At 38.4% G+C, this 1,153,433-nt stretch overlaps 10 protein-coding genes, 2 long non-coding RNA genes, 2 other non-coding genes and 2 pseudogenes across 43 annotated transcripts; 6 read left to right on the top strand and 10 right to left on the bottom strand.

Moving 5' to 3' along the window:
* Positions 1 to 182,785: 182,785 nt before the first annotated feature.
* Positions 182,786 to 183,682, bottom strand: LOC129495042 (glyceraldehyde-3-phosphate dehydrogenase-like). The gene has a single exon (XM_055302351.1). The coding sequence runs from the start codon at positions 183,680 to 183,682 to the stop codon at positions 182,786 to 182,788; it is 897 nt and encodes a 298-aa protein (XP_055158326.1).
* Positions 183,683 to 186,703: 3,021 nt separating this feature from the next.
* On the bottom strand, positions 186,704 to 203,261 carry LOC129494619 (TAR DNA-binding protein 43-like; annotated as a pseudogene).
* LOC129495317 (small nucleolar RNA SNORD107) lies at positions 191,854 to 191,927 on the top strand. The gene has a single exon (XR_008661487.1). It is a non-coding gene; the product is annotated as a small nucleolar RNA SNORD107 (small nucleolar RNA).
* A 6,771-nt stretch (positions 203,262 to 210,032) lies between the features above and the next one.
* On the bottom strand, positions 210,033 to 214,967 carry HINT1 (histidine triad nucleotide binding protein 1). Its single transcript, XM_055301477.1, has 3 exons — positions 214,766 to 214,967; positions 212,680 to 212,784; positions 210,033 to 210,352 (listed from the first exon to the last, which is right to left on the bottom strand). The coding sequence occupies exons 1-3, from the start codon at positions 214,874 to 214,876 to the stop codon at positions 210,188 to 210,190; spliced, it is 381 nt and encodes a 126-aa protein (XP_055157452.1). The 5' UTR covers positions 214,877 to 214,967; the 3' UTR covers positions 210,033 to 210,187.
* An 831-nt stretch (positions 214,968 to 215,798) lies between these two features.
* LOC129495228 (uncharacterized) lies at positions 215,799 to 219,743 on the bottom strand. The gene is made up of 3 exons (XR_008661469.1): positions 219,568 to 219,743; positions 216,653 to 216,738; positions 215,799 to 216,141 (listed from the first exon to the last, which is right to left on the bottom strand). It is a non-coding gene; the product is annotated as an uncharacterized LOC129495228 (long non-coding RNA).
* A 297-nt stretch (positions 219,744 to 220,040) lies between these two features.
* On the top strand, positions 220,041 to 250,580 carry LYRM7 (LYR motif containing 7). Of its 3 annotated transcripts, none has more exons than XM_055301395.1 (5): positions 220,041 to 220,120; positions 235,320 to 235,392; positions 237,296 to 237,366; positions 241,203 to 241,284; positions 249,247 to 250,580. In XM_055301395.1, the coding sequence occupies exons 1-5, from the start codon at positions 220,103 to 220,105 to the stop codon at positions 249,315 to 249,317; spliced, it is 315 nt and encodes a 104-aa protein (XP_055157370.1). In that variant the 5' UTR covers positions 220,041 to 220,102; the 3' UTR covers positions 249,318 to 250,580. The 3 variants fall into 3 exon arrangements, with proteins under 3 accessions (XP_055157370.1, XP_055157369.1, XP_055157368.1); XM_055301394.1 differs by having other exon boundaries at positions 220,075 to 220,144; positions 237,299 to 237,366; XM_055301393.1 differs by having other exon boundaries at positions 220,075 to 220,144.
* A 54,922-nt stretch (positions 250,581 to 305,502) lies between these two features.
* Positions 305,503 to 352,942, bottom strand: LOC129494618 (plakophilin-4-like; annotated as a pseudogene).
* Positions 306,008 to 416,013, top strand: CDC42SE2 (CDC42 small effector 2). 4 transcript variants are annotated; one of them, XM_055302385.1, is made up of 6 exons: positions 306,008 to 306,116; positions 345,410 to 345,496; positions 384,401 to 384,743; positions 410,635 to 410,736; positions 414,145 to 414,254; positions 414,648 to 416,013. In XM_055302385.1, exons 3-5 carry the CDS (start codon positions 384,690 to 384,692, stop codon positions 414,241 to 414,243), a joined length of 255 nt encoding a protein of 84 aa, XP_055158360.1. In that variant the 5' UTR covers positions 306,008 to 306,116; positions 345,410 to 345,496; positions 384,401 to 384,689; the 3' UTR covers positions 414,244 to 414,254; positions 414,648 to 416,013. The 4 variants fall into 4 exon arrangements, with proteins under 4 accessions (XP_055158360.1, XP_055158358.1, XP_055158359.1 ...); XM_055302383.1 differs by having other exon boundaries at positions 345,410 to 345,581; XM_055302384.1 differs by having other exon boundaries at positions 345,410 to 345,581; positions 414,571 to 416,013.
* LOC129495063 (uncharacterized) lies at positions 395,757 to 420,308 on the bottom strand. Its single transcript, XR_008661450.1, has 3 exons — positions 419,228 to 420,308; positions 417,371 to 417,467; positions 395,757 to 396,433 (listed from the first exon to the last, which is right to left on the bottom strand). It is a non-coding gene; the product is annotated as an uncharacterized LOC129495063 (long non-coding RNA).
* LOC129495355 (U6 spliceosomal RNA) lies at positions 399,380 to 399,487 on the top strand. The gene has a single exon (XR_008661513.1). It is a non-coding gene; the product is annotated as a U6 spliceosomal RNA (small nuclear RNA).
* Positions 420,309 to 434,303: 13,995 nt separating the features above from the next.
* On the bottom strand, positions 434,304 to 618,302 carry RAPGEF6 (Rap guanine nucleotide exchange factor 6). 6 transcript variants are annotated; one of them, XM_055301419.1, is made up of 30 exons: positions 618,036 to 618,085; positions 617,796 to 617,886; positions 596,093 to 596,163; positions 594,843 to 594,899; positions 590,337 to 590,420; positions 572,480 to 572,549; positions 551,554 to 551,697; positions 525,096 to 525,227; positions 518,439 to 518,616; positions 516,061 to 516,197; positions 513,657 to 513,815; positions 512,890 to 513,042; positions 508,308 to 508,472; positions 504,906 to 505,013; positions 502,622 to 502,825; positions 499,746 to 499,854; positions 491,097 to 491,337; positions 484,417 to 484,574; positions 476,657 to 476,897; positions 474,288 to 474,671; positions 465,930 to 466,141; positions 461,633 to 461,756; positions 459,288 to 459,311; positions 455,531 to 455,751; positions 450,771 to 450,962; positions 448,059 to 448,193; positions 442,964 to 443,192; positions 440,828 to 441,330; positions 438,550 to 438,864; positions 434,304 to 437,864 (listed from the first exon to the last, which is right to left on the bottom strand). In XM_055301419.1, the coding sequence occupies exons 3-30, from the start codon at positions 596,128 to 596,130 to the stop codon at positions 437,839 to 437,841; spliced, it is 4,743 nt and encodes a 1,580-aa protein (XP_055157394.1). In that variant the 5' UTR covers positions 596,131 to 596,163; positions 617,796 to 617,886; positions 618,036 to 618,085; the 3' UTR covers positions 434,304 to 437,838. The 6 variants fall into 6 exon arrangements, with proteins under 6 accessions (XP_055157394.1, XP_055157391.1, XP_055157395.1 ...); XM_055301416.1 differs by lacking the exon at positions 617,796 to 617,886 and having other exon boundaries at positions 618,036 to 618,302; XM_055301420.1 differs by lacking the exons at positions 617,796 to 617,886; positions 618,036 to 618,085 and adding an exon at positions 618,170 to 618,302.
* A 5,864-nt stretch (positions 618,303 to 624,166) lies between these two features.
* On the bottom strand, positions 624,167 to 780,909 carry FNIP1 (folliculin interacting protein 1). 5 transcript variants are annotated; one of them, XM_055301424.1, is made up of 19 exons: positions 780,740 to 780,909; positions 709,133 to 709,259; positions 692,613 to 692,747; positions 689,562 to 689,662; positions 689,072 to 689,146; positions 682,867 to 682,958; positions 676,823 to 676,906; positions 675,596 to 675,667; positions 670,822 to 670,957; positions 668,787 to 668,988; positions 664,395 to 664,480; positions 653,797 to 653,943; positions 652,448 to 652,617; positions 648,126 to 649,551; positions 643,907 to 644,075; positions 633,518 to 633,715; positions 629,240 to 629,355; positions 626,853 to 626,938; positions 624,167 to 626,757 (listed from the first exon to the last, which is right to left on the bottom strand). In XM_055301424.1, exons 1-18 carry the CDS (start codon positions 780,829 to 780,831, stop codon positions 626,860 to 626,862), a joined length of 3,507 nt encoding a protein of 1,168 aa, XP_055157399.1. In that variant the 5' UTR covers positions 780,832 to 780,909; the 3' UTR covers positions 624,167 to 626,757; positions 626,853 to 626,859. The 5 variants fall into 5 exon arrangements, with proteins under 5 accessions (XP_055157399.1, XP_055157398.1, XP_055157400.1 ...); XM_055301423.1 differs by having other exon boundaries at positions 624,167 to 626,938; XM_055301425.1 differs by lacking the exon at positions 676,823 to 676,906 and having other exon boundaries at positions 624,167 to 626,938.
* A 15,045-nt stretch (positions 780,910 to 795,954) lies between these two features.
* MEIKIN (meiotic kinetochore factor) lies at positions 795,955 to 869,713 on the bottom strand. The gene is made up of 13 exons (XM_055301521.1): positions 869,581 to 869,713; positions 869,387 to 869,474; positions 868,743 to 868,830; positions 866,705 to 866,765; positions 858,219 to 858,353; positions 848,872 to 848,991; positions 839,814 to 839,853; positions 832,345 to 832,409; positions 828,985 to 829,055; positions 811,095 to 811,175; positions 808,837 to 808,956; positions 799,790 to 799,913; positions 795,955 to 795,989 (listed from the first exon to the last, which is right to left on the bottom strand). Exons 1-13 carry the CDS (start codon positions 869,711 to 869,713, stop codon positions 795,955 to 795,957), a joined length of 1,161 nt encoding a protein of 386 aa, XP_055157496.1.
* Positions 869,714 to 873,400: 3,687 nt separating this feature from the next.
* On the bottom strand, positions 873,401 to 1,152,959 carry ACSL6 (acyl-CoA synthetase long chain family member 6). 16 transcript variants are annotated; one of them, XM_055302578.1, is made up of 32 exons: positions 1,152,584 to 1,152,959; positions 1,150,596 to 1,150,747; positions 1,126,536 to 1,126,638; positions 1,121,479 to 1,121,577; positions 1,110,044 to 1,110,192; positions 973,153 to 973,258; positions 973,027 to 973,062; positions 972,330 to 972,440; positions 971,967 to 972,008; positions 969,948 to 970,038; positions 969,001 to 969,083; positions 963,418 to 963,569; positions 916,543 to 916,763; positions 914,287 to 914,401; positions 913,543 to 913,607; positions 913,163 to 913,264; positions 912,554 to 912,653; positions 911,823 to 912,001; positions 910,768 to 910,800; positions 909,394 to 909,445; positions 901,351 to 901,424; positions 899,727 to 899,804; positions 898,181 to 898,315; positions 897,639 to 897,773; positions 896,278 to 896,373; positions 895,191 to 895,263; positions 893,124 to 893,212; positions 892,030 to 892,146; positions 888,999 to 889,142; positions 887,702 to 887,803; positions 886,546 to 886,617; positions 873,401 to 877,014 (listed from the first exon to the last, which is right to left on the bottom strand). In XM_055302578.1, the coding sequence occupies exons 13-32, from the start codon at positions 916,735 to 916,737 to the stop codon at positions 876,877 to 876,879; spliced, it is 2,094 nt and encodes a 697-aa protein (XP_055158553.1). In that variant the 5' UTR covers positions 916,738 to 916,763; positions 963,418 to 963,569; positions 969,001 to 969,083; positions 969,948 to 970,038; positions 971,967 to 972,008; positions 972,330 to 972,440; positions 973,027 to 973,062; positions 973,153 to 973,258; positions 1,110,044 to 1,110,192; positions 1,121,479 to 1,121,577; positions 1,126,536 to 1,126,638; positions 1,150,596 to 1,150,747; positions 1,152,584 to 1,152,959; the 3' UTR covers positions 873,401 to 876,876. The 16 variants fall into 16 exon arrangements, with proteins under 16 accessions (XP_055158553.1, XP_055158555.1, XP_055158559.1 ...); XM_055302580.1 differs by having other exon boundaries at positions 1,152,682 to 1,152,959; XM_055302584.1 differs by lacking the exon at positions 971,967 to 972,008.
* On the top strand, positions 979,032 to 980,793 carry LOC129495170 (interleukin-3). Its single transcript, XM_055302595.1, has 5 exons — positions 979,032 to 979,190; positions 979,272 to 979,307; positions 980,329 to 980,421; positions 980,537 to 980,572; positions 980,686 to 980,793. Exons 1-5 carry the CDS (start codon positions 979,032 to 979,034, stop codon positions 980,791 to 980,793), a joined length of 432 nt encoding a protein of 143 aa, XP_055158570.1.
* On the top strand, positions 993,204 to 995,218 carry CSF2 (colony stimulating factor 2). The gene is made up of 4 exons (XM_055302593.1): positions 993,204 to 993,362; positions 993,445 to 993,486; positions 994,171 to 994,296; positions 995,022 to 995,218. Exons 1-4 carry the CDS (start codon positions 993,204 to 993,206, stop codon positions 995,127 to 995,129), a joined length of 435 nt encoding a protein of 144 aa, XP_055158568.1. The 3' UTR covers positions 995,130 to 995,218.
* Positions 1,152,960 to 1,153,433: the final 474 nt, after the last annotated feature.

Raw genomic sequence — 1,153,433 nt, 5'->3', positions numbered from 1 at the left:
ACTATTTGTTGACATGACACTATATATAGAAAACCTTAAGGACTCTACCAAAAAACTACTAGAACTAATAAATTAATTCAATAAGTCACAGGTTACAAAATCAATGTACAAAAACCCATCACATTTCTATACTCTAATAACAAAACAAGAGGAAGAGAAATTAAGAAAACAATCCCATTTACAACTGCACCAAAAATAAAAGAACATCTAGGAATAAATTTAGCCAAAGAGATGAGAGACCTGTACTTTGAAGATTGTAAAACAGTGATGAAAGAAATTGAAGAAAAAACGAAGAAATGGAAAGACAATCTATGCTCATGGTTTAAAAGAGCAGATGTTGTAAAAATGTCCATACTCCACAAAGCAATCTACACATTTAATGCAAACCCTATCAAAATACCAAGAGAATTTTTCACAGAACTAGAACACACAATTGTAGTATTTGTATGGAACCACAAAAGACCCCAAGTAGCAAAAACAGTCTTGAGGGGATCCCTGGATGGCTCAGCAGTTTAGCACCTGCCTTCGGCCCAGGGTGTGATCCTGGAGTCCCAGGATTGAGTCCTATGTTGGGCTCCCTGCATGGAGCCTGCTTCTCCCTCTGCCTGTGTCTCTGTTTCTCTCTCTCTCTCTCTCTCTCTCTCTCTCTCTCTCTCTGTCTATCATGAATAAATAAATAAATATATTTTTTTAAAAAAACAGTCTTGAAAAAGAGAAACACAAATGGAGGTATCATAGTTCTAGACTTCAAATTATATTACAAAACTGTAGTAATTAAAACAATATCCTACTGGCACAAAAATAGACACATAGATCAGTGGAATAGATGAGAAAACCCAGAAATAAGCCCAAAATTACACAGGCAGTTAATCTTTAACAAAGCAGGAAACAATATCCAATGGGAAAAAGACAGTCTCTTCAACAAATGGTGTTGGAAAAACTCGACAGCTACATGCAAAAAAATGAAACTAGACCCTTTCTTACACCATACCCAAAACTAAACTCAAAATAGATCGAGACCCTGAATGTGAGACCTGAAACCATAAAAATTCTAGAAGAGAGCATAGGCAATAATTTCTCTGACATCAGCCATAACAGCATCTTTTTAGATATATCTCCTGAGAAAAGGGAAACAAAAGCAAAAATAAACTATTGAGACTATATCAAAATAAGGAGCTTCAGCACAGCAAAGGAAACAGCCGACATAATTAAAAGACAAACTACTGAATGGGAGAAGATATTTTCAAATGGCATATCCAATAAAGGATTAGTATCCAAAATATATAAAGAAATAAATGATACAACTCAACACATACACACACACACAAAAAAAATAATAATCCCATGTTAAAAATGGGCAGAAGGCATGAGTTGACATTTTTCCAAGAAGACATACAGATGGGGGCAGCTCATTTGGTTGGGCATCCAGCTCGATTTCAGCTCAATTCATGATCTCAGAGTTGTGGTATTGGGTCCCAAGTAGGGCTCTCTGCTTGGTATGGAGTCTGCTTGTCCCTCTCCCTCTGCTCTTCCCATTGCTCATGTGTGTGCACTCTCATTCTCTCTCTCTCAAATAAATAAATAAAATCTTTTAAAAAATACTTAAAAAGAAGAAGTAGAAATGGCCAACAGACACATGAAAAGATGTTCACCATCACTCATCATCAGAGAAATGCAAGTCATTTCCACAAGGAAATTTCACATCATACCTGTCAGAATGGCTAAAGTCAAAATAACAAGAAACAACAAATGTTGTTGAGGATGTGTAGAAAAAGGAACCCTCATATACTGTTGGTGGGAATGCAAACTGGTGTAGCCACTATGAAAAACAGTATGGAGATTCCTCAGAAAGTTAAAAATAGAACCACTCTATGTTCTAGTAATGGCACTAATGGGTATTTACCCAAAGAATCAAAAACGCTGATTCAGAGGGACATATGAACCCCTATAATTACAACAGCATTATTTACAGTAGCCAAATTATTGAAGCAACCTAAGTGTCCATCCATAAATTAATGGATAAAGAAGATGTGGTTCTATATATACAATGGAATATTATTCAGCCATGAAAAAAGAATGAAATCTTGCTTTTTGCAACAACATGGGTGGATCTCAGAGTAAAATGCTAAGCAAAATAAGCCAGTCAGAGAAAGACAAATACTATATGATTTCATCCATATGTAAAATTTAAGAAACAAAACAAACAAATGAGAAAGAGACAGGGAGAAACCAAGAAACAGACTTCTAACTATAGAAGACAGATGGTTACTAGAGGGGAGGTGGGTGGGAAGGTGGGTGAAATAGTTTGAAGAGGATTAAAAGTACACTTCTCTTGATGAGCACTGAGTGGAAGTGTTGAATAACTGTTTTGTGTACCTAAAACAAATATAACACTATATGTTAACTACACGGGAATTAAATTCTAAAAAAAGAGTAAAGAGCCTTAGATTATAAGACTATCATACACTTTGTATTTTCTGGAAAAAAAAAGAGGAAGTCTTGAGCAGAGGTACGCCATATCTGAAGGTGGAACTTCCTGATTCCTTGATAAGGAATTTTTTTTCTTTCAATGGAGGTAACCATGTCTTGATTATATAATTTCACTTTGATAATACAGACATTTTTTAAAGATTTTTATTTATTTATGAGAGACAAAGAGAGAGAGAGGCAGAGAGAGAGGCAGAGAGAAAGGCAGGCTCCATGCAGGGAGCCTGATGTGGGACCCAATCCTGGGACTCCAGGATCACGCCCTGGGCCAAAGGCAGGTGCTTAACCGCTGAGCTACCCAGGCATCCCAATACAGACATTTTTTAAGACAAACTAAAACTTCCATGATTTATATTTTCAAAAAGCTCTCATGTAGCATTGCTATGTTTCAAGGTGAATTCATTGATTTGTTCTTGTAATTTGGTAAAATAAGAATTGAATTTGCTTTCCAATCACAATTTCAAAAAAAGGAAAAGAGAGGCACCTGGGTTTGTTAGTTGGTAGAGGGACTGACTCTTGATCTGAGGTCTTGATCTCAGGTTGGGAGTTCAAGCCCCATATTGGGTGTGGAGAAGAAAGAAAAGAAAGAAGAAAGAAAGAAAAGAAAGAAAGAAAGAAAGAAAGAAAGAAAGAAAGAAAGAAAGAAGGAAGGAAGGAAGGAAGGAAGGAAGGAAGGAAGGAAGGAAGGAAGGAAGGAAGGAAGAAAGAGAAAGAGAGAGATTCTAAGAACATAGCTAGAACTGTTTACAACTCTTTATTTTATTGTCTGGCCTTGCTAAAAGGTCAAATATGGCAGGCATGTGTGTTTTGCCACAAGCTTAAGGTCATAGAAGCTCCGGAATAAGAGAAATGTTGGGGAAAAATACTGCACATGTCCCCTTAAATGACTGACTATTGTAACAATTAGGGGACTAAATGTTTAAGTATTCTACTTTTACCCCTTCCTAATATTCTAGATCTTGAAATGTGAGGCTTAGAGTCATATGCCTCTTTTGAGAGTTGCAATTTTCATCAGGATCCTCACCAGCAGAGGGAAGGAGCCTCCTTCTCACTGGGAATGAATATTGTTTTCCTGAATTAATAATGTATATGTCTAACTGATGATTCTTTAGATTAATAAAAGTTGATGACTCAGAAGATAGGAATGCTTTAAAATGTGACATAGCCTAAAGAAATTAAAAATATTATATAGAATTCTTGCATATCCTAGGAGCAGGATTGGCTCTTGTATCTAATAGACAAATATTAGGAAAGAAGAAATTTTTTTTCTTTTGGATTCATGTTCTTTAATATTCTAAAATTCTTTTAATTTAAACTATTTCACTTATTTTTCAGAGCAATCCAGTGAATAAAGATGAACTGGCATTAACACAGATAAAGAAATCAATTTTACCCAGTTTGCTGCTTTGAGGTAAATCACCTTGTCAAGTGGATAGTAAGAATTTGATGGCAGTTCCAGAGCACCAAATGTTTGATATATTTCCTTTAGCCTCAGTTCATATACTTTCTTGCTCTGATTTATTGAAGAATAAGATATAAATAGTCTGAAGATCAAACAAACAGGACTGAAAATGAAAAGGCTGGAAGAAAATGATACATCCTAGAAAATGAACCTTGGGAGGAAATAGATTGATTAGATTTCATCTTCTATCCTGGGTCATACCTCTGCTTCTTTGGTAATTAAACTGTAGGGTAAAAATTTAAATAGGGAGAGAGAGAAAATGCTTATATTATAAAAATGTAGACTGGCATCTGTGATAAATTATTAAAAATTAATTTAATTAAAATATTAATTTAAAACATTTGTAAGAAGTATTAGTTTTAGAGAACATATTGGCTTTCTCCAGGAATGCTGTCTTCCTGTGCCTGGGGAGATGGTAAGAAGACTGGCACACTGGCAATCAATATGAAATCAAATAGGAAGTAAACAGGTGTTTTTAAAATTCTATCTCTATAAATACTTTCAATATGAAGTAGTTTTGATGTTCAAAATTGATAAAACAAATAAATGAAACAAGGCAAGAAAACAATGAAAAAAAATCCTGAGGGAAATAGATTTGTCACCAGAGAGTATTTTGTCCTTTGAAATTTTGTTGGCTGCCCACCTTTCCAAGATATAGAAAACTTATCTAATCCCAGCCTTTACACATATCTATTTGCTTTTTTCTTGATTACCAAAATAAACATGCTGAGTGTAGAAAAAATGGAAAAAATAGAAGCACTAATATTTAAAAATTATTCTCGCTCATATATAACCAACTTTGATATTTTGTAAGATATTGTTTTCTGGTTTTTCCCTGATCATTTTTCTCCAAATTGCAATGAACTGCAGTACCTTTGTGTATTCACTTTCATAAGTATATACACATAGAAACTCACATATAAACAAAGATATGGTTTGAGGGGTTTTTTTAGTTTTAGATACAGTGATCTTATACATGTTTTTTGTGACAGCAGTATATTGTATTATTTTGTATAGATCATTATCATTTTTTGTGGTTTGTAGTGACTAATAGAAGCCTATTAAATATCCAATATCCTTTTCTTACTAATAGAATCCCAGTTTTACTAAGAGCAGCATTGTGCCCAGCAGCAGCAACAAAGTCAACTAAATTTACCAGTGTCCTTTGCAGTTTACCTAGCCATTGACACACTCCCTGCCAATTCAGGGATATCTGCAGGGGTTTCAGAGTTTTCTTTTCTCGGTACAGTTCCTGCCTCTACTTCTTTATCCTTTTCCTCCTTCCTGCTACCTTAAAATATGGGCATATTGCCTGGAAGGGCTGTGATTCCACCATAAAAGAAAGACTAAGTGAATCACCAACATTTTGCTCTTGACATTCCATGCTTGCAAACTTCTACTCATTTGCAAAGAATGAAATTGAGCCCTTATCTTACACTATGCACAGAAGTCAACTCAAAATAGAGTAATTACTTAAACATAAGGCCTGAAACCATAAAATGACTAGAAGAAAACGTGAGGGAAAAGCTTCTTGACTTTTGTCTTGTCAACAATTTTTTGGAATTGATACCAAAAGCAAAAATAAGCAAGTGGGACTCCATCAAACTGAAAAGCTTCTGCATAGCAAAGGAAACCATCAACAAAATGAAATGGCAACTTACTGAATAGGAGAAAATATTTGCAAATCATGTATCTGATTAAGATTGATATCCAGAGTATACAGTGAGTCCGCATAACTCAGTAGCTAATAATAATAATAATAACCCACTTAAAAAGTGGGTAGAAGATTTTCAAAGAAGAAATACAGATGGTCAACAAGTACATGGAAAGATGCTCAACATCATTAAGCATTAGGGAAATTCAAGTCCAAATCCCAATGAGATACCACCTCATACTTATTAGAATGACTATTATAAAAAAAAACACAAAATAATGTGCTGACAAAGATATGGAGTAAAGGAAACCCTTTTGCACTGTTGATTGGAATGTAAATTTGTACAGCCACTCTGGAAAACAATATTTTCTTCAAAAAAATTAAAAAATAGAACTACCATATAATGCAGCAGTTCTACTTCTGGGTATTTATCCAGATTAAAGACACTAATTCAAAAAGTTCTGTGTATGCTTCTGCTCATCACAGCATTATTTTACAATAGCCAATATATGGCAACAACCTAAATGTTCATCAATGGATGAATGAATAGAGAAATGTGGTATATATAAAAATGGAATATTATTCATCCATAAAAAAGAAGAAAATCTTGTCATTTGTGACAACATGGATAGAATTTGAAAGCATTATGCTAAGTAGAGTGAGTTTGAAAAAGGCAAATACTATATGATCTTACATTTGTATGTGGAACCAAAAAAAAAAAAAAGCAAAAACTGAGTTCATGAATATAAAGAACAGATAGGTAGTTGTCTGAGCCAGGGAGGTGACCAGGAGCGTGAAGGGGGTCAATCAGTAGTATCTACATTTTTGTGAATTATATGTTTATACTCTTTACCTATATCACAGTGTATGTGTGTTGTGTTTGTTTTTTAAATGATTTAAGAGGATTTTGCCTACTTTATATATTAAAAATATTTTCTCCCTGTGTCATTTGCATGTCACAAGTTATTTTATTTTTTCTATTTGGTATTTTTAAAATTGTACTTAAATGTGTTCACTTCTGGCTTTTTCCTTTTCTAGCTTTTGCTTTTTGAAGATGTTAAGAAAGCTTTCTTTTGGGGTGTCTGGCTAGCTCAGTCAGTAGAACATGTGAGTCTTGATGTCAGGGTCATGAGTTCAAAACCCATTGGGAATAGAGATTACATAAATACATACATACATACATATTATATTCTAAAAAGATGACTTTCTTTTGCCCAAGGTCATACATGCAGTTGGATACCTTTTTCTCTGATAACTTTTATTTTAAAATGTAGGTCTTAATAAGTCCTGGGAATATAATGCACAGCATGGTAATTATAGTTAATAATACTATATTACACATACAAAAGTTACTCAGAGAGTAGCTCTTTAACATTCTCATAACAAGAAAAGAATTTTTAACTATGTATGATGATGGATGTTAATTAGATTTAATATGGCAATCATTTCAGAATATATACAAATATCAAATCACTTTGTTGTACACTTGAAGCTAATATGTTACATATCAATTACACCTCAATAAAAAATGAATAAAAATGTGTATCTTTAATTTTCTTGGAATTTAATTTGATAAATGAAGTAATGAAGGAGACATGTTAAACATTTTTTCTGAATGATAGTTGTCTAAACTTTCTGTATTGACAAAACCATAATTTTCCCAATGTCTTCTGGTGTCATATTTATCATAAACCAAGTTTCCATATAATTATGAGTCATAATATTGTGAACTTGTTAATTCTGTTTTGTTTAATTATTCTTTAAGCCTCAAAAATTCTTCAATTTTATCATTTTCCGTATAGAAATCTTGCATTTTTCCTTAGTATTATTCCTTGATCTTCAAATTTTTGCTGCTGTTTTGAATGGTTTCATTTAAATTTATTTTCTTTTTTTTTAAGGTTTTATTTATTTATTCATGAGAGACACAAAGAGAGAGAGAGGCAGAGACAAACACAGGCAGAGGGAGAAGCAGGCTCCAGGGCAGGGAGCCAGATGTGGGACTTGATCCCAGGTCTCCAGGATCAGGCCCTGGGCTGAAGGCAGTGCTAAACCGCTGAGCCACCCAGGCTGCCCTAAATTTATTTTCTAATGTTGGTTGCTGACCTACAGAGATGCACTTGATTTTGTAAATTGACCTTTTTTCCCACAGATTTCCTAAAATCACTTATTAATTCTATTAACTTATCTACTAATGATAATACTAATTTATAATGTATAATAATTCATAATAATTTATCTACTAATTCCAATAATTTAGATATTTTTTAGTTCTACATGCACAAATGACCTATAAATGTTAACAGTTTTATCTCTTCCTTTCTAATTCTTTTACATCTTATTTATTCTTGCATTATTAAACTAACTGGGGCCACCAGTACAGCGATGAACAATGACAACATGGGTACATTTGTCTGATTCCCAATCTCAGAGGGAAAACTTTCAACATTCACTCTTGTGAATGGTGTTTTCCATAGATCTTTTAGTAGATATCCTTTATCTGACTAAAAAGTTTCCCTTATTTTTTAGTTTGTTGAATGGCAAATATTAGAATATATAATATGTTAAAATGGATGTTGAGAAAATGTTTCTTCTGCATCTACTGAGGTGATAGTGTGATATTTTTTTTTCTTGGTTCTGGTCATGTGTATGAACACATTGATTGACTTGGGGTCAGTAAGTCAACCTTACATTCTTTGACTAAACCCTACTTTGTCAAAGGGTCCTGGCAGGAAAGCAATGACCCAGTGAAACTGGGTATTTTGAAGACAGTTAAGCAAAAGTGTGATTTAAAAAGATATGGACTAGAAAATAAAAAAAAAACACAAAAAGTATAATAGTGGAGCCCTGTTACTGTCCCTAGGCCTGCATCAGTGTTGAGAATAATTACAGAACTAGAAAAGAGTTGCACAGAGAGGGATGCCTGACGGGAGCTGGAAGAATTAATAAGCCAGACTTAGTCTCCTTCTTTCTTCTAATCTCTAACTAGTGCTCATCAGTGACTAAATCCAGATGAAAGCTTAAGGGAAGACAAGTTCACTGATGCAATCCTTATATGTTATTCTTCCATTGTACAAGTTGGGTAGATCTGAACGAGCAACAAAATATGTCAAGTATGGACATGGGTTGATCCTTCCATTTACTTCTGGATTCAGTTTTTGCATTTACATTCAGAAGTGAAATTAGCCTTGAGATTCCCTGTCTTATAAATACCTTTATGCTGGCCTTATTTTTGTCTTATATATATATTTTTTTTACTGAAATATAATTAAAATACCAGGTTATATTCATTTTAGGTGTGCAACATGATTTTTCAATTCTATACATTACTCAGCACTCATCAAGATAAATGTAGTCACCATCTGTCACCTTAGAACATTATTACAGTATTATTGACTATATTCCCTATGCAGTACTTTTCATCTCTGTGACTTACTAATTTTATAACTGGAAGTTTGTACCTCTTAATCTCCTTTGTCTGTTCCTCCCATCTCCCCACCCCCTCCCCCTCTGGCAACCACTAGTTTTTTCTCTATATTTAAGAGTGTGGTTTTTATTTATTTGTTCATTTGTTTTGCTTTGTTTTTTACATTCCACATATAAGTGAAATCATATGTTGTTTGTCTTTCTCTGTCTGACTTATTTCACTTAGTGTAATACCCACAAGTCCATCCAAAATGTCCCAAATAGCACGATCTCATTCTTTTTTATATTTATATATCACATCTTTTTTATCCATTTATCTGTGGGTGGACACTGAGTTACTTCCATACCTTTGCTACTGTAAATAATGATACAGTAAACATAGGGGAGCATATATTTTTTTGAATTACTGTTTTCATTTTCTTTGGAAAAATACCCAGTAATGGAATTGCTAGATGATATGATATTTCTCTTTTTAATTTTTTGGGAAACCTGCATACTGTTTTCCCACAGTGGTTGCGCCAATTTACATTCCCACCAACAGTGCACAAGATCTCCCTTTTCTGAGCACCTGCACCCCAATGTTTATAGCAGCAGTGTCCACAATAGCCAAACTATGGGAAGAGCCCAGATTTCCATCAACAGATGAAATGGAGTACTAACACACACACACACTGGAGTACTAACTACTTAGCCATCAAAGATGTGAAATCTTGCCATTTGCAACAATGTGGACAGAACTAGAGGGTATTGGGATCCCTGGGTGGCGCAGCGGTTTGGCGCCTGCCTTTGGCCCAGGGCGCGATCCTGGAGACCCGGGATCGAATCCCACGTCGGGCTCCCGGTGCATGGAGCCAGCTTCTCCCTCTGCCTGTGTCTCTGCCTCTCTCTCTCTCTCTCTCTCTATCATAAATAAATTAAAAAAATTTTAAAAAAATTTAAAATAAAAAGAACTAGAGGGTATTATGCTAGGCAAAATAAGTCAATCAGAGAAAGATAATTATCATATGATTTCACTCATATGTGGGATGGAGGAATGGGGTAACTGGACGATGGGCATTAAAGAGGGCATGTGATGTAATGAGCCCTGGATGATATATACAACTGATGAATCACTGAACTCTACCTCTGAAACTAATAATACATTATAATTAATTATATAATTATAATATATTATAATTATATAATTATAACTATAATCAATTAATTGAATTTAAATTTAAAAAGGAAAAAGGAGTTCTCTTTTCTTCACATCGTCACCTACACTTGCTATTTCTTGTCTTTTTGATATGATATGCTGTCCTTATTAAATAGGTTGGTATTTTAAATATTGTTCTCTTTTCTCAAAAAGTGTTTTTAAGATTGATGTTATTTCTACCTTAAAAATTTGATAGAATTCACTGGCAGAGACATCTTATATCAGTTACATCTTGTCTTTTTTTTTCTTATTGGCCTGAACAAGGATTTATCACTTACCAATCCTATCAAAGAAGAGATTATTTCATTAATCTCTATTCATTGTTTTCTTTTTTGTACTTTATCAAGGTTTAATTTTCTGTTCTGTTTTCTTTGCATTGAAATAGATGCTTAGCTCACCAAATTTGAATCTTATTTCTTTTCTACTATGCATTTTGGTATGTAAATGTACTGTTTTTCTACAGAAGTTTTGATATATAAGATTCTTTTTATGCCCTATTTACCATTTGATTAGAAATATTTTTTTCATTTTCATCCTTTGACTCATAGGTTATTTCAAAGTCTTTTTCTTCTTAATTGCCAAACCCATGGACTTTTCTTTCTTTTAAAATACATTTTTTGTTTGTTGTTTTATTCCTAGCCTAATTGTACATTGGTCAGAGAACCATATGTATGAAATATGTACAACCTCAGTCATTTGAAATTGTTGAGATATACTTTCTGACCTAGCATGTGGTATTTTTTCTAAGTGTTTTATGTGTGCTTGGAAAAAAAATGTTTATTCTACAGTTTCTGTTTACAAGATTCTTTATATATGTCCACTCAATCCATTTTTTATAGTATTCAATTTGTTATATTCTTAAATTTTTTCCTTGGTCTGTCAGTTACTGAGAAAAGTGTGCTTCACTGTCAGGAATGAGAAATGTAACCTTGTGATTGAATTTATTTCTCTTTACATTTTAGTCAATAAAAATATATGATTGTCTTTAGTTTTTCCTAACTAATTGGTATAAAGTTCTATATATTGTTCTATAATTTCCATAAATTTAAATGGAAATACCAAGGAATACTTTAATTTAAATACACAGAATAAAATTGCAAAAAAAAAAAAGGAATAGAATTGCATGTGATTATAATAAACATATATGGTGTTAAAATGGCAGCTTTGTTCCTTTAAAGAAAGAGGCATTGAAACAGCCATTATTAACGTGTCCTTTATTGAAATGTTACCAAAATGTCTTCCATCCCAGTACATGTCATTTTGCAAATGATTAAGATATTAATTACTCTCCCTTAACCTCTGTGGTAAGGTGAATGCCACATTGATTGAGAGGCTTTGAATTAGCTTATACTACTTTCTCAATCATATCATATGTAGTTTTATACAATACTGTGTTTTTTTTTTGACACTATACTTAGCTATTAGAAAGGTCGTAAAGGTAGAAAGATTAATGGGATTTGAGGTTTTGGGTTTCCTACATCTTTATGGAGTCTTGACCTATAGTTTCATGGAGCTGGAGCATAATTAATGCTTCCTCTGATTTATGATTTCCATGCTAGGAGACTATAAGAAAGTGCTCTTGCCTGCTAGCACTCTCTTTTCTCTGTCTGTAGATATGTTGTACAAGAAATATAGCTTTTGTTCATAAATCCATCTTTTGAGACTTGTTTGTAGTATATTAGTTGCTACTTAAAACATATGTTATACCTTCACCCTAAAGCCAAATTTGAATATGTGCTTTCATTGTAAGGCCAAAAGTGGCGGGTATCAAAGTGAAACAATTTCAGCTTTTGACCTTTGGAGCAGGAAGCAGTTCCAATAATTAATTATTATTGTATGACTATAATCAGAAAGGGACCTTCTTCACTGCAATGACACAGGATATTAAAATGGAAAGCCTGAAAATAGCTCCAAAATGTAAGAAGAGACCAGGGCTGCTAAGATGGAGGACACTTACACTCACTAACCCAAAAGAGATGACTTTGGCCTTGAAAGAACGTTGCTAAATGTGTAAATGACACATCAATGGGAAAACTGTTGGTAGAGCAATAACCATCATCCTTGAACTCTTTACTCCACCAGAACAATTTTATGGTTTCTTAGTCCTTTATCATTTTAAATGATTCATAAACCTTTTGAACAGAAGTAAGATCATCTGGCTATTATAAACCTACATAAAAGTATTTTACTCAAAAGAAACCAGATTACATGCCAGACAGGACTATGTGGCAAAAATGCACTATCTACTCATTCCTACAAAGCCATTGAGAGACTTTGTGGAAAAGTATAGTGTAATTTCAGGTACCCTTTAGGGAATAAACAATAAACATATTATCATTAGAGAAGTTTAGCTTCCTGTGAGATAACTTTTTTTAAAATTATTTATCCTCAATATTGCTGTAAGAATTATCTTCCTAAAATGTATTATACTATTTTACTACAGTATTCATTTGGTTGCCCCCAAGAAATAAGTTCAAAAGCTTTTAATTTGACATTCAAGGCTCTTTATGTTATGACCACAAGTTATCTCTTCAGCCAAATTGTCCATATTTCTACTCCATATTCTGATCTAAAATTCTATTGTATTTTCTGTTTCCCAATCATGTCAGGTGATTCTGTATCTCCTTATACTAGCTATACTCCTTTTTCACCCTGCAATGCTTTTCCCCTGTTGACTTACAGTGAAAAATGATGGCATTGCTCAAATGAAACCTTCTCTCTTAAACTTTTCTGGATTGTCAGAATGCATTTTTCCTTACTCCCAGCTCTCACAGTATAGTATTTCCATTTGGTGCCCATTTCACTGTCTCTCCCAAATTTTTAAAAGTCACTGTGGGCAGAGTCCATAAGTAATTGATCTTACGTTTCCAAAGCTTGGCAATAACTGGCATTTATTTATTGGTCATTCTGTGCAGGATGCTATTTGCTTGAGATACAAATAAGAAAAGAGAGTGTCCCTTTCCTAAGTTAGGTGCTTATTAAATATATCTTGAGTGGCTGAATTACATGGGAGGGATCTTAGTTCTCTTTTGCTGACAATAAGTTTCCATCATCTTAAATAGGGTATGGTTGTAGATAATCTGATAAATAGAATGAAGGAAGTTAATTTTTAATAGCCCATTCGGAAGTTCTTATGAAGTGAATAAGTGTAGTCAGGATACTTCAGGATAGAATAACCTTGGATCGCTAATTTAGAAATTCCCCATTGCTACTTTATAATTTATTTTAACAACTGAAATAAACTCATTTGGCCTGAGTGTTAAAGAACAGAATCTTGAAGCCTTCTCTCCACGAATGGCTGGATTCTGTTAGTCCCATACATAGTATGTAGAAGGATTTACAAATCTTAGCATTTGTAGAATTGTTTTTTTAACTGAAATTATGATCACTATTCACATTATCCTGAAAGTTGAATCTTCCATTGAAAAAGCTGCCTGAAATATATGAGATGATAAATTTGAGTGCTAAATATAATCAGGAAGTTAGTTTGGAAATGTAGCATTAAAAACTTTACTAAAGAATTTAGATTTTTAATTGCAGTAGCCAAAAACGAAAGGTTTTTTAAAGATGTATTAATTTATTTGAGAGAGAGGAAGAGTGCAGAGGGGAGAGTTAGAAGGAGAAGCAGACTCCTGGCTGAGTGCAGATCCTGACGTGAGGCTCAATCACATGACCCATGAGATCATGACCTGAGCCAAAGTCAAGAATCTGGCGCTCAACTAACTGAGCCACCCAGGCACTCCCAAACACTGAAAGTTTTAAGTAGTTGATGACTTAGTGTCCATTATATGCAAGGCCAGTTAATGTGCCAGAAGAAATATTAGCTGCACAAATAATGGAAGATCAGAGACCAGATGTGAATATAATTTTATAGTTGGCAATAGATGAGAACTATAGAGAGAGCTATTTTGGAAATAAAAAAGAGAACACACAGATGTTGGAAACCATTTTGAAAATTAATCAATACAGTCTAGTGATTGATGAGAGACATGGAGAGAGGAATGTAATAAAAATGATAGACCTGAACGCCTAGGGAATGGCTTTTATCAAGAAAGGAAACATAGGAGGAGAAATAACTAGAGGATAAGAGTTTATCAGGCAGGATGACCTAGATTATACTGTGTTAATGTTAACCTTCAGGTCTCAGGGATTAAAATAGCAAAAGTTTATTTCTTGCTGTTGCTATCTGCCCATTTTGGTCTGGCTGAGATTTCTTCTCCACATCCCCCTCATTTGGGGGACTCACATTATGGCACAGAGAAAGAGAACATAGATGGGTCTTAACACCAGCAAGTAAACATTGTAGGTTGAAGAACACTGGTCACTTCCACTCACAACTCATTGACCAGATGAGCCACAACCACTAGGGGACTAGTTCATTGAGTCTTACAAATGGTCAGAAGGAAAGGAAGATGGGAAAAGGTAGTCAGTGAGAAGCTCATTAGGCATCCTGAGAGACCAACCCAGGATGCCATTCAACATGCAAGGATTTTGTTCAGGCAAAGAGCCACAAGAGAAAATGGGAAGAGAGGTTGAGAGAGCCTTCAGGCTCTAATGCAAGCCCTTCCCTAGGTGAGGGAGGACCAAGGAAAGAGAAGTAGAAGGAAATATCCCAACACTTTCAGGGAGTCCTAGAGTCAGCTATCAGAGGAATCCTGTGTTTCTGAGGAATAAACTGTTCCAGTATCCTTGTCATGCACAGTCATTGGTTGGGAGCAGCCCAGGGAAAGTGCTGTCTCCATATAAATGCAGCCATGGAATTCAAAGCACAGCAGCTCAAGCCCTTGGCCAACTGAAGGTCTGCAGATGACACATTCTCATAGTAGCCACAATAATCCTAATGGCTCTTTCTGGCGGTGACAGAGTTTGATTGATCCATATTTGATCTGCGATTATGAGACAGGGAATATAGATGAAAGCAGTATAAGGCAGCAGCTTTATTGTGATGATGTCCAGCAGAAAGATGGACAATGGCATTTGCAGCTTAAACAGATACTCTGTGGTACTAATTTGAGAACCATAAGGATAGAGGTAGGGATTGAACTGACGAAAAATGGATTCACAACAGCAACAGGAAATTCCATGTATCCCTAAATATAAACTGAACCTTAATGCAGTAGTGTTCCCTTGCACAGGTTGTTGGTAACATGCCTGGAGGTTGGAGGGACATCTTAGATAGCTGGTCACACATCTGCTTAGACAGAGGTAAACAAGTCTAAGTAGAGAAGTTGAAATTAGACTTGCAGATTCCTAGGAGCCGAAAATACCAGCATAGAAGAATATATTCAAGGAACTATCAATGAGACTACCAGCAATGGAGACCCTTGCCAAGTACCCAAGCAAAGTCCCCAGAAAGAAAACAACTACTTCAACTCCTATCAGGTAAAGCTATCTTCCCATAATGCCAGTCAAGAAGGATATTCCCTGGTCATTTCCCCCTTCCTCTCCTGTTTTGAACTTGGTGGATGAGAAACTAATAACCAGGTTGTAAGAAGAGGGGTACAAATCATAAGGTGGAGTAAGGAGAAGAAGCACAGAACTTCCTTCTCTTGTTTCCCTTCTCTACTTGGAGGAGTGAAGGCTTAACCATAAACAAAGCTAGAAGCCTTATTATGTTGGTTTGGACATTTCAAATTTCAAATTAAAATCTTCTCATTTAAAGTAACTCCAAGATGGGTGACTGTGTGGCTCAGTTGGTTAAGCATTTGATTTTGGTTCATGTCATTATCTCAGGATCATAAGATCAAGCCCCGAACTGGGCACCACACTGGACATGGAGCCTGCTTAAGATTCTCTCTCTGCCTCTGCCTCTCCCTACCCCAAAATACATTAATTAAAGTAACTGCAATTATTTTTCCAGTACTTAGAAGTGACCACCTGGGATCAGCCTGAGTTTTTATATAAGGACAGGGTAAGGGCTAACCCCACAGAATAAATTTTATGCTATCATTGGGACATTGAGAGCTATCTATTTTATAAATCCGTTACATGAAAAGGCATCATAGGAGAGCCTGAGTATCTCAGTTGTCTGAGTGTCAGACTCTTGAATTTGGCTCAGGTCATGATCTGGGGTTGTGAGATCCAGCCCCACATCAGGCTCACACACTGGATGTGGAGCCTGCTTAAGATTTTCTCTCTCTCCCCTCATGTGCCCCACATGAAAAAGAATCATAAATAAGATCTGATGATTGTGGCATCTATGACTGCAGTTGTCTAAAGTTTCCAAGGAGGCAAGGTGTCTCAAATCCCTATTTCCATATAAGGAAACAGTATACATAAGTGAATTTTCTTTCCAAATTAGATAGTTAAATATTGCCATATGCAATTGTTTGTGTTTCAAGTAGGTTCCACACCCAGCTTGGAGCCCAATGCAAGCCCAAACCCACAACCCCTCCACATGTAATTGTTTTAATGGGAGATTTTTCTCAATTGAATTTAAGTTTATAGATTGTAAACTCTGGGCCTTTGCCTGTATCCTAATGAATTTGAATTTGAAGCTAAGATCTCTATCTACCTTCCTTTCTTCAGAAGCCACTAAGTTTGTTCCACAGCATTTGGCTAAAAAGAATAACCAGATACTGAGGACACAATTGTGCATGGGATGACTTATTAATCACTAGGGAATGTCTTTTTTTTTTAATTAGTAGCTGTTTTGTTCTTGCTGGACATCCTTTGGGTTTTATTAGCTCATTGTACTCTGCAAAAAATCAGCCACACTAAAAGATTGTTGTAACCTGATCCAAGAGCTAGGGCACTGAGAGAATAACTCATACCAAAAGATGACTACCGGTGTTAGCTGTTGAAGGAGCTTCTGATTCTATCCAATAACTCTTCTGGCAGTTGAGCAGTATAAGAATTTGAGTAGGAGCTTAGTTTTTTTTTGGGGGGGGGTGGGAGGGTGGGGAAAAGGTTAATCCATAATGACCTCTTGAATACTAGCATAAGAATTTAGGGCTTCAATCTACTTGGGATTTTAATCATTGAATTCTCATGTCTTCCAGGAAGGGGATTATGTTTAAATTTGAGACATCGCAATTCATTATAGTATTATTAGATTATCTTTATGATGGCTTTTGATCTTATTGCCAAACACCTACTAAGCTATGTGAGACAGTAAGACTGGAAATAGTTTAGGTTAAGAGGTAGGTAGACTAGAGAGTAAATTTTCAGCCTTATATCCTGGGTAGCTTTGGGGTGGTTCTAGCACATTATAGTGTCTTTTGGGACCAAGATTTGTAGTGTTCAACAGTGGTCCAAGGAGGATGAACAAATGGTCAAAAGTGAAAAGTGAAAGTAGACAATGTAACAGACTGCAAGTCTCCTCCCTTTAGGGAGGTTTCCACCCCTGGTCATGCATAAGTTCATTGGGTAAGCATAAGAAAGAGGTAAAGATGAATGAGAAGATGAAGAGTATTCTGAAGAAACTCTTATTCCCTACTCCTGGTATCTTTCTCCATAGAAGGACAGCCTTCCTCTCTTTGCCCCTTGCTTCTTTTTTTTTTTTTTAAGTAGACTCCATGCCTAGCATGGAGCCCATTGTGGGGCTTGAGTTCACAACCCCAAGATCAAGACCTGAGCTGAGATCAATAGTCAGATGCTTAACCAACTGAGCCATCCGGGTGCCCCCCTCCCCTGCTCCTCTTAATGAGAGAAGAATGGACTACCCTCACTGGTGAGTTTGGGATAAGAAACAAGACATGCTTAGCCTCCTTCTTTGCTCCTTGAGATTTGTCATTCTCTAGAGAGATCTGGTGTACTCTTGGGTATGTGGAGAAGGATTGTCATTGTTCTGTGCTTCCTGTGAGTGGTAGGTAAGTATCTAATTCTGGACATGGATGTCTTAGGAAGCTCTTTGTTCTCCAAAGCCATTTCCTCCAGCCCAGTTTCATCTACAGTAAACTCTGCCCAACACTATCACTCTCAACTAGCTTTTATCTGACCAGGAAGAGGAGTATCATTTATTAGCCACCTTCATACCTCAGCAGACTTATTCAGAACAATGATACAATTTGTAAGCAATCAGAATAATGATACAATTTGTAAACAAATTGGCTGGTCAGTGCTGGGAATGCTTAATTAAAAATGGTGAATGTTTAATTTTTTTAACATTTTCATATACTGTTCACTATTTTTCAGAGGTTTATAAGGGCATTCAAATACTTTGCTTGAACAAGTAGAAGCTGAAGTCTAAGGGATAATTAAAAGAAAACTATGCAGGACTTGCACAATTGTGCTTCTCAGGCATGAGGATGGTTTTGAAGAGAGCAACTTTGTGAGAAAGGAAACATGTTTTGTGAAGAGCTTGGCATGTATTTGTGCAGGGTCTGTGAGCAGAAAAAGGCATCGGTGACTGGAGGGAGAATTTGTATGTGGTTATGGTAAGTATGTGTGGACATGTTTATGGGCATGTGGGTGCACAGAATGTGTGCTTGTGTGGGTGAATGTGTATGAATGTGAGTATATGCTGTATTTCTGGGTACATGTGGTTATATGTATGTGTGTGCACTACTATGTGACTGAGTGGACATGTGTCTGGGTGCACATGAGTATGAGTGTGGCTGGGTATATGTAGGTGTGCATTTGTATTCATATAAGAGATACAGCAGAGGTGGATGAAACCAAAAATGCTTTCAGAGCAACAACAACAACAAAAATCTGTTTTCTCAGTGAACTTCAAGATATCTTGTAGGGAAATCTCAAGCAAATATTAACTTTTCAGAAATTTGTACTTAGAATTTAACCTAAAAGATTGACATTAATTTTAGTTAATTAATACAGCCAGAAAAAGCCTTTTCAGAGCCTGTGAACAGTCTGGTAAACCGAGACAGTAGTCCTAGAGAACCTCATGGATGGTTGTGCAGTTTCTGTGTGTTTGGCAAAATTGCTCCTGGCAAGGATGGGAGTAAGAGCTGAAATCCATCTCTTTCTCTGTGCGCTAAACTGTGCTTCCTCCACCCAGAGAGGACACCTTTCTCTTAACTTTCACAAAGTTTCCCTGAGGTCCTATATCACACAGCAAGATGGGATTTTCACAGTTTATTTTTCCATTTGGACTTCAATACATACCTACTTCTCTCTGAAACAGTTCCTATCAATGGGTACTGTTTCTCATGGCCTGGAGGAACAAGTTTATTTTCAAGAAAAGGAAAGTCTGAATAGGGATCTGAGAAAGTTGGAAAAGTTTACTGACAATGGTTTCAGAAGCCTAAAAAAGACATTCATCTTTGATCCAGGAAAATGTATGGATTGACTTTGAATTCCTTCTAGAGATCCTATCACTTCTTTGCCTTTTTCCTGGCTTTCCCCAGATGCATCTAATAATGATTTGGGGCATTTGCATTTTGAGAAAGAACACCTGAAAAAGAAAGAAATAGAAATTAATGTCTAGTGTTGCAAAGAAGCTTTACAGGCACATGATGGAGGAGTTAGGGGAGCTCGTTGACTTTCCTAGGGCTCGTGATTCCCATTGTGACAGCATTGATTTGTTCCTCCTAAGATATACAGATTTCTCATGCATTTTCTCTAGAAGTCCTGGGGAAGGTATCTAATGAGTCTACCTTTCATGAGGGCTGACTTTGGATAATGAATGAGTCCAATGCTTGAGGGGTAGGTAAATGAATATAATAACTTAGCCCAGTATTTTGAAATGTGTCAAAGTGAGGCCCAGTATCTTGAAATTGTGAACATAGAAAATTAATACCTCTAAAAAATCCGAAGGGTACATTGCATATGAAAAACTGAGCAGGAGATGCAATGGATCATCCCAAGGAGGTGTTTACCTTTGCCAGCCTTCCCAGTGTGCTGAGTCTAGGGCAAAGAAAGTTTCTCAAGCTTCATTTATCCTTTTATAGCACATTAATAAAGTGACTCACTTGTTTGTCAGCACTTTTTACTTCCCAAATTGACATCAATCACACATGCCAAGGTATACAGAATAATAAATGCACCTTCCTCCAAATGCACTTGATTCATACACCTCTTTTAATTTAGTTTACCCAGGCTATCTATTTTAACTCCCTAATGGGACCAGCTTTCTGCATGCCTAGGCAGTTATTTGAAAGGCACAGAATTGTTTCTTTTACCACCATCTCTGACTCAATCTTTAAATTTCTTTCACTAGTATGTCACTGATATATTAATTTCTACCATGAATGATGTAAATGTCTGCTGAGGAGCCATGGGCAGCTACATGATGTAGCATAAATAGGTGAACATTTTGGATAAAAACAAGCCTAGGTCTGAGTTCTCACTCGGCCAACTGCCAGCTCTTTGACCTTGAGCAACCAACTTAAATTCACTGAAACATAGTTTCCTTGTCTTTAAGACTATTATGATGACTCCTAATTTTCAGAGTACTTGTGAAGATCAGCATTACTTTAAACACTGCATTAAAAAGTGTGGAATCTGATATATGGTAGGAATATTTATGTAATTAAATGTGTAGAAACTACCTCTTTTTGCTAAATCTGAAAATATAAAGGTGTCTTATAGCAAACTTTTTTGTTCTTCCTTTATTTCAAATTTTTATTTAAATTCCAGTTAGTTAATATATGGTGTAATGTTAGTTTCAAGAGTAGAATTATTGGGATCCCTGGGTGGCGCAGCGGTTTGGTGCCTGCCTTTGGCCCAGGGCGTGATCCTGGAGATCCGGGATCGAATCCCACATCGGGCTCCCGGTGCATGGAGCCTGCTTCTCCCTCTGCCTGTGTCTCTGCCTATCTCTCTCTCTGTGACTATCATAAATAAATAAAAATTAAAAAATTTTTTGAAAAAAAAAAGAGTAGAATTATTGATTCATCACTTACATACAATACTCAGTGATTGTCACAAGTACCCTCCTTAATGCCAATCTGTAGTTTTCAGAGTACAGATGCTTTACCTCTTTGGTTAGGTTTATTCCTAAATACTTATGGACTTAGCGCAATTATAAAAGGGATCGATTCCTTAGTTTCTCTTTCTGTTGCTTCGTTGTTGGTGGGTAGAAATGCAACAGATTTCTGTGCATTGATTTTATGTCCTGTGACCTTCCTGAATTCCTGTCAGTTCTAGCAATTTTTTGGTGGAATCTTTCAGATTTTCTACATAGAATTTCATGTCATTTGTGAAGAGTGAAAATTTGACTTCTTTGCTGATTTGGATGCCTTTTATTTCCTTTTGTTGTCTGATTGCTGAGGGTAGGACTCCCAGTACCATGTTGAACAACAGTGGTGAGAGTGGACATCCCTGTTGTGTTCCCAGTCTTGGGAAAGCAAAGCTCTCAGTTTTTCCCCATTTAGGATGATATTAGCTGTGGATTGTATATGGCCTTTTTTAAAAGATTTTATTTATTTATTCATGAAAGACAGACAGAGAGAGAGGCAGAGACCAAACAGAGGGAGAGGCAGGCTCCATGCAGGGAGCCCAACGTGGGACTCGATCCCAGGTCTCCAGGATCAGACCCTGGGCTGAAGGCGGTGCTAAACCGCTGAGCCACCCAGGCTGCCCTGTATATGGCCTTTTATATGTTAAGGTATGTTCCCTCTATCTCTTCTTTGTTGAGAGTTTTTATCAAGAAAGGATGCTTTATTTTGTCAAATGCTCTTTCTGCATCTATTGAGACAATCAGATGGGTTCTTATCCTTTCTTTTATTCATGTGATGTATTACATTAGTTTATTTACAAATGTTGCAGCCCAGGAATAAATTTTACTCGGTTGTGATGAATAATCCTGTAAATGTACTGTAGGATATGATTAGTTAGTAACTTGTTGAAAATTTTTCATCCCTGTTCATCACCACTATTGATCTGTAATTCTCTTTATTAGTGGGGTCTGATTTGGGGATCAAGATAATGCTGGCCTCATAGAATGAGTTTGGAAGTTTTTCTTCCATACCTAAATTTTGAAACAACTTCAGAAGAATAGATATTAATTCTTCTTTAAATGTTTGGTAGAATTTCCCTGGGAAGCAATGTGGCCCTGGGCTCAGTTTTCAGGAGATTTTCCTATTACTGATTTAATTTCTTTACTGGTTATAGATCTGTTCAAATTTTCTATTTCATATCAGTTTTGGTAGTTTACATGTTTCTAGGAATTTATCCATTTCTTCCAGATTGCCTAATTTGTTGGCATATAATTGCTCATAATCGTCTCTTATAATTATTTGTATTTCTATGGTGTTGGTTGTGATCTCTCCTCTTTTGTTCATGATTTTATTATTTGGGTCTTTTTTCTTTTTGATAAATCTGGCTACGGGTTTATCAATCTTGTTAATAATTTCAAAGAACCAGCTTCTAGTTTCCTTAATCTGTTCTACTTTTATCTTTTCTTCTTTAGTTTCTGTACAGTTGATTTCTGCTCTAATCATTATTTCTCTTCTCCTGCAGGATTTAGGTTTAATTTGCTGTTCTTTTTCCAGCTCCTCTAAGCAAAAGGTTAGGTTGTGTGCTTGAGACTTTTCCTGCTTCCTGAGGGAGGCCTGTCTTGCTCTATACTTCCCTCTGAGGACTGCCTTTGCTGCATGCTAGTTTCTTTGAGAGCTCCTCTTTATAGGCAAATCTCATTCTCTAAGTATAGGTATGACCACATAAGTTTGTTCAGTAATTGTTTAATTCAACATTATTGATCTAATAGTTTGGTTTTGGAGAATATAACATATAATCTTGAGTTGGTATAATATTTATTAGTAATTCAACCCTCTTTAAAATCAAAAGATCCAAAAATCCTTTAAGTCTGCTTTTCCCCTTTCTAACACTATAGTTGTTTAATTCTTCCACTGTATTTTTATACAAACTATTTGCTGAAGTGCAAAATAATAATAATAATGTATAAAAATCATAAGCATACAGCTTAGTGAATTTTCACAAAGATAATATACCCATGTAAGTAGCAATCAGATTAAAAATCAGAACACTTCCTAAAATCCTTATGCCCCTTTGAATCTCTACCCCACCCTTTCTCCCTCTCATCAAGGGTAATCACCATTCTGACTTCTAACAGCATAGATTAGTTTCACTTCTTTTTAACTTTTTATAAATGGATTTATATGATATGTACTCTTTTGTGCCTGAATCCTTTTATCCATATTATGTTTGTGAGATTCATCTTTATTATGTGTAGATATAATTCATTCATCCTCATTGTTGTACAGTATACCATTATATGCAATACTATAATTCAGATTTCTGTTACCCTATTGATGGACATTTTGGTATTATGAACATTTCCAGGTAGGAGGTGTTATAAATAGTGCTATTATGTATATTCTGGTACCCATCTTTTGTTAGACTTAAGTATGTATTTCTGGATGATATATTCCAAGGTTTTAAGTTGCAGAATCACAGGGTGTATTTATGTAGGTTAACTTTAGTAGATACAATCCAACAACAGTTATACCAATTTACATTCCTACCAATCTGTGTATAAGAATTCTAGTTCCTGGGATCCCTGGGTGGTGCAGCGGTTTGGCGCCTGCCTTTGGCCCAGGGCGCGATCCTGGAGACCCAGGATCGAATCCCACATCGGGCTCCCGGTGCATGGAGCCTGCTTCTCCCTCTGCCTATGTCTCTGCGCCTCTCTCTCTCTCTCTCTCTCTCTCTCTCTGTGACTATCATAAATAAATAAAAATTTTTAAAAAAATTAAAAAAAAAGAATTCTAGTTCCTCCTCACAATTTGCCAACTTTTGATATTTTCCATCATTTTTATTTTTACCATTCTGATTGTTTAATTTTCATTTCCCTGATTACTATTTGGATATTCTCTTTTGCAAATTGCCTGTGTGAGTGTTTTATACATTTTTTATATTGGGTTGTCTGCCTTTTTCATGTTGATTTGAAGGTATTCTTTATATTTTGGAATTATACAGTATATTTTCATTTGTGTCAGGCTTAGTTTTGCTCCTTATATGATTATGAGATACATCCATATTTTTCAGGTAGGATTTTAGGTCATTTATACTCATTATTAGAGTATTTCATTGTGTGGCTTTGCCAATGAGAGTCGTTCACTGATTAATCAACATTTGGGTAATTGACAACTGTTTTGAATACTGCTGTTATTAATATTTACATACATTATTTTGATTCACATATATTTGCATATCCATTCGATATGCACAAAACTCTAGAAGTAAAGTTATATAATTATAAAGCAGAAGTATGTTGAACTTCAGTAGATGTTACCAATTAGTTTTCCAGAGTGCTTTCAATTTTATGTATGTAACTAGTGAAGATTTCCAGATGTTCCTAATGACCACAAACATTTGGTATTATCTCTTTTCCTTATTTATTTTTCATTTTAGTCATTTTGGTGATAGGCATGTAATGATCTTATCTTTGTGGTTTTAATTTGTCTTTTCTTGATGTCTAGAGAATTGAGAACTTTTTTACCTTAAGCTTTGTTTTCTTATTGATTTAGATTATTTATTTTTATATTTTGAATAGAAATGTTTTATCAGATCTGTTGCAAATATCTTCCCCCCAACATGTGGCTTTCCTTTTTATTCTCTTAATAGTATCTTTTTATGAACAGAATTTTAAAATATTAAGATAATCCAATTTATCAAATGTTTTCCTTATGAGTACCAGTTTTTATATCCTATTTTTTTAATCTTTTCTTATTCTAAGATCATGAGTATGTTCAACCATGTTTTCTTTTAAAAGCTTTATCATCTTATCTTTCACTTTTAAATATGCAATTCATATGGAACTAATGATTGAGCATGCTATTAGAGGTCACAATTTTATTTTTTTCAATATGATCATCCAGTTGACCCAGTACCATTTATTGAGAAGACCGTCTCTTAGCCTCTGCTCCGTGGTGTCATAAATATAGTGATCATATTAGTGTGAATCTCTATCTAGGCTTTCTGTTTATCTCTTTGGTCCATTTGTTTATTCCTTTATTAGTAGCAGAGTACTTTATTATAGCTGCACAATATGATGCAATAGTTCTTGGTTGGATAATTTCTTTAGTTTTGTTCCTTTTTGAGACTACCTTAGCTAATCTTCGACAATTGTATTTAAATGTAACTTATAGAATTATTTTTTTACACAGTGTTTTATTAGTTTCAGGTGTACAATATAGTGAATCAACAATTCTATACATCAGGACACCTGGGTGGCTCAGTTGGTTAAGTGTCTTAATCTTGATTTCGGCTCAGGTCATGATCTCAGTTTGTGAGATCGAGCCCCACAACAGGCTCACATGCTGGGCATGGAGCCTGCCTGAGATTTTTCTCTCTCCCTCTTCCTCTGGCCCTCCTCCCCATTCTAAAAACTAAAAAATAAAGTAAACATTTGAAAAAACAATTCCATACATCACTTGGTGCTTATCACAAGTGCATTCCTTAATCCCCACTCTCTATAATTAAAAGTCTGTTTGATTTCCCTCCCTCTCTCTCTCTTTCTCTCTCTTTTCCTCTGCTCCTTTGTTTTGCTTCTTCTTCACTTTCTCTAGAAAATCTGCTGGAATTTTGTTTGGGATTGTGTTGAGTTATAGATTAATTTGGGAGAACTGATATCTTTACAATAATGACTCTGTTAATGAATACAGCATATCCTATTTTCACTAGATTTATTCCTTGGTAGTTGATTTTTTAAAAATCTACTTAAAAGGGATATGAATATTTTAAATTTAATTTTTTCTGTTTTTTATCTCTAGTAGACACAAATAGAATTTAGTTATATATAATTGTATGCAGTAACCTCATTAAATTCACCTACTAGTTCTCATGTTCTGTCTGTAGATTGTTTTGGATTTTCTATATTTCTAATCATTTCATCTGCAAAAATGACAGTTTTATACCATTATGTTTATGTTTTTGGCATTTTCCTCTTTTCATCTCTTCCTGTATTGGCTAGGACATCCAGTACAATTTGACTGGTGATAGCAGGCATCGTTGTTTTGTATTTGATCTCAGAAAGAAAGTTTTCATGATTTCACCATCTTAATGCTGTGATGTTCATGATAGATATTTTTGTATGGCTACTCTTCATTAGGTTAACATTGTTCCCTTCTATTTTTACTTTCCAAAGAAATGTTTATCATGAATGGGTCTTGAATTTTGTCATATGCTTTTCGGCCTCTATTGGGCTGATTATATTCCTTTCTTCCTTCCATATGTTATTGTAGGAAATTACTTAGGCTGAATTTGGGATGTTAACCCACATTGGCATTACTGAAATAAAATCTATTGTTCAATATGGGTTATCTTTTCAATATATCTCTATATGTGTTTTGCTAATATGCTATTCAATATTTTTTTAATTAATTTTTATTGGTGTTCAATTTACCAACATACAGAATAACACCCAGTGCTCATCCCGTCAAGTGTCCCCCTCAGTGCCCGTCACCCATTCACCCCCACCCCCCGCCCTCCTCCCCCTCCACCACCCCTAGTTCATTTCCCAGAGTTAGAAGTCTTTATGTTCTGTCTCCCTTTCTGATATTTCTCACACATTTCTTCTCCCTTCCCTTATATTCCCTTTCACTATTATTCATATTCCCCAAATGAATGAGAACATATACTGTTTGTCCTTCTCCGGTTACTGTGGCCAAGTTCAAAAAGGGTGTTGCCTGAGTTCTCCTCTGGGATTATGATGGAATCTTGTCTCACATTTAGATCTTTCATCTATTTTGAGTTTATCTTTGTGTATGGTGCAAGAGAGTGGTCCAGTTTCATTCTTCTGCATGTGGATGTCCAATTTTCCCAGCACCATTTATTGAAGAGACTGTCTTTCTTCCAGTGGATCGTCTTTCCTCCTTTATCGTATAATAGTTGACCATAAAGTTCAGGGTCCACTTCTGGGTTCTCTATTCTGTTCCATTGATCTATATGTCTGTTTTTATGCCAGTACCACACTGTCTTGAAATTGTACAACCTGAAATCTGGCATTGTGATGCCCCCAGCTATGGTTTTCTTTTTTAAAATTCCCCTGGCTATTCGGGGTCTTTTCTGATTCCACACAAATCTTAAAATAAATTGTTCTAAGTCTCTGAAGAAAGTCCATGGCATTTTGATAGGGATTACATTATACGTGTAAATTGCCCTGGGTAACATTGACATTTTCACAATATAAATTCTGCCAATCCATGAGCATGGAATATTTTTCCATCTCTTTGTGTCTTCCTCAATTTCTTTCAGAAGTGTTCCATAGTTTTTAGGGTATATTTTGAGAACCATTTGAATGGTAAATGGTTCTCCAACCTTTTATTTTCAGGTTGTAGGTGTCCTTCTGTCTAAAATGAGTCTCTTGTAGACAGCAAATAGATGGGTCCTGCTTTTTTATCCAGTCTGAAACCCTGCGCCTTTTGATGGGGTCATTAAGCCCGTTCACGTTCAGAGTTACTATTGACAGATATGAGTTTAGTGTCATCATGATATCTATTTAGTCCTTGTTTTTGTGGATTGTTCCACTGAACTTCTTCTTAAAGGGGAATGTTAAGAGTCCCCCTTAAAATTTCTTGCAGAGCTGGTTTGGAGGTCACATATTCTTTCAGTTCCTGCCTGTCTTGGAAGCTCTTTATCTCTCCTTCCATTTTGAATGAGAGCCTTGCTGGATAAAGTATTCTTGGTTGCATGTTCTTCTCATTTAGGACCCTGAATATATCCTGCCAGCCCTTTCTGGCCTGCCAGGTCTCTGTGGAGAGGTCTGCTGTTACCCTAATATTCCTCCCCATGAAAGTCAGGGACTTCTTGTCTCTTGCTGCTTTAAGGATCTTCTCTTTATCTTTGGAATTTGCAAGCTTCACTATTAAATGTCGAGGTGTTGAACGGTTTTTATTGATTTTAGGGGGGGGATCTCTCTATTTCCTGGATCTGAATGCCTGTTTCCCTTCCCAGATTAGGAAAGTTTTCAGCTAGGATTTGTTCAAATACATATTCTGGGCCTCTGTCCCTTTCGGCGCCCTCGGGAACCCCAATTAAACGTAGGTTTTTCTTCCTTAGGCTGTCATTTATTTGCCTTAATCTGTCTTCATGGTCCCTTAATTGATTGTCTCTTTTTTCCTCAGTTTCCCTCTTTGCCATTAACTTGTCTTCTATGTCACTCACTCGTTCTTCCACCTCGTTAACCCTCGTCATTAGGACTTCTACTTTGGATTGTATCTCATTCAATTGATTTTTAATTTCTGCCTGATTGGATCTAAATTCTGCAGTCATGAAGTCTCGTGAGTCCTTAATGCTTTTTTCTAGAGCCACCAGTAGCTGTAGAATAGTGCTTCTGAATTGGCTTTCTGACATTGAAGTGTAATCCAGATTTTGTAACTCTGTGGGAGAGAGGGCTATTTCTGATTCTTTCTTTTGAAGTGAGGTTTTCCTTCTAGTCATTTTGCTCAGTGCAGAGTGGCCAAAAACAAGTTGTATTGGAACACGGGGGAGTATCCCTGGTCCCTCTAGCTGGTCTTCTGGGGGAGGGGCCTGCTGTGCTGATTTTCAGGTGTTAGCACTTGGGGGAGCTGCTCTGCACCTGCCTTGCTGCAGGGCTCAGCGGGTGTTGTTCACCCCGTGGGGCCCCAGGAGGAACAGCCGCAGTTGCTATGGCAACTCTGGAAGCCTGGATTCAGCCTCCGCAGGAACTACGGGGCTCGGGGCTCTCGGTTCTCCGTCCGCAGGGCCTGGAGGCTCCGGGGCGGGGCCGCTGATCTGCTCAGCTCGGGGCAGGAACGTCCTTGCTGTCCTGGGCCCTCCCGGCCTCTGCCTGTCCCGGGGGAGGCCGGATCCTGGGCTGTGTCCCGGCGCCCTGTGCTCCGGGGCCTGCGCTGTTGGATTCGCGCTCCCGCCCCGCAGCCCCCTCCGCGGAGCCGCCGCCCGAGCCCCTCCGAGCTGCTCCGGCCCCGCCGTGCGCGCTGCAGCCCTTAGGGAGCTCGGAGCACTCTCCCGGGGCGCAGGTGTCTGTTAGTGTCCCAGGGAGCCCGAGGGCATCCCCGCCCTCCTGGGTCCTGCTCCAACTCCCTGCGGGCCCCTTTCCGCCCGCCCGGGAAGGTTGGTGCAGCTCCTGCTCCTCCGGGACGGGCCTCTCCTGTCCTGGGGACACTCGCCCCGGCCTCAGCCCGGCTCCTCGCGGGGCCCCTCCCCCTCGGAGGCCTTTTGTTCCTTTATTTCTTTTTCCCCGTCTTCCTACCTTGATAGAAGCGCGGACTCTTCTCACTGTAGCGTTCCAGCTGGTCTCTCTTTACATCTCAGGCCGAATTCGTAGATTTTCAGGATGATTTGAAGGTTATCTAGGTAATTTGGTGGGGACAGGCGATTTGGGGACCCTGCTCTTCCGCCGTCTTGCCCCTCCTCTCCCCATCTTGCCCCTCCTCTCCCGCTATTCAATATTTTTACATCAATGTTCATGAGAGGAACTGGTCTTTAATTTCCTTTTATGCTAATATGCTTATCATGTTTTTAAATCAAGGTTATGTTGGCCTCCTAAAAATTTTTGCAAAGAAGCTTCCTTCTACTCTCTGGAAGAGTTTATGTGTGGTTGGTGTTATTTATTGCTTAATAGTTTGTAAGACTTCACCAAAGACATTTAGTTCTTAAGTTTTATTTAGAGGAAGATTTTCAATAATGGATTCAGTTTTCCTTAATGACACAAAGATTTTCAGATGTTCTTTTTAATCAGTTTGGCTAAGTTTTTTTTTTTAATTTGTCCAATCCATAGCATCTTTTTATGATCTTGAATAAAATTATCTCTTTTTCTTGATTTATCCTGATACTGGTTTATCAATTTCATTATCAGTTTAAAGAACCACCTTCTGACTTTGTTGGTTTTTCTCTTTCATAAGTTTGGTTTTTTCTATTGTTGATTTCAACTCTTCTTATTTATTCCTTCTCTTTTTCCTTTTCAGGTTTGTTATATTGGGGGTTTTTTCTAACTTATTGGAATGGAAACTTAGATAGTTGATTTTTAGCCTCTCTTATTTCTTAATACATGTGTCTAAGAATTCCTGTTCCCCTCTATATGCTGCCTTAGTTGCATCCCACAGGTTTTATTTGTAATGTCTTCTTAATAATTCAAAGTACTTTAAATTTTTGATTTGAAATCTTTCTCTTACCAATGAGTTATTTAGAGTGCATTTTAAAGTTTCTAGGCAGTTGGGTATTTTTTAGATATCTTTTTTTATTTCTTGCTTAATTCCACCAGGATCAGAGAATATATTCTGAGTTACTTTAATCATGAAATTTGTTAAGGCTTGCCTTACCTTCAAATTCATGACCAGTTTTGGTAAATGGGATATGAAGACAAAATCTGGAACCAGAATGACTGGCTTCATAGTTAGCCTCTGATGTTTTCAAACTTCGTAATCTATGGTAAGTTATATAACGTTTCAGTGTTTTGGTTTTGTCACAATAAAACAAATATATTAATACTACTATATTAGTTTGCTAGGACTACCATTACAAAATAACAGACTATGTGGAATAAACAACAGTAATTTATTTTCTCATGGTTCTGGAGGCTGGAAGTCCACCGTCAAGATGCCAACAGGGTCAGATTCCTCTGGGGCCTCCTTCCTTGGCTTGCTGCCTCTTCATATAGTCATCTCTGCCTACATGTGCCTGTTGGTGTCTCTTCCTCTTCTTATAAGGACACTAGTCATATTGGATTAGCTCCTCACCATAATGCCCTCATTTAACTTAATCACTTCTTTAAAGACCTATCCTGCAAATCAATTACATTCTGAGGTTTTGGAAGTAGTGCTTCAGCCTGTGAATTTGGGGCAGGGTCAGGGGGCACAATTCAGCCCATAAAAGCTACTTTACAACTTGTTATGATATTACCTGAGATTATATGTACCACACAGTTATGTTAGTTGCCTGGCCCATAATAAGCATCAAAAAATATAAGCAATTTCTATTTATGTTTACATATATTTGACTTTATACACATGATCTTATCAGAGTTTTTTTTTATTTTTGTAGTCATATCTGTTGGCATAAATATTTATCTTTGCTCTTAGTTTTGGTATCACAAACTACATTGTCATTTCTGTTTTTTACATTTTTATTGTATCTTTTACTCTCTGGCTGCACTTTGACTATTTTGTGTATGTGCATTCCATTCTCATAATTTGAAAGAGTAATAATAGGTTTTCTTTATTTTTTAATTAATAACAACAAATATTAATAATAGCATATAAAATAAAAATTTAAATTTTAAATTTCTAGGACTATTAAAATGTCCTATGTCTTTGCTGTTTGCTCCTATGTCTTTGCTTTGCTCCTATGTCTTTGCTGTTCAGTGCACTAGGTACTAGCCACATATTGGATATCAAGCACTTGAACTATGACTAGTTTGAAAAAAAAAAAAAGCTGAATTTTTAGTATTCATTTTAATTAATTTAAGTTTAAGTATTCACATGTGGCTAGTGGCTACTTCATTGGATAACAGAGATCTGTGTTATATTCAGTTCCCTATCTCATTAAACAGTATTCACTAACGCCCTTCTATGAGTATACTTCCATTCTTCCCATCTACCTTATTTTTTCTGTCTCTTCTCTTAGTTGCAGTTAGTGCTGTTTGCCATATAATGCAGTTCTCTCATTATGAGCATGTGGGAGGATTGCCTTTCCTGATAATCTTGTATAAGAGTTCCAGTGATTAATTCTGGCCAATGAATTGTGAGTAGAAATGGCATTACTGATGTAATGCCATCACTAATTACTCATTACTTACTGCCATGAGTCTGGTAATATTTCAGAATGTGGTTCTCTGTCAGTGTGTGTGGGAGTAAAGATAATGTAGAATAGAATCACAGTGTACCCAGGACAGGCACTTCCCATGAATGTGAAGTAAACCTTGGTTACACTAAACCATTAAGGTCTAGAGACTGGATTTTCCTGTGTCAACCCAGTCTAGTATATCTTGATTGATAACACTCTATTACTTTATTTATCAGCATAAAATCTGTTGACATTTATTTAAAAGAAATCAACCCATTTGCAAAGCTATCAGTTTTCATTTCTTTCTTTTTTCCATGTTTGTTAGCTTTATTATTTATAAAGAACAATAATATTCTAAAAAGTTTCTTCTCTTCAGAACTATAATCCACATAACTGTTTCTTTCTTAGTCTTACAACTAAATGAATTCATTTTGCTATGGTTTCTACGTTTATCTTTTAGTTAGCAGAGACACGGAATGATCCTCAGTCAGAAAATGGTAAGAATGACTTCATTCTTATTTGCTTAGTGGTGATACAATAATAGAAAGTGGTAAGAATAAAACATTAAGAATTGGGAAGCCATATAGACAAAATGTGGCAGTATTCACCTAGTGATCTTCATGGAAAAGAATATCATACTAATGTTTTCAAGAAAGCTTCATAGAAGTATATTTCTTGATTTTTTGAATGTTGTGCTTACATATAAAAGGCAGTTTGCCTGTATATAAAATTCTTGGGTTGTCCCTTTCCTTTTTGTTCTCCAAGGATTTATAGGTGTTTCTCCAAATCACCTAGCTTTGAATCAGTCCTAAACTCCTAGTGGATTTTTCTGGGGGGTAGGGGGTGCTGACTAATAACCTAATTTTGTTTCCTAAACATTTACAAAGTTCTTTTTGTTTTTGAAGTCCGGTAATTTTATTCATATGTGCTTCAGTGTTGATGATTCTGTGATGATTTTCCTAATCTACAAATTCTTTTAATCCACAAATTATTCTTTTGTTTATGAAAACTTTTATTGATGTGTATTTTTATTTTAAAATTTTTTTGTTACCCTCCTAGGTATCTCCAATTATACATGTATTAGATCATCCATATCCATCAGTTATCTAATAATTTTGAACTCCTAATTTGAATTTTTTACTTTTCTCATTCTGTCCACTATGAATCTCACTGTATTTTAAGAATGACTTATTCCAATAAGGACTTCACTTTATTTTACCCTCTGCTTCTTTCTTCAGTTCTGCCAGCTCTTATTTTACCTCTTCTTTTCCAATAATCTCCCATAATTATTGATTATTTAAGTTCATAATGATATAATTGGTCATAATTTCCATGTGTGAAATTTATTGAATTACATACCTTACTCTAACCTCCAATAGTATATATCACATAACTCCTAATAATATTCACTGCTATCTCAAATTTCCTTGTGTTCTTGTTTTACCTATTCATTATATATCTGCTCAATATAAAGATTATTGCAAACAGAAACTCTTTCTGTCTTTCACAGCACATTATCCTAGAAGCTTAATTAGATTAACACATAGTAGGCAATGATGGGTGATTTCTCAGTAGATCTCTTTTATATTAAGGCTCATTTTGATGGATATGAGTCATAATACCTCCAAATCATTGTTATAAATTTGAGGGATATCAAATAATCCACATAACTTAAGATTGTTAGTTGTCTCTTTTCAAAGCTAGATACTTTATAAACAATACAGAAGTTTCATTTCTGATCAAAGCATTCTATCAAGAACATATAACAACATATTTTTGTGGAACCCAAGCTGATGTAAGGTTTGATATGTCAGTTCTAGATACAATAGTTTCCCTCACAAGGTCCCATAAATTAAAACGCTAAAGTTTGGTAGACTTCAAAGTTGACAAAACCTAATGGCAACTCTCTTCATGTCATGAAAAATGAAGTCCAATGTCAGATATTAATATCTTTCCATATTCTACTCTCTTTTCATAGAAATGTGAGTAGAGTTGCTTAAGTAAAAGTAACATTTTGGGACATCAACTGCCTATCAAATACTGTGACAAATAATTTTCTATTTAAAAATGAAATTGGTCTGTGTAGGGGTGCCTGGGAGGCTCAGTCAATTAGGTGTCAGACTTTTAACTTCAGTTCAGGTAACGATCTCAGGGTCATGATATTGACCCCCACAAGTTCAGCTCCCTGCTCAGTGGGGAGTCTGCCTGAGATTCTCTCTCTTTCCCTCTCCCCCTCTTCACTGTTTGCAGTCTCATTCTCTCTCTAAAATAAATAAATACATCTTTAAAAAAAATAACTCCTATTAAAAAATATATTTGCAAACAATATATCCAATAGGGAAGGTAATATCCAAAATATATAAAAAACTTATACAACTCAACACCCAAAACCCACAAAGAATCCAATTAAAAAAATGGATAGGAGCCATTAACAGACATTTCTCTGAAGAATACATCCAGATGGCAAACACATGAAAAAATGCTCAACATCACTAATCATGAAGGAAATGCAAAGCAAAATAACAAGATATTACCTCACACCTGTCCAAATAGCTAAAATTAACAACACAAGAAACGAGTGTTGGCAAGGATGTGGAGAAAAAGAAACCTTCATATATTGTTGGTGGGAATGCAATCTGGTGTGGGCCATTGTGGAAAACAACATGGAGGTTCCTCAAAAAATTCAGAGTAGAAATATCATGTGATCCAGTAACTGAAACTAATATAACACTATATGTTAATACTACTGGAATTTTAAAAAATTTGTTGTTTGAATTTTTTTGTAGCAATTAGTAGTTCCTATTTATGCTAAATATTTTTATTTAAGTACAGGACAACATTTGGATCTGCTTGTTGCTATAACTTGAGGACAGTAGCAGGGGTCACAGTCATTCTCTCTGTACCATAGGATTCATCTATATACTTCTCTCAATGAGAAGAATCTTTTTGGTCTTCGGCTCTTTTCCTTCCCTCATTCCACTGACCTACTTACCAATTTCCTTGGTCCTTATTAATTGTTTCATATACTATTTAGTATATGCTAAATACCCTGTGTTGAAGAGATATAACAATATTCAAGGCAATTTTAGAGATGTACTTATTGTTTTATTTTATGACATTTTTCTAAATGATGTATGTTTGTGAAAAATACTCATTTTTAAAGTATCTGCATTAAAAAAATATTTAATGTTTGTAGATGTTTACTAGCCAAAGTATTTAATCTGGTTATTCTAAGTGAATTTTAGTATTAGCAAATGTTTTGAAGGCACTTGATTGACTCAGATTTTCCTGTGTTTGTCCGCTTCTAGTAACTAAGTGCTGCTTTTCCATATAAGGAATTGTGCATATGTTTTTAGCATGGTGTCTACACCTTGCCTGGTTTCTAAGGCCTTAATCATGCTTAGTCTTTCTGTTTTGGTCATCACTGTCTCCTAAATGTCTGGGTCAGTCTTCTGGGAAGAGCATGTGGGTATGTTTCTTGAATATTTCTTTAGATTTTGTCTCATCTTTCTTTCTATGGGCACCATCTAAAATATTACATTTTATAAATTCCAGGCCTAACTTTTTCTCTTTGAAATAATTGAAATAAATTAGTCACACCTATTCTGTCCCCAAAGATAATGTTGTGACCAGAGTTCAGTGCTGAAACAATTTTTTTTTCACTTAAAAAAGAAGAAAAGGAATCTCATACACACACACCATTTTCCCCCTCAAGACATTCTCAAGAACTCTTTGTTCTAAATTGATTACCCCTCTGTGGTGATTAATTAAAGCAACCTTCTTTAACTGATGTTCAACCATAGTTGTATATTTAATTTAAATTATCTGAGGGGAGAGGTATATTTCTTAAATCATTAATTACTACAATTTGAGTTCTAATTCTAAAGCTGTACAACCCATAATTCCCCAATACCATAATTTTAAGCACCTAAGAAACCAAAGATTTTCAAAAGTTGATTTCTTCTCATTTCTTAAATATAACTGGTCTACCCTGACCCTCATTTTAGTAGGAATATAGAGAGAGGATTTTAGCTTTCACAGTTTACTTTGGATTCCTGTATTACACAATTGTTTTTTAAATCCTTTTTACCTTTTGCAACCTTCTCATACATCTACCAATTGAGTGAAATGTCAAAGAATAATTAGACAAAATGGTAGCTGAAATCTATAAGCTAAGCAGATCTATCCTGATAAGGCTGTATGTGGAAGACTGCATTTTGCATGGACACTACCAGAACCTAGTGCCTCCTAGTGTTCATCTTCTTAAATAACATAAACAATTTTTGCTACTTCCAGCAGTGCCTGTTTCACTCTTTTCTTCTAAGTTGCCCAGATGCCTCATTAACATTGTTAGCTCTCCTTTTCCTGTGTATACACTGATAGCTTCCAACTGGACATTTGTTTACTTTCCTTTAAAGGGCTTTCCGTGGGATGGGGCAAGTCAGAGTACTGGCAGTTGGTGCCCCAAGAGCATCTCTCAGCTAATTGGAGAGGCAGTTAAATAATAAATACTGGCTGCCTCATCCTTCATATGTTCTTACTCTGTGGAATGATCTCTTCACTCAGAGGTTCTCAGTGGATTGAGCCTTAGTTTCCCACAATGGTCTCCTAAGCACTATCTTACTCTGCGTTAATTTCCTTCCATCCCCTGCCTCCCTTTACCTTTCCCACTCTTCTGCAGTCCTGCTGGGATCAGCTCCCTGATAAATCACTTGCACTCAAATCCTTATCTCAGGGTCTGTTTTGGAGGGAACTTATCTTAAGTCACTGGTTTTTGTGGGTTACTTCTTTCCAGTTTTATTGAGAGATAGTTGACATACATCACTGTATAAGTCATGCAGCATCATGGTTTGATTTACAAATATTGTGAAATGATGACCATGATAGATTCTGCCAACATCCATTTTCTCATATAGATACAATAAAAGGAAAAGAAAGGGAAAAAGTTTTTTTCTTATGATGAGAACTCTTATGATTTACTCTCTTAACAATTCCTCTGTCTCATACAGTACTGTTAGCTTTAGGCATCATGTTGTATATTGTGGTTAATGAGTTAGTTTTGAGAATGCTTAGTACATTTCAGTCAAGATCTACCAAATTAAAAACAAATGCTCGTTTTGGATTGATAGTGTTGGATTTGAAAGAGATACACATTTGTTTTGCCAGATTGATTTCTTTCAAGGACCCTCTTGCTGGAGCTCTCATTATGTAAAATATAAATCAATCCTAGTACAGCCTGCTAATTTGGGGCTTTAGGTATTAGGATGATTATGTTTAGGATCTCTTCCTATTCATGCTTCTAGGCTCTTTTGGACAAAATAAATGTGAATTTGATTTGACCTCTCTTTGAAGCCCCCAAATTCAAGAGTCACAACATACATGTAAACATGTTTTTTTTAAAGATTTTATTGATATATTTATTTTAAAGAAAAGTAGTGAGCCAGATGGAGGGGGATGCAAGGGAAGAGCAGAGGGAGAAGGACAAGCAGACTCCCTGCTGAGCACAGAGACCAATGCCAGCGTGGTCCCACAACCCTGAAATCATGACTGGAGCCAAAAACAAGAGTCAGATGCCCAACCAACTGAGCTAACCAGGCACCCACACACAGAAACACATTTTAAATGAATGCATAGAGCAGCACCTGGCTGGCTCAGTTGGTGGAGCATGCAACTCTTGATCTCAGGGTTGTGAGTTTAAGCCCCACATTGGGTATAGAGGTTACTTAAAAATAAAATCTTTTAAAAATATAATAAAATAAATAAATAAAATGAATGCACAGAACAACACTCAATAGCATGTTATGATTAATTGAAGATTTTTTTTACTTCTGCAAACTTACATTCTATACAATCTTGTAATGTGAGTAAGCAAGTGGTGTTTCTAGTTACTAATTCAAATAGTTCAAGCACTCAGCCTTGGACGAACCAAAATTTCCTAATTGGTCCTCCAAAAAGTAGCAAACGGTACAATTCAGAAATGCAGGAAATTAATTTATATTACACACGTCATCTTGCTAGTAGCCCCCATTTCCATTCATTAGCAAACACTTAACTGCCACCATGAAATAGCCCATTCAAGATTACTCAGTTTTTTTAAGTGAAACTCTTTTTTTTTAATATTTATTTATTTGTGAAAGAGAGAGAGAGCATACACGCACCCACCCCCGCTTGCACACAAGGCAGGGAGGGGCAGAGAGGGAGAGAATCTGAAACCTAACTTGACACTGAGGGTGGAGCCCCATGCAGGGCTCAGCCTCATGCAGGACTCAATCTCAGGACCCTGAGATCATTACCTGAGCTGAAATCTAGTTGGCCATTTAACTGGCTGAGCCATCCAGGTGCCCCTAAGGTAGAATACTTTCTCTTAGGAGGAGTGTACGTAGTCTTTCAAGGGTGTATTTTCCCTCATTTTTCCCCTTCTCCCTGAAAGGTATCTTGACACAAGGTAAAGCTTAGGCAACATTGTGATGATAAGCAGGGAAGTATCCAGACCTCATGTTGGCTTTCACGAACTTTGGATTGGGGTGTAGCAGTTTAGTGTGTGTTTGAATGGCTGTACCTCAGAGTACAAACTCTGAGACAGTACATTTTCCATCTGTCTTCCAGCCGCTCTCCATTTCTTCTCCCCGCCACCACTCCCCCAGTCCCTGAAAGGGAAGTTGCTTCTTAATTTTTAACTACCTGCCAAATCCCCATTCTTGCCCCACTCCCAATCCACCAAAAGAGCCTTTTAGGTCTAAATTCCTTCCATACTACATAGAGGCAGGGGTATGGAGGCTACCTCTGTAAAAATGTCACACAGACTGTGTCTGCTCTACTCTCCTTTCGAGTGGATGCAAAATACCTCTGAAGCATTCTCTGGTTATAGCTAAAATGGGAAAGAAGTATATGTTCCCACTGCTTTTCACCTACTACTGTCTTGTTCTCTCTCCCTCTATCTTTGGTTCAGGGTGGTAGGATCTTCAGGATCCAGGCAGAGTTGCCCTAATTACATCTCCTCCAGAGCTCTCAAAATCTTCTCCACAATAGGATGGTTTCTTCTTCCTGTGTCAGAGCCTTCCCTGACAGCCTTCCTTCTCTATGCACTGAGGCAAATAGTAAAAACCCAGGCTCTGACTCTCTTGTTTTGCTTTCTCTGTGTAAAAAGATTTTGAAATTTAGAAAACGCATTACTCCCAGAAAAGCTTGGTTCACAGAACTATCTTCTAGCTGTGGATTCAGGAATAATTTAATTTTGAAGCTCAAAGTTGAATAATAACTTATTGTTCTAGGAAATATCTGAAGTAATGAATATTACTCATCTAACGGGTGGGGAGTCATAGAGAAGAGGATTTATGATGAATAAAAAATACATGGGTTTAATATTTTCAAAAATATTATCCCTTTTAAAATGTTACTTTGAACACTGTGCATTAAAATAGACTGTTATTCACATATGCATTGATGAATAACCCAAATAAAGCAGAGTATGTGAGGCTGATGATACTTAACTTTATAGGGTTATACAGCAAATAAATTTTCTGAATATGGGATGCAAAATTACATTCCCTTCTGCTTATCTTAGCTTTATTACTGCTGAAAGTGTGTAACACACAAATTCATTCAAGTTCAACCTTGAAAAATTAAAAGAATATCATTTTTATGATCCCTACCTTCACCCACAATTATAATGGAAACTCTCTAGTTTTGATCAAAACAAGAGGTTCAATCAAAAAACAAGAGGGCACAAATTCTAAAATTGCATCCTCTGTACATCTGCATCAGTACTTTCATGTTCATCTACCCCAGAAATGAGGTTGTTTATCCCAGATTTGCAAATACTTTTGCACTCCACTATTTATTTCAGCCCAACTCAACTGCTTTTGGAATGAGAAATGAGGAAGTCAGAATTGGTCTGCTTCACAGTTACTTTGTGGATAGAGTCAGGTAATATGAGGAGGGTTATGGCCCAGTGGATGCCTGCAGTCTGGCGAGGCAAATAAACATTTGACAAAGAGCTCATATTTTCTGAGCACCTCCTATCAGCTAAATACTTTCAGAAAAGAGAGAGAAAAACTTTGCAAAACCTTAAAGACCAAGTATCCTTTTTTCCTGGAGGCTCAAAATGCAAATAGAATGGACAGAGAGAGCTATCATAGCTATCACTTATTATTTGAGGATCTACTATACAGGTGCTATGCCTACCTTCTATTATTTAATCCTTAAAGTAATACCAGAACAATCTCATTTTCCACATGAGCAAACTGGAACGATAAGAGTTAAAAGACTTTCCCAGGACGACATTGGTGGTAACTAGCTTAGAATAGGACTGAAACTTAAATCCATTTGGTTCTAAATCTCTGGCCTTTTACATTACACCAAAATGAATATAAACATGCATTTGCCTTTTCTCATTTTGGCTCTATTGGGATTTTTTTTCCCCTAACAGGTCAGTTAATGAGGATGATTCCATAGTTCAAGGAAGAACCAAGATGGTTTGTTGACAGAACATGTAGAGACTACCTAAGAATAGGAACTTAAAATCCCCAGAATACAGTCCTAGAGAATTGCAACTAATAACTAACTAGGAAATCTTAAAAGCTTAACACAAGTACAAGGATTTACTTTTTTTTCCTCTAGATTATTATGGCACATCTGACAATCTTTGATATTTTACACAGTACATTATCCATTTTGCTCGCTAATTAGCCATACTCAGAGCTTATTATGCCTGGACCATTGCCTAACAGAAACTTGTTTTTTTTATATGGATTGGCAATGTAGAAACTATAGATGTGCCTTAAATGTACTAACAGAGATGATTATTTCCACATCTCAATATTATTTTCAATTTCAGTGTCTAAATATGATTTATAACCCACTAATTCAATAAGCAATGAGTAAACCATTAATTCATAAATGATACATTATCTTGTTAGAACAGAGAGATGCCACATGCCTGGGAAAGTGAGTAGAATCTGAGTCTTGTCCATAATTCTTTTATTCAGATCTGATTTAGAATTCAGTTAGGGCTAATTTGGATATGTTACCTTAAGAGGATTTAAAAAAAAATTTTTTCCTCCTCATCATTTTCCATTTAGTTTGGAAATCATGTATTTAGGCAGATAAACTTCACGTCAGAACATGATGGGAGCAAAAAGTAGGTAGAGAAAGAAAATGAGAATAGTATGAGAAGAAATACACCTCAAAATCATTCCTACCTCAGACTGAGAAAAACCACTTTATATAGGAGCAACATTATCAGACATATCTCCACCTACCCTGCTCTGAGAAAGAAAGAAAAAGGATAGAAAAATCCCCCAAAATTATAAGACCTTCAACTTTTCTTTTCCATTCAGAAAGAGCGTTTTAGAGTAGTTGATTACAGCTGTAAATGTAATATTCCCCTGAGCTCCTCATTTTAGCAGACCCTAAAAGGTAGTATATTTCTCTGTAAATTTCTATGTCTGGGGTGGCATCTGGAAAGGGAGAATTATACTTCAGGTTTATAACCTTACTTTCCAGCTTTTCCGGAAAGTAACTTTGCTTTATTTACACCTGCCTTCAGAAAATAAACACTCAAGCAGCCCTGATGGCAATAAACCAGATGGAATCAATAATTTACATATCTCCAGAGAAGTCTGTCAAGAAGCAAAAGCAGAGGAAATGATAGACTATTTTACAGAAATTGCTTTATTTTAACATATATGAGACATGCATACTTTAATTGAATTTAGCTGATTGTATTTGCCTCAATTTCATACCACTGAGGACCAGTGCAATGTTTCTGGAAAGAACAAGAGACAAGGGTGATGGGGGTCATAGTTGGGAGAGGAAGAAAAGAAAAAAAGGTGGCTCCTGGCTGACTCAGTTGGTGGAACACATAACTCTTAATTTTGCGTTCATGAGTTCAAGCCCCACACTGGGTGTAGAGATGACTTAAAAAAGAAAAATCACAAAGAAAAACTTAACAGAGTAAAAGGAATTCACTCATGCTGAGTCCTTTCCCTGCCAGGAGTTGTTCCAATCCCAGTGACTTCATTTCTTTGATCTATTCACTATAAACACTCAGATAAAATATAGCACGTTTTCCCACCCTGTAAGAATATAAATATTGCCATTTAACTTCTCCATGTTGTTCACTGACAGATTTTATTTGTTAATATGCCTACAACTGAGCTATTTAGAAAGGTATAGATGTGTTATTACCAGTGTTGGAAAACTGTCTCCTGCTTTGCAAAAAGCACAGATCCCCATCCTTCTCCTTCAGTAGGCTCACTGTTTCCTTTTTTTCTCTCTTGTCATTTCCTATGCTTCATTGGCTTCACTCCCAAGCCCTTAAGTGATCTTTCCCCAATTCACCTATCTCAGTAGGAGGAGGCACCGTGTCTCTGTCCACCACTCTCTTTTTCATATTGAATTTCTCTGTGTTTCTACTGTTATGCCTCCAGGTGCAACTCATAGGCTCTTCATGTTCAATTATCCTCTAAATTTAATCTCTGGATTTATACCATACTTACCAAGAATCAGGACACCATTCTTTGTATTTTATTTTATTTAAAGATTATTTCCTTTTCACCTACCCTTAATAAAATCCATCACATAAATAGGGAATATACTTGAAAATATAATAAATTGTTTTTCCCCCTTTTGCCTACCTAGTTTTCTTAAAATGAAAAAGTTTCAAGACTATGTAATAGCTTTACAAACAGCTGAATTTGCAGCTTGGTTTTCACATATGTGCTTTCCTACCCCCACTCCACTAATTGTTACTCCTTCCTTAATGCAAATTCCAACATCTCTTCTTTAAGTTGAGCATGTTTGTTCAAGTTCACAGATCCATTTTAGGATAATGGATTATGAGATAAAGTGAGTTAATAAAACCTCTAGTGTCATAAGCCTTGATCACTGGTCATTTGAGATATGTTGAGGTTATCATAAAATGATAAATCAGTAAATAATATATAATAAATAATAATAAATCAGTAAATCCAAAAGAAGATAGAAACATAAGACAAATATAAGGGAAAGGAAACAAAAATAGGACTACTAGAAAGCAAATAGCAAGATAGTAGATTTAAGCCCACTTTGAATTGCCACTGCACACCCACTTGAATGGTCAATATCTAAAGGACTGACAATCCAAAGTATTGGCAAGGATATGGGACAACTGAAGCTCTCATACATTGCTAGTCAGAGTACAAAATGACACTTGGAAAAAAAAATGACACTTGAAGAAGGATCATTGGAGCCACTTAGAGACATTTGACAGTTTGTTCAAATGTTAAATGTGTACTTACCATATGACTCAGCAGTTCTACCCCTTCCTGTTTACCTAAGAAAATCAAAACATTTCAACACAAAGACTGGTACTCAAATGTTTTAGCAGCTTTATTAATAACAGCCCCAAACAGGATATAATTCAAATGTCATCAATTGATAAATGAATAAACATACTTTGATACATTCATACAACGTAGTACTCTCAACAACATAAAGACACTAACAATTGGTGCATGCAGCAACATGGATGAGCCTTGAAAGTACTATGCTAAGTGAAGGAAACCATACATAAAAACTATACACAATACAATTCTATTCATATAAACTCTTAGAAAAGACTAAAGTATAGTGAAAGAATGATTAGTACTTGTTACTGGTTCAGATGAGGGGAATGGATTGACCACAGAGGGGCCCAAAGGAACTTTTTTAGAGTGATGGAAATATTCCCTATCATGATTGTAATGGCAGTTACCATTACATACACTTATCAAAATTTATTTCAGTGTACACTTAATATTGTTGAATTTTGCATATAAATTATACCTTTCTAAAGCTGACAAAAAAAATAGTTGAGTTAGATTGTACTGATCAAAAGGAGAATCTATTTTTTAAAAAGAGTTGGGGGGAGATATTTTAAAGAAGGAAGAAGTGGTATTAGGGCCAGAGAGGGAGGGAGTAGGAGAGGGAAAATAAAGTATGAATGCATATAGTCAGGACAGTGACATGCTTTGCTTTAATGCAGTCACAAAATTAGGCTCATTTAAAACACAGTAGTTTAGTCAGTAGTAGTAATCAAGCCTCTCAATAAAGACGAAAATTTAGAATGTACCGCTCCTGATGGTATATATATTATAATAGTGAGATAAAAATGAAAAACTTGGGACACCTGAGTGGCTTAGCCACTTGGACATCCAACTCTTTATTTCAGGCAGGTCATGATCTCAGAGTCCTGAGATCAAGCTCCCTGGTGGGCTCCATGCTCAGCGGGCAGTCTGCTTGAGACTCTCTCACTCTGCCTCTACCCTAATTCATGAGCAAGTGAATGCACACCCTCTCTCTCAAATAAATTAATTAATCTTTTAGAAAAATGAGAAACTATTTGTAAACAATATGAATGGTAATAGTAATGAGAGGCAGAATTAAATGTGGTTTGGGGAGTTTTTGTTTTGTTTTGAAATTTTTTTAAAAAAAATACAATTTATCTACAAAAAGCTCTCTATATAATATATATAACTTGATGAGTTTAGACGTAAGGGTACATCATGAAACAGTCACTACAATCAATGCCATAAATATGTCTATCACATGCAAACCTTTACTCCCATCCTATTTATTTATTAATGAGTTTGATTATGATAAAATACTTAGCATAAGATCTACCTTCTTCACAAATTTTAAGTACATGAAGAGGAGTTTGACAGGTGTTGTAAAAACAAAGTGGTGAGCCCAAAAAGGAAAGGACTTGATCTCATAAAAAAGAGTGTTATTACCCAAAAGCCAATCAAGAGAAACTCTTGAGGGCTCTAGCATCGTTTTGAATTCTCTGTAAGTAATGTATCATGTAATTGCCTTTCTACATTGTTTTTTTTCTTTTCCACTCATTGGCATCTCCCTAGAAGAGCTTTAGACTGGAGAATGGTTGAAGCTCATCATTCTGGGGCCCCAGGTAAGTTTGCCCAGAATTGGAACCACTCTTGCTGTTTACTAGTTTCCTTTCCTTACCTTACCACCCTGGAGGACTAGTTATTACACAGAATAGGAGTAGAACAAGGTATCTTTTTCTTAGCTATTGACAGTTTTTTGTTTCCAGAGGCTTGATGAGATAATCCACTAATCTTCAGAATATTACAAATGATGTATTCATAGGAGAGTTTGAATCATTTTATCCTAATTTCAGGAGCAGCTTTATTTTTCATATTTGAAAGCTACTCAGTTGTCATGGTGAACAAGTTATTTAATTTTTTTAGTATGTTTTATTCTCTAGAGCCTTTTTAGGTTCACAGCAAAATTGAGAAGAAGGTACAGAGATTTACCATATGCCCCCATATCCCACATATGCTCAGACTTCCCCATTATTGACATTGCCCACCAGAGTGGCACATTTGTTATACAACTGATGAATCTACAGGACACATCATTATCACCCAGAGTCCATCATTTACATTAGAGTTCACTGTTCACAATTTTGTTCACAAAATTTATGATGACATATATCCACCATAATATTATTATAAATAGTACATTCACTGCCTTAAAAACCCTTTGTTCCACCTTCCTATCCCACTAACCCCTGGAATTCACTGACCTTTTTACTTTTTCCAGAATGTCATATAATTGGAAACATATAGTATGTAGCCTTTTCAGATTGGCTTCTTTCACTTAGTAATAATACTCATTTAAGGTTCCACTGTGTCTTTTCATAACTTGATAGGTCATTTCTTTTTAGTGCTGAATATATTCCATTGTCTGGATATACCACAGTATTTTTTTTTTTTGGTCCATTCAGCCAAGACATCTTGATTGCCTTCTAAGTTTTGGCAACTATAAATAAAGCAGCTATAAACATCCATGTGCAGGTTTTTGTGTGCACATAAGTCTTCAGCTCCTTTGAGTAAATACCAAGGAGCACAGTTGCTGAAGAGTATGGTAAAAGTATTTTTAGTTTTGTTTTGTTTAAAGATTTTATTCATTTGAGAGACAGAGAGAGTACAGTTGGGGAGTGGGGCAGATAGGCCAAGGGAGAAGCAGACTCCCTGCTGAGTGTGGAGCCTCCCAGTGCTCAATCCCGGGACCCTGGGATCATGACCTGAGCCAAATTTAGATGCTTAACTGACTGAGTCACCCAGGCACCACTGAGTATGTTTAGTTTTGTGAGAAACCAGCAAACTGGCTTCCACAATAGCTGTATGATTTTGTATTCTCACGAGCAATAAATGAGAGTTCCTGTGGCTTCACATCCTTGCCAGAATATGGTGTTTTAGTGTTCTGGATTTCAACCATTATAATAATGGTGTAGTGGTATTGTTATTTTAATTTGCATTTTTCTAATGACATATGACATTGAGCATCTTCCATGTGCTTATTTGCTACCCGTATGTCTTTTTTTGGGAGTTTCTGTTAAGGTCTTTGGCCTATTTTTTAATCAAGTTGTTCATTTTCTTGTTGAGTTTTAGGATTCCTTTGTATAGATTATTTTTTAACATGTACATTTCTTTAATTATCGACTCTCTGATGTGTAACTCTTGCTATGTGGCACTGCTAGAAATAATTTATTGAAAAAAACAGGTTAAGAATAAATCACCAGATTTTTCTCTCTAATGGAAATTAAAGGACTTTGGAGAATTGGTAAAAGGTGAAAAGAAAAATTGGGGAAACTTAAGGTGATGTTACTATATACAAAATTCTGTTTAGAAACAGATTTTAGGCATTCTTAAACCTAAATCTCCAGGACAATTTGACCTGAATGACCTGTAGTAGTCCTTTTAGCTACAGAAAATAAGCTCAGTACCCCTTATTCAGAAAGTCCCTGTACTTCTATTTATATCTACCATGATTAGTATAAATTATATCTTCTGTAAATGTTATTGCAGTAAGTGTTTTTCCTTATGCTGTGGTTATATACCAGAACCAAAACAAAAATTAAATTTGGTGAAGTAGTGATTGTTTTGAAAAAGAAATCAACTTATTTTTTAAAAACTATTTCTAGGGCAGCCTGGGTAGCTCAGTGGTTTAGTGCCACCTTCAGTCCAGGGCATGATCCCAGAGACCCGGGATTGAGTCCCACGTCCAGCTCCATGCATGGAGCCTGCTTCTCCATGACTGTCTCTTATGAGTAAATAAATAAAAGCTTTAAAAGAATAAAATAAAAACTATTTCTAAAAGGAAAGGCCAGAGTTTCCTAAAATAGACGCATCTAGTAGGCATTACCTATCTATATATTACTAATCATAAGTCAGGGAGTTTATCTGATCTTTGTTAAATTTGCTAGATAGAGTTGTAACTTATCTGCAAAACAAAGACCTCATACTTGTGTCAGTGTTTGAGAGAGTGGATTGCTCATGGAATGACTGCAGGTGCTGATCTGCCTACTACTGTGAACTTTACAATGATTTCACTCCCTACCTCTTCACTCTGTCCACAAGTAGCACGATACAGTAGTGATTGCCTCTGAGCAACCCCAGAAAGATTCACTCCAGAAAGTCTCGTTCATTCACTTGCAATGTGCAGCTTCTGGAGTGTTCAGGGTAGGTGGAAACAAGGGAGATGTCTAGCACAGAGGAGAAAAATGATCGCTCCTGTTCAGTTATAGACTGAAGGTTCCAGAGTTCCTCCATGTCCACTGTACAGCCTCAGGCTGGCCGGCTGTACTGTGGCTTTCCTGGATATTGTTTTAGGCCTTCAGAATAAAGGCTACAGGTCTTCCCAGTCACCCAAACCCTCTGCTTTCTAGTCCTGTGCACAGTGTGTCTGGTCCTTTTATTCTCTTCCTTGAAAAGCTTAAAACTATAGGAGTCATAAAAGATTTCTTTATATTTTGAAGTCTTTAACCTACTTTATAGCTTCAAGCCAGTGGCAGTCTGATCTATGTACTAAAAGCTAAACAAACAAACAAGCAAAAACATGTGTTTTAAGAGCCTTCAGTATCCCTCTCAGCTAATCATTGCCCTGGATCCCCCACATGAAATCTGTGTTCGAGCACACCAATTGCTTTACCCTTCAGATGTCGTTTTAGAGTTATATCAGATAAATATTATAATTCATTTTCTCCTTGTTTGCAATTCTGCCGATTTGCAATTGCATGCAAGTATTTTAAGAATCTTATAAACTAATGAAGGAAAATAGAAAAGGAAATAGGTATAAAAGGGTAATATATGAGTGTTACCAGCCTTTGTCTTTCCCCTGATGGCTAAAGAGTACTCTTGGCTTTAAAGCTTAATTCTTCATTTCTTTCTCTGAATATTTCCATCCACTGTCAGAAGAAGCCTGTAATATTACAAAAGTGATTATTTTGAGCTTCTGTAATAAAGAAGCAGGGGAATAGAGCAGAAGGAAGAGGATACAGGAATACCATAGATCAGGGTTGAGCAGATCTGGAGGGAACTGCCAGGAAGAAAGTAAAGTAAGAAGATAGGAGAAATAAATGACACTTAAAATAACAGAATCATGGTAGAAATTGTGGACTGATAACAGCCATGCCTTCTCTCTTGCCTGAGGCTCCACTAAAAGAGAAGTTAGAAGTAAAAGAGAGGGCGGCCCAGGTGGCTCAGCGGTGGCCCTCAGCCCGGGGTCTGATCCTGGAGACTCAGAATCGAGGCCCACATCAGGCTCCCTGCATGGAGCCTACTTCTCCCTCTGCCTGTGTCTCTGCCTCTCTCTCTGTGTCTCTCATGAATAAATGAATAAAATTTAAAAAAAAGAAGTAAAAGAGAGAGTAAACTCAAAGTATAATGAAGAGAAATGGAAGGGGATGTACCAGAAACTGAGGGATTTCAACAAACTTCTGGGAGATGGAAAGTGAACAGGAGGTTGCTATGGAACGATAAAAATTAGTGGTGGAATCAGCCCAAAGTACCCTCTGAAGAGCTGGAGGAAACATGAGTTAATGTACAAGGTGGAACCTGGACAGATCCTGGGATCAGAAGCAGTAGGAGCATGAGAAGCAAAGGTGAGGTGAGGAGTTAACATGATGTATGTGTTTGTGTGGGATAAATTCAGGTATCTTTGCCTCATCCTTCCCCAGTCTCTACCTACAGAGTTACTGGAACACAGTGCTTATCCTAAAGCAAAAAAAAAAAAGAGAGAATTGTGCTCTAAAGACATAGAATGAACTGTCTGTAGAGAACTTAGGCTTCTAGCCCTTAGTGTAGATGCTCCAGAATAAAGCCCTCTTGCTTCAGGCTTTTAAGGGCTCGCCTTCTGACAGCTAAAACTCTAAATCCAACCTATTAGTGGACACTTATATGCTTTGAATTTCTTATAGTTCTCTTAGGGAAAGAGCAATGGAGAATAAAAAAGATCTTAGGAAGCAGCAGAAGAAACCCGTTCTTGCTATTCTTAGACTTACAGTCACTCTTTTTTAAATAAAAATATACACCCAAGGTCATGATCAAAAGAGGAGAAGGTGCACCAGTTCTATGAGTTTAAAAACTAACCAAGGAGAAACAAGAATGCTTTAGGGAAGAGAGAGGAAACAACTTTTTAACACATTCTGGATCTAGGAAGAACCAAAGTGAAAAAAAAAGAAAGAAAAATACAGGGGATCCCTGGGTGGCTCAATGGTTTAGCACCTGCCTTTGGCCCAGGGCGTTATTCTGGAATCACCAGATCGAGTCCTGCTTCGGGCTCCAGGCATGGAGCTTGCTTCTCCCAATGCCTATATCTCTGCTTCTCTCTCTCTCTCTCTCTCTCTCTCTCTCTCTCTCTGTGTGTGTGTGTGTCTGTCATGAATACATAAATAAAAAAAATCTTTTAAAAAAAAAAGAAAAATAAAGGAAGAGATTAAAACAAAGGGAAAGAATATCTTAGAAATTAAAATAAAATTACTAAAATACGACATAAAAAGAGCTTGGAGACACAGTTAAGACAATTTCTGAAGTTGTAGAATGAAAAGAATACAAACCTATATAGTGATATGTGTTTACCATGTTGAAAAGTTTGAAAATCCTCATTGAGACTTGGTGAAATGGAAATTAGTTTTTACCTCATGATTAATGAATATCCACATTCTTCCAAAATGGACCCATTTTTGTATATCCATAATTTTCACCTCAAGTACCTTTGCCACAAGCATTTTCACCACATGACTAATTGGCCATAAGGCAGTTTTGTCATTAAAAAAAAAAAAACCCGGTTGACGGTTCAGTTTCACTTCTATGTTGATGTGGTACTCCCATTTTTATATGATATACATCTTAGCTGTCATAATGGCTTTTATAGTGGCACATAGTTTTGAACCCACATTTCTCATACAGCTTTGGAACCTCTATCAACAGATACGTGACCACATGCCAAGAACAAATAATAGTGTAAAAAGTTTTTAGAAAGCGACATAAAGCTCACTTACAAATATACACCCTAGTATGTAGAAACTGATACTTGTCTTAATGCAGGAAAAAATTTTAATGAAAAAAGAAAAAGTATGATGCCAAACAAAGGGACAAACCAACAAGCAAAATGTGTATAATACTATTAATGGAAGACTTCATTGAACACAAGTACTTAGATGTAAGCCACAAGATTAAATCAATTATTTCAGCAGTCTTGACCAACCTACACCTTTTAGATATATTTGAATATTTCATATTTAGCAATAAAGTCTTTTTAATTTTGTTAATCATGTTTTATTATGTCTTTCTTGTACTTTTCATGATTTTATCTTTTATAGCAAAACCACATTATAACCATTTAGATATATAACAAAAATGTATATGACAAAAATGCCTGTGGCAAAGATACTTATGGCAAAACTACCTAGAATCTAATTTTTGAATTCTGAGAGGAGGCTCATACTTCACTTTCTCTGGTTAGTGGAAAGATGTCCCAGTTCCATAAGACATATATCCTGGCAATGTGGCTATTGCTTTTGGACTTCAAATGAAGTCAGCCTTGAAATATTTTTGAAATATATGCTTCATGCTGCCAGAAACTTGTTGAGCTGCATATAACTGGAAACCTCACCAATGATGTCTTCAACAGATAGGGGTTTGTTTTGTTCCCCAAGCAAGAAGTCAGATGTGGATAGTTGAACATATTGGTCCAACTGCTTAAAGATACTACCAAAACCCCAGGGTCTTGTTATGCTTCCTTTATTCTATCCATAGCCATTGCCTTTAGTTCTTGCCCTTGTCATCTCATATACATATCCTCACACCAGTATCCTAACAAAGAAGACAGCTCTTTGTCTTCTCAAAAAGGAAGCTCTTTCTTAAACTCTCTCATGCATTAGTCAGAAATGGATCTTGTGTTGAGTCCAGAACAATTACTGGCAAATCAAATGAAATCTCCATGACTAACATAGACCAGTTATGATTCATCCTCATGAACTGTGGGTGGGGACTCCTCCTGAGACTACTTGTTCACTAGAGCTCTGTTTATAGAGAAGAAGGTGGTTCATTGAGTAGCCAACAAACTGGCTCTGCCACAGGTGTATCCCGCAAAATGTTTAATTCTTGGACTAGATGTGAAGGGATAGTAAGTAAAATCACATAAAATAGGAAGTTAGGAAAGGTAACAATAAACCAAAATATAAATAATTCCTAAGTAGAGGGTGTTGTAACAAACTATGTGTTTAAATTTTGATTACTTATATTTGTATTTGTAGAGTAAAATTCCTCTTTAGGCTAGTTTATTGTGTTCATGCCTTCCTGTCTGAGAGTTCCATGTGACTGATGAATTAATGTCAAGAAAGGAAACTAGAAAGAAAAGGCCAAATCTCCAATCCCAAATTCTTTACCTTTCTAATCACCTCTGAACTCCTGGGTAGAATTGATGAGGTTCAGTGGGGACATCTCCTGTTTAACGTATCCCCAGCAACTTTTCTTCACTTTTTCCTCAAAGGAAATCAGAGGAGGTTATTTTTTTAGTTTCGCCAGCAAGATTATAACTGAAAACTCAGCAAATGCACAGATGTTGCTATCGTGCCTCTTGGTTCTCTTCTCTAAGACAGGTATTTATGCTAGACAGACTTGTGGAGTGGATCAAATGACAATAGGCACAACCATTTCATAAAACACCCTAAAAGACTTCAAAAAATAAACTGAAGTCTGATTAGTCGTAATGAAGAGCCACTTTTCTTCTTTAAAGAGGTTCAAATAAACAGAGGTACTGCCATCACTACCGATTATGGAATAACATGGCATCTCTTAATATCCTTTACTTTGTAGGAGAATAGTCTTAGATTTAGTTGACTCTCTACTGCTTATGTCTGTCTCCTCTTCATGTTGACATTTACCAGTCTACAGGAAGCCAGAATTTTGTGCTATGGTCATAATTCCTTTGGACTAAAACTAAATTTATAAGCAAAGAATATATAAGAGATCTCTGAAGATTTTAAAAGCACTTTCTTTTTTATTTTCACCTGGTATGAAGCACTGTAACTGATATTACAGAAAGCGAGGGAGGAAAAAAGGGCTGCCACAGAAAATATACCAAGACCATAAATTGACGGGAAGAAATATTGGTGTTTAAGTGACTAATAAATGTGAAATTATAGGGCTCATGTTTAATGTACATAATAACCATGTCATTGCTTTCTTAATTTACATAATGAGTAGGAAGACATGATAGTTGTGATACTGATATCTGGGGTGAAAGGGCAAGGAGCTGGGCTATGTGAGTGGTTCTCAAGCTTTAGCATGAATTATAGGACTTGTTAAAACACAGGTTGCTGAGGCCCACCCCTAAATTTATGAACAGTAAACCTGACCTGGAGCCTGAATATTTGCATTTTGACAAATTTGCCAATGATACTAATGCTTATGGTTCAGGGTCTATAGTTTGGGAACCACTAGCTTAGAGTAAGGAGTGAGTGATTACATGACAAAAAACCAAAATGTAGCCCAGATTTTTAAGTCTCTTCTTTCCCTGCTCATTCATAGGTCTATTTATTATGAGCATCTTCAGGCCAGAACCAATGTATTCATCTCTGGTCTTCACTAGGGCTACTAGAATGCCTGGCATATAAATAGACAGTACATATTTACTGGATAACCCACCCTCCATTGGCACCCTCTCATGGCTCCATTGATGCCTGATTCAAGTTCTCAAAACATTTCAATCTAAGACAATTCTACCAACACAAAATTCTCCAAGTTTCAGTTCAAAAGAATGACTCAAAGAGATCATGTCTTTGTTTACATGGATCATTTTATGCTTTCTTCGATTTGAGGACAAATGATCATTGTTGTGATTGAAGAAAAACAAAATACAACTATTAAAACACTGTAGTGAGTATAGATAAAAATAACAATCTTAGCTCCAAAAAGCACTTGAATATCCAGGCAACTTTATAAGGTGTAATGAAAACTAATAATTTAACCTCCTAAATTTTAAGCAATTTCACTTTAATACTTGTATTCATTTATTCAACTGGCATTTATTACTCTTTCCAAATGAGTTATTAGTCCTTTATCCTTCTTTGGTACCTGATAATACCTCTATTATAGCACTTATCACAGTTTATTGAAAAAAAAATTCATGTCTATTTTTCACAATAGTCACATAGTCTCCTTAAATATATATACCTATGAATTAGGCTACCAAGCCTAACTTAAATAACTGTAAATATAAAAAATAAGCATCATATAGTCATTGCCTTAGAAAACTTTCCATTTGAGAATATGAGACAAGAATGTACACTAGTGTACTCATTTAGAACCACAAACACTTGTAATATTCTATGTATATTTTTACTTCACTAGAAATCTCAAACTGTTGGGGGGAGAAAAGATAGTATTCATCTTGAGAGCAAGGACAGAGCATCTCATGCAATCTTGTAAGATGTCCGATTCATAATAAATGCTCATTGAGTCATTGTTGAATTTAATGATATAATTTGATAGGCATACAGAGGCTTCCAAGGGCAGGAACTGTATCATATCTGTGTACATCCTTTGCATCTTGAGCAAGGCCTTACATGTAGTTAGGAAGTAGGGTATACCTAGAAGTTCTCAGGTGCATTAACTTATTCAACTCCAAAGTGTTTGAGCTTTATAAATGATTTATAAATCTAAGAAAAAGAAATTCCTGGCTAATGATCTTAAAATCAGAAGTCTTGCACTGAGGTCTGGAAATTGCACAGTGCTACATTTAAAATAGCAACCAGGAAATGAAATAGGTTACAGTCCAAGCTGACACTAAAATAAAATACGTTAAGATGAAATTATAGCTGGATAATGGCACCAAGACTTTTATCAGGTTTTGGGCCTCATTGCGCAGGCAAAGAGTAGAATGATTATAAAGAAGTAAGAGCAAAGACATGGACTCATTTCTACCCACCCACCCCCCAAACCAGAGGATTTGTGGATGCTTAACATAACCTACTAAAGTGTTCATTGGTCAATATCTCCATAGTCATGGTTTATTAGCTTTGGCAGTGTTCTTTTATGTTTTAGTTAAAATTGGGAGGGTGTGCAAGGAGTGACGATATTGAGGAGTGTTTTAAAAAATTCTACCCTGAATTGCCAACTAACAGGGAAAAAAGATATTTCATGGATACATCTGAGAACTAAAAATGTGCTGACGTGTTAACACAAAAACTCCTACAATATATGAAGAAATGTGTTATATTCGTCATCTTAACATGAAGCCAAGATATTTATAAGCACTGAAGGAAGGATCAACTATCCATATTGACTTAATTGACTTCATTTTCTGGAAGTTACTAGTCGAGATGCAGATGAACTTGGTAACACAGCATAATTCTGTAGGTTGGCATTTGGCACCTCTTTTGTTCTGTGCCCTGATTTTGTGTGGTTTGATACAATGTACCTCATCAACTTCCTGAAAGTCTGGTTTTGCGGTATCAATGCTTTCAGGGTGTGAATGCCTTGGACTGAATGGAAAGGAGTCATTTATGTGTTTTGTGGAAAGAAGGAAAGTAGGAATTTTAGTTACTTGTACTTTGCAATCAGTTATACACCTCTAGTGATGTCCATTCTATCCATTTTCTATCACAGGGAACCAACTCCTCTTTTGTGAAAGAAATTGTTCAGTGAATAAGTCTGCGGGCTATATTGGATTTAAAAAAAACATTGTACATAATCATGCTGTGTCCTTTTTTTAGACTTCCTCACTTTATTTATCCATTAAAAATCCACAGGCTTTCCTAGTTTTGAAAAATTATTGCATGGGGAACATTTTACAACATATAGGTTACCAAAATCCGACTTCTGGTTATCATTTCTTTGCATGTTTAATGAGCACGCAAAGTACTTCCCATCATGAGGAAGCTTGAAAACACTTTTTGTAGTAGAAGGATTTCTCATACTCTGAAATGCTATATACCATGGGGGTAGGGTAGATTCTCAGCAATATTCCTACCTTCCCACACTCATAGCAGATAGAGCTTCTTTTTTATTGGTTGAATTCAGACTCAGTCTCATACACCTTCATACATGCTCCAGATAGCCTTTTGCACTTTGGTTCAAGGTTTCATTTTCTCAAGAATGAAACTCAGCATCTAAAATCCAAAGATGTACATTCTAGACTAGAATATACTCCTAACAAAATTGATAAAATTTTAAAGCACACAGATTTCCCTTTCCCTAAAAATTCAAAAACTACTTGGCAGAATTTGCAGTAAAGGAAAACAACTTTTTTGTGTGTTCTTTTACTTTTTTTTTTCACTTTTTTTCCATCCAACTTGAAACTGAATTTAATTGCCATTCAACCTGGATAATGCATTTATATTTAGTTGATCATTTTCAACAAAGTCATTGGTGATCTGAACTGAGAAGAAATGTGACATTAAATATCTTCCATGTTTGTCAACATGAAGATCTTCTATATTTTTAAAAATCTTATCTTTTTACCTCAGAACAGTCCTTCTAGGGAGGAATAATGTCTCGTGTTTACCATTGAGGAAATGAAACCCTGTAGGATTGAATTACTAGCTCAAGTCGTGTAGCCCTTAAGTGGCAGACCCAAAATCCAAACAAATTTACAACAGTCTACAAGGACTTTGGTTGTTTTATGAAATCTTAAATTTATTTGTTCCTTTGCTTATACTCTGTATGATTCATAAAATGAGTTAACAGAGTCTGAAAAAGTAAACCCATAGATTAGGACTTTTGGTTTCTTCCAACCATTTTCTTGACATTTTAGTTATGCCTATGTTCCTACATTAGATGCAGATGGCAAGGAATTAAACCTGCAATTGTTGTAAAAAAATAAATAAATAAAACTGTATAAATATAATAAATATAAAATAAAAATAATGCTCAACATGTTTTCTTTTAAATATTGGCTATTTTTAATCTTACAAAGCCATAAAAAAGAATGAGAGCTTGCCATTTGGGACAAGATGGATGGACCTAGAGAGTATAATACTAAGTGAAATAAGTCAGCCAGAGAAAGACAAACACCATATGATTTCACTCATGTGTGTATTCTACAAAACAACTGATGGTTGCCAGTGGGAAAGGGAGTGCGGGGATGGGCAAAATGAGTACGTCAACGGAATAAAAGGCACAGCATAGGAAATAGTCACTGATACTGTAATAGCATTTTGTATGGTGACAGTGGGTGCACTCAAAGTGAGCATAGCATAAAGTATAGAGAAGGTGAATCACACTATGTTGTACACTTGAAACTAATGCAACATTGTGTATCAACTGCACTCAAATTTAAAAATTATAAATAACTATTGGTTATTTCTGTTTTATACATTTATGATAAGATTTATGCAAATCTTAGAATTTGCATCAATGTATATAAAATTATCTCCTGTGACTTTTGATTGAAATCACTTTGAATGTATAGGTCAGTTTATGCAGAAATGGCATATTTACTATATTAAGATCTCTAAGGCATGGTCATACATGCATAGAATACATAATCTTCTATTTATTTAGGTCTTCATTGAATTCTCTCAGCACAGGTTTTGTAAATCTTTTGTTAAGTTCATTCCTAGATGTTTAAAAGTTTTAGTGCTACTATAAGTAGTGTATCTTTTAAAGTTCTATTTTCTAATTGTTCAAAAAAATAGTATTTTATATTAGCCTTTCATCGAGTTTATTCACTGACTTCACCTATTAATTCCATATCTTGAATTTTTTGGTTCTTCTGCATAGAAAATAATTTATATGTTATACCTACTCCTTCTCAAACCTTTATAATTTTTACTTTTTCTAGCTCATATCATTTCTTAGACCTCCAGCACAATTTTTTAATGGAAGTGGTGATATCATCAAGCATCATGATCTCATTCCCACTTTCAGAGAGAAAGCTTTCAATATTTCACCATTAATGTTCTCCATAGATTTTATGTTGGTACTACTCATTAGTTTAAGAAAATTACCATTTTACTTGTAATTGGATAAGAAGTTTTGAAATTTATTTAGTCATGAATAGATACTCAATTTTTTAAATGCCTTTTTCCATATCTATTGAATTGATCAAGTGATTTTTCTCTATTCTGTTCAGGTGGTAAATTGCACTGACTTGTTTGTTTGTTTTTTTAAATTTCTTTATTTGAGAGAGAGAGCATGGGGGAGGAGCAGTATGAGAGAGAAAGAAAGACTCAAACTGAGGGAGCCCGACAGGGGACTTGATTTCACAACCCTGTGATCATGACCTGAGCTGTTTAACCTCACCACCCAGGCACCCTGGCTTTTTGTTAAACCAACTTTGCATTTCTAGAATGACCCTGCTTGATTGTGATATACATTTTAAAATAATTTTGTTCCTGGGTTTGCTATCGTTTTTTCTAATATTTATATTTATGCTCCTAAGACAGATGTCCTTTAGTTTTCTTTTCTCATAATGTCCTTGGACTGGTTTTTGTAACAAGATTACCCTTACTTCATACAATAAGTTAGGAAGCATTTCTGTCTTTTCTGTTCCCTGAAGAACACCATTGTTTTTAAATATTTGGAAAATTTTACCAGTGAAATCATTAAATTTCATGAGTAGAGGTTTCATTTTTTATTACAGATTCAACTTTTAAAGCAAATATTGGGCAATTTAGATTTTCTGTATCTTCTCGTGTAGGGTTTGATAAGTTGTACTTTTTAAGCCGTTTGTCCTTTTCATGTGAATTTTTAAATTTTGTGAATAAAGTTAAAAATAAATGTCTTTTTATAATCCTTTTAATGTTTACAAGATCTATAATGATGTCCTTTTTTCATTTCTAATTTTGGTAATATTTATGTTCTTTCATTCTCTTTTGATGTGTTAATAGTAATATCAATTTCATTAGTCTTTTCCAAAAAAAAAAAAAAAAACAGCTTGTGATTTTGTTGATTTTTTTCTTTTGTGCATTTTTTTCTATTTTATTCATCTCTGCTCTTATTATTATCTCCTTCCTTTTAATTTCTTTGAATAAAATTTCATTTCCTTTCAAACTTCTTCATATAGGATTCTTAAATTATTGATTTTTAGACTTTTTCTCCTCCATAATTTTTGGTGTCATAATTTTTGGTGTCATAATTTTGGTGTCATAATTTTTTTCTAAACATAGTATTAGCTGCACCCCACAAAAAGTAATACCAAATATTTCATCATCATTCTTTTTAAAGTATTGTCTATTTTTATTATGATTTCCTCTTTGACTTAATGATAATTCTAAAATGTGGTTTAGAATTATTTTGAAAACTGTAGAAGTATATAGAAGATTTTATTTTTTGGCATTAATTTTGGCTTAATACCACAGTGGTCAGAAAATACTCTGAATTATTTCAGCTCTTTGAAAGAGTGACATCTTTCCTGTGGCCCAGCACATTATCAGTATTGGCAAGCTTTCCAAACGCACTTGGAAAGAATGTCTATTCCTTTATTATCAACTATAATGTTTCATCTATGTTAGTTATGAAGGTTAAATTTCTTAGTCCTATTATTCAAACTCATTTTATCTTTACCAGTGTTTGCCTTGTTCTATTGCTTTGTGAGAGAGATATGTTAAAATTTCCTTTTTAAGTCTGTGTATTTGTCTATTTCTGATTGTAGTTCTGTCAGGTTTTACTATGGTACAATCTATCTTCATGTTTTGAAATTTACAATTACTACATCTTCTGGGTGATTTGGCCTTTTCATCATTATGAAATGATACTTTTTATTTCTAGAAATGCTTTTTGCTTCCTTATTTTTACAAATGCTACAACTTTCTTCTGGCTTCTTACGTTAGTGTCTGTGTATATTTTCCTCTTTACCTTTGTTTTTTTTCTTATTGTTCTTTCTAAGCAACACACAGTAGTTTGTTTTTAGGCTGGTCTGAAAAATCTTTTAATTAGACCTTTCAAACCACTTACAATTGATGTAATTCCTGGTATATGTTGCTGTATGACTATTGCCTAACAATTTGATTTCTGTTCCACCTTTCATGTTCCTTTTTTGATTCCTTTTCAACCTTGCGTTTATTACATTTTTCTTAATTCCCCACTCCTGTTCTACATTATTTTAAAAGATTGTTTTGCTTTACCTTTATCTTTTTTTATTTCTTTTCTAATACTCAAGGTTACAACACAAATATTTAACTTTAGAATCTAATATAATTCATCTCTAACTTAGAATCCAATAGAAATTAATACTTTTTACCACTTCATGGATTATACTAGAACCTCAGCTCTCTCTATCACCATTTGCAGCTCCTGCCTTTTAAAATTATAATTGTATGGGATTTTAGTTCTATATTTTTTAAATACTACCAAATATTATTACTGTTTTATATGATCAGTATTCATTTTGATTTATGCATATTGTTGTCCATTCTTTTGGTCTCCATTTCTTCCTACAATTTTATATTTCTCTTGGATCAGGACCAGGTTTTTTCCTCCCTGAAGAGCTCCCTATAGTAACTCTTTTACTACATTTCTGCATTGACAAATTCTCTATTTTCTTTTTCTGTCTGGAAATGCCTTCATTTCACTTTCACTTTTAAAAGATATTTCTGCTTTGTACAGAAATCTAAGTTGGCAGTTTATTCTCTTTGAGCACTTTAGAGAAATCTTGCAACATCCTGTGGCTTCCATCATACCTGTTGAAGGAAATGTGTCTTTTACTCTGTGGCTGATTTTAAAACTAACTCTTATTTTTAGTGTTTAGCAGTTTCTTACAAGGTACTAGTTGAGTTTCCTTTGTTGTTATATAAGCTACTGCATGAGGTCATGTGGCTTCTTAAATCCCTAACCTAATGTCTGTTTTCAGTTTTGGAAAAATCTCAGGCAAAGTCTCTTCACTTACTGCTTTTACTTTCACTCCTCTTCATCTGGACTCCAATTATATATTATTAAAAGTTGTACCATGGGTCACCTGGGTGGTTCAGTCAGTTAAGCATCCAACTCTTGATTTGGCTCAGGTCATAATCTCAGGGTCATGGGATAGAGCTCTATCGGGTTCCATGCTCAGCAGGGAATCTACCTGAGGTTCTCTACCTCTCCCTCTGCCTCTCCCCTCACCTTCTCTCTCCCATTCTCTCTCTAGAATAAGTAAATAAAACTTTTTTAAAAAATTTGTATCATATTCTATATGTCTTTAATGCTCTAGTTTTGCTTTTCTTTTATCTTGTGTATGAATTTTGATATTATCTACCTATCTCTCAGAACACAAAATTGTCTCTCTTGAGTTGAGTTCCTAGTGCCATTAAAGCCAATAGATTGAGTTTTTAAATTTTAGTCATTTAGTCATGTTTTTTCTGTTCTGCAGTTTCCACTTATAACTCTTTATCTTGAGATATATTTTGAATACATCAATAATCACAATGATCTTGGGGCACCTGGTGGCTCAGTCCCTTTAGTGTCTACCTTTGGCTCAGGTCATGATCTAACAGTCCTGGCATGGAGCCCTATGTGGGGTTCCTGCTCAGTGGGGAATCTGCTTCTCCCTCTGCCTCTCCCCATGCTCATGCTCTCTCTCAAATAAACAAAATCTTTTTAAAATTTTTTTAATTTAATAATTGCAATTATCTTGAAGTCAGTGACTCATAACTCCAATAGTTGGATCAACCATTATCTGGTTCTATTATCTATTTTTTTCTTGGTCTTGCTTCTTACTGCACTTGATAAGTTTGAATAAATGTGGGCATTGCATATGTACATTTTACATATGCGATGTAAAATGCATGTTTTCTTCCTCCCGGAAGATGACTTCTGTCCTTGTGGAGTAGCAGAATAGCATGTTATCTCAACTCAGTGAAAACCTGAGCCAAAGTGAAGTTCTTTTGCACTCTTTGTATAAGTCTTCATTTCTTCCCTGACTCCAAGGATGAAGACCTTCAAGGTTCCAACTAAGTACCTAATGTGCTCCCCAAGACCTTTTCTTCTATAAGCCTCATATGAACTCTAATTTTTATATCTCCAATACCCTGAGATTGTCACTACTTTCACTGTATTTTTAAGCTGCTTTTAGACCTCCTTGTTAACCTTTTGCCCTACAGAGCTTAGTCAGCCAGTGCCCTGATAGGATTAATGTTTGATATTGGCCACACTCTGCTGTGTCCTTGCATCCCAGGAATATTGTCTGCCTTACATCCTGGCTCACATCCTACCTCCTTTAGCAGCCTCAAACCTCAAATTCTGTCTCTCTCTCCCTGAGTTTGCTTAAACTCTGATGACTTCTCTGACCACCCTTTGTTTTGTAAGCCAAATGAATGTTTCTGAGTACTGCCAAATCCCCCAAGAGGAAAAGCCGCATGAAGGAAATCGTGCTTATATCAATTTGCTTCTCATCTTCCTACAGTGTAGACCCTCATCTCCTCACTGGTTCATTATCAGGCCTATTCTTTCAAATAGTTCATTTTTGTATGATGTCCAGTTTTTCTAATTCAGTGGGAGCGTTGGCCTTCTGCAAGCCATATCTCCAAGCCAAAAGCTGATATCTGCGTGATTACCTTTTCTTTTGTATGCTTGCTTCAGTTAACCATTGAGTTCTGAAGATTTTATTGTTGCTTAAACACTCCAGACCTCAGGATTCTAAATATTTTTCCAAGAGTAAGAATCAATCATTTTTGTGTGTGTGTGTGAAACTAAGCCCCTAATTGCAGATACTACTCAAGAGTGCATTTATGGAAATGGAAAGGCATAGAAGGAGGTCCCCTGTTGCCTTGTGACATAGGCAAAGAGAGGAAGTTTGTCTTTGCAACTTCCTCTCTTCCTAACTTAGGAAGTTGCAAAGACAAACTTCTCTCTACTTTCTCTGCTTCCCTTTAACAAATTAGCACAACGTCATCCTTTCCAAATTTACCTTCCAGGGCATGACTCTAGTGTTGAATCTCAAAAGACATGTTAACATTTTAATATAGAGAGAGTTTTCCCAACAGATACCAGTTACATAAACTATATTATAAATGAGGGGGACTTTTGCAATCATACAGTGTGGTCCTGTGCTAGGACTTTCTTCAAAGTATCTTCCTTAGGTCATCCTAGCACAGTATTCCACGCTATAGACCTTTACATTAACTTTCTTCCTTTCCCCTCCACCTGTTCCTATCTGTCATTTGGGTCTTGTTTGCCAATGACTAGAAGTTTAAATTCTATAGATAATATAAAGTGTAATCTTAAAAAGTTAATGTATTACTCTTCTCAATATAGTTTTCATTTTTAAAAAGTTTCAGTGGTTATTGAAATTTTTCTAGTAGAAAGGAATGACTTTCACATTATCAGATTTTAGCCTGCATACTGGTGGGTTATAATAGAGGCTTTAGGCTGAATTTAGGTGGTAAATACTTTTTTTTTAAGATTTTATTTACTTATTCATGAGAGACACAGAGAGAGAGGCAGAGACATAGGCAGAGGGAGAAGCAGGCTCCATGCAGGGAGCCTGACGTGGGACTCCATCCCGGGTCTCCAGGATCAGGCCCCGGGTTGAAGGTGGCACTAAACTGCTGAGCCACCGGGGCTGCCCAGGTGGTAAATACTTAATCATACCATCAACCAGTCCATCATAAATATCTAAGAACTAGCAAGAAGATTGGTAATTATGTGCTTTATAGCTTAGCATATTTTGTTTATTTCTCTTCAGTTCCTGTACAGTTTAAACCTTGTGTTCAGTTGTACTTAACAGAATTTAAGAATTTTTGAGTGTATATGATAATCATACACTTGTGTTAGATCAAGTCACATTTTATTATAGTGGGTATAATAAAAGTGTCTTTATTTTTTAATATTTTGCAACACATTTTTCAATACTGGTGATATTTTAAATCATTCCCGTCAACTGTTGAATCCTAGTACTTAATTATTCACAATGTCAGAAATTCAACTTAATTATTTTACAAGGTAAAATTGAATAGCATACCTCATGAGGAGCATATTATGAATGTCTTATTGCACTGAAAAAATGAATAACCTTGTGATAAATTTCTATGACTTCCATAAAGAACTACTTAGAATAATTTTTTGAAAAACACAATATATGAATACTTGAGTCTCTATGTAAAGAACAAAAGCCAGAAAGCAGTGTTCAGAGGAGTATATGCACATCTTTTGGTGAATCTGGAAATGTTATATTCCTTAATGTGGTAACCTTAGGTATTGAATATCAGGAGAAAGCATGCTGAGATCTACCCCTTTTCTGACAGTTAATTTCCTGCAGAAATGATAGGGATATATACCCTTTGATGCATACTTCTTAATAAAAGCATTCTTATTTATAAAATAAAGCACAGATTAAGAAAACTACTTGTAAAAAAAAGAAACACATGGATTATTAAATGCAGCATAAAGAACTATAATATTATAATGAATTATTAAAAGTTGAACCGTCACAAAGCTCAAGAAAGAGAGTTTTACCAGCCACTCCGGAAGCTCACCACATTCCCTATCTCAATCAAAAGCCCTTATTTCCTTTGTAAAGGTAACCACTCTTCTAATTTTCATAGTAATGATTTATTTGCATTTCTTTTTTTTTAAGATTTATTTACTTATTTGAGAGAGACAGAGAGAGAGAGAGAGAGAGAGAAAACACATGCCCTACTGAGTGTGGAGGCTTACATGGGGCTCCATCCCAGGACCCTGAGATCATGATCTGAGCCAAAATCAAGAGTCCAACACCTAACCGACTGAGCTAACCAGGAGCCCCTCCTTGTATCTCTTTAAATATTCTCACCCAAGTGTGAATCACTAGTATCTTTCTAAACATTGTAATTAATTTTGCCCATTTTTAAAAGGTATTTTTAAAGTCCGTCTTAATCTAAATGTTCCCTCACATCTCTTTTTATGTCCTTGCTCTTCATTCATTAACTAACCCAGGTCCTTTGATCTGTAGTAATCCTACACTCTAAGTTTTGCTGATTACTGATGTTTTAGTGTATTAGTTACTTCCTTGGGAGTGGTTAGGCAATTTGGAAATCTTGTGAACCTTGGACTAATAAGAGAAGCCATTATCATCACTCACTAGTATCTGCACATGTGATTTCTAAGGTGATGAAAGGCTTTTTGCACTATCCCTGAAAAGGAGTATTATGGGTGTTTCAGATGGATAGTTTCTGCGAAGATTTTCTGTAATCCTGTTGAGAGATAATCATAAATGAATACATTTAAGTTTGATTTAATGAAAGGCTAAGATATGTGTGCTTAATGCATCCACAATCATGTGTCACCTGGTAAAATCATTTTATTTCTTCTTTTCCAATCTAGATGTCATTGATTTCATTCTCTTGCCTAATTGACCTTGCTAGAACCTTCTGTACAATGTTAAATAGAAGTGGTAAAAGTGGACATGCTTGTCTTGTTCCTGATATTAGGAAGAAAGCATTCAATCTTTATCATGATGTATAATCCTTTATATATATATATATATATATATATATATATATATATATATATATATAGTTGGATTTGGTTTGCTGGTATTTTGTTGAGGAGTTTTGCACCTATATTCTTAAGAGATGTTGGTATGTAGTTTCTTATGATGTCTTTATCAGGTTTGAGTTATTAGAGCCTCATAGAATGCATTAGGAATTGTTCTTTCCTTTTTTATTTTTTTGTAAAGAACTGGTATTAATTTCTCCTTAATATGAGGCAGAATTCAGCAATGAAGACATCTGGGTTTGTGCTTTCCTTTGTGGATAGTTTTTTTATTACTAATTCAGCCTTTTTACTTGTTAAAGATCTATCCTTTTTGTCTATTTCTTCTTGAATCAGTTTGGGTAGTTCTGTCTCTTCACTAATTTGTCCATTTCAATATATTATCTAACTTATTGGCGTACATAGTTCATAGTATTTCTTAATAATCATTTTTATTTCTGTAAGGTTAGTAGTAATGTCCTTCTTTTTCACTCCTGATTTTAATAATTTGAGTTTTCTCTCTTCTTTCATTGGTAAGTGTAGGTAAAGGTTTACTCCCCTTTTTTCAAAGTTTATTGAGATATAACTGACATATGGCATTGAGTAAGTTTAGGGTGTATAATGTGTTGATTTGATGCACTTATATATTACAAAATAACCACCACGATAGCATTAGCTATGCCTCTATCACATCAGATAACTATTGCTTTCTTTTTTGAGGTAAGAACATTTAAGATCTGTTTAGGCAACTTTCAAGTATATAAAACAGTATTCTAAGTATAATCACTATACTGTAAATTAGATCTCCAGAACATATTCATCTTAGAGCTGGAAGTTTGTACTCTTTTAAAGATTTCTCAATTTTGTTTATCTTTCCAAAGAACCCATTTTTAGTTTCATTAATATTCTCTATTGTTTTTTTATTCTTATTTCTTTTATATTTGCTCTAATCTTTATTATTCCTTTCTTTCTGTTCGCTTTGGGTTTAGTTTGTCCTTTCCCTTTAGTGTGTTAAGGTGGAAGGTTATTTATTCCACTGATTTGGGATTTTTCTTATTTTTTATTATAGGTATTTATAATTATAAATTTCCCTGTAAGCCCTACTTTTATAGCTGCATTTCATAAATTTTGGTGTTTTGTGTCTCAGTTTTCATTCATCTCACTGTATTTTCTAATTCGTTTCTAATTTTTTCTTTGACTTACTGATTATTTAGAAGTGTTTTGCTTCATTTCCATATATTTGTATGTTTCCCAAATTTCTCGCTGATTCATTTCTAATTTTATTTCATTATGTTTAGAGAATATTATCTGCTTTGTCTTACAGTTTAGCATGGGATCTATCCCAGAAAATGTGCCATGTGCACTGCAAAAGAATGTATACTCCCCTGCTGATGTTGGATAGAGAGTTCTATAAATGTTCAATAAGTCTCAGTGGTTTATAGTGATGTTGAAGTCTTCATTTCCTTGTTCTTCTGCCATTTGTTCTATACATTATTCACAGTGAAGTACTGGGGACACCTGGGTGGCTCAGGTGTTGAGCATCTGCCTTCGGCTCAGGGCATGATCCCAGAGTTCCAGGATCAAGTCCCATATCTGGATCCCTGCAAGGAATCTGCTTCTCCCCCTTTCTATATCTCTGCATCTCTCTCTATGTCTCTCATGAATAAATGAGTTTAAAAAACAAACAAACAAACAAAGTGAAGTACTGATGGGGCACCTGGGTGATTGAGTCAATTAAATGAGTGAGGCTTGATTTTGGCTCAGGTCATGATCTCAGGGTTGTGGGATTGAACCCCACATCAGGCTCCACACTCAGAACAAAGTCCACTTGAGGTTTTCTCTCTCCCTGCCTCTCTGCCCCTCCTCCCACTCATGCTCTCTCTCCCTAACAAATAAATATTTTAAAGTGAAGTACTGAAGTCTCCAATAGCATTGTTGAATTGCTTGTTTTCCCCTTTCTATACGTTTTTGCTTCATGACTTTTAGTCATTAGGAACATGTGTCAGTTATTAGGTTTATAACTTGCTATTTATTCCTAATGAATTTACCCTTTCATAAAAAGTTACTCTTTATAAATTGTCTGTCTTTGTCTCTAGTAATATTTTTCATTTTAAAGTCTATTTTCTCTGATATTAGTGTAGCCACCCTAGCTTTGTTATTTTTTTTCACCCTAGCTTTGTTATGGTTGCTATTAGCATGATACATCTTTTTCCATCCTTTTACTTTTAATCTATTTATATCTTTGAATATAAAGGGCATCTCTTACACACAGCACATGTTGGAGCTTGGTTTTTTGTTGTTGTTGTTAAGATTTATTTGTTTATTCAGAGAGAGAGCACCCTAGCATGGGAAGACAGAGGGAGAGAGAGAGAACCCCAAGCAGACTATGCACTGAGCATGGAGCCTGATGTGGGGCTCAATCCCATAACCATGAGATCATGACTTGAACCAAAATCAAGAGTCAGAAGCTTACCAACTGAGCCACCCAGGTGCCCCAGAGCTTGTCTTTTTATTCATTTTACAATCTTTGGTTTTTGCTTGGTTTGTTTAATCCATACACACTTAATGTTATTATTGATGTTGGATTTACATTTATTGTGTTACTTTTTGTCTTCTATATGTTTTGTTTATTTTTTGTCTTTGTATTCTTCCTTTAATGCTTTCTTTTAAGCAAAGCATTTTCTAAAGTAATATTTTACGTCTTTAATGATTTTTCAAAATTTTTGTTGAGTCTTTTTCTTATTTTTTGTTACAGGGCTTAACATATACATTTTAATTTATCAGAATCTACATCAGATTGGGGATCCCTGGGTGGCTCAGCGGTTTAACGCCTGCCTTCAGCCCAGGGCATGATCCTGGAGTCCCGGGATCGATTCCCGCATTGGGCTCCCTGCATGGAGCCTGCTTCTCCCTCTGCCTGTGTCTCTGCCTTCTCTCTCTGTGTCTCTCATGAATAAATAAATAAAATCTTAAAAAAACAAAAAAGGAATCTACATCAGATTTACATCAACTTAATTCCAGAGAGAGATAGAAATGTTCATTCTATGTAGCTCTACTCCATTTTCCTCTGTTTTATCCTATTGTAGTTATACATACTACATCTCTACGTGTCACAAACTCAAGAATGCATTGTTACAGTTATTTTAGGCAATTTTGCATCTTTTCAGGAAGCTAAGAGAGAAAAGAAAGCAAGTATATATTTGTAGCATTTATTATATCTTATTTACCAGTAATTATCTTAATTTCTGGTTCTTTTTATTTGCTCCTATAAATTCAAGTTACCATCTAGTGTCATTTCCTTAGTCCAATACAGTTTTATTTTCATCATCTCCTTTTTGCTGTTTTGGGCAAATATATTACATTTCTATATATGATAGATCCAGCAATATAAGTGTTTAGGGTTTGTTTTGGGTTGTTTGTTTGGGTTGTTGAGGTTTTTTTGTTTTTTTTAACTCTTAATTTTTTAAATTATAGAACTTTATGATTTCATTAATCAGTTAAAAGCATGTAAATTAAATCATGTTTATACTGAAAATTTTCTTTTGATTAAGAGAACATTTACCTTATAGTAACTTTTTTTTTCATTTTTGTGACCCTTTATTTTTTTCAACTTTTTTTTTTATGATAGTCACAGAGAGAGAGAGAGAGAGGCAGAGACACAGGCAGAGGGAGAAGAAGGCTCCATGCACCAGGAACCCGACGTGGGATTTGATCCCGGGTACCCAGGATAGCGCCCTGGGCCAAAGGCAGGCGCTAAACCACTGCGCCACCCAGGGATCCCTTTTTTCAACTTTTTAATTGTAGTATAATTAGTTTCAGGTGTACAATATAGTCAATCAGTAATTTTTATGTACAATAATTCTATTATAATGATATTCTATGATGAAAATGGTGATTACACTTATGGTGATCAATGAGTCATCATACATCATTTCAATATTATTGACTATATTCCCTGTGCTGTTCTTTAAGTCTCTGTGACTTATTTATTTTACTATTGTTTTATACAACTACTTTGTAAGTCTATTAAAAGAAAAAAGATAAGAAATATGCATCTTAACTGTCTTTTACAATTATGCGATTACCTTTGCCAGTGCTTTTTGGGTTTTTTTTCTTGTATGTTTGAATTACTCTACAGTGTTACTTGCTTTCAGGCTGAAAAACTTCCTTCAGTATTTCTTGTAATACAGGTCTGTCCACAACACACATTCTTTCAGTTTTTAGTTATCTGAAATGTTTTTATATTCTCTTATTTTTGAAATTTTGATTTTTCTGGATTTATGATTCTTGGTTAACAGTTTTTTCCTTTGAGCACTTTGGCTATATTATTCTCATTATTTTTTGGCCTTCATTGTTTCTGATGAGAAATCAACTATTAATTTCATTGAAGTTCCTTTGTAAATGACAAGGCATTTTTCCCTTATTGATTTCAAGATTTTCTTCATGTCTTCGGCTTTCTGCTTTTTTGTTAGGAATTGTCTCTCTGTTTACTCTACTTAGATTTCATTGAGCTTTTCAGATAAGAGAAAGCTCAATGAAAGCTTCCTAACCCCCAGTTAAAGTCTCAGGTATTGCTCCTCAGAGTGTAGAGCTTTGGGCATGCTTACAGTATAGGATTTTCATTAAATTTGAGACATTTGCAGTCATTATTTCTTCAAATATTTTTTCTTCTTTTTTCTCTTCTAACACTTGATTTTGTATATGCTGTTGAGTTTAATGATGTCCCACATCATTTCTCTTCATTCTCTTTTCTCTCTCTTCTTTGGATTGCATAATCTCTGTCAATTCATCTTAAAATTTGCTAATTCATTATTTTGCCAATTGAGACCTACTGTTGAGAACCTCTAGTGAATTTTTCATTTCACTATTTTTATTGTTCTTTTTAGCTCCAAAATTTCCACTTGATTCTTTCTTGTAATTTCTAGCTCTATATTGATATTCCTTATTTGATGAGACATTGTCTTCATACTCTTCCTTAATCATGATTTACTTTGTTTCTCTGAACATATTTATAATGACTAATTTGAAGTACTTGTCATTTAAATCTGACTTTGGCTTGCTCTTGCAGGCAGTTTGCATTGCTTGCTTTTTTTCTCCCCTATGTATAGTTTACATTTTCCTGTTCTCTGTATGTCTTTAATTTTGTTTAAAAATGGGATACTTTAGCAACTCTGCATGCTGGTCCCCTACATTCTTCTTTGAAGATTGTTACTGTTGTTTGCTTGTTAGTTAATTTGTTTAGTGACTGGTTGGATAATTTTTGTCTATTCCTCCTCCCCTACTTCTTCATCTGTCCCCACCCCCCAGTTAAATTCTCAGGTATTGCTCCTCAGAGTGTAGAGCTTTGGGCATGCTTATAGTACGTTGTTTTAGCAAGGCTCTTTCTTTGACTGTTTCTTTCCCTTACTGCATCCTTTGGTTAAGCTCCACTAAATTCCACTGTTTTCAGTAATGTTCTGTGCCATAGACTAATGTAGTTAAATTCAGATTCCCTTGCAGAGATAGTGTTTGAGGCCAGTTTCTGAGATTTGTTCTGACCCCAAAATCGCTCTTCTTAGCTTTCCTTTTCAATGGTTCCCTGTGGTAAATTAGCTGATCTCTGGATTACTTTATATCTGTAATGAAGCTACTATCTTGCTCTCAATTGCTTTCCACCAAAACCTCCATTGTTCTTGAGTGTCCTTAGTCCTGAACTTACTTACATTTTGTTTCAAATAAAGTCAATTCTCTTGAGTAGAACTGCAGAGTTCTCTCATTTAGAGCTGCCTCTTTTCCTGGGCAAAATCTCTTGAGACAAGAGTCTAGAGCTGGAGCTAGATATAGTGGTATGATTTTCTCTGAGTGACTTCTGCTTTGGTTACTGGGCAGTGGGTGGAAGTGGTATCCCCATCTGATCTTCTTTTCTTGCCTCTGTAGTCTAGAATCTCAGACCTATGAACGAGCTGGAGCTGATGCCCCAGTATTCTTAGAGTCATACACACATAAATGTAGAGCTTCTTTCCACACATGGGGGCTGGGCAGAAAAAGGGAGCGCACAATCTTGATGGCACTGACTAGGAACCTAGCTACGCAGCGAGTAGTGTGGAATGCAATGAGAAATATGAATGTTCTGCCCCCCTTGAGAAGACAGTATAGCCTTTGATGGGAAGTTTGAACAAAAGGTAGCCCTGTGTTCTTTGCCTGGATTGCAGTTCTGTCACATTGGCCAAGGAAGCAAGGAGAAAGGAATGGGTTGTGATTCAAATAACACAGATTACTGTTGTTCTTTATTCTAGTAGATTTTCTTAAAGAAGTGGTTTTTTTTTTCTTTTGCTATTTATCTTTAGGATCATTTCCAGAAACTTTAAATGGTTTTTTAAAAATGACTTCAATAATATATTAAACACTATATATTCACTGAAAAGCCTAAGAAATAAAACATTATAGAGGCAATCATAGCCCTCTGTTTTCTGCTTCCTGTAATCTTCTATACCATCTCCCAATCTTTCTCCATAAGTAACATTCCACATTTCTATCATATTTTCATAATTTATTACATATGTATGTATTCTGAAACAGGAAACACAATTCCTTCAGGTACACAATAAGACAAATTTTAAGACAGAGAGCATGTTTCATAAATAAAAGAAATTTAGCTTTTGCTTGAAAACCATCAATAAACACATGAATATTAGCAGAAAATAGCTTTAAAATTCATTATTTGTGACTTTGAAAAAAATCACCTCATTGTTTTGTAAAAATATCAGAAATGACATGAAATCCTACTAATTGGTAATTATATGTAGATTGTAAAGTGGTTCAAGGAATGTTGATTCTGGTTTCCTGGAGTTACACTGCCATGATAAAACACTATAGAGTGTGAATGTGCATCTCTCTCCATCCAAACCTAGTAAATCCCACTCTGCATGAACATTTGAGGCCTAGACATAGCAATACTAATATAGGAAAGTGGCGGGTGATGGTTACCCAGAATGAATAGCAGTTCAGGAAAGATGGGTTATTATTTCAGGAAGTGAATGGAACAACAGAGGAGTATATGATAAAGCTGAGAGTAACTTTTAAAAGACCTGAGTTCGGAACCAGAGAAAGTAGGAGGGTAGGAGAAGGATTTGAAGTCACTCTGTGACAGATTAACTTGGCTGAAAAGATGGATGGGGACCTCAGAAGAAAGGAGGCCTACAGTATGTTGAAATCTTGTGTTTGAGGAAGGGCATAGAAATCAGTAGCAAGTTCATTGAAAGGGGCCTGTCATAGACCTAGATAACCTGAAATGACCATGTTCTATAAGTAAGGATCCTCTCCCTTTGACTGTGGATGGAACCTGTATATATGATGGGACATCACTCCTATGGTTATGTTGCAGTATAAGGCAAAGGTGAAGGGATTTTGCAAATGAGGCTGGCTTTATCAATTGATCTCTTTAAAAGCAAGAAGCTCTCCTGGCCTTAAAGAAGAGGTAACAGTCATGTCATGAACCACCTAAGGAAGTGGGACGTCTCTTAGAGCAGAGGGCTTCAGTCCTTTGGGACTGAATTCTACTAACAATCTGAAAAAACTTAGAAGAGGACTCTGAGCTCCAGATGAAAATGCACCCTAGCCAACACCTTGATTGTGAGCTTGTAACACACAGATTAGGAACACTAGGCCATGCTCAGACTGCTGACCCAAGGAAACTGAAATAGTAAATTTGTATTGTTTTAAAGCATTTCTTTGTGGTAATTTGTTCTGCAGCAATCAAAAACTAATCAAGACCTCTTTCAAAATCTTTGCTTAGGGCATCAAAATATCTAGCCAGGTTTCTAAGGAAAGATATCACAATGACTGGTGATGAGGGAGCAAAACACAAGCTGAGGACAAAGCACAAGGTAACACCCTGCAAATTGACACCTCCCCGAAAACTATAGACTGAGTTTCCTGGGACCCTACCATCACCTTCCCCATAGGATAGAAAATCTTGCAGAATCAGTCACCCCTCAGAACCTCAGTGCAGCTTTCTGCCCAAGCGTCCTGTCTCCTTGCTATAAGCAAACCACCTTTTTGTACCAAACACTTAACAAGAATTCTTTCTTGGCCATCAGCTCTGTACCCCAGCACTTCAAACCACATCAATCTGAATCATTTGGGAAAATATTTGACCTATGTGATTATCCCATTTGCTTATGTCTAGTCCATTATTCTAAAAACATGAGAAGAGCCTTCTTGAGCTAGTTTTTTAAGACCATTTTCTTATTGCTTAGTTTTACAGCATTTTGCCTATGGCTATTGACTAGAAGGTGTTCAAGTACATAGCAGTATTTTCTATTTATTAAATTTGAAACTAGAAGCTTTATGTCAGACTGGCTCTTCTTTTATCAAAGATTGACATCCACATTCCTCTAATTATATTCCCAGTAGTCTCACCTGGCTTTTTCTACTCACAATAAGTCATTGTTACTGAAGGGAGCATAAATAAATGTCTTAATATTTTCTAATTAGCGCTGCAGGCAAATCTAAGATGGATGTTGGAAAAGTTGGATATGGGCACAAATTCTTAGCACTGATAAAGAAAAAAGAGGAATCGTGCTTCAGAAAGAACCATTCAAAACATTTGGTACCATACTCTTTCACTTTTACAGTGAGTGTTGGTTTGGTTTGGTTTGTTTGTTTTTTTAATAGGCTTCATTTAATCTGTACTCTTCTACTCAGAATCCATTGGAAGATTAGCAATTAATTATATATTTAATAAAAAGAATATTCACTTATTTTGATTTCAATTCATTTTGTGTGTTAAAGAAAACAATTTTTCCGTTAGGGAATAAAGGAGTTCATAGGAATCCAACTTCCTCTGACATTTATATCCTCTTAAGGGCCAGTGAATTTCTGACGATACAAAATTAAACAAATCTCTGTAATCAATTGGTGGAAATGGTATATTTAGATTAGTACGGATGAATATAATGTTTTATTTTAGAAATTTACAATAATGACATGGAGTTGAGAAGAATCTTCTCCATCTGTTGTGAGGTTGCTTAGGAGAAAAGCTAGCAAATGGAGTGGCCAAGCATATATAGTTTATATGTGAATATCTGTACTTCTTTCTCTCCAATTCCATTTCTTGCCAAGAAGTGGCAAAAATCTTACAAAATCTAGTGCCCCAAAGTGCAGTGCAGTATGACAGCAACTGCTCAGAAAATCTCTCAGGGGTAGGAGGGGAAATGCTTAGGAATGATTCCACATTGTCAGCAAAGGAATTTGAGGGAGTCAATTAAAGACAAAACAGTAGGGGATCCCTGGGTGGCGCAGCGGTTTGGCGCCTGCCTTTGGCCCAGGGCGCGATCCTGGAGACCCGGGATCGAATCCCACGGCGGGCTCCCGGTGCATGGAGCCTGCTTCTCCCTCTGCCTGTGTCTCTGCCTCTCTCTCTCTCTCTGTGTGTGTGACTATCATAAATTGAAAGAAAAAAAATTAAAAAAAAAAAAGACAAAACAGTATGCTACTTGTTTGTTATTACAATCCTTGTTATTGCAAGGATTTTTCAGTCTGTAGCTACCTGTGTTAAAACACATGAGGGCACTTTAGGAGGCGTGTTTCACTTTCATTCATTGTTAGGCTCTTGAAAAAAGTTAACTGGCCTGAGTACATTGTAACCCTCTCATTAGAAAAACAGCAACCCAAGTGATCCTGTGACACAGCCTTTCTCTGTGAAGGGAAAAAAGATACTGCTCTTCCCAAAGCAGGGCATCTGATAATACATGAGCCTTGTAGTCAGAAATGAAGCTGCACCAAAGAGAGCTAATGGAGCAGAACAAGATCTTTCGAAACAAGTCCCCTTTTGTTATTGGAGAGCTTTTAACAACTCTTTCTGTTTCCTTCCCAATCTGTGGTGTGTGAGCAGAGACAAAGAACGGGTCTCTTTAGTAACCTGTGAAGTAAAAAAGCCGATTACTCCGTACTAAATTTAATGCAATTTGCAGCAGGTAGAAGTTCTTTGCCAACCTGTCCCTGTGGTTTCCCTGTACTCCTTCAGTCAGGAGGAATTTGCATACTAGCAACAGTATTGTAATATGAATAAAAAATAAAATCAGACTAATGAATCTAAGTACCTAAATGCTAATGTTTGTTATGCTCAGAGATCACATTAGAGACAACATGATGTCAGTCAACTTGGGAAGACAAGGCTGACAAAACAACTTCATTTCAGAATTGGCATAGCAAGTAGAGAACTACTACCCTGATTTTAATGTTCCCTTTCCCTGCCTTCTAGGATTGTAAAGATGCATAGAACATCTTGGTTAGGCTTGGTTAGGCTTGGTTGCCAGGTCCTGGCTTGGTTAGGCTTCTCAGATTGCCTCCAGCGCGGTGCATCTTGAGTCCCAGGAGGAAATGCCTTGGTTTCTTCAATGTATATTTTTAAGTAAGCTTTTCTTCTGTTGGCATCTTTGGCTAGTTCCGTGAGCTAACAGTATTGAAAAGGACTTTGTTTAGGTATTTACTTGCCATCACTGCTATGATTGTGTGAATCAGAATATATTATGAAATAAACTTCCATCTTTACTCTTTGGACTATAACTACAAAGTATGCATATTTACATTGGGTCCAAATAATTGTCTTTCCTTGATGTTAATGAAATACTTCTTTCTTCATAAATGTCAAATGAAGGGAACAAGCCCAATGATGACCTCCTAAATCAGCCTGGTATTTAAGCCTCCAACTCTATCATTATATTAGCATCTTTTTCTGAGAATCCTTTTCCATTTTTTCTCCCACCTCCAACTCTGGTTAATTTACTCCATACAATTTAAAAAATAATAAATGGACTTTTTATCGAGCAGTTTGAGATTTTCAGAATCATGAGCAAAAGAGAGAGCATCCATATATTGTTGCAGCACTGGCCTTGGTGTTCCCTTTTATTAGCATCTGCATAAGTGTGACATGTTTGTTACATTGATGAGACGATGCAGAGACATTATTATTAACTAATGTGCATAGTTTACACCTTGGGGTTCACTTTCATGTTCTGTGTTACATTGTCTTGACAAATATATAATGACATGTATCTACCATTTTTACAAAAAAAAAAAATCCAGATACCACTTTAAGTATCAGTTTTCCGGTTCTGTAGAGACTATACAACTAAACTAGAAAAAAATATTATCTTGTTGAGGTCAGGAAGAGCCAATCCATTGTCAAATTACCTTCCACGTACCCACCCACATATATAGTTTCTGTGAAAGTGAGTGGTCGTTGGCGTATAAAGAATGCTTTTCCTCTTTTTCTGTGCTGAAGATGAAAGCTGTCTTGTTCATGTCAAGTAAGCAAATACAAATGAGAATTAGAGGAACATCCAGATGGTGATGTCTAGGAAAACCCTTAACTATCTCTTTAGTGATTTTCCTACTCGCTTTTTAAAATTTTTTAAATTCGTGTATTTGATCTTTCCACCTTTTTCATCTGGATTAGGTTGTAACATATTTATTTATTTATAAGCTATAAGTATATATTGATTTATTCTTTCTAAATATTTTCAACTTCTATCTTTTTCTTTTCTTAGATTCAGAAATCTTTTTCTCTTAAAAAGGACTGGTATCATACATCTTTATTTTCTTATTTGTATATTAAAACTATGTTTTTCTTTTTGTATGCTAAACATATATATAAATAGTACATGTAAAATTTAAGCAATAATAATAAACACACATGTACTTATTACACAGGTTAAGAAATAGAATTTTACTAGTATCTTAGAAAGGCACCGAATAAACCTCTCTGGTGCTTTTCTCCTTCCTTTACCCCAGCAAAATCCACGGTCCTGAAGTTTGTTACCCATTCCCTAGCTTTGCTTGATAGTTGTTTTTTGGGTTTGTTTGGCTTTCTTTTTCAGAGAGAGTGCATGTGCAAGGAGGAGAGGCAGTGAGATGGAGAGAGAGAATCTCAAGCAAATTACACACTCAGTGCAGAGCGCAACACAGGGTTCGATCCAGGACCCTGAGATCATGACCTGAGTTGAAATCAATAGTAACTTTAACACACTGAGCCACAAGGCTTCTCTGCCTGATAGTTTTACTACCTATATATTTATCCTTAAGATAGTGGTAAATTTTGCCTGCATTTATACATAATAAGAATGAAATCATGCTGGATTTTTCTAAAACATGGTTCTTTTGTTTAGTATATTTTTGAGGTTCACTTGTTTTCACAGCTGTATGTTTTCCTAAGAATGAGTATACCAGAATGTATTCACTCAAATAGGAGCAGAATAAGCCACCCCAAAATATACTACTTTGACCCGAGGATTATTTTAAACTGAAGGCAATCAAGACCCTACCTCTCTCTTAACTTCCTGAAAATAATCAGAAATAATTCTGATCTAGGGGCCTAGATCAGAAAGAGAACTTTTACAAAAGAGAGTTGTTTCTTTTCTTTTTTTTTAATCTGAAAATCATACCTGCGCGGCAGAGCAAACATCTGATTAACAAATGTCTGCTCCACTTATCTTCCTGTGGTTTGCCATCTTCCCCTTTGAGCCCCAGGCCCCTGTCTCATTTCTTAGCTCAGGATGGCTTACAAGCCTTAATTGCCTGATTGCCTTTGGGTCTCCTATTTTTATGGGGCTTCTGTGCCTATGAAATTAAATTTGTTTTTCTCTTAATAACCTGTCTTAAATCAATTTAATTATTATACCAAAGAACCTAGGAAGACATAAGAAAAAATTTTCCACTCTGACACATTTAACTATGGGTGAAGTCACATTCTTTCACATTTTTAGCTACTAGAATACCATTCCTAATGGGCAAAAAAAGAAATATTTTTGACAAATATGCCAAAATATGTCCATTTCACTCTGAAAAAAACATTTGGATTAAATCCCACCCCTTCTTCCCCTATTTGGAACAGGTTCCTCTGAGCACTCTTTTACATGTATCTTTATACAATTTCAAATGTTTTCATTTTTTTTTATTTTATATCCAGTGAGGGAATTGTTACATGGTATACATGTTCAATTTCAATGTGCTTAATAGAAAAACTATTTGGCAATGTGACTGAATGAGTTAACATTTCCAAACTATGAAATTTTTCTGTTGCTTCATATATTTAAATACAGTATTATACAAAACTTCAATTTTTGACAATTTAGTATGTCTCAAATGGAACAAAGTCGGTCATAATATCTCTTCACATCTGTCTAACCCCTATGGTATCTGTGGTCATGTCTCTTTTAAATTGTTTCTTTGTGATTTCTCTCTTTCTCTCTCTTTTTTTATTAATGTAGCCAAGATTTTTACATGTTTTATTTGCCTTTTTAAAAAAGAACTTTTATCCTTTATTTTCTGTGTCTTGTTGGTTTTCTATTTTACTAAGTCTGTATTTTAATCTATTACCTTTTTTCTTCTGCTTTATTTGGTTTATTTTTTATTTATTTCTCATTTCTTAAGTTAGATAATGCTTTTATTCATATTAAGCCTTTATTCTTTAATCATGTATGCATTCAAGTATACATTTCTCTCTAAATATTGCTTAGCTCTTTCCCACAACTTAAAAACATTATGATTGTTGGGCTGGCTGAGAGACGGGGGCACGCAAGATGGCGGACATCCCAAACTGGGTCAAAATGGCTGATCTTCCCGCCAAAGCAGCCATGACCACCACATCATCTCCAATAAATCGAAGCCTAGATGGGAAAACAAAACTTTCCATCCGGGACTTACCAGCCAGGGACCACCCCCCATTGTCTGTACTATCCCCACCCCCAGCCAATCACCTAAGGACACGGTGTTCCCTTGCCTTACTTGGCAAGGGACCCACCCGGATCCGGACCCGGAACCAACAAGGCTTAAACACCCCCGCACTCCCCAACCCCGGCGCCACTTCCCTGACTCCCGCCACCACCTCTCCGAGTCACGGAACCCGGCCGGGAGCGCTCCCCATTAGAGCGCTCTCTGGGCTACTGCCTGGCTCTGCCATTTTTTTTTTTTTTTATTTCTCTGCCGTTCATTTGGAAAACAAAAAAAAAACTAATAATCTCATTTTAAACATTTTTACTTATTATTATGACTTCTTTCTAATTCATGAGTTATTTAGAAATTGTGTTTTAAAGTTTTTTTATGTTTGGGTTCTTCTAGTTGTCATTTTGTTATTGATACCTAAGTTAATCATGTGTGGCCAGAGAATCTGTTGCATGTTTTACCATTCCTTTGATATGTTTTAATACTTGCATTATGAAAAAAATAAAATTAAAAAAATTAAAAAATTAAATAAAAAATAAAAGACTTGCATTATGGCCTAGAAAAAAAAGTCGAATTTTATTAGTGTGTTGAGAGTGCTTGAAAAGGTTTAGTCTCTCATTGGCCCATGCAATATTTTATATATAATCATTAAATTAAATTTTTAAGCCTGTCATTTAAGTATGCTATGTTTTTAATGACTATTTTTTATTACTCCTGCTGTCACTTTCTTACCATTGACTGAGAAGGCCTAAACCTTACACAAGATTCTCCCTAACTCTAGGACCCTATTATCCCTTTGCCTAGAATACTTACTTTAGAAATCTTGTCATTGTAATTTCTTTCTCCTCCCCTTTGTGACATAAATTTTTAAGCTTTTGCCAATATTACAACCAAAAAATGTCTTTCTCAAGAACCTGTGAACTGCCCCTTTAAAATACAATCATCAAGAAAGATAGCACCCCTATCTCTTAGTCTCTGTGAAAGGGTACCTATCAGCAAGATATTTATTTATCTTTTGTGGTCTTAATGTTTTACTCATGTAATTTTTAAATCGCACGCATATATTTTGATATTCTATAAACAATCCAGTCCAAAATATTCTTTACATTTTACATGAGCAGGTAGTTCATTTATATCCAAAATGATTACTAACATATTTTGAGTTCTTTTTACTTTATATTTATTTTTATTTTATTTATTTAGTTAGTTGTTGTTTCGGCTAATATCAAGACCGATAAAGGAGATTTTCCTTGTGCTTTCTGAGGACAGAGTTTATTTTTCATTCAATATTTTGCAAAGGATATACTTCCAGTCCCTGTGTCATCTAGGGAACAACTGTTTAATCTGAACTTGAATATCTTTGGAGTTAAATTCTATCCCTAAGGTTATAGTTTTTGAACTAAACAAAATCTGAAGTCCATCTAGAATTTCTTTACAGACTTGATTCATATTTATCTCTATTGGCTTTAAGCATGTTGGCCCTTTTTTTTTTTTTAAGCACTTCTGTATTTCAGAGGGTCTGACTGCATGGTGCTTAATCATTTCTAAATATTCTGTATTTTGTATTTGTATTTTCTCTTTTATTAGAAGAATTTAAGAAACAGTTTTTAAAATTCTGTGTGGATGGGTTTTTGAGTTTCCATGTTTTATTTTACTTTTAGCTTTATTTCCTTATGCTCAGCTTCTACCAGATTTTCAGTGCTTTCCTTCCATACAGTTACTATACTTTCCAGAGTTTAATGTGTATCCAAATCATGTAGATTATCTTGTTAAAATGCAGATCATTTCTCAGTAGGTCTAGATAGCTTTCTAGCAGGTTCTCAGATAATGCTAGTGTGCTATTTCTGGTCCATGAACCACATGTTGAATAAAATGTCCCATTTTATTATTTCAGTAGTTCCTGAGTAAATTTTGACTTTAAGTCACCTGTTTCTTGCTTAAGTGGTCACAGTTTTTCTTTACTATAATATTGTTCAATAGTTCGGTGCCTAAAAAAATACTGTATCTTATTTAATCCTCACTTCATCATCACCAATAAATCTGAAAATCTGGTTTCCATGCTGAAAAAAGTAAGCCCCAGTACACAGTGGCGTAGCCCAGACAATTCTCAATCTTGATTTTTCTGTCACATATATCCGTACCAAATGTTTTCCAAAAGGATTGAGGAGGTGTGCAGGGCTAGATGTCAACTTCAATTTAGGTAATTAGCTCTAGAACACTTTTTCTCTGATTCTGTTGTATACTCTTTCTCAGGAGCTTGTTCTGCTTCTTTTGGGTGTGTTTTTCTTTCAGGTTAAGGTGAAAATGGCCTGACCTTCCTTGAAACCCTCTCTGGGACAGTTTTTCTGAGTGTTGTTTTACCATGAGTGTCTCTTTTCTGCTGACCGGTTGGCATCTGTGAAGCTCCATGTTTTTTAATTATGATTTTTATTACAGCTTTCTCTAGTAGGTTCCTAATGCATATTAGCATAATACAAGGTTTAAGAAATCTTCAGTAAAAAGTCTGTTTCACTTTGTTTAAATCTTTATTTCTTAAATTTACTTAGCCATAAGATTCTTCTTTTTGATGGCAAAGGCATCTTTTTTCATTTTGCCAATATTGCTGAATTTTATATACAGATACAAATATATACTTAGCAACGAACCACATTCTAAACTTGCACTAAGTAACAAGTATTATACCAAGTATTTAGGGCCATTCTCTTATTTTACACTTACAATCACCCTGTGAGGTATTATAAGCTCCATTTGATAGGAGGAAATTAAGCAGAGCCTTAGTAATTTCTATAAAATATTTAGCTAATATTCAGGACAGAGCTCTAATTTACTTTAGGTTTCCTGGCTTGAAAGCAGACTGTATCTTTTGAGGATGCCTTACTGCTTTTCAGATACCCAACATTGGCCCTTTCCTTAGGACAGGTACCACTCAGCTCATTCTGACACTTTAAAATGAAAAGATAAAAAATTAAATTAAATTAAAAGGTGGGATGGCAGTTACTGAGGGTTGTGGGAGACTAGTGAGCATACTTTACCAGTAAAGTATGGCCAGAAGGGTGTGTTTGTCACCTAATAAATGTGGTGCAGTCCCAGAGAAAAATCATTCTCGGAGATTTTAATGAATTTTACAGGTGTTTGTGTCCTTTCCAAGGCTTTTCCTCCAAGGCAGCTTTGCAAAGTTGATGAATAGGAAGTGACATGGTAGGAGATTTCTGACTGGCACACCTTATGTGAAAAGATGGAGAGTTCTACTCTTAGCCAGTAGTCACATCTAATTTCCAAAACCAAATGAGAATAATAATGACAATAAAAGACCCAGAACACCACTTTATTACACCCCATTGTGTTTATAGCTCTTGGAAACAACAGGGGAAAAAAATCCTGCAATCAAATTAGAACAATCTGCATAACAAAAGTATTAACAAGAAACAGTGGAGGCAGAAAATTGTTGATGATTTTCATTATCTGTAATGCTGCTGAGAGCTTTATTTGTCTTCCCCTTGAAGCTTTGGAGAAAATCTGACTTCTTGGCAGCATTAGCTTCTTTTCCTGAAACATCTTGCTATTTAAATAAGCATCAAGCCCTTAAGGTTATTTTACAATGCTTTCCTTTCCCAGGTGCCTGGGGTTTTCTGTTATGAAAAGACTCATGTGAGAAAACCTGGGGTGCTCTAGGTGCTGCTTATTACTTAAATGAACATTTTGTCATATTTGAAATTACAAGATTCCAAGGGGCTTAAATGGAAGGAAGAGTGTTCGCTTCAAATACTAGTTCTCCCACTCCAGTGAATGATGCTAGGCAATTAACTGGGCCTAGGTTTCCTCCCTGTAATGAAAACTGTAGTACCTATCTCATCAGGTTATGGCAAGAATTTCAAGGAATTGCATATATTATATTAATTTATTTATTTACAATTATTTGATAGTTATAATAATGTATATGTATATGTGTGTATATATACATATATATGTATATATGTGTTTGTATTTGTAGTCTCCAACCACATTAGACATTGCATAATTAGAGTCTCGCCTCTTATAATAAATCCCATGAAGATTTGCTGAGGGGAAGAACATGCTTTGCTCTCCTAAAGCAAGCTAATATTTCAGATATTAGCCATGCATTGGAGATAACTTGAATGGTTCTTTCCAGTTAGTGCTTGTTTTTTAAATTAGAGGTATTTATAGAAGCTAATTCTGGAAGAAAGTTGAATGCAAGACAAATAAGCAGTTATCAAGATTAGCTGGAGAACTGGATTTTTCCAGTTGAGCTGGAATTGGAGAACAGTTCTTGGACTTACACTTACCTCCATTTTTTCGTAAGATTGTCTTCACAAATGTATTTTTACATACATAGGTGAAGGAGAGGAAAAATTATTTTCTACCTTTAAGGTTATTTTCTACCTTTAAGGTTTTCCACCTCCACAAATTTAAACTAAGTATTAAATTTACATAAGACCAATTAAGAGGCAAAAAAAACCAAAGTTTTATTACATGCACATGGAGGCCCAATCATGAAGATGTGCAGTTTTTATACATTTTAAATGAAGAGACAATAATTCTGTGAGGAATTGACAGGACAAAGAAAACTTAACTTTGGGAGCTTCAATTAATACGGAATTTTAAATAGATTTTGGACTGTAGTAGTTAAGTAATAAAAAGTTACAAGAGTTGTTTATATATAGCCTTCTTGGCTCTAAATTTCCTTTCCACGGTGATAAGAATGCCCGTTTACTTCCTAGTACATGAAGGGTTCCTCTCACATGGGAGATTTATTTCCCTATTTCAGGGGGACAAAGGAGGTCATGAGTGTCCTTCTTGCACAGGTAGTACCTTAAATAATTTTTATTTTAAATAATCGGTATGCCAAAGTGGCGCATTTTGGAGTGGCCTACACTTGGCCCCTACATAGAACAGATGTTCAGACTGCTTTTCATATCATGTGTTGGATTAGAAGTCTTTATGACTCATGTACTAACAAATTAATACAAAACCAGAGTTTTTTTCATGATATCCCAGTAACTTTAAAGTCATGCCTATCAAAGCACCAGTTTAGATGCAACTCTAATGAAATGGTCTTTAGCTCCTCTCTGTTATTCTGCTATCTCTGATTGAGTGAGTGTACTGTAATTAACAAGGTGGCTCTTGAAAAGGATGGTTCTAAGTAAGAGAGGTAGGCTAATTCATCTCCTAACTGCTTTCAACATTTTGCCTTTTCTATTCTTCTATCATCTGACCCTCACACAGCCCCTTTCTTGAAATATAATTCTGTAAATGTTTTATTCTCATTTAGCTGTCATTTGGAAAACTATGATAAAGTCATCTTGGCTTAGCATGATTCTAGAGAAGAATTCATTTCTATCAGACCCCCAACTCCTGTTTCAGGCAGGCCCCGCATCCAGCGAACCACAACAGAAGAGCTCACACTGTTCATCATTTGAACAAGTCAGACAAGCTGGCCTATCACTTGAAACAAGTTTCCACTTAACAGCTGATAGTATTCACATAGATCACAAATACCAGAGCTGGATGCGGGTGTTCCTAGACAAGATGCTTAGAATTACTAGGGGAAATTTAAAATTAAAAAAAAAAAACCCACTAAAATAAGATCCTGAGAGAATCAGATGTAAGATTCTGCTTTTATAGGCATGAGTTTTTTTTCCCTTGAATATCCAGATTAAGTACTTGAATGTGTGTTATATGAACTTATGTATACGTGTATGCAAGTGTGTACATACCTGTACCTGTGTATAAAAGTATATGAAGGAGTATGTGTGGATATATGACTCAACTTGTGCACAGACCCACATAACTAACCCGTTATCTGGAGAGTTTATTTTATCTCAGAAGAATCATAGACGATCCATTTATGATTGTGAGTGATTCCTTTCTCCTTCTGATAATTTACAGTAATTACAAGTCTTTCTGTGGTTGTTTAGTTTAGCCTTAAAGATGATATCAGGAAGGCAGAGTCCTTTGCCTGCTACATCTCCATCTAGCACCTCTACTACTTAATGGACAGATTACTTAGCCTCATCAAAATTCATTTTCCTCATTTGCAATACAGAGGACATGTAACTGAGAAGCATATAATGAGTACCACCTAAAAGAAAACATGTGAAATTTGCACAAGGTCTAACTTTACAACCTAGAGGATGGCTTCAGTCTCACATTGTAGAGTTCTCTTACCATGTAAATCAGTCCTAAGTTAACCTCCATAGGTTGCTTTCAGCCAAGGCCAAGTTTGAGTAAAATTTGCTCAAAGAGAGCCCTATCTGTGCTGAAACATAAAAATATGTTCTCCGCAGCCCTAGATATATATGATTAAACTTAAACTCACACAACACTGTTTTATCCCCATATTTCTTTTCCAGAAGGGGAATTGATGGTTAGAAGGTTTAAGTAAATTTTTTTAAGCCCACATAACTAGCCAGGAGAAAATTTCTGATTAAAACTGAAGTTTGTCTGATGTGAAAGCTTTTCGGTGGCCAAAATGCTGATCTGAAAGATAAACTTCAGGAGTACATATTTCACACTTTGCTTTTCAGCAGATCTACATCTGAGTGACCCTGAGGATATTACCATCTTCCTGTTCTAAGGTTTTTCTGAGATTAGACACAGTTAACCACTTATAGACATAATGGAAGAGGAAGAAGAAAACAGATGGGCGAGAAGAGTAAGGAAAAGGAGTTTGGAATTTAAGAAGAAACATGAGATGGGGGTTTTTTGTGGGTTTTTTTTTCATTTTCTACCATCCTGTTCTATTAATTTGCTGCTAACGAGTTCCCTCTGATATTGGGGAAAATTCTTTTTCTCTGCACAGACTTTGCTTTCTCTCCATTCCAGTGCAGAAGGGTTTTCTTCTATTTGTATTATTTTGATATATGCTCAGAATATGCTTGCAGCCAATATCACATCAGATACTGCTCATGGGTGTTACGAAGATGCAAAAAAATCTAGTGCTATGTTTCTTTTTGTGGAACTAGCATTAAAACCTAACTTCCATAGGAGATAAATTTTATACAGGCAGAAGGGAGATAAGATCGTGTTTTGTAATCAATTCCCATGAAAGAAAGAAAGCATGCCTTTTGCCAATTTTTGCTCCGTATCATCTGTAGATGACAGTATCTTTGAGAAAGGGATCTTGGTTTCAGTTACTTGAGCTTAATCCTTTGTCATCGAGGTAAGTATGTGCTATCGATATGCTAAAATATTTTTTATTCTTGGTTTACAGTTTTGCGACAGTTAAAGAGACAAAGTTGGTGACAATGTCAAGATATTCTAGTATACAATCGTGTTTAAAACCTGGTTTTCACAGAACTTTAAGCAAGACCCATATTTATCAGGAGCCTACAGAATCCTCTTTCCCAGCAGACTCTCTGCCGCTCATGGTCACATAGGGCCAAGAGTATTTTTTTTAATGTTTTATTTATTTATTCATGAGAGACACAGAGAGTGAAAGACAGAGACTCAGGCAGAGGTAGAAGTAGGCTCCTACTTTAAAGGAAGTAAAGGAAGCCCAATGTGGTACTCGATCCCAGGTCTCCAGGATCACACCCCAGGCTGAAGGTGGTGCTAAACCACTGAGCCACCCGGGTTGCCCGGGGCCAGGAGTATTACTGTGCCAGGAGTATTACTGTGTAGTGATGAGTTATCTCTTAACGTGATTTTTAGGGCTTGAAAGTCCTCTGGGGTGTCATTCTTGAGAATGGCAGGACAAGGGAAGCCTAGAGCTAGGAGTTGACCTCTGCCAACTTGCTTCCAGGCCCTACCAGCAAAGTCACAGCATCATCACTGGTCACTGCACAGGCCTGAGTGTACCTTGGTGCAGCTGGAGCCTCGGTCCAAACCTCAGGTCAGCACTGGCCATGAAAGATAGCTAGAGATCCAGAGAGGCTGGGCTGCCAGGAAAATAGCTCTGCCCAGTGCTGTGCTTGCTACTTCCCTGTGGGGGAAATAGGGAGGAAAGGGAAGGAACCTCTTCTAGCACCATCTCTCTCCTTCCTTCCTCAGCACTGTCTCTTCCTTCCTTCCTCTCTGGGAACTGAATTAAGTAGAGATTTGCCTTAAACAATTGACTTTTTTTTTTCCTTTGATCCATTAGAGAATAGGAGGAAGATTACAGTGGTGAGTGGTGGGAGGTGTGGAATGGGAGGGAAATCAATCTCTGTGGTATCCCTTCTAGCTGTCAGGCATTTTGCATGCCCTCTCATATAGGTCTTATATAACTCATGCAAGGGAAGCAAGCAGTCATTCAACCCTCCACTCATTCACATGTGTTGAGTACCTCTTATGTACTAGGCACCATTCTAGAGGCTAATGTTTAATATTCCTTTTTTTAAAGATTTTATTTATTTATTTGATAGCAAGAGAGAACACAAGCAGGAAGAACAGCAGAGGGAGAGGAGGACGAAGCAGGCTCCCCACTGAGCAGGGATCCCACTGTAGGACTCGATCACAGGACCCTGGGATCATTACCCAAGCTGAAGGCAGGTCCCCAACCGACTGAGCCACCAGGTGCCCTAACTGTTAATATTCCTAATTTAAAGATGAGGAGAAAGAATCTAAGAGAGGTTAAGCAACTTCGCAAAATTGCACAACTAGTAAGTAGAGAAATAGAATCCAAATCTAGGACTGTTCTTTCAAATGCTCCCTGAGGATTTTTCTCTCTTTAGGTGAGAAGTAGTAATGGTTAAGAAATTTAATAAAGAATTTAATTTGTACTGGAGGGTATTATGCTGAGTGAAATAAGTCAGTCAGAGAAGGACAAACATTATATGGTCTCATTCATTTGGGGAATATAAATAAAAGTGAAAGGGAATAGAAGGCAAGGGAGAAGAAATGGGTAGGAAATATCAGAAAGGGAGACAGAACATGAAGACTCCTAACTCTGGGAAACGAACTAGGGGTGGTGGAAGAGGAAGAGGGCGGGGAGTGGGGGTGACTGGGTGACTGGCACTGAGGGGGGCACTTGACGGGATGAGCACTGGGTGTTATTCTGTATGTTGGCAAATTGAACACTATTAAAAAATAAATTTATTATTTAAAAAAAGGAATTTAATTTGTATAGAGGCCCCTATTACGTGGATCAGTTTGTCCTCAGGGGTACCTATGTCTTAATGCCTCTCTTACACCCACCCCCACTTTCTATCATCCATTTCTTCTTCTTTGATGTGGGCAAGTCATGAATTCTTGATGGATCACAGAGTGTTTTGCAAGCTTTACTTCAAGGACCCATTCCAACCATATTATTAACCCCTCAACCCTTTATAGGTAGAAATTTGGAGTTTCTACTGTCGATTCATCTGGCCCTTCACTAAATCTAGTTCCATATCAAAGGTTCCATTTAGAAACAAAAGAATTTATAATTCATTGTGCACATAATTTGTAAGTCAAAATTTGTTATACACATGAATATTCCTTCTGTTGACACTTTTTATCTGCAATAATAGTACTTATGATTTGGAAATTATGTGTAGAGACATTAGAGAAGATTTTTGTGGAAGAAAGCATGAGAGGGGTGCCCGGGTGGCTCAGTCAGTTAAGCATCTGCCTTTGGCTCAGGTCATGATCCTAGGGTCCTGGAATCAAGTTCTGCATTAGGCTCCCTGCTCAGTGGAGAGCCTGCTTCTCCCTCTCCTTCTGCTGCTCCCCTTCTTGTGTGCTCTCTCTCTCTCAAGTACATAAATAAATTTAAAAAAAAAACCATGAGATATTTTGTTCAGTGTTTTTAAACTGTTGAATTTAAGCTCTTCATTCATTTAGTTGGTTTTTACATTACCTAGAACTACTGTTTCTAGTTTGAGAATACTTTGCCATGATTTTTGAATGGGTTATGTATTCAGAATTTAGAAAAAACGGACCTATTGCTTAGGAATATTGAATGACATAATAACAAAGTCAATCCTTCAAAATGGTAACTTTAAAAAAATCCTTTAAAAAATCCTTTTGTGATTTAATGGGAGTTTCTTTGCAATTCTGTGTTATTTTTAATGGACAGGCATCTCAAGAACAGCTGTGGTAATGTAATTCACAACCAATTCTTCCATTATGAATTGAATGAAATTTTTATTGCCTGTAGGAATGAATCCCCACCCAAGAGACATTTAGATTAGTAAGAGAATGAATGAAAATTCAGTCTTTTTAAAGTAATGAAGCAATGCAACAGTAGAACAAAACAATATAGTAATGAAAGCAAGAGTGTTCCTTAACTTCTAACATAGAAATATTCAAGTTGCTTTACTGTTAGATATAAGAAAATGCTTATTTAAAAAAAATCACTGGGCAGCCCAGGTAGCTCAGTGGTTTAGTGCCTGCCCTTGGCCCAGGACATGATCCTGGAGTTCCGGGATCGAGTTCCATGTCAGGCTCCCTGCGTGGAACCTGCTTTTTCCCTCTGCCTGTGTCTCTGCCTCTCTCTCTCTCTGTGTCTCTCATGAATAAATAAATAAAATCTTTTAAAAACTAAAAATAAATAAAAATAAAATTTAAAAATCACTGATTTGTAAAGCATAAAAGGCTCTCTTCCTCAACCAGAAACCTGATGAAAGTCACATGTTAGGTTATTTTAATCCTAAAAATAAAAATTAATTTTCCACATGATTTTCCTTGATTTTGCCTATCACTTGAATCTCTCTGTCATACTTTTGTGTCCAGATTCTGGTCATAGCCCACAAGCAACGCTTATAAATCACAAATCCATGTCTTTTCCAATGTGTTGACACATTCTTTATTTCTCTAAACCACCATCACTTCTATGAGAAATCATACCTCTGACTTCTTGACTGTTGGCCATAAATATCCCAAAATGGCTTCTAAACTATTACCACTGAGACAGATTATCATTGTTTTCTGTCATGTTATTCTAAGAATGTTAAACCCTATGTAAATACTATTATATTAATTATTTGCACATTAAAGTAAGCCATTAGAAGATTCTGGAATGAACATCTTTGTGAAACCAAGAAGAAAATATTGAAACCATCATCAGTATTTCAGTATTCAGGTGATTCAGATACAAATCCTTTTTCCATTGGCATGCAAGAAATTTTGCCCTTCAGTCTATGAGTAGAGTAAATGGAAATCTAAAAATGTAAATGAAAAATTTTGCAGAAGGCATTTTATTTTCTAAAAGAATTGAGCTTATCTTTCTTACCTAAATGTCTCCATTTGGAGTATTCTTTATGGAGTTTAAATTTAATCAGAAGTTTTAAATTTATAACAAGATGCTTTTGGGGAGGATTTAATCAAATGACCTAAAGGAAGAAAAATACAGCCAGGTTTACACATTGGGTTAGTCATCTTTTATGACAATGAGAGTTTGGGAAAGGAAATAAAGCACAAAAGGAAATCAACCTTCACCTCACCCCAGCTGTTTTTAAGGTCTTATTGCAAACAGAATTAAGGTTCAATATGCCTGTTGAATAAACTAATGAAATGCATTGTTAATATGTTGTTTCATTACATGAGCCATTGAGATGTTTACTTAACGCCAAATAACTCACCAAGGGATTTTTTGAGGTGAACAGCCCATTAGATAAGGCATAGTCACTAAGCTAAGTTAGCTAGCTAGCTAGCTAAAGTTTAATATAGATCAACTCTAAATTACCTTTCCTACATCACATCCTTCACCATCTACATAGAGTTCTGTAGAAGATACAATATTGGTATAGTTGTGTAGAAGCAATAATAATTAGTCCCAGACACACTATACTAAAAAAGATAAGCAAGTGCAGAAGCACACATGTACACATATGCAGGCATATATAAAATATGTATTCTCTCTCTCTCTATATATATATATATATAAAATACTGATCTGTCTTATTTTGTACATATATTTATATTACTCTGTTCCAGCATGAGCTCTGTTCAGTTATTTGATTGATTTAGAAGCCAGTCTGACAAGGGGTGCCTAAGTGGCTCAGTCGGTTGAGTGTCTGCCTTTGACCAGGTCATGATCCCAGAGTCCTGGGATCGAGCCCCATTGGGCTCCCTGCTTCCTCTCCTTCTTCCCCTCCACCCGCTGTGCTCTCTGGCTCTTTATTTGTCTGTTAAATAAATAAATAAAATCTTAAAAAAAAAAAAAAAAGCCAGTCTGACAAAAGGGAGTATTCATTTGGTTAATTTCTGCAGTTCCTAAGATAATACCTTCCACAGGCACGTACTGCATATTTGGTGACAACTGCTCTCTCTCTCTCTCTCTCTCTCTCTCTCTCCATGTTATCTTTCTGGGTCACAAAACAACATTGGAGTCACTTTATGAACTATAAAACCATTTATAATTTCAACCAATGCTTCTCAAAATATTCTGGTATTGACATGCAAACTCTCACCTGTCTACCACAATGAGAACAGTGCAGGAATTGAGGGTAAACACTTATAAATGTTTTTTTTTTTTAGTTTATCTATTTATTTGAGAGAGAGAGAACACAAGCAGGAGAGGCAAAAGGAAACAGCAAGAGAATCTCAAGCAGATCCCCTCCTCACTGAGGGCAGACATGGACCACTGAGATCATGACCTGAGCAGAAACCAAGAGTCAGATGCTTAACTGAGTGCACCACCCAGGCCCCCCAAGAATTACAAACTTTTATTGCTGGGCTGTCCAAGCAGCATTTCATGTTTCTGGTAATATCTCTTATTGTATTTATAAAAATGTTGGTCTACTATAGATTAAAATTTTCTTTTATGAACAAAAAGTTGGACTTTCATCATTGATGGTTTGAGGACCACTTAAGCCTGACTGCATATCAAGGTTCTCTAGGGGACTTCTTAAAAGCATAGGATATTTAGTGATTGGGGTCCAGAGCTCTGTATATTAAAAAAAAAAAATCTCCATGTTACTTGAAAATCAGGTTTAGAACATCTTTTATACCATATCAGTTGTAACTACTGCATCTAATTATATCAAGACTTGTAAGTTCTTTGTGATACTAATAGAATATAGTGCCATGTGCACAGTGATCATGTCTTTAGCACCTAGACTGTTAGTTGATACATACTGTCATCAAAAATATTGGTTGAATGAATTAGTAAGTAATGCATTCCTTAGTTCCTCAACTAGATTGTAAGAAAATTTATTTTTTTAAAAATTTTTTTTAATTTATTTATGATAGTCACAGAGAGAGAGAGAGAGAGGCAGAGACATAGGCAGAGGGAGAAGCAGGCTCCATGCACCAGTAGCCCGACGTGGGATTCGATTCCGGGTCTCCAGGATCACGCCCTGGGCCAAAGGCAGGCGGCAAACCGCTGCGCCACCCAGGGATCCCGATTGTAAGAAAATTTAAAACAAAAGCCATGTCTTTTGTGTGTATGTGGCCTTTAACAGATTTCTTTATATAGGAAAAAAAACCTCAATTTTGTATACATATATAAATAGATTCCTTTAATAACAGTAAATTAATTTCTCAACACTTCAACATCGCAACCCCAAGTATCACTCCTGATCTTCCCAAATTAACAGATAATATGATTTCTGCAGGCAGATATATCTAGGAATTCCCAGTCATTTATTAGTTATCCCTGAATTAGTTCAATGTCACTTATTACTATAAAGGAAAACTTGGCCCCAACCACACAAGACTGGAGGAGTCTACAACCCATGCACAGCTGCTCATTGTTTGGGATGGTGGCTGCTCTCACTGTAAGTTGGCTGGTAATTTACTCTGTAACACATTTTAACTTTCCATAAATACATAAAGTCCTTTTAATGTCTTTTGCCTTTTCCCATGCCATGTCTCATGCCTGGAATACCGTTCTGTTCTTATTCACTGAACAAACTCTTCTACTTCTGTTCTGAAGGCCTCCTTCCTCTGATTCAGCTGAGGAACAACCAGCTCTTCCTCAAAGCTAATTGCTCTGCCCTGGTTTCCTACCACAGTTCGCCCTTCCAAACCTCTGCAGCATTTCAGTTTCCCTGTTATTCTTCTTCCTCCCCTACAGAGCTCCTCCTGGGCTCAGAGCATATCTCATTCATTTCTTTGCTGCTTTCTCTGAGTGCCAGCTTCAGAGCAGATACTCCAGAGATGCTGTATCAATGTGTGAATCCCTATGGCCATTTTTCTTCTATTGAGTATCAGGTTTAGGGAAGTTAGAATAGAAGAGAATAAAGGCTCTCTGGCATTCAGATGCTATGCCTCCCATGGAGAACTCATGAAAGGATGATTTTTCCCTCTCAGAATTGAATGGCCTGCCCCTTCAGTGAGCCTTGCTTCTAATGGGTCCCTGAATAAGAACCTGCAATCTCTTTGTGAAGCTATTAAATAAATTAGTTTTGGTGCCTCCAGAAATGCTTATTTCCTGCCTGTCTCCTTTTGTTTTGTCCACACACAAATACAAGCAGCCGATACCATGCTGCTGAACTTGTAGTCTCTTCAGTTTTCAATAAAAAAGACACATTTTCTTTCAGTAACTCCTGCCTCCTGGACAATTTTGACATCTCTCCCCTTATTTTGGCAAGATAATGGATGTTTTAAAATTAACAGCTACTAATAACAGTTTATTACTTATATCTCATTCAGCACTTGCATTATAAACCATTCTGGTCAGGGTTTTTTGTTGTTGTTGTTCATATTATCAAGGGGGATTTCCTTTTGTTCCTTCTCCATAAAAACAGGCAGATTTCATCTGCAATGTGCTTGTATATCCAATTCACCTTTGCACTGACGGCATAGCCCTCCCAGGTCCCAGCTTCACATAGGGTCTCCTCTTCATTTCCCATCTTGTAGGAGTAGGATTGATCCTTGGTCCACCCTTCCTGTAATAGCAGCAAAACAAACTTAGGGTCACCAAGGTGAACAGTCACCTCCAGGTGAAAGCCAATTGGTGAGCACTTACTTATCCCTGTAAGTGCCCTCTTTCACTTCATTCTTGACCCCTACTTCTTTTGGAGGGAGGTGGAATCAAACCATTATATTAAGGGGCCTTGGGTGAAGGGTCACAGGGATTGGAGAACCATGTGATCCAATGTCCTCAGGCCAGCTGGGATCTCCCCAGCTTCAGAGTCACAAAAAACTCCTGTTTCTTAGTTTCTTGCCAGCTTGGGGGAGAATTTACATAGATTAGTACTTATTTTCCAGAATTTTTATTTGTGTTCAGTCGGTATAATATTTGGGGGAGCTACATAGTGTCATGCTAATAGACTCTTAAGTCTAAGCACATTTTTTTAGTGCACCGCTTTAGATAATTTGTATAGGTTATTTGAATTGTGGTCTACCTTCTTGGTATGGAAGAGTGAAAAATACTTAAGAACAAAATATGTATTTATATTTTAAAGAATTATTTAGCCTTAATAATAATTATAAAAGAAATAAGAAAATAGTGCCAGAGGGTAATGAGTTTCAGAAACTTGAGAATTAAAAAAAAAAAAAAAAAAAAAAAAGAAAGAAATTTGAGAATATATACACATCAAAAATAAAGCGTAGGGAAAAGAATCCCCATTTCATGTAGGTGATGAGAATCTTTCATTCAGGTGCTTCTTTGGTGTTTCTTTTGGCATTTCTATTCAAATGTGGTCTGAATTTGTCATATACATGAATTGCCATAATTTTTGTTAATCTCTCTTTACTCTTTATCAGACTTTCTCTTTTTGGTGCCCACTCTCTTATTTTTTTTTTTTCAAATCTTCTATTTCCCTTTAGTTGATTGTGCTTAAAATTAGTTTCTCAATCTGTTCCCTTCTCTGTGCCTATAGTTCTCCTTCCAGTTTCTCCTTCTCAGACTCAGACACATTAGACAGACATCTTGCTCACAGGCTTATTCTTTCCCTTACCTGACCCCAACATTTTTGTACTATTCCTCTTCTTGGCGAAAAAAACATTTTTATAGAAATGTTTCTTATCTTCTTAATTAAAAAAAAAAAACGGACAGCATATGCAGAATCTTGGAAACCTAGTGGAAAAAAAGAATGATTAAAACCTTGATGAATAGTAGTTCTTTTTAAAATGAAGGATGCCTGATAAAATCAAAGGTCTCTCTGGTTTTACCAAAATGGGTGAAATCAATAGTACTTTCCATGTTATTTCAATGTGAAAGTGATAGAAACAAAGATCTAGAGCAGTAGTTGTGAGAAAAAGATTTCATGGAGCAGAAATGATTTTTATTGCTAACAGTCGTGTAAACCGAAATGGTCACGGGTCTGAGATCTGGGAAGATCTAAAAGCACAGGGATCAGCACGTGAGAGCCAAATATGAAAATGGCTGGGCCTGTCTTTGGTCTCCTTAAGAGTAAACACATTTCTAAGAGTAAATTTTTATTTTTTTTAAAAAAAAGAGTTTTTTGGAGTGTTTTGTTTGATCATTCACATGATCATGGTACTTTGCAAATCATCACCTGGATTAGCACATTTAATCCTCACAAGCGCCCCTTGCAGGTAAATTCTTTTCCTCACCATTTTTGAGGTGGGGAACCTGTTAGGTTCATGTAGCTGGTAGGTGAAAGCACCGGTGTCCAAGCACAGGCAGCCTGACTCGGTTCTGCTCTCCTAACAGAAATACTGCCTCAACCTTAAATCAAAGGTGGAAAAGATAGTGGCATCATGTGTGATGACAGTGATCCTCTTGGGCACTTTTAAAGGAACATTTCGTAGATGCCATAGTCAAGCTTAAATGGATCTTAGAGAAAATGTTGCCAATCCTCATTTCATAGACAAGGAAGATAATCCTCAGAGAACAGAAAGAATTAGCTCAAGAACGTCATTGATCTTTGTGGGATTATAACTCAGATCATGCTGATGGGGACTAACTCTTATGTTCTATTCTGTTTTTTCCCACAAATTATCTTCCCAATTGATTTCTCACAATGCTAGAAAATCTGACACTGAGAATTCTTTGAATAAAGGTGCTGTGGATTCAGAAATCCTTAATTTAGCGAGGATTTGTTGCCTTGAGGGAATAGAACAGTAGTCATTGCTTTTCTTTGGATTTGCAGTTTCATCAGAGGGCTTTTTCTCTAGAGATTTTCCAGAGGAAGAAGCAGAGAAGCACACTCTGGCTCTGTCCCTTTCACTCACACATTCCCTGCCTTGGTAAAAAATATATATAGTTGCTCTCTCAGTGAACAGATTACTTATGTTAGAAAATTATTCTTGAGCATTCAGAACACCATACTTCAGAGAATGGTAGCATCTTAAGTGCAGGCATTGTACAATTTGCTGTTTACATCAGAGAGGTTTTTGTTGTTGCCATTTCTAGCACCTATACAGGTGAAAGTACAGCCTATTCAGTCTCTCTTCATGACACCATGGGGAGCCGAAGCATTCATGTTCAGAGAAAACTTTGAAATGAGCCCACAAAGAATAATACCCTTCAAGGACACAGAGCCCTGCAAATTAAAGGTGGGCACAGAAAGTTGTGAGACAAGTGACATATTCCAGTGATTGTCCCTGGTACCCTCATACTTCCCACACCTTGCTGCACCTCCAAAGCTATCTTTTCTCTTTTTGTGGCTGAGAATTGTCGCCATATGCCTAATAAAAACTGATATCCTCAGAAGGAGAACTGCTCACTGTGGATTTGAGGCTCTTTCTTTGGGCTTTTTGGGTTTAAAAAAAGGCATTTCCTGGGATCCCTGGGTGGCACAGTGGTTTGGCGCCTGCCTTTGGCCCAGGGCGCGATCCTAGAGACCCAGGATCGAATCCCACGTCAGGCTCCCGGTGCATGGAACCTGCTTGTGTCTCTGCCTATGTCTCTGCCTCTGTCTCTCTCTCTGTGTGTGACTATCATAAATTAAAAAAAAAAATTAAAAAAAGGCATTTCCTGATAAACAAAATGCCTTGATGAACAATTCTGACATGTACAAAGTAAAGTTCTATCGCAGTCAATCCCACAGTGGAGAGATTTTGCTTTACTAAATCTGTAGTAAGGAATTTGCAATTTAGCATACCATGTTCACTTTTCCTTGAATCACTGAAGTGGAATAATTTACATAGTGAGCAAAGGACTAGCTTAAAACAATGCTTTCCTTAGGAACTATGAACACTAACACTGCAAAAGCAACACCTATTGACTGTGTGTGTGGTGTGTGTTTCAGCAGAGTAAGATCTCCTTCGAAGATTCAAAATGTGATTGAATTGTTAACCTCACTGCACTCCACAGATGCATGCGGATTATTTTCTTCCACTAGAAATTTGTTAAAAAGTCATAAATTACTGTAATTTGATATTCATCTTTCATAGCCATTCTTCAGGGAGAATAGGGCCACTTCCTTTGGAGGATAGCATAGGGTAAGAAAGCCAGGCTCAGGCACTGAGCCCTGTGTTTGTGGCTCTTGGGACAGCTGCCTCTGAGGAGCTGTGAAATTATCCTCAACTCTTTCCAGTTTAAAAAGAAAAAGCCTACTTTAAAAATCTGTCCCGTTGTTGATTTCAGATCTTTTGCTCAGCTAGGGCAGGATTTTTCAGAGTGTTCTTTATTGCTTTTTGTTGATATAGTGAAGGAAGTAAAGAGAAAGTCCCAGGAGAATAATTCCATGAGAAATTGCTCATACACTCTATAAATATATATAAAACTTTTTCCAATAGTTTAAAATCACTTCTAAAAAACATAAAATTTTTTTAAAAAATCTCTTCTTACTTTAGTTTTGTTTGGGTACAAATCTACAGTTTAGTCTTCATCCTGTAGCTGGCAGGCAGGCTTAGAGCAATCAAAGGACTCCACTGGAAAGCAGAGTACAAACCAGACACTTATAGACAAGAAATGTATCATTTATTTGTATGTGTGTGATATTCAAGTAAAGATCAATAGTTTACTTAGTACATAATTTTTTCTTCTATTAATCATTTTCCTTCATTTAAAAAATGTTTAGTTTCCTCCTTTGCAGTGAGTCATTGACTATAAACTATTACTTTATTTTATTACCAGTTATTATACATATCCTTTAAATGGCAATAGATTAGAAAACCTCTATGTATATAATTAAAATACAGCTGCATAATCAAGATCCTAAAGACTTATATTTCCAACATAAGGCAAACATTGAACAGTTGGAAAAGTCTTGGTCTAAAATTCATATAACTATAACTTTGGGTGCACAATCCCTGATTTTAGAAAGTTTTTGCACTGCTCTGCTTTCTTTTCATGATCTTTTGCCACTCCCTTCTTCATCAAGCTGACCTTTTATTTTAATGTGTTTTCCAGAGAGAGCTTGCTATAATAGAGGCAATCTATTGTTGGACATGCTTTTAGATGACAGCTCTGCAGTATTGGTGTGCTTCATGTTGTTACTTAATTGAAAAAGAATAGTCAGTTTAACAAAGCATTTTCTATATTACTCTGTTTTAATCTGGTAAAACCAGGACGATTCATCACCAAGATGTTAGGTAAATATTAAACCAAGGAGATAGGAGGAGATTAAAGGAGGTTTGGGTTCTGGTTTTGCCAGAATGGTGAAATATACAGGTTTCAGGCTCTCTCCTCCAAAATGAACCCCGGGGAAATTATAGAAGCAAAAGGAAAGTGTGATTTTAAGGAACTATCAAAGGAGAACCCCACTCTCTAACTCTCCCCAGCCCTCCTCCCAGGTAGAAGGCCATCTGAGAATTGGTTTGTACAGGACAGGTGGGTAGCAGCAGCCTGGGACTGAGCAAAGCCAGAGGCAGCAAATGGAAGGATGGGTTACAACAGTGGCTCTCAAATACAGTCCTCAGACCAGGAGCCTTGTTATTACGTCAGGATTTATTAAAAATACAAATTCCTGGCTAATCCCATACCTGCTAAATCAGAAACTTAAGGCGGGACCCAGCAATCTATGTTATATAAGCTGTTCTGGTAATTCTTATATATGCTGAAGTTTAAGAAGAGAGAGTCTTTAAGCCTCACTTGCCTTTTTTTTTTATTTGCCTTGTTACAGTCCTGACCTGCAAGCATTTCTACAGATACCTGCCTCTCTCCCATAGCTCAATGAAACTTAGAGCACCAATTTTCTTGCTAGCGTGTGGATTATTACAGCAGTACAAAAAAATCCTGCTTAGGTGGAAAGTTTCAAATGTAGGTAGACTGACCAGCTGTTCTCCAGCATTTATTTCTCCACTAAAGCCCTCAGGTTACTGCCTAGGGAATAGAGTGTACCCGCCTTTGTTGATTCACCTCAGGCTTTAAGGAGACACTGATTAGAATATCTGCCTGCTAGAGGGTCAGCCAAAAAGTCACCAAGGATTCTGTGGAACCTGAGATACTATACCCTAGGGGCTTATCTCTGCCTCCCCCACTAACCTGGACTGATCTAAATCAGTGTTTAATCTTGTGCCATTAAACATTAACGAGACAGAACAGCTGAACCCACAAGACAAACCTACAACATAGGTTTATCAGACATGAGAACGAGACCTCTGGAGAATAAGGTTATCAAGATGGCAACATAGTTGTTCCTGACTTTGCTCTTCCTCACAGGAAGAACAACTAACAACTATTATGAACAAGAGACTACGGAGGGATTCCTAGAACACTGGGGATTAGGCTGAAGCACCCTCTGAACCACAGAGGCCAAGGCAGACTGCATTAGAAGGCTAAGAGGAGCAGCTACACAGGTGAAGACATTGCCTTTCCCCTGAGCCAGCAGAGCAGCACATGGAGAGGTCTCTGCTGAGCCTCCAGTTGGTTCCTTCAGTAGGAAAAGAGAATCTAGGAAGACAACAAGCAACCCCAGCATTGTGGTTCATTTTGTGGGACCCCTGCTCTGGTCTCACCCCAGAGGGATTGCAGGAGAATCTGCAGGGCTTAACCACTGGGAATCTGACTGGCAGAGAATAAAACTTTGAGAAGGATAAACCCAGGATTCTGAGGCCTGAAAATTATATAATTCTTTATCTTATAAAAAAAGAAAAAAAATTACAAATGCAGAATCAGATATGAAAATGAATGGTTAGGATGACCAAAAAAATCACAATAAAATACACATTTTGAAAAACTGACAAGTATCACAAACATCACTAAATCCAGAAAAAGTACTTTTTTTTATTTAATTTTTTGATGCTAATTCAACAATACACCATGAAAGCCAAAATGAACATAGTACTTTTGGGTGAAAATATTCTAATTAGAGTAGTGAATACATAAACCAAGCACAGAAACACATATAAATACCCTGGTACTACCCTTAATACTAATATTAAAGATGAATAACATATTATAATTTATATCTATATATTCATATGAATATAAAATAAGTAAACATAAATATATCAAATTGTTCCATCATATGGGCAGAGAAAGATCATTATTGGTATTTTATACAGAAGGAAATTGTATTTCAAGGTATTTATTTCCTAAGCATACAATATGACTTGCTGATTTTGTTTGATTTTCCTTATAATATGTCACGTGTGACTTCATACAATGTAGATTGAATATGGTTTTACTACTTCTGCAACTTTTAAGCCACACTCAATCTTTAGCATTCAATTTTCAGTTTAAACCTACTTGTCTGTGATCATTTTTGTGAACACATGCACATATACGCAGAAGTTCCCAGCATATCTTCTGCCTGAATACATACTCAGAAGATGAAGAGAATGCATAATTTTTTCCTAATACTTGATTATTTCTTCTCCTAATGAAGACTGTAATTTATCAATTGATTATTACATGCCAAATACTATATACACTAAAGAATTCTGTAATGCTAATATTAAAAAGTATCTGCACTCTAGATTTGAGGTTCCATGAAATTAGATTCATTAAGTTGCTTAACGTCTCAGAACTAGTAAGTGGCAGTTAGGATTCAAATGCATACTGACTTCAAATCCTGTGTATTTAATAACTTGGCCCTGCAACTTGTTGAACATAAACATAAAAGTTCCAGGGATTAATTTTGTGAGTTAGTTCAGAAACAATATGGTCAATAAGTAAGATATGGAAGAGGCTATGTTGGGCCTATGCTTAACATTGGCAGTTCTAGGGCAAGCCTACACACAGGCGCCTCAGGAAGATATGATTATGGAAGGGGCCCAGGCAACCCTTAAAATAGACTTGGAGCCATTCATGCAGGGTATTCCAGGTGCTGGGTACCTAGATTGTGGTGGCAAGGGCCACAGACTTCAGGTAACATGTCTCCTTGGTCCATGGATTCCTTGACTTGTAGAGAAAGGTGCAGTGAGAGAAGGGCTGGAATGGTACGTGGCTTCAGTTGCCAGGGTTATAGTGGTACATGGTAAGTATTTAACTGCCAAATTTTCACCCAGTGAAAGGAAATAAGATGCCCTATACCAAAGGAAAAGGCAACTAAATGGGACCCACAGTGTCTTAATTTGAAGAAATCTCATTTGGAAATTAGTCAGTCAGAGATTGGACATTCTCCATGTACAAATAATCATTAAATCAAGTGAATTAACTTTACTAGTAATGAAAGAGTTGTACACTTAAAACAATAATAATGTCATTTTCATCTTCCAGATTAACAAGATCTCCTTTAAAATAAGACCAAACTAAATACTGGTGAGATGAAAATGATGCTATCCCTCCAATGTGAAACTAGTAGTAGAATTCTCTGTCATCAACTTTTTCGGAAAGAGATTTGGGAATTTAATCAAAATGTCTCAAAATTTCCCTATTATTGGCCCAATCATTTTACTTATGGAATCTAGCCTAAGAAAATCATCTGGAATGCCTAAAACCATAATATGTGTACATATGTGCATGACAGTATTGTATTTAATGACTTAAAATGGAAGTAGTCTAATAAGTTTAATAATTAGGGAGTAGATATATATATAGCATTTGGAATATATATATCTAATTGACTATTAAGTACTATTAGAACATGACTCACAGGGGTGTCTGGGGGGCTAAGTTTGTTATGCATCTGACTCTTGATCTCAGCTCAGGTGTTGGTTTCAGGGTTGTAAGTTCAAGTGCTCCACCCAGTGTGGATCCTACTTTTAAAAAAAAGGAAAAAGAAAAAAAGAATGTAATTTACAAAAGTTTTTGATAGCCTAGGGAAAAATTTGCATTCTAAATTTAAATTTCATGGGACGCCTGGATGGCTCAGCAGTTGAGAGTCTGCCTTTGGCTAAGGGCATGATCCAAGAGTCCCAGAATCAAGTCTCACATCGGGCTCCCCATGAGGGCTCCCTCTACCTATGCCTCTGCCTTCTCTAAAGAGAGAAGTGTCTCTCTCTCTCTCTCTCTCATGAATAAATAAATAAAATCTTAAAAAAAAATTTTAATTTCAAAAGCAATAATAGCTCTTTTGTATACAGAATATTATATTCACTCCATAAAGATATGTATAGATAAAGGACTAGAAACAATTATACTAAAATCAGAAATAAAGAAGATGATTAAAATAAATCCCATACTTGGTAGTCATTGAGTCATTTGGAAGTCTTTAAGTCTGTGTTTTCCACTGATAGGTCTCCATGAAATGTAGAACATACTGAGATTGTGAATTTGTGAACAACTACAAAAAAAAAATGTGTGTGTATTGTTGAACATTCAAGTCCCTTTAATCATAAGGATAATATTCCATTGATTTGGATAGAATGGTGTTTTTAAGAGCAATTAATGGAGATTGATCATTGTTTTTTACCTATTTTGACTCTAACAAAGAAAAAAGGTTTCCATTGATATGATAGATAACAAGCCACACTTTAGTTTATTCATGTAATATCATTAGGGCCATTTGTGAAAATCCATGTCCTTCGTGTACCAAAAAAAAAAAATTTTAAGTTGAAATAAGCTGTTGTCTTTAATATTGTTTCATCATTTTATTCAACAACTCTTAATAGAGCACATATAATATTCCAGTATTGTATTAAGTACCTGTAATAAAAGAGGATACAAATAGAAATGTCTATACATTTTGGAATTCTTTAGAACTGATGTACCAAATGTAAACATTCCTAATAAGCTCTACTTTCATATTTGGTTGTTCCTCAAAAATGCTTAAGAAGTTGGGGCAGCCCGTGTGGCTCAGTGGTTTAGTGCCGCCTTCAGTCCAGGGCGTGATCCTGGAGACCCGGGATCAAATCCCACGTCGGGCTCCCAGTGCATGGAGCCTGCTTCTCCCTCTGCCTGTGTCTCTGCCTCTCTCTCTCACTGTGTGCCTATCATAAATAAATAAAAAATTTAAAAAAATGCTTAAGAAGGGGGTGCCTTGGGACACCTGGGTGGCTGGGATGCCTGGCTCAGCAGTTTAGTGCCTGCCTTCACCCAAGGCATGATCCTGGAGTCCCGGGATGGAGTCCCACATTGGGCTCCCTGCATGGAGACTGCGCTCCCTCTACCTGTGTCTCTGCCTCTCTCTCTCTCTCTCTCTCTCTGTGTGTGTGTGTGTGTGTGTGTGTGTGTCTCATGGATGAATACAATCTTAAAAAAAAAAGGAAAGAAAAGAAAGAAGAAAGAAAGAAAGAAAGAAAGAAAGAAAGAAAGAAAGAAAGAAAGAAAGAAAGGAACAAGAAGGGGGGTGCCTAGGTGGCTCAGTCAGTTAAGCATCTGCCTTGAGCTCAGATTCTGATCTCAGAGTCTTGGGATCCAGCCTTGTGTCAGATCTCTGCTCAGCAGGAGAGTCTGCTTTTCTCTCTCCCTCTTGCCCCTCCCTCAAATAAATAAATAAAATATTTTTTAAAAATGCTTGAGTGTCCTATTTTTTGAGAAGAAAAAATAATCAAGTCAAAACCACCAAGGCATCGTGGAGGCCACAGAGAGGTTGTTTTGGTTGCCTTACTGCAAGGTACTGGTTGAAATGTCCATGAATTAGGCTTCAGGGAGACTCCGTGTGATAGCAATGAACTGGCTGCAAAAAAAAAAAAAAAAAGAAAAGAAAAGAAAACTTTGATTCATTGCAGGGTTTGCAAGTGACCTTCACTGTGATCTTCTTTAGCCTATTTGAGTACCTCCATAAATCAAATCTGAAAGAGTGGTTATTTCTCATTGAGTCAATTCTTAAAATTCACTGTAATTTCCAAATGGAAAGCCTGAATGACTGGAAATTTATTCTGCACTATGAGAAGAAGCACTAAGAATTGATACAACTGAGGTACTCAGAAGTGAAAACTTAACATTCATTTCTTTAACATGTATTACCTAACAATGAAGAAGAGAACAGGCTTCACTTTTATTTTTTTAATTAAAAAAATTTTTTTTTATCAAATGAGGAAAACATACTTGACTTTTTTCCCCCTGGTATTAGTATGTTCTGAACAAGTAGTTGTAAGTCAAGTACTAGTTGACTCCAGAGGAGGCCCACAGATCTTTTCCCAGCAAGGTTGAACAATAAATTCAAATTCTTGACAGTTTTATGGTAAATTCATTTACTCAGCACTAGTATACCATGCAGCTGTGATTGTAGAAGCAAGCAGGTATGTTACTTGTCAATTTAAATCAGATAGTATTTAGAAAAGAATCTCTATATTGTGATATTTAAGGAGCATCATAAGATATAACAGTTTATTTTGAAATAAAGTTAGCCTCATTATCAGTGTCTCTTCAAAATCACCAACATTGACAAAAAACAAATACAAAACAAATGAAAAGAAAACCTCTCTGCTTTTTCCTTGTTGACTTCTTAAAGAATAATGAGGAAATAGATTTTGTGTCCTGTATCTTATAACAGTTACTTTATAAAGAGTCATAATACTTTACTAACAACTAGATGATGCAGAATGAAAAAAACACCTATTACATCACAGATAAATACAGCTTGGTGATGAACACATTTTAGTAATTGAACCAACATTTTAAAGTCTTCAGTATTCATCCAACTTCACCCACATCATCTTTCTTTTTTTGTTTACATAACAAACATTTATCTGCTACTTAAATGAGTTTTTTCTAAGTGAGGGAGGGGAGGAGGAAGAGAGAGGGGGAGAGAGAGAGATAATCTTAAGCAGGTCCACACCCAGCTCATTCCAGCTCCAATTCACCACTCTGAGATCACGACCAGAGCTATAATCAAGAGTCAGGTAGTTAACCGACTGAGACACCCAGGTCACCCAAATGGGACTTTTTTTTTTTAAAGATTTTACTTATTTATTAGGGAGTGAGCTAGAGAGAGAGCATGCACGTGCTCAAGCTGGGGGGAGGGGCAGAGGGAGGAGGGAAGCAGACTCCCATTGAGCAATAAGCCATTGGGGCTCCATCCTGGGACTCCAGGATCATGACCTGAGCCAAAGGCAGACATGCTTAACTGACTAAGCCACCCAGGAGCCCCTCAAATGAGATATTTTTTTAAAACAGCACTGGCAGTCAATTTTCATCAATCAAGTTCTTTGTTTTCTTCACTACTTTTTCTAAAAAACATTTGTGTTCTGGTCTACATTTGGCTCGTTTAGAAAATGTGATCACTTAAAGGAGTTTTAAACAGTGTGAAACAATTTGTTTTGAACATCATTGTGTAATAGGCACTGGTTGCAAATAATATGCCTTTATAAAAACTCCCACTTCTTCCAATACACTGTGGTAGACTGAATTATTATTCCACCTCCTCACCTAACATTACCCCCACTCCTGCTCCTGCTGCTGCAACTTCCTGAGAGGATTATACCTCCATATATTTTGCCATATTGTTTGCATGCACTACCCCTTCCCACTATGGGTGGAATATAATCCCCTATGCTACTGATGTTGAGATTGACCATATAACTTGTTTTGGCCAATGTAAGCGTTAAAAAAATTCATGTATTTACTTGACCTCTTGTGCCTCCATAATTACCCTGAGACAGACCCTCATGTTATTTCTTCAATTGACTGGTCCTGGGAAAAGGGTGAGAGAGGGGTGAAGCAGAGCTGCATAGTCTCTCCCAGTGAGGAGAGCCTGATACAGAGCCATCCTAATTGACCTGCAGATCTTTGAGAATAAACAACTATTGTTGTAAGCCTCGGAATTTTTGGTAGTGTGTTACATAACATTATTTTGGCATTATCTCACTGATACACCATGACTACCCTTGGTGATAAGTAGCATTAAAGAAATTCCTGCACTGTATTCTTTCCTTTGGTAGGAGTCTAAGTGACCTCCTTCCATCAAGTATAGAAAAGAATAATTTTAGGAGACAAGAGATTACCTGGTTTCTGGTCTTTTCTTAGCCAACAAACAAGCAAAGTGGTCTTATGTCTTCTTTCTGTGCTTCTTTGATTAAATTGAAAATAGTAATACTTTGACACCTAAAGGTTGAGTCCTTAGATTTGCTGATATCTAAGTCCAGATTTTTTTTTAGTACAATTTACAGTTTGAAGAAAAGAAGCCATATCATAATTTAATGACACTCTAACTCCAACTTTATTACTTGGTATAGGTACATAACAAATGAGTGTCATTTTGAACTATGGGAGTTTTGAGGCAGAAATTGGCAGACCTGGGGATAAAATACCCAATGGATAGGGCCAAAAGCAGGCACTGAATTGAGGGGATACCAAGGTGATTAAATCATTTTGGTATCTGTAGTAAGATCCGAATTGGCAAGAAGAGATGCAATTTTCTGAATGTATGTTTGATCCTTTTCTAAATCCACATGCTTTCTTAACTCTTTCTCTTGAGTCTCAGAAGAACATGGGTATCTTTTGTCAAGTATGTTATGGCAGCAGAAGACCATCATTAGAGTTACATACCTGGTTCCAGATTTGTTTGCTCCTTTTCATCTTTCAGTTGTGCTTTACAATAAGAAATGGGCAAGTACACAAACGTTTAGGTCAAACAAATGGAATTACTTTGCCAACTCTCATCCCCTTGCTCCACAGGTCAGGCTGGGGAGGTGCTTAGTTGAAAAACAAGATTTACTATATTCCTGGGTTGTTGTAACAAATAAGTAAGTTTACAAATTTTTTCATGGGTATTTATGCATCCCCCCCATTACATTTTATAGAGAATTTGAGGCAAGAAACTGCCACACAATCAGAGAGACTGGGGAATACAGACTTCTAGCTGGGTGGCAAATTGCCCAAATAGATGAGCGGAAAGGGAGAATGGGGATTGGGAAGCAATTAACCATTTCTGCCATGGTAATAAATCTCTCTGTTTCACTCCTGAATTTATAGAACTATAAAATGCTTACTTTTTCATGACCTAAATTTCTGCTAATTCAACATGTCCATTTTTTCAGAGTATAGCAATTACTTTAGATACACACCCTAGGGTGCTATATACTTGTCCAGCATGGGTACTTCTTGCCAAGTTAGTCATCTGTAAGGCATGCCTGTTCAAAATACAATGATTTCTTTTCTTTTCTTTTTTTTTTTTTTTTGCAGCTTTTCTTTAAGTTTTCTTTAAATTCCAGTTAGTTAACATACAGTGTAATATTTCAGGTATACAATATATAGTGATTCACCACGTCCATACAAGACGCAGTGCTCATCATAAGTGCCCTCCTTAATCCTCATCACCTATTTCACCCATCCCCCCACCCACTTCCACTCTGGTAGCCATCAGTTTCTTGATTTGCCCTTCCCTCTTTATTTCCCCTTTGCTCATTTGTTTTGCTTCTTTTTTTTAATAAATTTATTTTTTATTGGTGTTCAATATACCAACATACAGAATAACAACTAGTGCTCATCCCGTCAAGTGCCCCCCTCAGTGCCCGTTACTCATTCACCCCCACCCCGCGCCCTCCTCGCCTTCCACCACGCCTAGTTCATTTCCCAGAGTTAGGAGTCTTTATGTTCTGTCTCCCTTTCTGATATTTCCCACACATTTCTTCTCCCTTCCCTTATATTCCCTTTCACTATTATTTATATTACCTAAATGAATGAGAACATATAACGTTCGTCCTTCTCTGACTGACTCATTTCACTCAGCATAATGCCCTCCAGTTCCATCCACGTTGAAGCAAATGGTGGGTATTTGTCGTTTCTAATGGCTGAGTAATATTCCATTGTATACATAAACCACATCTTCTTTATCCATTCATCTTTCCATGGACACCTAGGCTCCTTCCACAGTTTGGCTATTGTGGACTTTGCTGCTATAAACATCGGGGTGCAGGTGTCCTGGCGTTTCATTGCATCTGTATCTTTGGGGTAAATCCCCAACAGTGCAATTGCTGGGTCGTAGGGCAGGTCTATTTTTAACTCTTTGAGGAACCTCCACACAGTTTTCCAGAGTGGCTGCACCAGTTCACATTCCCACCAACAGTGCAAGAGGGTTCCCTTTTCTCCGCATCCTCTCCAACATTTGTGGTTTCCTGCCTTGTTAATGTTCCCCATTCTCACGGGTGTGAGGTGGTATCTCATTGTGGTTTTGATTTGTATTTCCCTGATGGCAAGTGATGCAGAGCGTTTTCTCATGTGCATATTGGCCATGTCTATGTCTTCCTCTGTGAGATTTCTCTTCATGTCTTTTGCCCATTTCATGATTGGATTGTTTGTTTCTTTGGTGTTGAGTTTAAGAAGTTCTTTATAGATCTTGGAAACTAGCCCTTTATCTGATACGTCATTTGCAAATATCTTCTCCCATTCTGTAGGTTGTCTTTGAGTTTTGTTGACTGTATCCTTTACTGTGCAAAAGCTTGTTATCTTGATGAAGTACCAATAGGTCACTTTTGCTTTTGTTTCTTTTGCCTTCGTGGATGTATCTTGCAAGAAGTTACTGTGGCCAAGTTCAAAAAGGGTGTTGCCTGTGTTCTCCTCTAGGATTTTGATGGAATCTTGTCTCACATTTAGATCTTTCAACCATTTTGAGTTTATCTTTGTGTATGGTGAAAGAGAGTGGTCTAGTTTCATTCTTCTGCATGTGGATGTCCACTTTTTCCCAGCACCATTTATTGAAGAGACTGTCTTTCTTCCAGTGGATAGTCTTTCCTCCTTTATCGAATATTAGTTGACCATAAAGTTGAGGGTCCACTTCTGGGTTCTCTATTCTGTTCCATTGACCTATGTGTCTGTTTTTGTGCCAGTACCACACTGTCTTGATGACCACAGCTTTGTAGTACAACCTGAAATCTGGCATGGTGATGCCCCCAGATATGGTTTTCTTTTTTAAAATTCCCCTGGCTATTCGGGGTCTTTTCTGATTCCACACAAAACTTAAAATAATTTGTTCTAACTCTCTGAAGAAAGTCCATGGTATTTTGATAGGGATTGCATTAAACGTGTAAATTGCCCTGGGTAACATTGACATTTTCACAATATGAATTCTGCCAATTCATGAGCATGGAATATTTTTCCATCTCTTTGTGTCTTCCTCAATTTCTTTCAGAAGTGTTCTATAGTTTTTAGGGTATAGATCCTTTACCTCTTTGGTTAGGTTTATTCCTAGGTATCTTATGCTTTTGGGTGCAATTGTAAATGGGATTGACTCCTTAATTTCTCTTTCTTCAGTCTCATTGTTAGTGTACAGAAATGCCATTGATTTCTGGGCAATGATTTTGTATCCTGCAACGCTACCAAATTGCTGTATGAGTTCTAGCAATCTTGGGGTGGAGGCTATTGGGTTTTCTATGTAGAGTATCATGTCATTGGCGAAGAGGGAGAGTTTGACTTCTTCTTTGCCAATTTGAATGCCTTTAATGTCTTTTTGTTGTCTGATTCCTGAGGCTGGGACTTCCAGTACTATGTTGAATAGCAGTGGTGAGAGTGGACATCCCTGTCTTGTTCCTGATCTTAGGAAAAAGGCTTCCAGTGCTTCCCCATTGAGAATGATATTTGCTGTGGGCTTTTTGTAGATGGCTTTTAAGATGTTGAGGAATGTTCCCTCTATCCCTACACTCTGAAGAGTTTTGATCAGGAATGGATGCTGTATTTTGTCAAATGCTTTCTCAGCATCTAATGAGAGGATCATATGGTTCTTGGTTTTTCTCTTGCTGATATGATGAATCACATTGATTGTTTTATGAGTGTTGAACCAGCTTTGTGTCCCGGGGATAAATCCTACTTGGTCATGGTGAATAATTTTCTTAATGTGTTGTTGGATCCTATTGGCTAGTATCTTGTTGAGAATTTTTGGATCCATGTTCATCAGGGATATTGGTCTGTAATTCTCCTTTTTGGTGGGGTCTTCGTCTGGTTTTGGAATTAAGGTGATGCTGGCCTCATAGAACGAATTTGGAAGTACTCCATCTCTTTCTATCTTTCCAAACAGTTTTAGTAGAATAGGTATGGTTTCTTCTTTAAACGTTTGATAGAATTCCCCTGAGAAGCCATCTGGCCCTGGACTTTTGTGTCTTCTGAGGTTTTTGATGACTGCTTCAACTTCCTCCCTGGTTATTGGCCTGTTTAGGTTCTTCCTGTTCCAGTTTTGGTAGTTTGTGGCTTTCCAGGAATGCGTCCATTTCTTCTAGATTGCCTAATTTATTGGCATACCGCTGTTCATAATATGTTTTTAAAATCGTTTGTATTTCCTTGGTGTTGGTAGTGATCACTCCTTTCTCATTCATGATTTTATTAATTTGAGTCTTCTCTCTCTTCTTTTTAATAAGGTTGGCTAATGGTTTATCTATCTTATTAATTCTTTCAAAGAACCAACTCCTGGTTTTGTTGATCTGTTCCACAGTTCTTCTGGTCTCTATTTCATTGAGTTCTGCTCGAATCTTTATTAACTCTCTTCTTCTCCTGGGTGTAGGATCTATTTTCTGTTTTTTCTCTAGCTCATTTATGTGTAAGGTTAGCTTCTGTATTTGAGTTCTTTCCAGTTTTTGAATGGATGCTTGTATTGCGATGTATTTCCCCCTCAGGACTGCTTTTGCTGCATCCCATAGATTTTGAACAGTCGTATCTTCATTCTCATTAGTTTCCATGAATCTTTTTAATTCTTACTTAATTTCCTGGTTGACCCTTTCATCTTTTAGCAGGATGATCCTTAACCTCCATGTGTTTGAGGTCCTTCCAAACTTCTTGTTGTGATTTAGTTCTAATTTCAAGGCATTATGGTCTGAGAATATGCAGGGGACGATCCCAATTTTTGGTATCGGTTCAGACCCGATTTGTAGCCCAGTATGTGGTCTATTCTGGAGAAAGTTCCATGTGCACTTGAGAAAAATGTGTATTCAGTTGAGTTTGGATGTAAAGTTCTGTAGATATCTGTGAAATCCATCTGGTCCAGTGTATCGTTTAAAGCTCTTGTTTCTTTGGAGATGTTGTGCTTAGAAGACCTATCGAGTATAGAAAGAGCTAGATTGAAGTCACCAAGTATAAGTGTATTATTATCTAAGTATTTCTTCACTTTGGTTATTAATTGATTGATATATTCGGCAGCTCCCACATTCGGGGCATATATATTGAGGATTGTTAAGTCCTCTTGTTGGATAGATCCTTTAAGTATGATATAGTGTCCCTCTTCATCTCTCACTGTAGTCTTCAGGGTAAATTTGAGTTTATCTGATATAAGGATGGCTACCCCTGCTTTCTTTTGAGGACCATTCGAATGGTAAATGGTTCTCCAACCTTTTATTTTCAGGTTGTAGGTGTCCTTCTGTCTAAAATGAGTCTCTTGGGAAGCCTGGGTGGTGCAGCGGTTTAGCGCCTGCCTTTGGCCCAGCGCGCGATCCTGGAGACCTGGGATCGAGTCCCACGTTGGGATCCCGGTGCATGGAGCCTGCTTCTCCCTCTGCCTGTGTCTCTGCCTCTCTCTGTGTGTGTGTGTGACTGTCATAAATAAATAAAAATTTAAAAAATGTTTTAAAAAAATAAAATAAAATAAAATGAGTCTCTTGTAGACAGAAAATAGATGGGTCCTGCTTTTTTATCCAGTCTGATACCCTGTGCCTTTTGATGGGGTCATTAAGCCCGTTCACGTTCAGAGTTACTTTGAAAGGTATGAGTTTAGTGTAATGATGATATCTATTCAGTCCTTGTTTTTGTGGATTGTTCCATTGGACTTCTTAAAGGGGATTTTTAAGAGTCTCCCTTAAAATTTCTTGCAGAGCTGGTTTGGAGATCACATATTCTTTCAGTTCCTGCTTGTCTTGGAAGCTCTTTATCTCTCCTTCCATTTTTTTTAAATTTTTATTTATTTATGATCGTCACACAGGGAGAGAGAGAGAGAGAGAGAGAGAGAGAGAGGTAGAGACACAGGCAGAGGGAGAAGCAGGCTCCATGCACCGGGAGCCCGACGTGGGATTCGATCCCAGGTCTCCAGGATCACGCCCTGGGCCAAAGGCAGGCGCCAAACCGCTGCGCCACCCAGGGACCCTCTCCTTCCATTTTGAATGAGAGCCTTGCTGGATAAAGTATTCTTGGTTGCATGTTCTTCTCATTTAGGACCCTGAATATATCCTGCCAGCCCTTTCTGGCCTGCCACGTCTCTGTGGAGAGGTCTGCTGTTACCCTAATATTCCTCCCCATGAAAGTCAGGGACTTCTTGTCTCTTGCTGCTTTAAGGATCTTCTCTTTATCTTTGGAATTTGCAAGCTTCACTATTAAATGTTGAGGTGTTGAACGGTTTTTATTGATTTTAGGGGGGGATCTCTCTCTTTCCTGGATCTGAATGCCTGTTTCCCTTCCCAGATTGGGAAAGTTTTCAGCTAGGATTTGTTCAAATACATATTCTGGCCCTCTGCCCCTTTCGGCGCCCTCGGGAACCCCAATTAAACGTAGGTTTTTCTTCCTCGATCTGTCGTTTATTTCCCTTAATCGATCTTCATGGTCTTTTAATTGTCTCTTTTTTCCTCAGTTTCCCTCTTTGCCATCAACTTGTCTTCTATGTCACTCACTCGTTCTTCCACCTCGTTAACCCTCGTCGTTAGGACTTCTAGTTTGGATTGCATCTCATTCAATTGATTTTTAATTTCTACCTGATTAGATCTAAATTCTGCAGTCATGAAGTCTCTTGAGTCCTTTATGCTTTTTTCTAGAGCCACCAGTAGCTGTATAATAGTGCTTCTGAATTGACTTTCTGACATTGAAGTGTAATCCAGATTTTGTAACTCTGTGGGAGAGAGGACTGTTTCGGATTCTTTCTTTTATTTATTTTTTTTTAATTTTATTTATTTATGATAGTCAGAGAGAGAAAGAGAGAGAGGCAGAGACATAGGCAGAGGGAGAAGCAGGCTCCATGCACCGGGAGCCCGACGTGGGGGATTGGATCCCGGGTCTCCAGGATCGCGCCCTGGGCCAAAGGCAGGCGCCAAACCGCTGCGCCACCCAGGGATCCCCCGGATTCTTTCTTTTGAGGTGAGGTTTTCCTTCTAGTCATTTTGCTCAGTGCAGAGTGGCCAAAAACAAGTTGTATTGGGAAAAGGAGAAAAAGAGAGAGAAGGAAAGAAAAGATAAAAAGAAAAAGAGAAAGAAAAAGAAAGAAAGGTGAAAAAGGGGGGGTGGGGGAAGCAATCAGAAATCAAAAAGAAAAGAAAAAAGAAAAAAAACAAAAAACACGGGGGAGTATCTTCTGAATCTGTAGACTTTAAGTCCCTTGACTTCCCCTGGAACTGGTCCGTCCAGCTGGTCTTCTGGGGGAGGGGCCTGATGCGCTGATTTTCAGGTGTTAGCACTTGGGGGAGCTGCTCTGCCCCTGCCTGGTGCAGGGCTCAGCGGGGGTTGTTCACCCCGTGAGGCCCCAGGAGGAACAGCAGCAGTTGCTATGGCAACTCTGGAAGCCTGGATTCAGCCTCCGCAGGAACTACGGGGCTCGGGGCTCTCGGTTCTCTGTCCGCAGGGCCTGGAGGCTCCGGGGCGGGGCCGCTGATCTGCTCAGCTCGGGGCAGGAGCGTTCTCGCTGTCTCGGGCCCTCCCGGCCTCTGCCTGTCCCGGGGGAGGCCGGATCCTGGGCTGTGTCCCGGCGCCCTGTGCTCTGGGGCCTGCGCTGTGGGATTCGCGCTCCCGCCCCGCAGCCCCCTCCGCGGAGCCGCCGCCCGAGCCCCTCCGAGCTGCTCCGGGTCCCGCCGTGCGCGCTGCAGCCCTTAGGGAGCTCGGAGCACTCCCCCGGGGCGCAGGTGTCTGTTAGTGTCCCCGGGAGCCCGAGGGCATCCCCGCCCTCCTGGGTCCTGCTCCACCTCCCTGCGAGCCCCTTTCCGCCCGCCCGGGAAGGTTGGTGCAGCTCCTGCTCCTCCGGGACGGGGCTCTCCTGTCCTGGGGACACTCGCCCCGGCCTCAGCCCGGCTCCTCGCGGGCCCCTCCCCCTCGGAGGCCTTTTGTTCCTTTATTTCTTTTTCCCCGTCTTCCTACCTTGATAGAAGCGCGAACTCTTCTCACTGTAGCATTCCAGCTGGTCTCTCTTTACATCTCAGGCCGAATTCGTAGATTTTCAGGATGATTTGAAGGTTATCTAGGTAATTTGGTGGGGACAGGTGATTTGGGGACCCTACTCTTCCGCCTTTTTGCCCCTCCTCCTGTTTTGCTTCTTAAATCCCACATATGAATGAAATCATATAGTATTTGTCTTTCTCTGACTGACTTATTTTTCATACCATAATACTCTGTAGTTTGATCCATGTCCTTGCAAATGGCAAGATTTCATTATTTTTTATGGCTGGTATATATATATATATATATATATATATATATATATATATCATGTATATGTATATGTCATTTACAAATTTCTTTTCCCATTCTATAGGTTGTCTTTTTAGTTTTATTGACTGTTTCCTTCACTGTACAGAAGCTTTTTATTTTGATGAAGTTCCAATACTTTATTTTTGCTTTTGTTTCCCTTACTTCAAGAAACATTTCTAGAAAGAAATGTCAATGGTCAATGTAGAAGAGGTTAGAGCCTGTGTTCTGTTCTAGGATTTTGATGGCTCCCTGTCTCACATTTAAGTCTTTAATCCATTTTGCATTTATTTTTGTGTTTGATGTAAGAAAGTGTTCCAGTTTCATTCTTTTGCATGTTGCTGTCCAGTTTCCCCAAACCCACAGCTAATGTCATCCTCAGTGGGGAAAAACTGAGAACTTTTCTTCTACAGTCAGCCCACTCTCCCCACTGTTATTTAATAGTATTGGAAGTCCTAGCCATAGCAGTCAGACAACAGCAACAACAAAAAAGTAAAAGACATCCAAATCAGCAAGGAAGAATTCAAATTTTCACTATTTGCAGATGACATGATACTCTCTATAGAAAACCCAAAAGACTGCTAGAACTGATACTCAAATTTAGTGAAGTTACAGAATACAAAAACGATGTACAGAAATCTGTTGCATTTCCATACATCAATAATGAAGCAGCAGAAAGAGAAATTAAGGAATCAATCCCATTTACAATTGCATCAAAAATAAGAAATTACCTAAGGGTAAGCCTAACCAAAGAGATAAAAGACCTGTACTCTGAAAACTATAGAACACTGATGAAAGAAATTGAAGATGACACAAAGAAATGGAAAGACACTGCATGTTCATGAATGGGAAGACTCAATATTGTTAAAATGTCTATAGTATCCAAAACAATCTACACATTGAATACAACCAATATCAAAATACCACTGGCATTTTTCACAGAGATAGAAAAAACAACCCTAAAATATGTATGGAAGTACAAATACCCTGAACAGCTAAAGCAATCTTGTTAAAGAAAAGCTGGAGGCATCACAATTCTGGACTTCAAGGTATATTACAAACCTGTAGTGATCAAAACAGCATGGTACTGGTACAAAAATATACACATAGATCAATGGGATAGAACAGAAACCCCAGAAATGACCCCATAACTATATGGTCAACTAATCTTCAACAAAACAGTAAAGAATATCCAATGGCAAAAACACATCTCTTCAACAAATGGTGTTGGGAAAATACAGTGATTTCTATTCAGGATATTTAAATTCGGTTTGTAGCACATCACAGACATTTAGCTATGTGTTTTTATTTAAGATCATCTGCATAATACTAGGACAAAAGGAGGTGACCTATGGTCATTTAAGAAATAGGCATTATGAATGCTATTACATTGATGTAATATAGGCAGAGCATAGGCCAGTGAACGGTTGATTTTCTAACTAAATTGTGGAATAATTTTACAGTTGGACCTACCACAGACAATTTTGAAGAATCATTCTTTTCCTTAATTGCACAGGAACTTCTGCAAGAGAATTCTAAGATGTTACAACTATCACACATTCTCTGGGTTAGTCTTGTGAAGTTAATAGCTTGGGACGGAACAGTCAGACAATAAGTAACAAAGTTATTGCAGGGAAAATCTTGAGGGAACTCTCAACATAGATAAGCCTGAGATAGGAAAGTTTTCAGGACACTATGAAGCATAGTTCAGAAGACACCACAGTAAAACGCTGAAAATCAGAAGTAGACTACATTTCGCATTTGCTCTGTGCATATGGTAATGGGCTGAGTCCAGCTAAGAGAAATGTCACTTACTCTAGCTCAATGTAGTTGCACTGCACAACAGTAGTAAATAAATTATACTCTTTTACATTGGTAAGAGTCCTTTCACATCCATCATTCCAGGCTATATATTGTTATTTACAGGTCACACATAAGGAAATTGAGGCTTCTGGGGATGAAGTGCCTTTGTCAAGACCATAGACATCAACTAGCACCTTGGAGACATCTTATTAAAAAAAGAGCCAGCCTACTCGTACCCAGAGATCTTATTGAAAACACCAGGTACCAGAGGATCAGCACTAAGTTTTGTCATCCTTTTCTGACCTGGACCCCAATTTTTATCTCTAGTATTTCTGATACCCCATACTGAATGCCAATGGCAGCTAAGTCCATTGCCACCACGGACTGTGGTGCTATATCTTCTCTCCTCCTTCCTCCCACTCCAACCTCATTGAGCACTAGATCTGGATCTCTTGCGTCTGTTACAGCATTGGCTATAAGACAATAAGTGAAAGAGCTGAGCAACCAAGTCAAAAACCCCAAATCCAGGGTTTTTGATGACTTACCATAATAGTTTTCTGCATCAACAGTATGATTGCCACTGCTTATTTTAAACAAAAGGGTGATTTTGAGCAGTTGTTGATTCACAGATAAAGGTGAACAACTATGCATTTGTATGTGTTTTAAGTTTTATAATATGCATTTTCAATCTTACACTGTCTCTTTCTTCAAAATAATGTTTTAAATGTTTTTGAAATCAAGCTGTGAGGCAGAGCCAAAGACTGCATTCATTTAATCATTCACATAGTTGCTGATCACAATTTATATTTTGGTTTTAGCTGATTTCCAAAATGTATGCCTTTTTGAGGCTATATTGTACTCTGTTGTGTAGATGTGCATAGTAAATTCCACACTGTCTCCTACTGCTGAATATTTAGGTTTCTTTTCTTTTTAAACTATAAAAAAGTGCTGTACTGGTATATCTTTAGGTTAAATTCCTAGAACTTATTCCTGGCATTGCTGGTTCAGAGGGTATATGTGCTTGTTTGGGTTTTTTTAGGGAATGCATTTTATTTTATTCTTAGAATAAAAATTCTGCTTTGATTCTTGAATGAGATATAAACATATGACATAGGATATAATTCAAAAGGAAAATAGTGAACATGTTACCAGTTCTCCTTTTGATAAGCAACCACTGTTAGCTGCTCCTTTTAAATCCTTAACAGAGGTATTCTATTCAAATACAAATATATGCATATATTAGAAAATAGGAAATTTCTCTTATCTGGGAATATTTATGTTTTCTTCTGTATTGCATTTAGAAATGCCCAAAGGCTCTAGCTATTATGTCAGTGTTCATGTTAGGAACACATTTCTATATTGTTTCATTGTTCATTGCCCACCATATATCAGAACTATTGAAGATGCTATTTTTAAAACTTGTGATTCAACTGATTTTCATTTTGTCTTTCTATTCACTTTGTAGGAAAGGATGGCCACAGATATAAAGGACTACAGTGTTCTGGTCCACAAGTTTTTAAAACATGATCCAATCTGAACTCATTGCTCTCTATGGCAGAGACTGTACTATTTCACAAAATCTACTTTTTCTATCTTCTGTAATGAGAGAATTTTAGCTGGACACATGATTGCATAGATGGAAACTATATTACATAAGCTCTCTTCTGGTAGGTGTGATCATGTGACTAAGTTATCAATGATGGTATCAGAGTGGAAGTTAAATATATAAACTACTTTAATTTTTACTCTGGATTTATGCGCATCATTTCTCCACAAGCAGATATATAGATATATCTTCAAGTTTTGAATGTGCAGAATGGTCCAACAATCTGGATGAGCAAATAGACGAAAGGAACTTAGGTCCCTGAATGATTATATGAAGCAAAGATGTGCCGACAACCTTGCTTTACTTTGTGGTGTTACATGAGAGAAAAATAGATTCCTGCCTTCTTTAAGCCACTGTATTTGGTAGACCAGTTTATTACAGAGCTTGTCCTATACATTAACTAACACAGCTCCATACCTGGTTCTCAGCAGACAACTTGCAATTCCTCTGTCTTCTGTTGTGTCCCTTGCAGGCTGCTTTCTTAATCTGCTTCCTCATTTTGGTTGACCTCAAAAGAGTGTGTGGGAGATCATTTCATTCTTTTTGTTTGTGCTTGTTTCAAAACATCTCTATTGATGGTTAGTTTGATTAGGCATGGAATTCTAGTTGGGAAATAATTTTCCTTCAGAGTTTTGAAGTTATTGTTCCATTTTCTTTGTTATTCTACAAATAGTTTATTTTTATTTATTATTTTTTTCTTTCTCTCTATTAAGAGTTTTAGTCTTCTTTTTTCCATTATGGTTCTAAAATTTCTCATTGTTGTATTTTAGTGTGAATCTGTTCTCATCCATTGTGTTTGACGCCCAGTGGACTCTTTCAATCTGCCCTTTAATCCTGGGAAATGTCCTTGAATTATTTCATTATTTCATATAGCAGCTCACTAAGACAATACTGAGAAAACAGAAGAAAGTCATTCGTCGAATACCCACTATTTGCTTCGACGTGGATGGAACTGGAGGGTATTATGCTGAGTGAAGTAAGTCAATCAGAGAAGGACAAACATTATATGGTCTCATTTATTTGGGGAATATAAAAATTAGTGAAAGGGAATAAAGGGAAAGGAGAGAAAATGAGTGGGAAATATCATTGAGGGTGACAGAACATGAGAGACACCTAACTCTGGGAAACGAACAAGGGGTAGTGGAAGGGGAGGTGGATGGGGGGTTTGGGGTGACTGGGTGACGGGCACTGAGGGGGGCACTTGATGGGATGAGCACTGGGTGTTATACTATATGTTGGCATATCGAACTCCAATAAAAAATTAATAATAATTTTTTAAAAGGAATTTTTTAAAATTTTAAAGGATCTACTTTATCAGTGGCCATACACGTATCTGGCTTTTTAATTTAATAAATTAGTACCATATTTTAGTATATTTTTGTTGCTCTTATTTTGGTGTTTTCTTTTTAAAGATTACATTTGTTTGAAATTGAATTTGAAATTGTTACTTCAAGAAGGAGTAAATTTTTTACATGTGTGTTTTCAATGCTATTTAAGTTAGATCTCTGATGATTGCTTCTATAAGTCATTTTATTTTTCTTTTAGACTAACAGGGAGGGTTTAAAATGACTTACATTCCTTTACATGCATTCTTCTGTAAAAATAAAAATGCAATTTTAATATGAAAACTGATGGACATTATTAAGAAATACTTATAATCTCTCAGGGAATTAATTTAGGCCCAAAATAATGCTATGAACAGGGATGATAAAATCCTAATTAAAAAAATAAAATAAAATAAAATCCTAATGAAACTCAGCAAGTCTCAGAATCTATTATTTAATATTCCATTTATTTAAAGGATGGAACTTGTGCCAAACATGTTCTTGGAATTTAAAAAAAATGTAAGCCTGAGAGTAAACTGGCCACATACAGAAACTCATTTACACAAAAATGATATAAAAGAAGTTAAATGGATCAAAACTCAGAAAATGGGTTTCTTTGCAGGCAATAGTTCCTCTATAGATGACAAAATGGTAATAAGGTTTAAGAATATTGAAAATTCCTTCTCTGTTCATTGCTAATTGGCCTTCTCTTCAGAAGAAGTATGCCGGTAGGTACCCCAGCAAAAGAGAACTTGATCTATTTCTACTACTTTTGTCTAAACTGAGTCTACTTTAGTATTGGCCCCAAAGTGCTTCTCTTTTTTAATTCCATATTGAGTTCACTCAATCGCTGACTGAAGAAAATAAACTTTCCATATCCCCTTGCAGCTTTCAAATGAGAGGTTTCCATGGCATTCAGAATTATCTGACTTTCTGAAACCCATTAAAAAGCCTAAGAGGTAAAGAGGCTATTATTGTTACCACTCAGGTCCAATATAATCAGCTGTCCAACTACTCATCAGCTCCAACGGCAGCCTTATCCCACTGCTTCCTGATTCTGATACCTCTCTGAGGATCAGTCACATCTGCCAGGATGGAGAGGGAGAGTGAATGATCTAGATTCTAGTTTGCAAGCCAAGTATCCCACACAGAACAAGATCTAACGGATGTGCTTGGTGGGGCGTCTGACATTTGCAGGGTGTTAGCTGTTGGCATATTTGAAGTGGGCTCTGGGGGCATGTCTCTGCACAAAGAAACCTAACATGAGGATCCATTTATAGGTTCATTCCAGGCTTGTGAAGTATCAGCAAAGCATGGTTCATCATGATGAAACTCTTTTTAAAACTACATTAGGGATTCGTATGGTCGTTCAGTAGAAACCACTATAATATATACTGTGTTTTGTCACTCTTCCTTTTCTGTGAGTGTTGTTCCTGAAGATCTGGCCACTTGGCCCCTGAAGGGAGATAAAAGACACCTCAAAAGGACTGTTTGCTCTCAGGAGCCAAGTACATTTTGATGGGGGATTTAGAATACTTAGAGCACAGAAAGACCAATTATGCCACTTGGAGACATATTTTAACCCATATCTACCACAGTCCTTTGTGCTTTTAAGCACATCAAGGTTATTTGTGACAGTTTGGGAGTTTATTTCTAACAGTCTTAGAAAATTTCTGACTAGTTCCAGGCTGGTGATGTTTGGAATGAAAAAGAAAAATAACCTATACTTTTCATCATCATAGTCTGCTCTTCTTGGTTGTCCAGAGTTGGTTAAAGAACCTCACTTTGTCTCTTGCTCAGATTGGCTTTTCCCTCAGGCATCTCTTAAGGTTTGCAGGCACGTAGGAGGGCCTTGAGACAAAACTGTGAGTGACTGGTTTGTCTACATGGTGTCCCATCATCCTTTCTCTGGGCTTTTTTCTCCCTTCTCTCATTTATCCCACCAACATCCCTAAATGCCCTCTGACTCTTATCTCTTCATCCCTGAGTTTCCTAAGAAATGACCTGTGAAATTAATGTTACTAATAATTAAAATGACAAAGTCATACTATATTTCTTCTTAATATCAGCATTGTGACAAAAAGTGAAGTAACCCTTGTGGGATTTCAGATGCCAGTGAAAAATTGGAGGAGTAACCAAATGCCTAAAGACTGAGTGGCTTGCAGCTATCTGGAAGTTTCTACACTATCTTTCCATAGAAACATATCCACATGTAAAGTTGGGTTTCCTCATTGAACACCATGAGAGTTGGTGACTCCATGAAAGTGCTTAAATGTGAATTCCTCCTCCCTCCAGCATTTTCTGCCTTGAAGAACAACTCTAGATTTTGCAGACTAAAATAATTGCAAGTAGAAAAATGAGCCAAGCAGCTGCACTTAAAAGATTTATTTGTTTATTTATCTTTTATTTATTAATTTATTTGAGAGAGAGTGGGGGAGGGATGGAAGACAGAGAAAGAGAATCTCAAGCAAACTCCTCACTGAGTGCATAGCCTGAACTAGGGCTCCGTCTCCCTATCCTGAGACCATGACCTGAGCCAAAATATACATTTAACTGACCAAGCCACGAAGGCACTCCATGCACTTCAAATCAAATAAAAATCATAAGCCAATATGAATGTTTTCACTCTGATACTCAAAACTCCTCTCCCTGTACATTAATCACCTGACAATTCTGAGAAACCAGCATTATATGGACAAAATATTGCTCAGTAACCACCCCTTCACAGAAACAGAATACATGTGAACTATTTCCTGAAAAATAGAAGAGTGTTATGAGAACATGAAGATGGTCTATTTATAGTAAGACTTGGTTTGGAAAATCCTAAGAATATACTCGAAAACTCTCCATTATACAGATAGGGTCATAGAGTCTCAGTAATTTATCTGAACTCATAAAATACATAAGCAGCAGAGCGTGGATCAGATTCTCTTTCCCTGTTTTTTTCCATGGCACTGTGCTGCCACTTCTATTTAGCAGCGATATTGCACGTGCATTTCAGGTAGTTCACTGTGATTTAGGTAGTAAATTGACAAAAAAAAATGAGATGAAGAATCTTAGCATCATTTTTTAGGCAGATCATAAATATTCAAGATATTAAAGCATTGGAAAATTCTATGTCCTCCAACATTTTATCTTGAATAATTTCAAACCTAGAGATAGATTGAAGGAATAGTACAAAAAACACCTATCTACCCTTCACTTAGAGTTGCTGAATGTTAACATTTTATCAAAATTTGCTTTCTTTTTCTTATTTGCATATATATATTTATTGAAATATTTGAAAATAAATTGCAGTGTCATAACACTTCACTCCTAAGTACTTTCTAAAAATAAAACCATTTTGTTATATATAGCCAAAACACATTAATTATATTGAACACTGATACAGTAATATATATTAACAACATATAGCTTACACTAAAATTAGTCTAGGATAATTCCCCTGCTTTTGTTTTGTTTTTGTGACTTTGACTATTGCAAAAAGATTAGATTACTGGTGGTAATTTTTTCTTTTTTAAACTTTTGGTGATTTAGATTTGTTTATTTCCTTATGATTGGATTCAGGTTAAATTTTTTTTGACAACAATTCCAATAGAGAATGTTATGTCCTTTACTGTGCATCTGCTTTTTAAAGGTCACTTCTCTAATTTATAAGCAATCTGTGTGGCCGATCATTTGTGACTGTGTGAATACCTGTTCTTCAACAAATTTCCACTCAGTGGCATAAGCATTTATTAATGATGCTTTCCTGAATCAATTATCATATTGGTAGTTGGAAAACAATGATTTTATAATTTATCATTTCTTGCACATTTATTAGTTTATATTCTCCTATCAGGAAGAACTTTCCCTTCTTACTAAGTACTCATAGGTTTTTTTTTATTCAATGTGTCATAATCTATTATTATTACCTATGTAGGATTGCCAAGTGAGAGTTTTTGTTTGTTTGTTTTTGTTTGTTTGTTTTTTTCCAAATGAGAGCTCTTACAGGAGAGCTACTATGTCCTTTGACATCTGTACGTCAATTATTTTGGCACTTAGTTTCTGGCAAAACACATTTTTCTAGACTTGCTCTGAATGTTTCCTATTTCATATCTGGTTATTAGCTCAAAAGAGTCCTGATTCCTTTTATTTTTTTTTTCCTGATTCCTTTTAGTGAGGAATTGTATTTAGAAACCAATATATACATATATTTCCATATCTTTCTTATACAAGAGGTAGAATAAAAATCTGATATTTTTATCTTACATATTTTGTTTAAAAATATATTATAGCAATTTCCTCTTTTGTACAGCTGAATGGTAGTCCACAAACCATAATTTTTCATCTATGTTTGGGTTTGAGGTTATTTCTAATATTTTTCTATTGCAAATAACACCAAGTAAAAATTTACATATGTATTTTTAAAAGATTTTATTTATTTATTCATGAGAGACACAGAGAGAGAGAGAGAGGCAGAGACACAGGCAGAGGGAAAAGCAGGCTCCATGCAGGGAGCCCGACGTGGAACTCAATCCCGGGTCTCCAGGATCACACCCTAAATCGCTGAGCAACTGGGGCTCCCCTACATATGTATTTTTATATTACTGGAAGTGCATATTCATGGTAAAGTCAGTGAGGTATATGGTTTAAAAGGTTAAGTACAGGGATCCCTGGGTGGCACAGCGGTTTAGAGCCTGCCTTTGGCCCAGGGCGCGATCCTGGAGACCCGGCATCGAATCCCACGTCGGGCTCCCGGTGCATGGAGCCTGCTTCTCCCTCTGCCTATGTCTCTGCCTCTCTCTCTCTCTCTCTCTCTCTCTCTCTGACTATCATAAATAAATAAAAATTTTAAAAAAAGTTTTAAAAGGTTAAGTACATATGTAGTTTGTCAGATATTTCCAAGTTCACCTCCATAGGGATTACACAATTTTTTGTGAATTTGGCAAGTGAGAAGTGATCTCAATGTTGTTGGTTTTTTTTAAAGATTGTATTTATTTATTCATGAGAGACACAGAGAGAGAGGCAGAGACACAGGCAGAGGGAGAGAGCCTGATGCAGGACTCTATCCCAGGACCCCAAGATCACAACCTGAGCCAAAGGCAAATTTTCAGCCACTGAGCCACCCAGGTGCCCTTCTCAGTTGTTAAACTAGTGATAAATCTTTTATAATGGGTGAACTTCAACTTTTTTTGTCATATGTGAAAGATCTAATTATGTGTACTTATAATTAAAGGTTAATCTCTTTTCCTATCAAGTTTTTACCCATCTTTCTCCATGTTTAAAAGAGCTGTATGTAGATCTTAGTCCTTTTCAGGCAATATATTTTAAAATATTTTTTCTAGATTGACAGTTGTCTTTTCATTTTCCTTATAATTTTTTCATACAATGTATTGTTTTAAAGTTGTATTCATTAGTCTTAGTTTCTCACACCCACATTATAAAACTCAAATCATAATATATTTTCTTCCAAAACTTTTATGTTTTCAGTTTTTTACTGTTAGGCTACTGACATAAGCTTGGTCTCTGTCTATATGTGTATGTGCATATGTGTGAGAGCTATCCTGCTTCAGTTTAGGTACTAATGTTATACTTGTTTCATAAAAGAAGTTTGGAGATTTTCTTTCACTTTCTATTCTCTGGAACCCATTTAATATATCTGTTTTTTAAAAACTTGGTGATACTTCCCTATAAAATCATTTGGACCTCAGCCTTTTTCTGTGGAGTAGAAATTTGATACCATTATTTCTTCTGTGGAAATTGGTTTACTCAAACTTTCCATCTTGATTAGAGTCAATTTTGGTAAATTGTGTTTTCCTAAATAATAAATTATTTTTTATAGATATTGACATTTTTACATAAATTGTGTAGTCTCTTTGTTTTAATTTCTTTGTTTGTTTTAATTATTTCTTTGTTTTAATTTCTTCTCTTTTACTGATCATTTCTTCCTGATTGTTTAAAGTTTATGAATTCATGGCTTTCGGTTCTTTCCATGTATTTTGATATACTACATTTACATTTTCATTACTCTTTAAGAAACATAGGAATTACAGTTTATATTTCCACTTTCACTCAAGAATTATTCCACACAGAGTTTCTTTTTATAAATTTTCAGGACCCTTCTGATTTTTGTTCTTAATTTTTGTTTTATTGTGTTGTCTTAAAAGAATCGCTTTTCTGTTATTTCTATTTTATGGGACTTTCCCAGGCTGTCTTTATGACTTGATATTTGGTCAGTACTTGTGCAAGTTGCATTTGTGTTGGAGAAGGAATATTCTCTGTTTGTAAGTTATGGAGTACAATACGTATTTTAATACTTACCGTATTGGTCCTGTTGTATAGGTCTTCTATATTCTTTTTTTTTAAAAGATTTTATTTATTTATTCATGAGATACAGAGAGGGGGGGGGGCAGAGACACAGCAGAGGGAGAAGCAGGCTCCATGCAGGGAGCCTGACGTGGGACTCGATCCTGGGACTCCAGGATCACACCCTGGGCCAAAGGCAGGCACTAAACCACTGAGCCACACGGGGATCCTGAGAACAAATATTTTTAATTTGCATCTGCAGGAAAATAAGTACCAAAAAGAATGTAAAAAAGGATGTGGAACATATTGCTCTAACTTTTGTAAGAATATATTAAGGGCTTAGAATAAGGGTGAATCTCAAAGGCTATAAAATACATAAAATTTGGAAGATCAGGTTATACCTTCATGTTCCCTGTTTACTATCAACAAACATTTGGGCAATCATTTTAACTATCTAAGCCTCAGCTCCCTTATAAGGAAACTGGGGATAAAATTAGCCCTGCTGCCATCCTTTCAAAATTCTTGCAGCCAGTAAAGTGTCTGTCTTTATAATTCATTCTTTATAAGGTGCCATTCTCCAGCACAGCTTTGGTCATGCTGCTTATCTTGTGAATCTCCTGTAGTGGCTTTCCTTTATCTCTATGTGTTTAAATAATTAAAAGATTTTTATATATTAGTGAATTCATAAACTTTATAGTTGGCAGTATTCTCACCTCATATGAGCACTAGCCCTTTGTCAGTAACCACTCGAATTTTGTTTTTATTTCCTATGTGTGCACATTTGCCTGTCTTCCTCTAAATAGCATAAACATATTACTGTTTATTGGTTTATCAATTTAAGATGGTACCAGTTGCTTCTCCACTATTAAAAATGAGGATTGGGATCCCTGGGTGGCGCAGCGGTTTGGCGCCTGCCTTTGGCCCAGGGCACGATCCTGGAGACCCGGGATCGAATCCCACGTCGGGGCTCCCGGTGCATGGAGCCTGCTTCTCCCTCTGCCTGTGTCTCTGCCTCTCTCTCTCTCTCTGTGACTATCATAAATAAATAAAAATTAAAAAAAAATGAGGATTAATTCCAACTGAACACCTTTCTTGTCTTACCAATATTTAACAGAGATGCTATTTCTTATTCTTCCTACTTCTAACTTTAAATAACATGCCTATACCTCACCTTATTGTCTCATCAATTCTAGGCACAGCCACGCTTATTCCTCTTCTCACCACTCCTTCCTAACTATACCCTCAACTTCTGTCATATATATGATTATGGTTGACACATCTCACAGTCTCCTCTGTCTCCATAATTACTTATTTATAGAAAAGACATAGAGATGTATTTTAAAAGATGAACTATGAAAAAAAAAGATGAACTATGATGAACAGTTTTCATATTATTATCTCTTTTTTACATTGGTATTATACTCCATTACATTCCTTTTCTGGGTTCTGATAGCATCATCCTTATGCTCCTCAAAGAGTCCTGTACCTAGCATCAAAGTTAAATGGACTATTTTCTTTTATAAAATTCATCTTTGTAGCTTAATTCAGTTTTAGACTGAGTTTCTTACTTTTCTGTTTCCTTGTTGAAAGATGTAATCTTCTAGCTTCTTTTCGGAGTTGCTAAGTGTTTAACTTAATTTTATTCTTCTTGGAGATATTCTTTGAGGAGTTTTACCTTCTCTTCTAACATGGCCCCATTCAAGGCTAATATTTAACCAGTAAATACCAGTACAACTGCATCCATTTTTAAGACAATGAAATATTTGTGTATCAGAAGGAAACCATTTTAAATAATATCTGTAATGAACAGTAAAATCCATTAGAACATAGATTTGCCCATCAATGCGTTATTTTGACCAGTGTCTTAGGATGTTGTGATGACCATTGATGATGGACCTTCCTTCTGTCATAACAGCTGAGAAGCTACCTTCTGGTTAGGCCATCGAGGTAATACAGCATTCTTTACAGTGCACACTGGGATTTGATGTTTGTAAAATCAAGAATTAATAATGAAACATTGATAAAAACTACTGATTTCTTGCCTCCTGGATGGTGTCACTGTTTCATTTCACTGTCTCATTTTCCTCTTGTTTTTATAGAATAAACTTCAAGTCTTTTCTTCATTAAAAAAAAGTACAGATCCCTGGGTGGCGCAGCGGTTTAGCGCCTGCCTTTGGCCCAGGGCGCGATCCTGGAGACCCGGGATCGAATCCCACGTCGGGCTCCCGGTGCATGGAGCCTGCTTCTCCCTCTGCCTATGTCTCTGCCTCTCTCTCTCTCTCTCTCACTGTGTGCCTATCATAAATAAATAAAATTTAAGAAAAAAAAGTACAGATGACATAATTAGAGTCATTGCATTTCTGAAAATCGATTTATTGGACACTCATACTTAAATGGTAGTTGACCTGGTATGCATCATAGGTCAAGTATCTTCTTTTCTCACACCCTGAAGGTATTACTTACTTTTTTAGCATCTGTTGTTGCCAATCTTCCTACCAGATAAGGCTGCATCCCTACTGTATTTCTGGTGCTGATTGCTTTGTTGATGACATTGCTCAGTGGGCCCTTTCAATGTAAATATTTTTACTCTCAAATACTTTCTTCTATTACTTGTTTGACAATTTCCTTCCCCGTATTTTCTCACTTCTTTCTTTTAGCATTCCTAATAGTTGAAAGATGAAATTATGCTCTGTTTCTCATGATGCTCTATTTCCTAATATTTTTACTTTTTCTCAGTTTTTTTTCTTCACATGCCGAAGAATATCTTCCATGTAATCATCCCTGTTTTCTACTGAATTTTCCATTTTGGATATCATTACTTATAATGGATAAAAATTGTTCATTTTTTTCATTGTTCCCTTTCTTCTGCACACTTACTTGTTTCCTCTATTGGAAACCAGGCAACAAGTTAAGAAGATTAGAAACATCCTACTAAGAATGTTTCATGAATGCTTTTCTTAAGCAAATTGTTTGCTTTTGTCTACATTTTCATCTAGCTCTTTCATTTACCTTCCTCTTCCTTTTTTTTAAGATTTTATTTATTTTATTCATAAGAGACACACAGAGGCAGAGACATAGGCAGAGGGAGAAGCAGACTCCCTGCAGGGAGCCTGATACAGAACTCCATCCCAGGACCCTGAGATCATGACCTGAGCCAAAGGCAGATGCTCAATCACTGAGCCACTCAGGTGCCCCGTTCCCTTTCCTTTTTAATTTTTATTTTATTCCTCATCTAAGAGCTTGTTTCCTTTCCATTCTCAATAGGTTTTCATTACCCTTTCTTATTTCTTTCATGTTTCCACTTGGAAGAATTATTATTCTGAATTATTATTCAGAATTATAATTCTTCTGAATTATTATTCAGATTCTGAAATCTGAAATAGTGGGTATTGTAAAATGATCTTATCCTTTGCTTGTTGTTTTCTAGAGTAACTTGCTAATAATAACCTCTTCCTTTCCCTTTTGCCTCCTTTCCATTTAAGTGTAAGTGAACTTTATGCGGAATTTTAGGCTTCTGGTGTCTCAATGTTGTTTTTTACAATACTTAGCAAAACTTTAGTAGAAGATGACTGAGATAAGGATGATTATATTTATAATATACATAATTTAGGTAACCTCGTGGAAACTTGGAAGCATTGAAAAATCAATATTGCTGATTTTAAATTAATTGTAGGTCAAGAAGGGCATTTTCTATAGAAAGAGCATTTAATTTCAGAGGTTTGAGGCATGTTTAACATGATAGCTCTGGAAAATCTGAAGGAAGATACAGAAAACAACTAAATTGTATTTAATAATTCTACACTTAACTTTTTTGATTATTCTATACTTAACTATTTGATTATAAATATGATCTCAATTAAGAGTTTATCTTTACCTAAGTCTTTTTTTTTTTAGTTCTGTTTACACTAATCAGCATCACTATCTTACAATAAAGGATGGTCAGAGAACCATTTTGGGAGAATAATAATCTTTTCTAATATATGTCAGTTGAAATTACTCTAAGTCCAAGCTACATACCTAATGTATGTAAAATAAAAAGTGATAGATACTGTACCAGGCCAAGCTAAAGACCAAATGCAGTCCACACCTTATTATTAATTATACTATAAAGTTGTGGCATTCAAATATCCCCCCTTTCGAGAAGAAATGTGTGGGAGATATCAGAAAGGGACACAGAACATAAAGACTTCTAACTCTGGGAAATGAACTAGGGGTGGTGGAAGGGGAGGAGGGCGGGGGGTGGGGGTGAATGGGTGACGGGCACGGAGGGGGACACTTGACGGGATGAGCACTGGGTGTTATTCTGTATGTTGGTAAATTGAACACCAATAAAAATTAATTTATAAAAAAAAAAACAAATATCCCCCCTTTCTTTCACCTAAAGCCCTTGTTCATCTGATGGTCCTACAGCAATAGGCGAAATAAGTACACACAAAAAAAATCTATTAGATAAGACACCAACCTCTTGACTTGTCTAATTCACAGAGAATGTTGAGAGAAAAATTCACAAGAAAGTAGTACCATCCATTGTGGCCTCAAGTGACCCAGGGCCCACCACCATAGCCTGCCAAAGGTCATCCTAAAGAACATACATCACAATGCCAGGTGATCTCTCTTTATAACCTGTTAAATAGAAGTGGTTACCTATTTCAGTTGAGTCACAAATTCAATTCCCTGCAATAATTTGAGATAAATTTCTTTAGTGCTCCCTTGTATTTCCCCCAATTTGTCATTCAGGACCGAATAAAGAGGAATACTTTGTATAGCTGGATGCCTGGATACATTTAAAATGAAGCCATGTATGTGATTATTCCTCTACCAATTTGTGGTATTGTCTGGCCTACAAAAGATAACACTGTGCCATTTGGAACCATGAGTTCTGCCACGGGATGAAAACTGCACTAACCAGGGCTGGCACCATCCAATGAACGAATCATCCAAAACCCAGAAGGGACAGAAACACTTTCAACTCAAGATCTTTGAAATTCAGTAGAGACACTTATTGAAGATTTTGGTTCCACTGAGTTATTTCAGGAAGAAAGATGTCTTTGTTAAGGACAAGGCAAGTTTATGGTACAGTGAACTTTCACACAGCATCGGAAGGACTTACCTTTGGAGCAGGGGAGAGCAGGGCAAGTCAGAACATGCTGGCAAGAATCAGCGTCTGTGTTTGGAAACTCTAAAAACAAAATGCATTTCTTTATTCAGTGATAAAGTGAGAGATTAAACTGCTGCTGCTCCTTTTCCTGCCCTTTATCTAGGTTCAAAATAATTATGCTTTTCGGTCATATCTATGATATGATGAACTTAGAATTCCCTCGTCTGCAGAGTCAGACATCCAGGCTTGTGTTCTGCTGAGGAATCCTTACTATGTTTAAAATAATTTGTATACATTGCATACTTAGAGATCTCCCTCTAAGATTTTGCTGATAGCAACTCACAGCTAAGACTTCAGCAAATGGTTACCCAACATCCAATAATCATATAAAAACCTGGACATGGGATCTGTTCAAATTGATGGTCTGGACACATTGTCAGTTCAGACACACTGACTGACATCAAGGATTTCTAGCTCATCCACACTAACTAATTTAAGTACCCAGATAGGCGTGACCTGCTGGTTCATACCAAGCAGCCGGTCTGAGTATACCCTGCATCCCCCTGACCAACCTTAGCTCACAGTTTTCATTTCCTCTCTTCCTATAGTTATAAGAAAGTATGCTTCTCACTTAATTACTTCAGGCTCTGAATACAAAAGCATCCAAGAAGCACATTAAAAATAAAGTCCAGGGCAGCTCTGGTGGCTCAGTGGTTTAGCGCCGTCTTCGGCCCGGGGCGTGATCCTGGAGACGCAGGATCGAGTCCCACGTCGGTCTCCCTGCATGGAGCCTGCTTCTCCCTCTGCCTGTTCTCTGCCTCTGTGTGTGTGTGTGTGTCTCATGAATAAATAAATAAAATCTTTAAAAAAAATAATGTCCATATTTCTTTCTCTTTTTTTTTAAATAAAGGCTACTACTTAATAAAGGCTACTGTTTACAGGACTCTGGCAGGTAAGTGATTGGCTTGAGATAGGAATATGATTCATAGTATTTATTTATTGATCATTTAGTAATCCATCTTGGATGGAACACACATCCAAAGCATCAGAAGATGTCAGCTATTTTAAACTTAACAGTGCCAGGGCACCTGAGTGGCTCAGTTAGTCAAGCATCTGACTCTTGGTTTCAGCTCAGGTCATGATCTCAGGGTTGTGAGATTGAGCCCCACATCAGGCTCTTTGGTGGGCACAGGGTCTGCTTATGGTTCTCTCTCTCCCTCTCCCACTGCCACTCCCCTGCTCAGGCATTCCCCTCTCTCAAATTTATTAGTTGATTGATTTTTAAAATAAACTTAACAGTGCATAAAGTATAAGAATTAAACATTTTGATAGAATCACCTTCTATAATTTGTAGTTAGTAATGGAAAAGTATATGAAACTAAGTCAAAATTTTTTATTACTGGACTCAAGCATGATGTCTTAGAGGAGTTATGTTGCCAATTGTGTTTATAATGAACTACATTTGTGTATTCATTTAACTAATGACTGTAGTGATCACTAATTTCTATTTAGAACAGGTGCTCAGATAAACCAGCTTGAGTAATAATTCCATCTTACTTGCTGTAGCATCTCTTCATTTCTTTGTTGTAGAAGGAATTATAGGATACTTGGCACACCTTTGTAGCCTCACCTGTGGAGTATTGCTTTGCATGTAATATGTTTGATGTTACATTTAATATGTTTGATAAATTTCAGCTGTGACAGTTATAGTTTTATGATCCTATAAAAAGGAAGGTCATTTTATTTTTTTTAAGATTTTATTTATTTATTCATGAGAGGCACACACAGAGAGAGAGAGGCAGAGACACAGGCAGAGGGAGAAGCAGGCTCCAAGCAGGGAACCCGACGTGGGACTCGATCCCAGGTCTCCAGGATCACACCCCGGGCTGGAGGTGGCACTGAACTGCTGAGCCACTGGGGCTGCCCAGGAAGGTCATTTTAAAAGGAAAGATAATTTGCTCTAGCTGAGAAAGAGCAGACAAAATGTTTTTGTAAGGTCTCTCTTTTTTTTTTTTTTCCTTTTTCTGAGTGGGAATGAAAAAGAAGCCACCTGACCAGGTACTTCATATCATGCCACCACCATTAATCCGCTTGTTCTCAAGCTAAGCTGTGGGCATGCATATATTGTTTGAATATGAGAACCAATATCACCTAGCTGAGTACTGCTTTCCACAAAACACAGAGATAAAATGACTTGTCTCCAATACTGATTTCCTAGACAAAAGCATAAACACATGCTATAAATATTCAGAATTGACCTTCATGAAAAGCTTCTATGAATTAATGCCTCATATGGATGCTCTGAATTTAAAGATCAGGTGATTTATGGTAACACAAAAATACTAGACTCTGGTTAAACATTAGAAAGTCATTTATCAATTCTATTATACTTATTTTTCTTTCTCATCATAAGAATTAATAATTTAGTGTCATATTCTTATTCTGGCTTCTTCTCTACAATAGGATTTCTAGGACATCTACTTCTATTTCCACACATAGCAAGACCATCTCTCATAAGGAATGAGACCTAAGCACATCAAAAAATATTTTCTATGAAGTTTTTATGACAAACACTATAATAGAAATTTTATTACTAAAATAAGGATAACAGACACTTTATAGTTGACAACTCTGATATATTAATTGGTAAATGAATTGTGATTTGGAAAGCATTGGCTTAAATCAGCTATAGATTTGACTTCTGCTTGCTGTGTCACAACATATTATTTTCAAATAGTATAAATGACTAAGAACAAGTAAAAGCTTAAAGGATTTAATATCATGCCTTGTCAGGGAAAAAAAGAGAACACGCTTAATGGCACATTAATTAATGCTGAATTCAAATTGAATTCTATGAGTTGCAAATGCAGCAGGGACTTGGTTTTAATCTTTGCAACCACAATGAATAACATAAATTAATGATAGAGCAGAGAATGCTGTCAACTGTGTTATTCCATCTTACAAGAAAGCAACTGCTTATGAAAAAATTTCTCTGCAGGCAAAGTGGAACTCATAATTGACAGCAAAAGGTAGAACGGAAGACAGTGTCATAAGCTTTATGGAAGCATTCCAGAACTCTAAATTAGAAAACTCTCTCCTTCCACACTTTGACCCCAAGGAGCCTACTGAATCCTGATTTTTGTCTGAAGTTCACTAATAGAAGGGTGCTGGAAAAAAAGATGGAAATTTAGCTAGTAAGCCCTTTTTCTCTAGCAGAGAACACAAATGCACGCACAGGTAAACTGAAAAACTCCTGGAAATATACCTTTAACAGCTTTCTTTACGTGCCATTGTGAGAAATTCTGATTTTCAGGACCCACTCCAAGGACAGGCCCTCCCCAAGGAATAGATTCATCTCATTGATACCAGAAGTCCTCACTTCTTTCATATGATCCCATCAGCTCTTAAAACTTGGTAAAAACTGGCAAGGCATCTCTCTAGTCTGCTCAGATTCCTGGATAGTAATTGTTCTCTTGTTCTCTTTTCTCCACGGTCTTTGTATTTTCTTCTGAGAAGCTTCCTTTACCCTGACCTGAATCGGGCACATCCTCCCTGAGTCCTCATCATCAGAACCTGTGCCTCTGACCAGGTTATATTTGGCCACTGTGTGGTTATGTCGAATTGGAGTCTTCCTCTGACTCTAACTCTCTTGAACAAGTTTTCCAGGCCTAGTTTGACGTTAATCCTAATTACACAAGAGTATATCTGGAAATGAGAAGCAACTAATATGAAAACAAATGCTTGTGGGAAAGATGTGCAAACTCACTTGGAAATGTTAGGCAAATGTCAGTTTATTATTCTAAGCTCAAATGCAAATATAGCCCATCTTGATTTCATCTTCCCCTTGCCAAAACTAAGTGAAATTATTAGCATGTTAATGGATTTTCTGGCAGGTATTCCCTCCTTCTGTGAAATAATCTAGGTCATTAAATCTTTCAGTAAGTGTTTGCTGGTGACTTACACAGGTTTAAAGAGAACTGTAGGCTTTTCTTATACTATGCAAATTGCATGGAGATACAGATATAACCAGCGGTATAGGGATTCCCAAATGGTTCCCTTATGAATTAGGATAGAGTTAGGCATTTGAACTTGGAAATGGAAAGGAGCAAACCTCACATTCAACCATCATCTTTCACTGGTTTGAATTTGGGGATTCATATGTTTAGCATTTTGTAAATATAAAAACCAAGTTTGAGAAAAGGTCTTAACAGAGAGGAAAATGTATATTGAATCTTAAAGAAATATCTGCCCCTAGTAAGTTGGCAGTTTTCTTCTCTGTAACAAATGTATATAGTTTAAGGAGCTTTCTCAATTTAAACTCACCACATAAAACTTGGAAAATATCATAGAAACTGATTATTCCTGGAACATATCCCAGGATATTACTTACTAAAGGCTTCCTGGGAAAATTCATTTTGATTTAGGCCTAAACCCTGGATCAGATACTTCTAAAGGCTATGAATATATGCATTATTTACCAGGGTAGAGCTTTTTAGAAGTTGTTCATACATAAAATGTCCCATCCTTAATACATAAACCTGAACTAAAACTAAACCTGCAGGGTATTCATGACAATTCATGCAAAATAAAAATTATGCAGAAAAGTGCACTCTTGCATACTAAAAATGGAAAACACTGTCCCTACCCAAGTCTCTGCTCCCTTATTAAGACAGTCAGCCTTCAGCAATAAAAAGCTTTCCTTCAAAAACTCAGGATCCTTATTAAGCATCTGCACCTCATGTCCCTGAGGGAAAGTTTACTTTCCCACTCTCCCTCTCTTTCTTCCCTTCGAAGTCTCCACTCCACTTGACTACTTTCTCTTATTTTCTTCAGAATGTGACAATTTTTTCTGCCTCTACATTTTTCTCAGACCATATGGAGTATTTCATCATTAAAGGACCTGATTATCCTTTCCCTCTACCACAGAGCTTTGGCAGATTACCCCAGAGCTGTCTCCCTCAGCAACCTGCATTGACTCTCGTGGTCTACGTCAGCAGACTAGGCCTTTAATACCTAAGTATCATGACTTTTTTGTTTTTTGTTTTTGCATTAGTGTTTCTCTGCATCCAGATGGCAAACTTCTTAAAGTGGGTGGTGACCTTGATATTTTAAATCCCCCCACCTTCTATTATAGTGCCTTGCCCATTATGTACACTGAGTAAATATTAGTGTTCTGAATACAATGAAGTCATTAAAGATACCCTGAGCATTTCATATAAATGTTCTTATTTTTTTAGTCCAGCTTGAACTCTGCTTTAACTGAATTGTTAGGTATTTGTTCAGACCCCACAGATACAGTGCTACTCAAAAAGTGGGCTGTAGACCCTGACAAGAGCATGGAGTGTTTGCTTCTGGTCCCTGCCCAGATATGAATTTACATCAGAATGTCAATAAACTATCCACTGAGCACATTATAGAATTCAACTGACTGGTTTTATTTTATTTTTTCAAAACAAGGCTTTCTCAATGAATAGCACATCAGTACACTAACAAATACTGAAATAGGGGTTCTGTTTTTATACAAGGATAACAGACACCTTCTAACTGACAATGCTGATATGTTAATGGAAAAACGAATTGTGATTGATTTGATTTACTTTTCAGCACAAGCCTCTTATCTCATGTTGGACCCATAACAAATGATTCAGATCTGCTACTTAAGCAGCACTGGTCATATCATACGTATTTTGTAACTTGCTGTATATAGACTTAATGTTCTTGAATGTGCAGTTTCCTTAAGCCTCACTTTCTTCATCTATAAAATAAGGATAATTATGTATTCTGCATAGATGTTTCATAGGGATTAAAATTTTGAAATGAATGCCAGGACCTGGTACATATTAGCTCTAAGTAAATGGTGCCTGTGATTGTTATTTAAGTTATTTATACAGATATAAATAACTGTATCTATTAAATTATTTAAATGTATATGTGTGCATGCCATTGTATCAGAATGTATAGTTAATTATAAAACTTTAACATATTTATTTATTATTATATTTAATTATAAATACGATTAAAATAAACATTTAAGGGATCCCTGGGTGGCGCAGCGGTTTGGCGCCTGCCTTTGGCCCAGGGCGCGATTCTGGAGACCCCGGATCGAATCCCACGTCGGGCTCCCGGTGCGTGGAGCCTGCTTCTCCCTCTGCCTATGTATCTGCCTCTTTCTCTCTCTCTCTGTGTGACTATCATAAAATAAATAAAAATTTAAAAAAATAAAATAAAATAAACATTTAAGTCCACTGAACAAACCTTTAGGAAATCAATAAAAAGTTTCTCATAGCAAGATACAGGCTTCAGAGGATATGAACAAGTTCTATCAAGACTTAAAGGTACCTTAAGAAAGAAGATAACCTTGCCATTTGCAGCAACATGGATGAACCTTGAGTACATTCCCCTAAGTGAAATAAGCCAGTCACAGAAGGACAAATACTGCACAATCCCACTTATATGAGGTCCTAATGCAGCCAAACTCAGAAACAGAGAGTAGGATGGTGGGTACCATGGACTGGGAGAAGATAGAAATGGGGAGTTGCTACTCAAAGAGCATAAAGTTCCAGTTGTGCAAGATGATTAAGGCCTAGAGATCTGTTTTATGACATAGTTTAAAACACTCTATAGTACACTTAAAATTTTGTTTAGGGGGAAGATTTCCTGGTAAATGTTCTTAACACAATTTTTAAATGATATAAACAACTTTATAGGCGTGTTTATGCAGTACCTGAGGTTCAAATTAGATGGAAACTGTATTACACACAGTAGAAATTCTAAGATTGATTCCTCTTTTTAAATTAATTTAATTTTTTATTGAGGTATAATTAACATAAAGCATTGTATTAGTTTCAGATATACAACATCATTAGATATTTGTATATATTGCACATGCTCAGCACAATAAATCTAGTCAACATCCATCACCATACATAGTTACAGATTTTTTTTCTTGTAATGAGAACTTTTCAAACCACTCTCAGCAACTTTCAAACATGCATACAATACTATTAACTATAGTCATTGTGCTGCACATTCCATCTCCATACCTTACTTATTTTATAACTACAAATTTTTATCTTTTGACTTCTTTTACCCATTTAGCCCACCTGTCACCCCCTGTCTCTGGCAACCAAAAATCTGTTCTCTGTATCTGTGAACTTGTTTGGTGTTTTCCTCTGGGGACGGGGGGGGGGGCGGGGGCATAATCCATTTATTTTAGATTCCACATATAAGTGAAATTTTACAGTATTTGTCTTTCCTATAAGAGTTCACTTAGCAAAATGCCTTCAGGGCCCATATTCCATTGTTTATATATACTACACTTTCCTTCTCCATTCATTCATCAATGGACACTTAGGCCGTTTCCATATTTTGGCTATTATAAACAATACTACAATGAACAAGGAGAGGAAATATATCTTTTTCATTTAGAGTTTCCATTTTCTTTGGACAAATACCCAGAACTGAGAATTCTGGATCTATATAGTAGTTCTGTTTTTAATTTTGGAAGGGAATTTGCATACTGTTTTCCATAGTGGCTGCATCAATTTACATTCCCATCTACAGTGCACAAGGGTTCTCTTTCCTCCACATCCTTGCCAACACTTATTTCTTGTCTTTTTGATGCTAGCTGTTCTAACAGGTATGAGGTAATCTCTCATTATGGTTTTGATTTGCATTTCCATGACAACTAGTAATGCTGAGCATCTTTTTTTAATTTTATTTTTTTTAAAGATTTTATTTATTTATTCATGGATGATGCAGAGAGAGAGAGAGATAGAGACACAGGCAGAGGGAGAAGCAGGCTCCATGTAGGCAGCCTGACGTGGGACTCAATCCTGGATCTCCAGGATCACATCCTGGGCTGAAGGCGGCGCTAAACCACTGAGCCACCCAGGCTGCCCTAATGCTGAGCATCTTTTCATGGGTGTTAGCCATCTGTATGTCTTCTTTGGAAAAATGTCTGTCCATCTCCTCTCCCATTTTTTAATCAGATTGGTTGTATTTTTGCTATTAAGTTATATGAGTTCTTTATACATTTTGGATACTAACCCCTTGTCAGATATATGATTTTCAACTATTTTCTCCCATTCTGTAGGTGGCGTTTTCATTTTGTTAATGGTTTTGTTTGCTGTGTAGAAGCTTTTTAGTTTGATGTAGTCCCACTTGTTTGTTTTTTATTTTGTTCTCTTTAGGTCGAATGTCAAATGCAGAAAGTCATTGCCAGGGGGCACCTGGATGGCTCAGTGGTTGAGTGTGTGCCTTTGGCTCAGGTTATGATCCCGGGGTCCTGGGATTAAATCCCACATCAGGTTCCTCACAGGGAGTCTGCTTCTCCCTCTGCCTATGTCTCTGCCTCTCTCTATGTGTCTCTCATGAATAAATAAATATAATCTTAAAAAAAAAGAAAAAGAAAGAAAGTTATTGCCAAAACCTCTGTCAAGGAGCTGACTGCCTGTGTTTTCTTCTAGGAGTTTTATGGTTTCAAGTTTACATTCAAGTCTTTAATCTATTTGAGGTTAGGGCAGCCCCAGTGGTGCAGCAGGTTAGCACTGCCTGCAGCCTACGGTGTGATCCTGGAGACCCTGGATTGAATCCCAAGTCAGGCTCCCTGCATGGAGCCTGCTTCTCCCTCTGCCTGTGTCTCTGCCTCTCTATCTGTATCTCTATGAATAGATAAATAAAATCTAAAAAAATAAAATTAAAAAAAACTATTTGAGGTTAATTTTTGTGTATAGTATAAGATAGTGGTTCAGTTTCATTCTTTCGCATTTGGTTGTCCACTTTTCCCCACACAATTTATTGAAGAGGTTGTTTCCCATTGTATTAAGGTTAATTTCTTAAAACAAGTAATTAAAGAAACATATGCCCAACATGTCTGTGTGTCTGAGATTGCTGGGTTATCATCATGTCTCAGGTTTTTGGCATATACAGACCAAACATGCTCTTTATAAAGCAAATATTATGTCATGCCTATCAGTGTGGCCCGATTGGTTAGTAGTAGGAAGTAGAGATTTATACACCAAATGTTTATTGAATACCTGTTCTATACCAGGCACTGTTATTCCAGGACCTGGGAATTTAGCAGTTAATGAAAGAGTCCTCAATCCCTGCATTCAAGGATCCATACTGTTTCATTTTTGCATCTGCAGTGGTTTACTGTGGCCACAACAATCCGAACATGGACTTATTAGTGTCCAAAAGGTTTAGTTTGGGTTAGTTGAGATTTGGCTATCCTTTTATATTTGCTACTAGACCTGGATGAAGGGTCCTTCTGCTTGGCTAGAGAACACAGTCATTGCTGGGGTGGAGGTGGAGTACAAGGTTTCAGGCTCCCACAGGGACTCACATCCATCCCCTCACTGGCTCAGCCACTCAACCCAACACAAAATAGTCCCTCACCTCCAGGTCAAAAATTTTTTTCTAATGAAGTTTTTTTAAAAAAATCTTTCCTTTGGCCATTTTTAAACCATATTGCCTTTCCTAAATATATGCAGTATACTTAAGGATATAACTTTGATGCTTTAGGTACCATTTGATTTCATGAAGTGTTAATTTGCTATTTATGATCATGATTCTGTGCACTCCCTCTTGAACATTATAAGAATCCTGCTCAGCCACAGAGAGAGTAACCTTATGGTATGTTAAGTTCATCAGTGAGATCATACTAGTTATTATGTAAAAGGAAAGATTGCTTTCTTTGCTAAAAACAGTATTTTTAAGTTAATGGAATCTCTTGGATTTTTCAATCTATTCACATAAAATCCCAAGAAAATAATATCTGGGAATATATATTTTTATCTCCATTTTACAAATTTGGAGATTCTGATACACATGTATATACATACATAACTTCTCCCTTCATGCATATTAAATCATTCTCTGGAACTATTGAAAAGTTTATTTTACAAGTCAACTGTGAATCAAACGCTAGGATGTGAGAAACTTAGTCTGCCTGTATGGTTTCTATTTGTTTTTAATGTTTAAAAGTATACTTTTTTTTAACATTTAAATCAACTGCTGAAATGCTTTTCTATAGTTTTCCTTATAAACTAGAAGATTTTGACTTAGATATCATCTTTGCTAGTTTCCTTTTTGTTCTTATTGCAACATATGCCATACAGGCAGTTATAATCTCCTCAAAGAAGATGCATAAGTGTCTGTGAGATGCATCAAAAAGTGTGGTAAAGTTAGTATTAATGGAAATCTTTGGCAACAGTTCAAGCAAACAAATAAGTAGAGTATTGTTATATGGGGTGTTATTGTAATAATAAATACTCTACTAATGATATTTACTTTTAGGATTATGTGAAATCAGATTATTTATTGTCATAAGTAAGACAGCAGAGAGATAGTAAAGAATGAAGTATCTAACTTTTTCATTGGTAATTAGAAATAATCTAATTCTGTGAGGTTTCAGGTGGGGAATTATAGGCCAGAAGCACTTAGAGTAAAGTTAAAGGAACAGGTTCACTGGTCCTTCTCCTTGCTCACTAACAACTTGTATCCACTAAATTCTAATGTTTCTTTACTCCAAAAAAATAAAAAATAAAGGAAATAAAAGGTTATTTACAGTGCCTGTTAAGGACTCTTTGATTCCTAGAGATGGACTCTAAGCTTAAATGCCAGAGCCCCAACTAGGGCCCTATGTCACATCACACATGGGAGAAATTCTGTACAAGTGTGTGTTCCAGCGTCACTCTGGAAACAAGTAAAATCAAGTAAATCATGACATGTGTGACATATATGAAGATAGCTACAGTCTGATGTGCTCAAGGATAAACAGTAGCAGAGTGAGTCATCCCTGGATGACGAGTGACTGAAGAGCCATTTGGAGGAAGGAGTGAGAGTATGAATCATCTATGAGTGTCTTGGACAAGGCACCACACATTGTATGAGATTCTAATTTTGAGACCTGGAATTTGACCACTGCAGATGTTGACATCTTTTAGTATTCACAGTGCACCACTGCTGGCTATCACAAGTGAGGATTGATTTAGTCATCCATTTTCAATCCTGAGACTCACACTCAGGCACACAGGATTCAAACCCAGTCTTCCACTGGGTCCTAGACCCCTTCTTTTTTCCACTTATGGAAAGTGCAGGGGGGAACCCGAGAAATGCTGTGTACTGCCAGGAGGGTAGCAGCAAATTTGGAGGAATAGTAATTTTTTTTAATTTAAATTTTTATTTAAATTCAAGTTAATTAACATACAGTGCAATATTGGTTTCAGGAGTAGAATTCAGTGACTCATCACTTACATACTACACCCAGTGCTCAACACAAGTTCCCCCCTTATTACCTATCACCCATCTAGCCCATCCCCCACCCACCTCCCTCCATCAACCCTCTGTTTGTTCCCTATCTCTAAGTCTCTTATGGCTTGTTTCCCTCTCTATCTTATTTCCCTCTCCCATATGTTCTTCTATTTTGTTTCTTAAATTCTACATATGACTGAGATTATATATTTGTCTTTCTCTGAGTGATTTATTTCACTTAACGTAATACACTCTAACTCTATCTACATCATTACAAATGGCAAGATTTCATTCTTTTTGATGGCTGGGTAATATTCTATAGTGTATATATACCACATCTTCTTTATCCATTCATCAGTTGATGGACTCTGTGCTGAGCACAAGTCTGCCACAAGGATCAGTCTCACAACTCTGAGATCATGAACTGAGCCGAAAGCAAGAGTCAGACACTTAACCGAGTGTACCACACAGGCATTCCAGAAGAATAATTCTTAAACATAATGTTACAATATACTAGTCTAACTGAATCCAATTTTAGAGTATATCACAAAATATATATTATGACTAATATACTTAAGTGTCTCAGTAATCCCACTTACATATAAAAAGGCACATTATCATCCTTACTCCACTGATTTGTGCCCCATTATCCATTCCACTTTCCAGCCCAACTGCAGAATATTTATCTCTATATCCCAACTACCCAGTAGCCACACTATCTCCTCTATTATTCTGGGGATCTTGAGAATAATTTTCTTTTCCTTTTTTTTACCAAGAGTACTTTTCATATGCTCAAAACCAGCAGTTTCATGCGTTCTTCTCAATAGCCACCCCGCTACCTGCCTAAGGAGATCTTTCTCAGTGTTCCCACACCCCAGGTGCTGAATAATGTGCTACTCTCTTGCTTTCTATCTGTACCTGGCGTTGTCTTGCTTTTGTTTCAGAGATGGGAGAGTACCTACTCCCAAGCTAAAGTTAAGCTTGGTCGCAGACTTTCAGTGTAGCAGGTCTTAGAACCTAAGACTCTTATGAAAAATCCCCTTCACTGTCTGCTTGCTGCATTCTCTGTGGGAATCAGGCTTAGAGTGCTCAGGACTAGGACACCCCACTGGTTTACTCCATGGCCCTGGCTTCCCTATCTCCTATGTGGCTTTCACACACTAACAGATTCTACCCAGAGGCCCTCTTACCTTATACTTATCAACTGAAACCCAAGTTGGACCTAAGTGTAATACCCAACTGTCAGTCCAACATAGTGAGGTGACGCCACTAAGTTTATCTCAAAATGTAAAAATCTGTAGAGGTGCCTGGGTGGCATAGTCGGCTAAGTGTCCAAATCTTGGTTTCAGCTCAGATCATGATTTCAGGGTCCTGAGATTGAGCCCTGGGGCTCCATGTTCAGCTCAGAGTCTGATTAAGAGTTTCTTGCCCTCTGCCCCTCCTCCACCTCCCAAATAAATAAATAAATAAATTTTTTAAAAGATGCAAAAATCTGTAGAGCCATTGTTGACCAGTAAGCTGTTGATGTGGCTAGGGATTAGACAAATGTGGAATGAGTGGTAAAGAGGAATGATTAAATATGAGGCAAAAAAATTAATTAATTTGGAATAAGAATATTTATCAAAATCATTAAGATCTTTGGGCACTATGCTGTGTTTGAATATTATTTGATAGATTTAATGGCAACCATTAAAATCTTTTAATACAAATAAGTAACATGGCTAGCTCTGTTTTTTGAAAGATGGCCTTGGTAGCAGTGCGAGAGGTCAATTAAACTAGGGATATTCAGTTAGACTAATACAATAATACAAGCAAGAAATAATGAAAGCTTGGTAAAAGTCATGCTTTTGTATTAATAAAAATTCTAGAATATTTATTCTTTACTATCTGGTAGGTACCAAACTGAAACCTAGGAGAAAAATTAAGTGGATAAAAGCATGAACTCTTTAGTTAGACTATTTGGGCTTGAATCCTGGCTGAACACTTACTATTTATGTGACCTTCAATGAGTTATTTAACATCTGTTTTCAGTTTTATTTATCTTCAAATGAGAGAAATAAAAGGGCCTATCTCATAAATTGTTGTGATAATTGAGGTGATATATGTATATAGAATATACATATATCATATAGAATATGATATAGAATAGTGCCTGCGACAAGTACCTTATTCTTATTTCTATCCTTATTTTTATTAGTATCATTACGTCCCAGGAACATGTAGCTTATAGACAACAGAACTGCACTTTAAATTTTGGTTCAAGTTTCCACTCTTAAAATAACTCTGCTATACAGAAGGACATATCTGAGTGAAAATTAGAGAAGTAGCATAAACAGAATATAAAAGATAAGAATAACTTTTGGGTTCTTATTTGGATAGCTTTCTGGGAGAGAAGGGAAAAATGAAAAAACAAGGGAAGAAAAACTTCCTTGAAGAAGGGATTGATTAACAATGTCATATGCAGTACCATATGGCAAGCTCAATTAGTGCTAACAAGTGACTGGATTTCCAAAAGGATAGATGGGAAGAGAAGTAGGTATCTTTGATCAAAGACTCATATTCATTTAACTCACAATTTAAAACTTGTTGGCTGGGCATTGCTTTGGTCAGGGAAGAAGGGAATTCTTACCTAGCAAATGGAATTAAATGTGGTCCCAATGATAATTGGAAGAGATCATTAACAGTTAGCTCTTTGCTTTTAGCAGGAAGCACATATCTTCAACCCTGTGAATTCCGATTTTGTGATTCTCATTTTTTTACATAGAACCCAAGCATTTTAGTATGCTTGAGATCTTCCCAGATGAGTAAGTGGACCTCAGAAAAACATTGGCGAACAGAGTTGATGGGTTTATTTATAAAGCTTTTTTAAAAAGCTTTAGTATCAAAAAAAAAAAAGCTTTAGTATCAATAGCACAAGGATGCAACACTAGAGTTTGGTTTTCTCTCTTTTAAAATGAGAAATATGTTCTTGGATTATTGGTCTATTCCTAATAAGAGGTTGTAAAAGCTCTTTCTTTACTTTTTGAATAATTAATTTGTAAGACACAACACAATCTGTGCCTTAGAATTATTTCCTGTTCTTTATGTTGACATTTCCATATCCTTGATTATTTAAGAAAATCAAACCTTCATAGTTTTGAATGAGTTAAAGTGTATTTTTTAAAATCACGTTACCTTTTATATTTACTTTTTAAATCTTTTATTGTCCCTTGGATTACTAAGTAGCTAAATATTGTTTCTCAGTGACTCATGATTCTATTTACCAAGTGTTCAAATTTGACAACTTTTGGGAAGCCTGGGCGGCTCAGTGGCTGAGTGTCTGCCTTGGGCTCAGGCGGGATAGAGTCCTGCATCAGGTTTCCTGCATGGAACCTGCTTTTCCCTCTGCCTATGTCTCTGCCTCTCTCTGTGTCTCTCACGAATAAATAAATAAATCTTTAAAAAAAAAAATTTAACAACTTTTGATATTTTTTTTAATGAAGTAAAATCCTGAAAGAAATCTTTTTTTGTTTAACCTATTTTATTGAGGTATGACTGGCATACAAAAACTGTGTATTTACTATATACAATTTGATGAATTTGGAGGTTAGCATACATCTGTGAAACTAGCACCCAATCTATGCCATTAACATATCTATCACGCCTAAAAGTTTCCTCTGGCTCTTTATTTATTATTACTATTATTATTATTAATTCTTATTATTATTTTGATGATAAAAATAATATAAGGGGATCCCTGGGTGGCTCAGCGGTTTGGCGCCCACCTTTGGCCCAGGGCCCGATCCTGGAGTCCAGGGATCGAGTCCCACATCGGGCTCCCAGCATGGAGCCTGCTTCTCCCTCTGCCTGTGTCTTTGCCTCTCTGTCTCTCTCTCTCTGTGTCTATCATGAATAAATTAATTAATTAATTAATTAATTAATCTAAAAAAGAAAAATTTTAAGTATACAATATTGTTAACCATGGACATTATGCTATATAGTAGATCTGTAGGACTTATTAATTTTGCATAACTATAACCTTGTACTCTTTGAGTAAGGGTACATTTTCTCCCCTCCTGCTCCCATCCCCAGCAAATACTATTCTAGTCTCTTTTTCTTTGAGTGACTGATTTAGATTCCTCATAGAAATGGCATAGTGTAGTGTTTGTCCTCCAGGTCATCCACATTGTTGCAATGACAGGATTTCCTTTTTTAATGGATGAGTAATGTTCTATTGTATGTATATATGTTTTCTTTATCCATCAGTTATCTGTTAGGGTACATTTAGGTTGCTTCCATGTCTTGGCTATTGCAAATAATATTATAGTGAACGTGACAGTGTTCACACCTCTTTGAAATCCTGCTTCAGGGCCACCTGGGTGGCTCAGGCAGTTGAGCATCAAATTCTTGGTTTCAGCTCAGGTCATGATCTCAGGGTCATGAGATGGAGCCTCATGTCAGGTTCTCTGCTCAGCTTGGGAGTCTGCTTGAGATTCTCTTTCTCTCCCTCCCTCCCTCTGCCTCCCCTCTTTAGAATAGATAAATGAATGAATCTTTAAAAAAAGAAATCCTGTTGCAGTTTCTTTGAATATATACCAAGAAGTGAGAATGCTTGATCAAATGGTAGTTCTATTTTTAGTTTTTTCAGGAACCGCCATACTGTTTTCCATAGTGGCTGCACCAGTTTACATTCCCAGCAACCAAACTGCTTGCCCAATTGCATTATTTTTGTAATGAACTCTCATCAGATTTTAAACCACGGCCATTTTAATTCTTTTGTTATCCACAGATAGTTTGTTTTACTCTAATTCTTCTTGGAAAGCACTTGCAATTAGCTATAGATCAGAACATTTTGTCTTCAATGTAAAGAGACTGTTTATGAAATCCATGAAAGGACTATGTAAGGTACTGGGAAGCACAAACTTTTGAGGACATAATAATGGCTTAATGACTTTAGGACTATACCACTGGATTGAGTCAGAATTTCTTTAACTCTGGTGGAGATACAGATGGGTTCATGAGACTGCTAACCCATGATCAAACCAGACAGGAAATAATTACATGGAGCTGAATGAACCGATGAAGGATGATTATGGGTTTTGTTTGAAATATTGCTGATGTTTTAATGTTCTATTTTCTGGATATAAGGAACTCCTTTCTTTTCTCTTAAGCCATCTATAACTCATAACAACTTAGTACAGTATACTTTTTGTAAACAGAAATAAAACATTTCTCTTTTTCTCCCTGCCTGGTTCCTCCAGAATTCAGAAACTCTAAATGAGAATACTTATATCATTGCAATATCATTATTTTCATAGGTTCAATAAGAATCTATCTTCCTTATAACAAGACATAATTGGAAACATTGGCTGTATAAGGCTTTAACTGGCATGCCATATTTGAGAATGATGTGCCCAGCATCAGATATGACCAGAGATTTTAAGGAACTAAGGTTGACTTTACGGAGTCAGTACAAAGCTCTCTCAGGAAAACTAGTCTGGTATCTGGCTTATAGGGTTCCCAGCCTTATAGATGAGTAAGGAAGATCACTTCCTGGTAGACACAGGTATTTTAGTATATTTGGGGGACCCCATAAAGAGAGGAATTCACCCAAATCTGTAAATATTAAGGGTGAAATCTGGTAGCAAATTCTTGGCTTGGATTTCTTATGAAAACTTCCAGTAAAGTAAATTATAAAAGGCCTATATAATCTATTACCATTCTTTCTGTATGAACACAAAAGATCAAACCAAATCTAATGAGACCAGACTTATTATGTGATTTAACATAATCTTAATTGATTAACTTTGATTGAAAGAGCATAAACTGTAGAGAGAAATTTTATTTTAGTAGAAAACTATAGCTCAACCTTGTGGGTTTTGAAATTCGAGTCTTGTTCATTGTCTTTGAGTGATTTTTTCACCTCTGTATAAAGTACTTGGTTCTGTGACCTACCTATATGTTACATTCAATCCTGCCATCTTGCACAAATTGGCAACCCTTTCCAAATTTTAAATGTTTGTAACTTCCTTCAGTATTTCACTACAACACTACAAATTTATGCTTCCAACTTTTTCTGGCCCTTACGTCTTGGCATCACTGAGAACTAAAATCTGACTGCCCAGATACTTTCTGGGACTCTGTATTATTTCATGGCTGACCTTCCCGCCCCCACCCCCCCAATACACACACAGATCTGAAGAAATCCTGCAAGCTAACGCTGGATTGCTTGAAGTTTATACTAGAGCTAATCGTATGTAGGCACATTTCATACCTGAAACTGCTGCCTTATGGGCCACTCATTTGACTTCCATACTCTGCTGTGGGAAATAGCCATTACTATGGACAATCTGACCAAAACCTCTCTGAGGTTTATGTCACATCAAAAACATTCAGACTGCAAATCCGGAAATCCATTGGGTTACCACTGCCATCCTTACTCCACCATCTAAACACATTTCAAGCCCATTGTCTAGAGATTTTCTCAACTTGCTGAGCTTAGAAATGACATTTAAAGTCTGCTCCAAGCACTAACCTTTGTTTTTCTTTTTATTTATATAGGACTCCCCACTTGTTGAATGCCCAATTGCTTGTACCATCCAGCAAATACATTCTATTGCTAAGTCTCAGTAGATAGTTCAACTACTCCTTCGACAACTGAAGTGTTCTTAAAAAGCAGGACTAGCTTTCCTAGGTTGTTCAATGGGGAACTTGGTTACCCTTGAACAAATGAGGGGACCAACCAAGATGATCTTAACATTCCCTTCAGCTTGACCAAAGTTTAGGCAAGTTCCTTTCTGTCTGGAGGTCTCTGATCTATCTTTCCTTTAGGTGTTTACTTCATTTAAATTGTAAATATTTTTAAAAGCCTCTTATCAGGGGGTACCTGGTGGTACAGTTGGTTAAGTGTCTGACCCTTGGTTTCAGTTCAGGTCATGGTGTCAGAGTCATAAGATAGAGCCCTGCGTGTCAGACTCCAAGCTCTGCATAGAATCTGCTTGGATTCTACCCCTCTCCCTCTGCCCCTTCTGTCTCTCTCTCTCTCTTTTTTTCTTTCTCTCTCTCATAGATCTTCTTTAAAAATATAAATACATAAATACATACATACATACAAGCCTCTTGTGAGTCTTACAATCAAGGACTGTCTTTCTCCAGGACCTGAGAACCATCCCTTATGAAATATAATCACCAGTAAAGAAAATACCCCTACCTTTCAGTTCGGGTGGGAGAATAGATGGCTAACTTGGGTGGGTGCCTTGACCCAAGTTATAAAACTACCTATTGTCACAAGGATAAGAGAAAGTTTATTCTTTCTTTGGGTAAAGTCAGTTGGCAAACACAGCCTGTGTTTTCCTTCTTATGCCAGCATTGAAAAACCCCTCTGCCCTTTGTTTCAGTAGTGTTGAGACCAGTTTTGAGCTTTTTCCCCTATTGGTAATATCCATGAATAAAGTTTTCCTGGCATCTTTAACTTTGTCGGTTTTTGCTTTGACGATATAGAACCCTCAAAACCTTTAAATTGTCCTCAGATAACTTTAGATATTATGCCGAATATATAAATTATATTGGACCTGCACATCTAACATTTAAAATTATGCAAACCCCAGGCAATAAACATGTTTAATTCAAAAAATATGGCTCACAATGCAGGCAAATATTTTTTCATATACCTGTGGTTCCATATTACCAGATAGATTGCTGTTTTGTAATCCAAGCAAGATTCTTTGAAATTTCACCAAAAATATTTGTACTGTCCTTCTTCCTGAGGTAATGACCTCAGGATTTCTGAAACCCAGAATGTTGCTGCCTCATGAGCATCAGCACCCACCTGGATGCCTGAAAGTGTTATTGAAGCTATGGCTTTGATAACTTACCTGAACTCCTGTCTTGGCTAGTTATAAAGGCATATATATGATCCTTGAATGTTCCTTTTATTCTTTATTTTCAGGCTTAACCTGGAGTGCCTGGGTGTCTCAATCGGTTACGCATCTGACTCTTGACTTCAGCTCAGGTCATGATCTTGAAATCAGGGAATCAAGCCCCACATGAGGCTCCGTGCTGAGTGAGGAGTATGCTCCAGATTCTTTCTCCCTCCCCTCTCTGCCATTGCCCCTGCTCATGCTCTCTCTCTCTCTAAAATAAATAAAAATAAAATCTTTAAAGCTCAACCTGAGAAAGATTCATGAAATCAACTTCTCCATGGCATACACCAGCAAAATATAAAGGATAAGGGAGAGAGCAAGTAGAATGATGCAAGAGAGAATAGCGGTGGTGTGTATAATACTCTATAGAGGAATATGTTTGCTTCAAAAAATTTACAGTTTTTTCCACTCCCTGTTAAGTTTTATACCACCTTCCCTTAACACCAAGGCATAATTTCTCTTCCTTAGGGGTGAAGCTTTGTGTAAAATGTGTCATGAATAATATTTGAACAATTTTCCATAAAAATCTATTTATAAAACTTCCATAATAATAATAATATTCATTGCCTGTTTTTAGTGTTTCATGCTATTCTTTAATCCTTAATGTTTCTACCCTTACATACACCCTTTTAAGTTTTGTACTTACTCTAGTCCATCTTCTGAATGCAAGATTTTTTATTTTTCTTAGTTATATTAATTGAATCCTAAAATTTTAAATGCTTTTTTCTTAAATGTTATCGAGGATAAATTTAAATTTAGTATTCTCACAGGTTTTCATAGGAAAGATCATATGATGAATGCTATGAAAGAATTTCAACATAATCAGGCCAGAAATGCCATTCTAATAAGACAGAAAGGCAGCTGCCGTGATTCATTCCCCTGAAGCTGGAATTCTTCACAGGATTCAACAGTTGGAGAGAGAAAATTCTGAAAGGTCTAGTTTTGTGTTCCTTGTGGCATTATTTCTTAAACTGCACAAACTATTTAAGCACTTATTCATTGCTTCTTTGCAGCCATTTTCTTTTTTTTTTTAAGGATTGTATTTATTTATTCATGAGAGACACACAGAGAGAGGCAGAGACATAGGCGGAGGGAGAAGCAGGCTCCCTGTGGGGAACCCAATGTGGGTCTATCCCAGGACCCCAAGATCACTCACTCCCTGAGCCAAAGACAGCCTCTCAAACACTGAGCCACCCAGGCGTCCCTGTAGCCATTTTCTTCACAAAAGATTGACTTGTCTGATAATTTCATGACCTAAATGTGTTTTAATGGCTTTATGTGGTTTATACACTGAAAAATAAAACTATATGTTTCCATTTTGAAATAAAGGACATACTTTGAGAAATATTTAAAGGGAAAAACAAAACCAAATGATTTTTCATTGACTACTACATTACTTTTTTCCTAAACTCGTTTGATCTCAATCTCTCCCTACCTCCTCTCCTATATTCTTATAACGCCTGTCAGGTATTATAAGATGCAGTGAGGGTATTCTAAAGAACTCACTTCTGGAATGGTTAAAATAAAAAACTCAAGAAACGACAGGTGTTGGTGAGGATGTGGAGAAAATGGCGGCCTCGTACACTGTTGGTGGGAATGCAAAGTGATACACTCACTGTGGAAAACAGTATAGAGTTTTGTCAAAAAATTAAAAACAGAAATGCCCTATAATCCAGTAATCACACTACTGGGTATTTACCCAAAGAAAACAAAAATGTTAATTTGAAGGGATATGTGTATTTACCCCCATGTTTATTGCAGCATTATTTACAATAGCCAAATTATGGAAGCAGCTCAAGTGTCCTTTGACAGATGAATAGATAAGGAAGATGTGGTGTATACACACACACACACACACACACACACACACACAATGAACTGCTACTCAGCCATAAAAAAGAATGAAAATCCTGCCATTTGCCATCCAACAACATGGATGGATTAATGCTAATAAGCAAAATAAGACAATCACAGAAAGATAAATATGTATGATTTCACTCATATGTGACATTTAGAAACAAAACAAAGGAAAAAAAGAGAAAGAGAAACCAAGAAACATACTCTTAACTCTAGAGAATAATCTGATGGTTACCAAAGGAGAGGTGGGTGGGCGATGGTTGACATAGGTGATGAGGATTAGGAGTGCACTTCTCTTGATGAGCAGTGAGTAATATATGGAACTGTTGAGTCACTATACTATATACCTGAAATTAATATAGCACTGTATGTTAACTACACTGGAATTAAAATAGATAAATAAGTAAATAAGCAGACACAAAAGTAAAAAAAAAAGAAAGAAAGAAAGAAAGAAAGAACACATTTCTGGAAACTGAATTAGATAGACTCAATCAAAAAACTGAATGGCCTTTAAAAATATTTTAAAAATATATAATTTAAATTTAAGATTCTATGCCACATGATAGCACTACAGCAAAGTAGTAAAGACGAACACACTGCATTTTTCCTGCAGCTATGACTGAAACTTCAGAGCATCTGTACTTTACTGGGCACCTGAAAATTCAGAATTACGACCTCAACTTTGCATGTTTAGTTGTTTAATTTCATTAATTGTATTCTTGCTCTGTGAATAGGAGTCACTTGGCCAAACTAATGAGATCTCAATTTATGAAATGATTTACTAATCTTAACTGACGATAGATCTTTCTAGCTCATAAAAGTACTTTGTATAATACAACATTTCCCACAATGTTTCATTATCCCTGATAGGAAAATTTCTCTGTTTGGAGGATCTGTCAGAGATTTTGATTTCATTGATTGCACTGTGATTTTCCAGGAGAAAGTTAGGCTCTTTAATGATAGGATGTTTATGGAATAGACTAGAAAATGTCTTCTGACAACTTTTAACTATCAAAATTTGAAAGTTAAAGAAGGCATGAATGCAGACCTTTTTTCTCTTTAGCAACAGAATGAAACCTGAATCAGAGACCTAATTAGAAAACAGAAAATAGAATGGAACTAGTCCTGCAATACCTGTCAAGACATTTTGAAAGGGGTCCAGGACAAAACAAGGCCTTAACAAATAAACTTAAATAGCCTTACAGATACAGAAGGTGGGTAGCCCTCTTCCTAAAGGACCACTTATTAACAAGAATGCTTGTAAATATTATAAGTTAAAAGAACACTAGCAAAAACCATTAATCCATCTTACAGAAAATTGAGACAAAGAAAAAAAATCCCTCAATTCAGATCAATAAGAATGCTCTGAGCATGGATAAAGCACCCATTGATGCTTTAGATTGCTACCTCCACCTTAAACACTCAAAGTGAATTGATTATAAATATAGATGATAATCTTCATCAGTTTGCAGTAGGTATCACCATTATTCTTTCTACATTAAAACCTGCCATCTTGACATGCTACTGTATATAGAAAACCCAAAAGACTCCACCCCAAGATTGCTAGAACACATACAGCAATTCAGCAATGTGGCAGGATACAAAATCAGTGCACAGAAATCAGTGGCATTTCTATACGCTAACAATGAGATTGAAGAAAGAGAAATTAAGAAATCAATCCCATTTACAGTTGCACCCTAAACCATAAGATATCTAGGAATAAACCTAACCAAAGAGGTAAAGGATCTATACCCTAAAAACTACAGAACACTTCTGAAAGAAATCGAGGAAGACACAAAAAGATGGAAAAATATTCCACACTCACGAATTGGAAGAATTAATATTGTGAAAATGTCAATGCTACCAGGGCAATTTACATGTTCAATGCAATCCCTATCAAAATACCATGGACTTTCTTCATAGAGTTGGAACAAACAATCTTAAGATTTGTATTGAATCAGAAAAGACCCCAAATAGCCAGAGGAATATTGAAAAAGAAAACCAATGCTGGGGGCATCACAATGCCAGATTTCAAGCTGAACTACAAAGCTGTGATCATCAAGACAGTACAGTATCAGGACAAAAACAGACACATAGATCAATGGAACAGAATAGAGAACCCAGAAGTGGACCCTGAACTTTATGGTCAACTAATATTCGATAAAGGAGGAAAGACTATCCACTGGAAGAAAGTCTCTTCAATAAATGGTGCTGGGAAAATTGGACAGCCACATGCAGAAGAATGAAACTAGACCATTCTCTTACACCAGACACAAAGATAAACTCAAAATGGATGAAAAATCTAAATGTGAGACAAGAATCCATCAAAATCCTAGAGAAGAACACAGTCAACAACTTTTTTGAACTTGGCCACAGTAACTTCTTGCAAGATACATCAATGAAGGCAAGGGAAACAAAAGCAAAAATGAACTATTGGGACTTAATCAGGATAAAAAGCTTCTGCACGGCAAAAGAAACAGTCAACAAAACTATAAGACAACTTACAGAATGAGAGAAGGTATTTGCAAATGACACATCAGATAAAGGGCTAGTATCCAAGATCTATAAAGAAATTATCAAAAAAAAAAAGAACTTATCAAACTCAACACCCAAGAAACAAAAAATCCAATCATGAAATGGGCAGAAGACATGAACAGAAATTTCTCAAAGAAGACATACACATGGCCAACATGGCCAATAAGCACATGAGAAAATGCTCTTGCCATCAGGGAAATACAAATCAAAACCACGATGAGATATCACCTCACACAAGTGAGAATGGTGAAAATTAACAAGACCGGAAACAGCAAATGTTGGAGAGGATGTGGAGAAGGGGAACCCTCTTACACTGTGAACTGGCACAGCCAGTCTGGAAAACAGTGTGGAGGTTCCTCAAGAAGTTAAAAATAGAGCTATCCTATGACCCAGCAATTGCACTACTGGGTATTTATCCCAAAGATACAGATGCAGTGAAATGGCCGGATACCTGCATCCCAAGGTTTATAGCAGCAATGTCCACAATAGCCAAACTGTGGAAGGAGCCTCAGTGTCCATCGAAAGATGAATGGATAAAGAAGATGTGGTCTATGTATACAATGGAAGATTATTCAGCCATCAGAAGAGACGAATACCCACCATTTGCTCTGACATAGATGGAAATGGAGGGTATTACGCTGAGTAAAATAAGTCAATTGAAGAAGGACAATCATCATATGGTTTCACTCATATGTGGAATATAAGAAATAGTGAAAGGGATTATACGGGAAAGGAGGGGAACTGAGTGGGAAAAATTAGAGAGGGAGACCAATCATGAGAGACTCCTAACTCTGGAAAACAAACAAAGGGTTGCAGAAGAGGAGATGGGCAGGGGGATGAGGTAACCGGGTGATGGGCATGAGGAGGGCACTTGACCAAATGAGCACTGGGTGTTATATTATATATTGGCAAATTGCATTTAAATAAAAATAAATGTAAAATAAAATAAAAATAAGTTTATCAAAAAAAAAAAAGAAAGACTCACTTCTGTGCATGTTCCCTTATATAAAATTGTGGAAGTAAAAAAACCATTGGCTCAAAAAAACAAAACAACAAAACAACAACAACAACACCTGCTGTCTTGGGGCGTCTGGATGGCTCAGTTGGTTAAGCGTCTCTCTTTGGCTCAGGTCATGATCCCAAGGTTCTGGGATTGAGCCTAGCATCACTTCGCAGGGAGCCTGCCTCTCCCTCTCCTGCTAGTCCCCCTGCTTGTGCTCTCTCTCTCTCTTGCTCTCTCTCTCTGTCAAATAAATCAATAAAATCTTAAAAAACAAAACACCCTGCCATCTTTATTCAGTCTCTTCTTTGGAGTAAACATGCCACACAGATTGTAGGTGTTTTAAATTTTTTTTTTTATTTATTTTTTTATTCATGATAGGCACACAGTGAGAGAGAGAGAGAGAGAGAGAGAGAGAGGCAGAGACATAGGCAGAGGGAGAAGCAGGCTCCATGCACCGGGAGCCTGACGTGGGATTCGATCCTGGGTCTCCAGGATCGCGCCCTGGGCCAAAGGCAGGCGCCAAACCGCTGCGCCACCCAGGGATCCCGATTGTAGGTGTTTTAAATAATCCACAGAGGGGATCCCTGGGTGGCGCAGCGGTTTGGCGCCTGCCTTTGACCCAGGGCGCGATCCTGGAGACCCGGGATCGAATCCCACGTCAGGGTCCCGGTGCATGGAGCCTGCTTCTCCCTCTGCCTGTGTCTCTGCCTCTCTCTCTCTCTCTCTCTCTCTCTCTCTCTCTGTATGACTATCGTAAAAAAATTTAATAAATAAATAAATAAATAATCCACAGACCCTTTTTCCTAGTCCTTGAGTGTAATTCTTGGGCAGTTGACTGAAAAATATTTCTCCCTGCCCTACATCATCACTCCTTTAACAAAGAGAGACTTGCTTTGTAAAAAAAATAGGACTGTAACATTAAATATCCACCAAAGAGAATATTTCTAGAGGTTCCTAAGGACTCTTGTATTCATAATCAAGGGTAAGTGCTCAGGATATACCTTTGTCTTTTCAATTATATTTGATCATTGTTGTTGTCCACCCATAATGACCCTATTTCTCTTTTCTTTCCTCTCTGTGGTAACTCTTAGATTAGAGCAAATTTATTCTAATGGTATTTTTAGGTTTTCCCAAACAGTAGCCACTACACTTAATCTTACCAGCTGCTGAATATGCCATCCATCCAGACCTCCATAATAAAAACCTCTGGGCAGTTCAGCTGTCATCAAACGAGACACAGGGAATTATAGCTAATGGCATTTCCATTGTACCTATGTGGACAAGTGACCTTAATGTCTAACTTTGATGGCTCTCCCTTCCCCAGAAAAAAAAAAAACTAATTATTACAATTGATCAATTAGAGGTGATTTTAAATATGAATTCAACACCATTCATTAGATAAGGGGCCAAAAACTGCCACTTAGAAGACATTAATAGAAATCCAAATATGTAACCAAACCAATGCAAGATGTTGGTACTGATCTTTTAAACACCTTCTTTTTTCCTGTGCCCTTACCAGCTACTACTACATTTACATTCCAGGACTCATGGTCCATTTTGCCTTAATATGTCATGTATTTTAGGAATAGTATTCTGAAATATAATTCTGTAAAGCATTAAAGTTGGAAATTCCAACTTACATAGACCTCCCAAATGTGGCCACCTTGGATTACTTAGGTAACTCTAACCAGAAGAATTACTCACTCGGTGTTTATACAATCAGAGCAGTTTTCCCAATGGTGAGAATGTTATAAATAAAAAGACTAAAATAGGGGCAACTGGGTGGCTCAGGTGGTTGAGCATCCAACTCTTGGTTTCAGCTCAGGTCATCATCTCGGGGTCATAGGATTGAGCCCCACAACAAGCTCCAAGCAAAATGTGGAGTCTTCTTCTCTCCCTCTCCCACTCCCTCCACTCATACTGGCTCTCATGCTTTCTTTCTCTTTCTCAAATAAATAAATCTTTAAAAAACAATAAAAGACTGAAAGGAACTTATTACCAACTCTGGTAGAAGTTATTAATGACATCACTTCTTTCTTAGATGGGCTACAGATCATTCTCAACTTGCCAGTATGAGTAGCTCTAAGTTTCTTGTTGGCTAGTGGTGGTAACATCTTTGCCATTGTGAATATTTCTCTGACACTGACTCTGCTGTGCCAGAGGAAGACATTCCTGGCATAGATATGATAGGATTGGAGTGGTCTAGATAGATAATCTTTCTATATGGTTGTCAATTATATACCTGAAATTTGGGTGAAAGACCATCCTCTCTTCACAGCATAAGAATGGCACTATATGTAGAATAAATAACTCCATATGCATTTGTCTATATCTCTGTTTTTTTATTTGGCTTCTTATTGTGTTCCATTGATCTACCTATTAATTCTTGTTTAATATCACACTGTCATATTTTCTGTATCTTTGCAATAAGTCTTGACATCTTGAAGCAAAATTTCACAAGTTTCATCCCCTTTTAGAGTTATCTTAGTTATCTTTGGCCCTTTGCATTTCCATATACATTTTGGGATGAGTTTATTAATTTCTACCTTTAAAGTTCTTACCTTGATTTTTATTGGGGGTTACACTTAATCTGTAGATCAAATTAGAGTTATTGACATTTTCCATTATTGAATCTCTCAATTCATACACCTGGTGTCTTCATCTAAGTCTTCTATAGTTTTGTTTTATTTTTAATAACATAACTTCTGTCTCCAGCAAGTTGTTTTTATTTTTCTTTTTGTTTACTTATTTTTATACGTCTCCCATTAAGCATTTAAAAAGCTGATCAGAAGTTTTGAACAAGTGGGTTGATTCGCTGAGTTTAGCCTTCTCTGGTAGAGTGATCAGGTAGGTTATTTGCTGAGAAACCAATAGACAATATTTTTAGATATTTTTTTTTGGATCATCAGTTTTCTAAATAGAAGTCTTTTATTTTCTCTTTGGAGGGTAAAACTCCAACTACCAGAGCTCTGGGAAGTAAGTGAAGGAAGTTGGGGATCCCGGTGGTCTGCACAGGACCATTTAATCAACCTATTTTTGTTTCTGTACCTGTACCTCTAACTTTGCCTACGTTCCCCAGGCTAAATGCCCTGTGTTTTACTTTGTCCAGTCCCAAATTATTATCATGGGTAGAGTAGAGTCAATTTAACAGAAACATATAACGGTGCAGATGGGTCTAGAAATACCATTTTTATACAGTTTTCATCAAATCAATATCATTTAGTATTTTCTTTGGCATCCATTTCAGAGGTACTTGGTACTGCTGGTTTCCAAGTCTTTAAATATTCTTCAGTGAAAATCAAGTTATTTCTCAGTTTTTGCCAATTATTCACTTAGTATTCAGTTCTATATTCTTAGTTGCTTACTATGTATCCATCTCTTTTATAGCTTCCAGAATTTCATGTATGTTTTCTGTTCTCAACTGCCTTTGTGGATTAATATTTTTAATCCTTTACTCTAGCTTTAGTTACATTTAGAAGTAATGAAATTCAATGTCTCTGTTCAATTAGCCATCTTAATTTGGAATTTGATATCTCTGTTTTCAAGGATGCTAATTCTTACTGAGATGTATTTAACACCCTAGTTATACCAACATCATGCTTACAGAGACATTTAAATTAGCTATATCTTAATACTGTATATTATACATTATCTATATTCTAATGATCCCTATGCTATTTTTTTTTAGATTTTATTTATTTACTTCTTTATTTGGGAGAAAGATCAAGCACAAAGAGGGAGAAGGGCTGAGGGAAAGGGAGAAGCAGACTCCCCAGTGAGCAAGGACCCCAAAGTGAGGCTTGATCCCAGGACTCTGAGCTCATGACTTGAGCTAAAGGCAGACAACCAACTGAGCCACCCAGGTGCCCCATCCCTATGCTATTTTTAAAGGGGGACAAATTTTAAAGGGGACAATTTCTGACCTTTTACTAAGGTTTCAGATATTACCATTTGTGGCCACCATTTACTTTTTAGTTTTTATTTATATTATTAGCATCATTTAAAATTATATATTCTCACCACAAGCATAGCTACCATCTGTCACTTTACAATGCCATTTCAACACCATTTTCTATATTTCTTATATTATACCTTTCAACCCCATGACTTACTCATTCCATAACTAGAAGCTTGTATCTACCACTCCTCTTGTCCTGTGTTCTCTCTGGCAACCATTGGTTTGTTCTCTATATTTATAGGTCTGATTCTGCTTTTGTTTATTTGTTTATTCATTTGTTTTGTTTTTCAGATTCCACAAAAAAGTGAAGTCATATGGTATTTGTCTTTCTCTGACCTATTTCACTTAGCATAATATCGTCTAGGGGTATCCATGTCAAAAATGGCAAAATTATGTCCTTTTTTATGCTAGTTAATATTCCATTATATATATTTTTATATATATAGAGAGAGAGAGCTGCATCTTCTTTATCTGTTATCTGTCTATGAATTCTTAGCTTGCTTCCATTTCTTGGCTATTGTAAATATTGCTATGAATATATTGGTACATATATCTTTTTGAATGCATATTTCTATTTTCTTTGGGTAAATAATGGACTTACTGGATCATATGGTATTCCTATTTTTTAATTTTTGAGGAAACTCCATACTGTTTTTCATAGTGGCTGCACCAGTTCGCATTCTCACCAACCCACAAGGGTTCTTTTTTCTCTACATCCTCACCCACATTTGTTATTTCTTGTCTTTTTTATTTTAGCCATTCTGACAGATGAAAGGTGATATCTCATTGTTGTTTTGATTTGCATTTCCCTGATGATTAGCGATATTGAGCATCTTTTCATGTGTCTGTTGACCATCTGTATTGTCTTCTGTGGAAAAATGACTGTTCAGATCTTCTGCCCATTTTTAATTGAATTACTTGAAAAACAGATTTTTTTAAAGATTTTATTTACTTATTCATGAGAGACACCCAGAGAGAGAGGCAGAGACATAGGCAGAGGGAGAAGCAAGCTCCCCGCGAGGAGCCCGATTCGGGACTCCGATCCCGGATTCCAGGATTATGCTCTGCGTTAAAGGCAGATGCTTAACCACTGAGCCACCCAGGTGTCTCAAAAAACAGATATTTTTTAAGTAAACCAGCAATTGAGGAAATTCTGGTTATTTATATTATTTACACCTAACAAGTTTTTATTTATCACATTGAGCTATAATTGTCCAATAGTGATACTGTCTTACTTAATAAGGCAAGTTTATTTTTGTTGTAAACACAAAATTGAGGTTATATTTACAGAAGTGGAGTCCTTTCACCTTTTAAATCAGTAATTATGTATTTATATTCCACATGCCTTAGGCTTAGAATCATCAATATCAGCATTATAGAAGCTTTTTTAATATGATGACATTGAGGTCCAAATAGGTAACCTAAGCCAGGTTGGATGTTTATTTGCTAGGGAGCAGGAAGATTTTATTTTTCTCTCTTACAGGTCAGGATTTCTTTTCAAAATCAGTTCCTCTAAATCTATTTCATGAGGGTTTCATACTCATAATTTTGAGTTTCCATTTCTATGGGGAAGGATATAGAATATAAAAGGCTTTTGCCTGTCTGAGACTAAACTTACTCAGGATATTATTCATTTGGATCAATTGTTTGCCTACCAAACACTTTTCAGGGTACTGCGGCAATAGTATTGAACAAGATAACCAAGATCCCTGTTTTTCTAATGTATACATACTGTTTGTATAGTCAGAAAGTAGAGAAGTCACAAATAGGTAAGATAGTTTTAGATGGAGATAAGAGGTGGCCATTGTCAGTTTGGGAATGGTCATGGACGTCCTCTCTGAGGAGCAGAAGCCACAACAAGGGCCACAAGGTGACGAAGAAAGCGAGCAAGCCGAGGCACAGCCGCCGCCTTGAAGCTGTGGTGGTTGCCATGGAGCACCACCTAGCTACCCAGTTCAATCAGGAATGAATCATTCATCTCTCAGCTCCCAGGAGCCTTGCCTGATGACAGCCCTCAGCTGAGCCCCTCTCTAGGGAATGTTCACTTTGAAAAAGGCTTTTTCTCCTAAGATTATACCATTTTCCCAGGGCATTCTTACCCCATGACTGGCTGATAAAAGACTAGTGAGGTTCAGCCACCTTGCCCCAATTCAGGACCCAAATCCAGAGCCCTTTTTTTTTTTTTTTTTTTTTTTTTTTTGGAATTTGGCCAGTTTTTTAGAATTGGATGATGCCTATGTTGCAACTATATTGCAGTTCAACTTCTCCCTCTGCCTAATTCTGCTTGGTTCACTCCCCCCACGGATATCCATCCCAAGAGCTCCCAGTGTATTTTGTGCACATAAATCTCCATCTCAGTGTCAGTGCCCAGGAAAACTGATCTCTGACAAATGGTGAACTGTTGTTCTATTAGTAAGAAAAAAAAAAAGCCCTGTTAGAAACACAGTGGAGGGACGCCTAGGTGGCTCAGCGGTTTGGCGCCTGCCTTCAGCCCAGGGCGTGATCCTGGAGACCCTGGATCGAGTCCCAAATAGGGCTCCCTGCATAGAGCCTGCTTCTCCCTCCGCCTGTGTCTCTGCCTCTCTCTGTGTGTCTGTGATGAACAAATAAAATCTTAAAAAAGAAAGAAAGAAAGAAACAGTGGCTATAAAGGTGCAGAAATGGGAGTAAACTTGTCATGGCTAGAGCATAGCGGTGAGGATTACAGTGGCATGAGTTGAGGTCGGGCAGGTGGGCACACAACACCATGCAGGCCAAGGTACAGAGTCTGGAATTTATTTTAAATAATAGGAAATATTTAGACAGTTTTAAGAAACGAATATAATGACCAAAAAATAAAAGTTCACTTCTCTGTGTGAAGAATGGACTATATCAAGGATGGAGTCGAGAGTGGGAATGCAATCAGGAAGACGAGTTAGGCAGCTATTATAGAGGTCTAGGGGGAAAAAAGGTAATATAGGTTGGATTATGATAGCTGTTTGGGACTAGAGAAAAATGGACAAATTCAAGAGGCTTTTGAAGGTAGACCCCATAGAATTTGCTAATGCATTATATGTGGAGGGTGATAAATGGAGAAAATAAAAAGATGACTTCTAGCTTTTAGTCCTTGCAATTGGGTGGATGGTGCTACCATTTATTATAAGGATGAACAGGCTGGAGAAGCGTAAACTGAGAAGGGAATAAATTAAGAATCTTTTGTAGATGTATTATATTTGAAGTGCTTTTTAGACACTTGGTTGTATGAATATGTATCTTAGGGGAAAAGGGCTAGATTTTCAGAGAATCTCTCTCTTTTTCATATATATATATATAATTATTATATATATGTAATTTACTGGTGATTTACTTATTTGGTAAGTATTAAGAGAAAGAGAACAAGTTTTTCATATTCTGGCACCTAAACTCTATCTCCTGTTTTTCCCCAAACCAAAGAGACAGCTTCACAGTTTTGATAAATCAGATGGAATGCTATCCAGAAATGCAAAATCTTATGAGCCACATAAGCACGAGGAGTTTGGCAATAATATATGACAAGGCAAAGTTAAAAAAAGAAAAACAGTCCAGCACACACTTACTATTTGCCTAAAACCAGTTTTCTATATCCTTTAGTACAGAATCAATACAGAGTTATATAAAAATTTTAGCAGCAAATATCATACTGAGCTTCAAGCAAATCCAGCATCATGAGATCTGGACTGATAATGTGAGACTCATTTTTTTTTTCCTCCTGGAAAAAAATTCCCAACATCTACATCCATCAGATGAATTTAGAATTGCTTTTTGTCTTCTTTCTTCCTACCACATGTATTCCTTTTAGGAATATGTGAATCATAAAATTTGTGTTAATAACTTCAAGTTGAAAGCAACTAACTTGTGACTAAGACTTATAACCACTGGAGCTTAACACATTTAAGTAAATCCTAATCTACAGTGTGAAAATGAGTTTATTCATTCCTTCTGCAGGTAAAGAATAGAAGTCAATATAGTGGCTTTCCTACCTTTTTACTGTCTAGGATTTTACTCTCTTAATACATCCAGATCTTTATGGTCACTCCCTCCAGGCTTTGGCAGAGACTGAGAGTTTGGCAGAGATTGAGAGTTAAACACGTTCCCTGAGCAATAGTTATAACCCCAGCCCTTCCTCTAGCCTGACTCTAACACATCTGTGGGCTAGGATACTTCTGTGGAGGCCTGCTGATCTAGGTGATAGAGACAAGAATATAAATAATTACAATACAGTGTTAAAAGTTCAAGAACAGTGTAACCAAAACCAATAGCATCTCCCACCCCAGCCCTCTAAGGAACATCTGGCATGTCCCTCCCCACCACCACCCCCACCATCCTACCCTAATCCTACTATGCAGAAACAAGTCATAAGTTAGGACCAGGAATCTGACAGGAAACTAATGGCATGGAAGCATCTGTCAAGCTGCTAGAAAAAAAAAAGAGAGAGAGAGAGAGAGAGAGAGAATGAAAAGAATGGGAAAATGGCTAGTTTAAAAAGTGCTCCTGTGAATTTTGAATTGGATCTCCCTCAATGTTCTTTGAGAGACATAAGCAAAGTTTCAAATGAATTTTAATTGCTTCTGATTAATCAGTTCTTTGAATGTGACAGCATGCTGACATTGGGCAACGTGGAGCCTTTGGATTCACTCAGGTTATAAGAGCAATACATCTGGAAGGTGTACCGTGTGGTGAGGAGAAGCCACTGAGCGGAAAAGTCGGGTGCAAGTCAGGCTTGCAGACATGAGCAGTAGCAGAGGCAAAGAATATAAAAATAGGACAGAGCTTCATGTTTCGTGGGTCAAGTCAGACACAGAATGAGACAGCAGAATGACAAGTTTTAACAAGCCCAGCAATGATTGTATATTGTTCTTTTTCCCACCTTCCCTTTGGAAAGCACATATGCCAGTGTATGTGTTCTGAAGACCCTCCATGCTTAGCAAGAAGCAAAGCCAGCTAGCAAGTTGGTTAATGGCAGCATTAAATGCAGGTGAGAGTAACCTATGCACATTTGATTGTCTTGATGTTTTAACTAAAACATTTAGAAGCCTGACAGGATAAAGTAAGATTTTATTTTTCCTTTGGAGAAATAATCACTCTATGTAAAATACCAAAAACTTTCCTTGGTCTCATTGGTGAAGTAAGAAGCAGCAGAAGTTCTGTCTCTAGAGGAGGCTAAAACTGCTAAGTTAGGATCCTGGGCATCCATCCCAGCTGCATTTTATGGCACCAGGAAACTAAGAAAATCCTCTTCCTCTTCTCTTTGGCTCATTTCACCAGCCCTGAGCCTTTCTGAAAGCCAGCCCTTTCTACTTTTGTCCAATAACATTTCTTTATGCTCAGCTGATAAATTCAGGCCATTTTTTTTCCTCCTTGGGATTTTTTGCTACAGGTTTCCTATAGTTTTAAAATTATATTCTTATAACTTACATTTACCTTTCATTTTCTTGAGACAACATTTATTCAAACTTTATCTACACCCATTTACCCAAAAACCCTGCCTCTCTCTTTTATTGTACTTTCTCAGTAGTAATGGTGTTCTGACCTGCTAAGTATCTCAGATTCATCCCCCGGCTCCCACTGCCCGGTTTAGGCCTTTGCTGCCTCTGGTCTGGATAAGCTGCTACACAGTCCTGAGTGTCATGTCACTGCCCAAATTAAAATCCTATAACACCCCTCCCCTACCCTACAGAATATAATCTCAGCTCTTAAGCATGGCAGACAAGGTCTTTGGGGCCTGGTCCCTGTTGATTGCCCCCTGAATCCTTCTCTTCTACACACACTCTCCCTGTGAGTCAGGAATACTGAACCTCTGGAAATTCTCCAAATGTACCACACTCCTTCCTAGGTGCCCATTGTACATGCTATTGTTGCACATGTTCTCCCCACTGCCCAAGATGCCCGATCTCAACTGTCTGGCTTCAGACCACAATTTGAAACTACTCCTAGTTACCCAGCTAGATATAGGAATTTCCTCTTGAACTCCTCTCACCCCTTGTGCCCTCTTCTGCTATAGCACCTGTCACCCAGCATTGTTGTGATCTGATTGTGAACCCGAGTACATATTATGCTCTGACCTCCTTCAGGGCACACACAGCCTGGTGGTGGCATATTTGTAGAATGAGTAGATAAATGAAGCTGAAAGGGGATCACTTAGAGCACAGAGGCAATTTTATCACAGGCAAAAGTCTCAGTTCACAGTCCCCAGAGATGATCAGTGGCATGTCCGAGTGATGGCTTAAGGTCATTCTATGTCTTTCAGGAACAAAATCTAGGCAGACAGTCTCTGACATGAAGTTCTATTTGACTCTTTCTCAAGTCTGCTAGATCATTTTTACAGACTTTTGTTCCTTGCTCATATTTTCAGGTCACATTCTTTTTAACACTGTGTGTGTGTGTGTGTGTGTGTGTGTGTGTGTGTGTGTAAAACAATATTTTATTATAGCACATGGACAGGATCTGTTAGCAGAAAATGCTGCACTGGGATCATGAGGAGTAACTGATTATACACTTGTTAGTTGGTGGGGGTTAGAGATAACTTATGTCTCTGAGGAATGTGTGTGCATGTTAAAAGCAAGGTCTCCAGGATCTTGGAGGGCCAGCTCTTGTTAAGACAAGGTCGCTTTAGTCTTTAATGAAACATCAACAGTAAGGCAGCCATGAGTTTAAAACCTTACAATAAAAACATATCTTATCTCTCGTACTTGCTGTAGCAATCAAGAGAGAAGCTCTCAGTAACCAGCATTGGACAGTCTTTTAGACTAAACCACTCTCAGGATTCCCTTTCACTTTGTTTTTGACTTCTGTGGATTCTTTACTTTCTTGCCATCTCAGCAACTATTTAACATGATGATCGTTTATGTATTACTAATAGCATATTATTTAGGGCTACGTGGGCGGCTGTCAGTTAAGTGACCAGCTCTTGATTTTGGTGCAGGTCATGATCTCAGGCTCATGAGATCGAGCCCAGAGTTGAGCTTCTTGTTCAGCAGAGAATCTGCTTCTTCCTCTCCCTCCCTCCTCCCCCAGCTTGCTTACTGTGTGTCTGTCTCTCTCTTTCTCAAATAAAGAAATGAATCTTTAAAAAAAGAAAAGAAAAAAGCTTATTATGTAGCTTTTTAGTCATTTCATTGGGAGAATCCTTAGAATATCTAAGCAACAAGTTTGCCTTCCTTTCATCACTGTAACAGACCCAGAACTTCCTGATCATGGAATGGACACATGACACAGGCTGAGGCAATCTTAGGCTCCAATTTCTCCAAGCCCATGATTGGTCCGGGTGGAGCATGTGGCCCAAGTGGAGACAATCAGAGACCTTCTTAGGGATTCCTCTAACCAGATCCAATAGAGTAGAGAGACTTTTTCTCTTCTTGGTTTTGCGCTGTGAGGATGTAGGAAACCAGAATTTCCAGCACTCATTTTTCCCCCTGCCATGGAGCAAAAGTCTGTTTGCTGTGGGAGAGGTTGAAGGCAAGCAGACATCCACAAAAATTACAGATGGTTTGAAAAGAATGATAGAGGAAAAAAAGAGGACTTTAGAAATATCGGGTTTCTGGTGCCAATTGCTAAGACCCTTGGAGCTGCATGAGTTTCTGCATCCCTTCCTTTGATTCTAATACAAATCCCAATATCGTTCTAATAAATTCCTTTATATGCTTAATTTAGTATAAGTTGGGCTGCTAGTACTTTTAGCCTACTCCTTCGAATAAAGTATATTTTTTTGGTTTGAATATATGTGATACTGCAAACACTCACTGCTTTGACTGATACCCAGGATCTCTGTTTGTTTTCTTTTTTTTTTTTTTTTCTCTGTTTGTTTTCTAAAGACCACTGTCTCTTTCAAATGAGGTTCTGACTGGTCACACTGCTGTAGCATGAAAATGTGGTCTCCTTTGGCAAAGTCGAAGCTGATATGGGAGTTATTGATTCATCCTGTTCTAAATCAGTACCCTGCTTTTTTTTTAAGATTTTATTTTTAAGTCATCTCTACACCTACCTTGGGGCTTGAACTTATAACTCAGAGATAAAAAGTTGCATGGTCTATCAACTGAGCCAGTCTGGTGCCCTAGCACCCTGCTTTTTTGAAACTAAAATAATGGGATGGCAAAGTATTTATAAAGTCAAATGGTGGTAGTTTGTATTAGTTAGGGTCTAGTCAATAGACAGAGACCACACAGTAATTAAATAGAAAAAGTTTAATAGAATTATTAACCTGTAACAGAAGATTATAGTAAAAGGGACTACTAAGTGGTTAAGAAAATTTTAAAAACACAGTAGTAGCAGATATAAGAGGTATAAGGATTAAAGTGTTGAGTGTAAGACCTGAAACCATAGAACTCCTATAAAAACACATAGAGGATAAGCTCCCTGACATTGGTCTTGCAATGATTTTTTGGACTTGACTCCATAGGAGAAGGCCACAAAAACAAAAGTAAATAAGCAGGACTACATCAAATTTAAAAGTTTCTGCACAGCAAAGGATACTGTTAAGAAAATAAACTGTCTCAAGGATCCCTGGGTGGCCCAGTGGTTTAGCGCCTGCCTTCGGCCCAGGGCATGATCCCGGAGTCCCAGGATGGAGTCCTGCATCGGGCTCTCCGCAGGGAGCCTGCTTCTCCCTCTGCCTGTGTCTCTGCCTCTCTCTCTGTGTCTCTCATTAATAAATAAATAAAATCTTAAAAAAAAAGAAAAGAAACGTCTCAAAGAAATATATGCATCTGCATGCTCATTGCAGCATTATTCACAATAGAGAACACCCAGAAACAACCTTAAGTATCCATTGATGGATGAATGATGGATTAAAAAAAGTGTGGTATATATACACAATGAAATATTATTCAGCCAAAAAAGAAAAGAAAAGAAATCGTGCCATTTGTGATTATAGAATGGACCTTGAGGGCATTATGCTAAATGACAAGTCAGACTGAGAAAGACAAACACTGTATGATCTCACTTATAATGTAGAATCTGAAAAAAAGAGAGAAGAAAAAACACAATAAGATTTGTGGTTGCAGAAGGTAGAGGGAAGAGGGGAAGGAATTGGATCAAGGTGGTCAAAAATTATATACTTCCAGAAGCAAGTAGGAGGGATGATGAGAGTAAATCTTGAGAGTTCTCATCACATAAAAAAAAAATTTTTCCTTTCTCTCTTTTTTTTTGGTATCCCAATGAGGTAATGATGTTAAGTAAATTTATTGTGGTGATAAATTTGCAATATAGTTATATACTGGACTCCTTAAAATAATACAATGTCTATGTCAATTATATCTTAATAAAACTGGAAAAAAGTAGTTAAAAGGTTTTTTTAAAAAAAAAAGTTTTTTTAAGGCTTTGGGAGCCTGGAGATTATTTAAAAACTTCTTTTTGCAGTTTTAGTGTACACACACATACACACATCCCTCAAGAATGAAAGACACAGATATTTTTTTAAAGGCCCAGCCAAGCAAAGTTAAACTGCAACAAAGCATATGACTAAGGCACCTTTTACTGAGAAAGTGTCTCTCAAGAAAATGTGATTATACTACTGAATTGAGAGGATTTGGAAGGCCCACAGAACAAGGCAAGCGAGGTAGTATTGACCCAAGAGATAATGCAAGGTGTGATTTGCAAGGGGTCTGCAGGTTTTCCCAGTTGACAACAAAGGGAGAAATACCAGCTTGATCATCATGGTGGAAAATGAGAATAGAAATACTGGCTTGATCATCATGGTTTATTTTTGTTTATTTGCTTGTTTAATATTTTATTCAAATTCAATTTGTCAACATATAGTATAACAACCAGTGCTCATCCCATCAAGTGCCCTCCTTAGTGCCCATCACCCAGGCACCCTATGCCCCCCTCCTCCACTTCTGCAATACTTTGTTTCCCAGAACCAAGAGTCTCTCATGGTTTGTCTCCCTCTCTAATTTTTATGAAAAAGTTTAAGTGAAAAAAAAAAAAAGAACTACTGAACAATTTGTGAGTGAAGCAATTTGACCATCAATCTAGAAGGTGTTGGCTCTGTGAAATTGCAGTTGGCTGAGGAATAGGACTTTGCATAAGTCTAGTGACCCATTTTGCATAAATGTCCATATTTTACATAAACTACTTTACGGAAGAATGCTCGCCCAATTCATGGAGATAAAAGAAGAGCAGTAGAGCTGATGATCCTAAACTAGTATCCAAAAATCTCAATTACTTTCTTTTTTTTTAATATTTTATGTATTTATTCATGAGAGATGCAGAGAGAGAGAGGCAGAGACGTAGGCAGAGGGAGAAGCTGGCTCCCCTTGGGGAGCCTGATGCAGGACTCAATCCCAGGACCCCAGGATCATGCCCTGAGCCAAAGGCAGACACTCAACCACTGAGCTACCCAGGTGCCCCTCAATTACTTTCATTCAATGTTTCTCAACTAGAGATGGTTTTACTCCTCTGGGAATTCATGGAAATGTCTGGAGGCATTTTGGTTATCACAATTGGAGGAGGAGTGACAGTGGCATCTAGTGGGTAGAGGCCAGAGATGCTGCTAAATATCCTACAGTGTACAGAACAGCCGCAACATTGCATTATCTGGCCCCAGGTGTCAATGATGCCAAGCTTGAGAAACCCTGCTTTAGATAGCCTATTTGAGGAAGTGATTATTTGTTTACTTTTCCTGATAATTTATATACCTTAGGCTAATTGCATTGGAACCCAACTGCTTAAGCTTGGAAAAGAAATGAATTCTATATTTCACAACGTCCTTCGAATCTGTGGGAAAGCAAATTGTCCTATGATAGAATTTTACTGCATTAAGCTTTGTTGGAATACATAAAGGCTAACCAATTGATACTGTGTGTGTGTGTGAGAGAGAGAGGGAGAGAGAGAGAGAGAGACAGAAAGAGAGAGAGGGAGGGAGAATTTTGAGGTTAATAATACAAAAATATTTTTTAATGCAAAATCAATCTGAGGTTTCATAATTTGTTTTGGATAAGTTATGGCTTGGATAATAAACCTACTGATAATTTTGGTTTGATTGTCTTAACATCTTTTAGAGCCCATAAGAGATCAGGATAATATTACGAGGAAAGGCCAAAATTAATAAAATTCATTCGCTGAATTACAGGTCTTTGATTTTTGTTTTCCTTCTTTTTTTTCCAGTATAGAACTAGGAAATTTTTTTTCTGATGCACATGCTTAACTCTACTTTGATGGGTAATTTTCGCTTCAAAAACATCAAAAGTTTTTCCCACCTCATCTAAAACCAGAAAATTTGTAACCTGTGTTTTCAGAGACTTTGAAATATAAACTACATCCAGCTGTAAGAGCAGCATAGGAATGGATTGATTACAGTTTTAAAAATCAAGCTAGACTGACACAGTCTCTGGCCAAGAAATTTATTTGATTCAGCCATCCCATTGGTATTATGAGCTATTAAAAAATGAAGAGTCTCCCTGGCTGCGGAGTAAGTGTACCGATTCCCCATTTCCTTCCATTTCTGGAGACTTCTCAGAAATGTAAATGCACAGAGGAAGAAAATATAATAAATGTGTTCCCTTGGTGAGAGTGAAGGAAAAGTTCAGCAATAAATAACTCAGTGAGTTCATTGTAAATTCTTGAAACCTCTCTTCCAGCATCATATTCTTTTAAATGCAAACTCAAAAGCAAAAAAAAAAAAAAAAAGTTCATCTCAGGTTTGTCTTTTATGACAGCACTGTGGGAGGATTAATAAATGTTGTGAGATTTTTCCTGAAGAATAAAGGCACTTTTCAGACTGAATAAAAATAGTTTTAATAGATACAAATACCATTTTTGTCAACATAAGTTTTGAATTTCCCCTAAGGTGAGTAGAGAGATAAAGGAGACAGCCAGGGTAACTAGTTAGTTGTTATATTACGGTATTCCCAAACATGAACAGCAGTTCAAGAGTTCAGTTTTCGTTATTACCTTACACTGTACCTTCTCCATCTCCACCTTCCCTATTTCTAATATCTTCTCACTTCTAACCAAGTTGATGTTTGAGAAGTAAAGCTGGGAAGGCTTGCTGCAACATTCACACGTATTCTTTCTATACATCGGTTTTTCATATGTATAGCACAGAGAAGCTTTCCAAACCACTGGTCCACATAATGGTTGTGCCCTGTGCTCTAGGCTCTGTGCCCTGGGAGCCTTACCACTCCCTCCTCTACTGAGGCTGTGTTGTCAGAATAAGGCTTACTTCGGTTGATTCTATGTGGTTTAAGCCTGTGGTTTCACATAAAGGACCCTGGAGCTCTTTTCTTCTTTTATTTTCTTCATAATTGTCATTAAAACCGACCTGGATGACGGGCATTAAGGAGGGCATATGAAATGATGAGCACTGGATGTTATACTATATATAGGCAAAATGAATTTAAATTAAAAAATAAACGAATAAATAAAATGAAAATAAATAAAACAAAAAATAAAAAACTGCCTAGGATTCTCTTCGGTCATGGGGGACTTTTACTTACTTATTCTGGGGGGCACTGCAGCTGATTTGTCATCACCTCCTTCAGATATTTACTAACATATACCATTTAAACATCTATCTATATGTACCTTCCCAGGACTTTTTTTTAGATTTTATTTATTTATTCATGAGAGACACAGAGAGAGAGAGGGAGAGACACAGGCAGAGGGAGAAGCAGGCTCCATGCAGGGAGCCCAGTGTGGGACTCGATCCTGGGACTCCACAATCATGCCATGAGTTGAAGGCAGACACCACTGAGCCACCCAGGTGTCCCCTTCCCAGGACTTTTTTAAGCACGCACTCCATTTACTTGGGGATTATTCTAAATTCTGCTAGAGCCCAATAAGATCTGCTGGAGTGTGACTTAGGGTGGTCTTGGGGCTGAAAGCCTCAGTTATCTTAAAACATCTTTAAAGCTCCAATATACCCTATTTTATTTTTTTATAATAAATTTATTTTTTATTGGTGTTCAATTTACCAACATACCGAATAACACCCAGTGCTCATCCCGTCAAGTGCCCCCTCAAGTGCCCGTCACCCATTCACCCCCACCCCCTGCCCTCCTCCCCTTCCACCACCCCTAGTTCATTTCCCAGAGTTAGGAGTCTTTATGTTCTGTCTCCCTTTCTGATATTTCCCACACATTTCTTCTCCCTTCCCTTATATTCCCTTTCACTATTATTTATATTCCCCAAATGAATGAGAACATATAATGTTTGTCCTTCTCCGACTGACTTACTTCACTCAGCATAATACCCTCCAGTTCCATCCACGTTGAAGCAAATGGTGGGTATTTGTCGTTTCTAATGGCTGAGTAATATTCCATTGTATACATAAACCACATCTTCTTTATCCATTCATCTTTCGATGGGCACCGAGGCTCCTTCCACAGTTTGGCTACTGTGGACATTGCTGCTAGAAACATCGGGGTGCAGGTGTCTCAGCGTTTCATTGCATCTGAATCTTTGGGGTAAATCCCCAACAGTGCAATTGCTGGGTCGTAGGGCAGGTCTATTTTTGACTCTTTGAGGAACCTCCACACAGTTTTCCAGAGTGGCTGCACCAGTTCACATTCCCACCAACAGTGCAAGAGGGTTCCCTTTTCTCCGCATCCTCTCCAACATTTGTGTTTTCCTGCCTTGTTCATTTTCCCCATTCTCACTGGTGTGAGGTGGTATCTCATTGTGGTTTTGATTTGTATTTCCCTGATGGCAAGTGATGCAGAGCATTTTCTCATGTGCATGTTGGCCATGTCTGTGTCTTCCTCTGTGAGATTTCTCTTCATGTCTTTTGCCCATTTCATGATTGGATTGTTTGTTTCTTTGGTGTTGAGTTTAATAAGTTCTATAAAGATCTTGGAAACTAGCCCTTTATCTGATACGTCATTTGCAAATATCTTCTCCCATTCTGTAGGTTGTCTTTGAGTTTTGTTGACTGTATCCTTTGCTGTGCAAAAGCTTCTTATCTTGATGAGGTCCCAATAGTTCGTTTTTGCTTTTGTTTCTTTTGCCTTGGTGGATGTATCTTGCAAGAAGTTACTGTGGCTGAGTTCAAAAAGGGTGTTGCCTGTGTTCTCCTCTAGGATTTTGATGGAATCTTGTCTCACATTTAAATCTTTCATCCATTTTGAGTTTATCTTTGTGTATGGTGCAAGAGAGTGGTCTAGTTTCATTCTTCTGCATGTGGATGTCCAATTTTCCCAGCACCATTTATTGAGGAGACTTTCTTTTTTCCAATGGATAGTCTTTCCTCCTTTATCGAATATTAGTTGATCATAAAGTTCAGGGTCCACTTCTGGGTCAATATACCCTATTCTATTGCTTATCTATCTCTTCTTTAATCTTTCTTGAAATTGATATGTCTGGATTCATTAACTTTTTCCCACTCAGGAGAAAATTGAATTGGATGAAGTTGGGGAGGAGTGACTGTGAGTGATATTTCCTGTTTACAGATAAGTAAAGCAAAGTGGAGAGAACCCATATAATCAACCAAGACTTTGTTGTACATATATAGAGAGAGAGGGAAAGGGAGAATCTTAAGCAAATTCCACATCCAGCACAGAGCCCAACACAGGGCTCAACCTCATAAACCTGAGATCATGACCTGAGCTGAAATCAAGAGTCAGATGCTTAACTGACTGAGCCACCCAAGCGCCACTCCACTAAGATTATTTTTAGTGATCAAGCACTTGACCAGCATATTGTAAGCCCACAGGATATGTATACATAAATTTTTTATTGTGATATAATCTATATGCCATAAAATCCACCATTTTAAAGTATACAATTCAGTTGTTTTCTAGCATATTCACAAGGATAGGCACCATCACCACTGTTCCATTCTGGAACATTTTTATCATCCTAGATTTATTTTTTATTTTTTTTTATTTTTTTATTTTTTTTTTATTTATTTTATGATAGTCACAGAGAGAGAGAGAGAGGCAGAGACACAGGCAGAGGGAGAAGCAGGCTCCATGCACTGGGAGCCTGACGTGGGATTTGATCCCGGGTCTCCAGGATCGCGCCCTGGGCCAAAGGCAGGCGCCAAACCGCTGCGCCACCCAGGGATCCCGACTTATTTTTTATTTTAAAAAATTAATTTTAATTTGTAATGGTTTAAGAGAGAGAATGTGTGGTAAACAAAATAATATATATATACAAACACCCAATGTCTACATCCTCATCCCCAGAGCCTATGAACGTGTTAGGTTACATAGAAGAGGAAGATTAAGATTGTGAATGACATTAAGTTTGCTAATCAGCTGACCTTGAAATGGGGAGATTATCCCAGATTATCTATGTGGATCCAATGTAATCACAATGGTCTTTAAATGTAAAAGAAGGAATCAAAAGAGTCTTTGTCGAAGTCAGAGGAGATTTGATTAGGGAAGCAGAGGTCAAAATATTCCAGTTGCTGTTTTGAAGATGATTGGAGAGGTCAGGAGCCAAGGAATATAGTAGGTGACCTTCAGAAGCTGGAAAAGGTGGGCTTCCTTAGAGCCACTAGAAAGCATGGAGCCTTGTTGACATGTTGGTTTTAGTTCAGGGAATATCATTTCCAGCTTCTGACCAATAAGATAAAGTTTTTGCGTTATTTTAAGCTACTATATTTGTGCTCATTTCTTATAGCAGCAATAGGAAAGCATAGTAGCTGGGAGAGTGAGGGAAGGAAGAAGAGAGAGAGAGAGAGACACCATTAGGTAGTACTTGCACATCTATCCCTTTGATGATGTCCCAGGCTGATCAGGTGTCATCTCACTCGATCCTGTTGATCTTTAAAAGAACGGTTGGGAGTAGAGGCACTTGCATCATGTGCTCGTAGATCATTTAAAGTGTTTTGCCTGTTAGAGTTCAGGAACTCCAGTAATGGTGATATAAATGTACTAGGATCTTGACTGATCTTGAGAGTTTAGTGAGTCTTTCAGGAAGCTGTTGGGAAATTGAGTTTATTAATCATGAAGAACAAAGAGCTGCACATCTCCATTCCCACCTATTGACTTCAGTTCAAATAAATCTAACATCACAAGACAAACTCCTTGACATCAAGAGGGAAGTAACTTGATTATAGTGCAGTGACTCTGTTTTGCCTATCAGCTATTTAAAACTTCAAATCTGACAAAGTTCAAAAGTGGAACATGAATGCTAATGTAATGTGCTTCTCTTTTTTTTTTTTTTAGTAAATGTTAAACGGTTTTGTAAAATCTCATGTTAGTTTTATTTCTAAAAGAAAAGATAAAATTAATCTAGAAATTAATTCTTCATATTCACTTTCTAAAATATGTTAAATATTCAATCCTGCTTCACGATATCTTATGTGCCAGAATTTTGGCAATGACTGGAAATTTAACAGAAAATATAAGAAAGCTAATTTCTCCTAAGTGTTAATTTGAATTGACAGAGAGCTGGTGAAGGCTCTGGATTGACAGATTAGGGGGCTACAGCTTTAATTTTGTCTTTGAGGTCATGGTAAAGATTGCCTCATCTAAGCTATCTTTGATTTGGCTTCTGAATCAGGTACCCTGTGCAGAGCTCATAACTAGACTGTTTGATCCTGAATCCTTAGCCTGAGAGCCAGGCTGTTTAGTCATCTTACTTTGGGATTAGAAGGAATAACACATGATTATTTTCAAAAACTGCCAGTCTCCAACAGGGTCATACTGCTAAAAGTGTAGCTGTAAGGGTGTCTCCTGAATGTCCCACAATGTAGGCCCTGAGTTCCATAGGGATGCTTGCCCATACTGACTTAAGGAATTTACAGGAAGGGTATTGAAATTTGCCACAGAATCAAAGGGAGGGCTACAGAGACTCATGCGGTTCCAAGGATCTCAGCAATTGGAACTAGAAAACTGATACTTCCAAAGTACTCTTTTTTTCTCTTTTTCAACCCATCTCTAATCTTTGCGGATGTCTGCTTGTCTTCAACCTCTCCCATAGCAAACAGACTTTTGCTCCATGGCAGCGGGAAAAATGATTGCTGGAAATCCTGGTTTCCTGTATCCTCACAGCACAAAACCAAGAAGATAAAAAAGTCTCTTTCTCCTATTGGCTCTGGCTAAAAGAATCCATGGGAAGTTCTCTGATTATCTCCATTTGGGTCACATGCTCCACCTGGACCAATCATGGTCCTGGAGAAATTAGAGGCTAAGATTGCCTCAGCCTATGTCATGTGTCCATCCCATGATCAGGAAGTTCAGGGTCTGTTACAAGGATAAATGGAGGGTAAGCTTCTTGTTTAGATATACTAAGGATTCTCCCAAAGAATTGACTACAAAAGCTAAATAATAATAACAGTCATCATATTGAATAAATTTCTGAGATGCAAGGAAATAAGGAATCTACAGAAACTAAAGAAGTGAAAGATGGAATCCTGGGAGTGTTTTAGTCTGAAAGACTCTGTCAGATTTCTAGAAATTCAAGGTGTATCTTCAAACAAGCACACAAAGTAAAGTTAAGGGAATGAAGGATTGAAGCAACTCAGGCTAGCAGTGTCAGAGCTGTTATCTAACCTCACAAAGATTAAGGGAGGGAAGGGTTGCCAGAACCCAAAAAAAAGAAAGAATCATAAAAGAGTAGACCACATCAAGAGAAGCAAGGGTCTTAGTTGAGTAAAACAGCTCCTGCAGGAAAGAATCCAAGTGAATAATTAGCCTAACCTCATTCTCTTTCTCTAATCTTCAACTAACTTTTGGTCAAACCTTGTTGAAGACACGGGGCATGGGAACCCTGTTGAAGTAATCCATTCAGATTAGCCACCTAGGATAGGGTATAAGGTGGATATGTAGGTGCAAACAAGACATTCTGCACTTGTATATTCTAACTGAACTTCTAACCTTTCCCCATCTCCACCTCTTCACAGCATCCAGAATGATCTTTCAAAATAAAATTCACTTCCCACCATAACCCAGATTAAACCATTCAGATCTTCCCATTCTACTTGGAGTTTTATAGTGAACAACCTCTATACCTTATCCTCTGAGGTTCTCAAAACATAATTTGGATCCCACCCATCTCTCTAATCTATGTAGTTTCACTTCTTCTCTTAAGGTCTTTACACTTATTGTTTGATCTTTTGGGGAATCTCTTCCCTGACTTTTCATATGTCTAGCTTCTTTACAGGCCTCAAGTCTCACACTTCTCCTCCTCAGAGAAGTCTTTCATGACCACCCAATTGCAATGTTTGGTTATTTCCTTAATAACACATAATATAAAGTGCACTTGTGTTATTTATTCACTTGTCTACTTGCCTACAATCTATCTTACCTGCTAGAATATAAGATCATTGAAAATAAGGAATTTCCTTACCTTGTTCATTGTTGTATCCCCAGATACTAGCATGGCACTTGACACAAAGTAGGTGCTCAGGAATTACTTGTTGAATGAATGAATGAATGGTTCTTGATCAAAATGAATTATTAGTGATTGAAAGAGTCATCTTCATTATCCCATACTATCTGTCAATCATGTATTGATGTTACTGATTTCTTAGTAATATGCTCTGTCACCATAGTAGGGCTGATATTAAGTAGATATCTATTTAAAACTGATGAAGAGTCACTAGGAATCACTACACCCTAGAAATCCTTAAAGATGAGGAAATGTAGTACAGATCATCAGGAAATAATTTTGGAAGGGGGGCAACTATCCGAGCAAGCACAATGCTTTTGCTTGGGCTTTAAAGAAGAAGCAGAGGCTCACATAGTGACCATCAGTGAACGTCCTAGGAAAAGGAAAATAGAGGAATATTTGTAGGCTCAGAATATCTGCTGTTGAGAAGGCGGAAATTGTATAGGTATGCTTTGATTATTGTGAGAGCTCAGCCTTACACTAAATCATTATCACAGTGTCAATAAAGGATTCCTTTCCTTCCTTTGTAAACAACAAGTATATGAAAGGAGAAAGAAAGTCCCTTTCTGTTGCCATGTAGGAAACCAATCACAGAAAGGTGCCATAATTAGAGCTTCTACAAGTCAACTTGTTTGGTCAACAACCTCATAGATTCAAAGCAGTGATGTCATGGAAATTGAGCCAAGGGGATATATCTGAATCGTGCACTCAGATAACTGATTACTGATATAATGCAAGTGTCAGTAAAATTCTTCTTTCACTTTTTGAACCAAGCACAATAAAACAACCTCAAAATAAAACAATCTCAATAAAAAAGTAAGACTTTTAAATATTTCATCATACTCTATACAAATTTATAAACCTAAGCATTTGTACTGCCAGTAAAGAAAATACAGAGTGGGTTAATCAATTTTCCATCTCAATCCCATTACCCATTGGAAGTTATTCAGTAGACCCTTAACTATTCTGTGGACTTCTGTGTGTGCTAATCTGGGGAGACAAACTCTGAGACTTAAATCCTAAAGTAATTCTAATCAAGCCGGGACATTGGACACCTAGCTCTAGGGATAGAAGTTGACAGCTTTACTGGTAAATATCCAACAGAGGTCACTTGATATTTTTCAAAACCTCTTGACCTAATGCAAAGGGATGTTTGGTGCCTTCTTGGCAGATGCATTTTCCAGAAGTCTGGGAAGAGGATCAGGGATATTAATTTGTGGCTTTCAGTTTATTCTGGACAGAGTAAAAGCAAGTCTTGAACTCCTTTCTCTGCAAGTGTCCTATAGTTTTCACAGAATATTCAGAGACCTGAAGCTCAGAAGAATGTAGGACTACAAGTCCCCTTTGGGCATTCCAGCAGAAGCTTCCTGACTGACTTCCCAAGCCTGTAAGCTCCTCCAGAAGGACAGATGATATCTTCTTCCTGACTTGATTACAGTCCAGTCAAAGCATTTAGGAAGAACATAATGGCAGTCTTGAAGTTTTAAGTGGTCAAAATCACATGTAAGGCTTTGAGTTCCGGTCAGCTTGGCCTAACTTTTTATACATTCTCTATTTACTGAATCATTCATTCAGTTGGCTGATTGACAAATATGTTTTGAGAGCAGCTTTATCTGCAATAGGAGATATGGAAAATAATGGATAGCCTCTTTAAGTGGTAGAATTAGACCATCATACACACAACAATGCCATATATGAGCACAGACATCACTTTTGATTTAACCATGGAGAAATCACTACAAATAGAGCAGTGAAGGAAGATTCAGTTGGAAAAAAAATGATAATAGGGCTCAACTCGGACGGATAATTAACATGTGAATATAAAGAAGAAACATCAGATAAACAAGGTGTGGAAAGTACCAAGGTATGAACGCTATATAGGATCCTGATATTAGTGTACTGGAGGACATCATTAGAAATGTGTTGGAACTGAAAATCTTTGAATTCCGATTTGGGCTTAATCTTCTAAACAACAGGGAAGTTCTAAATGTTGTTGAGTAATGAAATTATAGTACTTTTGAACTGGAAATGCCTTTAGAAATCTAAGTAGTGCTCTCAGAAGATTAATATGAAAATGGTCACTGGCTAGATTAGAGAACAGAGAGCCTGGAGGCAAAAAGACAAGAGACAGGAGATAAGGGCTTATACTTTAATGATGACTTCAGAAGTCAAGTTAAGGAGTCTAATTGAGAGAAGTTATGAAGTAAGAACTGACAGGCTTTAGTGACTGACTATGCCATAGAAGGAAGAAGGTGTCTAAAATAAGTCTAGACCTTCAACCCTAGCTGAACACAATTATGAGGAGAAGTTGAAAGGGGGTGGGGGGAGGGGTGGATGATGACTCTTCTAGTTAGGTTCAACTGAGGTGAGCAGGATATCCAAATGTATTTCCACTAAGTGGTTGGAGTTTTATGACTGGAATTCAGAAGTGTTCAAAGCTAGGGATGCGGATTTGGAAGTCATCTGTGTAAAGGGTTCTGCCAATGTTGAAATTACAGTCTGAGAATAGTCACTGACTTCTGAAAAGCCACAGATATTGTGGCTCTTTTTTGTGGACCCACAAGAAAATCATTCCCTATGTTTTTGTAATCCCAAGAGAGAAAAGTAGGAAGACTCTGTTTCACAATTAGTACTTTTCTTTAGAATTCACAATAAATATAATGAAGTCAGTATAGATCATACAGAACAATAAAGCCTATTCTTATTTGTCTTTGTATTTCCTGTCTTGCACCCAATTGGTGGCCCCAAAATACTTGTTGTTTAATTAAAATGACAGCTAGTTTTGAGATGGTTAATATACCTTAAAAAGACATTGGGAAGCATTTAAAAAGTCCAATTTTTATCCTAAGTACCTATTGTTAAGAATAGAGAAAAAGCCCACAGAAGTTGGAAAAACTCTGGTTACTTCTTTCCCGAAAAAATGAAAAAATAAGAATTCTTCCTTTTGTGCCTTAATTTAATCACTAGTAACAGTTTTTGGATCAAAAAAAGAAAAAAAATCAACTTTGGGACGCCTCGGTGGCTCAGCCGTTGATCGTCTGCCTTCAGCTCAGGGCGTGATCCTGGAGTCCCAGGACAGAGTCCCACATTGGGCTCCCTGCAGGAAGCCTGCTTCTCCCTCTGCCTATATCTCTGCCTCTCTCTTTCTGTGTCTCTCATGAATAAATAGATTAAAAATCTTTTTTAAAAAATCAACCTTAAATCACTATCATCATCATTAATCTTCCAAGGCAGTGCTTAGAGCAATGCCATAAAATTTAGTATCTCTTTATATATATTCATTTTCTTTGTCCTCTAAATCATAGAAGCAAAATTTTACAACTAGAAAAATCTCAGTACTTACCATTGTCGATGGCAAAAATTTAGAATGCCAATAGTTATTTAACATCAGTTATTTATTTAGAATAATAAATAAATTTAACATCAGTTAGTTATTTAACATCAGTTAGTTATTTAGAATGCCAGTAGTTATTTAACACAGGTCTTACCTCTCAACCTCAAACTTGAGTACATTTGTAAAGTCTACTTCTTTACTTGATTGAAATCCCCCATTTCATCAGTGTTCTATACATGGTGTTTAACAAATACTTGTTGATTTGTATGTGGATCTATCAAATGAGCAATAAGTACGCGCAAGTGCACACAAGTGCACACACATGCACACACACCACTATAACTGCTCAAAACAGGGATATTATAAAGTCTTTTTTTTCTACATTAATTTAATCATAGAGCAAATACTATTGGTATCATGAAAGGTCCTAGGTCTTATGAAGAGTAAGGTAGCTAAGTAAATGCTGTCTTTCATGGGTGCTTTTCTGAAAGCATTGTCAAGATAGAAAAAGAAAAGTTAATAGTGAGTGATTAGATTTACATCCAAATAGATAGTCATTGGAATATTTTGCCCAGGTAAGGTCATTTACTCTATTTTTTTTTATTTTATTTTTAAATTTATCAATGTCTAGAGCAGACCAGTTGGCTCAGCGGTTTAGCACGGCCTTCAGCCCGGGGCCTGATCTTGGGGACCTGGGATCAAGTCCCACGTCGGGCTCCCTGAATAGAGCCTGCTTCTCCCTCTGCCTGTGTCTCTGCCTCTCTCTCTCTCTCTCTGTGTGTGTGTGTGTGTGTCAAAAATTTATCAATGTCTACTCAGAGACCTATCTACAGATTACTCTAAAATTCAGGCTGTAGTGAAAGCCTCCACAAAATGTCTGGATCCCCATATAAGTGTTAAACGGTGGCTGTGAAAACAACATGTAAGCCTCAGATGCAGCCTTTCATAATTTCACTTCTACACGTAAGGAGTGAAAACACCAACAGCAGCAGCAAGCTCCTGCTTTCTCAAAGGGCTGCACTCAGTCTCAACAGCAAAACCAGTGGTTGTCTCAAGCACCAGGTTAAGTTTGTCTTCCCTTCCACAGAAGAATGCATCCAACCAAAGGAAGGGCAGTTTTATAGGGGGGTATACATTTAGTTGTTGCCCTTCTGATTATACTGAACATACACACCCACAAAATGCTAAGAGGGCATAACAGTGCTTGAAGAACAACCTGGTAAATGTGATAAGCATAACTGCAAACAGAGCATTCACAGGGTTACATGTGAGACTGCATATTCAAGCAAGGTGAAGGGCCGCAGACCCTGTGTTCCATTACAGCTCAGCTTGACTCGAGTTCATTCTATGGTGCTGCTCTGCCCTGCTGTGGGAATGCTGAGAAGTGCATGAGAAGACTTGCAATCCGCTAATGTAAATGCCTTCAGTCAGAGAAACAGGCAAAGCACAAATAAAAAACAGAGGCTTTTCTTTTAATAAGAAACCCACACTAAATATTCCTATTTCTGAGCACAGTATTATGGGAAAAAAGAGTAACATATAAACCTAGAGGGACCCAGAGGGAAAGCGGCGAAGGTCAGATTTCTTTTTAATTTATCCACTTGTAAAGTTGAATTTAATGTTCCTATATACCTCTCTTTTTTCCAAGGTAAGATGTTGATGCTGTGTAAAACATGGTATGGGTTTAAATGTGAAAAGCAGGGATAACTATAATAACAGTTAACATTGGGATCCCTGGGTGGCTCAGCGGTTTAGCACCTGCCTTTGGTCCAGGCTGTGATCCTGGAGACCCGGGATCAAGTCCCACATCAGGCTCCCCGCATGGAGTCTGCTTCTCCCTCTGCCTCTCTCTCTCTGTGTCTGTCATGAATAAATAAATAAAATCTTTAAAAAAAAATAATATCAGTTAACATTAACTGAGCCATTACCAGGCAAATAATTTCTTTAATCCTCACAACAAACTCCTGACATGGCATACGAGCCCTGGATACTTTTGAAAGCACTTTCACAGAAGTGATTTCTGTTGTTCCCTACACAGTGCTGTGAGGGAGACAGGGAACCTCATGGTACCCAAGACGCCTCAAAGACCTGGGGCTGAATAGGTAGGTAGACTTCAAGGGACGGAATCAGAGTCCAAGTCTCCTGACTCCCAGGGCAGTATTTAATTTCACTGGCACAAAGATGTTTGCTTTACAGCCCTAAGGAAAAGACATCAACCAAACTAATCTTGATTGAGAAATACCTATCAAAGCTGAATAAACAGAAAGTATTATGACTGCATCTGACAATTACAGGTTTTCTCTTCACTGTTTTTAACATTGGAAGAAAAGAATGCTAAGTCACAAAAACAATAAGGCATAATTACTTATTCCATTATATGTTAAGTAGATTTGGTTTAAGATAAGTTAATTAGCATTAAGCCCCATCTGAAGACCCAAAATTAACTTGAACTTTCCCTCTTTCTCCCCACTGATATGACCTACCTCATTATGTCCAGTTCCTAACATCTAGGCATTCATATGAGACTTCTCAAGGAGCTAATATGACTCGGTCTTGACAGGCCACCAGTTCATTCTGGCTTTTGTTTGTTTTTTTGTTTTTGTTTTTGTTTTTGTTTTTGTTTTTGTTTTTGTTTTGGGGATACAGTATACTTTATTGATGGTACATGACAAGCTAGGGCTCCCCCAAGCCCCTCCCTTCCTCGGGGTCTGGGATGTAAATTGGAGGTCAGGAGATTCTCAGTGTGTGTTGGGGGATTAAGTTGGGGCAGGAACTCCCCAGCAGCTTAGGGCCTCTCTCTTCCTCTTGTTCTTGCTGGGGCTGGTGGTCCAGGAGGCTCTTACTCCTTGGAAGCCATGTGGACCATGAGGTCTACCTCCTGGTTGCTGTAGCCAAATTCATTGTCATACCAGGAAATGAGCTTGACTTAGTGGTCATCGACGCCAATGTCAACCCCAGCGACGAAGGTGGAAGAGTGGGTGTCACTGTTGAAGTCGCAGGAGACAACCTCGTCCTCAGTGTAGCCCAGGATGCCCTTGAGGGGGCCCTCCGATGCCTGCTTCACCACCTTCTTGATGTCATCATATTTGGCAGCTTTCTCCAGGTGGCAGGTCAGATCCACAACAGACACATTGGGGGTGAGGACACGGAAGGCCATGCCAGTGAGCTTCCTGTTCAGCTCAGGGATGACCTTGCCCACAGCCTTGGTGGCACCAGTGGAAGCAGGGATGATGTTCTGGGCAGCCCGTTGGCCTTCACGCCACAGCTTCCCAGAGGAGCCATCCACAGTCTTCTGCGGGGCAGTGATGGCATGGATGGTGGTCATGAGGCCCTCCACAAGGCCGAAGTGGTCATGGATGACTTTGGCCAGAGGAGCCAAGCAGTTGGTGGTGCAGGAGGCATTACTGACAATCTTGAAGGAATTGTCATACTTCTCATGGTGCACGCCCATCACAAACATGGGCGCATCAGCAGAAGGAGCAGAGATGATGACCCTCTTGGCCCTGCCCTTCAAGTGAGCCCCAGCCTTCTCCATGGTGGTGAAGACCCCAGTGGACTCCACAGCATCACCCCATTTGATGTTGGCAGGATCTTGCTCCTGGAAGATGGAGATGCACTTCCCGTTGATGACAAGTTTCCCATTCTCAGCCTTGACCATGCCATGGAATTTGCCATGGGTAGAATCATGGAACATGTACACCATGTAGTTGAGGTCAATGAAGGGGTCATCGATGGTGACAATATCCACTTTGCCAGAGTTAAAAGTAGCCCTGGTGACCATGCGCCCAATACAGCCAAATGTGCTCACTCCGACCTTCACCATCATGTCTCGGGGACGCGGGTGACACTGCACCAGAAGATGCGGCTGTCTCTCGAATGGGGAGGAGCAGAGAGCCTGTTTTTGTTTTTTTAAGATTTTATTTATTTATTCATGAGAGACAGAGAGAGAGAGGCAGAGACACAGGCAGAGGGAGAAGCGGGCTCCATGCAGGGAGCCTGACTTGGGAATGGATCCCGGGTCTCCAGGATCACGCCCTGGGCGGAAGGCAGTGTTAAACCGCTGAGCCACCCAGGCTGCACGTATTTTTGTTTTGATGGTTTGATTTTTAGTTGCTTTGAGGCAAACAATGGCCATCGTTTAGATTTGTAACTTTTAATCTTATGGTGAATTGTATTTGAAAACTACATTCTAAACTTAGCTTGATTTCCCCAAAGAAGCTCCTCAAGATCAAGACATTTTATATATTTTATGTTTCCAAAAATAAAATTCCCAATATCAGGCTGTCTTCCTGACAGGTCACAACTACAAACATAAATTAACAAGTGCAAGGTTTAGGATCAAATTAACATGGACTTGACAGAACAGGGATAAGTGGGCTACAAAATTTTATTTACAGGGGAGTCAAGGGTCCCTGTGCCAGCTTTGACACTTCATTCAGCTCACCCCTCTGCCTGAGGCAAGGAGTAGGGAGTCCACAGAGCAGTGAGAGCATGCCCCTCACACACACACACACGGTCTGCCCCCTTTTACTGGTACCTGGACTCCCTGGTTCAGCAGGGGTGGGGATACACAAGTCTTCCGTAGGGGGATGGAAGGAATGCGCTCATGAGAGCCAGAGTATAAGCACCCTGTGCACTGCCTCAGAAAAAAAGGGAAGAATGGGGTGGACCTAGAGGTGGACTGAAGACTAGCCCTCCCTGCAGTGCCACAGTCTACAGAAATCTAAGAGTCTGAAAAATTCAAATCTAGTCTTCTAAGTCCTTACAATGGTGTATCCGCAAAGAAGGACGCTAGAACCAAATATTTTATTCACATTTTTATTAGCTAGATTTTAACAAAACTTGATAAATATAAAACCAGGCTACCTACATTAGAAGCACTAATAATAGCTAGTAAGTATATGAAAGTGAGTTGGGGCGCCTGGCTGGATCTTCAGTGGAGCTTGCCACTCTTGGCTCAGGGTTGTGAGTTTGAGCTCCATGTTGGGTGTAGAGATTACTTAAAGATAAAAAACTTTTTAAAAAATGAGTTCAACCTGATGAAAATGATATAAAATACTCAGTGAGACAACTTTTCCGCCTATCAGATTGACAGTAATTAAAAGATTGATGAAAAGCCAGATACAAAAAGATCATATATTTTATGATTCTGATTTATGTGAAATGTCCTGAATTGGCAAATCTGTAGAAACAGAGGATTCATGGCTGCCTAGGGCTGAAAGACGAGGAGTAAGGGGAGAATAGAGTGACTGCTAGTGGGAACAAGGATTCTTTTTGGAGTGAAGACAGTATTCTCAATTTAGATTGTAGTGATGGTTGTACAACTCTGTGAGTACACTAAAAACCATTGAATTATACGTTTTAAATTGGCACATTTTACAGTATGTGATTTATATTTCAGTAAAACAATCTTTTAAAATGCAGTGTTGGTGATCATACTGCATAAAAGATATTCTTTTTTTTAAATTTAAATCAGTTTTATTTAAGAATTTCCAACATTGACAACTCTCATAAAAAGCATCCAAGCACAGGACACAGAACTGCCTCAGACAGCATTCTTAGGGGAGCTAACAGACATTAGGACTTCCACCCTTCTGTGTGACACCCCAAGCTCACTGGTGAACTCTGCTTCCAAGTACTCCTGCAAAGCACACCACAAGCTCAGTCCAAGTTCTCAACCCACCAGCTTCAGGTCACATGAGCACACTTATAGATCAGTAACAGAGGAGAACACACACCATACAGCATTCACAGTCGTTGACAAAGGGGTGGGGCAGTACAAGTATCAGTTCACTTAACACATTCAACTAACGTGGGTTACCTAGGAACAAAACTCACTGAAAGTCTTCCAACAGACGTGGATGTCCTTTGAATGCAAAAACATTCGTACATTATTTGCTATCATTGCTTATGCACACTCTCTCACCAAAGCCACAGGATTGAGAGACACATCTCGCCAAGTTAAAAAATATCCATTATGCACCACCAAGTCTCTGCACGCGCTCTCGCCTTTTCTCGCTCATACTTGCCTTTCATGCCTCGGCACCACCATCAATCCCACACAAGGTTTCAAAAGTTCAAACAGCCTTCTGGTTCCATGTCACAGCCTTGCGTTCATAGCGTTGATACGACTCCATGAAATAAAGAGTAGCAGATAAAAATGGGACACCCACCGTCAAAGACGCGGCCTGTGCAGCATGCTGACGAGTTCTTGAATGAGAAAGCGTGCAGACAGAAGAAGTATTCCTATGGCAGAACATTTACAGCACTACTTTCAATGAAGTGCTTCTTCCATAAACATTTGAAATGAGATGAACTGCAGAGATTAAATGAAGGCTTCATATTGTACTTTTGCATGTGAAGGGAGACAAGTGTTAAAAAAACAAAAACAAAAGAACCAAACACTGTGACACCATGATCTCCAAAAAGGAGATTTTCCTAAGGGAAAAATCCATATGGTGGGTTCAAATTAAAACAAGGAGAAAAGAATGTAGTTCTAATCAATGGTTTCCATTTGAACATGCAAAGAATTCACTTGACAAGTCCAGGGATAAAAGATTACAGGAGAAACCTTTTGATATCAATTGTAGTGAGTTGGTTTTTACCCATTAGGCAAACAGCAGTTCACTTTGAAACACTCAATATTCCAACCCTTTATGTAACAAAACTTATAAAATTCCTTTCGCTTTTCCTCTTTTTCTAAAGAAAAATGTCAAAAATACTGCTGAATATACTCCACACTGAACAAACCAATTTTGAAAATTCTTAGTACATATGTATTTTACAACATACTTACCATGTGTTTAGAAAAATTTGAATTCCCACCAGTCTCTACCAACCCCACTGTCTACATCCCCCAGCCAGAGGATTTAGAATCCATGCTTGAACCAAAGCCTCCATTAAAACCGCTGCCTGACCCTGCATTTGATGCGGATCCCCAACCAATCGCTGCACCTGAATTAGAACAGCTATAGGAGTTATTTCCAGAACGAAAGGCCTGATTTGGCCCCCTCTGCATGTTGCCTTGGCTTTGGTTGTTTACCTGATGGGCCTGACTGGTTCTGCTGACTGGCTAACAGGCCCATCATGCCCCAGCTGCTCTGCAGCGCTGCCTGGGCCGCAGCCATCATAGCTGGATTAATGCTAAAAGCACCAAAGTTCATCCCTCCACCCATATTACTACCTTGATTGTTTCCCAAACCAGCTCCACCCCCTCTACCGTTACCAAATCCACCCTGATTCCCAAAGCCACCTGGATTACCACCAAATCTTCCACTTCGTTCTGTCTATTGCTATTGTGCTTAGGTTCGGCATTGGATATATGTACGCCGATTCCTTTAATGATCAAGTCCTCTCCACAAAGAGGCTGGGCAAGCTGATCATCTGCAAACGTAACAAAGGCAAAGGCCCTGAACGGTTTGAGGATGAAGACGTCTACCACTTCTCCGTCCTGGCAGAAGAACTGCCGCGGCTCCTCGGCCGTCATGTCCTCCGTACAGCGCCCAGCAAACACCTTCCTACTTCTCAGAGGCTCATCTGGGCTTTGCTTGGAATTAGGAAGTTTACAATCCCACCACCGTCCATCTATCATATGTCGCGGTGACAGTACTCTAACCTGGGTTTCATACTCCGTAAAACGAAACAAAGCCAAACCCCTTTGAATGCCCAGTTTTAATATCTTTCTTGACCTGAACCATAAGAACTTCTCCAAAGGTACTAAAATATTCTTTTAGATCCCGTTCAGTCGTTTTCCATGGAAGACCCAACACTATTAAATCAGAAGTTTTCTGGACAGCTCTTTTCACTTTCACGGCTGAAGAAGCATCTGTCTCATCCATTTTTCTTTTGTTATCTTTGGGGTAGTTGACCACGTGCACCAGGTTGCCCCAGCCGGCGTCGGGGGCGTGCAGGATCCCCGCGGCTGGGAAGCCCGACAGGAAAACTGGAGCAGCCCCGCGACCGCTTCGCTCCCACAAAATCCATAAAAGATATTCTTAGATACTGCTAGAAATACGCGACCTTTAAAGAAGATTATTTCTTTCAAAATATAATATGCACATATGTTTTGACATGAAATTCCAAATCTAGACCTCTCTTCTATTGGTGCATATTTGCACATATTTGCAAACACTTATACAAAGATGTTTGTCACAGATGTTGTAATAGTTAAATATAGAAATCAACCTAAATGGTCATCAGTTAGAGAACAACAATACCATCGTATGTTACGGTGCTCTCATACTCCCGTTAAAGAATGAAATTCTTTGTTTTGTTTTGGGAAGTATGTCTATTCACGATGCCAAATTTTTTAATTTGTTCAACTACAAGAAAGGAAAGTTATCTACAATTTTGAGCCTACTTATTTTCCATTACATAGCAGGAGAATTTACATAATTTATATATCAATGAGTGAGATCGTAGGGACGCTTGGGTGGCTTAGTTGGTTAACCCTCTGACTCTTCATTTTGGCTCAGGTCATGACTTCAGGGTCTTGAGATTGAACCCCACATCAGGCTCCACACTCATTGCAAAGTCTGCCTAAGCTGCTCTCCCTCTGCGCCTCCTCTCTTTCTCTGTCTCTCTCTGTCTCTCTCAAATAAATAAATAAATCTTTAAAAAAATAAGGTGAATCAGATGATATTAATGGATTAATTATCAGAGGCTTGTGAAAATTTTTAATTTCCTGAACAAATACAATTCCCTAGAGCAAATTACAATTTCCTGTAAAGAGCCTTTTTTGTATTTTCATAAATTTACAGGTTATAACCTTTAGTAGCTGGTTATCACAAAAATTTAAAACATAGTATAATTGTGTTTGCAGGAAAAGAACATCAAAATCAACCTTCTAAGAACTTTGTCTTAGCTTCAGGTTTTGTCTGCTGTGTTCTTTTTTTTTTTTTTTAAACCAGAGTTGGGCTTTTTTTTTTTAATTTTTATTTATTTATGATAGTCACACAGAGAGAGAGAGAGAGAGAGAGGCAGAGACACAGGCAGAGGGAGAAGCAGGCTCCATGCACCGGGAGCCCGATGTGGGATTCGATCCCGGGTCTCCAGGATCGCGCCCTGGGCCAAAGGCAGGCGCCAAACCGCTGCGCCACCCAGGGATCCCTGTCTGCTGTGTTTTTGAGATAACCAATTCTAAGTGCACTTCCTTCTTTTTAGAAATTAACCTTATAAGTACCTTCTTCCTCTTTTTTTTTCCCCCTTGATATTTCTTTACCATTGAGATTTGGAAAGTTTCTTTTTTTTTTCTTATTTTAACCAAAGCTGAACTTCTGCTGAATAATTTTTTGTCCACCTAACATGATACCACGCAGCAATTTGTTTAAATTTTAACTAATCATTGTACACTGGTATAGAAAGATCTTTAAGATATATTGTTCAGTGAAAAACATATGTGTATATATATGCTTAGAACTTGAAGTGAGAAGGAATTGAGATGAGTGGATTGTATTTTTTACTCCATATATACCCAAGTAGACACTTTTAAAAATATTTTATTTATTTATTTGAAAAAGAGAAAGAAAGTGAGAGAGAATGAGAGCAGGGTGAGGGACAGAGGGAGAGATAGACACCCTCCCCCCACCCCACTGAGCAGAGAGCCCTACAGGTGCAGGGTGCAACCCCGGACTTCTGAATCATGACCTGAGCCAAAAGCAAACACCTAAATGGCTGACCCACCCAGGCACCCCTTGTTTGACACTTTTATAATGTGCATTAATTCATGAATTTCACGTATAATCTCTGATGTAGCTGAATAGATTATCCCAGGAGGAGAGCCCCATGTGACTCAAGAAGAGGATTCACTCACCCTAACTATAAATGACTGAGTAGTTATTGAGCCCTCTAGATTTTTCATATTTTTAGTGATGATACTCACTAATATAAGTTATTTTCATTTTTTTAAAGATTCTATTTATTCATGAGAGACACACAGAGAGAGGCAGAGACATAGGCAGAGGGAGAAGCAGGCTCCCTGCAGGAAACCCAATGCCGGACTCGATCCTAGGACCCTGGGATTATGACCTGAGCAAAAGGCAGATGCTCAACCACTGAGCTACCCAGGTGCCCCCAAGTTAATTTTCATTTTGTGGAATTTCATGTAGTTAAAAAAATGAAGTAAAACACTGAGAACAATGGGGCATGGGAGGAACTTTAAGAGTTTTTAGAAGTATGGTTAAGGCCAGGAGCCTCAATCTTTGTCTGCTTTTCCCACCTGCTGCTCTATCTCTGATGACCCCAGAGATAAGCTGATAATCCAAATTCTACCACAGGTGATAAGGTTCTCATAGTCAAAGCAGGGTGTGTGTGCCTGTGCACACATGTCTTTATAAAACACTTATAATTAGAATCAGCATTTTCCTCCAAAAGTTTAGTAATACATTTCAGCCATCTAAGAAACAAAAACACATCCTATCCTTAACCCAACTCTGCTCACCATTCAGCTAAGTGTTCATATGCTAAAAGAAAAAAAAATGCAATCACATTTTCAAGATGGTAAAGAAATCTATTCAAAGGGGGCTGCTACAAAGGAGTTCTGTAGGTGGGGAGAGAAATCAGGCTCAACTCCAAATACAGCAAGGAAAAGTGGAAATGTATTGCCAATGATCAAGGTTGGGTGGGAGGACGTGGGTTGGGTGAATGGAGAATTATTAAGAGGAAATATCAGGGGTAAGAGAAGATTCTGGCTAAGCCCATCTAACAGGATACTTGCTGGAGGCAGGCCAGAGTGATGGGACCATCTGGGGAACAGTGGAGGATGAGGAACCCAAACAGATATCGAGGGTGATCAGCTATGGAAGGTGGGAGAGTCTGCCTAAACCAACTTGACAGGATTCTTGCTAAAATTAGGTAATGCAGAGAAAGACACAGAAGTCCAAAAATCAGGACCAGATGAAGAAAGAGTTCCAATGAACCTGACTAAAGTGTGGTCAAGGGTAGACTCTGTCACATACATTATCTGCAAAAAAAGAGTGAGATTCCTAAAATCCTTGCATTCCGTGATAAGCCAAGAATAACAGGCACACCCTGGTTTTCTTTGCCAAAACACAAGCATCTTTCTTTTTTTTAAATCAAAACTGAACTAAATGCCATCTGCGTCGAATTGTTGACTGCCATATATACTGAGCTACAACTGGTTTGTTCTCTCAATTTAGTGAGCCATTACTCCTGAAACCTGGACTCTCTTGCAAACAGTGCAAGGAAAAAAAAAAACCACAGACACACACACACACACACACACACACACACACAACTTTATTTATCGCTAAAATATGTCTCTAAGGTTTTTATCTAATACACCAAAATGATATTCTTGCATGTAGGACTTCCTGCCCAAGACCTAATTGATGCTTATTGTACAGGAAGCAAAGTCTATTCCCTAAGGAGAAATAACACATTGGCAGACTACGTGGAAGGAATCTCAAGATAAATTTATTCGATAAGTAAATGTTCAGATGTCATTGGGTGGTGCGTGCTGTGTAATTGGCAAAAAAAAAAAAAAAAAAAAAAAAAAAAACACAGGAACACACACACTTTTAATCTTACTAAATAATTGGCAAAAATACCAAGTCATAAGCAAACACATTTCTCAGCTTCTACCCTGCAGAGAAATGGAGCTTAATTACAACTTCCTATCAGATATATGAATTTTTAGGGCATCCCGGGTGGCTCAGCAGTTTATCGCCGCCTTCAGCCCAGGATGTGATCCCTGAGACTTGGGTTCCCGCGTCGGGCTCCCTGCATGGAGCCTGCTTCTCCCTCTGCCTGTGTCTCTGCCTCTCTCTCTCTCTATGTGTGTGTCTCTCATGAATAAATAAATAAAGTATTTTTTTAAAACTATGAATTTTTAAATGTGTCACCTAAATGAAATGTAATGAGTTCCCTAAATACATGGCTAATGTTTATGAATAGCACTCATCAAAAGTATAACTGTACCATGTAAATGGCTTACTACAACTTCTAATTGAATACTACACTCTCAAAAAAGAACTAGGTTCATGATGACACAGGACCTTGTGTGAACATAATGATTTCAAAATTTGAGCTTAAATTCTCCTTGTTAAATAAAACAAGCCTGAGTGTACTCAGATGGGATTATTTGGAGATGAGGGCCTTTGCCCACATTTCCTATTGAAGTCAAAGAAAGGTGCTTTGTCTTTAAATTATATTTATCTTTTCATGGTAAAGTTGTTTTACTCAATGTCTTGTAATTTTTATTTATGGGTGCTATTACTAGCTTATTAAAAAAATGTAAAACTTCTGCTTTTTAAAAAACTACCTTATATTTGAAAATATAATTAGACATTTAGTCTTAGACATTTATATTATTTCTTATAATGTCTGACATTTTATATATGAAATCAGACAAATAGTATTGAGAAAGTTTATTCCTATAAACCTCCTTTTTTATTTGCCTATATCCCTACATCCCAAGACCTGCTGCATAATACTAAGAAAAAAGTTACTTTTAACATATGACATTTAAAGTTTTTGTGGTATTAAGTTGTCTCTTACAGTTATTATTTCACTTTTCTTAAAAGTATTACTACGTGTCTTATATTTTTATATTATAGTTCATATTATATTCTCTATATTTCTTAATAGTGTTTCATTGTGTAAAATTGACCAGACTCACAAAAAAAAAAAAGCTACTCTCTGAAATTTGTGTGTTTTCATGCTTCATCATATTGTTTTTGGCTTTTATATAAATATAATATGGTTTACAGCAAAAAAAGAAACACTCTTTTTTGGAAAATTAACAGTGTACTAACAAAACACAACTATGTTAAAGCCTCCTTGGCTCCACTTGAGTACTTCCTAAGGCCCATTCTCCCAATTTGCAATCTAAGCAGAAATTCTCTAACTGTATGTTAGGCATTCAGGAAACTAAAGCAGTCCACAAAACTTCCAGGGATGATTCCCTGGAAATACACATTGGAATTCTATTCAGCCTTAAAAAGGAAGTATATTTTAACACAAGCTAAAACATGCATGAATCTTAAGGACATTATGCTAAGTCAGACACAAAATAAGTGAGATACAAAAAGACAAATACTCTATGATTCTATTTATATGAGATACCAAAAGTAGTCAAATTCATAGACACAGGAAACAGAATGGTGGTTGCCAGGAGTTGAGGATAGGAGGAGTGGGGAGTTAGTAAGTATAGAGTTCCAGTTTTTTGCAAGGTAAAAATTCTGGAGTTACTTTCACAGCATTGTAAATAAACAGTAATATTGAACTGTACACTGAAAAATGATTAAGATAGTAAATTTTGTGTTACATGTATTTTACCACAGTTAAAAGTAAAATTTAGGGTAACCTCAACCCTTGATATCAGCTTAGGTCACAATCTCAGGATCCTGCTATTGAGTCCCATGGGCTCTGTGCTGAGCATGGAGCCTGCTTAAGATTCCCTCTCCCTTTCCCTCCATCTCTCCCGCTCACATGTGTGCTCTCTCTCCCTCTTTAAAAGAAAAAAAAAGTAAAATTTCAAAAAAATCAAAGGAATTATAATCTCAATTTCCTGACTTTCATAATATATTATCATCATATAAGATAATAACATTGAGAAAAAAAAAAGGTAATACCATTGAGGGAAACTAGGTGATGGATACCTAGAACCTCCCTGCTCTATTTTGCAACTTCTGGTGAATCTAAAACAACGTAAAAATTTAAAAAGTCAGTTTTCTTTATAATACTCAAAAGTCAACACTTCCTGATTATTTTACTACAATTTGTAATTTTCTATATCCCTGATGTTATTTATATATATTATACTTGTATGGTGGAAACATTATATAATATTATGCTACTGCATATCTCCTCTCAACTTCACTTTCAGTTGGCAGCTTGAAATTGGCCCTGGTGGGAGTACTTATGCCACTAAGATCAGCCAACTCTACAAATCAAGCCCTCCCCCCCCTAAAAAAAACCCCAGCCAGTTGTTAAGCCTTTACCAGCAGCCCAGTGTCCAGGTGTCCTCAGGATTAAAATTAGGTTAATTTTAAGATGAAGTCCTGTGCATATGAGAGGAGCAGACAAATAAGGGGACTAAGTGACCTTGGGCAGATGCTTAGAAACTTCAGAGTTGGGGAAGTACAGCCAAGGAGTATCCTCCCATGCTGTGTCTCCATAGGAGGCTCTGACAGTTATTTTTATTTGTCAACTTGGCTGAGCTAAGGCATACCCAGAGAGCTGACCAGACATTGTTGCTGGGTGCATCTGTGAGGCCGTTTGAGGAAGAGATTAGTATCCGAATCAGTGGACTGAGTAAAGAAGTTCCACCTTGATTATGTGGGCAGGTATCATTCAGTTGTTTTTGAGAATTTTCTCTGTGTGTGTCTCTCTGTCAGTCTCTCTGTCTCATCTGGGGCTAGGACATCCATCTTCTGCCTCTGGATATCAGATGTTGGAACTCCTGGTTCTCCAGCCTTCAGACTCTGGAACTTACATCAGCAGCCCTATGATTCTCAGGCCTGGAACTAAATATAAACTGCTTTCCTGGTTCTCCAGCTTGCACGTGACAGATCATGGGACAGCCTCCATAACTACAGTGAGCCAATTCCTTTTTTTAAACTTTTTTTTTTAATTTTCTTTTATTTATTTATGATAGTCACACAGAGGGAGAGAGAGGCAGAGACATAGGCAGAGGGAGAAGCAGGCTTCATGCACCGGGAGCCCGACGTGGGATTCGATCCTGGGTCTCCAGGATCACGCCCTGGGCCAAAGGCAGGCGCTAAACCGCTGCGCCACCCAGGGATCCCGTCAATTCCTATTATAAATCTCCTCGTCTGTATCTAAATCTGTATCTATATCTGTTTACATCTCTCTGTATTCTGTTGGCTCTATTTCCCTGGTAAAACTCTTACAAATACAGAGGCAAAGGGGGAACACATGACCACCAGGGCTGTTTTGAGAAGTAAATGGTGATTGAGTGTGGGAGTTTTTTAAATTGAAATATGATCGACATAAATATTAGTTTTGAGAGTACAACATAGCAGGGTGCTTGGCTTGATCAATCGGTAGAGCATGCGATTCTTGATACCAGGGTTGTGAGTTTGAGCCCCACGTTGAGCATGGATCATACTGGGGAAAAAAGAAAAGGGTACAACTTAGTGATTTGACAATTATATACATTAGAAAATGCTCACCACAGTAATTGTTGTTACTATGAGTCACCATACAAAGTTACTATATTATTATTAACTATATTCCCTATGTGTAGTTTTCATTCTCATGACTCATTTATTTTTTAACTGGAATTTGTACCACTTAATCTCCTTCACCTATTTCACCCATCTCCCCACCCCACCCCTCTAGCAGCCACCAGTTTATTATCTTATTTATCATTCTGTTTCTCTTTTTTTGTTGTTTGTTCATTTGTTTTTAGATTCCATACTTAAATGAAATCATATGGTATTTATATTTCTTTGACTGGCTTGTTTTGCTTAGCATTATACTCTCTAGGCCTATCCATGTTGTTGGAAATGGAAAGATTTCATTCTTTTTTATACATTATATGAGTAATATTACATCACATATATTTATCAATGGACTACTTAGTTTGATTCCACATTTTGGCTACTATGTATAATGCTGCAGTGAACATAGGGGTGCATATGTCTTTTTGAATTAGTGCTTTCATTTTCTTGGGGTAAATACCCAGAAGTTGAATTACCGGATGGTTTATATTTTTAACTTTTTGAAGAACCTCCATACTGTTTTTCATAGTAGCAGCACCAGTTTACATTTCTGCCAATAGTGTTTAAGAGTTCCCTTTCTCCATAGCCTCAACATTTTTTGTTATTGTCTGTTACTGTCTTTTTGATACTAGCTCTTCTAAGTGGTGTGAGGTGAAATCTCATTGTGGTTTTGATTTACATTCCCCTGATAGTTAATGATGTTGAGCATCTTTTCATGTGTCTGTTGGCTATCTGTATGTCTTCTTTAGAAAAATGTCTATTTAGGTCCTCTGCCCATTTTTAAAATCATTGTTTGCTTTCCCTGGCGTTGAATCTTATGAGTTCTTTATATATTTTAGATGTTAACCCCTTATTGTATATGTCATTTGCAAACATTTCCCATTCAGTAGATTGTCTGTTCATTTTCATGGTTTCATTCACTTTGCAAAAAAGCTTTTTAGGTTGATATATTCCCAATAGTTTATTTTTGTTTCCATTTCCCTTGCTTGAGGAGACAGATCTGGAAAAATATTGCTAAGACTGACATATTTTCTTGGAGTTTTTATGGTTTCAGGTCTTACATTTAAGCATTTGGTGCTTAATGATGCAAGGAAGTGTCCAGTCTCATTCTTTTGCATGTAGCCGTGAATGTGGGTTTTCTTGACAGTGGGTTTCTCCAGCCTGGAGCTCTGTGCTCAAGGATTCATGCACTCCCCATCTCCTGAGTGGAGATAAAGCAGAGTGGTCTGGCTTTCCCTCATCTCTTGCTCTTGGGATAGAGAAATCTCCTTTCCTAAATTTGTGGCTATTATAGGGTCTGTGGACACTTTGAACTTTTTAAAATGAGAGACCCAGGAAAGACATGGCTCTGAACAGGTATTATTTCTGAAATTCTAAAGAAAGCATACTCCCTACATGACAGCCAGCTGAAACCATGGCTATAGAAGGAACCTCAGTCCCACTCAATCATAGTCTCTGGCTAAAACTAAAAAAAAAAAGAAATTTGAGAGGATGAGTTTGGGACCTGAAAAAATTTTAACTTCAAACTTTGAGTTCAAAAGAACAAAAAATTTTAATTTGGAATTTTAATTCCTTTGTACTTAATTGTCCCTGGTTTACAAAATTTGCAAAAAGATTTTATCTTTAGACTTTAATTTCTTTCCAGGAATTTGATAATGAGGAAAGATTTACATTCACATTTGATAAAAATTCCCTATTTTCAGTTTTTATTATTTATTATATATCAATATATTCATTCAGTCTCATGTGGAACCTCTGATACACTCTGTTGGGCATTGTGACTGTGCTTAGTTTGGAATGGAAAGTGGAGAATTAGTTTCTAGCCTTTGAAGTGGAATATCTTTAGTATTGACTAATAAGTATACTTGCTCACCCATTTCCTAGGCTTCTTGGATCAAAATCTAAATTCCCACCAACAGTCCCAGAATAATGCCCAAAAGAAAAGTGTATGTATTGGGAAGAGCAGTTTTATGAATACAATTAAACAGAATAGCCTGTGGTTCTCCACAGGCTTAGTAGCTAAATAAATGAACCCAAAGAACAAAGAACTGGGGAATGTAGGAATGGAATTCCTTTCTTCTACTCCTGGCTTACCTGAGGAAGGCTTCTTCCTAAGCACACTCTTCCCTTTTTCCCCACTACATCCCAAGAGAATGGGGTGATTTATCTGTTTAGTAAATCTCTGAAGAAAACCACTAATGCAAATTCTTTGCTCTGCTGTTCTTCCTCTTAGAAGCCAGCTGCCCTCAAGAAGCTCCTATCCTAAGCTAGTCCCCCAGTTCCCTTACCCCTTCTGGATTAAACTGCTTAATTGTGAGATGAGTATTAGTAAGAACATATGGCTACAGATTTAGAGCCATATCCTTCAACGTCATCTCTACCAACAATAAGATGTAATCAGAATGTGGGTTATATATATACTCTTTGTTTTATTTTCTCAGTTTGTCTATAAATCAAGAAAGGAAAAGAAGTACTATTTATTGGGGGTCCTCCTGGGGATTCCAACACAGGGCACTTAATATTTTCCAAAGAGAAATGCTATTCATTATGATTTCAGAGGAGTAAATAACAAAAGCTCTTTCTTGTTTAAATTCCAGTATAGTGGGGATCCCTGGGTGGCTCATCGGTTTAGCGCCTGCCTTTGGCCCAGGGTCCTGGAGTCCCGGGATCGAGTCCTGCATCGGGCTCCCGGCAGGGAGCCTGCTTCTCCCTCCTCCTGTGTCTCTGCCTCTCTCTCTCTCTCTCTCTATGCCTATCATAAATAAATAAATAAACCTTTTAAAAAATAATAATTCCAGTATAGTTAAAATATAGTGATTATATTAATTGCAGGTATATAGTTAAGTAATTCAACAACAGTTCTGTACACTACTCAGTGCTATCATAAGAGTACTCTTAAACAAAACCTTTTACAGAATCCCAAACACACCAAATAGCTGAATCTTGAAGACATGCAATATCAATATTAAGAGGAATTATATCCTCCCCTTAGCAAACATGAGCATTCTCTGATATCCATCTTTCCCTGAATCACTTACAGCCACGTTCAGTAAAATATAAGTAGTATAAACTGCAAAACATTTACTATATGCTGAACTTTCTATTATTTATACCAGAAAGAGAGTTCATTCCTTTGTTTTCTGCCTAACAGTACTTAATAGCAAACCAATAATTGAATGAGACATTTCCTGAACTCAGAAAGGAAAATCATTGCAACTCCTTTTATTATACCAGATATTTTTAAAAATCAGCATTAACTAAAATCCAGAGAAAGACCTATTGAATAGAGCCTAATTTATTTTCTTTAATAACAAAAATGTGCTCCATGAGACTTTTATTGAATGATGAAATGCAGTCTTAGCAAAGCTTAATGTTCTCCGGAACCCAACCTGTACTATGCTGCCAAATATAAGTGTCTAGTGTGACAAAAATAAGATTTAAAAAGGATACACTGCTGCTCTCAAGAGTAAGATTCTTATCATTCTTCTAGCTAGTGATGGCCTTTGGGCTCTATTATTTTCAGGAATTGTTGATGCTTTCCACAGGACAGATACATCAAAAAAGAGGAAATATGAGATAGAATAGTGACAAAATACATTTTGTAATATGCCATAAAAAATACGGGGAGGAGGGTGCCTGGCTGTCTTGGTCAGTGAAATAAGTGACTCTTGATCCCAAAGTTGTAAGTTTGAGCCCCACATTTGGTGTAGAGAATACTTAAAAATTAAAATCTTAAAAAAAAATACTAGGAGGAATTGTGAATAATTTAGTAATTATTCCTGTTTTATTTTATTTAATATTTTTAAATTTTATTTCATTTTAGAGAGAGAGGGAGCAGGGGAAGGGGTAGAAGGAGAGGGAAAGAACCTCAAGCAGACTTCCGCCCCCCCCACCTCACCCCCCCACACACACGCACGCTGAGCCTGATGCAGGACTCAGTCTTACCACCCTGATATCATGACCTGAGCCAAAACCAAGAGTCACATACTTAACCAACTGAGCCAGCTAGGTGCCTCTAAATTATTCCTGTTTTAATGTGGTACATTCAGAGCAAGAGTGAAGATAAAGGAGGAGAGTATTGTAGACCTAAATTGTAATAATTGTAGACCTCAATTACAGTGGTTCCAAAGTACTTTTAGTCATTAGAAATTATTTATTCTTTTTTTTAAAGATTTTATTTATTTATTAATGAGAGACACACACAGAGAGAGGCAGAGACACAGGCAGAGGGAGAAGCAGGCTCCATGCAGGGAGCCTGACATGGAACTGAATCCCCCATCTCCAGGATGAGGCCCTGGGCTGAAGGCGGTGCTAAACCGCTGAGCTACCCTGGCAGCCCGAATTCATTTATTCTTATTGAAGAATAAGAACTCTAACTGGCTGCTTTGCAGAAAATAACAAGCTAATTCAAAAATTCATGTGGACATATGGATCAAAAGAAAATTTCAAGAATAATTTTTAAATATTTTGAACTAAGTGAAACTATAAAATCATAATTTGTGGGATACAGCAAAAACAATGCTTAGAGGGAAATTTATAGCATTGAATGCATGCATGTATTAAAATAGAAAGATTTAAAATCATTAATTTAAGCTTCTACCTATAACTGGAAAAAGAAGAGTAAATTACATTCAAAGTAAGCAGAAGTAAAGATATAATAAAAATTAAAGAAGAAATTGATAAAATTAAACTTCTCCATTAAATACTGAAAATCACTGAAATGAAAAGCTTATTCTTCAAAAAGATCACTAAAACCTAAAAAGCTTCTAGCCAAGCTAGCCAAGAAAAAGAGAAGACACAAGTTACTAATATCAAAAATGAAAGTGTGAAAAAAAATGAAAGTGTGGGATCCCTGGGTGGCGCAGCGGTTTGGCACCCGCCTTTGGCCCAGGGCGCGATTCTGGAGACCCGGGATCGAGTCCCACGTCGGGCTCCTGGTGCATGGAGCCTGCTTCTCCCTCTGCCTGTGTCTCTGCCTCTCTCTCTCTCTCTCTCTCTGACTATCATAAATAAATAAAAATTTTAAAAAAATGAAAGTGTGAACATCACTACAGACCCCATGAATATCAAAAAGATTATAAAGGAATACTATCTCTGAACAATTCTCTGCTCATGAATTTGATAACCTAGATGGAATGGACCACTTCTTCCAAAGAAACAATCTACCAAAACTCACACTAGAAGAAATACACAATCTGAATAGGCCTACATACATTAAAGAAATATAATCAATAATCAATAACCTTCCAAAATAAAAAGCACCAGACCCAGATGGGTTTGCTAATGAATTCTAGCAAACATTTAAGGAGGAAATTTTACCATACATACAATCTCTTTCAGAAGCAGAGGTGATTCTTCCTAACTCATTCTGTGAGGCCAGCATTGCCCTAATACCAAAACCAGACAAAAACATTACAAAGTAAAAAACAACAACAAAACAAAAAAGCAGACCAATATCTCTTGTGAATACAGATGCAGAAATACCCAACAAAATATTAACAAATTGAATCCACCAATGTGTAAAAAGAATTGTACACCATGACCAAGTGGGAATTATCCCAGGTCTGCAAAATTAGTTCAACATTTGAAAATCATTTAATGTAGTAATGTATTACTACATAATATTAGTAGATGCAGGAGAAGTATCTGACAAAATCTAACACTCATTTATGATAAAAGTTCTCAGCAAACTAGGAATAGAGGGGGACTTCCTCAACTTAATAAAGAACATCTACAGGAATGCTTGGGTGGCTCAGCCGTTGAGCACTGCCTTTGACTCAGGGCGTGATCTGAGAGTCTTAGGATCAAGTCCCACATTGGGCTTCCTGCATGGAGCCTGCTTCTCCCTCTGTCTATGTCTCTGCCTCTCTCTGTGTGTCTCTCATGAATAATTTTTTTAAAAAATCCTTAAAAAAAGAATTAAAAAAAACGTGTGCGCTTCAAAGGACACAATGAAGAAAGGAAGAAAATGACTGAAAAAATGGAAATTTTTCACAGTTCATATATCTAATAAGGGTCTAATAAAAAGACAAATAAGACAATTTTAAAAATGGGCAAATGATCTAAATAGACATTTCTTCAAAGAAGATATTTAATGGGCAATAAGCACATGAAAAGATAATCAGTAGATAATCAAGATAATCATCAGCCATCAGAGAAATGCAAATCAAAACTACAAAATACCACTTCACACCCCCTAGGATGACTATAATAAGAAAGGCAATGTTGGTCAAGATGTAGAGAAATTGGAGCCCTTACACACTGCTGATGGAATTGGAAAGTGGGTCAGCCCCCACTTTGGCAAATATTCAAAAGGTTACGTGTAGACTAATCATGTGACCAAATTTGTAACCTTATAAGCAATTCTACTCCTATTCCAATTCCTTAGGTAAATACCTAATAGAAATAAAACTTATATCCACATAAAAACTTGTCCACAGATAATTATAGCAACATTATTCATAAGATCAAATGTGGAAACAATCCAAATGTCCATCAACTGTTGAATGGAAAAACATGGCATATAAAAAGGAATGAATTATTGATACATGCTACAATGTGGATGCTAAGTTAAAGAAGTCAGTCACAAAAGACCAAATACTGTCTGTATGATTCCATTTATATGAAATGTCCAGAATAGGCAACTCCATAAAGACAGAAAATAATGGTTGTCCAGGCCTGGGGTTAGTGGGTTTAGAGGGAAATGGAACATGATTGCTAATGGGTACGTTGTAGAGATCCTTACACTTCACTTTATCCCTCCATACTTCAGCATGCATTTCCTAAGAACAAGGATATTCTCCTATGCTACAACACAGTTACCCACCTAGGGAAGTTAACAATTCAATAATGTTATTTAATATACAGTTTGTATTAAAAAAATAATACTATAGTTTATATTCAAATCTCCCAATTGTTCCAGGAATGTCTTTAGTAGCCTTTTTTAAATCCAAGATCCAATCACTATAAATACATTGTCTATTTAAGTCCCTTAAACCACTCTTAATCTAGACTATAATTACCTTCTGGTGCTGGTGGTTATTGTTTGTGATGTTGATAGTTGTGGTATTGATGTTTTTCATGACACTGACTTTTTAAGAGTTTTACCCTTATAAAATGTCCCACATTCTGAATTTGAAGAGTTATTTGATTGTTTTCTCTTTTATTAGATTCAGACTAAACTCGTCTGGCAAGAATACTACCCAGCTAGTGTCATATACTCATTACACCACAACTGGCAATGCTATTTTTGTACATATACTTAATGTGCTATCAGATCTCTTCACCGTGGATATATACTTTCTTCTTTTGTAACTAAAAAGTGACTTAGAAATGTGTTGGAGGAGGTCACAGAGAGGATGTGACCACTGGTTGACTTGCGAACTGCACCCGGGGAATTAGAGGCTCCTTACTCTCTCCTCATCCTTGGAATCTATATTCCACCTATTATTCCTTTACTAGCAGCCGCTTCAAGGATGCAATCTTGAAAGGACTGTTATTGAGACTATCTGGATAATAAATATGCCTGAGCTTTGCTAAGACCTCTAAATAAAAACTTAATGATTCTGTTGTGTAGATCCAGAGATCTACTCGTCTCAAGATCTACTCGTCCCAAGTAAGGTTCATATCCTCATATGTAAGTTCCCTTGCTCATTAAAACTTCTACCCACCACTCTGAAGGGGTCTGCTTGTTTCTTCAGTATCTCTTTGCCCTCCACATTTGGGGCCCACTTTTGAATTTCACCTGAGAAACTCTGAGGTTGCAAACCAACAAAGTGATGCTTTGAGACCATATCCCCCAATGGTGCTAGCATTCATTGATGATCCTTGACTGTATCAGTTGTTATACTGTGTTACCTTGTTGTATATATGTCATTTGTGAGTGGAAAAATTGTGATTTTTTTCATTTGATCATTTTTTTTTACATTTACTAGTTGGCACTTAGGCTAAAAAAAGCGTTCTCTCTCATATCAATATATATTCACATATTTATTTATCCATGTATTATAACCATTATTAATTATTCTTTTGCTCAAACTATCCCAAATTTGGCCACATGGAGCCCATTCAGTCTAATTCCTGTGTCCTTTGGACATGACCTGCTCAGCCTTTGAGCACTCCTACTGCCCAGCCTACAAGAACAAGATACTCCATGCTCACCTGGTACTTTCCCTTTCCATACCTGGAATCAGCCATTTTCTTCAAGGAATCTTTTAGTGAGGAATGCTAGTTAAAGACCAAAAGTTAGGCATTACATAGTGTTACTGTCACTAGGCCTAGTGGATAAAACGAGGCTTTTTTTTTAAACCATCACTGTATACTGGTATTTCTCAACTTCATGAGGTTCTTTCTCATCTTGCCTCATTCCATATCTTTATCTCCCTTCTTCCACCATAAAAATCTGACTCCCACTCACACCAATATCTCTGCTCGTTTGCTCTATCCTATGATACACACAAAAACTGTTACAAATTATATTCCAAACATCATATAATATTTAAGATTTCTTTGTAATTGTTATTGTCCTCAGAATTTATTTGGTTTAGGATCTAGAGTCCATGTGTTGTGTTAAAAAGCAACTTGAATTATATTTTGTGTTTGTTTTTTAATATTTATATATAGTTGATTTCATTTGATTCTAATTTCATTTGATTTTAGGCTCTCCTTTTTATCTTTTTAATTTACATTTAGCTTATTAACTCTTGGGTGTTTTCAGCTTTCCTCCATCCTTGTCAGTAGTAGAAAGTGCTCGTTTTGGCTGGCGATTTCTTTTTCTTCAGTTCTGAGAATGGTCCCAAATATACTACTTAGGGTCTCTTGGGATCTTCTGATATAATTGCAGAGAAATAAATTTAAGAGGTGCGTGGAAGATTAAGCATGAGAGTTTCCTTTTCTCCTTAAAGAGTGAGGCACAGGGGCGCATGGGTGGTTGAATGTCTGCCTTTGGCTCAGAGCATGATCCCGGGCTCAGAGCATGATCCCGGGCTCCTGGGATCAAGTCCCACATCAAGCTCCCTGTGTCTATGTCTCCCTCTATGTCTCTGCCTCTCTCTGTGTGTCTCTCATGAAAAAATAAATTTAGAAAAAATAGTGGGACACAGGAATAGCTGCAATAAATAAGAAAAATAATTAAGAAGTTTCCTTAAGCATTCAGTACCTTTTATACAAGAGGAGATGCTGCATTAGCTGACAAGAAAGGCTCAGTAGGTTGGGAATTTGGGATGCTCTGAGTCAATCAAATTGTCCCATATAGCTCCTTTCAATCATTCAGATACCATTCTTTGCTTATCGATATTCTAACTTTCTCATAAGACACTAAGCTATGAATTGAAGTAATAACATTTGGCAACCTTAAGAATCAAATGTGTTTGGCTTACAACTATTTGAGTTCTTTAGCTGAAACAGCTATTTCTTTAAAAAAAAAAAAAAAGCTCTCATAGATTTTAATAGCATTGTCATAGAAAGCCCTTGGGTTTCATCTGGTAACTTGGACTAATAATTTAGAAATCTTAGCTTGGGGCACCTAGATGGCTCAGTAGGTTGAGCTTCTGACTCTTGATTTCAGCTCAGATCTTGATCTTGGGGCTGTGGGATTGAGCCCCACATTAGGCTCCTTGATTCTTGGGGTGTCTTCCTGGGATTCTCCCTCTCTCTCCGTCCCTCCCCACCCTGAACCTGCTCTCTCTCTCTCAAATAAATAAACCTTTAAAAAAAAAAAAGAAAATCTTAGCTTATCAAAAAAAATTTTAAATCTTAGCTTGTCATCATCTTTTAAGATGGTCAGCAGTTAGAAGCAATCACAACACCTCTACGGTTCCTGAATTCTCCCTATCCTTCATACTATCCTATGGTGTAGCACCTGAAAACCCAAGCTTTGCCTTCAACTGGCGTATCAGTACAAGTGACCCACAGAATGACTTAATTAGCTACTTTGATACTATTTACCATGGGCCTTGAAAATAGTTATTAATGTTTACTGGATCCTTCTTGCCTTCATCCCAAACCAGGCCAAATAGCCAATCTCAGCTCTCCTGCACCTCACCCCACCTTTAACTGAGAATCTATTATGGTCTGTAAACATTCCTAGTAAAAATTTCTCCAGCCATCCATTTCTTGAAACAATATTTAATGGCTAGTCACAGATTAACTAGGAAAATAGGCAAGAATAAAGAGAAGCTATGTAGATAATACCACACTCAAAAATAACACCTGAGAGCTAGTCTAGTAGAGCACTGCTACCCCTGTTGCTGAACACAGGAACCACGCCAGCATTGCTGTCATCCCTGGTATTTAATACCGGATCCAACGACTGGCAACACAGGTACTATTGTGCCTGCCAACTGGATGCTGCTGCCACTGACACCAGAAAGAAGTCTCCACTGTCCTTGTTTCTTTGTATCATTAGTCTCAAATTCAAAATCCCAGATGAGTGTATCTGATTGGCAGAGCCTAAGTCAAGGGCCTACATCCCAGCTGGCAGAGGAGCTAGAAAACTAGATGTCTCTTCATTTCAGCTTCTCTTTGGGGAGGTATGGAATCCCTCAAATGTGAAGAGTGTTCAAATGCTGGACACCAATAATTACAAGTGTCCATTACTCATATAATACTCAAGCAAATGCTACTTAATAACCCTATAATGGTCTCTAAGTGTTCAAGTGAAAAGAGTCACAGAGAGTCACATTTCTATCTTCTGCTTAAATCAGAAGATAGAAATGATTAAGCTTAGTGAGGAAGGCATGTCAAAAGCCATGACAAGTTGACAGGTAGGCCTCTTGAACCAGTTAGCCAAGTTGTAAATGCCAAGGAAAAGTTCTTGAAGGAAATTAAAAGTTCTACTCTAGTGGATATGAGAATGATAAGAAAGCAAACAGCCTTACTTCTGATAATGTAGAAATATTTTTTTTAAGATTTTATTTATTTATTTGAAAGGGGGAGAGGGAGGGGGAGAGAGAAAGCACGCACAGGGGTGGGGTAGGGGGAATTGGAATGGGCAGACAGGAGGGAGAAGCGGATTCCTCAACAAGCAGGTAGCCTGATACAGGGCTCAATCCCAGACTGAGATCATGACCCAAGCCAAAGGCAGACACTTAACTGTCTGAGCCACCCAGGCACCATTGACGTGGAGAATTTTTAATGGTCTAGAATCAAACTGGCCGCGTTCACCAAAAACCAAAGCCTAATCCAGAGCAAGGTCCTAACTCTCTTCAATTCTATGAAGGCTGAGAGAGGTAAGGAGGGTCCAGAAGTTTAAAACTAGCAGAGATTGGTTCAGGAAATTTACGAAGCCATCTCCATAACATAATTGCAAGGGGAAGCAACAAGTGCTGATGTAAAAGCTGGAGCAAATTTTCCAGAAGATCTAGTGAAGATAATTAATGAAGGTGACTATACTAAACAGATTTTCAACATAGACAGGGGAGCCTTCTTTCAGAAAAAGATCCTAAGACTTTCATAGCCGAGAGGTCACTGCCTGGCTTCAAAGCATCAAAGGACAAGCTGACTCTCTTGTTACAGGCTAATGCAGCTGGAAACTTAAAAATTGAAGCCAATGTTCATTTACCATTTTGAAACTCCTAGGGCCCTTAAGAATTATCTTAAATCTGGGAATCCCTGGGTGGCTCAGCAGTTTGGCGCCTGCCTTCAGCCCAGGGTGTGATCCTGGAGTCCCGGGTTTGAGTCCTACATTGGGCTCCCTGCATGGAGCCTGCTTCTCCCTCTGCCTATGTCTCTGCCTCTCTCTCGGTCTCTCATGAATAAAAAAATAAATAAAGAAAGAATTATCCTAAATCTGCTCCGCCTTTGCCTTATAAATGGGACAAAATCTGGATGACAGCACATCTGTTTACAATATGTTTACAATAATATTTACTGAATATTTTAAGCCCACTATTGAGATTTGCTGCTTAGGGAGGAAAAAAAGTCCTTTAAAAATATTACTTTTAAGCATATGTAATTCCAAATGGTGCTAATATAAATAAAAACTAAAAAGTAAATGGTGGCACAAATGAGAGTATCTGAAATTTTAGAAAAAGATTAGAAATTGTCCCCTTTAAAATAGCATAGGGATGGGGTGCCCAGGTGGCTCAGTTGGTTGTGTCTGACTTTGGCTCAGGTCATGATCCCAGGGTCTTGAGATGAGAGTCCCACAACAGGCTCCATGCTCAGTGGGGAGAGTTCACTTGTCCCTCTGCCTCTCCCCAACCCCATTCGTGTATGCGTGCTCTCTCACTCTCTCTCAAATGAGTAAGTAAAATCTTAAAAAACAAAAAGTTTAGTTGCAGATATAGTGGGAACAGCCAGAGAACTAGAGTTAGAAGTGGAGCCTGAGATGCGACTGCTTTGCTGCAATCTCATAAAATGTTAATGGATAAGAAGTTGCTTAAGAGTAAGCAAAGAAAGTGCTTTCTTCTGATAGGATCTGTGCCTGGAAAGATGCTGTGAAGACTGTTAAAATGACAACAAAGGACTTAGAATATTACTTAGTTGATCAAACAGTGGCAGGGTTTGAGAAGATTGAATCCAGTTGTGAAAGCAGTTCTGCTGTGGGCCAGATGCTATCAAATAGCACTGTATGCCACATAGAAATCATTCATGAAATGAAGAATCCATCACTGCAACAAATTTCACTGTTGTCTTATGAAATTGCTACAGCAACCCCAATCTTATCAGGTAGCAGCCATCAACATCAAGGCAAGACCCTCTGACAGCAAAGACTGTCTCCCTGGAAGCTCAGATGATGGTTAGCATTTTTTAGAAATAAAGGATGTACATTGTTTTTTTATTCATGATGCTATTACCACTTAACAGACTACAGTATAGTATAAACATAATTTTTATATGCACTGGGACACCAAAAAATTCATTTGATTTAGCTTTTGTGATATTCATGTTATTGCAGTGGTCTGGAACAGAACCTGCAATATCTCCAGGGTATGCCAGTATAGGCAAAAATCTCTTTATTAAATCATCCTGTATATCATAGACAACAATTCAAGAAGTAATTAGTTACCTGCTTGTGTTCTCAAATACTTTGCTTTCCAACTAATTAGACTGATATGCAAAGTTTGAAGCAACTCTTGGGATACTTGCAGTACGTATTTGAGGAAGGTTTAACCACTTTTTATTCTATTTAACTAAAATCCATGCTATAAGAAAAGGGCTTTTTAAAATTTAATTATGTGTTATTTCGTACATAACGTGAACAGCAAAACAGAAAGTTATCAGTATAATAAAACACCATAAATGAATGCAGCAAGGAAGGAGCTTTAACTTGGAATAAAAGTTGCACCTACTATACTCACAGAAATGAGTCGGTGATGACCAGCTTCCACAAGCCTCTTTAAGGCAGAAAGGTCAGAGGCACAACCAGCAAGACAACTTAGTTGTCTACCTGACTTATTAGCACTGGTTTGAAGAAATCGGTGGGAAAGAGAATATGCCTCAAGAAAGCAGATTCTACCCTCTTAAACATAATACAAATGGTTCTTTCATTATTACATCCTTTATAATGGTATAAGTCCTTCCCAAACTCCTCCCCACATCTTCCCTCATTGAAAAAAAAGTCAGAGTGCCTAGTTGGCTCCTAGTCAATGGAGCATCTGACTCTCGATCTCAGGGTCCTGAATTCAAGTCCCATCTTGGGCTACAGCTCACTTAATTAAAAAAAAAAAAAAAAAGTCCTAGAAGTACATAAACCCATTAAAGTCTTGAGGAAAAAATAATGATTTTTAAAAATTTTCCTGGGATGGGAAGTCTTTTTAAAATATGAAATAAATTAAAAACTTGACACATTACGCAAATATTTTAAACACCATAAAAAAGTTTAAAAATGACAATTAGGAAAAAATTATTTTAAGACTGAAATGCCAATATTCCTAATCGCCCCAGATATTTAAAAATCAATAACATAATTTAAAATGTAGGGAAAAAAGTTTTCAATTAGTGTCAAACCTTACTAAAATGGTCTATAAAGAGATTAATAATGGAAGTAATCCATAAGCACAAAGATTATCAAAGAGGAAAGTAAGGCAGACAGGAAATATCAAGTAAGTTTCGGAAAATGTTAAGTGCCTACGTGAAGGAAAGCCAAAAGACAAAACTACTTGCCCTACAGCATCTCAGAAAGGCTAAGGTGCATGGTACAACTAAAAAAGGCTGGTCAGTCTATATAAGGAGAACTCCTACCATGAGGTGCCCTCCCCAACTCCACATAAGCCAGATTCATATACAACTTAAATATTTTTGCTAGTGTGCACATGTACATTCAAAACAGTGAGTTTTCAATTTGGAAAGTTAATTCTAAGTAATATGATTATAATAAATATTCAGACAGTTTAGATAGCAAAAGAAATACCAATGTATGGCTTCACATGGTCATCAAAGATTCTGTGACAAATCTATTTTCATCCCTTCTAAATTATCCCCATACTTTAGGAGAAACATGAGCTAGACAAAAACCATTCCTTCTGGCCCCAAATCTGTCACTTTCTGGATCAATCACATTAGATACTCCTTTGTTCCTCAGAAAACAGAGAATTAGATTAGAAAATCTTCTCCTGGACTAATATTTTACCCTAAAAGGATTATTTCAAAGCTAAAACCAAATTGGTGAAATCTTGTAATTTGCCTTTGGAAACCAGTCACACCATTCTAACAATGTACATGTGTAGTGTCCTCTTTGGGAAGAAAAACCCAAAAACCTCCCAAATTATGAACTCTACCTTCATATGTTCCAACAATTTTTTTAAATAAATCAAATACAAGGGCAGCCCCAGTGGCGCAGTGGTTTGGCACCGCCTGCAGCCTGGGGTGTGATCCTGGAGACCCGGGATCGAGTCCCACATCGGGCTCCCTGCATGGAGCCTACTTCTCCCTCTGCCTGTGTCTCTGCCTCTCTCTCTCTCTATGAATAAATAAATAAAATCTTAAAAAAAAAAAAAATCAAATACAAGAGTCAGAGAAACTATAAACCATGCAACATTGTCTTTTATTATGTATGGGTTTTAAAAATTACTTCCTCAATCCATCCATACACAGGCAAAAGTAAGTATACTGTTTAACATACTGGAACTTAGAAATATTGATCATTGCCTAGAGAAGGGAAAATTATCCCTAAAACATGCTTAACCAGGAGGCCAATTCATCTGCCGACCTCCAAGAACATGGAGATGAACATGATAGACAGACTGTCCCCCATCTGAACCTTCATTCACCACCATTCGATAACCTTTCTTCAGGCCCAGATCAGCAGCACATTTCTTGCCAACAATCATTAAATGTCCAAGAAGCTGGAAAAGAAAAAAAAGTTTCTTAAGCAATAGGCAATTTACAAATTCTTGCCACGAAATAACATACTAACGAGTTCATATATTAAAAGACTACCAAATTAAAACGTACCCTACTGGGCATTAATACTAATACAACATAATTTATAATTAAAAACCCACAGATTAGCTATTTATTCATTACTAATTCCAATAAACAAATTAGATATAAATCTGCTCAATTAAAACAATTTTAATTTTTATTTTATTTTTTTTTTAATTTTACTTATTTATGATAGTCACACAGGGAGAGAGAGAGAGAGGCAGAGACACAGGCAGAGGGAGAAGCAGGCTCCATGCACCGGGAGCCCGATGTGGGACTCGATCCCAGGTCTCCAGGATCAAGCCCTGGGCCAAAGGCAGCACTAAACCGCTGAACCATCTCCGGGCCGCCCTAAAACAATTTTAAAATCATTTTCCAAGTGGGTTGTTTAAATGTTAAATATATCTTCCTTTCTTTTAACAGGAGAGTGTATCAATCAGGCTAGATTTGGTTAAGCTGTGGTAACAAACCACCCCAAATACTGGTTTACAACAAAGATATATTTCTTGTGCTCACTACATGCTCATCACAAGTTGACTAGGCTCTAAATTCCTCATCTTTTTCACTTTGAAACCCAGGCTGATGGAGTAGTCTCTGTAAGACCATAGGGGCAAAGTGAAGCCACAACATAACCAAGTGCTAGTCTCTTATAGTTTCTTTTTTTTTATATAAGAATTTTTTAGATTTATTTATTTATTTATTTATTCATGAGAGAGAGAGAGAGGCAGAGACACAGGAGGAAGGAAAAGCAGGCTCCATGCCGGGAGCCCAACGTGGGACTCCATCCCGGGACTCCAGGATCGTACCCTGGGCCAAAGGCAGCGCTGAGCCACCCAGGGATCCCCTCTCTTATAGTTTCTATGCAAGAAATATCACTTTTGCTTGCAACTGCCAGCCAAATCAAGTCATATGACCAGGCCTGACCTCAATAACGCAGGAAGTATTAAAGCACTTCTGAAGAAGAACCAGTATTTATAAACAAGGAGCATTAGGAAAACATTTAATTAAGGCCTATATGTCTGGCAAAACCAAATAATGATTTTTCTCTCCTTTAAATCATTAACAGAAACAGAATCACTGAACTCTCCCCTGTATGACGTACTATTTCTTTATTGAGGAAAAATGAAGGTTGCCCGGGTGACTCAGCTGGTTAAGCATCTTCGACTCAGGTCACGATCTAAGGGTCCTGCAATCAAGCCCAGCCTGGGGCTCCCTGCTCAGTGGGGAGCCTGCTTCTCCCTCTCCCTCTGCCCCACCCCTGCTCAAATGTACTCCTGCTCTTCCTTTCAAATAAATAATCTTTTAAAAAAAAGGAAAAATGGGTCTCACCAACTATTTCTTGTTAGGAACCATTGTGTTTAAGAATTTGTGGTGATGGGGCAGCCCAGGTGGCTCTGTGCTTTAGTGCTCCCTTCAGCCCAGGGCGTGATCCTGGAGACCAGGATGGAGTCCCACGTCAGGCTCCCTGCATGGAGCCTGCTTCTCCCTCTGCCTGTATCTCTGCCTCACTCTCTCTCTGTGTCTCTCATGAATAAATAAATAAAATTAAAAAAAAAAAAAAAGAATTTGTGGTGATGGATGTTAACTTGACTGTGGTGATCATTTTGTAATATACATATATCAAACCATTATGTTGCACACCTAAAACATAATTTTATGTGTCAACTATATCAATTTTAAGAAATCAAACTTTTTCTACATTGCACTGACTTCCAAATGATTGTGTTTCTCCCCCCTCAATAATACCCTCAAGAAAATGAAAATGTGACATCACTTTCAGGTCAAAATTTAGTCTCCCAAATTTATTTATAGATTTATTTTTTTTAATTTATTTATTTATGATAGTCACAGAGAGAGAGAGAGAGGCAGAGACATAGGCAGAGGGAGAAGCAGGCTCCATGCACCGGGAGCCCGATATGGGATTCGATCCCAGGTCTCCAGGATCGCGCCCTGAGCCAAAGGCAGGCGCCAAACCGCTGCGCCACCCAGGGATCCCTATAGATTTATTTTAAAGATTTTATTTATTTACTCATGAGACACACAGAGAGAGAGAAAGAGGCAGAGACACAGGCAGAGGGAGAAGCAGGCTCCATGCAGGGAGCCAGATGTGGGACTTGATTCCGGTCCCCAGGATCACACCCTGGACCAAAGGCGGCGTTAAACCGCTGAGCCACCCAGGCTGCCCAGTCTCCCAAGTTAAAAAAAAAAAAAAGGCAAGGAAATCAATTGTGTTAGTAAATTTACTTACACTTTCATCATCATCTTCTGCTACAGAGATCTGGGATATATGCTTCTTGGGTATCACCAGAAAATGAGTTGGTGCTTGAGGGGAAATGTCATGGAAAGCAAGACACTAGAGAAAAAGGGAAGAAAAACCAGTTTTAGTATATTATCTTATAGGCTACATTTATTCTTTCACACTAGCCCCATGAGAAGCACTGCTAGGAAATCAGAAGTGTACACAATACATGTGATCCATGGTCAGTTTCATGGAACTTAGTCTAATGGAAAGGCTGACCTTAAACCAATAAAGGTATAAAAAAGTTAAGATCCTACCTACACATTACAAAAGAAGAGTAAAGACTGAAATAAATGATTATCACAGAAAAAGCCAAATTTTGACCAGGGAATCAAAGACAACCACTCTGAGGTAGGGACATTTAAAGTGAGATCCAGTGCTCGCTTCGGCAGCACATATATTAAAGTGAGATCCAAAAGTGAAGTAGAAATTAGGCATGATAATCCTTTGTCTATCTCTTCAGTTTGATCTCATGCAACTCTTCTCAAATCACAGTATCTTTCATCTCTCTCCACACTCCCAGGCTTTTTTTCAAAGGCCATTCCCTCTACTGCAATAGTCTTCTCTCCCCTCAACCCCAAGTTCTGTCTTCACCTGATATTTATTCCTCAGCTCCCAGCATATATAAAATTTCTGAAAGAAATCTGATTTCCAACCCCACTTTCCCTAGGTTAGGAGTCCTGATTGTGCAATTTCCTGTTTTTGTTTACTACAATGATCAGCTTTGTAATTATGTATTTGATATTTTGACTGACATCTATTTCTTCCCACCCTACTCAACTATTTAAGTAATATACCTGTTTGGTTTTCTTTTCTTTTCTTTTTGAAGTAGCATTTAGACAAATTATAAAACCACATGAATTTTTAAAATCTCTTCTTCTCTACTCAAGGTGGAAGCTGCTTAATAGGACCTTCCAGGCTCAAAGGTCTCAGGACTAATTCTATTTGGTAATCCATACAAAATGCTGTATCATTCAGATTGCTTCATGCAGTTGTACTGTTGGGTCTTAGGTGGCTCAAAAATCAATATTTCAGGCATCATTTATAAAAAAAAAAAAAAGCAAGTGAAAATACTTAAAAAAAGAAATACGCATTTTTCTAGAACAAAAGAACTTGGTAATAAATAAAGCTACCTAAATAAAGTCCACCTAGAAGAATCTAATTAAATCTTAGGTAACGTTTTGAATCTAAGAACGCTACTGGGAGTATAAAAAGAATGCTTCCCCGATGCTCCATATTTCTTGAATTTGACAGTTTGCAAAATTATTTGTCTGGATGGGCCAACCTCCTGCCCAGCTTTATCTGAGATCCAAACCCATAAATACAACTGCCCGGGAAGTCTTTTACACAAGATGTCACATCTACTCGGCCCGCCGGACACGGAATTTCACCGACGATGAAGTCAACAAAAACTACGTGCTTCCCGTCAAGTACCCGGCGGGACCAAAGGAAAACAAATCCCCGCCGCGGACCCAGGGAGCGGCGGCCCGAGCGGGCGGGGGAGGGGCGGGCCGGCTCGCCCACCCCGCCGAGGCGGCCCCCGCCGACCTCCCGCACTGTGGCGCGCCGGCGCCCGGGAGCGCCCAGGCGAGCAGGCTGCGCGCGGGAGATCGCGGAGATTGGGCCCTACTCAGGGCGCGATCGGATTTCTCCCCGCCGGGCAGAGCGCGGGCGAGATTGTGAGATTCCTGACCCGGGCGGGGTCCCAGGCGGCCGCGGGGCAGGCGGGCACCCACGCCGCGGAGCCTGCGCGGCCCCCACACGCGCCCGGACGCCGCGGGGCCGGCCCCGCGAGCGCCCGGCAGCCTGACCCGCGCCCCGGGCTGATAACGCGTAACCGGAGCGCCGGCACGCGCCGGCAGGCGGCCTCGGGGCGGCCGCGGCCCTGCCCGCTGGCTGGGGGCCCGCGGCGGAGGCCGTGCGGGGCGGCCGACTCCCTTCCCTTGGCGACGCCGCCCGACCCTTTCCCGTCCCTTCCGTCCGCGAGAAACCCGCGTGTCCTCGGGCGACCGGCGAGGCGACGCCCGCTGCCTACCTGGTCATCCTCGAAAATGATTTTGGCTGGGATTTCCTTGCGGATGATCTTTCCGAAGATCGTGTCGCCTCCAGGCCGGGCGGCCTGAGCCTTGGCGATCTCATCGGCCATCGCGGCCTCCTCCCGCGCGGCCGCCCCGGGGAGAAGCTCGCGAGGAGGGAGGAGCCGGGCGGCGGGCGGCGGGCGGAGGGCGGGAGTGCGCGGCCAAGCCTGCGCGGGGACCGCTGCCTGGGCGCCCGGACTGGTCCTGCGCGTGCGCACTAGCCCGCTGCGCGGCGGGTGCGGAGAGCGCGCGGGAGCCTCCCAGAGCTGCCGGTCGAGACCCGGCGGAAGGGAGGTTCCCGGTCTGGGGCTCTAGGGAGCCGCGCTGAGGTCTTTTTTTTTTTTTTTTTAAATTTCCTTGAGTGTGTCTTGGGGAGTAGAGTTACTGTATACGCCCTTCTTCACTTGCTTTATGGAACTTGTAGGAAAAATTAGATACTGTGACTGAAAAGATTTGATGATCCAAAAAGTGCTGGTCATGCGTGCTGAGACACCCTAAACTTAACTTCTCGGCTACAGAAGGGCTGGGCTCCGGGAAGTCAGCTCTGTTTGCACCACTGCTTTTTCCTCTCTAGAGCAGTTGTTTTCGGTGCACGTTAAAATCACTTGGGGGACTTTTGAAAAATCCTCTTGAACCTGGCCAGATCGATTAAATCAGACTCCGGAGTCGGGACTCAGGCATCTGTAGTTGGTAATTCTCCCTCCACTGTAAAACAAAGACTTCTCCCCAGGAGTAATCAGTTATGCCCCATCTTAACGAAATAACACCTTCCTTAATTTGGCATACCCCCTCATATCTTTGATGATTTTTTAAAACTTTTCTTTATTCTGTGTCTACCCTCTCATCCTTTCTAAACCCATTTCGCTCTTGCCAATGTTTTTGAGGACCTCCACTTAAAAAATTCTGTGGACATTGACATTTCCATTTCTTTCCTTTCCTTTTTTTTTTTTTTTTAAGATTTTATTTATTTATTCATGAGAGACACACCCACAGAGAGAGGCAGAGACCCAGGCAGAGGGAAGAAGCAGGCTCCATGCACGAAGCCCAATGCGGGACTTGATCCTGAGATTCCAGGATCACACCCTGGGCAGAAGGCAGAGGCTCAACGGCTGAGCCACCCCGGGCGTCCCGGAACATTTCCATTTCTTATCATACTAGACCTCTTAGCATCATTTGCTAATGTTGATCATTTCCTCTTTTCAGGAAGTCTTCACGTTTGTAGTCTTGTCTCCTATCCCTCTGGTTGCTTATTTCAACCTCACAGTAAGCCTCCAGTTCCAGACTTCATAATAGGTTCCATACTTAGCCATCTTCTCTAGCCAACATTTAATTTCTACATGCCCTTGTTAAGAAAAATTAACTGTAGCTCCAGGAGTACTCAACATGATAATACTTTACCAGTTTGTCCTGTCTTGTCCCTTGCTAATAAAAATTATTGATAGTGGATCCTTCGAATCTCAAAAGTGGCACATTTGCTACCGTTGCTATCAAAGACATTACAGGGACAATTGGCAAAATTCTAAATAATGCCTATAAATTAGATAGTTTTGAAAGCTGCGTTAATTTCCTCACATAACCACAGCAAAATTATCAAAATTAGTTAATCTGGTGTGGAGTCTTAGAGTTTAGGTTTTTAACATGTTTCCAAGTGATACATTTGCTGCTTGCCCTGGAATCATACTTTGAGTGCCCCTGATATAAGAGACTGCTGTGGGTTGTTTTTTTTTTTTTTTTGCAGGAATAAAAAATAATGAAGTATTTAGGAGTACAGGAGTATCACATTTGCAGCTCACTTTCAAACAATAAATACCAAAAAATGTTCATATGTAGAGAGAAAAGGATACAGTGATTGTAGTCAAATATTAACATTTGGGGAATCCAAGTGAGAGGTATATGCAAATCCTGTTATTCTTGCAACTTTCCTGTAAGACTGAAATTGTAAAAATACAAAATTAAGAAGAGATATATATTGGTTTGGATAATAAATGTGGTCACTTTTCACTAAGGCTTTATCATTTGCAGAACAATGATTTTCCAGCATGTATCATCTCCTGACCTACCTTTCCCCTTTCTAGATTGGCCTATGGTATATATATTACTGCCTACTTATCACCTCCATATGGATGTCTACCAGGCACTTCAAATTTATTTTTACTCTTTGTACAAAAAACAAATGATAAAATCTCCTCCTGCAAATTCTACGTCTACCATAGTACCATCCACCAAATAGCTCACATCAAAAGCATTGAAATCATCCTTAACTCCTCTCTTTTACACTTGGAATATATATTATGAATCCAGTCACTTTTCACCTCTTCTACTACACCACCCTAATCCAAACCGTTGTACTTTGAGTGCCTTCCAGCTTGCTTCTGCTTCCACTATAGTCAATTTGGCATTCAGCACAGAAAGTGATTTTTGTAAAATACAAATCATGATCTCATTGTCTTGCTTATTAAGCATTTCATCACAGAATTAAATCCAAAATCCTTACCTTGGCGCATAGGGTTCTCACATGATCTCAGGCCCATGCATTTCAAGATTATTGACCAGTGTTAACCAGACTGCATGTGGTGGGCAGAGGATGCCCATGTTCCAATCTCTGAAGCCTATGAATATGTTACTTTACATGATAAGGGGGATTTCCAGATGTCATTAAAGGATCTTGCAGTGATGAGATTCCTGATTGTCCAGGTAGGCTAAATGTAATCATGGGGGCATTCATAAATGAAAGAGGGACACGGGAGAGATAGGAGATATGATGATGGAAGCAGAGGTGGCAGTTAAAGATTGAAGATGCCCTACTATTGGCTTTCAAGATGGAAGAGGACACAAACAGGTAACATTCTGGAAGTTGGAAATCTGAATTTCACTGGGCTAAAATCATGATGTTAGCAGGGCTGCATTTCTTCTAGAGGCTCCAGGGGAGAACATTTACCTTACCTTCTAGAAGCTCCCTGCATTTCTTGGCTTGAGGCCTCTTTCTCCATCTTCAGAAGCAGGGCATCTTTAAACCTCTCCCTGACTCTGCTTCCTTCTTCCACTTACAAGCAGCCTTTTGATTACTTACAATTGGGCCCACCAGATAATTCAGGATAACTTTCCCTTCTCAAAAGTCTTAATTTAATCACATCTGTAAAGTCCCTTTTGTCACAGAAAGTAACATTAAAAAAATTCCTGGGATTTAAACAGGAGCATCTTTTGGAGGGCTTTATTCTGCCTACTTATAGTTCCATGAACTTATGGGATGAACAAATTGGAATTTCTTGTTCAGTTCTGGGACTCATGCTTTGAGATGTTAACAAACCAGGACATATTCGTAGAATAACCAAAATAGTCATCTTGTTTATGGAACAGCTGAAGGAACCATAACAGGTTTACCTAAGAGAAGCTTCAGTACTGAACTGATTTTGGCCCTGTGGGAACTGTATTTTCAAGTATTGGCAGATGAGGGGTTTTAGTTAACTGAATACAGGAGCCTAGTTAGCCAGAAATTATAACAATAAATTATGAATTTTCAGGAAATTGGGCAAGGATTCTAAATTAGAAATGAAAATAAGCATGTTTCAATCATTCTTTAAAAATTAGAAGGCACCATCATGCAATGTTATGAGATCATCTATTGTTTCCTATATAAAAGTACAGAGTATATTTGGTTTAACTTGGTTAAGCTAGGGAGGCCTGGGTGGCTCAGCGGTCGAGGGCCGCCTTCCGCCCGGGGCGTGATCCCCGGGTCCTGCATCGGGCTCCTTCCAAGGAGCCTGCTTCTCCCTCACGCTACGTCTCTGCCTCTCTCTCTCTCTCTCTCTCTCTCTCTCTCTCTCTCTCTCTCCCTCTCTCTCTCGCTGTGTCTCTCGTGAATAAATAAAAATAAAAATTAAAAAACTTGGTTAAGCTAAACACTCATTAGCAAATCTAATGAATTATAACTTTATTTTTTTTTAATTTTTTATTTATTTATGATAGTCACAGAGAGAGAGGCAGAGACACAGGCAGAGGGAGAAGCAGGCTCCATGCACCGGAAGCCCGACGTGGGATTCGATCCCGGGTCTCCAGGATCGCGCCCTGGGCCAAAGGTAGGCGCCAAACCGCTGCGCCACCCAGGGATCCCTGAATTATAACTTTAAAAAGTCAACCATTATCTTGCTATTTTGATGACTTGCAATATTCTTTAAAATGACATAAACCACAGAGAAGGAAAAAGGTCTTTAAGATCCATTGCTTCAAATCGTTCTCTCCTACTAGGTAAAACTTAAAAGTCAGTTTTACCTAGAAATTAAGCTGAAAGGCTGGTAAGTAGGGAAAGAAGCAATGGTTATGCGATGGGGGAAAAGGTTGAGATTTTTCTTGAAGTTTGCCAGGTCCTAAGTTAAATGTACTTAAATAACATTTCTCTACCTCTTGACCAGCAAAACCAGAGTAGGGAGCTGCGTAGAGGGTTAACGCTAGGTTTTTGAGATCAGGCATACGGATTTGTGTCTCAGACCTCCATTACCAGCTGTATGGGTTTTGTTTTTAAGATTTATTTATTTTAGAGAGAGTGTGCTGGCGAACACCTGAGCAAAGAGGAGCAAAGGGGAGAGGAAGAAGGGGAAAAAGCAGACTTCCCGTTGGGCGTGGAGTCCGAGGGGGGAGGGGGACTCAATCTCACCACCCAGAGTTCACGACCTAAACTGAAATCAAGAGGTGTCAGCCTTAACTCACCCAGTCACCCAGGCACCCCTCTAGCCTAGGTCTAGAGCAGGTAACTCTACCTCACCTTTAACGGGAATGGAGAGAATGTACAAACAGCGCTTTGGGGAGCCAGAATTCCAATTAACGACAGTTGTACTAGTTACGGCTTGGCTCTTATGCGCTTTCACAAGGAGCCAATCCCATTTGGGAAACGTTAACATAAAGGTTCTTTAATAGTTAACCCCAACCCCCAAACATTAGGATTAATTTAGAGACCCCCAAGCCACCCGCTACATCTCAACCCACCCACCTCCACTTGACCGCGTCAGAAAAGACCGGAAGTGACTCTGCCCCTAACCAACATGGCGTTCAGGCCATTTCCGTTTTCCTTTCTCCAGTAGTTGGGCTTGGCAGCTTCTCGCGGTCTTACCAGTAGCATACTCGTCTCCTGTGTTCCTCCGTGGAAGGCGGGGCTAAAAGGGGGATTCTGCGCGGTGATTGGTTGCGTCACTTTAGGAACGGGACTTCGAAGTTGGATGGCCCACGCCGGGCAGTGATTGGTCGCCGAGAGGCGGGGCTACTCGACCGCAGGAGAGGTGGCCGCCGCGGTGAGGAGAGCCATGGGTCAGGCGGCCAAGGTGACGGGGGCCAGGAGGGCTTGGGTGCGTTGCGGACAGGGAGGGGAAATGGACGGCCTTGCACAGGTTGTCTGGAATCTCAGCAGATGGGGGATCAGGATCCCCCACGGAGCGTGTGAACGTTGCCGCTGAGGAGCCCGGTGACCACCTTCGAAGGGCGGTGGAGGGTTTGCGCGGGTGCAAGGAGGGAGGGTGGTACCAGTGCTTCCTTCCTCGCCTCCTAGGGTGCAGATAGTTTGTTTCTCCGTCATGCAAATTCTGCACCTGTTTCATCCCCACACCGAGTGTTTGAGGGACCTTTTTAACATCCTTAAGAGGTGGACGAGACGACAAAGGCAGCCTAGGCAGCCTGCGTTTGCAACCATCTAATGAATGAAAGGTCAGATGGGAGAAAATTTTAGTCAGATAACCGGAAAATCGCGGCAGAATCACTTGCCAAAAATGAACACGAGACCTGAGTACTCGCAATGACCTTGGGAAGGGATGGCCTCATCGGGTGCTTTCCTCGGGACCTGGTCTCAGATTCAGCTCTTGTCCAACTGATGCACGTTCCTGGCTGGTGCACACTTTTCTCAGAGACTGACCGTCCCTAACTTTAAGTATCAGCATGGCCAGTCGAGTCCTGTCCCTGTCACTGGCTGCAATATAAGCATGGTAAAGAGGGGGGAAAGGCCTGTTACAGTACAGTGAGGAAAAAGCAATGCTTATGGTTGGTCAGTAATAAGGAACCATCAGGCGGTGCCTCCTGTACTACTTTGGTGTTCTCAGTACATTTTAGTTATCTGTCAGAACACCAGTAGAAACAATTGTACAGAGTTATTCAGATAATTTATTGACTATCCATAATAGCTGCCAATAATACCTTCCGGCCAGCATTTAGCCTACACTGTCTAGGCATAGTGGATGCAACGGTAAACAGACCACTTTTGCCTTCATCAAGAAATTTAGCAGGTAGGGAGATTTTGAGTTGAAATATGATGTATTTTGTGAGCTTATAACTGGGGTTTAACCTCTCCGGAGGGATGCAAAAAAAAAAAAAAAAAAAAAAAACTCTTGGGGTGCCTGCTCAGTTGAGCATCCTAGCATCCTACTCTTGATCTTAGCTCAGGTCTTCATCTCAGGATCTGAGTTGGAGCCCTGTGGTTAGGCTCCATCAGGGAGCCTACTCTAAAGAAGAAAAAAAGGCTCTCCTAGAATTAAAAGGTAAGTTGAGGACTGAAATTTGGTTAGAAATTAGCCAGAAGAAGAGAGGAAAGAGTAATTCAGAAAGAGGAAGTAGTAAATGGAAAGTCCTTGAAGTGGGAAATTGCTTGGAAAACCTGAATACAAAAGAAGTAAGATTCATTCCAAAAACCCTTTTGGGGAGGTCTACCACATATAGAAGATACTTACGGTATGTGTAAAGAATACATAGCCTTTGAGGAAGTATGGGACTACAGCAAGTAAACATTTGATTCCCATACAGTATAGGAAGTGCTCAGTGCTGTGGATGTACTCAGGAAGGGCATATAACCTAGACTTAGAAGAGATAGGTAGGTAATAACTAAGTTGAAACCTAGTACAGAAATTACCCCATACATCTTTAATATTAACACATTATGTAAGAAAATGTAGACAAAAAAACTGAGTAACTTGTCCAAGCTTACAGTAAGTAACAATATCTTCTTCCAAATTATCTGTAGAGAATCCACTTGCCATTTACACTACCTAAATTATCCAGTTAGTATAAGTAAATGAGGGAGAGAAGATAATCTGTGACCTTGTTTTTTGCATTTTAATAAAAATTTATTGACTCCAAGGTAACATTAGCTCTTATAGTTCCAAGACAGTACCGATGACATTTTATTTTTCTTATACTAGTTGTTATTTTAAGTTTTTTTTTTTAAGATTTATTTATTTATTTATTTATTTATTTATTTATTTATTTATTTATTTATGATAGGCCTAGAGAGAAAGAGAGGCAGAGATTCAGGAGGAGGGAGAAGCAGGCGCCATGCCGGGAGTTCGACGCGGGACTCGATCCCGGGACTCCAGGATCGCGCCCTGGGCCAAAGGCAGGCGCCAAACCGCTGAGCCACCCAGGGATCCCCTGTTATTTTAAGTTTTTTTTTATCTAAATGCCAGTTAGTTAACCTACAGAGTAATTTTAGTTTCAGGTCTACAATATCATAATTCAACACTTCCACACCACACTTGGTTCTAATCACAGCAAGTGCACTCCTTATTCCCCACCACCTATTTAATCCATCCCCCCTCAGATAACCATCTGTTTGTTCTCTATAGTTAAGAGTATGTTTCTTGTTTTGCCTCTCTTCCTTTATTTCCCCTTTACTCATTTGTTTTGTTTCTTAAATCCCACATATGAGTGAAATCACATCGTGTTTGTCTTTCTCTGACTTATTTCACTAAACATAATTCCTTCTAGCTCCATCCACAACATTGCAAATGGAAAATTTTCATTCTTTTTTATGGCTGAGTAATATTCCATTGTATATTTATATGCCATGTCCTCTTTATCCATTCATCAGTCCCTGGACAGTGGGGCTATTTCCATAATTTTGCTGTTGTAAGTAATGCTGCTATAAACATCAAGGTGCATATAACTCTTTGAAATAGTATTTTTGTATTCTGTGGGTAAGTACCTATTGGTGCAGTTGCACTCCACATCCACACCAACACGTGTTGCTTCTTGTGTTGATTTTAGGCATTCTCGTAGGTGTGAGGTGATAACTCATTGTAGTTTTGATTTGTATTTCCCTGATGATGAGTGATGTTGAGCATCTTTTCATGTGTCTGTTGGCCATCTGTATGTCTTGTTTGGAAAGATGTCTATTCATGTCTTCTTTTTTAACTGGATTATTCATTTTTTGGGTATTAAGTATTATAAGTTCTTTGTATGTTTTAGATACTAACCCTTTATCAGATATGTCATTTGCAGATATCTTTTCCCATTCTGTGGCTGCCTTTTAGTTTTATTATTTCCTTCACTGCACAGAAGCTTTTTATTGTGATGTATTGCCAGTGGTTTATTTTTGTTTCTCTTGCCTCAGGAGGCATATCTAGAAAGAAGTTGCTACAGCCGGTGTCAAAGAGGTTACTGCCTGTGTTCTCTAGGATTTTTATGGTTTCATGTTTCATATTAAGGTCCTTAATCCATTTTTTTTAAGATTTTATTTATTTATTCATAGAGACACACAGAGAGAGAGAGGCAGAGACACAGGCAGAGGGAGAAGCAGGCTCCATGCAGAGAGCCTGACATGGGACTCCATCCAGGGTCTCCAGGATCACGCCCTGGGCTGCAGGTGGCGCTAAACTGCTGTGCCACTGGGGCTGCCCCCTTAATCCATTTTGAATTTATTTTTGTGTATACTAGTTCTTAAATTAGGGATGCTGGCTGTTGTGTTAATGAAATTACTTTCTTTTTTCCCTAAACTTGTAAAATGATTAGATTTATTTAACTCTCCACTCTTAATCCCATGCAACTTGTCTTCTACCACTCTTGTAATATTAAACTGCCTGGATTTCTTTGATACCCTATTACATTTAAAGTCCATATTTCCACAAAAATCTTTTCAAGGCAGTCTTGTCTTTTACTGTCAGACACCTCAGAATTCTTTCAGTCTCGGGATCCCTGGGTGGCGCAGCGGTTTAGCGCCTGCCTTTGGCCCAGGGCGCAATCCTGGAGACCCAGGATCGAATCCCACATCGGGCTCCCGGTGCATGGAGCCTGCTTCTCCCTCTGCCTATGTCTCTGCCTCTCTCTCTCTCTCTCTGTGTGTGTGTGTGTGTGACTATCATAAATAAATTTAAAAAAATTTTAAAAAAAATTCTTTCAGTCTCTACACATCTCAATTCCAAAGCCACTTCTGATATTTTTAGGTACTCATTAGCAGTACCCTGCTTCCCAGTACCAAAATCCGTATTAGTTTCCTATGGCTGTTCTAACAAAGTACCACAAACTAGATTGCTCAAAGCAACAGAAAGCTATTGTCTTCACAGTTCTGGAGGCTGGAAGTCTGAAATGAAGGTGCCAGCAGAGCCATGTTTCCTCTGAAACTTGGTAGAATCCCTGCTTCTTCTCAGCTTCTGATAGTGGCGGTCAATCCTTGGTGTCCATCGGCTCATTGGCTTGCTGGCTCATTCTTGCATCACTCTGAGCCCTCCCTTTGTCTTCACATGGCTGTCTGTGTGTGTCTGTGTTCTCATGGCATTTGCTTCTTCTTTTAAGAATACTAGTTATAGGGACACATGGATGTCTCAGCGGTTGAGCATCTGCCTTCGACTCAGGGCGTGATCCCGGGGTCTGGGATTGAGTCTCACATTGGGCTCCCCGCATGGAGCCTGTTTCTCCCTCTGCCTATGTCTCTGCCTCTCTCTCTGTGTCTCTCATGAATAAATAAGTAAAATCTTTTAAAGAAAATACTACTTATATTGTATTAGAGCCCGTTTTAATGATCTCATCTTAACCTAATTCATCTGCAGAGACCCTTTTTCCAAATAAAGTCACATTTTACAAGTACTAGGAATTAGGACTACAACATGACCTTTTTGGGAACACAGTTCAAGTGGTAACCGTATGGATATACCACATTTTATCTATTTGTTCATGAATTGATAGAATTGAGTTGTTTCTACTTTTTGACTCTTGTGAATAATGCTACTATGATCATTCATGTACAGGTTTTTGAGTAAACATGTTTTCATTTCTCTTGGGTATATACCTAAGTATGGAATTGCTAGATCAGATAATAACAAAAGAGTTCCAATTTTTCCACATCCTTGCCAATACTCGTTCCTGATTTTCTTTTTCATTGCAGCCATTTTGCTGGGCCTAAGTGTACTTCACTGAGATTTAATTTGTATTTCCCAGATACCAAATCATATTAACACATCTTTTCATGGCCTTGATGACCATTTGTTTATCTTTAGAGAAATGTCTTTTGAAATCCTTTGTCTATGGGATCCCTGGGTGGCGCAGCGGTTTGGCGCCTGCCTTTGGCCCAGGGCGCGATCCTGGAGACCCGGGATCGAATCCCACGTCGGGCTCCCGGTGCATGGAGCCTGCTTCTCCGTCTGCCTGTCTCTGCCTCTCTCTCTCTCTGTGACTATCATAAATTAAAAAAAAAAAAAAAGAAAAGAAATCCTTTGTCTATGTTTTAGTTACTGATTGTAAAAGTTCTTTAAATGTTCCAGATAATAGCCCCTTACCAGATATATGGTTCCCAAATATTTTCTTCCAGTCAAGGCTTGTCTAATCTCTTTTTTGATAATGTCTTTTCCCTTTCTCTTTCTAAAGTAAGTTTTTTTAGTTTTTATAAAGTTGATAAATGTGTAAGGTTTAAGAAATCAAATAGTGTTACTACAGAAACGAATAGGTGTGTACTTCTAATACTCCCAGTTCCTGTTCCCCAGAGAAAAGTGCTTTTAAGTCTTTTAGCTATTCTCATATTTGCCTCCATGTTTCTAAAGAACATATTTAAACTGCTATTCATTAATTTTTTTCTCTTTGGAGGTGCTATTTACTGACTTTTAACAAGAAAAGTTGGGCAGCCCTGGTGGCTCAGCAGTTTAGCGCCGCCTTCAGCCCAGCGTGTGATCCTAGAGACCCAGGATTGAGCCCCAGTTCTGGCTCCCTGCATGGAGCCTGCTTCTCCCTCTGCCTATGTCTGCCTCTGTGTGTGTGTGTCTCTCATGAATAAATAAAATCTCTAAAAAATAAAAATAAATAAATAAAATAGAAAAGTTGATGACTAAGTTCCCCCCTTATGTCTTAGTCCTTTCATGATACAAATCTTGGTGAATCACTTTTTCTTTTTCTTTTTTTTGTTATGGTTGTATTAAATTGTCCACCTCTGAGTCCTCTAATATATGATTACATTGCCTTTCTTTTCTAATCCTGTTTCTCTTGAAATTAATAGCCTTGATTTTATTAACATTGGTTGGTTTCCTACTTATCTGTTCCCAAAATCAGTGTCAGTTTGATTTTTTCCCTGGGAACATCTTTTCTGGAGCAGTTCAACCTTTTTCTGTAGTCTGGACTAGTTGCTTTCTAGGCTGGCTGCACAAATGCTACATGTATTTGTCCTTCACCATCTCTGTGTTGGATCACCTGTCTCACCAGTTCATCCCCTTGTGGAGCACATTATTCTATAGCTTTACAAGAAAGGATGTATGGCAGGTAAGACACTCCACATTTAAAAAAAAATGTCTATTTCCTGCTGCATTAAGTGATAATGTGGCTATATACAGTATTCTAAGCTGCGTATTTTTTTTATAAACTTGAAGAAATTAGACTATTATCTTCTCACAGTGATGCTATTTAGAAGTTAGACGTTCTGGGATCCCTGGGTGGCGCAGCGGTTTGGCGCCTGCCTTTGGCCCAGGGCGCGATCCTGGAGACCCGGGATCGAATCCCACATCGGGCTCCCGGTGCATGGAGCCTGCTTCTCCCTCTGCCTGTGTCTCTGCCTCTCTCTCTCTCACTGTGTGCCTATCATAAATTAAAAAAAAAAAAAAAAAAAAGAAGTTAGACGTTCTGATTTTCTGTCCTTTGTATGTGAACTTTTTTTATCTTCGAAATTTTTCTTTTTATTAGCATCGTGCCGAATTTTTATCATGATGTACTATAGTACGAGTTTTGTTTTGGGCACTTGGAGCTTTTTCAATCAAGTAACTTTTGCACCTTACTTGGTGACATTTTTCCCCTTTTAATTTCTTTTGTCTTTTTTCTCTGTTTTTGTTTTTGTTTTTTGTTTTTAAGATCTGTTTATTTGAGAGAGAGGGAATTTTAAGCAAACTCCATGCTCAATGCAGAGCCCAACTCAGGAGCTCCCTCCCAGAATGCTGGGATCATGACCTGAGCTGAAATGAAGGGTTGGATGCTTAACCAAGCCACCCAGGACCCCCACTGTTCTTGTTATAAACCCTATTAATGTAACTGTTGGTCCATCTTTTTTTTTAATAAATTTATTATTATTGGTGTTCAATTTACCACCATACCGAATAACACCCAGTGCTCATCCCGTCAAGTGCCCCCCTCAGTGCCCGTCACCCATTCACCCCCACCCCCCACCCTCCTCCCCTTCCACCACCCCTAGTTCATTTCCCAGAGTTAGGAGTCTTTATGTTCTGTCTCCCTTTCTGGTATTTCCCACACATTTCTTCTCCCTTCCCTTATATTCCCTTTCACTTTTATTTATATTCCCCAAATGAATGAGAACATAGAATGTCCTTCTCTGATTGACTTACTTCACTCAGCATAATACCCTCCAGTTCCATCCACGTTGAAGCAAATGGTGGGTATTTGTCGTTTCTAATGGCTGAGTAATATTCCATTGTATACATAGACCACATCTTCTTTATCCTTTCATCTTTCGATGGACACCAAGCCTCCTTCCACAGTTTAGCTATTGTGGACATTGCTGCTAGAAACATCGGGGTGCAGGTGTCCCGGCCTTTCATTGCATCTGAATCTTTGGGGTAAATCCCCAACAGTGCAATTGCTGGGTCGTAGGGCAGGTCTATTTTTAACTCTTTGAGGAACCTCCACACAGTTTTCCAGAGTGGCTGCACCAGTTCACATTCCCACCAACAGTGCAAGAGGGTTCCCTTTTCTCCACATCCTCTCCAACATTTGTGGTTTCCTGCCTTGTTAATTTTCCCCATTCTCACTGGTGTGAGGTGGTATCTCATTGTGGTTTGGATCTGTATTTCCCTGCTGGCAAGTGATGCAGAGCATTTTCTCATGTGCATGTTGGCCATGTCTATGTCTTCGTCTGTGAGATTTCTCTTCATGTCTTTTGCCCATTTCATGATTGGATTGTTTGTTTCCTTGGTGTTGAGTTTAATAAGTTCTTTATAGATCTTGGAAACTAGCCCTTTATCTGATACGTCATTTGCAAATATCTTCTCCCATTCTGTAGGTTGTCTTTGAGTTTTGTTGACTGTATCCTTTGCTTTGCAAAAGCTTCTTATCTTGATGAAGTCCCAATAGTTCATTTTTGCTTTTGTTTCTTTTGCCTTCGTGGATGTATCTTGCAAGAAGTTACTGTGACTGAGTTCAAAAAGGGTGTTGCCTGTGTTCTCTAGGATTTTGATGGAATCTTGTCTCACATTTAGATCTTTCATCCATTTTGAGTTTATCTTTGTGTCTGGTGAAAGAGAGTGGTCTAGTTTCATTCTTCTGCATGTGGATGTCCAATTTTCCCAGCACCATTTATTGAAGAGACTGTCTTTCTTCCAGTGGATAGTCTTTCCTCCTTTATCGAATATTAGTTGACCATAAAGTTCAGGGTCCACTTCTGGGTTCTCTATTCTGTTCCATTGATCTATGTGTCTGTTTTTGTGTACCACACTATCTTGATGTACCACAGCTTTGTAGTACAACCTGAAATCTGGCATTGTGATGCCCCCAGATATGGTTTTCTTTTTTAAAATGCCCCCGGCTATTCGGGGTCTTTTCTGATTCCACACAAATCTTAAAATAATTTGTTCTAACTCTCTGAAGAAAGTCCATGGTATTTTGATAGGGATTGCATTAAACATGTATATTGCATGGGTAGCATTGACATTTTCACAATATTAATTCTGCCAATCCATGAGCATGGAGTATTTTTCCATCTCTTTGTGTCTTCCTCAATTTCTTTCAGAAGTGTTCTGTAGTTTTTAGGGTATAGATCCTTTACCTCTTTGGTTAGGTTTATTCCTAGGTACTTTATGCTTTTGGGTGCAATTGTAAATGGGATTGACTCCTTAATTTCTCTTTCTTCAGTCTCATTGTTAGTGTATAGAAATGCCACTGATTTCTGGGCATTGATTTTGTAACCTGCCACGCTACCAAATTGCTGTATGAGTTCTAGCAATCTTGGGGTGGACACTTTTGGGTTTTCTATGTAGAGTACCATGTCATTGGTGAAGAGGGAGAGTTTGACTTCTTCTTTGCCAATTTTTTTTTTTAATATTTTATTTATTTATTCATGAGACACACACACACACACAGAGGCAGAGACACAGGCAGAGGTAGAAGCAGGATCCATGCAGGGAGCCCGATGTGGGACTCGATCCCAGGACCCCCAGGGTCACACCCTGAGCTGAAGGCAGACGCCCAACCACTGAGCCACTCAGGTGCCCCTTCTTTGCCAATTTGAATGCCTTTAATGTCTTTTTGATGTCTGATTGCTGAGGCTAGGACTTCCAGTACTATGTTGAATAGCAGTGGTAAGAGTGGACATCCCCGTCTTGTTCCTGATCTTAGGGGAAAGGCTCCCAGTGCTTCCCCACTGAGAATGATATTTGCTGTGGGCTTTTCGTAGATGGCTTTTAAGATGTTGAGGAATGTTCCCTCTATCCCTACACTCTGAAGAGTTTTGATCAGGAATGGATGCTGTATTTTGTCAAATGCTTTCTCAGCATCTAATGAGAGGATCGTATGGTTCTTGGTTTTTCTCTTGCTGATATGATGAATCACATTGATTGTTTTACGAGTGTTGAACCAGCCTTGTGTCCCAGGGATAAATCCTACTTGGTCATGGTGAATAATTTTCTTAAGGTGTTGTTGGATCCTATTGGCTAGTATCTTGTTGAGAATTTTTGGATCCATGTTCATCAGGGATATTGGTCTGTAATTCTCCTTTTTGGTGGGGTCTTTGTCTGGTTTTGGAATTAAGGTGATGCTGGCCTCATAGAACGAATTTGGAAGTACTTCATCTATTTCTATCTTTCCAAACAGCTTTAGTAGAATAGGTATGGTTTCTTCTTTAAATGTTTGATAGAATTCCCCTGGGAAGCCATCTGGCCCTGGACTTTTGTGTCTTGGGAGATTTTTGATGACTGCTTCAATTTCCTCCCTGGTTATTGGCCTGTTCAGGTTTTCTGTTTCTTCCTGTTCCAGTTTTGGTAGTTTGTGGCTTTCCAGGAATGCGTCCATTTCTTCTAGATTGCCTAATTTATTGGCATACAACTGTTCATAATATGTTTTTAAAATCGTTTCTATTTCCTTGGTGTTGGTGTTCCTCTCCTTTCTCATTCATGATTTTATTAATTTGAGTCTTCTCTCTCTTCTTTTTAATAAGGCTGGCTAATGGTTTATCTACCTTATTAATTCTTTCAAAGAACCAACTCCTGGTTCTGTTGATCTGTTCCACAGTTCTTCTGGTCTCAATTTCGTTGAGTTCTGCTCGAATCTTTATTAACTCTCTTCTTCTGCTGGGTGTACGATCTATTTGCTGTTTTTTCTCTAGCTCCTTTATGTGTCAGTTTAGCTTTTGTATTTTAGTTTTCTCCAGTTTTTGAATGGATGCTTGTATTGCGATGTATTTCCCCCTTAGAGCTGCTTTTGCTGCATCTCAAAGATTTTGAACGGTTGTATCTTCATTCTCATTAGTTTCCATGAATCTTTTTAATTCTTCCTTAATTTCCTGGTTGACCCTTTCATCTTTTAGCAGGATGGTCCTTAACCTCCACGTGTTTGAGGTCCTTCCAAACTTCTTGTTGTGATTTAGTTCTAATTTCAAGGCGTTATGGTCTGAGAATATGCAGGGGACGATCCCAATCTTTTGGTATCGGTTCAGACCAGATTTGTGACCCAGTATGTGGTCTATTCTGGAGAAAGTTCCATGTGCACTTGAGAAGAATGTGTATTCAGTTGAGTTTGGATGTAAAGTTCTGTAGATATCTGTGAAATCCATTTGGTCCAGTGTATCATTTAAAGCTCTCGTTTCTTTGGAGATGTTGTGCTTCTAAGACCTATCGAGTATAGAAAGAGCTAGATTGAAGTCACCAAGTATAAGTGTATTATTATCTAAGTATTTCTTCACTTTGGTTATTACTTGATTTAAATATTTGGCAGCTCCCACATTCAGGGCATATATATTGAGAATTGTTAAGTCCTCTTGTTGGATAGATCCTTTAAGTATGAGATAGTGTCCCTCTTCATCTCTCACTACAGTCTTCGGGGTAAATTTTAGTTTATCGGATATAAAGATGGCTACCCCTGCTTTCTTTTGAGGACCATTTGAATGGTAAATGGTTCTCCAACCTTTTATTTTCAGGCTGCAGGTGTCCTTCTGTCTAAAATGAATCTGTTGTAGACAGCAAATAGATGGGTCCTGCTTTTTTATCCAGTCTGACACCCTGCGCCTTTTGATGGGGTCATTAAGCCCGTTCACGTTCAGAGTTACTATTGAAAGGTATGAGTTTAGTGTCATCATGATATCTATTCAGTCCTTGTTTTTGTGGATTGTTCCACTGAACTTCTTCTTAAAGGGGAATTCTAAGAGTCCCCCTTAAAATTTCTTGCAGAGCTGGTTTGGAGGTCACATATTCTTTCAGTTCCTGCCTGTCTTGGAAGCTCTTTGTCTCTCCTTCCATTTTGAATGAGAGCCTTGCTGGATAAAGTATTCTTGGTTGCATTTTCTTCTCATTTAGGACCCTGAATATATCCTGCCAGCCCTTTCTGGCCTGCCACGTCTCTGTGGAGAGGTCTGCTGTTACCCTAATATTCCTCCCCATGAAAGTCAGGGACTTCTTGTCTCTTGCTGCTTTAAGGTTCTTCTCTTTATCTTTGGAATTTGCAAGCTTCACTATTAAATGTCGAGGTGTTGAACGGTTTTTATTGATTTTAGGGGGGGATCTCTCTATTTCCTGGATCTGAATGCCTGTTTCCCTTCCCAGATTAGGAAAGTTTTCAGCTAGGATTTGTTCAAATACATATTCTGGCCCTCTGTCCCTTTCGGCGCCCTCGGGAACCCCAATTAAACGTAGGTTTTTCTTCCTCAGGCTATCATTTATTTCCCTTAATCTGTCTTCATGGTCCCTTAATTGTTTGTCTCTTTTTTCCTCAGTTTCCCTCTTTGCCATTAACTTGTCTTCTATGTCACTCAATCGTTCTTCCACCTCGTTCACCCTCGTCGTTAGGACTTCTAGTTTGGATTGCATCTCATTCAATTGATTTTTAATTTCTGCCTGATTGGATCTAAATTCTGCAGTCATGAAGTCTCGTGAGTCCTTAATGCTTTTTTTCTAGAGCCACCAGTAGCTGTATAATAGTGCTTCTGAATTGGCTTTCTGAAATTGAATTGTAATCCAGATTTTGTAGCTCTGTGGGAGAAAGGACTGTTTCTGATTCTTTCTTTTGAGGTGAGGTTTTCCTTCTAGTCATTTTGCTCAGTGCAGAGTGGCCAAAAGCAAGTTGTATTGGGAAAAAGAGAAAAAGAGAGAGAAAAAAAAAGGAAAGAAAAGAGAAAAAAGAAAAAAGGAAGAAAAAAAGGAAAAAAGAGAAGAAAAAACGAAAGAAAAAGAAAGAAAGGAAAAAAAGGGGTGGGGGAAGCAAACAAATCAAAAAGCAAAAACAAAAGAAAACAAAACAAAACACCGGGGAGTATCTTCTGTTTCTGTAGACTTTAAGTCCCTTGACTTCCCCTGGAACTTGTCCGTCTAGTTGATCTTCTGGGGGAGGGGCCTGTTGTGCTGATTTTCAGGTGTTAGCACTTGGGGGAGCTGCTCAGTCCCCGCCTGGTGCAGGGCTCAGTGGGGGTTGTTTACCCCGAGGCCCCAGGAGGAACAACCGCAGTGGCGGCGGCCAGCTCTGGAGCCCTGGCTTCAGCTCCCGCAGTAGCTCGAGAGCTTTCGGTCTGCAGGGGCCTGGATGCTCCGGGAGCGGGGCCGCTGATGTGCTCAGCTCGGGGCAGGAGCGTCCTTGCTGTCCTGGGCCCTCCTGGCCTCTGCCTGTCCCGGGGGGAGGCCGGATCCTGGGCTGTGTCCGGGCGTCCAGTGCTCAGGGCCTGCGCTGTTGGATTCGGTCTCCCGGCCGCGCAGCCCCCTCCGCGGAGCGGGGCCGAGCCTCTCCGAGCTGCTCCCGGAGCCGCGCAGCCCCCTCCACACGGAGCCTCTTCCTCTGCCCGAGCCCCTCCGAGCTGCTCCGGGTCCCGCCGTGCGCGCTGCAGTCCTTCAGGGAGCTCGGGGCGCTCTCCCGGGCGCAGGTGTCTGTTAGTGTCCCAGGGAGCCCGAGGGCATCCCCGCCCTCCTGGGTCCTGCTCTAACTCCCTGCGAGCCCCTTTCCGCCCGCCCGGGAAGGTTGGTGCAGCTCCTGCTCCTCCGGGAGGGGACGGGGCTCTCCTGTCCTGGGGACACTCGCCCCGGCCTCAGCCCGGCTCCTCGCGGGGCCCCTCCCCCTCGGAGGCCTTTTGTTCCTTTATTTCTCTTTCCCCCGTCTTCCTACCTTGATAGAAGCGCGGACTCTTCTCACTGTAGCATTCCAGCTGGTCTCTCTTTACATCTCAGGCCGAATTCGTAGATTTTTCAGGATGATTTGAAGGTTATCTAGGTAATTTGGTGGGGACAAGTGATTTGGAGACCCTGCTCTTCCGCCATCTTGCCCCTCCTCCCCCCCCTTTTTTTAAAGATACTTATTTATTCATGAGAGATGCAGAGAGACATAGGCAGAGGGAGAGGCAGGTTCTCTGTGCAGAGCTCCATCCCTGGGCCCCAAGATCACTCCCTGAGCCAAAGGCAGATGCTCAACCGCTGAGCTACCCAGGCATCCCACTGTTGGTCCATCTAGACTACTCCCTTAATTTTCATTTCTCCCCTCAATTTCTGTGTTTTTATTCTATCTCTTGGCTGTTTTTTCTCACCTTAATATTTGCTATCATTCATTTGATGTCTGAGAGCTTTGAGGCGTTTTCTGAACTTTCCTTTTTTAATTTACTATGATTTCTTTTTTTTCTTTTTTCTTTTTTTTTATTATAGTCACACACAGAGAGAGAGAGAGAGAGGCAGAGACATAGGCAGAGGGAGAAGCAGGCTCCATGCACCGGGAGCCCGACGTGGGATTCAATCCCGGGTCTCCAGGATCGCACCCTGGGCCAAAGGCAGGCGCCAAACCACTGCGCCACCCAGGGATCCCCTACTATGATTTCTTTTTGTTGTCATTCCATCTTTGCAGTTACTTATGTTTCTGAGGAAGTTCATTGTGGTTTAATTTTTGTTTTTATGTTTTTTGCTCCATGTTTCCTGTTTCTGTTTTGATGTCTGCCTTTCATGTTATAGATTTTCTTTTTTTTTTTTTTTTTTTTTTTATTTATTTATGATAGGCACACAGAGAGGGAGAGAGAGGCAGAGACACAGGCAGAGGGAGAAGCAGGCTCCATACACCAGGAGCCCGACGTGGGATTCGATCCCGGGTCTCCAGGATCGCGCCCTGGGCCAAAGGCAGGCGCCAAACCGCTGCGCCACCCAGGGATCCCGTAGATTTTCTAATATATGTAAATACCTAAAACTGCCTAGCACACAGGGTATACTTAGTAAATAAATATTAGCTATTTTATCTAGTGAATGGATTGAAGGAAAGGAGGGAATAGTGGCAGAGTGACAAATCTGTGTTAAGTAGTCTAAACAGGAGATGGGAGGGTCTGAACTTAAATAATTTTCAGGGATGGAGAATATCAAAAACATTAAGCATTCCTAAAATTTCTACACAAAGAGTAATGTAGATTTAAAGAATTGCCTAGAGATTTCCAACTTGAAAAACTCAGTGTCTTCTATTCTCTACAATTGAGAAGACAGGAGAAAAAGCAATATTGAGGGAACAATATTGAGTACGTTTTTAAACCTGATAAGTATGAGGTAGGCTTGGCCTAACACCAAAGCCTCTACACAATCTGTCTTCTACCAAAATGTCAGGCTCTTCTATTTTTTTAACAGTCTTATTATATTCTGAAGTATCAGCATTCTACTTCTCTTTGGGAAATCACAATTACATTTTACTAAATTATCTGAAACATCTTTCTTCTGGGCTCTCGTAAGATATAATAAGTTCATGAGTTTGTGTATCTGTGTGTAAACTTTAAGAGCAGATGAAAGGCCTCAGTATGTTAAGAAATGTGAGAACAAATACATACCAGACAAAGTTTGTTACTATAGCAGTCTGATTTTGGCAGAGAGATTATTAACGTTTTTTAACCATCCTTTGTTGTTTTTCTTTTTCAAAGAATTTGGTATTATTTTTGTAAATAAAGCTAATTTTTTACAATCTAAAAGTAAATAACGAAGGGAAAGCTGTTTGGCAAACGCTGGTTTTCACCAGCTATTTTGAAAAATAGTCTAAGTAGCAGAAAACAAACACTTTGTAAACCTTGTAATTACATAAAATATAAATCTTTTTTCTTTTAATGTCTGAATTCTGATTTTTTTTTTTTTACAGGTTTTACAGCTCTTTAAAACATTACACAGGACCAGACAACAGGTTTTTAAAAATGATACCAAAGCATTAGAAGGTAGGTTTAGGGAATCCCTGGGTGGCCCAGCGGCTTAGCACCTGCCTTCAGTCCAGAGCGTGATCCTGGGGTCCCAGGATCGGGTCCCATGTCGGGCTTCTGTATGGAGCCTGCTTCTCCCTCTGCCTGTGTCTCTGTCTCTCTCTCTCTCTGTGTGTGTGTCTCTCATGAATAAATAAACCAAATCTTTAAAAAAAATTAAAAAGGTAGGTTTATTTTTTGCCACTTTGGAGTAAGTCCATTCTTCACATGGCTACTGATATATCCAAGAGAACTTGTATGATCAAGATCCATCTTAGAGGTACAGACACCTAGATGGCTCAGTGGTTGAGCGTCTGCCTTCAGCTCAGGGCATCATCCCAGGGTCCCTGATCGAATCCTGCATGGGGCTCCTTGCATGCATGGAGCCTGCTTCTCCCTCTGCCTGTGTCTCTGCCTCTCTCTCTGTGTCTCTCATGAATAAATAAATAAAATCTTTTTTTTTTTTAAAAAAAGACCCATCTTAGAGAATGATCTTCACATCTTTCCTGTAATGTTACGTTTTATAAAGATTACTTTACTTTATACTAGTTTGAGAAGTATATACTTAAAGAAAAATTTTCAAAGATCAAGTTTTCATAAAGAATCAGAAAACATCAGAATTTCAGCATGCTCCATTGCTTGTCAAGTCATTAAACTTACTTCTCTATTATATAACCACATTTTCACACTCTCTAGGACCAGATACTTACTTCCATATTATATCATTCTAGAAGTGATAGCAGCTATGAAAGAGAATGTATTCCAAATGATTGCAGACTTATTATTTCACGTTTTAAGTGGCTTCTATAATATCTGGAAGTCATAGCTCTAAAGCTTAGGTTCTGTGTTGGTCATGTGCAGTACTACATAGATTTCTGAAGCTCTTTAAGAGGGCACCTAGGATACACCTAGGTAGTATCCCCATCAGGAATTCAAGTTTTTGTAATTCACCAAGAATAATTTCTGGAACGTTAAAGTGTGTATTTCATATTATATATACTTTACCAAATTCATTTAAATCTTCATAGATCCCTGTGAGGTAGTTACTGTTATAATTTCTGTTTTTTTTTCCAGTGGGAAAAAACTGACAAAATGTGAAAGGATTTGTCCCACATCTTAGTAGTAAGAGGTAGACCTGGGAATTAGCCTAAGCAGTTTGACTCCAAATCCCAATCTTCACCACCTTATACTGAAATATATAAAGCATAGAAGGAAGGTTTTCTGACTCTTCTCCATCAACAACATTTTAAGTGTTATTAAATGATATGAGAACAACTAACATTGCATAATTACCATGCACTTTACATGGGTTGTTCCATTATATGCTCACAGCAACAATAAGACAGTTTCAGATTAGACTATATTATGCTATAATCATGTCAAAGTGTCAGTGGTATACAGGAACAAAAGGTTTATTTATCATTCACTTTACATGCCACCCAAACCACTTATATATATATTTTGCTACTGTGTCTTTATTTTATTTGTGTGTGTGTGAAATTTAACATGCTTGTATGTATTGAGTTATTGAGTTTTGCCATCTTAAGGCATTTAATTTAAATTTTTAGATTCATGGAAAGAAAGCATTGAAAATTATTCATTGGAATCTGATAGCTATAAGTATACAAATGAACTTGGAAGTAAAAAGCAGGAAACAAAAGTATTAGAATACATTAGGTTTAATTACAAATTTGCCAGCCTGTCAAAGGCTTCCAGGACACTTTTTAAATAAATAGCTAATTTTTTAGAATTAGTTTCACATGGGGCAAAACTATTTCGACTACTAGAGAAGTAGTCATTTATAACAAGTAACATATACATTCTTGGGATAGGAATTATGAATTAGAAAAGAAATAATTACATATTTTTTTTCTTTCTCTAGCAGCCAGAATAAAGATAAATGAAGAATTCAAAAGTAATAAAAGTGAAACTTCTCCCAAGAAAATAGAAGAGGTATAGTAATTGAGTCTTTCAATTATTACAAAGCCCTTATAATTTTCTTAGCCACTAAGAGGAAATGATGAAAATAGAGGGGTTATATGACATAAAAATTACTACTTGATAGTTGAAGGCATCAGTACTATAAGATAACCTTCACTTGTTTGGTATGACTCACCTCTTTAGGGTCATTTGCTCTAAGACAGCAAGTTGCCGGTTGAAAAGAACATGAATGTAACTGTGGTCAAAGGAAGAGAAGCTGAACCAACCCAGAAACCCACAGAATTTCTGTCTTTACCTACGGCAGGTGACTAAAACTAAGGAGAATAAGTATTAGAACTACAGAAGGAATTTCGATTCATTTAGCTCAACTATACAGACTTTATTTTAATTCCTATCTTGACAATAAAAGTTAATCTGCCACAATTTATGAGCTATGCTTGCTTTGGCTTTTGGTCACTTGCTCTAGTTGAAGACAATCTGTCTACTGACACTAATATATGAACTTCCTAATACTCCTAATACATGTTCTTTTAAAAAACGAATAATGATTCCTTTTTTGTATAAAATCATACTGCATATACATATACATTGTCTCTGTTTTGAGCTTCCTAAGTGTTCCTTTATCTAGCTTTGTGTAAATGTAGGGAAAGGGCCCTTAGAAAGAAAACAAAAAATGGAAAATTATTTGTAGTAGCCTTTATAATTCCAAGAATTGGTTTCATAAAGAGGAAAGTACAAACTAGAGAAAATATTCCATGTTTAATAAAATTTCTACATGTTGAAATTACTTTTGATAAAAATGCATTTATTTTTTAGAAGAGAAAAATGCAATTTTTAGAATAGTAAATATCTGTAATAATCAATTTAATGAGTCAAAATGAGATAGCCTAAGTGATAAAAGAATGAAAGGGAAAGATTTCGTATAACCATTTGATAAGGCAAACGGGTGGTGTAATTTTTATTCACAGGAAAAATTAAGAGACATCATAATCAAGTTGTAACTGGAAGAGAAATTAAAAGACGTATACAAAAGTTTGTATAATTTGCTACTCAGTAGGCTGATTAATAACAATATGGTTATTTTTTTAAATTTTGAAATCATAACAAATTTTTTAATTGACATGTCTTTATATCAACTAAACTGGGAAATGAACTAGTCTTCTAAATTCCTTTTACTTGTAAAGCACTAATTTAACCTTAAGCAGTCTAGAAATGAGGTATTTATTATATACAAATGTGTATATTGTATGTTTTATAATTCTGCATAGATTAAATATTTAGTAGGTTTTAGATAATTACATTGTTGTGTATTGTAGGGTTCATGAAATCTTGGCACTAAAAAGAATCTTAGGCATCTTTTTCACCAGCAGTTCTCAAACTGTTTGGTCTCCAGACCCTTTTACCTTCTTAAAGTTGAAGACCCCAAAAAGTGTAGTTCATGTGGTATGTCTTTCCATATTTACTGTAGTAGAAATTAAAACAAGTTTTTGAAATACATATTTGTTGTCTAAACGTAGTAAGTTCATTACATAGTTCCTTATTCAATCTGGTGCAATGTTTGCAACACATGAAGAAAATTGAGCTTCACACAGATAAGTAGTTGGGAAAGGGTAGGAACATAAATTTTAAATAAATTGTGGATATTCTTTGATACTACACCTCAACAAATGGTAAACTTCCTTATAGGTTAATTGCATTGTGGAACTCCGTTACCTGTTAGATGAATGGGTGGGGAGAGGTAAATAGGTAGATAAGAGATTGTTTAGGGAGTTGTTTTTGTTTTTGTTTTTTGTTTTTTTTTGGCTCCAGGATTCATATAGACTATCACCTGCTCATCCTTTATGCTTTTCCCTTATCCCTTATTCCTCATCTAGCCTTATTTATTTTCTTTTCTTTTTTTTTTTTTTAGCCTTGTTTCTTGCCTTCGACTTATGAGTCAATTCAGTTTATGTACCTTCAATGGATAAGGAGGCCCATTTTTATTTGTCTTCCTAAGTCCCTTCTCACATCCTGTTAGGAGATGAAGTTTTGCTCTTCCACGTCTTCTCCATGTCAGTTAATGGCAGCTCCCTCTTTTTAATGCTCAGACCAAAAAACTTGGTGTTCTTTTTCTTGATTGCTGTCTTTCTCTCGAACTTATATCCAACCTGTCAGCCAATATTCTTGGCTTAACCTTCTTAACCTTCAAAATATATCCAGAATTCAACCACTTATCATCATCCCCATCATTACCTCCTAGTTAGCCACCATCGTCTTTCGCTGGATTGTTACAACAGTTTCCCAGTGAGTCTCCCATCTTCCTCTCTAACTCCCTACATCCTATTCTCAGTACTTTTTTTTTTTTATTCTCAGTACTTTTAAAGGCAGATTGAGCCTTCTAAATAAGAAGGCATATCACATTACTCCTGTACTCACAACCCCCTAGCTTCATCCCAAAGTAAAATCTAAAGTCCCTAATATGACCTATAAGACTCTATCATCTGACTTCTGTTAACTTCCCACCTTAGCTCACTCCATCCCTCTTACTCTTCCAGTCTCAGTGCGTTCTTTGAGGGTGCTTGAATTTACCAAGAATGTTCTTATCTCAGGGCATTTATGCTCTTGCTTATTCCTAGGATGTTCTTCTGCTGCCCTCAAGTCTTCATTTACTAGACAATAGATTTAATCTATCTTTCTCTTTGAATAGATTTTTAACCATGCATGATTTTGTAACGTCTTGTACCATTGATTTTGAAAATATAGGTTCACCAAGTATACATATCTTCTAAATGTTCACATAGTTCAGTATATAATATTTTAAAATTGTACTTATTAATATTAATATCTATCTTATCAGAAAAATCTGTAATTATTCAGAAACTATCAAGCTCATAGTGGCAGATACAGTTTCCCTAGAATTCTAATTTTTTCTTGAAAACTTGAATTTCATTATTGTTAGCAAATACAGTTGTTTTATTGAAATAACAGAGTCAGCTCGTTCATTTTCAAGGAAATGCTTGCCATATACCCAAGTCTGAATGATCATACTTTTTCTGTGGTTCATTCATATAAAATGGTATTCCATGGAGCAAGTTCTACTTCTGCTCACAACTCAAACAATGCAGAAAGCTCTACTGTTGAGAAAATCATTTTTACTTCATGGTATCTGAAAGGGTCTCAGGGTCCCTCAGGGATCCTCAGCTTTGAGAATCTTTGTTCTAGTCCACTTCTTCATTTTGCATATAAGTACTGAAACTTAGTTATTAATCCAAAGCCTTATACTTAATGATAGAGCCATTTATGGAATCCAAGTGTTCCAACTCCTAATTCAGTATTATTTCTAGTGTTTTGTTTTGTTTTGTTTTTCCTAGTGTTTAGAATATCCAACTGTATAAAAAAAGATTCAGGGATGCCTGGGTGCCTCAGCAGTTGGGCGCCTGCCTTCACCTCAGGGTGTGATCCTGGAATGGCTGGATTGAGTCCCACATCAGGCTTCCTGCATGGAGCCTGCTTCTTCCTCTGCCTATGTCTCTGCCTCTCTCTCTGTCGCTCATGAATAAATAAATAAAGTCTTAAAAAAAAAAAAGATTCAATCTCCTCCAAAAGAAAAAGAAAACAGAATTTTAAACATAAAATATATATTCTAACAAAAAATACTCTGAATCTATTTAGAAACAAAATACAGAACAGATGGATAAAAGTTAAAAGTACACACATGTCTGAGTTTTCTGTATGCTTGAAATGGTAAGTTAAAGGCCGCATTACCAAAAAAGAAATAACAGTAAATCTACAATTTTCAAAAACAGTGCATTCATATGGACCATTGAAAAAAATACCCAAAGGATTTATTCTGTTTGGTTTCTTAACAGCTAATAAAAATAGGTTCCGATGTTGAATTGTTACTCAGAACATCTGTTATACAAGGTATTCACACAGACCACAATACACTAAGTAAGTAAAATTAAAGAAAAATGTTTTCTGACTTCATTGCATTTTAAAATATTGAGCAACTGTAGCACTTTTAATGCTGATTAGTAAAACAGCTTGATTTTGCCAGACAATGCAGTATATCTTGTGTACTTTTGTAAGGCTACTATTTAGAAATGCTAGATTATGAAACTTTTCTTTTTTTGTACTAGATTTTTTTTTCTTTTTTAAGTTTACTTTTTCTTTTTAATCTTAACTACTGGTTACATTACAGAACTATAGTGAAAAGACAGTATGACTTGTTTTTCATCATATTTGGGGTTCTTAATATTTACCATTTATCATGTGCCTAGACTATCTAGTTCTTTACCTTTTATTCTATGATTAGAGTTATTTTAAAAATAATTCTAGGAAATAGAGATATAGTTGAGGATCCTCCATTATACCTCCAGACTGTTTATAGGGCTTCAGCAGAATTTTTATTTCACGTTACATTTTTTTAAATTTCCCTAACGTGTCTTTGGAGACAACAACAACAACAACAAAAATGATACTCAAATTTTTGAAAGCCTTCTCTTTTTTTAAAGTAAACTATTGAAGTATAACATACAAACAGAAAAGTGCACAATTTGTAACTATGCATCCTGTTTCACAAAGTGAAATATCCATGTAACCAACATCCACAGTAAGCTATTTAATAATATTACCAACATCCCCAAAGCCCCTCATGTCCCTTCCAGATACCGCCTTCCAACAAGCTAACCACTATCCTAACTGTTAATACTGTAGATTTTTAATTTAATATAATAAAATGTTTGAACTTCATGTAAATGGAATCATATAGGATTACTATTTTGTCTGGTTTCTTTCTCTCAACATTGTATTTGGGAGATTCATCTGTATTGTTCTATCGTAACAATTCTATAAATATTGTTTGAATAGGGACACCTGGGTGGCTCAGCGTTTGAGCATCTGCCTTTGGCTCGGGTCATGAATCCAGGGTCCTGGGGTTGAGTCCCACATCAGGCTCTCTGCATGGAGCCTGCTTCTCCTCCCTCTTCCTATGTCTCTGCCTCTCTCTGTGTCTCATGAGTAAATAAATAAAATATTTAAAAAAAAATACTGATTAAATATACCACAGTTTATCCTTCCTGTTGTTTGGGTTATTCCTAGTTTTGGACTATAATGAATATTGATTCCTTGAACATTATTGAATGTGCCTTTTGGTTTAAAATTTATACATATATGAAAAATAAAATTTTCTACATATATTTACATAAACATTTACGTGTGTGTGTGTGTACAGTTGACCCTTGAACAGTGCAGGGGCTAGAGTTGCTAACCTTCTGCACATTAGAAAATTAATGTATAGGAGCACATGGGTAGCTCAACTGGTTAAACATCTGATGATTTTGGCTCAGGTCATGATCTCAGAGTCTTGGACAAGAGCCCCACATCAGGTTCTGAGTTGGACATGGAACCTACTTAAGATTCTCTCTCTGTCCCTACCCCCTGCTTAATTGCTTGCTCTCTCTTTAAAAAAAAAAAAAAGAATTCTTATTTAACTTCTAACTACCCAAAAACTTAGCCCCTGTTAGCCAACTATTAATGAGAAGCCTTACCAAGAACATAAACAGTACATTAACACATGTTTTGTATATATATTATATACTATAGTCTTACAGTAAAGTAAGCTAGGGAAAAGAATATTAAAATCATAAGAGAAAAATACATTTGTAATACTCCACTGTAATTGTCAAAATTAATGTATGATACTGCTAACCAGTTTTCCGAAGTGGTTAGACTAATTTACACTTCCAGCAGCAGTGTCTCTGGCTCCAGTTGCTTGACACCCTCACCAACACTTGGTACTCTTTATCTCTTGAATGTTAGCCTTTCCGGTGGTTGTGTAATGTTAGTGCATTGTGATTTGCATATATCTGTTTCTGAACTTTATTCTCTAATTAGTGTTTCTATCCATGAATCATATGTCATAATGTCTTGATAATTGCAACCTCATAATAAATCTTCATATTTAATAGCATAAGTCCTACAGAGCTTTATTTTTAGTTCATGAGAATATATCAGAAATTATTAGATCTGAGTTGTATTTATAAGAGCAGTAAACAGTGGTGCCTGGGTGGCTCAGTGATTGAGTGTTTGCCTTTAGCTCAGGTCATGATCCCAGGGTCCTGGGATCCAGTCCTGCATCGGGTTCCCCGCAGGGAGCCTGCTTCTCCCTCTACCTATGTACTATTGTAAATAGTGCTGCACTAAACACAGGGGTGCATATATCTTTTTGAATTATTGTTTTCTTATTCTTTGGGTAAAAGCCCACTATTGGAATTACTGGCTCATGGAGTAGTTCTATTTTTAATGTTTTGAGAAATGTCCATATTTCCTCAATGACTGCACCAGTTTGCATTCTCACCAATAATGATTGAAGGTTCTGTTTTCTCCACATCCTCAACACTTTTTGTTTCCTGTCTTTTTTATTTTAGCCCTTCTGACAGGCGTGTGGTGAGATCTCATTGTGGTTTTGATTTGCATTTTCCTGATGATGAGTAATGTTGACCATCTTTTTCATTTCTATTGGCCATCTGTATATCTTCGAAGAAAAGTCTGTTCATATCTTCTGCCCATTTTTAATTGGATTTTTTGGTGTTGAGTTGTATCAATTCTTTATATATTTTGGATTCTAACCCTTTATTGGATATGTCACTTGCACATATCTTCTCCCATTCCATAGGTTGAATTTTAGTTTTGTTGATTCATTATTTCTAAAATCTTTTTTAAATATTGAGGAAACTGGGGGCAGGACAAAGAAAAAATGTTAGGGAAACTCTTCTTTCCATTTATCCTCTACTTTTTTATGTGTGTAGCTTGTTTATTTGTGTATTTGTTTTTGGTATCTCAAGTACATGCATTTGGATTGATCATAATCTTTGATTCATATCATTTTCATCATTGGTCTTAGCCTATCCTTCCTAGATAGTGCATAGAAAAATAATAACTATGTCTTACAAAAGTATTGAATTTATCCCCTTGATTTACACTGTTCATTGATTATTGACATTTGTGGAAGCCCTCTTTCCCATATGAACATTGGCAGCTGGTTTCATTGTTGACCTTTATCAAACATGTATTTTATAGACAGTCACCAAATTTGTGAATTAGAAAATGTATGATGAACATTTGTGAACAAGAAAACTTAGGACTTCATGTGGCTATATATTAATCATACTTCATTTCTAAACAGCATTATCCATATTTTTTAACTTCTTCTCTTACATATATTGAGACAAACAAAATACATGAGTGTTACATTAAAAAAAAGTTCCAGGAAACTATTCTTTATTTCAGGTGCATTTTTAAACTTCTGTTCTGTGGTTTTTCATATATGTCTATGCCTAAAACTATCTTACGGTTTTTGTTCTAAGACAAGTTCATGTGATTCGACAAACATTGGTTGAATAAATAAATCTAGGCCTCTAGTTTTCTTTTCATATAGTGTCTTTGTCTGGTTTTGGTATCAGAGTAATTCTGGCTTCATAGAGTTTGGACATATTCGTTACTCACACACCTGGGTGGGTCAGTTGGTGGAGCATCTGCCTACGGCTCAGGTTATGCATAATCCTGGAGTTCTGGGATCAAACCCCACGTCCACCTCCCTGCTCAGCGGGAAGTCTGCTTCTCCCTCTGCCCCTCACTCAGCTCATGCTCTCTCTCTCTCTCAAATAAACAAATAAAATCTTTTTTAAAAAAGAAAAAGAAATACTCCTTCCTCTTTTATTTATTTATTTTTAATTTTGACCTATATTTTGATTTGGGCCACAAGTGAATTAAAGGCTTTTTATTTGACGAAATTGCTTTTTAATTGTTATATTTCATATGACCATAATAGATAAGGTTTTTCCGGGGCCTAAAGTAGAGGAAATAAATCAGGATCTCAGTATAGTTCTTTTTCAAGATTTGACAACTTCAGTAAACTTATGTTGTTATGATACATTGATGTCTAATACAGAGAGCAAAATCAGGGATTTTATAATCCATAAAACAGTATTACAGTGAAAAATAGCATAACAGCATGTAAATATGCCTATGATATATTTGGCCTAATGAAAGTGCTAGGAGTTAATTTAGAAAAATTCAATTATGGGATCCCTGGGTGGCGCAGCGGTTTGGCGCCTGCCTTTGGCCCAGGGCGCGATCCTGGAGACCCGGGATCGAATCCCACATCAGGCTCCCAGTGCATGGAGCCTGCTTCTCCCTCTGCCTGTGTCTCTGCCTCTCTCTCTCTCTCTGTGACTATCATAAATAAATAAAAATTAAAAAAAAAAAAAAAAAAAAAGAAAAATTCAATTGTAAGGCAGTTTTGATTTCAAAAATCATTTAAAGTGAATTGGATAAAGGGATGGAGTAGTGAATTTTGGCAAGTTTTCTGGTTATTTACCACTCTTTGAATTGATAATTTTGTTTCAGGGATATCCATCTTGCTGAGTTCTAAATTCCCATTATAAAATGTAGGAAATTCAGTTCCTCAGTTTTCTTTATACCTCAGGCATAGAATTTGATATAGGTGCAGTATACTTATATTCAGAAATGAACTTGAGAAAAGAGGGTTGGCTTAGAATCTCTATTGCAAGCAGAAGTAGTATCAGTGGTTGCAGAGTCAAGTTACTGATTGAGAAGTGGCATAGGTGTGGTGGCAGGAGTAGATGTAGTAAAATTGAGTTTCCAGCAGCGTCTGAAATGTAATATCTTGTTTTCCATGGTAGTATAAGTGGTGGCAGTTTCTTTTAGTGCCCAGTAGGCACCAGCAGCTTTCATTATCAGGCCAGTTTTGCAGTATAACTTTTATACGTTGTTCCTGGAAGCTTAGCCTAAAGCTTGCCTGATGCTTAAACCCTTAAAATAATTGCATGAGTTAGACTAATAACCTTTTTAATAATGACTTTTCTGCTTCATCAGCCAGAGTCAGCTTCTGTTTCTTTTAACTAAGAACAATAGAAGTTGTTATCAGAAGTAGGATACAGAAAATTACATAACCTAAAATGTGGAATTAGTTGAATGGAAGGCAAAAAACTAGAGGGGAGATAGCACTATGTGGACCTGACCTTTAAACCTTTACGCTGATGGTCCTCATTATGTAGTAATGAAACATAAGGTCAGTGGCTCATTGTGTTTCTTGAGACACAGACCAAGGACCAGCTGAGGCTACAGAAATAAGAGAAATAACCAGAATGGCAAGATGTTCTGGTTATTTCTTCCTGCCTTCAGCAAAACATTGAAAAAGAGGATGAATGCAGATTAAGCTAGTTGGTGCAAAGCAAATATGGAAGGAAGTACTTTTTTGCTAAGGGCACTTTTTCTATCTGATTGAAAGTCCAATACTTGAGATTTACAGTCTTGCAGTGTTGAAAATGAGAATTGCTCTTACCCACTCACCCCATAGCCAGTACAGACAGGTGGCTTTTGAGTTCTGACATGAAATAAAATCAGTGCCTCAAGCAATTTCCATTTGCCAGAAAAAGAGCAGATATACATACAATTCGTTTACTTACTGAGGCCTGTAATTTTTCATTACTTTAAGAAGTATCCATTAATCTTAGAGTTGGGGGAATGGGCAGAACACAGAGACCATTACCAAAGGATGAAAATCTTCATGCTTAAGAACTATCAGGATGTTTGCCTGTGGCTACCTGTACAGAACAATGATTAGGAAAAAAGTAAAAAGAGCCTGGCTTCTTAGTGGTAGCAAAGACCTGAGGTATGAAGTAGCCCAGGACTGCCTTAATCTGTATTTCTTGATATTTGAGAAAATTAAATCTCCTACTTTTAAAATTGAGGTATAATTGAAAATAATAGTTTCATTTGTACAACATGATTCCTTTTTTTTCCCTTTAATTTTCTTTATTTTCACACATTAAAAAATGAAACACACTATACAAATGGTTTTTCACAGCAGATTACATGTGGGCCTATTAGACTTGCTCTCCAAGTGCTGCCAGGAGCCAAGGTAGCAATTTAAACGCAGTAGCATGCAGCCCTCAGCAGGGGAGGTTCGAGTCCCCTCTGTTCAATATATATATTGCAAAAGGATTACCACAGTAAGTCTAGTTAATGTCTGTTTAGGTACATAGTTACAAATTGTTTCTCTTGGGAACTTTTAAGATCTACTCTTTTAGCAGCTTTCAGATATGCAATACAATATTATTGACTGTAGTCATGCTGTGCTGAAGAGACTTAGATACTCACCTCTGCATCTTCATTTGGTGATGTTCAGCATAAAATGGCACGTATGTGTTTGATAAGTGAAACAATTTACTGCCATTGCTAATAAGTTTAAACCTAAACTATAATTTGCTCTCTGGTGGTATCACCAAAGATTGGTAGTAGATGAGATATAAACAATGGCTAAATAATAATGACTTAGCTGGTTTTCATTTTGGTAAACCACAATTATAATCTGGCTCATAACATTATTTTTAAGTTATTTTTCCTTTTGAATTTGTTTTAGTGATACCTTTTAAAAATTTTTTAATAATTCAAATTTACAGGAAAGATGTAAGAGAAGTTGAAGGGTATAGAAATTTTCTTTACCCAGATTCCATAAATGCTAACATTTACCACATTTGCTTTATTATCCCTCCTTCAATTTTTTTCTGAATGGTCTGAGGATAAATTGTAAACATAATGCTTCTTTACCCCAAATGGTCATTTTTAAAATCATGACAGCCCACTAGGATTGGTTTTGGAGAAAGAGTGCATTTTTAAAAAATACCTACATATATGTTTGCTAAATTTGCAAGGATATTCCCTTATAAAACCACAATGTAATTACCAAAACCAGGATATTAATACAGATACAACTCGATCATTCAAATGTTTTCATTTGTCCTAACTTGTTTTCTGTAAAAGAAGAAAAATTCGCTCTGGCCTAGGATCCAGTTGAGAATCACACAAATAACATTTAGTTACCATGTTTTTTAGTCTTCCTTAATCTGAAGCAATCAGTCTTTCTTTGTCTTTCGTGACCCTGGATATTTTTGAAGACTATATCCAAGTTATTTCATAGAATGTGATATGAGCATTTTTTTAATCATTCAGCTCTTCTAGAGAAAAAAAGGAAAAATCATTGATCTTTACAAAATTTTGTATTTTAATTAAGAGCTATATCTCACTTGATCTCCAGTAAGCTTTTTTATATAATTTTTATTTTTTTTTTAAGATTTTATTTAATTATCCATGAGAGACACACAGAGAGAGGCAGAGACAGGCAGAGGGAGAAGCAGGCTCTCTGCAAGGAGCCCAATGCGGGACTCAATCCTGGATCCTGGGATCACGCCCTGAGCAGAAGGCAGACACTCAACCACTGAGCCACTCAGGCATCCCTCCAGTAAGATTTTTTTGTTGTTGTTGTTTAACTGGGATTCTCAGTAAGGCACTGTTGACATTTTAAACAACATAGTTCTTTACAGCACCAGATTGTCCCATACATCCCTGGCTCCTGCTCGCTAAATGCCAGCAGCATTCTTCACTTGGTGTGACAACCGAAAATACCCCCATTTGAGAACCACTATTCAGTAAAATTTAGAATCTTTAAATTAGGAAAATGGTCTTGCTTTTTATATAGTAGGCAGTTTAACAAATTTTCAAGTTGATTGTTTTAATTCTCAGTAATCTGTCATCAGATAGGTGCTAATGTGTATTAGCAGAATTCTGTTCAAGTAATTAGTTATATTTAATAAATAAATGATAAAGGGTTAAGTTGATCATATATATTTTAATAGAATCTGAAATGAGAATCCTGTTAAGAGTCTCCATTTAAAATCAAGGACTTTACCTTTGATGTTAACTGAAAATATTTCTGGAAGATTTACCTTAAAATTCATTATTTTACTGTTAACAAATGTTAGGAGGAAGAGTGTATATTCATTTTATTTTAATTTTAATGATATCAATTACTTTTTGTTTTTCTTTCAGAACTGGTCCCTAGGAAAGAACTCCTTGTAGAAAATGTGCCATATTGTGATGCACCAACTCAGAAGCAATGAGTATAAAATCAAGTCTTTGTAGTTTTTAATCTTAAATATATGACACTGGCAAAAGTTTTAGAAATGCACATATTTCAGAACTAGCTTCTTGAAAATGAATGAATTAAAGTCTCATAATTAAATTTCACATTAAGAGAACATTGTTGAAAACTGCAGAACATAGTTAAATATTTCTAAACAGCATTAGATAAGACATGTCATTTGTTTTGAAAATCAAACTTTATGAACTAAAATAAATGCTCAGGAGGTATGTCATATTCATTTCCCTTTGACCTTGAAGAGTATTTTGTTCTTAACTAAGAATGCAGTGTTTTGACAAACTGGTAGATTTTCCTCCCTTGTGAAATGAAACAGATTGAAATTATTAGATTAAATTTGTTTAGTCCCACAAACATTAAATTGGTCAAAAAAAAATCATAGTGTGTGCCAACTCTCAACAGAAAGTGGCCTTTGTTTCCTAAAGCACTGAAATTATTTCTATAGCTAAGAAATAATTATTTGGTTTCCTCTCAGAAATAGAATATATCTCTCTGTTCCTGTAAAGACATTTTTCTAATAAGTCTTTCAAGGATAGATGAATAAAATATCAAAATCACCTAGGATCACTGTAGAATAAAGAAATCCTTTATTTTTTTTTTAGGAAATAATGACCTTAATCAAACTATATAATACAGCCTTAGGAGAAATAGTGTACTTAGACCACAGCTAGACTTTATTGTGAAAATGTATTATGTGGCTACATTCTTCCCATTTTAATCAATAAAACTTAAATGGCTCTTCTTCCACATGTCCCATCCATCCCTGATGTGATTGGCAGTATCACAAAACAGCTTGCCATCCTACCATCTAAATGGTGGGAACTATAAAATTGTACTTAATATTCTTCTTGTTTCTCTTTTATCTGTGTATTTTTACCATTCTCTTTTCTTAGTGAACATTGTGTTCTCTGGGAGTGTGTTTCTTCTCCCATTCAATGATGATACAGGGTTTTTAATTTTTGTAGGATTCTTAATGCATGCTTTGTTTGTTGGCAAAACATAGGTATATCCATACTGGATATAAAATGTCATATTTTAAAATAATTTAATTTAAAAATAATAAAATGATTTTAGGAGATCAAAGACTTTTCTAAATTCTTCATATTATATTTGACATGAAGTCATTGACTATGTTTAATGCCTTCTTATACTTGTAAGAAGAGTATTTAGATCAGAGAGGATGACAGAACATGAGAGACTCCTAACTCTGGGAAACGAACAAAGGGTAGTGGAAAGGGGGGTGGATGGGGGGACGGGGTGACTGGGTGATGGGCACTGAGGGGGGCACTTGACGAGATGAGCACTGGGTGTTATATGTTGGCAAATCGAACTCCAATAAAATATATATATATATATATAAAGTATTTAGTAGTCTGTGAAATGGTTTATGCATGTCAAAAGGTTTGCTACATTAATTTTTCATCTCCCATGTTTAGCTTTATTTATGTGGAAATTGTACCTACATAAAAAGTTGTTTCATATTTGAAATTTGCTCTTAGAATCTAATGCTGAAAGTTGTTACAACGCAGTCACTGGTAAATTCCCTGACTTACTATTGTTTCATTAAGTATCTATATTATATATATGGAGAAAAATTGACTGACTTAGGTTAACTTAATGTTTTTAAATTATTTCAGTATCACTGAACATTTTTAGCAGTTCCTAGTTTTTTTTTCTTGAATTTTATTAATCCTATGTCCCATTCTTTATTCACATTAATTTGAATATCTCAACAGATTTTTTTAAATAAACTTACTATTAGGAGCAGTAAAGATTAACATAATTAATAATAATGTTAATAAAGTAACATGTTTATTTTATTAAAACCAGTGGCTTTGAAATTTTCTTCAAGATATATATATTTTTATGTATATATAAGAAAAAAATCCTGTTTATATTAGCAGACAAAACTATAAAATAGCAATAGACTTAAAAAAAAAAAAAAAAAAAAACTGGGGCAGCCCCGGTGGCCCAGTGGTTTAGCACTGCCTTCGGCCCGGGGTGTGATCCTGGAGACCTGGAATCAAGTCCCACATCGGGCTCCCTGCATGAGCCTGCTTCTCCCTCTGCCTGTGTCTCTGCCTCTCTCTCTCTTTCTATGTCTGTCATGAATAAATAAATCTTAAAAAAAAAAAAACCTGTAACTTAAAATAAAAGACATACAATGTTCCTAGATGAGACAATTGAAAATTATGGACATGAACAGTTTAAACATGATCTATCAAAATCCCAAAAAATTGAAGATTTATGTTTATAGATAAATCTATGTAAATTTCTGTACTCTGTGAAAGCTACTATAAAGTTTAGAGGTTTTTGCCACCAACATAATGATCAAAATAATTTTAAGATATAAGTGCTCCTATGACTCAGTAAAAGATAACTCCGTGAAAAATGGACAAATTATATAAAGTTCACAAAAGAAGAATTATTGTTTCTCTAGTGATCAGAAAAATGTAAATTAAAATGAAAGTTTGTTTATGAAATTTGCAAAAGTTAAACTGATCATATCCATTATTTGTAAAGGTAGCATGGTTGTGAGGAAATGGGGAATCTCATAAATTTCTGGAAGGGATATAAGTGATAGGGCCTTTTTGAAGGGAAAACTGACATTAAAATTTAAGAAACCATAATCTTCCAGGAAGTGGACTAAGACTCTCTACCAGAGGAAAACCCTTCTAAGACTGTGTTTTAGACTTGAGCGAGAGACAACAGGGTGGTGGGGCAAGTGTCCTACAGTTGGGGATACTCCTGATCTCCTGTCATTCCCCACTCCTGGGTCATCCAAAAGCCTGTCCTGGCACAGACGTAGTCTATTGTTCCATCTCCAGAGCCTCCCAAAACCAGCACCAGCCCTTGGCTGCTGAGGCAACATGACTACTCTGTGTCTCAGTAACGGGTGGAGGACTTATTCCACCCGGCCCAGCCAGGCACGGGCGTGTTTGTCAGTCTTTATCTCCATAGCACACAAGAGTACTAAATAAATGAACACTCAGAGATATGTACGGGAATTTCTGTAGCATTGTTTATAATCTTAAAAAATTGAAAACACCCTAAATTTCCAAATTTAGGGAAACAATTACAGGAAGTGTAGCTTTAGGATATTATGCAGGTGTTGAAAAGATAAGTGCAAAATATATATACCATCAAGTGAAAAGCAAGTCGCAGAATATATGTTCTCTATGAAGCCATTTACATTCAAAAAAGTATTTTTGGGGCAGCCCCCGTGGTGCAGCTAAAGGTTTAGCGCCACCTGCAGCCCAGGGCGTGATCCTGGAGACCATGGATCGAGTCCCACATGGGGCTCCCTGTATGGAGCCTGCTTCTCCCTCTGCCTGTGTCTCTGCCTCTCTCTCTTTCTCTCTGCATCTCTATGAATAAATAAATAAAATCTTAAAAAAAAAAAGTATTTTTGCCCACATTTATGCATATACACACACATACATACAAATGAATAAAAATCTACATACTTTTAAAAAAATACATATGCTTTATGTTAGTACAGTTGACCTTTGAACAACAAGGACTTGAACTACTTACAGGTGCACTTCTATGTGGGCCTTATTTTTTTTATAGAGTACAGAATTATAAATGTATTTTCTTGTCCTTGTGATTTCCTTAATAATTTCTTTTCTCTAGCTTACCTTATTATTAAAATTGTGTGTATAATACATATAACAAAATATATGTTAATTATTTATGTTATTAGTAGGGCCAACAAGGAGGTTATTAGTAGTTAGGTTTTGGAGCAATTAAAAGTTATGTGTCAGTTTTCAACTGTGAGGAGTTCAGTGCCCCTAACCCCCATTGTTGTTCAAGGGCCAATTGTAGTTAGGTACAAAAATGAGATTTGGTGAAAAGACTGGTAAATTGGGGATTTTTATTATGGTAACTAATACATGTTTAAATTTTTTTTTCAGTGAGTAAAACAATGTTTAATTTTTAAAGTACAGTACTTAAGCTACTAGGGATTGATTTTCTAAAAGATTTTATTTATTTATTCATGAGAGACACACACACACACAGAAAGGCAGAGACATTGGCAGAGGGTGAAGCAGGCTCCCTGTGGGGACTCAGGGACCCAGGGGTCACACCCTGAGCCAAAGGCAGACACTCAACCACTGAGCCACCCCGGGCGTTCCTACTACTGATTTATTTAAAACCTAATTATGAAATAGTTCAAATTTTAGCATCTAGAATATCAGATGCTCATGAATCTCATTCCCACATTTGACAGAGGTTACATTTTGCCATATTTGTTTAAAGATGTCCTTCCTTATAAGTCACAAAGTCTTAAAAAGCTGAAGTCCCACTTCCTTTTCTTTCTCCTCTTTTCAGGTATAATTACTGTTTTACTACTGGTGGATATCACTCCCATACTTATTTTTATACTTTTGCCAAATATGTGTATATTCAATATGTTGTTTTGAGATCTTAAAATGAAAATAGTGTTATGTTCCATGTATTCTGTAATTTACTTTCATCATACATTAGGTTTTAGAGATCTATTTTTTTTATTTGAGATTTATCTATTTTGTTGCATAAATTTCTGGGTCTTTTGTGTCTCAATCCATTATAAGAATGACTAACTTATCCATGTCTCTTGAACAATAGTATTATCTTGTTTTTTGAAATTGCAAACAAATTTACCAAAACTCCAGCACATGGATTCTTGTACCCAAAGTTTATCTGAATTTATATGAGGAAGCAGGACCATTGACTCATGAGGTATATACATAAATCCTTTCAGGAATTTTTTTCTTAAGATTTTATTTATTTATTCATGAGAGACACAGGCAGAGGGAGAAGCAGGCTCCACGCAAGGAGCCCGATGTGCGACTCGATCCCAGGATTCCCGGCTTATGCCCTGGGTTGAAGGCAGGCGCTAAACCGCTGAGCTACCCAGGTGTCCCCTTTCAGGAATTTTTTAATTGTTCTTTAAAGTAGTTGTACAATTTATATTCTAGTCAACACTGTGAGAGCAGTCCCATTTTTCCATATCCTTATATATGGTTTCTCATTTTTGTCAAATTGATGGATATGAAATGGCATCATGTTTTAATTGCATTTCTGGATTACAGGTGAGGTAGATCATCTTATGTTTATTAATCATTACAGTTTTCCTTTATGAATGTGTTCATATCCTTTGTCCACTTTTTTCTCTGGGATTGTCTGGCTTTTTCTTATTGATTCCTTTTTATATATTTTGGGTGCTAATCCTGTTATCTGTGATGTAAATGTCTTCTTCCATAATGTGACTTGTATTTTAACACTATTTATAATAAACCTGAAAGTAGTATGGAAGTTTATTTTAGTGTATCCATTTTAAAAGATCTTTTATTTATTTTGCTTTTGTACCTTTTTAAGTAGTTCTTTTCTACTCTGTTGTCATAAAGATGTTCTAATACATTTTCCTTTGAGCACTAAGTTGTGCTTTTTATGTTTGGTCCTTTATGCCATCTAGAATTTATTTTTGTTTGTACTATGAGGGTGGGGTTTAATTTTATATTTTTTATGGAAAAAGTTTGCCTCAGCATCATTTATTAGATAGCCCATTCTTTTTTTTTTTTAAGATTTTATTTATTCATGAGAGACACACAGAGAGAAAGAGGCAGAGACACAGTCAGAGGGAGAAGCAGGCTCCATGCAAGGAGCCCAACATGGGACTCAATCCCTCGTCTCCAAGATCACGCCCTGGGCTAAAGACAGCGCTAAACCGCTGAGCCACCCGGGCTGCCCTAGATAGCCCATTCTTTTCCTGATTACATATAAGACAACTTTGATCATATCCCAAGTTACTGTATATTAGAATCATTTAAGGACATTTTTCTTACAATTATTATCCCTCTCCTCCACCAAATCTTTTTTTCCCCCCATCTCTCCACTGGATTGTCTTCACAGCATTCAACATTCCAAAATCCCTGGGAGGTTGCCTCAGGCTGCACAAACCTTCAAAGCTTTTCTCAAGGTGAGTTCTGTATAGTTCTCTCCTTTCGGTTTGGTTAAGAACTTCCCTTTCCTCTTCAGGCTTGGGTTGCAACAGCTCATCTGCTACTATCCATGTGGGTTCCCCTATACTCATAGTTTTGTAAATAGTCTCTTTACAAGTAAATCATTCTCAAACTGTTTTAAATGTACCATCTATTTCCTTTTGGGAGTCTCACTAATTCACTGCCCTGGGGGAACTTACTTCTGGAGGTGATAGATAGATAGTAAACAAAATTAACAAGTAAATTAGAAGGTGATAAGTAAGTTGAAGAAAGATAAGGAAGAAAAGGGAGGGAAGCCGGGAACTATAGGGTGATGATGTGATCAGGGAAGTTCTCACAAAAAAAGTGATAGTTGAGCAAAGACAAGGATATAAGGCATCTAACCATGCATATATCGAAGGGGAGAGCTTTCCAAACAGCAAACTGCTAGTGCAGTGTTGTAAGACTGATTCATGGCTGCTGTCTTTAAAGATAATCCAGTGACCAGAGCAAGGTGGTTTATGGGTGAATAGTAGGAGATGAAATCATAGAAATGATACGGTGGTGCAAGGAGGTGGGGAGTGGGTGCCAGTTTACGTGGGCTATTACAAGGACTGTGGTTTTCACTCATAATAAAATGCAGAGCCATTAGATGGTTTTGAAAAGATGGGGGATCCCTGGGTGGCTCAGTGGTTTAGTGCCTACCTTCGGCCCAGGGCATGATCGTGGGGTCCCGGGATCGAGTCCCTTATCAGGCTCCCTGCATGGAGCCTGCTTCTCCCTCTGCCTATGTCTCTGCCTCTCTCTCTCTCTCTCTCTCTCTCTCTCTCTCTCTGTCATGAATAAATAAAATAAAATCTTAAAAAAAAAAAAAAGGAAGGGGTGATTCCCAAGGGTTTTGGTCTGAGCAACTGGAAATATATTGTTGTCATCAATTATTATGGTGAAAGCAGACTAGGTTTATGAAAAAAGATTGGGAGTTTAGTTTTGAACATGTATTGATTGAAATGCCTATTAGTTATCCAGGTGGAGATATTAATAATGTGGAGGCCGAGAAAAATTAAGGCCATCCCACCTAAAGTTTAGCATTAGCACAAGTACAGCCATCTTAGGTCCCTGTGAATAAGAGCTGAACTTTAAGGGGAAAAACTGCAGGATGTCCTCAATGTCCTCGGCAGGTTAATCCCATATCAGAAAGACAACAGAGCCCACGCCCATGGTAGAAAGTCCCATCTTAGAATTCTTCCATCCCTTCTGGAAATCCCCTAGACCAGCCTATAAAAAACCTAGCTGTAACCCACTTCGGGGTCCAAGTCCCTGCTCCGCTGTGTTGGGTATACTTGGACCCAAGCTCGAGCTTGCTAATAAACCCTCGTGAGCTTGCATCGGTGTCGGCTCCTTGGTGGTTTCTCGGATTCGCAATCTTGGGCACAACAAATAAGACATAGAATGTAACAGCTGGATTTCAGGAAGTTGTCTGGACTGGACCTACCTATTTGGCAGCCATTAATATAGATAAAGTATTTAAAATCCTAATATTGGATGAAATCACCAAGAAATTGATTATACCTACAGAAGGAAAGTTGAGTCCTGGAATACTCCAGTGTTAAGAGGTTAAGGAAATAAGGAACAATAAGCACAATAGACAGAGAAGTTTTCAGTAAGGTGGGATGAAAACAAAAAGCGAGATTGGCAGACCGTGGCTCACAGATACTAAATCTGACCCACTGCCTTTTTTTATAAATAAAATTTTATTGGAATATACTACCACATTTGTTCATTTATATATTTTCTATAGCTGCTTTCATACTGTAATGGCATAATTGAGTAACTGTAAGAGAAACTGGTCCACAAACTCTAAAATTGCTATCTGGTCCCCATGTAGAAAAAGTTTGTTGACCCCTGGTGTAGGGTCCTGGAAGCAAAGTGAAAAAAAAGTGTTTCATTGGAGAGGCAGTGTTACAGTGTAATCACAATGAAAATTTCAGTAGGATTTAGAAATATGGAGGTGGTTTTGACGACTAAAACAAGAGAATTTCTGTGATGTAATTGGGGAAACTTAAGCTCATATTGATTCTACCCAAATTGACCTTTAAATTCATTGTAATCTCAGTTAAAATTGTGGTAGGATTTTTGAGGAACTACTAAAATTTACTCAGAAATTTATGAGGAAAAATAAAGGTCCATAAATAGCTAAATCAGCTATGACAAAAGAGTAAAATTAGATACCCATATGCAAAAAATGGAACTTTAATCCTACCTCACACAATATATAAAAATTAATTCAAAATCGATCATAGACTTAAATGTAAAACCTAAATCTTAAACCTTGAAGCAATGGGAGAATATTTGTGACTTTGGGTTAGGCACAGATTTCTTAGATATGACACAGAATACACCATACATTAAAGAAAAAAAAAATTGGGATCCCTGGGTGGCGCAGCGGTTTGGCGCTTGCCTTTGGCCCAGGGCGCGATCCTGGAGACCCTGGATCGAATCCCACGTCGGGCTCCCGGTGCATGGAGCCTGCTTCTCCCTCTGCCTGTGTCTCTGCCTCTCTGTGTGTGTGTGTGTGTGTGTGTGTGTGTGTGTGTGTGACTATCATAAATAAAAAAAATTTAAAAAAAAATAAAGAAAAAAATTAATAAACTCGATTTTATCAAAATTAAAAACCTTTGCTCTGTCAAAGGCAACTGTAAAGAGAATGAAAAGAAAGCCACAGACTGGGAGAAAATATTCACAAATAGTAAACTGATAAAGAACGTATATCCCAAATATATATATATAAAAACTTTTACAATAAGATACCTAACTTTTAAAATAGATCAATATTTGAAAAAATTATCAGTTATCAAATTATCAAAAAGATGTACAAAGGGGAAATAGACACATGAAAAGATATTCAACATCATTAGTCATTAGAAATTAAAATCACAATTGGATGCTGCTACATACCTTTTCTGGTGGCTAAAATTAAGATGAGTAACCATACCAAGGGTTGGCAAGAATCTAGGGGAACTGAAATTCCCACTCATCACTGAATGCAATGCAAAATAACAACTTTTAAAAACTATTAAGAAGTTAAACATATACTCCCCATATAATCCACACTTTCCACTCCTTGGTTTTTACCTAAGAGAAATAAAAGTATTTATCCATGCAAAGACTTATTTTTATTGCACAGCAAAGGAAATTGTCAACCGGATGCAAAGGCAACCTATGGACTTGGAGAAAATATTTGCAGATCATATCTGATTAGGGGCTAATATTAAAAAAATATAAAGAATCTATACAACTCAATAGCAAAAAACAATCCAGTTTAATAAATGGCTAGAGGATCTGAATAGACATTTTTCCAAAGAGGAGATACAAATGGACAATAAGTACATGAAAAGATGTTCACAATCCCTATCGATGAAATGCAAGTAAAGCCACGATGAGATACCACCTCATATCTGTTAGAATAACTATTATCTATCTAAAAGACAAGTTTTGGTGTGACTGGACAAAAGGGAATATTTGAACACTGTTGGTAGAATATAAATTGGTGCAGGCATGATGGAAAAACAGTATGGAAGTTTTTCAAAATATTAAAAATAAAACTACCATATGATCCATCACTTCTAAGTATTTATACAAAGAAAATGAAAACACTAACTGGAAAAGATATATGCACCCCTGTGTTTAATGCAGCAAGTTTACAGGAGCCAAGACATGGAAGTAACCTAAGTGTCATCGATGGATGAACGGATAAAGGAAATGTGTGTGTATTATACATACATAGGAATATTATTCAGTTATAAAAAAGAATAAAATCTTGCCACTTGCAACAACATGGATGGCCCTTGAGGACATTATGCTAAGTGAAATAAGTCAGAGAAAGACAAATATTGTATGATCTCATTTATATGTGGACTCTGAAAACAAAAAGACTGAACATATAGGTACAGAGAACAGATTGGTAGCTACCAGAGACAAGGAGTGGGGGATGGGCAAAATAGGTGATCAAAGGTGGTCAAAAGGTACTAACTTCCAGTTGTAAAAAAAATGAATCTGGGGGATGTAATGTACAACATGGTGACTATAGTTAGTAATATTGTATATTTGAAAGATGCTAAGAGTAAATTTTAAAAGTTCTCTTCCCAAGAAAAGATATTGCAACTATGTGCTATGATGGATTTTAACTAGACTTACTTTTAATTATTGTTATTGTGATTATTTCATAATACATACAAATACTGAGTCATTACATTGTACATCTGAAACTGATACAATGTTTTATTGTCAATTATATCTCAATAAAAAAGACTTATTTCTGGCAACTTTCTTTGTAATGGCCCCAAACTGGAAACAACCCAGATATTCATCAGCAGATGAATGAATAAACAGATTTTAGTATATTCATACAAAGGAAATACCTCTCTGGAATAAAAAAAAAGAAAATGAACTATTGCTGCATGCAGCCACATAGATGAATCTCAAAATACTTAACCTGTGCGAAAGAAACCAGATAAAAACAAGTACGTATTTTATGATTCTGTTTATATAAAATCTTAGAAACTGCAAACTAATTTCATAAGGATAGGAAGCATATCAGTAGTTTCCAGGGGATGAGATGGACGGTGGGATTAAAAAGGTGCATGAGGGGCAGCCCGGTGGTTCAGCAGTTTAGCACCGCCTTCGGCCCAGGGCCTGATCCTGGAGACCCGGGATTGAGTCCCATGTCAGGCCCCCTGCATGGAGCATGCTTCTCCCTCTGCCTGTGTCTCTGCCTCTCTCGGTCTCTGTATCTCTCAAGAATAAATAAATAAATAAAATCTTTAAAAAATAAAAATAAAGAGGTGCATGAGGAAATTTTGGAGGTTGATGTATAGATGTTCATTACCTTGATTGTGGCAATGGTTTCATGGGTGTATGCACATGTCAAAAAATGTACAAAATGCATATGTATCCTTTACTTATATATATGTTAATTATAATACAATAAAGCTATTTAAAAATTCTACAAAGCCAGTGGCTTTCTTTTTAAGTGTAGTATTGGTCAAAAACTGAAAAATAGTAGCAGTTGTCTATTCTGTACATTCTTAATATCTCTTTCAGTGGTTATCTGTATCTGAAAATATTAATTTTCACCCTTTCTCTTAAATAATAGTTTACTTACTAGGTACAGAATTCTATGTTGCATTTTTTGCTCTTAGCACTTCACAGACACTGTTGCATTGTCTTTTCACCTTGTTTTACTGCTTAGATATTTATTAGCAGTCTAATTCCAATCCCTTTTGCCTAATCTGCCCTCTCTTTATGATTGGTTTTAAGATTATTGTGTTTTCTTTGGTATTCTAGGTAGGGATTTTATTTTTGTTTATCCTGCTCAAACTTTGTGTATTTCATTTTTCTGAGGATTCATGCCATGTTTCAATTTTGGAAATTTCTTATCCACTATCATCTCACAAACATTCTCTACAGTTTTTTTCTAGTAGAGCTTCTTTTAGACATCTATCTCTTCATTCCGGTACTTTGCTCAATTTTACTGGTTTAGTATCTGCTCTAATTCATTACCACTTTATTCATCTGTATCTGATCTGTTTATTCACACCATGGGTTTCTCTTATAATTTCATTGACTTTATTTTTCATTTCTGGTCATTGTGTTTGGGTTTTATATCAAATACACTTTTGCACAGTGATTTAATCTCTAGTCATAGTTCCTTATATGTTTCATCATTTAAAGATACTAATTAAAAAAAAAGATACTAATTTTAGGGGTGCCTGGGTGGCTCAGTCATTTAAGCATCTAACTCTTGATTTCAGCTCAGGTTACCATCTCAGGGTAATGGCTCCATGCTGGGTGTGGAGTCTGCTCCTCTTCCTTCCCCCCCAACTCCCTAGCTCACTTACATACTCTAAGAAAACATACTAATTTTATAGTATCTCTACGAATATTCTGTTTTATCAACTGTCTAGATTTTTAGTACTCCTATGTTCATGACAGTCATTACTCATGTGTCTTTTAACGTCTCGATTATGTGTATATCTTGGATGGCAGTTGTTATTTCTCTGAAAATCTAATGTGGAATTGTAGATTATTACAGTGTCCCTCCAAAGAGATTTTATGAATGCCTTTGCCAGGTATGTCAAGAGTACCTTGAAGATGTCCATACCACTCAGGTAATTTTTTTAAAAGATTTTATTTATTTATTCATGAGAGAGAGAGAGAAAGAGAGAGATAGGCAGAGGGAGAAGCTGGTTTCATGCAGGGAACCTGACTTGGGACTCGATTCTGAGTCTCCAGGATCATGCCCTAGGCTGAAGGCGGGGCTAAACCGCTGAGCCACCCAGACTGCCCACTCAGGTAATTTAAAATTCATCCTGAATCACTGAATGGTGTAATGATTTTCTTCTCTCACCAGGGATTTTTTTTTTCCTCCACCTTGAGTTTCTGGATCTTTGCTGTCTCTCTGGCCTTATGAACAGTTTTCAGTCCCCTTTCATGGTACTTGCAGCTCTTTGAAGGGCACTTGCTTTATACAGAGATCTCAGTTCTATTCCATGCTACACCCAGGTTGAGGGGCTCATCACCCATAGCTCATCCATTTCCAGGTCCCCTCACAGCCTCCCAGGCTACCTCAGTGTCAGTTTATAATTATAATCTGCTTTGGCTTTCAGTTATCGTTTCTTTCTAGCAAATAGGAATTTCCTTTGTTTTCTTGTGAGGTCAGCCGTGTAATAGCGAGAATGCAAAGAAATACTAAAAGACTAATATAATATTAAAGAGATACAGAAGTCAGATCAAAAGAACTCTTCAGTCAAATTTCTGACAATTTATGGATCAAAAATAATAAGACTCTCATGGACTAATAAATTTAATTAAAAAATAACCCATGAGTTCATAAAGACACTCAGAGAAAGAAAAAAAAGGGCAAGTGTTTTTTGTTTGTTTACAGACTTTGTGTGTAATGGCCCCAAACTGAAAAAAATTTCTGTAGCTTTGAAATTTTTCAAAGTAAAAATTGAAGGAAATTAAAACTGAATCTCTTTCAGCATTTTGTTGAGGGAATGGTTCTACATTAGTTTAGTTCACATGTTGCCAAACTCAGAATTCCAGATACTAATTCTTTTAGAGACAAACAAGTTTCTAAAATGTCTTTCTGACAATCCATTGTTAATATCTCAAGGCTTCTGAGTTTAAGAAATCTTATTCAGGGGCACCTGGGTCCCTCAGGTCATGACCCCAGGCTCAGTGGGGAGTCTGCTCTTCCCTCTCTCTCTCTCCCACCCTCCCCACCACTGTGCTGTCACTCTTTCAAAGAAATGAATAGAATCTTTAAAATAAATAAAAACTTTGGAAAAATTTTTTAAAAATTTTATGTAATGAAATGTGATCCAGGCCTTCAGTTTAAGAATTATTTTCCTGCTATAATCTTTTTCTGATTTTCAACTGAATGCAACCTATTTATTCAACCAACATTACCTGAATTGCTCAGAGACAGTCTGAAAGTTAGGTGCTAGAGATTCAAAGACAAGACAATCTAGCAGGAAAGACCAGCAAAGGAGACAGCTGTAGTGTAATTACTGTTATATACGGATTAAGCAGAGTTTTAAGAATATAAAAGTAATTTATTAGAAAGTGGTTAATAGAATACAAGATACAAGATGTGTTGGGTTTTTTTTTTACTTAAAAATTTTTTTAAAGATTTTACTTATTCGTTTGAGCGAGAGAGAATGGCAGGTGGGGAGGGGCAGAGAGAGAAGCAGACTCCCCCACTAAACAGGGAGGCAAACACGGGATTCAGCCCGAGGACCCCGGAGCCCAGATCTAACTCTAACCTGAGCCGAAGGCAGATGTTTTGACCAACTAAGCCACTCAGGTGCCCAAGATGCTATACTTTTCATCTCTTAAGTAAACAGTTTAAAATAATTCACAGCTAACACTATTTTAAAAATATCAATTAGAATGAAAAAAATAGAGTTTCATTTGTGAGATAGAACTTTGGGGGATCTTAAACTTTCTGACACAAATTGCTTTATGTAGCTTTTCTGCTCCTCTTATCTTTTACTCTGGTAACAGAGTGAAAGTAGTACTGTCTTAGATAAGATTCCCACAGAAACCAACTTTGTGCATGCAGAAGTTTTAAATTAAGGAGGAATAAGCCCCTGTGAGGGAGTAAGGAAGATTGGGCAGAGGGAGTTGTTGAACTGCCACACAGCTGCAAAGGAAGCCTGGAGATGAAATGACCTTCAGAATTGTGCTGAGCTGAGGCAAGGGGACCGGACTCTTGTTTCCTGGCATCAGCAATCATTGAGGACAGACCCCAAGGAAGAGGCATAACCTGCATAACCTTGCCAAGGCAATTCCCTTCAGTGGGACAACTAGAAGGAGCAACAGTTACAAACCTTCAGCAGCCAGGAGCTAGAGAAATGAATGCCTCCTTCTGAAGGGGACACCTGGGCAGTGCACAGAATCTACTATACCAAATAAGGCCTTTCCATAATTAGCTCAAACTGAGCAGGAGAAGCACAACTCTAAAGCTGAGTGTTTTCCCTTCTGGAAGTAAGTAGTCCAGAGGCAGTTTGTCACTTATTTGGGCCAAAAGAAGAGAGCAAACCCATTTGGAAAAGCTAATTGCAAGCTGAGATTCAAGATTAATTCATTCATGGGGTCATTCATTCATTCATTCATTCAATAAATGTCTATCTAGCATCACCTGGAGCAAAACCTGGCAAAGAGGGAGAAGGCTAGGTTCTAGTCTGTGATTGAAAAAGGGGGTCTTTGAGCAAATCATTTATCATTCCTGAACTTGTGTTTCTCTTTCTGTACAATGAGAAGTGTGGACTACATGATGTATTAGTTAGAAATATTTTTAGTTATGACTAACAGAAACCCCCTTTACCTAGCTTGAGAGAGAAAGAGAGAAGAAGGAACTGGTTTAAAGAATAAATGTGCATTTCACACAGAAATGAAAGCCAGAAGCTGGGTTGAAGCTGAGCTTCAGGAATAGACTGGTGTGCTCTAAGCCATGCAGGGACGCCCTCTACCCCAACCTCTGCACTTGTTTTATTTTTCACTATTGCTATAGTCCAGCTCACTATGATTTTCAGGTCACATGTGGAAAATAACACAAACAGCAGCTCTTGAGTTTTCATTTCCTGTATTCAAGACAGCAGCCACACCCAGGCTAAAGTTCCCTTGGTCTCAGTTCCAGATTGTCTAGGAACAGTGCTTGTTGGCCAAATGTGTATGAAGGGAGCAACTTCTGATTCGAACAGCTGTGTCTAGTTGAGGAACCTAGTGGGAGAGAAGTTTCCAGAAAACATTTAGGACAATGCTCTGTGGCAGCTAACTTGTCCACTGCTGTTATCTCTAAAATCCTATGATTTGATTAAGCAGCTACTTAAATAAGATTTGATTCACTTTTCACTGATTCTTAAATGTTGCCATTTAAAACTTATAGTGGTTGATTAAAATACATAAATTGTGAATGGAAATTTGACAATTAAACGAGGGGTTGAAGCTTAAATCCCTCAGCAAAATGCTTTGACAACTTCACTTTTCTGTTTAGACCCATACAAAACTGACAGTGTTCATTAAGCTGATAATAAAATATCATGAAGTGCAAAAAAAGAACATTTTCAGAAGGGGAAAATGTAAATGTGTAAATGTAAATGTAAATGGATTAAAGATGTTTTTTCTTGATTTGTGATTGGTGTGTGGCTTTTAAATCAGTTTCTGATATTCACTTACAATGAAGGTTATTTTCTGGAACAAGAAAAGTAACTATCATAAGAGTTTCTAATTTTTTTTCAAGATTTTATTTATTTATTCATGAGAGACACACAAAGAGAGGCAGAGGGAGAAGCAGACTCCTCATGAGGAGAACCCCAGGATCATGACCCGAGCTGAAGGCAGACACTCAACCTCTGAGCCACCCAGGTGCCCCTATTCTAAGAGTTTCTGAAGTGATTGACAAAAACAGGCTATGGACACAGGGTGAGGATACAGTCTTTAGTTTAGGTAGAGAACACAGTTCATTTGCACTAAAACAAGGAACCCAGCAGTGTTTCCAGTGCTAGGTGCAAACTTCCCCGATCTTCAGGTCCCCACAGAGTTATCAAGCTGCCAATAAAATAGCCTGACTTGGGAGGATGATCCAATCAGGTCCTCAAAAATTCCATTCCCTTTCCTCTCAGGGAACTTTATACCACATTAATCCTTCCTTCCAAACCATTCTGAAAAGTCTCACTAAAGGACTGCCTAGGGATGATTCACTGGAGAAGTAATATTGATCCACTCAGTCTTAACTTAAATACACATGAAACAGCTAAGGTAGCTTAGACTGGATGAATCAATATCTCCTGTGAACCATTCCTAAGAGGGATCAGACCATCTGTCTGCCAAAGGCCTATTCCTGTAACACGTTTTCACTGAAACAAAGAAATAGAGAAATACATAATTATTGGTCATTTTTTGACAATCAGGCCAAATCAAACCTTCTACTTAGTTCTGTAAATAAATTTTGATTGGAATACTACCATGCCCATTTATTTACATGTTGTCTATAGCTATTCTTTTTGCTACAGTAGCACACTGTAGGAACAGTGAGTAGTCAGGACAGAAATTATATGACCCCAAAGCCTAAAATACTCATTCTTTTTTTTTTTTTTTAAGTAAGCTCCACCCCCAACGTGGGGCTTGAACTCATTACCCCAAAATCAAGAGTTGCATGCTGAACTGACTGAGCCAGTCAGGTGTTCCTACTGTCTCCTTCCTTACTTAGAAGTTTGCCAACTCTAAAGATAAATCAAGGGCAGCCCCGATGGCTCAGTGGTTTAACGCCGCCTTCAGCCCAGGGTGGGATCCTGAAGACCCAGGATTGAGTCCCATGTCGGGCTCCCTGCATGAAGCCTGCTTCTCCCTCTACCTGTGTCTCTGCCTCTCTCTCTCTCTATGTCTTTCATGAATAAATAAGTAAAATCTTTAAAAAAAAAAAAAGATAAATTTCTTACATCTATATTGGCAATCTAAAGCATTCCAAATTAGTCACATGATTATATACAGTTCTGCTTTTAAAGACTTAATGTTTTCTGAATGTGCCTTCCCATATAGGTTTGTCTCAAAAACATGATTTAGAAAATATGTTCTTTTCCACAAATGGTAGTGAGTGAATAAGATATTAATATGAAAAAAATATATTGGACCATATCTCACACCATACTAAAAAATCTATTCTGGGAATGCTTGAGTGGCTAAGTGGTTGAGTGTCTGCCTTCAGCTCAGGGCATGATCCTGGGGTCCTAGGGTCCTGGGATCGAGTCCTGCATGGGGCTCCCAGCAGGGAGCCTGCTTCTGCCTCTGCCTGTGTTTCTGCCTTTCTCTGTGTCTCTCATGAATAAATAAATAAAATCTTTAAAAAAATCCATTCTGAATGTTGTGTAGATTTAAATATGAAAAAGAAAACAATAAAGCCTTTATGACTTTGGGGTAGGGAATTTCTTAAGCACAAAAAATAACCATAAGGGAAAAAAATGATCATTTAGGCTACATTAAACTTAAGAACCTTTTGCCAAGGATACATTAAGAAAATGAATAGGCAGACTGCAGAGTGGAATATGATATTTGTAATACATATATCTGATTCATATCCAAATTATGTAAATAATTCTCCCAAATCAGTATATTAAAGATATAACATTAGAAAAAATGGGCATAAGACTTGAGCAGACCTCTCCAACAGGGGATTTTTTAATTAGTCAATGTATCTATGCAAAAGGTATTCGACTGTATTACCCATCATGGAAATGGAAAATATAAGTGGAAGGCAACATTACTACATGCCTACTGGAATGACTAAAATGTAAATGACAGATAATAACAAGAGTTGATAAGGACGTGGAGCATCTGGGGCTCTCATATGTTGCTGACAGGAATGCATATTAGTCCAACTTTGGAATCCTGTTTGGCTGTATTTACAAAAGCTAGACGTATGTATACCCTATGATCCGGTATTTGCACTCTGAGCTATGGAACTATGTTTACCAAAGACATACAAAAGTGGTCACTAATATATTAGCCCAAACTGGAAACAAATTATTGGAGTATTACTAATGCTCTTGTATTTTGATCAAAGTGGGGATTACACAATGTTCACTTTGAAAATTCACTGAGCTTACATGCAGTTTATGTGCCTTTCTGTATATGTGTGTATTATGCTAACAAAAAAGACTTTTATTTAAAAAGGAAGTTCCCAAAAAAAGTGCAGTTTACATTAGATTGTTAGCCCCTACCTGTGATCTTGGTGTGGTGACCTGAACACAACACATATCTGAAAAACAAAAAACATTTTTGTTATTTAATAATGGTATAAATTAAACCAATAAGTGAAGCTCAAGATTCAAAAGTTTCAAAAATTATAGATTCAAAAATTATCAATTACCATTTAAATAAGTCTGGCACTAGGAAGCTCCCTAAAAGCTTTTATATATTTGTTACTTATTGTGAATATACCTCAATTCTGACTATTTACACTAAAAATAAAGTTTGGCCATTTTTTTCCAGGAACTGTAGCACTTTATTACTTCCCTCCATAATACTGAACAAGTAAGACTGAAAAATAATACAGTTCACCGAGATGGGTCATTAACTTTTGTACTTGGAACCTGGGCTGCTAAAATGTCATTTGCCAAAACATCATGTGGCTTTAATATGTGATGCAGGAAAAGAAAAGTTGTGGGTTGCCACAGTAACTGTAATGTAGGTATCTATCAAAATAAGGTTTTGATTATATCTGCTTATGATCATGAATTCCTCTATATTTTATATCAGTTTGGATGAGTAATGGTTGATACAGGAAATACTTAGATGTACTGACTTTCTATAAGTGTAAGCTGTCAGCACATAATGCTCTGCCCATACACTTGCATTTAATTATGTCATTTGTTTTAGGAATAATTCTATTTTAAAAATACTTTTGACTTGTTTCTCAGAAAATATTTCCAAGCAGGCAGCACATAACACCTAATTCCATCTGCAACAGCACATTTAGCTAATGGACTCTTGTGGCACCTTGATAGAATATCCTATTATAAATGTAGAAAATGAGGTAGAATGATAGAAGGTAATAAATTATTTAAGATCACAAAGCAAATCAGGACAGAACTATTCCTGGAATTTTTCTCAGGATGAGCCATTTGTCAAGTGGTATTTTTGTGAAGCAGGTGCTATGGACTAATTACTAGGGCACAGTTCTGCATTATCGGTGCCTGTGTATATTTGACTTTAATCTCCCCAATTATACACACTTCTTTGTGTGTCTTGAAGGCCAAATGTTTGTGTGTCTCTCACCTGAAACTAAATATCTGCTCATCCATTCTATCTCCTCGTGTAGTAGTTAGTATTTTCCAGAGAAACAGAACCAATATACATAACTAATAGTTTCACACTGTCATGGAGGTCAACCACTATCTGCCATCTCCAAACTGGAGAAAATCAGGAAGGCCACTGGTATAATCAGTCCAAACTAAAGACTCGGGAAGAGGGTTGGGGGTTGGTGTCCATCCTGATCTGAAAGCCTGAGACCCCCAGTCCTGAATCTGAGACCACAAAGACCAGGAGTGTCAGTGTCTGAGGACAGGTGAAGGTGGATGTCTCAAACAAAAAGAATGAATTTGCCTTTCCTCAACATTTTTGTTCTATTTAGGCCCTCAGTGGATTAGATGACGCCTAACCACATTGGTAAGAGAGATCTTTACTCAGTCTGCTGTTTAAATCCAAATCTTCCAGAGACATCCTTACAGATACATCCAGATACATCCAAGCTGAAATCTACCACCAGCTCTCCAAAAATAATGTTTTACCAACATCCTTGAGCTCAGTGAAGCTGGCACATAAAATTAACCAGCACACCCAGCTAAATCAATATTAACACCCTCCACTACGCAAAGCATAGCACTAGATAGTAGCTAAAATACAAATGAAGAAATCTGACTCCACCCTCAGAGTTTAAAGTATAATAGTATTCTCGTGTGAGCACAGTATCATTGAGGAAAAAAAGAAGGAGGGGAAGCAAGCAACCCCAGAATACCCACTCTGTTTTTCCAGAGGATGGAGTAGTGCTCTTATGAACTACTTATATTACAGGATGGAGAGACCTTATGCCTAACAAGAATATCTTCTGACTTCTTTGTTTCACTTTTCATCCTTTACAATTCTAAAGAGGGGGACAAGGTTCTGCTAACTTATATAAATAAATTTTTCTCTCACACTTTTTTAATCTATTTGCAGCCATCTCTTTTCATACTTCCCATCAGCTCTTTTCTGTAGGTGAATTGTGTAAATTTAATATTTTATTAGTTGTTAAATATCAGTATTGAAAAGAACATGGCAAGCTATCCTTGATTCATATATATACCTAAAGTCAGAAATCATTTAATAACTAAACTCTACCTAAAGAATATCACAATAAACATTGTGTAAAGTCATAATTTTAGTGATAAGGCAATTAGTAATATGAATAATATATCATTCCCCGAACCTTCCAGACAGCTCTGATTCAACAATTACATAATGCTCACATGGATGAATGCTCCCAGAAATTGTTTGAATTCACAAGAAAGAGTAGCTACGTTTTTCTACCTTAAAATCTCTGTGAAGACCAGAAAGTTCCGCTCAGTTTTCTTTTTTTTAATTGTTTTTTTTAAAGATTTTATTTATTTATGCGGGAGAGTAGCAGGGGTGGGAAGGAGCAGACGGAAAGGGACAAGCTGACTCTGCCAAGTGTGGCGCCTGACCCAGGGCTTGATTCCAAGACCCTGAGATGAAACCAAGAGTTGAGCACTTAACCAACTGAGCCATCCAGGCACCCCTTATTCTTTTCGTTCTTTTTTTCTATTTTTAAGATTTACCCATTTTTCAGAAAAAGCAAGCACAAGTCGGGGAGGGACAGAAAGAGAGAATCTTAAGCAGGCTCCCCACTATACATGGAGCCTGACCCGGTCTGGATCCCACAACCCTGAGATCATGAGCCCGGCTGAAACCAAAAGTCCGACACCCAACCAACTGAGCCACCCAGGTGCCCCTCAGTTTTCAGTATTAGGATAGAATCTCATAATTCAAAAAACATTTTTCACAAACACACAAATACAATAAAAAGTGCTTAGCACTCTAAAAGTCCTGAGAATATTCCAGAGTAGACAATAACACACGTTTTGTTACTAGCTTTGTGTGCAGGTTTAGGTTATCCAACCTCTCCTGTATCTTAATTTTCTCATCTATAAAGGGAAAATAATAGTTCCTTCTTGAGATTAATTAATAAATTTTAACTACTTAGCATAGTGCCTGGCACCTTATAAATTCTTTACATATCACCTATTATTTGCATTATTTGACAATGACACTGAATCAAAAGAAACTAGAGCTATTGCTAAATGAAACATAAAACAAACAAAATGGGGGGTGCCTGGGTGGCTCAGTGGGTTAAGGATCTGCCTTAAGATCCTTAAGTGTCCTGGAATCGAGCCCTGCATCCGGCTTTCTGCTTAACAGGGAGCCTACTTCTCCCTCTCCCTCTGCCTGGCTCCCTCCCCTGCTTGTATACTCTTGGTCTCACTCTTGCTCTAGCTCTCATCCATTCTCTCTCTCAAAATCTTTTTAAAAACAAACAAAATGAATATCACTGAACTTGCCTTTGTGTGTTTTTTTCTTTAAGATTTTATTTATTCATGAAAGACACAGAGAAGGCAGAGACATACAGAGGGAGAAGCAAGCTCCATGCAGGGAGCCCGATGTGGGACTTGATCCCAGGACCCCAGGATCACACCCTGAGCCAGAGGCAAGCACTCAACCGCTGAGCCACTCAGGCGTCCCTTCCTTTGCGTTTCTACTGTGTCTATTCCAAACGAATCCCCTCCAATCCTATTTTGGCCTGAGATGATACACTCTCTGCTTCTTGTCCATTGGTTTTATCTCAGCAGACTTCTTTAACAGACTGACATGGATACAGGAAGACATGAATGTGGGACATAGCACCCTGAACTTTTTTTTTTTAAGATTTTATTTATTTATTCACGAGAAACAGAGAGAGAGAGAGGGGCAGAGACACAGGCCAAGGGAGAAACAGGCTCCATGCAGGGAGCCTGACATGGGACTCGATCCCAGTCCTCCAGGATCAGGCCCTGGGCTGACGGCGGTGCTAAACCGCTGAGCCACCGGGCTGCCCCCTGAACTTTTCATTACCATTCCCAGTGATTCCCCAGAAAGACAGATACAGATGACAATATCATTTTGTACCATTTATCAAATCTTTGTTTCTTTCTCTGCTTGCTGTCAAGCTTCCAGATTTGTCCTAGATTCAAGTCTCCAGACCTCTCCCCTAAAAGATACCATAAGCACGACTCATTTCTTAGCTAAAGTAATTAAATCATTGTCACCCCAGGCATTTTTAAAAAAAATAGCAAATTATTTTCTCTCCTTCTTCCTAGCACTCTTTCTTAGCTAATTTACTTGACTCATCGTCACCCTGTGCATTTGCTCAAAATAGAAAATTGCTTCTTACTTCTTTCTTTCTAGTCCTAAGTGGAACTCAATAGATTATAAAATGTGATTCTTCACAGTTTTAATCTAACTGGAGCATCTTCAACCAGAATTGAATGTTAATGACCATCAAAAAGATAGTCTTTGGCCTTCTTTGACTTTCCCCAAATATATCTGGGGCATGAACTCCACTCTTGGGATTGGACATGTATTTGCAGGATGAGTACTGGGAGGAAGATGTCTGGGGGCACATCTACCAACCTAGAAAGGTGACTTTCCATTAATCTGACAAACATTGTGCTTTCTTACAATCAATATAAGTTAGATTGAAAAATGCAATTTTCTACATAAAACATAAAATCCTCCAAAGTGGCTTGTTACCATAGATGAACTCGTTCTATTCTGTTTAAACATATGCACTAGATCTTATCCCCTCTCACTCAGTAACAGACATTGCTGCAGTCATACCTGCTCCTTGGCTCATGTTAGCAATTCTTCCCTCTCCACCAAATCATTTCCATCAGCCTACAAACATGCCATTATTTCTATCGTCTTTAATAAAATTGAACAAAAGCCTTCTTTTGACCTACTTTCCCCTCCATGTACTGGCCATTTTCTTTACAGTTAAATTTTTTAATTGCCATCTGTAAACTCTTTCTCCAATGTTTCCCTTCCCACTCTCTCTCTTTTTTTTAAATAAAGATTTTATTTATTTATTCATGAGAGACAGAGAGAGAGAGAGAGAGAGAGAGATAGAGGCAGAGACACAGGCAGGAGAAGCAGACCCCATGCAGGGAGCCTGACGCGGGGCTTGATCCCGGGACCCTAGGATCATGCCCTGGGCTGAAGACAGGTGCTAAACAGCTGAGCCACCCAGGAATCCCCCCCCTTCCCCTCTCTTGAATATATTCCAATGAGGCTTTTGCCCACACTGCTCCACCAAATCTGTTTGTGTAAAGGCCATCAAAAGACCTCACTGGATTATTCCCATCATCAGTTCTCCGTCTTCATCTAACCTGACCAGCAGCATTTATAACACTGATTACTCCCTCCTCCTAATGTACTTTCTTCACTGGACTTCTATGATCCCACACTCTTGGTTTTCCTCCTACTTCCCTAGCTGTTTGTTTTCAGCCTCTGGCTAACCTGGTCTTGTCTCTCTCTTTCTCTCTCTCTCTCTCTCTCTCTCTCTCTCTCTCTCTCTCTACCTTCTTAGTTTTGGAGTGCCTCAGGATCAGTCCTGGGCCTTCTCTTCTTCTGTGTCCACATTCACTCCATTGATGATATCATCTGTTCTCTGGGCTATAAATGTCACCTCTAATCTGACAACTCTCAAAGGTTTCTCTCTAGCTTAGATCTTTCTTTTGAATTTCTGACTTAGACATCCAACTGCCTATTCAAAATCTCCAGTTGAATATCTAATAGAAATCTCAAACTTTACAGGTCTCAAACAGAGCTCCAGATCTTACTCTTCAAACCTGACCCAACTGCAGCCTTCTCCATCCTGGTATTGTGGCATCCTGAACAACTCTGGCCTTCTATCTGCTCAAGTCAAAAATCTTAGAGTTTGGGATGCCTGGATGGCTCAGTGATTGAGGATTTGCCTTTAGCTCAGGGTGTGATCCCAGGATCTGGGATCAAGTCCCACATCGGACTCCCTGCATGGAGCCTGCTTCTCCCTCTCCCTGTGTCTCTGCCTCTCTCTCTCTCTCTCTCTCTCTCTCTCTCTCTCTCTTTCTGTGTCTCTCATGAATAAATAAATAAATAAAATCTAAAAAAAAATCTTAGAGTTAGCTCTTTGACTGTTGTGTGTCTCTCACATCCAGTTTGTCAGGAATACCTATTTGACTTTCCCATCAGTTATTACCAGAATCAGACTACTCACCACCTCCTTGGTTACTACCCTGATTTAGCCACCATTCTCTCTTACCTGAACTAACCCAGTAACTTATTCATGATCTCTCTTTCTCTATCCTAAACCCCATGTTAAGAGGCAGAATGAGTTTTTAAAAGGTAAGATAGACCATACCATTTGTTCAGAATCCTCCAATAACCTTCCCATTTTACTTCGAGTAAAAGCAAAATTCTTACAACAGGCTGAAGGTCCTACTTAATCTGACATCCCATTATCTCTCTGAGATACTCCAACGGAGTATGGATCTGATAATTTATCTCTTTATCTCTTTCTACTCTCCGCTTCAGTCATTTGCCTCTTTTACCATATTACTCCGTTACCACAGGCACACTCTTGCTCTGGCTGTGCCCTCTACCTGAAATGTTTTCTTTTGCTGACTTCCTTTCTTCCTCCATGTCTTCCCTTAGTGAGAGGTCTTTCTCAATGAGACTTGCTTTACCCACCTGGTTTACTACTACAGCTGTGCCCATGCCTGCATGCATACACTCACACAGGTGCAACACATATACCACTGCCATTTCTGATTATCCTGTTCTGTTCCCATTTTTCTGTAGTCATCACCTGCTAATATATAATTTACTTATTCTATTTGTTACTTATTGTCTGTATTCTCACTAAGATGTAAGCTGCTTGAAGGTGAAAAATCCTTGTTTTATTCTCAACGTACTAGAAGCATCTGTACAGTGTACGTATTTGGTGAATAGTTGGTATTATAGAAAAGTTATTTCTCTCTGATAAAGCCAAATGAGAATTTTTAAATCCTGCATGCGGCATGACTGTCCTCCATATTTTAGTGTGGGGTGAGGCCCACAGTTACCACTGGATCTATTCATATTCACTGAGCCACAAGTTAATGCATCTTCTAGGATAATATTTAAATTGTGTTCATGATAGGAATTCAAATTGATTGAAGAACTGAGTAAAAGAAAAGTGGATTATGCAGCTCCTGGGAAAAGTATGGCACAATCTCAGGGAAGGAAGCCCGACATCATAAACTAAGTAACAAGGCCTGCGATTTCAAGAGGTTTGTTGGGAACAGTGCAATGCCTTTGGCGCAACCTCCCGATAAGCTCTGTCACCATCCTAAGCACCAGCTGGAGTATGTATAAGGGCAGGGAAGTGTGCAGATAATACTAAAGACTCTTTAAAACTGTGTAACACCTTAGACCCCAAGCAGTCCTGACATAGGATCTTATAGGAGGACAGAAAACAGGGAAGAGGTAACTGTTTCCCTACCTATTTTAGAAACAAAAGATGAGCACTAGAAACCTGGGGCAGAGTGGCAGTAACAGTGAGATATTGCTGACTGGCAGAGAGGATAACTGTGGTTGAAAGCAGAAGCTAAAGCACAAGGTCCAACAGTACAGTAGGGCAGAGCAGCAGAGCAATAAGTATTATCCAGGTAGAGTGACAGCCTCTGGGCCAGCCCCAGCCCAAGTGTTAGGGCCAAGTGTTAGGGAAAGGGGATGGGGGCCCAGGTGAAGCAGCTGTGACAGACACAACAGGCATGGAGTGTGAAGCAGTGGCTCATATGTGAACAGTGGCTTGGTTAGAGCACAGAGTGACAGTAGAGCTGTGGTGTCCCCTCAGCTAAGCGAAATAAGCCAGTCAGAGAAAAACAAATACCATACGATTTCACTCATATGTGGAATTAAAGAAACAAAATAAGTGAACAAAGGTGGGGGTTGGGGGAAGGGAGGCAAATCAAAGAAACAAGAGTCTTAACTATAGAGAACAAACAGATGGTTACCAGAGGGTAGGTTAGTGGGTGTATGGGTGACATAGGCGATGGGGATTAAGAGTACACTTATCTTGATGAGTAGTGATTAATATATGGAAATGTTGAATCCCTATATTGTACACCTGAAACAAATATTGCACTGTATGTTAACTACCCTGGAAGCAAAATTTTAAAAAATAATGATATAATGAGGATCCCTTTACAAGATGTGGCCTTATAAAAAGTAAGACTTTATAGTTATGAAATATAACTTCTTTTTTTTAAGATTTTATTTATTTATTCATGAGAGACAGAGAGAGAGAGAGAGAGAGAGAGAGAGAGGCAGAGACACAGGCAGAGGGCAGGCTCCATGCAGGGAGCCCAATGCGGAACTCGATCCAGGGACTCCAGGATCACGCCCTGGGCCAAAAGCAGGTACTAAACCGCTGAGCCATCCAAGGATCCCCAAAATATAACTTCTATATTTGGTAACTCATGACTCAGTGTCAGGTTGGGTACAGTTTTATAAAACTAAATTAAACATTAATTTATAAATGTTATTTTGGACTTTTACATTTCAATATCCTTTGGCAAATTTTCTTGCTAAGTAGAGAGTGAATGTATGGATATATATGTATGTGTATATACATATATATGTATATACACACACACACACACACACACACACACACTAAATGCATGAATGAATGGAGTATTTGTTAGAAGTGGGCCCTAACTTCAGCTTAGTAATTGTATGAGACATGTCTTTCATTGTCTGCCCAAACTACAGCACTATATAAAGAATCTGCCCATAGACTATAAACATAGAGCAGTCTTGGTCCCTGGTGGCTTTCTAGTTCCCATGAAATCCTTTGGAATTTTGGCTTCAGTCTCTGGTTTCCGTGAGACTTATGCCCTTTATCTGAGTTATTCAAAGTTATTCTCTTTAATAGAAGACATTTGACTTTAAAAGCAATTAAGAATACCTCAGTTTTTCTAGAATGCAAGCATAAGCAGCCTAGCTTCTCACCTTCTTTCAGGGCAGACATTTCATTATGGACTGAATGTCTGCCCCCCTACCCCCCACCAAATCCATTTTCAGACTCTAACTCCAAGTGCAGCTGTATTTGGAGAGGGCACTCAAAGGAAGTAATTGAAGTTGAATGAGGTCATAGGGTGGTACCCTGATCCTTTAAAACACGTTATGATCTTTATGCAAAGACACCAAAGAGCCCTCTCTGAAAATCATTCAGATATCATTTATAAATATGCAATCAATTTTGATTTAATATAGTACCAAGAAGTATTGCCAAACATCCTATTTTTTCTATTGACAGTCCTCTGGTCTTCTTTTAATTCCTTATAATTCATTTCCTTGTAATTATCCTGTTGCTCAGACTGAGGCTTCCAGTACACTATTCCTTGGAAGGGGTAAGGGCAGTCATCTTTGTCCTACTTTTGACTTCACAGGAAAATCTTTTAATGTTTCACCAATATTAATGATGTTTGTTGCTGTCTGTGTCAGTTATTAACCAGTTTGAAAAACAGAAACCATTTTAGGAATATCAAAGGGCAATTAACACAGGGAACTAACTACAAAGTTGTTGAAAAGATGAAGGAGCTAAAAGGTGGAAGTGGTTCTCAGAGCCCAGGAACGCTGTACTTCTGGGCGGCTGGGGCACAGCTGGCTCAGCTGCTCCTGCTGCTGAGGCTGGGAGCAGAAGGAACAAATGGCTTCTTTCCCTCTGCCACCTTTCAAATCCTCACCATTGTCTGCCCTTGGCAGAACCCAACCAAACCACAGCAAGGGAGCAAGGGAAATAGAATTGTCAGGCTTCCAGCTCCCATGTGATAGAAGAGAAAAAGCAAGTGCAGGAATAAAGCTGACAGCTAAAAGTCAAAAAGCTGCACAGTATCCTTCAGATTAGGAAAGCTTTTGTCCATTCATAGTCATCTGAGAGGTTTTTTTTTTTTCTGTTTGCTTGTACCTAATGAGATGGTTAAACGGCTTTCCTTTTTAAATCTTTTAATGAATACAATAAGGAAATTATGTTAAAGATTTTCTCATTGTTAAATGTGCTTTGCATTCCTGCTATAAAATCTTGCTGATCATAATGTATTTATTTATAAACATACATATACACGTAGGTGTTTTCTGTGTATGAATGTGTATATGCTAGATTTTATTTGCTAACATTTCCTCCCCTTTTATTGGGATATAATTGACATATAATATTGTGTGAGTATTTGCTATCAATTTTTGTTTGGGCCTTTTCATCTGTGTTTATCAGCAGGACTGAACTTTCGTTTTCATTTCTCCATTCTCTCTCTCTTTTTTAAAGATTTTATTTATTTGTTCATGAGAGACACAGAGAGAGAGAGAGGCAGAGACACAGGCAGAGGGAGAAGCAGGCTCCCTGTGGGGAGCCCAATGCAGGACTCGATCCTGGGACTCTATCACGCCCTGGACGGAAGGCAGGTGCTAAACTGCTGAGCCACCCAGGCATCCCTCTCCATCTATTCTTGTGTAATACTGTATCAAAGTTATACCAGAGGTGCCTTGTAACTCCTTCAATATTCTCTAGAAATTAACTATTTGAAGTTTTTTCAAGTCTCATATAAACTTTAAACCTGGTGCTTTAAATTAGGGTGTATTTTGATTAATGGTTTATGTTCATTTGCATTTTCTCCAGTTTTAATCTGTTTCTGGAATTAATCTTTTTCTGGAAAATTATCTTAAGGTTTTTAAATTTAATGACATAAAATTCTTGAGATACTTTATTATAATTTTTAAAATTCCAACACTGTCAATTAGCTTTTGCTGCAAAATATAGTGGCTTAACATTTATTATTGTTATGATTGTGTGGGTTGACTGGATGATCTCTCCTGGTCTGGGCCAGTTTGGGGACTGAATGGTTTAACGTGGCTTTTCTCACATCTCTGCTGGTTGGCAGGCTGGACAATCTAAAAGGACCTCTCTGACATTTCCTTTTACTTGTGAGCTCCTATTCATCACAATTTCTCACATATTAAAAAAAAAGACAATTTCTCACATATTTTAATTATTACTACATACCTTGTTTTGTGCTTTCCATTTGTTTCTAACTTTTTTGCCTTCTGCTAAAGTAATTAACTTTTCTTTACCCCTACTCTATTTCAGAATTATACATTTTATATCTATTCTGTCAATGGTTACTTGGATTTTTATCCTGCATAGATGTCTTTAAAATAGCTTAAGTATAGGGGCACCTGGGTGGCTCATTTGGTTAAGCATCTGCCCTCAGCTCAGGTCATGATCCTTGAGTCCCTGGATAGAGTCCATGGCTTCCTGCTCAGCAGGGAGCCTGCTTTTCTCTCTGCCCCTTCCTGCTTGTTTTTTTCTCTCTCTAAAATAAAATCTTTAAACAAATAAAATATCTCAAGTTGAAAACTGTTTCTACCCAACTTCTAGCATCTTTCATGTTATTGTTCTCTTATATTTTGGTTTATTTTTTAATATCTTATGTACTGTACATAGTAAAAACAATTTTTTTCAAAGCTACAAAAAACTGTATGGTGAAAGATTTTTTCCCCCATCTTTGTGTCTTGCCTTTAAGGCCCCCTCCACAGAGACAACCATTACTACTAGTTTCTTGTATATTCATCCAGTGACATGATATGCATATACAAATGTAGAAGGTGTGTACATAATATTCTTTTTTCATGTAAATGTTGGTATATGACCCTATCCTGTTCTACCTGTTGTTTTTTCATCCAAAAATACTTCTTCAAGATTATTTCATACCAGTACGTATAGAGCTTTCTCACTAGTAGTAATAATTTATATATTGATAATACATAAACATATATACTTTATATTATACATATAAAAAGAGGGGGATGCTTGGGTGGCTCAGTGGTTGAGCGTCTCCCTTCAGCTCAAGGTGTGATCCCGGGATCCAGGATCGAGTCCCATGTCAGGCTCCCTGCATGGAGCCTGCTTCTACCTCTGCCTGTGTCTCTGCCTCTCTCTCTCTGTGTGTCTCTCATAAATAAATAAATAAACAAATAAATAAATAAATAAATAAATAATCTTAAAAATAAAATAAATAAATAAAAATAAGAGAATAACATAATAGCTTTATCATTCTTTCTATAATAGTCTTTTCATGCATGTGTCATAAAATATTTTTAAAAACACCTACTATGGGTATTTAGGTAGTTTAATGTTTTTCTAGTAAAAACAATATTGAACTGAGCATATTTGTATAAACCTCATTTTGCATATATGTATACATATATGTAGTATAAATTCCTCACAGAACATACATCACAGGGCATGTGTGTTTTAACTTCAGCATATTATTCTCCAAATGAATTTTACTGCTTTCCTATAGCTGTCCCATTTAAACTTCTTTTTACAAAAGTGTTGGTGAGCACGTGTGGAAAAGGATGTGGAGAAAAGGAAACCTTTGTGCACTATTGGTAGGAATGCAAATTGGTGCAGCTGCTACGGAAAGCAGTATGGAGGTTCCTCAAAAAATTAAAAATAGAACTACCATATGATCCAACAATTCCACTTCTGGGTATTTGTCTGAAGAAAATAACAACACCAATTTGAAAAGATATGCACCTCTATGTTTATTAGCAACATTATTTACAAAGATACAGAAATGAATGACTAAATGGATGAATGGATAAAGAAAATCTGAGAGAGAGATATATATATATGTATAGACATATACCTATGTAGGTAGATAGAGCCACTCAGCCATGAAAAAAATTAAAGCTTGCCATTTGTGATAACATGGATGTACCTTGAGGGTATTATGCTAAGTGAAATAATTTATACAGAAAGACACAAATACTATATGATGTCGCTTATATTTAGAATCTAAAAACCAAATGAACAAACAAAATGAAGCTCATAAATACAGAGAATAGACTGGTGGTTGCCAGAGGGGAGGCAGCTGGATGAATGGGGTCATGAGGTACAAACTTCCAATTATACAATAAATAAAGACATAGGGATATAATGTATACCATGGTGACTATAGTCAGTAATATTACAAGACATATTTGAAATTGGTAAGAGGGCCAGCCTGGGTGGCTCAGCGGTTAGCACCGCCTTCAGCCCAGGGCCTGATCCTTGAGTCCCGGGATCGAGTCCCATGTCTGGCTCCCTGCATGGAGCCTGCTTCTCTCTCTGCCTGTCCTTCTGCCTGTGTCTATGCCTCTCTCTCTCTGTGTGTCTCTCATGAATAAATAAAATCTTTAAAAATAATAATAATAATTACTTTTTTTTAGAAGGATGAGAGAGAGAGAGTGAATCTTAAGCAGATTCTATGGACAGCACAGAGTCTATCATAGGGCTCGATCTCATAACCCTGATATCAAAATTTTGAACTGAGTCAAAATCCAGAGTTGGACACTTAACCAACCAGGTGCCCCTGAAATGATTTTAGAGTGAATAGAGAGAATATAGGAGAGGCTATATATGAAAATAGAATAGCTAAGAATTTTCTGGAAACGATGAATGTGATAAATTCCCAAGTCAGGAGAATGGAGAAAGACTGGAGAAGAATAATTAAAAAATAAGTCTACATCCAGACACACTGCAGTAATGTACAGATTAAAAGGAAACTGTTATGGCAACCTTGGGAAAAGATGGATACTACAAAATACTTCAGAGGACGCCTGGGAGGTTCAGTGGTTGAGCATCTGCCTTTGGCTCAGGGCATGATCCCAGGGTCCTGGGATTGAGTCCCACATCGGGCACCCCACGAGGAGCTTGCTTCTCCCTCTGCCTATGTCTCTGCTTGTTTCTGGTTCTCTCATCAATAAATAAATAAAATCTTTAAAAAAAAAACTTTAGAAAGAAAGAAAGAATCTGAAAGATAACCTGAAAAAATAATTTCATTGATAACACATGTATCAACTACAGAAACCAGAAAGCAATGAATAATACTTTCAAAGTGCTGAAGGAAAAGACCTGTCAGAACAGAATTTTTTTTAAGACTGTATTTGAGAGAACACAAGCAAGGAGGAGGAGCAGAGGGAGAGGGAGAAGCAGACCCTCTGCTGAGCAAGGAGCCAGATGTGGGGCTTCATCCCAGGACTCTGGGATCATGACCTGAACTGAAGGCAGATGCTTAACAGACTGAGCCACCTAGGCACCCCCAGAACAGAATTCTGTATCAAGTGAAACCATCATTCACAAGCAAAGAGAAATAAAGACATTTTAGATAAATTGATTAAGGGAGTCAGTTTCTCACAGACCTTCAGGAAAAGAACTTCCTGAATGAAAAGAAATTTCAACTAAAGCAGGGTGAGATGCAAGAAACAATGGTGATCACACGATTAGAAAATACTGATCTAGTAAAACAACAGCAAAAATGACTGATTTGGTGTTTAAAATAGGTACTTTCCCCCTCTTTCCTCCAAAAATAGGCTACATATTATTTAGAATTTGATAAGCTTATTGTAAAGTTTACATGAAAAAATAAATCCAAATAGTTGGGAAAATTATGATACAGGCGAGTAATGAATGGGAACTCTCTCTGCAGGATATTCAAAAATTTTTATCAAGATTATAATTAAGATAAAGTAGCCTGGCATTTGAACACACAGACAAATCAGTAGAACAGGATAGAAAACATGAAAATTGCTGTAATGGGTTGGAATTCAGTATAAATGATCCCCAACTTATGACAGTTCAACTTACATTTTTTTGACTTATGATGGTGCAAGTGTATTACACATTCAGTAGAAATCATAGTTTGATTTTTCAATTTTGATCTTTTCTCAGGACAGGCATGTGTACTTTCTAGTAATGCTGGGCAGTGGCAGGGAGCCACAGCTGCCAGTCACTCATGCAATCATGAAAGTAAACAACCGATTACACTTAAAAGCACTCCATTTCTCAATTTCGGCACAGTATTCAATAAATTATGAGACATTTAGCACTTTATTATAAAATTGGCTTTATGCTAGATGATTTTGTACAACTGTAGGCTAATGTAAGTGTTCTGAGCACATTTAAGCTACGCTAGGCTAAGGTATGAGGCTCAGTAGGTTAGGCAGATTACATGCATTTTCAATTTACATAATTTTCAATTTACATTGGGTTTATTGGGATATAAACCCATCCATCATAAGTCAGGGAAGATCTGTATCTGACAAAGATAGCACTTCAAGTCTTGAAGCAAAGATAGATTAGGCAAATAGTGTATTAAAATAACTGACAGATATCTGGGAAAAAAATAAATTTAATCTTTACCTAACTAAAACCTCACACCAAAATAAAATCTAGAGGGATAAAAAAACTTAAATGTAAAAAAATTAAAACTATAAACATACTATAAGAAAATAGAATATTTATTTAAAAATTTTTTAAGATTTTATTTACTTATTCATGAGACACAGAGAGAGAGGCAGCAATATGGGCTGAAGGAGAAGCAGGCTCCTCAAGAGAGCCCCATGTAGGACTCAATCCCAAGACCACACCCTGAGCAGAAGGCAGAGCCTCAACCGCTGAGCCACCCAGAGGTCCCAGGAATTATTTATTAAAAATCTTGAAGTGGGAAAGATTTTTTCCTAAGTGTGATGAAAAACCCAGAAACTGTAAAAGAAAATATTAATAAACTTATTATATATAAACCCAAAAATACCTGCACAGCAAAACAGAAACCAAGCCAAACAAAAACGACCCAAAAACTCCCTGAAAATCCCATAAAAACATTAAAAGACAAATGACAATTTGGGGGAAAAGATCTTACAATTAATATTATAAACAAAAGAAAAAACCCAACAATTGTATGGAGAAGTGAGCATAGGATGTGAACTGACAGTTCACAGAGAAGGAAATACCAATGGTTCTTAATGTATGAAAACATATAGAAGACTTGAGTCACATTAAAGGAAATGCAACTTAAGACTCCAGTAAGATGGATTCCTTACCTATCTGATTTGTAAACAACACAAGAGTTTCTAACACACTATTAAGGGTATGGAGAAATATTCTTTTAAAAAATATTAATCACTGCTAAAAATATATTTGATGAACTTGAAGGTGATAACATATAGGTAAACGTTAGTTGCTGCTTCAAATAAACCTTACAATTTCATTTACATAACAGAAGTGAATTTTTGTACATGAAATAGTCCACCGCAGGAGTTCCTAGTAGTGGCAACAGATAAAGGAAGTCTGATCCGTGAACTCACTCAGGGATCTAGGTTGAGGGTAATTCTGTCGTCTTCAACAAGTAGTTTTCAAAGTTGCCCTGAGTAACAACATCCAGTAAACAAAAGCAGAAACAACTTAGAGAACTGCATAGGGTAAATATCTTAGCTTGAGATGCTTTAACGAAATACTATGAGAAAACATTTTAGAAAATGAGGTTATAGTTGCCATTTAACATTACATCAGTTTCAGGTATATAATGTGATTGGATATTTATATATACTGTATACAATGTACACCATCAAAATTACAAATTTTCTTTCCTTTTAATGAGAATTTTTAAGACTTACTCTCTTACCAACTTTCTTTTTTTTAATATTTATTTATTTATTTATTTATTTATTTATTTATTTATTTATTTATTCATGAGAGACAGAGAGAGAGAGAGAGAGGCAGAGACACAGGCAGAGGGGCTGCCCTAAAAAAAGTAATTAATTTAAAAGATCCTTTCAGACTATATTGGGCATTTCAGTCTATCATGTCTATCTCTCTCTCTCTTTTTAAATTAAATTTTACTTTGCTTTTTAAAGTAATCTTTATACCCAATATGGGGTTCAAACTCACAACCGTGAGTTTTAAACTCATGATCAGAAGTCACAACACTCCACTGACTGAACCAGCCAGGTGCCGTATCCTTCATTCATCCTTCATCCTTCATTCCTTCATCCTTCACTCATCCTTATTTTCCATCTTATTATCATTTCATGATATATTCTGAATAATTTTCTCTGATTCATCATCCATTTTACTGGGGTTTTTTTTTGGCTGTGTATAATCTTTAATAAGTTCATTGAATTTTTCAATTCAAATCACTGTTTTTCATTTCTAGAAATTATATATAGAAAAATATATTTTTTCTATTTTCTAGAAAGATATATATTTCAGATTTTATTTTTAAGTAATCTCCACACCCATATATGGGGCTTGAACTCACAACCCAAAGATCAAGTCACATGCTCCACTGACTGAGCCAGTCAGGTGCTTTTGGAAATTACATATTTTTAGTATATGTGCTGCCGAAGCGAGCACAGAAATTACATATTTTTAAATCAAAATTTTGTGCTGTCTTTCATATGTATTATCCTGTAATTTTGTTTCCTGTTTTTCTTTAATATTTTTCTTTTAAAAATTCATTATTACTATTAATAATAATTTTAAATTTTATTTTATTTCATCTTTTTAATATTTTGAAAAAAAATATTTTGCAGAAATATTTCTTTGTAACTAAGTTCTCAGAGCTCCTTATTCTCCTGTTTTTTGGGTTTTTGTGGACATAATGTAGATGTTTTGTCATTTTTTATTGTGTATCTTGAGCAGATTTGCCTTTTTTATTGGGAACCTCGAGTACAAAATTCATGTGATCGTTTTTGAAGAAGTATCCCTATAGAGCAGTTTCGGATTTGCTACTGCCCCGCACGCTAAGTGTTTTTCACTGGCGTCCAGCACCAGTATTAATTTTAATGACTAGACTGAGAGTTCTCTCACCATAGGGTTAGAATAAAATCAGATTCCACATCTGAGAAAAGCTTAACTTTACGTTTTGTTTTTCAGCGGGGGAGTGGAGATCTCTATCCCAGAGTCCTGTTCAGAGCAAACTTCCTTGATGTTTCTCTGATTTGACAGTTTGTCTACCCAGAGGGGAAACTCTCCCACGGGTCATTTCTTTTTATAGGAAGTATCAGTTCCATATCTCTTCTTTGAAAGGGCCAAAGCTGTTATGTTCTTCTAAGATTATTACACCCCAGCCTCCAGCTCTTAGTGTTAACAGTTGTATCCAGTAATTTGCCTTAGTAGCATTTAATACATTTCCCACTCCAGGAATGAATTATCTTTTATTTCTGGCACCTATAAATTTTTCTTTCTTATAGGCTTAGTTACATACTTTAAACTTTTCTCTGTTTTATGCAACGTTTTTCTGAATTTCAAAATTTATCTTATGGATTTTTAAAAATATTTTATTTATTTATTCAAAAAAGACACACAGAGAGAGACAGAGACATAGGCAGAGGAAGAGGTAGAAGCAAGCTTCCTACAAGGAGCCCGATGTGGGACTTGATCCCAAACCTTGGGATCATGCCCTGAGCAGAAGACAGAATGCTCAACCACTGAGCCACCAGGCGTCCCTATCTTATGGATTTTTATTATGTTATGCTTAGCAGAGTATATAAACTACTTTTCCATTCTGTTCCTTCATAAACATAGCAGTATTGAGTTTCTCTACTTCTTACCTTTCTTTTTATCTATATTTTGCCTGATTATCTCTCAAACTGTACATCTGATTTCTTTTTTTGTTTTTAAAGATTTTATTTATTTGAGAGAGAGAGAGTCCACACATCCTTCCTCGACAGTATCACCTGCCCTCTCCTCATAACTGTCTTCCTCCCTCTCCCTTATGACCCTCAGGGACAGGGGACCTGCCCCTGAGGACATCCCCAAAGTCACAGATCATAGCTGAACTGCTGAATCTTGGCAGAAGTTCTCATCTGTGTGCAGCAGCGAGGTGTAATGCCAGTCCCTTCACAAGCAGCATGTTGTCTACCTCTTGGCACAACTCAAATAAATAAAATCTTTAAAATTTATAAAATAATATTTCAATTCCTCTTTGCTCCATATTTCTTTTACCCACTTTTTTCTCTTTAGCACTAATCCCCAGTGCATATATATACAATCTTATTTTTTACTATCTCTCTACTTGACATATAGTAGGCACTCAATAAACATTTGTTGAATGAATGAATGAATGAATAATATTATTGCTTTTTATTTGTCTAACCTACTGAAAGCGTGGTATCTTATTAGATATCTGAATTTTAATTCACTTTGATACTCCAACATTCCACAGATCCCACCACTACAGTTTCCTTGCTAGTATGCATTTATTTCCTCTAAGTTATTGTTTTCACACTGAAATCTAAAGGATGGGTGTTAGTTATAGATAAATGTTCAGAAAACAGAATTGAATTCTGGATTCTTCCTTCTGCCTCGGTACACCCTCTTCTAAATTCATAGTTGTAGTAAATGAGTCTTTTCACTCTCACACTTCTGCTTACTTAGTACAATTAGGGTTGAGTTATCTTCTGAAATCAATAGCTGAGAGTTGTAACAATTCATTTGTTTATATATACTTTCTAGAAAAAGTCTGTGTATGTTTGCAAGAAGGTTATCAATTTCTTTCTAAAGTTTTAGGATTCCTTTCCTGTGGTCAGCTTTCCTTTCCTTTGAATTTCATTGAAGTCGTAATGCAACAAATGGCTCTGTTTGTGCCAAAGAGTAATAGAGCACATCAGCAAGCAGGGTCTGTCTCACTCAGGCCAGCTTCATGGATGTGCAACTTGTGAAGTCACACAGGTTTGCAGGTTCAGAAGAATCCTAAACTTGGTTTAACATTTTGCTACTGCTGTCTTGATATTCTTATTTATTTGTTTGTTTATTTGTTTATTTTCCAGTGTTGTTAAAATACAGTGTTCGTTTCAGTTGTACAATATAGTGATTCAATAATTCTGTACATTACTCAGCGCTCATTGTGATTAAGTGTACTCTCAATCCCCATTAACTATTTCATCCATCCCTCCACCTACCTTCCCTCTGGCAACCATCTGTTTGTTCTCTAGAGTTAAGAGTCTGTTTTTTTTGTTTGTTTGTTTGTTTCTCTCTCTCTTTTATTTTTTACCTTTGCTTATTTGTTTTGTTTCTTAAATTCCAGATATGAATGAGATCATATGGCACTTGTCTTTCTCTGGCTTATTTCACTTAGTACTATACTCTCTGACTCCATCCGTGTTGTGACAAATGGCAAGATTTTATTCTTTTTATGGCTGAGTAATATTCCACTGTATATATTTTTCCATTGTATTTATTTATATATATACAACATCTTCTTTATCAATTTATTAGTTGGTGGACATTTGGGCTATTTCTGTAATTTGGCTATTATAGATAATGCTGCAGCAAACATAGGGGCACATGTATCTTTTCAAATTAGTTATTTTCATATTCTTTGAGTAAATACTCAGTAGTATTTACTGGCTCTACAATACTCTACTGGCTCATAGAGCAGTTCTATTTTTACTTTTTTCAGGAACTTACATACTATTTTCCCTAGTAGGTGTACCAGTTTGCATGCCCATTAACAATGCATGAGGGTTTCTTTTTCTTCACGTCCTTTCCTACACTTGTTTCTTGTCTTTTTTATTTTAGCCATTGTGACAGGTATGAGGTGACATCTCATTGTGGCTTTTTTTTTAAGATTTTATTTATTTATTCATGAGAGACACACACACAGAGAGACACAGGCAGAGGGAGAAGCAGGCTCCATTCAGGGAGCCCGACGTGGGACTCGATCCTGGGTCTCCAGGACCAGGCCCTGGTCCGAAGGTGGCATGGCGCTAAACTGCTGAGCCACCCATGGTGCCCTCATTGTGGTTTTGATTTGCATTTTCCTGATAAGTGAGGTTGAGCATCTTTTCATGTGTCTATTGGCCATCTGTATATCTTCTTTGTTTTGTTTTTGTTGTTGTTTTGTATGTCTTCTTTGGAGAAATGTCTGTTCATGTCTTCTGCCCCATTTTAAATTGAATTATTTATTTTTTTTGGTGTTGAGTTATATAAGTTCTTTTTTTTATTTTTATTTTTTTTAATGATAGTCACAGAGAGAGAGAGAGACAGAGAGACAGAGAGACAGAGACATAAGCAGAGGGAGAAGCAGGCTCCATGCACCGGGAGCCCGACGTGGGATTCGATCCCGGGTCTCCAGGATCGCGCCCTGGGCCAAAGGCAGGCGCTAAAGCGCTGCGCCACCCAGGGATCCCAAGTTCTGTATATATCTTGGATACTGTTGATTGGATATGTCATTTGCAAATATCTTTTTCCATTTCTTAGGTTGCCTTTTAGTTTTGTTGATTGTTTCCTTTGCTGTGCAGAAGCTTTTTATTTTGATGAAATCCCAGTAGTGTTTTGCTTTTGTTTCTCTTGCCTCGAGAGACATAATCTACAAAAGTGTTGCCAACGTCAGAGAAATTGCTGCCTGTGTGCTCTTCTAAAATTTTTATGTTTTCAGGTCTCACATTCAGATCCTTAATCTATTTTGCGTTTATTTTTATGTATGATATAAGAGAGTGGTTCGGTTTCATTCTTTTACACATAGCTTTCCAGCTTTCCTAATGCCATTTTGTTGAAGAGACTGTCTTTTTCCCACTGCATATAATTGTGAGTTTATTTTTTTTTCTTACGATTTTTAAATAAATAGCCTCACATTTTCATTTTGTACAGGGCATATGAATTAGGTAAGCAATCTGGATCTCAGTACTTTTTCATTTCTGAAGCAAAAATTCTTGGTGAAAATGAAGAGGTTCTGATGTCCAAAAAAATTAAAGTTGCTTATAAATCAAATTTGTGTTTCTCGGTTAGCCCAGGAGGTTCATAATCTCAGTCCATGAGAAAGAGGACTTTGATCTAGGAACAGTTGCTCTGGATTGTCTGAGCTGGACTTTCTGTTTCTCTAGCTCATATCTGAAGTGCATACCTTTAAAGGAGCCACAGTTAGATCCCAACAACAATATTGGAAGCCAGATAACAGTGGACTTGATAGTTTTTTGTTTTTTAATTTATTCATGAGAGACGTGAGAGAGAGGCAGAGACACAGGCAGAGGGAGAAACAAGTTCCCTGTGGGGAGCTTGATGTAGGACTCGATTCCAGGACCCCAGAATCACACCCTGAGCCTAAGGCATACACTCAACCACTGAGCCACTCAGGCATCCCTGGACTTGATAGTTTCAATGTGCTGACTAAAGTGGCTGTCAAATTGGAATTCAGTAAACTCTCATTGTTTTGAGTGGAGATCTTGAAGTTGAAAGCAAAAGAATGGCAGAAATTATATCACACAAATACTAACCAAAAACTGATGTAGCTTTAAGAATGATCAGGATTTAAAGTGAAAAGTTACTATTAGGAATAGAAAAACACTTAATAATAATAAAAGGTCCAGGGGCACCTGGCTGGCCTAGTTGGTAGGGTATGTGACTCTTGATCTCTGGCTTGTGCATTCAAGCCTCACATTGGGTATAGAGATCACTTAAAAATAAAATCTTAAAGTAATAATAATAATAATAATAATAATAAAAGGTCCAGGTCTAGTTCACTAGGAAGATATAAAATTCCAAGCATGTAGAGACTTAAGAGATAAAACTGACATTACACTAAATCAAAACCATAGTTGGTGATATTAAACCACCTCTTTTGATATTTTTTTACATATGTTTTTATTTAAGTTCGATTTGCCAACATATAGTATAATACCTAGTGCTCATCCCATCAAGTGCCTTCCTCAGTGCCCATCACCCAGTTACCCCATCCACCTACCCACCTCCCTTTCCGCAACCCTTTGTTTGTTTTCCAGAGTTAGGAGTCTCTCATGGTTTGTCTCCCTCTCTAATTTTTCCCACTCAGTCCCTCTCCTTTCCCTTATAGTCCCCTTCACTACTTCTTATATTCCATGTATGAGTGAAAGCATATGATGATTGTCCTTTTCCAACTGACTTATTTCACTCAGCATGATAGCCTCCAGTTCCATCCATGTCGAAGCAAATGGTGGATATTCGTCCTTTCCAATGGCTGAGTAATATTCCATTATATATATATATATATATATATATATATATATATATATATATACCATCTCTTCTTTATCCATTCATCTGTCGAAGGACATTGTGGATCCTTCCACAGTTTGCCTATTGTGGACATTGATGCTATAAACATTGGGGTGCAGGTGTCCTGGCATTTCACTACGTCAGTATCTTTGGGGTAAATACCCAGTAGTACAATTGCTGAGTCATAGGGTAGCTCTATTTTTAACTTTTTGAGGAACCTCCACACTGTTTTCCAGAGTGGCTATACCAGTTTGCCTTCCCACCAACTGTGCAAGAGGGTTCCCCCTTCTCCACAACCTCTTCAACATTTGTAGTTTCCTGCCTTTTTAATTTTCGCCATTCGCACTGGCGTGAGATGGTATCTCATTGTGGGTTTGATGTGTATTTCCCTGATGGCAAGTGATGCAGAGCGTTTTCTCACATGCTTGTTGTCCATGCGTATATGTTCTTTGGAGAAATTTCTGTTTATGTCTTCTGCCCATTTCATGATTCGATTTCTTTTGAAATTGGTAAAATAAATAGATATAAAAAACAGAAGGGTAAGGAAATTTAAGCAATATAATTTGCAAGCTTGACTTAATGCAATATAGAAAAGGCTGCACTTACAACTACAGAAAACATTCATTTTAAGCACAGAAAGGATGTTATCTCTTTTTAAAACTATTTTATTTATTTATTTATTTATTTATTTATTTATTTATTTATTTATTTGAGAGAGAGAGAATGAAGGAAGAGGCAGAGGGAGAGAATCTCAAGCCGACTCCCTACTGAGCACAGAGCCCTCTGTGGGGCTGGATCTCAGGACCCTGAGATCATGACCTAAGCTGAAACCAAGAGTCAGCCGCTTAACTGACCATGCCACACAGGTACCCCAAAACATTTTAAAAAATGGAAATTGGACTGGGCCTGGTGTCTTAAGCCCCAGGGAGGCAGAAGCCCAAGGTGTCTGCTAACCTCAGGGTGAGTGAGTGGCCACAGGTTTCCATGATCCCAGGAGCAAGAGGGGCTGCTGAGAAATGCAAGTCCTAAGGGGTTAGGTCACAGCAGCAAGATCCACTAGTCCTCAAAATGTGAAAGTATGTAAGTCACTCTGAAAAGATAGATTCACTCCAGAAAGGAAACTGGGTAGTTTTTCTACTAGAAAAACAAACATACATGTGAATGTGTATTCTTATGGCTAAAGCTGATGATTTAGAATTACAGGGGCAGCCGTCATAAGGGATGGTAGGAGCTATTCCAATAGTATACAGAGAAAATGTAGGAGAAAAACAAAGTTATTGACTACCAATGGCTCAGAATTGTAGCCAGCCTGGTGGTTGATACAAATATTTGGAATAGGGGCAGCCCGGGTGGCTCAGCGGTTTAGCGCCGCCTTCAGCCCAGGGCCTAATCCTTGGGGACCTGGGCTCGAGTCCCACATTAGGGCTCCCTGCATGGAGCCTGCTTCTCCCTCTGCCTGTGTCTCTGCATCTCTCTCTCTCTGCATGTCTCTCATGAATGAATAAATTAAAAAAAAATAAAAACAAAAACAACAACAAATATTTGGAATAGATCTTGTTGCTTCTATAGATCAAAACCCCAGACAAGCAAATAGGCTGATGAGCAAACCCACCATGGAATAAGAAAATTTTAGGTACAGGAAAGAAAAGTCAAGGCTCTATTAGTCCCCTGTTCCTCCAAAATATTCTTGAATTTGGTGGATATTTCTGGATACCAGAGCTTACAGGTGATTATTTCTGAGTTGTTTTGTTTTGTTTTTTAATGTATTTGTTTTGGGTCTGTACCATGCTGACTGTTCTTTTGTCAGTCTCCATCATTGTTATGAATGTTCTGGGTTCAGAGTATCCTGGCTGGATTTATTCAATGTAAACTTTGTTAATGACGTCTATAACAATTGGCAACATTCATAGTCAAGAACAGCCTGTTCTTGCTGAGACTGTATGTTAAAACAATGTGTCATAACAAGAAGAAAAAAATACTTTTTCTCATACACAATTTAACATAAAGATTGTTACCACTGCTATCTCCTTGTTCAATAGTCCTGAGACTGGTGGAAGTTAACAGTGTTTTCTGTATTTACCATGGACAGCTGAAGCTTAAACAGGAAAGTGACGGTCATGATTTCTATCGGGTAGTTGTTCCTAAATTTTGCTGCATAGTAGAATCTCCTGGAAGGATTTAAAAAATACATATTTTACTTTTTTATTCATGAAAGACACACACAGGGAGAGGCAGAGACATAGACAGAGGGAGAAGCGGTCTCCCTGCAAGGACCCCGATGTGGGACTCCATCCCGGATCCTGGGATCACACCCTAGGCCCAAGGCAGATGCTCGACCGCTGAGCCACCCAGGCGTCCCACCTGAAAAGATTTTTAAAAATACTAACGCCAGATGAATTTTCTCATATGTATTGTTTGAGCCTATACCTTTTTTAAAATTTCCTGTGCTGACTTGTTAAAGGTAGCATTACTTTAACATTAGTTTGTGACATTTATGTTTTTCTTTAACCATAAACTTTTGTTCTATTTTCATAGCTAAATGAATTCAATATTGCATACTTTGTCCTTTTGCCAAAGTGTCTCCATTTATCTCTCAGTTGTCTGAAAGTAAATCCTCAAGGAGTTTGTTGAAGAATTCCCTGGATTCCTCCATGTTCAGAAGTATAATTCTGAGTAGTAACTTACTGGGCATAAAATTCTTGAGTCACACTTTCTTTCCTTGAGGACTTTGAGTTCTTTGAGGACACTATTTTACTGTCTTCTAAGCAAGGCTAGGAAGGAATCTGAAACAGTCATTGTGACTTAAACTTTTATCTGGCACACCAAAGTTTTCTTTCTTTATCTTTGATACTCAGTAACTTTTTTGCTAGGTTATGTCTCATGTTGGTTGGTTCATAGTAGAGTCAAAGGTAAATTACCTCTAATATGGAGAAAAAGTTTTCCTGATTTATGTTCTTAAATACTTAAGATGCTCCTTTTTATGGGGGATGCATACTTTTGAGAATACCAGTAATATACCAATTACATATATGTTGGGTCTACTTCCTCATTTTCCTTTATGTGATAAATGATATTTATACATAACCCAGAGCAAACATTATACTAAGTGAGAAAATATTAGAAGTATTCTCTTTAAAAATGAGAATGAGGGAAAGGTAATCTTTTCTATTAAATCTTACATTGGATGTCCTAACTGCTGTGGCGGCATAAGGTTTGGCAAGAAGGAAGTAAGATGGTCAATATTTGCAGTTGATTCTATTTACATGGAAAACCCCAAATAATCCACAAATTAATATGATGTCAGATGTAAGACAAAAGTTTCATTCCTATATGCTGGCACCAAACATCTAGAAAATGTAATTAAAAAGAAGAAACTAGGGATCCCTGGGTGGCGCAGTGGTTTAGTGCCTGCCTTTGGCCCAGGACGCGATCCTGGAGACCCGGGATCGAATCCCATGTCGGGCTCCCGGTGCATGGAGCCTGCTTCTCCCTCTGCCTATGTCTCTGCCTCTCTCTCTCTCTGTGGGACTATCATAAATAAATAAAAATTTAAAAAAAAGAAGAAACTATTTGTAGTAATATTATAGAATATCAGAGACACCTGATTCGCTTAGTAAGTTAAGCTCTGACTCTTGGTTTTCGCCCATGTCATGATCTCATGGGTCCTGAGATTGAGCCCTGGTGGGGCTCAGTGCTCAGTAAGGAGTCTGCTTAAGATTCTCTCCCTCTGTCCGGCCCCCTCTCACGCCTGCATGTGTGTGCACTCACATGCTCTCTCTCTCTCTCTCTCTCTCTCCCAAGTAAATAAATCTTAAAAAAAAAAAAAGAATATCAAGTCTGTAGGAATAAACCTAACAGAAAATATCCAAAAGCTGTAGAGAGAAGTTTAAAACTTTGTTTAAAAAATACCTATCATGAAAAAAAAATTACCTATCATGGGACACCTGCATGGCTCAGTGGTTGAGTGTCTGCATTTGGCTCTAGGTGTGATCCTGGAGTCCTAGGATTGAGTCCCGCATTGGGCTTCCTGCATGGAGGTTGCTTCTCCCTCTGCCTATGTCTCTGCCTCTCTCTCTGTGTCTTTCATGAATAAATAAAAAATCTTAAAAAAAAAACCTATTGTAACAACATTCTACACTAATGAAAGATGTTAATAATAGGTTGGGAGGATGAGGGCTGTGTGGGAACTCTCTGTAGGATCCACTCAATTTTTCTGTGAACTTAAAACTACTAAAAAGAAGTCCATTAATTTTTTAAAAATGTGCTTTTAAAGAATATACAGATGCAATAAAACTATTAAAAACAAGTGAAGAAATGATGAATAGCACTATAGCCATTTATCAGAATTCTTAACAAATAGATGACTTATTTTAATACTTTATATATTTGTCTGATTGATTGACAGTTTATTAGTTAATGGCATATGGAAGTAGGACTGAAATTATTTCTTGATGGGCAGGTCTTACCTGGAGCAAAAAGCTATAATACGCCCCCTTTAGTTTTTTACTTTTCTATAGCAAGAAATCACTGTGGAGATCATTCTTTTTACTAAAGATAGTCATTTCTTTTAAAAAAAAATCTTTCATCTTTTTTTCCATTTAAGAAATTACCATGAAATTGTCAAATGGTCAAAATGTTAATATCCCCCCTTGAAAAAAAGTTAATTTCCTTCCTCCTTTAAGGCATCAACCTCTTTTAAGATATTTTTATAGTTTTCCTCTTTCCATTTAACCTACTTTTTAGTAGAGCAGAATGTGTAATGCTTCATTGTGAGAAAAGAGAAAAATAAAAAAATTGTCTTGGGGATGATACATGAATAGCAGAATAACTCATATAATTGACAGTGCCCATTGAAGCCCACCTGTGAGCAATTGTTCCTAAGGAGATAACTCTAGTTAATACAAAATTGTTCATATTAATGGAAAATAAACCAGGAAGAAGTCAACCTCCACAATATACTGATGATTTATTAGAAGCACACAGATGAGCATAAAATAACCATATAGATACTATAAATTCCATTTCAAGTTTTCACATACCATCCTTTATGAACAAATGCTGTATGGAGTTTATCAAGGAAGTAATTGAAGCAGGAATATTTTGAAGTTCAAAGGTTATATGTGATACTTTAATGATATGGCCATATACATAAACTTTATTCTTAATATGATTCATGCATTTTGCCCTTTTGTGCTAATTATTATCATCTCCTATATAAAGCCAAACTCCTTAGTACTACATAGTATCTTTCTGTAGGTACAGCATCATTTCCTCTCCATGCCCACAAGCACCATTCTCTGACCCTGCATTCGTTCCCTCATTGTGTAAAGGCGTCACACTCCCATCTCTCCCTGATTTCATACATTTTGTTCTATTGCAAAACAATCTGATCCTTCCTTTCATTTTTTGGATAATCCCTCTCAAGCATCTGCTCCTTTTGGAATCCTTTCTGGATCCTTACAGGCTAAATCAAATGCCCTCTGCCAGAGATATCTCTATGATAATACTTAGCAACTGTGCCCAACTTCCTCTTCACACTATAGTAATGCTGGAGCCGGAAGCTGTGGTGGCAGCTTCTTAATTCAGCAGCTTCCTGGTTAGAGCTAGAGCCAGACCAAGGGTAGGCAGGGTCTGCATGTGGCTACAGGGCAGACAGAGGTCAGAGATGAAACGCTCATCTCACGGCCAGAACAAGGTAAGACCAAGAGTTATATTATACATGCAGGGTCAGAAACAGAGAAGAAGGGATCCCTGGGTGGCGCAGCGGTTTGGCGCCTGCCTTTGGCCCAGGGCGCGATCCTGGAGACCCGGGATCGAATCCCACATCGGGCTCCCGGTGCATGGAGCCTGCTTCTCCCTCTGCCTGTGTCTCTGCCTCTCTCTCTCTCTCACTGTGTGCCTATCATGAATAAAAAAAATTAAAAAAAAAAAAAAGAATTTAGTAAAAAAAAAAAAAAAAAGAAAGAAACAGAGAAGAAGCAAAAAGTTGTTTGTGGGTACAAGAGGTAGAACTTGGGAAGACTTCAGAGGTAGCATGCAGTCAGAAGAGATGGACAGTGCAAAGAGCTGTTAGAGTCCATAGCTGGTTTTTCTTTGTTTTCCACAATTCTCAATCCCCATCCCAACAGCTTAAGTGCAGAGTTCATTACTTAATTTCCACTATGGGACCTGCTGCACAGTTGGTAGGCAGCATATTATCTGTTGAATTACATCGAGCTCTATTAACCATTCTTTAAAGACCATTTTTTAAAACCTCTCATGTTGGATACTTATCTAGGAAATCTTCCCTCATCCCCACTGATAGGGATTTTATTCTTACATATATTCATGATGTGTTTTTTGGAATTTCTCGGTCTCTTTCAGCATTCCATCTTGTATTATTACATATGTTAAGTGTATTTGGATGTGTGTGTGTGTGTGTGTGTGTGTGTTTCTAAGTGTATCCACTCTAGTGGATTGAAGATCCAAGTAGAAGATTGAAGATCCTAGTAGAAGTATTACAGATTTTCTATGTGACTTTAGGTGGCTGCTGTGTGTGACTCTTATTTCCCACCATTTCTAATATGCTTTAGTCCTCATTCTCAGTAATGGAGATATTGAAAGAAATGGTAGAGGGATCCCTGGGTGGCGCGGCGGTTTGGCGCCTGCCTTTGGCCCAGGGCGCGATCCTGGAGACCCAGGATCGAATCCCACATCGGGCTCCCAGTGCATGGAGCCTGCTTCTCCCTCTGCCTGTGTCTCTGCCTCTCTCTCTCTCTCTCTCTCTCTCTCTCTCTCTCTGTGTGTGTGTGTGTGTGTAACTATCATAAATAAATAAAAATTAAAATAAATAAATAAATAAATAAAATGAAAAGTTAAAAAAAAAAGAAATGGTAGAAAAAACAAGCTTATGTGGAATCCAAAGGTCTAGTCCAGCCTCTTCAAAGGAAAAGTGAAGAAAATAAATATGTAATCCTTGACTAAAGTTACTATAAGAACCAACCTGTATTCTTTTGTTCAAGATAGAATTTTGTTTTAATCTAGCTATCCTGGTTGCCTGGTCTTACTTTACATTGGCTATATAGTTGGGATTTGTAGTATTTTTGGAATTTGAAATTAGAAAGCCATGTACCACTTCTACCTTAATCCTCTGATTGAAGTGTAGCTCACTGTAACTAAGAACTGATGGTTAAAAAAAGAAAAAAGAAAAAAACATCTGGGTTTGATATGTACCAGGGTGTGATATATATGCACGTGTGTCCTCATGTATTTATAATTATCTGTTTATCACCTATTCATGTTTATTTTAGAATGAACAAAGAATAAAGTAGCATATTTTGAGATATTTGTTTAGAGATCTAGTACTGAGCTCCTCAGTATTGTAACCATTAGCTATGTGTTGCTATTGAGCATTTGAAACATGGCTATAGGGATGCCTGGGTGGCTCAGTGGCTGAGCATATATCTGCCTTTGGCTCAGGGCGTGATCCTGGAGTCCCGCATCAGGCTTCCTGCGTGGAGCCTGCTTCTCCTTCTGCCTGTGTCTCTTTCTCTCTCTCTCTCTCTCTCTCTCTCTCTGTGTGTCTCATGAATAAAATAAATAAAATCTTTAAAAAAAAGTAACACGAGTTGTGCTATAAGTATAAAAACATAAGCAACTTTGAAGGCTTAGTTTGAAAAGTGTGATACATCATTAATATAATTTTATGTTGGTTGCATGTTGGAATGACAGTATCTAACATATTTTATGTACATAGGTAGTATATTATTAAAACTAATTTTATATGCTTACTTTGACTTTTTTTCATGTAGCGACTAGGAAGTTTAAAATTACATGTGTGGCATGCATTATATTTCTGTAAGATAGAATTACTCTGGTATATGCTATAATTTAGTTTCTTGTACTTTAAAAACACCGCAAGGAAGATGTGAGAAAATTTCCACTCCAATAGAGGAGACAAATTAATTCATAGTCTACTGTGCTGCAGGCACTGAGATTTTACATGACCTGTTTCATTTAATTCTCCCCAAATCTTACTAGATAGGTGTTATTCCTATTCTAATATAGGTAGATTGGGGCTCAAAGCCCATGATCAGACAGCTACTCTCAATGAAACTTACTCATATGTACCTGACTTTAGAGGTCATTCTCTTTCTACTAGACAACACTCTTGTCTACCTTTCCTTTTCAGAGACTGGCACCATATGCTACCAGAAACTCTAATAACACCCACAGTTGTGAGGTCTTACCAGCCTGTTACTTCAAAATAAGGTTCTATGTTCTTTGTCACCTAAATGAAAATAACATTTAAGTCTCTCATATGCCAAATTATCAGGAATTCCAGTCTTCCCATGGTTATCCACACCCCCATGTAATCATAAATGACTGATGCCTGAGTATTGAGTTTACTGATGCCTGAGTATTGATCCATTTGTCTTATGGATTGACAGTAGAATGGAAACTAAGATACACTCTTGAACCTGGAAGGCCACCTCACAGCCTGTCTAGAAAAGGGTTAATTCAGCAAAGGTGGTTTCTTTGCTAATGCTGTGTGACAAATTACCATTAGTGGCTTAAAACAACACCCATTTATTAGCTCCTATAATCTGTAGGTCAGAAGTCCAGCATGTCATTGCTGAATTCTCTGCTCACAGTTATCACATGGCTGAAATCAAGGTGCCAGCAAGCCTGAGCTCTCATCTGGAGACTATGAGAGAAAAATCTGCTTTCAAGTACATTATTGTTGTTCTTAGTATTCATGCTCCTTGTGGGTATAGGATTTACGTCCCTGTTTCCTTGTGGCTGTCCACCAGGGGCCATTCCCTGCTTCTGGAGACAGACTGTATTCCTTGTCAGGTGCTGCATACCCCATTTTCAAGCTGGCAATGGCTTATCAAGTCTTTTTAAATTTGAATTCAATTCAAATCGATTTGATTTAATTTCTTTTTGCTTTGATTTTCTTTGAATTCTCCCTCTGCCACTAGTGGTAGATGAGTCGCTAAGTGCTCTTGCACTTAAATGAAATGGGGCTTACCTAAATAATAATCTTTTAAGGTCAACTATGAAATATAACATAACATAATCATGGGAGTATCTTGTCCCAGTCACAGGTTCCAGGAATGAGAGAAGAGCATATGGGGGGGGTCGGGGGGCGTGGGTGGTACATTTTCGGCAATCTGCCCACTGTAGTCCTGGGGATTATGTAGGGCATGTACCCCACCACAATGGCACAAAGCAAAATATCAGAAGTCTCCCAGCTACTTAGCTTTGGTAGTCACAGGTACAAAAGCAAGAGCTGTATTACTCTCAGGTAGTAACACTTGGCCAGGGAAGGAATGGAGGGTGGGACGTGAAAGATTACTTTGTGCTGCTTTCTCTTTCTTCCGATTTTACCCTCAAATCTTACTCATCATAAACTTTCTTTGTGAAAGCAACACTAAGGTTAAGTGTGTTAGGTGAAACTGTAACATTTCTGTCCCACCTGTTTGAAGGGTAGCAGAGTCCAGACATTTTGAGGTATGTTGGAGCTTCCATGTCTCCTCTTGCTGAAGCCCTAGTAAATTGCAGGGAATGGCTTCCTAACAGGTCACTGGGGCAAATTATAATGATTTCTCTGAGCCAAGGAGCTTCCTCAAGGTGCAGGTTCCTCCCAGCACAGTGTGGACCTCAGTCTCTCGGTTACCTGCCTTTTGGATTCTTTCCCCACTCTCATATACCAGTCTGCCAGTACTAAGCTCAAAATCCACTGTGGCCCTTGCTCTTCCTGAGAACTCGCCTTTCATTAAGTGCTAGTTACTGAAGTTTTGTTGGTCAAACTTTGTGCTCTCCTAAGTGCCACATCCCGTTTTTCTTTATTGCTACTATTGTTTACTTGAGAGGTTTCTTACAGCTGAGTCATTTTTAACATTTTCATTACATTTTAACATTAAAAAATGTACCAAGGGAACTCTTCTCACTATCCTATGTGAAAAACCTGAATTACCTGCCATATATAGATGTTAACTGTAAGAAAAAAAAAAAAAAGAAAAAAGAAAAAGAAATTCTTAATCATTGGTAATCTCTAACCTGAAATAGCAGAATGATTCTCAGAAAGATCCTTTCTTCTTTTCTAGTTGTCCCCAGGGGCAGACATTTTTATTACAATTCCAAATATTTGTTTTTATTTTTGTTTTGTTTTATTTTTGGTTTTTGTTTTGAGCTGAGGGGCTTTAATGCAATTACAGTTGATCTTTGAACATCATGGGATTGAACTGTGTGGGTCTGCTTATTGATGGATTGTTTTCAATAAATATAGTACAGTACTACAAATATATTTTCTCTTCCTTAGGATTTTTTTTTCTTCCTTAGGGTTTTCATAATAACATTTTCTTTTCGCAAGCTTACTGAAGTCTAAGAATACATTATAAATACACGTGACATACAAAATAAGTGTTTTATGGGGTGCCTGGGTGGCTCAGTCGGTTAAGCTTTGGACTCTTGGTCATGATCTCAAGCCCTGTGTCAGCCTCTGAGCTGAGTGTGGAGCCTCCTCAAGATTCCCTCTCTCCCTTTCCCTCTGCCCCTTTTTCCCCTGCTCATGCTCTCTCTATATATAAAAACCAAAGAAATATGTGTTAGTTGACCGTTAATGCTATAGGTAAGACTTCTGGTCAACAGTAGGCTATTAATTTTATGGAGAGTCAAAAATTAAACACGGATTTTCTTTTTTTTTTAATTAATTAATTAATTTATTTATGATAGTCACAGAGAGAGAGAGAGGCAGAGACACAGGCAGAGGGAGAAGCAGGCTCCATGCACCGGGAGCCCGACGTGGGATTCGATCCCGGGTCTCCAGGATCGCGCCCTGGGCCAAAGGCAGGCGCCAAACCGCTGCGCCACCCAGGGATCCCAAAACACGGATTTTCAACTGTGTCTTTAACCCTGCATTGTGCAATGGTCAACTAGACATCTCAGGCTATGTGTTGGAGCTGCATGTACCCCAAACTACCTCTCCACATGCTTGCCCACTCCACCCCTGCTCCTGTTAAGTGTATCACCTAAAATCATCCCCCATACCACCATAGGTATGCAATAAACAGAAAACACTGATCTACTCCCTCTTTCCCAGAGACCCACCTCAAATTCTTTTCCCTCTAAGAGACCTTCTCTGACAATACAGACCTCAGTGATCCCCTCCACTGCATTCATAAGGCTGTGTCTAATTATTCAAATGTTGCTGTATGACATTTCATTAAGGACAAAGACCATGCTTTATACCAAGTTTTCCCACAGCACTTGGTATGCTACCTGGCAAACAGCAGGCATTCAGTGAATATTTGTGGTTTGATAAACAGCAAGGGGCAGCTCTGAGTAAAAGTGTGAAGACCAAGTTTGACCTATGTTCTTCTACCTTTGACTGCTCTGTCACAGAAAGGACCATAGATTATACTCCTCTGAATTAGTCATTTTCTCCTTTCCCAATAAGTTTCAGCTGTTTCCTGATTTTTCTCGATCTCCCCAAATCACACTTCATGTGTTCTATATCTCATTATCATGTTGACTGTCAGCTAAGGTATTTGGTGTTTGCCAGTAGGTTTTATGCTGCTTAACTGTGTCTTACAAAATTTTTTTATCTTCTATAACATCCAAGACAGACCATGTGTACATAATAGATGCTTAATTGATATTTATTGTATAAATAAATGAGTACATGTTATATTGTTTGTGTCTTGCAGTGTTGCTATCTTTAGGAAAAAGTACAAAATCACTATTTCATGTAACATTGGTCAAGATGATTTACTAACTTTATTAATAAGTATACAAATGCTGTGTGGTTTTGACTTGAAATAATAAAAATGAAATCTTCCTTCTACCTTTCCTCCTTTTGGTCCACTTGGCCACTTTAAATGTTCCTTTCAAGGAGCAATGTAAGTCTCAATAGCTTTACACAGAACTGATGGTTCCTTCTCTGTATTCTGAGCACACCATAAATACTTCTGGTTAGGGGTGATCACATAATTTATTGCCAAAACCAGGACACAATGAGAATGAAAGTAGGCACAAAAATCTATCAAGACAGGATAAGGGGTGTCCCAGACAAACCAGGATGTATGGTTATACTACTTTGAAAGTAGTTATTTGCTAACCATATGTCTTTTGTCATTCAACTGTAAAGCTATTCTAGGTCTGGGCCTTATTTCTCTTAGCTTCCTTTTTACCTAGAACAGTGCCTGGCACATGGTGGTGGTAGAAGACATGTTAGTGCCTCTTTAAGAATGTTCTTTTAATTGCATATTATACTGTCTTGATGTAGAGCTCAAACCATCCCATTTGGGTCCTATTATGAGCCATTTTCTCAGCATAAAAATATAGGGCAATGAGCTTAATTACATGCTTGTGTAATGATAGTAGCTGGCATTTACCAGCATTTAGCATGTGCAAGGCCCAAGGCTAAGAACTTTGGTTGAGTTCTCTTGTGGATTTCTCACAACAATTCTTGGAGGTAAGTACTACTATGGTCCCATTAAATTAGAAGAAAAGACACAATTTGCAAGATCAAGAACCTTGCTCAAGGCCACCCAGCTAATTATGTAACAGAGTTTCAACTCCAGACTCTGATGCCAGAAACCATCTCTCCTACATGTGAGCTGGTACTACATTTTGGAAAGTGATTTTAAAATATTAATACCATACTTCCAGGAAAAATTCATGTGCTTTTATGTGTTGAAAGGAAAATATATTTAACTAAGTAAAGATTGCAGAACCAGGTCAATGTGGCAACTATGTAAGGTCATGAGTAAGGATAGACAAACATAAGCTTATTGTTCTTGGTGTTAATGTTTCCATCTGTTATGACACAAATGTACCCTTAGTTTTGTTGGGGATCATTTCTTGGTAAAGATTTTTATTTATTTATGCATAAGAGAGAGAGAGGCAGAGACACAGGCAGAGGGAGAAGCAGGCTCCATGTAGGCAACCTGATGTGGTACTCTATCCTGGGACTCCAGGATCACGCCCAGGGCAGAAGGCAGGCGCTAAACTGCTGAGCCACCCGGGGATCCCCAAGAATTGTATTCTTAATTAATTTTTTTTTTCTAGTGGCGAGAGAGCTGTAGCAACTGAATTAGATATTATCAGGGTATTCAATTGCATATGATGTATTATAAACATAGGGGAAACCTGAAAACAAAATGTTTATATAATGAATGTTAACCTTTATGAATAAATGATAGGAAATGTTACTTTTAAGGCATTCACACAAAATGACTACATTTGTGATTCAAATGAAGGGTTACAAACATATATTAAGTTTAGGGATTTTCTGGGGGGGGTTTGTTTTGTTTTGTTTTAGCATCCTACATTTCTTTTAATTTTGAGGTAATTATAGATTCACATGCAGTTGTAGGGATTTCCTGTTTGTTTGTTTGTTTGTTTTCCCCTAGGAAATTTTTAGAATCAATATGGCTTTGAATTTCAAGCCAGAAAGCTTCCTCTACTTTATTAGGTTATTCCTATTTAGTGAACTAGGATACCAGGATATCCCAGAAAAACTGTATTAAAGTCAAGTTTTCACTGTACTCAGGGTAACTATAAAATTAAAATGCTTATATTATAATGTACATAAGGATCTATGGTTAACTGATAGGTTGGGACCAAGAGCAAATTTAAAATAAAAAAATTGGTCTTTTTTCTTGCACTTTTTATCATCTCAGTGGATTTAAACATTTTTTTTTTTCATTTACCCTATGCGCTGGGGTACCTCAGCTGAACAGAACAGAGGGAATTCCATCTTGTTTTGAGGAAGACATGCATTAAAAGATAAACATACAATAAATAATAAATAAATAAATAAATACATAATAAAGATTGTTGTAAGGTTTAAAGCGTCATGGAAAGAAAAGAAAAAGGGTTGGGGTGGTTTCAATTTTAAATGGTGTGGTCCTGGGGGATGGTGGCTCAGCGGCTTTGGCCCAGGGCGTGACCCTGGCGGCCCGGATGGAGTCCCACCAGGCTCCCTGCAGGGAGCCTGCTTCTCCCTCTGCCTGTGTCTCCGTCTTTCTCTGTGTATGTCTCTCATGAATAAATATAATCTTTTAAAAAATGAGTAGTGTGGTCCGGCTAAACATCACTGTTAGGGTGAGATTTGAGCAAGGAGTTAAAAGAGGGAGAGTGGGCACTGAGGAAAAATGTACCTAAGCAGTAGTGTGTCTGGGATTTTCAAGCAAGAAAGGGTGATTGGAGCTAGAGTGAGACAGGTGAAGGGAAAAGCCAAAACCCAGGGCTTTGTAGACCACTGTAAAGACCTTGGCTTTTATACACAATGAAATAGGGAGCCACTGACGGATTTTGGCCAGATGAGACAGGAGCTGACTTTTTCTCGTAAGAGAATATTCTGGTTGTTGCTCTGACAATAGACTGAGTTAATGGTGGGCAGGGAGACCATTTAGCAGGTCACTGAAGTATGATCCAAGTCAGAGAAGATGGAAGTAATGCACCGATTGGTCTGATTCTGATTTGTTTTGTCAGGCTTGCCTGACAGGCTGGGGGTGAAGATCAGAGAAGAAAGGGAGCCAAGGACTCCATAAAGCATTTGTTCTGAGCAACTAGGTAGAAGGACTGTGGCTAGGTCATGAGCTGCTTTTTGAGCAAGGGAGAATTAAAAAAAAAATTATTATTTTTTATTTATTCATGAGAGACACAGAGAAAGAGGGGCAGAGGCAGAGGCAGAGGCAGAGGCAGAGGGAGGAGCCGGCTCCCCGCGGGGTCGGGAGCCCAACGAGGAACTGGATCCCAGGACCCCCCAGCCAGGACCGCCACCTGAGCCCACGGCAGACGCTGAGGCTCTTAGTCACGCAGGCACCCAAGCAAGGGAGAACGGTAAACTTAGGGGAAAAAAGAAAACTAATATGCACTAATATAGTCAATCCAGATGGAGGAGTCGTCTCTGTCACGACCATCGCATTCCAGGTGTTGCAGGCCTTAAAACTTAATGTAGGCATTTGGTGGAACGTTGACTGCCGGACGGGCACTCTTCCTAGAGGTGTTTCTGATTTCTGGGATATACAAAAGATACCGCTAAGGAAGGCTCGGAGAGCCAGGAGACCAGTAATTTCACACTCTAGAAATGTCAGAGGGAAGTTCTAGGCCGTAAAAAGCCGGCTAGTTAGGACAGATTCGCCGATCCCGACGTTTCATTAGTAAAAAGCGGTGGCCGCAGATTCCAGGGCATCTTCCTCGGCGGCGCTCCCCACGGGCAGGGGGCGTGCCCCAGGGCTCCGCGCCGACCCCCGCCGGCCCGGCAGCCGCCGCGGTCCCCCCCCGCCGCAGCCACCGCCCCTCCGCGCCAGCCGCGGGGCGGGGGGCCAGGAGGGGCTCGCGTGGCCGAGGTCGCCATCTTCCGGCGCGTCCTTTCCCGCGTGGGGCGGCAGCCCCGGCTCTCCGCCCTCCTCTCGCCTCGGAGCGGGGCTTCCCAGGCGGCGCAGCTGGGGGGCGCAGGGCGTCGCGGGGTCGCGCGGCTGAGCGCGACGCCCAGGCGGGGCCGGGGGGCGGGGCCGGGGGCGGGGCCGGGGCCGGGGGCGGGGCCGGCGCGGCGACGGCGGCAGCTGCGCGGCGGCGCAGGCCTCCCGCGGCTCTCGGGGCGCGCGCCGCCTCTCGCTCCGCCCGCGCGCGAGCCTGGGCAGGGGAGGGAGGGGCCAGGAAGCGGCGAGCGCGCCGGGGAGCGCAGCTGCGGGCGTGGGGGCGGCAGGAGCCGCGGAGCCGGCACCGGGAGAGGCTGCGGCTGGAGCGGGCGGCCGAGACAAAGGCGCGGGTGAGTGCAGGGGCGCCGGCCTGGGTCGCGCGCCGCCCCCCCTCCCTCGCGGCCTCCTGGGCGGGGGCCCGCAGCCTCGAACCCCCGCCGCCGCCGCCGCCGGCTCGCTGGGGAAGCGCGGCCGGGCCCTGCCCCCCGCGCGCTGCGGGCTGTGGGCTGAGCCTGCGGCTCCATTTTTCAGGTCTGGGCGAGGTCTTCCTGCGGACCCTGCCTTCAGGGTTTTTCTGCCCAGTCCTTCCGAGACCCGGTTTACACGCTCAGGTCAAAACTGTGGACGGGCGGGCGGCCGAGGGAGCCAGCCGCCAGCTTGCAGTAAAATGGAAATGAAGAGACCCCCCTCCCCCCAACTTCGCAGGCCTGGGGGGCGCGGAGGGCGGGCGGAGGGAGCCGGGGTTTTCCAGGGTGAGGGTTTCGGGGTGGGGTGAGGGGGGCGCTGGACCCCTGCCTCCGGAGTCGGGACTGTGGCCCGAGGCGTGCAGCGGGTCTCGCCGCGCTTCTCCCTGGGCGGCGGACGGAAAGCCCTGGCCGACCACCTCCTCGCAGGAGCCCGTGCGACTCGTACAGGTTGTCTTACCCTGCGCTTGCCGCTTCAGTTGGGATTTTCTTTTTCTTTTTTTGGGGGGTGGGGGGGGTGGGTAACGGGTGTGGTAGGTAGCGGCTCGCCGATGCCGCCTTCAGAGCCGAAAAGCCCCGATGGGCTGGCTTCGTGTGTACTTGAAACAACATTGGGGTTTCTTTTTAGTGGCTATGATTTTAAAGGATAAGCTTTTTGTACGGGGATTGGGTGTGACGATGTTCAGTTTCCAGAATTGACACACGTTGTTAGAGAGCCGGGCTTATCGTAGGTGCTCAGTAAAACGTTTGAATGAATGAACGGATCCTGAAACCACAGGACTGATTTCACAGGTAGGAAAACGTAGACACATACCCTCTTGACTCAAGGAAGAAGCGCTGAGAAACAGCATGTAGTTACTGTTTATATGCTTGTTTTCACCCACTGTACACACACACACACACACACACACACACATACATGGTGTTGATGATCAGCTGTGCTCAGTGTTGGGAGTGTAGAAAATGTAGTTGAAATGTGGGATTTTTCATTTTGAGGAAGAGGAGGTAGACATTTTCTGTTATTTGAAATTGTTATTTCTGATTTCTTGTGAAAGACTGAGGAATTAAAGAAGAGGTGCTTGGATTGTGTTTCCTTCTTCTGAGACTGCCAAAGTCTATTTCATTGTGAATAAAGCAGGCAGTGTGCTTTTGGCGGACCGTGGTGGCCTGGTCTTCGTTTGCTTTTTTGAGCTAGAGGTGTCTAAAGTTAGGGGGAAAAGAAAACTGATGTACTAATTAAACTCTACCGTTTATTCAACCGGTATTCATTAAGCACCCATTATGGACTGGCACCTGTGTTGGTTGCTGAGTTTCGAGAAGCAAACAAAACCCACAATTATCGCTTTAACCTGAGCGTGAAGTTCTTTCCTCATTATCGATGTTGCAAGTAAGGACTGTCTTACTTACACCCCCCACTGTAGACTTAAAGTTGGGAAAGCTGGCAGGTGGACTGCAGGAAGTGCAGATCCATAAGTCTATTTAAAGGTTAGTAAATAACTACATAGGGCTGAGATGATTGGGTTGCATTTTGCTGGTTTTAGTAAAATCAGTCTACATTTTAAAATGAAGGGAGGGAGAGGTTTAACAACTATTTTTTGTTTCCTCCTTCCATAGTGGATGATTTTGGTACTGTATTTATTGAAGAGTAATGTACTTGTGGTTGTTTCCTGTAAATGATCTTTGTGATACAACATTTTCTATTTTAAAAAAATGCCCAAGGAGAAACACTGGATTCCTTAAAACAAATGTTTTAAATAAACCACCTATTTGGATGCTTTATTTTAACCTTTTATTAGTCACTGTTTACAGATAAATATATTGACTTGATCATGCTACCTAATATAGTAGGTGATAATAGCGATGTTTAAAGATAGTGTCAGCAATGTCAGATATGTTGTCAGATATATTGAGTGTCAGATATGTTGAGTAAAAAATGCTTGGTGTATTTTGTCATCAGAGTTCGTGACTGTCAACAGCATTGAGACGTGTTGAATTTTTTTCAAGAAATAAGAACCCATGGTTAGGTTTTTGTACCTTAAAAAATACTGTTTTAGAAGTATTAATTCTCCTTTGGAGTAGTTTATAATGCTTTGAGTCTAAATAAATTCCAGGATCATTCCATTTTATAATTGTTGGAGTATTTGAAATGTTGATGCTTTTTTCCTCAGGGTTTATGTGTGTGTTAAACGATGGAAGTAGGGAGTTTGTTAAAAAAAAAAAATTTTTTTTAAAGACCCTTGAGAATGTTTTACGAAGTGTTTTCTTTATCAGATGTGGTTAATGAAGGGATTAAGAATGATGCCCTTGGGGATCCCTGTGTGGCTCAGCGGTTCAGTGCCTGCCTTTGGCCTGGGGTGTGATCCTGGAGTTCCAGGATCGAGTCCCCTGTGGGGCTTCCGGCAAGGAGCCTGCTTCTCCCTCTGCCTGTGTCTCTCTGCCTCTCTCTCTCTCTCTCTCTCTCTATGTCTATCATGAATAAATAAATAAAATCTTAAAAAAAAATAATGCCCTTAAAAAGCATTGCAGCTGTGCTCTTGTTTGTATAGGTTGTTAGAGAGTATCAATTAGCATTTGTATAAAACATTTCCAAAGTGCTTTGCAAGTAATTTCTCACATTTATTCCCTAGGACAGGTTGCTATTACATTTTTATGTCCTAGGTGTCATTTTTTGGAACGATTGAGGTTTTCATCTGCTTTAGGAGTCTGGGGTACTATAAGGTTTTTTTCTCACCATTGGAAATGCATGTTAGATTTCATCTGTTACAGTGTTCTTAATCTCAGTTCTCATGAAATATTTTAATATTTTATTGAAAATGTTAGTGTTTTTGAGAGGAACATTATGGGTTCCCTGTGTATTCTTGAGAAGAACTGAGTATGTGTGCTTATCCTTAATACTTAGTTAGGTGAGGGAATTTATCTTGATTTTTCTTCCATACCACGTGGAAAAACTTGGAATTTAACTTATTAATAATTAACTTTACGCATCCTGCTACCTCACTTCAAAACTTAAGAATTCTTGAACTTTTCTATAATACTGACAAATCATGAACAGAGCAGGATTTAGCTGAAAGAGTTGTGGGAATCCATCCAAAGGGAGTTTCTGAACTGAAAGCCAAAAGACTTGGTAATAAGTTGTCTTTATCATGACAACATAAAATACCTGTAAATGTGTTTTAGTCAAAATGGATTATAGTAAAACAAACTCCCTCTTTTTTTCCTAGAAAGCATTAGGTAACTCCATGTTAAATTTAGGTGTTTTTGAAAATGACTAAATGATGAGCACCGATATTTCCATTTTATAGCTTACCCAGTTAGAAATTCATGTTAAGATTTCTTGTTAAATCTTTGAATTATTGTAAACATCTTTTAGTAAAACATATAATTTTGTTCTATTTAGCTTGATAATACACTTTCACTTTTTGCTTAATAAAGCAAAAACGAATTTTTTGTACATTCTGCATTGTGTATATTTTGCACTTATTTGTGGTGGGAACCCGTATTTGTGGAACTGGTATGTGCAATGGATGGGACTTCATAAAGCTTAAGCAGGAAACAACTCTCTCTTCCTGTACCTTCAAACCATTCCTGTAGGTTGAGTATTTCCCTGCTCTGGATGAGCTTTTAGGAAGATCAGGTTGCTTTTCTAGTTAGTTTTAGGTAATAAAAATTCTTGTGCTTACTTGTCAATGATAGTGTTATTTTAGTCAGTAGAAGGCATGGCTCAGTATCACATTCAGTGTTAAAACTCTTAGACAATTTAGAACTTCTCTTTCTAGCTCAGAGCTTCTTGAGCCCTAGAAGCCTGCTTTGGAGCAAGAGTCCTCGTAGGTGTCTGTTGTTTTACCAGCTCCTCTTCACTGCTGTCCAGATTCATCTTGTCCAGGGTCCGCCTCAGTGGGGAATAGAATTGGGGTGAGAAAGGTATGATTTTAATGTGACTCATCCTGTTTCGCTCTGGCATTGGTGCCTTCTGAATCAGGCAGGTTTTTCAAAAGTGGACTTTCTCCAGAAGTGCTAGAAATGGTTTTCTTGGAAATTCCATGTGTGGGAACCTCCCAGCTACAATTCTTGTGATATAATTCTTCTATTACAGTCCCTTCACCTTTCAGTTTCCCTCAACTGCAGCCTCACAACGCCCAAGGAGAGGTTTTGCTTGTCTTTATAATAGTTCTATAACTTTTTAACCAGACCTGCCCTTTGCTAAGGTTATTTCATACCTCGCAGTTTCATGCATTCCACCAGAACCTCCTCATTGTACCTTTCCAGCTCCTTCTGTTAATTATGCCCACTTAAACAATAATTCTGTGTCTGGGACCTGCCCCAAGCCCTCCTTCCTCCACGTTCATGCTTTGAATCCATGGTCCACTGTTTGAAATTTTACTTGCGTACACCCTCAGTTCCCTGTAGCACTTCTTCACTGTACTCAGCTGGCCATCTGCCTCCCCCACCTCCAGTTCTCCATCTAGTCTGGCCTATATGTGGCAGTTGATTGCAGCTTGAGGAAAAAAACCAAAAAACACCAATACTGATCTGTTCTCCCTGTAAATTCAGGAGGGTTTTTCATACTGTCCACAGTTCTGTAATCTTAAAGATTGTATTTTTTAAAATTAATCTCTACATCCAAAATGGTGCTCAAACTCAGGAACCCAAGATTATGAATCGCTTCTTCCCCTGAGCAAGCCAGCCAGTTGCCCCAGTTTTGTAATCTTAGTATATATTTCCCTAGTTGAATTACTCTCCCACTCTCCTAAATTACTGTTTTACATCTCTCCATTTTTAAATACATATTTTATTTAACCTCAGTTTGCCAATATATAAAACCCAGTGCTCATTTAATCATGTGCCCCCCCTTAATGCCCATCACCCTATATCTCTCCTTAAAACTTCACCTTTTTGCATTTTCAGCTGATGACTTTGCTTCCTGTGTATTAAAAACGAAAGCAATCAGAAGAAAACTTTTTCATCTCTCTTTGCATCTGTACCCACACTCTCTGCATTTTCTATTTTGCTATGACCATGGGTTCCATTCTTGCCCCTGGTTCTATACTCTTCTCCTTGTCAAGGACATGGCATTGCCTCAGGATTCATCCCAGGCTCCTGGCTTCCAGTGAGCTGTGTCATCACTGTTCCCCATTTCTACAGGATCATTCTTACCAGTGTAGAGATGTGCTGAATATCTCCCATCTTTAAAACAAACATACCTCTCCCAACACATTTTTCTTTTAGCTACTATTTTCTGAAAGTTATTTGTGGTCATCAATGCTCCATATCTCTTTGGATCCATAACATTCAGTTTTTTTTTTGTTTTGTTTTGTTTTTTCCTTCTCACTCTACTCTTGTTGAGTTTACTAATGACCTCCTTGGTGATATATTCCCTAGTCAGTTCTCAGTCATCCTTTGGATGAAGCAGCATTTGACATAGTTGATAATTTTCTTCTCTTTGAAACCTTTTTCCCTTTGCTTCTGGGACACTACTACTTATTTTTAGTTTCTTTTTCTGTTTTTTTTTGTAACCCCCAACTCCTAAAAAATAAGGCAGTGTCCTAGAGCTCTATGTTTAAACCTCCTCTGTATTTATATGTAGTCTTTTGTAATCTCATCCTATTCTCCAGCTAGAATTATCATATAGTTCAAACTAAAAATGTTATCCTCAGCTTAGATCTTTTTCCTAACCTCCAGACTTTTGTACCCAACTGCCAAGTCAGCATTCCCAACTAGACATCCCATATTTCGTAAGTCAAAACTAACCTCTTCATCTTTCTTTCTCTTACTCCAATGATTGTTCTTATTCCATCTCCCTCATCTTACTAGGTGTCAACCTCATCTTTTAGTTTTTTGTGGCTGAAACCTGGAGACATTCTTTTTTTTTTTTTTAATTTTTTTTTTTAAATTTTTATTTACTTATGATAGTCACAGAGAGAGAGAGAGAGGCAGAGACACAGGCAGAGGGAGAAGCAGGCTCCGTGCACCGGGAGCCCGACGTGGGATTCGATCCCGGGTCTCTAGGATCGCGCCCTGGGCCAAAGGCAGGCGCCAAACCGCTGCGCCACCCAGGGATCCCCCTGGAGACATTCTTGACTTCACTTTCTCACACCCCTACATCTAATTCAAAATAATGTATCATGAAAATATGTCCTGTACTTATCTTAAAATCTACTATAAGACTAAATACAGCCATAACTTAGTTATTCTGAACTCCTGCCACTCCATCTAAGTAAGCAACCATCGTCTCTTGCCTATCTTATTTTAGTTGTCTCTTTCCTGGTCTCTTTGCTGTTTCTGTTCTCAAGACAGTAGGGTGATCCTTTTGAAATGAAAGTTTAATTATGCTACTTATACGTTCAGAACCCTTCAGTGGCTTTCCTTAGAGTAAAAGCCACAATATAACAGGGCCTACAAGGCCCTCCATCATCTGTACCTCCTCCCTCTCTGATGATGTGTCCTATTACTCTCTCCTTGGTTTATTCCACATGAGGCAGATGGATCTCCTTAAACTTTCTTGAACCTGCCAAGCACAGTTTTGCTGTAGTGTCCTTAGGGAAAGAGCTTTCTTTTATTCACTGCAGAATCCCCAGTATTCAGAACAGTGATACTACGCACATGATGGGTATTCACATTTGTTATATGAGTGACTGCTTATCTTGTTATTCATGTCTTTGAAAACAGCTTTTATGTATGTTTGTATAACTAAAAGTATTTTGACTCTTTAAAATCATGTAGTCTGGGGGATCCCTGGGTGGCGCAGCGGTTTAGCGCCTGCCTTTGGCCCAGGGCGTGATCTTGGAGACCCGGGATCGAATCCCACGTCGGGCTCCCGGTGCATGGAGCCTGCTTCTCCCTCTGCCTGTGTCTCTGCCTCTCTCTCATTGTGTGCCTATCATAAATAAGTAAAAATTAAAAAAAAAAATCATGTAGTCCTAGAAGAATTAAGTAAAAATGTTTAGATAAAAGGACAAAAAGTATGTTCAAATCAATTTTTGTGTATGGAAAGTGAAAATACACAGGAAAATGGTTAAGGACGGATAGATAGGAAAGAACAGATAGTAAGGTAAATGGAATAAAGAAAAGAAAAGCCTGATTTGGAAGTAGGGTGATAACACTTACACTATTTTTGTCTTGCTCCATACTTCTTTTGGGCTGTTTCTTGAATTCTGAGTGTTGGTGATTTACATGGACTTAGGCTCTGCAGGTTGGGCTGTATTACACCTTGCTTTTATCAGGGATATAGGTTCAGGTGAAATTGAGATCCAAAACTTGGTTGCTTTTCTATTGCCAAACTCCTTTTGTTAAAGAAAGTTAATGTTACAAGAAACCGCTTTATCTGACTATATTCTTAGCACTTCTCAATTTTTTTTGCAGAGAGCTCAAACAGAGGTGTCATAGTTTTAAAGATTTTGAGTGTACACAAATTTTAGTATGCTTTGTGCTTAGTATTGCACTGCCTATTTACTGCCCTCTCAGAAAAGGTGGGTCTGTAAGTAGTTTTATTGTAGTTCTGTGGTAAGCTAGCAGATAGCTACATTAATGTGCACAATTTTATTGAGTAATGTTTATAAGCATATTTGTGCTCTTAAATGAAAAATACTTGAATGTATATATGTGCATTTTTAAAACTGTAGTTTAAGTAATATTCAGGTGGAAAATGGGAGTGTGAGGGAAATTAATGATAATGCAAGCTTCCAGTATTTCATTATGCTGAGGCAAGATTTTTTAAACCCTTTTAAAAATTAATTACTTTTGGAGATTTTATTTTTAAGAATCTCTACACCCAGTGTGGGGTTCAAATCCACAACCCTGAGACTAGGAGTCACATGCTCCACTGACTGAGCCAGCCATGTGCCCCTAAAATTTATTTATTTTTAAACTCTTTTTTTCTGAGTTATGCCTTATTTCCTGTTAATTAAAAAAAAAAACTTCTAGGGGTACCTGGGTGACTCAGTTGGTTAAACATCTGCCTTTGACTGTGGTTATGATCCCGGGGTCCTGGGAGCCTATTTCTCCTTTTCTTCTTCTTCGCTCCCCCTTCTGCTGTTGCATTATTAGTGCACGCTCTCTCTTGCTCGCTCTCTTGCTCTTTCTCTCCCTCTCAAATGGATAAAATCTTTTTTTTATAAAGATTTTTATTTATTTATGCATGAGAGACACAGAGAGAGAGAGGGAGAGAAGCAGAGACACAGGCAGAGGGAGAATCAGGCTCCACGCAGGGAGCCCGATGTGACCCGATCCTGGGTCTCCAGGATCCCGCCCTGGGCTGAAGGCAGGTGCTAAACCACTGAGCCATCCAAGGATGCCCGGATAAATAAAGTCTTAAGAAAAATAAAAAAATAAACTTAAAACTCCCCTTTTCAAAAAAGATTTTATTCATGAGAGACACAGAGAAGCAGGCTCCTCTTGGGAAGCCCCATGGGGGACCAATCCCAGGACCCCAGGACCACAACCCAAGTCAAAGGCAGACGCTCAACTACTGAGCCAGCCAGGCATCCCTTTAAAAATCCTTTAAATAGTTAAAAGAGGTGGCTTAGAAGTTCCTGAATAACTTTTTATGCGTTAGGCATAAGTTACTCTCCATAAACCAATCTAAAGACCTCCCTATTTTTATGTAATATGCAATAAATTTGTCTTGATTGACTTGTCTGATGGACTTTTATATGGCCAAAAGGTGGACTTAATTTTCATGGTCATAGAGGTATGGGTAAATATGTGTTGGTTTGTATCTATAGTTCTTGTAATACGTAGATGTCATATAAACTTGTATATGCTTGATACTTTAACTCCTAAGCAATAATACCTATAAGCCAGGTGTGGTATATTTTTCTTTCATATTAAATAGGAAATTAAAATATAAAAATTTTCTTACTAAAATGTGACACAGTTTTTAAAAAGTTTTTGTATCTTGTAAAATCATTTTGGATGACATACTAACAAGTGTTTGTCTACAGTTTTGAATTAATTGTTCTGTTTTGTAGGGTAATTATGTAATCTTCATTAGAATTTCTCATTGTGGGCAGCCCCGGTGGCACAGTGGTTTAGCACTGCCTGCAGCCCGGGGTGTGATCCTGGAGACCCGGGATTGAGTCCCACGTCGGGCTTCCTGCATGGAGCCTGCTTCTCCCTCTGCCTGTGTCTCTGCCCCCCCCCCCCCGAATGAATGAATGAATGAATGAATGAATAAATAAATAAATAAATAAATAAAATTTAAAAAGGTCAAGAATTTCTCATTGGCCTATATGAACTCATAGGTTACATTTCACATAAGAAATACCCATCTTGGATTAATAAAATCCTTATTTCTGGACACCTGAGTGGCTCAGTTAGATTAGCGTACCAGTCTTGATTTTAACTCAGGCCATGATCTCAGGGTTGTGAGATTGAGCTCTGCATCCGCCTCTGTCCTGGGCAACAGGCTCTGTGCTGGGCATGGAGTCTGCTTAAGATTCTTTCTCCTCCTTCTACCTCTCTCCCCCATATATGCATGCATACTCTCTCTCTCTCTCCCTATAATATGCATTCATTCATTCAACAAATTTATCAAACTACTCTTCCCGATCTGCTAAGGATAAAATACAAACTGTACTCACTGAAAAAATACAAACTCACTCACACTCTGTCTATATAATAGGGACCTGACAACTTCCGAGAGTAGCTCACCTTTGCTCACTGCGTTTAGCCACTAAATAATTTTTCAAATAGGCTTTGCTTGTTCTTGCCTTAGGGTTTTTATACTAGTTGTTTCCTCTGTTTGAAATGATGGTTCCCAGATCTTTGCAAGGCTGGCCTCTTATCTTTTAGATCTCAGCTTAAAGATCACCTCATTTCCTCACCACTTTAAAACAGCACCTTCCCATCACTGTTACACTTGCCTTAGAGCATTTATCAGATCTTAATGTTTTTAACTTTTTTTTAAAAAAATTTATTAATTCTTGAGAGACCGAGAGAGAGAGAGAGGCAGAGACATAGGCAGAGAGAGAAGCAGGCTCCATGTAGGGAGCCTGATGTGGGACTTGATCCCGGAACTCCAGGATCATGCCCTGGGCGGAAGGCAGATGCTCAACTGCTGAGCCACCTGGGAGTCCCATGCTTTTAACTTTTTAAAGCGTGTCCTAAAATAGATTAAGCTTTATGAGAGCAAGGAACTCCTTTTTCTTGTTCCTTGCTGTCAACAATGCTCAGAACAATACCTACCACTGTTAAGTGTTTAGTAAAGTGTTGAATGAATAAAATAAGGTAGTAATCTCATCTATTTTTTTATTGTGAGTGAATTTAATTAGTATACTGACATCTTAAAGTGTCGAAAATGTATTCCTTCTAACTTGGGTGAGTAGGAAATGGGATTATTCAGTCAAAAGCCTGATTTAAGTATGAAAAAATTTAGGAACTGCTGTGATGATCCTTAGAACAGTCTTGGGTGGAACTAGTGTTGTGTGGAAGCTGGTGATGATCTTGTGCATCTTTCTAGCTCCATGTTCAGTGACATCATTATGGCAGCTTGAAACCGGCTATGGTAGGACTATTTACAACATGGGAATCTGCAAAAGCTATAAATCAGGGCCTTTTTTTTTTTTTTTTTTCCAGAGAGGTAGCTGTTAAATATTTATCAGGAGAACACTGGATGGAATCTCATGAAATTGCTGTTTTTATGGATAAAAAATGCTTGAATATTGACAAGCATTTTTTCTTATGGTTTAACCAAGCAGAGTTAGTTATTTTGGTTTGAAGATAATTTCTTTATTTTAGTCTGTGAAGTCAGTTCCGTCAGTGACTTACCTCAGTGCTATACTTTTCTGTTTTTCAAAGTTGCATTCCTTTCACATCTGATGATGATTTGTAGATTCTTTTATTGTGTAAAAACTGGTTATTTGTATGTTTGTATATTAATTGTTTAACTGTACATCTTATTTTGACTAGTTCATTTCAGAGCAGGCACAAAAGATCTTGAGATGCCTTTGAAGGTGTTTTTGGTTTGCTTCTGAGTTGCTGTGCCCATTGTAAGGTGTTCTTTTCCTGGCAAAGAAAATAGAGCTGATTCAATCTGAGTCATAAATTTTTCGGTAACTTTTATTTTAAAATTTGCTTTTCAGAATGATTTACGTAAATACACCTGTGTTCAGTTTCTCTTTTTTTTCTGACATTTTTGTTTTCTTCTTTTGCCCATCTCCCTCTGAGTGCTTACTTGCTGTCTCTGATTATCTACTTCCTGCTACTCTGATTTCTTCTCTGAATCATTATCTCTAAATCAGTGAAATAATGTTCTATTTCTCAGGTTTCAGTAGTAGTTCTCTTGTCTCTCTTATGATCCACCTGCACATTCCATGCTATTTTCACCCTCTTCCCCCCATTCAATAAAGAGATTATTTTCTTATAGGCATCTGAGGAAATCTATGTAAGATTTTCTTAAGGAAATTAATTTAAAAATTGAACTTGGTTAATTTACTGACAGCTCTTGAGTGACAGTAGCATTACACAAACTCTGAATAAGTGGATTTGAATTGGTGATATTGAATTAAAATATGGCAGCTGTATTTCTTACCCTTTAACTCAAGTTCTCTCTCATGCACAAGCACTAAACACGTGTTTGATGCAGAGAATCAGAGTATACATGTAAGCTAAAGAAAAAAAATCACATCCATAATTCTCTCATCGTCAGATAACCAAACTGGTAATGTTTTGTTGAATGTTTTTCCAGGCAAATCAATGAATAAGTTGCTTGTTTTTTTTACCGAAGTCAGATCTTAGTAACAGTTGAGCAAATACTGTGATCATAAAAGCATGACTTTTTATTACTTTAGTTTGAAAGGATCTCATTGGAAAGTGAAAATTTTGTTTGACAGTGGGTAAAGCTGTAAGTAAAGTTGTGATTAAAAACAATGGTGTTTATGGAGAGTAGAATTGTGGTAAGTCACCTCGACTCAAAAATTACTTCAGCAGTAATTTTTTTCTTAAGGGCTCTTTTACCATTGCACAATAGCTTGATTGTGTTATACCAGCTAAGTAAAACAGTACATGATTCTGTGTACAGTAGACTTCTTTCAATAATAGCCCTAGGGTAAAATAAGGGGCTGTGTAGATAAGTTCATATTTTTTGTTCTGCCCCAACTTCTACCGATGCCTTAATATTGAGATAATTTCAGGGAAAAAAAGGTGTTTTTTAAAGGTTTTTATCCAGTTTGTAAAAGTTTCATTAGATATTGCTACTTTTTTTTTTAATGTGCCAGAAAGAGGAGTAAGGGAGTTCTTGGAAAAAAAGTTTTAATTTAAGAATTCTTGTATTAATGTTTGAGTTGATTTTTGTTTTTGTGTATGTGCAAATCCTGTGGAAGAATCCCTCATATATATTGGTATATTCCATGCTTTGTAAATCAGTCCTAATCTTATCAAGTAGCTAAAAGTACTTTTGTACTAAAAGTAGCAGTTTTTGGGCAGCCCGGGTGGCTCAGTGGCTCAGCGGTTTAGCGCGGCCTTCAGCCCGGGGCCTGATCCTGGAGACCCGGGATTGAGTCTCACGTCGGGCTCCCTGCATGGAGCCTGCTTCTCCCTCTGCCTGTGTCTCTGCCTCTCTCTCTGTGTGTGTGTGTCTCTCTCTCTCATGAATAAATAAATAAAATCTTAAAAAAAATAAAGTAGCAGTTTTTAAAGCTATATGAAGGGTCCTTTAAGGGTTGTATAATTTAAATGACTTTTCCTCTATGACAGCTGGATTCATTACCTATAGAAGAGTAGACAGTTGGTTTCCTACTTTTTATTTTTTTATCTCATATTTTTCTTTATTGTATTATTGCTTGCTTACAAGCTCCTGTACTCTCTTCCTGAGTAGCTAAAGTAGCCATTTCTCTTAACCTGGTGCTACCTCATGGGCGATGCATATAATCCTGTAAACATGTCTCATGTGGTAAAGAAGGATAAAAGGCATTATAATTAATGTAGACTTTTCTATTGAGAAATGATGCATTTGTTGCAAAAAGGGGAGATTAGCAATTCCTAAAAAAATGTTTTTCAGTGAGTTTGTAGTATTTGTAAATGTTGGAAGGTTCAGTGAATCTTGATATGAATTCAAGAAAAGTGTTTAGAAATTCATGTAACCCAGGTGGACTTATATTGTAATATCCTTTTAATTTGCCTATTGTAGGAGGAGAGTGGGTCTTGTGACTGTTTGAGAAATAGGTATTTTTCAAACTTTAATTTCACAGTGAATTTTTAGTCTCCCCAGTTTTGTATTTGTTTTGTGAATAAGACCTTGTTTTTGTAAGAATGATACAAACTAAAGCTCAGAAATTAGTCACATAGTAAAGGGCAGCACCACTGTTTAAAATCTTGTCTGATTTTCAGAGTCAGTGACTTGGGAAGCATTGTAAAGTGGCAGAAAGAACATGGACTTTGGAATTAGGCACACCTTTGTTTGATCCATAACTTCACCATGTATTTGCTTCATAGCCAAACCCTGAATCTTCGTGATCTTAATTTTTTCTTTTTCTTTTTCTTTTTCTTTTTCTTTTTCTTTTTCTTTTTCTTTTTCTTTTCTTTTCTCTTCCTTTCTGTTCGTTTATTCGTTCATTTGTTCATTCATTCAGGAGAGGCATAGGCAGAGGGAGAAGTAGGCTCCCTGCTGGAGCCCGATGTGGGACTAGATCCTGGAACTCCGGGATCACGGCCTGAGTGGAAGGCAGACACTAAACCTCTGAGCCATCCAGGTGTCCCTGATTTTAATTTTTTCTCTATTAAGTGAGGGTAATAGTTTTGGGAGGATTAAATGAGGTATACATTAAGTATTTGGCTTGCAGAAAGTATTAATATTTCATTTCGTTTTGCTACTGCATATTATTTTAAAACCTCTTCAGAGTCAGTTGAACATTTTACTTGAAAGTGAATTGCAGGGATCCCTGGGTGGCGCAGCGGTTTGGCGCCTGCCTTTGGCCCAGGGCGCGATCCTGGGGACCCGGGATCGAATCCCACTTGGGGCTCCCGGTGCATGGAGCCTGCTTCTCCCTCTGCCTGTGTCTCTGCTTCTCTCTCTCTGTGACTATCATAAAATTAAAAAAAAAAAAAAAAGTGAATTGCAGTCAGGAAACTGGAAATTCATGTAGGCCAGGTGGACTCATATTGTAATGTTCTTTTAATTTGCCTATTGTAGGAGAGTGGGTCTTGAGACTATTTTAAAAAGTATTTTAACTTTAAGAAGAGTGTTAAAGTTAAAAGCCTAAGTAGAACAGATTGAAAATAGTAAGAAAGTAACTAAACTCTTGATTTATAGTATAACAGTTATGGGCATAAAGATATGATTGTTTGCTTATTAATTTATTTTTAAGTAATCTCTACACCCAACATGGGCCCCAAACTTGGGACCCTGAGATCAAGTTGCATGCTCATCCAACTGAGCCAGCCAGGTACCCCAACGATGTCTGTTTTAAAGGCTAAGAACTGACACGTTGCAGAAGAAAAAAAAGGAACTAAAATATGGAAAAAAACCAAGTTTCTCTTACTAGATTTAAGATATAAGAAATGTTGCCAATTCACTTGATCACAGTGATACAGGTACTAAATTTATTGCTGGAGGAAGTGTAAATCTGTATAACCTTTGTTTTTTTCCCCCAAAAGCATTTTGATGTAGATCAAAGACTAGTGTTTTTTTCCCTGAGGCTCTAAGGAAATAATCCTTGCTCTTTTTTTGAGAGAGGAGGTGCTTTTTGTGTGTGTGTGTGTGTGTGTGTGTGTGGCAGCTTTATCGAGATAATACATGTGACACTGTGAGTTAGAATAAGAAATAATCTATTTGGTCTTCCCTGTTTTTGGTGTAGAGCTCCTAAATCTCTTGGAATTTTCTAAGAGAGCTATAAAGGTGTCTTTTGTTATGTTAATGAGGTGGGTTTTGGGAGGCTCTAAAGATGTCCGCTGGTTGCTAGGGGAACCAACCCTGTGATGAGTGGGTTGGAATTTTCAATCCTACCTCTCTGATCTGAAAGTGGAATTGCCAGTGACCAGTGATTTAATCAATCATGACTGCGTAATGGAGCCTCCGTAAAATTCAAAGGATGGGGTAGGATAACTTCCTCGTAGTGAACACATGGAGGTGCTGGGGGGGAGTGGCATGCTCAGAGAGCAAGGAAGCTACAGGCCCTTTTCCTATCCCTGTGTAGCTCTTCCATTTGGCTGTTCCAGAAGTACATCCTTTCATAATAAACTGGTAATCTTGTGACTGAAACATTTCTCAGACTTTTGTGAGCTGCTTTAGCATATTAATCAAACCTGAGAAGGGGTCATGGAACTTCTAAAGTTCAGAAGCACAGATGACAGTCTGGACTTAAGCTTGACCTCAGGAGGGTGGAGCAGTCTTGTAGGACTGAGCCCCTTTACCTGCCTGTGGGATCTGGTCTAGAGCTCTCTAGGTATGTTAGGACTGACGGCCAGTTGGTGTTGGAGAATTGCTTGGTGTTGGTATGTTCACTTCAGAATTGGTGTCAGGATTGTTACTTACCTATCCTAATCTACCTTTTAAAGTATTTAAGTCAGTGTTGTGCAACCATCAGCACTGTGTAATTTTACTTTATTTTTTTAAAAGATTTTGTTTATTTGACAGAGACGAGTGCGCACACAAGCAAGGGGAGTGGCAGGGAGAGGGAGAAGCAGGCTCCCTGCTGAGCAGGGAACCCAACATGGGACTCCATCCCAGGACCCTAGGATTTTGACCTGAGCCCAAGGCAGACGTTTAACTGAGTGAGCCACCCAGGTGCCCCAGCCTTGTGTAATTATAGAATATTTTCGTTACTCTGAAAATAAATTAACAGTCATTCCCCATTCCTCCATCTCCTCCAGCTCCTGGCAACCACTAATCTGTGTCTGTCTCTAGATTTGCCTCCTTTGGACATTTTATATAAATGGGACCATACGCTTTGTTTTTTTTGTGAGTGGTTTTTTCTACTTAGCATGTTTCAAGGTTCTTCCATGTTGTAGCATGTATCAGCCCTTGATTGTCTGTTGTATATGAATATTATTCAGTTGTATGGATACACCACATTTCATTTATCCCTTCATCAGTTAGTGGGTATTTGGTTTGTTTCCACATTTTGGCTATTAAGAATATTGCTGTGAATATTAATATGCAACTTTTTGTGTGGATATGTGTTATTTTTTTGTAAGATTTATTTACTTATTGTAGAAGAAGAGAGCACAAGTAGGGGATGGGGCAGGGGGAGAGATAAGCATACTCCTCATTGTGTATTACTGATAAATTTATCCAGCCAAGATCACTCAGTGTTGTAATGTGACTTTTTTATGTTGACCTAACATTTGTCTTATATTATAAATAAACATAAAGTAAAAACAAAAAAAATCAGACTACAGTTTAAGAGAATCACTTTATGCTACACTGGACAGAAAAGGCCAGCAATCAACTCTGAAATGTGCTTTTATGAGAGTCAGTATCTCTTGAGCAGGAAGATGGAAGAGGGAGAAAGAATGTTAAGCAGATTCCCCTCTGAGTGCAGAGCCAGTCCCTGGGCAGGATCTTACAGGTGTTGAGATCATGGCCTGAGCCGAAATCAGGAGTCAGGTGCTTAACTGACTGAGCCACCTAGGCACCCTCTCAGTATACATTTTAAACTTCTTCCTAGTGTATCTGTGAGAGTTCTTTGCAAGATACAGATAGTATCTGGGATTTTCAAATAGAAGAATATTATACAGGCCATTTGATACTTAAAAAAATCATTGGATGGTTTGGAAGAGTTGGAGTCAGAGAACCATCACTGGATTATATGTTTAAGAGCATAAAGCCATAGATGAAGGGTCAGGAAGGTAAAACCGGGGACCCATCATAGGTATGCTGAATATGTGATATGACTGCTGCTTGCTTGCTCTGGCTACTAAAGTTATTGTAATTGCTTCTAATCACGTTGATTTCATTGTGTTACTGCTAACCACTTAAATGAGCAATAGAAGGATAGCTTCATAGTTTTCTTTCCTTCACGTTTGCTTTCCAAATCTCAAAAGAGGCCTTCTTAGATTCCCAGTGCTAACTATAACTTGAAGTCTGGGAAATGTGGTTTATTGGTTTTATTTTGTTTTAACTTCCCTGCACCTGAGGCACAGGAAGGCACATATAAGGAGTGGTAGGAAAGAATGAATGTCAAGTGCAACTTGAGTAACCTAACATTCAGCAGAAGCCTCCATATTTTTTGGTGATAAGGCTTTATGTCTTTACATCCAGTGTATTTTGAAGATGGTGAGATAAAAGAAATCCACCTTAGATTTGATATGTTCAGGACATTTTCTTATGTGAGCCCTTACCCTTCTGTTATTTTCATAAAGCAGCATGTCTATTGTAATATTTCCATTTGGAAATAAAACAGTGTTTGTAGAAAGTTCTTTTATACTGTGTTTACCTCTGGGTTGAATAGGTATAATATTTCCAAAGAATATGATTATAAAATACTCTATTTTGGGGGGTGCCTGGGTGGTTCAACTCTTGATTTCATTTCAGATCATGATGTCAGGGTCCTGAGATTGAGCCCTGTGTCAGACTCCACGCTCAGCAGGAGGTTTGCTTGGGATTCTCTCTCTCTCTTCCTCTTCCACTATCCTCCCCCTGCTCACACACCCTGTTGCTCACTCTCTCTAAAATAAATCTAAAAAAGAAAAAGAAAATCTTGCCTTTCCCTTATTCCTGTTTTTCACAGGATTAAGGTAATAATGTAATTTAAAATGTTTCTTTTTAAAAATCATTTAGTGCTACCTCTTTGTTCATTAATTTGTCAACATAGGAGAAGCTGCGGTAATCTTTAAAAAGAATATGCAAGCAAAAGTAGCTTTTCCCCTTAAAATTTAGAATGAAAACACGTATGCTTTTCTGATATTGAGCTTGCTGATTGATTGATTGATTGATTGAGACATCTGGGTGGCCCAGTCAGGTGTCTGATTTCTGCTCAGGTCATGATCTCAGGGTCCTGGGATCGAGTCTCGCTTAGGACTTCTCAGTGGGGAGTCTGCTTCTTCCTCTCCCTCTACGTGTCTCCCAGCTTGTGTGTACATGCTTTGTTTCTCTCTCACAAAAATAAAACAAAAGTGAATAAACAAAATCCTGATTGGAGCTGAAATTAAGAGTCGGACACTTAACAACTGACTTATCCAGTTGCCCCAGATAGTGAATTTTTTTAAAGAAATTTTTATTTCCTTATAAAATTTTGAGAATATTACAAGTTAGTATGCTTTTGTATTAGGAAGTATTTTATAGCTGTCATATTTTGTATTTAGTATTTTTAGTATGTTGAGCATATCATTAAATAGCCTTTTGCCAAACAGCTTCGAAATGTTGTATCTTGGGCTCTTCACTGTTAAGTATTTGAGAATATATTACTGTTTAGCTTCATTTGGCATCTGTTGTTTGCAAGACAGTATTAAGTTGACCTGGAAACCTGACTCTGCTTGCTTTTCTTTTCCTGTCCTGTCCGGCACGATTGGGGTAGACAGCAAGAGAATCTTGAGAGGACTGACGGTGGAGCTTGACACAGGCTGGATATTACAACCCTGAGGTCATGACCTGAGCCAAAAACAAGAGTTCAGCACTCATGTGACAGCCACTCAGTGCTGCCTAAGTCTGCTTTAGAGATGCCTATTGACTGCTTGCAAGGAGCATGGGATTAGATTAGGTGTTGGTATAAGCATTTTTGGGCACTGAAATTGAAGGGTCAGTGCCCATTTTTTCCTCCCAACTATTTTCTAAATTGATTATTTTTAAAGAGCTGATAGTATTCTGTTGCTATCCTAGTTAGTTCTAGGGCAATGTTACTCTGTGTCTGCAAATTCATGTATCTTTGAACTTTCTTGTGTATGTACTTTCTAAAACTTTTTTGAAAAACTTTGTACTTCCTCATAAATTTTAGAAATGACATTACAACCTTAAGTTTATGAAATTTCCAAAGATGTAATTTCTGGAGTGTTATATGTTGTCTAATGTTTTTAAAGAATGTATTTCCAGACACCTTGACCCTGTGTGTTCTGCTTATTCACTTTAAAGGAAAGAATTAGGGATCCCTGGGTGGCGCAGCGGTTTGGCGCCTGCCTTTGGCCCAGGGCGCGATCCTGGAGACCCGGGATCGAATCTCACATCAGGCTCCCGGTGCATGGAGCCTGCTTCTCCCTCTGCCTATGTCTCTGCCCCCCCCCCCCGTGTGTGACTATCATAAATAAATAAAAAAATTAAAAAAAAATAAAGAATTACTGTAAAATTTGTTAGTCCTCCTTGTCAAGCCAGACTGTGTATGTTTTCTTGTCAGATGTGGCCTGACATTTGCAATGCTAATAGAAATAACAACACCTGCACTGAACAACTACTGGATAACTATTTTCATTACCAAATTCTAACATATTGATTAGGCAAGGAGTCTTGCCATGAATTTCTTTGAGTATTTTTTGGTTTGCTTACATGAAGCTCCATCTCTGCCAGTTATGCCTTTGGTGCACTGTAGACTTCTTAGAAATCAGTACTAAGGCTTGAGATGAGTTAAGAAGTTGGGCTTTCTTCTACAACATAGAAGAGTTCTAGTGAAAGGGAAAGTGGAAAAAGAATGAATGATGCCGGGCAGCCTGGGTGGCTCAGTGGTTTGGTGCTGCCTTCGGCCCAGGACCTGATCCTGGGGACCCAGGATCGAGTCCCACATCAGGCTTCCTACATGGAGCCTGCTTCTCCCTCTGCCAGTGTCTCTGCCTCTCTTTCTCTCTGTGGCTCTCATGAATAAATAAATGAAATCCTTTTTTTTAATAATTTTTTAATTTTTTATTTATTTATGATAGTCACACAGAGAGAGAGAGAGAGAGAGAGAGAGAAGCAGAGACACAGGCAGAGACACAGGCAGAGGGAGAAGCAGGCTCCATGCACCGGGAGCCTGATGTGGGATTCGATCCCGGGTCTCCAGGATTGCGCCCTGGGCCAAAGGCAGGCGCCAAACCGCTGCGCCACCCAGGGATCCCATGAAATCTTTAAAAAAAAAAAAAAAAAAGAATGAATGATGCCTAGGCACATCAATTTTACTTTATTTAAAAAGTTATTTTAAATCATTTTTTTGAGCAATCTCTATGCTCAACCTGGGATTTGCACCCATGACCCTTAGACCAAGAATGGCACGCTCCACTGACTGAACTAGCCATATGCTCCAAGGCACGTCTGTTTTAAAAAGAGCATAGAAGGAATTTAGAGACTCGAAGTGGATTTCCTTACAACTGTCCAGACCTATCTTCTGTAGTACTGGAAAGTATCAAACCTTATACCGAGTTGAAGGGAATAGTTTATCTTCTGCTTTAATTGGTATTATGTATTTTTTTAAGTAAATTACCTCCCTTTTAATTTTGCCTTGAAAGCTTTGTTTTGAAAAACTGTAAAACTGACCTTTGTGATGAAACCATTGTGGTTTTCGTAGTGCTCTATAGCCCAGTGAACATAGTAGTCAGAACCTCATGGGTGTGATTGCCAGTACAGAAATTAAAAAAAAAAGAAAACTGATTATCTACATTACACTTTTTTTTTTAAAGATTATATTTATTTATTCATGAGAGAGGGAGAGGCAGAGACAGGCAGAGGGAGAAGCAGGCTCCGTGCAGGAAGCCCGATGTGGGCCTCGATTCCAGGACTCCGGGATCACATCCTGAGCCAAAGGCAGACGCTCAACCATTAAGTCACCCAGGCATCCCTACCTTACACTTTATACCACAATAAATTCTTGATTTTCCAGAGTTGAGTATACAAAAGAAAACCTTACAAATAATGGAAGAAAACATGAATCATTATAAAAACTGTTGGGTGTGGGGAAATCTTTACAAGCATATAACAATCCCCTGTATCTGTGGGGTAAATATTTCCAATACCCTAGTAAATGTCTGAAATCATGGATAGATGGCCCAGAACCCTTAGTTACTATATATTTTTTTTATTTTTTAGTATGTAAATACCTATGATAGAGGTTGATGTATTAGGCACAGTAGGAGTTTGATAACAGTATCTAATAATAAAATAGAACAATTATAACAGTATACTCTAATAAAAGTTATGTAGAATGTGGGCTTTTTATATCAAAATAGCTTTTTAAAAAAGTATATTAATTTTAAAGATTTTATTTAAAGAAATAAATAGAGCAGGGGAAGGAGAAGAGGGAAAGGGACAAGCAGACCCCACAGAGAGTGTGCAGCCCAAGACTGGGCTGGATCCTGTGATCCTGAGATCATGACCTGAGCCAAAACCAAGAGTCAAGTGGTTTAACAAATCAAGCCACTGAGGAGCCCTCATTTATTTATTATTATTATTATTATTTTTTAATAATAAATTTATTTTTTATTGGTGTTCAGTTTGCCAACATACAGAATAACACCCAGTGCTCATCCCGTCAAGTGCCCCCTCAGTGCCCGCCACCCATTCACCCCCACCCCCCGCCCTCCTCCCCTTCCACCACCCCTAGTTCGTTTCCCAGAATCAGGAGTCTTTATGTTCTGTCTCCCTTTCTGAGATTTCCCACACATTTCTTCTCCCTTCCCTTCTATTCCCTTTCACTATTATTCATATTCCCCAAATGAATGAGAACATACACTGTTTGTCCTTCTCCGATTGACTTCCTTCACTCAGCATAATACCCTCCAGTTCCATCCACATTGAAGCAAATGGTGGGTATTTGTCGTTTCTAATGGCTGAGTAATATTCCAGTGTACACATAAACCACATCTTCTTTATCCATTCATCTTTCGATGGGCACCGAGACTCCTTCCACAGTTTGGCTATTGTGGACATTGCTGGTAGAAACATCGGGGTGCAGGTGTCCCGGCCTTTCATTGCATCTGAATCTTTGGGGTAAATCCCCAACAGTGCAATTGCTGGGTCGTAGGGCAGGTCTGTTTTTAACTCTTTGAGGAACCTCCACACAGTTTTCCAGAGTGGCTGCACCAGTTCACATTCCCACCAACAGTGTAAGAGGGTTCCCTTTTCTCTGCATCCTCTCCAACATTTGTGGTTTCCTGCCTTGTTAATTTTCCCCATTCTCACTGGTGTGAGGTGGTATCTCATTGTGGTTTTGATTTGTATTTCCCTGCTGGCAAGTGATGCAGAGCATTTTCTCATGTGCATGTTGGCCATGTCTATGTCTTCGTCTGTGAGATTTCTCTTCCTGTCTTTTGCCCATTTCATGATTGGATTGTTTGTTTCTTTGGTGTTGAGTTTAATAAGTTCTTTATAGATCTTGGAAACTAGCCCTTTATCTGATACGTCATTTGCAAATATCTTCTCCCATTCTGTAGGTTGTCTTTGAGTTTTGTTGACTGTATCCTTTGCTGTGCAAAAGCTTCTTATCTTGATGAAGTCCCAGTAGTTCATTTTTGCTTTTGTTTCTTTTTGCCTTCGTGGATGTATCTTGCAAGAAGTTACTGTGGCCGAGTTCAAAAAGGGTGTTGCCTGTGTTCTCCTCTAGCATTTTGATGGACTCTTGTCTCATATTTAGATCTTTCATCCATTTTGAGTTTATCTTTGTGTATGGTGCAAGAGAGTGGTCTAGTTTCATTCTTCTGCATGTGGCTGTCCAATTTTCCCAGCACCATTTATTGAAGAGACTGTCTTTCTTCCAGTGGATAGTCTTTCCTCCTTTATCGAATATTAGTTGACCATAAAGTTCAGGGTCCACTTCTGGGTTCTCTATTCTGTTCCATTGATTATGTGTCTGTTTTTGTGCCAGTACCACCCTGTCTTGATGACCACAGCTTTGTAGTACAACCTGAAATCTGGCATTGTGATGCCCCCAGCTATGGTTTTCTTTTTTAAAATTCCCCTGGCTATTCGGGGTCTTTTCTGATTCCACACAAATCTTAAAATAATTTGTTCTCACTCTCTGAAGAAAGTCCATGGTATTTTGATAGGGATTGCATTAAATGTGTAAATTGCCCTGGGTAACATTGACATTTTCACAATATTAATTCTGCCAATTCATGAGCATGGAATATTTTTCTTTGTGTCTTCCTCAATTTCTTTCAGAAGTGTTCTATAGTTTTTAGGGTATAGATCCTTTGCTTCTTTGGTTAGGTTTATTCCTAGGTGTCTTATGCTTTTGGGTGCAATTGTAAATGGGATTGACTCCTTAATTTCTCTTTCTTCAGTCTCATTGTTAGTGTATAGAAATGCCATTGATTTCTGGGCATTGATTTTGTATCCTGCAGTGCTACCAAATTGCTGTATGAGTTCTAGCAATCTTGGGGTGGAGGCTTTTGGGTTTTCTGTGTAGAGTATCATGTCATCGGCGAAGAGGGAGAGTTTGACTTCTTTGCCAATTTGAATGCCTTTAATGTCTTTTTGTTGTCTGATTGCTGAGGCTAGGACTTCCAGTACTATGTTGAATAGCAGTGGTGAGAGTGGACATCCCTGTCTTGTTCCTGATCTTAGGGGAAAGGCTCCCAGTGCTTCCCCATTGAGAATGATATTTGCTGTGGGCTTTTCGTAGATTCTGGCTTTTAAGATGTTGAGGGATGTTCCCTCTATCCCTACGCTCTGAAGAGTTTTGATCAGGAATGGATGCTGTATTTTGTCAAATGCTTTCTCTGCATCTAATGAGGGGATCATATGGTTCTTGGTTTTTCTCTTGCTGATATGATGAATCACATTGATTGTTTTACGAGTGTTATATTTATACTGAGTAATGTAGGGCTTGAACTCATGATCTCAAGATCAAGAGTCATGTGCTCTTCCAAGTGAGCCAGCCAGCACCCCATCTCAGTATATCTTAGTGTACTATACTTCTCTTTCTTGTGATGATGTGAGATGAAAAAATGCCTCTGTGATGGATTGAAGTGAGATGACTGACGTAGGCATTGTGAAGTAATATTAGGCTACTCTTGACCATATTTCAAAAGGAGGATCCTGTGCTTGTGACTGTGGTTGATAGTGGGTAACTGAAACCAGGAATAAGGGGAAGAGTAATGTATCCTTGGTCATTAAAAAAGTAAATGTCTGAGGAGCCTGGGTGGCTCTGTTGATTGAGCACCCGACTTTTGAATTTGGCTTATTAAGTCATGATCTCAGGATTGTGAGGTTGAGCCCCATGTTTGGCTCCTTGCTGGGTGTAGAACTGCTTAAGATTCTCTCTCTCTCTCTCCCTTTGCCCCTACCCCACTTGAAAAAAAAAAACAAAGTAAACCTCAAAGTTGTTTTATGGCCATAAATTTTTTAATATTTTATTTAAATTCAATTTGCCAACATATAGCATAACACCCAGTGCTCATATTATCATGTTAAATTTTTAAAAATATAGAGTCTTCCCTGTTTCAGAAATAACAAGTTTAAAAATACATATAAAAGGTCACGATTCTAATTTACATCTAAGTTATCTTGCAATTTTCATCTATTCTCCCTTTTGCTTTTGAGTTTAGAGAAATCTTTCAAAGTGAAGTTGTTACAAACATAACCCAGTACCAATAAACTTTCCTGATGATTCCTTTGCTAAGTTTAGGGGTTATTTGGCTCTTGGTAACAGACAAGGTTGTACATACCTAGGAGTGGGTGGAATTGAAGTTGTTAGGGAAATTGTCTCTTGTGTTCTCTTGGAATAAAGTACAGATCTTCAACTTAGAATGGGGTTACATCTTAAGAATATCCAGAAACTAAAAGGCATTTAAAACACTTAACCTACCAAACATCATCACCTTAGCCTGCCAGGTTCTCTGAACACTTGCATTCAACTACAGTTGGGTAAAAAAGGTCTAAGACAAAGCCTATTTTATAATAAAGTGTTGAATGTTTCATGTAATTTATTGAATGCTGAAAATGAAAAACATCATTATCTGTCATTTACCCTCAAGATAGCATGGCTGACTGGGAGCTGTGGCTCACTGCTGCTGCCCAACATCACAAAGTATTGTATCCCATATTGGTAGCCCAAGAAAATACCACAATTCAGAATTGGTGAAGTACAGTTTTTACTGAATGTGTATAGTTTTTTCACCATAGTACAGTTGAAAAATCTTTAAGTCAGGGACTGTCTGTATTGAATACTAAGCTGTTTTAAGATGAGGATCTTGATAATGTGTGTGTGTGTGTGTGTGTGTGTATACACACCGTTAATTGGAAATTTTAATGGTTGAACATAGACTTATATTTACGGTATATAGATTTGTTAAATTTTGATAATATAAAACTTAGTGAGAACTTAATTTTCTTTTGTTCCTAATTTTAAGATTTATATATTTGACAGAGCACCCACCAGCAGAGGGAGAGGGAGAAGCAGACTTTCCACTGAGTGGTGGGGAGCCCAACGTGGGGCTCGGCCCAGAACCCTGGTATCATGACCTGAGCCAGAGGCAGGCACTTAACCAACTGAGCCACCCAGGAGACCCTGTTCTTTTCTTTTCTTTTCTTTTTTCTTTTCTTTTCTTTTCTTTTCTTTTCTTTTCTTTTCTTTTCTTTTCTTTTCTTTTCTTTTCTTTTCTTTTCTTTCTTTTCTCTTCTCTTTCTTTCTTTCTTTCTTTCTTTCTTTCTTTCTTTCTTTCTTTCTTTCTTTCTTTCTTTCTTTCTTTCTTCCTTCCTTCCTTCCTTCCTTCCTTCCTTCCTTCCTTCCTTCCTTCCTCCCTCCCTCCCTCCCTCCCTCCCTCCCTCCCCCCTCCCCCCTCCCCCCTCCCCCCTCCCCTTCCCTCCCCTCCCCTCCCCTCCCCTCCCCTCCCCTCCCCTCCCCTCCCCTCCCCTCCCCTTCCCTTCCCTTCCCTTCCCTTCCCTTCCCTTCCCTTCCTTTCCTTTCCTTTCTTTTTTTTTCTTTCTTTTCTTTCTTTCATCAAGTATATCCCCCCTTCCCTACCACTGAACAATTCATCATTGGCCACTTTTAGGCCCCTTGTGCCAGGGCTTGATTGAAATATATACTGAATGTTCTGGAAGAGAATGATGCCGTTTACCACATCTTAAGTCCTTAGGAAGGCTGGGACAAATTAAATATGTATTGACATTCTCAAAATAAGTTGAGATTTCTGCACCCTCTGCATTTACCAGAAATAATACCACATTGAGTCACTTTTATGGTGATTGAAAATGTACAGCTGGTAGAAGAAATTTCATGTCAATGACACTGTTAATTGCAGGCGGGCCACTACATAAAAGATACAGAGACTCATCCTTTAAGTAATATTTAGAAAGATCAGGAAGTATTATCTTTGGGAAGATAGGCTGAACTAAATGGAGAGTCTCCTGGGTTTATGGAGTATATCAAATTAAAATGTAATGGGCAGCCATGGTGGCACAGCAGTTTAGCGCCGCCTGCAGCCCAGGGTGTGTGTGATCCTGGAGACGGGGGATCGAGTCACACATCAGGCTCCCTGCATGGAGCCTACTTCTCCCTCTGCCTATGTCTCTGCCTCTCTCTCTCTCTCTCAATAAATAACTAAAATCTTTAAAAAAAATTTAAAATGTAACAACCTCATTTGAGGTAATATAGAAAATTAATACAGGACAAAGAGGACAAATAACTGATTATTTTGGGAACTATGACTTACTTTGCTTTAAAGGGAAGATTTATTGTCTTTGCGTTATCGTGTGTGTTTTTCTTTTGTGGGATTGAATAAAAATATTGAGTTATTCAGTAAATGCTTACTGAGCACTAGCTGTGTGCCAGGTACTTACATAATAGGAGTTCTTTGCAAACTAAAGAGATGAAAATTGTTGTCTTCACAGAGCTTACTTTCTAGTTGGTGAAGACAATCAGTGAATGAGTGAAATTTATAGAATGCCAGATAACTTTAAGTGCTATGAGGAAAAATAAAGCATGGGAGCAAGGTGGGGACTGTTAAGGTAGGAAATAGGAGATTGCAGTTATAAAAAGGATGGCAAAGGAAGAGCTCAGTGAGAAGACAAAAAGACAGCTCTTAGAGCATCATTTATGATAAAGATAAATGTTGGCAGCAACCTAGATATCCATCTACAGAGGATTAGTTAAATATATTGTAATATATCTGTATAGTACTGTATAGCAAATAAAATCTCAGATATAGGAAGTAATAAAAATTAGGTATGGAATGATAAATGTAATATGCTATCGTTATATCTACCACAAAAATGATATGTCTATTTTATATATGTAATTTTATAAATGCATGTAATATCATTGGAAAGATACATAAGGAAATGTTAATAGTACTTATCTTGGCATGGAGAACAGAGTGATTGGTAGAGTGAGGATGTAATAGTTCACATTCCACCCAAGTGTCCATCAGTAGATGAATGGAGAAAAAAGATACGGTGGATATACCCCATGGAATATTACTCAGCCTTAAAAAGAATGAAGTCTTGCCATTGCAACAACATGAATGGAGCTAGAGTATTATGCTAAGTGAAATAAGTCAGAGAATGACATATACTGTATGATATCACTTCTGTGGAATTTAAGAAAAACAAATGAGCAAAGAAAAGAGACAAACCAAAAAACAGACTCTTAACTCTAGAGAACAAACTGATGGTTACCAGAGGGGAACTGGGTGGGGGGGATGGGTAAAATAGGTGAAGGGGATTGAGAGTACACTTATCACTTACCCTGCTGAGCACTCAGTTATGTCTAGAATTTTTGAATCACTATATTGTACACATAAAACTAATATAACACTGTATGTTAACAATACTGAATTTAAAATAAAATACTGAAAAAAAAACACAAATCAAAAAACAGTTCATTAAAAAAAATTCATATCCCATTTACTTTGTATTTATACTACTTAGTAAAAATGACTAATAAGTTGTAAGAACATAAGGACTGTTTGCCCAATTAGAGAGTGATGGAAATCACACACATATTTATAATAGTGGCTTAGATAGCAATCTAGCCTGGATAGTGAATAAAATGGGTAGTTAATAGAAACATGGACTCAGTTCTGTTGAGCTGAAGACCTTGTTGACAGTCACAGTTGCAAAGCAAGACCAAGGACCTGTTTTCATTAGATCTTAGATTGTAGTGATCATGATGGTAACATTTAGATTCATGTGATTTTTTTTTTTTTTTTTTTTTTTTTTTTTTTTACTCTTCTAATCAAATGAAAGCTGTATTCATTTTCTAGTGCTGCCACAATGAGGTACCATCAATTGAAATTTGCTATCTAACCATTCTGGAGGCTAGCGATCCAAAATTAAGGTGTCATTAAACCCCTGTTCCCTCAGAAACCTGTAGGGGAATCCTTCCTTGACTCTTCCTAGCTTCTGATGGTTTGCCAGCAATCTTTGGCATTCCTAGGCTTGCAATTGCATAGCTCCATAATCTGTCTTCCTTATCACATAGTATTCTCCCTCTTTGTGTATTCCCATGGCTGCCTTCTTATAAAGACTTCAATTACAGTGGATTAGGGACCCACCCTACTACTACAGTATGACTTCATTTTAACTAATTACAAAGGTGAGGGTCCTCTTTCCACATAAGGTCATATTCAGAGGTACTGGATGTTGTTAGGACTTCAACTGTCTTTTGGGGGAGATTGTGGGGAATTGGACACAATTTAACTCAAAATAGAGGCTTGTTTCTTTCCTGTTATAGCCTTCCATATATACAAAAATGTTTTGTAGAGTTGTATGGAAAGATAAATAATATTTCTCAAGCTTATTTTTAAAGACTCTTAATAGAAAAGGTTTTCCTATAAGGAGAAGAGATCCCATCTCTGAATCAAATCAAACTTAAGAGTTAAGTATATTTATTAAAAGTTATGTTTTAATGAAAATAGGATATTTTTTAGTGTTGTAAAATAAAAGTATAGGGATTGTAAATAGTAGTGAGATATGACATTGAATGACTAATTTAGACCTTGTGCTTGTTAATAAAGTTATACCATGAAGATAAATACTTCCTATTTTCTTGTGCTTTTGTTCTCACTCATATAAAAATGGCTTCTTTCCAGATTGGTTTGACCTAAAGGTAAAATTAAATATGGCAGCAGAGAGTAGAGAGTATTTAGTCCCCTTATTCTTTCTTTTGTACCAATGACCATTCCATTATAATTCTATAGAACATTAGGAAAACTTTGAAAATTCTTTCTTGCCTTTCTCTCTTCATGTATAAATCAGAAGCCAAATATTTGTTAATCTACAAAGTCTTTATTTATTTTAAAATATTTTATTTATTTATTTATGAGAGACCCAGAGAGAGACAGAGACATAGGCAGAGGGAGAAGCAGGCTCCATGCAGAGAGCCCAATGTGGGACTCGATCCCAGGACTCCAGGATCACACCCTGGGCTGAAGGCAGATGCTCAACCACTGAGCCACCCAGGCGTCCCTATTTATTTTTTTATATTAAGATTTTACTTATTCATGAGAGATACAGAGAGAGAGGCAGAGATATAGACAGAAGGAGAAGTGGGCTCCCTGTGGAACTCCATCCCAGGACCTTGGGATCACAACCTGAGCCAAACGTAGAGCTCAACCACTGAGCCACTGAGCCCTACAAAGTCTTTTTAAAAGTTACTCCCGGGATGCCTGGGTGGCTTAGCGGTTGAACAGTCTTATTTGTAGTCTTACTGAAAATGCATTTTTTTCCTTTGAAATGTTCATTAATAGAGGAAAAATGTGTATTAAGCTTTTTTAATGAGTAATTCTGATTTCTTTGTGAAACAGGCAGTTAAATCTTACATCTTAGGTTATTATGTTCTTAATAGGGTAGGGTAATGTGGTTTAATTCAGCTGCCACTAGTCATTTCAAATATTTTATAAATTTGGGTGTCATAGAATGTTAGAATTGGTTTGGTTTGTCAGTAATTATTTAGCCTGACATTCTCTCAAATGCAGGAATCTTTTTTTGTTTGTTTCAATTTTAAAAATTCTAGTTAGTTAACGTATAGTGAGTGTAACATTGGTTTCAAGAATAGAATTTAGTAATGTCATCACTTACATATCACACCGAGTGCTCTCACCGCAAGTGCCCTTCTTAATACCTATCACTTATCAAATGTAGGGATCTTTTTAGTGTTTCTAATTGCTAAAACCTTAGGGAGTATGAATTCACCATTTTCTAGCCAACCCAGTATCTTTTGGAGGGCAGTTATACTTTATATGGTTCTTCCTTTTTTTAAACCAGAAATTGCCTTTCTGAAACTTCTGTATAGTGGCTTTGGTTCCATCCTCTTTGATAACCCACAATAATGCTTCCTCTTTCTCATGCCTAAACATATTTGAAGGCTGTTCTGTCTAAAGTATTTTTTGCTGGGCTAAAATCTCTAGTTTCCTTAACTCTTAGATGAAATATTTTTCAGATTCCTCATCATTCAACTCTTATTTGGATATATTCTTTTTCTAATGTTTAAAAAATTTTTATATAGTTGACATACAACATTAATACTAGTCTGATGTATACAGCAAAGCGATTGACTTTCTGTACATTATGGTGTACTCCCCACAGGGCTAGCTACTGTCACCATACAATACTATTACAATATCATTGGCTGTATTCTCAATGCTATGTTTTTATTTCTGTGACTCATCCCATGACTGTATCCCTGTATCACCCACTACCCTTCACCCACTTTGCCCATTGCCGTCCCTGTTACCTTGCCTCCCCTCTGACAACAACCATCAGTTCTCTGAATCTATAGGTCTAATTCTGCTTTTTGTGTGTTTATTCATTTGTTTTTTTATATTGCACATTAGTGAAATCACATGGTATTTGTCTTTCCACTCTGACTTATTTTACTTAGCATACTACTTTCTGAGTCCATCCATGTTGTTACAAATGGCACAATCTCATTCTCTTTTAAGAGTGTATAAATATCTTCTTTCAATAGTTTGCCTTTTTGTTTTGTTGATAGTTTCCTTAAGTGTGCAAAAGCTTTTTATTTTGATGTAGTCCCAGTAGTATATTCTTGTTTTAGTTTCCATTGCCTGAGGAGACATATCTAGAAAAATGTTACTATGGCCAATGTCAGAGAAACTACTGCTTGTGTTCTCTTCTAGGATTTTTATGGATTCATGTCTCATATTAGGTTTTTAATCTATTTTGACGTTACTTTTGTGTATGGTGTAAGAAAGTGGTCCAATTTCATTTTTTAACACATAGCTGTCAGAGTTTCCCAGCACCATTTATTGAAGGAGGCCATCTTTTTCCCTTTGTATATTCTTGCTTCCTTTGTCATAACATAGATTAATTGACCATATAGGTGTAGGCTTATTTCTGGGCTCTGTATTCTGTACCATTGATCTTTGTGTCAGTGTTTATGTCCATACTATACTATTTTGATTACTATAGCATTGTAGTATATCTTAAAATCTGGGATTGTGATACCACCAGATTTGTTTTTCTGGATATGTTCTGGTTTATTACAATGTCTTTTAAGATATACCAAAACAAGATGCCATATTCCTGAACTTGTGAATTTGATATTCTATGCATAAGTTTCTTTTCATGATGTGGAGGTACAAGCAGGATTGATAACTTCTTTAATATAAGTGCCCTAAAGAGAAGGTACCTGATATACTGCAAGAGCACCTAATGTAGATTTGGGGGTTGGGGAAAGCTTCCTAAAGGAAGTGATGGCCATATAAAATCCTGAAGATAGGCCAGGTAGAGGTGAACAGCAAATATGCTCTATAGTCACAAGAGAGAGAACCTGGTGTTTCGTGGAACAGGACAAAATTGAAAATGGTTGGATGGCATTGAGTGGAAGGGCCAGTAAATGATTTTGACAGGAAAACTGGGGACCATATCATAAAGGCCTTTAGAAATTATATTAGCCGGACTTTTCCTGAGGATAATAGTCATTACTGGCAGTTTCAAGTAAAAAAAAAAAAAAAAAGTAATAAACACCACTCACTAAACATTCATTTTAGAAGGATCATTCTGTCCCAAATAGCAATGAATTGGGGGGCCTAAAATGTGCCAGGAGATCAGTTAACAGCCATAGTGGTATTTTTAAGGTATAATGGTGCCCAGACCTTAACCAGTGGCTCTTGGGTTGGGAAGAACTGATTGAAAAAAATAGTTCAGAGAATTCTATTGTTGTTTGGCTATAGGGGGAAAATATGGAAAGGTAGGAGTCAAGGATTTGATTTGAGAAACTGGGTAGATGAGAATTTAAAGAATATCATTTGAGTGGGCTTGGAATAGAGGAGTGCTAGGGAAGAACTGATGTTCACTTAAGCTGGAGATAGCACATGCAGATGGGATATACTGTATGCAGTTTGTTATGTGAGGTTGAACTAAAAGACACCTAGGCTGGAGAACTTTGGGAAAGTAGGTTTCTCTGTCATTAGTATGTATATAGTAATTGAATTCAGGAGAGTGATCTGAAGTAATTTAGAGGAGCATTTGTACAGTGTAAGAGGAAGGTACAGGCCAAAACCCTTGAAGAACTATGACCTTACTGTATTTGAGCTAAATGCCTTTGGTGTTTTTGATGGCATTATTTGGGAGCCAGCAAAAAAGAAAGATATCAAGGCTTCTCCAATTTATTTATTTAGTAGAAACCCATCAAAATTGTTTGATTTTGAGGAGTGAAAATGGTTCTTAAAATATCTCCCCTAATCAGCTCCCTATCTGAAATTCATGTTCTTAGAGCTTCTCTGCTTTGGGATAAAGCATTGTTTCTCAAGGAGTTACATGCTGAAATGTAGATATCCCTAAAGACAACTAAAATATAAATTGATGGTGGTGATATTTTTAGGTCAGTTGGTGTTTTTCTGGATTCAGACTGAAAGGACGGATAGGAATTAGGAAAAGGTCAGGTTTGGGAAACATGACATTGTTGAGTATATTGTTGAGTATTTGTTGAGAAACCTGGATTTGAGCATTGAAGTTTACTAAGCTCATGGATAAAGAGATGAGTAGACTGAGAGCCAGAGACTGTGTGTGTGTGTGTGTGTGTGTGTGTGTGTGTGTGTAAAATGGGGATGGTGAATTGGAGAGCAAAGAGGTAATGTGATTAAAAAGAGATAAGAGAACATTTAAGAAGATAACTAAATAGATGGAAAATTCTGAAAATATTTCAGTTATAAATTAGGGTAACCGGGATCCCTGGGTGGCGTAGCTGTTTGGTGCCTGCCTTTGGCCCAGGGCGCAATCCTGGAGACCCGGGATCGAATCCCACATCGGGCTCCCGGTGCATGGAGCCTGCTTCTCCCTCTGCCTGTGTCTCTGCCTCTCTCTCTCTCTCTCTGTGACTATCATAAATAAATAAAAATTTAAAAAAAAATTAGGGTAACCATATAATTTATCATCTAAACTAGGACATACTGAGAAATTTTGTATCTAAACTGGGACATACTGATATATAAAGGGGAATGACTTCAGAGTAATTACATTGTGAAAACTTGCAATAAAATGGGGCTGTGGTTAGCAAATAAGGACAAATGGTCAGTGTAGTTATAATGTGCTTATTTCGGTATAGTGCAATAAAATATCGGTTTTTAGCTGCCATGTGCCAAGCATTGTACTAACTAAGCGCTTTATACATCTTAATTACATTCTTAAAATAATCTTCTGAGGTAAGTGGCTGTTGTTTTTATTTATAGTTGATGAAACCAAATCTCAAGGAAGTTTGCCTACAGTTCTCGATGCCAGTCAGACTTGGAAACAATGAAATAATATAAACGAAGTCCAAGTAAACTCTTAAACACTACATTGTACTGCAGTGGCTGTGGGTGTGCATTGGTATTTAAAAATGCTCTTTGACTTGCTCAGAAAATTACTCTCGTCGTGTTACATCATGTTTTAAATCCCATTCCCCTTCTGATAGCCATTTATCTGAAGGCTTACTTCGTGCCAGACTACGTTCTGGTACTTTACATATATGAACTTAATTTAAACCTCACAGTGGTCTTCTGAATTATTTCCTTTTTATAGTTTAAGAGAGTGAAGCATGGTGAATTAACTTGGCTAAACTCAACACATTTAGTAAGTGGCAGAGCCAGAATTCATATCTGGGCATTTTGACTCCAGAACCTGTTTTCTTAACTGCTATCCTCTACTGCCTCCTCTAGTCCATATTCTTTGATTGGACCTGTTTTAATTTATCTTGGGAGTGGATTTGTTTTGGTGCCTGGTAAGTGTATGTATACCAGTATAAGAAAGTTTCCACAGTGTCACTAAAGTGGTTGTACAACCTCACCTTCTCATGGATAGTCCATCTTTATTATCTCATCCCTCCTTTTCTATTTTTTATTAAGGCTTATGCAGCCTTTTCCACTAGTTCTGAAACTCCAGTAGATAGAAATACATTCTTTCTCCTTGTTTAAAAGTTTTGCGTCATACATAGCTACTCGCATATATACTGTCACTTTTATCCATTTCTGTAACCCTACCATGTCCTATAACTTTTAGGGTCCAGGAATGCTAACAGCACTAGCAAACAGTACTAAGAGGCAAAATGTCTTGAGCCTTTAATGGTATCACTACTGGCTATGAGATTGTTGCCCAGATAACTTTTCACTTAAACTGTGTAAGTAAATGGTTATATGCCTTTCTTTACAGTGTACTTGAGGAAATAAATGGTAGTGATTTATTGTAGTGCTAATAGGTTTTATAGTTTACTGATTAGTTAAGAGCTTTGGGGCAATTTTTTTTTTTTTACCTGAGTGTGTAAAATTAAGAAACTGAGCTAGATTTCTCATAGATCTTTATTGTCTTGCCAGATCTGTTATTTCTTTGGGGGGAAAAAAGGAATTAACATTTGACATTAAATGAGCAAGAAGATGGAACACATACTTAGTACATATTTTTCTTTCAGTATCAGAGTAATTTAATAGGGTCAAGGCCTTATAATTTAAGTCATTCTTCATTGGGGGAAAAGTGGAAACTAAAAATAAATGCTACTGTAAGAGGGCTTTAGCTTCTTGTAGTTTAACTAGCTTAAATTTAAGACTTTTGAATTGCAGTGGATTTGGGCACTTAAAAATATTGTTATTTTTAAATTCATAAGAGATTCTGAGGGTGGCAAGGAATCATAAAGTTGATTCTGTATTTTTGAATCACTACCGGTAATATCCTGAGTGCTGATGGTAGGATGTCCCAAGGCAAAACATTTTCCTTGAGGCAGCAGTGACTCAGAAGGATGTTTTAATATGTGGAAAATGGAGCCTCCAGTCATTCATTCTAGTCATGCCATTTGTGCTGATGCAGAACTAGCATAATTTTTTTCTGTGACTGCCCTAAAAGTAGTCTAAGGTAGCACTATTAACTCCTCTAAAGGTGAAGCCCTTTTTTTCATAGCAGTGTGATGGAACTGAGACTGATTAACTTGGAGAATAAATATCTCTGGATAGAGATGGGTTTACATACCTTTGGTATTGTCTAAAATAAAATTTAATGATTAAATTCAGCTAAAGAAATAATGTAATTTGCTCTGTTTTCAGTATAAATCACAGATGCCATTTAACGAGGTATAAAAAGCACCAAGCCGTGCCAGCAGATAACAATTAAAGTGGATCTGATTTCATGATTTCTTCATTAATTCTAAGCAGAATGTGAAATACATTTTAGTAGTGAATGCTACTAAAATGACTACATTAAATGTTTTTGGTTTACATTGAAAAAATGTATTTTTTATCTAATTCCAACCAAATACAATGAAAGCTTGAAATACTTGGGCTGCACTTGAATAAGTAATAGTGAGATCCACTAAATTTTCTTTTTGCCCATGCCACATTATGTGGGGTTAGCTAGAGTGCTATTTTTGGCATTTGCTTTCTTTGTGAACAGTAATTATGATTTTGATCTTTAGCATTGAGGTAATATACTTCTCAGTGGAATTATTTTCAAAAAAGATGGTGGCCATGATTTTTATAGTTAATGGATTGAAAGGTTTTTGCTTTTGATATTAATCAGTTTTGCTATCAGTTATTAATATTCAGTGAATTTGTTTTAAACTTAAAATTAACTGCACATATTTAAGTGTTCAGTTTAATAAATTTTGAAGTTTTTATACTTGTGAAATTATCACTACACTCAAAATCATGAAAATATCTGTCACCTCTGAAAGTTTTTTTTCCAGTCATGAATAGGCCTTCTTGTCCACTGTCCTGTATTCCTAGGCAATCAGTGGAATTACTTTTTTTTTTTTTTTTAAGATTTTATTTATTTGTTAGAGAGAGGAAGAGACACAGGCAGAGGGAGAAGCAGTCTCCATGCAGGGAGCCCGATGTGGGACTCGATCCTGGGTCTCCAGGATCAGGCCCCGGGCTGAAGGTGGTGCCAAACCGCTAAACCACCGGGGCTGCCCTGGAATTACTTTCTATCCCCAGAGATTCTAGAATTTTATGTATATGGATTCTATAGGATATACTTTCGGTGTGGCTTCTTGGCTTAATTGTTATGAGATACATCCATGTTAAATAGCATATGTTCATTATTTTTTGTCAGAATTAGTAATGTACTGAATGGCTCTACCAAACTTAGTGTATCTATCCATTTCTTGATGGATAGTTGGATTGTTTCCATTTGTGGGTATCAAAGATGCTAAAAACAGTTTTTTTGTGGACATAGACTTTCATTTCTATTAAGTAAAGTAAGTACCTAGGTGTGGAATAGCTGGGTTGTATGGTATGTGTTTAATTTTTTAAGAAACTGCCAAACTGTATTCTAAAGTGGTTTTACCATTTCACATTCTCATCAATAGCATACGATAGCACTTGCTGCATATCCTTGTCAGCACTTGTATTTTCATAATGAATGATGATGTTAAGGTATATTTTCATGTACTTATCTGCTATGTATACATCTTTGAAGAGGAGTATGTTAAGATCATTTGTTCCTTTTTAATATTGGGTTTTCTTAATGGGTTTTTAGCATTCTTTCTTGTATTCTTTCTGGAAGCAAGACCATTTTCAGATAATGTGATTTGCATCATTTTTTTCCCCCAACATGTGGCTTCTCTTTCATTTTGTTAAGTGTCTTGCAGAAAGCAGAAATTAGTAATTTTGATGAAATCCTATTTGTCACTTCTGTCTTTTATATATCATGCTTTTGTGTTTTATCTAAGAAATTTTTTCCTAAGTTAAGACCACAAAAAAATTTCCACTATGTTTTCTTCTTGGAATTTTGTATTTTAGGTTTTACCTTTAAGTCTATGATTGATTTAAGTTAGTTTTTATATTGGGCACAAGGTATGGACATAGTCTTTCCAGCTCTATTTGTTGAGAAGGCTGTCCCTTTCTCCACTGAACTGCCTTTGTAGAAAATCAATTGACTGTATATATATGTAAGTTTATTTCTGGACTGTCAGTTTTGTTTTGTGATCTATTTGTGTCTCTTCAGTACCACAATGTCTTGATATTTGCAGTTTTAACAAATTTTGAAGTCAGGTAGTATAAGGCTTCTAATATTAATGATCTTTGAAGTTGTTTTGTCCATTCTAGCTCATTTGCATTTCCATGTGAATTTTAGAATTAGCTTTATAACTTCTATAAAAACTGCTGGGAATTTGATTAGAAATGCATGGAATTATTTTGCTCAGATTAGAGAGCATTGACATGTTAGCAGCCCTGAATCTTTGAACATAGTGTGTCTCTATTTGTCATCTTTACACATCATTTGACAATTTGTAATTCATATTTTCCATTGATACTGAATATTTTAAAAAATGACTTTCTGACTATTCTTTGAACAATTTTATAGAAACAGTTGATTTTTAACTTCTAGCCATCTGTGTTTTTAGTTTTGTTTGCAGATGAAGCATAGTGTCCTAGTTCATTATTAGTTTAGATGGAAAAATGTATAGGCTTACAAAATGTAATTGGTCAATATCTTGCAAGGAGTGATAGGTATTATCGCTAGTGTTTTGTTTTAAATTTTTTTTTTAACATTTATTTGAGAGAGAGTGTGGGTGTAGGGGCAGATGGAAAGAATCTCAAGCAGACACCCTGCTTAGTGCAGCCCAGTGTGTCACTGGATCTCACGACTCTGAGATCATGAGCTGAGCCAAAATCAAAAGTCAGATCCACCCAGGCATCCCATTTAAAAAAAAACTAATCTCTACACCCACCGTGGGGCTTGAACATAAAACCCCGAGATCAAGAGTCACATGCTCTACCTACTGAACCAGCCAGGCACCCCCCCATCCTCAGTTTTTTAAATGAAATATTAATATTACTCATAATATGGGGACTTGAAACTTGAAACTACCATTACTTAATGAGCTTAATTTATAGGCGATTTCAGGAAAGTAATGAATTCTGAAGGAGGGGTTATTATTTGTTTTTGTGGGATTCTGAGATTTCATTCAAATTACATATTTTAGAGAATCAGGTACTGTTTTTGGGAGTATGTGATAAGGTCTTTGAGGTTTGAGGCTTAGGCACATGAATCACATTGCAGTTTATCAAGATGCAGAAAACTGAGGAAGTAATGGATTTGGGATTATCAGTTTAACTTGGACATGGTAGATTTTAGGCCTGTTTGTTGACTTTGCTAAGTGCTTATACTTTTATTTGGAGGCTTGTAAATGAAGAAATATATCCTATGTTAAAAATAGGTCTGAGGTCACACAGCTAGTTATATGCAGAATTAGAACCCAAACCTAGGGCCTGCTAACTCCAAAGCCAGTGTAGTTATTAGCCCTGTACTATATTGTCAAGCAGAAAAACGTGCTTGGCTGTGACAGTAATACAGTTCCCTGTGAGCTATTATAAATATATAGCAGAATTTACAAAGTCAGTTGCCAACTGGACCAAGACAGATAACTGAGTCGTGTTATAAGAGAGTGATGACATCTTTAGGCAACTGCAAAGCCTATGACCCATCTGAAGGATTAGCTGCTAATCAGCTCCAACAGGTTGTTACCATGTGGGAATGTGGGCTCCATATTGCTAGATCTTCTGATTTTTTTTTTTTTTTCCCCCAAGAGAGGTCAGAAATCTTGATTTTCACATCAGGTGGTCTTCTGATTTATAAATGTATGCAGCTGTCCGTGAACATGCTGTGTAGGTCATCCTCACTTGGGTCCACCACACATAAATGTATGTTGGATTCTACCCAGTGGGCAACTTTTGTTAAGAGTTGTACCTGGTATATTGTGGACACAACAATATGTTTACCTGATGTAAAAGGATGGTAACTGTGTAAGAAGCACACCACAGCCTTTGAAATGCAAGTTGCTTAGTTTGAACATGATGCTTATTGAATCTGGTAGGTATTTAGGTTCAGTCTTCTTATGGATCTGTTAATGATAGATGTTGAGCAGAGGGAATTGCTCCCTGTAGCCTTTTGCCTTCTAATTGCATGCTTTCATTTGCAGATAGGGCCAGTTGCGAGTTTGTGGGTGTTTGACTGAAACCTGGAACCCAAATGAGAAGAAACCTTCAAGGAACAGCTTCTATTGACAGTGAGTCTGCAGTCATCTGTATGCATAATACGGAATGTTCTCAACCCAGAGATAGCTAACTGGGTGACTCCGTTGACGAGGAGTGGTGAGTCTGACTGTCCCCACTGATAATAACTAAATCCTTTCTGTAAAAAGAGTAGTCCTCCTCTTACATTCTTAGCATTTGCTCACTGTTGAATAGTAAATTAATTTTTATATTATGGAGAATGACAATGGTGCAGCTTAGGAAAGTTCCTTGTCCCTAACAGTGGAGTTAGTGCATGATTGCAGTTTGACTTTTTTATTCATTTAGGAACATCCCTTCCTTTGAATTGTATTTCTCTCTCTCTCTCTCGCTCTCTCTCTCTCTCTTTTTTTTTTTTTTTTGCCTAATTATGCCATCCTCCAAGGCCTGCCTGTTGTCTTAAAATATTCAGCTGACACTAAAATGATGGTCATGATAATTAACAGCATCCTCTCTGATCTTGATTAATGGTAGATGTCCTTGCCTTTGGAATCATCTTAGGAATAGATCCAGTTTAGGCCACTGACTAATAGAAGGGAAGTCTATAAGAGGTTGCTGGGAAAGGTTTTCTTGGTTTTCAGAAAGAAGGAAAGCGATGATCCCTTTTCTCTCTAGAGGTGGTTTTATCTGGATGTGACATCTGGAACTGCTTAGCCATTTTGCTACTAGCCTGAGAGTAATGTCCTTATGTAAAGGAAGGCAGAGGCAAGAGAATTGTAGAGAAGTGGAACTGGAGCTCCATGTAATATGCCTAGAATCACCCTAACTGGATTCCTTGTTATGTGAGATAATAAATTTCCATAATGTTAAGCAGTTTTGCCCTTAGATTTTCTGTTACTTACTATAGAAATCCACTCATTTGATTTCTCCTCTTTCTGATGACTGTCTTTAGTGTCTCATGCATTTATTTCTCCTTGAATATGTTCTGTGCTACCCAGTAACGTTCCTTTGTGTTGCTTTTGAGGCACATTGTAAACTTTGTGAATCTAAGGGCTATGTTTATATCCCTGCTGTGTCTAACACCTGTACTAGCTTCTTTTTTTTTTTTTTTAAAGATTTATTTATTCATGAGAGAGACACAGAGAGAGAGAGAGAGAGGCAGAGACACAGGCAGAGGGAGAAGCAGGCTCCCTATGGGGAGCCTGATGTGGGACTTGATCCCGGGATCCTGGGATCACGACCCGAGCCAAAGGCAGATACTCAGCCACTGAGCCACCCAGGCGTCCCAGTACTAGCTTCTTAATAAAGCCATCAGTGTATATTTACTGAATTGAATTATTTGAACAGTTGAGTACTTGAAAAACCAATCTACAGAATTGAATAATTACAGAGATTTTCTTTTTCTTTTTTATTTTAAAGATGTATTTATTTAAGAGAGAGTGTGTGTGTTAGAGCTGGGGGAGGGCCAGAGAGGGAGACAAGAGATTCTTAGGTGGACTCCCACTCATGACCTGAGCCAAAACTAAGAGTCAGATGCTTGACTGCCTGAGCCACCTAGGCGTCCCTACAGAGATTTTCTTTTAATTCATATCCTGGTTTTTAATCACACTACTTCCCTGCAGGATTATAAATGAAGTTTGGCTTTTAAGATGATGAGTGTGTAACACATTTTCAAGTGGTTAGTTCTCAAAAAATGTTGCTTGTATTTTGCATTTTGTTTTTCTTCAGCTTTACTGTCAATATCCGATCTTTTCCTACATATTTCCTACTTGCTTTCAGTAATAAATTTCACTATCTTCTCTGTTATAAAAACAGAAGAGTTTATTTCTATTTTCTGTGCTAATTATAGGAATAAGGAACATAAAGAGTAAGAAACCTAGTAATTCAGGAATAATTAGCATTTGGCTTTGAAATGCAACGGACAAAAAGGCTCCCTAAAGTGAGATCTCTGTTCTTAGGACCTAGTTCTGTGTGCGTGTGGGTGGGGGTAGGTTTCATGGTGAATCTAGTACCTTGTAAGAGGAGTTTTGAGTTACAGGATGGATTATTTAGTTGCCTTTATTTTAAGGCTCTAAGAAACAATAACACTTTTTTTTCTTAACTCAAGATACTCATGTACTCTTCACTCTTAATTTAAATTCTATTAAAATCTGAAAAAATTGGATGTAAACCTCTTTTGCTTTGAGAAAATATATAGTGTTGGTTTCTGTTGTGGTAAGAAGGAAAATCATAAAACCTGTGGGCAGTCTTGTAATACATTTTGAATCCTTGAAAATGTGATTTTTATTCAGTGAAGAGTTTACTTTATTTTCCTTGATGGGCTGTTTATAAAATTTGAGGGAATAACTTTTTTTTTTTTTTGAGGGAATAACTTTTTAAGAAGGTAGTGAAAGTTGTATGATATGCTTGACCTATCCATTTTAATTCATTAATAACATTCAGTAATATTAGAACTTGAAATTACTAAGGTCAACTATAATGTACTGTACTTCATAAATAATATGAGGAGTTTGTCAGAATGGAACATGTGCCTTAACCCAAGGCAATCACAGCAGGCATGTGATCTAAGCTAGATGAATCAGAATGATCTTAGGATATTTGCTAGGAATGCTGGAGTAGAGGCACTTAATATATGTGTGTGTGTGTGTGTGTGTGTATTTTTTTTTTTTTTTGGCTGAATTTCAACAGAAATCAAAATGTACAGTCAGTAAACTCCTGGCAGCTATCTTCTGACCATAAAAGGAAACCAGTTGAATAAGAAGTAAACACTGAAGGAGTAGAACAGAGAAAACCAAGGCCCTGGCCACTAGATCAGGACTTCCCTGTAGATAGTATACCTATAGACTTTTTAGTTTATATGAGCCAGTAAGTTCTGGTTTAATCCAGTTGTCTTTGGGTTTTATGTTTCATGTATATGAAAACATCTTAATTGATACATCTTTTATCATCACCCATTCTAGACTATATAATGATAACTCAAGGGACTTAATGAAACTTTAATTGCAAATTAGTCAAGTAAGTCTCTGATGATGCAGTCCATATCATGTGTAAGGTGGCAGATAAGGCCATTCATTGATTGATTACAAGGATTCAAGCATTAAGTAGAAGAGTTAAGATGGTAAATAAATACATGGTCTATGCCATTGCTAAGGATTTTATTGTTAATGGAGTACATTGACATTATATGAATAATCCTACTAGTAGGATTATTAACTGAGATTGAAAATATCTTATTAATGAAGGTTAGAATTGTTGAAGAAAAGGAGTATCCATCATATCTTGTAATTAGCTTCTTGGTGGAAACTCCTGCTGAATCCATGCTTTCTTTGAAGTTGGTAAAAAAATTGTGGGGAACTCATGATTGGAATTTTTAAAAACATATGAATTATTACTCATTTATTTTCATAATAAAGCATTAGAAAATGTACAGTCCTCAATCCCTTATTTAATTTTTTTTTATTTTCCTTATTCAGAATCTTGAGGCCAGATATACTGGAGGTTTCAGAATTCTTTGGATTTTAGAAAGGTTAATAAAGTGCACACACTGTATCTTTTTTTACTTAAGGACAAGCTGGTTTTGGTATTAATAATACAAATCATAATACCTTACATGAGTTGAACTGCTAAATGATATATTCTGTATACTTAACTATTTAACAATTTTGTTTTTTAGTAATAGCAGTAAAACATGAAGGACATTCATTTTCTTTTCTGTTCAGACTAACCAGAACATATCTTAATTCACATTTTAAGAATCCCCTTTACTTTGACTTCCCCATCTCATTTCACTCATTTCTTAAACCTTTTTATTGCATTACCTACACCTTTACCAAGCTACAGAATCTACAAGTAATTACATCTGACACCTAAATAGAGTTTAGAAATTTAAGGTCTTCTCTCTCAAAGGTTTCCTCTTCACTGATAACTCTTCAAAAAAGAAAAAAAATGCTCTCCACTCATACCTTTCATTTTACTTTCACATTTCATTAGCAAATCAATCCAGTCTTCTCATTCTAAACAAGATTAGAGAGAGTTCTTCTACTGAGCATCTTGATGCTATAACCCACAAGTCTGGAAACCCTGGATACTGTTCTGCTCTATAAGAAGGTGGTTTTGTGGAATAAAAGCTTGTATAATTTGTGATTATTGATTTCAGTCCATACTGTGTTGAATAATTAGTAATAGCTGAGAAGTGAACTTGGTCATCAAAATAAGGATCTTTATAGCTATGAGGAGACAGCAAATGCATCTGTGTATATCAGGGTTCTTTCAATCATTTTGACTACAGTACAGCTGTTGGTGCTGTAGCCATCTGTTGTGTTCTCTTGATGGTGAGGAATAGGAACTGATGTAAATGGGTGAAGCTTTGCTGGAGCCAGAGTAAAGCCTTTATGTTTGGTTTTCTTTTGCTATTGTATGGTATCTATTGCATAGGTGATCAGGTCCTGTCGTATTCAGAGTGAGGGTTTCTGATTCCTAACAGTGCTGGTGAGGAGGAGATGCTGCTGACAAATGATGACAGACATCTGTTGGTCAGTGGTAGACAAGGAAGGATGCAAATTGAATTGGTCTCTCTCTAATGTGTAATAAAGGTATAATAAAATGGTTTTGATTGCACTCCTCCTTTTTAGAAATGCTCTGGAGGGGGATCCCTGGGTGGCACAGCAGTTTGGCGCCTGCCTTTGGCCCAGGGCGCGATCCTGGAGACCTGGGATCGAATCCCACGTCGGGCTCCCGGTGCATGGAGCCTGCTTCTCCCTCTGCCTGTGTCTCTGCCTCTCTCTCGCTCTCTGTCTCTCTCTGTGTGACTATCATAAATAAAAATTAAAAAAAAATTTTTTTAAAAAAAGAAATGCTCTGGAGGAATTTTCTGATAGAACAATAGATATAGTTTTACTCCTGATGGATGCCACAGCATCTCACTCCCTTTGGAAGACTTTGGCAGTCTTGGGATATGACCATCTCCATCCTGTTGATCCTCTTGTATCCTTTTCTCCCCCCCTCCCCTGCTTCCCTCCTTCAACAGATGGGCTCCAAGTCCTTACTGGGAGACTCTTTTCCTGGTAAATAGTCCAGTTAATTCAGCCCCAGCAGCTGGGCCTTAGAGGCCTCCAGTTGGAGCTATTGGACAGGTTCTGTGGGGTGCAAACACAGTTTACCACAGTCTTGCTTTTGTGATCACATGTGTGCACACACATATGGATCACATATAAAAGTGAGTTTACCAGCTCCACACAGGGTCATGTTTGTTTCTTTACTTCCTCCCCTGGGGAGCTGGCAACATGTCTTACTAGGCAGGACAGGTGAAGTCTGTAATTTAATTTTGGGATCATCATGAAAAGAGTTATTCCATTCAGAATAACTGGAACATTTACAGTGCTTGTTAAGTTTGAGAGAGCATCTTGATTGATTGCTGTCTTTATAACATCACATGGAGATAAATCCCTAAGAACTCCTATAACAAATTCCCTTCTGCATCTGTAGATTTTCTTATCAGTTGCAATAAGGCAGGTATCCTACCAACATTCTTTATTGCTATTCTTTATTGTAGACTTGCCAAAAACAAGGTTTCGGAGAGCACCACAACATTCCTCTAATCTTCAAAACTGTTGTCCAAAAAGTTGACTGGAAACTTGATTTTTCCTAACCTATGCACTTCTGGAAGTACTTTGTTGTTGCCAAAGCACAGGTGCTGCAGGTAGGCCACTGCATCTGCCTCAATGATGGGAAGGGTGCTGCAGCATGTGAATGACTTCAGGCAATTTGGGATCATACCAGGCAAACTCCCTGGGGTCTTTCCAAATACCTTCTTTTGAGGGAGATCTTGTGGTGCCAGCATCAGCAGGTGTTGCATGCTGAAGCCTGTTATAATTGCATTTCTGCACTTGGTGCTGTATTGGCTTGTAGGGCTCTGCGTAGGTAGCTGTTGTGTTCAGAGCATAATTATTTCTTTGGTATGTAAGGGTGCTTTGTTGACTGGACTTCTTTGCACATTTCCAACACCTACTGTACCCGTTTGATACAGTGCTATGATCCTTGGAGTTCCACAGTTTTGTGGTTTGATCTGTGATTACCACAGACCGTAATAGGTCTTCCCCTCCTATATAGGAGTGATGAGTAAATTGGGAGACAGAGCTAAATTAGGTCTTTCTCAAGCTGGTTGGGCTGACTAGTGTAGGAATGATAAGCCTGTCAGACTGTCTGGCTGATGTGGAACCACACTCTCATAAATGGCTGCTGTCCGAGTTGTTCTGTGTCATGAACAGTCCTTTACAGTGAAGGTCATAGATGTTTTGGTGCGGTGGTCATCCCTGAGTGTTTGGGGGACAATGACCCCACTTGCCCTTGGGATGGGAAGCTACTTGAGTCTTTTCCCCTCATCAGGATCAGTGGGGACCCTACTTTGGTGGTGGTTTGGTACTGAGAGGTTGGTCCATTGGGATTGGAAGTGGACTGATATACAACTACTGGGGAGGTGAGTATCTATGCAGAGTATGGAGAGCCTCCCCACTGAACAGGTAATGGGGTAAAGGAATATCCACTGGGGTTCAGTGGTCGGGAGTCACTCAGTGACAGCTGAAACTACTCTCCAGAAAAGTTCTCTGTAACCCCTTTGGAGGAGACATGCCTCCTGATAACAAAAGAATGACTGTTCTCTAGATGGAGCTGAACTATAATATAACTCTTCTCATGGCCTTATTGGCTACTGATGGCTGAACTAGTGTTCGTCCTTTAGCTCTTGACTTTCTCACTGAATGGTGATTGGCTGATCCTCTGAATGAATGCTGTGGTCAAATTCTGGCTGTTGTGGAAACTCCTTGCTTTTTGGTATCCTCTCTCAGAATAAGAATTCTTTTGTGTTGAACTTCTTGAGTTACCATTATCTTTCAAGGAGAGATGTCTCTGCTGGTGAATAGAACGGGTTCCTTGTGCTACTCTGTCTTGATGAGATTTTTGTTGGAATGGACAGTGTCAGAAACCCCAGGTTCCTTTATACCAGTATTTGGCACATCTGTTGATCTACAAGGAAATTACTTCTCAGTTGACTTTCTCCTTTAGGAAAGCTAGAATAGTGGTGGCTGTGGTGTTAGGTTTCTTGCCTGGGCCAGTGGAGGCAGCTTCCTCCACCAGTGAGCCCTGCTCAGGAATGGGCCTTCCTCCTTCCAGGTTAGGTAGCAGCTACCGTCACTCCAGGAGTCAGGTATGTTTGCACTGAGGGGGTTGCCGATGTGACATTGGAAAAAAAGTAAAAAGTGGATGCAGGGCTGCCTGACTCTTCCTCCTCCAATTCCTCCTCCTCTGAAGCAGCTCTCCCACCACCCACAGCAGTGGTGGCTAACTTACCCCTCTCAGGGGTGTCACCTCTGTGGACAGTGTTGACAAGAAGTTATTTTTATACTTGAGAAAACTTAGAGATGTTAGGTGATTTTATGGAGGCTTATGCAGCTAGGAAGTAATAGATTTGAGATTATATTCCTTACCTGTTTGGCTCTGAGGTCCATTTGCTTAATCTCTGTTGCACTGCCTCTTTATGGTGCTCTACAGCCTAAATTCATTTTTTTGTTGCTGTTGTTAACATTAGTAAGATGATTATTCTTTGTTAAGTTTAATCAGCCACCCTGACGAATTCACTTAGTATTTCTAATAGTCTTGCAACTGATTCACTTGGCTTTTCTGGGAATATAAACATATTCCCATAATTTTGTATTTGGAAGTACCTAATTTTGTAACTAAACATAATTTTCAATTTTGCTTATCCTTTTCAAATTTTATATCATATTGGTTCACTTACTAGTTGCATTGGCTAGAACTTCTAGAACATTGTGATTACAGTGAACATCTTGTCTTGTTAATTAATGTATCTGATGTTTCACTAAATTAGCTTACCATTATTTGGAAAGTTGATAAATTTCACCCCTGAGTTGAAGTCAGATGTTATTAGTATTCTTTATAAATAAAATATAAAAGGGATTGAGATACTTTTGTTTTCTTAAGTGTTTTTAAAAATTCTATTTGGACAAATTTATAGGCCAGATTTTGAATTCTTATTTGTTGCAGTGTCAGAATTGCTACAAACTAAAATTACTGTTACTTCTACATACTTATATTGCAATAAAATCCAAGATTTTATTTATTTGAGAGAGAACAAAAGCATGAATAGGAGGAGGGGCAGACGAAGAGGGAGAAGGAGACTCCCCACTAAGTGGGAAGCTTGATGTGGGATTGGATCCCAGGACCCTGAGATCATGATCTGAGCCAAAGTCCAACCCTTAACCAACTGAGCCACCCAGGCACCCCATACTGCACTTCATTTTTAATCTCTGATAGATAGTCCATTTGACTTTTACCTCTTTAGTATGTTCAATTTTATACATTTAAAAATATGTTTATTATACATTATAACTTGCTGAATTATATTTAAGATATGTATTTAAAAATTTTTTGTGTGAGGCTAACATGTAGTAGGAGCTCAGTGAATATATGTTAATTTTTAGAATTAATCTGATTAGTGAAGCATCTTGATAAATCTGTTTTGGCTAATCGTAGGAAAATACTCCATCAATTTTAGAGATGGAAAAAACTCAGAAAATACATATTTAGTTTTTGGTTTCATGGTCATGTGGCTGATTTCTGATCTGCCATTTTCCCTGACTTGATAGCATCTTGCTGTGGTTACAAATCTTTTAGAAGCTCTCTGGTGGATTTAGGTGTGTCTCTCTCTGTCTCTCTCTCTCTCAGGTATTTCTTTCTTTCTTTCTTTCTTTCTTTCTTTCTTTCTTTCTTTCTTTCTTTCTTTCTTTCTTTCTTTCTTTCTCTTTCTTTCTCTCTCTCTCTCTCTCTCTCACACACACACACACACACATGAGGAATAATTCATTCACCAAATGTGAGATAGTGAGGAATTGTGCATAAAAAAAATTATTAAAGAGTTAGAATGGAATTGCCCCTGAATGGTTCAGAGTTTCTCCTGTTAAACTTGTAAATATCTACAAAGAAGTAGTTTTGGAGATTTTTAGGGAAAGGCCTAATTGGCATAGCTCTTCAGTTTTGTCGATACGATCCAAAATATCTGTCTATATCTATAGCTAGAAAATATTTTTGAAAGTCTGATAATAGTGTTATAGTTTATGGCAATGAAACTGATATTAAGTTTCTAGTTACTTTGGTTAATGGTCCAGGATTTAAGTGTCTGGAAATAATTGCCATTTGAGGGGCTATGCTTTGCTTAAGTAAATAGAATTCATGGCTCAGCTTTGGGCCCGCTCAGCAGCTAACAATAGTATAATAATCCTTACCACAGCAGCTGGAATTTATTGTAGCTGTTGCTGTATGTTCTCACTGTAAAGGCCATGATTTCCGTGAGGAAATCATAAAAGCAGCCCTTTTGTGGTTTTGATTACAGAGTGTTTTCTGGGCAGCAAGAGAAAATTGCTCTGCTTGTTTTGTGCTATGTGGATATAAGACATGCTTTTATAAAAGAAGCCATTACTTCTTTGAAAAGTAGTCACATGCAAGATAACCTATTTTCATTTCTTATTACCATCTAACAGTATTTGTGAATGGTTTTAATGTACATGGTTCAGTGAAAAAATGCTTTAGGGAATGATACTAAATAAAGGAAATGTGTTGCTCTTATGATAGATATAGAAATTTTCCACTCGAGACCATCTTTTTCTGTAGTTTGCTTTAAAAATGGTTGACTGTAGGGATCCCTGGGTGGCGCAGCCCTTTAGCGCCTGCCTTTGGCCCAGGGCGCGATCCTGGAGACCCGGGATCGAATCCCACGTCAGTCTCCCGGTGCATGGAGCCTGCTTCTCCCTCTGCCTATGTCTCTGCCTCTCTCGCTCTCTCGCTCTCTCTCTCTCTCTCTCTCTCTCTCTCTCTCTCTCTCTCTCTCTGTGACTATCATAAATAAAAATTAAAAAAAAAAAGGTTGACTGTAAAACTTACCACAAGTTGACTGCTATGTATATTGTCATTGGGTATTTTAATTTATTTTAATTACAGTGTAGTTAACATACGGAGTTATTTTCGTTTCAAATGTACAGTATAGTGATTCAACACTTCCATACATCATTCATTGCTTTTCAAGATAAGCATTCTCTTAATCCTCTTTACCTATTTCAGTCACCCTCATACCCTTCTGGTAACCCCGTTTGTTCTCTATAGTTCATCATTTGTTTTTTGTTTTCTTTTTTTGCTTGTTTGTTTTTTTTCTTAAATTATATATTTGAGTGAGATCATAAGGTATTTGTCTTTCTCTGGCTTATTTGGCTTAGTATTATACTCTCTAGCTCCATCCATGTCATTAAAAATGGCAAGATTTTACTCTTTTATGGCTGAGTAATATTCCTGTGTGTGTGTGTGTGTGTGTGTGTATACTACCCCTTTTTATCCATTCATCTATTGGTGCACCCTTGGACTGCTTCCATAGTTTGGCTATTGTAAATAATCCTGTAATAAAATAGGGGTGTGTATTTAGTAGTGTTGTATTCTTTGATTAAATAACCAGTAGTGTGATTATTGGATAATAGGCTACTCTGATTTTTAATTTTCTGAGAAATCTCCATGCTGTCTTTCACAGTAACTGTACCAGTTTGCAGTTCCACTAACAGGGCATGAAGGTTCCTTTTTTTTCTCCACATCCTGGTCTACACTTGTTTTTGTTTTGGATATTAGTTATTCTGACAGGTGTGAAGTTAAGATCTCATTAGGTTTTGATTTGCATTTCGCTATAATGGTGAATGATGAACATTGTTTCATTTATCTGTTGGCTGTCTCTGTCTGTGGAAGTGTCTGTTCATGTCTCTTGCCCATTTTTAAATTGAATTATTTTGTTTGGTGTTGAGTTGTGTAGGTTCTTCATATATTTTGAATACTGACCTATATTGGATATGTCATTTGCAGATATCTTCTCCCTTTAGTAGGTTGTATTTTAGTTTTGTGGGTTGTTTCCTCTGCTGTGCAGGTGCTTTTTATTATGATGTAGTCCCAGTAGTGTATTTTTGTTTTTATTTCCTTTTCCTAAGGACATATCTAAAAAGATGCTATTAGTGTTGATGTCTAATAAATTACTGCCTGTGCTCTCCTGTAGGATTTTTATGGTTTCAGGTCTCACATTCAGGTTTTTTTTTTTTTTTAAAGATTTTATTTATTTATTCATGAGAGACCCAGAAAGAGAGAGGCAGAGACACAGGCAGAGGGAGAAGGAGGCTCCATACAAGGAGCCCGACGTGGGACTTGATCCTGGGACTCCAGGATCACGCCCTGGGCCGAAGGCAGGCGCTAAACTGCTGAGCCACCTGGGGATCCCCCCACATTCAGGTTCTTAATCCATTTTGAGTTTATTTTTGTGTATGGGGTAAGAAAGTGGTACAGTTTTGTTCTTTTGCATGTAACTGTCCGGTTTTCCCAACACTATTTGCTGAAGAGACTTTCTCCCATTGCATATTCTTGCCTCCTTTGTTGAAGATTAATTGACCATGTAATTAAGGGTTGTTTTCTGGGCTTTCTACTCTGTTCCATTGATCTATGTGTCTTTTGTTGTTGTTGTTGTTGTTGTATCAGCAGCATACCGTTTTGATTACTACAGCTTTGTAATATAACTTGAAGTCTGGAATTGTATGTCCAATTTTGTTTTTCATGTTTGCTTTGGCTATGGTGGTTCCTTATAAATTATAGAATTTTTTGTTCTAGTTCTGTGAAAAATGCTTTTGCTATTTTGATAGGGATTGCATTAAATGTGTAGATTGCTTTAGATAGTATAGATGTTTTAACAATATTCGTTCTTCCAGCCCAGGAACATGGAAAGTCTTCTCATTTCTTTGTTTTCATTTTCTTTCTCTAAGGTGTTACAGTTTTCGGAGTGCAGGTCTTTCACTTCTTTGGATAAGTTTATTCCTACTTATTTTATCATTTTTGGTACAGTTGTAGTTGGGATTGTTTTTATTTTTATTTTTTTAATTTTTTTTAAATTTTATTTATTTATGATAGGCACACAGTGAGAGAGAGAGAGAGGCAGAGACATAGGCAGAGGGAGAAGCAGGCTCCATGCACCGGGAGCCCGACGTGGGATTTGATCCCGGGTCTCCAGGATCGCGCCCTGGGCCAAAGGCAGGCGCTAAACCGCTGCGCCACCCAGGGATCCCCGGGATTGTTTTCTTAATTTCTCATCTTGCTACTTCATTGCTCGTGAATAGAAATGCTATGGATTTCTCTACATTGGTTTTGTATTCTGTGACTTTACTGAATTCATTTATCAGTTCTAGGTGTGTTACTGTTTTGTTTTTGGTGGAGTCTTTAGGGTTTTTCTTTTTAAAAAATTTTATTTATTCACTTTAGCAAGGAGAGAGGGAACACATGCATGAGTGAGTGGGGAAGGAGGAAAGGAAGAGGTAGAGGGAGAGAGAGAACCTTAGGCAGACTCCCAGCTGACTGTGCAGTCTGACAAGGGGCTCAATCTCACAACTCTGAGATCATTACCTGAGCCAAAATCAAGAGTTGGAGGCTTAACTGACCAAGCTACCCAGGCAGCCCTTTAGGGTTTTCTATATACAGTATCATCTGCAAATGGTGAAAGTTTTACTTCTTTACCAATTTGGATGTCTTTTATTTCTTTCTTTTGTCTGATTGCTGTGGTATTATTATTATTATTATCATCATCATCATCATCATCATCATCATCATCATTTTTTTTAAGCTTTATTTAGAGAAGGCGCATATGAGCGAAGACAGGGAAAGAGGGAGAGAATCTTCAAGCTGGCTCCTTGCTGAGCACAGATCACCCATGTGGGACTCAATCCCATGACCCATGAGGTTATGATCTGAGCCATAACCCAAGGTCCAGGATGCCTGGGTGGCTCAGTCAGTTAAGTGTCTGCCTTCGGCTCAGGTGATGATCTTGGGGGCCTGGGATGGAGTCTTGCAAAGGGCTTCCTGCTCACAGCAGAGGGTCTCCTCCTTCTCCCTCTGCCTGCCACTCCCCCTGCTCATGCTTGTTCTCTCTGTCTCTGTGAAATAAATAAATTGATCTTAGGACCCTGAGATCATGACCTGAGTCAGATGCTTAACCCACTGAGCCACCCAGACACTTCAAAACTTAAATAATTTTTAAATGTCCAGTATATTAAACTTGCAAGTTTAGTATATCAAAATTTCATGTCTTTTATTTATGTTTTTAAAGACTATTTATTTATTCATGAGAGAGAGAGAGAGAAAGAGGGAGGGATGTAGAGGTGGAGGGAGAAGCAGGCTCCTCATGGAGGAGGGAGCCCAATGTGGAACTTGATCCCAGGTCCCTGGGATCAGGACCTGAGCTGAAGGCAGGCACTTATCTGACTGAGCCACCCAGGCACCCCATAACTTAAATAATTTTTAAATGTCTAATAAATTAAACTTGCAAATTTAGCATATCAAATTTCATATCTTTTAAATATCTTCATAAATAGAACATAAAATACTAATATAACAAAATAATAACTTATTATGGATATATTTAGTGGCAAAAATATTAATACTGTAGGTTTTGGTTAACTTCCTCGTTTCTATATTATTTCTGTATTTTTCCAGAGTTAGAGAATTATCCACACAAAAGAAAACAATTACTGTCTAGGCCAGTTGAGGTAGTAATTTGGTTAAAAATCATGACTGTATTGCTGTTATTAGTAAAACTCTTAGGGTCAAAAACTATAGATTTCAAATGCATTTCTGGGCAAAGAAATTTGAGACTGATAGAGGCTTGGACCTAGATGTACCTGCCAAGGCTGAGCTGGCCGTGGTTAGGATGGATGCTTTTCTTAGGCTGAAGTCCTGCCTGTCACTCATTAGAACCTTTGAAGACCATTCCTTTCATCTACATACTAGAACACATAGGTTTTTAGTTTTGTATGGGTCTTTTAAATGGGTTGGGAGTAGGGGGGTGTAATAAACATCATTCTGGGACCCACTCTTAATCACCCCCCCCCCCATTCAGGCTCCCACTTCATCCTGGTACTCTAAGCCTATATAAACCACTCATTTTAAGTTCTTTATATAGGATGGAATTCTGAACCACTTAGTTCAGCTGTGTTTGTTCTCTTACGCTCGGTCCAGAGAAAGTGATTTGGAGAACAGTTTCTGCCTCTGGGAAGAAAAACTTTTTGTCTCACGAACAATGAGAAATCTGTATTGAGATGAAACATAAAGGCTGTAGTTTCCCTTCTAGAAACAGCCACACTGTGTAATGGCTCCTCTTGTCCCTTAACCAGTACAAATTTTTAGTTGGATACAGTATTATTTCTCAAAAAGTAGATCACTTGTAGTAGAATCACCTTGGACTCAAAAGAGGCTTAGATAGGGACTCATCATTAGAACTCAGTATCTGAAAAATACTGTTCTCTTTTAATTTATAATATAGAATGATACCAGTAAAAATACCAGAAAGGTTTTAAAGAATTAGGGTAGGTGAATCTACAATTTAAGTGGAAAAAAATAAGATTACACAGAAAAATTATAAGAGAAAAGGAACTAGTTCTCTCATGTATTAAAAATATATTCTACGACTATAATGATGAGCGTTCCTTGGTGGCTCAGCCGATTGATCATTCAACTCTTGGTTTTGAAACTCTTGGTTTCAGCTCAGGTCATGATCTCCTGGTCATGGAATCAAGCCCTGCTCAGCGGGGAGCCTGCTTCTCCCTTTTTCCCTTGCTTGTGCTCTTTCTCTCTCTCTCTCTCTCAAATAAAATCTTAAAAAAAATTTTTTTTTTCTAAATTGAAATATTATAGCTGTGTAGTGGTCCACAACAAACAAAATAGATCCTTACCTTGGAAAACACATTTTTCTGCCTTTTATTACTGGAGTTAAGGAGGCATTTTTTCAACATTTTTTTTCATAGGTTGGAAGTACAGATATTTTAATATATTAATGAGTGTATATATTGATATATTTTATTAGAAGGAAATTTGTGAAAATCTAAAATACCTACAAAAATTTAAATCTATAAACTCTTTGATCAATCACTTCCAGAAACATCTTGTAATTTATCTCACAGATAAATATTACAGGTTTTGGGTTTACTCCATCATATTCTATATGTGCGAATATACAGTATTATTCTGTGCATCATAGTTGTAGAAGTAAACAAATCAACTTTCATCTGTTGGAGACCAATTATACTTACAATAAAATACAGCCTTTATAAATTGAGGCAGTTTTTAAAAATTTACAGATACTGCCTGATTTCCAAGATAAAGTATTAAGTGAAAAAGAAAGGTGCCAAATGATATATGCAGTCACATGAAAATATTTTTAAAAGGAAAAATATTTAAGTGCATTCTTAAATGTGTATAGAATATCTGTGAAAGGCTGCACAAGAATACAAGAAGCTAATACTAGTGACTGTGTCTCTGGAGGAGAGCTGGATGGCTAAGGATAATGGTGAGAAGATTTATTCATGATTTACTTTTACATATTTTGAGTTGTACACCATGGTAATGGTAAATTGCTGGCCCATTCAGTGTTTAAGGTAATATATTGCTATATTATCTAACTAAAAAGAAACACACAAATTAATGTGTAGTACTGAGGAACAAAACAAAACCTATATTATCCTAATTTTCATCTTTATCAAATTATCAGAATCTCTAAGGCTAAGGCCCGTTTTCAATTACATTAAATTTTTTTTATTGTGGTATAAAATACATAACATAAAAATTACCATCTTAACCATTTTTAAATTTTAGTAATATTTCACATTGTTCTGAACAGATCATCATAACTTTTTCATCTTACAAAAATGAAACTCTAATACTCATTAAACAAAAAGTTCCTTTTACTTTATCTTGCCAGCCCCAGGTACCATCATTTTATGTTATGTTTCTTTGAATTTGAGTATTTCAGATATAAGTAGAATTACTCTTATAAGTGGAATCATATGGTATTTGTCTCTTTGTGACTGGCTTATTTCATTTAGCATAATGTTTTCAAGGATCATCCCAATAACATGTGACAGGAATTCCTGCCTTTTTAAAGACTGAATAGTATTCCATTATATGTATATATCACATTTTATTTATGTATTCATTGGCTGATAGACGTTAGGCTCCCTTCTACCTTTTGGCTGTTGTAAGTAGTACTGCTATGAACATGAGCGTGTAACTATTCTTCCAGTCTCTGCCTTCATTTCATTTAAAGGTACTCAAGTGAGATTGCTGGATCATTTGGTGGTATTATTTTTCAGTTTTTGAGGAATCTTCATATTGTTTACCATAGGAGTTGCACTATTTTACAATTTTACAAACAGTGCATGAGTTCCGAATTATCCACATTCTCACCAGTACTTAATTGTTTATCTTTTTTGTTGTTGTTACTAGCCATCATAATGGATGTGAGGTGATCCCAATACATGCTTTTAACAGGCATCATAATCATATATTTCTCGTTTATTTAAAAAGTTCATCAAGTACGTTTCACCTAATTTCAGTTTGATCACCTCAAATATGACGTGTAATCACTTTTTAGAATTTTTTCTCAGTATGCTTTGTTGTTGTAACTTGAGGTGTGTGTTGTATAATCAGATACCCCTATTTTTTTCCTTTTATCTAACCAGGATTGAATGACTCCAGAACAGAGTAGGCTATATTTAACCCCAATGAATTTTATCAACTTTATTTTCACTTACATAGTTTAAATTCTAAGGTTCTATATGTTAAAAGAATTCCAAGCATGTACCAGCATTAAAAATACTATGTTTTAATTAGAAAACTGTATGTCTTTTCACTTTGCAATGTAGTATTTGACCTCTGTTTATTTTATTTATTTTTATTTTTTAAAGATTTTATTTATTCATGAGAGACACAGAGGGAGGCAGAGATATAGGCAGAGGGAGAAGCAGGTTCCCTGCAGGAAGCCTGATGTGGGACTCGATCCCAGGACCCTGGGATCATGACCTGAGCCAAAAGCAGACACCCAACCACTGAGCCACCCAGGTGTCCTGACCTCTGTTTATTTTTAATTGAAAAGTTTTGCCTTCATAGTCTTGAAAGTTTTGTATTAACTCTTCTCACAAAATGAATTCAGTCACAAGTTGTCTTTTAAGAGCAAGATCAAGCAGCGTTTAAGGATTTTATCCAGAGAACAAAAGTACATGATACCCTAGTGAAAAATGGAAAAGGGGGTATAAATTCTCTTCGATTTTTTTCCCCTTCTTTTCCAAGAAAAATTTAGGATCATTAGTGTTCTACAACAAAATTAATACCTGGTTAAATGTTTTCCATTTTAAGTAAATTAATCACAGTTTTCTTTTCCTGACTTGAAGTTTCTGAAGAAATTTTTATTCTGGCATTATCATCACAGAATCACCTATTCTACCTTGCAAGTATTTATTCTTCAGAAGTATTTAGTAATAATATTTTAAAGTATTACATAGTGTGAATATCTAGCTATAACCTACAGTTACATCGTAAGCATTAGAAGTCATTTAAAAATAATTTTTGCTAGACTTTGTTTCACTACTGTGCAGTTAACTTCTTTATGACTTTTTATTTAAATATTTAAACTGAGCCAGTTGCATTTACTCTATTTGATGTATGAGTTGGTAAAAAAGGGTGCTCAGTGGTAGTATGGCTTGGGAAGGGTGGGGGTTTAATCCTCACTGTGGGTTTTGAGAAAAGATAATGAAATCCTTTATATCCCTTTCCATAGACATGCATTTCAAAGACTTACATTTTAATAAGAATTGGTTGTGCAGCTGCAACCCTGGCAACACGGACTACTAGAAAAGAATTGGGGCAGAATTCCAGAAATCAAGGCAGGCAATGGTTTCATGTGGAGCTGAGCTAATGAAAACTGATAAAAATACAAAACACTTAGAAGAAATAAGACCAGGCCTTTCTTTGGCATAGTGGATGTTGAAATTTTACACACTATATTTTATTATTTAATCAAAAAGCTATCAGTTGCTTACTCAATAAGAGTAGCTGCATTATATTGTTTAGTATAAAAATATGGATTCTGGGAAGCTAATATTTCTGTGCATTATATCTAAAATAAGTAATTGTTGCTGGCCCATTCTTGGTAAAATATTGACAGCACAGTGTACCAAGTTTGTTGGATTTTTAAAAACAAGATTTTAATTTTTAATAATTTAAGAAATAAATGCTCACAGTAGTTGTGAATTTCTTGCAGTTGTTGAACTCTAAGTTCCCTCAAACAAAATTTGGAAAAATATTCTTTTCTTTCAACACTTTGACAGTGGCTGTAGAATCTGTCACTAAACCATAATTTCATTATTATTGATATTAGTTTGTGTCTGGGGTTTTCCCTCCTATCATAAGAAGTATTGCAGTAAAATATTTTTGTTGCTTTTTTTTCTGGATTACTGTCAGTTACTTTTGATTTTTCAGAAGTCATTTTAACATACTACCTCTAAAACTTTTTGATATTTTCTAAATATCCTACCAATTTACATAATCCGAATTTTTTTTGGAATGAGTTTTTTCTTTTAAGTCTTATTTGGCTCTTTTGGCTTTTAAATGTTGACTTCTTTTATCGTTAATTCTGGGAAAATTTATTCCCATCATTTCTTGACATGTTTTTATCTTGAAATGTTTTTACTTTTTCCCTCTTTCTGGAACTTCTTATCTGGATGTCTTTTTTTTTAAAAATAATTATTTTCACTTCGTTCTTTTTATGGTTTCTTATTGTAACTTTATAGTACTAACACCCCAATATGCTACTGTTAGCTCCTGTCCCGTGATTTTTTTTTTTAAGATTTTATTTATTCTTGTCTTATTCTGTCTTATGAGAGACAGAAAGAGGCAGAGACACAGGCAGAATCAGGCTCCACGCAGGGAGCCCAATGCAGGACTCAATCCTGGGACCCCAGGATCACACCCTGGGCTAAAGGCAGGCACCAAACCGCTGAGCCACCCAGGGATCCCCAACAGCTCGTGATTTTATCAGCAAAATGAATTTATTCACAGTTAATGGAATATGCAAGCTATGGCAAACCATAGGCAAAAAGATGGAGATGAGAAGAGAGGAACATTACTTTATTGAGAAAAGGAGAAAGTTGGGAGGGGCTGCTCTGAAGGAAAGTGCATTGGAAGAAAGCTAGAGTTGAAGGTGCTGATGGCTTCTTACTGGTTGGGGTATATTTTCTTATTGGCTGAGCTTGTTGCTAGGCAGGGTGAAATTCTTCTTTCTGCTCAAGTGGGAATGCAAGTGACTATGAATAATAGGATAGGAGAGCTTCCGCCTGTGGTGTCCCAAATCCAATTTTAATGAGCTTTTCTTCATTCAGTTCTACAGTCACTCATTGTGCACTCCTGGGTTGTCCAGTCTGGGCATTCTGTTTCAGATAGTGTAAACAGTTGTTGAATGTTTGTCTTTATTTTACAGTAGTCTTCTGTTCCAGATGCCTCTTTATTTTGTTTAGTAAGGTAATGATCCCCTACGGGTGGGGGTGGAGGACTATTATCTGCTGAATTAATAATATGTAGTGGGAAAGACCAACAGCCAGGTATTAGTTTGTGTCAGTCCAGGTGATTTTAAGGAGTGGGAGGAGTTGAGTCTCAGTTCAGATAACCATCCAGCACCACTAAATTGCTCTTAATTAAGTTTTCCCGTTGTTAGCTACTACATCAGGCAACTTCTGATCAGGGTTTATTTTCGAAACTCTAAATAAGTAGTAATACTTACAGGAGATGAATACTTAATATTTGTTAGAAATAAGAAATAATACTCTAAAGAGATAATTTCCTTAAGATTTTAATTCACCACCAGATCTAGAGGGTTTTGGTGGTGTGGTGGGGAGATTTGACTGAATGGGACCCTGAAGTGAATTGCATCTTCAGTAGACAAAAAAAATAGAGGGTGACTCTATAGTTTTGTGCATGCTACATATTTATATTTAATCTAGTTAATAATACATTTTTAAAGTGTTCAAATCTGGGCAGCCCGGGTGGCTTAGCGGTTTAGCGCCGCCTTCAGCCCAGGGCCTGATCCTGGAGACCCGGGATCGAGTCCCATGTCGGGCTCCCCACATGGAGCTTGCTTCTCCCTCTGCCTGTGTCTCTGTCTCTCTCTCTCTCTCTGTCTCTCTCTCTCTCTCTCTGTCTCCCATGAATAAATAAATCTTAAAAAGTGTTCAAATCTATTTTAATTACTCTGTTGATAGTTGCTATATTGCTGAGACTTCATACATGGTTATTGCTCAACAATATCTGTGAAGGGGTTTGGATGCATATTGTACTATTTTTGTTTATTTTCTGAAATTAAGGTATACAAAATAAAAAAATAGTATCTGTCAAAATACATGCATATACATACATATACACCTGTAGAGTGAAATCCTGGTTCAAAAATATATGCTGAGATTTCTTTTAATTGAAGTGGACTGAACACACCATTATTGTATTAGTTTCTTATGTATGACAGAGTGATCCAGCTTGTTATATATATTTAGAAGTGATCACAGCAATACATTTAGCTACTGTGTGCCACAGAGTTGCTACATATTAGTAACTATATTCCTTTGTGCTGTACTTTGTATAACTATAGTTTGTACCTTTTAATCTCCTTCCCTTATTTTACCTATTTCTCTACTCCTCTACCCTCTAGCAAGCACCAGATTCTTAAATATATTTGAGTTTATTTTTGTTTTGTAACTTTATTCATTCCTTTTTTTTTTTTAGATTCTACATAAAAGTGAAGTCATGTGGATTGTTTTTTTTTTTCAGTCTGATTTACCAAGGTTTTTTTGTAATTTTAAGTCATTCATTTTGAGATTATTTTTGCATATGATGTAAGAAAGTGGTCCACTTACAGGATGACTGGCTGGATCAGTCAGTAGAGCATGTGGCTCTTGATCTTGATCTCAGGGTTGTGAGTTTGATCCCTGCGTTGGACGTGGTGATTACTCAGTAAAAAATTTAAATAAGTAAGTAAGTAAGTAAATAAATAAATAAAAGTGGTTCACTTTCAATCTTTTTTTTTTTTTTGTAATTGTCCATTTCCCCAACACCATTTATTCAAGAGACTATGTTTTTCCCATTGATGTTCTTGCCTTCATTGTTGAAAATTAATTTACTGTATCTGTGTGGGTTTATTGTAGAATTCTATTCTCTTCCATTGATCTCTGTGTCCTTTTGTGTTAGTACTGTACTGTTTTGATTTCTATAGCTTCGTAGTATAGTTTGAAATGAGGGATCATGATATATTCAACTTTGTTCTTCCTCCAGAGTGCTTTGGCTATTTGTGTTCTTCTGTCATTTCATACAAATTTCAGGATTCTTTGTTCTAGTTCTATGTAGAATGCCATTGGTATTTTCATATGGATTGCATTGAATCTATATATTTCTTTGGGTAGGATGAACATTTTAACAGTATTAATTTATGCCACCCATGAGCACAGAATAGCTTTCTATTTATATCTTCGTCTTACAGTTTTCAGAGTACAGGTCTTTTAACCTCATTGGTTAAGTTTATTCCCTTTTTTTAAAATTTTTATTTATTTATGATAGACACACACACACACACACACACACACACACACACACACACACACACACACACACACAGGCAGAGACACAGGCAGAGGGAGAAGCAGGCTCCATGCACCGGGAGCCCGACGTGAGATTCGATCCCGAGTCTCCAGGATCGTGCCCTGGGCCAAAGGCAGGCGCCAAACCGCTGCGCCACCCAGGGATCCCAGGTTAAGTTTATTCCTAGGTATTCTTTTTGATGTGATTATGAATGGGATTGTTTTCTAAATTTCTCTTTCTCAAAGTTCATTATTAGGGTATAGAAATGCAACAGATTTGTGTACATTAATTTTGTATCTGCAACTTTTTGAATTTATTTCTAATAGTTTTTTTGGGTAGAATCTATAGAGTTTTCTGTATATAATATATCATGTGCCAATAGTGACAATTTAACTCTTTTTTATTTGGATATAATTAATTAATTAATTAATTAATTTATTTATTTATTTCTCATCTGATTACTATGGCAATGATTTCCAATACTGTGTTAAATAAAAGTAGTGAGAATGGACACCCTTGTCTTGTTTCAGATTTTAGAGAAAAGTTTTCAGCTTTTTACCCTTGAGTATGATTTTTATTTACTTATTTATTTATTCATTCATTCATTCATTCATTTTTTTTGAGTATGATGTTAATTGTGGGTTTATCATATATGGCCTTTATTAAGCTCAGGTATGATTGTTCTGTACCCATTTTGTTGGCAGTTTTTATCATAAATGGTGGTTGAATTTTATCAGTTTTTTTTTCCTGTATTTCTTGAGATAATAACGTGATTCTTATCCCTTTTGTTTGCGTGGTTTATTATGTTGATGGATTTGAGGATATTGAACCATCTTGCATCCCTGGAATAATCCCACTTGATCACTATGCGATTCTTCCAGTGTATCATAGAATTTAGTTCACTAATGTTTTGTTGAAGATTTTTACTTTGGTATTCATCAGGAATATTGGACTGTAATTTTGTTCTTGGGTGTTTTTGTCTTGTTTTGGTGTCAGAGCTGGCCTTATACAGTGAGTTTTGGAGTATTGTCCCTTTTTCATTTTTTTTGAAAAAGTTTGAGAAGGATAGGTAACTAACTCTTCTTGAACTGTTCCATAAAATTCAACTTTGAAGCTTTCTGGTCCTAGACCTTTGTTTGTTGGGAATTACTTAATTACTGATTCAATTTTCTTAATAGTAATTGGTCTGTTCAGATTTTGTCCTTGAATCAGTCCTTTTTTGTAAATTTTTTTTCAGATTTATTTATTTTAGAGAGTGCATGTATACATGAGCACCAGTAATAGGAGGCCAGGGGGAGAAAATCCTCAAGCAGACTGCTAATAAGCACAGAGCCCGATGCTGGGCTTGATCTCAGGAAACCGAGATCATGATTTGAAAATTAAGAGTCTGATGCCTAACTGAGCCACCTAGGTGTCCCTTGTTGAGTCCGTCTTGGAAGAGTGTATGTTTCTAGGTATTTGTCCATTTCTTCTTGGTGGTCCATTTGTTGGCATTTAATTGTTCATAGTAGTGTCTTATGATCCTCTGTATTTGTGTGATATAGATTGTAATTTCTCCTTCTGACTTTGAGTTCCCTCTGCTTTTCTTGATGAGTCTGGCTACAGGTTTATTAGTTTTGTTTATCTTTTCATGGAACGAGCTCTTAGTTTTGTTGATCTTGCCTATTGTTTCTTAGTATCAATTTCATTTACTTTTGCTCTAATCTTTATTACTTCCTTCTAACCTTCTGTTTTGCTCTTTTTCTAGTTGCCTTAGGGTAAGGTTAGATTGAGATTTTTCTTGAGGTAGGCCTGTATTGCTATAAATTACCTTATTAGAGCTGTTTTCATTGTGTTGCAAAGATTTTGTATCATTGTGTTCATTTTCACCTGTCTCCATGTAGTTTTTTATTTCCTCTTTGATTTATTTTCTTGACCCTTTGGTTGTTTTGTAGCATGTTGTTTAACCTCCATGTGTTTTTTCCATTTTTTCCTTTGCTTTATGATGGTGGTCAGAAACACCTCAAAATATTTTTGAGGCATACTTATATATGTTTGCTTTTACCAGTGGGATTTTAAAAAAGATTTTATTTATTTATTCATGAGAGACACAGAGAGGCAGAGACATAGACAGAGGGAGAAGCAGGCTCCTTGCGTGGAGCCTGATGTGGGACTGATACCAGAACTGGGATCATGCCCTGAGCCAAAGGCAGCCACTCAACTGCTGAGCCACCCAGGCATCCCATACCAGTGGGATTTTATTTCGTAATTTTCTTATTTGAAGTTGTAGTCTTTTTAAAGAAGTCCCTCTAAGACTTTTTTGTAAGGCTAGTTTGGGAGTGCTGAACTTTTTTTTTTTTTTTTAAGATTTTATTTATTTATTCATGAGAGACAGAGAGAGGCAGAGACATAGGCAGAGAGAGAAGCTGGCTTCCCGTGGGGAGCCCAATGTGGAATTCAGTCCCAGACCTTGGGATCATGCCCTGAGCTGAAGGCAGGTGTTCAACTGCTGAGCCACCCAGGCATCCCTGGGAGTGCTGAACTTCCTTAGATTTTGCTTGCCTGGAAGACTACTTATCTCTCCCACTGAAGTGTTAACTTTGCTGTGCAGTGTATTTTGATTTTAAGTTTTTTCCTTTCAAAACTTTGAATATATTCTGCTTTTCTTGCCCGGCTCTCAAAGTTTCTGCTGAAAATCAATTTACAGTCTTATGGGACTTCCCTTGTATGTTACTATTTTTTTTCCCTCTTGCTGCTTTTTTGATTTTTTTGATTTTTAAAATTTTGTTTATTTGACAGAAAGAGAGAGAGAGGAAGCACAAGCAGGGGGAACAGCAGAGGGAGATGGAGAAGCAGGCTCTTTGCAGGGAGCCCAATGCAGGGCTCGATCCCAGGACCCTGGCATGACCCAAGCCAAAGGCAGACACATAACAAACTGATCGACCCAGGGGCCCTGCTTTTAAGATTCTCTAACTACTTAGACTTTGATTATGGTGTGTCTTGGAGTGGGTTTCTTTGGGAGTTGTCTGCTTCTCAGACTTGGATGTCCGTTTCCTTCGTCAGGTTAGGGAAGTTTTCACCTTTTTTCTTCAAATAGGTTTTCTGTCCTTTTCTCTTTGTTGCTTTTTGGACCTCTATAATGTGAACATTAGTATACTTGATGTCCTAGTGGTGCCTTAAGGTATCTTCGGTTTGGGGATTACTTTTTTTTTCTCTTTTCGCTGTTTTTTTTTTTTTTTTTTGTCTTAGAATGCCAGAGCCGGGGTTGGGGGCAAGAGGTGAAGCAGAGGGAGAGGAAGAAGCTGACCTCCCTGCTGAGGAGGGAGCCCGACTCAGGGCTCTAACCCAGGACCCTGGGATAATAACCTGAGCCAAAGACAGATGCCTAAGGGACTGAGCTACCCAGATGCCCCTCTCTTTTTGTTATTTTCATTGGATGTTAGCATTCTCCTATCTTCCAGATTGATGATCGATTCTACATCATTCAATCTGCTTTTCATTTCTCTAGTGTATTTTACATTTTACTTACTGTATTCTTCAGCTTTAATTTTTTTTCCAAGTATTTTCTATGGCTTTTTACTGTGTTCATTCTTTTCTTGAGTTTGGTAAGCATCTTTGGTTAGTTACTTTCAACTCTTTATCCAGTTGATTGCTTATCTCTGTTTCATTTTATTCATTTTCTGAGATTTTGTCTTATTCCTTCATTTGGAACATACACCCCCTGCCTCCTCATTTGCTTTAGTTTCCCCGCTTGTTTCTGTTAATTAGGTAGTCAGTTACATCTCCTGATCCTTAGGAGTGTCTTCATGCAGAAGGTGCCCTGTGGGTCCCTGTAGCACAAATTCCCCCTGGTCACCTGAGGCATGTGCTCCAGGAATGTTTCCTGTATGGTTTGCATTTACTCTCTCGTTGTGGATGGGTTATGATTGGTGTGGACTTGCTGATGTTCAGGACTTTGCCCTGGTCTATCTCTTGAGGTCTAGCCACTAAGTGCTACATGCATGGTGGTGAACAAGGCTGGCCTGTGGCTTATCTGGCTAAGAGGCCCAATCATGACTGCTGTAGGTGCCCTGGTATATATGGTTGGCCTACAATGTGGCTGACTGTGGAAATAGTTCTGTATATCTGTAGATTAAAAACAGTCTCTTTGGTAAGGGTGAGAAAAATCAGCTTTTCCTTTTCTTTTTTTTTTTTTTTTAAGATTTTATTTATTCATGAGACACACACACGCACAGAGGCAGAGACATAGAGGGAGAAGTAGGTTCCTTGTGGGGAGCCTGGTGCAGGACTTGATCCCAGAATCCTGGGATCATGTCCTGAGCCAAAGGCAGACCTCAACCACTGAGCCCTTAGGTGCCCCAAAAATCAACTTTTTCTGTAAATTTTATCTTATTTTTTTTAACTGTATTATTTGACCAAGGTCATACATCTTGTAGATTTTTTTTTTAAGATTTTATTTATTTATTCATAGAGAGAGAGGCAGAGACACAGGCAGAGGGAGAAGCAGGCTCCATGCGGGGAGCTCGATGTGGGACTCGATCCGCCGTCTCCTGGATCACACCCCAGGCTGTAGGCGGCGCCAAACCTCTGCGCCACCGGGGCTGCCCCAATTTTATCTTCTTAGTACTAATAGTTCAGTTACACATTATTTTGTAAGGATTCCTATGGTTTTTATTTATAATAAACTTGATATGTCTTGATTGTTTTGATTTGTAATAAAGCTAATGGTGTATTTTTTGAGATCTTTTAGGTTTTTCCACCTCCACCTCTGTATAACATCATGAAAGGCATATTTTTTCTACACTAGTTTCTTTTCTCCTCCCTGTCTATACTAAGAATAGGAAAACCTATTCCACCTTAGTGACAACTGTATGAAGACCTAAGCAACTGTTGAAAAATAATAATTAATGATTAGTTTGAGAACTGTAAATAAATTGTAGTCTGGTTAGTCTTTAGCAGTGGGCATACGTTTTTTGCAGGTGTTGTCATTCTTTAACTTATTAATGATGTAAAATATGTAAGTAAGTTGTGATGTATATATAGCTTTCTTGTTTGTGCTCATAACTTCCATCTGGAACTAAAAAGATACCATGTACATATGTAATTCTTAGAAAAAAAATTTTGGTAGATATTATTGGTCTAACAAGAAAATCTTTGAACCATTTTAAACTTAGAGGACATATGGTGTCTCGTGCTAGACCTTTTGTTGATATTGTTTGATGTTTGACGAGAGGAAATTTGATAACCTAATAACATGAGTCAGTCCTTATTTACCATGTGCTAGATATGATGTTAGTCACTTTGATAATACAATTCAATGTTAATTTTTATGGTGATGTTGGGGTGGAGATATTTAAAACAGGTAAGGAGTGTGACAGAGTTCTAGTCATAGCAAATCTTGTAAAAGTTTGTCTCAGCCAAAGGACCATTGATAGCTGAGTATCTCATTTATTTAGGGAGAATACCAATTAACGAAAAGTCCTCAGGCAATTATCACAAAGCAAGTAGGAATCAAACGTAAATCACAGTGATCTTTTCTATCTGGGATGTATCTGGAACACAATATCAAAGACTGGTCTCCTGCCTTACCTAGTTCTACACCCAGATAAATGACTGCAGTTTGCGCTCATTTGACTTTGACCTCCTCAGGGAATTGATAGGAGACTCCATGCCTAAGAAGCTAGAATTGCACATACTTTTCATTCTTCAAGCCTTTTAATTACCTTTCCTCAGCCCTGATTTTGCAAAACAGATTTGGCAGCCAGTTGAGGCAGTAACTAGGTAATAAACAAGCATTCCCTTCTGAGAGTTTAAATCTCTCATACCAGGATGCCTGGTTGGCTCAGTGGTTGAGTGTCTGCCTTTGGCTCAGTATGTGATCTCTGGGGTCCGGGATTGAGTCCCACATCAGGCTCCTTGCATGGAGCCTGCTTCTTCCTCTGTCTGTGTCTCTGCCTCTCTCTCTCTGTTTCTCTCATGAATAAATAAAACCTTTAAAAAAAAAAAACAAAACCTCATACCTAGCGAGACCTTTTATACCAAGAAGACCTGACTAAATACAATTTACTATATGAATGTGTTTTTAAATAATTAATAACCGATAGATGAAGTAAGTTAGAATCGCTTATTTAAAATACATACTGAGGAATACCTGGATGCAGTTAAGCTCTGCTTTCAGCTCAGGGCCTAGTCCTGGAGTTCAGGGATCGAGTCCCACATCAGGCTCCTTGAGAGTAGCCTGCTCCTCCCTCTGCCTATGTCTCTGCCTCTCTCTGTGTCTTTCATGAATAAATACAATCTTAAAAAAAATACATACTGAATATCCTTTATATTATTAACCCTGTATGGCATAGTCATACAAATAATGTATACATTTAAAATAGCTTTTGTGGAAAATATGTCATTGCTGTCAAAGGGATTAATTTAATTGGCATAAGTAACTTTTGTTTTTCTTTACCTTAATACTGGTCCTGTTCACTTTCCCTGTTAAACATAAATGATAATAAATAGACTTGTGTGTTTTTGTATGTGAGCTACTCCATCTAAGAAGGGAGACTAACTAGAAAAATTCTTGTCTACCTGCTTAGGTAATCATCAAGAAAGTTTATCTCTGCTCATTTCTCTGGGTGGAAAGAAAACTAATGATGTAATAATGATGGTGATAATGGTAACAGAGTAAAAACAATACCATGTATTTATTTGTTTAAACTATTGTTTGCCACCCTCTGTACTTAGCAACCTAGCTTTTACTTATCTAACCCTCACATTAATCTTGGAGGTAGTTAAAATCGTAAACTCCATTTTATAGAACAGAAAACTGAAACACACAGAGGTTAACTAACTTCCCCAAGATCATATAGCTTGTAGATGGAAGAATCCAGGATTGAACTTACTAAGCTGTCTAGTTTCAGGGTCTAAGTTCTCAACCACTGTATCATACGGTCTTTGAAGCTTGCACCTCCACAGAAATGTACAGTATAAATGTGTAGCATCCATGTGGTATGAGAATTCCAAGTGAAGGAATTAAAACTTGATTTTGTGAACTTCACTTTGTGTGGGTATCTAAGTATTAGGAAATGCAACTCTTTGTAGGGCTTCTTCCTCAACCAAGGAGCCCTGGACTTTCACAGGAAAAACAACTTCCCAGTGAAGATGAGCTCATAATATAATTACAAGGAAGTAGTCCAACATGAAGGAGAGTTAGCAAACAACACAAGAAGGCTAATTAGAAGATAGGAATTGATTTAACAGAATAATCAAGAAAACAGTGTAAATTGAGTCTAGCTAAATGTCTAAGTTTAAAAGATTAAGAGACTGAAGTAGGTGAATTTGCAAAAGAACCACATAGAATTTGTTAAAATGCAAATTTTGATTATTGAATTAAGTCAATAGTTGGGTGAAAATATTGATAATGAAAATTAAATAGCAGTTGAGAAACAGGTGAAAGAATCCTAAATAAGTAGAAATGAATCTAAGCTAGAGATTCTATGAAATTGGAACCAAATGGAAAGACAATCTTCAAAGCATCCATAGGAAAAAACAAAAGTTTACACTCAAAGGACCAAAAGATCAATTGTGAGCTTCTCATTAGCAACAATAGAGGTCAGAACAATACCTGCAAAGGACTGAAGGAAAAGTCCTGGGAAAGACTGTCAACCGAGAATTTCATACTTAGCTGTTAAACTGTCATGCACAATAAGGGCACAATATAGAAATTGTGTTAACAATGTGTCTGAACAAAGGTTAGATGGGAGATTTCTGTTTTACTAATCTTTTATAAATTGTTTCAAAATTGAAATTTAAAAAACCCTCACTGTTTTAGAGAAACAAATGGAAACTTATCACTTACCACTTGCAGATAATCATTAAAAGCATGAATTGAAAAAATTTTTAATGTACTTTATGAAGATGGAAGTTCATCTTTAAAGGAAGGTTTGAAAAACAAAAAACTGGTTATCAAATTGGTAAATTTCATAACCATTGATTATTATCATTCTGTATTTACATGTGCCAAGTGTTAAGTATTTTGTCCAATTCACAAAACTGTCCTATGGTATAGGTACATATCATTTTTCTGAACTAAAGAACACCATTTTCCTTTTTGAAGGAGCTCACTCATTCACTCTCTGGCACATTGAGTGAAAAAGGAGGAAACCAAGTTCTGTCTCTGTGAAATTTGAGAATTTTGAGTAAAGAGAAAACCTTTAAACCTTTGAGAGAAGGGAAAATTTTTTACCTAAAAAGCAAATTAGAATGTCACCAGACTTCTCAGCAGCAACTCTGGAAGGAAGAAGACTGAAACAGTGCCTCTAAAATCCTAAGGAAAAGATTTTTAACTTGATACTCTGTAGTCTGTCAAATGTTAAATGAAAAGATTTATAACATTTTCCTTCCTATGTACTATCTCTTAAGAAGCTACTGGACTTGGAAGGTGTAAGTGAATCAAGTATTTTCACCTACAGAAAGCCACTGGAGTATGTGATTTTACAAAATAAGCTGAGGAGGATGAAGAAAAAGGAATACATAATTACTAGAAATAGGAAAGGAACTGAGGGGATATGCCTAAAGAGCCCCTAGTCAGACTTGAAGCAAGAGGCCAGGTTTTGTGAAGAAACCGAAAACAAAAACAAAAAAACACAAAGAATCAGCACATCTCTACATATGATTAGGTATTTGTAAATTACAGGTCTTTTACAACTCTAAAGTATTTTACAGTTCTGATACAGGTACATAGAGAAACTAAGCAAATAAAAAAGCTCAGCACTTAATAAACTCAGGGAAAGCAAAAGATGATTCAAAAAGGGATAGCTGGGACGCCTGGGTGGCTCAATTGTTGAGCCTCTGCCTTCAGCTTAGGGTGTGATGCCAGGATCCAGAATTGAGTCCCACATCAGGCTCCCTGCGGGGAGCCTGCTTCTCCCTCTGCCTGTGTCTCTGCCCCTGTCTCTCTCTGTGTCTCTCATGAATAAATAAATAAATCTTTTAAAAAAAAAGGATAGCTGATTCTAAGAAGTTACTTGTTTCAGCAGTAGCAATTATAATAATAGAAACATTGAATATGATCCAACAAAAAATTATCTAGTGATGATGGTGACAGTGACAGAGTTGAAGGGTAAGGGGTGATGTGAAGACAAAAAAAAAAAAGACCTAGACCTATCCTAATCTATTTTAACAGAAAGTCAGATTAAATTATCTACAATTTGACTATTTAAGAAGTAGCAGTAAGTATCTTATTTATAATTAAAAGTATCAGAAGAAACATGTTAGTATGTTAAAAATGATGGCCACCAACAGATGGAGGGATAGATTAGAGATTTGTCTTTTTTTTTTGAGATTTGCCATTTTTGATAGTTTTTTATTGCTTGAATTTTAAAAAGCTACGTGCTTTAATTATTTTGAATAACAGTAAAGATTTATTTCATTTTTTTTTAAGATTTTATTTATTCATAGACACAGAGAGAGAGGCAGAGACACAGGGAGAGGGAGAAGCAGGCTCCATGCAGGGAGCCCGACGTGGGACTTGATCCCAGGACTCCAGGATCACACCCCAGGCTGCAGGCGGCGCCAAACCGCTGCGCCACCGGGGCTGCCCAAAGATTTGTTTAAATGTAAGAAAGCATTGTATAAATACTGTTTTATTCAGAGAACTGCTGATAGGATAGAAATCAAAAGTATGTTCTTTGGTAAACTGTGTGGTGGTACCACCTACCAAGAAAGGTAACATGTAAATAGATACAGGGGAAAGAGCAGTGAATTTTATTTTTCAGATATTGGGTTTCAGGTAAATAAGAGATTAAATGAGATGTTCATTTGCAAGTGTATGTAAATGCCTGACTGGACTCAGGAGAAAAGTTCAGAATGTTAATAGAGACTTCAGTCCATAACCTAATATATTGAGAAGTTATGTATCACATAATTGTTACTCCTAATCTAGGCCACTAAAGAAGTGTTTAAAGAGAGGGAATAGTACAGTGGAAATGGGAGAAAGAAAAAGGCGAAGAGAGAAAATGAAAAGCAGAAAGAAGAAAAGTAGCAGGAAAGGAAAAGGGAAAAACTTTATTAAGGAGAGGGAAGGATAAACATGGCAATCATTCTCATACAAGGGGAATTGTGGGGAGTAGAGCTTGAAAGAATGGTGTTTATGAACATTACTTTCCTCTATGTTGGTATTGCAAACTCTTGCACTATTGAGCCAAAAAAAAAAAAATCTGTTATCTCCCTAAACATAATGATAAGTATGTGTTTGGTGTTAAATACTTAAGTTTTAAGTAAGAGAGAAAAAGGAAGATGTGAGGGGGGAAAAGCCTGAGTAGGCTGTCAAAATACTACCTAATGAAACATAAAATATCAATGATTAATGTCCAAGTCAATTTATAAAAGTAAACCTAAGCAATACTGTATGGAATGATAGGGTTATAATCCTGGAAGAGGGTATGGCTTATTAAGTGAAATAAACCCCTAATCTAGGATGAAAATTGATATTTGACTACATAAGATTTTAAAGCTTTCATATGAAAAGTGTAAACAGTGTTAAAGAACAAAACCTGATGGAGGGGCGCCTGGGTGGCTGTGGATTAAACGTCTGCCTTTGCCTCAGGTGATGATTCTGGGATCGAGCCCTGCATTGTGCTCCCCACTCAGCAGGGAGACTCTTTGCCTCTTTCCTTCTGCCCCTCTCCCCTGTTTGTGCTTGCGCTTTCTCTCTCATATGCTCTCTCAAATAAATAAAATCTTTAAGAAAAAAAATTGATGGAAAAAACACATATAAAGCCTGTACACTGAAAGCTACAAATTATTGAGTATGTCATGTGTTAATAGGTTAAAATACTCCAATATTGTTAAAATATAATTCTCTATTATGTAGTTGTTACTATAAATGCAGTCCCAATCAGAAATGCAGGAGACTTTTTTGTAGACATTGACACAAACTAAATTTAATGTATATGGAAATGCAAAGAACCTTGACAATCCACAAAAAGAATAAGTTATAAAAGACAAAATCTACCAACCAGACTTTATCACATTAAAAAACTAGTTGAAAGAAGTCGTTTTAAAAAAGAGAAAGCCCAGAGAGAAATATTCACAGTACATATTTTGGACAATAAACTTGATCTAGAATCTATGAAGAACACAACTAAATAAGACAATGAAATAAAAAGTGAGCAAAAGATCTCAAGATATGTACCAAAAGAAGATAGGTGCATTGCCAACAAACTTAAGAAAAGACTATCATTAGTTATCAAAGTGGAGATTAAAACCACAGCAAGATACTACTTCATACCCACTAGAATGACCAACATTGAAAAGACTGACAGTTCAAGAGTTGGTAGATTGTGGAACAGCGGGAACTCTCATACATTGCTGGCACAAGTGCAGAATGGTACAGTGGATTTGGAAGACTGATGAACAGTTTCTTACAAAGTTAAAAATTAAACTTACGGTAAGATCCAGCGTTTCTATCCCTAAATGTTTACTCTGGAGAGATGAAAACTGATGTTCACACAAACACTTGTACAAATTCATAACAGCTTTATTTTTAATAACCAAAAAGCTGGAAAAGCAGTAATAACAGATGAGTGGTTAAACAAATTGTACTCTATCTCTACAATGGAAAAGTACTTAGAAAAAATAATTAATAGAGGTAACACAGATAAATGTCAAAAATACGCTGAATGAAAGAAGCCAGATATGTATATATTATATATATATGTGTGTGTGTGTATATATATATATATATATATATATATATATATATATATATTAAAGAGTACATACCATGTGATTACATTTATAGGAAACTATAGGAAAGACTAACATATAATTTGGTAGAACTTGAGACCTCACCTCTACCCCAACCCCATTGGGTTCACCAGGTCCTTCAAAGTCTGTAGCAAGGGTGTTCGTTTTTACTTGATTCTATGTTTCGCATTTCTTTTTTTTTAAATATTTTATTATTTATTTATTCGTGAGAGAAACACAGAGAGAGGGAGAAGCATGCTCCACGCAGGGAGCCCGATATGGGACTCGATCCTGGGATCCTAGGATCACACCCTCTGCTGAAGGCAGCCATCCAGGGATCCCCATGTTTTGCATTTCTATTCCCTGTTTTTATCATTCTATTATGATCAAGTGGCAGTTGTTAGTATTTGCTTCTTTTACTTGTATTTCATTTAAATTGTTATTTAAAAATATATAGAAAATAGTAGAGACCATAAATGTACTATTTAGTAAATAATTAGAAAGCAAATACCTATAAACCTATATCACCCAGGTCAAGAGGTAGAATACTGGCAGCATTCCAGGAGTTACTTTATGCATAAGCTTGTTCTTAGTCTCCACTCTCAACTTTACAGGTAACTACTCTCCTGACATTTATTATAATAATTTCCTTGCTTTCCTTTTATACCAGTGTATGTATTTCCAAACAAAATAGTTCAATTTAACCTTTTTGAAGTTCATGTAAATGAAATCATTCCATGTATATTATTTTGTACTTTGCTGCTTTCCCTCAGTAACACATCAGTCAGAATTATCCAATGTAGTACGTGAAGCCATAGTTTTCCTTTTGTACCGTATTCTTTTGTATGAATATATATACCACAATTTATTTTTTAATCTTATTTTTTTCCTGATAGAATTTTAGGTTGTTTGCTAAAAGTTTGTAGCTGTTATAAATCACAGTACTTGTTTTTGCTACTTAATTTTGCTATTTGTTTTTTTATTCTGATGACAAAGGAATCTTATAGCAGTATGGCTTTTTATAATTTATACAGTGTCTTCATTAGCATCATCTAATTTAGCATTCATTTCAGACCTGTGACATTGGCAGTGCAGCATTCCATTATATTACTTGCCCAAGCTAACATTTCTAGAAATTAGTGAAGTACTAACAACTGCCATAGGGATTATATTTCAGTCTAAATTCTAAACTTCTGATTCCATTCCATACAAACTGAGCATGCTCAATACCTCAACTGAATTAAAGTATTTCAGAAGAAAACTGTTAGCTAAAGATGTGCCTCATTGTCCTGTTTCTTAAATCAAGGCTTTAGTATTGTTTCTTTGGAAGTTGACCTAAAAAACAGTTTTCCTATGGGTAGAATGTTGGAACATAAATTTTTAATTTGTTAAAGCAAATGTCTGCAGTATTTGATGTAAGTACAGAATGTGAGGAGAGGAAGCTGATGGTGGAGAGTACTACTACACTTTTTATTATTTTTATTACCAGTCTTTTTAAAACCCAGGAGACTGAGCTTTTAAATTCAGTTGTAATTCAGATTCTGCCAGTCAGATGGCCAGGGAGTTCACTTCAAGCTTTTCTAAAATTTTATGTCTTGTGAATCTATCCATTTGTGAATACTCTCTGGTGCTATAGACCAATCTGACCCCTTATATATGTGTGGAATGTGCTGAGCTCTGTTTCAGCCCAGTTTAGATGTTTACGTTGTTGAAAAGTGATACTCCTTTCCTTGTCTTAAGATTTTAAAAAGTTATAAGGCTTTCAAAATGGAGATGTTTTAAGCAACTGTCAGCTCAAGAAACGAATGTAACTATAATATATATATTACTAGGGAATTTTTTTTGATAAACTTAATATTTCTCTCAAGGTGTTTATATGTAAATGTTTTAAGTCTATATGCTTTTTGAAAAATAATTCTGAAAAGGAAGTTTGCTTAGAAAAGCAAGAAGATGGAAATGTATTGGCATGTTTGAAACCTTTTTAGATTTATATGTTTACTTAACAAATATAGAACCAACACCTGCTTGGTTTGAAAGTACATTTCACCAGATTGATTATCTAGGTGGAAATAACTTAAGCTGTATATATCCTGTCTGTCTTATTTACAAAAATGAAGTACAAATTATTGCAGTTTTAAAAATCATTCTTCAACTAAACATGAAGGAGGAAGAAGTCTTGTGAATGTTGTTTTCAAAGTAGTACATGTGAGTGGGAAATTCTGTATTTTAAAATTCACAAATTAATGGATTAAATTAGCTTTACTCTAAATGGAAGGGAGGTTTGAATTTGGGAAAATGCAGGGTAATAAAGTATTATAGATTGTGTATTAGGATGCCATTAATTTTAAGTATTAAACAAAAAGAACACTTAGTTAAAAAGAGAAGAAACTACAACCCCTCCCAATCGAAAATTAGTATTTGAAGATGGTTTCTGGAAAACATAACTTCCAAATAAAAAGCAATTTCCCTGGCTTTATATGTAGTTAAGAAAAGATGATAGAATAAATTAAACCATAGATGTGAAGTTTTTCCATGTCTCTGTTGCAATAGCGATGAGCATAAAGAATTTCCAATTTCAAACAAAGGTATATTTGTTGTCATAGAATTGGTTAAAAGAGATTTCATTTCACAGTGACTTCTTTTATCATCTAAAAATTTTTTATTTGTAATTGAAGTATAGTAGATGTAGTTTCTGGCTTGTAGCATAGTGATTCAACAATTATTAAGTGCTTCTCATGAGAGAAGTGTTACCATGAGTCACCACACAAAGTTATTACTCTGTTATTGACTGTATTCCCTATGCTGCGTATTTTTCATTTGCATGACTTGTTTTACAACTGGCACAATGACTTCTTAATGGCTGAGATCTTTGATCAGGGTGGAATCAAATTTCTCAAATGCAACACTAAAATAATATTCCTTCCTGTTACTGTGGATTTAACCCTTTCCTCTAGGAATCTTCCTCTTGGAAGTAAGTAGAACATAATGTTCTCTTGAGCTTCTAAATCTTCACAGTATTTACCTAGTTCACTGGACAAAGTCAATTACAGTATTGCCTCTTCTTTGTTTTGGAAGTTTGGGTGAGATAGGAATGTTCATACCTGCTTGAAAATAAATCTCCCAGGTTCTGAATTTTAACTATGGCAGGATGTAAATTTTCTTCCTTCTGATCGTCCTCCTTGAACATACGCTTAAATCTTAACCTGTCATTTTCCTGTAGTATGTTATGTTAGAAGACTTGTCCTCTGGATACTAGAATCAGAGTCCTACATTTTTGACATTAAACATATATGCATTTATCTTTAGTGAAGAGTTTCATCTATGCAAATATAAAAATTACTATCATTCATGTCTTACCAGGTTTCCAGTCATGACTTTGGAGATCCCAAAAGGGAGGAATGTTATTTCACTTAATGTTTGGGGTCCATGATCCTATAATGTAGCTGTCTTTTACTGATTTCTAGTTGCATAGCTTATAAATGTATGTTATCTTTTTCAGAAATTTATTTATTTTTAAGATTATTCATTTATTTATTTGTGAGAGACACAGAGAGAGAGAGAGAGAGAGAGAGAGAGAGAGAGAGAGGCAGAGACACAGGCAGAAGGAGAAGCAGGCTCCATGCAAGGAGCCTGATGTGGGACTCGATCCCAGACCCCAGGGATCACATCCTGAGCCGAAGGCAGACGCTCAACTGCTGAGCCACCCAGGCATCCCCAGAAATTTATAAGTATGGATAATCTTTGATTACTTGGACAAAAATGTTAATACCTAAGTAATCTTGTTAATGTATCTTTGGTCTTTGATCTTTTTGTTTCCAGGATGGCTCTTTTCTTCACTGAAGCTACCACCCTACCATGTCTTTTAAGAGTTCCTATCTGCTCTTCCAGGAAATATTTCCTACATTTATTGACTCTGCTCTCCCTTCACTCACTTCTTTTTTTTAAATTTTATTATTTATTTTTTTAATTTTATTTATGATAGTCACAGAGAGAGAGAGATAGAGAGAGGCAGAGACATAGGCAGAGGGAGAAGCAGGCTCCATGCACTGGGAGCCCGACGTGGGATTCGATCCCGGGTCTCCAGGATCGCGCCCTGGGCCAAAGGCAGGCGCCAAACCGCTGTGCCACCCAGGGATCCCCCTTCACTCACTTCTTAACTCATTCTAATCTGATTTCTGCCTATACTACTTCAATGGAACTGATGTAAACCAGGGCCACCAAGTGTCTTCTGTGTATTCTAATGGACAATTCTCTGTCTTTGGTATCCTTGTGTCAGGTAATACTGTTATCAGCTTCCTTCTTGAAACAGGCTCCAGTGTCACATTAACTGCTTTTCCTCCTCTCTCTTTTTAGTAATACCCAAATACTCTTTGTAGACTTTTCTTCCTCTACCCATAGTTAAATGATGCTGTTACTTAGAGTTCTTAGACGCTTTTTGCTTTTCATGATGCTGCTTTCTTTAGAATTTAGGATTCAGGGGTGCTTGGATGACTCAGTCAGTTGAGCGCCTGACTCTTGGTTTGGGCTTGGGGTGTGGGATTGAGCCCACAGAGTCCACTTGGGTCTCTCTCTCTCTCTCCCTTTGCCCTTTCCCTGCTCACTTACTTTTTCTCTAAAATAAATATTTAAAAAAATTTAGGATTCATTGCTTCATTTATAATATGCTGGTAATTCTAGGACTTTTCCTTGGCTTCCAAGCTGTACTTCCAGAGGTCTAGTGGACATATTTACTTGGTGATTGTACTAGGCTGCAGGTGATAGAAATCCACTTCAGTGCAGCTTCAAGCTACTGAGAGAGAAACACTGCCTCACAAAACCTATGCTCAGGTTCAAACTGATCTTAGGGATGACTGGAAGCAGAGATTTATGTCCTCTAGACTTCCTCTTCTCTCTTCTTGTCTGTGCTTGTCAGTATTATTATCTCAGAACAATCATCTACATGAAGTTTGGAATTCACTTGGCTAAAGCCTTTCTTACAGTCAACAACTTGGCAGCCAGGAAGAAAATACAGGTTCACTCTTTGCCCAGCTCCACAGAAAATTGCCTAACATGGATTCTGAATGTCTCAGCTTGGTTGGCCACTGGTGGGAAATAAACTTTTTACCTACAGTAGTTCTGGTGCTGGCGGTGGCAGGACTCTAATATCTTAACTCACAAAAGGAAGCCAAAATTAGAACCTGTCTATCTTTTATGTTCAATTTCAAATTCAGTGGAAAAGTTGCTAGTTTTGTTTATGGTTACTAATGAATTACAGCTGCTTAATTATCTAAGCGGTTGATTGCTGTATCATTTACTTCCAGGATTGTCTTTGAGAACAGGTTCAAATGCAGAAACCTGTATGAAAATGATCTGAAATGTATGAAGTGATCTTCTTGGAATTTGAGACTTTTGTGTGGCAGTCATGGTGTTTTAGTTAATGATTTAAAAAAATTAACTTACTAAAATAATTTAGGGTTTTATTGTTAAAAAATAGGATGCACTACGAAGTCAAGGATTTCTGTCTTAATTCATTGCTATATTCCTGATACCTGCTGCTCAAAGTGTTCAGAAAATTTTGTTGGATATCAATTTATTAAAATCTTGATTTTTTTTCCCAATGCTTGCTTTTTGGGGAAATATTTTTAATTTTATCACAGATCTAAAAAAAAAAATAAAAGCATCTAAGGATAAGTAAAGTAACTTGTTTTCTTCTATTTTTCCTTTTTTTTTTTTTTTAGACTGCCTGTTAGACGCCCTGAGTCAAGACAACAATTTTTATACCTTCCTGGTGGTTGAGAAACGAATCTCTGTAGAACGAGAAACAAGGAAAGGAAAACAGTTTGACTTCTTCATTAAATTGACTGTATAAGATACTTGACTTCCAAGAACAAAAACAGAAGTAATAAAATTATTATTTTTTTTTGGCATCATTGAACATTCAGCCTATCAAGGAGCGTGCTTTGTGAAGCTTCCTGAGCTAAGATTTGAAAACTTCACTGGTGCTCATTTATACTGTGGACTATAAGCATGAGTGAATTCTGGTTGTGTTTCAACTGCTGTATTGCAGAGCAGCCTCAGCCTGTAAGTATAAAGTAATATGTGTACAGATTGGGGGGAGGTGCTTATTAAACACACCACTGGCTCTCAAGCTGAGAGTCAGGACCATAGTAGTAATTGCAGGGCACATCTAAGGAGGGTCAGAAAGTAGTCGATGGAACTCTGAATCTGCTTAAAAAGAGAAAACACTTTTTTTGAGTAAATACTATATGTCAAGAGCTGTGCGAGGCCATTGTATGTTACTGAGCAGGTTGTGCTCCTCTACCAAGTATATGGCTTCTAGAGGAATAGTGGAGGTTGATAACCCAACTTTTTGAGGTAAAACAGTAGAGTCAGCCTTGGAAAGTCAGTGGGTAGAAGATGTGGCAGCCAGACTCTGCTCACATCCTTTTTGATCTACCACTTCTTTTTCCTCTCTGCAACCATCTGAGGAAGATAACATTACCGATATTGTTCAATTGAAGTAGATTTAGATTTTGCTCAAAGTCCTATAGATAGTAATTTTCGGTGCATGCCCCACTTTTATGCCTTCTAACCTGTGCACTTATATTGTTGCCTCTTCCCAAATCTTGCCCTACAAAGTCTAATTTTTCTTTTCATTTTTTAAGCTGCCTAGATCAAATACCACCTCTGTAAAATCTTTACCAGCTTTTTCTTGACTTAGCCATTACCTCATGCATATTCCCACTAGCTCATTACTTCATTTTTCTATTATAGTGTGGAACTTCTGTATGGTAAATAATTGTACTGTAGTCTCTCCTCATTTTTAATTCTTTGGGGCCCTGACCATATTTACGTAGTATTTTTAGGATCAAATCTATTAACTTGGACAGTGTAGTTTTATATGACTGTTGGTTGGCTGGCTGGCTGGCTGGCTGAATAAGTGAATTCATATTGTTTCATTTACATTTGTAAGAACATAAAAGGAAGAATGAGGTGTAATCTTGAAGTCTTCTCAGATCTTTCCTGAGTCTTTCCTAGGCATGTGCAGTCACTTGCTCATTTTCCACAGACATGCAGGATTTTTTGAATGTCCTAGTCTTTCATGCCTGGCTCCCAAAAGGGGAAAAAAAAAGAAAAGTGAAGGGGGTTGGGGAGAGAGGAGAAAGGATGCTGGTTTTTAATCCTTTACAAGTGACTGAACCAGAGGGGGAGGTGCAGGGAGCCCAATGTGGGACTTGATCTTGGGTCTTCAGGACCACACTGTGGGCTGAAGGCAGCGTTAAACCACTGAGCCACCTGGGATGCCCCTGTTTTCACATACTTAACAGTCCTTTCTTTAAGTCTGCTTTATTCTTTTGGTGCATAAGTTTACACCTGTACCACTACCATACTGTTTTATTTTTATTATTTTTAAAGATTTTATTTGTTTATTCATGAGAGAGAGAGGCAGAGACATAGGCATGGGAGAAGCAGGCTCCCTGTGGGGAGCCCGATGCGGGACTCTATCCTAAGATCCCAGGATCATGATCTGAGCCAAAGGCAGACACTCCACCACTTAGGTACCGCAATATTGGCATATTTTTTAAGATAGATTTTCTTCATTGCCAGTATTCATAATGTGTATAATACAGTGAGTGCTGTTCTAGTATGTGATGTAGGTATAGTCACCAATAGCTAAAATAGAATAGAGGAAATCTATTTCATAGATCTTTTTCAACTATATTGATAATGTCTTGTTTTGTGAGCTGGCTTGTTGTTCAGTGGTTATTAGGTTTTTCTCTTTTTTCTTTATATGAAGTATTTCATAATGCATATATTTAATCCTATAGGTGTTTACTTTAGGATTGCATTGTATATAGGATGTAATTGAGTGGGAATTGATGTCTTCAAAATTCTGAGCCAGTCCCTTTGAGAAACATGGCATATATTTTCATTTATATAGTCATTTTCGTATTCTTTTAATAAAGCTTAAAAATTTCATCATTAAAATTTTACACATTTTTTTTTTTTACTAGATTTGTTCTAAATATGGTAGGGTTTTTTTTCTTACTGTTGTAAATCAAAACCTGTTTTTCTATTACATTTCCTAATAGAATTATAATAGTGTATAGGAAATGAATAATGAATATTTATCCACCAGTCTTTTAGCCAGACATCTTATTGAACACTTATTTTTAAAATAACTTTGTATGGTGATAGGCTTTTTAAGTCTCTTTCTAATAAGTAAATGTTTTATCCAGTTGGTATCTTTTTTTTTAAAAGATATTATTCATTTGAGAGAGAGCAAGTGCATGCAAGCGTACAGGCGGCGGGGGGGGGGGGAGGGAGAAGGGGAAGCAGACTCCCCGCTTAGGGAGCCCCGATGTGGGGCTTGATCACAGGATCTTGGGATCAGACTTGAACTGAAGGCAGACGCTTAACCCACTGAGCCACCCAGGCACCCTCCTGTTGATACCTTATTGCATTGACTAAGATCTCCAGCATGATGTTGAATAGTGCCAGTGGTGTGTGGGAAAGGGAGAAAGGAAATGGGAAAGGTTCTAATTAAAGTATATTATGAGTATATATTTTAGTGAATGTGTGTTTACCTGTACTTTTGAGTTATTGTGTGTAATTTGTTATCAGCGATACTACCAAGGATTAAATTTTCAACAGTTTTTAAATTAGGGAATTTTTAAATTCTGTTGCCATTATGTTTTAGTTGCCTTGTAATATTTTGCTGAAAGTCAGATATAGAATAACAGCAAGTAAAGGAACAGGCCTCTAGCATGAGATTTTATGTTTATATGTCTGCATGGTGGGCCATGTGTACTGTAGCTTTAGGTGTCAGAGGATAAAATTACCTCTGCTGTCCTTGTTTTTGTGCCTTATTTTCTTTGGGTTTACTTGGTTTGGGTTTACTTGGAGACTTGCTAAATAAGATCTGAGGTGTCTCCTTATTTCAGTTATATTCTCTTATTTGGAAGCCTTATTGGTATGGTGTGGGGGGAGGGGAAGCATTATGGGCTGCTGTGGTTAGGTTTCAGTTTCTTAGTGAGTCTGTGCCCCTGATCTGTTACTCACGGAAGTGCTTCTTAGTTTTGTTTTGAACTCCCTGGTTTAAGCAAAAACCTTAGAAGGGACTGGAATTGGGTATTTCTCTTACTCTATGTAGAAGGCTAGGGTGTCTGGGGATTGGCTGTTTCCCTTCCCTGGAGTTGGTTAGTTTATAGTAAAACCCCAGTCCATTAGCTCTGTGAAAGAGTAAATCTTGAGGGTTGGCTTTGTTAAGACGAACAGAATACCCTGCCTTGCCGAAAAATGTCTATTCTTCCTTTCTCTTTAGTGAAGCACAAGGTGATGTTTCTCTGATCTTCACTTGGAGGATATGGTGGAGTTCCTGGAGGTAAAACTAAGACTGGACATCCCTGAAGTTTTTAACTCTCAAACTCCTGTACATTCATCTTGTAATTCATCAGATAACACTTTAGGTTTTCCTACACTAGTCCTGGATACCTGGAAGTTTCTCGTTATGGGTTTCTGCTCTGATAAGTTGAGATTTTCCATATCTGTGTATCCAGTTTTGGGGGCAGTGATTCTCACTATGATCTTGGTTCTCTTATGGATCTAAGAAGAGTTGCTGGTTTTCAGTTTGTTCAACTTTTCTTTTGTGTGTGGATGGGAGTGAACCTTTCCAGGCTCTTAATGTGCCACACTGGAAACCAGAAGTCAGTATTGTTGGGGTTTTTTGCTTTTTTTTTTGTTTGTTTTTAAAGATCTGTTTGTTTGAGAGAGAGAGCAAGTGCGTGTGTGAGAGCAGGGGGAAGGGCAGAAGGAAAGGGAAAGAGAATATCAAGCAGACTCCATGTTGAGCGTGGAGTCCAATGTGGACCTCTATCTCACAACACTGAGATGATGACGTGAGCCGATACTAAAGAGTCAGATGTTCAACCGACTAAGCCACTTAGGTACCGCAATATTGGCATATTTTTTAAGATAGATTTTCTTCATTGCCAGTATTCATAATATGTATAATACAGTGAGTGCTGTTCTAGTATGTGATGTAGGTATAGTCACCAATAGCTAAAATAGAAAAACACAAGTTAGGCGTGTAAACAACAGGAGCAGAAGGCCTTAGAATTAGAAACATGAGACTTCAGAAATATATTTTCTGCTACACAAAGGATTTGCAACTTGAGTTTTTTTGCATACATATAGCATGTCAGTATTGTGTTACTGTTTCATAATACATATTTGTGTGAAAGATTCCATAAGAATTCCATGGGCATATGATTTCTCAGGTTTTTTTTTGGCTTGCTGGGAAAAATAACACAAAGCTTAACAGGGCCATGTGGTTATTATAGTATAAGAATAGCTTGCTTTTTGGCATCAGAAAAACACTTAAAGGATGCACTAATAATTTTATGTATGTTTACGGTTCACAAAAACATATCCTTGCAGTTCTATGAGACAGTATCAGGAGTGCCTCTTTTGAAAGATGCTTGGTCATCTCTAAAGTTTTCTAAAGTATTTACTGAAATTAAGTGCTGCATGCCAACCCTCCCACTCGTTCTTTGCCACCCCCTGCTCTTGCACATTCCACGTATGAAAAAGAAACAACCCAATATGGGAAGAAAACAGAATGCATTTTTCTGTGTAGTGGCATAAGAATCATACTTTTTCTTCCTACTCCTTCAATTTAGCACAGTGCAGTACAGAGTATAATAGAGTCCCAATTTTTTTGAGCCATGGCAATCCAAACTTTTCAAGTTTACTGTATTTTATAAATGCTGTAGTTGCTATTGATAATTATAGCTAAAGTTGTAAATTTAAAATTGGGTGGTTGCTGCCTTGAGATTTATTTTTTTTTTTAAGATTTTATTTATTCATGAGAGAGAGAGAGAGAGAGAGAGAGAGAGGGCAGAGACACAGGCAGAGGGAGAAGCAGGCTCTTCTCAGGGAGCCCAATGTGGGTGGGACTTGATCCTGGATCCTGGGATCATGCCCTAAGCTTGAAGGCAGCCAGTCAAGCCCTGAGCCACCCAGGCGTCCCTCTTTGAAGTTTTAACCTTGCGTTATCTTGCATTTTAATATAAGGGAGTGAAAATTAACCTTTTTTTCAGCTCTTCATTTGTAAACCTCAGTATTTATACACAAATCAGAGATTTCTTGAAATAGAGTTCCCCAAATCAGCTCTTCCAAATTTTAGTTCATCAGCATGTTCTATTTATATTCTAGGATAGGATCACTTCTTTAATAGTACAGAAAAGACATTTAGATGAATTGCAGCACATTAAGACATTATACGTAGCAGTGTCCGTTTTTGTAATTAGTTTCAAGTATGGTTAAGCATTAATTCAGTGCTTTATATTTTGTCTTTTTTTCTTTAATTTTTATTTATTTATGATAGAGAGAGAGAGAGAGAGGCAGAGACATAGGCAAAGGGAGAAGCAGGCTCCATGCACCGGGAGCCTGACGTGGGATTTGATCCCGGGTCTCCAGGATCACGCCCTGGGCCAAAGACAGGCACTAAACCACTGCGCCACCCAGGGATCTCTCTATTTTGTCTTTTAATGTTATAGAAGTACCTGTAGTCATTAGCCACCAAGTGTCCATGTCAATCTCTCTATCAAACATTAGTAGAGCTTAATTTTTTTTAATTTATTTTTTTTAGTTATCTCTATACCCAGTGTGGGCCTTGAACTTACAACCTTGAGATGAAGAGTCTCACCTGCTCCTCCGACTGAGCCAGCCAGGCACCCCAGTAGAATTTAATTTAAAAAAAAGAAATGAAAATCAAAGTTCTGTTATTTTCCTCTTACATTCCAGGAGATCATTTTAAGTACCTCTCAGCATATCCCATGGTATAGACTGTTGAAGACAAGTCAGAGCATGGAGCTTTGGAGTTGAAAAACAGGATTGTATTATCTTCTTTATGATTAAAAATACTGCTAAAAAAGAAAAGAAAGGAAATTTGAGAAGAATTTTTTTTGGATGAATTAGGAGGGGAAAACCCATTGTGGTCAAATAATTAAAAAGTATGTATGCATATGACAAATAAGCCCCAACTTAATTTTTTTTCTCTATGCTTGTTAGAAAATACATGTCCTTATGTTCATAAAGTCTCCCTCTTGTAGGTCATGTTAAGTAGTGCAAGCTTGAATTAACTGGCTGCTTATATGAATACTGAAACATTTATTAAAAGATCTATTGTTTGCAAGGTATCTGAACATATCTGGGATATGTTAGGTTTATTTAGAGAAAACAATTTCCAATTATAAATTGTGTCATTTGTATAAATAGTGTGAAAGTATGCATCGTTTTATAAATGGTGAATTCTTTTTATTTATTTTTTATTTTTTTTTAATTAATTTATTTATTTATTTATGATAGGCACACAGTGAGAGAGAGAGAGGCAGAGACACAGGCAGAGGGAGAAGCAGGCTCCGTGCACCGGGAGCCTGACGTGGGATTCGATCCAGGGTCTCCAGGATCGCGCCCTGGGCCAAAGGCAGGCGCTAAACCGCTGCGCCACCCAGGGATCCCTCTTTTTTTTTTTTTTTAAGATTTATTTGAGAGAGCATAAGTGGGGATCAAGAGCGGAGGGAGAAGGAGAAGCAGACACTCCCTGCTGAGGAGGGAGCCTGACTCAGGGCTCTATCCTAGGACCCCAAGATCATGACTTGAGCCAAAGGGAGATGCTTAACCAAAACCAACTGAGCCACCCAGGTGCCCCAAGGTGATTTCTTAAAATGGCTAAAATAAAGGCCCTTCTAAAATATCAGCAAGTTTTGTTTTCCTGACTCATAGGTGTTACAAACCTAGAAACAGCAAGGATGAAGAAGATTAAGCCTTTATATGTCTAGAGTTAGTGTGGATTGGGTTCTGATTCTCATATTGCCTTGGTATTATGTACAAACAGGAAAGAAAGTAATACTGTTAAGGAACACAAATTCTATTTTAAAAATTTTTTAAAAATGAGTATACCAGGGCAGCCCTGATGGCCCAGCGGTTTGGCATCGCTTTCAGCCCGGGGTATGATCCTGGAGACCCGGGATTGAGTCTCACATCGGGCTCCCTGCATGGAGCCTGCTTCTCCTTCTGCCTTGCCTATGTCTCTGCTTCTCTCTCTCTCTCTCTCTCTCTCTCTCTCTCTCTCTCTCTCTGTCATGAATAAATAAAATAAAATCTTTAAAAAAATAAAATGAGTATACCAGGTAGGTAACAAAGTATTCAAACAAAACAAAACACCAAACCATTCATTATTGTGGAAAAATGAAGTATTTGTGCAAATTTTTTGTAATCTATGACTAAGGAGAAGCTATAATTTCAGTAATTCCTGGAACCTAATGATAGAGTGGTGTTAGAAGCGCTTCTTAAGAATATGTTCATCACTGATGTAAATACACTGAGAAAAACCATTCTGTTTTGTATTATTCTCTACTTTAAACTTGTTTGTAGGGCACCTGAGTGGCTGGGTCGGTTAAGTGTCTGCCTTTAGCTCACATCATAATCCGGGAATTGAGCCCCAAATCGGGCTCTGTGCTCAGTAGGAGTCTCCTTCTTCTTCTCCCTCTGTGCACAGTCAACCCCTCCCCTTCGCTTTCTCTCAAGTAAATGAATAAAAATCTTCTAAAACTTACTTGTAATGGGTAGAACTTACAGATGAGTTTTATTAGCAGCTCCCATATCCCAGACAGATTCTAAGGTCTCAGCTGTATCTCCTTTAAGTACTGAGTACACTAAAGGTTGGTTTGGTCTCTTACCACCTTTGTACATAGTAAGAATTCTTCTGATTTTTTAGATAAGACATTTCTGGTGCTTATGTTCCATTTGCCTTTGTAGATTGAACTTACTTTTAGTTTTTTGGAAAGCTATTTCCTTACACTTAAATTCCTCTGTTTTAGAAGGTAAAACATTTGTGAACTGAAAATAATTTTCATGCAGACATCTAGTCTGATGCTTGTGTGTGCTAACTTGTAGATTTGGAAACTCTGTTAACTAGTAAAGTTATTGAGACTAATGAGTTAATGGTAAAGCCTTTACGTTTTAAGATTGGTTTCCTTGTTTCTGTTTTGATAGCTTATACCTAAATGGAAATGAATACTTACATTGGATATGAAATTGAATTATGAAACTATGCAAATATACATCAGTATTTTAATAAGTTAAGGTGAGGGACACCTGGGTGGCTCAGCGGTTGAGCATCTGCCTTTGGCTCAGGGCGTGATCCCGCAGTCCCAGGATCGAGTTCCACATCAGGCTCCCTGTAGGGAGCCTGCTTCTCCCTCTGCCTATGTCTCTGCCTCTCTGTGTCTCTCATGAATAAATAAATTTTAAAAAATAATGGTTATGGTGAAAGCAGCAGTTTCAACATTTTAAAAGGCTCTCCTTACCACCAAATGTTAATTATTATCATTTTTAGACCTCCTTATTTCGAATACTTTCATCTGTATTAACTTAATGATATACGTGCCTGTCATTTTCATTCCTTCTGTCCCTCTTTGTGTGGTTTTGATTTTGATCTTATTTTATTTGTTATTTTAGTGTCTACTTGGCTAATTTCCTCACTAGGATCTTAACGTACACAAATACTTCTGCATGTATGCATATATGCATATATTCAAAAGGCATTAAAATACTGGAAAAAGTATTAGCTGAGTGAGTTCTATATATAAACAGAACCTTTTCTCCATTAAACACAGAAAAGCTAGATACCATTTTCTTGCCTACTCTAAGAACAGATAAACTTAGTAAGGAATAGAAGAGATATGTGCTTTTAGTAGTATTCAGCTTTGGGAAATCTCATTTTTAGGAACCCCAACATTAATGGTAGTTATAAAAAACCAAATTCCTTTCCCCTCCTCTTCTTCAGGTAATATCTGGTTTTCTGTGGGGTTTAGTTGTTCAGAAAAGGGTTTGAATTCCAGTGCCAATACTTATTTAGTCTTTGACCTTGAGCCAGATTAATTAAACATTTACAAATAGGAGTAATAGGAAAAAATAAGAATAGTGATCCCATCTCCTAGAATTGGATGTATTAGATAATAAGTTAAGTATATTAAATAAGATAATTAAACATGAAGTGCTTTGTATAGTGCCTGGCTTACAGAGTGCTCTTATGAATGTTGAGTTGATAAATTGTGATTTCCTCTCATTTAAAAAAGTTTTTTTCTGCTTTTTCTTTGTTTTTATCTCCATTCATTATTTCTAAGTACATTGTATTTGAAATGAACAGGATCTTCCAAGTTTTTTTTTTTTTTAAGATTTTATTTATTTATTCATGAGAGACAGAGAGAGAGGCAGAGACACACAGGCAGAGGGAGAAGCAGGCTCCATGCAGGGAGCCCAACATGGGACTCAATCCTGGGACTCCAGGATCACACCCTGAGCCAAAGGCAGAGGCTCAACCACTGAACCACCCAGGCATCCCTCTTCCAGGTTTTAATAGTCTCTCACCACAAGCATCTTGGTTTGGTTTGCAGTTACCAGGAAGAGAGATCCAGTTGTCTAACATAAGAAAGAATGTTGGACTTCCCCATACATACTTTCCCCATCTCTGTTCTCCTGAAACCCACTTTACATGACATTAAAGAAGTTTAAAAACAAAAATGTATGAAAAGATACAACTCACAAAGAGAAAGAGAATAATCATGGATGAGAGGTAATAAAAAGTGGATGATCAAGTAGGAATTGGCTGAATGGCAGCCAATCTAATTACCTAAGGAGGGGGCTACTGATAAGGAGCCTGGCATTCTTTATCTGCCTTGCTCTTTAGAATTCCCTCAAGAATAAATTGCCAAAGTAACAATACAGGAAAACTTCATGAACTGAGACAACATCAACAAGAAATTTTTTGGTTGAAGGTCAGTTGAATAAAAAAAATCCATACCATTTCGTGAAATTTCAGATTATTTGGGTTAGCCATTTAGCTCTGTAACAAGTTGTACTGCAAGATATTTATGGATGGTGTTGGAACAATTAATGATAGTTACACAGAAGGTGAAGCAAAGAAAAGCAATTCAACATAGTACAAGAACAGAAATTATAGAACACTGCTTGGCTCACTTGTGAACAGTATTTACAAAAAGTTAACATAAACATTTGATCTTTATTTCACATAGTGTGTGGGAGAAATTCCAGACTTTGAAACCACAGTGTTTATTTTAGAGGAACTGTCAGTACAGTGGTGTCAGTACAGTAGAAAGAAAAGAATAGTGGACAAGAAGATTCCCAGATGTGCTTTAGTAGCAGCTGTGGAACCTTAGGGAGTAATATGATCTCCTTAGGCACATGAGTTTCTTCTTGCTGCAGTAGCAGATTGTCTATCACAAATTTAGTAGATGAAAGCAACACAGATTTATTATGTACACTTAGAGGTCGGAAGTCCAGTACAGGTCTCACTAAAATCAATGTAAGCCATCATATTACATCACATTTTCTTTGTACAAGATACAAGGTGTTTTGCCATTCTAAAGTTAGCTATGTTATGCCTGCCCACGGCATATACGGTGTACAGAAACAATCTCAGATCTGTGGTGGAAGAAATCCCTAATGTTGTCAGGGCTTTTATATTCAAAAGTACTGAAAAATCTGTCACTGGAACTTAAAAAACTGGTTTCAGATTTTTTTTAATCCATTTTGTGCTTCAGTTTTTCATGCTGCAAATTGCAGTGTGTCACTTAATACAGATACTAACATTAAATAGAAGAAGAAAAAGAACTCCCCCTGTTAGCTTCAGGTTTCTCATTGAGAGATGAGAACAGCTAGTTCTTTCAGTTTTGCTTTTAGCAGTTTTGCCCTTGGAAGGTTACTATAAACTTGCTTAGAGCTTCTTTTTAAAAACAAATTTTGAGGCCTCCTTGCAAACTTCTCAAATGCAAAATTTATACTGAGTGAGGAAAGGTTAGTATCTACTAAACTGTAAAGGGCAAAATAAAGACATCTCTACTTAGGATTGGATTTTCAGCAACCCACCATTTGTAAATATTTCCAGCATGAAATATCCTGCCTTTCTGTATTTTGTGAGAATCCCTTACTTGTAACTCTAGTTGGGTGATACATGGTGTGGTTCTCCTCTTTTATTGAAATGGCTCCTTACAATAAGCCCCTTGACCTGACAGCCCCTGCTGGCATTCCAGTGAGCACACCAACATCTAGAAGCCAGAGGAACAGAATTACCATTTTTCGTCCCCGCCGTAGAAGATACAGTATAAGTTGGGATACTGAAAAGTCTTGTTTTTGGAGGTTTTGACCTAAATATGAGAATGTGGAATTTAAAGTAGGCTACTTAGTTACTGAAGAGCTAATTTTTTTTTTCGTCAGTCTTTGCAGTATCTCACCCCTGGTTTCTCTTCAGTTTGTTCCTTAATCTGTTTATTGGGTTTTGGGGTTTGATCTTAGAAACCAGACTTCAACAAGGTGGTTGTTTCAGGTTATATTACCAGTCATGGGAAGCTGGATCTGGCTTCTTAAACTTATGTCTCCAGGGCCGGGGGCACTGTCGAGACTCCTCTCTGCCACTTTCTTGATTCTTGGCACATTGGCTTCTTAGTTTCTGACTGGAGGTGGGTGTTTTTTCTTCATAGGAAACATGGTTTCTCTCAGCTTCATGTTCATCATCTCAGTTTAACAACCACAAGGAAGAAAGAGCTTCTCCTGCTTTAGTCCTTCCCAGCCAGGGATTCTGGCACAGTTGGTGTCATATGCACACCTTTGGAATCAGGGTTGTAGACTGTTGTGGTTGGCGGCTTATCAAAATCATATGGTGGGGTTTGGGAAGAGGTGATTTCCTAAAAGGAAAGGAAGGAGACTGGTGTTTCCAGAACAAAAGATATGCAGAAAGATAATTACTGATGTTGAATACCTTCCCATGTATCCATTGGTTATCTGTATGTCTCGTTTGGAAAAGTGTTCAGATCCTCTGCACAATTTTTAATCAGGTGGTTGGTTTATTTGCTGTTGAGTTGTATGAGTTCTTTATTTTATTTTTTTTTTTAATTTTTTTAATTTTTATTTATTTATGATAGGCACACAGTGAGAGAGAGAGAGGCAGAGACACAGGCAGAGGGAGAAGCAGGCTCCATGCACCGGGAGCCTGACGTGGGATTCGATCCCGGGTCTCCAGGATCGCGCCCTGGGCCAAAGGCAGGCGCTAAACCGCTGCGCCACCCAGGGATCCCCTGTATGAGTTCTTTATGTATTTTGATTATGGGCTTCTTACATAAGTGATTTGCAAATAATTTATCCCATTGTCATTTCATTTTGTTGATATTTTCCTTTGCTGTACAAAAGTACAAGAAAGTTTTTTGGTTTCATACAGTCCCACTTATTTTTGTTTTTATTTTTTTTTGCTTTTGGTGTCAACTGCAAACCTTACTGCCAGGACCAATTTCCAAGAGCTTATCTCCTATGTTTTTCTCTAGGAGTTTTATGGCTTCACATTTTATGTTCAAGTCTTCATTCAGGGGCACCTGGGTGGCTCAGTGGTTGAGCATCTGCCTTTGGCTCAGGTCATGATCCTGGGGTCCTGGGATTGAGCTCCACATCAGGCTCCTGCAGGGAGCCTGCTTCTCCGTCTATGTCTCTGCCTCCCTCTGTGTGTCTCTGATGAATAAATAAATAAAATCTTAAAAAATATAAAAGTCTTCAGTTCATTTTGAGTTAAATTTTGGTTATAAGATAGGGATCCAATTTTATTCTTTAGCATATAGCTGTCCAGTTTTCCCAGCACTGTTTATTGAAGACCGTGTTCTTTCCCTCTTCTGTATTCTTGGCTCCTTTGATGTAAATGAATTGACTACATATGGGAATGGGTTTATTTGGGGGCTCTCTTTTGTGTCCCATTGATTTGTGTATCTGTTTTTTATGCCAGTACTGCCATGCTGTTTTAATTACAATAGCTTTGTTATGTATTGCAAAATCAGCAAGTGTGATGCCTCCAACTTTGTTCTTTTTTATGATTGCTTTGGCTGCTCAGGGTTCTTTTTTTGGGTTCCATATAAACTTTAGATGGTTCTATTTATGAGAAAAATGCTACTGGAATTATGGGGGAATGTGTTGAATTTGTAGATTACAGATATTCAAACGTTGAATAGTAAGGACTTAACAATATTCTGATCTATAAACACGCAATATCTTATGAGTTCACTGGTCCTCTCTTCCACTTGAGCTAGTCTTCTGTTGAACTCTGGATTTTTCAGTTTAGTTATTTTATTCTTTAGCTTTGTGATTTCTCTTTGGTATGCTCTTATATTTTCTTTTTGTTGAAATTGTTTTTCTTTTTATGTATTGCCCTCCTGACCTTACTACCAAGGATCACAAACATCTTTACCACCATTATTTTGAAATCTTTAATGATTTCAGAGAAATCACTGAGCTCAATTTCATTAAGGTATGTTTTTGGAGTTGTATCATGTTCTTATGTTGGGACATATTCTTCTATTTTCTCATTTTCCTTGACTTGGTATTGATTTCTGTCCACCTCTCCCAGTCCTGATGGATTGGCTTGTATAGGAATTGAAGTCTATAACTTCAGCCTGGCCCAAGTTCTTGGTTTTCTCTCAAACCTTGTGTTTATGTAACCTCTTTATTGGTAGTTCCCAGTCCTTGAGGATGTGCCAAGACCTGTCAGTGTCCTAAAAGGGAGGATCTTAGTACATAAATGCACAGCTTCATTTAGAAGCCAGATACTTAGACGTTAGCTTTTAAAATATGCAAATAGGCCTCTTCCAGGGAGAGACCTGGAGATGGGAGTTGGTGTCTGCTGCCTCTGTGCTGAGCCCTGGGGTATAGCTGGGTAAGAAGTGTTTCAGTGTTGCTACAGTGATTAGGCTCTTCTCTTTTTTTATTCATGCACTTATTGTTTTACTCATCACTACACCCAACATAGGACTGAACCTCAGGACCCTGAGATCAAGAGCGCATACTCTACTACCTGAGCCCGCCAGTCACCGCTCAGCTCCTCTGTTTGATAAAAATTACTGATTAAAAAACATTGTTTGGTGGTGGCTTGGTTGTTGTAAAGTTTATTTTTTAATGAGAAAAACCATTCAACCTAATGGCTAAGTAGTTTAAAAAATTGTAGTATTTTATTCAGAGAATATAACAGGTCAACAAATGGGAGTATAATGCATGGACTTGAGCAAAGGTCAAGATACTAAGTGAGAGTTTGCCAGAGACAGTTAGATTTGAAGGCAATATTCAAACGTCACATATTGCTATTCAAGGTATTAGCAATTAAGTTCTTATGTTTATAGTGCTTAGAAATGTGCGTGGCATGTTGTAAGAATCTTAAGTATTCTCCATTATTTATTTTAAAATATTGAGCTGTAAGTCTTTATTTTTTTATTTTAAAATTTATTTTATTTATTCATGAGAGACAGAGAGAGAGAGAGAGAGGCACAGACACAGGTAGAGGAAGAAGCAGGCTCCATGCAGGGAGCCTGACATGGAACTCGATCCTGGTCTCCAGGATCAGACCCTGGGTTGAAGGCGGAGCTAGACCGCTGAGCCACCCGGGCTGCCCTGAGCTGTAAGTCTTTAGAGCAAGTATTTCTAAACCATTGAGCCATCAGCATCACTTCAACTATTGTTAGACGTGGAAATTCCTGGCCCTTTGAAGTTCTGCAAGTAGAGCTCTGCAGCCTGTGTTTTAACAAACTCTCCAGGAATTCAGATGTACACAAAAGTTTGAGAACTGCTATTTTTGAGATTCTACCCAACATAAAACCAAAATAGTGATACTTACTTTGGCAGCACATATTCTAAAATTGGAATGATACAGAGGATTAGCATGGCCCCTGCACAAGAATGTCATGAAAATTTGTGAAGCATTCCATATTTAAAAGAACAAAAACAAAATACTGGCGCTAGTTGAGCTCTACAGGACATAGCATCACTATGAAGCAGAGGGGGGAAACAGCCATCAGATAAGTGATTTTTTTGTTGAGGAATTAAACCCCACTAGAATTGAATAGAATAGAAAACCCCACTAAATCCCCCATACACACACCTTTTTTTTTTTTAAGATCGATCTATCTATCTATCTATCTATCTATCTATCTATCTATCTATCTATCTATCTATCTATCTAAGAGAGAGAGAGAGAGGCAGAGACACAGGAGGAAGGAGAAGCAGGCTCCATGCCGAGCCAGACGGGGGACTCGATCCTGGGACTCCAGGATCGCGCCCTGGGCCAAAGGCAGGCGCTAAACTGCTGAGCCACCCAGGGATCCCCCCACACACACCTTTTTAAAACATCTTCAGTATAAAATAGGTCCTTGAGAAATACTAGGTCTGGATATTAGATAAGACCAGTAGATTTTAGAAAACTGAGCTGACATTGATTCTTTACAGCCTTTAACTTCTTCAGCAGTCTAGTAATTATTGGGCACAGCTATGGTCCTAGAAGAATGCTTACTATGGTAGGAAAATCAAACTAAAAGTATAATGGTGTTTTAGGTGTTATAATAGAAATATGAGCTGTATTCTCTGAATGCTCAGATCAAGGAATAACCAGTGGCCACAACTTAACGAGTTTGAGTGTGAACTGGGTCTAAAGGAGTGCTGGCCAGTTGCTAAGTGGGAATAGGTTTGGGTGAGGGCATTTGCTGACATTCTTACTATGAAAGTTACTGTTTTCATTTTTTGTGTAAGTGAAGACCCACTTTTCCTTTGCTACAAAAAACGTCAAATCCATTTTTATATTACAGCTTTTGTTTTGTGGATTTTTTTTTTTTTTATTATTGTACCTATGAACTGGTAGGATAGTAGGAGGCCCCTCACAGGCAGGGGATCATTGTCAGCAGTATCAAAGAAAAATATAACTATTTGTCTTAGAAATGCCTGTTGCCTAGTTATACTGTCAATATTTCAAAACAAACAAACAAACAAACAAACTTATTTCAGTGGTTCACAGAGTTTGTTTTTGGTGCCCTGACCACTTGAGTAACTTTTTTCATGGCACCTTTAGGCCAAGAGAAATTCTTTACAGGTTTAGTAACTAGTTTTGTGCAGACACCTTAATAAACACGTCCTAACATCTTGGTCGATTTTTTAAAAATAACAAAAATTGAAAGAAAAAATAAATTTTTATTTCATTCTAATATAGTCATCATGATTTCCAGGAGGGGTGCCTGTTCCATATTACACAACTTCTCAAACCATGGAATCAGTTGAAGACCATTCCCCTCTTTCCAGTTCTATATTATCTCTTGTGCAGTGCTTGGGTTCTTTTCACAGCAACCCTGGAAAGCACTGCTTTGCAGTGATGTGCCATTAAAAGAGCATATGCTCTTGTGGCTGGAGTGGAAGACTGCAAAAGCACCTGGCTCTAGCAGTCCCAGGCAGATTGGGTCTGGCCGTTTGCTGCTGACAAAATCCAAAGGCAGATAGTCGAGTGTTGGTGAAAAAAGAATACAATTTAATTCAGTGAGTACAACACTGAAGGAACATGTAATAGGAGTGCGTGAATGATATAGATGAATGGCACAAACTAAATTGATGTTGTCGCTGCTAGCCAAATAAGGTATGGAAGACAGTGGACTGTCCTCTCAAAGACTGTCCAGAGTGCCAAAAATACTTGTAGGTTTGTATAAGGAAAACGTGGGACAGAGGTTATTGAGCGTGTGCTGTGGGCAGTGACAGTCCAGCCGATCATGGTCTTGGAGTCAGTCACGTGGGCAGTGTGTCTGCTCAGGGTAGTCCTTACTGCTTGAGGGAGTATTTTGCGTTCCTGCAGGGTCTTTTGCTTGAGTTAAGAGATAAGCTGGAACAAAGAACTTAATCAGAAAATACACACTGAAGTCACAGTGGAGGTAGCCGAAGTTTTCTTTCATAATGTTGAAATTTTAAATTATCTTGATTTACTAGTTCACACAGTATCCTACATAAGTTGAGTATCCCTTTGTTTCCCTCATATTGAAAATACTGTGTGGCGCCCTTGGATTTTTGCTGGGAATCATGGGTTTATTTGATAAAATACATAGGTGGGGGATATACTTTGTCTAAGTCACCAAGTTAAGTCAATAGCATATCTTTCATTTTCACTTCTTTTGCTTAGGCTGCATTGGTGTGATTACTATCTTCTAGCCTGAAGGAACCAGCTTTTTTCACTGCCGTAGATGACAGACACTTTTTTTTTTTTTTTTTTTGGTAATCTTGACACTGAACATGGGGTCCAAACTCAGAACTCCAAGATCAAGTCATATGCTCTTTGAGTCAGCCATGTGCCCTGGCACATCATTTTCTGTTCACTGTGTCCATTTCTAGAAGTACCTGCCTTTACTCTTACCTAAAGCCTCCTGTTATCTATGGGACCTGACCCTAAATTGCTCCTCAGTTGCATGTATTTGCACACTAAATTGCCCAAACAGTAGTCCTGGAGGAAGTTTTAACTTTTAAGTGATTGAGTTATCACTATTTTTCTAGAAGCTAAACTCAGTTAATACTCAAGAAATGTGAGGGAGTTGGAGTATTTAATTGTTGAGGGGAGAGTATTTATACTGCTGCAGAAATGTGCTTGAAAAATTATGCCTTAAAGTTGAATTGTTGAAGCATCTGCGTGCGTCAGTCAGTTAAGTGTCCAGCTCTTGATCTTAGCTCAGGTCTTGACCCTCAGGGTCATGAGTTCAAGCCCTGTGTTGGGCTCCACCCTATTAATACTATTACTTCATAAATTAATTTAGAAAAGTTTATTGATAAACGCTGTACACCGTGTGTGGGTGCTGGCCTTTGTGGATTCACATTTTATATGCCTGCCTGCATAGGAGCACATCCACCATCCAGGGGATCGTTTAAATTCAGTGTGAGGTATAAATTTTACTTTGGTAGGTGAATCATAAGGCAGTCTGGGAATACCAAATGAGAGTAACCCCAGACTCAACGGTGTAAAGGAGGCAGGCCTGAGATAGTGAAATTAAGGAGTGATAGGAAAGATTGTTCCAGGCAGGGTTCTAGAAGAGCATAGTGTCTGTAGGGAACTTGAAATAGCAGATGAAAGCTTAGAATGCATGAAGGAATGTAGTTAGAGATGAAGTCCGAGAGAAAAACAGGATTTCCATAAGCTGTGGAGTTTTGAATTTATGTTGGAAGTTTTGGGAAGCAGGTGAGAGATTTAAAATGGTAACACGATCAGTGTTGTATTGGAGAAAGTTATATTTAGATTCAGGGTGAAGGATATTGGAAGGAGGAAGAGGGATGTAAAGTTGGAACCAAATGAGTGAGGCGCTCCTGCAGTGATGGAGGTGAGAGGCTTAGGGACCTGAAATAAGGCTGTGACACTAATGTGGCGATGGAGAGAGGAAATGGGCTGACTCCATAGGATTTTTTGCTAATTGGGTGTGATCATGGAGAAAGAGCAGTGAGCGAAGGGCAGCCTTCAAACCTGGCTGGAAATCCTGGCAGAAATGTTTACCCAGCAGGGACTGAAGAGGAGGGATGGGCTTCACAAAGAAGGTTATGTGTTCAGTGTTGGACTCCGGAAACTTGTGTGTCCTCTGGATTTTCAGTTAGCAGTCAAATGTATAGTCTTAAGCCCACAAAAGTAGAAAATAGGCTCACTGATCATCAGCATGGCCATAGTAAGATGAGGACATTTGAGAGGGAATAAAGGAGATGGAGAATATTCTGAAGAATGTCAGCTTACACAAGATAAACAGTAGCAGGGAGATGGAAGTAGTAGATTAAAGAGATGAGAAACCAGAGAAGTGGAATCTGTTGAAAGAATTATCTCAGAATAATGCTTTCTCTAGGTTGTATATTCCAGGGCTGTTTTTATTTTTTTTTGAGATTTATTTGAGTGTGTATGTGCGTGCATGTGTGCATACACGGAGAGGGACAGAGGGAAAGAATCTCAAGCAGACTCCCCACTGAGATTGCAGTCTATCATGGAGCTCCATCTCTCGACCTGCACTGATACCAAAAGTGCTACACTTAATGGACTGAGCCACTCAGGTGCCTTTCCAGGTTTTATAAAATAAATATTTGACCACTTTGAAGTTTTGTAACAGATGCCTAGGTGGATATTATTATTAAAACCACAGCATCCGTTCTCCCTCTGCTGTGTTGTGTAGGAGCATCATTGGAGCAGCTGACTCCCTGCTCCTGGCGATCCCTCATTAGGTCTGTGCTGCTCATGGGAAATGGCAGTCCTTCAGCAGTGATTGGGTCCAAGAGTTTGGCTCAAGGAAGACATTCTGGATGAGAGGAATTGGTCCAAGACAGGGTATAGAACTCAGATGCCAGAGGAAGTTTTGTGGAGACCTCGGGAAATTTGCCCCCCCCCCTCATTTTTTTTAAAAATAAAGTGCCGTTTTTCTGTATGTCATTAAACACATAAGGCCTTAGACTTGCTGCAACACTGTTGGCTACCAGCCTGAGACTGAGACTGACAGGGGGGCAGAGATGAGGAAAGGGCAGAGAAATCCCATGGAAGCTCTGAGTACACTGAACACCTTGCCACTGGGCCTTACTGCTTAAGCCATTTTTGTTTTTCAGGTGTAATTTTAGTTTCAAAGAAGGAACATGTGATGGGAGTGTGCGAATGATACAGATGAATGGCACAAACTAAATTGATGTAGCTGCTAGTCAAATATTATATGGTGGCTCTGCAGTATAGTTTTCAAAAATTTAAAATATATCTTCTAATACTTTTGGGAGGAATACAAGACTGGAAATAATTTTAGAATTGTATCAGAAAGAATGAAGACAAACTAGGTTCTGGTGGAAATCAGAAAAGAAATTAAGTGTTGATCATTTGTATGTCATCTTTTTAATACTAAGCAATAATTAACTTTTTGTGTAAAGTTGTAAGAGTAGGAGAAAACTCAATAAATATTGTGAAAAACCTATTAGGAAAATTATCAAATACACAGAAATAGAGGAAAGAGAACCCCCTCTCCCATGTATGTATCACTCAGCTTCAGAAGTTGTCCATGGGGGCTGTGGAGGGGGATCTTGTTCACCTGTGACTCCTTCCCCTCTCAGTTGGAGAGTTTGTTTGTTTGTTTATTTTTAAAGATTTTATTTATTTATTCATAGAGACAGATTTTATTTATTTATTCATAGAGGGAGAGGCAGAGACACAGGCAGAGGAAGAAGCAGGCATCATACAGAGAGCCTGACGTGGGACTCGATCCAGGGTCTCCAGGATCACGCCCTGGGCTGCAGGTGGCGCTAAACCGCTGCACCACCGGGGCTGCCCTCAGTTGGAGAATTAAAGTAAATTCTGGACATCCCATTTCATCCCAAAATACTTTAGTACAGGATACTTTGGTACAGCACTTGACTTGATTTCCAGGTCATGAGTTTGAGCCCCATGTTGGGTCTAGAGATTACTTAAAATTGAAATCTAAAAAATATATATATTTCAGTATGTATCTCTAAGTTTATACTGCTGTAATGAAGCATTGTCATTGAGTAAATATGAAGAGACATTTTCCCTAATCTCCTCCCTAATGCAACTATAATGTTGACCTTATGCAGAATAACAGTATTTCAAGGATGGCAAGAAATATTCAGAAAGTTGGCATTCTTAATAGAGTACCCTGTAAAGAATAAAGTATGTTTCCAGGAAAAACGATGACTCTGCTACTGACAACAGCTAATATGCATCAGAGTGAGTGCACCATTTCCTGTTTTTCTTTGCTGAGGCCCAACTCTGGAATTCCCCTTGTTTGCCCATGATTTAAATCTTGTCTGTCTTGTATTAATACAGCACACCACAGAAGTATCCTATTCTTTAAGTGTCTGTAGTGACTGAAAAATAGTACATTTTTGTAGTTTGAAATATGTAATTACACTTAGCATCTAGTTTTTTTTTTTTTTTTTTTTTTAAGATTTTATTTGTTCATGAGAGACACAGGCAGAGGGAGAAGCAGGCGCCATGCAGGGAGTCCGATGTGGGAGTCGATCCTGGGACTCTAGGATCACTCCCTGGGCTGAGGGCAGGTGCTCAACTGCTGAGCCACCCAGGTGTCCCAGCATCTAGGTTTTTGACTTATAATGTTATAATATAAACCCAAAGAACATCTCAGCCTGTGTCTGGATCTATCCTTCCTACCTTCCCTGGAACATTACAACGTTGATGATTTTTTTCTGCTTTCAATCTCTTTCACTGGATCTTACCAGAAATTAAGCATAAATGAAATGTTTCTCATCTTAAAGGGGAAAATTCAGTCCTCTTTTCCTCTTCTTTCAGCTCAGCCCATTCTTTCTTGTCCAGACGGCCACTTTGTCCAGGTGTTTGTATTCAGTGCTCCATTTCCTGCCTCTTACACATTCGTCTGGCCCCTCAGAAGCCCTCCACAGCCACCCCTGCTTTCAGCCTTTACCTGACCTCTCCCCAGCTTTCTACTGTGTCTGCTTAATGCCTCCATGACATCTTGAAGAGGACACACCTGATTTTCCTCCTTCCTTTCAGACATGTTCTTTTTAGCTTCCTTAAGGCTTATTCTTCTCCACCCGACATTCAACTTTCAGCTTCCCCTCTGCATTCTCTTTCTCTATTATGCTGGTGAGACTTGATTTCTTTCATCTAGTTTGTTAGCCTGAGTCAGAGTCCTGTATCCATGTATCCAACTTGCCCTCCTGTTAACTTCACCTGGATGTCTCACACATAACTCAAATTTAGTGGGTCTTAAACTCTTTCATCTTCTTCCTGAACTCTGTCTGGCCTTCTTCCACTATTACCTGACCCTGCAAATTGTGTACATTCTTCTCAGATGGGAAATCTGTGCATCTTTCATAAGTTCTGCGGTTCCCTTCTCAAATCCACTCAAACAACCAAGTACTCTTTTATCTGTGGAAAACTTGGATCTATCTAGTTCTTTCCACTTCAGCTGCTGTTAGCTAAATCCAAGTAATCTTTTCCCACCAACATTACTGTAATGACTTCTCCTTTGGCTCCTCCAGCCTACCTGCCAGCCTTAGTTATGGACTGGCCTTTAAAACCAACCTGTCATGGGTCACCCAAGTGACTCAGTCAGTTAAGCAGCTAACTTCGGCTGAGGTCATGATCCGGGGTCCTGGGATTGAGCCCTACATTGGGCGCCCTGGTCAGCAGGGAGTCTGCTTCTCCCTCTCTCTGTACCCTACCCCCCCCATTCGTGCTCTTAAATAAATCTTAAAAACAACCCTAATGTGTCATATCATTAGGGAAGGAAGGACTGAAGGCTTCAACCTCCATACCTTAAATCAATGTCAAATTAATGGCTTGAAGAAATCTTTCAAAGTGAAAGGAAAAGCCTAACTCCCAACTCAGTAAAGTTGAAGTTAAAAAGTATTCACTGGGGATCCCTGGGTGGCGCAGCAGTTTGGCGCCTGCCTTTGGCCCAGGGCGCGATCCTGGAGACCCGGGATTGAGTCCCACGTCGGGCTCCCAGCATGGAGCCTGCTTCTCCCTCTGCCCTGTGTCTCTCTGCCTCTCTCTCTCTCTGTGACTATCATAAATAAATAAAAAAAATTAAAAAAAAAGTATTCACTATAATCAGATTTATAGTTATCTGTCTTTTGCTTTTCAATGAGAGTCTCTGTTGAACATCCTCCCTCAGTACCCAGACTGTTTGTTATGGTATTTGAATTTGATTCATAAGCTGATCTATTCCTTTCAAGAAACCTTTCTGGGGAGTTGTGTGGTGGCCTGAGTGCCCCATGGTGACTCTTTTCCTAGCATCTTCCTTCAGTCATTCAATTGTTAGAATAAATCAGTGTGGAGACATGGGCCAAGTGTAGCCTTCTGCTAAGCCCTGAACACACCCTTCCAGAGGAAATAATGATGGAACTTGAAAAGTTGTTCCTGTGAATTCGCAGGGCAAAGGATGGTCAAGACTCCCAGTGTCCTGGGAGTAGAGGTTACTCACTGAAATATGCCCATCCCTTAACTTGAGAGGGCCCTCCAGCTGAGCCACGTGGCACCCTTTGCCATCAGTTGTTGTTGCACCTGCCAGTAGACTGCACCAGGCTCTAAGAGGGACAAGTCTGTAGGTTTGCAGATGCCATTATCCCATGGAACTGAACTGCTATCCTTTTCTCCTCAACTGGAGCCATCCACCCTCTCCTGCTGGTGGAGAGTGCCAAGAAGCTCGAAGTCTATCCACCTCTCCATCAAAGGGCTTACTGGGGATGAAACCCCAACAATTTGTCCTGCCCAGGTATTGAGAAAATTCTTCTGATTGGTGAAAATACATTTGGATGTGCCTGGACAAACAGCTTTCTAACAAAGCAGATTGAGTAGAATGTAATAGTATAGCCAAGAAGAAAAAAGTCACAAAACTACTATTAGCATCTTCTTTCTTTACCTTAATCATAGAAAAGAGAAGGTGGCTTTACTTCTTAAGGCTCCATTTATGCTGTATGATTCCAGAAGAGAATAGTATGAGGGGAAGTACGTTGAATAGACTAGGTAGAAAGAGATAAAGTGAGAGTCTGGGGCAATAGATGGAATAGCGGATGGGAGGGACCAGTGCATTGCTGGGATAGGCCTCCCCGATCAAAGGATCCTATGGGTGTCAAGTGTGTGGTGAGGGGCATGGACTCTGAGGTACCTTCAGGGCACCTGAAGTAGTGACATACAGGAAAATATAGCAGGACATCAGTGCTTTGTGCTGACAAATAGAAAAATTGAAGAACATTGACCAAGAATCTAGATCCTCCCTTAGTTTTCGGATACCTTCTTAACCTGAAGATTTTTCTATAATACCAAGGAGCAGGGCCCAAAAAGAATGACTGAATTTCTTATCAAAAGGGGGCTTGAGGGGATCCCTGGGTGGCTCAGCGGTTTGGCGCCTGCCTTTGGCCCAGGGCGTGATCCTGGAGACTCGGGATCAAGTCTGTCAGGCTCCCTGCATGGAGCCTGCTTCTCCCTTTTGCCTGTGTCTCTGCCTCTCTCTCTCTTTCTCTGTCTCTCTTGAATAAATAAAATTAAAGGGGGGGGGGCTCGAAGTAAATGAGATTTTGCTCCTAGTGTTAGAGACTATAATTCATATAGTCAAGCATTTTGAAAGGGAAAATGAAAAACACTGCAGTGTCATCTCATAACATAGAGCTTGTGAAGAAATAATCATAACTGAAAAATAATACAATATAGCTATTACTGAAAAAAAATAACTGTTCTTGAACTGGGGTCTCCAAACTACTACTTGTGGGCCAAATCTAGCCTGCTCCCTATTTCTGTGAGTAAATGTGCACTGGAACGGAGCTACCCTTTATGCATTGTCTGTAGCCACTTCGATGCTGCAAGGACAGTGGAGTTGAAGCTATAACAAACTCAATGGCCTATTTACTGTCTTGGTCTGCAAGAAAAAAATTGTGGATTCTGGAAGAGGATCAAGTAAAGTTAATTTTCAATGCAGCAAAACTACAAAGAGAAATAAAAATGAGTGAAAATACAAGAAAATGGGAAGATTATACACACCCACTTTCTCACACACAAATACAATCCACTGTTGACCTGACGGTGAAACAGAAATTGCAGAAAGGAACACAAAGGAGCATCATAAAATCATCATACGAGACGCCTGGGTGGCTGAACGGTTGAGCATCTGCCTTTGGCTCTGGCCGTGATCCTGGAGACCCAGGGATTGAGTCCCATGTTGGGCTCCCTGTGGGGAGCCTGCTTTTCCCTCTGCCTGTCTCTCTCCCTCTCTCTGTCTCTCTCCCTCCCTCCCTCCCTGTCTCTCTCTCTCTCTGCATCTCTCATAAATGATTAAAAAAAAAATCTTAAAAAAAAATCATCCTAGAAGAAAACTTCTCCAAGATACAGTAAAACCTGTGTTCAGATAGACAAGGACCACCACCTACCATACAGAGCACTGGATGGAGAAACCAGTGAACTGGGAGATAGTCCAGTGTCATCATTGAACTGTGAGGATGAATACAAATATTTGTAAGGAAAAACTGGGGCTTTTTCTGGAATTCTAAACTGCAGCCATAAAAGCTAGAGGACAGTAGAACAATGTATACTGGCTCCTAAAATTAATGTATGAACTCTCCATTTTTGTGGCTTTGTAGAAAGTCATGTTTTAATCCTGAGGTGCTGTCATTTGGGTCTGTCTTGCTGAGTTTTTAGGATTTATCAGGATGACACCAACATTTCAGTAGATAAACAATGTAATATCTGGAGTATATTGTTAAAAGCAGCACTGGCGTTAGGACACTGAGTCAGCTGTGCAATGTCCCATTGCAGTGAGATCATAGCATCTAAGTGATCATGGGAAACTTGGGACTGATTTAAGATAACCTTTGTCTCTGGCAGGATCTCATGATCAGTGAAACAGGGTAAGGAAATCCCTCTAATGAGGTGAATGGGCATATTGGTCAGGCAAGGAACATAGCTAGTAGCAGAAGTTACTGTGACACAGGATTCTGTACCCTGTAAGAGGTGGTTGTCAGGGATTAGGAGTCCGTAAACCCCGGTGTAGTAGGCTGAGTTTAGATAGGGTTTCATTCCCAGCCAGCTCAGACCAAAAAATTGAATGAACTGGGACCACATCTCCAAACAGACCAGCTGGTTGATTCCAGTGTGGAAGGTTGTGGGGTGTAATCTAAGTAATAACTGTCAAAATAATGTCGGTTTGTTAATGATGAAAGCTAGAAAGTAATGTTAAAATCAGTGTTGTACTCAAATCACCCTGTATCTTCTTTGCTAACAATAAGAGTGACTGGTGATAATGTCGCATTTGCCTTATTTCTTTTAAAACAATAAAACCTAAATGGTTACTACACAAATAAGGCAGTGGCCAAAGCTAGGCCAGATAATCTACTTTAAGTTTTACATAATGAACTATTTGTTTTGCTTTGCCAGTCATTTTGTGTGTGTGTGTCTATGTCTCTTGAGGTAACTGTGGTAGTCCAAGATGTCGGGATCCTGATGTCCTGGGGGAAATTGTATTAATTAATGGGTTATTAAAATCATTTACCCATACCATATAAATCCATCAGAATCAATATGCTGCTAATAAAATCTTTTCTCAACACATTCTTCCCTGTAATTTAGAAAAGGCGCCGGCGGATTGACCGAAGCATGATTGGAGAGCCAACAAATTTTGTGCACACGGCTCATGTAGGATCGGGAGACCTGTTCAGTGGAATGAATTCAGTAAGTGTGTTGATGGGAGGTGCAGATGGGGTGTAGACTTGTGTCACCTGTATGATATGTACATCCATTCTTAATGATTATACAATGCTTAGTGAGTTTGTAGGAACTGAATGTAAGTACAGAACATGAGCATAGAAGAAAATGACCATGAAAACTTAATCTTTCGTTAACTTGCCAAAGTATGCATGTATTTCTTTGTTCTGAAAAAATACTTAAAAGGAGATGAGTTTAGAATGAAAGTTAATAGCCCTTTGGCTCTCCTGCCTCCTAGCAGAGGAATGGGGGGATGTTAGCCTTTTAGTAATATTTAATTTCTTTTCTCTTGATTAAGTTGCCTTCTGTGAACATGTTTATTGCATTTACCTTGTAAAATACTAGCTTTTTCTTGATATCAGAATGTTTGTGATTTATTCATAACTAATGTGAATACTTGAGTACTAGGCAGAGGATTATACTTTGTGCATATTTGCAGTCTTTATTCTAGAGATTTTCATGAATTTCACAACAGACTTTAGATTTACTCACTTGAATTCACTTATTCCTTAATTTTCATCTAAGACAATATAGTGCTCTCTAATAGAAGCATTGCCAAGTGAGGGTTTGTGTCAGGGCTCTGCTTCATTTTTGTCCTAAAGTAAATAAGCCATTAAGTATAGAGAGCCTCTTAACCCCAAATCTAAAGTAAACAGATGTGTCTAAATGATCTCTAAAGCGTTCAGAATCAGAAAGTCAATTAGACTTTTATGAATACAGAATTAACGAAAGATTTAACAAGAGAACAGAGACTTTTAAAATAGGTAGATGGATATCCTGGATACAGCAAAGAAGTTGGTCACATCAGTTACTAGGCAAGCAAACGAATAACATTTGTAGCTTCCTGGAAAGGAAACAGCTTGTTTGTTTTAAATCTGTAGGAAAAGTACTTTGTTGTTCAACTGCTTTTGTGGAAATTTAAGAGGTGTCAGGTTGCTGTCAAAATACAATTCAGTAGCTTTGTTTCCCGGATCAGCATGAAATGAGAAGACCAAATGGGAACCTGTGACATTCGTTAATGGGGTTATTATAATACATATAAATAGAGTGAATGGTTTCAAATTTATTATACATGCTGAATTTTAATTTCTTAACAAATGTCTTCTGCATTTCATATTTTAAAACTATAGGATGAATTAAATTTTAGTTGTTTATTTCACTTTTTAAATACTGTTTATGTACATTTCAGAATTTCCTTTAAAATTCTTTTTTGACTTTTTGTTTGCGCAAGGAGACTGTCGTTGATGTAGGGGACTCTTGTGGCCATCAGTTTAGCTAGAACTTCAGGATGGTCTCTTGTAGGGCATCCATGGTCCGCCTCTTTAGCTGAGAGAGCTGGATCAAGACAGGCCCTCAGCTGTCAGTCTACCTGCTGAGTCCAAGGCACCCTTCTCTGCTTACATTTTTTTAAATGAAGTGTCTTAGCTCATTAGAACCTAATGTGTCTCTGAAAGGTTTTTTGTACTTAACTTTAGTTTTTGTTTGTAATGTGACATGCAGCCTCTGACACTCACAGAGCACCAGGTTGGTTCTTCACACACTTCTGTTGGGCTCAGTATTCTGTAATCTCCGAGTTTTCCTGAAAGTTGTATCAGTGGATAGATGTAACTTGTATGAGCCTGATTCGGTAAGAGAATTCTTTGCGTCTATGCAATAGTGCAAGGGAGACAAAACCAAAAAATGTTGTTTATCCAAAGAAATAGCTTGCCTTAAGTTAGTCTGTCCTAACAACTGTGCAGCATGTATGAGGTACAGGGCTTGATGCGTTTGGAACAGCTCTGCCACACTGGATTCCTGAACAGGGGAGTTTCTCTTTTCCCTTAAATACACTGTGCTTCTCAAGATTACCTTTCATACTAACTTCTTACCAGAAAGGATCCCATAACTCTTTTAATAACATAGTCTTATTGTGTTAAAAAATAATATATACACAGTCAAAAATAAGCCATTAGAAAATCCAAAATCTGTAGTGTGAAACTGAACAACTGACTTTTGGAGGAAAACAGTGTTCTTGCTTAGAATCAGCATGACGTTATGAATGCATGATGTGAAAATACAAACATGTTACTTTTCATGAATAGGCCTGAAATACCTAGGAAGGGTAACATGTTAGGGAGGAAATTATTTGGTACCTGGGTAAAATAAAGGTTGTGCCACAAAACATGTTACCTTAAAGGAATAGGAAATGAACTTGAACTGATAGCTTATGCCTCTAGCCTCTCAGACCCGGCACAAGGACTGAAAATAAACAGGCCGATATATTTCAGGTGTTTTTTTTAATACCCTTACCTGAAGTAGTCATTTGAGTAATGTATATATAGATAAGGCTGTAACACATGTGATATCGCTAGAGTAATATGTTCCACATTAAGATTTTCTCACTGAAACCCTTTTGGATCTAAAGAAGCTATGCATTTTATTTTTTGCTTTTTTTTTCCTATTATATTTAAACCTACCTTGCTTAGAAAACAGGCAAATCTTAACTACTTTGTTTAAACATACTGACTCAGGATCACCAGTGAAAACACATCATAGTCAGTATTTGATAAATGGATGTTGTTACCAACCCTCCCCTCTCCCTCCGAGGAACCCTGGGCGGGTGAGGAGACCCACTGAGCTGATTGCCAGTGCTCTGACTCCTCACTGTTAGGGCGGCACCTCCAAAACGTCCTCACTGCTTTTTATAGCATTCTAGCCTGATTGTCTGCTTCCAAACTGCTTCTAATTGGTATCAGCTAAGATTGGAATAATGTTAATCCACTAAGGACACTTCTCAGCTTGCCCATAAGTTCATGTGGCTTTGTTTCCACTCAGTAAGAGAAGATGCAGTGTATCATACAGTCCATCAGAAAATAGCCATCTTGGGTGAGGGGAGGAGAGATTATCACATTAACTATTTGAGAGGATAAATACTTAAACCAGAGTTAAAATGACTGAATAAGTAATTTTGAACCACCATCCAAGTCTTTGGATTCTTTAAGGCTGTATCACATGGGACTTTAAAAATTTATCTTGGGATGGTCCAATTTCATTTGTATTTCTTTTTGTTTGATTCTAAGTTATTGAGGTGATCATCTCTGTGAGGTGTCTGTAAATGAAGAACTTGAATTGATGTGTGTAGTTCAGTTTTTGAAATGTTATCACGTACATTGTGAATTATAAAATAGGTTAGTGGGGAGAGGAAGTTGAGGCCTGAAAAGTTTTTTTTTTTTACTAGCTTCACTATTGTCTAAGGGCAGTCAGAAATTTAAGTCTATAAAAAATTTTTGCTCTAAAAAGTATCCTCCTTAAAACTGCTTTAGCTAAAACATTGAGACCAGAATCAGTTGTATCATCCCTAGTTCTTGACTTTGCTTTGTTTTTGTCTTGTTTTAGGTTAGCTCCATCCAGAACCAGATGCAGTCCAAGGGGGGCTACGGGGGTGGGATGTCTGCCAGCGTGCAGATGCAGCTTGTGGACACAAAGGCTGGATAGCCCCTCCTCCCGTGAGTACCTGGGACATAGTCTGAAAAAGGCAAAAATAGTTTACTAAGTGTTTCAAGTGATGGTCATAGGCACTTGGAATAGTAGTTTTAGGTTGCTCTTTCCCTTAGGAAGAACAGTAAATGCTTTAAGACATCCAGTGAAGGATGCTGTCCTTTAAACATCAGTGAAGTTACTATTTTGAGTGTTGATACTTTGGGGGATGCCATGTGTAGCCAAGTACCTTTATGTTTTACACTACATTCTTGATAAATCTCTAAGAAAAGTTGTCTAATTTTAAGTGTAAAAATAATTTAAATTTTTCTTTTGGTTTTGTAGGTCATTGTGAATTTCTGTGTTTTCTCTTTTCACTCTTAATTTTTTGTTTTTGTGATTCCTTTTCAAATACATAAAAGAAGTGTGATGGCATCTTGTTCACCCTGTTGTGATTCCTCCAGTGAGACGTTCTTGTTCTGCTCTGAAGAAGCTGTTGTCAGATGAACCCTGCATTTCCTTCAGCTGGCATGCATGCCTTTGGACTCACGGACTTTGGATCGTGGCTTAATTTTTATCAATTATGGATCTGATCTTAGCATGATCTTTTTTTGTGAATGCTAGCACTATTTTGCTCCCCCCCCCCCCATTTTGAAAGTTTCTATTTCCATCTCCAACCCTCTGCCTTATGAGTTTGTTGGTAAGGTAGGACCTGCTATTGTTAATTTGTTACCGTTTCTGTATATTTTGGAAGGTATGACACCCACAAGCACAATGATCATTTTTATTCATTTGAAACATTGAGAATAGATATCTGCATGCTTTATGAAGTTGCTTTGGGAGCCCACGGGAGGCCAGAAATGAGTGTTTCTTTGCTGCTGTGGGCTGAGGGTAGCTGCTACTGTTAGAGAAAGGTTAGCTGTGGCACCAAGTCGCGTCAGTTTCACACACAGACACAAAGGTAACCTGTAGCTTATTTTAGAATTAAAATCTGGCATTCATAAGGCATTCATTTGGTTGTAAATGTTCAGTATATTTATTTTGAGAGCAAGGACCTGTGAACAGGTGTGGGTATATATCAGAGTTGTGGTGATGCCCTTGTCCAGTTTCATTGCGTACTCATTCTGTTTGTACTTGTTTTTATTTTAATGCAATGGGATCCGTTTGTTAACTCCTGGCCGGTAGTACCACCTGCAGAGTCTTTGGCTTCTCCACAGTCAGACCTGTTTAGGGGCAATAGAAGTTAACCCAGAGCAACACAGTGACTTCGCTGAATCGTTGCCAGTGAAAACAATCTGTGGAGAGACTGTTTTTTTCTAGGACAGTGATGAGAAACCTTTGCTCAGGCTCCAAATGTTGATTCTTCACAAATTATGTGTATTTCTGTAAGTACCTTCCCTATGAGGGTGTAGTGAATGTATGTTCATTAGTCTGATTCAGTCCTAACTGTGTTTAGTAGGATTAACATTTTATGCAGCAAATGGGACTTAAGTGAAAATGTAGAGAGCTAAGAAATTAGATAAGTAATTGAATAAAGAGTAATTGTTTTCTCTGCATCTTAGTCCCGGGGTCTTATGAACCGGGTAACTGGATAAATAGCCAGCTTATAAAGGCAAACCAGGAAAGCATTTCTCCTCCATCAGTGCTTTTGAATTTACCCAGTGCAGTGGGGTGCTGGATTACTCAGTGCTTGGGTTTCTGCAATTCGAGGCTTAATAAGTGGCAGTCCCAAAGAGAGAGCCTGTCAAGGAAACATTTATGCTTAGTAAAAAAAAAAAAAAACAAACAGGCATTTTTGCAGTTGACTTTACTGTGTGGATACTGCATTCTGGAATTTGCTGAGTAACAGTGTCATTCTGTGTCCTGCCAGGAACACTGCTTTGTACAAGGTCTTAAAAAGACAGATTGGATTTTCTGGGCCTTGTCAATAGTGCTACTTTTTAGTCTCTTTTGAACTTTTAAACTCACAGTACAGGGAGCCCTGCTTCTCTTTCCTGAACTCATGATATGATTTTACTTTTATTTTTTCTAATCGATATGTTGTTCTGTGGACCAAATACTCCAGTGAGTACCAGAGTGTCCCTCCGTGGAAACTCCGAGGCTACACTCTGAGTGTGTAACTGACCTACAGTAGCCACACACCAAGGAAGGTGCCAATAAATTCAAGAAGAAAATTACAATAAATCTTAATATACTAACCTTGGACACAAATTTTTTAGGGAGGCTTGAAGAGAGTGTGAAGGGCAGCAGCTTCCCCCACATCATAAGTGGGATTGTAAATCTTGGGCAGTGTGTCTCATATTAAATCCTAAATAAATAGGATTGTTAGTACTTTGCTGAAGTACATGCTAACAAACATTTAGCACGGGAAACTGAATGAAGGTTTAACCAATGCCATGGATTCTGTTAGTGATTTGCATTCAGAGGTGCTTTCCCATGATGTAGGCATGAAGTGGTGCCAATAAGTATAGACCGGAAATGTTAACTATGGTGACTGGGTTCAGCATTTCCAATGCAGCATTATCGCCTTTAAAGTGGGCCTTTAAAATATTTTGTGAGTATATATTAGCTTTCACTTTTGTTATTAAATTATAGCAGTTTCATTATAGAGAGCAAGTTTGCCTTGATTTTGTTTAAAATGACTTCTGCTCAGCACCCAGAAGATAAAATTGACATATTTTTATAATATAAGCATACTTTTTTTGTACATTGTGTTCATTCAGTGTTGGCTTGTAGATATTAAAAGAAAGTATTGATTTTGATTCAATAAATGTTTTCTTTCCATCCTGGTGTGGTTTTTTTCATTTCAACTAGAATTTACTCAGAGGACCTTTCTAGAATTCTTGTACTTTCAGTTATTACTGTCCTGCAAAAACCTTCACTTTTTAAGAGAGGAATTAAACATGCTGAGGAAGCTGTGAGCTACCCTTTTAGGCAGGTATGCACCATTTCCAATTTGAGGGGGCAGTTGATGGTTTGTTCCCCAAGAAAAACTTCCAATGTCTGGAGGCAGTTTGGGTTGTCACAGTCTGCAGAAAGGGTGCTACTGCCATCTGGGTGGTGGGGGTAGGAATCAGCACACACACACACCCCAACAAAAGTGCCAGCTGAGAAGCCCTGGCTTTAGAACAAAGATTATACTCACTAAATACATCCAATAAGAGACTCCTCACTGCATTGGACCTGGTGCATAAGGTCAGTTAGGTTTGGCTCAATCATGAGATGTGCCAAGTAAGGTTGTCCTAAGGAAGAAAAATCAATGAGAAAATTGTCTTCATTTCATGGCCCAAGACTTTAAGAGGAAATTGGGTTAAGATAAAGTTCTTACCACAATGATAAAATAGTTAACAATAAGGCATCCTGATTAAAGTATCTGAAGAAACTGATGGTGGTTTATCAGGAATTCTATTTTGAGCATGTTTTCAAAGGTTCATAAGAAAAGCACAAAAAGGACAAATCTATCAAAATGGTTTTAGAGCCATGGTCAGGTATTTGCTAAAACCTGTGGAAATGCAAAAATCGACAAAACTGTCAGGAAGGAAATTATTTATCCTCTGCTTAAAATATGCTTGGAGCACACCTGCATCTTAGAAAGTAAGTGATAGGGATGCTTGGGTGGCTCCATGGTTGAGTGTCTGCCTCTGGCCCAGGGCGTGATCCTGGAGTCTCAGGACTGAGTCCCTCATTGGGCTCCCCTTGAGGAGCCTGCTTCTCTCTGTGTGTCTCTCATGAATAAGTAAATAAAAAAAAAGTGAAATGTTAACCTCCAGTTAACATTTCCTCCATGTCTTCATCCCGCATGGGCTAATAATAAACCATTGAACCACCTCCCGTTGATCAGACTTTATATTTTAGCACATTAACTTTTCATCTTTTTTTTTTTTTTTTTTATTTATGATAGTCAGAGAGAGAGAGAGAGAGAGAGAGAGAGAGAGAGAGAGAGAGGCAGAGACACAAGCAAGCTCCATGCACCGGGAGCCCGACGTGGGATTCGATCCCGGATCTCCAGGATCGCGCCCTGGGCCAAAGGCAGGCGCCAAACCGCTGCGCCACCCAGGGATCCTAACTTTTCATCTTTGTGATGTTTTTGATGCTTTCTACCAGGTGGCTACAGCCTCTGGGCTGCTTTTGACCCCTATACCCTCATCCTCCAATCTCCTCATCTTTACAGTTTCTGTCTGGTCTGCCTTTGATGCTCAAAAGAAGGAAGTTACCACCAGAATAAGGAGATCCAGATGTTTGATCTGGAGGAGTGGTGGTGGTCCTGGCATCACAGACACTGTCCAACTCTAACCCACACTCCACAGTTCACAGGAGCTTTTATAACCGCATGTGTGTGGAAGCTTTAGATCAATAAATGCACCGATAGCCTGCTATGGGAGACCAGAAAGGATTCTGGGTTTTTGTTTTGGTCTTGCTCCTTTAAAGGAACAGCAAGTAAGGTAATCACTGAAAAATCCTCAGAGCTTCACCTAGTCATCTTTTTCTTAATTTATTATTTTCAGCTACCTTATACATCCTTTCTACATCTGGGCCTTTAAAATATTTGAGCCCACTAAGTCTTAACATTACACCATTGTTTCACTGTTGAGAACTAGTGCAGACAAGAGGTAAGGATTGTTGTTGCTGCTTTTGGCAAAGCCACCCAGATTCAAAATTCCAAGCACTGGGGTGCCTGGGTGCCTCAGTCAGATATCTGCTTTCAGCTCAGGTCATGATCCCAGGGTCAGCAGGAAACCTGCTTCTCCATCTCCCTCTGCCCCTTGCCCCTGCTTGTGCCGTTGCTCTCTGTCAAACAAATGAATAAAATCTCTTAAGAAAATCCAAACACTGATTTTTTAGTTTTTGCTAATGTCTATTTTGTCACATAAAAATTTTAACAAATTTCTGCAGGTTTTGCTCATATCTAATTTTTGCTGCTTGGATAGTGTTTTTGCTAGGGCTGTGGTAACACAATACCCCAGACTAGATAGCTTATAAACAATAAAAGTTTACTTCTCACAGTTCCGGAGGCTGGAAGTCCTAGATCAGGGTAGGGTGCCAGCATGGTCAAGTGAGGATCCTCTTCCAGGTTGCAGACTTCTCAGATGCTATAGGGGCTAGGAATGTCTTTACATGGCATCTCTTCATGAGTGACACTCTACTCACACACACCTCCCGATCACCTCAGCCTCCTACTGCCATACCTTTGGGAGTCAGGATTTCATCATGAACTGTGGGAAGATGCAAACATTCAGACCATAGCACGCAGCTACAAAACCCAAGTAACTGCAGCCACCTCCAGCTTCTGCACAACGGAACTAAGGCTACAGGTAGCCAGGAGCCTCTCAGAATCAGGTTCTACTGCAACTGAGAACCAGGAACAAGCTGTCCCCTCACCCACCAAACCCCTGCACTGCCCTACCTCTGGTTGGCCTCTGCCGCACCCTCATGCCATACACCTCAGTTGTGAGGAAACCACCCAGTCCTGGTTTCTCCCTCAGGACTCAAGGTAAATAATGAAACTTGCTTGCAACTTTCTGGCTTGCTGCAGACTGGTTTGTCTTCCTTGACTCAGAACGTCGTTGGAAATGGTGGCATAATGTGGAAGAAAGTTGGGAGACTGCTGACGGCAGGCATGGATGCAGTAGCAGGTTTGAACTGCAGGTGGTCTGAAGACCCATGGATGTCTGGGGACAAGAGATCACAGAAGAAAAGACCAGACATTCATGTCTTCTGAGAATAGGCAGGAATGAAACACTCATGGAAATGAAACTGTTAACAGCAGTTGATATGTGGTGAGGTAGAACAAAAGCACACATGCAGTCCCAGGCAAGATGCACCTCCAGGAGAGATCAGAGAGGACCCTGAGCCTTTAAGTTGGGCTGATTAGTGAAGGCCCTGTGTGAACCCGGTTTTCAAAGTGGGAGAGGTGTCTGCTTTTTCAAATCTCAACAAATTTTCAAATTTCAACAAAATCCCCAATCTCAACAAAAGATCACAAGACGGAGAAATGACATGGCTCATTCAAAGGAACAAAATACATCACTAGAAACCAATCCTTAAAAAATGCAGACCTTTGACTTGATGAATTTAAAACAAAGGTCTTACGTATGCTCAGTGAGTGAAATGAACGTGGACAAATATAAATGCTATTAAAAGTACCAGGAAGAGAAATTACATTTTCTTCTTTCTAGCTTACTTTATTGTAAGAATATAGTATAGAATATCTACACAAAATAAGTTTTACTTCGTATGTTGGTAAGGTTTCTAGTCAAAGACTATTAGTAGTTAAGCTTTTGGGCAGTCAAAAGTTGTATGTAGGCTTTTGACTACATGGGGTGGGGGTTGACTGGTCAGCACCCCTAAGCCCCACAGTGTTCAAGGGTAAACTGTATAATCAAATTATCAAAAGTCAAAGATGAAGCAAAGCAAAAATTCTCAACAAAATACTAACTAGAATTCAACAGCATAAAGGATTAAGCAGGATGACCAGCTGGGATGCATTCTTAGTGTCCAAGAATGGTTCAGTATGAGAAAATCAATCGTGTGTATTACACCACATTTACAAAATGATGGAGGAAAAACCTGTATGATCACTACACAAAAACATCTGACAAAATTCAACAATGTTTTATGGTAAAAATATTTAAACTGTTAGTAGAAAAGAGAATATTTAACATCATACTCCTACAATACATAACATCATACTCATTGGTGAAAAACTGAAAGCTCTTCTAAGATCAGGAACAAGACTTGGTTGCCTACTTTCTCCCACCTATTGAACAAAATACTAGAAGTGCTAGCCACAGCAGTTAGGCAAGCAAAGGAAACGCAGGTATCCATACTAGGAAGGAAGAAGTAATATCATCTCTGTTCACAGACAGCATGATCTGATATGTAGAAGGTCCTGAAGATTCCACAAATGAAAAAACATAAACTCCACAAAGCTGCAAATTCAAAATCAGCACACAGAAATCAGTTATGTTTCTATATGCTAATACTAACATTCCAAAAGGAAATACAACAGTTTCATTTATGATAGCATCAAAAAATTAAATATTTAGGAATAAATTTAACCAGAGTGGTCAAAGACCTGTGCATTGGAAACTATAAAACATTAGTGAAAGAAATTAAAGATACAAGAAGAGGGAAAGGCATCCTGGGTTCATAGATTCTAAGACTTAATCTCAAGATGTCAAGTTCTATACACGGTGATCTACAGATTTAATGCAATCTATGAAAATCCCAATGGAATTTTTCTTTATCAATAAAAATACCCAACCTGGGCAGCCCGGGTGCCTCAGCAGTTTTAGCGCTGCCTTCAGCCCAGGGCCTGATCCTGGAGACCCAGGATCGAGTCCCATGTTGGGCTCCTTGCATGGAGCCTGCTTCTCCCTCTGCCTCTCTCTCTCTCTCTCTCTCTCTCTCTCTCTCTGTCTCTCATGAATAAATAAATAAAATCTTAAAAAAAATACCCATCCTAATATTAATATGGACTCTTAAGGGACTCTGAAGAGCCATCTTGAATAAAAGGACAAACCAGAGGTTTCATACTTGATTATTACAGTAATTAAATCCATGGGGGACTGGCATATACACCCATAGAATCCAACAGAATAGAACAGAGATCCCAGAAATAAACTCTTCTGTGTATGTTCAACATATTCATCAAGGGATTTTCAACATCATGGCAAAACCACTTGATAAGGCCAGTCTTTTCAATAAATGCTGCTAGGAAATTGGATATAAACAATGCAAAAGAATAAAGCTGGATCTTGTCATAGTCTGTTTGGGCTACTCTAACAAAAATGCCACAGACTGGGTAGCTTATAAACGACAGAAAATTCTTTCTCACAGTTCTGGAGGCTGGGAAGCCCAAGATTAAAGTGGCAGCATGGCTGCCTCTGACAATGGCCCTCTTCCTAGTTTAGAGCCAGTGTCTTCTTTCTCTTACCTTATCTGGTGGAAGGGCAGAAAGGATCTCTCTGGAGTCTCTAAGAGCACCGATTCTACTTGTGAGACTTTTGCCTTCACACTTAAGCACTTCCCAAAGGATCCACCTACTAATACCATCAAAAAGGACATTTTCAATGTATCTTGGGGTAGAGATACCCAGACACAAACATTCAGACCATAGCAGATCTTTACCTTACATAATATACTAAAACTAAAATGGATTAAAGACATTAATGTAAGACTTAAAACTACAAAGCTTGAAAACACATTGGGAAAAAGCTTCCCGATGGAGGATTTGGCAATGATGTCTTGGATATCACACCAAATCTAAAGGCAACTAAAGTAAAAATATGTAAAGTGAACCATATCAAAATTAAAAACTACACATAAAAAATACAGTGGAATGAAAATGTAACCTGTGTGATGGGAGAATATATATTTGCAGTCATACATCTGATAAGGGGATATATCCAGAATATATAAAGAACCCCTACAATTCAACAACAAACACCACCATTAAGAAAGGGGCACAGGACTTAAGTAGACATTTCTCCAAAGAAGATAGACAGCTAATACGCACATGAAAAGATGCTAGCATCACTAATTGTGAATGAAATGCAAACCAAAACCACAATGAGATACCACCCCTCACACCCATTAGGAGAGCTACTGTTAAAGACCCCCCCCCCACACACACCCTGAACCCAGAAAGTAACAGGTGTTGGTAAAGATGTGTAGAAATCGGAACCCTGTGCCACTGTTGGTGGAAATCAAAAATTGTGCAACTACTCTGGAGAATGGTACGGCGGTCCCTCAAAAAATTAAAACTACTACAATCATATGATCCAGCAATCCCATTTCTGGGTGCATATCTCAGAGAATTGAAAGCACAGTCTCAGAGATATTTGCATACTGGTGTTCACAATAGCATTCTTCACAAGAGCCAAGAGGTAGAAGCAACCCAAGTTACCACCAGTGGCTGAATGGAAAAAAAAAAAAAAAAACAGTGCATGTACATGTGCACACACACCACCAGGAATATTACTTAGCCTTAACCAAAATGGAAGTTCTGACTTGCCATGACATGGATGAATGAAACCGGACGACAGACATCATACCAGGTGAAACATGCCCAGCACAGAAAGACCAATATTGCATATGTTAATATGAGTGTGAAATCTAAATTCTCTAAGGTAGTCAAGCCCAGGTAAACAGAAAGACAAACAGGTCAAGTGAGCTTATTCAAAGGCAGTGGCAGGGTAGAAAAACCAGGGAAACCAAGTATGATATTCAGAGTAGGATCAGGTGTACAACGAGAGCCTGCTTGGGGTAGACTCAGCCAGCCCACTGACAAACACCAGTCGCACTTCAGTCACCTGACACCGTTCCTCCCACCTTCTGGTCTCTACCACACACTGGCAGAAGGGATGCCTTCGCGACTTAGATCTGTGACAAAGTGCATGGGGACATGCCCTTCACAAGCACCAGAGACCCCCAAAGAGGCCACATCAGAAGCTCAGATTATTCACCAACTGCCCGAAACCCCAGGACGAAGCTTCATCTGTTCTTCAGGCGGCAGGAGTTCTGCACAGACTGTCCGACCCAATACGAGGTCTTTGCCAGATGCCGAGACCAACGCCTACTGTGTACACAGAGCATCCTCACTGCGCCGGCAGGGAACACAGACTCTGGGGATGAACCGATCACCAACTATTTGATGTCTTCAAAATGAAGCCTCAGATAGCACACACCTGGTCAGACACAGATCTTGTCAGAGCACCCCACATGAAAGGCCCCATGTGCCAAACTCGGACATGGCCACGGGGCTTTCCTGGCACGCTAGGCACAGAGGAAGGGGGAGGCCAATAGTCCAGGAAATCAATGAATGTAAGTATGCGTTCCCTTGAACTAAAGAAACCGCTCCATGATCTTCTTGGATTTCAGAAAGCAGGGCCGTTCTTTGCCTTTCATGATGCAGGCACCCTCCTTCTTCTGCTCAGTAGTTTGTAAAATCAGTGGAGGTTTCTCTCCTGCCTTGTTAGCCATTGGCAACTCTCAGATGATAACAGCTAACCAGAGAACTGGCAGGTGTTCCAGTGCAGCTTGAAGCTGTTCTCGGGCAAGGTCCTCACGCCTTCCCTAGTCCCTAAAAACAAGGATTTATAGGACTAGTAAAGGAGAAAAATCACCTGCATAGGATCCTACTGAAATAGGTAGTACCAAAATTAATTATGACCTCTATTTTCTTTCCCACCTAAGAAATAAACAGAAGGCAAATTTCCAGCTCAGGTTCAATGACTGGTTTATTTATTAGATCTTTACTAGTTCCAGACTGCCGAAAGCACTTTACAGACCTGGCCTAACGGCAGAGGGGACAGGGAGCTCAGTGGAAGTGCTTGGCTGTGGGGCTGCTTGAGGGTTGGTCGGGCCCCTGGACAGAGGGGATGAAGAGATGGTTAGGAAACACAAGTCTTGTACTAGGAATGGGCTGTGCTCATTCCCACAACCATCCTGTAAAAGAGCTTTTCCTCCCTATTTCACAGATGATAGAACTGATGGTTAGAGAAGGCATGAAACTTGCTCAAGGTCAACAGCTAATATAACCGGGTATATCAGGTATGTAGTTGACACGGAATGCCACGGAGGCATATAGAAATTGACCTCTACCTATACACTAGGAAATCCAGGGAAGGCCTCACATTGGCCCACCTGCCATCATTGTATACACACGTGTGTGTGCGGTGTGTGTGCAGAGGACTTGAAGTCCCACCAGAATACCATGGCTCGGGGCAGGAACAGTTGCTTTAAGGGATTTCACCAGTTGTTCTAAGACAAAGGCAGGCAGGGAAGGTTGCAGGACAGAACAGGGACCACGAACAAGGGGTAAGCACCTGCCAGCACTCACCTCCCAGGGAACAGGTAAAAGAGTCATCTCATCTATGCCCCTCTGCTAGACTTAACCCTCCTTCCCCATCACCTGGATTTGGGGGGCGGGGAGGCATGTGGCTCCAAAGCCTTAAACCTTAGTGCTTGTCAGGAGCCCAAATGCAGTAACATTCCAGGCCCAGTGGACATGAGAGGATTCTGTTCTTTTAAACAAAAAGTGGAAACAGGAGGAATGAGGGGAAAACATTTTTTAAATTGGAAGATAAAAAATAGTGGAAAGAAATTCAGCAGTAACCCAGGATACCACTAACAACTCATCAGTAGTATCTGCCCTGAGATCCAGGCCATAGCAGGCTTACCGGCTTTGGGGACGTGTGCAGCCAGAAAGGAGGGTTCCACGTGCTGCTCCAAGCAGTCCACATGGGATTTTGGAACTCATGCCATCCTGAGCACCTGGGTCCCTGCTGATCCCTGGACACAGCCCAACACCTGGCCCTTCCATGGGGCTCCTGGAACAGAAAGAGCGCTTGGGCTCATCTTGTCTGTTGCTCTGCCTCTCAAAGGAAACCATGAACTCAATTAAGATTTAAATGTCTAACACTGATGACAGACTAACTACTTGTAAAGTTTCTTTGCTCCTTAGCATGATGAAGCCCTAGAGTTTTAGCAAAATGAAGTGCTTGACAAGCTGGAGCCAAAACCCAAGGTCAAGTTTCCCTGTGAATGTTTGCCCTTGGTGCAATCTCAGTGTTGACGGACTACTTGACCTCTGGTGCCCTAATGGAATTTTACAGATGAAACACAGAAGGAGGGATCATTCGGAGTTTGGGTTTATTAGGTATGTGCAACTGCCCTAAACATATTTCTGGTCTCACAGGAGTTGAAACCCTTCATCACTGCCTGTTGATTCCTTGCCCTGTCCAGCTGCAGCCCACCACAAATATTTCGTTTGTTTATTTTTCTTGGGTTGAATATTTTTTTTTGCAATTAAAAAAATTGTGGTAAAATATACAAACACAAAAGCTACCATCCTGACCATTTTGAAGTATACATTTCAGGAGAGTTACATACTTTTGCACTGTCCTACAACTAATCTTCAGAACTTTCTCATCTTACAAACTGGAGATTCTATACCTCATTAAACTACACTCTCCATTTTTCCCCTCTGCCCAGATCGTGGAAACCACTATTCTACTTTCTTTGCCTATGAATTTGACTATACTAAGTACCTCACATAAGCAGACTCAAACAGTATCTTTTTGTTACTGGCTTCATTCACTTAGCATATCTTTTCTCAAAGTTCATTCATGTTGTAGTAGCTGTTAGAATTTCCTTCCTTTCAAAGGTCAAAGAATTATTCCACTGTATGTACATACCACATTTTAGTTTTCCATGCATCCATTGATGAACATTTGCATTTCTTCCACCTCTTGGCTACTGTGAATAATGCAGGAGTATACAAATATCTTTTTGAGAATCTGCTCTCAGCTCCTTGGGATCTACACCTACAAGTGAGGTTGCTGGATTTTATGATATTTAAATTTTTTGAGGAAACTTCAGGGTACAGGGTTCTAATTTATCCACCTCTCCACCAACACTTTTTTTTTTGCTATTTTTTTTAATAGTAGCCATCCTATTGGGTGAGAGGTGATATGTCATGATTTTGATTTGCATATCCCTCATGATTGATGTGGAATATCTTTTCATGCACTTACTGGCCATTTGTGTATCTTTTTTAGAGAAATGTCTTTTAGGTCCTTTGCCCATGCTAAAGTTGCTTTTGCTGTAGTTGAACAAGAGATCTTATATTTAATACATTTAAAAGAAATCTTTAAAAATACATTTCCTATATATTTCAAGTGTGAAAATAAATGGAGCATGAATGTCAAAGCCAACATGACATTGGATCTGTTGAGTGAAACCTGAAGCACAGCTTGTCTCTGTCTTACCTTGCCCAGTAAGCTCTTCTGTGTCTTTGAGAGTTTTGAGGCCCATTCCCTCTTAGAGTGTCTTGATCACATTCTTACTGCTATGTCTCCTTCTAGGTGAAATTCTGACTCCTAATGTGTTTTAACTTAGAAAACAAGGAAGTGGTCAGTCTCACCAACTCAAAAATAGAACTTGAGTGCAAGTGCATTTTCTACATGGAAAGGACTTTAGTTTTGGAAGCATCTTGATATTTTGAATAGTTGCAGTTGACAGATAAATGACCACAGATAAAGGAGTTTCTGGCCAGCTAAGACTGGGCAAAGAAATGAAATTCTAGAAAAGATGATGAAATGGAACAAATAAGGTACAGCAGTACAGATGTGTGAGGAAAGGAAAGAGGCAGGGAGAGAGAGGGGTAGTAGTAACAGCCTACAACTACTGAGCACTTGCCCGGTGGCTGAACACCACCAAAGAATTATACATAGATTAACTCACTTTATCCTTAGAGCAACAATAAAAGTGAGATAGGTTATCGCTGGTGACCAGTTTGATGATAAGAAGACTAAGGCACAGGGAATACACAGCTAATATGTAATATATGTTATCTGTTATAAAGTACCACAAACTCAATGGCTCAAAATAGCACAATTTTAATGGGTCAGATGTTTGGGCCCAGGTTGACTGGATCTTCTACTTAGGGTCTCACATGGCTGGAGATGAAAATGTTAGCTGGGCAGTGCTCTAATCTAATCTTAAGGCTTTACTAAGGAAGAAGCCACTTCCAAGCTCACTCAGATTTGGGTAGAATTCATCCCTTGAGGTGGTGAAGGCTCCAGTTCCTTCCTGACCATTGGCTGGAGACATGTCTGCACCTGCACATTCACTGCCTGGTTATTTGCAACTGCCAAGATTTGGAAACCACGGTCTGTTAACGAATGGATAAGCAAGATGTGACATGTGCACAGGAATATTATTCAGTCTTTAAAAAGAAAAAAAAAAAACCTAGTCTTTCGTGACAACATGGATGAACCTGGAGAACATTATACTAAGTGAAATAATCCAGGCACAGAAAAACTACATGATCTCCCTTACCTGTGGAATCTGGTGGCTACCAGGCATTCAGGGGTGGGGAGAATGGGAAGATGTTGATCAAAAGGTATGAAGATTATTGCAGGATCAGAAAGTTCTGGAGTGGTACTGTGTAGCAGAGTAACTATAGTCAGTGGTACTAGATTGCATACATGAAACATGCTCAGGTAGGTGGATGTTAAGTGTTCTTACCACCACACACAAATATTAGGTATGTGTAGTAATGGATATGTCAACTATCTTAATTGTAACCATTTCACAATGTAAACATACGTTTAATCATCATGTTGTATCATTGTATGCGACCACCCACCAAATCTTTATGTCCCCATTTGTGGGCTGAAATCCTAATCCCTAAAGGTAGGGGTATCAGGAAGTGAGAACTGTGGCAGGTGATTTAGGTCAAGAAGGGAAAGTCCCACTGGGTGGGATTATTACCCTTTTAATAGAAGCCCCTTCTTCTCTGTGAGGACACAGCAAGAGGGCACCATCTATGAACTAGGACAGCAGTCCTCAAAGAACAGTGAATCTGCTGGCATCTTGATCTTGAACTTCCCAGCTTTCACAATTGTGAGAAATAAGTTCTGCTGTTTATAACTACCCAGCCTATGGCAGCCCAAATGGAGTAAGACAGACACCTCAAATATATACAGTTTTTAATTGTCAAGTACATATACCTCAATAAAGCAGGGGGAAAAAAGTCCTAAAACACATCACTTAAAAACATAAATCTTATATGAAAAATATTAAAGACCTTAAACCAGAACAATTAAGTAATGAAGAGTGAAAGGATATCTAAATAAATGGACTGACTGGAAAACTAAATTTTATGAAAATGATAATTTCCTTCAAGGTATTATATAATCACAAAAATCCCATTCAAAATTGCAATTGTGTAAGCTGATAAATTGGTCATGAGATTTATCTGGAAATGCAAATGATATGAGAACAGCTAGTATATTCTCGAAAAAGAACAGGGTCAGCCAACTTTCTCTACCAGGTACCAGAGTGTGGTGTAACGCAAGAGCATTTAAAACAATGTGGTCTTGAGGAGTGGAAAAACAGACTGATTAAACAGAATACAGACCCCTGGATAAACTCACACATGTTACGGACAGCTGACTCACAGCACAGATGACACACTACGTAATGCAGCAGAACTAAGGATTTATCTTTTCAACAAATGGTATAGAAACAATAATCAATAGTTGGGAGAATGAAACCTTTCCTTACCTTATACTGCACACAAAATTTTATTCCAGATATATTGAAGAACTGAATTTAAAAGGCATACTGGTGAAGTATTTGAAAGGTAACACAAATATGTTCATGAACCTCAAGGGTAAAAAGAGATTTTAGAGCACAAACAAAAACACCATAAAGGAAAAGAGTAATAAATTCCTCTAGTTTAAAATTAAGAACTTCGTTATGACGACACAAGCCACGGAGTGGGAAAAGTTATCTACCACAGATATAACTGATAAACGAGTCGTAAGATATAAGAAGATTCTACAAATTGATAAAAACAAAAAAGACTCAAAAAGGCACTTCATAAAAGCAAAAATCAAATGGTTCATACAAATAGGGAAAGGAGCTCAACCATACTACTAAGCAGGGAAATGAAAAATAAAATCCTAACAAAATACCATTACCTGTCTACCAAAATGGCCAAAAAAGAAAATCAAACCCACCAAAAATACCAAGTGGTCAGAACAGATGGACAGCTGCCAGGAGCCTATGGAGTAGGCAGTTGTTTAGTGTAGACTGTTAGAAGTCTGACTGGTAAGTATATTACCTGCTTTTCATTCCTGTTCAGAGTTGGACCATTTGTGTTTTCTGGAAGATCTCCCTTAGGAGCTCTGGAAAAGACCAATACTCATTTAGTATTCTAGATCCCATATCCAAAAGTACAAATGATGCATAAAGGAAATAGTTGTATCCATACTGTCTACTCATTAGTGTCCCAACTGCATCCAAGTACAGTCTGCCTAAAATTCTTTATATTCTGGTTGGAAATGTTTTAGTTTCATTACCTCTGTGAAGGTAAACTCTCCCAAAATATTTCACTGCAGATTGCAGACCTATCTGGAAAGATGACTAAGAAATTAGGGGCACCTGTGTGGCTCAGCTGGTTAAATGTCTGCCTTGGGCTCAGGTCATGATCTGTGGGCTCCTGGGAAAGCTCCATGATGGGCTCCCTGCTCAATGGGGAGTCAGCTTCTCCCTTTGCCCCTCCACACCCCAAGCACTCTAATAAATAAAATCTTTAGAAAAATAAAATTACCTTGCTCTTACCTTTCTAAGGACCACAAGGGACACATGGTAGTGTGGCGCCATCTGGTGGCTCCGATGTACTTTACCACAGCTCCCTGTTAAGAGTCCACGTTGCTCTTCCAAAGGATAGTTTCTGCCCATGATTATCTGCCACCACAATCCAAGTAAAATGAGCAAAGCTAATACTTTCATATCACCAAATCTAAACCTATTAATTTCTTCATAATGGTACTGAACAACTTTCCATGCTAATGGACAATTTTCCCTCTTTTACATAGCATTTAAGTCTTGCCCATTTTCCACTGAATGTTCTTTGAGCCTACAGAAGTACTTTATGTATTCTGGTCCTTTGAAGGCTTTGTGAATTACAATGTATCTTCCAACTCTATGACCTTTTAAAAAACGGTATTTTAGGACAGACCTGTCATTTTCTTTAGAGTTGTCCTACCGGGATCTTAAGAAATCTTTCCCACTTGGGAGATTTTGTTAAGATCAGCAGTATTTCTTCCGTAAGCATCTGGCACAACTTTTTGATAAAGCCATCCAGGGCTTCAGTTTTCTTTGCAGAAAGGCTTGTAAAATGAGATTCAACTCCCCTAACAACTACAGGACTACTGGATTTTACTTCCTGTCAAAGTTTTGTGAAATTGTGTTCTGTAAATTTATTTCTTTTACATCTTAGTATTAAAAGTCTCATGTCTTTAATGGCATTAATCAGGATTCTTTTTCATTCCTAGTGATAGTTGTGCTATTTTTTTTGTTGTTGTTGTTGGTTATCCCCACCAAGAGATTAGCAATTTTATTAGTCTTTTTAAAGAACTCAGTGCTTTTGTCAATCCTTTTCGGAGCATGTTATTTATTTCATTAATTTGTTAATTCATTATCTTCTTCCACGTATATGAATTTATTTTGCTGTTACTATTCTGGTTTTTTGAGAATAATAATTCATTTGTAGCCTTTCTACTTTTTAATATATGCATTGAAGGCTATAAACGTCCCATTTAATATGGCCTTAATCTCAAATCAAAAGGTTTTGATATTCGAATCTCCATATTCATTCATAAAAAAACTTTCTACTTTCTACTGGGTTACTAGGGGAAACATTTAACATCCAATTTTTATAGTTTTTGTTACTAACTTCTTATTTAATTCTGTACAGAGAGCCTTCATGAGTTCAACTTTTTGCAAATTAGTATCTTTATAGCTTAACACAGAGCCAATTTTGATCAATGCTCATGTTCACCTAGAAATAAATACTTTGTCGTTACTGATTCAGTGTTCTATAGTCCATTATTGCTTGCTAAATGTGTTGTTCTTGTCTTCTAGATCCTTAACAATTTTTTTTTTTTTGTCAGAGGGAGGTAAGTGTGTGTCTGCTTGTTATTTACTGAGAGTTATATTCAGTTTTTGTATATGGACTTCCACTTCTGGTCAAGATGAAGTAACTGGCACTTTACCCTCATGCCTTTAGTGACTAAAAAAACCAGACAAACCATATACAACAATGCTACTTAAGACCCTGGACATCAGGCACTGAAGGACAATAATCCTTGAAAGTACAAGAAACAAGACCTGAGCCTTACCACTGCCCCAGTTGACCACCTGAAGAGAATTTACAGGCCATAATACAAAGGAGGGGAAATGAAGTGGAACTCATCAGTGTTCCAAAACTGAAAACACAGGTGAGAGTCCAGAGAGGTGCAAATGGCTAAAGTTCAATCTTCTATAAACTTCAAGAACAACAACAACAAAAAGGATAATTTCCAGCTCTTTCTGGGTGTCCAGTTTAACATTAGGACCCAAACCTAACAAGGATATTACAAGAAAAGGATATTACAGACCATCTCTCTTTTGAATATAGATATCCAATCCTAAACAAATATTGCAAAGTAAATCCAGAAATATGTAAAAATAACATGTCATAGCCAATTAGGGTTTATTCTAGCAAAGTGGAAGGTGAAGTGGGGAGAAGGGTTTGACATTAGGAAATTTATCATTAATAACATAGATAAAAAATAATCCTATCACCTCGACAGATTTAAGAAAAGCCTTTGACAAAATTCGGTAAGTCACACATACACTTAAGCAAATTATAAATAAAACATATTTAAATTCATAAAGAATGCTTATAAAAATCCTATAGCAATCATTACGATCAATGGTGAATCAAAGTTTTCCCTCTCAGATCAGGAACAAAATATTCTACCCTGACCACTTCTATTCAATATTGTACTAGCATTGTGACCAGTGCAAAGAGGTGAGAAATGAAATGCAAAATGATTGGAAGTAAATAAATGTCATTACAAGCACATGATATGTGCTAGGAAAACCCAAAAGAATCACATAACTAGAATAAATGAATTTAGATTGCTACATACAAAGTCATTATAAATCAAATATATTTCAATACTCCAGCAACACATTTTTAAAAAGAACTTAAAAAGACACTTCACAAAAGAGAATATCCAAATGTCCAGTAAGATACCAGTACACACTCGTCACAATGTCTTAAATGAGAGAAATGGACAATACTAGTTTGGCCAAGATGATCAGAGGGTCCCTTCTATAAAGTCGGAAAAATAACAGGTCACTAGGCTGCTGCAGAGGATGCCTCTGGGGGGGCCAATACTCCTTGTCTCGGTTTATCAAATGCTTCTGGGGGCTGGGAGGAAGTGTTCCTGAGGTATATTTGTGGACTAGCACATGTTTTAATTACTGGTTCTGGGTCCCCAACAACAGATAGATATAGTAATGTGTACTTTCCTAGGGCTACCATAACAAATTACCAAAACTCAGGTGTCTTAATTAAAACAGGCCAGAAGTCCAATCAAGGTGTCTTCCAGAGGCGTGAAGAAGAATCTTGTCTCTTCTAGTTCCTGGAGGCCACTGGCATTCTTTCACTTGTGGCCACGGCTCTCTGCTATCTTCACACTGCCTTCTCCACTAGGTCTATTTCTATTTAGAAATTCTGACACCTGTCTTGGCATATACGGCTCAACCAGGTAATCCGAAGTAATCTCACCTCAGAATGCTTAATTACATCTGCAAAGACCCTTTTCTCAAATACAGTAACATTTACAAATTCTAGGGATTAACAGCTTGATATTTTTAGGTAGCCATCACTCAACCTTTTGTATTTGTATGTAATATTTCTATGTAATATTTCTAAGTAAAGGAATGACCGTTGTGTCAGGGGAATGAGGGCTAAAGCAAAATTTCCTTCTTGTCAAGGTCCCAGCATCTGATCCCGTCCAAGAAACTACTGCATTTATTGCCACTAAATTACTAAATGCAGTGGCAATAAATTCAGTAGTGGGCAACAGGCATGCTCTGGCTGACCAAGCTACATGCCTGTTCAACACCCAGTCTTTCCTTCTTCACTGAAAGGAATCCCACTTTTATTTGAGGCCATGGATGGCTCAGCTAAAAAAAGGTTCGTGTCCCAAGTTTCTTGAAACCACTGGTCATGTGACACATTTCTGTCTAGCGACATAAAAGCAGAAATATCAAGTACAGCTTCTGGAAAAGCTGCTGTTTTGCTAATAAAAAGGGACATGCATTTACACCTTTCCTCCTAAGCTCTTCCTGTGAAGCAGAGGTGAGGTTGAGTGGTTTAAATGTCAGGGCCCCAAGTCTTTGACAGTACAGTGCACTCACTGAATTAGCTCTGGACAGTCTTCCTGTAGACTTTCCTGTTATAAGAGACAAACAAGCCCAAATGGGGATTAACCAGTGTTATTTGGTTTGTAATCAAACACACTTTTTAAAACCTAAACAAGAAGTAGGTATTTTATAGACACCACAAAGTCAACAGTAATTGGATCATTCCAATTTCTCTGGGGACCTAAAAAAATAAGGGCTTTATACCAATTGCTAGCCCCAGACTGGCCCCCCTGAGTGACTGGGTGTAATTATTTTATCTGTGTCCAGACATATGTAATAAAGTGCAAAGAAGGTTAACGTAGACTCTTTATTGATTCCACCAATGTATTAGTAGATATGATAATAATAAATGGTACTTTTACATTCTCTTAACCAAAAATATAACAAATATTTACACTCAGTAAAAATACAAAAAGCATACAGAGGCACTGTCTTTCTAAAAGACATAAGTTTAGGAGGTATCAAAAAATAGGAGACAAACATTGCTCATTACAGGATACTTTACAATCACTGAATTGTGCAGTATAATTGCATTTGATTATGACAACTGTGCAGTTTTGTCTTTTTCTGATAAGCTCACATGGTTTCAATTTTAAAAGATCAAGTACAGCTACATTCTGTGTATCAAAAATAAAGAAGCCTTAAAAAAGCACAACAAAAGCTAAAGATGGAACTGGGGTTCAAGTCTAAATTTGAAAATGTACTATGACACTTTTTGAAGATTCATCCCTTTGTTCTAGCCTTTAAGGTAATGCTAAAGGGATACATCTACTTTAATCACATTTTTTAGAAACAAAATATATCAGAATTAACGATCATTATCACTGTTTTTAAGTATACAAGGAAACTTGTTTTCCTTTTCGTTTTATAGGGAAAAAATTTTTAGAAAAAATAGGTTTGTTCTTGGAAATCCTCATGATTACTGCCACATCTCAAGGAGGTCATACAGATGATGACAGCGTGACTTTTCACCCTCAAGAGAAACCAGTGAAGTCTTTTTCTGCCCAAAGATCAGATTCAAAGTAATCATTTAGAGGAAGTTAAGAATCTACTATTTAAAATAAACCTTTATGGAAGTATATAGTGGAATTACTAATTGTCCAAATCTTTATTATGAAAAAACTGTTCTGTTGAAACTTATTTGGCAAAACCTTGCACTGTGGATTTACTGCTTCAGTAAGTCCCGATAGATTCAGAGCTGAGGTGGGATGAGGGTACTCCTCTCTTCACTGAAGTTATAAATTTATAAAATAAAAACAAAAATGGGGGTTTAGAATTGAAACAAACACAAGTTAAGGCTTCTCTTGTTCTTGTCATGTAACAAAGTAAGAGAAGGCCAAAATGTACCCTAAGTTAGAATTAAAATATAAAAATCACAACTCCATGGGTTTTTAGGGGATACACACAGATCAAACTACAATGCATTTGGCTTTAGTTCCTGATCACTGTGATTGGCTGACCCAGACACTCACAGTTGGAGCTGGATGAAAACAAAGGCAGCTACAAGGTGCAGTCCAAAAATCACAGCCTCTGACTCTCTGTGCAAGATATTATCAACACCATTAAGGACACAGGACAGGTAAGGCGCCCGTTTGATTTCAAACACCTGCAAATAAACAAATATTGTGCAAACAGCACATTTTTTCTGGGGTAATGGATATAAAATAATGAGAATAAATACCCAAACTTGACAAAAAGATGATTCTAACAAAGGTATCTTTCATTTTCTTTGTTTTGCTCTGGACATGACACAGTAATAGGTAAACCAGTAAAGGAACATTTTTTTGTGATCAGAGGACCAGTGTTTACAGGTTAAATCACTACAGTGTGACTTTCAAACCAGGATTTTTGATTCAGGCCACATTCCATGTCAATGGACTAAGAAAGCTATAGAGCCAATTAGCCTCATTCTACTACACCTGGGGAGTGGATTTTTAAGGCTTTAAGTTTCAGATTCATGTTTCTTTGACCAAAGGAATTTTTCAGATAAGCTATTGTTCCTAAAATGGAGAAACAACCATTTTGGTGGAAAAAATAGATTACTGCCATTTACCACTTGGAAGGGATTTATGATTTTGAAGTGAAGGTGATGGGGGTAGGGTGGGTGCCTAGCTGGCTCAGTCAGTAGAGCATGTAACTCTTTATCTCAGGGTCACAAGTTCAAGCCCCATGTAGGGCATGGAGCCTATTTAAAAAAAAAAATGAAGGGGACAAGGAGAAAGAAAGAGGGAAGAGATAGCTAGGATAAAATGAGAACAAACTCTTGAAAAGGGAAATCACAAATCAGCTAAAACCTATAAATTCACATATGGAAAACCACTCAGAAGTAAACCCATTTTGGCTCCATGTTAATCTGGGTAGTGCACACGAATGGCTTTGGCTTTTTTTTTTTTTTTTTTTGGTAGTCACAATAGTTTATTAAGCACTCACATTGACACTAAAAACAAATGGTGAAATTTAAACTTAAGATATAGAAAATACACACACACAAAAAGATATAGAAAACACTGTTATTTGATTTGTAAAAATGTGGAAAGTCTAGGTCATCCAGTAAACAGTCACTGAAATTTTAATCAAATACTTAGGAATGCCATGCCCAGGCTGTTAAAAATATGTATCTCCTTCCTCTCAAGGGCTAAACTGAGAACCTAGAGAGAATTATTTCCACAATTCTAGCTCCTCTGTCTCCCATAAACTTTTCAACCGATTATTAGCTTGGTGTGCTAACAAGCTTTCTTGCAGGCACCTGGGGGCTGCAGAGTTTATCAGGGTTGAACACAGCCTCATGCTGAGAGATGGGGTGGAGGGGCGGCTGCAGAATATACATGCAGCTGAATTCATCTCCATGGTTACACACCAATGATTACATTTGCTTTTAAAAAAATAACTCCACATTTGAGCAGTGAAAAAACTTTTGTTTTGGGTTTCTGCAGAACTCTCCAGAACCCATCCTCTATTTAATGAATTTATACTTTTAGTTAGATGTAGCCCGACTTCCATGTCAGAAAGGATTGGTATACATGATTTTTTAAGAAAAAAATTTCATTCTTTGGAGAGGAAGGTGGCAGCCCACCCAATCACAGCTTCCCTTTTCCAAAGGACTGACAAGAAACCCCATGGCAGCTTCATTTGGCCTTCCAAATCTGCAGATGGCAGTATCTTCCTTCCTAACACTTCAACCATAAAGGGCTTCCTATCCCACTCAAATGGAGACCCTTCATTGCACTGGTGCTACAGATCAAGTTCATATCTGTATATAGATTAAATGTATCATCCTGTAAAGATGACTTCAGTTTGGTCAGACCGAGACAGTTTTATGGCCTTAAACATAAACATCTGCTAATGATAACTCCCCAATACAAAGAAAACCACAAAACATCAAATAATAAGTTACTTCTCAAATACATGAATATCCTTGGTATTGGCAGACATTTTGAATTTGTCCGTTAACCCAAGCTATGGCTTGGAAATACTACTAAATTACTATATTAAAAATAACTTGTTAAAGAAAAATCTATACTGATATACATAGGGAGGACTCTGAGTTTGAATCTGTTCTAGTAACTGTGGTCCCAAGGCAGTACTGGTGTCGAAGTGAAGACTGGTTTCCAGGCACAACATCCATAGCTGAGGAAACTCTGCATCTGCAAGGATTCAATAAAAGGAAGCATGATTCAGGGCTAGGTCATCGCTCAGAGTACAGGGAACGAGACCTCTGGGTTAGTAGCAGCAGCAAGCTGTTCGTTGGCAACAATGGCCTGCGGAATCATGAGGTGGTACTGCCTACTCCTTCCTCGACGGCTTTCGGTAAACTTCAAGAGGGTCCTCCAAAGGCTACACTGCTGAGACCTGTTCATTTTCTGAAAACAGTAAAAACACCATTAAGTGGTAGATGAGGCATATTAAAGAAGATCAACTTACAGTCTAGTCACCTGTTTAGAAAATTAGTCACTTTCAACAAAGAAACTGTTTTTCTCTCAAATATCCCATCAAGGCCCAGATTTTATTACAAGGAGGTTACGGGTGCTAATGGCACAGCAGGCTGACAGACAGCAATGCTATAACTGCTTCTTTACCACTTCATCACTCTACTGTTTGAATGGATAACATATCATTTATTTTTAATAAAGCAAACGAATAATCAAAATGCTGCCCCAGTTGCAGTCAGTCAAGAGCTCTGCTAGTGAGAGAGAACATCATCAGCACAACTTCAGGTAATTAGGTACTCTGAAGTTTTCAGGCATCCATGTAAGACACAACTCCACCACTATCAAAATTATCCTATCAGACTGAGCTGCTATTTGTCAATTCTGGAAGAAGGGTGTGGGGCATACAGAAACATGCCGGTTACTCTCTCCATTTAAAAAATACACCGCTATATTTACGGATTTCTTTTTCTTTTTTTAAAAAAGCAAAACAAAAAAACCAGATTGCTAAGGTATTTAAATGTAAACATTAACGATTATATGAAATAACACAGGGTAAAGACCAATTAATGTATTCAGCAATTCATTCAAGATCCATTAAGGTAGTTTGTCAACATACCATCTGCTTCGCTATCTGCGTCAGTCACATCTGCTAGTTTAGGATGGGATGGCTGCAAAATATGCCTCTGAGGCTGAGTTATAATCCTCGATGGAACACAGGCCACGGGGCTGCTACCGAGAGAAGTGGGTGGCAGTCTAGAGAGGCTGTCATGCATCATCTTTGACCTCTGCACTGCCACGCTATAATCTGGAGGTTTTAGGTGTAGGTGGGGTCCTTCCTTTAGGTCCGCTAAAGAAATCCCCATGTATCCTGGAGGAGTGGGAGGTGGCTCCCTATACCTATCCTCCTTCTTGGGTGAGGTGACACAGTACACTGGCATGAAAAACAAGCAATGGAAACGTTAATGAAAAATGCAAGAAATGAAAAAAAAGACATACTGAAACTTATTACAATGATAAAAACAGAACTCAAAAATAGACTCAATGAATATATTTGAATACAGTGACAGATTAAAAACATAACACCTAAAACTTAATATTTAAACCTGTTATTCAAACATATAAATCACACTAGGTCTTCTAACTACAGTGACAGATTTGAAAGAAGTGACACAGTGACAAGCCCTCCTCTAGGGTGAAGCCCTGGCAATTCACAGGTGACTGCCTGGCTCCCAGGGGACACCAACCCCAGAAACATTCAACGGTTTACCCTGAACACCTATACTCTGCTGACTGGGAAGAATTTCAGAGAAATGACGTTGGGGCCCTCTATTTCAGGGCTTTCCTACCCTGTCCCTGAGACAGAAACCACTGTTGTATGTATGGCACTTATGGGGAGACTACTCGTCAGTTCTGGCATATCAACAACTTGAACTTTCCGAGTACAGAGGACCCAATTCCTTTGAGGACCTTACTTCTAACTTCTGATCTGTGACTAAGTAAAAAAAAAGGTATAATTTTAGGAAACCCATCTTAAATTTCCCTGATTTTGGTGCATGTTCAAAATAATTGTGACTTAAAATCCTTTTCCCTAAGTCTGTGTAAGGCAAAGTTTCAAGAAGCTTCAGAAATTGGTTAAATAAAAGAGGAGGTTCCATGAAATTAAGACCAATTCACAGGACCTAAAGGACAAATGGCTCTATATTATTGATGTAACTTTTAAAACACAAACACTACCTACATATTAAACAGAATGAAGAAGGACCATCTGATAATTCTAATATTAACTCCTCTTTTAGACGATGATGTTTGTCCATACTGAAACTTCTACAACTGTACCAGCAGAATCTGCATGTAGTATCAAGGTCTTAAAGGATTTTAACTCCCACCCAAAAGGATGGGGCAGGGAGAGAGAGTGGGGTGAAGTCATCAAGACCAATAAGGCAAGAATGAATAATTTTCCCAGAGTCCCCTAGAAATAAAAGATTTTTAAAAATATAGTTACTTAAATGGACAAGAGATTACTTTTATATCGTTGCACACAAACATTTAGATATCCATATAGCGGTTACCCAAAAAGGTTTAATATAAAATCCTTGGGAAAAAAAAAATGAATGAACTGAAAATCCCAATCTATACTGCAACTTGACAAGTAAAAATGTACTAGGAATGTGCTATAAAAATCAGCACATTTTTCACATTTTTCATAATTTAAATTGACTTCATGAATATGTTATAAAGTTGATTCAAAGTACAGTCATTTCATATACATAAAAAAGCAGGGGCTATTATATCCAAATATTTGTGTAATTCAAGGAAGAAGTGAAAAAAAATATTTGATAGCTAAATACTAGAAGAATACATACACCAAAAAAGCTGTGTGTGGTTGGAATGGAACCCACAACAGGAGTTTGCATACCCCTGACATGTGCTAGGAGACTATAATGAAAAATATTTGGGACTCCTTTATCAGAATTTTCCTCACTTTTACTACCTAAAAATAATACCAGATTCAAAATTTCTACCATGCATGTATAGCAATTGTGGTCCAAACAATTTATGAAGTGACAAAGAGAATAATCCCTTTGTTACTACTCCATGGTAAAACACAATCTCTTCTCAATGAAATCAAATAAATCTCAAAAACAAAACACAAACGGAATTATCAACTTAATTACACCAGCCCTTTTGTTTTAATAAGCCTGAATACTTGCCTCCAAGCCCTTGAGAAATCATGAACTTTTTGGAAATACTTTGTTTGTAGAGGGCAGGAAGAGAGGCTGGAGTGAAAGAAGGAATATTTGCAAGAGTAAAAGTCTAGGCCAAGATATCCCAATGCCATTTTTTGCTGCTTAATCTCTAAATGCCACAGATACAACAGAGAACACAAAACTTACCAATCAAGCCCTTTTCTGTACTTGAAGTAACAGTTTTGTAAACTGGGTCAGTGCCATCCTTGGGATCCAAGCTTTCAGAGGACTCAGGTGCGATGCTCTCTAACACTCTCCGTTTAACTGTCCCATAGTTTGGTTCGTATGTGTCAGACAGAGAACTAGAGGAAGCCCAACTCTGTCTCATCTGATTAGTCTCCAGGTTTCCTTTACACTGACCACAAGTTCTAGAGCAGCCTTTAGGGCAGGAATAGGGCTCACAGTCGGGGGGTTCCACTTCAGCAATGGGGCCATCCAAATGAGTATGTCGATAAGAGTTCAAAAAATCCCAGCCTTTTGGGTTTGGAAGGCTTTGGAAGTTGTCATGGGAGCTGCTTGAACAAGAAGTCCAACTTCCACGACCACTATCCGCTGCTTCTAAAATAACATGCTCATGAGAAATCTCCTCATTACTCACAGAAAATGAGCCAGCTAAGCTCTTGACTAGAGATGGCTTTGACAGCGTCCACCTAAAAAATTGGGGATACACAATTAAAATTTACTGGCTTATCGGGAAACCCTTCTGTCCAAGTGTTACTGCCTATAAGAGATTACAGAACATGCACAATGCATGTGTTCAATGCCAAAATAATCTTGTGAAAAAAACAACACTGTAATCAATCATCAGTTAATCTCTATTCCCATTAATATTCATACCCAGCTAGAAACATACATGGAAGAAACTCAAATACTTAGCAAAGTATCTCAGAAATTTTTGAGTTGATTTTAAATGAAAATGAAAAATGAGGTTTAAAATGAATAAAATCAAGTATACACTTTCATTCTTTGTCAACATAATGCTAAACACTCTACGTGGATACAAAATAAAGAATTCTAAACTACATGTTCTCAACTATGTTTGGTTTTTCAATATAACCCCGAGGCTAGCCTAATACAGCGCCAAGTACTAAGAGTAATTTCTCCAACCAACAACTGTAAAATGAATTCTATTATTTAGAATAGAATAGCAGGGGTTCCCAAATTTGGGCTCTGGGACCAAATCCAGCCAATGGCATGTTTTTGGAGCAATGGTATGTATGGTCTGGAGCAAAAGCATTTTTTTTTTTTTTTTTTTTTTTACATTTAAAAGAGTTTAAACAAAACAAAATATTCCAAAGAATTTGAGACAGAGAAAAATGTAGTCTGCAAAGCCTAAAATGTTTATTATCAGGCCCTATATCTTCCTTGTCTCTGCTCCCCTTCACTTTCTCCCCAGCCTGGCCAAAAAAAAAAAAAAAAAAAAAAAAGGCTTGTGAACTCTTGATTCACAGTGTGGAGCAAGTGGGGGTAAACTACAGTCCAAGGCTAAATCTGATCCTTAGCCTATTTTTGTAAATACAATTTTATTGGGACACACAGTATGCCCATTTGTATATGAATTGTATTGTTTAAATTGTTTCGGAGCAAAGATGGCCCTGCCAAGCAGATGTGACACAGAATTCATGACCTGAAAAGTCTGATATTATTTACTATTTAACTTTTACAGAGAGGTCTGCTGACCCCTGGCCTAGAAAGTCTTGGTTAAAAAGGCTTTATAAATATGCAAATACTTTATTTACTATATCTTAAGTTTTAATATTAAAGAATATCAGATTTATCAATCAGTTTAGAACTAAATAGAACTAACTAAATAGAAATTTAGTTAACTTCAAAAAAACCCCCAAAACCCACAGACAACTTTGGACTTCTACTAGCTGATAATTCTTACTCCCTAAATCATACTTTCAGATCAAGGGCTGTCTACACATATTCAGCATTATACAATCTTTTGAACATTCTCTATCGTAATAGCCACAACACAAGAACCACACCACATCCCCCTAGCAACAGCAGCGTCACTGTGAGCTCTTATTAACTGAAAACATACATGATAGAAAGTTACATGAATTCAGTAACTCTTTAAAAATGAGCACCCCTACAGGTTTCAAAATAGTACTTATATATGCAATACAGAGAATGCATGCTTAGCCCTCATTATTTTATGGATTCCCCTGCAACCACCCCACCAAGACAGGGCTATCTCTAAGGGCACATTGGGGAGCACTGCTTGCAGTGGCCACTTGGCTTGGGTTTTGTAACATGAACATGGGCAACTATATTTACCCGGGGCCAAGCTGACTATGGTCTCCTATCCCTGAGGAGTGTTCTGTCTTTTCCAAAGGCCCAGTGGATTCAGGGACCGCCACAGCCTGTGAAGAACACCGTTCATCCTGTAGAGCTGTAGACATGGAGTCAACAGAACAATTGCTCACAATGCTGGATCGTGAAGAAATTTCACTATGGCTGGAGTCAGACAAGTTGTCAGATTTAGCTGATGGTGTAAGTGTATAACCTAAATGAGAGAAAACAAGTGATTAAACTACAAAACAAGGAAACAGGGAGGGGTATGTGGTCAGGGAGAAGACAAAGAAAAACAAAGAAACAACAAAGGACAGATGGAAGCTGAGATGCTGCTTATACATTCCCCTACATATCCATTTATCTACCTACCTACACTATACCAGCCCGATTCCAAATTCAAGAAATATGAAGTCAAAACCCAGTATTACTGAAGAAACTAGTCCAAATGTGTATCTGCCCTGGGCTCTCACAAAGCTACAAGCATTTAATAAAATAAGAAGGCATCAGATGTATTTCAAAATATTAAAAAGCAGACATCTTGAGTTTCTCAACTTCTTTTTAAACCCTTTGTCCCCTTCTTTAACATAAATATTTCTTGGCTTGATCTGACTGTCTAGAATACCACCTTGAGGTAAGGTGGTGGTGGTGAGGGGAGTCAAGACTCAAGAGAAGGAATTTTATTTTTGCTTTTTTAAACTATATATACTTACCCCAGATATTCTGCTTATGTCACCTAAGGAGTCTTGCCCCAAGTTGAAAGCAATATTTTCTTATTTTTAAATAAATTGTTTTAGCTATAAACAATACCTTGTTTACAAGGTATTACAAGTTTATACCTTGTTTCCTTTTTCTTCACCAACTTTACACAATATTGCATTAAACAGAAAACTGACAATTTTATAAAAATGTGTTATGAAAAAGATGGCATCTGCCTTTTTGAAAATTGTTCCATGATTTACTGCACAGCAGATACAGCAACAGCTTTTGCATTCTCTGGAATAAAGGGGTGGAGATGGAATGAGGTGGAAGCATCCAAAAATAAATCTACAGCAATGACAATTCAATGTACATAACGTCTATTTTGGTAACTGTTAGAAAAGTAAACAAACTTACTTAGAAATAAAAGGAAATGCCATAGTAATCTCAACAAGGAGCAGGTCTCAAAGAATCAAACAATTATTTTCCTGTTCATTGGGAAAATGAGGGTCAATGGGTACATGACCTTCATTCAAGACAATCCTGAGAAATCTCAGCAAGAAAAACTATAGGTTTTATATATGCATATAACTCAAGTAACTAAAGAAAAAATTTGTTGGACACTGACCATATTAAGGAGTTCCAGTAACTATTTCCAAGAGAGAAATTAAGACCCAGAATATGGGCGATTTTTATGTGGCTTACAGGGCCACCAGGCACAGGATAAGTTGAGATAAGCCAGTCTTGATCTTCTGAACACTGCCATTTCCCAGTGTGCTTTATGAAGTGATTGGCCAATTTTCAAGAGGATCAAGAAATGATGCAGTAAATTAAAAAAATAAAATATAAAAATTCTTCCTCGATAGAAAAACATTACTGTCTTAGAAGTAATTACATCCCTATGTCTCTTAGATCAGTACTTCTCAAATACAATCAATTCTAAGAATTACCTGGAAAAGTTATTAAATATACATATCCTTGGGCCTCTTTCTGGGCAATTCACATAGGAGGTTTGCGGTAGGACACAGTAACTGTATTTTTAACAAGTTTCCAAATGATTTTTCACTTGCTATGTCAAACTATCTCCTCTTTCTCCTCTGGATCACAGATTTATATGAAAAGCAAATGAAATAAAAAGTGTACGTGGACAAGGTACAATTTCTTGCCTTCTTTTCCCTTTAGCTTGTAAAGCAATTGTAGTAATAGGGCAGTAAAATTCTCTAAAGCAAAGGTGGTGATCAGATCATTACTGGGGGTTCTAATGTGAAAGTACCTCTATTTATTTCATTCACAGACCCAGCCGCTATCAGCAGGAAATAAAGCCAACTACAGAAAACAAGAGTATAAATTTTACTAACATTAGTAAAATAACATGTACAAATAAGGCACTTTAAATAAATATGACTTTGCTGCTAGAGTATCTTTAATACTAATCATGAAATGTCTGTAAATCGTATTTTACACTAAATTGTCTGCCTAAACTTTGATAAATAAATTAATTTAAGCTACATGTACATTAATAAATGAAAACAAATTTAACACTAAAATTAGGTAAGGAACTCCGTCAGATTGTCTTTCTCCTCTTAGACTTGAATCGCGTATAGAAGCAGTTTAAAGTGTTACGGTTGCCTCGGCTATTTGAATTGAAGATGTCACTCCCTTTCTCATCTTTGATGTTGCTCCCAACATCCTTCACTTTCTCACAGCTTTCTGTAGCTTGATGGTGATCTGCGTCCTCTTTTTTGCTGTTGGCTAGTCTCTCCCTTGAAAGAGTTCTTTCCCTAAATCTTCTAAACGGGGACGTCATTCTTTTTCTGGCTGTGTTCTCACAACTTGTCCTGTCTCTATTCTCCTCAGTGGCCTTCTCGGTCCTGTCTGTTCTTTTGGCTGTGCTCCTGGTAATCTGAAGGATTTTCTTTTGCAAGTAAACCCCACCTATTCCGGGGCAGCTCTGGCCACTGATCTTGGTGCTGGACTCACGGGGAGGGGATGAGGAAGACCCTGAGAGGCGCAGCAGGATGCTGAGATCAGATAGGATACTGCCAACTGGAGGGAGAGATGCAAAAACCCTGTCATGGTCAATTAATTTTTTCCAGTTAATCACAATTAGCCTGGTTTCTATTACAGAACATTTCACTATTAAAAAATTCAAACATTTTGACAGTATTGGAAAAATTGAAATCTAGTAACGTATTTTTTAAAGCACAGAGAGTCTACTATATAGCATAAACACTGCAGTCATTCCAAGACAGAACACAGAAGAAAAATTACTTTAATCGGAAAAAGCTGGTAATAAAATACTGTTGAAAGTAAGCAAAATTCATAAATCTTAAGGAAAAACATAACAAGAGTATCAGGTAACCAGAATTATTTCTCAAGAATAACTATGTCTAGGATTTTCAGGCAGATTCTACTAAAAAAAGGCTTGGTAAAACCCAGATAGGACATATAAACAATGTAGGTGTTTATAAAGCACAATTTCTGATCCTGAACTCTCCAAGGTGGAAAAGGTTGCTTTCCATCAGCACAGGAGAAGATGAAGGTTAAAGCTGCCTGATGTCTCATTTTTTAAATATCTACAGAAATAGAAATTTAAACAGTTTTAAAGAAAATAATTTCTTCAGGTTTCTAAGGATTCTAAACAGCCGATGATAGTCTCCCAAAGCTATGAATGTCAATGTCAACTGCTGGGCACAGAACAAAAGCCAAAATGGTGAAAAGACTTCTCTATTGTAGTCGCAAGAGTGGATTTTCTTTTGGGAATGAGAGCGATGGGGAAATTCTTCCCACAAGTCACATTCAGGTAAGAGTCACATTCAGGTAAGAACACCCTATCCAATCCAACTAGTTTCCTGGTTAGAGAACTGTTAATGGGATCTCAAAACAGCCTCCAAAAGGGGTGGAGTGTGTAAAGTTGTTCCAGAAAAAGAGTTAAGAGCATGTGGCCACTGTTCATTAGGACCATGTATGTGATGGATCCCACTCTTTGAGATCAGGTAAGAAGCACTTTAGATTGGACCACATAGCCAATAAAGAGATGAAACAGATCTGCATGCCTCACAAAATCATATAGGAGCCATACTACAAGATCAGAAACCTGTGTTTTACAAACATACCTATTAATATATACTGTTTATATGTCCTATTTAATTTTTACTAATCTTTTCTTAGTAAAATCTGAATGAAAACTAGCTAGCCTCAGCTATGTGAAGGGGGATATGGTAGCTTAGCATTGAAGCTATGTTATCCTGGGGCGGCAGCAGGGAAAAAGAAGAACACCTTAATTTACTAAACATGTAATCACCTATCAGGTTTCAAAAATATTATTTCCTTTAACCTTGTATGAGGCCCTTATGTCCATCTTATGGACAAGAAATTTGACCTTATAAATCAGTTGGGCATAGTTATCCAGCTATAGTGGGGAAAAGAGTCAAACTGAACTCAGGTCTGACATCACTTACCACATTGCTGCCACAAATGTGGCAGTGAATAAAAAGGAGCCCTCAGAAGTGAGACAAAAATCGAAAACATGGGAGCTAAAGAAAGCTCTGGAAGCTTCTCCTTCCTGCTAGAATTCATAAGGTTGTCTTAACCAACCCCATGTGCCCTCTTGTACTGTGATTATTTAAACAGTAATTGTTTTACATCTGTGAAGATGAGGCCAGAGCTAAGGTTTTATTGTTTTTTTTTTAACCAGGGTAATGAAGAGTGTGGAGGGGCCAATGTAGGAAATACACCATTTAAAATGCTACATGTGCATCTACCATGAAATAGCATTTGCATGCACACTACTCAGGCAAGACAAAAAGCTTCACTTTGATTAATGAAAACATGGGTCAATGAGCTAGACCAATGTCAGGTATTTTACCTCAAGAGGTTCTATGTATGATGTAAAATCCTTAGGGGTATAGGTCACTTTAAATCCTGATTACTAAAAAGGTAGTAATATTCCCATTACTAAAAAAGGGGGAATGTATCAACTTAAATAAGTTTCTTTCCCTAAATTCTGTAGTTGCTTAAAACCAATTTCTTGTAGAAATTCTTACTTTGAAATACTCCATAGAAACATTTAAATATTTGGAAATTTGTGCAACAACATCAAGAATCTGCACATAATGAAACAACTGTGACTTCTGCTTTCATTCTTATCTATGTTTGTCCGCTGACAAAGGGCCACCCTTCCAACACAGGAATCCTGGTTATATGATGCACAATACCTGGAAAACATCTGGATAATTCAGTCTAAAACATGAAAGTCCAGAAAGTATTAGGAGTTAAAGGTTTCTTCACTTTCTATTATCATTATAGATTGAAAAGCAACTTATGTGGCAACAAGTATTCTTTGGTGTAATACGAACTAGCTGAGACAGTTACATCTTACCTTTGCGAGGGGAACCTTGAGGAGATGCAGGAGGACTAGAATGTAAGGATGATGCCACAGAGATAGTGTCTTCTGGATGTTTCTTACCACTTACTTCTTCAGTTGTTCCTAAAACTTTCTGAGGTAAATTTGTACCTAAAAATTAAACCCAAGAAGCAAATAAACATCACTTCACAATTAACCTATCTGTAGTAGCCTAAAGTACTACATTACTAAAGCCATGATGCACAATGGCTAGTGTAGTCAAATGTATAAATGACAAACAGGTACTAAACAACTAGGTAATGGCATACAGAGACTCTGACCTCTAGGTCATTTGTTCCAATTCAGCTAGTCAGCACGAATTAGACTAAAAGAGTTCTTTGTTGTTTTGTGATGAAAGGGAAACTGATTTAAAGGTCTGAGTGTAGTGTCCTAGCCCCCACAACTGACACACTTGTTGGAAATCTTAACAGAGAAGGGATAGATTCCAAATCTTCTCTCCCCTCTAGAGAGATGGCGTCTCTGAGTCAGGGTGGGCATGTGGCAGGGGCAGTGTAGGGGTGTTGGCACTGACTCTACCTGATGTGCATCTATGCTGTTGAGTGTACAGAAGAGGTTGCAGGACTACAAGGCCAGCCCTTTTCAAGAGCACTAAATTCATACTACAGGAGAAAAGTAGACAATAGAAACAATTGTGGATTTATAGAAAAATAGTATGGAGCTCCCTGAAAACATGCTACAAAGTTCTATCTTTACTCTTATCCAACAGCTGGTCCTGTTTACATATATCTTTTTTAAGAAATGTCCAAGAGCTACTGACACTATTTTAATCAGTGAAGTAAGCCCAACTTTGATGGGCATTTGTCATAGTAACGAGCAGCCCTTTCACACTGAAAAAATTTAAATCACAGAATACTCACACTGCTCTTAAGTGCTATTTTAATATAAATGAATTTATCATATAAATAACAGCCATATTATAACAAGTGAAAAAAGGGCTACTTGGAACAAGTAATAATGCCTTTTGGGTGATGACATCCAAGTAAGAAGCTAGATAAAGACCTGTCTCATTTCTTACTCCTACCAGCAACTTGATCAACTTCACCAATTTTGCATCTAATTACCTCTTTATTTCCACAACTGTTAAACTAGTTCAGGCTCTGAGCAACTTCCAGTTAAGTACTACATCAGCTTTCAATTTGGACTCTTGGTCTGCTCTCTCACTGTGCTCCCTACCACAGTCCGACTCTACTATAAAAAAGACCACAGCCTTTCCCTGCTCAAATCTCTGCAACACTACTCACTGAAAACTCTCCTTTGGCATGCCATGTTATATAATGCCAGCAAGCCTAGGACTTTACTTTTCATCATCGTGGGAGGCTGTGTAGTATGACAGTTAAAAGCAAGGACGTTAGAGCCAGTTAGTCTGGCTTCAACTCCCAGCTCCATTACTCACTGGTAGTGGGTAAGTTACTGAGACTCTCTAGGTTCCTTCTGGAGTAGGAGAGTATTACGTATCTTATAGAGTTATTATGAAGATTAAATGAATATAATAAATCTAGTAAAGCACTCAGAATCGTGTCTGTGTTCAGGAGGTGGTCTGTAGGTAGCAGCTTTTATTATTGTCTCTTAACACTCTTTCTGCAGCTCTGCACTCAGAGGCAGCACACTGCTGTAGCTCCTTGTAGACACCAAGCTTTTCCTTTGCCCTCAGCAATTTCTCTGCAATCTTTGCCTAATTACCTCCTTCCTAATTAACCCTTAAAACTCTGCCTAGGCATTATCTCCAAAAGTCACCTCTGAAGCTCTACTTTATACTTAGCTCTGTGTGCCCTAAAAACTTCCGATCTTTTTATTATGTTTTTATATGCACCTACCTCTGGTAAAATAGTAAACACATTATACTTAAGTTACTGGTTTGTGTGTCTATAAGCACTGGAGCGAAAATCTGGCAAGGGCAGGGGTGGTTTCTTATTCAACTTTGGATCTCAAAACAAAATTGAATTAAATTCACAGAGTTCTACTGAATATGTCCTAAATATAACACATGGGTTAAGTAATAATGTTAGGAACCACATGGAATCTAGCTTCCCTTCCACATGGCCTAACAGAAGGGAGGAAAAAGCATGGCCTGTACTTTATATATTTTACAATCTCTTCTTGTCTCCTAACTAGGTTTTTCAGAAGTGATCATTAATGAAAAAATATACTTTATAATAAGCAATCTTATTCTCACAGAGTACATGTGCATTAGATGACTTATGCACCTCTGAACGCAGTGAACTCCTGGTACCTCTGTGTACTACTGTAAGCTTTCTGTTGATATGACCATAGAAATTCCAACACTGGCATTTAAAATACATATGCTGTCATCACATACCTACAGGCAAACTGAAATCTGTGTATAATTTAATCATCACTCATGAATTTAAAAAGATTTCAGTAGCTCGTCTTCTGAGCATTTACACCTGTAATTATTTTGTCAGTCTAACTCTCTGGAATTTTTTTTTTTTAATTTATTTACGATAGTCATACAGAGAGAGAGAGAGAGGCAGAGACACAGGCAGAGGGAGAAGCAGGCTCCATGCACCGGGAGCCCGACGTGGGATTCGATCCTGGGTCTCCAGGATCGCGCCCTGGGCCAAAGGCAGGCGCCAAACCGCTGCGCCACCCAGGGATCCCTCCCTGGAAATTTTAACTAGATCAATGCAATAATAACTCAATACTCACTCAACGTGGCAGGGTCTTTGGCTTGTCCCTTCTTCCTGATGGGGTGCAAATTAACAGCTGGCACTTGAAGCACCTGGCTTACTCGGTGGGGCTGATGCAAATGTGCTTTAGCTGTTTGGCCTGCCGATCTCATAGGCACTGGAGACATTTCTGATGATTTGGCTGATCTTTTCTCATTTAAATTCTTGGTCACTAATAGAGTAAGAAATATGTAATTGCACACTTTTTGAGGCAAGGTTTTCGCCAATGATAATAATAAATGAATGCATTAAAACCATCTATTTCTTAAACCCAAAATACAACAGATTTATCTTCCTAAAAATGATTCCATGTAAGTATTATGGCCTATTAAACCCTTCATGATCTAGCATCGGGCCAATATTTGCCTCCCTAGTACCACATGCTCTGCAGCAACTAGATAAGATCCCTTATTTTCTCAAGGCATCCTTTATCTTTTCTTCACAGCACTGATAATTGTTTGTAACAATTCAATTACGTGTGCATATTGTCAATTAGTATGTCCCCCTGATCAGGCCCTTAACTAACATGAGAGTAAGGACTGTATATCATGCTCACCTTATATAGCCCTGTGTATGCAGTGAATGACACAAAAAGGTGCTTCACGGGTATGTGAAGAGCCAATGAAATTATTTTAACAGTTATATACAAGAATACCAGAGAATAGTTTTATAAATTCATGGTTAGAATATTTAACAATAAACATCAGAATTAAAAATGGAGAACTATGACTCATTATGGTAGTCCAGAGGAAAGAACTTCCTTCAAGTAGTACTTTTCTTTATTATTCAGGGTGGTTTCAACACAGGTCCAATCTCAGTACTCCATGATGTATTTGTTACTGTTGTTTTTAAAATTTTTTTTATTAAAGGAGAGACACACAGAGAGCCAGAGACATAGGCAGAGGGAGAAGCAGATTCCCTGTGGGGAGCCTGATGCAGGACTTGATCCCAGGACCCTGGGATCATGACCTGAGTCAAAGGCAAACGCTCAACTACTGGGCCACCCAGGTGCCGCCATGATGTATTTGTATTAAACATCAAAATAAAAGCAAAATTACCACACTTAACCAGTCCTAGCACAGCTAGAATAGTTATATACTATGTTTTTACTATGAGGGCTTAGCAAATATTTTGAGCATTAAGAATTAGGAAACAGGGATCCCTGGGTGGCTCAGAGGTTTGGCGCCTGCCTTTGGCCCAGGGCGCAATCCTGGAGTCCCAGGATCGAGTCCCACGTCAGGCTCCCAGCGTGGAGCCTGCTTCTCCCTCCTCCTGTGTCTCTGCCTCTCTCTCTCTCTATCATAAATAAATAAATAAATCTTAAAAAAAAAAAAGAATTAGGAAACATCTCAGAAGTCAAAACAAAGGGACTTCTGTGGGATAATGTGCAGTGGCTCCTCAAATGCTTCAATCTAAGTAGTTATCTCACCTTTGGGTTAGCGCCATGAAACTTTTTCCCCTTTCTCTCAATATTAACCAATTCTCAACTGATGTCTTGCTATAGTACAAAGAAAAAACTATCAAGCCTAAATATAGATGCCTGCCAAAATTCACATATATACTGATTAGGAAGAGCCAAATTCTAAAATGCTCAGCAATTATTGTAAAGACCTGGGATTTAAAAATCATTTGGAAAGTGATAAAAAATATTTACATGCTTAAAAAATCATTTATGCAACAGCAATCAAGTAAAGACTCTCAAACGAAAGGAATACACATCAAATTAAACTGTCATAAAACTTACTTTGAAGAAGATCCCACAGGTTTACTCATTTTATTTATTTTTTTTAATTTTTTATTTTATTTTATTTTTAATTTACGATAGTCATACAGAGAGAGAGAGAGAGAGGCAGAGACACAGAGGCAGAGGGAGAAGCAGGCTCCATGCACCGGGAGCCTGACGTGGGATTCGATCCCGGGTCTCCAGGATCGCGCCCTGGGCCAAAGGCAGGCGCCAAACCGCTGCGCCACCCAGGGATCCCAGGTTTACTCATTTTAAATCAATATTAAATATGTAGTAAAGGACATCACTTAATGTTATGAGAAAAGACAGACAAGTAAAGTGGGTGAAGGAAAAGTACGCAGGTGTTGTTTGTGTGTGTGAGGGAGGAAGGGAGGTCAAGAGGGAGAATGGATGCCGAGGTAGGTACATGGAATCATTCTGGGCCCAGCATTTTAACAATGAGCCAGTCACAGAAGAGATTTCTATGCTCTTGAATATCTCAAATCAGATTTAGGGACCAAAAAAAAAAAAGCAGATAATGAGAACAAAAGATAAATATTATTTCTGTTTTTGTCTGATCAAAGGTTAAACTGTGTTCCATAACCGTAAGATGACAAGGTATATGCTGAAATTACTTGGGGAAAAAATAATTTGATCATGCAAAGGAGGTCCAGAGTACTTTAATAAATCATGTATATGGACTTTGAACCATAAAACATAATTGAATCTTAAGATTCTGCACATTTTTCAGTCTTTACCTCTGACATATACCATTTTCATATGGCTGACACTATTCTTAATAGGTCACATGTGGTAAAATATTTTCCTAGATACCTTCAAAGTCTATATATCTTTATTATTTTTAATGGCTATTATTCTTTGTATTGATAAACAGTGTACTTGACTATTCACCAGCATTTTAGTATCTCCATGATTTCATTTTCACTATAATATATTCTGCAACATCTTTGTATAAACACGATTTTCAGGTGCATTATCTCAATGGAATACAACCCCAATACTGGACACCTGACACATTGCTGTAAGGAGTAAATGGTAAAGTTTGTAAAGTGCCTACCTAGCATGGCCTGCTGCACATAGAAATCTCTCAATAACTGTTAGATTTTATTATTTCTTTCTCCTAATTTAATGGGATGGATGTATAAAGAATCACAGAGCTAAAACATACTATCCTTCAGCTTTACATGTTTGGGCAAGCAGATCTAAGATGAAGAGAGCCTTTCTCAAAAAGTAACAAATGACTTTCAATTCTGTCTTTATCCTTCAGTAGATGTTCATTCCATCATACTCTATTCCTATGGGTAGAAATGTTTTTGTAACAACATTTAATGAATGGCTTGTTATCCTGAACTTTAAAATCCATTGTCATCATCTGAAATTTTTATTTTTGTTTTTTTTTTAAAGATTTTATTTATTTGACAGTGCTCATGCACAAGATGGCAGGGGTGGGTGGGGAGCAGCAGCAAGAGAGGGAAAAGCAGGCTCTCCACTGAACAGGGAGCCTGATGATGTGGGGGTTGATCCCAGGATCTCAGAATTACGACCTGAGCTGAAGGCAGATGCTCAATTGACCGAGACACCCAGGCACCCCCGTATCTGAAAATTTTAAATCAGTATGTGGCAGTATGCCAATTTTCTCTTTTCTACTCCATTGACAAACTTTTTGTGTTATATGCTATTTGTTAATCTCAGGGTCAGCCCATGATGACTACTATTTCCTCCTATCAATTAGGAATACTGAAATAGAAAATGTGATCCTCCCCCAACTATATTCTCTCAACAGTTTATCAAGTTCTAGGCATCCTGCTGGAATTTTTATTGACATAACATTTAAGTGTATATGTGTACATATACATATATATAATACATATATATACATATATATATATACATAAAATAACATCCACTTATAATTTAATCATCAATTTTGGTTGTCACTACACAGTGTATTTTCCCATTTTGGATTTCTGCTTTTATAATCATCATTTCCTTGACCCAGACACATATACGTTCTGTTGTTGTATACATGTATTCTCAGCTTTTATAAGTTTATCATATGCCATTTCGTTTTTACAAAACATCTATTTCAATACATTTTCACTAGCCACAAAAAATTTGAAGAGGATTCTTGCTTATAGAGGCAGTGTGAACCCTAAGCAGAGTAGAACCAACAAGATGTTTTCCCAGAAACTACATTCAGCACCTGAATATCAAATTGCCATAGCTTTCAACTGGGTCTGTGTGCATCTGTGCTTTATCCAGATTTATTCTGTGTATCCATTAGCAAGATATGTCCTAAGGTATAAGAAAAGCCTAAAAGAGGTTATTTTTCAGGGGTCTGGGAATACTCAAAATTTTTTTCCATATAAATTAATGGTAATCACTTCTTCCCTCTGTCATTTTGGCTGATGAAAGGTTTTATAGGAACACTCCACTTACTAATAATGGGGGAAACTGCATGCAATAAAAAAACCCAAAAAAACAAACAAACAAACAAAAAAAAAACAAAAAAAACTTGAGAATAAGCTCTTCTTTTGTCCATCCCATTTCCTGTATTTTAACAGTATCAGAATGTGCCAGAGTTTTCTTGTTTTACTACTGACCTCTATGATCTCTAAGGATTTCAATTAAATTTCTTGCATTTTATGTAGGTAAGTAATATCTCTAAGATTTTTAAAAAAGGTAAAAATTTCACTTATTTTTATTCTTCATTTAGGAATGAAGGTAAAAACATTCTCTAACAGAAGGGCTCCTCTATACTGTTTCAGTTTTTATAAGTAGACTTTATAATGATTTTTAAAGAATAATTCTTTATCCCTCAATTGCATGTAATCATTAAGAATGGATGGAATTCGGTATCTGGTAAAGAGGATTGCTTGATGTTTGGGATATGTCAGAAATCTTTTGTGAGTGAAAGTTAATTTTCATGGGACTTCAGGTTAACTCCAGAGAAATAAATTTCTATTCTTTTACATTAAGTGAAAACCTGTACTTACAGGTACCATAGGCAGGCTCCCACTGCAAAGACATCATCTGAAACTTTTCCTCATCTGTGTCGACATCCAGACTGGAAAGATACTGCTTCACTTTCCTTGCCATTTGGGCATCCTCGTATAACTTCTTGGCATTAAGTAGAGAGCTGCGACGTGCCCTTTTCTTGTGTGCACCTCCTTGAACATCCAGCATGTTTGAGTTTGTGCTGCCTTGACTCAGTGACCTGTAGGAAGATGGACATCAAAATGAGAAGCAGTAAAGATGAGAATTATCACATGGCAGAATGAAGATTAAAAGAATTTTGTTCTGTTAATGCTATTGCATGCTGATGTAAATGAGTTAAAAGATGAAGAGCATTAATGCAAAGTAATATGGCACACATGGCTATGTTCTGAGTTTTAAGATTCGGCAAAGTGCAGAATTCAAAAGAATAAGATAACAATCTCCCCTCTACCCAGTCCCCACCCAAGCAATAAATTCCATCAGATCTGTGTTTGCACCTACACAACCCATGGCAAAACTGTGATAAGTAAACTGTGACCCAGAGGCCATCCGCACTCTGAAAATATGGCAAGAGACTGGGTCACAACAAGTGCATCCTTAGCCAGATCTCTGAACCAAGGATTCTTCAGCAAGGGAGTTTCTAGAGCAGCTCTGCTTTTTTGTGCTGCATTGGGTATACCACAGCCATTACCATTTCTGTGTGCAGCAGGCCCACTATGAGTATGCTAACCAATTTTACTGGTAAGCAGATTTTGGCCAAACTTCAAAAAGGACAACTGATAGGAAAAATAAGCATTTATACTCAATTCAATAAAGTCGGAGACCAGAGGTAATAATAGAAAGCTACTCTCCTCCTCATGCATGGAATAGTTAGGCAATATGTGGTTCTAGAACTGATTGATCTGAGACTTGGGATCTTTCTTTGCAACACCTCTGTGATGGAACTGCAAGCCAGGAAGAAATAATGACAGTTCAAGCAAGCTATAGCTTCACCCGACTCTCCTCTTTTTGGCAAACCTCATTCTATAATGACCACATCTAGAACCAATGGAAAAATAGGACGATGTTATTAGTCCTTTCTAATAAGGCTAGAAACGTAAGGTTCTTAAATGATTTTTATCCTAAATGAAGTTCCCATTCTAAAATAATAAAGCTATCTATGGGTTTTTCTAAACTGCTCTCATTTTTATTCCTAAATATTCTAAATGCATACACCACAACCCTAGAACAATTTGTCCTTCAGTGCTCACATACTATTGAAAACAGACATTAAAATCCTAATGTTTTCTTTGTAAATTAAGTGAAACAAAGTTGTAAAAGTGTTATAGTATTTTTTTCTTTCACCATGTTAAGATCTTTGGAATAGGATATGGCTCCACATTTGAAAGCAACTTTCGACTGCTACTTGTCAGGCAGAAACCGTGACATGGTTATCACTAGCTTCGCATACAGTAACTTCAAAACTTACAGAATGGTTGGGAAGAAAATCCAATGACATCAGTGAATTACCCTTTTAATCTCCAGTAACCAAATGATCATAAGGTAGTAAATCTAACGAGTTCAACAATATTTCTCAAGCAGTTGTCAAAAGGAGACTAGCTCTAAATATTCACAAACCCAAGCTAAGAGTCCAGCACCAGAAGCTTTTACTTCCTTAATGGCTTGTTTTAAGAAATCATGCACCATCAACACAGTTGATAGCACAAATGAGAATACTGTGCAGGGAAAAAATCCTCAGAAACTACTCACTGAGAAGATTCATATTCTAAATATGAAGAAGTCTGAGATCTAAATAAACCAATTTAATATGCTCACATATTTCTTTTAATGAATGCAAAAGGGTATTATAAAAATATCTAAGTTTACATAAGAGCTCTTTTAGTAAGCATAAAGTAAAAATATTCAGTGGTAAGAAGGCACTGAAGTGATTTTCCTAGTGGTACATCAAATAATAATGTATCCAACAAATGAAGATATCTTAGATTCAAATAAATGCAGTAAAATCAAGTGTCAACATTTACGAGCAAAGTTTAATACAAATATTTTAATAAGTTTTCCTCTAACGACATCCCCCCAAAAAAGGCGTCCACAAATCTAGAATACATACAAAATTCTAATAACTAAAGACATTTTAATAAGTGACAAAAAATGTCTTCTAAACTACTTTCCAAAACAGAACACACCAAGATGTAAGAATAAAAATACATAGCATCTGCAACCATCATTCAATACAACCCTAAAACTGAACAACGAATGTTACTTAAGTCATTCAACACCCCAAATTCCCACTAGGGTGTACTGACCAAGTATTCTTTGTAACAGTAATGCCAGGAATCAATTTCTATATTCGGTGAGAAAAACCAGAAAAGACCAAGACATAAATGTGAAATACAGAAGAAAATGCATGAGAAACACAAAGAGAAGGAAGAACGTAGAAGGGAAATTCAAGTTCACCAAACTTCAACAGAAAACAAGATCACAAATAAGACAAGACTCAAGTTCAAGTGAGTGGCTCACACACACACACAAAATAATAAAATCCTTCTTTCATGTAATAAAAGCATCTAACTTCATGTTTCACTATATATAGTCTTAAAATAACAAAATCCTTCATAGGTAATCTCTTCATTCACAAAAACCATTTCTTTCTTCATCTAAAGATAAAAGGACTACATAGATGATTTATAAGGTCCTAAACAGTCTATGATTCTAAATAGATAACCATATAAAAGCAGAGATCTGAAAAGACCTGAATAACAAAAAGTGGCAGTTTCTGATGTGTTAGTTTTTTTTAATGTAAACTCTACCCCCCAACTTGGGGCTTGAACTCACAGCTCCAAGACCAAGAGTTGCTTGCTTTACAGACTGAGCTGGCTAGGTACTCCTGATTGTATTACAGTTAAAAGAGGTAAGGGAGCTTCTTATTAAAAATGGTAGAAATTTAAAATAAAATTCAACCAATGTTATATTGTCTCTCATGGTGTTAGTGGATGTGAGGAATTAAAACCATCTTCTATTTCAATTATTTCTAACTGAATTTTATAGTATAGTTTGGATAAGGGCTGCCTCTTTTTGAAAAACATGAAGACATAACCTTAATAAACAAACTTCATCCATTTTTATCTTCTTACATATTTATTTTTTATAAAATATGTCATTTGAAGAAGCTTTTTTTAAAGCAGGCTCCATGTCCAACATGGGGCTTGAATTCATGTCCCTGAGATCAAGAGTCACATGCTCTACTGACTGAACCAGCCAGGCATCCCAACATACAGCATTTGAGAAAAAGAAAATAGCATGGACTCTGGAATCAGACTCCCTCGGTCTCTTATCCACCATTAGGGAGCTGTAAGAATTTAGACAAGTCTATCTTCCCTGTCTGCACCATGGCAACAACAGTATTTATCTCACAGGATGGATGGAGAATTCAAAAAATCATTTAAAGTACTTAGAAAAATATATGGCACAGAGCAAGCACACACCAAATATTCACTATAATCATCATCATTTAACTGACCCTGCTAAATTAAAATCTACAAGGGACTTATGGGACAGCAACAATAGCAAAGTAAAGGCAGGGGAAAGCTAGTTCTATCACTACCTTCTCCTTGTTAGCAAAAGGCATTTGTCAGGAATGTAGGTTGACAGGGTTAATAGAACGCATGCTATTTTATGTGCGTGCATTAATGAACAGGATGCAGTATATGTTAAGAGTCGTACAATCTTCATTTCAGTTGCATTCATCTCTACACTTACCCCAGACTCCGCCACCTCTTCTTCCTGTAAGCAAGAGCCACAAACATTGAAGCATGGGTTTGAATAGGAAAGCACAGAAAAAAGACAACAGTTGAGAGTCAGGGAAACTATGGAGACAGAATAGAACAGAAAAATATTACTAAGAAAAAAATGGAAGTTAACAGTAAAATGACTTTAATGGAATGCAGAGGGGTAAAATGAATTATGGTATGTCCCGAAGGTCAACAAACCCACAATATTCTTTAAAATATGCTTTTAGACTAATTGTATTTCTAATATCTAATCTGTATCACAGGCTTACATTCATAAGAAACTTAAGAAAAAACATGTACTTATTATAAATTGTGAATTTAAAGTTTTTAGGGAAGGAAACCTTAAATTAAAGGAGAGAATTTTTAAATATTTTTTTGAAAGGATTTTTAAGCCACTCATTTAAGTGATAGGATGAAATGACAAAGATCATGAAGATTCATGTGATTTCTAAGGGCAGAAATTTCTCTTGATGATATACTTTACAAGAATTTTGACCAGCAAATCTATGTAAAATTTAAGTAAAATGTATCATCAGAATAAGATACTGCATTTCCTTATACTACAATCAGACTGAACAAAGATTCTGGTTTTTATTTTTATCTGTCTTTGTTCCCCACTGGCCTCAGTGCACCAGGCTTGCACCCACCAAGCTCCAGTGGCAAGGTGGCCCAAGACTATGTTTTTAGTTAGCAAACTGGTTTTAGAATGAAGAGGTTACTTTGTTTACACTAGATAATACACACCACAAAATGGACGATTACCTACTTAAAGAAAGAGTACATTTCAGTACTGGCTGACAAAGAAAACAGATTCAGGAAAATTCAGTCCATTTCAATTTGTCCAATCTAATTCTAAATGTTTCCTTTTCCCCTAAACTATATTCTACTTAACTCAGGCCGTTCCCCAGAAAATAGCCAAGTTTATTCATTTGCTCCTTAGGATTTTCCTTTGTTCATTTTTGAAGCACAGGTGATACTCATTATTTACTGGTCTGGTAAGGGCACAAATTCATTCTGTCTCCAGGAAGGAGAATGCTAACATACAAATGGAGTTAGGTCCACGTAAGACAACAGGGAGTGGTGGGGCCACTATACAGAAACATGCAACAAAAGCAAAAACTTAAAAGAACAAAAAAACCAACAAACCCTCCTCCAGGTTTGCTGTGGGTCCCTGGTTCTTAGTGTATTCTGCTTCCACACTGTTGAGCAATGACATGTCTCATTACATGTAGTGATTCGTAAGGGCAGAGTGGGATTACCCAAGAAGAGAACAGCTGACACACTCCCTTCGTCCATATTCAGAGGATCTCTACACTAGAGCAACCATCGGATCAACTACCTACAATGACTCCTAAACACTAATTTAAATAAGACAAAACAAAAAACTTATCCTGACACACACTGATTGATTACAAAAACTCCACCTATGATTTTTAAAGTGTTTTTTTGTTTTCTTTGTAGACCAATTTTTTTTAAGCCAAAGCAACTGCTCTTGCCTTCATTGTTATTTCATTTTGAAAAGTCTTATGTACTGAAGCTATACACAAGCTATACACTGAAACTATACACATAGGCCAAGAAGCAAATAGGCCCCCTAGATAAAAACCCTAGAATATAATGACCCTGAAAATATAAAAATTACTGAGAACAGCCTGATAACAGACTTTCTGTAAGTTTTATATAGTTTCAGAAGACTTTGTTACTACCTTAAAAATCAATTTTAAAAAGCATCCTTAGAAGTTAATATGGAATACAAATAACATCTTCTATTTTTATTAATGATGGAACATGCTTAAATTTGCACTTTCTAAATTGTTAAAGTACTTACATTCAAGTAAACATAGCTCGAGGAAAAGAATACATCTTAAAAGAATAAAGACTTACACAGAAATAGAACTTTAAAAATATTCAGTAAAAATAAAAGACATGTGCAGACTACTACTTTACAAATTAAATTGAAAACCAGAAAAACATATGTCCTCTGTGATAACTTCAATAAGGGTCAGCAATTTTCTTATATTTAAGTTAGTTATTTAACATAACAATACAGAATTATCTACATATTGCAAAAAAGTAATACAGAACCAGGGTTCAAATCTCAGCAAATTACAAGTTACCTAACTACCCTGAGCATCAGTTTCTTCAGATGTAAAAAAGGAAACTTCATACCACTTACCTTTAAGGGGTACCATGATAAATTATCACTTGTAACTGACTTGTGTATAACAAATGGGAGATGGTTACTAAATGACAAATATTATTGTTGTATCACTTAATGCCACTCTAATACTTTTATACACTTCAATGCCATACCTCTGTCGAAACATCATAGCTGGGTCCATGTTAGCAGAAGTCATTCGAACAACCTGACGGATCTCCTTGGCAATCATTCTTAGCTTCTCAAAATTCACTAAACCATCTACTTTGGAGTCATTTCCTATGGGATAAAAGCAACTCTTTGTCAAAAAACTATATAAAGGTAACAGAAGTCAAGTTTTCCTTGAGGGCACAAATTAGAACATTCTTTATCAAACTGCCACTTCTGTTTTCTTTTTTTTGTTTGTTTTTGTTTTTGTTTTTAAGAGAAGGAAGGGGGAGTTTGGGAGGGGCAGAGTAAGAGAAAGAATCTCAAGCAGGCTCCATGCCCAGCAAAGAGCCTGATGTGGGGCTTGATCCCACAACTCTGAGATCATGACCCGAGCTAAAAACAAGAGTCAGACTATCAATTGAGTGAATCATATATATATGATTTAACACTGTTGTCAAGGAATGAACTATTGAGAGGAATTCTATTCCTATGGGAGCAGTGATTATGAATACTGGAAGGTAATGATACTTAGTTTCTAAAATCAATTTCATGATGTTATAGGCACACCTATAAAATGTGCACCTCCTTAAATCTTACTCTCCAGATGCTCAGCCCACTCTCAGGCAGGTACCTGCATCTGCTCTTTTGGGCAGTAGCATATAGCACTTGAAAACTTAGGTTTTAGCCAGGGGTCACAAAGAGTGACCTAAAGGCTTAATTAATCCATTAAGTTTTCTTGATCTAAAATACTTTTAAGGGCAGCTCCAGTGGCGCAGCGGTTTAGCGCCGCCTGCAGTCCGGGGTGTGATCCTGGAGACCGGGGATCGAGTCCCACATCAGGCTCCTTGCATGGAGCCTCCTTCTCCCTCTGCCTGTGTCTCTGCATCTCTCTCTCTCTCTCTCTCTCTCTCTCTCTGTGTCTCTCATGAATAAATAAAATCTTAAAAAAATACTTTTAAAAATTGCTAAATAAGTTGTCAACATTGAAAACTTCTGACTGCTCTTAAAAAAAGGAAGGGTTCTAGTTGTTGATTTAGGAATAGCAATTATTAGTTAAATTAAGAGGTGGCTGACTCACAGAGTAAACTTTCTAGCCTGCCATTCATCCACCTTCTCTTTCCAAAATCTAAATTTACAATTCTTACTTGCATCAACTAATACAAATTTCCTTGCTCAAAAGTTCTTCTTTAATTTTTACTTCTGTTAGTAGGGCTCTGAGGGAAAATTCACAGGACTTTCAAAATGTTCTACTTTTCTTTGAAGAGAGTAGGTATGAGACCAACCTTAGCCCATCTGATGACTTACCAAGTTCAGACTATAAGGCAAAAAAAAGAAAAAAAAAAGTATGTTCAAAAGGCAATGTGACTGTCTATAGAAGTGTTTTTTTCATGCCTGGCTTCAACAGTTAGTGTTACCCCACTTATCTACTGTGGTAGCCCCTGAAATGCCTCTGTGGAACTCCAAGTCCCTAAAGACAAGTTTGAGAACCTAGTGAGTCTGAAACAAAGCATGGTCTCCCTCCTCAGAGTAAACAGAACCTATACATTGAACATAAGAATTGTTCAGGTTCTCAATATGTGAGTTGGAAACAAAATAATCACCAAAAGTACTTTTCAAGTCACATAAACATATTCTGAGGGAGCAAGTTAGAAAGATATTATCTGAAGCCTATCACAGTACTTCCTTATGAAAAAGGAGTGGTAATGAGACGGGCCAGTAAGATTAAGTAATTAGAACAAGCCTTGTGCTAAGAATAATTAGAAAATTTGAGCAAAACCAGAAAAAACAAGTATTTTAAAGGCATCAAAAAGCTATCGAGGCTGTGTAGATTTTGAAAAGGAATAAAGATCAGGGGAAGGTTTACCATTTCCTGGTGCTTGATCCTAGGGGCATCTACTGATTCAGAAGAGGCAGATGACAAGCTTAAAAAACTAAGCAGTGCCACCTCAACTTATAAGGTTAGAGGAAAACAACTTAAGTCCTGGTAAACCTCCAATGCTTTAGGTTGGGATCCTGAAGAGCTATCCTGGGATTAAGGATGAACTAAATGTGACTAGGATACAAGTTCAGCATTAAATTATCTCCAAATGTGAAAAGGGATTAAGGTGACTTTTGGGTTGCTAGCATACCTAGCTGTCTGACAAAAGTAAGCTTTAATTCTCTCTGGAGGAATGGAACATCATTTTAGAGACTTTAACTATGTTAAATATGTACAAAGATACATATTTTGTTCTCAGCATTGAGAACTCTGGCAGAGAATATAAAGATAAAAAAATGTAAATTGGGATCCCTGGGTGGCGCAGTGGTTTGGCGCCTGCCTTTGGCCCAGGGCGCAATCCTGGAGACCCGGGATGGAATCCCACGTCGGGCTCCTGGTGCGTGGAGCCTGCTTCTCCCTCTGCCTGTGTCTCTGCCTCTCTCTCTATCATAAATAATAAAAATTAAAAAAAAATTTATAAAAAAAATGTAAATTATAAACGTGACCCAAAAGAAAAAATAAAAACCTCATAAAGCACAAGAACTGGAACTAGGAAGTCACTGATATTTTGAATAGTAAATTACATATACTTAAAGAAAGAACTAATAAATAGGAAGAAAATATCCAGAATGAAACTTGATAAAAAGATAAGAAACAGAGAAGAGGGTGTAAGACAATACAGGCAGTCATTAGGTCTAACAGAGATGAAATCAAAATCCCTAAAGCAGAAGTTGGAAGACAAAAGGTGAAAAATCTGAAGGTGAAATGAAAGAGAATTTTCAGAACTCATGAAAAATTACAAAACAGAGCTTTCAAAACATCTTACCAAGAAATCAGGACTAAGAGAAAACCCAAAATGCCACACCTAGTTATGTCATAGCAAAACTAGAGGGAAAAAGAGAGACAAAGAGAAGAGAAAGTTATAAGGCAGCTTTTGGAAAAAGGGCAGACTACAGTCACAGGAACAGCAGGTAAGACTGATGATTGACTTAGTATCAACAATGAACGCCACGACACAATGGAATAGTCTCTTACACTGTTCAAAGAAGACAACTGCCCATCAAAATTATACTTAAAAATTAATATGAAGACATTTTTAGATAAAAGAAATTAAGATATTTCATCATGAGCACATTTGCTCATAAATAGAGTTCTACAGGAAGAAAAAAACCCAACCCCACGGAATTTACTTTACTAGAACAAATAACATAGACAAAAATTAATTCAAGAAGACTGTAGATAAAACAGTAAAAAAATCAGTAACTTAGGCTTTTAAAACTAAGAATGTGCTGTTCCTCAAAAGCTAGCCTTGACTCAAAAGGTAAGTCATATTACACCCAGGATTTATAAGAAATACTTAAAAATATTTTCAACAAAAGAGACAACCTGATTAAAAAAAATACAGAAGAAACCTGAACTGATAACCACATAAATATATGAAAGGGTGCTCAAACTCATTAGTAATTGGGGAAATACAAAGGAAACCACACCACTACTGAAATGGGTAAAGAAGAATGAATTTACCAGGTGTTGCACTTTAGTACATAATGCCAAACCTTTTCCTAAAGTTGACTGTATGAATATCAGATCCATAAATCCCACCTTGAATGATATGAGTACTCAAAGCAGCATTATTCATAATAGTTGAACAGTGGAAAACTATCAAATGCTTATCAGGAGAATGGAAAAATCCACTGTGCTGCATTCACGTAAGGAAACAGTAGTTTTGAAAATCAAGTACAGCTACATTCAAAAACATGGAAAAACCTCACAAATCTAATGTTGACCAATAAAAGTCAGAAACCAAAACCAAACCAAACCAAAACAGAATACTCTGCAATTCCACTTAGATAAAGTGCAACAACAGATAAAACTAAATCCCAGTATGAGGAGTCATTACTTTTGGGAGAAGAGAATGAGGGTGGTAGTTAAGGCATTTTGGTTTTGGCCAGGGTGTTGGTTACATGGGTGTCCTGTCATAATTCATTTATTTGTTCACTTGTTTTGGGCACTTTTCCGTGCCCAATTACTCAACTAAGTGTCGAGTAATTAATTTTTTAAAAAGTTGGAAGGAAAATATTACTGAACAAGGTAACATATATGATCACCGGTCTGATACTAGTGTAAGCCAAATTTATGTCTGAATGCATATAGTTAACACCTAAATTTGTTTTTGTCAATAAACGTGGGTTTTAATTCCAAAAAGCTGCTGCATTTATAATTAGGTAAAGCTTTAGTAACATAAAAGGCTGCAAAATATATGAAATATAATAAATCACAATTCTGTGGAGTTAGCTAAAACTAAAGAAGTAACTTTTAAATACCTTCATGTAGAAATGTCATATCTTTCTTGACAACAGGGAAGAGTGGAATAATTGGAGGCTGCATACTTTGACTACTAAGAATATTTCTATATTTTGCCATGTTTCTAGATGGATCAAAAAGGTCCTGTAGATCTTGAAGGTGTTTCTCATACTTGCTTGGTAATTTTTCCCAAGTACCTCTGAGTCGTGCTACAGATGCCAGGTTCAAGCCACTGCCAAAGATGGGAATAAAAACATTAGTAAGAGACTTAGAGGAGAGAGAAAACTCAGGACAGTATAGCATATACACAAAGTTTCTCTAATAATGCTACAATAAAAACATATTTTTAATATGTTGAAATGAACGGAGTAGAACCATGAAAAAAAAAGATTCTTTGATCAGACAATAAGGCAAACTTCTTTCAGAGGAACTACATTACTTGTCTTTAATTGTGTATCTGTAGCCTTTATTTTACAGCTTGCATATATGAGACATAGGACTTCCATAAAAGAGATATTTAATGTAAAAAAAAAACCTTCAAATATCATAGTTTTGCTCGTTTTATTTAGAAATAACTTTATAGAGACATTATCTACTTGAAAAAGTTTTAAGTAATGCTGAACATAACTGCTATAATAACTGAGTCAAGTTCTAGGGTTGAGGCAGCCTTCTTTTACTGAGATTTTGTTCTCTCATATCCCTAATTCAAATACTTATCTCTAGGTTCTAATCTGTTCCCCCAAATCCTCCATATATTTGATGTCTTCTTTCTACAGGATTTTAAACTCAGCTCTCACGTGAAAAAACATTCATGCCCATTAGGCTGCAACTCCTACCTATCCCTTTTTGTCTATACTACCACCTCCCTGATAGGCTGCCAAATGAGCAGTGCATATACAATGCCTCCATTTTCTTACCAGTTAATCCCTCTATCTATCAGAGAGAGAGAGAGAGAGAGAGAGAGAGAGAGAGAGAGAGAACGCATACACATGCAAGGAGAGAGGGAGAACCAGGCTCTTCAAGGTGCAGGGAGCCTGATATGGGGCTCGATCCTGGGACCCAGGATCATGATGTGAGCAGAAGGCAGATGCTCAACAGACTGAGCCACCCAGGTGTCCCTAATCCCTCTTTTATACTTGGCCACCTGACTTTTAGGGACACCACTGTTAAAATGTTCTCTTGGCTTCTGATTTTAAGATATAAAGTTAAGATATCTTTCTTCCCATTGCCTCTCAGAGATCATCCCAAATGACCATAAGGATGAGTAACAGAAATGAAAATTTCATCTCCACTTCAAGTAAGAGATATCTGTAACTCTTAACATATTAAAAGATTGCCAAAAAATAGTCAAGGTCAAATAGGAGAATGGCAAATGCTGGAAAAGAATGTCCAAAACTGAAGAGCTCCATGAAAGCTGAGCGTAAAGTTCTCCAAAGCAGGTAACTTACCCTGAAGGCAAGAATAGCAACCTCCTATCTGAAACAACACGACAGAATCCATAGGCTGATACAATGAGGCAGGGGCTGGACTGTGTTCTTTACCAGGGAGGGCCAAAGAAAGTACACAGGGTGACAGATTACACCTTGATGTGAAGCAGTTTAACAGTGAGATTGGACAGAAGGTAGAAACTCTGAGTGGTAAGCAGAGCTTAAGCTACCAATCTCCATGTGATGGAAATAAAGGGTAAAAAAATTCACATTCAAGCTCAATTCTTGCTAGCCTGGAATAATGCGCTGGATCCTCTCCCACATGAACCTTCCGTAAATACTTGGTAGAGGAAATCTCTTGTCATTCAAAAAGAAAAACAAAAAATGTATAATAAGCTGCTACAAGGAAAAACGAATAAAGAACACAAAGAAAAATGTTGCCACCAACATTTGGGACTGTACAATGACCTAGCCATGATTTCAAATGAATTAGTAAAATGAAGAACTTAATGGGCTGATATAAGAGCTTAAGAAAAATATGGTAGAAGTTGATAAAAAGAAATTAACTAGTAAAGAAAATAAATGGAAAAAATATAAAATCAACACAGAAATGAAGGCCACACTGGAACCTATAAAAGAAAAAGGAAAAAACAAAAAAGACACTGTTACAAACTGGCACAAGTGACGGTGAGTAAAGGATTAACAAAAGTAGTCAGGAGAAATGCACAGAGTTATAAAGGACTGGAGAGAAAATAATGGATATGGAAGACAGAGGAGAGCAAAAATGTTCAATAATGGGTGTATCCCTGAAGAAGGTAACAAAAATAATAGAACTGAAAAAATATGCAGAAGTATAACTTGAGAAAACTACAGAAACTAATCAATTGATAAACTGACTACGCACCACAGTTCCAGAAAGCCAGATACAGCACCAAAAGAGACGTAGAAACACAGATGTAAAGGTAAATGACTACAGAGACGACAGAGTATGAGAGTAATCTGAGAAACTAAAACAGGTACATAAAGTGCTAGTTATGGAGCCACTGTCTACGAAATTACCAAGAAATAATACCCAAGACAAGAATTTTAAAGCCAAACTGTCACTGAAGTTCAAAGATAAAGAGACACTGAATATATTCAGCAAACAGAATTTCCACAAGACCTTCATGAAATGACCAGAAAACAAACTTTAACCAAGATCTGATTGGAGAGAGTGACTGATGTTAGCATCATGGCAGCCTAAAACATCTCCTCTTTTATCCCCCAATCCCAACAACAAAAATCTGGCATTTATCCATGAACAGTGCCTCTGTGGAAGCTTGTGGGACCCAGGACCATATACCAGGTGACCTGGGGAAAAAAGCCTTGCCTATAAGTGCACCGGGTAATAGGCTGACAGACTCTGGTACTGCTTCTGGAACCTACAAGAAACTGAAGTGGTTCTTGCCCCTCTTGGCTGTGATCTGGGAATGCTTGCAGAACAAGGACTTAGTCACCTAAAGAAAAGAGAGCACTTGCAGAAGTCCAGGTTTCCAAAAGAGAAGTTCCAGCACTTAGCTAGAGTAAAACAACAATAACAAGTTTGGATGCCCTCAAGTAGGTAAAAGGAATAGTTTGATTTTGCTGGCATCATTCTCCCCCCCAAGGCAGCATAGCTCAAAGCTAAACTACACAGCTGGTGATTTCTTCCACAGGGGAGAAGAAGAGCTGATAAGTACATGCCTGGTTTCTCTAATTGTTGTAGGATGCTATCAGAGACACTAATTTCACTCTTGCATCATCCAGATCCAGAACACCCATTAAAGTGGGAGCTCCATGACTAGGGTGAGGGAGCAGATCTGTAGAGTAGCATGTAAGATTTCTAGAGGACATTAAAGGAACGCAGGTCCTGCTGACTGCTTCTGGACTCCAACAGGAAGTCAGCCCAGGAGCCAAAGGGAACATTTCATCTGCAGATGACCTCAAATGACCAAATGGCAGCTGCACTGCACCATGCACCAAACTCATACCCCTACACCTCGCTTCCACTGTGCTGCTGGCTCCCTGTCCAAGGTCCTGAGAACAAGCTCGGGTAAAGAAAGAACGCAGAAAAAAGGCCAGAGTCTGTGGGCAAAGGAGAAACCACAAACTTGAAGTATGACACCACCTTCAGGAAAACAGAAGAGAGGCCATCAGTAGCTAACAGGGTATACTGGTGGATACTTGAGAATTCTCTCACAGAGGGAGCAAGAAGCATGGAACAGGTATATCCATGCAATGTCTAATAAAGCCTTAGAATCTACAGCAAGATTGATAAAAGGCTGTGGTGTTTTTCTCTAGAGACTGTTAGTAAAAACTGCGAGGGGAGGACTGCTACTTCAAATGAAAAAAAGATAGGGAAACATGACATCACCAAAAGTTTACAATAATCCTCTAGTAACCAAACCCAAAGACATAGAGATCTACAATTTACCTAATAAAGAATTTAAATTAACTATCTGAATGAAATTCAATGAGCTACAAGAAAATTCAGAAAGATGACTCAATGAAAACAGGAATACAATACATGATCAAAATGAGAAATCTAACAAAGATACAGAAATCACAGAAAAGAACCATATGGATATTATGGAACAGAAGAATTCAATGACCAAAAGAAAATAAAATGTCATAGTGAACATTGACATCAGAGTAAATGAAAGAGAAGGATCAGTGAGAAAGAGGATAGGAACTTTGAAATAACTCAGTATATGAGGGGGCTGGGGTGGGGAAGAAAAAAAAGAATGAACAAGAGTGAAAGAAGCCTACATGGTTCACTGGACTACCAAAAAGCCCAAATATCCAAATCACTGAAGTTCTAGAAGGGAAAGAGACAGAGAAGGAGGCAGAAAGCTTATTTAAAGAAATATGGCTGAGAACATTCCAAGTCTGAGAAGAGATCTGAACATTCAAGTTTATGAAGCTAACAGATTATCCCATTACTTCAATTTGAAACCACTTTTTCCAAGACTCATTATAATAAAATAGTCAAAAATTAAAGACAGAATTCTCAAGGCAGCAAAAGAAAAAAGACGATAATCTGCAAAGGAACATCCATGAGGCTGTCAGCAGGTTTCCTCGGCAGAAAATTTACAGGCCAGGAGAGAATGGGATAACATACTCAAAATCCTGAAAGAAAAAACTCTCAACTGAGGACACTCTTTCTGGCAAAGTTATCCCAGAGAAATGAAGGACCATCCCAGGAAACAAAAGTTGAGGGAATTTATCACCATTACACCTGTCTTACAAGAAACACTAAAAGGAGTTCTTCAAACTGAAATGAAATGATGTTAAACAGTAACATGAAAACATATAAAAATATAACACCACTCTGATAAAGTTAAATACATAAATTCAGGTACCTCTTAAAAATGTAGGTTGGGGATGCCTGGGTGGCTCAGTGGTTCAGTGTCTGCCTTTGGTCTAGGTTGTGATCCTGGGATCTGGGATCGAGTCTCACATTGGGCTCCTTGCGGGGAGCCTGCTTCTCCCTCTGCTTATGTCTCTCTCTCTCTCTCTCTCTCTCTGTGTGTGTCTCTCATGAGTAAATAAATAAAATCTTAAAAAAAAAGTGTAGGTATGACAGTATCTTAGCCACTAAACTACAGAATAAAGCTTAAAGGACAAGAGTAAAACGAACACACAATATAAAAATGCAAACTCTAGCATGAAAAAAAAGTGGGGAGTAAAAGGGTAGAGTTTTGCATGTGACTAAAGTTTGTATCAGCATGACATAGTTTTGTTTCATCTGTTCATGGTAATCACAAAGCAAAAACCTATAGTAGACTCACAAAAGACAAAGAAGGGAATCAGCACATCAGCACACATGATCATCAATTCACAAAAGAACATAATAAGGGAATAAAGATGAAACAAGGAACTGCAAACTAGCAAGAAAACAGTAACATGGCAGTAATATAAAGTCCTTACAATACCAATAATCATTCTCAATGTAAATGGATTGAATTCTCCTGTGAAAAGGCACAGAATGGGTGGATGAATAAAAAAACAAGACCCAACTATATGCTGCTTACAGCATATAGGCTGACTAACTTCAGCTTAAAGGACACACAGAAGCTCCAAGTGAAAAGATGGAAAAAATAGTTCATGCAAGTAGCAACCAGGAGAGCACAGGGGTAGCTGTATTTGTCTCAGACAAAATGGATTTTAAGCCAAAAACGGTAACAAGAGACAAAGTAGGTCATTATATAATGGTAAAGGGTCAACTCATTGAGAAAACATAAAAATCACAAATATACACACACTCAACATTTCAGCACCTAACTGTATTAAGCAAACAGTAACAGATCTGAAGGGAGAAAACAGACAACCATACATCAGCTGGGGGGACTTCAATACACCACTTTCAGCAATGGATGAATTATCTAGACAGAAAATCAATAAATTGACTTGAACCACACTTTAGACCAAATGGACATAACAGGACAGTCCTTTCATCATTAGCAGAATACACACTCTTCTGATTTTTTTTTTTTATGACAGTCACAGAGAGAGAGAGAGAGGCAGAGACACAGGCAGAGGGAGAAGCAGGCTCCATGCACCGGGAGCCCGACGTGGGACTCGATCCCGGGTCTCCAGGATCGCGCCCTGGGCCAAAGGCAGGCGCCAAACCGCTGCGCCACCCAGGGATCCCCTAATACAGGGATATTAAGCAACACTCCCTTGAACAATCAGTGGGTCAAAAAACAAAAATTCAAAAGGGATGTAACTATCTCTCAACAAATGAAACTGGATACATAATGTACCAAAACCTATGGGATGGTACAAAAACTTTCCAAGAGAATTTTAGTGGTAATTTTCTTTATGAAGCAACAGAAATTACCCAACTTTTCACATCAAAGAACTAGCAAAAGAAGAAACTCAGCAACAAGTTAGGAAAAGGAAGGAAAAATAAAGAACAGAGCAGAAAGGTATCAAATAGAAACCAGAAAAATTAAAAAGATCAGTGAAATTAAGAAATGTTTTTTGGAATGATTAACAAAATTGACAAACCTTTAGCTAGACTAAGAAAAACATGTCAAATAAATAAAATTACTATCTAATTCCAAGCAGAATTGATGGATTCACTTGTGTCATCCCTGCTGTAAAGTTAGTATGTGCTTTATATTCTTTAATATACTTTAATATACAATATGAGAAAACAAAGCAATTAATTTTATAGGAACTACTGAATACATGTAATGCGTACAATAAAATGTTCTTTAAAACAAAAACCTCTTAACTACTTATCTTGGAGCTACTGTCTACCACCTTCTTTCAAATCACTTTCCTTGGCTTTAATGACATGATTGTAACTCTGCTGTTCTATTATTTCTTGTATTCGTTCTCTCTTTGGCTTGACTCTCTTCTTTACCCCTATACTCAGGACGGTCACTAGTTATGGTTCTTAAACCTTTTGCCATTTATTTTTTTACAGAGATCTCTCTTGGTGTCAATCAGGTTTTTGTCACAGACTACTCCAAAACTGAGCCTGTAAGTCTCAAATTCTCTAACTCTGTGCTTCCTACATAGTTTCAATTTCTACCATTCCAAGTGTTCATCAATTGCATCTTTGTTCCCTTGTTTTGGACTCAGCTGTCAAAAACTGAAGCAGGTGGTGTGATTCTTGCATTTTACAGATGAAAAAAAAGGGTCTTCAATTTTCTACTGACACACCACTACTACACTGAAGAGGCAGGACTCAGACACAGGTCAGCTGATTCTAAAGGTTAATGCTAATTTCTGTTCAATACTCCTCCTAAAAATAAAAAACAAACAAAAACTCCCAAAGCATCTAATTCAAGTGCATCCCTGGTTAATTTCATAAGGGAGTTTCTTACTACCATGACAGATTTATGACTATAAAGATTCCAATTCCATCTCATGGGAGTCTAGAACGAGTCATAATTAAAATCTGTGGGGGGCATCATAGATGGGATTAGGACGTAATTATGTTGCTATATAGAAGCACATGGCCTTAAAAATGGACAAAACTACAACTACCCTCCACCTTTAAAATTAGACTTCCTTAGAGAGGAATCTCTTTAGTGATCAGCACTATATTAGGGGAGGGTCAGAAAATACATTACCTACATTAGCCAATCTAGCTAATCATAATGAGTGAGGAGAAGGAAGATTCCCAGGACATATAACCATCCATACATCCTGGGCTCAGATACTATGAATTTTTATAATTCTAATTCTAAGGCCTACCGTGCTTGAGCAACAACATTCTGTGATACCCCATGCAATGCTTGACAGAGGTATCAGTGCTCACCAAATGGTTGCCATTCTTATTATGTCAGTGTTATCATTCCAAAAACAGCAATTTTAGGTTAGAGCACTGATACCAAACTGTGATATTTCAGTGCCAAATCACAGTGAGTCATATATGGAAAGATGCACAGTACAGGAGTCTTGATAAAGCCCAACTGCTGGCCATACATCCAAAAAGGATATAACCCATCAGGGGGGAAGCAAGGAAGAAAAATGGAAAGGCAATCTACCCTATTCAGCAAAAGAAATGTGTGTGTGTGTGTGTGTATGTGTGTGTTAAGATTTTATTTATTTATTCATAAGACAGAGAGAGAGAGAGAGAGAGAGAGGCAGAGAGAGAAGCAGGCTCCATGTAGGACACCTGACGTGGGACTCAATCCTGGGACTCCAGGATCATGCCCTGGGCCAAAGGAAGACACTCAACCAACTGAGCTACCCAGGTGTCCCACATAGGAAATTTTTTTTTTTTTTTGAAATGTTTAAATAAAAGATGGAAGAAACAAAATGAAGAAGTCACTATCACTAGGATGGAAAATATATTAAACCTAAATACTCTAAAAACCTATTAGCTGGGCTTTTCTTCTCCTAGTCACTTAACACCTATGGAAAAAATCAGCTTCATGTCTAAACTATACACAAATATTTGTACAAACTTACCTTATTATTGCAAACATGGAATTGAAGTTCTTACATTCTCGACAATGAAGTGCAATTTTAATAAAATGCTTAATAATCTTCATTCGTTTCAACTGATTTGATTCCGTTAAAATCTCTGAGGCAACCCAGAATGTCTCCTGGTTAACAATGTCCTCAAACTCTTTCAAGTGAGTATTTCCTGTTTTGGAATCTAACTTAAAAAGGTCATCAATGTATTCAGTAGGCTCAATATTACGAAACAAATCAAAGTCCCTCATTGATAGCTGAGTGGCCACCTCAATGGTACTGAGCTGCAGCATGGATAGTTGGCTTTCCTTAACTAGTTCTTGAGCATCTTCATCTGAACATAAGGTTTCTGTTTCCATGTTATTTTTTAAATAATATCTAAAAGAAAATAAATTGTTTTTATAAGTGATTTCACATTTATAAAGAGCACTTTCCTCATGACGATTGTCAAAATGTCATTATACGGATAGTAACATTTTGTTAAAAACATTATTCACTTAAGGATGAAATGGTAAATTAACATTGTAAATAAGAAGACTTTAAAGAGATTGTCCTGTTACTACCCATTTGACATCTATTACTTTAGAGAGTAAAAATGCTGACAATTCTGTGAATTTAATCATTTTATGAAACTACTCAATGTGTCAACAATTGTGTGTTCTTGAGGAAAAAAATCTCTGAGAGGCCTGGATGAAGGGAGGTGATGCAGAGTAGGTACTATATTTTTTTCATGGACCGCATGAATGAACATCTGAATCAAGACTGTTACATTTCTATTCAGAAACTGTTCTTACACTCATTTTCTTCTTCATTTCTGAATCCCCAAGAGAAACAAAGAAGAATAAAACAGGTAAAGGAGAGGAAACCCTTCCACTAACAAGTTCTGTCTTGTTGAAAACCTCACTCTATAAAAAAGATCTTCATTTTCTTCTTTTTACATTGAGAATCCTGTACCACTTAACAGATACATTTCAGAGTTGGGAAATATCTTGTATAGGGGTAGTGCTGGGGACAAAGATGTAATATTCTGTGTCACATATGGTTTTTAGTTCATTTAGTTCATTTTAGCTCATTTAGTTCATTATATACTAAAATGCAACTTGATCCCAGCCTAAGTTTGTGTCCATCTATTTTTGATAATCAAGGAACTATACCTCTTTTTCTTCCATTCTTATACTGTTCACATGCCTAAAAGAACACTATAAATGTGTTGAGACCCATTACAGTAGTTAATAAAATTCTATCTAACATTTATAGGGTAGGTTAACTCATTCATTCTTCTAACATTCCTATGTGGTAGGTTGTATTATCATCATTCCCATTTCTTGATGAGAAAATTCAAGCAAAGAGGAAACCAAATAACGTCCTTTGATTACACAGCCAGAACTGGGACTTACCCACACTGCTGAACACTCTGGCTCCAGGGCTTATGCTCTTAAGCACTATGTATAGCAGCAAGGCAGAATTAACCTCCTCTCTCTTACCAGCAACCATGAGGGGTGAGTCATTTTAAGGTTTCTAAGGATCTTAACTCTATATATGAATTTAGGCTCACTAAAAAGTACATATTATTCTCTCAGAAAATCACCAGAGTAAACAATAAATGTACTATAGAAACAATGTTCTAGCTGATCAAATAATTTACAGAGCACATTGTTTAAAGTTTGAAAATGTTCTTGCATATTCATGGTAGGAAAACTACTTAGAAAAATAACTATAAAAATTCTGCCTTCTCTTGCCCAGAGTACATTTTAGCCATACTAAAAACAAATTTGTAATTTAACACATACATACTCAGATACATATAAAGATAAATATTATTTGGTTTCCTCTCTAAAAAACGGATAGGACTATGCCAGTGGTTCTAAGAATTTATTTCAAAAGGAGAGCTAAAATATTTTAGCAAATTATCCTCACTTTCCTTCTTCCACTTTTGGGTAGTCCTTATGAGTGCTAACACTCTGAGATCCCATTTACACAATTATGGAGACAAAGTGGAAAAAAAGAGGAATCCTACTTTAATTTTAGAGAAAATTCAGTGACCCTAAGGCATGATGTTTCTATTTTAAAATATCTGTTTTTTACACATAATCTTCAAAAAAACATCTAGATGAAACGGATTAAGAGGTATAAAACTTCCAGTTATATAATAACTCATGGAGATGAAAACTACAGCATAGGAAATATAGTCAATAATACTGTAATAACATTGTATGATGACTACACTTTTCATGCTGAGCACTGAGTAACACACAGAACTATCCAACATACTGTACATCTGAAACTAACACAATATTGTAACTAATTAAACTACAATTTAAACAAATCTAGAAATAAGTACATTCACTAATAAACACATTCACCTTCCATTGAGCTGAATTCTATCAGCTAATTTGGAGAATTGGTCTGGAAGTCTTCTTTGTTTTATGACACCCTCAGGAGTAACAGAAACTTCACAGAGAGAATACGTGTCAGATGCACCAGTCAAACCAAATTCATGAACAGCATGACAGACAACTTCTTTAGCTGTAGTGTCTTTACTGATGATAATGTAGCAACTTTGTTGATCTGCTTTGAAAACTCTTATAACTTGATCAGGAATATCTATATATAAATACAAAAGTGTGCCTTGTTATTTTCAAGACAATTAAATTGTTCAAAAAGCAATTTAGAACAAAAAGATCCCTCTGGACAGAGATATACACATATTTATTTCAGGAAGTTAACAAAAATCACTGCTGCATTTATTGATAAATAAATGTATCTACTGTTTCAGGTGACAAAGTACTAACATATAGGTTCATAGAAAAACACAAAAAGATAAAAATTATGATTTGGAAGCCACAATAATTTCTATTTATCACAAACATTCTGATGTCATTAAATACTCTTTGACAAAATAATTTTTAATAGAGGCATAGGATTCCATAACATGTATATTTTTAAATTATCCAAACCTTTAATGACAGACATTTAGGTTGCATATCTTTTACAATAACACTGTGATGAATAATACCCCCCTTCTCCTTCCTGGTAGATAAACCGGAACTATCCAACATGCTGTACATTTGAAACTAAGACAATATTGCAGTTGCAGGCAATCTGATTATTTTCTCAGAAAATACAGAAAGGAGTGAGGAAATGGGAGGGGAAGAGACAGAATTTGCTGGGTTGAGGGAGGGCATGCATATTTTAAAGGCTTTTGAAATATATTGCCAAAACATTCTCAAGAGAGGTTATGATATTTTATAATGCTAGACTATAAAGAGAGTAATTTTAATCACATTCTTATCAAAGTGTTCATTAGGATTTTTTCATTTTGAAATTTCTATGTTTTTCCTTCTCTAAAAATATGTCATTATCTTACTTTATTTCTTTGATTACCAGTAAGATTCACTAGTTTAATAAGTGATTAATATTGCTACTTTTTAAAAATACTCTTTGGTATTATGATTTTTCTTATTGAATTATACTAGATATCAACACCCAGTCTACTATACAGTGGCACAGGTTTTCCTATTGTTATATTTTAACACAGGAAAATTTTAAATATTCATGGAGTTAAACCTTAGACTTTATCTTTGTGATTTCTGCTATTAGTAGACAAATCCTAATTCAGTATATACACAAGTAAATAATGATATCCCTTTCCTCCTATTCTACCTTATCTTGTCGTATTGCATTGGCTAAACTCCCAAAACAATGTTCACTATGATGACACTGGGCTAATTTTTAGTATTGTTCAATGTAAGTAAAAAGTGATTTGACAGCATGAACACATGGTATATTTCCCAATATTTCTTAATATTAATTATAAATATACTGAATGTTAATATCTAATATTCACCAACTTCCTGATAATAAATCATTAAAAGATTTTGTTCTTGGGACACCTAGGTGGCTCAGTGGTTGAGCGTCTGGCTTTGGCTCAGGTTGTGATCCTAGAGTCCCAGGATCGAGTCTTGCATCGGGCTCCCTGCATAGAGCCTGCTTCTCCCTCTGCCTGTGTCTCTGCCTCTCTCTTTCTCTCATGAATAAATAAAATCTTGGAAAAAAAATTTTTTTTGCTTTTTAAATTGGGAAAAATGTATTATTTGTGGGTTTTTTTTGGTAAGGACTACAATTGGATTGGGAGATTTTGATGGCTCAAGTAATTATATATGGCACTATCTTACCATCTCTACATACATGATTAACTTTTAGAGATGAAGAAAAATGACCAATTTGTCCCAAACCATCTCAAGTACAATTCTGACTAGAGCAAAGAAAAGAGTAACAAAAGAGATGGGGCAGAAGATAATTCCACAGAATAAGGTACTACTGTGAGGTTCACAGCACAAAAAGAGACAGACGCCCAAGACTGGAAAATTCAACTAAACATATATGAATGCCAGGAAAATGGAGTCTTAAGTGTTCTAAGTTCACTGTCAAGTTGAAGCAGAAGGCTTCAGGTATTCAGTCAAGTCCCTGTCCTAAGATATATGCACCAAACATGCTTTCTTGATGTATGCAAATATTTGAGTCACCAAAAGCCTCTTGTTCATAATTTTTTTGCAGTGAGTCAATCTTTAGGGTGCTTGCTGACATCAGGTTTCTAAACCTCCAAGTCTTAAGGTTAGACTGCTTTATAAACCACCCCAGTCAGAGATGCTTGAAAATGTTTTCCAGCAGAGGGAAATTACAGTTTGTCAAGAGAAAGACAGTAGACAAAAGGGTTTCATTATCCCCCTGAACTCCATAAAAAAGGTCAAACAACTGACTATTGCTATCTGTACTGTTCCTAGCCTCTCTATAAAAATAGGCCTCAGTTGTATGGGGCTCTAGAATTGGATTAGTTTACTAGGTCTTTGCCAGCAGGACTGGTTGACCTTGAGGGAAAGTGGAAATGCTCTGATCCCTTTTATTAATTTCTTCAGATAAAGCTATTCACAAAGAGGGACGCCTGGGTGGCTCAGTGGTTGAGCATTTGCCTTTGGCTCAGGGGATGATCTTGGGGTCCTGGGGATCGAGTGCTGCATCATGTTCCCTGCAGAGAGCTTGATTCTCCTTCTGCCTATGTCTCTGCCTCCCTCTCCGTGTCTATCATAATAAATAAATAAAAAAAACAAAATTGAAAAAAAAAAAAAGCTTTCACAAAGACACACTAGGAATTTGCACACATTTCATTTTTTCTTCTTTTATATCCAAATACTATTAACATCTTCTGGGAAGGAACTCAGACTTGTGTATCTTGTTAAACAGTATTTAAAAAGTCATACTCTGTTAAAGCTATTTGTTTCCCACGTGAAGGCCAAACTGTTACATAATCACATCACATAAGAGGGATCCGGACACCATGAATGGGTACGTCTAAAATAGATCCAAAAAGGGATTATCTAAGGGCACCCTATTATCTAAACCCTGATAAATCTGCCAAGGTATTAAATACCAAACCAGAAAATGATTTGGAAAAACATTAGAGGAAAACATTTTTTTGCACTATTATCATTGTCTCAGTAAAAATTCTTCTGTTTTAAAACTGTGACATATATAACATACATATTCTTCACTAACATGTTTGTTGTTAGAGAGACATCATATGTGTCAAGTAATATTTAACACAGGGAAGATACTTTAATGTCATGTGATCAGATGAATGGTAGACATGAGGTTAGAGTAAAGGTGAATCAAGAAAAATGATCATTTCAAATTTTAGGCATGAAACAAATGCACATAAAAATATAACCGTATTATAATATAATTCATATTTTCATTCATAATATAATTCATATTTTATTTAAAAAATCTTATGTAACAGGTAAATGAATTTAAGAAAAGGAATCTCCAATATCTGAACTTTCAACCCAAAGGCAGAATTTCTAGAATGCTAACTATAATACTCCTGAATAAAATAACTAACATACTCGAAGGATTCATGTATTGACTGACCCTGATATTACAATAAAGATGGGGACTTTTTAAATAAGATGGTAAGGACAAAACCAAAGACTGTCTATTGATCATACTTTAAGTTGTTAATCGAAGAATAAGTATTTATGGAGTGCTGGTTATATGTCAACAATGTTCCAAGTCATGAAGATATAGTACTAAATGAGATGGAACAGTCTCAGCTCTCAGGGACTTGCTTATAGTAAAGAGAGTAAGTGTTGGTTCATAGAAAGACAACCCATATGGTGAGAAGTTTCACTAAGAAAACAAGGCAGGGGTATAAGAGTAGAGATAAAGGATTGACACATTTGTTCTGTAAAGGGCCAAACAGTAAATATTTTAAGCTTTGCTGGACAAGAGGCAAAAGAGGTGATATTCTGTAGGTACATATATATAATAAAAAATAAATTTCCACAAGAGTTTTCACAAAAATTCAAAATCTGACAATATAAACATAAAATATGGAAAGTTATATATAAACACAGATTTAGGCAACACTGTAAACACTCAAAAGGGGACTGGTGAAATGAAATGCTGTCAGCTGTTTAGAAAACTGTGGTAGAACAACAATACATTCTGAAGCAGGAAAGTATTTAAGATATACTGCCAGGGGATATGGGCTATGTAGAAGAAAAGTATAGCATATAATTTGGGATGAAGAGAGTGGTGAACACATTTTATGTGCACTGAACTGTCTGGAAGGATATATGAAAAAGAAAGAATAGTTAATTCTGAGGAGTGGAGACTTATATTCTATCCTTTCTCTGCAGTTTGATTTTTAAAAAAATTTATGCTCTTTTAAAATAAAAAATTAGGGATGCCTGAGGGGCTCAGCAGTTGAATGTCTGTCTTTGGCTCATGGAGTGATCCTGGAGTTCGGGGATCGAGTCCCGCATCAGGCTCCCTGCATGGAGCCTGCTTCTTCCTCTGCCTGTGTCTCTGCCTCTCTCTTTTTGTGTCTCTCATTAATGAATAAATAAGATCTTTAAAAAATAAGGAAAGAAAAATAAAAAATTAAAATAACTCAGACTTGTAATACTGAATCTGAAAGATTACTAAATATTAAAGAAATCAAATAAAAGGTTTGTTCATTAAATGAAAAAGATGTAAACAAAAAGTAGATCCAGAAAAAAAATTTCTAGTTTTAGAATCCCTTTGACCACACCCTGAGTTCTTTAAGGCTTCATCTGATATTAGGTCAAAAATTTTAAAAAAGCATATAAGTTACAGAACAGCATGCATACTCTGTTCTATAACTATAAAGATCTATCTATTCAAGGAAAATGATGAAAAGAATACACACCAGTTTACACTGGCAAGCTTGCAGAATAAAGCTACTTTATTCAACTCTGTACCATATGACTTTTTTAAAATAATAAAGCAGGGATGCCTGGGTGGCTCAGTGGTTGAGCGTCTGCCTTCAGCTCAGGGCATGATCCCAGGGTTTGGGCATAGAATCCCACATCAGGCTCCCTGCAGAGAACCTTGCTTCTCCCTCTGCCTGTGTTCTCTGCTTCTCTCTCTCTGTTTTTCATTAAGAGATCAATTAAAATCTTAAATAAAAATAAAAATAAAAAAACACTACACAGAAACATAAGCAATGGAATACCACAGTCTTCATGATACTTACAGTAAAAACCAATAGCTTAGGCAGCAAAACAAAGCAAAATCACAGAAAAGTCAGAAATCAAAAGCAAACTATTAACAGTTCTGTGGCTTTAACCCTACTCTCTAACAACAACTTTAAACAAGCAGCATAAACATAGCTGAGATGAACAGCAAGTTAATCAGACCTGGCTGATGTCACACATGTACTGTAATATATACACACGTGACATACACAGCTAACCTAAAATCCGGTGCTGTACTCTATAATTCAAGGAACTGATTTAGAAACAAGTGGTAATGAGTATTTTACTCAACACAGATTCAACAGCACCACGAAAGCGGTTTCATAAAGTTGCACATTTTGGAGTTTAAAAACATAATTTATAAGTTAAATACTTATCTTGTATGTGTTCATTACATTGCTGGTATGGACTCAGGCTGAAGACTGAGTTTTGTAGATGGACCTTTTCTGAACAGATTTTATAAGAGCATCTTTGGCTCTTTCATCATGTTTTCAATGACCAAACTATGCAATCAATTAAATGGAGTAGCACTTCCTCTTCAAAAATCTGTATTTCAGTTCAATGGGGCTTACAGTGTCTAAATTTTAGTAATTCCAAATTCTTCCCTCCGTTCTCCCAGCTAAATCCCGAAATAACCGCTCTGTGCTCTCTCTACAACCATACCTTATTTCCTCACTCCCACTTCTAGATATGCCACTGACAAAAATGCAGCCATAAAAATCATTTAATTTAAAAATCATCTGTCCCTAAATAACATCTTACGGAAGTATGCACTTAGTATGTGCTTTGGTAGTGTAAAAATATCTTATTTGTGAGTGTTATGTAAGAAGTACTGCTATAGGAAACAGACAAATTCATGAAAATAAATTCCCATGCTCCTACTTGAAAGCAATGTAAGAAAGACAATGAAAATGTGCTAAAGATTTCTGGGAAAAGAGGGACTGCCTTCCTAGATAAGGTAACATTTGAGGTCAGCATCATGGAACAAGAAAAAGTTCTTAGGATATGTAAGCAGAGAACACCACAGGCAGCATAAAGCATGAGCAAAGAAATCACAGTTGTGAAGATATGTGTCACACTCAGGAAAGACAGATGAGGTTAGAGTGGGGATAATGGCAGGAACAGCAGGCCATTAAACCCCAAGGGGGTTTACAATCATGCTGTAAAAACTGGACATTGATAATTATTATGTTACTGTAAGGTTACAAATCCACTCTGCCTTGTCATGATGGGGCTCAGACTGTGTAAAACCACATTCTTCTTTGCCAACTGGCCACTTCTTAGATTATGCCAAAAAAGAGGCATCAAAAGCAATTGTCAGGTTAGAGAATGGAAAGAATTGCTGCTTTATGTTTCTTCTTAGTACTTGCTTCTTTACCATTTTAGGTAAATAGTTAACTTTATACCTTAACAACAATTCCTTTTATTAAATTTATTAAGTATCTGCTTATGACTGAAGCTTGACTAATACAAGAAGCACTAGAAATTCCTAAAACAAAATAATGATTCATTAAAATCTTTGCTCCAGAAAGAACAGTGGTAGTCATGTCAAGAGAAGGATGTGTCAAAGACAGATTATTGGGTTTAGTACTCTCTAATATTCAAGAGGCAACTGAAATTAAAAAAACAAAAACAAAACCCAATGTACAGAATAAATTTCACCAAACTGTGTTTTTATGTTATGTCCAGTTTTTATTCAAGCTGCTATAAACTTTACTATTACACTTATATTCCCTCCTTTCTAATACTCAGATTCATATAATTGAGCTTCCTCCCTTTTGACAATAACTGTTAGAAACTTCAGCATGAAAACTGAGGCTGAATCACAACTACACTAATCTCTGTAGACCTACCTTTTTTCTCTCTTCTTGGACCCAATTATATATATTTCAGTTTTAGTTGTATGTGTCTTCTACTGAAAGCAATCTCAAATCCTTTCCAGTGATGGATATACTAATAATTCTTAAGTTTTTCTTTCTTGTAATGACATTTTATATTATACCGGTAAGTAACAATTTCTGCCTCAGGGCAGAAATAGATGCAGAAAAATTAACTTGATGTCCCACATGATGTTTAAACCCAAAAACAGTAATGAAAAGATGCTAGTAGTATATTTAATTAACAACACATGACAATAAAACTCTAGCTTCAGGTGCTGGGGGAAAAATGTGTTTCTAGAAAATTACTAACACATTTCAGTACATCACAGATGAGGCCACTGAGCCTACAATAAATTCTCTTCCCCTTTTCCACACCCTGAATAATTTGTTTCTTGACTGCGAAGCATTTCATAACTGCTTTCATTTCACTGCTCTGATAAGGGTTACCAAAAGACACCTAAATGTAATGTCTTTTCTATTTACTTCTACTTCATATTGGAGTAAGCACCATTCCATTCCAGCTTATACAAAAACACACAATGTTCTCTTTAGACTTTTGCAATAAGTCATAACCTTGACATAAGAGGGATGCAAGCAAATATACTATTTGATACACAAGGCTCCACCACCTAATTTGTCACTTTGGCAACAAAATGGCTATATGAAATTACAAATAAAAATTACCTGAAGGATTAGAAAAATCCAACATGCTGGTGGTAGGCTGCAAGAGATCAGGGCTGCTGGATGAGAGTGTTCCAGGAATAGGCATGATAGCCAGACTGTGCCTGCAGTGTCTTGTTCCCACAATGCTGTCATCTTGTGACTGGCTCAGGCCTCCATCACTTCAAAAGAATGTCACATATCACTTTAAAGTATTTGAGAATTCTTAATGGAGTAAACATTTCTTTCCTTTGTACACTAAGGCATGAAGACCAATTCAAAGTGGTGACTTAAAAAAATTATATAATTACAGCAATTTAAAAAACAGGACTATAATAATGAATACACTAAAATAAAATTTACTTATATACTAAACATTTAACCTATACATCTAAGTAATTCTACTACCTCATAAAGAAACAGTCATACTGCGTTTCTGTTGGTTTTGGTAGAGAAATTAAACCTGAACATTCAGGGAGCCTTTAAGATCAGCTAGTTTGGTGAACACTAATGCATGTATCCAACAATGTATAACACTACAGCAAAGTCTGCATTCTCAACCTAATAGGTTGGTGATCTTCTAGGCAAAGGACAGAGATGGATCTAAATCTGAACCAAAAACAGCAGGCTGTAGAAAACAAAGGGGCCAGGTCCAAGCAAAAAACAAGAGAAGTCTTTAAATGTATGAATAACCTGAGAATTGGCCAAACCAGTGAAAATGGGGAAATTAGGGGAGACAGCACGCAGAAAAACAGTGAACACTGGGTACATGTGACAAGTAGAAAGAGGAACAAAGAGGACCAGAAATCAAAATAGAGGAAAAAGAATCATATAGTCTAATCATATAGTCTCTAAAGTTTATTCTAAGGACACATTTTTTGTGTGTTACCTCAAGTCTAATTATTTACCTGTTGATGAGAGACCCAGACCACAGCAGAAAGCAAGTCCTCTAAAGTTAATTCCCTTTAAAGGTTTCCAAAATATCAATCAAATGGTCATATTTAGAAAAATGAAACACTCCTCTTTTAAAATACTTTAAAAGTTGAGAAGCCAGCCCCTAACCCGGCATGGGTGTGGGACCTGGGATCCAACCTGTGGCTTCCTGCCTGGCTTCAGAGGGTACAGCAACCTTCCAGGCCTTTCTAAGTTCCTGAGAAAGCACAACATGAGCAAGGCCTCCCACAGTGCACCTGGTACCTTCTCAGACTCAAGGGAGGCTCTGGGCTTGAAGAGGGGAAAGCCGGGGGGGGGGGAGGGGGGGGACGACGACGACACAGAATGTCTTCCTCACTTGGGAAGTCAGCATAAGACCTAGCAAGGCCACCCTGAATCCACACCCCAGCATTTCATTCATTAGATAATAGGTGCATTACTGCCAAATGACCTTATAATAACCCAGGCACCTTCTAAAGGATTTATGGTTTTGAATTGCTGCTTTTAATAATATTTGTTACATTTATACTTAACAGGAAAAATACGTTAAAGGGTTAAACCAATCGTTTAGGTTAACATTAATTCTCATCTATGTTTTATTCAATGTAGTGTTCTACCCAGTACTTGTTACATATACAGAAGTATCACAGAATACTTACCTGCTACCATGGAATGGATTAAATGAGTGGTAGGAGATACATCTAGAATATGTTAGAAGTAAAAAATAGGATTTAGGCAGATTAGGAAACTATGCCAGATGAAGTGCAGAGGACAGTTAAATAAACAACTAAAGGACTGCTAACAGCCAGACAAGGAAGAGAGAGCTAGGACAAGCAAGACTGCAAAGGAGTCAGGGAAAAGCATGAAGACATGGAAGAAAGCAAAAGTAAGTGTCTCAAGAGCCAGCTATGTGTGTGTGTATGTATGTATATATACACACACACACACACACACACACACACATATAAATTTGAGTTATTAGCTATATGACCTCAGAGAAATTTGTTTCTGTACCTTGGTTTCCTCATCTAAAAATGTGACTGATACTCTCTCCCAGAGCTGCCTTAAGGATTAAATTAGGTTATGTAGGTGAAGATTTTGGAAGAGAGGAACATACAATTCCAACTTTTAAGAAAATAGTGAAGTACTTTTACTCAAGTTAAAATAAAACAGTACACACCTAGAAAGAATTTTTAAGGAATTCATACTGAAAAACAGAGAACGCAGGTGAATACAACAGGGACTATAGGAATAGGAAGTGTTTACCTGGGGAGAGAAAGCAGTCTAACCTGACAGAAATAAGGCTAAGAAAATACAATATCTGATAGGAATTTGTGCTTATGCTAAATTAGTTCCTTATAATTTGGTGTGTGTTGCTAAAGATCAGAGCTAAATGTTTCAAGGTTAGGTATGAGAGAAAATGGAAGGTGGCTTTCAGAGAAAATTGTACTTACAGCTTTGTAAGTAATCTCCAACAATTTAAATTATATGGAAAATAAATATTTAAAAACATAACAAGCTTTCTAACTTAATTTATTTACAAAAACAATCTGCCAATCTTTGAACACAGAGGGTCAAGTAACTGAATCCAAAGAAGCAAACTATTAAAAAAGTTAGCCAGTCCTATCAATAACCACAGTAGAAGCAATTTAACAAGGTTAAAAAGTTGTAATTTTCTATTAAAGGGAATTGGCTGCAGTAGTTGCAGTAAGATGGAATTCACAATGGAGACTGAGAAAAGTGCATGAAACACTAAAAAGTCCTTCTCTCTTTTACTGATGTTATTTAACATTACCTCTGTTTTTTAATAAGCAAAGACAGGACACTGTACAGATATAATAATGTAAAACTGGTAATAAATTCACGGTAATTAAGGTGTGAGCATGTATAAATGAAAACTACACTAATGTTATGTACAACTCATGCTATGACATGAATGAAACAGTATCTAATTGGCAAAATATCCATGCTTGTTTGGAAGCTGAACTGATAAAGTCCATTTGCAATTATGTCATTTCTTACCAAAACAGTCTCCTGAGAAGATGATGCAGTAACAGAAACAAAGATAGTTTTGAAAAATTCCTCAATAGTCCCCAACACTAAATCCACGTAGAATAAAAATTGTATTTTAGTTTCATATTATGATACTGAAAAGGCTAAAAAAAACCTAAAAGCTGAGTGATTTAAAAAAATAGGAAACTGGGTTTCCTAAATTTCGAAATATTCTCAAGTCAATAAATACCCATTGCTATGTCATTCACAGAGGTTCCTGAAAATGAGTAAATTTTTTCCACTTGCAATTTTTAGGAGAATTCTTTCATTTTAAAATTATGTCATGGTTAGGGACTTTGGGTATTATCTATTCTTATCTCAACTATTTGTTCCTTCCTTCCTTTCATATTCTTTGCTTGTCTGACAGATGTAGGTACTTTTTCTTCCAGTATTTCTATGACAACTCTTAAGAGAACTGAGCGCTGCAAAAGGCAGGGATCAAGGGCCTCCTTTCAAAGAACCCTGACACACATAGGAGATACTTAGGATTGTGGAACTAAATTCATTAAAATTTTTTTCTCACTTAAAAAATATTCATAGTAGAAAATTTAAAAAATATAGTGAACAAGAAAATTATAACACCACACCCTATAGATAAATAATAAAAATATGTAATATTTTTCCTTTCAGTTATTTTTACAATATATAGCACAATCTATTTAACCAATCCCTTGTAGCTAGACATCTAGGGTATTTCCAATTTTGTTTCATTACAGATAATACTACTAAGAACATCTGTATATAGATCTTCACCTAATTATTAGAAATGGAATTACTGACTCAAAGGCATGAATGTTTTTAAAACTCTCAATTAAAAAATGCCCAAATGCTTAATGAAAAGGTTGCATGGTTTCATAATTCCACAGCAGTCTGAGCTTATTATCTGATATTATCAATTCGGGCCCTGACTATTCTCTTGTCAATCTGTGAAGAAACAAATGTTTTAAAAATAAATTGTGTATCCTTGATTACTATTGATACAGCATACGTGATTCACATCCTCTGCCTAATTTTCCACTGAAGTTTTAGTGATTTTTTTGTGTGTATCTATTAAAAGCTACCCTAATTCATTTGTAATGATCAAGTGCCAAGAAATAGGACATACATTCATTCTCAAAACTGCAAAGCAACCAGTCTGGCAAATTAGTTTTCTCTGTAAAACAGGTTCCAGGAGAAAACCTTTATGATTTCTACTAAAATAACCTATTTTGGGGGGATTTATATGGCTGAAATTATTAGCATTTTACTTCACTGAAACATGTTTAGAAGAGATAGTTTAATATTAACTCCTGAAGTGCAGTATTTTATTAATGTTTGCATTCATAGCCAATAGCCTATTGGCACAAGAGACTCAATACATCACTAAATGGAAAAAAAAATTCCCTTCTGAGTGAACTATTTCTACTAGATTTTTCATTCTGTGGGGTACCAATATAAAGCAATAATGCTTAAAATACTCAAATGACTGCTCCTGGCCACATTAATTTCTATGACTTCTACTGTAACTGAAGATAGAATCCAGCAGTAAAACCAATTCCCATGCCCTAAAGGAGATACTGTAGAGATCAGCTGCCTGACCTTCAGACAGAGCTGACTGTAATCTGACACTAAACAAGCAAAAGTCAGTTAAACCACTGTTCTCTGATTCTACAGAACATGTCACAATTATGCCCCTGTTCAAATAAAAACCAGTTAAGACAGTATGTATTCCACACCAAATCCACCAGGATTTCCAGCCATGGAAAAGCACTTAACTATCTCTCCTGCTTCATTACTATATGCACACACACAAGGCATTACCTCTTGAGAACTCCCTTTGTGAACTCTTCTCTGCCTTCTGATCCTCTGTTTTCCCTTTTCCTCATTGCCCTTATAAAGCTTCTGGTCATCCAAAATAGTCTTCTATCTTTATATTGAGAGCTAGCCCCTCTTATATTCTCCTTACTTAATTCTCATTCATAAGAATAAGACTATTCTTCCAGTGTTTGCTATCCTGCTATCATACTACAGTATGCTCAATATTAAAAAAACTTTGCTATTTTAAAGTTATCAATTTTATAAACTTGCCTCAAGGAGGGCAGTTGCTAAGAAACAATAAGTAACAGACTGTAGAAATGAGTGACATTTAAGAGCAGAGCTCAGGATGTGTCAATTCTCTGTGAGCCCCAAATTAAATAAAAAACAAATATGTTTCCAACTGGAAAATAAGAACTCAGGAAGAAGAGCATTTTCTGATCAGGCACTCTTTGAGATCTTGAACTCTAAAAAGTTGGGAGTTGATATCTACCTACTTCCAAGTTGCCTCCTAATTAGTGTCCTTGCTATTACTACTACTACATCATGCTGCACTGTCAACCCCAAACCACCAAACACAACTAACAGAGCCTCTATGGCTCCCTCCAATGACATGATGAGAGTCCATATCTTCAGTAAAATATTCAAAGTTCATCATAATGTAGCACTTATCTATCTCTCCTGCTTCATCACTATATGCACACACACAAATACACTCTACCTAACCTACCAAGCTTGTTCTTGCCTTTGTATGTATCAAAACATTTATCATCCTGTAATGTTTGCTCTCCCTTTTTAGATCATCAACTCTTGGAGAATAAAAAACCTGCTCTTTCTATAGTTCTATAGTTGGACACTATGCCTAGTGTATACTGTGTGGAGAATAAAGGGTTCATGATATGAATTCCTGAGAGGTAGGAACTACCTCTTTTAAGCTCTATAATGCTCACTGAGCATAGTGCTGGGAACTACCAGGAGTCAAATATTCTCTGTAAGTATGTTGTACTTGAATATGCTTTCTTTTCCTTTTTTTTTCTCATTCACTGTCTTAAATTTTTTTTTTAATTTTTATTTATTTATGATAGGCACACAGTGAGAGAGAGAGAGGCAGAGACACAGACAGAGGGAGAAGCAGGCTCCATGCACCGGGAGCCCGACGTGGGATTCGATCCCGGGTCTCCAGGATCGCGCCCTGGGCCAAAGGCAGGCACTAAACCGCTGCGCCACCCAGGGATCCCTCACTGTCTTAAATTATCCTACAAATACTAAGTGCCTTCTACGTGCTAAGTACTGAACTTGATTAGAACTTCTGTGATTCTTTTAAGTAGCTAATGTAAAATATATAGATATAATATATATGCTAGACTCATTCCCAGTAGTGACCCTTCAGTGTCACTGAATTCCTAAGTGTCACTGATTCCCTAAGTATTTTAGAGACTTCTATTTAAAATCTCAAGGTTTTATTCAGTTTTGATGACCTCTCAATTTAGAAATAGAAACATTTTGATTAAAAAGGTCACTTAGAATTCAGGAAGGAATAAATAGTGCAATAAGAAAAAGATGATTTAAAGGACAAAAAAACTAGTATCAGCAAAGGTATCCCTAAGTTTTAAGATGTCCCAATTTGTACATCAAAGGACTGAAATTAGACCAAAAATACACAAGATTTCAAAAACTAAAACAGGTAGTCATTCCTAAAATTCAAAACAAAGCTACTGGAAGAATATATAATCTAGCAGTGGTAATATCATAGAAACAATGGAAACATATTGGGAATTTATTTTCTTATTTGTGGATTACTTACAGATTTTATGATGCGTTAGTTTTATAAAAACCAACACTGACCCCAAATTCCCATCCCCCAAATAAAATTTTACAGTCAATTGGAAAATGTTTATTACATCACTGAGATTAGCATTACCTACCTAAACAGTTTTGGAGGTAAGATACTAAACCGTGTTTTATCCAAAATTTTCCTAATTTTGTTTCTTCCACCTGAAACAGTGTTTGCTTTTATTTTCTTATTTCCTTTCTCCTGTGATGTGTGTTCAATATCTCCCGGTACATCCTGGATTGAATGGCGATTACTTTTTTTTTCAGCAATTTTAGGAATATGAGGAACACCAGATTTTTCTTGTTCAGTCCTACTAAGTAATTCTTTGAACACTGTGGAAATAAATAAATAAACTTGTCATTTCTTTTCATTAGCAAGATTTCATAGGAACAACAAATTTGAAAGATAAAGTCACTTTCTATTACGTGGCCTTTTAGTCTCATTCACTAAACATTAGAAAATTTGTACTAATCCTTCATCAGCCATATCCCACTTTTCAGTTTTTTAAGATTTTTAAGTAATCTTGATACCCCACCTGGGGTTCAAACCCATGACCCCAATATCAAGAGTCATATGCTCCACCAAATGAACCTGCCAGACACCCATAAGAACATATTCCAATTGTTTTTAAAACATTTTAAAATTTCTTGCCCAAATTAGGGCTCGAACTCATGACCCTGAGATCTAGAGTTGCATGTTTTACCAAGTGAGCCAGCCAGGTGTCCCTCGCTTCAGTTTTTATAAACGACCATACTTCTGATATTGTCCAAAAGTGATAAAAGAGTCACTGGCAAACATGGAAGTGGGCAGGCAGAATATCTGAAAAGCCCAGGGCTTCCTATTTAGCAAGAAATGCTACATAATAATAATAAGCAATATAATTGCTAGTCAACTGAAATTTTATAGAAACAAGTGTTTAGATTTTATTATTTACATGTTATTCCTTAATGTATATAAAATTTGAGACGAAATAGAAATACTGTAGTGAGGCTCAGTTTTGTAAAATTTAGCCATTTAAAAAAAAAGTTTTGCTGGACCAGGTTTTACCAGAAATCAACAGCACTAAATTTCATAATAAATGACAATTTCCTCGAGATCACATTTATGAGAGTTCTATCACTGAGTAAAGAAGCTAATAAAAATTCACTACAGGGGTCTGAAGCAAATGACCTATTATTGTTAGGTAACTTCATGTTAACTCAAAGTCTGAAGAGTTATTTCATCCTTAAGGAAAGTGAAAGCACACTGGAAGTTGTGCCTGTCTTGCAATCTCTGCCTAGATCAGATTTTTCACCTTGTCAGTGGGAGCTATACTTCTTTGGAATCAGGTGAAAAAAAGACTAGTCTGTGTAAGACTATCTAGTAACTATAATTAGGAATTAGCGCCACCTATTCCAGTTAGGATAACCTATATAACCTATGTTTCACTAACCAATGTCATGAAAGAATTATTTTTGGTTGTTTCAAATATGTATTCTTAAAAGACAATTCAACTACTAAGGGGAAGAAAAACCTAAAAAGATAAATGCCAATGTAGAAGGTAACCTAAAAACTCATGGTGACTGGGAAGGTCTGAAAAAAAGAAAAATGAAGCTATATATTATTGAATATTCAGGCCTTCAGAAGATACAGCTTTTAATGGTACTACTTGGTACCTTTAGAGAAGAAAAGCTTTAAACTGTATAAATGTGCACTGAAAACAGAAAACTGTGATCTTTTTGTTGTTGTTGTTGTTGTTTCAGAGATAAATCAAAAGTTTCCTTCGATATCAAATGAATAACAAGTCAGATTCCAACAGACAAAGACTTAAAGATTAATGCACTGGAACATAAAACAGCTTGATATTCAGTTGTACAAGTGGACCATCTTAAAAATTTCAACCAGGATGATATATTATCAAAGCATATAGAAAGTTTATGAAAAGCACATTTTCCATCTTTAAAATAACAGAAATCTTTAGGAGTCACATTTTAAAGATATTTTGCTTGATTAAAAAGCAATAAATTCCTTTTAGTTCCTTCTGAAAATTTTGCTTTATTTTAAGCCTAGTGGTAAAGGTAAAGATGCTGTTTAGAGCTAAAATCTATATGCACTCATGCAAAAAATATTTACTGACCTACAAACACATGCCAGGAACGCTAGCAAATGTCTGCAGATTTCCCCTATTATGGAACAGTAAGTCTAAGATACATGCATGTTACAGAAAGAATATAACCAAAGGAATGTAGCAGGAAAGGGAAAATCCTCCCTAATTAAGTCACTGTGTAAGAAGAGTTCAGTAAGGTGAGTAGACTTTAACTAGACAAAGGGAGGGGAAGGAGGAATTACTCTAGGTAGAGGATATCTCAAGTTTCAAGTCCCTGTTGCAAAAGGAAACTTCAAGAAAATTAAGATGACTGGGAAACCAGGTAGATTGGGCCTAAAAATGCTCTGGTGAGGTCTGACTTTTCTGACACACACATACACATACACACACAACACACCACAAGCAAGCAAAGTCAAAAAGACAACTTGTGGAAATATCTGCAACCTTTAAGACTAAAAGATACTGTCCTTTTTTAAAATAACACAAACAATAAAAAATAAACTCCGTATAAAAATGGAAAATGAAAAGACCTTGTGGAAAAGAAATGGTAACATGTAAAAAAGGTGCTCAATTTCCCTCATTATTAAATGATGTACATCCAATAACCCAAAAGTTGATTATATCCACTGCAGAGGCATTCTTACACAATGATAAATAAAAGTGGAGGTAGATGGAGATTAACCCACCTTATTGGTATATCTGTTTAAGTATAGAAGTACAAAGGATTTTTATTTCAAAAATATAAATAGCGAAAACTAGAAAACAACCTAAAATATCCATCAATATGACATTAGCTCAATAGATAATAATACTGCAATAGATTTCTAGTCAACAATTATACAAGTAAATCTGTATCAACTCTTGTGCAAAGATCCAGAATAATGTACACAGTGTGGTTCCACTATACCTTTCTTTAATGTTTTATTTTCTAAAACTTACACATGTATTAGTTTTATTAAAACATTAAAATGCTAATATTAAATGATCTGAGTGGGGAGATTTTCAAAGGCGTTAGAAAGCTGTGAAAGCTAAGAGGACAGACAAGCTAAAATTCTAGAGCAAGAAGATGGTAAACTAAGATTGCCTGCTTTTTCTTCTCTAAGTACAAAGTCTACACATGAAATAGTAATCAGGTAGAGGAGCTCTACTAGAGGAAAAAGAATTTTTGATGGCTTCAAGAACTGGCATAAAAACCTGGAATACAAAGAAGCCCCAAAGCAGTGCTGTATTTCAACGGGACCGATCTACTCTTAGCACAATGCAGGAGGCTGGGGACTGGCTGGAAATTTCGTACAGTCTCACAGTACTGAGGGGACAAAGCTACATAAGAGAGAAGGATGTGCAACAAATGTGACATATTTACCTGCTTGTGGCGGGGGGAAGCTCAAAAGTTAAGTTCAAAATCTTGGAAGGGCTGAACTTGAACAAAAAGACAAAAAGCTACCAGACTCTGAACCAAAAGCCATGCCTTAGGTAGAGAGTGGGGGTGAGGGCACAAGGACAAGGCCGAGAAAGCAGAATACAATTTCCCACAATCTCTCTGCACTCAGAGACAAAGTACCATTAGAGAAGGTCCCTGGATCAAGTACATGACAAATCTCACCCTCAGTCTGAAACCTGGAGACAGTCTAAGCAATTCTGTAACCCAGCCTCACCCAGCCCAATTCTCCTTACCTTATGTGTTTAAACAGAGGAAACAGCAAACCCTTTCTATGAAAAAATATTAATTTCCCTATTTGCTAAGATTTCTTCACATACTAACTAAGTACCACATACCAAAAAACATTGTAAGACACACAAAATAAGATAACCTGGAGGAGGGGGGAATACAGAGAAGAAAAGATAATCCAAACTTTGTAATGAACACACAAGAGTTTTATAATAACCATTATAAATATATTAAAGAAAATACAGGAGAAGAGAGAAAATGGGTGAAAACATGATGCAAAGACCACTGGAATTTATCAAAGGTATTCAAAGGGGGAATTCTTTTATTTTTTTTTTTAAAGATTTTATTTATTTATTCATGAGAGACAGAGAGAGGCAGAGACATAGGGCAGAGGGCAAAGCAGGCTCCTCAAGGCAGTCTGATGTGGGATTTGATCCTGGGACTCTGGGACCACATCCTGAGATACCCAGGTGTCCTTCAAAGGGGAATTCTAGGACTAAAAAAATAATTATCTAACAGTAAGCTCACTGCATGTGTTCAACAGCGGACTGGATACAGAAGAAAGGAAAACTCAGCTTAAACACCTAATAACAGGTCATTAGAAAATACCCAAATTGAAGCACAAGGAGAGGAACAAATGGAAAGAACAGAACAGAATGTAAGAGATGTATGGGACACAGATCTTTTAACATCTAAGTCACTGATCTCACATGGAAAGGAGTCAGAGTAGCAAAGGCAGTATCTCAAGTCATAATGGCCACAATATTTCTTCAAGCAAAGAGACATCAATGCATAAGCTCCAAAGTTGAGCAAAGCCCAAAACAGGATAAATACAGAGACTTATAACAAAGGATCCTTGTTATAGTTACAATTGCTCTGAGTTCTGTTTATAAGCCATGGAAAATGTCCCCCTTTTTGTTTAGCCTTCTGTGGGTTGTGGTTCTGATGTTCAGTTTCGAAAGCTTTGAGAGCTATCTCCATCTGTTTGCCTTTGTGCCACCCCTCAGTCTGGGACCTGAGCAGAGGTCTACTGGTGTGCCAGGGAAAACAATGGAGGTGCCCTTGGCTTCTTGAAGCCACAGCTCCACTAAAGGGTCCAAAAGGTTCTCCTCTGAGTTCTGGCTTGTGCAGCCTTGTGTTTCAGGCTGTTGTCAATGCTACTGGATTACTTGGAGGCTGAGGCCTGACAGAACGGAGAAAAGGAGGGGAAAAAACTGTGGAATTCCCTTTCCCATTCAAGCTTTCTCCTGAATCCTTTTTGTTTCTCCTGAATCCTTGTTAGTCTGCACATATCCAGGTTTCAGCTAGCCTTGAGTGCAGCTCAGGGGATACTGGAGTGGGAGGGGTGGTGGAGGAGGAGAATAAAAGTTTCATAGATTCATTCACTGCTCGCAGTGGGACTCTGAATTTTCCAAGTTCTTGAATGGGAGGATCATGCTTCTGGCCAGGTTTTATAGTTGAGCTTAGTGGGAAATAAAGGGTGGCATGTATTCACACCATCTCACTTGGAAATGGAACTCTTTATTTGATTTTTATTTTCACAGATATAAGACAATTATCTCAGTCAATGTCTGATATTCTGGACCTCCCTTGGTTCTGTTTCTGTTGGTTGCATTACACTGACTGTTAAGGGAGCCTCACAATCCTTGACTGTTTGCTCGACTTTGTGTTTGAAAAACTATTTTTATAAGTCAGAGGTTACTGGTAGAATCCTCAAAAGAGAATTTTTATGTTTTAAAAAACAAACCTTTTTTTAAAAGGTACCTTGTATCTTTTGCCAGGTACCTGAAGTCTGGGGCCAGAGCCAGGACCAAAAACTGAGGTCCTTCTGAGCTGCTTAGAGTAGAGCCCACACCACTTCAGAGTTAGCCATTCAAGGTACTCAGTAAAGGTTGCAATGGTAGAGTGTTCTGGCCCTAGTGGGCTCCCTAAACTAGAAACCTGTGATTTTACCCAGCAGTTCCTTTTCTCAGCTACTTTCTATGAACTGAAAATGTCCATGGGGGGAAAAAAAAGACATCTTTTTGGGGTATAGTCTCCAGAGAGGGGGAAGGGATATGACACATGCAGACTTTGTGCTCCTAACAACTGCAGGATTCCAACTCTTTAGCCTTCTCCTATTGCCCAAAGAGGCTGTGTCTCAGGTGCTTTTCTGTACTGGTGAATGTCCCAGGTCTCCAGTACACTTCTTTCTGGTGTGTCAGGTAGTTCTTAGCTCTCTTTTTGGATTTTTATATTTCTTTGTAGCTACTTTTTATATTTATGCTAACTTTCCTGGTTGTTTTCAATACTGGAAAGAGAATGCTAAAACAAGTTTCTTTAATTCATTTTGCTCAGATTTTAGGTGGCCCTTTGAATTAGAAGAGTCACACATTCTTCTTTCACTTTGGGATGGTCCCCACTATTGTTTCATGAATACTTTATTCTTCATATTTTCTTTTGGATTTCCCGGAATAATGCTCAATTCTTCTTTATTTCTTTTCTTTCTTTCTTTCTTTCTTTCTTTCTTTCTTTCTTTCTTTCTTTCTTCTTTTTTTCTTTCTCTCTTTCTCTTTCTCTCTTTCCTTTCTTTCTCTTTCTTTCTTCTTTCTCTTTCTTCCTTTCTATCATCTATCTTTTTTCCTATCATCTATCTTTCTTTTTGTTTCTTCTTTCTTTTTCTCTCTTTCTTTCCTTCCTTCCTTTTCTTTCTTTCTTTTTCTTTCTTTCTTTCTTTCTTTCTTTCTTTCTTTCTTTCTTTCTTTCTTTCTTTCTTTCTTTCTCTCTCTCTCTCTCTCTCTCTCTCTCTCTCTCTCTCTTCTTTTTCTTTCTTTTCCCTCCCTCCCTCCCTCCCTCCCTCCCTCCCTCCCTTCCTTCCTTCCTTCCTTCCTTCCTTCCTTCCTTCCTTCCTTCCCTCCCTCCCTCCCTCCCTCCCTCCCTCTGGGAGATTTCCTCAAATATACTACCTACTCCCTCTACTCAATGTTTTTGTCTTTGCTACCATATTTTAAGTCACTCGGAGTTATTTCTTTCTCAGTGACCATTTCTTTTTCCTCAAAACCCTGTTCTGGTTTTAAGAGGTGAATTTTTAAATCTAGCACAGTTCTGGAAATGTTTTTCTTCTCTGCCTTAAATTAACTATTTTTCTCCAGAATCTGTAAGCTTACTTATTGAGTTCCCCACCATGCCTCCTCAATGATCCTGGTTTCCTATGCATGGCCATCAGTTTTAATTAACACAAAATGAACAAATATAGTTTGCTCTGGTATCACCTAAACAAATTTGTCTTCTGGTCAGTTTTCCTACCTGTAGGTATTATGACTGTGAGTTCTATACAGGACCTAACTGTGCAACTTTTCTTCACTGTAATGTCAGAGGTTCTAGGGTTTTATTCCAAGTACGATATCCAGACTAAAATGCTCCATTTCTACAAATGTTTTACTAATATTCCTTTGAGACACTCTTTGGTGCTTTATTTGGGGTAAAAGTTACTGATCATACTCTGCATAGGATAAGGAATGAGGTATTGAGGACACGGGACCCCTTGTGCAGTACCACATAATGCCTGCTCTCTGCCACATCCAATCTAGAGTTCTGTTGGGCAATTATTTCTCACCAGGCAAGTAGTTCTGAGGCTTCCCTGCCTTTTATATTCTTCAGATCTTTTTCTGTCTTCCAGGGGCCATGTTACTAACCACCAAATTTACTATCTCTGTATTTTTAGACATAATAGTATTTGATACTTGCTAGTAATTATTATGTGCTGGCATAAAAAGTTACAGATAAGATAGAGTGAAGATCCTTATAAGGATCTTATGAAATACAGCTGGAGAAAGTCAAGCTTGGAGTGACAAAATCATTTGCTCTAAGTGACAGAACAAGCTCTGTTTTATTTTTCAAAATCAGAATCTTTTTAATTTAACTCAAAAGTTTTGTTTCTAGATACTAGTCCAAACTCAGGAAATCCAGAAACTGTGAAGGCTAACTTATTTTATACTAAAAAATATAATATTAGAGAATTAGAAAATTGCCAGTAGACAGTTACATATCAGATTTAAAAGGACTTAATTCAGTAGAAAGGACGCAAGTGAAAAGAGGAAAAATACCAAATGTTTCATTTTTCACTATGACTAAGTGCAGCATAAGAAGGAGTCAAAGTGAAAAAAATAAAAAACACTTCCTTTTCCATAGGCATAGCTTTTAAATTCAACTCCTAGTTTTCAAATTGCAACCCAAATGACCTAGAGGAATTTCTTCCCCTTATTCACAAAAAATGCTTTCTTTGGTAATTTTCTTTGATAATTTTCAAATTATTATACTGTTTTTATTATTGCCCTTCTCAAGTTTCAGAGAATATTCTCTGGTATCTAATGAAACAAAGTTACAGTAAGTTTTCCCTAAAAGAAAAAAAAAATGCAACTACAAGTTTAATCTTTGTTTCATTCCAACAGAAACATGATGAAAACACACTGCAAACACAGTAACCAGCATTTTTACACAGAAAGATTACACTGTTATTACAAATTTGGAATTCACTGATTGTTTTACTCAATTTATTTTCATGAACCAGCTAATCTGGCATTCATATTATTATTTCAGAAAAGCAATTCTAACTTTAGCAGTACTTTGATTTGTACATTAGCAAGGGGAATTAAGAGGCTGACTGACTTTTATGCTTCTTTCAGATCATTCTAAGGGTCGCTTGGTGCTGCCTAGCAAAGTATAGTACGTAATATCTCCTCAGTAGACATTTCATAAATGACTAATAGACTCGTACACCTATTTTAAATCTTATTTTTAAAATACAAAAAAATACAAATAAAAATGAAAATTCTAGAATACATACTACCATATCTCAACACTAAGAATCCTAAAAATGTTCAAAGAGCTTAGACGTAAACATGTTACATATTACTACTTTTTTCTCATTATAATGACTTTTCTCTTTATTACCAAACAAAACCAAAAAACAAACAAAATGCTTCAATTTATACAACAAAACTCACCAAAAATGTTGGTCTTCACAGTAAGTGCAAGATGAGTATTATTCCTTAAAATTTCAAGGGCTTTCACAAATGTAATATTTTCAAAGTTTTGTCCATTTACTTCCATTATCTTGAGAAAAGTATTTGAAAAATATAAATTAAGAGAGAAACAATATTAATTACTTCTGCAACCTTAAGTTTCATGGTGGAAAAAAGAAGAAAACTAAACAAAATGCACCCTTGTATGAACAACAGTTATCTCTATGAGAAGTGGGGTTACAACTTTCTCTATATTGTATTTACCAAATATCTATTTTTTCAAAGTTCATTCCCTCTGAGATCATATTAAAGGCATTTGTTAAAAAAAAAAAAAACCACCACACGAAACATTTTCATGTCAGATCAACTAATACAATTAGTGCATATGTATATATGTGTAAATTTTATTGAAATTTTCTAAATGCAAATTTACTGCATTTAAAAGAGAGATAACTCATTCAAAAGTGATACTCTAAATACATCTAACATCATTTCCCTGGTACTGAATGAACCAGCAACTCAAGCAACAAGCACCACTGTTATGGGTTCTTCCAGGTTGACACAGCTGAACCTTCACAGCAGGGGTTCCCAAACTTGGCTGTACCTCAAAACCATACAAAAGTTCCCTTAAAAAATACTAATTCTAACAAAAAAGGATAAAGAAATAAACATAATGAGAAAAAAAAGGATCATAGAGGACAGATGTCAGGGATTGACACAATGATTCCAACAGGATAAAAGATTAAGAAGCAAAATATTATGAAAAGGGAAAAAAACATGGAAGTAAAATTCAGAGTTGAAAAAAAGTCTTGAGTCTACATACTAAAATGGCTCATCTAGTACCATGAAAAGATAATAAAGACACTTAACAAATCTCAATGAAAATTTTGAATTCCAAGGACAGAAAACAAAGAATCTATAAGCTTCACTGTGCAGTGGCAGGTAGTGGGACAGCTAGCTAGAAAAGAAAAATAAACATTGGTTTGGACCTTTCTTGGACCATACTAGGATGATACGACACTCTTCTGTTACATCAAAGTTCTCAAGGAAAAATAACTATGACCTAAGAATATTAAGCTCCACAAAAGCCTTATCAGACATGCAAGGACAAAAAGAACTATAAGTACCTATTGCCCTTTTTTAGTAAAGTACTAGAAAAGGTACCAAGTACTAGAAGACATCTGTGAAATGAATCACAATAATGGAGACATAGATGACATGGAGGTGATCAATGAAATCAGTAAGATAGGTATGAATGTCTACAGGGTTGTTAGTGATAAACTTATGAAACTAAGTTGATACAAATGTCAAAGGATTCTTAAAAGAGAAGATAAACAATGCTAAAAATGACAATAGCTAGATATAAAATTTCAGATAATTTTAACAATAACTTGAAGGACTGAGGGAAGAAGTAAAAAGCTGATAAATTTTCTCAAGAATGAAATTATCTGATTTCACTGTTCTTTTGTGAATATGTTTAAATATGTCCAAAATAAAATACTACGGAGGATCCCTGGGTGGCTCAGTGGTTTAGTGCCTGCCTTTGGACCAGGGCGCGATCCTAGAGTCCCAGAATCGAGTCCCGCGTTGGCTCCCGGCATGAAGCCTGCTTCTCCCTCTGTGTCTCTGCTTCTATCATGAGTAAGTAAATAAAATTTTTAAAAAATAAAATAAAATAAAATACTAGAACAATAAAACACTGATTCTAGAATTCTAGTTAATAGATATTCTCAATGACAAGAGTGGGGTTAGGCCTAGAAATCTCTATTTTTAAAAAGTTTCCTTAGGGGAAGAAGGGGATCATTTTCACTCTAAATGAGTTTTTTTCTTAACCCTTTGATATTTGAGCTGGATAACTCTTTGTTGTGGGGGATGTGCTGCTGCAGTGTGTTTTATGTACGCTGCATATTAGCAAAATATCCCTGGCCTCTAGATGCTAGCAATAACCCCCAGGTCATGAGAATCAAAAATATCTCCAGACATGTCAAATGTTTCCCGAGGGAGAAAAATCACTCCTGGCTCTGCAGTGCAGCCACTTTTTATAATATGAATTCATTAGCATGGTTTAGTTAAAGGTAAAACAAAGCTACATTCTAAATGCATATAAATGAACAAGCAGAATTTTAAAATGGGAAAACATAACCTTCCCAAGTGATTCACCTGAATTTGAAAAACTACTCTTTTGCTGAGAATCACCTAGAGAGTTCTGTTAAAAATACAGATTCCTGGAGGGGATCTCTGGAGAATGTGACTAGTATGATTAATAAAACTGAGGTGGGCTTAGGCATTGCAGTTTTTAAGGTTGTCAGGAATCACATCTGGGAACACATTCATTGCTCTACAGCTACCCAAAGCCTTAATGGAGAGACTAAATCCCCACCAACTTCCTCCCAGGGTCTCCTTTTTCCTAGTCCCTCACCTGGCTTCCTCTACTTATGGATATAGTTTTGTTACCATATGAACACTATTTAAGCTGACACCATCATTTATGGCAATCTTTGGCCACTTACATTTTAATTTTTATTCATTCATTCATTTTTTTATAAAGATTTTATTTATTTGAGAAAGAGAAAGCGAGCACAATTAGGGAGCAGAGGAAGAAGACGGCTCCCTGCTGAGCAAGGGAACCTGCCATGGGGCTCAATTCCAGGACCCTGAGATCATGAACTAACCAAAAGGCAGAAGCTTAACTGACTGAGCCACCAAGGCACCCCTCATTTTAATTTTTAATTAAATTTAATTTAATTAAATTTCCTTAAACCGATCATGCTTACTTGAAGAAGTATCACATGAGAAAAAAAGCAGTAGATACTCACTTGAAAGAAGGCTTTAATTCACATAGTTGGTAATTTACTTACCTGATCACCACGTTTCAGTCCAGCATCAGCAGCTTTGCTACTAGGTTCTACTCCTTCAACAAAAATACCAAAGCCCTTCTCACTCCCTCCGTTAAGGCTGAAATGCAGAGGGGACTCCCGGGAAGCCTTTTGCAGCACCACCTGTCTCCACTTGGCCTTTGCAGCACAGGCAATATTCAATAACCGGAGATGACCATTCATTTTCTAAAAAAGTGAAAAAGGGTATACTGAATATAAATTTATGCATCTATTCCTATGGACTTTTAGGGAATCACCCACTTATTACAATTACAGTTACCTTGAAATACAAAGTAAAGAACACATAAGCCAGGGTAAATAAAACTGAAGGAGGGAAAGCTTCAACCCCAGAGTACTGTCATGATCTTACAATACAATTTTTAAAAATTGCTAGATAAGCACAGGTTAGAAAAGATTTCAAAATGTAGTCTCATTTAGAGAAGGAAGACAAAACCTTACTTCTCATGGCCTGAACCTTCCTAATACATACTCCACTACTATCTTACTTATCTCCTGGCTGTTACATAAATCCAGAATCTTTCTACACCTTCATTTAAAACCTTAAAGTATCTGAACCACTTTTCCGAATATTGTCTGATATTCAAAGACACATTCAAGTTCCTACCTCTTCTGAGTATATTATTCCTGTATTTATTAGATCTTTCTTAAACTTAGTAATACTCTCACTCTCAGATTTTAATACCAATTCAATATCCAACTATTCTCAAATAGCATATCTCACTTTCAGATTTTAATACCAATTCAATATCCAACTATTCTCAAATAGCATAGTATGTGTAAATCTCTCGTCCATAAAAAGTAGCTAAAGTTTCTTCAGGACAGAGGCCAAGCCTTATACCTGTTCTGATCCTATGTGATACTCTGGGAATACAGAGTAGAACCGAGTAAATACCTGATGACTGGATGATTACCAAAAAAGAAATCCCATGATTGTAAGGCAATTTCTACTTTCCATTACCCAAATGATGCTGGTAAGCTTCTATGGCCACTTAATCAAGTTCCCGAGTCTCTCTTCATTATTCCCATTTTTCATAGAGCTGAAGTGCTGCTGAGAAGTCTACAGGAACTAAGAGGTAAGGGAATGGACAGAAATCTACCCATTTGTCTCTTTGTTCAACTCAATCCACTTACAACCCAAGTAACAGCAATGGTTCTTGGGCATTTGCTATGTACAAGGTTTTTTTTTTTTTTGTCCTTCCAGATTGTTGCATTCATTAGCTCATTATAATTCTAAGAATCCCCAGAAAGTAGGGATGACTACTACCTATAAATTGCATAAAAGGCTGGGCAACTTGTCCAAGTTTACATGTCTAACAAGTGGTACAGTTTGAATGTTAATTTAGGCAAACTAACTCCTGAGCTGCATAATTAATTTACTTCCTAAAATTTCAAGTTGCTTAGAGCACATGATCCAGTTGCAGTTGAAAGCATCTGACACAGAGAGTAAATGGAATTATAAATAGCTACTGTGAAAGTTAACAAGATCTTGAGGGGATTATCTTAGGTGTTGTATATTTAGAACAAATGAAATCACATGCAGAAGGGAGACTCAGTCTAATGTGAGCACAGAGTTCAATAGCAGACTAGAAGAAAAAAATTCAAGCCTGACAACCAGTTAAGAATATAAAATAATCTGGTTGGCTAAAATTAAGGGTGCACAGAAAAAAGACTGAAAATATAGGTGAGGGACCTGAATACACAGAGGAATTACTTTGGTAGGAAATACTTCAATTTACTGACAGAGAAATATTCATCTCATTTATAGTTTAAAAACAATCTCTGGCCACACAAAAATGGACTGGAAGAAATATTAGAACTAAAATTAGCGAGCTATTACAATAGATGAGGCATATGATATGAGGCCCTGTCTGGGGAGTGAAAAAGGAATGGCAAGAGAGGAACTACAGGAAATATGTGTATTGTAACAATTAGTGACCCAGGTGACCTCAGCAATGAATGGACATCTTGGCCAGGGAATTCAAGGAAGAGAGGGGACCCACATATACACCAGACTTCGTAAGCCTGAGTGACTGGAGAGAGCATTCTCATTAGTCTCCAAATGAAAGTAGGAGAATCAGGAGGAAACCTGTTTTTGTTTGGGTTAGTGGCAGAGAATGAACAAAATCTAGAATATAAATTTGGAAGTTCTCATAGCACAGGAGAAGATGAAAGTTGTTCTGAGTTGCTGTTATTTGGGGATGAGGAAAATCCCTAACCCGTAAAGATAAATTCTTTTGAGTCTTACCGTATCTTCCAGATTTTTTTCAAATTCCTCCAGAAATCGAGTCATAGCAGGATCACCTTCAAAATCATTAAAATGATTATTTACCCATAATAACACAATCCTTGTTACCTGTGGAAACATGAAAGAGGCACCATACAGTTATGAGAGGCATTCTTTCCGCAGAAGTATATTCCAAAAGCATGTCCAAAACCGAAGAGTAACTGAGCTGTAGGACTAATCCCTTTACCCTCTGTCCTGTGTGCAAAAGGTTCATTCAAACAGAAAGGCATGGCTTAGTCTGAGCTTTTGCTTTCTTGGGTACACAATCAATAAAGAGTGCCAAGGCTATACCCACAGCGAAAATATACAAGCCTGTATGCAAAGCTGTTCAGTATATAGGATGTATACCTCAGATAAATCCTAAAACATAAGTTTTTAAGGATAGGCAACCATACCAAAAATGTTTATACAGCCAAAAACATGCTGAACCAAAATTCTAACAGCCAAATCTGAACTTACTTCATTATAAATACTGTGACTTTTCAAAGTTGTAAAGTGATTTGCTTACTTCGAGCCACTGATTAACAGAAAAATTAATGGAAGCTGAACTGAATCATGTACCTAACAATGAAAGTTATATATATTTTAAACTGTGGTAGGATACACACAAAAGCCACCATTTAAACCACTTTACAGTGTACAGTTCAGTGGCATTTAACACATTCAAAATGATAGCAACTATTACCACTACCTACTTCCAGAGCATTTTTATCACCCCAAAAGAAAACCTCATTCCCATCATACAGTCTCCTCACTTTCTGCCCTCTCTCCAAGCAGCCACTAATAGGCTTTTCCCTCTCTGTGTATTTTGCCTACACCAGATATTTCATACAATAAAATTTCATGTCTGGTTTCTTTCACTTAGCATGATGTTTTCAAGGTTCATCCATGCAGTAGCATGTACTACCTTCCCTTTTATGGCTGAATAATGTTTCATTATATGGCTATACCACATTTTGTTTATCCATCCAGCAGCTGATGGACATTTGGGTTGTCTCTACCTTTTGGTTATTGTCAACAGTGCTATGAACATCTCATGCAAGTTTTTATTTGCATACCTGTTTTCAGTTCTTACAGATAAATACCAAGGGAGGAGAACTGCTGGGTTATCTGGTAATTCGAAGTTTTACTTTTTGAAGAAATGCGGACTGTTTTCCAGAGCAGTTGTAACATTTTACATTACTACCCATAATGTATGGGAATTCCATTTTCTCCACATCCATATCCATGGTGATGCTTGTTATTTCCTTTCTTTTTTTTTTTTTAAAGATTTATTTATTTATTCATAAGAGACACACACACACACACAGAGGCAGAGACACAGGCAGAGACAGAAGCAGGCTCCATGCAAGGAGCCCAATATGGGACTGGATCCTGGGTCTCCAAGATCATGCCCTGAGCTAAAGGCAGGCATTAAACCGCTGAGCCACCCAGGGATCCCCCTCCTTTCTTTTTTAAAAGCCATCCACCCCATCCTAGTGGCTGTGAAGTAGAATCTCATGGTGGTTTTGATTTGCATTTCCCTATGAGTAATAGCGCTGAACATCCTTTTCATGTGTTTGCTAGCAATTTAGATATCCTTTTTGGAAAAATGTCTATTCAAGCCTTTTGTCCATTTTTAAGTTGTGTTGTCTTTTTGTTGTTGAACTGTAAGGGTTCTCTATACATTCAAGATACGAGACTCTTATCAGATATAAGATTTGCAAATATATTTTCCCATTCCACGTTGTCTTTTCTTTCAATTTAAGGCTCTAATTTTGATGAAGTTCAATTTATCTGCTTTAACCTTTGTTGTTTGTGCTTTGAATATCGTATCTAAGAAACTACTGCCAAATCTAAGGTCATGTTTTTTTTTTAAGTTCTAAAAGAAAAGGGGGATCCCTGGGTGATGCAGCAGTTTGGCGCCTGCCTTTGGCCCAGGGCGCGATCCTGGAGACCCAGGATCGAATCCCACGTCGGGCTCCCGGTGCATGGAGCCTGCTTCTCCCTCTGCCTGTGTCTCTGCCTCTCTCTCTCTCTGTGTGACTATCATAAATAAATTAAAAATAAATAAATAAATAAATAAATAAATAAATAAATAAATAAATAAAATGGTTTTATTTTAAAAAAAAGATGTCATTGTAAAAAATTTAAACAATGCATCTGTATTCATCTGTTTAGTTTCATTCATAAGTTTAATAATGTCATAACTATTAATCTCTTCTTTTAAGAGTTTTATAGTGTCAGCTCCCGTATTTAGGGTCTCTGACTCACTTTGAGTTAATTTTGTACATAGGGTAAAGTAGGGGTCCAATTTCATTCTTTTGCATGTGTATATCGAGTTGTCCCTCACTCTATTTCTGCTCATTCTTCAGCATGCCTTTATCTCAACATGCCTTTATCTCCTCAGCAACTACACATAATTCCAAAAGAGGTGGGGAAGCAATCCTGTAGTTTGAAACACATGAGTTTCCTAAACAATGGAATTCCACAGTCCAGGTACATCTAATTTATTTCTTTTAAAACACAACTCAGAAAGATATATCAAGCAATTATGACCCTACTTTTATTTTTCTTAAAATAACTAACTTCCTACAAATTTGCTGAGGTACTGCTCGTCTTTCCACTGAATGTAAAAATACCATGAAATAAGGTAAGATAATTTAAAATAGCAAACAATGTTTAATGCAAAAAAATTTTCAAATACAGATTTAAAATAAGTCACAAAAAAGACCTATTTTAAAGGTCAAAAGGACTAATTGTTTTAAAATGATTATAAAGTCTATAACTCAAAAATCAACATATTTATATTTCGGGGCTTACAAATAATGTAAGCTCCCCTGAAAATAATTTACTTGGTGAATATTCTTTCTAAATTACTAAATAGGGGCATTGGGTGGCTCAGCGGTTCAGCATCTGCCTTTGGCTCAGGGCATGATCCCATGGTCCAGGGATTGAGTCCCGTGTCAGGCTCCCTGCATGGAGCCTGCTTCTCCCTCTGCCTATGTCTCTGCCTCTCTTTCTGTGTCTCTCATGAATAAATAAATAAAATCTTAAAAAAAAAAAAAAACCCTACTAAATAACTTTTTAAAATGTTTTACTATCTCCTTCAGAAAGATTTTGATAAAATTCAAAAATACTCTTATGCAGCTATCATGTTTTCTGAAATTATAGCTGTACCACAGCCTATTTCAGTTTTTAACTGTAAAGGCTTATATTCACTTCTTAACATGAATTTTATCCACAAAAGTAACTAAGTAGAGCTATTTTTTAGTTGAACTGAATTTTGTTATCAAAATAAATATTTATCAACTGTAAAAGGTTTTATGAATAAAAGTTATAGGTTAAAATTACTTCCATCCCCTTCATACTTATAAAACCAACCTTATCCCTTAAGCTGTCAATTTTAAACCATTCCAATAGTTTGATCCCAACATCCAAAGGACTTTCAAGAAATGTCCTGTAAGTTAGTAGGAAATCTTCTATGTAAGTCGGGTCCACAATGGAATGTTCTTCTATTAAATGCATGATGAGACGCTCAGGTGTTGCCTAAAAATCCAAGGATAGGAAAGATTATAAAATAAACAAACATCACAGGAAATAATTCTACTGATTACTTCCCTTTGTAGTCACTCTATTACATAAGTCCTCAAAGGAGATTTTCATCGTTAAAATACTCAATAGTGGGAGAAGGTAGTCTTTACAGGTTATCCACCAGCACTCAGGGATGGAAAGTGATAAAAGGTAAAGGAATGAAAATACCTAATAGCATTTTCTTAGTTGTAGCTGTTTTAACTGGCATTTTATCCTAGCAGGGCTTTTTGAACTCAATGATTTATCTTTGGTGTGGCCTGTTTCTGCCATTTTTCTACAATTGGTAGAGTTGGGGAGAGGATGGTGTTAAGCCAACAAAAGGAAAAAGTAAAACTTAAAAAATTTAATCATCATCAAATCTCTCCTGCCTCAGGCTATAGGAACAACACACCAGTTCAAGATAGTGAGTTTTGTTGTTTTTAACTTCCTAGAAAAGAAGTTTCTTCTTCTATAGTTTCTACATGCTAGTTCACCATCTTGAGAGGAACAAGACATTCTATATATAGTTTTTACACTAATTCAGAGTTTTAACTGCTTGCCTGTCTTCAAATTTATAAAAAGAAATGTAAACAACATTGATCTACTGCTCTAAGCTTCTGAACCAGTGCTAAAATTACCTTTGCAGCCTTTTCAAAAGTGTATACACAGAACAAATGCAGAGATAAGCCAGCTGTTAAACCAAATACAAAAATCAAGACAAATTTCCATTTGTTGCATTTACCCAAGCAATTTCACTAGTGAACATAACTGCATTGGTACACATAAATCAATACTAACAATGTTAATCTAAGAATTTACTTAAAGAAAGGTATATAAATCATTTTTCTAGAAGGAAATCAAGTAAGGTTCTTCGTATAACATATTTGAGGGACCCAAGGCAAACTCAGGTCATTCCTATTCTTCTTTCACCCTCCAAAACAATCTAAGTCAAAGAATACCAAATTGGGCTTAACTTTCCCAGGCCAATCTTGAGTTGAGGTCTTTCAATATGGTTCTTAGATCATGTATAGTTAAGTCAGGGAAGGAACAGATCAACTTTAAGAAAGGTCATTATTATGACCAGCTAAGTTACTGGGGTCAGACACCTGCAGAGACTAAGCCATATACTCAAAACTATATTTAAAGATGAGCCCCATAGCCATGCAGAAGCATGTCACCAAAGGTCTCACTAGTATCCAATAAGGTGGGGTTCTGGGAGAGAGAGTGAGCAGAGTTGGCAGGCAAAGGGGATGACTGGAATGGTGACACTGGCATCACGGAGACTGGTTACAATGAGCAAGTAAGTAAATAAACAGAGCATAACAAGAGACACTACTGGAGAAGATATTTACAAATATGAAAAGAGAAAGGACAGGAAAAACTGCGGTATAGCACCAAAACTGGGAATACTAGTATGAACTCATGATTATTACAAATAGATGGAGACAAAGTTGTGGTGTATATGCATTTACTATATATACTTATTTAGTATAAATATACTATATATTATAGTAAATATTTATACAACTTTCCTAGCTGTGTCTAATCAGAGGCACTAAAAGCAATGACATCTAAGTAGCAATGAAAAAAGTGCCAAGATCTTGGGGTTTTGTTATTTGAATTTTTTTTTTTTTTTACAAAGATTTTATTTATTTGAGAGAGTGAGAGAGAGCACAGGATAGAGAGCACCAGAGGAGGAAGGGGCAAATGGATGGGGAGAAGCAGGCTTCCCATTGAGCACGGTGTCCGACTCAGGGGTCAATCCCAGGACCCTTGGGATTAGGACCTGAGCCAAAGGCAGACACTTAACTGACTGAGCCACCCAGGCACCCCTAAAAGATTTTATTTTTAAGTAATCTATCCACCCAATGTGAGGCTCAAACCTACAATTCTACGATCAAGAGTCGCATGCTTCACCAACTGAGCCAGCCAGGTGCCCCGTAGATCTCAGTTTTTAAATGCTATTCTCCACTAGTAGGATGTAAGGCTCTGGAGAAATGGCTGATTCCAAAGCTGGAACAGGGAAAGTACAAAATGAGTCTGAACATCTTGTTTTGTCAGATAACAGGAAAACTTTCAAAAAATGATGAGGATATCTCAAAAGGATAAAGGAGTCGGCATTATTAAGGTCCCACGGGCCAAAACTGGACTTGTCCCCTGGAACAATAATGATGGTGAGAGTGTAAAACACACAAGTCCATGCCAATAGAACTGCATTACTGGGAGAAAAAAAGAATGTTCATCCTTACAGATAAAGATAATAAATGTTTAAAAAAAGGGGGAGAGCAATCACCGTATCGGCAGGAATCAAAAGAAGACTGGTAGACAGAAGCTTGTAGGCTATATTGACACTACTTCAAACCAACTCTCGCCCAAACACTTATCAATTACAAAGGGCATAATGAATCATTGTTTCAGGCAGGAATCAAAGGACAACTGGTGGACAGAAGTTTGTAGGATATATTGATACTACTCCAAAACATCTCTGCCTCAAACATTTATCAATTACAAAGGGCATAAGAAATCTGACAGACATAAACATGACCAGATGACTAAAGTAGGTTTCAACAATGGCGGAACAGGCTGACATTACATGCTCCTTGATATGATGCAGAGAGAAGAATACCACATCATTTCTGTGGAATTCCTGCCAGAAGAGCATGATTTGTCTGGTCATGAGGAAACATTGTAAAGATCCACACTGAGGGTGACTACAGAACAAAAGGTGTATATTCTTTAAAACTGCTAAGAATATGAACAGATAAAGACTGTTCCTGGAGTAGACTCAAGTGACATGACAACTAAATGCTACTGTGTTCCTAGATGAGATGCTGGATGAGAAAAGACAAAGTGCCATTGCTGGGCTAGTCAGTGAAAAACTAAATATGATCTGTGGGCCTAAATGGTGGTATTGTATCAATTTTCATTTCTCAATTTAAAGGTTTCTATGGTGTTTATGTAGGAAAGTGTTCTTGTTTTTAGGAAATACACAATGGGATATTCAGCAGTGATGAAGCATCACACTTGCAGACTGGTCTCAAATGATTCAGAGAAAGACTGGTGATAATGGAGAAAATGCAGTGAAATGTTAATAGTTGGGGAATCTGAATGAAGGAGTGTTCAATACTGTTCTGGCAACTATTCTCTAAGTCTGTAATTATTTAAAAATAAAGAATTAAAAAATATGAGCTCCCATAAAAAGACAGTCTATGGCAATCCACCCATGTTTACCTTTTCTATAAAACAAAGCTTGTACTTATCAGTTTAGGAAAAGATAAAGTGTTGCTAAATATCCTGACTCCTGAGGAAAAATGGATCTAACATCAGTCCCTTCACATTATTAAATAGGCTCATGTATTTGTAATGAATAACACACTTACTTATTTTGCAACCAAGACTAGGCAGAAAAGAGAAATGGTTATATGTTTTCCTCTATTTCAACTATAATTTCTCTATTTTACAATCTGGAGGTCTTCAAAGAAACCTTCTTCAAAGTGGGGGGAGGTGGGAGGGAGACAAGGGGTCAAGCAGACAAAGGGGAGGGGAGAGAAAGAAAACTAGAGAAACAGTATGAGGATTAATATTCAGGCTCTACAATGTGCTAAAGCTTTTGATTTACCTCATTTAGCCCTAATAAAGCCCTGTCATATCACTATTTTCAGATCAGAAAACAGAGGGAAGATAATGCCTTTTCAATGCCATAAATATCTAGTAAACACTGCACCTTCATCTACTATTCTTCAAACTTTCATTATCAGTCTTTCTTTTTGTTTTGTTTCTAGATATTGTTTTTTTAAGTTCAAAAGTTTTATTTAAATTCTGATTAGTTAACATACGTGTAATATTAGTTTTAGGTGTACAATTCAGTGATTCATCCATACAACACCCAATTGTATGAGTGCCCACCTTAATACCCACCACCCATTTAGCCCATCCCTCCAACTACCTCTTCTCCAGCAACCCTGTCTATTCTTTACAGTTAAAAGTCTGTTTCTTGGTTTGCTCCCCACCGCCACCCACCCATCCAAGTCCATTTCTTTTGTTTAAGTTCACATAGGAGTGAAATCATAGGGTATCTATATTTCTGACTTACACGGCTGTTTGATGGAATTCACCTCCATTATCAATGGATCATGAAATAAATTTGAAAAGGAAAACTCTGACCAGAGTATTCTAAAATGATATCCAACCCACATTGATATTAAATGGCAATGTCATGCTTCATTATTAAAATGTGTAAAAATCAATGTGGAAAAAAGCAGAACCAATTCATTTGCTTATATTCTAAAATTAGTGAATTACCTTACACAGCACAAAAAGTGATTCAAAGCCTTTCTAGTAAGAAGAAAGCTATATTCTATCAATGACTAGAATAATAAATAAAGACACCCACCTTGATTACAATGTGTCCTTTCCTGGTTCCACTCCGATCTAGTTCACGGTGCTCATGTACCATGACAATTTCTCCCTCTTCCTCAACTTTATGGGTGTTTTTCTCCACATGATTTAAAATTCTCCAATAATCCTGCTGTGCTATGCAGACAAACTGTCCGAGAACAACATGGGGACAGTTAATAAACCTATAGTACATAAATACATCACTATGCACCAAGGCAGAGCACAAAGGTAAGAAATCGAGTGGCATCAGTTTTTATTCAATCCTTTTAACCATCAACAAAAATCAAGGTGAAATAAATAACTGACATACAAAGAGACCAAAGAGGTTAAATCCGTTCAAATTCTGCTCTAAAAGGAGAAGTGAACATCTAGTTCTCTTAAAATTGACGCTAGGGAAAGAAAACATGAAGCAGGAGTAAGTTAAAAACAACTCGGAAGTTCCTATTTCTTTCCTTCATTTAAAAAAACAAAAACAAACAAACAAAAAACCCCCCAAAAAACAAAAAAAAAGGATTAAGCTGGCTATTACTCAATAGAAATTTAATGAACCAACATTTCGTATAATCTCTTCTAAAAATTTATAGTTTAATTCCATAAATATTTGAGTTAGACACAAAATCTAATTTCCTTTATTAACTGTGAACTTCTGAAAATTCCTAATTCTCAAATCAAGCTATTTTATTTTGAAGAAGAAAAAAAAAACAGGCTCGGCTATTTGAAATCAACAAAGAATAATACAAGACACCAAAGAGATAAACTTACCTGACAATCATCTACTTTCGTCCTAACAACTCCATGCATGTACTGTTTGTCCAGAGTGGGAGTAATTCCAAAACTATTTCCCATAAAGAGATTTTCAACTTTTCCATCTGGATGAGTGATTTCTACAGTGCCGTTTAAAATAACATACCATGAGTCAAGCTATAGAGAAAAAGACAGGTTTTAAGAATCTTTTTTAAAAAATAGTTACATGTTAACTTTGCAAAATAATGAATACACTGAACTTTTATAATTTAAAAAAGAAAAAGATCCAGTTATATTATTTTGTACTCTGTCAAAAAACACCCTATGCCTGTCTACGCAAACTGATAAAGCTTATTTTACATTTTCTTCTTTTAGTCACCAAATGACACCAGGGGAACCTTCCGTAATTGACCAAATACTTGGAGAAAAACAAATGGGTTAAACCACAAGCTCCTAAATCCTGAATCCACACACTGACACTAACTGGGTGACTCCTGGCAAGTTATTTAACCTCTCAGTGCCCCAGATTCTTGATTTCTGAGTGGACTTAACCAAAGTACTATCACAGGACCTTTGTCTTAATGAAATCAGTTTACACATACTAACTCCTTAGAACAGTGCCTGGCATATAGCAAGCACTCAAAAGAAAAAAAAGTTGCTAGCAACTAATTCAGAAAGACTACTTATGGCCCTGAATTTTAAAGCAGAGTTGACAAAATATTAAAAATTTCTCTTAATGTTAAGAAAATATTGCCTTCGGGCAGCCCGGGTGGCTCAGCGGTTTAGCGCCGCCTTCAGCCCAGGGCGTGATCTTGGAGACCTGGGATTGAGTCCCATGTCGGGCTCCTTGTATGGAGCCTGCTTCTCCCTCTGCCTGTGTCTCTGCCTCTCTCTCTCTCTCTCTCTCTCTCTCTCTCTCTCTCTCTCTCTCTCTCTGCCTCTCATGAATAAATAAAATCTTAAAAAAAAAGAGAAAATATTGCCTTCATTTATACAGAAACATATGATGCTCCTAGAAGTTAACCTGGTATGTATTAGTGAAAGGTCACTATTCTCCTTTAGTATAATTCTTAACAACCTCAACTATCAACAGTTTAAAGGTAATTTAAGGGAAATGTGGGTCATCGGTTCTGAAGGAGAATCAGTAGCAGAACAAAATTATTTTTTTAAAAGCATGCTTTTTTGGTTACTTCAAGTATGAAATTCACTCACTGTGCAATTTATGGATAACAAATTACTTGAGGACAGGGACTGTGTCTACACACTTCCACCACTACACTCCCTGTGTCTAGAATAGTACCCAGCACAAAGAACGCACGTAACAAAATTTTTGCTGAGAGAACTGTGGAAAATTAAGAGAATATAAAAATTTGTGGAAAAGAAAGTTCTTCAAACTTTCTTTTGAAGAAAGAACTGAATTCCAGTTCTTCAAAATTCTATACAGTTGTTGTTAGAAGTTTAATTCCTCTCCTGTGTTTATATTACTTTATACTCCTGAAATAGTCATTTGACTGTCTTGCCTTTTAAGAAAATTTAATTCTAAATTCATTTGTTCATGAAACTTTTTTTCTTGAGATTATCCTATGATAGTGTCAGATATTTAGGATAAGGGAAGTAAACAAGTAAATAAAGCTAGACATAGGCCCTGGCCTTCAAGGAGCTTCCATCAAATTTTAAAATACCCTGAATATCTACATATTACACCCTGTAGACAATATAATAATTACTTATTTATTCCTGAATGACATTTTAGCCATTTCCAATTTTTACTACTATAAAAATGCTGCAAGAACATCTTTTGGTCTAACTCAGTTTTATGTTATGTACTAAACAAAGACTCATAATGAGTGAAACAGGATAGAGGGCTGTTAATTCTTCAAGGCCCATGTTAAAAATTTCTAAATGACTTTCCAGAAATGCTATTTATATCCTTGCTAGCAGTATAAGACGATTTTCATTGACTTGATATGTCAGCATTGATTTTCATCAGTTTGGTAAGAAAAACTGAAGTAACTCCTAACAGCAGTAATTCCTCTGTATCCTTCCAATTCCCTTGCATCCTTCCTTTACCCGTCGAAAGTCACTAGCCAAACATTTCTCAACATAGTACTGCCACCATAGGAATGCCTCAACTGACTGCAGTCCACTGAGAAGTAAAAACAAATTTGTTTCAATGAATGTTATTTATTGAATATTTATGCTAGGCTCACTGCTGGGAAATAAAAATTAAGACAAACAAAATAAAGCAAAACCAAAAATAAAAAAAACTTCTATCTTTAGAAATTATAACAAACCCAAACACAGCAGTCACGCAAAAAATTGTATAAATTTCAAAAGTCAAGATTTACAGGAATTTATGGAAATGAAATCATTCTAAAAATCAGCTCCCACACTAAATAATATATAACATTTGCTAGTCTACCTCTTGCCCATCTTCAAGAATAATAGCTCCAGCCTGCTCCACCACTTCAAAAATCATCACTGAGCAGAGTTCTCTTCTTACAGACATGGTCATGTTTGCAAAAGCTGGGAGCTGGTGCATAAACTCCAGTAATTGTTCTGTTTAAAAAAAAAAAAAAAAGAAGAAGAAGAAGATATTTTAGTAGAGAGACCATCAAAGACTATACTTTAAAGATCCAATAAAATCTACAATTGAATTCCCAATTTTCTAAATCAACTTATGAATTTAGGCTGCTAATGCTGAGCAACCAAGGTACAAGATGATTGCTGATTTAAAAAAAAAAAAATCAATGCTTTAATAGACCTTTCACGATCACACGAAAAAATACACATATTGGAAGATACCCAGAATTCATAACCTCCAGAGGGAATTGGAAACCCAGAGATTCAAATGAGGCTAATTTTCCTAGCCTGAGATGTCATTCCATGGTAGTTCAGTTAGTGATGTCCTTCAATCTAACAGATTAGCAAAAAAGTCTTTTGTCTAGTTCTTATCTGGACAGAGTTCAAAAGAATGTTATGTCAACAAGTAATTAAGCAATGAAGGATAACAAGTTTGAGTTCTAGTGCCAAACTTGTGAAGTAACTGCAAGGTAAGTCTCTTTATAACCAACAAATGTTTATGAGTAGAGGCCTTTGGCTAACATTACTGGTACAGATACAAAAGTAAAAAAGATAAATATAAGGGAGAAACAAACAAGCAGTCAGCTAAGGGATGAAAAAGAAATAAGGATAAGGTACTATCTATCTGGATAACTGGGAGATAATTATATTTCAATTTTTTAAAAACTGTGAAAGGAGCAGAGTATACAAATTTTTATCATTAAAAATGCACTTTTAGTTTCTGTTCAGATACTGTTCATAACATGAGTCTAAACCTGCAAGTTAATTAATTATGTTGTGTCATTAGAATGGCAACGAATGTTCAAATGTACTGATCATTACTCACATAGATTATGATTCTTAGTAGTAACATCTTCTGATCTGAATGACAGCAATATGGCTATTATAAAAGGGAAATCTAGGCTAAAATCTTAATTGAATCATAACAATATATAATGACGCTAAGTAATCTTTGTTCTCAAAGAAAACATGAGCATCTTTAGTATTATTCAACCTTCTAAACTTATCAGTTCTGTAAGAAATACAAAAAAGAAAATTCATAAACTGTTATCCAAAAATTATATATTTTTTTTCAGGCAGACAAATAAAGAGATGACCTTTGATAACATTTGAAACATTTTTAGAAAACTAGACATCAGACACTATTGTACTGTAGCTTACCTATCTCATGGACACTAGAAGGGAAATTACTTTAATGCAGTTGAGCTTTTGTTTTATAAACTGGGAGTAGCCAGAATATGAGGGCTATCTGGTTGTGACGTCTATCACCCCAGTAATCACTGGGGCCGACTCAGGTGACCTGCCTGGCTAGGCAGGTGTTCCCTTTCTCTCTGACTGTCCATGCGCATCCTGCTGTAAGCTGTGCACTCGCTCAGTTGAAGAGTTTGAACTTTCCCGATAAAGGATGACCGTTCTTTGGTCAAGGGTATACCAATAGCTGTACTTCCCAGCTACCTCTTCCAAACAAACTCTCAAATTGGGGCAGCCAGCCTCCAAGATGGCTCTAAACCTCTTGTTATTCATGATCTTGTGCAGTTCCCTCCCATATTATATCACAGTTACTCTGTGTGACACTCCTGAGGCCAAATAATAAAAGAAAATGTGCCCTTTGCCTTACCCTCCTTTGGATTACTTGATTTGGGGGAAACCAACTGCCACATTGGGAGAATGTTTAAGAGCCTATGAGAGAGGCCCACATAGCAGTAACTGAGGTCTTGTACTAAAAGCCATGTAAGTAGCCACCTTGGAAGTATATACTCTAGCGCAGCAGTCTAGTGAAGCCTCAGGTATCTGTAACTCCTGCTGATATCCTGACTGAAGCTTCATGAAACACTGTTCCAGAACTATTCAGCTAGGCTGTTCATGAATTCTTGACCCACAAAAGCTATAAGAAATCAAACGTGTATTGTTTTAAGCCTATGCTTCAAGTATTTTGTTATGCAGCAAGAGGTATAAACTAAATGTATAAATTAAACTATAAAATTCTTTTTTTTTTAAAGATTTTATTTATTTATTCATGATAGTCAGAGAGAGAGAGAGACAGAGAGGCAGAGACACAGACAGAGGGAGAAGCGGGCTCCATGCAGAGAGCCCGATGTGGGATTCGATCCCGGGTCTCCAGGATCACGCCCCAGGCCAAAGGCAGGCGCCAAACCGCTGCACCACCCAGGGATTCCTAAACTATAAAATCTTATTGTGAATACATGTATTTCTTACCAATGTCGTCATCAGTTTTGTCTGCAGGTTCTTTCTCAAGACATTCTCGAACAAGATCTCGCCCCTGTAGTGGATCCGTTCGATCAATTTCTTCATCCTCCTCTTCTTCATCTTCAGAATCAACAGGTCCTTCTGGAAGACGTGTTAAATCTACATCTCCTACCTCACTTTCCGTAGCCTACAGAAAGAAATCTCGATCGATTATGTTATAAAAATTGTATGTCACAGCCCGAATTAACCCAAGCTACCCTTTCCTAACACTCTGAAGAATCAAAAACAAAATTTTTTTATTAAAGGTTTCTCTCTGCCCAAAAATATAGGCTCATTGTTCCACACTGTGACATCCAGGTGATAAATTTGAGCCAGTAAGTATAAAATGGTCAAGAGATATAACCACCTGGACTAATACCTGTTTTCCAAATAATACATATATTGCTTACAAGTATAACATTTCCTAAAACATGATGTGCAGGAGAGATACAGTTTATCAACAATCATTTTATGAGTTATTAGTCTGTGTTGGGTATTGCAAATAACGTATTCTTTCACCACAAAGATTTATAATCCAGTAACGTAGGCAGCCATGTAAATTAAGAACAGAAATGTAAAACTGAAAAGTGCTAAAGTAGGCCAATTGTGAAGTAATGAAAACATAATCATAATGTCCCAATATCTTTTTATTGAATCTAATTGCAAAGAAGATTTGAGATTATTGTAACCAATGTTTAAAATAGGCATGAACTTATAACCTTAACTTTGGAATATATTAATCTCAGATATTTGTAAAGAACTAGCAAATTTCTTAAAAACTGTAAATTTAGAAATTCAGAAAATAATGTAGAAATAATGAAATAATAAATAATTGGGACATATTGAAGCAACCTATAAGGTGCCCATAGCTAGACAGACAAAACATGGGCATACATCCACAAATAACCAGGTTCCCTGAGGCCAAAACTGCTTCTGCTTTCTGACTCTAGAACCTTAGGGTTTAAGTAGAGTCATTTCTGAATAATATATCCTTGGAACCACAAACTTGCTAGCAGTTTATAATTTCTTTTAAAAATATAGTTTTAATTTAAATGTATACATGCTAAAATGATTTTCAAAAACCTATTTACATATACCAATTTTAATTCAATAAACTAGTGCGCTAAAAACCCCTAAAGCAATATTCTTTATAGTTTAATTGTTCAGAATACAGAAGCTCACCCCCAGAGTAGCCTTCTTCTACTTTATCAAATTATAAGGACCATCTACTTTATAAGTTTGGGTTCTTAAACCATGTCTTCATCACAATTTCAGGTTTTCATCATATGACCTAGACTATTTCAACATAGTCTCCTAACCTTTTAGATTATATCTGATAAAAAGATGGTTCACAGCAAAAATAAGCAAGATTCAATTTGGTTATGTGGACAACAGGCAAGGCTTGTAGTCATCTGTGTGAGAAATGAAGATACTTAACAGGAAAATTCTTTAGGCAGAATGGAAATCACGGGTAGGGATTGTGAGAATGGTATTAACAGAACTCTTAGATCTTTTAAGGACATCTGCAAAGGAAAGAACATAATCTTTCCTTACAAATGTCTTCTTTAACTGTCCTTTTTTCAAAGTATGATAAAAAGAAAAAGGATGAATAATATAATTTAAAGGAACATATTAAACTGTTAAAATGTTAAAAGTACACAAGAAGGATAATGTGGCAAAATAAAAATTAAAAATAATAAAGAAAGAATAGCCAAAAACATAGCCAAGAATAGCCAAAAATTTGCTAGGAAATTAAAAAAAGGACTTTATATTTTAAAAGTAAATAAAATGAGCTATGCAGAATGCAAGGTCTAATTCACTGACTAAGCAAAGGCAAGGTAGGTCTTTTAAGGTGAAGGTAGATATAATAAATCATCAGAACTAGAAGTCACTGCATGACATTTCTGAGGACGTAGTTTGTTGGTAGAGTTTAGTTCTCAAATAACCAGATGATTTTTTTTTTTAAATGTAGTATTCAAAATGCCCAGAATACAATAAAAACTTACTAGGAAGATGGAGGGCATGTGATACATAACCAGGAGGAAAATCAATCAATATAAAGAGACCCAGGAATGACAGAGATGATGGAATTAGGAGACATGAACTGGAAACATTCTAGCAAGTTCTAAGATTTAAAACAAAATACAAACAAGTAGAGTGAAAATGGGAAATCTAAGTAAAGAAATGTAAACTGTAAGGGGAAATTTGAAGAAAGGCAATAAAAATTACCCCAAGTGAAGCAAAGTAAAAAATAAGGCTATAAAGAAAATTTAAGAGACTAATAACATAATATCAACAGTTGTTACCAAAAAAACGTAGGTTGCAAGATATGCCACATTTGTTAAGACAGGGTATAGTGAAGATCAGCCCCTGCCTTTCAACTACTTTATCCTAGCACTTGGATTACAGCAGACCCTCCAGAAGATTATAATAGGTGAATTAAGTTTAGGGAGAAAAAAGGTATTTTTGTGAAACAGCTAATAAGGTAAGTTCATTAAACTTCTTGTGTTTTTCCTTCCCTGCAGTATGAATGTATCTCTGTGTATATGTGTAAATATAATTTGGTGAGGCAGACAGTCTGAGGTGATTTTCTGATGACTTTGGCTTCCCCAAATAAACCACCAGAGGATATCCTTTTCCTGTTTTCATCTAGATAAAGAATGAGGGGAACTACAGGTTGGAATGAAAAGTTACACCAACTTACAAAAACCACATTTTCAAATTCAGAGCAAATATTAAACCTAACATTAACCTTCTCTTTCTTGCATGGCCTTTGTGAGTATTTCATTCAACCTTTTATATGTACCACTTAGTCCTTATGTTTCCTCTTCATCTCACTGGTTAAGGCAAGAACACTGTAAAACTAATCCTTCCATGGTCTCTACAACAGGTCAGCCAGTTCAAGTAAATCCTCCTTTGCCCTGGATATAATCAAGCTTTAATTTGTAGTGATCCTCTGCACTTTCCTTGGGAACAATATTAGTTTCTACTTTCAAGTATAACTCAACTAAAAAACATCTAGATTACTTCCTAAGTACCAATGGTGTGCTTAACTCAGCATGGAATACAAAAGTAAAAAACAAACCCTGCCTCCACAAATTTTCCTCTCATGATCTGCAGAAAAACTGCTGTGGGGTTCCAAGACATGAGAGATGATATGAACATATCATTAAGGTGAAACTGCAGATAGAAGAACATAGCCAAAACACAGAGCTAGAACAAAGCAACATGCTCAGGGAATAACACGTATATTTTGTCGTGGACTAGATCCTAGAATGTTCCAGTGGGGAACAGTATAACATAAAAACAGACTTGCAGACTGTGGTTAGAAGTGGAAGGCTGAGAATGTGACTTCTCAGTAAGAAATGAAGAGTATAAATTAGATAATGGTGTAGCACTGAAACTTTTAAAATATATGAGTAAAGTCACACTATTCTTTTATCTCATGTGGGAGTTTAAAAAATAGGAGTAGGAGCGCCTGGGTGGCTCAGTCCCTTAAGCGACGGACTTGATTTTGGTTCAGGTCATGATCTCAGGGGTCATGGGATCCAGCCCTGTGTAAAATGGTAGTAGTTAAGATAAATGAGATTTTGACCAGGGACACATATTTTTAACAGAAATATTCAAATAGAATGCAACGTGGTATAACAAAGCTAGCTGAGGTGTCAAACAGCCTAGAGGAAATGTAGCACCAGTTTTCGAGAGACTGGCAGTAAAGCTATGAATTAAGAAGAACTCATGCTGCCATAGAGATAGTAACTGAAGCACTGGGATTTTTAGCACCGTGTTTTACTTCCCACATAGAAACCAAAAAAGATGGAGGATGAATGTATACCTCAGGTTTCTAAAAATAAGTTAATGAAAAGACCAATGCTTTACTTCACAACATTCCAGCTCTTGCTGATATATACAGATTGAAATAAATAGGAAAAAAGAGTCAGAAAGAAGCACTCCTTATTTATCTTGAGTATTCTTTGAGGACACATAAAATACTTGATCCAAGAACAATCTAACATCTTAATGTATAAATTTGTCTAAATTTTAAGCTAATCTGATTATAAACATATTCATACCAAAAAGATTAAAAAAACATACAGAGTGCTTAGTGAAGAATAAAAAAACATACAGAATAAAAAAACACTACATTCAAGCCTGTAATTCTACAGCAGAAGACCTCCAACTATCAGTAGGCATGCCTCAGCCATAGCCTCAGGTAGGCACACCAGTAGGTAGACATCCTGTAGATATTACATAAGTGCAATGCTTCAGAAGCTCCTCCAGAATCCTGCCAAAGATAGAAGACCCTGCTGTATACAGCTCATCTGCTAGTGCAGAGCAAAGCATGGGCCTTTCCAAGTGACTCTGATCTCAGTCTATGCACTAACCTTTTGTCCTTTTTCTTACAATCATCTAAGGCTCCATTCCTTGCTCCAAAAAGGTGATAACATCTGGTTTAGATTTCTAATGAGATCAGGTACCTAGAGCTCAACAACACCACAACTCTGCTGTATGATTTCTCCTAGTAAGGTCTAGACATTCCCACTTACCCTACAAGAAATCTATAGCCATATTCCTAAACTTCATTAATCCAGGGTCAATCTTCTCTAGGAAAAACACAGAATCCAGAGGAGCTACAGCTCTACTTTGACTTTTAGGTGTGCACATGATAATTCCCTTGGGGGAAGGGCAGAATGCCTGGAATGCAAATACTGAGAGAGGCTCCAGAGTCACTGCATTTTTTAAGTGTACTTTTAAAAAATACTTGTTCCGTCTCCTACAAAATGATGAACAGGGAGAATTCCTTGTTCTGTCTACTATAAAATGCTAAATAGGGAGATGCAGATGGCCAGAGCAATGACTTTTGTGGAGAAAAGCTATGCATAATCCAAAAACGGAGGCTTCTTTCCATTTTGTCTCTGCCTACAAGCTTCCCTTAAGAATGATGGTTTTCCTAAAACATCTGAAAACAACTCTGTGGACCCAAAGTCTAAAATGTTTTCCTCGAGCAACAACAACTCCATTTCAAAAGACAATATATGGTAGCCACTTGCCATATGTGACTATCGGTCACTTGAACTGTGGCTGGTCAGAACGGAGATGTATAGTAAGGTTATATTAAATTCTGGCTTTGGGAGACTCCCACATCCCCATACTGTGCATACACCCTCATACTCCTCTGCCTGGCACCTTGGGGCCAGTGGTGACACATCCTGGGCTGGCGGAGCCTCGCTGCTCCATCTGGTGCCCTGCCTGGGCTGTTGCAGAGTCACCAAAGCAGGCAGTAAGAGTGCTGCAGTCCAAGTGGCTCTGGAAAGTCGGCTGTGGACTCAGGTCAATGGGCAATTCCACCACCTCATCCAGCTTCCCAAGGATGAGCCCAAAGCCAAGCTTTAAGGACGATGTCAGCTCCTCCATGGCACTGATTGATGATTCAGTCTGCCCAGTCACCAAGCAACCACCAGCCACAACAAACCCAAAGAACCTCCCAACATTCCACCTGGAACTCCACTAGCAACTGGCAGCCTAGAAAGGTAGTTAGGCTTTCTGCGTGTTGGAGCAAGCCTTTAACATTCAGCCAGGTAGTTTACAACTCTGCCTTAGCCTTACTTTCTGCTGGAGTGACCTGAAAGTCAGCCAAAGTTTATTTACTTTTTTGGAAGGACAGATTTTGCAGTTCTCTACTCTGCCAATATTTGCTGATATCCAATCCTTATTGTTTAAACAACTGGTGTTTAGGTCTTCAATCACTTGTGGAAGAAAGACATTCTAAATAACTCAAAATCACATCTGTGGAAGTCATCTTGAAAAGTCCCTCTACTTCTCTAAAATCCAATACTACACAAGCTCAAAGTTATGTATCAAATATTAATAAAAATCAGCTAGTAAATTAACTTTCTGATATTAATTTTTACATGTACATGTTTATTTTTAATTTATATTAAAGTATTTTTTATACTGTCTACAGAAGTCAGAATTTTAAAAATTTAACTCATAATTTTAAACTGTGATTATGTGCTGAAATGATAGTATTTGGATATATTTATGCTAAATAAAATGTACTATTCAAATTAACTGCACCTGTTTCCTTTTAAAAGGAAAGGCCTTAAAAAAATAAAAATAAATAAATAAATAAATAAATAAATAAATAAGAGGAAAGGCCTTTAAGAGGGCTACTAGAAAATGTAATAGACCCTTTACAATAAAAAGCAACTCTATCACTATCTAGAATTTAAATAAAAAAAGAAAAAAACAACTCTAATTTTCTTCAAGACTACTTACTGAACAGTCTATCATAATAAAAATCAGCCTTTGTATAAGTTTAAAGCTCAGTTGTTTCAAGAACTATTTTTTAACAAAGCAAGCATTACTTATAATGAATTCCCTGAATTAAAGTCTTTTAAAAATAATATTATATTCATACACTCCTGAATCATATTTAATCACTCTCAAAAGATTGTTTAATTAAGCTTGCAAATTTGAAACAATAAAGCTTATTTTTCCAAAGACATTCTACCTAAATTTCATACACTTTAATTAAAAGATACATGACCACCTAAAGCACAAGCATGGGATATATGGCAGAGTAACAAAGCCATATGCACAGCACACAAACTCCTAAGATACTACCTGATAGATATCAGATAAACTGCTGCTCCCAGAGTCACTGGCGATGCTACAACCAGACTGACTAGAAGACACATGAGTCACCTGTGGATGAGGGTTGTCTGTGATGTGCATCTTGGTAAGATCGGCTGGAAGCTGAAAAAGAAAAATAATTTAAGATATTCTAAACATCAAACATTACCTCTGTAAGCGTTATTGAGGAATGTATACAATTATTCAATCACTATACTGTACACCTGAAACTACTATAACACTGTATATGAACTATACTGCAATTAAAAAGTTAAAAAATTTCTTAAGTAAAAAAGTAAGAGTTCTTGACATGTTGTTAACTTCTGAACAGTTTCTGGATATTATATACATCACTGTGCAACTTCAATTCTAAACTAATTTTTTCCACTTTTTGGAAAAACCTTAGGAAATGATAAAAACCAAATCAGTACTCTGACACTCAGTCAAGCCTAGAATAGAATGTAATCCCACTGTATAGGCTTCAGAAGACATTACCATTGGTAATGATATTTCAGAGTAAGCACTTGGGCCCCTCTTTTTCTCCTAATAATACTATCAGCTATTGTTACTTTCAAGTGTTCAGAATGCTATCAACAAACCACTCACACAAAATGGTCATTAATATGAAAAAAACAACAACAAACAAAGAACCCCACAACATCTTGTGTTAAAGTACAGCATCTGGCACCAAGATTGGGGGGGGGGGAGTTGATTGCATTCCAAATTTCAAAAATTTTGTAGACCTCTTTTCATCTAATATTGTAGTAGTTTGTAGTTGGCCCCTAAAAATTTGTTAATAATCATGATGACTTAATGAACATCTATGCTAGGTGCAGGGATACAAGAGACACAAGATAAAGGAAATGATACTATCATATCATCTTTAGTATGGTCACAGTTTTATAGGGATGCAGGCTGTATAATATCATACCAAAAACAAAACAGAACAGTAATAACAACAAAAAACCCTCACAAAACAATGTAATAAGAATTAAAATAAACAAATGACTGCTCCAGAGTAATGAGAGAAAGTTTTACAAAGGAGGCATGGTGATATATTTTCCAAATAATTTCTCTGCAACCCCCTATTCAGGAACATTAAGAGAAATCTAATTACTTTTTAAAACAGAAGTTCTCATTGCTTTAGGGCAGGAAAATGTTAAACATGTACAGAGTAGTAAAAACTAAATAAACCCTAAAGGAAAAATGGCCAAGTCTAAATTCTATCATCTTAAGAGTAGTCACTATAAAAACTACACACAGAAGGGGGCCTGGGTGGCTCAGTCAGTTAGGTGTCTGACTCATGATTTTGGTTCAGGTCATGATCTCAGGGTCACGAGAATGAGCCCTCGCCAGGCTCCTTAAGATTCTCTCCTCCACTAGCATGTGATGTAAGAGCTCTGGGCATTATATAAAATTGATGAATCACTGACTTCTACTTCTGAAATGAGTAATACATTATATGTTAATTAACGGAATTTAAATAAAATTTAAATAAACTGTCTCTCCCTCTGCCCCTCCCCCACTAAAACCAAACAAACTACACATAGAAATGGTATCACATATTCCTCTGCTGATAACAGTGTGTTATCTAACTCAGATGAATTCTATTAACTAAGATAAACAGAAAAACTAGATACACATATGTAATCTGGCCTGGTAGGTTTTACTGATTCTTTTTTTTTTTGGTTTTACTGATTCTTAAAGAGGGAGATCAAGAGACTCAGAAGCACTTCAACAGTCATAGTTTAAAGAGATAGAAGTTATATTTCAAGGCCTAGCATGGAAGGGCCACCCTTTGGACTGGGACTCTGGAAAGAACATTATACTCTATGAATAAATGTGATCCACAAGTAAATTGATGCCCATTTTAGAATCATCTCAATCTCCGATGTTGTTTGTATTAAGATGTTATACAGGGTTACTAGTCTCTTCCAGTCAATTATTGGAAGCAAACACAAATCTTTGCCAAATGAAAAAATCATACTAGTATCAAATTATTTAAAATATTTTGCATATACAACATCCATTGCTCAAATAAAACCAGGCACATGAGAAGACAAGATAGTACTGATGAAAACTACAAAATATAATAGACTTTAGAAATGAAGAACTTTCAACTAATGGAATAATCAGATTACAAAATAACTGTTTTGAATATATATAGCAAGGGTCGGCAAACATTTTCTTTAAAGGACCAAAGAATATTGAGACTTGTGCAGGTGACATATAATCAATCTCTGTGGATACTTTTGACTTTTTTTTTTAAATAATCCTTTAAGAATGTAAAGATCATTCTTAGCTCACATGTCAAAAAGTTCAGTGGCCATGTTTTCCATTATAGCAAAAGATGATACAGACAAATGAACCCTGAAAAACACAGGTTTGAACTATATGGCTCCACTTATGCATGGGTCCACTTACATGTGGATTATTTTTCAATATACTACAGTACTTTAAACATATTTTCCTTATGATTTTATTTATAATATTTTCTTTTCTTTAGTCTACTTTATAATATAGTATATAATACATATACAAAATGTCTTTTTAAAAATATTTTACAAAATAAATCTTAATTGACTATGTTATTATTGGTAAGGCTTCCAGGTAATAGTAGACTATTAGTACTTAACTCAAAAGTTATACATGGATTTCTGACTGCACAGGGGGTCAGCAGCCCTAATCCCTGTGTTGTTCAAGGGTCAACCCTAAGGAGGAAAAAAAACTAAGAATTATAGCAAATAATTAACAAAGAATAAAATACAAATTCTACAACTGAAAAGTGAAGTTATGGAAATTAAAAAGTCAAACATGGACTCATTAGATTTGACAGAGCTAAGAAGAAAATTAGAAAAGTAAAGATTGGCCTGAAAAAATATCCAGAATGAAACATAAAAGTAAAAAAGAATAAAGCTGGGAGAGAGGGGGAAAGAATCACAGGGGATAGTGTAAGAAGTAACATCTGAACAACCTGAGTCAAAGAAAAAAAAAAAGATTAAGACATATGAGATAATGGCTAAGCATTTTCCCAAACTGACAAAAATACAAAGTCACACATGGATCAGGCAAGAATTACCAGCAAGATAAATAACAAAACCATACCTATGCACACGAGGGTGAAACTAGTACGGGGGAAAAAAGAGAAAGAGAAATCTTAAAACAGAAAAAAGAGATTACTTGGACAAGAGCAAAATTAAACTGACAGCTGAACTCTCAATAAAAATTTGGAAGCCAGGGGCACCTGAGTGACTCAGTAGCTTGAGCGTCCGTCTGCCTTTGGCTCAGCTCAGGTCGTGATCCCAGGGTCCTGGGATGGAACCCCACATCAGGCTCCCTCTTCTGCAGGGAGCCTACCTCTCCCTCTGCTTCCCTCTCTCTGTTTTTCATGAGTAAATAAATAAAATTAAATTAAATTTAAAAAAAAAGAGAGAGATTTGGAAGCCAGAAGAGAATGGGAGTGGTATCTCCAAGTGCTAATCCATCAAGAAAAAATAATAATAAAATAAAATCCATCAAGAAGAGTCCCCCAAAAAGGGTAAAATAAAGACATTTTCAGAAAAACAAAAATGAAGACAAATGTTCTCCAGATCTCCAGCAGATCCAGTGAATAAAGAAAATTCACTAGCAGAACAATACAATTCCAAATGGAAGCTTCCAGATGCAGAAAAGGAAAACCAATGAAAACAGGAAATGTGTGGGTAAGTTTGTGTGAATACTGACTACATAAAATAGGGACGTTAATGTCCCGACACAAAAATAAGAATTAAAATATATTACAATAGAATTAAGTCTGGAGAAAAGTAAATGAAGTTAATAAAGTACTTTGCAATGTCCATGAAACTGTAGCAACAGACTTCATAGATGGATACATTTCTGTAATCTGACTTAAGACTAGTAAAACTGTGTATAACTATGAAGCTTACGTAGGGGAAAACATTAAAAAAAAAAAGGATAGAAAAATATATACCATGCAAACACAAACCAAAAGAAAGATTATGTAGTTATATTTCAGATGAAGTCTATCTTGAAGGGGAAAGCATTAGAGACAAAAGGGGACATTTTTATAATAAAAGGTTTAACACTAAATATGTACGTAGGCACACATCCTCTAAATATGGAAGGCAAAAAACGGCAACAAAAGACCTATATGAATCCACAATTATGCTGCCAAATTATACCACAAATTTCTCACTGACAGAGTAAGAAAATAAAAAATATGTAAAGATAGGGAAGATGGGAACAATTCTAAAAAACCGGACCTAAAGTGCATGAACATAGAAGAATGCAACCAAAAACTTCAGAATTATTTTAGAGTACACATAAAAACATTAAAAAAAATGGACAATAAGGCAGGTGGTCAAAGTTTCAAAAGAATGAAAACATAGATATCTTACGATACAAAGCAAATAAGGCAGAAATAACTAACAAAAAGATAACTAATAAAAATTATCACAGACTGGGAAATTATTAAACAAACCTAAATAGTGAAAAGCTCAATTAAGGCACATTGCAAATTAGAAAATACTCAGAATAAAAATTAAAATGCCACCTACCAAAACCTGTGGGATAAGCTAACACTATGCTTAGAGGCCATTTTATAGCTCTATTATGTGTACTAAAAAAGACAGAGAGGAGCGCCTGCATGGTGTAGTGGGCTAAGTGTCCGACTCTTGGTTTTCACTCAGGTAGTGATCTAGGGGCTGTGAAGTCGAGCTTGGCGTCAGGCTCTGCACTCAGCTTGGAGTTTGCTTGAGACTTTCTCTCTCCCTGTGCCCCTATCCTCATGTGTGTATGCACTCTCCCTCTCAAATAAATTTTTTAAAAGATAGAAAAATCAATGAGCTAACTGTAAGTGGTTACAATAATACAGAAACAGTGATGGGAGTATATCTTAGCTCAAAGACCTTGCTCCTACTTAGTTTCTATTGTTTAGGAAGAATTCATCTAGTAATCAAACGGATGAAAAGACAAAGACTGAAAATAGTTTTAAAAGTCCAGATGTTTGGTTGAGCTGTCAGGAGTAGAAGATAATCCATATTCCAAGATTCCTACAGAAGACCAAGGAGAAAGAGGTCATCCATCAAAGTAACACAATGAACCAAAGCCAGAAAAGCAAGACTGCAAATTGGGTGCGTAGCAATCTTCATCCTCACTAGACCCTAAAAGACAAGAATTTTTATCCCTACTTTACTAATTAGGAACTGAGACAATAAAATTAAGCTGCTGGCCATAGATCTCTCACTCAAGTTGGAATTCAAACCCAAGAGGTATCTGATTCTAGTACTCTCTGCTTTGTACCAGGAATTCTGCTGGTAACATGAAGATGAAAACAGATGGATCCCATCTTCAAGGATCGCAGTTTAACAGTGAAGAGTGGACAAAGATGTACAAGGGTACAGCATCTCCTTTCTACCCCATGAAGAAAACTTAGATCAATATATAGGAATCCTCTCAACTTCTTAATCTGACGAAAATAATGATAGTGACTACAGCTAATGTTTGAGTGCTCACTACATGCACCAAATAGGTAAACTAGTAAATATATCATTTTACAGACTTTTTCATAGATTATCTCATTTAATCATCAAATAACCAGACAAGGTAGATGCTATTAGTATACCCAAACTTCATATTAGGAAAACCAAGGCCCTTAGAAGCCACACAGGTTACCCATAATCACATCTCTAGGAAGCAGGGAAAATTGCTTTAAAATCCAGGCCGTCTGACTATAAATCAGTTGTTCTTTCCTAGTAAATTGTTTCCTGACACTAAGGTCTGAGTTCCTAACATCCAACAATTCCTTCTATTCCTAACAAAAGAAGCAGAAGAAAGGAGTTTTCCTCCAATAGGAATCCTTGATGTCTTAAACCAGCTCTCCTGTGTCTCAGCTTATCTGCCTCTTTTCCTTTTCTTCCTGACCTCAACAGGGACTTACTAGCTGACTTCTCATGAGCAATGTCAATTCACTTACCGCATCACAGGTCTGGCAAATTTTCCTATTTTCCACAGTTCCTTTATCCATTTCCCATACCTGAACTTCCAAGCTCTGCTGGAACTCACATTTGGAATTCACATGTCCATGAGGCCCAATGTCAAAGTTCTATTTGGGGAATGGGCAGATTCCTTAAGTAAGAGCTTGAATACAGACAGAGATTATGAGAAAGTACATAGTCTGTTGAAGACTCTATACATATAAAGGAAAAGAGATGTATTAAGCAGAGGCTAGAGGTAGAAAATAATCTTGAATGTCAAGCATTTTGATTTTGATTCCTATAGGTTATAAGAGAGCTGTTACAGGTTTTTGGGAAGGGCAATGACAAAAGAGCTGCTGTATGTCTGTATGTCTTACACAGACTTAACCCATCCAAGTGTTTATTTTTCTGACTCAAATTTCTCTGCAGGTCTAGGCAACACTCTGGGGCAACTGCTTTATATATAAACTCAGATACTGCTTTGGTCTTTTGGCTCTGCCATCTCAACACAGGACCACTTAAGTCACAGCAGCAGGAGAAAAACGCCGCAGAAAGATATTACTAAACCTTGCCAGGAACCAGAGAAATAAAAATTTAAATAACTTTTCATCAGACTGGCAAAAAGAAAGCCTGAGAATACATAATATGGGCAAGGCTAAGGAGAAAAACAATATTCTCATAAATTGTAATGGGAGTTATCAATTGGTGTAGCCACTCTTAAGAGTGATTCAAGGAGTAGCCACTTTGGAGAGCAAATATTAAGATTTTTTACATTTAAAATTCCTCTTTGGATATCTATCCTAAAAAAGCACACAGGTGTGCAAGGAAGATGTACAAGAACATTCATTACAAACAAACTGTAATAATTTAAAGAAAAGAAAAATAATTGTCACAAGGAGAATGGCTAAATTATTATAGCCTGTTATGGAATACTGTGCTACAGTTCAAGGTACAAGAAAACCTAGCTATACTGATTAAAAAAGTAACTTTCATGATAAATATAAGACTCATTTTTTAAAAAGCATAAAAACATCATTACATGTTTTCTGGGTACATACTCATCTAGGTTTGGGAGAAAAGATTTGAAGGAATATATACCACACAATCAAGAGTAGTACTCTCTAGTGAATGAAAAGGATCAAGGCTGGTAGTCCAAAAGAAGTTTCAGCGTGATCTGCAATATCCAGCTGAAATGTTTTATTTTTGTATGGAGAAAACATTCCTCTACTATTTCTATAAATAAGTTATTTGTAGTATTCTCAAAACTGAAAACAAATAAATATATATATGTATGTAAGGGTAATTTTCTCTTACCTTTTCATTTAAAAAATGACCATAACACTGGAATGTGGTGAAATTCTGGAGCTCTTAGCAACTAAGGGTAGCTATACACACTGTATACATTCTGGCATTTTATGATAAAAAAGCAAGATTCAAAGATGAGTTTTATTAGAATGCCTTATGAGAACATATTAAGTACTTATATACTTAGTATGTAAAGTGGAACTGAGAATAAGCATTTAACCTATAACGGAAGGAAACGGAGCAGAAAGTGATATAAATTAGGGAAAAACAAAAACTCCCTACATAAGAGCCTGTATGGAAAGCTGAAAAACAAACTGAAAGTGAAGTACTTTAGAGCACCTGGGTGGCCCAAGTGGTTAAGCATTGACTCTTGGTTTTGGCTCAAGTCATGATCTCAGGGTTGTGAGATGGAGCCCCACGCTGGTCTCCATGCTAGGCATGGGGCCTGCTTGAGATTCTCCCTTTCCAACTCCCTCGCCTCTCCCTTCTCCAAAAAAAAAAAAAAAAAAAAAAAAAAGGAAGTACTTCTGTGTTCTTACTCCTTTGAATGTGGCATTCATGCTCTTTAAATTTCATTGTGTGTGTATAAACTTGAATGAGTAAGATGCAATCAAGAAACAGGCCAATCAGTGAAGCTTAGGTAGGGATGTATACAGGGGATATAGGAAATAAAGGGCCAAAAGTAGTATTTTGGGTGCTTTAGGTTTCCTGTATTAGAAAAAAGCTACTTACAGGGCCTGAAGCAAGAAAATGAATGACTGGAAGAGATCTGCTTTTTAAAAAGCTTATTCTAAAAACAACAACAACAAAAATAAATAAATAAAAAGCTTATTCTAGCATCGTAGAAGATGAAATGGAAGACAATCATACATATGGGAGACAGGAAACACTAATCAAAGACAGAGGTCTTATGAAATTAAAAGCAGATGTATAAAGGAGCTTCTGGGGCTAGACAGAGTGACATGTGTCACTTGACAATGAAAGAGAACTAAAAATAGATTCCAAGGCCCAAAAAACATAGTTTGGAGCCTGTTTTATGAAGACAATTTAAAATGTCTCCAAAGTCCTGAAGGAAATAGCTGTATCTAACCACAGTAGCTTTGGGTATATGACACCTGCACTCTGCGTCAGGCAAGTGGAACTACGGCATAAGCATGCATTCCTAATTCATTATTTTTACTAGAAGATGAGGGTTAAAGGGACAATGACACATGTATCTCCTCATCATCACATTTTTAAAACCAAAGAGTGGCTTTCAATCAATATTTGCACTTAACATTAAGTTTTTTAAAAGCGTAGATACACTTGTTGAGAAAAGATGAAATCAGTTTAAAGAGTGCTGTCAACTTTGAGGACAAGCAAGGAAACTAGATTTGCTGCACTTAATGGGGAGGAGTGTATAAGAAGGTAATGTGAAGAGAGTCACATACTGTCTAGTGAGTCACGGCTAAGACTTTGACTTTTAGTGTGAATAAAGTGTATCCGGAAGGCAGTGATCAGCTGTGTCAAATGCCACAGACAGGTAGTGTAATAAGGGCCAAAAAACGACCCATAGATTTAGCTGTGTGTAAAAATGAAAATGAACACACTTCCTTGACCAGTAACCATAGGAGCACCTAAAAGAAGACATAGTGTTGATACCTCTCCCATTCAGTAAACACTTTGGGTAAGCAACTTGAACAGATGAGGAAGGTGAGCTCTCAATCACTCCAGGAGTATCAATCTCTTTAAAAAAATTCCAACACATTCAACTAAGATTTGAAATGTGAAGAAAGAGCTAAGCAATGAGGGAAACGAATGGCATCTATGAAATGAGAACAAGTTATTAAACAAGAGTGGCTGTGAAAAAGCATCATTTGAGATTTCAAAAATGATTAATACAGTGATTACATTTATGGCAACTGGTCACAAAGGGAGAATCAGTCAGTGAGCTAGATGATCAAACTGGAAATTTATGGAGTAAAAATAAAGAAATGTTTAGAGATAATGTGGACAGATATGGATCTGTCCATATCTGTCCACATCTGGAATAGTAAGAAAAGAGTGAGGTTTTCAAAAAATAAATTTCCCATAACTGAAGACCAATTGGAATCTTTAGCTGGAGAGAAACTTTCAAGTAGCAAAAACAAAACAAAACAAAAAAATTTGATAATCCATAGGAAAACTTCAAGACATCAAGAATAAAAAGTAAAACCCAAACAAAACAAAACACAATTAATCACTGAAAAGAAGAAAAACAGACTACTTAACAAAGGAATCAAAAAAAAAAACAAAAAAACAAAAAAAAACAAAGGAATCAGGAATTATAAGGAGCCCAGACTTCTCAACACCAACACTGGATGCCAGAGACAGTGCATTAACTTTTTCAGAGTGCTAAAAGGACAAGACCTTAGATTTATTATTTTATATACAACTAAACAATTATTTTTAAAAGTAAATATTGAGTAAAGCAGTTTTGAACATACAAGCACTTAAAGTGCATCTCCTCCTCTTCCATCCTCCTCTTGCTCCTAGAACTACTTAATCCATCAAGAAAATAAATTCAGAAGTAATGAATCCATGTAGTACCGTGGCAAATACATGAATAAATAAAATCAGTAAGATGTACTGGAAAACCAAAAGTACCAAGTTTGAAAAATTAATCACAGGTTTAATGTATTTATAATCATAATCCAGAGTTAAAATTCCATCAGTAGTAACATGAGAGATGGGGGAGGGGGGAAAAGGAGCCATACATACTCTTTTACAAATACTTAATTTACATATTCAAGCACCAGTCACAGAATTCTGCTCAGATAGTATTTGCTGGCATTTGATCAAACCTTAGAATCTGATTTTTTAAATCCCCCTTGGCTCTTCTATACTTGTTAAATCTTAAATCAAAAGCTGGTTACTAATACCACCAAAGGCTGTTTTTGATTGGTATTCTAAACAACCCCTGTATCTCATTCTTTATTTTCTTTGAAGCTTTTTCACTTGGTCTCATCCATTTCCTTTCTACAGGTTTTAAATCTTAGTAGTGTCACTATCAAGCATCAGCAAAGCATGGGCCCCACAGGTGGCATTTGTACTATGGAGGCAACCCATGCATTGTTGGATAGTACAAATGAAGCATATACCTATGTTTCTTTCTATCTCTTTCCATGTCAATCAGTTGTTGCTAAATGAATAGTGAATTTAAATGTCTTTCCAGAAGCTGTGTTTAGAAAGATATACAGTGAGCTATCTTTCAGATAAAACAGTACACTACGATGCTACCACAGTATTTCTCCCTTAGTCACCATCAGTAGGACGGACTACCTTTAAACAAAGACATGATTCCATCCTAGGAAATGCCTCTATTGTGCCTGTCTCTATTCAACAGAACCATAAAGAAATCTTAACACAGTCTATGTTACAATTAAAGTGTTTACGAAAACAGCTTTACAAAAAACTAAAAATTCATACTTTCCTATTTTTGTCTTGAAATTTATGTAACAGGAAACATAACTTGAGTGGCATCAAATTTCATATTTATATAAACAGCCACTATAAACAATATAATTTATTAAATTATACTGTATATTTTCCTAAAATCTAGCATGTCCTGTTATGTAGCATTTTGCTTTTCTGTGATTAGTTTGCTTTAAAAAAATGACAAATGTAACAGATGCTATCTTAAAAAGTCTCAAGCTAATGATTCACTTACTACTATTTTTAAAATGCTTAAGAACGTTATAAAATTTTTTTCATATACTTTTCATAGTATTTTCTTCATATTACTTCACTGATGGAGTTATTACCCTGTCTTCCTAAAATTTTTGTATAATAAAAACTTGTATAGTATAAACTAGAGATCAGACTAACACTGCTCAATACATCAACCATTTAAGATAAGGAGGCATTATAATACAGTCAAGTTAAAGAGCATACTCAGAGACAAGTACAGAAATAGCCATAACCAAATGATTCAGTCTGGAGACAGTCCACCTCAGATGCATTACATTTTAAGTCTATAGATTATTAAGAAGGTATTTTTTCAAATCCTCTTAGAGGTACATTAGGATATTTTACAGATTCCCTTAAATTGAAAAACAAAATGGCCATGAGATTGAGCTTTTTAGATTGCTTTTGAATTCTTATTTTTAAAGTTTAGAAAATATAACAGCGCAATAAAGCTAATTTACAATTCAAAGTAGTAGAATTTAAATTTAATAACTATACCCATCTCCAAGGAAATAATAAACATTACTTACTTTGGAGGCCCATGGCTGAAGACAATTGGCATAACACCGAACAAGAAAAGCCATTTCCTGGGCTGGAAAGGGTAGTTTCCTTTTCGAACCAGAGCCACACGGATGAGTATGTTGACAAAATTCTGTTAAGTTTCTTTTTTACAAATCATACGCCATTTGCAGTGTTCTACAAAGGCAGCTTCTCCAAATCCCTTTCAAACTGAAATCAGGAGCTTTCAGTAGCTCAGAGTATTGTTCTAAATAACTGCAACAGTTTTCATCACAACATTCACTTTTAACAGGCAAATCACAGTAAATCAAGATGTTTACATTTCTGGCTCAGTATATACAGACATATACATGCTTCCTCAGGCACCTGGCACAGACATGCACAGTGGTAACATAACAGTTAATACAGTATCAGTCAAAGTAAATAAGGCAACATGCACCAAATCTGTGTTCCTGGACTCTGAGAAACCTTTCCTCTGTAATGCAGCTTTGTCTCTTCTTCAACTTATTTCATTCTGTAGAGCAAGCACTGCAGTAATTCTTCTGCATCAGAAGCAAACCAGAACACTGTATCCTTAAAATGAAAGTTTCTTCTTTATCTTCTTAATCACCAAAGGTTAAAAATAAATAAATAAATGAACCGATGAACAAGCAAATGGTAGTTGGAAGATATATATGCTCTAACAGGTCTGTCCTGGAGAAATGCCTGAAAATCTCCAAAATTAAAATTTTCTCTTTCCACATGCACTATTTACAGCTCTGCAGTAATGCTTCCTGTTCAATGCATCAGTAAGACAGTAATGTTGATCTAAGTCTGGCTTTTCTGGTTGAAAATTTATAGATGGTGATACAAAAACACTACATCTTCTATAAAACAAGACTATATGTTAGTGTCTTAATTCCTACTGTCCTTGCCAGTTTCACAGCAGCTCCCTAAGGAGAAGCTCCTATCGATTCCATGCTCTGCAGTAAGATGAAATATCTAATAAGAAGGAAAGAGAGTGGGAGGAGAATAGAGCTAAAAGGATGACATCACCTGTATAGAAAGCCTTCAGAAACTGCATTAGATCAATTGGCTACTGTATCTGCAGATGTAGCCCAAAAAGCAATTTACTGAAAACACACACACACACACACGCACGCACACACACTCCCTTCCATGAGACATGTCAGCAAGCTAAATTCTTTAAGAAAAAAAAATGGCTTAGAGCACCTCTCTATTTCAGTTTTTAAAAATCCATCTTGATTTTTTATTCTGTGCACTAATACTGAGCTTTATTTGGGAAGCTATATTTCCTATTATTATTCAAATTTAACACAGTATTGTCCTCCCAAGGGAAAATAATTAGCTCTGGTAAGACACTTGCATTACAAATACATAAGGCAGCCTTCTTCTCAGACATCATGTATGTGTTTGTAACACTGCTAATTCAGGGGTTTCTGCTTGCAAAACTTCCTATTTATCAAATAACTGTTCTGAAAAGGTACAACCTTTAGAATACTTTAAATTAACATTAAAAATATCAAAACTGCTACTAAGATTTTTATGTAAATAGTATATTTAATTGGAAACAATAGGATTTCATTTTGCAAAGGAAAGCTGAAAAACATCACCAGGCATAATAGCCGACCTGCATGCAGCCTGTACTAACTCCTCTGAGGAAGAATAACCTATGCAACATGGTATTTTCCTGCACTCTGACGCTCAATTCCTAGAAAGACACAGGATGCCAGTAGAACTTAAAAGGAATTAGAAATGAAAATTATTACACTTGATTTAAAAATTGAGCTTGTAAAAAGCAATCATTTTTCTATAAAAATTCCAGAGAAAAATTAAATTTTGCCACACCCAGTTCAATCTAAAAACACAAGTCTTCTAGTATTGACCCTTATTCTTCACACATCTGCCACAAGGAATCTATTGCAGATACTCCCATCAAGAGTTTGCACTTAAGGTTGTAACGGTGCCTCCCAATGGCCAAAAAATACATAGCTTCCAATGATAAAATGCTTAGTATGTCTCCAGACAGCAAAATTATGAGAGTTACAATCAGAGAACAAAGCAGAGTAACATAACTATTTTGCTTTATTCACTTAACATTATTTTGAGGACAAGAGATATGCAACTTCGGAGGGGAAATTATTACCTGAAAGATGGGTGTTATTACAAAAAATTCCACTGTCAAAGAAACATCCTGTCATTAGCCCCAGCCAAAAAAAAAAAAAAAAAAAAAAAAAAAAAAAGAGTTCTTCAATACACCTCTGGGCAAAGTATGACTCACTTTCTGAAAAACAGTATGCTGACAATCTGAATTATGGCAGCATAATTTACTAATAAAACTACAGTTAATTTTAGTAAAGCTAAATATTATTCTGGACAAAAACAAGTCATGTTTTCAAAATACATGATCATTTATGAACTTAGGTTTCCATAAGATCTAAGAATTATATTTTTGGCAAAAACTTCAAAAGAATACACGCAAAAAAATTTTCATTTAAATGTAAAATTAAGTCTCAAAAATACAAATAAGCATGACTAGCTTTCCAAACATAAATCATGGAAAACATATATAGGTTGATTTTCAGGCACCAATGTATTTTTTTCAATTTAATTATTTTAAATAAACTACAATGGGTTGGAGTTTCAACTCGATGGTAAGCATTCAAGAACAAATTAAAGTCTAATTGCAATCATTCATTTTTTTTAAAATATAAAAATGATAGCAGATATTCTATGTAAATGAAGCCAAACAATCCTTAAAGATAATTTTTAAGACAAGTCTTTTATACATTAGTAACATGACTCAAGAATATTTCAGTTTCAATGGCAGATAATAATTACATCCACGTATGGTACCAACAGGATAAACTACAACCAAATCAAAAACAAAATCATAATGGTCATTTCCCTCCCATTTTATAATAAATCATGCTGATTGCACACAAAGGAGGGCCTCAAGCTGAGCAAGGGAGAGCCATCTCTTAGCTGCTTTAAGAAACTGCTGCCCTGTGTGTTGAAATTCAATCCACTAAATACCATATGTTGGAAACTACTGTAGTAAATACGAACTCAGTAAAAGAACAACTCTCTTTTCTTTTAGTGTGGAAGATGACATCATCCTTTTCCTTGTTCTACCAATCATCTCATAGTATCTATCATTCTGGGGAACTGTATGGTGAACATTGCATGCAGAATCCCCGTGTCAACAATACCATGAAAGAAACACGGGTCATATCCTACATTCAGCCTATGAATCCACCAGCATTCTGAGGATATGCTGGACCACGTGATTTCTTCCAAAAAAAAAATGACATAGGCTTCTAATTAATGAAAGAATCAACATATTTTGAAGAGAATAGTAATTTGTCGAATAACTAAAAATATGATTAGGTGAATAAGCACTTTTTCACTTCTATCATTTTTAGAATTTTACTGTGATCTCATTCCATTAACTTACCAATTCAAATGAAGTAATCACAGCAAGGGAGAGTGCCCTGATCTACACATTATCTAGGAACCATCACCACAGGATAGCCATTTAAGAGTACATTTCCCCTGCATATGAAACACCATGATGCTAGGCCACATAAGATGAAATCTTTGGCTTCATAAAATAAAGCAATCCACATATGTTGGCTCTGCAAAGCTTCAAACCATTACAAAATATTTTTTATAAAAAGGTAATGCTGTGTAGTTAATAATTAAAATTTATGTTAACTGTATAAACAATCTCTCAACAAAAATAAAGCCCAAAACATCTGAGATAATGCACAGAAAGCCATAAATGAGGTTTGATAGTTATTAAACTGTAAATAGAGTTTTTACTTAATAAGCCAAAACACTGAAAAGGAGAGAAATAAAGGTCATTCAGGATAAAGGTAACTTATCAGAGGATATACATTCTAGACATTATAAAAACAACCAACCAACAATAAAAACCAAATTTATAGTAATCTCAGGCAGAGTGTTACTGTTTATTCCCCATCTACACAATTAAATACTATAATCACAACTTAGAGAAACCAAACTCAAAAGCAGGTGAAGAACAAAAGAAAAATTTGTAGTTTCACAAAACAAAATAAACAGGCCACTCATTTCTGCATTTTAGTTTTAAGTATTTAGTCTTTAAAATACAAAACGCTAAATGTGCTGATATATACAGTAAAAACACTTTAATCCTCTTGGAGAATGAATGACCCTTTACTGAAATGTCAGAGAGGTAACATACAAGCCCTTTAAAAGGATCATAGCAAGCTTTCCCATCTCTTCATCACCCCTTGCTTAACTTGGAACATTTGAAATGAATCATTAAGTTATCAGACACGGTTAATTCTAATTACTGGTGTCCCTCAGGAATTCTTGCTTTTAAACTGCATTCTATCTATTGCTCAGCCTTTCTGAAAAAAGGGAAGCCAGAGTATCAACATTCTCCTCCTGTTCTTCTGTAAGAAAGAGTGTGCTTCAGCACACTATCATACATGTCCACTAAATGGTCAGCACCATGGTGATGAAAATCCTGCTACAGCTACCAGCAGGACACATAAGCACTATGAAATATGACCCTTCCTTAGGGAGTGATTGAGGAAGAAAAAGCAAAGGAGAGGGAAGCCTTCATCATCAACTAAGGTGATGTAAGCTTCTATAATTAGAATCAGTGAAACAGAAGGAACAATAAAAAGACACACCATGCTTCCACTTTCCCCAACACTATGCAGTCACAGAAAGTATTTTTCACTCATTCACTCACATACACATATAGGTAAATAAAGAATACACTCTACATGTAATCAGTCAAGTGTGCTACCTACCATATGCAAACTAATGTGAAGTTTTAAAATAGTATTATTTTCTTCAAAATATGAGGTCTACCCAATAATTACAATAGAGCACTATATAAACATAACTGGAAAAACAAATCTTATTTAAAAAAATGAAACTACTGAGAATACTGTCTCCATCTATAGATTCCCAGGATATATCTGAGATCAACTTGAAATCACTTCTCTAATTTTAAATACTACATTTTCTAGTACAATAAAAGCCAAATGCTGAATCAGCACAGTTTTCTGAACAGGTAACAAATCAAACAAAATGGCAAGAACAATCAGCATTTATCTGTTTGCTATGTCTCAGTACTTATTATCTTTTCCAATTGGAATGCTCTTAAAAATCATTACCTTGGACCACTGGTATACATTAATAACAGAGATGCTTCAAGAAAATCTTCAAAAGAGCTTTCTTTAGCAACTATTGTATAAAGTGCTTCAAGTATGTTAAAAAATGTTTCCAATTCTGGTTCCCTGGGCAGGTCCATAAGAATTAGTGTCACCTTTAAGAAAGGAAGAGGTACCCCAGGCCAATAAAACAGCATGCCCTGCCCTCCTTGAGCTCCCAACACTACTGAGGTTCATAAAAAGTGAATGATAAAGACAATTTCTTTTTTTTAATGATTTTATTTATTTATTCATGAGAAACAGAGAGAGAGAGGCAGAGACATAGCCAGAGGGAGAAGCAGGCTCCATGCAGGGAGCCCGAAGTGGGACTTGATCCTGGAGCTCCAGGATCACGCTCTGGGCTGAAGGGAGGCGCTAAACACCTGAGCTACCCAGACGTCCTTAAAATGACTAAGTTGCAATACTAATGCAGAGCCTTAAAAATAATTTTTATATCCTTAATCTAGGAATTTAACTTTCAGAAATAAATCCTAAAATAATCAGAGCCATTTATTCATGAGTTGTCTCCAACAGGAAAAAAAGCAGAAGCTACATGAGAATATTGTTACACTCAAATAATGTAATATTGCTGTTAAAAATATTAGTAAAATATTGCTAAATTTTACTAAAAAACAGTAAAATATCACTAAAAAATAATGTTTGGAGAAAAATTTAGTTGCCTGAAAAGTAGAAATGTAGGATATATAAATATTCAACATTATCTAAATTAGAAGATGTGAATTAATCAAGATACTTTTAAAAGTCACTAGCAACAACAGCTACCTCTGGATTGAGGATGACAGCAAATTTCTTTCTTAATGTTCTCCTTTGTTTTTACATTTCTACAATGAGCATTTTTTTTTTCACAATAAAAAAAAATCTGCTCCAGGCAAGCATTTGACCTTAGCTTGATTATATATTATCATCCCTTTGCTTTTCTCTTTTTGTGGACTCAGGATCCTGTAAGTAGGTACAAGAACTTCCTATCAAGAATTCTTAAAAAAAAAAAAAAAAAAAAAAGAGAATTCTTTATTACTTCCTAGAAGGCAAATGGGACGCAGAAATTTCCTGGGAAAGGTTAGATACTCATGAATGAAGGGAGAAAAGTCCTCTTCTGTAATTAAGATTCAGAGCATCGGAAAGTACACTGTCCAGAGCTCTAGTATAAGGTAGTATGGCTCTAGTATACAAGTACACTTATAAAAGAGGCCTCCCAAAACTCCACAGCCATTTCCATAATGTGAGCCGACAATGAGTGGTCAGCAGTCTGTAAGCTCAGAGAGCCTTCAGCAGAACCCAAACATGTCTGAACTCTCGTCTTAAAATTCCAGCCTCTAGAATTTTAAGAAATAAATGTGTTATTTATGAACCACTCAGTCTGTAGTATTTTGTTACAGCAGGATGAACAGACTAAAGAGGAAATTTCAGCAATCACATGTTTAGACCAAAGTCCTATTAATTTCTAATGAACTTGTCAGGGGGCAGGATCCTAGTTCTTACCACAGGAATGGCTTGATCAGTAAGACACGCACAGGGGCACCTGAATGGCTTAGCAGTTGTGTCTGCCTTCAGCTCAGGGCTTGATCCTGGGATGGAGTCCCACATTGGGCTCCCCCCGCAGGGAGCCTGCTTCTCCTCTGCCTATGTCTCTGCCTCCCTCTGTGTCTCTCTCTCATGAATAAATAAACAAAATCTTAAAAAAAAAATTTATGTATATATATATATATATATATATATAAAATACACACAGGGATGCCTGGGTGGCTCAGTGGTTGAGCACCTGCCTTCGGCTCAGGGTGGGATCCTGGAATCCCGGGGTTGAGTCTCACAAAGGTCTCCCTGCATGGAGCCTGCTTCTCTCTGCCTATGTCTCTGCCTCTCTCTGTGTGTCTCTCATGAATAAACAAAATATTAAAAAAGAAAAAAAAAGACATGCACAGACTCTACAAAGCCAAACACATTCTGCTAAAAAACTTAAGATGTCACATGCATGGCAAAGTAGAAGAATATACCCACTATTCAGTGCACCAACAAAAAGGCGGTTAAATGATCTGGTCCTAATAATCAGTTGTACTGACAATTACGTCTTAATCTTGCTAAATATGCTCTGAATCCAAACAAAACAATGAGCACTGCAGAAAAGCAGGGAATGTAAGGTGCAATCAGAGAGGGAGCAAATGAGCAAGAGCTGCTCCATTATAATTTGTATGTCTAAAATCATACAGTAGCTTCTAGAGTATCATACCATGCCTACCACCTGCTATATTTCCCTAGAACAATGGACTGGGTAGAAAAAAAAATATATGTAAAGATAGGTGAAAAAAAAAAAAAAAGAAAGGTGAGCAAAAGGAAGCCCGCTAAATTTAAAACCATGATGCATGAGGTTGCCATGAAATCCTCTTTCTAGGTGTCTTTTTGGGAAGAGTCCAATGGCTCCATTCATATGAAAGTGCTATGATGGACAAAGAGAAAAACAAGGCCAGTAGCTTATGCTGTGCCTAAGAATATAAAAAGCACCCTAAGCAATATAGGGAACAAGAGAGAAAAAATTATTCTGTAGTCTACTCTGGAATATGGGATTAAGTGGAAGTTAACACCCACTACATACATACACTGTTCATTATTCAAAAATACAGAAGAAATGGACAATGAATAAAAAAGACTCTAATTTCATAACTGAAGTACCCAAACACCAACAAGAGTTTTCAAACCTTTAAAGAATGTCCTTGTTTATATTTGGGTCAATAATGTTTCCAAAAAAGTGAGTGAAAATGTTTTCTGATATTTTGGAGATCGATTTCAAGTTAAATAAAGTCATACTTGATGCTTGAATTCAGTGAAACCAAGATACTTCCTCCCTATTCGTCCTGCCTTAATTTTACCGTTTAACTTCACATAAATATCAACATTAAATACTGAATCATTACATTTGAAAAACGTTTACCACTATAGACTACTTAAAACACAGCAATCAGCTTTATGTAAAAAACAGACATTTGAGAAATTCTTAAAGTTATTCATTTTGTTTTCTGTTATCTTTGGAACAGAGAAGAATTATATGAGCACACTGCATGTAAATATAACACCCTATGGATCCAATGAGAAGTGCACTCTATGAATAGAAAATGTTAAGAAAGACTTCTTTCCAAAGAGATCAATAAATGATGTCTTGGGAACTGAGCAGGACTTGTCAGGAGGACATAGTAGACCATTCTGAATAAAAGGAGCAAATATTAAAATTCAAAATGATTTGTTAAAGGACAGAATTACCTTAGGTAAAGAAGTCTCTAAGAACCTCCCAGGGGGAGAGAAAAAATGAAGGGATATTCAGCAAATAATGAGGCCAGAAAGCTAAAAGGACTAACTGGTGCCAAATGAAGAAGAAATTTAAAAACAACCTGATCTTGAAACTTTTAAAATAAAAAAAAATTGAGATACATCTCTAACATATTATTTATAAACTAACATATGTATTCCTAGCAAAAATATTTTGTGTTCACTATGAAATACACCCAAATCCCCAGAAATTTAATTTTTTATTTTTTAAAGATTTTATTTATTTATTTAAAAGGAAGACAGCTGGGATGCCTCGGTGGCTCAGTGGTTGAACGTCTGACTTTGGCCCAGGGCATGACCTTGAGATCCAGGATCGAGTCCCACATCATCTTCCTTGCAGGGAGACTGATTCTCCCTTGGCTTGTGTCTCTGCCTCTCTATCTCTCATGAACAAATAAATAAAATCTTTAAAAGAAAAAAAAAAGAGGAAGAGAGTAAAAGAGGGCATGGGCATAGGAGAGAGGGAGGAGAAGGCTCCCTGCAGAGCAGGGAACCCGATGTGGGGGCTCATTCCCAGGACCACAAGATCATGACCTGAAACAAAGGCAGACACCCAACCACCTGAGCCCCCCATGCACCTCATTCCCAGAAATTTAAAAGGATAAGATAATACTACATATAAATATAAACTCTATTTTCTTCCTCTATCCTGGGGACTACTTTGTGATCCACGTCTTAAGACATATGGACTAACCTACTGGCCTTGCTAGCTACTAACAGAAAAAAGACCTCCAAATCAGTAATTCCAAAACCAGTCATCAGTTTTGGCTAGACAGCCCTGTCATCATTTAACTGGATTCTAGCCACTTGTTGTGTACAGTAAAGCAACTTCAATTACTTTCATATGCATTTAATAACCACTTTATCTTTTAAGGTTGGACAATGAAAATGCCTTGAAGTGAGCTACTGTGAATAAACACTACAAAAAAAAAAAACTGGGTGGGGGTAGGAGCAATAGTAGGCTGAACGCTGGCTGTCCTAACTTCAAGCCAGATTGATTTTCTTTTTCCCTTTGTTGTAATTCTTTAGCTTGTTTTTCAATGTATTAATATACTTAAACATTTTGGTAAACACATTTTACATTAATGTATGAAACAGATAAATAGGAAAGCTATTTTATATGCAACAATAAAGACCGAGTTTTTACAATAGGAATAGAAGCTGCTGACATAATGAATGGTTTTCACAGCCCCAAACACTAGGCAGAACCTTCTATATAAAATCTCTCATTTAATCCTTTGACAAATTTATATGTTAATTATCAAAAGAGAAGTAGGAAGGTTACACAATGTGCCCAAAGTAACACAGGAATCTAAACAATCTGATAGAAAAAAAGACACTCTTACTTTCCTTGATAGGCAATAAGCTTGGAAGGTAAAATGATGATGGTTCCCATTTTCAAGGCAGGTTATATCCTGATGGGAGAAGTGGACATCTGAAGAAACCATTAGAATGCAGTCTAATGCATGGTCACAAGCATATATATGGAATACTGTGGGAATGCAGAGTTGTGTACCTTACCCCTTCCCAGGAGAAAATCATGGAGTTCTCCCATGCAAGAACATGGAACTGAGTCTTGTAGATGATTAGGATTTTGTAAAGACGACTAAGAATAAAAGATCATTATAAGTAACAGGAACAGTAGATGTAAGAGATGTATAAACAAACAGGTTTCTCACCCCTCAACACACACACACACACACACACACACACAGTAATCACCTTGCAATATAGTTTGTATATCAAATCATGTTGTACACCTTAAACTTACAGTGTTATATGCAAATTTTATCTCAATAAAGCTGAAAATAAATAAAAACATGGTTCCATTAAGGGTCAGCAAATTTGTTCAGCTTGACTAAAAAGCAGAGAATACATAGGAACAGAGAAAAACATAAAGTTGAAGAGGAGGACAAAGTTCAGATCTGTGCTGTCCAATATGGTAACTAGTAGCCACATGTGGTTACTTACATGTCAATTATTTGCAATTAAAATTTTAAATTAAAATTCTCAGTCATACTAGCTACATCTTAAGTCCTCAATAGCCACTTGGGGCTAGTTACTATCACCAATTTGGAAACCGATATAAATTATTTCTATCACTGTGGGAAGTTTTTTTTTTTTTTTAAGTTTTTATTTATTGATTTTAGAGAGAGTGAGTGCAAGCAGGGGGAGGCACAGAGGGAGAGGGGGAGAACCCCAAGTAGACTCCCTACTGAGCACAGAACCCAATGTGCCTCTCTATCTCAGGACCCTGAGATCATGACCTGAATGGAAATTAAGAGTTGGATGCTTAACCCACTGAGACACCCAGGCACCCTAATGCTAATACAACAGTTCTAAAAAGAATGGCAGTGAACACTAAGGCAATGACACAGGGAAACTGAAAGGAGAGGAGTGTATAAATCTTGAAACATTTGAGAGAAAGCATCTACAGATATTATTGACTTATTAAACTGTAAGTGTGTATAACATGTTTCATGTTCTTCAGCAACCCCCCCATAAGAGAGGCAGACCTAATATTACCATCTTCGTTTTTTGAGGTACAGCAACCAAACCATGGAGGGTTTAGATGAAATGCCCCAATTATACAGTACGTAAGGAAGAATTCAAGACAGATGGCTCATATAAATGCTAAACTATTTTCAGTTGGCATAATTACCCATTTTGCTCACTGAATATTACTCCAATTACCTTTTTGCTATTTATAAATATGAAATACACCTTCCTCAAATATCTAAAATATTCTTACTGAGAATATTCAAAAGCATTTAAATCTGTTGAAAACTATGAGAGCAATACCCGATGGAGTTTCAAAAACGTTACTGTTATAGACATGCTCTTTTTAACATTAAGGAAAAAAAACATTCACTTTCACATTAAAATTATGGCTCTCATCTTTATATAAAGCAATGTATGACAAAACTATGAAAATAACTCATAAAAATAAACCATCTTTTTCAATCCTTCTAAGCATTCAATTAGAGAATAAAATATGCAAATTTTGTCTTCCTAAAACTTTGATGTACAGATTGTGTACTAGTAATAATTGTGACAAAGACAACAGTAACAAAAAATTCTGTACATCTTTAAGAATTTCTGATCTTCAGCATTTTAGCAAGGAAAAGTTGAGGATGGTGAGGAAATGAAAAAAGAAACTATCAAATCTGCATTGCTGTCTAGAAGAAAAAAATGATTTTTGATCTTTCTCTCTAAATTGCTGACAGTAAAACAAAAGAATTCAAAGACTCTAGGGTAGCCATAAAACCAATTTTCTACTGGATGTTTTAACAAATACTAATTAAGATTTTTGCTACACAGTATCCTTTATATAGCAAACTCCCAATATGTAGGTATTTGGTCAGACATACAGGTTTTTACCTACTGCTAACATTAATGAAAAGTAAATGAAAACCTCTTAAAATGCTTTCCAAATTACCGGAAATACATCCATGTTAGAAAAAAAAAGCAAGCAGAAACTATTATTTCAAGAAATAGCGAATTTATGTAACAACAAAAATCCTTTTTCAACCCAGTCTTATAGTTAAATAACTACCCTGAATCAGCTTGAGCTCTCCCCTCTACCAAATTCCTGACAGTACTTAGTAGGTTAAGTACTTAAAACTAGCTATGCAAGACTTTAAATTCAACAATGCCACACTTCACTTACAATCATCAAGCAGTGTGCCTGTTGCACTTTCTGGCCTACACAAGAAACCAGCATATCCTTAAGAGGATAACTTTCAGTACACATGGGAATTAGAAGTAAATGACTCAGGAACATAAACCACAGTTATGTACAGAAAATTCAGAATTTGCCTAGGCTTCATGAGATGACACCAAAAAAATCTAAGAACACACCAGACCTGAGACTGGAGTAAATGATCAAAATACACACACAGACTATGCACTCTAGCTCGGATAAGGAAAACCAAACAATACAATTAAAAATACTTAATAATTCTACTTCCCAGAATTTTTCTAAAGAAACCAATATCTGTCCATCTGTAACCACAAAGATAATTAGCATGTTAGTTTAAAGAAATAAAAACTAAAAAAAATCTAAATCATCAAATACTGGGGAGTAAATAAATTATGGCAATTATTAAAATGGAGTACCATGACACTCTCAAGAGTAATGTAAAAAAAAATTTTTTTTAAGAGTTTATTTATTTATTTATTCATGAGAGACACAGAAACAGAGGCAGAGACATAGGCAGAGGGAGAAACAGGCTCCATGCAGGGAGCCCAATGTGGGACTCCATCCCGGGACTCCAGGATCACGCCCTGAGCCATAGGCAGACGCTTAACTGCTGAGCCACCCAGGCATCCCTCTCAAAATTTTTTAATAGCATTCAAACGTGCTCATATTACACAACTAAGTTTTATAATGTTATCATATATTTAAGTCTTAAAAAGCTAGCCAAAAAGCTTACATTTGTATCTCTATGTGAAAAAACCTTTACCAAGCATATATAAAATGTCATCAATGGGGATCCCTGGGTGGTGCAGCGGTTTAGCGCCTGCCTTTGGCCCAGGGCGTGATCCTGGAGACCCGGGATCGAATCCCACGTCGGGCTCCCGGTGCATGGAGCCTGCTTCTCCCTCTGCCTGTGTCTCTGCCTCTCTCTCTCTCTGTGTGACTATCATAAATAAATAAAAATTAAAAAAAAAATGTCATCAATGGTTACATAACTGGACAGAATGACTAGTCAGTTAACTTTTAATCTTTCCAAAACAGACACATATTACTTGTATAATACTGTAAACTTGTTAGTTTAAATCAATTTATTATAGGGAATTTATTATATAAAAAGAAATTATTTCATAATAGGAACAGAAAATGAAGTTTATGTGCCTCTTTTTATGTGGCAAAAAAAAAAATTAGGAGACTATTTCATGTTATTCTTTGTTGTTAGAAACAGAATGTATGGAACCAATGACATAAGGCAAATGTAACTAAATCCTTAGAGTTGCCTTAAATTTAGCACTTATTCACTATACACAACTTCCTACATAATCCTCCTTACTCCTTGACATGGAAGGAGAAATTTGTTTTGACAACCAAATGAATTAAATATACCTTTGGGAATTTTGTTGCAATTAATCTTTAAACTGTTTTTATATTTTGGGGGGATCAAGACTTCTTTGAAAATTGATAAAATACTCCTGGACTTATTCTTATCTTTTTTTTTCCTGTTAAGATCTGAATATAGAAAGGTGTTGAACTACAACTGGAATGTTAATGAGTGCAAATTTCAGCAAGTCTGCCATGTTCCCAGTGAAACTCTGATCTGAAAGAATTATACAAAACCATACTTCCTAAGCGTAAGGGACTTCCCATGGAAAGAGATAAAGTTCAGAAAGTACACAGTTGTGCTATAAAGGCTGTTTTCTATTTTAATATATGCTTTGAAAACACAAGGGCATTAGAAGAAGAAGAGAATGTAAGGTCCAAGTTATATACTCAAAGATCCTGGGCAATAGCCTGCAAGGTATAATAGGATGTAAGATGTTCACAGATTACATCAGCTGAGAGCACTGTTCCTGTTTAAGAGCTCAAATCTAATGATTTTTATTTTTTTATTTATTTGAGAGAGAGAGGGAGAGAAATAGAAAGCAGGAGCAGGGGAGAAAGCTAAGGGGGAGAGGGAGAAGCAGACTCCCCTCCCCGCTAAGAAGGGAGCCCAAGAGGCTCAATCCCATGACTCTGAGATCATGACCTGAGACGAAGGCAGATGCTTATTAATCCACTGAACCACCCAGGAACCCCTAGCCTTTCTTCTCGATTCAAGTTTTTTAGTTTAAAGTGAAGTTCACTATAATTACAAAACTGAAGACTTCTGGAGAAACAGCTGATGTTTCTTCTAGTGTTACAAAACCTAAAGCTAATTATTTCATCTGCTTCTCCTTCTTCAATAGTTGCATGTAAAAACATATCACTAACACTTGCTTGTTTCTGCACTAACATAAGAGTATTTGTTTTTCTCCCACACAAGGAAAAAATTGATGCATTTCTTTTGTATCCCTTAGAGCATATCAGGAAAAAAAATCTCCCAATAAGTCTATTGCCTGAGTTCTCAGAACTCTTACCTATATTTCATTCAGACAATAAAAAGGCAAGAAAATCCACAAATAAGGTCTAAAAAGATCTGGAAAGAATGTTTTTTTACATTATTTAAAACAAAGCCAAAGCCAAAACAAAACTCCGACTGGAAAAGCATTTCTACCAATCTCAACTGAGCACAAGTATTTTAAAAAATTATATATATTTACCTGCTCTAAAATTTTATATGTTAAGCCGTAAGTATTGATATTACTAAAAATACGTGTAAATTAAAGATACTATAAATAAAAATTAAAGAAGATCCATGAAATGTCCCTAAATATACTCACAGAAAGATAGCTGTTAATGTCCACATCATCAGTAATAGTTTGGCGTTCTCCTTTATAATTAATTTTCCGAAACCTTCGCCGAGACTGTCTGGCAGGAATTTCTCTTTGTAGAATACTATCTTCATTATCTTTGGAATTCTCTACCTGAAACACATGTTCACATTCCTGATTCAATATCCAGTTTTTCCATATTACTGACAGTCTATGGAGTCTTAACAAGTTCAAAGGAGAATTCATTTACTTCTTGTAAGTAACTGCATCAAGAAAATAGTCTGTATAGGGCATCACTAATGAGTTCAAGATTAAAGGTGACATTATTATAAAGAGCTAGAGACCACAGTTTCCTTCCAGGAAATAGTCTGTCTTGCTCACATAAACATATACCCTCTAAGTAAAGTCACTTACCAGAAATGAAGGCTGTTAACTACACCTACACATGCAATAATTATGACTTCTGAGTTAAGTCCAATTATAAGCTGATCATACATGTATGATACTCATGGCTATGATTTCAGTGAAATGCTCAAAAGCAAAACAAAAATGTTTTAGGCATTATTCTATGGTGTCCATCTTAATGTAGGACAACAGAGTAAGAATGGCATTTTTTTTTTTTTAAAGATTCTGTTTTTAAGTAATCTCTACATCCAATGTGGGGTTTGAACTCAACCCTGAGATCAAGGGTTGCATGCTCCACTGACTGAGCCAGCCAAGTGCGAGGTGCCAGCCAAGGCTAGCATCTTTTAAAAAAGAAGTGAAATCTAACATATACTAAGGACTAAAATGGGCCAGCATGCATAAACATTATATTATTTAGTTCACACAGCAGTCCTGCAAGCAAGTATTATTATCTGTAGCTTATGGATGAGCAAAAGCAAAATCCCAAAAGATTACTTTCCAGTATCACTTTGTGATATTTATTATTAAAGGTGAGTTGGAATACAAGTCTGTCTCCAATATTCATGGCACTGATACAAGACCATGTTTCCTGTCTCATCACAGACGAAACCATAATTTTAAAAATTATTTTTAAAAAGGCACGTTGACGTTCTAAAGTAATTCATATAATTAATATCACATCACATAAACAGTATTGTTTCTCCCCCAAGTTTTCCTTCAAATGTCCTATCCTTTGCTAATATCAAGAATTTCCAGTTACTCAAGTATGAAATTTCATGAATATTCCTAATTCCCCTGCTTGTTTTCCAAATCTTATCTTCAATCACTTCTCAGAACTTGTCAATCCTTTTTTAATAAATTCCTCTCACATTGCCCTTTCTTTCATTCCCATTCCCATCATTCCTTATTCAAGTCTTAATCACTTCAGTCCTAATTATACAAAAAGGTGATCCTGTTGCTTCAGACACATTCCTCTCCAATTCTATCCTATAATGGTTAAATAAATCAGCTAGAAAAATCATCACTGTATCATGTTTCTTGTTCAAAAATGTTACGATGGACCTCTAATAGTTACTGAATGAATTTTAAACTATTATATGTGATATTCAAAGCCACTTATGACCCATTCCTCCCATTTTAAATTATTGTATCTTACAAAGGTAAGCCTGGAAAAACTGCCCCCTTATCCTTTTCTCCCCCACACATACACAGAAATACCTGTTACATAAAACCTCTAATGAGATGCGTAAAATTTCCTGATGATTTATCAGAAAGAGTTGATGTCTGTCTGTTTCAGGTATGAGTGGTACAAGAGTTCAAGAGTAAGAAGTAGCCAAGTCAATATGACTATTCATAGGTCCCTATAATATAGTAACTTATATTGTACTAAATAACTTTAATTTGTGTTATCCTACCCATTCTATCTTTACTTGCTGATATACTACCAGTCATTTAAGACACATCTCAATTACCATCTCTCTTCTATAACCACAGAAGACATTCCTCTCCTCAGACCATGACTACTTTATTTTGTGTACACAACCCAAACTTCTCATAAATAGGACATACTCTCCATTGCCTTCAGGCCTTTGTATATGCTGCTGCTGCTACTACCACAAACCCCATTCCTCCTTTGCCGTATCATGGCATCCTTTCCATACTTCATGACCCTCCCTCCTCTGCCCCAGGAAGCTACTACCCCCTCTATAACACTAGGCATGTCACCCATAATTACCACATATAAGTCCATCTCACTAACAAGTTCCCTAAGACAGGAACTGCATTATGCATTAGTCTTTGTTCATTTAACATTCAAAAAGTTTGCCAAAATGGACAATACATTAGATTCTGTTTTTCTCTTCATATATGGTAGGTCCTTGGAAACACATATAAGGTAATCAAAAAATATAAGGGTAGGCAGAATAAGTTACCATTATTCTTCTGAAAGGTAAAATCAGGAGAGACAGGAGAACAATTTTCACCTCAACAATTACAGAATTTTGAATAGGTAGCAATATATGCTACCTCCTTGAGATTTAATTTGCTCTTCTAAAAAATGATGGGAGAACCACAGTATTCACTAAATCACTACACCAGAGCCTGTACCAGAAACTGCAAGTTATAGTACTTAAGGCTCACAACATCCCTATAACACAGCTGCTCTTTCTGTTTCAACAGATGGTACAGAGTCTCATAAAACTTCAGTAATTCATACAAGTGGGTAAGGACTCAATACCCAAGTATGATTACTAAAGTTCATCTCCTTCACACTGCCCTATCCCAAGGGATGAATTCGATTATCCACTTTAGGTGAAATTTCAGTATTATATAATCCAGAATTCTAATACCTATCATTTATTGAGCAAAAGTAGAGATAAACAATAAAGGCTTTCCAAAATACAAATAGTAAATTAAGTTGAGGAAAGGAGTTTCTAGGTCTCAAAATTTTAAGAAAAGTACCAAATGAAAACAAAAACCAAATAATGTATGAAGGATTAAGTATTCTTAACAAACCTCCTGTCAAATACTACTGCAATGTGAGATTGAACAAAACTGCAAATGCATGCCTTATATCATGAAAGTAAGAAATCAAAAGGCCAAGACTGAAGTGAAAGCAAAAATACAAGGAGACAGGCTACCAACAAAGCTCTTGACCTACCAAAAGAAAGATTTCCCAACTCTAGAGACTAGACCCTCCACTTTGTTGGTTGTAGAGAGTGAGAAGTACAAGAACCAAGAATCCATCAAAGACGGGGAATCCAATAGTAGACTTATTCATAAAGCTTAACCCAACTAGTTGAATCCTTATTGCGAGAATATAAGCCTACCCTGCAGGAGACAGGAAGAAAACTTGCTTGGCACTGAGAGAAGAGTAAGGTAAAAAGCAACTAATGAAACAGAAAAAAAAAACATTTTCCCTAAGAACTTAAAACATAAGCTATCCCTCATGCAGGTCAGTAGTTTGAATTAGTAATACTACCTTATGCAAATTTAAGTAAATTTACTTAGGTAAATTTAAGACATTCAGGACTGATAATGTATATATACAATGGGCAAAAACAAATCTAAAAACCTCTCTGCAAGAATATAAATTTAAACCAACCTCAAAGAATTCCCACACCTAATGTACAAGACCTAGGACTTCCTGTATAAACATACCTTTCCCCAAAAAAGAACCAAGGAAAAAACCCCTAACTGTAACAAAAACCAAACATGTGAACAAATGATAGACGTGATGAGCAATAATGGACAGAAGAACAGACTCACACTTGCAAATACTTCAATGTATCAGAGAAGGACAAACATTGTATGTTCTCATTCATTTGGGGAATATAAATAATAGTGAAAGGGAATAGAAGGGAAGGGAGAAGAAATGTGTGGGAAATATCAGAAGGGGAGACAGAACATAAAGACTCCTGACTCTGGGAAATGAACTAGGGTGGTGGAAGGGGAGGAGGGCGGGGGGTGGGGATGAATGGGTGACGGGCACTGAGGGGGGCAATTGATGGGATGAGCACTGGGTGTTATTCTGTATGTTGGAAAATTGAACACCAATAAAAAATAAATTCATTATTAAAAAAAAAAAAAAGAAAAAAGAAACTATGGGCAGCCTGGGTGGCTCAGGGGTTTAGCGCCGCCTTCAGCCTAGGGCGTGATCCTGAAGACCGCGGATCGAGTCCCACGTCCGGCTCTCTGCATGGAGCCTGCTTCTCCCTCTGCCTGTGTCTCTGCCCCTCTCTCTCTCTCATGAATAAATAAATAAAATCTTAAAAAAAGAAGAAAATATTATAAAATTATAATAAAAAACTGTCAAAGAGAAACTTGAAAATAAGCCAGAGATTATAAATAGCAACTCAGTAGGTAAGGATCGATCATGCCAAAAAAACCCACAATAAATCCCAGTGCCCTTCCTCCCCAATGCCAGGCTGGCTACCAAGCACTGTGTAATAAGCAAAAGCAGTCTACATTTGCCAGAGGGACAAGAACATAGGGAGATACCCTGTACAAAATATAAGAGCACAAGCAAGACCTAAAAATGGGGGTGAAACAAGATCATTCAGAAAGACCTTCCAACAAACCAATCCCAATCCTAAGGACAAAGTAAAACTAGAATTTGAAGCACTGGTGAGCTAAAGGTAACCATAACACAATAATGCAAACCTAGCTCAACTCTAGCAGAAGAAGAGGTGTGTTCAGCTCCAGACCTAAACACGATCTATCCTCATTCTCTACTGCCCCATACACACATTACGTAACATTAAATCCAAAATAATGACTCACATAAAAATAGAAAAAGTTAAAAAACAAACAGCAAAAACAAAAAGCCAATCCACTGCCAAAACACAAAGCAACCAATAGCACAATCCACCAAACTCACACATGATCCACACGCTGTAACTATGAGAATTTAAAACAACTATGATCAATACAGTAAAGGTGGCAGAAAGGTAGAAAAGGTGGACAATATGAACAGATGAAAAATTTCAGCAGACATAAGGAGAATATGAGGGAGTAAAAAGAATCTTAGAAACAAAAATCATGGTATCAAAGATGAAAAATGCCTTTGATAAACTCATCAGTAAACTTGATTCAAGTGAATTAAGAATCAATGAACTTAAACATAGATCAGAAGAAATTACCCATACTGAAATAGAGGAAAAAGAAAGAAAGAAGAGAGCAAAAAAATTAAAGAAAAAAGGAATTAAAGGGCATAGAGAGATGTAACTAAAAAGAACTGGCAAGATAAAGCTAAAAAAATTATACAGTATGCAGCAGAAAGTCAAGATGAGATGAAAAAGAAGCATGTAAGATATAGACTGAAAAGATTTAACATATACTTAAAGATCAAGAACAAGATGACAGAAAAAGGAGGTAACATCCAAAGAGAAAATCAGACTTTTTGATTAAAACAAAAACCCAAAGCAGTCCAACAAATCCAAAAATACAACTACAAATTCACATTGTAAAGATAAAAAGAAGACTTTTAATGCTCCCACAAGGAAAACGTAGATCAGCTATGATGGAAGGGTTGTCCGTTCTTAATCTAACAGACTTCTTTAAAAAGAATAAATGTCAGAAAACAATGGGCTATACTGACTGTGCTAAGAAAAATGACTCTCCTCCTCAAATTGCATCATGGCAAAACAATCCTAAAAAATGATACAAAATAGGGGCACCAGGGTGCTCAGTGGTTGAGCTGCCCTTGGCTCAGGGTGTGATCCTGGGGCCCAGGATTGAGTCCCAGATAGGGTTCTCTGCAGGGAGCCTGCTTCTCCCTCTGCCTATGTCTCTGCCTCCCTCTGTGTCTGTCATGAATAAATAAATAAAACCTTAAAAAAGGAAATATAAAATATTGTTTCAGCCATAAAAAAGAAAAAAATACACTCAGCTGAGATGTTTATCAATAAATATTAAAGAAAATTTCAAACCTTGTATCTTAGATGTAACACAAGTGCTCCCATAAGTAAGGTCTCAGATGGAAGAAATTAAAAGTAAATAAATGGTAAATACATGATGATACCTGAGCACACAGTGATTGCATAAAACAGCACAACAAAATTAGTGAAGTAGAAGTAAATATACACATACATGTTATCGATACATACGTAACAGCTTTTAACATTATCAACATTACCACCAACATCCTGGTACTACATAATCTTCCTTCCTAATGATTTATGTATATATTACAATGATTAAAATTACATACCCTCACATATATGGAATATGTGTTTATATCTAATAATGTGCATACATACACACAAAAAAATTAACAAAAACTTTAATGTCATTACTACTAAAAAGACTACAAGCTCTTTCTGCCCTTAAGACTTATCCCATTAGAAATGCAGACAAAAATATTACGTATACCGTATAGATACAGAAAAAGCATTTGATAGTAACTCAAAACTCATCATGATTTTTGAAACTTTTTGCAAACTAGGAAAAGAAGAAAACTTTCTTAACTTGTTAAAGTTATCTGCATTAATCCTATAACCAACATTGAAAACTTTCTCCTGGCCTTTGGGAATGCGTAAGGAAAGCTCAACATTACCAAAATATTGTCTTTTAAACTCATCAGGAATGATAAATCCTGGTGGAATTATATCAACAATCTTACATATATTAAACTTACTTGTTTTTGTTTTTGATTAGAGATTATACTTTTCCCTTCTTTTTGAATTATTTTAAGTATATAAGAAACATTTACATAGCTCCACTAAATAGGTCTCCTTTCTTATGTTTCTTCTGGTTCTTGGCTTTTTAAAAACTTTCCATGCCTATTTTGCACAAAACCACCATCGTATCTCAAGCATTTTCCATTGGGATTTCATCAAATTTACAAGGTAACTGAAGGAAAATTAGTAAGTTTATGATGGTAACTCCTTGTTTAAGAACCTGGTTATTTTGGTTTTTGTTCAAATTTAATTTTCTGCTTTTGGGGAGTATTTAAAGTCTGCAAATTTGTTTATAATGAAGTATTTTATGTGGTTATTATAAACATATTCTTATACGATACATATATATATGATATCATATATATATATCTCACAGGTAAATTTCTTGATTTCCATAAAAAAATCTGCTAGGATTCTGATGAGGACTGCACTCATTTTTATAGGAATTTGGAAATAATATTCTTATCTTAAAGATATTCTCTCAATTTAGATCTAAAGATTTCAAAATCATTTATGGTTTTCTGTGTTGACACTTCCTCTAACTTTTGTCAGATTTATTCTGACATATACAGACCTTCTGATGTTCACAAATCGTATATTCACTAATTTTTAAATTATTTGTTGTTCCTAAATATAAATACAATTAATTTCTGTACATAAGTATCCAGTGACTTTGCTAAAAGGACTATTAATTCTAAAAGTTTATATGTATTTTTTAATTTCTTACATGCAAATCATTTCATCTGTTTAGTAGAGTATTATTATTATTTTTTAAAGGGATGGTGACTGATCAATTGATTCAGGGCACAGGAGCAGGGTGAGGGGGACAGGGAGAGGGAGAAGATTAGCAAGGAGCCTGACTCAGGACTCCATCCCAGGACCCTGGGATCAGCACATGAGCCATAGGCAGACAGTTAACTGACTGAGCATCCAGGCAACCCCGCTTCCTCTTTAAGTCTGCTTTACATGCCACTGACTTTTATATTTATCTTTATTGTTTCTTGGCTTCTAATTTCTGTAGGTATATAGTTTGCTGATCTCTAATTTCTTGATGTAATTCTTCACTGAATGTCAGTCTTTCTCTTAAAGCAGTAAAGTTTAAATTGTTCACCTAAGGCTCAAGAAGAATTTCATACATTTTGATATATCATCTTTATTCAGCTCAAGATATTTTCTCATTTTTAGAGTGACTGACAAGTGATTTACTCCTGAACTTCAAGTTCTATTTTGTCGTAGTTGTTTATGTAATTGGTTTCAAAGTTAATTCCACGATGGCCAAAACACAAACCAAAAATTAAATTTGGGATCCCTGGGTGGCTCAGCAGTTTAGCGCCTGCCTTTGGCCCAGGGCATGATCCTGGAGTCCCAGGATCAAGTCCCACATCGGGCTCCCTACATGGAGCCTGCTTCTCTCTCTGCCCTGTCTCTGCCTTTCTCTCTGTGTCTCTCATGAATAAATAAAATCTTTATTTTATTTTATTTTTTTAAATTTTTTATTTATTTATGATAGTCACAGAGAGAGAGAGAGGGAGGCAGAGACACAGGCAGAGGGAGAAGCAGGCTCCATGCACCGGGAGCCCGATGTGGGATTCGATCCCGGGTCTCCAGGATCGTGCCCTGGGCCAAAGGCAGGCGCCAAACCGCTGCGCCACGCAGGGATCCCAAATCTTTAAAAAAAGAAAAAAACTAAATTCTTTCTTGAGATTTATATTCCAGAGTACAGTCACATTTATTTATAAGATTTTAGAGAGAGCGCATGCTCTAGTGGGGGACAGGGATGGGGGGCTGGAAGAGGGAGAGATCTCAAGCACAGTACCTCCTGAGCAGAGAGCCTAGGATGCAGAGCTTGATTCCATGACTGAGATCAAGACCTGAGCCAAAACCAAGGGCTGGAGCTCAACCCACTGAGCCACTCAAGTGTCCAGAGTACAGTCACATTTAAAAACATTCCATGTGCATTTGTAAAGTACATGCATTCAGTTGTTGATGGGTGCAGAATTCTCTATATAACACTGAGCAGAGGTTCAAATCTTCAAAATCCTTACTGATTCCTGATATTTGCTTTGTCACATTTAGAGTAATGTTTAAATCTCCTGCTATCGTTGTGGATTTGTCAAGTTTTCATTTTACTAATGACAACTTATTTTTTAGTCATATAATAAGGCACATAAAACTCCAGGATTGTTTAAGCTTGATACATGTTTACCATGATGAAACACCGTATTTACATTAAATAATGCTTCTTGCCTTAAATTATACTTTGAAAATTGGAGACACGCCAGCTCTATTTTGGTTATTGCTTAGACACACAACTTCTTCTGTACTTTTAAATCTTCTCCACTTGATCAAGAAGTGAGATTTCTTCTCAAACCTTATGATTATGGTTTTTGATATGGCATGTAATTGTGTTAAAAGAATTTAATCCGGTATGTGCTCTTTATTGGAATATTTATATTTGTTGTAATTTCTGATATACTTGCAAGGAAATCTATCATCTCACGTTCTTTCCTCCCATGTTGTTTTCTCTCTCCTCTGTGCCTTCATTATTCCATTTCCCCTCTAATTACAAAGCTGTATACTTAGAGATGATATATATGCTTATTAAATCTATTGTATTTACCAGTTTTAGAAAATGCAAAAATCCTAGAAATTTTTCACTTCATACCTCCTTTTCTTATGTCAAATATTTACATTTAGCATGTATTTTAAAATACAAAAGATACTCTTATTATTGTTTTCTAGTCAATATACATATACCTAGAGGATCCCTGGGGGGCTAAGAGGTTTGGCACCTGCCTTAGGCAGGGCATGATCCTGGAGTCCCGGGATTGAGTCTCACATCAGGCTCCCTGCAGGGAGCCTGCTTCTCCCTCTGCCTGTGTCTCTGCCTCTCTGTCTCTCATGAAAAAATAAAATCTTTTTTAAAAAATATACATATACCTAAATGCTTTACTTTGTCTTTATTTCTATCCACATGTCTATGCTTCCATCTGTGATTCCCTTTTCCCTGAGAAACTCCCACTTGGTAAACTGACTGCCTAATGATTGCTGAAAATTTTCTTCACTTTTGTGTGAAAACTGTTTACTTAACAAATGAAGCTTCAATTTTTGTTGAGAGTGGGTATTTTACAAGTTGTGGTGGTTTAAAAGTAATGTGTTTTTTCCTCTGATTTTATAACCTCTTTTTGATTTTCAGTAGTTTCACTGTAATGTGCTTACACGTAAATTTCTTTGTATTTATCCTGCTTTGAGATTGTAGAGTTCTCAAATCTGTGAGTTGATTTCTTTTGACAGTTTTGGAAAATTCTCAACCATCAGCTCTTCCAACACTTCTTTCTTTTCCTTCTAGGATTCTAATTACTTACATTAGATCTTTCCTATTATTTGTTTCCTACACTCTACTATGCACTTTTAAATATTTTCTTCATCTGTTTTTCTTCCAGCTTGTCATTCAGTTCCCTAACTCACTCTTCAGTCAAGTTTTACCTTCTGTAAAAACCCACCTACTGAGCATCATTTTCATTTGTAGGTATTTCTAGTTGTAGAATTTGGAAACCATGATTTCATTTTATAGTTTCCAATCTTCTAAAATTCTCCACTAAATCCTTGAAATACTTACTAATCAGCTGTTTTAAAATATGCATATGTTAACTCAAGTATTTGCATCTCCTATGTGAATTTGCTCCTTTTGGCTGTTTTCCCTCTGGTTTCTGAACACTTTTTCCACAGATTCTGCTATGCAGTATATTTTCACTATCATTATTTTGCAAAACTCTGTAATTTCAGTATGAATTTATCCTTTGATGAAAGGTTATATGGTAGGCTCAAAATTTTCTCAGGTCAAAGAGCCAATTAATTTTCTGTTAATAGTAATTTAGAATTTCATTGCATGTTATCAGAAGGTATTACTCTAATTTATGAAAATTACTGAATTTTGTAAATATAGGCTCAATTTCTGTGAATGTGGCACAGGCACCTGATACAGTTAAACAATATATGTTGTTGTAGAATTTGACTTATCTCCGTAAGATTCACCTTACAGTTTATATTGTTCAGGTCTTCTATTTCATTTTTTTCTCAACTCCATCTACTCTGTGCTAAGAACAGAGGATTAAATTCTCTAGTAGTGTATTTTTAGGTCTCAATCAATCCTCTGGAGTGTCTGTTTTATATAGAAGGTTTCTGTGTAATTTGCTGCAAAGATATTCATGTGTCTAAAAATTGTCCTTTTAAGTCACAGTTCATTCTACTTTGGCTTGAATTCTACTTTGAATTCTAATTTTCATTGGTCTAGTATGCCATTATCTACTGCTTTATTTTTAGCCTTCCTGAATCATTTGATACAACAATCATAGGAGTGTCTCTCTTAAAAAGCAAAAAGGGGCACCCAGGTGGCTCAGTCAGTTAAATGTCTGATTCCTGATTTCAGATCAGGTCATCATCTCAGTATCCTGAGTTCAAGCTCCACCTTCAGGCTCTGAGCTCAGAATACAGTCTACTGGAGATTTTCTCTCTCTCTCTCTGACCCTGCCTCTGCTTTTGTGCACACTCTAAGATAAATACATTTTTTTAAAGATTTTATTTATTCATGAGAGAGACAGAGAGAGAGAGGCAGAGACACAGGCAGAGGGAGAAGCAGGCTCCCTGTGGGGAGTGCGATGAGAGACCCTATCCTAGGACCCCAAGATCACACCTTGAACAGACACTCACTGAGCCACCCAGGTACCCCTAAATTAATAAATATTTTTAAAAAGTATTAAAAAGAAAAACTACATAGCTGGGTCTTCTTAAGTGAGCCAAACTAAAAATCTTTTGCTTATAAAAGGGTACATGAAGCCATTCACATTTACTGGTATGACTAATATTATAGGTCACAATTTTTAAGATTTTATTTATTTATTCATGAGAAACACAGAGAGAGAGGCAGAGACACAGGCAGAGGATGAAGCTGGCTCCCTGCAGGGAGAGCCTGATGTGGGACTCAATCCCAGGACCCCAGAATCATGCCCTGAGCCAAAGGGAGACACTCAACCACTGAGCCACCACGGTGCCCCCAGGTCACAATTTTTTAATCTTTTATAATTATGTGTACTTTACTGCATTTCTCTAGGAAATGTATATTCTTTGCTTCAATAAAAAAAATTTTTTGGCTACTCAGGAAGACCTGTATTTTTGTTCTACTGGTTACTTTTGTACTTAAACCTTTTTTAAAGGTTTGTCTCTATATTCTTTTCTCATACATTTTTTTCCTGAGATATAATTCACATACCATAAATCCTCCTCTTTTAAGTATACAATTCATCAGTTTTTAATATAGTCACAAGTTGTTCAGCCATCACTACTACCTAGTTCCAGAACATTTTTATCATTCCAAAGAGAAACTCTATGCCCACTGGCCTCAGCTTTTCATCTCTCAAAATTTCCACATTCTGGTTATTTCATGTAAATGCAATCACACAATATGTGGTTTGTGTCGGATTTCTTAGAACAATGTTTTCAAGATTCATCTATCTATATTACAGGATGTATCAATATTCAATTCCTTTTTATTGCAGCATAATATGCCATCATGTGAACATAAAACATTTTGTTTAATGTTTATCATGTTAAAGGACATAACATGTGGCATGTTTCACTTTTCAGTTATTATGAATGTTATAAACGTCAATGTACAAGACAATGTGGACACGTTTTCAATTCTCTAGGGTATCCATACATGTGGGAATGGAACTGATCGTCATACAGTATTTCATTTTCAACTATTTCATGAACTGTCAAATTCTTTTCCAGAGATGCTGTATCTCTATTTTTCTACCAGCCATGTATGAGGGCTTTCGTTTCTCTGTACCCTTGCCAAATACTTGTTATAGTCCATGTGTTTCTTTTACTCCTTTCTTACTATCTGTGGGGAAGCACAGTCTTCCCTGGGCCTGTTGTGCTTCTACACATTTTACTAAGTTAACAAAGAATGCACAGTCCTAACCACTCATTAACTGGGCCATTTCTCAGAGTTGTGCTTGTAATGAGCAATACTGAAGGATGAGGTAATGTTTCCTGCTGAGAAAAGAGCACGCATGCACTATAAAAGCAGTACATTTCCCCAAGCTCAGGGGTTCTTAGTTGCAATGCAAACCTACTATGTGGATGCCATCACTGTGGGCCACCCTGCCTCCATGGGACCTGGGAAGCAGGAGAATCTACAGAAATATGCTAATGATATACTGCTTGCTACAGCATGAGTAAAGAAGTTGCTTCTGACTCACAAGTCTTACGTCTTCTGTCAACATCCATGAAATAAGTAAACTATTAGATTATATAGTAATCAAACCCCAAATCTTATAATAATCTAGTTTAACAGTAATTTATTATTTTAACACTCTCATCTATTCTTTATGCAACATCAATGAGCTTATTATTTTCCTATTTCATTTTGTTTTCCCGTTTTATTACATTCTGTCACAATAGGTAATATAGTAGTCTTTCCCTCACATCTCTACCTTTGAGTCTTACCAACACATTTATGTATTTTAAACATTCATCACTGTTTCTTTTGGTGAGGTTTCCCTGGTTATTTCTCAGTTGGGTAAAATATCCTCTAGTGATTCCTTAAAAACAACTCATGGGTACCTAATTCCTTAAGTTCTTTTATGTTGAAAACTGTTTTTCCATAACCTTGAAAAAGACAAATGTGGCTGACACAAAATCCTTAGTTCATACTTTTTCTTTTTTCTTTTTTTTAAAGATTTTATTTATTTATTCATAGAGACACAGCTAGAGAGAGAGGCAGAGACACAGGCAGAGGGAGAAGCAGGCACCATGCAGGGAGCCCGATGCGGGACCTGATCCCGGGTCTCCAGGGTCACACCCTGGGCTGCAGGTGCACCAAACAGCCGTGCCACCAGGGCTGCCCATTTTTATTTTTTAAAGGCTGTTCCACTTGTGCCTTATTTTAGTTGTCCCAATGGATTTTTAGTATTTCTTTTTTAAAAAGAGTCTTTTAGAGAAAGAGCAAGTCCAAGTGGGGGAGGAGGGTGAGTAGAGGGAGAGAATCCCCAGTAGACTTCCCTTTAAGCATGAAGCTCTACATCCCATTGGATCATGAACCGAGCTGAAATCACAAGTCAGATGCTTAACTGACTGAGCCACCCAGGTGCTCCTTTGCAGTGGATTTTTAAATGTCTGAACCAATGCAATTCATTTGCCTTTGGAGATTATGTCGTATTTTTGCCTGCAGACATTAAGGATTTTTTTAATCTTTGAAATCAAATAGTTTTATAAGGAAATGTCTTGGAAATGATCATTCTGGGCCAATTTACCCAGTCGCCAGGAGAGCCTTCAGATGTGTAGATTTGAAACTTTTTCAATTTATAAACAATTTTTGTTAAATACTACTTTAAACATAGTTGCTTTCTATGGATTATTCTCTCCTGAGGTTCTTAAAATTAGGAATGTTATCCATTCATTGCCTATCTTCAATTTCCAGTATTTTCTCTAACATTTGTTTTATTCCAGCTTTGAGATATAATTCACTGTAAGACTGTGCAAGTTCAAGATATTTAATGGGCTGGTTTGATAAATTTCTATATTACAAAATGATTATGACCACTGCCTCAGCTAGTACCTCTATCACATCACACATTTACCATTTCTCTCAGCAACTTTCAAGTACATAGTATCTCTGACACATTTTTTCTTCTTTTTGTCATTTTCTTTTACTCAGTTTTTTCCCTACCTTTATTTGATTCTTAGTTGACACACAAGGTTTTATTAGTTTCAAGTATACAACACAATCATTTGACAAGTTTATACATTTTGCTATGCTCAAATGTAGCTATCATCTGTCACCAAACATTATTAACATAATACCCTCAAGATCCATCCACATTATCACAAATGGCAAGATCTCATCCTTTTTAATATTCCATTGCATATATACCTTATATTCCTTATCCATTTGTCTATTGTCTACCAATGAACACTTAGGTTGTTTCCAACTCTTGATTATTGTAAATAGTACTGCAATAAACATAGGCAGTCATGTATCTTCTCAAATTAGTGTTTGTGTTTTCCTTGGGTAAATACCAAGTAGGAGAGTTATTGGATCATAAGATATTTCGTTTCTAAATTTTTTGAGGAACCTCCACACTGTTCTTCACATTGGTTGTACTAATCCACATTCCCACCAACAGTGTATGAGAATTCCTTTTACTCCACATCTTCATTAACCCCCCCCCTTAATTTATTACCTTTGATTTTAGCCATTTTGACAGGTGATATCTTACTGTAGTTTTGATTTGTTCAATGCACCTTATTAAAGTTTGAGTGTGTTCTCCCTGGGGCATCCTGCAATTTATTTATTTCTAAAATAATTATTTTCTAGGTCTTCCATTTCTTTACCGAGTATATACTCTTTTATTCCATTTTTCTTAATAATTTCTTTTCTTGGTTTTTGACTTTCTAATTTTACATTTAAAAAAATGTCATCGAGCAGCCTGGTGGCTCAGTGGTTTAAGTGCCAGCCTTCGGCCCAGGGTGTGATCCTGGTGTCAAGTCCCACCTCAGGCTCCCTGCATGGAGCCTGCTCCTCCCTCTGCCTATGTCTCTGCCTCTCTCTCTGTCTCTATCATGAATAAATATTAAAAAAAAATGTCCTCAAATGATTGAAAATGTTTGTCTCTATAGTAAGGTCAGTTTCATCTGTGTGTTTGTTATTTGTTTTTTTTTTTTCTGGAGTATGGATGAATTTCCTTCAGTTGGTATGTAATGAATCTCTTCTTTTTTGTTAACTATATATACTTTTATTAATCTTCCTGTCTTATCTTTTTGTGGTACTGGGATTTTTTTTTTTTTTACAAGACTTCTAGTTTAATAGGAAATTACCAAATACTCTGAGGTCCAGGTATTTTAGGATATTTTTTCTTTTTTGTCTTGGTGAGGGGAAAAAAAACATTATGAGACTCTGATTTTATGTTCACCTTGTCTTGCAGGAACCTAAAACTTCCGACATGCTTTTTTTTCTTCTTCAACACTTAACTCCTAAGGGGGTTTGCCTTCTTTTTACCTTTTATCTTAACCCTGAAGATACACATTTAGAAGATGACTTTTGTAAATCATTACATTTTAAATGACTACCCTGTAAAACATGTTCTGTTCTATCATACATACACACCCACAATTTTAAAGTCAGTGTGCAGTGACAGTGCAGATTAAGCTTAGGTCCACTTGGTAGCTTCTATCTTGTGTGTTTTCTGCAAATCTGCTTGGTCGACCTTTGCTCACCACAAAGCCTTGGTGAGAGTTGGGAAAAGACAGTGTGTGAAAGATAATATGCTGAGAATTGATGGGTTTTCTCTCCTTACAATTATTTTCTAAATCTGGCCTTCTCTGCCTTCAACCTATGCATGAATATGGTTTATATATAGATCTCTTTTACTCTTCTTGTAGCTCTGCACTGCCTCTGGAGGAAATGTTGGAAGACAGATAGTTAAGTGATTACTGTTGTCCTTCGGCTACCCAGAGAAATGAGACCTAAAAGGTAAAATAAGGAACTAAAACAAATTCTATAAAGCAGGGCACCTGGATGGCTCAGTCAGTTAAGTGTTTGGTGATTAAAACTCAGGTACATGATCTCAGGGTCTAGAGATCAAGCCCTTTGTCTAGCTCCAAATTCAGCGGGGATTCTACTTGAGATTCTCCCTTTCCCTCTGTGCTTTCCCCCAGTGGTGCTCCCTTTCTCTAAAACAAATAAATCTTTAAAAAAAATTCTATAAAGCAATACAGGATAAAAGTTCAGTAATATTGTCACGGGGAAGGTTTTTCTAATAATAAGCATGACGTTAACCAGAAACTTTTAAGAGGAAAACTCTACAGATAAAAACAAACAAAAAAAGCCTAATGCAAAATTTATTTTAAAGAATAAATGATATATTTACAGCCTTGTATAAGCTCATTTATTAACAAAAAGCTCTTAAGAATAAGAAAGAATAAAAAAATAATAATCTGGGTCACCTGGGTAACTCAGTCAGTTGAGCATCAGAATCGATTTCAGTTCAGGTCATGATTGTAAGACACTGAGACAGAGACCTGAGGTGGGCTCAACACTCAGCAGGTAGTCTGCTTAAGGTTCTCCCTCGCTTTCTCTTTCTCTCTCTCTCCCCTCCCCCACGGTGTTCTCTAACATAAATAAACCTTACTAAAAAAATAATCCAATTAGAAAAATGAGCATGACATATGACTATTAAGAAAAACAAATCCCCCTGAAGGCATATGAAAATATGCACAAGTTAAAACAAGGAAATTTCCTTATAGCATGTCAGATTAAGATGACTAACTATCAGGTGATCAGAAAGATGCTCAGTAACACAAATTCCCAATCATTAGTGGAGTTACTAAAATTTGTACACATAAACCATTTAAAACAACTTATGAAAACAAGAAACATGTATTTCTAACATTCATGCACTCAGACTAAATTCTTTCAAGAATTCTAAATAATTTCAGCTAAAAAATACTGACGTACCAAAGATTTATACTTGTACAAAATATTTAATACATTTTAAGAAGTCAAAACATGTAGTATCAGGGTGCCTGGCTGGCTCAGTCAGTAGAACGTGTGACTCTTAATCTCAGGGTTATGAGTCCAATGTTAGACATGTGATCTACTTAAAAAAGATGTAATGGTGAAAAACTTAAAAGAAAAAATTCATACAATATTTTGATAAAATCTTTCATAAATCTCAAAAATAAAAATCTTAATACTATTTTGTATTATTCTCTTATAAAAGCTTTTTTTACTATGCTGTTCATCAATGAAGTGTGGTTTGGAATTAAAAATTACCAACCAATCAGCAAATACTTGATGTACAACTCTTTCTCTCAAGGTCATGAGTTCAAGCCTCATATTGGGCATAAACATCACTTAAAAAAAATTTTTTTATGTGATTCTTTGGTGATTTTCTAAGATTTTATATGTACACACGCAAATTTTTTCTTAAACATCTACGTATAAATTGACCTCAAAATATATCAACATGAATTTCCTAAGAATGAAGACTTTGTTTCATATAACCCCAGTATAGTTCTTAAAATCAGGAAATTCCAGGGCATCTGGGTGACTCAGTGGGTCTGCCTTTGGCTCGGGTCATGACCCTGGGGTCCTGGGATCAGGCTTCCTGCGGGTAGCCTGCTTCTCCCTCTGCCTAAGTCTCTGCCTCTCTGTGTGTGTCTCTCATGAATAAATAAAATCTTAAAAAACAAAACAAAACAAAAAACCAGGAAATTCAGTACTATCTACTCTACAAGTCCATATTTAAATTTCATCAATTGTGCCAAAAGCATCATTCATAGCCATAAGCCCTTCCACCTCCAGGATTTAATGTAAGATCAAGTATTGTGTTTATGTCTTTCTGCCTTTAATCTGAAATAGTTCCTTAGTCTTTCTCTGTATTTTCTGACACTGGAATATTCTGCGTAATGGTCAAATAGTAGAATGTTTTCATTTTATTTTGTCTGGTATTTTCTTTTCTTTTTTTTTTTTTTTAATTTTTTAATGTTTTTTTTTTTTTTTTTTATTTATGATAGTCACAGAGAGAGAAAGAGAGAGAGGCAGAGACACAGGCAGAGGGAGAAGCAGGCTCCATGCACCGGGAGCCCGACGTGGGATTCGATCCCGGGTCTCCAGGATCGCGCCCTGGGCCAAAGGCAGACGCCAAACCGCTGCGCCACCCAGGGATCCCATTGTCTGGTATTTTCTAATGACTAGATTCAGGTATGCATTTCACACAGGAAATTATCACAAAAGTGGTATTTTTGTCCTCATTTCATCCTATTAGGAATAGTAGTTTATCAGTTTGTGCCCATACTGATGGTGATAGCAATGATTTTATTATAATGGTATACTCCATGTTTTTCCCAATAGAAATTTGCTAATTCTTCTCTTCATAATGATTTGTGGGGAGATATATTGAGACTGTAAGTACTGTTTTCTCAAACACTAGCCCTCAAGTTTCAGCACTCATTAATGATTTTGTAAAATCATTTTTTTCTCTATTTGTTAGTATTTCAGTTATAGGGAAGAACGTTCCCTTCTCCCTTATTCACTCACTCGTATCAGGAGAATTTATAAATTCTTATATTATATATAGGGATACCAGTAATTACTATGAATTTTTTTTAATTTTATTTATTTATTTATTTTAATTATTTTATTTTAGTTATGATAGAGAGAGAGAGAGAGAGAGAGGCAGAGACATAGGCGGAGGGAGAAGCAGGCTCCATGCACCGGGAGCCCGACGTGGGATCCGATCCCGGGTCTCCAGGATCGCGCCCTGGGCCAAAGGCAGGAGCCAAACTGCTGCGCCACCCAGGGATCCCTACTATGAATTTTTATGTGGATTCTCAAATTGTCCCAGATTTGGGCAACAGGAATCCCTTTAATCTGGTTCTTCTGTCATTTTGCCAGGTCCCTAATGCTTCTCTGAGTGTTTTCTTACTTTTAGAATGGGTGCTTGAAACATTTTATACTTTGATATAGTTAAGTTATAAGGAATATAACTTATAATTTGTTGTAACATCTCAACAAATTATATGTATTTAAAATATGTGTATTTGTGCATGCTAATCCTCTAGCTAGCAGCACTTTCAACAATGTTAAAGGCAAGGAATTCTTAAACTATTCTGTTCAACTAAATACTGATAATGGAAATCAAGTTTCTTACCCTTACAGAAAGAAGGTAACAAGCAAAGAATAAAGGTCAGAATAAACTCTGGTTTTTAAACACAGATACAAAGAAATAAATACAGACACATGTATATATGTATGTGTATGGGTACATATACACTCACAGTGTATTTTCTAGCTCTGTTCACTGACAGACCCTTTAAGCAAAAAGGCACCGGGAGCAATGAAAAACACTGTAAGCCTTATCTTGGCTTTAAATTCTATACCCCACTGAACAAGCAGATCTTCTTAGAGACTGGTCTGGGCAGAAAAACAGCCCTCCCTTTAACTTACAGGGAAAATTAACTTAATAATTTATAAGTGATTAATCTCTCTGTAATTTAATAACACTGAATACTTAACAGTGAACACTTAAAATGGTTGATAGTAAATTTTATGTTGTGTATTTTAATGCAATAAAACTAAGCAAAAAAAAAAGTATATGAGAACACTGAGGTAAAAAGCACTATTCTTTCCTGATAAAGCAGAAGAAATACAAAATATGTGACCTGACAAATAAATGAGAAAATCGGTACTGCCTGAGGCAGTTTTCTTGACGTGTCTCTCAATATATTTATTTAAAAGATAAAGAGTTCTGAGGCCTTATATATGCTACATATACCAACACTTGAAGAAAATAAACATAATGCACAGTCCAAGCCTTGAATAATCTTCAATTTAATTAACATTCACTGAATACTTACTATGCAGGCAGCACTCTGCAATACAATGGAAGACACAAAGCGAGTAAGATATAAGTCTTGCCTTTTAGGAGCTAAAATTTCGTGTTTTTTTTTTTTGTTTTTTTTTTTTAATTTCATTTGTTTATGAAATTTAGGACACTGAGTGCATGATAATGTAGATGATCCAGTTTGGGGAAGAGGTAACAACAAACTAGGAAGATGTGAAGTTTGAACTCTAACATTAAAATGCTTCGTTAAGAATGCAACTTCACTTCCTACAAATTTAAAATCAAATCATATGACATGATCATCTACAGGAGATGCTAGCAGTACAATGAGTCCATTCAATATAATTCTTTTCTAGAGGTCATCTCAGAACAAGGTAAATCAAAGTTGTGTTCTTGGTTCTTTTAATGCTAAAAAACAAAGTGAGATTTTCTAACGTTTTATCAACTACCTGGATTTCTTAGGAATAAGAATTATTCCTTAATTATACTCTTAAAGTAATAATATTAATATCTAAACCATTTCTTACTTGGATATAACTGTGTTGTCTCTTTTTCTCTAGCTTTCTCCCTCATGTCCAGAGCACAGAATATGGATATTCAAAGATTATTAACTAAATTAAGCAGGAAAAGAGAAAACACTTGAAAGGTCAGGGTTCCTTTATAAGGCCTTCATTTAAAATTTCTAGTTAGAAGTAGTAAAAGAAACTATCAAATTTGGAACATGGTAAATATAATTGTATAATTTTTCAAATCCTCTCAAGAATCAGAAAAAATTTAAAGTAGATAAAACCATATCAAATTTGATATATAGGTCTGATGCTACCCAATATGTTAAAAGTCACAGTAATGGAACCTCCTTAAGTGTTTAAAATCTTACTACATTTAAAGTTGAAATTGAAGCATTTCAAAAAAAAACAATGCAGCATTCTTTAAAATTCTTACCACAATCATTTCTGAAGGCTCTAATACAAGACAATCACATCCTCTTTTTCCTCCAAACTGCTTACCAAAACTATAAAAACAAAAGAACAATTTCTTTAGCAAAGATTATAGATAAAATAGATCAATATAGGAAAAATAAAAAAGGATCCCCTCCCCAAACCCTAAATGTTAAACCAAGAAATTATAATTCTATCATTTATGTTAAGATTTTCTTAAAAACAACCCAACAATACCTTTCCTCTTATTTGCCCTGACAGAAATGATCAACACAATTCTTTGTGAAAAATCTTTTAAAAATACATGCTTTTAGTCTCTAAAATTTTAAAAGATATTGCCTAGTCTCAAATTTTGAATTTGGTATATAATGTTGAACTAGTGTAAAAACATCTAATAAAAAATGAAGCTACAACTATGGAATATTTTATGAAAATAAACTACTATATTTTGGAAGTGGTAATCAACAAAAGATAAAAAGAACTTAAAGGAAAAACATAAGGTCTTCATTTTAAAAGAGAAACAAAATGTTTTAAAAGGGGGTGGGGTAGAATATTTGCTAATTATATATTAGACAAAATTTTAACATACCTTATTTGCAAACCACACTTAAAGAAAATTATAAAAGCAATCTAAAATATTACATCAATGAAAATGAAGTACCATGGCCAATATCTAAAATATTTCTATAAACTAATCAAATTGAAGAAACTTCACTAATCAAGCAAAATATAAAGTACCAAAAAGTAAACATAAGGAAATACAAGTCATTTAAAAAAACACTATGCAATTTTATAGACTGGAAAAAGTGAATGAATAAAGTAAGTGACCTATTATCTACTTTTATGAGAAGGTTTAGTATTTTAAAAATGTCAATTCTTCACAAAGTATAATGTTACATACAAATATTAGTTCATAACAAGATCCTAAGGTGCCTCCTTAGTGCAGAAGGCAGTATGTTAGTCTTTTAACAAAATTTTAATGTCTACATATAATAAATTACTTCTGAAGATGAAAAAAAAATCACTTTTCTTTTTTCTTAAGCGGTACAACTATTTTCCCCCAAAACTCTTGACAGCATCTAATGCATAAAAAATTAAATTTGTTTAAATTTCTTTCACTGAAGATAAGAGTAACAGATACTAGATTTATTCTCTTAGCTAAAAAAGCAAGAAAATCAAAATACATAAACAGCACAGTTACAAGACACTGGAAAACAGGAAGGACAGGGCTGTGATCACTAAGAGGGAAAATAAAAAAACTAGGATGACCCCCACACACACACAGTATTCCATTTTACCACCTACAGGAAATCTCTAGGCCATTTAGGTACATACCCTAGATCAGAATTACCAGATTTCCTTCTCTATGTCTAGTATGTTCAAAAGTTTTATCATGAACAGGTTTTGGATTTTTCCAAATGTTTTGTTTTCTTTTTTTACTGCAACAATATGGTTTTTGTCCATTATTTTACTTATACACTATACTGTATTAGTTGATTTACAAATGTTTAAACCTTCTTGCATTCTCAAGATAACCCCAACTTACTCAGTTTCTAATACTTTATTAATATATACCTGTATTGAGTTTGCTGTAATCTTGTTAACAACTGCTGCATGTATGTTCATGAGAGATAAAAACGTGTGATTTGCTTTTCTTGTGATGTTTTTGTCTGTATTAGTGTTCGGTTAATACTGGACTCAGAATAGGTTGTAAGTGCTTCTACTTTCTTCATTTTCCCAAAGAGTTTGCTCAGGATAAGTAGCAATGCTTTCTTAAATACTTGAAAACACTTAATAGTAATGCCATCTGGGCCTAGCTTTTCTTTGTGGTAATAAATATCATTATCAATTTAATTTCTTTGCTTTTTATAAATACATTCAAAGTTTTTCAGTCTCCTTATGGTAATGTATGTTTTTGTAAGATCCACCCAATTTGTTAAAAAGTGGCTCATAAAATTTTCAAATGCTTTTAATTTTTGTATTAATATCTCTTCTTTCATAACTGATTTTGGTAATATGTGTTTTCTCTCTCTTTTTTTTAATATTTTATTTATTTATTTATTTATTTATTTATTTATTTATTTATTTATTTATTTATTTATTTATTTATTTAATTTATGAGAGACACAGAAAGAGGCAGAGACATAGGCAGAGGGAAAGAATCAGGCTCCTTGCAGGGAGCCTGATGTGAGACTTGATCCCCGGACTAAAGGATCATGCCAAGCCACAGGCAGACACTCAACCTCTGAGGCACCCAGGTGTCCCTGTTTTCTCTTTATTAAATGGTCAGTCTACCCCAAACATTATTAGTGTTGCTGACCTTTTCCAAGAACAAATTTTTCATTTCTCCGATTATTTTCTATTGTTTTTCTGGTTTCTCTTTCACTGATTTCCACTCAAACTTCACTTCTATTTCAAATTTACTGTGCTATTCTTATTAATATGAAAACTCAAGGTGACTGAATTGAGACCATTCTTCTTTTCTCATGAAGGTGCTATAAAAACTTAGTGTTGTAAATTTCCCTCTAAATTCCCCTTTTAGGGGAACCTCCGTATTTGTTACATATTCATTTTCATTCATTTCAAAACATTTTCTAATTTCTGCTGTCAACTCTTCCTTGACCTATGGTCATTTACAAAAGTGTTGTTTAAATTCTCACATTTCTTCCTGGAACTGATTTATAATTTAATTCCAATATAATTCAGAGAATAAACCCTGAGTAATTTCAACCTTTTTAAATTTACTGAAACTTGTTTCACAGCCCAGAATATGCTCTATCCTGGAGAATCATCTATAAGCCAGAAAAAAAAAAATGTATAAGATCAAAGTGGTAGTAGTACTTCTTAAGCTATTTATCTTTACTAATTTTTCAATCTAGTGGTTCTACCGATTATAGACAGTTTTGCAATCTCCAGCCATAAGAGTTCAATTTCTATTCATCTTTCCAATTCTGTCAGTTTTTACTTCTAGTATTTTAGGGTTCTATCATAGTTAAAACTGTTTTAGGTTCCTAATAGATTCATCCTTTTAGAACTATGAAAATTTACTCTTAGTCTCCAGTAACATTTTGGGTTTTATAGGAGATTTTGATTGATTAGGCTTCCCAATACACAGATATTTAAACACCAATTCTAAAGTTTATATGGACAGGCAAAAAGATCTAGAATAGCTAACACATCAAAGGACAAGAACTAAGTAAGAAGACTGACACTAACTGACTTTAAAATGTACCACACAGGTTCAGGAAACAGGACACTGTGATGCTGGCTAAAAAATAAACAAAGGTATCAATAAAACAGAACACAGAGCCCAGAATTAGAGTCCCATGAATATGTTCAACTGATTTTGACAAAGAAGCAAAAATAACACAATGCAGCAAAGACAGTTCTCTTCAACAAGTAGTGGCCAACTACATGTCAAAAAGTGAATCTAGGACACCTGCGTGACTCAGCGGTTGAGCGCCTCTCTTTGGCCCAGAGCATGATCTGGAGTCCCGGGATTGAGTACCACATCGGGCTCCTTGCATAGAGCCTGCTTCTCTCTCTGCCTGTGTCTCTGCCTCTCTCTGTGTCTCTCATGAATAAATACATAAAATCTTAAAAAAAAAAAAAGAATCTAGATACAGATCTTATACCACATCTTCACCAAAATGAACTATATACCTAAATGTAAAACATAAAACCATTTGACTCCTAAAAAATACAGGGAAAATCTAAATGATTCTAGGAACGGCAGTGACCTTTTAGTTAAAACATCAAAGGCATGATACATGAAAGTGGTACGTTGAACTTCACTGCAATTGAAAACTCCTCTACAAAAGACAAAGTCAAGAGAATGAGAAGATAAGCCGCAGATCAAGAAACTATTTGCAAACAGTCCTTCTGAGAAAGGTTTGGTTATCTAAGACAGAAAGACACAAAGAATTCTTAAAACTCAACAAGAAAACAATTAGAAAATGGGCCCAAGACCTTAACAGCCCACAAAAGAAGATACACAGATGACAAGCACATGAAAAGCTCAACATCAGAAGTCATCAGGGAAATGCAAATTAAAGTAACGAGACATCACTACACCCTATAGGAATGGCTAACATCCAGTACTGACAAGACCAAACGCTTAATATGGTTGTGGAATAAAAGAAACTCTCATTCATTGCTGTAGGGAAATGAAATGGCACACTTTGGTAGAGTTTGGCAATTTCTTACAAAACTAAAAATACTATTATATGACCTAGTAATCATGTTACTTGGTATTTAACCAAAGGAGCTGAAAACATTATGTCTACACTAACACATGCACATGGATGTTCATATCAGCTATTCAAGAGTCAACGGTAAATTTTTACAACTAATAGTAAGACAAACATAGAATCGAAAATAGACAAAAGCATTGAGCAGATAATTCAACAAAGTATAGGAATGCCTAATAAGCACACGGAGAGATACACAAAGGGACCAGTCACTACTAATAAGCCCACGGAGAGATACACAAAAGGACCAGTCACTACTGAAATGCACATTAAAATCACACTGAGATGCTATTAAGCACACACTGAAACTGTAATAATCAAATACCGTCAACAGCAAGTGATGGATAGACTACAGAGAAACTAGATCCATTATACAATGCTTGTCAGAATGTAAAACAGTATATCCTCTTTTAAACAATTTTGTCCTTTTCAAAAAGCTAAATATATGCTTGTTATACAACAGAACAATTCCACTATATTTGATTATCTACAAATGTAAACACATGGTCCATATAAAGACTTGTGAGCGAAACTTGTTAACGTCATTACTTATAAAAACTCCAAAACTGGAACAATAAAACTCCAAAACTGGAACAATAAATAATTTCTAATTTTTCAAAATTTTCATCTTTTGGTAAATGGCTAGACAAAATGTGGTATCTTTCTAGAATCCAGTACAATTTAATATTCAAAAAAAATGAGTGTGTTACAACTGGCATGTGCCCAAACATGAATACATCTTAAAAACGTTACTCTGACAAAAGCCAAAAACCAAGACTACTTCTAAATAATGCAAAAAGAAGATAGTGACAGAAAGCAGATCATGTTAACTGCAAAAGAGCATGAGGGAACTTTTTCAGGCAATGAAAGTCATCTGTAACCGTGATGCACCAATGTATACATTTACTATAAATTATTCAACTGTGAAGTTAAGATGGGTGAATTTTATGGTATGCAAATTATACTCCAATAAAGCTATTTTAAGAAAACTGTCTAAGAAAAGAAGAAAATCTTTACAAACTTGGAGTAGGGAAAGATTTGTTGGAACATATAAGTACTACAAATAAAGGGAAAAAAGTCATCCTTAGAACTTTTTAACAATTAAAGAAGTCACTACTGAAAACTGGAAAGGCAAGAAACAGTTCAGGAAACGTATCTGGAACAACAGATACAAAAGTATCTATCTTACAGTGAATTTTTATGCATGTTAAATAAATAACTCATTTAACTCAAAAGAGAAAACTTCTAAAGGATTGAAACTTTTCACAAAGGAAGATTCATGAATGGTTAATAACTACATGCAAAAAAGCTGACAGCATTATCACAAAAATGTAAATTAACACCACAGTGAGGTCCATTTTATACAGATCCATTTTATACAGACCAGAATAGCTAAAATCAGAGACTAACCACATCAAACACTGAAGAGGATATTGAGCAATGTGAATTCTACAAACTGGTGGTGGCATTATAAATGGCACAAAATTCGACAAAATATTTGGCAGTTCTTTTTAGAAGTTAAGCATGACTACCATGCAGCTCAGCCACTGAACTCTAGGTATTTACTGAAGAAAAACACAAGTCCATATAAAGACTTATAGAGAAAAGATTGTAAGTACTTTGTTAGAGAAAAAAATTAGAACCAACCTTAATTTCTTTCAAAAGTAGAATGTATAAACACACTGTGCTATATACATACAATGGGATACTAATGAGCAATTTTACAAAATGAATCATCAGTATACACAGCAACATGAAGGCATTTCTAAAACATTATGCTAAGTGAAATATTTTAAAAAACAAAAACTGTACAACATATTGTTCCATTTATGTAAAATAGTAGTAAATGGTATCTATGTACCAGGAAGTACAACAGTGGTTGGCTGATGATGAGGATGCAATAAAGTGTAGATAAAAACTGACAACTAGGTAAATGTCACCTACAAAAAATTTAGATCTATGAATATACTTGGTGAAAAAGTGAATGCTTCTACCTTCCCATCCCAAAATCCCCTTCTAGACAGAACAATAAAGGATGTCTGCTCTCAGTACTTCTCAACACTGTCATTTCTTCCCAGGGGAGTAAAGCAGAAAAGGGGGGGAGGGTATATTTTAATTAGAAAAAAAGAAAACCATCAAATCAGTAGACAACAGATAGAAAATCCTACAGAATCTGTAAGACAGCTATTAGAATTAACATGTGAAGTTAGTAAGGTTACAAGATATAAAATCAACACATACAACACCTTAATACTGAAGACTACAGAAGACCGCTGAGAGAATATTACACAAAATTGTTGACCTAAATAAACTGAGTGATGTACCTTGTTCACGGTCTATAAGAATCAACCATTAAGATATCAATACTACTCAAAATGGTGTACAGATTTCAGTGCATTTCCAATCAAAATCCCAGGCTTTTCTCTTTTTGTAATTAATAAATTGATTCTAAATTCGTCTGAAATTGTAAAGAACTTATAATAACCCAAACAATTTGACAAAGCCAGGAGGACTCAGACATTTTGTGATTTATCATAAAGCTAAAGTCATCAGGATAATGTAAGCAGTGGTACTACACAGAAAAATACATCAATAGAAAAAAAGAAAAAGAAATCAATGAAATAAATTAAATAGTCGGGAAATATACCCAAATGGTCAATACAACTTCAACAAAGATGCAAAGGTAATTCAGAGAAAGGATAATTTTGTCAACAAATGGTGCTAGAGCAATTGAATATCCACAGGTAAAAAGATGAAATTAGATCCACATACCATGCTGTGTAAGAAAACCAGCTAGCTACAAATAGATCACAGACCTAAATATATCATAGCAAAATCTGAAACTATACAGGTTCCGGAAGAAATTATAGAAAAAATTATTTGTGACATTGGGTTAACCAAAGATTTCCTACATACAACAAAAGCACAGTCCTTAAAGAAAAAAACCTGATAAACTGAACTTCATCAAAATCAAGTTTTTCTGTTCTCTGAAAAGCAATTAATAGATGGAAAACAATCCACAGACTGGAAAATATTTGTCAGGTATACATCTGTTGAAGGAACTGTGTAGAGCATGAAGAACTTCTGGAATTAAAAAATAAGAAATCATACAACTTTACCATCCTGCCCAAATGGGCAAATGATTCAGAGACACTTCATAAAAGCCACGTTATTGACAGGTAACTATAATGAAAAGAGGCTATCACTAATATTTAGTGAAATGCAAATTTAAACTATAATCAGCTACTATCACATACCCATGAGAGTATGGAACTTAAAAAGATTGACCCTGAGGATGCCAGGTGGATCAGTCAGTTCGGTTAAGAATCAGATTCTTGATTTTGGCTTAGGTCATCATCTCACAGTCAGGGGATCAAACTCGGGAGACTGCCTCCTCACTCAGCAGGGAGTCTGCCTCAGATTCTCTCTCTCCCTCTACCTCTGCCCTTCCCTACCCCACCTCCCCCTCATATGCTCTTTCTCTCTCTCTCTCAAAAAAAAAAAAAAAAAAAAAAAAAAAAGACTGACCTTACCAAGTGTTTGTGAGGATGTGAGGAGACTTAGTGGAACAACTAGCATTCTCATATACTGCTGGTGGGAATGTAAAATGACAACTTTGGGAAACAGCATGGCACTTAAAAGGTTAAATATTCCTCTGCCACATAACCAAGCTATTCCAAAATAAATATACATATATACTTACATATCCAAAATAAAGTATGTGTCCACATGAAGACTTATAATCCATTCTCTTCCCATGTATTTACTCAGAAGATATGAAACCATATGTCCATCTAAAGACTTGTACACAAATGCTGATAGCATCACAAGTCAAAAATAATCAAAAACAGGAAATAACTCAAACGTCCATCAGTAGGTAAATTGCAAACAAAGAATGGTATATCCATACAAAAGAATACCGCAATAAAAAACAATGAAACATATGAAATATGAATGGATCAGGATAATGTGATGCAAAAAGAAATCCTGCCATTTCATGGATGAAGATGGATGAACATTGAGGGCATTATGTTGAACGAAATAAACCATACACAGAAAGACAAATACTATATGGTATCACATGCAGAGTCCCAAAACCTTTTTTTTAAAACCTGATTTCATAGAAACATTGACTAAAATGGCGGTTGCCAGGTACTCAGGGGAAAGGAAATTACAGTGATTAAGGTCAAGGGGAACCAATTTTCAGATGCAACAAGAGTAAGTTCTGGTGATCTAATGTACAGGATAGTGTCTTAAAAAAAAAAAAAGACATGAAATATTGATACATTCTACAACAGGGATAAACCTTAGTAATTTTAACAAGAATTTAACAAGTGAGAGAAGCGAGCCAAGAAAAGACTATATATTTTGTGCTTCACCTTAAATAAAATTTTAGAAAATGTCATCTACAGTGATGCTCCCCCCGCAAAAAAAATTAATCCCTGGGGACCAATGGAGGGAGCAAGGATGGATGAAGGAGAATGTTTACAAAAGGGCATGAGCAATTTTTGGGGGGTGATGGATATGTTCATTACCTTTATTAGAGCAATGGTTTTACAGGTGTACACCCACACCAAAATTTATCAAACTGTGTATTTTAAGTAAGTGCAGTGTGCTCTACATCAATTATACCTTAATAAAGTTACTTTTAAAATAATTAAGAATGTGAAAATACAAGCCAAAAATGAGACACAGTATGTGCAAAACCTGTCACTTTGTATCATGGAATGTATTAAAGATTCCCACACACGCACACAAAAAATCAAGACAAACAGCTCGGATCCCTGGGTGGCGCAGCGGTTTGGCGCCTGCCTTTGGCCCAGGGCGCGATCCTGGAGACCCGGGATCGAATCCCACATCGGGTTCCTGGTGCATGGAGCCTGCTTCTCCCTCTGCTTGTGTCTCTGCCTCTCTCTCTCTGTGACTATCATAAGTAAATAAAAAAATTAAAAAAAAAAAAAAAAAAGACAAACAGCTCAACTTTAAAACAGGCATAAAAATTTTTACAGATACTTCGTGAAAGAATATGGAAATAGCAACCAATAAACACAAGAAAAAGCACTCAGTTTCATTAAGCAGGAAAATTAAAATGAAAACCACTTCACAGTGACAAGAATAGCTAAACTAAAAGATGATAATCACATGTTGGTGACTGTGTAGGAAGAGAAACAGAACTTTTAGATGTTGCTTGTGGGAGTTTAAAATGGTACAACGCTGTGGAATGCAGTTTAGTAGTTTCTTGTAAATAGTTTCTCTATTAAACTTCAAGACACACTATAAAGCTACTGTAATTACAACAGTGTGGTATTCAAGCAGGGACAAACAATATCTAACTGAACAGATTAGGAGCCCAGAAATAAGCACAATATGTGGATATTTGTTTTTTTTAAAAAATGTGGGACTGAATGAGAATGAGAAAAGGATATATAGGAAACCATATGGAAAACAGAGTATGATAGTGTTGCAGTCAGCAATATAGGAATACAGGCACATCCTGTGAACCAACAATTCTCTGCTACATAAATGCATGCCCATGTGCATCTGATGTACAAGAATGTTCACAGATGCTTTACTTCTAAGAGCCCTCCACTACATAAACAATGTAATACTAATATGTAAGAATTTATTAACTCTAACTACATGGATGAATTTCATGAACAGTGGGCCAAAGAAGCTATACACAAAAGAACAGTGTATGATTACATTCATAGCAAGTTAAAAAGTAAAAAAAAAACCAAACTATAGTGTTAAGGTGTGCATACAGTCCAGCTAAAAGTCTACAGATATTAAAGACTAATTACATTTTTTTTAAATGTTATTTTTGGTGGGAATGGGGGAAAGTAGAAAAGCTGATTTGAGAAAAAAACGTAGGCTGCCTCCATAGTACTGACAATGTCCAACTTCTTGATCTGGGTAGCAATCACAGAACTTTTCCATCTACAGTAACCTCACTGATTTGCACATTTAGGTCATCTGCACTGTTGCCATTTGTTTCAAAATAAAAGAGTTCAAACCAAGGAACAATGTTCCTCTTTTGGTCAAAAATACAGGAAAAAAATTTTTCACATATGTATTAAAAAAAAATCACACAAAGACCTTAATAAAAGTGGTGAGCAATCTATGCAGATGGGTTAAATGGTGGGGATGACAATAAAAGTGGGAATGGTAATATTTAAAGCACCATTTGTAATACCATTTTGACTTTTGGATGGTACAAATTTACTTGTCAAAAAAATTATTTTAAAAAGTACATCTTCAGGGCAGCCCGGGTGGCTCAGCGGTTTAGCTCTGCCTTCGGCCCAGGGCGTGATCCTGGAGACCGGGGATCGAGTTCCACATTGGGCTCCCGGCACAGAGCCGGCCTCTCCCTCTGCCTGTCGTTTTCTCTCTCTCTCTCTCTCTCATGAATAATTTTTTTTTAAAAAAAGAACATCTTAAGAAAAAGAACAGTGCTATTTACAGGGCTATTTAAAGATAACCTTACCAACCCCAAGACTAGCAGAGTGCCGGACACATGTAGGCTCTATATGTTTACTAGACCAATTAATACCTCAGTACTAGAGATATTCTAACTTCAATGTCTGTTTCCTTCTTCTTTGCCAAGCTAATCCTGCTTATCTGTAGAATCCATTTTCACAACTAACTCTCCAAGTTTTCTTTAAATGTCAAACAACCGTGTGGCCTTTTCCAAACAAAGCAGTCATCCCAAAGTAAATCAGTCTTTTTTGTCTTGATGCTGTCTTGTAAAATGATAATCAATACTTATTTGCTCCATAAATGAATATTTGAATGAATAAATGAAACACTGTTATATTTTATTTGAAAATAACACACAATAAAGTCCTTGCTTTGTTGAGCTATAATCAGATTTTACTGTGGCAACAAAAAGTGAAGTCAATACCAGAAAAAAACTAAATTCTTTCAGAAGACATTGAAATTTCAGATTTCATTACTTATCTACCTATAGTAAAATGCAAAAAAACTTTTATTGATTTAAATTACATATAAGGAGCACTTAAGTGGCTCAGTCAGTTAAGTGTTTGCCTTCAGCTCAGGTCATGATCCCAGCGTCCTGGAATCAAGCCCTGCAGCAGACTCCCTGGTCAGTGAAGAGCCTGCTTCTCCCTCTCCCTCTTCTGCTCCCCCTGCTTATGCTGTCAAATAAATAAACAAAATCTTTAAAATAAATAAACAAACTCAAATGGCCTGCTCTCCGTGAAGTTTCCTGGAGTTTCATACTTTGAGGGTGTGACAAGATATCCCCTCCAAGGGGACATACAAGTTCCTGCACTTTATGCCATCTACCACAAAGAGAGAGGCACAATGCTTGGTTAGTTTTTTTGTATTCTAGAGGTAACATACATTAAGTGTGCTACTTTGACCCATATTGAAAATCACCCACAAGGGCTAGCAAATCCAAAATGGAGTATAAGCCACTGTGCCATCTGGGTCTTATGAACCAGTATATCCAATGGTACCCCCTGTGTCTGCTACAAATACAGATGCTCTGTAGAGCATTTCCCAAGCACTAATATGAGAATGACAGTGATGTCTATAATTTCTCTTACATTTATGCCATCTTCTGCAAATATTTATCATACTTTTGAGAAACAAGTTATGCCTTGCAAGTGGGCCTTCATAGATGCTGAATGCCAAACTACAGGACACCAGGCGATAATACCGCGTGAACTCCCTATTATGAACTGCTGTAATTAGCCACAACTGTTGAGCAGGGGCAGTAGCAATCTATTATCAAATAAATATGGTATGTAAGAGACTGAGTTTACCCAGGAGCAAACAGGTAGATCAGACTCCTTCAACATCAACTCCTCTTGCAGCATTTCCTCTAACTCAATCCACGCCTATGCCCACCTGGGGAGCTCCTTACAACCAGTTAACTCAGGAAGAACAACCTTGAGCCTGTTTCATCAGTGAGTCTGCACACATTGGTACCACTCAAAAGTGGACAGCCCACAAGTCACTCAGGGGTGACAGTGAAAGAAGATGGTAAGTAAAGGAAAATCCTCCTATGGAACAGAACTTCAAACAGTACATTCAGATGTCCACTGTGTCTGGATTGAGAGATGGCCAAAATTATTGACTGAAACAGATTCATGGGCAGTTACTAATGGTGTGGTTGAATGGCCAGGGATCTGGAAGGAACAGGATTGGAAGACTGGTAACAAGAAGTCTGGGAAGAGGTATGTGGAAGGATTTCTTTCAGAATGGGCACAGACTCTAAAGATGTCTGTGTCTCCTATGAACGTCTAAAGGGCATGCACTGTGAAGTAGACTTTTAATAAAATCAAGTGAACAAAACGGCATGCTCTATGGAAGTCATTCAAACTCCTTTCCCAGCTACACCAGTGCTTGTTCAATGAGACCATGAATCAAGTAGCCATAGTGGCAGAGACGGAGAATATGCAGGGGTTCAACTGCTGATGTTATTGCTGGGAAGCTAATCTGTGAACATTAGAGATCAACACTGAGTCTCTGATATGGCACCACTCCTTGGGGGGACCAGTCAGCCAGCCTGGAGGCAGATTACTTGCAATGGATTTTTTTTTCTGTCATGAAGGAGACAGATATTTGTCCTCGCTGGAATAAATACGTATTCTGGAAATGATTTGCCTTCTATGTCCATGCTTCTGCCAGCACTACTATCCATGGGCTCACTATATGCCTGATCTACCATCTTGGCACTCTAGACAACATTATTTTTTATCAAGGCACTCATTTCACAGCAGACTAAATACAGAACTGGTTTCTGTCTTCCCCAACAGCCAGAATACATAGGCCTGACATTCAAGGCATGGAAATAAGAGTGGCTTTTTTCACTGTTACACCTAGTAAGTTGTTCACAGATTTTTCACTTCCCATCCAAAAAACTTCTCCTGGTTTGAGACTTAGTGCTCGACCGAATATTGCTTCTACCAGGAAAGACAATGATTCCACTGAATTAAATACTTTCACCTGGCCGCTGAACCAAAACGCAGGGAAAGGGGTTACTGTAATGGCCTGAGTGACTAATTACAATCACAGGGGTAATTGAATTGCTGCACAAAATGGGGACCAGAATGACATCTGAAGCCCAGGAGAATTTCTTAGGCTTCTTGTTTTACTTCCATGTCCACTACTTAAAATCAACGGAGGGGGATCCCTAGGTGGCTCAGCAGTTTGGCACCTGCCTTTGGCCCAGGGCGTGACCCTGGAGTCCTGGGATCGAGTCCCACGTCGGGCTTACTGCATGGAGCCTGCTTCTCCCTCTGCCTGTGTCTCTGCCTCTCTATCTCTTATGAGTAAATAAAATCTTAAAAAAATAAAATCAATGGAAAACTACCACCACCACCACCACCACTACAACAGGCCAGGACATTTAAGGACGTCTCAGAAATAAAATTTTTGTTCATATCATTCAGGAAAGGACTCAGAACAGATCAAAATCTGGCTTAGGGCAAAAGTACCGAATGGGTAGTAGAAGAAGGAAGCCAGAGGTACCAACTACAACAGCCTTGTGGTCAATTACAGAAACAAGGAATATAAGAACTTTTCATATTTTCCCTTTGCTTACTGTATATGTCTGTATTTGTGTGTAAATACTAGTCATTTTCTTCTTCTCTCTCTTCCCTGTATTTATTTCATATATCTTTTGTTTGAAGTAAACTTTAAAAGGTTGTCTTTAGTTAGCAAAATATTCAGAAGCACTGTGATCAAGTTGTAATTCCTATAGCTAGTGACGACTATTAGAACTGTGCATCTTGGGATCCCTGGGTGGCGCAGCGGTTTAGCGCCTGCCTTTGGCACAGGGCGTGATCCTGGAGACCCAGGATCGAATCCCATGTCGGGCTCCCGGTGCATGGAGCCAGCTTCTCCCTCTGCCTATGTCTCTGCCTCTCTCTCTCTCTCTGTGACTATCATAAATAAATAAAAATTAAAAAAAAAAAAGAACTGTGCATCTTCTTATTCTGGGGAGAGGGTAAGAAATTCTTCACTTGTACGAAGGACAGCTATCTCTTGTAAGGCGGAAAAATTTTGTTGTGGGATGGAAGTTCAAACATGTTTAGAAGCATTCATATGGAAGCTAAGTAGCCAAGGGAGTAGACTATGCCAATTACTGACTGCCTTTCAATTGCAAATATATTGTTTCTCTTAAAAAAAAAAAAAAAGATTAATTTAAAGAGCATGTGCCTGTGCACATGCAAGTGTGGGGAGGGGAGAGGGAGAGAGAGACTCCCAAGCAGACTCTCCTGTGATCTCAGAGTCCCATTCAGGCTCCATGTCATAACCCTGAGATCATGACCTGAGTTGAAAACAAGAGTCAGAAGCTTAATCAATTGAGCCACACAGGCATCACTATTCACTGTTTCAAAATCTACTTTGTAATTAAAGATCTAGATTCAATGTTCTCCTTCTGCCTGCTGAAAATGTTAAAGCTTTGTCAGTAGAGGGTGCTAGTAGAACAATGCAATTGAAAAATCATCTTGGGGGGGTGAAGAAAGGAGGAAGCGTGTGTGTCTGGGGGGGGGGCAAAGGTAGGTCCTGTCCTCAGCCTCAGGGCTCAGCCACACCCAGTAGGGGGAGGGGAGGTTTAGTCCTGGTCAGCAGTTCCCTTCCTGCTAGCCTTGACTCTGACTGTGTACCAGCTCTGGCCCAAGGCAACAAAGTTAATTTCTCCACTATCTACTGGGCTACAGCTGGCACATTTCCAACAAGATCTAAAAACCAGTTTTGGGGATAGGGCCCCTCCTTCAGGTTTGTTCTTTCCCTGGGTATTCTCCCTTAGCTCTTTTATCCTTCTCAATGCCTAATTTCTTAAAATAAGAATTTTTTTTAAATTAAACTGTCCCTGTTCAAATTACTGTGTGGTTTCTATCTTAAGGGGTGTAAGTATGTTTTTCTAAAGATTTTATTTACTTGTTTATTTATGGGAGACAGTGAGCACAAGAGGGGGGAGGGGCAGGAGGAACAGAAAAGCAGACTTCCCCAATGAGCAGACAGCCCTACATGGGGCTCAATTCCAGGATCCCAAGATCATGACCTGAGCCTAATGCAGATGCTTAACTGACTGAACCACCTAGGTGCCCCAGTAAGGGGAATAAATATTTTAAATTTAGAGAAACGGGCTATATTTTTATGAACTACAATACTATATCACTCCTTCTATACTGTAGTAGTGTTTCTGTTGGGATCATAATGATCATATCCCAATGCCATTATACTATAATAATTAACAGACACCCCAAATTATTTAATATATGCTAAGCATTATTCTAAGTTTATTTGAAGTGATTATTTAAGTCTAACAATCATTTTACAATGACCTATTACAAATATATGCCGAATGTAAAATGTAAATGCTCTACTCAGAACTGCTCTTTAAGTTTTAAATTTTCACTTTTTATGTAATCTCTACACCCAACATGGGGCTGGAGATCAAGAGTTGCATGCTCAACCAACGGAGCCAACCAGGTGTCCCAAAACTTTTCTTTAAATAATGAGGGGATCCCTGGGTGGCTCAGCAGTTTAGCGCCTGCCTTTGGCCCAGGGCGTGATCCTAGAGTCCTGGGATTGAGTCCAGCTTCAGGCTACTGCATGGAGCCTGCTTCTCCCTCTGCCTGTGTCTCTGCCTCTATCTCTCTGTGTCTCACATGTATAAATAAATAAAATCTTTAAAGATAAATACATAAAGATATAAATAAATAATGATTAAATAAACCTCTATAATCAGGTTTACTATGAAGTTCATGATGGTTACATTAACATGTACCATGACTTTGTTGTTTAAAAACTCATACGTTTCTATTATTTAAAAATTAAGCTTCACTGTCTCAATCACTAAATAGTGATGAATTATTATGGCTGATTAATGGCTAGAGAAAGTCTTAAGTTGTTGACCATCCATCACAGCAGACAAGAGTGAGAAAATATTTAAAAGAATAATACTAGTATTTCTAAAATTTTACTATACTCTTTCATTCCAACTTATTCTGTTTCAGTGGCTAACTTACTATGAATCCATTAATGTGGACTTTAGAAAAACAGGGAGAAAAAACAAAAGCCAAAAGGCTTACAACCAAGAACTACTATGTATTTTATTTGTAAAAATAGGAGACATGTTTTATTCTACTAGTCAAGAAGCACAGATTTTTTTTTTTAATATTCATTTATTTGAGAGAGTGAGAGAGAGAGAGAGAAAGAGAACAGGACCAAGGAGAAGGGCAAAGGCAGAGGGAGAGGCAGAGTCCCTGCTCAGTGGCAGCCTGACGACCTGGGGCTTGATCTCAGAACTCTAGGATCATGACCTGAGCCAAAGGCAGAAGCTTAACCACCTGAGCCACCCAGGTGCAAGAAGCACAGACTTCTTCTTTTTTAAAGATTGTATTTATTTATTCATGAGAGACAACAGAGAGAGAGAGAGACAGAAACATAGGCAAGAAGGAGAAGCTCTTCCTCACCAAGGAAGAGCCTGATGAGGGGTGATCATGACCTGAGCCAAAGGCAGACACTCAAAACACTGAGTCACCCAGGTGCCCTGAAGCACAGACTTCTTAATCAAAGGCCAACCATAGAAAGTTTCAGGACCCCCAAATAGGATTTTAAAAATGTCATCAAAAATGAGATGCCCATACCATCTACCAAGACTATAACTGGATATTTAAATTGAGCAGTTTTGTTAACTAATAGCTGCAATTAAAAGCCCTACTTTAAAAGTCTAAAAATCTCAACATTATTGGAAAAAAGTCAGTAAAAAATTACATTTTTATGTCACCAAATTTTAATACGAGACCCCCAAAATTTTAAGAATTAGAGAACAACAAAAAAATTAGAGAACAAATTCTCAAAGAATGCTACATCTGACCATTTTTCCAACCAGTCTTCTTGTTTTACATAATAATTATGATGGTGATAATTAACAATTACTTATAACAGCCAGGCACTGGTCTAAGAGTTTTTTATATATATATATATTAACTCTTTTATTCCTCAAAACTAGGCTATGAAATAGGTTCTATTAGTGTCCCCATTTCACAAATGGGGAATTTAAGTAATTTGCCCAAGAAAGAGTAGAATACAGACATGAACTCATGCAGTCTGGCTCTCAACTGTTAAGGTTTACAGACTTCTGTTGAGAGCTTTGAGTGGTAGATTGCTAAAACCTTACAGAGATATTTCAAGTAGGTACTATTATACTCATTTTACAATTAAATTTTGTACAAAATCATATAAATAGTTAAGTGAGAAATCAGGACTTTTATCTAGTTTACCTTACTCTAAAAACCATTTTCTTAACTATTAAAATACATCACCCTCTCTATAACCGCTATTAATAGCAACACACCCAAAAACCATCAGATAAAATCCCATATAAAACTAAAGATCAAATAAAAGATACTATGTCATGACGTAAACTTAAAGATTACACCCTCAGAAATATGAAATATCAGCTCTATCCTATTTCCAGTAATACCAGCAAACACATTTATAAAATATATCACCTACTGAGAGAAAATATACATCTGACAGAAAAAAGTTTAACATAAGAGAGAAGATAAATAGTTGTAATTTTAACTTTGCCTGTCACATACTCTAAGGCAGTAAATGTAAACGTACCTGCATGGAGGCAAGACCATGGAGTCTTTCATAAGCACAGATCCAGAAAGCAGAATATACCAACATCTGGCAACAGTTTCTGAACTGTTAAAATAAATAAATTAATGAGTAAATCAATGTAAGCATTCACATGTATAGGACTCAAAATAAAAAATATGTAACATGATTCAATATAAAATACATAACATGAAATATATTCTAATTATCATAAATCATTAAAGATCAATGTTATTTTAGGAAATATTGACTGCTGCCAAAGGTTTTTACAGACCATGTTCCCATGAGAAAATTGTAATCACCACTTTAAGATACAGACTTCAAAAGTATATGGTTATTATCTCAATTTCATTAATTATATCATTAGCTTCACATTCTTCATTTTTGTGTAGTGGATCATAACATTTGATGAAGATGGCAACTTAAATATTGTACTACATCTACATATCATAAAATCCTATTTTGATAACTTTTATATGTATTGCAGATATTATTCGGAAATCACAAGTTCATCTATGTTCTATCTTCACTGACAACTATAATGTTAATTATGATCTATTTATTTCTTTTAAATTTTATTCTGACATAAAATGCCTACCAAATATTTCCTTTTTATGTGTTTGAAAAATAAAAGGATACCAGATGACTTAATCTATTAGCATTTGCAGTGAGTTAAATCTCTACTGGAAACCCAGAATCTTGTTAGTTGTTAGTATATAAACTGATCTTTCTCACAAATATTTTTATTTACCGAACCTAAGGCTTTAATTAATTCCAGTGTGTAAAGGGTTCTAGTAATATAAAACAAATCATTTCTGTGACCTGGAGAACTTTTATCTATCTAGCTGTTTATCTGACATGCCAACTTGAATATCTAACAGAGAACTCAAACTCAACAAATTCACAGTCTACCTATCATTTCCTTCAAGTTTCTATCTTGTCCAGTATTCTCTGTTTTCAATGAATACCACCACCATCGATCCAGAAACCTAGGCTTCTAAAACATTCCACCATAGCACCCAGGGTAAGCTTTCTAGGTCAATCCTATTATTCACCATGAAAAGGAAAAATTGTCAACTTTCCAGTAGGTACTTTATTTATTCATTTTTTAAAAAAAAGATTTTATTTATCTATTTGAAAGAGTGTGCATGAGCAGGGGGAAGGAAAGAGGGAGAAGTAGACTCCCCATCAAGCAGGGAGACCAACATGAGTCTGGATCCCAGGACCCTGAGATCATGACCTGAGCCAAAGTCAAAAGTCAGCCAGTTACCCAACTGAGCCACCCAAGTGCCTCTCCAATAGGTTCTTTGAAGTTCTTTTTAAATTTCTTCAAATCTTCATTGAAGGAAGATGTAAATGGCTGCACATCTACTTAAGGTTCTTTGTTTAGATATCCGACTTTCTTATTTTTGTGAAATATAATTTAAAAGGAGGAATAAAATCAAAGAAACAATTTGCAAAAAATTAAGACAGAAGAAAGTTGTAATTGGATGTCACCACAAGCCTCCAATTTTTATCCTACTCAGCTGAAGTGGTCACAAAGTTGTCAGTAAATTCTAAGTGTAGGAAAAATTCTGAAGTTCACTTTCACCACAAAGAGAACCATGCCAGTCCATGAATAAGAAACTGTTCAGACTTTGCAAAAAAAAAAAAAAAAAAGAAAGAAAAAAAAAAAAAAAACTCCCTCAGAGCATGGTTTGGCAACACATCTGGCTAGGTAAACCCTAGGAAGGTAAAATGCTTTCATGTGGGCCATTGTATCTTTCTCTGGGTAAACACCTCTAGCCCAGAGAAGAAAAGCAAACTTAATCTTGTTAGATCTTATTCATTCAAAAGCTTCAGATGCTCCTAAGACCAAAAAAAATCTTAAGATGGCCTCCACCTGCTTCTCCAGACTCCTCTCCTGCTGTTTCCTCTTCTTTCCTCATAGTGCTTGAACACATGGGTTTACTTTCCCTTTTTCTACCATGCTGCTTCACAGTTCAGATCAACTATACATACTCTTTTCTCTGCCTCCCCCAATCTCTTGAACCTAAATTCTCCAGTTAAATTCCACATTCTTTTTAAAGAATGTAACTCCTAATATTTTTAAAATAGTTTATTGAGGTATAATTTAAATACCATAAATGCACCCATTGTAAGCACACAATTCAGTTTTCATGAAATTTAAAAGAACTGTGCAAAGATCACCACAGTCCAGTTTTAGAACACTTCTTTCTGTTCCTAACCAATAACATGCTCTGTCTCTACAAATGTGGCTTTCCTGGACAGCTCATATAAATGGGATAATATAAATATGGTGTTTTTTTCTTGCCTCTTCCACTTAGCATGTTTTTGAGGTTTAGCCATGCTGCATATACATTAATGCTTTATTCCTTTTTATTGCCATATAGTATTCCACTATACAGATATGTGACATTTTATCTAACCATTCATTGAATATTTTGATTGTTTCTGGTTTCAGGCTGGAAATACAAATAGCGCTACTAAGAACATCTATGTATAGTCTCTGTATGCACATGTTTTCATTTCTCTAATGATGTAAAAGTGGAATTACTGGGTCACGTGGCAAAACTGTTTAACTTTTTGATAAAGCACCACTGCTTCCCTCTGACATTTAACATCCGCACCACCAACACATGAGGATTCTAGGTGTTACCATATTGGTGCCAATACTTGCTACTGTCTACATGTCTTACTGTGCCTATTCTAATGGCTATAAAGTGACATCTCATTAATTTGTATATGTATCAATTTTGCATAGAGTAAGGTAAAGATCTAAATTAACTTTTTGCAAGTAAATACTCAATTAACCCAGCATCATTTGCTGAAAAAACTATGCTGTCCTCCCTGAAATGCTTTAGCACCCTCAACATAAATCAACTGTTCACTGGTGGTTCCTTTTTAATCCTCAATTGTGTTATACCCACACTATGCACAGATCTTAGCTGGAAGTCATTTGAAAAAAAAAAAAACTGTTCATAAATACAAGGGCTTACTTCTAGGCTCTCAATTCTGTTCCAATGATCTATTTATCTATTCTTTTCCTTGATAGCACTTAAATGTTTAGCTTTTAATTAATTTTCTCTAGTCCATTCAACCATAAGCTTGATGAAGGTACTACACCAAGGTAAGCATAATGTATACCAGACAAACATTTAATAATAAATTAATGGATCAACAAATGAATGAAGATAGCTACTAAAATCCTTATGAATCCAGTTTAATGCTTTAAAAAAACGATGAATGTATTGGGTTGGTAATGAAACATAAAAGTCAATACCATCCCAACTACCAGGCAATCTATAAAAGAGGGCACCGCTGCCAAAATTTTTAGAAAAAACACAGATTAAAGTATTTTCATCATCTTTAGAAAGGCAAAGACTTTGTTTTTTTAAAGAGGACATGAAAAGCACTAATCACAAGAGAAAAATTGAGAGAGCTAGAAATTTCTCATCTCCAAAGGATGCCTTTAATAGAGTGTAAAGGCAAGCCACAAAGCAGGAGAAGATACATGCAATGTAAGTATCCCAACAAAGGACATGGATACAGAATTCACAGTAACATTTCTACTAATTGACAGAAATACTATACAAAACTCAATTAAAAAATGGTTAAAAACAAATCTGATTTCATAAAAGAGTTAACCAAATAGGCTACAAAAACATGAAAATCATTCAGCATCATCAATAAGCAGGGAAATGCAAAATAAAATCACAGTGAGATAACAAAATGAAAATGTAAGACAGATTCTAATGTCAGACTCTCCTCAATCTGATCACATGCATTTCCAATAGGGCACAAAACAGGGCAGCCTGGGTGGCTCAGTGGCTTAATGCCACCTTCAGCTCAGGTCTTGGTCCTGGGGTCCCGGGACTGAGTTCCACATTGGGCTCCCTGCATGGAGCCTGCTTCTCCCTCTGCCTGTGTCCCTGCCTCTCTCTCTCTGTCTCTCATGAATAAATAGAAGTCTTTAAAAAAAAAATAAAGGGCACAAAACACATGAACAAAATGTTCACAGAAACTTTATTATTCACAATAGGAAAAAAATGAAAATAACCCTAGTCTCTAACAACAGTGGAAAGGATTAGTGAATTGTGCTATTTTCACACATACAGTAAAACAGTGAAAAAGAATTAATGCAAAACATGGAAGAACCTTAGACATTTATCAAGTAAAAAGAAAAAGCCTGACCAAATAAATTTTTATCTATGTGGAGTTCAAAAAGAGGTAAAACTAATCTATGGTGATGGAAGTAAGAACTGGATTACCTTCCCAAAAGAGATGACTAGAGCCTCAAGAGAGCTGTTATGTTCTATATGTTCAGCTGGGTAACAGTTACTAATACATACTATTTTATTCATTAAACTTTTTGTGTACTATTTCAGTTTATGAGTATATTTCAATCTGCTCTAAAGATATTCCTTCCAAATAAAATGAATTTCAATGCTAAATGTCAAAATTTAAACATTTAAGCTATTAGTTTAAGCTAATTAAGGAAATACTTACCAAAAAAGAATTTGATTACCACTGTATCTCTCATAGCGTGCTCTTGCAGACATTAATCTAACATAGTAAAAAAAAAAAAAAAGGTCAAAAATGTAAAGCTCTTATCTTCAATTTTGTTTTAAAAATACTGTTATAATTACTTCAACAGAAAATCTACCATTAGCTTCATTGAACTCTAAGAGTTTAGAAATACATAAATCAAATGCAGTTATTCTTAAAAAATCAACTAAATAATATTAAGAGGCAACAAACACAATACTTTTATGTATATTCTATAACCTGCCAATTCACACAGAGCAATGTTCCTTTCCTGTTATGGAAAAATATACATTTGTCTGATTCACTAGTGAATCCTTCTGCTAAGAAATTACTGGCAGAGGCATACACACACACGCGCGCGCGCACACACACACACACACACCCCCCCCAAAGTCTGTTGAATATATATATGTTTGCATTTAAAAGATGCTTTTAGTATTACTAAATGCTCTAGCTTTCAGCTTTCTTCTTCTTCCAGACATTTGCTGATATCTGAATTATGTTACACAGAAAACAGAAAATAATTGGCTCTAATAATCATATTTGAGCAACCTGGTCTGGTCCCTAACCAGAAACTTAAAGATCAGAAAAAGTAATGGATGAACTGGTCATGGAACAAGCACACACTTTTAATTAAAACATTATGCAAAGTTACAACAGTAAGTGCTTCATAACACTGAAAAGTGTTTTTATAAATGTAATTACAATGACATAAGGTAGCTCATTTTACAGAAGGAAAACTCATTTTACAGAATAGGAAAATGGGGTTTGGAAAGCTTTATGGGTCTTGTTCACAAGGAGCTCATATCAAATCAAGAGTCGTAAAACTTGCACTTTAACATTACATTATACCTTGCCCATCTTAAGCATCTGACATCAAAAATATCGAAAAGAATTACAGAAAGTAAATAGTTTTTTTTCCACTGGCTAGACAATACTGAATACTGTACTTTGCTTCCTATATTCTCCTGTAACCCTCAAAACAGTGTAAAAAAGATAATCACATTGTCTCTATTCTATGGAAGATAAAATTGCAACTTAGATGTTAAGTTTTGCTCAAGGCCCTACAACTAAGGAAAACTATGATGTGAAAATGGGAAGTCCTATGCTTATCCTACAATAAGCCCCCAAATGATTTGGCCCTGCAATTATCTATCCAAACTTATTTGCAAGTCCATCACACAAGCTCTTAAACAGAGCATCACACTTACCTAAGCTGATGCTCCCTGAGATTTGATAGTATTTCCATTCCATGAAGATAAGAATAAATAGTATTTAAATCCTAAAGAACAGAAAAAAATTAGATTACTATTCAAATGTATTTTTCAAAATAGCACCTCAAATTTTTACTTTAAGCCAACAATTGTTTTATGGCAGAGCTATTAACTATGGAAGACTAATAAAATATCTGAATTAAAAGAAATCTGAAAAGGTAGAGAAGAGTTACCTCCACTCATACAGGAATTCCTCTTCAAGATGGCAGATGGCCTCTACTCAAGCAACGCCAGAAATAAAAAACTTATTATTTCATATGAAAATCTATTTCATTTCTGAACAGATATAACTCTTCTTCCTTAGTGACATTCAACTATTCAATAAGGACTATCATATCATCTTAAGTTTTTTAATTATTATTTTCTCCGGATTATATAGTCTCAGTATTTGCACGTTGCAGACCTTTAATAGCATCCTGGCTGACCTATTTTGGACATAACCCAATTTGTCAATATTCCTCTAAAAATATGACTTTCTAAAAAAAAATCTCTTTCTAAAGAAACCCAGAGTGATATTAATCAACCACTAAACAAAAAAGTCCAGTGGGACAATCCTATTATTCACTTTGGAAAGTGGTAGGGAACTTTTCTCTGGCTCTCATTCAGATAACTAGGTATTAAAAATCCCAGTATGATATAGTATAACCTCAGCCTAGAGGAGTGGCAGAGTAAAAGGGAGAATGCAGGAGTAGTCCAAATTCCTGACAGAATAGTCTACTTTACCACTTATGTAGAATGCTAGTACACAAGCTTAAATTCTCTATATAAAAGATACCTCCTTATTCTAAGAGAACAATGCTTTTATACCAGGACAAACAGCTCCCAAACACTGTCCTCCTGCTTTCATATCCAATTGGTCAAGATAATTATCAGATGACAGAAAAAAAGACACCTAAGACAACTCGTTTTAACAGATTAAATAGAAAATATGGAGCCACTAAGAAAAACAGCAATAATCTGTGATTCCAAAAATTACAACTACCAATTAACCATGATGGATTCAATGACCATACCATCTTTGCTAAATCCAGAGGAAAATGGGAATGAAAAAGATTTTTCTATATACATATATAAAGAATAAATTAAAAGAGGAAACCATAACAAATGAGAATGGTCTATAAAATTTTTGAAGACAGCAGATGTAGTAGTGATGTGAAAAATTAGTATTTCCTAAGATGGCTACAATGGTATTTCTTACCCTATATGCTCTTTTTCAATAGAACCTTACCACTCTGCTATCAAAAACTGGAATATTATTTGACTTCCCCAAGAACCTGGTTGGTTCTGTGATTTGTTCTGATCAAAAGAGAGTGGCAGAAGTAAGGATGTGTAACTTCTAAGATTCAAGTACCCTGAGACCACCAATGTCATGAGGAAGCCCACTAGACTCATGGAGAGAGAAAGACCACGTGGGTCAGCACCAAGGCATCAGATACATAAGTGACCTCTTCTTAGACAAGCAGATGAATGGAACTCAAGAGACTGATCTTCGTTGAGGTTCTGTGGAGCAAAAGAATCAATCTCCCAAGCAAAATCTTCTGGATTAAAGTAATAAACAAAAGTTCCTGGGGATCCCTGGGTTGCTCAGCGGTTTGGCACCTGCCTTTGGCCCAGGGCGCAATCCTGGATTCCCGGGATCAAGTCCCGCATCGGGCTCCCTCATGGAGCCTGCTTCTCCCTCTGCCTGTGTCTCTGCTGCTTCTCTCTCTCTCTCTCTCTCTCTCTCTCTCTCTCTCTCTCTCATGAATAAATAAAAAATCTTAAAAAAAAAAAATTCTTGCCAAACTCTGGCTCATAGTGAACTCACTGAGCCTGCAAACCCATCCTATAGTCCCTCTCAAATTCCTGAATATATTATAATTAGAATGTATACACTTGTTAGAACAACCCCCCACAATGGGTCCATGACCTATGTGGTAAAAGCTGTAATAGTGGAAAAAGCCAAGTGGAAACCTCTGAAATTAACCATTCCCCAGGACAAGACAGTAAATAAAAGATAATATTGCTTCCAGAGAAGCAAAGGAGAGCAAAGACTAGTGCCACCAGTAAAGACAATATTCAGGGCTAAGGGTCTCTATTTTATATTGTCCTCAGAAAGCAAATATATCCTAAAAAACAACTGCAGACTGCCACAGACTTAAATTCCAATCCAACAGTCTCAACGTAACACGGTTGCTGGAAATGATTAAGCCTCAGGTATTGATTTGGTGAATATATTTTTTCTATTTCCATTACAAAAGGTCATTGGAAAAAGTTTCCATTCACACAGGACAGTATTAACTTACAGTTTCTCCTTAGGGCTATTTTAACTCTCTACCATAAAACAACATGAAAACATCTAGACTTTCTGACCCATTATATAGATAATTTCTTGCTGAATGGACAGGATGAACAAGAGAATGACCAAGAAAAGGCTGGGACCCCAGATGGCAATACAATCATACTTCGGAATGTGAGCAATAAAACTATATGAGGAATCAAAGACTCATCACTTTCATGTTTTTAGGGGTACAGTCATCAGGGGCATTTCAGGACTTCGCCTGTTGACAAATTACTGGGACTTCAACCTTAGGTCAAGACAGAGTAAGAAGGATTGGAGTTACCTTCCACCATAAGCAACTAAAAAATAAATGTATGAAATAAGGTTTTTCATGAGCTAGGACATCAGGAAACAAAAACAGTTTAACAATGCCTGAAAGAGGAGAAACAAATGAAGTGATTTACATGATGATACTTTACTGCCTGACAGTACCTGTAGTTGAGGAGAAGGAGCTGGCAGTTTAGGGAATATAAAGTGGCTAGAGTTTGCAGAACACGAGAGGGCATGTTACACAGAGATAAAAAGTATGTTCTGAAGACCAACATAAGGTGTCCCTCAAGTCTTAGGTTGAATATTGATCATCCTGTCATGCAGGGGGGAAAAATCAGACAAAGAAGTCAGGGAAAGAACAATTTTAAAGATTTAAAGTAGTAAGTCCTCAACCAGGGATGAGTTTTGGCCCCTGGATAACAAAAGCAGCATCTGAAGACATTTTGGGTTGTCAAAATTTAGCATGCAAGTTGGGAGTGGTGCTACTAGCATTAGGTGACTAGAAGCCAGAGATACTGGTAAAAATCCTCCAACACATGGGACAAGGACCCAGGATAAAGGATTACCAGAGCCAAAATGTCAAGAGGGCAGAGGTTTAAATACCCTGGGAAGGAGGGAACAATACATAAAACTCACAGAAGGATAGTAAGGGTTCCTATTTCCATCAGAAAGAGCAGAAAATCTTGTAATTCACAGTGCAGTTAGTTGAGTACTCAGAAGGCTTTGAACTCAGTACTGGGGCAAAATTAAACCTAGATTAAATTCTACTCGAGCACTATGTAATACAGCTCAAAAAAAGGCCCAAAAAGGATCAAATAATTTCCACGTCTCTTAACTGTGCCCAGAACAAAGCTGAGTAATATTTACAGGAAATATAAAAACACCCAGGACACATAAAGGTAAAAATCACAATCTCTGTTGTTCAATCAAACATTACCAGATATACAAAGGAGGAGGAAAAAATGACACACAAAGAGGAGAAAAATAAATTAAAACCAACTCAGTAATTACACAAATAGAATTAGTAGAAGGAAAACATTTAAAAACGTACTATAATTATATTCCATATATTCAAGAAGATACAGAAGGGATTAAGCATGTAAGAAGGAACATTAAAAAAATTTCAGAGATGAAAACAATATTTGAGAGGTGGAATACACTGGATGGGATGAACAGCAGTCCAGACTTTGCAGATGAGATTATAAACTTGAAGACAGAAGAACAGAAAGCAAAAACAAAAGGATGGAAAAACTTTGAACAGAGCACTAGTGAGTTGTGAAACAACTTCAAGCAGTCTAACAGAAGTGTCACTAGAGTCAACTCAAAGGAAAGGGAGAACAACGGGAAGAGAATGGAGTTACGGAAAATATTCCCTATTTGATAAAAACTATCAACCTGGGATCCCTGGGTGGCACAGCGGTTTGGCGCCTGCCTTTGGCCCAGGGCGCGATCCTGGAGACCCGGGATCGAATCCCACATCGGGCTCCCGGTGCATGGAGCCTGCTTCTCCCTCTGCCTATGTCTTTGCCTCTCTCTCTCTCTGTGACTATCATAAATAAATTAAAAAAAAAAAAAAACTATCAACCTACACATCTAGAATGTTTAACAAACCCCAAGGACAAGAAATCCCAATGCTGGGCTCTGCACTTAGCATGGATTCTACTTGGGATTCTCTGTCTCCCTTCTCCCTTTACCACTGCCCCTTTCCCTGCTCCTGAGCACTCATGGGCTCTAAATAAATAAAATCTTTTAAAAAATTTTAAAAAATCAATGACCTCTAACTCTGAAACCAATAATACATTATATGTTAATTTAATTTAAATAAAATTCTAAAAAATAAAGCCTTATCAACGATGACAAGAACATACTGTGGGTTTAAACTATACATACAAGTGTATCTCAATCACAGCACAAAGGACAGGAGGTAAAAATGGAAATAAACTGTTGTAAGGTTCTTACAATACACATGAAATAGTATAATCTCACTTGAAGAGAGACTGAGATAAATGTAAGACATATATTATAAACCTTAATAAACCTCATAGCTGTAGATATTCTTGTATTCTCTCTCTTTATATTTTTTATATTTATATTTATATTTTTTATATCTCAACAATATTAATTCTTTCCCAGTCTGGGTCTTTTTCTTTTTCTTTTTTTTAATAGGTGTGTCCATACACACATACCTGCTGGGCCCCGCCCTTTACGTTTAAGAGTCATCATAACCTGGCCAAACACCTACAAAATGTCTATCCCAAGAAAATGTGCAATTTACTTCTGAAATGAAGCTAACTTTGTTTTAGTGGCAAAACAAGTTAGAACTCTCATAACTTGCCAAATGAAGATAGGCTAGTGTCAAAAAGCCCCAGAATTTTCTGAGATTTTCAACTGAATTTATGTCATATAATTTGTTTTTTGTTTTTTAAAGATTATATTTACTTATTCATGAGAGATACAAAGAGAGGCAGAGGGAGAGGAAGAGACAGGAGAAATAGGCTCCATGCAAGGAGCCTGATATGGGACTCAATCCTGGGACTCTGGGATCATGCCCTGAGCCAAAAGCAGATGCTTAACCGCTGAGCCAACCAGGCATCCCATAATTTCTGTTCTTAAATCAGAAGACCTTTTGGGAACAAGATCGATGATGCCATTAATAGCTGACAAAGAATTAGGAAGTCACTTCTCAATTTTAAACTATGCAGGAATTCACAAATTTTGAAATATATGTGCGGTTCTTCAGTTCTCTGCTTAAAGACAGGCTGACAAAATTTAACAATTTTAGATTCTAAAAGCCCTTCTTCAAATATCTGGAAGTTTTCACTGTTAGTTGCCTTCAATCTTATTTCAGAGGGGACAATTTGGCCAAATGAACATGCAGTTCTCCAATAGCATCTATAAATGCTGGTTGTGTGGACTCAAATAGAAATATTAGTAGTATTCCTATTGAGGGTGGCAAACTTTTTCTATAAAGGATGAGACAAATTCCAGGCTTTGTCATATGTTTTTTGTCACAACTATTTAAATTTTGCCTTTGTAGCATGAAAACAACCATATAAATGTAGGTAAATGAATGGGTGTGGTTGAATTCATCAATAAAGTCTTAGTTACAGAATAGTTGGTAGGCTAATTTGGTCCCCAGGCCATACTTTGCCAACTACTAAAATGCATACAATCAAAAATACCTAACAAGGAAGTCAATCCATGAATGAACTCCTCTTTGGAGAATACTTCAGCTTATGAATTTTGGTAGAAGCTGAAAACACCAGATTTTCATTCTTCTAACCTCACATAAAACTAGAGCATTGGCAAATAATCTAAGTGCTACTAATCAGACATACATGTCCCAAATTTAGAATACAGTGATACCCACCAGCAAGAACTGCACAGAATCCATGCTGGCGGTTAGTGGTAGCAGCCGGGTCAATCAACACATGCAGTATATAGCTTATTGAATCCAAGTAGTGGACTGCTTGTGGTAGGAGTATGACATGGTTGCCTAGCCCCAAGTCTACTTCTCCAATAATCCCAGCAATTCTGTAGCTATCCAGTACAGCTATCCATTTTATTCCTTTTCTTTAAAGTAAACAGAACTGGGTTCTCTTGCATTTAAGTTTACTACCCTGATAGACGCTTAGACTAGCACCATCAGCCTCACTTGGGAACTTGGTAAAAATGCAAATTATCAGGCCCCATTCTAGACTTAGTGAATCAGAAACTCTGGTATAGACCCCAGCAATTTGTGGTTTAATCAGGACTACAAATGGTTCTGATGTAAACTAAAATTTGACAACCACTGGTTGACAGGTAGGATGCATGCCATTCTGTGTTATTTGGCTGATAACCTATTAATGAGAAAGGGACTTAAGCACTGAGATGTCTAGTAAATCCTACTCCCTATGATGGACCTGGTTTGAGGGTCGTAAGATGCTAAGCACTCATAAAACAATAGAAAAGATGCTCCCAAAACAAAGGATGGTTGTAGTACCAAGCTAGTTAATTTTCCCACATGATGTGTGGTTATGGTATTTTGTTTAAATGGGATAGCAAGCAGTTGCTGACTGTGTAAAGTTGGGCTTAGAAAGGGGTTTCTTGTAGGTTTTTTTAAGTAGGCACCATGCCCAATATGGGGCTCAAACTCACAACTCTGAGACCAAGAGTTGAATCCTCTATTCACTAGCTAGGCACCCTGGTTTCTTGTAGTTTTGTACCAACTATCTTTGAGATAGGCTTGAGGTATTATTATTAGGCTTAGTGCACCCAAGATCAATAATAGCTATTATAGAAAGCCAAAAGAAACAAACAATAACAACAACAAAAACTTGACAGAGACAGGCCAGAAGTCTTCTAGATAATTCTTGGTAGTAAAAAATTTAAATACTAGATTCAAGGAGGTATAATCAATTACAGTGTGCACTTGAAAGCTGCTCTATTAACCCTCAATGAGGGAAGTCATGATGAAGATGGTAAAACTAGAAGTCATGACATTCCAGATCAGCAACACCAGAATGAGCCACCTGTTCTGTAACTACAACATACTGCAGAAATTAACCAGAACTATTAAAAAAAAAATACTCTGGATTAAGGAATAAAATAAATTTTTTTGCTTTTGGATAAGCAAAAAAATGGTGAGGAATGGTGATGACTCAGCTTCCTAAAACAGATCAACCATACCATCTCAGCCAGTCATGTCAGTAAAGATGGGCAAGCTGAGGTGTTAACACTGTCATCCTACAACAAAGCAGTTTTTTATATCCTTCAAACACTCCAAACCTAATACATCCACTGTAGATACATCCTATTGGTTTTCAATTTCATTTTTTAAATTAAAATATTAAATTTTTATTTGCAGCTCTGTATGAGGAATTAACAATCCTTTTAAGTATACATTCTCATTAAGTATGCTTTCTTCAATGTTGTGCCAAGCAGTGTGCTACTCCTGGAGTAAATCCCATCTTTCCGTTCTACTGATGGCCATTCTACACAGGCTTACAAATCCAACCAAAACTTGGAAAACACAGAGTGGAATGCTTAAAGGATATTTTTCTGTTTCTTCAACTCTAAAACTAGTGAATTTCTTATTCTATGATTAACTCATTATATGCAACTTTCAATATAGCATTAATTACCTAAAACACTCATTAACGAAGATATTTTACGCAGTATCTTTTTCCCCCCCGGAAAGCACGTACATTCCTAGATTTTTAACAATGAAAAATCTCCCAGGGTGGATCCTAAAAGCACTACAGATTCAATTCCAAGATATAGATCGATCGATCGATCGATCCTGCAGCTACAGGTCTATACATAAAAACTTATAGTGAAGAATCCTCTACAAATCAACGTTAGGCTGAAGATAGAATAAAAGTGTAGTTAAAAAGCTGGGAATCTAGAGACAGCCTCAGGTTCAAATTATGCCTCTATCAGTTACTAACCACGTAATCTTGGATTATTTGCTTAATGTTTATTATCTGTACAAGAGGAACAAATAAACTACCTCCCTTTAAACATAAAATGTTAAGTGTGTAGTACAGAGACTATCACATGGTAAATAAGTAACATGTTAGTACTGCATGTTTAATATATACACATGCATTATAAAATTACAGAACAAGGATTAAATTACACTCACACTACTAATGCTATTTTGAATGTTTCTGACAATGGCTACAAGTTAACAATACCATACATTAAACACAGAATTTTATTTCACTGGTTTTCTCATGCATGAGGGGTAAATATATTCTGCAAAATGGCAGTAAAGAGCTTCACAATATTTACCACACCTGGAGCCCAACCCCCAGTTTCTAAATACTATTTCCTACTAATAGAACAAGGGTTCCTTGGATAAGTATCTGATTTTAACTAGGGCAAGGAAAGTATAAGCCTAAAACATCTTTTTGTACCAGAAAATAAGGAATTAAAGACCAATGGGGTCATGTCAAAAGGACATAGGAGATGACTTTGAAAGGACTCCCAATGGCTAAATTTCGAGTCACCTGATAATCAAAAGGAATAATGAAAATATTAAAAATACAAAAATAATCCTTGAAAGAACATTTTTTTAAAAAAAGAGGAGGAGGAGGAGGAGGACAGGGAAAGATGGGAAAGTTCTTCCCAGAGTCCCGGGATCAAGCTCTGCAGAGAGTCCTGTATTGGGCTCCCTGCTCAGCAGGGAGTTGGTTGCTTCTCCCTCCGCTTGTGCTTGCTCTCTCAAATAATAAAATCTTTAAAAAAAAAAAAAAAGTCATGTTTATGAAAGTGAGAAAAAAGCAAAAGAACTGTTCCCTATTCAAGAAGACTAGGGGCACCTGGGTGGGTTAGTCAGAAAAGCATGTGACCCTCAATCTCAGGATCATGAGTCAAGCCCCAACATGGGGCTTGAAATAAACCTAAAAAAAAATATAATTAAGAAATGAAGACTAAAGAGTATTAACAACCAAATGTAATGTACCCTGACTGGATCATATATTGTGAAATATAACAAATATAGGAGACATTTTAAAAATATGGTGAGTGGTAAATTGTTATCAGGTCTGCAGTTTACTTTCATATGGTTTAGCAAAATAAAGTATATGCTAGAGAGACGGACATAAGATAAAAATGGCAAAATATCGCATTGAGGTAAGAGTATGAAATAAAGGACCAAAAAAAAAAAGGATATTATTCTTCCCATGTTTCTGTAGTTTTGAATTTCTCAAAACAGAAAAATGGGGGGTGGGCAATGCATGACTGTTTTCTGTTTACTCCACAGGGTGACAGAAATTTCTAGCTTTCCTGAAATTTCAAGTCTCATTCAATGATCTCCATTCTTTTTTTCATTATCTTTTCCTATATATCCCCAATCATCACCATATGTTAACCTGTGTCCATGACACACTGCTCACAGGAATGTTCTCTGGAAAAGCTCATCTCATTCTATCAGTGAATTAGAATTTAGTCTTATCTCACTATACATTTGGGTATACCTTTTTTTTTTTAAGATTTTATTTATTTATTCATGAGAAACACACACAGAGAGGCAGAGACATAGGCAGAGGGAGAAACAGGCTCCCTGTGGGGAGCCTAATACATGCCTCCATCCCAGGACCCTGGGATCACAACCCAAGCCACAAGCAGAGGCTCAATCACTGAACCACCCAGGTGCCCCTGGGTATATGTTTCTATAGTAAACTAGAACTTTTTAATTGTAGATTAAAAATAATTACTTGAACATTAAATTTTATCAATAAAAACTCTAACATTAAAAAGTTATAACCTGAGATTTTTAGAGATGAAAATCCCAAATGTTATGCTGAAACACTGGAACTCCAAAAATTAGTCTGTGAAATAATGCATCAAAAGATCAAGCATCTAATTACTTCTAAGTTCAAAGTTTAGGCTGAACTTCACCTTTCTGATCCTACTAGGTATTACACAGTCATCCAAGATACGCTAATTTCAAGTTTCACATGTACTTTTAATCTTTCTCTCTGTAATTTTTTATAATACTTGCTGATACATTCATCACTCATTCACTCCTCTGTCCTAGAACTCCCTTCCCCTCTCCTTTCTGTAATATGGTTCTCATTCCGATGGAAAACATTTAGTAACAACTACATGCACAGAATGTGATATTAAAATACCTAGCTTTGGGGATCCCTGGGTGGCGCAGTGGTTTAGCGCCTGCCTTTGGCCCAGGGCGTGATCCTGGAGACCCGGGATCGAATCCCACGTCGGGCTCCCGGTGCATGGAGCCTGCTTCTCCCTCTGCCTGTGTCTCTGCCTCTCTCTCTCTCTCTCTCTCTCTCTCTCTCTCTCTGTGTGACTATCATAAATAAATAAAAACTAAAAAAAAAAAAAAAAAAGAATACTTAGCTTTGAATCTTGACTCCACGGTTTTCTAGTTGTGTGAACTTAGACAAAGTTAGTCTGTGATTCTGTTGCCCTATATGTAAAATGGGCATGACACCTTCTTTCAGTGTTTTTGGAAATGTGTATAAAGGTTTGTTTTTTTAAACAGTGACAGGTGTCCAATAAGCATCATAGTATATAAATCTTAGCCATTCTTATGGCTATTATTACTTTTCTGCTCGAGATGCTCCTGAGTCTCCTTCACAGGCTTTGCCTTTCTCCCTTAAACATTTATAAATGTCCTCCTGTGACATCCATCCTTTCTTCACTAGAGACACTCTACCATCTGTAAAATCCTCTACATCCATAGTTTCAACTACCATATACATGCTAATGACACTCATATTTGTATTTCTAGTCTAGAGCTCTCTAGTAAAACTTACAACAACCTACATGTTCTAGAGCGTAATGAACACTTTCACCTGGGAGATCCATCAGCATCTCCAGTGCAATAAATTGCAAAGCTGAACTCATTATTTATACTCTTGGCTGTATCTTCCTCCTAGGTTCCCTGATTTACGTGATACACTCTTCTTCAATGGTTCTGGCCAGAAAATTATCAATTCTATTTCATAAATATCTCTGTTCAACATCCCACCTGTAGCAATTTAGGGATTTATTTCTCACTGGTAACAGAAAACAGCCTTCCTGCATCTAAGTCTGACCTGTAATCCATTCTTCATAGTCCTGCCAGAGTTATCTTTCCAAAAATCAAACATAAACTCAACAAAGAGAAAACAGTCCTTCACGATCCAGATCCTGGCCATGTCTCCAGCGTCATCTCTTGTACTACTCATCTGCCCAGGCAACATGCATGTTCATGCCAAGTTCATCTTGTGGCTTTGACAAATACTGTTTCCTTTTCAGGAAACACCCACTATCCCTTCTTTACCTAATATTTACATATTGTAATCTATACTCAAGTCAGGATTCCCTTTTCTAAAACAGCATGAATGACACCTGCCTACTCTTTACTCATCTCTCCCAAGAGAGTGGGCCTCATTTTACAGCTATTACAGTACTTTAGCAGGCTGTATTTTAACTGTGTATTTGCCAATCTCCTCCCATAAAGAACAAAGTTTAATCTTTTATCCCTGGCACTTAGAAATGGTATATAAAAAGTATTTACCACACAAATATACAATAGGCACTCTTTCTCAAAAAATGTATGTATTCAAATCTGCCTCATTTAAGGAGCTTATTATAAATACTCCAAACTCCAGCTGGCAGTTGTGACACATATCTTTGTAAAATACAAAACAAAAAAACCTTCTGTGTTGAAGCCTTTTTGTATTAGCTGAATGCTTTTAAAAGGCAAAAATGGAATATACTACCAACCTTTGAAAACAATAAGTTATAAAATAGAATGCTGTAAGAAATTACTGACACAGATATCAAGTAACACCTGTTTTCATCCTACATAAAACTTGAGAATTCTAAATTTCCATTAAATCTACACAGCACCTTAAAGGACTACAGATAGCACAGGCAAGATAAAACAAGGGGAATTTACTCAGGAAAATAATAGACATCAATACAGATGACAAAAGTTCAAAACTTAAAATATGGCCTAAACTTCACTGTTCTGATGCAGACAAAGCAGTAGGGTGCTACTGGACTGAGGAAGTTACCAATGAATCATGTGACCTCGAACAAGCCATTGTATCTCTCAGGAGTGCAGTTCCTTTATCTATACACAACTCTTGTCACTAGCTCTTGACCTCACCAGCTAAAGTATTTCTAGAAGTGCTAAATATACATTCACAAATACATGCTGGCAGTGCTAAGTGTCTTGTCCGATGAACCCCACTATCTCTGCCACATGACAAAGCCTAAAGCCCCCGTCTGCCAAAGTTTTAGTTTATGACAAAGTAGTGGAGAGTGTCTTATAGTGGAGAGCATCAAATAGGGGCTGCTTATGCCTCCATAATTCCATGTTCTCAATAAAGTGGCTTGTTCACTTATTTACAGTAAGATCTCAGTTTACACAGGCTGGTCCAAAGTCAAACCAAATAATAACCACAATGTCATAGAGCTCACAATCACTCCATCCTTTTCAAAGAACAGGACTTTGTCACATAGTCAAGCTCATCATGCCTGGCTGCTCCTCAATTCTGTCAAATTCTCTTGGGGAAGCCTCTTAGTCTCTCCAAAGCAAAATTTTATGGTGTCCAAGTTCCGGAATGGCTACAGTTTTTTCTCAAGATGGGACTCTCCAATACATGTAAAATGAGGTGCCTGGAAGGGATGTTGTCTAATAAAGACTCCATCCAGATCTATGTTCTCTTTCTACCCAGTTAAGTTTACAAATGAAGGCTATAGGGCCCCAAAGCATAAGTAAGTTCTTGTACTTTCCAAAAACCCTCTGAATGTGCATCTGCCATAGAAAAGCACAAGAGAATCTTTGTTCTGCCACCCTCAGGGATGTGCAGTGACTCACTCAAAAATGACTCCAAGTACAATGGTATGCTTTCGTCAATTCAGAAAAAACCTCTACAAGTCTATATTTAAGGATTACTCTAAATTCTGAAATGGATTAATAACTACAAGAATATTAAATTTTACATTCTTACAGTCCTAGCTCCCTCTTCAACCTTTTATAACAAATATAAGCTAGTTTTTTAAACCTTTTTCTGTGGGAAGGTAATTATATTAGCACCTTGCTGAGCATGTTATTTTTGCCCAGGAAAAGTTTTAAGTCATCTGGTTAAAACCGTATGAGAAATTAAAACCGATATTTATCTAAATTTCTCTCTGAAGTTTCCTGCACATATGTTTTTTGTGTGTTTTAATACCATACAAAAAAGGAGTTCCTGTTTCAAGGTATGACTATGTTTCTCCACTCAGTACTATTTATGAAGAACTGCCAGGTAAAACACACTGTCTTTATGGCAACTGCACTTTTTTCACAATTTAATTAGAGAGTACTAACAGGAAATTTTGCCATTTTTGCCAAGCTTCATCAGTCTTAATCCTAGGACTTCAAATATTAGACCAATAGAAATCACCACAGTAAGAGGGGAACAGTATTTTTCACATTCTTTACTTCTTAAAGTCAATTACAAACATCTGGATACCTATTTTTACCAAGTATTACATACTCTGCACTGGGACATAAGGATACTTTGTCTTCAAGGAGATCATATTCCAGCCACAGAGACAAACATGCAAGTAATCCTAACACAGTAATTATTGTGGTGGAGCAAAGTGTGAAGTATCCTGGGAACACTGAGGAGTGGAAAAGTAAGGAAATTTGCAATTTTGCAGATGAGTACTGGAGCTGACACTTCAGTGCGGAGACTGAACTTGCCAAGTCAGAGGATAGCTTTCCAGTTAGAAGAAAGGCAAGCTAATATATATGCTGTCATTTATTGTTTATTATCACAAGTACTTGCTAAATACTTGACATTTATTATCTCATTTGGTCTACACAACAATCCCAAAATGATATTCAGTCTTAGAGAAGTTAGGCAACTTGCCTAGGATCACTCAAAATCTCAGTGCTGGAGCCTACATTTAAAGTAGACTTGCCCAAATGCAAAATTCCAGGGCTGTAAACACTGCTATAAGCATACTTTCCATCCTGCATAAAGCACACAGAGGAGAGTATGACACAATGGACAATGCTTCTCACCTGTGTATCAGAACCACTTAAGAAGCTTTTTGTAAATACTAAGGCTTAACACTCCATTCCAGAGATGCCTGGGTAGCTCAGTGGTTCAGTGTCTGCCTTCAGTTCAGGGCCTGATCCTGGGTCTGGGGACTGAGTCCCACATCAGGCTCCCTGCCTATGGAGCCTGCTTCTCCCTCTGCCTATGTCTCTGCTCCTCTCTCTGTGTCTCTCATGAACAGATAAAATCTTAAGAAAAACCCCACTCCATTCCAAATGTTCTAACTCAAGAAATAAAGGGTGAGCACAGGTAATAATAATAATAATAAAAAGTTCCCTACAGTGAGAAATAGACATAGCCTAGATAGAGAAGTAAGGTGTTTTGAAATTTTAAGTTGTTAAAATACATGTGTTTGGGACGATAAGGCTAGAGTGCCATGCAGAAGATCATGGAGGACTCTACCTCTCTAAACAAGTTCACTTCACTTTCTTGGATCTTATTCTGCCTTCACTTTCTCTGGTCTTATTCTCTCTTCAACCCATTGCAATCAGGATAAAGATCCTGATAAAGATTCTTTAGTCCAGTGAAATCATTCTAATAGACACAATCCAAAGAACTTATCAATTCTCCTTTTCTTGAACTCTCAAAAGTATCTGACATTAGTGCTTAGGGATTTCTGTCTGAAATGCCCTCTTGTAGCAGCACTCTTCTATTCTCCATCCTACTTCTTTAACTATTTTCAGTCTCTTTTGCAGTTCTCTTTTCCTTGTCCCATCCCTTTAATAGAAGAGCACCCAAAGAGAAGACTCTACCAAAGAGAAGAGTCCTACTCTCATTTTGCTTTTCACCCTGGTCATTCCTACCAACCTCATGACTTCACCTATAACCCATATGCTGTAGACTCTCACATCGAATCAGACCCAGAGCCTGGTTTAACCTGAAGCTGCAAATTCTGACTGAACATCCACCTACCTGTATCCCCTGGATGGAGTCTGAAAACAGCTTCCAAGACTTAATCTCTTTCCATCCTAATTCTGCTTACTAGTGCACTCTTAAACAGGCAGTTACCCAAATCATTTAAACTTCTGCTTTGCTCTTGCACCCAGTCCAAATCTGTTTCCAACAAGCAAAAGACAGATAGCCAGGCCTAATCTGGTGTATTAGAGAATTTTGAGAGGAACAAAAGGGCAGAGCATATCTTGGTCTCAAATGCAGCTTCTGGAGCTGAGAAGCAATTACCGGAAAAGTAGGTTTGTACTTTTCAATTCAGAGTGAATTAGACAATTCAAAAGGGTAGCTAAAAGGGTTGGGATAAAAAGGATAGGCAAATGAAGATCAAGGAAATCACCGAGAGAGAAGGTTCCAAGTCCAATCCAAGGGTTAAACACAAAAAACCAAGCCTTCTTGGTTGCTGCAAAGAATACACATTTTATGATTGTACTCAAATGAAGTTCAAAAGTAGGCAGAACAAATTTACAGTAAAAGATGTCCAAAAAAAAGTGCTTTCCTCTTGGAAAGGGTACTGCCTGGGAGAGGCAAAAGGGGGAGCTTCTAGAGTGGTGATAATATTCCATACCTCGATTTGGATGGTAACTAGATGTATCTGTAAAAATTAAGCTGGCCATCCACTTAGGGGGTGTGGACTTTATTGTATGTATACTATAGTCAATTTCAAACTTTTAAGAAAAAACGTGGTGGGAGGCAGAATACTCCCAATTCCAGTGAGTACCACTAGGGCCAGTTCCAGCTCCTCAATAACTCAGTTTCCCATATGCCACTACCTTGTTTCACACCTGAGCCACTCATTTGTGTCCTATAACCAGGACCCTATCTCCTGGTTTGTCATCCTGATATAATCATTAATAGTCTTCTCTTTCATTCAGAAATGTACCCTGGTTTGGACAAAATGTTCACCCTACCTATAAGCCTTCTTGCCTTTATTACAGCACCATCCTTCCTCCCCAATACATCTTCAACAACGCCCACAGAGTGATCTTTGTAAAAGCTGATGTTATTTTCAGGCTTCAAACCCTCCAATGTTTCTCCTTTATTCATAAAATCAAGTACAAATCCTTGAAATGATTTAAACCTGCTAGTATATCCAGCTTTAACATTTAACCCCCAACACCCCGTACACAATGTTTTGCAACCTTTATTCATTATCACATCCCTCTCAAACAGCCTTTTTAGACATTTTTTCCCTAAATGCTGCCTCATCCCCAATTCAATACTAAGGAATAAGATTCTGCTAGGTAGAATTGACTTTTGTAAGGCTACAAACCATAGTAAGGTCTAAGATTTTCTCCACTACTCCCCTAAAATACAATTTTTGTTAGGTACCTGGGTGGCTCGGCCAATTGATCAGTTAAGAGTCCAACTCTTAATTTTGGCTCAGGCCATGATCTCATGGTCATGGGATCCAACCCAGTGCTGGGCATCCCAGTCAGCACAGAATCTGCTTATCCCTCTCCCACCCACCCCCGCTCTTCCCCCTGTGAGCACATGCACACACATGCTCTCTCTCAAATAAAAAACCTTTAAAAAATAATTTTTGTCCCTTTGGGGATGATATCACCCCAACTGGGAATGCACGCTTACAAAGTGGCTTCTTGTTCTACACATCTATTTTTCCTTTGCTCTTTTTGCTCTCTGCTTGGAATGACTTCCCTTTAGAGGTCATCCAGACAGCTATTCACAACGTTTAAGATTCAATTAATTGCTCCTCAAAGCTTTTCCTAAAAAAAAAAAAAAAAAAAAGCTTTTCCTTTTCCCACTTGCAGTCCAAAGTATCCTATCCATACATTTGTCAATGATAACCTTAACATTTTACTGTTTCCATGACTGTCCCCTGACTCATAAATAGGGACCATATCCAAGTTCTTTCTACAACATTCAATTTTAGTATTGTGTCTTACATATTTATTAAATGAAAGGACATGTTATTATGCAGTTGCGATAACCCTACAACTCAGTTTACCTCAGATAGTCCCTCTTTAACCTGTTATCCTGACATAAATATTAATAGCGCCTCTTTTAACTTGCAAAAAATTATGTAGATTATGACTTATATAGCTAACTTATCTAGACAGTGGACAATTCTGATCAAGAGTGAAACATGTTCCCCAGCATCAATAAAGTGTCACAAACAGAAGAAAAAAAATAAAGAGAAACATGATGAGATATGGGTATTAAAAAGAACACTGTAGCAGTAAAATAACAAAAAATAAGATGACTCAAGCAAAATAATCAAAGGTAAAAATGATATAAGGGCCTGAATTAGGGTAGCAAGCATGGGAGGAAAAAAGGTAGAAAGATTCAGGACATAAAATCAACAAGGCTTAGCAGCCAGTTGGATAGAGAGAAGACTAACAGGGAGAATCATGAGTCTAAACATGAATTTCTAAACTGAGCAACTGGGGCAGTCACCAACAGAATACTAAGAGGGAATGAGGAGACTTCAACTTAGGAAAGGTGATTAAAGAAACTGGAGGACAATTTAACAGATATATGCATTTAAAGCACATGAAAGGGGGGGGGGGCGGTAAGAAGGGCCAGCTGTCAGCCTCTAAATATAAACTGAAGGTAAAGGGGCTGAATGAGGCTTCCCAGGAGGTACAAAATCAAGTTATACCAATAGAAACTATTAGCTTTTTAACATGAGGATCACAAAATGAGTTCTCAATTTTGTTTTAGTACATTTATTCATTATTAAGTACATAAAAACCATGATATTAATCACGGAAATAAACCCTAAGAGAGATAAGGAGGTCTGAGGTAAAAAAGAAAGGTTATTGACAAAGAATGGTGTTGCATGTGCGCTAAGTTGAGGAAGAGCCAAAATCAAGACTATAATTTTGACTGTAATATATTAAATTTTCGTAGAACTAAAAATGAGTACCTTAACAGCTTCCATGGATTTAGAGCACTAAGCTTCTCAGAGTACTTAAGTCTAAAATTTTCCACTTAAAAAAAAAAAAAAATCTTTGTGAAGTGGAAAAGGAAATCAAAGAACTACCTCAGGAAAGGACAATGGGCTGCGAAGCTGGGTCTACAAAGTAGGACAAATAAGCCAGAAAGAAAAAACTGTGTTAGAACAGTTTTAAGTGGTATACTGTAAAACATATTTTCACATTCCATGTCTGGCTAACTAAGATTAAGTCTGAGATGATAATTTCACATAAGGGCAGCAGATGGTTCAAAATAAACAGACTATTAGTTTTGTCCCAGAAACAAACAGAAGACTTCTTTACTCATTACACAATGCAAACATCTGATTACAAGATTATAAGACAGTGATTCTTACCTATTTGTCTATTTTTTTCATAATACTTTGTACACACTAAGCATTAAAAAAATAGGTTGAATGAATTTTATCCCCTTCTATTACACATTTCATTTGTTTTGGCTGTTGTTCTCCTGCACTGTTTGCTCCCACTCATTCTCTTTTGCTGGTCTCTGCTCTTCACCCCTGATATAGTAGTAATCAACCATGTCACGGGGCTGTGGTCCTCTTCTATTCTCTATGTACACTCACTGCTGTTGTAATTTCATTCAGTCTCGTGACTTTAAATAGTATCTACTACCTAATGAGTATAAAGTTTTTATCTCCAGCCCAGCCCTCTCCATAGAAATAGAATTTTGTATATGCAACTCCTTACTCAACATTTCTAATAATTTCACATGTGACACATTCAAAATTGAATTCTTGGGCACCTGGGTAGTTCAGTGGTTAAGAGTCTGCCTTTGGCTCAGGTCGTGATCCCAGGGTCCTGGGACCGAGTCCCGCATCAGGCTCCCCATAGGGAGCCTGCTTCTCCCTTGCCTATGTCTCTGCCTCTCTCTCTCTCTTTCTCTGTCTCCCATGAATAAATAAATAAACTCTATAAAAAAAAAAAAAAAAACTGAACTCCCTCCCAAAACCTGCTCCTCCTGCAGCTTTCTCCCATCTCTTTGATGCCACCTGAAACTCTATGATGGTAACTCCAACACCAATTTTCAGGCCAAAACACTTGAAACCTTGCTCAATTCTTTTTCCCCCCTCAAAGCATACAGCTAATTCATTAACAAATCTTCTGTTGGCTAAACCTTCAAAATATTTCCGTACTTGATTATTTCCTACCACCTGCATTACTATCACTTTAGTCTGAGTTACAATTAGTTCTTCCCAACTGCAACATGATAGCCTCTAACTGATGAATCTGCTTCTTCCTACTGTTACTACCATATTCTATAATCTCAACCCAGCAAGCAACCAGGGGGCTCTTTAAAAAGTTAAGGAGGATAATATCACTCCTCTACTTCAAAATCCTCTGGCGGCTCTCTCACACAAAAGAAAAGTTAAGGAACTTCTTAAGACTCTAATGAAATACTCCCTTCCATACTATTACTGTCTCTCTGACTTCATCTCTTACAATTCTCACCTTTGTTTACTCTCCTCCAGTCACTAGGAGCTCCTTGCTATTCCTTTGAAGGCACCAGACATACTCTCATCTTGGAAGTACAATGACTATTCCCTCTACTTTGAAAGATCTTTCCCCATATATCTCCAGAGCTAATTCCATCACATGCATCAAGCCTTCACTCAAAAGTCATCTCAAAAATCACAACACTGACCATCTTATTTAAACTGTAACCCAGCCCTTGCCCCTTGCTTCCAATCCCTTTATTCCTTCTCAAATTAGTCATTATCACATATTATTTAACTTGGTTTTATTTATCCATTTCCTCCCTTCCTCCTTTCATAAGAATTCCAAGAACCAGTAGGGCAGGCCTGTTTCGCTCACTGATACATCCCAGTGCACAGAACAGTGCCTTGAACTTACAAGATTTCAATCAATAATTGATCAATGAATATACTTATAATAAAATTTTAAGACTCCACTAAAAGAATAAAGATCTCCTGAAAAGAGAAACATACTTGTGAGGATTTTCCTCACAAATAAATCATCACTTGGATTCAGGTTACCACTTCTTTACTCATACTTTTGTACTGCAAACAAATTCTATACTCACTCCAAAGCACCCGCCATGAATCAAGCAGTTAACCATGTTATGCTGCTAGATGTCAGGACTCTAGACTGTATAGTCGGTCAGCATTCCCTCAAACAATGCTGCTATTCCAGTAAAACAAGATAAAGTATTTAAAGCGGCACACACTGGTCAACATAATTTTGTGAGTAGTTTAAAAAATCTAAAACAAACAAACAAGGAAGGAAGGAAGGAAAAATCTCCTAAGGCTCAAAAATAGGTCATTTCAAGATAAGCTAATTATGCTATTAAAGAGGAGATTTTCCCATTAAAGTTTGAATTTATGGGGTGCCTAGGTGGCTCAGTCGGTTAAGCATCTGCCTTCAGCTTAGGTCATGGTCCTGGGGTTCTGGAATCAAGCTCAGAGTCCGCCTCCTTGCTCCGAGGGAAGCCTGCTTCTCCCTCTCCTCCCTGCTCATGCTCCCTCTTGCAGTCTTTCTCTCAAATCAATAAAAATCTTTTTAAAAAATATAATGTGAATTTATCATAAATATTATTTAAAAGTAAAAGCTACATTATAAATTGCAAGAGTTGCATAATAGTTTGGTTATATAAAAACTATAGCAGATTCACCTGTGTGAAGGTGAACGCTTTCAATTAGCTCACGACTTTAAGAATCATCACAAGGAAATTAAAACACAAGGGATTATAAATGTAGGTCTCAAAACGAGGACGCTGGAAAGAGGCAGAATTTGCCTTGTTTCCATTAAAAGATCAGGATCCCCAAAAACAAAGTTTTGATTTATCACAGCTACAGTCATGGCTTTACTAGTGTCATATCACAAAATATCAGCCCCAAGTTACTGAGACTCACTATGTAAAGTACTATAAATCTGAAAAAAAAAAAAAAAAAAGAAACAAAAAAAAAAAAACACCACCAAAAGTGACTTGGTAAGAATGAACATTTAATTTCATTTATTGCAAACTATATACATGACAGTCTAACAATCCTTCACACACTTGTCAGTTTTTGCTTTAAGAAAATATACCATTTTACAGAAACTTCTCCAAATCAAGGAAAACCTTCCCCAAGATCTAAACACTCTACGGGGCTACGCAGAGTTAGAAGGTTTCACTTACTTCACTAAAATTAGCCTTGAAGTCCCATTAAAATCATTTTAGCAAAAAATAAACAAACAAACAAACAAATAAATAAATCATTTTAGCTAATGCCACTGATGCTAACCCAATACAGCAAATTTTGGATCCAAGTACAAAATACTAAAAAATTTCCCGCTGACAGTCTGAGAAAGTACCAGCAAAACCGATCTTTAAATATGCATCATCCACCAGCAGGATTCGTCACCTGACTGGATGCAAAGTTTTAAACTGATTTTGAAAACTTTCTTTCCGAGGCAACTTCAGAGGCCTTTAAAGAAAAGTTACTTTTTCATAACATGACTATTACAGATGACTTTACAGTTTCTACCTCGTTTTCCTGTCCATCTACCTAGGGAAAATCTCACTCCGAGACCTACAGTTTGCCCTGAGAAAATACGATTTTGTTACGGTACCTTCTTACCGAAAACACTAGGAAGTCACCGGCAAAGACGGGTGTGCGGGAAGTCTGCACCCCAAGCAGGAAAGGCGGTCATCACCCCTGCGAGAAGGGCCTGGGTGAGGGCGGAGGAGAGACAGAGAACAGATATACTGGCAGCAGGTGCGAGGCTCTGGCAAGGGGACAGTCGCCGCAGGTTTCGGACCGACAGAAGGATGCTGTCCGTTGGACAGCGGGACGCGGGCTACGGTCGGCCAGCCTTACCTCGGGGGTCCGCTCGGGAGGCTTCTTCTTCAGCGCCTGCCTAGCGCCGGGGTCCACGGGTGAGTTCATGGCCGCGGCCCCGGCCCCCGTGCTCCCCAGCCTGCCCTTAGCAGTCCACGAGACAGCACATTCACCTTAAGTAGGGGGACTGTACTCTCCACGCCCGAGGTAGAGAACTCCGGACTGTCCCGGGGTCAGTGTTCGAGGAAACAAGCCTTCGCAACGCCCGCCCAGGGCCTCAGCCCACGCGCGACTGGCCAGAGGGAAGCCCGCACGGGGGCGGAAGGAGGAGCAGTGCGCGTGCGCAGCAGGGAGAGCACGCAAACGAGCGCCCAGGGGCGTGCCTCCGCGGTGACGTAAAAGCTGGGGCGGTGCAGTTAGGCCTCTTTCGACTCCTCTTCATGAGATTTGAAGACACGTCGCGAGATCTTACCTAAACCCGTCACGACATCCGCCTCGGATTTGCGGTTACGGCCATTCCAACTTCCGGTGCAAGGGCCGGAAACTAGCTGTGAGGGACTGAGCAGAAGTAGGCTGTTGGGGTAGAACCGTAAGGGTAAACGCCCCGGGGGGAGGGTTTTGTTTGTGCCTTAATCCGGAAGCTCAGGGCGTGGCCACGCCCCGGGCCAAACTCCAGTTCTGCAACGCCGACGCCCCTCCCGTGGGGAAAGTGCAGAAGTCTCCACTGCAGTTCGGCGAACAAGGAAGTTCGTTCACTCTCTTCCGTGCGTTTCTTTCAATAAAACGAATCTTGTGGAAGGAGGCCGTCAGGAAGTACTTTAACGGACCATTATGGACGTCCGGAGATCAAGGCAGAGAAATTCGAAGTCTCGTGGCCTTGAGCAGGGGTTGGCAGGCGCTGGTCCTGCGGCCAGCTCCCAGTTAGTGCTGGCCCGCGAAGTCACGTGTGTACTGCGTGCGCGGAACCCGTACCCAGGGCAGCCCTTTCCTAGGGTCGGAGGGGGTCGTGGGGCGAGGGGGCGGGCGTCGGGAGGATATAGGGCCCCCTAGACTCAGGAGTGATCAGTTCCGCACTGCATTTACATACTAGCCTGTTTTCCCAACAGTTTCCATTTATTTTCTGGTCCCTTGGTAAGAAAGAGAAAGACCACCCTTGAGGCTAGCCAGCACCTGCAAATGATGTTTTCACTGTGAGACGACTGACGGGATTCCAGAATCCGTCGTTCATCAAGTGTTTTTCACTGTTCTTTTGGCTGCACTGGTCTCAAAATTCTTCTTAGCCATCATCGACATATTTTCATTGGATTTTAAGCGTCCTGAGGTCTGTATACCACATGTAGGTGTATCTTAGTATTTCTCACGGCAATTACCATAGCTCACTAAAGAACTCAGTGTTTTATGATCATCAGTTTTTTAATGACGTGATAAGAATTGTACTTGAGAGTAACAAAAGGGAAAGGAGAATTCAGGCTGCAACATTGGTATTTCTGGGACTTGGTAACGATGGCTGATATTAAATAATAGCTTTGTTTTCTGTTGGTCGTTGGGCTTGCTCAAACTTGTATTTTACAACATACCATTAGCACATCTCTTTTTTGAGTATAGGCCAAAAACCATACCAGGGAAATTGTGGCTCAGCCATCCTGGAAATTAATTGTAGAGAGATCCCAAGGAATTGCAATGACCCATTTTGGTCATGTGTCTATATATAAACATGCTGCCAAAGGTCTGCCTAGACTCACAAAGGTTAGCCCTTCCATTCTTCAAGGATCAGTTTCTAGGGCCACATATTTGAAAGAAGGTAAAGGAATTAAAGTATGATAACCATGAGCTTAGACTTTAGGATAAACATCTGAATTTGTCTTTAATAAACTATTTCTATTTAAACCACTTTAAATGGGGCACCTGGTTGGCTCAGTGGTTGAGATCTGCCTTTGGCTCAGAGTGTGATCCCCAGGTCCCGGGATCAAGTCCTGCATCAAGGCTCCCCACATGCAGCCTGCTTCTCCCTCTGCCTGTGTCTCTGCCTCTCTCTCATGAATAAATAAAATCTTAAAAAAAAAAAAAAAAAAAAGCAAACCACTTTAAGTTAATATCTCTTAAATTCAGTTTATCAGTAAAATGGGAATAGTAAAGGACCCATTGCTTATATGAGATAATTTATGTGAAGTACTTTGGCTGTTGTCTGCACAACGCAGGCACACTTTACCTCTGAAAAGTAATTTCTCTAAAGCTGAAATAAACGTTTGAAGAACTAGAAAGTATTTTTTTAACCCCTAATTTTTTTTTCATTAGTAACTTGTAGAAACACATTTAGGCATTCATGAAAATGTGGAGCAAGAACTGTCAAACTGCAGGTTACATGTAAACTAGGAAACTGCTTTGGCAGAAAAATCTTCTAGTAACGCTGAAACATACCCTTTCACAGTAAGTCCAGTGCTTGATAATATGTGAAGAATACCCATGTACACTAGAAAAGATGAACAAAAATGTTCATTGTTCATATTAGCCAAAAACTAAAAATAACACCAATGCCCATCAATAATAGAATGAGTGTATTATGGTATCACTAGATTCAGTGGATGAATCTCCACCATAATGTTGAGAGAAAAAAAACAAAATATGAAGTATAATTAAAACCTAGAGCTCAAATACAGGCAAAATTAAATTATGTCACACAAGGATGCATAGACAGATAAAATTATAAAGAAAAAGGGAGATGTTCACAAAAATCATGTTGGTAGTTACAAAAAATGATGAGACTATTATGATCAGGACAGGGCACATGGAGTAAGGGACTTCTAGGTTACTATAAATAATCTTCTTGACCTAAGTTATGGTTTCATTACTGTATATTGATTTTTCTGTATATATTTCATGGCAAAAATTACACAAAAATAACCTACTAGGCTTTTATCCTAAGACAGCAATAGTAAAAACAATAAATGTCCATGATAACTATACAAATATGAACGTAAGCGCATTTTCAAAATCTTTCTTGTCCTTACTACTCTGTATTGTGCTCTAGTATGCTGAAAAAAGTGAATAGACAATGAAAACTCTAGTAACTTTTCAGAGAAAAGGCAACCTCTAAGGATTCACCAGGACTAGCTGGTATCTGAAAGGAAAAATAATGGTTCTGAATGCAAGAAGTCTATTAAATTCTAGGAAAAACAAAACATTAAATCTTAAATATATATATATATGGCTTAACTCCCTACCCTATCTTTCTTCACTCTACTTACCACAACCTGACTCCGTATTTTTTATTAAAGATTTTTTATTTATTTATTCATGAGAGACAGAGGCAGAGACACAGGCAGAGGGAGAAGCAGGCTCCATGCAGGGAGCCCAACATGGGACTTGGTCCCAGGACTCCAGGATCACACCCTGGGCCGAAGGCGGCGCCAAACCACTGAGCCACCCAGGTGCCCCTGACTCCATATTTTCATCTCTCTACCCAACTAGTGGGAAATAAGTAAACTCCCTAAGGACACAGAAGAAGGTTTGTATTATTTACTGGCATGTTGCTGGCACTCAGACTTGTGTCCAGCATATAACAGGTTTTCAATGATTCTGTTGAATGAACAAATGGAACTATCTAAGGATTAAGTAATGAAGAGGGGATTTTGCTATATTAAAAAAAAAGATAAGCACTTGACTTGTCTAATGGCAAAGAAAGAGGTCTGGTTAAGCAAATGTTTTATGCAAAACCAAAACCTTATTAGGCAGACACTCATAATGGCTATCTTAACAAAACAAAAAAAGCAAACCAACAAAAATATGGGAGTAAAGAGCACTGGTTTTAATAGCACCTGGAATGAAGTAAAGACTTAAGATTTCGAGTATGCTGGGAAATTGAGTCACTACCAGAGGGGGGTGGGTGGGAAACAACCCATGTTCTGGCCTAAATTCATAAAGGCAATTATAGTTGTTAAATCAGAATCTGAGGGGGAGGTGTCTAGGAATTAGTATTTCTCAAAAGCTACGTAGGTTAAAAAAAAAATAAAAAAGAGCTACGTAGGTGTTTCTAATATGCAACCAGGTTTAAAAACTACTTTAAACTAACTCAGGTTCTGGACTAGTCTTACCAGACTTAATTCCAGTCCCTTCACACAGTGAAGGATACGGACTTGTGAGTGCTGGGCTGTGACACAAAAGCAGCATCCCAAATTTCTTGAGAAAATAGCATCTCCCTTATACCTACACATTTCAAAAATGTGAGTCCCCTTGAGACCATTTAAGTCTTGCCTTTACCAAGAATCTGAATATGAGCACTGAGGTGAATAGAGAGACCTATTTTGGACTGTTTTTAAAAAGTCAGTTGGAAATAAGGAAGTTCACGCCTCTTCAACGTAGTATGCTCCTTAGAGTAAATGCAGATTTATCGGAGATCTGATCAGTGTTAACCCAGAGACCTGTCTGTAATCTAATGAAGGGACTGATCTAGTCTCACACTTTGATCAGTCCCTTTTAAAAGAATTACAAGGGACCAAGATTCAGGAGGCAGTGGAAGTTGGGGAAGCTCAGACTATGCTTGAAGACAATCACCAAAGTTCTTACAAATAATGGGTGGGAATTTCACATATTCTTTAAAAATATCTTTTGGGCTGCTTATATATTTTTTTTTTTTGGTTGGTGGATGCATCTGAAAGGTTAAACCTGGAAAAAACATAACCAAGTCCATGGTTTACACTCCAAAGCAAGGATAAGAAGCACTACATTCTCCAACCTTTGCCTTTTTAGCTAAGTCCTTCCTACTCAAAGCTACAATTCTTCAGCTCCCACTGCACCTTCACCTCAGGTTTTGTCCCACGTGTCATTCCACTCTACGTTTTACATTGGCAAAAACAAATGAATACCAGATAATCTTTTACAGTACGTTTGTCACCACATACTAGGTGGAAACCACTCTGGTCTGAGAAACAAAATGAACCCTCATAAGAAAGACTGTATGATCTCAGATTAGATTCCATGTTTCAGATTCTTACTGCCAAAATCATTCCTCTATGGTTCTCAGAAAGATTTCTCTAAATTTATTACATTTTCTCTAAATTTATATGCGGGAATAGCACAAAGCGACACAGATACCAATTATAAACCTCTAAAATATCTGATGGATGCTTCCCAAATACTGGATACTTCCTCTCTGCTTTAAAATAGTGCACTTATTTTCTTTTGTCTAATGTAAGAGTGATAAATATAAAATGATAAGACAATAGGCAATACAAAAAGCCACTGGTCTAATTCTGCCCCCCGACATTAACTCTGCCCAAATCAACTGGCCTGAGTAAGATAAGGCAGCATCCCAACAGCCTACTCAGGGCTGATTCACGGCTGCAGAGCAGGCTTTCCAGGCTGATGAAAGAGCTTACTAACCCTATAATGAAGATGAAGAGGACAGACATGCTCAAAGGCACATGCAAATGAGTGAACAAACCAGGATTAGAATACAAACCAATTGGCCAATTTTTTGGGGGGGGGTTTAATTATAAACTCAGTGGTAATCTGTATTGGATACAATGTTTTTAATGGTTTACATGGCTTCTTCTAGGTTTTAAATGATTTTGTTTTCAAAAAAGCAGTTAAAGAAATTTTCTGTTTGTCATCATGAAGAACAGGTCAAAAGTAACATACCAGTATATTTTTTGTGACTATACTTTCATTTATAAGAACATAATGTTAGGGACGCCTGGGTGGCTCAATGGTTGAGCACCTTTCAGCTCAGGGTGTGATCCTGAGGTCCTGGGATCAAGTTTCACATTGGGCTCCCCACAGGGAGCCTGCTTCTCCCTCTGCCTATGTTTTTGCCTCTCTGTGTCTTTCACGAATAAATAAAACCTAAAAAAAAAAAAAATGTTAAATTCTCCCCACAACCACTGGGAGAATAGTGGGGAGGCTGGACAGTTTACTCAATAATAGCAGCAGCCAAGAATGCATTGAGATAAATTGATAAAATTTGATTATTTCACTTGATTCGCACAACCACTTCAGAAAGTAGATTCTACTAAATACCAGTAAAGAAATTTGGGATTAAAGAATGACATTATGAGCAAAGTCACATATCTAGAAGTGCCACACTTGTGAAAAGAATACAAGTCAAAGGACACCAGAGCCTACAATACTGAATATACCTGATCAAATATGAAATAAAAGACCAATATCGTCCATCAAATTGACGTGTATTTATTGCACAAATTTCCCCTAGAACTGGGAGGTTATTATAATACAGGTGTACATTTGAGAAATGTATACAGAACAAGGAACAAGTATGTACATTTTACATATCCCACCATCTAAATAACTTAGAGAAAGCAGAACAATCTCATAAGACATCCACCAGAAGTAGGCATTGTGTATGCCTACTTTTTTTTAAAAGTGATCATCCCCAGTGTATGCCAATTGCAACAAAATGAAATCTGTGCTAGAATGTTTATTGCACTTAACATTTTCAAACTCAAAATTAAGACATATTAATAAAAGCCAGGAATATTTCAAATCAAACCAATTAGTTTATATACAAGGAAAAATTAGTTTTAAATCTATAATGTAAAATATCCCTTTTTCATGTCCCGTTGCAACAGGTTTTTTTCCTATTGCAATAAACAGGTTTTTAAAATATGTAACACATCTGTCTGTACCATAAGAAGTTGAAAAAATTATTTTGAACAGGCCAAAAGTCTTTTCACATTCATCATAATGATCACACTTTAAAGAAGTAGCAGCTCATTCCTTGGGCTTTGTGTAAGAAAAACAAGACTATGATGAAGGTAGAAATTACAGTGGGTTAGGAATTATAAAACTCAGGAATCCTATAAGGATTAATGATTCTATGAGAAACTATAGGCCTCTTCCTTCTGAGCAAAGCTTAGCTTTAAAAAGAACAGTAGCATGGGCCATCCATTTATTGAAGGCTAGATTTCCTAAATGATAATTAAGAGATTTCAAACAGGACTGTGAATAGTTTGATGATTAATTAAAAAAAGGAAACAAGCAAAAACAGACATTATCTACCTGCTACATATCATTCTGAACTACAATAAAAAAAAATCATGTACAATGGCCCACATATGAATCTGCCTATATTCCGAATTCTGCCAAAGAGATTGATTCATAGAACTCCAAGCAATAAAAGAGGGAAGAATTTCAATAATTAATGGAATAAGGAAATTAAGCCAAAGAAAACAGAATCATAAACACTCTTTGGCAGCAAGTCATCCATAGGAGACTCAAGTACTAACTGGGATCAGCTGATAGGAGACAGGGGCAAGTGATTGCAGGCACAACAATTTCAGGTTTACACTCCATCAAAACAACCATTTCTTGCCTAGTTGGAGATTTCTTGAATACATAAAGAACAAGGCAAAATGTGACCCAACACTATAAATTCAAGGCCAAAGACTAAACGAACCACAGGAATTTTCCTTAATTACTGAAAATTCAAACGGCAAGAATGAATATATCATACAGTAATTGTACTTAGTAAGGGAATAAGCAAGTGGGTTTTTTAAGCTAATCAATTATGATGAAAATAGTCCATGAAAGCAGAAACCAATTTCACTTCTAGCATTAAGCATATCTTAGATCAGATAAGAATAAACTATAATGTAGTATTCAAGTAAACTGAGGTAGTAGAGTATATTGAAAACTTTATCTACCCATCCTTCTATTTACATTACTTACAAGAGTTTGGTTCCATATTAGCCTTTCTCATAAAAGCAACACTCGGCAATATATACAAAAACTAACAATTGAAAAGTGAAAATATTTGAAAAAATTAGATTTTGGAAGGGACAGACTATTAAAAGAGGAGAATTTTAAGAGTTAACGAGCTCTATTAGTGTAAACTGAATATTATGAAGCACTGAGAAAAATATTCAGTTCCTGTGGGTTTAAGAAGGGCTGATACTGAAAGCAAAGGCTACCTGAGCACTTTTAAAGAAAACAGTATTATTTTTCCCAATGCTTTGGTGTAATTTTTAATCCTAATTTTCATTTATTAAATTAGATGCAAATATGTAAATATTAACATTTATAAGAATTAGCTTATACTTATAAACAAATAGTATAAAGTAGTATTCTTATTTGGGGAATCTACATTCCTCAGCCTAAAAAAAAGATCGGCTTTACTTTATTTTAGGGTGTATGAACAGAAAATTCACCACAGAGTTTAACATTTAAACACTATTTACAATTGATACTAGTTGAAAATATTATTTTTAAAAAAGGCATGTTTACCAATCAATCTTGTATTTCTTACCTCTGCTTTTTTAAAAAATAGATACATATGTACACTTGGATGGATAACATACATACATTTACACTCATTATTCTGGATTTATTATAATTAACAGGCTGTTTAAAATACTTTAAGAAATACCCCCAAAATTAGCTATTTTGAATTGAAAAACAAAAGAACAAATAAGCTTTTATAGATCTATCCATACCTTAGAAATAAGGAATTAAAACTAATGAAATGACTATTTCTGAGCCATTTAATTGGAGACATCCATTGCTATTTATGAGTGTGGCAACATGGGAGTGATCATATATGAAATTCCTTGATGTTATTCATTTAGAAATTTCTACACTTTGGCTTTTTCAAATGCTTTCCCTCAAAATTATTTATGCTGTTTTCGTTTAACTTGGTTCAAAATACACCACCACCCAAAGTCCAGCCAAAAGGAAGAATAATCCAATGATCACACAATATGTACTGCAACACAGGATACCCAGGCATTTGACTCATTCAGATGGAAGTCTAACAGGGAAAAAAAAAAAAACTGCCATAAACAAATGTTGTATCTGCTTCCTTGGTTTCTATTTAACTTTATACCAAAGTTAATTCCTAACAACCTTTATGTTAAAGGAGTATCTGAGCAACATATGGAGAATGAGTGCTTGCTACAGCAGCCAGAAGAGGAAGATCACTGGATTCAATCCTGAAATAAAGAAAAAAAAATCTCAGTTTAGGCTCTCTGTACCAGGACATGTGTCTTACAGGCAATGACTGCTATCTATGTACCATGTTTCAGCATTCAAGAACCTAGGCCACTTTGGCGAAAAGGAAAAGAAAGGGTAAGAAAAGAGTTGAAGATTACACAAACTGGAAATGTTTCAGTAAGTAAAACTAGAACAAAAGATTTTTTTAAACAGAAGCTACTGAAACCCAAGAGTAAGTAACAAGTCATGGATGTAGGAAGGCATCTCACTGATCTAATAGACTAGGCATTAGGGCAAGGGATAGTATCTAACAAATACAACAAAGTATAATAATAGAGTGACTGTGTCCTCCTATACTGTTTTGGATATAAATGTTTTTATAGGGCAGCCCCAGTGGCTCAGTGGTTTAGCGCCACCTCCAGCCCAGGGTGTGATCCTGGAGACCTGGGATCGAGTCCCACGTCGGGCTCCCTGCATGGAGCCCGTTTCTCCCTCTGCCTGTGTGTCTCTGCCTCTCTCTCTCTCTCTCTCTCTCTCTCTCTCTCTCATGAATAAACAAAATCTTAAAAAAAAAAAGATCCCCAACTTACTTTAAAAAAAATGTTTTTATAGAAATACTTAGGGGTGCCTGGGTGGCTCAGTCAGTGAAGTGTCCAACTCTTGGTTTCAGCTCTGGTTATAATTTCAGGGTCATGAGATCAAGACCCACATTGGGCTTTGCACTCAGAGCAAGTGGATTCTCCCTATGCCCCTTCCTCTGCTCACATGTGCTCACTCTCTTGCTCTTTCTCTAATAAATAAAAAAAGTACTAGGAAGAAGGGAAGCTTTTCTTTTTTTTGGGGGGGGGGTTCTTAAAAAATACATCCTTTCCCTTTTTATAGGGAAAAAGTGGCCAAAAACAGAAAAAGTTATGTAAAAAAAAAAAAAAGTTATGTAGACTCATTCACAGAGAATTAATCTGAATAAAATCATATTATATATTTTTTTCAGCTAGTAGCTTGACAAAGATGGAAAACTCTGGCAATAGCCAGCAGTATGAAGAATATGCTTCCTATTGTCTGTGAGAATTTATTCTGATACTTTTCTGATGACCTTTAGTTTTACCTATCACAATAACAATATCCATCAAAAATTTAATACATCTATCCTTTAACTAAAAAATTTTAAGAATTTATCCTACAAACTGCAAAGATTTATATTCATTCTAGCACTGATTTGTAACAGTGCAAAACCTGAAAATAATCTAAATTCTACCACATAATGAAATGCTATACAACCATTAAAAGTATGGAGATAAATCAGTTTTTACTTATATGAACGAACATTCACAATATATTAAAAGGCATGTTGCATGATGATATACAGAAAGTAAACCAAATTATACTTTTTATCCTATATATTTAAAAATTCTGTAAGAAGACAGAATCCATTAATTGTGTTTGGGTGAGAGTCAGAAGTTGGGGAAAAGACACTGACAATTTTCATTTTATGCCAAAATGTACTGTAAAATTTGGTTATATGCAAACTACATTAAAAACTAGTTTAAATTTTTTAAAAATAAAGGCATAAAAAATATAAAAAAATAAAGGCATGACACAGAATCATCTATTCCAATCAAGATAAGAAATTATATTAAATAATAATATTTAATTTGGTTTCTGACACACAGTTGCTACTTGATGTTGGCTCTCTCTTCTAAAAAGCTTAATTTCAAAAAGTTTTAGTTTGTTTTAATTTGTGCAATTAGGATTTCAGGAAATAATTCACACACATACATACACACCATGCACAGGAAGTAGCCATAGAATACAGGCAAAGTAACTACAGAATATGAAGAAAAAGGCTAGACAATGTCTCCCACTAATTTCCTGTTCCTCCTTCAGTTAGCATTTTAGAAAAGTATATTCTTCCCAGGGATAACAACTGCAAAGTAGACAGATATGGTATAAAGATAATGGGGTAGGAGTAATAATATGTAGGTAATGTACTACCACCCACAGAATAGTGTTACTTCAATCAGCTCATCTGGATGGCAGGGCAGATGCTGGAAATGATGAGTTTACAATATTTGTAAATTACAAGTTTCTCAACTTATTGTAATAGTACAAGAGATGATGCTTTTCAGATCAGTGGAAGCTAGGAATCTGCTTTTATATGGTATAGAGCAACTCAACTGACAACAGTATCCAATTTCTAATAGGAAAAGGACTTAAAAGGAAAAAAGGCAATTCTGGGGAATATTCTCTGCCTAAAGAAAGTGCAATGAGAAAACAAAGCCAAAAAGAAACCATAAACATACCCTAGAACCACTCCTAGTTCCTTGACGTGAACACGCATCTGTCCCCTCAGGTACTCAGATAGCATTTTGCTCTTGAAGTATAACTCCTGTAATCGGTCTTCTAGATGCATTACACACTGCAGTTAAGGGGGAAACAAAGATCAGGTCAGAAAACATTTTCTAATTCAAAGTGATGGCAAATTCCAAAGCAACATGTTTATGACAATTCAGTTTAGTTACTCCTATATAAATTAAAACTTGGAGCACATTTTTAAAGCACATAATTTTAGCTAAAAGGAGTGTAAATTTTTCTCTAATTCATTTCAAAACTTTAGATCCTATAGAGTTTTTGTTTTTGTTTAAATGCGGTAAATTATACATAACATAAAGTTTACCATTCTACCATTTTTAAGTGTGCAAGTGAAAAGCATTAAGTACATTTAAAAAGATATGAAATTATCACCACTACACATTTCCAGGACTTAGAAGATGTTTTTATTCCAAATTTGATAAATGTAACACTCATAAATTGATGCATTTCAAATGTATGTCTATAGGAAATACATTATCCCATGGAGAGTTATTATCCCATGGAGAGTTAAAGAAAAAAGTTGGCAGTAGCCCACAGAGAATGCTCAGTAGTCCTTACTAGAAGAAAGACATTTTTAGGCTAGAACATCAAAAACTAAAATATATACACTTCATTTATTATCAACTAAATTGCTCAATTTAATAAAACAGGTGGTTTTGCATGTGAATTGAAACTATACATTTGAGGAAAAAATATGAATTTCAGGTGTTAAAGCACTAAATTCTTGCAGGGTGTTCCTTTCCAATGAAATTCAACTATTAAAACTACTAATAGGGGTAACCTGGATGGCACAGTTGGTACTGTGTGGGACTCTTGATCTCAGGGCTGTGAGTCTAAGCCTCAATTAGACATGGAGCTTACTTAAAAAAAACAAAAAAACAAAACACCAAACTGCTAATAAAAACCCACTTTCTTCTTGGCAAAACAAAATAGAAACTATGTATGTATATAATACACACACACAAACACACAAACTTTGTATGTAATTTACATATATTTGTGAATTCACCATATTATCCACCACAGGGCATGAACTCACGACCCTGAGATCAAGACCTGAGATGTGATCAACAGTCAGACACCTAACTGAGCCACATAGGGATGTCCCATATTACCCATTTTTAAGTATACAATTCAGTGGCATTAAGTACAGTCACAGTGTTGTATAACCATCATCGCTTTCCACGTCCAGAACTTTTTTCATTTTCTTGAACATGAACTCTGTACCCATTATATAATAAATCCTCATACCCTCCTCCCCCAAGCCCTTGGTAATCTCTACTTCCTCTCTCTCTGAATTTGCCTATTCTAGATACCTCATTTAAGTAGAATCCTGTAATTAATCTGTTCTTTCTACTTATTCTACTTAGCATAATGTATTCAAGGTTCATCCATATTGTATCAGAATGTCATTCCTTTTCATGGCTGAAATATTCTATTCTATGTATTAATACACATTTTGCTTATCCATTCATTTGTTAATGGACCCAAGTTGTTTCAACTTTTGGCTATTGTAAATAATGCTGCCGTAAACATGATGGTACAATTATTTGAGTCCCTGCTTTCAAATGTTTTGAGTAAAACCTCAAAGGCAGAACTTCTGGATCACAGGACAATACAATGTTAACCTTCTTGAGGAACTGCCAAGGTGTTTTCCACAGCAGCTGGGGCATTTTACATTCCCACCAGTGACGCACAAGGGTTCCAATTTCTCCACATTTAGGATACTTGATGCTTTTCTGTTTTTGATCATAGCCACACTATGAGTGTGAAGGAGTATCTCACTTTGGTTTTAATTTGTACTTTCCTAAAGATCATTTCATATGCTCAATGACCATTTATGCATCTTCTTTAGAGAAATGTCTATTTGCCTATTTTTATTCTTTAATTTTTTTAAAAGATTTATTTATTTACTCATGAGACACACAGAGAGAGAGAGAGAGAAAGAGAGAGAGAGAGAGAGAGAGAGAGAGAGAGAGAGAGAGAGAGAGAGAGAGAAACACAGGCAGAGGGAGAAGCAGGCTCCATGCAGGGAGCCTGACGTGAGACTTGATCCCAGGTCTCCAGATCAGGCCATGGGCTGAAGGCAGCACTGAACCGCTGAGCCACCCAGGCTGCCCTATTTGCCTATTTTTAAACTGAGTTTTTCTTTGTTACTCTGTTGTTACTCTGTTGTTGTTACTCTTTGTTACTCTGGATATCAATCTCTGAAGATATATGATTTACAAATATTTTCTCCTGCTCTGTTGTCTTTTCACTTGATGGTGTCTTTTGGTAAACAAAGATTTCAATTTGACAAAATCCCATATATCTACCTCTTACTTTTGTTGCCTATGCTTTTGGTGTTAAATCCAAGAAATATCTGCCAAATCAAATGCCATAAAGATTATCCCCTATGTCTTCTTTGAACAGTTTTACAGATAGTTCAAGCACTTAGGTTTCGATTTAAGTCAGATTCAAGTTTGAGTTCATTTCTGTACATGGCATAAGGTAAGGGTACTTGCCATGTGGATATCCAATTTTCTCAGCATGATTTATTGCAAAAGTCCCTTTCCTCTTTGAATGGTCCTGTTTCCCTTGTCTAAAACCAAATGGCCATATAAGTAAGGGTTTATTTTTGGGCTATTATATTCTATTGGCCTATATGTTTGTCCTTATGCCAGTGTCACACTGTTTTGACTACTATCACTTTGTAATGAGTTTTGAAACTGGGAGGTGTGAGTCCTCCACCTTTGTTCTTTTTTTAAAGATTATTTTGGCTCTTCAGGTGCCTTGAGAGTTCATGCAAATTTTAGGATGCATCTATTTCTTCAAAAAAAAAAAAAAAAAAAAGGAAGTCATTGGGATTTTTTATAAGGATTGCATTGAACCTGTAGATTACTTTGAATAGTACTGTGATCTTAATAATCCTGGGTCTTCCAATCTATGAACACAAAATGTCTTTCCATTTCTTTAATTTCTCTCAGCGATGTTTTCTAGTTTTCAGAATACAAGTCTTTTGTGCATGGTCAAATTTATTACTAAGTAATTTATTCTTTTGATGCTATTTTAATTGCTTTCTTAACTTCCATTTTAGACTGTTCATTGCTATACAGGCTCAGACTCACAATACAGTACAGTCTACTGTACATACATAGTGTATGTAAATGGAACTATCTTTGCACACTGATTTTGTATCTTGCAATTATTTTGCTCATTTTTAGCTCTAACAGTTTTTTTTTGTGGAATCGTTAAGTTTTCTACATTAAAGATTATGTCATCTGCAGGGATAATTTTACTTCTTCCTTTCCAATTTGGATGCCTTTCATTTCTTTTTCTTGCTCAACTGCTCTGACTAGGGCTTTCCAAGTATTATGTTGAATAGAAGTGGTGACAGTGGGCTACCATGTCTTGTCCATGATCATAAGGGTAAAACTTTTAATATTTCACCAATGAGAATAATGTTAGCTGTGGTTTTGTGAAATGTGGACTTTATCATGTTGCTCTACAGAGGTTTTTAAATAAGCTGTATTGTATCTGTCCTAACAAGAAAAAAAAAAAGAAATTTGAAAGTTGGAAAATAGTGTCTTCAGTAAGAAGTTATTCAGTATTATGAAGAGGGATCATTCAAAGTCCTGACATGACAATGAGGCTCTAGAAAGCACTGGCATTCTGCACAAAACGTGAGGACACTACATGTCTATATCTTACATTAAACTAGTCAGGCACTAAATTCTAGCTGTATTTATTCATACAATAAATAGACATGTAGAGATCCCCCTCTGTCTTAGGTTGGGCTGCCATTACAAAATGGCACAGATTAAATGACTTAAAAAAGAGAATTATTTTCTCATAGTTCTGGAGGTTGGAAGTGTAAAGGTCAGGGTGCTAGCATAGTCCAGTTCTGGTGAGAGCTCACCTGGGCAGAGAGATGACTGCCTCTGCTTGTGTTCCCTTTTCACAGAAGGTCATGAATCCCAGCATAAGGGCTTCACCCTTGTCACCTCATCTAACCCTAATTATCTGCCAAAGGCCCATCTCGAAATACCATCATACTGAGTGTTAGGGCATCAACACATGGATTTTAAAGGAAGACAAACCTTCAGTCTATAACCACTTTTTTCCAAGAAACAGTGATGAAGCTAACAGCAGTATTCAATGTAGGCATATACTAAATAAAATTGTCAGCTCTCAGAGTGCTAAATAATTCAAGCCTTATACATACTTACAAAATTTGGAGACAAGTTATGTTTATAAAGCTGAAGAGTGGAATGAAGCAGGTTGGACACAAGACTGGAAACCAATACTTCCTTTCCCAATTTATTATCTGTCATCCGTCTCTGGCTACTGGCCACTTGAACAGTCCATTTATCCATATCTGCTATAATACAGACAGCTTCTGCTATTGGTTCATCCAACACTGGATGCTGGAAAGAAGAATTCACCTTATAATGAGCAAATGAAGTTTTCAAATAAATGTTAATGAAAATAAGGCAAGGAAGAGATATCAAAAACAGAATAAAAGAGTATTAAATTCTGACAGCTATTGCCAAAGAATTCTTAACAGTGGAAAATGGAATATTTAATTAGCTCAGTAACAAATACCCTGAGACACCTTATAGAAACCATCCCTAGGGGAATCTGGGTGGCTCAGTTAGTTAAGCATCCAACACAGGTCATGATCTCAGGGTCATGAGATCAAGACCCAGCTGGGTTCCATGCTCAGTAGAGAGTCTACTTGAGATTCTCTCTCTCCTTTTCCCTCTGCCCCCCTCATTCTCTTTCTCTCAAATAAATAAATCTCAAAAAAAAAAAAAAAAGAAATAATCACTGTAGAGATTCATTACCAGAACTCTTTTTGTTTTTAATTTTTTTAAAGATTTATTTATTCATAAGATATGCACACAGAGAGAGGCAGAGACACAGGCAGAGGGAGAAGCAGGCTCCATGCAGGGAGCCCGATGCGGGACTCAATCCTGGATCTGGGATCAGGCCCTGAGCCGAAGGCAGATGCTCAACAATGAACCACCCAGGTATCCCCAGAACTCTTTCAAAAAAGTTTTTGTTTAAATTCAGTTAGTTAACATACAGTGTAATATTAGTTTCAGGTATACGATATAGTAATTCAACAATTCCATACATTACCTGAGGCTCATCACAGCAAATGCACTCCTTAATCCCCATTACCTATTTTACCCATCCCTCACCTCCCACCTCCATTCTGATAGCCATCAGTTTGCCGAACTCTGTATTCTTTAATCCAGAAGGTAATTGTCACCAGTCTTTTGATCATTCAATGAATTTACTGAAGCCTGGGTGGCTCAGTGGTTGAGTGTCTGCCTTTGGCTTGGGGCATGATCCCGGGGTTCTGGGTTCAAGTCCCACATCAGGCTCCCCGGAGGGAGCCTGCTTCTCCCTCTGTCTATGTCTCTGCCTCTCTCTACCTGTCTCTCATTAATAAATAAATAAATAAAACCTTTAAAAAACCTAGTATTTGAAATACATGAACCCAATGGCCTTTTTTATTTCAAAGTTGTACTGTTAGTACAATTTTATAACAAAGAATGTTTGCTCCTTGGTAAACCCAGGTTTGGCATCCCCAAAGGATATCCCTTTGCCCAGTAAATGAACAACCACTATGAATAAGGCTTTTGGCTTGAAGCTAAGTAAACAAAGACAATGGAGCTCACAGTCCTGTATGGGAGATAAAAATAAGTACAAATGGCTATAAAAAGACATATGTTTAACAGACAAAACAGGCATCAAGTGCTGGGGTAGCAGAAGAGGACAATAATGGGTTCTATGTGATCGGGAGTTTCACAGTAGAACTGACACAGGGATATAAATTTAAGTATGGATTGGACTGCTGGTGCAAAACAAAAGAGGAATATGGATAATTCTGTAAGTGAGAATATCATGAGAAGACTCAGAGACATAAGTAAATGCCTATGACTAAATTAGTGAAACCTGATACTGAGAAGTGGGGAAGAGGAGAATGGCTTGGAAAGACACACTGCGAAAACTTTCCATGAAACTCTGAACTTTATATTTGTTTTTATAAAATAGTACTCAAATATTTCTTATTCAACTCTTACCAAGAATATAACATTTTTTAATTAATCAACTTAATTACTGAAATATAATTTTGGAAATGTTACATACATCTAAAGATGTAAGGTATTCCTTGCATTTTTAAGAAACAAGGTAACAGTTAATATATTTTAATGTATTTCTACAGTTATAAAAGAAAAATAAGGCAAGAAGCATGCTCAAATAACCAAAATGGAGTAACAAACTGTTAAAGGCAGATACTTTGACAAGCAGTGGGCATCTTTAGGAGATGAGTATTATGATTGGGGGGAGGTACAACCATTATCTTCACAAGGAAATGCCTAAACAGATAATGAAGCAGCTCCAAAATATACCTTGTTTAAAAAGGTTACAAACCACTTTAGAAATTAACTTTATAGCCCTTCAATCAAAAGGCATGTGGCTAAGATTTTTCTTCCCCCACCACAAGTTTTTATTTAAATTCGTTAGTTAACATACAGTGTAATATTAGTTTCAAGTGTGGAATTTAGTGATTCAACACTTCCATGCAGCACCTGATGCTCATCACAACACTTGCCCTCCTTAATCCCCATCACCTATTTCATCCTCCCACCTCCGCCTACTTCCCTTCCAGTAACCATCAGTTTGTTCTATTGAATCTATTTCTTGGTTTGCCTCTCTCTTTTGTTGGTTTGTTAAATGGTTTATCTAACCAAAACTTACAAAAACTATGTTTTGGTAAAGGAAAGAAAAATGGTTCCAAGTCAGTTGCCTTCCAAGTGAGAAGAGCCTAAATACCAAGCTTATGATCAGAAATAATTCAAATCAAAATCACTTTAGAAGTTGTTTAAAAAAACAAAGTGGAAGGCAATACCAGTCATTCATTTTGATCGCTCATTTTCACTCAATGGACTGTCATATGCAATGTCCTTATCTGATAAAATTTCAATTTAGACAATCCCAGTCTTTCCCTTCATCATCAAGTTCTGGAAAAGAAAGCCTACAGCAGATGATAGTATATTTTCAAGTAAGACCTTGTAGTAGCTTCTCCCACAATCTTTGTATCCGGCCTTAGATACTTCCTAGTCATAAAATGGAAGTAATTTATGTAAGAAACAATAAATACAATGCTTTATTTTTCTTAAACCTTCTTTTCCGAGTTTCATGATTTCTATAATACAAATTCATCCACAATCTTACCAGCCTTTTTTCTCTCTCAGGCATTTCCAGAATGTCAATACATAAAATCTCTAATCTTTTCTCTATCAGATACTTCCATATCTCCATCTCATAACAAAACCTGACTTTTCAATTGCCTGCTAGGTATTCAAACATGGCCTTGTAAACTGCACATTTGAACTAAAAATGTTCCAAATCAATTTCAGTGTACTCTCTACAAAACTAGCAAGTTTCTTCAATTACCTTTCAAAATTATAATGAGACCCTTAATGTCGCAGAGAGAACAGGCCTTAAAGATACTGCAAACTGCTGTTCAAATTGGCATTGCCTTTTGGAGAAGAAACTAACAAACATACATCAAGAATATGAAAATAATCCTAGCCTTTAACACTGGCCAACAACCCCATTTCTGGTGATCTAGCCTAAAAAAATTGTCCTATGTTCTTAAACCACAGAAGTATCAATATCGACAGTAAAAGAAAAAGAATAGCAATAAAAAACAGAGAACCCAGAAATAAACTCATGCTTAGTGCTCTATTAACATATAACAAAGGAGCCAAGAATATAGGATGGAGAAAGGATAGTCTCTTCAATAGATGGTGCTGGAAAAAATTAGACAGCCAGCCATAGGCCAAAGGATGAATGTAGATCCCTATTGTATACCATACACAAAATTCAACTCAAACTGATTAAAGCCTTGAACATAAAACCCAAAAGCATAAAAATACCAGAGTAAGATCTCTGGTATTAGTCTTGACAATGATTTTTTAGATTTTACACCAAAAGCAAAGACAATGAAAGCAAACTAGACTAAAATGCTCTTGCACAGCAAAAGAAACCAGCAGCAAAATGAAAAAGCAGCCTACCGAATGGGGGAAAATATTTGCAAACCATTTATCAGCTAAGAGATTAATATCCAAAATACATAAGGAATTCATATATCTCAACAGCCAAGGGGGGGGGGGGCTAATAATTTGATTTAAAAAATGGGCAGAGAAACCGAACATTTTTTCCAAAGAAGACCTGCATTTAACCAAAATGGACATAAAAAGATACTCAACATCACTCATTATGAGGGAAATGCAAATCTAAGCCACATGAGGTATTACTTCACACCTGACAGGATGGTTGTTATCAAGACAAGAGGATAACAAGTACTGGAGAGGGTGTGAAGAAAAGAGAACACTTGTGCACTGCTGGTGGGAATGTAAATTGGTGCAGCCACTATGGAGAACGGTATGGAGGTCCCCAAAAAATTAAAAACAGAACTACTATATCCTCCAGCAATATCACTTCTAGGTATACATATATTCAGTAGATATGAAAACAGGCTATCAAAGAAGTATCTGCACTCCCATGTCCATTGTACCATTATTCACAACAGCCAGAAAGACACACCAAACTTTCCATCAATAAATGAAGAAGATGTGATACACACACACACACACACACACACACACACACACACACACAAATAGTATTCAGCCATGAGAAAGATGGAAATCCTGCCATTTGCAACAATACATATGAACCTTAAAGGCATTATGCTAAGTGAAGTGAGACAGAGAAAAGCAAATACTGTACTATCTTACACACAGATAATCTAAAAAATCCAAACTCACAGAAACAGAGAACAGATTGGTGGGTGAGAGGGGTAGGAGCGATGCAGATGGAAGAAATGGGTGAAGCTGGTCAAAAGGTACAAACTTTCAGCTTTAAGGAAATTCTGGACATGTAATGTACAGCATGGAGACTATACTTAACATTGTATTGTATATCTGAAAGTTGCTAAGGGAATACATCTTAAAAGTTCTCATCACGAGAGGGATGCCTGGGTGGCTCAGTCAGTTAAGCATCAGACTTTTGATTTCAGCTCAGTTGATCATTTCAGGGTCTTGAGATCCAGCCCCATGTTGGGCTTCTCAGTCAGTGGGAGTCTGCTGAAGATTCTCTCTCTTCCTTTCCCCCTGTCCCTCCCCCCCACTCGTGTGCACACTCTGTAATAAATAAATAAATCTTTTAAAAAAAGTTTTCATCACAAGAAAAAAATGTGTAATCATATGAGGTGATGAAAAAAATGTGTAACCATATGAGGTGATGGATGGTAACTAAACTTACCATGTAGTCATTTGCAATATATACATATATTAATCATGTTGTACTCCTTCAACTAATATATTACATATCAGTTATATATCAAAATAAAACTGGGGGAAAAGAGTTGAGCAATAGGAGAAAGGTTAAAACAAAATCTACTGTTAGGTAATAAAAGCAGAATTCAAAACATCAAAGATAATACCATATATAAAAATACACACACAGTGGCTACATATACATACATTTCATATACATGTGTAACATAAAATACATATTTATACATAAAAATATAAATTATAAAAAATTTAAAAAATATATAAATTATAGTGTTCTCTATAGCAGACTATATGGCAAATCTACATAAAAACAAAGTGTGGAAAAAATTATCAAAACCCTATATATACATATGTACACAGGAAAAAAATGTATATCTGTAAAAAATTTGCATATACACACACACACACACACACACAAAAGGTCCCAGTTATATATGTATATGAAGTGTGTATATACACACATACATACCTATATATACATAAAAACATAGAATAAGAATGATGACAAGATTTAAGACGAGAGTACCTAATATGTACAAGACACCACACAATATAACTCTGGTATAACATTAATATCACTTTCATTACAGCCAAGGACACCAAGGTTAAATATCTTAGGATTTACAGGAAGTGGCTAAGTCTGGGTTTTATCAGATGCCACATACTGCATAATGACTGGAAGAGGTTTTATATTAAGAATGGCTACCAATGAATGGTAGAGTTGGGAAAACTTGTGTTTAGCTTTCTACATATTTCAGTATTTCTATAGTAAATACATATTTAATTTGGTAATAAGAAAAATACCACTTTCTTAGAAACTGAGGAGAAAAAGAAAAGACACTCTACTAATACAGTTCAGAAGAATAAGACTATTTTTTTAAGAAAGTACTGTGCTAATGATCTATTTATTAAAAAGCTCCTACATGGTTTTCCATGTAGGTGCATAAGAAATAGTTCTCATGTTTAATATAATGTGGGACATTATAAGCACACAATAATTAAAACCATTAAATATAAACTTTACAACATGAAAGAGAAAAATGAATGATAAAAATCCAACCTGTTAGAGCTAAGATGAAATTTGATTTCTTTTTTTTTTTTTTTTTAAAGATTTTACCTATTTATTCATGAGAGACACAGAAAGAGAAAGGCAGAGACACAGACAGAGAGAGAAGCATGCTCCATGCAGGGAGCCCGATGTGGGACTCAATTCTGGATCCCGGGATCACACCCTGAGCCAAAGACAGACACTCAACCGCTGAGCCACCCAGATGTCCCAAGTTTGGTATTTTAGTTTTCACTTCTTCAAAATTTTCTGTAAGCGTCTTTGATAATAAAACATTTTATATAATTAAATGAAAATATAAGCGGGAAAGACTAGAACCCCAGCTACTAAAACACAGAGAAGACAGAAAGCTCTTACTTTTTGCCATAGTGGAATGATTTTAAGAGCAAGAGAAGTAGGACCACTAAAATAAAAGTCTTTATAAGCTCTTTAATGCCAATTTTGCTATTTTATTTGTATTGACCTTTGTTCATCTGTTTTAGAGACAGTATGTTTTAGGGACAATGTTTTGAATATATTAAGCACAGAAGCTTAAGAGCATCACTGAGGAAGAGGTAGATCAGTATTGATTTCTAGCTCTGCCATTCCCTATCTAATATAACTTCAAACACCTCTCTGTGCTATATCTGAAATACAGGAATGACAGTAATAAGCACCATAAAATTAAGTGAAGCATTATGTTTAAGCACCTGGCAAATATTAATGCTATAATAAAAACTAAATGATTATTATTATTACTATTCCTCCTACTCCTAAGGTAAAAATTTTCAAAACTGAAATGTTTTGTCTTCAATAGGAGACAGTTACCCCTTCCAATCCCCGGCTTCTAGAGACAACATCAAAGAACACAGTGTGTGCTAATGGGTATAGATGGAGGGAAAAAAGAGACTGAAAGACTGAGGTCAGACATAAAGGAAGACAAGAGAACACAAAGCATTTTAAGAACCCACATCGGATTTCCTAGCCAAATATTTCAACAAATACTGAGAGTACCCTGTCAGGCACTGGGAGGACAGAACTGAAAAATATAGAAAAAGCTGCTGTACTCTGAAGGACAAATACCATTAACTGATATAAATTCTTTCCTGTGAAGCATTACTTATTAGTATCTTCCTCAGGCATTTAGTTTTTATGTGTTTGTACTACATTTATTCATATACTTCCCTTACTTCCTCCATTACCAAGTAAATAACTCCAGATCGGAAGCTATTTCTTTTTCATCTATGTATCTCTTGGACTATTGGAGTATCAGAATACACTATGTCAGTAAGTATTTATCTGATTGGTGTTAAAGGATTGAGCAAAATGGCTTTTGAAAGTAAAGAACTTGAGTTTTGATAAGTTTTCTTTCAAACTTTGTTTTTATTTAGATTTTTCATAATTTCCCTATTATAAAACAAAACACCAGACTTCACAACTTAAGATCAAACACAGGAGCTTTTAACCTTTCTAATAATTAAGAGACTGCTTGCTCACTGAGCCATAATTTCTCACCAATGATTTCCCAGTTGGCTTTCTCCATTCCTTTTTAATGTAACTGTTGTTACAGAGAGAAAAGGGAAGGTTTTGTTGAAAAAAATTATTAGAATGACACATGGAAATGAAGAAAAAACCAGAAAATTCAAGAAAAGCTGGAAACTTCAATACTCTGTGCTCAATAAACCATGGAACAACTACACAGAACAATCGGCATGAACATGGGAACCTAAAGGCTATCAACCAACTCGACCTGACATCTATAGTACATTCTGCCCAACAGCCGACTATTTTTTTCAACTGCACACAGAACATTCTCCAGGACACACCACATGCTAGGCCATAAAATAAGACTCAATAAATTTAAAAGGACTAAAATTATACAAAGTCTGTTCTCTGACCACAATGAAACTAATTCAGAAATCAAGAAAAGGAAATTTAAGAATTCCACTAATATTTGGAGATCAAAAACATAATTGTATATAACCCATGGGTCAAAGAAATGGCAAGGGAAATTAGAAAATATTATAAAGTGAATGAAAATGAAATCAAAAGATTAAAATTTATGAGCTTCAGTGAAAGCAGTGCTTAGAGGACAATTTAGAGCTAAATGCCTAATGTAAAAAGAAAAAATACTTCAAATAAATAAGCCAATCTTCCACCTTAGCAAAAAAGAGCAAACTATATCCCATGGCAAGCAGAAGGAAGAAATAATAAAGACGAGAATAGAAATTAATGAAAGACAGAAAAATAGATAAAATCAGTGAAAACAAAAGTTGTTTCCTTGAAAAGATAAAACTAACACACCTTCAGCTAGGACAGGAATCAGCAAACTTCTTCTATAAAGAGCTATAGAGAAAATATTTTAGGCCTAGGGGCTATAAGGCTTCTGTCTCAATAACTCAATTTGGCTCCTGAACAGTCACAAAGTACATAAATAAGTGGGTAATCATGTTCCAATAAAAATGAATTTACAAAAAGCAGGTATTGATCCCATGGGCCACAGACTACTCATCTTTGATGCCTATGTGCCAAAATTAACTTTAATGAAGTCAAGCCTTGAATTACTTCTTCTTTGGAATATTCCATTTTTAGAAGGGTTGGGGAAAAAAGAAAAAACACAGATTAAAATAATCAGGAATGAAAGAGGGGACATAACCAGTGAACTTATAGCAATTAAAACGATTATAAATGTATACCATGAACCATTTTATTCCAACAAATAAATGAGGTCACTTAAATGAAACTAATTCCTAGAAAGATGAAAATAATCAAAACTGACTCAGGAAGAAATAGAAAATTGGAATAAATCTAGAATAAGAAACTGAATCACCAATTTAAAATACTCTTTTTAAAAGTCCAGGTCCAAATGACTTCACAGGCAAATTGTATCAAACATTTGGAGAAAAAAATAATACTAATCTTCCAGAAACTCTTCCAGAAAATAGAGAATGAATCACATTTCATTCTATGAGGCAAGTATTATTCTACTATTAAAGACACACAAACATATCACAAGAAAACTAAAGACTAATATCCCTTTGAATACAGATTCTAAAATTCATAACAAAATATTAGCAAACCACATCTAGTAATATATAAAAAAAACCCATATACCATGATCAAGTGCAATTTTTTTCCCTAGGAATACAAGAGTCGGTTAACATCTAAAAATCTACCATATCTAATATAATCTAACACATTAACAGATTAAGGAAGAAAAGCCAAATGATCATATCAATAGGTACAGAAAAAAATATTAAGACAAAATGCCACATCCATTCATGATTTAAAAGTGGAGGGAACAAAGAAGGAAACTTTCTCCATTTGATAAAGGACATCTATAAGAACCCCGCAGCTAACAACATACTTAATAATGAGAGTCAATGTTTTCTCCTAATATCAGGAAGAAGACAAGGATGTCCACTATCAGCATTTCTATGCAACACTGTACTGAACATTCTAGCCCATACAACCAGGCAAGAAAGACAAAAGGCATCCACACTAGAAAGGAAGATAGAAGACTATCTATTCATCAATGACATGAACCTGTATGTAGAAAAACTTAAGGAATTTACACAAAAAAACCCTACAAGAACTAATAAAAGCAAGGTTGGGGCACCTAGGTGGCACAGCTAAGCATCTGACTTTCGGTACTGGCTCAGGTCTTGATCTCAGGGTCATGAGACTGAGCCCCAAGTCAGACTCTACACTCAGTACAGAGTCTGCTTAAGACTCTTTTTCCCTCTCCCTCTGCCCCTTCCCTACATGCTCCCTCTCTCTCTCTAAAATAAATAAAAAAGAAAGTTCAGCAAGGTAGAAGAATATAAGATCAATATACAAAAAGCTATTGTACAATATATAAGCAATGAACCATCTGAAAATGCAATAGAGAAAATAATTGCATTCACATTTAAGCACTTGCAATTTTTTTTGATATAAATGATCTAATAATGAACATCTATGAATATGCACAGTAAGTTCTGTATTTCAGATTTCTGATTGCACAGATTCCTGAAACTCTCTACTTGCTTTCATGGTGACAGGTACCACACATGCAGGTGCAAAAGTGACAAGATTCAGAGAACAATGACTGTGTTTGAAGTATAACCAAAAATATAAGGTAACTTGGGAGTTCTATCAGTTAACAAAGTTCATTCTAAATAAATTCAATAGCAGTGAAGGCAACTCACCTGCACAGCATGAGACAAATCTGATACCAGACATTGACGGAGCCTCTCATCACTCCCAATTCCTTGAAGAACAAAGTCAGGCACATAAGAAGAGCAGTAGCCACCCAACAAGGACCTCCCAAAGTTGGCAATGTTGGGCTGAACAGCACTCACTTCAATTAACTTTGACCTAGAAAAAAAGTCCCAAAAGAATGCATACCCAATCAGTAATAAACATATTTTATCAATAAAAAAATTTTTGGACTCTACTAGTCTATATTTCTAGTATCATCATTTTCTGTAAAATATCCTCAGGGTACAATCATCCTTAAGTAAAAACTGGCCTAAGTAACCAATCAAACCATAAAACACTCCATCTTATCCAGAAAAGAGGGTGGATGAACAACTACGTAATATGAGTATAAATCTTTCATTACAGATGTTAAGAATGCGATCTCTGGAGGGGGAGGGGCAAGATGGCGGAAGAGCAGGGTCCCCAAATCGCCTGTCCCCACCAAATTACCTAGATAACCTTCAAACCATCCTGAATATCTACGAATTCGGCCTGAGATGTAAAGAGAGACCAGCTGGAACGCTACAGTGAGAAGAGTCCGCGCTTCTATCCAGGTAGGAAGACGGGGGAAAAAGAAATAAAGGAACAAAAGGCCTCCGAGGGGGAGGGGCCCCGCGAGGAGCCGGGCTGAGGCCGGAGCGAGTGTCCCCAGGACAGGAGAGCCCCGTCCCGTCCCGGAGGAGCAGGAGCTGCACCAACCTTCCCGGGCGGAAAGGGGCCCGCAGGGAGGTGGAGCAGGACCCAGGAGGGCGGGGATGCCCTCGGGTTCCCTGGGACACTCACAGACACCTGCGAGCGCAGGAGAGTGCTCCGAGCTCCCTAAGGGCTGCAGCGCGCACAGCGGGACAGGAGCAGCTCGGAGGGGCTCGGGCGGCGGCTCCGCGGAGGGGGCTGCGGGGCGGGAGCGCGAATCCCACAGCGCAGGCCCCGGGGCACAGGGCGCCGGGACACAGCCCAGGATCCGGCCTCCCCCGGGACAGGCAGAGGCCGGGAGGGCCCAGGACAGCGAGGACGCTCCTGCCCCGAGCTGAGCAGATCAGCGGCCCCGCCCCGGAGCCTCCAGGCCCTGCGGACGGAGAACCGAGAGCCCAAGCCCGTAGTTCCTGCGGAGGCTGAATCCAGGCTTCCAGAGTTGCCATAGCAACTGCGGCTGTTCCTCCTGGGGCCCCACGGGGTAAACAACCCCCGCTGAGCCCGGCAGCAGGCAGGGGCAGAGCAGCTCCCCCAAGTGCTAACACCTGAAAATCAGCACAGCAGGCCCCTCCCCCAGAAGACCAGCTAGAGGGACCAGTGATACTCCCCCGTGTTCCAATACAACTTGTTTTTGGCCACTCTGCACTGAGCAAAATGACTAGAAGGAAAACCTCACCTCAAAAGAAAGAATCAGAAACAGCCCTCTCTCCCACAGAGTTACAAAATCTGGATTACACTTCAATGTCAGAAAGCCAATTCAGAAGCACTATTCTACAGCTACTGGTGGCTCTAGAAAAAAGCATTAAGGACTCACGAGACTTCATGACTGCAGAATTTAGATCCAATCAGGCAGAAATTAAAAATCAATTGAATGAGATGCAATCCAAACTAGAAGTACTAACGACGAGGGTTAACGAGGTGGAAGAACGAGTGAGTGACATAGAAGACAAGTTAATGGCAAAGAGGGAAACTGAGGAAAAGAGAGACAATCAATTAAGGGACCATGAAGACAGATTAAGGCAAATCAATGACAGTCTAAGGAAGAAAAACCTACGTTTAATTGGGGTTCCCGAGGGCGCCGAAAGGGACAGAGGGCCAGAATATGTATTTGAACAAATCATAGCTGAAAACTTTCCCAATCTGGGAAGGGAAACAGGCATTCAGATCCAGGAAATAGAGAGATCCCCCCCTAAAATCAATAAAAACCGTTCAACACCTCGACATTTAATAGTGAAGCTTGCAAATTCCAAAGATAAAGAGAAGATCCTTAAAGCAGCAAGAGTCAAGAAGTCCCTGACTTTCATGGGGAGGAATATTAGGGTAACAGCAGACCTCTCCACAGAGACCTGGCAGGCCAGAAAGGGCTGGCAGGACATATTCAGGGTCCTAAATGAGAAGAACATGCAACCAAGAATACTTTATCCAGCAAGGCTCTCATTCAAAATGGAAGGACAGATAAAGAGCTTCCAAGATAGGCAGGAACTGAAAGAATATGTGACCTCCAAACCAGCTCTGCAAGAAATTTTAAGGGGGACTCTTAAAACTCCCCTTTAAGAAGAAGTTCAGTGGAACAATCCACAAAAACAAGGACTAAATAGATATCATGATGACACTAAACTCATATCTGTCAATAGTAACTCTGAACGTGAACGGGCTTAATGACCCCATCAAAAGGCGCAGGGTTTCAGACTGGATAAAAAAGCAGGACCCATCTATTTGCTGTCTACAAGAGACTCATTTTAGACAGAAGGACACCTACAACCTGAAAATAAAAGGTTGGAGAACCATTTACCATTCAAATGGTTCTCAAAATATACCCTAAAAACTATAGAACACTTCTGAAAGAAATTGAGGAAGACACAAAGAGATGGAAAAATATTCCATGCACATGGATTGGCAGAATTAATATTGTGAAAATGTCAATGTTACCCAGGGCAATTTACACGTATAATGCAATCCCTATCAAAATACCATGGACTTTCTTCAGAGACTTAGAACAAATTATTTTAAGATTTGTGTGGAATCAGAAAAGACCCCAAACAGCCAGGGGAATTTTAAAAAAGAAAACCATATCTGGGGGCATCACAATGCCAGATTTCAGGTTGTACTACAAAGCTGTGATCATCAAGACAGTGTGGTACTGGCACAAAAACAGACACATAGATCAATGGAACAGAACAGAGAACCCAGAAGTGGACCCTGAACTTTATGGTCAACTAATATACGATAAAGGAGGAAAGACGATCCACTGGAAGAAAGACACTCTCTTCAATAAATGGTGCTGGGAAAATTGGACATCCACATGCAGAAGAATGAAACTGGACCACTCTCTTGCACCATACACAAAGATAAACTCAAAATAGATGAAAGATCTAAATGTGAGACAAGATTCCATCAAAATCCCAGAGGAGAACTCAGGCAACACCCTTTTTGAACTTGGCCACAGTAACCGGAGAAGGACAAACAGTGTATGTCCTCATTCATTTGGGGAATATGAATAATAGTGAAAGGGAATATAAGGGAAGGGAGAAGAAATGTGTGAGAAATATCAGAAAGGGAGACAGAACATAAAGACTTCTAACTCTGGGAAATGAACTAGGGGTGGTGGAGGGGGAGGAGGGCGGGGGGTGGGGGTGAATGGGTGACGGGCACTGAGGGGTACACTTGACGGGATGAGCACTGGGTGTTATTCTGTATGTTGGTAAATTGAACACCAATAAAAATTAATTTATAAAAAAAAAAAATAATGCGATCTCTGGGCAGCCCCGGTGGCTAAGCCGTTTAGCGCTGCCTTCAGCCCAAGGCCTGATCCTGAAGACATCGGGCTCCCTGCATGGAGTCTGCTTCTCCCTCTGCCTGTGTCTCTGCCTCTCTCTCTCCCCCTCTCTGTGTCTCTCATGAATAAATAAAATCTTTAAAAAAGAAAAGAATGCTATCCCTTGTGTATGTATTATATTCTTAATACAATCAGAAAATGAAAACCATCATCCAAAACAAAGTAGTTAAATATTAAATACATCACAAACCCAAAGCTTGGAATATAACATTTCTCATATGAATCTTCTACTTGACCTAGAGTATATATATTTCCTGTTTTCCTTTTAGTCTTGGCCAAATTCACTTCTAACAGCCATTTCCCACCTTCTGCGTGATTACCTTTCTCTAGTTGTTGAGCTCAGCACAGGTCCATACCTGGGGGCAAATTCACTCCTAAATGATCTGAGAACTCCTAAGCAGTAAGGAATTTCCTACATACATACTTTTCTTTAATGCCTTCACAGAGCCTTTCTGGGGTGCCTATGGAGCTTAACTTTTAAGTTTTTTATCGTTAAGAGCACACAGTAATAGAAGAGAATCTGTCCAGAACAATAATTTCTTCTTTCTTATTAGTTATCACCAACCTCCAGAGACCATCTAAACAGAAGAATGGTACATGTTTATACAGGGTCTATTAAAGTTAAAACTTCTACTTACCCAGGAAAAGGTATCTCATCCTCTTCTGCCCAATCTTCTTGCTCTCCTCCATAGTAACTGCTTACTTGTCTAGTCATATCATGACCTGTATCTTCACTTTCACTATCCCCAAGGGCACTATCTGAACTTTCATTTCTTGGAATGTCCCATTCACTTCCTACAGCAATTTTTTTCTCTGAACTCTCTTTATCCCCATGGGGGACAAGAATGGAGAGTGTATCTCTTTGGTCCTGCTGAGGAAAGCAGGTTTTACATGAATCCTGGTGAACTTTTTCTACACATTTACAAAATTCACTGTTCTGTTGGCTATTTTTTGTACACAATCCTTTTGAAAATTCTAACATACAGCAGTGTTCCTTCATGTCTGTACTTGTTTTAACTGCAATAATATCATCAATAGTCCTGGTTTCAATTGAATCATCATTAAAATATTCATCAAATAAGCTCATGCTTTCTGGATCTGAATGATTCCAACAGGGAAGTTCACAAGTCTCTCCAGAAATCATGTTTGGTATATCAGACTCTCCGGATTGGTCCTTAACAGTTGTTTGTTTAGTTTCTTGATGCTGCTGATCATTAGCCCCTCCTTCCTTCAGTGGTTTGGTGTGGTGCCTGGTAATCTGATCCACTACAGCCTGACTCCTGAGTTCAGTATCTGAGTCAGGTGACATAGAATCTCCAATCAGGAAGGTTACCTTTGTCTGTGATGCTTCACAAGAAAACGCAGCAGTCACAAGCTTATCTGGAGGTTTTTTTTCCACAACCATTCCTGTGGATCTCAACACTTTGCCTGTGTGATTACCTGAACTCAGCAATTCCTCACTATGCCATGTTTCCTCTGCTGGCTCTAAGCCTGATTTTGACAAGGCACATTTGTCTACTGGAGCAGATCCTGTGCAAACAACTGTCTCTAACTTAGTGTCAAGGCAAGTTCTTAATTTATCTCTGAACTGTTTAACATCAACAGCATTTTCATCTTGGCAGTCAGAGGGAGAAATCATTTGACACTCATCTGAAATTCCTAGCAGCTCCTTAGAGCTGTTTTGAATATCTTCTCTCTCTTGTTGTGAAACATTCTCTATATTTTGCCCAAGGAGTGGACGACTGCAATATTTACAGTTACAGTTAGGAGTCCTTGTTTCTTCTGGGTCTTTAAAAAGCAAACTGCTTTTGTTTCTATGCATTGTGATAAGCACATACTCAGATTCTTCTATTTCACCTTTCTCTAAAGTTGTAGTAATTACTGTGCCTGGCATAACGATGGCTTCATCTTCTCCATTTTCTAAAAGATGGGTTTCTTGAAGTTCAGAACATCTTATAAAATAAGTAAGAAAATAAAGCAGCCTCTGGACCATGTCTTGTCGTTTGCCAACCACCACAGTCCTTGCTAGTCGTACAGGAGAACCAATAGCGCCATACAAGTCCCCTGCAATGGAAAAACAGTTAATGGACACATCCTCTCCTCATGTAGCCAAGCAGGCTATTTCAGTGATCAGATACCTACTCTTATAGCAAGATTGCTAGTTCAGGTTTTACTCTTAGTTCTTTAATAGGTGATAATTCAGGAGGATAAGATGAGGACAATTCAGGAGGATAAGATCAGATAAATGGTGTTAACCAAAGAGAAAAGTGAATAGAGGGACTTTCTAGTTTCCTCTTTAAACAGCTCCTGTGGTTCTGAAATCTCAACTGAAGAAACAATTGTGAAAGTCACATTGACCAAGAACATTCTCTGTGCCAGGCCTCATGCAGAGCACTTCACTGGGGCAGAAAAGTACTATCTAAAGGATTATGCTCAGAAGGATTCTATGCAGAGAAGAGAAAGCATATCTACTGGGGGGCAAGGAGAAAAGGGGGTTATGGTAGAATGGAGCAGAACTGGAGTAGTCACATCACACACCTAACCTTTCTTGATGTGAATCACATCCCTAAAGCTTAACTGTTGTTGCTCTACCCAGGACCCCAAACTAGCTCCCATGTTTTTAAAAGTCCAAGTCCCCTTCTATTTCCTAAAGGATTGCGTACTTATAAAAAACCACAAAGGAAAGGAAGAGTGAGATCTATCCTAAGAGGAAGAGAAAGGGCAACACATTCAGCCACATGATTCATTTTCACTTCTGTATCCACACCAGGTGCAAACAGCCATTACAAAAGAAGGGGGGGGGGGACCTAAGAGTTATCAATGTAATTTCTGTATTTACGCTATAGCTTAAATCAGATGAAGAAATAGGTGCGCCAAAGTACTCTTAAAACAGAGAATACATCATGAATTTAAATCTAATTTTTAGTTAAATTGTCTGTATACATACTTTAAAGCATAACTCCTACACTTTTTAAAGGAACAAACATAAAAAGATCTCAGGTAAAATATATGCTATAAACAGTATTATGACAATTCTTCTCTGATTAATAAAATGGCTCTATTGCTGTCATGTCACTGTTCAAAACTACTGCTAAGGTTCTCATGAATTAACAAATAAACTGAACTGCCTTGTCATGGCAAGTGAGTCTTTCCTGACTGGTTCCACTTTATTTTTCCAGGTTTATCTTCTTATAATTACACTTTTCACCATTATTTGCAAAAAGTCCCACATAAAGCAGACTACTTAAACTGGAACACTGAATCTACTCAGCACTTTTAACACCTAGGCACCTTTCCTCATGCTACATACTTGCCTTCTCCTCTGATTCTCTGTCAGTCCAAGTCTTCCGACTTAAGCATCCTCCCTTGGGCAAAAGTAAGCTTCCCTAACTGAAATTTCATTAATTTTACCATTTCTCTTACAGTTCCTTTTTGAATTATCATTATTGTCCTCATATTTATTACCATCAGTAATAAACTACTTTTTTTTAAGATTTTTATTTATTTGAGAGAGAGAAAGAGAGAGAGCATGCACAGATGCATATGAGCAGGAAGGCAGGGGCAAAGGGAGAGGGAAAAGCAGATTCTGTGCTAAGCAGGGAGCCCAACAAGAGGCTCAATCCCAGAACTCCAAGATCATGACCTGAGCCAAAGGCAGACACTTAACCTACTGAGCCACCCAGTGGCTGGCTGTGTATGTGGGAGCAGTGGAACATGAACAGGCAGAGTGAGGAGAACAGGAAGGAGGGATTATAGAAGGGCATGAAGAAACTTTTGGAACTGATGAGAATGTTTACCACCTTGATTTTGGTGATGGTTTCAGAGGTATTTATGTCTTGACATAAATATTAATACTTACAAAATTGTATACTTTATATATGTGTTTGCTATGTGTCAGTTACTCCTCGATTAAGTAGCAGAAAGTAAAGGAAGGATGGAGAAAGCAGAGAAAGAGAAAGGGAGGGAAGTTACATGAATAAGCTACATGACAACCTGCCTGGCAAGCTCACTCATCAGCACAACCTAAGGGGAGTTTCTATCAAGTCATCAAAATGTTCTCTTTGGACTCCTCCTCCATGACCTAACAGCAATAGAGTAAGAGTAGGAATAATAGCAGTCACATTTACCAGACACTGTTCTAAGCACTTTACAAGTATTTTCTCATTTAACTGTCACAACTTTATGAGGTATGTACTATATATACAATTATCCCTAATTTATAAACAGACTGTGACCCATATGTGGTCTGCCTGACTTACATCCTAAACTTTTAAGCACCATGCTATAATGCCTTCTTAATGATTGTCAACTTATAAACTACCCCTCTCTCCTTGGTTACCCATTTATTTAATGGGGTCTCACACTAGGGAAACATTTTCCAAAATTACTCAACAAACAGAAGTGGCACACAGAAACCTCAATGACTGCTTCTCAGTTAACCAAATTTATTCTAGCTATCATAGGTAACTTTGATTCATTCTTTCTAGGCAAAGTGCATAATATAAAACACCCTGAAGACTGATGTTTTAAGAAAACCAGTCATGATCCTGCTTCTCTTGCTCTAATTCAAGTTCTGTAGCTATAAGAAATTGGTATTAGACTTAAGATGGAGATTTTACAATTCAGCAGACATGAAAAGGACAAGGAAAGAAGAAGTGCTTTAGAATGGAGAAAGGGGCACCTGGATGGCTCACTGGTCTGCCTTTGGCTCAGGATGTGATCCTGGGGTCCTGGAATAGAGTCCTACATCAGGCTCCCAGCGGGGAGCCTGCTTCTCCCTCTGCCTATCTCTCTGCCTTTCTTTCTGTGTCTCTCATTAAAAAATAAATAAATAAATCTTTAAAAAAAATGGAGGAGGCAAAATAAAACATTTTATTTATGTTTTTGCTATAAAATAATCCACATAGTTATAGAAAAGTCTAAGTGCCATGCATAATGTAAGGGTTTTCAGACTACATACCTAGTTGTGCCCAAAGTGGGTTATAAGGATGAGTTTTTGCTAACATGTCAACACTCTGAGAGGAATGCTTTTCTAAAAATATTTTTATAGGTGGCTGTCCATTTGGCATGACCGTTGGAACCCAGGCAAGATGATTGGTCAGAACTGCAGTAATGAGTGCTGGCAGGAATCTGAAAACAAAACACATCCTATCAGATTCTAGTCTGTCTTCAATAAACCTAATGTAAAATGCAGCAACAGAATAGAGCAAAGAGAGTACATACTCTCATGTGGCCAAAGAGCATTAAAAAAAGAAAGGAAAGGAAAGGAGAGGAGAGGAGAGGAGAGGAGAGGAGAGGAGAGGAGAGGAGAGGAGAGGAGAGGAGAGGAGAGGAGAGGAGAGGAGAGGAGAGGAGAGGAAAGGAAAGGAAAAAGGAAAGGAAAGGAAAGGAAAGGAAAGGAAAGGAAAGGAAAGGAAAGGAAAGGAAAGGAAAGGAAAGGAAAGGAAAGGAAAGGAAAGGAAAGGAAAGGAAAGGAAAGGGGGAAGAGGGAAGAGGGAAGAGGGAAGAGGGAAGAGGGAAGAGGGAAGAGGGAAGAGGGAAGAGGGAAGAGGGAAGAGGGAAGGGAAGGAAAGAATATAAGACAGGCATATCAGCTGGATGGAAAATGAAGTTTGCAGTTGGGTGAGAGTTAAAAAGGAATCTTTAAAATAAAAAGTGTTCACACAGAGCTATATCTGATCATAATTATGAAACAAAAATAACATTTTACTTGAAAAACTGGTTTCTCTTCAGTGTTTAATCTGAAAAATTAATGAGTCAACTAATAGGTCTATACATTCCCAAATTACTGAACGGGAAATTGAAGGAAAGTATTTAGCAAGCTTTGTCTACCATCAAAAAGGAGAAAACATCTAAATTACTCATCTAGATTCTAGGAATTTGATAAATGGTTACAAGTAACAGTATGATAAAATATCACATTAAATATGTATCATTGAAGTCCTGGCACTTTTTTTTTTTTTTTTTTTTTTTTACTCATTTTCTATAGAATGAAACTGTGTAAGTAGAAACAATTCAAAAAATGGGAAGGCTGAGTTCTATAAGTTGTCAGGAATTTTAACTTAACACATAAAGACCTTTTGGCTGTTTTTCATTCATTTCATTCATTTTACTATTTTCTGTGGCCTTCTTCCATGCCCTTTCTCTTAAACATCCTTCAGAATTCTGTTTTGGTTATTAATAATATAAAATAATTCCAAAGAAAACAGTTGATTATTTAGCTTTTATAATTGGGTTTGATCACAATCTAGATATCAAGTTATAATAAATAATAATATATCTAAGATATAAAGAGAGAGAAAGCCATACTGATTTTTGGAAGCATTTTCCATTAGAAAAGTGAACTCCTTCATGAAACGATGACAAAGCTGGTTCTTTTCTGGAGTCCCCGACATCATTGTAAGCCAGACAGGCTCTCCAATTCGTGGCATTGTGTAAAGATTACAAATTGTTGTTCTAAAAAGAGGAAAACACATTATTAAATTCATAGTTCCCAGAATTACATACTCTTAAATTTTATGTTACCAGCTTGGGCCTCACAGGTAGATTATTCAAGCTTTCAAAAGGACACACTGAATCAAGTCATTCCTTGTCTGGACACAGGAAATAGTCTGCACATGAACTCAAAATATGTTGCTTCTGGTGCTGGCTCTACTCTCAAAGATTGTGTGCCCTGGGGTAAATTACCTCCCTATTTTATTTTTTATTTTTATTTTTTAAAGATTTTATTTATTCATGAGAGACACACACACACAGAGAGGTAGAGATACAGGCAGAGGAAGCAGGCTCCATGCAGGGAGCCCGTTGTGGGACTTGATCCAGGGTCTCCAGGATCAGACCCTGGGCTGAAGGCGGTGCTAAACCGCTGAGCAACCCGGGCTGCCCACTTCCCTATTTTAAGCATCAGCTTCCTCCACCTGTAAAATGAAAGCATAGGACTGGATAATTTCTAAAGCCTTTCCTGCTCTACATTTCTAAGGTATGACATACTTAAGTATAATGCAAATTATCAACAACCTAGAAAAGAAAAATATTCTGAATTAGATAATAGCTTATCCATATACTCACTCAAAACAATAGTTTATCAGCATCATTTTGTTGACTATGTTGAGACTCTTTAGTAAAGTTCTAAAGGATGATGAGTATACTAAATCTGCATACTGTATTTTATGACTTTCAACCTCCTGAAATTTTTCTTTGAATCAACACAAGAGAGCATTATTGCACAATTATGATGATGATTTCCTGGCTGTCTCTTGCATTTACTTAGACAATAGCTAGTCCCATGACTTGCATTCTCTCCTTAAGGCTTCAAGGATATCTTTAAGATATCAATCATTTTCCTTCTAATTAATATCTATTCAGCCAAGTGCCATACACTCACTAGATTAAGCAACTCCTACAAAGTTGAGGCTTAAGAAACTAGCTGATCTCTTGGAAGATACAGAATGGTGCTGTTCTTTCTACTCTCTAGAACAGTGCTATATGACAAAACTTCTGGCAAAGATGGGAATACTCTCTATCTACACTATCCAAGATGGCATCCCCTAGCCATCTATGAACATGAAATGTGGTCCGTTTGATGAATTCAATTTTAAATTTTATTTATTTTTATTTAAATTAAGTACTCACATGTGGCCAATGGCTACTATATTAGAAAGTATAGCTCTAGAAGTTCTCTGAGATCTCTGCAAGCTCTAATACCTACTTCAGCATAATTCTCTAACACCTAGAATCCAAAAAAGGAAAAGAATTCTTTTGCCTGTACATGTTTTATTGAACCTTGACCCAGTATGAACACAATATAAAGGAGAAAAGTGACAAACACAGATGACATTAAAAAGTTCTTGGTAGGACATAATATCACAGTTGAGAACTTTAAAATAAAATGGAATTTTTATTTAAATTTATTTAAAATAAATGGAAAGACGTAAAGGAATTTACAGAGGAAGGTGTGATCTGAATATCAACTAGGAATACGTGAAAATGCTAAAGCTAAAGCCTATTAAACATGTCCAGATAAGATGGAAAAGCAAGAACCAGTGTTATACCTTTCAGTTCTGATGTTTCAAATGAACATCAGTGAAGGATTTGAAAACAAATTACTATAACAAATAAAAATGGAGAATAATCTTACTTAAAATTTAAATTATAGACTTAATAAAATTCTGCAACCCAAAGCATAGAGAGGAATGTTAAGTGAAGTGCTAAGGTAGATAAACATATGGGTTTATAGTGTTCAAGGTAGGGGACATACCTAAATACATACATACATACATACATACATACATACATACATACATAAAAAAATACATACATAAAGGAGGCAATCTGAAGAAGAGGCCCAGGACTCACAAGGGTCTGGAAAAGTTGAGGGCAGTAGTTAAACAGGACTATAAACTGGGAGACTAATTCAAGATCTGTAAATGGTTGGTGACCCTCTTCTATACCCTATTTTCCCAAAGAATGACTATAGACAGAAAAGCAGATGTAGTAACTGACTAGTCCAAAGAAGTAACATTGCCCAAACCCTTTCTGGTATTTGAATCTTTCACAATACATAAACATATACAATAAATGTTGTGGCTTTAAAATGTTATGGGAAGAAGGGACAGCAATGAGGAGGAAAAAAAATGTCTTAAATATGACCTTTCAAGAAGTGATCATGAAAACAGATTAAGAAACATTGTCCTTCACTTTAGGAAAGCGAAGTTCTAAGTGAGTTTTAAGCACTAAGTGAAGTTCTCCAGTTTGTGCCTAATTATGCACGGAACTCCCAACCTGTATTTTAGTGCTTTGCCCTCAACTATGGATAGGCAACCCATAATACTGATATAGAGGAAAAGCCTTCAAGGACAGAGGCACACAAAGAGAAAAACAGAAACACACAAATATACAAAATGACTCCAGAGAAAATAGTAAACAATACATTCAGGAAAAGGGAAACATGAAAGAGACAAAAGATCAGTCAAGAAATGCCAGTTACTAACAAAAAGAATTCAAGAGAGAGAAGACAGAGAAAAACAGAGAATCAGAGAAAGCAGAAAATTTACCAGAACTGAAAGACAAGCTAGTGCTAGAGCTATACTAAAGTTCAAGGACCAATGGGCAGGTATAAACTCACGGCAGGAGATAAATTTGCTCCAAAATTGATAAATCAAGAAATAGCTGCATTAAGTATACTGCTTAATAATGTGTAGATACATAACAAAAGAAATAGGTAAGAGTTAAAACAATATTCTTGGGAAATAAGAACAGGGACAAGAGTGATAGGATGGAGTTCATTTCTTTTTCGTTATTAGATTTCTTGGCACGTTTTGTTTCTTAACCATGTATTTAAATGTACTTTTCGGATTAAAAGAAACACCATATACATGAATGAATGAGCTGATCAATTAGTTTTTCATGAATTTCTTAAGTATATTTGTGACTACTACAAGTTCATGTGTCATGGGTCAGAGACAATTCACTATCATTAGTATAATGGTCCACTGAAGACATTAGCTTTAGAGTTTTGGTGTCTAAGGCTATGTATATGACCTCAGAGTGTATCAAATGCAAAGAAGGTAAAGAAATTAATTATACAATAATGCTTCTCATCATATACAATTTTACGTTGTCATTAGCAATATAGAACTAACAGGGCTCTCTTCTCCCCTAATGATTATTCCCTAATTCATGGTAAGTATGAATTTTTAGTCATCTGACCCTTTATTGTTCCTGACTGACCCTAAAGAATGAAAGATTCCTTTAGTTGGAAGAGAACAGTGGACCTGATTTAGTTTTCTTTGATATGCATGAAGTTAGAGTCCAAAAACCTCATCTTTGCCAGATGGCTCCTAATTAAACATGCTTCCTGTTGCTCTAGGTTTCATGGTTTCTGCATGCATGTGAATCATTTCCTTCCTCCTCTCAACTACCCCAAACTCATTTATTCATCTGGTCTCAGATAATCACATACTTTAAAAATGATCCAATTGCTAATTTTTAATAATAATTTAAAAATTAAGTATGACAGATTCTCATTATTTACAGTAAGGTTCTACAAAGCTGATGCAAACAAAGAATTAGCAAACACTGAATCACTGTTCCTAGGGTTCCTAGGGTTCCTAACCTATGGTTAGGTTCCTGTGAGTCTCTCATCAACATTTTTGTCAACCTTTCAATACATAACCTTGTTTTATATGAGTTTCTGTTTAAAGACACCTTATTTACTACACTACTGATTCATTAACACTGACTTCATAGCCAATAGCACTATGACTCGTGCCTGCATGAACCTTACATGTATTTTCTCTGAGGGCACATTATGGCTTGCTTGTACTTAGGAATATTATAGCATTTCAGCAGTATACTGCCAAATCACTGGGGATTCTTTTATTTTTACTTATGTTTTTTAAAAAAGCCTTTACTCATTTATTCATGAGAACCACAGAAAGAGAGGCAGATACAGGCAGTAGGAGAAACAGGCCCCCCGTGGGCAGCCTGATATAGGACTTGATTCCAGGACACTGAGACCACAACCCAAGCCAAAGATAGACAACCACTGAGCCACCCAGGTGTGCGATGGGGGTGATTTTTGACAGCAAAATCACTAACAAAAAGCACAAAATGCCAAAAAAAAAAAAAAAAAAAAGACAAACCACAAAACCCTGCCTCTAAAAAGATGTCAAGTAGGGTATGTGTTTACAGAATAAGAGCTGAAACAAAAAGGCAAATCAATGTCTAACATTTCCTCATCGAGGAATGTTATCATGCTACTCAAATTTTTCACTGAACATCCAATTCCAGCTGACTTGTAAAGAGCTTGGAAGTCATCACTTTAATCCTCACAAGAAAAAGGCTGAACAAATTGAAAATCAATGACTTTGCTTAGCTACATCACAGCTAAGGTTTGCACATGTTACAACTGATCATAAAAGCACTGTGAGCATATGAGGCTATAAATAAATTTCAGCAAGTACGTGAATTCACAAATAATCTATACATAATGAAAATTAAACATATATATTAAAGTACTTCTTAAAAAAAGTACTTCTGACAAACTTCTTAATAAAAATTTAAAAGTTTATAAAGTACTTTACGTTTTATTTATTTATTTGAGGGGGAAGCAGGAGGCACGGGAGAAGCAGACTTCCTGCTAAGCGTGGAGCTTAACACGGAGCCGGATCCCAAGACCCTGATATCATGACCTGAAGTCAGATAACCACCTGAGCCACTCATGCGCCCCTTATAAAGTATTCTTAAGAATTTGTAAGAATGTTTAACTGACTTACATAGGCCTTTCATATTTGTACAATCACTGAAGTGAAAGAAACTAATAAAAAGGGACGCCTGGGTGGCTCAGCAATTGAGAGCCTGCCTTCAGCCCAGGGTGTGATCCTGGGGTCCCGAGATCGAGTCCCACTTCAGGTTCCCCGCAGGAAGCCTGCTTCTCCCTTTACCTCTGTCCCTCTGCCTCTCTCTCTGTGTATCTTATGAATAAATAAATAAAATTTAAAAAAAAAGAATCTAACAAAAAAGAAAAGGTACACAAACATGACATGCATTTTCAATGATTCTATGACTCATACATATTGTAAATTCTAGGCAATACTAAAATTCTAATGCTAGGCCATATATATTCTCTAATAACAAACCAATTAACTCCTAGGTATTCAAAATTCTTTTCAATAAAAACTTTATAACTGGGGCAGCCTGGGTGGCTCAGCGGTTTAGTGCCGCCTTCAGCCCAGGGCGTGATCCTGGAGACCGAGGATCGAGTCCTAAGTCTGGCTCCTTGTATGGAGCCTGCTTCTCCCTCTGCCTGTGTCTCTGGCCCTCTCTCTCCCTCTCTCCCTCTCTCCCTCTCTCTCTCTCTCTCTCTCTGTGTCTCTATGAATAAATAAGTAAAATTAAAAAAAAACACTTTATAACCTAAGAGCAAGATCAGCATTCTATTAGGAATTAATTTTCTGATAATCTTTACTATTCTGATAACTTCAGCTAGGTCTATAATGACAGTTTCCACAGACCTCAAATAGGGACTCTTGGCCTTTTTCCACAAAGCTAGTGACTGTAGAAGAAACTATCAATCCATTAATGTAAATAACTGTTCCAAGTACAAGGGCAAAGACTCGCTGCTTTGTAATACTGCAAAATGTGAAACTCAGAATACAGGAAGATTCTTTTAGACATGTAAGCAAAAAGAATTGTTCAAACATATATTTGTAATAATTACAGTCTAAACTCAACAGAACGATTTGAATAAAACTTTTAAGAATTATTAACAAAATACCCAATCATTCATAACACATTTTCTTTTTTTTTTTTTTTCATAACACATTTCTCTTAAAGTTTTATTATCCACTTCAGGAAAAGCAGAACTCTTAAGAATCCTTGGTTGAACTTTAAAGCAACTACAGATTACATTTAGAAATTCGAAAGATGAAAACTTTTCATACTTTTCAAAAACCACTTATATCCATGACAAAGGCATATTTTATAGGTTTCTCAGAGAAATCACTCTAGAATTCTTTTTTCCAAATCATGTAAAGTAAAATTTTCCAACTATGTAAATAGAAATGACTGGGCTACAAGAGAATGTATGAAGGTCAAAACTGTCGTAAACCATGGGAAATACATAAATAACCATTATACCCAGCTAATAATGTTTTAAATTATGGTATTAGGTTCAACATGTCTTGGTTTCAATAAAGCATAAGAACTTCTCCCATTCTCTCTCAAGAATTTCCAAGCCCAGAACCTCTTTATTTCAAAGTAAAAATATTCTCAAACTTAACTCTGACATCCTCTCTCAGGGTTGTACAGCTGCAGGACTGCAAATATAACTAGCATTGTAGTGGTAGAGATTTGGTCATTTTTCTCCTTGAAAACAGTTTCAACAAGTAATTCCCAAAGACACTGTGAAATAAAAATGCTAGGCTCTAGACCTACTGATTTGAAATCTAGGAGTTTGGGAAACAGTTCTTGTTACGTTTGTCTAGTTATTAGCTAAGCCACCATATTTTCTTTTTTAATCAGAGGTTTTTAATGTAATTTAAGTTCCAAATAAATTCAATTTGAGTTTTAACTAAATCAATTTGAGTATTAACCAAATGAGGTTTTGCAATTATATTTCTATTCAGCATGTTTTTACATAAAATATTGATTAAAAAATATCTGAGTAAAGAGCTTGGAAGTCATCACTTTAATCCTCACAAGAAAAAGGCTGAACAAATTGAAAATCAATGACTTTTCACAAAATTTAGGTCAGAGGATAAATCCTCACCCTGAAAACTAAACAACAATCACAGTTGAGACCACCTTTCCTGAAGCAGATGCTTCTAGGGCCAATAACTGGTAGGAATGCTTAAATAGCAATTGACTAATTGGTGTCACAATGAATATGAACTACCACTGAGTGATTAAAAAACTCCTTGGGTGTCAGTCTTAGGAAGACTGCCACATTTTCAGAATCAGGCCATGCCATCAGATTTCCATAATGAAGATCAAAGAAACATCCTTTTGTGTTTCAGATAGAGGAAGCATAACAATTCTTAAGTGCACCTAGGGCATCCTCCAAAACAAACATCTACTCTCCAAGGGTCCAAGTCCATATAAACCAGTCTTGTCTGACCTAAGAAACGGGCAATTAGACAACTCCAATTGCTACTAGCCTTCCTCACTCATCCATGAAGAACAAAATAAAGGCCAAGAAACACTTCTGAAGGTCAAAACCCTGGAATTTAAGCTCACTAAAAAGAATATTTAATCACAAAATTATAGAACACTTCCTCCCTCATTCTCACCACCAGACCATTTCAACAAAAAATTGCTAAAATACAATAAAAACAGTCTGAAGAGACAAAGAAAGCATCAGAATCAAACTCAGATCTAATGTACAGATTTTGTTATTATCAGGGAACTGAAAATAATCATGATTATTATGTAAATGGCTCTTATAAATAAAGTAGATAACATGAAAGAGCAAAGAGATGGAAACTCTGACTCCAAAGAGAATGTTGGAAACCAAAAACACTGTAACAGGAATGAAATATGTCCTCCACAGGCTCATCAGCAGACAGAACACATCTGAGGGAAAAAATCACTGAGCTTAAATATATGTCAGTGGGAATTTCCCAAATTAAAAAGCAAAGAGAATAAAGGATGAAAAAAATTGGAACAGAATATCAAAGAATTGTGGGAAAATTACAATTTCCCATACATATAATGGGAATACCAAATGAACAGAGAAAGAAACAGATAAAATATAGGATAATGGCTGAGAATTTTGAACAAATAATTAACAGCAAACAAACCAAAGATTCAAGAAGCCTATGAAGCACCAACCAAGATAAATATCAAAAAATCCCCCACCCTGAAATATTTAGGTATTAATATTTTAAAATATACAAGATCTGGGGTGCCTGGTTGGTTCAGCCAGTTAAGCATCCAATTTTCTTTTTTTTTGAAGATTTTATTTATTTATTCATGAGAGACACAGAGAGAGGGGCAGAGATATGCATACAGGGGGAGAAGCAGCTCCATGCAGGAAGCCCGATGCCGGACTCCATCCCAGGACTCTGGGATCATGCCCTGAGCCAAAGGCAGACACTCAACCACTGAGCCACCCAGGCATCCCTAAGCATCCAATTCTTGATACTGGCTCAGGTCATGATCTCAGGGTCATGAGATCAAGCCCCACATCAGGATAGGCACTGGGTGTGGAGCTTAAGATTCTCTCTCTCCCTCTGTCCCTCTCCTCTCCCTCTCAAAAGTACAAGATCTAAAGGGCCTACAAAACTCTAAGAAATCAAAGAATATCTAAATAAACAGAGAGATATTTCATATTCATGGATAGAAGACTCACTGTCACTAAGATGCCAATTTTTCCCAATACGATCTAGAAATTCAATACAATCTCAATCAAAATAACAAGTTACTTTGCAGATATCAACAAAATTATTCTGAATTGTATATGAAGAGGCGAAAGACCCAGAATAACCAACAGAACATTGAAAGGAAAGAACAAAGTTTGTAGGCTCTTACTTAACTTTAAGAATTAATCTAGGGGCACCTGGGCCTGCTCAGTGAAGTATCTGACTCTTGATTTTGACTCCGGTCATGATATCAGAGTGGTGAGATCAAGCCCTGTGTCTGGCTCGGTGCTCAGCACAGAGTCTGCTTGAAATTCTCTCTATCCCTCTCCCTCTGCCCCTCCTCCCAACTGCGTGTATACACATATGCATGTGATTTCTCTTTAAAAAAAATTAATCTTAAAAAAAATGTTCTAAATTCCCTCTAGAAATGCTGAGGGAATACATTTTTATTTTCCATTTACTTCATCTATAAGAAACATTCATTATAATGCTCTGATTTAATTAAAAATGGCACCTCAAATATAATAATCTGAATTCTCAAGATACAGGTATGAACAAATAAAATTATGAATAATTCTACATATAGTTCATATATAAGGAGCAAAGATGCCAATGAACTAAAGAAACACATTGATTAAAAATATATTACTGAATTAGTGTTTAGTGTATATAGTTTCAGTGTTGTAAGATGCAAAAGTTCTAGAGTTTTGCTATACATACTTAACACCATTGAACTGTATAGTTAATGATTAAGATGTTCCAGTTAATGTTATATGGGGTTTCTTTACAACTACAAAATGTTAATACTTTATTATAGTATTTGTTAGCATGCTTCATTCAGTAACTTAGGAAAGGCCTGAAGTTAATATGCTAACATATAAAAATAATAGAAATATCAGCTTCAATATAATTTTCATTTGTATAAATTATTTCCTCCTTTCAAGACAAAAAAAAGAGAATATAGGTTGAAATTTTTCTCTTATTTTTCTTTACATTTCCCCTAAACATGAGTTTAATGAACAAAAATGGAAGATTTTTAAGCTTACTTTTAATGCCTTTTATACTAATAATTATAAATAAAAGATGAAGGACTAGTAAATTTCAGTAAATTTCATCTTTCTCCATAATTTAGTTCAGTGGATGACTATTACACAACAGCTATAAAGTAAACTCTTTAAATTTAAATAAATTAAAAACATGACAGAACACTCCATATTGGTTATCTTTACCATGCAATTTCCATTTAATGCTTACCTATAACTCAATTTCAAAAATTACATAGACTATTGTTGAGGCAATGAAGTCTCTCGTTTTTAGAGAAGGTAAAAAAGACACCAGGTTTACTTTCACTGTGGTTTACTTTTAACACAGTATAAGAAAAACAAAAATAAAAAATAAGCAAAGTTGAAAACATACATGAGTTTTCTCTCTCAAATTTACTAAATACACCACTCCATAGTTATCTCCATTAACAAAAGGTATGTGTGTCAGTATGTGTGTGAATGTGTGTATGTGTGTATGACATCCCTAAAGTTTCAATGTAATAATCCTCAAACAGCACAAACTAAAGCAGGCTCTCACTTCAAAACATAATAATCCATTTAAACCAAACAGGAAGATCCCTGCCCCAATATGTGACCACACAGTTGTCAGTAAACAAATACGTAACCCGTTTTTCCAAAAATTGAGATACATAAACTACCGGTAATAATAAACCTTAATTAGTGCACTTAACCAGTCTCTAGGAGCCCAAGAGAGAGGACAAAGCACGTTTCTGGGGAAACAAGACCTCCTCTAGTCATATTCGCTTCTGTAATGGTTTGGTACTAAAAACCATACCACTGATGAATCTCAAATGTGCCTGGGTCCCTAGGACATTCAATATTTAATAACATAGAAGTGGTCTACTGAATTACACCCTCTTTTGACCATGGGACAGGAAATTTTAAGAATTAAATTTTATTAGAGTAAGCGAAAGAAAATAAATAAATCTTCCTGTGCACACTGGAGACAAGTCTAAATCATGAAAAGCTAGAGAATATGTACCTGAATTCATTTAGGGCATCAACTATTCGATTATATGCCAAACTCCTCTGACTGGCATCAGCTGATCTCCGGCTCATTTTCATAGCCTTGAAAGCAAAGAAATAGTTAACTCTTACAATGATCACAGACAAAAAAAAAAAAAAAAAAAAAAAGGAAGAAAAAAAGTGAAAGACAAAGTCACTTTTTTTCTACAACATTCTACCATCATATAAAGGCGGCACATTATATTTATAGTGGCTTTCTTTTTTGCATTTTTTATCATTAACCATTATAACAAAATCCAAATTTTTCAAATGTTAAATCTCTTACTGTAACTGTCAAATGACAATATCAACACAAAAATAAACTGATGTTGAGAGTTTCTGTGTTACATAAAACTTGGTTTTTTGTTTTGTTTTTTTTGTTGTTGTTTTTTTTACACATACAGAGCAAGACACAATGATATCTCAGTAATAACAGCTCATGGCTTCCTCCAGTATTTCACAGATTAAGTCAAGTAAGCCTTGTCAAGTAAACATTTTTAAAAATCTAAAACATAAGGATTCTAAGGAAAGATATCTCAAGTTATTAATAATATTTGCTTTCCTAAAAACATATTTAGCCAAGGTTGAGAGGCCTTGGTTTAGGCAGAAAAAAAGGGAATCAGGATTAGGATTATGAATGTCAAAAAGAACTTTGTAGTTTTTTAGACTTTTTCAAAGAGAATGGACTTCTGTATTCCTTATGTACTTAAAAATATTTTAAAGGCACCCAGAAATAAAGGCACCCAGAAATAAAATCCATGTATTCTGATTAAAACAACAACAACAAAAACAACAAATAAGTGATAACTGTGAAAACTGGCCCTAAAAGAAAACTTCTTTGGGTGGTCTGGTATTTACTATATTTCATCATTAACAGCTATAAAACTTTTTAAATTAAGTCCTATTTATTTATATAAAGGTATTCATTCATTTAGCTTTATCTTTCAGCTATAATAAAAAACGAGATGTTAAACTTATTGAACAAATATCCAAACAACTCTAAGTACTGCAATATATGCTTTTAGGTTATAAAATGTCAAAGATGGGGGGATCCCTGGGTGGCTGGCTCAGCGGTTTAGTGCCTGCCTTTGGCCCAGCGCATGATCCTAGAATCCCAGAATCGAGTCCCGCATCGGGCTCCCTGCATGGAGCCTGCTTCTCCCTCTGCCTGTGTCTCTGCCTCTCTCTCTGTGTGTCTCTCATGAATAAATAAAATCTTTTTAAAAAATAAATAAAATAAAATGTCAAAGAATTAAAACGTTTAAAAAGTAGTATGAGTTTTATATTGCCTGAATATTTCAAGTCTTATACAATATTTCAAAAAATTCTCCCCGTAACTCAAAAGGTCAGTTCAGTGGCAGCTAAACATTATGTGTATTGACTTTGACAACATCAGATTACAAAAAGGAACAGCAGCCAACTGAAGAAAAACGTCAACAAGTTCTAACTTCTGAAAAAGTAAGTGAAAATGGCCTTCACTCATTTGTTTGGTAAAAACGTATTGCTAATGATCTATTTGTCCTCTGATGGATTTAATGTGAATAACAAACATCAGTGTATTCTCTAGAGGTGGATGAGCCTCAGTCACTGCTGACTTATCCTCTGCTTTCTAGATCATCCAAATTGGTCTTCCTCTCTCTAGCCTCCTATTCCACTGTCTTCTAAAAAATGTACTGCTATATTAGTTTTCCTAAACCACAATTCGGAGACAGTTTTAACAACAAACTCAAAACTTCTGGCAAGCATTCTAGATTCTTTGTAGTCTGGTTCCCATTAATTCTGCCAGCCATACCACCCACTACCCCCCTCTTGTATCCTTTCCTTTCCATATACTGTCAAAGGGATTAAGATTTTACCCCACTGATTCATTAACTTCCTGGGAATCTTTTCTAAAAAATAATATGGAAAATTCACCAGGATCTTAACTATAGCGTAGCTATAATAGTGAAAATGTAAAAATGACCTAATAGGAAAACTGTTACCTGATTTGAGGAAATCCTCTCAAATATATTTAAGAACAATTTACAATGACCCTAGAAATCGGTATGTTGCAATGATGAATTTTTTAAAATAGGCATATAATTAAAATAATATGGACACAAAACAATTCCAATCAAGTGAAAATACAATATACAAAGGAAAAGACCTGGAAAGACTTTCAGCAAAATGTTACAGTTATTTTTGGGTGGGAAGTATATCAATTTTTCTAGTTTCTTGCTATATCCAATTTTCAAAGCTTTGTGTTTAAAAAATCCTATATACCCCTTTAAGATGCAGTCCAAATGAAACATCTTCTCAAAAGGAAGTCATTTTCCTTTCCTATGAACTTTGCTTATCTTTTTTCTTTTCTTTCTTTTTTTTTTTAAGATTTTACTTATTTACTTGACACAGAGAGAGAGCAAGCATAAGCAGGGGGAGTGAGAGAGGGAGAAGGCGGCCCCCTGCTCCAACACAAGGCTCGATCCTAGGATTCTGGGATCATGATCTATGCAGAAGGCAGACACTTAACTAACCAACTGAGCCACACATGCACCCCTTTTTCAGTTGTTCTATGTTCTATCTTATATTCACAATTTTCTTTCTTGTATATAAATTTATTTTATATACTATCAGCAACATGAGACACAACTTAACACTCCTACCTTCTTAAAACGCTTCCTTCACTTGGCTCCCCTTAAAAAAAGTATCCTATCTTGTTTTTCCTTTTACTTGAATGGCCAAATCTCATTTCCCTCTGCAGTTCTTCCTTAACTCTTCTAATTTTAACTGCTGAAATGCTCCACAAATCAAGCCTAGGATCTCCTCTCCTTTCTTCTCTCAGTTTCATGGTTCTAATACCATCAATATGCTGATGAATACCTAATCTGGACCTTTCCCCTAAACTCTAGACTCACATAACCCACTTATCAATGTCCAAGAGGCATTTCAAACAAACACCAGACTTTCCTCCACCGAACATATTCCATCTTAATCTTTCCCATTTCAGTACTGGCAACTCTATCCTTCTTAATACTCAAGTGAAAAATTTCAAGCCTACTTGTACTGTTCTCTTTCTCATACACCCCAATTCAGTCCATCAGCTAATCTCATTAGCTCTGTTTTCAAAACATATCCACAATCTAACCATTGCTCATCACTTCCATCACTAAGTTGGTTCGAGTAGCCACCATCTCTCACTGAATCACTACACCACAGCCTCCTAATTGGTTCCCACAACATCCACCTTTACCCCTAGAAATCTATTCTTCACAAGCAGAAAGACTGATCCTCATAAATAATGTCATTCCTCTGCTTGAAACTCTCCAATGATTTCCCATCTTTCTTAAGAGTAAATGCTAGTGCTCTTACAATGGTATCCTAAAAGTCCTTACATAATCTGAAGTTACTTCTAACCCAGCCCCTTTGGTTTCCTTACTTTGCTCAAGCATCAGGGTTATTCCTAACACAAGGTCTTTGCCCCTACCTGGAGAATTTTTCCCTCATATAGTTGTGGCTCACTTCCTCCATATTCTGTATCAAACGTCATTTTATCAGAAGCCTTCATGGCTAGACAATAAATATTAGCAGTAACTTCAGCATTCCTTATAAATCTGTTTTATTCTTCCCCACAGCATTTACTATAATCAAAAATCATATATTTGGGGCGCCTGGTTGGCTTAATAGGTTAAGTGTCTGACTCTTGATTGTGGCTGAGGTAATGACCTCAGGGTCAGGAGACAGAGCCTTAGTTCGGGCACTACACTGGACATAGAGCCTGCTTAAGATTCTCTCTCTCCTTCTCCCTCTGCCCCTTCCCTGTTTGGCATGCATACTTGTTCTCTCTCAAAAAATAAAAATAAAAATAAAACAAATATATATATTCTTTTAAGATTTTATTAATTTATTCATGAGAGACAGAGAGAGAGGCAGAGACACAGGCGGAGGGAGAAGCAGGCTCCATGTGGGGAACCTGACGTAGGACTCGATCCCAGGTCCCCAGGATCACGCCCTGGGAGGAAGGTGGCGCTAAACCGCTTTGCCACCCGGGCTGCCCAACCTTATATATTCATTTAGTCATTTGCTGTCCCATGATATTCAGAATGCTGCTTTTTTTGCACATTATCTTCAGTTGCTAGATTAGTGCTTGCCATATTATAGGCCCTCAGACATTTATTGAACGAATGGATGAATGACTTTATAACATTTATTAGGTAGTAAGCTCCTTAAAAAGAGCTGAAGTCTATTTTCCATCTCCAGAACACTTTGCAGGGTACTTGCACTGTGGCTGTTAATTTTTCTGCCAAATGAATAAACATGATATTAAACTAGGAGACTAAGTAAGACTCAGAGGAAAATAAAAGACATAAATCCACAACATGACTGTGCTTACCTGTTCTATTGCACTCTTTAGTTTGTTCATGTGGCTTTCAAAGAGAGGAAAATGTGAAAAAAAGAATTCATTAAATTTGTTATTTTCATCTTCATCTTTGGATAATGAAAAGATTACCCCAATTGCAATCTTCTTTTTCCTCACAATTCCTGGGTTAGGGCCACAGCTTTCATCTGACAGATTAAAGCTTTCTTCTATAGACCTTAAAAATAAATGTTTTTTTTAATTAAAAAAAAACACACAAAAATAATTAAATTCACAATTTAACCTCCTTGCTAATTAAATGTAAACTAATTAAAGATCTTTTTCTGTTTTATCAAGTAAATCTAAAAAAGTGTATCAACTCAGCTCTTTGAGAAATCTACTGGCTATTCCTTCATGCTCACATTTCTATAAGAAATTTTAACAGAGTCAGATTGTGAACATTTTTGTCCAATTAGAAGTCACTAAAAAAAGAGATAATCTCCAAATCATAACCAATCTAAAAATGTCTGAATTTTAAGATTTACAGAGGAGTCTGTTAGAATTCACTGTTCTATGATCTACTTGTATCTCTTCTTCTGATTCCAGAAGTAAAGTTTTAAAAATCAAAGACTAAAAAAAGAAAAAATAAATAAAAGACTAAAGGGAGTACGTAAAAGAGGAACAAGAAGCTCCATTATCTATAGTTGCTTAACATAAGCTTAAAAAAAAATCTTTCAAGAATGAATTAACTTGCCTAATTACAAACATGAAAAACTGAAATAACAAAACATGCACTACATTAATCAAACACCTGCACAAAAGAGTTAATTAAAACTATAAAACTTTTAGGAAAAAACATTGAATTTAGCAATGGTTTCCTGGATATGACACCAAAAAGTACAGATAACAAAAGAAAAAAGAGATAAACTGGACTACATAAAATTAAAAACTATTGTGTATCAAAGGACACTGTCAACAGAATGAAAAGGCCACACATGGAATGGGAAAAAATACTGCCAAGCACATGTGGTACAGGATTAATACATCGAATATATAAGGAACTCCTTTACATCAACAACAACAAAAAAATCTAAATAAAAAATGGGCAAAACACTTGTACAGACACATGGCAAATAGCACATAAAAACATAGTATCACTAGCCATTCAGAAAATGTAAATCAAAAGCACAATGAGACAATACTTCACACCCAGTAGGATGGCTATTATAAAAAATTAAAAAATTAAAAAAATTAAAAAACCAGAAAATTACTGTTGGAAAGAAGGTGGAGAAATGAGAATTCTTGTGCATTTCTGTTAAGAATGTAAAAATGAAACAGCCACTGTAAAAAACAGTTTGGAATGTCCTGAAAAACTTAATCGCAAAATTACCATATCATTCAGCAATTCCACTTCTGGGTATATACCCAAAAAAATTGAAAGGAGGAACTCAAACAGGGTATTTTTATGTCTATGTAGACATGAGCATTATTTGCAAAAGCTAAAAGGTCAAAGCACTCCAAATGTCCATCAACAGATAAGTGGAAAAACAAAATGTGACATATACATAAAATGGAATATCATTCAACCCCAAAAAGGGATAAAATCCTGATACATGCTATGACATGGATGGACCTTGAAGACCTGCTAAATGAAATAAGCTACACGTAAAAGGACAAATATTGTAGGATTCCACCTAGATGAGGTTTCTAGAGTAGTCAAATTCAGAGAGACAAAAGAAAATTTTTTTGAATGGTGAATGCCAGGAACTAAGGGTAGGGAGGAATGGGGAGTTAGTGTTTAATGGATATAGCTTCAGTTTGGGGAGATAAAAAAGTTCTGGACATGCATAATGATGATGGTTGCATAACAATGGGAAGGTACTTATAATGCCACTGAACTGTACGTCTAATATTGGCTAAAACTACCAATAATTTTTAAAATGTAACACATTTAAAAAGTTTCAAGACTTAAAATACACAGAAATACAAGCCCAAGGCTCTAAAAAAATCATTCAGAACTGTGTTTAAGGGAACTATTCAATTTTATTATAAAGTGAAGGTTCCAACTTACCATCTTGGAAATACCCCATTCTCCAAACTTGTTGTTTGGCTGCGTCGCCAACGTCGCTGGTAACTGCTGGCACAACTTCGGGTAAGTGAGGAGTTTGGAGAGGGAAACGGCGTAATAAGCAAACTGCTGAGAGATGCTGTCAAGACAAAATAAATGCAAGTATACGTAAGCATTTAAAAATATGTCAATAACTAACCATAAAGATAAATTTCTTTTTTTAAGATTTTATTTGAGAGAGAGAGAAATAGCAAGAGGGAGGGAGAGGGAAGAGGGAGAAAGAGAATGAGGCTTCTCACAGAGCAGGGAGCCCCCTGCAGGGCTTGATCCCAGAACCGTGAGATCTTGACCTGAGCCAAAGGCAGGCACTTAACCAACTTAGCCACCCAGGCACCCCAAGATAAATTTCTCTTTAAGAAATTTAACAGTAGTGACTCAAATTTTCCATTTTGCTTCATGAGCTTCTAAAATCTTCATTTAAAAACTTAACATCATTGCTGGAGCCAAGTCCCAGAGGAGAAAAATCATATACTAACAGTGCATTGGCAAGAGACTTGTAGACATTCCCCTTTTTATATTCTTACCCCAACCCCCACTTCAGAAGAAAGGGCTAATTCGAAACAAAGCATTATCTCTTTGGCCATGAGATTGTCCCCTAGCTTAATTGAACACTTAGTCTTTAAAAGATATATGATGTGATTCAGGTTTTTTTTTAAAAAATTTAAGTTTGTCTTTAAATTCCAGTTAGTTAACATACAGTGTAATATTAGTTTCAGGTGCACAATATAGTCATTCAGAGCTTTCACAAAACATCCCTTGCTCATAACAAGTGAATGCCTTAATAATCCCCATTGCCTATTTAACCCATCCCACCCACCCACCTCCCTTCTGGTAATCATCAGTTCCCAAGAGTGTGTTTCTTGGTTTGCTTCTCTCCCTTTTCTCCCCCTTGCTCATTTGTTTTGTTTCCTAAATTCCACATGAGTGAAATCATATGGTGTTTGTCTTTCTCTCACGGTCTTATTTTGCTTATTAGCTTAATACTCTGGTTCTAACTATGTTGTTGCAAATGGAAGATTTCATTTTTTTATGGCTGAGTACTATTCCATTATATAAACATACCAAATCTTGACCCACTCATCAGCTGATGGATACTTGGGCTATTTCCATAATTTGGTTACTGTAGATAATGCTGCTATAAACATGTACTGTAAACTATATAAATGTGCATGTATCTCTCTGAATTAGTACTTCTTTATTCTTGGAGTAAACAGTAGTACAGTTGCTGGACTGATGAGACTCCGTTTTAATGCAACAGCTATATTTTAAGAACAGAAGCTATATTTGAAAATAAGTGTTTGAATGTCATGTAAAGGTGTCATTTAAAAGCACATCTTACACCTGTCACAATGGCAGAATCAAAAAAACAAAAAGAGTATTGAGAAGGATATGAAGAGAAAGGAACCCTCACACACTGTTGGTGGGGATGCAAACTAGTACAGCTACTATGGAAAGCCACTATGCAAATTAGTATAGTATGGAGGTTCCTCCAAAAACTAAAAACAGAAATATCACATGACCCAATAATTCCACTACTGGCTATTCACTCAAAGAAAGCAAGAACACTCATCTAAAAAGATAAATGTACTCTTAAGTTTACTACAGCATTACTTACAATAGGCAAGAAATGGAAGCAACTGAAATGTCTACTGATAGATGAACAAATAAGGAAGATGTATACAATATTATTCAAACATATAAAAGAATGAGACCTTGTCATCTGAGACAACATGGATGGACCTAAGGATATGGTGCCAAGTACAGTAAGCCAGACAAAGAAAGACAAATACCATACAATTTCACTTATATGTGGAATCTAAAAAACAAAACCAACAGAAAGAAAAAGATCCATTAACACAGAGAACAAACTGTTGCCAAAGAGGACAGAGTGTGATGGGAAGGGCAAAAATGGGTGAGGGGGAGCAGGAGATACAAGCTTCCAGTTATGGAAGGAGTAAGTCACAGGGATAAAAAAGACAGTATAGAGAAAAGAGTCAGTGGTACTGTAAAAGTGTTGTATGGTGGTAGATGGTAGTAGCTACACTTCTGGAACACATAGTATAAGGTATAGAATTTGTCAAGTTAACTATGTTTACATCTAAAACAGATGTAACACTGTGTGTAAACAACTATACTTACAACTATACTTCAATAAAAAGAATAAAAGTACCACTGACCCTTGAACAAGAGTTTGAAATGTGCAGATCCACTTATATGTTTTTCTTTGATAAATACAGTATAGCATTGTAAAAGTATTTTATCTTCTTTATGATTTTCCTAACATTTTTTGCTTATTTTATTGCAAAAATACAGTATACAATTCATATATAAAATATATGTTAATCAACTGGTTCTTGCTATGAGTAAGGCTTCCAGTCCACTGTACACTATTAGTAGTTGAGTTTTTAGGGAGTCAAAAGTTTTTTTTTTTACAGATTTTTCTTACTGCCCAGGGGGAGGGGAGGTTTGCGCCCCAACCCCTGAGTTATTGAAAGGTAAACTGTAATCATGAATTGCTTCTGCATAGGTAGTCAAGCCTCTGAATGTTTAATCACTTTCAGTAATAGTCATGATTATACCTACTGAGCTCCAAAAAGAGAAAATCCTATAGATTGCTCTCTGGAGAACTCTAAGGGGTGACAGACACATTCCGTTAGAACCCATTATGATTATAATTGCTGCAATCCCCTAATTGTGAGGATTATTCTCTTCCCAAAAACCCTCTCTCCAGAAACTCTTTCTTGCCTGGAGTGTCAAAAGCTACAACCCTTTGTTTTTCCTCAGACTAGGAATCCTCTCCTTCTCTGTACTGGATTCTAGAGAGGAAAAGACATTAAGGGTTTGCTTTTGTTTGGCAATATTTCCATCTTCCTGATTACAACCATATACCAAAAATTTGTGATGTAATCAAAAACAGGGAAGCACTATTATCATCTATAAAAAGATACGTATCACATGATTTTGGACATCAGGAGTGAGAGCTAAGAGACTGTCATTATGAAGATCTGTTCAATTCTCACTAACAAATTCAGTAATAAAGGGAAGAGCTTTATGTGCCATACAACTATCATTAATATCAATTAATTAACATCAATGAATTCTAAACTACTTCCTTAAAAAGACCACATTGTTCTCAGTATTATAAGTAACTACTGTAAAACTTTGTAGTCTAAGACTAGATATGTATAACTAACCTGGGTATAATTTTCAATGAAAATTCAAATGTTAATCTAAATTTGGAAAAACTATGTGTTAACAAATTCTGGTATTAAAAATAACCCTACTGGAAAAAAGAAGAAAATACACAATTAATTTAAAAGGAGTATATGAATTTAATGGCTTAAAAAAGCCTTATAGATCAATGCAGCCAGGTCCTTCAATTTATACCTAAAGAAAGTGAAGTATAGATATGAATTTATCACCTCTGAAATCTGAAATAATAACTAGATTCCTGTCACAGAAGAGAAAACTAAATCCCTAGATTACATAGAAGCAACAAGTAATAAAAGAAATATACACTAGATTATCCTAAGAACAAGAATAAAAAATTCAGTTAGAAAAGAAGGGTGAGATTATTTGAAAGATCAAGATTTTTCATATTAGAGAGCTGGTTCTCAATTCTAACTGTCCATCAGAACGAGGTATTAAATTTTTCATTTTGTTTTGTTTTTCAAATAGTTTCATCAGCCTTTCCCTAGACTACATGTCAGTCTTGGAGTACATTTCAGGCATGTGAAACTTTTATTTTGAAACCTCTTGTTATTCTAATGCATACCTACGGATTACAATACTGATAAATTGGGACTTCCCATCAATACTCAAAAATGAATTATAAACAATTTAGACACCAGAGCCATATAATGTGACAATTCATATGGATAAACCACAGTGGATAAAGTTTCTCATACCTAACAATAATACAAGCCTAAGATACTCCTTTCGTTTATGCTATCTCTGGGTCCTAAGAAATACTTTTTCTTTTTACTGGAAGGCCCTTCTTCCATGCTTTCACCTGGATAACTCCTACTGACTTCTTAAAACACAACTCAAGTATTATCCCTTGTAAAGTACTACTGGCCCCTGTTCCTGGCCCAAGCTAAGTTAGGTTTTCTTTCCCTAAACCTCTCTCCACATTTCTATCAGAGAACACATCACATGATGCAGGACAATTTTCCCGACTGTTCCCTCTGTAGACTCTGCTTGAATGTAAAATGTGGGCTTTTCTTTTTTTTTTTTTTTTAATCTCTCACACATTTCAATAAAGGTTAGACAAATTTTGGGAGCCCATATTTGAAAGCAATATGAATGGCATTGGTTCAAAATGCCTAGGCTTTTCTGGGCAAGAGACAGTCTGACAACCAAAAACTCTAGTTAAGAGTAAGCAGATATAAGCAAATGTGTGGGGTTTTCTTTTTTTTTTTTTTACTGTGCCATTTAAGCAGTCTCTTGAGCAATATTTTTTTCTTGTATTGGCTAAGTCTAAGCCAATGTGCTCATCTAGACCATGTTCCACTAGGCACATGTAACAGTAAATATGAAAATTTTAAATTTGAACTATTTCTCTCTGTTGATATAATTCTCTTATAAGGCTAATAACATCCACACTAAATAAAAAACTGTGTACATGAAATTGGATGATAAAGGAAAAAATAAAAATCATTGTTGGCTAACAGTGATCTCATAAGAAAACTAGATTAATACATAAACCTGACATTACCAGAGCGTGCTATTCCACTGTCTCTGTCCTCATTCAGGTCTCTTCCAGGCATGTCCATTGGGTTGCTGTGAACTGTGAATTAAGACAAAATCGTCAGTTATAACATATAATGTTATTCAGGGTGACGTTTCTTCTGTTACATTGCAAATGAAATCATGCTCATCTCATTGCATTCCTTTATTTTTTTCAATAGCATGGCACAAACCCAACACCAAGAGCTATTACTCAGTTGAACAAGCTTTGAGAGCTATGTGAAGATTGACATATAATGTGAAAATATAATATCTAAAGAAGCAAGGGATGGCTAAAAGGAAGATACTCAAAATACATTACTAAATGACTAAAAAGCATGCTACTAAACAAACAGTAAGAATGATTCCTGGAAGTAAATAATGGGTATATGATGGTTCACTTTACTATTCTATTCTGCCAATAACATAGGTTTAAAAACTCTTCACAATAAAAATTTTAAGAAAACAGTTTGAACAGTATGATGCCAATTAAATTATTTTTTAGAAAGGTTAATTCTAGATGACACAAATGGCTAATACATACTTTTTGCCCATTTTTCAAATTTTCTCTAATAAATATGTATTGTTCCGATCTCACATTTGTAAGAAAAATAAATATTAATTAAACCAATAAGTTAGATACAACTCCCTGGATACAGAGGCATAAACATACTCTACAATCATAAATTAAATGATATAAACAAACATACTCACATATGACTTTTACAGATCAATATAATGGTGCTTGTTCATCTAAATCTTAGCTCCAAAAGAAATCATTCTTATGAAATAACATAGATCAGAAATTTTAAAATAATAAGATAGGATATTTTCTTCAATTGGTGAACTAAGTACAAACTCTACTTAGCCATGGAAACAAGAGAGTGTCCCATGAGAAATTCTAGCTGGTATTTAAAGAAATAATGTTCATACTAAAATTTGGGTTAGTATTCTAAAGTTAAGTTATTACATAATGAAATAAGTAACAAACTGAAATTTCATGAAAATATCAATTCTTCTGATAAATGAAAATTTCTGGAAATGTTGAAGAACATACTCAGTAGACAGGAATTCAGTTCTTACACTTGCTAAGTAATGTTTTCTTAACTACACCCTCCCCAAATACATTTATCTACTCTCTTGTTTCCACGGCTTAACTACAGATTCTAGCCACTGGAGCACACCAACTAGTCTACCCACACAGCACATCGCAAACCTGCAAAGAAAGAGGCGCTCCTGATCAGGCGGAGCGGACCCTGTTCAGAGAATGCCCGCCTGGGGCTGCAGAACTGTGATAGACCTACATGGCAAAAATGTAAAATATATATGAAAGAGGGCTGTTAGAAAAGCCACAAAGAGTCTGGAATAAAGGGTGAGCTTAGGCAGCACAAATGCAGACCAACAGATACTGATGGAACTTTTAAACTAAGTAAGAATAATTCAAGCTGGTTTCTCTTCTTTGAAACAGGATGGTTTCTCTCTGGGGATAGCTTATGTCAAACAACAATTTCATGCCTATTTACTATAAATATGTATATAATTATAAAAAAACCCTTCCACTATACAAGGTAAAAGTTTTAATCCTTTCTAACATAAAACAATGCTTTTAAAGATTCAAAAAAGCACAAAGTTTATTTGACGTTTGCCAAATAAATTGATCCTTTAAAAAGAGTTTTTAAAAACTACTTATTTATTTGAGGGAGAGAGTGTGCGCGAGAGAGCACGAGAGAGAGAGAGAGAGAAAGAGGAGAGCGAGAGAGAGAGAGAGAGAGAGAGAGAATGAGAGAAAGCAAGCAGCTGAGTTGCCTGTTACACTTCATCAAGATAGCCTAAAAGAGTCACCTAGGAAGTTACCTAGGATAGAATAGGGGGCTTTCTGTTTTAAAATGTATTTTTCAGGGGATCCCTGGGTGGTGCAGCGGTTTGGCGCCTGCCTTTGGCCCAGGGCACGATCCTGGAGACCCGGGATCGAATCCCATGTCGGGCTCCCGGTGCATGGAGCCTGCTTCTCCCTCTCCCTGTGTCTCTGCCTCTCTCTCTCTCTGTGACTATCATAAATTAAAAAAAAAAAATTAAAAAAAAATAAAATGTATTTTTCAGATTCTTAATGGATATCTTTCTGTAACAAGAATTTCTAGAATTATACTGCATTTGCAGCAATCCTTCCATGTTTTACCTCTTCAGCTCTTTATCCAATTCTCTCTAGTTACTTCAAAACTTACCTACCCTCTTTAAATTCCTTCCCTACCCATCTCCTTCCTTACTCTCAGGATGTAACTGTCTCCCACATATACATGTGTGCACACACATATAATTCACCAGTTAGGAACTCTCCATTTCCTAGCACCTTGTCTCCAAACTAAATCACATTCGGGCCCACCTGCCTCCTTCCTGGCAGAGTAATAACAAGTAACAATATTCAAGCCTTAGTATGTCCTAGGAACCTACTCAAGTGAAAAATGCTGAGAGGCTCCTCCCTCCTTTCCAAACCTAATTCTTTTATGTCAGTTAGGACCTTCAAAAATCTCACTTTACCACTTCTATCTCTAACTTTACCCCTCCTTATAACCTCCTATTCATCAACATTTAAACATAAACAAAGCTAGCGGCACCTGGATGGCTCAGTCATGTAAACCTCCAACTCTTTATTTCAACTCAGGTCATTTTATGTTCATCTTAAGAGACTCCATCCTCAGCAGGCAGCCCAATACAGAACTCTATCTTAAAACCCTGAGATCAAGCCTCTTAAGACTGTTTCTCTCCCTGCCCGTCCCCTACTCTCTCTAAAAAAATTATTATAAAGAAAGCACAGTCAAAACTATTCTCTCCATATATTTAATCCTACATAGTTCAATAATTAAAATGTATTCTAAAGATTCCTCGGGGTTCTTGCAAGCCTTTCAGAGATCTGTGTAAAACTATTTTCTTAATAAATTTAATCAAAACAACTTATTACAAGAGAATAAACACAGAAGTAGATATAAGAATTGAGTTGTAGTCTACTAAGCCATAAATTAATGTGTTTTGCAAAAATGTAAAACAACATCACTCTTCTTCATTAAGTTCTCCTCTTGGAGAATAGTAGTCATTTCATAGCATGTTATTTATACTAACATGAAAAAGGTTGTGTTATTTTTTAAGGAATAAATATTTTTAATTTTTGTTTTAAATTTTAATACAGTATATATCAATAAAGGTAATACACATAAACAAAAGTTCTCTGTGGTCCTCCATAATTTCTAAGTGTATAAAACTTAGAGAACTTTTCTGGTCTCTTTTCTGAGACAGAAAGAACAGCTGCTTAAATCCTGGAAAAAAAAACTGACCTCTGAGCAGAGCTCTCCTCAACTGTGGCTTCTATTCTCTCCATGAAACTGCTCACGTAAGCTACCAAAAGCCTTCCTACAGATTAATGCAGTCCATACTATTTTATATTACTTTAGCACATATTTGATGCTGACTAAATTGCCTTTGAACATTTCCCCAGTTTCCAAATATTATACACTAAGGTTTTTTTTCCTTAATGCTCTATATGTGCTTCTCTTCACCTACTCTTTCCGTCTTTAAGCCATCATTCCCCAGGATTTTATCCTCAACAATCTTTCTTTCTCACTCTTTAACATTTCCTAGGTCATCTCATTCATTCTTAAGCTTTCACTTATCATTTACATGCTAATGCTTTACAAATCCACATAGATAGAGCTAACTGTCTAACAACTGTATTCTCCCTTCTATTTTATCAAGTAGTTTCTAGGAAGCTGCCCATCTAGGGATCTTATTTCTCAAATCTCCTTATATATAGGTGAAGCCATGTGACTAGTTACCACTAATGGAATGTGAAAAAAACTGATGTATTAAGGTTGGTTATGAAATGGATGTGACTTTTCCATACTCAATTCCTTTTCGCTGGCTTCATGCAGCTGAGCTCAACCTTGGAAACCACATAATGAAGAAGGTAGAACTCCAAGAAGGAAGGAAATTGGACCTCTGAAACAGTGCTTAGAGAAAAACTGTTAATCAATGAGGAAACACTTTTTTAAACTTCACATGACTGGAAAAAAATAACTCTATGTTGCTTTGAAATTATTAAATGTTCACTAATTTTTATGTTGTAGCACCTACCCCTATATCTACTAACTATAATGGATATCTTTACTTGAATAACCAACCAATACTTCCATTCTAACATACATAAACCCCAAATCACCAATTCCTAATTTCTTCTGCTCCTCCCAATGGATGGCACCAATATCCAAGCAATTATACAACCAGACAGCAAAGGGACATGCTTATTTCCTCCTTTTTCCTCCCTCTTTCATCTAATTACAAATCCCATCCACTCTATTTCCCATAATGAACCTCTCAACAGCTCTCTACCCTTGACACAATCTGGCTCTAGGTCTCCATTACCTGTCATGTGAATTACCACCAGCAGCCTTCTAACACAAATCTTTTCCTCGATCCTACTGGTTTACTTGAATCCTTTCCCATTGCAATCAAAACATTATTCTGCAGATAAAAATCTAATCTGATCATATTTCTATATTCTGACAACTCCTCTGTGTGGCCTTCAGAATGCACTGCAAAGATCTCCAGCTATAAGGACTGTAATTGACTACATACCCCAAATTGCTGTTTTCTGACATGTGATGTTTTCCAAGGCCACATATCCCATAGGCAGAGTTCCTAACCAGTGACTGAATGTAGCAAGAAGAGTAAGTCAGGTACATTTCTGGCAACATACGGCTCACCTGTGACAACATACTTTGACCTAAGGACTTGTCAGTGGCCTTACCAAACCTTCCATGGGTTGCATGATAGGAAAGGACACTTCCATTCAATTTTCTATTTTTCTCCTTCATTTGGGGTCAGACTTGCAACACAATCTGAGGGCTCTCATGACCTTTCCCAGTTTCCTCCTCATTTTCTCTCACACAGTCATTTCCCCTAATAATATCCTTGCATATTTAATCCTGTCTTGGCACCTGTAAAAAAACAGGTAAATGACCCAAACTAACACACCCTCATTACTACCCAACTTCTTAAAGCCTAAGTTCAAATTCCTCACTATGGCCCAAGGTGCCCTTTGTCATCAACCTCCCACAAACTTTTTCATTTCTTTTAACTTTCGTTACTCCTATTCTTGGCTCCATCAACACTGATTTATTCACATTATTTACTCATGCTATGATCTCTTAACTCCTAGGTCTGTGCACACACTACTGCTTTTTCCTAGAACATTTCTAGTCCCCAAACACAGGGCTAATCCTTCAAAATTAGGCTTCCCTTCTTTAAGAAAGTCTGAGACTCTCTAGGACTGAATTAGGTACTCTTCCTCATTTGTATCACACCATGCTCTTTAACATTAACTGCACTCTACTGTAATTGTTGCATTATTTGTATGACTCCCACTAACTATAAATCTGTTGAGGCAGGAAATGTGTCTGGTTCACCATTGCATGTACCCTCAGAGCCTAGTGGAGTGCTTAGCATACAACACGTACTTGGTAAGTATTGGCTGATAAATTGGAAATGTAAAGAAAATAAGAAATGGTACTCAAATATCCTTGATTCACAATTACAAACATACAAGTAAAAGCCACTCATTATTTAAGTCTATACTTTGTTAAATGGATTCACTTCCTAACCTGTATTAAAACAAAGATGGGTATACCTAGCATCCATAAGGTGATTTACTGTTATAAGCGATAATGGATTTGTATTATTAAAATAAATAGCTTTTAATTAACTTATTGAGCTTTGAAAAGTATCACATTATAACGGAAAAAGAGACAAGTGAATCTTTTCAGAAGATTCAGAAAATCTTTCAGGAGAATCTGAAAAGATTCAGTTGTCTCCCTGTCACATTTTTACTTCATTAAGCCAATAAAATAATCAAGTGAGTTAAGAAAAAGCAGAACCCCTCTAATTTTTCTAAAAAATGTGCAAACTTTTTTTTTTCAATTTATTTATTTTGAGAGAGAGAGAGAGAGAGAATCTAAAAGTAGAGGGAAAGAAAGAATCTCAAGCAAATTCACCACTGAGCACAGAGCCTGACACGGGGCTTGATCTCACATCCCTGAGATAATGACCTGAACCACAATCAAGAGTCACTTGATTTCACTTAACCAACTGAGCCACCCAGGTACCCCAAATGTGCAAACTTTTAAAATTACATGCCTGACACTATAACTAGCCCACACTACTTGCTGAATAAATGGTTGCTTGTTTGAATAAACATGAACTATAAAAAATAATAGAATACATTACGATTCAAGCTGGAAGAAAAACTGTTTCCTACTTATATATTTAACTAATATTTATTCAAATCAATTCCAAATGAAAATTCTCACTAAATAAAGAATAAAAGAAATATTTATCCTAGTCTAATTCCTGTCCACATTCTGGCATGCTATAGTTATTTACACACCAGGAACATAGCCAGCAACAATTCAGTTGAACTTTGTAGGGTAAAACAAATGACCAGAAATTTTAGGAACAGTTTTTCATTTCAGAAGTTGAACTTAAATAGTAACAATCAACTATTCAAATTACTAAATAAGCTGTTATTTTAATGAATATTTTAAAGAACATCAAATTTGAGTATCTGCTCATCTATCTGAATTCAGGTCACAAAAATGAGCACCATTTTAAAATTACTTTTATGGTTAGGGAAGAGACAAGGGAAAAAGTATAATACCAGTCTTCCTCAGCTGAAATATTGTAAAAAGCTGAGGACTTTTTATATCAATGAGCCTTTTAAAGATGCATAAAGTTAAAAACAAAAACCAAACCAGATATATCTTCAGCAGTTCTTTTTCAGATACAAAAATGAATATTATTTTCAAATATACAAAAATTATGTTTTTCAAATAATATAAACGTTATACATACTTCCAATTTAAATCCCTTTTCTGGGATCCCTGGGTGGCGCAGCGGTTTGGCGCCTGCCTTTGGCCCAGGGTGCGATCCGGGAGACCCGGGATCGAATCCCACGTCGGGCTCCCGGTGCATGGAGCCTGCTTCTCCCTCTGCCTGTGTCTCTGCCTCTCTCTCTCTCTCTCTCCCTCTCTCTGTGACTATCATAAATAAATAAATTAAAAAAAATTTTAAAAAATAAAATAAAATAAATCCCTTTTCTACTTCTAGTATGTCAAAATCTGTGGTCTTATAAAAGATCTATATTATTAAGAAAGAACTGCAAATCTTTGTTATACTGTTAACCTATTTAAAACTTATAAAACCAAAGGAACCATTTACCTATATTTCCAAGTAGTCCATTAATAACTGTGTTATTATCAGCCTTTAATGTACTGTTGTCCTGATTGATGAATTCAAGACTGTCTTGAAGCCTAAAGGAAGAAAAGAAAGAATAAATTGCAAATTCATCTTATGCTCTTTTTGGCAACTCTTTGCATATCTCAATGAAATTTTAAGTGTAAAACAGTTTTTTTTTTTAAGTTTTAAGTATTCTTGTTAGTACCATAAACTACCTAATCTTTTAAATAAGAGTTTGGTAAACTACACTTGGAGGGCTAAATATAGCCTGCTGCCTGTTTTTATAAATAAAGTTTTAATGGAACATAGATATGCCCTTTCACATATGTACTGCATATGGCTGCTTTAATGCTACAGCTGAGAAACCAGACATATTGTCTGGCCCACAAAGCCAAAATTATTTACTATCTAGACCTTTACAGAATTACTGACCCTAATTTAAATTGTAAAGCTTTTCCCTCATATTTTGGACCTGATGTCATTTTCTAAACTTCTAAAAGGGAGAAGAAAAAAAAGAAAAGAAAAGAAAAAGAAAAAGAAAAAGAAAAAGAAAAAGAAAAAGAAAAAGAAAAGAAGAGAAGAGAACAAAAATCAACCAAATATCAAAATAGTGTCATTTGTTCACACATTATAAATGATCACTCCTGTTAGTATATTATCTGAGTAACAAAAATTAAACTACTTTATGTTCTTAGTACAAAGTATCCTTCCTAGGGATTTTAAGAACCTATAAAAAAATTAGAAAAGATGAAGAAACTGAGAGGATCCGAGGTAAAATCAGTGATTCCAACGTGAGGATCTCTAATTTTTACTTTAGCATTAAACTCTTAAAAATTAGCACTTTTAGCGTCAGTATTTTTTAAGCATCTCTAACACTGTGAAAAAACATCTCTCCCTTTTCTTCCTTCCTAACAGAAAAGTTAATAAACAGCTACAAGTATTAGAACCTCAGCAAATAGAACTCCTGAGAGGTCTTCTAGGAGCATTTACAATTAATGGAACTTTTGAGAATTTTTCTAGTTTTGAGTAGGCTCCTTGCTACCTCCTGCTGCTTTTGACTTTGGGTAACTCCAGAGATTCTGGCTAGCTAGCATTCTAATCTGGTCCCTGCAGAATCCATCGCTGGAATCCATTAACACCTCACCCTAGCCCCAGTCTTTCATTTACTAGGTTCCAGTATGTAGCACCAGATTCCAATTATCAGGCCTGCCGTTGTTTCAGCTTCACTTTTCTAATCTTGGCATTAATACCTTGGGGTATTCTTATGCCCCACGATGGGTGATCTAGACTACTCCTGACTGCAGAGGCAATTTTTTTTTAAGATTTTATTTATTCATGAGAGACATAGAGAGAGAGAGAGAGGCACAGACACAGGCAGACGGAGAAGCAGGCTCCATGCAGGGAGCCCGACGCGGGATTTGATCCCGGGTCTCCAGGATCACATCCTGGACTGAATGCAGCGCTAAACCGCTGAGCCACCTGGGCTGCCCTGTAGAGTTAATTCTGAAGTGATCTGAAAACTGAAGAGTACATATATAGATGCTAACTAGGCATGGCACTACAAAATGTAAAATAAATATCTCATCTTAACATGGGAATGTTGTCAACATTTTACTTCTTAGCTATAGCTTCTAGAAGCAAATTAGGAAAGAGAAAGCACATTCCCTATTCTTCAACTAAACTCAAATGAGAAGTAATCTGGACTCCAAACACAAAGTGGCTGAATGAATTAAAAAAAATAACACCCAACAATATGCTGCCTACAAGAGACTCACTTCAGCTTTGAGAACGCATATAGGCTCAATGTGAAGGGATAGAAAAAGAATCCATATAAGTGGAAATCGAAAAAGAGCAAAGAAAGCTATACTTATATCAGAAAAAATGGACTTCAAGCCAAAAATAGTAACAAGAGACAGAAATGGTCATACAAAAGAGGAGCAATTCATCAAGAAAATGCTCTGCATCACTTGCCATCAGGGAAATACAAATCAAAACCACAATGAGATACCACCTCACACCAGTGAGAATGGGGAAAATTAATAAGGCAGGAAACAACAAATGTTGGAGAGGATGCGGAGAAAAGGGAACCCTCTTACACTGTTGGTGGGAATGTGAACTGGTGCAGCCACTCTGGAAAACTGTGTGGAGGTTCCTCAAAGAATTAAAAATAGACCTGCCCTACGACCCAGCAATTGCACTGTTAGGGATTTACCCCGAAGATTCAGATGCAATGAAACGCCGGGGCACCTGCACCCCGATGTTTCTAGCAGCCATGTCCACAATAGCCAAACTGTGGAAGGAGCCTCGGTGCCCATCGAAAGATGAATGGATAAAGAAGATGTGGTTTATGTATACAATGGAATATTACTCAGCCATTAGAAACAACAAATACCCACCATTTGCTTCAACGTGGATGGAACTGGAGGGTATTATGCTGAGTGAAGTAAGTCAATCGGAGAAAGACAAACAGTGTATGTTCTCACTCATTTGGGGAATATGAATAATAGTGAAGGGGATTATAAGGGAAGGGAGAAGAAATGTGTGGGAGATATCAGAAAGGGACACAGAACATAAAGACTTCTAACTCTGGGAAATGAACTAGGGGTGGTGGAAGGGGAGGAGGGCGGGGGGTGGGGGTGAATGGGTGACGGGCACGGAGGGGGACACTTGACGGGATGAGCACTGGGTGTTATTCTGTATGTTGGTAAATTGAACACCAATAAAAATTAATTTATAAAAAAAAAAAGAAGATATAGCATAAATACAAATGCACTCAACATTAGAGCACCTAAACATGTTAAGCAAATAACTAATGGATCTAAAGAGACAAGACTGCAATAATTAGTAAAGGGCTTTATTTTTTTGTTGTTTTTTAAAAGATTTTATTTATTCATGAGAGACATGGAAAAAGAGAAAGAGGCAGAGACATAGAGGGAGAAGTAGGCTCCCATGCAGGAAGCCAATATGGGACTCAATCCCAGACTCCAGTATCACGCCCTGAGCCAAAGGCAGACACTCAACTGCTGAGCCACCCAGGCGTCCCTGGGACTTTAATACTCTACTTCCAACAATAAATAGATCAACCAGACAGGAAGTCAACAAAGAAATGTTGAACTTGAACCATACCTTAGGCCAAATGGAATTAACAAATATATAGATAGATAGATAGATAGATAGATAGATAGATAGATAGATATATCCAACAGCAGCAGAATACCATTTTTCTCAAGTGTGCATGGAACATTTAAGGAATAAATGATGGTAGGAAAACTGGATAACCACATGCAAATGAGTGAAATTAAAACTTTATATTACACCACTATAAGCAGTTATACAGCAATAAAGTGGATAACCTATAAGAAAGGGATAAATTCCTAGAAACATACAACCTACCAGGAATGAGTCATGAAGAAATAAAAATTCGAAAGAGACCAATAATAAGTAAGGAGAATGAATCATTAATCAAAAACCTCCCAACGCTGGGACGCCTGGGGGGCTCAGCGGTTGAGCATCTGCCTTTGGTTCAGAGCGTGATCCTGGGGTCCTGGGATCGAGTCCCGCATCAGGCTTCCCACAGGGAGCCTGCTTCTCCTTCTGCCTATGTCTCCGCCTCTCTCTGTGTGTCTCTCATGAATAAACTCTTAAGACAAAAAAAAGAAAAAAGAAAAGAAAACCTCCCAACACAGAAAAGCCAAAGGGACCAGATGGTTTCCTTGGTAGATTCTACCAAATATTTAAAGAAGAATTAATGCCAATTCTACTCAAACTGTTCAATAAATAAAAGAAGGAACACTACAAAACACATCTTACAAAGCCAGCATTGCCCTGACACCAAGAAAATTTTCACCACTTCTCCTGATTATTATAAATGCAAAGATTCTCCACAAAATATTAGCAAACCAAATTCAAAAGAATATTACAAGGATCATTTAATATGATCAAGTAAGATTTATCACTGGAATGCAAGGATGCAAGCAATAAATGATAATTACCACATTAAAAGAATGAAAGATAAAAATCATACCATCATGTCAATAGATGCAAAAAAAGCATAGGACAAAATACAACATCTTTCCACGAAAAAAATCCTCCAAAAAGTAGGCTGAAAGAACAAATATTGTTAAACTGTTAAATTACCCAAAGTCATCTATAGATTCAATGCAAGTCTTATCAAAGTTCCAATGGCATTTTTCATAGAAATAAGAAAAAAATCCTAAAATCTGTTAGAAGCTACAAAAAGACTCTGAATAGCCAAAGCAATCCTGACAAAAAGAACAAAGCTGGAGAGATCACACTTTTTGATTTCAAACTATACTACAAAGCTCAGGTAATCAAAACAGTATAGTACTGGCATAAAAATAGACACATAAATCAATGGAACAGAATCAAGAGCCCAGGAAAAAAACCCTGCATATACAGTCAACTAGTATTTGATAAGGGACCCAAGAACATTTAACAGGGAAAGGATAGTACCTTCAAAAAATTATGACAGAAAAACTGAATAACCACATGCAGATGAATGAAATTAAAATTATCTTACACCACTCACAAAAATGAACTCAAAATTGATTAAAGACATAAACAAAAGACTCCAAAACTGCAAATCTTCTAGAAGAAACCAGAAGGGAAAAGCTCCTTGACATTGGTCATAGCAACAATTTCTACATATGACATAAACAGCACAAGCAACAAAAGCGAAAATAAGTAAATGGGAATACATCACACAAAAAGCTTCTACACTGCAAATAACTGACAAAATGAAAAGGCAATCTATGGAATGGTAAAAAAAAAATGCAAATCCTTTATCTGATGAAGGGTTAATATCCAAAATATATAAATAATCCACAAAAATCAATGGCAAAAAAACAATCTAAAAAAATTAATACTTCTGAATATTCAGAAGAACTGAATAGACAATCTTCCAAAGAAGATATGCAAATGACCAAGAGGTACATGAAAAGGTGCTCAACATCACTAATCTTCAGGGAAATGCAAATCAAACCACAAAAAGGTATTACTTCACACCTTTTTTAATAGTTAACATCAAAAAGACAAGAAATGTGGTGGACAGGGTATGGAGAAGAAGAAACCCTTGGGCACTGCTGGTGGGAATATAAATTGATACAGCCACTGTGAAAACAGTATGAAGGTTCTTCAAAAAATTAAAAATAGAAACTACCATATGATCCAGGAATCCCACTTCTAGATATATATCCAAAGGAACTGAAATAAGGATCTCATAGAGATATCTGCACTCAGGTGTTCACTATAGCATTAGTGACAACTGTCAATAAATGGAGTCAAACTAAATGTCTATCAAAAGATAAATGGATAAAATGTCATACACACACACACACAGCCATGAGAAAAGGAAATCCTGCCATTTGAGACAACCTGAATGAACATTAAGGGCATCATGCTAAGTGAAATAAGTCAGAGAAATATAAATACTGTATAGTATCACTCACATGTGTGATATAAAGAATTGAACACTGAAAAACAGAAAGCAGGGTGGTGGTTACCAGGGGCTGAGAGTAGGGGAAATGGGGAGGTAACAGTCAAAGTGTATAAACTTCATTTATAAAATTAGTAAGTTCTGGGATCTAATGTATAGCATGCTATCGATAGCTAATAATACTGTTATTTTATATACTTGAAAGTTGCTAAGATGGGGATCCCTGGGTGGCTCAGCAGTTTGGTGACTGCCTTCAGCCCAGGGCGTGATCCTGGAATCCTGGAATCGAGTCTCACATCAGGCTTCCTGCATGGAGCCTGCTTCTCCCTCTGCCTGTGTCTCTGCTTTTCTCTCTGTGTCGCTCATGAATAAATAAATAAAATCTTAAAAAAAAAAAGAAAAGAAAGTTGCTAAGAGAGTAAATCTTAGCTGATCTTACCACAAAAGAGAAACGGTAATTTTGACAAGATGGAGGTATTAGTTAGCTAATTATATGGTGGTAATCATTTTGCAACATATTAAATAAATGTGTTGCTCACATTAAATTTACAGTGTTGCATGTCAATTATATCTCAATAAAGCTAAAAGAAAAAAGTCTGGCCTCCATAAACTCTCAAATTTAAGGGATGGAAGAAAATTCAATTGAAACTGCAACCCTGAGAACAGTTTGTTAGTTTTCATGCTTTGCATGTCCTAAATAATACATTTTTCTCAGCATTCATAATCACTTACGTATTGAGACTTCCACAGATACTGCTGCCAGTTCGTGCAGTAAAAACTTTGCTGAGCATAAGTTGTGGAGGGGAACTATGAAGGAAAAGAAATGGACAGAGAGAGATCAAAACTAAAACACAAGGAACTTCTCAATTTATTACAAATTAGGGACACTTGGGTGGCTTAGTCAGTTAAGTATCCGACTTCTGATTTCAGCTAAGGTCATGGTCTCAGTGTTGGGAGATTGAGCTCCGTGTCAGGCTTCATGCTATGGTATGGAGTCTGCTGAAGATTCTCTCTCTCCCTCTCTCGATGCCCCTCTCCCCCACAAAAAGACATAAATCACAGAGATTTCACTCCATAGTTACAACAGTCATGAAGCAGCATGAACCCCATAAAACACTGTAAGTCTGACATGTTCAATCTATGTGAAGACTACAGGGAATTCTCTCATCTTCAAAAATTACATGTTCTAAAATGGATTATGAAAAATCAGAAAAGCCCTCACCGGATCTGATGAATTTTTAAGGTGGACCCTTTGTAGCTCATTGCTACAGAGCCAAACATCATCTCTCCAAGCATATTGGCATCAGAAGAGCACCGAGAACCCTAAAAAATAATTGTAACATTAATAGAACTGCAGAATTTACAACCTATTTCAAATCCTGAGTTCTACTGAAAATTCCTTTGCTGTAGTTATTCTTTATAATTCTATATACTCTTTTAAAAAGTGATTCTACATCGTATACAATGTTCTATAGCTTGAGTTTCTTCATTGCACAATGTGTTACAGACTTAACCATATCGTTATACAAAGACTCCTTTTGAAGAGCTGCATAGTATTCTACAGTATGAAAATTAGTTTCCTTTACTAATGGACATTTAGGTTACTTCCAGGTTTTTGCTACTATAATAATGCTTAATGCCTAAATGAACACTGTTAACTACATCTCGTGCATATGCAATGTTTTTCCAGGACAGAAAATAAGAAATTCAATTCAGTGAACATGCAGTACAGCTTTTACCGCTTCTACTGTGCAAAAGAGCTATCTACAAACACGGTAATTTATTTTGCTATTTTTTTATAAGGACTTATTTAAAACATTAGAATGTCTTGTTCTCAAAGAAATCCAATTAGAAGTTATTCCTTTCCATTCCTCTTTGTCATCATTTAGGAGTCAGAAAAAAGGGTGAAATTGTACTCATACATTTACTTACTAATTAGATACTGTGGTAAATAACACTAATTACCCACAAAATATCTTATTCCTTATTTTTTGAAGTCTCATATGTTTCAGGGCAACAATGTGCCTAACAACAACAAAAAAGTGGATTTCATAGCCTCCCTTGTAGACGAACTGACAGTTGGTTTCTACATCCAAAGGGTTAAACTAATGGTTGGAGTAGCAGCTTTCAGAATTCATGCGTTTATATGCATTCAACAAAAGCCCAGTCAATGAGATTACAGATTAACTCTGGCTAAGTAGAAAGATAAGGATGCCTTGGGTTCTAAAGCCATCTCGAGGCCCATGTCTCATACTCAGAGGGCCTTTCAGGCTTCTTGTCACAAGAACAAAATAATCCCTAGGAATAGCGATTCCTAATTTACACAGTTATACAAGTGATGAGGAATAGGACCTAAACTATAGAAGTCAGTAATTGAGTTTTATTCGCAAATTTCACTAAGCCATTCCATCATAAAAAAAAAAAATTCGTAAGAGTTTAAAAAAATACTTTAAAAAAGACTGTTCTGGTGATAACAATAAAGTGATGAAGACCTCCATTTTACATGGGAGGCCAGGGAACACATCTGCATACTATTTTTATTTTTATGGGATTTTTCCACTCTTCTGCTTATTTATTGCCCATATGGGCTAGAAAAAATCTACATTTACCTTTGCTATCTCTCTTAACCATCTTCAAATAGCAATCTATTTCATTATACAGAACTATTTTGTATTAGTTTTTATATATACTCATTTACATATTATTTTTTCTTTCTTAAAGTGCCATGTAGTCTTTATTTTGTTTTAATAAAGACACAAAGCTAGTGTTTAAGAAAAAAATCACTTTTTATATACCTAGTTACTGAAAGAACTCATCCATGTATCTGGTTAAGACAAAATTTTTATTTCAAAACACAAAGGTTTGGGTTCTAAGAACATTTTAGAAACAGTGCCAAATAATTTTTTTAGCGATCAAGTGTGAAGGTTTGTTGTTTTTTTAAAAAGATCAATGCCTATCTTCAAAATTATTATGAATTTAAGTATCACAGAATTTATAGATTTTACTACCAAAACTAGAAACAAGCTCTCAGGAAGCAAAATACAGTAAAAATAAATTGGTATTTGAATTATATAAAACCATATAGTTTGCCAGTAAAGATTCTCCTTGCCTGCTCTAATACATATGAAATAATTATCATGAGTGTCACTGGCATGTTATATATTTTAATGTGATATAATCTGTAATAAAAGTTCTCATTTAAAAAGTGCTATTATTACCTTTATGCCTTATAAGGTCCTTATATAAAAGGCCAATTTTTAAAAGTTACTTATTGCTGGAAGCTATTAATCTGTAATAATCTGTATAAATCAAAGATAATGTTCTAGCTATCCGAAATCACATTTTATCAAGTGTAGTGAACTATATGCTATAATAATTCAATGTCTCTTGCTTAAAAAAAAGCGTATTTCCAGGACCATATTGAAATACAAGTTTACACAATTCATCAAATCAGCAAACATCCAAACTGGTATAAATACGATGAAGTCACATAGCATAACACTATTAGGAATTTACTAAAGTATCATGCTTAAGCTGGAGGAGAAACGGGGAAGACAGGAGAAAAGTCTAGTAGTATCTAGATTTTGAAAAACTTTGGAGATCTTTCACATACACTGTCACATTGACATGATAGAAGGGTCTCTTCCCATCCAAACATAATTACCTAATTACAAATAATTTAAAGGCCCAGAATTCTATATTGGTATTGCTAAATATAAAATACTTGTGATTCATTCATGCAAGCTGGATGAGACAAATAAATTCATATAGATGACATATACTTGGTCTGAAAACAATCTTACATAAAATATAACAAGTTTATACAGAAGTTCCCATTAAGTACTAATTTGTTTAATTTTGTATTTTAAAAGAAGGGTCACATTACTTCTGAAAAATATAAATAAATGCCCATTTCTGCATGTGTATACTTCCAATCATACTTTAATTTCACACTACAACCAAATTGTATTATTTTATGTTTATATTCATATTTCAATAATTTAAAATTGTCTAAAATTAATTATTCTGGTAGCCCAAAAAATCTGAATTGGGAAAGGGAGAAATTTCTCATTGCTATCTATGCTATAGTTCTCTGAACTTCTCCTAGGATTTATCAAATGTATCAACTTACTTGTTTAACTACCTGCCTCCCCAGGAGGATAAAGACTAGCTCCTGTTGTATCCTCAGTCTCTAGGATAGTACACAACACACTGTAGGTACTCAAAGATATTTGTGAATGAATGAATAAATAAATGACATCAATGATCTTACTTGGTACTTAGGACACTGGTCTTTTACATCAGAAGATGAAGTCATAGAACTATCCAATGAGGAAGAACTGTCTCCTCCAGGTTTCAGTTGGCAGCATTTCCCAAAGACTTTTACTTGAGCATCACTACAGAGTTTCTGAAATAGAGATATTATGCCCATTCATATTTTAATACACTTTTCATCATATGTAAGTTTAATTATAGTACTAAAAACTTTTGAAAAAGCCAAGTATGAAATAACTCAAAATAGAGTGATTTGATAGACTGAGTGCATTTTACTGCATTTTCTCCAGAACTGTTTTCTATTCTTGTGGGATGTTATATTGTCCTCTTCTCACCAACATTATCAAGTCATGGTTTTTCTAGATTATTATGGCGTACAATATTCATTACTAGTGACTTAATATACTGTAGCAGTTTTAGAATTATTTGGTCTCAAACCACATTCAGGTCTTTGTGTGAATTATACCAATATTTTTCCAAATAAGAAATTAAAACTGAGAAACTTTATTAATTCATTTAAATATAATAATACACTCATTACAAGTTAACATTAAGTAACACATTTTTATGAAAAAAAACTTCTATGGAGAGATGTAGGGATGGGAGAAGAAATGCAAATGAAGCTTTCATATCTTACTAAATGTGTGTGGGGTGTCTTAACATATATGAACATATGTTTATTGTTTTGAGATAAGAATGTATTAATGTATTGAACAGTTAAATTTTTAGTAATAGCTGAGTTTAGGGCCAGAAGGTTGTACAAAAGTGTAGTATGAAAGAATCATGTATTTCTATTCCTTTTTCTTTAAAGTCTTGCTTTCCTCTTATTCCCCAAAAGGTTCTAAAGCTTCCACTGCTCACAATTATTAAAGATGCAATCCACCAAAGACTCTGATAATCCTAAAAGTATTCCGGTGCTTTATCACAGTTATGAGTATATACACTCTTCCACATAAAAAGAACTCAGGTAGGTTTTCAGTAGTAGTAATCTGACTAAAATCACAATTTTTGAAGACCAATTAATTTTATACTTGCCACCATCACCAATGGCATTGTAAAAGAGAACACACGAGAATTCCAAAATTATCTCTAACCAAAAATGGAAAGAGACAGCGTGATAAACTAAAAAAAAGGACTTTACAACTAAATAGACACGAATTTAAATCCTGGCTCCTAGGAATTTACCTGACCTCTCTAAGCTTATGTATTTAATGGAGACAAAAACCCTACCTAATGAGTATAGAGTATTTGTGACACTTAAAGGACATGTATGTGTGTGTGTATTCTCATTACATACTTACATATAAATAAATAAAGTGCCCTACACAGTGTCTAGAACTAGCATATGCTTACTGAATGGCTACTGAAATAACATCAATGCCTACTTTGGAGTCAGGAATCTTACGAGATATTTCCATTTATATTAACTCATTTAGAGATTTATTAAAAAATATTTATATTCTGGGGATCCCTGGGTGGCGCAGCGGTTTGGCGCCTGCCTTTGGCCCAGGGCAGGGCGTGATCCTGGAGACCCGGGATCGAATCCCACATCGGGCTTCCGGAGCATGGAGCCTGCTTCTCCCTCTGCCTGTGTCTCTGCCTCTCTCTCTCTCTCTCTGTGACTATCATAAATAAATAAATTAAAAAAAGAGAGATTCTTTGAATCTCTTAAAAAAATATTTATATTCTTAGTACTGATATTGTGGCCACAACTTAATAAATTTCCACTTAATGATCACCATCAAAATGATAGGCCTTTAAGCAGATTTTCTATAAAACTCAGGATAGTAGACATTATAACCCAGTTTAACTGATAAGAAACCTGAAGCCTAGAGAGGTTAAGTAACTTCACCAAGGTTATAAGAACTAGTAGGTTCTATAATATACTAAAAGGCAAAACCTAGCTGGGTTTACATAAAAGACACTCAGTATCACTAATAATTAGGGAAATGGAAACTAAAACCACAATGAGATATCACTTCATGCCTATTAGAATGGTCATCATCAATAAATCAAGAGATAACAAATACTGGCATGGGTGTGGAGAAAAGGGATACTTTGTGCACTATTGTAAATTGGTACAGCACTATGAAAAATGGCATGGAAGATCCTCCAAAAATTAAAACTTGAACTACATTACAATCCAGTAATTCCACATCTGGGAATACACATTCAGAGGAAATAAAAACACTCATTCAAAAATACATCTGCATCCCCATGTTCATGGCATTATTTACAATAGTCAAGACATAGAAAGAACCTAAGTTCTTATCTTAACATATAAATGGATAAAACAGTTGTGATATATATATACATAGTATTATTCAGCTGTAAAAAAATGAGGAAATCCTACCATTTGTAACAGGATGGACAGACCCTGAAGGCATTATGCTAATCAAAACCTCAGACAGAGAGAAACAAATATTGTTCAGACTTGTGGTTAGCAGAAGTGGAGAGCAGGGGGAGGGGAATTGGAGAAAGATGGTCAAAGGGTACAAATATGGGCAGTCCAGGTGGCTCAGCGGTTTAGCGCCGCCTTCAGTCCAGGGCGTGATCCTGGAGACCCAGGATCTAGTCCCACGGCAGGCTCCCTGCATGGAGCCTGCTTCTCCTTCTGCCTGTGTCTCTGCCTCTCTCTCTCTCTGTGTGTATCTCTCACGAGTAAATAAATAAAATCTTTAAAAAAAAAAAAAGAGTACAAATATCCAGTAATAAGATAAATAAGTACTAGGGGCATAGTAACGTACAACACAATAACTATAGATAACAATGTCATATGATATCATAGGAAAGTTGTTAAAGAGAGTAAATTCTAACAGTTTTCATCATAAATAATTTTTTTCTTTTCTTTTTATTCTATTTATATGAGAAGATAAATGGTAGCTGAACCTATGGTGAAAATAACTTCACAGTATATGTAAATAAAACCAGAAGGCTGTGCATTTAAAACCTATGGAGTGATATCAATTATTTCTCCATAAAACTGGGGGAAAAACCCAAACTCAGTGGGCCTGAATTATCCCCTATTGCAGACCACCATTTTGTAAGTTAACAAAAGCGTAGTACTATGTATATCAGTAACTAAGAAACAGAGTTGAATGAAATAGTCCTTTTCCTCATGGAACTAACAATCTAATGGGAAGAAGAGACATTCAACAAATAATTAGACAAATATGTATAATGAAATATACATTTCAAATATGTCCAATTATGCTAGCAACAGCTAACTCATATAGCACTTACTATTTACTCAGGTACTATTCCATTTTACATATAGTTACTCCTTTACTTCTCACAATTCAACGAAGTATTATTATTATCCTCATATTAAAAAAATGAAGAGGTTAAGGATCGATGATGTTTAATTGAACCACTCAAGAGAGAACCTAGTCTAGGGATACCAAGGAAGTGACATCTAAGCTGGGACTACAAAAAAAAAAAAAAAAAAAGAAAGAAAGAAAAAGAAAAAAAGAAAGAAAAGAAAAAAGAAAAGGAGTTAAGGTGAAAAGAAAAGTGGGAGGGCTAGAAAGATATTCCAGGCTGAGGGAATTCTGTATATCCATCTCTGAACCATGAAGCAATTTGCTATAGGAAGGAAAGGGACAAACATATATCAGTTTCAGGACTAAAGCATAAACATGTCCATAAAAGTGTACATGAAAGTTCTTACTACACATACGCACACACACCCTTCTTCTCTCCCACCAACTCCCCAGCTGTCCAGTGTCTTTTCTCTCTCCCATTCTGAAGTCATGGCTTTTCTGAATCCAAACAGCAACAACTTCAGTGAAATATGGTCTTATGAGGGGACAGGGCACAATCAGTAACTTTCAGGCCTTCTATGAGCACCACTGCAGAACAAAAAGGATTCTGTTTTCCTTATCTTACTTTCATTCCTAAAGGAATGATGCCATACTTAACCCACAAAAACAACACACTCTAATAATGCATAAAAATAAGCTATAAATATCACTGAAAAAAACCTGGCTTTCTATAAATGGATTATAATTTTTATTAACTTTTTTTACACATAATCACAATTTGCAAGTTTTGTTCTAAAATTTTCTTTTTTCTGAACCAAATGGAAGTTGACTACCTGATGTACTATGAACTCCTAAAATATCAATACCTGAAATGTGTAGTTCCTACAAACAAGGACATTCTCAACACAACCACAACACAGCCACTTTTCATGTGACATATGATCTCAATGCCCATTAATGATAATATTCTCGATACTAGTGATCAGTATCTAGTGATCACTGTAAACAAACTCTTCTTTGTCATTACTAATATTTTGGTTAGGGAGAGGATTGTGAAATTCATATGCTGTTTATATGCCTTATATATACTTTTTCTCATCAAAATTTTAATTTGTTTATATCAGTATAAACTCATGGTTGCCTATTTCATTCAACAGGTTATAATCTGCTATCATTATTTGTTTTTATGCTAGAGTTTTCTCTATTAAGCCAGTGACAGCCCCTTCAAGCTGGCTTTTGTGTTCCTTTGACAATTCCCTTTTCTAAGATTCAAAAAAACATACCTCTCATTATCCTTTCTATATATTTATTTAATCAAGTCCCTCATATGAAACTAGTTCTTCATATTCACTCCCTCATGTGCTTGGACATTTTCCTCTGGCTTAGACAGCCAAGATGGATATCTTCCCTATCCAATCCTGTATCAAGTAGCACCTTATGGAGATGCCCTCTTCAACTTACTTGAGCTCAATACTCTGCTCTGGGCCACCATGCCTCCAACAACTGACATTAGTGTTCAGCCCTACCAAATGGTTTTAGGACTAAATTTTCTGAAAGGGGAAACGGATGGGAGGAGGGAAGATATGGGGGTACATAACTGTTATTTCATGTTCCTATGTTATTTCATGATTCCATATCACAACTGAAATTCAAATAAATAACCAGCACTTATACAGTACGGACCACAGGACTGTCCACATGAGGGAGGGACACTGTGGGCTCAAAGAGGTATAAGAAAAAAAGACCTTTAGGTGTGGCACCCCAAGCACAGGGAGCCCGCACAGGAAGACAAGTCTCCATAATATTTGGCTTTTAAAAACCAGTGACCTAATCTCACAGATTATTATAGTCAGTGGAACCTCACACCTAGAACTTCAAAATTCAGCAGGCTCAGCTCTGGGAGAGTGAAGGGCAGAGGAAACCGAGCCTTTGCTCTTAAAGAAACAGCACCACACACATGGAGATACAGCAGTCTAAAAAATGCCTAGGGTAGATGGGAGGGAGAGTTGCTTACTAATCTCAGAGCATGTGTGGGAGGGGCAAGGATTCCCTGGAAGACTTCTCCAGGAACAAAGGAGCTGGCAGGCGCCATTCCTGCACCACTGCCCCCCTTCACCCCCCAGCTTAGACATGCAGACACCTGGGAGAAATAGCCCAGGGCCAACAAACTGCAACTCATAAGACAGCACCCCACCTCTGTGTTCTCCTCCGTACATGCCCCCCTCCAACCAGACCTGGTTTCAGATCCACACACACACACCACAGACCTATCCAAACCTGGCTACTACCAGGAAACCTGCCCCTGCTTTCTCCTGCAGACCTGTCTCCTCCAATATGCCCTTGGCCAGAGCACATCCAAAGTGGTGCACAAACCTGGCAATATGCAAGCAGCCTTAATAGAAGCCAGGATCACTTCGAAGTGACTCCTACAAAGAGAGAGGTTAAGACAACCATACACATCAGTTCAACTGAGGTACCAGCAGTGGGCAGAGGGCAGACATCTGGTCTGACTGCAGGCCCCATCCACCGACGATAGCTTCTGATGATGACAGAGGCAAAGCACCCAGCACCCTTGCAGTTCCACGCTACCACATCTCCAGAAAATGACTGGTCTGACTCATCACGCACATAGCAGCCCCAGGTTGGTCCACTAACACAGGAACCAAACTCTGCCAACAACAGGCAGAGAGTCATAGTACACAACTGGACTAAAGGCAAATGCGGTTCAGCCACAACAATGGAGTACATGCAATGCACATAGGAAACATCCCTGAAGCTCCGGGTTCTGGTGAACAAGGGATATTGCACTCCAGGATACTCCAGGACCTCTTCTTCATTAAGGCCACTACTTTCAAGAGCAGGAAACATAGCTGACTTTCCTAACACATAAAAACAGAGACAATGAAGAGACAGAGAAATATGCCAAATGAAGGAAGAGGGGAAAAAAAATCACAGCAAGGCACCTAAAATAATGGAGATAAGTAACATGCCTGAAAGAAAATTTCAAGTAATGGTCATAAAAATACTCACTGAACTTGAGAAAAGAATAGAGAACCTTAGTGACACTCTCGACAAAGAGACTAAAAACATAAAAAGAACCAATCAAAAATGAAGAAATCAATAACTGAAATTAAAAACAAACCAGATGGAAGAACAGAGTAAATGAAAAAAACAGATGGATGACCTGGAAGACAGAATAATGGAAAGCAATTAAGCTGAACAGGAGAGAGAAAAAAATAATTATAAATTAAACTGAGGGAACTCAGAAATACCATCAAGCATATTAACATTTACATTATAGGGATCCCAGAAGGAGAAGAAAGAGAAAAAGATATAGAAAACTTGAAGAAATAATAGCTGAAAAATCCCCAAATCTAGGGAAGGAAATGGAAATCCAGATCTAGGAGGCACAGAGAACCCCAACAAAATCAACTGAAGAAGGCTCACACCAAGGCACATGGCAATTAAAATGGCAAAAGGTAGTGACAAAGAGAAATTTTTTTAAAATTTATTTATGATAGTCACAGAGAGAGAGAGAGAGAAGGCAGAGACACTGGCAGAGGGAGAAGCAGGCTCCATGCACCGGGAGCCCGACATGGGATTCGATCCCGGGTCTCCAGGATCGCGCCCTGGGCCAAAGGCAGGCGTTAAACCGCTGCGCCACCCAGGGATCCCTCAAAGAGAAATTTTTAAAAGAAGAAAGAGAAAAGAAAAAGTTACATAAAAGGGAAACACAAAAGCCTATCAACCAATTCTTCAGCAGAAACTGAAGGTCAGAAGGAAATGGCATGATATATTCAAAGTGCTGAAAGAAAAAATCTACAACCAAGAATACTCTATCCACCAAGGCAATCGTTCTAAATAGAAGGAGAGATAAAAGTGTTTCCCAGACAAATAAAAGTTAAAGGAATTCATCACCATTAAAACAGCCCTATATCAAATGTTATACGAGACCTCCTGAGTGTAAAGAAAAGACCATAAGTAGGAATAAGAAAAGTAGGAAGCACAAAAGCAATATAAATATCTATAAAAATCAGTCAGGGGATTCACAAAATAAAAAGCTATAAACTGATGCCTTATATCTAAAAATGCAATGGGAGAGAAGTAAAGAATGGGTTCAAACTTAAGCTATCATCAACTGAATACGGACTGAATACTGCACAAGATGCTATAAAAAACCTAATGGCAACCATAAATCAAATATCAAATACCAGTAAAAGATACGTAAAAATTTTTAAAAAGGAATCCAAATATATCACTAAAGAAAGCCAGCAAACCATGAGAGAAAGAGCAAAAGAAAGGAACAGATAAAAACTACAAAACAACCATAAAACAAGAAAATGGCAATATGTACATATTCATAATTACTTTGAATGCAAATGGCTAACACTCCCATCAAAGAACAATGGGTGACAGAATGGATAAAAAAGCAAGATCCACCTATATATTGCCTACAAGAGACTCATTTCAGACCTAAAGACATGCAAAGTGAAAGTGATGGGATGGAAAAGCATTTCCCATCCCAGTATCCCCTGGTATAGCAATACTTAATATCAGACAAAATAGATGTTAAAGCAAACACTGTAACAAGAGACAAATACGAAATTGAATCAGTATTCAAAAATCTCCAAATAAACAAAAGTCCAGGGCCAGATGACTTCAAAGGAGAATTCCACCAAATATTTATAGAAGAGTTAATATCTATTCTTAAACTATTACAAAAAATAAGAGGAAGGAAAGTTTCCAGATTCATTCTATGAGGCCAGCATTACCCTGATACCAAAGCTACATAAAGACACCACTAAAAAGGAGAAAATACTGGCCAACATTCCTGATGAACATAGACGCAGAAATTCTCAATTAAATACTAGCAAACCAAATTCAACAATACAGTAAAAAGGTTATTCACAATCAACTGGTTTGCAAAGGTGGTTTAATATTCACAAATCAACCAACAGGACATATCACATTAGCAAGAGAAAGGATAAAAACCCTATGATGATTTCAAGAGACGCAGAAAAAGCATCTGACAAAGTACAATATCGATTAATGATAAAAACCCTCAACGAGGTAGATTTAAAGGAAACATAGCCCAACATAATAAAAGCTATATATGAAAAATCCACAACTAACAGCACGCTCAATGGTAAAAAACTAAGAGCTTTTTCCCTAAGAACAGGAATAAGACAAGGATGTCCACTCTCACCACTATTATTCAACACACTGGAAGTCCTAGCCACAGCAGACAACAAAAAGAAATGAACGGCATCCAAACTGGTAAAGAAGAAATAAAACTTTCAGTAACTGCAGGTGACATGATACTATATACATAGAAAACCCTAAAGACTCCGCAAAAAAAAAAAACTACTAGCACTGATAATCGAATTCAGTAAAGCTGCAGGACACAAAATCAATATACAGAAATTCACCTTATCTCTATACACTAATAAAGCAACCAAAAGAAACAATCCCATTTACAATTACACCAAAAAGGATAAAATACCTAAGAATAAACTTCACCAAGGAGGTAAAAGACCTGTGAAAACTATGACACAATGATTAAAGATATCGAAGAGGAAACAAACAACTGAAAAGATATTCTGTGCTCACGGATTATAAGAACAAATATTGTTTTTTTTTAAGAACAAATATTGTTAAAAGATCCATACTACCCAAAGCAATCTACAGATTTAACACAATCCCTATCAAAATATCAATAGTATTTTTCACAGAACTAGAACAATCCTAAAATTTGTATGGAACCCCAAAGACCCCAAATTTCCAAAGCAATCTTGAAAAAGAAACACAAAACTGAAGGTATCACAATCTCAGATTTTGAAGGTATCACAATCTCAGATTTTAACATTCACTCCAAAACTTTAATATTCAAAACAGTATGGTACTGGCACAAAAACAGACACATAGATCAATGGAACAGAACAGAGAGGCCAGAAATAAGCTCACAATGATACAGTTGTTTAATCTTCAACAAAGGATGCAAAAATAAACAATGGGAAAAGTCTGTTCAACAAATAGTGTTGGGAAAATTGGACAGCTATAGGCAAAAGAATAAAACTAGACCACCTCCTTATACAATACACAAAAATAAACTCAAAATGGATTAAAGATACCAATATAAGACTTGAAATCATAAAAATCCTAGAAGAGAGTTTAGGCAGTAATCTGACATGAGCCGTAGCAACATTTTTCTAGATATGTCTCCTAAGGCAAAGGGATAAAAAAAAAGCAAAAATAAACTACTGTGATTATATCAAACTAAAAATCTGAACAGCAAAGGAAACAGTTAAAATTTAAAACCAGCCTATTGAATGGGAGAAGATACTTGCCAATGACGCATCTGACAAAGGGCTAGTATTCAAAATATACAAAGAACATATACAGCTCAACACACACACACAAAAAAAAAGCCCAAATAATTCAGTTAAAAATCAGCAGAATACATGAAAAGACAGTTCTCCAGAGAAGAGATACAGATGGCTAAAAGACATGAAAAGATGTTCCACGTTGCTAATCATCAGGGAAATGCAAATTAAAAGCATATTGAGATATCTTTCACACATGTCGAAATGGCTAAAATCAAAAACACAAGAAACAACTGTTGGCAAAGATGTCAAGAAAGGGAACCTTGTGCACTGTTGGTGGGAATGTCAACTAGTACATCCATGGTGGAAAAGAGTATGGAGGTTCCCCAAAAAATTAAAAATAGAATTATCATATGATCCAGTAACTCCACCACCACCATTTTTTATTAAAAAAATACAAAATAGTAACTCAAAAAGATGTATGTACCCCTATGTTTACTGCAGCATTATTTATAATAGCCAAATTATGGAAGCAGCCCAGTATCCAATGGACAACTGATAGGTGAATTGATAAAGATGTGAGGAGAATACACACACACACCCCTAATGCAATATTACTGAGCCATAAAAAACGAAATCTTGCAACACTGGTGCTACAGAGTATAATGCTAAGTGAAATAAGTCAGAGACAAATACCATATGATTTCACTCATATGTGGAACTTAAGAAAAAACAAATGAGTAAAGAAAAAAAAAGAAGAGACAAATCAAAAAGCAGACTCTAAACTATAGAGCACACTATCACCAGAAGGGAGGTCAGGGGAATGGGTGAAATAAATGAAGGGGATTAAAAATATATTTATCATGATGAGGACTGAGTAATGTAGAGAATTGCTGAATAACTATTTTGTACACTTGAAACTAATACGACACCATATGTTAACTATACTGAAAGACTCTCTGGGGATGAGGACCCAAAATCGTATTTTTAACAAGTGCCCCAGGCCAATGTCACACATACAAGATTCACTGGATGGAACCATCAATAGGATTTCTTCCAAGTCTAAAATTCTGTTCATTCTCATGATGTGAATTTTAGTTAGCTCTATTCTTCTGTGAAAACCACAAAATAAGAAAGGCGATGATATTGCCTAAGAACCTACAATTTGCCTGATGCTGTTTGGGGTCTTACACACACTGCCTTATTTTCCTGCAAAATAATCCTTTGAGGTAGGTATTATTATTCTTACCACAGTATGCATAGATTCCAAGCTGGAACCCTGTACAAACTTCCATCTATAGGATGAATAAGTTCTGAGGATGTAATGCACAGCATGGTGACTATAGTTAACAGCATCAAAGTTGCCAAGAGAGTAGATTTTAAATGTTCTCATAATAGGGGTGCCTGGTGGCTTAGCTGGCTAAGCACTGAACTCTTGATTTGGGCTCAAGTCATTACCTAAGAGTTGTGGGATCAAGCCTTGGATCGGGCTCCTTGCTCAGTGGGCAGTCTGCTAGAGATTCTTTTCCTCTCCCTCTGCCTCTTCCCACCCCTGGCTCTCTGAGTATCTCTCTCTCTCTCTCTAAAAACAAATAAATAAATCTTTAAAAATAAATAAATAGGGATCCCTGGGTGGCGCAGTGGTTTGGCGCCTGCCTTTGGCCCAGGGCGTGATCCTGGAGACCCGGGATCGAATCCCACGTCAGGCTCCCGGTGCATGGAGCCTGCTTCTCCCTCTGCCTGTGTCTCTGCCTCTCTCTCTCTCACTGTGTGCCTATCATAAATAAATAAAAATTTTAAAAAAATATTTAAAAATAAATAAATAAAATAAAAATTCTCATCAAAAACACACAGAAAAATTATGACTTTGTGACTTGATAGATGTGATCACTAACTATATTGTGGTAATCCCTTTTCCATATATACATAGATAAAATAACTATATTGTGTACCTTAAATTTACACAATGTTATATGTCTACTGTACTTCAATAAAGCTGGGGGAAAAAAGTTGCTACTATTGTGCAATACTTTATCTTCATACAAGAAATTACTATTTTAGGAACTGTTTCTTCATCCTGATTGAATCACTGAGTTTTACCTACTATGAACATTAATTACCTGATGCTATGATGATAATATAAAAACAATTAAGGGGAGCCTGGGTGGCTCAGTCAGTTAAGCATCTGACTCTTGGTTTCAGCTTAGGTTGTAATCTTTCAGAGTGTGAGACCAAGCCCCACTCAGTGGTGAGTCTCTCTTCCTCTCCCTCTGCACTTCCCCCCACCAGCACTCTCTTGCTCTCTCTCTCTCTCTCTCTAAAATAAAAAAACAAATCTTTAAAAAAAAAACAAAAAAAACAGGAAAAAACCTCCAAAATTAATAAACTTCATCATAAGGACTCTTCAACTTATTTTTCTTACCTATTTAAAATTTACTCTTGTATTTTAGAGATTTTGTAAGGCAATTTAAATCCTTTACGTGTAGTAGGGAGTCAATCAGATATAGATAGAACAAACAAAAAACACAAAAATATATATAATTTTGGTAGTCACTGCCAGATTAACCCCCATGGAGACTACCATTTCACTCACTTTAACAGCAAAGTATTATCATTAAACATTTGAGTTTTTTCCGATCTAAAAGGAAAATCTCAGTATAGTTTTAATTTTCATTCCCTTTATTAGGAATGAGAACATGAATCCTATTAAATGTATAATGGCCTTCTTAATGTGAATGTGAGTGTTCTCATCCTTCACCCAATTTCCTAACTGGTTCTCCTAACTTGACTCCTAAGAACACTTTATGGTGGTGGTGTTTGTTTCTTTATTTTGTTTTGTTTTGTTTACCACAAGAGTTTATTAGGGGTTTCTTTGTTTGGTTTGGTTGTCAAATTTAAAAGTCTTTTACTTTATGGCTCCTAGATTTTAAATCATAGCTAGAAACGTCTTCTCCACAAATATATATAGGAATTCATGTTTCTTGGGTAATGTTGTAGCTTTACTTTCTACATTATTATGACAAATATACTTGATATATAAATCCAGATTTATCTTTAAATAGTTGTGTCAGTACCATTTTATTAATCTTTTTTTTTATTTTTTATTTATTTATGATAGTCAGAGAGAGAGAGAGAGAGAGAGAGAGAGAGAGAGAGGCAGAGACACAGGCAGAGGGAGAAGCAGGCTCCATGCACCGGGAGCCCGATGTGGGATTCGATCCCGGGTCTCCAGGATCGCGCCCTGGGCCAAAGGCAGGCGCCAAACCGCTGCGCCACCCAGGGATCCCGTCATTTTATTAATCTTTATTGATTTAAGATGATGTCTTTAGCATACACTAAATTCCTGTGTGTACATGGATCTATTTCTGATTCCTTATTTTACTCTGTTAATCATTTTTATCTATTTATGTGTCAATAACACAGTTTTAACTACTGAAACTTTACAGTATTTTAGCAACTCTGGTAGGACCTCATTGTCCTCTTTCAGTTTTCCAACCAGTGATTGCTCATTTTTTTCCATGTGAACTTCAAGTTCGGCTATCTACTTCCACACACTGTTTTTAAACCAAAAACAAGGGATCCCTGGGTGGCGCAGCGGTTTGGCGCCTGCCTTTGGCCCAGGGCACGATCCTGGAGATCCGGGATCGAGTCCCGCGTCGGGCTCCCGGTGCATGGAGCCTGCTTCTCCCTCTGTCTGTGTCTCTGCCTTTCTCTCTCTCTCTCTCTGTGACTATCATAAATAAATTAAAAAAAAAATTTAAACCAAAAACAATATAATAAGAGTGTCATTTTTTATTGGGATTGCATTATTCTACAAAGCAACTTAGAATGAACAACTTTAGGACAGTATTATCCAAGAAAATATTTTGACTCTCCTTTTGCTCGATTAAGATATTATGTGCTTTTGGGGGAAAAAAAGATTTCATGTACTTTTGGCGACTTTTAAAGTTCTGGAAACATAGTTCTTTTAAACATTATAGGGATCCCTGGGTGGCGCAGCAGTTTGGCGCCTGCCTTTGGCCCAGGGCGCGATCCTGAAGAACCGGGATCGAATCCCACGTCGGGCTCCCGGTGCATGGAGCCTGCTTCTCCCTCTGCCTGTGTCTCTGCCTCTCTCTTTCTCTCTCTCTGTGTGTGACTATCATAAAAAAATTTAAAAAAAAAATTAAACATTATATATAAGCACTTTTTCAAATTGCTATTTTAAATAAAGTCTTAGCTTTCTTCATATCGTCTAGTTGAAAGCTTTAAGTATATATTGAGCTTACTGATTTCCATATATTAACTTTTATGCAGTTCCAATTACCTGAAATCCAACGTTCCAAATTGGATATCATAATTAATATTCAACTATTAGCATTTGTTCAATGTTTCATAGTGTATAAAACTCACATACTATACTTTGTATTCACCTTTCCAAAGTTATTTGAATTTACTGATGTTCAAATTTATACTTGTATGTAATATATGAAGGCTGAAGTATGTGAATGATCATATAACTTCACCGGGAACCCATGAAATAGAATTACATCATCATTAAAACAAAAACAATGTCCAGGATAAGGATAGTATCATGTGATAAAATCACACAGAATACATCTGGCTACATCCATGTTTAAAGAAACAACATCTCAATAATTTTTACAGTTCAGCTATAAAATGAGTAATCTCTGAGGACTAAATGTAAAAAAATAAAAATATATTTTTACAAACAAGGGAAGTTATTTTATTAAAATCATTGAATGTATTCACTTTAATCCGGTTTTATTTTATTTTTTTTAAAGATTTTATGTATTTATGAGAGACACACAGAGAGAGAGAGGCAGAGACACAGGCAGAGGGAGAAGCAGGCTCCATGCAGGGAGCCGGATGTGGGACTCGATCCCAGGTCTCCAGAATCAGGCCCTGGATTGAAGGTGGCATTAAACCGCTGAACCACCAGGGCTACCCTTCATCAGGTTTTATAGTTAAACAGTTATTTTTCATTAAATATAATAGAGCTGGTACATACATGTTCTGAAAAGCTATACAGTGACCAATATAGTTTCATTTTGGTATTATAGGACAGTATTAGGCACGCAAAGTACTTTAATTTCTAACACAAAAGCAAAGCATTCATGTAATTCACCACAGAATTATTTTTTTTAAGATTTTATTTATTTATTCATGAGAGACAAAGAGAGAGAGGCAGAGACATGAGGGAGGGAGAAGCAGACTCCCCACAGGGAGCCTGATGTGAGACTTAATCCCCTCACGCCCTGAGCTGAAGGCAGACACTCAACCACTGAGCCACCAAAGTGTCTCGCATTTTGTTTCATTGACAGCCTTTAATCGTAACTTGGTATTATTTATTTGTGTACTTTTTTGTTCAACACTTAAATCCTTTAAAAGGGGGATCTTATTGTAGGCAACAGAAGGACACAGATGGTTAAAACTCCAAGGGCCTAGTACTTGTAGATACTTAGTTATTTGTACAAATAAACACTTTAAGAACATCCTGCAGTGCTTCTTCCTAACCAGATTGAAAAAAGTATCCAAAAAATGATTAAGAAATCTAAACAAAGCCCCATCTCCAGAAAACCGAGAAATGTGTTCGTAATTAGAAGGGATACTGTAAAACTTGGCAATCAAATTAACTCAAAAATTAGTCAAGTACCTATTATATACCACCGTAGTGGATGCTGAGGATGCAATTAGAAATAAAACAACAGATTATGCCCAATATATCAAAACTATTTAAGAACACAAAATCTCAAATACAAACTCTTCAAGCTCAAAAAATAAATATATGTTTCCTTCAACAGACAATTCTATTGGCAGGAAAAGCTTTCCTAAAGTACTGTGTTTTCAATTGTTCACCAAATGTTATTGAAAATTATTAATTTACTGAAAGGAAGAAAACATGATTCCAAGCTTCTGTTTCCAGATTAGAGATAAAGGAATGAGTTTTTATGCCAGAAAATATAATAACAGTAGCAGAAGCAAAGGTAATGACCATCACTTAGGTTTTTGTGAAAGTTAATAATGGGAAACCTCTCTAAAATGGAGTCAGGAGATTCTGCAAGGGTAGCTCTCATGCCCCACCACTTGTAACTAACTGTAGACCCAACAGGAAGAAACAGATTCACCTTACACAGACATGTGGATACCACTCTACCACTCCAGCTGAAGAACAGACACTTTTTTCATCTCTCTCATTTCATACCCACCCTCAGCAACTCCACCAATGAGAAGCCACAACACTTCAAGTTTACCCTTGGATTTTTAGTTCCTAACAGCCTACTCAACTTACTCTTTTTCTCCTTAAAAAAGCATGCCTCTCCTTTGTTTCTCAGACTAGTTTATGGTTTTGCCAAGCTTGTTTGTCCCCAATTGCAATTCTTTTTTTTTTTCCCAGATAAACCCATCTTTGGCTGGTAAAATAACTGGCATGTTTATTTTAAGGTTAACATTTCCTTGGACAACCAAGCGAATGACCATGCACTATTGCTAAACTAGTCAAAATCTAACACTGGAAGTTAACAAAATAGATGCTCTTTTTACACTGTAAAGCAGGAGGACTAAGAGATTTAACTTGCTTTGCCCCTTTCACACAAATAATTTCATCTCTCTAGTCACACTTCTCACAACTGTAAGATGAGAGGTTTGGACTATATCCTCCATAAGGATCTCTAGAACTCTAGTCATATCTCATAATACAATTATGTAGGAAAATAAACATCAAACCAAAATCTCTCTGGTGCTAGAATGATAATATATAAAGCAAATGTTTTTTCCTTTAAAATTTTTCAAAATCAAGGCTCTAAATATTAAAAACATGATAAAGATGTTTCGTACTGACAAACAAAAGTGCTATAATTCAAATCTATTCATTCATTCTCAATTTAAAATATTTGACATTAAATTTCAACCAAACCAATAATGATGCTCACCGATACTGATATGTCCTCACTTTTTCTCTTAACACTGGAGTCAAACAAGACATTTCTCCCTCGTCTTTCACAGTCTTGATATACAATCAGTCGAATTTGGCTTGGATCAAACTCTGACAAAGGCCAACTTTAAAGAAAAATAAAGGTCCATTAGTTACTCTAATAAATATTCCACATAAATTGCTAGGAAAAAAAAACTTGTATTATAAAACCCTAAGTTGTATAATTACTAAATACTATATATAGAAGTACCTTTTATTAAATACCATCATTTAAAACTAAAAACTCATACAGCAATGACATTGTAGATTGAAAAGTAAAAATAAAAGTTGCAGCAAGCGTATACAATATAGTCATCCCATAGGACTTTAAAAATGGTTAACCTAACAAAAATACATGACTATATTTAATATAATGAAAATACACATTGCTTCATGGCATGAACCCAGATGGCATAACGTTAAATCCATATGTTTAAAGTTTTATTTTTATTCTTTATATGGAAACGTAAAAACAGAGTTTCAGATTAATAGCAGCTAAGTACTTATAAAATGAAAACAAGTAAAAAAAAAAAAAGTGATGACCAAAAGCAATAGACATTCTCATATAAAGCTAGTGTGAGTAAAAACTGGCTCAACTTCCTTAGAGAATAGTATTTTTGTAATATATATAATAGACAAAATCTAATATAACTGATTTTAAGTTTTACCAGCATTTCCATTCCATTCCATTATACAAGAATCTTCATAGAAGTACTGTTATGGAAATAATGCAAATGGTCCATTAAGAGTAGAATGGATAAATATATTATGGTATATTCAAACTTACAAATACATATATTCAGACACAACAAATACAATGAATGAACTTCAACTATAGGCAAAACACAGACTGACCCTGAGCAAAAGAAATCAGACAATGTCATACTCCCATACACACAATACACACATGCACACAGAGTTACTGTATTTTTCCATTTATACAAAGGTTTAAATCATGTAAACTTTTAGGCAGAGATACATATTTAGTTTTTAAAACTCTAAGGAAAACAAAGGAAGTGATGGCTTCAAAAGTCTGGAGAGTGATTATCTCTGGGGATAAGGTTGGAGGTGGTAGTGGTATAATCAGGAGGGAATATAGTAGATAGACTTGGGGCACTAATTGTGTTCTATTTTTAGACTGGACTATGCTTAAATCAATATTTATTTTAGAGTACAAAAAAAAGCCACTTCAGTTGTTTTATGTATGTATTAATTTAAAAAATTAATGAAGTGAGTCAGATAAGTGAAGAGAGAGACAGAGAGAACAATGAACTTACGGCTGGAGATACTAACTTAGTGAGCTGAACAGACTACAACTGATTGGACAGGTGTTAACAAATAGGACAACGGCCATAGCAGAAGCTGTTTGGGTTTGTTATGCCAGGATGAATGGTCAATTCCTCACAATCCATCACTTATTCTTTTTTAAGATTTTATTTATTTATTCATGACAGACACACACACACACAGAGAGAGAGAGAGAGGCAGAGACACAGGCAGAGGGAGAAGTAGGCTCCATGTCGGGAGCCTGATGTGGGATTCGATCCCAGGTCTCCATGATCACACCCCGGGCCACAGGTGGCGCTAAACTGCTGGGCCACCGGGGCTGCCCACAATCCATCACTTACAACTCTTGATTGGAAAAAAAAAAAAAAAAAAAAACTCTTGATTGGGTTCCTTCATCTCCTTAAGAGAATCTTTTTTTTTAATTTTTTTTTATTTTATTTTTTTTTATTTATGATAGTCACACAGAGAGAGAGAGAGAGAGAGGCAGAGACACAGGCAGAGGGAGAAGCAGGCTTCATGCACCGGGAGCCCGATGTGGGATTCGATCCTGGGTCTCCAGGATCGAGCCCTGGGCCAAAGGCAGGCGCCAAACCGCTGCGCCACCCAGGGATCCCTCCTTAAGAGAATCTTAAACCTAACTTCATCAGTGCCTCTCACCCCATAACTGGCAACATAAAACATCTTCATTCCAAATTCTTTTTTGGATTTTATTTATTTATTCATGAAAGATACAGAGAGAAAGGCAGAACACAGGCAGAGGGAGAAGCAGGCTCCCTGCAGGGAGCCTGACGTAGGACTCGATCCCAGGACCCCCGGATCGCAACCTGAGTCAAAGGCAGATGCTCAACCACTGTGCCATCCAGGTGCCCCCTTCATCCCAAATTCTTGACAGTAAATACCATTCTAGTTTTCTCCCATCTAATTTTTAGTAAATGTCTGTGTTAGGAATTGATTTACTGAACTGTAGTTTGCCATTATGTGAAGGAAACTATAAAAGAATACACCAACATAGAATGAAAACTAGGAAAGAGGTCTTATAGAAACCAGAAAGACGAGCATTTTAGGGAGAAAGAAATACCATGGCAGTCACTAAGAAGCATCCACTAGTTTCAGAAACAAAGAAATCATTGGTGACCATGGCAAGGACACTTCTAAGGAATAAAAAAATACAACGGGTCGGACTGCAGAGGATTGAAGAGTGAATGGGAACAGAGAAAATAGTGAATTTAAGGTAAGTGTCAAGGAAAGAAAGGAATCATGGAGTGACAGCCTTTTTATTAAAAAGGATACATCTGAATATATTTACATATTGGTGACAAAGATTTTGAAGAAGGGAGATGGTGAAGGACAAAGCAAAGCCTCTGAAGAAGTGGAGTTGGATAGCTATAAAGTACAGGTGAAAGGATAAGTCTCCAAAGAAAAGAGAGGACAATCCCTGCACTAGGATGGAAAGAAATGAGGCAAAGATGGACATGGATACAGAAGGAGGTGTAGATATTAAGGTAAAATACTGAGAAAATTCATTCTAAAAGCCTTTAAAGTAGATTAAAAGAAATGAAGGAAAGGTTGTAAAATGGGGAATAGTAGAGAGTAAAAAAGAACAGTGTTAAGGGGAAAAATACACTGACTAGGAAACATAAGGTTTCTGGGCAATGCTGGAAGTCTAAAGGTTTAAAAGACTATAAACATGTACCTGCCACAAACTACACAGTTAGGTTATTTGCTCTAGCGAACACTCTCACTCTTGAACTTGGAACAGACTGAACCAAGGTAAGGATTTTACTTTTTTGCTGTTTTTTTATTCTTTTCCTTTTGTATATTTTATTTCCTTTTTTTTAAAGGATTTTATTTATTTATTCATTAGAGATACACACACAGAGAGAGAGAGAGAGAGAGAGAGAGAGAGAGGCAGAGACCTAGGCAGAGGGAGAAGCAGGCTCCACGCAGGGAGCCTGATGTGGAACTCGATCCCAGGTCTCCAGGATCACACCCTGGGCTGTAGGCTGCGCCAAACCGCTGAGCCACCAGGGCTGCCCGTATATTTTATTTCTTTTAAATATTTAATTAAATTCAACGAGCCAACATATAACACCCAGTGCTCACCCCATCAAGTGCCCCCCTTAGTGCCCATCACTCAGTCACTCCAGCCCCCCAACCTTCTCACCTTCTGCAACCCTTTGTTTCCCAGAGTTAGAAGTCTCATGGTTTGTCTTTCTCTCTAATTTTTCCCCTCTCAGTTCCCTTCCTTTCCCGTATAGTCCCTTTCACTATTTCTTATATTCCACTTATGAGTGAAACCACATGATTGTCTTTCTCCGACTGACTTATTTCACTCAGCATAATGTCCTCCAGTTCCATCCACATCAAAGCAAATGGTGGGTATTCGTCCTTTCTGATGGCTGAGTAAATATATATACATACCACATCTTCTTTATCCATTCATCTGTCAAAGGACATCGTAGCTCCTTCCACACTTTGGCTACTGTGGACATTGCTGCTGTAAATACTGGGGTGCAGATGTTTTACTACATCTGTGTCTTTGGGGTAAATACCCAGTAGTGCAATTCCTGGGTCATAGGGTAGCTCTATTTTTTACTTAAGGAACCTCCACACTGTTTTCCAGAGTGGCTGTACCATCTTGCATTCCCACCAACAGTGCAAGAGGGTTCCCTTTTCTTCCAAGGTAAGGATTTTGATAGGGAGATGGGACAAAAGCAAAGGGGAGTCTTGGAAATAAAGCAAAAAGACTGACAAAAATACAGCTGGAATGACAGCAGTATCTAAGCTATTCAGGTGAGAAAGTGAAGGGGGGAAGGTAGCAGATCAGAAGACAATGGAGGCAGTGAGGTCAAAGTGCTGAAATAACATGAAGAGCTATAGTGGGGAGGCAGGGAGATAAGAAAGATAAAATCATAACCATAAAGTAGAATACAAGATTTAAGAGATTAGAAGCAGAATAGTTTCTTTATTCATTTATTCAATACAGGTAAATGCCTACTATGTGCCAAGCACTGATTAGGACAAGATAAGTAAAAACCTCCTCTGGAAGCAAGAAACACTAGTAGTAAAGGTAAGAAATAAATAGACATGATAATTCCAGAAAAACAGCTGATAAAATAAAGCAAGCAAAATAGGGAATCAATAAACTGTGTGAGATATGGTAGTAAGGGGATGGTGTGTGAGTGAGGTATATTCATTTCTGTAAGTGATGACTGCACAAAATTTTCCAAAAAAGAAAAAAAAAAAACTGAAAACATAGGATCTGCTAGATGTGATGTATTTCAATGGACCTTGGGCAAGTAGTGGCTGTCATCTCATTCATCCAACACCCTGTGATCACCAAGACACAAAGAGTAACAGCTAAATCCTTTTGCATCAAAGCAGAAATATTCACAATTCAGCCCTAATCTACCTTTCCAGCTTATGTCACATTACCTATAATATCAACACAGTGATCTTCTCAAAGATGCAAAGATATAGTAGACAATTTCACAGTTCTACACCTTTGTACAAGCTAATACTTCTACCAAAATAGCCCCAAACACCAAGGCAAAACTCCTATTCATTCTTAAAGATCTAGTTTAAATCTCACCTCCGTGGAAGCCTTTAATTCTGCCAGGAGTTAGTTGCTCACTTCTGAGATTAGACTTACTTTACATTCTAAATCTAGGAGTATTTTTCACACTGTACTTTATCTGTTTACATGCCAGTTTCTTCCACTATAAAGAAAGCTCCCTGTAGGCAAAGCGTACTCATCTTTGAATTCCTAGACCTGAGTACATTAAATAAGTAAAACTATATAACCCCAAATAAAGGTTAACACTACAGGAACTAGACAAATTGTTTCATGAGTATATAAATTGAATTATCACAGTCCACAATATGAGACAAGTAAACTTTACTTAAAAAGCTAAAAATGCATGTCCATCAACTGATGAATAAATTTTTAAAAATGGCAAAAAAAATATAAAGACAGGGGGCGGGGCAAGATGGCAGAGGAGTAGGGTCCCCAAGTCACCTGTCCCCATCAACTTCCCTATATAACTTTCAAACAATCCTGAAAACCTACGAATCTGACCTGAGATTTAAAGAGAGAACAGCTGGAACGCTACAGAGAGAAGAGTTTGCACTTCAAACAAGGTAGGGAGGTGGAAAACAATAAAAAAGAATCAAGTGGAGGAGGAGCCCCGGAAAAGCAGGCCCCCAGGACAGGAAAGCCAGTCCCGGAGAAGCAGAAACTTTAAGCCCCCACCCCCCGCCCGCCCGCACTGGATTCAGCAGGTAACCCGGGCAGAACCGCAGGAGGGGCCGTGGGGCCTCCAGCCTCCCGGGGTCACTGACAGAGGACGTGCGCCCGGAGGAGGGCGCCCCACACCGCGCGGGCCGAGCTCGGTAAAGGGCTGGAGCGCGCCCGGCGGGGAGAAGCCGGTCAGTCAGGCGGGACTCCGGGCGGAGAGAGCTGCACCCTGCCGCCTTCAGGAACCGCGGCCCCAGGAGCGCAATTCCAGCAGCGCAGGCCCCAGAGCCCAGGGCGCCGGGGACACAGCCCAGGATCCTGCGCTCCCCCCGGGACAGGGAGGCAGGGAAAACCCAGGACAGCGGGGACGCTCCTGCCACCACCGGCGCCCCCAAGCTGTGCAGGTAAGTGCCCTTCGCCCCCGGAGCATCCAGGCCAGTGCGGACGGGGAGCTGCGGTAGTTACGGCAGGAGCTGACTCTAGACCTGGAATGCTGGTCGCCGCCAGTGTGGTTGTTTCTCCTGGTGTCACCCTGTGCCTGGGACGGAGCAGGGACGCCATGGAACAGGGGCCTCACGGGGAAAACAGCTCCCACTGAGACGGGCACCTGGCAAGGGGCGGGGCAGCTCCCCCAGGTACACACACCTGAGAATCAGCACAGCAAGCCCCTGCCCCAGAAGACCAGCTGGAAGGACGGGGAAAAGAGCAAGTTCTTGACCCAACAGCACTGGAAAGCTCAAGGGGAAGTCAAGGGATTTACAGTATATAGAAACAGAGAATACCCCTCCTTGTTTTTTCTTTTTCTTTCCTTTTTCCAGTACAACTTGTCTTTAGCCACTCTGCACTGAGAAAAATGACAAGAACTCACCACAAAACAAATAATCAGAAACAGTACTCTCTCCCACAGAGTTACAGAATTTTGATTACAATTCGATGTCAGAAAGCCAATTCAGAAGCACAATTATAAAGCTACTGGTGGCTCTGGAAAAAAGCATAAAGGATTCAAGAGACTTCATGACTAAAGAATTTTGATCTAATCAGGCTGAAATTAAAAATCAATTAAATGAGATGCAATCCAAACCGGAGGTCCTAATGATGAGGGTTAATGACGAAGAAGAAAGAATGAGTAACATAGAAGACAAGTTGATGGCAAGGAAAGAAGCTGAGGAAAAAAGAGAAAAACAATTAAAAGACCATGAGGAAAGGCTAAGGGAAATAAATGACAGTCTCAGAAGGAAAAATCTACATTTAATAGGGGTTCCAGAGGGTGCCGAGAGGACAGAGGACCAGAAAGCATAGTTGAACAAATCACAGCTGAGAACTTCCCTAATTTGGGGAGGGAAACAGATATTGAGATCCAGGAGATACAGAGGTCCCCCCTAAAATCAATAAAAACCACTCAACACCTGGACATTTAATAATGAAACTTGCAAATTCCAAAGATACAGAGAAAATCCTTAAAGCAGCAAGAGACAAGAGATCCCTAACTTATATGGGGAGAAATATTAGATTAACAGCAGACCTCTCCACAGAGGCCTGGCAGGCCAGAAAGGGCTGGCAGGATATATTCAGGGTCCTAAATGAGAAGAACATGCAGCCAAGAATATTCTATCCAGCAAGGCTCTCATTCAGAATAGAAGGAGAGATAAAGAGCTTCCAAGATAGGCAGAAACTGAAAGAATATGTGACCACCAAACCAGCTTTGCAAGAAATATTAAGGGGGTCTCTGTAAAAGAAGAGGAAGTCCAAAAAAATAATCCACAAAAGCAGGGACTGAATAGGAATTACAATGACACTAAATCCATATCTTTCAATAGTCAATTCTGAACGTGAGTGGACTTAATGACCCCATCAAAAGGTGCAGGGTTTCAGACTGGAAAAAAAAAGCAAGACCCATCTATTTGCTGTCTACAAGAGACTCATTTTAGACCTAAGGACACCTCCAGCCTGAAAATGAAAGGTTGGAGAACCATTTACCGTTCAAATGGTCCTCAAAAGAAAGCAGGGATAGCAATCCTCATATCAGATAAATTAAAGTTTATGCCAAAGACTGTAGTAAGAGAGGAAGAGGGACACTATATCATACTTAAAGGATCTATCCAACAAGAGGACCTAACAATCATGAATATTTATGCCCCTAATGTGGGAACTGTCAAGTATATCAATCAATCAATAACCAAAGTAAAGACATACTTAGATAATAATACACTAATACTGGGAGACTTCAACACGGAGCTTTCTGCAAATGACAGATCTTCTAAGCACAACATCTCCAAAGAAACAAGAGCTTTAAATGATACACTGGTATCAGACCAAATGGTTTTCACATATATTTACAGAACTTTACATCCGAACGCAACTGAATACACATTCTTCTCAAGTGCACATGGAACTTTCTCCAGAATAGAACACAACCTGGGTCACAAATCAGGTCTCAACTGATACCAAAAGACTGGGATTGTCCCCTGCATATTTTCAGACCATAATGCTTTGAAACTTGGAACTCAGTCACAAGAAGAAATTTGGAAGAAACTCAAACACGTGGAGGTTAAAGAGCATCCTGCTAAAAAATGAAAGAGTCAATCAGGAAATTAGAGAAGAATTAAAAAGATTCATGGAAACTAATGAGAATGAAGATACAACCGTTCAAAATCTTTGGGATACAGCAAAAGCAGTCCTAAGAGGGAAATACACTGCAATACAAGCATCCCTCAAAAAATTGGAAAAAACAAATACACAAGTGAACCTCGCACCTAAAGGAACTGGAGAAAGAACAGCAAATAAAACCTACACCAAACAGAAGAAGAGAGTTAATAAAGATTTGAGCAGAACTCAATGAAATAGAGACCAAAAGAACTGTAGAACAGATCAACAAAACCAGGAGTGTTCTTTGAAAGAATAAGATAGATAAACCATTAGCCAGCCTTATTAAAAACAAAAGAGAAAAGACACTAATTAATAAAATCACGAATGAAAAAAGGAGAGATCACAACCAATACCAAGGAAATACAAATGATTTTAAAAACATATTATGAGCACTCTACGCCAATAAATTAGGCAAATGGACAGATTTCTGGAAAACCACAAACTACCAAAACTGGAACAGGAAGAAACAGAAAACCTGAACAGGCCAAACACCAGGGAGGAAATTGAAGCAGTCATCAAAAACCTCCCAAGACACAAAAGTCCAGGGCCAGATGGCTTCCCAGGGCAATTCTATTAATCATTTAAAGAAGAAACAATCACCTCAATTCCAGAACCAGACAAAGACCCCACCAAAAAGGAGAAATATAGGCCAATATCCCTGATGAACACAGATGCAAAAATTCTAAACAAGACACTAGCCAAGAGGATCCAACAGAACATTAAGAAGATTATTCACCATGAGCAAGTGGGATTTATCCCCAGGATACAAGGCTGGTTCAACACCTGTAAAGCAATCAACGTGATAGATCATACCAACAAGAGAAAAAACAAGAACCATATGATCTTCTCAACAGATGCAGAGAAAGCATTTAACAAAATACAGCATCCATTCCTGATCAAAACTCTTCAGAGTGTAGGGACAGAGGAAACATTCCACATCATCTTAAAAGCCATCTATGAAAAGCCCACAGCAGGGATCCCTGGGTGGCGCAGCGGTTTGGCGCCTGCCTTTGGCCCAGGGCGCGATCCTGGAGGCCCGGGATCGAGTCCCACGTCAGGCTCCCAGTGCATGGAGCCTGCTTCTCCCTCTGCCTATGTCTCTGCCTCTCTCTCTGTGTGTGTGTGACTATCATAAATAAATAAAAATAAAAAAAAAAGAAAAAGAAAACCCCACAGCAAATATCATTCTCAATGGGGAAACACTGGGAGCCTTTCCCCTGAGATCAGGAACACGACATGGATATCCACTCTCACCACTTCTATTCAACATTGTATTAGAAGAGCTAGCCTCAGCAATCAGGCAACAAAAAGAAATAAAGCCATTCAAATTGGCAAAGAAGAGGTCAAACTCTCCCTCTTCACCGATGACATGATACTCTACATAGAAAACCCAAAAGACTCCACCCCTAGATTGCTAGAACTCATACAGCAATTCAGCAGTGTGGCAGGATACAAAATCAATGCCCAGAAATCAGTGGCATTTCTACACACTAACAATGAGACTGAAGAAAGAGAAATTAAGGAGTCAATCCCATTTACAGTTGCACCCAAAAGCATAAGATACCTAGCAATAAACCTAAAAGAGGTAAAGGATCTCTACCCTAAAAAACTACAGAACACTTCTGAAAGAAATTGAGGAAGACACAAAGAGATGGAAAAATATTCCATGCTCATGGATTGGAAGAATATTATGAAAATGTCAATGCTACCCAGGGCAATTTACACATTTAATGCAATCTCTATCAAAATACCATGGACTTTGTTCAAAGAATTGGAACAAATCATTTTAAGATTTGTGTGGAATCAGAAAAGACCCTGAATAGCCAGGGGAATATTGAAAAAGAAAACCAGAGCCGGGGGCATCACAATGCCAGATTTCAAGTTGTACTACAAAGCTGTGATCATCAAGACAGTGTGGTACTGGCACAAAAACAGACACACAGATCAATGGAACAGAAGAGAGAACCCAGAAATGGCCCCTCAACTCTATTGTCAACTAATATTCAACAAAGTAGGAAAGACTATCCACTGGAAAAAGGACAGTCTCTTCAATAAATGGTCCTGGGAAAATTGGACAGTCACGTGCAGAAGAATGAAACTGGACCATTCTCTTACACCAAACACATAGATAAACTCAAAATGGATGAAAGACCTAATGTAAGTCAAGAATCCATCAAAATCCTAGAGGAGAACACAGGCAACACCCTTTTTGAACTTGGCCACAGGAACTTCTTGCAAAAAACATCTATGAAGGCAAGGGAAACAAAAGCAAAAATGAACTATTGGGACTTAAGATAAAAAGCTCCTGCATAGCAAAAGCAACAGTCAACAAAACTAAAAGACAACCTACAGAATGGGAAAGATATTTGCAAATGACATATCAGATAAAGGGCTAGTATCCAAGATCTATAAAAAACTTATTAAACTCAACAGCAAAGAAACAATCCAATCATGAAATGGGCAAAAGACATGAACAAAAATTTCACAGAGGAAGACATAGACACGGCCAACAAGCACATGAGAAAATGCTCCGCATCCCTTGCCATCAGGGAAATACAAATCAAAACCACAATGAGATACCATCTCACACCAGTGAGAACGGTGAAAATTAACAAGACGGGAAACAACAAATGTTGGAGAGGATGTGGAGAAAGGGGAAGAACCCTCTTGCACTGTTGGCAGGAATGTGAACTGGTACAGCCACTCTGGAAAACTGTGGAGGTTCCTCAAAGAGCTAAAAATAGAACTGCCCTACATCCCAGCAATTGCACTGCTGGAGATTTACCCCAAAGATCAGATGCAGTGAAACGGTAGGACACCTGCACCCCGATGTTTACAGCAGCAATGTCCACAATAGCCAAACTGTGGAAGGAGCCTCGGTGTCCATCAAAAGATGAATGGATAAAGAAGCTGTGGTGTATGTATACAATGGAATATTACTCAGCCATTAGAAACAACAAATACTCACCATTTGCTTCGATGTGGATGGAACTGGAGGCATCATGCTGAGTGAAGTATTAAGTCAACTGCAGAAGGACAAACATTATATGATCTCATTCATTTGGGGAATATAAAAAATAGTGAAAGGGAATAGAGGGGAAAGGAGAGAAAATGAGTGGGAAATATCAGTGAGGGTGACAGAACATGAGAGACACCTAACTCTGGGAAAAAAACAAGGGGTGGTGGAAAAAGGAGGTTGTGGGGGATTGGAGTGACTGCGTGACAGGCACCAAAGGGGGCACTTGACGGGATGAGCACTGGGTGTTATGCTATATGATGTTGGCAAATCGAACTCCAATAAAAAACAAAACAAAACAAAAAAAACTGGCTACTTAATTTATGGGTTTACATTTTACATATATATATATATATATATATAAAGTCATAAAGCAAATATTATATGGCTATGAAAAGGATAGAAGCTACAACACGGATGAACTCTGACAACATAATGCTAAGTGAAAAAAGCCAGATACAAAACAACACATTACCATATGACCCCTTTTATATGACCTATCCGGAATAAACAAATCCATTGTGACAGAAAGCAAATTAGTGGCTGCCCAGGAGAGGCTGGGAAATTGGAGAGGGCATTTACAGCAGTAAGTACTGGGTTTCTTTTAAGGGTGATAAAACGTTCTGGAATTAGGCTGTGGTGATGGCTGCAGAATTTTGTGACTCTACTGAAAAACCACTGAGTTGGAAATTTTAAAAAGGTGAATTTTATAGCATGTTTCTCCCAAACTTATTTAAGCATTTGGGTTTTTTTGTTTTGTCCTTTTTTTTTATAAAGACTATTTATTTATTCATGAGAGACACAGAGAGAGAGGCAGAGAAGAGACATACACAGAGGGAAAAGCAGGCTCCCCATGGGAAGTCCAATTAGGGACTCGATCCTGGGACCCAGGGATCATGCCCTGAGCTGAAGGCAACCCACTGAGCCACCCAGGTGTCCAGATTTAAACATTTGTAAAGCATTCTCTTTAATTCAAAGTAAGATTGTATGTAAAAATTAAATCCTAAAGTTTCTACAAAAAAGGAGGAGAGTATCTCTATGCAACCTTGTGGTATACAAAGATTTCTTAAATAAGACACAAAAGTTACTAAGCATAAAAGAAAAAAATTGGTACACTGAACTATATCAAGATTTAAAACCTGTATATAAAAGAAAAGGTCTTAAAAAAAAAAAAAAGGCCAGCCAAAAACTGGAAAAAAATATCTGAAACATATATAACTGACAAAAGGATTTGTAAACAGCCTATACAAAGAACTCCTACAAAGCAAAAAAATAATGCAATTTTAAAATGTGATTAAAAGACTGGAGCATTTCACATATGGATATAAGTGAATAATAAATGAGCAAAAGCACAAGGAAAAGATGCTATCAGTATCAACCATCAGAGAAATGCAAATTAAAACCCTTCCACAACCACTAAAATAACTAAAATTTAAAAGAATACACCAGTTGATGGTAAGAATATGAAGCACTTGGAATTCTCATACATTGATGGTAGGAATGTAAAAGGAATACAATCATTTTGTAAAATTAGTTGGCAGCTATGACACAGCAATTATTCTCATAGATAGCTGACAACAGAAATAAATAAATAAATAAATAATAAATAAATAAATAAATAATTCATAGAAATGTCTTCTCCAGCTTTATTCATCAAAGGAAAAAAATTGGGACAGCTTAAATGACCATTAATGGGAGAACAGATAAACTATATACACTTCAATACTGAACTACAACTAAAAAATTTCAAGGAATGAACTACTGAAAACACAATAACAAAGATGAACTCGAAAATCTTAAGAGAAAAAAAATCCAAACACAAAAGCTTACACATCATTAATTTCATGTATATGTAGTTCTAGAACAGGTAAAACTTTCTATGCTGATAGAAATCAAAACAGTGATTAGTCAGAGGTGAGGGGAATGGACTAGGAACATGTATAAAGGAAATTTCTGGAGTAACTGAAATATTCTGGATCTTTATTGGGTTTTAGTTAAATTGGTGTATGTATACATTTTTCAAAATTCATCAAATTGTACACTTCAAATATGCATTTTATGTAAATTGTTCCTCAATTTTTAAAAAGGAGACCATTTAAAAATAACAAAAATAAATTTAAAAATTAAAAAGGAGGGCAGCCCCGGTGGCTCAGCGGTTTAGCGCCGCCTTCAGCCTGGGGTGTGATCCTAGAGACCAGGAATCGAGTCCCACGTCAAGGTTCCCTGCATGGAGCCTGCTTCTCCCTCTGCCTGTGTTCTCTGCCTCTCTCTCTCTCTGTGTCTCTCATGAATAAATAAATAAAATCTTTAAAATTAAAAAGGAGAGAACTGTAGGAAAAAAATAACACAACATGTAACCAAACTATGTATTTACATTATAGACATCTCATTAAAACAGATATTAAACATTTACCACACTCAAAGCACAATGCCAGGTGTTGGGAATATTTCTGTCATCACACTCTTTATCTTTATATTCTCTGACTTAAAAGCATGCATTCAGCATGAAAAGAAAACAGGACTATGCCATGAGAAGACTGAGTCTAATAGAAAATAAGCAATTTCTCAATGTGATATAGACTATGGCCAAATAACACAATCTAAACAGGAGGTTTACAGAGGGAGGTCTATAAGGATTCACTAAAGAGTAATAATAAATGATACACGATAAATAACAAAAGTTAATACACATTATCTATGTGTACCAGTTACTGTTCTAAGTGCACTCGCTTACATATGTTGATTCATTTATTCTTCAAAATATTAATTCATCTGATCTTCGTAACAACTCTGTTTCTCTTTCATAGGTGAGAAAACTAAGACGGGGAGAGATTAAGTAAACCTGCCCAAAATAACGGTGCTACCTACCAAAAATGGCAAAGCTGGGTTTAGATTCCAGATTATATGTCTCTAGAGCCCAGGATTTTAATGCTTATTCTGTACTATTAATTAAGCAGGAAGTACTACTTAAAGCCAATCATTCTCTTCCCTAAAAGAAGAAAACAGCATGTGTTGTAATTCTTACTGACTCCAGCTCAGGAGTGTGCAGTGAAGTAACAAGCAGAGTTACAAAGGCAGGCTGGTGCCAGATCAAAACTCAGAAGCATTTGACACAAAGGAACATCATCATTCATTCAGGTAATCAGTAAACGAGTGTTGAACAATAGGTGACAAGATCATTTACGCATTTTAGAAAATCATGTTGACAGAAATTTGGAGGAGCAACAAAAGTGGGAAGTTCAGAGGTAAGAATAATGTTATAAACTGAACCAAAGAACAGCTCTGAAAACAGAAAGAATGGGACAGAGCTAGATACTACTTACAAGAGAGAGAGAGCACCTAAGAGACTGTATACTGGGAATGAGGGAAGAGGATGGCAGACTTCCAGCTTTCCAATATAATGAAAATATATACCATTAACCAAGGTAGAGAATAAAGGAGGGAAGCAAATTTGAGATAGGGGTGTTAACAGTTTAAGGGGCCTGAAACACAGCTGCAGAAAAATATCCTAAAGATTGATGAAAAATTTGTCTGCAGCACATGAGAAAAGTTGAGAGTAGAGTTATTAGACACAGAGTTATTGACACATAGTTGGCAGTAAAATCATTCATGTAAAACAGAGAGAGAGAAAAGAGGGGTGCCTGGGTGGCACAGCCGGCTGGACTCCAACTCTTGTTTTCAGCTCAGGTCATGATCTCAGGGTCCTGGGGTTGAGCCTCATGTTGGCCTCCAAGCTCTACATGGAGTCAGCTTAGGATTCTCTCTTTCTCCCTCTCCCTCTGCCCCTCACACTCATGCTGTCTCTCTCTCTCTCTCTCTCTCAAATAAATAAATCAAATCTTAAAAAAAAAAAAAAACAAAGTGAAGAACCAATAAACTAGAATCTTAGGACATGGTAATATTTCCAGGACAGAGAGAAAAGAAGCAGAGAAACCAAGGAGGATTAGTAGAGATAGACCATAAGAAAGAAAAGAGAAAACCTATGGTAAAATGTTACTTCAAAAGTCAAGGAAGATTTTTTAGAAATAAGTTAAAGGGCAGCCCTGGTGGCTCAGCGGTTTAGCGCCGCCTTCAGCCCAGGGCCTGATCCTGGAGATCCGGGATGAGTCCCATGTCAGGCTCCCTGCATGGAGCTGGCTCCTCACTCTGCCTGTGTCTCTGTCTCTCTGTCTCTCTGTCTCTCTCTCTGTGTGTGACTATCATAAATAAATTTAAAATAATAATAATAAGTAAAAAAGGTAAGCAAGAAAAAATGAAGAAAGGAATGCTGTGCAGTGCCAAAAGCCAAAATTTATAAACACTAAAAGTGTCCAAGGGATTTGACAATGTGGCTATCCTTGGTACTCTTGCAAGAACCATTTCAGAGGCAATGGCAATGGAATGAAGGGAAAAGAGCTGAGAGAGTGAAACAGTGCTATTTCGAAAAATTTCCCTGTGAAATGGGGAGAAAAAGAAATAATGTGATCAAAAAAAAAAAAAAGAATGTGATCATATAATCCATCTACATTGCAGAGTTTTGAAAGTAAAGGGGGACCCTAAACACACAGGGGTAAATTGAAATTTTCTTGGACAACCAAGGTCTATGGTCATCCCAAACAGGTAGAAGAAGCTACAGGAAGCTTTCTCTAAAGGAAAAAGAAAGGCATACACAGATAAAAGATATACAGATATATCTTCATATATACTTTTATATGTATATATCCTTTCATTTATCTACCTATCTATCCAAAAAAGGGCATATACTTAAATGTATGTATTTATAAACTGATGGCAAAGTATCAGAGAAACAGTATAAAGCAACCAAAAAGAATTGTTGGACTAAGAGCCCAGACAAGTTAGGACACAGTACCCTGGGAAAGGCTAACGAACTATGAAATGCACTTGCTAAGGCAGATGCCTTAGCACCTTACACTTGATCACTTCTATTTTTTTCTAAAAAGTAGAAATCAAGCATGTACTACCTAAATATATATGAAATGTATGACCTGAACTCAGGTACAAGTTGGTTGTGAGAGAAAAAGGTCTGACAGAGTCATCAAAGACAATGTGGGAAGATGCTAACCTGAGGGAAAGCATAAGCTAAAGTACTGTCAAGCCAGCCGGGATGAAAATCATCAATCTGTGATAGGACTGATTTTCTGTACTATCACAAGGGAGCCTAGGCCTGGAAGGGACAAAACTAGACAGTGTATTTAAGAGGAGATTTTCTGAGTAACTGCAATAGAAAAAAGGAACAAGGCTGTCAAGAGTGATATCAAGAAAGAAGGTCTGGACTTACCAGCACAGGAAACATGGTCAGAATGGAGGTGATGGGAGAAAAGGAAGGGGGAAAAAACAAAAAAAAAAAACCAGACATCTTAAGTTAGAGATCAAGTTTATATGAAAGATCAAAGGATATGAAGTTATGGTCAGAATGGGAGGATCCCAGAAAGAGAGCAGAGTGAGCTCATAGTTAGGCTCAAGGTCTAGTCAAGAACAGATCAAGGTAGAGAGCAAGAGAAGGCACTGTGAAGTCAGAATGTTAGATGTGTGGGTTGCATAAGATGGTGATACAAAATAATCTGGAAAGAAACACTATCACCTAAATGTCAAAGTTCTTCAAGAATACTAGGGAACCATCTGGTAGAAGATCCTCAGTGGATGGCAACAAAAAAATAGAGCAAACTGTTGTACTATGGCAAAGGCCTCAGAAGAGGTTTTCATGAGAGGCAAGAACAGTCTCCAAGCAATAGTAGGGGCCAAGTTTCTACAGTCAGTGTGGAGTAGAGCGTGGAAAAAGCAGTATACTGTACTGAAAGGGCAAAAGAAGGAATTATGGACTGTAAAGGCAGAAAGGTGGAAAATTGTGAAGAAAGTGAAAACATAAGGAATTCTAAATTGTGCAGAGAAAAGGCACCATAAGCTTTATTAGATGGAGAAGGCAAGGTTGGAGACATAAAGAAGGCTCAAGACTTGCAGGGCTCAGACTGTGGGATATGCCTTACTAAGAACAGAAACAGAACAACAACAACAACAACAAAAAAGAAACAGAACAACACAGCTTTATATTTAAATAGAAATCGTGTGTGAAGTTGATTTGGTCTGACTAGAGAGGTTCTTACCACCAATCACAGGAAGGAAGGAAGGAAGGAAGGAAGGAAGGAAGGAAGGAAGGAAGGAAGGAAGGAAGGAAGGGAGGAAGGAAGGGAGGAGAGGAGAGGAGAGAAAAAAAGAAAAAGAAAAAGAAAAAAAAGAAAAGAAAAGAAAAAAAAGCTAGTCAAAAGTTATCTGCAAAAAAAAAAAAAGTTATCTGCGAAGGGATCTGTACTTCTGAGGAGTATCTCTGAAATGGAGGGAGGTTACTGATAAAGCTTTGATTCCCTTTATCTTGCCATGGAAAAAAAGTTGTGAATCTTGAAACTTAGAGACACAATTAATTGAAATTTACTAGATAAATCTGTTAGCAAAAAGTTGCCTAACAAACTAATTCTGTTTGAAATATACTTGAAGTTGTGCCTGGGTAGCTGAGTCAGTTAAAGGCTCAGGTCATGATCTCACCATCCTGGGATAGAGCCCCACATCAGGTTCCCCACTCAGCATGGAGTCTGCTTCTCCCTCTCCTTCTGCTCCTCCCCCCACTTGTGTTCTGTCTCTCTCTCAAATAAATTAATAAAATCTAGGGAAAAAAGAAATATACTAGGGAACATGATATTAAACAACAAGAATAATCCCAAGTGACTCCTTTAATAGGCAAACAATTTTAAATGGTAATAATAACCCTAAATTTATTCATTTTTCAAATGAAAGAAGAGAAAGAAAAGCAAAAATGACCTACCTAAAGTCAGTGTTCTGGTTAGGCTGGTTGATTGTGCCCCTTCCTTTCACTCCCATCTCTATTTTCCACTGGTATTCACTTTTCACTCAGCACACAAAAAGTATTGCATAATGCATTATTATACCAAAACCTAATCTTCTGATATCTAATCCACCATGCTTTCTACTTCATCGGGTTGCCTCTTTTTGTCAAAATTGAGGACATAACTAAGCCAAATCATTAACAGTGGTAAGGACAGCATTACCATTCACAAAAATTATATACTACAGCAAACCTTCCTTAGTATTCAGCTACTTGGTCAGCTTAATATTAACTTAAACATTAGTAAGGGGACAGCTGGGTGGCTCAGTCACAGTTAAGCATCTGCCTTCAGCTCAGGTCATAATCTCAAGGTCCTGGGATCGAGCCCTGAGCTCCAAGACAGGCTCCCTGCTAAACAGGAAGCCTGTTTCTCCCATTCCTCCCTGCTCATGCTCTGTCACTATCTCTGTCTCCTTCTCTCAAATAAATAAATGAAACCTTTAAAAAATATATACATTAGTAAGAATACTCAGTGATGAACCATAAACTATTTTAACTCTACACAGATGTTATTTATAGTTTATGTCAGCTTATCTGCTCTGCATGTTTTTTATCTGATACCTTCAAAGAATGCTAATAGAAAATAAACATGCTAGAATAGACACTTCCCTTAACACACTAACACTGCAGCTCAGAAGACCACGTTAATTCCTGTAACACATTACTGGCTTTTTTTTTAAAGATTTTATTTATTTATTCATGAGAGATACACAGAGAGAGAGATAGGCAGAGACACAGGCAGAGAGAGAAGCAGGCTCCATGCAGGAAGCCTGATGTGGGACTCGATCCCGGGACTCTAGGATCACTCCTGGGCATGAAAGGAGGCGCCCAACTGCTGAGCCACCCAGGCGCCCCATTATTGGCTTTTAAATCAGGGGTAAATCATATATTCTCAATGAGAGCAAGATGGCTTCCAAAGAGGGTTGGGGGAAGGAGACAAAACAATATTAGATATTACAATGGATGTGGCCTTTCAAAGGGCCACAATATATAAGCAAATACCAAGTATATCTGTGGTATTAAAACTTCATTTGATGAGATGGCAATTAAGGAAAAAGATGTCCAAAAATGGCTTCTTAAGGGTACAAGAATGTAAAAAAAGGGAAATACAAAAGGTTGAGAAGCACCAGACTAAATGCTAGTTTGTATTTCAACACATTTAATGATTGTCACACTTAAATGTAATACACCTAAATAACTCACCTTTTTTTTTCTATTTAACCATTTCTTTCTCCTCAAGAATTGAGTTTCATAGACTTGTAGAGAAACATGAACAGACCTCTTCTCTTCCTTTACTCCTACTTTCAATTGATCATCCAGACATTTTTCACTTTTACTTAGCAACAAAGATCTGAGATAATCTCTTAGTGTAGAGTATATTTACCAAACATGAAGATTTTAAATTCATTTATGGAATAATTATTTGCAATGACTACTATATACCTGGTACTATGTTAGTTGTTCTTTCTTGAGCCTTATTCACATCAATGTCATCTCACTGAAATGGAAGCATGCAAGGTGATGCAAACTAACACTGGGAAACAATAAAAATCTTATGCTCCTGCAAGAAATATATAGAGAGAGGGCAGCCAAATTTCAAAATCTATGCATGTAGAATTAGAGAAACTGCCCCCAGTACTAGAAAACATTCTGAGTTTGGTTAAATTAAAAAAAAAAAGAAGAAGAAAGTAAAGGATGAAGGCAAGGCAGTAGAGAGAGAAGAATGCTAGATTAGGCTACAAAAGATAAGCAGAAAGCCTTCTCAACATAACAACACACCAAGAAGAGGTCACCAATAGAACCCCAAAGCATAACAGCCAAAAGCACCACATTCAATTGGAGAAATATATTCTGTACATGGGGCAAGTAATCTGAGTATTTTAACAACCTATAGACAGACTGTGCTTTAGAAAAATTTGCTGGTATGACATAATGACATAATATTCACCATTCCCTCTAAAACACAGTGACCAGGAAAGAAACAGCAATTGAGTGCATATTTAGGTCTTAAGCTAAAAATAAAATGTAACAACATGTACAATTTTTTAAGTTCCTCATTTCAATTAACTTTTTCTATTAAGCTGGAAATCCCAACTGTATCAGACAAGAGAGAACATATGGGCTGTATCAGCAATTCCCAATAATTTCTAGTAAAAGGACACCTTTTTAATATTTAGAAAAATGTGGTATCCAGTAACAGAAAATATGACTGAACACTACTATGAATTCAATACAGTATTAATCAAAAGAACCTCTATATACTTGTGAAAAACAGAACTACATATTCATCAATTATTTACTCAGTTTATAAAATATGTTTTTATAAAGTCAAGGACCTAATTCAATAACTACTACAAGTCAGGGTTTGAAAGACCTAGTGTAAAGATATATACAAAATTAGAGGAATCATGTATAAAATATATGGGAACCATAAAATACATGTGAAAATTACATTGTAGGAATTTTTTTTTTATTTTTTTTGTAGGAAATTTTTAAAATACAAAAAATAATTAAGATAAAATACAGACCACTATTCAGAGTATCACTGCATTTCTGCTAGGAGTCACTCATTAAAGAGCTACTTAAAATAAATTTTTCTTTAGCAAACAGGATCATCGGTGACAAGGTACCATTATGGCACTAATTTTCCTTTTCAAAAGAATTCAAACTTTTGTAAATAGATTTTGTAAATAGTAGAAATTCCTCCCAGATTGACAACTTTTTCACCACAAATTTTAGTTTATATTTTGTTTTGGTATTTCATGTTTCAGTATCTTACTAAATACTAAAAGAAGCAACTAACAAAGATAAGGAATATAATGGAACCTCAATTAATTTCCTGAATGAGTGAATGAGGTTACCATTTTAATTCAGGAAGCTTATATGTCTCTCTCTCTCTCTTTTTTTTAATTCCAATATACTTAACCCACAGTGTTATATTACTTTCAGGTGGACAAGAAAGTGATTCAACAATTCCATATATCACCACTGCTCACCACAATCTCATTCCTTAATGCCCATCACCCATTTCACCCAGGAAGTTACATATTTCTAATTATTTCTCTCTCCAAGGAATTAAAATTCTCTAACCTGACAGAAAAATAATCCCATGATTTATTTGTTAATCTCAGTTCCAAAGAAATGTGTTATTAGTTTAGGCCTTTTCCTATCCAAAAAGTCTTGATTTTTATATAAGCTGTTTATATCCGATTCTTTTTCTCCAGCTACATATTAATAAACTAAATATTATAACACTAGATAACCTTTAGCCTGTTTATCTTTAGTCATACCGAACTCAATTATATCCAGAATACTGATGAAACCCTAATGACTGTCATTTACATTTTAAACACAAGTATAATCAGCTACTTGGCTGCAGTAATATCACCATTTAATCAAACTAGATATTTCACAAAAGAAAACAATATAAAGCAAAATATAAACTGTTACCAACATTAAATCTATTTATACTTAACCCCTATTTACACCAACCAAATCTATTTATACTTACCCCCTATTTATACCAACGAAATCTATTTATACCTATCCCCTAATTTAACATATATAAAAGGCATATGTATGAAGTTAAAATTTTACGAAAAGTATTTTCAAAAATTAATAATCTACCATATGAATTCTTGTTGAACTAGAACGTCAGTAAGATAAATTTCTAAACCATGAGAGGATATCACGTATCATATCTACTACCATAGTTGCTTAGTATTTTTCAGCATCACACACACCTAATTGAAATACACCTGACCTATATAGTCTTTAACTTTCAGACATTAATTCTATATGCCTAAGAACTTAGGTATATATAAAGAAATTGCAGTGGAACCCTAGAAGAATGTTAAAACAATTCGAAGGGCCAATATCCAAATTGTTCCACTGGGTTACACATATTGAAAAAATATTTTTAGACTTCACAGTGGGATTTACTTAAAATACAAGAACAAAGTACCTTAGTCTAAATTCACTGCTAATTCAGATTATTTAATTCAAACTATAAATGACTAATTGGGACACATCGTTAAGATGTTCAGAAAGCATCAAAAAATTACCAGAAAAATTCAGCCCCATGTCATTAAAGAATAACATTAACTATAAAAATAATTTTGATCAACAAACTAAAATAATGTCATTTTTAATGTAAATTTTACTTATGAATGTGTGAGATACAAACACAAAAGCCCACTGCTTTCCAAATATCTGCAGTGTTCTTATGTAAACATGAGAAAGAAGAACAGTGAATGACAGAAACAGAATAAGACACATTACACTAATGACTAATACACAGTATTTAGAAATTACACGTTTGAACTAATGATTATCGCTTGCTTAAAACATTCTCAGAAGTCCTTCTAATTTATCATTGCAACTTTAAACTACTTTTCAAAAATAAGTATATCTAAAAGTCTCACCATTTAAATTTTTGTTTCAGATATTGTAAAGCAAACTTATCACCAAATTTATAACTACATTTGGGCTGAATCTGACGTTAACAACATTTGAAAATAACATTTTGAGTTAAACTGTACATTAGTGGCATCTCTAGTTGTCTTAATGCAGCTCCACTTTTCAAAATCCCTAAAAACTCCAGTTACACACAACTGCCAACTCAGGTTAATAATAGCAATGAATCATATTCATCTGAAACCACAAGACTGTCAGGTGACATACCAAGAAGTCTGAATTTAATTCAAATAAAAGCCTCTCCATGCTGCAATGAAAAAGGCTTAATCCTAGCAACGGAACCATGGGAGACTGGGAGCCTTTGGGAAATTACTGCCCCTGACAAAATCTATTTTTTACAAAAGGCTCACTGAAGACTTTGGAATTTTTACTGAAGCCAATTATGACTACATTTCCTTTATCTCTTCTACTATAAATATATTTTTTAAAGAAAATCAACCTAAGAAAATCAACCTAAGCTGCCCTAGTAGCTACTGCAGACTAGGAATCCCAATTTTTTTTAAGGACACTTTAACTCAACAATGGCTAGTCTGCACAGAGGGAACCATGGCTACATTTCAGCAATTCAACAATCCCCATCTATAAGGAACTTAGGTTCATCTAATAAGCAAGAAAACAGAAGAGCTCCTTTCTCAACTTCACTGTGTCCTAACTCTGCCATTTCAGACAAGTACACACACACACATTCTTGGAAGCCACAGCAAGCTTGTAGTCTACCCAGATGACAAGCAACTGGAAAAGCAACAAGCCCTGATGATCACAGGACCCACAGCAGTCATAGGTAAACTGGCTCACTAATCTGAACTCTGTAATGAACTCCCACAGACAAGTGTAGCACAAAATACAACCATTGAACTTAAAAAATTATATTTATGTTATACAAACATATTTAAAATGTAAAAATAAAAATGTATTTATTTACATACTTCAATAAAACTACCACGTCACATTACTTGGTTGGTTCTGAAACAGAGACATTTCAACTTGCTTTAAAAACTGAGTCTTTCGGGATCCCTGGGTGGCGCAGCGGTTTGGCGCCTGCCTTTGGCCCAGGGCGCGATCCTGGAGACCTGGGATCGAGTCCCACATCGGGCTCCCGGTGCATGGAGCCTGCTTCTGCCTGTGTCTCTGCCTCTCTCTCTCTCTCTCTCTGTGACTATCATAAATAAATAAAAATTTAAAAAAAAAAAAAAACTGAGTCTTTCACTGGGTTTGTATTTTAACACATATCAACATGTTCTTTCAGAAGAGGTAAAGAGTGCATCTGTGTATTATGCTGATATGACTACTGCAGTAACAGAAATGCCTTAATACAAAAGGCTATTAATCCACAACCTAATGGACAATATGCTAAAAGATCAAGAATCATTCCCCATACCCAACATGACCAAAACAAAAGAATGGGCTCTGAATCAGCCTAAATTAGATTTAAAACTTAATTCTGCCACATAAAGACTGAATGTGATTTTAGAAAAATGCCTTAACTTCTCTAGTCTGACTCAGATTTCTCATCTGTAAGACAGGACTACCTCTATGTTTAGTACAGGCATTGTGTTTTATCTCTTTAACACTTAAAACAGTGTGTCACACATATCCAGAACTCAATAAAAATTTTGTGAATTACTGACATGCTGCTGGAATTACCTGTCTCTTCCAAGTACATTGCCTTCTTGTCCCAGTTTTAAAAACTATAACCTTTATTTTAATTGTAATACTTAATTCCAATAATCCTGGTACTTGTTGAGATATATAAATATTTGCCACACTAGCAATTTCTCCACAATTCATTAGGCAGAAACTTTTAAAATCCATCTTTCATCTGTGGGGTCAAAGGATATATGGGCAATCTCTATTTTAAAATCTGCTCAATTTTGTTGGGAACCTACAGCACAGCAATAATGTATAAAGATATTGAGGGCTGGCCTAGGTGGTTCAGTCGGTTAAACATCCAACTCTCAGTCTCAGCTTACATCTTGATCTCAGGGTCAAGAGTTCAAGCCCTGCACTGGGCTCCATGCTGGCTGCCCTACTTAAAAAAAACAAAAACAAAAACAAAACACAATGTCAAATCACCATGTTATACACCTGAAACTAACACAACATTGCGTCAACTACACTCAAATGAAAAAAAATTTTAATTAAAAAAAATCTTTGATTAAGTTAGAAGCCTGCATACACACACAAAACTAAACTGAATGATTTCACAAGGTCTAACAGATCTAAGCTTTCAGAGCTCATTCATGATAGGCCTATGATACAAATCTAGGTTAATTATAATCCTATATAATACAAGCCATTTACTTCAGCATTAAATGTATTAAAGGGGAGAAAACTAAAATAACCAAATGCTCAATAGGAGACTTGATAAATAAATTACACTACATTTATATAGAATACTGTGCAAGCCTGTAAAAGGATGAGATACAGCTACACAAAGATCTCCAAGATAATTACTTCATGAAGAAAAACAAGGTTCAAAACAGTATGTATACCATCAGAGTAATACCATAATATTCTCAAATATACTTCAAAGTAAAAAAGATTTTCAAGTAAGATAAATAAGAAATTTAACACAAAGACAGATAAGTAATATTCTAAGAAACAACCCCTAGAAAACAAAACTAGGAACTAGAGAAAGGAAGGGAAACACTTTCTTTCCAACTACATTCCTTACCTTTAGTCCATACCAAAACTTTGCATTCATTTCAATAAGCACCTCTTTGACTCCCGAGGTTTTGGATCCTCTCTTGTCCAAAGAATACAAAATACCTTCAGAAACATCATAACCTTACACCAGGACTTGATCCATTTTTGCACTGAAGAACCAGCCAGAGAAAAGTTTGATAGCTCAAACCAAAAATCTAGAAGTCACCAAGTCACTATTTATTCTACTACCAAAATATCTGTCAGACTATCAGCATGACCACACTGCCATCATCCTAGTATGGGCTACCATATTAACTACTTAAATTAGTCTCACAACCTCTCCTGCTCCCCTCCAATCTACTCTCCACAATGTAGCCGAAGAGGGATAATCTCTATAGCACATTTCTCTCTCTTTCCCCCAATAAAAAGCCCTAAGTTACCCCACTGTACATCTCCTATCCTGGTGCTCAACAGACTACTGTTGTAATTATCTATTTATTATCTCCATTTCTACTGGACCATAAGCTGTGTGACAATGGGACCAAACTTCTCTCATACACAGATGTATTCTAGTGTCTAGCACCACAGATGACATTTAGTAGCTTGCCAATAAGTTGAAATTAATTTTTGCAGGAACTCTGATGACACTTATCTTGGTATCAGTTTAATGCTAACAAAACTACATAGGATCTTAGTAGGTTTCTTTATCAGAATGAAAAAAATATCCCTTCTAGTGCCTACTTGCTCAATTCTCACTCTGAATACACAGTTATTTCATGTAGTAATGTATTCACTATTCCTCTCAACTCTATATCCTCAAAGAGGAGAATAATCATTGTAAAAATAATATAGACTGGCTATATTCTCCATGATCATACTGGGAAGGAAGGGGTCAAAGTCATATGGCCTCTAGTTCTACTGTACTAGTTCTAGTGCACATGCCTTCTAGCTGAGCTAGACTCTCTGTACCCAAGCACTTCAATGTTCCCTTTACTACTACCTTTTCCCAAATTCCAAACCTTCTATCTTGGTTATTTCCCAATCCTGAATCCCCACCATAAACTTACTTCTCAATTAAAGATACTTGCTTAGGAAAATAGAAACTGTAAAGTGACTTAATGAATCACTGCTGTTGCAAAGCACACCTCTAATTTATCTCTTACTCATTATGTAGTAAACATTCCACATTTAGTACTATCATTGTTATCATACAGCATTAAGAATTCATTATATCCCAAAATCTCTGCAGCCATTCAAATTGAAAATTAAACTAAGACTATGGTTAAGACTACCAACTGTTCCCGGGAATTTGCCTTCTCCCTTCCTATTAATTACAAAACTCCTAGAGTTTCCTGGGGTACATGGCTACCTACCTAGAGACTTATTTCCCAATTTCCATTGCATATATAAGTGTGGTCATATTACTATATTCAAGTTAATGGAATATAACAGGAACTGGCATGTGCAATTTCTAGGTCATCTTCTGAAATACATAATGTTTTTCCTTCTCTCCTTACCCCTTTCCTGATAGCTAGGAAATAACAATAACTAGCACAGTCTCTTTGGACTCAGGAAGGGAAGCCACATGTTAAGGATGGCAGAGCTATCCTAGCTGACCTATCAGTATGCAACACTAGATGATTTCATGCAACTATACTATTTACTTGCCAAGAATTACCTACCAACTTTTTTTTAAATATAAGAGAAAAAGTTTTATTGTATCTTGCAGTATCTGTTACAAAGCTGAGTTTGTACCCTGATACATAGCTACATCAGTCTGGGTTTGAGTCTCACTTCTTAGGTAAACTGTTTTCCCTTTCTGAGGTCATAGTCCATAGGAGACCATCTTCAACTTGGAATTTATACACTTCCCTCTGACCTTTGATCAACCAGACTTTTTATTAACAGTGCAATGAATAGGACAGACCACTACGGTATACTGCAGGAACATAAATTTACAGAGCAAGTGTCATATTTATAACCATGCATTAAAAATGAGATAGTCTTAGGATGCTTAATATAAATTTAGAAATCTTAAACACATAAATTAAAATAAATACACTTTAGGGGAAGGAGCACAGTATAGTAATTAAGTGACTTTAAAAGTAGAGACCAGGGACGGCTGGGTGGCTTAGCGGTTGAGCATCTGCCTTCAACTCAGGGCGTGAGCCCAAGAGTCCCGGGATGGAGTCCCATATTGGGTTCCCTGTGGGAGCCTCCTTGTCCCTCTGCCTGTGTCTCTGCCTCTCTCGTGTGTGTCTCTCATGAATAAATAAATCTTTAAAAAACAAAAAATAATTTAAAAACTTAGAGACCAAGATACAAAAATCCCAGTTCTGTCATTTATTATCGTATTGGTAAATATTACAATTATCAATGTAAATAACAATACTTATTTCATACAATAGTAAGGATTTACAAAAGCTTAATTTAGTACAACGCATTGGCAAAATTCCCGGGATACTGTAAATATACAATAAAAGGTAGCTATCATTAATTGCTGAACTGCATTTTACTCACTGAAAACACCAAACATTACAGACCTATTTTGTACTAGGCACAACACTAAGCATATTCTAAATTCTTTAGAAATTCATATACTTGAGGGGTGCCTGAGTGACTCAGATGGTTAAACATCTACTTTTGGTTCAAGTCATGATCCCAGGATCCTGAGATCGAGCCTCAAGTTGGGCTCCCCCATCGGGGGAATCTGCTTCTCCTTCTCACTTCCACTCATGCTCTCGCTCGCTCGCTCTCAAAAATAAATAAGTAAAAACCTAAAAAAATAAATTCATATACTTGAGGAGACAAGCATAACATTGACTACAACTTATAAAATGAGTAAAATAGAAGAAGCAGGTTCACAGGCCTACTAATACCAAGGGTGGTATATGATTCAGAAAATAAGGATGGAAAGGTAAAATTCACCCACTAAAATTCTCACATATAAGAATTCTAAAGCTTTCAGATATGAGCGATGAAAACTAGAAAACACAAAACCCAGAAATATCACACATTCTTTAGCAAAGGAGTAACACAATTTAGGTGCAATTAAAAATGTAACAGAAAGAACCAACCTGAAACTACCGGTACTAGGCCTAGGATGGTGAAAATGGCAAGGGTGGTAAAAGGATTTTAAAAAGCAAAAATGAAAAAGATTTAGTAAATAATTAAATATAGTACTAGAGCAGAGCAAACTATTCCTCAAAATAATCTAGCTTGGAAATAAGAAGCCTCAACTATTTGATTTTATAATTATCCTAAGGCACTGGAGGGATGTCAAGATGAAGATGTCCCAAAGGAAGTTAAAATGTGTGTGCCTGCTGAAAAGTCAGAAGAGAGATATAATTTGGAAAATCAGCAGCAGAGAACTGACTGCTTCTAGAGTAAAATCTTTTTTCCCTTCTGAAATGATCTCCATATTAATAAATTAATCTATTTTTAAGTGAAAATAATCTCAGTTTTCTTGAGGATATGAAAAACTGAACAAAATATCCAGACAGCCTACAAACGTCCCTGTTTTTAGCTAGTGACTTGCCAGTAAGTTTAGCTTCTAAGTTACAGAAGAAAAAGAAGTTTACAACCAGCCTTCAAGTATTTTATATATTTAATAATCAACCTGAAGGCCAATGTTTTGAAAATGATTGTTTAATTCACAAAATGCTTCTGGAATATGAGAATCAAGAAGTTATCTGAAAGAAAGCAAACACTGCTTAATCAACATATTAATGTATTCTGAATTCCGAAAAAGGAAAATTATAAGGTTTCTTTTTTCACTATCAGCCTAAATTAACACCTGAAAATTGGGAGGTAGTCTAAAATACAGAAATAGGTTTTAGAGAAGTCTACGTATTATAGGTTATTCAGAGAAAATTTCACAAATAAGAACTAAAAAAGTTAATTCAGAATCATAATAGTGATTCTACAGGCACATATAATAAAAGCAGAAACAAAATTAAACATCATCTCAATAACACCAATTCCATTAGGTTATTCAATCTTTTTAATATAATTTTTTAGCTAATACTTTAAATTCCTAACTGCCAAAATAACCTCTGAACCACAAAACATATCTGTCATATCACTACCATTTCTCATGACAATCCTGAAGTTCAAGCCCTCAAATCATTTTAAGTAAATATAACCATCTTTTCAACTTAAGGCTCTCTTATTCCAACTCATTCCAGACTCACTTTCTAGGAATGTAATGCTTCATCAGGCCATCCCACTACTACAAAACCATCAATGATTCCTCATTTCCTTTCACATCAATGTTCACTAATTTTTTAAGATAACCATTCCTCCATCATCCTCAGATTTACCTACAAGAGAACTAATCATATCACACATATACCCCCATTTTACCTTAAAGGGAAAAGTGCTCCTCTCCTTTCCAAATATACGAAGTTCATCTCATCCCTTCTGGTTTCTGGTTCAATCTTGCCTGTTGCTTACAACTCCAATGTTTCTTCCACTCATTTATCTCTAAAAATCTCCAGGTTTCCTGGCACATTTCCCTCCCTTCTAAACTAAAGCTGAAAAAGTTACCTAACACAGCTTCTTAATGCTGCATTCAACCTGTGCACAACATCTGACACTGTCACATTCTTGCACTCTATTCAACAACATTCATCACATCCAATTTCTAACACGATACCATTTCCTGATTATATTTCTGAATTCAGGATTTGGAGCCCAAATATATTTATTTTTAAAAACCTTCATACAATGGAATACTACACAGCAACAAAAACAAATTACTGATAAAGGCAGTAATATAAATGAATCTCATCTGCTTAATGTCTACCAGGCATTGTGGAATTATGAAAATGCAAAAATGAAAGAGATGAAATCTCTGCTCAGACTTCAGCTATAACCAACTATTTAAGTGCCAGTCTCACATCTCCTAAAAAGAGAGTTTACAGTCAAGTCTAAGGACCAACATGGGGTCTATGGTTCAGTGTGGAAAATGAACTTGGATAGGGGAAAAAATGATATATTCACTTTTACCAACCACATTTTTCAGCTAAGATGTAGGCAACAAATCTCAGTAGTATTAGCAGTTCCTATAACTTTGGTCACTGTTAGGAATCATAGTTTCATCAGACTACACAGTTGATGCAGATATTCTAGAAAAAAAGTTTATGCTCATTACTTCAAAATTATAATACTTATTAAATTCACCAATTCTTAATATTTAATAAGTTAATACATAGTACATGCTTACATATTACAAACTTAGCATCTTGACAACTATTTCAAAGTAATGGGTTTCCTTTAAAATCCTACAAATTTTAAGGTTTTATAAACATTTCTCTGAAAAAAAAAAAGATCTCTGAACTTTATCAGGCAGGCTACAAAAGGCTAAGGCTGCCTTACAGGATGTGACTCTTTTCCAAAGACTCATCAGGTATCCAGCATAAAAGCAACAACAACAAAACCAAAAATGTGCTTACTAAATGAATATGTGTTTGAAGCCAATTTTTTAACTCCTTTGCATTTTTAAAACACAGTCTGTATTTTCTAAATAGTATAAAGGCAACGTATCAGATATAGCATCTTAAGTTGCCGCTAAATGAGCAACACATTTAGCTAGTCTTGGGTGATGGATTTCCTTTTTTTTTTTTTTTTTTTGAGAGAGAGAGAGAGAGAGAGCACGAGCACATGCTCACACGAAGGGCGTGGCAGAGGGAGAGTGAAGGAGAGAGAATCTCAAGCAGGCCTCACATTCCTGTGCACAGCCCCATAGGAGGCTGGATCTCACCCTGAGATCATGACCTGAGCCAAAATCAAGAGTTGAATCTTAACCAAATGACCCACTCAGGCACCCTGTGGGTGATGAATTTTTAAGAGCTCCAACTTTAGGAGCTTATTTGGAGGTTCTAGCAGGGAAGAGCAGCTACTTGTATAATCTTGACCAAAGAAAGACCAATCATTCTCTATCCAGGAAGGTCATCCTTTTCAACCAACCATGCAGCTGTGATAAGGATACAGAAGGAACAGACTTAAGGCAAGAAGAGGACACTGCAGCCTGCCAGATCACCAAATCGAACGTGGTGATCAATGTGGTAACAGATGTCACAACCACACTGCCCTTACATCCTAAAATCAACACTCAAAAGTCACAACACTGATGCCTGTTTTTTTTTTTTCATTTCATACTTTTCTACTATGTTCTGTACAATTTTTTAAGATTATATTTATTTATTCATGAGAGACATAGGGAGAGAGGCAGAGACACAGACAGAAGGAGAAGCACGCCTCTTGCAGGAAGCCCAATGCGGGATGCAAAACTCCGATCCCCAGACCAGGGTCATGCCCTAGCCGAAGGCAAGATGCTCAACCACTGAGCCACCCAGGCATCCTGGTTCTGTAAGATTTTGGAAAATTTATTTACAAAGGCTCTTTTTGTTATTATGAAGAAGTAATCAAGCCAACTACTAAAGGTCACTCCCAGTGTAAAACAAAGCGATTCCAAAGCATAGGTCTGCATATGAGATGTAAGCAAGGTTAGACAATACCAAGAAAATAATAAATACACAATTAAAATTATCTAGTAATATGATATTCAAGACTTGCAACTTCTTAGAGGCCTAGAATATTTAGTGTATATCTTAAGTATTTTAAGAAACATAGTTATCGGATTTGAAATTCCTCCCAACAAAAGCTCTTTTCTTGAGAGAAGGAGTCTGGAAAGTTTCTACAGCCCAACAAACAATACTAATAAATGTTTCTTCATGCTCTCTCTAGGGATAATCACTAAATACCTATTAATTTGTAACTTATTAAATAACATATCTAAATACAGTTATTCAGATGATATTTATAAAAGCTTTGTAACATTAATAAGTTAATTAATAATTTCTATCTTCAATATAGACATGGACTGGACTCAAGCAAGTTGCCAGTTTCTCAGAAGTTCTGAGTTTCGAATTATACGCACAAGTAAAAGCCGACATATATGATCAAAGAAACACTCCAATGCATAGTTAAGCTACAGTGTACATCAGTGTTTGCTTAGTATCTAGTTTCTAGTTCCAAACTACTATAAATAAGATATGAAACACGAAACAAACCTACGTAATACCAACTGGTACTAGAAGACAACAGGGATTTTTTTTTTCCTGGCAAACAGTTATTTTATTGTGCATGCTATGTTTTCAGAAAGCTGAATAATCTTTCCTCTGAGCTTTTAAAATTAACATGTAAACATACCAGTATATAATTCAGTGAAGATTTTGGCAGGAAGAAAATGTAAAATCCCAACACATCTTTTGTACACAAATAAAAAATTTATTTAAAAAAACTAATCTAATAACTGCATGTTCAATTCATAAAATACTGTAAGATAATATTTTTGACAGTTATCTGTGTTGTGTAGGTAAATAAGAATTATCATAATTAGCAAGTTGGAGAAACTGAACTTAGGAAATACATATAAAATATTGCTAATTACTGACTTCTAAAACACTTTCTCTAATTCTAAAAACTTAACTCATGAAAAATCTATTCTATACTTTAAGAAAGCCAGACTACATAGTTGAGATACAACTTAAATATCTCCCTGCTATAAAGCCAAATAGATAGTGATAAGCGGTAGCCAGCAGTTAGGGGGAAGAAAAGAGTCTGACTACAGAAGGGTAGCATGAGGGAATTCTAGAGGCATTGAGATTGTTCAGTATCAGTGGTGGCAGCTGTAATATCCTACTCATGTGTTAGGAATGAAAGTAAGTATATGTATATGCATGTTCTTAGCAGCAAAATATATTTACTGTAGTTAATAAATGGAAAACAGTCCAAATGTCCATCAATGAGTGAATGGATAAATAAATCATGGCATATAAATACAATGGAAGATTATTCAGCCATAGAAAGGAATGGAATACAGAAACATACAACATGAATGAACCTTGGAAACTTTATGCTAAGTGAAAGAAGGCAGATATCAAATGTCATATTATTATATGATTCTATTTATGTGAGATATCCAAAAGAGATAAATCCACAGAGAACAAATACAAATTGGAGGCTGCCAGGGATTAAGAGGGAAAGGAAGGAGAAACTGCTTGCTTACAGGATAAGAGGTTTACCTTGGACTCGTGGAAATGTTTTAGAACTAGCTATAAATAGATAAAAGTAGTGGTTGCACAACCCTATGAATGTACTAAATTCCACTGAATTGTTCACTTTAAAATGGCTAATTTTATATTAATTTTACCTCAATAAATTATACACATAAATACTTATATCTGAAGCTTCATACATAAGCAGCATGATGGTGATAATACAAGTTTATATGTAACTTAAATATACTATTCTTCAATAAAAATTTCATTTAAAAAACCTCATAGGACTGTGCATTACAAAAAGGGAATTTTACTGTATGTAAATTCTAAATATAAAAACTTTTAGAGGATCCCTGGGTGGCGCAGTGGTTTAGCGCCTGCCTTTGGCCCAGGGCACGGTCCTGGAGACCCGGGATCGAATCCCGTGTCGGGCTCCCGGTGCATGGAGCCTGCTTCTCCCTCTGCCTTTGTCTCTGCCTCTCTCTCTCTCTCTCTCTCTCTCTCTCTGTGACTATCATGAATAAAAAAAAAAAGAAAAGAAAAAAAGAAAAAAAAACTTTTAAATGTTTTTCTACTATAAATCAGTTAAAATTCTTATCATGGTAAATATTTCTCTGAAAAATTTCATCCTTTAAATCTGATAATTCCAAGTGCTAGCACTACCAATTACCAGTTGTACTGATCTTGAGCAAGTTGTATTTTTCATATTTGTATCATTTTAAAAGAATGAGGCAACAGACTTTACTGCCAAGGAATACAAAAAACAAACAAGTATAAAACTATCCCACCAATGTTTTTCCCCGAATCTAGCCATTTTCAACATTTTTGTGGTCCCTTCTAGATTTTTCCTATACATGTACAAATAAACATGTTAACAGAAGTAACTAGCATACATTTACAAAAGCAAAATCATACTGCATACTACCCTACAATTTATTTTTTAACTTAATGTATGTGGAAATCTCTATCAGGAAATACAGAATCATCATATTCTATTTAATAGCTACAGTGTTCCAATATATAAACTGTAATCTAATCACTCTAATTATGGACAAAGTAATGACTTAAACTGGAAACTTCAAATATCTTTTCAATGAACATCAGAATATGCTTATGTGATTACCTTTGCACAACGGGTGATCTACAAAACAGTTATACGGATACTCTTACAAAATAGGGCTTGCTTTACCATTCTTTTGTCATAATAAGATATTATTCTTTCCAATACTGATGGCTTACTAAATTTCAAACAGGATATTATCTTTATTTCTATTTTTCAGTTATTGAGGTTAAACATTATTCAAATGTTTAAAGGCCATTTAAAAATGTCTTCTATGGATTTTGTTTAAATGACTTATGAAGAAAGATACTTAGTAACATTTTTATTTTCCTTGTGTACAAAAGTGAGCTAGTCTCACTTGGTGATTGAGAGGTCAAATGAGATAATTAAGAGAGTATACTCAGTGATTGGTAACAGGGTGGTACATCAAAATCACGTTGGAGAACTTCAAAATAAATTGAAACACTCACCTGCCCAAAAACCTACTCTAGATGATTGAGAATTAATTCCAGGTCTGGAAAAATAATAATAATAATAATAATAATAATAATAATAATAATAATAATAATTCCAGGTCTGGTAATATGAAGGATTTTTAGAGGTCCACAGGTGATGCTGATGCATACCCCAGGAGAATAATCAATGGCAAATTAGAAAATTAAGGTCCTTCTCTTTCTCGACTATTAGCAAATATATATTCTTTTTAGGTACACGCAGAATCTCTACTCCTGGAAACTAAATTCTGCAGAATTGGAGATTCTAGTGAAAGCAGTGTTCTATTGCTTTTCTCACCCCCTAAACTGCTCAGTTACCTGAAATAAAAATATTTTCCTTTTTTTTTGTATAGCCAAGGCTGAATTCCAAAGCAAACATTCTCATTTAGTAATAATAAGCACATTATGTACAGGGCATTGTGTTTGGCTGTTAGAATAAAATCTCATTGTGTGTCTTTCTACACTTCAAAAACATACATAATCTTATACAACACTACTTCAGGTATAGGATGGATGGCATTTATTATTGTCCATTGGGAGATTACCTCTGAACTAGAATGTGTTAGTAAAAAGTGAGATATATGTTATATCTCAAAAGTGAGATGTATGTTAACACATTCTAATTAGACAAAACTCAAAAAATCACATCTAAACAAATGGTGCTAGATATACTAGTCTTCGGTTTTCTTTCTTTTTTTTTTTTTTCCCCCAAGATTTATCTATTCAGGAGAGACGCAGAGAGGGACAGAGACATAGGCAAAGGGAGAAGCAGGCTCCCTGAGAGGAGCCTGATGCACGACTCAATCCCAGGACTCTGGGATCATGACTGGAGCCAAAGGTAGATGCTCAACCGCTGAGCCATCCAGGTGCTCCAATAAACTAGTCTTTAGAATAAAGCTCCACCCTATCACACTCTGTATATAAAAACTAACTCAAAATGAATCATAAAGTTAAACATGAAAGCTTAAAAATTATAAAATCTCTACCAAACAAATCAGAACATTTTTTAATCTTAGAGGAGGGCAAAAATGTCTTACAACACACACACAGCCATAAAAATTTTAAAATATCATAAACTATACTTCATCAAATTACAGATTTCTGATCTTTGAGAGACACCATTAATATAGAACCAACCCAGAGTCTGGAGAAAATTAGCAATGCATATATCTAACAAAGAACTTTTATCCAGGGTATAAAAAAAGTCTTACAACCCATAATCAGAGGCAAATTATCCAATTTTAAAATAGGCAAATATTTGGACACTTTAGAAAAGAAGATACATAAATAGCCAATAAGCTCAAAAGAATTGCTCAATATCACTAGGAATGAGGGAAACACAAATTAACTAATGAGATGCCAGTACACATCACCAGAATTACTAAAATTTAAATAAAATGATATTGGTTGGTTATAAGCGTTGGTTATAAAGATATCATCATACACCAAGCGTTGGTTATAAAGATATCATCATACACTGCTGGTGAGCAAGTAAAATGGTCCAACCATTTTGGAGCATAGTTTGGCAATTTCTTATAAAGTTAAACATATACTTGCTTACAGCCCAACAATTCTACTCCTAGATATCTACCCAACAGAAATGAAAACATGTTCAAAGAAACATCAACACATGAATGGTTATAGAAGCTTTATACAAACATTCCCCCAAAGTGAAAATAATCTAAAATCTATCAATTGCCTTATGGGTAAACAAATTTTACTATATCAATATAACACAATACTGGTCTTCAATGAAAATGGATGATCAACTTAAACAAGCAGGAACATGGGATTAATCTAAGAAACATTCTGCTGAGTGAAAGAAAACAGATACAAAAAAAAAAAAAGCACATACTGTAGAATGTCATTCAGATGAAATTTCAGAAGAGGCAAAACTGACCTATGGTGACAGAAATCATAACAGAAATTGGGGTGTTGGGAGAAGTGAGGGTGGGTTACTGACTATAAAGGGATACAAGGGAACTTTTAAGAGTGACACAAAGTTCTACACCTTGATAATAGTTGTTACACACGTCTACATTTGTCAAAACTCAGAACCATGCTATTTTAAAATGAACCCAGGATTTGTTTTCATTAGATATATAGTAAGATACAGACAGGGTAATGACTGTCATGAAGGAATAAGTTTATACTCATAGTTCCCTAAAAACAGGAGGCATGCCACACCACATGAGGCCCTACAGGGAAGCACCAGGATGGTCAGCAGGCAGAGGGAGAGAGAGAAAAATGTGCCAAGAATCTTTATTGTGGTTTTCGCCAGGGAGAAGGTGGGCAAGGTGGGATAAGCAAGCTAAATGGGTTCAGGTTTGGCTCATTTGAAATATTTCAGTGGTCTCCACAGTATAGGAACTACTCCTAACTGACTGGTATCACTGAGGTGATTAGAGCAGGGGACTAGTGGTCCAGGAGTATGACAGCTCAACAAAGGAGGCAGTTAGGGCAGGCTCTGGATTGGTTGGTTTGCACATGAAAGACGCACTGCTAGAAGGGGAATCCTTTGCTATCTCTAGGAATTAGCTAGCCCTGGGAAGGTCAGTCTCTCCAAGTTCAAGAAGGCCCTAGATGTCAAGCACTAGAAAAATACAGACAATAGAAAGGCATGACTAATAAAGACATAATGGTGCATTTTACTGAATATTTCAATACAGTTGATGTAAAAGGAAAAATTAATTTTAAGAATAAAACATCAAAGTAGCTAATTCATTAAAAAGGTTGTCAGCACCAAAAATATTTCCTTAAAAAGAATCAAAAACAACGCTAATTTTCTATAATGGCAGCATGACTTAAATCTGGAATTGGAATTACTCTAGAATATGGATTTGACCAATTAAGTCTGTACTTACACAGACATGATCAATTATTTTTCTTTTTACCTTTTTTTTTTTTTTGGTTGTTTTTCTAAGGTGTATATTACCATCACTGGACCCTATAGACCAGAAGTATCGAGCCAGTAACACCTACCTTTCTTATCTTTTTTTTTAAGGTTTTATTTATTTATTCATGAGAGACACAGAGAGAAAAGCAGAGACACAGGCAGAAGGAGAAGCAGGCTCCCTGCAGAGAGCCTGATGAGAACTTGATCCCAGAACCCTGGAATCACAACCTGAGCCAAAGGCAGATGCTCAACCACTGAGCCACCCAGGCATCCCTATCTTTTTTTCTTGTCCACCAATTTTCAACCCCAACTGTACATTAGAATAAAAAAACTGGTAAGGAGGAGGACCTTGACATCAGAATTTTATAAAACTTCCCTGATGAATAGCTAGAGCTGAATACTTGCTACTAGATGTCAGATTTAATTTGAACATCGCCTAAAAAATTGGTATCTTAATGCAAGCATATCAAGGCAAAGTATAGGAAACATCATAATATAAACATTCACAGTGGAAATCTACTGACTTAGTTATGTTGCTTTGTGTACTTTCTCTGCATTTTGTAAAGCATGCTGGCTCTCACAAATCCAATATCAAGGTAAAACAAAACAAAAAAACTATAGATCATAATATTAGAAACTAAATTTCTACCTTTTAATTACCAAAACAGGAAAGTAAATGTAAATTCAAAGCTTAAATGACAGGCTCCCAACCAATTAATCTGAAAAGAAGAAATTGCTTATCTGCCAAAATCATTCTCACAGCCACTTGACTGGTCTATGACTCTTCCTAGAAACAAGGACTCTCCTACTCTGCAGCATCCACACTACATCCCAGAAACTTTATTATTCCAGTTCCTCTTAACATGCATGTATATGTCCATCCCCTGCTCACTTATGCTTATAAATATAACATATAAATAAGTTCTTTCTGGCTTAACATCCACTATGAGCTGATATGCTCTCTAGGGAAGCCTCCTCCCAAGAGATAGAGTTTAGGGAAATGGGCTATTTGTTTCCATGGCAGATGATAGTATGGACTCACACCATCCTCAACCTTCAGAACAGAAATTACACAAGTAAATACTATTTATACCAAATTGGCTACGATAATCTAATGGCCCTGACTACGACAAGAGCTGTGAAACATGGAAGGGTATATAAATTTTGAGAGAAGTAAATGAATCTGTCACAGAATGGAACTGCTCGGTCATAACGTATTTTCTGCTTTATTAAGTAATGCCATATTGGTTTCCAAAGTTGTCCAATTTATACTCCTATATAAATACTAATATTCTAGTATTAGTGAAGTATTAGTTACATTTAACAGATAACGGAACTTAGACACAAAGATCTAATTACTTCTCACAGGTCTCACCACCAAACAACAGAGACACATCAGGTTACATAGTCTGGGTTCTTAATTCTCTTGTCAACTATTAGGTTTTGAGCAAATTATCTAACCTCCTGGTGTGTCATTTTTCTCAACTATAAAAGAAGGATAATGTTACTTACCTCATAGAGCTGTTTTGACAATTAAATGAAATAATACATTTGAAGCCCTTAAAATACTGCCTGGAACATCATAAAGCACTACACTGCTTTGCTCGAAAAATTAATAATACTCTATTAACTTATCATCTCCACCTATCTATAGATAGGCTCCATTTATTATTCTTAGAATTATTTATCTATGCCTCATTTCTTTTTTATTTTTAGCAGGTTTTGCCTATTTCAAAAAACTTTCAGTCTTTTTTCTCATTGTACATTTGTTTTCTATTTGATTAATTTGGCTCTTTATTTCTTTCTCAAGTTTATTGTTTTCCCTTTTCTAACTCCTTAAGTAGAACACTTAACTCACACTTTGAATCGTTACTTCTTCTCTTATGCAAATATTATAAATTTACTGTCAGTAAGGCTTTAGCTACATCCAAATTTTGTAATATGGTATTATCATTCAGTTTTAATTATTTTAAAATTCCATTTAGGATTTCTTTATCCTGACTCATAAGTTGTTTCCATAACTGTTCTACGAATTTTAGGGGGAAAAAATGTCTTTACCCTAATTGTTAGTTTCATGTTGACTCTGTTTTCAAAATCTTTTTTTTTTTTTTAAGATTTTAAAGTAATCTCTACACCCAATGTGGGTCTCAAACTACCAAACCAGAGATTAAGAGTTGCATGCTCCACTGACTACCCCAGTCAGGTGCCACCAAAATCTTTTTTACTTTTTTTTTTCTGCTACTTGTCCTTCAGTAACTACAAACCACCTACTATAAAAGATCTTTCCTACTATAAGATTTGTGTCCATTTCTCCTTGACATTTCTTCTTCACCTATTTTCATAAATATATCATATCTTCCTGGTGAGTTAACCTTTTATATCATTACATTCATCATTAGTAACTTTTGTGTCTATTTTATCTGATATGGCTGCAGCTAACCAGCTTTCTTTTATTTGTCTAGCTATCTTTCTCTATCCTTTTGCTTTCAATCTTTCTATATTTGTGTATCTTGGGTTTATGCTTTTTAAACAGCAGTATAAAGCTAGATTTTGATTTTTTTTTCCAGTCCAACAAATTTTTTGTCTTCCCTGCATTATTTAATCTACTTCTGCTTAACATGGTCTTTTTTTTTTTAAGATTTTATTTATTTATTAGTGAAAAGCACAGAGAGAGAGGCAGAAACATAGGCAGAGGGTGAAGCAGGCTCCTCGAGGAGAGCTCAAGATGGGACTCGATCCCGGGACCCCAGGACCACACCCTGGGCCAAAGGCAGACACTCAACCACTGAGCCACTCAAACACCCAATGTAGTCTTTATAATATGCTAGAATTTATTTCCACTACATTATTCTTTTGCTTTATGCTTGTTCTGTAACTTGTTTTTCCTACCCTTTCTTACATGATTTTTAATTTTCTTTGTATATTCCATTTCCTCCCATATAATTTGGAAATTACATACTCTACTTCTATTCATTTAGGTATGTAACCTTGCAATTTAACATGTAAGTTAACATCTTCATTCTCATTTAAAGATTAAAAAAAAAATTTAGAAAGGGGACCTGGGAAAATGGCTAGGTAGGAGGACCCTGAGCTCACCCTCTCCCACATTTTCAACTAGATACCATCCACATCCAAATCAATAAACCAGAGACCAATGGAAGACTAGCAGAACAAATTCCACAACTAAATATAGAGAAGAAGCTGCATCTGAAAGTTTAGGAAGGTCAGAAAGGCAGGGGAAGGCTACTGCCCAAAAGAGGCAGGGAGCTGCAGGAGCAAAGAGGGCAGAGAAATGGGCCCTCACACCAGGGAGCTCACACAGGAATTAATCTCCATAATGTTTGGCTTTAAAAACAAGAGAAGCTGAATTCTGTGAGTTTGTAAAAACAGTGAGGCTTGGAACCTGGAGCTCTAGAGGTCAGGTGACTCAGCACTGGGCCACCTGGGAGGGCAAGTGATAGCCCAGCCATCACCCTTGAGACAGCAGCCTATGCAGAGAGGCAACATAAAAATGGCAGTTTACACAATACTGGAGGCAAACAGGAGATGGATCTGTTCACAGATTTCTGAGTGTGGTAGGGACTTCTCTGAAAACAAGGGAGCTGGCAAATGCCATTTTCCTCCTCTGACCCATAATATAAGCACAGAAACATCTGCAGGAGACAGGGCTGCTCAGACACTTGCTACCTAACCTGCTAGCAGTGCACCATGCTCATTGAGTTCTCTAGAGAACTCACCCACTCCAAGCCTGGGCGGCCTCAGCCCTGGGCTGAGGGAAAATTTTGTTAAAGCCACAGGGGTGCCCCTCCAAGCCTGCTGGGGCACAGCCCCTAGTTGTGTGCACCCCACCACCCTCCAGTGTCTTGCCCAACCACATACCCCTGGTCACCCTGGCATAATGCTCCCAGCCGCTGCAGTACTTCAGGAGATCCGGCATAACACTAGTGGACCAATGTAAATTTTGCTAACACTGATGCCCTGCTCCCAAGTTCCCTGATGAGCATGCTACCCCAAAGCTGACCTGCCTAGATACCACTAATACCACAGAAAGCAAGCAATGCCCAAAACAGCCAGAGAGTCAGTGCAAATGAGTGCACTGAAAGGAAAAGTGACTGGAACACAACAGCAGGGGGTAAGCAACAAACATAGGACACTCCCCTGAAGGGCCAGGTTCTATTAAACAAGGGACACTGCACTGCTGGGTACTCCAGGACCTCTTCATCGTAAACTTATTACTTTCAAGAGCAGAAGACACAGCTGACTTTCCTAACACAGAAAAATAGAGACAAAATGAGGAGACAGAACTTTATTCCAAATGAAAGAACAGAACAAGGCCACAGGCAGAGATCTAAGTGAAATAGATATAAGTAACAGGCCTGATAAAGTATTTAAAGCAATGATCATAAGGATACTCACTGGACTTCAGAAAAGAATGGAACACATGACTGAGACTCTTAACACAGAGATAAGGAATAACAGTAGAGATAGGGGGCACAATAAATGAAATTAGAAACGCACCTGATGGAATGAACAGCAGGATTAAAGAAGCAAAACAAATTAGTAACCAAGAAGACAAGGTAATGGAAAGTAATCAATCTAAACAAAAGAGAAAGAAAAGAATTATGCAAAATGAGAACAGACTTAGGGAACTCAGTGATGGCATCAAATATTATAACATTCATATTATAGAAGTCCCAGAAGAGAAAGGGGGGCAGAAAATGTATTTGAAGAGATAAAAGCTGAAAACTTCCCTAATTTGGAGAAGAAAACAGATCCAGATACAGGAGACACAGAGAACTCTCAACAGAATCAACAAAAGGAGACCCACACCAAGACATATTTTAAGTAAGTTTGCAAAATATAGCGATAAAGAAAAAATTTTAAAGCAGCAAAAGAAGTCCTTAACTTACAAGAGAAAACCCATAAGACAAGCAGGAGATTTTTCAACAGAAACTTGGCAAGCCAGAAGGGACATGACATATTTAAAGAGCCAAATGGGAAAAATCTACAGCTAAGAATATTCTATCTAGCAAGGCTATCATTCAGAATAGAACAAGAGATAAAGAGTTTCACAGACAAAAACTAAAGTACTTCATGTACTTCATGACAACCCAACCATAAATACTAAAAGGGATTCTTTGAATAGAAAGGAGAGACCAAAAGTGACAATACAGAGGAAACACCTCTAAAAACACATTAAAAATTACTATGTCTGGGGGTCCCTGAGTGGTACAATTAAGTGTATGACTCTCAGTTTTGGCTCAGGATCATGATCTCAGGGTCCTGAGACTTGAGCCCTGGGTTGAGCACCACACTCAGTGTGGAGTCTCTTTAAGATTCTCTCCCTCACCCTCTGCCCCTTCCACCTGTGTGTGCATGCTCTCATTCTCTTAATAAATCTTTTTAAAAATTGACTATTTCTGTAAAGAATCAGTCAAGAACCAAAAAAGAAAAAAGAAAAAGATATAAAATAACGTATATCTAAACCGTGGGGAGAAAAGAATGGGTTAAAACTTAAAGGACCATCAACTTAATTTAGACTATTATATACAGAAGAAGTGATATAAAAATATAATGGTAACCATGTATCAAAAACCACTAATAAGTATGCAAAGAGAAAGGAATCAAAATGTATCACTAAAGAACATCAGCAAACCATGAGAAAGACAAGAAAGGATAAGAGAATATCTACAGAAATTACCACAAAACAAGTAATAAAGTGGCAATAAATGCATATCTAGCAATAATTACTTTGAATGTAAATGGACCATATGTTCCCATCAAAAGACAAAGGGTGACTGAATGGATTAAAAAAAACAAGACCATCTACATGCTGCCTACAAGAGACCCATTTTAGATCTAAATTGCTGGTGAAAAGTGAGAGGATGTGGAGACTGAAAGTGAGAGGAGACAAACATCACAGAAATGGTTGTCAAAAGAAAATCAGAGTAGCAATGACTGTATCAAACAAAATAGACTTTAAAACAAAGATGATGAGGAGCTTCAATGGCTCAGTTAAGTGTCTGACTCTTGATTTCAGCTCAGATCATGATCTCAGGGTTGCAACATCAAGCCCCACAGTGGGCTCCGTGCTGGCTATGAAGCCTGATTAAGATTCTCTCTCTCTCTCTCCCCCCCCCCCGCCTAATCCACCCCCCAAAAAAGACTGTAACAAGTAACAAAGAAGAATACTATATAAGAAGTGAGACAATCCAACAAAAAGATCTAACTGTAAATATTTATGCACCTAACACAGGAGCACCTAAATACATAAAACAGTTAATAATAAAAATACAGGAATTAATAATACAGTAATAGGGGACTTTAACACCCCACTTACATCAATAGATCATCTGAAGAAAACATCAACAAGGAAACAAGGGCTTTGAATGAAACACTGGAACAGATAAATTTAACAAATATCTTCAAAACCGTCCATTCTAAAACTGCAGAATACACATTCTTTTCAAGTGCACGTGGAACATTCTCCAGAATAGAGCACATATTAGCCCACAAAACAAATTCAAGAAGACTGAAATCATACCGTGCATATTTTCTGACCACAATGCTATGAAACTAGAAGTCTCCACAAGAAAAAAATCTACAAAGATCAAAACCACTCAGAGATTGAAGAACATGCTACTGAATGGGCCTACCGAGAAATCAAAGAAAAAATTAAAAATTAAAGGAAACAAATAAAATAAAAACAACAGTTCCAAAACCTCCACAACACAGCAAAAGTGGTTCTAAGAAGGCAGTTGATAGCAATACAGGCCTACATTAGGAAGCAAGAAAAATCTCAAGTAAACAACTTAATCTCAGACCTAAAGGAGCTAGAAAAATAAACAAACCTAAAACCAGAAGTATCTGGGTGGCTCAGTCAGTTAAGTGTCTGCCTTCAGCTTAGGTCATGATCCCAGGGTCCTAAAATCCAGTCCCGTGTGGGGCTCCCTGCTCAACAAGGAGTCTGCTTCTCTCTCTTTCTCTGTCCCTCTCCCACCCCATCATGCTCTCTCTCCCTTTCTCTCTGTCTCTCAAATAAATAAAATCTTAAAAACCAAACCTAAAACCAGAAGGAAAGAAATAATAAAGATGAGAGCAGAAATAATTAATATAGAAACTAGTATAACAATACAACAGATCAACGAAATGAGGAGCTGGTTCCTTGGAAAAAAAGAAAAAAGAAAAATCAAGAAAACTGATAAACTTCTGGCCAGACTTACCAGGAAAAAAAAGAGAAAGGAGTCAATAAAATCACAAATGAGAGAGGAGAAATAACAACCAACACTACAGAAATACAAACAATCATAAGAGAATATGGTGAAAAGCCCTATGCCAATTAAGTGGAACAATCTAAAAGAAATGGATAAATTCCTAGAAACATGTAAACTACCAAAACTGAAATAGTAGGAAACAGAAAATTTGAACAGACTGATGCCAGAAAACAAATGAGTCAATATCAACAAAGAAAAGTCTAGGACCAAATGGCTATTAAGAAGACTGAACACCTCATTCTTCTTAAACTATTCCAAAAAATGGAAGAGGAAGGAAAACATCCAAATCCATTCTATGAAGTCAGCCTTACCCTGATACTAAAACCAGATAAAGACATCATTAAAAATGAAAATTACAGACCAATATCCCTGATGAACATGGATGCAAAAATTCTCAATAAAATACTAGCAAACTAAATCAATAATACATTTAAAAAATCATTACAATTAAGTGGGATTTATTCCTGAGTTGCAAGGATGGTTCAGTATTTGCAAATCAATCGGCGTGATATATCATGTCAATATAGGAGAAGAATAAAAACCATTTAGGGTAGCCCAGGTGGCTCAGCAGTTTAGCACTGCCTTCAGCCCAGGGTGTGATCCTGGAGACCTGGGATTGAGTCCGTCGGGCTCCCTGCATGGAGCCTGCTTCTCCCTCTGCCTGTGTCTCTGCCTGTCTGTGTGTGTGTTTCTCATAAATAAGTAATTGAAAATCTTAAAAAATAATAATAAATAAATACCATTTGATCATTTCAATACACGCAGAAAAAGCATTTAACAAAGTACAACATCCACTTAAGATAAAAACCCTCAACAAAACAGGTTCAGAGGGAAAATACCTCAACATGATAAAGGCCATCTATGAAAAACCCAGGGCTAATATTATCCTTAATGGGGAAAAAATTAGGTCTTTTCCTTAATGTCAGGAACAAGACAAGGATGTCCACTCTCACATTTATTCAACACAGTACTAGAAATCCTAGCTACAGCAATTAGACAACAAAAAGAAATAAAAGGAACCCAAACTAGTAAGGAAGAAGTAAAACTCAGACCATTTGCAGATGACATGATACTACTACATAAAAAAACCTAAAAATTCCACCAGAAAACTGCTATAACTGATAAACAAATTCAGTAAAATCACAGTATACAAAATCAATATATGGACATCTGTTGTATTTCTATACAACATTAATGAAGCAGCATTAAGAGAAATTAGGAAAACAATCCGATTTACAACTGCACTCAAAATAATAAGATACCTAGAAATAAATTTAACCAAAGAAGTAACAAGATACCTAGAAATAAATCTAACCAAAGAGGTGAAAGACCTGTACAACAAAAACTATAAAAAATTGATGAAAGAAATTCAAGATGACACAAAGAAATGGAAAGACATTTCATGTCCATGAACTGAAAGAATAAATATCATTAAAATGTCTATACTACTCAAAGCAATCTATAGATTTAATGCAATCCCTATCAAAATACCAACAGTATTTTTCACAGAACTAGAACAATCAACCCTAAAATTTGTATGGAACCACAGAAGACTCCAAATAGCCACAGCAACCTTGAAAAAGAAAAGAAAAGCAAAGCTGGAAGCATCACAATTCCAGATTTCAAGTTATATTACAAAGTGGTAATAATCAAAACACTATGGTACTGGCACAAAAAGAGACATAGATCAATGGAAAAGAACAGAGGACAGAAATAAATCCATGATTATATAGTCAATTAATCTTGAACAAAGCAGGAAAGAATATCCAGTGGGAAAAAGACAGTCTCTTCAACAAATGGTATCGAGAAAACTGGACAGTAACATGGAAAAGAATGAAACTGGGCCACTTTCTTAAATCATACACAAAAACAGACTCAAAATGGATTAAAGACCTAAATGGGAGACCTGAAACCATAAAAGTCCTAGAAGAGAACACAGGCAGTAAATTCTTTGACATTAGCTATGGCAACTTCTTTCTAGATAGGTCTCCTGAGGCAAGGGGAAGAAAAACAAAAATAAACTATTGGCACTACATCAAAACAAAAATCTGCACAGTGAAGGAAACAAAAAAGGCAACCTACAGAATGGGAGAAGATATATGTAAATGACAAATCCAATAAAGGCTTAACATCCAAAATACATAAAGAGGTTATAAAACTCCAAAAATTAATAATCCAATTTAAAAATGGGCAAAAAGACATCAATCAGCATTTTTCCAAAAAAAACATCCAGATGGCCAACAGACACATGAAAAGATGCTCAACATCACTCATCATTATGGAAATATAAATCAAAGCCACAATGAGGTATCACCTCACAACTGTCAGAATGGCTAAAATCAACAATACAAGAAACAGAAAGTGTTGGCCAGGATGTGGAAAATTATACAGAAACCCTCTTGCACTGTTGGTGTGAATGCAAAATGGTGCAGCCACTCTGGAAAACAGTATGGAGGTCCCTCAAAAAGTTAAAAATAGAGAGGCGCTTAGGTGGCTTAGTTGGTTAAGCAACTGATTCTTGATTTCAGCTCAGGTCATGATCTCAAGGTGGTGAGATAGTGGGCGCAGAGAACTTAAAATTCTCTCTCCTCTCCTCCTCTTCTCCTATCTTGCTCATGCCTTCTCTCTAAAATAAAAATTTATAAATAAAAATAGAACTACCCTCTGATCCAGCAATTGCACTACTGGCCATTTACCAAAAGAATAAAAAACATTAATTCAAAAGGATACACGTACCCCTGTGGTATTTTTTTATGTTTTATTTTTTAAAGATTTATTTATTTATAATAGACGAGAGAGAGAGAGAGAGAGAGAGAGGCAGGCAGAGACACAGGAGGAGAGAGAAGCAGGCTCCATGCTGGAAGCCCGAGCAGAACTCGATCCCGGGACTCCAGGATCGTGCCCTTGGCCAAAGGCAGGTGCTAAACTGCTGAGCCACCCAGGGATCCCCTGTACCCCTGTGTTTAGAGCACCATTACTTACAAAGGCCAAGATATGGAAGCAACCCAAGTGTCCACTGATAAATGAATGGATAAAGAAAATGTGATATATGTAAACAACAGAATATCATTCAGGGATCCCTGGGTGGCGCAGCGGTTTAGCGCCTGCCTTTGGCCCAGGGCGCGATCCTGGAGACCCGGGATCGAATCCCACGTCGGGCTCCCGGTGCATGGAGCCTGCTTCTCCATCTGCCTGTGTCTCTGCCTCTCTCTCTGTCTCTCTGTGACTATCGTAAATAAATAAAAATTTAAAAAAAAATAAAAAAAACAAGGGATAAAAAAAAACAGAATATCATTCAGTCACAAAAAAAAATGAAATCTTGCCATTTGCAACGACATGGAGTTAGAATATATAATACTAAGTGAAGTAAGTCAAAGACAAATACCATATGATTTCACTCATGCAGAATTTCAGAAACAAAACAAGGGAAAAACCAGAGTCAAAGCACGGAACATATTCTTATAAAGAACACAGAAAACAATCTGATGACTAACAGAGGGGAGGGGGTTGGTGGGATGGGTTAAAATAAGTGATGGGGATTAAGTTAAGAAGTGCACCTGTGATGAGCACAGGGTGACATATGGAACTTCAAATTACTATATGTACATCTGAAAATAATATAACACTGTATGTTTAAAACATAAATACTGCTGAAAACCATGTGAACAGAAAATTATTTCAAAAATAACAGGACATTTTTCTTGAAGATCAAAAAAAGCATTACTGAAGTACAACTGATATATACTAAACTGTACCTATTTAAAGTATAAAATCTAGTAGGTTTTGATGTATGTATATAATTGTGAATTCATCACATTAGGTCCAAATGTTTCTTCACTTCCGTTTATAATCCTTCTCTACCTCTGTCTCCCTCCCCAACCCACACTGCCCCCACACCCCATTTCCAGGCAGCTGTTCTGCTTCTTGTCACTTGGGACTAGTTTACATTTTTCAGAATTTCATATAAATGGTATTTTATATATGCATAAAAAAGATAAAAGAACCTTAGAATATTTTAACTGAACTTCATTCGCTCCATCTCAACCAAAAACCCCCTTCACTCATGGCACTACTTTCCAGTATTTGAGCTCTATGTCCAACATGTTTGTTGTTTTTATACTGCCAAAAACTGCGTAGATTTACCCATGTATACCATTTTATGCTGCTGTTCATTTCTTGCTCCATATATTCTTGTCCTGATAACATTCTTTATTAGTGATATTCCCTCACTTTTTGTTTGTCTAAAGAACATATATATTTTGCTTTCAATGTCAAACAAGTTTTAATAGATACTGATTTTAGGTTAAAGTTATTTTGTCTCACAGCACCACACAGATGTATCAGTGGGTTCTATGGAAAACAGGATGGCCGTTCTTTAAAATTTTAAACATGGACTTACCTACCATATGACTCAAAAATTTCATTCCTAATATATACCCAAGTGAAATAAAAACATGTTCACACAAAAACTTATACACAAAAGCTCACAGGAAAATTACTCATAAAAAAATAATAATAAAAAAATTTAAAAAAAGAAAATTACTCATAATAGCCAGCTAAAAAGTGGAAACCACCCCCAAATACCCATTAACCAATGAATGGATAAATTGTTACATCCATATGATGAAATATTATTCATCAATAAAAGGGAATGAAGTACTGATTCATGCTACAACATGGACGAACTTTGAAAATATTACGCTAGTCAAAGAAGACTGTCACAAGAGACCACATACTGCATGACTACATTTATAAGAAATGTCCAGAACAGGCAATTCTATAGAGACAAAAAGTAGATTAATGGTTGTCTAAGGCTTCAAGAAGGTGGGTGATAGAGGGTGGGGTAACTGAGAGTTACTCTAATGGGTACAGGGTTTCTTTTTAGATGATGAAAATGTTCTAAAATTGATTGTGGTGATGCTCATGCACCTTTGTGAAAAAACTGAATTAAATACTGTAAATGGCTGAATTGTATGGTATGTGAGTCTTCTATCAATGAAGCTGTTACATGTTTTAAAAAGCAGGCAAAAAAAATAAATAAAAATAAAAAGCAGGCAAATTTGCTGGATGCAGGTATAAGAAATGGGTGATATGAAACAGCCTGTATTAACCAGTTTTATTAGATGCTTCTAAAATTCAAGATCGGGGATCCCTGGGTGGCTCAGTGGTTTAGCGCCTGCCTTCAGCCTCCCGGGACTGAGTCCTGCATCAGGCTCCCTGCATGGAGCCTGCTTCTCCCTCTGCCTGTGTCTCTGCCTCTCTCTCTCTCTCTGTGCCTCTCATGAATAAATAAATAAAATCTTTAATAAATAAAAATAAAATTCAAGATCACAGTTATGGTACCAAGAACCACTTCAAGCGTTCAAACATCAACATCACTCCTTAAATTTCAGGGGCTTTCAATGTTTACAATAATTCTTGATATTGCATTTTTTATTATCTGGACCTAATTTACTTTTCATAAACCTATGGTCAAGCAAACCTGTACTCCTCCAAGTCCCTTGAATATACTTGTGATCTTCTAGCTTTGGGACTCTCTGCTCATGTTGTTTATATTACCTGGAATCCTTTCCCTAACTGTATTTATCTAAATCTTCCAGCTAAAGGAAGTCTATCCTGCTTCTAGTTACTATAGTACTTCACACATTCTTTAAGACATTTGAAGGACTGCAACACAATGCAAAAGAAGTTATTTTCAGATCATACTTCCATCTATTAGGTTGTGAGTTCCCTGACAACTATTTTCTTCATCTTCGTATACAGGAGGTTTGACATATTGCTTTTAAGATGGGGTTATCTGGGGCGCCTGGGTGGCTCAGTTGGTTAAGCACCTGCCTTCAGCTCAGGACATGATCCCAAAGTCCTGGGATCAAGCCCCATGTCGGGCTCCCTTCTCAGCAGGGAGCCTGCTCCTTCCTCTCCTTCACAGTGCCCCTCGTCTACTTGTACTCGCTCTCCCTCCTTCTCTCAAAAAAAATTAAATCTTAAAAAAAATAATAAAAATAGGGGTACTTGGGTGGCTCAGTGGTTAAGCATCTGCCTCTGGCTCAGGTTGTGGTCCTGGGTTCGAGTCCCATATCCCTGCTTCCTACAGGGAGCCTGCTACTCCCTCTGCCTATGTCTCTGCCTCTCTCTGTGTGTCTCTCATTAATAAGTAAATAAAATCTTTCAGATAATAATAATAAAATAATAAAATGGCATATCTGGGGGTGCCTGGGTGGCTAAGTCAGTTAAGTGTCTGCATTCAGGTCAGATCAAAGTCCTGGGGTCCTGAGATCAAGGTTTGCTTCGGGATGCTCGGCAGGGAGCCTGCTTCTCCCTCTCCCTCTATTGCTCTCCCTGCTTGTGCGCGCAGCTCTCTCTCCCTCAAATAAAAAAATACAATCTTTTAAACAAATACTGTATTAAAATGGCATATCTGCATAACTGCAGTACTTGCTGCCATCAGCAAAACTGGTATCACTGGTGTACTTTGCATATTTTACATGAAAAGGCCTGGTTTCATCTATATCCACTACGTGTTAGAGGATAAATATATTGCACAATTATATTGGGGTTAAATATGCAATTCTGACATCTGTGCAATTTGTGTGACATAACACATTCAGGAATGCAATCTGTGTAATCTGGGTAATGTTATAAAATTTAGGGGCAGCCCGGGTGGCTCGGCGGTTTAGTGCCGCCTTCAGCCCAGAGTGTGTTCCTGAAGACCCGGGATTGAGTCCCACGTCGGGCTCCCCGCATGGAGTCTGCTTATTCCTCTGCCTGTGTCTGTGCCTCTCTCTCTCTGTGTCTCTCATGAATAAATATATAAAATCTTAAAAAAAAAATTATACTCCACACACAAAAATGCTGAAGAGAAACTATTAATGTATTCAGCATCTGTACACCAAAAAACATACAGAAGAATAATCACAGCATTATTCTTAGTAGTAAAAAATCAGAAACAACCCTTTGGTTGGAAACAATTCCCTATCAACAAGAGAATGGACAAATCAATTATTGCATACTCACACAATGAAATACTACACAGCAACAACTACTGCCACATGCAAAATTATTAAATAAATCTAACACAAGCCAGGGACAAGATTTGTCAGTACAACATGGCTGTATTTCATAAAGTTAAACAGAAAAAACTAATCTACAATATTAGAAGTCAGGATAGTGGTTAACCTCAAAAAAAGTAAGGGGGGAGTGAAGCAGGCTTCTAGGATACTGGTAAAATTCTGTTTTTGCACCTGGATGGTTAGAGAAGTGTAGTCACTTTGAGAAAACTTACTGAGTTGTTTTATGATCTACAGATTTTTCTGTATACATGTTAAACTTCAGTACATTGTACTTTTAAAAGTGGAGGAACAAGATGACAGCAATGGGATAAATTAAAGGAAAACTCAACTGTTTGGAGCCTCCTACTGTCAGTTGAATTTGCCAATTATAAGCCCTCTAAATTCTACACCTAAAAAGACCCCGAACCTTATCAAAGTAATCACCTCTACAATATTCGGTTTTCATGATGTTGCACATATTACATTATGTTAGCTTAAGCTTTACAACACAAAAGTAAAACAGAAACCCAAATATAATTCTAAGAACTATTTAAAATATGCTGTTACTGAAAAGTACCATTAAATTATGGGTATGGGGGCAGCCCGGGTGGCTCAGCGGTTTAGCACCGCCTTCGGTCCAGGCAGGGCGTGATCCCGGAGACCCAGGATTGAGTCCCACGTCGGGCTCCCTGCATGGAGCCTGCTTCTCCCTCTGCCTGTGTCTCTGCCTCTCTCTGTTTGTCTCTATGAATAAATAAATAAAATCTTTAAAAATAAAAAAATAAATTATGGGTATGATAACCGGGAGGTATTCAGGAGGGAAAATATGTAAATGGCCATTCACTGCAGTATTATTTCTAACAGTTAAGGATGGGAAACAATCCAAACATTCATCAACGGGAGATTGGTTAAATAAACCATTATACATATTCAAAAGATTACACCACAGCTGTTAAAAAGAATGAAGAAGATCTCTGTAAAGCAATATACAGTGATTTCCAAATGAAAAAAGGTGCCAAATAGCGTGTAATAGCACAAATCTTTTTCAGAAGAATGAGAAGATATTATATATACACATACGTTAACATTTTCAAAAAGAAATAATGGAATGAAATGAAAACTATATAAAATGGCTATATAGAAGGAATAAAATAGAAAAAAAGGAGATAGGAATGGAGGCTAGAATTATATAGATGACTTCATTTTATAGTTTTAACTTTAAAATCATGTTTTGGGTAATGTTTTAAAAATTGAAACAAAAAAGCCATCACTTGTAAATAGTGAGTTATGTCAGGGAAAACCTCTGCACACCCACATGCACACACTTACATATTATGAACGTGTTAAGTGGCAAGGGGGCAAAGTATGAGGTGTTAAAGAAATAAATGGATCTAACCTATTTCTTGAAAATCAGACCATTTCTGCCACTAAAAAAACAAAAGAATAAAAAATAACAAATTGTTTTAAAAAAAAAGTCAAAACAATGAAATTTTCCTTTAAATTGGTAAACATTGATCTCAGAGAAAAACCTGCCATTACTCATTAGGCGTATGACTACTTTAGATAAATAACCCAAAACAGAAATATCTGTGTTAAATGAATTAGAATTCTTTCAACTCAGTGACTATTTTTATTCATTTGTTTACTCATCAAATATTTATTGAATGTCTTCCATTAGCCAAGCACCAGGAACAGAGCACTAAACAAGTCAGGCAAAAGTTGTACCTTTACTGAACTTACATTCTAGTGAAGAATATATATACATAAACAAGCAATCACAACACAAGAAAATTACTGTCCTGATAGGAAACATACAGGTTCTACCGGAGCTTTCAAGACAATTATATTATAGTTTTATTACTCTAAGTAATGTCCAAACACACGAACCAGATTATTCTCAGGAAATATCAATTTAGTCTAATTTGGAACCTACAGCAAGAGGAAAAAATTACAAAGACTAGAAAGGAGAAACTGAAGGGTGAGGAGGTGTGGGAAAGAATTCTAACATTTGAGTGCCTCCCATGCCATTTCACCCTCAAAACAACTCTAATACCATAGGTGCCATGGAATCTGGGGCTATCTCTGTACCATTCACTCCCCAACTCAGACATGTGCACACACACACCCCACCTTTAACTCTTCTCAATATTATATACACAAAAACCACTGGGGCAGGAATCTGAACTCAGATCCAAGCTCTAACTCAAGAATAGACTGTATATGCCAAGTTGAGGAGTTTTAACTTCGTTAAAAATAGAGGCAGTGGAATTCACATGTCTGAATTCAAATATTAATTTCATCACTGTGTGACCTGGGGCAAGGTTTAAGGTTTTTTCATTTCTCTGTGCCTTCATTACCTCATCTATAAAATAGGAATAATCAGACCTACTTTATAAAACTAATGTGAGAATTAATACTAAAACAGTAGTTGGCACAGAACAATCCCCTATTAAGTAAGCAACAGGGAGTCAATGAAAATTACTGAGTGATTTGATCAGAATTATGGTTTAGGAAAATCAATGTAGCAGAATGGCACAGAAGGCAATACAAAAAAAGTAGGGCAGTTATAGCAAGTCTTTCTGAAAAGCATTAAAGGTCTGAGATGATGACCATGGAAAATGCGAACAATACTGCAGAATTTGAATAAAAAGGACTTAACCAAACATAGCAATCAGACACATAAAAGAATAAAGTATGATTCTCTGATTTTCAGCTTGGTAGACTAAGAGAATGGTGATACCAGTAACAGAAGATTATGTGAAGATGGTTTAGGACTTCTTTAAATAAAAGAGACTCTGCTACATTTTACATTGGGGTTTTTTTTTTATACAAGACTTTCCTAAAAGATCAAGTCAGAAGAATTTAAAACAATAATTACTATATCAATAAGAAATGGAATCCAAGTCTTCTTTTGTTCTTAGTATTTTATGATTTATTAGTTCTATAAAGATACTATGATAGATCTCATTTTGTTCCATTGGCTCTCCAACTCTCTTCATGGTGTTCTACTGCCTTTTAAACAGCTTTACAGAGATATAATTGAGATACAACAAGCTATACATATTAAAGTGACAGTGTGATAATTTTTTTAAGTTTTTTTTTTTTAATAATCTCTACATCCAACAAGGGGCTCAAACTCACATCCCCAAAATCAAGAGTTGCATGCTCTTCTGAGAAAGCCAGCCAACCTGCTAAGTTTTGGCACATAAATACACCATGAAATTAACCATACAAATCAACATTATAAACATATACATCATGCCCAAAAGTTTCCCTGTACCCCTTGATAATTCTCTTTATCTCTGTTGGCTTATTCGCTATATCTCTTTAATTATTTCATTGTTTTAGTCTTGCAAATAGGGTTTCTTTTTCTTTAAAATTTCTTTATTTTAGGGCAGCCCGGGTGGCTCAGCAGTTTAGCGCCACCTTCAGCCCAAGGCCTGATCCTGGAGACCCAGGATCGAATCCCACATCGGGCTCCCTGCATGGAGCCTGCTTCTCCCTCTGCCTCTCTCTCTCTCTCTCTCTCATGAATAAATAAAATCTTTTAAAAAAATTCTTTAGAGAGTGAGAGTGTACATGCACATTGAGTGGGGGACGGGGAGAGAGGGAGAGAGAACATCAAGTCCTCACAGAGCCTGATGTGGAGTTTGACATCATGACCTGACCCTGAGATCATGACCTGAGCTGAAAGCAAGAGTCAGATGCTTAACTGACAGTGCCACCCAGGCACTCCTGCAAATAGGGTTTCAAAAGGATTTGTAGTACACATCATCACATTATTATAGTCTACCTCCATTTGAAATGATACCACTTTAAATATGGTATAAGAAGTTTAAAACAATATATTTCCTTTCTCCTCTCCAGGCCTTGGAACTATTGTTATACATTTTTATTTCTATGTTACAGCCCCTATTATATATTGTGATTATTTTTGTTTTAAACAATTATCTTTTATATAAGCTCTTTTTTTGTGCAGATCTTAACTTCTTTATGATATCATTTCCTTTATGCTAGAATGGTTTTCTTTCCTATTTCTTATATGTGAGACCTGGCTGTATTGAATTCTTTCAGCTTTTGTTTGTCTGAAAAGCTCTTTACTTTCATTTTGGAAAATAATTTTGCTGGGTATAGAACTACAGGTTGGCAGTTCTCTTCTTTCAGTACTTTAAAGATATTGCTCCATCTCTTTTGGCTCACAATGGTTCTTCTAAGAAATCTGTTGTTATCCTTCTCCTATCTCTGGTTTTAGAATTTCCTTTTCACTAACTTCATTTTTTTTAAAGATTTTACTTATTTGAGATAAAGAGCGAGCACAAGTGCAGAGCTAGAGAATAGAGAGAAGCAGACTCCCCACTGAGTAGGGAGCCCGACGCTGGGTTTTATCCCAGGACGCTGAGATCATGACCTGAGTCAAAGGCAGCTGCTTACTCAAGTGAGCCACCCAGGTGCCCCTCTTTTCCAATAATTTTGAATAATTCTATTATCATGTACCTTCATGTACTTCTCTTCATGTTTCCCATGCTTATGTTTGTTTAAATTCTTGGACCTTTGCGTTTCTACTTTTAATCAAATCTGGAAAATTTTTTGACCATAAGTGTTTCAAATATCCTCCCATTTCCTTATCAGACTTCACTTACCATCTATTAAGTTACCGGAGTTTGTCCCACAGCTTAACCATGCTTTTTTATTCTTGAAGTATAACTGACATACAATATTGTATCAGTTTCCTATGCTCAACAGTGACTTGAAATTTTTACACCCTGCAAACTGATCACTGCCATAAGTTGTTACCATCTGTCACCATACAAAGTGAATACAATATTATTGGTTATATTTCCCACACTGTACATAACATTCCCATTACTTATTTTATAACTAGAAGTTTATACCTCTTGTTCCTCTTCACACATTTTGCTCCATGCTCTCAACCTCCTTCCCTCTGGCAATCACTACTCTGTTCTCTTTATCTATGAATCTGGGTTTGGTTTGGTTTGGTTTGTATTTGTTTTTTTAGATTCCACTTACAAGTGAAACCATGTAGTATTTGTCTTTCCCTACCTAACTTATTTCACATAGCAGTATACTCTGAAAGTCCATCAGGGTTGTTGCAAGTAGCAAAACTGCATTATTTTTTATGGGTACAGATTCCACCATACACGCATGCACACGTGCCCACACACACACACCCATCTTTATCCATTCAGCTACCGATAGACACTATTTGTTTCCAAACCTTCACTACTGTAAATAATGCTGCAGTGGAAACAGGGGTATATGTATCTTTTCAAATTAGTGTTTTTATTTTCTGATCTTTTGAGAAACCTCTACACTGTTTTCCTTAGTGATTGTACTAATCCACATTCCAACAATGCACAAGGATTCTCTTTTCTCCACATCCTCACCGATACTTTTATCTTTATTTTAGAACAGTCATTCTGACAGGTGTGAGGTGACACCTCAGTATGGTTTCTTTGCTTTGTTTTGTTTCTTTGGAGAGAGAGTGAGTATGTATGTGAGAGTGGGAGGAGATGGAGAATCTTATGCAGGCTCCATGCCCAGTGTGGAGCCTGACACAGGGCTTGATCTCATGATCCTGAGATCACAACCTGAGCCAAAATCAAGAGTCAGTGCTTAACCAAGTAAGTCACCCAGGCACCCCACTCACTACGGTTTTGATTAGCATTTCCCAAGTATTACTGAGTGAGGTTAAGCATCTTTTTATATGCCTGTTTGCCATGTGCATATCTTCTTTAGGAAAGTGCCTATGCAGATCCTTAAACTGGATTGTTTGGGGGGGGGGGTTTTTTGGTGTTGAGCTGTATGAGTTCTTTATATGTTTTTGGTATTAACCCCTATTGAATATCTGTATCTTCTCCCATTCTGTAGGTTGCCTTTTCACTGTATATAGTTTCCTTCTCTGTGCAAAAGCTTTTTAGTTTGGGGATCGCTGGGTGGCTCAGCAGTTCAGCGCCTGCCTTTGGCCCAGGGCGTGATCCTGGAGTCCCAGGATGGATCGAATCCCACATCAAGTTCCCTGCATGGAGCCTGCTTCTCCCTCTGCCTGTGTCTCTGCCTCTCTCGGTCTCTCTCATGAATAATAAAAATATTTTTTTTTAAAAAAAAAAAAAGCTTTTTAGTTTGATGTAGTACCATTTGATTACTTTTGCTTTTATAGCCCTTGCCCTTGGGAGTCGGATCCCAAAAGGCACTGCTACAATCAAAGTCAAAAAGCTTACCATCAGTCTTCTGCTAGGATTTTTATAGTTTCAGGTTTTACATTTAAGTCTTTAATACATTTTCAGTTAAATTTTGTAGGTGGTGTAAGACTGCGGTCCAGTTTTATTCTTTTGCTTGTAGCTGCACAGTTTTCCCACCACCATTTATTGAAGAGACTTGTCTTTTCCCCATTGCATATTCCTGCCCTTTTGTAAATTAATTGGCCATATGTGTGGGATTATTTCTGAAATTTCTATTCTGTTCCATTGATCTATGTGTCTGTTTTCATGCTGATACTATACTGTTTTGATTACAATAGCTTTGTAATATTGTTTGAAATCAGGGAGTGTGATGCTTCTAGCTTTCTCCTTTCCCAAGATTGCTTTGGCTGTTAGGGGTCTTTTATCGTTCCATACAATTTTCAGAATTATTTGTTCCAGTTGTATGAAAAATGTCGCTTGTATTTTGGTAGAGACTGTATCAAATCCAAAGATTACTTAGGGTAGTATGGATATTTTAGCAATATTAATTCTAATCCATGCAACATGGAATATCTTCCCATTTACTTACATCTTCTTTAATTTCTTTCATCAGTGCCTTATAGTTTTCAGGGTATAGGGCTTTCACCACCTTGGTTAAATTTATTCCTAGGTATTTTATTCTTTTCTGATGCAACTGTAAATGGATTATCTAATTTTTCTTTCTGATAGCTCATTATTAGTGTATAAAATGCAATAGAAAAATAAAATGCAATAGATTGCATATTAATTTTGTATCCTACAACTCTACTGAATTCATTTATTAACTTTTTTTGGTAAAATCTTTAGAATTTTCTATATGTAATATAAGTCATCTGCAAATACTGACAATTTTACTTATTCCTTTCCAATTTGTGTGTACATAATTTCTTTTTTGACTAATTATTATGTGTAGGCCTTCCAATACTATGTAGAATAAAACTGTGGAGAGTGGGTATCCTTGTCTTGGTCCTGATCTTACAGGAAAAACTCTCAGCTTTTTGCCACTGGATATGGTATTAGCTGTGAGTTTGTCATATATGACCTTTGTCCTGGTGAGGTATATTCTCTCCATACCCAATTTGCTGAGTTTTCACCAAATGGATGTTAAAATCTGTCAATTTTTTCCCCTGCATCTATTGAAATGACATTTTTTATCTTTCATTTTGTTATTATGTTGATAAATTTGCAGTTGCTGAACTATCCTTGCATTCCTGGAATAAATCCCACTTGATCACGGTGTATGATTCTTTTTATATATTGCTGAATTTAGTTTGCTAATTTTTTGATGATACTGGCCTGTAATTTTCTTTTTCTGTGGTATCTTTCTCTGGTTTGGTATGAGGGTGAGCTGGCTTCATAAAATGAGTTTGGAAGCATTCCCTCCACTTCATCATTTTAGAATCATTTAAGAAAGACAGGTATTAAAACCTATAAAGTTAGGTAGAATTCAGGTAAAACTGTCTGATCCTGGACTTTTGTTTGTTGGGAGGTTTTCGATTACTGATTCAATGTCCTTAACTATCAATGAGTCTATTCAGCTTTTCTATTTATTCATGAATCAGTCCTGAAGTTTGTATACTTCTAGGAATTTCTCCACTTCTTCTAGCTTGTTTGACTTTTTGGTATATAATTGTTCATAGTAGCCTTTTATGATTTTTTGTATTCTGTATTATCAGTTGTAACATCTCATTTTTTTTTATTCATGTGAGCCCTCTTTTTCTTAGTGAGTCTAGCTAAAGGTTTGTCATTTTTATCTTTCCAAAGAACCAGCTCTTTAGTATCACTGATTTTTTTCTATTGTCTTTTTGCCTCTATTTCCTCAATTTCCACTCAGATCTTTATTTCCTTCCTTCTACTAAATTGGGTATCACCTTCTTTTTCTCCTACTTTGTTTAGGTGTAAAATTAGATGGTTTAAGATTTTTCATGTTTCTTGAGATAGAAACATGAGCTTTATTGCCATAAACTTCCCTTCTATAACCACTTTTGTTGCATCCCAAATATTTTGGTATATAATTTGTTTTCATTTGTTTCTAGACATTCTTTCATTTCTTCTCTGATTTCCTCAATGACCAACTGGCTATTGAGTGGCATGCTGTTTAATCTCCACATTTTGTGGTTTTTCCATTTTTCTTCCTGTAATTGATTTCTGGTTTTATACTGTGGTTGGAAAAAAGTTGATAAGCTTTTAATCTTCTTGAACTCATTGAGAATTGTTTTGTGGCCTAATGTGATCTATCCCAGACAATGTTTCATATGGACCGGAGAAGAATATGTATTCTGCTACTTCTGGATGAAATGTTCTCTATATCTCTCTTAAGTCTATCTGGTCTAATGTATCATTTAAGACCGATGTTTCCTTATTTTGTCTGACCTATCCACTGATGTGACTGGGGTATTAACATCTCCTACTATTATTGTATTATCAATTTCTCTCATTAGGTCATTCAATATTTGCGTTATATATTTTAGGGCTTCTAAGCTAAGTGCATACATATTACAAACGCTCTGTCTTCTTCATAAATTGACCACTTTAACATGTATTGCCCTTCTTTGTCTTCTATTACAGTATTTATTTACTTGAGAGAGCGCGCGTGCACATGAGCACACAAGCAGGGAGGTCAGCAGGCGGAGGGAGAAGCAGGATCCCCAATGAGCAAGGAGCCAGACGTGGGACTCAATCCTAGAACCTAAGGATCATGACCCAAGCTGAAGGCAGACAACCAACTGAGCCACCCAGGCATTCCTATTACATTCTTGTTTTAAAATCCACTTTGATAAGAGTATACGTACATCAGCTTTCTTTTCACTTCCATTTGCAGGAATATCTTTTGCATCCCTCTACTCACAGTCTGTGTGTATTCTTATTCTGAAGTGAGTCTGTTATAGGCAGCATACAGATAAGTCCTTTTTTTTAAATCCATTCAGCCACTCTGTGTTCTGACTGGAGAATTAGTTCATTTACATTTAAAGAAATTACTAATAGGTATGTGGCTTGTTGCCATTTCATTAATTGTTTTTTTTTTGGCTGTTTTGTAGTACCCCTCTGTTCCTTTCTCTTTTCCTCTTCACTTGTGGTAACTTTCTTGATAACTTTCTTTAGTGTTATGTTTAGACTCCTTTCTCATTTTCTTTTGTATTTTACTATAAGCTTTTGCTTTGTGGTTACCATGAGGTTCACATATAACATCCTCTGAATATAAGTCTCTTTTAAGTTGATATATTCCAAAACTATACATTTTATTCTCCCCACAATGTTTTGTTTTGGGTGTTGTAGTTTATATATTTTTACTTTAATCTTTAGGTAAGTTATTGTAGTTTTAGTTTTGTTTCTTGACTTTCATGCTTTTATAAGTGATTAAACCACTACCTTTACTGTATATTTACCTTTTCCAGTAAGATTTTTACTTTGCTATGCTTTTTTTTATCATTAATTAGTGCCTTTGTCAGCTTAAAGAAATTCCTCCAATATGTCTTGTAGAGTTGATTTAGTGGTGATGAACTGCATTAGTTTTTCCTTATCTGAAAAATTACTATTCTAAAAGATAACCTTGCCAGGTAGAGTATTCTTGGTTGCAAGTTTATTCCTTTCAGTACTTTTGAATATGTCACATTACTCTCTTCTGGCCTAGAAAGTTCTGCTGAAAAATCTGCTAATAGTGTTACAGGGTTTCCCTTGTATATAAAAAGTTGTTTTCTCTTGCTGCTTTAAAGTATTTTTAAATTTTGACATTTTAATTATAATGTGTTTTGGTGTGAATCTCTTTATCTTACTTGGAACTCTCTAGGATTCCTGGACCTGAGTAGCTGTTTCCTTTCCAATACTAAGGAAGTTTTCATCATTATTGCTTCAAGTAAGTTTTTTGCCCCTTTCTCTCCCTCTCCTTCTAGGACCCCCATAATGTGGATGTTACCCTGCTTGATGTTGACACAAAAGTCCTTAAGCAATCTTTCCTTTTTAAAATTATTTTTGCTGCTGTCTAGGTGAGTTTCATTGTTTGGTCTTCCAGTTCACTGATCCATTCTTCTGCTTCATACAGTCTGCCACTGAAACCCTCTAATATAATTTCCAGTTCAGTTACTGTATTCTTCAACTCTGTGACTTCCATTTGGTACTTTATGTTTTCTACATTTTTTTAAGTTCTCACTGCATTCATTTCCTTCCTGACTTCAGTGAGCATCTTTATAACCATTACTTTGAACCTCCAGATTTACTCACCTCCATTTCAGTGAAGTCCTTTTTGTTTTTTTAATAGGCTCCACACTAAACATGGAGTCCAGTGAAGTGTTTTCCTGAGGTTTTATCTTGTTCTTTTGTTTAGAACATATTTTTAAATCGACTCATTTTACCTGGTTCTGTTTATTTCATTGTATTCAGCAAAACAGCTACCTCTCAAAGTCTTGAAGGAGTGGCCTTTTGTAGATGACCCGTGGGGCCCAGAAGTACAATCTCCCTCCCACCCAGCAACCAGAGCTAGGCACTCAACGGGCACCCCTAGTGTGGGCTGAGCAAAACAGCCAGCTATGACAAAGCTGCAGCTGCAATGTGGGGACTGAGGTGCACTTGCTCAACTGGCTATGGCACAGAGGGGCAGGGTACTTTTCCAACCAGTTGTAATGTAACTGCAGCTCAAGGGGGTGAAAGATGCTTAGAGGCTGGCTGTGACATGGCACATGGGAGTGGGGTGCACCACCCTGTGCTAGCACGTTAGAAGGAAATTGCTAAAATGGTGCCCACCAGTGCTGGCATGAGCAAGGTAGATGACAAAAGTAGCCCCCACCAGCAATTGTGTTCCCAGAGAGTCTCAACAGGTCCCTGTCTTTCTGGTGGTCCTTTTAAGATTAAACATTAAGGCTTTCTCCTTCGTATATGATCTAGGCACTTTTCAATCTGTTCATTTTTTGCTAGGTCCTAGGGCAAGTGAGTCTGCACACATGCCCTTGAAGAGCAGGTTCTCCATTCTTTGGTTCTCCTGAACATAGGCCCCACTGGTCTTACATACTGGGGGCTTGTTTCTATGGTGCAGGATCCAAGGGTTAGGGTACCTGATGTAGGGCACAAAAGTCTTGCTCCTCAGGGGAAAGATTTTTAAGATCCCTCCTGATTGTGGGTCACCATACCTAGGGTGCAGTTTCTGGCAAGAGAATAGCCCTGTTTCTCCTTATCTCAATGTGGTCCTTTTTTCCTTTGTTGTGGAGGCACTGTTCATGTAGTCTTCAGAACTTTTTCAGAGGAAATTATTCCAATTGTAGCTGCAGATTTGTTGTGTCCATAAGAGGAGTTCAGAATCTTACTACACCTATCTTAAACTGTCCCTTTGAAGTCCAAGTTTTATAAATATTAAAGTTATATTTTTCAGTCACCTATTTTCTTTAAATAAACGTGGTTCTGAAACACAAATCTAATACTACTTAGAAAAGCAAAACAAATTAACAATAAAACATATTTGCATTTCTTACTGCAAAATTAGACTCTTAGGACCAAACACTGCTACCAAAAAGCATTAATATGCAATTACTTACAATTCTCAGCTTCTCACTAATAAGAAAAATATGATTCCTCAGAACTCTCTGTAAAAAAAATATTAAAACCTTCTACAATTTCTAATATAGAGTTAAAGAAGAGGTGGTATTTGTTAAATAAAAAGTCCTTGAGAATGCAACAAATCTTTAAAATTAACACTGAAAAAACAAAATTTCTGAAATACAATTCTTACCAACATTGAAAATATTAGAAAGCCAGCTTAAGAAATTCAGAAGCTGGGATCCCTGGGTGGCGCAGCGGTTTGGTGCCTGCCTTTGGCCCAGGGCGCGATCCTGGAGACCCGGGATCGAATCCCACGTCGGGCTCCCAGTGCATGGAGCCTGCTTCTCCCTCTGCCTGTGTCTCTGCCTCTCCCTCTCTCTCTGTGACTATCATAAAAAAAAAAAAAAAAAAAAAAAAAAGAAATTCAGAAGCTTGGGGCCCCTGGGTGGCCCAGTCAGTCAAGCATCTGGCTCTTGATTTCAGCTTGGGTCATGATCTCAGGGTTCTGGGATTGAGCCCCATGTTGGGCTCTGCACTCAGTGTGGAGTCTAGTTGGGGGACTCTCTTCCTGTCTTCCTCTGCCCCACCCCCTACTTGCACTCACACTTGTATGCTCTCTCTCTCTCAAAATGAATGGATAAAATCTTTTTTTTTTTTACATGTTTATTTATTTGGCAGAGAGAGGGCACTAGCAAAAGGAGAAGCAGGCAGAGGGAGAGGGAGAAGCAGTCTCCCTGCCAAGTGAGCAGGGAGCCCAACATGAGGCTCAATTCCAGGACCCCAGGATCATAACCTGAGCTGAAGACAGACACTTAACCAACTGAACCACCGAGATAAAATCTTTAAGGAGAAAAAAGAACTTCAGAATTGTAAAATGTGATAAAGAATCAGAATACTGAAAGTGAAAAAATAACACAGTACTACACACTATTTCTCCTATGGGAAAAAAAGAGCTTTAGCAGTGAAGCCATTTATCACCTCACATTTATCCCACATCTATCTCGTGTTCTCCCCTAAACATGCCCCCCCCACATATACACACTAACATACAAATTAAGGTTACTAGTTATCTCCAACTTGACAAATCAATAGGTACTTTTCTGTCATCTCACAAGACCTGTCAGCAACCAGCATACAGAAAACAGTTAATTACACCATCATTTTTTAAACACTTTCCCTTTGGAACTTTCCTAACACCACACATCCCTGGCTTTCCCAGTGTTTCTCTTGCCATTTTCTTCTTTTTAGACTTTCCTGTCCTACATCTGTACATTTTAAGTTTCCTCAGAGCAAAGCCTTGTTCTTTCCAATACCCTATATACACCTTTTCTTAGACTGATCTCATCCCTTCCCTTAGTTTTAATACTGACCATAAGCTATCTCCAGTCCCAACTCTACTGTGAATCAACCTCAGCTATGAAATCTACATTTACTTTGTTAAACCATCAACTGGACATCTCTAAGTGGGTATCTCTAACTAGCAAATAAATCTAGACCAAATTCCAAAAGAGAACTTTTGACTCTCTCCCTCTGTGCTTGAAATTATTTCATACATTCATTCTATAAATATTTACTGAGCATATGTTCAGGCATTGCACAGTATACTGGCACAATGTGAACTTGGAGGAGACAGATGGTAAATTATAAAATGAGCTATGAAGAATATAAAACGTGTGTGATAGAGAACAGAAGAGAAGGCTGCTACTTTTGTTAGGCTAGTCAAGACATGTTTTCAGTCTTATATTCTCTCCCTCAAAAAAATGGCATCTATCTAGTTTCAGCTAGAAACCTGGTATCCATTTCCTGCAAACAATCCAACAGGTGGATCTACTGGGTTCTAACTCCAAAATCCACCTTGAAGTTAAAGAGAACTCAAGCAAAGAAGAGAGATATGGACAAATAATGATAACTGTAATAGATGTCACAGAAGGAAATGCATTAAGCTATGGAAGAAAATTCCAGTGAAACCTAACTCACTCTGAGAGAAATCAAAAAAGGCTTCCTGGAGGAAAGATAATTAGAGTAAGTCCAGATGATCACTACAGAAAGCTAAACCAAAAAAGTACAGAAGACTATGCCAAGAACAGAGAACAGCACAGCATGGCACATAACAGAATCTAAACCATGTCCAAGGTAATAAAATCATAGAAGAGAAAGAGAGGATTAATAAAAGGCCAAAAGAAAGCAGAAGTTATCAAAGATTAAAGAGATCATGTCACAATGCCACAAATATCAACTTGAAAAGTCTTCTACTGGCCAAATATGGGTCAATTTGACTATAATGTATTAAAACACATTAAAATCCAGAAGCTTGTGATGATACTAAAAAATGACAAAGTGAAAACCCTCACTAAACAACTCATTATAAAGTATTCTGACACACTACAAAGGTAAACAATGAAACTTATATGCTACATTTCCTATAGCAAAGAGTAGCCAAATGGGTGGTAAGAAAAATTCCTTCCAGGAAATAAATGCAGGAAGAATTAAACAACCAGAATATTAGTATTTTACAACCCCTAACAAGATAATAGATTCAGACAATAATCAACAAAACATGCTAAAGCCATTAGGGAAAGGGGAATCTTATAAGAATAAGGCTGATACAAGTTACCAAACCTAGCATCACTACAGGGAGAATGAGACACCATGTAACTCTAATGGGTAGTATATATACAACAAATATCTATGGGATATTTTTATCAAAAAAAAAAAAAACTAAACTAAACCTGAATCTAATAAAATAACTACCAACTTTCTGGAAATAGACTGGTTCTCAAACTTGAGCATTAGAATAACCTAGAGAAGGCTTGTTAAAACACAGAATACTGGGAAGCACTGAATTAGAGGAAACCATTAGGAAGCAAATAACCGAATAAAGAATGACTTCAACAAGTCATATTTTTTTTTTTTTTTAATTTTTTTTTTTTATTTATTTATGATAGTCACAGAGAGAGAGAGAGAGAGAGAGAGAGAGGCAGAGACACAGGCAGAGGGAGAAGCAGGCTCCATGCACCGGGAGCCCGACGTGGGATTCGATCCGGGGTCTCCAGGATCGCGCCCTGGGCCAAAGACAGGCGCCAAACCGCTGCGCCACCCAGGGATCCCCAACAAGTCATATTTTAAAGGAGAGTGGGGGAGAGAAACTGTTACAGAATAAAAATTACTTAAGCAACATAATCACAAATATAATATGCAGAGACTTTTAAGACTCTAATTCAAACCTGGGCTCCTGGGTGGCTCAGGGTGTTAAGCACCTGACCCTTGATTTCAGCTCAGATCATGATCTCAGGGTCATGAGCTGGAGCCCCAAGTCAGGCTCCATGCCAGGCATGCAGCCTGCTTAAGATTCTCTCTCTCCCTCTGCTCCTTCCCTAATCCCTCCTCCCCTACCATTCTCTCTTTCCTCCTCCCCCCCCAAAAGACTCTAAGTCAACAAATCTGGTATAAAAAGACATCTTGAAACAACTGAGAAAATATTAATATAGTCTAAGATGATCTTAAGGAATTTCTGTTAAGTATAATAGAATAATAGCTCTGTTTTCAGAAATGCCCTTATGCTAATTTAAAAAGAAAGGAAAAGGCTAGACACTTTGCAAAAGCCACACAATACAGTAGCACTTTAAGGAATTTGGGCCTAAACAAAATGGGTTTACACATAGGCATGGAATCATCATAGTACAACTTCTGGTTCCTGAATGCCATGTTCTAAGCACTGCATTAAGTACTTAACATGATTTATCTCTGAATCCTTAAAATTACTCTGTAATGCATATATTAAATTCTATACCATTTTGCATGCTGATCATAATCAGAATTTACCTTTTTTTAAAGGATAAAGTTGATAATTTGGAGCAAGACAAAAGTAACAGAAAAAAGAACAATTAAGAGTTTGTTACAACAGGGTAAGAATTTCTGGTACAGACAGTAAAAGCAAATGCTCGTGCATTATGAATAAAACAAACATACAGCATCTTTTTAACAAAACATGAATTATGTCCTATAGACATTTAACTCTAAAACAAACTTCTTCATCAAATTAGACTTTTCCCCAAGAATTTTATTTTTAAAGCAATCATTTTATATGTATTGCAGTTACTGGACTTACACTTAATTCTTTCTTCCAAAATAGCCTGATAGAGAAAACATAAAACAGTATGTTCTTCTAGAAACCACCTTCTTTCCCAAATCCTCAAAAATATGAAAACAAATTACTGTTTTAATTCTATAAATTACTGAAATGATACCCCTGTGATATCCTTCATACTCATCTCCAGTTCAAGAAGCTGTTAGACAAGCACACAGAAATCTAGATGGTAACGGTCTTAAAAGTGAAAACTGAAGGGAAGGGGGTGATTCCTGACCATCTTTTCCAATGGGGTAACCAAGAAAGACATTATTTTAAGGCTTCTAAAGCTTCATTCGTATCAAAAGTCTCTCCTACTCTAGAGCCCTACTGTGACTTATTACCACTGGGCCTGTATATAGTGCTAACTCTAGGAACTGACTCTTAGACACCCAGCTATGAGTTGCCAATGGCCATGTCCAAGTCAGATTTAATAACTTAAACTAAAACCAAAGCAAACCAAAAAAGGATTCTAGAAAGGAGAGCATGATACACTGGAATGAAATTTTAATCAACTCTAAAACCAGTTACATCATTTGTTATTAGGGAAATACAAATTAAAATCATAATAAGAGGTGTGCCGGTGTAGCTTAGTCCGTTAAACAATGGGCTCTCAGTTTCAGCTCAGGTCATGATCTTGGTGTGATATCCAGCCCTGTATCCAGCTCCATGTTCAGTGCAGAATCTGCTTGGGATTCTCTCTCCCCCTCTCTCCACCCCGACCCGCTCATGCGTGCTCTCTTTCTAAAATAAATCTAAAAAATCTACACACACAGTAAGATTCCACTATATCCACTAGAATGGCTATAATCCAAAAGACTCAAAAACGTTCAACATGGTAAATGTTGTTAGGTGTTCTTCACAATATCAAAAAAAAAAATCTTTATTAAAAAAATAGACTAACAGATACCAGGTATTGGGAGAGGATACGGAGCAACTGTACCCTTCAGACAGTGCTCATGGGAATACAAAATGGTACAACTACTTCAGAAAAGTTGGGCAATTTTTTTTTTAAGCTAAGCATATACTTACCATGTGACCAGCAATCTCACTCCTAGGTAACCACTGAAGAAAATGAAAACACATGTCTGCATAAAGATTTGTACACAAATGTTCACAGCACCATTGTTCATCACTACCCAAATCTAAGAACACTCAAATGTCTGCTGATTGGTAATGAATGGATAAAGAAATTGTGGTATACCCATACAAGGGCATCTACTCAGCAGTAAAATGGAAGGGATTACTGGTAAGCGCAACTTAGATAAATCTCAAAAATTGTCACTCTGAGTGATAAGCCAGATGGAAAAGACTATAAACAATATAACATCTATAGGAAATACTAGAAAAGTCAAAACGTCAGTCATTAGAGCAGATTGGTGCCCGCCCTCAGTGAAATGGGTGAAGAACTGACTACAGAGGGGCTTAAGGAAGCTTCTGGGGGAATGCTGTGTTTTAAAACAAGTTCTTGGGATCCCTGGGTGGCTCAGCAGTTTAGCACCTGCCTTGGGCCCAGGATCGAGTCCCGCATCAGGCTCCCTGCGTGGAGCCTGCTTCTCCCTCTGCCTGTGTCTCTGCCTCTCTCTCTGTATCTCTCTCATGAATGAATGAATAAATGAATGAGTAAATAAATAAATAAAACAAGTTCTTGTGTGGGTAAGTGTTCTAAAACTTCACTGGGGTGGTGAGTACAAAACTGTATACACATATAACAAAATTCACAGAACTATGCACTTATAATGGCTTAATTTTATTGTATGTAAATTACAGCATACCTGAGTTACCAAGATTTGCCAGTTACTAGCTGCGTGATGTTAATCGGTTTTCATTTTCTCACATGTACACTTGTACACATTTTTTTTTAAGCAATCACTTCTAAATGGTACTGCACTTACTGGGCTTATACATAATTCTTACTTCCCCTGGAAAAAGGATCAAATGGTTATCTACACTGCTACTTGCTCTATCTCACAAGGTTGCGAAATACCACATGCGATAACTAATGAGAAAGTGTTTTGACAACTCTAAAATAGTGTTACACAATAATACAGTAGGCTTTACATTTAAAAAAAATAGACATGAAAATGTTTTCTCATATGAGCGACTTGAGACCCTTGGAAACTTGAGTACCTCAAAGTCGATCTTTGCCCAGAAATAGCCTAATCAAATGTCACCTTTTTAATATCCTAAACCTGCTTTCTACTGACTCTGGATTTACTGGATGTCTCAATGTAGTATTATCCAGACTACACTTTCATTTTTCAGAAGAATATCAGTAAAGAAATATTTTTTTTAAAAGTCATCATTAGATGAGCATAGCAAGACATTTATTTCCCAGGGGAAAAGACCTAAACCTAGAAAATCTGTTTTACTAAACATCTTTCTAAGATGTTTACAGTGAGATTTTTCTTCCTCTAATCGCCAGTTAAGTTCTCTCCACTTAACACTGCGATTCCACATGTATTATTGAATGTTTAGTAATATGACCTGCATTACCGAGAGAGGGTGAATAATTTTAAGAATATGAAAACCTTTTACCAGTGTGGCACAGTCATTTCAAACTTTTGCCTGTTGCAAAATTTAACAGACTCTCATTTTTTCCTACTACTACTGAACCGGGCTCCTACCAGGTTTGAGTGATATGTGACATTTAGCCTAGTTATATATACAAGTTTCCACACCGCAGCAAGTATGAGAGCTATGTGAAAGACATCATCTCTTGTTCAAATGCGTTTTGGCGACTAAATCCACCTTGAATTCACGGTTCTACTACGTTTTCTTACAATTCTAAGTTTTTCTACCAGCAACAGGTACCGCAAACAAAAATTAATAAAGCCTGTTTTGCTATCGTTTTCAATTTTTAGAGACTCCCTTCTGGTAACAGTTGTAACGGGAGGATTCCAATGGTCAATTCTAAGGCCGTGTTCCGTTTGGTTCGGTCCTGCTCCAGTCTAGTCGGTAGTAACCATAACTACTCTTGGGTTTCGCCTTTCTCAGTAAGACCGCTCGCTCCGGTAACTGCACACCTCCAATACTAGCTTCCAAGAAACCTGAAAGAACGGCACCTTGCCTACTCGCTCCTCCAGTCTTCCACCCTCCGAAGGTTGGCCAAAACGTGCAGCTCTCCCCCCACGACAGCAAGCGAGCTGGAATGGAGCACCCGGAGGGCGACGGGTCTCAGGGAAGAGGGGAGAACTTCTGGGCCCCAAAGGACGGGGGCTGAGGTCCAAGGCAGCCCGCTCGCAACTCTACTCGCTGCCAGGAAGGCGTGTGGACCCCAGCTCAGGCCGCGGGGCTCGGGGGGAAGGCAAAGCCGCGCGTGGCAGCCGGGCAGGACGTAAACAAACCGACGGGGAGGAGGGGGAAGGGGCCGCTGCAGGGATGGGGGTAGTGGGGCGAGGAGACGGCGCTCCAGCCTCCAGCGCAGGTCCGCGGCTGCCCAGCCCCTCCCCGCCGAGGCCCAGGTCCCGGTCCCTGCGCTGCGCTGCCGCGCGGGCACCACACCCGAGGCCCCTGCACATCTGGAGCCCGGAGCCCACAAGGCCCTCGGCTCCGCGCACCTCCCCCCGCCCCGCCGCCCCGCGGCCCCGCCGCCCCGCCGCCCCGCGGCCCCGCGGCCCCGCGGCGCCCTACCTGAACGCGCAGTCTGGGTCCCGCGCGTCCCGACCGGGCGCGCCCAGCCCGCTCCTCTTGCTGAAGAGCTTCTGGAACAGCGTAGGGGCCATGCTGACCACGGCCAGACCAGGCTCGCTCCTTTGGGCGCTTGCTAGGCCCCCGCTCCTAGAGCCGCCCCGCCACCCCCATGAGCGCCTCAGTCATATGACAGAAATTAGTCACTTCAAACGGCCACGGCGCGCGGGGCGGGGCGCGAGGCAAGGCCGGCGCCCATTGGCTGGCGGTGAGCCGCATCACGTGGCGGCGCGCGGAGCAGGGGGCAAGGCGGGGGCGGAGGGCGGAGCCGGCCCCCATAGGCTGACCAGTGGATTCCCTCACGTGGCAGCTCACGGGGCGGGGTGTGCGCGGAAAGAAGGCGGGGGGAGGCGAGCTGGCTGGGGAAGCGGAGGGGGGAGCGCGCTGGGGTCGCAGTTCTTCGTGACGTCGTCTGCTGCTCTCTGAGGCTACAGCGTGGTGGCGCGGGAACGACGCCCGGTACTTTGCAGGAATGCAGGCGGCTTCGTTCGTCTTCCTGCACCCACGACAAAGAGATGCTCAGGGCTCCCCTGGCAGCCGACCGTCCCCGCCATCCCCTCGGCGGGCGCAGGGCCGAGCCCCGCCCCCAGCAGACCTAAGGCCGCGCTCAGTGCGGGCCGCCACGGGTGCGGGCGCGGGGCTTGACGGCGCGGGGCCGGTGCAGAGCCCGGCCCAGGCGCTCGCCACAGCTCTGCGCCCCGGCAGGGAAGGCCTGGGCTGGGGACTTCGGGCCGCCGCCTTAGGTGTTTGCCACTGGCTCCTCGAGCCCTGACAACAGGAATTGGCCTTTTCTGAGAACTAAGGATAGGAGATTTAGATTTAACACTTAAGCTGTATCTCAACGTCTGGGTGTACAGGGAGAGAGGAATTCGACAATGGAACTGTCAACAAACGGGTTCGATACGAGGAAGACTGCTTTCCAAAGGGGAAAAAAAAAACATTGCTCAAAAATGATTTTACAGTCTTAGTAAACCCAGGACCCCCAATTTTATCAGGGTTCCCATCAAAGTGATGTTGTAAATTTTCACCATTTATTCACACCCCCTACAGAATTAGGAATTTGTTATCGGGGGATAAAATTCTCGGCATATATGGATGTCAGGAAATAACTAATAAGAGGCTCAAGGGCTACATTTTTTTTTAATTTTGAAATTTTCATTTAATTAGGCAGACAAACCAAATTCTATTTTCCTTGAGTGGCTACTGACCCACACTAATTTGCAACTAGAGTTTAAACTTTAAAATAAGTGGTGTAATACAGAAAAAAGAAAACAAATAGACTGTGTATCTGAGAATTTCAGCAACCAACATGGTGAGTTTCACCCAACTTGATGAGGTCAGATTTTTGTTAAAGCACTACTTATAGACGATTAAGAAATTTATTTTTTCAAGATTTTATCTATGTATTTATTTGAGTAAGGGAGAGGCAGAGATGAGAAGCAGATTCCCTGCTGAGCTAAGAGCCCAATGGGGCTTAATCCCAGGACCTTGAGATCAGGACCTGAGCCACCTAGGTACCCCAAGAAAATAATTTATTAATTCGGCAAATGCTTAAGTGCCTTTGGTCCAGGTGCTGGGGATTCAAAGTAAGCACAAATCAGAGCTAACTTTCCATATAAGGAGATAATAAATAAGTAAACAAGGTAATTTTAGGACTAGCTTCTGAATGAATTAAGCAATGACATGAGGGAATGGGGTAGGTCTCTCTGAGAAAGTGACGTTTGAGGTTGTCAGGTTAAGATTCATTCAAAGTTCCTCTGTACATTTCCCAAACTCCGGAACTTACTGGGCAATACAAAACAGCAGGACTATGTCACGTGTAAAGATAATCCTCTGGATTCTGGCACCAAACAGAGAAAGATTTCTAATAAGATAAAAGGAACTATGTATACAGTTGACACTTCAGCAAGGTGGGCACAAGGAGCCCCAACCCCTGTAAGGTCAAAAATCCAAGTATAACTTAGACCCCCCCAAAAAAAAAAACTTAACTACCAATAGCTAGTTAAATATAAGCTTTATCAATAACATAAACAGTCGACTAACACAAAGCATGTATTATATAGTGTTTCTTATGATAAAGTAAGCTAGAGAAAAAAAATACTAAAATCATAAGGGAAATACATCTATAGTACTGAACTGTAAAAATTTACATATAAGAGGAACTGCACAGTTCAAACTTATGTTGCTCAAGGATTAACTGTATTTCCCACCCCACTCCCCAAAAAATGTGAACAAGGAATAAAATTTTTGTAAACAAAAAATGAAGTCAATGCAATTTTTTTTAAAAGTGAGAAAATGCACATCCTATAAGTCAATCACTCATTTGGGGACATTTTATTTTGCTTTTATAATAGCAAGTACACTAAATGAGCTCAAGTGGAAATAGGCTCGAGCCTATGTATATAGAACCATTGACACTGAAGACTCATAGCTGGTCCATGGCTGGCACAGAGAAGAGTATTTCCTTGTCCCCTCAGAAGTAAGTTTCTAAATACAATAACCTGGTGTGGTTTCATCTTGGGAAAAAGTTACTTCACAAGATAATTATAGATATTAATAGTGAGGGAAAGAACATTACTGCTTGCATAAGAGATACTTTGTTTTAGTATTCTCTAATATGTAATAACTTCATTTCTGTAGCCTCATTTAGCCTTATTCTTGAAGGTACAGAAAAAAATTTACTGTATTTCCTTTATGTTGCAGGGCAATATTCAAATTATAGAATAAGACTGAAATGATATAGGTTTGTTATAAAAGAAGACATGTAACTATACTTAATTATGCAGACCACATTGAAAATAATTTCAAATTCAGTAACAGTGTACGTTGTCTTTTTTCTCTTTTACTTAACACTACCTCTTCCCACAAAGAGACTGAGGTATCTTAAAGTAGCCTCTTTTACTTTAGGGAGTCAGCAAGGAGGAAATGTGAGAAATAAAGTTATTGTTATGTTTGGTTGATATTGTATGAATGTGTAAATGTTGTGTTAGATTAGGCATAAAACCCTGCATTTTCACTCAAGTAGGTGATTGAGCCTCTCCAAAACCCCAACAGCCTATGGGTCTGTGTCCACCTGCTTCCAATAATATAAAAGACAAGGGCACTCTCTTCTGGTTACAGATATGGAAAAAGTGGCAAAAAAAAATTTTTGCTCCCTTAAGCACCTGTTAATAAAGCATGTCTCGATTGTGCTGAATTTTCCTGAAACAAGTTAAATTTTCACTGAGAATGTCACAGAATAAAACATTCAGAATCTAGATGGTCAAGTAAAACTGCCTGATGGACTCAGGGTACCTCAGTTTTGTTGTTGTTTTTAAGATTTTTTTATTTATTAGAGAGAGAGAGAGCATAAGCAAGGGGAGGAGCAGAGAGAAAGGGAGAAGCAGACTCCCGGATAAGCAGAGAGCCTGATGTGGGGCTTGATCCCAGGACTCTGGGATCATGACCTAAGGCAAAGGCAGGCACTTAACCTACTGAACCACCCAGATACCCTGGTACCTCATTTTTAAAAACTCTTAAACCAACTGATGATTTACTACTATATAATAAAGGAATGGCAATAGTTTAAGACACCAGAAAACCTAAACATTCATTTATTCAACCAATATTTCTTGAGGACCTCCAAGGTCTCAGATTCTGTTGCAGGAGCTGAGAACATAGGGCTGAACAGAAGTCCCTACTCCTGTTCTCAGTGGGACAGGCAAAATAAAGGATATGTGTGCATATTGTGCTAGGAGCTAGGAATAAAATAGTTGACAGCAGGCATCTGGAGGGGGCCAAATATAGATACGGCGGTCAGGAAGTCCTCTCCAAAGATGTGGGATTTAAACTGAGGTCTAAACAATGAAAAAGAAACAGCTGTGCAAAGAAGGTAATGAACATTCCGGCAAAGAGAAGAAAAAGTACAAAGGCTCTGAGGCAGAAATGGGTTTGAGTTGTTTGAAGAATAAGAAAGGGACCAGAGAAGCTGAGTGCACTCTGGGTTGAGGAAGATGTTTGAGAGGTGGTTACAAAGACACAAAGAGCCACATTATGTAGGTACCTTGTAAAGCACAACAAAGCAGTTAGATTAAATGTGATGGAAGCTACTGCAGGAGTTTAAAACAGGAGAGGGACATGCTGCATTAATGACTCTGGAAGATTACTCTGGCTTGCTTTGAGGAGAAAGGATTATAAAGAATGAGAATGGAAGCAGAGAAACTGTATAGGAGGCTATTGTGTATTTTCAGTGAAAGTGAATGATGGCTAACTGGAGTTATTCTGGAGTTACAGCCAACAGGACTTGTGATAGAAGTGAAGGAAAGAAAAACCAAGGATTAATTTCTTGGTTTTTCCCTTAAGCATCTAAATGGAAGTCATTTCCCAATAGAATGACCAAGGAAAATACAGGTTAGAAAAAGAAAAGCATATTAAGAATGGATATATTGAGTTTTAATTGTCTTCTAGATATCCATGTAGAGATCCTGAGTAGAATATATGGGGAGAAGACAGGACTGGAATGATAAATTTTGGAGGCACTGGAAAGAATGGAATGGATGAGTTTACCTAGGGAGAATGTGTACATGTAGAAGGGGGTCCAGGACTAAGACTCAACAGGGACAACACTTGTAGGTCTTGAAGAAAAGGATCCAGCAAAGAAGAATAAGGAGAGAAGAAAACATGCCCAAAAGGAGGAAGGGTCCACTGTGTTGAATGTTGCTGAAAATCTAAGTGTCCATTAGATTTCCCAACCTGGACACCTTGACAGAGTAGTTTCAGTGGAGTCATGTGAGCAAAACCTGAAAGGAGTGTGTTTAAAAACAAAAAAGGTAGAAAGGAAGTGGTAAAGCAAGGAGAGACAATACCTCTGCTTTGTTGAGATACGGAACAGAGAAATGAGGGGTAAAAGGAGATGGGAGGAGGTAAAAATTGATTTTTTCTTTTAAAAAAAATGGAAGATATTAGAGAATTTTGTATGCTAACAAATAATCAAAAGAAGATGGGGCACCTGGGTGGCTCAGTCAGTTAAGTGCCTGACTCTTGATTTCAGCTCAGGTCATGATCTTAGAGTCATGAGATTGAGCCCCACATTGGGCTCCATCCTCAGCATGCAGTCTGCTTGAGATTCTTTCCCCCTCCTTTTCCCTTCCCCTCTGTTCCTCCCCCTGCTTGTGCTCTCTCTCTGTCCCAAATATAAATAAATATATATTATACACACACACACACATATAGATATATATAATCTCAAAAAAAGAGAGAGATGGTGATATCAAGTACTCACTATGCTCTAGGTGCTAAGAGTTCAATAACAAATAAGACAGGTATAGCCTGGCCCTTAAGAAACCAGCAAGTAGACAAAAAGTTATTACACATTGCGAGAAGTGGTTTTAAGAACTCAAACTTTTACCTTCAATATAAAATAAATTGGTTTGAAATCCTCACCTTGAATTCTAATAGATGTATACAAAAGAAGATCTTTTATATAATGACACACTTGTATGAATAACATTTTTTCAGCAAATATTTTTCAAATACTGAATATATTTAATGTGTCTGGCAGCTGTGCTAGAACCTAGAAATACACTGAAGAACAAGATGTGATTTTTACACTTGAAGAACTTACAGCCTAGGGGTAAAAAGAAAAAAAAAGGAATTTGACAGGCAATTTTAGTGCACTGTGACAAATGCTATGAAGTGGCCAATTATAGGATGCCATGGGGATACAAAGAGAAATATTAGCCTTTTGGGGGAATTAAGGAGAGTTTTCTGAAGGAAGTAATGAATAGGGATTAAAAATAAAAATAGGAGAAGCTGAAGAAAAGAGGATGTGGGCAGAGGAGTTGTGTTTCAGGCAGATGGAAGAGCACATGCAAGGCTGGAGGCAAGAGAAAGTATAAAAATTCAGTGACCTATAATATAATCTAGTGGTAACATTGAACTAAAATAAGAAAACTATGTAAAGTAAATTTAAAAGATCATACTTTATTCAGAACACATTGGATTTTCAGCAGAAAACATGATGAGATGAACATTTTAGAAAGCTCCTTCTGGAGGCATTGTGGAAAATTAAGTATAGGGTACAAAAGAATAAAAGTTGAGAATCTAGTGGTAAGGTTGTTACACCAAACCACACAGGAAAATACTGGCATGAATTCAGAGAAAAGCCAAAGGAATAGAGAGAAGTAGAAAATACTGAGGGCTGTTTAGGATTCAGGACCAACAGGACTCCATGAATGACTGCCTATGAGAAAATAAGAGAAAGGAAGGAGTCACGGATGATAGCCAAATTTCTGGCTCAAGTAACATGGATGGCTGAAAATATCTAACACTGAAACAGAAAATGGAAGAACTATTTAATGGGGAAAATAACTTCATGTTAGGTTGTGTTGAAAAGGAGATGCCATGAGAACCTACGTAGTAATGACAAGTAAGCATCTGGCTATACCAATCTAGAAGTCTAGGCAGGCCTTGGTTTAGTTCATCAGTCAGGATGTTCTATGTTACACATGATAGAAAACCAAACTAAACTAGCATAGTTCTAAAAAGAAACTGATTAGCTCTCAGAACTTGACCTAAAGTAGATGGAAAGTTCAGACACAGATGCATCCAGGGACTGCAACAATGATATCAAGAATCCAGTTTCTCTAACACAGTTCTAATTTCGCTGCATGAATTCCATTCCCAGGTCTCCACTTGTGGACACAGGTGGCAACTTTCCTTTCTGGTAAAATCTGTTTGGATAAAAATCCAAGAGAAAAAGGAAAAATCTGTCCCAGAAAAAATCTCTGAGCTTTATAGCAATAGGATCATATTAGGCCTTGGCCTCATTCCTAAACCAATCATTGTGCCAGAGTTGGGAGAGATATGTTAATTTATTAAAACAAAACAAAACAAAATTTATTAAAACTATTTATGGCCCACCCCTGGAACTAGGGATGGGATCAATCCCACCTAAATCATATGGCTTGGAAATTCAAAACCCAATTAATATGGAGGTAGAAGGAAATTGAAACACAATAATGAACAAGTGTAGTTCCTTCACTCAAGGACCTGACAGTCTGGGAAGAAAAAAAAAGAATGTGACAGGCAATTAATTGTAATTATTATAATTAACATTATGATAAATACTATGATGTGGGCAAGTACAGAATGCTGTGGGAATACAAAGAAAGACAACTAGTCTCCTGAGGGACAGATGCAGAGATGACCACCACTTATGTCCACTACATAAATCCATGGCAGTTACAAAAGCTTGGGGTCAACTGCACTGGGGTCTCTAACTGAAGTCAGAGAGAGATGAGATCACTCAGGGAGACTATGTAACATGAGAAGAGGGCCTAGAGAGGACACCAGGAAGCACCAAAATTTAAAGACTGGACAGAGGAGAAAGAGCCTTCAGAAGAAATGGAAGAGAAAGAGCTGGAGATTGGATGAAAGCCTGGAGAGTAATGTTTCCAAGAGGTCATTCCTTACTGGAGGCTTTTAAGAAGAGAGCACTAGTCTGCAATATCATTATCTGGGAGAGAGAGGTTGGGTAAGATGAGAACTGAAAAATACCCCTTAGATTAGCATCAAGGAGATTGGCGGTAACCTTGAGTGGAGCAGTGTCAGTGGAGAACCAGAGCTGAAGCCAGACTGCGTGTGTGTTGGGAGTAGGTGGAAGAGGAGGAAGGGCTGAGGAGTGAGGGACTAGTGCAAAAGTAGACAGCACTCTTTTTAGGAAATCTGGGTGTACAAGAGTGAAGAATGGGTACATTGAAGAATATATGAAGTCAAGGGAGGATTTAAGCTGTAAGATGGGTCAACATTTTAAAATACAGGTTAGAAATCAACATAAGAGTAGAAGAGGTTGTAGATCACTTTGATCTGGAAAGTCTTATACCTTCATATAAACATGATATGAGATAAAGAGGCTATTCACAACTGAACAAACCATGATGAATTATTCCTTGGAGAGGTGAAAAAACACTCCAGTTACAAATTTTTAAACGGAAATGACATCACGTCTGCCCCCTTCATGCATTTGCAACTGGATTTTCTGGGTACATATGACCTGAGATTTTTTTTCATGAAGTATAATTTGAAATTTTTAAATGCTTAAAAATTAATCAGTTATATATTGAAGTAAAGGGGTCCAGTCCCATTGTTAACCGTTTTTAGATCACAGACACTTTGTTTTTTTTTTTAAGACACTTTGAAAATGTGATGAAAACTATGAACACCCTCTCTCCAGAAGAAAAGAACTCTTTCTTTGATGCTTTTCTAGGGAGTTTCACTGAAAGATCTCTGAGGCCTCCCCACAGATAGGAAGTTAAGAGTACAACCTTCTCATAGGATTGGCCAGCAGTAATCTTCTTTGGACTTCTCATGCCTTCTAGATAGCCATCAAGCTTATTTTATTTTCCTTTCTCTTAATCATAATTGAACTCATACCCTCTACCCCTAAGCCTCCTAAATGCCAGTTGCAACTCCTTTTCCCCTCCCACTTTTCCCTATGCTCTAGCTGATAAAAAAAAAAAAAAAATGGGCTTAAATAGTCTTGCCTTCAAATCCAGGCTCTGTCACTTTCTAAATCACGTCAGCCTGGTCTTAGTATTTATCACTTTCTGAGATAGCTCTATGTTCCTTATCAGCGATATGAAGTAATGAGTATTTATTTCCCCCAGCCCTATCAGGTCCAGCCTAAGAATCAGGTGTCATTCTTTCCCACAGGAACCCACCACCTGATTAGAAACTATCAAGTAATTTGTTCTCTCACTTCCCACTTGGATGATAAACTCCTTGAAAGTAGAGAATAGGCCTTTTATTTCATTTCTTCTTCCCCACACTGCTTGTCACATTTCTGCTTTTAAAACCATCACAATGGGCAGCCCGGGTGGCTCGGTGGTTTAGCGCTGCCTTCAGCCCAAGGCCTGATCCTGGAGACCTGGGATCGAGTCCCAAGTCGGGCTCCCTACATGGAGCCTGCTTCTCCCTCTGCCTGTGTCTGTGTGTTTCTCATGAATAAATAAATAAAATCTTTTAAAAAGTAAAAATAAATTTAAAAATTCAGATCTAAATTTGGTTTTAGCATTCATCTTTAATGGTCTCTTCAACATTTCCTAACAACTTTCCTGTAGTTCACCTCTAGATGGAAATGTGAAATAGAAATCACAAATAGGTCTGTTAAAGACCTTGTCAAATCATTTATAAAAATATCTTCATGGAACCCCTCTTTAAAAATGAATGCTAAATAGTCTACATAAACTCAAATTGGTTCATCGATTTTAGAATTTTCTTTCTTATTGAAGCAGCTTTGAAAAATTTAATCTTATTTACTTTTATGTATGATAATATTAGTAAATGATCAAGAACTAAAATTTTACCAACAGTTTTATGACTATACTATGTTCACTGACAACAGGACTGCTTCTTTTTAGAAAGGGCAGTGTGGAGATGCTGTAACAAATAATATCACACACACACAAACGCACAGAATCTTACAGACAGTATTAGCTAAAAGGAGGTTTGAGGATGAGGTGATATATCAGAAACTTAGTGTATGATTGATTGTCCATATTCCACATTCCCTGCTTCAGCAAACTTGAGTATAGAGTTTCTTTCAGCCAGACCTGGAATTAGGTCTCTCACTCATGTGGTTTCAATTAAGTTCTGTTAAAAATAGCTCGTAATATAAGCATTTTCATTTTTAGTACTTCAAAAACTTTACTACTTTTACTGCATACAGAGGACAAACTTTGGGGAAAAAAATACAAAGGAAGTTACATAGTAACCTGGTATTTTGCTCTCTATAAATAGCTGAAATCATCTGTTTAGTATACAAGTTATTTGTTCTTATTTTACAGTACAAATACATATATTGAAGAGGCATTCAGAAGAATGTTTCTTTACTGATTAAAAGTAATCTCAGTAGAATTCCATCACCAGAATATATCACAAATAATTAAGAGAATTTTGATCTTTGAATTACTCTTTTAGGCAGACATTCTGTTTTATGGACTTTGACTTCACATTCATGTAGATCTTCAAAGTGGTGGAAATTCAGATGGCTGCTACATTCTGCCATTTGTTTTTATTATAATATCTGGAGAAAAATATATAACAATAGATTATTTCAGATACATCACAAGAAGGTGTCCAATAATTATTAATAACCAATCCTTGGGGGCAAGAACTCTTGACACCCAGCCAATGTAGTTTCATCCTGTCACGCCTTAGAAATCCAGAGGCCATTAAAAAATAATTTTTAAAAAGGGAATAGCTGGCTCACTCCTTCCTGGACATGCTGAGGATATCTCTTTGAAGACACAAAAAGACCTACTCAATAACATTCCAATAGGAAGCCCAGCAAAGATGGCCGTCAGTGGCCTTAACAAGGCCTCTAACTCCAGCCATGTAACCCAGTTGTGCTTTTCATCCTCAGCCACTACTCAGGAAGAAGCCTCCCACATTTTCCTACCCACCCTTCCTTTGTATTCTCCTACTCTTTGCTGTAGCTAAACCCAGGTTCTTCCCAATACAGGATTCTGAGGACTTTGCCCCTAACATTTCGTTCCAGGAGACTCCAAGTGGAGCCAGTTTTATCTATTCCCACTGCCACTTTCATACTATGACATACTTCAGCCCCTGGACTTTATCAATCATTCTAAAACTTCATTGTACCTTCATACAGGTCAAACTTCATACCAATTAGATTAGAATCTCTTGACAAGGGACTCAAATATCCAGGAAAGTCTGATATGCAGATAAGTTTGAATACCAGAGACTTCTATCTTCAACTGTTCAAACTGTGGTCTATGGACCAATAATTTCATCATCACAATCATTAGAAATGTAGAATCTGGGGCAGCTGGGTTGGCTCAGCGGTTTAGTGCTGCCTTTAGTCCAGGGCATGATCCTGGAGACCTGGGATCAAGTCCCACATCGGGCTCCCTGTGTGAAGCCTGCTTCTCTCTCTGCCTCTCTGTCTCTCTGTGTGTGTGTATCTCTCATGAGTAAATTAAAAAAAAAGAAAAAGAAATTAAAAGAAAAGTAGAATGTTGGTCTCTCCATTCTAGATCCAATGAATCAAAATCTCCACTTTAACAAGGTCTACAAGCAATTCACAAGCACATTAAAATTTGCCTGTTCTACCCTCTACTCTTCCCTATTGTTTTCTTTACTGACCTCAGACAGTATCTGCTCATTTATTAAAAACTTTGAAAACTGGCCCCAGTAATCTGCTCCATACCAGTTTGTAGTAACTTCCGAAGTTGGTAATTGGCCCACCCAACTACTTAGTCTCACCTACCCCTACTCAGGCTTCACACATTATCCAAGGATGGACATCACCTAGAACATATCATTCCTGAAACTTTACAATAGTGGAGAGATGGGAGTCATCCTTTAACTGTCCTTTTCTCTCACCACCCTGTACCAGTACCTAATCAGTCACTAAGCCCTGGCAATTATACCAATACACATTTTTAGTTTAAACTGCTTCTCAAACCTCAGCAGTACTGAATCAGATCACTGAACCAATGACCTGTGAATATGCATTATTTATAAATTACCTAGCTGGTCTGAGCACTACACTTTGAGATACACTCAGATACTCTCAACTCTGTTCTTCAGGACTTTTATAAATCTCCCACCCAATCTTTCTATTTCTAAGCTCACTTCTTTTCAAGTCATTGAAAAACTTCTAACCAGAATGAATTAATTAAAAATCAATTTGACCAGAAAAGTCAAAAGTCAGTGTGACATAGGAGGCTCTCCATAGTTTGTCCTCTGACAACTACTCAAGACTCAATTCTCAGAGTCCAATCTCCACTCCAGCCAAGCATAACTACTTCCTTTTTTTTAAGATTTTATTTATTTATTCATGAGACACAGAGAGAGAGCGCGAGAGGCAGAGACACAAGCAGAGGGAGAAGCAGGCTCCATGCAGGGAGTCCAACGTGGGACTCGATCCCAGGTCTCCAGGATCAGACCCTGGGCTGAATGAAGGCGGTGCTAAACCGCTGAGCCACCGGGGCTGCCCAATTACCTGCTATATTCTTTACACATGATGGCACAACCAAATATATCATCAAATATAACAACCATACCATATATTTAAGGCTTTTTCCAATTTAATAAAGAATAATTTCCAAAGAGAAAAAGAAAAACTTAGTCTTGAGGAATTAACCTAGTCTACAGAAATAAGTAATACTTCTTGCATAATGAGTGACTATTAGATTTCAGATGCCTTACATAGATTACCTCTAATCCTTACAACAACTCTCTGAGATAAGTACTACTATTATGCCAATTTTACAGATAGGAGGCTAAAGGTCAGAGAATTTAAGAAACTTACTCATGTGACAGAGCTAGGTTTTGAACTTAGGGATGTTTTACTCTTAAGGGATTTCTACTACCATTCCTAGGATACTCAAACCCTTTTCCATCTCATTTGTCATATTTCTGCCTGATTGTATTATCTAAAAACTCAAATTTCTCATTAAAGATGTATGTGCATCCAGTTAAAGGCTCTTATTGTACTACAAGATTGAGATATGAACTTTTAACACATTATTCATTATGCATTCTAAAGATCAAAATAAAAGAGAAATAAAAAAACCTTATTATAAGGATAGCTTCAAGTTTTGTCTGATTTTCAAAAAGGTACTGTTAGTTTCGAAGTCTTCCAAAGCAAAGTTAAAAGTATCCCCTCCTGGATTCCTGCAGTGCCTTGTTCCAGTTTTATCATGTTGGACAGAAGACTGTGAGATCTGTCTCATCACTAGGCTGTAAGCCCTGGAGGGCTGAGGCTGTACTCCTATCTGCAGCTAATGTGTAATACAAGCTTGTTGGCCAAATAGAAGTAATAATGTATTAGACATCTCTTGCTGTAACTGTAAGAAGTACAAAGAAATTATTTCCCAGGCTTCTTCTCAGCCAAAAAAAAAAAAAAAAAGAAAGAAAGAAAAAAAAAGAAAAAGTCTCTCTTTAAATAGAATACAGGGGATCCCTGGGTGGCGCAGCGGTTTGGTGCCTGCCTTTGGCCCGGGGCGCGATCCTGGAGACCCGGGATCGAATCCCACGTCGGGCTCCCGGTGCATGGAGCCTGCTTCTCCCTCTGCCTATATCTCTGCCTCTCTCTCTCTCTCACTGTGTGCCTATCATAAATAAATAAAAAAAATAGAATACAGAAGTCCAATGTATAAAACAAAGAGAAGCAAAACTACTCTGTATGGATGAGCTGAGAAACTCAGACTTACCTACTCCACTCCCCATGCCTTGTTTGACAACTACCCAGCCAAAATATTGCAAACCAAGAAAGCGAAGTTCTAATTCTGATTCTACCAGTAATAAGTTGTGTTAATTCGGATGAGTCATTTATTGATCTGGCTAGGTCATTTTTATTATGTAAAATGAACAAAATAGACTAGCTTATTGAATGGCTTTGATGAGATCCCTGGGTGGCTCAGCAGTTTAGTGCCTGCCTTCGGCCCAGGGTATGGTCCTGGAGACCCGGGATCGAGTCCCGCATGGAGCCTGCTTCTCCTTCTGCCTGTGCCTCTGCCTCTCTCTCTCTCTCTCTGCATCTCTCATGAATGAATAAATTAATAAAATCTTTTTTAAAAAAATAAATGGCTTTGAAATTTTAGTGCTTATTGGAATCACTGTGAGAGTTCTTCAAATTGCAGATCCCTGTGCCATAGCTCTAGGGAATGTAATTTGTCAGGTCTACAATAATTCTGGTGTAGGTGGTCAGAGGACCACACATTGAGAAACTGTGGACTGGATGTTTTCTAAGGCCTCTTTCGTTGGGCTGTCACTGTTCTCAAACTTCTACTTACCCATACCACATGTCTTTTGGACTCTTCTAGTAGTTCATTTTCACCACATTTTTTCTCAAATCAGCATTATTAATAAACAAGCATCATAATGAACAGGGGTCCTAGGTCATCAAAAGGGAGCTTCATCCCGTAGTCCTGATTAGATAACTGCCAAACTAGCTAAATGTTAAATGCCAGGACTAAAAATAGGCTGTTACATGTTTAAAATAACACGATCACTAGTTAGCTTGGGGCTTTGCTATTTTTACTAAAGGAAAGGCAGAGACAAGTGGCCAGAAGTTGAAAGGGAATTACTTAAATGAAGAGGCTGCCAAATGAGGTGAGAGTCTTGAAAGAAGCCAGGAGGTGGCATAATTGGTTCAACATTCTTCAGAGGGGTCTCCGAATTAAACTAAAAATTTCAGTCTAAACTTTCAGGAAAACTTTCCAGACTCATTTTAGTTTTGATTTGTTGCATACTTACACCCAGAATTGTGACATTACCTCATGTCATAAATTAATATGGCTGGCCAAAAAGATCAAATTAAGAGAAGTTTCTCTATTTTTATTTTTTAACTTTTATTGAAGTATAGCATTTACGCAGAAAAGTATGCATATATGTACTGTAAAGCTTGATGGGTTTTCACAGACTTACTATACCCATGTAACCAGCATTCAGATAATGAAACAGAACACTAATGATACCCTAGAACTTCCTTTCATAACGCTTTCTAGTTAATAGCCCACTATGGTGATTTTCATCATAGTTTAGTTTTGCCTAGCTTTGTACTAAACATAAGTAATGCTAAATGTACTCTACTGTGTCTGACTCCTTATGTGCGATTTATCAATACTGTTGCATGTAACTGCACATTTTTGATTCTCACTGCTGTTTAGCACTCCCAACAAATGAAGGTACTACAGTTTATTAATCCATTCAACTGCTGATGGGCATTTGGATTATTTCTTGTTTAGGGCTATTATCTAAACCCTGCTATGAACATCCTAGCAAACATATTTTGATGAACATATGTACATATTTCAGTTGGATATACTCTTGGGAGTGAATTGCTGGGTCTCCTTGGCCTAGGGAAATGGAATAGCTGGGTCTCTTTCCACCTCAGTTAAATGTCTAGGGGCTCAGTGATATGAGAGATAAACTTCCTAAGGTAAAGAATAAGTTGTTGCATCTGGGTCCTCCTACAACCAAAAAAAAAAAAAAAAAGAGGTACAATGCCTAGTAAGCCTTTTTAGCTTTTAGAGTCAACATATTTTTCATTTAAGTGTACTACTCCAACCCATTTACTAAGAGCCTGAAAGCTACTGGTTTTGAGGGAGCCTCAGAATAAAAGAAGGTTTTACAATAGATCCAGGCTACTATGCAAGATGCTCTGCCACTTGTACCATAATATCTAGCAGATCCAATGGTGCCTGAAGGGTTAGTGAAACATGTTTGGATATTGTAGGTGAATCACAGCACAAGTCCTTAAGATTTTGGAGCAAATCTCTAGCATTTTCTGTTAATAACTACTTTCCTTTTTACAAAACAGCTTTTGGTCTGCTACTGGGCCTTAGTAGAGCCTGAATACTTAACCATGGGATGCCAAGTTACAATGAGAGCTGAGCTGCCCACCATGAATTATACATAGTCTGATATATCAAGCCACAAAGCTGGCTGTGCAGAACAGCACTGCATTGTCAGATAGAAATGGTATATATATGAAATTGAGCTCAAGCCCCAAAGGCACAGGTAAGTTAGATGAGGAAATGGCCCAAATGCCCATGGTTGCCACTGCTGTTATGCTATCTTCTGTCTCCCGGCCTGCACTTTTGGCATCATGGGGAGTTCTTCACAACCCGTTGATTGAGGAAAAAAACTCTCAGACTTGGTTACAGATGGTTCTGCATGATATGCAGACAACACCTAAAAGGGTCATCTATAGGACCTATATAGTTCCTTTCTGGGACATCCCTGAAGGAAATTGGTGAAGGTAAATCTTTCCAGTGGGTAGAACTTCAAGAAATACATCTCACTATTCACTCTGTTGGAAGGAGAAATAGCCAGATATATGGTTATATACTGATTAACAGATTATGGCCAATAGTTTGGCTGGATAGTTAGGGACCTAAAAGGGACATGCTTGGAAAACTGATGACAAGGAAATTTAGAGAAGTATGTGGATAGACCTCTCTTAATGGGCAAAAACATGAAGGTAGGTATATGTGTCCCCTATGAATACTACCAAAGGGTGATCTCAGCAGACAAAGACTTTAAGAATCATAAGATGAACCATTCTGTGGATACCAGTCAGCCTCTTTCTCCAGCCACCTCCATCATCACCCAATAAACTAAAAAACAAAGTGGCCATGGTGGCAGGGATGGTGGCTATGCATGAGCCCAGCAACTCACTAATATTAACTTGGCTATAGCCACTGATGAATATTCAATTGTTAGCAGCAGAGATTAACAATGAATCCACAGTATGGCACCATGGCACCATTCCCTGGAGTGATCAACCAGCTACTGGGTGGCAGGTTGATTACCTTGAACCATTTCCATCACGGAAGGCACAGCATTTTATTCTTACTGGAATAGACACTTATTCTGGATATGAATTTGCCTGTCCTGCATGCAATGCTACTGCCAAAACAACCATCCAAGGACTGAGAAAATACTTTATCCACCATCATGGTACCCCACATAGCATTTTTTTGATCAAAGAACTCACTTCATAGCACAAGAAGTATGGCAAAAGGCCCAAGCTCATGGAATTTACTGGTCTTTCCATGTCCCCCACCATCTTGAAGCAGTTGGCTTGACAGACTAGTGGAATGGCCTTTTGAAGACTCAGTTGAAGTAACCTTTAGGCAGCAATATTTTGCAGGGCTGAGACAAGATTCTCCAGAATGTTGTATATGCTCTGAATCAGCATCTAATATATGGTGCTATTTCTCCCACAGCCAGGATTCACAGGTCCAGGAACCAAGAAATGGAGGTGGAAGTGAGATCACTCAATATTACCCTTAGTAGCCCACTAGCAAAATTTTCTGCTTCCTGCTCCCATGACAGACCATGCTTTGCTGGCCTAGAGGTCTTAGTTCCAAAGGAAGGGATGCTTTCACCACGAGACACAACAATGATTCCATTAAACTGGAAGCTAAGACTGCCATCTGGCTGCTTTGGGCTCCTTAGGCCTCTGAATCAACAAGCAAAGAAGGGAATTACTGTGCTATCCAGGGTGAATGATCCTGACCACTAAAGTGAAATTTCCTCCACAATGGAGGCAAGGAAGAGTAAGTCTGGAATACAGGAGATTCTTTAGGGCATCTCTTACCATGCCCTGTGATTAAGGTCAATGGAAAATTACAACAACTTTATCCAAGCGGGACTAATGGCCCAGAGTACTAAATGAGTTTTATATTACCCCACTACTTTAAGAACTATGACCAGCTGAGGTGCTTGCTGAGGGAAGAGGAAATGTGAAATGCTAGTGGAGGAAGAATTATAAATAACAGTTATGTCCACCTAAGTTGTTTAAGCAAATATCTTTGTTTTCTTCCCTGTCTTATTCCTATATCGTCTAACATAAAATGTATTAAAAGTTAACTATGTTATAGTACTTGAGTTACAGGATATCAAGAAGAGGAGTAAACACTACCCAAGGATTTTGCATCCTCTACTAGGGAAGGAATTGACACATTTTGGGTTGTTTGTAGGACAGCTGCATTATGTTGGGGAGAAGTGTGACTTTGTTACTTTATTATAGATTAAATATGGTTTAAGGAGAGGTATATTATTACAAAGTTGACATGAAGTAGACTGTGATAGTTAATTGTATGTGTCAACTTGGTTAGGCTATATTAACCAATTAAATTAAATATTAATTTTGGTGTTGCTGTGAAGGTAATTTGTAGATAAGGTTAACATCTATAATAATGGACTTTAAGTAAAGGAAATTAGGTAGACCTCATCCAATCAGTTAAAAGGCCTTAAGAGCAAAACTGAGGTTTCTCTGAGAAAAAAGAAATTCCTCATAAGGACTGCATCATCAGCTCCTACTCAAGACTTTCTAACCCACCCTACAGTTTTCAGCCAGACTCTACAACTGCCTAAGTCAATTCCTTAAAATAACACATATGTATATGTGTATATATATGAATATGTATATATGTGTAGATATATTCTACTCTTCTGCTTCTTTGGGAAAACCCTAACTGACATGGCATCTACTATTCCTTATCACCATTCTAATGTCATCAGAGACAGAGATTAAAACAAAATCTATTATGTGGTTTCTGTCTTTGAAAATTTCCTAACCTGAAGAATAGGAAAATTAGCATTGTGAATTATGTGACGTGGTAATATGTTAGTAAGTGTCAAATGAGTAGCACTGAATAAAGTATTCAAGGAACTTAGGGGAAAAGAGAAGACCTCTGTGAACTTAAGGAATGCTGAGGGAAGGCTCTGTGGCAGAAATGGGGACAAGGAGCAAAAGACAGTTTAGTTGGACTGAAGTTGTGCATAATCCATTAAATTTCAATTGTTTAACTGCTTTCTTATTCATAAAAGTTCCCAGGCTCCAATGACTAATCAGACATCCTGTCTGATATACAGTTAGGAGAACAGAAAAATATAAACTTGGAGTTTAAAAGCCTTGAAAGATTGAATTCCTTGCAACTACCAGCAGTATGATCTTAGACAAATTGCATACCACTTTAAGCCACGGATTCTTCACATATAAAATGAGGGTAATAGTACACATCTGCTTATTATAAAGCCATAGTAAGAAATAAATGAGATATAATAAGATATTTAGCTCTCAGTACCTTTTACAGAGGAAGTTCTCAACCAATGATAAGTGAACGCAAAAATATTTGAAAAGTATTTTCACAAAGTATTTTCACTTTTCACTAAAGGTGAGACCCAACAACACTAAATTTCAAACAGTTGTAAGAAAAAGTAATCCTAGATAAATACATTTCAATCAATGGCATAAGCTAATTTTTCAAGATTAAATATCTGACATTCAAAAAAATATTTTACTGAAGTTCTAAAACCTAACCAAACTTTTTGTAATTTTACCATTTTCACTTTGTACGAGAACTTTCAGAGTACAGTTTACAAGTGTACTTCCTGTGTGCATAAAGAATTTACAATGAAAAAATGTTTTATATCATCCAAAAACTAGGCTCTACATTCACACAATAGTACCTTGGGGAATATCTTTAGGTGCAGAATATTTCTTCTTCTTTACAATAACATCTTTACTTTTCACTTGTCTAGTTCCTGGTGTTGCTCTAATAATACAACATATTTCTGAAGTATTTGAAGGAAACTAAAAAAGAAAAAAAAAGCAGATAGTGCATAATTCTTTTAGGTACTATAGGTATACATTGTTTTATTTCAAAGCAAATCGTTTCAACATCCATATTTCATACATATTAATGATAGGAAACATTTGTGAAATGCTTACTCCACTCCAGACATTCATGAATTGGTTTTTAAGCATTTGCTTATTTAATACTCACAAGAACCAGAAACAGCAGATTATATCATCCTCACTTGTAAAATGAGGAAATGTAGGTTCAGAGAATTTACATACCTTATCTAAGGACACAGAGAAAGTAATGATAGAGTTGAGATTCAAGCATTCCAAAGTGCAAGAGAGCAAATTTACATGATTTACTGAATTAAAACACAAATTTATTTTAATTCTGAGCCAAATACTAGATTCCTTGATTTCCCAACTCAATGAATTTTTTTAAAAAGTTTTTATTTATTTATTCATAGAGACACACACACAGAGAGGCAGAGACACAGGCAGAGGGAGAAGCAGGCTCCACGCAGGGAACCCGAAGTGGGACTCGATACCCCGGGCTGCAGGCAGCGCTAAACCGCTGCGCCACAAGGGCTGCCCCCAACTCAATGAATTTTGACAACTGCCCATTAAACAGAAAGACTCTAGAATAAAGAAATAGTGTATTTTCCAAAAGTGACATATCTAGTTTCTTAGAACTCAGAAATAGACATATGTATTTACCAAGGGCCCTTCCCATTGTAAGTAAAGCCTATATAGAAACAACTTCTACTATAAAATCTATATCATTTTCTGTGGTGGGCATCTGCTATTTTCCTGCCCAGCATCATTTCTGTTCTTCTGAACAGAACCAGAGTTTTCTTGGGAGAATCTACCAAAGCTGTACAGATGGCAAGTAAGCATGTTAAAGGATGTTCCATATCATATTTCCTCATCAGGGAGATGCAAATTAAAACAGCAATTGGATACTACCACACACCTATTAGAATGGCCAATATCTAAAATACTGACAATAGTAAACCTTTATTCAAACTCATAGAATACACAACACCAAGAGTGGAACCTAAGGTAAACTATGGACTGTGGGTGATTATAATATGCCAATGTAGATTCATCCTTGGATTAAAAAAAATGTCACTGGGTACATGGTTGATAATGGTGATGGCTATGTATGTACTGAAGCAGTGATATATAAGAAATCTCTGCATGTCTCTCAATTTTGCTGCAAACCTGAAACTTATTTAAAAATTAAAAAAACATTTTTTAAGGAAAAGTAAACATATACAAATATATATATATACCATGTTAACGACAGTCAAAAGAAAGCTAGATATAATAGCTATATTAATATCAGAAAAAGTAGATTTATATGCAAAGAATATTACCAGGAATAAAGAAGATCCATCATAATGAAGAAAGGGTGAATTAATCAAGAAAACCTAACAACCATAAACAATTCTAATTGTTTACATACCTAGTAATAGAGCCTCAAAATATATAAAACAAAAAGGGTAGAAATAAAAGGAAAAATAGACAAATCCACCATCATAGTCTAATATTTTAATACCTCTTAATAATTGATAGAATAAATAGGCAAAAAATCAGCAAAGGTACAATTGATTTGAACAGTACTACCACTCAACCTGATGCAACTGATACTGTAGATCATTCTACTAAAAAAAGAATATGCATTATTCTCAAGTGTTGTAGAGCATATACCAAAATAAACCAAATAGATTATAAAACATATCTCAATAAAGGCATACATACAAAGCATACAAAGAATGGTCTTAGACCACAATGGGATTAAATTTAGCAATTAGTAACTGAAAGATCTCTGAAAATTTTCCAAATATGTAGACAAAAAATAGCATACTTCCAAAGGCCATGGATCCAAGAATAAACAGATATGGCAAGTGGAAAGTATTTAAACTGCATGAAAATGAAACTACAGCATATAAAAACTTGTGGGATGCTGCTAAAGCAGTAGTTGAAGCGAATAAGTAACATTAAGTATCTACCGTAGAAAAGAACTCAGCTTCCACATTAAGAAAGTAAAAGTAACAAAACCAAATTTAAACCCAAAATAAGCAGACAAAAGAAAATAATATGAAAGCAAAAAATCAATGAAATATAAAATAGAAAAACAATAAAGCGGGGCACCTGGTTAAGCATCTGACTCTTGATTTCACTCAAGTCATGATTGCAGGGTCATGAGATCAAGCCCCACATTGGGCTCTGCACTCAGCATGGAGTCAGCTTGAGATGCTCTCTTTCTCTCTCCCTCAGCCCCTCTCCCTGCTCATGCTCTCTCTGAATAACTAAATAAGTAAAATCTTTTTAAAAAAAAGAAAAGAAAAGAAAAACAATAGATAAAAATCAATGAAACCAAACTTCTAGCCAGATTAATGTGGAAAGAAAAAAGAGGACAAAAATTACCAATATCAGTAATGAGAAAGGCTATATCACTACAGATACCAACATATTAAAAGGATAATCAGGGAATAATATAAACAACATTTAGGAATAAATTTGACAAATAATAGAAAACGGACAACTTTCTTGAAATACACAAACTAACAAACCTCACTCAAGAAGAAATAGGTAAGCTGAATAGCCCTAAAGAGATTTTTAACTGCAGCTTACTTCCTTCCAAAAGAGAGAACTCCAGGCCTAGATGGCTTCACTAAACATCTAAGGCAGAAATAATACTAATTCTTTTCCAGAAAATTGAAGATGAAGGAGTACTTCCCAACTTGTTCTATGAGGCTAGCATTACTCTCATGCTAAACTCAGCATGCTAAATATCAGATACATAGATAGATAGATAGATAGATAGATAGATAGATAGATAGAACTACAGACTCTCATGAACACTGATGGAAAAATTCTAAAATATTTTTAGCAAATCAAATACATCAATACATAAAAAGAAAAATATACCTTAACTAAGTGGGATTTATCATGGGATGCAGAGTTGATTTAACATTAGAACATAAATCAGAGTATTATATTCAATTCATAATCATCATCAATTCACCATATTAACAAACTAAAAAAGAAAAATCCTGGGCAGCCCGGGTGGCTTAGCAGTTTAGCACTGCCTTTAATCCAGGGTGTGATCCTGGAGACCCAGGATTGAGTCCCATATCGGGCTCCCTGCATGGAGCCTGGTTCTCTCTGCCTGTGTGTCTCTGCTTCTTTCTCTCTGTGTATCTCTCATGAATAAATAAATAAAATCTTTTTTTTAAAAAAAAAAAGAAAAATCCTATTACCACCTCAATAGTTACAAAAAGTGCATTCAGCAAAAATCCAACATCCATTCCTGATAAAAACTTTTAAGCATAATAGGAATAGATGGGAACCTCCTCATCCTAAGAAAACCTTATAGCTAAGATCATATTTAATGGTGAACTACTGAATGCTCCCCCCTAAAGTACAGAAACAAGACAAGGGTGTCTGCTCTCCCCACTATCTCCCAGCATTGGACAGGAAAACCTAGTCAGTGAAATTAGGCAAGAAAAAAAAAAAAGGCATCCAGATTAAAAGGCAGAGGTAGGGGTGCCTGGGTGGCTCAAGTGGTTAAGGGTCCACCTCTTGATCTTGGCTGAAGCCATGATCACAGAGTGGTGAGATTGAGCCCTGTGCTGGGCTCCACGCTGATCGCAGAGTCTGCTTGAGATTCTCTCCCTTTCCCACTGCACCTCTCCCTACTCCTTGTCTCCTTTTCTCTAAAATAATTAAATAAATAAAATCTTTTTAAAAATCCTTTTTTCGGGGATCCCCGGGTGGCGCAGCAGTTTAGCGCCTGCCTTTGGCCCAGGGCGCGATCCTGGAGACCCCGGATCGAATCCCACGTCGGGCTCCCGGTGCAGGGAGCCTGCTTCTCCCTCTGCCTATGTCTCTGCCTCTCTCTCTCTCTCTGTGTGTGACTATAATAAATAAGTAAATAAATAAAAAATAAATAAAAAATTTTAAAAAAATCCTTTTTTCCCCCACAGACAACATAATTGCCTATGGCATCATGGAAACTTGTAGGGGTGAGAACTACTAGAAATAATAATTAAGTTTAGCAACTTTGCAGTACACTTGTTATGAATGGAATGTTTCTGTCCCCACAAAATTCATATGTTGAATCCCTAATTCCCAATGAAACTGATTTTAGAGATAGGCTCTGTGAGAAGGGGATAAAGGTTAATTGAATTAAGAAGGGCAAAGTCCTAATCTGAGAGTGCTGGTGCCCTTTTAAGAGGAGGAAGAAATATAAGAGCTCTTTTAAACTTCACACAGAGAGAGAAAGGCCATGTGAAATCATAGCAAGAAGATGAAAATCTACAAGTCAGAAGAAAGCCTTTCCAGGACTTGAATAAGTTAACATCTTGGTCTTGGACTTACCAGACTCCAGGATTGTGACAAAATAAATTTCTGTTGTTTAAGCCGCCCAGTCTATGGTATCTTATTATCGCGACCCAAACAGACTAATAATAATGATCAGTACATACACACACAAAGTATTTCTATATGCTAGCAATTAATAGTCAGATATTGAAAAAGAATACCATTTGTAATAGTATCAAAAATATAAAATACTGTCATCAGGTGGGAAATAATGACATCAAGTAAGAATAAAGACCCAAACAGTGAAAATTACAGAATAATTTGGAGAGAAATTAATTAAAGAAGTCCTAAAAAACGGATGGCTATACATTGTTCTTGAGTTGGAAGACTCAATATTGCCATGATATCAATTATCCCCAAATTAATCTGTAGATTCAATGCAATTCTAATCAGAATTCCACAGGATTTTTTTTGTTTTGGTAGAAATCAACAAGCTGATTCTAAAATTCATATAGACAAGCAAAGGACTTAAAGTAACCAAAACAATTGAAAAAGAAGAACAAAGTTAGAGGCTAACATTAATTTCAAGAATTATTATAGTGCCTCATTATCCAATGCTCTGTGGGACTTACACAAAGATAGACAACAGTATAATCTTATACAAACTCATACAAATCCATGGATAACCATTTTTCAACAAATGCGGAAAGGCAATACAGTGGAAAAAGAATACTCAACAAATGTTAGAATAATTGAATGTCTGTATGCAAATACATAAACAAACTTGAATCTGTACCTCACACCATAAGCAAAAAATTAACTCAAAGGCATTAGTGTAAAACTTTAAAACTTCCAGAAGAAAACCTAGGAAAAAAATCTCTGTGACACTGGTTTAGGCAAAGATTTCTTAGATATGACAACAAAGGCATCTCATAAAAAAATAAACAAAAAAATTGACAAGTTGGACTTCATCAAAGTTAAAAATTATGTTCTTTAAGGGACGCTCTTTTGCAAGAAACTACATCTTATATGATTCCATTTATAACAAATGTCCAGGAAAGTTTACTCTAGACACAGAAAGTAGATTAGTATTTGCCTAAATACTGAGCATGAGAACAGGGCTTAACTGTAAATAAGTGTGAAGGATTTGAAGTGTTCTAAAACTGACATATGTAATTGTTGCACTATGCCATAAATATACTAAGAATCACAGAACTGTAAACTTGAAATGGGTGAATCTTATGATATGTAAAATACACAAAAAAGTCTGCTTTTTCATTAAAAAAAAAAAAGATAGTGGAGGGGCACCTGGGTGGCTCAGTTGGTTACGTATCTGCCTTTGGCTCAGATCATGATCCCAAGGTCTTGAGATCGAGCTCTGCATCAGGCTCCCTGATCAGTGGGGAGCCTGCTTCTCCCTCTCCTCCCTGCTTGTCCTCTCTCTCTTGCTATCTCTGTCACTATCTCTGTCTCTCTTTCAAACAAAAATAAATAAATAAATAAATAAAATCTTTAAAAATAAAATCTTTAAAAAAAGTGGAATGGATAAAAAGACAAGGTATGGACTGGGAGGATATCTTTCAAAGCATATATCAGATAAAGGATTTACATCAAGAATATATAAGGAACACTTCAAATTCTACAAATAAGAAAATCATTTTTTAATGTGCAAAAGATATGAACAGGTATGTCACCAAAGTAAATATATAGATGACAAATAAGCACATAAAAATGTGATCAACATTATTGGTCATTAGGGAAATGCAAATTAAAACCACGGTAAGATATCACTTTATACTAATTGGAGAGGTTAAAGTTAAAAGACTGACCATACTAAAGGTTAAGATTAACTTAACTAAAGGTTCAGATTAAAAGATTGACCAAACTAAATGCAGATGAAATGTTGATGTAGAGAAACTACAGGTCTCAAACATTGTTGGTGGAAATGTAAAATGGTAATACCACTTTAGAAAACAGTTTGGAAATATCCTAGGCACATTACCCAATAAGAAAGGAAATATACATCCATACAGTTAAAGAAGAAATTATACAGTAAGATTTTATTCAAAATTTTACAATAGAGTTCATTCATTATGTTGTTATAGCTGAAACTAATGTAAGATTGCATGTCAACCATACTTTTTTTAAAAAGACACTATAATAGGGTATTATAATAGGGGAGAGAAATTGGACTCAAATCCAAATACAGCAAATACAGCTAGATGAAAAGAATGGAGGTCTCAGTGGTTAAAAATTACTATGAGAAGACATCAAGTGTAAAGAGATTCTTGTTAGACTGACCTTGTGATATCGTGATTTTTAAAAAAAGATTTATTCATCTATTTTTATTTGAGAGAGAGAGAGCATGAGCCAGGGGTGGGGGAGAAAGAGAGAGAGAGAATCTCCAGCAGACTCCCCACTGAGCTCAAGCCCAATACAGAGCCTGATCTTAGGACCCAAGCTGAAATCAAGAGTCAGCCACTCAACTGAATGAGTCATCCAGGGCCCTGATATTGTGATTTTTAATAAGAAAAATAGATTTGGTTTTCACTTCCATTGACAGCATGGAGCTCCTAAAACCCTGGGAATTTCCTAAGTGATAAGAGCAATAAAGGTGTTTCTGTTAATGTGATAGAACTTTTGGAATGCACCTAAGGGTGGGGACTGGTTGCTAGGCGAATCAATCCTGGATTAGAAGATTGAAACTTTCAGGCCAACCTCATAACCTCCAGATAGGGTAGAGGGGCCAGAGACTTACTCAGTTGCCAATGGCCAATGATTTAATCAACTGTACCTATGTAATAAAGCTGTCACCAGCTAGACTCTAAGACACAAACTTTATTGCCCACCTGCTTGTAGTCACCAACCTTTGTTCCACATTCTCCCTTAATCTCTTTTTCCAGTTTATCTCTTAACCCAGGCAAAGACCTAAGGGGCATAGGATCCTGAGATGGAAACCCAAACTACCCCTCCAACAATAATGACTGCCTGGAAGAAAAGCTTCCATGGCCCAAGCCACCCAGACCAGTTTGGGCTTAGCTCCCTTCCCTGACTCATGTCTACACAGATAAACTGTGGAATGACCAATGTAATGATGGACAATTACCTTTACCTCGTTATAATGCTAAAATCTCTGCCCAAGGAGGAGCACCAGCCTTATTTACATAACATACATTGTATATATAGGCGTGTCCCCTTAAGACACATGTGCCACCTTGTGCCTCCCTCTACATATGATGACAAGACTCTGCTATCTAAATATTCATCCTAACCCTAAATAAAATTAACCCATTCACCCTTGCTGGGGAGTCACAGCTTTGTAAGTTATACTTCACAATCTCCTTATTCACTGCAAATAGTTTCCTTTGTGGGACAACTCTACCTGGTATAGTTTCTACATGTGACTTTCAAGAAGAGAACCTATGTTAGTTTGGTTACAAAGCCTCCATAAAATCCCAAAAGAATAAGGGTTCAGAGAGTATCTGGGTTGATGAAAACAAGGAGATTCAAGGAGAATGGTGACCTGCAAGAAAGCATGAAAGCTCTTTGCCCTTTCTCTATACCTTGCCCTATACATCTCTTTCATGTGGCTATTCCTGAGTTATATTTTTTATAATATACCAGTAATATAGTAAGTAAAAGGTTTTCTGAGTTCTCTAATAAATAAATAGAATCCAAACAGGGGGTCATGGGAACCTCTGATTTATAGGCAGTTAGTCAGAAGTAAAGGTAACAATTTAAATGTGCAAGTGGCATCTGAAGTGGAGGATGGTCTAGTGGAACTAGCCTTTTACCTGTTGGAATCTGATGCTATTTTCAGGTAGATAGTGTCAGAATTGAGTTGAATTCTAGGACACCCAGCTGATGTCAAACATATTACTTGCTGGAGGTATGGCAACTCCCTCAAGTTATGCCTTTTTCTCTTACTCTATCCTTCTGTTACTCTCTCTGCTCCCACAACCCATCTCTCTGGTTCTTTCTTTCTTTCCACCCCACTTCCTATTCTCTCTTTTACTGCTCATCCTCTATGGCTCTTAGTTTTATGAATTTTATTTCTTCTTTTTTAATCGAGCAATGTACTTCCATGTATTTATCCTAACAATGAAATTGGTGATCACAATTTAAATGTACAGATGAAAACAGAGTTTTGGATAAAAGGAGGCTAACAATGTTTCCTCTAGTTGTTTAATAGCCTCAAGTCCTGGGGCATCTGGGTGGCTCAGTCAGTTAACTGTCTGCCTTTGGCTCAGGTCATGATCGAGTCCTGGAATCAAGTCCTGTGTGCATCAGGCTCCCTGCTCAGTCAAGAGTCTGTTTCTCCCTCTACCCCTTATCCTGCTTGTTCTCTCTTTGTCTCTCTCTCTCTCTCTTACTCTCTGTCTCTCAAATAAATAAATAAAATAAAAAAAAATAGCCCCAAGTCCTGACAATGTTCAGGCTGTGGCAGCCTAATAGCCTTTATTTAGAATTGTAACTGATGGCTGCCTCCTCATGTGGATGATGTCAGCCTCAAATTACAGACTTCTTAAAGTATCCCATACACAAAGTATTTAATATAACAGTAATCATTTATGTTAGTAATTAAAGAAGAAATTGAAAATACCTCATCTGAAGAGTTTTCTTGCAAATTTGAAACAGGAACAATTTCATTTGAATTAACATAATTGCTGACATTTGGAAGTAGTTCTTCAAAAGATGCTTTCTGCACTGAGGACAAATCAATCTATAAAAAAAATGTTACTCTTATAGAAGTCAAATGTGGCAGAGACAATTATTTTTACATAATTAAAGTTGAAATACTATCTCATTAGAAGCATTTTCTTGCAAAAAAGTTCAGAGTTTCTTTCTGAGGTGATAAAAAGATCTAAAATTGACTGTGGTGATGATTACACATACTTGTGAATATACTAAAAAACACTGAACTTCACACTCTAAATAGGTGAATTGTATGATATGTTAATTATATTTCAATAAAGTTGTTTTTTAAAAGCCCACTACAAAAAAAGTGTTAAACATGCAGTTACCATGTGACTCAGCAATTCTACTTCCTCTTCTAGGCATATACCCAATACAAATGAAAACACATATTCACACAAAAACTTGTACATGAACATTCATAGCAATATTATTCTTTCAAATGCCCCCAAACTGACAAATCAGGAAACAAAATATGGTATATCCTTACCATGGGATATTATTCAGCCATAAATAAGCGAGAAAGTGCATATTATAAAATGGATGAACTTTGAAAACATTATGTTAAGTGAAAGAAGCCAGACACAAAGGCCACGTATTATACAATTCCATTTATATGAAATAGCCAGAATAAGGAAACTTGTAAAGAACCCTTTTTCCCAGCTTGAAAAACTGATCTTTGGTTAATTCTCATGCTCTGTTTCACTAGGAACCTGATAAAGTTAACAATGCCAACATTGCTAGTGGTAAAAATGATGTCTGAATGATAAACTCTAGGTAGACTAGGAAGAACTGTAAATGCACTATGAATCAATGATAAACACGCTATATGTAAATAAAGTCTACAAAAAGCACCATAGTTTGGATTTCCCTGACTTATAATTTGGAGAGTCTCTTGTGGGGACCCTGGAAACTATGTCTGTGTGCTATTACAAAGGATACTGGACCTCATCTTCTTATATCTGAGCTGCTAAATAAACTGCTCCATGGACTTCTGTGAAGACTAATCCCACTGAAGAGGAACACCTGTTTCTGCCCTGCTTGTGAGTTATATTCCTTTTGTTTACTTGAACCTAAGAAGAATTCTAGTTGGGTGAGAAATATTTAAACCATTACAAAGCAGCATTTTTTGCACTGGCCAAAAGGTGGAAGTAACCCAAATGTCAACAGACAGATGAATAGATAAAAAAACATATATACACACAATGAAATATATTCAGCCTTTGAAAAGGAAAAAAATTCTGACACATGCTACAACATGAAGACACTATGCTAAAAGAAATCTATCACAAAAGGACAAATACTGTATGATTCTATTTATATGAAGTATCTAAAGCAGCCAGATTCACAGGAGGAAGGTAGAATTGTAGTTGATAAGGACTGAGGTATGGAGAAATGGGGACTTAGTGTTTAATTGTATAGAGTTTCAGTTTTGCAAGAAGAAAAACTTTGCAAGAAATTTAGCAGGGCACTGAGGTGGGCACTTGACGGGATGAGCACTGGGTGTTATTCTGTATGTTAGCAAATTGAACACCAATAAAAAATAAATTTATTTTATAAATAAATAAATAAATAAATAAATCCAAACCAACTTAACTCTTAAAAAAAAAAGTGATGGTTCCATAACATGTGAATGTACTTGAACTGTACAATACAAAAGAGTTAATATGGTAAATTTTAGGGGTGCCTGGATATCTCAGTAGGTTAAGTGTCCCACTCTTGATTTTGGCTCAGGTCACGATCCCACAGTTGTGAGATGGAGCCCCAAGTCAGGCTCTGCATTGAGAGCAGAGCCTGCTTAAGATTCTCTCTTCCTCTCTCTCTGCCCCTCCCCCACCCCACTTGCGCACATGTACTTTCTCTCAAAAAAAAAAAAAAAAACATTGTTAAAAATAGAGTATTTTACATCACCTGCATTTTGCCACAACAACAACAACAACAAATGAAACCAAACAAACCAAACCCTGGTTGGTACTGCAGTATTCTACTCTTTCTCTAATGTACAGCAATATATAGAGTACTTCCAATGAAAGCATGTCTATACAACAGAAAAACACAGACTTTTTTCCCTTTGTAGAATATTCCCCTGGTGTGATAGAAACAGAATAGCAAGGAGGAGGGGGAACCAAGACATAGATGCTACAAGTACCAAAGGCTAATACTTACCACCAAACCAGCAGTTTTCGAGGATGGAGTACTTGTTAAGAGGCCTCTGCTTTTCTTACCAGGAGTACTAGAATTTGTTCTCTATCAATGTTTTGTGAAATAGGGGATTCAACAGCAGAAATAAATAAACTAATTCAATACAGTAAAAACACAACATCAAATTAGTAGACTAGGTCATAATGTGCCATACTAATACAATTTTAATGTGCCATTTAAATTTTAAATCATTAGACAAGTAGCTAAAAAATTTTCTGGCTTGAGCTAGGTCAAGCAACTCCTAAGAGTTCTGCATAGCACAAGAACTATACAAGAATACTTTGGGTGAAATCACTCTTTTTTTTTTTAAATCACTCTTAATAGTAAGATAAGCTAATTAAAGTTTTGAACTAGGAAATGGTGCTTCAATTATCTTTCTTAACTATTAAGAAAAGTGTTTTAATTTTAGCATTTGTTTAATTGCTAATATATTATTATACTTTTTATGGAAAGGGATTATAAGTTATTTGTGAAGCTGTTAAAACATATATAATAAGGGTAATTGGTTTAAAATACATACATTTAAATATATAGAGATACTTCCATTTATGTAATATCAAAGTTAGAGAAATTATAAAGATTCATTTTCTATTTTTTTAATTTTTTAAAAATTTGTATTTAAATTCATTTTGCCAACATTCATTTTCTATTTCTTGAAGATGCAAAGAGGCAGAGAGAGAGACAGATGGACAAATCAAGAAAGAGTGAGAGAGCAAGAGAAAGACAGGATCAGAAACCTAAAAGTTAGAGGGAGGGAAGGGGAAAGGAGAAGAGGAAGGAAACAGAAAGAAAGGGAGAGAGGGAGGATAAGGAGACAAAAGAGAGAAAGACTGACAAGAGAGAAGAAAGGAGAAGACAGATGGAGACGATGGAGACCAATAGACTATGAACAGAAAGAGACTGGCAGAGAAACAAAGACAGAGAAGGAAAGATGGAGATCAAGACAGAAGAGAGACAGAGCTTGAGGCAGAGAGACAAAAATCAGAGAACAAGTCAAACAGGCAGAGCAGTGAAACAGAGTGACGGAGATACTCAAAAAGAGAGAAGACCGATAACTATTTCTAGCAATCAGCTGTCTCTTCAACTTTTAGATTCCAAGAAACAACCAGTCCCTCTGATAAATCTCTTTGAATAGGTATTTATTATATGCTGGCAACTTTGGAACAAAACTCAGAACTTCACATTATAGGAAAGTTTATGTTAGGTTTCTTTTTTCTTTCTTTCTTCATTTCTTTCACATTTCCTTTCCTTTCCAGATTAATGTCTCTTAAACTAGTTGTTTGTTCAAGATGTAATACGGGATTATTAGGAAAATTTTTATCAAAAAAAATTTTATGGGTATATTTACCTAGTACACTGAATATGTCAGCTGTCTAATATATTAGTTATTTAATCTTTTAACTTCTTCATCTGAACAATGGAGATTATTCTACCCCTAGGGATTGTTGTGCAAAGATTACAAATAATATATGTAAAGAGAACCTACGGTGCCTATAGAGTAGGAGATACACAGTGATTGCTATTATTTACCATTGTGGCTGCCATGGAGGTGCTCTGGTCAGACCTCCTTGAACAAAGGAGCTGCTGTTAGCTGACAGCTACTTGCCTCCTCCACCCCCCAGCCCCTGCCCCGCATTGCAGCTTTTCTGGAATCTGCTTCAGCTTTCAGGTTGAGGCCATCATCTTCTCAGGCAACCCTCAGCCAACGTTTGAGCATAGGAATCAATGTAAGAATCCTGTAATGGATCATCTTTGCTCCAGATCTCACAGTGGGAGTGCTTTTGGCAAAGGGCTGAGACTATTCCTGCCCAATGCTGCTTTCTTCTTGTTCCTTTCTCTGGTATCGGTCCCTCCAGTATACTACTTGAACTCAATTCTGTCTGAATATCTTCTCCCCAGTGATCCCAAGAGACACAGTTGTTAACTGACAATCCATTAAAAATAATCTGCCTGTATATAGCTGTAAATATAATGTTCTCTGCATTTTTTCCTTGATTTGTTAAGAAGTTATGTATATCTAAATCTTCCCAATAAGTACATTTTCTTGATATAGGCTCATCAAGAATTAGTTAATAGAAGGTCAGTGCTTACCAATGCAGGTTCCAGGGGCTGAGAAAATGGAACTTTGGTAATTGATCTACCTGCGTTGGTTTCAATAACAGACCTCTGGTGAGATGAAGGAATCTTGATTTTTAGATGATGAAAACTCAACTTTGTTTGAAAATTTGTATCTCTAGGTTCAGGACCTTTTTCAGGCTGAAACAAATTCATAATCATGAAATGCACTCTACAATACTATAAAAACATTTGTAGCACTTCTCAGATGTATTATTTTATTGTGATAAAAATGTTATAATTATAAGTAAAATAGGGCATATATAGAAATCATATACACATATAAATTTATATATATAATTCTATCATTATTCCCTCAACTTGAAAAAGTTTTCAACTTAAAGATAAATATTTTTGTAAAAAACGTAAGGCTTTCTATACATTAAAAAATAAAATCTATTGAAAGACAAAACAACTTAAAATACACACAACTCAAAAAATTTCCCTACCACGTTTAAAGTAGTATCTCCCAGTGTTCTGTAAAAAAATTTGATAGAGATCTATCTGTCATTAGTTAAAACTAAATTTTAGAAAAAACATCAAATACATTTGCAAATACATTTGTAAATGTATTTATTATGTAATAATCTTCATTTAAGAGACCAAAAGTACTCTCTAAGACATCAGGAAGCTGCAACTACAAGAAAGTGTGCTGCTTTACCAATTAATCCCTGCACTGAAAATTGTAGACTGCTGAGTGACTACTTGTCCTATGTACCTTGTTCAGGGCTTCTGAGATGTATTTATTCCCAGTTTACATATATTCAATATAACTGAGAAGACGTGATTTGAGTTGAGTCCTGAAAGAATGACAGTATTTTGAGTTGCAGCTGAGGGTATAAAGAGAAGGTAGAGAGAAGGGAGGTAGAGGAAGGAAGGAAAAGAAGGAAAGAAGGATAGAAGGAAGGAAGGGAGGCAGCCAGCCAAGGAACTATCAGGTTCATTCTAAGCAAAGAAAAGAGTAAAGGTATGCAGCAAAGAGCAAAGTACTTACGGGCATCTACTGGTCCATTTCTCTCATGTGTGCCTTGCACACAGCTATTTCTCTCACTCCTGTCATTATGCTCAGTAATTTCATTATGCAAGTTGATAATCCATCTAGCCAACTGGACTAGTTGCTTGACTTCTGCATTTTCAATAACCTTTTCCCCTCATGGGATTTTAGTCACTCTGTAATCAATATAGCTTTTTATCATCAACAGAAATTACAGAATCACTAATCTGGATAGTTTCTTATATCCTTCCAATCTCTGTTCAATTATATTCATGATCTAAACTCCTCCCTCAATGAAATCTCCAACTGACTGAGCCTACCATTTATCTTCATACATTATCGTTCTCCTATAATTCCTTCCTCATCTACCACCATCCATCATTGTCATTATCCCTTTCTCCTTCTATCACAGGTGTCTGACAAATCCCCAATGCCAGATGACTCCTCACATCAATATCCTCTATATGTCCACTGCAACTAAGTGCTGGGAAAATCATGCAGTCAGGCATATCACAGTCACCACAAACTCAAAAGGAGCAACCACAGAGTGGCAATTCTTCTACACTTCTCTAGCTTCTCATGATTATTTCATTCTCATCCCATTTTCCTTAAACCTCTAGCCTCCCCTCTACCATTCTCAACTGACAGTCTTACCTCACACTGCCCCACAACAATAGAAGCAATCAAACAGATGTGACCACTTAGGACTCAATTTTGGGTGCCTGGTACAAACTAAAAATGTGAGGCCTTTTGTTTTTTAAAAAAAAAACTATTAAAACTGTCAAGGCAAAAAAAAAACTATCAAGGCAACAGAAGAGCATTAAATCCTTCTAAGCACAAAGTCATGTGCTACCATTACATTTACAAATACAGCACAATGGTAATATCACTCCTCTTTTACTTTTTTAAAAGATTTTATTTATTTATTCACAAGAGACACAGAGAGGCAGAGACATAGGCAGAGGGAGGAGAAGTAGGCTCTGTGCAGGGAGCTCGATGTGGGACTCAGACTCCAGGATCCTAAGACTCCAGGATCATGCCCTGAGCCAAAGGCAGATGCTCAATTGCTAAGCCATCCAGGCGTCCCAATCACTCCCCTTTTAAAGGCCAGTCCCCTTGTATTTTGGATCCCATCTTTCCTCATCTTTTCAAAGACTTCCCTTTTCCACATAATAGTATATGGAATTTGTTGAGATTTTCTTAAACTGCTTTATTGAGATATAATTCACATACCATAAAGCTCACCCATTTTTAAAAGTAAAATTCAACAGTTTTTAGTATATTCATTTTTAATTTTTATTTATTTTTTTATTTAAATTCTAGTTAACATACAATGCAATATTGGTTTCTGGAGTAGAATTCCATGATTCATCAATTACCTATATCACCCAGTGCTCATCACAAGAAGTGCCCTCTTTAATACCCATTAGACATCTAGCCCATCCTCCACCCCTTCCCTCCATCAACCCTCTGTTTGTTCTCTATTGTTGAGTCACTAACAGCTTGTTTCCTTCTCTCCTTTTTTCTTCGTTTCCCCCTTCCCATATATTCATCTGATTTCTTACTTAAATTCCACATATGAGTGAGATCATATAGTATTTCTTTCCCTGACTTATTTTGCTTAGGATGATACACTCTAGTTCCATCCATGTGATTGCAAATGGCAAGATTTCATCCTTTATGATGGCTAATATTCCATTGTGTGTGTGTGTGTGTGTACCAAATCTTCTTTATGCATTCATCAGTCGATGGATGTTTAGTCTCTTTCCATAATTTGACATGTTGATAACACTGCTAAAAACATTGGAGTGCACGTACTCCCTTAAATCTGTATTTTTGTATCCTCTGGGTAAATACCTGGTAATGCACTTGCTGGATCATAGAGTAGTTCTATTTTTAACTTTTTTGGGAGCCTTCAAACTGTTCTCCAGTGTGGCTGCACCAGTTTGCATTCCCATGAACAGTGCACAAGGATTCCCCTTTCTTTGCATCCTTGCCAACACCTGTTGTTTCTTGTACTAATTTTAGCCATTCTGACAGGTGTCAGATGATATCTCATCATGGTTTTGATTTGTATTTCCCTGATGATGAGTGATGTTGAGTGTCTTTTCCTGTGTCTGTAAGCCACCTGGATGTCTTCTTTGGAAAAGTGTCTATTCATGTCTTTTGCCCATTTCTTAATTGGATTATTTGTTTTCTGGGTGTTTAATAAGTTCTTTATAGATTTTGGATACTAACCCTTTATAAGATATGTCATTTGCAAATATCTTTTCCCATTCTTTAAACCCCCTTTTAGTTTTATTGTTTCCTTTGCTGTGCAAAAGCTTTTTACCTTGATGAAGTCCCAATAGTTCATTTTTGCTTTTGTTTCCCTTGCCTCCAGTGAACTCTGGTAAGAAGTTGCTACTACAGCCAAGCTCAAAGAGATTTCTGCCTGTGTTCTCCTCTAGGACTTTGATGCTTTCCTATCTCACATTTAGGTCTTTCATCCATTTTGAATTTATTTTTCTGTATAGTGTAAAAAAGTGGTCCAGTTTCATTCTTTTTTTTTTTTTCAGTTTCATTCTTTTGCATGTCACTGTCTTGTCTTCCCAACACCATTTGTTGAAGAGACTGTCTTGTTTCCATTGGATATTCTTTCCTGCTTTGTTGAAGATTAGTTGACCATATAGTTGTGGATCCATTTCTGAGTTCTCTATTCTCTTCTATTCATCTATATGTCTGTTTTTGTGCCAGTACCATACTGTCTTTATGACTACAGCTTTCTAATACAGCTTAAAATATAGAATCATGATGCCTCCAGTTTTTTCTTTTTTTTAAGATTTTATTTATTTATTCATGAGAGACACAGACTGAGAGAGAGAGAGGCAGAGACATAGGCAGAGGGAGAAGCAGGCTCCTCACAGGGAGCCCGATGCAGGACCTGATCCCGGATCCTGGGATCACAACCTGAATCAAAGGCAGGTGCCCAACCGCTGACCCACACAGGGATCCCTGTTTTTCTTTTTCAGAATTGCTTTGGCTATTCCAGGACTTTTGCAGTTCCATACATATTTTAGGATTGTTTGTACTAGCTCGGTGAAAAATGCTGGTGGTATATTGATAGGGATTGGATTAAATGTGTAGATTGCTTTGGGTAATATACACATTTTAACACTGTGTGTTTTCCCAATCCATGAACATGAAGAGTGGTCGCTTTCCTACTCGTAGACTTGCAGGTTTTGTTCTTGAAGGACTGATTTCTTGGGTGCTCAGAAACATTTGATAACTACCTAGCTATATTAGAGGAACAAGACAAGGTTAGAGTTCCCCTAATCCTCTGCCATCTTAACTCCTCCTCCACCACAGCCTAATTTTAGAATATTTTGTTCCCTCTAAAAGAAACTTCATAACCTGTAGAAGTAAATCTCAATTTCACCCCAGCAGACTTACACAACCACTAATCTGTGTTTTTCTTTATTTGCCTACCCTGGAATTTTATAATACGTGGTCTTCTGACTAGTTTTGTTTTCAAGGTTCATGGAAGTTGTAGGATGCAATAGTTGTTATTATTATAATTTGTTACTGTCTATCCTGTCAATTATAGTCATAATGGATATGAAGTAATATCTCATTATGGTTTTGATTTGCATTTCCCTAATGACAAATAATACTAAGCATCTTTTCATGTGCTTATTGGCCATTTGTATATCTTGTCTGGAGAAATATAGGGAAGTTCTTACACACCAGCATCCTGAGGATGGTAAAACTAGTCAGGAAGAAATACTTGCTAGAAGCACAGCTTTTGAGAAGAAACAGGTCATACAAGCGCATAAGAAATGACATTAACTGCAAAATGTGACATATTTAAATTACAGGATCCTTGATTTGTATAGACGTCTGTGTGTCTGTGTGTGTGTGTGTGTGTGTTGTACCTGTGTACATGAATTCATGGAGTGTGAAATTGAGGAAGTTTGCACATAAGCAGGAAAGGGAAGAATAACTAACGGCTAACTAGGAGTCACTTAGAGAAAGTGAAGAAGCATGGAAAAAATAAACAAAATGTATGGGGAAGATGTTTTATTGTTTTAGGCAAAAGAAGTGAAATTAAGGTCAATTTCAACTAGATCTCTAGGTTGCAGGAGTTCCAGTTGCCTAGTGGGTTACATTCAGCTATCCCCTCTTCCTCATTTCCATTATTCCATTAGCCCTAAAAAATGATTTAGTATATTCTGTCTTTAAAACACACAAAAAATATTTCCTCTGACCCTGCCTCTCCTTCTAGTTATTGTGCTTTTTCTTAATTTCGTTTCAGAGTCAAGCTCTATGTATAGTCATTACTTCCTCACTTTCTTTCCCCCCACCTTTATTGAGGGAAAATTGACAAATATAATTGTATATATTTTAAGTATAAAAGTAATGATATGATATACATAAAAATGCCAAATGATAATCAAAACCAAGATAATTAACATATCTACCATGTGACATATTAGTTTTGTGTGTATATGGTGAGAAAGCTTAAGATCTACTCTCAGTAACTTTCAAGTATATAATACTGAATTGTTATCATCACGATGCTGTACATTTTAGATCTTCAGAACTTATTTTCCTTGTAACAGAAAATTTGTACTTTTTTTTTTGAAAATTTGTACTTTTTGACCTACATCTCTCCACTTCCCAAGACCCCAAGACCCTGGCAACTACCATTCTATTTTCTATTCCCTGTTTCTATGAAATTGGCTTTGTTTTGTCTTTTGTTTTTTAGGATTACACATATAAGTGATGCCATGCAATATTTGTCTTTCTCTGGTTTATTTCATTTAACATAATGTCCTCCAGGTTCATATTTGTGGTTGTAAATGGAAGATTCTCTTCTTTGTGACTTAATATTCCATTATCTTTATCTATATCTATACCATACTTTCTTTATTCATTCATCCATTGAAGGACATTTAGGCTGTTTCCATATTTTGGTTATTGTGAATAATGCTGTAGTAAACATGGGAAAGCAGATATCTATCTACTTGAGATACTGATTTCATTTCCTTTTTCCTTTGGAAGTAAGACTGCAGGATCACATGGTAGTTCTATTTTTTTTTTTTTGAGGAGACACCATATGGTTCTCCATAATATTTGTACCAATTTACAGTCCACTAACAGTATTTAAGGATTCCCTTTTCTGCACATCTTTGCCAACATATGTTATCTCTTGTCTTTCTGATAGTAGTTATCTTAACAAGTGTCATTGGTGGTTTGCATTTGCATTTGTCTGATTACTAATGATATTCTGCACCTTTTCATGTACTTTTTGACAGTGTGTAAATCTTCTTCAGGAGACTGTCTATTCAGGCATTTTGCCTGTTTTTTAATGGTATTATTTGCTTCTTTTGGCACTGAGTTGTACAGGCAGGTTCTTTAACTATTTTGAATATTAACCCCTTATAAGATAAGTGATTTACAAATATGTTCTTCCATTTTGTAGCTTGCTTTTTCAACTTAATAATTAATTCCTTTGCTATGCAGAAGCTCTTTAGTTTAATGTAGTCTCACTTGTTTATTTTAGTTCTTCTTGCATGTTCTTTTGGTATCTTATCAAAGAAATCATTGCCAAGACCAATGTCAAGAAGGCTTCTCCCTATGTTTTCTTCTAGGAGTTTTATGGTTTCAGATCTTACATTTAAGTCCTTAATCCATTTTGACTTAATTTTTGAGTGGTATCAAAATGGGGTCCTGTATCATTTTTTTGCATTTAGATATCCAACTTTCCCATTAGCATTTATTGAAGAAATTATCCCTTCCCCAGTTTGTGTTCTTGGCACCTTTGTCAAAAATCAGTTGGCTGTATACACATGGATTTATTTCTGTTCTATTCTGTTCTACTGGTCTAAGTGCCTCTTTTTATGCCAGTACCATATGTTTCCATTTCTGTAGCTCTGAAATATATTTTGAAACCAAGAAATGTGATACTTTTCAGCTTTGTTCTTTCTCAAGATTGGTTTGGCTATTTAGAGTCTTATGTGGTTCCATACAAATTTTAGGATACTTTTTCTATTTCTGAGAAAAATGTGCTTGGAACTTTGAAAGGGATTACACTGGCTCTGTAGATTGCTTTGAGTAGGATGGACATTTTCATAATATTAATTCATCCAATCTAAAAACATGGGATATCTTTCCATTTATTTGTGTCTTCCTCAATTCTTTCATCAATGTCTTAGAGTTTACAGTATACAGGTCTTTTATCTTCTTGGTTAAATTTATCTCTAAGTATTTTACTGTTTTTGATGAGATTCTGGATGGGAGTTTTAAAGGAAAAACCACAGTCTTCCCTCTGGTGAATTTTTCTCCTGTGAGTGTCCTTTACTACTCACACTTCAGTACTGCTGGTTACTAAATGTGTTTGGCAGTTTCCCCACAACCAGAAAATTTCAGCAACACCAGCTAGGTGTGTCCTACAATTCAACTCAACTCTAACACTGTCTACCTGGAGATGGGGTCAGATCCCATAGGTTAAGGGTTCAGTCCCACAAGACTGCTCCCACCCTGCTTCAGATGCCAATCACAAGTAGTAGGTCCCCAGATTATCCTCAACTTCTGTACAATTTGCTAAAAATTGAAAGTCTCCATCACCCCATCCTCAGGTTCAAATAATTTGCTAGAGCAGCTCATATAGCCCAGGGAAACACTTACTTACATTTACTAATTTATTAAAGGATATGATAAAGGATACATAGAATGAGGTTTGCGAGGGTCTTGAGTTAGGAACATCTGCCACCATGGAGTTCTGCTCTGTCACCCTCCCGATATGGTTATGTTCCTCAATCTAGAAGCTCTCTAAATCCCCTATTATTGGAATTTGTATGGAGGTTTCCTCATGTAGGCATAATCAGTAACTAACTTTATCCCCTTTCCCCTCTTTAGAGAAGGGGGTGGCTGGGTTGAAATTTTCAAGTATCTAATTATGGCTTGATCTTTCTGATGACCAACCTCTACCCAGGAGCCAACTAGGAGTCCACTCAGAGTTGTTGCATGACCAAAAGATCCTCTAGTATTTTTTTAAAGATTTACTTATTTATTAAAGAGAGAGAGAGAGCAGGCAGGGACAGAGAGTCCCAAGCAGACTTCACACTGAGCATGGAGCCTGATGTGGGGCTTGATCTCACAACCACAAGATCAAGACCTGAGCCAAAACCAAGAGTGGGCACCAAACGGACTGTGCCACCCAGGCACCCCAAAAAGATCCTCTAGTATTCCTATCAATTAGGAATTGGAAGGATTTTAGGAGCCCTGTGTGAGGGATGAGGCAAAAAACACTAAATAATAAAACAAGAGATGCTCCTGGTGTTCTTATCACTTAGGAAATTACAAGTGTTTAAGAGCCCTATGCCAGGAAATGGGGACAGAAACCAATGTATATTTTTTCTCTTATCTCACAGAATTGCTTCATAATTTGTTTCAAATAGTTTCATGCTAGTGTATAGAAACACAACAGATTTTTGTATGTTGATTTTGTATTCTATAACTTTACTAAATTTATTTATTCTGGCAGTTTTTCAGTGAAGCCTTTAGGGTTTTCATTAAATAAGATCATGCCATCTACAAACAGATAATTTTGTTTCTTCCTTTCTTATATGGATGATTTTTATTTCTCTCAGAGCAATTACCTAATTGCTCTGGTTAAACTTGCAGTAAGTACCATGTTGAATAGAAGTGGCAAAAGTGAACATCTTTTCTTATTCCTAACCTTAGGCAAATGGTTTTCAGCTTTTCACTGTTGAGTATGATGTAAGCTGTACACTTGTCATATATAGGCTTTATTATGCTGATGTACATTCCTTCTACACCCAATTTGTTGAACAGTTCTATCATGAAAGGATGAACTTTGTCCAATGTTCTTCTGCACCTACTGAAATGATCATATGATTTTTATCCTTCATTCTGTTAATGTGGGTTATTATATTAATTGATTTTATGTTGAACTATCCTTGTATCTCAGGGATAAATCCTATTTGATCATGGCATATAATCTTTTCATCATGCTCTTGAATTTGGTTTGCTAGTATTTTGTTGAGGATATTTACATCTATTGTTTATTAGGGATATTGGTCTGTGATTTTCTTTTCTTTCAGTTTTTTTTTAATTTTATTTATTTATTCATGAGAGACTGAGAGAGAGAGAGAGAGAGAGAGAGAGAGAGAGAGAATGAGGCAGAGACAGACAGAGAGGGAGAAGCAGGCTCCATGCAGGGAGCCCGAAGCAGGACTCGATCCCAGGACTCAAGGATCATGCCCTGAGCCAAAGGCAGACGCTCAACCACAGAGCCACCCAGGTGTCCCTCTTTCAGTGTTGTTGCCTGGATTTGGCGTCACAGTAATTCTGGCCTTGTAAAATGAGTTTGGAAGTGTTCCTTCCTCTTCAATTTCTTAGAAAAGTTAAAGAAGGATTGGAATTAATTCTTCTTTAAACATTTGGTAGACTTCACCAGCGAAGTCATCTGGTCCCTTTTATTTGCTGGGTGGTTTATTATTACTGATTCAATTTCCTTGCTTTTTATTGTCTGTTCAAATTTTCTATTACTTCATGATTTAGTCTTGGTAAGTTTCTGTTCCTAGGAATTTATCCATATCCTCTAAGTTATCTAATTTGTTGGTATATAATTATTTATAGTAGCCTGATATGTTTCTTTGTATTTCTGTGGTATGAACCATAATGTCTCCTCTTTCATTTATAATTTTGTTAATGAGCCATTTCTTTTTTAGACTAGATAAAAGTTGTTCAATTGTTTATCTTTTAATAAAACCAACTCTTACTGAGGTGGGCACTTGACGGGATGAGCACTGGGTGTTATTCTATATGTTGGCAAATTGAACACCAATAAAAAATAAATTTACGAATAAAAAAAACCCCAACTCTTAGTTTTGTTAATGATTCTTTTTGTCTTTTTAATCTCTATTTCATTTATTTCTTATTTTTGTTTTCTTCTGCTTTGGACTTTGTTCTTTTTCTAATTCCTTTCCATACAAGGTTAGGTTGCATGTTTGAGATCTAATTTTTTCTTAATATGGATATTTGTCACAACAAAGTTCCCTCTTCGGTTACTTTTGCAGCATCCCATAAGTTTTGGTATGTTGTATTTCCATTTTCATTTGTCTCAAGATTTTTTTTTTGATAGCTCTTGATTTCTTCTTTGACTCATTAGTTGTTCACAAATGTACTGTTTAATTTTCACATACTTGTGAATTTTTCTCCTTTCCTTGTTATAAATTTCTATTATAACACCATATGTCAGAAAAGATACATGATATAATTTCAATCTTCTTAACTTTGTTAAAACTTGTTTGGTGATGCAACATGTGATCTATCCTGGAGCATGTTCCATGTACACTGACAAGAATGTGGATTCCACTGTTGTTGAATGAAATGTTCATTATATGTGTGTTAGGTCCACTTGGTCTAAATTGTTCAAATCCATTATCTCCTCGATGATTTTCTGTATGGATATTCTATTTATTGTTGAATAGTAGGGTATTAAAGTATTCTACTACTATTGCACTGTTGTCTATTTCTGCCTTCAGACTTGTTAATGACTATTTAATATATTTAGGTGCTTCGGTATTGGATGTTTATATATTTACAACTGTTATACCCTCTTGATGAATTGGCCCCTTTATCATTATGTAATAACATTGTCTCTTATTATAGCTTTTAACTTAAAACCTATTTTGTCTGATATCTTAAGTATAACTACTCCTGATCTATCTCTTCTATTTTCTACTACCATGGAATAATTTTTTCCATACCTTCACTTTTAGCTTAATTGTCTTTAAACCTTAAGCAAATCTATAAGACACCAGGGTGGCTCAGTTGGTTAAGTGTATGATTCTTGATCTCAACATCATGAGTTCAAGGCTCCAGTTCACAAAATAAAACAAAACATAAATGAATCTCTTGTAGGCAGCATATAGGCATATAGTTGGGCTATTTTCTTATTCTCCCACTTTTTGTATTTTAAATGGCAAATTTAAATCATTTAACTTAAAGTAATTCTTGATAGATAAGAACTTATTGATAGTAAGGACTATCATCATTTTTTAATTGCTTTCTGGTTGTTCTGTACATGCTTCTTTATTCTTATCTTCCTTTCTTGCTGTCTTTGTGAATTGATTTTTTTTTTTTGTAGTGGTGTGCTTTGACTTTTTTCTCTTTACCATGTGTACGTCTCTTTAAGATTTGTGCTTTGGATTGCCATAGGGCTTTCAAAATAGTTAGGATGGTCTATTTTAAGCTGATAATTTCAATTGCATAAAAATGTCCTACACATTTACTCCCCATCTCCACATATGTTTTATGTAGTTGGTATCCAAATTTAGTTCTTTTTATGTTTTATATTTCCTTCTTTTCTGTTAACTTTTCAATCTATTCCAATTTGGCTTGCCTCTCAGCAGTCCACTAAAATTCTTACTAAAGTCAGTTTCCTTCTTGACTCTGAATGCAACTGACTTTTTAAAATTTAACGAATTTTTTAATAGAAGTTTGAGTTTCACAGCAAAATTGAGCAAAATGTAGAGTTCCCATATAGCCTTTGACCCTACATGTACAACCTCCCTTATTTAACATAATGTACCACAGTGCTACATTTATTAAGATAGTTAAACCTATACTGACATGTTATTTTCCTTCTCCATGAAAAACTTCCTTTAATATTTTTAAAGGCAAGCCTACTGGCAACAAATCATAATTTTTGTTCACATTAGAAAGTCATTAATTCTACTTCACAATTTCATGGGTATAGAATTCTTCGTTGGTGGGTTCTTCTCTCAGGACTTTAAATATTTCTCTTCACTCTTCTTGCATGATGGTTTCTATGGAGAGATCTGTAATTTTTACCTCTGCTCTATTTCTATAAACAAGGTGTTTTTTTCCCTCTGGCTTCTTTCAAGATTTTTTTCTTTATGTTTGAATATGATAAATCTAGGTATAGTTTTGAAAGCAATTATCCTGCTCGGTGTTCTCTGAATTTCCTGAATCCATTGTTTGGTATCTGACATTAATTTTAGGAAATTCTCAGTCATTATTGCTTCAAACATTGTTTCTGTTCCTTTCTCTGATTCTTCTGTTTCTGGAATTTCAATTATGTGTATGTCATACTTTTTGTAGTTGTTCCACATTTTTTTAATATTCTGTTCTTTTTTTTTCCAGTCTTTTTTCTCTTTGCTTTTCAGATTTGGAAGCTTCTAGTGTCATATCCTCAAACTCAGGTATTCTTTCTTCAGCTATGTCCAGTCTACTAATAAATCCATCAAAGGCATTCTTCATTCTTGCTATATTATTTTTTATCTCTAGCATTTCTTTTTTTATCTTTCTAAGAATTTTCAATTATCTGTCTATATTATCTACTTGTTCTTGCATGTTGTCTACTTTTTCCTATAATGCATTTAGCATATTAATAATAGTTATTTAAGGGCACCTGGGTGGCTCAGTTGGTTGAGCATCTGCCTTTGGCTCAGGTCATCATCTCAGGGTCCTGGGATAGATCCCTGCATTGGGCTTCCTGGTCAGCAGGGAGTCTGCTTCTCCCTCTCTCCCTATGCCCCTCCCCCTGCTCATGTTCTCTCTCTCTCAAATAAATAATTAAGATCTTTATAAAAAATAATAGTTATTTAAAATTCTGGTTTGATCATTCTAATACTACCACCACATTTGACTCTGGTTCCGATATCTATTCAGTCTCCTCAAACTGTGTTTCTTGCCTTTTAATAAGCTTTGTAATTTCTTACTAAAAGGTAGACAAGATGTACTGGGTAATGGGAACTGTGCTGAACTGGCCATTAGTAATATATTGGCAAGGTGTAAGTCATAGTGCTATGATTAGGTCTTTTTTGTTGAGCCTGTGCCATTGGAAGGTAAAATTCAGCAGTATTTCCTAGTCCACACACCTCCTTAGGTGGGACAGGACAACTAGACAGAGCTGTATATGGGTATTTCCATTCCCCCATGTGGAAGGCTAGAGGGAGCTGGAATCAGAGTATTTTCCTTTCCTCACTTGAAAAAACAGAGGTGGCTGAAGTTGAATATTTCCCTTCCCCAAGGTAGGTTAGACTCTACTAAAACCCCAACAAGTTAGACTCTAGTGAAACATTTTCTTCTGAGGGAAGACTTTGTTAAGAACAGAATATTCTAGTATATTTCAGAACAGTTCTTTTCCCCTTCCCACTACCAAAAGCAAAAGGGGATTTTTCTCAGACATGACTGTGAGATCTGGTAAAGGTCCTTCCTAAAGATAAAAAACTCACAAAAGTGTCAAGGCCCCCTGATGACTGTGTCTGTCTTGTTTTTAACCCTGAGTGGTGTCCTCACCGAGCCTCCAGCAACTCATCAAACACACCAGCACTGGCTTTCCCATCCCAGCGCTGGTTCTCTGGGAGGTTTTTGTTCAAGTGTTTTGGCTCTGATAAGTAATGATTCTCTATATCCACCTGTCTGTTTTTCCAAGTATTAGTTCAGCACTTTGACCTATGACCTTTTTTATCTGACATATCTAGAAAGTCTTGTTGGTTTTTAACTTTGTTCAGGTTTTTTTTTTTAAGATGTATTCATTTATTTTAGAGAGAGAGTATGCAAACAGAGGGTGGGAGCAGAGGGAGAGAGAATATCAAGCACGGATCCCAGAGCCCAAATCAGGGCTGATCCACGATCCCAAGATCACTACCCAAGCTGAAACCAAAAGTCAGACACTCAACCAAGTGTACCACCCAGGTGCCCCTATGTTCAGATTTTTACTTGTTAGGCCAGAGTGGTGACTTCTAAGTTCCTTACATGCTAGACCAGAAACTGGATGCCCTCCAAGTTTGCAAAGTTCTTTATAACACTGGGATTCCAAGCAACATTCAGGATTGTTAACCACTCCCCCTTTTAGAAGTAAATGTTCTTGTCTCTTGGCTCTATGATACTACATTCTGTTTATTTTCCTCCTTTTCTCTGTCCACTCTTTTCTACCTGCATATAGAGTATTCCAAGGAATGATCCTGGACCCTTTTCTCTTCCTCACTCTGTAGATACTCATTCTTTCTCTGGCGCTTTCATGTATTTCTATAAACTTAAAAGTATCTGTTAACACTGTATACTCCTCTTCTGCTTTCCTAATTTGCAGATTTTTATTTTAGATTTTATTTATTTATTCACGAGAGACAGAGAGAGAGTGGCAGAGACATAGGCAGAGGGAGAAGCAGGCTCTCTGCAGAAGCCCAATACGGGACTCGATCCCAGACCTAGGGATCACGCCCTAAGTCAAAAGCAGACGCTCAACCACTGAGCTACCCAGGTGTCCTTAATTTGCAGATTTATAGCCAATAGTTCTTCCAACATTTTCATTTTTGTATACCCTCAGACCTCCTGCCTCTCCTATCACTCTAAATAGCACTTTTACCCACCAAAGCTGCTTAAGACAGAAACTCAGAAGTCTTTTTTGACATCTCACTCCTACATCTTTTATCTCTAATTGATGGACTCTACAGGCAAAATTACTTTGAATTCATGCATATTTACCATCTCTCCTACAAAAAATCTTCGTCAAAGCCACCACAATCTTGCACCTAAAATATCTGAAACTTCTTACTGGATTCTAGACCTTTTCAATTTTTTTTTACCCAATGTATATAGTGACAGTAAAGTGTAGTGGAAAGAATACAGGCATTTGATCCAGAAACACTGGCCACAAACTCCTCAAATATACTAATTAATATCTAAATCTCATTTTTTTCAGCTCTAAAGTAGGTGAAAACAAAGCAAAACAAACCAAAAATTCAGCTGGTAGGAATGCTATAAGGAAAAGATATGATTTATAAAAAGTGCTTAGAATAATGGTTAGCATTGACTAGTCACTCAAAGAGTAGCTCCTGGTACATACAAAATAAAGCTCAAATTTTTCCCCAAAGACCTCTAGATTCTAGGTCTAATTCTAGGTCTAAAGTATTAAATCACAAATTCTCCTCAGTATAAAACACTGCTCTGGTTACATAGCAAGTGTCTTATTTTTACCTTAAATTAATGTTTAACAGACATCCAATTATCCAAAAGGAATTTGGAAAAACTGTAAACTTTAATTCTCTTTCATTAAACTTATATAGAGTATATATTCATGCAACAGTAATATAATATAATTACTAAATCTAAAAACTGTTTGACTGTGGAAGGAGCCTCGGTGCCCATCGAAAGATGAATGGATAAAGAAGATGTGGTTTATGTATACAATGGAATATTACTCAGCCATTAGAAACGACAAATACCCACCATTTGCTTCAACGTGGATGGAACTGGAGGGAATTATAATGAGTGAAGTAAGTCAATCGGAGAAGGACAAACAGTGTATGTTCTCATTCATTTGGGGAATATGAATAATAGTGAAAGGGAATATAAGGGAAGGGAGAAGAAATGTGTGGGAAATATCAGAAAGGGAGACAGAGCATAAAGACTTCTAACTCTGGGAAATGAACTAGGGGTGGTGGAGGGGGAGGAGGGTGGGGGGTGGGGGTGAATGGGTGACGGGCACCGAGGGGGACACTTGACGGGATGAGCACTGGGTGTTATTCTGTATGTTGGTAAACTGAACACCAATAAAAATTAATTTATTAAAAAAATAAAAATAAAAACTGTTTGAAATTATTGACTCAAATAGCTGGAAAATAATTCCTATAAAATTGTTGGTTAAAATATGTCCTGTATTAATGAAATTTATGATTTATGTAGTTATTCCACTTCAACACTTGCTTTTTTCTTCGTTTTTTCAGGGGCTGAAAGATAAGTTTTCTCAGCAAGTAAAACTTCACAAGCTGCATTATCTGTAAAGAAAAAAGATGTTTCAATATTTTAATTATCTAACCTCCATTAACTACAAGTACAGAAAACAGAACTCAAATTTGGGAAAAAAAAAACTCACCCTGATTTTAATGACTGTGTCTTTGAAATAGTTTTAGAAGAAAAACTTATATATGTCTTGAATAACCTGTTGCTATAGACAGAGCTTTACAAGAGCTCTAGGTTTCACAGAAGTAAATAAGCTCTATGTCAAATATTTACTTTTTAATTAGCACAGATAGTTGCATGTGATTAAAATTCTTCATTAATTATCCTTCCATTTCCACTCTCCTATATTTTCAGGCTCTCCCTTTATACTGCAAAATTTCGATCAGTATATACTATATAGTCAGAACTCCTTTATCTTATCAAAAACTTTATCTGCATCCCATACTCCTTCCTGTTACATCCTCTCTCTCCCTCTTCTCCATAGGCATGTTTCTTCAAAGAGCTGTCCACATATACTAACATAACTTCCTCTCCTCCTGTTTATTCCCAGACCCATAGCAATCTAGTTTCAGGTCCCACCATTATGAACAAAACCTTTTGTCCTAACTTACTGGACACCAGTACAACAAACATGAACATTTTCCCCTCTGGTCCCTTCTATGGCTCCTCTTCAGTCCTGACTCTTTTTTTTTTTTTCACTCTCCAGGCTCTATCCAAGCAACTAATATCTAGTCTGCTATGTGCCAATGTTACTAAATACCGCAAATTTGGCTTTTCTTTATTTTTAACACTGGTACCTTGCTTTAAGTCAACATGAGAATTCCCTTTGAATTATTTCAATAGCTTTTCAATTCAGCTATTAATGTTGAAACCAAATTCTCTTAATCATTCTCCCAACTTGCTCTGTACTCCAGTGCTCCTATTGCAAGAAATACCAACATTCATCCACTTGCTTAAACCAATTATTTTAGACTCATCTTTGACTTCTATTTTTCTCTTTTATCCAATATCCAGCATCATCAGAAAATCCTGGCACATCTGCTTTAAGTTGTATTCCAAATCAGACAACTGCTACCACTTTAGTCTCATATACTATTTTCTGACCACCACAATAGTTTAACAGGGTCTCTGCTTTCACTTGCCTTCTTCGTCTATTCTCCATATGGTAGCTACAGTGATAATTCTAAAATATGTATCTAATTAAGTCATCCCTTTGCTCTGAGATGTATTTCTTGTCACACTTAGAATAAAATCCCTACTTCTTATGATAGCATAGGAGACTACATTATACCACTTGATTACCCCCCTAAACACAAATGTAGTCTGTTTTTTTTTTTTACTAATTTTGCTCCAGTCATAATAATCTCTTTTCTATTCTTCAAACATGCAGAGCTCTTTCCCATCTCCTGGCCTTTTCTCTTGTTGTTCCCTTTGCCCAGCATGGTCTGTCACAGATTTTCACATGACCTACTCTCTCACTTCATTCAAGCTCTATACAAATGTAATCTCAGAAAGGCCTATCCTATTACCTTGTCTAAAATAGCATCCATAGTCACACTCTGTTTTTACCCACTTTACCTTCCTTCAATACTCATATTTCTGATGTTGTTGTATATGTATTTGTTTAACTGTTTAGTGTCTTTCTTTCTCTACTATAACATAACTCTGTTAGGGCAAGGACTCTGTCATTTTCCCCAGCAACTAAAATACTTTATGTCACACTATAGGTGATTAATAAATACTTGTTGAATGAATGGAATTAATGAATGGTGTGATGAGGTGTCTCTGAAACAACCAAGAGGAGATGTTGAGACAGCAGCTGCATATAAGGGTTGTAGTCTCAGAGAAGAGTCTGCATTGAGAGAAAACTTGGAAACTTTGCTTTTTGTAGGACACTATACATATCAGGGAGTAAATTTTTTTTAAGATTTTATCTATTTATTCATGAAAGACACACACACAGAGAGAGAGAGGCAGAGACACAGGCAGAGAGAGAAGCAGGCTCTATGCAGGGGGCCTGATGTGGGACTCGATCCCAGGACTCCAGGATCACGTCCTGGGCCGAAGGCAGGCGCTAAACCGCTGAGCCACCCAAAGATTCCTGGGAGTAAATTTTAAAAAGATTTAAATTTAGGAACCAGCCTTGAAGAACTCCCCTATGTAATTGCTAATAGTGGTAGATAAGATTGAAAAGGAGCAGGAGGTACCTGAAAAGTAATTTCTTATTTATTTGTTTGTATGATTAGCTATTTTTTAACATTTAGTAAAGAACATGACACACAACTGGAATAAAGAGGGATTTGTTGAATTAAGGAGGTAAAAAATACCTCCTGAGCAAGATGTGATTTAATTTTAAATTTCAAGTCAATCAACCACATAAAAGTAATACAAAAGCATACATAATTCCAGAATCACTATTCTCCCTTACTATCAGGCCTTATAAATAATATTTTCTACAGCCAAAGCAACTTTTTATTGGGCAAGACCTAAGTAAAATCATGATTGTTTTTAGTAGCCTTACCACTTTTCTTTTCATAACCTCTCCTTTTGTTCACAAATGCCCTTTACTCTTGCTATAAAACAAATCTCCCTTCTAATGTTCACCCTCCAGAGTAGTAGATGCTAGGCACTCCTTAAAAAGATGTGTGCTTTTACAAGTTTGGTTTTTATCACTTATTTAATTTACCTCAGAATAGCAATTATTTTAATCATTTTTACTTAGAATTCCTAACATAAGACCTGGTATGTAGGGAAATACTCATTAAGATAATTTCTTAAAGTGAAGATTATGCAAAAAAAAAACTTCCTAAAGTTTATATTAAAATACCTATTAAGAGTAAAACCAGTCATTCTTCCAGTTTACCCATAAACAGATGCTATAAAACTTGATTTGGGAAATAAAAATAGCAATCTGAGATATAACATGGATTAATAAGGTTGGAAATGTTTGGCTAAGTTATCCTAATAATAAACTAAATTATTGAGTGTCTATAATGCAAGGCATTGTGTTGACCTTTTTATTTTTAATCATTACACAACAGAAACTTGGGAGGCAAGGAATTTATATTACTTCTCACCAGTATATATAACAATGCCTAATACAGAGTGTATACTTAGTAAATGTTTATGAAATGAATTAATGATGGGTATTGTAGGGATAGCTAAGACCCGCATTCTAACTTCACATATTTTCAATTCTTAAAATACAACCAAGCTAAAAAGCGCTCAATTTCCCGGGCTACCAATTTTCTCAAAATATACTGCACTGTCACAAAAATAAAGAAATACAGAATTATGAAAATGATTAGTTTCACTATTTATTACCTGATTCTGAATGTGAAGTATTCTTTGGTTTTGGAGAAATATTTTGGCCTGCTAATGTCATCACTCTATAACAAGAACAAATTAATGGTTATTCTCTTAATCTTCCAGTAACTTTTGAGAATCCTCAAATAATACTTATAAAAGCATTTATAAGCTATCAAATATCCTGCAGGAAAAATATAACTCATTAAAAAAAGTTTCCATACGTATATGAAAAAATAGTTTAATAATAAAAGGCAATATATTTATACATTTTTCAGTGTGAAACAATACATATAGAGGACAAGGTATATGTTTACAATCAGACCGACCTGGGTTTAAAGTCCAGTTTTGCTACTCATACTTAAGTGGCCTTGGAAGAGTCACTCAACCTGACCTGATTCTTGGTTGCCTCATTCATGTAAAAAGAATGGCAATCTTGTTTCCTAGGGTTGTGGTCATGATTTCAAGTAACATGAGAGATAATACTTTTTAAAAACTAATATCCTTTTCTCTCTTTTTTAAAGATTTTATTTATTTATTTGAGAGAGTGTGAGCATGAGTAGGGGGAGGGGCAGGAAGAGAGAGAGAGGGGAAGAAGCAGACTCCCTGCTCAGCAGGGAGCCCGACACAGGGCTCAGTCTCAGGACACTGGGATCATGAGCTGAGCTGAAGGCAGACCCTTAACCCCTTAACTGACTGAGCCACCCAGACAGCCCTATCCTTTTCTCTTTTAGGAATGACACCACCCCAATTCTACTGAAATGTGTATTAGAGAATTACAAGAAGAATACAAAAGGGTCAAAGCTCAGCCTTTGACAACTAAAATGAGATTTCTGAGCCCCTACCAAGACAATGGCGTTGAAAGTCAAATGTGAGAAGATTTTCTAAATTCCTTTGCTGATTTATTGAACAATCAATTGAATTCAGTAAGCAAAAACCAATTTTATTCTTTCCTAATTCCTCTCTAAATTCGCCCTGCCAAAAATAGTACTTTCTTACCCCTGAATGAACTTTTCGGTGTATTCCATCATTTCTGTTAACAGTCATTTTGGGGTAATAAAGAGTCCAGCGTAATACCACAACACCAAACTCTTATTACCTGATTTAAATTTCTTCCTTTTCTCAACTTAGGACAGAGTTAGACTCAAAAGCTGCAGTGAGGAAATCAGCCATGATTGGTTTCTTCTTCATTTCTTGTTCTTTTTCCTCCCCAGTTTTAGAACTACTCTTTGGGATCTTCTGCCATTGGAATAGGGGAAAGGAATTATAAAAAGGGACAGAAAGAATCTTTCTTTATCTTGACTGATACTATTATAAGATGCCATTGGTTACTTTCTGGGTGTGACAGATAACCAAATGTTGACTTTCAAATCTGAAGTATTTTGAAGGATTCAGTGATAAGGTTTACCTACGCTTGGTACTCTCTCACTTGCTGCTATTTATGATCTCAGTTTTTGAATTTGATGATAGAACTTTCAGCCTCTTTCAATTGAGTTTACCTTGTCCTTTGCAAGAAGTCATACTGGGCATGATCCTTTCCAATATGATCCATAACTGACCCTCTTGTGTGGGATCTATACCTGACCTATAGGTATTATGCACAAATTTTGTTGTCCCAAACTCCGAAAGTATATCTAGCTTCCTCTTTATTCTCCCATTCCAAAGCATCTAACAGACTGCTAACAGAGCTTGCCTTTAGACTTTTCAGAGTTAGAAACCAAGTTCTAGGAAACATATGTCAAACTTCTCAAATGGTTCTCTTGGAGCTTCCTCTCTTATGGTGAGGTGAAGGAATAAGCCAGCCCCTCTCCTTGCATATAATACCAATAATTCTTATCAAAGAAATATATGTTTGGTCATTTCATCCCTTCAGCACATTCTTAGCTATTTCCTAAATAGTTTGGAGCTTGGTGATGAGCAAAACCATGAGGAATTGATTTTTGATCCCACCTTTTACAAACTGCACATAGATAAATCTACCCTGATGGGGATGGGAGTAATTGTCATTTTATTTTGTTTTCATCTATTTTCATCACAGTTCAAACTCTAAGGCTACCTGAAAGGCACATTTAGCATCCTACTACATTCCTAGAGTTCCTCTTAACATGTAGATGAAAAACACAGAGTTTTACTATTAGCTACAGAATGTAGAAAAAATTCAGGATGTGACCAAACATAGATTCCTGCTCCATGCCTTCCATACTAGAGGATTATTACTAAGAAAAAAGGGGACAGAGCCTTGGGAAATAAGCAGTTTGACAGAGGGAAGTGACTTCTCTCCATCAAGTCCTAAATCTGGAGGTGGTAGGAAAATGACATTAGAAGAAGTGCAGAGAAAGCCAAAAGCAGAGGGGGCATGTGCCAAACTCACTCTAGGTAGAAATATCCACACAGGGTGGAAATGCAATATCAAAATAAGAGTCTGGACTACTTAGAGAGGAGACCTCAGTTAGCCCTCCTTGAGAGTCCCTTAATTCCTGTAGATTGTGAATGAGTTCTCAAGGTTCCAAATACCAAGGGCAATGCAGAAGGTGCTCAAACTAGAACCAAAATACCTGGCATAGGGCTGCTCTGCTGGTGACTCTACCACAAAGGTTGCAGAAAGGTAATCAAGTCAGTCTGCATGGAGGACTTCAATGACACTCAAGGAGTTTTGGGTAGCAACAAAAGCTAAGGTGAGAAAAAATCAGCAATGGAGGATCTCGGGCCCTAAATAAGGCTATAAGTTCACCAAAGGCTTTATTAGCAGAGTCCAGCCTAGGTATAGAACCAGTCTCTAAACCTGCAGCATAAATTAGTACAAGTCCAAAGACAACTTTTAGATCCCAGACAAACTCAAAGCCCCAACTTCACCCCTCCCCCAGTTCTAGCTTACTCCTATTACTATACACCTATATTTAGGGTGACCATTTATCCATATAGGCACCTTTCCAAGAATAAAAGGGAGTTCTACTAAAATTAATATCAGAACAATAGACACATACCAGGACTGTCCCAGGCAAATCAAGAGGTATGATAATCTACTTATATGCCATCCTCAGGAATATGAAATGGAGAGAAAAACTGTAAAATCTATCATTCACCCAAAAGAGACTCTGAACTGGAAGTAAATAGATGGCATTAATAAGTTTAACTCATCATTTCCCAGCTAAATAGGAGAGAACAGAGAGGAGACCCTATAAGAAGCTGAGGTCAGTTATTTTAAAAAAATAAATAAATTACACACAAAAGTAATATTACACTCTATGTTCACTAACTGGAATTAATTTTATTTTTTTAAAAGATTTTATTTATTTATTCATGAGAGAGAGAGAGAGAGATACAGGCAGAGGCAGAAGCAGGCCCCATGTAGGGAGCCTGATGTGGGACTTGAACCCGGGACTCCAGGATCACACCCTGGACCGAAGGCAGGTGCTAAACCGCTGAGCCACCCAGGGATTCCCCACTAACTGGAATTTAAATAAAACCTGTAAGGGGCACCTGGGTGGCTCAGTCTGTTAAGTGTCCTACCCTTGATTTCAGCCCAGGTCATGATCTTAGGGTCCTGGGATTGAGCGCCATGTCAGACTCCCCACTCAGTGGAGAATCTGTTTGTTTGCCCCTCCCTCTGCTCTTCCCCCTGTTTGTGCTCTCTCTCTTAAATAAATATATCTAAATCAATAAATAAATACTTTAAAAATGAAAGAAAGAAAGAAAGAAAGAAAGAAAGAAAGAAAGAAGAAAGAAAGAAAGAAAGAAAGAAAGAAAGAAAGAAAGAAAGAAAGAAAGAAAGAGAGAGAGAAAGAAAAAGATGAACTATATTTTCTTTGCATATCCAACTGGTACATTTTATTTTTTAGAGATAGGGAAACATTTAAGGGAGACAGGAAATAAGATTAGATACACGTAATCAAGTACTGTATTACATTTACTCCATGCAATATATAGGTAATACTCATTGAACAGCGTTTCCATGTATCTTTCAACAATATAAACAAAACTCCCTTTCTTTATTAGATACTATGTCAAAGTTATAGGATTTTAATTTTGTGAATGTGCTAATTAAAGAGAATGTCAAAAAAGCTAATAGTTAACAGCTGTTCAAAAATGGTGTCATTATTATCCAAACATTTCTCCTTCCTTCTTAAGAATATATTGCATTGCAGATTGTTAAAGGGATTTAAAAATCATCAATCATCATTTCTCTCTACTGACATTAATGATTTACCTTCAGCATTTTCACTGTTACCTTCAATTTGTAAAAAAACAAACAAAACAAAACTTAAAATCAGTGAAGCACAATAAAGTACAAATAAAACGAGGTATGCCTATAAGAGATTTCCTTTGCTTCAGAAATTTTTTTACCTCTTAGACACAAGCATATTTATAAGGAGGCTTTCACACTAATGCTATTCTTTTCTCACTCTACACATTTCCTAGGGTGACAACTATCCCTTCAGTCCAGGATCTTTCCCTTGCTATCTAGGCTGGAATATCCAACTACCCACCTGATATATCCTCTTCAAAGTGCTGTAGGTATTTCATTGTTTTCTAAACTAAAATTATCTATCATCCCAACTCACTCCTGCTTTTCTATTTGTACCTTCATCCAACAAATTAGTCATCATTCATCCAGTTTCTCAAATCAGAAGGCTGGGGGCTGAGTTAGACTCTACCTCCCTTAACAAATAAACATGAAAAATTACTGATTATCCCTTCTGAATTGTTCTGAAGTTTTTCCTTTTTGCTGTCCTTGCTGATAAAGTTCAGGTCCTAATTATGCCTCACTTGAAATGCTACAATAGACATTCCTTCAACCTAATCACTTCTTCCAATCCATCTTTTTCTTTGTTGCAAAAGTGATTATTCTAAGAAATATTATCATGTATATGTCTGTGAAGAGGTGGGTAACAGGCAAGAATTTTAGTTGGACAATGTATAAGTTCTACAGAAATCTACATTCAAAAGTATAGCAATCCTTACCCCCACAAACTCATCAGCACAGAATACCTAAACCATTAATCCCCACCAAGGAAGATAACATATTGTACCATCTACTATTTAACGCTGGTGAGAAAAATCAATTTATAAGAGAGTAAGACTTGCAGATAATTATTTGACAGACAAAAAAATCTATCCTTCTATCTCAAAAAGCTGAGAGCAAAATATTCTTTTACCCTCATGGCTTATTTATTTTTGGTCTATTATCTTTCCTGCCTATATTTTCTATTAAAAATTATATTTCTTTGGTTTCCTTAGTCATAACTTTCTTAAGTTTTATTGATATAATTCACATATCACAAATTAACCCATATAAAGTGTACATTCAGTGGCTTTTAATATATTCAGAGAGTTGTGTAACTGTCATCACAATTAATTTTAGAACAATTTCATCACCTCAAAAAGAAACCCTGTACCCATCAAGCAGTCAGTTCTTATTTCTCCCCAACCACCCTAGTCTTAAGCAATCACTAACTTGCTGTCTGTTCAGATTTATCTATTCCGGATACCTCATACAGACACAACCATAAAATATGTGATCTTATGTGACCAGCTTCTTTCATTTAGAATATGTCCAGGGTTCATCCACACTGTAGCATATATCAGAATTTAATTTTTTATTATAGAATAATATTCCATATAGCATATAGATATACCACATTTTATTTGTCCATTCATTAGTAGATGGACATTTGGACTGTTACTACTTTTTTGGCTATCATGAGTAAAGTTTCAGTCAACATTCATGCACAAGTTTTTGTGTGGACATGCATTTCTATTTTTCTCAGGTATGCATATCCAGGAGTTGATTGCTGGGTCACATGAAACATTATGTGGGACTGCCAAACTATTTTTCAAAGTGCCTTCATTTTAAATTTCCACCAGCAATGTACTGGAGTCTCAATTTTTCCATGCCTCACACGACAATTATTACCAGTATTTTTAATTATAGCCATCCTAGTGGGTGTAAAGTGATTCTCATTCAAGTTGACTTGCATTTCCCTAATGGATAATGATATGAGCATCTTTTCATGTGTTCATTGGTCACTTATATATCTTCTATGGAGAAATGCCTGTTTGGATCCTTTGCTCATTTTTAAATTGAATTATTTTTCCTTTTATTATGGGTTGTTAAGAATTCTTTACATATTCTGGATACAAGTCCCTGTCAGATATATAATCTGCAAATATTTTATCCCATTCTATGGATTGTCTTTTCATTTTCTTGATGGTGTCTCCTGACTTTGCTCTTAAACTTGTACGAATTTTTTGCAAATTTCTTTCAAATTTTGAATATTAAAATGTTTTAAATTTTTGTTATATTTTATAGTCCTACTGAAAATCTTTCAGACTCTCATCACATTCAAGAAAATAAAAATGCCAGCCCTTAAGACCATTCATGATCCAGACTGTGACCATCTCCTTCAATTAAGAAACTCTCTCTCACACATATGCCTCAACCTTCAGTCTACATGCCCCAATCCAAATTCTTGATCTTTGCCCCATAATATTTCTCAATTTCTCTCATCTTAATATATGGCAACACCATCCTTCTAGTTGCTCAAGCCAAAACTGTGGAATCAGTCTTGACTACTTTCATGCTCATTCAGTCCATCAGTGAATAAGAATCCATCCTTAGTCCTGCTTTCAAAATATATCCAAAATCTGATCTCTCTACCTTTACTCTTACCACTCTGGTCCAATATTAGGACAATAGTCTCCTACAATTTCCCTAACGCCTTGTCTCTTCATAATCTATTCTCAACACAGTAGCCAGGGTGATTCTTTTAAAACCTAAGTTATTTTTGAAATAAAAAAATTCTCTAAAACCTAAGTTATATCGTCACCCTTCTAAATCTTTAAAGGCTTTCCAATCCACTCATATTCACCTGGAATATCTTCTGTGATATGTCCTCTGGTTCTTCTGTCACTTCTCCTTTCTCCTCTTCCCACGCTCCACTCCTAGAATCTAGGCCTTCAGGGCCTTGCTCCAGCCATTCCCTCTACCTGGAATACTTTTTTTTTTTCTCCTGTGAGTCACATATCTTGCTCTGTCTCCTTCTTTAAGTCTCTGCTCAAATTTCAATTATGACCTCACTGACCACACTACTTAAAATAGTGAACCTCCATTCCAATACTCTCTTGCCCCCATCTTGCTTTTTTCCATAACATTCATTACCATACAGAATACTATAAATTTACTCACTTATTTATTGTCCACCCTTCCAAATGGAATGTGGACTTGATGAAGGCAGAGATTTTGTTTTATTTATTGTCCACCCCTTCCAATTAGAATGTGGACTTGATGAAGGCAGAGATTTTGTTTTTAATCAATTTCGTTCATTACAATATATCACTAGCAATTAGAATATGTTGGGCACAAAATGATTCCTCAACCAACAATGAATAAATGAACACATGAATTTGTGGACTAACAATCATTCTAGCTACATAACTATTAGAACACGGGGTTTTGAAAAGCAGAACTTTAAAATGTTAGTTCTTACATTTCTCTATGGCATTTTTGAGAGTCTCCTGAAGAGGTACCTAGGAAAGAAAAAAACAATCTATTAGAAATACAATTCAAACACAGACCAGAGGCCAAAATTAGGAAAAAAGAAGTATTTTTCTCTAAAATATGTGGTGATAATGCAGTTTATTTTCTATAATTTTATTGTTTTATATTGCTTTTATGCGCCACTTAAATTAGGTAGAAGTATTCTCAAAGTTACCAAAATAAAACAAAATTATTAGGAAATTTTAAGAGATGCAGGAATCTATCAGCCTATATTTATAGTTAGTTATAATTTTTGAAATGCTTTCCAATCTTTTACTTGATTCTTAAAACAGGCATGTGAGGTGAATATAACAATTTACTATTCATATGCTACATAGCTACATATGTGAAAAAAACAACTGGTTGAATTATAAAACTAACAGCTGCATACTTGGAACCTAAACTCAGATCTCATGATTCTTAAGTATATACTAAGTATATAGATATGCATATTAGTAGACTGCTTAGCCAAGAAAATGCCTACTAGTTAACATTTGCTGTCTAGGTTCACTAGGTTCACAATAAAAGTATTACTTAAGAACCATGAGAATAGTTTTCCGAAGAAGTTATGACTAATCCCCACAGTACTCTGCTTGTGTTTAATTAGAATTTTACAGTTAAAAAGAAGTGAAGTGAATGGTATCTACTAATCATGGAGAAGCATTTCCCTGAAAAGGAGGTTCCCAAAATATAAAGGAGTGAACAACTTCTACTCTCTGCTTTTGCTGATAATAGTCTCTTGCTTTTTCTTCTGATGTAAATTTTTTTTGGATTGAGTATAGGTAACACACATTAAATTAGTTTTATGTGTACAACATAATGACTTCAGTTCTCTATACATTATATTATGCTCACCACAAGCCTAGCTACCATTTGTCACCACACAATGCTATTACAATACCATTGATTATTATTTCCTATGCTGTGATTTTTATTCCCTTTACTTATTCATTCCATAACTGGAAGCTTGTGTTTCCTACTCCTCTTCACCCATTTTCCCACACCCCTATCCCCTTTCCCTCTGGGAACCATTAGTTTGTTCTCTGTATTTACAGGTTTGATTCTGTTTTTTTGTTTTAAAATTTAAGTTTCAGGGATCCCTGGGTGGCGCAGCGGTTTGGCGCCTGCCTTTGGCCTGGGGCACGATCCTGGAGACCCGGGATCGAATCCCACGTCGGGCTCCCGGTGCATGGAGCCTGCTTCTCTCTCTGCCTGTGTCTCTGCCTCTCTCTCTCTCTCTCTCTCTCTCTCTCTCTCTCTCTCTCTGTGTGTGTGTGTGACTATCATAAATAAATAAAAATTAAAAAAAAATAAAAATAAAAAAAATAAAATTTAAGTTTCATTTATTTAAGTAATCTCTATACCCAACATGGTGCGCAAGCTCATGACTCTCTGAGATCAAGAGTTGCATGCCATTCCAACTGAGTCAGCCAGGTGCCCCTGTATTTTGTTTTTTTTTATTTGCTTTTTTTTTTTTAGATTCCACACATGTTAAATCATATTGTTTTTGTCTTTCTCAATCTCACCTATTCCCTCAGCATATGACCTGCTATGTCCATTCATGTTATCGCAAATGGCAAGATCTCAACCTTTCACATGGCTGCATAATATTCGTGTGTGTGTGTGTGTACACCATATCTTCCTTATCCATTCATCCATCAGTGTATACTTAGATTGCTTCCATATCTTGGCTATTGTAAATATGCTGCAATACATAGGGCTACATATATCTTTTCAAATCAGTGTTTTTATTATCTGTGGGTAAATACCCACTAGGAGAATTATTGGATCATATGGTATTTCTATTTTTAATTTTTTGAGGCATATCCACACTATTTTCCACAGTGGCAATACCAATTCACATTCCCATCAAAAGTGGATAAGAGGGAAGCCTGGGTGGCTCAGTGGTTGAGCATCTGCTTTCGGCTCAGGGCATGATCCTGGGGTTCTGAGATCAAGTCCTGTATCAGGCTCCCTAGAGGGAGCCTGCTTCTCCCTCTGCCTATGTCTCTGCCTCTTTCTCTCTGTGTCACTCATGAATAAATAAGTAAAATCTTTTTTAAAAAATGGATAAGAGGGATCCCTGGGTGGCGCAGCGGTTTGGCGCCTGCCTTTGGCCCAGGGCGCGATCCTGGAGACCCGGGATTGAATCCCACGTCGGGCTCCCGGTGCATGGAGCCTGCTTCTCCCTCTGCCTGTGTCTCTGCCTCTCTCTCTCTCTGTGACTATCATAAATTAAAAAAAAATGGATAAGAGTCATTTTTTAAAAAACAATTTTGTATTTAAGGGGCACCTGAGTGGCTTAGTCAGTTAGCATCTGCCTTCAGCTCCAGTCATAATCCTAGGGTCCTGGGATTGAGTCCTATTTTGGGTTCCCTGCTCAGTGGAGATCTTGCTACTCCTTCTGCCCCTTGCCCTTGCTTGTACCTTCTCTCTCTCTCTGTCAAATAAAATCTTTAAAAATTTTTGTATTTAAATTCAATTTAACATATACTGTATTACTAGTTTCAGAGATAGAATTTAGTGATTTGGGCAGCCCAGGTGGCTCAGTGGTTTAGCGCCACCTTTGGCCCAGGGCATGACCCTGGAGACCGAGGATCGATCCCACATCGGGCTCTCTGCGAGGAGCCTGCTTCTCCTTCTGCCTGTGTCTCTGCCTCTCTTTCTCTCTGTCTCTCTCATGAATAAATAAATAAAATCGTAAAAAAAAAAAGAATTTAGTGATTCATCAGTTCCATACAATACCCACCCATCCTCCAGCAACCCTCAGTTTTTTTCCTAAACTTTAGATTTTTCCTTCCCTTCTACGTTTACCTGTTTTGTTTCTTAAATTCCACATATAAGTGAAATCATGTGGTATTTATCTTTCTCTGACTTATTTTGCTTAGCATTATACTCTCTAGTTCTTTCCACATTGTGGCAAATGGCAAGATTTCATTATTTTCAATGGCTGAATAATATTCCTGTGTGTGTGTGTGTGTGTGTGTGAGAGAGAGAGAGAGAGAGAGAGAGAGAGAGAGAAAGAAAGAGAGAGAGACACACACACACACACACACAGAGATACCACCTCTCCTTATCCATTCATCTGTCCTTGGACATCTGGGCTCATTCCATAGTTTGGCTATTATGGACATGGCTGCTATAAATATTGTGATTCATGTGCCCCTTTCAATCACGATGTTTGTATCCTTTGGATAAATACCTCGTAGTACAATTTTTGGGTTGTAGGGTAGCTCTATTTTTAACTTTTTGAAGAACCTCCATACTTCCAGAGTAGCTACACTAGTTTGCATTCCTACCAACAATGTGAGAGGGTTCCCCTTTCTCCACATACTTCCCAACCTCCATTGTTTCCGGAGTTGTTAATTTTGGCCATTCTTTCCAGTGTGAGGTGGTATCACATTGTGGTTTTGATTTGTATTTATGACTGTTCCTTTTCCCCCATATCCTTGGCAACAACTGTTCTTTCTTGTCTTTTTATTTTAGTCATTCTGACAAGTATGTGTGCTATTGATTTCCATTTCCCTGATGATTAGTGATGTGGAGCATCTTTTCATTTGTCTGTGGGCCATCTGAATGTCTTCTTTGGAAACATGTCTATTCAGCTACTCTGTCCATTTTTAAAATTGGATTGTTTGGATTTTTAGTGTTGAGTTGTATAAATTCTTTATATATTTTGGATATTAACCCCTTATTAGATATATCATTTGCAAATAGCTTCTTCCATTCAATAGGTTGCCTTTTTGTTTTATTTATGGTTCCCTTCACTGTACAAAAGCTTTTTAATGTAGTTCAAATAGTTTAATTTTGCTTTTGTTTCCCTTTTCTCAGGGGGCATATCTAGAAAAATGCTGCTATGGCTGAAGTAAGAGAAAGTACTGCCTGTATTCTCTCCTAGGATTTTTATGGTTTCAGGTCTCACATTAGGTCCACAATCCATTTTTTAAATATTTTATTTATTTATTCATTCATGAAAGACGGGGGGGGGGCAGAGACACAGGCAGAGGGAGAAGCAGGCTCCATGCAGGAAGCTTGATGTGGGACTCCATCCCAGGACTCCAGGATCACGCCCTGGGCCGAAGGCAGGCACTAAACCGCTGAGCCAACCAGGGATCCCTGGTCCATAATCCATTTTGAGTTTATATTGTGTATGATATAAGAAAGTGGTTCAGTTTCATTCTTCTGCATGTAGCTGTCCAGTTTTCCCAGCATTATTTATTGAAGAGGTGGTCTTTTCTCTATTGTATATTCTTGCCTCCTCTGTCACAGATTAAGTGACTATATAAGCATGGGTTTATCTCTGGGCTCTTTATTCTGTTCCACTGATCTATGTATCTGTTTTTGTGCCAGAACCATGCCATTTTGACTATAGTTTTGTAGTATATCTTGAAGTCTGGAAGTATAACACCTCCAGCTTTGCTCTTTCTCAATATTGTTTTGGCTATTTGGGGTCTTTTGTGCTTCCACACAAATTTTAGGATTATTTGTTCTAATTCTGTGAAAAATGCTATTGGTATTTTGATAGGGACTGCATTGAATATTTAGATTGTATTTGCAAGTATGGGAAATATTAATTCTTCCAAACCATGAGCATGGAATATCTTCCCATTTGTTTGTGTCATCTTTAATTTTTTTTCATCAATGTTTTACAGTTTTCAGAATACATGTCTTTCATCTCCTTGGTTAAGTTTATTCCTGGGTATTTTATTCTTTTTAGTGTAATTATAGAGTTTTTTTTTCTTATTTTCTCTTTCAGCTACTTCATTATCAGTGTATAGAAATGTTATTGGAAAAAAAAAGAAATGTTATTGGTTTCTGGGTATTAATTTGTATCCTTAAACTTTATTGTATTTATTTATTACTTCTAATAGTTTTTTGGTAAGGTCTTTAGGGTCTTCTATGTACAGTATCATGTCATCTGCAAATAATGACAGTTTAATTTCTTTCTTACTGATATTGATGCCTCATTTATTTTTCTTGTTTGATTGCTGTGGCTAGGATGTCTATCTAGAACTATGCTGTAGTACTAGAAAAGTATTAAGAAAGGACATCCTTGTCTTGTTCCTGGTCTCAGAGGAAAAGCTCTCAGTTTTTCACCATTGAATATGATATTGACTTTTTTTTTCATAGATGGCCTTTATTATGTTGAGGTATGTTCTTTTTAACATGAATTGCTGTTGAATTTTGTTAATGCTTTTTCTGCATGTACTGAGGTAATAATATGATTTTTATCTTATATTTTGTTGGTATGGTTTATCATGTTGATTGATTTGCAAATACTGAACCATCCTGCATCCCCAGAATAAATCCCATTTGGAAACAGTGAGTGATCCTTTCAATGTATTGTTGAACGTGGTTTGCTAATATTTTATTGGTGATTTTTGCAACTATGTTCATCCAGGATTTTGACCTATAGTTTCCATCCTTCTTTTCTTTTCCCTTCTTCCTTTCTTCTTTCCTTCCCTCCTCCCTTCCTTTCTTTTTTGTGTATTTGTCTGGTTTTGGTATCATGGTAATACTGGCCTTGTGGAATGAATTTGGGAGCTTTTCTTCCTCTATTTTTTTGGAATAGTTTGGGAAGAATAAGTATTAACTCTTCTTAAAATGTTGGGTAGAAGTTACCTGTGAATCCATCCAGTCCTACACTTCTATTTTTTGGTAGTTTAAAGTAATGATTCAATTTTGTTACTAGAAATTGGTCTGTTAAGATTTTCTATTTCTTTCTGATTCACTTTGGAAGATTATATGTTTCTGGAAATTCACCCATTTCTTCTAGGATGTCCAATATTTTGGCATGATTTTTCACATTGTTCTCTTATAATCTTTAAATTTCTGGTGTCAGTTGTTCTCTTTCATTTCTGGTTTTATTTATGAGTCATTTCTCTTTTTTTCTTGATGAATCTGGCTAAGGGCTTATCAATTTTGTTTCTTTTCAAAGAACCAGCTCCTGCTTTTATTGATCTGTTCTATTGGTTTTATGTTTTTGTTTTCATCTGTATAACATTTATTTCTGCTCTGAACTCCATTTTTTCCTTCTTTCTACTCTCCTTGGGCTTTGTTTATTCTTTTGTTAATTATTTTAGGTTTAAGGTAAGCTAATTTATTGGAGCTTTTTCTTGCTTCTTGAGGTAGATCTGTATCACTATATATTTCCCTCTTAGAACTGCTTGTCTTAAAGGTTTTGGACTTTTGTTTTCATTTTCTCGTATCTCCATGTAATTTTTGATTTCCCCTTTGACTTCTCTTTGACTCATTGGTTGTTTTGTATTATGCTGTTTAGTCTCCATATGTTTGTCTTTTTCCAGTTTATTTTTCTTGTGATTCATTTCTAGTTTTATATTGTGGTCAGGAAAGACACATGGTATAATTTCAATCTTCTTAAATTTACTAAGACTTGCTTTCTGATCTACCATGCAATCTATCCCAAAGAATATTCCATGTATACTTCAAAAGAATGCATATTTTGCTGTTTGGATGAAATGTTTTTGTATATATCTGTTATGTCCATCTGGTATAATGTGTCATTCAAAGATACTGTTTCCTTATTGATTTTCTGCCTGGATGATTTATCCATTGATGTAAGTGGGGTGTTAAAATCCCATACTACTATTGTGTTACCATCAGTTTCTCTCTTTATGTCCATTAATATTTGCTTTATGTATTTAGATGTTCCAATACTGGGTGCATGGATATTTACAACTGTCATATTCTCTCATTGGATTGATCCCTTTATCATTATGTAATACCTTTCTTTGTCTCTTATTACAGTCTTTGTTTTATATTTATTTTGTCTGATATAAGCATAGCTACCTCGGCCTTTTTTTTTTCACTTCTATGTGCATTTAAGTGTTTCTCCATCCTTTCATTTTCAGTCTGTTTGTGTCTTTAGATATGAGATGAGTCTCTTATAGGCAGCATATGGATAGGTCTTTTTTTAAATTCCATCCTGTCACCCTGTGTCTTTTGATTAGGGCATTTAGGGAAAGGCTAAAATTCTTAATATCTAATGAATCTAGAAATGGAGGGTAAAGATAAACAGATAAAATTGGGGGAAAAGTATGAAAAGAAAATTCACACACACACACATACACACACAAAGAAAATAAAAAATACATGAGGAAGATCTCTATAAAACCAGCCAGAGTTATTTCTAGTATATACTATTATATTAGGTGGAGAAAAACAAAAAGAGTATCTATAAGCAAGAAAGAAGAGGATATAAGAAAATATATCATAGAATATAGAAGAAAAAAACCATAATCTAAAGAGACTAGTTACTTATAAGAGTTGAGTGGGAAAGGGGTAGACAAAAGAGGGGAATAAGATCAGGGTACTAGGAAAGAGGAAGTGATTTTTTTAAAAAACAATGTATTTCTTATAGCTTTGATTCTCAGAACCATAACAATGTTTCACACACCTTCACATAGCACCTTCTCCCTGAATAAAGAAACAAACAAACAAAAATCCAAACAGGTTAGGGAAACAAATACTGAATCCAACACTAACAGATGAATCTGAGTATATTCCAAGTGAATACTAACTGCACTATAAGGGAAGGGGAAGAAAAGAACTAACCTATATAACTATGAAAAACAGCATTTTGATTGATAATAATAATAACAATAGTAATAGTAATAAGCAGAACTGTACATAAATGTAATTTATTTGCTAAATGTATTTCTCAAAGGGATCTGAGTTAATAATTCTGCAACTTCTTTTTGTGTATACTAAAGTTATATAAGTAAATAAAAAAATGAAAGTATTGGATTTTAACACATAAAATAGATATTCATGACTTCATACTGATATAAACAACTGAAAAAAATAAGTGGCAGAAACAGGACAGTTCTTTTACAGCAGCATTCCAATTAGTAAATGTAGCAGCAAAGTATGAAATAGAAAATCACCATTAGGGAAACACCAGAGTAACAAATGTCAAAGTCAAATCCCTCTGATGACTACCAGTGAATGAAAGTTGAGGAGAAACAGGATTTACAGGGTCTCAAACTATCATTCCATATATTTATTAAGACAAGGGGAAACTAGTAACTTAACCATGCAAAAAACCACAGATACCATGTTAATCAAATGGCAAAGTTTAATATCACCAATAATAAGATATACTGACATCAAGAACTTCATACAATGTACTAAAAAGGGCATAACATCATTTCTGCAGCATTCTCAAAAAAATTGAATAAATTCATTCCAATGAAAAAACATGAGACAAATTCAAATTGAGGGACATTGTACAAAATAACTGATCAGTAATCTTCAAAAGTATCAAGACTATGAAAGACAAAGAAAGACTGAGAAACTGTTACAGATTATAGTAGATTAAAGGAGAAATAACAATCAAATGCAATGTTGGATCCTGAAATGCAAGATAAGAGACTGGCAGAAAAGCTGGTAAAATGTAAATAAGGTCTGCAATTTAATTAGTAGTTTTATACCATTGTTCATTTTCTGATTCTGATCATTGTACTAATAATGTTATATAAGACAAGCATTAGGGAAGGCTGGGTGAGAGACACATAGGAACTCTCCATACTATTTTTGCATCTTTTATGCAAGTCTAAAATTAGTTCAAAATAAAAGTTTTAAGAAAGGAGAACCAGGGATCCCTGGGTGGCGCAGCGGTTTGGCGCCTGCCTTTGGCCCAGGGCACGATCCTGGAGACCCGGGATCGAATCCCACGTCAGGCTCCCGGTGCATGGAGCCTGCTTCTCCCTCTGCCTGTGTCTCTGCCTCTCTCTCTCTCTCTCTCTCTCTCTCTCTCTCACTGTGTGCCTATCATAAATAAATAAAAAATAAAAATTAAAAAAAAAAAAGAAAGGAGAACCATATGTGCTTGAGCTGCTACTAATCAAATATTATTCATAGCCAATGTAATCCTAATTGATGAACTTAGCTTATAAATCATTTTAAAAATTACTTTGTTTTTTCCAACATAGATGAGGCGTTTCCCCTGTGACATGAGAAAAAAAAAAAAGACTGTGAAAACTCACCTAAAATTGCAGAGAGGTTTGAAAACTGTGGTACCTTCTCTATTGTTACTGCTTTACTGGTATCCAGAAGAGTGGAATTCTTGCATCGCATGTGTTCTTCCAACTTGGGACATTCCCAATCTAAAATAGCAGGGAGGAATGGCACACAACTTTTAATAGCACATAAGTAGGAGGTTACATCCCCCAGGCCCAACTTAAGTCCCCATAACAGCTTAGGTCCTCATACCAAGCTGTAGTAATTAAGGAATTTGGGTAAAACAGATAAAAAAGACAAGACTTGGGATCCCTGGGTGGCGCAGCGGTTTAGCGCCTGCCTTTGGCTCAGGGCGCGATCCTGGAGACCCGGGATCGAATCCCACGTCGGGCTCCCGGTGCATGGAGCCTGCTTCTCCCTCTGCCTGTGTCTCTGCCTCTCTCTCTCACTGTGTGCCTATCATAAATAAATAAAATTAAAAAAAAAAAGACAAGACTTGATGGCATTTAGGACAGTAAAAAATCTTTGACCTATTTCAGGGCTCTAACCTACTTTCTTTCCCAGATTCTTGCCCCATAAAAATTATTGACCTAAGGGTCAGATAGAATACACAGGAGGTTCCTCTTAATATTTTATGTATAAGTTTTACCTAGATCACATTAATATCATATCACTAAAAAACATACTAGTATTACCTCATGTCGTTTTAAGGTTTCCATTGACTTACCACTATGGAAGAATGAGGTTATTCTCTTTTTTTTTAATAATAAATTTATTTTTTATTGGTGTTCAATTTGCCAACATACAGAATAACATCCAGTGCTCATCCCGTCAAGTGCCCCCCTCAGTGCCCATCACCCATTCACCCCCACTCCCCGCCCTCCTCCCATTCCACCACCCCTAGTTCATTTCCCAGAGTTAGGAGTCTCTTATGTTCTGTCTCCCTTTCTGATATTTCCTACCCATTTCTTCTTCCTTCCCTTCTATTCCCTTTCACTATTATTTATATTCCCCAAATGAATGAGACCATATAATGTTTGTCCTCCGATTGACTTATTTCACTCAGCATAATACCCTCCAGTTCCATCCACATTGAAGCAAATGGTGGGTATTTGTCATTTCTAATGGCTAATATTCCATTGTATACATAAACCACATCTTCTTTATCCATTCATCTTTCGATGGACACCGAGGCTCCTTCCACAGTTTGGCTATTGTGGACATGGCTGCTAGAAACATCGGGGTCCCGGCGTTTCATTGCATCTGTATCTTCGGGGTAAATCCCCAGCAGTGCAATTGCTGGGTCGTAGGGCAGGTCTATTTTTAACTCTTTGAGGAACCTCCACACAGTTTTCCACAGTGGCTGCACCAGTTCACATTCCCACCAACAGTGCAAGAGGGTTCCCTTTTCTCCGCATCCTCTCCAACATTTGTGGTTTCCTGCCTTGTTCATTTTCCCCATTCTCACTGGTGTGAGGTGGTATCTCATTGTGGTTTGGATTTGTATTTCCCTGCTGGCAAGTGATGCAGAGCATTTTCTCATGTGCTTGTTGGCCACGTCTATGTCTTCCTCTGTGAGATTTCTCTTCATGTCTTTTGCCCATTTCATGATTGGATTGTTTGTTTCTTTGGTCTTGAGTTTAATAAGTTCTTTATAGATCTTGGAAACTAGCCCTTTATCTGATACGTCATTTGCAAATATCTTCTCCCATTCTGTAGGTTGTCTTTGAGTCTTGTTGACTGTATCCTTTGCTGTGCAAAAGCTTGTTATCTTGATGAAGTCCCAATAGTTCATTTTTGCTTTTGTTTCTTTTGCCTTCATGGATGTATCTTGCAAGAAGTTACTGTGGCTGAGTTCAAAAAGGGTGTTGCCTGTGTTCTCCTCTAGGATTTTGATGGAATCTTGTCTCACATTTAGATCTTTCATCCATTTTGAGTTTATCTTTGTGTATGGTGAAAGAGAATGGTCTAGTTTCATTCTTCTGCATGTGAATGTCCAATTTTCCCAGCACCATTTATTGACGAGACTGTCTTTCTTCCAGTGGATAGTCTTTCTTCCTTTATCGAATATTAGTTGACCATAAAGTTGAGGGTCCACTTCTGGGTTCTCTATTCTGTTCCATTGATCTATGTGTCTGTTTTTGTGCTAGTACCACACTGTCTTGATGATCACAGCTTTGTAGTACAACCTGAAATCTGGCATTGTGATGCCCCCAGCTACGGTTTTCTTTTTTAAAATTCCCCTGGCTATTCGGGGTCTTTTCTGATTCCACACAAATCTTAAAATAATTTGTTCTAACTCTCTGAAGAAAGTCCATGGTATTTTGATAGGGATTGCATTAAACGTGTAAATTGCCCTGGGTAACATTGACATTTTCACAATATTAAGTCTCCTAATCCATGAGCATGGAATATTTTTCCATCTCTTTATGTCTTCCTCAATTTCTTTCAGAAGTGTTCTATAGTTTTTAGGGTATAGATCCTTTACAATGAGGTTATTCTAACATCTCCATCCCCCTTTCCACAATTCCCATTGGTATGATATTATTATATTGCATATCTAGTTAAATCAATATTCAGTATAGACATTATGGTAATAAGCTTCTATAAAAATGCTTTTTACTCTTGTGGTATACCATGACAACCATTTATCCCCCACGAAGTCAGTAAGTCTTTTCTGTTTTAGTTTTCTCTGTATTTTTCACCTATTTAATCCCAAACTCTACCAAGTTCTATAAATCCATTCTCTTTTTTTTCTTAATTTTATTTATTTATGATAGTCACACAGAGAGAGAGAGAGAGAGAGAGGCAGAGACACAGGCAGAGGGAGAAGCAGCAGGCTCCATGCACCGGGAGCCCGACGTGGGATTCCATCCCGGGTCTCCAGGATTGTGCCCTGGGCCAAAGGCAGGCGCCAAACCACTGCGCCACCCAGGGATCCCTAAATCAATTCTTTTAATTCCATTCTCCGGTCTTCTAAAGTTGCATAATGCTCTATTTTGGTGTTTTTCATCTACTATGCTAGGCACACTGTGGCCCTTTTAATGCAGAAATCATACTCTTTAGCTCTAGGAAATATTTTTGAATTATAACATTGATAATTTTCTTCCCTTTGTTTCTTTCATTATCTTTATCTAAAACTCCTTTTATTTAATATTGGATTTCATATACTCCTCCTCTGATTTTTCCCTCAAATTGAAACCGATTTTCTTCATTTTCCTTCTGACTTTTTTCTTCTAAACCCTAACTTCTAATCCTTCTACTGAGTTTTTCACTGCTATTGCATTTGCTATCTGAATATCCCCTTTTTATAGCATTCTATTTTTTAACAGATACAATATATATTTTACGTCAATTAACTATTTTTTCAATATTTTTTCCTCTTTGTGTTTCTATTTCTGCTTGCTTCCTTTTCTTATTTTTTAATTTTTAATTTTATTATGGTAGGAACACTCAACAGGAATCTACCCTCTCAAATTTGTAAGTTTATAATTGAATATTGTTAACTATATAACAGTGTGTGTATAGGAAGTTTCTAGAATCTATTCACCTAACAAAACTGACACCTGATACCTGTTGAATAGCAACTTCCCGTATCCATCTCACCCCAGGTCCTGACAACCAACAGTCTACACTCTACTACGAATTTGACTATTTTAGACATCTCATGCAAGTGGAATGGTACAGTGTTTATCTTTCTGTGACTGGCTTATTTCACTTAGCATAACATTCTCAAGATTCGTCCATGTTGCGGCATATGGCAGGATTTCACTTTTTCTGAAGGTTGAATACTATTCCATCATATGTATATACTATATTTACTTTATCCATTCATCACACACTGAACACATTATTTCCACATTTGGCTACTGTGAATAATGCTGCAATAGACATAGGAGTGCAAACACCTAAGACCCTGATGGCAACTTCTTGGGATAAATAACCAGAAGTGGGATTGGTGTATCATATTGTAGCTCTATTTTTTAAATTTTTTGAGGAACCACCAAACTGTTTTTCATAATAGCTACACTATTTACAATCCCAACAACGGTGTACAAGGTTTCTAATTTCTCCACTCTTGTCAATACTTACCTTTTTTTATTATCATCCTAACAATTGTGAGATCTCATTGTGGTTTTAATTTGCATACTCCAGAAAATTAGTGATGATGAGCATCTTTCCATGTATCTGTTGGCCATTTGTATGTCTCCTTTGGGGGAAATGTCTATTCAAGTCCTTCAGTCCATTATGAAATTGGGCTATTCGTGGTTTTTTCCTACTAAGTTGCAGGAGTTTCTTTTACATTTTAAATATCAATCTCTTATCAGATATGTGGTTTGCAAATATTTTTCCCTTTTTGTACTTTGCCTTTTTGCACTTTTTTTTTCTGTGCAACGTCTTAGTTTTATGTACTGTACTCCCACTTAATTAACTATTTTAGGTTTTGCTGACTGCTTTTGGTGTCATATCCAAGAAATGACTGTCAAGACCACTATCATCAAGATTTCCCCCTGTGTTTTCTTCCAGGGGTTTTAAGGTTTCTGGTCTTATGTTTAAGTCTTTAATCCGTTTAGGTTAGTTTTTCTGTATAATGTAACATAATGGTTTGATTTCATCCTTTCATATGTGGAAGTCTAGTTTTCCCACTTTAATTTATTGAAGAGACTACTCCTTCCCCATTGTTTATCCTTGCCACTCTTATCTAAAATCAAGTGACCACATAAGCATGGATTCATTTCTGGGCTCTTCATTCTATTCATCTATAGGTCTATCTTAATGTCAGTACCATATTGTTATAATTACTGTAGCTTTGCAATGTATTTTGAAATAAAAAATTGTTGATTTTTTGTGTGGATGTTCTATTCATTATTGAAAGTGGGAGTAATGAATCCTCCATTACCATATGGATGCCTATTTCTGACTTTAGGTCTATCAGTGTTGATATGTCAGGTACTCTGATGTCAAGTGCATGCTTATTTATTATCATTATATGTTCCAGATTAATTGACCCTTTCATCATTATACGTGTTTGTCTATTATGATAGTTTTTGACTTAAAGTCTGTTTTATCTGATATAAATAGAACAATTCTGCTCTCTTTTGGTTACCATTTGCACATATCTTTTCCCATTGCTCCATTTTCAGACTACATTTGTCCTGCAATGTAAAAGGAGTCTTTTATAGACAGCATATAGTTGGACCTTGTTTTTTTTTAATCCACTCAGCCATTCATTGTCTTTGGGGAATTTAAACCATTCACATTTAAATTAATTGCTGATAGGGAAAGACTATTACTATTTTGTTAATTATTTCCTATCTTTTAGTTCTATTGCCCCTTTTCCTCTCGTCATCTTCCTTTGTGTTTCATTGATTTCTTTTGATACGGATAGGCTTTTATTCCTATTTCTCTTTTGTGTTTTTTTTTAAATTAATTTATTTTTTAGAGACAGCAGGGGAGAAAGGGCACAGAAAACAGACCCCGTGCTCAGTACAAAGCCCAATGTGGGGCTTGATCTCAGGACCCCGAGATCATGACCTAAGCTGAAATCAAGAGTCAGATGCTTAACCAACTAACTGCACCACCCAGGCACCCCAATCTTTTGTATATCTTCTATAATTATTTTCTATATAGTTACCATGGTGCTTATATAAAATTTTAACAATGTATTTTAAGCTCATAGAAACTTCAATCATATACAAAAACTCTATACTTTTACTTCTCCCTTTACACACTTTGTTACTGTTATAATTTACATCTTTTTATATTGTGTATCCATTAACATATTTCTATTATAGTGTTTTAATACTTTAGTCTTTTAACTTTTATTCTGGAATTAAGTGATTTAAATACCACTGTTGCAGTATTAGGTATTTTGTACTTGTCTATAAACTTATTGGTAAGTTTTATACTTTCATATGTTTTTGTGTTGCTATTTAGTCCTTTGTTTCAACTTGAAGAACTCCCTTTACCATTTTTTTTTGTAAGGTGGGTCTAGTGATTAAATTCTTCACCTTTTGTTTGTCTAGGAAACTCTATCCATTTATTTTTTTCTTCAAGCTTTTAATTCAAATACCTGGCACTCATCGCTCATTGGGACAAGTGCACTCCTTAATCCCCATCACCTATTTAACCCATCCACCATCCACCTTCCCTCTGGTAACCATCAGTTTATTCTCTATAGTTAAGAGTTTGTTTCTGGTTTCTCTCTCTCTCTCTATATATATATATATATAGATAGATAGATAGATAGATAGATAGATAGATATAGATATATATAGACTAGATATAGATATATATATCTATATAGATATATAGATATATGTCTTTGCTCATTTTTGTTGTTGTTGTTTCTTAAATTCTACATATGAGTGAAATCATATGGTATTTGTCTTTCTCAGACTTATTTTACTTACCATTATATTTTCTAGCTCCATTCATGTCTTTGCAAATGGCAAGGTTTTATTATTTTTTATGGCTGAATAATATTCAATTGTTCTTTTTTTTTAAATTGTTCTTTTTTTAATGATAGTTTTTCTGGTTATAGTATTCTTGGTTGACAGTTTTTCTTTCATCACTTCGACTGGATCATTCTGCTCCCTTTTGGTCTGCAATGTTTCTGCTGAGAAATCCACTGATAGTCTAATGGGAGTTCCCTTGTACACATCAAGTTGCTTTTCTATTGCTTTCAAAATTATTAGACTTTTGCTAATTTGTGGGGGGGGGGTTGACTTTCTTGGGGGGGGGTGATTTCATTATGACTCCTTGTGTGGATTTCTTTGGTTCATCTTATCTAAGATTCATTGGGCCTCCTAGGTCTGGACATGAATTTCCCTCCCCAGATTTGGGAAGTTTGCAACCATTATTTCTATGAATAAACTTTCTGGCAGGCTCTTTCTCTTTCTCCCTCTCTATCTTTACCCCCTTTTACTTTCCCTTTCCCCCTTCCTTTTCTTTCCTTTATTCCTCCCTTTCTCTCTCTCCCTTCATCTTTTCTCCCTCTGAGACTCCTATAAAGTATATATTGTTCTGTTTTATTGTCTTCCATGAGTCTCTTAAGCTTTCCCACACCATATTTTTGTTAGTGGCCAACAGTCATCTAGAATATACCAGGTCCCGGGTGAGGGGTGGGGGTGAATGGGTGACGGACACTGAGGGGGGCACTTGATGGGATGAGCACTGGGTGTTATTCTATATGTTGGCAAATTGAACACCAATAAAAAATAAATTTATTAAATATATATATATATATACCAGGTCCCATTAGCACTCTGAGACAGATGAGACAGAAGCCATTTCCCTGGGCAGCACTATGAGACAGGCAAGAGAGTAGCCAATCCTTTGGGAAACTCTCAGAAAATTTACATTTCAGACACAGTTCAGTTCTTTTCTTCCCTCCCCAGGGAGAAGCTCAGACCTGGGGGTTTCCTGCCAATTATGTAGCAATGAGTTATGGGTAGGGATTATGGTGAGAGAGTGTCTTGAATTTTCCTACTGGCTTTGACGTCACTAATCTCATACATGCCTGGGTGCAGGAGTTCCTCAAATAGTTTCCAGACTTAGTGGACTATATCACTATTTACTTTATCACTAAAGTAATAAGTCCATGTAGTACTGTTGAATCTGTGTGTCCATGGGGAAGGAGGGAACAGGGCTTCTTATTCCAACATTTTGCTGATGTCACTTCCAGATCTTCATTTGTTCTGATCTCTGTTTTACATTAGAAGCTTTCCTGAGAGGTCCGGTGATTCTTGGCTCTCTATTCGTATTTAAGAGGGTGCTCTGAAAGGCTACCTGGGATCTCTGTGGCCTAGTTGGGGTCTGTCACAGAGTTGGCTTCATGGTAAGGTGTTACTGTTAGTTTCATTGAAGCACTATTGAGGCCAGTATCATTAGATATTTTCTTTAGGGTTGCTCAAATTTGTTAGGAAAGAATCTTGCATTCTTCTGTGTGGAAAGTTCAAGTCTGGGTGCTAGCATTCTAGAAGCTGAGCAGAAAAACAGAATTTTGGGCTGGGATGGTACAGGCATTAGGTGAGAAGATACCACAATTCAGAATGTACACTTTAATTCCCTCTCTTCTTCATTCAGCACAGTATCTGAAACAGTTGACTTTTTCTATTTGATAAATAATCCCAAAATCTCATTGGCAAAAATGAAAGCATTTATTTCTTATTCCCATGTCTGATGGTTGGCTCAGGCAGGTCTGCTTCAACTTACAGATCTGCTGATTAGCTGGCACAGCTCTCTGCAATCTGCAGGTTGCCTGGGGCTGTTCTGTTCCATACCTCTCATTCTGGGGTCCCCATGGGAGAGGTAGACTCTAATTAGGATATATTCTTCTCACAATGTTAAAAGTATAAGAGTACAAGCTCAATAATTTAAGCATATTTCAAAGATCTGCTTATGTTTCACTCACCAATAGCCTATTGCTCAAAGCAACTTACATTTCCATTGCTTTTCCAAAGCACTGGACCTACACTGTACCTACTATGAGGATATGGCAAATGTATGGATGTATAATACTACCACAGAGGAATGAGTAATTGGACCAACATTTCAAAATATCACATATCTTTGCTATTAACAGTGCCTAGTATCCTACAGTCCAGAGTTCCTGTGTTTTAAAACATCCCAAAGAATAAATCTCCATGTTTCATTTGAGTAAAAAAGTAGTCACTACATCTTCCACATTTCAGACATATCTTTTTACAAGTATCAGTACAGCCAAATTGTGAGCATCTCTGGGATACTATCATGCAAACTGGCTTGTTTCTGGGGCATTCTCCTAATATCTTCATCCTTTTCTTATCTGGTAGCTTTTATTTATTTTTATTTTTTATTTATTCATGATAGACATAGAGAGAGGGGGGGGGGATCCCTGGGTGGCTCAGCAGTTTAGCGCCTGCCTTGGCCCAGGGTGCGATCCTGGAGACCCGGGATCGAGTCCCACATCGGGCTCCCGGTGCATGTAGCCTGCTTCTCCCTCTGCCTGCGTCTCTCTCTCTCTCTCTCTCTTTTTAATTTTTATTTATTTATGATAGTCACACAGAAAGAGAGAGAGGCAGAGACACAGGCAGAGGGAGAAGCAGGCTCCATGCTGGGAGCCCGACGCGGGACTTGATCCCGGGACTCCAGGATCGCACCCTGGGCCAAGGCAGGCACTAAACTCCTGAGCCACCCAGGGATCTCTCTGGTAGCTTTTGATGTATAGTCCTATGTGATTAAGCACAGAGTACAGTAGTGGGCAGGGGAAGGAGGTTTTGGTGAGGAAAACAAGCACACCTTCTCAAAGGGAACATTACTCATTGGAGGATTTGTGGAAAAAGGAACAATTTCTATATGAGTCAGCTTTAGGTTGAAATTATTTTCTTACCTAAATAATCTGATCCTCTGAAGAGTTCAGGTGATGGAAAGCTACTTAAACTCTCTTCAAAACTCTTGTATTCTGTGTAAGAGTCTGTCAATGAATAGCTTGGAAAAGAACTAGAAATATGCTGGGAAGTTAGTCCTATAGAATAAACAAAAAGTAAAATGTTTCAATAGTAAACAGATTCAAAATCCTAGAAATTCCTATTTGTAGTAACATACATGCAGTTATATAGAGAGAATGTAAAATTATTTATACAAACAACTGAAAACACATACTACTGTATACCACTGTAACTTCAACCTTAGAAAATAATTCTGATTTTGATGTAAAGGAAGCATTATAATCTTTTTCCATTGCTTTCCTAAGTTTGTAATTTATTCCTTCCCTTCTTTGGTTCAATTGTGATTTTTTACCCCCAAACTCAAGTTTTATATATAAGTAACCCACTAATAGTAAACTAACTAGCTAAGAAGAAAACGTATTCTAGTTATTCCATTTAAAAAACAATGAGTTTAAACATAGACAAATAGATCAAAGGAATTCAAGAGAAAGCCCAGAAATAGCCCTCAAACTTATATGAGCAACTGATCTTTTTATCAAGATGCAAAGGCAATTCAGTGGAGAAAGGACACTGTTTTAAACAAATTATCTTGAAGCAACTACATATCTATTATGCAAACGCAAAACAAAAAATTTGCACTCATATCTTCCATCACATAAAAAATTAACTCTAAATGAGTCATTGACATAAATGTAAATCGTAAAACTACAAAGGTCCTAGGAAAAAAAAGGAGAAAATCTTCATAACACTGAGGCAGGCAAAGATTTCTTATAATACTAAGAGGATAATTCATAATATAATAGTAGTGATAATTAGACTTGATCAAATTTTAAAACTTCATTTTGAAAGACACTGTTAAGATGAAAGGATAAGCCACAGATTAAGAGAAAACATTTGCAAATGGATTGGCATCTAGAATATAAATAACCCTGAAAACTCATTAATAATAATAATAAAAAAAAAAACCTCTCAATAAGAAAAGAGGCAAAATATTTGAACAGAGAATCTCTCAGACGGGTCCGAAAGTTATCCCTCTGAGAATGAACTACAGTGAAGAACTTTCAAATAAATGACAGGGATAGAAATTAATACCAAAAGTTAAGAAACAGGTTTAATAAGAAAAGGGAAAACATAGCCTGCTCCAGTTTATTAAACACTTCCAACTGAAAAAATATATGTTAACACTAAATAAAAATTGACAGGGTGGGGGTTAAGGGATAAAAGGGGAGCATGACTCTGATAAATTTATTTTTCCTGCCCAGGGGCTGACTTACAGCCTATCTCTCCTCATCCATTACCTACCTGAGGCACAACTCTGTCCTTCTCACTCTGACCTCACCACGTCTTTCTCTTCCACTCCAATCCTATCCTTAAAGTTGACAATGATTTCCTATCTGGCCTCATCTTCTAGCCACCACTCAGCACTTAAATTGATTGACCCAATCTAACCTCCTCTTCACCACATCAGATGTCAGAGGTAGGTTATCCCTCTGAGCTCTTTTCCTTCCCCTACTCCAAGCACCCTACAGTGTCTTGGCCTTGTCCTTACTACTTTTTAGTCTTCTCACTGTTTTCATCCTCCCACCACCATGTGTGGTTACATCTCTCTTGCCTTCTAGCTTTCAAAATTCCACGAATACCACACACTACTGTAGAGCCATCCCTTACACCAAATCCCAGAATTCAAGTCAGGCTCAGAAATTAGGAAAATTGGGCAGTCCGGGTGGCTCAGTGGTTTAGCGCCGCCTTCAGCCCAGGGCCTGATCCTGGGGATCCAGGATCGAGTCCCACGTCAAGCTCCCTGCATGGAGCCTGCTTCTCCCTCTGCCTGTGTCTCTGCCTCTCTCTCTCTCTCTCTCATGACTAAATAAATAAAAAAACTTTTTTAAAAAAAGGAAATTAGGAAAATCCCATACTCACCATCTGGATAGTAGGGTAGATAAAAGAATAAATAAATATTCATGATTATAGCAGTGGAAGGTTGTTCCTAGAGCCACAAGTTAGAAATGTAAATGCATTTAAAGTTATATTTATATCACATTATATGGTCTCATTCATTCAGGGCATATAAAAAGTAGTGAAAGAGATTAAAGGGGAAAGGAGAGAAAATGAGTGGGAAATATCAGAGAGGGTGACAGAACATGACAGATTCCTAACTCTGGGAAAGAAGCAAGGTGTAGTGGAAGGGGAGGTGGGCGAGGGGGTTAGGGTGACTGGGTGATGCGCACTGAGGGGGGCAATTGACGGGTTGAGCACTGGGTGTTATGCTATATGTTGGCAAATCAAACTCCAATAAAAAATATACAAAAAATAAAGTTATATTTATATCAAATTATACTATATACTTTTATAAAATCAAATTATTCTACAAGGCTGGTAATAAAAACAGCAACCTCTTGTCTAATACCACCCCAATATACAGAAACAACTACTTTCAACTTTATTGTTTCTTCTAATACCCCCTTTATATTTCTAAATTAAAATTTATTCAACAATTCTATTATTATGAATGCTCAAATAATTTATACCTAAGCTATGTACTATGAGCTATATTCAGACCTTTTTGCTACATGTTGGTTTATTTCAGTTATTGATTATCCAATTTTAAAATTAGTTTTCCAAGTACCTATCAGAATTTTATCCCAAATACTTGCAAAAGTATAAATCTCTTCTCAATAAAAATTCCAAGTTATCAGTTCCTTTTTTTTCTTCTTTCTTCAAATTCTCATTCCCTCTTTCTCTTCTTTCCTTCTTTTTTTTCTAAAGAAGTATTGCTATTGGAGATCTCAATATGCTTGCTCAAATTCAGACTTCTCCTCTAGATGAGCTGCACAAGTGTCTTCTTGGAATTAGCCTAAGAAATTCTTTCACATATTCCCTGTATTAGAGCCTCTGATTTCAAGATACCCTAATTTCTTCTTTATTTATTTCTTCTCTAGTTTTGTTGGAGTATCTCCTTTGTTTCCTGGGAAAAGGTAGAAGACCTGTCTAAAAATGTCTTTATAGTATCTTCACACTCGAGTGTTTTGGCAGAGTATTCTAGATTAATATATTAAAACAAATTATCCCATTTTATAATATTTAACAAATTTAAACCTCACTGCTGTCTCTTCCCCTTCTGTCCCACATCTGGGCAAGCTGATAAAGTCCTGATGTTCCATCTTTTGGCAATGGCTACAAGGTAAAAACCACGTCTAAGAAACCTCATTCTGGTTCCACTTAACCACCGCCGCCGCCCCCCCCCCCCCCCCCCCGCCCACCCGGTTTCTTCTCCCTGCTCTCTCAAGCCATTTTCAGTCCTATTCAAGAGATGCTCTTCTCTTTAGAAAGCTTCATTATATGAGCAACAAACCTTTCCCTACCCTCTTGCTTATATGGGTGACATCACCAATCTTGAAATCTGAACCAAATTTTGGCTGCAGATCCATTCTATCTGAAATCAGTTTCCTTCAGAGTTTTAAATGCATTTTCCTACCATGTTCTAGCTTCTGGAGTTGCTTTTAGAAACTCAATGTTATTCATATTGTTCATTGTTTATTTGTAATCAACAATTTTTTTTCTGGAAGACTAAAGGATTTCTCTCTTTATCCTGAGGATTTTAAGTCACATTGTGTTGTGCCTTGGTATGGGTCTTTTTTCATTCGTTGTAATGGGCAGTTGATAGGTTCTTTTGTTATATATACACATGATCATTTTTTATTCTAGAAAAATTTCTAGCTTTATGTGTTTAATAATTTCCTTTCTGTTTATATAATGTCTAGAACTACAATTTCTCAGATGTTAGAATGTCTGAATTCATTTTTCTTTTTAAAACAGCATATAATACATTGCATACAATACAATTCATATTCCATAAAACTCCACCTTTTAAAGCATACAATTTAGCTATTTTTAGTATACTCACAGAATTATGTCACCACTGCCATTATTTTTATCTTTTAATGTTTATTCAATTTTTGGAATATTTCCTTAAATTCATCATTCAATCCTAAACATCCTAAACATCCTAGAATGTTTTATTTCTGACTTCGTATTTTTATTTTTTAAGAATACGTTCTGTTCTCTAAGTGCTCTTTTTCATAGTACCTTGTACTCATATCATGGATACATAGTTTCATTATGTTCAGAATTATTATTATTTCATTATCCCGAGGATAATGAAAACATGGTTTTTAAAATTTTTCGTTTCCTTGCAATGTCTATGTCCTTCAAGCTTCTTTTGTTTAGGTATCATTTATTTAATGATCATTTAAAAGCTTTCATTAAATGCCTTGTAATTCTTGAATGTTCAAGAATGAGGCACTAAAACAGCAATTGGAAACTCTAAATTCATGAGTGGGGTTTAGGAAGTAGTGGGCTTCACTGATGGATATTTAGATAGGGAGCAGGGCATTACTGCTAGAATATAGGTCTCCTTCTAGGGAGGGAAGACTACAAAAGAGAATCCTCCACTCTCCTAGTTGGGGAGTATTTTCCTGAGTGGGGTAAGGTAGGATAAGGGGCCTGAAAGTTACCCAGGTATACAAACTTAATTCCCTTCCCTCACCTCTGCACCCTTCTACTTATCAATACAGCAGTGCTGAGTCCAGATCCTCTGCTTCAATGTATCTGGACTGCCAGCGTGGGAAAAAGAGTCGTTGCTTGACAACACAGTGTTGGGGAAGGGATCAGAGCATCTAATCATTAATTTTAAAGATTTCCAAAAATCCTATTTTCAACACTATCTGTACTCATTTCTTCAGGAATGTATGATGACTCTAATTCCTGAAACTATAGCCTCAATCAGTTTATTTCTTTGCTGGTCCTTACTCTAGTCATCTAGCTTTCAGTTATTTTTTTCTTTTCTTTTCTTCCTTTCTCTTTCTCTCTCTTCTTTCTTTCTTTCTTTCTTTTCTTTCTTTTTTCTGTTAGGCCAAATATAACTTACTCCTCTACCTTCCATATTCTAAATTTTGTTGATTACTTCTTGTCAGCCAAGGTGTCTTCTCTTTTTCTCTACCTTGTGGCTTCATGCTCTTTTTATCCTTTAATTGATAGTTTAGTGAGGTTTCAAAAGGGAGAAGTAAATGTCTATGTTCAATCTTCCATCCTAAATATAAAGTCCTGAATTAATTTTCATCATGTTGCAAAATTATTACATTCCAAGGCAGAATTAAAACAGTTACTTACATATTAAATGGAATTCTGTAGGCTTTTAAAAACCTAATCATCTACATTTTATTATGGGAAAAAAGTATTCCAGGTTTCAAATATCAATCAACAAATGACACCTTAGAATACAACCAGTTTGCAAATTGGACACAGTCCATTTTCTATTTCCTTCTATCTTTTACACATCAACTTGATAAATCTAGTAACCAAGGACATATATTGTGTACTTAAACTATAATTTAAGAAGATAATAATTATGGTTAAATAGGTTATTTTCTCTAAACAGCGTATAAAACTCATTCAACAAGCATTTGAAATTATATCATGTCCCAAACATGGGCATAAAGGTAAGGCTTATTCTCAATGGCTGTATAGCCAAGAGTAACAAAAGCAATAATACTGTTGTTTTGAGTCCTAATAGAAGTATACAAAGAGTACCACAGAATTCCCAGGAAAGAACAAATTCATGTAGGAAGAGAAAACTCTGGTTAGGAGAACTTCCCAGTAGAGACAGCATCTGATTTTTTTTTCTTAAAGAACAAGTAGAAGTTAAACAGGTAAAGAGGGGAGAGGGCAGGAGACACATTTGTTTTTTGTTTTTTGTTTTTTTTTATAAATTAATTTTTATTGGTGTTCAATTTACCAACATACAGAATAACACCCAGTGCTCATCCCGTCAAGTGTACCCCTCAGTGCCCGTCACCCATTCACCCCCACCCCCCACCCTCCTCCCCCTCCACCACCCCTAGTTCATTTCCCAGAGTTAGAAGACTTTATGTTCTAGGAGACACATTTGTTGAGCACATCTCTTATTCTTTTGTACTATATTCTAGGAAATGTTCCTATATTCTATTTTCTAGCTATTTAATTTGATTTTGACCTGAACCCATTTCAACATTCAGATCATTTAATGAGGTTTTAAATTTGATGATATTTTTAGTTTCTGGAGACTATAATTTTTGTTAAAGCAGACAGTTATATTATAGATCCAATGGCCTCTTGTCTTTAAAGAGATATTTAAAGTTTTTCACTATTTCTCCATTTGTTATTGTTTGCTCCATTTGCTGCCTCTCTTCCATGCCACTGCTTTTATTCAAAGGTTTGGCTGCTCCTGGTTGTTCTCTACTTAAGAATCTTTACTTGTATAGCAGTGCATATAAATTCTGAAACAGCAGCCTACTTCTGGAGATTTTTAGAAGAGTGATGAGACATTCTGAGAACCTATGTTCTGCATGATGATATCTTCTTGTATTTTCTGAGTATTGTAGGTTACTTGGGGCACTGTCCTAATTGGCTAATGTATATACTACAAGATTCCATTATCAGAAATCCCACTCAGAGAGCCATACTATATCTCTATCCTGGGGTTAACAAGCATAAGCATAATCTATCTCTTTTACCTTTTTCTCCCTCTGCTACCCTTGTGGCAATCTGTATCTACTTCAGAGTCTCTTCTGCTTCTCACTCCAGCCCCAAAATCGACACTTATGAGCCAAACCCTTAGTTCACTTTGTTTAGGAGTAGTTCCCAGGGTTTATCCTGGCAGCAAGTATTGTAGCTGTCAACATTTCCAATGTAAGAAAGGGATGAGGAGGAACCAGGCCACGTAGTGGCAGAATGTAGTGTTTAATTCATCACCTTGACCATTCCTTCAGGGTCCTTTTATTATAGTAGTTTGTGTGTGCATGTGTGTGGGGTGTGTGTGTGTGTGTATTTACTGAACAACTGTTTCAAATGTCTCTAGCGCTATTCTTAACTCAGCAGTGGTTTTTCTCTGCTCTTCAAATATTAAGCAATCTGATCTCATCTGGTTTTGTTTTTTTTTAAGATTTTATTTATTTATTCATGAGAGACAGAGAGAGACAGAGATACAGGCAGAGGGAGAAGCAGGCTCCCGGCAGGGAGCCTGATGAGGGACTTGATCCCAAGTCCCCAGGATCACGCCCTGGACCAAAGGCAGCACTAAACCGCCAAGCTACCCAGGGATCCCTGATTTCATCTGGTTTTAAGAATCCCTCAGTATTTCTGGTGTGCTGATGGAATCCTTTCTTGTTTTTAAATATAACTTCAGGGCAGCCCCGGTGGTGCAGCGGTTTAGCGCCGCCTGCAGCCCAGGGTGTGATCCTGGAGACCCAGGATCGGGTCCCACATCCAGCTCCTTGCATGGAGCCTGCTTCTCCCTCTGCCTGTGTCTCTGCTTCTCTCTCTGTGTGTCTTTCATGAATAAATAAATAAAATCTTAAAAATAAAATAAAATAAAATAAAAATAAATATAACTTCAATTACACTAATATGTAAATGGCTCATAAATTTCTATCAGCAGCCCTCCATATCCAACTGCCTATTTGGCATTCTACTTAGTCATCTTAAAAGTACTCATACTATATTAAAAACATAACTTATGATCCTTCCCTCAAGCAATATTTTTTTCAATAAATGATACCACCTTACATCCAGTTACACAAGCCTGAAACAGATCTCTTTGATTTTGATCCCTCCATCTCCTTCATTCTTCATTTGCCATATTCTGGCAGTTTCAGTTCCTAAAATAGTCATGAGCTATGCCCACTTCTTTCCATATATATCCTATGTCATATTTTAGTACAAAGTGCCATCAATTCTCCCCTAAACTACTGTAATAACCTCCCATCTGATCTATTTGCATCCATTCATGCTTCTTTCCACACCACAGCCAAGGTGATCATATATTTTCCTAAGTAAAAGACTTCAGTGGCTTCTTGCTGCTCCAAATACAAACACCAATATCTTTGGCATGGCCTACAAGGCTATGCAAGGCCCCTGTCTGTTCAACCTTGTCTTATTATTGCATTTCCCCTTCCTCTCTGTACCACAGCCACACTGGCTTTCTTTCAGTTCACTGAACACATAAGTCTTAGTCCCATATTAGGGTCTTTGCACATGCCATTCCCTCTGCCTGGATGGTTCTTAACTCAGTTAATTTCCAAGGTATTTTCTCCTTTTCTTCCTATCTCAATTCATTTGCTGTTCTCTCATGGAAGCCTTCTCTAAATTCTCCAATTAAACTCAATTAGTTATACTCAACTCAATCTCTTTTGTAGTATTTATCTCAATTTTGATTTACTGGTGTGTTCTTGAAGGCTTTGAGGATGAGGTCCATTGTAAAGGCAGAAGGATTCACCTTGAACTAGAAGAAAGACACCTCTTCCACTGAGATGGGAAGATGAGGCAAAAATCTAGATGGATGCTTATATTTGTAAGAAACAAAGCTGAGGGAGTTCACATCTGACAGTCTTACCTGATACTAGCTCACTATTGGATGAACTACTGTCAACCTGGAGGTCATTAGGCACTGACTCCTAAGGGAAATAAGAATTAAAAATATAACACAAATTATGGGACTGAATATTTTCATATTATACTATTTTATCATGTTGATTTGGTTATTTTAATAGAGAAAAACTAATATCAACTTTGTGTGTCAGTTTCATATGCAATAGATTCTTTCAGCCTACTGATCACAGACATGATCTGATATTTAATATTAAATTAAAAAGTAGGGATCAAAAAAAAAAAAAAGTAGGGATCCCTGGGTGGCGCAGCGGTTTAGCGCCTGCCTTTGGCCCAGGGTGCGATCCTGGAGACCCGGGATCGAATCCCACGTCGGGCTCCCGGTGCATGGAGCCTGCTTCTCCCTCTGCCTATGTCTCTGTCTCTCTCTCTCTCTCTCTCTCTCTCTCTCTCTCTGTGTGTGTGTGTGTGTGACTATCATAAATAAATAAAAATTAAAAAATAAAAAAATTTAAAAAAATAAATTAATTAAAAAGTAAATACTAAAAATATAATAATGTGGACATATCTACAGAGTCAGCAATATGCTATCGACTACCTACTGTGGGATAAACCAGCAACCAGAAGTTAAAAGTGAATATTCTTCTGATCTCCTAGGTAAAAAGGGCTTTTCTTTCTCTAAATATGAAAGCAAAAGAAATCACAAGACTGATAAGTCTAAAATACCAGAAATATGATCAAAGGCAAACACAAAAATATAAAAATATTTGTTATACATGTGTGTAAAAGAGTAATTATCTTCAACATATAATGAATAAGCAGTTCACAGAAAAAGAAACACAAATGGCTAATAAAATGAGGGAAGGAAGTGTTTACTAACATTCAGAGAAATGAAATATCAAATAATAGGCTACTTTTCATCTTTCAAATATATGTATTTTTTAAGTATCAGGTAAAATGGTGCCAAGTGGCCAACACAAATCAGAAACTTTAAACATGATCCAACCCCTGATTCACTACAAAGTTATTTGCCTTAGGATAACAATTTTAAGGTACACAAAAACTTCTGTGGTACAATGTCCACTGATATCTAAAATGGCAAAACCTGGGAAACAATCTCAATCCTCCAACCCCAGGAAAATAGTTATATAAATTACCGTATATCTATCTTTAAGACAAAAAGCACTATGCAGACATTAAAAATCATATTTTTGAAGACCATTTAATGTTAGAGGAATATACAATAAAGATAAAATTTTCTAAATTGAAAAAAAGGCACAGAAAAAAGCAATGTAAAGAAATACATAAAAATTAGAAGAAACTTTTTAAACTTTTTTTTTTTTTTTTGCATATTCTGAATCATCTACAAGGAACACTTAACACTGTTAAAAATCTGGGGTAAAATCCTTTTGAATAAATGCCTTTTGTTGGAACTGCCCACCCCCAAAACACATGTTTTAGAGAGATATGTAAGCTAAAGCACTGGAACACGACTATTTAATGCTAATGATAGATGAGTCACAAGCAATTTTTAAAATCTGAGTTTCTCCAAACTACTGCTATATATCTTTAAAATATTATATGGAATCCATATTACATACAGTAGACCAGGAAGTTCTATAGTATTCTGATGATAATAAACAGTTTCTAGCTGTTAATGGAAAGTCAAATGAGAATGAAAATGGTTTTAAAATGGTTTAAGTGCTATTAAACATTAGGGAGTTACCAAGAACACTTAAATATACCTGTTTCATAGAAAACTAGCCACTAATGGGCATTTCTCAAATTTTTGTCGAGGGAAACTAAAAAAGAAATATATATATATATATATATATATATATATATATATATATAGCTATGAATCCACAGAATCAGAAATTCAAGGCCCTATCTAAAGAGAAAACACCAACGTTTATAAAAACGCTAGGAAGCTATGTAGTCTTTACCGAACAAAAACCTTATTGTACTTTAATCTGAAGGCACATTGGTTACCGGTTGGTCTCTGCTTTAAGTATATCAAAGGTCCTTACAAGGAACATACATACACTCAATGGTGCAGCCTTCTCATCCGCGGGCTCTTCATTAGTGACATTTTCTTGCAGGCTTTTCTGTCCTGTAACTCTTAGCTGAGTGCTAGGCAAACAAACAACACAATTAATTTTCCATGGTGTGGACTTGGCTCTCCGCGTCTCTGTTCACAGTTCACACTGGAACCTTAAAGGCTATTTAGGGACATTATTAAGAAATAGTAAAGACCCCAGTGGACTAACTGTACCCAGTACTTGCGGATGGTATGAATGCTTTCCTGAAGGTTTTATCTCACTTGCTTTTAAAAGTAACTTGGCAAAACTGCTCTTAAGAAAAATTAATAAGTCTTTCCAAGGGCACCTGGGTGGCTCAGTCAGTTGAGCTCCCACTAGAGATTTCGGCTGAGGTCGTGATCTCATGGGTCCTGAGATCAAGCCGCATGCCCCAGGGCGTCGGCTTGGGATTCGCTCTCCCTGGGCCTCTCTTGCTCGCCTTCTCTCTCAAATAATTTCTGGGTCTATGTTCTGAGAGGAGCCAATTTGTCAAGAGCATTCCACCTATTTTCTTCCTTGACTCTTAGAATGAGAGGCTCCAGGCAGAAAATGAGGACGTAAGTTTCGAGGAGGCAGAAGGCCTGGGCCAGGCACTAGTGGCTACGCACCTCCGCGGCCGAGGGCCGCCACCTCCCCGCCCACTGCACTCGGCCTTCTCCGAGATCTTCTGCAGACGGTGCATTTTCCCTTTCAGGCCTAAGAAAAGACGACATATTTCAGGGCAAAGCCTGGGAGGCGCGCTTGCCGCCCTTGAGTGTGTGTGGGCCAAGACCTCGTCACCGGCCTCCCAGCTGGGGCTTACGGTGCGCGGAGTGCCTTCTGCCTGGAACCAGGGGAGGCTCTGCCTTCGCAGTGGGGCCTTGGTCCGGTGTTGGGGTTAGGTTGAGCCTCTGGCCGGCCCGCTTCTTGCGGGTATAGACCTGCAGCGACCACATTGCCACCTCACCCGCAAGGCCTCGGGGACCTCTTGGCCCCCCACAGCCTGTCCCTTCGCCTTCCTGAGCAAACGAGCTACAGTCAGAGTGCGCCACCGTCCAGGCAGTGTCGCTGCCTGCGGAGCAATAGGAGAGGAACGGGGCAAAGAGAAGCAGAAAGCCCACAGCGCCAGGGCCCGACTGACTGAAGCCGCTAGGCGGACTCCCGCCCTTTTTTTAATCGCTACCAAACCGCGCGATGGCTTCTGGGAAACGGCGTAACGAGGAGGAGACTCCGCCCCCCTGGAGGCCGCCCCGCCCCCTTGGGGACGCGGCGTTCGGGGGTTTGAGGGTGGGCTCGAGCGGTTGCAGGACCAGTGGCGCAGGCTCCGTCCTCTCTGTGAGGAAGGGAAGCGTATGCGGAAAAGCCATTTAATTCTCCAGAAGGTTGCTCCTTTCTCATTCTTTCCTTAGTGTGATGGGCCCGTCACGCGTACGCTAGTGGTGGCCCGGCCCCTCGTAACAGGGCAGTGACCCTTGGTAAGGGAGTTCAGGTGTTCAAACGTAGGGCACCGAGCGGAGGGAGCGGGAACTGGGGAGAAGGATGGAGGCTGTCGCCGGACTCAGTGCCCAAAGGTCAGCCGGGAACGAAAGCACATTAGTCCAATGGGGAGTATCCTCCTGAGCAATCAGCTTCAGTCGCAGGGACACCAATATACGAGGGGAGGGGGGCGCTGAGCATTCAAAGATCTTGGGTCCACGATATTTCTTTTTAAGGAAAGCAGAATCCCTTAGCCCCTGCCCAGGAGCTATCTCCTGGACATCGGGGCAGCCTTATGACCAAGGGAGAGAATTTCTTACCTCTTGGGGCTCAGCTAGTTTGCTCTGCCTCATTGCAGGGAAGTAGGAATGACCTCGCTCTCTCCATACACCCTGGATGAACCATCTGGCTGCATCTGATAAACATATTGTGCACATAATAACCATTTTCCTATTTTTAAAAATGACATTTCACAACATTAAAAAATGCATTTGTAGAAATAAAATTACAAAAACTTAAAGGACTTTTTTGTGATATTCCAATATTGTATGTGTGACTATAGCACACATGCAGCCACAATATTTTCATAATGAAATCACTCTGAATTTTTTTTTAATTTAAAATATGCTCATAGAAAGTCATGACAGTTGATTCAATATGTAATTAATCATTAAAACTTAGCTTTGTAAAGAGCAGAAGGTGATTATCCTTACCTAATTAGATATAATGCTTTGAATCCCTGAATCAATACTTACCCAGCACCTTACTCTGTATTAGAGGTTGTGGTAGGTCCTGGGGATACAGAGGTGTGTTAGAAACAGTCCTTCGGCCTAGGATCTCATAGTGGTGTTGCAGTGCAAAGCAATTATCATATTTCAACCTCCTTTTCTTGAGTCATATCCATAATATGCTCACCGGCAGTCTCTAGTTTACAAGTCGGGTCTCCAGGCTCTCCTTTTTCCCTTTGGGGGGCTGTTGTGAAAAAAACTTGGAGTTCTTAAATGACCTGTGGGAGGTCTGGGTCCTTCCATGCCCTACACCTAGAAATGGAAGAAACAATGAAAAAGGAAAGCAGCTTAAAGCAAAAGCTGATTTGTGCTTTGGTGACCCTATGCCCTACAGGTCTGTCTCACTCTACTGATCTGCATTTACTGAAATGCCATCAAGTAAAGATTTATGGGAGTTGATGCATAGGGTTTCAAAACTGGAAATAACCTTTGGAATGATTTCTTGAACCAAAAGAGGTCCTTGGAGATAATCTAGTTGCCTCTTCATTTTGCAGCTGAGGGAACCACAGCCTAGGGAGGAGGCTCCTTATGACAGATGATTGGCATAGGTGGTATGAGTCTCTCCTGGCTTTTGGCTAGTGTGTTTGTCATGACCCTGTTCCTCCTAACACATAGCTGGGGAGGGGGTAGGGAGGAGAAGGAAAGGAGTTTGAACCCCTTAGTAGCAAGGGAATGAAAGAGACTACAGACAGACTTGGTCTGTTTAAAGCTTCACCCAGAACCAGCCTATAAAAGGGAAGGAGATGTGTCCCTTACAAAAGGACGAGGTAGGGCAGACACATCTCAATTCAGTTATCTCTTTGTCTCCCCACATTCTGTCCCCAAATCCACAAATGCCAGTGCAAGTATCCAGGAGTGTTAAATTGAACCTCTCCCACTTCCCTTGGCACTCCTTCTATATCTACACTCAGAATTCTGTTATCACTGTTTCAGTTCAGTCATGTGATTGGTTTGACTAGGTTTGGAACAGTTAACGCAGTTACTAACTTCCATGGGAAAACAAATTCCAAATTTTGAAGAGATTTCTCAAGAAAGTTTTTTTTTTGAAAACAGCCAGCTTGTGGCTTTAGGATTCCTTGGAGCCCAGAAGAAATCTTTCCGTAGGCTTTCTTATGGAGTGATCCAACCCACTGATCAGTTTTATTTGTGGTACTGTACACAGGTTTCAAGGTGCAATTGAAAAACCAGTTTAGTTTTGCTTATTTGACAAGAATGAAACAAACAACCACAATGATAGATGAAATGTATTTACAGGAAGTGCAATCATAATGGACATGAACATTATGCATGAATACATGAAAAAGAGCCAAGTGGAATTTTCATTAAATGGATATTTCTTGAGCATCCACTTATAGACCAGACCTTCTGCGCTGAGGCTACAATCTCAAGCTACTCAGTTGAGTGGGGGTGTGGCAGAGGGAATCTTCTAAGATAAAAGGATAGTTGAGCTGTTACAAGACCGGCATGATAGAAGTTAGCAGGGAGTTAAAAGGCTATGGCATTCTATGAAAAGGGGACCATATGTGCCATGTGGAGGCACAGAAAAGCATGATGCTTTTAGGGGACTGCATAAAGTAGATGGTATGACTGGAGCCAAGGCTCCATGGGGGAAGGGCAGGAGAAGATGCGAGGCCTTGTGCGCTGAACCAGGGAGTTTGAACTTCATCCTGAGAACTATGGGGAAGTCATTGAAGGAATACTAATCAGGAAAGTGGCATGACCCAATTTTCAATTTAGAAAGATCACACTGACTAAAATGTGGATGGTGAAATTTAAGAAAGCTGCGGTGGAAACGAGAAGACTAATTAAGAAAGAATGGTAATATTCCAGACCAGAGATGAGAGTCGCCCCAACTCTACTAACAGCTGTAAGAACGAAGGCGTGGGTGACAGCAAATATACAAAGAAAGAACCTGCGTCAGTTAGCATGGCAGAATGGACCATTTTAAGAAAGTCTGACCATTAGCTTGGATATGGGTAGAAGACATTATTGAAATACTATTTCAGGGGCATCACAATGGAAAATTTGAATACGGTTATTTGTTCTTTCAAAAGTATAAAAATGACTTAAATCCAGGACACGTGATAAAAGCAAATGTGCAAAGCAAAGGAGAGCGTCTCTGGGTGGGGACTGTAAATCTTTGGAGTTTGGGGATCCCTACAAAGGATGCAGAGTATGCTGACTAGTGTGAGAAAGCTGGACATAATATTTACCATCGGCACTATGATCAATGATGACTAATATACTAACATCAGGGGATTATGCTATATAAATATATAAATAGTAATTATAAGCAACTTTGAGAAATGAAAAATCTTTATTTTTTACAAAAGTTTTCATAAATGCATTTTATATTTGATAGGCATGCTATTATAACAAAGCAACTAAAAATATAATTACAGTTAAGATACTTTAATGCGTATTTAAAAGGTAATATTTTAATCTCCTCAGTTTTTAGAAATTGAAAGTAGGATAAGCAATTCTTCAAAAAATATCAATTTCCTTCTCCAACCCCCACCCCATGCAATTGTTGCAATGACTTAATAAGGAAAATTAGTCAAATGAATGTCTAGAAGCCACTGTCAACCTCATCAAAACCTTTTCAGTTTGGGACAAGGTTTAGAAATGCTTATATTCCAGGTATTTATCTATTGCCTCTAGGTTATAACCATTCATTGTTCTAAATCAAGAGTTTCTCATTTAGGGCTTTGTCCTCGCTTGAATGTTAATCCCATTCTTCCTGCAGTTAATTGTAGAATCACAGAAAGGACTGTGCGCATACTTAAAAAATTCAGACTATCAGGATTGTTTTCCTTTTCATGTTTATGCTTCCTTAAAATAAAAACAGGCAAGAAAATATAGCAACTTAGTTCAACATATAATTTATCAATTTATCAATATATCAATCTTATATATGGTTATTCATTCTTTTTTTTCCTGAGATATTAAGCAAGTTTGTAAGCAATCTGTTTTCATGCAAAAAATAATTTTTCCATTGTTTACATTCATTTCATAGTATTTTGTATTCTAAATAACTATATCACCTTTGTGCTTTATACATTTGGAAAATAAAGAATAATTCATTTTCCTTACTGCAGAAAAAATAAAAGATGATCAGTTCATTGATGGGTAATACAACCAAATTAAGAGCTACCTTCAAGTTGCTGAAACATTACCTGACTATAAAAATTGCAATGGGAAGTTCTATTTTTCCTCATGCATCCAGTTTTACTTAAATTTAGAATGAAAGTTTGACTAGCATATATGAGGGAGACATGGTATGTTTATTCCTCGGACTTGTGAGTTTGTGAGTTCCTAAAATGTGGAACTAGACCTCCACACCATACCTCATTTTCTCTCACTGGAGGGGAATCACAATATAAAGATGTCTTTTATGGAAAAGGAAAAAAATTGGCATATATTCTATTTTAAAAAATACACAGGATTAGTTTGTAAAATGTGAAAATTCCTAATTTATCTTACTAATTATATTATCAATTTACATTTGAATGAAAAACAGATAAAAGGCCAAAGAACATGTTTTCTATAATTGATCTCTGTTATACCTCTAGATTTATATCCAATCTGATGTCTACTGTATATGTGAACATGTTAAGGACATAACCTTTTCCCATATTCATTGAAGAGAAATACAAAAATTTCCCCCCAAAATGAAGTTGAGAAATCTGAAGCAAAAAGGATTTTTCCATTAACATATATTGTTTTATTTCTCCTTTATTAAAAAATTCAGCAAAGTTAAACAGAGGAATAGATAAATGTACCTGCAGTATATTTAGCGCCCACTGTCTACTTTTTTCAGCACATCTGCTGTAACCTATTTATTGGCCTAAGTGTGATGCTTTTCACACAGATCAAGAAGGCCAGAAGACACATGAAGATCTTTAAAGTGAGAAAAAGAAGAAATGCTTAAGCTGTCTATAATCAATCATATCTAACTACAGACAATGAGGTATAAATAGAATCAATGTAAGTTTTAAATTATTTGCTTATGTTACATTGTCCAAAATCCTTTTGGAAATGAACGACAATTATGAAATTTTGGTTGAGTAGAAAGAAAATGGGAAGCAGCTTCATTTTTTTCAGATGTGAAGCTATTTGCCTTATTTAAAATAGTATGAGTAATTCAGGTAATGATTTTCTCTTTTAATTAGTCAGACACTAAACATAAAAAATTAGTGCCGTATAGACATGGCCTTGGACATTTTTTTAACTTGTTCTTTTCAGAACTGCCTTTAAAAGTTAATATGCAAAGACTAGCACATATACTCAAAGTCAGATTTATAAGTGTAAGTAGAAGGTCTGCAGAAAGAATATGCCGAAGGAATATATAAAAATTGGGTAAGTGCATCAAATGAAGGTGTGATCCATTTTTGCCAAGACTGAAATATAAGTGTATAATCACTTATTCAAATTCACCATCGGCCTGTGTGATAATGCTTTTTATTTTTTTTTTTTTAACCAATAGCATTTATTTACAGCTTGGATTTGCTCCAGCAGAGAGGAACTTCTGGACTGTGAACACTACTCCCACGTCTGCTTGCAGAGTCCTGTCTCTATAGAAGAAAACACTTGTCTAGGGATAGTTCCTTCTGCAGATGCACAGTCTATAGCTTGGAACCTAACTGCTGTCCATGCTGGGCTTTAGTTATATGAAACTGTTGGCACTCAGGTGCAAGAAATATCGAAATACATAATGCAAGAAAGGAGGTTTCCATGGTTAAGCTTAGAAGCATTTAAAGATTTTATGAATGGAATTATGCACTATGAGATATTTATCTATCTATGATGAACTTAAGTTTTCTAAGGGTATTTTGAAGAGGTTCTTCAAAATTAAGTTGTTGAAAAACTATTTTCTTTGGAAATAACATCGCCTCTTCCCATTGTTCAGGACTATAGCCATATTGGGTTTTCCAGGCCTGGCATGGACATATTGAGAATGGAAGGCCTGAAGAACCCAGCAAGGAACATAGGTACATTAATTGCTGCCTATCCTGAGAAATACTTCTGGGTTTCTTTTCCCAAGTCTTCCCCAAAGGTCTATTCATTGTACAGTCGACAGACATCTTTTAGAATTCATGTGTAAGAAGTCCATGGATATACACATAGTATCCTTGAAGTCATACTTTTTTTTTTCTGGGTAGTTCCTGAATATTTTAATGAGCTTAATAAATGAAAAAATGTATTGAAAGATCACTGTTAAATGTTATTGTAAATAAAACATTTGTTTCAAGAATATCTGACTTTGCATTTTTCATGAATAAAAGTATAAATAAGAGGGAAAACTTGTTTACACCAGTAAGAATTGTCATGTATAAGGAATTTGAAGTTATGTAGAATGTGCATTCATTATGTCTCGTTTTAGCATGATTGTGTACACATGGTTTTAATTTTTTAAGTCTGATTTAACTGTGATTCTGACAGTTATTGAATGAGGTAGTCCACATTGCCTAGATAGTTGCTGTATCTGGTTACTACTCCACAAATAATTAAGTACAATATATCAGTTATATTTTTCCTTTATGTTTAATAGGAGTTCTGTGAACATTGAGAATATATTACTTTTAGTGGTACACAGTCCTTGAGAAAAGTCTTGATTTTTACATTGCCATTTGTGATATTTTTAGCAGCTTGTTACAATATCATTTTAATAAAAATAAAGTGTACTCAGTGATGATAGAGAAAATATTGTTAAAGACCTCTTGGGACAGGAAAAGGCTCAATCATAAGGTCACGTGCTTATTCATTTCGGCTGCATCATTCTGATTCATTACTTTCAAAAGTAACTATAATATTGCTACACAGTCCATTATACTGAGAAGAACTTTCCTTGAACTTCACATGGAGATTGAGTAAAGCTCTTCTATTTGTTTTTTGAAGTACTCTCTCAGCTCAGGTCTCTTAGCCTTTAGTGTTGGTGTCAGCAAGCCATTCTGAACTGAGAACATGTCAGAGTGGATGTGAATGGCTTTAACCTAAAAACCAAATGCAGAATATGTCTTTATCAGGAATATAACATAGCATTTATAGCATACATGATAAAAGTAAACAGGCATACAAGAATAGATATATTGATACAAAAACACTATGCTCATTTAAAAAGTCAAAATTATGTTAATAACATTTCAACCTATTTAACACATCTGCAAGCCACCTCTTTCCCTTCCTATTTCTTCATTTAGCCAGTCAAGAGAAATGAACTGGCTGCTTATTCTGTGCCAGGCTGAGGACACAAAGAAGAATCATGAGTGTCCTTGTCCTTAATGGGTGCACACTGGCATCCAGCAGGGCAGGCACAGAGTGACAGGTGCCAAACGCACCAGTGGGGGTGAAGGAGGAGCGGTCAGGGAAGCCTTCCCAAAGTAGATGAATGTTAAAGAATGAGTGAGAGTTAACCAGCAAAGGAGGCAAGGTGGGTGGTGGAGGGCATTCTAGGCAGAAGCAACCCCAACAACAAAGCTATGGGAGTGAGAAAGGAAATCTAAGTGGTTTCTGGTTGTAGCTATATGAAGTAGGAGGAAAAGGGGGTAAGAGATACAGCTGAAGTGGGTAATATGACCGTTTATAGAGGAGCTCCAACTTCGTGCTAGAGTCAGTAGGAAGGCACTAAAGGTTTTTAGAGACGGCACTGATATGGCTGAATATACATTTTAGAAAGACCTCTCCAAGAGGAATGTGAAAATGGTTTTTGAGAACATGAAGGTAAGAAACAGGGAAACCAATTTGAGGGATCTAGTCAATCCATGGGAGACAAGATAAGGACCTAACTATGCTTAGAGCAGTGACAGAGACAGACACAAGCAAGCAGCTCGAAGAACCATTCAGTGGGCAAGAGGTAGTAAAGAGGAAAGCAGCCTCCAGGACTCCCAGATTTCTGATCTGGATGGATACATGAGGGGTGATGCAATTCACAGGACGAATATAAAGTCTTGGGGGGACATGATGAGTCTACACTTAAAAAAAAAAAAAGTCCTGCCATGGCATTTTATCATATCTACTGGGAGGAGGCATGCATGGAGGGATTAGGTTTAGAGTTGCATACTTTCTATTCCTATGAGACAGATCCTAGGCCTCCTTGTGCGAAGTCCCTTTGCAATGCTGAATTAGGGCCAGAGACAGGTGAACTAAGTAGGAGGGCCTGGGTAGACTTGTACCACGTAAGGTTCCATCAAGGGTCACTGACAGTTCCATGATAATTTTATGATCTGGGCTTGAGCTTAATCCTTGAATGATACTGCTTCCAAGAAATTGTGTCCTGACTGATAGCTGGGTCTAAATTAAGAGATTCTTATTAAGATAATAGACCCAAATCATTAGATAGCAAATAGGGTTATGAATTGCTGCGGTAGACTTTCTAATAAGAATTTTTTATCACAGTTCTAAAAAATAAAATTGTCATGGACCTGAAGCACAGACACACAATGTGACTACAAATACCATTTGCTAAACATTCATGTCATTTGTCCTTACATGCATGTTATTCAAAGTCCAAAATGAAATTTTGAAACTGAAACAACAAACCTCTCAGAATCTTGTGGAAGAGAAGCCCAGCAAGAAGTGTACCAAATCCTAAGTGCTCCCTAGGTATGTACCACTGACCCTTGAACAACAATGGGGTTAGGGTAGCTGACCCCCTGCACAAATGAAAATTCATGTTTAACTTTTGACCCCCCCCAAAACCTAACTATTAATAGCCTATACTGATTGGAAACTTTATCGATGACATAAATGGTTGATTAACACATATTTTATATGTTACACATATTATATACCATATTCTTACAATGAGGTAAGCTAAAGAAAAGAAAATGTTAGAAAGAAAATCATAAGAAAAAAAAAAAAACATAAGGAAGAGAAAACACATTTACAGTAGTATACTATATTTATTGGAAGAAAAAAAAGCCACATCTAAGTGGACCCCTCCAGTTCAAACTTGTGTTGTTCAATGGTTGACTGTCATAGACATTTAGAAAATTAATTCAAAACATATATGTTAAATACACATATACGTTCATTTGTTGTTTTCTGTAATTGACATTTATTGAGCAACTCCTTTGTAATAGGTATGTGTCAGGCATTAGGGATAAAAGAATAATAAGACACAGTTACTAACCACATGAATTTATAATCTAATGATAGATACTTCTATATGACATTGTGGTGACAGTATGATATTGCTACTATAGGGACAAGCACAGAGAAGGCCACCTTTCTCAGGCAGAATCGGTTGCTCTGCCAATACCCAATCTTGACTTTTTCCATGCTAATGAAACTCTAATTTTGTTTAGGGCCAAAAGCATCTAAGTCAACCATGACAATCACCTTCCCTAATTTCCCAGCCACCCTGGCATCTAGGGGACAGCCATGAGATCTATTTTTGGATAGTGAGAAAGGAAACTTTTTGCTTTCCTAATAAAAGGTTCAGCCATAGCCATCTCCACCACTCTTTTTTCCTTCCTTAAATATGGACAATGTCTAAAGCTGTAGAAGCCACCCTGTGATAAGTCAACATATCAAGAAAGGAGAGTGGAAAGACAGGTAGAGCTTAGGTCTCTGAGGACCTGCACCTTCCTTGGACCACCTATCATCACACTTATGTGAGAAAAAATACAAAAACACACCCAAGTGTTTAAGACATTGTGGCTTTTCTGTTAGAGCTGAATGCATTTCTGATATAGCACCCAACCCAGACTTGGGGAGGATTCATTGAAAAGAGATGCCTGAGTTGACTCTGAAGGATAAGTCAGCTTTAGCCCAGTGAAGATAGCAAGGGGAAAAAGGAGTGGTTGCTATGTAGCCCAAGGAAAGTAGGGTGCTCTAGGTAGAAGCTACAGGTGCCAAAGCACATTTGGGGCATTCCATGTGTAGGCTGAAGCATATGATACAGGTTAAGAAGAAAACAATCGGGCTGGAGAGATACACTGGGGCCAAGTTATAAATGTTAATACACCGAAGAAGGGAGTATGGACATGATTCTTGCAACAGTTTTAAGGAGTGAGAGAAAGAACGGCTCTTTAGAAAAACTATTGTGCTAATGGTGGACTGAAGTGAGGTAAAAGTGGAAACTGTAAGACCAGCCAAAAGGCAAGAATAAGAGTGACTTGGGCTATAAAAGTTGGCTGTGGAGATAAAAACAGATTTTGAGGAGAGAAAGGACAGGACTTGCAATTTGCTTAGGTAAGTGGTAAAGAAAGAGAAATAATAAGAATGACTCTAGGTTTCTGCTTGAGAAGAAAAACTGGAGGAACGAGATAATTCTTTGGAGGAGGGAAGATCAAGTATTTGTGTTAAAGTCTGGAATGCTTCTGAGACAACCAAGTGGTTTTTGGATACTGGATATCAGTTATCAGTATGTAGGACAGAGCAGCAGCCTGGGCTTGAGACAGAGGAGCGACATGATGAGTAGAAAGGAATTGGAGTGTGGGTTACAAAAGCCAGGAGAACAAAAAATGAGAGGTCACTCTGTTAGATGCTACTGTCATATAAGAACTGTTCCTAAGGGATGCCTGGGTGGCTCAGGGGTTGAGCTTCTGCCTGCAGCTCAGGGCATGATCCCAGGTCCAGGGATTGAGTCCCGCATCAGGCTCCTAGCGAGGAGCCTGCTTCTCCCTCTATGTCTCTGCCTGTCTCTCTATCTCTCATGAATAAATAAATTAAATCTTAAAAAAAGAGAACTGTTCATAAAATCAGTGGGCACAATCAGGAAATGACTTATTTCAAAAATCAATTTATGTACCACCTCAATACCCTTAGGATAGCTATTATCCAAAAAAACAGAAAGTAACAGATGTGGAGAAATTTGAACACTTGCACACCGTTGATGGGAATATAAAATGGTGTGGTCACTGTGGAAAACAATATGGAAGTTGCTCAAAAAATAGAAAATAGAATTACAACATGACCCAGCAATTCCACTCCTGGGTATATACCCAAAAGAACTGAAAGCAAGATATGGAAAAGATACTGGTACATCCACATCCATAGCAGCATTATTCATAGTAGCTAAAACATGGAAGCAATCCAAATGTCCCCTGACAGATAGATAAGCAAAATGTGGTTATAGGCATACAGTGGAATATTATTTGCTCTAAAAGGGAAGGAAGTTCTGATATGTGCTACAACATTATGCTAAGTGAAATAAGCCAGTCACAAAAAGATAAATATGGTATGATTCCGTTTATATGAAGTACTTAGAATAATCAAAGTCATAGACACAGAAAGTAAAACGGTGGTTGCCAGAGGCTAGGGTAGTGTGGGGAAAATTGGGAGTTATTGTTTAACAGGCAGTTTCGGTTTTACAAGATGAGAAGAGTTATGGAGATGGATGGTAGTGATAACTGTACATTACAAATATATCTAATAGTACTAGACTTGTACACTTAAAACGGGTAAGCTGCTAAATCTTATGTGTATATTACCACAATAAAAAAAAGAAAAAAGAAAAAAAATTCAGTGTATGCAAATAGTTGCAAAATGTTGAGTATGTCCATGATTGTTTTCAAAATCTCTGATGTTAACAGTCCTGTGTCCTGGGAGGTGGGCCTTTTGAGATGGCAAAGAATTCTTTGCTGAGAAAACTGCATTATTCAGATAGAAAACTCAATATACAAGGAAGACTCCTAAAACAGCTATACTATCAACTTCCTAAAAATCCTTAAAGAAAAATTCTCACAATTTCTGGCATTTTTAAACCCATGCTTGTAATTTAAAAATGTGAAAGTTTTCAAATGAGCACAACATTAATAAATCAGGTTCACTCTGATTCTTAGATTTTGTTCAGATGAAGGACTCACTTTGCTCTAAAAGAACAACACTTTAAGGGATTTGAGTGTGTAAGGGAGAGTTGAGGAGGGAATGTTAGGCTAAAACTAGAGCTAGCATGATAGGTAGCTGTCTCAACTTTACTTCACACACAAGGGATTTCTACTTGGATATCCAATATAAATAGCTGGAAATCTGAGGCTCTTGGCTAAAAAGAGGTACTGTCAAATGTTTCAAAATTAGTTAAGTTTCTTGTAAAAAAATGTTTTGTTTGAAAATTCAGTGTTCTTGATATTCTAAGAAGCAAGGATTTGGTAAGGAATAGGACTGCCCTTTTTTGGACCCTCTGAAATATTTTTTCTTTCCTAATTTGTTCTTATTAAACACAAACCATTCTATTTAAACAAAACTCACTGGAAACTGGTCCCAAGGGAGACATTCACAGACACAGTACACTGAGAAGTAGGGGTTCTGTGGAGGCCACTGCTAGGGGTGATGTGGTGGTGGAGGTGGATGTAGATAGGTGGGGATGGGATGAAGTTGGGGAGAAGCAGAGGTGTGTGGAGGTGGAGTGGAGGAGGGATGAAGTGAGGTGGTTGGGTTGGGAGGCAGAGGGAATAGAAGCTCTGGTTCAAGTCCCTATCCGACTGGCACAGCAGTGCTCTGATGTTTGGCATGAGCTGGACTTTTCAGATAAAACACCATCTAAGTTGTACTGCTTAAAGAAATTTGGAAATCACCATGTGACAACAAAACTAATTAGCTTGAAGAAAATATGAACACAATCTGAATCAAACTTAATCTTAGATACTGTGAATTAACTTAGTAACTAACTCATGTTTATTATCGTAGTTTCCTTAACTTTTTTTTTTTAAGTTCTCTTCTGATAGAAATGGTATCATGTAAAGACTTTGGGTAAGTGCAAATGATCTCTCCAACCTTCTTTTGTAAATGAATAAAACAATATAATTTTAAAAGGAGGAGCAAATGCCAAGATATATAATATCTGCGGTATCTGTGCAGCCTGGGTTTCAACTCATCTGAGCACCTCACAGCTGGTGCAGAACACTGTAACTGGGATGAGATATATGTTCAGTATAGGGACTTAGGGTGAGCACCTCTGAAAATTTAGAAGCTACAGACAATAAACTACAGGGAAGATAAATCTCATAGGGAGAGCTATGTAATGCTATTTAGATGCTTAGTAGACAATAAAAGAAAATGCCCTGATTTTAGGAATAAGGGACTGAACCAAGGGGTAGATTTCACAGCAAGTCTAAAGGCTGACTGGGGGCATTTGCGGTTGGCGTGGCTCACTACAAAATAGTCTCAGTTTGAGGAGAGGGAGTATCAATCCCTAAATACAACTTTACAGGAAGCCAAGGCATTTGGCACCCAGCTTATCTTTAACACTCTTAGTGAGTGCATTAGAGTGGCTCTGCTGCCAGGCTGCCAGTCCCTGCTCCAGTCTGACCTACAGCTCTGGGTCTATTTGAATTCTTCCAGGAAAATACCTATAGATACAGCCTGAGTGGCTAAAAATCTAGTCAGTAAGTGGGGGAAAAATGAGTCAAACCAGTTCTCTAATACCGACCTTAACTGTGGGTCCCAAACTTACAGTTTTTTAAAAAAAAGTAACCCAATATTAAAACCAATTTTCATTTCTTTACGTATTTTCTAATAAAAGCAAACTGTCAATTTGTGAAAAAAAAGAAAAAAGAAATGAGAATCTTTCTTCTCTCTATACATCTAACACAATGTGAAACTCATTTCCCAATTTGAAATGGGGAAAAAAAAGTTTTAATGATTTATCCAATTATTTGAGAGAGAGAGGATGTGCATGTGCACACACGTGAGTGGGGGGAGGGGCAGAGAGCAAGGGAGAGTGTTCCCAAGCAGATTCCTGCTGAGCTCAAGGCTTGATCCCAAGACCCTGAGATCACGATCTGAGCCAAAACCAAGAGTCAGCTGCTAAACTGACTGAGCCACACAGGTGCTCCCATAACCAAACTTTCTGTTAAGGAAAGAAGGAAATGTTAAATCTTAGCTTCCTTTCTGAAACTATACTCTTATCATGGAAAAGTGATTCCAGGGTTTTTTGTTTGTTTGTTTGTTTGTTTGTTTGTTTAGAAATACTGTAACATTTAAATATTGTGTTGGAGTAAAATACTTCAAAAGTGTCAATTTATGCCAACTCATTAAAGCACAAAACTCTTCATAATTTTGAAGAAACATAATATTTTAAATTTTCAATGGTATTACTGAATGAAACACAATTGCTTGAAGATAATAAACACAGAAAGAATAATTAGGACATTAGAGGTAAAGTAAAAAAAAAAAAACAACAACAACACTTGAATTAGGGAAATGCTCAATTTTTTTTTTCCCTTTCTGATTTTAAGGCAAACTGGTTAGGTAAGTATTCATTTCAGTGACAGAAACACAATAACATTTTTACTGAGAGTTTTGCATCAGAATTTTAAAAATCTATCAAGTGTCAAAATTCACTTTGTATTGTCTATACAAACTAATACAGCTTATATAAATATCAAGAAAATGGTTAAATCATGGTTAAGTATGCTCAAAAACTTCCCAGGTACTTATGTATTTTAATTATTGATAGAGTTATTTTAAATGTTTCCTATCTACTCATTCAAATTTACCTTTCAAAGATCTCTATAAATTAACAATGATTGGTTAATGGACATTAAATTACATTAATTTTTTGAAGACTAATTTAAATGTTAATTCAGATTCAACCCTGACCAGTAAACCTGAACTCCTAAAGTTTCTGGTGAATGGTTTAAGCCTCAGGCTTAGATTATCTATTTGTGTTTGCATGGTTTTCAGAAAATTAGTGTTAAATCTTAACTAATGGCTCATTTTTGAGGAAAAGAGAAAAGGACAGGCTGACAATGGATTGTAGATTAATTCAAATAATCTATGTTGATCTTTGGAACGCAACCGGGAGCACACCCATCTCAAGGCATGGGGCTCCCTGCTCAGTGGGAACCTGCTGTTCCCTCTCCCTCTGCCTGCTGCTCCCCCTGCCTGTGTACACTCTCTCTCTCTCTCAAATAAATAATTTAAATCTTTAAAAAACAACAACTCAGTCCTTTGGGATACCTGCATGGCTTCCCTATATTTCAGGTTACCATGGTGAGGGCAGATTATTAGCGTAGAAACTGCTTAAGGGGTATGGGAAGACAAGAACACCTCTCCACTCAGTCAAGGTCTAATCTGAGCACTGGTTAACACCTGAAACTTTACCAAAAGCCCCCTTTCAGAGTAATCTTAGGAGTTGATGGTCTTTTCCATGAAGAAGAATCTTAAATGTGAAGATTTTCCAGGTTCTGGGGCAGGTCATGCCTCCCGAACCCAGTAGGGGGCGTGCCACCCCTGGGAATCACAAGGTATTGGCTGGAACTAATCGGTTTAAGCAATGCACTTAGTGCCCTGATGGCTCCCCATTCAGAGGAACACGCAGGCCCAGAACAAATGTCTTGGACCACTGGACCTACATCATCATCATATGATCCAGTCACACAGCTCCCCTTAATGGCAGGACAATGAAGTCAGTCCTGGCAAATTTAGAAATTTGAATTATTATGCCAGGAATGACCTTTCATTCAGAAAGATAAATATAATTTGCTTGAATGCCTCTGATTTTATAATTTTTTATGATGAAGATTTTGTTCATCCAAGCCTTCTGTGCTGTAGATGCTGACAGATAAGGGTAAAGCAGTGCTTCTCAAACTAGATTAATATAATCTATCTCAAAATATATCTCAAAATATAATCTCAAAATATGATCTCAAAAGAAAACAATTCTGAAACTATGTTTAGATTTCATCAGTTTGAAACTTAAGAAATTAAAGTCTGAATCTGTGGAAATGGTTTTTAATTGCAAATGCTTTAAGAGTTTAAATTTGAAACTGGTTTTAAAATGTTTTTAGGTTATCATCAAAGTGAACATACAAAATTTCAAATTCTCAGAAACCCTGTAGATCCCTAACACTAACACTATATTTGGGAACCCTATTGGAGAAACACAATTTTATTAAAAGCCATTAAGTTAAAGACAGGCTGGAAATTTTAGAAAATCAGAGTATTATTATCTCTCTACTTGAAGAATTTTTCTTTTTTTGAGTTTTTGACTAAAGAGGACATATAAATGGTGTAGGTAGGTAGGACCAAGTGTGCTTATGAACTCAATTACAGAAGGAACCCCAAACTTGAAAAGACAAAAAGCCTTAGAGAACTGCTTGCTGTGTCATCTAATACATTCTGTGTTTCCTCCTCTTTGTGGTAGACATGCTGGGCTGACAGATAACTGGCCCAAGGAGCACGATCTTTCCGATGTCCTAGCAAGTAAGTTTGCCTGCTGCAGCCAAGAAGACAGTTCCCATAAAAATAAAAATAAGAGAGGACGCTAGTCTTGAGTATTGCAGGCAGCTTGTGTACATACTCTGCTTGTGACAGCTAGGGTAGTATTTCAGCTTTATGAACGTCTGTGATTACGAGGACAACACAGTCTCACTCAACATACGACCTATTTTAGTTCAGGATACAGGCAGGCTGCTGCAAAGTCAGCTTGGAACAGGCCTTCAGGGGTCCGTCAGTACACAGGCTGTCCGCTGGCCACAGCATGGAGGGTGGAGAATCTAGGTCAGGGTCACCATGGGTGAGTTTAATTTTTGTCACTCACAAGGGGTTGTAACAAGTATGGGGAAGGTAATAGTTACCTGTTCAAATGAATGGAGTCCGCTCTCTTTTCCTAACCTCACCATATCTTCCAAAATGGCTTTTTTCAGCTCCTGAATTGAACCATATAGGAAAAATTACAAGTCAAAAACACATTTCAAAATGGAAGTAGAGGAAACAGTGAGTTTTGAGCAAAGTACAACTGGTGGTTGTGCCAACATCCACCCCAACCCCCACTCCCCTCACTGGGGCTGACACTCCCTGGCAGCACACTGTCACCACCTCTCATTAGGTAAGTGTGTGCCAGGAATGGCCAAAGGAGTGACCATGAACAGGCTAAGGGACTATTTCACTTTTTGAAGTGGCTTTCTGGTCAGCCTAACACTAACACTATATTTGGGACTCTGGTTAGAGTCCCAGGGACCCTGTCACCCCCAGAGGAGCTAGGGTCCATGGATGCTGCTGAAAAATGAACCATGTGCCTGGAGAAGGTGATGTTGAGCCAGACTGCAGAGATCTGTTCCAAAGGAACCTACACCTGCCTGAAAAGTTTCAGGCAGATGTGAGTGGCTAAAGCTCTAAGTAGGAAGAATTGAGTTATTTTTTTCAATTCCATGACTATTTAAGTCCAGTATAGATAAAAGCCACCTCATATTTGGAAAGAGTGAGATCAATGTGTCAGAAGGCCTATACTCACACCTGACACTGCTGTTAACCAACTGGTGTCAGCCGTGTGGCCTTGGGTATGCCACCACCCTCTATGGACTCTATAGCAAGCTGTAGAACAGCAGGGCTGGACAAACTTTCTGTGATTCAATAGTTCATCAAACTTCCTAAGAAGATATCTGCATTCCTTCAACAACAATAACAAAAAGACAAATCTCTAGTTCAGGATTTCTACCATTATAAAATAACATTAGAAATTTCCCTACAGGTATGCCTGGGTGGCTTAGCGGTTGGATGTCTGCCTTCAGCTCAGGGTGTGATCCCAGGACCCTGGGATTCAGTTCTGTATCCGGGTCCCCATAGGGAACCTGCTTCTCCCTCTGCCTATGTCTCTGCCTCTCTCTGTGTGTCTCTCATGAATAAATAAAATCTTAAAAAGATATATTTCCCTACATGTTCAAGTTCCACTGCTTTACTGTGTCTCTGCCCTCCCATTACACAGTATCATAGGAAGTCCAGTAACCAAGGTACCTTATTCGCACAGAGCTCTGTGTATGAGCCTTCAATTCCTCTCTTCTGGGCCCATGTGGGCATGACCTCAGGGTCAGGCACAACAATACCCACCAAATAGGCCTGCAATCCCAACCAAAGGAAAACACAGTCAAGACAAAAGCTTTTAAAGTGGTTATTTGTGGTCCAGCATTAAAAATAATCTCCTGGTATTCTCAGACTCCATCCTTTTCTAAAAATAAGTATATGCTTATGTTATGAAACATTTCCATCAATATAGCATACATTCTTGACTGTTTTCTGATATATTTCCTCAACTTCATAAAAGAAAATTAATAAAGGGTAAGCTTAAGGAAGTAAAGAATCAGTAAAGTTTGGTTCTCATGTCAATCTTAAATGAGTAAACCTTTAAGACACTCAATGAACCCAAACACATATATTTCTCAAGGTTTCCCAGACCATTTTGAAATTGCATATTAAGATGGTCCCCATTCATGAAGAAGTCTATTTAAAAATCTTAAAGCATTTTTAAAAGCAAAATTTAATACGGGATGCGTACGTGGCTCAGCAGTTGAGTGTCTGCCTTCGGCTCAGGGTGTGATCCTGGGATCCGGGATCCCACACTGGGTTCCCTGTGGGGAGCCTGCTTCTCCCTCTGCCTGTGTCTCTGCCTCTCTGTGTCTCTCATGAATAAATAAATATATCTTTAAAAAAATCTAATAATATTTGCTTAATGAGTGCAATGACAGCACAGAATATATTCACAGTGATCTAGCTGACTTCAAGTCTTAATGATGTTGAAAGCAGAATAAATATAAATCCTCTCCAATAATTTCATCCTAAACTATGTTAACATATTAACTTAATATTACTAGTTTAACATATAATATATATATGTTAAGCTATGTTATCATCAGTACCATTACTTGGAATACTGTACCCATTTATCTGTAGAGTTTATTTAAATGTTTCAAAATCCAAATAGCAGAAACCCTGAATCTTGCTTTAGCATCTTACCTCAAATCCCTCTTGGTAATCGGTACAGCCTAAGTTAAAAGTAGTGAGAATGTTCATTATCACTACTTTAAGCAACTTATTTACCTAACTGCAATTTACCAAATTATAAGCATGTAAGATTTCTCCTTCTAAAGGCATTTTCCCTCATGATCTAATATGCAGAAGAATATCGGTATCTGAATGGAGATTCATTTTTACCACTACCATCAAATACCAAATACTCAGGAAATGATTCCCAAATAACTCTAGATTTTTCAGCAGGCCCAATATGTGCAGAAGGGCTGAAGCACAGGACACTCACCTTTAGGCTGTTCCCATGGACATAGACTTGTGCCACGGGCTCACTCCGTATGTAGATGTTTTCAATCTTCTCGGGCGCAATATATTCTCCCTGAGCGAGTTTAAATATGTGCTTTTTCCGATCGATAATTTTAAGAGTTCCTGCCTGTGGAGGGAGACAGCAGCTTCATGAAAAGACCCCTGCCCTGTCCCACTCGGCAAACCCCACCTGGATTTGTTCCTCTGCTGCAGAGGCTGTTCTTAGCCTCTGCATGGCCAGAGCGGGCCGCCCTGCACTGAGGTTGACAGCTCTCAAGATCTGCTGGATCTGGAATGCCCACTGTCATCTCTCCTTGGCGCTTACCTGGTCCCACAGCTGACACCCTCATGCCCAGAAACAGGGGTTCTCCTCCTCAGAAGTCCTGGTTCCCCTCTTACCCAGGCCCTTACTCCAGCTGTCCCTTTTCTCACCACCATCTTCAAATTTACTCTGTTAAACAATGCTGAGGCCTCTCTAGCCAGCTACTGCCTCCACTCCCAAAGAGTGGCCTCTCCATCCCCCAGCATACAGCACACCTTGGCAGAGGCCCCCAATGTTGTCCACCTCACAGACCAGATGGTATTAGGAGTCCTCACTGCTCCAGGACCTCTGGGGCAGGCAGGCCACCCCTTGGGCAGTGTGTGCTTGTATTCTTGGCCTCTAGAACCACCCCCACACACATCTCCCTGACTCCCTTCAAGTTTTTTTGAGTTTCTCAGGGGAACTGGTGTGTCTCCTTTGGCTCAACCCTTGAATGTTGCACTTTCTTCACCTCCACTGATAATGTTCCTTGAAATAGCCTCCATTTATTTCTTCAATGGTCACTTCCATGTCTGCCTAAGCTTCCAGCCAAACCTCTTCACTGAATTCCATATTCAGAACCTAACAGTCAGAATGCTTCAGAAACCAGACTGTTTGCCCTACAGGATGCAACAGGCCACTAAGGAAGCCCATCACAGGCCTCCTCACAACTGTCCCAGCCCCACAAGCCACAAACTTGGAGATGACCTTGCTGTTTTCTTCTCCTGGAACTTCTAGCAGTCAAGCTCATTGTCCTCAAACACAAAACCCTCCCACACCCACCGTCAAAACCACTTCCTGACCAGGCTTCTGCATACACTCTGTCTCTTCTCCATCTATGTGATTGGCCAAAGCAGAGCAAAGTCTCTAGAAAAGAAAAATGAATAGGCCCTGCTTTGTTCAAAACCCAGGCTGGACCTCAGGCACTTTCCCCACACTGGCTTCTTTTTGACCCTCATGGCACCCTCTGAGCTGGGTGTCATCACCTCCATTCCACAGAAGATGAAAAGGAGGATTAGAGCATCTGGTTAATTCCTAGAAAGCCACATACTAGAAGGCAGGGGAACCAGGACTTGAATTAGGTGTTTCTAGATCAGAAGTGTATATCTTTTCCTAATCAACCTAATACTATTTCAAAAAATTATCAATTAAAAAAAATGGATGCCTACAGATCACTTGCCTGCTATCTTAGGCTCTTAGTGTAAGCACAGCACTACATCTCCATAAGAATTAATTTACTTGCTTCTCCCAACATCCTGCAAGGTGGCTGGTTGCACTCAAGTTATCAGGATTCATTACCAGATTGAAGGTTCTATGGAACGTCAAGCTTTTTCAACTTGGAGGCCCTCCCTCTTTAAGAAAAATGAAGCACAGAGGCTTGGAAGGGGCCTACATCAGGGAGGGGCTCTGAGCTTGGGCTTCAGGGGACAATCTGCCTTCTGCCAGCCTGCAGGGCCCGCTGCCTCGCATGCCTCCTTCCTCCACACCTGGGGGCCTCAAGGGAGAACAGCCTACCTCACACCTCTTTCTCTCTACTCAGCATGTGCTATTAGTCCTGTCCTGACCACACTTCTCACTCTCTCCTCTCCCTTTGGAACATGACTCACATCCTAAGTCTCCTGTAGGTGCCTGTCCTCCTCTGCCTCTCCCCAGGCAAGCGTGGCCCTCCACTTATGCCCATCACATTGGACATCACATTGGTATCTCTTTCCTGAGCAGAGTCCCTGGTCCAGAGCATATACCAGGGATTCCTGCTACAGGAATGAGGGCTTCTCAAGGAGGGACACAGATTCAAGCAGGGGTGAACCAGCTCACCAGACCATAGGACCTCTGGAAGGTTCAGCATCATTCACATGCCTAATAAACTCTACATTTCACAACGGCCACCCTAAACCTTAGCAACTTCACAAAGACACAGGGAAGTTCCTGGGATGGGCTGCATCAGGCAAGGGGCTCTTGATTCCAGCAACAGAGCCATTTTCTGTTCACAGTTTTTATCTAAGCATATCCCATGTGCCAGGCATTGTGCCAAGCACTTTACAGGTATAACTCATTTATTCTTCCAAACAACCGTAGAGGTAATCAGTGTTATCATCCCCATTTTACAAGTGACAGAGTGAGGCACAGTAACACAGTCTGGTTAAAAGCTGGGAGCCACAGCCAAAGGATATCACATAGCCTTACTCTCTTACTCTACAAGAAAGTAAAAACGGAGCCCCAAAGAGGTATGAGGCTTTGGACAAGGACTCAAAGCAACTGCTGGCAGAGCCAAAGGAACTCAGACACCCTCCTAGCTGGCTTCAAGCTTTTCCCACTGCTCAATGCCAACTCTCAGTTAGGGGACAGTGTCTTTGGGTCCCTAGGCCCTGCCTTTCTCAGATCTCCCAGGGCTATGAACTTCCTGCACCCTGCACTCCACCCATTCGATTCCACAGCACTGACAGATCTCTATCGGAAAACAGGTCAGGTCGGGAGTGGGTCTCACACTCTAGCTCTGTCCCCGCCTAAAGATCTCTATCACCTTTATCAGAAGGATGGACAAGAACGCTTTGGGGACAAAATAAGGAAGAATCTCCCTATCCCTCTGCAGTTGTTCCTGAATGGCTAATTATCAGGGAAGATAGGGAGGAAAATTTTGCCTCAGAAGTGAGTCAGATTTTACACCCTCCCATCTCGAGAGTGTGTGGAGAGCCACAGCTGCAAACATACGTACCGGCAGCCACTTGCCAATGTCCCCAGTGTGAAGCCAGCCGTCGCTGTCCAGGGCTTCCTTTGTCCTGTCTGGATCTTTCAAGTAACCTTTGAACACATTTGGTCCTCTCACACATATCTGTAGGGACAAACACCAGGTTTTTGTCAGCCCATAGCATGAGGAATCTCACTCAACAGTAGGGCTGTCATGAGGTCTGTATAGGATAAGGTATCCTATCCCCCAGGAAGTTCACTGTGGAAACAGCAAGGATGGAGAAAGAGCACAGGAACAGCCACCAGCAGACTGAATGGTCTCCCACTTCCCTCAAATAGCAGCGTCTGTCTTCCATGTTTTCTCCCTGTCCTGCCCCTCTACCCCACCTCACCCTCCAGCCTCCTGCGTGTGCTGCTTTGTGACACTGGATGGGGTCTTCTCGGTTACTGACGGCTGGTTGATTCCACCAGGGATGCTCGAGCCCCCTGCTTCATGACAGGGCAGTCACTTGCCCATGTATTCTCATGGAGCGAACAGGTATAGGACAGTTCTATATCCCCCTTCTGGCCGGGTTGCAAATGGTCCCATTTTTGCTGAGACACAGGAAAGTTAACAGGCCACATCAGTTAGGGGAAAAAATGGATTTTTTAAATTTAAATTTTGGAAATTTCTTTTTTTTTTTAAAGATTTATTTATTTTAGAGAGCATGAGTGGGGGGAAGGGCAGACAGAGAGGGAGAGAGAATCTCAAGCAGACTCCCCATTGAGCACAGAGCCCAATTCAGGGCTCAATCTCAGGGCCCTGAGATCATAAACTGAGCCAAAATCAGGAGTTGGACACTTAACCGATAGAGCCACCCAGGTGCCGCTACAGAAGTTTGGGAATTTCAAATCTTGATTTAGACTAGCCCTGTTCAAACCCTGGGGGTCAGTTGCTTCATAAGCAAGAGAGGAAATTCTGAATTTAATGGAGTCAAATTAATCAGTAATTTAAAGTGACTTTACATGGAGGGTGAAAGGAAAACAATTCCATTTTCTTTTTTTGTTTGTTTGTTTTTTTGTTTTCTTTTACTCACTATATGTGGCATCCAGAGGCATAAATGGCTATGTTCCTAAATTTACCTCTCCCTCTCCTTTGCAGGTCCAATAGTTCAGTTCCTCAACATCGATGAGCTTGATATGATTGCAGGGCAGAGGTGCCCCTACATGCCCTAGAACACCAAAACAATATGGGATTTGTCAGTGTTCTGATCAATTTCAGCACTAAACTGTTCCAGGACATATGAAAATGGGGGATTACAGAAGGGGGGCAATATACCTTTAGATAGGCATTTGTCACAAGCAAGCACTGATGATTTAAAAAAAAGTTCTGGAGAAAAGACAGGCCAACCTCTACTGGGCCTTTGTTTTGCATCTGATTCTTTTAAAAGCTAAACAGGCACCCCTGGCCCAGCACCCTGCACAAAGTCTGCAGGAGCTGGGGGGAGGGGTTGGTTCATACCCACATCAATCACAAAATCAGGATTCTTTTTACAATAGAGTCCATATTAAATGCTTTTCCCCCTCTGTCAGACCCTTGATTTGGATCATAAAATACTGTCATCATTACTTTTCCGCCAGTCACCAGAATGTTGGCTAATGTGCATAGTAACCACCTAGAAATCTTGTTAAGATTTAGATTTCTGATGAGGCCTGAGAGTCTACATGTCTTACAGACACCCAGGAGATACTGATGCTTCTGGTCCACATACTATACTTAAGAGTAAAAAAGAAATAGAAGACAAGGATAAGATAACTCATCCCTGAAAAATATGACTTCATATATTCCTGCTCATATATAATCCAACTGCACAATTACATCTAAGTCATTTTATAGAAATTATGGTTGTTAGCACAATTCACTAGCGAGGTGGAAGATGGTTAAGTAGGTGCTGGCCAAGGTCCTGAAAGAAAAGTGAGCCATGCAGATGAAAACTGAGGTTGTGACACTGGTTTCTTTTTCAACAAGAGGCTGCCAACTTTTATAATATTGTACAAAGAAATCTATCCTCTCATATGCAACATATTTTGCAAGTTTGATGATAAGGATGACTTAAAAAGGCAAAATCTCAAAAATCTTACATAGGAAAATGAGGAAGATGACAATAAGAGGGAAGAAAGTACCCAGAAAGATGGGGATACGTATTGAGTGGTCAGTAAATATGATGGCAGCAGTAAGAAAAAAGTTACTGATCCAGGACTTCAGAAGATCATTTTTGTAGTAAATTTTTGAGAGACAGAGACATCAAAGAATCTATATACAAGAGAGGTTTAATTCAGCTAGAATTTGGAGAGATAAACCTCAGAGAAAAATGCTTCTGTCTTTGATGTGATCAAATATGATTCCAATTTGGAATCTACCTATCATGTTTCTGCTGACTGCCTCAAGGTGTTCTGAAAATAGTATTGCATTACTATGCATATTTCTTTTCCACATGCATCACCCTGAGTTTTCTAGTGTGTAGTTGAGCAAATTTGAGGTTGAAGAGTGGCCCCAGACTCACAGAGGAAGTTGGTATCCTGAAGGATTCTGCTCAGTGTTTTTTAGATTCTTCCAGTGCCTGGTCTAAATTTGGTGATGGACAATACAGGGGCTACATATTGCTTCCTCCTTGCCCTGGAAGATGAGTCTGTTCAGAATGAGGGCATGGAAAGGAGCTGTTCCTTTCTGAGGATGCTGTTGCCTTCTAGACATTAACATTATAGGAGACCCCAAAGAATCTCAGAAATGGCCCTTTAAGAAATAGTGCTCTGGTCACTATGAACTTGCCCTTCTTTCCTAAATCATATCCAATTCATGGCCTGCTCCCTTTATTCTAAAATAGGTTCCCATCTACAAAATCCAACATGCTGTTATTTACTGGTATTAAAAGCATTTTTCTACCTGGAATTATATACTGTGATCTATTGCTTCTTTTTTTATGACTTCTAGTTATCTATAAAAGAAGTGGGAAAATACTAAATATATTTGGAAAAGAATATGTACCAAAGAGAACAACACCCAGTATGCCATGACCCAGACATAACCACCATCAGTGTTTTTCTTTCTTTTCTGTCACTTTTTTCCTAAGTGCCCACGTAAGTTTGCTTTCTGTAAGGAAGTTTGAGATCAGCATGAGTCTTTCCCACATGATCTCTAGCCCATCCTACCTGAGGTCCAATCCCCAGGTGTGGTGAAGGTACATCCAGCCGTGCACTCAGTTTGGCCATAACCTTCATAAACCTTCAAACAAAAAACAAAACTACACTGTAAGTATAAGTGCTCCTACATCTGACTGGCTGCCCTTTGCAGCCAGCAAACCTCCCATGGAGCATGTGGCTGTTCCACGCTGGGGAGAGTGGTGGGGGTGGAGGGGGTGCGGGGAGGGAAGCCCCTCTAGGGGAAATTGAATGCAGACAACAGGTGTGGTTCCTTGGCTTGGAAGAAGGGCTATTTTTTTTTTTTTGCAGACACTTAGTAGAAAAGGTTATTTGGTTTGGGGGTGAAGATTTCTGACCTATTTTCAACTACTGACTTTATTTTTCATTTGGATAGCAGTATGAAAGACATGTATTTTAAAACTTACTATACGTTTCCCTTTGGCTCTGTAAAATATTCCTTTCTAGAGCCCCATGTGCTTGTAGGAATACACCATGTGTGAGAGTCTGCCTTTAGGAGTGGTCGGGCTATGTTGGTACAGAATAGGATGACAGTGAAAGGAGCACTGGCTTCTAAGGTATATAAACTTAAGCATGCACATTTATGAAACAGATACCCCTACTTTTCATAAAATATATGAGTCATAGCCCTGCGTATGCAGGAATTTAATAAATATTAATTGAAGGGATAAATGAAGGAATGAATATTTTAGAGATGACAAAACCTATTTAATCAAATAACAAAACACCAATGGAGTTCATCCCCCATCTTGACGGCTCCTTTTCTGGGTTGGGAGATATTCTGCAGGTTGGAGAATGCAGAGATGCTGGCTCAAGTGCAGTATGGGTTCTCTAGCACAATGATGATCCATATATAGTTTAACTACCCTTTTTCTCAGAGTGGGTACACTTGGACTTTGCAGAATGTCACAAGAGCATCTTGGCTTTCACTGACTCTGAGCCTTTTTCATCCTCAGAGGAGGGAGCTTTTGTCCCACTCAATTCCTGCCCCCAGGATCTTTCTCCAGTAGAGACTGTAATGGGCTCTGCCTTGACACACATCCCATTGCCCCTAGGGAAAGCCACATGGAGACTTAACCTGGCATCCTAGAGCAGCCCGGAGGAATCCCAGGACTGTCGGTGATGCAGGGGCTGCTCCGGTGACAATCATCCTCACGCATCCACCAAGACTGGCCTGTGGGAAGAGAAAAGAATCTGCCACAGTTTGTGCTGCTGGAGATGGCGTATAGCCCATGTAGGCCCTATCCAAGGTCAACATTCAACAGTTGGACTTTACCTGGCCATATGGTAGGGATAAAAGAGAAGGTCTGAGGCTGCATACCACATGAGCTGAAGGAATCTCATCTCCTTTCAAATGAATCAATCCAATCAGCTTTGCAACTTGACCTGCAATATGGTCAACTCCTCTGTGTCTTTGGAGGTAAGTACCATTAATCTGTGTACTATTCTATAACTTTCGCTTTCCCTTCTTTAAAGTACACAGCTCTTTCCTCACTCTCCCATCATTTGCAAGTAGCCAAAACAATTACTTAGGACAATTTCTTCCCACTTCCATTGTAATGGCACAGCCTTTTCTCATTTTTTTTTTCTTTTCTTTTTTTTTTATTGTTTTTAATTTATTTATGATAGTCACACACAGAGAGAGAGAGAGAGAGGCAGAGACACAGGCAGAGGGAGAAGCAGGCTCCATGCACCAGGAGCCCAATGTGGGATTCGATCCCGGGTCTCCAGGATCGTGCCCTGGGCCAAAGGCAGGCGCTAAACCGCTGCGCCACCCAGGGATCCCGCCTTTTCTCATTTTTAAATCAATACCATGCTCTACTCTATTTACTATGCACTGCAGAGGACAACGGATTCTTTAAACACTTTGTTTCTGTAAGTTGAGCCAAGAGAGTTTAAATATTAATTGTCTTAGCTAAAAATAGAGTAGTAAGAAAAAAATGAGTAATGCTACTAATTAGCTACAAATTCCTTGGGTATTTGTAGAGCCTGAAAACTTATATGGGGATACAGCAGTGAGTAATTCATGATTGGCCCAGTCCAGGAGGGGTTGAAGGAATAGGAAATAGGAAAGGAAAGGAAGATTCTTGGACACCTGGGTAGAACCTAGTGCTGTTGGAAAGCCAGCATAGCCAAGGCTACAGCGAGGGGCAAGAGAACCTTCAGGCCATAGGAATACCTGATGGACCTGGCCACCAAAGGGCAAAGTTGCCTGTGGAGGCCAGGGGGCCTACTTTCCAGGAGTCCTTCTTGCTGGTTGCCTTTTGGCAAATATCACACACATCCAAATAATAAAAAGGAGTCCTTTAATACTTCAATGGTAGCTTAAGCTTTGATTTCATGAGCAAATGAGTTATTTTATAAGATTACAGGCCACTGGAATAAGCCTCCTAAATTCTTCCTTAAGACCACCTGGGTGTCACTTGTTCATTTTCTTACCTGAATCTTATTAAAGAAGAGTTCATCCCATATACTATCATTCCTGATGATTCCACTCCGGACCTCAGCCTGCTTACGTTTTGCTGCAAACTCCAGGAGCCAGCGCTTTAGTCGTGTGTCTGCCTGGCTAAAGATCTGAGGAACAGAAGTAGGAAGCAGCTGTCAGGCCTGTGTGTACTACCTTTAGACAGACACTCCTCGTCCACCTAACCCATGAAGAAGGCAAGCCTGACCAACAGAGAAGCCATGCTCCATTTTGCCTCTGCGGGAGGTCAGTGGGTATGCGACACCCAGCTAAAGGTTAATCAGCATCTGGTCACATTGTGGGGATAGACATTCCTGAAGAAAAATCTCCTTAAATAAGGTTTTAGAGAATTGGAAGAAAACAGGAGAAGGAAGGTGAGAGTGAAGGAAGAGAAAAGGCAAATTCTAGGACCTCATGCCCCAGGAAGCATGGAAAGCCTGCCTGGGGCTCCAGATCCTGTCCAGACAAACAGATGCACAGCAGCTTAGTCTGGCCAGAGACTCCCTATAGGGTTTACCTTGTCATACATCCGGTTCAGCAATCGAGGGACCACAGGGAAGATAGTGGGGCACAGAGCCTTCATGTCATCTGAGAGGAGACGGATGTCTCCCTGGAAGAAGCCGACACGTCCCCCATGGCAGTAGACAACAGACTGGAGGGAGAGAACAGGAAGAGAGAAGTCCCTCAGGGTAGTCACTCCTGGTTGTAGTCCAAAGCTCTGCCCTACATGGAGGGCACCCATGACCCCCTAACCCAGCTCTGGCTGCTGCCATGAGACACTCAAGAATACCATCTGAGATGCTCTCCCTTCCCATTAAGACCCACTCGGCATGGGGGTGAAGTAGCAAGAGACAGAGGGGAATCCTGAGTCTTTGGAAGATGCAGAGCAGCAAGGCTAAGTGGAGCTTACTCCCTCACACTCAATTCCCAAGCCCTGGGCAAGGACTTCCCTGGGAACTCAGGTCTTTCAGCTGTACCGCACCCTATCGATGGGTCCACTCCAGGTCTGTGGATTTCCCTCAGGGATACCTGGAAGGCTGTACAGTGCCCATAAACAGTGTACTGTCAGACACTGTTTATGTTGGCTTTGGGTGTTACTTGATGGAGGGCCAAAGGGGGGCTGGGCTGATTCTTAGTGGGTTTAGGAATATGCCAGGGGCTGAAAACATGCTCTTTTCTTTAATGTTCACAGCAACTCTACGAGTGAGGCAGCATTTATATCTCCATTTCACAGGCGAGGAATGCAAAACTCAGAGAGGTAAAGGGACTTGCCCAGAGTCACAAAACTAGCTCATAGTAATGAACTATGGCATTCTAATCCAGCTCTGAAAAGCTGGAAAGCATGCCCTAATATACCAGCTCTCCCCCAAGTGAGACGGGAGAGGCTTAGAAGACACGGCTCATTCACAGGCTGGTCCCTTGAGTGACACATGCGTGGAAAATTCTTTGTTCCCACAACCTTATGTGGACCACCCCCAACCCCATCTCCACCTCCCACAAGGCCAGTCTCAGGGCCAATCATAATGCCAGTCCCATCGCCGGAGTGAGGGGTCATGACAGTTGGATCCCCCAACGTCACTGTCTTGTTTTCCTCTCCAGGAGTTCATGAGTTTTGGAAATTATGGTATATAAGTGTCTTGGCCATCATACTGCACAGAGTGTGAATAGTAAATCCTCTCTGAGCAGAGGCCATCTGCTGGGGCCTCTGTCAGCTGAGGCATATCCACAGGTAAGACAAGGCAGGCCTGGGGTCTTCCCTGGAGTCATACCAGAAGGGACAGGTCCGGTGGCCAAGGTCCCCTGATCCCTGTGGTACCTTCTGAGGACAGGGCAGTTTAGTTCTACTTCATGGCACCAGTGACAAGTGACACCCTGCTAGGGTCCTGGGTTCTGGGCACAGATTGTGCCTCCCTGGAGCCGGGCCTTACCTGCACCATTCGCTCAAACATGTGTGCTAAAGGCAAATAGGAAATGTGCACATCCGCACAAGTGGGAGCCCACTGACTCTGTAAGAAAACAGAAGGAGCCCAGGCAAGGCCCGATCAGTCAGGTGGGCGTCTTACCTGGATTACTCTCTCAAACATGTGAGCCAGAGGCAGGAAGGAGATGAGCACATCGTCCTGTCTCGGAAAGATCACTTTCTGCAGGTGACGGGCATGGGAGACAGAAAGGAAAGAAACACTGACAGGAAGACGACAAGAGAGTCATAAAACAATACAGAGAAAATGGTCCTAGAGGGGCCAACAGGAAGAGGGGGAGGGGGGCAAGGGGGGTGGAGGGAAGGGGGCAGAGAGAGGGGCAAGATGAAAGAGAGAGAAAAAGTGTGTGAGAGAGAGAGAGAGAGAGAGGTATATGAAAGACGCAGGAAGAAAAGAGGGAGAGAGAGACAGGGCAGCGTAGGAGGCGGAGTGTTAGGGCGCAGCCAGTAGGTCTAGGTTATCTGCAGAAGCAAAAAGCCCAGTGAAGCACACATAAACCAGCAGAGCCCAGCTCCGCAGGGAAGTCTCCTCGGGGGGCCAGGCCCCACTTCGCCATCTTCCTGGGCCACCTGGGCAGGGAGTTTGAGGGTCTCGGCTCGTTGGCACTTTCTGGTCCTTGTTCCAGAAAAGGGACCCAGGGAACCCTAGGTCTACACCAGTTGTGGCTGGGGTATGAGCCCCAGACAAACAGATGGCAGAGCCAGGCCTCACAAGCCATGGCCTGGGTACAGGGCCTGTGGGGGAGGCTCAGAGGAAGGCCTGCTGTGCCCCCCAGCCCACTATACACAGAAGGGACTGACCTCAGGGACAGAGGCTGCTCTGACCAGGGGGATGTGCACAAGGCCAGCACTCAGGGGCTCTGCATTATGGGACTTCCCTGCCCCGACCCCTTCACAGAGCCTTCGTCCTCCTGGGCTGGTTTTTGAACGAGCCTGGAGGACAAGCCCCAGGAACCTGGCTTATGGCTCCTGACTAGGTTCAGCCCCAACAGTCTCTCAGAATCTTTTACCAGAATCTACCAGTACTCGGGGGCATATACTCCATAATGCCATCAGGCATGAATGTGGAGGGTGATCTTTCTCCACAGCGGAGAAAAAGCCTAACTTACATGAAAAGGAACATTCCGTTCTCCTGAAGGAAACTTGCAGGACTTATGGATACTCACCACTTGAGGAAAAATGTCCTTCCTTCTTAGCCGGTTATAAAATGCTAACATGCTTTTGTCAGGCTAAGATATCAAGGGTTTTTTGTTTGTTTGTTTTTACTTTAGATTTACCTTTTTAAGTACAGTCTTACAAATTAGCAGTTGCCGTTGTTTCTCAGACTAGTAGTCCTTAAACACAAAATGACTGAATTAAAGCCTGGCCTATTTGAAAAACAAGTTATTAAGGATCACTTTCTAAATAAAGGTATACATAAAACCACAGAAAGCTCACTTTTTTGCAGTTAAAAATGAAAAATACGTTCATATGTTTCTCTTTCTGGGATCTTAGCACTCTTAAAACTCAAATTGGCTATTTATGAGGTATGGATCATTTCAGAGTTTGGGGGGGTTAAAGTGCTGCTCTAATGACAACAGAAACTCCTGCCTGGGAAAGGCAGCTCAGATTACATCGGGGAGGGGGATAAAAAGAAAACAAATAAAAAGCCTCTGAGGCTTGAGAGTATCCTCAAGAGACACCTGCTTTAGTGAGTCTACTTTATTCACCTCTGTCACTTTCAGAAAGCCTGAGAAATCAGCCACCACGTTCCCATGGGTAAGCATCGCACCTTTTGGGTTCCCTGAAAAGAGAAAACAAAAAGGCAAATTAATTGGAAGCTCAAGGGCCACTCCTTGAGAAGACTGTCCAAGTTGACAGTCCCACTCCGTACTGCCCATCCAAGCCTCTGGCCTTCGTCTGCAGCCACTTTAGAGTCTTAGACAATGAATGCTGTGTCAGAGACGTTCATCCTATAGACCCTCAAAGCCCACCTTGAGGTCCCAGCAGCTTAGGACCAGAAGACAGGTGACAGTCACACAGCCAGGCTGTCCCAAGGCTTGACAGGCTGGCTACTTGTGGCCTGTGCCTTCCCCTCTTCTGCCTCTTGGGGAAGCACAGGCTCTCAGCTCCTAGTCTCCTCAGATACTGAGTACCCTGTGCTGCTTTCTGGGCTGAGTGGGTCTAGTCCCCAGAATCCAGCAGCCATCTGTGCTGTGCTGGCAGAGGACTTCCTTGCTGCACGCAGCACCAGGAAAGGCCCTAGGCTCAGGCCAGGCTAGAGGAGCAGAGCACAGGGGCAGCCCCTCCTGCCAGCTCATCGGCAAAGACAGGACACGGATATTCTCACTTTGTCTTGATAAGACCTTTCACTACTGCTTGTAGTAACCTCAAGTCTGCTAGAATGACTCAGAAGACAGAGGCTAGATGGGGACCCAGGACACAGTGGATTGGGAGGGAGGCCAGCTAGTCACCATTTCACGTCAGTGTGGACACAACATGTGCTGCTGCTGGACACAACTAACTGGCTTCAACTCCTGGCCTTGCCTGTCACTGCCAGCATAGCACAGGGAAGCCATCTGTCCTCTCTGTTCACTTACCTGTAAAATAAGGACAATGCCTACCTCATTGGCTTTCAGAAGGTCTAAGGATATAATCCATGTGCAAAAGATGTTAAATTAGAAGATTCGACTGAGACAGCAGATAAAACATTTGTGAAACTCCAAACGTGAGGGGCCAGGCCATGAGCAGAATTTACCCAGTATATATTAAATACACTAGTATGTTAACTTTGCAATCCTTACCCAGAAAGAGGTGATAAAAGGTCTAAGTGAACAGAGATAAAGAGAGTATTGTAGTACATGCTACCACGTTGTTCACTTTAAAATGTTTAATTTTATGCCAGGTGAATTTTAGTTCAATGAAGAAGGAGGAGGAGGAGGAGGAGAGGGAAAAGAAGGAGGAAAAGAAGAAGAGGGAGAAGGAGGAAGAGGAGGAGAGGGAGGAGTTGAGGAAGGGGGGGAAGGGAGGGGAGGGGGAAAGGAAGAGGAGGAGAGATGGGGAGAAGTGGATTTGTGAGAAGAATTTCTTCGGAAAGAGCTACACAGTTCTAGACCCTGTCAAAGTGGGGAGGAATGAGGGATCTTCTTTCGGGGCCCAAAACCCAAGCTAACTCAAAGTTTGATCTGTTTCCTGCAGCTAAGGGTCCCAGTGAGAAAGGTGAAAACTGTACCTACAAATAAATAATAAATCCAAGGTACTGGATATGGAGTGTGCAGAGGGAATATCAGTCTGAGAGGGTGGTGGTGGGAATGGTGGATTAAAAGAGAGAAAACCATGAGATTCCTAACTCTGGGAAACAAAGGGCTGCAGAAGGGGAGTGGGTTGGAGGGATGGGGTAACTGAGTGAGGAAGGCACACAATGAGATGAGCATTGGGTGCTGTACTTTGCGTTGGCAAACTGAATTTAAATAAAATTTAACAGGAAGAAAAAAAGGCGTCTTGTCCACAGGTCAGCGTCTCCCTGACTCGGGGAAGCAGCTGGGAATACCACAGGCAGAAGCTGAAGGGGAGGAGGGAGCAGATAATCAAGAGAACTCCTGTAAGTGGCCATCTCTTGGTTTCATCTTTCCCACTTCCTTTTTCTCCCTCCCCACTTCCACCTGGTGGGAGTGGACCAAAAGCCTCAGAGCTGGAGGAGGAGAAACAGCAGAGGGAGAGGGGACAGGCAGCCTGCCCCACCCCGCCCCGCCTGCAGCCAGCCCTAGCTGGGGCCGAAGAAATGGCAGCAAAGTGGACCCACTTGTGCTTTGGACCTGCAGTTCTGAGATCAGGCTGTCTGTGACTTAGGGACGCCCCCCCCCCAAACACACAGCCCGCTCCACCCCTAGAGGGGGAATTGACCTGGCAGTGATCAGAAAAGGTAAGTGAGGTGCCTGTTTTCATTCCGGGGCAGAAAAATTCTGTCAGATGCAGGGGCATCAGGACGGGCCCATCTCGGTCTGACCCAGGTATGTAATGGGCGGGGGTTTTAACAAGTGCTCTGGCGCACACAGCCATACTGCAAAATGCACGGAGGATTTTGGGGACACAGAGGGTTACAGGGTTTGAATAGGTAGCTGTTAAAATATCCTTCTTCTTTTAATGAAGAAGATCCATGGGATCCATTGCACCTTTGCTGGTCATCCTTTCATCCCAGCATCCTTCCTCAAACCCAAGCCCATATTAAGAAATGTCCCTGAACGATCCCTCGTGTATAAGTCCCACAGAGTCTCAGGGCTCATGAACTATCCTGAGAGTATCACCTGGAGATTTTTACCTCTGGATTCTCAAGTTCTGGAAACTTCTAAGGAATACCTCCAAAATGCTAGGTATGAAATCAGAGCTCCCACAAAATATGGTCCAATGCTATAGAGCTTTAGATCTGCTAAGCTGGCTGACTTGCTCATGTCTAATACAACCTCAGAGTGGATGGCTGAGAACCTCAAGAGAAAGTTGTCTTCATTAATAAAAATTGTCTGGAGCCTCCATTCAGTTCACTCCACAACACATATAAGGGTAGCAGTCACTCAGGTCTGCTTGGACAAATCTTTTTCCTCTCCAAAATGATGAAAAAAGTTTATACCTTTTAGAAACAAACCTTTAGCTCCATCTGTGCCTTTAAAGTTGCTCAGTAGGGGGGGGTAGTAGCTCTTTTTCTGCCCCCAGGATGAAAACACAGGCACCTCACGCCTTTTCTGGTCACCACCAGGTGAGTTTCACGGGGGTCATAAGTCACAGACACCCTGAACTCAGAACTGCAGTTGTAGGTCGAAAGTGCAAATTGGTCCACTTTGCTATGTCCCCAGCTAGGTCTGGCTGCAGGCCAGGCAGTCTGCCTGTCCCTTCTCGCTCTGCTGTTTTTTTGTCCTCCTCCAGCTTTCTTACATGTATGAGTGAGGTTTTATAAACTTCCAATGAGTTAGAATTTTAAAATGTTCCCAGAAATGTTCAAATGATTTCCTCAAGTCAGCCCTTGATGCAGTCCCAAAGGATGAAGGAGAAGCACATGTGGACAACAAATCCTGGGAGAAGATGCAAGGTCTGAGGTGGGGGGTAAGTAAGCCTTTGGAAAGTTCTGCTTGCTTCTCTGATTCCAGGACAAGTGCAAGCTTCTAGCAGTATTTCTTTCAAATGTGATATGGAAAAATTTCCAAGCTCCTCATATGGAGGAACAGGTAAGCATTTCTCACTAGACCCATGGCAAACTTAAAGAACCAATGTTTGCTTTGGCTTTCTCCTCTTCTGGTGCAACATGGGCTGGAGGTGCAGCTGCCTGGGCCCCAACATCTCAGCAGCATGAGGCCTACTACCTTCTACTCATAGGCTGGCCATCCTCCCATTTGTCCTCCCTCCAGCTGCTGAAAGGAAAAAAACCTCTTCGTTTCAGATTCTGCAACTGTCATTTGGGCTTTAGCCAACATTCCTGGGCTGGCCATCCATGGCTGATGTGCAGAAAGGCATTTCACTGGCTGAAGGTCTACCCTGGATGGACACTGGCTCCAAGTGAGAGCAGTTATGGGGGTGAAGCTAAGCTCAAGGTTTCTCCTACAGGGGTGGGTGGGAGTGGAGCTGGGAGCAGTGCCGGGCCCTCTGGCTGGAGGTTCCTCTGGCTGCTTGTTTCCACTTTCACACAAAGATGGGTTACAAAAGACGCCAGTGACAGAAATGCTCTGGGAGCTTTCTAAGGCAGAGTATTCATCTCCCTGCTAGAGGGTCCCAAATTCTTCTTTTAGGATTGAGTCTTACTTTCATCAACCCCACATCCACCATTAAAAAAAAATTTTTTAAACAATCAGACTTGAGAGCTGGTAGGAATACAAATAATATCTCTAATAGCAGCCAGTTACTGAACACCCACGAATGTGGGCACTGTGCTAGGTGGGCATCTCATGCATGGCAGCTCAGTTATTTCTTAAAATAGCCCATGCTACAGATATCAGCTAGCTTCATCTAATATCCAAGGAAGTGTGGGCTTAAGAGAGGTCAAGAAATTCTCCTAAAGCTGCACAGCAGGAATACTGAGATTATGTCAGTATGATGCATATGGTCATATATGTCCTGAACTGAATGGTGTAAAGCAAACACGCCAAGGAGAACATTTTCCCAAGATCCCACCTCTGAGCAGCCACAGACATAAGGCTGATGGGTATCTACATACTCAGCTAATGGACTGCAGATGGCTGAGTTTTGGTGGGTGTCCCCAATCCACAGAGACGAGACGCCTCCTCCTATACTTCCTCCCCTTCTTCTCCAGACAGGACACGTCTCTTTCCTAGTGGTAGCCTAGGAAGCCTTCTCTCTCCTCTAATCTAAACCAAAGCTTTGTAGGACACCTGGGTGGCTCAGAGGTTGAGCGTCTGCCTTCAGCTCAGGTCGTGACATGGGGTCCTGGGATCGAGTCCCACATCAGGCTCCTTGCAGGGAGTCTGTTTCTCCCTCTACCTGTGTCTCTGCCTCTCACTCTGTGTCTCTCATGAATAAATAAATAAAATCTTAAAAAATAAATAAATAAACCAAAGCTTTGGGGGCTCGGCTCCACTGAACAGCACCTCCCTTTCTTCTGTCTACAGTGGCTTTTTCTCGATGCCACAGAACACTTTCAGGGGTTTCCAGGAAAATAACATGAGCCTCATCCCCTCCAAGCCTCTGTCAGCTCCACTCTTGCTCTGTTGTTTCTTCAGAGCTAATCTGTTTTTTACTTAAACTGTCTCTTACAGCCTAACATACATATAATAAAGTGCCTGAGTGTCAGCATGTCTTTTGGTGACATGGCCACCAAACTGAAGGAATTGTCCACACCTGTTGAAATCACAACCTCACCTCCCATTCACTGCTCATTCCACTGCATCAGCCTCTGCATCCAGCCTCCACTCTATGATTAGCCTTTGCCAAGAGCACCAACAACATCCTATGGGCAACAGCTTAGCCACTGGACAATGCTGACAGATTCTATTCTGCTCTAGCATCTCCAGCTGCCTCCATTTGAAACTCCTGCCCCTATCACTCCTCCCCTGCCAGTGTTTCCAGATCCTGTCCCCAGACTACCAGTCCCTCAGTCAGCCCTCTCAAAGCAACATTTTCTTTCTTGCAGCCAATCCTCTGCATATGCTGTTTCCCCTGAGAGTGCCCTTTCTTCTATTCTCCTCCAGCTACCACTCTTTCAAGACTCTGCTCAGATGGACTTCCTCTGAGAATCCTTTCTGTTTTGCTCTTCCGACCTCTTGGTGGCCCAGTGCTCCATGCACCCTGGGATGCAGACCCTCAAGACAGTGACCAAATTTTACTGAACTGCTTGGTGATGTGAGCTGTGAGCTCAAGAAAACAGGGCTCTGACTTATCCATCCCTGTGACCTCAGCCCCCAGCACTAGGTCTGATGCATAGTGGATGCTCCATAAATAAGCTGAGTCAATCTATATAAATTAGAAAAAGAATGCTAAAAACATAGATTGAGACCACTGTATTTTCTTCTCTGGGAAGACAGAGTACATATACTCATAGGACAGGTCTTAATTATCATTCCTGAGGCCAAATTTCCTAAACTGGACTATGTTATACCCACAAGTTGTCTTTTTTGGGATGAGGGGGTGTCAGACTCCAGTCCAGCTAAAAGTCATTTTATGAATTTGGAATAACGAATCATATAACCATCCAGTAGCCATCCCTGAGTATAGACAAACCCCAAGCTCTCACCTCCTCCAGGACCTTGTTGGCCTGACTATAGGCTCCAAAGCACTGGCTTATTCTAGGAATTTCCACAGATGTTTCCATCACATACCAACAAAAAAATCTTCCCAGAATGATTCCACCAGAATCCTGAACCAAATATCAGGTTTAGATCATATTTTCCTCACTGAAAGAACAGTGTGGCTCTTGATGAAGCTGGGAGCCAGGACACTCAGTATGGAAAGGAAGCTGTATGCAGGCCGTGATGCCGAGGACATGCAGGGCTGATGTGCTTGACAACAGGATGGCTACCAGAAGCACAGCTCAGGCTAATGCCAGGGAAATCCAAGTACAGCCGGGCAGGGTGATAAGAGGTACACTACATCCTCCAGTTCTGCCCTGGCACCAGCAACACCTCTAGAATGGAAAGCTCGGGCACTAAATCACCACTCATTGGTCAGGTTCTGTACGTCCCACAACTTCCACCACACAGAGCTTGGGCAGGATGGCTTAGCTTCCAATTGTGATTTCATGGTCTGAAAAAGCACTAGACAAGAGGCCTGCCCTCTCCAGCTGGGTGACAGCACATTTCTGCACTGTGAAGTTCTTTTCCAGATATGGGGGCAACATCAAGTGACTCGTTAGAAGCCTAGGGGAGCGCTCCAAGGGCACAGGTCCAAAGCTAAAGGCCACAGTAGTAACCTGTTCCCCAGCCTTGGAGAGACAGGTCACCAAAGTTTTACATCATGAAACTCATGACAAAAACCAATGTAAACCTGAAGGGAATTTCTGAATTCCAGGTTGAATCTAGATGTCAGCTCCTGGGGAGCAAGAGCTATGCTATTTCTTTTCTGACAAAAATTAGCAATGTGGGGGGAAACCCTCAAACCCACTTAGTTAATGGCAAAAATCCTTCTTGATCCAATAAGGTCATGTTTATCATGATCCGTCCTCATGGAGAGTCCTGCTTGTGGGGCTGGTCAGGATCTGCCAAATGACGAAGAGGCTAAGTCTGCAGGAAGCATGGGAAGCCCTGGTTTGCTGCAAGCCCCACCAAGAGCTAACATCAAGGCAGGCCAGTCCTCAGTCTGGAAAAAGAAGGCTGGAGATTCCTTGACCATTTAGGGAAAAGACAAGCAACTTTCCAAGTCAGTAGATGAGATGGAGCATTAGCATGGGAAGAGCACTGGGCTGGGCGTTGTGGGACTAGGGCACAAATCCCCTACCATCACCTACTAGTGGCATCCACACAGGACCAGCCCCCACATCTGCATGCCTCACAGGTGGTGCTGAGGCCCTAGCAGCTCAGTGACTGGGTGAGCAGGGCACTGCAGGCTGTGAAGTGCCATGGCCCTGACTATGTTCCTTGTGTGCTTCTTGCCCCCCAGTCTGCCCCAGGCAGCCTGCCTTGGCTGTCCCTGCAAACATCACCATGTATACTCTCTGTCAGCACCAGGCACGGGGTGGTGTTATTTCTGCTTATCCCTGTCCTGACAGTCATGTCCATGGCAAACCAGCCCCATGCTGCAGAGCTTTGGCACCGCCTTTTCACACATCATCCCCTCTCCTATTCAGCACTTTTAACCACCCTCATTACAAGGCGAGGAGCTGGGCAGAGTGGGTGGCAGCGAGGTTAAGTGACTGGCTTGTAGCCGCCCAGCCAGTGGTGGAAGTGGGACTTTGAGGCTCTCGGACACCAAATCCCACATCTGTTCCCCAGTTCCTGACACAAAGGCCAGGCCGAGGCAGGAAGTGGAGGGGTGAGAGCTGCTTCTCAGAGGGGAGTGATGGGACTCAGCTACCCAGCCCTTCTGTGGCTCCAGCGCCGGGGGATGGCATCCCCACCTTGTACCTCCCGGTCCACACTGTCCATCCATGTCCAGCCACCTGTACTGCCTCCTGCTGAACACTGGGGGCAGCAGGAGGGGCCCGCCATCTGTAGCCAAGCACAGGACAAGGCTCAGCCCAGGCCATGGAGTGCACCAGAGACCCCTGCATCTGCCCCACCAAGGCTGTGGGGAAAAGGCTGCAGGTGGCCCTGGCTGATGATCTGGGTGCCTGTGCTCACCTGTTGTGCCGCTTGTAAAACACACAATGGAGAGGTCGCTGGGCTTCGGGGGCTGCAGAGTTGAGAAGAAGTGTGCGTTAAATAGACCCAGTATGGCCAGCCAGGGCCCAAGAGCCCTGGGCCCCTCAACTAGCCCCACTGGCCATGTGTAGGTATGGGGGTCTGTGTGGGTACATGCGCACACCCCTGTGTGCTGCGGGCTGGCAAGTCCCCAGGAAAGGGGGAAAGAGGCTGAAGAGACCTACTGGACGCCTGGACATCCATCTGTCCCACTAACCTCTTACCTGGTTCTGCTGCTTCCTCAACTTGAATCTGAGCTGAATTCTAGATGGGATCAGGCTGTAGTGGCCACATTCAGGCCTCTAAAAGAGACCACACCTTTCTAGTGGATGTGATCTGGTTCCACCCTTCCTTCCCACTTTCTTCCAAATGTCTGGGGTTAGGCTTGGGAGGAGAACACATGGCCCAAGAACTGAGCTTCCCACTGTGTCACCAAGACTGCTCTGGGTCAGGCCCTTGCCCCTGGCACTGGGCACACAGTCCTGGGGTCACTGGGAGGAACCTATCGTGTCTGCTTATATGCAGAGGAGGTGACATGAGCTGAGAATGAGGGACAGGCCAGATCTCTCCAGATAAATGGAGGGTGGGCTCTGGGAGAGGAACTAGCCTGGCCATTGGCAGAGGTCAAAGAAGCAAAAGCATGCCAAGGAGTCGGAGAATAGTGCTCTAAGGCCTTGTATGGAGGAGGTGGGTACATCCCAGGGCTACCCGTGAAGGGCCGGCCTACGTAGGACAAAGCTCAGGGACAGGTAAGAAGAGTGGGAAGAGCTGAGCTGGAGGCGAGAAGCCTTGTAAGCAAGCTTAAAACCCCCACAGGGCCCTCCCAGGGCCAGTGACTGTCACTGGTGACTTAAGCCCAGGCAGTATCACTTTGGGGTGACACACAGAAAAATTCACAGAGCAGAGATGAACAAAGACAGCAGACATCAAAAGGCCACTCAGCCCCAGAGTTCATTTCTGGTTGTGTTGCTGCTTCTGCTCACCCCATCCTGACAGAGTTCACTACCTTCAAAGAAAAAAAAGAAGCCTTCCCAAAGAAGCCTTCCTAGAGAACCTAGACTGGCCAGGATTGGCTCCCTTTTTTCTCACTCCTAAATGTCGGACTCTTGTTGCAGGCCCCTTTCTAGACAACTCCCCATACCTCCCCCCCCCACCCCCAGAAGTCCTGGTACATTTCCCAAGCTGCTCACAGTGGCTGCTTATTAACACAAGGGGGCTGCTCTGACCTCCTATCAAGCCCCTGGCAGGGAGTCTATGAGGATAAGCCCTGCTCACCATCTTGCTCAAGAAAGACCCACTGGCAGATGAGCTTACCACAGGAGCATGATGATTCTGTTGGCCACATTCCTGGAAGAGAAAAATCCTATTTTTAAATGCTCAAAAGCTCTTATCAATCAACACAAGCAAAAAACCTAAAAAATAAAAATAAACTCAGCATACTATGCCCTGCCCTTGTACCCAGCCTAGAGTTCAGGATTCCCTATTCAGACATAGCCCATGTGGAGAAACCACCTGAGTGGTCTCCTCAAATACACATCCAGGCCTAGGCCATCCTGCACATTACAGCCAAGGTGCTCAAGGCCCAGGGCAAGGCTAGTCACTGTGCACATGCATAGTTGGGGAGACAGCTTGAGGTGCCCACCTGGACAGAGTGGCTGGGTGACCTGGACTTCTAGATAAATGGTCAGGGCTAGAGGGGGCAGATGGGAGTTGCCACTGTATATGTGGCCCCAAAAGCCATGAAAGGGTACAAGTGTACAGGCATTACAAGCATAGTTAGAAACGTACAGGCATGCAGGAGGACAAGTGAAGAGCCCAGGGGCCTACATACAGTAAGGTATGGTTGGGGTCAACTGCTACTGAGCAGAGTGTGGGTTCTGGGAGGCCAGGATGGCCTGTGTCACTCCAGCAGGCAAGCTGCCATCAAACCCACACCTCCAGAGAGGTCACACACAGAAAAACTGGTTCTGCTGGCCACTGGGAGTCTCAGACACATTGGAAGAACCTCTCAAAGACTCTGGGACCTCATGTCTATAGTCCTCAGGTTCAGACAGGCTGATGGTTAGATGGAAAAAAAGGAAGCCCCAGACACGACATAACTCTGGGGCAGGCTGGTACCATCACCCACGTGTTGGAGCTGTGTCATTAGCTGGGCCAACAAACTGAGCCTGTGGCCGAGAGGATGCCTATGGGCACCAACTCTACCACCCTCTGCCAGCCCTTGTGAAGCCTGCTCTGTTTTGACCCTGAAGTACTCTGATGGCCTAAGACATCCACCCCAGGGCATGAGAGGGGCAGATAACCAGCAGCTCTGGCTCACTGGCCCAAGTAGCTGTGGCCCAGTAAATAGCCCAGGAGCAGATCCTCACCTCCACAGCTTGCATGGACTTAATGATCACCCCGCACTCCTGCCCTCTTTCTTTCAGAGCTTCCTCGAACGGTTCCATGATGATGATGAGCTTGAGCCCTGGAGTCTCCTTCCTCTCCACATGTTCTAGCAGAAGCACAGCCTTCTGAGGTTTATCCACCACCACGGTGCTGATGTCAGCTGAAGGGACCATCAGGGAAAGTCAGGCTGTGACTGTGGGTACATGTGCCAGGCAACAGAACTATGGACTGTGTGTGCCAAAGCTTGTGTATAAAAATGCATAAGAGAGGCCATGTGGGCCATATAGAGTGCTGTATAGAAAGGAAAGAACAGGGAACTTGGGAGAAACCAAGGGCAAAAGACCAGGGAATTTCCTAGAGCAGATTCCAAGCATTCCTTTGCTCCAGGATCGGGCTCCGTAATCTCAGATCTGCTTGAGATATTTGCTGCACCCCCACCTCAGGCAACTGCCCCCAGCTATACTAAGCCTCAGAGACTTGGAAGCCTATGTGGGGGCTGGTAGCCCCTTCATAGTAGCCAGGCCCTGTGTAAGGTGTCTTTCTGGGAAGTCCAACCAGGGAAAGCTACCTCAAGGGCCAAAGTGGAGAACGTTCTTTGAGGATGGAAGTGAAGTACTTACTAGTGTCAGACAATTAGTATAACCTAATGGGGGGAGGGGAGGGGATTCTAGGGGCTGGCTGCCAGTGGCAAGAGGGGGCAGTGGTGGCTCACCTGTGCTGATGATGTAGCGGATAGCACCAGGGCCCAGGGTGTCATAGAGTGGGACCACCACCATAGAATACGTGTAGCAGGCAAGCTCTGCAATGATCCACTGTGGAGACACACAGGTCTGGGGTTGGGAGAGCACAGAGCAGATAGGAGGGCTATACTGCCCTTATGCCCAGGCAACCAGGGTACTTGTTCTGGGTCCTACTGAGAAGGTTCTGTTCTGGCCCTCTCTGTGTGGCAAGGAATCCATGAGGCTAACTAGTTGTGCCTGCTTACCCACAACCTTTGGATCATGCATATCCCCAAGGAATTCTAGGACTCCAAACAGCCCAAGTGTATATAATAGGCTTGCATGGCCTTCTGCCCTGGGTCATTCTTCCCCCATGGCTCAGAACACAGCTTTTTGTGGGACTGGGTGGTATGGATGGAGCTTGGCTGGGATTTCCACTCCTGATTAGGGGCAAAGCCAAGCGAATGAGGGGTGGCATGGACTAACTAGATCCATTTTCCCTCTTATCCCAGGCCCTACAAACAGTGGGAGCAGGGCTGTTGTATGATATTCAATCCCCCTACCTCTACTGATACCTCCAAAACTTTAAGGCAGATGCTTACCTCTGGCCGATTTTGTGCAAAAACGCCAATAAACTGATCCGTACACGGTTTACAATTGTGTTGGAGAAGTCCAGACCCTAGAAATTCAGCCCTGTCGGCCACCTGCACACAGACATGAGGAAGTGATAGAAAGCAAGGACTTTTGGCAGGGGAGGGAGATCCCCAGGTGTGGATTCCTACAGGTCTGAGACCTCCCCAAGTCCCTGCCCAGGTCTGCTGGAAGCCCTATGAGGTTGCTGCCGGGAGTCTGGCAAAGAGGCCAGGCAAAGAAAAAATGACCCTCTGAGACCTCAGGGGGCCCTTGGGGGCTTGTACCCACAAGCCCCCAAGGGCCAGATCTACATGAGTCGACAGGGTGGGGTCTGTCCTCCATCACTCACCTCCTGGTAGGACAGCCACTGATAAGGTTGTTTGGGCTTCCTGAAGCCTAGACAGGGTCCATTCCCTGCAGAGAGATAAGCAGGCCTTGTACCAGGGAGGATGGTAGGGTGGGGTGTCACCTGTACCTGCTCATCAGACTCCTGAATGGGCATCCCATGCTGTGGGGTAGCCCATGAGTCAAGTGAACTGCCCCTTAGCTGCCTGTCTAACCTGCAGAAGCCCAAGAAGGCCTAAAGTACACAAGCATGACACATACTCAGGAATTAGGGAGGCCCAGAAATATGGGATGACACATTACCAGTTCCCACCATGACCTGTGTGATGCAGCCCCAAGAGGACACAGAGACCTGGCCATGAGGCAGAAGCAGAAAATTGTCTCTCTGGAACCATTTTCTTTTGCCCCATACCCTGTCTCACCCAGACATCTTAGAGGCTCAGGTTCTGAATCATGCCAACCAGTGGCCTGACAATTTGAGATTTATCAGGGGCTGCCCACAGGAGATATAAAGTATGGGCTGAGAGACAGCTTAAGGCCAGGCAGTCTGAAGTTCTAGAACAAAGCTGAGGTCAGCCCTTTGGCCACATAATGCAGCTATTTATCTGATGGGGTGAGAGAATGGCTTTTCTCCTCTGATCCTGGGACCACTCACCTGCCAGGCCCCTGGTACCTTGTTTGCCCACCACTACCTTTGCACCCGATCACTCCCTGCCACAGTGCCTCCACATCCCCAAGTCCCTCTCACCTGAGATGCTAAGCCCACGGCGGAACACCTGGTACATGGTTCTGGCATCATCATAGTAGTGGGTGAGCAATTGAGGGCCATCCCCGATCACAGATCGCCGGGCCCCACCACTGTCCTACGAGCCAAGCACAGGCCAGGGAAGCTGGCTGAGGTAGGCAGAGGCATCAGGAGAGGGCACCAGGATGCATCAGGCTGCACATAGCTTGGATGCACACCAGGGCCACATGGCTGGGGCTGTGACATGCTCTGTATGCATTCATACACAGCCTATACATAACACCTGGACTGTACACACACAACCTCTACACATGTTCACATACAGCCAGCTTGCCTACACTAGGCCTGTATGGACCCACACTCAAACACAGTTGGCTCACACACACATCCCAGTACACTGATCTCCCATATAGGCACACAGTACCTCAACACCAGGTTAGCACACATAAAATGTACAGAATTTTAGTTACTGTTCATATACACCTCTGGTTCACTCATTCAATGGAATGGGGAGTGTTGGCTACAGTCAGGCTACCCTCTGGCATCAGGATCAGCCTGCCAAGGTGGCTTTCATCTCATTTGCTGCTGCTGCTGCTGTGCCCCTAGGTTAAGAATCATTTGGATGCCAACCATCATTCACATAATAGCGTGAATTAGTGTGTGTACTGGCTGAAGATACCTGTCTAGGCACGCTCTTGCCCATGCCACTTGATCCTTCCATAGCACAAATTGGCACTGTGTCTCTATACTACTAAAAACCCAAAATAAATCCATGCTGCCCTTCTCCAGGGTCCTGGCCCATGGACCTTTGTCCTTATTAGCCTCTTCAAGTGAGTTATAATTATAAGTTTACCAAAACAGTCTAGTACTTTCTCTGTGTCATCTTACAAAATCCCTACCACAACCTTAGGAAATGGGTGCTCTTTTTATTACCCACCTGGCAGTTGAGAACAACTGAGGCTCAGAGAGTTAAGAAACTCCAAGGACCATATAACTGATAAGAGGCATGGCCAGCCCTTCGGGGCTGCTGGTCACCAAAGGCCATTCTGGAAACCACTCTGCTAGCCCATGGGTATCCCTTCTGCCATCTAGATACCCCATGTGAATCACCATTTCCCAAAGCCACCAGGTACAATTTCACATACCCCCACCTTTGCACACATCATTACTGGAAAAGTGCCCTGAAGATGCTCATCCTATCTAGACCTGCATCCTCTCCTACCAGTCAAAAGTCTGGTATGCTCATGGTTGCCAAGATGCACCATCAATAACAAAAAAACAGGATGCCGAACTGTGTGTGCAGCATGACAGCATTTAGAAAGAGGGGCAAGGACACCTGGGTAGCTCAGGGGGTTAAACATCTGACTCTTGATTTGGGCTCAGGTTGTGATCTTGTGAGATCGAGCCCTCCTAAAGGGCTCCATGCTCAGCGGGGAGTATGCTCGAGAGTCTCTCTCCCCATGCCTCTGCCTTGCACCCCCCAAAGAAATACATAAAATCTTAAAAAAAAAGAAGAAGAAAGGGGGGGCAGATACTATCCATTTGCTCATGGACGGTTCTCTAGAATGGAAAACTTGCAGGCAAGGGGAAGAAGGTAGAAGCTTTTCAGTCTGTGACCTTTTATTCTTCTGAAGCGTGCATATATTCAAAATGAATAAAGTTTAAGAAAAAGACAATTTTTAAATTTCATAAGCTTAAGAAAAAAAAGAAATCTCACTAGTCCTTCTAGAGTTAGCCTGGGATACCCTTGTCCAGGCTGGGCCACAGCACCTCTTCTCCTAGGTTACCCTCCCTGTAAGTCCATGTGCTCTGGGAAGACGGGGCCATGGGGTAGGCTCAGCTCTGAGTCCCAGCTGTAGACCAAGGCTGGGCACAGGATGAGCACAGAGTGGGCACAGGGAGACCAAGAGAGGAGTTACCTGGCAGCCCCCTGAGAACCTTAGGTTTTCTATAGAGGAACCAATGATGTAAGGCTTCCCACCCAAGAAGTTGGCAAACTAGAGGTCTGGTGTAAGGCCATGGTCAGGCTCTGCCCAGGGCTCAGTTCCTAGGAAAGGCAGAGGAGCATCTTGTAGGAGACCCTGTTCAAGACCCCTGGTGGCGGTGGTGGTGGTGGGGGGGGGGTGCTTACTGCTAGCTGCCAGGGGAAAACGAGTTCTCTGCACCATTTGAGGTCAAATCAGCTACAAGTTTGGCTTCTACCTTCAAGATGCCTCTGTCCACTACGTCCCACAGCCCTGCTGCTTCCACACTGCTCACCTCCACTTCCTCTGATTGCATCAGGAGGTTGCATGGTGGTTGTAAGGCCTTTGGCCGGTGAGTGAACCAGTAGGCGAGGATGGCGGCCAGTGCACCCACACTCACGAGGGTAGTGGCTGAGAGGCTGCGGAAAAATTGGCCCAAGTCACCCAGCTCGGGCAGCCGCAGCAACCTCAAGATCTCCTGTGTTTGCATTTTCTCCAGAAGTGAGAGGATGAACTCTGTAGGAAACAAGAGGCAGGTGAGAGAGAAGAGCTGATGGCAGACTAGGGAGGAGTCCCTCCCCTGTTGTTCCATCTGTCTTGGATCACAAGCGACACTGTGACCTTGGCCAAGCCCTGGCCAAATACACTGTTGGGCAGGCCCTGGGCTAGTTGGGGTGTACCATCTCCTGGTGCAACACAGCATATCCCAGAAGCTGGCCTCCTAGAAGGGCCTTTCCAGGTGACAGGCCAGAGCCCTTAGGAGTCACATTTGACAGGCAGACATCCAACCAGTTTTCCTGAGACCCACAGGCTCAGGCCCCAAGCCATGACTGACAGATGCTTCCGTATCTTGCAGAGGTCAGCATGTGCTCTGACAGCTCTGTACGTAAAGCCTCCTGAGCCCCAGGGTCGGGGTGCTCTGCCTCTCCTGTGTGGACATACCATTTGGCTTATCTTTGCTCCCAGAGTATGAAGAGCACAGTGACCAGAATGAGTGGGGTGAAGGGGTGCCTGGTCCCCCCACTCCATCTCAAAGCTCCTGGCCCCAGGCTCCAACCATGAGGGAGACAGAGAAGGGAAGGAGAGTGGAGCCCCTAAGCCATCCTGACAGACACCTCTGGCCCTCGTGACATGAGGGCGGTGATCTATCTGGCAAGGGTCCAGTGAGTGATACAGCAGGGGTCCCCCAGGTCCACATCCTGATCTACCACAGGCTCTCCTTAAAGAAAAGTTGGAGCCAAAGTTTTGCCAGGGCCAGAGGTGATGCTGGGGCCAACTTTCTGAGGGAACAGCAGGGTTACCAACAGCAACGGGAGTGAGGTCAAATACAGCTCCCTGGTCCCAGATTGCTGACCGCTGTGCACTGTAGCTCCACACTGCCACTGACCAAGTACCAAGAAGCACGGGTGGCCCCATCATGAACTGGGCCCTAAGCTGTCTTCCCTGTGAACCTGTCTGCTAATGTCCCAAACAAACAGAAGCAGCATAAGGAGCACGTGTTAAACTGATGGGAAGGGAAAGGAACCAAAGAGCAGAGTGCTGTGTGTACTCAGAGTGCCATGCTTGCCTACCACAGCCCGAGTGGACACAGTGAGCCTACGAGGAGACAGAGTGGATGCCCTGGGGTGGGCAGGGGAAGCATTTCTGTAGGAAGCACTAGTGACTAACTTTGGTTCAGAGAGTAGGTCCCAGGGGCTACCACGTCCTCCCGATGGCCCTAAGTGAAACAGTGTTAGCAGGGCAGACAGGGCCAGCTGGGCTCAGGGGTCTGTACTTCTCCCAAGACTGACCAGGCATTGGATGATTTATCCTCACTACGGCTTCCTCAGAGTCACTCCCCACTAGGATCTGAGTTTACCAGCGCCACATAACATCTCCAGGTCTGCCAGCCTGATGAGGGCTGGGTAGACTCCCAGCTGCCCTGCACTATCTACAGCTGCTCTCCTTACTGGCCTTCTACCTTTGGAAGCATGGTTGTGGTTTCCCTTCTTGGAAAACAGTGAGAATACCAACAGCAGCCACTCTACAGCCACAGGAGATGAACCAAGCAGCAATTGCCTGACCTCTGAGAGAGGAGACATCTACTGAAATTCTGACAATAATATTTGTACTAAACTGTAATAGCACCACCCCAGAGATGAGGTCAGTGATGTGCAAAGTCATTGCAGAGAAAACAGGCAAATATTGGTTCAAATTCTTTCTTTACCTATAAACTACACAAGGTTGCACATAACCCATCTCTCTGGACCTCTCCTTGTCTATCTTTAGAGTGGGGATAGTATCACTCAGCCATGTACTCATACTGTATCTGGCTAGCACACAGGCATGCCACGATTAAACAGACAGCTAAGAGGTGCTGTTAGTCCGGGGAGGCTGCTCAGTCCAGGCAAGTCTAAGCACCAGGGAAAGGTGGTCCCTGGGGAGTGGCAAAACTTGCTGTCTGAATCCTGGTAACACTCATGAACCACCCATGGACTCTGGGTGCTCCCTGGGGAGCAGAGAAAGTAAGCCCCTAGCCAGCCTGATTATTTTCACTGAGTTCCTAAGCTGGAGACCCAGTTTTACTGGCAGCCTCCTTGAGCTAGATCAGTTTTGAGGCCATCCCATAGGAACAAATCACTCCTGGCATACCGATCACATTAAGGTACCAGCAGAGAAGAGGCCCAACTATGGACCCCAGTGAATTCACCAATGAAAACCACTCTGGGGAAGACCCCCAGCAGGCCACCAGCTAGCTTCCTTGGGACATTTATTTCCCTCAGCCGCAGATACGGAGACCAAGTCACCGCCGTGTCTATCAGGTAAATGACTTTGTATACACATAATAGAAAATCCAGATATACTCATCAGTCTTTGGGGTGGGCTCCTGATGTTTCCTCTAATGGGCTTAACTGAGTCAATGGGCTGAGAAGCCTCTGACAAGCCTAAGAGCTCGGCTATGTGGTCCCAAAAATTTTAGAGAGAACCCTGGAAAGATAGGTCACTACCAGCAGTCCCTAGCCCTAAGCAGTTGCTCCTGGGTGCTACCCTGCAGCGGAACATGGCCATTTGCAGCCATTGCTGCAGTGCTGGGTTTTTCACAGAGCACAGCCCAGAAGGGTCAAGCCATCCATCCACCTACCCAAACCCCATTCACTGGGCAAACCCTCACATGGTCGCTGCTCTCGTCTGGCCCAGGGCTGGCCCCTGGGATAAGCCAGATGAGGGTCTGCCCTCAGTCCCATGAAAAAGACACATGAAGGAGGGGGCAGTGCTGTGCTGTGCGGTCTGGGCTGTGATCAAGCATGGGGAGCCGAAGAAGGTACCTGACTCAGATATGGGGAGTCAGGACAGGCTGCTGGCAGGGAGTCATACTGATGCTGAGACAGAAGACAAAGAGGAAAGGAGTGTTCTGAGCACAGGGAAGAATCACACAAAGGCTAGAGCTGAGAGAGAGAGAGAGCAGGGAGCACTTCACCAGCTGAATATTCCACTCAGGAAATTAAGTCCGAGCCCAGGAAATATTGTACAAAGGTCAGTGCCACAAGTCTGAGAGGCTGGCCTACTAGGTACATGAGCTCTCAGAAGTCACCAAAGCATCATAGTGCCCAGGAGAGGCAAGAACAGAACTGGTCTGTCTCAACTTCCTCAATTCCTGGTGTCTGGGAAGCCCTTGCCTAAGGTGGAAACACACAGACTCCACTGAGGAAGGTACCTGCCAGTCACAGGTACACTGGGGGCAAGTCGGAGAGCAGAATCCAGACCCCAGACTGCAGCCTCCCAAACCACTACCTCACCTACTACCTACCACCACCCCACCCCTGCCGACACTGGGCTGTCCACCAGAGCCCATGATGTAGCAACAGGCCTGTCACTTGTTCTTCCCCATGTACATCCTAGGGGTAGGCTCCCTCTCACCAACTTCTCCTGGCTGGCTCCTTCCCTCCAGAAAGCCCACTTGTCTGGCTGGCTCATTCTCTCCAGAAAGGGCTTGACTATTCTTCCCCTCAGGTTGGGCCTGCACCTCTGCCTAGTGGGCAGCAACCAAAGGAATCAGTAGTATGCTGCATCACGCCTCTATCTTGCCAGTCTTCTCAGACATAGTCAGGGCTGCCTGCATATACCCCGAGGTTCCCTTCAGACCTGGGAGCCACTGCAGGGCAGAGCTACAAACTCAGGTCTTCTGAGGACATGGGCCTGAGAGCCAACCGAGGCCACCAAACCCTTGGCAAGGGGCAAAGTAGAGCCTAGGCCTGGGAGTCTGGTCTCATTTCATTATTTCCCAGGGCCTTGGCCTACTTTGACCTTCACTCCCTCTCTGTTGAACTAGGGTGAGGCTCAGGGGTCCCTGAGGTGCCAGCAATAGCTGCCTCCTCCTAAGCCCCAGGAGGCTCTCCTGGTTGCAGTGGCATGGGACATGGGTGGGGGTGGGGTGGGCAGTGCCCAAGGGGATCAGTGGCACCCTGTTGCCAAGTGAGCTGCAGTGTTTATAAATATCCACCTCGAAGGAGGATGCCGCCCTCAGCCGAACTAGTCTCTCCTCTGGCATATCCCTTGCCTTTTTCTCCTCCCGCACAGAACAGTTCAGAATACCACCTGGTGGTACAGGCTAGGAGCCTGGGGTTCCCCCACCATACTATGTCTTCCACTGAGTCAGGGCACACAGGGAAGGTAGTTGATGAGAGGCAGAGCTGTCAGAGCATAAGAAGGGAGAGAATGGGAGGAAAGAGACCCTGGCGGGAAGCACACTGGCACCACGGTAGCAGGGTGGCAGAGGTAGAGCCCCAGAGCACAGGCCTGGAGCTTGGCTCCAAGAACACTCTGCTGACCCAGCCTCCTAACCCCAGCACCTTAGACCTTCACAACCTAGCTAGATGGCTCTGCAAGGGCCACCTCCTAAATATCTCTCAAAGGTAACTATTCCTCTTCACCCCCACAGCTCCCAGCCTGGTCCAGCCACCACCAGGTGCAGTCCAATCTCCCACACCCGCCTCCTCACAGGCATCTCTGCACTAACTGGTGCTTACGCTGATACCAAGGTTATTTTCCTGGCACACAGACATGACCATGTCATGCAGCTACACAAAGACCTTATCTAGCTCCGTACTATCGTAGGACAAAAGTCCAACTCATCCTGCTGGTACCAGAAGACTCCACGACCCTCAGATCCTTACCGTCATTTAAAATCACCCAGGTTCCTTGTATATCAGCCTGGAGCAGGGTGGGGCTTCTTGCAGTGAGGTTCTGAGTCTCTGAAAATCTCTGAGGAGTTCAGAAATGGTAGGCAGGTGCAAGGCAAGCCACCAGATCATTGAAGACCATCCTCAACTCCCAATGATAAGCTTCAAAAAGAAAATCACCACCTCTCCCAGGGACCAGGGTCCCCAGCAAAGAAGCTAGGGAGAGGGCCCAAAGGTGAGTTCTGGTGCTGCATTGACCTGGTGCCAATCTTGACTCAGACTCTTGATAGCCGTATGACCCTGGACAAGTCACTTTACCCCTCTGGGCCTCTCCTCCAAGAAGCTCATGGACAGAGAATGTGGTGCCAATCACACAGTAAGTGAAAGACTCGGTAGGCGGTAGTTAGCTAAAGCAGTTACTCCATCTCTTTGCCAGCCAAAAGGGCTCAAAGTTCACTTGCCAAAGTACATGCAGTGACACCCTACCTTTCCAGAGGGCTCCTGGCACTGGGGAGGCGGCTGAACTGACCCCACCAGTACCAGCCTCCCTTTATAAAGGGCGTGTGGGGCTCAGGGAGAGAGCTTACCACATCTTGAGCAAAGCACAAAAGTGGCGAAGGCCCTGCCCCAAGTCTGCCCCTGGGGACAGCGGATGGCAACAGCCGCCTGCTCCGAGAAGCCGGGTGGCGGTGGAGGCGTTAGCGGAGGTGGCGGAGGCTCCCTGGCGGCCGTGGGAGCAGGTCTGGCCAGGACCTGAGCACAGAACAGCTCTATGAGGAGTTGCCGGCCCCCCCTCCATCTGCACGCGGGGTAGCTCTGGCTCAGATCAGCTTAGAGCCAGCAACCCGCCTTAACCCCCACTCTGCCGGCCGGCCACAGAGCTCCGAGCTCTGTTCGCTGCTTCTCCCCCCACCCCAATCCTGTCTTCAGTTCAGGACAGGGTTTGCCAAATGGGTTGCTTAAGGACAAAGCCTCTTTACATATCCATCTGCGACACCGATGAGAAGCCAGAGCCTCAGGCAGGGGCTGGGGACCTGCAGCAGGCGTGAGTGGTGGAAGTGGTAGGAAGTAGTAGGGAGTGGGGGTAGGGATGCCAGCTCTCTGGCTTGAGCAAGGCATTTGGAGGCCCAGGAGACTCCACCTGTACCCCCCTCTCAGGGGCTGCCTCTACCCCTCGACTCCTCACCACAAGGTCACAACCTGTTTACTTGGGGAGAGGAAGGAAACTGGACACAGTCCCCGATAAAACATCTGCTTAGAGATGCTCTGGACACTCCAGAATAAGGATCAGGGTCGGCAGGTGGAAGACATTGGCTTGTCTCCCCTGCAAGGCCCTAGGCTAGTACACCAGCCCGTCCCTAATGTCTGCCCTTAGAGATACTGTTTCCTGGCTTACCAGAGACTGGCCATCTTGAACCCAGAATCCACATCCTGGCCTGTTGGGATCAAAGCTGAGCTCTGAACTCTTAGCACCTCTGGGAGATATACCAAGATCAGAGGTCCCAGGAATTCCCAGGGCCTCACTCCTGCAAGGTCTGTCTCCAGAGGATAAGGCGTGGGGGTGGGCATCAGATATGGCCATTTCGTACTCCTATTTTTGTGACCAGCATGTGGCTGAGCACACAGTAAGAACATGGTGGCCACTACTGAAGAGTAAAATGCAAATCCAGGCCACAGTAGTCAGCTTACCACCCTCCAGGCCCTACCCACAACTGGTGCTTCCAAGTTGGCCAATACCGGGGCCACCATCCGCCCAAATCCGACCTACCTCCTCAGCAGCAGGACTGTCCCACACCACAGTCCAGGGTTCTGAGCTCCCTCTTAAGGGGTCATGTGCACAACCTGCTTGGCGAGTCTGGAGCCCAAGAGGCCTTTCAATACTTTCCCTGGGGCTGATGTATGTAGCCTCGCCTGCTCAGCTCCTCACCTGGGGGCAGGCCAGGAGGAGAGCTTCCTGCCTCAGCAGCCCTCTCCTGGAATTTAGCAGGAGCTTACCTGGGCCCCCGGGGCCATAGCCTCCTCCAATCCACCCAAGGAGGCTTTAAAATACACGAATGCCTAAGGACCCACCTCCAGCTCACAAGGCTCCTACCTCTTCCTTCTTGGCAGGACCCTTACTTTTCCCTAGGCATCTTCAGAAATGTTTTAAAATAAGACAAAAATCTTCCTTTACTGCTTCTCAGGGCAGCTTTTAGAGCAGGAAATTCAACAGCCACAGCCAAGATCCTGGCTGATGGAAAACCACACAGGGTGCCGGGGACACAGAGCCTCAGCAGCCACTCTGTCCCGGGAAGGGTGTGGCTCGGTCCCTAGGTCAAGAAAAGGCCAGCTCTCACCATCATCCCTGTGTGACCCTGACATGCAGACACGCAAACACGGCAGCCCACCACTGGTCCACTATCCACCCCATGCTCACCGATAATCATGCTCGTCTGTACTGTGAGAAACAGGTTTTCTTTCCACCGTCCTCTTGGGTTTTAATTAGTCACAGAACCACAGATGATTGGGGCAGACATGGGGCCTAGGGCCTCCCCAACTGGGGAACTGCCAGGTGAGACCCGCGGCACATCCCCTGAGAGGCTGGGATGCAGGTTGCTGGGTTACACAGCGACTCACCTGCCGAGCTTCCCCAAGAAGCCTGATGATCGCTCTGGGGGTTCAATTAAGCCTCTTCAATGTGGAAAAGCCCACCTACGGTTGGCTGTGCCTGAACCCTGTACAGGGCCACCTGTACCAACTAGCCTGGACTCATCTTGCACATGCCTCCCTTTAGTAATTCGTTTCATCCAGGAAGCAGCCTCACTGCCCTCTGATACTTCCCTGCTTACCCCCCTACCACACCAGCACCTCTAAAGAACCCTACTCACCCAAAGCCCCAGTCAGGGAACATGGGCCCACACTCCTGATAACACTGGGAAGCCAGGCTCAAAGGACACTTTCAGGAACTTTTAAAAATACAAGTAACCTTGAGGACAGAGGAGCAAACAGAAACACAGTGTTTTTCATAAGCTTGGAGATAAATGTTGTCCTCACCACAAATCAGGCCCAACTAAAATTTCAAAGCAAAGAGGTGCATCAGAGGCAGCACTCCCTTTGGCAATATTTACAGAATGCAACAGCCAGGGTGATGGTGAGGATGAGGCTCACTGTCCTTCCTTTCACCAAGTCCGAGGACAGCAGGAGGACTTGGGGATGCTGGTGAGGGTCACCAGTGCCACAAGAACAGAGGGACACCCCTGGCCAGGCCCCACTGTGCAGGGAGCCAAATCCTGTGGCTGCAACATGATCCTTTCCCCTCCCAGCCAGTACGTTTTAGGACTGTCAGTGTCCTGGCCTCAGAACCAGTGATCTGTTTCTGTCACCAGCCCCAACTGAGAACACACAGCAAAACTTACAGGCTCAAGCCCAAGGGCCTACAGGCCACTCCTGGCAGGACCAGGGTCTTAGAGCTCACTGCGGCGGCTGCTGCACCAGATGTGGGTCCTGCTAAGATATGGTTGTGGTCATGGAGGTAGGGGGAAAAAGAGAGGGTTTTGCTTGCCTGCCTGTTCACTCTGGAGCATCCGAGGACACCTTGCCCAAGAAAAACACACACACAAAAGACAGAACCCAAGATGCATCCTGAGACAGGGATGCGGAGCAAGGAGGGAAGTAGAACTGGATGGGAAGGAGTGTTCTGAGAAGGGGACACAGTGATGGAAGTGGGTTGGTAAGCCGTAGGAAGAACTTGTAAGATGTTGAGGCTCCTAGGAAAGAGGCAGGAGTCTGGCTGCATTGAGGAAAGGGGCAGTGAGCTGAGGCTGGAGGGACAGCACGTGGCTGCTGAAGAGAAAAGACTGTCATGGGACTATGTATAGGCCTCGTGCCTTCGGGGTCACAGCCATAAGCTACAAGAACCCACCAGCTCCTAGCACCTGGGGTTTTAAGATGCAAAAGTGCCCTGGGCAAGCTGTGCCTCTAGATCCCTAACCAAGGGACTGGGGCTACAGCCAGGAGCCCACAAGACTCCCTCCCAACCATTCTAAGTGCCACTGTTTGGTTTTTTTATGTTGTTTTTTTTGTTTTGTTTTTGTTTTGTTTTTCCCCCACAGGATAGACAATGAGCAGAGAAGAAAGTTTGGCCTTTGGTTAGAGGTAAATTTTCTGGAAAATTTGATAAACAGCTTAATTTCCTGGCTTCCTTGTACTCTGACAATGTTCCTTTTCTGAATGCCACAAAAAGAAACAAACCTGAGTTTCACTCAGTTCAGCAGAAGGCCATGCTTGTCAGTGGGACCCTGCCACTTCCCGAATCATCCCTCTGGAGGCCAGGGCCACACAGCAGCTGTCTCTTGCTGCCCTGCACCTGCCAAGTCCTGTTCTCTGGCCAGTGAGGGGCTATGGTGTCCACAGGGTTAATGCCAGGCTCAAGCGGCCCAGCCCTCAGCTGGGCAGGGAGCACTGAGAACTCAGGCCTCCTTTTCAAGGCCAGGATGAATGGGGAATATGCAAATACCCGCCTCCCGAGGAGTGCAGGGGAGGGCCTGGTGCTGTATCTTTCCACTCTGGGGCTGTCACATGAAAGGGTTTGTATTCCTGCTGCTGGCTCCGGCGCCAGACTGGGGCTGTTCTCACCAGAAAACAAAAATCTCTTTCAGACTCAAGCAAAACGAGGCCCTGGCTGGCCTGGCCTGTTGGACGTTGTTCACACTGACCCACCGAGAGCACCCATCACTTGGATTCTTACTGAACCCACCACCTTTCCAGAAGGAGCCAGAGGCCTCTGTGGCCCCCAGGAGACCAGTGTGTCAGGTCAGGGTGGGTGGTATCAAGAAGTGGAACTGGTTCATTCTGAGGCTCTGCTGTTTTTTTGCCCGTTGCCAAAATAGAAATGGCTGGGTCTGAGGTCACCATCTTTTAAATATGAGGGAACGCCGCTGGTAATTCTCATGGTGTTGATGGTGGTTAAATATGGAGAAAGAAAAGGGAAGAAAATGTGATGGTAAACAAAAGACCTTGCAGCACACAGAGAGGGCTTGTAAGAACGGAGACCATGAGCATCCTCAGCCTGGCTTGCAGGGTGCTGGTGCTGCTGCTGCTGCTGCTAAAAGCGCCCTCAAGCTGTGGGTGGGGTTCCTGGTAACCCAGACCCAGTGTGCGAAATCACAAGCTTCTGGGACACTCCAGGGTTTGGATTCCATCCTCAAAGCAGGCCCCACGACAAGATCGAACTTCAATTTTGTTCAGACTTCCAGAGACTGGAAATGCTGCTTTTCTGACACCTGAACGTCACCAAAAGTTGTCTTTTATCTACAGTACAGATCTTGTACCCTATGAAGTATGGATGCTACTCAGACTCCCATTAACTGGAGATAGTGACACTGGGAGATCTCAAACACACACATGATGGTTTAGCCTGAGGAGAAAGCTAGAACAAAACCAGTTCAGGAACTGATTCAGAATCAATCGGAGGTCTAGAGGATGCTCTGCAGATTCCCTGCTATCCAAGGGAAACAGGTCCAGTCAGCTTCTCAGCCCAAAGAAAATGCCCATCTTGGATGAGCATCCACTGCTGCTCCCACCACAGGTCTCCCTTCTATAGACTGGGGCCACACGGTGCACCCATGAAGCCAAGAAGCCAGGCATGTCTGAGAGTGTTTAATGGAGTTCCTCCTGGGAGGAACAGGATGCAGAGGAGGAGGAGGAGGAAGGGGAGGCAAAAGGACACTTCAGTACAGATGGAAAGGGTGGTTCCCGGGTCACAGCCTCCCCTGATATCAGACCTGTGGTAAGGAGATCAGGGACCTACATACCCCCACCTCCCACCAGCACACTGGCCAGAAGGTCTGTCCTCCCTTTCTTTCCACCACTCCAGGTACAGCAAGGCTTGTGGAGAGAGCCTGCAGGCAGGGAGGGGTGCTAAGTATGGGTGAGCTGAGGGTGTCCCCTAGAGAGCCACATCCAAATCATCTGCTGGAAGTTACTATCACCATTAACACTGAAGTTTGCCAGACACTAAGCAGGGTCCTGGGGTTTAGGTGGCTTCAGACAGTCCCACTTCTAGGGACCATAGCAGAGGGGCCAGAAGCATGGCTTCTTCCAAAGTTCAGGGGTCACTGCAGGCTAAGATGGGTCTCAGTGAGGCCCTCTTCTCCATGTTGGTAACTGCCTTCCTCTCACTGGCCTCTGGAGCCTCAATATCCAGCCTCTGGCCAGCTAACCTCCCTATCTAATCTCCCTGGGAGGCCCGTATTCCACCCTGCCGCCCCACCTCCAACTACCTTCCCTGACCTCTGACTGTCCTTGCTGTGTTGCCTTGCCATCCAATCTCTGATTGACCTCACTGTCCCTCCCAGTGACCCTTCTACCTACTTGACAGGATCTGCAGTCACAGCCCACAGTGGTCTATAGCCAAGGCTAAGGCAGAGGTCAGGCGTCTGATTGGAGATACTCAGCCCCAACAACAATCCACAAGTTGGAGGGAAACACAGGGCTTTGTATCAGGGCTGAGTCCTCTTTGGTTCCTTGAGATCCATCTGCTGTGCTGGTGGTCCAGGCAGATGCTGTGTGCTGGGAACAGGGCAGGGTTCCTGGTGTTCCTGGTTAATGATCTTGGCCCCAGAGCTGCCCATTCCACCTGGGCCTGCCTGTCATCTCCCTTCTCTCCAACAGCCGTCTATCACTGGGTCTGTTCCTGGCTCCAATGGGTATCATTCGGATTTGCTTATCCCGGGGTCAGAAAATGGAGATGCTGACTATTCCCTCACTGGCACCATCCTGGCCTCGCTTCTTGCTCTAAAGCCCCCAGAAGATAGCTCTCTCAGAACGCAGGCCTGAATGGGCAGATAGGAAATCAGAGGCTAGCTTTCTCGATTCTCCACAGACAGTCCCAGCTAAATGCCTGGACTAGCTGTCGGGAGAGGAAAGATGTCTCCAGGCAGAGCAGGTGAGTAAGCACAGGTGGGACTTCTTGGGATTCAAAATCCTTCAGGCTCTGAGATTACAGGCTCTAGGATAGTAACTTCCCTCAGAACACACAGCTCAGCTTGGTTCAGAATTTGTCCCAACCCACTTCCCATCTTTCTACTTCTGCCTGTCACAAACCCCCAAGCCTCAAACGAATCAGAAGCCACAAAAAGGAACCAATTCAGGGAATGACTCACCCACTACTGGCTTCCAGAGCAGGCAAACAATGGTGGGAGACCAGCCTGGGCATCCTGAAGGACACCCTAACGGCCCAAAGTGGCACCCGTGAGGCTCAATGAGTGAGTAGTGAGGACTCTGGTCAGACCAAGGCAGGAAATGGGGTCATCACACCGGCCCATCCAGTGAGCTGGGGACTCAGGCTGGGACCTGCTCCCTGCTCTGCTAGGCCAGAGCTCCCAGCCTACTGGAGCTCTAAGGATACAAAAGGACCTTGCCCCCAGAATAGAATATCTTCTACAAAACCAATCACCAGTAGTGATGGGTTTCATCTTCTTTCCTTCTTGCTTTCCTTCTTCTTTCAGCAAATACTTTTGGAGTACCTCCTTCTGTTCTGGGGTCTTAGCACTAAGGGAAGGCATAACCTGTCCTGCCTGCAAGGAGTTCACATCTGCTTTCCCCCCCCCCCCCCCCCGCCACACTGCATCTACTACATTGCCATCATCCCCAGCTGGCCATAGAGCCTGGCATCTAGTAGGAGCACACTCAAATTCTGTTATTTGCTAATCAATTTGTGATTAGCTTTTTATAAGAAAACAGCTTATAAAACACATAATTATTAAAATAAATTGTTCTCACAGAATTCTTCATTTCATTAATTTATGCAATAAATACTGGTACACACTGTGCCTGGCCTGGACTGGGGAGCACACGGGAGAAACTCTGGTCCCGCCCTCTAGGAGATCACAATATAGGAAGCCAACAACTGCAGTCAGTGGATAAGGTGCCACTAGGGAATGCGTGTGGCATATGGAGCATAGGGGTAGTGTCACCTTGGTCACCCACATGCCCAATTTGGGCTATGTTTCTTTGACGTAGCCACTAGATGGAACAAAGCCCAGGCTGCCCGGGCTGGTATCCTAGGGCCTGCAGAATCCAGCCCTGGTGACCTCACTGGCCAAGCAGAGTGTCCCTAGATTTCCTTTACTCCTACAACCAATCGTTCCTCATACCGGTCCTTCTGCCTGGAATGCCTTGTTTCCCTACTCCCTTTCTGCATGTCAGAACACTGAAGCTACTTTAAGGAAAACCTAGCTCAAGTTAACAATTAAGAGAACCCTTCCTGTGTGCTAGCCCTGACCTTGGCACTTTATGCCTGTCCTCTCTTTAAACCCTCTCCATTTGAAAAGACCACTCCCTTGCTTGTGCCCACTGACAAGCCTGCTGGAGGGCTCAGGCCGTGGCTGCTCATACTGGTGGTCCCTCCCTGGACTGAAAGTCTGAGAGCATGGTCTGGCTCATAACTCTTAGGAGCTGCTTTCCCTCTGAACATCCCTGAGTCTCAATGACTCATCTATTAAATGGGGATCATTAACAGCACCACAGTGTTGTGGGAAAGATTAAATGAAAGCTTAGGGAATTGTAGAATATTGTGCTTGGCCTGGTAGGTGCTCAGAGAAACAGCAGTCAAATCAGTACATTTATAACAAGACTCCCCCCCCCTTAAAACAACCCCCCTCCCACAGTAGTTCATTCAATGAATATTTGAGCGCCTACTATGTACCAGGCTAATTACATGGCTAATTACAAAGTACAGCTTGTGCTACACAAACACCAGTAATTTTTGCCTTTTTGCAAACAAGTCAGAACCTTATGCTCACTTATCCTGCTTGCTATGTGTATGGGACAGCCCTGGGTCCCATTGGGGCCTGTAGCCAAGCCCAAGTCAGTCTTCTGAAGGTCAACCTAAGAGCCCTTATAATCACGTGGGACAGAAAACCAGCCAGATAGCTCAATGGCCAGGTTCTGACGCCCTCTGGTGTCTGTGTGCTGTCACTGGTAGGACCCATGTACCCTACCACAGGCTGGGGAAGAAGATAAGGTGCTGAGGTCAGAATTCTCCCATGGGGCAGTGCACTAGGTACAAATCTAAATTTTCTTTTGTAAGGCATGCCCTCAGGTGTTCTGCCTGCAGCTCCACAATGTGTCAGGACCACAAGTGCTTTCTTGGGTCCCCTGAAATGGCTCCAGATCTCACACTAGTCTTCCACCCTAATGGGAGCCTGGAATCAGGTGAAGATTTGACAGGGTTGAACTAAGCCAGGCTGTACAAGTCTGCACCTGTCTCAAGACACTTACAGCCAGATGGCTGCCACACCAGTCTCTGCCACCGGGGCCAGCTCCCATTCCTCGGGGTCACAGCTTGGGCCTCCTACTTTCCCTTCCAGGAGCCCAGCCTCGACCACATCTAAATCTTATCCAAAACATCAACAGCCTCTCTGCGCTCTTCCAGTCCCCCCTGCTGGCGCAGCCTGGCTACTGCAGGTAAACGGAGAGCTCCTCTGCAGAACACCCTTTCCTCCAGAATCCTCTGCTTTCCAGACTCCATCCTTCTCCCACAACCTAGGCTCCAGGAGCACAAGACTCTGAAGACCCACTCCCCACAACTCATCCTGTACACCTTTTCTGGCCTGACTTTCTCTACCTGGAGTTTGGCCTATCTGCTTCTGACAAACATCCCTGTATGCTGCAGAAACCTTATTAAGATGCCACCAATGGTCAGGTATATGGTTGAGCAGAATGGATATTGTCCAAGGTCATGGGGCTGTCCAACCCTCAAGGAACGACACCCTTTCAGAAATTCATCCACTAAGGGCAGTGCCTCTTTCTACTTTGCCCAACGGTGCCATACGGCCAGGCAGGAGTGCCAGTCCATTGCTCCCACAGTTCTCTGAATGCTCATGGCACTGAGATCAACCATATTTTCCCCAGGCCAGGTTCAGCATCTGACTCAGGCTGGATCTATTTTCTTTGTTCCCTTGCTTACTATGCAGCACACAGGTGGGATCTGGGTTGGCCCAGGATTCAGTGATGGCCTCTTCAGTGGGGAATAGGACAGATGCAGCTCTTGTTCTCCTAGGGCTCAGAGCACATGGCTACCTCCCGCAGACAGACAGTTCTTCCTCCAGGTAGCTTCCTCCTACCCTTCACATCAACTTCTCCCGGCAGTCCCTTGCGGGGCAGCCCTTGTCTCCTTAAGGCCAGAATGGGTGGGAAAAGCACATAACTCTACTAAAGAGTGACATCACCTTGAGGGCCATGTCCTGTTTCTAGCTGAGCCAAAGGTATTTATCTGACAGCTGCCTAGGGACCCTGGAAATTACCAGGCCGAATGTGTTGTCAGTCTTAGCCTAGGGTTCTCTTTCTCCCAGAGAAAGGCTGAGGTCTGGGCAAAGTCCCAAACAAGGTGGACACACAATCTGGGAATGCCCCCATACGTGTATGGGGTATTCCATCAAATGATCGCTACTCAGTCTCTAACTCTTGCACCAAGTGTGGCATCTTTGAGTAATTTCCTATTTGCACTGAGAAGCTTGCCCTGTATGGAAGCAGCTGCCACCTGCACCAAGAGTCTCCTTCCCTGACCACTCCAAGGCCTCTGTACCATCCCATTCGGGGAGGCATATGATCACTTTGGGAATTGTTCCACAAGGAAGCAGGACAGAAGGCCACTTTGAGTCAGGGTCTGCCAAAGCCCAATTTCAGACAAGGACCCAATACTGTGAGAGGCTTTTTCTCAAAGGCTGCTGATTACGCCTGGCACATGTGGCCCTGCAGTCTCCAGACAACTAACTCCCTGTAGCTGCAGAAGACCAAGGCTCCAGGGTTCCAGAGAGCTGCCCTTGGACCCATGGCCGGCTGAGGGCTGACTACAGGTAGAGCAAAGCGTCCTGGCACTAGGGAAAGGCCCTGAGACCACCACCCAATAAATGGGGGCTGTTCCTATCACCATCATCAACCTTATCATTATTTTGGTAACTTCTGCCTCTTACCTGTGATCCCAGCTCTAGTCCAGATCTTGCCTGCTGGATGAGCACGTCAGGCCCAGAGTGGCCCTGCACAGCCTGTCCTCAGACACCAGCAGACAGAAGGAGCTTAGGGAGCTGAAGGGATTAGAGAGGCCTCACTCACTCCCCTGCTCAGGGGAAGTGTCGCTGTGGTCCAACTCAGGGCAGTGGGGGGAGGGGGGCGGTGGAGGTAGGGGTAGGGGTGGTGGTGGTGGTGGTGGTGGTGGTGGTGATTACCTGGCCCACCAATTCTCAAGGTTCAGGCCTGATACCCCCATGCACTTAGCAATGATTGATCAATTAAAACCTCACATTAAATCCCACTCTGCCAGATACTACCCATGTCACACTGGGCAAGTCAATTAACCTCTGAACCTCAGTTAGAAAGGGAAAGCACCACGAAACTCCTACTATTTGCTGTGAATTTTGAATAATATATTTAAAGTTTCAGGTAAGGATTTCAAAAGGGTCGGCTTCCCCTCTTTGGCTCAAAAAGAACCCTTATTACTTTCTCTGATGCTGCAGTTTGAATGTGAAATAATTATAAACACTAACATTCATAGAGTCTCTGCTCTGGACTAGGGCCCTTTGGGGGCCAGTTTAAGGTTCCGAAACATTTCACATACCTTATCAGCCTTAAATCTGCACATGGGCAGCCGGAAGTGGAGACCCTTTAGTGGTATTATACCCTGGAGGAACCCGAGGCTCTCAGAGGGGACTGGCTGGTGCAGGCAGCAGAACTGGTCGATGAATGGGCCTGTGGTGAGACCCCAGGTGTGTGTGTGTGTGTGTGTGTGTGTGTGTGTGTGTGGCTGGGGAGGAGGAGGGAGGAGTGCTGGGCGGGGATTCGGAGAGGGTCCCCATAGCGCCCTAAGAGAATGCAGGGGCGAGGAGCTGACTCCCGCGAGGGGGAGGGGAGCAGGCTGGGAGCAGTGGGGACACAAGCACTGTGCAGAGCTAAGGAGTCAGGTGAACACCTTTTTACAGAAACCTGGTGAAAATGTCTGGCTCAAGGGTGGGCAGTGAGGGGTCTTGAGGAGACCCCTGACAGGAAGCCCAGGTCAGTACTGGTTACGCCTCGGACCCGCAGCAGATCGTCCGGGACCAACACCCTACGTTTCTGGATACTGGGGACGGATGGACAAGGATGCACCGTGTCCGTCCTTTGGGGGACGGGTGGCCTGGCCTAGTCTGATCACTGTTGGGACGGTGCTGGCTACACGGGGCGAGGGTCGTGGGGTCCTAGAGCAAGGCCCTCATTCCCGCTCGCCTGGCTGCTGTTCCGGGGAGGCCAGGGCTGGAGGCTTTGCGGGGACCGGGGGGCTCTTTTCCACCCGGGCCGAGACCCCACAGCGCGCCGGGGATGGGAGTCCGGGACGAGGACAGAACGGGCGCTTACCCGCGAACAGCCAGAGGGATCCCCCGGAGACGAGGAAGAAGGTCAGCATGTCGGTCAGCGGGGCTCGGCCTGGCCCCGCGCGGCCTCCCGGCCCGCAGCCCCGCAGCCCCAGCAGTCGCCGCCGCCGCCGCCGCCGCCGCCGCCGGGTATTTTTAGCCCCCGCCCGCCCGCCGCCCGCCCGCCGCCCGCCGCCGCCGCCGCCGCCGCCGCCCGCTCCGCAGCGCCCCCCCGCTCCGCGCCGCTGCGGTCCTGGCAGGAGGGGGAGGGCGCGGCGCGCGCTTCGCACCCCAGCCCCGCTGCCAGCCGCGCAGCCGGCGAGTCCCGGGCGCCCCCCGCGCTCCGAGCCGCGTCGGAACCGCCGAGGCCGGGGGGGAGGGGCCGGCCGCCGCGCCGACCCGCCTCCCGCGGCGCCCCCGCCCCAACGTCAGGACCCGGCGTTCTGGGGAAACGGGCCGGAGAGGGGCGCACCGAGCCGGGCGCGGGGGCGTGGCGCCGCGCGTGACCCTGCCTTTGATCCCCGGGCAGGCCGGGGGGGGGGGGGGGCGGGGGCGCTGCGATCCCCGGGTCTAGGAGGACACGTGTCTGCGGGCCGGTTCTCGGTGACGCGGACACCCCCTAGGACCCAAGGTGGCAGCCACCAGGAGCCTCTGGGTGCCAAGTCCGCAGCACAGTGAGGACAGAAGTGGTGAGGGTCTGTGGAGGCCCTGGCAAACAAACGGACTACCAAGCAGGATTAGTGCCCACATTCCCTGGGGACCCCAGACCTCAGATCTCCCCTTCTGGGAAAGTTGGATCTGAGGCCACCAAGGTCACAGGAGGCTCCATGTAGTCGCAGCCTCCCACATGAGGCCACATGGAACCTCAGGTGTTTCTTGAGGACACGGGCCATCACCGTCTAGATGCATAGCTATTTGTAGCACATGAGGCCTTAAGAAGCCCCTCATAGCTACAGTGAATGGCTACGCAGCCACCCACGACCGCATATGGCCACACTGCTGGCTGAGCGGTTGGACACTTTCTGTTTCAGTGTCTGGGATGGAAGGAGAAAGCCCAGTTGTATATTCTTCCAAAAGAATAAGTGTAGAATAAATGTAGATCTCCTGGTGGGCCCTAGTGGGATTTCAAGGTCACTTCCTCCCAACACCCTCGCCTGTGTTGCCTATGTCCCACCAGGCATCCAGCACCGAGGACAGCGCCCAAGCAGCTCAACCAAGAGTCTATGCACCTCTCCCAGGCCAGGCACTAGCAGACCCAGGAAGAAAAGAGTAGGAAACCAGAGAATAGACGTTAGGTGGCAGAGAGTGGAAGAGCCAAAGGTCTATTCAGACCCACCAGAGACCACCTTCCCTTTGTGGACATGTGCTCAACAACTTAGCAGTTAGGGTGTGAGTTTCTGCGGGGGCTTGTGCCTGCAGTACTAGTATATGGCATATGTGTGCCCTGCCCTATCCATATACACCCTGTAGGTGCAGATGTGCAGACATGTGCCTCTGAGACATTTCCCATGTTTACAATAGGACCTTCCACCTTCTTTCCCATCACAGGATTTGGACTCTTGGGAGAGATGCTCCTGCCAGAACTCAGGCACAGCCTAGCAGGGACTTTGATGGAATCTCTCATGCTCCAGGCTTGGAAGGCTCCTCCAAAAGGGTGTCACATGTTTGTCTGTCAGAATCCCCCCCACCCCACCAACTCTCACTGGCAGCAGGTTAACTGAAGACCTACTGGTTCTCAAAAGGAGACCCAGGGGGAACCAGAAGGCTGGGCAGAAAGAAGGTATCTTTCCAGATCAGATTAGTCTAGATAGATGGGCAGACAATCTCTCCATAGGGCAGAGGGCCAACAAAGAATTTCTCCATGGAGCAGGTGGCCCAGAAACCATGCTGCTAGCCCCAGGCCCTGCCGTCCTCTATAACACTCAGGCGCAGAAATGCTCCAGGCCCTTGCGTGGCTCCTGGCAGCCTCCTCTCCAGAGTGATGTCATGGGACACATTTAGCCTGGCCTCCTGCAGGATGTTGCATCCAGTTACTCTTCCTACAGATGTCTCTGCTACTTGTGAATAATTCGATTAAAAAAAAAAAAGAGCTGTAGCTGTGATAAATTACAGCTTAACTGAGTAGTTTTCTGTTTTCTTTGAGCATGGCTTACTTCCCCCTACTCCCTGAGTATGTGGACCTGGCTGTGGGATCATGGACCAGGTATCCTTCCTCTTTGGGCCTATTCCTACCTCTGGCTATAGGGACTTTCTCTTTTCTATCCTTGGCTCCAGAGGTTTCTTTCCACCTCTGTGGGTGTTCATTTATGGACCTTCCTTAGGCCTCAGCAATTGTGACTATAAGGCATCCAGACTGCGTGGTTATGGCAGACATGGAACCCAACAGGAGGGGACCCAGGGCCCAGAGATACATAGTCCAGGCCGGAGGGCCCTTGGACTTCTCTCTTAAAGAGATCAGACACATTAGTGGCCAATTCTGTTCACATCTGTCTCCTCTTGACTCAACACCTCTGAAAGAGCAGGCAGGTAGGATCCTGATCAAGTTTTCAAACCCTGGTCCAGAGAATGCAGAGAACATTATCTTCTTCAATAGACTAGGAGACCTATGACTAGTGAACAGAACATCTGCCTCAGGTCATACAGCAGTTCTGACCTTTAGACTCCCATTCTTTCATTCTTTCATTCATTCACTCATTCAGCTAATGTTCACTAACATGTTTGGCTCCCTGCTGGGAACCAAGGAGGAAAAAGGCAAATAGGAAACAGGGGTAATAAGCAGTATAGGAGGTGAGTAGGAAGACACACATTTGATCCTAGCCTAACCCAGAGGAGACATCCTGAAGGAGGAATTATTTGAGTGGGGCCTTAAATCTTGCCAGGCACCAAAGTGGAGCAAAAGACACCATTCCCAGTCTCGGCTGTAGTTCTGTCATGCTGTGCAGCCTTGGGCAAGCTTTTGTCCCTCTCTGTGTCCCCTGGCACAAAGAATGGCTTATGTAGAGGTTTCTGAGCTTCAGGACTAACTAGCCATGACTCTGTTGCCTCTTTATCATCACAAATGGCTACCATCTGGTCTGTGAGGCCCAGTGCCCAACACTCTGTGGCTAGCCTGAAGCGGCCTTAAGAGCAAGTGAAGGATGGGCTCAGCCACTCTGACCTCAGGTTTCCTGAAGCTGGGACATCTGAGCCATGCTTCTCTGACAGTAATGGACCCTCTGTTTTTGTTTTTTAATCTCCAACATTTTTTTAACACTCTCTTTTTTATTTTGATAGTCTCCCACATAGTAAGTACCTCTTCCCCAAGATAGAATCCAAAAAAGGCTCTTATTCAGCCTCCTTTGCAGGAAAGGGTAGATAAGTGACTTAGACCATGACAATGAGATATATACCCTTGTAAAGCTTTGGATTCAAAAGCCAGCAATAAGCAAGAGGTAGTCCTATATGTGGGCCAATTAAACTGAGGAATCTGACTCTTTTTCTTGAAGCTTCCCCCAAATTCTGTGAGCTACCTAACATTCTTTAATGTGTTCTTTTTCTGCTTAAAATAGTCAATATGGATTTTGTTGCTTGAATAGTCAAGAACTCAGACTGACCTACTGACTATCCCACTGCTAAAGATCTTTCTAGACCTTACAGCATGATGTTCCCACACTCCTATCCCTGCATACATGAGGAAATGAAAAGCTCTAGCTGGAGGGCCTGTGGGAAGCTGAGCCTGATTTTTGTTTCTCTTCACTCTGACAATTACAATTCTGAAGAGCTGAGCCAGAACTTGAAACCCTATCCGGATCAAAGGCTTGGACTATATGATAAAATAGTTGTAGAACTACAAACAAGCTTCAACCCATGTCTTTTATTGAATAGTAGTATTCCCTCCACCAGATTAATAAAATTGTTCAATGTAGAAATTATAGAAAATACAGAAAAGAATAAACTAACGTCATTTGTAATCTCATTCCCTGAGGGTAATGACCAATGTGGTTTTGTGTACTTACTACTACTACTACTACTACTACTACTACTACTACTATCAAACATTCATATAGTACTTATTATGTTTCAGGCATTCTTTTTTTCGCTTTTTAAAGATTTTATTTTTAAGTAGTCTACACCCAACGTGGGACTCAAACTCAACCCCGAGATCAAGAGTGCTAAGTTCTACTGAATAAGCCAGTCAGACACCCCCAACCAGGCATTTTTTTATAAATATTTTACATATATGTTACAGGCTGAATTGTATCCTCCATCCCCAATTTCTATGTTGAAGCCCTAACCTTCAATGTGATTGTATTTGGAGACAGGTCCTTTAAGGAAATAATTAAGGTTAAATGAGGTTATAAGGGTGGAGTTCGATCTAATAGGTCTAGTGTCCTTATAAGAAGACAAAGAGACATCAGGAGGGAACACACACACAGAGAAAGATTGTGTTGAGGATGCAGTAAGAAGAAAGCCATCTACAAGCCAATTAGAGAGGTCTCTTCACCAGATACCAACCCTGCCGACATCATGATCTTGGACTTCCAGCCTCCAGAGCTGTGAGAAAATAAATTTCTGTTGTTTAAGCCACTCAGTTTGTGGTATTTTGTTATGGAATCTCTAGAAGACTGATACAGTATGTTAAGTCACGTAATCTTTATATCAGTCCTGCCTTTTTCCCTCATAGCAGAGGTCAATAAATATTTGTTAAATGAATGAATGATAGACACAATTTATTCAGTACCATATGTTTCTTTTTTAAACTTAACCACATGAGTATCTTCTCTATGTTATTCTTTAAATATAAAAAATGGATACATGATAATCATTCACACATTTATTCAGTTAACAAGTATATGTTAGCCCCACTATGTGCAAGGCATTGTATAGGTACTGGGGACATAGCAGTAAACAAACAAAAAAGTCCCTGCCCACATGGGGTGCACTTGCACCATGGAAATCCCACTCTCTAGCTTTCAGACATTAATTAACTCACTTATTTGGGAAGCTTTCTTTTGATTGAAAGTTCTCTGATAAGCCAACTAGACAGACACAAGCAACCAGATTCTTTACTTTTAAAAATGCCAAATAAATGACTAGAGGGATCCTGGGATTTCCCCAGAGTCATAGAAGGACAAAGATGAGGGCCTTGGAGTTTGTCTTGAGTCATATGCCTGGAAGTCAGGGCTAATCAAGCCACTAGCACCAGATCCTGAGGAAACAACTGTGTTTCTCACTCACACAAGGTCAGGATTTGATGGGAAATAAATCACATTTTTAAGATTGAAGATAAAGCAAACAAAATAATTTGAAGGAAATATAAATGAATGGTTTACACCATCTGGGGGGTAGGAAAAATCTCTTTAAGTACAAGAAAAAAGGCAGTAACCACGAAGGAAAACACTGATAGATTTGAAGATCTGGCTACATGCAAATTTTAAATGTCTGCCTCTTAAAAACCACCATTAAAAAATCTAACAGATAAATAGATAACTTGCAAAATAATATTTATACCACAGGCAACAGGAAAAGGTTTTGACATATTACCCAAATCAAGAAGAAAATCAAGAAGAATAGTCAGGGAATTGAAGAAAGAAGAAACACTGCCCTTCTCTGCAGAGATGGCCATATTAGTGAGCTACTGCCTGAAGGTCACCATCCCTTTTCTTGTGTGCTTCTGCCAAAAACTGGTGGAGTCCCCTCACCTAGCCATGTCACAGGGGCTCTCAGAGAACCAGTATTCCATAAGCTCCACCTCACTCATCTGGAAGGATCTCCCCCTGTCCCCTTCACTATTTCCACATAACAAGAATTCAGACCTTTCTTCCTGGTGACTCTCTAGGCAGCTCAGCCCACTGAGCCACACATGATAATCTCAATAATAAAAAGAAAATAGAGATCAGGAGAAAATATGATCGTCTGAAGGTCTGACAGCCTGCAAACTCCTTCTGAAAGGCAGTTTGGCAAGTTGTGTCACAAACCTCAAAAACTCTTAACCTCTGACCATCAGCAGCGGGTTGCCTAGGAATTAGGACAAAGGGGAAAAATTAGGAATTATTTGTTCACAAGGATTGTTGTTGCAATATTATTTACAACAGTGCCAGATTGGAAACTGCCCAAGTATTCAATCACAAAGCTGAATTCGTTTGTGTACATCTATAAGATGATATATGCACTGCTGCCCATAAAAATGATAATGCAGAACACTGCACAATGACACGAGTGATGCTCATGGCATGTGGCCAACTGAAGAATGAAGCTTATAAAAACATTATATTCAGTACAATTCCATTTATGTTTGAAAGCATTTATAAATTCATAGAAAAAATGGGGAAAAAAGATTAATAGTTGTTTTTGCTGTGTGGTGGTATTATAAGGTCTTTTCTTTGAATTCATCTGTATTTTCCAAATTCTCTACAATGAATAGACATTTTTGTAACAAGGAAAAATCTAATATAAAAGAAGCAATTGCCAGAGCTCGCTCTCAGTTCAGAAAGGGCTGGGAGACTAGAGAATGAAAGCAGGCCATGGGAAGATCTTTAGATAAATCAGAAGGATGTTCCTCCCAAATGACAGGAACCACAGGATGTGAGGAGAGAGTCAGTGCTATAAGACTCCTCACCTCCTGACCTTGGGGTCAGTAGGCATATGCTCCTGGCTTCGTTTTCTCTGGAAGTCATTAGAAGTCGACACTGAGCTGGGGCAGGGGAGGGAGATCAGGGTTGGAGGTGGCCATGAGGACCTTCAGAGGCTCATACCAGCCCAAGAAGATGCTATAGAAGGAGAGGAGGCAGGCAGAAGCAGACTCTTTTAGAGGTGGTGGAAGGAGGAGATGTCATCAAGGAGGGGCCAGGTACCAGGGAAGTCCAAAGAGATGCAAATTTCCAGAAGAGGATGGTGCACTCCTGGAGGCAAGCAGGATGCTTCCCATCTCAGAGCTCATCATAGGGAACCAAAAAAAATCAATGCTTCAGTCATTGACCACGTGAGCTCAGATCCAAGGAAAACAAAAACAGTGCTTTGGCAGGGGTGGGGGGTGGTGGTGGGGTGTGCACTGTCAGAGCCAGGAGAAAACCAAGAACACAACACAAAGCTCTTCAAAGGTGTGAGGAAAACCACTGGCTAGAAATCTGCTAGAGGGTGCCAGAAAGGTGCCAGTGGCCCCTGCCAAAAGAAAACAACCCTCCCCCCAAAAGACAGAAAGGCCAGCTGGGTGAGGGCCCAAGACATTTGAGTCAGCTGTCCTATAGAGGCCCAGGGAGGCACAAGGACTTGCTTACAGTCACACAGAAAATTAAGATGAGGACCAAACCAAACATGAGGCATTCTAACTCCCAGGCTAATGTATCATCTCTTACCCACTGGCAAGAATTTTTTTTAAATTTGATAATATAAGTAATCAGTATATTATATAAATTATTTGGAACTATATAAAAATATTATTTGTCACCCACTTCAATTTATGAGGTAAATATAGACAGAATTCCAAAACTTGATTTTAAACAACTAAAAATAGGTGTGCCTGGGTAGCTCATTTTGTTAAGTGTTTGTCTTTGGCTTGGGCCACAATCCAGGGGGCCTCGGATTGAGCCCCGCATCAGGCTCCCTGCTCCTTGAGGAGCCTGCTTCTTCCTTTCCCTCTGTTGTTCTCCCACTTGTTCTCTCTCTCTCTCTCTCTCTCTCTCTCTCTCTCTGTCAAATAAATAAAATTTTAAAAAATTTTAAACTAAAAATAGGCCACTGTCAGATATAAATATAGGCACAAAAATCCTAGATGAAATTTTAACAGACAGATTAAATACATTATTTGACTTTTCACTAAGATAGACCCTAGCTGCAGGGTGCCAGGCTGATGCGGAACAAGCAGGCAGGGGCAGTACCCAGAGATGTGTTGAGTGTCATCCAGGTGCAATTGCATCATGAGCTCAAGTTCTGCTCCAACTCTAAAATACAAGGATGTTGGGATTATCCCTGCACCAGGTTCTTTAGAAAATGTTGCTCTCATTATATCCTTCATTCCATCTACTACTTTACAACAGGGGCTAGCAAGTTCACACAATGTGACTCTGTTCCCTGGTCACTGGTAACTGGTCTAATAGCTGGACCCATCCTAGTTCTTCCCTGGGAGTTTGGGATTAGAATTTTAGTCCTTCTCTGCAAAGCCACACATTCTGTAGAGAACATGAAAAATGAAGCAAATGTGCCCAAAACAGCAGAAAGGAATTCACTGTTGAGTTCTCCGAGGGGCCAGTGAGGGTGGGGAGATTCAGTATAAGATAGCAGACTAGAAGAGCCATCAGGCCCAACTGTGTTGCATCTCAAAACAAATCCCAGGTAAAGATTTCCAGCCTGTCAGTGATGGAGCTGGAGTTTTCAGTGGCCCTAATTTCTGGCTCTACCTGCATCCCTGATTTCAGTGCCCCCTGTGAGCCCAGCTGCACCCCTGCATTTGAAACATGTGAGGCACTTCCCAGTGACCCTTGCAGTCCCCTGTGCTAATACAGTTGGTTTTGTAGATGAAGATATCGAAGCTTAGGGAGCTGAAATAACTTACCCACAATCCAAGGCAGCCTGAGATTTGAATTCAAAGCCATTCAGCTCCCATACCTGTGTTCTGTACATTATACTTACAAACAGGAAAATTGACAAAAGTCACCTAAAGAAAGAGGAATCCACAAGAATTCCACATCTTAAAATTAGGAATAGAGGGGTGTTTTTTAATGTAAAAGAAGGAAAAAGGTAATTTCTTGGAAAGAGGAAATTTGAATTCAGGAGTCAATATATCTTTCAGTGGGAAAAGATGGCAAGTGTAACCTCAGCAACTCCAGTAATCACAGGCGTTGCTCTCACCCCTAAAGCCGTGATGTGGTTTATGTCTGGGCAAACCCCAGATGGAAGGAAAGAGAATATCCCCTCCATTGTAGAAATACCAGGGCCAACCACTAACTCAGCTCTCCATGATGACAGAGCAGCAGGGAATTCACCCAAAATACCAGGGCATCCTGCATACATGTGCTGTACAATTCCAACCCCATTCAAAATAATTTTTTAAAATATTTTTTTATTCATGTTAAAGATTTTATGTATTTATTTGAAAGAGAGAGAGGGTATGCCTACGTGCACACCAGTAAGGGTGGGAGGGGTGGGGAGCAGAGCGAGAGGGAGAAGCAGACTGCTCACTGAGCAGGGAGCCCCATGTAGGGCTCAATCCCAGGACCCTGAGATCATGACTTGAACTGAAGGCAGACTCTTAACCGACTGAGCCACCCAAGCGCCCCTCAAAAATATTTTAAATCAGGGATCCCTGGGTGGCTCAGCGGTTTAGCGCCTGACATTGGCTCAGGCCATGATCCTGGGGTCCTGGAATCGAGTCCCGCACTGGACTCCCTGCATGGAGCCTGCTTCTCCCTCTGCCTGTGTCTCTGCCTCTCTCTCTCTCTCTCTGTGTGTCTCTCATGAATGAATGAATGAATGAATGAATGAATGAATGAATGAATAAATAAATAAAATCTTTAAAAACTATTTTAAATCTATAGAATGAAAGTTCCCAAAAGAGGAAAAGATAACAAGATGTGAAACACCCAGGATGGAGCTGCTGGGCCAAGCGTGTGATGAAGAGGAGTTTCACAAGGTGAATTCCCACAGACCTTGGGGTAAAGAATGAGGCAGGGGACTCAGCCACCAACACCTGGGGATGTTGCACACTGCCACCCCCTCCACCCAGGTCAGCATCACCCCTTCCCCTTAGCATGTGTGCTGCCATCATGCTCAGTCATTTGGCATTCAGGAGACACTCAAGGAAAGTTTGGTGGTGTAGAATTTTAGAAAGAGAAATCATTAAGCAGATGTAAACACAGATAGGATGAGTCCTGGTGGAGAATTGGAAACAATGTACCACAGGGTTTATGTCAGAGTCAGCATGAGTCTTTTGGAAGTAGGGAGGATGGACCTCTAAAGTCTGCCTAATTTAGGAAAGATCAGGAAGGATTTCTTCAAGTGGTGAGAGAGCAATTGAAGGGAGACAAGATCATTGGGGAGACAGGCCCTCCTTCCTGGGACCTCTGCTCCCTCTGGACCCATTCCTGGGACCCTGCCCCCAACATACACACACATTCAGCACCACCCCGCCCCTTTTCCTCAGGTCCTAACATTCTCATTCCCATGTTCCTCACGGGTGAGTCCTCCAGCTAGAGCACGACGTTCAGGGCCTCTCCCCAGCCGCAAGCACCCAATGCCTGCTTCTGCTGAGCCTCCTGCCATGTTAACTCCCAACTCCCTCCACATGTTCTCTGTTCCACCAGGTTTGTGTTCCTCCCAGGAAACCTGTTTCCATGGTTCTTAGCCAGGAGGTCCTGTCCCTCTTGTTTCACCCTGAACATCTATGCATTAAGAGCAGACTTGTCTTTCCAAGACAAGAGCAAATAATCTTGCTGAGGAAGAGCATTCATATCCCTCTGAGGACAGGCATGCATGCTGATCTGTATTCCTGCTTTGGGGTCCTCAAACTTAGTTCTGGAAAGAGTTTAGGACATGGATTTGGATCAGCCTGTTTTGGATGGGAGGGCAATTTGGCAAAATGTAGAAATTTTAAGTAAATCACATTCAATCCACAATTCTACTTCTAGGAATTTATCATCAGAAAATAATGTGTAGAAATAGCTATATATGAATATTCAAAGATGTTCAGCATGATGTTATGTATAGTATAAAAAATTCGAGGCAACTTCAATATCTAACAGTAGTGGGTTAGATAATCAATTATTGTATACACATAGCACAAAATATTTTCCAGCCATTAAACATAATGGCATAAGAGAATACATAATGATGCCATAAAATGTTTACATCGCATTAACTGAAAACGAATCAGGAAATTCACTCTAATGACAAATATTTATGGAGTGGCTACCACATACTAGTGAACGAAGATAAAACTCATACTCTCATAGAAGCTTATGCTCCCTTACAAAATCTATAAACTGGAACATAAGATATGATTCCAATTAACAAAAAGAAGACGTAGTTAGAAGGAAGTCAGGAAAGATACAAAGTAAGGGATTGCCTCTGAGTTTGGGATTGAGGTTTGTTTTTGTTCTCTTTCTTGGTGCTTTTCTGAGTTTTCCAAACTTTTTGTAATGAACACATACCACATTTGTAGCTAGAAAAAAACCCAAACAAACCCTAACTGTCATATTTTTTCAAAGAATTCAAGTGGAGACCTATGTAGTGGGTGGCTTTTCAAAACTGGAATTAGTCGTAGACACATCATCTGGCGCTGTGGACAAGATAGGCTGGCGTGGGGGTGGGGGGCTGGCTGTTGCGGGGATGGAGATGAGGGGCAGTGGGGAGGGCTTCATCAGCAGAAATGCATGTAGAATCCAGATAACACAGAATGAGCAGTGGGAGGAAAGAAAAGTCCAGGCAAAGGAACTTCTTAAAAGTCTTACTCTAATATCCTCCCCCACAGAATCATACTGGTCCTGATTACAGCTTCTTTCCCATGAGTCAGTGTCCTTTCATCACCAGGCACCACTGAGGCCCAGGCTTCCCCTGAACATCCAGGACACATAGACAGGTTGCTCACTGCCTTGACTCAATCCTCCCTATCTGGCTTTTTTTTTTTTTTTAACCTCTGCTGCCTTCTTGGAAATTGGGTTTCAGACTTGATCATTAATTATTTGACCACTTGATGTTCACTTTTATTCATCAGACGTTGTCATTGTGATCCCTTCCCGGCAGTGGGTGGCTGAGATCCCTTTCCATCCATGAGCTGGACCCCCTCATCCCACCCTCAACAATCAGTCCAGCCAAGTCCAGATCTTGCCCTTGGGAATTACAGAGGTGGTCTGTGCATGCTGGCCATCCCTCATGAGGCTGCTTTCACTGGTGTGGATAGAGCTCTGGGCTGGAGTTTGGTGTTTTCTCGTTGTGGCACCAGCTAAGAAACAAAATGGCTCAAAAGGAGGTTAATTCTTCAAAACATGATCATGACATGTGCAATGGGTTGGCCCCAGCTTATAAGGCTTCTCCTAGGCCAGGTCCCACCATCATTCTAGGGTAGCCTCCAAGGGTGACCTGGACTGTTGGGACCCTGTTCCAGCCCTCTCCTTCCAGTCAATAGCTACTGTGACTCCTCTTCCATCGCCCTTAGCCTCACACATCTTACACAAACACCTGACTTTCTGGCATTTGTGCTGTTCTTCCCACTATGCCAGCACTTGGCACTCTACTGTCCTTTATCCTTCACTTCCATTCCTGTCCAGCCCCAAACCCACTGCTGCTCATTCTCCCATCAATCACTTTGCTTAGTGCACAGGACTTCCTGTCTGTGCTGATCCCACAATGAATGGGCTTCTTCCTCTTCTCCACACTGTGTCCTTCCCTGGTCCAGACTGGGCTGCAAACAAGAGGTGGCTGTGGGTGGTCACAGTGTGTTGCTGAGTCCAGAATCCACATCCTTGTCCTTGTCTTACTTTTTTCACTCACCAGTTTCAACTTAGCTGAAAGGAAACGTTTTTCTCTTTCTCTTCCATGACAACATGCTCCCTAGGCTTTCTTTCCACTTCATCTTACCTTTGTATACTCCTTTGATGGCTTCTCTTTAGTCGCAGTCCTACGTCTAAATATTGCAGGGCCCCAGGGGTGAATCTGCAGATCACCATTTACACTGACTCCTCATATGTCCTCTTTCAGCCTCAGGCTGTGAGTACTACCTATATACCAGTGACAACTAAATGTTCATTTCACAGTCTGATCTGTCCACTGAGCTTCAGACTCCTACATCCAGCCTGCCCCCCAACCCCGTAGCTCCCACTGGACACCTAAGTGGCATCATCAGTGACCCAGTGGTGGGTCCACAACACCAGTGTGGATGTTAGGGCTGCTTCCTCAGCATCCAGTCCATTCCCGTTGTTTTCGTAAGTAGATCCTTCTTACCTACCCATAGCTGCAGAGGTAGTCTCTGATTGCCAAAGAAGATTAGTATAATGCCATCTCTATTTGCCATACTGATTGGTGATTTAAATTGGTCCAGTCAAACTGAACAGAAGTTCAAGACTTTTGTTTAGTGGTTGGGCAGGAGAAGCTTCTTTTGGTGGGTGTCAGGAATGAAATCAATGAAGCTCTTTTGCTCCACCGAGGGGAGCCAGATTGAGAAAAAGCAAGATTTGAGGACCCATGGAGAAGCTTTGATCAAACCATGCCTAAATTCTGGACTTTCCATTGTCAGAGTCAATACATTTCCCTTGGTGTTTAAGCCAGTTTTACATGTACTTTCTATTATTTGGCAATTGGAACATCATGATCCATATAAGAGGAAACAGAACTCTCACATTCCCCCCACACTATTAACCTGCTTTTCCATGGTCTTCTCTAGTGCAGTTAATGGCAGCCCATTCCATTTAGCATCTTGGCCAAAATCCTTCAGGTCATCTCTGACTCCTTTAATACTCTCACATCCCATACCCTGTCTGTCAGCAGCTTGTTTCAGCTCTACTTTCAAATTACATATGGAGCCCATCCATGCCTACTCTTGACCCATTGCTGTCCACTCTGTCACAGCAGCCAGACTAATTTTTGAAAAATCTAAATTAGATCATGTCATTAGCTTGCCTTAAAATCCTTCAACTTGGAATAGAATCCAGGTCTAAGGCTATATGTGATCCAGCCCTGCCTACTTTTCTGAATCTCCTCCTTCCACTGTCCCCTCCCCACCTACACTGGTCTCCTCTTCCTTAAAGACTCCCTGAAACCTGTGAAAGGCCTTGGCAACTGCTCTTTTGTACCTACATTCTTCATACAGTTGTCTGTCTCTTGTCACTTATGTCTGAAACTCAGATGTCCCTTTTCAAGGAAGCCTTATTAGAGGATCCAGTCTCATGATGCCCACCCAGTCAAACTTGATCATAATTCCTTGTTTTATTTTATGAATAACACTTATCACTGTCTGCAATTATCCTGTTTGTGTTCATTCCTTAATTGTTCATCTCTGTTCCCCTCCTGGGAGCTCCTTAAGGGCAGACCCAGTCTTGCTCATTGGTGTGTCATAAGACCTAACATTCATTGCATTTGGACAGAGCATGAATTCCAGCAACACGTGTGGCCATCACAGAAGCACAAGATAGTCAAGCATCACTCACATGGGATGGTCTGCCTCACTTCAGTAGAAGGCCAGAGTTCTCTGTCAGGCCTCTGGATGGAATGGTGATTTGGAAGCAGATGAGAGAATGCAGAAGAGAATCTGTGAAGCTTTCAGGAACCAGGGCTCCCTGTTGCGCTATGGAAAAAGTGTCAGAGAAAAAGAGCCCAAGAAACCTCTGTGGCTTCAGTCATGGGAAGTCCCAAGTCAGAGAGGTTGGGGGGTGATGTGTGTGTGGGAGAGGTCTCAAGTCATCCTGAGGCCTTTGGTCACAGATTCTGCATGTGTTGGGTGGGGCCCAAGGTCCGGGTGCCAGCAACCACATTGACCACTGCAGCTCCATGGTCAGAAGATGCCATCTGAGAAAGAGTGGGCATTGCTGCCATTGTGGGACTTGGGTCAGATCCAGGACTTCGCTGGACTGAGGCCATTCAGGCCCAAGCTGGAGAGAGAGGACTGTACACATTTCCTGGCACACACTTCCTTTCTCCTTTTAGATGAGCATACGTTGTTGTTGAAGCCTTGGCCACAGCTTCCTGCCTCCTTCTGAGATCAGAAGCCACAGCCACTGTCTTAGTGACTGCCCTACCAGACTAGGCTTGGCTTCAGAGACACAGGGCTAGGCACACTGTCTTCACTCCCAGGCTCTCCCAAGATAGGTGCTCTATGATCTGGAGGCATGCTTAGTGGCAGCCAGCTTGCTGTTCTGAGGAGGGGCAGATCTGGCTCTGGATGGACCAGATAGCACTGCGCAGACCTGTACTCCATTCAGGCAGGGCAGAGTACCCTTATGACTCCAGCTCCACATTCTGGAAAATCTCAATGATCTGCTGGGCAAAGGGTACAGATGACCATCTGTGGTCCAACATTCTTGGGCTATGATCCTCACTCTCACTGGCTCCAGGATAGACACCTCTTCTTCACACTCTCTCACCAAAGTCACCTGTCTGGGAGTCTCCATGAAGTCATTCTCTCTTATACTTCTAGGCTGTTGCCCATACTAGAACACCTCCCTTTATTGTCTTCTCTCAGCAAACTTCTCAGCTTATTCTTCAAAAGTCAGTTCATGAGACTCTCCTACTGGAAGCCCTTCATAAACCCCCACTGGCTGGGTGGAGGGTGCCCTTCTCTGCTCCCACAGCCTCTGAAGTGCCCTGTACTTCTCAAGGAGGCTGCCACCAACTTCCTAGAGAGCCACATTGACTACTGTGTGTGAAATCCCTCCTTCCTCTTCTCAACATTCCTGATTCCCTTAATTTGCTCTACTTTTTCCAAAACATTTATCACCTTCTAATGTACAATATCATGTTTTTTATTAGGGCTTAATTTTTGTATTGTCCCTCTTTCTCTCTCTGAGCTTGCAAAGGCAAGGATTATTGGCTGTTTTTTCATTATGTATCCTAAGCCCTTAGAACAGTCCCTGGCAATTAGTGGGGGATCAATAAATATTAGTTCAATGAATGAACAAATGAATGAATAATAACTGTCTGCTTACTTTTTGGTGAACTTCTTGAGGGCAGGGTCTGAAAATAAATCATCTTTCTACACTCAGAATTCAGCATAGGATTCTGTACAGAACTGGCATGAATAAATTACAGTCCTTGGCCTAGCATTCAAGGCTTTCATCATCTACAACTAAGCTTTCTTGCTGGCCTCATTCAATAAAGTAGAATGAGAAGAGGTTTTGGCTGAAAGTGTGGCACTTGGGTTGGCTTTGCCCTCCTCGCTGTGGGTGACTCCTGGCTACCCACTCTGTTAATGCCTGGATCACTGCACGAATGAGACAGATACTGCCAAAATCTCCTGCCAACCATCATTGGACAATAGTATTGGAATGTGAGTGATTCTAACCTCCGAGCAAGTGTGTGGGCATCAGCTTGAGCTGTGTGTGACCACAGGATACTGTTCTGGAAGCACTCGGAAATAATTGAGGGATATTGTTGGAACCTGAGTGTTTGTGGGTAGGGGGTATTTCCTGCAATTGTCTCAATTTCTAAAACTATAGTGGGGGAGGGAGATTACAAATCAAGGAAGCGGGGACCAATTCTTCATTAGATGGTGATGGAGAAAATGGCTATTTAGAAAGAAGGAAAAGTCAGTTAAAATCCCTACCTCATGCTACACAACAAAATTAATTCCAGCTAATTAGTTAAGTGTAGGGACCCCTGTGTGGCTCAGATGGTTAAACGTCTGCCTTCAGCTCAGGTCATGATCCTGGAGTCCTGGTATTGAGCCCCACATTGGGCTCCCTATTTAGTGGGGAGTCTGCTTCTCCCTCTGCCTCTCCCCCTGCTTGTGCTCTCTCTCTCTCTCTCTCCATCTCTCTCTGTCCTAAATGAATAAATTAAAAAAAATTGTTAAGTATAATTTTTTAAATTAAAAAAAAATTTAGGGATCCCTGGGTGGCGCAGCGGTTTGGCGCCTGCCTTTGGCCCAGGGCGCAATCCTGGAGACCCGGGATCGAATCCCACATCGGGCTCCCGGTGCATGGAACCTGCTTCTCTCTCTCTCTCTCTCTCTCTCTGTGACTATCATAAATAAATTTAAAAAAAATTTAACAAAAAAAATTTTAAGTGTAATGCCTGAGTGGCCCATTGATTGAGCATCTGCCTTCAGCTCAGGGTGTGATCTTGGGGTCTTGGGATTGAATCCCACATCGTATCCCCACAGGGAGCCTGCTTCCCCCTCTGTCTACGTCTCTGCCTCCCTGTGTCTCTCATGAATAAATAAATAAAATCATTTTAAAAAATGTTAAATGTAAAAAAACAAAACAAAACAAAACAAAAAAACAGAAGAAAAATTTAAATACTTTCCTCTCATTAGGTAGGAGAGGATTTTCTAAGAATAAAAATCATTGGAAGAACTTATCCGAAAGAAATCAAAGTGTATGTCCATTTAAAAACTTGTACTGAATTAATAGATTTATTTGTAGAAGACCCAAACTGGAAACACCCCCCATTTCCATTGATAGATAAATGGTTAAGCAAATTGGGAATGGGCCATACAATGAAATACTACTCAGCAACAAAAAATAAGGAACTATTGAAACATACACCAACATATTTTGATGAATCTCAAAATTATTACACCAACTAGAAGAAGCCAGATAAAAAAGAGTACAAACTGTATGATTCCATTTATATGAAATTCTAGGAAATGCAAAGCAGCATGGTGAAGGGGTAGGAAGAATTGACTGGAGAGGAGTATGAGGAAATTTTGGGTGGTGATGCATGACTTCACTATCTTGATTGTAGTGATAGTCTTATGCTTGTATACATTTGTTAAAACTTACCAAATTGTACAATTTAAAAATGTGCCATTTATTATACTTCAGTTATATCTCAAGAAAACTTTTTAAAAATTGGTGAAAGAAAACACAAAAGGAAAATGGATTTTTAAAAACTTTTTACAGAAGTATATCATATACATAATAACATGCACAGGTATGATGTGTCCAATTCGGTAAATTTTTATACATGCATAAACTTGAGTTCGTAACACTCAGATCAGGACCTGGCACATTTCCAGTATGCCAGAAGGCTTCCTTATATCCCCTCCTATTCGTTATCCCCTCAAAAAGTAACTTGGAACAGGCCAGTATATTTGTTAGCATTCAAATTTAAAACTTCTCTGTGTGAAAACCACCATGAGTTATAATAACAAGTAATGTGCTAGAGAAAATATTTTCCACAAATATGAGCAAGTGCTACTAATCTTAATATATAGAAAACTCTTGTAAGGAAAATACTTGATACCTTAATGGAAAAATGAGTGAAGGACATGACTGAACAAGTCACAGGAGAAGGAAGGGATGGAGAGAGGGAGGAAGGCCAGAGAGAGAGAAATGAAAGGAGAGATTCAATCATTCAGTCACTCAACAAGCATTTATGGCAAGATTGCTATCATCTAGGCATCGAACTAGGTGCTGAGATTATAAAAGGAACTAAGACACAGTCTTCATGGTATCATGAGAAAGGTGTGGTAACAGCAATTAAAAGGGGAGGAGGTGAGAGTTTTCAGTCCACTGGGGAAGCACAGAGGCAGTCTGAGCCCAGAGCAGGTGTCTGACTCAACTGTGGAGGTTTTTCAGAGGAAGATGTCTGAGCTGAAGCCCAAGGAGAAAAAAGAGAGGGTGTGTGGAAGTGGAAGAGGAGGGTGCCAGCATTCTGGAGTGAAAGAACAACTTGTGTAGAGGCCTAGAAGGGAGAGAAAGGGTATGACCTGTTCAGCCTGGGTGAACCCAGGGTACAAAGCTATGGGGAGTGACTGGCAACGAGGCTGCAGGAATGAGAAACCAGGCCTTGAACACCAGGCGACAGAGAAACTCTGAAGAAGTTTGAGGGGTTAGGGGACCGAAATGACTAGATTTAAATTTTAGAAAGACAGCATTTGGTTTCTGGGTAGAGGAGTAATTGGCTGGGCAGGACTGGAGCACAGGACTCTAGGGAAGGGGCTGTGCAGACATCAGGTGAGAGGTCATAGGAAAGGAGCAGGGGGAAGGGGCAGGAAGAGATTCCTCTACAGTACTGAGGGCAAGCCTGGACATGAGTGGGCTATGTGCAGGTGAGGAGCACAGGGAGGTGAGGATGACCACCTGGCTTGGATGTCTGGGTGGATTGGGGTACCAGTCAGTCACTGGGATGGAAACATTGGGAAGAGAAGGCTCTTCCAGAGGAGGATGATCTGGCTTATAAGCTTCAGGTCTTATGGAGCATCTACGAGAGATGTTGGCCTAGAGAGGGTTAAAAGAGCTTGTGAGATGGCAGCCATCCTGGTCTAAGTAGTAGAGTTCCAAGACTAAGCCTAAGGAAGGCTGTTTTGGGCACAGACAGAGGCAAAGGAACAGTTATAGAGGCTAGAAAAAGTTGTCTGGAGGATAATCAGGAAGGCCTGTCCCTAGGAGGTTAAGGACTAGCAATGTGGCTGTGACAGGCTATGGATTCTAAAAGGATTCACTGAGATCCTAGGGGTATGTGCCTCCTAAAACTAAATGCCCCTGAGCTTCAATTAGAGGAAGGGCTCCAGCAGTGCCCCCTTGAGGGCCATACCTTGGATACTAGGCTGGCAGCCCACACTAGAGCAAAAGAAAAGGGGGAGAGAACAGAATTGCCACCCAGATCTCAACCACCTTCCTTGTCACTTGTGGTCCTTGGACTCTTGCTGTCCATATCAACTTTTTTAATTACCAAGAAGCCAAGGATCGAAGATTGTATGACAATTACATAAAAGGAGAGTATTGGGAAATACTAAAAGAATCCTGGCAAATTCTTTGCCTCATAAGCTGTTCCTAATTCCTGCAGCTGGAATATGAAGCATAGAGGACTTTCCAGGGAAGGATGTTAACTTCAAAAGACAGAAAAAGCTGTTTGAGGACTCGGCTTTCAAAAGCCTAGACTCGTAACAGATTCAGGACACCGGAAGTGATTGCAAGAGACTTAGGACCAAATCTCTTGTCCAACTTGATGAAGGTCCATTTGCTCACTGGTGGGAGGGAGTATCTGGAATAGGGTCAGCCAAGAGGAGAGTCAGGATCCTTAGGAAAATGAGAGCCAAAGTCCTGTCCCTTCCTTGGATTTGGCCAGAGGATTTAAGGGATCTTAGTATAGAAGGCTACTCCCTTTTCTGGTTTAGCTAGAGTCTTCCAAACTAGTGAAGGAGGAGAAAATCATTAAAACGAACAAATAAAAAATTGCAAAAACTAACTAACCTAAAATAACAACAACAAAAAGAAAGAATAGGCAGGAAAAATGGAAGTCATTCTATAAGATAGTAAGTTTATTCAAAATATAACAGTAATGTCACATTCAAATAAAAAACAACACTCCAGGCAAAAGATAAAGATTATCAGACTGAATTTATTTTTATTATTTTTTTTAAAGACTACTTTTTTTTTAAATTTTTTATTTATTTATGATAGTCACAGAGAGAGAGAGAGAGAGAGGCAGAGACACAGGCAGAGGGAGAAGCAGGCTCCATGCACCGGGAGCCCCGACGTGGGATTCGATCCCGGGTCTCCAGGATCGTGCCCTGGGCCAAAGGCAGGCGCCAAACCGCTGCGCCACCCAGGGATCCCTATCAGACTGAATTTAAAAACAGGATGAGAAACACCTAAAACCTACAAGAAGTTGGAAGTAAAAGACTGGAGAAAGATACACCATGCAAGCAGTCACCAAAAGAAAGTAAAGTAAGACAAAATAAACTTGAAGTTTATCCTTCTAGAAAGTTTATCCTTCTAGAAACAAAAGAATTTTTAATGCTCATTGTCGCTTTACAAAAATGGGACTATTCAATTTAAGAAGATTCAATTTAAGTATTACATGCATTATCTCAAAGTATGTAAAGAAAAACTGACAGAACTGCAAGGATAATTAGACAAATTCACAATGATGGTGGAAAATTTTCACATTCCACTCTGTGACTGACCAAATAACATAAGAAGAATTCCAAAAATTCAAAAAATTCAGTAAAGATACAGATTTGAATAACGTAGTGAGAAATCTGACAAGTGAATATTTTGATAAATGCATTTTATACAAAATGCTATATTCAATAACTGTAATACAGATTATTTTCAAATATACATAGGACATTTATAAAAACTGACCATATACTAGATCAAAAAGTAAGTCTTAACAAATTTCCAAGGATTACATCATCTAAAACAACACTGCCTAATATGGTAGCTACTAGGCATATGCTGAGCACTTGAAGTGGGTGGCTAGTCCTAATTAAGATGTGCTGTTCATATAAAATACACACAATATTTTGAAGACTGAAATATGGCATAATAATTTTTATATTGATTTTATGTTAAAAGAATACTATTTTGGATATAAAAGGCTAAATAAAATATTAATCTCCATGTGCTTCTTTTTACTTTTTAAAATGTGATTTCTAGAAAATTTTAAATTACATGTGTCTTGCGTTATATTTCTATTGCACAGCACTGATAGCATATTCTCTGACTACAATTAAGAAGTTAGTAGCACAAAAAAAGAGAAGAAAAACAAGAAGGAAAACTAGAAATCCCTAAATACTTGGGCATTAAGAAATACACTTCAAAAATAACCCGCATGTCAAGGAATTCAGAATAGAAATAAAATATTTGAACTGAGTAACAAAATATCATATAAAAATTTATGAGATGTTGCTAAAGCAGTACTTGGAGCAGTTTACAGCAGGGGTTGACAAAGTCCAGCCCACAAGCCAAAAGCAGCCCACAGCCTAATTTTGTAAATAAAGTTTTATTGGAACATAGTTGTTTCCATTTGTTTATTTATTGCCTGTTGCTGCTTTTGTGCTATAATGGCAGAATCAAGTAGCTCTGAAAGAAATATGCCGAGCCAACTATACTTACTATTTGGTCTTTCACAGGAAAAGTTCTGGTTTAGAGAAGGTGGGGCAAGAAGGCGGAGGAGTAGGGTCCCCAAGTCACCTGTCCCCACCAACTTACCTAGATAACTTTCAAATCATCCTGAAAACCTACAAATTCAGCTTAAGATTTAAAGAGAGAACAGCTGGAATGCTACAGTGAGACAGTGAGAAGAGTTCACGCTTCTATCAAGGTAGGAAGACGGGGGGGGGGGGGGGGGGGGGGGGGGGGGGGGGGAATAAAGAAACAAAAGGCCTCCAAGGGGGGAGGGGCCCCACGAGGAGCCGGGCTAAGGCCGGGGCGAGTGTCCCCAGGACAGGAGAGCCCCATCCCGGGAGAAGCAGGAGCTTCACTGATCTTTCCCGGATGGACAGGCGCTTGCAGGGAGTTGGAGCAGGACCCCAGGACAGGAGGGGATGCCCTCAGGCTCCCAGGGACACTAACAGAGGACCTGCACCCCAGGGACAGCGCGCCACACCCTGCGGCCGAGCTCCCTAAAGGGCTGCAGAGAGTGCCGGACTGGACCCAGGAGCAGCTCTGGGGTGGCTCGGGCGGCTGCTCCCCGTGGAGGGGACTGTGCAGCTGGGAGCACGATTCCAACAGCGTAGGCCCGGGAGCCCAGGGTACTGGGGGCACAGCCCAAGATCCGGCGCTCCCCCGGGGACAGGCAGAATCCAGGAGGGCACAGGACAGCAAGGACGCTCCTGCCGCCAGGTAGCCCTGAGCTGTGCAGATTGACAGCACTCACCCCGGAGCATCCAGGCCCCTGCAGACTGAGAGCTCCGGTAGTTACTGCAGGAGCTGACTCTAGGGCTGGAGAGTGGCCACGGCCACTGTTGTTGTTCCTCTTGGAGCCTCACAGGATAAAGAACCCCCACTGAGCTTCATAGTGGCCTCACAGGATAAACAGCTCCCACTAAGCCATAGACCAGGCAGGGGGCTGAGCAGCTCCGCAAGTGCTCACACCTGAGAATCAGCACAGCAGGCCCCTCCCCCAGAAGACCAGCTAGACTGACAGGGGAAAAACAAATTAGTGACCAAGCAGCACTGGAAAGTTCCAGGGAAGACGAGGGATTTACAGTATACATAATCAGAGGATACTCCCCCTTGTTTTTTGTTTTCTGTTTGCTCCCCCCCTTTTTTCCTTCTCTTCTCTTTTTTTTTCTTTTTTTTTCTTTTTCTTTTCTTCTTTCTCTTATCTCTTTTTCTCCTTTTCCCAATACAACTTGTTTTTGGCCACTCTGCACTGAGCAAAATGACTAGAAGGAAAAATTTACCTGAAAAGAAAGAATCAGAAACAGTCCTCTCTCCCACAGAATTACAAAATTTGGATTCCAGTTCAATATCAAAAAGCCAATTCAGAAGCACAATTATAAAGCTACTGGTGGCTCTAGAAAAAGCATAAAGGACTCAAGAGACTTCATGACTGCAGAATTTAGATCTAATCAGGCAGAAATTAAAAATCAATTAAATGAGATGCAATCCAAACTGGAGGTCCTAAGAGGAGGGTTAATGAGGTAGAAGAACCAGTGAGTGACATAGAAGACAAGTTAATGGCAAAGAGGGAAACTGAGGAAAAAAGAGAAAAACAATTAAAAGATCATGAGGATAGGTTAAGGGAAATAAATGACAGCCTCAGAAGGAAAAATCTATGTTTATTTGGGGTTCCAGAGGGCGCTGAGAGGGACAGAGGACCAGAAAGTGTATTTGAACAAATCATAGCTGAGAACTTCCCTAACTTGGGAAGGGAAACAGGCATTCAGATCCAGGAGATAGAGAGATCCCCCCTAAAATCAATAAAAACCACTCAAACCTCGACATTTAATAGTGAAGCTTGCAAATTCCAAAGATAAAGAGAAGATCCTTAAGGCAGCAAGAGACAAGAAATCTCTAACTTTTATGGGGGAGAAATATTAGATTAACAGCAGACCTCTCCACAGAGACCTGGCAGGCCAGAAAGGGCTGGCAGGATATATTCAGGGTCCTAAATGAGAAGAACATGCAGCCAAGAATACTTTATCCAGCAAGGCTCTCATTCAGAATAGAAGATGAGATAAAGAGCTTCCAAGATAGGCAGAAACTGAAAGAATATGTGACCACGAAGCCAGCTCTGCAAGAAATTTTAAGGGGGACTCTGTAAAAGAAAGAGGAAGTCCAATGGAACAATCCACAAAAACAGGGACTGAATAGGTATCATGATGACACTAAACTCATATCTTTCAATAGTAACTCTGAATGTGAATGGGCTTAATGACCCCATCAAAAGGCGCAGGGTTTCAGACTGGATAAAAAAGCAAGACCCTTCTATTTGCTGTCTACAAGAGACTCATTTGAGACATAAGGACACCTACAGCCCAAAAATAAAAGGTTGGAGAACCATTTACCATTCAAATGGTCCTCAAAAGAAAGCAGGGGTAGCCATCCTTATATCAGATAAACTAAAGTTTATCCCAAAGACTGTAGTGAGAGATGAAGAGGGACACTATATCATACTTAAGGATCTAACCAACAAGAGGACTTAACAATCATCAATATATATGACCCGAACGTGGGAGCTGCCAAGTATATCAATCAATTAATAACCAAAGTTAAGACACACTTAGATAATATTACACTTATACTTGGTGACTTCAATGCAGCGCTTTCTACAATTGACAGGTCTTCTAAGCATAACATCTCCAAAGAAACAAGAGCTTTAAATGATACACTGGACCAGATGGATTTCACAGATATTTACAGAACTTTACATCCAAACGCAACTGAATACACATACTTCTCAAGTGCACGTGGAACTTTCTCCAGAATAGACTACATACTGGGTCACAAATCAGGTCTTAACCGATACCAAAAGATTGGGATCATCCCCTGTGTATTTTCAGACCATAATGCTTTGAAATTAGAACTAAATCACAAGAAGAAGTTTGGAAGGATTTCAAACACATGGAGGTTAAGGACCATCCTGCTAAAAGATGAAAGGATCAACTAGGAAATTAGAGAAGAATTAAAAAGATTCATGGAAACTAATGAGAATGAAGATACAACCATTCAAAATCTTTGGGCTAAGGCAAAAGCAGTCCTGAGGGGGAAATACATCACAATACAAGCATCCATCCAAAAACTGGAAAGAACTCAAATACAAAAGCTAACCTCACACATAAAGGACCTAGAGAAAAAACAGCAAATAGATCCTACACCCAGCAGTAGAAGAGAGTTAATAAAGATTTGAGCAGAACTCAATGAAATAGAGACCAGAAGAACTGTAGAACAGATCAACAAAACCAGGAGTTGGTTCTTTGAAAGAATTAGTAAGATAGATAAACCATTAGCCAGCCTTATTAAAAAGAAGAGAGAAAAGATTCAAATTAATAAAATCATGAATGAGAAAGGGGAGATCACTACCAACACCAAGGAAATACAAACAATTTTAAAAACATATTATGAGCAGCTACACGCCAATAAATTAGGCAATCTAGAAGAAATGGACGCATTTCTGGAAAACCACAAACTACCAAAACTGGAACAGGAAGACATAGACCACCTAAACAGGCCAATAACCAGGGAGGAAATTGAAGCAGTCATCAAAAACCTCTCAAGACACAAAAGTCCAGGGCCAGATGGCTTTCCAGGGGAATTCTATCAAACGTTTAAAGAAGAAACCGTACCTATTCTACTAAAGCTGTTCAGAAAGATAGAAAGAGATGGAATACTTCCAAACTCATTCTACGAGGCCAGCATCACCTTAATTCCAAAACCAGACAAAGACCCCACCAAAAAGGAGAATTATAGACCAATATCCCTGATGAACATGGATGTAAAAATTCTCAACAAGATACTAGCCAATAGGATCCAACAATACATTAAGAAGATTATTCACCATGACCAAGTGGGATTTATCCTCGGGACACAAGGCTGGTTCAACACTCGTAAAACAATCAATGTGATTCATCATATCAGCAAGAGAAAAAACAAGAACCATAAGATCCTCTTAATAGATGTAGAGAAAGCATTTGACAAAATACAGTATCCATTCCTGGTCAAAACTCTTCAGAGTGTAGGGATAGAGGGAACATTCCTCAACATCTTAAAAGCCATCTATGAAAAGCCCACAGCAAATATCATTCTCAATGGGGAAGCACTGAGAGCCTTTCCCCTGAGATCAGGAACAAGACAGGGATGTCCACTCTCACCACTGCTATTCAACATAGTATTAGAAATCTTAGCCTCAGCAATCAGACAACAAAAAGAAATAAAAGGCATTCAAATTGGCAAAGAAGAAGTCAAACTCTCCCTCTTTGCAGATGACATGATACTGTACATAGAAAACCCAAAAGATTCCACCCCAAGATTGCTAGAACTCATACAGCAATTTGGCAGTATGACAGGATACAAAATCAATGTCCAGAAGTCAGTGGCATTTCTATACACTAACAATGAGACTGAAGAAAGAGAAATTAAGGAGTCAATCCCATTTATAATTGCACCCAAAAGCATAAGATATCTAGGAATAAACCTAACCAAAGAGGTAAAGGATCTATACCCTAAAAATTACAGAACACTTCTGAAAGAAATTGAGGAAGACACAAAAAGATGGAAAAATATTCCATGCTCATGGATTGGAAGAATTAATATTGTGAAAATGTCAATGTTACCCAGGGCAATTTACATGTTTAATGCAATCCCTATCAAAACACCATGGACTTTCTTCAGAGAGTTGGGACAAATCATCTTAAGATTTGTGTGGAATCAAAAAAGACCCCGAATAGCCAGGGAAATATTAAAAAAGAAAACCAGAGCTGGGGGCATCAGAATGCCAGATTTCAGGTTGTACTACAAAGCTGTGGTCATCAAGACAGTGTGGTACTGGCACAAAAACAGACACATAGATCAATGGAACAGAATAGAGAACCCAGAAGTGGACCCTCAACTTTATGGTCAACTAATATTCAACAAAGGAAGAAAGACTATCCACTGGAAAAAGGACAGTCTCTTCAATAAATGGTGCTGGGAAAATGGGACAGCCACATGCAGAAGAACGAAACTAGACCACTCTCTTACACCAGACACAAAGATAAACTCAAAATGGATGAAAGATCTTAATGTGAGACAAGATTCCATCAAATTCCTAGATAAGAACACAAGCAACAGCCTTTTTGAACTTGGCCACAGTAACTTCTCGCAAGATACATCCATGAAGGCAAGGGAAACAAAAGCAAAAATGAACTATTGGGACTCCATCAAGATAAAAAGCTTTTGCACAGCAAAAGAAACAGTCAACAAAACTAAAAGACAACCTACAGAATGGGAGAAGATATTTGCAAATGACGTATCAGATAAAGGGCTAGTATCCAAGATCTATAAAGAACTTATTAAGCTCAACAGCAAAGAAACAAACAATCCAATCATGAAATGGGCAAAAGACATGAACAGAAATCTCACAGAGAAAGACATACACATGGCCAACAAGCACATGAGAAAATGCTCCGCATCACTTGCCATCAGGGAAATACAAATCAAAACCACAATGAGATACCACCTCATACCAGTGAGAATGGGGAAAATTAACAAGGCAAGAAACAACAAATGTTGGAGAGGATGTGGAGAAAGGGGAACCCTCTTGCACTGTTGGTGGGAATGTGAACTGGTGCAGCCACTCTGGAAAACTGTGTGGAGGTTCCTCAAAGAGTTAAAAATAGATCTGCCCTGCGACCACCCAGCAATTGCATTGCTGGGGATTTACCCCAAAGATACAGATACAATGAAACGCCGGGACACCTGTACCCTGATGTTTATAGCAGCAATGTCCACAATAGCCAAACTGTGGAAGGAGCCTGGTGTCCATCGAAAGATGAATGGATAGAGAAGATGTGGTCTATGTGTCTATGTATACAATGGAATATTACTCAGCCATTAGAGACGACAAATACCCACCATTTGCTTCGACGTGGATGGAACTGGAGGGTATTATGCTGAGTGAAATAAGTCAATCGGAGAAGGACAAACATTATATGGTCTCATTCATTTGGGGAATATAAAAAATAGTGAAAGGGAATAAAGGGGAAAGGAGAAAAGAATGAGTGGGAAATATCAGAAAGGGAGACAGAACATGAGAGACTCCTAACTCTGGGAAATGAACTAGGGGTGGTAGAAAGGGAAGTGGGCGGGGGGTGAGGGTGACTGGGTGACGGGCACTGAGGGGGGCACTTGATGGGATGAGCACTGGGTGTTATTCCATATGTTGGCAAATTGAACAGCAATAAAAAATAAAATAAATAAATAAATAAAATAAAATAAAGAAAAAAACAAAAACAAACAAAAAGTTCTGGTTTAGGGCCTTAGTACACATATTAGAAAAGATTAAAGAGCAACAAATAGCAAGTAAAGCATCCATCTCAAGAAGTTCGACAAAGAATGGCAAAATAACCTGAAGAAAATGCATGAAAGGAAATAGTAGAGAGCAAACAGTAATGAAATAGAAAATGAGCATACAATAGAAAGGATTAACAAAACTCAAAGCTGGTTTTTTGAAAAGGCTAAAACAATTCACAAACTTCAGTGAGATAGTTAAGAAAGTAGACAAAAGAATTAATAACCAACATCAGGGCTACTGATGCTGCAGACATTAAAAAGATAAGGACATATTTTGAAAAGCCATATGTTAACAAAATTTAGAAAAAGTTGACAAATTAGCATAAAATTTTAACCTCAAAATTGACTCAAGGAGAAATAGAAAACATTAATAATTCTATAACCTATAAAAGATTCAGGGGTACTCAGGTGGCTCAGCTGATTAAGCATCTGACTTCAGCTCAGGCCCCAGGAATCTCAGGTTCCTGGGATCAAGTCCTGAGTTGCTCTCCCCACTCAGCAGGGAGTCTGCTTCTCTGTCTCCCTCTACCCTTCCCTTCGTTTGTGCTCTCTCTCTCTCTCAAATAAATAAAATCTTAAAAAAGAATAAAATAACAGATTCAGTAAGAAATCTCTGACCCCAAATGGCTTCAGCAGTGAATTCTACCAAACATTCAAGAAAGACAGAGTTCCAATCTTAAACAAAATCTTACAGAAAATATAAAATGAGGAAACACTGCTGTGATACCAAAACCAGACAGTATGAGAAGGCAGTATCAGAGTCATTCTCACTAGACTGATCATTTCCTTTATCATCCAAAACAGGCACTTTTGAGACTGAAAGGCAATACTATCAATAATGGTACCAAGGTTATCCCAGGCAAATCAGGACATACATTTCCTTAAATCTCACTCTTAAACATAGAGGCAAAAATCCTAAAAAAAAAAATAAAATAAAATAAAATAAAATAAAATAAAAATAAAAAATTAGGATATACTAACATTATATAAAAATGGTAAGAATATATGAGGACCATGTTGGGTTTGACTAGAATATGAATTCTTTTTTTAATTTATTCATGAGAGGCAGAGACATAGGCAGAGGAAGCAGACTCCCTGAGGGGAGCCAAATACGGGACTTGATTCTAGGACTCTGGGGATGCCTTGAGTCGAAGTCAGACGCTCAACCGCGAAGCCACCCAGGCATCCCTGGAATATTAATTATTTTAACATTAGAAGGTAGGGATGCCTGGGTGGCTCCGCGGTTGAGCATCTGTCTTCGGCTCAGGACATGGTCCTGGAGTTCTGGGATCGAGTTCCGCATCAGGTTCCTGCATGGAGCCTACTTCTCCTTCCTCTGCCTATCTCTACCTCTCTCTGTGTCTCTCATGAATAAATAAATAAAATCTTTAAAAAAATTAGAAAGTAAATTAATGTGATTCACCGCATAGATTAAAAGAGAAAATACAATGCTCATCTCAAAATATGTGGAAAACTTTATTTGATAAAATCCACTTCATGATAAAAACTCTCAGCAAACCTAGGAATACGAGGAAACTTTCTTAATCTGATAATGATATCTGCTGTATACTGAAAGGAAACTACATACTCAATGGTAGAACGATGAAATCTTTCCTTTTCATATCTGTGAAATACAATGATGCCTATCATTGCTTCTATTTAACATTGTACAGAATGTCCTAGCCTGCACAGTAAACAAATAAAAATAGAAGACGTAAAAGTAAGTAGCAACAAAATGCCCCTATTCACAGATGGTAAACTTGTATATATATAAAATCCAATAAGAGCAGAGTACCTGGGTGGCTCAGTCAGTTAAGCATCTGTCTTCTGCTCAGGTCATGATCCCCAGGTCTGGAGATCAAGTCCCACAATGGGCTCCCTGCTCAATATGGAGTCTGCTTCTCCTTCTCCCTCTGCTTGCTGCTTTCCTTCTTGTTCTCTTTCTTGCTGTCAAATAAATAAATAAAATATTTTAAAAATACAATAAAAGCTATAAAGTTTTAATACTGATAGAATTTTCAAATTTTCTAGAGACAAAATTAATCTATAAAAATCAATCATATTTTCTCTATACAAGAAAAATACATTAATATAAATTTTTTAAAAAGATATCATTTTTAATACTACACCAAAATACTAAATTCCTAGGACTAAATTTAACAAAAGTTGTGTAAGCTTTTTACTGAGAAAATTTTAAATTTTACTGATAGTGACGAAATAAAAAATAGATATACTATATTCACAGATTAGAAGTCTCTATATCTTTAAAGATGCCACTTTACTTAAGTAATTTTATAGAATTAATGCAATCCTAAAGTTCCAACATTTTTGGTTGTGCGGTGCGGGTGGCAGGAAAAATTGACAAGCCAATTTAAAGTTGATGTGGATAAAGAATAGCCAAGACGCTCTTAAGGAAAAGACAAGAGGAAGAACTTGTTCTTACCAGATACCAAGATGTATTATAAAGTCATAATATTTAAGACAGTGTGATATTGGGGCAAGAGGAGACAAATAGACCAATGGAATAGCAGAGAGCACCCAAGAAGAGATCAATGTGGAAAGCAAAATTAGAAAGTTCTTACATAGTATACAAGAAAATCTCAGGACCTTGAGGTAAGAAAGGAAGGAATTCCCAAAGATGCAAAGACCATTACCCATAAAGAAAAAATTTGACTACAGTCTCGAATTTGCAATAGTTTGAACTTGTGATTTCTCCACATTATGATGGTGGGAACGTGATATGCACTCAGTAGAAATCATACTTCAAATTTTGATTTTTTTATCTTTTCCCAGGATAGTGATGTACAGCAGGATACACTCCCCTGATGCTGGGGAGTGGCAGCTCCTCAGCTACCCTATCACAAGGGTAAACAACTAATACACATATTGCCATTTTGTTTTTCATTTTCAGTACAGTATTCAATAAATTATGTGAGATATTCAACACTTTATTATAAGATAGGCTTTTTGTTAGATGATTTTGCCTAACTGTATGTTAACGTGTTTTGGGCATGTTTAAGGTAGGCTAAGCAAAGCTGCAACATTTAGTAGGTTAGGTGTATTAAATGCATTTTTCAACTTATGATATTTTCAACTTATTATGGGTTTATTGGGACATAACCCCATCGTAGGTTGAGGAAGATGTGTACATAAAAACAAAGAACTTTGGTTCTTCAAAAGATACCATGGAGTGATGAGATACGAAACAGAGTGAGAAGATATTTGCAACATGTATAATCCACAAAGCTTTAGTATGCAGGATATTTATTTATTTATTATTTATTTTTTTAAAGATTCTTTTTTTTAATTTTTTTATTTATTTATGATAGTCTCACACACACACACACACAGAGAGAGAGAGAGAGGCAGAGACACAGGCAGAGGGAGAAGCAGGCTGCCTGCAGGGAGCCCAATGTGGGACTCAATCCCGGATCCTGGGATCACACCCTGAGCCAATGGCAGACGCTCAACTGTTGTGCCACTCAGGCATCCCAGTATCCAGGATATTTGAAGAAATCCTGCAAATAAGAAAATTGTAGAAAGTCCCAGGGGAAAAAAATGGGCAAAATGTTCAATAGGCACTTTATAATACAAAGAATCCAAAAGGTCAATAAACATGAAAAGTTTCTCACCTTCATTAGCAATTGGGACAAGGCAAATTTAAACCACAATAAGATGGCATTGATGTCTCTCAGATTGGTACAACTTTATAAAGTGTGACAATTTCAGACAATATCACATGTTGGCATGGATGTGGAGCAGCAGGAATTCTCAAATACTGCTGGTGGGAATGTAAATTGTATGACATTGTGAAATTACTTATTTATCATTATCGGTGAAGTTGAATATATTCTGAGACCCAGCAATTCCACTCCTGGGTGTGTGTATACACATATATAACCACACACTTTATGGTTTAAAGTTACATAGATTTTATTAGTTGACAGTCCTAGAGGTGAGAAGACTTGAAATCAATGTACTGTAGGGCTGCATTCTTTCTGAAAGACTCTGTTTCTTCAACTTTTTCAGCTTCTAGAGGCCTCCTGTATTCCTTGCCTATGACTTCTTTTTTTTTTTTAAGATTCTATTTATTTATTCATGAGAGAGAGAGAGACAGAGAAAGAGAGAGAGAGAGGTAGAAAAACAGGTAGAGGGAGAAGCAGGCTCCCTGCAAGGAGCCTGATACAGTACTCAATCCCAGACCCTGGGATCATGACCTGAGCCAAAGGCAGACGCTCAACCACTGAGCCCCACAGGCATTTTGCCTATGACTACTTCATCTATATTTAAGGCCACTGGGGAAGGCTTTTCAAATCCATCTCTCTTTCTCTGACTTCTGCTTCCACTATCCCCTCTCCTTCCCTGTATCTTACCCTCCTGAATCCCTCTTATAACCCTGATGATTTCATTGGGCCTACTCAGATAATCCAGGATAATCTTCACATCTCAAAATCCTTAATCATCCCTGCAAAAGTAAGGTAACAAATTCACAGGTTCCAGGGATTAGGACATGGACATCTTGGTGGTGGTGGTGTTGGGAGTTCATCTATTCTGCCTAATAAGTACATGTGTATGTGCTCCAGGATAATATTTGCAGCAGATTCATTTGCAATAAAAACTGGAAACAACTCAACTCCATTCACTTAATGTTTAAAAGCAGCCAAAGCTAAATTATATTGTTTAGAAATGCATTTGAAGTTGACAAAGCTAAAAGAAAACCAAGAAACCGATCATCATAAGATAGGCTAATCAGGGACGCCTGGGCGGTTGAGCATCTGCCTTCAGTTCAGGTCAAGATCCCGGGGTCCTGGGATCGTGTTCCACATCAGGATGCCTGCAGGGAGCCTGTTTCTCCCTCTATGTCTCTGCCTTTCCCTCTGTCTCTCGTGAATAAATAAATACATTATTTTAAAAAGAGAGATAGGCTAATCAGTTTTCATCCCCAAAGGGGAGGAAACCATGATCAGAAGGCAAATGTGGGGAGAATTTTGGAGTTTGGGCAATGTTATTTCATTTGACGAGCGCTGGTGATATAGGTGACTGCTTTATAATTATTTGTTAAACAATGCATACACATTTTATACCCTTTTCTGTATGTGTGCTCTACATTCCATTTTTAGATATAAAAAAATACAATAAAATAATTGAAATTTCTTGCATTTCAAATACCAGAAAAACAAAAAGAACTGGAAAAATTTTCAGAGTGAGAGAGTTTGGCAAGATGGCAAAACCGCAGTCTTTTCCACCAGCCTCTCTTCCTCCCACCCTGAGAGTAATCTGTGGGAGATCTAAATTTACTTACCTGACATTCCCATATGTCAAATGTAGAGTAGAAATTTGCAAGGGAAACCTGGGGCTGTGCCAGATCCCACTATGAGCAATAGACTGCCAACCGCTAGAGCCATCTTCATTTGGTGCTTCCCTCTGCTTGCTACCCTGATTGCCTATGCCAAGTGTCTAAGCTCAGAATGCTCACTCTTCCAGGACTTCCAGACAATTCCCCTATTTCCTATATAGGCCTCCTAGGGCACAGGGAGGAAGCTGATATGGCCCTACCATTTCTATGGGTCCACATGCTCTCATAAACAAGTTATTATACTAAAAGGTAAGCAGTGCCCTTTGGGTGGGTAAGGAAGCTCAGAGAGCTGTACAATGGAGTGGTCAGGAACTGAGTCTTAAAATAAAGGGTCATTTACCCGGCTGGTAAGAGAACAAGGGGCCCCAAACTGAGAAAGGATGAGGGATCAGGGTGGAGAATGTCCTGGGATTGGGCAAATCTGGGTGATGGGAGACTCAGGAAGACTCTCAGGCTCTACTGAAAAAATACCCAGACTAGACTTTTTTTTATTATAGTAAAATATATATAACATGAAATTTATCATCTTAACCATTTATAAATGTACAGTATAGTGGCATTAAGTACATTCATATAGTGCAACCATCACCACACCCATCTCCAGAATTTTTTCATCATCTCAAAATGAAGCTCTGTATCCATTAAACAATATGCCCCATTCTCCCCTATCCACAACTACTGGCAACTATCTTTATATTTTCTGTCTCTACTAATTTGATAACTATTGGGGCACTTGGATGGCTCAGTTGGTTAAGCATCTGACTCCTGATTTCAGCTCAGGTCATGATCTAAGGGTTGTGAGATGGAGCCCCACAGCAGGCTCTGCACTCAGTGGGGTGTCTGCTTGTCCCTCTCCCTCTGCCCCTCTCCCCATTGTTCATGTGCATACATGCTATCTTTTTCTCTCTCCCTCTAAATAAATAAAAATCTTCTAAAAATTTTATTACTAGAAATATCTTCTGTAAGTGGAGTGCAATATTTACCTTTTGTCTCTGGTTCTTTTTGCTTAGCACAATGTCTTCAAGGTTTATCCATATGGCAGCATGTATCAGAATCCCCTTCTTTCCCCTTTCCCCTTCTCATATCAACAATATTCCACTGTGTGTAAAGGCTGTATTTCATCTATCCATCTAGCTGTTGATGGACACTTGGGCTGCTCTAGCTACTGTAAATAATGCTGCTGTTGTAGACTGAATGTTTTCATCTCTCCAACATTCATACATTGAAATCTGGCTGCCAACATACTGGGGATCTGGAAGTGGGGCTTTTGGGAAGTGCTGGTTATGAAGGCACACCTCTCATGAATGGGATTAGTGCCCTTATAAAAGAGGCCCCAGAGAGCTCTCTTGCCTCTTCTTGCAAGTGAAGTTAGAGTGAAAAGATAGCCATCTATGAACAAGGAAAGAGTCCCTCATCTGATACTGAATCTGTCAGCATCTTGATATTGGACTGCCCAGTCTCCAGAACTGTGAGAAATAAATTTCTGTGCTTTCTAAGCCACAGAACCTATAGTTTTTTATAGCAGCCTATATGGACTAAGACAGCTGTATGAACACTGGCATACAAATACAGACTATATGTTTCAAAGTGAGGACCTAAGGCAATTTCAGTTAAGAAAACAATCATTAGAGAGGCACTTGGATGGCTCAGTGGTTGAGCATCTACCTTTGGTTCAGGTTGGGATCCCGGGATCCTGGGATTGAGTCCCACATCGGGCTCCCCATAGGGAGCTTGCTTCTCCCTCTGCCTGTGTTTCTACCTCTCTCTCTGTGTGTCTCTCATGAATAAATAAGTAAAATCTTTAAAAAAAAGGAAAGAAAGAAAGAAAGAAAACAATCATTAGAGAGGTTAGGACAATTAACCTACAAAGACCAAAGAGACCCATGACTCCAACTTCACTTCTAACCTGCTGTCTGTGGTCTTGTGGCCCTTTTGGCACAGACTTCTGGGCAGGCAGAAATGAAGTGTGGCATTCCAGGCCATGGGCCTCCTCAACTCACCCCAGCCTTGTGGAGTACTTACCAGACAAGTTCCCTGGAATGATAAGACTGAGACTCAGGAGCTAAATCTGAAAAAGTTCTGAGTTGAAAGAGTTCGTTGTAAACCTATGGGACACAATACACAAGAAGATGTTTGGAAAACGTTAGTGTTCAATAGTCGGGCCAATGTTTCAATCTAAACTTCCACAAATTAGAGATAAGATATGTAAGAAGCCAAATAGAGGGTCCTGTGTGCAGAGGGGAGGAGGTGACAAGGAGGTAGAGGACCCACCATTTGGGCACAGCACATAGAGGATAACAGTCGCAGAGCTAAAGAGCTTACGCTCCCAAAAGAATTGGCCAGAGGAGGCTCTGAGTCAGAGGGAGGCAGGGCAGAGAAAATGGGTGCAAGCAAGTTGTCCTCCTGTTTCAGTGAACTTCCTCTCACTTCTAGACCTGACAGACCTACAGAAGCAGCTAGTCAGGGCATTTGAATGAGGAGGAAGATGCACGGGAACAATGGGCTGGATGGAGAGCATGGATGGAGCTTCACAGGGGCACAGACAGCAGGGGGGAGCAGGGGCTCTGTAACTGTGAGCTGTGAGAGGCTGCCAAATGACTGGGGCGCAGAGGCCGGCACATACAAACCACCACTTATTCCTTTTTCAATCATCGTCTTTATCTGTGTCCCTTCCTACCACTCATTCCTGACTGGTCAACTTCTTGAGCAGATTCCCAACTCTTGAGTCCCTTGCAGTCTAAAAGAAAATCGGGTGCAGCTTGGAGCCAATGTGACACCCACTTCTCCCCCTTCTCTAGGCTGGTTAGTTCTGCCATGGAGCGCTGCCACCCAATGAGGGTGGGGGAAGGCATGGCTGCATTTTCTCTTTTCCCCTTCCTCTTCAGGACCCCTTCCTCCTTGGGACATTGGAGTGTGGAGGATTGAGACCCCTGCCTCTTACATGACAGGCACTGTTGTCATCTTCTTACCTGTTGTTGCTTTTCAGGCTAGACTTGCCTGACTGCAAGGCTCTCTGTGGCAGGTGGGTCCCATGGGTATGTGTCTGCATCCTTTGGGATTCTGTGAAGGAACAGGCAGGAACCTGCTTACTCCATAGCTCCCCCTCCAGGAAAAACCCTTCATTCTACCTCTTCTGAGCCCCCTGCTCCAGTCCCTGGGATCATCCTACAGTATCTTCCTGAGTTCCTCTAGTTGGCAGGTAGCCTTCTTCACCAGGGCTTTAAGCCCTTCTAACTTCTGGCTTTCTGCTTAGGCCTTAGAAAACCACATATTCAGGCAGCCCGGATGGCTCAGCAGTTTAGCGGTGCCTTCAGCCCAGGGCCTGATCCTGGGGACCCAGGATTGAGTCCCACGTCAGGCTCCCTGCATAGAGCCTGCTTCTCCCTCTGCCTGCCTCTCTCTCTCTCTCTCTCTCATAAATAAATAAAATATTTTAAAAATGTTAAAAAAAAAAGAAAAGAAAACCACATATTCTTGCTCCATCACACTGTGGGAGGCCAGAGGCTCCAAGGCACTCTGTCCCACTGGTTGTCTTCTTGGGTCAAAGAGGCATAAGCTTGGATGCTGGTTGTCTTTTCTAGGACAACAGGCAAAACCCTACTCAGCATCTTGTTAAACTGACATTCTATCTTGAGACAGTAGTTTACAACAAGCAAATGTCCTCTAGTTGACAGCTAACTAGGAAGAAGACACTTCATTTGCTAACTGGCCATTAGAGTTGTGTTTCATTGAATCTGGAGGGTTTTAGAATATAAAAAAACTGGAGCATATTTCACATCATGTGGTGTGGACTATATTCTTCTCATCCAGGTGTGGCCCCCAGGCGGTAGAAAAGGACAGGGGGGTGAGAGAGGACCAAAGACTTAAATAGGTGTGAGGGGACTTTGGGAGATCAGGATCCCAAACTAACAAGGGCTATTCATTCTCTGTACTGAAAGAAGCCATATGGATCCTCAATGGGGACTTCATTAGGAAGAAAACCAAAGTGTGTTTCTCCTGGGGCCTGGTCCAAGTGGGCTAACCCTAAGTCACTAGAGGGACAGCATCAGGGCGGCTGTGGGCAGAGAGGTGTCCAGCTGTTCCGGCACCTTTGAGAAAGAAGATGGGAGCTGTCTGGCCTGGGAGCTATGGTGGGAATTCCAGCAGTCAGGTCTGGGGCCAGATAGGGGTGGTGGTGCACATGGGAATGATGAGAAGTGGACAGAGCAGAGAGGCGCTAGGAGGCAGATGTGGGTAGTGAGGAGAGGGATGAGTAGGGGCATGGGGATGATGGTGGTGCCCGAGCCAGGAAGAAGGAAAAGATCTGAGTGAGCCCATGCAGGGGATAGGATAGGGAACACCAGGGGGGAAAAAAGACAGAATCCCAAGAGGAATCAAAACCACAGAATTAAAGAAATTAACCATGGATGTAGAAACTGCAACCCAGACTCAGATCAAACAAGAGAAACCCTCTAGAAATGCAACATTGTGCACAAAGTAGCTCTTCATAAAACATTTATTTCTTGCAGAGAAGGAACCCTTTTGCAATTTGAAGTACAAATGAAAACAGCTTCACATCTCCTCTGAGCTCTGCTCAGCAGCTAAGAGGGCTCCATTATTACAATAAATAACTCCATAATAGGGTGAACAATAAATAAACTGTTACATAAATAGGATTGTCAGTGAGATCTGTTACAGATTGGAACATTAACTAGAATATCAAGGAGGAGGGTTGGAGACCCAGGACCTGAGCCCAGCTCTGAGCCCTGGGAGTACAAAGCTCTGGACTAAGACTTTTTACACCAGGCTTTGAAAGTTCCTGGGCATTTCAGTAAGGGCTTCAGGAAATCATCCAGGGCTTCCAGGAAGATTTTCAGCTTCTCTGAAAACTCATTAAAATCTTCTGCTTGGATGTACACTTCTCTCTTTGAAGAAATAAGAAATATGGGTCAGATGTGAAGGAGGCAGAAGGGATATGGTAGGTTCCATGCTCAGTCTGGGCAGCTTACCTGGGGTGTGGGCATGGGCATGGGCAAGGTTTGCAGCAAGTTCTGTGGTCCAGAGACAAGAAAAGCCAGTTAGTCGACCTTTTTGGGGAAAGCCAAGAAGGCAACAGGAGTCTCACTAGGAGCTGTTGGACCTCTGTGTCTCCCTGCCAGTGACCCTCCTCAGGAAGGTACTAGGTGGTAACTCTGTCCCCAGCCATGGAGGGGTTGGCAGCAAGGGAAGGGGTAGGAACTCAGGTATCAGGGTGAAAATGCTGCTGCTATTTGGGAAATGGGTAAGATAAGGCCATGCACTCTGATCTGGAGTGGGCTCCTTTGTGGTCCTGGAGACCCAGTGCCACAGAGACCCTCCCCAACCTCACATACCTCCAGCTTCTCCAGATTTTTACTGATGGATAAAGATGCATTAGAGACACTGAAGAACTTCTCTGAGATGTTCCGGAAGGCAGCCAGGTTAGACTTCAGAAGGGTATCTTTCTGTAGGACAAAGAGTGATTGAGGGAGGGTTCAGGAGGGGCTGTCCTCATGGTGTGGTGTGTCATCCCTCCTGCCTCCTTTCTGTGATGCCTTTGCTGGCACCCTCCACCACTTCCCCTAGCTTTCTGCATTGGTGCTCTGTCCTGCCCGAGACAGACCAGAAAGAACCCAGCTGCCCCATGAGCACAGGAACGGAGGTGGTCACAGCACATTCCAGCAAATCCCAGTCAAGGAAAGGCCTGTCCCACCACCTGGCTCCAGATGGGCTCTGGAAAGAGCCTGGGTGAATTGGAAACTTCATGACCCAGCTGCCAGAAGAATCCAAAGGGAAGGAGGCCTGCTTTAGCAACCTAAAATTTTAGAACTCCAATACTTGGAAATAAACATCTACTCTACAACCCCCACATGAGGCAAAGAACAGGTGAATCCAAGTATCTGCCCTTAAAATGGCAGGTAAAGGATAAAAGCTCAGGTGTGACCATCCAGGTGTGCCTGAGCCAAACACTCCCAAGCCCAGGGCAGTGACCAGCAGCATAATGGCAGTCACTGGCAGGGAGACAGTAGGCCCCTGGGCCTGAGCTCTCACCTCCAGCTCTAGCCGCAGATTGAAGTCTTCAGGTGTCTGCAGGGGAAAAGGGAGAACTATGAGTGCCTCTGGCCTGAGACTGCCAGGCCATTCCTACCCATGCCCAGTGTGTCCCCAGCTACTCACAGAGGTAATGTTCAGCTTATAGTAGATTTCAGGGATGGTGCTCCAGTACTCGCAACAGGCCTGCTCCTGGTATGCAGGGGTCACTGAGAGCAGGGATCTGGAGAGGCTGAAAGGAAGGAAGATGAGAAGCTGAAGGCAGGGGGACGTCCACATCTCTGAATTTCTAGGAGCAAATGTGGTCCTCCCTGGCTGTATGGGATCTGAAGTGGCCCAGCCTCCTTCTCTCTTATAGACCCACTGAGGGGGGTGGGGGTGAGGCAAGGCGGGAAACGGGGTGATGCGGGACGTTCAGAGAAGCCCCAGATGTGCTGATACCCTTTTCTGATAGGGAACCTCCATGACAAACTTATCAACTTATTCATCATTTTCTGGAACTTATGATCAGTAAACTTGAAAAAACCTTCTCAAAGTTTCACCTCACCTCAGCAAGGACGGTAAGAACCACTGCTCACCAGACACAGTGGGCAATCTGGCTCTGAGCTCACCTGGGCCTGTTTGTGGCTCTCCCCAGCCAGGATCTGGTCCTGTTTTCCCCTGAACAGCTCTCTCTGTCACCCACCTTTCCTGGCCTCCCCTTCTCTGCCTGCAAGGCAGCCAAGATTTTGCCTGGTAACGTCATCTCCATGGCTAACCATCTGCATGAAGGCTCAATCACTTAGAAGAGCAGTTCATTTAAGGGGGTGGAACACTGTGTTACTAGCATGTACATCCCTTCACAGTTTTGGAGCAGCTTCTTTGAGAATGGGAAGTGTGGGAGTGAGGGCCCTGTATGTCTGTCCCTCACCTGGTTCCTGGTTTTATCAACATAATAGGCATGCATGTCCCAAATCTTTGTGTTCCAGGTGGGCCGTGAGAGAATGGCAGGCAGCAAATGCACATATGTTTTTAAATAACAAGAATGACATGGTTACCCCCAATTACCAGATTATCTGAGTTGAGGCTAGTAGACTTGAGACTGACAGACAGAATGCCTGCATCCCCAAACCCAGCTGTACTGGGGAGCATTCCATCTATATCATGTCTAGCTCTGCACTCTCCTTAGCTTAGCTTTCCCTTCCTCAGTCTTTCCATATTGTCCAAGCTGGGCGAGGTTGTCCCATTTCCAGGCTTATTATTTTAAACTGTGATTTTCCATCTGTCTTCTCTATGATTGGACTTGGGGAGGAGATCTATTTGGCACAGTTGGGCCCCAAGGAGGCCACATCCACAGCATGGGATGGAAAGTGGAAGGTCACAAGGGTGAGGCTATGCAGGCCCCAGGGCAGGGGTATAGAGCTGGGTGAGACAGAAGTCCAGACCCCCTTTTCCCAGAGCTCTTTCTGTTCAGGTGAGCACATGAAACCTAATAGCACTGCTTGGCCAGCCAGGAGCCCTGAGCTGCCTTCTGTATTGACAAAACCAGGCAGTGTGGTCAGGGTTACCAGCGGAAGGTCATGGGCAGACAAAATCTGACACAGGAGGCAATAGAGAGGGTGTAAAGGGTGTCTGTCATGATAACTGAGGTCTGGGTCCCTGCTGCTGGGTCCCCCAGAAAATTCCACTAGACCTGTGTGGCTGAGTGGGGTGAGAGGAAGGAGCAGATGTGGATGGGTCTCAAAGGTCACAAGCTTAAACACTGTGGCCCATTCCAAGTAAACCTGGACCACAGGCCTATGGAGACCTATGGGATGGGGCCCAGAGACCCACCCTGAGTCCTTTTCTGCAGACTTGGGTCAGCAGTACTGGGTTGGCTCTCCCACCCCAGCTCTAGCAGGGCCTCCCTGGTGCCACCTGGAGCTGGGCACCCTCAGCTCATTTCCCTTCCTGATTGCGATCAGCCCAGCCTACAGAGGAGGCTTTCCCTAGGCTAGGGTGATGTAAATACCAGGGGTAGAGTCACTTTATTACAGGAGGCCAGGCTTTTCCAAACGGTTGGGCATGACTATGGCCTGCGGGAGAAGGAGGGGGTTCCAGTGATTTGACCCAAAGCAGCTCCTTTAGAGCCAAGGCAAACCTCAAAGGAGACTCCCGAAGGAGGTCAGTCCTCTGGATGCCTTGAGAGGTCACAGAAGCACTGGGGAGGATACCTGGCTGTCCCCTACAGCAGCAGCTGAACAGCCCTCGCTGAAGAATATTCGCTTCATGAAATGTTACTCTCTGTTCCTTGCACAGGGATAAGTACTGGCTTGTTCTCAAATGGCCTCTCCAAGGGGACTGGGCCCACTACCTCCTGCCTGACTTGCTCTGGCCATCCCTGCTCCTTTCTCAGCCCATCATGGCCTCCTCCCATGGCCTCATAACCCTGCCTTGGAGGCCCTCCATTCTATACTTTGGACCTCTCACTTTGAATCCAAAGGCTTTGGATTCTCTCTACCTCCTTGCATTTTAAGCCCAGGCTACCAGCCCCTTATGGTCATCTCCAGACAATCAGCTCACACACTCCCAACCACGGCGGCCTCCATGCCTCTAACCCTACCCACCTCTCTAAATCTTTAGGAGTTGACTTTGTCTATTTCACAGGGGACACAGAAAACCATTTTCCTCTCCTCCCACCAAACCAGTGGACACAATCCATTGCACCCCCCCCCCCCCCCGGATGCACTAGCTGAGCCCTCTGCTCAGATGAGCAACGTGACGCGTAATGCAAGGAGCCTTCCCTGTCCAACCCACTCTCAGCTCAGCTCCAGCAGACAGAACTTCAAGCTTCCCTGTCTGGAAAGATCCTCTCTGATTCTTTCACTCCTCTAGCCACCTACCTCTCTCCCCTTCCCTTCAGAATAAAACTTCAAAGCATCTAGTATCCTTTGTCCCACCTTCATTCATCAGCCTACCGCCACCAGCTTCTGTTCTACTGCACAATAAAACTGCTCCCCCAGAGGCACCAGTGTCCTCTTGTCAATCATTCCAGTGGCTACATCTTATTCTCACCACACTGTCCCCCTCCTACCACCCTGCATCACCCCTTAATCTATTACTTTCTGGAACTCAGCCTCTAGGGTCAGACAGACCTGCTTGCATTCGATCTTGGCAATGCCACTTTCTAGCTGTAGGAACTCAGCCTCCCTGAGTCTCAGTTTCCTAGCTGTGAAACAGTGATAATGAGAAAACCTGCCTCATAGGTTCACTGTGAAGATTAATGAGTCAACTAGGGAAAAGAACAGAGCGCCCAGCATTTGCTAAGTGTCACTCAGTGGAAGTTAGCTGTTAGATTTTACCTCCATGCAGTTCTCTGCCTCTGCACCAGAAACAACCCAGGCTAGCCTCTCCACCATCTATGGTCCAGAGATGCTCCCACACCCCCTCACTGGCCACCCTGCTGTCCTGATTCTTCCTAGCCATTCTCCCCACAGTGGCTAGACTGGGCTTCCTGGAACCCAAACATTTCAGGGCTATATGCTTCCCTGGCTGGATACCTCACAGTGCTTCCAATGCTTCTGGCATAAGGCCTAAGACTACCTTCTCCCTTGATAACCTTTGTAAGATTTTTAAAAACAAGAAACAAATACTATAAATGTCAAGATTTATAGTAGCATTGCTCGGGTTTTCTTTGCTATAATGCAATACAAAGTCAGGACTTTTAAAGGAGCATTTGCAGGAATGCTCAGCTTTCCTAGCTTTAAAACTAACTGAACTTCAAAATTCCCTCAAAAAGTCCTTTGATTAAAAAAAAAGTAGAGGTTTTTCTCTGTAAGAAATCACACATTTTTGTGTTCAGGTCCCTAAAACTTTTATATAGAAGGTTAACACCAACCCATGGTAGTAGTCAAGAAGCCCTGTGTCTCTGAGGCAAGGACCCTCAGCCTTACCCAAGCTGAGTACTTTATTGTTTTCCCAGCTTTTAAGCTCAAAGTCTAATAGGGCAGACAAGAACAAATACAAAGTGAAAGTGTTGTATGAGGCCTATACAAAGTATGTAGGGAGAGCAGATAATAACAGCATCTCACATTTATTAAGCTCTTATGTTATGAGTTAAGTACTTAAAATCAGAACTTCTGCAATGTCATGTGAATCACCTGAGGGTCTTGTCAAAATGCAATTTTTGATTCTGAACGTCTGGCATGAGGCCTGAGCATCTGCACTTCCAATAAGCTCCCACGTGCTGCTGAAGCAGTGGTTCTGAGGTCCAAGATTAGAGGAGCGAGGCTAGCTGTTGGCCTCTCCTCACAAGACTATGCATTTCGTAAGGAGAGGAGCCAAGGCTGTTCTATTCCCAGGGCTTACACATAGCAACTATTGGATGCTTGATGCCTAGTGAGTACCTAGCCATAAGGTTCCCTGGTGTTGCCTCATTTCACTGTGCCTTCAAGACATTCCCTGTGTTTTCTGAGGATGTTCTGGGCCCAGATTCCAGGACCCTTCCTGGCCCATGGCTGAGCAGGGCGCCATGTATACTGGCTAAGGGCGTTATTCTCAAAGCAATGCCTTGGGTCACAGCTTCTTCACCTGCCTTCTCTGCAGCCACATCCTGGTCCTTGTCTTTACCAGATCTGCTCCTTGGTCAGAGGCCCAAAACACCCCAGTTTCCCTGCCTCAGCATAACCTTCTATCCTTCATCTCCCCACACTGTATCACATCTCACATTACACTCCCCACAGATTGTATCACATCTCACCCTGACCCCTGGATCTTCCAGCCCGCCTCTCCTGTTCCGCTGCCCCAGGCCCAGTTATCTCAAAGAACTCTTCCCCACACCCTGTCACATTCACCCCTTTGCCAAAACCCTCTGTCCTGGGCTTGAGTCAGGGCCTGACATGCCTCATGGGACAGTGGTCCCCCTCTCCCTTCAGGGGCTGTCTCTGGGCCCCCCTAGCCTCCTGGTTTTCCTGCTTCTTCTCTAGCTGCTGTTTCTCTGGTTCTCTATGGGCTTCTCATGGTCTGTCCCTGCCCTCTCCCTGACTCTGCAAAGCCTTCCTACAGGGCCTGTGCCTGCCAAGTCCATACTCCCTCAGACTGGGATCCAGACCCCTGTAACACAGCTCTCTCTGCTATTCCTCCGCCCCCATTGCTAGAGACCCAGTCTGAAACCAAAAGTTGCCTTCCCCTCTTCCCTTGCCTTAGCCCTCAGAGCTTCCAGTTCCACCTCCTAAACCTTCCCAGGCTAGCGCCTTCCCCTATCTCCCAGGGATAATTTCCTCAAAGGCCCCAGCTCTTCTGTGCAACCAAAGGGAATGTCTGGGGCTTGCAGCCAGGCCTCCACTAGAGGTTAAGACCCCAAAACCCAGGGCAGAGTCAGGCTGTCAGATCAATGAAAAAAGAATGAGTGTCTGCCCCCCACCAGGAACAGAAAGTATTGAGGAGAAGCAGCCCACAGGCCATGGGGCAAACCCCAGGGGGCTTTAACACCAGTAACTCAGCATTGGGGTGGGGGGTAGTCAGGAGATGTGCTTCTCAGTGGATGAACCCAAAGGTGAACAGTTAGCTGTGTGACAGGCTTCCAGACAAACTATCATCTGTTCCAGTGGGCCTTCACTTGGACACCCACATAGGACCAGGGAGTGCCCAGCAGGTTGGTCAGCAAACAGTCAGAGCTGCCCAGGGGATGGCAGGCAGGAGGCTTAAGGTAGCTCAGAGTCTGGCAACCCCTCACCTGTCAGAGGGATCTTCTCACCTATTCCACTCTGCCCAGTGGCTAGCCCATCTCTTATCCTCCTTGCAAGAGGAGGAGATAACCTCTGAGTAATTTTTTTTTCCAAGTTTCACTGATCTCCAGTACTAGAAAGTGATGAATAAGTCTGTGGTTTGCTATGGAGGTTCCATGTCAGATAAAAATTCTTCCGATCTGCTGCTCTCATCGGGGTGTAGGCACAGTCTCAGGGCATAAAAGACAGGACACTGTGTCGGATACTTCAGAACGCTACAAAGGACCAGAACGAGACAGACTACACCCTGCCAGCCTGAACATGAGCAGCTTCCCCATCCTGCACCTTCTCTTGCTCCTGCTTGGATGCCAAGCCCCACAGGCACAGGGGAGGCCTTTATCGACACACCTGCCTAAGCAATACTTCACAATGATCAATGAAATTATGGAGATGTTAAACAAGTCACCCTCGCCTTCAGAAGTAAGTAACTGGGATAGGTTGGTAGAGGGTAGGGAGGGGCTGGCAGAGGCCTCACAGCTGTCTCTCCCTCTGCCCCCACAGGAACCCTTGGACTCAAATGAGAAAGAGACCTTGCTGGTAAGCACTCAGCCCACACTTGGGCACCTGGATCCCAATCCACTTCCCACTTGGGTGGCCTGGGGCAGGTCACCCTACCTTGCCTAGCCTCAGTGTTTCATCTGCAAACGGGGTTAACAGTGTGTATCTCAGTGGGGTTGCTATGAGAATTATGTGGCACCAGTGAATAGAGTCACTGGACCAGTGTCAGGTGCTAACAAGCATTCAAAACATTTTCCCAGCTGGGTCTATAATGAGGAAATGCTTTTTTTTTTTTTTTTTTTTTTAATTACAAATGTAAAGGCAGCTCTAGGTGAACAACTTCAAAGGTCTTAACTCCTCATTTTTTAGTAGGGGCAACCTACAATTTCCCCCAAGAACTTTCCTGCCTTCCTTTTCCTTAAGACACTGAATTCTGTTTCTCACACTGACTAGCCCTGGGCATTACCATTTACACTTACTTTTCCTAGTTTCAGTTGGCTTCCATGGTTATCTCACCTTTGTTTGCATGGCATTCCTTAGGTCCAACAAGAGGCTGAATCTCTCCTGAGTTTATTGGCCATGTGTATCCCCCATTTGTAGGCATGCACAGTTCACAGGCTGCACCCACGTCCTGCTGGGATTGGCCTCTCTGTGATTTTCTTCCAGATTTCTAGGAGCCCTTCATTCAGTCAAGGCATTAATCCTGATATCTGGTCTCTTAGCTGCAAATACTCCCCTGGCCAGCCCTCTACCTTTTGTAGATCTTCTTTTGGACAATGCTTTTTCCCCCCAAGGGCAGAAAGATCCACCCAGGCCCTTGTAGCTTACCTGGAGCCAGGGGCTTGGGGTCAAGGGAAATAGGCCTTGTTTGGGGTATACACTCACATATAGGCCTGTGCCATTAGGGGTATCTCAGGGACCCACCTGGGGCAGAAGGGGAACTAGCAGAGGACTGTCCAAGGATGTCACTGAAAGCAGATTTGAAAAACTGGGAATGACTTCAGCCATGTTAGAAGGCTGAACCCTGACCTTTTCCCACGTGTTTTCTTGGTTTCCATAGGAAGATACCCTTCTGAGGCCAAACCTGGATGTATTCTTGAATGCTTCCAGCAAGTTCCACAAAAATGGATTGCTAATCTGGAATAATCTTAAGGTGGGTAAAGCTGTTGACGGTTTTGAGGATCCCTGTGTTACCCTGATCAGCCTCTGGGGAGGCTGCTCTTTTTCCAGGTGAGTCTCTGACTACCTGCTTTGGTTTCTTCCCACAGGAATTCCTGCCACTCCTGCCCACTCCCACACCCAGGGTAAGCTGATCCCCAAGATGCCCCAAGATGCATGTGGTATGCTCAGCCATGACCTGACTCCTAGCCTGTCATCTACCTTCCAACCTAATATCACCTTCCTTGTTTCTTCACAGGGAGAACCAATCTCTATCATGGAGAATAATTGGGGCGATTTCCAAAGGAAATTGAAAAAATATCTGGAAGCCCTTGATAACTTTCTGAATTTCAAGAACAAACCCTGAGTCCTAGAATTCTCAGTCTGAGGCCTTCTCACCATGGGGCCTTGGATGTCAGATACAGCAGAACACCTGAAGACTCTGGGATGTCTCTCACCTCTCCAGTCCAAGACTGGAGGGATTTCATTTTCTCCTGTGGAGTCAGATGAATTGTCCATTATCTAATTTCTGAAACGTGCTGCCCCCATTTGGCCTTTCCTGACTATATTCTCATTTTTATCCTATTTATTTATTTATGTTTTTATTTATTACCATATGCAATGGGAAGTATATTTATTTTAGCAAAAGAGTCTATGTCCTGCTCCTTCTAAACAAGACTCAAGAGGGGGACATGGGGCTTGTTCATTTGTACCTCAGGTTTTAAATTGATTTCTACATATCTGAGAAAATAAACCACACTCTCTGAACAACTGCTTTGTTGCCAGTGTATTGATTTGACTAAAGTCTTAGTAAACCTGTTGCCTGATGATTGAGCAGTCACCTACCCTCCACCCCAGAACTTCTCCCTGCCACCGGATGAGCCCCAGAACCCACACCCTGGCAATCTGTGGTCTACTGGCGAGCCAGTTTGAGTTTTAGAAAATGCAAATCTGACCAGGTTGGTCTGATACTTAATTTCCCAGTCCTCAGGGGATTCTGGACCTTGTCTTTATCCTTAGGATAGCAAAAGAGACCTGCCTCCACCTGTTGCTTCTATTTCCTTATGCCCACAACTACCGATCTCCTTGATGTGCCAGCCAACAGAAGCACTGTGGCTTCCTGGATAAACCGCATACCTTTCTTCCTGCCTCTAAACTTTTAACCACACTGACACCTCAGCCTCAAATGCCCTGATCCTGACTCCGCATGGTGAGTTCCTCCTTCAGAAACCAATTCAAATGCTGCCTACCTCTCTTGTCCAGACAATTCCAGGACAGAGCTCTTGTCTGAAAGAGGTAGGTAGATAGGGACCCACTGGAAGGACAGCCATGTAGCCCAGGGCAGCACAGACTGATGTAGATGCTGGAGGCTAGGAGATCACAGACTGTGGTTTCAGTGTGCACCTGACCCTTGAGGTCCAACTGACCCTTTAGCCCTGAGTGCCTTGCTCTCTGGTTCCCCAGCATCCCTCTGGGTGTATCTTCTCCAGTCTGGGGCTGTGGGGGAGAAAGGAGAGAGGGAGACTTCCTCTGTCACCATGCTAAGGAGCAATGTCACCACCCCTCTGATTTCTCACAATCCTCATAAAGGCTTTGGATGCTGACACCAGATGCTGGGGTCCCGACCCTTTTCTTCTGTTTGCTACCTTGATCCACCTCTCACCTTATGTGATGGGTAAGGAATAGCCCAGCTGCTTGAATGGGACAGCAGGAGGTAAAAGAGTGATCTGCTACTACCTCAGAAATATATTCCTCCACTTTTTTCCTCCCTATACAATTTTCTGTTCCCACAAAAATAATTTTCTTCTCACTCATCCCCCCTCTCTCCAGCCTGGACCATGCACAGCATTGTGGGTGCCCAGGGAAGATTCTGTGTTGGACTTGGCCCTGGGAGGAGCAAGAGAAGCTCCTGCAGTTTCTGGTAGAACCACTAGGGGGAGGCAGGCCACCAGGTGAGAATGATCCTGGGGGAGGATCTGAGAGTGTGGGCTCAGAGTCCTGATTCCCAGCGGGCTTTCCCCGCCTCTCCTGCTCGCCTGCCCTACTCACTTTTCCACCCACACCTGGTGGCTGGTCCTAATTTCATCCTGAGGCAAACATTTGTGCCCCACTTCCATGTTCCCCGGATGAGTCCCTTCTCATCACCTCCTTTTCACTCCCTAGAGAGTGGGTCAGCAGCCTTCCACCTATGCCAGCCCTGCTACCCTCTGTCCTGATGAAGAAGAGATGGACCCTGTGGGCTGTCCTGCCATGCTTCTCCCACACCTTGTCCTCAGCAGGCCAGAGCCAGTGGTGGATGGAACCAGCTCATACTGGTCTTTTAAAAAGTTGCCAGCCAGTTATCAGAGCATCTGTAGCCTGAAATTGGCCACAGTGAGAAAATTTACACTGTGGACATTGGCAAATGCTACAAAAAGTGGGCTCCTGGCCACTGAGAATCTGCTGAGAAAGTTTGACCAGCTGCTGGAGCTTCTCTTACTTGAGGTGTGGGGAGGTAGCTGGTGGACTGCCATTTTGTTCTTACCTGGCCATCCCCATTCAGGGCCCCTTCTCGAAACTCCTTTTGTCCTGGAGCCACACTAATCTCACTCCAGACTGGATGGCACTACATTCCTTCAGCGCCTTTGAATTTGTGTATTCAGCGAATTCTGGTGGAGCACCTATGTGTCAGGGCTCCTATGGATGCTGGGGACATAGCAGTGAACTAGCCAGATGGAGGTGGTCTGCAGAGCTTGCTTTACATTGAGTGGTCTAGGAAGGCCTTTCTGAGCAAGTAACACATAGGTTGCAACAGGAATGAGGAGAAAGTACCTGTTGCATGACAACTGGGGAGGAGAGAGCTCTGGACAGAGAGAACAGTGCAAAGATCCAGAGACTAAAATAGGCTGAAAGCATTCACGGAACAGAAAGAGACCTGTGATAGGAGTAAATGCTGGTGGGGAGCCCACAACCCTCCTTTGGCCTCTCCCCTTTCCTTCCTTAGGCCCAGGCCCTGTTTTAGTGACTAATGACTACTGGAGGTGAATGGTCAGATCAGACACAGACCTGGTGCAGGAAGATCTGAGGTGGTGGCTGGGGGCGGGGGGAGGGATGTTGTCAGCAAAGATAAACCCAGAAAGCAGGCAGGGAGACAAGGGGCAATGACACGTTTGAGAGGAGGTGAGCCTTTTCAGATCCTCTGGGGTCTCACCACTGCCCTTCTTACAGAACAGTCCAGCCTGCTCCAGGTTGGACTGGGATGAACATGAGCCTGATCCACTGAGGCTCACCCCTGATCCCAAGACTCAGACCCTGCCTGGGGTCAGCATAGCCCTGGACTGGAGCCTAGAACCAAGTCATGGTCTGTTACCAGTCAGGTTGGGGCACTTCTACATCATGCTCAGCCATCTGCAGGGAGAAGGTTGGTGACTCCCTGGCCCAATGGGAGGTCCAGGAGAGCTCACATCTTCCCTGGAGGTCTTTCAGTTTCCTGTCTTCTCTCTGAGCCTGCTCAGACCATCCTTAGTGCCAGATCTATAAGTCCATTTGCCACTAGTGGGCAGCAAAGCCCCATCATAAGTCCCAGGAAGGCCATCTGAAAGTCATAGTTGCACCTTCACAAATCCAAGGGGCCTTTTCAGCAGGAAAGCAGATTACCTCAGCCAGGAATTTTATTTTTTATTTCAACTTAAGAAACATTATAGTTTGTCTTTGGAAGGGCAATATAAGAGTATATATGCTCTTTACTGAAAAACTTGGAAATGCAGAAAAAGAAAGCAAAGAGAAATTGCTAGGAAGGCAAGCCTGTAAGGAGAGGTGCACTCAGAGAAGCATCACCACCTCACTCCATAGTGTGAATCCTCCTGCTCCAGGGAGGCTCTGCTCTTCCCACCCTATCCTGGAAACTGCACTAGACTCAGTTCAGTAAACACCTGGAGGATCCTTCACAGCTTACCTAGGCTGGGGCCAAGACTTGGGGAGATGCTGAGTCAGGCCCTTAGGGGCTTCTTGCTTCTTGGCCATGTCCAGTTGGCCCAGCACAGTGTGGTGGGGGTTAGCACAGACAGGAAAATGGATGAACAGATACAGGTCTCGTTAGAGGGGCTTCCTACAGACGGTGATGCAAAGGGAGCTTGAGAAAGGACTAGGGGTTCATCTTGCAGAAAGAGGCACAGAAAAGGATGGCAGGCAGATGACAATGGAAATGTGATCTGCAAGAGAATGAAGATCTAAGACTATAGGGTAACCTGGGAGCATGGGGAGCATCTACACCACTTACAGGGTCAGACTGTGGGTGCCAAGTGGCTCAGTGGAACCAGGGCCTCCAAACTCCCTTTGTCACTGCCTTTGACCCTGGAGCCCAGTCACCCTGGGTATTGGGGACCTCTGGGTCTCAGCCTGACCCGCTCCTTCATTCATTCCTCTCTGATCTCAGGATAGCTCAGCCTGCCTGGCCACTGTAGAGACAGCAAGACTGAACAACCATGGCCTGAGGAGTGCTCCATGTATGGAGGGAGACGGGTAGGACAGTACCACATCAGACACCATGTTTAACATCCACAGGAAGGAACCAGAACAGAGAAGAGAGATGCTGAAGGAAAGATGGGCAGTCCAAGCAGAGCAGGATCCTTGGGCCCAAGGTAGGCAGGAGGCAGAGTAGAAGCTTGAGTGAATTCCCTCTGGGGGGCAGGGCCTCACATTTTCCCTTGAAAACCTCAGGCCAGGCAGGGGAGATGGATCAGGCAAAGTTGCTGCTGCCCTCCTGGACTGAGAAGGGGCTCAGGGAAACCCCTCAATGACCCCATGAAGTCTATGATTAACCTCATTTTACATATGAAGAAACTGAGACACAGAGAAATTAAGGGAGTCTGATTCCAGAGCATGGATTTAAGGATCCACTGAATCACAGGAGCCTTTCAAGTCTAGTCTCCTGGCTGGACCCAGTCCTCTAGAGGTACCTCTCAGCTCTATAACCTCATGGTTCCAGCTCCAGTGGCAGCACAGCTACAGAGCCTCAGCTCCATCTTCCACTCACTGAGCCACCATACATTCATCATCCAAATCCTCTACATGCCCACTCTCTCTCCTTTTACTCAGTGCTGCCCACATACACAAGCAGTGAGGTTTAGATCCAGAGCTTGGCCTCTGTGCTCCTGTGTGTCCCCCATCCCCATGCCTCATGGCCCCATGGCTCACAGCTATCTCCTGCCTTGGCAGGCAGTCAAGGCCTTTCTCCTCCCACCCTGCTCCTCAAAGACCCCAGGCTCAGCTTGTACCACAGCTTTGGCTCATCCTTTGACACCTCCTTCTTTCCCCTCCCCAGGCCCTCCATGCTCCCCAGGCCCACAGAATCCTAGTCTGAAGCTTTGTTACTGCTTCCTCAGACAGGTGCTCCCAATCCCTACCTTCAGCAGGCAGCATGTAAGTGTCCTGCCCGAACCCTTCCCTAGAGGGTATATGGGCTGTGCTGGAGACCAACTAGGTGCAGCCAGGACAGCACGCTATGTGGATGAAGATGTCCACCTCTGAGGTGGCCATGTCAGGAAGGCATAAGGAGGGTGGCCTCTGGAATGGGAGGAGAAGACGAATGGCAGGCTGTAGCTGGGTATCAGAGGACACAGACATAGCACAGAGCTATAACAGCATGAGAGTGGCAAGTAGGTTGGTCGGGTGCTCCCTCCCCTCTTTCTTCCACTGTTTGTCCTGATCCTTGTGGACCTTCTGGGGCCCTCCTGAATATGGTAATTTTTTTAAAAAAACCCAAAAAACAAAAAGCAGCCACTGCTTCCCCGGGGGGGGGGGGGGGGGTGAGCCTTGAATCAGGGAGGAGCATGAAACAACAGGGAAAAACCCACCTGTACCAGTGGGTACTCAATAAATATGACTCCATTCTCCTCAGGCTGACGGCCTGACTCAATGACTGCCTGTTCCTACAAGACAAGGCCCTGGGCCACTGGCAGCCTGCGACCACCTCCTCCTTTCCAGAATAGGGGCAGGGGTAGGGAGGACAGTCTCCTGTCTTAATGTTCTCAGTTGGCTCTTTTCCTCTGACTGAGTGACTTCCCAGTTAGTGGACCTCAAGTATCCAGGCTGCGGAGCAGGGTCTGCCTCCTGGGGCTAGGAGTAGGGAGGTGTTTGGGCACTGAGGAGGGGTCTGCACAGGTAAACTCCCACTCAGGGAAGCCTACCTCCAGGCTATGAGAAGGCTATGGAGGCTGGTCTACATCCCAGCAATCACTCTCCTCCCTTAAGGCCAAGGAGATAGAGACCAGGGGTGGGGAGGCACCCAGTCAGCCAAAATAGAAAGTGTCCCTCCATGTAGCCCCCCAGTGCTCTCCAACAACTGCAGAGTAGGCCTCCATCCTTTTGTGGAGAAGAGCCAACTGGGGCTCAGAGGTGGATGTCATAGCCTGAGGTCATACAGCAAGAAAGGCCCAGCTCGGAGGCAAGCCTCCAACTCTGCATTCATTGTAAAGGGAGCTGCTGTGCCCCAGCAGGCTGCACAGGGAAGGGAACTCAGTACAACTCATACTCAGGGAAGAAATAAATATATGTTCAAGGAGAGAGAGTTTTGAGTCTATGGTCCCAAGGCTGAGAGGAGACATCCCCAAGGACTCCCTTCAGGCATCCCAGAGACACTTTGTGGGCCACTCCCCTCCATAACTACCCCCATTCATTTTCACCTTTATCACTCCTCCTAGGCCCTTGGTCTGAGAACAAAAGTTGTCCACTCCTGTGAGGGGCTAGCTGCCCCCCCCTCCCGAGTAAAGTGCCAGAAGGGGCAGAGTGCTCTGCCCAGAGGCCGAGGTACGTAACAGGGAGTAGAGGAAGGCCCTGAGGCTCAAGGCCAGAGCCCTCTGGGACTCAAAGAACCGGAAGCAAGAGACATGCCTGCCCAAAAAAAGCTTCACCAAGAGTCTGAGGGAGCCCTGGCACTGCAGGAATTTCCTGACAGAAGCTTATTCCAGAGCCACCAGAACAGAAAGCCCATATCTGCAACCTTGAACCTGGCTCATCAGCTCCAGGGTAGGCAGGTATGGGAGCTGGGCCCAGATCTCTAGGCTCTCACCCAGCATACTGGACTAGATTCCAGCCCCAGACACAAAGGGCAGTTAGGGGCATGACAGGACTTTAGGAAGTTGTAAAGGCTTCTGGTATAATGATTTCTCTTCCTTTTCATTTTTTTTAAAGATTTTATTTATTTATTCATGAGAGACACAGAGAGAAAGAGAGAGGCAGGACATAGGCAGAGGGAGAAGCAGACTCTATGCAGGGAACCTGATATGGAACTCGATCCCAGGACTCCAGGATCATGCCCTGGGCCGAAGGCAGGCGCTAAACCGCTGAGCCACCCAGGGATCCCCACTTCCTTTTCATTCTTAATGCAGCATTGGACAGTTCTTCCCCAAGGAAGCAAATAAAGGAAGTGGCTCCTTCTGGACACCTGATGACACTCCTCACTGGGGATGAGGCCAGGGGAGAGGGATTCAGAGATTCACAGGCAGAGGATACACTTCCAGCCCTGGAGAAAGCACACTGGACATGAGGCATAAGTGGTGGGGAGGGGATCATGGAAGGCATGCCTACACCCACCCATGGGGTGTCACTGGTCTGAGTGTGCAGTTGTTAGGTCCTAAGGAAATAGCAAGGAAGCCCCAAGAACCAAGGAATGAAGCAATAAAGGGTGTGTCATCATTCTAAGCCCAGCCTTATAAGTTGGTACCCCTGAGTACTACCCAAGGCCTGGCTTACTCCGTGCAGTGCTTTGGTGAGAACTTCCTCTTCACTGATGACTTCCAAGTGTCTTAGGCCTTGACCTCCCTCTGACCTCTGGGCCCATATAGCCACAACTGACTGAGACTTCCTGGAGGTCCCCTGGCCTCTCAAACTTGCCATATCCAGTTCAGTCTAGAATAACTCCCCAGACCTCTCTGTTATCTTGGGTCTCTCCCACTGCAGCAAATGGCCTCACTATCCACCTAGCTGCCTGAGCCAGAACCCTGAGTACCAGACTCCTCACTCACTTCCTGCCCCAAACCCACACATGCAACAGGTCCCTCTCAAGGCCTTAAATGTTTTCATTCCTACTTCTTGATTGCCCCTCCTGTCTGTTCATTCTCTGTGCACATGCTGGTTGATGCCCTCAACACTGTGTCCATGAGTCTGGGCATCACCTTTCCTGCTCCCTACCTAGTATGACCACCAAACGTGAATTCTGAGTGCAGGGGACATGAGGTTGGCCACATGTGGTAGGCCTTCCTATAAGCTTGGCTGTATGGAATCAGAGTCCCCACATGGCTAATGGTTAAGAACCCTCAGATCCTTCCAATGCAGTTAGAACCCACCAGTGCCAGAGACTGGGGACACCCAAAAAGCAGGATAAGAACTGGGACTGGTTTGGACAGGCTGGGTCTTTTTGGGTTATATCCCTGGGGACCTAGACAGAGGAGATGCAGGAGTATGCCTGGAGCTATGACTACATAGGCCAAAGATGTTGCTTCATATGTCTGGTGTGGCCTGTAGTGATCCCATTCCCTGTGGAGAATGAGCCACTCATGGTGCTATCCCTGCACCAGGATCTCTTAAGCATGATACAGGACCCTTTGAACCCTAAGTTAGGTGGAGTCCGGGCTTTCTAATTCACTATATCTGCAGAAAGACATTGTCAGGTACTAGGGTTGGGCAAGGGGAAGCTGTCCCTGCAAATTCCATCAAGGCTGAGTCTTCTGCCCAATTGGGGCTTCAGAAACCTTCCAAAGTGGAGTGAAGAGCTGAAGAAAGTTTGAAGCCTCCCTGGGAGGTTTCCCCCACAATGTTTCTAGACAGGCAACAATTTCCTCTGTGAGGCAATGAAAATTAAACCCATTGTAGAGATAAGGGAGCCAAGGCTTAGGGAGGAGGGAGTTACCCAGGGATCAGTGGTGGAGAGCCCAAATCTGAAACACAGAGGTGCCTGGATGGCAGGCTCTGTTGGGGGAAATTCTGCCCTTGACTCCCAGGGCTTCCCTGGGACATTCACAGGCCACCCTAGCTTCCCTGCCAACAGTTGGAGGAGTCTCCCTCTACAGCTGCTCTGAGGGAGAACATCCCCATGCTGGTCTAGCCAAATGAACAGCATTTCCTGACTTTCTGATCCCTAAGATGGTAGCAGACGTCAGAGGAGCAGGAACAGATATGGGTTCAAATCTTCTCTCTGCCATCACTGTGTGGACTGGGCAAGGCCAGTGGTCTCCTGAACTCCCACACCAATGGCTCGCAGGCCAGAGTGGGTGAGATCAGCTGAGATGCCCATGTAGAGGTCCCACAGGATGTGCACACTAGGAGGCTTGTTTCCTTCCCATTGTGATAACTTCCTCTGTGATAAGGAGCCTGGGGTGGCCACAAGCCCCCGTTTCCTTCACAGTCTGTGGGAGGACACTCACAGGAAACCCCTTCCAGAGGGTTTTCTCCTGGCCCTGTGGGAAGGTGGAGCAAAGAGGAGTCACACTGCCCACCGCGGTCCCTGCTCTCACCCTCCCACAGTCCCATCTGGGGCCCCTGAGTCAGCACACGCACTCGATGTTATCGCTACCACTTTCCATGCGGTGCAATCTAGGAATGCCTGCCCATGTCATGGCCTCAGCCTTGATGTCATCTTTCCAGAAGAATGATGTGTGGCTGCCCACGAACCTCACGGTTAAACCCAGGAGCTCTGTCCTTCACAGTGACTTTGATGCCTGTGGGCTACCTGCTAGAATGAACTTCTCCTATGGCTCCTGCTTCTTCTCCTTTTTTTTTCCTTTTAAATATTTTATTTATTTATTCATGAAAAACACAGAGAGGCAGAGACAAAAGCAGAGGGAGAAGCAGACTCCCTGAGGGTAGCCAAATATGGGACTCGATCCCAGGACCCCAGGATCACGCCAAGCCGAAGGCAGATGCTCAACTGCTGAGCCACTCAGGCATCCCTCTTCTCCTTTCCTATTCTCCCAGAACCTTGGCCCTGGCAGTGGCTCACATCTTTAGCACACTCCTAGCCCTCAAAGCTGTTGTGTTGGCCCTTAGCCCTTCTTGGCTAACCCTCTCTGGCCTTAGTGATTGCATGGACATGGACCATTTACATCCAGGTCCGTCTCTTGCACAGGCAGCCTCCAAACCACTGAAACTTCCTGTGGGTCCTTAGACACTGCAAACCTGCCCCTTCATCCCTAGGTCCCCATCTTAGACACCTAGACAGTGGTTCTAACTCTCCTTACTGCACCCTCTGGGGAGGGTGTTGAGTAGATTAATCTCACTTCTCCATGCATGGGGCTACTAAGTACATAAAGGCAGGGCCATGTTTTCCACCATCCCTGTGTCCTCCTCCCCTGCTGGGAACCTAGTAGGTGATCAATAAAAATGAATGAATGACTGAATTACTCCATTATATCATCAAGTCCTCAATAATTCTACTTCCTAAATCTCTCTGGAACCTGCCTCCTCTTCACCATACCTGCTCCTAAAACTTTATCTCTTTGTTCCCCAAACATTCTTCCACTAGTCTGTCCTCTCCCTCTCTCCTACAATCTGACTTGCTCACCTGGCTGTACTTACCCTTTCAGCCTGTGCTGGGAGGTGGCATCTCCCAGGAAGCTATTTGGTCTCCTGTGGACCCCTAAACTGGGAGGTGTTTCCTTGGGATCCCTCAGATCTGAACTTCCCCCATCCCAGCCTGGATCCACACAATGAGATCCAGCGCTATCTCCCCTACCAGGCTGGGAGCCTCCAGGGCCAGATGTGAGGGCCAGTCAGAGGGTCCCATTCATTTCCTTGCCAGCACATGGCCTAGTGTGGATTGGAAGAGTTTGTTGACTAATTGTCTGATCTGTGACGACTCATTTCCAAAAGGAAAATGACCTTCCATCTCAGAGGGTCACGCCAGCTCTGTGCCTTCTTAACTACCAGTTGAGCCATTGCCTATGGCCCTTGCTTTCCACTACCCAGGTTTCAGAACACTGTCTGCCACAGACCTCCACTCTATGACATCTGTATCTAGTGTTCTTCACCTCTTCTGTACCTCCTAGGAGCTCCTTGGAAGGGGCTGAGCAGAGCCCTCATGAAAAAGCAAGAAGAAGGACCAGGGTTTGGATGTGCCATACTCTCACCCCAGCCTGTCAACCTAGGAATGTTTCAGCAGGTTCAGAAGGGCAAGGATGGCATCAAGTTGGGTCCTAGTGGGGTCTGGAGGACATTATGTCTGTCTCCCCTGTGCAAGAGCAGCAATCCTTCTTCCAAGTGAAACTTGCCAGGGCCTCAGACTCGGGCCACAGGACTTAGACTGTGAGTTCTCCATGCTGTCTACTTGAGCCCAGCAGAATATCATCACTTGTATCCTATCCCATCAATCTAGACTAACTCAGGGGCCCCAAAACATCAAACCCAGTTGAGAAGCTTCTCTATATCAGAGGGGTACATGCAGGGGCTCACATGGATGCATCTCATATAAAATAGCCCCCTGACACACATTTAAGTACAGAAATGTACACGTGTGCACCCACACCTCTATGGCCACGAAACTCACAGCATGAGGCAGCAAACACAAACTCGTGCTATCCTCTCCAAACTCCATTGTGAAAATCAAACACTCGTCAGCCTCTCAAGAGCCTGTGGCTTTTTTAGAAGCAGTTCCTGTTCCACAGAAGAGGCCTCTGGACCTGGAGATGTGCTGGGGCAGGGGCCATGTAAAAATTAAGCTTGGAAGACCTTGTTCGAGAAGCCGCTGTTCCCCGAAGCTCCTCGAACCTGCGAGATGTGCCCACTAGGTTGGGGGTGATGCCCCACCCTGCTACCTTCTTCCCGAATGGTGGGGGGATAGCCAGGGGCTACACATAGGAGCACAGTACCTAGCTCACAAGGGTGGTCTGGACTACAGAGAGAGGTGAGATTCACAGAGCTCAAGGGAAGAGTCACTTAGCAAGGTGATACTAGAGCCAGAACTTGAGCTTAGGACCCTCACTACTCCCACTGAGAGCCCCAACTCACCCCTGCAGCTTGGGGGTTGAACACAGCTGTGAAAACTCTGACTATTGCTGTCAGATGGGACCTTACCATGAGGAACACTCTACAGTCCTGCTGGCTGGATGTGATATGTACACACTTGTCATTCTCCCTGCACACAGGGGCTATGCAGCAGAGGTCCTTGATGGGAAGAGCTTGCCACTACTCTGGATCTTTGCTGGGAGCTGTCGCAGGACTATGCCATTTGGCTGGATTCTGCCTAGGTGGACAGTGTACAGGCATGTGAATGTCTTCCTCCTACTCAGATCTCTCACTGTGGCCAGAGGAGAGGGATCTAGGAGGAGAAGGGGAGGCTAGTGTTGGAATGGACCCCAGGGTGGGCACAGCCAGCCCAAAGGCTTTTTGCGATTAGAGGCAGGGTGGAGAGCGTGGGTGTAGGAGCTCGATCTAGTATCTCCCAGGCCCCGCCCTGGCCACTCCAGGCCAGGAAGTCCACACTGTGCCCAGAGGCCCCTCAGAGGGAGGGGCAGCCTCATTGGCCAAACTACCCAGGGAGGGCTGGAGAGTGCTCAACGAGGCAGGCGGATGCACTGCCAATTCTTGGAAGGGCTCATTAATGAAAACCCCTGAGCCTGACCACCTGGAGGAAAGGCTCACCGTTCCCATGTGTGATAAGGGCCAGGAGATTCCACAGGTCAGGTAGTTCCCCCGCCTCTCTGGCGTTTTGTGGTCACCATTAATCATTTCCTCTAACTGTGTATATAAGAGCTCTTTTGCCAGTGAGCCCAGTACTCAGAGAGAAAGGCTAAAGTCCTCAGGAGGATGTGGCTGCAGAACCTGCTTTTCTTGGGCACTGTGGTCTGCAGCATTTCTGCACCCACCCGCTCACCCACCCTTGTCACTCGGCCCTCTCAGCACGTGGATGCCATCCAGGAGGCCCTGAGCCTTTTGAACAACAGTAATGACGTGACTGCTGTGATGGTGAGTGAGGGAGGGACTGCAGGCTGTGCCTGGATTGGTCCTGCCTGTCAGCTTAATAAAACGGTATTTTGCTTTTCTACAGAATAAAGCAGTAAAAGTCGTCTCTGAAGTGTTTGACCCTGAGGTAAGATGCTTCTCTCTGACATGCCTTCCCAGAGACCTCTACCGTGGGGGGGTGGGGTGGCTCCATTTCACATGGACTCTCATAGGGTAGTCAGTCCACTTTCTCCAGTCAGCTGGCTGCCCAGAGGGGCCTCGGGAGGCCACTGGCCTTGCGCCTGTAGCAGTCATGTGAACTCCTTCATTAGCTGAGCAGCCATGGACAGACCTAGCATTCAAGGGGCCAGGGGCCACCAGGGGACAGGGAGGTGAAGTGGGAATTACTTCAAGACACAGGGCTGTGAGCTTGGGGGACTCATGAGACTAATCTCGGTGGAGACAGAGTGTTGGTTACAGAGAGGCACAGAGATTTCAAGAACAAGCCTTGTTCACATAGCAGGTTGGGGGAAATGCCCCACCCCTTGCTACCTTCTCCCTGAATGGTGGGGGTATAGGGACCTCCTCTCCTGGGGGCTGGGACCCTCTTGAGATGCCAGGGAATGTAGTTGTGCTAGCTGAGGGTGGCCTGAGCTGAATGGTGCAGATTCATGTTTGCGTGTATGACTGGACCCAGCATCATCCTGTGCCCCTCCCAAGTTCTGCTCTTGGGGGACAGGGCTGAGAACAGGAAAAAGTGACAGGAAGAGTGTCATATGCCCACCAGAGGGCACCTGTCCACTACTCACCAAGGAATGGACATTCTCCACAGGGGCCAACATGCCTGGAGACCCGCCTACAGCTGTACAAGGAGGGCCTGCAGGGCAGCCTCACCAGCCTCAAGAATCCCTTAACCATGATGGCCAATCACTATAAGCAGCACTGTCCCCCTACCCCGGTGAGTGCCCATGTCAGGTCCTAAAGCTGAAAAGTTTTGGTCTAGGAGGGTGGAGGACTGGATAAGGAGGGACCTTTGGCTGTAGCCGTTAAAGACCCCAAAGGGTTTTGGTGTCAACAGATTTGTAATGATTAGCAGAGCAAGCTTCCCTGCCCATTTTCATCCCTGGGAGTTAAAGCCATGGAGCTCCAGATGCCTATACAGTCCCTAATGGGAGACACTTCTGTCCTATCATTAATGAGGTCAAAGGTGAGGCAAACCCAAGGAAACTAAGGTCCAGGGTACATTCCTGGGCCCAAGTGCCACCTCTCTGGCTCCTTGTGAGGTGCCTAATTGCATGGGGCAAGGAAGGAGTCATACCCAGACTGGACAAAGGCCCCAAACACTCCTTTTCTGTGGAGAGTGAAGTTTGTGGCCTTAACTCCTCCCCCTTCTAGACGGCTGGCCTAAGAGCAAAAGAGGTGTTGACCCAACTGCCCAGCCCAGCAGACCAGCCTCGGGTTGGCATTTTGTCAGTCCCCAGGGCCTGGCTGCTATTAACAGAGTTGTGTACCCTTTGGGTGACACTGGGTGGCAACCTATCATCTGACCTAGGTCAGCAGGCAGGCTCCAAATAGGCCTTCTGGCCTCTGAGTTCTAAGGGGCAGTGCAGAAACCCTGGTGCTCCCCCATTACCCACTCACACCTGGACTCAAAGTTTTATTGTTCTTATTTATTTTTTTAAGGAATCTCCCTGTGCAACCCAGATTATTACCTTCAAAAGTTTCAAAGAGAACCTGAAGGATTTTCTGTTTAACATCCCCTTTGACTGCTGGAAACCAGTCAAGAAGTGAGGCAAGCCAGTCCAACCAGGAGCCAGCCCAGTCCAGCCAGGAGCCAGCCCTGAGAGCATACCTCACAAGTCACTGCCTTTCTACCCATGTATTGCTGAAACTCAGGATCTTTACCTTTGAGGGACCACCGGGTGGACCAGGGCGGTAGAGGGGGCACGGACTTGCTCTGGGCCATGCTGCCCCGGATACCAGCTTGGTATGGGGAGCGGGGAATGTTTTATACTGGCAGGGATCAGTAATATTTATTTATATATTTATGTATTTTAATATTTATTTATTTATTTATTTAAGATCATAATCTGTATTTATTCAAGACATTTTACTATTATAATAAATTATTAAAAGCCTGTTCTTATTTGTGTACTTTCCAGTTTGTTTTCAACCCTGAGCAAATGCTGATGGTGCTCCCCACAGAGGAATGAGTGGAGAGGAGCCATAAGGTTGGGGAGGAGGCAGGGTGCTATAGCAGGTTGGCCACTGTCTGAGAGGCACCAATGGCAGAGCAGAGCAGATGAGTGGGAAGAGTTGGCCTGGGTGCTGCATCACACACACCTAGATCTGCTTCCCTGGATACTCAGGGCTCCAACTGCAAAAAGAGGCTTTCAGGTTCACTTGGAAGTCCAAGGCACCTGGTCAGTGGGAACTTTGCTCCAGTAAAAGGCCATCATACTTCCTGAGAAGGCTTGGGGGTTCCTGGGGCTTGGCTGGCCACTGGCTGAATGGGTCTGCCCTAGTGTGAGGCAAAACACCTGTGCCCTTCAGAAACCTGGGCCCATGGGCAGCCCTGGTGGCGCAGTGGTTTAGCGCCGCCTGCAGCCTGGGATGTGATCCTGGAGACCCAGGATTGAGTCCCACGTCAGGCTCTCTGCATGGAGCCTGCTTCTCCCTCTGCCTGTGTCTCTGCCTCTCTCTCTCTCTCTCTCTCTGTGGTTCTCATGAATAAATAAATAAAATTAAATTAAAAAAAAAAAGAAAAGAAACCTGGGCCCAGTGGCCACACCCTAATCCTCACACCCAGGGCTTCAACCACTCCTAAGGTAAACCAGTAGATAGCTAGCTGTTTAAGCAAAAAAAACAAAAAAACAAACCACAGGGGTCAGAGCCCAGCATATTTACCAAACTTTCCCCTAAATGGGTGATCTTAATCTGTGAGAGTCAGAATCTATATTCAGAATTTGTCAGTACATGGTTCTAGTATGGCATTTTTCTGAGCTGGCTTTTGTTTTTACATGAAGTTCTACATCTAATCAGGTGCCTTCCTCTAAAATCCAAGGCCTTCAGGCCAAGAAATAGCAGTGCTCTGCCCTTCCCTTGCTTTGCCAGCCTGGTTGGAGGCTGTTGTTCCGGAACCTGTTCCTCTGTGTCCCTCCTGGGGACTATGAGGAAATAGGTGTGTCCTCAAGAGTTAGGCATACAGGACAGCAAGGCCAGCCCTCTCCTTCACAGGTGGACCTGAGGAAGCTGGCTTAGTGCAGCTGCTGTTCCTGCCTGGCTCTCTCTTCACCCTACCTACTCTCTCTGCTCTGGCACCTGCAGACAGCACCTGTCCTGGCCAAAGACCTGTCCCAACCATCAGGCATAAAGGTCATGACTCAAAATGTGATTACAAATAAAAATTCTTAGACCAAGCCTGATTTTCAGCAGAGACAAGAATCCATGAAGTGTGCTGTGGTCATAGAAAATGCATAAAAAGCACATCTTGCCCGGCGATAAGGTCCTCTCTGTCTTCCACGTAAGCCAGTGATGACTGATAAGAGATTTAGCATTTCCTTAGACTCACATATATAGGTACCCCTCTCCACAGAAATGCTGCCAAGCCCAGTGCTCATGTTGGCTTGGAGCTACCCTCAAGTACTACCATGTACCTGTACGTGTTCCTGGCTTGCGCACTCTGGGGATCAGAAAACCATTCTGCCTCCATGAAGACAGCCAGCGTGTCTGCCTATGACAATCACACGGCAGTCTGTGCTGAAATTCAGAAAGAACTTTCGGCTGACACCATGACATACAACGTAAGTCTGGGTCTTCATCAAACAACACTTTGCTCTCAGTGGCCCTTTGTGCTTCTGACCAATTTCTCCTACTTTCAGGGTTCCTTCAAAAGGCCCCAGAACACAAGTGAGGTAAGGTGCAGATGCCGCATGGACTTTTCTGACCACCTTTGAAAGGGACCATCACCCCAGTCAACACCCAGGGCAGAGACAAGACCAAAACATACTAGAGTGAGAAATCTGGGAAAAAAGCTGAATTTTGAATTTGCAGCTTTCAGCTCAGCCCACAGAGGAATCAGTGGTCAGTTTCCAGGCTTCTCCAGGGTCTCTGATCACCACCACAGATTAGCCTTGGGCCTGGGGAGAGATTAGACACCTACTGCAGCACTCATATTGCACCTGTGGGACACCTGTGGGACAATCAGGATAGGGCCTGAATTTGAATTCAGGGCTTCATCTAGCCAGAGTGACCAGATGGATGGGCTGGGGGTTAACTGGTGCTCTGCTGTGCACCACCACCATCCCAGGACCCTTAACCCTGTTTCAGGAGCCCTGCTATGGGGAATTTACAAAGGATTTCATCTCTACCCTGAAGGAACTTACGAAACATAACGAGCATGACCGTCACATACAAAAGGTTTATAAGGACATGGAAGAACTCACCAGAATCTGCCCAAAGCTGAAAGTAAGTTGCTGTTTGCTCTTAGAGGAAACTTAACGCTACCACAGCCAGGGGCCCAGAGGAACAAAGGGCTTCTTAGAGCTCCCACTTGCCACATGTGAGGGCTTAGGTACTACTTTCTGATCCAAAAGAAATACACTCACTGACAGGGGCTGGGGCTTAGGAGAGTGGGGACTTAGAGGTTGTTTTGGAGGTTTCTGTTATGCCCTCTGCCAGGTCCCTATACACAGGGGTCAGTGTGGAGCAGGTCTGAGACAGGTCAGAGCAGGGCTGGTTGTGTAATCAGACTGGGGAGAGGAAGGGGCTGCTCAGTGCCAACCCTAACAGGGCAGCCAAGGGAGGTCCGGTTTGCCCTGTCCCACTGGAAACCCACTATGTGTGGATGGGCAGTGGCTCAGGGGGGGCATGTTCTTGGGAAATGACCGAGGTATGCCTCTGTATTTGCCCTCTGCTTATACAGTTCTCCTGTGTGCTCTCATCCTGCTTGTCCTTGTGTCCTGTCCGGGGCAGCTGTGAGACATGCCCACACTTAGCTGTTTTTCTCCCTGTGACTACAGATGGGCCTCAGATCCTGTGTTCCACTATTACCAGATGGCCCCAAGTGTGCTTTTAAGATAGATGAGGAGGGCCTGCCCGAGTTACCTCCTCAGCGATGGAGGGCTTACAGGACCCTTGTGGTTGGTAGAAGAGAGTTTGCTTTACTTTTTTCTGCTAAAAATATGACTTAAGTATGTATTTTTTATTTAGCCAACAGAATCACCCAAGAACTGTACTACTGAGAAAAGTAATTTTTCACAGTTCAAGGAAGCCTTACAGAGTGTTGTCATATCCATAGAAGGATGGAAATCCTGTAAAAGGGTCAAAAGCAGTCTCTGAGACCCCATCTTCTCACTGGAGCCTGGTTAGAGCTGCAAAAAATGGGATTGGAGGAACCTTGGGGAAAATTTGTAGCCAGGGTGGGGTGGGAGTTTGCTGGCTCTGGGCTGGCTGACAAGACTGTGGGTGGGTATGGGGGCAGGGGTGTGCCTGAAGAAATATTTCTGTAACTGATACAACAGCAGCCGCTACTTCAATAAAGCTGGGTATATATAAATGCTGGCGAGTGTGAGTTGTGATAGAGTCCAGTCTCCCAGGGACTTTGAAAGACTGGAAGGGGGCAGGCTGGGATTGGTGGCCCCATAACTAGGACTCCTGACCTGGAGAGCCAGGAATCTCCCAGGAGGAGAGGCCTAGGAGGGCGAGTAGGAGCCCCCCCTCATCAGCTCCTCTGCTGCTCCTCCAGTGCCAGTGGGCACACAATAGGGGCTCCTTCATTGTGCAGCTTGTTACTACCCCTGTGTCCTTCAGAACTCGAAGCAGATCCTTTCCCAGATCTCTCCTCCCCCAGCCTCACTCAGTACCCATCCACCCCTGGATCCAAGAGTCAAGACTCAAGGCTCAAGTCTCTTCCCTGTGTGATCTCCACTCCTGTTTCTGGGGGCTCTAAATCTAATTCATTATTCCCCCTCCTCTGCCTCCTGCTGAGGGCTGGTATGACCACAGAAGGGTCAGTCCTGGTAAATGGCTCAGGGGAGTGTGGACCTGCAGCCTTCTCACAAAGGACTGGGTACAGTGGGGAACCTGGACCAAAAGAGGGGTACCCAGAGGGACGAGGGACATCTCCAACTCCCAGATTTCTAGATCAGCAAATAGCTATCTGACTTCAAAGCAAAGTCCCTTACCTACAAAGCCTCTCACAACACCCTTCAGAGCCCCCTTGGCTTTTATGCTCACTCCCTGACTACTGTTGCTCCTACTCCCCCAGAACATGGGGGCACTGCCTGTGGTAAATCCATCAGTTGCTCTGGTCCTGAAGCGCTGCCAGACTGAGCTACTGAGCTCTGACCCTCTTACCCTCAATTCTAACCCTAACCCTGATTTGATGGGTTTTTTGGAGGTGACAGCCCCCTACAATCCAAACCTCTCAGACCATGAGCTCCTTCACCAAACTGGGAAAGATAAAGACCTTTTGTTCTGGAATATGATTAGGTATCAAGCTGCAACACAATTTGGCTCAGACCAGACCTGTCTGCAACATCTACCTTCTGATGGACCTAGCCTAGCCTTGAAGCTTCGGATTATGCCTGCAGCCAATGCACAGACCTACCATAGCCCTGTCCATTCCGATCCCTTGCTCTACACTTCTCAGACCACTCTCTGCTTATCTCTACCTTGAGAGGTCACATCAGGCTGGAGGCCAGCAAATGTGACTGAGTGGAGTTGCCAAATTATCTCAGAACATGGAGGGTAGCTCTGTGACTCAGGTCTGGGTGTCAAAGCTGATGGGGACAGGAGGATGGTGAAACCCCTGAGGAAGCCCCACAGTGCACTCCCCAGAGGCGTGAGCTCCTGCCCCTTGGGCACCCCACATGGGTGCTCAGGGTTCCCAAGGTTACTCCTCTGTGATAAGCACTAGAGCCTGCAAGATGCATGGCAGGATGGGGTTGTAGAGACTGGTGAGAAGACCTGCCACTTCACTGCCCCAGCCTCCTCTTAGCCTGAGGCATCTAATAGTAGAGGGCTGGGGGCTAGCAGGTAGGCCCTTGTCATCCCATTACTGTGTTCAGGATATCAGGGTATACACAGGCCGGACCTGCCACTAACTTGCTGTGTGACGGTGGACAGGTATCTCAGTCTCTCAGCCAGTCTAAAGGTGGGGTGGGCTCTAGCCTCAGAGGTCAGACCACAGCTTAGGTCCAGGGTCTTTGTAAAGCTAGAGGGCCTCAGAGTTATCCAGCACAGCTCTAGGGAAACCAAGGATGATAGGAAGGCTCCAGTGTCTCTTCTGGGAAACAGGAAAGTGGGTAAGAACACAGGTAGGAAGGCAGATATTCCACAAAGAGTAACTGTCCTCATCCCCCTGCCACCTTAAACCTTGGCCAAGGCTACCAAAAAGCCATCCATGAAGAGGCTGTGCAGTGAGAGCCACATAGGTTTTCTACGTGCCCTAGTTTTCCCTCTAATTAGACTCATATCTGGACAGTGGTACTGTTCCTGTTGGGGGCTGGAACCAGGTGGGAGAGCCATGTGGATACTGCTCTGGAACCCAGACAGGCCTGAACCCACAGTTCCCTGGGAACCTGGTGGCTCTACTGCTTTGGCATCTATGAAGAGGCTGGTACACTGGAAGGCTGGAGCTCTTGGCTGGACACCTGGGCACAAGAGGCATGGCCTGACCCCATAGTTGGCTGGGAATGGCCCTAGGCAATTCCTTTCCTTAGGAGACCAGGAAAAAGATCCTAATTATATCCCACCAAGGGAGATAACCATGGGCAGGTGTGGGTCAGGCTTACCATGACCTGAGGAAACACTCTTAGCTTTGCTAGGACCATCTCTGGACCACGAGGGACAGCAAGGCTGGGTGGCCTGAGAATAGTTCATCCATACATCAAGGCTTCCCAGGACAGTAAGACAGTGGTTCTCCCTTTACTTCACAGGGTCTTCTTCAGGGACCACCTCAATTCTTTATCAACTTCTGCCTCCTGGAGGCCTCCTCCTCCCTCAGAAATTGGTAGCACTGAGATTAGAACCAAGAATCTAAGGCGTACACTAAAGTAGTTGTGCAGCCCTCTTACTGGGCCTCAAGAACTGGATAGCCCCATTGGTAGCCGTGTGGCAGTCTCTGTCACAGGCCATAGCGTGACTGTATTTTGACTCAGCATTCTTATGTGGGGAATCAGACAGAAGGAGAAAAGCATCATTCACAGAAACAGCCAATCTGTCATTCCATGAAAAAAAATAATAGACATGAAGTTTATTACATGGCAACTTGGCAAGGCACCTGTTGATGCCATGTGGGCCAAGGGCTAGAATGAAATTGGGATTTTCTCCTTGGTTTTCTACTCTGTGGTGGCTGTAAATGTGGCTGTGGCTGGATCTGAGGAAAGACACTGAGTGCCAAGGAGGTGGCACAGATCATGTGGCTCCCTTGCTTATACAAAATTTGCATCTTCATTGTCTCTAGGTAAACAGGGTCCTTGGTGGTAGCTTGCATTAAATGATTTCCTAACTCAGCTATTCAATCAAGATGCTGGTGATTAGCTTGGAAAGGGGGCTGCTTCTCTCAAAGCCCAGAGGGTTACACCCTCTTTCTAAGATAGCATGGACAACAAAAGAGACCTGGCTGTTCTTCCTCGGCAGGCAGGATAGCTCTCAGTGTAGGCCTGGAGGTTGCAAGGTACTGTCCAAGGCATCCTCAATTAACCTCACAACTGTCCTGTGCTGGGAGTCTTAGGTGGGGCTACCATCTGGCCCATACCACATAGCCCCAAGTGGGTAGGGCTGGCCCTGGAAACTAAGACCTGAGCCCTTACTCCTCCTGTTTCCTGGCTGCCTGCACATCTATGTGCTTGGGAATTCAGAGTCTATGTTTTTGATTGGAAGGAGAGGGCAGGGACTGCACAGACCAAGCACATATTGTACCAACCTGGGCTTCTGAGCAAGCTGCGATTTCTGTTTGAAGGCACATAGTTGAATCCAGCAGCTCCTGTCCTGGACTGTCCCATATTGTTAAATAGACTTCACAAAAAAGAAATCTGGCATTTAGGTCTCTCCCAGGCCTCAGTTTTCTTAAAACTGTCAAGTTGGGTTGTGGTGGGGAGGTGCCAGCCCCAGACCAGTTTGCTCTGACATAGGGAGGCCAAGACAGAGGCAGAGTCTTAGGGCAAGGTCAGGTAAGCCCATTTCTCCTGAGAGTGCCCCAATGCTGGCCTTACTTCTCTGAGGAGAGAGGAGGGTAGAATGCACATGGCGTCTAGGTCTGCAGAGCCGGTCAGAATAGAGCCAGTCCCCTAGAAGGGACCTGAGGATGAGGAGGGTCTGTCTCACCTACTGTTAGTGCTGGACACTCCGGGCTCCCAGGCCCAGAGAGCCCTGGCACTTCTGCAGGACCACACAGGAGGTAAGGTCAACGAAATCCTCAGGCCTGGTCCCGCAGAAGCCCCCTTCCTGGACCCTCCCAAACGGCTGGCCGACTTCCCTGCTGTGAGGAGACCCTGGGCTCCGGCTGCCAGGAAAGACACAGCTTCACAAGTTATTTTTCACTGTGGTTTGAGATAACAGCAGTGAAACAGTTTCATGTTGCTGCCACTGATGTTATCTCTGGCCCAGACCTGTTCTTTCAACCTGAGAGATGATTAATTAAAAACCCGTCTCCCTTTTCTTTTTCTTAACTTCAAGGGAAGATCAGCACAAACTCCCCAGGTTCTGCCCTCAAATGGACTTCCTAGACCCTCACTCAAGGGCAAAGTCCACATCTTCTTTAAGATCCTGCAGTTCTTCTGGTGGTGGAGAAAAGCCTTTTTTTTTTTTTTAATTATTTTGAGTTTTCATTGAGTTGTACATTAAGTACATTTCAGTGAGTTTTTATATAGGTCTATACCAATCTAACCAGCACCCAGGGCAAGATGCAGAGCATTTTTTAGCACCTCCAAAGGTTGCCTGTGCTTTCTTCCCCCTCAATAGTATCTACCCCGCTGAGTCTCCAACCTCTATCACCATAACTTCACCTTGTCCTTCTTCAACTACATTTAACTGGAATCAGAGACTGTGCTTTTATGTTTGACGTCTTTTGTTCAACATTATGTGTATGTAATTCTTTCTGGTTGTTGCATGGAGTTGTAGTCTATTCTGCTTTGTTTCTGCAAAGTAGTCCATCATGTACCATCATGTACTTCCCCATTTCACTGCTGATGGATGGCTGTTTCTTCTTTTTGGCTCACATTAATAAGATTATGAACATTCCCATACTCCTACCTTGGTGAACATTATGTATGCAATTCTCTTGGAAACACTGGAAATGGTGTAGAATTACCGGGTCATTAGATAAATGTATTTTTAGTTTTAATTAGATACTGCAAAGTCTTTTTCTAAGGAAAAGTGTTTTATAAACAATATTATTATTGATTTCCTTGCCTTTTGTAGAAACTGCTTATCCATCAGATTCTGGATCTCTCCTCTCCTTTCATATGATCTGAAGCTGCTTCCCAAAGTCCTCCTCATTAATGGAATTTCTTCTCTGCATTGGTCACTCTTGCCCAACTGTGAACATTCTGAAAAGCCAATTGTTGGGAAACAAAACCCAAATCCAATTAAGCCTGGACCTCAGACCTTGCTCACAGGGCCGTTGGACCTGCCCATGGGGAGCTTGGCTTGGGCAGGCTGCAGGGAAGTATGCTCATTGATAAGAACAGAAATTAGCCAGTTTATACTTGCCACTTCCCCATGCTACTGCAACTGTGTAGGGGCTGCCTCCACTTCTTGCATCTCCTTTTGGGGGCACTCAGTTCAAAAGGGCCCAGTCTGACATGAATGTGGATGGTGTCTAGCCAGTGTATTGTGCAGTGCAGCCCTTGTCCATAAGCCTCTTGCTCCAGAGTCTCTGGGGGGCCCTGAGGACACTAAGAAACCATCCTAGGGGAAAGACCAGGATGAGGGGCTCAGCCCTGGGTAGTGTCCTGGGCTCCTCTTAGGGTCTCTCCATCCCCTAATTAATCCCCTACCATGTCCTCGTGCTTTCAATTTCCTGGCCCTTTCCAAATCTGCTCATTTCTCCATTCCATAGCCCTGCCACAGCCTAGCCCACCTCTTCCACACAGACCACCACCTCAAATGGTACATGGGCATTTGTTTCCACATAGACTTCTCCTGCTTCTCTCCTCATGGCAGCCAGATGGATTTATATACTCATGAATCCATTCAACAAGTATTTATTGAGTGCCATGCTCTGCAGGGAACTCAACCCTTGAGGTACCTACATTTTAGGGAATTAGTCTATGTCCTGCATGGGCTGCCTGTTGGCTTGGTGTGAACTGCAAGCCCTATGTTCTGGTCTAAGACCCTGCCCTGCCACTCTGGTTCTCAGGATCCCTGCAGACCACTCCCCACCCCTAGCCTCACCTCTCACAACCCCGTCTCCCTTGTAGTGGCCCTTGGCCCCAGGAACAGAAATCAGCCACAGCTCTCCTACCATCCCCTGGCTCCTGTGCTCGGAATGTATCTCAGTCAAGTGCCTGACATCCATCCTCGGGAGACCAGACCAGTGTCCAGTAGGAATGGACATGTCCTCTACTGGGGTATACTCCTCCTCAATGCTTACCTTGAGGCTTGCCTGCCCATGTCCTGGGCATTAGGGTGCACTACTGCTCTATTCCCCGGGTTTAAGGAGAACCCCTCCCTGCATGGATGCTAGCAGTGGCCATATTCCAGAGTCTGATGAAAGTGAGCCTTTCTCATCTATGATTAAAAGAAATGCACAAAGGTTCTATGAAAATCAAGATGAAAAAAGCAGTATGAAATTTCCCAAAGTTTAGAAAATGCTCTGTGGGACAAAGATCAGCAAAAGACTATAAGATACTCATTTACAGTGAGGGATGTTGTTATCATTACCCTTATCAACAGCAGCATCCAAGAAGTGAGCCAAGAGTATGACCGTGGGCCACCCAGGAGCCAGGGGAGCTGGGAACCCAATACCAACACAGCTGCCAGCTCCCTTTTCCACCTAATGGATTAGGGTACTCTCTCAAAGGAAACAGGAAAAGGGAGGGAAGCCTAGCTCTCTGTCAGTTGTGTCACACTTCCTCCTTTCCAGAGCCTGGGGCAGCCCCGAGCTCTCCTGGTGGAAGCCCTGGCTCCTGCCCAGGCTTCTTCTGCCAGCAGGGCTAGAGAAGGGTGGAGTCATTTCATGTGCTGGGAGCCGAAGCCAGGGAATCAGCAACTGCTGCTAGAGCCACAGCTTCTAGTCAGAAACTACATGTTTCCCCTCTCCTCCTGTACCCCAGAAAGCTCTTCTTGACTGACCCCCACAGTCCTCAGGCACTTATGCTACTGGGGTCTCTCTGGGAAAGCTATTGTGGGCACCTCCCAGGTTTTCAACAAAAACAGAAGCTCTAGCCCTCCCCAGGGCTGGGAACTAGGCTGAACCAGGCTCAGACTCATAGAAAGACTGTGACTCAGATAGACTCTAACACCTTATCCCTTACCAGCTCGACCCTTGGAGATGCATGCCATCCAGTGCTGGAACCTAGGTAGAAATCAGTGAGAGTTACAAGAGTCTCAGGGCCATAGTCCCACTAAAGGCTCCTGTGCCTATGAGGCTCAGGGACAGAGACACCAACTTGGGCTCCATGACCAAAAAAAACACCAGGTATGGCTATAGGCCTGGGTGCCCTAGTTACTGTGAGCCCCCATGGTAAGAAGGAGTGTCTTTTCTTAGAGTCAGTCAATCTGAAGGTTCAGAAGTTACAGGCACAGACACAGCAGGTCCATAACAGGGATAGACAGACATCTGTCTGTCTCAGAGCTCCTGAAAGTAACAGATGGACAGATACTGAGAGAGTCCCTGGAATTGGCAGATCCAGCCAGAGCTTGGAAGGGAAAGATGGAGACCAGTTGGGGACAGTGGCAATGATAGACTGACAGACTCAGAGTCCCTGGCAGTGACAAAGACACAATACTGTAGTAGAGGTAGTTCTGACCTAAGCTTGGCCCTAGAAGCTCTTGGAGTTTCCTCTCGTCACTGTGATTAACGGCTTTGAGGGACTTTTACCTGGGCGATAATCCCTTCTACCTCATGGTACTCAGGAAGGGATCAGGCTGCCCTCACTGTCCCTAGAGCTAGACTCAAAAATCAATCCATTCTCTTGTCCCCACCTTCCCTTCCAAGCTTTGTGGGACAAGGAAATTCTCCCCTGTATTCCTCTTGGAGCCACCTACTCACCTAGACCTGCTTGTCCTGGAAAAGGTCTTCTTAGGGACTACTGTGAGAACAGACTCTGAGCACAGTGAAGAATGTCAGGTAGAGGATGTAGACCCACTGTTACCAAAAAATGCGTAGCTCTAATTGGCCAATTTTTCTCTTCACCTTATGACCTCCAGGGTCCAGAGACCTGAGAGCCTAAAAGATTCTAGCCAAGGGGAGAGACTCCAAGCCAGATGAGAATGATTAGTCTCTTTCATACGTAGGGAGACTGAGGCAGACTTGGACATATTCAGCCCTAAAGAGTCCAAAAAAACACTGGGAAGGGGTAAGACATTTCTACCTTGAAGGGATCCTTTTGCTGAAACCATGACCAGGCTGTCTGTCTCAGGTAGGGTCCATGGGACAGAGACTCTGAGACAGAGACTAGCATATAGGATTGCCTGTGGAAGGGAAGAGAAGCAGGACTGAGCAGAGGGAGAAGCTGGACTCAATGAAGTCACAAAAAACGTCTCAGCTAACCCAAAGGAGGATTCTAGAGCTTAGATGGTCCTTCCAAGTTTTCCTAAGTTGGGGAGAGGAGGAAGTCAAGCCTTTATTCCATCATGTTCTTCAGTAATTGAACACATGCTGTCCCTAGATAGAGGCATGATTTTAGGCATGACAATTTTTTTCACCAAAGGAGATCCCCCAAGAGAGGCATAATATTTATCTGGAACTCAGGGCTGGTCTCTGTTGCTGGGAGGCTAGACATACAACAGTGGCAGTAACTAGATCAACTGTGGTAAGAGATTACGGTCTGTGTTTATACAGAACCTCCATACTTGCCCTCATGACTATTCTATTCATGTACCCATTGAGTCAGCACTGGGTTAGAATTAACAGAAGCTGGATGGTATCAACATGAACTTCCAGTATCAACTGGAAGAGTCAATATATCTACCTGACCTTTTTTTAAGGTTTATTTATTTGAGAGAGAGAGAGGGAGCACCCTCAGGTGTGTGCAACTAGGGGTGCGAGGGGCAGAGGGAGAGGGAAAAAGAATCTCCGGCAGATTCAGTGCTGAGCGCACAGCCCTACACAGGGCTTGATATCAGGACCCTGAGATCATGACCTGAGCCAAAACCAAGTCAGAGGCTTAATCTACTGCACCACCCAGGCACCTTTATCTACCTGATTATTGCACCTCTTCCATTGTGGTATGATTTCTGATGATCATTACCATGCAATATGAAATTCTTCATACTTGATACTACAAACATTTGTCCACTACGTTCCTCTATCTTCAACTTCCTCGTCCCAGGTTTTTTTATATTTCTCCCTCTAGGACCCTAATCAACCAGCCAAGCCATTTGCCACTTCCCATGAGTACATATATTTTTAAATTTCAGACTACCTCTCTATACAAAGTCAGTGGCCAGATGTACCACCTGAAGCCCTAGCCCACTGGGTTTTTCCTCACTATTGCCTTTAAAGGTCACCCTTGAGTGGGGCTGTAGTATGGCCATTAACCATCTTTGGCTTGATCTACATACTAATCTGATCTGTTTGTGAACCAAGTTTGGGTTTTTACCTCCTCCATCAGCTGGTCCTAGAAGATCACTCACGTAGCCAAAGGTGTGAGCTGAGGTAGAGGCTGTTGTGCCACAGAGGTGGATGACATGGGGTTCTGGATTACCTGTTTGTATAATATACCTGTGCCCTCCGATCTTGCTCATACTTGATTTCAGATGTATGATTTCCATCTTATAATGGGTTATTGCTAGGCCCACCTGATCTTATGGCTTAGTAAGTCTGGCAGAAACCAACTCATCACAGGTAGTTCTAGATTCATGATCATTCCAGTTCCACTAGGGCTCAGGAGTATAACAGGAGCTATTTTTCAAAAGGTGTATAATTCCCCAATGTAGATGCTATGGCCTTGCTCCAAAATCCCAGGGAAACAACATATTTTCTCCACTACTAATACTTTTAAAAACCATAGGTGCTGATCATTTATATAGTGAAAATGGCCAGGCTACTTGTATTATATCCTGAAGCTGCTGCAAAGCCCTCTCCTGCCTGGGAGCTCATGCAAATGTGACAAGCTTTTGTGCTACTGTCAGAAATATGGGTCAGAATAACATTCCCAAGTGTGCAATAGGTTGCATCCATAAGCCCAAGAGGCCTACCAAACATGCTTCCTTCTTCATAGTGAAAAGTACAAGATGTAGTAATTTGTCTTATACGTTAGAGGCAATTTCCTGACATGCTATAGACCACTGGATCTCTAACTTTGCTGATGTGGCAGGCTCTGAAACTTCATAGGGCTGATCCTCTGGAGTGCATGTGTGTTGTCATGGTCAACAAAGTGTTAGTCACTTCTTGATCACTTTGTCTGATTGGCATAACATTACTGATAGAGTAGACCAGTGTGATGTTCTGTGGGATGTTCAAATGGTCCAGATAGTTGGGGTTATATTGCAACAGAAGGAAGGAGAAATACATATCCCTGGAAATTTATAATGTGTTTTTCTCCAAGTGAATGCAAACTATATGATAAGGATGGGAAAGAATAAAAACATCAGATCAGTGGCCAATCAATGTCCAAGGTCATGTTAATCTGCTGTAGTGAAGATACCACATCTGGTAGGCACAGTAGCTGTAACTGTGGCTACTACTTGTTGAATTGGGAGTAGCCCATTGCTGTCTTCTAGGAGCTATCTGGGTTTTACTGGTGACTTAAATGAAAGTTTGATGGATTCTCTTTAGTTCTTCAATGGTGGAAGTAATTTCTGCCAACATCTCTGAAATGTTACACTATTTTTGATATATTATTTTGGCTGGCATAGAAAATTTTAGAGGCTTCCACTTGGCTTTCCTCTCTATGATAGCTCTTACTACATAGGCCAAGGACCCAATATAGGGTACTGTGCATCAAGTGTGTTTATCTGGTTATATTACTGGATGGGTATGTGGATCTAGAAGGCCTGCTATGAGCAGGATTCAGGCAAAGAATTTATTATCTGAACTACATATGCTCTAACTCTAACAAGAAGGTCTTTATGTTCCTTCAGATCTCCAGATAACAATTTCAACTCAAATTCTGTGTTAAGAGTCCTTGAAACCTTTGGGTATCTATAGTATCTATACTTACACAGTATCTATACTTCCTGGAATAAATGATCACAGGTCCCTTTGGGAAAGGGCTGGAGAACATTACAATGCACACTTGCTGTAGAGTTATGGGATCCTTTCTTCTGGGGATCTGGTTTCTTCAATCAATGAGTTCTGAGTCTGAAAACTTGTTCAGATCTGGAAACTTGGCAAGGGGTTTTTGACAGGGGTGACAGGGTCATCACCCTTGATTATTTCTTTTGATTGCACAGAGTAGCTCCATAATGGTGGAACTTCTCCCCCAAAGAAGGGCACACAGAGCATGTCTGGGGAATACCATGAGTCTGAGGTGCTATTTCTGGGGTAGCATGTTAAGAAAATGTAGGGACCCTGGTTGGAGGCTACAAGCCCTAATTTGGCCCTTAGACTACAAGTTTGAGATATTTAGTATTGCCAGGGAGAAAAAGAACTGAGTCCCAATGTACCTGCAAACCTAAGAGGTGGGCAAAAGAGGAGGGAAGTTGGTAAGGATTGGTCCCAGAGGAGGGAGGGAGCCAGGAGTGGTGGCATCATGGAGACAGGGAAGACCAACAGGTCAGAAAATAGCCCCAATCCTGAAAAAACAGGTCAGTGTAGGGTGAGGTGGCATCTCTTGGTAGGGGCTTGGGACAGGTGGAGTGAGAAGATGATGGGGAATAATATGAGTGGAAGAGGCCTGGAGAGTTCAGGTACTGGGAAACTTTTGGACAGGTTGGATGCCAAGCAGGATTCAGGTGTGAGCAGCCCTTGGCCTGTAGACCACCCCCAGCTTCTCTTTAAGCTTTCCCCAGAGCCTTGTTGGAGGAGCATGGACAGGAACTGTATTAAGGTCTAGATGCCAACTCATACCTGGGTTTCCCCAGTGGGCAGGTCCAACTGGTCCACCCATTTGTTCTGGCAGTTCTGTGTTCTTCTTGGGCAGGGTATATCCAACTGTTTTGAGGGCTTTCCAGAGAGCTACAATGTTTCTCTCCAATGGAACCTACAGGGAAACCCCCAGTCCTGACACCCACCCCCTGACTAAGGCCTCTACAATCTGGGCCAGAGGCCAGGGTGGAGCAAGCCACTGAGTCAGGACAGCGGTTTTCTGGCTTCCTTAGTTTAGTCCACAGTTCCCCTACCATCTCCACCCCAGAATATGACCCTGGAAGGAGTAGGGAGCTGAAGCCCATAGTGTCATTGGAATGACTTACATCATTTATTTATGCTCACCACAATCATGTGAGACCACGACCCCTCTTCCACAGATGGCATAACTGAAGCTCTGAGCAGAGAAATAATGTCCAAAGTCACATGGCCAGAGACTTGAACTCTAGTCTCTGAGACTTCTTGTCAGACACTCTTAGTTACCCATGTTGCTGTTCAGCATGAACCAGTGAGGATAGGATAAGATACTGAGATGGATGTCATATCTTTGTTATGCAGCAGTATCATGCCAGCTAGACCTGAGAGCCTCTACAGGTCTGTCCCACGCCTGCCTCAGGACCCTCATCTTGAGCTTTACCTGGCCCATCCACCTCCCCCAAGCTGCCTCTCAGCCTTCCAGAGCCTCACTCCTCCTTGAGGCTCCAGCTTGTAGTTTCCACTGAGACCCTCCTCCTAGACATTCCAGATTCTTCATAACCACCAGTGTGGTGGATCCATTTTACCAACAGAGAGACTAAAACACAGAGGAGCAAAGGGAGATAGGGCAGAGAGCACATGGGTCCAACAGTTTTCCTAGATTGGGCTCCTAAGTGTCCAAGAATGGCAGATGTAAGGGACAACAGTCTTGTGTTTTATTTAGCCATCTCACAGAGGTCAAGGCTGAGACAGTTGGGGCAGCCCCAGATCCAGGGCCTTTGGAGGGAATCTCCTCTCCTTGTTCCCCACCGGAAGCATGTGGTTCTGTTTGGCCAGCCACAGAAGCCTGGACATCCCCACGGAGCAGCCCCACCTCTCCACTTTCTGGCCCTCTCCTCACCTTTATCACACTGACAGTCACGCTTATCTCAAAGCCTGGCTTCCTGTTGCTTTTAAAGAGACATGTGACCTACTGGCTGGCTAGCACCCCACTAAGAGGACTTTTCCCCATCTCTTGGGGTCATAGTAGGTTTGTGTCTTGGTCATCTCTAAGGAGGAGGCACTCTCCTCCAAACTCAGCACTTAGGTCACTCTAGACTGCCAAACAGCTCAGTGACTAGATGGTGAGCTCTTCTGAAGCAGGTATAGATGGATGGTTGGATTGATTCATTCAAGAAATAAATACTAAGGATCTAATTACAGTATATCAGGCACTGTCTGAGACACTGAGAAAAGTGAGAAACAAGACAGGTTCTCTGCCATCTTGGTACTTACATTCTAGTGGGGGACATAGATAGTAAAGCAGTGAACAAAAGAATTTTCCAGAATTTTCTTGAATCTTCTACCCTTTGCTCCTGAGCTAGCCAGGGCTCTTGGACAGAACCAAAAGTATCCAGAAGGAAGTGGAGACACATGGTGAGGGAGCCCTTGGACCTGATCCTACCAGGGTGTGTCCTCATTCTCAGGACACCCTGATCCTGGTCATATGAAGAACCAGACTTGAGACAGAGCAAGCACTCCTCTGCCTGAAGCTCTAGCACCTCAAACTGCTAGAACTTTGACAGGTAGATGCCACAGCTGCTACGCATCAACCACCTGCCACTCAGCACCTTCAAAATCCAGGCTGACATCCAGAGATGATACCCACTGAAGCTGAAGCATGTTGGTAATCAGTCATGTAAGTAGACATCCTTCCTGTCTGGAACAGCTTCTGGGCTTCTGGCCACAGAACAGCAGAGAGAAATGTGAGACAGAGCTTAGCAACACACGCTGGGAGAGGATGGCTGTCAGGAGAAGAACAGTCAGTGGTCAGCAGTGTTGCACACCACATGCTCATACCATTGCTCGCCATCAAGGAGAGCTCTCCTTTCCATTCAGCATCCAATCTCTGAAGATACCAAAGCAGAAGGCTGGGATGTCAAGATGAAGGATGTAGAAACAGAGGTTAGGAGAGCTGCAGCACAAATGGCAATATCAGGGATGAAGCAGAAGCCTATGGGGGGCATTTAGAGTTTGGACAAAAGTGGTCCACTGAACCACTCCCATCAGCACAACTCAGTGGCTTGAGAAGAGAAGGGGGATGTCTGTTACCTATTCAGTGATACTCAGTCAGTTGGGCACACTGCAGTAGGACCTCAAGGGTCAGAGAGTATGAGAATGGTATTATTTTTCAAGAATTGGCTTTTCTAGACTCAGAATGGACCCAGAAAAATTTAGATCAGGACAATACTAGGGTAGGTACTCAAATACACTCTGCACAATTTGATAGCTTTCTTAAGAGACCTTGTGGAAACTTAGCCTGGCTCTTGAATTATTTAACAGGCCAGTAAAGCATGTATATTTGGGATTCACTTGCTAATGCCCACATTGGCAGGTACCCAGGAACCAATCTCCAGGATTTAAACAGAGTAAGAATGAGATCATTATTCTTGTATATGCCAGTCCTAGAAGCAGCTGTCAAGAAGAACTGGACACAGATTTGTTATCTTTGAGCTGTCAAAAGTGACTCATGTTTATGTGAACCCTTCATACCATCAACCAGTATACAGATGCATAATAAAATCCTGGAAGAGTTCATACATTTCTGCCTGGAGCAAAGGCTCTGAGAATGAACATGGTTCTGAGTCCAGGCAGTCATCAGCCTCAGAGGAAGAGGAAAGTGTGGGCACTTCTGAGGAAGGTTACCTATTTTCCTAAGTGTTCCATCTTATATGCCCAGCCTGTCCCACTGTAGTTATAGCAGGGTCAAGCTATCCCTCAGCTGAAGCAACGTATCCATCAAAAACATCTTATGAGAAAGCCGGTCCATCACATGGCTATGCTGCACAAACCTTAGTTGCACATTTCAGACACTTCTTAGAATTTACTCTGATGTCTTAACAATGATAGAAGTATACTGTTAAAAATCTAAACGAGAAAAAGACATCCCCTATCCAGAGATGGCTAACTCTCGGTAGCATTCTTCAGACACCTCTTTCTCCCCATCCATAGAATCAAGTATACATTTATACCCTTTGTGAAATTTCTCACATGTTATCACCTTTTTTGTTTTGTTCATTCAGTAATCATAATGTGCTACATGCTAGCAATTTTATTCAGTCAATAGTTTATTTTGATTCAAAGAGTGAAGAGAAAGTTGTAATCTAGTATTATGTCAACCATCTTTTTAAAAAGATTTTATTTATTGGAGAGAGAGAGGGAGGAGAAAGAGAGAGAGAGAGAGAGAGAGAGAGAGAGAGAGAGAATTAGTAGGGGACAAAGCAGGCTCTCCACTGAGCAGGGAGCCTGATGTGGGGCTCGATTCTAGGACCCTGGGATCATGACCTGAGCCGAAGTCAGACGCTTCACAGACTGAGCCACCCAGGCACCCATCAATCATCTTTTGATAATAAAAAGTGTAAATTCCAGAGAAACTCCTTTCCTTAATCTCTATCCAATACCTTATGAGAAGGTATTGCCTCCTGTCTATCTGCCACCTGCAGTCTGACACACATGGAAAGGGTGGGCACAGATAGAGGGGCTGCCTGGGCGCCAAGGCATCATTGATGCAAAAACTCATCATGTGTCAACATTGCTGAGAAAACTTTGACAAAGTGAAAGACCCTGTTAGCAACAGTGAAAGTTTTCTAAAGGGTGAGAAAACCACCTGAGAGGAGAATGACTTGGCATCTGATAGGCTCATTATTTCTGCAGAAAGACAATCAAACTGGCTAGGAGGACCCCCAGTGGCTCAGGCTTCAGCCACCTGTATGCGAGAGGAAAAGAGTGACATTTTTTAAAAAAGATTTTACTCATTTATTCATGAGAGACATAGAGACATAGAGAGAGAGACAGAGACAGAGACAGAGGCAGAAGCAGGCTCCCTGTGGGGAGCCCAATGTGGGACTCGATCCAGGACTCAGGATCACGCCCTGAACTGAAGTCAGATGCTCAACCACTGAGCCACCCAGGCGTCCTGGAAAAGAGTGACATTTACTGAAAGCTGACTATGTGCTAGGGCTAAGTGCTTTCATATATATCCTTTTTTAATCCTCACTACAGCCTGAGAAGTGGGTATTATCATCCATTTCACACATTCAAGAGTGAACCCCTGATCTTCTCCTTCAAATGCACCCCATTTGTGACCTTCTATGTCTCAGGTCTCATCACACCATTTTTTGCAGCTGCCCAGGGCAAAACCCTTGGAATCATCACTGACCCTGCACACTCTCTCTTATTCCTCATCTACTCCGTCAGCAAATCTCGATGTCTCACCCTTTTGTAATTTATCCAGAACCCAACATTTCTCACAATCTTCACTACCCACAATGATTCAAGCCACTGTTATATTTTGCCTAGAAGCAAATTGACTTGTGAGACTTTTGCCTAATAACAACCTAGGGACTGTTTAGGGGTTATTGCCCATTCAGGGCTGGTCCCACCTCCAGCCGCACCTGCATCCTTGCCTAGATTCAAGGCACAGTGACCAGCCTAAGAAGTGGCCTTGAGTCACCCTGAAAGGCATTCAATGTGGTCAGCACTGTTGATTAAGGTGGGGATGTGTGAGAAACACTATGGAAAGGATGTCTGTGAAAGAGGATTACAGTAATGTCTGGGGCCTGCCCACCTTTGTTATTTAAAGTCACTTTCCTATGAACTCAGACTCCTGCTTTTCTGAGGGCAGAATGGTCACCTCACTCCTACCTAGTTGTTCTCTCAATTTCTCAACTATAGTAGTGTACGTGATCTACAAGCCTCCCTCTCAACCTGCCCTGAATGCAGTACTAGTTCATTTGCTACTCCCACTTCCCCATGGGAAGCAAGCTATCTTCTTTCTAAATATCCTATCCTGAGAAGACAGTCCAGAGTTTGGAGAGTAATTTATTTCTCAGCTCCTTCTTCTGACCCTCATCAGCATCAAGGGCCTGGCTATGGTGGTGGGAGTGGGAGTAAGGGGTGAAAAGGATCCTTGGAGGCTCCCAAACATCTGGAACATTGGGCCAATCCCTGGCTCCTCCAGAAAAAGAAGGGTTACTTACAAACCAACCAACCAACCAACCAGCCAGCCAACCAACAAATAAACAAACAAGCAAACAATGAATGAACCACGGTGGCCATGTTAAGACTGTTTCTGATAGAAATAAGAGCAGGAAAAGCCTAGTTCCCCCATTACCATCCCATTCTGCCTGCCACCAATGCAGAAACTCCTGCCTCCCTGTGTTCTTATCTACCACACACATGCCTTAACTGAGCGCTTAGCACAGAGGCCAAGTCAGAGATAGCTGCAGGGTTAGGGAGGAAGTTTCCCTTAAAGGCCACAGAGGACTTCACTCTTGCCCTTTCCATTTAGGAAGATGCCATCAGCTGGCAAATGAGATGCATGACTATTCCTGTGGCTCTGGGAGCAGGGCTCAGGGGCCAGCTTTCCTTGGCCCTCAGTCTGGCAGTGTTCCACCCATTCTAGGAGTAGGAATGCTCCTCAGATGCACCCAGGTGAACCCAGGAGCTGAGATGAGAAACCCAACTCCCAAGAATTTGGGAGAAGGGGCTAATTAGGCAAAATTTCCACAAAAGTGTGGGTTGCATCTAATTCTGTTTCCCTGAGTGAAGCCTGGGGATCCAGGTGTGAACATCACACAATCTCATCTTTCTAATGGGCAAGGAGCTCTGAGCCCTGCATGGTTTCCTGAAAGTGCTTTATGAAATACCTCTATTAATAGATTCCTTCAGCTTAAGACTTTCTCTTCTCTTAAAATTAAGATGCTTCAGGAATACCGGGATATCATAGTTACTGATATCATAGAGTACAGGGGTCTTCCCTTGAGTGGATTTTCTGGAAGCTACTCTATCCATATCCCTTCATTGGTATCTTAAGGAATTTCTTGCCCAAACTCAATCTCCCAGGAAAGACGAAGCACTCAAGATGGTTATGTCAATCTTGGAATGGGGCTGTGAAGTCAGGCACATAGTGGGCCTAACTCCAATGCTCAGGGCCTCCAGAAAATCTGGCATACTGCTGAAGGCCTACCCTAAGGAGGCAGGGCTTCCACACTGGAGGGCCTACCTTTGTCAGCCTGCCACAGTGCAGGAGCCAGGAGCTGGGGGGGCAGGGATTGCTTTGGTGACTAAGAACCTAATAGTGGAAAATTACAACTTCCTGAGCTGCGTCTATCAGAGGTGGCCGCAAAACTCTTTATGATGTGGCCAAAAATTCCTCCTGCCACCACAGGCCTTAAAAATAGGTCAAAGATACCTTCAATGGAACTCTCAAGCAGAGCTTAGCTCTCACACCATCTAACTTGGTTATTAGTCTGCAATCACTAGTGATTTTGTGAGAATGCTCTCCTCCTCTCTGGATCTAAGCCCAACCTTAACTCTGCTCATCAGTTTTGCCCTTCTTGGTCCTCTTCAGGGGACTGATTTGCTATGGAGGCCAAAAAAAGGCTGCTTGTTTGCCTCTGGAAACATCTATCCACAGCCTCTCTGAGGCAGCAAAGTTTCCTCTTCTATACTAACTAAGACCTAAAGGCCTAGCCTCAGTTCTCAGGCTACACCTCAACCCACAGCAGGACAAGGGGTAGATTAAACACTGGCAGAGACTTCAATTATATTCTCCTCAGCTTTCCAGAGACCCCAGGTTTGTGGTAGGGGCTCGTGGCTGGCTGCTACCTGGATCAGACATATAGAGTTCCTTCTCTGAATGTTAGGCATCCCAATGGCAGCATGGTACAGGAACTAGCACCTGGCCTGGCTCTGATTGCCATCTATACTCTATAACTCTGGGCCATCTCTCTTAGCAGAGTAAGACCTGATTTCTTCTCTGAGAAGAGAGGTGACATTCTCTGCTGCAGGGATTGCTGTGAAAGTCTTAGAGGAAGGGACAGCAGATGACAATGGACTCTGGAGACCATTGTGGAGGTGGGCAAAGACCATCCATCTTCCATTTTCTGTGTTTAGGCCTTCAGACAGAAACCATTTAGTTCTGAAGGTGCCTACCAGTGGGGCTTCAGCTCTAGGAGGACAGGATTCTCTGATAGTTTTGTACTAATTCCTGTGTGTGTGTGTGTGTGTGTGTGTGTGTGTGCATTGCTAGAAGAAGGAATCCTAACCTCCAGGGCTGAAGCAATGATGTAACCTCTAGTGCGGCCATACTGGGTCTGAGAACCCTCCCTTCTAAGAAGCTCAGAAAGCAGATGGCCTGGAGAAGATGTCCTATTTAAGTGTCTGCTATCCAAAATGACACTTCTCTTAGGTCAGAAGCCTTGAGTCATCTCTGACCCAGGCCTGAGCCTGGGTAGGGGTGGATGGCCCTGTCCTGACAGGACCCTTGGAGCCTCCATGTAGTCCTCACCAGGGATAAGAGGCCTTGTGTCAGCCTGGCCTAGAGCCAGCCTATGCTGAGTCACAAGAAACTGCCTGGAGCTTGACACCAGAAACAATGACTCAGGCAGCCTGGAATCCAGGGAAAACCAGACCAGATTTTCGACCCAAGAGACCTACCCAGCTGGACATGAGCTCACCCAGCTAGACAGTGACAATGACAGAAGGATATTGTCAATCCTTGTAGATGAGAGAAGGGGGCTGAACCTTGAGCCTAAAACCTCCCCTGAAACATTCTTTGAAAACCCCATATCAACTCATCTAAAATTAGCTTTCAGCATCTAAATCACTTCCTGTTATGAAAACCACAGGTCTGATGCTTCAGTCATCACTCTGCCAGCCTCTAGGGGGTGGAGGTAAATGATATGAGTGCTGCTACAGAAAAATATGACAATCCCAAAAGACACAGCAATCAGGAGCCCCTCTCCCCTGCTGCAGAAAGTACAGCTGAGCAGGGCCCCATAAACCTGCTGCTGCAGGACCAGGTTCAGAGTGAGCGTACATGCTCACTTATGTACACACATATGTATCCCTGCATATGCACTTATACACACAGACCAGAGCCCTCTCCATTGCTGAACAGAGACTGCCATATGTTCATCCCAAGCACATCTCCAAGATGCCCCTTTCAAGCCTGAGACTCACCAAGAGAAGTGGGTGGGTAACAGGCCCCCTTGGATCACCTGCAGCCCTGTCTTTTTATTTCTCATGCCCCTGGCTATTTTATGCCTAATTGGCTATGAGCAAGGTTAGCCTACAATGAACTCAGTGTTTCAGCCAACACTTTATACTAGCACTATCAGGAAGCATCCTTAATAAGATCAAGGATTATACTAGAAATCTATAGCAAACACATTTTAATAGAAAAAAAATGAGGGATGCCTGGGGCGGCTTAGCCCATTAAATGTTTGTCTTCGTCTCAGCTCAAGATCTCAGGGTCCTGGGATCAAGCTCTGTAACAGGCCCTCTGTCTGCCACTCTGCCTACTTGTTCTCTATCTCTCTCTGTCAAATAAATAAATATAATCTTAAAAAAAAAAAAGAAAACATCAGAAGAAATTCCATTAAAGGCAGCAACAAGATGGTACCTCTTATCTATGCTATTATTCAATACTGTATTGAAGTCCTATCCAGTGCATTAAGATAAGAAATATAGATATGAGGATTTTAAAAAAACTTATTATTTTAAAATGAATAAAAGATGATGATTGTTATTACTATTTGCTTTGTATTAAATGCTTTGTATATTTTAACTCATTTAATCCTAACAACCATTTTATGAGGTAGGTATTAGTATCAAACCCATTTTTACAGATGAGGAAATTAAATAATAGTGATGCTGAGGTATTTGGCTAGTAAATGGCAGAGTAATATTTAAACCCAGGCAGTCTGACTTGAGGCTCTGTGCTCTTAATCACTATACTCTATTACCTCCCTATGATGTGAAACTCTACACAAACACAGGAGTTGAATGATATGGCCAGATATAAGAATCAATAAAAACTAGCAGCTTTCCCAAATACTCCAAAAGTCAATTTTCCCCCAATTGTAAATTCTGTCCCATTTCTGTCAAAACAAAAATTCCTATAGAACATCTTGTGGAGGCATCCCTGGGTGGCGCAGCGGTTTAGCGCCTGCCTTTGGTCCAGGGCGCGATCCTGAAGACCCGGGATCGAGTCCCACGTTGGGCTCCCGGTGCATGGAGCCTGCTTCTCCCTCTGCTTGTGTCTCTGCCTCTCTCTCTCTCTGTGTGACTATCATAAATAAATAAAAATTTATTAAAAAAAAAGAACATCTTGTGGATCCTCACAGATTGATTCTAAAATTCAAACGGAAGAATATTCAACATCATTTTGAAGAACTATGGTGGAGAATTTGTCTTTTATAATATCAAATATGGTAATTAAACAAGAGGACTTAAAAAAGTATGGATGGGTACATAAATAAATAAAACTGCTCTCAGTAAGCCACATCTTATAGGTCTAATATGTTTATTCTAGGCCTTGTAAATTCTTATTGCCAGTATTTTGGCAATCTGTCCTTACCTAAGTGTAGAGACTTGAGGTTTTCTGCTCATGTTTATTCTTGGCCTTTCAGTAAGAAGATCTGAGTATACCATAAGTGGTATTTCATAGCAGTATGAAACATATAAACCTTTCAGTAACAGTATTGAGGAATGTTAACCAATTTTAAGTAAAAGATTTTAAGTAATAGTTTAAAGTAAAAGAAAACTCAACTCAAACTGGTTTAAACAATAAATAAATGCTCTGGCTCATGTAAAAGAAATGTCCAGAGGTAGGTTGGATTTCAGAACAAGACAGATCCAGTAAATCAATGATATCAGAAGGAACCTGATTTCTTTTGCTCTCTCTTCCTGGCCTTCCACTGTACTGGTTCATCTTAAACCTAACCTTTGTGGAAGTAAGATGATTGTCAGAGGCAACTGAGCCAATAATAAAAAGAAAGTATCTTTCTCAGAAGCTCACAGCAAACATTATTTCATGTATTACTGGCCCCCAAAGGGTCATTTGCCCATCTGAACCATTCATGTCCTGTAGCGAGGGGGATGGGATGCACTGATTGGCTTAAGTCATGTACGATCCAGTTTAAGAGGTAAGGGTGAGAGAGCAAGTCCATACAAACCACCCAACTTGGGAATTCAAAATAGTTAGCAAGGGAGGAGGGAAGGATTAATACTGGAGAGACAAACAACAAAGCCTCCACATAGCTATCACTTAAAAGGAAAAATAGGGATCCCTGGGTGGCTCAGTGGTTTAGTGCCTGCCTTCAGCCCTGGGTGTGATCCTGGAGTCCCGGGATCAAGTCCCTCGTTGGGCTTCCTGCATGGAACCTGTTTCTCCCTCTGCCTGTGTCTCTGCCTCTCTTTCTCTGTCTCATGAAAAATTAAAATAAATAATTTTTTTTAAAAAAGGAAAAATAAAGCTAGATTCTTTCACCTACCATTCACAAAAATAAATTAAGACATATTAAAGCCCAAGTATAAAGAATAAACATAGTAGAAAAATATAGAACAATGTGTTAATGAACCTCAGGGGAAAATAAGTCTTTTTATACCTAGGTGGCACAGTGGTTGAGTGTCTGCTCAGGGTGTGATCCCAGGACCCTGGGATCAAGTCCTCCATTGGGCTCCCATTAGGGAGCCTGCTTCTCCCTCTGCCTATGTCTCTGCCTCTCTCTGTGTGTCTCTAATGAATAAATAAATAAAATCTAAAAATTGATCATTTTACTTCAACAAAATGAAACACTTCTGATTACATCAGAAGACACTATAAAATAAACAATAACTGAGACCCTAGGAAAAAATGTTTGTAACACTTGAACAAAGAATTAATATCCAGAGTATATAAGGAGTATCAAAAAGTTAACAAATAATATCTTAAATACTTAACAGAAAAAGGATATGAACACATAACTGACGTAAGAATAAACAAAAATACCCAACAAATATATAAAAAGATGTTTAACATCACTAAGGAAGTTGAGAAATGCAAAAGTCAGAAATTCTGTATGCAACATTTGATAATATCAAGACAATGGTTTCAACAGGCTGTTAGTGGATATGTAATGTTAGTGGCTGTTGGTGGGTACAACTTTTCTCTAGAGATCAAGTTGACAGACTCCTAAATTTAACTATATATACCATGTGAGTCTGTGGTTTCTTATGGTGTATCTATCTACTCAAGAAAGATGCTTGCTTGTGTGCTTAATGAAACATATGCAAAAATATTCACTGCAGCCTATTTGTGGTACTGAAATCTGGGAAACACATAAAATGTCCATCAACTAGAGATGAGTAAATAAACGGAGGTGTATTCATGCTACAGAACACTGTGTAGCAATTCCATAACGCACATGATCTCTTTGAACCAACATGGAGAGATCTCTCAGAGATGTCACTGACCGACAACTGTAGGTTGACATATATAGTATGTCATTAATGAGAGAGAGAGAGAAGAGAAGAGAAGAAAAGAAAAGAGAAAAGAAAAGAAAGAAAAAAAGAAAAGAAAAGAAAAGAAAAGGAAAAAGAAAAGAAAAGAAAAGTAAGAAAGAGGGAGGGAGGGAGGAAAGAAGGGAGGGAGGAAGGAAGAAAAAGCCACTGAATAATCCTATTTTCTTTAGATATAAGGGTCAGAAAGGAAATGTATAGAAAAAGATTTGAAAGAATATATAACTTGCTGGGAACTGTAGTTACTTATGGGATCTGGGACAGGGGATTGAGATCAGGCAAAGCAGTTTATTTAGCTTTATGATTATAGAATCATAAGGCTAAGTAACTTCCTTTTTTAACAAGAAGAGAAGATGTTACAAGAAAACAATGTATTCATGCATAATTTGGGTAATTAAAAACAAAGTGGATTTTTATTAAAGGATTAGGAGTTGGCCAAGGAAAGGCGAAAGTTTGGAACCTGCTCCCTCTGCTGGGGGTCCTATGGACCATGGTGACTTGTCTCTGCCTATGCCTCAACTGCCATGCTTGTGAATCTCCTTGACCCCTGAATGTGGGGTATGAGCCAGCTCTCTCCCTCAGCACAACTGAATGCCCACAAATAGGAGATAGCCAGGGGGCCAGATGATAAGGGCTTCTGTGTTCAGAGAAGTTCAGAGACTGAAAGGAGAGAAGGTCATGGAAGGTCAAGCCCTGGCAGGTAGGTACCAACATTCAGAGTCTGTGCCTCTCCCCATGCCTTCTCTTTGTTTATCAGCAGCACCCCTACCCTCGAGGCACTCTGTCTAGACTTTGAGAGACTGCTCCTCTCAGCTCACTTTGAGGCTAGGCAGGGTGAGGAACAGAAGAACCATCTGGAATAGCATCAGAATCAGAAAAAAAGGTGAGTAGAAATCAAAACAGAATCAGAGCTGGAAAGGGCCAGAGATAGAGGCTGGAGTCTGCACCATGAGCAAAGGTTCTTTTAACATTCATGGATAGTAGTGGCGATGCAGCCACTACCCACCTCTTACCAACATGGACCAAAACATCTTTTACCCATAAGGGTGGTAATCCTACTTCCCACTTCAGTTAACCAAGTAAGAGATGAAATAGGCAGCCCACCAGGAGAGGACACAGAAAGTCACTGTTTCCACTGGAGAGGTACAAACAGAGCTCAAGGTAGAGGGTGCAGCCATCCTAAGGCATGATCCAAAGGCCTGGGCCAAGATGGCTAGAGGTGCTGATAGCATATCTGCAGGAAATGGAATCCTGGGGGTGGTGTGGTAAAGAAAAAAAACCCTCTGGTTTTAATAGATCCATTCCTAAGGTTACCCAAAAAGTTCAAACCAAAGCATCGCCCTTACCTTCCTCCACCCACTCTACAATGACTTCAGAGAAGAGTTGTGGGAACTAAAGCACTCCATCCCAAGAACAAGAAGGACTTCCTTTGAGGTTAAGGTGTGAAATGACAAAGCCTACAGCATCTGAAGTCATCCCATTGCTAAGGCTTGCTGCCTCTACCTCCAGAGCCTAAGCACATAAGGGAGATGAGCACTTTATCAAGGTTCTGAAAATGAATAGATAAGAAAAGTTTCTTTGGTATCTTTTTGAGCTGAATGGCCTGCCATTAAAAGAGAGAGATTTATTTTCCTATTTCTGAAAGGCTCAAAGTGCATAATTTGAAAAGGGGGAGAATTCTTTGTGTAATAACATGAGGTATTAATTTTACTGTGGGTAATTATAGAGCAATTTCAAAAATGCTTCTCTTTTTCCTTATGGGTTTATAATATCCAGTCTAAAAGAATTAACGGGTGGCTGTGTGTGTGTGTGTGTATGCATGTTTGTCTAATCTAATAGTTACCAGATGGACAACTAGAATAATGAAGAGGAATACCTACTTCACACAGTGGCAGTGAAAAACCTGAACTAGCCATGGAGAACCTATATCCATGTGGACAGTCCTGTTGGGATGTGGCAGTATTATTCTAGACCAGCAGTTCCAATAGAACATTCTGTGATGATGAGAGTATGATACACCTGCACTAGCCAATACAGAAGCCATTAGTCACATGTAGTTATTAAGCACTTGAAATATGGTTAAGGCAACTGAGGGCTTTTCATTTTATTTAATGTTAATTAATCAGTCATATTTAATTAAATAGCCATATGTGGTTAAGTTTATCTTGTTTGTTTGGGGCAGTTTGCCAAAGGGTAGAGGAATATGCATAACAGAGGTTGATAACAGAAGAGAGTACCAAATACATGAGAAACACTTGACAGATGAGGCCAAGAGCAAGCACCATGGCGGCATAAAACACCTCTGGCATCTCAAATCTTCTCACGGATCTGCTGTATACATAAAAACCTCATATAAGTGACATTTTCAGAAAAATCCAAGGAAAGGGGGTGTATTAGTGAAATGCAGTGATGTGGAATAGGTATAGCAAATTCAGAACGGTGGAAGAGAGCAATCCTGATGATATATGGGTGATACCTTCATCTCCATTCCTGTTAGTGAGAGGCCTCACTTTGATGACTGGCCAAAGGAAGCAGAAGGTTGGACAGTGGTGGAACTGGACTTCCCTATCTTATATAGGCACTGACTCAGGAGGCAGAGTGATGGGTCGAGGGAGGACTCAACTTTCTAAACTTTCAGAAGATCCCTTGGGGCCTTTGGGCAAGGTGGTGCTTTAGATGATGTGAAAACTATTAAAAGCTTAGGCAATCAGTGAGCCCGATACCCCTCCTCTCCATCCATCCCCAAGGCATGGAGTGACAATATAATCTTCTTGTCATGTGCCATCTCTATTCTCAAGGCCAAATCTCCTAAACCATATGATAAGAACATGACATCTATCTTGTATGCCCCTAGGTCAGAACTCAGGATGCACACTAGCCAGGGCCCAAACTGCAGTTGCCACTAGGAGGTAAAATTTGTACTGTTGACCTTGTTACTGCTTTGGGATGGTAGTAATCAGAAGCCATTCCAGGGAATATCTAAGAAAACTGATCAAGTTTGGGCCAAGGGAAGCAGCACCTGGGTGGCTTAGTGGTTGAGCTTGGGCCTTTGGCTCAGATTATGATCCTGCAGTCCTGGGATCTAGTCTGGTATCAGGCTCCCCACAGGGAGCCTGCTTCTCCTTCTGCTTGTGTCTCTCTGCCTCTCTCTCGGTCCTTCATGAATAAATAAAATCTTAAAAAAAAAAAAAGTTGGGGCAAGGGAAGAAGCAGAGAAGAGACAGATGAGAAGAAAGAAAAGCACAAAAAGAGATCTTATATCCTATCGATCTCTCACCAATGGAAATTTACCAAAGGAGCTTCCTGAAACAGTTCTAACCATAATAGTTCTTTCTTCCTGGCTCAAAGGCCTCCAGTACCTTCCTGCAGCCACAAGATAGAAGCTAAAGTCCTATGCTTAGCAATCAAGGCCCAAGCTCACTGGGCCAGGTTCTACCTACACAATAATCCCCATACCTCGTTCGTCCCAAAGAAACTGAACCTTTCACTTCTCCCACATACATATGATGATTTGGGCTTCTACATCATCTTTATATCAGCTACTCCCACCACCTAGTCCACCCTAACCACATCCTTCCTTTTCCAACCACTTAAGACCCAGCTAATACTGTCCCTTTCTGGAAGAATTCCCCAACTAACCAATTCAGAGGGAGGTCTTCCTTCTTTTAGTACATCTAGATTTCTTGAGAAATTTCTTTCTTTATTATTTAACTCTTCAAATGGCTGATACCCTACTAGATGGAACCCAATGCAAGAATGGGATTGATTTTTTTTTTAATCATCTGTATATTTCCCACAGCACCTAGCATGGAGTGTGGAAATCAGCAGACAACTCGGTGTGCTTTGGTTAATTTCTACAAACATATTCTGAGTACTAAATCTGTTCTAGGAACAATGCTACATACATGTTCCAGCCAGAGTTGATACAGATAACCAATAGGTGGCTCTAGTTTATTAGAACATTTACCCCATCTTCAGACATAGCTGGAAGAGTCCCTAATTCCACTGACTCTCCAAGGGCTGGAGAGTTTTCCTTTGATGAAAGTGTCTATTCCCTATATCAGAACTGACTCTTCCCTTTATCACAACCTCACTCCCCATACTGCTCTTGAATATCTCAAAAACCTGAAAGCATTCAAGGAGGTTAGATATAATCCACGGTAAAATCACCTCAACTCTTAGTACTTAGCAAACTTAGCTCTCTCTGTAATGATAAGCAAAGAAATAAATTAAAATGTGAGACAAACAAATCTAACAATTCTAAAGAAATGCTCCAATCTGAGGAATAATTTTTCCAACATAATCTCAAAGGATATTGTATCAAAAGGAACAATATAACAACATCAGGAAAAAAAACCCAACAATGTATGGTGAGAAAAAAAATGTGACTACAGAACTACACAAACTAAATCCCAGTGGAAGCAGTGAACAGAACTATATACTACAGAACACAGAACCAGTGAATTAGTGACAAATTTGAAAGAAATTCTGAGATTAAGGAAAAACTTAAAAAGAAGAAAATAAAAAGATCCGCAAGGAAACCCAAGACAAGGAAAAATAAATATAAAAGAAGTTTTAGAAGAAGAAAACTGATTAGATGAAGACTTAATGATCAAAGAAATAGCTGAAGATGTGACAGGTGACAGGTGCAGGATTACAGATGTCATGGATACAGGAATAAACAAATTTAGTGCACAAATAAATAAGACGAATTCAGTTGTTAGTGAATGCTTTAGAAGAAAAAATAAAACAACACAATAGAGTGACTTAGAGCGATAGAATGCCTACTTGAGATTGGGTGGCCAGAAAAAGATTCTCTGACAAACACACTTAATTCTAAATGAAAATAAGGCATTGGTTGTGAGAAGTCTTCTGGGCAGAATGCCTAGTGCCAAAGCCAAAGGTAAAAGCATTGTGTGGTTAAGGGTAAGGAATAAGGCTAGTATAACTAGAGCACAGTGAGCAAAAGGGTGAGTGGTATGAGAAGAGTTTGGAGAGGTAGTCTAGGGGAAGATTATATAATATAAAGCATGGTAAGAAGTATAAGTATGAGAGAAGCCATGGAAGAGTTTTCAGTTAGAAAATGACCACTTTGTCTTCAGAGTTGTGTACTGATTTAGAAAGGTAAAAGCAGAAACAGGGGACCAATTAGGATCGTATTTCAGTAGTCTAGGAAAAGCATGACAGTAAACTTGGACTTGAGTTTCTGCAGTGGATATGGACACAGCAGATGGATTAAAAATAAATAGGCAAAGATACATAAAGCAAGAAATCAGAAGTAGCAATAGAAATAAAAGGCTAAATAAGGGGCATCTGAGTGGCTTAGTGGTTGAGCATCTGCCTTTGGCTCAGGGCATGATCCCAGGACCCTGGGATGGAGTCCTGCATCGGTCTCCCCACAGGGAGCCTGCTTCTCTCTCTGCCTCTCTCTGTGTCTATCATGAATAAATAAAATATTTTTAAAAGGCTAAATAAAATCAAAGTATTAATTTGTTATGATGTTCCAAAATAAAGATATTTATAAACATCTCTAGGATAAACAACAGCTTACAAAATAATTAAAACAACCAGGAAGAAAGAGAGGTAATTCAAGAAAAAATGGCAAAACCATTATCATAATGGTTACCTTTAACGTACTTATCTGTATATTTAATAACAGATTAAGTAGACAACTAAGAATATAGAGAACCTATTATTAATAATTAAACACTAGGGGATCCCTGGGTGGCTCAGTGGTTTAGTGCCTGCCTTTGGCCCAGGGTGCAATCCTGGAGTCCCGGGATCGAGTCCCACGTTGGGCTCCCGGCATGGAGCCTGTTTCTCCCTCCTCCTGTGTCTCTGCCTCTCTCTCTCTCTCTCTCTCTCTCTCTCTCTGTGTGTGTGTGTGTCTATCATAAATGAATAAATAAATCTTTAAAAAAACTAAACACTATATCCCATTAATATTGAATATACATTCTGGTCAAAAAGTTGTAAGAATAACTTTACCATATTTCTCAAAATGAAAATTTAATTGCCCGTATTCTTCAATTACAATATTAAAACAACAGAAATAAAAATTAAAAGATTAAATAAAAATCTCAACCATCTTGAAATTTTTTTAAACTCCCTATCTAAGTAAATGTAAGCCAAAAAGTCTTAGTATCAGCTATCATGCTACATATTAAATACATATGGGATGGATTATGAAAAAAAAAGTCCTTAAAACATGAAGAATAATTCCAGGATGTAGAAATCTGGGAATAGTATTGCTCATACCCTAATAACAATGATGACAACAACAACAGTAGCTGGATAAACCAGAAAACTGTAACATTTCCTGAACCCATTAGAGATTTGAGATCACGGGACAATCAAAAAGCCTTAAGTTTAAGGAAAGACAGGTACCATCAATGAGAGATGGAACATGAGCAAAGGTTCATCTTTGGCAAAGCACAAAAAGAAACACTGGACACCATAGAAGGTAAGAAAAATTCACATAAAATTGTCAAACAGATTACTAAAGGCAAAGCATGGGCAATGTGACAATATGTGACTCCTGGGAGTCACAGACTCAAGGGAGATTCACACCTCTCACATGCAATTCTCCACAGACCTCTACTGGATGCTCTGGTTCTGGGGATTCTCAGTGATCCTGACCTGTCTCTCCATGATGTCAAATTCGTCTTTGTATCTTTGGTGGGTCTTGGTCAGGAGACAGTATTGTATCCTTCCCACAGTGGTATAACACTTCTAAAGATCCGGAGCCAGATAATTTTCTGACCATCACCAAAAGCAATGAACTTTGCAGCCTGTCTAAGACTGAGGCCAGACCAGAATGACATAGGATTCTCACTGGTCCCCACCTCTAGGCTAGCAAACCTGAGTATCAAGCAACAGAAGATTTTGGCCAAGAAGGGGTACGAGTGCACTGAGAAAATCCCTCTGAGATGTAAGTGTACTGGGAAGTCTCAAAGCTGCAGGTGGAGTGGGATTGTTAAAAGGGCATGGGGGTGCACCTGCATGGCTCGGTTGGTTAAGTGTCCGACTCTTGATTTCAGCTCAGGTCATGATCTCAGGGCCCTGGGATTAAGCAATCATCCCCCAGTTTATTGGGATCTAGTTCAGTAAGGAGTCTGTTTCTCTTTCTCTCCCTCTGCCCCTTCCCTTGCTTGTATACTTCCTTTCAATCAAATAAAAATAAATAAATATATAAATAATTCTTTTAAAACTCCCTGGAAACTCACCCCTATAATAAGCAAAATATTTTGAAGCTGAAGGTGACTAAAAGCAAATATAAGAATAAAAAAGATCTCAAACCCAAGTTCATAAACTAAACATACTCAATGCCCCATATTTATAGTGTAACAGAAGAACTGTGCACATTTCCAGAAAAATATCATATTTACATCATGATTTTACATACACATGATTATTTCACACACATAGGTAAGTATGTAAAAAAAAACCCCTATAGGACAGGGGTTCTTGGTGGTTCAGTCAGTTGGGTGCCTGCCTTCAGCTTGATATATATCTGTGATAGAAATATTAGGTTAGATAAGTTAAAGGTCTGAGTGGAAAAAATGAATGACAGGTATGAACAGATAGGGAATTTCAGCAGGAATATGGAATTATAAGAAAGAATTAAGTGGAAATTCTAGAAATAAAAAAAAATTTAGTAAGAGAGCTGAAGAATGCCTTTGAAAGGCTCAATGCAGACTCAACATAGCCAAGGAAAGAATTGGGGAACTTGAAGATAGGGTAACACAAATTATTCAACTGAAACACAAAGAGAAGAAAATGTATTAAAAAAAAGCCAAACCCCAAACAAACAAAAACCAGAGCAGAGTACCCAGAAGCTATGAGGCAATATTAAATGGTATACCATATGTGTAATTAGGATCCCAGAAGAAGGAAACAGAGTTGAAGAAAAAGAAGAATTTAGAATCTTTAGTATATTAATCACTGTTGTTTTAAATTTATGGTCTGATAATCCCAGCATCCCTGCCATATCTAGTCTAATTCTGATGCTTGCTCTGTCTCTTCAAAATGAGATTTTTGTTTGTTTGTTTTCCTTTTAGTATGGCTTATAGTCTCTTGTTGAAAGGAAGACATGATGCGCTTAGTAAAACTAACTGTGGTGAGTAGGTCTTAGTAAGTAGTGGTAAGGTGTTGAGAAAGTAGAAGTGTTTACGATCTGATGATTAAGTCTCAGGCTTTTGATAAACCTGTGCCCATGGACTGTCAATTTCACCGTATTTCTTGAGTTTCCCCCCCTTTAGGGGAGAGAAGATGGCAAAAAGGGACTAGAGTTGATATTTCCCTTTTGTACATGGAAGGCAAGAGTGAACTAGAGTTGGGTAATTTCCCTCCCCCAGGATAATTAAGCTCTGATAAAACCCCAACAGATTATGCTCTAATAAAATAATTTCTCCTGAGGGTAGGCCTTGTTATGAACAGAATATGATGGCATAATTCAAAATGGTGTCTTTCTCTACCCCTGTTGGAAGCATGAGAGGATTTTTCTGTGATTTTCACTGTGAGAACCTGATAGATTTTGGAGGGTAAAACTCACAAATGCATGAAAGCCTTCTAATAACTGGGATTCCCCTGGACTTTTGATTGCTTAAACTGGTCCACACTGAACCTCCAGCAGTTTGTTAATCACAATTTAAGTTTTTCTATTCCAGTACTCATTCCCATGGAGGTGGGTTCCTGCTCCCGTAAGTTGTGATTCTATCTACCTTTATATCTCCAATTTAAGGGACAGAGGTTTGTCCTTTGACCTCACTTCTCAGATGGATCTAAAAGAGTTGCTGATTTTTCAATTCAGCTTTTTTACTTGTTAAGATGGAATGGCAACTTGTAAGCTCCTTATATGATGGAATAGAAACCAGAAGTATGAAATATCTTTTCAGATAAATAAAAGCTGATCATTCATGACCCACAGACCTGCCCCCAAAAACTTGGAAATACACAAAGAAATAAAGGCGTCTAGGAAAGGATAAATAAAAAATATATCTTTTCAAATTATTAATCACCTAAAAGATAATTGACTGTCTAAAGCAAAAAAGAGTAACATATGATTACAGCATATGATAAAGACATTTATGACAACTATAGCCCAAAATTAGGAGGTAGAAATTGGGTGCATTACCACAAGATTCTTAACCTGAAGTAGTATGATATTACTGGAAAGATGACTGTGATGAATAAATACTGTATTATAAACCCTAGGACAAACACTAAAATTTGTTTGAAAGAAGCATAAATAACACCAATAATAGAGAAAAAATGGAATCATAAATTATAACCCAAAAGCAGGCAGAAAAAAAGGGAAAAGAATAGATGGAACAAATAGGTATCAGCTAGAAAAATTATAGATTTTCATTCAATTAGATTACAATTATATTAAATATAAATGTTCTAAACACACAAAATAAAAAACAGATTATCAAATTGGGTGAAAAAGCAAGACAATTATATACATATAGAAGAAACCAACTTTAAATATAAAGACAGGTTAAAATGTAAAGATAGGTCAAAATTATGTCAAAAGAATTAAAGAAAGCCACAGACTAGGGGAAAAAAACCTTAGCAAAATATATATCTGATTAAAAGCTGTTATCCAAAATATGCAAGGAACTCTTAAAACTCAAAAATAAACCAATGAAAAAATGGGCAAATAATATCTGGCCACCTCATCAAAGAAGAAAATAAGGACATCAAAAGATGCTCAACATCACATGCCATTAAGGAATTGCAAATTAAAACAATGAGATACTACTACACACCTATTAGAATGTTGAGAAACCAAACACCAACAACACCAAATGCCAAGTGAGAATGTGAAGCAACAGGAATTCTCATTCATTGCTGGTGATAGTGAAAAGGGGGTACAAGTCACTCTGGAAGATAGTTTGGCAGTTCCTTACAAAGTTTCTTACATAGTTTTACCATACGACCCAGAACTGTGTTCCCTGGCATTTACCCAAATGAGCTGAAAACATAAGTCCACACAAAAAACAACACACAGATGTTTACAGCAGTTTAGTCATAATTTCCAAAACCTAGAAGCACCCAAGATGTCCTTTAGTAGGTGAATGTACATACAACCAATATACTTCCAAATATTATTCACCAATATAGAAAAATTATCCATCAAGCCATGAAAATACATGGAAGAATCTTTTTTTTTAAAGATTTTCTTTATTTACTCATGAGAGACACACACAGAGAGAGAGGCAGAGACACAGGCAGAGGGAGAAGCTCTATGCAGGAAGCCCAATGCAGCACTCAATCCCGGAACTCCAGGATCAGACCCCAAGCCAAAGGCAGACGCTCAACCGCTGAGCCATCCAGGCATCCCTACATGGAAGAATCTTAAATGTATGTTGCTATATAGAAGAAGCTAACCCAGGTGTGCCTGGGTGGCTCAGTTGGTTAAGTGTCCACCTTTGGCTCCAGTCATGATTCTAGGGTCCTGATACCAAGTCCCGCATCAGGCTTGTGCTCTCGTTCTCTCTCTGTCAAATAAACAAATAAAATCTTTTTTTTTGAAAAAGAAAAGAAGCCAATCTGAAAAGGCTACATAATGTATGACTCCAACTACATGACACTCTGGAAAAGGCAAAACTATGGAGACAGTAAAAGGATCAGTGGTGGCCAGGTGTCCAAGGAGAGAGGATGAATGAATGAATAGGTGAAGTACAAAGCATTTTTAGGGCTGTGAAACTATTCAGTATGATACAGTACAGGCGGATACATGTCATTATATATTTGTCAAAATCTATAGAACTGTGTAAGACAAAGAATGAACTCTAACACAAACTATGGACAATGAACTCTAACACAAACTATGGACATTAGTTAATAATAATATAATCAATATCTGCTCAAGAACTGTGTGACAAGTATATCAAATTAATGCAAGATGTTAATAACACCAGAAACTGTATGGGGTAGGAAAAAAGGAAAATGGGAAAACTCTGTACTTTCCTTTTTTTAAAAAAAGTTTTATTTAAGTAATCTTTATACCCATTGTGAAGCTTGAACTCACAACCCTTAGATCAAAAGTTGCATGCTCTTCTGAATAAACCACCCAAGTGCCCCAAAATTCTGTAGCTTCTACTCAGTTTTTATTTAAACCTAAAATTTCTTTAAAAAATTAAGCCTATTGATTTAAAAGTAAAATGATGGAAAATAATATAAAATTAAACTACAAATCAAAAGAAAGCTGGAATGGCCATATTAATAACAGACAAAATAGACTTTAGAATAAGAAATATCATCAGGTATAAGAAAGACATGATTTAAAAAAAGGGGGTAAATTAACCAGAGGACATAACAATCCTAATTGTGTACATACTTAACAAAGAGTTTTAGAACATATGAAGCAAAAACTAACAGAAATGAGTAGAATTCATAGATACATAATTACAGTTAGATTTCAACCCTCTTCAGTAATAGATTAAACAAAAAGAAAATAAGTAAGGATATAGAAAATGTAAATACTATCAACCAACTTGACATTTATAGTCTGCTCAACTCAGCAATAAAATAAACATTTTTTCAAATGCACATGAAACATGTACTAAGTATGCTCTATTCTTTGTCATAAAATGATTTTCAACAGATTTAAAACTAAAATCATGCAAAGTGTGTTCCCTAACAACAGAATAAAATTAGAAGTAAAAAAAGAAAGATTATCTGGAAAATCCCCAAACATTTGGCAATTAAGCAACATGGTTCTAAATAACTCATGAGTCACAGTGGAAGTCATAAAGGAAATCAGAAAATATTTTGAATTGTATTTAAATGAAAAGCCATATCATATGTATGTGATGACCTTGACCAAGTGATCAAGGTTTCCATCACCAGTAGTCACGTTGATATCACGTGCATCTAAAATGATGGAATAAGGGCACATTTTTCTCCAAAGCTAATACTTTTAGTCTAATCATGAGAAAACATAAGACAAACCTAAGTTGAAGGCCCTTTTATAAAATATCTGACTACTACTCTTTAAAATTATTAATAGTAAAAAAAAATAAATAAAATAAAATAAAATTATTAATAGTATATAAAATAAGAAAAGAACAAATGAAGGAGACACATAACTAAATGTACAGTGGTGTCCTGGATTGGATCTTTGAACAGAAAGAGACATTAGTAGAAAAGTTGGTGAAATCTGAATACAGTGTTAATCTTATGATAATAGCAATATATCACTATATCAATATAGTTGTGTAAAGTCGTTAGTTTTAGAGGAAACTGGGTGAAATATATATGATAACCCTCTGTCCTATCTTTGCAACTGTTTTATAAATCTAAAACTATCCCAATATAAAAAGTTTTATTAAAATTTGTGCATGAGGGATCCCTGGGTGGCGCAGCGGTTTGGTGCCTGCCTTTGGCCCAGGGCGCGATCCTGGAGACCCGGGATCGAATCCCATATCGGGTTCCCGGTGCATGGAGCCTGCTTCTCCTTCTGCCTGTGTCTCTGCCTCTCTCTCTCTCTCTCTCTCTCTCTCTCTCTATCGTAAATAAAAAAAAATTAAAATTTGTGCATGATATAGCCAAAACAGGGTTGCAAAGAAATGTATATCACTAAATGCTTATATAAGAATAGAAGAAACAGGGTAGCCCGGGTGGCTCAGCGGTTTAGCGCTGCCTTCAGCCCAGGGCCTGATCCTGGAGACCCAGGATGGAGTCCCACATCAGGCTCCCTGCATGGAGCCTGTTTCTCCCTCTGCCTGTGTCTCTGCCTCTCTCTCTCTCTCTCTCTCTCGAATAAATAAATAAAATCTTAAAAAAAAAGAAGATACACTTACAGTCACTATTTCAATCTTCTACCTTAAAAGTATAGAAAAAGAAGAGAAAATTAAATGCAGAGCAAGCAGAAAGAAGGAAATTACTGGTTAGTATAGAAATCAGTGGAACTAGAAACAGAGAAATAATAAGAGAAAAATCCATGAAACCAAAAATTAGTTCATGGAAAAGACCAATAAAACACAAATTTTTAGTCAAAATGATATTTTTAATAAAGAGACAAATTACCTACATCAAGGATGAAAGAAGGGCTATCACTTCATACCACTGGAAAAATTCCTTAAAAGACATAAACTACCAAAGGCTCATTCAAGAAGCACTAAGTAGAAGACCATTCAAAACAAAATTCACCACTCTTTTCTTGAAAGAGGTCTGAGCATTAAGCACAACTTAAAAAATAGAGACTAAGAGAACATTATATTAAATAACTCTTTCCTTAAAATTGGTCTGGCCACAGGATTAAATCTGTAAACAGCATGTAATCTTTTTTCCTATAGTAATGTAAAAAATAAGTTAAATCTCAAAAAGACATTTTTCACTGTTCTAAGTTGCAGGATTTTAAACATTTTTTTCTATATAATACAGCATCACTTAAAATTTTATTTAAAAGCAATTAAGGCGGGCAGCCCTGGTGGCTCAGCAGTTTAGCGCAGCCTACAGCCCGGGGTGTGATCCTGGAGACCCAGGATCAAGTCCCATGTCGGGCTCCCTGCATGGAGCCTGCTTCTCTCTCTGCCTCTCTCTCTCTCTCTCTCTCTCTCTCTCTCTCTCTGTGTGTGTGTGTGTGTATCTCTCATGAATAAATTAATAAAATCTTTTTTAAAAAAATAAATAAATATAAATACAAGCAATTAAGGCCTGCTTTCAAATGAAAATGATCCTAACTTAGTGGGAACAATGTGCCTCAGCCTGTATCCAAATATTTCCCCTGTCATGGGGGTTTCTCAAAAAGCATGTCATAGGTGGTTTTATACAGATGGTATCAATGCTGTTTAAAATAATGAGAAGATTGAGCTGGGCCTGCTAATACTGAAGAGAAGAAACTTGAAGACAAGGATGGTTTTAACCCTTGACACTGCTAAGTATTGAATACAAGATGACAGAGGAATTTAGTTCTCAGTCACCAATCTCACAGAACCAATGGCTCAGGGCCCTGCTACCTTAATTTCTCTTTGACCAAAGGTCTCAACATCAGAAATTTTTCACTATTTAAAAAGCTTGATGAAGCAGTTGATGAAAACTTAAGAAACACCCCTAAATACAGCATTGTCTTGATTATATCCAATGGACTTATGTTTCCAAAGAGGTGAGGGAAAAAAGAAGAAATAATTAACCAGAATAATCTTATACTAATCAAATTGTATTCCAACAAAAAAAACCACTGGGCACAAATGGGTTCACTGTGGAGTCTACCAAACATTTAAGGGAGAAATACTAGTTATTCTAAACAAACTCTTCTGCAAAATGGAAAAGAAAGAAACACTTTCCAACCAATTTTATGAAGTCAGCATTACCCTTCTAACACAAACCATTAAAAAACATAACATGGGGAAAAAACTATAGACCAACATTTCCCATGAACAGGGATACAAAAATCTGTAACAAAATATTAGCAAATCAAATCCATCAATATATCAAATAGATAACATCATGACCAAGTGGAGTTTATCCCAGGAATGAAAGGTGAGTTCAATACTTAAAACTTAATTAATGTAATTCATAACATCAAGATACTAAAGAAAAATCCCATATGATTGATTATATCAGTATTTAAAGAAATAGCATTTGACAAAATTCAACTTCCATTCATGATAAATACAGCAAACCATGAAGAGAAAGGAATATCCATAATCTGACAAAGTGATATGCATAAAACCTTTAACTTATGTCATACATAAATAGTGAAGAACTGAATGCTTCTCCTTAAGACAAAAAATGAGACAAAGAGATTTGCCCTCACCATTTCTATTCACCATTATATTGTAGGTCCTACACTGTGCAGGTAGGATAGGAAAATTGAAGACCTATGTATTAGAAACAAAAAACAAATTGTCTCTATTTCCAGAGGTGCTAGTCTACATGTAAAATTGTGAGGAATTTATAACAAAGCTACTAGGATGAACTAATAGTTAAGATAGGTCACTGGGCAAAAAGTCAAAATAAAAAAATCAGTTGTATTTCTATGAATTACCAATGAACAAGGGAAATTTAAATTAAAAAGTACCACTTAGATTTAAAAAATGAAGTATTTAGGCATAAACATAACAAAATATGTGAAGGTTTGTTGTATGCTACAACAACAACAAAACTGATAATATCAATCAAATAAGACTTAAATAATGGAGACAGTGTTCATGGATTTTAAGGCATAATATTGTTAAGATGTTAATTCTATCTCAATTAATCTATAGATTCAATATAATCCAAACAAAATCCAACCACACACACAAGTTAGTCGTATTTCTATACACTAGCAATCAAAATCTCAGAAGCAAATTAAGAAAACATTTTCATTTAAAGTAGCATCAAAAGAAAAAGATACTGAGAAATAAATTTAATCAGTGAGGCACAAGACTCATGCACTAAAAACTGTAAGTCATTGTCCAAAGAAATTAAAGACTTGGGCCCCTGCTGGCTCAATCAGAAGAGCTTGTGACTCTTGATCTTGGGGTCATGAATTTATGTCCTGTGATGGGTGTAGTGATTATAAATAAGCAAATTTAAAAAAAGAAATTAAAGACTTAAATAAGGTGAAAGATATCTCATATTCATGGACTATAAGACAATATTGTTAAAGCAATACTCCTCAAAGATAGCAATAGATTGAGTGCAGTCCCAATCAAAATCCTAATGGCTCGTTTTTTTATCAATGGGACAGCTAATCCTAAAATTCATATGGTATTGCAAGAAAACACAAATAGCCAAAACAATATTCAAAAAACTGGAAGACTCACCTTTATCAATTTTAGAACTTATTATAGGGACACTTGGTTGGCTCAGTGGTTAAGCATCTGCCTTTGGCTTAGGGTGTGATCCCGGGATCCTGGGATTGATTCCCACAGTGCGCTCCTTGCAGGGAGCCTGCTTCTCTCTCTGCCCATGTCTCTACCTCTCTCTGTGTGTCTCTCATGAATAAATAAATAAATAAAATCTTTCAAAATATATAATTTATTATAAAGCTATAGTTATTAAAGCAGTGTAGTATTAGCATAGACACACAGATCATGAAATAGAACTGAGAGCCCAAAAATGAATCTATATATCTATGATCAATTGATTTTTCTTTTTTTACAGCAGTATCAAGACCTAAATGTAAGAGTTAAAACCACAGAACTCTTAGAAGGAACACTGAGCTAAGTATTCATGACTTTGGATTTAGCAATGGCTTCTGAGATATGATACCTAATGCACTAATGACCAAAGAAAAAAGCAGATAAACTGGATTCCATTAAAATTTAAAAATAGGGCAGCCCCAGTGGCTCAGCGGTTTAGCACCGCCTTCAGCTGGGGTTGTGATCCTGGAGACCTGGGATGGAGTCCCACGTCAGGCTCCCTGCATGGAGCCTGCTTCTCCCTCTGCCTGTGTCTCTGCCTCTCTCTCTCTCTCTCTCTCTCTCTGTATTTGTCATGAATAAATAAAATCTTTAAAAAAAATTTAAAAATATTTGTGTTTCAAAGGACATCAAAAAAGAAAAAGATAACCCACAGAATGGGAGAAAGCAAAGAAAATACTGGGTCTAGTACCCAGAATACATAAATAACTCGTACAAGTCAATGATGACAAAAAACAAATAGCCAAAATAACAAATGACAAATAATCCAATTTAAAATTAGGCAAAGGACTTGAACACACAACTCTCTAAAGAAGATATACCAACAGCCAATAAACACATGATAAAATGCTCAACATCATTATTATTACTGAAACACAAATCAAAACCACAATGAGACATCATTTCACAGCTAATAGGAAGGCTGTAATTTTCTTGAAAAAAGGAAAATAACAAATGTTGGTGAAAATGTGGATAAATTAGAATGTAAAACAGGCAGCTACAGTGAAAAATACTTTGGAGTTCCTCAATAAGTCAAACATAGAATTACTACATGACTTGGTGATTCTACTCCTCAGTGTAAAATCAAAGAACTGAAAACAACTGTTTAAACAAAAACTTGTACATGAATGTTCATAACAGCATTATTTACAATAGCCAAAAATATGAACAATCCAGATATTCATCAACTCATGATTAGAAAAATAAAATATAACCTATACATATGTATTTGCTTCTTAGGGCTACAGTAATAATTCTCACAAACTGAGTAACTTAAACAAGAGAAATTCATTCTCTCACAATGCTGGAGGCAGAAATCTATAATCAAGGCATCAGCAAGCTACACTCCCTCCAAAGTTGCCAGGGGAGAATCTTTCCTTGCCTCTTCTAGCTTCTATTGACTTCAGACAGTCCTTGACTTCTTTGGCTGCATCGCTCCCATCTCTGGCTCTGTCTTCACATGGCCTTTGCCTTTTCTCTGTCTTCTCTTCTGTTTCTTATAAGGACACCCATCCTCAGATTTAACACCCAACAGATAATCTAGGGTGTTCTCATCTTAAGACCTTTAGTTTAATTTATCTGTGATAACCATTTTTCCAAAAAATGTCACACTCATAGGTTCTGGGGGTTAAGATGTGATATATTTTTTGGGAAGGGCCACTATTCAACCCATTATATCATGCAATGAATCATTATTCAGCTATAAAAAGAAATGAAGTAGTGATACATCCTACAACATGGATAATTTTGAAAACCTTCTAAGTGAAAAAAGGCAGACACAAAAGGCTACTCATTGTATGATTCCATTTATATGAACTTTCCAAAATAGGCAAATCCATAGAGACAGAGGGCAGATTAGTGGTTGCCAGGAGCTGGAGAAAGAGGAAATGAGGAGTGACTGCTTAATGAGTACAAGGTGTCCTTTTGGATTGATGAAAATGTTCTAGAAGTGGATAATGGTGATGGTTGCACAACACTAAGAATGTACTGAATGCCACCGAATTGTGCACTTTTAGAATGGTAAAGATTGATATGTATATTTTACAACAAAAAGAAAATCTCATCACAATCTTTATCTGTAGAAATCAATAAGCTGTTTTTAAACTTTACATGGAAAACTAAAACAAAAACAAAAAAACTAAGCTACCTGCAATAATTTTGACAAAACAGAACAAGGTTGGAGTCTTTGCATTATAGAACTCCAAAGACTTACTTTAAAGCCACAGTAATTATGACATTGTGGTATTAGTGAAAGTATAACCACACAGATTAATGGAAAGGAATAGAGACCAGAAACAGACCTATACATCTATGGTCAGTGTATTTCAACAATGTTTCAAAGGCATTTAATAGAGAAAGAAAGGTGTTTTCAACAAATAATGCTAGAATAATTGGTCATAAATAAATAAATAAATAAATAAATAAATAAATAAATAAACCTCAATTCTTACCTCACATGACACACAAAACTGGCTCAAAATGGTCACACACATAAATGTAAAGTCTAAAACTATAAAACTTCTGGAAGGAAATATAGAAGAAAATCTTTGTGACCTTTTATTAGGAAAAGATCTTTTTTCTTTTTAAAGATTTTATTTATTTATTCATGAGAGACACAGAGAGAGAGAGAGAGGCAGAGACACACGCAGAGAGAGAAGCAGGCTCCATGCAGGGAGCTCGATGTGGGACTTGATCCCGCGACTCTAGGATTATGCCCTGGGCTGAAGGCAGACCCTTAACCGCTGAGCCACCCAGGTGTCCCTAGGCAAAGATTTCTTGATGTAACACAAAAATCATAATCCACAAAAATAGTAAATTAAAGTACTAGGAGAAGTTACTTGTAAAATATATATGATTAAAAAACTTATATCTAACATACATAAAAAATTCTAAAAACTCAGTAAGAAAATAAAAAACTTATTTTTTTTTAAAAGGCAGAAAAGCTGAATAGATAATTTACCAAAGAAAACAAACAGAAGGCAAAGAAGCACATGAAAAAATACTGACTACTGTTAATCATTAAGGAAAGGAGATGATGAAATACCACTTCACAGCTGTAATGACTTAAATAAAAAGTCTAATGGCAATACCAAGCACTGGCAAGGATGTGAAATGACTAGAATTCTCTTATGCTGCTTGTAAGAATGCAATATCATTATAGAAAACAGTATAGACAGTTTTTAAAAATAAATATACAACACTTATAATATGACCCAGTAATCCTGCTTATTGTTATTTATGTAAGAGATGAAAATTTATGTTTATAGGAAACTGGCATACAAATACTTACAATAACTTTATTCATAAACACTAAAAACTAGAAACAACTCAACTAGTGGATCAACATACAAATGGTGGCACTTTCAAACAATGGAATACTATGCATGAGTCAAAAGGAACAAACTTCTGTCAGCGGTTGAGAGCCTGCCTTCGGCCCAGGGCATGATCCTGGAATCCCAGGATGGAGTCCCAAATTGGGCTCCCCTCAGGGAGCCTGCTTCTGTCTCTCCTGTGTCTCTGCCTCTCTCTGTGTGTCTCTCATGAATAAATAAATAAAATCCTTAAGAAAAAAATCAATAAATAAACAACAAAGGGAACAAACTTCTGATACAACATAGATGAATATTAAATGCATTATGCTAAGCAAAAAGAGCCACACTCAAAAAAACGACATTCTGTATGACTACATTTATATAAACCTCTCAAAAAGGCAAAGCTACATGGATGAAAACAGACTAGTGGTTGTCAACAAGGGCTGAGGTTAGGAAGAAGGACTGACTCTAAAGGGAATGATCAGGGAAGTGTTGGGGGTGATGGAACTCTTCTATAGAACTACAATGGTGGATACATGACCCCATGCATTTATCAACTACCACAGAACTGTGCATTACAAAGAGTAAATTTTAATGTATGAAAATTTATTTTTTTAAAGATTTTATTTATTTATTCATGAGAGACACAGAGAGGCAGAGACAGAGGCAGAGGGGGAAGCAGGCTCCTTGCAGGGAGCCTGATGCAGGACTCGATCCCTGGACCCGGGATCACGCTCTGAGCCAAAGGCAGATGCTCAATCACTGAGCTACCTAGGTGTCCTTACTGTATGAAAATTTAAAAACAACCACCAGGATATGGGAAGAAAGGTGAACTTCAGACCGTAACAAATTAATCTTAGTCAAACATATTTATGGCTAACTTATTAACTGTATTATACATGAATGATAAAACTGTACTGAAAGACATGGAGAACAAAGGAGCAGACCTAATTCTAGAAAACGGTGTTTTGACTGCATACTATAATGCTGAAGATAAACAGAACTATATACAAATATTGTACTGGAATATGGTTGGTAAAATTTGTTTCTCAGAGGGTTTTGGGTTAGCAGCTCTAAAACGACTTTGTTTTTATTCTAGAGTTGAACAAACAAAAATATCGTGGGAAACAAATCAGGTATTTTCCCGTTGGAAAAGGAAGGTGCCATAAGGCAAAGGGGAGAGCTAGCATGAATTCTGTGGTATTGGAACAGAGATGGAGTTATCAACATGAATTCATGTTTTTTAATATACAGATAAAAAGGCAGAAAAATGAATATAGATGGGTGTGTATACTTGGATTAGTATACCTACATTTATTTTCTAGAAGTAGCTACTGTAAAGTACTAGAAATGATGACAACTCAGCAATAATGAGCACATTTTGTTCTCATATCTTTGTTTTAAATATAATTCTCAATTAAAAGAATGGCTCATAGGAGAACTTTGATTCCAGAGCTGAGGCAGGGAAAATAGAAGATGAGCCTGGACTATCTTTTGGTGTTAGAAAGTAACAAAATGCTTTTTAAAAAAATGGAGACATGTTGAAAGAGCACAGGAGACCACCTCAAAAAGCTCAAAAGGGACAAACTTGGAAAAACTTGGGCAACAAAATATATAATAAAAATACTGGAGTATAGCATAAAGAATAAAAAAATATGATTTCAAAGTGATAACGAAAATGATTGAATAAGCAGAGAAATGAGGAAAAAGGGACAGAAGATCCTAATAGAAGAATTCTAATTAACAAATGTAGAAGAAATGAGGGAAATAAAAAATCACCATTAGAACACTACAGTAACAATTCTTATAGTGAAGAACTATCAATGAATGCTTAAATTAGTAGGTGAAAAGTTTAAACAGGAACTGGATATTTGCAAAGTCTCAAGGTATCTCCCCGCAAATATTTAGTAATTACATGGAGAAAAACCGTAACTGCAGTGGCGAATCCTAACAGATACCATCTTAAGCAAGTGATCAAGGTTAACATCCCTAGTCACCCATAATGACATCATGTTTTCACTGACAGGGAACAGGAAGAAGAGGACAACATCTCTGTAACATCCTTTCCAATAAGGCATAAGCCCAATGTCATCATGAGACAGATACAAAATGCAAAATGAAGGACACTTTACAAAATAACTAACCAGGATTATTCAAATTGTCACAGTCATGAAAGACTAGGAATGACTGAGGAACTATCACCAAGTGAAAGAAGCTAAAGAGACACAACAAATAAATGTAGTGTGGTACTCCAGACTGGATCCTGGAACAGGAAAATGATAGTAGTGAAAAACATCTGAATAAATTCATCACTTTGGTCAAGAGTATCACACCAAGGGCAATCAATGTCCTTGCTTTAATAATCATTTAACAGGTATGTTAGATACTAACATAAGAGGAACCTATACATGAAAATGTTCTGTACCACTTTTGTAATTCTCCTATAAACCTAAAATCATCTAAAAAAAAGCTAAAAAAAATAAGATAACAATGGCATATACATTGAGAGAGAAATCTATAAACTGAAAACATTCTATGGTCCTTGTGTAATCTAGGAAGAAGTAAAAGTAAAATATAGGAAGAAATAAAAGTACCAAGTAATATTAGAAGTTGGTAAATCAAAAATGCATGTCATATTTTCTAGGGTAATCACTTAAAGACCAGTTAAGAATTTATAATTTCCAAGATAGTAAAATGAGAAAATGGAATAATAAAATTTTAAAAAGTGGAAAGCCAAAAGAAGGCAAAGATAAAAAAAAAAAAAAACAGAGACACATACACATGAGCAGGTGGAAAAAATTAAAGCATTTAGGAAAACAGTAGATTAAAAACCAAATACATGAATAATTAAAGTGAACTAAATGCAAAACAATGTAAGACTGCATTAAAATACCCAACTACATACTGTTTAATAAGAGACACAGAAAAGACAAGAAGAGTTTAAAGTGAAAGAATATAAACCTACCATGCAAATATTAACCCAAGAAATCTGATGAGACCATGCAACTATCAAACAAGGTTAACTTTAAGACAAAAATTACTAAAGATAAAAAATGATAAAATGTATTGCAATAGTAAAAGTTAAATTCATGTGGAAGATTTAACAATTCTAAATTTGTATGTAACGAAGACCATAACCTAAAATATATACAAAGCAAAAATTAACAGAAACATAAGGGTAATTAGAGAAATCTGTAATCATACTGGAAGAGCTTAACAAACCTCTCTCAGTAATTTACTGAGAAAGCAGATTTAAAAAATCAGTAAGGATACAGAATATTGGAACATAATTTATAAACATAACCTAATTCACATACACAGAACCTTACTCTCAAAGTTATACAATATACATTATTTCTAAGTTCACTGTGGATATTTTCAAAACCTAACCACTGCTCAATCATTAAGCAAATCTTAAATTTTAAAGGACTGGAAACAGACAGATTATCTTCTGGTCAAAATTTAATTAAATTAGAAGTTAATAACAAAATATTTGGGGTACCTGGCTGTTCAGTCAGTTAAGTGTCTGCCTTCGGCTCTCATCATGATACCTGGGGTCCTGGGATTGAGCCCCAGCGTCGGGCTCCCTGCTCCACAGGGAGTCTGTTTCTCCCTCTCCCTCTGCTGCTCCCCCCGCTCGTGCTCTCTCCCCCTTTGTCAAATAAATAAATAAAATATTTTAAAAATTTAATTAAAAAGATTAAAAATCCCACAAATTCAGAAATTAAGAAATAACTTCTAAATAATCTATGTCAAAGAACAAAACACATGGGAAATAAAAAATATCTTGGACGGAGTAATAATAACAATGTACTACATTAAAACATGCAAGATGTAGCTAAATCCATGCAGTCAAAAGCTAGAGGTCAATGTATTAATTACTTTGGGTTTACTACCAAAAAGTTTCCTGTTTTGCTAGGCGAGTCTTTTCCAATCCTCTGGCTAGAGGAAGCAGGCTTTTCTCTGGTCGTTTTTCTGTTGGTATCTGTTGGCCTTCCCAGATTGCTGGCTTCTCCAATACCAAGTATGAAATGCATGAGACAAAAAGAAAACCCAGGGAACTCACAGCTATATCATTCTCTGTATTCCAAGGTTTCTAGCTGGTCTGCCTTCTTTTCTCTACCTTCCAGGGTATTCTTAACGTTTGTTTTCAATATCACATCCAAGGTTTGTAGCTACACTTACTGAAAGGAATAAGGAAAACTACTCCTGCTCCACCTTTCCAGGTGCAGAAATCTCTCACGAGAGGGCTCTTAAGGTACTGACTTTATTGTCCTCTTTCTTAATTTGGTTTTCTTAGTGGTTACATGGGTGCTCACCTTATTATTCTTTAAACTTGTATGATTTATGCATGCCCCTGTGTATACCTTCCTCGGTTTAAAAATAAGCAGCGCTGTAACCTGTAACAACATTACAGTTCTCATAATCCTCTACAAGGCAAGGAGGAACTTCTGTTCCACTTTGTAGCAGGGACATGCCAACTTGGAAAGCACAGAGAATACTGGACCCAGGTCAAGAACCCAAGGTCAGGGCTCTTAACCACTCAGACATTTCTACTTAGACTCCTCAGTTTGGCCTCCACAATGAATGAGTGTTGAATTTGGTAAAAATCTCTCCACTCTTAGAATCACACTGAAAATAAGACTCTCTAGGCTTCATGCAGAAATATTTTTTGGTTAAAGCTACAACCAATGGAAATGCCAAATAAATAAATGTGTAAACAAGGTATGGGAAGTCAGATTCACTAAAATATATTGCAAAGACACCACGAGGCACTAGAAAGCTTTATTCTACAGCTGCTCTTACCCTGTCCACTGGGTACAGAGATAGAACAGACTAGCCAGAGAGACTGCCAGATCAGTATGGATTCAGATCACCTGGGACCTGCCCTAGACTGCCTTCCCTCTGCTCTAGACATTCACTTTTCCAAAATCTCACCTGACTGGGGCTAGAACACAGAAATGTATCTGTCACTCTAGGTTCAGAGATGTGGGTTTAGAGCCAAGACAGGGAAGGGACAAAAAAGGACATCAGTCAACTTCTGTTGATCCACATGGCCACAAGAACTCTTGTCCTTGCTCATGGAATCACCTATTGGAAACTGTGAACAGGAGAAAGTATAGTACAGTCCTGTCATTCAGTAGCCAAGATTGATTACTGCTTCAACCTAGGTTATGTGCTGGGCCCTGGAATCAGAATTGAGTAAGATGCTGTCTTACGTCCCAAGTTGCTTATGAGCCAGTGAGGAAGATGAATAAAAGAGATAATTGGAGTTTTTAAGCTATTTATTTATTTATTCATGAGAGACACACAGAGAGAGGCAGAGACACAAGCAGAGGGAGAAGCAGGCTCCTCGCAGGGAGCCCAATGTGGGACTCGATCCTGGATCCCGGGATCATACCCTGAGCCAAAGGCAGATGCTCAACCACTTAGCCACCCAGGCATTCCTAAAAGAGATAATTGTATATAATTCTGCCACACAAGACAGGTGTGTAGAGGTTGCCACGGGAGCAGAGTCAGGGGCATCTCACCAGGTAAGAGAAGAAAAAAAGACCCCAGGGCTGGGACATGATGCTGAATAGGAGTTATCCAGGAAAGAAGATGGATTACCAGATGATTCCTATATCTAGGGGGTCCATGAAGTGGGAAGAGGATGAGAAAGACATAAAGGCATGAACAACCCTGGTGTGGATCAAGGACCCCAAGCAGCTTGATAACCCTGGAAAAGAACTTAGATTAGAAGCTAAGGAGGAGGAAGCCTATCAGGACTGTGGAGGGCCTGGATGTCAACCTCAAGACCTGTGGGCCAGCAGATCCAGTCTGTGCTGTGGGTAGCAGAGCAGCAGAGCCGTTACTAGCACTATCTCACCTAAGGCTGTGTCAAATCCACGTGACCATGATTTCATTACTCAACATAGACTCTTTCACAATGAATAAAAAATAAATTGATCAATAAATTGATTTTACTCCACTAATGAAGTCATAGTAATTTAAAACTATAAATTAACATTTAATTTTTTAAAGTGGTAGATGCAGTTAGTTGAAAACATCAAATATTTCTACAAGGCAATCTCCTACCTTCTCCTACCACCCCCTTTAACCCCCCTTCCCTACTTACAGAGCATATCCAACTTTTTTACTTGTTTCTTCTGATGTTTATCTTCATTTTACCTTTTAAAAAAAAGATTTAGTGGTGTCTGGATGGCTCAATTGGTTACTCATCTGCCTTCGGCTCAGGGCATGATTCCAGGGTCCAGGGATAGAGCCTCACATTGGACTCCCTGCCTAGTGGAGAGTCTGCTCCTCCCTCTCCCTCTGTCCCTCCCCTCTGAGGGAGCTTGAGCAGTGGGGAGGCACAGAGGGAGAGGGAGAATCTCAAGCAAACTCCACACTATTCACACTAAGCACAGAGGCTAATAAGGGGCTTCAATTCAATGACCCGGAGATCACAACCTGAGCTGAAACCCTGAGTTGGATGCTCAACTGACTGAGCAACCCAGGCATCCCATCCTCATTTTTCTAAACACAATACTAATAATGCTATTTCTTGGCTTTCAATTTTAGATCTTATATATTGATGGTCTACCATGGAAGATGAGATTTGGAATTTTTTACATTTTTCCTAAAATATGTATTTGCCCTTCTTATCCCCCAGTAGTTAAATGATGAGTTTTAAATAAACTAATATTCAGTGCTTACATTATTATGTCACATAAATGCTCTTAATACAGTACATGGACATTTCTTGTACAACTTTTTTTCTGAGCCACTTAATACAGTACACGGACATTTCTTTTACAACTTTTTTTTCTCCTGAAGGTAGCAATTGCCCCATTTTCTTTTTCATTTGCTTAATTTTCTGCGAATCTATCACCTATCACAATTATCCCTAAAACTCTCTAGGAGGGTATGAACTCACTTCTTTGCAATCACTTCCCGTCATATTCTGGTTCAAGCCTCTCCATGGCTCACAACAGCTGCTTCCAGAACGAAGCTCTAGCTTCAGCCTCTGCAGTTTGGTCCCAGCTCAAGCCTTACCTCCTGGCTCCTGTGCCACAGGTCTTCCCCTATCCAGTGACAAAGGCAGCTGGTCCCCACACCTAAGATGCCAGTTTTAGCTTGGGCTTTGTTTCATGGAGGCCTAGCCTGCCTAGGATAATTGTCCCCACTCTGATTCCAGCTCTATTTCACTGCTCCTTCACCCCTTGCCAGTCATATTCAAAAAGTCTCCATCACTGCTCCCATAGTATCCTCAGAGTACTCAAGAGGCACTCAATCAGTTGTCTTGGCACTCTCAACCGAGTGGGTACAGAGCTGACAGATGAAAGAGGTTTCTAAAATGAATAGTGTATGCAGTACCTGGCTGGCTTGGTGGTGGAGTATGTAACTTTTCACTTTGGGGTTGTAGGTTTCAACCCCATGTCGGGTGTAGAGATTACAAAAAAATAAAATAAATCTTAAAACAGTGATTGTAGAAAATTCTACACAAGTTAATTGTTTTGGCTTTCTAAGAACTTGGAAACAGTTTACTTCTACCTCAGAATCCAAGACCAACTACCCAAGCCCAATCTGAGGCCACTATGGCTAACCTCATATTTTAGACCAGTTACAATTTATAGCCCATAAGCACAGGGCAAGCAGCATGTCTTGCTAGGTGGTCACCTTTCCTACTCTGCAGAAAGTTAAACCAGAACATAGCTTGGAAACAAATGGCCTGTCAGAACACATCCTAGAGCTGGTTTTGAGGGAACAAATCAGAGAGGATCCTGGAAGACAATTTCTGAACTCCAAAGGAGATAGCATATGTGGTGAGCATGGGATTTGTTTTTATTTAGGGAAAGTCTTCAGCTACATATATACCCATCATCCCAGCTCCATATGGTCTCTGGGATCTAGCCATGGAGTGCTCCTGAAACTCCAACCTGATAGAAAACACTCTCACTTCCTTGTGTACAAGAGGACAGAGCTCTAGAAGTCCAGAAATACTCCTCAAGCAGCATCTACCACTCACTATTGTGATGAATATGTGGAAAGTGACTTGTCCTTGTAGGAGCTCCTGCTCCTTCTCTCAAAGTAAGTGCCACAAGATCAGAGTCTAGGCCATTAGTTCCTGAGGGCATCACAGTCATAGTCAAATAAGCTAAGGAATGGGGCAGGGAAATGGACAAGGCATGAGCCCTGAAGCAATCAGTGAAAGAATAGAACTTACTTTCTTGGGTGAAATGATAACCCCTAGGTCTGGGAAGACACTGGCATGACCTACATCACTCATATGGGATAACAAAGCACAGTGATTGGCCCTTCTCACCTGAGGCCCTGACTTTACATGTCACTTGATTCATGGAGGTGGTGTGCACCCTGCTATTTTTTCCCTTGCCACAAATGGACAGGCCTCAATAAAGCTCAAGTTTGCCAAGACATTTCTGATCATTAACTCTGAGGCCTTTCTCTTCCAAGAAAGGAAAAGTGTTTCCTAGAATACATTGGTTTCTGTTAACACTTTCCCTAAATAGGTCCTTCTATTCAGCTGTAACTGTCCTACCTCTTGAAGTTCTCAACCTGGCAGAACAATCCTTTGCTCCACAAGGATTCATGAACAATCTACTATGCAGTAAAACAGTTCCCAACTGTAGCACACAGTGACAAATAAAACAGGCATATACCTTCACTTCCTCATAGCAGGAACTTTCAGGTGTGCAGGATGGCTCTCAACTTGGCTTCTACCCTGACATACTCTGTCAGAAGGACTGATCACTGCAGCCATCCACATGCGAGGGGTTTGGAGAGCACTGGAGGTAGACAGTGAGGCCAGTGATCTCTGCCAGAGTCTGACCTCTGAAGGAGTCAGTGGGAGAGTCCCAGTGAAAGATATTTAAGCCAGTGCTCATTCTATACTTCTCAGCCAGCTAATACATTCCTTTAAAGGAGCATCTATCTGGACTGACTCTCATTCAGTGTCCATGAACCAGCATTCTCAGAATTCATATAACATCTGTAGGTTGTGGTATCATCTGGCCCCTAGAGGGTAAAGCCCTGCTGCTTTCCCTTTCTTGTACTTGTACCTCTGCTCTACAGCTCATGTCTGTAGCCCTCAGCCTCACGGACAGGCCTCTAGCTTTCTTCCAATAGCCTTTTCCTTGGGATCCACAAGAAAGGTTCTATAGACACTATTTGGCCTACTTTACCATTCCCTGAGGCTTGGCATGTTCTTCTGCCCTTTGCAATCTAGTACTTCTCCCTCTCCCTGCTTCCTTTCAGCCAATCAGCCCAGAGCTCACACAATAAAGCATATGATGTAGACAGGGTGATGAGCCATCCAGATTCTTCTTTCTGGATTAAAGTACTCCTTCTTGAAGCTGCTGGGAGTATTAGTTGCTGATGTGTCCCTTTCCAGACATTGGCCTTATGTAAAGAGAAACACCTCACCTACAGTTATCCATTGTCCCTGGAGAGGGCCTGCATTCAGTGTTTAAAATAGGTACCTTGCTTCAGTTTAAGGCAATTGTAAGGGGCCTTCCAAGTTCAAGAGCTCCTCATGGGACTGACCAAGGTCTGTGTTCTAACTGCATCTTTGTTCAACTTATTGTACTGTCCAATTCTATTTCTCTCAGTGTCATTTAGGTATTACTCCCAAATGCAAATCTCCAGTTCAGAGTCTATATCTAGGCAAACTGACCTGAAACCATTTGGTACCAGGTAGTCCTTAGACACAGATTCTAAAATGGGATTTGGGCACTAGATCGTCTTCCTGGTAGCTCACAATGAACACCTTGTCAATGGTGACAGAATGGCGTGATGTTGTGATATTTGTTCAAACCTTTATAGTGGTAAATTGAGATGGGACACCAGTGGAAAAGAATGCACTGACTGGTGCAGTATCCCAGTTGATTGAGAGATACAAGGGTGTAGTAGAAAAATTAATGTCCCCACCACAGATGTCCATGTCCTTATCCCTGGAATCTATGAACATGTCATATCACTCAGCACATGGTAGTTAATGATACATGTGGAATTCATGTTGCTAATAAAATGACTGTAAGATACAATTATCCTGGATTATCCAAGTAGGTCCAATGCTATCACAGTGGTTCTTAAAATGTGGAAGAGGGAGGCAGAGAGTCAGAGGAAGATTTTAAGATATTATGCTGCTGGCTTTGAAGACAGCAAAGGATGCCATAAGCTAAGGCATGCAGGAAGCCTCCAGAAACTTCAAAAAACAAGAAAATAATTGTACAATAGTGTGAATATATTTAACACTAGTGAACTGTACAATTTTTTTCTACTAACGATTTTATTTATTTACTCATGAGAGACACACAGAGAGAGGCAGAGGCATTGACAGAGGGAGAAGCAGGCTCCTCACAGGGAGCCCAGTGCGGGACTCAATCCCAGACTCAGGATCACACCCTGAGCCAAAGGCAGTGCTCAACTGTGGAGCCCCCCAGGCATCCCAAACTATGCCTTTTAGGTGTTACTCCCTAAAAGATGGCAAATTTTATGTTATACTATGTATCTTTGGACAATTTTCATTTAAAAAGTAGGAAATGAGCCTCCAGAGAGAAAAGAAAGGTCAGAGCCTCCAGAAAGGTCACTTAACAAGAAAACTTAAAATAAATAATGATAAAAAAACAAACCTGAGGGATGGGGAGAGCCTGATATGCATAGAAGCTACATTATATACTTAAAATGCCCAGTTTTCAAGAAAATTACTAGCCATACAAAGAAACATGAAGATGGTCCATACATAGGAAAAAGGCAATCCATAGAAACTATCCCTGAGAACTGGGAAAAGACTTTAAATTAGCTACTTTAAACATGCTCAAAGTACTAATGGAAACCATGCCTGAAGAACTAAAAGAAAATATGATAATGATATGTCATCAAATAGAAAATATCAATAAAAAGACAAAAATTATAAGAAAGGACCAAACTGAAATCTTGGAGTTAAGTTCAATGACTGGAATTTAAAAAATTAATTAGAGGGTCTCAATAGCAGATATAAATTGACCAAAGAAAGACTCAGCAAACGTGAAGAAATATCACTTGAAATTATCCAATCTTAGGAACAGAAAGAAAAAGAATGAAGAAAAATTAAGAGAGTCTCAGGGACCAGTGAGGAACCACCTAAAGTCTTAGAAGGACAGAAGAAAGAGAAAGGGACATAAGGAATATATGAAGAAATAATAACCAAAAACTTTGAAAGTCTGATGAAAAACCATAAATCTATCCCTCCAAGAAACTAGTACAAAAGTGTCCTGGAAGCAGAAGACTTAAGAGGCATAAAATTCCCTATAATCATTTTGTAATTAATGACTTTTTCCCTACTTTATCTTTGAGAAACAATAGGAAATTTACACATTGTGACTATTGTTCATTGTATGAAAGTAGGTCACCGTGTCCATTTTCCAAATTGTTATCATATACTGCAACAAACAGAACAAATGGTCATGCTCAAAAAATGCCTGGAAGAAAATTTATCCAAATTAGCTGAGGATTCAGACTGATTAAGCAATACCATTATATTTTTTAAGTCAAATTATAAAATGTTAAAAAAGAAAAGAAAAGAAAATTCCCTGTCCAAATCAAGTTTATTTGTTTATTTGGTTGATTTTCTGCTCATCAATCATACTACTATTAAAAGAGAAGAGAGGGTCTTCATATTGTACCAACCTCAAATTGGTTAAAGAAGTATGATAGAATTTCAATACTGCCAGTCATTTCTTTTCAAAAGCAATGTGTAAGAATGAGTCAGAAATTTTTTCTCTTTGAGGCAATCATCACTTAAGGGCAAAATTCTATGGAACTGTCTCTTACCAAAGGAGAGGCATAAATATAACTTTGGAATTAAAAAATCTTAAAAGCAGTGCAAAAGTATTTGAGTATTATCTGATATAATTTTGGGTAGAGAAAGACAGACATTAGAAAAATGCCTGGTGTAAGTACCTAGGAATCCTGAAGCTTTTCTTCCTTATTGCTTATTTTAAAAATTAGCTCAAAAATCAAATAATTATTGGAGTGCCTGGGTGGCTCAGTCAGTTAAGCATCCTACTCGTGATTTCAACTCAGGTTGTGGTCTTGGGGTTGTGAGATCAAATCCCATGTCGGGTTCTATGCTCAGTGCAGGGTCTCCTTGAGATTCTTTCCCTTTCCTCTCCCTCCCTTTTTGTTCCTCTCACCACTTGTGTGCTCTCTCTAAAATAAATAAATAAAATCTTTTAAAAAATTATTTTAAGAATTTAAAAACTAGTCTTAGTCCAGAGGAGGAAACACACCTCATCAGCAAAACAAATAGTTCTAGATCTCTACTCTTTAATGGAGAAATTGACAACCTAAGGAGTAATAGAATAAAGAATTGCTGTATAGTATGAAAAATCCTCCAGGTGATTCTGTGACTCTTTCCTTTCCCTCTTTCTCCCTCAAATTCTAATCACTAAGTGATAGTAGCTCCTACACCAGGTTGATCACTAGAATTTTCTGGGGTGTTTCTAAAATATAAATTCCTGGATTCAAACCCTCAATAATTTGATTCAGTGGGAACCCCTCTAGCCTAGGCTTGGTGTGCCTATAGGGCAATCCAGTACTGAGAATACTTACATAACTTATGAATGTGGCCACATGATTCCCTGTCTCATCAGGATCCAAAGGGTCATTGTCTAACCCCTGTGAAATTTTAGTGAAAGTGATTATGCAGGTCTTAGATTTAACTAACGAAGAAGTACAAAAACCAGTTGCTTTCTTATCCATTATAATTAAGGATGTGATGTAAGAAGAGAAACACATCACAGCCAAGTGTAGGTCACCCCACCCTCTCAGGACAGACATGGGCAGAGAGGCAGTTGAGAGCAGAACCAAGGTGGGAAGGACAGACATAGAAACGAAGTTTTGTGTTCATAGGACAAACCATCAGTTCAGTATTTGTCAATGATGGAGACAGAAAACTCAACAAAGAAAGTGGATCAGAAAAGATGGCTAAAAAGGAATACAAGCCACCCTTAGAAAACACTGTATCTTAGGGCTGGTCAAGTCAGGAAAATTTCAGAGTAAAATCACAAAGGGGGCTTATCCACAGGACAAGACTGGCTTTTGCTTTCGAGGTCTATGTGGTTACCTCTGTAAAAGCTCTTCCTGCAGTACCAAGAATGCAGTCTCCCAGATGCCTGTAACCAATGGATCCATCCTAACTACAGAGACAGCTGCCCTCAGGCTATAGTATAGCAGTAGAGAGAGGCTTTGATCCTAGGGACATCTTTTTATGAAGGGTCAGATTTAAAGGAACAATCAGCTTAGACCTAGCTCTTCATGAAGACTTCTCTGAATGTTCAGGCTATGTGCCTGTTCACTGGGTCCAAGGACCATTGCATACACACTTCCTTTATAGCACTTACTCAATTATTTAGAAAGTAGCTGTTCATATGTGTGTCTTCCCCACTGCCCCCCACAAAAAACTATGGTCTCACTATGGGAACTGGTATTGTCTCCTTTGCTCTCCTACCCCTAGACCCAGGAGTGTAACCAATACATGAAAGGTACTAAAGAACATTTGTTGTTTAGTTTGCTAATTCAGCTTGTCTTTCCCAAAGGACAAAATATCTATCTTCTCTATCTCTCAGCCACACCAGGGAATTGTGCTGGGCTAAAGTACTGGAGCCTGGCTAGTAATGGACTCAGGTGTTCCTCCTATCAACAGAGGAGTGAGGTCTACCTGCAGAGAAACAGAGGAGCCTAGTGCAACAGGGTCCACAGGGTAGGAGCAAAGGATTCTGTGTGGTTCTGTCTCTATCACTTTCCAGCCCAAGAATTCATCTCAATTCCAGGTGAGTCTGGCTGAGACAGCATCACATTAGGAGAAAGGGGTAAGGGCTTTTTCCTTTTTTTTTTTTTTTAATTTATTTATGATAGTCACACACACACACACACACAGAGAGAGAGAGAGAGAGAGGCAGAGACATAGGCAGAGGGAGAAGCAGGCTCCATGCACCGGGAGCCTGACGTGGGATTCGATCCTGGGGCTCCAGGATGGCGCCCTGGGCCAAAGGCAGGTGCCAAACCGCTGCGCCACCCAGGGATCCCGGCTTTTTCCTTTTTTGAGTGTGATCTTAAAACAGTCCCCAAAGGTTCATCTTGGAAAATTTAGAGACCCCTCTGATCTAGAAGACAAACCTTTTTCTATGAGTTTCGACCTTTCCCTGCCATATGAATTCTGACCTTCCCTTGCTACTCAAAACACAGCTCAAAGGAATAATATTTGGCCCTTACCAAAGAAGCCTCCAATACTATAACCAGAAACCTGGCAGTAAAAAAACAAAAACAAAAACCAAAAAAACAAAAAAACAAACAAAAAAAACCAACAAAAAAACAAAACCAGACAGGGTTAGCTGGTGAGCAACCTTCAAGTCAGCCTAGGAACTCTGCATTCCCAGGCCTGCTCCTAAGTAAAGACACAAAAAGCAGTTTATCTAGCACCAGCATTTAGATGAGGAAATTAAAGATCAGAGAGGATGTGGAACTTATCCAAGGTCACAGAACAAAGCTTTGATTCACACCCAAGCTTTCTGGTTCCTGAGTTCATGCTTTTAAACCCTCAGCCGGGGATCCCTGGGTGGCGCAGCGGTTTGGCGCCTGCCTTTGGCCCAGGGCGCGATCCTGGAGACCCGGGATCGAATCCCACGTCGGGCTCCCGGTGCATGGAGCCTGCTTCTCCCTCTGCCTATGTCTCTGCCCCTCTCTCTCTCTCTGTGACTGTCATAAATAAATAAAAAAATTTAAAAAAAAATAAACCCTCAGCCATTCATGGACCCAGAGAAAGAAGGATGAGGCAACCAATGATCAGACTAGGTAGGTTTCTGTGGGAAGAGGCAGAGAAGTGGGGTTCAGGACATTTCAAGGCCAGTGTCCTCAAAATGGAGTATGGAAAGCTTCAGACTAGAGATAGCTATGGCTCAAATGTGAGATGGGAAATGGCAAGAACAGGACAGGACAGAGACTACCTACCCATGTTGCCCCAGATAACTCCTACGTGGAGAAATTCTGCTATTTCATCTGACAGCCCAATAATGAGCTGAATCCTTTTTTTTACTTGTTCAACCACAGAGTCTTCCTCTTCTGTCAGAAATATACTGGATGGAGAAAATCAGGCAGAAGAGGAAGGCCTAAGGAAGAGAGAAAAGAGACCAATGTAATTCAGAAGAAGCAAATGGGTTAGAAAATGAGGCGAGGGATGGAGAGGTTAAGGGATCATTCCTCTTGCCTATGTCACAACTGTCATTTCTGGTTCAGAAATGCCATGTGGAAGTCTTCAGAATTCTCACAATGTCAGCATTCACAAGGCCCTTTGAATTCATCCCTTCCAATCCTATCATCTGATAAAGACAATACTGAGATGTTACTGAAGAAGTAAATTGCCCACGTTTTCAAAGCCAGTAAGTGGCAGAGCTGGAACTATAACTGAAGGATTCAAAATTTTAGTCCTATGCCTTTTTTGGTGGTATAATAGGACCTTCTGAACTTTTTTTTTTAAAGATTTTATTTATTTATTCATGAGAGACACACAGAGAGAGGCAGAGACACAGACAGAGGGAGAAGTAGGCTCCTCACAGGGAGCCTGATGTGGGACTCGATCCCGGAACTCCTGGATCATGCCCTGAGCCAAAGGCAGATGCTCAACTGCTGAGCTACCCAGGCGTCCCAGACCTTCCGAACTTTTAAGCAAAACTCAAAACTGGTCAAACTATAATAAGAAGGTATGTATTCAGGCTAGGACAAAATCATTCCTGGGTCCTATAAACAAACAAATCATACACACACACACACACACACACACAATCACACATAGGCTCACACAGAGGTATGCACATACAGTTACACATACCTAAAGATAGTGTGAGACACAAACACTAAACAAATGGGGAGACACCAAGTGAACATCCAGGTGAAAGAAATCTCACATATATGAATAAAGTGGCTGGAAGAGATGTCAAACCACCCCACCCCAAGATTACCTTTGGTTGACTCTGACTTGAGATGAGTGGGCAGAAACTGAAATGATATTTAAGACCCTGGATTGTTTCACCTAGGAAATAGAACCTGAGAGTGAATACAGGCTAGTATAACAGCACCTCCTATAGTGTGCACAATTTTAGCAAGGAATACACAGGAATTGACTTCTAAATCTTCAACTTGTATATATAAATTTCATGGCTTTGTTCAGTTTTTCTTTCCAAACAGCCCTTGCCCTTACTATTCAAAATAAATACACCTATAATTTTACTGTGAAAAATTCCTCCTAGGCATAAAAACTTCCAGAGCATCAAAATAAGGAAACAGTGTTAAATACTATTTCATTGAAGTTTCCTCTAGGCTAAACAAAGCACCTAATAACTCACTGTAGGGCTTCCTGTATCTAATGTATTTGTGCTAAGTACAAAGTATGGCATTTGAAAATAGGGTATTCTGGCCTTTGTTGGGATGTTTTGAATAAAAGTACTTATAAAATAGGACAATGTAATTTATATAAATTTTTGTTTCACAGCTTTGCCTCTTCTATCCCTTCACTATTTTCAAAGAAGGCCTTACACTTGTGGGATGATCCAGTAAGGTCAATAGGAATAAAGAATATCTACATAAAAAATGGATTCATGAACAAGCAATTCTTTTCAACTACTCTTAACATTCATCCCTAGTATACGTCATTCATTGAAAAGAAAAGGAAATCAAAGAGCTAAGGAAAGTCCAAGCTGGTAAATGATTATTTCAAAAGTAACAGGGTGCCACAGAATACAGATATCCTTCTAAATGCAAGTCCCTCCACATATCTTCCTAAAAACCACTAACAAAGAAAAAATAAAGTCACTCATTATTCATTCCTGTAACTAGAAAACAGAGAAACTATTTATTTCCATTATAAGTTAGGAAATAAACACCAGATGTCAGCAGAGCATTTCAGAAATATCTAAGAAAAGAATCTGTCTGAGGCTCCACAGATAAAGGTAAATAGGATCCTAGATAGCTTTAAATATAAAAGGCTGACATAGAAGTGCAATATGGGTATCACTGGAGTCCTTTAAAAAAGGAAAAGATGGTGGGACGCCTGGGTGGCTCAGCGGTCGAACCTCTGCCTTCAGCTCAGGGTGTGATCCTGGGATCCTGGGATGAAGTCCCGCATTGGGCTCCCCGCAGGGAGCCTGCTTCCCCCTCTGCCTATCTGACTCTCTCTCTCTCTCTCTCTCTCTCTCTCTCAATCTCTCTCTTGTATCTCTCATGTGTAAATAAATACAATCTTAAAAAAAGTAGAATGGAATTGACCTAAAATGGCCAGTTACAAGATAAAATCTTTATAAAACAGGCAAATATACAATAATAAATATAATTAACTAACCTAAAATTGTATGTCAAACTGACACTAAATATATGGATCATGAATAGTTATTAGGATTATTATTAGTTACTATCAATTAACAAATATTAGTAACTTTTAATAACTTTAAGATAGTTATTAGATAAATATATAGATAGATATTATTAGATAGATTAATTATTTAATTATTATAATTTATTTTTATAAAGAATAAAATATTTTTAGGGGCACCTGGGTTGGATAAGTGTATGACTCTTCATTTTGGCTCAGGTCATGATCTCAGGGTTGTGAGATCAAGTCTCAATTTGGGTTCCAAGCTAGGCATGGAGCCTGCTCAAGATTCTCTCTCCCTCTTTCTCTGTGAGGGACAGACTCCCCCAACTCCCTGTCTCTCTAAAAAATAAGTAAATAAATAAAGCAATAAAAGATTTTTAAATATAGTTGAGTATGCTCCTATCAGACAGACCATCCCCCTAGATAAAAACTATAAACACTGGACAAAATATAAAAATAATTACTGGAAGGTAACATAGAGTAAGTATGCAGATTATGGATGGAAGTCAATACTTGAAATAAGGGAATGGTACACTGATTTCCTGTTTTTCTAATGGCTATTGGCCTCAGGATGACTGTAGTTGACAAAGCACAGGACTGCTCAAATTCCAACTGAAAATCCAAAATTTTTCTAACCTGAAAATTACAGAGTTCAGGGCAATCACAGATGCTAAAAAGCGAAAAGCAAATCCCAATAAGATGAGAAAGAGAAAGATTCAAATTCCATGTATAAATAAGTTCTGCCTAAATTTCTTGCAGACCTCTAAACAAAGCAATGCTGTAACAATATAGGTTACACTGCAAGCAGCCCAGCTAAGAATAAGAGGCCTGAACTGCGCAAACAAAAAAACCCAAACTTGTATTGAACCAAATTAACTGTTTGTTATTAGAAACAACAATAGGCTGTTTCAAGATGATGATGTAGGAGGCTCCCAAACTTACCTCTTCCCATGGACCCAATGAATCTACAGCTATATGTGAAATAACTCCCTCTGAAAGAAATCCTGAAACTGAGCGACCACTACCCATACAGCAACTGAGGGAAAAAAAATGAGGGGGTAAAAAAACCACAGAACAAATAAGGCTGCTGGGACAATCACAAAGGTTTGAAAGACAACCATAATCTAGGACAAGGTTTAACACTAAGGTTCATCTCACAAATAAGAACATTGCCTAAGACTGGAAGAGACAACTATTTATCTAATGCATAGAAACCAACACAGAGAGACAAGGAAAATGAAGAAACAGAGGAGTATGTTCCAAATGAAAGAACAAGACAAAACCTCAGAAAAAGGCTTTAATGTAACAGAGAGAAGTGGTTTATCTGATACAAAGAGTTAATAATAATGGTCATAAAGATGCCAGTCTCCTGAAGTCAGGAGAATAATGCATGAACAAAGTGAGAATTTCAACAGAGACAGAAAATATAAGAAAAAAATCAAACAGGGGCACCTGGATGGCTCAATTGATTAAGCATCTGCCTTCAGCTCAGGAAATGATCCCAGGATCCTGAGATCAAGCCCTACATCAGGCTCCCTGCTCAACAGGGAGTCTGCTTCTCCAGCTCCCTCTGCTGCTCTCCCTGCTTGTGCTCTCTGTCAAATAAATAAGAGCTCTTTTGAAAAAGAAAAAAAGAAAGAAAGAGAAAAAGAAAGAGCCAAACAGAAGTAATAGACCTTAAGAGTACAATAAATAAACTGAAAAATTCAACACAGAGGTTCAAAGCAGCCTAGATGAAGCAGAAGAAAGGATAAGCACACTCAAAGACAGAACAGTGGAATTCATCCAATTAGAAAAAGAAAAGAAAAGAAAAGAAAAGAAAAGAAAAGAAAAGAAAAGAAAAGAAAAAGAATGAAACTGTGAAGACAGCTTAAGGGACTAATGAGACAACATCACATTATAAGGATCTCAGAAGAAGAAAGAGAAAGAAAGGGACAGAACACTTTTTGAAGAAATAATGGCTAAAAATTTCCCCAAACAGGGGGAAAGTCACATCCAGGAAGCCCAAAAAGTTCCAAATAAGATGAACCTGAAGAGACCCACATTGAGGTACATTATAATTAAGTGGCCAAAAGTTAAAAACAAAGAATCTTAAAAGCACCAAGAGAAAAACAACTAATTATGAACAAGGGAACCACGATAAAACTATAAACATATCTTTCAGCAGAAACTTTGCAAGCCAGACAGGCAGGAGTAGCACAATATATTCAAAGCACTGACAGGAAAACTGTCAACTTCAAGAATACACTACTCATCAATATTGTACTTCAAAAGTATAAAGAGGGATCCCTGGGTGGCACAGCAGTTTAGAGCCTGCCTTTGGCCCAGGGTGCGATCCTGGAGACCCGGGATCGAATCCCACGTTGGGCTCCCGGTGCATGGAGCCTGCTTCTCCCTCTGCCTGTGTCTCTGCCTCTCTCTCTCTCTGTGTGTGACTATCATAAGTAAATAAAAAAATTTTTTAAAAAGTATAAAGAGATAAACAGTTACCTACACAAGAAAAAACTGAAGGAGTTCATCAACATTAAGTTAGCCTTATAAGAAATATGACAAGAATTCTTTAAGCTGAAATAAAAGGGTACTAATTAGTAATAAGAAAACATATGAAAGTGTAATTCTCAATCGAAAAGATAAATAAAGAGCTAAATCAAATAATCTAATGTACTAACAGTGGCAGATTGATCATTTATAAATTTAATGTAAAGGTTAAAAGATAAAATTAATAAAATAACTAGAGTTACAGTAATTTGTCAATGGGTACACAAGATAAAAAGATGTAAATTGTGACATAAAAAACAGAATATGAGTGCAGAATATGTAGAACTTTAAAATGAATTCAAACTTGTTATCAACCTAAAACAGACTGTTACAAATATATTTTATGTAAACCTCATGATAACCACAAAGCACAAAGGTATAGTATATAACAAAAGATAAAAAAGAAAAGAGAAAACCATCAAATCACACATAAGAAAAGAGAGCAAGAAAAGAAAGGAACAAAGGAATCAAAAAACAGCTAGAAAAAAAATTAACAAAATGGCAGTAAGTCTATACCTATCAATAATTACTTTAAATGTAAATTCACCAATCAAAACACATACAGTAGACAAATGGATAAAATAATACCCAGCAATATGCTGCCTACAACAGACTCACTTCAACTTTTTTTTTTTTTAAGATTTACTTATTTAGGGACCCCTACAGCCCAGGTCATGATCTCAGGGTCCTCCCCACCCACCCCAACTCGTGCTCATGCTCTCGCTCTCTCTCGCTCTCTCTCTGGAATAATCTTTAATTAAAGATTCTATGTAATTATTCCAGAGAGAGAGAGCATGAGTAGGAGGAGGGGTAGAGGAAGAAGAAGACAATCAGACTCCCTGCTGAATAGGGAGCCCAAGGCAGGCTCAATCCCAAGACTCCAAGATGATGACCTGAGCTGAAATCAGAAGTCTGATGCTTAAAAGACTGAACCACCCAGGAACCCCAGACTCACTTCAACTTTAAGGATACACACAGACTTAAAGAGAGAGATAGAAAAAATATTTCATGCAAACAGAAACCAAAAGAAAGCTGGGATAGCTATCCTAAAATAAAAGAAACTTTAAGACAAAAGACTGTAATGGGATGCTTGAGTGGTTCAGTGGTTGAGCATCTACCTTTGTCTCAGGTCATGATCCTGGGGTACGGGACTGAGTCCCGCATTGGGCTCCTTGCAGGGAGCCTACTTTTCCCTCTGCCTGTGTCTTTCCCTCTCTCTATCTCTCATTAATAAATAAATAAAATCTTAAAAAAAAAAGAAAAAGACTATAATAAAAGACAAAAAGTTCGTTTATAGGGCAGCCCCGGTGGCTCAGGGGTTTAGCACCGCCTTTAGTCCGCGGTGTGATCCTGGAGTACCGGGATCGAGTCCCGCGTCAGGCTTCCTGCATGGAGCCTACTTCTCCCTCTGCCTGTGTCTCTGCCTCTCTCTCTGTGTGTGCCTCTCATGAATAAATAAATAAAATCTTAAAAAAAAAAGTTCGTTTATAGTGATAAAGAGGTCAATCCAGTGAGAGACTATAACATTTACAAATTCTTATGCACCCAACATAGAAGCATCCAAATATATAAAGCAAATATTAATAAACCTAAAGGAAGAAATACATAGCAATACAATAATAGTAGAGGACTTTAATATCTTATTTTCATTAGTGGATAGATCTTCCAGAAAGAAATCAGTAAGGAAATACTGGACTTAAATGACATGTTAGAATAGAGAGAATTATTGAAATTTTACATCCCAACCAAAAGCAGCAGACACACATTCTTCTAAAGTGCATGTGGAACATTCTCTAATATAAATCATATGTTAGGCCACAAAACAAGTTTTAATAAATTTATTAAGACTGAAATCATATTAATCATCTTTTTAAACCATACTGGTATGAAACTGAAATCAACTACAAGAATAAAATTGGAAAATTTACAAATATGTGGAGACTAAACAACATATCACTGAACAACAACAGGTCAAAGAAGAAATTTAAAAATATCCTGAGATAAATAAAATGAAAAATACAATATGCTGAAATTTACGGGTTGATGTAAAGGCAGTTCTAAGAGAAAAGTTCATAGTAATAAACACCTACATTAAGAAACAAAAAAGAACCCAAACAAACTCACACTTTAAATCCCAGAGACCTAGAAAAGGAAGAGTAAATGAAGCCTCAAATTAGCAGAAGGAAATAACAAAGATCAGAGAGTAAATAAATTGAGACTAAAAGAACAACAGAAAAGGTCAGTGAAACTAAGAGCTGGTTTTTGGATAAGATAAACAAACCTTTAGTTAGACTCACCAAGAAGAAAAAAAGAAAGGACTCAAAGTGAGAAATGAAAGAGAAAACATTACAACTGATATCACACAATACAAACAATACAAGAGACTACTCTGAACAATTATATATCTAATAGGACAAATAGGACAACCTAGAAGGAATGGAGAAGTTCCTAGAAACATACAACCTACCAAGACTAAATTATAGAGAAAGAGAAAATTTGAACTTATCAATTACTAGTATGGAGATTGAGTCAATAATAAAAAAACTTTCCAACAAACAAAAGTTAAGGATCAGAGATGACTTCACTAGTGAAGTCAACAAAACATTTAAAGAAGAGTTAATGCCAACATGCCAACCTTTCTTGAACTCTTCCAAAAAGTGTAAGAGGAAGGAACAGTTCCAAACTCATTTTACCAACCCAGAATTACAATGATAACAAAACCATACAAGGACACAAGAAAAAATAATTCAGGCCAATAACCCTGATGAGCATAAATGTAATAATCCTTAGCAAACTACTGTAGTCCCCCTTTATCCACTGGGCATATGTTTCAAGAGCCCAGGGAATACCTGAACCACACATAGTACTAAACCCTATATATACTGGTTTTTTTTCTATAATGTATACTTATGATAAAGTTTAATTTATAAATTAGTCTCAGTAAGAGATTAATAACAATATGTAATAAAATAGAAAAATTATAACAATATACTACAATAAAAGCTATGGTCTCTCTCAAAATATTTTATTATACTGCATTGGCCCTTCTTGTGATGATGTGAGATGATAAAATGCCTACATGATGAGATGAAATGAAGTGAATGACAGAGGCATTATGATACAGCAGAAGGGCACTACTGATCTTCTGACTGCATGTCAGGAGGATCATCTGCCTCTAAACCACAGATGACCATAGGTAAATAAAACCATAGAAAATGAAGTAACAGATAAGGAGGGACTACTGTTATCAGCAAACCAAATTTATTTATTTATTTATTTATATTTTTTTTAGCAAACCAAATTTAATAATATATTAAAAGGATGATACACCATGATCAAGTAGGATTTATCCTTGAGATCCAAGGATGTTTCAGCATTCATAAATCAATGTGATACACCACATTAACAAAATGAAGGGGAAAAATCATATTATCTCAAGAGATGCAGAAAAACCATATGACAAAATTCAACATCGATTCATGATAAAAAAAGAAAAACTGTCAACAAAGTGGATATAGAGGGAACATACTTCAACATAATAGAAGTCCTAGCCAGAGCAGTTAGTCAAGAAAAAGAAATAAAAGGAACCCAAACTGGAAAGTAGGAAATAAAATATCTGTTTGCAGATGATATGATCTTATATAGAAAATCCTAAAAATCCATCAAAAAACTGTAAATAGACAAATTCAATAAACTTGTAGGGTACAAAATCAATATACAAAGAATCAATTGAGTTTCTATACACTAATAATGAGCTATTAGAAAGAAAAATTAGATGAACAATCCCAAAGCAATCTACAGATTCATTGCAATCATTAAGAAAATTCTAACGGCATTTTTCACAGAACTAGAACAAACCATTCTAAAATTTTCATGAACCCACAGGAGATCCTGATTAGGCAAAGCAATCTTGAGAAAGAAGAAAGCCGAAAGCATCATACTTTCTGATTTTAAACCATATTACAAAGCTATAGCCATCAAAAGGGTATGCTATTGGTATTAGAAAAGACACATGCATCAAGGGAACAGAATAGAGAGCCCAGAATTAACCTGTGTATATATGGTTGATTAATTTATGAAAAAGGAGACAAGAATATACAATGGGGAAAGAATAGTCTCTTCAATAAATTGCATTGGAAAAACTGGACAGCCACATGCAAAAGAATGAAACTGGACCACTCTCTCATGCAATACATAAAATCAACTCAAGATGGATGATGTGAATATAATATCTGAAATCATAAAATGCCTAAAAGAAAAAAATAGGAGATGATATCCTTGACATTAGCCTTGACAATGATTTTTTGGATTTGACGTCAAAAGCAACGATAGGGCAGCCCGAGTGGCTCAGCGGTTTAGCGTCGCCCTCAGCCCAAGGCCTGATCCTGGAGACTCAGGATCGAGTCCCGCATGGGACTCCCTGTGTGGAGCCTGCTTCTCCCTCTGCCTTTGTCTCTGCCTCTCTCTCATGAATAAATGAATAAAATCTTAAAAACAAAACAAAACAAAAGCAATGATAGCAAAAACTGAAAAACAGGACAACATCAAAATAAGAAGCTTCTATACAACCAAAAAATCATCAACAAAATGAAAAGGCAATCTACAGAACTGGAGAAAATATTTGAAATCATGTATGTGATAAGGTGTTAATATCCAAATTATACAAAAGATTCATATAGATCAATAGAAAAGAATGATCTAAAAAAAATGAGCACAGGATCTGAAGAGATAGTTTCCCAAAGAAGACATTCAAATGGTGAACAGATACATGAAAGGGTACTCTATCATCAATCACCAAGGAATTGCAAATCAAAACCACAGCAAGATACCACCTCACACCATAATAGCTATTACCCAAAATATAAATAACAAGTATTGGTAAAGATGTGGAGAAAAGGAAATCTTTGTGTATTACTGGTGGAAATGTAAATTAGTGCAACCACTGTGGAAAATAGTGTGGAAGAGCCTCAAAAAGTTAAAAATAAAACAACCATACAATCTAGCAATTCTACTTCTGCATATTTATCCAGTGAAAATGAAATTACTCTCTTGAAAATGTATCTGCACCCCCATGCTCACTGCAGCATTACTTATAACAGTAAAGACATGGAAGCAACTTAAATGTATACTAATAGATGAATAACAAAAACATCACACACACACACACAGAGATGGGAATATTATTCAGTCATTAAAAAAGAAGGAAATCTTGCCATTTGTGACAACAGGGATGAAACTTGAGGGTATTAAGTGAAAAGATAAAGACAGATACAGGGTGATCTCACGTACATGTGGATCTAAAAAACAAACAGGGGCACCTGGCTGAAGCATGCTGAAGCATGAAGTTGGTGAAGCATGAGATTCTTGATCTCTGAGTTGTGGGTTTGAGCCCCATGTTGAGTGTTGTAGAGATTATTTAAAATCAATAAGCCCTGGAGATGTAATGTACAGCACATGACTATAGTTAACAATACTGTACTGTATATTTTAAAGTTGTTCAAAGAGTAAATCTTTTTTTTTCAAAGAGTAAATCTTAAAAGTTATCACAAGGAAAAAAATTTGTAACTACATGTGGTGAAAGATTTAACTAAGATTTATCATAGTACTCATTTAGCAATACATACATAAATCAAATCATTACGTTGTACACCTAAAACTAATAAAATGTTATATGCTGGTTATATCTCAATAAAACAACAACATTCTTCAAAGGAACGTAAAAGAATCTAGAGGCCCAACATCATTATATTACAGAAGCCAACATATTATAATAATAAAATTATAAGACATGTGAAGAACAAGGAACATGTGACCTATCCTCTAGAGGTAAGACATAAAAGAAACTGACCTAAAGATGAAACAGATGTTGGAATTAGCAGACAAGGACTTTAAAGGAGTTATTAAAACCATGTTCAACAATGTAAAGAAAAATAATACAATTACTGAGAAGAGAAATCTCAGAGAACTAGATAACAGAAACAACGGTAATCTACTGAAAACTATAGAACTGAAAAATGAAACATCTTAATTTAAAACTCTACTAGATAAACTTAACACGAAAACAGAGAAGACATAGGCAGAATAATTGAGGTTTAAGGTAAACTAACAGTTATCATTCAGTCTGAAGGAAAAGAGAGGAGATTCTGTGAAAGGTGAAATGAAATGCAGTCATATATGTCCAAGAGGTTTAAAATGGAACCGAGAGGCCATTAAGGAGATTGGCTGTATGCTCACCCTCACTAGAGGAACCATGAACTTCTGAACTGGGCCAAACTGGAACTATTCCAAGGACTTAGCTGAACACACTGCACTGTGTCACTTCGGATCCCATTTCTTTTGACACCAGTAATGTTGACCAAAAAAAAAAAAAAGGTGGGGAGACAGAGCTAAAATGCTAAAATAAAAACCAGGATTTTATTTGGGGTCTCAGAATTGCAATCTGAGAAACACAGATTTGGGCTGCAATCCAAATAGTGCTCCTTCTAGGGGAATAAGCCATACATCTTTAAAGACAAAAAAAAGAATGCTTGTATCCATATTTACAAAAATATTGATTGGTATTGGTGGCAGAAAACTAATCTTGAATGAATATAACTGGTTGGGAAGGCTATCACTAACCAAAATTTTTTATTGTAGCAAATGAATCACAGTCACATAGGTTCCAGGGACTCACTGGAAACTGCCAGAATTAGATCCCTATTTTTCTATTGTTGCTCAACCCTTACATGTCTTGTCTATAGTTTATCAATCTGAGTCACTTCCATGAATTTAGCTAAGCCAAAAGGCACTTGGAGAAATAAATCATAGCTTACCTGACCCTCTGACATTGAAACATTCAAGTTGTAAGTTATCCTTTTTTCTTTTCGTTTATAAACGCAGAGGCAATGCCTCAGGTGTTTTAACCCAAAGGCATGGAGGCCAACAAAGCCCCTTAGAATATTATAGCCAGCAGCCAGATCTTCTAGCCAAAGGATTGCCACAGTGTAACAGAGCCAGAGCAGCAACTGCTAGCCTGTTGAAAAGTGTAGAATTAGTCATGGACTTCCTTTGACTGTTTTATGTTCCTTATTCTGCAGAAGCTCTCCTTAACTCTCACCATACTGGTGCACCTGGGTGGCTCAGTTAGTTAAACATCTGCCTTTCTCAGGTGGTGGTCCTAGGTTCCTGGGATGGAGCCTGGAGTCAGGTTTCCTGCTCCTCCCTGCTGCTTGCACTCTCTCTTGCTCTCTGTCCCTCAAATAAATTAAAAAATATATTAAAAAACAAAAACAAAACAAACCTCTCACCATACTCAACACCTGTCTGCTAGGCAGATTAACTTCTTAATGAAATCCTACTTTCCCCTCCAGATGTCACCACTGCCAGGGTGCCACTCCTTGAACGAGCTACTTTCTTCCTCTCCCTTCTGACAAGACTCTTTATGACTGATTACAGTGACTGACCAATTACTAACTCCTAGACTGGATCTTTAAGAAACTCCTACTGACAATGCTAAGTATTTTGGTTCAGGGATGGTTCCTATTTGAAAGATGGAAAGTGGAAATATCGGACTGGTGATACTATAACTTCAATTACTGAACTTTTTTTTTTAAGATTTTATTTATTTATTCATGAGAGACACAAAGAGAGGCAGAGACACAGGCAGAGGGTGAAGCAGACCCCTGGTAGGAGCCTGATGTGGGACTTGATCCTGGGACTCCAGGATCATAACCCAAGCCAAAGATAGACAATTACTGAGCCACCCAGGTACCCCCAGTTACTGAACTTTTTGAAGCAAATCTCATATTGTAGACTTCCTTGGCCTAACAGGCTACTTTTTGCTATAATGTGGGCCTGCCTCTTAGCAAAAGATAAAGTAGCCAACTGTATAAAGCCAATATGTTTTCAGGATTGCATATAATTTCATAATGCTCTGAAAACAGGATTTTTTAAAAGAATTTATCTATCTACCTACTTACCTACCTACCTATTTATTTATTTATGGGCAGAGGGAGAAAGAAAGAAAATCTCAAGCAAATTCCTCACTGGGTATGGAGCCCAGCTCTGGGTTCCATCTCACAATCATGAAATCATGACCTGAGCTGAAAGCAACAGTCAGACGCTTAACTAACTGAACTACCCAAGTGCCTCTAGAGAGAGACCTTGAGCAGACTCCCTGCTGAGAAGGGAGCCCCAGGTGGGACTCAGTCTCACAACCCTGAGATCATGACCTGAACCAAAATTAAGAGACTGACACTTAACCAACTGAGCCACCCAGGAGCCCCAAAACAGAGAGAATTTCCACCACCTTTGAGGAACAAATTAAAAATAGTTCTTAAGTCCCAAAATTATTGATTCAATTCAGATACCCAAACATTTAGCTATAATGAAAATTCTTCAGCCAATTGAGGAAAATATGGGCAATCATATGGTAGATGCTGCTACAAAAAAAGGAAAAAAAAAAAACTGTACAGCTCTACAAAATCATTCCACATTGAAATTACTATCAGCTTTAACTCCTTTTAAGTCCCCTAGTGACCCAAAACAATTAAGGACAGTTAACAGAATACTATTACTAAGGAAATAAAAAAGTGCTCAAATTGTAAATTTTATCTCAACTCACCTTTGGTAGGGCCCAAATAGGCAGCCAGTCCTCCCTGATTACCTACAGAAAATGATTTTTTAAATTATCCATGAAATGACCCATTGGAACACAGATAAAAATGATAGACTGGGAGAAACAATTTTGGGGGGGGGGGAATCCATCTCATGTAATGGCAGCAGAAACTTACCACTGCTATTTTATTTGTCACAAGCATACCCTTGGGAAGCCTATTCAGAGTTCCATGGGGCATTTCCCATTGTCCTCAGGACCCTGTGAGGTTTGGCAATGGGATTTCATCCAGCTACTCCCCTCACAAGGATACAAATATGTACTGGTAATGTTATGCATATACTCCCATTGGGTGGAAGTTTTTGTTGCAGAGTCACTGCATTAGCAGTGGCCAGGGTGTTATTAGAGAAAATCATATCCAACTGGGGAATTCCACTTGAATTACATAGTGATAGAGGAATTCATTTTATAAGACAAATAATCAAGGCAGTTTGTAAAATCTGGCTCATGCTACAGAATTTTCATTGCACCTACCATTCCAATTATCAGGATTGATAGAAAGCAATGGCAGGGGGCAAGATGGCAGAGGAGTAGGGTCCCCAAGTCACCTGTCCCCACCAACTTACCTAGATAACTTTTCTTTTTTTTTTTTAAAGATTTAAAAAAAAATTTTTAAAGGTTTTTTTTTTAATTTTTATTTATTTATGATAGTCACACACACAGAGAGAGAGATAGAGAGAGAGAGGCAGAGACATAGGCAGAGGGAGAAACAGGCTCCATGCACCAGGAGCCCGACGTGGGATTCGATCCCGGGTCTCCAGGATCGTGCCCTGGGCCAAAGGCAGGCGCTAAACTGCTGTGCCACCCAGGGATCCCCCTAGATAACTTTCAAATCATCCTGAAAACCTACAAATTCGGCCTGAGATTTAAAGAGAGAACAGCTGGAATGCTACAGTGAGAAGAGTTTGCGCTTCTATCAAGGTAAGAAGATGGAAAAAAAATAAAGAAATAAAAAAGCATCCAAGGGGGAGGGGTCCCCGCGAGGAGCCCAGATAAGGCCAGGCGGCGAGTGCCCCCAGGACAGGAAAGCCCAGGCCCGGAGAAGCAGGAACTTTACCAATCTTCCCAGACAGAAAGGCACTCACAGGGAACTCGAGCAGGATCCCAAGAGGGGAACGGATGCCCTCAGGTTCCCAGGGGCACTGACAGGAACTACGCCCCAGGGGAGAGCACGCCACACACCCCGGCGGAGCTCCCTAAAGGGCTGCAGCGGGCGCCCAGCGGGCCCGGGAGTGGCTCGGGCAGGGGCTCAGGCAGCGGCTCTGGAGGAGGCTGCGAGGCCAGGGAGCGCGATTCCAGCGGCGCAGGCCCCTGAGCCCAGGTCACCGGGGGTCACAGCCCAAGATCCGGGGCTCCCCCCAGGACAGGCAGAGGCCGGGAGGACACAGGACAGCGAGGACGCTTCTGTCGCGGACGACCCCGAGCTATGCACATCAGCGCCCCCGCCCCGGGAGCATCCAGGCCCTTGCTGACTGGGAGACTGTGGTAGTTACTGCTGGAGCTGACTCTAGAGCTGGTGACCTGGCCGCCGCCACTGTAGTTCCTCCTGGTGTCACCTCGTACCTTGAATGGAGCGGGGCGCCAAGGAGCAGGAGCCTCACAGGATAAACAGCTCCCACTGAGCCATACACCTGGAAGGGGGCTGGGAAGCTCCGCCAAGTACACACACCTGAGAATCAGCACAGCAGGCCCCTCCCCACGAAGACCAGCTGGAAGGACAGGGGAAGAGCAAGTTCCTGACCAAGCAGTGCTGGAAAGTTCCAGTGGAAGTCTAGGAACGTACAAAATACAGAATCAGAGGATACCCATTCTTCTTTTTGTTTTGTTTATCCCCCCCCTTTTTTCTCTTTTTCTCCTTTATCCAGTACAATTTGTTTTTAGCCACTCTGCACTGAGCAAAACGACTAGAAGGAAAAACTCACCACAAATGAAAGAATCAGAAACAGTACTCTCTCCTACAGAGTTACAGAATTTGGATTACAATTCAATGCCAGACAGGAAACAACAAATGTTGGAGAGGATGCGGAGAAAAGGGTACCCTCTTACACTGTTGGTGGGAATGTGAACTGGTGCAGCCACTCTGGAAAACTGTGTGGAGGTTCCTCAAAGAATTAAAAATAGACCTTCCCTACGACCCAGCAATTGCACTGTTAGGGATTTACCCCAAAGATTCAGATGCAATGAAACGCCGGGACACCTGCACCCCGATGTTTCTAGCAGCCATGTCCACAATAGCCAAACTGTGGAAGGAGCCTCGGTGCCCATCGAAAGATGAATGGATAAAGAAGATGTGGTTTATGTATACAATGGAATATTACTCAGCCATTAGAAACGACAAATACCCACCATTTGCTTCAACGTGGATGGAACTGGAGGGTATTATGCTGAGTGAAGTAAGTCAATCGGAGAAGGACAGTGTATGTTCTCATTCATTTGGGGAATATGAATAATAGTGAAGGGGAATATAAGGGAAGGGAGAAGAAATGTGTGGGAAATATCAGAAAGGGAGAACATAAAGACTTCTAACTCTGGGAAATGAACTAGGGGTGGTGGAAGGGGAGGAGGGCGGGGGGTGGGGGTGAATGGGTGACGGGCACGGAGGGGGACACTTGACGGGATGAGCACTGGGTGTTATTCTGTATGTTGGTAAATTGAACACCAATAAAAATTAATTTATTAAAAAATAAAATTCAATGCCAGAAAGCCAGTTCAGAAGCACAGTTATAAAGCTACTGGTGGCTCTAGAAAAAAGCATAAAGGATTCAAGAGACTTCATGACTGCAGAATTTAGATCTAAACAGGCCGAAATTAAAAATCAATTAAATGAGATGCAATCCAAACTGGAGGTCCTAACAATGAGGGTTAACGAGGTAGAAGAAAGAGTGAGTGACATAGAAGACAAGTTGATGGCAAGGAAGGAAGCTGAGGAAAAAAGAAAAAAACAATTAAAATATCATGAGGATAGGTTAAGGGAAATAAATGACAGCCTCAGAAGGAAAAATCTACGTTTAATTGGGATTCCAGAGAGCACCGAGAGGGACAGAGGACCAGAAAGTGTATTTGAACAAATCATAGCTGAGAACTTCCCTAACTCGGGAAGGGAAACAGGCATTCAGATCCAGGAGATAGAACTCCCCCCTAAAATCAATAAAAACTGTTCAACCACCGACATTTAATAGTGAACTTGCAAATTCCAAAGATAAAGAGAAGATCCTTAAAGCAGCAAGAGACAAGAGATCCCTAACCTTTATGGGGAGAAGTATTAGGTTAACAGCAGATCTCTCCACAGAGACCTTGCAGGCCAGAAAGGGCTGCCAGGATATATTCAGGGTCCTAAACGAGAAGAACATGCAGCCAAGAATACTTTATCCAGCAAGGCTCTCATTCAGAATAGAAGGAATGATAAAGAGCTTCCAAGATAGGTAGAAACTGAAAGAATATGTGATCACCAAACCAGCTCTGCAAGAAATATTAAGGGGAACTCTGTAAATTAAAGAGGAAGTCTGAGGAAATAATCCAAAAAAAAACAGGGACTGAATAGATATCATGATGACACTAAATTCATATTTTTCAATAGTAACTTTGAACGTGAATGGACCTTACGATCCTATCAAAAGGCACAGGGTTTCAGACTGGATAAAAAACAAGACCCATCTATTTTCTGTCTACAAGAGACTTACTTTAGACCTAAGGACACCAACAGCCTGAAAATGAAAGGTTGGAGAACCATTTACCATTCAAATGGTCCTCAAAAGAAAGCAGGAGTAGCAATCCTCATATCAGATAAATTAAAGTTTATGCCAAAGACTGTAGTAAGAAATGAAGAGGGACACTATATCATACTTAAAGGATCTATCCAACAAGAGGACTAACAATCATGAATATTTATGCCCCGAATGCAGGAGCTGCCAAGTACATCAATCAATTAAAACCAAAGTTAAGACACACTTAGATAATAATGCACTTATACTTGGAGACTTGAATATAGCACTGTCTACAATTGATAGATCCTCTAAACACAATATCTCCAAAGAAACAAGAGCATTAAATGATACACTGGACCAGATGGATTTCACAGGTGTTTACAGAACTTTACATCCCAGCGCAACTGAATACACATTCTTCTCAAGTGCACATGGAACTTTCTCCAGAATAGACCACATACTGGGTCACAAATCAGGTCTTAAACGATACCAAAAGACTGGGATCGTACCCTGCATATTTTCAGAATACAATGCTTTGAAACTAGAACTAAACCACAAGAAGAAGTTTAGAAAGATTTCAAACACGTGGAGGTTAAAGACCATCCTGCTAAAAGATGAAAGGGTCAACCAGGAAATTAGAGAAGAATTAAAAAGATTCATGGAAAATAATGAGAATAAAGATACAACCATTCAAAATCTTTGGGCTAAGGCAAAAGCAGTCCTGAGGGGGAAATATATCGCAATACAAGCATCCACCCAAAAACTGGAAAGAACTCAAATACAAAAGCTAACCTCACACATAAAGGACCTAGAGAAAAAACAGCAAATAGATCCTATACCCAGCAGAAGAAGAGCGTTAATAAAGATTCAAGCAGAACTCAATGAAATAGAAACCAGAAGAACTGTGGAACAGATAAACAAAACCAGGAGTTGGTTCTTTGAAAGATTAATAAGATAGATAAACCATTAGCCAGCCTTATTAAAAAGAAGAGAGAAAAGACTCAAATTAATAAAATCATGAATCAGAAAGGAGAGATCACCACCAATACCAAGGAAATACAAATGATTTTAAAAACATATTATGAGCAGCTATACACCAATAAATTAGGCATTCTAGAAGAAATGGACGCATTTCTGGAAAACCACAAACTACCAAAACTGGAACAAGAAGACATAGGAAACCTAAACAGGCCAATAACCAGGGAGGAAATTGAAGCAGTCATCGAAAACCTCTCAAGACACAAAAGTCCAGGGCCAGATGGCTTCCCAGGGGAATTCTATCAAATGTTTAAAGAAGAAACCGTACCTATTCTACTAAAGCTGTTCAGAAAGATAGAAAGAGATGGAGTACTTCCAAACTCGTTCTATGAGGCCAGCATCACCTTAATTCCAAAACCAAAGACCCCACCAAAAAGAATAATTACAGACCAATATCCCTGATGAACACAGATGCAAAAATTCTCAACAAGATACTAGCCAATAGGATCCAACAATACATTAAGAAGATTATTCACCATGACCAAGTGGGATTTATCCCGGGGATGCAAGGCTTTGTCAACACTTGTAAAGCAATCAATGTGACTGATCATATCAACAAGAGAAAAAACAAGAACCATATGATCCTCTCAATAGATGCAGAGAAAGCATTTGACAAAATACAGCATCCATTCCTGATCGAAACTCTTCAGAGTGTAGGGATAGAAGGAACATTCCTCAGCATCTTAAAAGCCATCTATGAAAAGCCCACAGCGAATATCATTCTCAATGGGGAAACACTGGGAGCCTTTCCCCTAAGATCAGGAAGAAGACAGGGATTTCCACTCTCACCACTGCTATTCAACATAGTACTAGAAGTCCCAGCCTCAGCAATCAGACAACAAAAAGACATTAAAGGCATTCACATTGGCAAAGAAGAAGTCAAACTCTCCCTCTTTGCAGATGACATAATACTGTACATAGAAAGCCCAAAAGATGGGGATCCCTGGGTGGCGCAGTGGTTTGGCGCCTGTCTTTGGCCCGGGGCGCGATCCTGGAGACCCGGGATCGAATCCCACGTCAGGCTCCCGGTGCATGGAGCCTGCTTCTCCCTCTGCCTGTGTCTCTGCCTCTCTCTCTCTCTCTCTCTCTGTGACCGTCATTAAAAAAAAAAAAAAAAGAAAGCCCAAAAGATTCCACCCCAAGATTGCTAGAACTCATACAGCAATTTGGCAGTGTGGCAGGATACAAAATCAATGCCCAGAAGTCAGTGGCATTTCTATACACTAACAATGAGACTGAAGAAAGAGAAATTAAGGAGTCAATCCCATTTACAATTGTACCCAAAAGCATAAGATACCCAGGAATAAACCTAACCAAAGAGGTAAAGGACCTATACCCTAAAAACTACAGAGCACTTCTGAAAGAAATTGAGAAAGACACAAAAAGATGGAAAAATATTCCATGCTCATGGATTGGAAGAATTAATATTGTGAAAATGTCTATGTTACCCAGGGCAATTTACACATTTAATGCAATCCCTATCAAAATACCATGGATTTTCTTCAGAGAGTTGGAACAAATCATCTTAAGATTTGTGTGGAATCAGAAAAGACCCCGAATAGCCAGGGGGAATATAAGAAAGAAAACCAGAAAAGAAAAAGAAAAGAAAGCCAGAGCTGACGGCATCACAATGCCAGATTTCAGGTTGTGCTACAAAGCTGTGGTCATCAAGACAGTGTGGTACTGGCACCAAAACAGACACATAGATCAATGGAACAGAATAGAGAATCCAGAAGTGGACCCTCAACTTTATGATCAACTAATATTCGACAAAGCAGGGAAAGACTATCCACTGGAAAAAAGATAGTCTCTTCAACAAATGGTCCTGGGAAAATTTGACATCCACATGCAGAAGAATGAAACTAGACCATACTCTTATACCATACACAAAGATAAACTCAAAATGGATGAAAGATCTAAATGTGAGACAAGATTCCATCTAAATCATAGAGGAGAACACAGGCAACACCCCTTTTGAAGTTGGCCACAGCAACTTCCTGCAAGATACATCCATGAAGGCAAGAGAAACAAAAGAAAAAATGAATTATTGGGACTTCATCAAGATAAAAAGCTTCTGCACAGCAAAAGAAACAGTCAACAAAACTAAAAGACAACCTACAGAATGGGAGAAGATATTTGCAAATGACGTATCAGATAAAGGGCTAGTATCAAAGATCTGTAAAGAAGTTATTAAACTCAACAGCAAAGAAAAAAACAATCCAATCATGAAATGGGCAAAAGACATGAACAGAAATCTCACAGAGAAAGACATACACATGGCCAACAAGCACATGAGAAAATGCTCTGCATCATTGGCCATCAGGGAAATACAAATCAAAACCACAATGAGATACCACCTCACACCGGTCAGAATGGTGAAAATTAACAAGGCAGGAAACAACAAATGTGAGAGGATGTGGAGAAAGGGGAACCCTTTGCACTGTTGGTGGGAATGTGAACTGGTACAGCCATTCTGAAAAACTGTGTGGAGGTTCCTCAAAGAGTTAAAAATAGATCTGCCCTATGACCCAGCAATTGCACTGCTGGGTATTTACCCCAAAGATACAGATGCAGTGAAATGGCAGGACACCTGCACCCGATGTTTATAGCAGCAATGTCCACAATAGCCAAACAGTGGAAGGAGCCTCAGTGTCCACCTAAAGATGAATGGATAAAGAAGATGTGGTCTATGTATACAATGGAATATTACTCAGCCATTAGAAATGATAAATACCCACCATTTGCTTTGACATGGATGGAACTGAAGGGTATTATGCTGAGTGAAGTAAGTCAATCGGAGAAGGATAAACATTATATGGTCTCATTCATTTGGGGAATATAAAAATTAGTGAAAGGGAATAAAGGGAAAGGAGTGAAAATATCAGTGAGGGTGACAAAATATGAGAGACTCCTAACTCTGGGAAACGAACAAGGGGTAGTGGAAAGGGAGGTGGGTGGTGGGTTGATGGGCACTGAGGGGGGCACTTGGTGGGATGAGCACTGGGTATTATGCTAAATGTTGGAAAATTAAACTCCAATAATAATAATAAAAAAGAAACCAATGGCATAATTAAACACAAATGACAGAAACTTTTACCCCGGACTAAGGCTTTGCCACTTCTGTTATTAAAGCTAAGGAGCACAACCTTTGGGAAACAAAATATCTCTCTTTCTGAAATCATAACTGGAAGATCTATGGGACTAGACTCTGGGGCCTGTGAGCCCATACTGATCAAAAGAGAAATGTCTGAATACTGCAAAAACCAATTAAAGGCCTTAAAGAAAAATACACGCTTAGTAGAAAAATCTTTACATAACATACTCCTGGGAGATGAAGACCTCCTCTGCCATGATCTACCACCTGGAGAATCTGTCTACTATAAAAGACATCTCTTCAAAGATACCTACAATTCCATAAAGACCCTACCAGGCACTCTTAACCAACCCTTACACAGTTAAACTAAAAGGGATTGATTCTTGGGTTCATGTTTCTCATTTAAAGAAAACTCTAGACCTCCAATCTGAGCTCCAGACATTAGAACAAAATGCACACCTAAACTCAAACTGACCCAGAGTTGAAGCTCACAACATCTAGGTCAACAGCGTTCCCAAGACACTGGATCAACCCTATGTATTTCCTTGTCCTTTTTTTGTTGTTAAGATTTTATTTATTATATATTTGAGAGAGAGAGAGAGAAATTTTGTGGGACTTTCTTTAGTTGGCCCAAGCTTGGTTCTAACTGTGGCATAATCTCTTCTTAAAGCTAACGGCCCCCCTCCTTGATAGGGTTATAGGCTATTATCTTTCCTATTCGGACTCAACCCATGTCAGAAGCTATGTCTGTAGCCCATTGTCCTCCTGGTGCCTTCAGTAGGCTTACTTTGTAGCTACTTTCTGCCTCCAACTCATTCAAATCTTTGAGGCATGACTCCTAGTATCTAGAGTGCTTTATAGGACATTTGCCTTTTCTGAGATACATCTTTTACAAAGCCTTTCTTCAAGACCCCAGGGCTATTAGTTTAACATTCCTTATTCTTCCCTCCCTCTCAGTCAGGTAGCTTGAAATCTGAGAAATACTTTAATGTTTATTTAGTTTCGGATTCATTTGTCTTGCTGGATCTTGAAAGGCAACTCTAAGGTAATGGCTTTTACTAGTCCTCGTATTCCTATTGTTCAGCTCTTTGTCTTTCAAATTCTTGACTTGGTATCTACTTTGTCCTCATAGAAGCACATGGTCCCTCTTTTGTACTTCTTGGCCCCTAGCTGTGTTCCAGTCCTGATTCTTTTCTGTCTCAAGGGGCCTCTTTTGAGCCTTTCTCTGCCCTTGGATTTTAGACTAGATTATAACAGTACTGTTCAGCCCAATCTTCAACTTTTTTGTGGGATCCTAGACCCAAGAGTTCCCTTTCCTACTTCCTCATGTGAACCTACAGATGCTTTCTTTCAAGAACCTCTGCTTGAGAACCCCATTTTCTCAGAGTTTTCTGTTTAGACCTTGCTCCACCTGAGTAACCTACTGATTTAAGTGACAAGATCCTTGGAATGTATATGAACTCTGTATGGGATGGAATTAGGCCAGTAGATGGGATTGTAATGCCGATCCTAGAAACTTTCCTTATTCTCTCATGCTCATGTTTCTGTACTCAAGGAATGAGTCCTGATACAAGCAGAAGATGCTATGAAATGCTTTGAGCGCCTAATAAGGGGTAAAATCTAAGTGCTCTTTCTGATAGGTGGACTCCTTTGTCTATCCCTTAAAGAGGATTTAAGGGCTTTTTTTTTTTCTTGAAGTGTATAAGCAGTTACTCCTGTATGTATGAGCTGTGTCCTTAATTCAGAAACCCAGATGCTGTTCATCACTTACTAACAAGACAACCCAGCAGAGTTGGATAGCCTCACCTGTGGCTACATCCTCTGGAGTGCTTATGTTGATCCAGGGTAAAATGAAAACTCTTCATGTTTTGTGGCTCATGATAGGGATATCTTAGGATCTGATTCTTAGTAATTCTCACAGAACCTTAAATCTAGATAAAGAGGTCATACAGGAGACCAACCACCTCCTAACAATGTCAATTAGAGTGATAGAAAGTGGCAGCTGACCTCTAGGGGGAAGGAAGGTGATAAAAACCTGGATCAAATGTTGAAGTTGTTTGGAGCTGCGAAAATGAGGGCAGGGGACAGTTGAGACCTACTGGATCCCAAGAGAAGGCGCCTCTTATAGTAGGGTACCATAACTATGAGTAGCCTCAGGGATTCCCTTGAGGAAATGCAGCACTGCTATGGGAGGAATTGCTGCTCAACCTAACATGTATGTTAGCAGCTGGCACTTACAGACCTCATGAGGCGGGGAAGAGGGGCAGAGGAAGAGGGAGAAGCAGATTCCTCGCTGAGCAAAGATCCTAACACAGGGCTCCATTCCAGGACCCTGAGATTGTGACCTGTGCTAGAGGCAGACATTTAACCAGCTGAGCCACCTAGGCACTCCAGTTCTTTTTTTTTAACCAATAACTTATTTTCTTTATAACTCTTTTTCAGAATCATCTTATTGAGGAAGCTCCTTTATCTACTTTTCTATAAAGGACTAGGACATCATTTGTAACATATATCCTTCTACTCCTTCCTGCAAACCTCTTTGCACAAAATGAAGAATTCTTTCAATAGGTTTATGGTAAGGATTTTAACTTAGCACCCCTCAGATTCTTTGGGGAATTGGTCATGAAGGAATGCTGGACTCAACTATTTGGGCTATTATTTGTCCTCATAAGTATCTTAATGCTTTTCGCTATATTACACATAGTAGGACCCCTTAATTGATGGTAAAACTCTATAGTTCTGGAATAAGTATGGCTGCTTTCATATTGATTATGTGCCCTGCGGATTAAACTTCTCACTTGTCAATTACTCTATCCTGCATGGAACTCATATACTAGCCAACATATCTGTTTTACTCTTAGTTTGTCCTACAATGGTCTCTGTTATTAGGAATAATTTTAGCCTCTGGGTTAACATTTTATTTTTTCTTGTGATCCTCACTGCTAGTCAAGCCTTATCAGAACCTTTTGTCCTGACTCTGCAAAAACTTTCTGATTCTGCAAACCTGACTCCGTATTTGTGCCAGATCAAATCACACTCATGAGGTGCCTGAATTAAAGCTTCACCTCTATCCCTGAGGAAAAGAAAAACTTACCTGCAAAAATGTAGGATTCTTTTTTGGTGTATTTGAAAACATCAACTTCTATCTGGAAAACATATCCTAGATCTAGATAAAATGCCTTCTACTGGATTCCTCTCTGCTTATAAGGGAATTGAATAATAATCTTACCTTATGTTTTGAAAATATAAATGGTACTGGTAGAACATTACGTTGTCCTCCATTTGATGTTCATAACCACACACTTTTATAAGATTCAGTCATGAATTCATTCTACACTGGAGTTTACATGACCACAATGTGATTTCTCATAATTATCTTTATGATGGGGAAATGAAATATATAATGATCTTGATAATGGGAAGCAGATGTACTTCCCCCTAATGGAACAATATGGAAAACTGATTTTAAAAATCTGAAGAATGGTGGAAACTTAATTCCATCTATCTTTTGCCTAGAAACATGCCATAGTTTAGCTTGTGTCTGATTCCTAATAATCAAACTCATTTACTACCTCAAGTATATAAAAAAGATCTATTTTTTAATATATAATAATCACTTGCATAATTCCAGCAAATCAGATTATATGTACTCTGTGAAAATTACATTTGTGATCATGAGATTTCGTCCTCTGAAATTGACAAGAGAGTCTGGGCAAAGATACCCACTTATCCCTTGTCCCTAGAAGGTTCTGGATATTTTTGTGTGTATGGCACCAATATTTACTCCACTCCTCCTATTAAATGGAAAGGGTATTATGGGGTTGTTGTTCTTGCCCCAGACACCACTACTGGAAAAGCTCTTCTTTCTACTGCTCATGTACCAAATCTGAGATCCCTCTCATATCAATTCAAAAGACTTTGGTGAAGCTGAGAAGGTTAAAATTTTGGATGGATGCCAACCAGTAACTCAATGGCAGACAGAAAGGGCCTTGGTCTTTTACCCTAGACTTATTTCCTTGGGTGGGAATAATAGACTAGGAAAAAGCAATACACAACCCTATCCATAGTCATGATGGCCACCACCTTTAACAATCTTCTTTAAGCATTTGAATACCCACAAATGCAACCTGATGGCCTGGCAGAAGTTGTCCTACAAAACAGATGGGCACTTGATATCCACTTGATATCTTCATGGCGCAAAAAAAGGGGCACTTGTGCCCTATTAGAAGAATGTTGTTTTTATGTTAATCAATCTGGCAAAATAACACAAGAACTAAAATCCATAAAGCATAATGTCAACATAGCTGAGGAAGGACACAGACCAAGGCTTGGACATCATTTCAGTCTCTTTAGTTGGTTATGATCAGGAATAGGACCATTGTTAAGAATGATAGCACAAATGATAGCGCTATTAATCAAATACTTACTAAAAACAGTAACCTCTGCTATAATTTGTCCAAGTGTACAGCTTATGTTTGCACAGATGACCATGTTAGATGCTTTTCAGGATGGATTTTATGAACCAGAAAAACTGGAGAAATTAGCTATTGGTTTTTATAGGACACTCCACCAAGGGACTAGATGGAACCAGAGCAGGTAATAAAACCACTCCTGCCTTGAGAAACTAACATTACTGAGCTCTTATATACTTAATAATCAAACATGCTTTACAATTTCAGGTATTAATCCTTATTGTCCATAAGATTTTTAGACTATTATTATTGCTAATTGCTCTTTTATCCTTGTCATCTTGCTAAGAAAGGTCCATCCAAAACCTCTACAGGCATCTGATTATGGTCACTCCATAGACTGATTCTCCTGAACCTCCAGGTGGCTTAATAAAGCCCCAGATGAGGACACTACCTGAGAACCATTTCCTGACTGCCTCCTTGTTTCTCAGTGGGGCCTGACTCTTACAACAGTGACTCCTTGAAACCATCATTAAAATTAAAAATCGCCCCCAATGTGAGGCATGACTTGCAGGGATAGGTCCATCTAGTGATGCAGGACTAAATAAATCTATGGTTGATCAATGATATTTTCAGAGAAAGATCTTGAAAAAAAAAAAGCAGAAAGGCAAAATGCAATGGAGTCCCTTATGCCCAGGGATTTTATTTCTTTAATTTTTACTTTTTTAAAGATTTTATTTATTTGAGAGTGAGAGAAAGAGAGCACAAGCAAGGTGAGGGGCAAGGGAGAAGCAGACTCCCTGCTGATAAGGGAGCCCAATGCAATGTTTGATCTCCAGGATCATGACCTGAGCTGAAGGCATACAATTAACCGACTGAGCCACCGAGGCACCTCTGTCCAGGGATTTTAAAATGGAGCTGTGAAACCATTAAGGAGATGAGACTCATGTATGTTGTCACTGTAAGAGCCATGAACTTTTAAACTGGGCCAAACTGCAAACATTCCAAGGACTTAGCTCAAACACCTGCAACTTGCTATAGTAGGAGATTTTGGTTAGTGACAGCCTTAGCAACCAATTACATTCAGTCAAGATTAGTTTTCTGCCATCAACACCAATCAAATTCTTTGTAATAACATATTCGAGCATTCCCTTTTGTCTTTAAAAACCATTGCTTTCTGGGGTGCTGGGAAGCTTTGTTGGTTAAGCATACAACTCTGAATTTCACCTCAGGTCATGATCTCTGGGTTGTGAGATTGCACCCCACATCAGGCTCTGCACTGGACATGGAGACTGCCTAGGATTCTCTCCTTCCCTTTCTGCCTCTTCTCTCCTCTCCTCTCTCTCGCCCTCTCTAAAAAACAACAAGTATTCATCTTGGGGTAAATTTCCCTTCTCAAAAGAAAACATTATAGACAAATTAGTAGTGGCCCTTTGGGCATTTAGAGTGATTATGAATTCATCACTTAGAATACTTTCACTAAGTTCTTATAGTACTCTGAACTTGATCATGTCACTTTCCAGAATCCATTCAGTAAATCTGTTTATATGTATAGTCTACCATTACCATCCCCGATTAGACCATAAGGTATTCTGGGAACAGGTCGGACATATTTCACTTTTTTTTTTTTTTACCTTGTACAGCATCTAGCATGTAACAGATTTCAACAAGTTTACTGAATTTTATAACAAGGTGGCCCTGTACTAACCCCCTTTATTCACTGTCTTTATGCCAGAACGTCTTCTTGAAAAGAAATGAAATGCAGTTATATTAAATTTCTCATCAAACAGAACCCAAGTAAATCTGTCTGGATATTCTACTCATATGTTCTAGGGCCAACCCTCAGGGCCACAGAGAACAAATATAATCAATTGCTCCAATTCTTTAGTTAATCTCTCCTTCCTGCAATAGTTTCAATTATTCATTACGATTCTGATAATGATTACAATTTGAAGTTTTTCCAATACCACCAAGCAATTCTCTGACACCAGCTGAGTGTTCTGTAATTTAACTTAATTCTGACAGTATCCACCTAGAGATAGTATGAGATTCCACAGGTTAAGATCTGAATCCTGCAAGACTGTATCCCTCCCCATCACACATCCACTTCAGAGGTACTAATCAGTGCTTCTGACTTACCAGATACAGATTCCATAAATCAGAGGTTTCCTCCTTGGATTCAATTAATTTGCTAGAATGGCTCACAGAGCTCAGAGAAACAGATGCCCTGCTAGACTATTATAATTTAGGGGCACCTGAGTGGCTCAGTCAGTTAAGCATCTGTTTTCAGCTCAGGTCATGATCCCAGGGTCCCAGGATGGAGCCCAGAGCAGAGCAGGGACTCTGCTTTTCCCTCTGCCCTTACCCCCTGCTCCTGTGCGCACTCGCTTTCTCTCAAATCAATAAATAAAATATTTTTAAGTATATAATTTAGGAATAGACAGATGGAAGAGCTACATAAGGCAAACTATATGGAAAAGGATGCAGAACTTCCATGCTCTCTGAGTGCACCATTCTTGCAGCACCTTCACATGTTCACCAACCCGAACCTTCTAAACACCACCTTTTTCAGTTTTTATGGTGGCTTCACCATAAGTTGAATTAGAGAGGCACAACTGATTAAATCACTGGCCTTTTCTAACCCTCAAATCACAGGGCTGTTTTCCCTGGCAACCAGCTTTCACCCTTGTGTTCCTTGGAAGCTTTCCATTAAGTCATCTCTTTAACATATCAAAGACATCTTTGTAACTCTCAGCACTTACAAAATTCCAAGGGTTTTAGAAGCTCAGTGCCAGAAACTAGAATGAAGACCAAAATATATATTCCTTATTATAAATCACATTCATTCAATACAGATCAAACTAAGTGTTTAGCACTACACAAGAGCTTAAAAATGCAATACCGGTAAAAATCAGTCTTCGTTTACTGGGGGAAAACAATAAAGGCAATATAGATGTAAATGAACAATCAAAATAAAACACAGTAAACTTCTATAGTGGAGAGAATCACAGGCTACTATGGAACAAATGGAAGGTACACTTGTAGAGGGGAAGAGATGTCAAACCAAAGTTATCAGAAGAGATGATGCCTCAGTTGTGAGCCCTGTTACTTGAAGACAACTTTATGTCCCAATGGAATTTTTTCTTTTCACTCTTTCAAATTTATACATGACTATATTGTAAATACAGATAGTTCTTGAAAGCTCATTTAGAAAAACAGGAATTACCTGTCCCTACTTTTCTCTCCTCATTCTCATGTCCCAAAGGTAGCCACTTTCTTCACCTGTTTCCTTTTGTATTTTATTGCTAAACATATGCATCAAAAAACGATAATGTTATCATTAAACCTAAGTTTGCGTACGCCCTTAAAAAACAACAGGGCCCTACAGCAACTGTCTTCATGAAGTTAATTGATTATGACCACACCAAAACACATAGTTAGAAGTTTTTATTTTACACACAGCTCTTTAAGTGAATTTCCACTAGTATGTCAAAGACGAACTAGTTGTTCACCAAACCTGTTTCACCTTCCTGGAAACAGAGAAACTCCACATTTCCCAACCTCCCCTGAAATTAGATTGGGGCTTGATAGTTCTGGCCAAGAGAATGTGGACAGAAAGATAAATGTCATTTACAGGCCTGTACTCTAACATTTATCATGAAATACCCCACGTGGCTAGGTTGAAAGGATTCGTGCAGTAAAATCAAAATTCTTGTGTCAACATTTAGAGGAGAGTCAACCTACATAGGTCTTTTTATGAATGAAAATTAGATTTTTATCCATTTGTGTTTGTGTTTTGAAGGTTTGGGAGTTTATTTTTTACCATATGTAGTCCAGTATACCCTAATACAACTCAGTCATAAGAATTCTGTGGAATATTCCACCCAAGGCCAAGAGAGGGGTTGGTAAGTGGAGTGAAGGGGCAGGTCAACACAGAACAAATTACTTGCCATCTAGTTCCCAAGAACCCTACCAAGAGAAAGTAGTTGGTGGGTGAAGTCCACAGCCCTGTGCAGGTCCCCAAGCTGGAAGCTGACATTACTGAGATTATCTAGGACCTGGACCTTAGAGATCATGCCATGCTTCCCTACATTCAGTTACTTTAGCACCTGTTGCATCCAACAGGTGTACTGAGTGGTTAAAGTTGCTGATGCTTGGCTTGTCTGGCCTAGTATGAAGCAATCACCAACTCTCAGAGGTGAATGATACTTGGTCCCTATAAACAATTAGAACAATGATATTCTTGGAAAAAGACATGAAAGGGTTAATAAAGAGATCATTCCCACTCCCCCAAAATAGTCTTTTCACCTGTTTCCTTTCAAATTTTATCTCTAAGTACATGCTTCAGAAAATGATCAAATCATCTTTAGAATTATGTTTGGTTAAAGTAAGGGGTTTAGCCCCACATAAGACATTGAAGTAAGCTCTCATAGATCAGCTTATTGGAGGGAATTTTATGGTTTAAAAGGGAAGGGTGGTGAGATAGAAAAACTGAAGGACTCTGTAAAAACCACTGTCTACTCCTTTTCCTGATTCTATTTTTGTTAGGACCTACACCCCTACTTTACATATGCCTCATTATGCAAACAGTATAAGGGACTAGGAGTTAATGATTTCTTTACAATAGATAACATCTAAGGAACGATCGGGTGAAAACAACTGAAAAAAGGCATCATATGTGCATTCTAGACTGACTGAACTAGACACCTCAACACCAAGATCCCTTCTCATGCCAAGGGATTGATGTAGGAAAAGGCTGGGGTTTGGAGCCAGCAGCCAAGAAAGAATTCTTGAGACGTCTTGTGAAAAGGTGGTTTTATTAAGGCACAGGGAGAGAAACGTGGGAGAAAGAGCTGCACTGAGGTCCTGAGGAGTGGCCCATTATATACTTTCAAGTTGGGAAGGGGTTAGGGATAGTTTAAGTCTCTAAGGAATTTTAGAAGGAAAGTTTCCAGGACCTTGAGGGGGGTTATTATTGTTAGGAAAAGATCATTTTCCTAAGGTCTAATAAAACCTTAGTCATGAGACCCTTCAGATGTATATCAGTGGGTCATATGCTTGGGGAATGACTGCCAACATATATGTTGGGGATGGGGGGATAGAGATAAAGGGAGTTTCCAAAGGAATTTTTATATGTTAAAGAAGACTTACAGGGTCTTAGGGGGTCAGGATAATGTTAAGCTAAGATTGCCTTTTGTCCTTAGCAAAGTATTAACATTGGGGTAGCTGAGCTCCTAGAGGAATATCACTCTGCCTGTTTCAAGGACTTGTCAATGGGCTGTTAAGTAGTAAGGAAATTTAATTTTTCTTTTGCATTTGTTTCCCACATCAGAATAATACTTGGACCCTCATTTTTTTGAGGTTTTTACTGGTTCCCAGTTGCCTGAGGGACATGTACCATGACCCTCAATAAAAAACCCCAGCCCCCAAACAAGGATGAGGCTCTCTCCTTTCCCTTCTGAGTCTCTAAGACACTCTGTCAATGCCTTCAATAAACTCTGCCTTCACCTCCCCCTGGCTTGTGTTTGATTTCTATCCTGTGTGCAACCAGGATCCTAGGGGACCCTGTCTAGGTCCTTGGTCCCAGCCTGCCAGCATCAGTGGAGGAAAATAATAAGTATAAATAATATACTTATTATTAATTAATAAGGAAGATAATAAGTATGAATCAGAAAACACAGGAAAGTTCTGATCCAAGATAAAAAAAGACAAAAGACACCTGTAAAGGCTAAGTTTGATGAAGCAGCATACTGAAAGTTATCTGCCTATTACACTAAAGCCGCTCAGGCCTAACAGTTCAATTTTTCTTGTATTTCCTAAAATCAGATCTCAGCTTCCCAGAACATGAAGCCTGCTTGGTTTTCATCTCCCAGATCCCCATGAAAGGCTCATGACAGAGCCACAAGACTGATATTCTAAAAGCAGCTTCTTTCTTTGTATTTCCCAAGTCCTAAAGATAAAAGACCAAATTCTGAAAGCAAAAACAGCAATTATGAAGCAACTTGTTCACAAAGGGAACCCACAGATATTGTTTACCTGGCAGGGTCCCCTTAGAAAGAACCTTTAGATTCAGTTTATATGTGCGCTGAAAAAGCAACAGGGCCTTTTAGCATCACGCTCTGCGGGTGGGGAATGACACAATGTAGGCAATAATGTGAACCTGGCAGTAAACTCTTTCACATACCAGAGAGGCAGAAAACAAAAGAAAGAGAAAAAAAAATCACATGAAATTAAAAGGAAATAAATCAAAAAAAGAATAAAGCATACTATTTAATCTCAATGCAATTGATGCAAAGCTAAAATCATCTGGAAATAGAGCTGTGCTGTCCAATACATTAACTAGTGACTACACGTGGCTATTAATATTAAATTAAATTTAAAACTTAGTCCCTCAGTCATAGTACTGACATTAATAGCCAGAGATGGCTAATGACTACCAAGTTAAATAATGGAGATACAGAATATAGTCAACATCACAGAAAGTTTTATTGTACTGTACTACTCTAAAACAACTCCTGGAATTGAATAAATTTGACAAAGTTCTGTTTCAGACTTACTAGTTTATCCAAAAAATGAGTCACTGGTAGTTTACTGATACTGATACATACAAAATGTTTTTAGAGGAATTCACTTTCAAGTAGACCCCAAAGAATTTCTACAGATAAAATTTCAAGGAAAGCAAATAGCTGTCACTAAGGATGGATAAATAAATAAATAAATAAATAAATAAATAAATAAATAAATAAATAAATAAATGCAGAACTAGTCCCATAAAAATTCAGATATTAGAATTATGTGACATGGAATATGAAAAGCATATTTAATATGTCTGAATAAATAAACAGGGACTTAAAATATGACAAAATTATCAAAAAAATATGAAACAAACAAAAACTACCCAAATGAAATATATAACTGAATTTAAAATTCAATAGTTTGGGACCTCTTTTGGCCATGATAATGTAGCTTACATTGAACTAACTTTCCCACCAAAAGCAACTATAAAATATGATTACAATCAATAAAACAATTATTTGAACATAGTAGACTAACTTGAGGCCTGTATTCCTTAAGAGAAGAAAGATACTGGGGCGAGCTTCAGATGCAGCCTAAACAGTTCTCTAAAAACTGTTTCATTGTACACTTAAAGAGATTTTACAGATGCAGTTCCTTAATAGAGCTGTTTAAAAAAAAAAATCAGTGCTCCTCTATTACATGGAAAAGTTCAGATATCCTGGCATTTTGAAGCTTCCTAGGGTATTAGAAGCATCCTGTCCAATAATTAAGCCAAATCCTGCCATTATAAAAGTTCTGCCCACATTTTTAGTATTTCCAACAGGTTTTTAGTTTTTTCTTTCAACTTATCCCCTCTGATATCAATGTTCTCTAATATGAACAGATAATCAAAAACTCACTAGGCTTTTAATGAAAACCTCCAACATCAGAATCCATGATAATACAAAAAAGGAGAGAAAAGATTCTTGGAGACAGCACAAATAGTAGAAATTGATAAAAATTTCCCTAAAACTATTAAATAATATTTAGAGATATTTATGATGAGGACACATTAAAAACACAAACGCAAAATGCTATGCAAAAAGAACAATGATCAGAAAAATAAAAATGTTATAAATTCAAAATATGACTACCAAAATATAAAATTCAAAGGAAAACTGTCAGTTCAAGGAAGTACAAAATAGAGGTCAAGACATGAAAAATGTGAGAAAAAAGAAAGGCAACATAGGATCAATGCAAAAGACCTCCCACCCAATTAATGTGATTTCTAAAAAGGGAGAAGAGAGAAAATAGAAGGGAAGAAATTATCAGAAATACAATAAAAATTACCAGAGCTAAAGGAAAACAAATCTCTATATTAAATAAGCTCACAAAGTGGGAAAATGATACAAAAATTCCCTAATATTTAAATTACCATTGTGAAATTTCTAGCCTAAAGATAAAGATAAGATCTTTAAGAAAGAAAAAAATAGCCATACTACAAAGAAGCTAGAATAGTAGCTTCTACTAAGACTAGTAGTAATCTTTCCATCAGAAACAATGAACATTAGGACAACAAAAGTTCTAAAGCAAAACTAGTTTCAATACTGGCATGCTTATACAACTAAAAAATAGATCAGTTCTATTTAGAACAGGAAAATGAAAGCTCCCTGAAAAAAACTTTAAGGAACTCATAATAACTCTATTTATATTAGGCTTAGAAAATTTAAAAAAGTTATAACCTGACTCTTCCCACAAATATTACCTGCTGCAAGACTTTCCCTTCTACCATAAATGACTAGAAAACTGGATAAAAGCAAATTAAACAACTGTTTGCAGAAATTGAACAAAAAAGCACAGTAGGACTGATCCACGAGAAAAGAGAAAGAAACGTGATGAGCTACGATACAAGTATATCTTTCTGCCCAGAGACAAATTCTTGACATGATTGTAGGAAAGCATACTCCAAACAGAGCTCAGGGATCTTCTTAAACTGAGGAGAAAGAGATCAGAGTTTGAGGATGATAAGGCTATGAGAAACTATAGAACAGAGTACCAAAGAGGAGGGAGCTATACACACACATGAAAGGTCCAGACATGAAAGGTCCAGAAATCTGCAAATGGACATCTAGTCTTTGGCTGAATACCATTCTGCACATGCATAAGATGAAAATCAAAAAGCTAGACAAAGAAATACTGTGGAAGCAAAGAATAATTATCAAGAAACTTTGAGCTAAACAATTCTCAGCACTACACAATGCAGGAAATCATTTGATCACCCACCATTACATGGAGAAAATGTGCTCAATATATAGAGCACTCAGTAAAGATGTCACCAAAAATAGGCCATGTAAGAGGGGTTAAGTAATCAATAAAATACATACTCTTGATCCACCATAACAAAAGTTAATACCAAACTTAAAGGGATAAAACTGATCTATAGTTTAAATACTTGGTAGAATAAAATAAAGCACTCTTAAAAACAATATCATAATATCCAATGTAAAATTCACAATTCTGGCATCCAATAAAAAATCATCAAACATGGAATGAAATTGGGAAAACAGACCATAATCAGGAGAAAAAAACCAATCAAAGAAACAGACCTGACAATGATAGATTATGAACTACTAAAAAAGGACTTTAAGAGACCTATTATAAATACAATGAAAAAGTACAAGGATATAAAGAAAAACTTGAACACAATAAGGAGAGAAATAGATATTATTTAAAAAAGAACTAAGTAGAACATTAGAGATTAAAAATGCAATCAATATCTGAATAAAATTATCACCACATGAGATTAGTAACATGTCAAACGCTGCAGAGGAAAAGGTCAGTGAATGAAAACAGCAACAGAAACAATCCAAATTTTAAGAGATTATTTTTTTTAATCCAAAAATAAAGGAACCAAGCCTCAGTGACTTGTGGGAGAAAATAAAGCAGTCTACACATATGCAGTTAAATTCCCAGAAAGAGGAGAGAGGGAGTGAGAGAAGTGAAAAAGTGTAGAATCGATAGCCAATTTTTTTAAAGATTTTATTCATTTATTCATAGAAACAGAGAGAGAGAGAGAGAGAGAGAGACACAGAGAGAGAGGCAGAGACACAGACCTCAGAAGGAGAAGCAGGCACTATGCAGAGAGCCTGACGTAGGACTTGATTCAGGGTCTCCAGGATCAAACCCTGGGCTGCAGGCGGCGCTAAACCGCTGCACCACCGGGGCTACCCCTGATAGCCAAAAATTTTTAAGAAGATAAAAACTATACAGATTTAAGAGGATCAAAGAACCTACACATAGATAAAAACAAAGAAAACCACACTAAGGCACATCATAACCAAGTATTTTAAATAAAAAAAAAAACAGAGATGGAGATGAAATCATTATATTCAGAAGAGCAAAGAGAAAATGACATCAGATATCTCATTGAAACTATGAAAATATGCAACAAAAAGAAATTGAAATAACCCCTTTAGGAGCGCCTGGGTGACTCAATTGGTTAAGCATCTAATTCTTAGTTTTGGTTAAGGTCATGATCTCAAGGTCCTCGCATTGAACCCTGTGTTGAGCTTGTCTCCTCCCTCTGTCCTTCCCGTTGCATGCATGTCTATGTGCTCTCTCTTTCTCAGGCAAATAAATAAACCTTAAAAGAAGAAGAAAAAAAAAAACAACTTTAAATTGTTGAGAGAAAAAAAGTCCACTTTGATTTTATACTTCATGAAAAGATCTTTGAAAAGTAAAGGTGTAGGATTCCTGGATTGCTCCGGAGTTGAGTGTCTGCCTTTGGCTCAGAGTGTGGTCAGAGAAGACCTGGAATCAAGTCCCACATGAGGCTCCTAGTGGGGAGCCTGCTTCTCCCTCTGCTGTCTCTGCTTCTCTCTGTGTGTCTCTCATGGATAAATAAAATCTTTTTTAAAAATTAAATTTAATTTAAAAAGAAAGAAAAATAAAGGTGAAATGAAGACTTTTAAGATAAAGGAAAGCTTAAAGTGCTCACCAGTCCTCCACTATGAGAAAAGTTAATGTTCTTTAGGCAGAAAGAAAATTATACCAAATGGAAACTTGTATATACACAAAAAACCATGCTACAAATGGTAATCATGTGAGTAAATATAAAAAAGATTTTCCTCTTTAATTTCTTTTTAAAGATTTTATTTCTTTGAGAGTGAGATAGTGAGAGAGTATTAGCAGGAGGAAGGGGGAGAGGCAGACTCCCCATAGAGCCAAAAGCCAGGGAATGATCCCATGATCCCCGGATCCTGAAACCATGACCTGAGCAGAAGGCAGACGCTTAACTGACTGAACTACCCAGGGCCCTCATTAATTTCTTTAAAAAAATGACTATTTAAAGCAAAAATAATAGCAAGATACTCTGTAGTTCATAATGTATGTCCAAGAAAAATGTATTATTATCACAATAAAAAGGAAAAGAAGAAGAAAATGGAGGCCTAGAGTTATTAAGTTTTTATATTTATGTAAAGAAATATAATATTATGTAAAGGCAGACTGTGATAAGATAAAGATACATGCTGTAAACCTGAAAGCAATCATTACAAATTAAGACAAAAAATTAGAGCTAATAAACCAACAGCAGGGATAAAATAGATTAATAAAAAAAACTTTATTAATTCATAATGAGACAGTATAAAGGAAAAAAGGAAACAAGAAGATATTAAGAAAAAAGAATAGCAAGATGTTAGACTTAAACCAAAATATTTAAATACTTAAATTAATGTAAATGCTCTAATCCCAATTAAAAGACAGAGATAATAAAACTGGATAAAACAGCAGAACCCAACTCACTACCATTGTATTAGGGATAATAAGACCATCTACAGGTACAAGTTCCTTTATTCACTAGGAAGATCTACATGTCTTGACATACAATTATACTCCTAGATATCATTTATTATAGTAAAAGAGTACAAAGCAGAACCAGCAAAGAAAAAAAGGAGCATGGAAAAACGTCTGGAGGAAATCAGGTATAAACTTGAAAGAGTTCTCTCCCAGTGGAGTCACACAAGAAGCACTTAATTCTTCACAACTGTGACAAACTATATGAAATATTATCTACCAAGGAAGCTCATTAGAGATCAGTGCCAAAGGCTTTTACTAGAGATTGAATGCTTACATGCTCTGCCTAGTACATACCAGAACAGATTCTTAGAGGAATGCAGGCATTCAGTGTAATCCATTGTTTGCACAGTTTAGGCACAGTGAGTCACAACTATCAAGAGAGTGGTGGGAGATGCCACTCAAAGGTCAACAAGCAGACCTTACTAAGAAGAGTTGTCTCAAACCTGCCATGTTAACTCTTTTCCACCCATCTGTCTAGAAGAGAAGCACTTTAAAGTTAATGGCACAGATAGGTTAAAAGTAGAAAAATGAAAAAAGATATAAGCCATGCAAAAATAATAATAAGAAAGCTGACTATATTGGCATCAAACAAAGTAGAGTTCAAATAAAGTATATCACCATGGGAAAAGAAAGATATTTCAAAAATAAAAAGGGAAAGATTAATCAAGGAATTTTATCAATCCTAAATGTGCATGTATTAAATAACATAGCTTCAGGAATGAAGGTAATTAATTGCTATTAATTGCTAATTCAATTTCCTAAATATATGTAATGCCTATTAGGATGATCTATTTCTCCTTATATGATTTTTGATAGGTTGAGTCAAAGAATTGATGTATTTCATCTAAGTTATTGAATCTGTGAGAATCTATATATTTCATAACATCCCTTCATTACCCTTTTAATGTCCATGGAATCACTAGTGATGACTTTTTTTCATTTCTGACATTAGTAATTTATATATTCTTTTTTGTTGATTGCTTGTATAGAGGCTTATCAATTTAATTCATCTTTCCAAGTAACCAGCTCTTGGCTTTGTTGATTTTCTCTAATGTTTTCCTCAATTTCATTAATGGCTGCTCTAATTTTTATAATTTCTTTTTTATCCCAACTTTTGGCGTAATTTACTCTTCTTTCTTTCTAGTTTCCTAGGGTAAAAGCTCAGATTATTGATTTTAAATCTTTCTTCTCTTCTAATATATACATACTTGATGCTATTAACAACCCCCTAATTGCTGCTTTTGCTGCATCAAATCTGCTAAGCTGTATTTTCATTGTCATTGGGTTAAAATTTCTAAATTTCTCAAGATTTCTTCTTTGACCCATATGTTATTTTAAAGTGCACTGTTTAACGTCCAAATAATTTGGAATTTTCCAGTTTCTTTCTGTTGTTGATTTCTTGCTTAATTCTGCTGTGGTCTGAGAATGTATTTGGTAGGACATTTGCTCTCTCAAACGTGTTAAGATGTGTTTTATTTCTGAAGATGTGGTCTATCTTGGTGAATGTTCCACATTCCACATGTATTCCACATGTATTTGAGAATACATATATGCTGCCTTCATTGGATGAAGTATTCTATAAATGTCAATAGATCCTACTTAGATGGCACTGTTCAGTTCAACTATATCATCACTGGTATTCTGCCAGCTCTCTGTGAATTACTGATAGTGGAGCGTTGAAGTCTCTAACAATAATAGATTTTTCTATTTATCCTTCCAATTTTCTATGGGTTTTTGCTTCATGAGTCTTGATATTATGCTGCTAGGAGCACATACATTCAGGTTCATTATTCTTCTTGGAGAATAAACTTTTTATTATATAATGCTCTTCTTTATCACTGATAATTCTTTTCTCTTTTTTGTCTGAAATTAATATAACTACTTCAGCTTCCTTTTTAAAATTCTTTGAAAATTTTCTTTATGATTTTATTTATTTACTCATGAGAGACACAGAGAGAGAGAGAGAGGCAGACACAGGCAGAGGGAGAAGCAGGCTCCACGCAAGGAGCCTAATGTGGGACTTGATCCCAGGAGTCCGGGATCACGCCCTGGGCTGAAGGCAGCTGCCTAACCACTGAGCCACCCGAGTATCCCAATTCTTTGAAATTTTAATTTATTTAAGTAATCTCTATGCCCAGTATAAGGCTTGAACTCACGACTCTGAGACCAAGAGTCACATGCTTTCCCAACTGAGTCAACCAGTGCCCCCTTCAACTCCTTTTAAACTAGTGTTAGCTTGGGATAGCTTTCTCCAACATATTACTTTTGATATGTACGTCTTTGTTTTACAACAGGTTTCTCACAGACAATATGGGGTTGGGTCTTGTTTTGTTTTGTTCTTTAAATCCACCCAGATAGCATCTGTCTTTTAATTGGTGAATTTTCATTATTCACATTTAATGTTTTTAATATAGCTGGATTAATACATACTATATTTGTTATTCTATTCATTGCCCTTGTTCTTTGTCTTCCAAACTTTTTCTGCCTTCTCTGGGTTTATCTGAGCATTTTATATGATTCTATTTTGTATCTCCTATCAGCATATCACTTATACATCTTTTAAAAAATTTTCAGGGTTGCCTGAGAGTTTGCAACTAATCCAAGTCCACTTGTAAGCAACACTCTACTGCTTCATGGCTACTATATGTATCTTAGAACAGAGTAGTCTCAATATTCCCTCTCATCCCTTATAACTTTGCTGTCATTCATTTCACTTACGCATAAACTATAATCACATAATATATATTGTGGCTATTATTATTTTGAACAAACTATTATCTGTTAGACCAGGTCTAAGTGAGACAAGTAAAAGATTTTATTTTGGAAAACAATTTTTATTTTGCCTTCATTAATTTCTCAAAGACTCTTCCTTTCTTTATATAAATCCAAATTTCTGACCTGTATCATTTTCCTTCTCTGTGAAGAGCTTCTTGTAACATTCTTGCAAGGCAGGCCTACCAACAATTCCCTCAATTTTTGTCTGAGAGAGGTCTTTATTTTACCTTATTTTTGAAAGATAATTTCATTGGATACAGAATTCTAAGTTGGTAGTTTTTTTTTCAACACTTTAAATATTTCACTTCACTTCTTCTTGCTTACATAACTCTGAATAGAAGTCTGATGTCATTTTTATCCTTATTCCCCCAAAGGTAAGGTGTTTTTTTCCCTATGGCATCCTTCAAGATTTTTTTCTTTGTCTTATATTTTGTGCAGTTTCAATGTGACAAACCTAAGTGTAGAATTTTTGGTATTTTTCTTGCTTGGTGTTCTCTAACCTTGTTAGATTTGTGGTTTGGTATCTGACATTAATATTGGAAAATTCTAAGCCATATTACCTCAAATATTTCTTCTGCTCATTTCTGTCTCTTCTCTTCTGCTATTCTCATTATGCATATGTTATACGTTTGGAATTTCCCCACAATTCATGGATATTCTGTTCTGTTTTTTACATTAATTTTCTCTTCTGTTTCTGAAGGTTCTGTTAAAATAACTTTGAAGTTACTGCTTCTTTCCTCAGCCCTTCTCAGTATACTGATGAGCCCTTCAAAGCTATTCTTCATTTCTTTTACAGTATTTTTATTTCTAGCATCTTCATTTGAAACTTTCTTAGAATTTCCAACTCTCTCCTTACATTATCTATCTGTTCCTGTATGCTGTACTCTTTTTTCATCAGAACCCTTAGCATAAGGGGAAAATAGGAATGCAAGATTTTCACAGGGAATTTTGAAGAACTCAAACATAAACTAGGACTCTAAAATGTCATATACGTGTACAGTGCTATGTACATTTACCAAGAAAGACCTATGAAGGCCTTAATCTCTCATATCTCACTGTCCTTGAGTCTGCACAGGCAAGATGTAAAAGTTAAGGCAGAATTATAAACTGTCTACAAGAATATTGAAGGGGAGCCCTGACACCCACACAGAGTCCCTCAGCAAAGACTGAGAGATGTTTGGTTGCAGATATTTTAGAAATCTGAGTCCAACAATTAGCTGACTGTCAAGCTAGCCAAGCAAAGATTTAAGTGGTCACATGAGAAAAAGAATACATATGTTAAAGATTTAGTATGAAAGCCACTAAACAAACAGTACAAACAATGACAAACCCTGGAAGTGAGATGAGGGGGAATCTGATTTCCAGAGTTCCCATACTATATTATTTAAAATGTGCAATTTTTACATGCTAAAAATACAAAAAAAAAAAAAAAAAGCAAAGAAACAGGAAAGTATGGCTCCAGAAGAAAAGCTGTCTGGAAGCCTACACACTGGACTTAGTTAATAAGACTTTAAACTAGTTATTATAATAAGTATTTTCAAAAAATTAAAGGCAGGGATCCCTGGGTGGTGCAGCAGTTTGGCGCCTGCCTTTGGCCCAGGGCGCGATCCTGGAGACCCGGGATCGAATCCCACATCGGGCTCCCGGTGCATGGAGCCTGCTTCTCCCTCTGCCTGTGTCTCTGTCTCTCTCTCTCTCTCTCTCTCTCTCTCTCTCTCTCACTGTGACTATCATAAATAAATTTAAAAAAATTAAAAAAATTAAAGGCAATCATGTCTAAAATGTTAAGGAAAAAAACAAGAATAATACCTCACCAAAGAAAGAATATCAATAAAGAGAATGAAAGTATTAAAAAAAAATAGAAACTCTGGAGTTGAAAAACACAAGAACTAGAATATAAAATTCACTAGAAGGGTTCACCAGCAGATTTAGACTGGTATTAAAAAGAATCACTGAACTTGAAGAGATGTCAAATGATATTACCTAGTATAAGGAAGAGAAAGGGGGAAAATGAATAAAAATAACAGCCTGGGGTAAAAGGGAAGATACTAAAGTAGGAAAAGCCAGGAATCTATCTCCCTAAACAATAACTGCTTTGCCAGAAGTTGTGCGAAGTGACTACTGAAATTTGCAGCATCCAGGGGAAAGCTTGGTTGGTAAATTGCAATTAATATCATTTTATTTCAGACCTCAGTGGAGTTGTAGCTACCTATCCCTAAAGCAACTCACATTTCTGGCGTGGCTGAAGCCAGAATGGGTAAGAAAGGCCTTATATCCAAATATCAAGACTCTCAGTTCTGAATGAAGATTGCTACTCCTGATTGTGGAGAATCAGAGGCTGGCTAGCATTGTTCTGATCCCCACAAGCTAAAGAAATGCGCAGGAGATTTAAAGAAGCACATCTATTTTTGTGGATATTCAAAAATGACTGCATATGTGATGGAATTTACAAAGTCAATGTGCATGCTCAGGGAAAGACACAGACTCAGAAAAGACTGTAAGAAAACCTTAAGCTGTCATCTGGGGCTGTGCCTGAGCACAGAGACATCCTGTAATAACACCAACAACAAAATATTCAAATCCTGGCAGAGAGAGAATCTTGTTTCCAGAATTGGCACATTATAAAATTCATATATCTAGTTTTCAAAGAAAACAAAGACATACAAAGAAATATGAAAGTATGGCCATTCAAAAGAACAAAATAAACCAATACATACTGCATCCAAGGAAACCCAGATGTCAGACCCACAAGAAAAAGACTTAAAATTTTCTTTTGGCTCAGAGGGCCAAATAAAGACATGAACATAGAAAGGAAATGATGTATGAACAAATGAGAATGGAAATAAAGAGCAAAATATTACAAAAATGAGCTCAGAAGATATTATGGAGTTGAAAAGTACAACTGAAAATTTAAAAAATAGGGATGCCTGGGTGGCTCAGTGGTTGGGCGCCTGCCTTCAGCTCAGGTCATGATCCCAGAATCCAGGATCAAGTCCATATTGGGCTTCCTGCAGGGAGCCTGCTTCTCCCTCTGCCTATGTCTCCGCCTCTCTCTCAGTCTGTCTCTCATGAATAAATAAATAAATCTTTAAAAAAAATTTTAAAAAATATACTAGAAGAGTTTAAAAGCAGATTTGAGCAAACAGGGAAAACTAGACTTTAAATCCATAAAAGTTAGAACAGACTAAAGACATTATATACCAATTAAAGGTTTAATACATCAAGAAGATAAAACAATTATAAGCATAAACACACCTAATAAAAGAGCCTCAATATATATACAGCAACAATTGACAAAAAAGAAAGGAAAAAATAGACAGTTCTACAAAAATAGCTGGAGACTCCAACATCCCATTTTCAAAGATGGATAAGTTAACCAAAGAAGAGGAGTAATGAAATAAGAGAACCTGAACAATAAAATTAACCAACTAGACCTAAAAGACATGTACAGAACAATCCTTCCAACAATAGCAGAATATCCTTCTCAAGTGGACATTCTTCTCAAATCTACATGAGACTTTCTCCAGGACAGACCATAGGTCAGGCCACAAAATAAATCACAATATATTTTATAAGACAGTTATCATAACAACATATCTGCTGTGACTAGAAAAGGATAAAGTTAGAAATCATTAACAGAAGGCAAACTGCTGGATAATTCACAAGTATGGGGAAATTAACAACACACTCTTAAACAACCAATTAGTGAAAGATATCAGAAGTAAAAGTAGAAAACAGAGATGAATGAAAATGAAAATACAATATAACAAAACTTACAAGAAGCAATGAAAGCAGTGGCAAGAGGGAAATTTGCAGCTATATATGAGAAAAGAAAGATCTCAAATCCACAACCTTATTTACAACTTAAACAACTAGAAAAAGAAGAACAAACTAAATCAAATGACATTAGTCACAGAAGGAAGGAAATAAGGGTTAGACTAGAAATAACCAAAAGAGAGAACATAAAAACAATACAGAAAATCAATAAAACCAAAAGTTGGTTCCTTGAAAAGATGAACAAAATTGACAAATCTGCAACTAGGCTAGCAAAGAAATTAAGAGACAGGATGCAAATAACCAAAATCAGAAAAGAATGAGGGAACGTTAGTACAAACCTCCAGACATAAAAAGGAGCATAAGGGAATTCTATGAACAACTGTATACCAGCAAGTTAGATACCATGTAAGAAAGGGACATATTCCTTGGAACACACAAATTACCTAAACTAATGCAAGAAGAAATAGAAAATTTCAACAGACATAAGTACAAGGATAAAGCAGTAATCAAAAACCTCTCAATGAAGTAAAGTCCTGGATCAGAAAGCTTCACTGGTGAGTTTTACCAACTAAAGGAATAATGAATACCAACCCTTCTAAAACTCTTCCAGAAAATTGAAGAGAAAGGAACACTTCCTAACTCATTCTATGAAGCAAGTTTTACCCTGAAACCAAAGCCAGATAAAGACATTACAAGAAGAAAATTAAAGACCAATTATCTCTTATGAATATAGACACAAAAATCTTCAAAAAATATTAGCAAATCAAATTCAACAGCATATTAAAAGATTATTCACATTAAAGTGTATTTAGTCCATAAATACAATGGTAGCTTACCATGAGAAAATGAATCATTACAATATATCACATTAATACAATAAAGGAGAAAAAAACACATGATCATCTCAAACAATGCAGAAAAATAATCACACATAAGCCAGTACTCTTTTATTATTATTTAAAAAAGAACTTTTCATAAAACTAAGAATACAGGGAAAATTCCTTAAGACCATAAAAAATTTTTAAAAATATATGTAACTCGCCTAAGGATACACACATAAACTAATGAATAGTATAGAAAGCCCAGAAATAAAACATATATGTTTACATATATGGCCAACTGATTTTCAATAAGAAAGCTACGATCATTCAATGAGGAAAGGATAATCTTAAGAATGAATGCTGTTGGGGTACCTGCTGGATTAGTTAGTGGAGTGTGAGTGTCCTGATTTGGGGGTTGTGAGTTTGAGCCCACATTGGGTGGAGAAATTTCTTTAAAATAAAATTAGGAGAGGAGGGGCAAGATGGCTGAAGAGTAGGGTCCCCAAATCACCTGTCCCCACCAAATTACCTAGATAACCTTCAAATTATCCTGAAAATCTACGAATTCGGCCTGAGATTTAAAGAGAGAACAGCTGGAATGCTACAGTGAGAAGAGTTCCCGCTTCTATCAAGGTAGGAAGACGGGGGGGGGGGGGGGGGGGGGGGGGGAAGAAACAAAAGGCATCCAAGGGGGAGGAGCCCGGCAAGGAGCCGGGCTAAGGCCAGGGCGTGTGCCCCCAGGACAGCAAAGCACCCTCCTGGAGAAGCAGGAACTGCACCAATCTTCCCGGGGCGGAAAGGCGCTCGCGGAGAGTTAGAGCAGGACCCCAGGAGGGCGGGGATGCCCTCAGGCTCCCTGGGACACTAACAGAGCAACTGCGCCCAGGGGAGAGTGCGCCGAGCTCCCTGAAGAGCTGCAGCCCGCGCACGCATTGACCGGGGAGCAGCTCTGAGGGACTTGGGCGGTGGCTCCGTGCGGAGGGGGCTGCGTGTCCCAGGAACAGGTCGGGGGGGCTCGGGCAGCGGCTCCGCGGAGAGGCGGCTGCGCCGGCCGGGAGCGCGAATCCAACAGCACAGGCCCGGGAGCACTGGGCGCCAGGACACACACAGCCCAGGATCCGGCCTTCCCCGGGACAGAGGTCGGGAGGGCACCTGTGCCCTCCGAGCTGAGCAGATCAGCGGCCCCGCCCCCGGAGCCTCCAGGTCCCTGCAGACCCAGAGCTCTGTAGTTACTGCGGGAGCTGAATCCAGGGCTCCAGAGCTAGCCGCGGCCACTATGGTTATTCCTCCTGGAGCCTCACGGGGTAAACAACCCCCACTGAGCCCTGCACCAGGCAGGGGGCAGAGCAGCTCCCCCAAGTGCTAACACCTGAAAATCAGCACAACAGGCGCCTCCCCCAGAAGATCAACTAGACGGACAAGTTCCAGGGGAAGTCAAAGGACTTAAAGTATACAGAAACAGAAGATACTCCCCCGTGTTTTTGTTTCTTTGTTTGTTTTTTGTTTTTTGGGCTTTTTTTGTTTGTTTTGTTTTTGCTTTGTGATTTCTGTATGCTTCCCCCACCCTTTTCTTTTTCTTTCTCTTTTTCTTCTCTTTTTTTTCTTTTCTTCCTTTTTTCTTTTTCTTTTTTTTTCCTTCTTTCTCTCCTCTCTTTTCTCCTTTTCTCAGTACAACTTGTTTTTGGCCACTCTGCACTGAGCAAAATGACTAGAAGGAAAACCTCACCTCAAAAGAAAGAATCAGAAACAGTCCTCTCTCCCACAGAGTTACAAAATCTGGATTACAATCCAACGTCAGAAAGCCAATTCAGAAGCACTATTATACAGCTACTGGTGGCTCTAGAAAAAAGCATAAAGGACTCAAAAGACTTCATGACTGCAGAATTTAGATCTAATCAGGTAGAAATTAAAAATCAATTGAATGAGATGCAATCCAAACTAGAAGTCCTAACGACGAGGGTTAACGAGGTGGAAGAATGAGTGAGTGATATAGAAGACAAGTTCATGGCAAAGAGGGAAACTGAGGAAAAAAGAGATAAACAATTAAAAGACCATGAAGATAGATTAAGGGAAATAAACGACAGCCTGAGGAAGAAAAACCTACGTTTAATTGGGGTTCCCGAGGGTGCCGAAAGAGACAGAGGGCCAGAATATATATTTGAACAAATCATACTGAAAACTTTCCTAATCTGGGAAGGGAAACAGGCATTCAGATCCAGGAAATAGAGAGATTCCCCCCCCCTAAAATCAATAAAAACCATTCAACACCTCGATATTTAATAGTTAAGCTTGCAAATTCCAAAGATGAAGAGATCCTTAAAACAGCAAGAGACAAGAAATCCCTGGCTTTATGGGGAGGAATATTAGGGTAACAGCAGACCTCTCCACAGAGACCAGAAAGGGCTGGCAGGATATATTCAGAGTCCTAAATGAGAAGAACATGCAACCAGGAATGCTTTATCCAGCAAGGCTCTCATTCAAAATGGAAGGAGAGATAAAGAGCTTCCAAGACAGGCAAGAACTGAAAGAATATGTGACCTCCAAACCAGCTCTGCAAGAAATTTTAAGGGGGACTCTTAAAATCCCCCTTTAAGAAGAAGTCCAATGGAAAAAAAAAGAAGAAGAAGAAGAAGTCCAATGGAACAATCCACAAAAACAAGGAATGAATAGATATCATGACAACACTAAACTCATACCTTTCATTAGTAACTCTGAACGTGAACGGGCTTAATGACCCCATCAAAAGGCGCAGGGTTTCAACTGGATAAAAAAGCAAGACCCATCTATTTGCTGTCTACAAGAGACTCATTTTAGACAGAAGGACACCTACAGCCTGAAAATAAAAGGTTGGAGAACCATTTACCATTCAAATGGTCCTCAAAAGAAAGCAGGGGTAGCCATCCTTATATCAGATAAACTCAAATTTACCCCGAAGACTATAGTGAGAGACGAAGAGGGACACTGTATCATACTTAAAGGATCTATCCAACAAGAGGACTTAACAATCATCAATATATATACCCCGAATGTGAGAGCTGCCAAATATATAAATCAGTTAATAACCAAAGTGAAGAAATATTTAGGTAACAATACACTTGTACTTGGTGACTTCGATCTAGCTCTTTCTATACTAGATAGGTCTTCTAAGCACAACATCTCCGAAGAAACGAGAGCTTTAAATGATACACTGGATCAGATGGATTTCACAGATATCTACAGAACTTTACATCCAAACTCAACTGAATACACATTCTTCTCAAGTGCACATGGAACTTTCTCCAGTATAGACCACGTACTGGGTCACAAATCGGGTCTGAACTGATACCAAAAGATTGGGATCGTCCCCTGCATATTCTCAGACCATAATGCCTTGAAATTAGAACTAAATCACAACAAGAAGTTTGGAAGGACCTCAAACACGTGGAGTTTAAGGAACATCCTGCTAAAAGATGAAAGGGTCAACCAGGAAATTAAGGAAGAATTAAAAAGATTCATGGAAACTAATGAGAATGAAGATACGACCCTTCAAAATCTTTGGGATGCAGCAAAAGCAGTCCTAAGGGGGAAATACATCGCAATACAAGCATCCATTCAAAAACTGGAAAGAACTCAAATACAAAAGCTAACCTCACACATAAAGGAGCTAGAGAAAAAACAGCAAATAGATCCTACATACAGCAGAAGAAGAGAGTTAATAAAGATTTGAACAGAACTCAATGAAATAGAGACCAGAAGAACTGTAGAACAGATCAACAAAACCAGGAGTTGGTTCTTTGAAAGAATTAATAAGATAGATAACCATTAGCCAGCCTTATTAAAAAGAAGAGAGAGAAGACTCAAATTAATAAAATCATGAATCAGAAAGGAGAGATCACTACCAACACCAAGGAAATACAAACGATTCTAAAAACATATTATGAACAGCTATACACCAATAAATTAGGCAATCTAGAAGAAATGGAGGCATTTCTGGAAAGCCACAAACTACCAAAACTGGAACAGGAAGAAATAGAAAACCTGAATAGGCCAATAACCAGGGAGGATATTGAAGCAGTCATCAAAACCTCCCAAGACACAAAAGTCCAGGGACAGATGGCTTCCCAGGGGAATTCTATCAAACGTTTAAAGAAGAAACCATACCTATTCTACTAAAGCTGTTTGGAAAGATAGAAAGAGATGGAGTACTTCCAAATTCGTTCTATGAAGCCAGCATCACCTTAATTCCAAAACCTGACAAAGACCCCACCAAAAAGGAGAATTACAGACCAATATCCCTGATGAACATGGATGCAAAAATTCTCAACAAGATACTAGCCAATAGGATCCAACAATACATTAAGAAAATTATTCACCATGACCAAGTGGGATTTATCCTCGGGACACAAGGCTGGTTCAACACTCCTAAAACAATCAATGTGATTCATCATATCAGCAAGAGAAAAAACAAGAACCATATGATCCTCTCATTAGATGCAGAGAAAGCATTTGACAAAATACAGCATCCATTCCTGATCAAATCTCTTCAGAGTGTAGGGATAGAGGGAACATTCCTCAACATCTTAAAAGCCATCTACGAAAAGACCACAGCAAATATCATTCTCAATGGGGAAGCACTGGGAGCCTTTCCCTAAGATCAGGAACAAGACAGGGATGTCCACTCTCACCACTGCTATTCAACATAGTACTGGAAGTCCTAGCCTCAGCAATCAGACAACAAAAAGACATTAAAGGCATTCACATTGGCAAAGAAGAAGTCAAACTCTCCTTCTTCGCCGATGACATGATACTCTACATAGAAAACCCAAAAGACTCCACCCCAAGATTGCTAGAACTCATACAGCAATTCGGCAGTGTGGCAGGATACAAAATCAATGCACAGAAGTCAGTGGCATTTCTATACACTAACAATGAGACTGAATAAAGAGAAATTAAGGAGTCAATCCCATTTACAATTGCACCCAAAAGCATAAGATACCTAGGAATAAACCTAACCAAAGAGGTAAAGGATCTATACCCTATAGAACACTTCTGAAAGAAATTGAGGAAGACACAAAGAGATGGAAAAATATCCATGCTCATGGATTGGCAGAATTAATATTGTGAAAATGTCAATGTTACCCAGGGCAATTTACACATTTAATGCAATCCCTATCAAAATACCATGGATTTTCGTCAGAGAGTTGGAACAAATCATCTTAAGATTTGTATGGAATCAGAAAAGACCCCGAATAGCCAGGGGAATTTTAAAAAAGAAAACCATATCTGGGGGCATCACAATGCCAGATTTCAGGTTGTACTACAAAGCTGTGGTCATCAAGACAGTGTGGTACTGGCACAAAAACAGACACATAGGTCAATGGAACAGAATAGAGAATCCGGAAGTGGACCCTGAACTTTATGGTCAACTAATATTCGATAAAGGAGGAAAGACTATCCACTGGAAGAAAGACAGTCTCTTCAATAAATGGTGCTGGGAAAATTGGACATCCACATGCAGAAGAATGAAACTAGACCACTCTCTTGCACCATACACAAAGATAAACTCAAAATGGATGAAAGATCTAAATGTGAGACAAGATTCCATCAAAATCCTAGAGGAGAACACAGGCAACACCCTTTTTGAACTCGGCCACAGTAACTTCTTGCAAGATACATCCACGAAGGCAAAAGAAACAATAGCAAAAATGAACTATTGGGACTTCATCAAGATAACAAGCTTTTGCACAGCAAAGGATACAGTCAACAAAACTCAAAGACAACCTACAGAATAGGAGAAGATATTTGCAAATTACATATCAGATAAAGGGCTAGTTTCCAAGATCTATAAAGAACTTATTAAACTCAACAGCAAAGAAACAAACAATCCAACCATGAAATGGGCAAAAGACATGAAGAGAAATCTCACAGAGGAAGACATAGACATGGCCAACATGCACATGAGAAAATGCTCTGCATCACTTGCCATCAGGGAAATACAAATCAAAACCACAATGAGATACCACCTCACACCAGTGAGAATGGTGAAAATTAACAAGGCAGGAAACCACAAATGTTGGAGAGGATGCGGAGAAAAGGGAACCCTCTTGCACTGTTGGTGGGAATGTGAACTGGTGCAGCCACTCTGGAAAACTGTGTGGAGGTTCCTCAAAGAGTTAAAAATAGACCTGCCCTACGACCCAGCAATTGCACTGCTGGGTATTTACCCCAAAGATACAGATGCAATGAAACGCCGGGACACCTGCACCCCGATGTTTATAGCAGCAATGTCCACAATAGCCAAACTGTGGAAGGAGCCTTGATGTCCATCAAAAGATGAATGGATAAAGAAAATGTGGTTTATGTATACAATGGAATATTACTCAGCCATTAGAAACGACAAATATGGGATCCCTGGGTGGCGCAGCAGTTTAGCACCTGCCTTTGGCCCAGGGCGCGATCCTGGAGACCCGGGATCGAACCCACGTCGGGCTCCCGGTGCATGGAGCACTATGTCTCTGCCTCTCTCTCTCTCTCTCTATGTGACTATCATAAATGAAAAAATTAAAAATTAAAAAAAATTGAAAAAAGAAACGACAAATACCCACCATTTGCTTCAACGTGGATGGAACTGGAGGGTATTATGCTGAGTGAAATAAGTCAATCCGAGAAGGACAAACATTATATGTTCTCATTCATTTGGGGAATATAAATAATAGTGAAAAGGAATATAAGGGAAGGGAGAAGAAATGTGTGGGAAATATCAGAAAGGGAGACAGAACATAAAGACTCCTAACTCTGGGAAACAAACTAGGAGTGGTGGAAGGGGAGGAGGGTGCGGGGTGGGGGTGAATGGGTGACGGCCACTGAGGGGGGCACTGGATGGGATGAGCACTGGGTGTTATTCTGTATGTTGGTAAATTGAACACCAATAAAAAATAAATTTATTATTAAAAAATAAAAATTTAATTTAATTTAAAAAAAAGAATGAATGCTGCAGAAAAAACTGGATATCCCATGCTAAAGAATTAAATGGGACCCTTGCCTTACTTCATATACAAAAATTAACTCCAAATCCACAATCCATTAAGTGTAGTCAAAGATTGAAACTTAAGAGCTAAAACTATGAAAAATTTTAGAAGAAAACATTGGAGAAAATATTCACGACACCAGATTCAGTAACAATTTCGTGGATATAACCAAAGGATAGACAACAACAACAAGAAAAAGCAATTTCATTAAAATGAAGATTTCTTTTTGCATCAAAGGATATAATCAAGAAGGTGAAGAGACAACCTATTGATAGGAAGAAAATATTTGAAAACCTTATACTGGCAAAGGATTGATTTTCAGAAAATATAAAAATTCCTGAAATTCAGCAAAGCAAACAACATAATAAAAGATGAGCAAAGGACTTGAACAGACATTTGTCCAAAGAGGGTAAAAAGCCAACAAGCACATGAAGAGGTGCTCAAAATCCATTAGTCATTAGGGAAATGTAAATTAAAATCAAAATGAGATACTACTTCACACTTACTAGAAAGGCTATAATCAAAAACTAAAAAAGTGTCGGTGAGGATGCAGAGAAATTGGAACCCCCATGCATTGCTGGTAGAAAAGTAAAATGGCCCATGTGGAGAACAATTTCTCAAGAAGTTAAACATAAAACTACCTTATGACCCAGCAATACAATTCCTAGGTGTATGTCCAAAGGACCTGGAAAGAGAGACTCAAACAGATACTTGCAGACCAGTGGGTTTTTTTAAAAAAGATTTTATTTATTTATTCATAGAGACACACAGAGAGAGGGGCGGGGGGGGTGCAGAGACACAGGCAGAGGGAGAAGCAGGCTCCACGCAGGGAGCCTGACTGGGACTCGATCCCAGGTCTCCAGGATCACACCCTGGGCTGCAGGCAGCGCTAAACCAGGTCTGCCCGCAGACCAGTGTTCTTAGCAGCATTATTCACAATAGCCAAAAAGTAGAAAGAGTCCAGGTGTCTATCAAGCGATGAATAGATACACAAAAAGTGACATGTACATAACAGAATATTTTTCATCCACAAATAAATAAGGAAATTTTGATACATGCTACAACATGGATGACCCATGAAAACATGCTCACTGAAACTAGCCTTTACAGAAATTTAAATACTACATGATTCCACTTAAGAAAATTAAAAAGCAAATTCACAGAGGCAAAAACTGGAATAGTAGTTATCAGGGGCTGGTGGACAGAGAAAAGGGAAAGTTATTGTTTAATTGTTATACAGCTCATCCTGAAGATGATTTTTTTTAAGTTTTGGAATAGATAGTGATAATGGGTAAACCACTATCATACGACTGTATTTAATGCCACTGCATCTGTGTGCCACAGAGAAAAAATAAAACCAAGAGCTGATTCTTGAAGAATGTTTTTTTTTTATTTTTATTTATTTATGATAGTCACACAGAGAGAGAGAGAGAGAGAGGCAGAGACATAGGCAGAGGGAGAAGCAGGCTCCATGCACCGGGAGCCCGACGTGGGATTCGATCCGGGTCTCCAGGATCGCGCCCTGGGCCAAAGGCAGGCGCTAAAGCTGCGCCACCCAGGGATCCCATGTGTTTTTTTTAATAGTCAAAATGGTCAAGAAAAAAAAAAGATATAAATCAGCAGTGAGTTAAGAATGAAAATAATCAGAGGCTCATGGGTGGCTCAGTCAGTTAAGTGTCTAACTCTTGATTTCAGCTCAGGTCATGATATCAGACTTGTGAAATTGAGTCCTGCATTGAGCTCTACACTCAGTGTGGAGTCTGCTTGAGATTCTTCTCTTCCTCTGACTATGCCCCTCCCCTCACTCATGTGCACATGTGTGTACACACACTCTCTCTCAAAATCAATTTTAAAAATCTTTTAAATATGAATTAAAATAATCAATACTACTAATAAATTTAATGTCATAAAGGAATAAATATAGGAACAGGTACAGTCTAATAAATTTCAAAATCTAGAAAATACAAAATGACAAAAGCTGGTACAAGAAGAAACAAGAAGCTTAAAGAGACCAAAAAACATTAAAGAAATGAAATACATCAAATACCAGTCTTTAAAAAATTCTCCAGGTCTTGATAGTTTTACTTGTGAGATCTAATAAAGTTTCAAGGAATATATTCATAAATACCCTCCCAAGCTCAGAAAGAGATTCAGAAATATAAGGGAAAGCTCAGGTACACATGTGTACACCCAAGTGTACACATGCACACACACAGATACACACAGCCCAGCTTACCAATGAATGGGTCCTGAAGAACAAAGCTCACTGTTAATGACCCATCTTGATTTAGATGCTTCAGCACCTTGTATACATCCACTAACTTTCCCATGTCTTTCTTATCAGCAGGTATTACAAGATTCAATGCATCTCTTTTCTCGGGCCAGCTACAGGATTTATTGAGGGAAAAAATGAGAAAATAAAAATAATTCAAAATTAAGAAATTTTATCATAAATTTTAAAAGCACCATTCAATAATAATCAAATATGAACACCTTCTTCACCTCCAACTATACAGATAAAACGAGCTAAGAGAAGTTAAGTTATATGGCTTCCCAAAGTCATACAACTGGTAAATAGAGTTAGGATATAATCTCAGGTAGGTGTAACCCAAAACCAATGCTTTTAATCCCTAAACTATAATTGCACAAATCAGCCAACACATCAGCAGTATCTAGCTGAATAGGTGGAGAAAGAAGTTAAGTACATTCACACAGTCAGCTAGATATAATCTTTCTGAAGGAACCCTGCAAGTCTAGAATTCAGCAATTTTATTCCTATGACTTTACCTCCAGAAAAAAATCAGAAAGTGTACAAAGATGTTTTAAGAAATTGTTCACTAAAGCATTTTCCAAATATTTAAAATGTTAAAGAAAATGAAATTTATTAAATTATGACACAGCTACATGATAAAATATGGCACCATTAAAATGATGATGAAATCTTATTCACTAACAGAAAGGCATTGGCTACCAAGACATATTATAAAACAATACTATGATTTAATTTAGATTAACACAACTAAATTTGGTTAGAAGAAAGATCTATTTTTGTGCCAGTGTATACAAAAAAAAAAAAAGTCTGTTCACATACATTATGATTATCTTCACTGGGTAGATTATGAATGCTTTTTACTGTCTTCTTTATTCCTACAACTGTCATGTGACTGCCAACCCTGCTCTCATGCTGGTAATTCCCTTCCGGCTTCCTCTGAAAATAATTCTGTTCAAGTATCCACCCACTTCCACATAGCAATTTGCTTCAAGGAGAACTGGAGTCATCCACTGATCATGTACTGAATACTCTTAAGGAACTAAGCTAATCAGGGCGGTGCTATCCCCCTTCCCAGTGATTTGTTTCAGAATGGGCAAGTAATGCAATTCAGGCCAAGACATAAACCTACTGAGAGACATAAAAGGCTTGTTCAACATTATAAATAAAAGTAAGAAACAGCTCCTCAGCTTTATATTGTGCTATGTCTAAATATGACACCTAAAACTATTAAAGACATCTTAGGTGAAGGGGTTAATCTGAGGAGAAACAGATATCTTAACAGCAACAAAAAAAAGATAAAAACACCATGATGTTATAACATTGGTGAGCCACTCGATCAACCAGCTCTGAAAGTGACTAAACTTGGGATTTCTTTTTACATGCAACATTACATCTTCCTATTTATTACCTTTTGGGGTGCCTAGGTGGCTCAGTCGGTTAGACATCTGCCTTTGGTTCAGGTCGTGATCTCATGGTCTTGGGATCAAGCCCAGCATCAGGCTCTCTGCTCAGTGGGGAGTCTGCTTGTCCCTCTCCCTCTGCCCCTCCCACCCCGCACACTTGCTATCTCTCTCAAATAGATAAAATGTTTTTAAAAACTTATTACCTTCTACCAAAAGCATCTTTAACTAATGTAAAATATTTCTGTATAGCCTTAATTTTGTTTTCAATGTGAATGTATGGTTTTTACATCTATACTTAGAAATCTAATCCATAACTCGAATTCTTTGCCCCAAACATGCTCCATCCACTTACAGGCTTCCCCAACTCAGCTGACAACAAATCTACTCTTCAAACTCTACGTGAAGCTAAAAACATTAAACTCATTCTCATTCTCCTTCTTTCTTCTTAACTCCATCATGAAATAGTTCTGCCTTCAAAATTAAACTAGAATATGAGAAGTTCTCACCAATTCTGCCATGACCTTCTTATTCCAAGCCACCATCTTCTCTTATTTAGATTTTTCCAGTAGCTTTCCTAGCAGACCAATGTGCCTCTTCACTTACTCCCAAAAAGTCTATTCTCAATATAGGAACCAGAGGGATACTTTTATTTTTTTTAAGATTTTATTTATTTATTCATGAGAAACACAGAAAGAGAGCCAGAGATGTGGGCAGAGGGAGAAGTCCCACATCGAGCTTCCATGCAGGGAGCCCGATGTGGGACTCGATCCCAGGACTCTATACCGGGACTGTGGGAGCACGCCCTGAGGCAATGGCAGATGCTCAAACTCTGAGCCACCCAGGTGCCCTAAGAGGGATACTTTTAAAACAAAAGCAGACCCTGTTACTCATCTGATCAAAATCCTGTAAGAGTTGCAATTTCACTCAGTAAAAATTAGTCTACTGTGATTACTACATAAATCTGGCTCCTCAATGCCGCTTTGACCTCATCTACTATTCTCCTCCTTGCTTACTCTAAGCATTCCTCATTCTGGCTTTCCACAATCCCTTATACCCACCAGATAGACTCTTCCTCTAAGACCTCTGCTATGGATGCATTGGGGGGTTTGTTTTTGTTTTTGTTTTTCTACTTAGAACTTTTTTCCTTGTATAGTCAATTGCCTATTTCCTTATATCACTGTTTGGCTTAAATATCACTTTGATGAAGATTACATTGCATATCCTATTTAGTATGACAATTAGTCCCGTATTCCCACAATCCTTATCTCCTTCACCACCATGTTTTTTTTCTTTTTTCCATGGCTCTTCACACTTTCTATAATACTAAATAATTTATTTACTGTGTTTGTCGTTCTTATGGTCTCCCCTTGTCACACTACAACTAGAATTATGTTTATTGTTTGTTTCTTTTACTGCTGTAGCCTAGCTCCAAAAAAAAGTGTATAGTACATGAGAAGTAATTCCTAAATATTTGCTGAATGTTAAATACATGAATAACTGGGGTAGGTGGTAATAAAACCATTGTTATTGCTTCAAAAATACTTTTCAAACTTTTTTTGAGAATCAATAAATTTAAGATAGCCAGGAAACTATCTATGGGTCTTAAGAAGTCAGGCAGGTAACTACACAGTGCACAAAAGGCTGTGAACTAAGTATTCAAGTTGCAATCAGACCCTAGGGAAGCAACAAGGAGACACAGAGCCTGCACTGAAGTCTGGTCCTATGCAGCCAGCTGAAGAGGTGAGAATTCTTAGTAAAGGTTTGTTTTTATCCCTTTACCCCCAACCTTAAGAACCCTGGATGCATGCCCTAACTGTCCAGGTACCACCCATCACACCAGATAGAATACATGGAACAATTAATGATGGGTTAAGTCCGAAACAGAATGGGGCAAAATGAGCAATTTCAAAGTAAGCATGTGAAATATCAAGCTCACACTTTGAGCATGAACTATCAAGGGATAGGCTAGTGGGACACCCTTCTAAATCTTAACAAGCCTTTTAAGCAGCCTAAATTTTAAATAGACCCTAAAAATGGACCACAACTGGAAATACAAGTAAAAATGGGTTTCCAGGCAGAAGTTGTACAAAGACGATTTCAAAACAGAGACTACTAGAGAAAGAGTGATGAGATTAGACTGGCTAAAGGAAAGGGTGGGTGTAGGGAAGGAGTGGGATTTTTTTTTTAAGATCGTATTTATTTATTCATGAGAGATACAGAGAGAGAGAGAGAGAGGCAGAGACACAGGCAGAGGGAGAAGCTGGCTCCATGCAGGGAGCCCAACATGGGACTAGATCCTGGGTCTCCAGGATCACGCCCTGGGATGAAGACATTGCTAAACCGCAGAGCCACCAGGGCTGACCCAAGGAGTGGGATTTAAAGCTCCAAGTGCCTAGCGACCACATAGAGAAAGGACAGTCTCCAACCTGCCCTATCAACTCTTCCCTCTCACTCTTACTGGAAAAGATGAGAAGGACTGAAATAAATTAGGACAGACTGTAGGAACAAAAGTAACAGTGCAGCCTGGGTGGCTCAGCAGTTTAGCTCCCGCCTTCAGACCAGGATGTGATCCTGGAGTTTCAGGATCAAGTCCCACGTCGGGCTGCCTGCATGGAGCCTGCTTCTCCCTCTGCCTGTGTTTCTGCCTCTCTCTCTCTCTCTCTCTCTCTGTCTCTCATGAATAAATAAGTAAAATCTAAAAAAAAAAAAAGAAAGAAAGAAAGAAAAAGAAAAAAGTAACAGTGATTATTATCTTTTTTTTGGCAAATTAAATTTCTAAATTACATCCTTAATAATTATATGTCTATTCATGTTTTCAGATTTGGTAGTTTAATTTTTCTAAGATATTTCATTTAACTTTTCAAAATTATTAGCATATAGCTCTTCATAAAATCCTCTATTAATAAAAAATGTAAGTTGTGATAAAATACGTATAAAACTTAACCATCTTAACCATTTTTAAGTAACAGTTCAGTAGAGTTACCTCTGCTCACAATGATGTGCAATCAATTTCCAGGATTTTTACATCTTGTAAACATGAAACTCTACATCGATTTAACTAATTCATTTTCCTCTCTCCTCCTGGCCCCTGGAAAATATCATTCAACTTTCTATATTTATGAATCTGACTATTCTAGATACCGCATTAAGTGGAATCATGCAGTATAAATCTTTTTATGACTGGCTTATTTCACTAAGCATAATGTCCTCAAGGTTCATCCACATCATAGTATATACCATAGTATATACCATAGTATATATCCCTTCCTCTTTAAAGCTAATTAATATAACATTTTTGGTGAATACCACATTGTGTTTCATCCACTCATCTGTCAATGGACACTTTAATTGCTTCCACTTTCTGACTGTTGTGAAATAATATTGCTAGGAACATAGGTATACAAATAAGTAAGACTCTGCCTACAATTCTTTGGAACTAGGATTATTAGATCACATGGGAATTCTATTTTTAATTTTCTAACGAACTGCCATACTGTTTTCTGTAAGCACTACACTATTCTACATTCCTACCAAGTGTGTACACAGGTTCCAATTTCTTCACATCCTTGCAAATATTTATTTTCTGACTGTTTTCTAGTATATGGGGTTTTTAATTTTTTTTATTGGAGTTCGATTTGCCAACATATAGCATAACACCTAGTGCTCATCCCATCAAGTGCCCCCCTCAGTGCCCGTCACCCAATCACCCCAACCCCTTGCCCACCTCCCTTTTCACCACCCCTTGTTCATTTCCCAGAGTTAGGAGTCTCTCATGTCTTGTCACCCTAATATTTCCCCCTCATTTTCTCTCCTTTCCCCTTTATTCCCTTTCACTAATTTTTATATTCCCCAAATGAATGAGGCCATATAATGTTTGTCCTTCTTCAATTGACTTACTTCACTCAGCATAATACCCTTCAGTTCCATCCACGTTGAAGCAAATGTAGGTATTTGTCGTTTCTAATGGCTGAGTAATATTCCATTGTATACATAGACCACATCTTCTTTATCCATTCATCTTTCGATGGACACTGAGGCTCCTTCCACTCTTTGGCTATTGTGGACATTGCTGCTATAAATATTGAGGTGCAGGTGTCCTGCCATTTCACTGCATCTCTATCTTTGGGGTAAATACCCAGCAGTGCAATTGCTGGGTCATAGGGCAGATCTATTTTTAACTCTTTGAGGAACCTCCACACAGTTTTCCAGAGTGGCTGCACCAGTTCACATTCCCACCAACAGTGCAAGAGGGCTCCCCTTTTTCCACATCCTCTCCAACATTTGTTCTTTCCCATCTTGTTAATATTCACCATTCTCACTAGCGTGAGGTGGTATCTCATCGTGGTTTTCATTTGTATTTCCCTGATGGTCAGTGATGCAGAGCATTTTCTCATGTGCTTGTTGGCCATGTGTATGTCTTCTTTACTGAAATTTCGGTTCATGTCTTTTGCCCATTTCATGATTGGATTGTTTGTTTCTTTGCTGTTGAGTTTAATAACTTCTTTACAGATCTTGGATACTAGCCCTTTATCTGATATGTCATTTGCAAATATCTTCTCCCATTCTGTAGGTTGTCTTTTAGTTTCGTTGACTATTTCCTTTGCTGTGCAGAAGCTTTTTATCTTGATAAAGTCCCAATAATTCATTTTTGCTTTTGTTTCCCTTGCCTTCATAGATGTATCTTGCAAGAAGTTGTTGTGGCCAAGTTCAAAAAGGGTGTTGTCTGTGTTCTCCTCTAGGTTTGATGGATTCTTGTCTCACATTTAGACCTTTCATCCATTTTCAGTTTATCTTTGTGTATGGTATAAGAGAATGGTCTAGTTTCATTCTTCTGCATGTGGCTGTCCAATTTTCCCAGCACCATTTATTGAAGAGACTGTCCTTTTTCCAGTGAACAGTCTTTCCTGCTTTGTTGAATATTAATTGACCATAGAGTTGAGGGCCCATTTCTGGGTTCTCTCTTCTGTTCTATTGATCTATGTGTCTGTTTTTGTGCCAGTAACATACTGTACGATCAAAGCTTTCTAGTGCAACTTGAAACCCAGCATTGTGATGCCCCTGGCTCTGCTTTTCTTTTTTAATATCCCCATGGCTATTCAGGGTCTTTTCTGATTCCATACAAATCTTAAGATGATTTGTTCCAACTCTCTGAAGGAAGTCCATGGTATTTTGATAGGGATTGCATTAAATGTGTAAATTGCCCTGGGTAGGATTGACATTTTCACAATGTTAATTCTTCCAATGCATAAGCATGGAATATTTTTCCATCTCTTTGTGTCTTCCTCAATTTCTTTCAGAAGTGTTCTGTAGTTTTTAGGATATGGGTCCTTTACCTCTTTGGTTAGGTTTATTCCTAGGTATCTTATGCTTTTGGGTACAATTGTAAATGGGATTGGCTCCTTAATTTCTCTTTCTTCAGTTTCACTGTTAGTGTATAGAAATGCCACTGATTTCTGTGCATTGATTTTGTATCCTGCCACACTGCCAAATTGCTTTATGAGTTCTAGCAATCTTGGGGTGGAGTCTTTTGGGTTATCTATGTACAGTATCATGTCATCTGCAAAGAGGGAGAGTTGGACTTCTACTTTGCCAATTTGCCTTTTATTTCTTTTGGTTGCCTGATTGCTGAGGCTAGGACTTCTAATACGATGTTGAATAGCAGTGGTGAGAGTGGAAATCCCTGTCTTGTTCCTGATCTTAGGGGAAAGGCTCCCGGTATTTCCCCATTGAGAATGATATTTGCTGTGGTCTTTTCGTAGATGGCTTTTAAAATGTTGAGGAATGTTCCCTCTATCCCTACACTCTGAAGAGTTTTGATCAGGAATGGATGCTGTATTTTGTCAAAAGCTTTCTCTGCATCTATTGAGAGGATCATATGGTTCTTGTTTTTTCTCTTGTTGATATGATCTATCATGTTGATTGCTTTATGAGTGTTGAACCAGCCTTGCATCTCCGGGATAAATCCCACTTGATCATGGTAAATATTTTTAATAAATTTATTTTTTATTGGTGTTCAATTTGCCAACATATAGAATAACACCCAGTGCTCATCCCATCAAGTGCCCTCCTCAGTGCCCATCACCCTCACCCCCTGCCCACCTCCCCTTCCACCACCCCTAGTTCGTTTCCCAGAGTTAGGAGTCTGTCATGTTCTGTCACGCAAATGGTGGGTACTTGTCATTTCTAATGGCTGAGTAATATTCCATTGTATACATAAACCACATCTTCTTTATCCATTCATCTTTTGATGGACACTGAGGCTCCTTCCACAGTTTGGCTATTGTGGACATTGCTGCTATAAACATCGGGGTGCAGGGGTCCCAGCATTTCATTGCATCTTTATCTTTGGGGTAAATCCCCAGCACTGCAATTGCTGGGTTGTAGGGCAGATCTATTTATAACTCTTTGAGGAACCTCCACACATAATCTTCTTAATGTACTGTTGGATCCTATTGGCTAGTATCTTATTGAGAATTTTTGCATCTGTGTTCATCAGGGATATTGGTCTATAATTCTCCTTTTTGGTGCGGTCTTTGTCTGGTTTTGGATTAAGGTGATGCTGGTCTCATAGACTGAGTTTGGAAGTTTTCCAACCCTTTCTATATTTTGGAACAGCTTTAGTAGAATAGGTATTGTTTCTTCTTTAAATGTTTGATAGAATTCCCCTGGGAAGCCATCTGTCCCTGGACTTTTGTGTCTTGGGAGGTTTTTGATGACTGGTTATCAGCCTGTTCAGGTTTTCTATTTCTTCCTGTTCCAGTTTTGGTAGTTTTTGGTTTTCCAGAAATGCGTCCATTTCTTCTAGATTGCCTAATTTATTGGCATATAGCTGCTCATAAGTTTTTAAAATCGTTTGTATTTCCTTGGTATTGGTGGTGATCTCTCCTTTTTCATTCATGATTTTATTAATTAGAGTCTTTTTTTGTTTTTAATAAGGCTGGCTAATGGCTTATCTATCTTATTAATTCTTTCAAAGAACCAACTCCTGGTTTTATTGATTCTACAGTTCTTCTGGTCTCTATTTCATTTAGTTCTGCTTGAATCTTCATTAATTCTCTTCTTCTGCTTGGTGTAGGTTTTATTTGCTGTCTTTTTCCAGTTCCTTTAGGTGCAGGGTTAGCTTGTGTATTTGAGGTTTTTCCAATTTTTTGAGGGATGCTTGTATTGTGATGTGTTTCCCTCTCAGGACTGCTTTTGCTGTATCCCAAAGATTTTGAATGGTTGTATCTTCATTCTTATTAGTTCCCATGAATCTTTTAAATTCTTCTCTAATTTCCTGGTTGACCCTTTCATCTTTTAGCAGGATGGTCTTTAACCTCCACGTGTTTGGGTTTCTTCTTAATTTCTTCTTGTGATTCAAGTTTCAAAGCATTATGGTCTGAAAATATGCAGGGGACAATCCCAATCTTTTGGTATCACTTGAGGCCTGATTTGTGACCCAGTATGTGGTCTATTCTGGAGAAAGTTCCATGTGCACTTGGGAAGAATATGTATTCAGTTGCATTTGTATGTAAGGTTCTGTAAATATCTGTGAAATCCATCGGGTCCAGGGTATCATTTAAAGCTCTTGTTTCTTTGATGTTGTGCTTGAAGATCTGTTATTTGCAGAAAGCACCATGTTGAAGTCTCCCACTATTAGTGTATTATTACCTAAGTATGTCTTTATTTTGGTTATTAATTGATTGATATACTTGGTAGTTCTCACATTAGGGGCATAAATATTCATGATTGTTAGGTCCTCTTGATGGATAGATCCTTTAAGTATGATATAGCATCCCTCTTCATCTCTTACTACAATCTTTGGCATAAACTTTAATTTATCTGATATGAGGATTGCTACCCCTGCTTTATTTTGAGGACCATTTGACTGGTATATGGTTCTCCAACCTTTCATTTTCAGGCTGGAGGTGTCCTTAGGTCTAAAATGAGTCTCTTGTAGACAGCAAATAGATGGGTCTTGCTTTTTTTATCCAGTCTGAAACCCTGTGTCTTTTGACGGGATCATTAAGCCCATTCACGTTCAGAGTTACTATTGAAAGATATAGATTTAGTGTCATCATAATACCTATTCAGTCCCTGTTTTTGTGGCTTATTTCTTTGGCAGTCCCCTTTCTTTTACAGAGTCCCTCTTAATATTTCTTGCAGAGCTGGTTTGGTGATCACATATTCTTTCAGTTTCTGCCTATCTTGGAAGCTCTTTATCATTCCTTCTATTCTGAATGAGAGCCTTGCTGGATAAAGTATTTTTGGCTGCATGTTCTTCCTATTTAGGACCCTGAATATATCCTGCCAGCCCTTTCTGGCCTGCCAGGTCTCTGTGGAGAGGTCTTGTGTTAACCTAATACTTCTCCCCATAAAGGTTAGGGATCTCTTGTCTCTTGCTGCTTTAAGGATTTTCTCTTTATCTTTGGAATTTGTAAGTTTCACTATTAAATGATGGGGTGTTGAACAGTTTTCAATTTTAGGGGGGATCTATCTCCTGGATCTGAATGCCTGTTTCCCTCCCCTAATTAGGGATGTTCTCAGCTATGACTTGTTCAAATTCACTTTCTGGTCCTCTGTCCCTCTCGGTGCCCCCTGGAACCCCAATTAAATTTAGATTTTTCCTTTTGAAACTGTCATTTATTTCCCTTAACCTTTCCTCATGATCTTTTGTTTTTCTCTTTTTTCCTCAGCTTCCTTCCTTGCCATCAACTTGTCTTCTATGTCACTCACTCTTTCTTCCACCTCATTAACCCTCATCGTTATTACCTCGGGTTTGGATTGCATCTCATTTAATTGATTTTTAATTTCGGCCTGATTAGATCTAAATTCTGCAGTCATGAAGTCTCTTGAATCCTTTATGCTTTTTCCAGAGCCACCAGTAGCTTTATAATTGTGCTTCTGAATTGGCTTTCTGACATCGAATTGTAATCCAAATTCTGTAACTTTGTGGCAGAGAGTGCTGTTTCTGATTCTTTTGTGGTGAGTTCTTCTTTATAGTCATTTTGCTCAGTGCAGAGTGGCTAAAAACGAGCTGTACTGGGAAAAGGAAGAAACAAAAAGAAAAAGAAAAAAACGAGGAGTATCCTCTGGTTCTATATACTGTAAATCCCTCAACTTTCCCTGGAGCTTTCCAGCACTGCTCGGTCAAGAACTTGCTCTTCCCATGTCCTTCCAGCTGGTCTTCGCGGGGAGGGGCCTGCTGTGCTGATTCTCAGGTGTGTGTACCTGGGGGAGCTGCCCCGCCCCCTGCCAGGTGCACGGCTCAGTGGGAGCTGTTTACCCCGTGAGGACCCTGTTCCATGGCGTCCCCGCTCTGTCCCAGGCACAGAGTGACACCAGGAGGAACAACCACAATGGCAGCAGCCAGCTCTCCAGTTCTAGAGTCAGCTCCAGCAGTAACTACCGCAGTCTCCTAGTCCACATTGGCCTGGATGCTCCGGGGGCAGGGGGCACTGAGCTGCACAGCTTGGGGGTGCCCGGCAGCAGGAGAGTCCTCACTGTCCTGTGCACTTCCCGCCTCCGCCTGTCCCGGGGGTAGCACAGGATCCTGGGCTGTGCCCCCGGTGACCTCGGATCCGGGGCCTGCTCTTCTGGAATCGCGCTACTCGGGCCGCTGCTCCCGAAGGCAGCAGGGCGCAGCCCCTTCGGCCCAGAACCCCCACCCACCCACCGGTTTCTCCCCAAGGCCCCGCCGGGCGCACCAGCCCTTTACTGCGCTCGGCCCGCGGGGTGTGGGTCGCTCTCCCCTGGGCGCACATCCTATGTTAGTGACTCCAAGAGACTGAAGGCCCCACTTCCTCTCCTGCGGCTCTGCCCGGGTTCCCTGCTGAGCACCTTTCCCTCTGGGAAGAATCTGGTGCAGATTTTTAAAGTTCCTGCTTCTCCGGGGTGGGGCTTTCCTGTCCTGGAGGCTTTCACCCACCGGCCTTAGCCCGGTTCCTCGCGAGGCTCCTCCCCCACTTGATTCTTTTTATTCCCCCCTCCCCACCCCACCCCGTCCCGCCTTCGTACCTTGTTAGAAGACAAACTCTTCTCACTGTAGCATTCCAGCTGTTCTCTCTTTAAATCTCAGGTCGAGTTCGTAGGTTTTCAGGATGATTTGAAAGTTACCTAGGTAAGTTGGTAGGGACAGGTGACTTGGGGACCCTACTCCTCTGCCATCTTGCCCCTTTTGTTTGGTTTTTAATAGCAGCCATCCTAATGGGTGTGAGGTAGCATCTCACTGTGTTTTTGATTTGTATTTCTCTAATGATTAGGCATACTGGGCATATTTTCATACGCTTATTGGCCATTTGCATATCTTCTGGGCAGAAAAGTCTGTTCCAGTCCTTTAACCATTTTGAAAAAAGGATGTTTCTTCATTTTTAAACTCCTTGTGTGTATAATTATGTCCCAATTTTTCCTTTTAATAATGTTTGTGTTTTTTCTTTCCTTTTTTTTTTTTTCGTGGCCAACCCAGCCAGAGAATTAGTTGTTTTGTTAATATTTACAAACACAACCAGCTTCTGGTTTTGATGATTTCTAAAATGTACTTTTTTCTCCCCCACTTCATTTATTTATGCTTTATCTTAATTATTTCCTTTCTTCTTTCTTGGGGATTTCCTCTGTTGTTATTTTTCTAACTCTTTTACTTAGACACTATAGAAATAGAAAACTGTAAGTTCCACAATTGCTAACTCAATGTATTTACAAAAATATAAATGAAGTCAGGGACTATTGGCAAGCCTCAGTTAACAGCATGAAAGAACTCTGAAAGCAAAGACAACTCTTTAAGGTATTTTGAAAAGACAAATCATACTATGATTATAATTAAAAGATCAATAAGGAAAAGGTCTCTAAATCTTTAATATCTATTCTTACAAAGTTTAATTTATATCTATCCTATTCTTTTTTCTTGAGATAGAAAATGTGAGCAGGGAGTGGAGAGGAACAGAGGGAGAGGGAAAATCTTAAGCAGACTCCACGCTCAGCAAAGAGCCCCACGTGGGGCCCAATCTCACAACCAGGAGATCACACCTAAACCAAAATCAAGAGTAAAGGGACACCTGGGTGGCTCAGCAATTGAGCATCTGCCTTTGGCTCAGGGCATGATCCTGGGGATCCAGGATCAAGTCCCACATCTGGCTCCCTGCATGGAGCCTACTTCTCTCTCTACCTGTGTCTCTACCTCTCTCTCTCTCTCTGTGTATCTCTTATGAAATAAATAAAATCTTAAAAAAAAAAATCAAGAGTCAGGTGCTTAACCAACTGAACCACCCAGGTGCTCTTATCCTTATGCTTTATCTTGTCATTATATGTAATCAATGTTCTAAGTCATGATGAAATGCTTATTTTAATAATTCCGAAGTACATATAATTTATAACTTTGAGTCTATATGTGATTGCTATAGCAAAGGGAGATTTTTTAAAAATAATTGTTATAGAAAAGGTGTATGTTCATTAAAGATGTAAACTGTATTTGTTATAAGAGATTGGTTTTCTTCCTGATAGGGCATTATGTCTTTATGTGCTAATCAACAAAATTACTTAAAAGAATGATAAAAATTATTTTAAACATTCAAAACATAGGGGCTTCTGGTTGGCTCAGTCAGTTAAGCATCCAGCTTTTGATTTCAGCTCAGGTCATGATCTCAGGGTCATGAGGTAGAGCACCACATGAGGCTCCAAGCTCAGCAGGGAGTCAGCCTGAGATTTTCTTTCTCTTCCTCTCCTTCTGGCTCTCCCCCCACTGGCAGTCTCTCTCCTTTCAAATAAATAAATAAATCTTTTGTAAGATTTCAAAACATAAAGAGGACATTTATCCTTGTAAAACCAATTTTATAATTAAAAAATAAAGTGATTGCAGCATTTGAACCTTAAAATACACTGCAAGAAAAAAATAAAATAAAATAAAATAAAAATACACTGCAAGATCTTCTTTTACTTAACAAAACTTAGTTCATTAACTCCAGTATTCTTCCTTTGTAATTTAGGAATTTAAAGCTGTAAATGTCCATCTAAGACAATCTAGATGCATCCTCAAGATTTGATATATTTTTGTTACATTCACTCCACTCTAAATATTTTCTGATTTCTATGATGGTATAATTACTAACTTATTAGCTAATTATATGAATATTTTAAAAAAATTTTAAACACAAACTTTTATTTTTGTCATTTTCTAACTTCTCAGAATGATCATCAGAGAACATGGTCTGTTTCATAACCTATTCTGAAAGCTAAAGTTCATCTTAAGACCTAGTATGTGGAGAATTTTTTTTAATGTTCTATATGCACTGGAAATGAACACACAGTGTTCTGTATGTGTTCATTATGCATTGTCTTGCTCAAATCATATATAACTTTAACATGTTTTAATTTGCCTGATCTATGAAGGGCTGTGTATGTATATTAAAATATCCTACAGGGGATCCCTGGGTGGCGCAGCGGTTTGGCGCCTGCCTTTGGCCCAGGGCCCAATCCTGGAGACCCGGGATCAAATCCCACGTCAGGCTCCTGGTGCATGGAGCCTGCTTCTCCCTCTGCCTGTGTCTCTGCCTCTCTCTCTCTCTCTCTGTGTGACTATCATAAATAAATAAAAATTAAAAAATAAAATAAAATAAAATATCCTACAATAATAGCTCTATCATTTCTCTCCAGTAATTTTATAAATCTTTTAGTATTTCTACGCTATATTACAATACTCAAAGTTGGTATCCCTACAATCACTATTTGCCTTAAATATCATTTTGTCTGATATTAATTTGCTATACTGGTATGGTCTTTGGCATTGATCAAAACATTCCAGGCTGACTGGTTAGATTAAGATTATGTTTCTGAGGGTGCCTGGCTGGCTCAGTTGGTAGAGCATGCAATTTCTTTTTTTAAGATTTTTATTTATTTGAGAGAAAGAGAGAGAGAGAGAGCACATAAGCAGGGGGGGGGAGAGGCAGAGGGAAAAGGAGAAGCAGATTCCCTGCTAAGCAGAGATCCCAATGTGGGGCTCAATGTCAAGACCCAGGTATCACGACCTGATCTAAAGGCAGATGCTTAACCAACTGAGCCACCCAGGTGCCCTGAATATGCACTCTTGATCTGGGGATCATGCGTTCAAGCCCCAGGTAGGGTATGGAGATTACTTAATAAATAAAATCTTTAAGGGCACTGGGTTGGCTCAGGTAGTTGAGCAACTGACTTTTTTTTTGTTTAAGATTTTATTTATTTATTCATGAGAGACAGAGAGAGAGAGAGAGAGGCACAGACACAGGCAGAGGGAGAAGCAGGCCCCATGCAGGGAGCCTGAGGTAGGACTCGATCCCCGGGTCTCCAGGATCACACTCTGGGCTGAAGGTGGCGCTAAACCATTGAGCCACCCGGGCTGCCTGCAACTGGCTCTTAATTTCAGTTTAGGTCATGATCTCACAGTCTCGGGATTGAGCCCCTCATTGGACTCAGTGCCAAGTCTTCTTGAAATTCTCTCTCTCTCCCTCTCCCTGTGCCTCTCCTCCCACTTGTGTGCACATGCTCTCTTTCACTCAAAGAAAGAAAATGTCTAAATAAATAAATAAATAAATAAATAAATAAATAAATAAATAAAATCTTTAGAACAAAAAAAGCCCTATGTTTCTGGGGGGAGGTTGAAACTGCAGTGAGATTATGTATTAAGCCCTGGTTTGGGGATCCCACCATTTGGGGCCTGTGTCTGGTGATATTTTTTTTTAGATTTATTTATTTATTTTTAAAGATTTTATTTATTTATCTAAAATAAAGAGCATGAGCACAAGTGGGGATAGGGACAAAGGGAGATGCAGGCTCTCTGCTGAGCAGGGAGCCTGATGCAGGGCTCAATCCCAGGACCCTGGGATCATGACCTGAGCTGAAGGCAGATGCTTAACCAAGTGAGCCACCCAGGCACCCCAAAAATTTATTTATTTGAAATAAGAGAGAGAATGCATGGAGGAAAGGGCAGGGGTAGAGGATGAGAGAGAATCCTCAAGCCGACTTCCTGCTGAGCACAGAGCCTAACATGAGGTTTGATCCCACGACCCAAGATCAAGACCTGAGCCAAAATCAAGAATCAGTCATTTAACCAACTGAGCCACCCGGCACCTCATTTTTAAAAGATATATTTATTTATTTTAGAGAAAGAGAACATGCAGGGGGAGGGAGAGACAATCTGAAGCCAACTTCACATTAAGCAAGGAGCCCCACACAGGGATCGATCTCACAGCCCTGAGATCATGACCAAGGCCAAAACCCAGGGTTAGATATTTAACAGACTGAACCACCTAAGCGCCCCTGGTGCTTTTTTTTTAACAATTGAATTGTGTTGCTTTCCTGTGTTTTCTATTTCTCTTTTATGTATTTAATTATTTTAATATTATTTTTTCTTAAGATTTTATTTATTTGAGAGAGAACTGAGTAGAGGGAGGGGCAGAGGGAGAGCAAAAGAGGGATAATCAGACTTCCTGTTGAAGAGGGAGCCCAATGAGGGGTCGATCCCAGGACCTGAAGGCAGACACTTAACTGACTAAGCCACCCAGGTGCCTCTATGTATTTAATTATTTTAAAAATACTCATCTTTTAAGTGTCTACAGTTCTTAAGGCACCTGAGTGGCTCAGTTGGTTAAACATTCTGACTCTAGGTTTTGGCTTAGGTCATGATTTCGACTTACAGATTGTGAGATCAAACCCCACATCAGGTTCTGAGCTGGTCATGGAACCTACTTATTAAGACACTCTCTCTTCCTCTCCTCTGCCCCTTTGCCTCTCCCTCCCCAACCCCCAACGTATGCATGTGCTCTCTCTCTTAAAAAAGTAAAATAAAAAATAAAAACAAGTGTCAATAGTTCTTGGGGGTCTAATTTTAATTTTGCTTTCTTTTGTTTCTTCTGACAGTTTCAGTGAACTATTTTTATAATTTAGAATTGTGAACTCCAGTTCAGGAGGGCCTGTGTGGTCTGCATTTAAAGTATGTCCCTTCAGAGATTTGCCTTTACTTCTGCTAGGCAACCTAAAGAGGACCACGTTCATGTCTGGAAAATAAAGAAAGGCAGAGTCCTAGGCAAACTGTAGGAATAACAGATTACCTTTATCTTTTCATCACAGACAGTTTGGTCTCATCCAAAAGGATACATTCTTTCAGGGCCTGGACCAGTTGTTTTTTCACAGAAATTAAGCTAGCCATGTGTCCTACAAGAAGACAGAAGAAAGGGCCAGTCAGAACTGGACAGATGACTTCCCAGCTTACATCACTGGGAGAAAAGTACCAATGAAAGAGGCAGGTCCCCTGACCCAGGAGAGAGTCAGCTTTTTGAATTACTGGGTCTTGCTGCTTAAGGAGATCTGTCAGTCACATTGTTCTATCCTTTGGCTTCAAGGAAGGAGAGATAGGAACTCCTACAGGAATGTTAAAGACTGGGCAGCCCTGGTGGCTCAGTGGTTTAGCACTGCCTTCAGCCCAGGGTGTGATCCTGGAGCCCTGGGATGGAGTCCCATGCCGGGCTCCCTGCGTGGAGCCTGTTTCTCCCTCTGCCTGTGTCTCCGCCTCTCTCTCTCTCTCTCTCTCTCATGAATAAATAAATAAAATCTTTAAAAAGAAAATGATAGAGCTCAACAAGAAAAATAAGCTACCACAGACAAGGCATAATTCTGAATTTCACAGATAACTCAGTTGTCTCTATTTAAATTTGGTTCTTGAGGTCAAAGAGAGAGGAGTATGTCCTGGAAAGTTACAGATCCCTCTAGAAATATAAGCAAGAACATGAATGAGCACATAACACAAAAGCTACAGATTCAGACTCAGTACACATACATTTACTTTTTGAAGGACAATTCTCTTCATTAGTAAAATGATGTATCTACATATCATGATCTTCAAGGTCACCTCTAGCTTCAAACAATTCCCATGATATTTATCACACCTTGCCTCAAAGAATAAATATAAGATAGGTATAAGTTGTTGTAACTCTGGAATAAGATAGCTTTTCCATTTATTAGCTGTGATGCTTTGAGCAAGTTAATTTGCCTTTCTAAGTTCTGTTTTTTTACTCGGCAATGTGTTTAGCATAGGATGAAGATTAAATAATAGATATAACTGTACACATTTATTATTCTATTAAACATAACTACAGTCATTATTATTTCAGAATCAAAAAACTTAAAAAGTATCTGGTTGGTTTTTTTTAATGTTGCTATGTTTATTCGGCCCTTGGTCTATTTCTCTCTATCCTTTCAATATAACAGTAAATAACATTTAACTGAATGGTTACTAGTGTTCTATATATTGTGCTTGTATAAACTTATTTAATCCTTGCAACAATTCCATGAGGGTAGGAGCTCTTAATTTCACCATTTAATAAATGTAGCAACTGAGCATAGATGCCCAAGGTCATACAGCCAGTAAAGCATCAAAACCAGGCACTATGGCTTTAAAGTTCATGTTCTTACCTACTATGCCACAGCCACCTCAACTAGCACACCTAAGCAGATAATTCCCAAATCTAGTATTCTGGTGCTTTGGATCAACATTTCAAAACAAGGCTAAAGCCAGGAGAGTGTTAGAACCAGCCAATGGAATTTCTGTCCCTCTGGGTTCAATTCCAATAGTAAAAGTTACAATGACAAAAAGTACTATATTTGTAAAAATCAGTTGGTAGTGACACAGCAAGGCTCCTGCTAAGAAGTACTCTAAGATAAATTATGTTACATACTGATGGCATAGACTCAAACACATCCTTCCAATGGTAGATTTTTCTATTCCCATTTAGCCTTGTTCCCATCCTCTGGAAGGTAGCTAACATTTACTGAGTGGTTACTATTTTTGAAACTGAGTTTAGGAAAAGACAATTACTTCACCAAGGTAACACAGAGTTGAGAATACAGGATGTAAGACATATATCTTTAAAATCTACTAGGTACTGAGCACCTGTACCAGTATCAAAATATATTACAGGGCAGCCCCAGTGACTTAGTGGTTTAGCACTGCCTTCAGCCCAGGGCATGATCCTGGAGAACTGGGATCGAGTCCCATGTCAGGCTCCCTGCATGGAATGCCTTCTTGTGTCTCTGAGCCTCTCTCTCTCTCTCTCTTTCTGTGTATGTCTCCATGAAAAATATATTATAAATATTATTATTTTATTCAATCCCCATTGCACACCATTCAACCTGTTCACCCAAAAGCCATAGAGTCATCTTCAACTTCTCTTTCCCTTTCATGATACACATGAAATACCTTACTTGTCTTTACTATGTATACCAAATGCAATCATTTATTGTTTTCACCACTACTACTCTCATCAAAGCTACTATAACCTCTTTCCTGAATGAATGCAATAGTGCCCTAGCAGTGCTTTCTTCTACCTTGCCCCCTCTATAGCCTGTTCTGCACAAAGGAATCAGAAGTGATCCTTCATGGTTTCACTCACAGAAAAATCCTGAAGTCCTTGCCCCAGACTACAACATCCTCCACTCTCTGGTATCTGCTTACTTCATCTACCAAACCTCCCCCTACCTTTGCTTGTCCACTCCAATGACAGTGACCTGTCCTTTACTGTTTCTCAGTAAAACACCAACTGTTCTTCATCCCCAGGTAGTTTATATTTATTATTCCTTCTGCTTGAAATGCTTTTCTTTATTGCATTCAGGACTTCACTCAAAATTCACTTACCAAAAAAGACATCACTCCTCTTTCTGTGTAAAATACCAGATTCCAGGGTGGCCCGGGTGGCTCCACAGGTTTAGCCCTGCCTTCAGCCCAGGACGTGATCCTGGAGACCCAGGATCGAGTCCCACATGGGGCACCCTGCATGGAGTCTGCTTCTCCCTCTGCCTGTCTCTCTCTCTCTCTCTCTCTCTCTCTCTCTCTCTCTGTCTCTCATGAATAAATAAATAAAATCTTTAAAAAATATATACCAGATTCCAGCATACTCTATCCCCTTAGGTTGCTTTATTTCTCTTCACAGAGGCTAACCAGAAATAACTGCTCTTCCTGTGTTCTGTAAAAATCTAAGACTATGCTCAGAGCTTATAGAAGAGTAATTTCTGAAAACAGAAAAAAAAGTCTATAAAGGGAGGAAAAAGACAAAAGTCTAGTTAAGAGAAGTGAGTACTACATTCACAAACAGTATCTCTAAGAAAAAATTAGAACTCAGAATTGATGGTTCTGTGGTGTACCAAAGAGTACCAGGACTCCCACCCTCCACAGATTCCTGAACCCCACTGTGGCACAGAAGCAAAAAATTGTCATCTTTTAACAAAACACTGTATATGTGAAAAAACATCCACATATTATCAGCAATGATTCTGACAAAGTCAAAGATAGAGGTGTTCCTTCTATTTTCTGGGGTCCTTGTTATATGTTACTGCAGACTATGGTAGGAACTTTGCTTGGTCATGATGACCAAGAGTAACTTTCTCACTAGCACAGCAGGAAAGAGACTCTAAGACAGACTTTATTTGAATAAAAAAAATTTTAAATACACTGCTTCTTGCTTAGCAGGATTTAGATTTCACTTAATACACATAAATTGAATCAACCTTCTTCAAATATTTAAATGATTCCACACCACAGTTTGTATTTCTCTATTCCTTTCTTATTCTCTTCTCTCATAGTTTGCTGGCTTTTGTCAGTGATATACTTTGATTTCTTTATTTTTTGCCTATCTATCACTGGTTTTGGTCTGTAGTTACCATTATGTTTATATACAACATCTTATGCATATAGCAGTCTATATTAAGTTGATAGCCATTTAAGTTTGGAACTATTTGACAAGCACTAGGTTTTTATTCCTCTGCCCCACATTTTAGGTGAATCCTTTAATTGTGTTTACTGATTTTTATAGATATACTTAATTTCACTGCTTTTAAGCTTTCTACTTTTCTTACTCCTGTTAATGGTTGTTCTTTTCCACTTGAAGTCCCGTTTAATATTTCTTATAAGGCTAGCTTAGTGGTAATAAATGCCTTTAATTTTCATTTCTCCGGAAAACTGTCTCTCTCCTTCTATTCAGAATGATAGCCTTGCTGGATAGAGAATTCTTGGCTGTAGGTTTTTTCCTTTCAGCACTCTGAATATATCATGCCACTCCCTTCTGGCAGGTAAAGTTTCAGCTGATAAATCAGAAGGGGTTCTGTGTAACTGTCTTTTCTTTTGCTGCTTTAAAAATTCTCTTTTATACTACTTTTTGTCATTTTAATTACTGTGTGTCTTGCTGTGTACCTTCTTGGGTTGAATTTGTTGAGGGCTCTCTGTGTCTCCTAGATCTGGATTTCTGTTTCCTTCCCAGATTTGGGAAGCTTTCAGCTTTTATTTCTCCAAATAAATTTTCTGCTCCCTTTTCTTTCTCCTCCTTCTGGGAATCCCTTTAATGCTAATGTTTCAATGCTTGATGGTGTCACTGAATTCACTTAATCTATTTTCCTTTTTTATTATTATTTTTCTCTCTTCTATTCAGCTTGATTGCATTCCATTACTCTGTTCTCCAGGTTGCCAATCCATTTTCTGCTTCCTGTAGTCTAATATTTATTCCATCTAAGAATGGAATCTTTCATTTCAATTACTGAGTTCTTCATCTCTCAATGGTTCTTTTTTTATGCTTTCTATCTCCCTTTTGAGGGTCTCATTGAGATCCTCCGCTCTTTTCTCAAGTCCTGTGAATATCTTTAACACTATATTAAATCCCCTAACAGCTATATTACTTATCTCTGTTCCATTTAGGTCTCTTGCTGTGATTTTGTCCTATTCTTTTGTTTGGAACATATTCTTCCATCTCCTTATTTTGTCTACATCTCTTGATCTGTTTCTATATGTTAGGAAAGTTAGCTACATCTCCTGATCTTGAAAGTAGTGACCTTATGAAAAAGAGACCCTGTAGTGTTCTGCAGCGTAATGTTCCCTGTTCACCAGAATCTGGGTTTTTTAGGGGTGTCTCCTCTGTGTGTGTGTTGCCTGAGCCCTACTGTTATGGCTAAGCCATAGTTCCTTCAGTCCAATCATCTGCCATAGCTTTCTTTGCCTGTTGTGAGCAGGGTTTGGTCTCTGTGTTAGTAGGCCAGTCTGAGGCCACTTGGGGCTTGAGCTGGGTCAGACTAAGCATTTGCCAGATCTGCAGTAAAACTAAACTGCATGGCATTTTCACTGTACTTTTCTGGGCTATTTATACTGATGCAGGTATTCTCTAGTTGTATCTGTGGGATGAGGTGAGCCTAGGATCCTCCCACTCAGCCATCTTCCCTGGAAGTCCCACAGCACATTTTGAATGAGACATAAACTTCTGATGGTAGTCTTCAAGACTCTACATGGCCTTGCCCCTTTTTAATGTTCTAACCTCATCTGCTCCCATGTTCCCCTTTCTTCCAATGTACCATACTTCTCTTTTAGCATTTCCAAAATGTCAAGCTCTCTTATAGCTCAGTTTGTTCCTTTTACCTACAATGTTATTTCTCCTCCTCTATTCACACTCTGATTCCTTCTAGTCCTTAGGTCTCAGCTTATATATCACTTTCACAAAGAGGCCTTCCTTGAACATCCTCACTGAAACTCTCCTGCATCAAGATTTTCCATCACTCTATCTCTTCGATTTCTCTTAGCAAAAGGCAGAGTTTTTCAGTTTTAATAAATAAAACAGGTTCCAAATACATATTTCATATAAAAAACACACTTAAAATTCAAATAATCTATGACAATTTTAAAAGTATAAGAAAAGTAAAAGATACAACATCAAAGAGCAACTACAAAAGAGCTGGAATGGCTATATTAATACCTGCCAAGATCGATTTTAAACCAGGAAATAGTATTAGAGACAAAAAGGAATATTTTGGGGCACCTGAGTGGCTTAGTAGGTTAACTATCTGCCTTTGGCTCAGGTCATGATCTTGAGGTCCTGGAATTGAGCCCCATTTGGGCTCCCTGCTCAGTGGGGAGCCTGCTTCTCCCTCTTCCTCTGCCCCTCTCCTCCCTGCTCTCCACTTGTGTGTGTTCTCTCTCTCAAATAAATAAAACCCTTTTTAAAAAGGGAATATTTCATAATGTAAAAAGGGTCAATATATCAGAAAGATATCACATTTATAAATGTGTACAAACATAAAGATAGTTTGCAAATACAGGAAGCAACAACTGACACAGATAATTCAACGATAGCTAGATATCTGAATTCAGCATTATTAATAACTGATCTAACACTACACAGAAAATCAACAAGAATATAGAAGATTTGAGCAATATTACTGAAGAGTAATAAAATATGGCCCCCCAAAATATGCCATTTTGGCATAAGAATTATTGTGAGAACTATTGTGACACTTGAAAAACTGCAGATGCAAGAAAGGCACTCTGACCTTTCCTTTTCTTCCTAAAAGCAGTAAAACTCTCATGGGAAAGATGCCCTTCCTACACCAGGAAGAAAAAAAAAATTCTTATCACCAAAGACTATGAGAAGAGGCCTACACAAATCTATACAAACAGACCTTGTTAAAGTAAGGTAAAATCTCCTACTTACTGTAGTTACTTTTCCACAACTACTTCACTTTTTTCAACCTGGTATTAAAGCACTTGATCCTATCTACCTTTTGGAACTTTATTTCCCTATAGGGGCTCCCAAGTACATGTTAAACTCTATGCTTTTCTCCTGTTCATTTGTTTTATATCAATATAATTCTCAGGCCCAGTCAGAGACCCTGAAAGGGTAGAAGTGAAGTTTTGCTTCCCCTGCAGTATCAATCACTTTGACCTGACATCTATAAAATATTCCACCAAACACCACTAGAATACACATTCCTTTCAAGATTACACAAAGCATTCTCCAGGATAGTTCATAAGTTGAATCATAAAATAAGTCTCAAAAAACTTAAAGAACATTTAAATCATACAAAAATTTAAAGAACATTTAAATCATGTTTTTCAATCACATGAAACTATTATTTTTTAAATTTATTTATTTATTTATTTATTTATTTATTTATTTAAGAGATTATGAGCAGCAGGAAGGGCAAAGGAAGAGGGAAAAGCAGATGCCCCACTGGGCAGGGAGCCTGATGCAGAGTTCAATCCCAAGACCCCCAAGTGCCCCAATCACATGAAATTAAATTTAAAACTAAAAAACATAAGAAACTCCTGGACATCCTCAAATATTTGGAAATTGAGAAACATAGTTCTAAAAAACACCCACTGGTCACACAAGAATTTGCAACGGAAACTAGAAAACAGGGCAGCCTGGGTGGCTTAATGGTTTAGCACTGCCTTCAGTTTGGGGCGTGATCCTAGAGACCCAGGATCGAGTCCCACATCAGGCTCCCTGCATGAAGCCTGCTTCTCCCTCTGCCTGTGTCTCTGCCTCTCTCTCTGTGTGTATCTCTCATGAATAAATAAATAAATAAATAATAAAAAATAAATTAAAAAAAGAAACTAGAAAATATTTTGAACTTAATAAAAACAAAATTATGTCAAAATTTGTAAGATGTAGCTTAAAGCAATATTTAAAAGGAAATTTATAGCTTTAAGTGTTTCTATCAGAAAAGTCTCAAATCAATAACCTAAGCTTCCACCTTAAGAAACTAGAAAAGGGGCAAATTAAACTATTCTAAGCAAGCAGAAGAAATGAAATAAGCATTAGAGTGGAAAGCAATAAAAGACAAAACAGGAAATAAAAGAACCCAAAAGTTAAGGGCAGATTAGATGGATAAATAAACAGACAAGACGAGAAGAATGAAAGAATAGCACTACTGGGACACCTGGGTGGCTCAGCAGTTGAGTGTCTGCCTTTGGCCCATGGCAAGATCCTGGGGTTCCAGGATCAAGTCTCACATCCGGCTCCCTGCAGGAGTCTGCTTCTCTCTCTGCCTGTGTCTCCACCTCTCTCTCTGTCTCTCATGAATAAATAAATAAAGAAATAAATAATCTTTAAAAAAAATGAATAGCACTACCAACCATGCAAGAATTTAAAGGATTATAAGAAAATATTATAAACATCTTCATGCCAACAGAGCAGACAACTTAGATAAATGGGAAAATCCTAAAACCCTAGAATCCTAGAAGGTACAATTACCAAGCCAAACTCAAGAAGGTATTAAAAAAAATCTGAGAAAAACCTGAGAAGATGGTGGAGTAGGAGGATCTTAAGCTGTTCCTACACGCACACCTAGATAACAGCCACATCACTATAACTTACCCAGATAACAAACCTAAGACTGGCAGAACAGACTCTCTCCATTTAATCATAGAGAGGAGACCATGTTGAAAAAAAAAAAAATGGGAGATGCCTGGGTGGCTTGGCAGTTTAGCGCCTGCCTTCCACCCAGGGTGTGATCCTGGAGTCCCAGGATGGAGTCCCACATTGGGCTCCCTGCATGAAGCCTGCTTCTCCCTCTGCCTGTGTCTCTGCCTCTCTCTCTCCGCCCCCCGCCCCCCCCTCTCTCTCTGTGTGTCTCTCATGAATGAATAAATAAAATCTTAAAAAAAAAGAAAAAGAAAAAAATGGTAGGAAGGGTGGGACTAACCACAAACTCAGGGACACTACAACCAAGGAAAACGGAGAGGAACAAATCCCAGATCAGGCATCCCAGAAATAGGAGATCTGTACTAGAAACTGGGAAGACTAGTCCCCATAACACTTGGCTTTCAAAACCAAAAGGGCTTATCTTCTTGAGCTTTTACTGTCAGTAGCTTAACACCAGAAGCTTTAAAAATAAGTAGGCTCCACCCTGTGAAAGCCAGAGGACAAAAGGAAACAGTCCCCACCCTTTAAAGAAACAGCATATCAAATATCCCTTGCTATAGCAAAGGACAGCAGTTAAAAAAGTACCTAGGGTATATGAGAAGGAGATTGATTTAATAATCTCAGAACTGTGGGGGAGGAGCAGGGATCTTTAGAAGACTTCTCCAGGAACTAAAGAGCTGGTGTTTTCTCTCCCCAAACCTCAACCTCCAGCCTAGGTATTCAAACACCTGTGGGAATCAGCACACACACTCTCCATCTACTTTCTAACACCCTGTGTCCTGCTCCCTTTCCTACAGACTAGCCCCATCCAATCCATGCCACTCAGCAAGAGTTGCTGGGAAGCATCTCATTTTGTAAGCAGACCTGACAGTGGCCAGCAGCACTCTAAAGCGACTCTTCCCCTAGGGAGTGAGGAAGATAACCACATACACCAGTTCAAATGCAGCCCCATCATTAGGCTGGAAGCAAACACCTGATCTAACTGCCAGCCCACCACCAACAAAAATCTCACAGGAGGCAGCACAAAAAGAAAGCCCTTTTCAGTTCAGGGTCACTGAGATCCCAACAGACCGGGGAAGACACCTGGTCTGACTGCAGGCTCCACTCACCAATGAAAGCCTTTCAGGGGACAAAGTAGCGAGACTGCCCCACAATTCCAGGTGACTGCAGTTCTAGAAAACTCACCAAGGGCAAGCCTCTGCTCTGACTCAAACATAAGCCCAAGATGACCCCAGAATTGCCCTTTAGCCACACAGAGACTGAACCTTGCCCACAAAAGGTTAAGATGGCAACTGCAGCCAACTGGACTAAAGGCAAACACACCTCAACTCTAACAACAGAATGCACACAAAACACAAAGGGGTCTGGTGAACAAGGGACAATGCACAGCAGGGCACTACAGTACCTCTTCTTCATAAGGCCACTACTTTCAAGATGAAGAAATACAGCTGGCATTCCTAATACACAGAAACAAACTCTGTGAGGAGACTGAGAAATATGTCTTAAGTAGAAGAACAGGATAAAGCACAGCAAAACAACAAAATGAGATGGAAATAAGCAATATGCATGGTATAGAATTCAGAGTAATGATCATAAAGATACTTACTGAACTTGAGAAAAAGCGGAGGATCTTACTGACCCATTTGACAAAAAGGTACAATATATAAAAAGAACCAATCCAAGATGACAACTCAATAACTGAAGTTTAAAATACACTTGAGGGAATAAATAGTAGACCAGATGAAGCACAAGAATGGAAGTAACCAAACTAAAGAGCAAAGAGAAAAAAGAATAAAAACATTAATAAGCTAAGGGAACTCAAGATATCATGACATGTAATAACATCAGCATTATAAGGATCCAAAAGGATAAGAGAGAAAGAAAAGGGAGCAGAAAAATTATTTAAAGAACAAATAGCTGAAAACTTGCCAAATCTGGGGAAGGAAACAGAAATTGAGATATAGGAGACACAAAGAACACCCAAGAAGGTCCACAGACACATAGTAATTAAAATAACAAAAAGTAGGGTACCTGGTTGGCTCAGGTGGAGGAGCACGTGACTCTTGATCTCAGTGTCATGAGTTTGAGGTCCATGCTGGGCACAGAGATTACTTAAACAAACTAACTAAAAAAGAAAGAGGGGGGGACACCTGGGTGGCTCAGCGGTTGGCATCTGCCTTTGGCTCAGGGGCTGATGGCATGGTCCTGGAGTCCCAGGGTCAAGTCCCGCATCAGACTCCCTGCATGGAACCTGCTTTTCCCTCTGCCTGTATCTCTGCCTCTCTTTCTCTGTCTCTCGTGAACAAATAAATATAATCTTTTAAAAAATAAAAATAAATAAAAAATAGAGAGAGAGAACAAAAAGTAGTGATATGAAGAGAATTTTAAAAGCAGTAAGAGAAAAGAAGACAGTTACATAGAAAGGGACATTGTATAAGGCTATTAACTGATTTTTCAGCAGAAACTCTACAGGCCAGAAGAAAGTGGCATGATATATTCAAAGTACTAAAAGGAAAAAAAACTGCAGCCAAAAATACTCTAGAAAGAGAGATAAATACTTTCCCAGGAAAACAAAAGTTGAAGGAATTTATTCACTAAACCAGTCTTACAAGAATTTTTTGAGTGAAAATAAAAGGCCATAATCAGGCAGTAAAAAAATTAGGAAAGAATAAAATTTCATAGGTACATACAAACTTAACCAAAGTAGTGTATGTTAATCACTTACAAAACCAGTCCAGAAGTTATAGCACAACAGTAAAAATCAGTTACATCTACATAAATCACTCAAAGGATTCACAAAATAAAAAGATGTAAATAAAGTATAATATCATGTACATAAAATATAGGAGGGGATTAGAAAATTAGTGCTCTTAGAATGGGTTCAAATTTTAGCAACCATCATCCTTATATAGACTGCTATAAGCAAAGGATGTTATATATAAAACTAATGGTAACTACAAATCAAAAACCTGTAATAGATATGCAAAAAATAATGAGAAAGGAATCCAAGCATATCATTAAAGAAAGCTATTATACCACACAGGAAGGGAACAGAGAAGAACTATAAAAACAACTGTAAAACAAGTAACAATATGGCAATAAGTCTATACCTATTAATAATTGCTTCAGGAATAAATGGACTAAATGTTTCAATGAAAAAACATAGGTGACAAAAGAGATAAAAATGCAAGACCCCTCTGTATGCTACCTACAAGAGACTTATTCCACACCTAAAGACACAATCAATCCTTTCAATCTGTAAGGAAAGGAATGAAAAACACTGATCATGTAAATGGAAGTGAAAAGAAACCTGGGGGAACAATACTTAGACAAGAAACAGTTTAAAACAAAGATTGGATGGCTCATGTGGTTAAGCATCTGCCTTTGGCTCAGGTCATGATCTCAGGGTCTGGGGATCAAGCCCTGCATCAGGCTCTCTGCTGAGTGGGGAGTCTGCTTCTCCCTCTTCCCCCTTCCTGTTCATGCTCTCTGACTCTCTCTCAAATGAATAAACAAAATCTTTTTTTAAAAAAACAACAACCAAGACTGTAACAAGGGACAAAAAAAAAAAAAGATACTACATAATCATAAAACAATCCAACAAGAAGATATAACAATTGTGAATATTTATGCACCCACCATGGGAGCACCCCAATACATAAAGCAACTATTAACTTCCTTTCTACATAAAGGAAGAAATCAGTAGTAATACAGTATCAGTAGAGGACTTTAACACCACACTTACATCAATGAACAGATAATCCACACAGAAAATTGACAAGGCAATAGTGGCTTTGAATGGCACTACCTAACAGATCTAACATATATTTCAGAAAATTCCATCCTAAAATGGTGGAATATACATTCTTTTTCAAGTGCATATGGAACATTCTCCAGAAAAAATCACAAGTTACAAAACAAGTTTCAATAAATTTTAAAAGACCGAAATCATATTAAGCATCTTATCTAACCACCATAGTAGGACACTAGAAATCAATCACAAGAAAACATCTGGAAAGAACACAAATAGAAACTACAATGAATGGGTCAACCAAGAAATCAAAAAGGAAATTAAAAAAAATAGCGACAAATGTAAATTAAAATATAACAGTCCAATATCTTTGGGATACTGTTCTATGAGGGAAATTTGTAGCAATACAGATCTGCCTCAAGAAGCAAGAAAAATTCCAAATAAACAACCTAAACTTATACCTAAACAAACTAGATAAAGAAAAACAAAGTACAGAGCCAAGAGAAAAAAGGAAATAATAAAAACTGGAGCAAAAATAAATGAGTAGAGACTATATAATTGGCTCTATTAAATGATTCATGAATCAAGCAGCATTCCATCTACCAAGTAGAGGGGAATTCCACCTGAATTAAACAAAAGGAAGGTTTTAAAAGGCAAAGACAGGACATATAAAAAGGAATGCACTATTTAAGTAAGGTCAACCTTCTAAAGGGAACGGAAAGGGGATCTATCAATAAATCACCTATTACTGCCCAGGAAATTCCATGTTGAGTGATTAAAGGTTACATTTCCAGAGGGTTGAAACTACAGTTAATTCAGATATTAAGTCTTGGTTTGTTAACACAGGGCCTTAACCTAAGTAACTCCATTGTGGACTTATGGTTTTGTTTTTAATAATGTCTCCATGTTGATTAGATGCTCAGCTTAATTGAGAGATGTAATCAAAATTTAAATTAGGGCAGCCCGGGTGGCTCAGCGGTTTAGTGCCGCCTTCAGCCCAGGTCGCCGCCTTCAGCCCAGGTCGTGATCCTGGGGACCAGGATTGAGTCTCACATCGGGCTCCTGCGTGGAGCCTGCTTCTCCCTCTGCCTGTGTCTCTGCCTCTCTCTCTCAATCCTCTCTGTGTGTTCTCATGAATAAATAAATAAAATCTTTAAAAAAAAAACAAAAAACAAAATTTAAATTAGTGTCACTCTCACCTATTGCTTTGTAGTCCTCAAAGCTTTTGTTTTTCTTCTCTGTAGTATTCGTAGGCCACATTGTTTTCGTTTAATCTCTGTGAAATTCACAGGTTATAACTTCAGCTTCACAATTTTTAAGTCAGTCATCCTCTTCATACCTTTTCTGACATTCCAATCTCAGGGAGATCATTTCCTTGGTTGTCAACAGCTGCAAATATTCGTTTAAAGCTTTTGAAAGGGCAGCCCAGGTGGCTCAGCGGTTTAGCACCACCTTTGGCCCAAGGTGTGATCCTGGAGACCCGGCATTGAGTCCTATGTCGGGCTCCCTTCATGGAGCCTGCTTCTTTCCTCTGCCTATGTCTCTGCCTCTCTCTCTCTCTCTCTCTCTCTCTCTCTCTCTCTCTCTCTCTCTCCTCTCTGTGTCTCTCATGAATGAATAAATAAAATCTTTTTAAAAAATGAATAAAAATAAAGCTTTTGAAAGACTATACCACACCAGGAAGATTGTTATAATTACTAAATTCAGGGTAATTCCCAATGTTTGGAGTGTACATTGGAACTAAGGCTCCCAAGACCCCCAAAAAAAATCAAAATCAAAGACTCCATTGAAAGAGTCATCTCTTTTTCTTTTTTCTTTTTGATGGCTGAGTAATATTTCATTACACATATACATAAAGAAATGGAAAAATATTCCATGCTCATAGATTGGAAGAAAAAATATTGTTAAAATGTCTATGCTACCCAGAACAATGTACACATTTGATGCAATATCTATCATTATGACAACTATATTTTTCACAGAGCTGGAACAAGTAATCCTAAAATTTGTATGGAACCAGAAAAGATGCTGAATAGCAAAAGGAATGCTAAAAAAGAAAACCAAAGCTGATGGCATCACAATTCCAGACTTCAAGCTCTATTACAAAGCTGTAGTCATCAAGACAGTATGGTACTGGCACAAAAACAGACTCACAGATCAATGGAACAGAATAGAGTACCCAGAAAATGGATCCTCAACATTATGGTCAACTAATCTTTGACAAAGCAGGCAAGAGTACCCAAAGGAAAAAAAGATGTCGGGAATATTGGGGGAATATTGGGCAGCCATATGCAGAAGAATGAAACTGGACCATTTTCTTACACTGAACACAAAAATAAACTCAAAATGGATAAAAGACCTAAAACTGAGACAAGAGTTCATCAAAATCCTAGAGGAGAGCACTGGTAGGTCCTAATCTGACAATGTAAATCCAGGGGAGTTGGTTAATGAGATGCCCTAGTTTCCTTTTGAAAATTAAGAGCAATTGCTCAGCTATGTGCCCCCTACCTAGGCATTCATTTCCCAAGAAGAGTAATACAGACAAAAATGAACTCTGTTGGAGCATAAATCATTCCTATTAGTGTGGTAGGATTTCTTTGTTTATCTGCTCAAGCCAGGGATCAGTTTTCCAGTGCACTATGGGGAGAAAATCTCCTAGCCTAAAAAAATGAGTCATTCTAAGTATTTTACAAAGATAAGTGGGGCTAGTGAGCTCTCTTAGGGAGTAAGGATAAGTTGACTTTGGTAAAAGTCTTCTATTGGGGTTCAACTATAGTTTATGGTGACATTAGGAAAAAAAAGAAATTGATCACAGGGAGGATCAGAGGATCTCTAGCATCATGGACAGATCAAAATATTTCATGACAAATCCAACAAGCTGAAAGTTACCCCCCCCCTTACCAATGACCTGGGAGATACAAATGAGGAAGGCTTCTTTTCAGGCTAATGCCAGAGTAAAGAAAAGGAAAACAAAAAAAGATTTTTTTTAAAAAAAGATTTTACTTATTTATTTGAGAGAGAGAGCAAGCACAGAGGGAGAGGGAGAAACAGACTCCCAACTGAGCAAGAAGCCCAATGTGGGGCTCAATCCCAGGACCCTGAGATGATGACCTTAGCCAAAGGGAGATCAGGTGAGATTTTCCTTAATTGAAATATGAAGTCTTGTTCTGGCATCTTGGGCAGAAGCAGTCTACCTCAATGTCAGCTTCTTCTCTCCTATCAATATGACTTGGAGGTCTCCAGCATCTCTACAGAGCAGACATCACGTGGAGACTTCCTCAGCTGTGAGATGTATATCGAGGTTCAGTGCTCTCTAATTTTGCATCAGTGTTAGTGGTCAGGAGCACTTGGTAAGGTCCTTTCTGATGCAGGATTGTCGAGCTCAATAGTCAAGAAAGAACTGAGATGTTTTACGTTACCAAAAAAGGTATTTTTATTATAGCAGAGGTACAGGACTCATGGGCAGAAAGAGCTTCTTTTTAAGTGTGAGCAGTTACTGATTGCATAGGGTTTTCTATCTTATGACAGGGGAAAGGTGATCTTAGGGCTCCAGGAAATTGAGTCTATAGGTTTCTGGAGGTCTGGCTATTCTCAAGATTGTGCTTTTCTTGTAAAGCATTAAGACAGGACAAACTGGGGGGGGGGGGGGGCTCATGTCCTTCATGACTGTGATCTTTATCAGGTGACCATTGGCTCTTTCCTTCCTTTGTTCTTGGGCAATCATGAATACCTGAGAAGTGTTACATGAATCCCACTCCCACTTTGGGGGGGGGGGGTGTATATGTGACTTGAGCTTGTCTTTTTCCCTCAGCTTGCCTTTTGTTATCTTATCATTTTCCATTGGGGCTCAAGGACTGTTTGTCTTTGATGATGTCCCAAAATACTAGTTACTGGTCTCTAGACTATGTCTAACATGATCTTTTGAACTATGGTCAGGTAAAGCTTTAACTTGGTGGTGATAGGCTTTAGCATAATGCATTAAAGATTTATAATAGCTAGTTACATTAGTAGGGGATAATAGAGAATCCACAGAAGGTTGTATGCTAACACACAATAGTATCCTGGTGACTATCTCATAAAGAGTGAGTTTATGTTTCCGAAAGATGGTACTGTGAAAAGTCAGCAGAGCCAGAGGCAATACCTTAGATCAATGTTTACAATTAGACTCATGTCAAATGCACATGGTGGATAAAGAAATGCAAAAATTAAAAAATGGGATTTGCCTGGGAGCTGGGAAGAACCAAGTGGCCATCTTGGGTTTCCCATAGCCCTGACTGTTCATTGAATTTGCAGCCCATTTCAATCTTTCTAATTCGAGAACAGACTATTGGCCATGTCACAAGAATATCAGGATGGTAAAAGTCTGGCAACAAGAGGTCATTCGTTGCAGGATCAGAATGAACTTCATCCAAATATGCCATAACCTTTAGATTCTGTTGCTACTGCTTTTGCATGAAATTTACCTAGGACATTTCCCTGATATTCTGGTTCAGTCCTTTTAGTGTGAGCCTCAATTTTGATGGCATTAACTTCAGAAAGAATGGCTGTAAGAAAGCTGTTTTACTTGAATATTTTTGATTGGGGTCCCAGGGAATGGGAATAAACCCCTTTGTTTCCATAACATCCCCAAATCATGGATGACCCTAAAGGCACATCAGCTATGACTATAAATTTAAAAATTTGCCCTTCTGATATCTGGCATACTTTGGTAAGGGTATGGAGCTCTGCTTGTTTGGATAATTTAGCTCATGGGAAATTTCTCTTTTCAAATACTTCGTTTTGGGTGGTAACACATGGCAGTCTGAAACTCCCTTTCTAAATTTTATGATATGTGCTCGCTTCGGCAGCACATATTCTAACTTTTATGATATGGCCCATCAATGCACAAAATTAGATCAGGATTAAAGAAGTGTCTTACAAATCAGGACATGGTGTCAAGAAATGGTATGTTACTACTTGACAGTCATGGGGCTCACTTTCATCAGGCAGGGGTGGTAATGTAGCAGGACTGAGAAAGTTACAACCTTTTACATGTAGATTAGGTGATGAATGCAGAAAGATCTCATAAAAGGTTAATGGGCTTGAATAGAAATGTTGAGTTAATTCAAGAGTTAACAGGCTTTTGACAGCTGGTAGAGTTTGTAAATAAATGTAATTTCCTAAGACTAGATCAGTCGAGGCTTCTCACAATTTTGCAGCTGCCTTGAGGCAGTTTGGATAGGCTCAAGCAATTAAATCAAGTTTTATGCTACAATAGGCAGTAGGCCTACGTTTATTATCAAGTTTTTGTGGGAGCCCAGGTCTTGGTTATCTTCCATGTACAAATATGGTGAAAGGTTTTGAATATTTAGATAGCCCTAGGGCAGGTGGCTCTTGCCTGGCTTGTTTTAGTTTTATAAAGGTCTATTCATGTCTATCTTCACAAGAAAAGAGCTCCAGGATTGTTATTTTAGTAAGCTCACAACACAGGAAAGCAAATAAAAATTAGGCCTCTAATTACCAGCTAGACCTAGAAATCACAAAGTTGTGGATCTAGGAAACTCCTGGTTTAGCTTAATTCTTTTTTGAACATAGGTTCCTTCAGCACTTAAATTGTGAATTAAGTAATGAAGAGTGCTCAGAGAAATTTATAATTTTTTTTAGAAAACATGTCTTTTCAGCTGTTAAAGCAATTAAATGGAATCTTTTATGGATGCCTCTTTGGTAACTGAGCACAGCAAGAGGTCATCCACATATTGTAAAAGAGTCAATTCCCAGTGGATTGGAGGGTACTTAAATTTTCATGGAGCACTTGGGAGAAATAAGAAGTTGCCTCCATGAACTCTCAAAGGCCTAACTGTCTAAGTATACTGTTGACTGTTGCAAGTAAAAGCAAAAAGATACTGGGTGTTGGGATCTACAGAAATGCTGAAAAAGGTCTGCAAGAGTAAACTATTTTGACCCTGGTGGAATTTGTGACAATAGAGTGTTCAGGTTTGGAACAACTAGAAAACAGGAATTAACTACCTTGTTTATAGCTCTCAAATCCTAGACAGATTACTATCCCCTCCCATTTCTGAATGGAAATTTTTGAAGCAGCAAGAAAGAAGTTCTATAGGGGCTAGTACGGAATGATTAACCCCTGGATATTAGTAGTATGATACCTAGCATGGCCTCAGGCTTTTAACATATATTGGGGTAACTTAGAAAGAGGTTCAGTTGAATTTTTATACGCTCTGCACTTTTTATTCTCCCAATGTCAGTAATCAAAGTAACCCGAAGAATTCCAGGCACCTCAACTAAATTACGGAACTTCTATTGAAATTCATCCTCTGTATCAAGGACAGATACAAAGAACATTATAGTTCAGATTGAGGTTGGTAAGGGAACTCTAAGGTGAGGTCTCCAAAGGAGGCAAACCGTATTAGCCTTTTCCATTTAGAAAGGAGATCTCTAGTTAATAGATTGGGGCTGTATCATAAAGCAAAAACGAATGGTTTTCATTGAAAGGTCCCAGAGTCATTTGTACTGGTTGAGATATAAATTCCCTCTGAACTTTCTTAGTACCCTCCCTATGGAAACCTCTTTCTTACTCCAAGGGATCTGTTGTCCTACAAGAGTAGGGATTAAAGTAGAAAGAATAGCTCTGGTATCTACCAGAATTGGTCAAGCTTTGCCATTAATTTTAATTTTTGCTTCTCCTTGGCTGTTTAAGGATATTACTGGTAGTAGTTTACCAGAAAGTCCCTGACAATTTTGGAAGGGGACCATATGGGTATTTGACTACTAAGGAATTTGCATTGGACCTTATAGGACAATTTTCTCACCAAGTGTCCTAATTGATTACAAGTGAGACATCAGCTCCTAGGCCAGTTTATTGATAATGGACTCCCAGGGAGATAAAACATGGGTGGCCTAAGTGTTAACTGAAGTCTCTGGCCTTGGAGGTGGTATAGCTATAAAGCCATTAGTTTATGATTTCAGGCCACAGCCTTTCAAAGTGTTCAGAACAGTCATGAATTCAGTTAGGCTGATGGCCTCCCATCCTATTTTGTCTTTTTATTTATCCACTAATGTCAGGGATAATCCATTCACAAATAAAGCAGCTAGAGCAGGTTAAGGGGCCTTATTTACTGTGTGAAAGAAAATGCTGTAGGAAGAGTGCTTTCAGATGGGCCTAAAGTATGCAAAAGATTGGTCTTTTGTTTGCATTCTTGAATAATCAGTTAATCAGTATGGGCAGGGAAAACTATGGGAATGAACTATAAAATTTCATTTGCTATTTTGTGACCCCTTTCTGGTTGAGAATCTCAAATATCACTGATGTTTTGCTATCTTGCTTCCTGCATCCATTTTCGGGCTTCCCCACGTTTGGCCAATATGTACACAAGCTGATAAAGATCTGGCAGCTTGGGGGTCATAGGCCCTGTTAGAAGGTGAGGGAGGGGTCAAAGGCCCTGTTAGAAGGTGAGGGAGGGACCTCCCCCAAAAGTGAGAAGGTACTTTGAAACTGGTCTACAAACCAAGCCACTCCATACAGTTCACACAAGAGTTTTAGACAGGGTAACATTGAGAGGGGGAGTTGGACAGATGACAATCCATTTGTGCAGTTATTCTCAGCAGTATCTTAACCTTAGTCCACAGATTTTATAGAGAAAGGGGATGCACAGAAGAACACTGTGGTGAGATTAAAACATCTACATGCACCTTAAAGAGTTTGCATGAACCTGACAGTTAACCTTTAATTAGATCTTGTGGCACCACCTCTCAGTCAGGAAGGGGAAAGACTGTTATCTCTAACAGATTTATGGGAGGCCAAAATAAGTCTCCCTATATCCCAGCTTCAGTGGGCATTTCTAAGGAGTGTATATTAACTTATAAGGGGCCCAAAACCCACAGGTGCAAGAAAGGTCACAAACAAGATGGAGGGCCAAAAACAAGGCTGGACAAAACCCAGACTTCAGGAACTTCTGCCCATAGTGCATGGCACCCATAACCCCTGGGGGCCCAGCAAAGCCACACTGGATATTTGGTTTTGTTCATTCCAGCCACCCAGGGATAAGAGGAATTTTTCGCATTGCAGAGATCTTTTACATATATATCTTTTGTTTGTAATGAGCCATTCTCAATAAACATTATTCTCACTGGAAAAAAAAAATGAGTCAGTATTGTCAGCACTTCTATGAGTCCCAATGAAGACTCTAAATTCTTCAAAAAACTTTTATGCTTCCTCTGGAGGTTTAGAAAATTCCTTAACTGTCTTTGACCAAGAGATGAAAGATATCTGAAGGAGTTCACACACCCTTAGGTAACTTAATTTTAAAAGGTAACTGTTTAACAGTGTCTCAGAGTAGAAATTCAGTTGAGAGAATTAGTGAAATTTGAGTACTCGTAAAGAAAAATAGAGAAGAGCAGTAGCAGTCACATCAGTCATTAGCCTTCTGTAATGAATCTCTCCATGAAGCTTTTTTAGAATCTTGAAGCCTTTTGGAAGTTTCTACATTCCAATTAAAAGAGGTATTCCATTCTGTTCATTTAATTCAGGAATTCTTACTTTCAAGTGCACTTCTCAGTGAACCATCTTGTATTAACTGGAATATTCCCCATTATGGCCACTGTAGTACTAGGCTGTTTTTAGTAAAATGTTGCCATTTCCAAAGATATTCACAGTTCTTGGTACCATAGTTTTTAGACACAAAATAAGCATGTATGCTAGAAAGTGGTAGATTTGACTCTAGAATTTAAGGATCCCAATAGCTAAGACTTTGGGTCTCTTGGAGCTGAACTAATTCCTAAAAGGGATGTGGTGCTGAATGCGGGTTTGTGCATGTTTATAATTATACTGTGCCTGATGTTTTCCGGAGGTCGGTAGGTGATTTATCATCAATCTCAGTGGTTCTGTAAGCAAGTATCTTAACATAGAAGTCTTTGAGTTAGGAAGCAAGCATTCTAATAGTTCTTAAATGCTTGACCTATGCCCACCAATTTTTAGGGTTTTTTGCCTTCCAAGATCCCAGATAACAATAGCCTTTATTGGCACAAAACAAGACAGACAAATGTGCACTTTAACACATCAGGACTGACTAAAATATGTCACTGTAGATTAGTCAACATTAGACCCCACGTGCACCACCAGCAATTCCCTACATGGACTAAATCAGCGAACCCCAGGAAATGAGGACTGCAAATGGGGAATGGGGAAAGGACTCCAATGTGGAATGAGGACTAAACCAAGGGCTAAGGACTAATGTTCCATTAGAGCTGCCTCTGTCAAGCTAGAATGAATCGTTAATGCTGGACTGGAAAGCTCAAACAAAAAATAGAATGGGGCTGAAACTAAGAGGGACTTACCAATAGCCCTCAGAAGTAGCAAGACAGACTATAAACTCAAAGGAGTTCTTGGAGTGCCACCCATTTCTCATTGTATCTAAACGCCATCAGAAGTTCACCTGGGATCCTGATGTCACCAAATCTATTAAAAAATTTTTTTAACAACAACAAAAAAAATTTAACCAAGAAATTTGAAGATCTAACTGGGGCAGCCTGGGTGGCTCAGCAGTTTGGCACCTGCCTTTGGCCCACGACTTGATCCTTGAAACCTGGGATCAAGTTCCTCGTCAGGTTCCCTGCATGGAGCCTGCTTCTCTCTCTGCCTGTGTCTCTGTGTCTCTGTCTCTCATGAATAAATAAATAAAATCTTTAAAAAAAAAATAAAAAGATCTAATTGGCTTCTTAAAATGATTCATGAATCAGGCAGCATTCCAACTAGCAAGTAGAGGGGAATTCCACCCAAGTTAAACAAAAGGTAGATTTCTAAAGACAAAGATCAGGAACATAAAGAGGAATTTATGAGCAGGAATGCATTGTTTACTCAAGGTCACCCTTCTAAGAGGAATGGAACGAGGTCTATCAGTAAATTTCCTAGTAGTGCCCAGGATATTTCATCTTTAGTGATTAAAGATTACACTTCGGAAGCCTGAAACTAGTGCAGTTAGATACTAAGTCTTGTTTTGTTGACATGGGGTCTTAACCTAAGTAACTCCATCATGGGCCTGTGATTTTCTCTTTAGCAATATGTATGAATATCTCCCAGCTTACTATCATATTTAATAGTGAAGTACCGAATGCTTTCCTGCTAAGATCAGGGACAATATAAGGATGTCTACACTTGCCACTTTTGTTCAACACTGTACTGGAAATTGTAGCCAAAGCAGTAAGATCATTTTTAAAACTTAGAAAGGAAAACGTAAAACTGTGATTTGCAGACTACAAACAGAAGAATCTAAGAAATTCACAAGAAAACTACTAGAACTGATCAAAAAAGCAAAGTCACAGAATATGAGACCAATACACAAAAATCAATTGTATTTATATATACTAACAATGAACATTATAAAAGTAAAACTAATAAAGCAAATCCATTAAAATAGCATCAAAAAGAATATAATACAGATTTAAACATGAGGCTTGAAACCATAAAAATCCTAGAAAAGAACACAAGCAGTAATTTTTTTACATCAGTCATAGTTACATTTTTCTGGATGTGTCTCCTGAGGCAAGGGAAACAAAAGCAAAAATAAACTACTGGGACTACATCAAAATAAAAAGCTTCTGCACAGTGAAGGAAACAATCAACAAAACAAAAAGAAAACCTAGTGAATGAGAGAAGATATTTGTAAATATATATATAGATACTAACAATTTATTGGATACAAAGAACTTATACAACACACACAAAGAAACAAATAATCCAGTGGCACCTTGGTGGCCTCAGTAGCTTAAGCGTCTGCCTTCAGCTCAGGTCATGATCCCAGGATCCTGGGGTCAAGCCCTGCATCAGGCTCCCTGCTCAGTAGGAAGCCTGCTTCTCCCTCTCCCTGCCACTCACCCTCTTTGTGTTCTGTCAAATAAATAAATAAAATCTTTAAACACACACACACACACACGTAATCCAATTAAAAATAGGCCAGAGAACAGACATGAACATGACGGACATTTCTCCAAAGAAGACATACAGGTGACCAAAAGACACATGAACAGATGCTCAATATCACTCATTACCAGAAATGCAAATAAAAACCCCAATGAGATATATCACCTCACACCTGTCGGAATGGCTAAACTCAAAAACACAAGGAACAATAATAAGTAAGGATGACAATGAAGAGGACAAGAAAACTTCTTGCCTCTTGGTGGGAATATAAATCAGTGCAGCTACTGTAAAAACTAGCATGGAAGTTACAGATTAAAAAAACAAAAAACTCTATTTTGCATTTACCAAAGAAAACAAAGACACAAATTCAAAAAGATATGTGATCCCTATGTTTATTGAAGTGTTATTTACCATAGCCAAAATAGGGAGGCAACCCAAGTGTCCAGTGATACAGGAATGGATAAAGAAGATGTGGTGTGGGGGATCCCTGGGTGGCTCAGTGGTTTAGTACCTGCCTTTAGCCCAGGGCGTGATCCTGGAGTCCCGGGATCAAGTCCCACATCAGGCTCCCTGCATGGAGCCTGCTTCTTCCTCTGCCTCTCTCTCTTTTTTTTTTTTTAATTTTTATTTATTTATGATAGTCACACAGAGAAAGAGAGAGAGGCAGAGACACAGGCAGAGGGAGAAGCAGGCTCCATGCACCAGGAGCCTGATGTGGGATTCGATCCCGGGTCTCCAGGATCGCGCCCTGGGCCAAAGGCAGGCGCTAAACCGCTGCGCCACCCAGGGATCCCTGCCTCTCTCTCTCTCATGAATAAATAAACAAAATCTTGAAAAAAAAAAAAGATGTGGTGTATATATTTACAACGAAAGGATATTACTAAGCCATAAAATAAAATTGCAACAACATGGATGGATCTAGAGGGTATAGTACTAAGTGAAATAAGTCAAAGAAAAGAATACCATATGATCTCACTCATATGTGGAATTTAAGAAACAAAAACAAACGATCAAAGAAAAAAGGAAACAAACCAAAAGACAGACTCTTAACTGCAGAGAACAAACTTGTGGTTACTAGACAGGAAGTGGTGTGAGGGAATGGGTGAAATAGGTGAAGTAGATGAAGAGTACACTTACTGTGATGAGGACAGAATACTGTACAGAATTGCTGAACCACAATATTGTACACTGAAATGACTATAACATTGTACATTAATTAAACTGGAATTTAAAAAACAAGTAAATGTTTAAAATTTAAAAATAGAAGGGGCACCTGGGTAGTTTAGCCAGTGAAGCATCTGCCTTCAGCTCAGGTCATGATCCTAGGATCCTAGGGATCAAGCCTTGCACTGGGTTCCTTTCTCAGCAGGGAGCCTGCTTTTCCCTCTCCCTCTGCTTGCCACTCCCCCTGCTTGTGCTGTTTCTCTGTCAAATAAATAAATAAAATCTTTTTAAAAAATTAAAAATTGAAGTGCAAAAAAGCCCCCATATAACACCAAGTAAAATAAACTAGATGAAAAAGAATACATGATATTCAAACACAAACTTTCTAAAAAGTAAAATTACAGGGGCACCTGGGTGGTTCAGTAGTTCAGTGCCTACCTTTGACTCAGGTCATGATCCCAGGGTCCTGGGATCAAGTCCCACCATCAGACTCCCCTATAGGGAGCCTGCTTCTCCCTCTGTCTATGTCTCTGCTTCTCTCTCTCTGTCTCTCATGAATAAGTAAATAAAATATTTTTAAAGTAAAATAATATATTGCTGAATTATGAAATTGAATTATTTCACAAGACCACTAAATTTCAACATTTAGTTATATATACTAAGAACAGAAAAATCTTCAAGACATATTAACAAAAATAAACTGTAGAAGGACATGTATGATGTGATTCTATTTATGTAAAATACATTGTTTATAAAATATGTTTAAGATATTGTTTAATAAAACCTGTAAATAATAGAATAATAATAATAATCTACCATTCAATTTAGGAGTCACGTATAGCTACTGAACACTTAAAATGTAGTTAATATAACTGAGGAACTGCATTTTTAATTTAATTTGAATTCATTTCAATTTAAATAGCCTCATGTGGCTAGTGTCTATAGTATTAGACAGTACAGTCATAGACATAGTGATTATCTCTAGAGCAGGGTTTCCCAACCTTGGCCCTACTGACACCTGGGATCAATAATACTTTGTCATGGGTCTGTTCTGTATACTGTAGACATTTAGCATTATCCCTAGCCTCAACCCTCTCAGTCATAACCAAATTATCTTCAGTCAGTCAAAATTATCTTCAGACCTTGCTAAATATTCCTGGGGAAGCAGAGAGGGTAGGGGTGAAATCATGCCCAGTTGAAAACCACTGCTCTAGAGATAGGAGGAAAATGGAGGAAGAAGGCATTGTAACATCTTGCTCTGTGTCTGTTTTGCCTAAATTGTTTAGAGGGAGCATATACATAAATGTTCCTTATGTAATTAAGAATTTACAAAAAAAGCCTATTTCCTCATGGAAAGGCTTATACCTAAACTTGGTATATACTAAACTCCTCAATTATCAATATTAAAAATAAAATAGATATTTGGAAGTATATACCTAAACTCCTCAACTACCAATATTAAAAATAAAATAGAATAAAAATAAAATAGAAACAAATAAATTTCTTGGTACAGTTTAAAAAATGAAAGAAATTCACAAGAATAGTTATTAATAGCAGTGAAGAGAGAAAATGGAATCTGAAATAACACAAAAATTTGTGACTAGGAGAAAGCTATGTTTGCTATTCACAAAGATAGGTAAAACAGCAGTAAGAACCATTTAAGGGAAATAAAGTGAGCCTGTTTTAGGATATATTAAGATGGAAGAACCAGAGGGCCATTTTAGTAGCTGGAAAGCAGTAAAAATGAGAATTAAAGATTCAAGAATTATCAATTCATAGGTAGTATTTGCAATCATGAGCCTTCAAAGAAAGCAACAAGGCCACAAAGAAACTGACTATAACTGAGGAGTGAGAAAGGAGGACGAGGGGAGTTGAGAAGTTGTACCAGGAGATATGGGGGAAAAAAATCACCAAAAAAAAAAAAAAAAAAAACCGGAAGACACAGAAGCCAAGAGAACGGTTTAAAAAAAGAATGGCCAAAATCTCCTTAGATCTCATCATTATAAAAAAGAAATATTAAGTAGCCTATTGGCAAAAGAAGAGATGAAAGAGATTCAACTCAGGAAAGAGTAAGGTGACTATCAAAGTAGCACTCACCATTAAAAGAATAACTCTGGAACTGAGAAATCACTAGCCCTACAAGTCACTGAAGAAGGAAGGTTCTGTTAGAAGAAAACCCCTGAAATCTCTTGTACCTCTATCATTCTTGCATGCTCAGACCATCAGCAAGCCTCAGAACCTCGGGTGTACTCTGGTCCCCAGGAGAGCAGGCTACATTCTCAGTAGCAAACACTTTCTGAAACCTCTGCAGCACTCTGGCCTTTGACCAAAGTAAAGTAGATCCCATTTGGACTATGAAACACACAACCCACAGTTAATCAGAAACTATCATGCTTGGGCTCCAGACTTTTCTTTCTTAAAGTTGCTTCTAAAGATCAAGCTTCCATAAGTAAGGCTGATATATTACTTTGGGTTAGTGGCTCAACAAAGCTAGAATACAATGCAGTCTGGTTGTAAGCGTCTAAATCTATAAAATCTATCTTCTTAATCTAGGAAAACACACCATGCATATTACCATTATTTCAGAAAGCCCTACTCCAAATCTGTGTTCTTGAACTACACTAGCTCTGGGTAGTTCCAAAACTAGAGGCAAAAATAAGTGTGAGAGGACTTTTTTTAGGGAGAAAGTCCTTGATTTTCCTAAGATTCTCAAGAGGATCTGTTACCTCAAGGGTTAACAGGCAACTGTAAGTGCCTATTTTCCTACCTTGGGTTCTATTTATGATCATTTAATAATTTGCATCCATTCTTTAGATTCATGTGGAAAGAACATATAGATATATCTTTTTTTTTTTTTACAGATAGATATATCCACTAAGAACCTGGATATAAGTGCCTAGAATAGAACTTAAGAAAAAGATGTGAATAAAAAAAAAAAAAACACAGT

The sequence above is a fragment of the Nyctereutes procyonoides genome, unplaced genomic scaffold, assembly GCF_905146905.1.
Source record: "Nyctereutes procyonoides isolate TBG_1078 unplaced genomic scaffold, NYPRO_anot_genome, whole genome shotgun sequence".
Taxonomy (NCBI): Eukaryota; Metazoa; Chordata; class Mammalia; order Carnivora; family Canidae; genus Nyctereutes; species Nyctereutes procyonoides.
This window is presented reverse-complemented; position numbering and strand designations above follow the sequence as displayed.

What these genes read in the sequence shown, in the direction of transcription:
- LOC129495042 (XM_055302351.1), bottom strand. Translation starts at nt 183,682, where the DNA reads ATGGTGAAGGTCGGAGTGAGCACATTTGGCTGTATTGGGCGCATGGTC.
- HINT1 (XM_055301477.1), bottom strand. Translation starts at nt 214,876, where the DNA reads ATGGCCGATGAGATCGCCAAGGCTCAGGCCGCCCGGCCTGGAGGCGAC. An exon ending in TCATTTTCGAGGATGACCAG is followed by an intron (nt 212,785 to 214,765) that starts GTAGGCAGCGGG and finishes CTTTTTCTCTAG; the next exon opens with TGTCTTGCTTTCCATGACAT. An exon ending in CAGAAGATGATGATGAAAGT is followed by an intron (nt 210,353 to 212,679) that starts GTAAGTAAATTT and finishes TTTCTTTTCCAG; the next exon opens with CTTCTTGGACATTTAATGAT.
- LYRM7 (XM_055301393.1), top strand. Translation starts at nt 220,103, where the DNA reads ATGGGTCAGGCGGCCAAGGTGACGGGGGCCAGGAGGGCTTGG. An exon ending in CTCCCAAGAAAATAGAAGAG is followed by an intron (nt 237,367 to 241,202) that starts GTATAGTAATTG and finishes GTTTCTTAACAG; the next exon opens with CTAATAAAAATAGGTTCCGA. An exon ending in CACAGACCACAATACACTAA is followed by an intron (nt 241,285 to 249,246) that starts GTAAGTAAAATT and finishes TTTTTCTTTCAG; the next exon opens with AACTGGTCCCTAGGAAAGAA.
- CDC42SE2 (XM_055302386.1), top strand. Translation starts at nt 384,690, where the DNA reads ATGAGTGAATTCTGGTTGTGTTTCAACTGCTGTATTGCAGAGCAGCCT. An exon ending in TTGCAGAGCAGCCTCAGCCT is followed by an intron (nt 384,744 to 410,634) that starts GTAAGTATAAAG and finishes CCTGTAATTTAG; the next exon opens with AAAAGGCGCCGGCGGATTGA. An exon ending in TGTTCAGTGGAATGAATTCA is followed by an intron (nt 410,737 to 414,144) that starts GTAAGTGTGTTG and finishes GTCTTGTTTTAG; the next exon opens with GTTAGCTCCATCCAGAACCA.
- RAPGEF6 (XM_055301416.1), bottom strand. Translation starts at nt 618,104, where the DNA reads ATGAACTCACCCGTGGACCCCGGCGCTAGGCAGGCGCTGAAGAAGAAG. An exon ending in TTCTTGAAGATGGGCAAGAG is followed by an intron (nt 513,816 to 516,060) that starts GTAGACTAGCAA and finishes TTTTCTCTATAG; the next exon opens with CTTGACTCATGGTATGTTAT. An exon ending in AAGGACACATTGTAATCAAG is followed by an intron (nt 508,473 to 512,889) that starts GTGGGTGTCTTT and finishes TTGGATTTTTAG; the next exon opens with GCAACACCTGAGCGTCTCAT.
- FNIP1 (XM_055301423.1), bottom strand. Translation starts at nt 780,831, where the DNA reads ATGGCCCCTACGCTGTTCCAGAAGCTCTTCAGCAAGAGGAGCGGGCTG. An exon ending in GACCCAGACTGCGCGTTCAG is followed by an intron (nt 709,260 to 780,739) that starts GTAGGGCGCCGC and finishes TTTTCTTTAAAG; the next exon opens with TTGGCCTTTGTCAGAGTTTG. An exon ending in TAAAGAGTGCAATAGAACAG is followed by an intron (nt 664,481 to 668,786) that starts GTAAGCACAGTC and finishes TTTGCTTTCAAG; the next exon opens with GCTATGAAAATGAGCCGGAG.
- MEIKIN (XM_055301521.1), bottom strand. Translation starts at nt 869,713, where the DNA reads ATGTGGTCGCTGCAGGTCTATACCCGCAAGAAGCGGGCCGGCCAGAGG. An exon ending in CAATAGTGAGCTAGTATCAG is followed by an intron (nt 858,354 to 866,704) that starts GTAAGACTGTCA and finishes TTTATTCTATAG; the next exon opens with GACTAACTTCCCAGCATATT. An exon ending in AAGAAAACTCTTCAGATGAG is followed by an intron (nt 799,914 to 808,836) that starts GTATTTTCAATT and finishes TTTCTTTTTTAG; the next exon opens with TTTCCTTCAAATACTTCAGA.
- ACSL6 (XM_055302592.1), bottom strand. Translation starts at nt 933,824, where the DNA reads ATGCTGACCTTCTTCCTCGTCTCCGGGGGATCCCTCTGGCTGTTCGCG. An exon ending in CCGCTACATCATCAGCACAG is followed by an intron (nt 912,002 to 912,553) that starts GTGAGCCACCAC and finishes TGGTCCCTTCAG; the next exon opens with CTGACATCAGCACCGTGGTG. An exon ending in TTTTACAAGCGGCACAACAG is followed by an intron (nt 901,425 to 909,393) that starts GTGAGCACAGGC and finishes TTCTCTTTTCAG; the next exon opens with GGAACCCAAAAGGTGCGATG.
- LOC129495170 (XM_055302595.1), top strand. Translation starts at nt 979,032, where the DNA reads ATGAGCAGCTTCCCCATCCTGCACCTTCTCTTGCTCCTGCTTGGATGC. An exon ending in AGTCACCCTCGCCTTCAGAA is followed by an intron (nt 979,191 to 979,271) that starts GTAAGTAACTGG and finishes CTGCCCCCACAG; the next exon opens with GAACCCTTGGACTCAAATGA. An exon ending in TAATCTGGAATAATCTTAAG is followed by an intron (nt 980,422 to 980,536) that starts GTGGGTAAAGCT and finishes TTCTTCCCACAG; the next exon opens with GAATTCCTGCCACTCCTGCC.
- CSF2 (XM_055302593.1), top strand. Translation starts at nt 993,204, where the DNA reads ATGTGGCTGCAGAACCTGCTTTTCTTGGGCACTGTGGTCTGCAGCATT. An exon ending in ATGACGTGACTGCTGTGATG is followed by an intron (nt 993,363 to 993,444) that starts GTGAGTGAGGGA and finishes GCTTTTCTACAG; the next exon opens with AATAAAGCAGTAAAAGTCGT. An exon ending in CTGAAGTGTTTGACCCTGAG is followed by an intron (nt 993,487 to 994,170) that starts GTAAGATGCTTC and finishes CATTCTCCACAG; the next exon opens with GGGCCAACATGCCTGGAGAC.